The 1,153,433-nt window shown below is 42.9% G+C and overlaps 2 protein-coding genes and 4 pseudogenes across 2 annotated transcripts; 4 read left to right on the forward strand and 2 right to left on the reverse strand.

The window, feature by feature from the left end:
• Positions 1–128,248: 128,248 nt before the first annotated feature.
• On the reverse strand, positions 128,249–747,689 carry LOC124794825 (spondin-2-like). Its single transcript, XM_047258487.1, has 6 exons — positions 747,403–747,689; positions 416,503–416,720; positions 332,134–332,238; positions 264,793–264,972; positions 138,926–139,274; positions 128,249–129,663 (listed from the first exon to the last, which is right to left on the reverse strand). The coding sequence occupies exons 1-6, from the start codon at positions 747,650–747,652 to the stop codon at positions 129,434–129,436; spliced, it is 1,332 nt and encodes a 443-aa protein (XP_047114443.1). The 5' UTR covers positions 747,653–747,689; the 3' UTR covers positions 128,249–129,433.
• Positions 327,212–327,329, forward strand: LOC124797083 (annotated as a pseudogene).
• On the forward strand, positions 686,426–686,544 carry LOC124796509 (annotated as a pseudogene).
• Positions 720,992–721,109, reverse strand: LOC124797101 (annotated as a pseudogene).
• A 20,605-nt stretch (positions 747,690–768,294) lies between the features above and the next one.
• On the forward strand, positions 768,295–768,411 carry LOC124796904 (annotated as a pseudogene).
• Positions 768,412–1,056,669: 288,258 nt separating this feature from the next.
• LOC124795831 lies at positions 1,056,670–1,057,551 on the forward strand. Its single transcript, XM_047259914.1, has one exon. The coding sequence runs from the start codon at positions 1,056,670–1,056,672 to the stop codon at positions 1,057,549–1,057,551; it is 882 nt and encodes a 293-aa protein (XP_047115870.1).
• The last annotated feature ends 95,882 nt before the right edge of the window (positions 1,057,552–1,153,433 follow it).

Consider the following 1,153,433-nt stretch of genomic DNA (forward strand, 5'->3'; position numbering starts at 1 on the left):
ACATAAACAATACATAATCTGACCCCGCACGACTAATTCAGCACTGTGGAAAATGTTCCTTGAAATGTGACTACGTACGAGGTTATGCCATCGTCCTGCTGCAGAATGTAGTCGGGTACCTCTGCCGTCAACTGAGGCAACAATCAGAGAGAAAACATGTCGAGATAGGTCATGCCTGTAACGGTAGATTTGCGAAGAAGAAAGGGCCGAAGACGGTTGCTTATGGCACAGAAACATTTAGTTTCGGAGAATCACGTTCACGTTCCAGAGAGGCATTCGTGTTTTGTGTATGTGTTCTCAAATTATGCTTGTTCGCTTTGTCACTGAAGTTAAATTCGGCTTTGTCAGAGAATACAAACCTGTCTGCGAAACCATCCACCTCCGTCCGCGCTTGAAAATCAACGATTAATCTCTCTGTTTTGATCTACTGACTAATTTAGAGCACCTGAAACATCTGAATTCTGTAAACTGCAGACGCTTTCCCTACACATGCCACACGGCTGATTGCCTCACGTCACTTCTCTGCTGGCACGACGCGTTGGGTGTCTGGGGCTTCTTTCATAGATGCGCGATTCTTTTCGACTACTTCATTTCTAAGTTAGCTGTATAATTTTGCCCTTTAACTTTATATTTTAAATATAGAAACGTAATCTACTCGTCAAGCTGAGGTGTCTGATACTACGCATACCCTACTTCAAGTAAAGTGATACTAATTTGCATCGTACGGAGGGTAACCATTCATACGTGGCCGCCATGACCTCGATACTAACAAGCTTTCCCTGTTTTGCATGTCAATATTCACGTAATATCGCAATCACTTTGAGGTTCGAAAATCTCATAACATCTCCGAAGTGGCGATTACAGATTTCGACCCGAATTAGTTACGTCCTGCGGAACAATTAAAAGAGGACAGAGGTGCACACGTCGCTAAGCCAGAGCGAGTGGACATAGCCAATAGTTTAGCTAGGGAAAAACACAGTTTTTCGCCTCACGAGACCTGAGGGCAGTTTCCGACTGCTGATACAGTCAAGGCCAGAATAGTATTGAGGTTTACAGGTCCGCATAGCGTCGATGCGCTGCCGTCATCATACGCCACTGCCGACCATAGCAGCCGTCGACAAAGCACGGTAGATATCGCATTTAATCAGGCTCTCAGTAAGGGAGTCACTAGCTTGTGTGTGCCCTTCACTTCTATTGGAGATTGGAGTTATGTTACGTATTTTCTTTTCATTCCCGCGTGTCCGTGCTAGCCACGTATCGCATGTGTGTTCATAGGGCTTAAAAGTCGAGAAAGTTATCGGTAAATATACGTTATTGTCCAGCTAAAATAGCATAGACAATAGGGCATATTGAAGTAGTGTGGGTGCAATATTTTGGAGGGTAAATTGTTTTCTGATCATTGTAGTGTAAGTGACGCTAGGGTTTTTTTTCTCATGTAGGAACGCTATTGGAAGGTTGTTAAAATCAATCGTTTATCACGATTAATTTAATTTATTTTGTGAATTAATTGTCAGGATCTTCCTAATTATAGAGGACTGAACCCAATATGTATGGCGATTCTGTAATAAAAAGATTTAGTACAGAAACAGTTGTTTGTTTGTTCTAGAGTAGAGGTCACACCTCCTTCACTGAAATATTTTAGGGCATGTATGACGGCTGCTATCCTGATGTCTAATCGTGACTTCATCCGGGATCTCCTTACCTCGCGGTGTGGGCCGGCAGGTTTAAATAATTTTGTTTTATATTCCAGAATGAGATTTTCACTCTGCAGCGGAGTGTGCGCTGATATGAAACTTCCTGGCAGATTAAATCTGTGTGCCGGGCCGAGACTCGAACTCGGGACCTTTGCCTTTCGCGGGCAAGTTCTCTACCAACTTTTATTATTATTATTATTAATCTCGTTTTGTTTGCTTTTATTCGTTGCATCTGCTCGGGGCGGACTTAGTAAGACATCCGTTTAAGTTCGTTGTTGATCGATTAACTCAGTTCTTTTTATTATAGAGGGCAGCTAACCCTCTGACCGAACACGCTGAGCTACCGTGCCGGCATACTGTGTGCCGGGACTGAACTACCCAAGCACGACTCACGCCCCGTCCTCACAGCTTCACTTCTGCCAGTACCTCGTCTCCTACCTTCCAAACTTTACAGAAGCTCTCCTGCGAAACTTGCAGAACTAGCACACCTGGGAGAAAGGATATTGCGGAGACGCAGGAGAGCTTCTGTAAAGTCTGGAAGGTAGGAGACGAGATACTGGCAGAAGTAAAGCTGTGAAGAGGGGGCATGAGTCGTGCTTGGGTAGCTTAGTTGGCAGAGAACTTGCCCGCGAAAGGCAAAGGTCCCGTGTTCGAGTTTTAATCTGCCAGGAAGTTTGTTTTATATTGGCGCGTGTAAGTGGTATACGCTGTCTTACTAATGCGAGCCTGGCAACTAATTTAGTGGTCAGTCAGAAAGTGAAGGGAAACATACTGACCTTAGTTTCCTGTCTACACGGCCACATTCTGGACCAGCACACTGAAAGAAAAGTTTCTATTCTCCTATATTTTTGCGGGATCAGGACTACGATTTAAATAAAAGTGTATAGTTTCAGTTAAAAATTATATTACTTGAAGTTTCTCACGTACAACACTAGGAAATTCACTATGGTCAATTGAAAACAAGTCTTTCTATTCTAACAGCACATTTAGCAGTTCAGAGGCGACCTCTACGGTACGTTACTACCAGATTGTCTTTCTCCGTGACTAAAAATACTCAACTGAAAGTTTGCAATAAATGTTATAAGTTAATGCTCGCCAAAAAAGTGGAAATAAAGTCACCACTTGCCACGCGGAATTGTAATTCACACCGACGGCACACTAACAGCTAGCTACTCGGGCGAATTCTAAGCGATCCAGGACGGTGTACAGTCCTCACGAGTTCACTATCCGTTTTTACCGTAAAATACGCGCTTTGTCACAGTTCGGCTCCGACGTCATCCGGGGCAGAGCGCGATCCGACGTTTAACAGACGTGGATCTTACAGTAGCTGAATGGGAAGTGAACCTTACTACTGTCTCTCGGGCTGCATTTATATAGGTGCCGGAGCGGAAGCTCGAGGGAACATATGTTGTCTACGGCTATCTGCATACTGCAGCAACCTCAGAACAATCGTTATCTCGGGCACATAATCTTTAATAACATATTTACAAATTACTTCAGAAACTTCTTAATTTTTTACATGTATTCAATTAAGGGGAGTTGGAATGCCCTATCTCGCCAATGTTAAATTTGCTAACTTTGTGTACCTTTTTCTTTGGAACTATTATCTTCAGAACTTTGAAATTCTGGCAGAGGTTTTCAGCATATATTGTGAGCCCACTGAACTAGAACCAATGTTTTCTTTTTGTTGGTATAGTATTTATGAATTTTTTACCATTAAGCCATTTTTTATTGGAAAAAGTATAACATAAACTTCCCTAGTTCAGAGAATAAGCCAGTTCTTGTCATGATTCTAGTTCAGTGGCCTCTTTGAACTGTTTTGCAGCATTTCTGAAAATTTGAATGTTGTTGGTTGAGTGGTTTATGAGATAAAGGTACATGTAACACTAAAAATGTCAAATGCCAGAAAATGCGATTAAAGTAATTTATTATGAAAATTCACAAATACCTTTTATTCTATTATCAAAAGTGTCCAGCAGAGTAATCAGGGTCATCTTCTAGTTCTTCTTCTTCACCTAGAAGCTTTCTTCTCCTTGCTGCCCTTGCTTTTTTTGTATTAAATTCAGCTGCATACTGAGCCTTCCTTACTCGCACGCTGTCCAGGAGCTGAAGACCTCTGATGGTGTTGATACCAGGAGCAATGCCGAGCCTTGCCATGACCTTTAGCCTACCCATATGACCATCATTGAATGAAATAACAGCATCACTGACTCCCCATTTCAATGTTTTTATCCCAACAAATACATTCTTAGGTACACGAGTCCAAATGAGGTTGTTGAACGACTCGTTTTGATTCTGGGTACAACCATGAAGACATTTTCGCAGAAGATCAGGATGCCCCAAGTCTCTATATATTGGTTTAATTACTTCCATAACAGCCAATGGAATATAATTTTTATGGTGATAAGGATCCCCAGTAGCTTGAGATTTTCTATAATTGCACCATGACTGAGGACCATCTGGACAAGCAAAATGTTGAGGATTATCATCAGTTGATGATCGATGTAAATATGTGGCCCATACAGCTTGTCTCATTTCCTGCAAATTATTTGCATTATTTCTTATTGCCATACCATAGTATTGTTGTAATTCATTTATAATTTTATCTGACAGGCGACCTCTAATGGTTTTACCATCTGACAAAATTTTGTCCTTCAGATTCTGTTTCAGTTTCCTTAGACGAGTGCCCATTCGTTTCTGAACATGACCGACACATTCTAGTTTAGTTATTGTCTTATTGACATATGGCATGGATTCTGTAACACTTTTGTATGCCTTGGAGTCCCCATCTCCAAGGAATTTTGTGTAAAATACTCCCCGTTCTTTTTCTGATCTGCTAAACATTTTCACAGCAGCGGCAGCCTCCATGCCTCCACTCGTACCTTCATAATTCTTGCTACATATGTGAGCTGCTTCTATCTTACCAGATGCACAATGGTAACAATGTTTAGTGAGCACTTCATAGTCCAAAACTTTACCGCTGTCCACACTAGTAACAGTAGCAACAGCATTTTTGGATGTGTGACCCCTTTTCTGCCAGGTTCCATCAAAAGCAACAGGGATATCTGGGTTTCCTTCATTTATATATTTTGCTTCACTGGCAGCAGCTTTCATTGATAAATCTGCTACAGACTGAACAGCATCTCCTATCACTTCAGTGTAATTGTCAATTTTAGCAGGTGGAGGTGGAAGATTCATTATGGCACAAAATGTTTGAGCAGCAGTATGTCCTTTACCAATTGCTCTCATTGCATACATTAGCCTGATATTACTCTCAAACAAATTGCTACTGCATGTTTTAGAGCTCCAAAAACAGGTCTCATTTTCACAACTGGCACAAACTATAGCAATTTTGCAGGAAAGTCCTATAGATTTTGTTATGTTCATATCAAAAGAACCTCCACAAAGATTACAACACAAACATTTCTTCATAAACTCAGTAAAAACAGGAAAGTCGACTAAAACATATTGTTCATTAGAAGCTTCATCTGTAATTTCACTTGCACAGTTTGATAACTTCTTTTTTGATGCACTGGTGGGCGTGTCTCCTTCACACATCTCAGCTGTACAAACGTCAGAACTTTCACCAGCATCAACAGGTGCTGAAGCAGAATCACTTGAACAAACGTTATTTGTAAATCTATTACCGCGAAACTTTCGCTTTTTAAATAATGATGCACTCCTAGGCATCGTAGAAACTACGCACTCACCACTGAAAGTCAAAACAAGACAGATAACAAACTCCAAATGAGCGACAAACTAAACTCGAGGCTCAAAACAAACACTCACAGATCAAAAACTGAACAATAAACACAGCTAGTCGTAAAAACAATGGTACCTATGGAAGGATCAAAGATTCTACAACTGAAGAGTGAAATCCACAGCCTTCTATATGTAATGTTTTCGGAAATGCGAAGATTTAAATGTGTACAAATCACAAGATGGGTAACTTTGCTGGGCGCACATGTAATTTTGAAAAATTAAATAAAAATACTTCCAATTGGAATTTCTTAACAAATTTTGCACCATTTTAAGCAGAAAATTTCAAATTAAGTTATAAGGTTAAAAACTGAAAATGTGAATTTTTTCCATTTTCCGGCATTCCAACTCCCCTTAAGTTGTTTGAAAGCACAGAAAAAGTTTCAGCCCTCTTGAATGAAAACTTTACCTTCCAGAATTTTTATAGTGGAACTAACGGTAGATCGTTGCCTCTGAGCCATACCTTTACTAGAACTTGCATTGGCTGCTACTAGTACTACAACCCTCAATTTTGGTAGAGCTCTATCATTTGATATGTTTTATCATCCACTTTAACCAAAATTCTATATCATTAAAATTACAGGTGCTTAATCCACAACAACTCAGTACATTTCAGTTACAAAATTGGTTTTTACTTAATTACTCAAAAACTATAAGAGGTAGCTTAATGTGGTCTCTCAGTTGTTGTTTTTGGGGTGAACTGAAGCATGAAACAAATTTTCATGTTTCTACTTCCAATATTTAGCGCCTCTGATTTTTCCTAAAATCGTGGATCCTGGTGTCAGTTTTAGTTCTATGGTTTTGGAAACCTGCACAGCTTATTTATGAGTTCTAAAGACACCTTCTGACCAAATTCTGGCTTTCTAGCTTTATTATTCAGAACCACTTATTTTTCACTTCGGCATTTTTAGATAAACTGTTAAGTCTAGAACATTATGACACTAAATCATATTTTAACAAAGTTTTAAACGTAAATTTTGATGTTTAATTTCATACTTAATTTTGGTGCAATACCTTCGTGCTACGTGCAGACGCGTTAAGGTGACAAGCAGTGAGCTGGGGTAAGTCCCGGCACATTCGCTTGCCTCTGTATTTCACACATGATACAGAGCTTGCTTTGCTTCAGCAGTGCCTGGGTTCGCAGGCACTTAAGTTCTGTCAGATGTCCTCGTGCGTGCCATGTGGTATGGACGGGTCATAACGACTGTGAGAGGACGTTAGGCATTCTCGACGGACGGCCATCCTGTCTCCTCGAACTGCTTTGCCCATCTAGCAACGTCCTGACCCCGAAAATGTCTTTGAACAACGATTATTGATGATATTTTTACGTATTTTACGAGGGCTGTTCGGAAAGTACGGTCCGATCGATCGCGAAATCTAAACCACATTGAAAATCCCATGAAGTTTTACGTAGGTGTTTCGGATAGTGTCTCTAGTACTCCCGTCGATCGCGTCATGTCGCTCTTTTCAATTCTGAGCGTACGGTGAGCACGATGAGATACTTAGAAAATGCGAGGCAGATTCGGAAAGTAATGTCCGATTAGGCGCCAAATTGAAACCAGTGTGAAAATCCGATGGAACTTTGCACAGATGTGTTAGAGAGTGTCTTTAGTGTGTCTGTCGATCGCTTCACGTCGCTCTTCTCAGTTCAGAGCGCAAAGTGATCACGCAGAAATGCCTAAAACGATAGTTTCTCCCACCAAGTATTTGGATCTGGTGAGCGATTTCGCCTGAAGCTATGCAGCCCACATAACAAAACCGTCTTGCGTTCAAGACAATTTTCAGCCGCATTCTGCAGGGGCAATGAAGACGCTCCTGCAGCGTTTTCGATGGGAAGTGCTCGATCACCCACAATACAGCCCTTAATTGGCTCCCTCCGTTGTTCATCTTTGCTCACATGAACCGCTGGCTACGAAGACAACATTTTGTCACAAAAAACGAAAGCAGACCAGTGTAGAGAATTGGTGGAAAGCGCAGAGGGCTACTTTCTGTGACGAGGGTACTGGAAAGTTTGTACAACGCCACGACAGATGTCTAAGTCGAAGAGGAGACTATTTAGAGAGTTAGCTGGAAGGTGTGGCTAACTATTTCGAATAAAAAATTTGTGATTTTCACTGTGATTTTCATTTCGCGACCGATCGGACCTCACTTTCCTGACATATGTCGTAGTGTCTTCCGCCAGGAATGAGTGTCTGAGACACTCAACGAAACTATCGTACATTTCCGCACAACGTAACTATCGTACATTTCCTGTTTCACTCGACGTTGGCACAACGTTACGACAAATGTCTCAGTCGGAGCAGTAGCTGTAAGATGTAGCTAACGGTTGCAAATAGAACATTTTTTGACATCTCGTGGAAATCGGGTTTTCTGCCGGATATCAGCGTCTTCCAATCACGATATTTCGACGTCATTACTTGACGTCTTCATCAGGTGTGACCTGAGACTGGCTGCTTGCTGGACCTGGTCGCATATTTATGCCTGCCCGGTGCCTGGTGTTCTGTTTGAGTCTTAGAAATTACAGAACATTTTTTATTTTCACTGTAGTTTCCATTTCGCGACCGATCGGACATACTTTCCGAATAGCCCTCGCGTAACACAATGCGACGTTTGTATAGCGGATGCCACCATATTGAATACTAACGGCCGTCCGCTGTGGCCGAGCGGTTCTAGGCGCTCCAGTCTGGAACCGCGTGATCGCTACGGTCGCAGGTTCGAATTCTGCCTCGGGCATGGATGTGTGTGATGTCCTTACACTACGTAGGTTTAAGTAGTTCTAAGTCTAGGGGACTGATGACCTCAGAGTGCTCAGAGCCATTTGAACCATTTTTTGAATACCAATAACCGCGATGAACAATAATGGAGGATTTCCATTCTTTTATTGTCAGCATATTAAACTATGACAGTTAACCTTTCATTCTGTTTTTCTGGAATAGCATTGTTACTGTAGTTGTAAGGTGTCAGGCAAATCCAACAGCTTCCATGAAAATCCTGACATGAGAAGGAAATCCAGCAGTATGTCACATAGCTCCGAATAAATCGTGACATTAAATTAACCAAAGTAATACGATCAACGAGTGAGCAAATGGAATACCACAGACTAACACAAGAATGCCTAAATGCATGTCATACCTTCCCTCCGTGAGACAGACGCAGTTCCGAGGGGAGAAACGAGAACAGAAGCCAAGAGCAGAACCGTGTTAAGCTAGAAAGCCCTACGATAAGGGACGGACACCCACGTCGCCAGCTAACCTCCAGGACCACCCCCCCCCCCAGCCCATGTTAAAAGCTAGAGCCCTCCAGAAGAACAGTATAGATCTTACGATAACACTAAAAGGGCCACACCAGCCGCAAGTTTTACCGTGAGATTTTTTCGCGTCTCTGTTACGTTGCAAACGTTAAAAACATTGCCCCACCACGAAAAGTAACCGCCAGAACCACCCCCCAGCCCATGTTAATAGACAGAGCCCTCCAGAAGAACAGTATAGATCTTACGATAACACTAAAAGGGCCACACCAGCTGCAAGTTTTAGCGCGAGACTTTTTCGCGTCTCTGTTACGTTGCAAACTTTAAAGACATTGCCCCACCACGAAAAGTATAACGTTTCTCATTGGATGGACAGAATTTTTGTAGGTGGAGCTTAAGGTTAACATTGAGACCCTGATTGGTCAGATGAAAACACAGCCAGATAGTTTTTTTTTAAACCAACTTCGGTAAATTGTAGTAAGGAGAAGTTAGAAAAGAGTCGCTTCCGAGACGGCGAGCTGGATGGAGCTGCGTCGCCCGACGCCCCCTGACACTGCCTAACCAACGACAAGGTAATGAACGCACGCGATGCCTCATAACAGCGCATAAAGCTTCACTCAGAACTGCAGAAGTCTCATCTGTTACACCCCCGTTTTGCGTAATACTAGTGTCGATCGTCAATTAAAGCTCATGGTATTCACATTTGCTACGGAAGTTAAAATCTGAAAAGCGATGATTTTTCTGTTATATAATTATTGAGAAGCCACGTCAGCCACGGCAATTTAAGACAAGTTAGATAAGTAATTAACGATAATTGAGGGTCACTGTAGACCATTTTGATAGTTTCCTCTTTTGTGAAACTTAATTTAAACCTAAATTATAGATGTGATATGGCATAGGTCATCCTTCGATCCACTGTAGAACTTGGAAACCCATTCAGGGAATATTCGTTCACATTTTTGTTGAATGCAGTTGGTTTTTATCATCCTGTTTTAAAACATTTCCTTTTATCAATAGTGCAATTTATAAACAATGTTTTGTGAGTAGAATAAAATTTCCAATGGTAAACTTAACTGCTTTTTCGACGTTATTTTACCAGCTAACTAAAAATAGGGAAGCCTTGAACCCCTTCCACTAAATTTAGTTAGTATTAAGATTCTTTTACAGGGAGTGCAGTGGAGCTGACGCTGAAATCATTAAGTATTTGGTTATATCATCGCTAGTCTCACTGAACTCTTCTGAACTCTACATGTCATGTGTGGTCTGGCGTCTCCTTACCAGCAACAGGTCCAAGGTTCAAACTAGTCAATTCCCTAAAAAAACACGCTCAGAGCGTCGTTGCGCGAAAGTGGTAGGGAGACACGACTTAGAACAACAGACACCACGCAGAATGTTAGATAGTCACAGGAATACTTTCTTTTTGTCCCACTAATTTTGGAACACCCTGTACTATGCTAATTTTACGTTTCATTTAGAAATTTTTACGTTCTTCGGAATGATCGTTTGTGAGCGATAGAGATGCGACTTCAGCTTTGTAAATATTCGTTTGCGTGAAAAACGATAAAAAATTATTTTATTCCTTTCAGAATTATCAACATGTTTAATTTTCAATTCACATCGGAAAGTCATTCTGCATTTATCGCATACAGCAGCCGTCCTATAACGCCAGCCTGAGGTACGCCAGACGCTACCATCGAAGCTGATGATAGCTTCCTATTAACCCATTCACTACCATTGAAACTATCTGCCCCACGCAAGGATATCAGAGAACTACTAGGAATTTGCACCAAGTTATTGCTATGTATCAGTGTTCAATGGCGAAGGGAAGCCTGCTAATGGTTGGCAGAATTCTTATAATTACTAACTGCACATGTAGATTGCTCAGTCTTCCAGGTTTCGTTGTTAACCCTCTTCTCCATACTTGTAACATTGACTTTGTTCTCCCATATAGATAGGCAACCCAATGAACATATTTGCAATACGGGCTGCTTTCACGCCTTCCCCGACAATTTGCGTCAGTGAGCTACACGCGCGTATTGTCGTTTCCCGCGTCATAGAGGGTACTCATACTGAGCACCTGTACTTGTAGAGATTCTCTATCCGCTGATGTGTGACTGTTTGCTGTATGATTTATAGTTTTTGCAGATTCGTCTTCTCAAAAACCCGGAGGTACCTATGAATAACACTGCATGTTTCACCCCCTCACCATGTGGGGAAACGAAATGGCAGGGAATACACTGATGGAAGAAAGTCGCAACACGAAGAAGGAGTTGTGCGACATAAATTGAAGTTGGTAGACGTGTTCTACAACTGAAAGATGATGTCTATTCAAATGTCTCATTAGTCGCATAGTACTGGCGCTAGTAGCTCCAGTATGAGGATGCAAATTAGATTTAGTTTAGACGCACGCTGTATCGGTCGTCATAGTTAGTTGCGTTTGAGATTGGACGTGGTGAGTTGATGTCCGGCAAGAACGCCACTAAAGCGACAAAGGCGCCACTATGGATACCTCACCGAGTTCGAGGTCTTATAAGAGGGTCACGAGAAGCTGGATGTTCTTTCTGCGATATTGCAGAAATGCTAACCAGGAATGTATCCACTGTACATGATTTCTGGCAGCGGTGTTCACGAGTCTGTACGGTTTCAAGAAGACTGGGATCCGGATGGCCAAGTGGCACTGCCGAGAGGGAAGACCACCGTGTTCTGCGTATGGCTCTGGAGAATCGTACTGAACCTTGGGCTGAAATTTGAGCAGCAGTTGGCACCACAGTGACACAACGAAATGTTACAAATTGGTTCAAGATCAGTTTCGAGCCAGACGTCCTGTAGCGTGCACTCCACTGACCACAAACCAACGCCATTTTCGACTTCAGTGATGTCAAGCAAAAGCTCATCGGAGTGCAGCTTGGAGGTCTGTTGTGTTTTGTGATGGAAGCTGGTTCTGTCTCGGTGCCAGTGATGGCCGTGTGTTGTTTGGAACGAGGCCAGTTGAGGGCGTGCAACCAACCTGTTTGCGTGCTAGACTCACTGGGCTGACACCTGGAGTTATGCTGTGAGGTACGATTTCGTATGACAGCAGGAGAACTCTCGCGATTATCCCACGCACCATGACTCCAAATTTGTATGTCAATCTTGCGATTCGATCTGTTGTGCTGCTGTTCATGAATAGAATTCCAGGGGGTGTTCTCCAATAGGATAGTACTCGGGCACATGCCCTCGAGTAACCCAACAAGCTCTACAGAATGTCGACATGTTGCCTTAGCCTACTCGATCACCAGATCTGTATGCAATCGAGCAAGTCTGGGATGTCATCTTACGACAACTCCAGCATTATCCACAACCAGCGTTAACTGTCCCTGTATTGACCGATCAAGTGCAACCGGCATGGAGCTCCATCCCACAAACTGATATCCGGCACCTGCGCAACACAGTGCATGCATGTTTGCCTGTTTGAATTCAACATTCTGGTGGTTACACCGGTTATTAAGGTGCCAGCTGTAACACCTACAGCGCCTCTCGGTGTTGAAAAAACAAAAATCGCTCCCAAATTAGCTCCCATGTCCTTAAAATATCAATTCACAAAATGACCCAAGTCCCTCCACAAGTAGTAATTATGAAAAATAAATAAAAAACCAATAGAGGGAAATATCTAGTATAGAAAGCAAAGGAAAAGAAAAGGAGAATTTAATTACAAATTTTGGAAACATGGGAAGAGGGAAAAACAGTAGAAAACATTAGTTATTCCAATACGTAAGAAAATCAATGTTATAGTCATAGAACGTAGGTCTGGGACACCTTATTAAAGTACAAATAGCCATGCGTTGTAATTACGATACTCCAGTCTCTAGTCTGCTCTAGTTCGGAAGTTATTTAGGACGTCCAGCTTTAGAGAACAACAATTGGGACTTTATTAAACGGGGATCAAGAACAGATCGTGACGAGATTGTTTTTGAGGATTGTCAATTCAAGGCTTTAATTTGGACATTTATCAGATTAGATAAACGGGGAGGTGAATAGTAATCCCTTTGGCTTTAATATCAATTCGTGTGAATATTTAAATGCTTTACTTAATTGAGAATTTTAACCGGATTCGGACTTTGAATTGTGATAGTGGGAAACTTTAACTTCACGCGACTAGTGATCATAGTTAATGACAGTTTGCGGATATTAAATAGAAATAACTTATTTACCGAAAGTGACAGGATATTATCTAACATCTCTGATGCCACCGGGAATTCTACTTAGACATCTAATTAAAGAACTTCTTTGAATGAGATCGTATGAGTGAACCTATTTATTAATAATTCTTGTCAATAAACTGACGTTGTTAATTTGAAACATAATACAAGTCTTGAACATTAATTTAACTTAGATTAATAAACGTTAATGTTACGTGATCTATGCCAAGAACAAACTAGCGATTCGTAACTAAAACAATTGAACGAAAGGTTAAAGTATCGTCGTCTGTAAACATTGGTAGTAAAGCTACTAATGATTTTTTCTATCAGAGTTGGGAAGACTATACGTGTAGTGACCCTAGTTTAACACTGGGTTTTAAAAGTAATCAAACTGATACTTAGCCGGGACAATATTAAATAAAAGTAAAACCCGTCAATGACAGTCGATGTGTAAAAAATAAAATCAAACTTTCACCTATTAGACGAAAAAGCGAAAACAGAAAAAGGGCTGCTACACAGCATATCACATTTGCAGTGGATTATCTCGCGCTTACATTAACCGGTGATCTTGCAGTGTTATTCATTTATGCATGTTACCTAGAGAAATTTATTCTCAAAATTTCATATCCTACATTAATTATTTTATGTTGTGGAATTTTTTCCAACAGTGTATTTTTTCGTATTGTTACATCTGACTACGACAGTAATTAAAATAACCATACATTAATCTTAAACTTCTGAAGAGATAGTAGTGAAAAAGTTAAGAACGACTGTTCAGTTTAGGACGAAGTCTTCAATCCAGCCGCCAGCTCGTTCAGATATGAAATATTTAGCTTACTGAATTTATGGGCTACAGCGTGTTGTGGGTGTTCCGCCGCTTATGTTTGACGTCTCTTTTCGCTGTAAAATGTAATATTTTACTCCTTCTCGTAGTTTTGTTGTTGTTGTTGTTAATTTCAATTTGTGTTAATGACGGCGGCAACTAACACGCGAGGCTGGAACCTGCACGTTACGTATGAATGCATAAACCACCTCATTGGGGACGTCCCCCCAGAGCGCTGTAAAGAGCGGTTGGATGTCGCTGTTGGGCGCCTCCTGGGAAGGGCGCTACACGCTCGCGGGAGCAGCTAGTTCTGACTTACGCCGCGGTCAACGCGTTACGTCTGCACTCTGGAGTGTATTCCATTAGGGGACAGCTCTCATCGTTCTGGGGAAATACTGTCGTGCAACGTTCCGCGCGTGCGGCTACCAGGCCCTGTCGTGTGCAGTCGCTCCTCAAGAACAGGGACACAAGTCGCGGAAGGTTGATTATAGTCAGACACGGGACAGAAAATGAATGAAGTCGCACGAGCGAAGTTATCCTAGTTGAGGGAGGCAACATGAACCTCATCTAGGACACCATCTAACTATACACGTACATATACGGGGTGCTTCAGGAGGAATGGTAAATATTTTAGGAGCTCGTAGTGTATCCTAATTCGAATAAAATGTTCCGTACGACATGTGTCCAAGTTCTGTTGCTTTCAGAGATGCAGGTGATAGAATGAAACAGAGGAAAATGATTAAGTTCAAACTAGATTTTCATAAATCCCACTTCAATGCACTTTCGAATTGTCTTGACAACTCCACATTTAGCTTTTGCTTAGAGTTAATTTATGAGGGCACCACTATTCATAATCCGAACGGTTAATTCCTCTCGTTTGTTTACTTTTTTCTTTGTAGACTTCGACTTCTAACCGTCTGCAGAGCAAAACTTTTAAGCGGCTAAGGTCCGGGTAACTTATCGAACAAGAAACGTGGCTATTTCTGCCGATCAATATTTTGGATAAAGGTACCTTTTTAAAAATATATATATCAGAGGGGTGGTACGAGAGAACAGGATTCACAGTTTGACTTAATATAGCATTCGTATTGTTAAGCTATCCTTTGAGTGAAGGTCAGAATATTTCGTCATCTAGAATTAGCTGAATGTGTATCATCTCTGCGACAAATGAACTTACAAGATAGTGTGGATCTGAATCTGTGCAAATTTCGTGTGCTGTATACAGATATTCTTCAAGATTGATGTAGGAGTTGTATTAACTTTTCAAACACACATAAGTCCTGAAGACTATCTGTGTATATACATTATACAAAATACGCTCAGATTCATGTACACTTGACCATATTAATTCATTTCTCGTGAAGATGATTCGGATAAAAGGAAATAACAGAAGGTAACATGATGGCAGATTAATAAATAATAAGAGGCTGAAATGAGTTTTCGGATTGCTGTGAAAGGGAGGAACAGCCACAGAGAAGTATGGCGGCCTACTAAATTGACAAATAGAAACAGTAAATTTTAATTTATGCAAGTTTGCGTAGCCTCGGAACAGTAATTTGGCAATCTGATTGGTGATTCGTCACTATAATGTGTTAGTGCTGTCGTTTCGCAAGAACGAGAATGAACTTTCAAGACAGTGAAAGATTCGTCAGGATTAAGCTTTAATATACTGCATTCTGTTAGTTCAGTGATTATAATCCTTTCTGAGACCATTGCCCCTGAAAGAGACGATATAGAAACCAATATCCCTATAGAATTTGGTATTTAACTACAATTCAGATTGTAAAAATTTTTTCGAACATTTCCATTTTTAAAACTCCATGAAATTCGTAATATTTCATTAACGTTCAAAAGGTAAGTTTCACATGTTTTTGTAGGTGTTATATTAAACCAAGAAACAATGAAAGCCAATGATGTAATTGGTACTGCTTATTTCTAACAACCTTTTTTATATTCGGTACGGTCGCGGCCAATGAACATTGTAAATCGTTATCCAACTTCGCCGGCCGGGGTGGCCGAGCGGTTCTAGGCGCTACAGTCTGGAACCGCGCAACCACTACGGACGCAGGTTCGAATCCTGCCTCGGGCATAGATGTGTGTGATGTCCTTAGGTTAGTTAGGTTTAAGTAGTTCTAAGTTCTAGGGGACTGATGACCTCAGAAGTTAAGTCCCATAGTGCTCAAAGCCATTTGAACCATTTTTTTATCCAACTTCAGTCGATTCCTTGTTGTTATTTTCATTACGCTGCAGTTGCAAATTCACTTTTGGCACCTATAATTTAAAGCGAATGGAATCAGTACTCTTAAGGTTTTTACAATTATGATAGGTGCTCATCAACAATCTTTCTCCAAAATATTGAAATCTGTTTTCGGATCGTTGTCTACACACATAGTCCAATAAATTCTGCTTTGGCTTGAACTTTATCACCGGAAAGTATTTCTTCTTTCGCCCAAAACAATTTTAAAACCTAGGCGTGTTGCTGGCGATTCTCCATTTCATGAAAATAGTTACCAATACAATTTATTCCCGATGATAAGTAATGACTTGTAAGTGCCGATCAAAAAGTTTCCGTTCGAAGCCAATACTATTTAGAATTGTTATACCAATCGAATACAATCGCCATTAGAATTGACGCAGTCATCCCTTCGATGCACCAGGTGAAGGATACACTTTTGGTGAAACACCGTGTCCGACTACGTGAAGAAGTCTGTAACTGCCTGCTGCACTTCCTCGTCCGACAGGAATCGTCCACCCTTCAAGGTGATAATCGTACGGGGAGAGGTCAGGACTATACGGTGGGTGCTCGAACGTCCCCCACTTGAGCTGGCGTAACTTCTGCGTTACGACATTTGCGATAGACGGGACGTACGTCACTATGCAGCAGGAGCAGCAGCATCCCCTTGGCGCACCATTCCACAATGGTGGTTCTCAACAGACGTGCTGCACCATTCTTTATTCTCCGATGGATGTCTACATGTTTATCCTCCGGAAGCCAAGAAAAGAAAAACAGCACGTTGGTCCTGTTTGCACGCATATGACAACAACGTCGCCATTGTTCATGTTGTCACATTCAATGCGCGCCCGTCGGAAAGACACGAATGACACCCTAATTCCTTGCCTACTTGTCGGCGCTTGTATACCCGCATCATAGTCGCGCTATGTTGGGTATACGCTGCAGAAACGCCCTCAAACGGAAATTTTTAAACGCCCATTATATTTCATGTGCGAATGAGCATTTTTCACCGTTGGCGTCGAGGATCAGCATCATTTCTGGAAACATCGAAATACTTTGAACTTCAGGCCTAAGTTCGTAAAGATCCAAACTCCGAAGAAAACTTGCAACTTGTGCATACTGTGCTGTCAAAATATTCACCATATTTCCATTCAAGCTGAGTTTAAGCCTGTTCATTTCTACAGAGAAATTCGCAAGATATGGCACTTTCGAAACAAATACACGCAGCACCAGTAATGGCTAGGCAGTAGCCGAAATCTAGATTTGCTTAATAAAACCTGAAAAATAGGACGACTGATTGCTGTGCTCCATCATTTTGAAAATAACATATACCACCTGTAATGGGACTACTGTTAGGTGAAAGTGTGGGCTTCGATCTACACACATCAAAAACAGTGATGCATCACGCCGGTTCCCAGAAATCCTGAAGGTAGACGTTGACTGTGGATATTGTATCACAGACACAGTCCCTTTGACTGTTCAGAGATGTCACTAAACCCGCCAAAAGATGTAGACAACCATGCATGAGCAGCGCCTATTAGACGGAGGGGATCCGACAGCCGATCAGTTCCAGTCATTCCACCAGGAAGGAGGTACATGACTCGTGTTGTCTGTAATTCAACCATGCCTAGACGGTCAATACCGCGGTTCGATCGCGTCCGCATTTTTACTTTGTGCCAGGGCTCCAACAAGGGAAGTATCCAGGCGTCTCGGAGTGAACCAAAGGGATGTTGTTCGGACATGGAGGAGATATAGAGAGACAAGAACTGTCGATGACATGCCTCGCTCAGACCGCCCAAGGGCTACTACTGCAGTGGATTGTCGCATATGCCTTCAACCAAACAATCGTCGGAGACCTGTTTGGAGGCAACACAGTCAGGCTGAACGCCTTAGACACACTAACTAGTGAGTGTAGCAAGGTGGAAGATCCCAGCTGTTTTGGGGTGGCATTGTGTGGGGCCGACGTACGTCGCTGGTGGTCATGGAAGGCACCGTAATGGGTGAACGATACGTGAATGCCATCCTCCGACCGACAGAGCAATCATATCGGCAGCATACTGCCGAGGCATTCGTCTTCGTGGACGACAGTTCGCTTCCCCATCGTGCACATCTTGTGAATGACTTCCTTCAGGATAACATCTCCAAACATGAACCCCATCTAACATGCCTGGGATAGATCGAAAAGGGCTGTTTATGAACGACGTGACCGACAAACCACTCTGAGGGATCTACGTCGAATCCCCGTTGAGGAGTGGGACAATCTGGACCAACAGTGTCTTGATGAACTTCTGGATAGTATGCCACTAATAATACAGGCGTGCATAAATGCAAGAGGACGTGCTACTGGGTATTACAGGTACCAGTGTGTACAGCAATCTGGAACCCCACCTGTGAAGGTCTCGCTGTGTGGTGGTACAACATGCACTATTAGGTTTTCATGAGAAATAAAAAGGACGGAAATGATGTTTATGTTGATCTCTATTCCAATTTTCTGTACAGGTTCCGGAATCCTCGGAACCGAGGTGATGCAAAACTTTTTCTGGTGTGTGTATGTTATCTGATATTTTTAGCACGTAAGTCTTTCTCCTTTTCCATCATCACCGTTTTCAGAAACAAAGTAGTTTTTGTCGACGCTCAAGAACGCTACGCAACATCTTTCCATGTGATAGCCAACGTACTTCTGTGTGAAACAGGAGCGCATCGAAATAGGTCCTAGCATCTTTGTTGAACTCTTTGCGAGCTCTTATGTTTTACAGTCATCACTGCCTGAGTGAGTACATTCAAACAGAACAAATGGCAGGGTTTTAATGTCAAAGCATAATGCAATGGCTGAAAGTTGCATTTTTAGCTGTTTCTTCCACCAGTGTGGAATCCAGAGCGAACCCTCAACATGAAAGGTTCCCCATCTGTACATACACTTACGAAATTCGAGCAATGCATCTCTTTTTTCTCAACAAAATTCCTCACTGATAAGCGACATCTTCAGTATGTGTAGAAGCACACAGCGTCCTCGATACGAATTCTAATTGTATTATTAGGAAAAGATATCTTATTTATCTTTTCCACGTGGGCTCTCCTAGAACTAGGTTCACCGCATTGAGTAAAGAAGGCTTGACGAGATCCTTTACTACTGTATGATGCTTCTTGGTTTCAACGGTCCGAAGAGCGATTCGGTATGAAGCACCAAGACCAGCTTCTGCTGAGTGGAAAAGCAAGTCTTATGAATCCATGCTTCAACTTTTAAGTGCAGATTCTTTCCGTTCGAAGAATGTAATGCCTTTTCTGGTGAACTGTACATGACTTCTTTCAAAGTGGTCTTTGCGTTTGCTGGATCTCCGCTATAACCACTTTACTGCACAAAACACATTGGGGCTTTTCATTAGTTTTAGCAACTGTCATGGTAAAACCCGGCAGCAGAAAAGCTTATTTGACTTTTTTTCTAGGTGACATGACAGCTGAAGTATGAGTACTTAAGAGCAAGAAGCAGATGTTAATGCATTTTTCCTAGCATTATTCAGGAATAGTTTGCACCTGATGTTTGCTAGATTGACAAGTTTGGGATTATGTCTATTTGCAAATGAATTAATGCAGTTTATATTTTTCATGCACCTTTGCCTCACTTCATTATTATCCACCTTCAGTAGCTTGAAGTACAATGGTAAGTAAAACTTAAAGACGAAAGTGATTTCGCATGACGTCAGTCATGTAATACAGCACTATGATAATTGCGCCTTACAGAGAAAGACCTGCGACAGCATAGTACGGGAGGTAACTGAAAGAACTATGCAATGAAACGAAGAGAAATAACACTTTTGTTCAAAGACCATAGTTATACTGAAGTCACCGAGATTTATGATGGTCCTCTAGCACATTCCAGAAGGTGATCCATGGTTCCTTATAGGGTGCGTGATCGACATGGAAGGTAACGCATGCTATGCAAAGTGCACCCATGCTGGCCACAAAGTTGGTAAGGGTTTATTGCGAAACGGCGTTCAGTTTCTCCAGCAGTGCGGTTGACAACGACTGGATGCTGGTGCATGGGTACGTGCTGCAATATCCCTCCACCAAGCATCTTACACGTGCTCGATAGGGCTTAATTCGGAGTAACGGGCAGGCCAGTCCATTCGCCGAATATTCCTCTCGTTCTAAGAGCTTTTCCACCTGCACTCTTCGATGTGATCGCGTATGGTCACTCATAAAAATGAAGTCAGAACCGCATGCATCGTTGAAAAGGCGCACATGAGAAAGGGGTATAGTGTCACAACACTGACTGGTGAATGTAACGTGTTAAAAGATTTGGAGGTCAGTACGCCCTCAGTACATGGTGTGAGAGTAAACTCGAAAAAGATAAAAGTAAGCAGAAGTAGGAGAAATGAGAATAGCAAGAAACTTTACATCAAAATTGATAGTCACGAAGAAGATTAAGTTAATGACTTTCGCTATCTTGGAAGCAAAATAGCCGACGATGAACGAAGAAAGGAAGACATAAAAATCAGCCTAACATAGGCAAAGAAGGCATACATAAAAATCAGCCTAACATAGGCAAAGAAGGCATACGTTTGGAGCGCAGCATTGTATGGTAGTGAATTGTGGACAGTGGGAGAACCGGAAAAGAAGAGAATCGCAGCGTTTCAGATGTGGTGCTACTGACAATGTTAAAAATTAGACTCATTGATCAGATAAGGAGTGACGAGGTTCTCCACTAAAATTGGCAAAGGAAGGAACACATGTGAATGTCGTGTGACTAGGGCCTCCCGTCGGGTAGACGTTCGCCGGTTGCGAGTCTTTCGATTTGACGCCGCTTCGGCGACTTGCGCGTCGATGGGGATGAAATGATGATGATTAGGACAACAAACACCTAGTCCCTGAGCGGAGAAAATCTCTGACCCAGCAGGGAATCGAACCCGGGCCCTATGGATTGACATTGTGTCGCTCTGACCACTTTTTTTAAAATCTCATTTTGTTCGCTTTTGTTCGTTGCATCTGCTCGGGGCGGATGTCGTAAGACATCCGTTTAAGTTCGTTGTTGATCGATTAACTCAGTTTTTTTATTACAGAGGGCAGCTAACCCTCGGACCGAACACGCTGAGCTACCGTGCCTGCTCCACTCAGCTACCGGGGGTGGACGAAGGAACAAATGGAAAACACAGACAAGAAGAAGGGATAAGATGATACTGTAGGGCGGTGGGTGGAATAACACGAGAGCCTGAAAACTATTTTTGCGGTCAGCCGGAAAGCGATGGAGAACATACTGACCACAATTTCCAGACTGCAAGTCCACATTCTTCTTGTACTGATTGAAAGAAATGTTTCTACTCTCTGTTTACTCAACGGGTTCAGGAACTATGATTATAAACAAAACTTTTCAGTTCTGATTCAATTATATTCAGAAAGAAGTTCACATGCAAAATATAACAATATTCCTGATAATAAGAATAATGATGTCCATACCATAAACAGCACTAGTAGCAGTACAGAGGTGACCTCTGCGGTGAATTCCCATTAAATGGTCTTCTAATAATCACAATTAATTGCTCGCCACAAACGTGGAAAATAATATCACCACTTGCCACGCGGTTTTGTTAACATTACGGGCGGCACGCAAACAGTTACTTCCGCGAAATCTAAGCGATCCAGAACGGTGTATAGTCCTCGCTAGTTCGCCTTTTATTTGTACCGGAAACATGCGTTTAGTTGCAGCCCGGCTGTGACTCATCCGTTGTAGCGCGTAAGCCGGCGTTTGACTGACGCGGACCGATTGATAGCTGTGTGCAAAGTGAAGTGTCACTGTCCCTCAGGCCGTATTTATATTGGACGCAGCGGACGGCCGAAGTGAACACCAGCAGTCATCCGCTCTATGCCCCGGTAACAGCCTCTAAATGGCCGCTTTGTAGGATGCATATTATTTTGTACCTCTGTCATGAATGAATTTAGAATGTTCGTAATTTTTGTATGGCTGGAGTTAAGTTGGCTTTCATCACAGAATTTTTTTAGCTCGACTGCATTTAAAATTTGCCGGATAGAATTTTTAGAACTGAACAGACAGTAGAACATGACCTCTTTTCTACATCTTTAGGAGACCTTGTATTGATTGGTATTTGCATCACCGTTTTGAAACTTGTTACAGTTCTATTATTTAATGGATTTAATGAAGTGCTGTATTCAGTACTTTCTATCATTAACATAAATAATACTTCATCTATTGTAAATAAGAACGTTTTCGTTCCAAATTCAGTTTTCAGTAAATTACTTGAAAACTGTTAAAGATAGCTTAGTGGGATCACATAGTCAATGTTTTTATATCGAACTGCAGCTTCATACTAGTCTTCATATTTCTATGTCTAATGTTTAGCGCCTTCAATTTTTCGTAAAAACGCTGATTTTGACCAAAACATTGCTCCGATCAAGTTGAGACTTGTAAAAGTTGATTTTAGCACGTATTTGCACATCTTAAAATATTTTCGGCTTTCTAGCTTTGTTATTTGGTGCCACCTGTTTTTTTTTATCTAGAACGATGAATTTAGGGAAACGTATTCATCTGATCACTCTCAGACTTAACAATTTAAACATTAATATACTGAAGCGTAGGTTGACAAAGTTTAGAAAAGCTTCTTTATTTTTAATTTCATTCTAGATTATGGCGCAATACTTGTATCCTACGCAAAGGCGCGTTATGATTACGTTGCGCTAGAAGCAGTGAACTGGGGTAAGTCCTGGAACACTCGCTCGCCTCTGTATCTCTCGAATGATACACGGCTTGTTTCGCCACAATACGACGTGTATTAAGACATCATGGAATGATCTTCATGGTACTAGAGAGAACTGTCGAGAGTAAATGCTACAGGGGTAGACAGAGATTGGACTACATCAACCGAATGATTGTGGACATAGAATGCAAGTGCTACTCTGAGATGTAGAGATGAATTTCGAAGCAAAAACTTCAAACAGCCAAGATCGCTATAGTACAGCGTTTATTTCGATAACCGAAGGTGGCTACATATTTTGCTAAACCAGTAATTAAAATAAATGCTGTACTGTACCGATCTTGGCTTTTTGAGGTTTTTACTTGCAATTTCGTATTAATATAAAGAATGTATCACAATTAATGGCGTAAACGCATACAGATGAAAGTACACGATACTAGAAGCAAAAAAGTATCAGTAAACATAGGGTCGAAGATGCATACCTTAACAGCTATGAGCAACTTTTCATCTTCGATACTGTGAAACAAATCTCTTCTACTGCAAGTGTTCTGCTTTTCATATTTTGGGAACTGGTAGTATGGACAAAAACAAGAAAAAATCCAGTAAACATGTTCTCTAAAATGTATTCCTTAAGAGCCATGAGCACTTGTAGCGGTGTGGCCGAGCGGTTCTAGGCGCTTCATTCTGGAACCGCGCTGCTTCTACGGTCGCAGGTTCGAATCCTGTCTCAGGCATGGATGTGTGTGATGTCCTTAGGTTAGTTAGGTTTAAGCAGTACTAAGTCTGGGGGACTGATGACCTCAAATGTTAAGTCCCATAGGGCTTAGGGCCATTTTTTGTTAAGTTTTGCAGAACCGTGTGTATACATACATATGTGCTCTTCATGTCATTTATTTAGTTGCACATGGATGTAATCTCAAAACTGTCAGTATACGATTACTTCGTTAATCGTATGTTGAACACGGATGTCAGCATTGTGGTATGTATTATGTGAGAAAGGAAAAAGGAAAGGAAAGACTTGAACACGCTGGAAGCTCTGTTTTTGCATCCGCGAAAGAGAGAGAGAGAGAGAGAGAGACAATAAAAGCGCACGCTGCAGTAACGTTAAGCTTAGCACACAGTGGGACGCAAAGCTGCCACTCATTGTCGAAGAGCTGTTTTTGTACAGCAACACAGAAGAGCCCGCAACACAATGTCTTGAATCTTGGAGTCTGAATCTTTGATCTGGTGCTTCCAGGGCAATATTTTGCAGGTTTTTGACTCCTACTTGGGATTCTCCACTGTCAGTGCGGATATGAGTCAGTGCTCTCATGCGTTACCCCCAGGTTGGAAGCCACTGATTTAGTTCCTTGTAAAACTTCCTTATTCTCTACGTGTGTCGTTGTTTCATGGAATGTACTGCTTCTTCATTTTCTCGAGTCGTTTATCAAGGTTCTTTCATATTTCATACTTATGAAATTTGATGCTGTGAAAATCCAAAGCAAGGGGACGAATTAAATCCGTCGTACAGATTTCATCATATTAATCTCAAATAGTAATGTGTATGGACACGGATATACTGCATATAAAGCTATGAAAGCTCGAGAGGATGCAGTGTGAATGACCTGTAGTTGAGAATCGTAGTTGCTTGGCTCATTCAATCACACAAGGAGTTCCGTGAATCATAAAGGACAGCCTTCAGAGATGTTGGCAATTGAACTTATACATTAAAAGGCATTCGCTGTTGCTGTAACACGCCACGTCTGTAAGGTACGCAAATTACCAGTTATGTTTGGTTCCTTGCCCCAGTTAGCTTTGTATATGTATAGCAACGAAAATAGCGCACAACAGTGCAAAAGTCTAAGGTATGCAATGTATATGTCTTGTTTCCACTCACTCACGGTATCTACTGTTGACCACCGTATTGCCCTCCTTACCTCGTTGCTCTCAAGGATGCATTCTGCTCAGTGCCATATGGGGTCTCGTTGTCCAGCAGTGTTCGTTGCGCGTTAATAGTGATACACAGTTATGTGGGTATGTTTACTGATGAAGTGTTGGCCGATATGCAGTTCGTGTATGCGTCCACGGAAGATAGTGTAACGCCGCGCGCCATGTCACGGATTGCTCGGCCCCTCCCGCCGGAGGTTCGGCTCCTACCTCGGGCATGGGCATGGGTGTGTATGTGTGTTGTTCTTAGATTAAGTTAGTTTAAGTAGTGTGTATGTCTAGGGATCGATGACCTTAGCAGTTTGGTCCCTTTGGAACTCGCACACATTTGAACATTTTTGAAGACAGTGTAAGAGCAGCACAAGGGCGTTGTGGTGAGCTGTTCCCGTACCGATGGGAACCGCATCACAAACTTTTTGCATCTGACGCTTCTTGCAATACGTTGCTTTCTGCGTTGTACGCTTTGGTTATTGCACATTACTGGCTTCTTTTCTGTTGACAAGACTTTGCATTTAACGCAAGCGATTCTCATAATGATTACCTTATTATACACTACTGGCAATTAAAATTGCTACACCAAGAAGAAATGCAGATGATAAACGGGTATTCATTGGACAAATTATTATACAAGAACTGACATGTGATTACATTTTCTCGCAATTTGGGTGCATAGATCTTGAGAAATCAGTACCCAGAACAACCACATCTAGCCGTAATAACGGCCTTGATACGCCTGGACATTGAGTCATACAGAGCTTGGATAGCGTGTACAGGTGCCGTTGCCCATGCAGCTTCAACACGATACCACAGTTCATCAAGAGTAGTGACTGGCGTATTGTGACGAGCCAGTTGCTCGGCCACCATTGACCAGACGTTTTCAATTAGTGAGAGATCTGGAGAATGTGGTGGCCAGGGCAGCAGTCGAACATTTTCTGTATCCAGAAAGGCCCGTACAGGACCTGCAACATGCGGTCGTGCATTATCCTGCTGAAATGTAGGGTTTCGCAGGGATCGAACGAAGGGTAGAGTCACGGGTCGTAACACATCTGAAATGTAACGTCCACTGTTCAAAGTGCCGTCAATGTGAACAAAAGGTGACGGAGACGTGTAACCAATGGCACCGCATACCATCACGCCGGGTGATACGCCAGTATGGTGATGACGAATACACGCTTCCAATGCGCGTTCATCGCGATGTCGCCAAACACGGATGCGAAAATCATTATGTTGTAAACAGAACCTGGATTCATCCGAAAAAATGACGTTTTGCCATTCGTGCACACAGGTTCGTCGTTGAGTACACCATCGCAGGCGCTCCTGTCTGTGATGCAGCGTCAAGGGTAACTGCAGCCATGGTCTCTGAGCTGATAGTCCATGCTGCTGCAAACGTCATCGAACTGTTCGTGCAGATGGTTGTTGTCTTGCAAACGTCCCCATCTGTTTAGTCAGGCATCGAGACGTGGCTGCACGATCCGTTACAGCCATGAGATAAGATGCCTGTCATCTCGACTGCTAGTGATACGAGGCCGTTGGGATCCAGCACGGCGTTCCGTATTACCCTCCTGAACCCACCGATTCCATATTCTGCTAACAGTCATTGGATCTCGACCAACACGAGCAGCAATGTCGCGATACGATAAACCGCTATCGCGATAGCCTACAATCCGACCTTTGTCAAAGTCGGAAACGTGATGGTAAGCATTTCTCCTCCTTACACGAGGCACTACAACAACGTTTCACCAGGCAACGCTGGTCAACTGCTGTTTGTGTATGAGAAATCGACTGGAAACTTTCCACATTTGAGCACGTTGTAGGTGTCACCATCGGCGCCAGTCTTGTCTGAATGCTCTGAAAAGCTAATCATTTGCATATCCCATCATCCTCTTCCTGTTGGTTAAATTTCGTGTTTGTAGCACGTAATTTTCGTGGTGTAGAAATTTTAGTGGCCAGTAGTGTAGTTAAATCAGATTTAAAATGCATTACTCGGTGAAAGATATTGAAAGTTTGATGATTGTGATAGATGGGTATGAAGGGTGAATACATGATGTTATGGTTAGTACAGTTACCATTTCGTGCAGTTAATGTATTTGCTACCCAGCATAATCGTAAGCGCATTATTAAAGTTAGTTGCAAAATTATTCATGCTAATTCCCCGCTATTATATGTGGCCTCTCAGTGTGCAAGCGGTGTTGCTGGCAGTCTGGCGGTACCATCTGTCAAAGGACGGAATACGCCTTTCCGTGTAGTAATGTTTTTCATAATAATGTGTATTACGATTTGTTCTTTAAATGAGATGTGACCTAATATATCTTAGGAAATCAAACTGGAAGTACTACGTGCCTTTTAAGGTTAATGTTTTATCTTCTCCACTCGTGCGCACTGAGTCGAGTCCTCTCAAACTTCAATAAAAATCATCGCCCTCGTTTCTCCGATGAGCTCTCCTGACTACAAAAATTGACTTTCTGCGTTGGTCTGACAGTACGTAATTTCATTATAAGCGAAGTCACACTGACCTCGCCAAGAAACACCTGACATTATTACGTCACTATACTTTGGAAATCTTTACCTTGTGTTTTCTTTCAAATACGCAAGTTGCTAGCACGACCTGACTTCCGACGAAGAGTTTGACATGTAGAAGGTACTGCTAAGTTCGTTTGCCTTCGATTTATGGTGTTTCATTACACCTCCCTACGTAACATATGTTGTCCAAACTGTTGACACATTATAGTTCACTGAACTCGTGTTTGCAGCAGTGGAATGATTGCACCGCGCGGAGTGGTCATGCGGTTTGAGGCGTTATGTCAGGGACTGCGGGGCCCCTCCCGTCGGAGGTTTGAGTCCTCCCTTGGGCATGGGTGTTTGTGTTGTTCTTAGCATAAGTTAGTTTAAGTAGTGTGTAAGTCTAGGGACCGATGACCTAAGCAGTTTGGTCCCTTAGGAATTCACACACATTTGAACAGGATTGATTGCTCTGTTTAAGACACTTAACTTGGTTTATTTCTACTGATTTAAAGCTCCTCTGATGTAAAGGCACAGTGTCTTAAATGTAAGGTACGTCTGCAACATCTCCGTTGTCGTTTGTCAAAATTCTTATGGTGCCCCAAATGAACACGTTTCAGTTTCTTCATGCGTACTAAAAAGACAAGCGTGACTGCGCTAACAAACCGAATAAATCGTAATTACATTATTAGTATTTAACGAGTCGGTGGAGACAGGGGCCCTTAATGCCAAAATATTCATACGGCACCCCTGAAAGATCTCTGAAAGTTTGTCGGTGGTGTCCTGATTTACCCAGAATATACAGTGTGTTTCAAAACTCGACGGCAAAACTTCAGGAATGGGTTCCTCATATAACAAGAAGAAATAAAGGCTATTCCAACATGAGTCTCGATGTCCATCATTACAGATTTATTGTATCTGCAGTTCCTACAAAGTGTGCTGTAAGTCTGTCACTTCAGTTCGTACACTCACATTATGTGTTAGAGGAAATGTTCAAAGTGACCTCCACCTGCCTAAATACTGGCCTCTGTTCTTCACCTCATTGAATTTCACACGCGATTAAAACTGCATAGTGTGGTCCGTACTGTCTGAAAGGTTTCCACAATAACGCGTAGAGAGTAGGTTCATCCACAACACCAGTCGAATACACGAGAGACTTTACGTGTCTTCATTGGTGAAAGTCCAGGGGTTTACGTCAGCCGACCTGGGTCACCAAGCAATCGGTCCATCTCTGCCTGTCCAGTGTTCAAGATTGAAATGTGCGGGAGCACCAGCGAGCGTGAAATACAGTTGTCGACGGGATGCCTTCTAAGTACTCAGGCAATGCAGTCCGCAAGAAATCTGTGTAGTTATGGACAAAAGAGTCAGAACAAGTAATCGCTAATAATGGCTGCCCAGACGTTAATGGAAAACTTCTGTTGGTTAGACTATAGGATTTTTGTTCGTCCACACATGCTGGTTATGCATTCACACCCTTATGAATGTCGAGTCATCTGTTGAAAAAAGGCAGCTGCTAAGTTGGGCGTCGTAGCACATTGCTACAGGAACCACTGGCAGACCGTTACGCTTGTAGGACAGCCTCAGGAGACTAAGGCCCGTACACGCTGCAGATGGTATGGAAACAGCACGTTTCTCGTAAACGTCTCCAAATCGTCACGTGCAATATGTTCTTCTGGAAGCCTAACCGTCTTGTGCTGATTCCAGTACTTCACTTCACAGTGCTGAGTACGAGTTGGTCTATGCCGACCACTGCTACCTGGTATATTCACAGAGGCAGCGATGAATTCCTTCAGATGTCTTTCGGTCTGGTAATTTGCGTTATGGGTAGCGTTCCTGGTACAAGCGACGTTCCTCCAATGCATTGCCATCCGCCAAACTGTATTCGTAATGCATGCTCACGAGCTATTTGTTGGTGTACCTTTACAGATCACAAACTGCAGGCACAGGTAATTACAAACCACCCCATACACACCTTTACTAACAGCTAAGGATACATTTAACGTTCCTAGTACTTACGTGTCTCTTCGTAACAGACTGCACACAACAATCACTAGCCACAGATAGGCCGACAGCTAAATACTCGTATTTAACTGGCGATCACTCTACTACCTTCGCCCATATCACACAGAATCACAATTTGATTATTTGTGTAACGCTTGTAACTGGCATCGTGCATTTTCCTCCGGCAAATAGCACTTTTCAGTGAGTGCAATGTAACACTAACATACTCCAGTGACTCGGTAACTATGCATTTCCGGACCCGTGTTGCCTTAGCCTTTTCCTTCTTATTCTAGTATGAGTAATCCATGCCTGAAGTTTTACCGCCGAATTTTGAAACACCCTGTATAAAGAGTGTTTATTTTAACTTGAAACGACATCTCGAAAACAACGTATCGTAATGTAACGTTAATACAGTATTACTAAACCATCCATCATGTGTGGGTGGGATCAACTTAATATTTTCAAATTGGAACCTCCCATTTTCATTGCATATTCGGATTCTGTGCCAAGAAATACGTACGGTTTAGCAGACGATTGTTTTGTAATCGTAGTGGATAACGCTCTAATCGACAAAATATGAAGTGTGCCTGTTTTTGCAATTAAGAACCGACACATTTGATTCTACAATTAATTTTCAGTGTAAATGTAAACCTTTGTGTTCTAACGGTTGATATTTATGTTCGAGAATCACTTTAATCTTGCAATTTGATTCTACAATACAATATGGTTAGCCGTTTCAATGGCTGCTTGATTTCGGTGAGTTCCTTCGCCTCTCACCATTCAGGTGCTTGATTTCTGTGAGTCCCCTTACGTCTCACTATTGGGATGCTTGATTTTGGTGAATACCCTTGCCTCTCATTATTGGGGTGCCTGATTTCAGTGGCCCCTTCCCCCCCCCCCCCCCCCCCCCCCTTTGCCACTCACCGTTTGGGTGCTTGATTTCAGTGAGTTCCCTTGCGTCTCACCTTTAGGGTGCTTGATTTTGGTGAGTACCCTTGCCTCTCATCATTGGAGTGCTTGATTTCGGTGACCCCTTTGCCTCTCACTGTTTGGGTGCTTGATTTCAGTGAGTTCCCGTGCATCTCACCATTGGGATGTTTGATTTCAGTGAGTCCCTTGCCTCTCACCATTCAGGTGCTTGATTTCATTGAGCCCCAGTGCCTCTTACCATTGGGGTGCTTGATTTGGGTGAGTCCCTTTGCCTTTCACCATTAGGGTGATTGATTTCGGTGAGCATCCTTGACAGATGCGCCTGTCACTATCACGTCATGGACATTTTACCTTATTACAATGGTCAGCGCGATAGTTACGCCGGTTGGATGGAGACAGACACCGAAATCAGTCACCCCCGAGGGCGGCCACCGGTATCAAACATTGCGATGGTTTGGGGACGCACCACAATTAACACCGTTGGGAACATAAACGATGAATGTAGCTTATTTTCCAGAAATGTCACTGTATGTTATTTGTACTGTTCAATCACATTTGCAACAATCAAGTAACGTGTGAGCAGCAGTATCAACCACTAGAACACAAAGATTTACAAACACATCGTAAATGAAATGCAGAATCAAATGCGTTGATTCTTAATTGTAAAAACAAGCACACTTGATATTTGTCGATTACAGTGCCATCTACCATGAATGGAAAACAATGGTTTGGTAAAACGTACGTATTTTTTGGTGTAGAATCGAATATGCAATAAAAATTGGGCTCACCATTTGAAAATGCAAGGTTGATCCGGCTTACGGAGGACTCGTGATTAGGAAGTGGCCAATTGTACCGCAGACAGATGTCCCCTTTAAAAACATTAACTTTTCACTTAGGACATATTTTCGTATGATGCGTCGTTTTCGAGATATTTAGCTGTCTCGAGTTAAAAGAAACACACTGTACATAGGGTGACAATAATTAAAGTTCCAGTTCCAAAACACTGTAAAACGGAATCCCTGCTCAGAAAGACTTCAAATTTGAACGGAATATTATCGAAGGGGGGGAAACGTTATAGAAGTAAAAAATAAATAAATAAATAAATAAATAAATAAATAAATTTTCAGTAGATGGTGTTGTAATGAACACGGCTGTAAGTTACGGTTGAATCGCTGAGTTACGCACTAAGCCATCCGTAATGGTGCTATGTGTATGACCGCACAAATAGTGGCACTGTTACTTATGTAAGCCATCCTGAGGTCAAAAACCGCATAAGAGGCAACAGTGAGGTCGGTTTTTAACTATCCTGAGACCAAAAAACCGCATAAAGAGCTGTAATGAAATCGGTTTTTACCTATCGTGAGACTTCCGCAAGACACGCTCAATACGCTGTTCGCAGTTTTCTGCCGTGGGTTGAAATCGAGAAACAGCTTGTTCTACAGCATATCGTAGTGCTTCAGGGGTCACACTCCGATTGAGTTGTGCAAAACGTGCCTTCAATTCACCTACGTTTGAAATCTGAGCAGATAGTCTCACAGCCGGAAGACACACGCGTTAAGATCATTCGATCTGGATGGGAAGGCTGTAGGAAAATGACGTAGGCTAATTTAAGTATTTCAAGAATGCCTCTGCAGCAGCTGGTTCACTGGTTGTGCAACGTGCGGAGCAGCACCATATTGCATAAAAACGATCCTATCCGTACTGTTCAAGGACGGGATTGACGTTGATGCGCAAAAGACTCTCATAGCGTTTACCTGTGTCGGTACAGGTTACAGAATGTGCAGGACCCATGTCCTCTAAAAATATGGCCCTACGATAAACGACACCGCCGACCCACAGCACCATCTTTACATGCTGTAGCGGTACCGGTTGATGTGCAATAGGGTTTTCTGTTGCCCATATTCTGCAATTCTGAGTTGATGTGTCCTTGGAGATGGAAATGGACTTCATCTATCCACAGAATGTTCCATGGCCATCCATTGCCCACTTCCATGCGAGCAAACATTTTCTTACTGAATGGCCAGAATGGATGAACATGGGTAATTATGTATGGATAGCAGTGCAGGATATTTCGTAGAATTTTATTCATCGTGCTCTAAGGAATGTCCAGTGTTTGGGCATTCCCTGTGCACTGCTCGTCTGCACACCTCCTCACCCTAGCTGCACTGCTGTGGCCACTTCTTCTGCTGACGTTGGATCTATTGTTTTCTTCCCTCTGCCACATTGCACTTCAAAAGAACCTGTCTTTTTCGAAGTTCGTAATTCTGGTACCGAGTGCCACGGGTTTCGAATCCACGCTAGATGGTATGGACCTCGATTACCACTAAAGGTTTCTGCAGCCGTCACACTGTAAGCTGTGGCTGCACACGTACCTGGCCTGCATATATCGTGAGGGTGCCACGGTGGAGCACGTGGTCCCAGCAGCCAATAGCAATGGACTCTATCCTGTATTTAAGCGCCTGCCTCTCGCTCAGCGAATCCCCCACCTTCTCCTTTTCCTTGAACACATCCACACCCTGTATATTGTCCACCACCTAGATCCCCCTCACCCCCTGGTGTCTCCCTTCCTCTCCACCCCCCGCCCGTTGCCGTTCCTTTACCATTGTGTTCCAGCCTCTCTCCATCTCTACACACTCCGCCTCCTTTCTCAACGCAACTTCTAACATCTACGCCTCCTGGATGATGAGCTACACCCTGCTGTCTACCCTTCCTACCAACTATAACCCCACCTTCCTCTTTCCTCCTCCTCAGGGCTCCCTCTCCTCCCCCTCCCTTCTCCTGAGCAGCTTCCCCCCCCCCCCCCGTACGTCCCATCCCTCGCCTCTCCTCCCCTTCAATGTATCTGCAGTCCCTCCTGCCTTGTCTTCCCTCTTTATCTGCCATCCCACCTGTCTCCTGTCTCTTGGTGCACCCTCTGCCACCCCTACTCTTTTCATCCCACACCCTCTCCTGCTGCACCTTGCTCTCCCCTCCTTTTCCATCCTCTCTGGCCTCTCCCTCAGCAGGTCCCTTCTGACAGTTTTATTCTTCGTCATGTGTGGTTCATCTCTTCACGTCGTTTTAAAGTGTCTTGTTCCGGAGTGCTTTTAATACTGTGGCCAACTTTTAACCTGTGCATGTGACTTCAGCGCCCTTTTTGTGCTCTACAAATCGCCAGCTGTGTTTCTTTTAACTTTATGTCGACTTTTTTAATTGTCCCCCCATGAACGTCTCCATGTCACTGTATTTTTACTTCCATTATCTCTCCTTACTCTGTTTTTATGTCCCCCCTTTTTATCACCTTTATATGTATAATTTTCTTCTTGTATTAGTTGTCATGTCACTCGGTTGAAGAGCGGCGGATTGTGCCGCTGACAGCCCTCCCCTGCCCATATGCAGCAGTGGAATGCAATCACAATAAAGAAGAAAAAAAAAAAAAGATCAGCGAGGCACTCTGATATTCACGTGAGTCTATCGACATCTCGCCTACAGACAGCATGTTTACTTTACTTTGTTTCCGTGTACGAGTGGACGTTGTGAATTCGAAAGGTTGTAGCTTGCGATCCCGTTGCTCCTTGCGTGTTGTTGTTCGTAAGGTCTTGCTCGGTCGTCCATCGTTGTTCGTGTCCTTCCTTTCCCGTTCGCTTGTCTGTTCGCGGGCTGCTCCCATTTGGTACCGCCGTGCTTCGTTCTCAGCAACACCGCAACAGTTAGTCGCGGTTACAACAGTAATCATTTTCTCCAGACCCTTGGTAGCTATTGGTTCACAGTCACTGTTCTTGTGTTAAAGAGCTCTACCAGCAACGTGCGATCTCGCATTGAGACAGTCATGTCGAGCGACTCAGACGCAAACTGATGGATGGCTGTGTGCCTCACATCTCATACTTTGCGTATTTTGCATATTTTTCAGCTTACAGCGCCAGCTAGTGGAAATTTTTTTCTGTGACGTTTCCCTCTTCTTCGATAACAGTCTGTTCAAATTTGGCGTCATTCTGAGCAGTGGATTTTGAGTACATACAAAGAGGAGGACTGAAACACCATCAATAAGTGATACTGCAGCAATGACTCGCTTGCTCCTCCGGCCTGAGGAGAATATTCCCCCCACTCAGTAGTACTAGCCACTCGCAGTTGGACTATTGGCAATTCTTCATTTTTTACTGCTACTGTTGGTTCATATCGCTAAAACAAATATTGCACGAATCTGTGACCGCTCTTTCGAATGGGCGCGTAAAATCCCGCTTTAAAAAATCTTTTCTATGTAACGGACAACAAACCACCGCTTTCCGTCAACACTGTGTGCCGCATAAAAGATGTGATGACCAGTATTTGTTTGGAATCACTCCAGTTACACATTGCAAAAACGAAATTTCAAGTATCAACCGCAATACCAGAGGAAATTCTCTGTAACTCTCATTTTTTCCCCTGTGGTTTCTGTTTCTTTTCCCACTTCATTTCGCTCCTGTTTTTTCATAATTTCGTTCTCCAACTGCACTTCCCAGCGGACAGTTATTTCATTTGTATGACTTTATGTCTAAGACTTCTGATGAATTTACCTGGACTCGTTCTAAGTCTTTCTTTCATTTCAGGACACAGTTTTCACCCATTCCATGTGTGTTAAAATTTTGTGAGTATTCTGTATCTTATTAGTAGGAGTCTGTGGATGTATCCATGATATTTCAATCTTCTTTTTTTGGCTGTCTGCCATTACTTTGGTTTAACTTTTTTAATGGTCATTTATGTTCCATTGGAATTGGTCCTTGGTCCAGGGTATATTTCTGTGCCAGACGTTTCGTCTTCGAAAGCTGTAGACATCGTCAGAGGCTTAAGAAACACAAAAGCAATCGTCGTCTGGGAAACACAGATAAATCGGGAGTAGCAGATCATGCACTGACACCAGCGAAACAAGAAAATTCGAAAGTGCTGTTTATGTATTTACAGCTCTGATGATGTCTGCAACATTAGAAGATGAAACGGTAGGCACAGAAACATGTCTTGGACCAGGGCCTAATGCCCATAAAACAAATGTCACCAAGAATGGAAACACTGGTCATGGAAGTCTGCATTGTATGATTCATTTCTCTATTGTTTTCTGGGATTTTAGTCTGTAGCCATCTCCCATTCAGTTTGGACCGTGAATCGCTTTGATAATTTTTTCGTTCCTCTTCCATGCTATTTTCTAATTCACCTTATATGTGAAGTGTGAGAATTCCGCTGGCATACAAGGCTTCTAGACTGATTACTCAGTTCTGGTATCTGATTTCCTCATTTGTGGAGAAACATTTGTTAATGTCGTGAGTTATCCTGTAGGCCTTCTTGACGTTCTGTAGGCGAATTCTGCGTGCTATTTTCTCTACCTCAGTAGGTTCAAGGATCTCGCGTAGGTACTTGATGTAGTGTAGTCTTTTGATTTGACTATACTCTATCGGTCATTTTTGATAGGGAGTTCTGGACTCATGCATAATTTTTTTTGGGAAGGACATTTGTAAGCTAACTTTCTCAGCACATTAATAAGAATATTGAAATATAAATGCGCTGCCTGCCTTTCCTTTCTACTTTCTAGCACATTCCTTTAGCACATCTAAGACGTGCTCAGCGCAACGCTCGTAAATTCATAAACGATAATCACAAATCAAAATACTCTCATATTTAATATTTAAACATAAGGGCTGGCACCAGCTTTGCAAAGAAACTCCGCCGCAGTGATAAAAAAATTAGGAGTGCAGGAGCTATATTTTTTTTAGAGATTCGACTTACCAGCGTCAGTTATAGGACGACAGCTTGGCTCTGAAATTCAAATGAAGTCTGAATATAATAAGTCATTTATTTACTCAAAATCTCGGCGTACGAGGTATGTGAGAAAAGTTATGAAACTGAATTTTTATGTAGCAAGGTTTTTATTTGTTTCAAACAACAATTTTGTTCACTTTACTGTAGTTGTCTTTGGCATCTATACACCGATGGAGTCGTTGTTATTAGTCTTGGTAGTAGCACTGAAAGGCTTTAGTTGTTAGGGCCTTTAAAATGATGGTCACTTTCTTTTGAATGTTTTCCAGAGTCCCAGAATGACGTCGTTTTAATGCATTTTCCAGTTTCGGTAAAATAAAATGTCACAAGGACTCAGATCAGTTGAATATGGTGGTGGTGTTGGTGGTGAGGGGGGGGGGGGGGGATTCGGCTGTCGAACAACAGGAACGGCTTTTGAGACAAAAAATTCGGTGATGGAAGCGACTTTGCAACATTGGGCGTTGTTGTCAAGATGCGAAATCTACTGGCCACAAACCTTTCGCACGCGCGAATCTTCAGACAAAATTTGATGTACGGTGAAAATGTTCAAGTCTGACCGGTCACCCATCATCTGCATTGATGAACGCCTGTCTGATCTCAAGAGCACGCACGCGTTTTTGGAGTTGCAGGTCTCGCTGAATGAGGTTCATCTTTGGCTTGTTCTCGGCCATTGGTGCAAATGACTCTGAGCACTATGGGACTTTACATCTGAGGTCAACAGTCCCCTAGAACTTAGAACAACTTAAACCTTAACTAACCTAAGGATAGCACACACATCCATGCCCGAGGCAGGTTTCGAACCTGTGACCGTAGCGGTCGCGCGGTTCCAGACTGAAGCGCCTAGAACCGCTTGGCCACACCGGCTGGTGTTCTCGGCCCTCGAAGAATGTTTAGTTCCAGCGAAAAACATGTGCTCTTGATAAAGAATGTTCCCCATAGACCTGTCCCAACTTTTCAAAGGTCACATTCGCGGAAATCTTGATGGCATAACATTGCTCTAAATTCCGCTGTTCCATTTTTCGTAAAACACAACTTCAGTGACGCCGCTCTCAAAAATCACGTGACACCTGTATTGTGCTGAAAATTCCGACTGACCATCTGGAAGGGTGAATACACAGGTCTACACAAGTAGGCCAACACAGCGTAGCCAGATCGCTCGCAGTGTTATCAGTCTCATCACTTTTTCCCGCACACCTAATATATCATCACTTTGCAACTATATCAACTTAAAGTCTGATAATGTTAACTGAGTAATTGCTGCAACTCAACGTGCACAAAGTTGACCAAAACATTGAAATACAAAGCTCTCTAGGAGCATCATGAATGTACAGCCAACACTGTGGGAGGTACGTCATGTGCGTGGAAGACTGCTCGGGGAAGGTTACAAGCTTTCGTAATCTGTGCAATTTGCAAATGCGAAGTTAACAAGTCCAAGAACCACAAAATAATACAATTTAGCCAGGCAAACTCAAGGAGATCTCTCAAATCGTGAGCTGCTCAGAAAGTGGATAGCACTAATGCGAAATGCGGCACTTGCTCAAACTCAGCAAACGTGCGCTAGAATGCACCAGTCAGCAGCACACAAGAATAGCCGCGATGACGGCAGAAACAGGCTGCGTCCGAAAACCACTGGACCACGAGAGATCTAGACGGTTTCCTCCTGACAAACGTCCAAACTTCTCATCCTCTAAATCTACCTCTCGACTTCTTTAAAAACTCTACAGGAAGGGGAGGGCGCCAAGACATTGTCGCAGTGAGATGTGAGAATTTTGGTTTGTTTTCGTGACTATAATCGAACCCTGCAGAAATTTCCCATTCTTGGTATTTAGAATGCACCTTAACATGCAGTAGTTTGGTACCGACTTCTAGCCATGCTCCACTTGTTTTGGGGTCATCGTATCTACAATGAGGTGACAAAAGACATGGAATACCTCCTACTATTGTTTCGGTCCTCCTTTTGACCGGTGCAGTGCAGCAACTCGACGTGGGAAGGACTCAACACGTCTTCGGAAGAAATATTAGCAGCAGAAATACACTCCTGGAAATTGAAATAAGAACACCGTGAATTCATTGTCCCAGGAAGGGGAAACTTTATTGACACATTCCTGGGGTCAGATACATCACATGATCACACTGACAGAACCACAGGCACATAGACACAGGCAACAGAGCATGCACAATGTCGGCACTAGTACAGTGTATATCCACCTTTCGCAGCAATGCAGGCTGCTATTCTCCCATGGAGACGATCGTAGAGATGCTGGATGTAGTCCTGTGGAACGGCTTGCCATGCCATTTCCACCTGGCGCCTCAGTTGGACCAGCGTTCGTGCTGGACGTGCAGACCGCGTGAGACGACGCTTCATCCAGTCCCAAACATGCTCAATGGGGCACAGATCCGGAGATCTTGCTGGCCAGGGTAGTTGACTTACACCATCTAGAGCACGTTGGGTGGCACGGTATACATGCGGACGTGCATTGTCCTGTTGGAACAGCAAGTTCCCTTGCCGGTCTAGGAATGGTAGAACGATGGGTTCGATGACGGTTTGGATGTACCGTGCACTATTCATTGTCCCCTCGACGATCACCAGCGGTGTACGGCCAGTGTAGGAGATCGCTCCCCACACCACGATGCCGGGTGTTGGCCCTGCGTGCCTCGGTCGTATGCAGTCCTGATTGTGGCGCTCACCTGCACGGCGCCAAACACGCATACGACCATCATTGGCACCAAGGCAGAAGCGACTCTCATCGCTGAAGACGACACGTCTCCATTCGTCCCTCCATTCACGCCTGTCGCGACACCACTGGAGGCGGGCTGCACGATGTTGGGGCGTGAGCGGAAGACGGCCTAACGGTGTGCGGGACAGTAGCCCAGCTTCATGGAGACGGTTGCGAATGGTCCTCGCCGATACCCCAGGAGCAACAGTGTCCCTAATTTGCTGGGAAGTGGCGGTGCGGTCCTCTACGGCACTGCGTAGGATCCTACGGTCTTGGCGTGCATCCGTGCGTCGCTGCGGTCCGGTCCCAGGTCGACGGGCACGTGCACCTTCCGCCGACCACTGGCGACAACATCGATGTACTGTGGAGACCTCACGCCCCACGTGTTGAGCAATTCGGCGGTACGTCCACCCGGCCTCCCGCATGCCCACTATACGCCCTCGCTCAAAGTCCGTCAACTGCACATACGGTTCACGTCCACGCTGTCGCGGCATGCTACCAGTGTTAAAGACTGCGATGGAGCTCCGTATGCCACGGAAAACTGGCTGACACTGACGGCGGCGGTGCACAAATGCTGCGCAGCTAGCGCCATTCGACGGCCAACACCGCGGTTCCTGGTGTGTCCGCTGTGCCGTGCGTGTGTCATTGCTTGTACAGCCCTCTCGCAGTGTCCGGAGCAAGTATGGTGGGTCTGACACACCGGTGTCAATGTGTTCTTTTTTCCATTTCCAGGAGTGTATTAGCCATTCTGCTCCCATAGCCACCCACAATTTCAAAAGTGTTGCCGTTAGAGAATAATGTGCACCATCTGACCAGTAGATTATGTCCCATAGATGTTCTATGGGATCCACGTCGGGTGATTTGTGTGGCCAAATCATTCGGTCGAATTATCCAGAATGTTCTTCGAACCGATCGCGAACGGTTGTGGCCTGGTGACATGTTTGGTAACGTGAATTCCATGAATGACGACAGGTAGTCTCCAAGTAGCCGAACATAACCATTTCCAATTAATGATCAGTTCAGTTGGACCAGAGGACCCAGCCCACACTGTTATGGAGTCACCACCAGCTTGCAATGTGCCTTGTTGACAATTTGGGTCTTTCGTTTCGTGGAGTCTGCGCCACACTCGAACTCTACCATTGGCTCTTACCAACTGAAATCGAGACTTTTCTGACCACGCCACCGTTTTCCAGTCTGATGTCCAACCGATTTGGTCACGAGCCGGGAGAGGTACTGCAGGCGCTGTCGTGCTGTTAGCAAAGGCACTCGCTTCGGTCTTCCGCTGCCATTGGCCGTTAATGCCAAATTTCTCCCCACTGTCCTAACGGGTACGTTCGTCGCACGTCTCACTTGATTTCTGCTTTTATTTCACGCAGTATTGCATGTCTGTTAGCACTGACAACTCTACGCAAAACGTCACTGCTCTCGTTCTTTAAGTGGAGGCCGCCGACTACTGCGTTGTCTGGGGTGAGAGGTAACGCCTGAAATTTGGTATTCTTGGCACATCCTTGACACTGTGGATCTCGGAATACTGGATTCCCTAACGATTTCCGAACTGGAATGTTCCATGCCTCTAACTCTAACTACCATTCGGCATTCAGAATCTGTTAATTCCGGTCGTGCAGCCACAATAAGGTAGGAAACCGTTTCGTATTACTCACCTGATTACAAATGACAGCTCCCCCGGTGCACTACACTTTTATGTCCCGTGTATGCGATACTAGTGCCATCATCGCTATCCCACGACTTTTGTCACATCATTGTAAACACAGTAGAGGGCAAGACTCAGTTGACTGGATGTCCAGATTTGGAGGGACAGGCAATGAATTTTCTCACTGTGTCTGAGTAGCGCCGTGGCGTCCCGTGCTTAGATCTGCGTACAGGGAGAGGAATTCATCACTTCCAATTGTACTTTATGGACTTACAGTGACATAGTAGCAGCTGCTGCCTTTAAAGAAAGAAACCGCGTTTGCAGGGCACTAGGAACCTATTTCTATTTTACAGAGCTTCTGTGACTGACCTCCTGTGGTCAAGGAAGGCCACGGGTGAACACCTGGGCCTGCTTTTGACAAGATAATACGAAACCTTCCTTTTGTATTAGCAAGCCGTACTCTCCTCAAAAATAGACAAGAAATGAGCAGAAAATTAATCACATTTCACTCAGCTACATATGATGGCCACATCACAATATCTGTCTTGATTATAGTGCTCTCGTCATTTGCTAATATGGCAAATTTGGTCATATGGTTTTTTATTTTTTTAAGGAGAAGCCATTGATCTCCGTCCTACTCTGTTCACTTGATGATTCTGTCTTCTACTTAATTCATTTCAATTATGTATGTACTGGGAAAGCTAAACACCTAATATACACGATGACTAGGAATTAAAGCCCAAGGAGAAGAAGTAAAAACTTGGAGGTTTGCCGATGACATTGTAATTCTCTCAAAGACAGCAAAGGATTTGGAAGAGCAGTTGAACGGAATGGACAGTGTCTTGAAAAAGGATAGAATTGGGGAGCAAAGAAATTTGTGCACAACCTGGCGAGAAGAAGGGGTCGGTTGATAGGACATGTTCTGACACATCAAGGGACCACCAGTTTATACTGGAGGGAAGTGTGGGGGGCTAAAAATTAAAGAGGGCGACCAGGAGAGTTATACAGTAAGTAGACTCAGAAGGATGTAGGTTGCAGTAGTTACTCGGAGGCGAAGAGGTTTGCACAGGATAGAGTAGCTTGCAGAGCTGCATCAAACCAGTCTTCGGACTGAAGACGACAACACCACCACACGATGACTTTTCGATGTCTGTGGAAATGTCACCTTCAGAAAGGACACACAGCTCTTCCTTCTGTTGTTTGTGCAACAACTACTAGATAATTAAGGTAATTTTTTTATTTATAAGAATGACCTTTGGAGACAGCCTGTAGCCAGAGCGGACAACTGTGTACGAATATCGGCGGAGACAAGCACGCAGCTAGTTGCTAGTCAGAAGTAGAGCAAGTTCGACGCTCCTCAAGTTACGAGGGTGAGTCAAATGAAAACCTTAAATTTGTAATAACAAATCGAAATTTCGCGCCGTTATCCTGTAAGTTGGTAAGCGTGTTACAAACAGCATGCAGAATGACCTGTAGGTGGCAGCATAGTGCAGATGCACACATACCGTCACATTATCAGTATAAAGATGGCCGCCCCACTTGCGACTTGCACCAAGGAAGAACAGCGTTCTGTTATTCGGTTTTTGCGTAGTGAAGGTTTCAAACCTATTGAAATTCATCGACGAATGAAGGTTCAGTACGGTGATGCATGTTTGTCACAGGAGCAAGTCTACGAATGGAGTAGGAAGTTCGCAAATGGTGTGACTTCAGTGGAAGATGGTCCTCGTCCAGGTCAGGCGCAACGAGTTGTGACTCCATAGAACATTGCAGCAGTTGAAGCCATAGTGAAGGAAAAACGCCGAGTTACACTGAATGACATTGCAGCGTGTATACAGATTAGTCATGGGTCAGCACACCACATTGTGCATGATGTGCTCCAGTTTCACAAAGTGTTTGCAACAATCACAGACCTACATTTTGAGTCTCTTCCTCATCCACCATACTCACCAGACCTTACCCCAAGTGATTTCCATATGTTTTGACCACTCAAAGACGCAATGAGAGGAAAGAAGTTCCATTCTGATGAAGAGGTACGCCACGCGGTGCATGAGTGGTTGCGCGGACTTCCAAAAGAATTTTTTTCTAAAGGAGTTTATGCACTTTGTAGCGCTGGAGGACTTGCATTGAGCGTGGGGGAGATTATGTTGAAAAGTGATACAGCTTTGTACCACTTTTGCACAATAAATAATATTTTAAAAAATATTTAAGGTTTTCATTTGACTCACCCTCGTATTTCCTTCTACCATCTACAGTATGCTCAGGACTGAAACTTTTCATGCACTGCTCGACAAACTTGCTTAATTTAGAGGAGATTGTGCCATGAAATCTTTAGATTGTAATCATGTTACATATAATTTAGTTAATTTTATGTTGTTTCTGCTTTTTTTGTATGAGTCAAAGAAAACTAGCAATACGGTTTGATTTTACATGTATATCTTAACTATGTCACGTGGTAATTTGAGAGTTCCTATTTACTTTTAATCTGTTGCATTTCGCGGTTGTCGATAGTGAATATTCAGACACGTTAGGCTTCTGTAATACATACAAGAATAATATCAAATATACTCTGCTTTATACTTTTCTTCCACAGTAGGAATTTCATATATGTCAAGAGCAATATATTAAATGAGCCATGTCAAAATACACGTTCCAAATTACTTCGTAGTGAGCGCTTTATGTGGGTTACGTCACTGATTGTTATTAATCTGTCTGTTCATTCTGCTTGACAGTCTCTCTTGGAAAGGACCGCAGCTGAGCGGAAATTAAATTTTTGGCCCACGTCTTTCTGACAGCACCCCAGGGTGACAGCAATGATTTATTTATGGTATTGTGTGCGGAAGAGATGCACAAAGGCAAAATTCGCTTGTCAGATCTCTTCACTGCAGTCGGACAGTGCGACGTCCACCTTTGGTAATTTTGCATGGCGTCGTACACAGTCCTTTGCGAGTGATCTTGTGTTACACAGGTGAATCCCCACAGATAACGTGCGTTAGAACTGAGTTTTAGATTTAGACCGGATAAACGTACTTTGCGGTAACTTGAAGAAAAGGATTCATGCTGCAGCAATGATAGTGATTATAACGAAGAACTTATTTAGTTGCAAAACCAGCACTTTCGTTTCACATACACCCTCTGTCTTACAGTTAACAACGCATGTAATATTTCGGTATGATTAAACGAGAGGAATTAAGTGAGCTGTAAGTCACTGCATAATTATTTTGAGAAGTGAAATTTGGCTGTTTTATGAACGAGTCCGTGGTTCAGAGACGATCTACATCGAATGTCATGTGTACAGTGGTGCTGTATGATGTGGGGAAACTGCACATACGAAAAAGGGATACATCAGATAACTGGTCAGGAATTCTGCCTCGGCATTCACAAATGTGCTTGAATTTCTCAAACAGCCTTCTGGTCGACAGCAGAGCATGCTCATTTTTTGTTGATGAATTAAGAATTTGCGATTTGAAAGTAGCGAACCACTATCGTGACAATGAAGGCGTGTGAAATCTACAGTCCCGTTTGTTTGTGACCTCATTTGATGTGGAAGAAAGTACGAAGGTCGACGCAGTAATACAACTGTAGGCAGTGGTACTTGCAAGCACATTCTCTTGAAATTATATGAGAAAGTCACATATAAGTTATATCAACATAGCAGACAGCAGAAGCTTTTTTTGGAGATGGAGGGGGGGAGGGGGGGAGGTGTAGGGGTGGTAGGATATTTCTCCCAAATAAGAATCTTATTATTTCACTTAAAGGGGTTCATTTTTGGGGTGAAACCTGAAGAATACTGTGCAGCGTGAATAAAATTGATTTAGATTGTGTAGGACAGCATCATTACACCAACACTTGGCTTATTTTTATATTTGCAATGTGGAACGAAATATCAGTTTTGTCAGTCAATAGATGTCCAACCAATGCATCATTAAATGAGCTAAAGAACAACTATACGGAAGCGCCAAAGAAACTCATATAGACAAGCGTGTTCAAATACAGAGAGATGTAAACAGGCAGAATGCGGCGCTGTGGTCGGCAACGCCTATTTAAGACTAGAGTCTGGCGCATTTGTTAGATAGGTTACTGCTGCTACAATGGCAGGTTATCAATATTTAAGTGAGTTTGAACGCGGTGTGATAGACTACGCACGATAGATGGGACACAGCATCTTCGAGGTGGCGATGAACTGGGGTTTTTCCCGTACGACCATTTCAAGAGTGTATCGTGAATATCAGGAATACGATATGAAATCTCCACTGCGGCCGAAAAAAAGATCCTGCAAGAACGGTACCAACGACGACTGAAGAGAATCAACGTTCAACGAGACAGAAGTGCAACCCTTCCGCAAATTGCTGCAATTTCAATGCTGGGTCATCAGCAAGTGCCAGCGTGCGAACCATTTAGTGAAACATCATCGATATTAGCTTCCGGAGCCGAGTCGTGTACCCTTGATGACTGCACGACGCAACGCTTCACGCCTGCTCTGGACCTGTCGACAACGACATTGGACTATTGATGACTGGAAACATGTTGCTTGGTCGGACGAGTCTCGTTCCAAATTGTATCGAGCGGATGGACGTGTATGGGTATGGAGACAACCTCATGAATCCATGGACCCTGCATGTTAGCATGCAACGTCCACCTCACTTATCGACCTTAATGACAGTGAAAAATTAAACCGCGAGTACCTAATGGAAATTTGGGAAAAGCAATCGTCACCGAAGTTAATCTGTCGGTAAAGAAGGAGGAAGTGTTACATCTAAATGAAAGGAAAAATGCAAATAAAATTGGTGGAAATTAATTTTGAAAAAGGGCAAAGTTAATAAAGAAAGTTAATGTGCGGTCGTTACGTTAACAATTAACTGGCGTTAATTAGATATTTGAGATTTGGGGAAATTTACGGTCGCCAGTCCTATGGACAACTACTATAATAACTGAGAAAGAAAGGTTAATGCACATATAATTAGCACTAAAAGTGTGGCAACTGAAGGTTGACACGTGTTGTGTGAACACTGAATGTTTGTCAGAAGTAATAAATTTCGCTACACTCTGACTTAATTCAGCAAAAGAATTAATAAAACCGGAAAATTGAATGTTAATTTAGTGACTGGAATTAATAGTGAACTTCGTTTCTGAAGTACTACGAAATAAAATAAAATAAGGTTAGTCTTGGGCTACCTCAACAATCATCTCAAAAGCAACTTGAATCTACGCAATTTAGAAATAAGAGATTTAACTTTGAACTAGAATTAAATGATTTTGAACAATTAACAATAGTAAAATTTAGTGTGTACCAAGCTGAGCTGCAGTCATAGGTAACAAAACTCGCACTCTTAATTTGTGCTTGTGTAATCTAAATATAGTTCTGTTTGTTTATTGAAGCCTGCTATGAATACTTTAACTGAACTTTGAAATTAAAGCAGTGAAATGGAATGATATTACTCCAATGCTGGCGTTTGAATTTCAACGACACTCGGGTTCATTTCGGAAAAGGAAGGGACCCTGCTTGGTAATGCAATTGGGACAATGAGCAACAAAGGTTCATGCTAAGTTGCCGTATTTTAGTGATGCAAATGGAACTGTTTGAAAAGCTGAGGTCTGCCATAAGGTTCTAAAGCTTTACGTGCTTTCAGTCTTCCTTGTTGGTTGATTGAAGGTTTGAAGTCGTCGATCAAGGAGGTGGCGACAATCACTTATTGTCGGCCGTCGCTGTTGCAGAAGCTGTATGTTGCGCGCCTTCTTCTCGACACGGTCGCCAGCCAATGTTTCCCGTCCGCGACACCGTGCCAGAAACTATCATAGCAAGTCGTGCGCAATTACATGCTGCCAAACCCCGAAAGCGCGGCAACTCGCGGGAGCTTCACTCAGCACATCTGCTCCACCGCCCTACTCCAGCCAGACTCTGCTCTGCCCGCGCGATGTAGTCGTTCGATAGCATAGATTTCTTTAGGCCAGACCCAGCGTAAAAATACAAATAATATTTACAAAACAAACCAATTATACATCGACATAAATGCATAAATATATATATGCACAAATTGTAAAACAATTACAATTTATAAAGACACAGAAATGTCATGTCTTCAGGTAAAAAAATAAGGAAAAAATTTACAGCACAATAGATGGAAACAACAGGATATGCATTTCCGGCGTTACAAGCAGGGACTGTTCAAATTGGTGGAGGCTCAGTAATGGTGTTGGGCGTGTGCAGCTGGATTGATATGGGACCCCTGATTCACCTAGATACGACTCTGACAGGAGACACGTACGTAAGCATCATTTCTCATCACATGCATCCATTCATGTGCATTGTGCAATTCGACGAACTTAGGCAATTTCAACAGTACAATGCGACACCCCACGCATCCACAATTGCTACAGAGTGACTCAAGGAACACTCTTCTGAGTTTAAACGCTTTCGCTGGCCACCAAACTCCCCAGACATGAGCATTATTGAGCATATCTGGGATGTCTTGCTACGTGCTATTCAGAAGAGGTCTCCATCTCCTCGTACTCTTACGTATTTATGGACAGCCCTGCAGGCCTGATGGTGTCAATTCCTTCTACTTCAGACATTAGTTGAGTCCATGCCACGTCGTGATGCCGCACTTCTGGGTGCTCGCAGGGGGCCGTACGCGATATTAGGCAGGCGTACCAGTTTCTTTGGGTCTTTAGTGTATATTGGACTACAAATATCGAGTTAACATTCCAAACAATAAATGTTTAGTCAGCTAACTACAATGCGATTAGCGAACATACGAATGAAGGAAAAGAAACTGCAGAAGTATAAAATGTAAGAAATTATGTTAGATTATCCATCCTCTAAATTATTACATTGGGGCACTCAGGAATCTTGGAATGAGCTTATATTTTCAAGTAGTTCCCATATTTATATAGAAAAACCTACATTAATATTAAGTTCGTAGCTTACTTTCTCGTTAAAGCATGTATATAGCAAGTAAGGGACGAGAGAAACCATAATGTGTTTAAGATGTCTTTATTGTGTGTGTGTAATGGCGTAGATGTCCCTGCCTCAGTAGGGTGTATGTGCGGATTCAGCGAATAGACTCAAAATCCTCAGAGTGCTGCACTAACGCGATTTCCAGCTCATACCCTATGATAATCCATGGGTAGAGCAGGCGAAGTACCTGTCGTCATAGGAGTCTGCTAGCCCTGAGAAATGAAAGGCTCTCGCCTTGTTGGACTGAGTGTTGCTACTGTACAATTTTCCACAAAAGAATTAAATCAATATACATTTTAAGAAAGTATTCTGAAATATAGTTCGAATGTAACTGGAACGGATACTTTCGCAGCTGTATAGATCTGAAGAAGATGCAGGTAGATCGAAACTGGTCATACAGTACTATATTAGTAAAATAGCTATAGTGAACTTGCTACAAGTTGATTACATATGTGAGGTCACTTGCACAGGTCAGTCCTTACCTATGATGTCACAAACCACGCTCTCTATGAATGATTTCATCACCATGACGTCATGTTCCAAAGTGTACGAACGATCTGAATTTTCCAGCATGTTCAAAAATATCTAAATGACCCAAACTTTTCACCATGTTCAAAGGAATTGAATAGCTATAAAAATATTTTAACAGTACTGGTGTAACATACAGTATATCCATGACTAACATGCCTGTATTGTCTGTCAAAATGCACAACACTGTTGCTGATCAAATTTACAGGTTAGGTAGAATATGTCGATGACCTAAGTTCGATCTCAGTACCATATTTTGTGTAAGGCATAGTGGAGCCCTCTGTATTAAAATATTTCTTCATCCCAATTATCACAGTTGCTTATAAAACACGCACACACACACACACACACACACACACACACACACACACACACACACACACACACACGGTAAGCACGCAGTTGGCAATTCATCTTAGATCTAAATGGTGTTTTGTTCAAAAACGAAAGTGTCCAAGCCCATAACTGTCCTAACCTTGTATAGTTGACAGAAAAAAATAGGTAGCTTCAGTTACTATTCTATAACTCTCATCTGATGGAACAGTGCTATTAGAATAACTCTGCTAAAACAACAAAGTCAACAGACAATTGACAGTTCATCCAAGGCCCACTTGAGGCTTTGCACAAAACTGAATTGCCCAAGCACCATATAAGGGTGGAAGAAGAAACTCTGACGAGATCTTTAATGCACCACTTAAACTACATGTATTCGTAATATGCTAGAAAAACTTTGTAATGGTCTAGATAGGAAATGTAACACGCAACATCGCTAAAGAAAATGATGAGCAAGTTTCCACACAGAGAGAAAAGTTTGGTATCTCTAAAATAAGATCTCGAAACCAAAATAAAATTACTTACCATAATACTTAACGATTTCGAATACAAAATATATGGAGGTTACTTATCACAATATGCAAGTGTGATTACAGATATATAATAATAAACAAACATTCCACTGTTACACAGAAATAAAACTATCTGTGTTATTTATGAAAATGCATAAAGATTTATTCTGTAACATTACAAAACACGTATGGCACTAGTGTGCATCTAATTTACAGCTTAAAGTGTTGTTGTTGGTGAGAATACTTTGATCTTTGTACCAAAGGGAATAATGTTATTCTAATGTCTAAAGTAGCTATGTTATTTGTCAACAACTCATCTTAATTCAGCTGAAACCAATATCAAAGTTAGCCACGCATTATAGTGACCCCATGCTAGGACATAACTTTATGTTACATTACAAAACTGTTTGTCATTTTCTGCCAGCGATGCTAACTTATGCTATTGCACAGTGGAGACTACAACATACTTCGTTCCGCACACATCAAACATTCCAGCAAAATTGTGACAAACTGACCCACACATCACCATGTTGAAGCTAAATTGTAAGAAAGTACCCACCTACAGCTATGTTACAACGACACTATAAGAAATTGCCCCATCGTACAAAAAGTTTGTCATCTTCTACTGAGAATGCTAATTTATGCTACCACATAGTGGGAAATACAATACTAAGCAGACAAGACAGAAATAGCTGAAGCAAACAAATAGGCATTCAGAACTGAAATAGACAGCCTGTGTGTCATAACTTGACAGTGAGTGTCAGATATTGGTTTTTAAAACATCTTGTAACACTATATGCTAACAGTGCATGTTTCAAACTTGACATTGCGTGTCAGCTACTGGATCACAAATAGTTTTCTCAGTTACAGATGAGCAAGAAACAAAACTGTAACAAATGTTACTGCAATGTTACAATGAAACTGTAACAAATTGCTCCATGCATTGTTATTTAACAGCGACATTACAACGAATTGCCCCATACATCATTATGTTACAGCAAAATTGTAACAAATTACGCCATATATCTCTAACTACAGTACAATGGTAGCAAATTGCACCTGTTATAGGAAAATCGTTACAAATTATTCCTTACATTGACATGTTACACTACAATCGTAAAAAATTGATCCATATATTGCCGCTGGGTGTCAGCTTCTGGCCCTTAGATGGTACTCTAGCACCAGAACCTGACAATGTGTGTGTGGTAACCCGACAATGCGCATCAGCTAATTTTATCATCAGAAGCTGACAGTAAATGCGCTATAACTTGAGAGTGATTGTCAACTACTGAATCTTGAATAATATCTCAAGCAACAAAATTTTAATAAGTTGCCTCATACATCATCACAGTTACGCAGAAATGTAACAAATATATAACATTAATAAATATTCAATATGAAATTGCTACATATTGCCTCTGCATCACCATTGTTAAACAAAACTGTAACAAACTGCCCCATATATCATCAACTTAGCAAGTTGAGGCTTATTTTGTAAACTGCGGTTTGGTCCAACATACAAAAGTGAATGGTTAGTTAGTCGTCTCTTGTTGATGCCAGCAAGTCAAGACTTCTTTCAACAAGAATAAGATTTTCCAGATTCATAACGTCACATGCACAGAACACTACTCTATCCATGGCATCGCAAGCCATAGCCCGTTCATTATGATGTCATTATGAAATCACTTTCAGATCATTCAGCTGGACTGCGTGACGTCACAGTCAAAACAGTATTTTACTGGTCATTGAAACAAAACAGCCAATCTCCCATATGGGATTGATTTTCTGACTTCGTTATCTGTTTACGCTGAACTAAGAAGAGTTTCGACAAATAATATTGACGTATGGGACGTGGGAATAAGATTGTTTACTTTGGTACAATGATCAAATTATTCTTGCACTTCAAGCTGTAAGTTCAGCAACAGTGACATGTATGTAGTGTAACATTATAGAGCAAATTTTCATATATTTTGATAGATAAAAACAGATAATCTTTGGTTTCTTTAATGCATGAACAAAGATCAAATTAAGAATGCCGATTAACCTGTAAGTTTATCAGGAGTGCCAATATATGAGCCATACGTAATTTAACCTGTATATTATAACAGAAGTTCTAATATGCCAGCCTTGAATATTTTTTATTCTTATAGAACAATTAAGTCACAATGGGAGACATGTCTACACCAGGGCATGAAGTCCTTGCGAAATTCATTCTGTACAGTGAATAGGAGAGTAACAATAGCTGCAGATGTCAGCATTTGAGAAAGGAAGTGTAGTTAGACACAAACAAGCCGGTTGGAGTAATCGGCGAATCACTCGATATTTGAATAGGAGCGATGCCACTACTCGAGGATGTTGGCAGGAATGGGTGAGTCATGGCAGAACACAGCGTCAAGAAGGAAGCGGTTGAGTTAGAGGGACGACAGATTGTGATGATCGAGCAACCGTGAGAGAAGCACCCAGAGCCCTGAACTCATCATTATAATCGCTTTGACGTGCAACTACTGCTTCAGTGACCATAGGGACAATTAACAGCCGCTCAGAGGAAAGGGGGCTGATATCTGCACGCCAACAAGCCCCTTTCCAGTGGTGTCAAGCACATTCGGCCTAACATCTGGTTGACAGGAGTAGAGCTGCCGTCAGTGAGGTGCCCTGCTTCGAAATGAGCCCTGGTGACCAACGAAGATGCGTCTAGAGACGCCCCAGACAGCGGTGGCATACCAACCTGGCTGTCGCCTACCAAATGGCCCAACATCCAAGAGCCAGGGGTACCATTTCATTTCATAGTGGGACCCCTCTGGTTGTCATCCGCTACAATCTTACAGCACACCGGTATATCGTCGATATTCTGTGTCCTGTTTTGTTGCTCTTCATGGCAGCCTGGGATTACATTTCATCAAGATAACCCCCGCCTGCACAGGCGAGAGTTTCTGCTGCTTGTCTTCATGCTTATCAAATCCTACCTTGGCCAGTAAGGGTGCCGTACCTCTACGCAACTGAGAACGTTTGGGGCATTATGGTCAGTACCCATCAACCAGCTCGGGATTTTGACGATCTAGCGCACCAATTGGACAGAATTTGTCACGATATCCCTGAGGAGGGCATGCAGGAATTCTGTCAGTCAGTGTCTAGCCAAATAACTGCTTGCATAACGGCCAGAGGTGGACCACCGCGTTATCGACTTTGTCAATTTGAAGCTCTTGCTCCTGAATAAACCAGTAAATTCTTCTGAAATTGCAAGAATTTATTGGGCTGTGCATGTAAATCATATCTAACGATTTCCGTCCCATTCGGATGATTTCTTCACGGTGCGTCGTTTTTCGTCTTAGGGTGTATACTTGCATATTATGATAAGTAACTTAGTGCGTTTTGTACACGAAATCGTTACGTATTTTGATAAATAATTTTATTTAGGTGCGGAAATCGTATTTTCAAGATATCAAACTTCTTTCCTTCTGTGTGGAACCTTGCCTACAAATTTCTTTGGCCATGTTGTGTGTTGGCATCTCCTGTCTGGAGCACTACGAAATTGTTCTATCATATTAAATTACATTACATTAATACTTCTTCCACAAATCATAAATACGACGTTTCGTAATGATGTGGAACGTGTAAGTTTAACATAATGTTTCTTTACACGATATAATTAATTTTTTTGCAAATAAATGTAATTTAAGTGATACAATACCCTAAAGAAGTCGTCAAATCGCTTTGTGTCAGTGTAAAATGGTGCTTGGTCAATTAATTTTTGTGCATAGTCTCATTTAGGTCTAGAACGTACTGTCAACTGCCTGCTTACTTTGTTGTTTTGGCAGAGTTTTTTTGTACAGTTGCATAACAATGTAGACGTGGACATGTCGCTATGGCAATTACTTTGAGAGTCAACAGTGATGTTTTTAGGTGTCAAGTGTACGTTACACATTAATTGCATTATTCCAGTAGTTGACAGTTACATAACAATATCTGAGACTGGCTATTTGTTTGTGTCATCTTTCTCTGTAGAGTAATATTTAGAAAACATATTTTTTACAGCTATAGACTGTCTCAAATGCCTTCTACGTGTGTGTGTGTGTGTGTGTGTGTGTGTGTGTGTGTGTGCGTGCGCACGCGCGCACTTACAGATTTTTTTTATAAATAATACTGGTATTTTGGATGCTGAAGTATTTAGTAAAGGGGGCTTCATTGTGCCTTACACCAAGCGTGGCACAGGTATCGAACCAAGCTCATTCACAAGTGCTGTTTTATCCGTTTAGTTCGGGCGAAAAAATGGTTCAAATGGCTCTGAGCACTATGGGACTCAACTGCTAAGGTCATTAGTCCCCTAGAACTTAGAACTAGTTAAACCTAACTAACCTAAGGACATCACAAACATCCATGCCCGAGGCAGGATTCGAACCTGCGACCGTAGCGGTCTTGCGGTTCCAGACTGCAGCGCCTTTAACCGCACGGCCACTTCGAGTTCGGGCGACAGTAGCGTCACGTATATTTTTAAAAATAATATGTACATTTCAATCATGGAAATACTGTATGTAATATCAATATTCTCAACAACTTTACACGTGTTTAATAAATAATCAAATACTTTTCAATGATGCACCAATTGCAGGTATTTTGGATATTTTTGAATATGACACAAAATGCAGATCATTGGGATACTTTTGAACATTGAACATTTTAGATGAAGCTCACGTATTTTGTAAGATAATTCTCATTGTCAGGATACTTTTGAACATGGCAAAAAAAATATAGTGTGTTGGGTACTTTTGTAAATGGCGAAGATGGTAACTCAGAGACTAAATTCTGATTGGCTCTTTCAATGGTCAGCACATACTGCGCTGAGTTGTCTGTTTCATATGGGCATTGGTTTGATGGTGTGATAGAAAAGGGGCGTGGCTTGTGTCGTCAAAGGTATGGGCATAGATAGTGGCGTAGCTTGGTGGGGGTTCGGCGATGGTTTGGGCAGCCCTATCGCGTTATTCTATGGGCTCGGTGGTCACGCTGCAATGTCGCATTATTGCCAGGGACTATGTGACCGATTTGGCTGATGCAGTAGCTCCAAAAGCAGAATGTTAGTTCCTCAGCGGTGATGCTGCCCCGCTGTTCACACAGTTCGCATCGTCCAGGACTGGTTTTGTCAGTACGAGGATGAATTGTACCATATCCCCTGGCCACCACAGTCACCAGATCTCAATATTATTGAGGCTTCGTGATCTACTTTGGAGAGAAGGATGGGTGAACGCTATGCACTTCCATCATCGTTACTGGACTGCCACTATTCCGCAGGAAGAATGGCATAATATTCTCTTGAAAACAATACAGGACCTGTATATTTCCATACCAAAACGACCAGAAGCCGTTTAGAATGCCAACCGTTTTCCTACACCGTATTAGTCATGATAATGTGTTCTGTTTTAGGCCTTTCCATATTTTTGTCAACCCCCAGTACGTCAATTTTTATGCGGGGGATTGTGAATGACTCCCTCTACTACCCTGTCCCTCTAAAAACTTGGCGTGATCTAGGACGTAACAAGATCAGTCAATGCAGTAGTCCCAGACATGTTTCAAGTTGTATGAGACGACTCTATCATCTGGCTAGATGTTTGTGGTGAGATCGGCAGAGGTAACATCGAACATACGTGAAAGGGAAATGAAAACTTCGATCCGAAACGTAATTATTGTAAACAACTCCAGTGTTGCATGAGCCCGCGTGTAAAATGGATACCCTTGTAAAGTCTAGGGGTCGTTTTGAAAATAAAACCGTAATAGTTATACGTATAAGGTAAAATTTATCCAAAATTTCTGTTTTCAGTCATGTAAAAAATACGACCGCTATTTGGAAAGTACAGTCCGATCCAGCGCGAAATGGAAAACACAGTGAAAATCTTATGAAGCTTTCCACAGATGCATTGGGCTCTGCATGTAGTACACCCATCGATCGCATCACGTCGCTTTTTCAGTTCTGAGCGCACAGTGAGAACGTAAAGATGGCTAGAAAGTAGAGTCTCCCTCCAAGTATGAGAGCCTGGTGAAATATTTCACCTGAAGCTGTGCAATCCACGTAACATAACTGTCATGCGTTTCGTTCTACACGACAATTCTAGGCAGCACTCTGCAGGGGCAATGAAGATGCAGCGTTTTCGATGGGAGGTGTGTGATCAACCACAATACAGCCCATAATTGGCTACCCCTGAGGTTCACCTCTGCAAACATGAACCGCTGGCTATGAAGACAACCTTTTGACACAGACAGTGAGCTATAGTCCAGTGTAGAGAATCGGCGGAAGACATAGGCGGCTGCCTTCTGTGACGATGGTATTGGAAAGTTGGTACAACGCTACGATAAATGTTTAAGTCGGAACGACGACTATGTAGATAAGTAGCTGGAAGTTGTAGAAAACCGTTGCAAATAAAGCATTTTTGATTTTTACAGTGGTTTTCATTTCGCAACCGATAGAATCTCTCTTTCTAAATAGCCCTGGTATAATCTTTTGGAATCGGACGAATCCCTTTGAAAAGTCATGTGAAGTTTTCAACAACTTCACAGATGACGTGCTGGCAAGCTCATAAAGCGCTTAATAGCATCACAGAATAGATGGCGCTTTAATTTTAGGCTAAAAATAGAAAAATAATCATAAATTGGTATATTGTTTTTATGGAAGTAGTAGCTGAATATCCGACGTTAATGGGGTATATATTTATTTCAGTCTTTTATTATTCTCTTCTTCCATCTCCCTCTCTCATTCCATCTGATCCTCCCACCACTGTCCATCTGCTGCTACCCTCTGTGTCTCTCATACTCCCATGTAGGTCTATCTTCTCCTCACCCCTGTATCTCCTCCTCAACCCTTTAAGTCCATCTCCTATTTCCCCATCTCTCCGCCCATTCCCTTCTCCCTCTCCAGCTGATCTTCCACCTCTTTCCCTTCTCTGTCTATCTGCTCTTCAACACCCTCTTCCTGTCCATCTTCTCCCATTCCTTTTCTCTGTCCACTCTCTCTCTATCCAACTCCTCCTTCCCAATCTCTCTGCCCATTCCCTTCTCCCTCTCCACCTGATCTTTCCCCCTCTTTCTGTCATTGTCTTCCTCCCCCTCACCCTGTCCATTTCCTCCTCGCACTTCCTTTGTTAATCTTCTCCTCTTTCCCTTCTCTGTCCATCTGCTCTTCATCACCCTCTCCATGTCCATCTTCTCCCCTTCACTTTCACTGTCCACTTGTCCTCCCTCTCTCTCTGCCCAACTCCTCCTCCCACAATCTGTGTCCATCCTCCTTTCCCCTGTCTGTCTGTCCATCTACTCCTCCCCCTTCTCTCTCCACATTATCGTATCCATGATGTGATAGTAGGAGGGTGCAGGTTTTTACTCCCACAATATTTCTGTCCCCATAGTAAATTTATCAAGTGTGGTTGAAATCAGTCTTGGGTTTACGAGTAGGTTTTTATACAAAATTTGCCTTTTCACTTATATTTTGCAAATATTTAACATTTTCCGCTCATACTAGTAAACATGTTTCTGCTGCACCTCTAGCGAATTTTGACCTAGAGTTTAATTTTCACGCAGCTCAACGTTTGAGACTTCATATCTCCTGAGCTATATGCCGCACAATAATATAATTTTGCAGGTACATCCAGTAGTATTGCTATATGTCGCACAATAATATAATTTTGCAGGTACATCCAGTAGTATTGCGGATACTGTGTACAAGTTACGTCGTGAATAGAGTAATTAATAAAGAAATAAAAAATTAAAACGTCATGCATGACGCAGCAGTTTTTAATGAATCTCAGTGCTTATGACGTCATGTCTCCTGAGCTATGTGTCGTAGAATCATTTGTTTTGCAGCTACATTCTGTGGTATATGGGAATGTTGTCTGCAAAATGTGTTACGCACAGAGTTAGTGGTACAGAAGTGATAAATTAAAACTCCCTGCCTGATGCAGCAGTTTTACTGCATGGATAGCGAAAATGTATTAAACGGCAAGCTTTTCTCCTTTCGTCACTTTGTGAGTGGTGTCAACGAGAAGAATTGTCGTATGGATTTGAAATTATATGTAAATTTTGTGCAGGTAACTAAGTGTTCTCAAATACTGGATGAATATAGTCTGGCTATTTGCTCCTCGTGAGGTTCGATACATTTTCATCCGCACTTCTACCCCTTTGAGAAGGAGATGCTTCGAACTCCCACAGTGGTTCTTAAGTGATGTGTGCACCATCTTTGGTTGAAATTGATCCAGTGTTTTAGTAGGAGATGTGGAACAGACATACGTACATACATACATACATACATAAACAGATGGGCAAAAACATTATGACCACCTGTCTAACAGCGTGTTGTTTCATTTTTCAAACACAGTATAACAGAGATTCTGCTTTTCATGGATTCTGCAAGTCCTACATTCCAGGATGTGGCACCAGATGTCTAATCACAGGTCAAACAAATAACGGGATGGTGCTTTACGGGCAAGCAGCTGGCGCTCGTTATGTGTTCCAATGGGTACAGTCCAAACGCATTTGCTTGCCAAGACATCAGTTAGAGTTCACTACACTGGCCCTCAAAACACTGTAGCACTGTTATGAACTTGCGTCACGGACAATCATCCTGCCTGGAAAATGCCATCGCCGTAGGGGGAGACCTCAAGTATGAAGCGAGGCAGATGGTGTGTAATAATATTCATGTAGTTCACTGCTGTCATAGTGCATTCGATTACCGCCACAGATCCCATGGATCTCAGGGTACCTTAGTCTGCTATCACCAACCTGCCTCTAAGGCGCAGTGCATGTTTCGTGCAACCATTCTCTTGGATGACGGCGTATAAGGACCCAACCATCGACTTGGTGTCACAACAAATGCGATCCATGCGACAGGTGACATTTTTCCATTGATCTTCGATGAAAACATAGTGATGCTGTGCCAACTACAGTCATAGTTCACGATGTCGTTGGGTCAACACACGAACACGTAGGGATCGTGTGATGTGGAGCTCCATGTTAAACAATGGCCTTTGAACTGTGTGGTCCGGAACACTTGTGTTTGCACCAGCTTTGAACGCTGTCGTCAGATCTGCTACAGAGCGCTGCCTATTCTGGATTACACAGTGGGAATTCCTCCAACACGTTTGGTGATGAGACGTGGTCGTCCAATACATAGGACCTGCTGGTTATTTCACAATGCTTCAACCAGTTTCCATAGGTGTAGTAGTACGCCAACAGGCGACCAGCTTCGCCGTTTCAGAGTTTCTCGTTTCCAGCGCGGAGTGCCACAACAATGTGCCTTTTGTCAAAACCACTGACACCAGTGGATGTCCGCATTTGTGGCCCATGTCTTCGCTAAAAAGACTGCCCATTCATCTCTATTCCGCTTACATTCTTCCCTTACTGCGTCATGTGTCCGCAACAGTACCAGGAGGCATTCGACCGCACAGTGGGCAGTGATTGTGTTTTGGCTCATCAGTGTATATGCGTAAAGGATGAGCCAGACAGTAGGGGATGTTACTTTACTGTATGAGCTTTCAAACGGTAACTTCATTTTTCCATTACGGCCAAGCCACAGCTGGCAGCGTTGTTTGCCTGTAAATTCTTTCATCACACGGCTTAGCAACAGGAAGTCAGAACCGAGGAAGGGCACCTTGGCCACTCGCCTCCCTCTCGTGCTGACGAGGCAACGCCGCCACAGGCGTCACTTAGCAGGCGACGCTCTGGAAAATTCCATGCCACCCGCACGGTTTTCTCGATCCCGACCAATCAGGGCGGAGGAAGCCGCGTGGTGCGTCGAATATACCCGGCCTCCCATCGCCGGGCCCGCTTTCTTGTCCTCTTGTCTTCTCGCTCTCTTGGATGCGCGCCCTGTAGCAGTGAACATCTCCCGCTTCTCCCAGTGCTGCAGCGCCGGGGACTTAGTTTTCGCAACAGGCATGCCGCTCGGACTGGCCCGATTGGCAGACGCCAACTTAGCTTCGCGAACTATGTTTCGCCGAACTCTACACTCTGGCTCACCCTCACCTCCCTAGGCCCATGTGATCCCCTTCTTAACATGCTTTCGCCAATAAATGGCCTTTGTCTAAATATTATCCCATTCATTCCATAACGCCCACCGCCTTCCCATATGCCCATCCTGTACATATGCATACATACTTCCAGTTTTATAACTTGCATGGATGCTGGGACCCACTTGAGATGACACATCGTGTCGAAATGAGAATGAGTAAGCAAACGAATATCGTGTTTTACAAAACCCAGAGCTGTTTTTTAAGACCAATATCTGATTTTCAAACACAAAAAGAGGGCTAGCAGGAGGTTAAATGACAGCAATTTGTAATGCAAAAATATCTGTACTGTTCGTTTGTGGCAAGTGAGGAAAATCTCCTAAGTATGCTCTTTTTTAGTATCTGTAGCACAATAGTATAAAAACAGTCGTTTTGTTGCAATGTGGCGAACAGTATCTCAGACCAGTACGGTCTTGTATTTTGTGCTTAAACTGTTCCATTCCTCCGGTGTCAGTCAATCCTGCGAAGTGATAAATTTCTTTCCATTCGTTTCCTTAAAGTTCGGAAGGCTTCCCGGATGAACGGCAATGAGTCTTGGTTCACTAACTACGGCCCAGTGTCGGGAGCGCAAATTTCACTCGCGCAGTATTTTGCCGCTGTTGCTCGTTATTGTGACTGGGAGGGTCGTGTATCTGCCTTCCGGCACATTAACCGCCGCCCTCTCGCTCGCTCCGCCCTTCGCTGTAGATATTGTCTCCCGTAACTCAGGCCGAATGGCTTTCCCTGCGGTCTACCGTCATACATCTTCCCCGTCACGGAGCTGACTCAGAATCCCGTCATTGCCGATTGTGTACCTGAATCAGTTCAATTCACTCTCCTCACAAACAGAGCCATATTTGGCTGTGCTTACGGGAAAATAATCTGTTCAACCCACCTGAGCTTTACTGTGATTAGGTACACGATAGTAAAACCTGGTAGTCAAGGGAAGGCAGGATTCGGTTACGATTGTGGACGGGGCCGTAATCAGTTACTATTGGTTGCCTTTTACAGCTACACACAATTTATTTTAAATAAGTAATTCCAGACTGCTTGAAGAGTTTGACAGAGCACTGAGAGACCTAAGTCGAAACAAGGTCCCGGGAGTAGACAACATTCCATTAGAACTACTGACAGCCTTGGGAGAGCCAGGCCTAACAGAACTCTACTATCTGGTGAGCAAGATGTATGAGACAGGCGAAATACCCTCAGACTTCAAGAAGAATATAATAATTCTAATCCCAAAGAAAGCAGGTGTTGACAGATGTGAAAATTATCGAACTATCAGTTTAATAAGCCACGGCTGCAAAATACTAATTCTTTACAGACGAATGGAAAAGCTGGTAGAAGCCGACCTCGGGGAAGATAAGTTTGGATTCCGTAGAAATGTTGGAACACGTGAGGCAATACTGACCCTACGACTTATTTATTTATTTATTTATTGTTCCGTGGGACCACATTTAGGAGAAGTCTCCATGGTCATGGAACGAGTCAATACATGAAATTATAACACGATTGTAGAAACAGATAAAATGAAATATAAGAAACATATTCAGGAGACAAGTCGTTAGTTTAAATAAAGAAAATCAAGAATGTAACACTGGAATTTGCTTAATTTTTTAGCTCTTCCAGGAGCTCCTCGACAGTATAGAAGGAGTGAGCCATGAGGAAACTCTTCAGTTTAGACTTTAAAAGTGTTTGGGCTACTGCTAAGAGTTTTGAGTTCTTGTGGTAGCTTATTGAAAATGGATGCAGCAGAATACTGCACTCCTTTCTGCACAAGAGTCAAGGAAGTGCATTCCACATGCAGATTTGATTTCTGCCTAGTATTAACTGAGTGAAAGCTGCTAACTCTTGGGAATAAGCCAATATTTCTAACAACAAACGACATTAAAGAAAATACATACTGTGAGGGCAATGTCAAAATTCCCATACTATTGAATAGGGGTCGACAAGAGGTTTTCGAACATACACCATACATAGCTCGAACAGCCCGTTTTTGAGCCAAAAATACCCTTTTTGAATCATAAGAATTACCCCAAAAAATGATACCATATGACATAAGGGTATGAAAATATGCGAAGTATACTACTTTTCGTGTTGAAATGTCACTTATTTCAGACACTGTTCTAATGGTAACTAAAGCAGCATTTAGTTTCTGAACAAGATCCTGAACATGGGCTTTCCACAACAGCTTACTATCTATCTGTACGCCTAGGAACTTGAACTGTTCCGTCTCGCTTATAACATGCCCATTCTGTCTGATTAAAATGTCAGTTCTTGTTGAATTGTGGGTTAGAAACTGCAAAAACTGAGTCTTACTGTGATTTAGCATCAAATTATTTTCCATAAGCCACGAACTTATATCATGAACTACATTATTTGATAATGTTTTAATATTACACACAAGATACTTCACTACCAAGGTGGTGTCATCAGCAAACAGAAATATTTTTGAATCACCTGTAATACTAGAAGGCATATCATTTACATAAATAAGAAACAGCAGTGACCCCAGCACCGACCCTTGGGGAACGCCCCATTTAACAGTGCCCCACTGGGACTGAACATCATTACCACTCTCAATATTGCGGAGGATTACCTTCTGCTTTCTGTTCTTAAAGTAGGAGGCGAACCAATTGTAAGCTACTCCCCTTACTCCATAATGTTCCAACTTCTGCAGTAATATTTTGTGGTCAACACAGTCAAAAGCCTTCGTTAAATCAAAGAAAACACCTAACGTTCGCAACCTTTTATTTAATCCGTCCAAAACCTCACAGAGAAAAGAGACTATAGCATTTTCAGTTGTTAAGCCATTTCTAAAACCAAACTGAACATTTGACAGCAAATTATGTGAATTTAAATGCTGTAGTAACCTTGTATATACAACCCTCTCGATAACTTTAGCAAACACCGATGGCATAGAAATAGGTCTATAATTGTTAACATTATCCCTGTCTCCCTTTTTATAAAGTGGCTTCACTACCGAGTACTTTAATCGGTCAGGAAACCGACCACTCCTAAAGGAAAAGTTACAGATATGGCTAAGTACTGAGCTAACATACGTGGAACAATACTTCAGTATTCTGCTAGATACCCCGTCATATCCATGAGAGTTCTTGGTCTTTAGTGATTTAATTATTAACTCAATCTCCCTCTTGTCAGTATCATGGAGGAGCATTTCAGGTAACAGTCTCGGAACACTTTTTTCTAAGAGCGCTATATGATTCCCTGTTGGGACTAGGTTTCTATTTATCTTAGAAAATAGATTAAGTAAAGGCAAACCTACGTTTCTATCATTTGTAGACTTAGTGAGAGCTTTTGACAATATTGACTGGAATACTCTCTTTCAAATTCTAAAGGTGGCAGGGATAAAATACAGATGGCAGTTATAAAGAGTCGAGAGGCACGAAAAGGAAGCAGTGGTTGGGAAGGGAGTGAGACAGGGTTGTAACCTCTCCCTCTGTATATTGAGCAAGCAGTAAAGGAAACAAAAGAAAAATTCAGAGTAGGTATTAAAATCCATAGAGAAGAAATAAAAACTTTGAGGTTCGCCAATGACATTGTAATTCTGTCAGAGACAGCAAAGGACCTGAAAGAGCAGCTGAACGGAATGGACAGTGTCTTGAAGGGGTATGAGATGAACATCAACAAAATCAAAACGAGGATAATGGAATGTAGTCGAATTAATTCGGGTGATGCTGCGGGAATTAGATTAGGAAATGAGATACTTAAAGTAGTAAAGGAGTTTTGCTGTTTGGGGAGCAAAATAACTGACGATGGTTGAAGTAGAGAGGATATAAAATGTAGACTGGCAATGGCAAGGAAAGCGTTTCTGAAGAAGACAAATTTGTTAACATCGAGTATAGATTTAAATGTCATGAAGTCTTTTCTGAAAGTATTTGTCTGGAGTGTAGCCATGTATGGAAGTGAAACATGGGCGATAAATAGTTTAGACAAGAAGAGAATAGAAGCGTTCGAAATGTGGTGCTACAGGAGAATGCTGAAGATTAGATGGGTAGATCACATAACTAATGAGGAGGTATTGAATAGAATTGGGGAGAAGAGAAATTTGTGGCACAATTTGACTAGAAGAAGGGATCGGTTGGTAGGACATGTTCTGAGGTATCAAGAGATCACCAAGATCACCAATTTAGTATTGGAGGACAGCGTGGAGAGTAAAAATCTTAGAGGGAGACCAAGAGATGAATACACTAAGCCGATTCAGAAGGATGTAGGTTGCAGTAGGTACTGGGAGATGAAGAAGCTTGCACAGGATAGAGTAGCATGGAGAGCTCCATCAAACCAGTCTCTGGACTGAAGACCACAACAACAACAACAATTCCAGACTGAACAATAAATTAAAAAATACCACACGTTATTAATGAAGGAATAAAGAAATGTAAATAGTAGAATTTTCAGTGAGTTACAATTTGGAAGATCACCAGTAAATTCAGATACAAAAGATAATGTTTTAAAAGCGAGCCACTGTGATCTGGGCAGAAGGCCTTACACGCCAGAATTGTTTAAAACTCGCTGCAACTTACAAATTACAGATATTGAAATATTAAAGGCAAGTCGTCACAAACACCTCAGAAGGCATCAGACGCCAGGAATGGCAGTATATAAGGTTTTAAGGCTTACTGCTAAAATACAAATACCAAATAGGATTTTATGGCAAATGACCACAATCACGGCTGAAGTCCTTACACGCTAGGAACGGCAATCATATTAAAAATTTGAAACCTGCTGTAAAGCAGCAAATACAATAGCAAAAGTTAATTTTTTAAAAAAACAAGCAACTGATCCAGACGGTGCTCTCGCAATCGACCTCTGAGAAGGTCCGGCAACAAACACTTTCTCAAGCGATGAGATAGTCAGCCAGGAGTTGCATTCACTTCACAAGATGGTAACTCAGACTAGTGGCAGTCTAATGAATGACTAATGATAATCTTGCTGAAGCTACCTGACGACCGATAAACCAAATGCAACGATGGAACAGTACGCCAAAGCCGGAACCGGCGGTCTGCACTACGTCCCCAGAATACAGTGTTTAGAGCGCCCTCAACGAGAAAGGAGCCACTACCAGATTTCCGTCCGATTCCACAAACACCGAAAATCTGAAGAAACAAGTCACAGTACAGAACACCAGACAAACTAACAGTAACTAAAACTCGATTTGCGTGCGAGGCAAAACCAAAATGTAACAAACCAAATCAGCAACCACACGTCATTGCGGAAACAATCGCAAAGCGAGCCAAAACCAAGTACCAAATGAGTGACATCAAATTCATTAGGCACACAAACGCACACTGATCTCACTGTGACAACTCTGACGACGTTTGGCAGAAAGAAACAAACCTCTTCACCGTCTAATCACTGAGCCAAGTACTTTTAACACAGTAGGGCCTTCAAGTACAAAGCGGTACGCAGATCCACCAAACTGCCCGTGACGGCGCGATGATAATCTGTCATAACGTCATATACGTTCTACGGGGACACACGGGTGACTAACTCCGCTCTACTTAAAGCTTGCTGGATCCAGTTTACGACGAGGTCGTGCACCCTCGTGACCACAGCCCTTCCATCCGGTAGTCCATGCGTGCCGCCAGCGGTCTCAGCGTGTTCATGCACTGCAAGGATCTGGCTCCTCCTGAGTCCCCAACCAAACTGGCACACTCACACCACCCGGAAAAACAACGACGTCGCCCCAAAGGTAGGCCAACAGTTACAACAATCGACAACCGCCGCTGCTGCCACTAGCGGAGAGGCAACGCTTGCGAAACCGAGTGGTGACAGTCAACATGAGAAGAAGACAAACAACCGCAACCATTCCAACTAAACGATACCGTCTGGCCTGTAACAGAGGGTGGAAACCTACAAACAGCACCAACACGAGCTGCAGCACGGCTCAAATGGCTCTGAGCACTATGGGGCTTAACATCTGAGGTCATCAGTCCACTAGAACTTAGAACTACTTAAACCTAACAATTCTAAGGACATCACACACATCCATGCCCGAGGCAGGATTCGAACCTGCGGCCATAGCGGTCGCGCGGTTCCAGACTGAAGCGCCTAGAAACGCTCGGCCATCCCGGCCGGCGATCATACTTTAATAATGTAATGTAATGCTACTGACTGGCTGCCTAAGCACCCTCGGATATCTGCTATGTACGAGGTGCGGCTATAAAATAACGCGACTGATGCTGACACAGGTTAAGTATGCATGCACCAAACAAGGACGACCGATAGCTGTGAAGCGTGAAGCCTTCAGAGTCGAATTCAGCTCGTCTGTTGTCTGTAGACAAATCAGTGTGACCGTAGCCTTCGTTTGTGCAAGAGCTGTTAATATGTTTTGTCGGAAAAAAGATAAGTGAAGTTTCACAGTCCGCGGCTCGTGGTCGTGCGGTAGCGTTCTCGCTTCCCGCGCCCGGGTTCCCGGGTTCGATTCCCGGCGGGGTCAGGAATTTTCTCTGCCTCGTGATGACTGGGTGTTGTGTGATGTCCTTAGGTTAGTTAGGTTTAAGTAGTTCTAAGTTCTAGGGGATTGATGACCATAGATGTTAAGTCCCATAGTGCTCAGAGCCATTTTTGAAGTTTCACATGAAACTTGGAAAAAACTGCTACTGAAATCTATCTGTTGTTAAAAGAATTGTATGGCGAAGACTGTTTATCACGTACATGTGTTTCTGAGTGGTTCGATAGTTTCCAAGATGGCCAAGAAAACGCTGAGTGTGACTCACTCCCGTGATGCCGTAAACATCAAAAACGGATGAAAATATTGAAGAAGTAGGTAATCTGATTCAATCTGACGGCCGGCTGAGTGTTAGATCGATTACTGAAATTGTAAGAATTGCCAAAGAATGCATAAGGCAAATTTTACATAACCAGTTCTAACAGTACCACCACTTGCAAAGTAGGCTAGAAGTCAGATTAATAATGTTGCTCACGCCGCATATGTTAGCTTTATTGGGCAACAACAAAGCTACTGACTGTGGATGGTATCGTCAGAATGGAAACAATGCAGTCACTGTAAAAAAGTAATTAATTTTGGCACTTATCTCGAATGGATTCCCACGTAGATTTCGTCGAAGTTGTAATGGCTCATCTTGTTGATTCTAGGGTGATTCCACTTTGACTGCTAGAAGGTCCAGGTCTGTATTTTAGCAATATTTGAAGACCTAACAAATGCGTTTTTCAGGAAATTCTTAATGATCAAACAATCCCAGATCAGAACAATAGTATGGTAGAAATAATTTTGACTTGGTGTTCACGGTCCACATCTTTATTAAACTTCTTGTAAATTCACATATACTTCTTCTTAATTGTCACATCATCAAGAAAACAGTTTTGTATCAATCTTCATATATTTAATTTCCATTTTAACCAAACACAAGACTTGACTGTTCTTTTACAAAGCGAAATAACAACTTAACTTCTGCAAAAAGGAAACAAAGCCTGCTCTGTGCGCATTCGCGCCAAAACGGTTACAAGTAAGTCAAAGATTATGACAGTCTCACAGAAATGAATACATACAAGAACCATATCACTGTAATACACTCCTGGAAATTGAAATAAGAACACCGTGAATTCATTGTCCCAGGAAGGGGAAACTTTATTGACACATTCCTGGGGTCAGATACATCACATGATCACACTGACAGAACCACAGGCACATAGACACAGGCAACAGAGCATGCACAATGTCGGCACTAGTACAGTGTATATCCACCTTTCGCAGCAATGCAGGCTGCTATTCTCCCATGGAGACGATCGTAGAGATGCTGGATGTAGTCCTGTGGAACGGCTTGCCATGCCATTTCCACCTGGCGCCTCAGTTGGACCAGCGTTCGTGCTGGACGTGCAGACCGCGTGAGACGACGCTTCATCCAGTCCCAAACATGCTCAATGGGGCACAGATCCGGAGATCTTGCTGGCCAGGGTAGTTGACTTACACCTTCTAGAGCACGTTGGGTGGCACGGGATACATGCGGACGTGCATTGTCCTGTTGGAACAGCAAGTTCCCTTACCGGTCTAGGAATGGTAGAACGATGGGTTCGATGACGGTTTGGATGTACCGTGCACTATTCAGTGTCCCCTCGACGATCACCAGTGGTGTACAGCCAGTGTAGGAGATAGCTCCCCACACCATGATGCCGGGTGTTGGCCCTGTGTGCCTAGGTCGTATGCAGTCCTGATTGTGGCGCTCACCTGCACGGCGCCAAACACGCATACGACCATCATTGGCACCAAGGCAGAAGCGACTCTCATCGCTGAAGACGACACGTCTCCATTCGTCCCTCCATTCACGCCTGTCGCGACACCACTGGAGGCGGGCTGCACGATGTTGGGGCGTGAGCGGAAGACGGCCTAACGGTGTGCGGGACCGTAGCCCAGCTTCATGGAGACGGTTGCGAATGGTCCTCGCCGATACCCCAGGAGCAACAGTGTCCCTAATTTGCTGGGAAGTGGCGGTGCGGTCCCCTACGGCACTGCGTAGGATCCTACGGTCTTGGCGTGCATCCGTGCGTCGCTGCGGTCCGGTCCCAGGTCGACGGGCACGTGCACCTTCCGCCGACCACTGGCGACAACATCGATGTACTGTGGAGACCTCACGCGCCACGTGTTGAGCAATTCGGCGGTACGTCCACCCGGCCTCCCGCATGCCCACTATACGCCCTCGCTCAAAGTCCGTCAACTGCACATACGGTTCACGTCCACGCTGTCGCGGCATGCTACCAGTGTTAAAGACTGCGATGGAGCTCCGTATGCCACAGCAAACTGGCTGACACTGACGGCGGCGGTGCACAAATGCTGCGCAGCTAGCGCCATTCGACGGCCAACACCGCGGTTCCTGGTGAGTCCGCTGTGCCGTGCGTGTGATCATTGCTTGTACAGCCCTCTCGCAGTGTCCGGAGCAAGTATGGTGGGTCTGACACACCGGTGTCAATGTGTTCTTTTTTCCATTTCCAGGAGTGTATAACGATACATCGGAGTACCTATACATTAATAAAACCAAATGTGAATAGTGTCACAAAAATATGTCTGTTACTTCGAAGAAAAGTCGTACGATATTACTGGTATCGAGAACTGGAGTTGGAGTGTCGTTATGGTCACGAAAATAAAGACATGAGGAAAGTGTTTGCGAAACTGGTGCCGAAAATGTTGAAGATCGAAAGAAAAGAAGTTCGTGGATATGTTTGTGCCGACAGTCTGAATACAATTGAAAACGATCCTAATTTCTTGGAAAGAGTGATAGCATATGACGATTCAGAAACTAGGCGCCCAATCGTGCACTGATAATTCCCAGCTTCACCGAGAGCAAAAAAGCTCGAATGAACAAATCAAGATTCAATACGACGATGATTGTTTTTTTTCGCTATTCGTGGACTTGTGTATCTTTAATGAGTCCCTGAATGTCAAATTATTAATCAGCGTTATTAACTCCAGGTTGTCCGTTACAAAGCAAGAAATTAACGACCCGAATTGTGGAAGAACAAGTAATGGTTTCTGCGTCAAGAAAACCCACGGGCTCTTACGACATTGTCTGTTAAGAGGTTTCAAGCGAAGAACAGCGTCTCAGTGTCAGACCACCCACATTATTCGGCTGACTTAGCACCATGTGGCTTTTATCTTTTCCCTAAGGTAAAATGTGCATTAGAAGGAACAGGATTTCAGTCCGTTGAAGCAGTGAAAGAAAAGCGGCACACATCATTAACAACCCCACAGGGGAAACTTGCAGTACTGTTCCCATCAACGAAAAATTCGCATGGAGCGTTGTAAAGATAGAGGAGGGGAGTATATTTAGGGTAACAGTAACTAAATATTATGTTTTTGAAGTAAAATGTCCTGTTATTTTATAGGCACACCTCGTATGCTACTATCACTACCTGCTGACTCTAACACTAACAATCATACCAAGTGCTGCCCATTCTGTTGTCACCGCTTCAACAAAACAGTTCAGTACAAGACCAGAAATTCTGTTGAACCCTTACGCCGCAAGCCTCACTCCTCCTTTCGTCTATGATGTAATACATATACATGGAGACAACCACACTTAAATGAAAGCCGGTACATACACGAAATCACAATATGAAGACTTCCGTTACAATCAAAGGTAAAAGACAGTCGATGAGAAACAGAGTTATTGCATGTAGAGCATGATAGGTGATGTGCTTTTGTTCATATTAGTTGGTAGTTCCAGGTAATCCGAATAATCGCAGTCCAGTCTCTAATTTCAGATTCTCGCTAATGGCAATTTCGTCAGCTCGTGTGCATGTAAACAGTGTTAAGTGCCAAAACATGGCTGGCAGTAGTAGTGATGCGTGTGGTGTTCGCGCCAGGAAAATGCGTTTCAGTGGCGATTTATACAAATCTGAGGGTGATTTATATAACTGCAACTCATGTAAAGATCCTAAATTTGTTCCTGAACGCAAATGTGTTTCAAAAGTTATTGCTAATCAGGCAAATGAGAATATTTGTTTAAGCAAGTATACACTATTCAGTGGTATCTCTTACAGTTGCTTATGTGAATTTACGTGACAGAGTGATGATGGATATGTTAAGGTTCATCGTTAACGTTGTTTACGCGCTGTAATAAAGTGCTTGTTAAACATAATTTTATGTTCTTCTTAATTATAGATACATTTTTAAGAATTTTATAGTTTATTATTGCGAAACTGTTGATATAAACCTTAGTATCACAAATCGAAACAATTCAGACATTTTAAATGTATATTTTTCAGAGGTAATTTCGTGTTAATTCGCCCAATAAATAAAAAGTGCTACGTCAATGCCAAGGCATCTCAAGTGCACGCAGTTAGGAAGAAAAACAATATAAAGTACTCATTGATGAATTTTTAAGAATAAAATATTGGATAGAATTATCATTTTATATAAAAAAAGACATGTTACTGTAAATATATTTCAAAGCAACGACTTACCTGAGTTAAAAAAATCACATTACGTTGATTTGAGATGCCTTATTTACGAGGTTTAATAAAACGTCACTGCGCAATACCTCGAAACAACGAACTCACGCCTTACCACTATTTACAGCCAAGGTCCTCATAAAACTACTTGAAAAGATAAACTGCTCTCTAGATTCTTCTGAATTGCCGCGTGTGAATATATTTAGCATATGTTTTACTGTTTGAAACTAAGGATGTGCAAACTAAAGCGAATTATTAACATTTACTGAGTAATCTGCTGTACATTATATGGCAATATGAATTACAGCAATATGCGCCGTCTATCGATATATTGCTAGTTCATTAATGTACGCAGCTTTCCTATTGATGTACAGATTATAGGAGTGCGTAGTATCGCCCCGATGTGTACTAATAAAAGTTTCCCGAGCTTCCAGCCGCGTGAAGTGGTTTAAAATCCACGAGCTTTCGGCCGAGTACTCCTCCGCCATTGTCAAGTGGTGACTGTCTTCTCGTTGCTGCTACCGTTCTTGTATACCTCGCTGCCTTCCGTGACGTCACTGGTACCCACTCCGGCACCATATATGGTAATGTTGGCGTTGAGCCGCCGCCGAGCCCACTTCAACCTTCCGATGGCCGGGTCCCACGTTATGCTTAGCTGCAGGCCACCGTCTTTATCGAGCGCATTGTCACAATTTTTTATTTCAACCGCTTCATTTATTATGCTATCCCAAAAACTGTTAGTCCGTGTAAATAGATGTATCGTCGAATGCAATACGATGACCGTTTTCTAATGCATGCTCTGCTACCGCTGATTTCTCTGCGTACCGTAGACGAAAACATCTCTCGTGTTCTACACAGCGCTGGTCAATGGTACGCACAGTCTGTCCGATACAGCACTGTCCTCACCCACATGGAATTTTAAATACTCATCTACATGTACATCATACTCCTCAAGCCACCTAATGTCATACAATGTAGGTCGAGATGCCCGAAGGAGGAGATTTTTGATGACAATCTCGTCCCTCAGGCACCTAGACCACGTACGTTGTATAGCCTTCCAAAGGTTCACAAGAAGAACACTCCTCTACGCCCCATCGTGAGCACCATTGCATCGCCGACTTACAGACTTGGGAAACATCTGGCCAACCTCCTTACCCCGCACTTTGGTCACTGTGTGCACCTCATCAAGAACATAGCCGACTTCATCAGTCGAATGAAATTCCTGCGTCAGCTTTGATGTAGTGTCATTGTTCAAGCGCGTTCCCATTAAAGACTCCATAGATCTGCTCTCGCAGTAATTTGACTACAGTGTTGCGCATTTATTCAAGCATACTCTGACGTCATCGTATTTCTTGTACGATGGAGAATATTCTAACCAGAGGAACGGCGTTGTGATCGGAAGCCCATTAGCTCCAGTTGTAGCCAATCTGTTCATGGAGTACTTTGGAAGTATCGCCCCGGACACGGCTCACGAAAAGCCTAGTTGCTTTTACCATTACGTCGACGACACGTTGTCTGGTCTCATAGACGTGAAAAGCTGACAGAATTCTTGGACCACATCAACAACATGCATGACAACATCAGGTTCACGATGGAGATATAAACAGATGATGCCTTGCCGTTCCTTGATGTCCTCGTCAGCCTAAAAGCGAATGGGTGACCCAGCCACAGCGTTTACCGGAAAATTACCCACACAGACCGATATCTGCACGCTAACAACTATCACCATCAGTCGCAGAAACGTTCTGTTCTGAGGACCTTAGTGCATCGAGTCGAAACCGTCTCAGATTCTGAAAACTTGCCGAAGGAACTGAGCCACTTACGGAAAGTATTCAAGGAAGACGGCTACAACAACCACCACATTTCGCAAGCTATCTTTCCGAAAATACGTAAGCAGAAAGACTCCGAGGAGGATTCGAAGAAGTTTGCGTTCACGCCGTTCTGTGGCTCAATAACAGAAAGATAAGCCGGCTCCTAAAGAGGCATAAGATCGATTCAGTCTTCAGGGCTCGAGCAAAAATTAGACAACTCTTGAGGCCTGTGAAAGACGACTTAGGCCTCGGAACTTCCCACGCACTATTCGCGAGTGGAACAGCGTTGGAGGGATCAGATAGTGGTACCGAAAATACCCTACGCCACGCACCATTAGGTGACTCGCGCAGTATGATGTAGATGTGGGTGTGGACAGTTTTATATCGGACAGACTGTGCGTACCATTGAACAGCTCTGTGTAGAACACGAGAGATGTTTTCTTCTACGATACCCAGAGAAATCAGCGGTAGCAGAGCATGCATCAGAAGACGGTCATCGTATTGCATTCGACGAGACATCTGTTATCACACGGACTAACAGTTTTTGGGACAGCATAATAAAAGAAGCGATCGAAATAAAAATTTGTAACAACACGCTCAATAAAGACGGCGGCCTGCAGCTAAGCACAGAGTGGGACCCGGCCATCGGAAGGTTGAAGCGGGCGCGGCGGCCGCACAACGCAGACATTACCATACATGGTGCCGGAGTGGCTACCAGTGACGTCACGGAAGGCAGTGCGGCTATATAAGCACGCAAGTAGCTACCAGAAGACAGTCACAATGGTCGAGGAGTACTCGGTCAAAAGCTCGTGGATTTTAAACCACTTGACGCGGTTGGAAGCCCGAGAAACTTTTATTATACGTACAGATTATTATGAAGTACAGACTGTGATGGCCCGAAGGCTCGGGACGAGCATTTCGGAAACTGCACGACTTGTCAGGCGTTCGAGGAGTGCTGTGGTGAGCGTCTTCAACATGTGCCGGAACCACGTCCAGACGTCGTGGGGTTGGGCGGCCATCCCTCATTACAGACGTCGGACGTCGTAGGCTGGGCAGACTGGTAAAACAGGACAGGCGGCGAACTGTGTCGGAACTAACATTAGACGTTAATGCTGGGCAAAGTACAAGTGTGTCCGAACAAACAGTGCACCGAACACTCCTAACGATGGGCCTTCGCGGCCAACGTCCCATTTATGTGCCAATGTTAACACCATGACATCGGCTACTAGGACTGAAATGGGCACGGGACCATCGGCACTGGACGTTGGCGCTGTAACAGAGCTTTGCGTGGTCCGATGAATCCCGATACCTTCTTCATCAAGCCAATGAGAGGGCGCTAATCCGCGTCCTCTTCCAGGGGAACAGCTTCTTGGTGCATGTACCGCGGAACGGAGACAAGCTGGTGGCGGCTCCATTATGCTCTAGGGAACATTCTCGTGGGCATCTGTGGGTCGAGTGAAGCTCGTGAAAGGCACCATGATGGCCAAGATGTATCGTACACTGGTGGCAGACCATTTACACCCCTTCATGACGATCATGTTTCTCGATGACAGTGGCATTTTTCAGCAAGATAATGCGCCATGTCACAAGGCCAGGAGTGTGATGGATTGGTTCGAGGAACATAGTGGCAACTTCCAGTTAATGTGCTATCCACCCATCCCCCAGCTCGCCAGATCTGAAGTGATCGAACACATCTAGGATGTGATTGAACGTGGCGTCAGAGCTTATCGCCACCCTCTCCGGAATTTATGGTAATTAGATGACTTGTGTATGCGGATGTGATGCCAAATCCCTCCCCCGACCTACGTACCAAGGCCTCATTGCTTCCATGCCACGACGCGTCGCTGCTGTTATCCGTGCCACAGGGGGACATACAGGCTATTAAGTTCATGATCACAATGTTCTGACTGAACAGTGTATATGTGAACCTGAATAAATAAAAGACTACGTAAGTACAATGTTATCCACTGTAACAATCCTTCAGTTTGGTAGTTTACAGTGAAACATGTATGCTTTCACAGTTAACTAAGTAGCGTGACAACAACTTTTAACTGAGAGAAATTTTAAGTGTGAATGGAGAATTAAAATATATTTAGCCTGAATATTATTCCTTTAGACAACTGTCTTTGATTTTTATAGTCCTTTACATTCGTCTAACTTTAGTTCATGTTCACATGGAAGTCTGCTACTAGATAAGTTTACGGACATGTAACACAATGTTCGATGCCAGAGACGAATCACTTTAATGTTTCCTTGGATCACCTGGGAGGCTGCTGCTTCAACTGACAATCGCTGGCGTTGTCATGTGGCAGACGTTTAGCGATCCACAGGAAAAGACAAGATGGTGGGTGCTATCTTGTCAATCCAAAATTTAATTTAAAGAAGCACCAAAGAATTCCTACCACTGCTCCGATGCGACGTCCCGTCGTAGAATTTTCACTCTCAAGTTTAGTACCACGTTCCGTAAGTCTGTGGGATTGCAATGTGCTGGAGCTAACAAGTAAGATGCATACTCAGTTTTATCCACGCAACAGTGATATAGACACTTAATAACATATTTAACTCGTGGGACGTCTTGATCCTCACACCAAATAAATTAACTACAGCAAATGTAATCACTGTTTATTCTTCTCGTACTCTAAATAACCGATCACGGTCAATTTCTGTAATACAGTCTATAACACTGAAGTAGTTCACAGTTTTTCCTCAATCAAAACAAAACTCATAACTCTTAGTGCACCCTCAGTACACTGCCGCAGCGAATTCGCAATATACTCATGTTTTCGTGATGAAATTGCTTGTTGTTCTCTTTTTCCCGGCCTATTGTTAATCTTGGCCACCCGTTATTTTCTGCGCTGGTTTCTTGATAAATAATCTTTCTTGAGTCCTGTTACTTGCAATCATCCGCTCTTGCCATTCCTCTTCTTAGTTGGCAATATCAAGTAATATTTCTTCTCGAAACTTCGTCTTTTCCTGCAGCAATGCTATTTCTAATGGTTTCTGCGTTGCGCTTGTTCCTACGTATCCAAACTGCTTCTGCCGTTTCACTACTGCAATTTTCTATTCTAAATGCTGTCTTCTGACTTTCAGTACCAATGACACTACCTCCCCTTTCGCAAAATTACAATTTTTTCCGTCGATTAATGACACATCCTCGCCTGTCCGTCTTTGCTTTACCGAGTCTCAGTACGGACTGACTCCTTGCACGTATCACTTTCTTGCCAGCAAAATTTCAACTTTCCTACTGGTTCAAAGCGTTTCTCTACTCATAAATGGTGTAAAATAAAGGTTATCTAAAATACTGAATCATATTTACATAAAATATTAAGTTATATTTACACTTGAGCACAAGATCGAGAGATTAAGGATGTCTAAATATTTACTACCTTTATTACACATGTAGTCAAACAGTGAAATGCATTGCGTTGCCAGGAATTAAATGTTTCACTATTAGGTTACAACCAGCAGGTTCACGGAAATCGTAGATGAGGTATTATTTGACTAAAAGCCAAACACGTGCTTGATAAAAAATTATGTTAAGAGACGCAATATTTTCAAAGTCCTTGTCGTACGTTCTTCCATACCTTGTCGTACGTTCTTCCATCAATCATTAGTCAACGAAGTGCAAAATTGGAGTTTCAATGAAGTAATTAAAACACAGCAGAATGGAACCACACGAAAAGCTGACAAGTTCGACATGTGGACATTCTACATCATTTTAGATGTATTCACTCTGCAATAGTCCGAAATTAAAAGCCGCAGCGATCGCATTACCAAATAATGTAGCCGGAATATGAGCTTTGTTGCCCTTGGGTAGACATCTACATCGTTCTGCATTTTGGTGTCGAATGCTAGCGATGGTTAACAGAGCGAAAGTGTCTGAGGAAATATCAGCCACGTAAAGTGACATGCGTTTTGTTAGTCTGTAAGCGTAGGAATGAACAAGGCATCTCGTGCAGGAGCTGCACTGGTTAAAAAACATAATTGTTCGTTCCACTGTATTGTTTCTTTAGCGACTAGTGTTTCGGTAATCTTTTAAGTTAGTTAAGTTTCATGCATCGATTGTACACAAATGTAGAATTCTTCTTGATGGGGAAAGAATCTATATACATCCGTATATTACAATAATTTATATTTAGATGTAGCCGTTCTAATTGGGATACTTACCTTGTTGTATTCAGGCGCATCGATTAACTAAAGGAATACAAGATTGGAGTTAGCTTCATGTAGTCACAAAAGTCACTAGAACCGATATCAATCAAGCAAGTATGAGTAAACGTGCGAAGTATCCGAAACAGAATGAAAATACACTGCCCCTGGCGAAAAAAGTGAATCATTTATGAGGGGAGGAAGAGACGAAGTGAGACTTGAGAGGATATGTGATATTATTTCAATGATTACAAAATCCAGTCAAATTTACAAAGAACTTGCACTATGAGCCCATTTGTAAGTATGGTGTTGCATCCCATCTGGCTTGGATGCATCCACTGATTCGGATAGGAAGGGTGTCACCAATCTACTGTATTCTCTTCTGGGCCCAAAACTGTTACAAGAGGTCCCTGATATTCTGGATGCTGGCACTGGGGCGGTACTGACGTTCGAGATGGACCCACACATTTTCAACCGGGGACAGATTTGGGAATCTTGTTGGCCACCACGAAAGCACGCGGACAGGTCATAGAGATACGTGCCAAGTGAGTAAAAGCATTGTCCTGTTGAAAAGTGGCTTAACGACAGAGTTGCATAATAGGTAACACTTGAGTACGCAGGATATCCGTGACGTATCATTGTACTATCAGATGTCCTTCAATCACTACCAGCCAGGACCTGAAGTCATACCTGATGGCTCCCCAGCATTCCGTAACGACAGAAGCAACACTGCAGTGACTCTCCAGGAATGGGATTACTCCCTAGGTCGCTGCTATTATCACCAACGATGGTTATCCGGCTTGATGCAGAACTGCAATTCATGGCCGAACGAAGTCAGACGCCATTCATCTGTAGCTCGTGCTTTTCGTTCACAGCACCACTCCAAACGCAGCCGTTTATGCTGTAATGTTAACGACGGTCTACACATGGGACGATAATTCCATAATCCAACTCGTGCTAGTTTTCGACGAATGGTGTAGGGTGACACATAATGTTGAAGGGGATCCGTTACTTATTCTCAGACGGCAGCTGCAGATGTGAACGGCCTGCGATGTGCTTGGTGCACATTAAGGCCATGCTCCTGTGTGATGGTCAGATTTGGTCAACCATAACCTTGACGACGGGAATGTCCGCCCTCAGATTCCGAAGCAGTGCTCTGTCAGACAACCGCAACACCTGAATGCTCCACAGATCTGGGTACTGCACCATTCGACCAGCGACCAAATTCAGACCCATAATGAGGTCCTTTTGAAACTCTGTCTGATGCTGATAACGCTGACACACACGATTACGTGGCACGTCCGTGTCCTGGCCGGTAACCACTCAACTGCCGCTGTTCTCGACCCTTATGATTTGAAGTGCCAAAGAGACTGGTGCACCTGCCAAATACCGTGGCCCCCGCAAGCAGGCAGAAGTGCCGCAACACGACGTCGCATGGACTGTTGTCTGAAGTACCGTTGGAGAGAACTGACACCGTGAATCCTGCAGGGCTGTCCTTAAATTCGTAAGATTACGAGAGGGTGGAGGTCTCTTCTGAACAGCACGTTACAAGGCATCCCAGATATGCTCAATAATGTTCATGTCTGGGCAGTTTGGTGGTCAGCAGAAGTGTTTAGACTTAGAAGAGGGTTCCTGGAGCCACTCTGTAGCTATTCTGCACGTGCGGGCTGTTGCATTATCCTGCTGGAATTGCCCAAGTCTGTCGTAATGTACAATGGACGTGAATGGATGCAGGTGATCAGAAAGGATGCTTACGTACGTGTCACCCATCAGAGTAGTATCGCAGTATCTAGACGTATCAGGGGGCCCACATCACTCCAACTGCACACGCCCCACACCATTACAGAGCCCCCACCAGCTTGAACAGTCCCCTGCTGACATACAGGGTCCATGGATTCATGAGGATGTGTTCATCCTAGTACACGACCATCCGCGCATATAATTTGAAACGAGGCTGGTCCGACCAGGCAACATGTTTCCAGTCGTCAACAGTCCATTGTCGATGTTGACGGGCCCACGCGCGGCGTAAAGTATTGTTTCGTGCAGTCATAAAGGGTACACGAGTGGGCCTTCGACTCCGAAAGCCCATGTCGATGGTATTTCGTTGAATAGTTCGCACGCTGACACTTGTAGCACAGTAAACGATCTGAAGAGTGCGTCATACACTTGTTGTCTTATATAGGCGTTGCCGACCGCAACATCGTGTCTGTTTACGTATCTCTGTATTTGAATACGCATTCCTATACGATTTGTCGATGGCCCAGCATTGAAACCTGCATCAATTTGCGGAAGAGTTGCACTTCTGTCATGCTGAACGATTCTCTTCAGTCGTCGTTGGTGCCGTTCTTGCAGGATCTTTCCTGGCCGAGCAGTATCGGAGGTTTGATGTTTTACCGGATACCTGATATTCGGGGTACACTCATGAAATGGTCGTGCAGGAAAATCCCCACTTCATCGCTGCCTCGGACATGCTGTGTCCCATCGCTACATCTACATCTACATCCATACTCCGCAAGCCACCTGACGGTGTGTGGCGGAGGGTACCTTGAGTACCTCTATCGGCCAACTATTCAACTATCGTGCGCCAACTATAGCACCACGTTCAAACTCACTTAAATCTTGATAACCCGCAATTGTAGCAGCAGTAGCCGATCTAACCACTGCGCCTGACACTTCTTCTCTTATACAGGCGTTGCCGATCGCAGCGTTTTATTCTGTCTGTTTATGTACCTCTGTATTTGAATACGCATGCCTATACCAGTTTCTTTGGCACTTAGTGTATATCCTACCTTATCTGGTAACACCACTAAACATGAACAGCACTCTGGTGTCCGTTTTATTGTTCACTGATCATTATTCACTCTGAGCATCTACAGACCTACAGACGGCGTGTATGTATTCTAAGTGACCACATCTTCGGGGTGCCTTTGTCAGGAAGTGTATATCTTTCAAATAGCTGAGATTAGAAGACTGATTTATTGCCAGACTTCAGTTGTAGTCAAGCATACGTACAAACTACACAAACTAATCCAAACAGTATGTTAGAAACGAACTCTGCCCTGTTTACGTTTTTGTGCAACATACATGGATCTCTGTAACACGCACCATGGTATAATATGATCGCATCATAAACAGGTGCAACGTTACTCGCCCGAAATGACTAGTCTGTAACCAATAGCGGTTATGAATGATTAATAAACTTATTCCAGCAACTGGAATTGAATCTTTATTGTCTTGAATCAGTCATGTAGCTGGCTTAGTGTCTTGTCGGAAGCATATTATCAACTTTTAGACGGAGCTTCTTATCTGACCTATCTGTAGCTCACTGACTTTGTATTTTGTTTTCCCTTGCTACAACATCTTTGGAAGCGTTTTCAACCACCGTTAAGATAATGACTGCTTTTCATGTTTATCTACCCAAACGTCCTACTATGACTTTATAGGCTTTCTAAGAGAGACCGAGCAAGGTGCCACAAGAGTTACACATTGGCTCGTTTTCACGAGTGCGGCGGTTCAGACAGCTGTCCGGCCACCCAGATTTCAGCATTCAGTGGTTTCACCAAATCACAGAAAGGAAGTAGAGGGACGGTGCTCTTGAAACGGGGCCAATTTTCTACCCACTGTTCTCGAGCCGGAAATTCACAGTCTCTAATGTCATCCTCGTCGACAAGACTTGAAACCCTACATTTCCTTCCTTCTGCCTACATCTACTCATACACTCCGCAAGCCACCTTAAAGTGTGTGGTGGAGGGTACTTCCCCTAATACTGTTTCAGCCTTTATTATTCCATTCGCGAATGGCGCATAGAAATAGTGATTGTCCGTAAACCCATGTAGCACCTCTAATTTCTCGAACCGTGATCATTTCGCGATACGTGTTGAGACAGAAGTAATATCTTGTTTGACTCTTCTAGGTACGCGCTCCAATCTGAATAACAATCTGCTCCGGAATGTGCAACGCCTCTTTTGTAGCGTGGCATATTAGTACAGCTGTCGCACCGAGTAAACGATCCCAAGACGAAACGCGCCACTCTTCATAGGGTCTTCTCTATCTCTTCTATTAATCAAACCTGTTGAGGGTCTCATGCTACTGAGGAAAGTTCGAAAATCGTTCGAAGAATTAATTTTTAAGCAGTATGTTTCATTGAAGAATTGCATTTCCTAAAGGCTTTTCCAGAGAATCTCATTCTGGCATCTGCTTTTCCTGTAAACTTTTTTATGTGGTCTTCAACTTTAGGTCGCTCCGAAAGGATATTTACAGATATTTTGCGATGGTTATTGCTTCCACAGATTTGTCACTGATAGTGTAATGGTAGAGTAGTTCATTCCTTTGCCTATTCATGCCAAATACTTCACATTTATTTAGGTTGAGAGTCAACTGCTACACTCTTCTGGGGTTGACATCATCTTACAGACAAACGCATTATCTACGAACAGCCTTACGGAGCATCCGGCGTCAGCTATTAGATCAGCGGTTCTCCCCCTCCTAGGGGGCGTGATAACACTAAATGGGGGGCGGGGGGTGCGAGTTTATCGAAAAGATAGAATAATATGAATTGAAAAACTGATTAGTTTACTGAAAGAAAAGAAAAACAAAATACATTCTGACATAATAAAAAATTAAAATTCATATTTACACTGATATAATGGTCTTATAAATAGGGCTATACCAATGCTGTACAATGCATTTAATAATTAGCTTTTCAGTACAAGTTTTGTAATAATTAGTGACTCCCTTGGACGTGGCTGGCAGAACGAAGGTCTTCGAACGACGATTGAAAATGGTAACAATATAGAAAATGCTCGTGTTTTCAGCGCAGAAAACTCATAAGTCAACCCTGTTTAAAATTCGAAGAGCGCTTAGTTACAAAACTGTCTTTTGACTTCGCCATTTGCCGTGAAGTCTATGAAGACTGCTTCTTCGCCAGCAAAGAGACATTCGGGAATATTTTCTCGCGGTACCTGTGTGACAGAAAGAAAGGTCATTAATTCTGGTTTTGCCAATTTGGGGGTTTATAAGGTTTGTATCTTTGTAGCTTTATCGTCAAAATACTGAGAGGAACGTGATGAAAATTACAACTGAGCAGTGTGTCGGTAATACCGAAAGGTGTTGAGAAACGCTGCATTAGATGGTTAACATATGTTGTAAACAGTAATGGTCCTAACACGCTTCCTTGGGGTACTTTACTTCTGTTGATTTTGTTCCGTTAAGACATAGGCATGAGCTCTATCTGTAAGGAATGCTAGAATCCAGTCACAAATCCGAAAATATTCTGTAAGTTCATGTGTTGTTCTCTAAACAACAGCGCGGAACTGTGTGAAATGGCTTCCTGAAATCGAGGAACACGGCGACAATCTTGGCGCCGATGTCCATCTTTTCGATAAAAGTAAATTATAGGTGCAAATATGTTACTACTTTCATTACTTTCATGACAACAGTAACCTGTTTTTCTGTGGGTATCTAGGCCCTTTGTCCCTAGTGGTATGAAACTTTGATCAACTGAACACAATAGTGCGAGAGCAACTAAAATTACAGCAAAGGAAAGGCCTTAATGAAGACAGTAATCTCTAATAAAAACACTTCCATGTGAGTCACTGCTGACATTAACATGCATCTAGAAAACATAGTGACCACGTGAACAGTGCAAAATCAGACTTTGCGTTCTATTGCCGAACGTTGTGCAGTACATTGGCTAGACGCAGCGATACATCACCAAGGGCTGTTCAGAACATTTGCGAATCATTCATCTCAGCCAAACCAAAGAGTTTACAGTGGCAAAGTACAGCATCAACAAAGGATTCATGTTTGTTTTTAACAGTCAAAGATGCTATGGGACTCCAACAGGTTCTCTGATATTTGGTCATAAGAAATGCAGTCGAAATATCGTCAATCGGGACCACATTTTTCAACGGAGCTCGGAATGGGATGTGGTGTTACCTAAAATAGGTCAGGAAAGTTCTGCTGTGAAAGCAGCGGACAAAGCGAGCGGAATAGACAGCAGTCTTTGGAATCGCAGTCCAGACCCCTCGACGGCCGCCTTACCACCGATCGCGACATCTCTTTCGGAGGCAAGCGACTGGCTCACCAATTGGGCCACCGGCAGAGGAATCGGCCGTCTGGGACTGTAAAGGAACAAACTGGACGTGAACCCGTCTCTTCGCCTGAAGATGACAAGGAGGAAATTCGTCGAAACGTTACAACAACACTGCGCCACGACTCGGCTGATATCCCGAGAATATTTCATGAACTGTAAATCATATTAATGAGGACCACGATGCTCCAGAAATGAGTAAATGAAAAGATCTGAATAAAAGATCTGAAAAAAAAACAGCATCGAACTGAGCGGAAATGGCTGACTATAAAAAAATCGTAAATGAAACGAAAATGTTGCAAATACTCCTTCTGCAACAATAATAGCGTGCTATGGTCCTCAATGCGGCTACATATTATGGATGTTCCTACAATGTACCACCGCAGCTGTCGACTGCAGGATGTATTAATAAAATGTGTCCCGGAAAGCCGTGGTTCCTCGCAGCGGGCGCGTGTGTTTGCGTGTGTTTTTGTGCGCGCGCACCTGCAGCTCTTCCTTCTTTTTGCACCGGAGGCTGCCGCTGGACTCATCAGTCAGGTGAAAAGAAGCGCAGGTAAATATAGCGACGCGGCGCGTCTCTGGGGCGTGGCGGCGCCGGTGCGTCTGACGGCGGCGTCGGCGTCGGCGTCGGCCTCAGCACGTGTGCACGGCGTTATGAAAAATCTGCAGCAGCTCCTGATAAAATTCAGAAGGCAGAGCCTGAAGAGGGCAACGCCACTACTGCTGAAACGCTTCTAGGGAAGTTTTATTTTGCACTAGCTGAGAAACCTGGCGTTGTCCGGGTATTTATTCATTCCAATCATCTATTCTTACAGCTCCTCCTTACCCCTCTATCTATCCACCTCTTTCTCCCTCCTCTGTCTACCGATCCCCTCTCTTTATCCACACCTATTCCATCTTGTCTCTTTTCATCACCTGTGTCCCTGTCCATCGCCTCCACCCCTCCCTGCCCTTGTTCACCACCACCTCTCCGTGTGCAGCTCCTTCACCCCACTCTCTGTTCATCTACTCCCGCCCCTCTCTCTGGCCATCTCCTCTTCCCCCTCTAATTTCATCTTCTTCTCCCCATCTCTCAGTTCATCGCCTCCCTCCCCTTCTCTCTCTACATCTCCTCCTCCCACTCTCCCTTTTCATGTCCTCCCATTTTCTTTCTCTGTCCATATCCTCCTCTCCCCCCTCTATCCATCTCCTCCTCTTCCTTTTCTCTGTCGATTTTTTCTTCTCTCCACTGTCTGTCCGTTTTCCCCTTCCCTATCTGTCCATCTGTTCCTCCTCCTATATTGGGTTATCTCCGCCTTGCCCCTCGCTGATCTCACCATCTCCTCGTCCTCCCTTCTCTCTCCATGTTATCACTATTACCCAGTAGGACGCTGGTAGTCCTTACCCTACAATATTTCTTTTCAGATTGTGAATAATATGTGCACCAAATTATACTGAAATCATTCAATAATATGTGCACCAAATTATATTGAAATCGTTCCAAGTATTTCGAATGAGGTTTTTACCCATGGCTTTGTCCGTATACGCACATGTCAACTATATATCACACATACCTAATTTATTTCACAGGTATTTGTACACATGTATAACGTGTACGTCTAGTGAATTTCTCTCAGCAGTTTCATTTTCACACAGTTTAATGTTCGAGCTATGTGCTGTGCAATGATATAATTTTGCAAGTACACTCAATAGTAATGGGCCTACTGTCTGTAAAATGTCTTATGAGTAGAGTTAGTGTCAAAGATGTAATAAATAAAAACATCAAGCATGATGTGGAAGTTTTTCACGAGTCTCATTGTTTAACGTGATATATCCTGAATTATGTGTCGTAGAATTAGATATCTTTGTAAGTACATTCAGCGGCATATGTGGATACCGTCTGCGAAATATCTTACGAATAAAATTATGTAGTAAGCGACAGACTTTTTCCTTTCATCATTTTTTGGGGCTCGTCAGCGAGAAAAAGTTTCATAAAGGTTTGAAAAATGTGTAAAGTTTGTTGCAAATCTCTCATTCTCAAATTCTGAATAAATTATGGGTACTCTCGTATCGTGGACTACTCTGCTTCTATACCACTACTTCTTTGATAGGTGGGTGGTTCTTACCCTACAGTAATTCTTTCCAGACAGTGAACGATATATATACCAAGTCTGTAGACGGTCATTTACGTCCTCAAAATGTTCTTGCCTCACTGCCTACACTTCACTTGGTATTACGACAGTACGAATATAGAAGAAAAGACAAAGATAACTGATGTCCGTAAGCTATAAGAGCAATGGAAAACAGACTAGTGGTGACTAAAGGCAAACACTGACTGGCGAAAGATAATGTCACTAATTCTTTTCATATGGTAAAATTGATGCTCGAGGTGTCAGCTATAAGCGTTTAAGAGTTTGAAAAATGTCTTTTACTACACGTTTGCAGTGAGTGCTCAGAATAAACATCCCACATCCGTGAAATTAAAAAAATATAGGAACAAAATACGAGGACTATTCGGAAAGTGAGGAACGATCGGTCACGAAACGGAAACCACTGTGAAAATCCAATGAGGCTTTTCACACACGTTTTGGGCAGTGTCTCTAGTATGCCCATAGAACGAAACAAGATGCTCTTTTCAGTTGTGAGCGTACTGTGAGCGAGTAAAAGATGTTTATAACAACAATGTCTCCCGTCAAGTAAGAGGGCCAGCTGAGAGGCTTCGCCTTAATGAATGCAGCCCACTTAACACAACTGCCACGCACTTCATGGCAATTCTCAGCCGCTCTCTGCAGGGGCTGTGAAGACGTTCCTGCAGCCTGCGAAGTGTTCGATCACCCATAACACAGCCCTAATTTGCGCGTCCTGAGTATCATCTTGTTCACACGAAACGCTGAATACGAAGACAACACTTGGGCGCAGGCTACGCGCTATAGATCAGCGTAGAGAATTATCGGAAAGCACAGGCGGCTACCTTCTATGACGATGGTGTTGGAAAATTGGTATAACGCTCCAACAAATGTCTAAGTCGGAGCGGCGACTATGTAGAGAAGTACCTGGAAGATGTAGATAAATATGCAAAGAAGGCAGTTTTTATTTCCGCTGTGGTTTCCATTTCGCGACTGATAGTTCCTTACTTACGGAAAAACCCTCTTATAACGCTTTTCAGACCATTTCTCCTAGGTCCTTTTTCTTTAGGTTAGTTACCTCGACCACATATCTTCATTAAAGCATTTGTTGGTGCACTCACATGATGCTTAGGTAAATTGCTTCAGCAGCTACACCAGTATGTTAATACTTCCTTGACGGAACCCGAGCGAGCCTCGTGCAACGGCAATTAGTCAGTCGGACGGCGCCCGAGTCAGTCGTGTGAAGTTAGCACCCCTTTTTCGAGAAATATACATTTTTTTCACAGTTCTTGTTAGATGTGCCATAGTTCTAGAGTTCTTTCCACAAAATTTCAATAGTTCTGCAAAATGTAAAGAAGAAAACAACAATACTCGAAAAAATTTTCGTATCGAAAATATTCTCTGACAATTTCCGCAAAATGTAAATAAGTACAAGAGTTCTGAGCACAGTTCTGAACAGAGCTCCAAGAGTTCTTTCGAAAATCCAAGTAACATTTTTTTGTGCAGCTAATAGTTTACGAGATAATTGCAATTTAAGAGAAAATCTTTTCACTTACTGTGAAGTTGGCACCCGTTTTTTCAGAAATGTATACTTTTTTCAGATTTCTTGATAGATATGACATAGTTCTAGAGTTCTTTGTACAAAATTTCAAGAGTTCTGCAGAATTTAGCGACGAAAACAATATCCGAAAAAATTTTCATATCGAAAACATTCTTCGTCAATTTTCGCAAATTGTAAATAAGTACAACAGTTCTGAGTACAGTTCTGAACAGAACTCCTAGAGTTCTATCGAAAACCCAAGTAACATTTTTTTGTGCAGCTAACAGCTTACGAGATAATTGCAATTTAAGAAGAAAATCTTTTCACGTACTGTCAAGTTGGCACCCTTTTTTTCAGAAATGTATATTTCTTTCACAGTTCTTGACAGGTATGCCATAGTTCTTGAGTTCTTTGTACAAAATTTCAATAGTTCTGCAGAATTTAGCGAAAAAAACAACAATACTCGAAAAAATGTTTCTATCGAAAACATTTTTTGTCAATTTTCGCAAAAATTAAACTTGTACAACAGTTCTGAGGACAGTTCTGATCAGAACCCCAAGAGCTCTATCGAAAATCCTAATAACATTTTTCTATGGCGATAATAGTTTGTGATAAATTGATTTAATGTGGGACACACTTTCTCTACAGAAAATATAAATATATTCGTACAACAGTTCTGATGACAGTTCTGGACACCACGTGAAGAGTTCTATCGAAATTCCTAGTAGAATTTTTTAGTGCAGGTAATAGTTTAAGAGGTAATTGCAACTTAATTAAGAACCCCATAAGAGCTCCTACTGTGAAGCTGGCACCCTTTTTTTCAGAAATATATATTTTTTTCAGAGTTCTTGATAGATAAGTCATAGTTATAGAGTTCTCTGTACAAAATTTCAGTAGTTATGCAAAATTTAGCGGAGAAAACAACATTGCATAACATAGCTGATTCAGGAACCCTTTCCTTCTGATACAATTCTTACTGTTGCCACAATAAATCACTTGTGCATAGATTCCAACGGTACTGATCATTACAAAAATACAACCACTGACCAGCGGCGCACATTTCTTGCAGCGTTGTACAAAGCATTCGGCTTATCCGCTGTGAAAATACCACGCTTAACGCTATTTTAAAATTTACGGTGGATGGCTCCCGTTTATCTACAATGTCAGCATCTATCGAATTATCTTCATGCAAACGTGATGCCTGGATCACACACGTCCCCTTTTTAGATACGGAGGAAACTAGAGTTCAGTCTTGTGGAAGCCAAAAAAGGAAATGTGGGCATCCCTTCTTTTACTGATAGCAAACTCTAGAGAAATCTCCACGCTTGTTTTTCTTCATCATGCCAACAAAAGAAAAATTCTCCCTTCATAGCTCTATTATCATTCCAGTACTAGTAAACCAGTTGTCCGCTTTCACATTTCGACCTGACTGATATATAGGTTTACACAGTCACAGAACAACATCAAAATGTTTATTGCTCAGTTGGTAAATCCTTCTGGTTGCAACACAGCGTATATTTCCAAATTGTACAGGTAAAATACTTAAGAATCCACACTTAAGAATACATACTCGTTTGTTTTGATTGATACATATTGGCGAAAACTGTACCTTCCACAGAATCCTTCCAGCTTCTTGTCTACTGTAACATTTTCTCCAAGGGTGTAAGATTTGTGGTAGTTGCGTACAAACACAGTAAATATTTCCCGAATAGCTGTTAGCTTGTCTAATTGTCTCCTTTCATCACGAATAGCGCGACTGTAAAATCTAAGGCTCTTCAGAATAAATTTGAAACGTTTTATGCTCATTTGCGAGGTGAAATTTTTCAATGCCATCACCATCAGTTCCACACAGATCTTCCAGGCTTTATCTGTTACTTTTGTTAACAACAATTAAAAACAAGAGACTCATGAAGGCTTTCAATTCAATATCATCTATTGATTTTACCCCTCTCTCACGTTGAAATGAGGCTTTGATGCTCTCAAAATTCTGATTGGAATACAAAACTACAATAGACAAATATCGTTATCAATGAGGTAATTACAGCATCACAAATGCTGCTTTGGCTGCACCTATTGGTACAGGTAAATTTCGAATAATATTATGCTCTTCGAACAATATGCTTTGGATTTCTTCAACACTATCTAGTACCTCCCACTTACAATAATAAAATTTCTGTAAAATAACGCAACCACGCGCAGTGTATTGATCTGAAATTTGACGTTCAGACAGCGGACACTGACTATTAAACAGTTCAAACAGAATTTAAGTGCAGTTTACATTCTGGATTAGCTTCGTACTACTTACTACGGTGATAAACAAATAAATTAATAGCTGAAATGAATTATGAAAGGGCACAATGGATAAAAACGAGCAATCGGCTCATATCTCATCAAGAGAGCATTAGCGTCGATACTGAATCATACAACAACTAAAGGCACACATGAAGTGTATACTTTTAGAATCAGGAAGAACCAGATGAATTTTATTACGTAAAACAGTAATTGTTTTGGGCTCTCATGACATCCAGGACCCACTAACAGCTAAAAATATGCCCAGGACCCTCATGGATGAAAGTTATGTGGCAACATCACCAGCCGCTAGGATACATAAAAACATGTGCTGTGTGTAACGAATAAATTTGAAATTGCTGTCGTTAATATTGTTGCAAACATTTGTTCTAGTTAGAAAGGAAGTGTGGAAGTTTGATGAGTTACACTACAGCGAGAGTTAAAAGTCTTTACAATGTATAGAAATGTAAGCATATTTACTGAATATATCGTACAAACGAACTAAGTAGTATGTTTAAATCCTAATTCAATACATGACTGATAGAGGTGTTATAATGGTGAGGGGATACAGTATTAAAGTTAATAAGAAGTTCGAAATTTGTAAATAAGAACCTCGTTTATATGGTCCTCAGTAATCCGGATTCCCGGTTTATCCGGATTCATATTTTGTGTCCCTTGGTATTTTTCTCTTTTTTTTCTTATAACACGAAGATGTGTAGTCTGTGAGGTACATAGGCTGCTTATCACTAGGCCGGTAATTTAGTCTAGTACTGAGTGATAAGGAACTCGGAGTGTGTGAATGACATTGTTTCTCAAGTATTGTACATTAATATAACGGTGTATTGATGCCCATCAAGTAAGTTGCATAGTAACCACGCCAACAGCACTCCACCACAGCTCATTGTACCTCTGATGCGATTCTCGACAGGTGTGACACCATCTGGTTAGTGGCGCGTGTGAATGTATCTGCTCTCTCAGCCATCTGTTTGTTTTGCACTGACGAGCCTTCTCTCCTTGAATCATCTAAGCGTGCACATCCCACGCTTCCACCTACAGTTACTACAGTCAGTCTTAAGAAGGTGTACTGGCATTTGTATAGTGCTGAACATGTAGACTTTATGTATTTAGTAGAATATACATCCGGGTTTTCGATTTTCGGTTTTCCAAAATAAAAGTGAGAATTTACGATCGTACTCATAGCTGTATTTCCAGCAGTACTTTAACTCCTGCGTTCCCAATTTCGTAGAAGTTGTCCTACGAAAATTGCAGAAGAAGCACTCCTGGACGAAAGCATATTGTGACGATATTCTTTCGTCACAGCCTGGGGTTAGAGACCCGGTCCGGCACACAGTTTTTATCTGCCAGTAAGTTTCACATCGGCGCACACCCACTGCAGAGTGAACACACAATCTATTTCATAATCTACTGGCACCATAAAAATGTTATGAGGGTTTTTAAAAGAACTCTTTTGGTGCTATCCAGGACTGTCAGCAAAAGGGTTGTGCCAATTTATTATAATGTAGACCAAGTGGGTCTCTCGAAAATGCTATTATCTCATTAACTGTTATCCCCACAAAAAATGTTATTACAGTTGTCGGTAGAACTCTTAGGGTCGTATTAAGAAATTCCATCAGATCTTTTGTACGAATTTATTACTTTTACATGACAAGAGTGAGTCCCACAGTAATTATCTCATATAATGTCATCGTCACAAATAATGTTATTATAGTTTTTGGTAGAACTCTGTGGGTGATATTCAGAACTGTCATCAGAACTATTCTACGAATTTTGCTATATTAGATAAAGTGAGTATCAGATTAAAACAATTATTGTATAAACTATTATCGCCACAAAAATGTTCTTATCATTTTCAATGCAACTCTTCCGGTGCTATCCAGAACTGCCAACAGAACTGTTATACAAATTTATTTTTTCCAAACTGACAAATAATTTTTTACCATACCAAAATTTTGCCGAGTTAATGTTTTCTTCCCGAAATTCTGTAGAACTATTCGTGTTTTGAGCAGGGAAATCTAGAACTATTGCATATAAATCAAGAACTGTGAAAAAAATTTATATTTATCGTAAAAGGGGTTCAAACTTCACGGGAAATGCTCATAAGCATTCCTTAATAAAGGCAGTTACTACGTAAACAATTACCTGCACATAATATGTTACTAGTAATTTAGATAGAACTCTTACAATGCTATCCAGAGCTGGCATCAGGGCATACGAACAGACATAATTTTTTTTTAGTAAGAGTGCCCCACAATTAATCAATTACCATACAAACTATTATAACCACAAAAAATGTTATTATGATTATCGATAGAAGTCTTGAGGTGTTAACCAGAACTGTTCATCAAAGCTGTAGAACGAATTTACTTTTTCTGTGGAGAAAGTGGGTCTAAAATCAAAGCAGTTACCGTATAAAGTACCATCGCAACAAAAAGATATTATTAGGATTTTCGATAGAGCTCTAGGTGTTCTGTTCAGAACTGTTGTACGAATTTACTTTTTGCGAAAATTGACAAAGAATGTATTCGATAAGAAAAATGTTTCGAGTATTGTTGTTTTTCTCGCTAAATTCTGCAGGACTATTCCAATTTTGTACAAATAACTCTAGAACTATGACATTTCTATCAAGAACTCTGAAAAAATATATCTTTCTGAAGAAAAGGATTCCAGCTTCACAGTAAGTGAAGAGATTCCCTCCTTAAATTGCAATTATCTCGAAACGTGTTAGCTGCACAAAAAATTGTAATTAGGATATTCGATAGAACTATTGGGGTTCTGTCCAGAACTGTCATCAGAACTAGTGTACGAATATATTTCTATTTTCCGTAAAGGAAGTGTGTCCCACATTAAATCAATTTATCTCAAACCATTATCGCCATAGAAAAATGTTGTTGGGATTTTCGATAGAGCTCTTGGGGTTCTGTTCAGAACTGTCCTCAGAACTGTTTTAGAAGTTTAATTTTTGCAAAAATTTACCAAAAATGTTTTCGATACGAAAATTTTTTCGAATATTGTTTTCGTCGCTAAATTCTGCAGAACTATTGAAATTATGTACAAAGGACTCTAGATCTATGGCATATCTATCAAGAACTCTGAAAATAATATACATTTGTGAAAAAAAGGGTGCCAACTTCACAGTAAGTGAAAATATTTTCTCCTTAAATTGCAATTATCTCGTAAACTATTAGCTGCACAAAAAAATGTTACTTGGGTTTTCGATAGAACTCTTGGAGTTCCGTTCAGAACTGTGCTCAGAACTGTTGTACTTATTTACAATTTGCGAAAATTGACGAAGAATGTTTTCGATACGAAAATTTTTTCGAATATTGTTTTCGTCGCTAAATTCTGCAGAACTATTGAAATTTTGTACAAAGAACTCTAGAACTATGTCATATCTATCAAGAAATCTGAAAAAAGTATACATTTGTGAAAAAAAGGGTGCCAACTTCACAGTAAGTGAAAAGATTTTCTCCTTAAATTGCAATTATCTCGTAAACTATTAGCTGCACAAAAAAATGTTACTTGGGTTTTCGATAGAACTCTTGGAGTTCTGTTCAGAACTGTACTCAGAACTGTTGTACTTATTTACAATTTGCGATAATTGACGAAGAATGTTCTCGATACGAAAATTTTTTCGAATATTGTTTTCATCGCTAAATTCTGCAGAACTATTGAAATTTTGTACAAGGAACTCTAGAACTATGCCATATCTATCAAGAACTCTGAGAAAAATATATATTTCTGAAAAAAAGGGTGCCAACATCACAGTAAGTGAAAAGATTTTCTCATTAAATTGCAATTATCTCGTAAACTATTAGCTGCACAAAAAAATGTTACTTGGATTTTTGAAAGAACTCTTGGAGCTCTGTTCAGAACTGTGCTCAGAACTCTTGTACTTATTTACATTTTGCGGAAATTGCCAAAGAACATTTTCAATACGAAAATTTTTCCGAGTATTACTATTTTCGTCGCTAAATTCTGCAAAACTATTGAAATTTTGTACAAAGAACTCTAGAACTATGACTTACCTATCAAGAGCTCTGAAAAAAATATATATTTCTGAAAGAAAGGATGCCAGCTTCACAGTAGGAGCTCTTATGGAAATCTTAATTAAGTTGCAATTACCTCTTAAACTATTACCTGCACAAAAAAATTTCAGTAGGATTTTCGATAGAACTCTTCACGTGGTGTCCAGAACTGTCATCAGAACTGTTGTACGAATATATTTATATTATCCGTAAAGAAAATGTGTCCCATATTAAATCAATTTATCTCAAACCATTATCGCCATAGAAAAATGTTGTTGGGATTTTCGACAGAGCTCTTGGGGTTCTGTTCAGAACTGTCCTCAGAACTCTTGTACTTATTTACATTTTGCGGAAACTGCCAAAGAACATTTTCGATACAAAAATTTTTTCGAGTATTGTTGTTTTCGTCGCTAAATTCTGCAGAACTATTGAAATTTTGTACAACGAACTCTAGAACTATGCTACATCTATCAAGAACTGTGGAAAAAATATATATTTCTCGAAAAAGGGGTGCTAACTTCACACGACTGCCCGAGTCTTGCCCGTGCAGTGCTTAAAACATCGTAGCTGCCACTGTACGTCCTTTCCTATATCGGTAACCATGTACACAGCACAGGGAAGCGTCTGTGCTTTGTGCTACGGCGTACGATTTCTGATCTATCTGCACTCTAATACCGCTCAGTGTTGCCTCCATATTAATTTTGTCTGTCAGTAAGAGCCAGAAGGGGAAAACGTGCCGAAAGGAAACGTCCTGGTGGTGTCGAAATTGTCATGTAGATCTTTGCATGCCTAAATGTTTTCGAACATGCTACACTCAGGCAAATTACAGTGAGGCGGCACAAATCATGGGATATTTTCTAACATCGTGTAGCACGTTCTCTTCCCTGGGGTTGTTTGCAGCAACTTGACGTGGCATAGACTCAACAAGTCGTTGGAAGTCCCGTGCAGAAATACTGAGCCATGCTGGCTCTATAGTCGTCCATAATTGCAAAAATGTTGCCAGTGCAGGATTTTGTGCGTGACCTCTGGCTTATGTCCCATAAATGTTTTATGGGATCCATGACGGGCGATCTGGGCACCAAAATCATTCGCTCGAATTGTGCCGAATGTTCTTCAAACTAATCACGGAGGGTTGCAGCCCAGTCACATGCCACATTGCTATCCATAAAAATTTCGTCGTTGTTTGGGAGCGTAAACTTCACGCATGGCAAGTAGCGAACATCACCATTTCCAGTCAATGATCGGTTCAGAATGACCAGAGGACCCAGCTAGTTCCGTGTAAACACAGCCCACACCATTCTGGAGCCACCACCAGCTTACACAATGGCTTGTTGACATCTTGCGTCCATGGCTTGATGGGAAGTCTGGACTCTTGTGACCAGGCAACGGTTTTCTAGTCGTCTAGGCTCCAACCGAATGGTCATGAGCCCAGGATAGACGGTGCAGTCGATGTCGTATTGTCACCAAAGGCACTCGCGCCTGTCCTCTGCTGCCACAGTCCATTAACGTCAAATTTCGCCGTACTGTCCTAAAGGATACGTTTGTCGTACGTCCCACGCTGATTTCTGCGCTTATTTCACGCAGTTTTGGTTGTCTATTACCACTGACAACTCTACCCAAACGCCGCTGCTCTCGGTCGTTAAGTGAAGGCCGACGGCCACTGCGTTGTCCGTGCTGAGAGGTAACGTCCGAAATTTGGCATTCTCAGTACACTCTTTACGCTGTGGATAGTGGAATAACGATACCCATAAGAATTTCCCAAATGAAATGTACCGTAGGTCGAGCTCCAATTACCATTCAGCCTTCAAAGTCTGTTAAATCCGTTTGTGCGGCCATATTCACGTCGGAAAAGTTTTCACATGACTCACGTGAGTACAAATGATAACTCTGTCAACGCACTACCCTTTTATACCTTGTGTAGACGATATTACCGCCATCTGTATATGTGCATATCGCTATCCCATGACTTTTGTGTTTAACAACGGCGTGTATTAATGTTTTCGGAATAGAAGCAGCATAGTTCAGTAAAACTGTTCGTATATCTCTTAGTTTTACTATCTCATAATCCTCCTTTTGCGAATAGTTAAAGCAGATTTCGTCGTTTCGTATAGCACAACATACGAATTTATTGCATTTACAGTTAAAATGCTGTGATAGTCGGAAAATGTGTTAAAAGCAGCCGTCCAGTTTCCCTAAGAACAGTGACCGAGGACCGTTAGCTAATACCACCACACGTTCGTGGCTTGCTGCCCCACTTTTCAATGGCTGCAGTAACATTTGCGAGTGCCACCTTCCCAAAGGAGATACGGCTGGTGTCCGGCGTGTTGGAGAAGATGGGTAGCTGTTTGGGAGGGCAGCTCTAAGGCTTAAGTACATCGTTGTAACTGCAGTTAGCACAGCTACTCCGTGTACGACGTCCTAGTGTAGACTGAGGTGACAAAAGTCATTGTATAGCGATATGCACGTATACAGCTGACGGTAGTACCTCGTACACGAGAGGGTAGTAAATTGGCGGAGCTATCATTTGTACTCAGGTAATTCATTTGAAAAGGTTTCGTCATGATTATGGCCGCACGATAGGTATTAAGAGACTTTGAAAGTGGAATGGTAGTTGGAGCCAGAGCCATGGGACATTCCATTTTGGAAACTGTTAGCGAATTCAATATTCTGAGATTCACAGTGTCAAAAGTGTACAGAGAATAACAAATGTCAGGCATTATCTCTCACCACGGACAACGCAGTGGTCGCCGACCGTCACTTAACGACTGAGTGCTGCGGCGTTTGGGTAGAGTTGTCAGGGCTAGCAGAGAATTAACTACGTTTGAAATAACCGCAGAAATCAATGTATGACGTACGACGAACGTATCCATTAGGACAGTGCGTCGAAATCTGGCTTTGTTGGGCTATGGCAGCAGGCGACCGACGCGAGTGCCGTTGCTTACATCATATCCACTCCTGCCCGTCTCCTGGTCGCGTGACCATATCGGTAGGATCCTAGACAAATGAAAAACGGTAACATTGTCAGATGAGTCCCGATTTCAGCTGGTAAAATATGATGGCAAAAGTGTACTGCATATCACACAAAGTCATGGACCCAAGTGGTCAACAACTGCAAGTTGGTGGTGACTCCGTAATGATGTGGGCTGTGTTTACATGGAATGCAACTGAACCGATCATTGACTGGAAATGGTAATGTTCGGCTGCTTGGAGACCATCTTCAGTCATTCATCGACTTGATGTTTCAAAACAACGGGTTATTCCAAAGTCAGGTTCCTCTACTGAGAAGGACTTCGACAAAGTGGCTGAACGATGGAGTGGGACTAAAGGATTTTTCCCCGATGGAAACGGATGTTTCTGGCATGTTGTTCAGATAAGAGCGTTACGGCACAGAAGAGATATGAGGGACACTTTTCGTTGATATGACAGTGGAAAGGACGAAGAATATGGAAATCTCTGCGCTTGTCTGTACGCAGCCGGGATAGCTGTGTATATAATGGTGAAATATGACCAAAAGATCGAACATTACAGATACAACGAATACAGGCATTCATAATCAGTTCCAGGGTCCGTGAGCTTTCTTGAGAAAGACTTTGCTGAATAACATCGCTGTAACCAATATTTTGAATTATAACTATTAGTGCAAGTTTCTTTTTTGGATAAAGAGTGAATAGCTTACTATATTTTTGTAGGCATACCTTTTTTACTTCTAGCACACCGCAGTTACGTTCTTAATCAAATTTACATTTTCATCTATTATTACTCCTAAACTCTTTACTGAAGGAGAGAAGTCGTTATGGTATAGATTTCCGATATTCCGGGCTAATGAGGCTAGAATGACCAACAAGTACTGCTTGGGTTTGCATGGGTTGAGCTTTAACCATACATCCTGCACCCATTTTGATAGTGGACGCACATCGGTACCGAGAGGCTCGATAGCTGTCTTCAGATTTTCTTGTGACACATAATTTATGTACAAAGGAGAATACAGGAGTTAATATCGAACCCTGGGGGACGCCTGGCACTGCCTACCTCCATTGCCACTTATGAGATCCCACATTTGCTATTCAGTTAGGTATATCACAGTTTCTTCCATTCTTCCCTGGGATATCCTTTCCGAACCAGTATCGTAAGGAATTAATTTTTACGGATTCAGATTCCGCCCTACACTCATCTCCGGCTTGTGAGATAATTAATCATGATTTTTATTGAATTCCACATTAATTTCAGTACATGAAAGTACCTTCCCCTACACCTACTATTATGTAATACAATCTGTCAGGGCCACCCAACTGTTCCGTTCCCTTGCTCATACCTCATTATCATACATTTGAATTGCAGTGGGGTGATCTGCATATCGAAAGGGGATGCTCGATACAGATCATGATTTAATACACGTAATTTCAATAACGCCAGTGGCCTCTTGCAATTTGTAGTAAAAATGTTAATGTCATATTCTCTTCTGGATGATCGTGTTATCGTATGGGATATCAAGTGGCACGTTATCGTATTGAGTATCAAGCGAATATTGTGACTGGATTGAAGACTTCTTGATATGGGAGGCACAGTATGTTATCTTGGATGGAGAAATAGATGTAGAAGTAACTTCGAACGTGCCCAAGAGAAGCGTGTTTTTACCCTTGCACCTCATGTTGTACATTAACGACCTCGCAAACTTTATTAATAGTAAGCTCAGACGTTTCGATAATGATGCAGTTACCTATAAAGAAGCATTGCCTGAATAAAGTTGAACAAATATCCAATCGCTGCAAAGACTGGCAACAAGCTTTAAATGTTTAGAAACGTAGAACTGTGCACTTCACAAAACGGAAAAACGTAATACCCTACGACCATGGTCCACCGAGTCACAGTTGGAATTGGTCAACTCGTACAAACACCTGGGTGTAACTATTTGTAGGGGTGTGAAATGGAACGGCAACATTTTCTCAATTGTATGGAAAGAAAGTGACAAACTTGGATTTATTTGTGAAGTACTAGGGAAATGTAATCAGTTCACAAAGTCAGCCGTGCTACCCATCCTAGAATACTGCTGAAAAGTGTGTGACACGAATCAAATAGGACTAACAAGGGATAATGAACTTACGCAGGGAAGTGCAGCACATATTGTTACAGGTTTGTGTGAGTCGTGGGAAAGTACCACAGAAATACTGAAAAAACTGAACTGGTAGACACAAACTCTCCTACTTACAAAGTTTCAAGAAGCAGCTTTAAATGATGAATATAGGAATATACTCCAACTCTCTACGCGTTAGTACTGTTGGATACAAAGTAAGATTAATTAGAATGGACACACAAGTATTTAAGTAGCATACATGAAGGCAGCAGGGGATCAAGTAGGGAAAAAGACGAGGGCTAGTAGAAATCCTTGGATGACAGAGGAAATACTGAATTCAATTGATGAAAGGAGAAAAAAATAAAAATGCAGTAAATGAAGCAGGCAAAACGGAATACAAACGTCTCAAAAATGAGATCGACAGGAAGTGCAAAATGGCTAAGCAGGCAAGGCTAGAGGACAAATTTAAGGATGTAGAGGCTTATCTCACAAGGGGTAAGATAGATACAGCCTACAGGAAAATTAAAGAGACCTTTGGAGAAAAGAGAGCCACTTGTATGAATATCAAAAGCTCAGATGGAAACCTAGTTCTAAGCAAAGAAGGGAAAGTAGAAAGGTGGAAGGAGTATATAGACGGTCTATACAAGGGCGATGTACTTGAGGACAGTATTACGGAAATGGAAGAGGATGTAGATGAAGATGAAATGGGAGATATAATACTGCGTGAAGAGTTTGACAGAGCACTGAAAGACCTGAGTCGAAAGAAGGCCCCGGGAGTAGACAACATTCCATTAGAACTACTGACAGCCTTGGGAGAGCCAGTCCTGACGAAACTCTATCATCTGGTGAGCAAGATGTATGAAACAGGCGAAATACCCTCAGACTTGAAGAAGAATATAATAATTCCAATCCCAAGGAAAGAAGCTGTTGACAAATGTGAAAATTACCGAACTATCAGTTTAATAAGTCACGGCTGCAAAATACTAACGCGGATTCTTTACAGACGAATGGAAAAACTAGTAGAAGAGGACCTCGGGGAACATAAGTTGGATACCGTAGAAATGTTGTAACACGTGAGGGAATACTGACCCTACGACTTTTCTTAGAAGCTAGATTAAGAAAAGGTAAACTTACGTTTCTAGCATTTGTAGACTTGGAGAAAGCTTTTGACAATGTTGACTGGAATACGCTCTTTCAAATTCTGAAGGTGGCAGGGGTAAAATACAGGGAGCGAAAGGCTTTTTACAATTTGTACAGAAACCAGAAGGCAGTTATAACAGACGAGGGACATGAAAGGGAAGCAGTGGTTGGTAAGTGAGTGAGACAGGGTTGTAGCCTTTCCCCGATGTTATTCAATCTGTATATTGAGCAAGCAGTGAAGGAAACAAAAGAAAAATTCGGAGTAGGTATTAAAATCCATGGAGAAGAAATAAAAACTTTGAGGTTTGCCGATGACATTGTAATTCTGTCAGAGACAGCAAAGGACTTGGAAGAGCAGTTGAACGGAATGGACAGTGTCTTGAAGGGAGGATATAAGATGAACATCAACAAAAGCAAAACGACGATAATGGAACGTAGTCGAATTAAGTCGGGTGATGCTGAGGCAATTAGATTAGGAAATGAGACACTTAAAGTAGTAAAGGAGTTTTGCTATTTGGGGAGAAAAATAACTGATGATGGTCGAAGTAGAGAGGATATAAAATGTAGACTGGCAATGGCAAGGAAAGCGTTTCTGAAGAAGAGAAATTTGTTAACATCGAGTATAGATTTAAGTGTCAGGAAGTCATTTCTGAAAGTATTTGTATGGAGTGTAGCAATGTATGGAAGTGAAACATGGACGATACATAGTTTGGACAAGTAGGGAATAGAAGCTTTTGAAATGTGGTGCTACAGAAAAATGCTGAAGATTAGATGGGTAGATCACGTAACTAATGAGGAAGTATTGAATGGGATTGGGGAGAAGAGAAGTTTGTGGCACAACTTGACTGGAAGAAGAGATCGGTTGGTAGGACATGTGTTGAGGAATCGGAGGATCACCAATTTAGTATTGGAGGGCAGTGTGGAGGGTAAAAATCGTAGAGGGAGACCAAGAGATGAATACACTAAGCAAATTCAGAAGGATGTAGGTTGCAGTAGGTACTGGGAGATGAAGAAGCTTGCACAGGATAGAGTAGCATGGAGAGCTGCATCAAACCAGTCTCAGGACTGAAGACCACCACAACAGCAACAACAACATGAATGGAATAGAAACAAGTCCTAATAGCTCATACAATGCTCTTCAGTAGTTTGCAGAGTACAGATTTAGATGTAGATCGTCATATGGTATCACTGAGAGTGATGTTATTAGGGATAAAGTCTCCTAAATCGGATTTTTTTTTTCAATTCTCACAAAATGAGTATTTTTATTTTGCGAAATGTGATTCCCTTTCTGTGTAATTATATCATTTCTGTTACTGTAATAAGTGAGTATAATGACATAATGTTCTGATGACGAAAATGAGTGAGTAAGCAAACAACAGGTATAAACCATGCGGACACGATGAACACACAATGGTCTGTCCCGCTTAATGTCTTCATGTTACGGACTATGTCCCGCCCTCGTAGGTCGCTGTTGTGAGATTTTGACTTTTTAATCTATGGCATCGGCGCACAGTTAGGTGGTAAGGAATCTTACGTCATCACCTTTCCTACCTTTGCCGACGGTATACGGGTGACGATAATTTCTTGTAACGCTGGCATTCAAACAGATTACCTCTGGCTCGAAATCTACTGCTCCACCGCGCCGTTGCTACGGGGGACATGTTTGATGAACCACCTTATCCGTAGTTCTCACAGTTTCCACAATAACACTCAGCTGAGCTATGTAGCTGTATGGCTTCCCCAATATTGTTAATAATAATGTCACAGTCACTCAAGGCGGCAATGCAATTATTTTAATTTACTATGTTTAAAACAAAGATTTGGTGTCACATAAAATACTGTCATCACCTACAATCTCTTAGGACAATTACTATGTTCTGTCTTCAGTCATCTTCCATGCTGTAAGGATGTCATATTATCTGCTCTCTTTAAATTAGAAATAACAATTGTTGTCTTTAAGTTTATATATATTTTATGTGTCATATATGATTCAACTATCATTTACTAATAACATGTAAAGATTCTTTTAAATGTTTCAGCTGTAATTACTTGGCAAGTGACTGTTTTGGTTATGTGTGGATTCGCTAGTGATCCGATCGCCACTACGTGCAGATGGCGCAGAAGTCGAGCCTTGCAGTTTAAATTTACTCTCACGAAGTCCGATTAATGTTTTTACAGCTCAAGATACAACTTTCTGTCGCATTACACTTCATGCTACCACGGTCTGTTCTTACCAAACGTATCTGCTCACGAACAAAGACTCTGAACCGACGACTACGCAAGAAGATAAATAAATCTTAAATTACTGTCAGTAGAATATGTTTTTCACGACTGATAATATTCTAATACTTCATTGCATGTTCTGCTTCTGCTGTGGTTAGTGTGCTGTATCCTGGCTGTGCACAAGTAGTTTTCGTAGAGATTGAGCGCTCTCATTGTTTTTCCATCATGTTTCACCTTTTATTTTGTAGGGATACGTTGCAGAATGATTTTAGTGACAGACTGATAGAGAAAGTAGGCCCTCCCATGCGCAGATTACGCATTAATTGCTCCCTACTTAAAAAGGAAAGATATTCCTTTTGTTCAAAACATGTTTATCTGTACGTTGTTGGTTTTGTAATTAGTAAAATTCCTTTATCCTTCTTTGTTTTTATTAATTAACAATTGCTACTAGAACTAATCTAATTCATCATTTAGTCAAACTAGATAATGATTTACAATATCAACGTGCCTACAAAATTGTTTTACTTTGTCATTTCAAATTGGCCAACATTGGCTTGTGGTGTATGTAATGTTGATTCCACCAGTAGCACAAAACGTAACAGTTAAGTGCCAAATTCATACTGCACTATCAGAATTTTGCTAATAATTCGTATAATAGTACATACACGCACAAAGCAATATTAAGTGCGGAGTACAAAAATCTCAATTTCAATTTTGTGCGTAGTAAATACTTCTAAATTTGAATTTAGTAAATCTGCTGTCCGCTATTATACAGTGTGTGCACTAATCACCTGTCATGATATCTGACTGCAGAAATAAGAGATAACTGAGAGCTACAGTCGGCACTGTGTTAAATTTGATTGGTGGTAGGTGTGTGTTTCGCTGTTTTTGTTTGGGCTTATGCAATTTGTTTAAGATTACGTGGCCATTGTTTTCTCGTGAGATAATGCACTTACGGGTTCATGAAAAGTTTTTTGTTGTATTTTCTGTGGGTGATGAACTGTCTTGGCTGTCAGAGAGTTTCTTGGTCGATGTTTCAGTCTAGCGACGATTTTAGCATCACATGTCGGAATGTGCACTAGAGACAGTCACAAGAAGTTTCCGACTTTTTACATTGCTTTTGTTGTTGTGCGACAAGAGTTTGTGTTTTGTACAGCATTTGTAATTTTTTTAATCCTATACTTTTAATTGCTGTAATACCAGTATGTATTAAAACTAATTGGAAGACTTTGTTAATTGTTTAGTTACAGAATCATATGGTGAGTATGACGATATAAACTTTTAAATCTAATAACATAGCATGTGGAAAATTGAACCATACATCGCTAGTCCCTCGCCATCTTGCTCCTTAAAACGGAAGAAGATCTTTTATATTGAAACTTCTGATATTTGCAAGTGAATTGAGTTTCTTTAATGTCTTAACAATTTTACCTCATTTGATACTGAAAATTTGTGTTAGTCTTCAATACCTTCTATTTAAAAGTATTTTAACTTGTAACTGGTTTTTGGTAATACTTCACCTTAATTTGATTTCCGTTGTAGATTATTGGTATGTCGTGGAGTAATAATGTAACAGATGGACAATTAAATACAGTATTGGAAAGGGTTTCTCGGCTGCAACACTGTTAAATTTCAGCCGAGTGAGGTGACGCAGTGGTTAGCAGACAGTATTCACATTCTGGAGGACGACGGTTCAAACCCACGTGAGGCCATCCAGATTTAGGTTTCCCGTGATCTCCCTAAATCGCCACAGGCAGATGCCGGGATGGTTCTTCGGCACCGTCCGAGTTTGTGCTCTGTCTCTAATGACTTCGATGTCGACGGGACGTGAAATTGCTTCTTCCCTTCCTTTTAAATTTCAGTAGAATATTTGTTCCTAAGTATATGAGCATGTCATACCTTAGAATATTTTCTCACATTTGGAAAGACCTTACTTTCACAAAGTAATTTTTGTAATTTCAGAAAAAGACTGCAGCACACAAAAAATCAATGCTATCATTTAAAAAGGCTACAGGAAGATGCATTAAACTTGTGTAACGGAACTGACTGAAGGTGAAAGTCTGAAAAGTGTTCCGAGGTAAACACTCTCCCCTTCCACTTTCAAGTCGACGTAAACACACTGTATAATAAAAATACCTGTAACTCTCCCATAGTTGGTCCCAAACCCGGTTGAGAAGGAAGGAGGGGGAGAAGTGATACCTCGTTAAAAAATCTTGGTTCACCTGGCCCGGGTGATAGTAGTACCTTGTGAGGTGTCCCTTGTCAGGGTACGACGAAGACCACAATGGTATCAACAGCGGAAGAGATGGACTCTGGTACTGTGAAGCTGGTGGAAGAAGCAACCTCACCCACTGTTGGAAGGAAGTTATATCCAGAAGAGTCTGTATCGTATTGACTAGCCCCCTGGTAGGCTCGTGTTTACTACGTGAGATGCGGCCGTTTCCTATACATCTCACCTTCAAAAGTAAGATCTGAACCCGATTACCACAAACTAATCACCAAAACAGTAATCATAATGGATAAGAAGTCTTTATGTAATCAGAATACCCCAAGACGTCAATCCCCCACCATACCCATTGGTAATGTGTCAAGTGGTCATTCGCATTCTGGGGTACCACAACATAAAGTTGGGTGAATAGGAGTACCCTCAAGATCGCACACGTAAAATTAACTCAAACGAATAAACTATATAGCAACATTTAACGTCCAATCTCTCATTGAACTTGGAAAACTAAAAACAATAACAGATGTCTTAGATAAAAATAACATAATGATTACAGCTGTACAGGACACCCGCTACGTAGACAATGAACTTTTTGATTCAGATGGATACAGAATCTATTAGAGCAAGTCCAGAAGCAAGATACTGGAACGTGCACCCAATTTCGGCAGCGGTTTCGTTATCTTTAATAAAACAATTACCGCAATAGTAAGTTTTGACCCAAACGTCCTCTCTAACATTTAAATCCACGAACAAATTGTACGCAATTCTAAATGCGCATGACCTTCAAATGATAAAAACCAAAAGAAAACTAGACACAACGTAGATGAATATTGGGAGACAAATGATAACTACGTGAGTAAAATACCATCGAAAAACACTAATTTTCTACTGGGGACGTCAATGCACAAATTGGAAAAGAGAAGAAATATAGGATAACTGTTGGTGTACATTCTGCTCTTAAGCGTGTCAATAGAAACGAGGAAAGCCTGGTAGAACTATGTGATAACCACAACATAGTCATCAAGTCGACGTCCTTTGAGAGAAAACCTATGAAGCTATCGACATAGGTGTCACCAAACACATATGTGGGGAAAAACAGCTTGACTATATAGCAATAAGCAGAAAGTCATCTAAGGAAATAATGAATGTCAGAGTTACAAAATCCAGAAATATCTAATCGCCTCAATACATCTCTTTGTTAAGTGTAGGATTAAACCTGAAGTACGCAAGAAACACAAGAGACAAATTAAGATTCCAAAATACGACCATGATAAGCTGCAGCCGGGAAAATTAAAGTCAGAACTTCAAAATCAGGAATTTCAAGCATGGGATTGATTTTTGAAATGGCATCATCGAAGCAGTAATCAGAACGTCAAAAGGCATAAGACGAGAAATTATTGGCGACTGTTTACGAAACAACTAAACAGAGTTATACCGCTATGATTACAACTAAAGAGCCTGAAAACTAACCAGTTTTCCCATTGGTAAGTAAAATAACTGTGACATAATGGCAAAATATTTTAAAGATTTACACAACTGTCATAAACATGAAATCAAATTCACTTTTAGTGAAAATTATTCTTAAAATAACAATTCAACGGCCCCAGATTTATAAGAAAGCATATGCGCCTTACAAAAAAAAATAAATAAAAATAAAAAAGAAAAGAAAAAAAACAGGCAGCCGGTGAGGATGGGATTAAGGTGGAGCTATGGAAGTCTCTAGATAATGACATTATTCCTAAACTTAAAAATCTAGTAGATAAAATCTGGGAGAAAGAAGAAATTCCGGAAAACTTGAAAACTACCATCAAGAAAGGCGTTAAAACAGACTCCAATAATTGTAGGGGATATAACTTCTGAAAATAACATATAAAATCCAATCTAAAGCACTATTCAAACCGGCGGAACATCAACCGGACCCACAACTGGGGAATACCAAAGTGGACTTCCGAAAAATATATAAACCATTGAACAGATCTGGAATCTAAAAACCATCGTTGAAATGAGGGAACTGAGAAACAAAGACACAACTGTTGTTGTTGTTGTTGTTGTGGTCTTCAGTCCTGAGACTGGTTTGATGCAGCTCTCCATGCTACTCTATCCTGTGCAAGCCTCTTCATCTCCCAGTACCTACTGCAACCTACATCCTTCTGAATCTGCTTAGTGTATTCATCTCTTGGTCTCCCTCTACGATTTTCACCCTCCACGCTGCCCTCCAATACTAAATTGGTGATCCCTTGATGCTTCAGAACATGTCCTACCAACCGATCACTTCTTCTAGTCAAGTTGTGCCACAAACTTCTCTTCTCCCCAATCCTATTCAGTATCCCCTCATTAGTTTGCGATCTACCCATCTAACCTTCAGCATTCTTCTGTAGCACCACATTTCAAAAGCTTCTATTCTCTTCTTGCCCAAACTATTTATCGTCCATGTTTCACTTCCATACGTGGCTACACTCCATACAAATACTTTCAGAAATAACTTCCTGACACTTAAATCTATACTCGATGTTAACAAATTTCTCTTCTTCAGAAACGCTTTCCTTGCCATTGCCAGTCTACATTTTATATCCTCTCTACTTTGACCATCATCAGTTATTTTTCTCCCCAAACAGCAAAATTCCTTTACTACTTTAAGTGTCTCATTTCCTAATCTAATTCCCTCAGCATCACCCGACTTAATTCGACTACATTCCATTATCGTCGTTTTGCTTTTGTTGATGTTCATCTTATATCCTCCCTTCAAGACACTGTCCATTCCGTTCAACTGCTCTTCCAAGTCCTTTGCTGTCTCTGACAGAATTACAATGTCATCGGCAAACCTCAAAGTTTTTATTTCTTCTCAATGGATTTTAATACCTACTCCGAATTTTTCTTTTGTTTCCTTCACTGCTTGCTCAATATACAGATTGAATAACATCGGGGAAAGGCTACAACCCTGTCTCACTCCCTTACAAACCACTGCTTCCCTTTCACGTCCCTCGTCTGTTATAACTGCCTTCTGGTTTCTGTACAAATTGTAAATAGCCTTTCGCATCCTGTATTTTACCCCTGCCACCTTCAGAATTGGGAAGAGAGCGTTCCTGTCAACATTGTCAAAAGCTTTCTCTAACTCTACAAATGATAGAAACGTAGGTTTGCCTTTCCTTAATCTAGCTTCTAAGATAAGTCGTAGGGTCAGTACTGCCTCACGTGTTAAAATATTTCTACGGTATCCAAACTGATCTTCCCCGAGGTCGGCTTCTACTAGTTTTTCCATTCGTCTGTAAAGAATCCGCGTTAGTATTTTGCAGCCGTGACTTATTAAACTGATAGTTCGGTAATTTTCACATTTGTCAACACCCGCTTTCTTTGGGAATGGAATTATTATATTCGTCTTGAAGTCTGAGGGTATTTCGCCTGTTTCATACATCTTGCTCACCAGATAGTAGAGTTTCGTCAGGACTGGCTCTCCCAAGGCTATCAGTAGTTCTAATGGAATGTTGTCTACTCCCGGGGCCTTGTTTCGACTCAGGTCTTTCAGTGCTCTGTCAAACTCTTAACGCAGCATCATATCTCCCATTTCATCTTCATCTACATCCTCTCCCATTTCCATGATATTGTCCTCAAGTACATCGCCCTTGTATAGACCGTCTATATACTCCTTCCACCTTTCTGTTTTCCCTTCTTTGCTTATAACTGGGTTTCCATCTGAACTCTTGATATTCATACAGGTGGTTCTCTTTTCTCCAAAGGTCTCTTTAAGTTTCCTGTAGGCTGTATTTATCTTACCCCTTGTGAGATAAGCCTCTACATCCTTAAATTTGTCCTCTAGCCATGCCTGCTTAGCCATTTTGCACTTCGTGTCGATCTTATTTTTGAGACGTTTGTATTTCGTTTTGTCTGCTTCATATACTGCATTGTTATATTTTCTCCTTTCATCAATTAAATTCAATATTTGTTCTGTTACCTAAGGATTTCTACTAGCCCTCGTCTTTTTACCTACTTGATCCTCTGCTGCCTTCACTACTTCATCCCTCAAAGCTACCCATTCTTCTTCTACTGTATTTCTTTCCCCCATTCCTGTCAATTGTTCCCTTATGCTCTCCCTGAAACTCTGTACAACCTCTGGTTTAGTCAGTTTATTCAGGTCCCATCTCCTTAAATTCCTACCTTTTGGCAGTTTCCTTAGTTTTAGTCTACAGTTCATAACCAATAGGTTGTGGTCAGAGTCCATATCTGCCCCTGGAAATGTCCTACAATTTAAAACCTGGTTCCTAAATCTCTGTCTTACCATTATATAATCTATCTGAAACCTGTCAGTATCCCCTGGCTTCTTCCATGTATACAGCCTTCTTTTCTGATTCTTGAACCAAGTGTTAGCTATGATTAAGTTATGCTCTGTGCAAAATTCTACCAGGCGGCTTCCTCTTTCATTTCTTAGCCCCAGTCCATATTCACCTACCATGTTTCCTTCTCTCCCTTTTCCTACTACCGAATTCCAGTCACCCATGACTATTAAATTTCATCATACATTTCTTCAATTTCTTCGTCATCTACAGAGCTAGTTGGCATACAAACTTGTACTACTGTAGTAGGCGTGGGCTTCGTGTATATCTTGGCCACAATAATGCGTTCACTATGCTGTTCGTAGTAGCTTACCCGCACTCGTATTTTTTTTTATTCATTATTAAACCTACTCCTGCATTACCCCTATTTGATTTTGTATTTATAATCCTGTATTTGCCTGACCAAAAGTCTTGTTCCTCCTGCCACCGAACTTCACTAATTCCCACAATATCTAACTTTGACCTATACATTTCACTTTTTAAATTTTCTAACCTGCCTGCCCGATTAAGGGATCTGACAATTCACGCTCCGATCCGTAGAACGCCAGTTTTCTTTCTCCTGATGACGACGTCCTCTTGAGTAGTCCCCGCCTGGAGAGTATTTTACCTCCGGAATATTTTACCCAAGAGGACGCCATCATCATTTAACCATACAGTAAAGCTGCATGCCCTCGGGAAATATTACGGCCGTAGTTTCCTCTTGCTTTCAACCGCTCGCAGTACCAGCACAGCAAGGCCGTTTTGGTTAGTGTTACAAGGCCAGATCAGTCAATCATCCAGACTGTTGCCCCTGCAACTACTGAAAAGGCTGCTGCCCCTCTTCAGGAACCACGCGTTTGTCTGGCCTCTCAACTGATACCCCTCCGTTGTGGTTGCACCTACGGTACGGCTATCTGTATCGCTGAGGCACGCAAGCCTCCCTACCAACGGCAAGATCCATGTTTCACGTTGTTACCTTTGTAGATTTCATGAAAGCATATCACTTCATTGACAGAGCATTCCTTATCACTATTCAAAAAGAATTCGACTTAGATCCAAAAACTACAAACATTATCCAAGACACGTTGACAAACACCACATCTAAAGTCATTTTCTGCGGACAGTTCTCCGAAAGCTTTGAAATAAAAACAGGAGTCAGACAGGGAGAAAGGTTGTCGCCTATAATTTTTAATTGTACCCTGGACAAAGTGATTAAAGAGTGGAGAAAATCCGATAAGAAAGGTATCAAATTAGCAAACTGAAAGGATAGCATCTATGTAGATTACTAGGTATTCGCGGATGACATTGTCCTGATCAGACACACCGGAAAACGCGAAAATCCAAATAGGAAACCTAACTGACCAAGCAAGGGAAGTCTGTTTACAAATTTCTTTCGCAGACAGACTTTATAACAAATGTAGAAAACTGCCGAGAGAAACTACTGATAAATCGAAATAGAATCAAGAGAGTCAATTCATTCAAATATTTAGATGAATGGCTAATCATAAACAATAATGAGAAAGAAAGTCTTGAAATAAGAGCAAAGAAGATGAAAATCGCATACCAGATGACGAGAAACATATACAAGAAGAAGGCATTATCATGGGATACCAAAATTAAACGCTACAATGCGGTAGTGAGAACAGAGGCTCTATACGGCGCCGAAACGCTAAACCTAGTACAAAAAGGTGAGATAAGTAAAGTAATGAAAATAGAAAGGCGACTGATTAGAAGCATACTCGGCCCAAGGACAACAGGAACAGAATACATCAGACCACGACCCAACAAAGAAATCTACGAAGACGTAGAGAACATAATACATACTATGCGCAAAAGAAGAATTGGACATTTGGCGCGAATGGAAAACGACAGGCTAGTAAAACAATTCTTTAATTAAATAATGAAGCTTAAAGGACAATCAGCGTGGTTTATACAGACTTTAAATTAGGTCAAAGAAGCAAACATTGAGATAGTGGACATACACAGCAGAAATTTATAGAGGAACAAAATTCAGAAGGTGATCTTCAGGGAAGAACAAGAGAGAAAAAGATAGCAGCCTGAAAACATCGAGGAGCTCCGGAGACAGAAATCAGAATCCATGAAATTAATGTGGACTGAAAGAAAGATGAATGAAGAAGAAAGAAAGAAAGCAAGATTTGATGTATTGATTTAACGTGCTCTGTAAAATTGCCATTAGAATAAATAAAAATAATCTACGTAGGATATATTAACATTTAAACTCCCATAACAAAGTTATTAGCTGTCTTGGTCATAAAAATTCACAGCAGAACCTGTGTTGCAGCCACGTGTTAACACAGTTCTGTCGCAGATCTACCACGTCCGTAAATATTTTTACTGTAATAAATTACTTGAAAATGATACTTTCCACCGAAACTAGTAGGCAATAAAGAACTATTCACTAAAAGCAGCACGCGGTGGTGGCGTGAATTTCTTCAAATAGGCCCGATTTCACAGACGGAACACTGAACGCACACAAGTATCGCAGCCTCTTAACAAACCATCTTCCACGGATGCTGGAAGGCTTTCCTCTACAAAACTAGGAGGAACCTATGGAACTAACATAATGGCTCTCCATCCCACAGTGCACGAAGCACTACAGCACGGTTCACGAATTGTTCCCATATCGCAGGAATGGACGCAGCCATATCGGAGGACTGGAAGCAGAGGGTCTATACCTTGGCCGGCTTGTTGCTCAGATTTTACGCATGTAGACTTTTTTCTGTGGGGGAAAGCTGAAAGACGCTGTATAGCAAGGACATACTAACTACACAATAATGATATGCAACATCGTATTACTGCAGCCTTCTCGGACATCTCCGCTGAAATGCTACCATGTTTGCAGCAATCGTTCCCTACCTGAATGAAACCTTGTATAGCCGCTGCCGGTGGTCATTTTGAACACAACTTGTGATGGTCATTTGTCTCGTCACTGGTCAGAATCCACGTAACTAGTGTATGTATTTGCGTTGCTCTTCAGTGACTACTACAACAGGTCTTGTACAAGTATCGATGTAGAAACTTTTCAAAATATGATATCTCGTAAACGACTCGCACTAGAATCCTAATTTATCCCGCTTCTAGTTCGTTAATGTCAATAAGCATTGTTCCATTTAAAAAGTATATGTTTGCACAAAAAGTACAGTTTCTAAGTATTGTTACAATCTGTTGATTGCTAATAATACGAGCCTGTTTCTATCAATCCTTTCTGTGAAAACCGCACAGCAATAGCACTTTCAGTTTCCGCAATATTTGCAGTGGAAGTTTTAGGATATTCACTCTTTATTAGAACTGTGGAGCACGTTATACAAAATTGTTTTGCTAAGATTAACTTGGATATGATATCTATACATTTTCCTCTCTTTCTTTTTTCCATCTTGATATGATCATCTTTCAAATTCAACACACTTTCATGTTCACAGAAGCGTCTGACAGTTACCTGTATCTCATCGCTCGTCTTTTGGTATTTGTCATGTTCATTTGTTTGGATTTTTATTTTTGTGCAATTGGTCGCTATTCAGTAACTACCCAAAAAGAAGAGTACAGCTGTCACCTTTTTAGAGTGTATTGATTGCGGTGTATTCGTCAGACGTTCGCTCCGGGCGGAGCGATTGGTTGCTACACGTCTGAAGCGCTATGGCGCTCCGGCCTTTGTTCGACTCCTCTGATTGATCTCTCGGCGAGAGGCTGTTGGCAGGGCTGAGGCTTCTGATAGCTCACAGCTTCGTCAAAGCTCTCTCTCAGGCCTCTCTGTGGGCCGCTGAAAGTTCTTTTCATAAAGCGCCGTCTTATCGAGTGGTCGGCGAAAAGAACTTTTTCACAGAGGCCGATATTGTACCTCCGCCCGCAAAGAGGCGAGACAGCACTTCAGCCTCTTCTCCGTCCCCCATTCTCCTACACAAATGGTGTACACTTTCAGGGTACCGAAAATAGGAAGAATTTAATCATACAACAGACGTCCTTAAAAATAGACTAAAACGTAGTGGGCAAATGTTGTTGTTGTAGCCTTCTGTCAAAAGATTATTTCCATGCTGCTCTGCACTGCAGTGTATTTCGTGCATGTCTTTTGATATACGAATATAATAACTGCACCATATACCCATTTAAAAGTGTTGAATGGGTTCAAGCCGTGGTATCCCTCTATAATTATAACCCCCTCTCCTCCTACCACCGCCACCGCCACACTCTCCTTTACCAGATTAAGTATTCCTTGATGCTTCAGGAAATTTCCAGTCAACCTAGCCTGTTCTCTAGCCACGTTGTAACACGAGGCTCTCCTTTTCCAGTTGGATCTAGCTTCTCTCCATTACGTATCTGATCTAAACATGTAATCTTAAGTATTCTCCTGTAGTACAAAATGTCAAAAGCTTCTATTCTTTTCTTATCTTCACTGTTTACTGCCCACGTTTCACTTTCGCTTAAGACAATACTCCAAACAAATCTTACATCCATGCTTGATGTTGCTCAACTATGTAGCTGTTCTCAATTACGGATAGATGGTGGAGAACAAAACCAGGCACTAAAACTTTTAAAAAGTTTTATTTTAATAACATGACCTGATACCAGCTGTAAAGCCTGTCTTCACATGGCTACACTTGTTTCATAACATTATTATGTCGTTCAGTAGTATGTCGCGAGATGCTACTCAGAAAAGAATATTTGAATACACTACTGGCCATTAAAAGTGCTACACCATGAACATGACGTGCTACAGACGCGAAATTTAACCGACAGGAAGAAGATGCTGTGATATGCAAATGATTAGCTTTTCAGAGCATTCCCACAAGGTTGGCGCCGGCGGCGACGCCTACAACGTGCTGACGTGAGGAAGGTTTCCAACTGATTTCTCATACACAAACAACAGTTGACCGGAGTTGCCTGGTGAAACGTTGTTGTGATGCCTCGTGTAAGGAGGAGAAATGCGTACCATCAAGTTTCCGACTTTGATAATGGTCGGATTGTAGCCTATCGCGATTGCAGTTCATCGTATCGCGACATTGCTGCTCGCGTTGGTCGAGATACAATGACTGTTGGCAGAATATGGAATCGGTGGGTCCAGGAGGGTAATACGGAACACCGTGCGGGATCCCAACGGCCTCGTATCACTAGCAGTCGAGATGACAGGCATCTTATCCGCATGGCTGCAACGGATCGTGCAACCACGTCTCGATCCCTGAGTCAACAGATGGGGACGTTTGAAAGACAACAACGCACGAACAGTTCGACGACGTTTGCAGCAGCATGGACTATCAGCTCGGAGACCATGGCTGCGGTTATCCTTGACGCTGCATCACAGACAGGAGCGCCTGCGATGGTGTACTCAACGACGAACCTGGGTGCACGAATGGCAAAACGTCATTTTTTCGGATGAATCCAGGTTGTGTTTACAGCATCATGATGGTCGCATCCGTGTTTGGCGACATCGCGGTGAACGCACATTTGAAGCGTATATTCGTCATCACCATACTGGCATATCACCCGGCGTGATGGTATGGGGTGCCATTGGTTACACTTCTCGGCCACCTCTTGTTCGCATTGACGGCACTTTGAACAGTGGACGTTACATTTCAGATGTGTTACGACCCGTGGCTCTACCCTTCATTAGATCCCTGCGAAACGCTACGTTTCAGCTGGATAATGCACGATCGCATGTTGCAGGTCCTTTACGGGGTTTTCTGGATACATAAAATGTTCGACTGCTGCCCTGGCCAGCACATTCTCCAGATCTCTCACCAATGGTGGCCGAGAAACTGTCTGGTCACAATACGCCAGTCACTACTCTTGATGAATTGTGGTATCGTGTTGAAGCTGCATGGGCAGCTGTACCTGTACACGCCATCCAAACTCTGTTTGACTCAATGCCCAGGCGTATCAAGGCCGTTATTACGGCCAGAGGTGGTTGTTCTGGGTACTGATTTCTCAGGATGTATCCACCCAAATTGCGCGAAAATGTAATCACATTTCAGTTCTAGTATAATATATTTGTCCAATGAATACCCGGTTATCATCTGCATTTCTTCTTGGTGTAGCAATTTTAATGGCCAGTAGTGTAGTTAGCGCCATTTTATTTGTTAAATGCACGTATCCATACTTCTCTGTATTATTACAATTATTTCGAAAACAGATAAAGTTACCCTCACTGCACAGGTATTATTATGCAGTGAAAGAAGGTGAGTATGATAGTCCTAAACCTGTCACGGTGATAAAATAAAAGTACGGGTGGTTACAATTACAGTGCAGCTACTCATGCCTGCCGAGTGTGGGTTTCAATTATCGTATTGCAGCAAAACCTCGTAGATGTGCTACTGCGTTAATTCGGAACCGATTCAACCTGAAAAAAAAACTCCTTTCACTTTTGACCGTCACAGCAAATCTGGCGCTGTACACCGTTAATATGACATTATAACGTCCACGCTGTCATTTGACAAGCCATAGCGTGAGTGAACAGTGGCCATCGAGAAGAAAGATCTTGCGCTGTTCGTGAAACTGTTGTATGTGTTGTATGTGGCCGAGCGGTTAAAGGCGCTACAGTCTGGAACCGCACGACCGCTACGGTCGCAAGTTCGAATCCTGCTTCGGGCATGGATGTGTGTGATGTCCTTAGGTTAGTTAGGTTTAAGTAGTTCTAAGTTCTAGGGGACTTATGACCACAGCAGTTGAGTCCCATAGTGCCCACAGCCATTTGAACTATTTTTTGTGAACAGTAGCAATTACAGCGCTGCACTGAGGGAGTAATGAAATTCGAAATCATGTATGAGCTTGATGTGGAACCTGGAAGAAGAAGGCTTCCTACCCCTATTGAAATTATTGACGATGTTGCTGTTGCTGTAGCTGACCACGCAGCGTGAACCAGGATAATGTCAGTGCCCGTGCAGTGCCACGAGAATAGTCCTTCCCATGGTCAACAGAGCGGAAAGTGTTGCGGTATGTTTTACATTGGTACCCATACAAGATCAAAACCACGCAGTAACTAATCCTCATGATCCGCCACAACATTCTGAATTTGATCTTCGGTTGCTGCCACGCATCGAAGTTGATAAAGCGTGACCGGGCAATATTCTACGGAGTTACGAGACACGTTTTAGACTGCTGGGCGTAGTGAATACACAGAACTGCCGAATTTGGGTACTGTTAAACAGCGTATTGTGCACGAGAAACCATTGCAGTCACCGCATGTGACTGTTTTGAGAGAATTCACAAGCACCTTTTGTCTGTTCTTCTTTGAAGAGAATACAACCAGGAGGCCTGTCAGGCGTACCGTCACGTCTGGAGGTAATCGAGATCTCTTTGTGCAGCATGTGATTCTTGCTTTGGAAGCGCGAAACTTTGTGGAAACCACGGTTTTCGTGTGAAACCTCAGGTCGCTCGTCCAGTGAAAAATCCTCTAAATACAACTTTCCAACTTATCTCCAGAGCGTTTCCAGATGCATAGCCTGCAAGTTCACCTAATCTGAATCAATGTGACTTTTAGCTTTGGGGACGTCTAAAAGAACTCGCTAATCAGAGACACGATCGGTCTCTAGCTGAACTGAACGTCAGTGAACAGGAACACGTCACCCAGATTCCACTGTAACTGCTGCTAGCAACTGTTTATCACGTTCTTTTACGGATGCAGCATCTCGTTGGTATTTCCGGTGCTCATATTGAACGAATTGTGTACGAAGCGGTTACTAGTAAAATCAACATTATGCATGTATATTGAGAATAACACTTGCACGCGTAATAACTGTACATAAAGTATCACATACGACGTACCTAAAACATAACCTGGGAACGCATATCCGTGTAACCATTATTTGCACTACTTCATCTGCAATCAGCATCATTCATGTGTTACCGAAACACTCTTCTTTTTTACGAACACAATGTACAACGTTTTAATCTCGTGTGTTTTGTATGATGGTAGGAGGGATGTTTTTGGTTTACCGAGGGACTTTCCCTCAATTGTAGGTTATGATAGAACAATAGCAAGTAAATTGTTGACATGTTGCGTTGCGTCAGGACTCCTGCACAACTTAATTGGACGAAGATTTTGTGTGTTTGGGGATGGCTGACTCATTCTACTTATTTCGCGATCAACCAGCCATCTGAACATCATCCACTGTTTTATTAACACTGTTAATGGTATGGAAAGATATAATGGTATGTGAAATTTTCTATTACTATAGCTGTAGTTATATGGTCTTCGGTTTTTGTTTTAACAAGAGTAACTACTCATACACCATTACAACGATCTTGAGAAATGGCGCTAATCACCACGCTGTTTACCTTCAAAGTTTTGAATCCATGTAATCATCCACTAATTAACACATACGTTACGAAACGTGTCCATTGGACACCATGTATGGGCAGTACACCCGTGGACTATTCGATTAGCTCAGTGGTTGATTCCAAACTGAGAATGTTTGATGAATCATTCCAGTTAACTATAAATTTCGCAGCGTTCTGAGTAACCACTCCATCTTTAGTGGTATTTTTTTTTTTTGTGGATCAAATCCACTAGCACAGCACGGTCTCGTAAGTAGGAATGCTGTAGGGCTCCTGGCGCACTTTGATCTTCATTTGACCTTGAAGACCATGATGTACCCGACATGTGATCCTCCACCTACTTACTTGCTTACCGTCATTCTTCGATGTGTAACAACGAAGGTTGCTGCACTACATTGGTTGGTATTATGTTGTTAGTATTGTGACTGAGTTCTTTCCCTCTTTAGATTGTTTTTATGTTATGAGACGAGTGTTAGTTTTCACGCGATTACTAGTTTTATTAATTGGCATGGGTGTTTGTTCAGATTGCTCACCTAAACATCTGTTGCCTTGATAGTACCCAACACAGTATTCCGGTGTATTCCTTGACATCCACGTTCTCAATTAACCATCTGATCACAAAGATACTAACTGACATACTACACATTGTGTGGTATACCCCGACACATGTACTCTGGTGTTTTTTTGTCGTAGGTCTTTTCTCTTCCCTTCTTTAAGGGATGCATGACATGAAGAGGTAAACGCCTTTGGTTGTTCTGATTGTAATTAGTGTGTTTATGACATACTGCGTATGCATCGCAGTACTTTTCTTTTAAGCTTATTCCATAACTTTTGATTTAGTATGTCACATAGTCACACGCCTCCGTAGTGGTAGACTTTTCACTTTTGTGATAACGGGGTTTTATCTTTTCCATATTTCAATATTTACTGCTTAGTGGGAATTCGTTACGGTTTATTACATTAGATTCATAGTTTGATTCAGTAGAAATGTTTTATTAAATAGGTTGCATCTCATGGGTTGTGATCGATAAATTATAATGAGTTTTATTCCCCTTTTATTAATTATTAGTAGTATATGATGATACAGATAATTATGGGGTTGATCTCCAAAAAGTTTTGCTACTATATGACACCATGTAATCAAATGTTTTATGTTCAGTCTGAACTCATCGTATATGACTACATTACATTATTTTACTCCTGTTGTTTAACGGGCATTGCATTAGCATTACACCGTTATTATCTACGCATAACATGAAATATTGACCTACGTTTAGTAGATTCCTTTTTTACGATTATATGACGTATATACTTTGTTCACTAGTTTAAGTTAATATGGTGTGCACTATTCTCTTATTTTATTCCTCAATTTATCTGTAACTATTGTAACTTCCTCGACTGGTTGGTATCTTATTGTTATGTTATTACATATTACCACTGTGTATAAGACTTGCACCATGCCACTTGTTTTGTTATCTATTTTATACTGGTACCATTGTTGTCTGTACACAGGGCCTGAAGATGGCGTAGTAAAACACTGATACTGGTTGCCAAATTAAATAAGATTGAAAATTGACGGCTGAAAGGTATTTAATTTGACGTTCTCTTGTATGTATCACGTCATAAGGATGGCAGATGGCGCGAAATTTAAAAATCCAAGGTGGCGTTGGTGGGAAATGCAAGATGGTAGGAAATAAAAACCTAATTTTTTTTTTTACTTCAAAAAATGTTCCAAGATGGCAGAACTTGGCCAGGTATCCTTTGTAACTCTCCCCTCCTCTCTCCTGTTCCTCTCCCATCCCCTTCCCTCTCTTCCAACCAAAGCTTAGTATTTCACCCTCCTTTAAAAAAAATATCCATTTTAATTTTCATTAAAATGAAACAGAAAGGCATAATATAGCTGTCTTGGCTTTCCAGAAAGTACCTGAATGCTCCGAAGTTTGATTTTTGTGACATGTTGAAAAGTATTTACCCAAAAAAATTACGTAATGGGTGTAGCTAAAAGTACTTTACAAGCAATTAAAGTGGCGCAGCTAATCACACTGTAGCCCCAGGCAGGCGTCTTGGCCATGCTTAAAATTATCCAAACGATCTGAATTGTTGGGACATGTTAGGAAGCATTTATGTAAAGAATTACGTAAAGGAGTCCTTGCGTGTGGGTAGAGTTCGATTTATGTAGGATAGGGGGTGAAAAGGCGCAACGGAGCTCGAGGTAATTGTTTTCCAAATGACGCTATGCAGACGTATGTGACGAATAAGTGAATTAACGAAGGAAAATACCCACCAAAGTTAAATAACAAAATTGCACTTTCAATTAAAAAAAGAACGCAGAAATATAGACAGGCTGAAAGTTCTTTATTTAAATAAGTGAATCTGTACTTAAATTGCTGAATGACTGGGAAGATGCAACTCCTACGTTATTTGATTCTGAAACAGCTGAGTAAAACTGAGCGTACTGAGCCTACTTTCTCTTTAGTTTTTCTTATCATGCCAACATTGACCCACAATATTCTAGCGCAACGCAATATGACTGCTAAAAAAAAAATTACAACCTGACTTCAAATAATTAATACAAAAGAATGGCCCTGAATAAGAAGCAATCCTGACTATAACCTATATATTTCATTAAGCACTTACCTCACAAAAATCTTCCTTACGCGAACTACTGCAATACAGAGAGCGTCAATACTGCCAGCTAAATAAAAGATTCTAACTACTAAAGACACTAACTACTAATAGGCATGTGGTTAGCAAAGGAAAAATTTTGTTGCAAACCAAACACTGTATTTTTTACCTTAATAATGTGACATCCAGTTCAAACACGAACATAAATCGTCATTGACATCCAGTACAAAGATATATAATCATGAATAATTTTCAATCTCCAGGTAGGATACTTCCAGATCGTTAGCCTACGCTAACACTTCAGACCTCTACCCTCCATCAATGCTATCGTCTCACATTTAACACCCACCACTGCTGGCTGTTCACCTCCAGCTGCCCAACAGTACTTCCAGCACTGCTGGCGACTAACTTCCAAAGCGCTTTTCTTACAAAGAGATCCAATGCAAAGCGCTACACAGCGCTGCCAACACAGAAGCAGCCCACTTACAGGGCGAACGTTAGTAGAAATTTATGCGTCTATAAAAAGATCGATGCGTGAACTATACAACTACCACCGTTATAAGTTAGTGAAATATCTTGACGAGAACTCGACAGAATTCCCATGTTAAGCAGAACTGCTAAGCAGGTCGAAAGATCCTGTTCAATTACTCGCCAACTGTTCTGCTATGGCAATAGACGACAGCAAAGGAAAGCTGAGGTTTTAAATTTCACGTTTAAAAAAAATCATTCACTTAGGAGGGTTTAACAGTCGTACAGACTCCTATAGAGTACATAGAAATAAGCATCCCTCTCCTTGGGAAGCAACTGGAAAAGGTGAAATGAAATGCTAGATCTCGACGGAAAACCAGTTCAGGTTTACAGAGCGTAATCTACGGCGTTCTTCTCTTACCCGATTCCATTTGTCGTGAATTTCCAGCCCAGCGAAAATTTAAAGTGAGTGGGAAAAAGATGCAGGTGACGCCTGTGCACACGATAGGCGGAAGAATGGACCCATAGTTACAGACTATCATCCATAACGTCGGTTTGCTCGGGAATTCTTGAGTATATTTTGAGTTTGAACAGAATAAATTTCCTTGAGACAGGAAAGTTTCACCCACAGTTCAGCGCGGATTTAAAAAGTATCGCTTGTGCGAAACTCAGCTTGCCCTTTTCTCGCACATCCTGCGAATCGTGAATGAAGGGCAATAGGCAGTGTCCATATTCTTAGATTTCCGGGAAGCATTTGACACAGCGTCCCACTGCAGACTGTTGACGAAGGTCCAAGCATGCGGAACGGGATCTCAGATATATAAGTGTTTCGAAGAGTCCTGAAGTAAACAAGCTCAATGCGTTGTCCTGGACGACAAGTGTTCATCAGAGATAAAAAGAATCGTCAGTTGTGCTCCAGGGAAGTGTGACAGGAGCGGTCTTCTTCTGCACAGACATAAAGGATCAGATGAAAAGATTGGCCAGCAGTTTGCGACTGTGTGCTGGTGTCGCTGTAATTCCCGGGAAAGTGTCGTCGTTGAATGACTATAAGAAGCTACAGGATTACTTAAACGTGTGCTACTTGAAACAGGCACATCCATGAAATATCTAGGTGTAACGTTGCAAAGAGTGCGTACGGTCGCTAGTAGGGAAGGCAAGTGGTTGACTTCGACTAACTGGGAGAGACCTAAGACAGTATAGCTTGTCTGTGTATAAAACATTTGTGAGACCTATTCTTGAGTAATTCTCGAGAGTTTGGGATCAGCACAAGGTCAGATTACAGGAAGACATAGAAATAATTCAGAGATGTACTGCAAGATTTGTCACCGCCAGTTTAGATCAACGTACTCTGTGAATTGAAATGGGAATCTATGGAGAGAAGACGATGTTCTTTCGTGAAACACAGCTGAGAAGTTCAGAGAACCGGCTTTTGCAGCTGAATGTTGAACAGTTCTACTACCACCATCGTCCATCTCGCGTAAGGACCGTGAAGACAAGGTAGTAGAAATTAGGGATCGCACAGAGACGTACAGAATTGTTTTTCCCTCGCTTAATATGCAGAGAGAACAGGAAAGGAAATGAGTAGTGGTGGGTTGGTTTGTAGATAGACACAATGCGATCGAAAGTATCCAGACATCCCTAAAAATAGACATTTTTCATATTAGATGCATTGTGCTGGCAACTACTGCCAGGTACTCCATATCAGCGACCTCAGTAGTCAGTAGACATCGTGAGAGAGCAGAAAGGGGCACTCCGCCGAACTCACGGGCTTCGAACGTGTCGCATGTATCATACGTCTGTACGCGACATTTACACACTCCTTCACATTACTAGGTCCACTGTTCCCAATCTGATAGTGAAGTGGAAACGTGAAGGGACACGTACAGCACAGAAACATACAGACCGACCTCGTCTGTTGACTGACACAGACCGCCGACAGTTGAAGAGCTTCGTAATGTGTAATAGGCAGACATCTATCCAGACCATTACACAGAAATTCCAAACTGCATCAGGATCCACTGCAAGTACTATGACAGTTAGGTGGGAGGTGAGAAAACTTGGATTTCATTGTCGAGCGGCTGCTCATAAGCTACACAACATGCCGGTTAAATGCGAAACCGCGCCTCGCTTCGTGTAAGGAGCGTAAACATTGGACGATTGAACAGTGGAAAAATGTTGTGTGGAGTGAGGAATCACGGTACACTGTGTGGCGATCCGATGGCAGGGTGTGGGTATGGCGAATGCCTAGTGAACGTCATCTGCCAGCCTTTGTAGTGCTAACAGTGAAATGCAGAGACTGTGGTGTTATGGTGTGGTCGTGTTTTCATGGAGGGGGCTTGAGCCCCTCGTTGTTTCGCTCGTACCTATCATAGCACAGGCCTACATAGATGTTTTAAGCACCTTCTTGCTGCCAACTGACGAAGAGAAAGTCGGGGATAGCGATTGCATCTTTCAACACGTTCGAGCACCTGCTCATAATGCAAGGTCTGTTGCGGAGTGGTTACACGCCAATAACATCCCTGTAATGGACTGACCTGCACAGAGTCCTGAACTGAATCCTATAGAACACCTTTGGTATGCTTTGGAACACCGACTTCGTGCCAGGCCTCTCCGACCGACATCGGTACCTCTTCTCAGTGCAGCACTCCGTGAAGAATGGGTACCATTCCCCAAGAAACCTTCCAGATCCTGGATGAACGTTTGCCTGAGGGGTGGAAGCTGTCATCAAGGCTAATGGTGAGCCAACACCATACTGAATTCCAGCATTACCGATGGAGGGCATCACGAACTTGTAAGATATGTTCAGCCAAGTGTCCGCAACTTTTGATCACATAGTGTAGATGTACATGTATATGAACATGTTAATGATGAAATATTTTACTGTTGTCAAGTTACTCTGACATATACATAACTGCCCTGATGTATCAAACAATACCTGCAACTGATGCAAACACAACTTCCATTTATAAATACACTCCTGGAAATGGAAAAAAGAACACATTGACACCGGTGTGTCAGACCCACCATACTTGCTCCGGACACTGCGAGAGGGCTGTACAAGCAATGATCACACGCACAGCACAGCGGACACACCAGGAACCGCGGTGTTGGCCGTCGAATGGCGCTAGCTGCGCAGCATTTGTGCACCGCCGCCGTCAGTGTCAGCCAGTTTGCCGTGGCATACGGAGCTCCATCGCAGTCTTTAACACTGGTAGCATGCCGCGACAGCGTGGACGTGAACCGTATGTGCAGTTGACGGACTTTGAGCGAGGGTGTATAGTGGGCATGCGGGAGGCCGGGTGGACGTACCGCCGAATTGCTCAACACGTGGGGCGTGAGGTCTCCGCAGTACATCGATGTTGTCGCCAGTGGTCGGCGGAAGGTGCACGTGCCCGTCGACCTGGGACCGGACCGCAGCGACGCACGGATGCACGCCAAGACCGTAGGATCCTACGCAGTGCCGTAGGGGACCGCACCGCCACTTCCCAGCAAATTAGGGACACTGTTGCTCCTGGGGTATCGGCGAGGACCATTCGCAACCGTCTCCATGAAGCTGGGCTACGGTCCCGCACACCGTTAGGCCGTCTTCCGCTCACGCCCCAACATCGTGCAGCCCGCCTCCAGTGGTGTCGCGACAGGCGTGAATGGAGGTACGAATGGAGACGTGTCGTCTTCAGCGATGAGAGTCGCTTCTGCCTTGGTGCCAATGATGGTCGTATGCGTGTTTGGCGCCGTGCAGGTGAGCGCCACAATCAGGACTGCATACGACCGAGGCACACAGGGCCAACACCCGGCATCATGGTGTGGGGAGCGATCTCCTACACTGGCCGTACACCACTGGTGATCGTCGAGGGGACACTGAATAGTGCACGGTACATCCAAACCGTCATCGAACCCATCGTTCTACCATTCCTAGACTGGCAAGGGAACTTGCTGTTCCAACAGGACAATGCACGTCCGCATGTATCCCGTGCCACCCAACGTGCTCTAGAAGGTGTAAGTCAACTACCCTGGCCAGCAAGATCTCCGGATCTGTCCCCCATTGAGCATGTTTGGGACTGGATGAAGCGTCGTCTCACGCGGTCTGCACGTCCAGCACGAACGCTGGTCCAACTGAGGCGCCAGGTGGAAATGGCATGGCAAGCCGTTCCACAGGACTACATCCAGCATCTCTACGATCGTCTCCATGGGAGAATAGCAGCCTGCATTGCTGCGAAAGGTGGATATACACTGTACTAGTGCCGACATTGTGCATGCTCTGTTGCCTGTGTCTATGTGCCTGTGGTTCTGTCAGTGTGATCATGTGATGTATCTGACCCCAGGAATGTGTCAATAAAGTTTCCCCTTCCTGGGACAATGAATTCACGGTGTTCTTATTTCAATTTCCAGGAGTGTATAATTAATAATTTTTTAAAACATTCTAGACTACCTTACACTAATAAAAGCTAAGATGAAATCATTTAAAAAAGACAACAATTAGATTACTCATGCGAATGGCCTATCATGTTACACAAATGCCAATCAAATTACCGAGTGTACAGTACAGCTCCTAAAAATAAGGTACTCTTGAAATGGTGAGTGTAATTAATCCTTCATCAGTTATGAAACACGGCGCATGCAACTTCTAAAAACACATAAGAAAATCTGTTCTGTGTCAGTCCTAGGGTTTCAGACGTGCAATAGGTGAGTTAGAGTCAAGGGCAGAATAACAACAAGAAATACGAGGGTATATCACATATCAGTACAGTGATTTAGTGTTTTGGTGGCATAGTCAGCAGACTGATAAGCAACTACACGTCGGAAGGATTCGGTTTGAACCACACTTTGAGCAGTTAGGCGTGTAATGATCGCTGCATCTGTGGCAGTCGATAAGGTACTTGTGTCCAAAGGGCGGGCACTTCAGGGAGCTCAGCTGGATATGGGTTTCGTGAACCCGGGTTTCCTGAGATGGTGACTGGTGAGCGCCGCCAGTCCTCTGTAACCATAAGCTCTGGGAAAGCTTCAGCGACCAACGTGTGGCGCGGAGGTAGAACATTGTGTGTCACAGAGGACGTGGATCCTGACTTACCACTCGGATTGTGAGGATGGTAGAAATGTCTATAAAAAAGCTTCAGAGTGTGGCACGCGCCGATGAAGTGCACGGCTGTTAGCGGCCAACCTCTGGGAAACCTACCATTCGTCCTTTGTACAAGGCTTACCTAGATAAGCGGGGTTGTGTCTGGGTGGTCCTCCATATCCGTAGCTGCTCGTTGGAACACCATGGTAGATCAGCTACACGACAGGACTTCCACTAAAATGGGCGTACCTATTGGGATGAGGGACAACCACTCTTCCAAAAGACGGGGGTAAGGGATGCCAGTCCTCCTGATGATAAGAATGTATTTAGTAAGGGGTCTCGAGAAGTCGTAAATCAGAATGTTTTTCTAATGACGAAGAGGAAGGAGCGGACGTTTGACAAAGCGTCCCGTTTCAACACCCATAAAGGTTTAGAAAGGTTTGTAGTTACCTTAAAATCTTTTAAAAGATTTAAAATTCATCACTTTTTGGTTAAAATAACAAATCAAAGCAGATGGATTCTTGTTGGGTTCCACAACTTTCTCAACTAAATGAAGGGTGTCGTCACATGCCGTAATATTATGGAGATGGGTATCTCTGAAATGAAACAAGAACAGGCATCACAGACAACAGTATATGTTGTGCGAAGAACGAGTAGAAATAATAGAGAGAGAGAGAAGACCACCACTATCATTGTGATCTTCAGTTCTCTGTCGCTACCTAAGGACATCAACGGAGGGTTCCTCCGACTTATCCGACTTAGGGTTAGACGTAAGAAATGAAATGAAATGATCGTATGTCATTGCGACCAGGAATCCCCACCTACGTAAGTTCAGCCGCCGAGTTGGAAGTCTTTTCAGGTGACACTAAAATGGGGGACGTACGTGTCGGTGGTGATGAAATGAAGCAACACAGCACCAAGTCCTCGAAGGGAGAAACTCCGACTCAGCTGTAAATCAAACCCGGACCCGTTGCATGACAGTCAGATGCGCTAATGGGGTGGACGATTTGGCGTCACATGACTAAAGTTAGCAGCTGAAGCAACTTGTGTGAAATGTGGAAAAGCAGCCCATGAATCTGGCACTGGCTTCTGGTCTCCAGCTATACAGGATGTAACAAAAAGTTATGGCCATACTTTCAGGTAACATTCTTCTCACATAGAGCAATAAAATGTGTTCTATGGACAAGGATCCGGAAATGCTTTATTTCTGTATTGGAGCTCATTTTCTGCTTCTCTTCATAATCACATTAATGACGGGATCATAAAGACAAAGGACGTATCAGATGAGCAAATCGTTATAGGAACGATATTCCCATATTGTCACAATGACATCGTCAATTATGACTGCATGGCGAACGAGATCATCGATATGGGACCGTGGAGCAACGCAAACTTTTGTTCTTACACGAGGTCGATGGCCGTGGCCGTGTATGCTTCATTCAGGCAGACGGCTGCTCGAAACATGCACTGCGCAACGGACGCAAGTCGGCGAGGACAGTTAATATGTTATGGGGTGAATTCACCTGGCCTTCCACGGAGCTTGTAGCAGTAGCTGAGGGCGCCATAAAAGCTGTGGACTACGTGAACACTGTTACTGACCACCTGCATCCCTTCATGCTTGACGTCTTCCCCTACGGTGATGACAACTTCCAGCAGGATAACAGTCGATGTCACTATGCAGGAATCGTTCTGCAGTGTTTTGGGGAGCATTGTAGTGAACTCATGTTGACGACTTAGTCACCAGGTTTGCGTGATCTGAATTCTATGGGACACTCGCAGACTTGGCTCCTACAAACCACGGAGGGAGTCGAATGATGCTGATGCCATAAACCTCCGGAAATGTACCACCAACTTGTTGAAGCCATGCGATACCAAGTCGCTGCTGTATTGCATTCCAGAGGTGGACCAACACTCTACTAACCACTTCGTCATAATTTTTTTAAGAACAGAAACATGGTCTAAGCTAGCTGTAATCCATTTGTTGTCTGGGGTAGTAGCTAATTTCGACTGTCGGTCATTTTCAAGCACCTTGGGATCACTGCTACTGGCAGAGCAGTGATTCCACACAAGAACAAAATTCTAAAATACTTTGCCAGAAACATCGCGGGGTCAAATTATCTGATACCGACGGAATTTCAGAAAGATGGTAAAGTTGAACGAATGCAATCGTATCAGCAAGCAGCAGTGATACCAGGGTTCTTGAAAATGACCGTTGGGACACGAGATAATAGCACAGACTATAAATACATTCCAGCCTCCTTGGACCATGTTTTCATTCTTAACATATATTGAGGCTATGGATCACCACAAGAACATAATGTTTTCTCTCATCAGTGTATCTGTTAACTTATGCATGTGTCGTGAGAATTTAGCATTCGTAATACAAATAGAGAACTATTGGCAATCATTTATGTAGTCTGCTACAACGAGTGATGTACAGTTAACGAATTTCAAGTTGTATTTTATGTTATCACAATTTCTTTTTTTTTTCTTAGTAAATGTACCACTAACGCCCAAAATGTTCCTGTCACAAGGCTGTACTCATTCCCTCTGAATAGTGTAATAAGCATTTGTGCATAACAACTACATAACTTTAGCCATAAAGTCTCAGTTTAATTAATGACGAGGGAGTTCCTTACAAGAGAGGAAACTGTATGGCGGTAAACGAGGATGTAATGTGAATAAAGTGACATCATCATTACTATTTAGTCAATGTTGTGCCAAGACTTGTAAGCAAAACGTTTGTTTTATTAGCAATTCTCCATCCAGCGTAAGTTGAAACAGTCATGAATAATTCTACTACGACTCGACAAACTGAAAGAATGTCACCACAGCACGTGTGAACAAAGACTGAAATGAACTGCAATCTTCATTTTTCTTTACTTCAAAGTATTAAATTGGTTTTGCAGTTACTGTCATGCAGTCAGAACAGGATGACGTAATAGCCAAAACTGGAGCGTCTGTCATTTAAATGATACGTTTGGACTATCTAGTAAATGGAAAAAATCACTAGCTATTTACGCAGCGCTATAATTCGTGTCACTGTCCATTTCTTCCGCTGCATCTAACAGTAAGCTAAAAAAATATTGAAACTTAACTATAAAACCATTTTAAAATCTTTTTTTTGTGGGGATCCACAGCCTCGACGTATTTTGACAATGAAACCATGGCCAGGAAGGCTGTATTCTTTTTATTATCTATGCGATTGGCCAATTTGAACCTTCTCTCATTTTCAAGCATGTATCTTAAGTTTTGCATCGCGTCGGTTCGAGAGTTCTGAAACCAGTACAGAAAATTGGAGTGGAGATCAACATAATCATCATTTCCGCCCTTTTCATTGTTCATGAAAATGAGTCAAAGGGACTGTGTGTGTGATATAGTATCCACAGTCAAACTTTTATCTTCAGGAGTTCCGGGAATTGGGATGATGCGAAACTTTTTTTTTATGTGTGTATATCGCCGGTACAAGTGGACACCAATAAATTTTACTTCTGTGTGTGCGTGTGTGTGTGTGTGTGTGTGTGTGTGTGTGTGCAGTCGTAACCATGTACAACAGTTAAACATGTATTCCTCTCTACGTATGGCAGTGGTATATTATAATGTAAAATGAAGCTGGAAGCATAATACACGTGCTTGAAAATGACCAAAGGTTGAAAATGACCAATCGCATAGATAATAAAAAGAAAACAGCCTACCTGGGCGATGTTTTCATTCTCATAATATGTAGTTGCTTATATTGTATCCAATATTGCAGATGTATGCTCATTCATTGTCACTTAATCGTCTGTAGTTTTTCAGTGAATTTCAGCTTGTGGAATTTATATTCAATAACTCTTGCTCTTGCACCTAGCACGTTTTTAAAACTTTTGTTCCTTTTTATCTCTTCGGCGGGTAGCTTAATGCTCTATAAATCACTGGTTCTACATTTTACGATTGCGTTTATGAATGGTTGATAAGACACACGTATCTATTGTATTTTCCACATCACATTTTGGAGAAAGAAATTTTTTAGAGGTTTTGGTTGCTGACAACAACATCAACTACTCTGACAAGTTTCGTTTATTAACATAAATATATTCTGTGCAGATTCACAAAAAAATTGCATTTCGTATCTTTTAGAATTACTGATGTTGCGTTTTCGTATTATTTTGTAAGTATCCCACATATCTAGAACACTTGTTCCAGATAATTTTTACTGACAAAACTTTACTGAGCAAAAATTGTACAACTTTAATTTGGAAAAGTTGTCAAAAATTCTATGAAAGCAAATCAGGACAGAATGATGCTTTGTATTCAGTAATGTCGTACATCGAAAAATTAAACATGACGTTGTGGATTAATTGCCGTGGTTTTCTTGAGTACTTCATCACCTGCAATAACAACATAAAAGTTAGCCAGGAACTTATCGAACAGTGATTTTCGGCTGGTAGGGAAACTACTTTCAACAGATAAGTAATTTACAAGCTGTTGTATTATTCGTGGTTATCAGATAATTGGAAATCATAATATAGACATGGTTTGTACACAATATTTATTGAAAAATAAGGCAACAATTTCTTACAATGTTACACTGCGAGTTAGTAAAAGAAGTTTTCGAGTTACAATAAAAGTCAGTTTCTTTCATTAAACTGAGACAAGGACGAACATGACGTCTGACAGTTAAAAGGCCACTGTATGAAAGGTGATTATCTTACAATTTTTCTTCCAACTTTTACAATAGTAGCAAGAATATCTGCTTAACAACAGCTACAGTACTGTGTTTCAAACTGTTTACGAACTTACAAATCTAGACAACTGTACAGTTTTCGATACGCATCTGTATCGATGAAATGACTCTTACCTACCAAATATTAAGACGCACTCTTCCTTTACGTTGTGATTGTTGGACACGTGGAGTTCGTGTCGTTTGCAGAGTCCGTCGTGTTAGCGTAGAATCTTACCGAAATATATTAAAAGTATTTATACTTAATCATTAAATCTAAAACCTTTCGCTAATTGAATAACTTACATATCTTCGAGCTACCCGTCAGTTCGTTCGAATCGTGCAATTTCTAGGTAATGAAAAGGAATTTTATTCAAGTGAAAGTCTACTTGAAATTTACGCCCAGAGTGTGACAACTATTTTCCGTATTGATAATTTAAAAGACGTCGAAAATTTTCGCTAGTTTCTAACGAATGTGTTAATGAAACTTAAAGAGACTCTTATTATTGTACACGCATCCGCCAGAGCGGAATGCACAAAAGTGACGCACTCGGTGGACCAAAATTTTCGACGGTCCAGCGTCTCAGTAGTGTCTTATAGTATTTTAAACATTTTAGAAATTGTCATGTAATTTGGACACTCAGCGCAAATATTGCGACGTCTGACTGTCTTTAGAGGGCAGAAATTTCAGTTATCGTTGTTCACGTAGGCTATTCAAAATACAGTGACGTTGAAAGACCGCACAAGGTTTCGGTTAAATATGTGAATATCGTCATTTGAACAGAGTTACTACAAACGACTTACCGACATTCGGGATGTTGCGAATCCGAAGTTAAATCGTCCATTCGCTAATGTCATCCGTGATAAGAGGGGAGACGTTCTCAAAGTTCAGTATTCGTGGTTTCAGTTTACCTCAAAGCATAATAGAGGTAGTGGCGTCAGCAGATGGGTTGCTGCTGTCTGGATAACAATTTGTCTTTTAAGACTTACTGGTATAGAAATTTTTGTCCATGTGATGCATATTAGAGATGCAGACGCGGTAGAGGTAGAGAAGTAATCGGAAGAATAGATAAGTAAAGAAGTAGATGGAATATACTAAGGGAAAGAAAGAACTTATTGGTTGAACACTTGCCAAGCCATTCAGGACTACGTAACTTGTAAAAGTATGCAGCGCTAGAGGCGAAATCCATAGGACTAGGAAAGGTTCGAACATTTAAAAAGGTTATGAAGAACGTTGGAAGTACCGCGTGTGTAGAAATATTAGCGGAGTGTAGGAGGAGATGGAGCAAGAGAAGTATTTAGCTCCGCAACCACGCTGAATCTTGAAGATCGCTGAATGGAACTTACTGAAACCTACATCCGCCACGTACAAATACTAGAAAGGAATGTGTTCGCTGACGAGATGAGGATGCATACTGCATTTATATCGCGGTGGGTAAAACTTGTGCAGTATCCACCAGTTGTCAGTAATCTCCGCATGGTTTCTAGTTTATGGAGTATAGTGTTAAATTAAGGAGAAGCTTTTGTAGTAACCCTGTGATTTTGGACGTACTTAACAAGAGTTCCTGGAAATTTTCGCTGTGCTGCACTTCACCGACTTGTTGAAAAACTCGGTACACTGTTACAGTTCTCGCAAATGATGCCACTAGAATTGTTCTCGAGCTGGTGCTCTCCAGTAGCTCTGGAAACGATCCCTCCAGCTCGCTGTCTCGGATCGACACCACAAACGAAGTAACACGCTACGCTGTCAACACGTACACAGTACGCGTGCCCAGTAGCGCGCGGTACGTCTGGTGAAGAATGAGTCGAAGGCAGGGTTCCTCAAATGAAATGGAGTCACAAAGTGTTACAGAAGGTGCGTGGTGGCGGGGAGGTTGTGGAGCAGACGGCGGCCCCCGGCTAGGGCGCGCCGGCGCCCCAGTGGAAGTAACCGCCGCGCGTCTCGGCGCCGCAGGTGCGCGCGCTGCCGCACCAGCGCGTCTCCACCAGAGGCGGACACGGCCTGCCGCCGCGCCGGCCCACCTCGCGCACCACCTTCCGCCGCCGCTGCATCTCGCCGATGCCACACGACTGGCTGCACGGACCCCACGCCGACCAGTCGCCGACTCGGCAGTCGCGGATGCCCGACCCTGCGAACACCAAAAACTCCTGTACCAACTCGAACACCAACAACTCCTGTACCAACTTAACTCTAAGCAGTTCCAGAACTGAACATGTCTCTCAGCTTCAATCACGTAGACACCCTTCTCTATAGGGCTGGCTTAAGGCCCAAGCGTCACAAGCAAACATAGCTTGTTTCATCAAGTCTTTTGATACCATTTCATTAAAATGAAACGGCTGAATTCTTAAAACCAAAGAACAAAATAGGAGATAAAACACTGACTGTGACTGTCAGTTCTATAAATTTACACTACTGGCCATTAAAATTGCTTCACCACGAAGACGAGGTGATACAGACGCGCAATTTAATTTGTTTCAGTTGCAACATATTATGTAATGGAAAAAAGTGAAACCTATTTATGGAACCAACCGGAACATTATGATGGACAATTCGTTTGCTTCTTCTGAAGTAACCAACAAACTCGCCGACAAAAATTTGACAATGGTTAATAGGTTACACAAAACAAAATAGAAGTCCCAGAAACACTGCTGCAAAACAGGAATAGCTCAATTTCTTCGCCCTCATTCATTTACAGGAAAGAAAAGACTGTTTTAGCTTCAACGACGCGCGGGATAGGTAAGGGAGATGAGATGGTGAAGAAATCGAACATTGTACTTTTCTACAATGTAAGAAAGGGAGATTCGATGTATTTGATCTTCCGTGCACAATAAGACCACGGCAGGAATACCAGGTGCTGGCCTATGTGGCATATGTATGGGCCGTTTTATGCGTTGGGGATAAACAACTATGTCTCGTTTATGGTGAATGGCAATACAAACAGCTGAAGCTACTTTCTCAAGTCATTAGCGTTAGGGCTGGCCGAAGGAGGAATGAAAGAAGCACTCATGAAAAAATTACCTAAAGAGCGTCACGTAACAATGGAACAGATATTGACAAATTTTGAGAACGATATTCCAGGAGCAGCCACAACCAACTGAAAGAAAAAGTGTCCAATGTTTACCTTTCAGTCGAAAAGAAGCTCGTTTGAAAGGTGTGTCTGTTCGAAACCACAGTGCAAATACAATTGGAAAAAATTTTGTTAACATTGCTATGGCGCTCTGGCTTGAAAATGTTTAATATATTCAAAATTTCACCAAAATTCGAAATTATGTTTGCAAGGTCGTCTTGTCATTTTAGTTCTTGTATGTCATCGATGTGCACGTCAGAGAGAGAGGATGTTGTGGTACTGTTAAGAAATGTTTGGTCTTCTAGAATGAAATTTTCACTGGGCAGCGGACTGTGCGCTGTGATATGCAAATGATTAGCTTTTCAAAGCATTCACACAAGTTTGGCGCCGGTGGCGACACCTACAACGTGCTGACGTGAGGAACTGATTTCTCATACCGATTTCTCATAAACAAACAGCAGTTGACCGGCGTTCCCTGGTGAAACATTGTTGTGACGCTTCGTGTAAGGAGGAGAAATGCGTACCATCACGTTTCCGACTTTGATAAAGGTCGGATTGTAGCCTATCGCGACTGCGCTTTATCGTGTAGCGACATTACTGCTCGCGTTGGTCGAGATCCAATGACTGTTAGCAGAATATGGAATCGGTGGGTTCAGGAGGGTAATACGGAACGCCGTGCTGGATCCCAACGGCAACGTATCACTAGCAGTCGAGATAACAGGCATCTTATCCGCATGGCTGTAACGGATCGTGCAGCCACGCCTCGATCCCTGAGTCAACAGATGGGGACGTTTGCAAGACAACAACCATCTGCACGAACAGTTCGACGACGTTTGGAGCAGCATGGACTATCAGCTCGGAGACCATGGCTGCGGTTACCCTTGACGCTGCATCACAGACAGGAGTGCCTGCGACGGTTTACTCAACGACGAACCTGGGTGCACGAATGGCAAAACGTCATTTTTTCGGATGAATCCAGGTTCTGTTTACAGCATCATGATGGTCAAATGGTTCAAATGGCTCTGAGCACTATGGGACTCAACTGCTGTGGTCATAAGTCCCCTAGAACTTAGAACTACTGAAACCTAACTAACCTAAGGAAAGCACACATCACCCAGCCATCACGAGGCAGAGAAAATCCCTGACCCCGCCGGGAATCGAACCCGGGAACCCGGCCGTGGGAAGCGAGAACGCTACCGCACGACCACGAGATGCGGGCATCATGATGGTCGCATCCGTGTTTGGCGACATCGCGGTGAACGCACATTGGAAGCGTGTATTCGTCATCGCCATACTGTCGTATCGCCCGGCGTGATGGTATGGGGTGCCATTGGTTACACGTCTCGGTCACCTCCTGTTCGCAATGATGGCACTTTGAACAGTGGACGTTACATTTCAGATGCGTTACGACCCGTGGCTCTACCCTACATTCGATCCCTGCGAAACCACGACCGCATGTTGCAGGTCCTGTGCGGGCCTTTCTGGATACAGAAACTGTTCGACTGCTGCCCTGGCCACCACATTCTCCAGATCTCTCACCAATTGAAAACGTCTGGTCAATGGTGTCCGAGCAACTGGCTCGTCACAATACGCCAGTCACTACTTTCGATGAAATGTGGTATCGTGTTGAAGCTGCATCGGCAGCTGTACCTATACACGCCATCCAAGCCCTGTTTGACTCAATGCCCAGGCGTATCAAGGCCGTTATTACGGCCAGAGGTGGTTGTTCTGGGTACTGATTTCTCAGGATCTATGCACCCAAATTGCGTGAACATGTAATCACATGTCAGTTCTAGTATAATATATTTTTCCAATGAATACCCGTTTATCATCCGCATTTCTTCTAGGTGTAGCAATTTTAATGGCCAGTAGTGTAACTCTTAGGAAGTCCTTTGTGAAGGGATTTGCCTGGAGTGCAGCCTTGTACAGGTCACGGAGGATACAGTACCCGATGTGCAGTGACCAGTTTTCGTCCAAAGAACTGGTCGAGCGAGCCTATTACGAGAGAGACTAGAGACACGTCCACAAGCAAAAATCCGCCAACGCCTTCTCGACAGCATGTGTGTGGGCTGCCGCTGCTGGTTGGAGGGACTTACTGACTCACACTCCCAATTTGGCGTCTGTCATTCATCCGCAGAGTGAGCTGAGTTCGTAACAGGCTACGACAGTGAACAGCGACCAGATTAGTGACCATAGTGGGACTAGCAGTGAGACTACAGTTTGTAATAGAAAGATTGCCTATATTGTCTGCAAAAGGACAACGATTGAAGAGCTCGTACCAAAACACGTGGACTCTATTCCAATTAAGTAAAAGCATACAGTTCATGTAAATAAAGAACTGTACTAATCCACATGTGCATCTGTGTTGTAGAAAGAGGATACCGGACACCCATAATATAATCCTCTCCCTTGCTTCCTTCCAGTACGAGATTCTACAATTCATTTGTTCAGAAGGGGAGGCTGAAAAGCATTTGCCACTTTTCGACCGGTCGGAGATGACAGAATCGACGCGCACGCCCTAAGGTCTTTTGGAAACGATTTTACAGAAATTACTAGGTAAAAAAATTAATTTTTGCTGTACTTCTAGCCTCAAGTGTCAGATTCATTGTGCTGTGCCCATAATTCCGTTAATGGACAGAATTATTGTGATATTTACGTGGAAGTAAGACGCTACGCGAAATTCGAAAAAGTTTGCAATGGAAAATAGAGGTTGCTATGATTTTCCGTGTGGTACATATTACATAACATGTTCCTGTGCATGAAATTTACTTAACATATTGACTTTTTCATTCCATGTAGGCTTTCATGGCCGGCGTCTTTATCAATAAACTCTTCCGGGCTAAGTTGCCGTGGTCGATCTGTAGAACTTCTTGTCCCTGACGTTTCGTTCTCAACTACGGAGAACATCTTCCGAGGTGAGTCGACTTTTTCTTTAGACATGGTTGGAGGTCTCTATCTATCAGCAATATGGAGAAAATTGATCTCATGCACTCATTTGCTCGCGAGTTTTCAAAAATGGGAAATCACGACTTCGCGCTTCAGCACGAAGAAACAGAATTTTTCTATTAGTCGGTGACGAGCCTTTGAAAAAGCTACAACCCCTTTGGAAACTTCCTCAGTAGATGAGGATGAAAGTTGGTTTGAACGAGATATTCACCAAAACATGAAATAATAACACGGAATATTTTAATAACTGTGACATTTGCGGCTGCAAAAGTTTACTTTTTACGGTTGGACAAGGGCATGACAAAGATAAAGGGACTGGAATCGAAACACAATTAAAGGGTCAATTTTTTTAAACCCCCTAATTGTCCGGCACTGCAACGCAGAAGATTGAAATATGGCTCAAAGATCCCTACAATCTTACTCTGTAAAAGTGCAAAAGCTTGCCGCCCTGTGACGTCTGCTTCTGACTCGGCAAGGTATCGACACAAGCGAAAAAAGAACCGAGCTCAGAAGTTCATGTGAGGTATAGAGTGGGTTAATGACGTCACATTGGCACCAATTTTCACCAAAATACTTCCCAACGCCATTGTCGACGTGTTGCACGATCTGGAGGTCATCGCACTCCTTGTTACCAACATTTCACTCCTCCTTTTGAACCTCGACGATAGAGGTCAGAAGCTCGTCGCTCAGCGTTGATGTCACGCGGTTTTGTCGTGGGTGGCCGAATGAAACATTTCAGATAATAATCGACACGAAAAGGTCTCAGGAGATGGCATAAGGAGCGTCAATGAAACGAGCCCTTCTCTTGGGGGTATTGATTCCCATAGACTTCGCGGTGGAAAACGGAGACCACAGTACGATGAGCCACACGACGACTTTCTTGACAACGTTCAACACTGCAGACAACCTCGGATGATTCAACCCTTTTCTAAGTACATCGTAGCGCTTCAACCCTTTGGAGGGTAGTGCGACTGCAATTTTTTGGTGTAGTTTAGAGAGTGAAACCACTAGGGACCGTTCAAAACTGTTTAACGATATTTGAACGTGATGTGAAGCAACAAATAGAATTTATGGTTTTTCAGCTCTTCGGATTCACGCCCTCCTGGGGGGAGGGGAGGGGGGCTACCACATTGGAACGTCTGGAATAAAACGGGACGGGTAAGAGTCCCTCTAAGATCTTCAGTTTCGCAACACCCTAGGTGCCACACTACACTGCTGATGAGCATTTTAAAACTATATCTGTACAGATTCTTCGACACCCATACACCTGAGTGGCGCTCCACTGCTGCTCTAGCGCCAGTTTGATGGCATGCATGTGGAGCTGTGGAGCTGAATGGGTGTCAAAGTCTCTATACAGGTGCAGTTTTAAAGTGCTCATCAGAAGCGTAGTGTAGCACCGAGAATGTTGCCGAACTGAAAGGGGTGTGGGGCTATTAGAGGATCGCTTTACCATTTTATACGCGGACGTGTCGGTGTTGCAGCCCTCTGGATCACGCCACAGGTGGCCGCGAATCAGGAGGGTGATAGAGCATACACACACTTTTCTGCTTCGAATCACGTTCAAAGTTTGTCGAATGGTTTTGAACGGTCCTTAGTGTTTCGACTCTGAATACAACACCAAAAATAGCAGTCGTGTTACAACGCCACGATGTCCTTAGAGGAGGAGTAATTGTGCAGGGGTGTCAGCAGTGTCGAAAGTTGTCAAGAACGTCCTCCTGCTGCTCATCTCGCTGCGAACTGTCGTTTTAGTTTTCGACCTCGCAGTCTGTGGAAATCAATGCTCCAAGGGACGGGGTGGTGTCACTGACGCCCTTTATGCCATCTCCTGAAGCCTTTTCGTGTCGATTCTGCGGGGCGGTGTGTCCGAAATTTCCTCCGCCACCCGTCAACGATGGTTATCGCGGTTCTGACGTCCATTGCAGAAGCGTCTAGAGGTGAGTTGAAATGGGGGTAAGGGAAGGGTGTGATGAGCTTTACATCGTGTGACACGTCAACGGTGGCGTTGAGCAGTCTTGTGGTGAAATTTGGTGCCAATGCGACATCATTAACCAACTTATACTTCATATCAACTTCTGAGCTGAGACCCTTTCTTTGCCTGTGTCGGCACCTTGGTGTTTGAAGCGTCGCGGAGTTCGAGTGTGACGTCACAGGCCACCACCATTTCGCACCATTACAGAGGAAGGTCGTAGGCAACATTGAGCCAGATTTCACACTTCTACTTCACAATGGGACACAATTACGGGATTTAATGTTTTTATCAGGTGAGAATCAACGGCCGTTGAGTACTTTCGAAAATGTATTGTAACCATCAGCTGGCCGGTCTGTGTGGCCGAGCGGTTCTAGGCACTTCAGTCTGGAACTGCGCGACCGCTACGGTCGCAGGTTCGAATCCTGCCTCGGGTATTGATGTGTGTGATGTCCTTAGGTTAGTTAGGTTTACGTAGTTCTAAGTTCTAGGGGAGTAATGACCTCAGATGTTAAGTCCCACAGTGCTCAGAGCCATTTGACCATTTGAATAAGCTGTTTTATGTACAGGGTGACAATTATTGGACTATACGAAATAAAATCGCCATGACTTTTGAACGGTTTGCGTTAGAACGTTCAAACTGCACGATTGGCCGCGGATCGTGATGGGAATTAGTATGCGCGTTGTTGTTTGGTTTAGCGACGAAGCCCATTTTCATTTGGATGGCTTCGTCAAGAAGCAAAATTGGCAGATTTAGTGGACTGAGAATCCGCATTTCGCGATAGACAAGTGTCTTTACTCTCAACCGGTGACAGTGTGGTGTGCAATGTCCAGTCACGGAATAATCAGTGCGATATTCCATGACGGCACGGTGACTACCGAACGGTCATTAAGGTTTTGGAAGATGATCCTAGTTATCTAAACTGGGCCTGATTTCGACAAGATGTGGTTCATGCAAGACGGAGCTCGACTCCATCGAAGTAGGAGAGTGTTTGATGTCCTGGAGGAGCACACCGGGGATCACATTCTGGCTCTGGGGTACCCAGAGGCCACTGCCATGGGCCTCGATTGGCCGCCATATTCTCCGGATCTGAAAAGATGCGACTTCTTTCTGTGGGACTGTATTAAACACGGTGTTCAGCAACAACTCCAAAACCATTGCTGAGCTGAAAATCCCCATTCAGAAGGTTATCGACAGCATCGATGTTCCGACAGTTCAGCGGGTCATGCAGAATTTCGCTGTTCGTCTGCGCCACATCATTGCCAATGATGGCAGGCATACCGAACACGTCATAACCTAAACCTGAATATCCGTAGTGACGATTACATGGTGAATAAAGTGTGTGCACGCCGCAGTTTATAACTAATTTACGTTTTTCTCATATAGTTCAATAAATGTCACCCTGTACCTAACCTGCATATGATGATATGCAGGGTAGTTCTTATTAACGTTTAAAACCCCCCGAAGCGACTTAGGTGACGCTGAGAAAAGCAATTTAATATAAGACAGAAGGGGCCGCAAATGTCGGGAAATACCCCAAAAGTGAATGACAAATGTTGAACAAGTGACGTCACCAGATGACGTACCTCGCCACATGTGCAGTGGGTGGGCTTGTCAATGCCACCCTGGTCGGTAGGGAGCAGGGCTGTATATCGCTCCGCTAGACTACTCTTTTGTCGAATACCTTTTGTAAATGTGTTCTGTTGTAAACGCAGAAGTTACAAAATTATTGTCCTCGAAGTAATCAGTCGAAAGCTATTTTTAATTTGTGTTTCATTTCTTATGTCTCTTCTGTTTTCCGTTAGAGACTATCTTAGAGTAAAGAAAACGTACGTCACTTACTGAGAGCGACGCAGTTCGAAAGCTTACACTGATTTACTAGCGATGCAGCTCGCTAGGTTTCTGTTGAATTGTACTTTGCAATAAACCAGAGGAGACTGCGAGATGGGTAAATAAATAAAATAGGAAATCTCACCTCAGGGAAAACACATATCTAACACAATGCAAAAAGAAAAAAATGCTCCCTGCCACACGTATTACTCGTACCCTGAGCCCCACGAGTCGCGCACGTGGTCCCGGAGGCACAGCCACGTGAATAATTCACTTAGGTTGGGACGACCGGGTGCGACAGACCGACAGGCTCAACCGCTGCATGTGCGGCGAGGTAGTCATGTGGTGACGTCACATGTTCAACATTTGTCATCCACTTATGGGGTATTTCCCGACATCTGCAGTCCGATGTGTCTTATATTAAACTACTTGTCTCAGCGTCATCTTCGCCGCGTTATAGGTTTTTGAACGTTAGTTAATCACCCTGTTGTTGTTGTTGTCTTCAGTCCTGAGACTGATTTGATGCAGCTCTCCATGCTACTCTATCCTGTGCAAGCTTCTTCATCTCCCAGTAACTACTGCAGCCTACATCCTTCTGAATCTGCTTGGTGTATTCATCTCTTGGTCTCCCTCTACGATTTTTACCCTCCGCGCTGCCCTCCAATACTAAATTGGTGATCCCTCGATGTCTCAGAACATGTCCTACCAACCGGTCCCTTCTTCTTGTCAAGTTGTGCCACAAGCTCCTCTTCTCCCCAATTCTATTCAATACCTCCTCATTAGTTATGTGATCTACCCATCTAATCTTCAGCATTCTTCTGTAGCACCACATTTCGAAAGCTTCTATTCTCTTCTTGTCTAAGCTATTTACGTCCACGTTTCACTTCCATACATGGCTACACTCCATACAAATACTTTCAGAAACGACTTCTTGACATTTGAATCTATACTCGATGTTAAATTTTTTTCTTCAGAAATGCTTTCCTTGCCATTGTCAGTCTACATTTTATATCCTCTCTACTTCGACCATCATCAGTTATTTTGCTCCCCAAATAGCAAAACTCCTTTACTACTTTAAGTGTCTCATTTCCTAATCTAATTCCCTCAGCATCACCCGACGTAATTCGTCTACATTCCATTATCCTCGTTTTGCTTTTGTTGATGTTACCTTATACCCTCCTTTCAAGACACTGTCCATTCCGTTCAACTGCTCTTACAAGTCCTTTGCTGTCTCTGACAGAAGTACAGCGTCATCGGCGAACCTCAAAGTTTCTATTTCTTCTCCATGGATTTTAATACCTACTCCGAACTTTTCTTTTGTTTCCTTTATTGCTTGCTCAATATACAGATTGAATAACATCGGGGATAGGCTACATCCTAATCACCCTATGTTGGTTAAATAAAGCAGCTGGTGGTTAAAAAGCGTTTTCTAAACAATCATGGGGGCTGTGCAAAGATAGTGAGATTTGCACGGGATAGACTGTCATAGAACTCTGCCACAGACCAGTCTTCAGACTAAAGACAGCAACAACAGCGATAGCCGTAGTATTATTTGGGGCAGTAGTGTGTCGGGTACTGACTGAGTTTCCTGCGGGCAGCCTTCTTGTTGTAGCGCATGATGTGCTTGCGCAGCGCCTTCTTGTCCCCGCGCTTGATGACGAGGGGCAGTGGGGCCGGCGGTGCGACGCTGGTGGTGCTGGTCGCCGCAGCCGTGCTGGTGGGCGGCGAGGAGGCCGGCGCCGGGGGCGGCGTGGACGCGGGGGCGGGCGCCGGCGCCTGCTCGCGACGCTCCTGCTCGATCTCGTTCTGCAGGTCGTCGTTGTTGGTGGGCGGCGGGGGCGGCGTGGCAGCGGGCTGCGGCACCACCAGCTCGTAGCGCAGGTCGTCGGCCGCGTGCTCGAACACCGCCCCCAGACGGTACTCCCGCACCTGCGGCAGACACAAAGAGGCGGCGTCAGCGCAGAGCTAAGCGGCAGGCATGCGCGACGAGGAAAGAGTACAGACATCACGAGTGCTGTCGCGTTTGTACTGACACTAGTTTGTTCCAGTGGTGCTGTAGGAGCTCACGTAGAGCAGATACAGACACAAACAACGACAATCTCGCAGCAACACAGTCATCGTAGGCTAAGAAAAGTCTGCTCTTGGGTTATTTCAAGCAAAACCAGTCCGTAGCACGATAGGATAAGTACCGGAGAGCTGTACCACCATTCTTTTCAGCATAAAAATTGTGTGTTTTTCGACTTTTTTTGACTTCCGGTAGTATGTTCGTATAGAGTAGGGGTGGTCAACCTGTCGATCGCGATCGACCGGTTTCATGATGAATAAATCCGCTCCAGTTATACTTTACTAATCCTTTATTTGGATAAAATCGTACACACGACCCGGGTTTCAGTATGTGAATCCCATCGTCATTCGTTTGGTTGCTTGATACCAGTTTCTTTACAATGAGTGTTTTCCACGGTATTTATAAATCTGACAATACAGTCCCCGCCTCTTTCGTCTCTAGCTGCATTTCACCGCCTTTTAATGCTCGCGCCAAGCAACAGTTTTTCCTCACACATGGCGAGGTTACCACTCGTTAATTAGACGCAGCCGGCCGCTGTGGCCGAGCGGTCCTACGCCCTTCAGTCTGGAACAGCGCTGCTGGTACGGTTGCAGGTTCGAATCCTCCCTCAGGCATGGATGTGTGTGATGTCTTTAGGTTAGTTAGGCTTAAATAGTTCTAAATTCTGGGGGACTGATGACCTCAGCAGTTAAGTCCCATAGTGCTCAGAGCCATTTGAACTAGGCGCGTTGTAAGCGGAGTTAGGGTGAGGGGGCGAGAGCTCAGGGTCCTCTACGGGATGAGGTGCCGTGTGTAGTGCTTGAGGGGACAACCCTCCCCTCCAGTAGGCAACACGTGCCTCGTTTTTTTAAGTTTCCATGACGGACATAATAATCAGTCGAGTAGCTTATTTTATCGAAACGAAGGTTGCTGTTCGTGTCGACATGTTAAATAACCGCCTCATATTTCAGACTGAGTAAGGTTTGTTGAGACAAATTAGTCACCAGATTAGAATAAATTGCCAATAATGTGCACAGCCAAGTATCTCACTAAATTTTTTTCAGCAGTTTTGATGTTGTCTATTTAAGTTTTTTTCACAATTGTAATATCTTGATAACTGAGTCGTAGGCCTGCAACTTTTGAGGCAGAGGAAATTATCACTTTAAATGATTAATTTTGGCTCGGGACTGTTGATCCTCTTAAACCTTTATGAATTTTTAAGTGAGTAGATCTCTGAATGGACTAAATTGCATGTAGTATATCTCAAGCCTAGAAGAGTTGGGCATCCCTGGTCTAGAGTGTCATATAAACTCAATTTCAATGAGGCACTGGCACTTAAAATACAAGAGATATGATAAAATGAAAATGTACATGAGTGGCCCAGGCGACAGATGAACCAGTGTATTGAGGGAGACGGACAAATATGAAACTGGCTACAAAAAATGGTTCAAATGGCTCTGAGCACTATGGGACTTAACGTCTGAGGTCATCAGTCCCCTATAACTTAGAACTACGTAACCCTAACTAACCTAAGGACATCACACACATCCATGCCCGAGGTAGGATTCGAACCTGCGACCGTAGCGGTCTCGCGGTTCCAGACTGAAGCGCCTAGAACCGCTCGGCCACACTGCCCGGCGACTCTGTTTGGAATATAGCTTGCGTGTATGGAATCCGTACATAACAATACTATCACGTGATATTGAACGTATACTGAGAAGGACAGCAAGAGCGGTCACACACTTGTTCCATCTATGGGATACAGTCGCGGAGATGCTGAAGACATTGCTGTTTCAGTTTTCACTCCTAATAATGATACAACCTATATTTCTCATCTCCACATGCTTCTATTACCGTACACCTTCAGCCATGTCATTTTCCGCTATTAGAGGAAGTGGTCTAAATTTTGACTACGATCTAAATTTGGGCTAGCTGGATATTTGGACAGTCAGGTGCTGCAGCCTAGCGGAAACAACGTAAATCAGCACTTCAGGCCACGTCAGTTGCTCTTCATAACCGTCACTTCATTGTCGCATGCGACTGTTGTAAACATTAACTCAGTTTCAATGATCTTCAGTTTTTGCACATAACCATTCATTGTATTTAATGCAGTCCTGTGTTTACGAATAGTCTAGAACAGGGCTTCCCAACGTGTAGTCAGCGGACCCTCATGGGTCTGCTGGGTCGTTCGTTCTAAGTGTCCGTGGCTAACTTTGACCAAAATTTGTAAAATAATGAGTAAAATTATTAATTAAAAATATAAACAGCAAATTCATCAATATTATCCTTTTTTCGTTTGATAAGTACGTGTATGGCTGCGGTTCCCTAGTGAGGACCCAGCACGTAGTTTAGTGTCGGTGGATGCTGCCCCTCTGCTCGAATGTTTCTGCAACACTCCGGCTCACGGCTTTCGATGCGCAGAAATCTTTCGCGCAAGATATTCCGAAATGGCACGTTATCAGTCGAACAATTAGAGCTTTTGTTGGCATGTATGCGGTCCGAGATGACATTCGATGTTAAACTTCCTTCGTTAATGTTTCATCATTGGCTTTCGACACGTATGTTACTACCAATGTGGATCGGTCGCTGAAATTGGGATGATTGGAGAAGCGAGCAGTTTCTCAATAGCCTTCACACCAAGGAAACTTTCCGGTTCAAATTAATGTGGAGGGACGACGGCCATATGAAGAACAATCACTTGAAGCGCCACAGCCGGATTTATTGCGCGAAAAGTCTGCAAGTGCTCCATTAGCTGCAATGCCTTGTGGAAGTAGAGTAACTGAAAAGGGTAAGGACAACGAAAGCTATTTAGAAATGGGCTTTATCGATACAGAGGAGAGTAAAGCTTAGTCCGTAATTTATACGCGAGTCGTTCCGAACACTTACATGGTTCCAGTTAAATTGCACCATCACTTTGGGGGCACTCATCTGGACTTCCACACTAAAGAGATTGAGTTTTTCAAGAGGAAGAGCACAATTCAGCTGCTTCTCAACACTGCATGAAAACTCATGCAAAAACAATTAATGAAATCTCATTAAAAGCTTTTTTCTTGGTAAATTATAGAGTAGCAAAGACAACCAAACTCATATCATTACGGAATATCTCATGAAACAGTGTGTCAGCGATACTGTTTCTTCTATGCTAGACGAAACGGTAGTAAGACTTGTCCCCTCAGTGCCACTATCAAACAGTAAAGAGAGGAATAGTTAACATGTCAAATGATGACAAAGAATCTCTCGCTTCTCGCTTACAGCACGATTATGTTTCTCTCACAATAGATGGATCTACTGTCGTTCAGGGATTAGCGATTTTATTTTGTCCGTTATGACTACTTTGGATGTATCGAAGAGAACCTCTTTTTATGCAAACCACTACCTGACAGTACAGCAGGTGCTGAATATCCCCGCGGAGGTTCGAGTCCTCCCTCGGGCATGGGTGTATGTGTTTGTCCTTAGGATAATTTAGGTTACGTAGTGTGTAAGCTTAGGGACCGATGACCTTAGCAGTTATGTCCCATAAGATTTCACACACATTTGAACAATTGCTGAATATCACGTTTCTTGGACGATTTTCTGAAGACCAACGAATTTCATTGTCTAATTGCATCGATGTGTGCACCGATGGAGGAAAAATTATGACTCGTCCAACGGTCGGAGCGATAACTAAAATAATAGAGAACTCGAAGGATTGCAGTAGTAGTCATTCTGCTCTCCACAGAGATGCTGTAGCTACGAAAAATATGCCTGCTTCCTTCAAAAAAGTTTTAGATAAATCCGCCGAAATTATTAAATACATAAAGTCAGGGCCGTTGAAGCCAAGACTTTTCACAATACTTTGTCAGGATGTGGGAAACCTTCATTTTTCCCTGCCTCCCCATGTAGAAGTGAGGTGGCACTCACGTGCAAATACACTGTTTCCATTATATGAATTACGTTTAGACGTCCTAGGTTTACTTATAGACCAGAACAACAAATTGGCAGATCTTATCAGTGACCAAAATTGCCAATGTATACTTGCTTATTTGGCAGATATTTTCTTCAAAATGAAAGACATGAAGATTTCACCACAAGGGAAAAGTTAACAACGGTCCCCGCCAACGACACAGTTCAAGATGAAAATCAATTCTTGGAAGAAGAGTGTCGGGGAGGGAGAGGTCGAGTATTTCCCTCTTCTCTACTATTTTTTGAAAGACAAGACATCGGATGTTGGGAGCAATTTGTTTCATAAAATCCTCGAACATCTCCGAAGCTTGACGTCATCGTTGTAGTATTCTTCCCAACAACTCAAGAAGGGAAGCTGCAGGAATCCGACTGGTTGGTCAACCCATTCGCTGTATCCAAAAAGACGAACATTCTATCGTCGAATGAATGTGAGTTGTTGATAGAAATTGTCATAGACTCAATACGGAAATCTACCTTCGATAGTTACGGTTACTACGCTTTCGACCCGTTTGGAAAACAAAAAATTCTGCTCCCTTGTTGAAAAAGCAAGAATGCTGCTTTTCTTTCAGTATTCCCCTCCTCACAATTAGAAATATGGCCTGCCTAGTGTACTGAACAATGGCACGAAATAATAAGCAAACAGTTGCATAAAACGAATTTAATTTCTTTACCGGTTTCGGGAGCTTAGTGCCCTTCTTCAGAACGTTATACCTATGGCATTATTTGCAGCTGTCAACAATAAGATGCATACAGCAAAATGCCGTGGTCAGCTGGTTCAAAGTGTCTGTACACAAGGCCCCGGAAACCGGTAAAGAAACTAAATTTCTTTTATGCAGCTGGTTGCTTATTATTTCGTTATATACGAGTACAGTTCCTGGGGATGGATAAAATATCGAACAATGGGATTAAATCCAACATCTGAATATAGTGGGAATTCAGACAAATGGTAATGTCATTAATTTCATGTTGTTTCCATTCATCATTAAACCAAAGACTCTTGATTCGTCGTGGGGTTAGTGGAAAAATGGCATTTGCATTAAGAAGTTTTCAATTTCCACGGGCTTCGCCCTGAGTTTCAACAGTTGCTGTGGGCTTGACTGAAAAAGGATGCATCATGGACTTTTATCTGAAAAAGGGATCCGCCAATTAAAAAGGTTGGGAAGCCCTGCTCTAGAAGTATATCGTGGTAGGGGTAATCTTAGCTTTAAGAACAGCTTTAGTTTACACAGCGAATTTTTTTCGTAGTTTTATAATAAACCTCAATTTTCCGTCGCATTGATGGACTAAATTTGGTCTATTACATATGATCTAAGCTTGGGCTATATCCATTTTTTGCACCACTTTGTCATTACGACTATGCTTTTCTGTTTTCGTTCTAGAATGCGGAGAACAAGGCCAAAATATATCTCGCAGGGAAAGAGGAGGCAATGAAACGAAACGGATAGGACCAAGGCGATTCAGGCAGACAGAGATGAAACTATGAGGACAACCCTCTCAAGATTTCCACCCGTTTCGGACAGTCTTGTATGCTGGGAACATTTGACTTGTCAGCGCCTTTAATTCATTAACCTCAGCCAAACCAGTTTACCTCATCGGCTGTTAGTCCTTACCACGTGTCCCTACGGCTGGAAGAAAGAAGCCAGATACTGATTATTCCGAACGAATTTTGTATGAAAATAACTTTTCTGATGACGTGTTTGGTGTGTCATGTGTAACATATGGGCACACAGCGAACGACCAGGGGTTGAAAAAAAATGTTTTGTGACTTTTGTCCAGAGAATATATGAAGGACCACACTGACTTAAAAACAAAAACATGCCATTTTATTTTTCAAATAAAATTGTTTCTGATATTGTATTCTATAAGTAAATCGTTTTCTATTCATTTTTCTGACGGTTTTCAATGATATTTCAATAGTTTTAAGACCACATCTCTAAGCTGCATAAATTTGACATTAAAAAAAATAAGAAAAAATAGTTGGAGCGTGTTGCATTTCACACTAATCGTTTAAAGTACAACTGTTGAAAGTATTGTTTGCTGCGATATTATTTAATTTCAACAGGACGCGAGTTATGGCTTAAATACAAAATGGTTGCCCAAATTTAGACCACTTCCTCTAATGATAATATAACCTGTATTTATTATCGTACTACATGTGGATAGAACCATATAAATGTTTACATTTAACGACTCTGACATAAGATGAATAGGGCTACCAAATATTAACAATATTTCATTAATCCTTAATGAAATTGCTTCTGTTTTTTGATGAGTTCTTGTACGAGGATAATCCCAAAAGTAAGCTCTTCTATTTTTTATAAGTATATAGACCTGTTTATTTCTACAATAGCTTACATCAGTTAATACCTTGAACATTTAGCTATTTTTCGACATAATCACCATTTCTGTCGGCACATTTTTGTAGACGCTGTGGCAGTTTTTGTATGCCCATGTCACACTAGCTCGCCACTATGCTGTTCATAAAGTTATGGACTTCTTCTTTCACCTCGTCGTCTGAACTGAATCGCTGGGATCACAATTAACGCTGACAGGTACTGTGAGACTCTGAATAAACTCAAACAGGCAATTCAGAACCGAAGAAGAGGAATGTTGAGCAAGGGCGAACACATTCTCCATGACAACGCTCTCCCACACATCGCTCGCAAACCGTTGCTCTCCTGCAACAGCTTCAGCGGAACATAATCACCTACCCATCCTATAGTCCTGACTTGGCGCCCAGTGACTATCACCTGTTCCCTAGGTTAAAAGAACATTTGGCCAGAAAGCGATTCAGTTCCGATGGCGTTGTGAAAGAAGAGGTTCATAACTTTCTGAACAGCATGGCGGCGAGCTGGTATGACATGGGCATACAAAAACTGCCACAGCGTCTACAAAAATGCATCGACTGAAATGGTGATTATGTCGAAAAATAGCTAAATGTTCAAGCTGTAAACTGATGTAAACCATTGTAGAAATAAACAGGTCTATGTACTTATAAAAAGTAGGAGACGTCACTCTTGGGATTATCCTCGCATTTAGAATGAGATTTTCACTCTGCAGTGGAGTGTGCCCTGATATGAAACTTCCTGGCAGATTAAAACTGTGTGCCGGACCGAGACTCGAACTCGGGACCTTTGCCTTTCGCGGGAACTGCTCTACCAACTGAGCTACCCAAGCACGACTCACGCCCCGTCCTCACAGCTTTACTTCTGCCAGTACCTCGTCTCCTACCTTCCAAACTTTACAGAAGCTCTCCTGCGAACCTTGCAGAACTAACACTCCTGAAAGAAAGGATATTGCGGAGACATGGCTTAGCCACAGCCTGGGGCATGTTTCCAGAATGAGATTTTCACTCTGCAGCGGAGTGTGCGCTGATATGAAACTTCCTGGCAGATTAAAACTGTGTACCGGACCGAGACTGGAACTCGGGACCCGAGTTCGAGTCTCGGTTCCATCACACAGTTTTAATCTGCCAGGAAGTTTCATATCCTCGTATTTGTTGTCCGAATTTCGAAATAAAGAGTTTAGTTTATAGCCAGGCGTAACCTTACCTCCAAACGCTTAGCTAGATGTCCACGGTCAGTTTTAGGACCAGCTTACCGTGTAGGATACATCAGGAAATGTGACTACAGATCCTGCTGCAGCGTCTGGGAAGAGTGCGTCCTTGTCCCGTTATTCGCCCTCGGCTGAGGTGAGGCGCGTATTTCGGTGGCCTGCGGCTAACGACGCCATTTTCGAGCCACGTTGCGCACCAAGGCGCGCTTTCAGGGACGCTAGCAGGGTAATTCAAGTAAGCCTTTTAGTTCCAAGGAGAGGACATTGTAGTACTTTTCCTCGGAGGAAATGTGCGCCCTGCGCTCCGCCGAGGTATCGCGTAATGGCGGACAGGAATGCCGGCCGCAGGACGTGTGCGGAACAATCTCGTCCGCTGGCGGGCATACGCGTTGAGACTAGCCGCTACCAGTTCCAGCCGCTGCGCAGTTCCGTCCCGGAGGCGGCATCCGCGGGACGGATAAGCGCATTAAACAGCGCAGTCCCGCCGTAGCCAGAGTCGCTACAAAAACCACAAGAGTGTAGTTACAGCGCAAATGCGCGTCCGAAGAGTTGCAGTAAATTGTCTCAGCGGCGTCTCGTTAAGCCCTGCAGGCTTCACTGCGTATTCAGGAGTAAAAGGGTAATACGGACACCGCTGGAATCTTGCCAACGAAATGCAGGTAGAGAGTGCTTAAAGGGGACAATTTACGTAAATATTCGCGCCCCTAGAAATGACTTCTCGAACGACGATGTTTGGCTCCCAGCAAGTATTTAGTTTTCTAAGAACGGGCAGTGCTTGTTCAGCTCTAGTTAAACTGGCCGCATATGGAAAGCATTCTTATCTGGGATAAAATACAGCCAGAGAAAGGTTACTTACAACTTGCGCGGGAACCAGACTACTGCGCTATCAATCAATGCCTTTATACTGAGACCATTCTCATTTATTCTTCAGTCTCAGTTGCACATTTTTAATTACATAACATGTTTCGATGACTTTGGATCATCTTCAGACGTGAGTAGCTGCGTCAGCAACCCATCTTGTCTGTTCAGAACTTCTTATCAGAATGCTACTATTTAGATTTGAAAACGATCCAGACTGATGGGAAAACGTTATGTAACTAAAACTGTGCAACTGAGAATTGTTTCAAATAACAATACAGTTGCTGCTTCTACCGGGACGAATATGTCAGCTGTAATGGATTTTACATTGAATATACTGCACAGTTAACTCCTTTCCTAGCTCATATTTATCGAGATGCTCCTTCGCAGAGGACAGTTGAGCCTGACTGTAAAAGAGCACAGGTCGATCCTGTTTATAAAAAAGGAAACAATAGAATTACCAAATAACAGAATTACCCATATCTCTGACTTTTGACTGTTGTGGGTACCTGGAATATATTCTACCTGAAACGTTATGACGTTCCTGATGGTAGAAAAGCTGCTCTCAAAGAATAAAGACGAAATCGGGGAATATCTTGTTTTATTCATACAGGATATTCCGAAAGGTTGCTTTTTACACTGTTTCACATCGTCAGCTGCTAACGAAGATACGATCACACAGATTATCCTCGTCGATAAGTGACTGGCTTTGGGAATAATTGCTTAACAGAACCCAGCACGTTGTACTGGATGGAAACCGACGGAGGCGGCGCAGTGGTTTGCAAACTGAACTCGCATTCGGGAGGGCGACGGGTCAATCCTGCGTCCGGCCATCCTGATTAAGGTTTCCCGTGATTTCCGTAAATCGCTTCAGGCAAATGCCGGGATGATTCCTTTGAAAGGGCACGACCGACTTCCTTCCCCATCTTCCCTAATTTGATGGGACTCGCTGTTTGGTCCCCTCCCCCCAAATCGACCAACTGGATGGTGGAAGTTCAATAGAAAGAAAAGTGAGCTTGGGTGTCCCAAAAGAAAACGTAATACGACATCTAATGTTGTACAAATTGCATACTGGGTGATTCGGCAACTCCTACCGATTTCGTTTTATGCAACCCCCACTACGTTCGTATCAGGAACGATATCCAGACAGGCGACTGTCACATATTTGATGTAAGTTCCCTCTCAGAGCTTTGGGAGATTGTTAGCAAACGGAATCACACTGTAAAAAATACAAGTGAGGATTGGCCATTAATTACACTGTATTTGTTGACCAAGATGTACCTTACTTCTGCCATACTTATCCAAGTGTCTCTAATCTTTCTTTGTCTAATTAGCGGTGTACTCATACATCTTTGGACGTCTCTGTTGTAAGTTTATTTCGTTTATAGTACTTCAGCTTTCGTAAATGGTTCAGAAACATTGCCTTACAAAGTGTGGTTCATCAACATAAACGACGAAATTAACATGAGATATCAGAATGAGAAGTCTGGAAGTAACAAGTTTCTGGTATACAACCTAACGAAAAAATCAATGTAAGGGTGATACAGCTGCCGCTACCTATGTCGTTTTATCGACCCTACACGACAAAATAATGTTATTGCCAGTTCGCTCTGGAGATGTAAAGCACACTGTTAAAATGTTGTACAATAACTGGTAAAGTAAATGAAGACATCTTAGATCTAGATGTACACATTTTTTCATGGAACTACTTCAGCACATTAACGTGGCGAATCATACATTAATCTTTTCATCACGTTATATACCAGAAAATGGTTACATCCTCTCTTCCCATCTTGACATCTCCCTTTAATTTCGCTGTTTCCAATAGTAAAAACACTTTATAAGGCAACGTTTTTTAATCATTTAATAAAGATTAAGTACTATAAACGGAATAAAGTTACAGAGGCTTCCAAAACCTGTATAACTACACCTCTAATTATAAAAAGAGAGATTGCAGACGCTTGGATAAGTATGGCAGAAGTTAGGTATATCTTGGTACAAAAAATACCGTGTAACTAATGGTCAGTCCTCATTTGTATTTTTTACAGCATGATTCCGTTTGCTAACAGTCGCCCAAAGCTCTGAGAGGGATATTACATCGATTATGATGCTGTCGCCTGTCTGGATACCTTTTGTGATACAAACGAAATGCGGTTTCCATAAAACGAAATCAGTTGGGCAGGTGCGTAATAATACGTTCTTTTGCGATTTTAATAAAAGTCTTATTATATCCAAACGAGCTTCGCTTTATTTTAAACTATCTTCACTGGTTACTGTAACAATATCATTTTTCTTATAACGTTGTTTGCTAGGATCATGAACATTTCTTATATTTTAACTTATTACTGTAAACACAGTATTAAACTATTACCATTACGCATGGTTTTCTTGGCAGTTGCGTCATTATTAACGTTCATTTTCACATAATTTGTACGCTGCACTTTCTTTGCCACAAAATATGTTTTACGTTTTATGTCGTATGGGTCCACTGCCATCTCGGTATTCTGTGTACTTTGTTTTGATATTGCTCGATGGGATCGTCTGTTTTTTTTTTGTTTTGGTGAGAGTGGAAGCGTCTGCTATTGCTCTGGGTGTATTTTTTTATATTTTTTATTGTTTTCGACAGTGAATAGCGGCTCTTATCAAATGCGAAATAAAGCGTTAGGTAAAGAGAAAGAACCGACGGTATCCGATTTGAAAGTGGTTGCAGTCTCTATCACCCGACTTCCCAAACGATATACGTTAAATGTTTCTTTACGTGTAGTTCTTGCCAAGAACTGCTACCAATCGATATTTTATCTGAATCTTTCACACCGCTGATCCTTTCTTTTGTTATCAGTACTGGCTTGTTCCTTAATTTGGAAGAGAGAATGTGTGTGTTTTTCTGGTTTGCATAGTTTCTGGATGGTCGTAAATTGAAAACATATCAGCTATTATAAATCAAATCAAAGAAAAGTATTCAAGGAAACAGCGCTATTATACATCGACTTCGTATGTTTGTATACAGGGTTTTCGGAAATTCCCGTTAGAAACTCCTAGGACGTGTAGAGGGGAGTGTGTTCATAATATTTTGAACAGGAACACATGTCTAGGAACGTACTTTTTCCGTGCTACAAACATCTGAAAACAAGTTTTCTAGGTAAATGTGCGTTGGGGGGGGGGGGGGGGGGGGAAAGAGGGCGGTTACATTGGACAGGCTGATGTTATTCGACGTCAATCCTACCTCTCTGACGTAGTTCGAGCCTCATTCAAGTGTCTGTGAGTGTTCGAGCAACATGGCTGAGTACACGTTGCAGAATACATCCACATGATCCTTCGGAATAGCGAAGCTCACGGTAGTGGAAGAGCTGCTCGTCGCCTTTATCATCATCGTTCTCCACAACGTCCGACTCCATGGTATACCCTTTTCGCCTCAGTTTACTCAACGACTTCGGGAAAGGTTACCTTCACTGTCAGCAGGTGTGACTGTGGTGCTTCAACACACTCGAACTGGAAGAGACCCTACTGCATCAGGTTGAAGAGAACTCACAAACAAGTACATGAGTAATTTCTTTGGCTATTAATGAGTGGAACTGTAGAATAAGTCATGTACTGGGTCATGCCTAATAAATAACTTGTAAAAGTAGTCGCGTTACCAACGTGTATTGAAACGGTTGTAGCACAGAAACGCCACGTTTCCGGACATGGGTTCCAGTTCCAGCTCAGAATATTATCTGTTTGCTCCCCTCTACAAGTCCTAGGAGTTTGTAACGAGAATTTCAGAACACCCTGTATAAATGTGAATATGCTTTGGAATGGCATCAGAGCTCGCCATTCTGTCTCTCTCTCTGTCCCATCTTTAGAACCTAGTTTGATATGGCTCTTATTATGTTGAACATCGCCGGTCCACTACTCTTTCTCCTTATTAAACTTTCATTCGACTCCTTTAGCCAATATAAATTCATATAGTTTCTCGACTAATATTGATACTGCTACTTAATACGTTAGCTATTGTTTAATTATCGTATTTATTATTATTGTTATTTATGTTATTATGCTGAGGTATAACTTTGTAATCAATCAAAACATGTAACAACTTGAAAAGCTGTTAAAGCAAGACATATTATAAGGGAGCGTAGGACTAAAGGGAGCAATAACATAATTTAAAAAAATAAATAAATACGCGTAAATCCGTTGACTTGCGGAATCTACATGTTGTTACCATTTCATCGGATGCAAAATCAATTCATATTGTGAACAAATAATGAAGGTAAACTATTTAATTATTTGTTCAAAGAATGATCTGTTCATACTAACGCGTATTGCTGGAAATAAGTTCTAGTGGTATCCTAAACAGAAATTCAGAGAGAGCTTGTAAGGAGAACAACATTAAGAAAAAGAGAACCGAAATTACTTCATTTCATATTCAAATTGAAACAATTAGAAATCCATACTTATTTATCGTATATGAAGACTAAATTATTAGGATAGCACTTGGTGAACGTCTTGAGCACGCCATCTCGTTTAAATAATGTGGTGAAAAGGGAATGTGTCACATCATGAACACCTTGGCCAGATTTTACCAAATTCAAACTCCAGTATTTTCATGCTTATAGTATATGTTGATAGAAATTTCATTCGTAAGCGAGTTGATCTTCAGCATTTTCAGTACAGCAAAATGAAGAATGGTATAATTTCATGATGGCTATTTGGTATATATAACATTACTGGAACTTAGAATTCGCAACACAGCATGTACAGTGGATGTATTACAATTTTCGGTCGATTCATTGGCGTGAGGGACGCAGGAGCACCATACCAACAGATTTATAAAGATCGTTGCTGCTACATATCAATATGTTATCCATCACAAAGAATGGATCCCACTGTTTCTGAATCAAGCGCTACCAAGAAATACATATACAGTGTTTCCCAATAATGTTGCGACAAACGTCGCGGGGGTGCAGAGAGTGTCCTGAGAAACAAATGAAGGATAGGAATCTGTGCCCAGAAACGTCATCCAACGACGCTACAGAGAGTCGAAGTTATATGCGCCGTCGCCTGTCACTAGGCAGCCCCTTCTGCAGCAGACGTGACTTTGTATGTTGACGGATCATAGGCGGAATGTCTCGCAGTGCTGTTCGTTATTGACTGACTGCCACGATCGTCATTGGAAAAGATGGAGGTAGCTGTTGCGTAAAAGGCCTTCTATCCTATGAATGCGATGCTCCTTAGTGGATGACGGTTTCAGAGACGGATTTCCATCCATGGCTAATATTTTTCTTAGAATCCTCTAAAATATACAAGGTTTTCGGTATTAGGGCGAAATATAAACTGCAGATGGAAATCCCCGTCCGCAACCGTCATCCACCGAGGCAAGAGAGCAAAGAATTCATAGGAAACAAGGTCTTTCTACATGGCAGCTAACTCCATCTTCGCTACTGGCGATTGTGGCAATCAGTCGCGATCACTGAACAACGAACAAGATTGTCAGACGTTCCGCCTACAGTCCGTCAGGGCACAAAGTCACGTTTGCTGCCAAAGGGGTTGCGTATTGGCAGGTGCCGGCGCCTATAACTTCGACTCTCTGTAGCATCGTTGGATGACGTTTCCGGGCACGGGTTCCTATCCCTCTACACCCCCTCGAAGTTTGTCGCAACATTTCTGGGACACCCTGTATATTGAACATGTTCGTCGGAAGTGTTACATTATATGCAATGAAGACGAAATAAAGCATAAAACATCTAGCCACAGAGCCGCAAGAGTACTAATGAAGAGCAAATTTGTAAATTATAATAAATCTCTAAGGACAATGAACGAAGTCCATCTGAATCGCAGAATAACCTCAGGGGCAAGTTTTGTGATTTATTGTTTCAAATATCACCAGCACAAGACGTTGTGCTTATTTCTGAGCCCCGTGACCCCATGAACCCAGCGTCTCCATCCTGGACGATTACCAGCTTCTCTTAGAGCCTGCTGAAGAGACAGATTCAAGATCTTCTTGATTTTATCAATCCACCTGTTCGCTGACCTTCCTCTCGGTCTCTTGCTTTCGATCTTCCCTTCCAGTGCTACTTTATTTTGGTTTTCTCCATCCATTCTCACAATATGGCGAAGAACTGGAGAATTTTTTGACTGACTCGAGAAGAAAGACACGTGGAGACATTCAGCTGCTCAATAATGAATACATTTGTTCTGTTCTTGGTCAGTTCTATGCGCAAACTGCTGCGCCAGCACCAAAGCTCTAATCCATCGACGCACTGTTTGTCTCCGTCCTTAAATGTGCATGTCTCGCAACCATGAAAGAAGATCGAAAACACGAATGTTCCAATAAACCGGACCTCTGTGGTGTTTGTATTGCTCTGTTCTGCCAGATCTTGATAAGCTTCTTCATAGCCACTCCGTTTAGCGTGATCCGTCTCCTTATCTCATCTTCACAGCTTCCCGTGTCACAGACTGTGAACCCAAGATAGATGAAAGAATGCACGATTCCATTTCCTCTAATCGACCAGTAAGTTGAACCTGTACTCCTCGATCAGTTATCATGAGTTTGGAATTGCAGAGATCGAGGTCCAGTTCATATGGTATACTAAGGTCCTTTACTTTTGTTAAAAGCTCAGCAAGTTCGTCTTCGCTGCTGGCTAAAAGAACGGGGTCATCAACAAATCAGAGGGTGTTAGAAGTTCTACCACCAACTGAGATGGCTTTAGTCCAACCATCAAGACCTTTCCTAATGACAAGTTCTACATTGATGTTATACAGTTGGGAGGGGGGGGGGGGGGTGATGTAAGTCAACCCTGTTTGATACCTTTTGATAAACTGAAGAAATCAGACAAGCCATCTCTTGTCTTCAAAGCTGCTAGGTCGTTATTGTACAGACTCCAAGTCAGTGCTGTCAAGTGTGATGTGACACGGAACTCTGCAAGCACCAGCTTACACAGTCAAAGGCTTTCCTGTAATCAGGAGAGCAGATCAAGAAAGGAACAAAAACTCTCGAGGTTTCTCCGTTATTTGTCGAATCTTGAGAATCTGTTAACGAGTTCCTTTGCCTTCCACAAAACATGCTTGTTATGTGTATATATGAGGCTGAATGTATGGCTTCAAACACTGGTTTCGTTCGTAGAGCAAAATTTTGCTTGCTAAGGTTTGGAGAGCAATTGTTCGGTGGTTGGAGTTGTTCCTGATTGACCCTTTCTTATGTAGTGGGATGAAGAGAGACTGAAAGGGTCCTGTAGCCACTTTTCATTATTCCGGTAGCCCATTTTCACTAGCATTTCTCTTTCTTTTCCTTGTTTCTCTTTTCTCATAACTCTCATAGTGGTGTGATTGAATGAATGTCGTGTGTCACGTTGCTAGACAGTGGCGTAGTCTGCTGCAGAAAGTCTGCGATAGTCATACAGATTCAGCAGCAGTTGTACAGAATAGCCAACTCTCGTAGTGGTCAAGTAGGCAAAGAGGTTTGCGCTACTTGTGAGAAATCCACCTGCATTAGGTTGGTGGCGGAAATGGCATCTTTGGGTTTTCCGGGCCACGCGGAGCGTGGAGGCGGCTGGAGATGGAAAAGGGAGGCATTCTGCCGCCCGTACGGGAAGCGTCCACAGCTGTGCTCCAGTCGAAGAAGGATGAGTTAGACTGACCGCGTGGCGCGTTGTTTCTTGGCGAGGGGAGAGCTGTTAGCTTTTCAACTCTGAAAGATTGCTTTGCCTTGTCGCAGCAAGGAATGCAAAACTTTGGCAGATTTTTCTTTTAGTAAATTTCTATAGCAGACTTGGATCCACTAGAAGAGCGCCGCACAAAGGTGTCGATAAGAAGTGAGCACTCGCTTCTGTATGAATGTCTGTTTGCCTTCAGCTGTGCCTGTATAAGCTTTCATTTTTCTAAATATTAATATCTTTGCCTTCTTGCAAATTTTCCTTGCTTTATATATCTTTCGTCCGTGGGGAGCCGACCACGTGGTTGAACATTAGAGTTTGTTGGGCTACCGTCATCACTAACTGCCCGGTCTCATGTTTGTTTTAAAGAAAGTTAACTGTTCATGATTGTGCGATGTGATATTGTTGCAACTTGGCCACGACACCTAGAAATTGCGTCTCCACAAACCACGTGGGCATGCGGGTGTACTGTGAAACGTGTACCATTTCACGAGTCATTGCGATCAGTTATCAGGCAACAGTAGTTGTATGAATGATTCACACCAATGATTTTAGGTGTAGATTATAACGGTGTATGTATCGATGCTTTTCTTTAATGTTTTAGGAATTAATGTTATCAGCAATTGTGTACATGCCTCACATCCATATCTTAGGAATAAATGATTTTATACACAATTTTCTGTTGCATTCCGAGGTTACGTTTTTGCACCTAAGCCTGGTAGCTTTCCTGTTAGCACATCCAACGCGTTTCCTTATGCACAGGTCCAGTGATTAGTTTCCCTTTTATTTTATAACAAATGCTTTAGATTAAGTCTTATTTTCAGGTGTGTTGCTGGGAGCTGATCTTACGCACAGTGTCCATGCATTTTCTATTTTATTTTAAATGGTTGATTCTCGTGGACAGTGCACGGGAAATACTATTAATTACATCGCATCTCCTACGAGCGATATCACGACGGACAAATTTATGAGTTTTTGATCTGTGATCAAATTAATTTATTTTCTGACTCGGCCAAACCTTTGATTAGTTGTACGGTTAGAGTCGGTGGCGACCCTAGTCTTCTCACGTTAGTTTCACAATCAATAAGCATTTCCATTCCCACTCTTAACGTAATAACCCGTAGAAACAGGTTAGTTACAAGACTTCGACCAGTTTCAAATACATCAAAGAGAAAATAGCACTATCGGTTCACAGTGGTGTTTCAGTGCACACTGAGCTGACTGGAGAAGCTGTCGCTCCGGGCGGTGTAACAGCGCGACAGCTACTGTCAATTTCGCAGCGCTGCCGTTCCAGATTTGCCGCTTCAGCTGAGCTTCCATGCGCCCTATTAATGCGCGCTCTTTCTGTATCGTATCGGTCGTCGTGTCACTTGCGGCGCTGTCACACGAGCGCGCGATACGTCCAGCAAAAGCGCGCCGGAATAGCGGCGCCTAGTTCTTGCAGCTGTCGGGCGTTGCAACAGACGGCCGCTTGTTTTCCTGGAGCGATCCCAGCTGCGCCGCACGTGCCTCGGGCCACGCGCCCGCCCAGCCAGCCGCAAGTGCATTGACTGGCTGCTGCCCCATGTGCACTCGCTGTTGCTGCTTGTGTTACGTACACTTCATCTGTGACGGTACCCATCATTACGTAAGTTTGTTCTTCAGTGATTCAGTGATGAGCCCAATGTCACAAAATGTACGGCTTTCAAGTTGCTGAGACGCCACACAGCACGTGACTGACGAATGAAAAGAGGCATAAGTTATCCACAATTCACTGGATGTGACCTAATGGACTGCATGCGCTGCACTTTCCACGCTATTGTAGGACAGTACCAGTCAGAAAGGTGTTTAAGATGGATCTATACATTTAGAGGAAAATGTGTTACTTTGGGCACCACCTCCCGTTTTTAACTTATAGGTTCTTTCCTTTGGGAAAATTTTAGATTTCTTGCCTTCACTGACAACTATAGTAATTTTATTTAATAACAGGAGGCAAAACAAAGAATAATATGAATTATTACTATTTGAAAACGAGTATTCACAAATAGCTTGTAAAATAGCACTAAAAATAATCGAGTGCCAGTATGGGACCTGCACAAAAAAAAGTAACAATTTCTTACCAATATTTTGATGAAGCTGGATAAAATACTACAGAACAGTAAGGTAATCAACAAAAAGCAGCTTTCAAAATGAGATTTTCACTCTGCAGCGCAGTGTGCCCTGATATGAAACTTCCTGGCAGATTAAAACTGTGTACCGGACCGAGACTCGAACTCGGGACCTTTGCCTTTCGCGGGCAAGTGCTCTACCAACTGAGCTACCCAAGCACGACTCACGCATGAGAGCTTCTGTAAAGTTTGGAAGGTAGGAGGAGAGGTACTGGCAGAAGTAAAGCTGTGAGGACGGGGCGTGAGTCGTGCTTTGGTAGCTCAGTTGAATCCCGGCACGGTAGCTTAGCGTGTTCGGTAAGAGGGTTGGCTGCCCTCTGTAATTAAAAAAAGCTGAGTGAATGGATCAATAACGAACTTCAACGGGCGTCAGGTGACGTCCGCCATGAACAATTGAAACGAACAATAACGAATAAAATGACATTACAAAAAAAAGTGGTAGAGCACTTGCCCGCGAAAGACAAAGGTCCCGAGTTCGAGTCTCGGTCCGGCACACAATTTTAATCTGCCAAGAAGTTTCAAAAAGCAGCTTGTTCATTTAAGCATTTTAAATGACCTTCGAATCAAAAATTATTTACAGAAATAGCAAACTTAAACTACTCCTTCAACTCCGGAGCAACGTAAGTGTGTCCACATTCGGCACATGATGCCCAGAAGCCACGCTTCTCCGCAAATGTGTCGAAAGAACTTTTCATCACCAAAGGTGCGGGTTGCGTCGCATAAAGTTTGGTGTAAATCCAGCGTTGATATCAAGATATTTGTTGTTGTCCACAAGGAGATGGTCGCAGAAATGTGATGAAGAATCGGCTCGTTTCGTGGATGGAATTTTCATTATATGAAGGCCTGTGGTTCTTAGCCAGTCTCAAACACCAGAAACGCTGAATGACCCTTTCTTGACAGCACAGGTCAACAGAACCTTGTATGTGGTCCAGCGATGTGTCTGGTGACTGCAGCTTTGCCTCCCCGTGTGGTGGTTATCTTTTTAATATTGAAGTCAGGAGATATGACGAATAGAGGAACTGCATTTGAAAGGCCCACGGAATGTTTTAGTGTTTGAATGAGGGTCCATATTTACACCAGCACCACCTAAGCAAAATGGGCCCTATTACATGTAACCTAAAGGCGTTTCTAAAAGTAAACGCTGTCAAATTTCTTTAAACTAACTGTGAGGATATGAAAAGAAAACGTCTCCACATACCTGCCAAAGGCTTGAACTCAAGAACAAACACAAATTCGCACAATATCCGACGTTGTTTCTACACTATTTGAAAGGAAGTTTCCAAACGCTCACTGGTATCTTCTACCAGAAACTGGTACCGTTTACAGTCCTGGCACCAGTCTGCCACAATTCTCATACCCGTCTAGGGAGGGGTGCCGATATTTACACCTGTGCCCGTTTTTACATGTTATCCTTTATTCTGTTTTATAAGATTGTTCTTAGTTCATCGCTGAGACGTCGTATGACTGCTTTCTTTGTGGTGGTTGCATTCTAAAGCTTGTTTTCGTTTCTGTACAACTCTTCTCTATACTTGTAATTTACCATGTACTTTCTTTGACTGTCAAAATAGAGACAAAAATCAATAATTGAAAAAGAGTCGCAGATATCCGGATGTGATCGTCTCAGAAAATCATAGAAGGATTTTTTGTTAGAATAATAACACGTGCTCCTAATAGCTGACACGGTAATGGTTTCGGGTATCCTGGTCTACGGTATTTCATCAGGTTATACAGTGTGGCTTAATATATCGTTTTCAACGTTTCCCACGTCCAACCCCCTTTCCCCAGTGCACCAGCTCAGGAATACTAGTCCTACTGTGTCGTTTCCCGTCATGACATTTTCACTTCTCAATATTCTATGGAGATGATAACAGTGCATCACTACATACATTACCTAGTCGCATCTAAATGAATCATCGACCACATTGCAGTACCGGTCACATCTTTTTGTTAGAAACTTCATCATTGCCAACTTTATTTATTGTCCAGCCGCAATGACTATTTCTACTTACAATGTCTGCTCTACCCTGACTTATCGTGTACCATATTCCATGCGATTGGAGTGTGGCACTCATACGTAAACCTCTATAATCCTCATGCTACTGTGAGTACATGGTGGAGGGCAGTTTGTAGCAATGTGTACCAATATCGGCTACTTGCTATCTTAACCCATCCGTATGGAGCGAGGGAAAATTGAATGTAAACTTCAGTTCGCTCTCTAATTTAAGTAACTGCCACTACGCGATATGTACTTGTATGGAGGAGACAACAGCACTGTTGGAGACCTGCTCGAAAACCACCCGAACAAATCACGGAAGGCACAATGGTACCGACCGACTGCCGTGTCATCCTCAAACGATAGCGGTCACTGGACGCGGGTATGGAGTATCAAGTGGTCAGCACACCACTCTCCCAAGCGTTGTCAGTTTCCGTGACCGAACCGGCTACTTCTCAATGAAATACCTCCTCATCTGGCCCCGTAAAGTCTGAACGCACCCCGCTTGCATACAGCGCTTAGCAGACCCGGAGTGTCACGAACTCAAGTGCCGACGGCGTTTAAATTCGGTGAGACAGTTGATCTCCTCGAATACCGGTTCACCAAATTTACCCTGGAGGATTTGGTTAAGAATAACATCGCTTTGTCACAAAGATATCCACTTATGTTCCCTGTGTATCTCTGTTATGCTTTCGTATGATATGTGCCCTTCTGTTACAATAGTAGCAGCGTGTCTGTGAATTCCTTAGACGCATGTTGTCATATCTACTTAAAAATGGTCTGAAACGTTGGAGTAGTACTGTGGAATTAGTCTCACTGGCGTCATGCACGCGGTTTCCTTAATAAGACTAACGAAATTTTACCAAACTCTCTCATCATATCCTGATCGGCCATTAGCTTTCCCTACTGATGATGTTTTCTATTTTGCTTTATATAACATGGTACTGTACGATGTAGTTAAATCCAGAACTTTACTACTAATTTTCTAAACAGGTGTTATCGGATTCCTTCCCATGTTAATAAACACAATCTAGGATTTACTCATGTTTAAATGGAGCTCATACTCAACTTGGCAAATGTAAATACTGCGCAATGTGGGATGAAATAGTCGTGGAGATGTGTCAGAAACATAGCGGCACATCAGACTGGAGGAACCAAATAAATCAGTTTTTGTCGAGTACTGTCTGGAATATAATAAAAATAGTAACCATCATAAGACCGGTTATCTGGGTGCGCGTTTTCCGTTCTGAGACAGAGTAATTAAGGAGTCTGTTGAAATATAGACCGTTACTCACAGCCTCTGAGGAACTAGGACAGATGTCCAAATTTTGTACATAAAATTGCAATTTTCAACACGTACGGATACCCGAATGTCCATCTGTCAAATACACTGGAAAAACCACACCATTTATTGTATTTCATTGTAATCATTTTTACACGAAAAAATATGTTTTTCTGTCGTAGTTAGGCACTGAAGGGAGCTACATGACTACTTGTAGCGCTCCTACCCAGCTGAAGGCAAATGACGTTGTGTTCCTTGAAGTAAGTACTGAAGTTAAAATTTCAGCAGTTAACATCTGTGCTGTAGATAAACGTTTCCTTTTAGCGAAACTGTATTATGTTCAAATTCTCATCTGTGTTCCAATTGGGCTATGTACTCTAAAGTGAAAGAGAATAATATACCATTACTCATTAACTGCTATGATGAAAAGGTTTTCAAACAGTTTGGCGTAGACTACAGGGAGCACAAGGGATTTTCCAGAGGGCATACGGAAGGGGCTAATACTCGTATACTACAGTAATATAATTCTGAGGAGACGGAAGTCACGGGGTGGCTTTTTGTATAAGCACAGAAGGAAAATTCTTACAACAGAAAGAATCGTAACAGGTTGTTACATGGCAACTGAATAGGCGCTTCACATTTTCAACTTAATGGAAGTGTGAATGAACACAAGCGTTACTTCAGGTTACGCTGACACATCGGCTCGGCTTCACTGCTCCTTCATTGTTGTTCCCTCCTCCTTTTAGAGAATCCGCATTAGAGCATATTCTGGTGTTTCGGACACACCTGAGTGAATTGCTTCATTTTTATGGACAATATTCTTAATACTTTTCAGGCGAGGCAGGTGCAGAATTGAGGACCTCCAACTTCGTATGCCCATGTCGTCAAATTGCTGCCTTTGAAATTTAGTGATAACCGTGATTTCATCCGCTTTGTCCCGTTCGAAATACTTCCAATGTCTTTAAGTATGTATATAGGATGGAAATGTCGTGTGGCTAGGGCCTCCCGTCGGGTAGACCGTTCGCCTGATGCAGGTCTTTCAATTTGACGCCACTTCGGCGACCTGCGCGTCGATGGGGATGAAATGATGATGATTAGGACAACACAACACCCAGTCCCTGAGCGGAGAAAATCTCCGACCCAGCCGGGAATCGAACCCGGGCCCTTAGGATTGACAGTCTGTCACGCTGACCACTCAGCTACCGGGGCGGACTGTACATAGGATGAATTGAAGTTATGAAACCACACGAAGCCACTGCTGTACAGAGGTGGCCGATGTTATTAGCAAGTTGCGAGGCGCTTTTCCATCATCATATGTTTAAAGTAGCAACTGAAACGCTTTTCAGTGCTATCCATCATTTTATCGCAGTCTGAATTATCATGTATCACCGCACCAACCTCGTGACTGTACTAAATCACAGTACCAACTCCCAGTATAACAAACGCCACATGACAATAATTCTTCTAATAACGTTATGTTATCGTATAAAAAATATCCTTACTCTGTCTGTGTGTTTATGTAAATCAGCATCGCGCTCCTGGTAAGACTTTTCCAACTTTCCAGATATGACTTTTCTGTTATTTGTGAATCAATAACTACGTGCAATATCCTGTTACTCAACGTACAAGTTTTTATTAATTTATTGATCTGATCATAATGTGCCAAAGCGGGTAATTGTAGTTCAGCGAAGTAATCGAAAAAATGTTCGTTACCAGTTTCTCGAAGGCAGCCTGAAGATTCCTCTTCAGTATGCAAGATGGATGTTATCCTGTACACAGTCACAATGTAGGTATAGCGGATCTGAAACTTGGGCTCCTAATTGATTTCTGCTTCTGATTTATCTGGCTGTCATAATAAGTGCAAGTATGAAAGAAGTCATAGCCGCTGAATTACAATAAGAATTTTTATTATGGCCGCAGAATTCACGTCCAACTAAATAAGAGAACCAGCACGGAGTGGCTGCGCGGTTTGAGGCGCCATGTCACGGATTGCGCGTCCCCTCCCGTCGGAGTTTCTAGTCCTCCCTCGGGCATGGGTGTGTGTGTTGTTCTTAGCATAAGTTAATTTAAGTTAGTTTTAATAGTGTCTAAGTCTAGGGACCGATGACCTCAGCAGTTCGGTCTCTTAGGGATTCACATACATTTGATTTGAAATAAGAGAAACCGAACTGAGACAGTAAACATTGGCAAGAGACCATTTGGGTTACGAAACATAAGTTTCTAAATGAGTATTGGAAACAATATTATACAGTAGTGATTACGTAGGCTTTCCCGTCGTAATAACTCTTGAAAGTCTCTTCAGGTTTGCTGCCGGATCCTATTATCAACTTGACTCGATATTTCAGCGATCCAACTGTTCTCCATCTTCAGGAAAATGCTGCTTCTGCTGATGAGTCCCGCTGAGTTCTCAGCGCACCATGGCACAGATTGCGCGGCCCCTCCCGTCGGATGTTCGAGTCCTCCCTCGGGCATAAGTGTGTGTGTTGTTCTTAGCATAAGTTAGTCTATGTCCGTTTAAATAGTGTGCAAGTGTGTGTGAGTTCTCAGCGGGACTCATCAGCAGAAGCAGCATTTTCCTGAAGATGGCGAACAGCTGGATCGCCGAAATATCGATTCAAAAATGGCTCTGAGCACTATGGGACTTAACATCTGAGGTCATCAGTCCCCTAGAACTTAGAACTACTTAAACCTAACTAACCTAAGGACATTAACACATCCATGCCCGAAGCAGGATTCGAACCTGCGACCGCAGCGGTCGAGCGGTTCCAGACTGAAGCGCCTAGAACCGTTCGGCCACATCGGCCGGCAAATATCGACTCAAGATGATATTAGGATCCGGCGGCAAACCCGAAGAGACTTTCAATCTTAAACAGTTTTTTGAGGAAAATGGTGTCCACCCAATTTACAGATCAACAGCACGTCGAAGAAATCCAGAAGCAAGTGCACGAGGGTACTTCTGTCTGTTATTGAGTTAATTAGAGAAGAGGTTTTCTCGAGACATGGCTTACGACTCCGTGTATATTTATGCCCCGCTCCCCGGAGACGCGGATTAATCAAGTAAAATTACAGTGGTTTCGAGGGTGCCAATGCTGCTGTACACAACTGAACGAGCGCCGCGGAACGAAGAGGTTTATTCTATAAGCAATTCCTATAGGTTATAAGGGAAGCGTGAACTCCAGCAGATGAGGATTGCTACTGGAAATCTACTAAACGTACACAACTAGATGGTGAAGGATGTCGCAGGAAGCTGATAGGAAAAGAACATGCAAGGGAGAATGTGCGCTCAGAAAGTTGGTGACCTGATACGAAAATCAACGTTCAGGAAGCTTTTTTTCAATACCTAGTTTTATCTCCTAAAACCCCACTTGAGTACATTTTGTAAGTGGCAGAAAGGGAAATAATACACATTACAACAAATTTTCATTTATTTTAGAGAGAATTTTTTTTCTCAGCAAGAACTCAGCAGAACTTAAAACAGATTACTGCTGCGGTTAGCACCGCAGCTGGCAGTTTCTCCCGCGAGCTCACCAAATGGAAGAATCCTCTTAACTGCGACGAAAACAGGAGATTCGTAGCGTGTAAATGAAGAGAGACGGGAACTTCTCTCTGCTTGTTTGTCAGGGACATACACGTGTAGAAATTCGACATCCTGACGGAAAAAAGTGGCAACACCAAGAAGGACTTGTGCGATATAAACGAAATTTGGTAGGCGTATTTCTACATCTCAAAGCTGATGTCTGTTCATATTTCGCATCAATTGCGTAAGAGTGGCGTTAGTAGCACCACTATGAGGATATAAATCAAGTTTTCTTTAAATACACTCTGTAATGGTCGTGAGCGTTAGCTGCCTTCGAGATTGGACATGGGGAGTTGACGTTACTCAAGAATGCCTTTAAGGCGACAGAGATGCCAATATCAACACCTCACTGAGACTGAAAGAGTTTGTGTAATAGGGCTACGAGAAGATGGAGGTTCCTCCTGCGATACTGCAGAAAGGTTTGGCAGGAATGTAGCCACTGTACATGATAGCTGGCAACGGTGATCACGGGAATATACGCCTGCAAAAAGACCGGGCTCCAGACTGACAAATGGCACTACCGTGAGGGTAGATCATAGTGATCGGTGTATGGCTGTGGCGCTTCGTATTGCATCTGCATCAGCAATTTGAGCAGCAGTTGGCACTACAGTGACACAACTAACTGTTAATCATCGGTTACTTCAAGGTAGCTCCGACCCAGACGCGCTACAGTGTGCATTCCACTGACTCCAAATCACCGTCATTTGCGACTTTAGTGTGGTCAAGCGAGAGCTTACTGGAGACCATAGTGAAGGTCTGTTGTGATTTCTGATGACAGCTGGTTCTGCCTCGGTGACACTGATTGACGTGTGGTGTTAGAAGGAGGTCGGTTGAGGGCCTAGAACCAAACTGTCGCATTATTGGCCGACCAAGTGCATCACACATTGAACTTCATCCCACAGAGTGATAACTCGCACCTGTACAACATAATGCATGTATCATTCTGGCGATAACACCGGTTATTAATATACCACCATTTCACATTTGCACTTACATTTATCTGTGATCTTGCAATGTTAATCACTTAAATATGTTACTTAGAGATATGTATTCCCTAAATTTTATTACTCTACATTAATTATTTTTGGGTATTTCGATTTTTTTCTGTCAGTGTATGTTCTCTCATGATCTTAATCTCAGTTTTCATTATTTTTAGTACCCCACAGAAGGTGTGCGCATAGCAATGTTTTTAACTTTAAACACGCTTTTGGGTCACATTTCCACTTGGGGGTAAAATAGGACCATTTTAGGGGGAAGAAAACAGGACATTCAACCGTTTCTGGAATAAGCAACATTACTTACTGTAAAGTGGGTCTACAAAAGGAACCTTCGTGCTGCTAGGAATGTAGGTTTGTACAGCTTACCCACTGTCTTTCCACTGTGTTTCTCACGAAAAAGACGGAAGAACTTCTGGTAAGTAGTAGTCTACTATTGCATTGTTTGGTATGACGATTAAAATGTAATTAAGAAAAGGAGGAAACCTTGGTCAGGTTGTCTGGTCGAAAGGCATCGGGAGTGTTGCCAGTTTTGGCTTCCCGATCCAAGGGGTGAACAACACCTAACTCTGTGTTATTTCCTCACTAAAAGAGTCCACTTCGTCTACAGGTCACAAGTGGCCCATCGGGACAATCCGACCGCCGTGTCATCCTCAGTGGAGGATGCGGATAGGAGAGGCGTGGGGTCAGCACACCGCTGTCCCGTCGTAATGATGGCATTCTTGACCAAAGCCGCTACTATTCGGTCGAGTAGCTCCTCAATTGGCATCACAAGGCTGAGTGCACCTCGAAAAATGGCAACAGCACATGGCGGCCTGGATGGTCACCCATCCAAGCACCGACCACGCCCGACAGCGCTTAACTTCGATGATCTCACGGGAACCGGCGTATCCACTGCGGCAAGGTACTAAAAGAGACGCTGTGCATAGTCTTGCGATCGTTGACGAGTGTCTTAAAAGCCATAATGTCATCATCACCCATAACGAAAATGCGTTCTATCGTAGTGTTGTGAACAGTTGACATACTGCTTGTGATAACATTAAAACATAGTTAGGGCACCACCATAACGAAAATCGGCCGTGGATAATAACAAAAACGTTAAAACAGAGTCCGGTAAAAAATAGTGTTTTATGTAGAAATGTATTTAATTGTTGGTGACGTTACTAGTGTTCTTTTTAGAATTAGAACATGTGTCAAGTATCAATCATTTCCATTTAGATCTGAATGAAGTGCAATATTAACAGATATTGACTGCCTGACTTGACAATTCGTGGAACTACGGCCGGTTGCCTTGACCTCTTTTTATACTGTCGTTCTGTAAGGTAGATTTACTATGCAAGAAAAACTAATGAAACTTTGAGCTGTCTGCACTAGTGATGTCTAACATTTCTGAAAATCAGTTCAAATGGTTCAAATGGCTCTGAGCACTATGGGACTTAACATCTATGGTCATCAGTCCCCTAGAACTTAGAACTACTTAAACCTAACTAACCTAAGGACAGCACACAACACCCAGTCATCTGAAAAACAGTACTACAGATAGATCAGCCGATAACCTCAACATAGTTTGGCACCTAGTACAACTTTATATTGAAAACAAAATTAACATCCTTAAGTTTATAAATGTTGAAAGGACAAATGTGTAATTAATATTCAATATTCAAATGCTCACGTATTTTAATACGGTATTTTTACTAACCAAACAAACAATGAGTGAACGAATAAGTTCGCTTTGTTGGTTTCTAAAAATCTGTGTTACATTAGAGATAACGTCTGTCAGTGAACATGTTACACTGAGGTGGCAAAAGTCATGGGTTAGCGATATGCACATACGTAGTTGGCGTTGGTATCGCTTACACATCATATAAAGGGGCAGTGAATTTTCGGAGCTGTCATTTGTGCTCAGGTGATCCATGTGAAAAGATTTCCGGCATGGTTATGGCTGTACAACGGACATTAACATACTTTGAACGCGGGATGGTAGTTGGAGCTAGACGCATGGGACATTCACTTTCGGGATTCGTTAAGGGATTCAGGACTCCGAGATCCACAGCGTCAAAAAGTGCCAAGAATACCAAATTTAGGCATTATCTCCCACCATGGTCAACGCAATGCCTGAAGGCTTCCCCTGAACGGCCGAGAGCAGCGGCGTTTGCGTAGCGCTGTCAGTGCTAACAGACAAGCAACACTGCTCGAAATGTAATGTTAATGGACTATGTGGCAGCAGACGACCGACACGGGTGCCTTTTCTAGCAGCACGACATCGACAGCAGTGCTTCTCCTGGCATCGTGAACGTATCAGTTGGACCCTAGGCGACTGGAAAACCGTGTACTGGTCAGATGCGTCCAGATTTCAGTTGGTAAGAGATGACGGTAAGATTCGAGTGTGGCGCAGACTCCACGAAGCCACGGCTCAAGTTGTCAACAAGGCATTTTGTGATTTGGTGGTGGCTCCATAATAATGTGGGCTGTGTTTATATAGAATGGACTGGGTCCTCAGGTCCAGAAGAATCGATCATTGATTGGAAATTGCTATGTTCGGCTATCTGGAGACCATTTTCAGCCATTCATGGGCTTCACGTTCCCAAAACACGATGGAATTTGTATGGATGACAATGCGCCATGTCACCGAGTCACAGTTGTTCGCAGTTGGTTGAAGGAAAATTCGAGACAGCGCGAGCGAATAATTTGGCCACGCAGATCGCCCAACATGAATCGCATCGAACATTTATAGGGTAGATTTAAGAGGTCAGTTCGTGCACGAAATTCTGCACAGGCAACACTTCCGCAATTATGGATGGCTAGAGGCCGCATGGCTAACTATTTCTGAAGAGGACTTTCGACGACTTGTTAAGTTTTTCACTGCGCCGGGCAAAAGGAGGTCCGATACGATATTAGGAGGTATCCAATGACTCTTATCACTCCAAAGTATATCATACGCCAAGTTCATTTAATTCATCGCTTTTTATTTTCATTGTTACCACAGTTGAAGATCTACCTTACCCTTGTAAGTTGTGGTGAACAGAATCACTAGTCGTAAGGCATTTCATGACAACAATGGGTACTTGCCTCAAAATTAAATGACTCCTGCTCTATCCATACCTTTATTTAGCGCAAAGTGTTTACAGAGTCCAAGGAACTGTATTTTGCATCAGTAAGTAAAAATACTGCTATATTCACTGAAAACGGTGTTGCACACATATCTTGATAAGACGGTAAATGTGACTAAATTCCGCAACCGCCATATGGCATACATTCAATTCTTCAAAAGTAAAAACAACTGTATTTTGTAGTTATGCACAGGGACTAATGGCGCCTATGGGCATTGAATATAAAAGTGATCAGTGGAGGTTGTTCGTCGACTCTTCATTATGGCAACGTGTTACAATCGATTCCGGTTGGGCACGCGCCTTGCATGAAAGTAACGTATGATAACATGAAACAGTAGTTATTATGATTGAACTATGACAAGTTTAAATAGCAGATTTCAGGGATCTGAAAGTCGGAGGCATATTACTTAGGCTACAATACGGCTGCACCAAATTCTGTTACTTCTCTTGCCTCTGTGATAGCAGCACCAAAGCACTTCATTATAAAAAAAAGGGATTGGCCTAAGCATCAATCACTTGAGCCAAGATCTCACTATGTTATGCATGAACCACCTGTCGAATCCAAGAACATAATTCTCCCTGCTCTTCGTATACAATTGGGCCCAATGATAAACTTCATTAAGGCTTAATGTTAAAATGGCTCTGAGCACTATGGGACTTAACATCTGTGGTCATCAGTCCCCTAGAACTTAGAACTACTTAAACCTAACTAACCTAAGGACATCACACACATCCATGCCCGAGGCAGGATTCGAACCTGCGACCGTAGCGGTCACGCGGTTCCAGACTGAAGCGCCTATAACCGCACGGCCACACCGGCCGGCCTTCATTAAGGGAAGCCTTCCTCTCTTCCCACTTCATAGCGAGGCAAACGTAAAAGAGAGGATTTTCGTGGGTCCCCAGATACGCAAACTGTACGAAGATGAGCACTTCAACAAGTTAGCTTAGGACGCCTTTGTTCAAGTGTCAACAAACTATCTAGGACATAAGAGGCCAGAAAACTATAATGATCTTGTGGCAAATCTCCTGCACTGCTGTAATAAACAGGGATGCAATATGTCTTTAAAGCTACATTTCCTAGAATCCCACTTGGACTTGTTTCCTGACAACTGTGGTTTTCTAACCGAGGAGCATGGAGAACGGCAGCAGATTTCGGACATGGAGATGATATACCTGGGAAAATTGTGTGCATCAGTGTTAGCCAATTACTGCTTGACTCTTACCGGGGAATCACCAGTAGAAAATTACAAACGCCTGGCAAAGCGGTTGCGCCTTTAATGACCTTCCTCCGAGGGATAACACCAAGGTAAATACATGCATAGGTTATGTAGGCAATAACGTGAATTTATCATAACTTCGAAACGAGAGCTTACATTGCACTTTAATTAACATTTTCGATATCCGTACACCAGAAAACATGTAGATTAACTGTTTTCGTGCCAGTTACAGAAAAAAGTAAAATCTTGTTGGTTAGTGTTATAAGTGACGAATGATTCATAGTATGGACACCAGACTGCATTACTGTTCTTGTTTAGTGTTGTTAGGTCTTCAGTAAACGCTGAAGGACAAGGAAATGCCGCGCACACGTGTGAGACAGTGATATCAGCACCTGAAAAGTTTGAAAGGTGTTTGCTCCACAAATTTCTGAGCATTGGTAGAAAAATAGTCCAGGGCGGTTTATTGTGGGTCTCCCTTTGGCCGGCTGCTCGAATCGTTCAATATCCAGATTTGTGGGGCATTCGGTTGTGACAGTGGTCCGACATTGGAATCCACGGGAACGTGAGAAGAGGCACATTTATCGTCAAGTTTCCAGTCGAGCGCGTCTGACGACCACAAGGGAGCATCGCCGTACTGTGCACCAAGGACATCGATAACCCTTCACATCTCTAGCTCTCTGCCACATTTGTGCCGGCAGCAGTGGCCTAGCGGTTCTAGGCGCTTCAGTCTGGAACCGCGCGACCGCTACGGTCGCAGGTTCCAATCCTGCCCCAGTCATGGATATGTGTGATGTCCTTAGGTTAGCTAGATTTAAGTAGTTCTTAGTTCTAGGGGCTGATGACCTCAGACGTTAAGTCTCATAGTGCTCAGAGCCATTTGAACCATTTGCAACATTTGTCGGAGATCAACGGCAAACGGAGTACGGAATTTCCGTCGCTTGCATAGGTTGCCGTCAGCGTGACAGCACAAACGGCTGTGTCTGGAGCGATGCAATGACCGGGAAACATGGACTGCAGGTGAATGGCGTCGCATTTTGACCAGCCATGAATAGCAGCTATGAAATAACTCGGTGACCATCGTCGGAGCACACAGCGGCGGAATGGGAAAACGTTCCTTCCTGTCAAAGTTTTGGAGAGCCACAGGAACTCTTGTAGTCAGAAAAATCCCAGCATCCATCCCCGACAAAACACGGGGGGAGCAGATTCGATATCGAATATCAACTTACTCTTAGTGGTACTATACAAGATATTGCGGACTAGATACAACAGTTATGAGTCAGTTCCCTTTAGGAGAGGGACAACTTTATGGCACTCTTTCGAAGCTAATCAGTGTTTGCTTCCAGGACAGAGGGGGTGCAACCGTCATACTCATAAGCAGACTATTGAGAAAATTTAGAGAACCTGCATTTTATGCTGACTGCCACATGTTTCCATTGCTGCCAACATACATTGCGCGTAAGGACTACGAAGATAAGGTAGGAGAAATTAGGGCTCATACAGAGGCATACACATAGTCGTTTTTCCCTCATTCTGTTTGCGAGTGGGCCGGCCGGAGTGGCCGAGCGGTTCAAATGGCTCTGAGCACTATGGGACATAACTTCTGAGGTTATCAGTCCAATAGAACTTAGAACTACTTAAACCTAACTAACCTAAGGACGTCACACACACCCATGCCCGAGGCAGGATTCGAACCTGCAACCGTAGCGGTCACGCGGTTCCAAACTGAAGCGCTTAGAACCGCACGGCCACACTGACCGGCCAGCCGAGCGGTTCTAGGTGCTACAGTCTTGAGCCGCACGATCGCTACGGTCGCAGGTTCGAATGCTACCTCGGGCATGGATGTGTGTGATGTCCTTAGGTTAGTTAGGTTTAAGTAGTTCTAAGCTCTAGGGGACTGATGACCTCAGAAGTTCCATAGTGCTCAGAGCCATTGGAACCAATTTGTTTGTGAGTGGAACAGGAAAGGAAATGAGTGGTAGTGGTACAGGGTACCCTCCGACACGCACCGTACGGTGGTTTGCGGACAATCTATGTAGATGTAGATGTAGATTTAGAGTCACACTTCCAGGTTTTTTGATAATTTGGCTCGATTCTGTAATCATTGAAATAACATCACATACTCTCGCAACCTGTGAAGTCTCGTTCCGTTTCCCCCTCCCTTTTTGGGAGCTTCTCTTAATTTTTCAGGCAGCATATTTTTTTCTGCTGAAGTCCAGTGCTTTTGGGAGCTACAACTCCAGTTTCAAGAACGATTTTGCCGTTTTCGGGCGCTAGGTTTTGTTTTGTTTATTATCTTCAATTGGCTACAGAATGGTCCTGTCCTGCATTGGCGGAAAGCTACCGTATTTGAATGCCCACTGCAAATAATTTAACTTCTGTAACATGTTTCGACTTCAACAGAAAAATATGTATTTCCTAATCTGCTTAATACAGTCGTGGCGAACTTACATGAGACTGTGATAAAATGGTAGGTTAATGTTGATTATGGAAATGATCATCATGTAGTCTACTTTCCACTTGGGACTAAGGACCAAGGTGTATTTGTAAACCAATTGAGACATTCCACATTATAGCGAGAGGTGAAAATTATCACCCAAGCGACATTCTATTACTTGGAGGTGACACATAATGCGAAAGTAACTTTCGTCATTAAGTTTCGCACACCAGTGCATGATAACTCTCAAAAATGGTTCAAATGGCTCTGAGCACTATGGCACTTAACTTCTAAGGTCATCAGTCCCCTAGAACTTAGTACTACTTTCACCTAACCACCCTAAGGGCATCACACACATCCATGCCCGAGGCAGGATTCGAACCTGCGACCGTAGCGGTCGCGCGGTCCCAGACTGTAGCGCCTATAGCCGCTCGGCCACCCCGCCCGGCAAGCAACACTCGAGAACTAAGTAACAGTAACTACAAAAAAAAGGGTGTGTTTCAATTGTGCCCCGAATGACAGTTGATCAGTCCATTTGCATTCGAACTAATGTTCTAGTTTGTGCCGGACGGTTATAATTAAACTGCAGACACTCACAGAGGTCCAGTGTAGGCTGTAACTATCGTACAGCAGCGAAAATTCGTTGATATTCTAATGTGTTAAAGCGGAATCAATTGACGGTGGGAAAAAATTAGTTTCAATTTTGTCCACCAGGTGCAAATCTGGCGCTGTGAATGCAAGAAAAACGTACAGAAATGTTTCCATATGTGATGGATTTGGAATGGGGCGTGGGCAGAAGAGGTCAAACAAGTGAGAAAGGCATAATATTGATTTTATTATCAACCGCCACTTTCACAATTTGTTCAATATGAGCACCAGAGACTACGACGAGATGCTGTACAGCGCCAGATTCGCACCTGGTGGGCAAAATTGGACCTAATTTTTTTCCAGTGTAAGTAGGTTCTTCATTAAGGTATTACTATATCTACCAAGTTTCGCAGCCATACAATAATTACAGCCCACACTGGACCACCGTCGGTGGCGGCACTTTCCGGTATCAGATAGAAATGTAATTGTACTGTGCTACCGCCCTCTAAACAGGTTGGGCTGTTCGCGAACGGTGTAAGGTGTTGACGTAGTGGTGTTAATTTTGCGTTCGCATTACGCGTCCGTTCCCCTTCTGGCAACCTAATCGCTCCTCTGCACTGCGCTCTATGAGCAGATGGGCACGCACTTGACGTGACGCGTATAATCTCGGGACACCTGCACAGGGTTGACGTCACCAGACCGGGAAGCACAATGCTCGGCCCGGCACAGCGCGTCACGCGTGTCCGTTCTCCCCCCCCCCCCCCCCCCCTGGCAATCGAGCAGAGTGGAGGCTCTCGTGAATGCGACCCGAGCTTGTCACGGCGGCGCTACAGGGAGCGGACGCGATCGGTAAGCCCGCAGTCAGCTGTGAGCCACGCTTCGACTGACATCTGCGCGCTGTCAGGGCGCGCTGCGACGCGTCGATCGGCCGTTGTTCGCGACGCGAAGAGGGGTGTGAGGGGAGGGGGCGGGGATACATGCGCCCCGGTTCACGGATGGTCGAAGAGGGACCGACACACACAGACAGACAACACATACGCACACACGGCCGGCGGTGCGCACCGCTGCCTGTCGTAACGGAGTGCGCTTTCTGCGTCTCACAGGCAGAGGCCAGCCAGCCAGCGAGTGCACGCGCGAGTTCAACCAACTCTGATGTTAGCTTTGTCCGAGCGGCAGCGAACACCCGCGCGTTCACTTGCCCGCATTTCGGCCGAGGCGAGGCGAGGGCGCAGTAGTGTTTGTGCACGAGCGGCGAACCGCCGCGAAGCATCTGCTCTGGCTCGCTGCTCTGCTTTGCCCGCCGCCGGGATGAGCTTCCGCGTACTGGCTAAGATCTCCTCCTGCCCCAGAGCAGCGACCGCTACCCCAGGCGAAATAACAAATATTTTCACGCGGAACGTTTTGAAAAGCTGCGGGGCGCGGAGCGGTCAGTGGTCTGGAAATTTGGCGGCTTTACAGCGAATGTGTTTTCCTTTCACGAGCTGCTAGAGGGGGCGCGAAGTTTGCCGACGCGGAAGTTATTCGGCCGCTGTGTGAAGTGGGGAGGGGCGCCGGGACGGCGCGAGACGCAATCTGATAACACGTCTGTGTGCGTCCGTCCTCCTGGAAAAAGGATTTTAAGCTGCCGTAAAATAACATCATTATAACAAGCAAGAAAGGTTTTGCGCGGGACCAGTAGGTTCATTCGTGTCGATATAGACACACATGCATTCATGACGTGGAGCTCCTCGGACGCAATATACTACAACCTCTCTGAAAAGTAACTGTTCACGTTTCTACATGTACAGTCATGGACAAAACGAGCGAGACATCTTGCCTTTTCGTTATGCTGATACGGACAGCTTTAAAGTCTGCTACACAGCATAACAGGCAAGGCGACGAAGCGCTACAAACATACTATGCACAGACGTGAAATTGAAAAACTATCCGAACTTTGTCAGACTGTTTTCAGTCATGTGTAATGTTGATTAGTATACCGCAGGAAATGCGACACATTTCCGTTTATTATGTCTACTCGTACTCGAGGTAAACAGGGTTTAAGGTTTGAGTAGACAGGTAGACGGTCAAGAAAGTGAGACTAGTAGGGTTCCATTTTTACCGATTTAGGTGACGAAATCCTAACAAAAAATAGCTACGACCGTTACTGAAGATGAGAACCACATAAATAATTCTCCCTAGTCGTTATTCGAAATGTTCTAGTTGCAGTCGATACATCGGCATATCAATCGTACCTAAGCTTTCGATCCAAATCACGATTACATGAATGAAAATAAAATCCATTTGCCTATACACGTGGTAATTCAGATCCCAGTATTTTAGAGGTGCGAGCATTCCCATGGCTAGCTATCTTAAGAAACACTTCGGCTAATGAACGTTTTCTGGCTGTGGCGAGTCTAATGCAGCATTCGAAACATTGTAGAATAAATTTGGCAGCTATGTAGGCGTTTATTTCCTGGGGTGGTGCAGAATTTTCCTACTAAATTTACTCGCTAATAACAGTATTTCGTTATTTCCATAAACATCCCGAATGATTGTCACATGAGCGGTGACAATAAGGTAGAAAATTCATGTTTTTGAGTCCACAAAGCTCTACACAACAGAAACTGCATATCATTTTGCCATTTTGTTTGCGAAATTGACGGCTTATTCATGTCTGCGGTAATAATAGAGGGCTGTTTGCCTGAGTTGTCTGATAGCGTAGTGAAAGGTGTTTGCTAGTGCAAGGAAGGTCTGGTTTGTTTTCGGTTCTAATCTCGATGAAGGTAGGTAGACTATCAGTAAAGCAATTTTAAGAAATTCTCGCGCCCCAATACGTGTTATTTCTATCTTTATTCTGTACCGGCGGCCTTTGGATGTCCATATGAAACCCTTGTAGAATTTTATACTTGTTACTGCCTACTTTTTCCGCTTATGTCAATAATTGAATTGACTTAAGTGTGGCACTGAATGATTTTTAACTGAATTTCGTTATGAATCTTCACGCATTAGTAAATTTGCACACTTTCACGGTAGGCCAGCAACGGTAATCCATTACGACTGCTCTGAACGTTGACACAGACCGTTTCGCGGCCGAATGCACATAATATTTTGCTAATTCGTAACGATATGGGGTACTTTGACTTACTAAAACAGTTCTGTTATCTCGATAAGCTGAATTTCGTTTTTATTAGTACAGTTCATAGTAATTAGAGTTTCTTATTTCATTTATATCTTATATTTACGTGTTGTTTTTAACACACTAATGAGTATTAATATAGTCTTATATACGATTGAAAACAGTCTGACAAAGTTCGGACAGTTTTTGAATTTCACGCCTGTGCGTAGTATGTTGGTAGCACTTCGTCGCCTTGCCTGTTATGCTGTATGGCAGACTCTAAAGCTGTGCGGATCAGCATAACGAAAAGGCGAGGGGTCTCGCTCGTTTTGCCCACGACTGTACATCTACAGGTGTTTTTTTTTTTTTTTTTTTTTTTTTTTTTTTTTTTTTTTTTTTTTTTTATATATAATCCATGTTACGCACTTCTAGAAGTTGTAGAGGAGACTTAGTAGGTCAGGTTTTACACAGGAACCGATGTTGCGAAACGTCATCCAGCGGCGCTACAGAGAGTCAAAGTTACAGGCGCCTGTAAGTGTATATACTTACAGGGTGATTCCGTGATGATGTTACAAACTTTCTGGGACAATGGAGAAGGATAAATGTATTAATTTTAGGCTTGGTTCCTGTACAGGAAATGAACAAGGGAAGTTATGAGTGAAAATCGTTCTGATACCTCTGACAGCGGAATATACGAACTACTACTGTTGTTGCTAACATTATACGCTAGGCAACTTTCATAGGTGGTAGTATGGACCAAAACAAGGACAAATGGTCAGTAAACATGGGCTCTAATATGCATACTTGAGAAACTATGAGCACTATCTTCACTATTGTGAAACGCACTCCTCCATTGAACAAGTGCTCATAGCTCTTAAGGTACGCATTGAGCCGTGTTGGGCACATGTTATGCGTCGGTTTAAACCTTAGTTCCTATTCTGTGTTTCGTTTCACACAGTTATTGCGATTATGCTGTTGTTCGCTCTCTCCGGTGAGAGGCAGTAGTGGTGTATATCGATATTCGCACCTTATACTATCTTTGGTCTTGTGCTTATAGTTTCCGGCTGTGCTGTGTGCGAGCGGTCGGTCGATTGGAGTGGAGCAGCGAGGAAATCTCCGCAGGGTGTAGTTTGGCCGGGCACGCTGGCGGTTTCTACGCAGTGTCGGAGTGTGTGGGGCTGTTCCCATTGCTACGAGGTCAGTGTCTCACCGACCCTGGACACGAAAGTTGAGTTTGGATTTAATCTATCAGCAAGTCAAGACTGTTCACATTGTGCCGTCTGGTTCTCGTTGTTGGCTGTTGGGACATTCCCGCGAGCAACAACCTGTGTGTTCGAGTTGGCGAAGGTTCAGCCACGGTCTGGTGGAGTCTATGTTTGGTTACTTGCAGTTGAAGTTCACCAGCAGAATTTTCTGCCTTGTGGCCGTTAACATTCCGGTTACCTGCCCTGGCCGTTGACGTAAATTCAGGCAGTGTCCTTTCCTCACCGTGTTGTCGTTGTCCAGTACGGTGTGTAATTTGACAGCTTAATGTATGCTTCGTTGCGGACGTTCATGCCTTTTACCTAAGTGGTCGTTAGTATTTCAAATGCTGGACGACCCCCGAAACTTCTGAGAGCCGTTAGCTGCACTGCCTTTTGTTATGTTCTGTTGTGTGTATTTGTATGGCTCATAACCGATGGTTTTGAATTAAAGTTGAATTGTTTTTAGTGGTGTTTTAAGTCATGGGCCTTCAGCCGCTTTAAAATTAAAATTCCTTGCTTTTCAAGTGTTAGATTGTTTGGGTCTTTAGCCTGATTAAAATATTGTTTATAGATAAAACCTTGGGCCTTCTGTCTACTAAAAATTATTTTAGTTGTGTTTTGAGTCATGGGCCTTCAGCCGTTTTAAAATTAAAAGTTTCTTGCTTGTCAGGTGTTAGATTGTTTGGGCCTTCAGCCGTTTTAAAATTAGAGTTCCTTGCTTGTCAGGTGTTAGACTGTATGAGCCTTCAGCCTGATTAATATATTGTTTAAAGATAAAGCCTTGTGTCTTCTGCCTACCAAAAATTATTTTATTTGTGTTTTAAGTCATGGGCCTTCAGCTGTTTTAAAATTAAATTTCCTTGCTTGTCAAGTATTAGACTCTTTGGGGCCTTCAGACTAATTTAAGATAAGGCTTTGTTGTTTAAATTTATTTTACCTTGAGTTTTAAGTCATGGGGCCTTCAGCCGTTTTTAAATTAAGGATCTTTGTCTTTCGAGCATCAGACTGTTTGGGGTCTTCAGCCTGATTGAAGATAAAGCCTTCTGCCTTGTTTTTTTTAAATTAATTTTACCTTGGGTCTTAAATTATGGGCCTTCAGCCTTCTTTAAATTAAGGTTTTCGCTTTTCAAGTGTTAGATTTTGGGCCTTCAGCCAAATTGTATAACTTACTTAACGTGAGACCTTCTGCCCTGCAAATATTCTCTTTGGCGTCTGAAGTTTGAGTTAATGGCTTTTAGCCTTAAAAAAAATTAAAGTGGTTGTGCCCTTAAGGCAAACGATAGTGTAGCATATTCAGCCGATAAATAAGTTCAAGAATTTGTACTGTAATGTTTGGTCAAATAAATAAAGTTATATGTGATCGAGTGTAACTGACAGCGGCTCATTTTGGCCCCTTTCCACAATTCCAACTACCTGTCCTATCCTGCGGGTTTAGCAAGGCGTTTCACGCATTTTAGAGCGTATGTTTCCGAGACTTTTTTTTCTTGTTTTCATCGGTACTACCTCCTTTGAATGGCTGGCTCTGAGCACCATGGGACTTAACTTCTGAGGTCATCAGTCCCCTAGAACTTAGAACTACTTAAACCTAACTAACCTAAGGACATCACACATATCCATGCCCGGGGCATGATTCGAACCTGCGACCGGAGTGGTCGCGCGATTCCAGACTGTAGCGCCTAGAAACGCTCGGTCACTCCGGCCGGCTCCTCCTTTGAAAGTTGCCTACACTGCAATTGTAGGAACAACAGTACCATTTTTTGTGTAACATGAATTGTGAAACACCCTGCATACTCGGCAAAGCACCTTGCGATGTGTATGTGTGTGTGGGGGTGGGGGAGTATTCCTGGTTCCACATCAAATTCCTCCTCTCCTGCTCCATTGGAAATGACGCATTGGCATGACTAGCGATAACCATTGGAATGAGCTCCAACTTATCTGATTTTCACCTTAATGATCACTTCACGACGCCGAGTATGTGAAAGAATTTGCTCCTCTTCTAGTAGAAGTATACCGTAGGACACCGGATGAACGAAGCGTTCCTAGTGATTGGTAGAATGTGCACGTCATTCTTATTTTTGAGGGGCGTCATCGAACACATGCAGAGAACTGCCACCCTGTATCTCTGACAACTGTCTGTTGTAAAGTTTTGGCTGATGTTTTATGCTCGCGTATAATGGGATTTCTGGAGACCGAAAACCTCAACTGTAGAAATCGGCATGGGTTTCAGAAACCACGACCGTGTGAAACGTAACCCGCTCCGTTTACACACCAGACCCAGAAAGCAGTAGATACAGGCGGCCACAGTGACGCCGTGTTCCTTGATTTACAGATGATGTTCGATGAACGAAACACAAGGGTACGCTGTATCAGACCATCTGTGTGATTACAATTATAGTAATACCTTCAGCTGCTGACGGGAGTTGATGTATGTCAACGGGAACAGTTGAAAATGTGTGCCCCGAGCGGTATTCGAACCCGGGATCTCCTGCTTACATGGCAGACGCTCTATCCATTGGAGCCACCGAGGACACAGAGGATAGCGCGACTGCAGGGACTTTCTCGCGCACACCTCCCCGCGAGACCCATATTCTCACCTTGTATGTCCACACACTACATTTGCAGTGTGCCACCCCAACACACTCATTACTCGTGGAAGACATTCTTACTAAGTCCCGTAAGAGTTCGGGGAATATTTGTGCATCCGCACAGAAGAAGAAGGTCACGGCCGGTATTGCCAGAACTATGTACATATATGGATATGATGTCCGTTCTTTGGGATATGTCCGAAAGAACAGACACCATATCCATATAACTATATCTGTGTGATTGGACTGAAGCGCTTCTAGCAAACAGAACACAGCGTATAATTCTCAACAGAGAGAAACCTTCGAACGCAAACTTCCGGTGTGCCCCCAGGGAGTGTTACAGGACCATTATTTTTCACAACGTACATAAATGACCTAGAGCATAACGCCGAGGGACCTATGAGGCTTATCGCAGACGATGTGCAAAACTGTAGAGAAATGCAGGAAGAGCAGGAAGACCTGCAGAGAATCGAATATTCAAGAAAGGTAGTAGGAGTAATCCACTAACTTACAGGCCCATATCGTTAACGTTGATATGCAGCAGGATTTTAGAACATATATTGTGTTCGAACATTATGAATACCTCGAAGAAAACGATCTATTGACACACAGTCAACATGGGTTTAGAAAACATCGTTCCTGTGAAACACATCTAGCTCTTCATTCACATGAAGTGCTGAGTGCTATTGACAAGGGATTTCAGATAGATTCCGTATTTCTGGATTTCCGAGAGGCTTTTGACACTGTACCACACAAGCGGCTCGTAGTGAAATTGCGTGCTTATGGAATATCGTCTCAGTTATATGACTGGATTTGTGATTTCCTGTGAGAGAGGTCACAGTTCGTAGTAATTGACGGAAAGTCATTGAGTACAACAGAAGTGATTTCTGGCGTTCCCCAAGGTAGTGTTATAGGCCTTTTGCTGTTCCTTATCTATATAAACGATTTTGGAGACAATCTGAGCAGCCGTATTCGGTTGTTTGTAGATGACGCTGTCTTTTATCGACTAATAAAGTCATCAGAAGATAAAAAAAATGCAAAACTATTTAGAAAAGATATCTCAATGGCGCAAAAATTGGCAGTTGACGCTAAATAACGAAAAGTGTGAGGTCATCCACACGAGTGGTGAAAGGAACTCTGTAAACTTCGGTTACACGATAAATCAGTCCAATCTAAAAGCCGCAAATTCAACTAAATACCTAGGAATTACAATTACGAACAACTTAAATTGGAAGGAACACATAGAAAATGTTGTGGTGAAGGCTAACCAAAGACTGCGTTTTATTGGCAGGACACTTAGAAAATGTAACAGACCTACTGAGGAGACTGCCTACACTACTCTTGTCGGTCCTCTTTTAGAATACTGCTGCGCGGTGTGGGATCCTTACTAGGTAGGACTGACGGAGTACATCGAAAAAGTTCAAAGAAGGGCATCACGTTTTGTATTATCGTGAAGTAAGAGAGAGAGTGTCACTGAAATGATACATGATTTGGGCTGGACATCATTAAAAGAAAGGCGTTTTTCGTTGGGACGGAATCTTCTCACGAAGTTCCAATCACCAACTTTCTCCTCCTAATGTGAACATATTTTGTTGACACCGTCCTACACAGGGAGGAACGATCACCATGATAAAATAAGGGAAATCAGAGCTCGCACGGAAGGATATAGGTGTTCATTCTTTCCGCGCGCTATACGAGATTGAAATAATAGAGAATTGTGAAAGTGGTTCGATGAACCTTCTGCCAGGCACTTAAATGTGATTTGCAGAGTATCGATGTAGATATGGATATAGACGCTTGGTGCTGGGAGTGGGAACTGACTCTCAACGTAAACAAATGTAACTTATTGCGGGTACATAGTCAGAAAAACAATTTATTGTTCGATTGCAGAACAATTACTGGAAGCAGCCACATCCATAAAAAGTCAAGGAGTGTGAGTACAGAGGGATTTAAAATGGGAAGACGCACAACACTTATAGCAGGAAAGACAAATATTAGACTTAGATTCCACAGGAAATGTAGTCCATCAGCAAAGGAAATCGCGTACAAAACTCTTGTTCGAACAGTACTTGAATATTGCTCATCAGTGCGGGATACGTCTCGGGCAAGACTGATAAAGGTAACAGCGACAATCCAAAGAAGAGCACCCCATTTCGTTACAGGTTCATTTAGTGAGCTCGAGTGCATAACAAAGATGCTTAGCGAGCTCCAGTGGCAGATTCTGCAAAAGATTGGTTCTGCATCACGGTGTATCCTGTGCCCCCGTATGGCAGACAGTTTGTGAAATGCGGACAAAGGCCGCTGTTCATTTGCGCGGCCGACGCAAATAAGGCCACGAGAAGGGCGCGAAACCAGGAGAGAATGGGAGCGGCCTTGTGGGGCGCCAGATTGTGCTGACCGAGATTCCGCGGCCACGCCTCTCGTTCGCGAGAAATTCCCCGCGGACTTGGGCTGCCACAATGTTGCCCTCTTCAATTCCCACAGCCGTTAAATTTCTGGAGCGCAGCGCAGATGTTGTGGATGCTGTTTCACTTTTCGACCCACAACTCAGATACTGCAGGTTACCGGAGAACTATGTTTTTTCCGTGTCGGTATCAGTGAAAGTAAACAAATTATGGATAAAGTAAAGCGAATCTTTCCGCAAAAGCTACAAGTTTTCAGAGTTTCTTCTCGGGATTTTGCCTAAAGAAACGAAAGAATGCACCTAAAACGGTAATTCTCTTCGAATAAAGTACATCGCTGTGCAAAAATTAAGAATGAAAGTAACATTCACATGATGTGCCACTACCAAGTACCATAACTCGATGAAACTTGGACTATACATAGAATGAACTGCTACAGTATAGTACAAAAGGTAAAGAAGATAACAGAAAGAAATACACAAAGAGACGAACAGAAATGACACTTTTATTCAAAGACAATAATTACTCCGAAGTCAACGTGATTTATGTTGGTTCTCTGAAGATTACAAAAGACGGGACATGGTTCTTACCCATAGCGATACCAAGGCAGTTTTCATAAAGTACATTGCCAAGGGGGGGGTGGGGGTGAGCGGTACCTTATGCCCACCATAAGAAAGGTAAATGCAAATTTCAGTGATTGCTGTTGACTTTTACTGGCAACATAATTATTGAAGAGACATTAACGCGCATGTAAGGTTCTGACCCTGAAAATACTGAGTATGACATTCACTTCGGAAAGTGACATCTACTACGAAGATTACAATTTCTGAGTACATTTTTAATTGAAATATTTAAAACATTAATGGTATCTGGCAGCAGAATTCATTAAAAACAACAAACATTTCTTTCCAAATTTTAAAATACAAAGTAACTCACCAGACTACACAATTTTCAAAAGCTAGGCACAAAGACACCTCCCGCGCTCCGCCTTGGTTATTGCGAGGGTTAGTAGGCAGTGTGACCACCACGGACAGCAATACGAGCTCAGCAGAGTGCTCCCTTGCTGGCCACAAGGTTGTTAAGGAGTTATTGTCGCAGGCGTTGCAATCCTTCACCAGGGCGGTTGACATCTGATGGAGAGGCGTTGTTGGATGTGGAAGTGCTGCAGTACGTCCAACCAATGAACCCCAAACGTGCTCGATAGGACTTAAGTCGTTCCAAGAGCTTCTCCGCCTGCGGTGTTCAAAGCGGTCGCACATTGTCGTTCATAAAAATGGAGTCAGCGTCGAATGCCTCCCAGAAAGGACGCACTTGCGGTAGAAGTACAGTACTATAGGCATATATCTCTGACATCGATCTGTTGTAGAATTTTAGAACATGTTTTTTGCCCTCGTATCATGTCATTTCGGGAAACCCAGAATCTACTCTGTAGGAATCAACATGGATTCCGGAAACAGCGATCGTGTGAGACCCAACTCGCTTTATTTGTTCATGAGACCCAGAAAATATTAGATACAGGCTCCCAGGTAGATGCCATTTTCCTTGACTTCCGGAAGGCGTTCGATACAGTTCCGCACTGTCGCCTGATAATCAAAGTAAGCGCCTACGGAATATCAGACCAGCTGTGTGGCTGGATTGAAGAGTTTTTAGCAAACAGAACACAGCATGTTGTTCTCAATGGAGAGACGTCTACAGACGTTAAAGTAACCTCTGGCGTGCCACAGGGGTGTGTTATGGGACCATTGCTTTTCATAATATATATAAATGATCTTGTAGATAGTGTCGGAATTTCCATGCGGCTTTTCGCGGATGATTCTGTAGCATACAGAGAAGTTGCAGCATTAGAAAACTGCAGCGAAATGCAGGATGATCTGCAGTGGATAGGAACTTAGTGCAGGGAGTGGCAACTGACCCTTAACATAGACAAATGTAATGTATTGCGAATACATAGAAAGAAGGATCCTTTATTGTATGATTATATGATAGCGGAACAAACACTGGTAGCAGTTACTTCTGTAAAATATTTGGGAGTATGCGTACGGAACGATTTGAAGTGGAATGATCGTATAAAATTAATTGTTGGTAAGGCGGGTGCCAGGTTCAGATTCATTGGGAGAGTTCTTAGAAAATGTAGTCCATCAACAAAGGAGGTGGCTTACAAAACACTCGTTCGACGTATACTTGAGTATTGCTCATGAGTGTGGGATCCGTACCAGATCGGGTTGACAGAGGAGATAGAGAAGATCCAAAGAAGAGCGGCGCGTTTCGTCACAGGGTTATATGGTAAGCGTGATAGCGTTACGGAGATGTTTAGGAAACTCAAGTGGCGGACTCTGTAAGAGAGGCCCTCTGCATCGCGGTGTAGCTTGCTGTCCAGGTTTCGAGAGGGTGCATTTCTGGATGAGGTATCGAATGTATTGCTTCCCTCTACTTATACCTCCCGAGGAGATCACGAATGTAAAATTAGAGAGATTCGAGCGCGCACGGAGGCGTTCCGGCAGTCGTTCTTCCCGCGAACCATATGCGACTGGAACAGGAAAGGGAGGTAATGCAGTGGTACGTAAAGTGCCCTACGCCACACACTGTTGGATGCCTTGCGGAGTATAAATGTAGATGTAGGTGTCACAATGACGGTGACCGGTGAGAGTGGGTATTCAAAGATTTGGATATCAGTACGCTTATGCAAATTGTGCCATCCGCACACCGTAACACCTCGACCACCAAAGCTGGACGTATCCTCTTACGGCGAGAGGTGAGAACATTTAATGAACACAGGAACATTGCCGAGCAGTACAGCAGTGATTCTAGGCGGTGTAGGATTCAAAAAGTCCTTACTAGGTTTCCGAAAGCATGTGGCCCCATATGTCTGTGAACACATGGTGCAGATACTGTGGAATACGGGCGAGTCGTTTGTGGGCGCGAGGTTATGGGCATAGGTTGTGTTCCACTAGTTTCAGCTCAGGCGTATTTGGTGGCCAAGACATCAACGGATTCTAGAATTCGGCAGGTATCCTGTTGGGAGATATCATCACCTTCGGAGAAGACGTAATCATGAGGTACGCTGGTGGTCCGCAATACTGATCACGTAATCCACAGAGGATGTGTTAGATGACGATGAAGTAGGCTTTAGGAAAGGTATCGGCAGTCTGATGTTGCAGTTGCTAATGGCAGGAAGACTAAAGAAAAATCGAGACTTGTTCGTAGGATTTGTCGACCTGGAAAAAGCTTTCGACAATGTAAAACAGTGCAAGATGTTCGAAATTCTGAGAAAAATACTAGTGAGCTTTAGCGGGAGACGGGTAGTATACAATATGTACAAGAGTCGAGAGGAAATAATAAGAGTGGATGACCAAGAACGAAGTGTTCGGATTAAAATGGATGTAAGACAGGGACGTAGTTCTTAAAGAACTGTGCAAAATATAGTCGTGAAAAAGTTCTTGTGCAATCATATATCATGTGACGAATGTCCAGTGTACAAACTTTGCATAAAAACGGCCAGAAGAAATATTTGGTGTAAAATGTAATAACGTTTCATTTATGGGGATAATTCTTACTTTGTTTTATTTAAATTATATTTGGTTTCGTAAATACAGAATGTATTTTATAAACCGCTCTCTGTCATTGTGTTGGATAACTTAGAAACTATAGGGAGTATTGAAGTGGAGGAGCTTTCCTGTTTGTGTACCTAATTCATCACCCAGTAGGACCGAAGCATCTACTGCGCTTTGTGTAGTCCTTTGTGATGCAGCTCTGTGTTTCTTGCAGTCTATGAGAAACCGTCTTACTGCACGAATCTATGTGGGATTGCACAAAACAAATTGTTGTTAAGATGAAGTAAAACTTACGTTCTGTTGGTTCTTTTATCGTGACTGTAAAGCGACTGCACTATTAAATGTTTTAGTGAAAAACTGGACCTTTAGTTCGGAAGATATTTGCTTGTGAACTGTCATGCCGTACTTAAAACTCCACGTGGCGTGTTTCATGAACATCTCGAGACGTTATGATGAACACTTATTTCTAAGAAGTCCACTGAACGACTTCTTGTAGTAACTCGTGAATAGACGTGCATCAGTGACCGTACAGAACGTGAAAATTATTTGTGTCAGACGGGTGAACTTCGGGCCGCTTTCGTGTGAAACTTTCTAGTTAAACAATAACCAGCTTACACCAGTAATAGTTGGCAATACTTTCTCGCTTCCCACACCCGGGTTCCCGGGTTCGATTCCCGGCGGGGCCAGGGATTTTCTCTGCCTCGTGATGACTGGGTATTGTGTGATGTCCTTAGGTTAGTTAGGTTTAAGTAGTTCTAAGTTCTAGGGGACTGGTGACCATAGATGTTAAGACCCATAGTGCTCAGAGCCATTTTGAACCAGTTTGGCAAATAAATACGGACTTGATAACCATTTACAACTTTGCTTTGGGACGCAATAAGGCGTAATTAATGAAAAATTGAACCTTGTTTTGCAAGTAAACCTAGCCGAGGAGTGCACGTCGATTTTGATCAGCTTTAAATATATTGCAGTGTAGACTAAAATAAGACACACATTTTTATATAGGTGCTCATACCGCTAATAAGGGGTGAAACACCCCACTGAAAATGTTCTTAGCTGGTGCATCCAGATTTGTAGAAAAGTCATTTTTTCGAAATCTCCTAACCCCATGATTTTGGTTTTCATTTCCACATTTGGCTAATAGCAAAACGTGCAGTATTGTTAGTACCAAATGCAGTCGTATATGATGAAGTGGTATTCCAGAGATGCATTTGTCAGAAATAAGCTAATGTTTTTTATTTCACTCTTTGATCACAATATGAATTCTTTAGACAATGACCGGTTCCAGTCCGTAATGACCATCCTCAGATCTTTTTTACACCCTGTCCTAAAGTGATAAGGCCATAATGGCATCGTCAAAGCATATAAATATAATCAGCATAGCATCGTCATATAGATCTAAAATAAGGTGTATATGTTTTGACGATCCCATTATGGCCTTATCACTTTAGGACAGGGTGTAAAAAAGATTTGAGGATGGTCATTAAGGACTGAAACCGGTCACCGTTTAAAGAATTCATATTGTGATCAAAGACTGAAATAAAAAACATTTGACAGTATTGGATCACTGTTTCTATAGGCGACCATGTTGCAGTTGGAGAAATAAGCTACAAATTCTCTGCATCAAAGTGCGTTCAGTAGTTTTTTTTAACCCAAGCAGTTATGCAAATTTCTCATTATTGTACAGATTTGTAGTAATGTTACAATAATAATGTACAAACAATTTCAAATATAACAAACTATAATATAATGCAATATGAAAATGGTACAACCTGAAAATAAAAAGAAGTACACCAAACGGTAAAAGAAACGACAAACAAAACATAAGATATTTCACATTTCGTAAAATTAAAAGAAAATGTATGTATAGAACAATATACATAGAATATCAATTTAGAATATATTTATCTGGGAAAGTCTTATTAAGGAAGAACCCAACATGACAGTTGGCATTGAAGCGGACATACATCGTGCGCGCAACCTTGTCATATTTAATTACGCTATATTTGAAATTGTTTGTACATTATTGTTACAGCATTGCTGTATATCTGTACAATAATGAGAAAGGTGCAGAATTGCTTGGGTCAAAAAATGCTGAACGCACTGTGATAAGGAGATATTTCTAGCTTATTTCTCTGACAAAGGCGTCTTTGAAACACCACTTCATGAAACACTAGTGAATTTGGTATTAACGATGCCATACGTTTTACTATTAGTCAAATGGCTAAATGAAAAACAGCATAGTGGTGGGTAGGGGGAGGGGAGGAGAACTTGAGAAAAAAATGACTTTTTCAACAACTCTGGATGCCAACTTTGCAGCGTACATTAAAAACCATAGAACTTTTATTTGAAGGTTTTTTTTTACCTGTTACCATTTCGAGGGTATACATTCAAAAATATTAAACTCAGTTTTTTTTTTCAAGAGAATGTTTTGTCCCCTTAACGTCCCTATGGTCATGTATAAAAAATAACAGTCTCTTATTTTGTTCCACACTACAACATATTCAAAGCCGATCAAATCGAAGTGTGTCCTCAAGGCAGGTTTACTTGATAGTATCCCGCTCTAGCGATATTTTTACGAGCTTACAGCTGCCTCCAAGCTCGAGTTACGCTGGCTTCGCGGTCACAGCACTACTACTAACGCAGCCGTTTGTGTTTTGGTTTTGACGTAGCCTACGCATGGGACGATAAATCCCTAGTGCGACTGCCAGTAGTCTGCGGTCCTTGGTGTGGGATGTCCAAATGTTCAAATGTGTGTGAGTTCCTAAGGAAACAAACTGCTGAGGTCGTCACTTTTACGATGATACACAGCAATTGCCTCGCATTTTCATACAACAGGGTCTAAGCCGTCGTTCCTAATGTAATGAGGTGATTGCTACAAGAGTATGAAATGTCTCCTGAGTATAAAACACTTCACACCAATGCCCTTTTCCATGCTTATTCTAGACTTGGTCCTGTCAGATTTCCGATTGTACATAGAAATTGCTTCGTCTTTTCATACAACAGGCTCTACGCCGACGTTTCATTGTACTGATTACGGTAATCACACGAAACCTATCCTGCCCAGCCGGCCGGAATGGCCGAGCGGTTCTAGGCACTACAGTCTGGCACCGCGCGACCGCTACGGTCGCTGATTCGAATCCTGCCTCGAGCATGGATGTGTGTGATGTCGTTAGGTTAGTTAGGTTTAAGTAGTTGTAGGGGACGGATGACCTCAGAAGTTAAGTCCCATAGTGCTCTCCTGCCTATAAATAACTTGACATCAATGTACTTCTGCATGTTTATTCTAAACACGAACAGGTGTCAATATAATTTCACACACGTTCACACCGTCGGTGGGTATCTGAGGAATTAGAACTGGAGTTCACTGTGACAGGTGGAGTGCATTCGAGTTCTTCGTATTTAGTGCTGTGTGTTGTGAAGAAAAAAATGGCTCTGAGCACTATGGGACTCAACTGCTGTGGTCATAAGTCCCCTAGAACTTAGAACTACTTAAACCTAACTAACCTAAGGACAGCACACAACACCCAGCCATCACGAGGCAGAGAAAATCCCTGACCCCGCCGGGAATCGAACCCGGGAACCCGGGCGTGGGAAGCGAGAACGCTACCGCACGACCACGAGATGCGGGCTGTTGTGAAGATGTTAGTCTTGGACGGTAACGGTGAAGGGCGCGGATATGCCGCGTACTAATTTGAAAGAGCATTATCTGCACCTAACAGACTTTTAAGCCTCGCCATTGTGGGTCTCCGGTTAGTGCGCAGGTCCAATACTGCAACCACCACAAAGGAGGATTGCTGTATTGTGCACCAAGCACGTCTCAACCGCTTTACATTTGCACCTGCCAGCCGAGAACAGGTAAAGAACTTCTGTTTCATCCCACAACAGTCACGCGGAGTGGTTCCGCGGTTTGAGGCGCCATGTCACGGATTGCGCGGCTCCTCCCGCAGGGGGTTCGAGTCCTCCCTGGGGCATGGATGTGTGTGTTGTTCTTAGCATATGTTAGTTAAACTAGTGTGTAAGTCTAGGGAGCGATGACCTCAGCAGTTTGGTCTCTTAGAAACTCACACACATTTGAACATCCCACACCAAGGACCGCAGACTAGTGGCAGTCGCACTAGGGATTTATCGTCCCATGCGTAGGCTACGTCAAAACCAAAACACAAACGGCTGCGTTAGGAATAGTGCTGTTACTGCGAAGCTTGGACTGCTGAAAAATGGCGTTGTGCTTGGTAGGTATTTAATAAAATTTTCTTCGACGCGCCTTTTATCGGCTGAACTAGTATCTAACAACGCAGAGTGAAGGGGCAGACAACAAAGAAGCCTATCGAGGTAGGTGGACTGAATGTTAGCGATGAGATGTCATAACCCGCCCCGCGGCACGATGTCAGAAAGGCGCGTGTTTACGTCTGTTGCAGCGGCTACGCCCCAAAAAAAGCCGTCAGCCTTACGCCGGTCGGCCTGTGACAGCGCCAGCGATTAAACGAGCCACGAGTGCCAGCCCAGCGCAACTGGAGAGTCGCCCGACTGCTTCAACAGACAGCCACTTAGAAATGAGAAAGATAAACGACATTTCACAAGACAAATGCAGGGGACCACCTGTGGAGGCTTCTCATTATGGAACTGGAGATGGCTTGTTAATTGAATTGAAATGAATTTGAAATGTCAGTCTTTGCTGAAAGAGTGAGATGCTACAGAGAGCGAAAGTGAAGGCAGGAGCGGCAGCAAGAGCGAGAGATGTGAAAGAGGAAATATAAAGCCTCGGATTCGGATGCCGCCATCTATAGCAGCGAAATGAACTCAGAATACTCCAGGCTGCAAAGTGGAAGTAAGTAAAGGAGGACACAGTCGTTAAAGCTTACAAAATGTGTAAATTTGTCTAAAAATAATGCAGAGGTTTGAATGGTAGCTTGTGGAACAGTTCGAGATATTTGTGCATTTCACATTAATTAAATTCCAATCGCCTTTTGTCACGACTATTACTTGCTCTTAGCTCAGAATGGAATCATATAAACTGTCATCGTTTCAAATGACAACTTGATATAGGGCAAGCCGGCGCAGAACGGAACCACAGGGCAGAGCGGAACTATCGGTTTATTTCGGTTCGCTCCCTGTGCGAACCGCCGTAATGGACAACACTGCTGTTCTCTTGAATGTGGAGCTCAAACTCTAGCACATACAGAACATTCCTGCTATCGTGGTGTTTTCTCAGATGCGTTTCCGATCACTGAAAGCCACATTGTCAAAGATCTTTTATCTCCACGTTCGAGAGTCCTCAGAATGTTTTGACTGGTATTTGAAACTCGTACCACTTAGATACAAGTCCTGTGTCTTAATTACTAAGCGTCGTCGAGACCTCGCAGGAGCAAAAACTATGAGGTCCGAAAAATATGAAAATAAATATTTCCCTCGTGCTTTCCGTGTTTTATGCTTATGACCCCATCTTTTCTTCACTAGCTGCTCTCTGTAGTTATCTGATAATTGAAGTCAGGTTTGTGAAGTAATGCATTCTCTCGTCGTAATCTATAAGGTTTTTGAGACGGTGCCGGCCGCGGTGGTCTAGCGGTTCTAGGCGCGCAGTCCGGAACCGCGCGACTGCTACGGTCGCAGGTTCGAATCCTGCCTCGGGCATGGATGTGTGTGATGTCATTAGGTTTTGAAACAAATACTAACAAAGAGATAGAGGGGCTGGCCAGTACTTACCTCAGCTCAGTACAGCCGATAGATACACATAAAACAGAACTGAAAATTTACATTCCTAGCTTTCGGAACTTTGTTCCTTCATCAGGGAGGAGAGAGGGGAAAAAAGGGAAGAAGGGAAAGTGGATTCAGTTACTCACAACCCAGGTTATGAAGCAACAGGGAAAGGTAAACAGGGAGGGTAGCAAGGATGGAGGCATGGTTGTCAGAGGGAAGCCAAAGATATTCTACTGTAAGTACTGTGCCAGCTTCAAACCAAAGAGGATGCATACAGAAGTAAAGAGGTATATAGTATAAAGATAAACACAACTATGTAGGATGAAAAGATGCATGAATGGCTAAACAGGAAAGGGAAAGAGGAGAAGACTGAAGAGTGAATGGGAGTGAGGTTGTTTAACGTAGGTTCAGTCCAGGGGGATGGCGGGATGAAAAGATGTGTTGGAGTGCAAGTTCCCATCTCCGCAGTTCAGAGGGACTGGTGTTGGGTGGGAGAAGCCAAATGGCACATACGGTGTAGCAGGTTCCTAGATCCCTAGAATTATGCTGGAGGGCATGCTCCGCTACTGGGTATTGGGCATCTCCTAGGCGGACAGTTCGTCTGTGTCCGTTCATGCGCTCAGCCAGTTTGGTTGTTGTCATGCCGATGTAAAAGGCTGTGCAGTGCAGGCATGTCAGTTGATAAATGACATGTGTAGTTTCACACGTAGCCCTGCCTTGAATTGTGTATGTTTTACCAGTAGTGGGGCTGGAGTAGGTGGTTGTGGGCGGATGCATGGGGCAGGTTTTGCAGCGGGGTCGGTTACAGGGGTAGGAACCGCTGGGTAGAGAAGGTAGTCTGGGAATATTGTAGGGTTTAACAAGGATGCTACGGAGGTTAGGGGGGCGACGAAAGGCAACTCTGGGTGGTGTGGGGAGAATTTTGTCAAGGGATGATCTCATTTCAGGGGTTGACTTGAGAAAGTCATATCCCTGGCGGAGTAATTTGTTGATGTTTTCGAGGCCAGGATAGTATTGGGTGACAAGGGGGATGCTTCTGTGTGGTCTGGGGGTAGGAACATTGTTGTTGGACGGGGAGGAATGTATTGCTCGGGAAATCTGTTTGTGGACAAGGTCTGCAGGATAGTTGCGGGAGAGGAAAGCACTGGTCAGGTTATTGGTGTAGTTGTTGAGGGATTCGTCACTGGAGCAGATACGTTTGCCACGAATACCTAGGCTGTAGGGAAGGGAGCGTTTGATGTGGAAAGGATGGCAGCTATCAAAGTGAAGGTACTGTTGTTTGTTTGTGGGTTTGATATGGACAGAGGTGTGGATGTGAGCTTCAACAAGATGAAGGTCAACATCCAGGAAGGTGGCTTGGGTTTTGGAGAAGGACCAGGTGAAATTCAGATTCGAAAAGGAGTTGAGGTTATGGAGGAAATTAAGGAGTGTTTCTTCACCATGAGTCCAGACCACAAAGATGTCATCTATAAACTTATACCAGGCCAGGGGAAGCAGCTGTTGGGTCTTCAGGAAAGCCTCCTCCATGCGGCCCATGAAGAGGTTGGCATAGGAGGGAGCCATCCTGGTTCCCATGGCCGTTCCCCTGATTTGTTTGTAGGTCTGGCCTTCAAAAGTGAAGTAATTATGGGTGAGGATGAAGTTGGTAAGTGTGATAAGGAACGAGGTTTTTGGAAGATCTTCGGGTGGGCGTTGGGAGAGGTAGTCCTCAAGGGCAGAGAGACCATGGGTATGTGGGATGTTTGTGTAAAGGGATGTAGCATCTATGGTGACAAGAAAGGTTTCAGGTGGGAGAGGAGTGGGAATGGATTTGAGGCATTCTAGGAAGTGGTTTGTGTCTTTGATATAGGATAGGAGTCTGCGGGTGATAGGTTGTAGGTGCTGGTCTACCAGAGCTGAGATACGTTCGGTTGGGGATTTGAAGCCTGCTACAATGGGACGGCCAGGATGGTTCTCTTTGTGGATTTTGGGTAATAGGTAGAAGGTAGGGGTACGTGGCGCAGGTGGAGTGAGTAAGTCTATGGAATCCGTTGTGAGGCCTTGTGAGGGACCTTGGATTTTTAGGATTTTTTGCAGCTCAGTGTGGATGGAGGGAATGGGATCCTGGGTAACAGCTTTGTAGGTTGAGGTGTCAGAGAGTTGACGCAGTCCTTCTGCCACATACTCCACACGGTCAAGTACGACAGTTGTGGAGCCTTTATCCGCCGGGAGGCTGCCCAACTGATCTTCCAGTCCATTACCTACCAGCCCAACGGAACGGAAAAAAAGTGTAACTGATGGAAACATCTGGGTGTGCCAGTCGCCATACTCTCAGTAATAGGGTGTTGAGTGAAGGGGGCTGATAGAGTATTAACTGTAATACACTGATGCGCACTACAAAAATATGAAACTGTCACATGACGTGTCACTGCCAAATAATACAGCTTTATGGAACTTAAACCATACATATAAAGAAATGCTGCAGTATACTACAGGAGGTAATTGAAGTAAACATGCAACGAGACGAACAGAAATGACATTTTCATCCAAAGACAATAATTACACTGAAGTCACCCCAGTTAATGATGGTCCCCTGGACATAACAAAGGCGGGACATGGTTCTTAATAGAGTGCGTGATCATAGCAGACATCAATGTATGCTCTGCAATGCTGGCTATAAGGTTGGTAAGCAGTTTGCAGTTTTTATGGGAGGGCGTTCCTTTCCTCCACCAACGCTTGATGGTCGTTGGTGCGGTGGACGTGCTGCGATACGTCTCCTCAACGCATCTCATATGCGCTCAAAGGTGTTTAATGCGGGGAAAGGCAGGCTATTCCATTGGCAGAATGTCTTTTTGTTGCAGGAGTTCCTACACCTGCGCGTTCATGCGGTCACGCATTGTCGTCCATAAAAATGAAGCCAGGATCGAATGCAGCCATGAAGAAACGCGCATAAGGAGGGAGTGCAATGTGATAAGAATGTTGACTGTTTAGTGTACCGTGTTAAAACATTCGGAGGTTAGTAAGACCATGGAAAATGGAAATGAGCGTTTGGCGTCATTGGCCGGGAGGCCCCTTACGGGACAGGTCCGGCCGCCTTGGTGCAGGTGCTATTACATGCGACACCAAATTGGGCGACCTCCGCGCCGGATGGGGATGAAATGATGATGAAAACAACACAGCACCCTGTCCCTGAGCAAAGAAAAACCCTGACCCAGTCGGGAATCGAACCCGGGCCTGTACGACGACAATCCATCACGCAGACCACTCAGGTTTTTTTTTGCTCCATTTTGTTCGTTGTTGATCGTTGCGTTTGTTCGTTGCGGACGTCACGTGACATCCGGTCAAGTTCGTTTGTTGATCGTTTCACTCAGTTTTTTTTATTACAGAGGTCAACCCGCTCTCATTTTTTTTGTTCGTTTTAGTTCGTTGCATCTGCTCGGGGCGGACGTCGCAAGACGCCAGTTTCAGTTCGTCGGGGATCCATTAACTCAGTTTTTTTTATTACAGAGACAGCTAACCCTCTGACCGAACACGCTGAGCTACCGTACCGGCACCACTCCAGCTATCGGGTCGGACAGTAAGCCCATGCAACATTATGACTCCCCATACCTTAATACCTGGGCCACCAAAACGATCATGTTCGACAATGTTCCTGAGTGCATTACGTGCTCCGATCTTTTTCTTGCGTGCATTACGTGTTCCGATTTCTCATAAAAAAAAACGCCCCCACTCCTCGTTGGTCCAGTCCCTAAGCTATTTGCACCATAGCAAACGGTGACGCCGCAACACACAGGCCGTCGGGGAAGAGACCACTTCCACGCAGTCGCCGTATGACTGTGGAGAAGATAGTTGCATGCCTTGCAGTCCTGTTAACTATGGTTGCAATTGCACCCACTGTTTGACGTCGGTCCCTACCTGCAAAATGGTTCAAATGGCTCTGAGCACTATGGGACTTAACATGTGCGGTCATCAGTCCCCTAGAACTTAGAACTACTTAAACCTAACTAACCTAAGGACATCACACACATCCATGCCAGAGGCAGGATTCGAACCTGCGATCGTAGCAGTCGCGCGGTTCCGGACTGAAGGGCCACCGCGGCCGGCTCCCTACCTGCCTGTTGCACAGTGTACCGGTCAGCTGTTGGTATAGGTGACCGTGGTTGCCCACCTCCTCTCCTTCGGACAGCAGTACCATTGGTACAGGACGCTCCCAATGCACGTGAAAGAATGCTGTGAATAATGCCGAAATCCTGCGACACACTCGTCACACTCCGTCCCAGTTTCCCTATAAGCCTCCCCCATGTGAAGGCACCCAAATGTTGTCTCCAAGCCATTTGTATTGGAGAAAACCGCACCAGTGCACCGTAGCTGCTCGCTGATTTACACTCTTTTCCCGTTCCCTGAACTGCCACGTGTTGCGGGGCCGGCGTTATAGTCACTCTGGCCTCACGCATGTGACGTCCAGCTTTTTGTGCACGATTGGCAACGGAGGCCAGAATTCTCAAAAGGGGGAAGGAGTGAAGTGGCTTAAGCGCCAAGAGCACCTTGTCAGTCTGCCAAGTAATATGCAGGTCAGCTACAGCCGCAGTCCTGCAGCTGGAAACAGAAGTAATGCTTACGTAAGCTGTCGTTGAACTGCCACAAACCAGGGAAGGTAGCTCACGTACTGCCACATGGGGTAGCACAAGCAACGTTTCCACGTCGAGTACGTGATGGAAGCCCGCCTGGGGAACAACGCACCTGACCGGAGTGAGTATAAGTACTCCTGGTTCAGCCGGAAAAATCATGCACTTGAAAGGTGCTACCTTATGGCTAGTCTTTAGTGGAATGAATCGCTAGACTGCATAGGCCCTTGCCGAGCTGCGTCGTCTACTAGTCGAAGTTGCTGATCTACAGGCCGACAGCCAGCCCTGGTGATTCCGGGATTTGAAAGGATCCGCCGGAGCTGTGTCAAGGCTTTAGGGTGGATTTTCCAGCTCAAAGCAAGGTTTTGAATGCACGGAAGTCTTTTTCGATATGTACGGGGGCAGGCATTATGCCAGAGTAAAGTCAAACCTTTTGACAGCTTCTCAGCCTTCATCGTTTTGATTTTGGGTTTCAGATCTCACAGCACACTCCTCTGTGTTTTGATTTTGGGTTTCAGATCTCGCAGTAGCTCATGGTTGCTGTCATTGTCCACTATTTCATCTTTAGGAGTGTAGCGAATCAGCAATGGACTTTCCATACCCAAAAACACTGTCATCGTCGACTTTCCTGTGGGAGCTTGGCTTTTGAACTTTCTCACTGCAGCTAGACATGAGTGGCGCCACAATGTGCTCTGCTTCTTACTCTATGATTCTTAGTGGTGGATCCTCGCCTGGTCATTGGTTAGTGTATGACCGAGACAGGCTTCTCCTCCTCCTTCAAAGAGCCTTTTGCAAATACTGAACCGTGGCTAATGTTCAACTCTTGCGTCATATCATCAGTTTTGGCACGACGATCATTAGAAATCATTCCATTAGCTGTCTCGATGTTCCTATCCGTTTTTCAAGTGGATGGCCTATCGGGATATTTTTGGTCGCTGACAGTCCACTTCTAAAGCGATTAACGATTTATTTACATATAAATTTTTCGTTCACTAGGACAGTTGTCACTATAATGGAGCTGCATTATGCGAATAATACCCGCAGTTAAATCGCTTCACACTACAGAAGTCACTTCCCGCATTTCTTCCTTGAAGCATGCCATAGCAAAATGCTCTGAAATCATTACGAGTGGAGCTATTCACTGTACCATCGCAGGTAAAGGCCTCACACACGGACGACAGATTCCAGCAATTCTTCGTCCGTAGGTCGCACGTGTAACTCCAAATCACAGATCACGGCGATCGATCTGTGGTCGCTAGTACATCTTACGCGGTCTGACGAATCGAATACGACGAATCGGGCACGTTTGGAAATACGACTGCCTGAGTGGGACTAATTTTTCTAGTCATTAAACGTGGAGTATGGACTTTAAAATAAGCAGTTACTCTGGCAATACCAGTATGAAAAGTCTAGTTGACGAAATTGCCACTAACATTAAGAAGAAATAAAAATCTAAAAATCTCTTAGAGTTTTTTTTATTGAGCACCATTTTAAAGCTTGTGGTGTAGAAACGTACATTAATGAGAAGCGCCAATATATTGGGCTCCACTGGTTGATATAGAATTATTTATGAAACAACTAGACGAATTATTATTACAGATTTTAACCTCTACAGAGAATGTTAGGTAATATTAAGTGAATATTCTGCAGACAGACGTAAGTCCCTTGCCATTTTGTGTAATTTAAATTTCCCTCACACACAGTTTATAGCACAATTTATCGAAACCAGCTGCACTACTATTGATAACATTTGGAAAGACACAATGCAATTATAAAGATATCGTGGAAATAGCAATTTCTTACACATAGGGTGCTCTGCAGCTTGTCAATATTGGAAATTATGTCCGTAAGCTGCCCAATAGAGTATATACGACAAGTTAAGTTATATGATAAAGTATCAGTAAGAATAATTAATACGGAATACAAGATACCAGACGTAAATGTGCTTTGAATTATATTTTCTCTTTCGTAATGCAGATGCCACTTATGACGAATATGTACGCCTGATACTACTCTGGCAACAGTTAAATAAGTAAAATTATTCTATGTTGGACACCTACACGCACACACACACACACACACACACACACACACACACACACACACAGGGTGTGCCACCTAACTTTGCCACTTCATATATTTCCGAAACGTGAAAAATGCAATTAATGAGGCGCGCGCCCATGTCAGGGGCTGAGACAACAGGCAGGAATGCATTGGAGGTTCCATTAATGTCAGTCTCGGTTTCACTACTCTGAACTCTATACCTTCTAGAATACTTAAACTTTAATTAATGGAAACGGCGTCACAGTTTCTGTCGCAATGATGTAAAGCTACGATGCGGGTTGCCTGCCTGAAGCGTTCTGTAGGCAACCCTCGCACTGCACATTACGGCGGACACTGTTGTGCCGTTGCCATCCTTAAAGTCTACGTCTTTCAGAAGGTATGAAGTTTAGGACAGTGAAAAGAAGTCTGCCATCACTAATTGCACCTCTGGTTTTCATTTCTGTAGAAAAAAAACATACATTTGATGTTTAAAAAAGGTAAATTCTTGTTGAAGGTGATTTCTTACATTTATGAATTGTGCATTCCTGCCCGTTGTACATGATACATTTCCAATTGTGTAAACGCCTGTAGTTAAGCAACAAGAAATAAGTGATTTTAAAACATATTTACGAAATCAGGCTTGTGGGATCTACGCAGGACACTTAGTGTCCATGGAAAATGTAATGTGTTCTGTAACAGCCTATAATTTGCAAGAAAAGCACTCTAAAACAAGTTGTTGTTGTTCTTCTTCTTGTGGTCTTCAGTCCTGAGACTGGTTTGATGCAGCTCTCCATGCTACTCTATCCTGTGCAAGCCTCTTCATCTCCCAGTACCTACTGCAGCCTACATCCTTCTGAATCTGCTTAGTGTATTCATCTCTTGGTCTCCCTCTACGATTTTTACCCTCCACGCTGCCCTCCAGTACTAAATTGGTGATCCCTGGATGCCTCAGTACATGTCCTACCAACCGATCCCTTATTCTAGTCAAGTTGTGCCACAAACTTCTCTTCTCCCCAATTCTATTCAATTCCTCTTCATTAGTTATGATCTACCCATCTAATCTTCAGCATTCTTCTGTAGCACCACATTTCGAAAGCTTCTGTTCTCTTTTTGTCTAAACTATTTATCGTCCATGTTTCATTTTCATGCATGGCTACACTCCATACAAATACTTTCAGAAACGACTTCCTGACACTTAATTCAATACTGGATGTTAACAAATTTCTCTTCTTCAGAAACGCTTTCCTTGCCATTGCTAGTCTACATTTTATATCCTCTCTACTTCGACCATCATCCACACTGGACTCGCATTCGGGAGGACGACGGTTCAATCCCGCGTCCGGCCATCCTGATTTAGGTTTTCCGTGATTTCCCTAAATCGCTTCAGGCAAATGCCGGGATGGTTCCTTAGAAAGGGCACGGCCGATTTCCTTCCCCATCCTTCCGTACTCTGAGCTTGTGCTCCGTCTCTAATGACCTCGTTGTCGACAGGACGTTAAACAGTAATCTCCTCCTCCTCCTCCTCGACCATCATCAGTTATTTTGCTCCCCAAATAGCAAAACTGCTTTACTGCTTTAATTGTCTCATTTCGTAATCTAATTCCCGTAGCATCTCCCGACTTAATTCGACTACATTCCATTATCCTCGTTTTGCTTTTGTTGATGTTCATTTTATACCCTCCTTCGAAGACACTGTCTATTCCGTTATGAATTTGAATTCCGTATTTTCTTTAAAGTGTTTGTTGACGTACGAAGATCAGTGGCGCTGCTGCTAAACATTTTCTGCAGCTAAACTTACCGACACGTTGGCATTCGAAATACTGGTTGAAAGTTCTCGTTAAAACGACCGTGTGTGGCAGGGTGAAAACAAGCACGCAATGTCGCTGGCCATACCAGCAGGAATCCGTCGCTCGTGTGTGGGGCCCTTAGCGCACGAGAACAATAGCGACTATAAGGCATGTCAGTATGGTGCCGGTGGTACCAACCCCAGGAGTAGAAAAAACTTGCATCTGCTTATTGAGTTGCCTCGGTATTTTTTTAAGTTAACAGGAAGTTACACAGGACCACTCCTCCTGCTGCCGAGCCAAGTAAGAGGGCAGTGTGTACAGGTGTGTGATGTCCGCGCCCTCGTGCTGGGTGTCATTACACGGTGTTAGCAGCCGGTGCGCGCGGCTGCAGACGGCAGACAGCGCGCTGAAGGAGGCGGAGGATGGCGGCACTGGCGGCGGGCCAGCACCTCCCGGAATAGAGCGGCCGGCGCTTTCTCAGGTTACCGGCGGGCCGGCAGCGCCAGTGGCAAGCTAGGCTGGTCACGCGCCGGCTACCGCCTTCTGCGAACGCCGTGTCGGGGGACCGACCTGACGGCGAGGGCCGCTTCGCCCTGGCTGCGCCTCGCCCCCGCCACCAATGTCGCGTTCACTCACTGGAGGTACTTCCTCCCACAACATATCGGCTGTTAACTTTATTTACAGACGAATGGAAAAACTGGTAGAAGCCGACCTCGGGGAAGATCAGTTTGGATTCCGTAGACGTGTTGGAACACGTGGGGCAATACTGACCCTACGACTTATCTTAGAAGAAAGATTAAGGAAAGGCAAACCTACGTTTCTAGCATTTGTAGACTTAGAGAAAGCTTTTGACAATGTTGGCTGGAATACTCTCTTTCAAATTCTGAAGGTGGCAGGGGTAAAATACAGGGAGCGAAAGGCTATTTACAATTTCTACAGAAACCAGGTGGTAGTTGTAAGAGTCGAGGGACTTAAAAGGGAAGCAGTGTTTGGGAAGGGGGTGAGACAGGGTTGTAGCCTCTCCCCGATGCTATTCAATCTGTATATTGAGCAAGCAGTAAAGGAAACAAAAGAAAAGTTCGGAGTAGGTATTAAAATCCACGGAGAAGAAATAAAAACTTTGAGGTTCGCCGATGACATTGTAATTCTGTCAGAGACAGCAAAATACTTGGAAGAGCAGTTGAACGGAATGGACAGTGTCTTGAAAGGAGAGTATAAGATGAGCATCAACAAAAGCAAAACGAGGATAATGGAATGTAGTCGAATTAAGTCGGGTGATGCTGAGGGAATTAGATTAGGAAATGAGACACTTAAAGTAGTACAGGAGTTTTGCTATTTGGGGAGCAAAATAACTGATGATGGTCGAAGTAGAGAGGATATAAAATGTAGACTGGCAATGGCAAGGAAAGCGTTTCTGAAGAAGAGAAATTTAACATCGAGTATTGATTTAAGTGTTAGGAAGCCATTTCTGAAAGTATTTGTATGGAGTGTAGCCATGTATGGAAGTGAAACGTGTACGATAAATAGTTTAGACAATAAGAGAATAGATGCTTTCGAAATGTGGTGCTACAGAAGAATGCTGAAGATTGGATGGGTAGATCACATAACTAATGAGGTATTGAATAGAATCGGGGAGGAGTTTGTGACACAACTTGACTAGAAGAAGGGATCGGTTGGTAGGACATCTTCTGAGGCATCAAGGGATCACCAATTTAGTACTGGAGGGCAGCGTGGAGGGTAAAAATCGTAGAGGGAGACCAAGAGATGAATACACTAAGCAGATTCAGAAGGATGTAGGCTGCAGTAGGTACTGGGAGATGAAGAAGCTTGCTGAGGATAGAGTAGCATGGAGAGCTGCATCAACCCAGTCTCAGGACTGAAGATCACACAACAACAACAACAACAACAACAACTACAACTATATTTCTCTTTATGGACCTCTTGGTCAATGTCGCTATATTGTGGCAACACAACAAATCGCCTACATCAGATTATTAGTCTGATCTCGGAACTCCCTCCGGAATATACCCTGAGGTGACAAAAAAATCATAGGAAACTTCCTAATACGATGTCAGACCTCCCTTTGGCCGGAATAGTGCAGCACCTCGACGTGGCATGGGGTCAACAAGTCGCTGGAAGTCCCCTGCAGAAATATTGAACCGTGATGCCTCTTTAGGCATCCATAATTGCGAAAGTGTTGCCGGTGCAGAATCTGTACTAACTTATCCCTCGATTATGTCCCATAAATGTTCGATGGGTTTTATGTCGGACGATCTGGATAGGCAAATCATTCGCCAGAATTGTCCAGAATATTCTTCAGACCAATCACGAACAACTGTGGCTCGATGACATGTCGCACTGTCATCCATAAAAATTCCATCTTTGTTTGGGAACATGAAGTCTACGACTGGTTGCAAATGATCTCCAACGAACCAAACGTAATCGTTTTCAGTCAATGATCGGTTCGGTTGGAATAGATGACCCAGTCTATTCCGTCAGACACAGCCCACACCATTATAAAGCCACCACCAGCTTGCATCTACATCTACATCTACATCCATACTCAGCAAGCCACCTGACGGTGTGTGGCGGAGGGTACCTTGAGAACCTCTATCGGTTCTCCCTTCCATTCCAGTCTCGTATTGTTCATAGAAAGAAGGATTGTCGTAATGCCTCTGTGTGGGCGCTAATCTCTCTGATTTTATCCTCATGGTCTCTTCGCGAGATATACGTAGGAGGGAGCAATATACTGCTTGACTCCTCGGTGAAGGAATGTTCTCGAAACTTCAACAAAAGCCCGTACCGAGCTACTGAGTGTCTCTCTTGCAGAATCTTCCACTGGAGTTTATCTATCGTCTCCGTAACGCTTTCGCGATTACTAAATGATCCTGTAACGAAGCGCGCTGCTCTCCGTTGGATCTTCTCTATCTCTTCTATCAACCCTATCTGGTACGGATCCCAGACTGCTGAGCAGTATTCAAGCAGTGGGCGAACAAGAGTACTGTAACCTACTTCCTTTGTTTTCGGATTGCATTTCCTTAGGATTCTTCCAATGAATCTCAGTGTGGCATCTGTTTTACTGACGATCAACTTTATATGATCATTCCATTTTAAATCAGTCCTAATGCGTACTCCCAGATAATTTATGGAATTAACTGCTTCCAGTTGCTGACCTGCTATATTGTAGCTAAATTATAAGGGATCTTTCTTTCTATGTATTCGCAGCACATTGCACTTGTCTACATTGAGATTCAATTGCCATTCCGTGCACCGTGTGTCAATTCGCTGCAGTTCCTCCTGCATTTCAGTACAATTTTCCATTGTTACAACCTCTCGATATACCACAGCATCATCTGCAAAAAGCCTCAGTGAACTTCCGATGTCATCCACAAGGCCATTTATGTATATTGTGAATAGCAACGGTCCTTCGACACTCCCCTGTGGCACACCTGAAATCACTCTTACTTCGGAAGACTTCTCTCCATTGAGAATGACATGCTGCTTTGTTGACATCTTGAGTTCATAGAGTCGTGGGATCTGCGCTACACTCGAACCCTACCATCAGTATTTACCAACTGAAATCGCTACTCATCTGATCGGGCCACGGTTTTCCGATACGGTCACGAGCCCAGATGACAGCTCCTCCAATCCACTGGCCTCTCATAGCTTGTGATATGATACTACCGCCATTTGTATATATGCATATTCCTATCCCATGACTAGTCACCCCAGTGCGTCTTCCAATCTGCAGTCGAGCGTGTGCTGTTGTCAGATTTTCTGGCAGATAAAAAGTGTGTTCCGAACTGGGACTCAAACTCGGAACCTTGTCTTCTGCGCGCAACTCTCGTACCGGTAGCACTCTCCGCGCATTGCTCACGACACACCCTCTCACATTTACATAAGTAGAGGAAGTTTCACAACAACACACAAACTCTTGCAAAGTGTGACAGTCCCATAAGTGGCTGCTAAGCTACATCTATACACCATCACTTCTTCCAGGACTGCTACAAGAATAAGGAATGCAGGAGTATTTCTGTGGACTTTAAAAAATAGGAGAGAGTTACAGGCTGAAGTGGAGCCACGAGGGCGTAACGTGAGTCATCCCCATATATCTCTGGATAGGGCCAATCAATTTCGCTGGAATTCCACTGGCATACAGATACTTCTGTCAAAATTTTTGGTTGTTGGTGAAACTTCCTGGTTGTCTGCTCGTGCACCATGAATTTTTATTGTTCTTGACTTTTAGTCCATACCTGGGTCGAATATTTTCAGAAATACTCCTGGTATCGCAAAGTTTTGCCGACTGACAGGTCGGACGTCGGTGATCAACATAAATACCGTGAAAACCGATCCTGGTAGAGGTTTACACTTGATCGGAGACGTAACACTTGTCAAAGATAAAGTTTAGCTGTCGTACAGTCGTTTTTCAAAGATAATATTTATATTTCGAGTCTGTAGAGCCACTGACCATACACTACCTGTGCAAAAGAATCTGAACACCCGTTAATGGACATTAATATGGGGAATGTCCACCTTGTGCCTTGATGGCAGCTTGAATTCTGCTGGGAACACTTTTAGTGAAGTGTCCCAATGTCTGTGGAGCAATCCCGACGGTGATCTACTGGGTTCAGATTGGGTTTCTGGACAGGCCATTCCATTTCAGGAATGTTATCGCCCACAAACCATTGTCTCGCAGATGCTGTTTTATGACAGTGCCCACTTTCATGGCAATGTCATGCTGGTCCAAGCAATCATTGTCTCTGAACTGTTCCTCTACAGTACACAGTACACAACGCTGTAAAATTGGTTAATTTTGTTCCGCATTTAGCGTTTGTTTAAGCGCAATAAGTGGGTTGAAGTCTAACCACGCCATAACACCAAATCCTCAGTACTCCACTATTGGCACCATGCGTGATGGTAGGTAACGTTTACTAGGCATTCGCCAAATCAAACAACACCATCGGATTGCCACAGGGTATGTCATGATTCATCACTCCAAGACATCATTTATCGGCATTCATTGCCCAGTGAATTCGCTCTTTACACCACCTGAAGTGTCGCTTAGCATTGCCCACAGAAATGTGGCTTGTGAGGTGTTGCTCTACCATTATATCCCATTCTCTTCAACTCCATACACACAGTCACTGTGCGAGCTGGAATCGTAGAGGCACTAAGGAACTCACGAGTCAATCTTTCCGCGATGTTTTGCAACCATCCTCCAGAATGTTTGACGGTCCCTGACTATCAGTATATGAAGTCAGCTTTGTCCAGGTTTAGTTTTGGTTGTTCCTTTGCTTTTACACTTCAAAATCACATCATCAACAGACGACTTGGAGAGCTTTAGAAGGGTTGAAATGTCCATGCTGGATTTGCTATTCAGGTGACATCCAATGACTACTCCACGTATATGTCACTGAGCTGTCTTGACTAACTCATTCTGCTGTTACTTCTACTCTACTGACAACAAAATTCTCCTGTCTTCTTTTATGCTGGTGTGTCAGCATCTCATTACATGTAGTGGTCAATTCATTGTTACATAGGGGTGTTTTGATCATGTGGTGTATATCACTAACTTGATCATATACTGTATATCACTAACATTCATGGCTTCTTCTTTTGTGTAAAAATAGTCTCCATATACTTCGATGACATCTCTGATAAGCTGTGGATAATTTTCCATCATGTTGCGCCCCTGCCTCGTAGTTCACCCTTCCATCACGGAGACGTATCATCATACCTACATTAAGGCAAAGCCAAGAGCGGTGAACATTTTGGTAGCTGTCCGCAGAGGTCGTCAGTTGTGGGCGCACTATTTTGGCATGTCTCATCACAGGCACCAACTGGCCAAGACGATGATATCACTCCACTTGAGCAGCCGACGATGATGTTGGTTTGTGGTGTGCTCAACATCGGGGTTATCAGCGCCAGAATGAGTTCCAATCTTTCCATTTCCAGTCTCGCCTCTACTCAAATGATGACGAGGACAGCACAAACACCCAGTCCCTGGGCGGAAAAATGCCTGACCCGGCGGGGAATCGAACCCGGGAGCCCGTGATCCAGAGGCAGCAACACTAGCCTAGAATAGAAGCTGCGGCAGCCAGGGAGTCGAACGCATGTTATCGTCAGTGGCCTCAGCCAATGCCCAATGAGTCAGCGCGTAGTTGTTATCCAGTGGAGACATGAGTTAGTCTTCAGCAGGTATGCAGTCCTTCGCAAGGAGCAAATGTGTTTCGTCAAGAGTAAACCAGCCACGCCGTCCTCACTCTGGGACTGGCAGCAGCTGAGGAAAGCAGCTGCCTGTCTGAATCAGCCTCCTACAGCAAACAACCAACGAGGCTAGGAACCGCCACAACTCCTAGTGCTGCGGCGTTGGTAAAGGACGCAGATTCTGGTCTGCTGTTTATTTCTGAAAGTGACAGTTTTGCGTTGGAACTTAGCATGAGCAGGTCCATATGTGACTAATATGAAACGGATGTTACGGTTTGTCTTAGAGAAGAACATTTATTTTTAAGAAAAAAGATTCTTTCTCTTAAGAAGGAAATAACTTTTAGTTGCAACGCAGAAAACTTTATAAAAAAGGAAGGTTCAAAGTTAGCTACATTCGTTACATTAAAAAACACGTCCGAGATCTTTATAGTCCGCAGCTCGTGGTCGTGCGGTAGCGTTCTCGCTTCCCGCGCCCGGGTTCCCGGGTTCGATTCCCGGCGGGATCAGGGATTTTCTCTGCCTCGTGATGACTGCGTGTTGTGTGATGTCCTTAGGTTGGTTAGGTTTAAGTAGTTCTAAGTTCTAGGGGACTGATGACCATAGATGTTAAGTCCCATAGTGCTCAGAGCCATTTTTTAGATTTTTATTTTACAACCAAACAAAGATTTTAGCTGCGACATGTTACAAGACAAGGAAAAGACTTCTTGTATTAGAAGAAGACGAAAGAGCCACATGAATGCTTCCTTTCTTTTTCTTTTTAATAAGTTGAAAAGTATCATTTTCCTCATGCCAACGCATTTAGAGGAGATTTTTTTTCACGCCAGATACAGCCCAAGCCAATGCAGGCAAATGTTGGTGATCGGAAGGGAAGGCTGTTGATGAGGAAAGAGGCCCTAAAAAAAGGATAGCTCAGCCAGTGAGAGCAATGGCCGTGAAAGGTAAGGTTTGGGTTCCAGGCCCAGACGGACAGAGAATTAAAGTCTGCCTGGAAGTTTCATAATTTTGTTTCCTTTTATAGGCAATAACTTTTGTTTTAAAATTTGTGATGTCATAGTTGTTTATTTCAGCTATGTTGGTTGGCACATGTCTTGATTAACCTGTTAATTTCTAAACAGAATACCACTGAAACATACATTTCAAGAATGTTATAAACACAATTTCTCAGTTTTCGGAACAGAAAAAACCGTCTTGGTTGCACAAGATGGATTTATTCCCCCCCCCCCCTCCACACACCCCCTCCCCTTGTGACACGTTTACCCTGTTCTAGACAGTATCAGACAGTTTGGTGGAATTAAAAACTGGTACAAGTATAAATGGCTATTAAACGCAATAATAAATGAATAAATTAAAAAATAACAAGAGGAAGACATACACAAATTGAACTATGGAGCACAGAGCCACGTTTGTGTTTCAGTGCTTGGTGACGGGTATAAATTTCAACTCATAAAACATTGTACCATAACTAAGCTTACCGATAAAAATTCTTGCTGATCGTAAATGTGGCGTCGAACGTAATTAAGAGTGCCATAGAATTGGGAGGTAAAAGCCACATAGCCAGTGTTAATGCTTTATTACATCACCGATAAAAATTCTTCGTACTCGTAACCGAGGCGTCAAACGTAATTAAGAATTCCAAAGATCTGGGAGGTAACAGCCAGACAGCCACTGCCAATGCTTCTTAGCATCACCAAGAAGCAACGCGAGAAACAGTGGTGACACTAGGAAAAAGAAAGCTATCAAAGCGTGCAGGGGGTACCCAACTTAGGCAAATAGGCATATTCACTTAGAGGAAAAAAAACTCACGAGTGCAAAATACACCAGTAGAATACCTAGGCTAACACACCTTGGGCAAATGACTGGGCGATTATAACACTAAATAAACACTTAAAATTCTTTTCTTATCGCTAAGGTTAGTTACGCTGCAATATTTTATGAATTGAAATTTATACCCCTCACTATCCCTTGAAACAGAAATGTGGCCCTGTGCTCCATAGTTCAATCGGTGTGTGTCTTCCTCTTGGTATTTTTAATTTATTCATTTGTTACTGCCTCTAATAACGGCTACACCGGTTCCCGTGAGATCACCGAAGTTAAGCGCTGTCGGGCGTGGTCGGCACTTGGATGGGTGACCATCCAGGCCGCCATGCACTGTTGCCATTTTGCGGGGTGCACTCAGCCTCGTGATGCCAATTGAGGAGCTACTCGACCGGATCGTAGCGGCTTCGGTCAAGAATATAATCATAACGACCAGGAGAGCGGTGTGCTGACCCCACGCCCCTACTATCTGCATCCTTCACTGAGGATGACATGGCGGTCGGATTGTCGCGGTAGGCCACTCGTGGCCTGAAGACTGAGTGCTTTAGTTATTGCATCTAATAGCCATTTATACTTACACCATTTTCTGCTTTTTCCCAGTTTGTCGGATGATGCCTAGAACAAGTGAAACGCTTCACATGTGAAAATTAAATAAGCCTATGTTGTGCAAACAAGACTGTTTTTTCTGTTCCAAAGTTCTATTACGATTCCTGCACCAGTGTCACTGCGGTAGTCATGGAGTGGAGAGATTTCAATTTCTCACTTGATATTGGAAGCATCTTGATGCAATGATATTTAATAAAAACGTGTGGATTGGTGGTGCTAAAATTACGAGTCAGTTAATCAGAACTAGAGAGAACTGAGATAGAAATGTGATGCACAACGGTGGAAACGTTGGAAGAGTACTTCAGTAGCAGAGGGCTTGACGTACGTCAGAAATGGGTCCAGCTCAAGCTGCCGGGAAAAGACCTGCCACTGCCATATGCTCGCTGCTTCCAACAGAGTGTACAGCACGCAATAATTACACCTTAATTCTGAAAGGGTTCCCAAAGCATTTCAGAAAAAAACGGCTGCTTTTAAGGGTAAAGAGAAAAGGAGAGAGAGAAAGAAGGAGAGAGAGAGAGAGAGAGAAAGAAAGAGAGAGAGAGAGATTTAAAAACCTTAATGTCAGAAGGGATTTAATTTATTGTTGAAGACGTGTTCATCGGATATGAGGCACGAATTTAAACTGGGAATGGGTGGGAAAGGAAAACGTCGCTGTTCTTTCAGAGAAATCATCCCGGCATTTGCATTAAGAGATGTAGGGAAATGACGGTAACACTAAACCTCGATGGCCAGAGGGGAATCTGATCATTCGTCCTGCAGCGTTTTATCATGACGCTACTTTGTTCGTCCTCTTTTAATGGAGCGAATTCTGTTGATCGTTATAACAGTTTCGTGGAATGTTGTGAAGAACCGTACTGTAGATCAGTTGATAAGGTTTCTGCTTGTCGTACTAAAATATTGTGGACTAAGTCCAACATGCTGGAAATCAACAAACCTTCTCGGTTGTAAAGATGCGTGTACACCGTACCATTCCAGAAAGTATGTGCGCAAATGAAGACTGCTTCTTAAAAGAAAATAAAGAACATTTCTTAAACATCAGTAGTCGACCACCAGGATGAAAAGGAGACAAAATAGGTAAGGGGACGGGGTATGTACTATATCAGACAGTGTTAATGTAGACAGGCAACCCGCCAACCCGCACTACAAGCTAAGAGCAACTGTACCACAGAGGCAACAATATACCGGTAGTCTGCAAATTTCTGCAATTTTAATGACCAGCAACTTCTGTACCCCGCTTCCATCCCTGCTACACACACCTCCAGACGTTGTAGCAGACTTACCCCCTCAATTCCCCTGCGGTACTGTACGTGTGGAGGCGCGGAGACAATGCCCCAATTGTTCTCCTTATGTAAACAAACTGGTCACTTGGCTGGGACGTTTTAGTAAAGAAACTGGTCACTTGGCAGTGACCTCTGCGTAAACAAACTGGTGCTGATGCTCTTATGTTATGTTTATGTAAGTCTAATTTATGGCTCAATGATTTTAGTGGTTACAATTTATGATAAAAAAATGGCTTCATTCCCATTTATCGTCCCCCTCCACACTCCTCTATGCCAATTAGGTGGTCTGTAAATGGCAGGATGTTATTTTGTCGGTTGAGTTATTTTAATTCCTATAATTTAGCACCCAGAAATTGGTCACTTCTTGTGTTTGGCTAATATAATTTGTTACTTACTATGAGATCATGGCCACCTGAGATTCTTCTCTCCACACCAAGAAACGTGTGTAGAATTATAAACACACTATCGACATCGTCAGCGTTATACTAAAGGAAATTTAACGATTAGAGACGTATTATAATTTTTTGACTATGTATTAGCACCAGTCAACATCATCTGTAAGCTGTATGTAACGTTAACATGTTCAAGCGAACATCTCATTCAGCAGAGCGGTGGACTTAGAAAAAAATCCACTTACTTCAAGTTTAAAACTGTATAGCTCACTGGTACCGCCACTGAAAAAAGTCATTGAAGTTTGTAGTAGGATAGGGACAAGAGAGATAGGTACTTGCATCTTTATTAAACTTTTGGTGTAATTAAGGTAATTCAGTGAATAAGATAACGCTCCGCCATTTGTACATCACACAAATGGCGTAGAGGAGTAGGGGAGGAGGACAGGGAGAGGGGGGAAGCTGTCATTCTTTCGACCATAACTTATAACCATTAAAATAAGTGGGTCGGACTTATTTAAATAAAAGAGCACAAGCCACCAGTTTCCTTACGAGAGGGTCCCAACCGAGTGACTGGTTTGTTTGCATAAGGAGGATAATGGGCCCATTGTGTATGTGCCCCCACAGCACGAATACCGTTTGAATTTCCTGTCACCCTATACTTGGAGTGGGTCTGCTGTGACATCTGAGGGTATGGGGAGCGGTGGTATTGGTCAATAAAATTTAAGATTGTGTTCAGTTTTGCCCTCAGCTTGTAGCGCCGGTTGCCTTTCTACCTCCCCCTCTGCCTAACATAACCAACCCCCCCCCCCCCATTTAAAATATTCCCACGAGTATATGGTACCGGCGTCGGAGAATATTTGGTTCAATTTATCTTTATGGAAACATACTTTGGCTGTGTATATGTTGTGGGACCAGCTGCACCAGTTCACACGCAGTGTGAAACTGGTGTTTCGCTATGTAATGTACGATGTACGAATATCGCCTGTGATCATTCATGCTGTTTATTGAAGGTTTAGTATCGCAGTTTTCTATCTTATTCGGCGTAGGCAGCAGAAGTTGGGCATCACGGCACTTGGTGGCCAATGAGACAAATGGCATTACAAGTGCCCAGTAACGACTGAGTTCACTAAGTTAATGGCTAGCTGGAAACAAAGTTCAAATCGCAACAATGTCGTTGGAAGCGTGCAAAATCAATCCAGAGTGAATACCAAATAGGAAAACTTACGCAATAGTCGAACACTATCAAATGGCACGGTCTGAAGGCTTGAAGAGATAACAAACAAGTAGCTATACGTGACCGATTGCGCGTATTTAAGCGCTTTATACCCTGTGCTTGATTACAAGGGGTATGGGGATAACATCCTCATACACCTCCTATTTACATTCAGTTTTGATTGCAGTAAAAACAAGTGCACCTAAGCACTGCACGCACGCGCGCGATTTTGTGTGTATGTGTGTGTAAGCTGGATGAAACGTTCACTATCGGAATGAATCTCTTATGGATGCCAAGATGCAGTGCAATACAAGTATCCTAAAATATAACTGTCTCTTCGTTTCGTAGATATTTCGTTAAGGTATGCCCAAATTCCCGTTATTTTTGACAGCACCTCAACCCCACCGTCCCGCTGTATATGGTGCAGAAAATTATGTTCTTGTAACACTTCAGTCAAATTCTACAGTGGCTCGAAAGCTATTTAATTATTCAATTAATCGTACCAAATGAAAAACAATTGGTTGCATATCATACCTATATAAACCGCCAATAAGAATTTATTGTACGTATTTATAGTATATAACTAAAAGACAGTGCAATTCTTTCCGCTCCATGACGTATCTGGTACAGCAACTATGGGTAGCATTTCTAAAGAAAAATAGTCTTGATTTAAGGACAAACAATACTTTTATTGATGCGTTTCACGCTTCTGGAGCATCATCAGATGTGATGAATGCAAATTTTGCTATATATTAAAATTTTCTAATGATTTCCCAGAATGGCAAACGGGTCAATAGAATACTGTTTCCATTGCAAACAAGACTGTTTTTCTTTTGAAGTAAAACACAGCTGATATTACCTTCTGACGACAGGACTTTAACGACATAACATACTGATGACATTCTGTTTGCAAGTATCTTTGTGTGTTTACATCACATTATTCGATGGTCACTATTGGGTTCAAATGGCTCTGAGTACTTGAAAGGTGGCTACACTGAGTCACAGCGCCAGAGATTGCGCCAAAGAGTATTATTCAGCCGCCTCCACTGGCAGTGTTTGTTGAGAAGTCGTAGTGGAGAGTGTTGGTTGAGATGTGGTAGTGGAGAGTGCTTGTCGTGAAGTCGTCGTGGAGAGTACTTACTGAGAAGTGGGCAGTAGGAGTTAGCCGTAGATGTAGCCGTGACTAGTTGTGAGCATGTTGTATGCAGTTGTTCTGATGGGCTAGACAGCCGATGCTGTTCGATTGAGGATGTTGTAATGATCAGAGTGTATGTTTCGTCAATATATATGAAGGTAATAAATTTTTTTATTTTTATTTCAAATGTCTTAAACAATAATGCCTCTTGGTCACAGGTTCAGTCAACAAAGCATCTGGCTTGTGTTCATGTATTAGAGTGTAATTCTGGTTTCTATGTGCAATTATAGTATTTCTGTTTTTTTTAATTACTTCAGTGTAAATGGTGCTTAAATTACCTTGTCTTATTTAGGAAGAACCGTGCCAGATGTGTACGTTGAATCTCACTTCCAAACACAGAACAGCTACACTTGTGTTTTGTTGTTTTCTAGGTTTTATAGTTGCTGGGGACTTAATTAATTAATTGTGTTAACGGAAGTTTTCTTTCATTCTTGTTGTTGCTCTATGCAGTCAGATTGCGGAGTAATACTAGTCAGGGCCAACCGGTTACGAGACTTCGTAATCGGACAGACACCTACAAAAATTAAAAATATTTGCATTCTATATTTAATTAAGCCCCCATGCACGTGGCGACCGCTGCTTCGGATCGTCCCTTGGAATTCTTTTGATAGTAAAAATAGCAGACAGTAGTATTGTTGTAGTAATTTGTAGTTTAGTAATTGTAGTCTATATTGCATGTGTAGATTTGGTAACTAAACATTTGTAGTTGTCTTGTCATTCCTTTAATGGTATTTTTGCAGAATTTAATTTTTAATGTCTTGTATACGGGTTTGACAATTTTGTGCAATTATGAAGATTTCAATTGTTCGTTAATCGAGTTTGTCGGGAAGCATTTCGTGTGAATGGTATTGTTGGAGATAAAGTCTCATTGTGCGTAATTTTCGTATAGTGACGAATTTTGTATGTTTTGTAAATGATTACGCGATCGATGAAAAAGGCAAAAATGATGGATAGTCAGAATGACGAAATTGTTGACATGGCGAACTCGCCAACACAGGAGAACAGTATGATGAATAATGAAGTGGAAAACAATTTAATAAGTCGGGAAAATAGTCCGGAACCATTTCAAAATTTTTCTCAATCAGAAACTTCACAGAATACGAGATTAACGATAGAAGATTCTGAAATAGTATCGAACACAGATAGCTTTACAGCTATGACGAAAGAAGTTGGTTTCGCGGGAAATGTTATGGGTGAAAAGAATTTCGAACCAATTAACATGGAGCAGTTGATGGGTGCTATATTAAATTTGGGATCACAGATGGGAACTTTGGTAACACGGTTAGAAACTGATATGGGAACAATGGAAACACGGTTAGACTCACGAATAGGGACATGTTTCAAAAACATGAAAGATGAATTAAAGAAAGAAATTAGAGAAGAAGTACAACCGATTTTGAATGCTCACAATAATAGATTAATTTCAATAGAAATCAGACAAAAGGAACAGGATAGAGAACAGGAAGAAAGAGATTGCGTGATAGTACAAAAATTTTCAGAGTTAAATTTACAACGTGCACACGATAAGGAAGAAATACTTGAAAGAATCGAGGAATCCGTACCAAATGACAGAATAAATAACCTAACACAACAGTATGAGCAGTTAACTACTAAATGTGTCAATACTGAAACCCGAGTCGCGACACTTACGGATGAAGTAAATAAACAGAAAGAAAAAATAGGTGACTTATCGGAAAGAGTTGAGGAGATTGCAAATAAATTTACAAGTCTTAGTTCAAATGAGGACAGAGATTCAGATGATACAGCTCCATTGCCATTTGCAGAAACAGAAGAGTACCAGAACATAAATAAACATGTTGAAAATCAGGGAAAATTTAATGAACGCATTAAAAGGGAATTTGAGGCATTAGGAAAGCAAGTCAAACAAATTGAAAGCGAAATCGTAGGAAAAGACAGCAGAAGAAATTTAGAATCACAGATAGCAGAGGGGTTTGAAGAAAGTAATTTATTTCATTTACGAGAAGCAACTAGAGAGCGCCAGGCGCGCGAACTTGACAATAATCGACATTGGGAAAGGGACAGACGCGGTAGGTCTTTGTCGCCACGAGGAGAAAACTTTGACTATAAACACTTCTTAACTGTTCGGAAATTTAAGATCTTTCGCAATTCTAAGAATGACATACATCCATGTTCATGGTTAGATTAATTTATGTACGCACTTCCACCAAATTGGCCACTAAGTCACAAACTGGAATTTATGTGTGGATATTTAGAAAACGAACCGGCGACGCGGATGCGCGCACTTATTAGAGATTGTAAAAATCTAAATGATTTTTATCATGCATTTCTATCGGCATATTGGTCCGAAAACACGCAAGACAGAGTCAAACACAGTCTTATTATGCAGCGTAATTTTAAACAGTCTGAGTTCCGCACGCCGGCAGAATACTTTGAAGACATGATTCGAAAGAATCAATTCCTTTCCAACCCTTATAGCCCGACTGAATTAATTCGCATTTGTTTAACTAAGCTGCCACAATCCATAAGACAAATTGCTTTAGCCGGAAGATGTAAAGGCGACATTGAGACTTTTAAGACTTTGCTACAAGAACTTGAGTATGACAACGACGACGGGACTTCCTGTAATTTTTTCAGGAACAGTAATTACAATAGATTTTCAGAGAAAAGGGATAGTGATCGGAACGGACGTTATAGTGGTAATTTTGAAAATGACAGACGTAACAGACAGGACAATAGATACCAGCCTTATGACAATAACAGACGGTCTAACAGAAATTACACAGCCAATTATAATAATGGAAATTCCTACCGGAATGATCAATCATACGGAAACAGTAATCGGTATCATCAAGACAGAAATTATTCATACAATAACAGAAATTCTTACCACAGAAATAACCAGGGTAGTAGATATAACAATAATTTCAGAAGTGACAGTCGAAATTACACAAGAAGCAGTCGTGCAGATAGCCAGGAAAACAGAAATTTTAATAATAGACACAACCAAGAATTTACATGTAACAGACAGGAGGGACCTAATTGGCATCCTCCGCGTGACAGAAATTCAGAGAGACAAGTGCAAATTGTAGAAATTGATCCGCGAAATGACGGAAATAATCAAAGACGTGACGCGAACAATCGACAATGACTTGTAGCTTCGGCTTCTGGCAGCAATATAGACGGTTCAGAAAGTAATGACACTACGACTTTACACTACGTACGCCTGGAAGACATGAGAGACATTTTGCTAGACGAAAAGGAAAATAATGTAGACGCATTTTTACATCCTGTTATTGAAGTATGTGTGGGTAAGAATAAGTTCACTGCAGTTTTAGATTCTGGGAGCCCATTGAATGTCATTAGTGAATCAGTTTTTCGTATATGTGTAAGAACTATTGCTTGTACTGTGTTACCTGTCTCTAAAACTACAATTCGAGGCGCTATTTCTGGAAAAAGTGTGGAAGTCAAACAACAGACCAACTTAAATTTCATTTGTCAAGGATACGAATTTTCTGCTAATTTTATTATTGTTCCGTTACTCAGTACACATATTATATTAGGTATGGAGTTTCTTAACGCACATAAGGCAATTTTAAACTTTAAAGAAGAAAGTGTGAATTTGACTGTTGCCGGAATGCCGAAAAGTTTGAAATTTTTCGAGTGTTTAACAAAATCTGAATCAGACATAAAATGTTTAAGGTTTCTTACTTCTGATGTTTTCGCTGAGCATTACGACGACAATGTGTTCATTCATGACAACGACAATAGATACAGAGACGCGATGGATGATATAGTTAATAGCGAAGAATTAATTAATGAAAAGGTTAAGAAAGCTGAAGTGCCAGATGACGTTGCAAGAGAAGAACTGCACCAAATTTTGACTTCACATGCTACAGTATTTAGTCATCACACAGGAACTATACAAGGCTTACAATATTTATTTAAAGTAAAAGAACACACACCATTTCGGGGGAAAACGTACGCTATTCCTTTGGCGTACAGAGACAAGGTTAAGAATGAACTTCAATACATGTTAGATCAAGGCATTATTGAGCCAGCAGTCAGTCCTTATACCAGACCATTACACGTCGTTCTTAAAAAGGATGGGTCAATTCATTTGGTTCTGGACTCCAGGCAGATAAATAATATCATCATTCCTGAAACTGACCGTCCGCAAAATTTCGATGAACTTCTTCAACATTTCCATGGAATTAAAGTTTTATCCACGATTGATATGCGCTCAAGTTTTTGGCAAATAGAACTCCACCCGGGTTTTAGAAAATACACTGCCTTTTTAGCCTTTGGTAACTGTTATCAATTTCGGAAATTACCGTTTGGACTTACTGTATCTTCAGCAGCATTCATTCGTAGTTTAAACGATATTTTACCTGTTTATCTTCGTGACAATATTACTTCATATGTTGGCTATATTCTTATTGCTAAACGTTCTTGGAGTAAGCATAAGAAAATTTTGGATTCATTGTTATGTATTTTTGCACGAGTTGGCATTACAGTGAACTTGGAAAAATCTGAATTTGGTCGTTCTCAGGTGAAATTTCTTGGCCATATTATTTCTACAGAAGGTATTTTTCCTGATCCAGAGAAACTAGATGCTATTCGTAATTATGCTCTTCCTACTACAAAACGTGATGTTTGTAGTTTCCTTGGTGTCTCTAATTTTCTTAGACGCTTTGTTAGAGTGGACAATTTGGCCACACCTCGTTTTTGCGATCTACCTGGAAAGTTCCTTTTAAACGAAAATCGGTTGACAACTCTTTTTGGTTAGTTTGTATTCCTGATGAGTGGGTTAATAAATTGATTTGGTACACACATTTCAGTTATGCACACTTTGGTCCCAGAAAATGCTTTCATAAATTACGAGAGAACTGCTACTTCAGTAATATGGGAAAACGTATTCGATCTGTTCTTGCCAAATGCAAATTATGTCAAATGACTAAGCCACCAACTGTTTCTCACAGAGCACCGTTGTTTCCTATCATTCCAGCGAAATTAAAGGACATGGCTGCAGTCGATTTGTTCGGTCCAGTGGTTCATTCCACTAATGGTTTTGCGTACATTTTAGTAGCAGTGGAATTGACATAAAAATATGTGTGTTTTACACCTTTACGCAAAGCAACAGCTCGTTCAGTATCTAATGCCTTCATCAAACATTTTCTTAAAGAAGTGGGTCATGTTGATAAGGTTATATCAGATAATGGATCAGTTTCACTCTAAAATTTGGCTTCGTACTCTACGGCGTCGTAAGATTAAACCAATTTTCATTTCACTTTTTCACCCTCAATCTAACGCTTCAGAGAGATGGATGAAGGAAATCAATAAATTGTGTCGACTTTATTGGCATCAGAATCACAGAACGTGGGATCGGTATCTGCATATTTTTCAAAACATTCTGAATGAACTCCCTAATGATTCGACTTCTTTACCGCCTATATTGATATTAAAAAATAAAGCACCGACCAATCGCATTTCTGAAATACACTCCTGGAAATTGAAATAAGAACACCGCGAATTCATTGTCCCAGGAAGGGGAAACTTTATTGACACGTTCCTGGGGTCAGATACATCACATGATCACACTGACAGAACCACAGGCACATAGACACAGGCAACAGAGCATGCACAATGTCGGCACTAGTACAGTGTATATCCACCTTTCGCAGCAATGCAGGCTCCTATTCTCCCATGGAGACGATCGTAGAGATGCTGGATGTAGTCCTGTGGAACGGCTTGCCATGCCATTTCCACCTGGCGCCTCAGTTGGACCAGCGATCGTGCTGGACGTGCAGACCGCGTGAGACAACGCTTCATCCAGTCCCAAACATGCTCAATGGGGGACAGATCCGGAGATCTTGCTGGCCAGGGTAGTTGACTTACACCTTCTAGAGCACGTTGGGTGGCACGGGATACATGCGGACTTGCATTGTCCTGTTGGAACAGCAAGTTCCCTTGCCGGTCTAGGAATGGTAGAACGATGGGTTCGATGACGGTTTGGATGTACCGTGCACTATTCGGTGTCCCCTCGACGATCACCAGTGGTGTACGGCCAGTGTAGGAGATCGCTCCCCACACCATGATGCCGGGTGTTGGCCCTGTGTGCCTCGGTCGTATGCAGTCCTGATTGTGGCGCCCACCTGCACGGCGCCAAACACGCATACGACCATCATTGGCACCAAGGCAGAAGCGACTCTCATCGCTGAAGACGACACGTCTCCATTCGTCCCTCCATTCACGCCTGTCGCGACACCACTGGAGGCGGGCTGCACGATGTTGGGGCGTGAGCGGAAGACGGCCTAACGGTGTGCGGGACCGTAGCCCAGCTTCATGGAGACGGTTGCGAATGGTCCTCGCCGATACCCCAGGAGCAACAGTGTCCCTAATTTGCTGGGAAGTGGCGGTGCGGTCCCCTACGGCACTACGTAGGATCCTACGGTCTTGGCGTGCATCCGTGCGTCGCTGTGCTCCGGTCCCAGGTCGACGGGCACGTGCACCTTCCGCCGACCACTGGCGACAACATCGATGTACTGTGGAGACCTCACGCCCCACGTGTTGAGCAATTCGGCGGTACGTCCACCCGGCCTCCCGCATGCCCACTATACGCCCTCGCTCAAAGTCCGTCAACTGCACATACGGTTCACGTCCACGCTGTCGCGGCATGCTACCAGTGTTAAAGACTGCGATGGAGCTCCGTATGCTACGGCAAACTGGCTGACACTGACGGCGGCGGTGCACAAATGCTGCGCAGCTAGCGCCATTCGACGGCCAACACCGCGGTTCCTGGTATGTCCGCTGTGCCGTGCGTGTGATCATTGCTTGTACAGCCCTCTCACAGTGTCCGGAGCAAGTATGGTGGGTCTGACACACCGGTGTCAATGTGTTCTTTTTTCCATTTCCAGGAGTGTAGTTCCTTTTCCGCCTACACGGAAACTGCGGCATTCTGAAGTTGTCAACATGGCTCTATAAAATATTGCGTCTGCGGCTGCTAAAAGAGAGAAATCAGCTAAGCGTCCTGGTCGTTTAAAAACCTTGTCAGTTGGTCAAAAGGTGTTAATTAAGTCTCACCATTTGTCTCACAAAGGAAAAGGCTTGTGTCGCAAATTTTTTTCTGCTTTATAACGGTCCACATAGAGTTCGCAAAATTATTCATGAGAACACTGTCGAAGTAGAAACTCTTAAATCTCGACGCTCTAAGGGAATACATCATATATCGAACGTTAAAATTTTTGTGGAATGACATACTTCTGAGAAACTAACAGTTACATGTAAAAACGCGGAGAGTACAAGGATACCGCGCCGTGTTCTGGCGGCGGCACATACTCAAAGCAACAGTCAAGTCTGCGCGCCGCACAAGGCAGTCGTTGACCGTAAACAATTACTTCCTACGTCACGCGTACCTACAGCTGATCGAGCGCTCAGTGCGAATGCACTGACAGCCGTAAACAAATACACAGTCTAATTTCTCCGAATAAATTCAGTATAAAGCTATAGTGACTTGATAAATTATGTTATTAACGTTCAGTATTTTTCAGTATAAGGTTGTATAAAATATTTAAGAACTTCAGGTAAATTCTGTGTGTGTCCGACGTTAAGAGGACTTGCTATCGAGAAATTTTCAGGAAGAATGTAATTTCGAAGAAGTAACTAATAAACTAAAAAGGTAACTATTAATTGAGTTTATTTTTCAGGTAACATATTTCCACTTAGGTACGTACTTTAGACGTAATTTGCTGCTCGCGATTATGTGATTTATACTTTGTGCTAAATTTTGTGTTCTATGAATTTACTTGTGAAGCGACGTGCTTGCGTACAATAACTGATTTTGACAATGATTGATTAATGAACAGGGTTGCTAATTATGTATATTATGCATCGCTTAGCTGCACTGCTTTTTCACTGATGTCATATTTTTCTATTATGTGCCTGCTGTGCTTATTTATTTAAATTATAATTGTCACCTGATTAGTTGTGCTGATGTGGTTATGTATGTAGGTTACACTTTGTGATTTATCTGCTTGCGCCTTCATGTTTACTTATTAAGAGTACATATGAACATTTATTTGCTTATGCTGATATGATGCTAATGACCTGTTTATTATGTAAGATACATATTTGCTGCTTTGCGTATGGATTGCATATTTATACATTTCTGTTTGTTGTCATAACTACTCTTTAATTTGGTGTATAGAAATGCTGATATACTGCGTACGAACATGGAGTTTAGGTTACACTATGGTATTAATTATAGATTGTTTGTTTGGCAGAGCCTCGTTCTAGGGATTGTGCTTGACATTCTGTTCTATACTGGTATATTTACTCGCTAGTGCATGTTTTGCTTACGCTTAGTGCCTTATATTTTTAAGATAAGAAAATGAACTGCTATAATTCTACGAACGACATTGGCACAAGAAACTTCATTGAAATCACATGGAAGCTGTATAAATTTATGCTAATAGGAAGGAAGCTAACGATATGACATACCAACACTAGGTTTAGACCATTGACAGTTATTACACTGCATTCTTCGTGAGCAATTGAATTAGTAAGTGACACTTGACACAAGAAATACTCCACATGTTTGCTTCTGTTTTGCCATGATTCTTGAAGTGGTGTACACACTGTGAAATATTACGATTTATTCACTCAAAGTCTTATGTGATCTTTCATACTACGTACTCGCACCTACTTACTGAAAGTTATTCAAACTGAAGGCTGTTAGAGGTCATGTACGCATTTCTTTTATTTTATGATGGACAAGGTAACCAAAATGTATTTTATAATTCATAATGAGTGGAAGATTTGGCTCAGGTGGACTACACAGAGGTTGTGTGTGGACATTGTGTCTTCGGATTGCATGGGATGATGAATTGAAGTTTGCACTAGGATTTTGTCTGTACTTGTTCGAGGAGACTGACTAGAGGAAAGAGTTGTTATGGAAGTGAAATGATATTGATAATAAGGTTTATATGTATCGACGTATTGAAGAGGTATTATTGAGGTATTGAGATTGTGTGAAGTTGATGATTATTGGAGTTTTGGTGGACAAGAGGTAAGGTAAATGTATCGACGTAAGAGGTATTATTGAAGTATTAAGATTATGTGATGATAATGATTATTGGAGTTTTGGTGGATAAGAGGTGAAGAAAGTGAGGAGCATATTTTTTTTTGTTGGTTTATATGGAACAAGGAGGATGAAGATAGCAAACTAGAACACTCAAGTGGAAAGAAGATTGTCTACACACACACTTTGTTAAATCAATAAGCAGTATATATATATTTTTTTCTGGAGAGAGGAGGTAATTGCATATCTTGGCACACTGACAGTTGTTCAGCAGCCGTACATTTTGATCTGGCTTGGCAAACATTGGTCTTGACATGATGACTATGATGTTGACTAACTATTATTGACTGTTATACATTGCTGCCACTACTACTTGATACACAAGTTGAACATAAAATTTTGGACAGAATTGTATTTACACAGTTAACACTATTCAATTACACAGTAGTACTTAAATGTGGATAAAAGATGAGTGAGTGTGTTTTGTGTGTTTTCCTTTCCTAATCCCAAATAATTGGTACCGACCTATCTCCTAAATATTATTTTACTTGTTTGTTGTGGCTTGCACTGACACCCATAAATATTATAGGTTTACTGATATTTGTATATTTGTAATATTTAATATGACAATTATCTGATATCATTTGTGTGTTTATTATAATTTGTATGTTTAGTGTAAGAGCATTGATAATAACTTTGTAAAAGCAATTGTGTGTGCATTCAAACTGTTGTTCGTGCCTGCACCTATTCAACATTGCTGGGTGCCACTAGGAGATGTTTAATTTCTGCTGATAAACTCTGATGAACTGTCTAATTAGTGATAGTGAATATTATGGACTGTTACCCGCACTTGTTCAACATTGCTGGGTGCCACTGATGGAACTACTTCTACTGCAATAATGTCACTTGTTGCTGTCTGCACCTGCTCAACATTACTGGGTGCCACTGATGGACTGCTTCCACTGAGATAATGTCACTTGTTGGTGTCTGCACCTGCTCAACAATGCTGGGTGCCACTGATGGACTGCTTCTACTGAAATGATGTCACTTGTTGGTGTCTGCACCTGTTCAACATTACTGGGTGCCACTGATGGAACTGCTTCTACTGACATAATGTCACTTGTTGCTGTCTGCACCTGCTCAACAATGCTGGGTGCCACTGATTGACTGCTTCTACTGAAAAGATGTCACCTGTTGGTGTCTGCACCTGCTCAAAATTACTGGGTGCAATGATGGACTGCTTCTACTGAAATGATGTCACTTGTTGGTGTCTGCACCTGCTCAACATTACTGGGTGCACTGATGGACTGCTTCTACTGAAATGATGTCACTTGTTGGTGTCTGCACCTGCTCAACAATGCTGGGTGCCACTGATGGACTGCTTCTACTGAAATGATGTCACTTGTTGGTGTCTGCACCTGTCAACATCACTGGGTGTCACTGATGGAACTGCTTCTACTGACATAATGTCACTTGTGGGTGTCTGCACCTGTTCAACAATGCTGGGTGCTACTGATGAGACTGCTTCTACTGAAATAATGTCACTTGTTGGTGTCTGCACCTGTTCAACAATGCTGGGTGCCACTGATGGAACTGCTTCTACTGAAATAATGTCACTTGTTGGTGTCTGCACCTGCTCAACGTTACTGGGTGCACTGATGGACTGCTTCTACTGAAATGATGTCACTTGTTGGTGTCTGCACCTGCTCAACATTACTAGGTGCACTGATAGACTGCTTCTACTGAAATGATGTCACTTGTTGGTGTCTGCACCTGCTCAACAATGCTGGGTGCCACTGATGGACTGCTTCTACTGAAATGATGTCACTTGTTGGTGTCTGCACCTGCTCAACATTACTGGGTGCACTGATAGACTGCTTCTACTGAAATGATGTCACTTGTTGGTGTCTGCGCCTGCTCGCCATGGCTGGGTGCCACTGTTGGAGATGTTTAATTAATGCTGATGAAATGTTATGAGACTGCTATTTGTACCTGTTGACAATTGCTAGGTGCTACTGCTGGAACTGTCAACTACTTGTTTATTGAACTATTGACAAGATTTTATGTGAATATTTGTAGAAACTAATTTTTTGTGTATTTTCTGTGTATTAAATGTTATGAGACTCTTACCTACACCTATTCGTCATTGCTGGTGCTATTGATTGAATGATACTTGTGTAAACTATTATGTAAAATAACATGTATGCAAGCATTTGTATTCCTTATTGTATTTTGTATATTAGGTTATTGAAGGGTCAGTGCAAACCCAAAATTTATTTTGTTATGTGATATTTACTTATTAATATTACTTTTTAATTTTTGTCTGTATATTTTGGACGAATTTGGTGGTATTTTCACCACCAATGCTGGCAAAAATACCATCAAATTCTAGCCCGTGGAGGAGGGGCATATGAAAGGTGGCTACACTGAGTCACAGCGCCAGAGATTGCGCCAAAGAGTATTATTCAGCCGCCTCCACTGGCAGTGTTTGTTGAGAAGTCGTAGTGGAGAGTGTTGGTTGAGATGTGGTAGTGGAGAGTGCTTGTCGTGAAGTCGTCGTGGAGAGTACTTATTGAGAAGTGGGCAGTAGGAGTTCCGATGTAGCCGTGACTAGTTGTGAGCATGTTGTATGCAGTTGTTCTGATGGGCTAGACAGCCGATGCTGTTCGATTGAGGATGTTGTAATGATCAGAGTGTATGTTTCGTCAATATATATGAAGGTAATAAATTTTTTTATTTTTATTTCAAATGTCTTAAACAATAGTGCCTCTTGGTCACAGGTTCAGTCAACAAAGCATCTGGCTTGTGTTCACGTATTAGGGTGTAATTCTGGTTTCTATGTGCAATTATAGTATTTCTGATTTTTTTATTACTTCAGTGTAAATGGTGCTTAAATTACCTTGTCTTATTGAGGAAGAACCGTGCTAGATGTGTACGTTGAATGACACTTCCACACACAGAGCAGCTACACTTGTTGTTTCCTAGGTTTTATAGTTGCTGGGGACTTAATTAATTAATTGTGTTAACGGAAGTTTTCTTTCATTCTTGTTGTTGTTCTATGCAGTCAGATTGCGGAGTAATACTAGTCAGGGCAAACCGGTTACGAGACTTCGTAATCGGACAGACAGCTACTAAAATTAAAAATATTTGCATTCTATATTTAATTAAGCCCCCATGCACACTATGGGACTTAACGTCTGTGGTCATCAGTCCCCTCGAACTTAGAACTACTTAAACCTAACTAACCTAAGGACACTACACATCCATGCCCGAGGCAGGATTCGAACCTGCGACCGTAGCGGCCGCGCAATTCGAGACTGTAGCGCCTAGAAACGCTCGGCCACCGCGGCCGGCGATGGTCACTATTCATACATGGAAATTTCCTGTTCGCTAGGCAATCTATAGTGGTATCACTATTAATTTACCAGCCTCATTTACCTCTGCAAATTGAAATTAATGTCATTTGTTTACTATCCGTTCAGTATAACTTAACTGCATACTGACCAACTGTAATCTTCGTTGAGAGTTCCGTTTGCTTGCTCTGCGAGGAGTTCTCTTGTTTCCTCAGTAAGTACTAGAGGCGTTCAATAAGTAACGCAACACTTTTTTTTCTGAAAACGACTTAGTTTCATCCGAGAGTCCAATACACTATGTTATTTCCCACTATTTTGGCCACCGAACTATATTTTTAACTTCATCTCCGTTCAGTATGACATTTCTTGTGCCACCAGGGCCTGAACGCCCGCGTGGTACCACTCTACTTAGACGACGTCAGAGCCAACATCTTGCTGCATCAATGACCTTCTCATCATCCCCCAAGTGCATCCTTCATTCTGCACTGCTGACCCTTCGTTGCTATTTACGATCTGCTATTGGATGGCAAGGAACCCATTGGGCACACACCTTTGATTACCGCAACTAGTGGACGTGTGTGTCAGCACTACTAACAGACACGTCCATTTGAGCAGGTGTTTGTCATCCGTCGAGCCCCTCTAATGAGAGTGTCCACACGTTCCAATATTGCAGAAGTCGCAGCTGTGTGCAGCCGGCCAGCACGCGGGAGATCGGACAGTTCTGAGTGACGTTGTTGCGATGTCAACAGACTCCTGCCCCAACGAGTCGGTGCGCTTTCCTTCACTGTCAGATCACCGCAGATATTCTGGAAGTGCCCATGAATATTTGCGATGCTATGGTTTCCCGCCAAAGGAACTCAATAACAGCGTCTGGTACAAATATACCTCCTTTAGAGACGCCATTTAGAAGGCTACGTGTAGCGCCGCCAAGTATCGGAACTTCATGAAACTATAGAGGCTGGAGTCTGAATATTCTGCAATGTCCCACAACAAATTCCCCTTTTTTCGACCTCAATTTGCCGAGAATAAAGTATGTTGCATTACTTATTAAACCCCACTCTTATAATATCGCTCTAATCATAAAGAGAAATTTTCCTCGTTACGAATACTGTTCGGAAAGCCATCGACGTGTATCAGGAACAGTAGAAGGTAAAGTCTGTGACACAAGTCCGTGATTGGAATATCGTCTGATTGCCGGTAGGGGGCAGTGCAGCCCTCTTGTCTGCCGCAGTACTAGGAGTGTAGGGGTGCAATTATCTAACTACTTGCATCTTTCATTTCACTGTTCCATCCAGAAGCAACGACGTGGGAGTTTTCATTGTCATGAACTGCAAACGGTGCCTGAACCACGCCATTTATGGAGCTTCCACAATGAATTTTTCACTCTGCAACGGGATGCGCACTGATTTCAAAATTCCGAGCAGACGAAAACTATGGGCGGTTTGTGACTGTAAGATTCATTCTGGAAACCGTCCTCTGGACTATGGCTGAGTACACTCCACTGCAGATTGAAAAATTCAATCTGTACACCGGTTAAGCGTCGTAGTTCAGGCATTCCAGACTATCATTCCGTTGCTTCTGGATGAAGCATATATATATATATGTTTCTGTTCAACATCTCTTCCTGGCCCACTGGAGCGGCTTCTACCAGTCGTAGTACACATACCCTTCACCAGCAGACAACTATCAGTGTGGGGTAAGAACAACTTACCTAACATAGTTTAGAAGATATGACATAAACAATAATATGCTTGAAAAACTGCGTCATCATGCATGACGTTTACATTTATTACTTCTTTTCTACTAACTGCATTCTCAACACATTTTGCAGATGTTATTCACATATGACTTTGAATCTACATACAAAACTGTATCAATGTATTACAGATAGATCAGGAGCTATGACGTCGTGACACAAGGGTGCATGAAAAACTGCTGAATCACTTCTGAGTTTAAATTTATTGCTCCATTGTTACTAACTCTTTTTGCAACATACTTCGCAGACAGTACCCACATATACCGCCGAGTGTGCTTACAGGAATACGAGGGTTGTTCGGAAAGTAAGGAACGATCGGTCGCGAAATGGAAAATATAGTGAAAATCTGATCAAGCTTTGCACAGATGAGTTGGGCACTGTGTCTAGTACGCCCGTCGATCACATCATGTCACTCTTTTCAGTTATGAGCTCGCAGTGAGAACGTAAAGATGGCTGGAAAGTAGCGTCTCCTGCCCAGTATGAGGGCCTGGCGAAAGATTTCGCCTGAAGCTATGAAATCCACATAACATAACTGTCATGCGGTTCGTTCTACACGACAATTCTCGGCCGCACTCTGCAGGGGCAATGAAGATGCTCCTGCAGCATTTTCGATGGGAAGTGTTTCATCACCCACAATGCAGCCCGTAATTGGCTACGTCTAAGGTTCATCTCTGCTCAAATGAACCGCTGGCTATGAAGACAATATTTTGACACAGACAAAGAGCTGCAGTCCAGAGTAGAAAATTGTCGAAAAGCACTAGCGGCTGTCTTCTATAACGAGGGAATTGAAAAGTTGGTACAACGCTACGACAGATATATAAGTCTGAGCGCCAACTGTGTAGAGAAGTAACTGGAAGGTGTAGCTAGCCGTTGCAAATAAACAGTTTTGATTTTCACTTTGGTTTCCATTTCGCTACCTATCGTTTCTTATTTTCCGAATAGCCCTTGTACATCATTGTACGACACGTATATCATGACATACGACATCACAAACACCGAGATGCGTGAAAAGTTGCCGCATCATGCATGCTGCTTTACTACATTTATTCTTTGCTGCTAAGAAAATTTCTACAGTCGAGTCAAATTAAGGAAATCCTTAACATCTGACAGCGCTTCTGGTAGCTTTAGCTGCAGTCGAAAACAAAAGCTGTCTATAGCGTTTTCAAGAGCCATTGCCATAAGAGATGTCTACAAAATCGCGTTGTAGACACCCGAAGCAGCTGCTCCCGGCGTGCAGAAAGTGTCTGGATGCTGTACACATTCATTTGTACATTATGCATACTTCTTTGTACGACTGTTTCATGACTTCAAATGTGTTTTCACGAGTACATGGAAATTTTTTATACTCCACTACTAACACAGTTAATGTTTTGCTTTCGTTTCGAACAGAAAATATCCAAAATGAAAATCCAGGCAATGCCGGGTTTGTCATCTAGTAAGTCGATAAACAAAACAATAAACCCACTTAGAACATATGTATCTGAGTGTAGTGGATAATAAAGAACAGGCAGAATAAATGGTATCATGTTTGGAGCATACACTCCGACGTAACTAATACTAAGACAGGTTTCCTGCATACACGCAACAAACATAGAAACGATACTATTCCTATCGCAAATATCGGTACTTCATCCACTTCTCGGGCGCCACTGTAATAGGTAAACAGTAAGTTTTCTTGGCATTCTACTGTAATACCAGCTTTATTTTAGATGCTGTGTCCGACGAGGTGGCGTCAGAATTTCGCTTCAGTACATTGCGGGTCTGGACTGATGCAAGCATCGGCTGGAAGGGGTAGAGGTAACAACGTTCTTTTGGTAGACTACATATCACGCTCCAGTGAAGTGCTGAATCGGGCAATCATAATGATCACTCATACAATTATCTTCGTGTCGCACAGTACCGTAAATTTCGGCGTGTCTCACACAGCCGTGTAAAATTGAAGGCAATAATTCACGAAAAAATACCACATTTAAAATTATCGCACGTCGTCGGCCGCAGTCGTATTTCGTACCGTGACTGGCTTCGCATGGGCTGTGCGGTCTGGGCTTGTCTTTTTTTTTTACACACCACTGACCACGCCCCACTGCACTCCCTCCATGCACAAACAGCGATTTCCGATATTTTAATTAGTCCATAAAATAATTACGCAAGTTGTTATATTTTTGCGGTTATCTGACAGCTTATGAATTGGATACACAACAATTTTCAGTGATTTACAATTGTTAGGCTGCGTAACTAGTAATTAATTTATCGAACAAAAACGTATGGAGTCGGCATCACAGAAAATATCTGCTTCTCTTTATAAAAGAGTATTCATTTTCATATAGAGAAACTGAAATGAAAGAAATATTTAGGTTACTATGCTTGAAATCTCAGAAAAATCTTGGTGTATTTAAATCTGTGTGGTACAATTTTACTAACGAATGCCCAAAGGTGTTCTAGGAGACAAAATTCTTTTGTCTTTCCAGTCACTGATCATACAAATGGTGTCGTAAATGTAACAACTATCCACGATTACTTTTATAATACCGTTTGTATGATCAGAGATTCGAGACGTCCCACTAGAAATGTTTACAAGACAGTTGCATTATTCTTAGGCATTATGTGTAAGGCTATGTAGAAAGTTTTTCAGCTGCAGATTCCCGCTCAACGGTGTACGACCCATTCTAGTCCATACCTACACGCGACTACATTAACAGTAGCTAAGAGGTCGAGATAATAATATCACTTGTCCCATAGCTGTCTGCCAATTAACTTCAAGAGAAGTTACACTTGACGAAACATGAGTGGCAACAATTTTTGCTGTACACGATCACTAGTAAGAACTGAACATTGCTTCAAGTAAATGTTTCCTCACATGGAGAAGAAGGTCCACATACTATATTCAAATGATGGAAACAATTTCAGAGTGCGTGTGCGCATTGGAAACCTGGGACAGAGATATTCTTAAACATCAAACGGCTACGATTTATTTAATCTAAATGATAGTGGAAACTGAATTTGAATATGTGAATCATTTCTCTTGTGTATAATTTCAGTGACTAGCATTTTGCGGCGTCATATAGTGGGGCGAATTAACGTTTTGAAGGGAAATAGTTATTTCTCAAAAACGAACAGATGGGTGGTGACGTAGTGTTCATCCTTGAACGTCATGAAGATATCTCTTTTGGTAACTGTGCATAAGGGCAGTAAGACTAACCGCAAATTTATTTCGCCATAGCGTTTGTCCGCAACAGAAAATCAAAGTTTAAAAATAACAGTGCAACTCAGTAATATTAAAAGGAATATAGTGGAATACACTAACAGGTACGCAGCATCAAAACGGCACGGGAAGACTCACGCTGGTCGGCCGGAGTGGCCGAGCGGTTCAGCCTGGAACTGTGCGACCGCTACTGTCGGAGATTCGAATCCTGCCTCGGGCATGGATGTGTGTGATATCCTTAGGTCAGTTAGGTTTACGTAGTTCTAAGTTCTAGGGGACTGATGACCTCAGATGTTAAATCTCATAGTGCTCAGAGCCATTTGGACCATTTGAAGACTCTCGCTGCCATAAAAGATATTGGCCATTTGGTAAGTAATTTGAATAGTGTAATAAATAATTATCGAAACAAATCATACTACAGCGAGGTGACAAAGGCATGGGATAGCGAAATTCAAATATGCAGATGGCGGTAGTATCGCGTACACAAGGTATAAAAGAGCAGTGCACTGGCGGAGCCGTCATTTGTACTCAGGTGATTCATGTGACAATGTTGTTCGCCGTAATTGTGACGACACGGCAGGAATTAAAAGACTACACGCTGAGCGGGAGTTGGAGCTAGCAGCATAGGACATTTGATTTCGACAAACCTTAGGAGATTCCGAGATTCACAGTGTCAAGAGTATTCCGAGAATATCAAATTTCGGGCATTACCTCTCACCGCGGACAAAGTGGTGGCCGACAGCCTTCACTTAACGGCTGAGAACAATGGCGTTTGCGTAGAGTTGTCAGTGCTAATAGACAAGCAACTCTGTGTGAAATAATCGCAGAAATCAATGTGGATCGTACGACGAACATATCCGTTAGGGCAGTGAGGTGAGTTTCGGCTTGAATGGGCTATGGTAGCAGACGACCGATGCGATTACCTTCGCTAACAGCATGACGTCGCCTGCAGCGCCTCTGCTGAGCTCGTGTCCATGTCGGCTGGACCCTTTTTCTTGATTCACCAGTCTTCTGACTGGTTTGATGCGGCCCGTCAGGAATTCCTCTCTTGTGCCAACGTCTTCGTCTTAGATTAATACTTGCAAGCTACATCCTCAATTACTTGCTGGATGTATTCTGTCTTTATCTACAGATTTTACCCTCTATAGCTTCTTCTAGTACCATGGAAGATATCCCATGATGTCTTAACAGATATTCTATCATCCTGTCCCTTTTCCTTGTCAGTTCTTCCATGTATTCCTCTCCTCTCCGATTCTGTGCAGAGCCTCTTCATTCTTTACCTTATTAGTCCACCTAATTTCCAACATTCTTCTGCAGCATCACATCTCAAAATGGCCGTTTTGACCGTGCTACTTTGCTTTTGATCTCTGCTTTGCTCTGACCGCCATTCGTTATTTTTTCTGCCTAGGTAGCAGAATTCTTTCACTTCATCTACTTCTCGACCATCAATTCTGATGTTAAGTTTCTCGATGTTCTCATTTCTGGTTTCCTCATGACTTTCGTATTTCTTCGATTTAGTCTCAGTCCATAGTCTGTACTCATTAGGCTGTTCATTCCATTCAGCAAATCTTCTACATTTTCACTGAGGATAGCAATATCATCAGTTAATCTTATCATTGACATCCTTTAGTTTTTAATTTTAATTTCAGTCTTGAACCTTTACTTTCATCATTTCTTCTTCGATGTATAGATTGAGAAATAGGAACAAAAGACTACATCCCTGTCTTACAAACTTTTTAATCCGAGCTCTTCGTTACTGGTCTTCCACTCTTATTACTCCCTCACGGCTCTTGTATACGTTGTTTATTACCCGTCTCTCCCTTTACTGCTACTTTCCTCAGAATTTCGAATATCATGCAGCATTTTACACTAATGCTTTTTCTAAGTCGACATAACCTATGAAATTGTCTTGATTTTTCATTAGTCTTGCTCCCATTATCAACTGCAACGTCAGAACTGCCTCTCTGGTAAGGTGAATTCCGACTTCAGTTGGTAAGAGCTGATGCTAGGGTTCAAGTGCGTGCCCATCCCATGAAGCCATGGACTCAAGTTTACAACAAATGGTTCCATAATGGTGTGGGCTGTGATTACATGGAACGGTTTGGGTCCTCTAGTCCAACAGAACCTATCATTGTCTGGAAACGATTATGTTATGCTAGCTGCAGATAATTTTCAGCCATTCATGAACTTCAAGCTCCCAAATAGCGATGGAATTTTATGGATGGCATTGCGCCATGTCACCAGGTCATAACAGTTCGCGACTGGTATTGAAGAACATTTCAGACCAGGGCTTCCTAACCTTTTCAGCTGGCGGACCTCTTCTTCAGTCGAAAATCCATGGCGGACCCCTAGTCAGTCAAGAGCACAGTAACTTTAAATTTCAGAGCGAAACCCATGGGAACTGAAAGCTTATTAATGCAAGTGCCATGTCCCCAATGACCCCCCCCCACCCCCCCTCCCCCCCCACCGAAGTATCAATAGTCTTTGGAGCTTCTTGTGATTGTTCTTCCTTTGGTCGTCCTCCCTCCTCATTCATTTCAACTGGAAACTTCCCTTGTTGTGAAGTTGATGGAGAAACTGCACTCTTCTTCAATGATGCCAACTTCAACCACCGATCCATGTTAGAAATAATAAACTGGTCAAAAATCGGCTTATGAAGTAGGTAGTGCACTGGCAAAGCAAGTTTAACATTTAATGATGCCTGGGGCCGCATACGTGCCAGCGAGCGCTGTGTTTGGTCGACAAAGCTCGGTCCGCGCATGCGAAAAAGGTTTCAGCGCATCTAGCACCGTGAACCGGCGCACAAACGACCCCTGTATTGTTGCGAAACAGTCGATCAGAGAAGCCGCATTCTCCGGCACTAAACTGTGTATGTGTTCTCACTTAGGAACCGCAAAGGCTGTTTGGGAATACGGCTTGAAGTAAAAATACACATGTTTTTCACACGAAAAAAAGTGATGAATTTGATTTTCACATTTTTATTCAATAATTATACTCATTATTTTACACGATTTGGTGAATGGTGGCCACGGACCCCCTAGAAAGAGCCGGCGGACCCCTAAGGGGTCCGCGGACCACACTTTGGGAAGCCCTGTTCCAGACAATTCGAGCGAATAATTTGGCTATGCACAGCATCCGACATGAATCGCATCGAGCACTTACGGGACATGATCACGAGGTCAGTTTGTACACGAAATCCTGCAACGGCAATACTTCCGCAGTTATGGACGGCTATAGAGGAAGCACGACTCAGTATTTCTGTAGGGGACTTCCAAAGACTTGGTGACTCCATACCGCGTCGAGTTGCTCTACTACACTGGGCAAAAGAAGGTCCGACTAGATATTGGGACGTATCCTACGGTTTTTGTCACTCAGTGTATACGAAACAGTGTGTGTGTGTGTGTGTGTGTGTGTGTGTGTGTGTGTGTGTGTGTGAGCGCTTTCCCATAAAATTAAATTTAGTTTGTCGTAAACATAGACCGATGGGGAAAAAAATGACTGTTGTTGTTGTGGTCTTCAGTCCTGAGACTGGTTTGATGCAGCTCTCCATGCTACTCTATCCTGTGCAAGCTTCTTCATCTCCCAGTACCTACTGCAGCCTACATCCTTCTGAATCTGCTTAGTGTATTCATCTCTTGCTCTCCCTCTACGATTTTTACCCTCCACGCTGCCCTCCAATGCTAAATTTGTCATCCCTTGATGCCTTAGAGCATGTCCTACCAACCGATCCCTTCTTCTAGTCAAGTTGTGCCACAAACTCCTCTTCTCCCCAATTCTATTCAATACCTCTTCATTAGTTATGTGATCTACCCATCTAAAGAATGACTATGTACGCGTAAATACACAAAACATAGCCTTGCAAACAGCTAACGGATGTACTGCATTTACACATGTCCTAACATTTTGACACATAATAAATTATTTTATTTTGTTTCCGTGGAAGTATCTCTGCAAGTAGAAAACTTTCTTCATCAGTCGTTGAAAAGAATGTTGCGTTCTACCATGAGCTATACGGTGATTGCCACTAGAGACATATATCGTCAGTGCTGCTAGAGGTCACTAAGCGAGAACTGGATGTTTACGGAGATGTTTGTACAGATTTAGTCACACAATTTACTCACGAGCAATTGAATTACAGTTACGAAAGATGAGACAAAACATTACGACCACCTGCTTGATAGCGTGTTGGTACACCTTTGGAAGAGAATACAGCAGCGATTATGCCTGGTATCGACTCAGCAAATTATCAGTAGGTTTCCGGAGGTGAGTGCCACAAGACGTGTACCGAAATATAAATTAACCCCCTACATTAACCCCCTAGTAGTCTGTGGGCGTGGAGCTGGCATCCGGTTGCGTCCGAGATGTGTTCCATTGAGTTCAGATCAGGCGAATTTAGTGGCCGAGGCATCAACTTGAGTTCACTGTCATGCTCCTCGAACCGCTTTATCACGATGCTGGCCTTGTATCAGAGACAGTCAACACTCTGAAAGGTGCCATCGGAGTCGGGGGAAAACATCAAACACGAAGGGATACCGGTGGTCCACAATATTGTTCACTTTGTTCACAGCTATAATGACGCCTTCGATTACCACCAGTGGTCTCATGGAAGCCTAGATGAATGACCCTCACACCTTAACGCTGCCCGCGCCAGTCTGCGGCAGTGGCACGGTGCACGTTTCGAGCTGCCTCTCTCCTGGATGACGGCGTATGGTGGCATCACCATCGGCCTGGCTTAATAAGGTCATGGGTCATCCGACCAAGCGACACATTTCCGTTCATCCATGGTTCACCCTAGATAATCCCGTTCCTACTGCATCATAGCTGACGATGTCAGTCAACAAGGGAACACGTACAGTTCGTTTGCTGTGAAGAGCACCACGTCCAGCGAAGTGCGTACTGTATTCAGCCACACGTTCCCTCCTATCTTCCTATACAAAACGGGAAAGCCTCTGATGTCCGCGTTCTGTGATGGGGCGTCGACATCCAATGATTTTTCGCCTACTCGTAGTTTCATCGCCGTTCAGTCATTTATCATAGAACCTCATGACAGAAACGCGCGACCAGCTAACCAGGATGGCAGTATCTGAGACGTTTCTTCCCCACTGCCGGGCCTTAACAATGTGCTCCTTGTCAGATTCACTTATGTCAGTGAATTTCCGCATTTGCGACCCGTATCGTCAGTAGAATGATTTACCACTCGTCTTTTCTCCACTTGTATACTTTCCTTACTACGTCACGTTCCAGCAGCGTTACCACGCGATATTCAGCCTCGCTGTGGGCAGTGGTCATAATATCGCAGGATGACTCCGGCTATGCAGATCACCAAGGTTTTTACATCGGTTTTTCTAATAGTAATACCTAGAAGGGAGCGTCGCGATTGACGAGAGGCTTGTGAGGTCGTATTTTCACTCATTGACTCGTAATAGAACTCAAAAAGTTTGAAGTATTTTCCAAAATTTCATCGAATGACAAGTGCTTGGTGATAACGGACCTACTGACTCGGAGGAAGGGAATAAGGCGCTGGTATTCTATGTCACAGTCCTGAACAGCGCCTGTCGTTTGTCCGTCGTAAGAGTAGTCCAACCCACACGAAATCCTATTATAACCCGCCTTGCGCAGCTCTAAGTCTGCTTTCGCAATGTCACCGACAATTGTCGCCAGACGCCATCACCACAGGTCGCCCGATTCGCCAGATAACATCGGCAGACACCTTGGTCGTAGTGTTCCGATCTCGTTGGTCAGCTTTTGGCGAGATGGAGGAGGTCTGGTTAGGATAAAATCTTTTCTGCGAAGGAGATTATAATTTACACTGCGCAAAACAATTAACGGATCGCCTTTTCGAAACGTCTTAGTTGTCTCCCATTGCGACGCTGAACTTCGAAATTTGGCTTAAAGGTGCCTACAACATTCCTCTGTAATGATGATAAAGCGTGGTGCCATCATCGAGCTCGAAGACGCTTCGAACAGCAACATGCTGACACATGCGAAAAAAGACCAGAACTCAGACGTTCGTGTGAGGTGTAAGGTGGGTTGATGCCGTCACATTGACATCAAATTTCACCACAATTCTGCCCCAGGTCACCGTGGAAGTGTCACATGATAGAAAGTTCGTCATAGTCCCTCTCACCCACATTTCACCTATTTGGACGTCTTTGAGATGCAGGTAAGAACTACGACGCCCAGCGTTGAAATCATGCTGTTTGCTTATGAGTGGTCGAGGAAAACATTTCAGACACACCGTAGCTCAGAATCAACACGAAGGGGAGGTATAAACGTTGTCAGTGAAATCACTGATTTCCTTGGGGCATTCATTCCCTCGTATTTTGCGGCCAAGAACGACAGTTCGCGGTGTTATAACCAACGGATGTTCTTGGAAACCTTTGACCTACTGACAATTCCGGACGCTTCACTCCTTATCTGAGGACCCCAGTGAATGTGATCGCACCTCTTTGATCCGCAGTTTTACTATGATGTAAACGGTCTAACTACTAGGGACCGTTCAAAATCATTAGACGAAATTTAAACGCAGTACAAAGCAGAAAAGGCTTCCTAAGCTTTTACAGCCATCCCATTTCGCGTCCAACTGAGGGTTTAGTCACAGAGGGGCGGGACATTGATAGATCCGTCAATAAAACGGCAAAAGGTATCTTTAAGCCCCCGACCTCAGTTCGGCAACATCTGCGGCGACTCCCTTCTGACCTTGTTGAGCACAGAAACAAACTTCGATGAGAGTTCTAGGTGCCTGCAGGTAGAGTACACTACTGCTCTTGCGTCCGCTAATAGGCATGTGGAAGTGAGATGTTGAAGAATTACCTGCCTGCAAGCGCCTAGGACTCTGTCCAGTCTGTCACTGTACAGATACATTTTTAAAATGCTCAACAAAGACGAACGGGTGGCACCGATGGTGTCAAACTGGGTGAGTTAATTTCAGATTTCAACCTTCCGCATAGAAATGGGAGACAGGTACGGCGTCTAGAGAAACTGATCCTTTAACTGTGTTCCACAGTGTTTTTTAACCTCCTTCTGTGTGATGGAGGACACGACGCCTCTGGTTTTCGAGACGAGTACAGCATTGCGACTTTTGCTATTAAAAAGACGCCGAATGCTTGTGAATGGTTACTTAAAAACAGAACGTTGCGAGTACTATACAACCTTTCCTCAGTTATTGGAATGATCAGACAAGTTTTACGAATTTTTGAGAGGAAGAGAGAAACGCTCTATTACAAACGCGAGAGGAATCTTGGTCAACATCGAAAAACAAGATTACGAACACTCTACACAACTTCAGATACATTAGGCAAAATAGACAAGTCAGTTACCCTTCAATGACTCTCATTCTGCATACGTACGAAGGACAAACATAAATTTTAGAATTAGATACTCTGAGCACCTAAAAGTGTAAATAAAAACCATCTCATATAACAAAATCACCAACCTACTGGCATAAAAATGGCAGTAAGCTGTAATAGCTGTTCCAAGACTGCCAATGACCACCCATCATAACCCAAGAAAGTTTCACTACAGGAACTTTTTTTAAGGTACGCTTTGCTTCTCAATGAAACAAATGATTTTTTGAGGATTTAATTTACGCCTGAAACTTCGGTTGAAGGTTTGCCCACTTCTGGTTACGAATAAACCAGAGATTTCAATCCACAGATTTCGATCTGTATCCCGATTATTGATATTTTTCATCCTCAGGAAACCACAAACTCCTTTCTCGGACAAAACTCATCAACTTCTCACGGTCCATCTCTTGTGTACGCGGTCGTCGGCCGATTCGACCAAAGAAACAATAATTTGAATTACACCGATTGTCGTTCCAATTATGTTCGTTCGGGCGACGAGGTCGGCTGCACTGTGATCACGTGTGTAATGGCGTACTCATTTGAAAAGATCGGCCGTCTTCAGCCGATGTCATCAGAGGAAGCGAGTGATATCGTTGCCACTGTGACCGTAGCTAAGTCGCCTTTGACCGATCCTAGAAGCGCCGAGATTTTTGCTGGATGACGCAAGATCACTTCAGGTTTGTGTTACCCTGTGTCAAGCACTTCACAGTGGTTTACACAGTAATTTACGTAAATGTTATGAACGAAATCCTCACGTATGCGTGTAGAGCGGAATAAGTCTACCTCCATCAATTGGCAGAACTGTGTCCTTTGTCTAGCAGGATGCCTATGGGTTCACCGATGTACTAGCGTGAACGCTTCGACGAACTCGTCTCCCGTCATTGACAAATACGAGCGTGTACCCCCACGTAACAGTCTAGGAAACCTTCTCCATAATTAAAGCATCCAGTGGCGGTCTTCTTGCGCCCATTTGATTCTCTGAGTTCTGTGACCTGCAGACAGCAAGACGTACATTTGTAGGGCAGTTGACTCTGTACCCCATGGCGAGGAAGTGGTACCGGATAACTCGGCTGCTCACAGGTGCAGTGTGATTTGTGCGCTGTATCCCACCTACCCGCTATTACGCGTAGGCGTAGGCGCCATCGTCAGGGTCTGCACGACTGTTACATGGTACTTTACTTCGTATGACGGAAGAGGAATCCCGACGTGCGCCAGAGTTGTTGTCAGTCTTTAGTTGCGAAGCGGCAAACGCTGCTGGCTGTACCGAAGCTACGTGACTGAAGACAATAGTCGTCTATAAAACCGCAGCAACAATGAAGCGTTACCGCGGAAACGTATACAGAATCGTATTACGTGACTGGAGTTGGCAGGCTCACGAAGTATCTGCGCCAGGCCTACTTGTACTCCCAGAGCTCTTCAGTCGCTGTAAGGACTGGAGGTATGTGCCTAATTACGCTGTACTTCAGTGAACGTAACGCTTTAAAAACGTGTTTACAGACTGAATGTGGATGAGCATCAAATATTATAATCCTCGTTCGCTTTTGTGCAATGACTACGAATTTTCAGAAACGCGGGCTACTTCCTAATAAAATCCGATTTTAAAACAGCGAATGAAAAAAGTGAATACATCTTAATATACTGATTTGTTTCTCTTAGAGACTACTCTATGCCAGAAACTGCTGAATTATTTAGTTAGATCCTGAAATCCTTTTTTTTACTCTCAATTAACGTCCGCATGGGAACATAAAAGTTTATAAGTATGTGCCTTTCTGAAAAATCTTCGCCAGCTACAATGATTATTAGCGTTTATTTTGTGCCAGTGCAGAACACCTTATTGTTGAGCGTGCGACCAGTTACTTACCGTTTTTCCAATAATATTATTTGCAAATTTCTCTGAAGGTGGTAACACAGTGTTTCTGATATTCGAGAGATGTGTAGCTCAAATTCCGTTCGTATCTATCCTGATAAAGGACAATACACGTAACTCTCAATCGCTTCATAGCAAAACTGGTATGCTTTCTTAAGCAAGACGACTTTTTCGTAGTCCGGCCCAATAAAACACTACATCTCTTAACGTCCTAGATGTAAAAAAAAAAAAGGTTCAAATAGCTCTGAGCACTATGGGACTTAACAGCTGTGGTCATCAGTCCCCTAGAACTTAGAACTACTTAAACCTAATTAACCTAAGGACATCACACACATCCATGCCCGAGGCAGGATTCGAACCTGCGACCGTAGCAGTCGCGCGGTTCCGGACTGCGCGCCTAGAATCGCGAGACCACCGCGGCCGGCCCTAGATGTCGATGGGTTGCTCACCTCTAATCTTTTTAATTTCTTCTTTTGTCTATGTATTATTAATTGCAGTAATTCTGATCATTGTATACACATTGTCTTTGGCCCTCCATTCTGTGAATCGTCTTGCGTTCCGAAAAAGCCAATGTGCATGGAAATCCATTGGATAACCTTATAAAATGAAATCTATAAAGATGGTCACTGCATTGTGCGTTAAGTTCCGTGAGTGAAACAGCCACGGGGTTAGTCGTTTTGGTAATTCCTTGTTTACCTAATCAATTGTGTAAAGGTTTTTCCTGTTTTTTTTTTATTGTCAGCGCTGAATGAAACTCAACAACAGAAAAAGCTTTTGCTTGTACGTTAGAGGCCAATTTCCAGTTGGGCTGCTCTTGTATAAAGGTGAACACACGCGAGAGGAGTTATAAAATCAGACTTTATCTTCATTAACCGTGGAAAATCTCTGTGTTGAATAAATTTCCTCATATCATCAGATTCTTTTGGTACGGCCTTTTCCGTTCCGTGAAACGGTGGGTAATTTCAATCTTCCATTTTACTATTGTAGCTGATTTACTTGCGAAACACGTTAGTTGGTGGCGACGTAGTTTTAGATGTCAACAATGATCAGCAAAATTGCTTCGATGATCATATGGGAAACCGTCGCAAAAAAGCTCTACAGTATGAATGTAATACGTTTTGTTCAAAATCGAGTTATGTAACTTTGTTCACTAGAATGAATACTCGTTCCTCTGAGACAGTACTTGCCTCTATGAGATTAGGTTTCAAGGTGAGCTAGAAACATACATCTGCTAAACGTACTATCTACGCAGGGTTTGCGCATGAATTATTTCATCGCTAAGTTCGAATACGGTGTACGGTAAATAAATGTACTATGTATCGTAAGGAGAACAGCAAGTGTAGTGAAGTAGTAAGAGGAAAAAACCGTAGAGAATGTCGTAGTGGCAGTTACAAATGGTTCAAATGGCTCTGAGCACTATGGGACTTAACAGCTATGGTCATCAGTCCCCTAGAACTTAGAACTACTTAAACCTAACTAACCTAAGGACATCACACAACACCCAGTCATTACGAGGCAGAGAAAATCCCTGACCCCGCCGGGAATCGAACCCGGGAACCCGGGCGCGGGAAGCGAGAACGCTACCGCACGACCACGAGCTGCGGACAGGCAGTTACAAAATTGGGACATGCAGAAGAATGAATTGACATAAGATGGACTAAGAAGAGTCATTGCAAGATTTGTCGTTGGAAGAATTGATTTAGAAGTCGGTCTAGGAAAGAAGGATCAAGAAACAGACTGAGCGTACTTGGAAGTATCAGCGTGATGATCGTTGTTTGTGGAGATACCTGGAAGGAGAATTTATTCAGGAATGACTGACGATTATAGTGAAACGAAGTAATTGTAATAGAGATACGACTGATAATGAATAATACAGCCTGTGAGAGGTCTTGCAGTTTAATTTGATTCTGTCGTATCAGAAAGAGAGAGAGAGGAGGGAAAGAGAGTTTAAAGTCCCGCTGACATTAAGGTTATTCATGAACTGCGTAAGTGAGTGTAACGCCAACAGGACTTCTACCTACATCGTATTAAACAGGTTTAACAAGAAATTAAAGATAATAAATCGTTAGTTTCTATTACACGGTAGGAACACATACAAGGTGTGCATGCAGATGTACAGGACGGAATTTTAGTGGTTAACGTGCATTGCCTCCAAAAGTCAATGACTATGCCCTAAAATTAGTACAGGAAGGCCCCTTTCACGCGTTTAATAGGGATCTTAGTAATTTTCATTCTATATATGGAATGAAACTCGCTTAAAGTTGAAAGATAAATGCAATGGCATTTTGTTCATTTGCGTCAAGTACTACAGCTCAGACGTTGCTAATTATTTTGTTAGTCTAAAACCTCTATTTTTATAATTTGTGCAGCTTTCCAGCATGGCAGGAGCCTATCGAAGAACACCCGTAATTCAAGCTAAGAAATGCAGCAAGTTAGAGATCTGCAACGCACTGAAATACTTCTAGGAATGAAATTCTGCTGTTTTGCTTCCTGATGTCATATGTCTGATCTTGGTTCAATCTTAGGGAAGCTAAAATGTTAATTGCACATGCTCATTCTCCACTTCATAGATACAACTAGCAAAATATCCTAGTGTCCCTACCTTAAAATACGCATAACGGCTTTTATACCCATATAATATGGACCTAATAATTGAGACGCTCATACAGAAATGTTATACACACGTGAAAATTGTTCGAAACGTGTATACACTGACCGGCAACAAAAAAATGGTTCAAATGGCTCTGAGCACTTGGGACTTAAGTTCTAAGGTCATCAGTCCCCCAGAACTTAGAACTACTTAAACCTAACTAACCTAAGGACATCACACACCTCCATACCCTAGGCAGGATTCGAACCTGCGACCGTAGCGGTCGCGCGGTTTCAGACTGTAGTGCCTGGAACCGCTCGGCCACCCCGGCCGGCGACTGGCAACACATTACCTAGTTTACCTATCACTTATCTCGTAAAAATGCGGTGTTAAAATAATAGTATGGATCAAAAGGACACGAAAATGTCCAATAAACGTGGGCTTTAAAATGTATGCTTTAACAGTTATGAACATTAGTTTATCTTCGCTACTGTGAAAAACATCTGTTTAACTGCAAGCTTTAGCTCTCCATATTTTGAGAGATTGTAGTATTAGCCAAACAAGACAAAAATATCCAGTAAACATGGGCTCTAAATTCATACGTTAAGAGCTATGAGCAATTGTTCAGAAGAAAATATTACGGTATGAATTTTGGGGCCCATGTTTACTGGATATTTTTGTCTTGTTTTGTCCATACTTCCACCTTTCAAATTATGATATCATTTTCTGTAACAACCTGTATATGGCCTTGCAGTCACACAAATTAGCCCTACAGTACTAGGTCTTCACTACAATGTGTCTCGATATTTTTCAACATCTAAAGTGCCTCTTACTTGAATGATAATTATAATAGCACATTTGTGATACTTACCTATGAAAGATAACTTTTCCTCCTTTGACAAAGTCTGAATTGCATTCCTAGTGGGAAACATTATTCATCTTTATTGTTACTAACAAATAAAAGTGTCAAATCATGGCAAAACGTATAATGTTAAACTTTTGCTCTAAGTGCAATATGGAAACCGAATTATACAGGGCGATTCAGCTGCCCCTACCTAGGGGTTTCATGCAACCTGCAACGCCTTCAAGTACCACGAGTAAGATTTTCATATTTACTCACTCGTTACATGCAAAGTATTAGTCCCACAGGAAAAATGAACAGAACCCTTTTGTGGCAAATGTAATGTACTCTAATTTTGTAGTGGGTCATTAGAGGCCATAGTTTTAGAATTATTAAAGAAAAACTTATGAAACTGATCTTCAAATGTGTCTTTCTTGAATAACTTGAAAACTGTAGCCGCCAGCGAAAACGAATCCCAGCGCAAAATTTAACTACATTAAATTTCTTACAAAAAATCTTATTCGTTTTTTCCGTAGCATTAATAGTTGGCACGCAACAAGTGAGAGAACATGAAAATGTTGCACGTGGTCTTTGAAGGTGTTTTGCGGGTTACATAAAACGTATTGGTAAGGACAACTGAATTACCCTGTACGTAAGTCGCATGTAATTTTGGTGTTTGCAACATCGCAGTATGTCCAGCTCGCTTCATCCGTATGAGTACCCAGCATTTTCTATCGAATTCTAATGTAACTAAGTGCTAACAGAGATTACTAAAACGCCGTAACGGCACAGTGGTGAGGAAAGGAGTGGGTACAGTGACGGCTCCTCACCTGTTTCCGATGACAGTCTCTTTACGATTCAGCTACGGACAAAATTAATTATGTAACCTAAAGAAATTTTCCATAATTTTCTCAGTGCCATGCAGAAGCTAAGACCTATGCATCCAACACAGAATATGACACAGAGTTTCCCGTTACAGCAGACAGTGAATCATGTATTGTAGCCGGCCGCTGGTGGCCGAGCGGTTCTAGGCGCTTAGGTCTGGAACCGCGCGACCGCTACGGTCGCAGGTTCGAATCCTGCCTCGGGCATGGATGTGTGTGATGTCCTTAGGTTAGTTAGGTTTAAGTAGTTCTAAGTTCTAGGGGACTGATGACCTCAGATGTTAAGTCCCATTTGAACCACGTATTGTACAGAAGCATACAGCTAACTGGGGAAACGGCCAATATGTCGTAGCGGGCGGGGACTCTCAGTAATGGTGACGGTGCGACACAGTGTGCCGATCCCCAAGGGACTGTCGTCTTGCTGCCGAGCTCGAGGGCCACGTGTGTGTTTTATGTAGAGTGACTGGATATGAGAGAAAATGGGCTACAGTTCCTGAAACCGATTGCTCAGTCGTAGCGTTTTCCTTCCTCTCATGTTTATAGGAGGAAGCCGACCTGATCGACGTAGAATACCAGTTGTTTATGCACGAGTTCATATTCAAGCAGCAAGACTGACTTGTTTATTGTATTTGTGGTGTATGATTCTCGGAAGGACGCAATCTAACGTGGCTCATTTCATGTTCTGACACGAGCACAACTGATAATACAAACGGGACCCTGTCATCTATTCTTAACATTGATACATATGAGCTACGAATTTTTAAATTTAACGTTTCTGCGTTCCACTTCAAACTTCTGGCTTGGAAATTTTAGTGTGTTGCTTAGTAATTAATCAATCCATTTATAAACTGACGGGAAGAAACCGCAACACCAAAAATAAATAATTATAGAGTAATGAAATTTCTGGAATACATTTGGATGATAACATATTTCAGTGGTTAACGTTGCAAGATCACAGGTTAATGTTAGTGCGAGATAAGTCATCTCGAATGTGAAATGCTGGTGCCGGAAGTCAGTTTCTGGAATGGACTTCTATAGCTTTTGCACTTCGAATGTCAATGCCGGGATGGTTAATGCTGTTTGTTGATAGCGGTGGAGTGCTCATCGATGATGTCCCAAATGTGCTCGATTGGAGACACATCTGGTGAGCGAACAGCCAAACCCACATGTCGACGCCCTTAGAGCGTGTTGTGCTACATTAATCATGTGTGGGCGAGTTTCATCCTGTTGGAAAACACCCCCTACAATGTTGTTCCTGAGTTGCAGCACAACAAGTCGAATCACCAGACTGGCGTACAAATTTCCAGACAGGGTGCGTGGGCTAACCATGAGAGAGCCTCTGCTGTCATACGAATCCGCGCCCCACACCATAACTCCAGGTGTAGGCCCTGTATGTCTGTCATCCAGACAGGTTGGTTGCTGGCCCTCAGCTGGCCTCCTCTGAAACAACATACGGCCATCATTGGCATCCAAGCGGAACTAGCTTTCATCAGAAAGAAACAACAAAATTTCGCTCCTCCCTCCGATGAGCTCTCGCCTGGCACCGCTGAAGTCGCAAATAGCTGTGGTTTGGGGTCGGTGGAATGCGCGCTACGGGAGGGCGTATGGCTCGGAGCTGTCCTTGAAATAGCCAATTTGAAACAGTTCGTTGTGTCACAGTGGTGCCAACTGCTGCTGAAATTGCTGCTGCAGATGCAGTACTACACGACCTCGTTCAAACTCAGTGAGGTGTTAATAATGGGGTCTTTATCGCCTTAAAAGTATTCTTCAATAACGTCAACTCACCACATCCAGTCTCAAAAGTAGTTAACACAAACGACCCTTACAACATGTATTTACAGTAAACCTGATTCGTATCGTCATAGCAGTCCTACTAGTGCCAGTTTGTTGCGACTGGCGCGAAATTTGAGAAGACATCATCTTCCAGATGCAGAAACACTCCTACCAACTTTCGTTTATGTCGTTTGACTCCTTCTTGGTCTGGTAATTTTTTTTCCGTCTGTGCATTTTAGTAATCAGACAGCTGCAAATAGTTTACCGATTTTTCTAGCTTTCCCTTTAATTTACTGTACGTTTTCTGAGCAGTGTGGTTTAACGAGTACTGAGTTTATGTGTGTGTGTGTGTGTGTGTGTGCGTGTGCGTGTGACTTAGTAGATGTTTTAGGTCACTTTATTTCTTCTAAGTAAATCAGTTTCATAATACTTTTGTATAACTGTTATTTGTCACGCAAGCACCTCATGAACTATGGAGTTTGAGCCGGATGTATCTGTTTTGCACCCAGATGATGCAACAATTGCACCATCGAACCCTGACCGAGAGGAGAAGAGAAGCTGATGTGCGGTATTCCTGATAATAGGTCTTTGTACTCTGTACACTGCACACTGTACTTTGATATATTGTGACCACACTAGCAAATAGTGATGTTGGTCAGCACGTTGGGTGGGACATTACTGCTGGAGATTCTGTTCGGAAGGTGTAGGCAGTGTGTTGGCACCGATTGCTTGCCAATATTTTTCTCTTGTCTCTACAGCACAAACACAGCTCTAATCCTTAATACACGCATCTCACTGATCCACAACGACTGTTTGAGCTATATCTTGGAGTTCCGTAGCCAACAGTGAAATGAAACTGTACGATTAGTCGCCTTTCGAGCGAAGTACCAAAGGACAGACATAGTCAAGTTACGGTATTACTAATATCCAAGATGTGCATATCGATACCAAGTATTCCATAGAACAGAATAAATATGGAGTATCGATATATAATGTATCGAATGTGTGGGGGGTAATTAAACCTTTCATTACTAGTTTAATTAATTAAAATGTATGCAGTATCTACGTAGTACACAGGGAACATGAAAAAAAACAGTAGTAAAAACTTCATTGATGTGTAATTTATAATGAAGATATCAGCTTTCGAGAGAATATACCGGTAATATTAAGAACGTACACACTACTTTCGGCAAGTGGTTCAAGCACTCAAATGCGTGTGAACTAGATTAGATTAAAGAAGACGTTAATATTTTATAGGCAGTGCATCAGAAGAAAATTATTATAGAAGGTATGAGCTTTCACTGTTGAAATACTGTAGTTTGTGTTTGAAATGTTTGTCGTTTACTTGTAGCGGTTGTATCTGAATTTGTATTTGTCTTAGTTCATGCAAGCATGGTATAATTCCATATTTCGTCTTCTATTGTTAAAAGGCCATTTTGCGTCAATGTAACGCTTATAAATGCAGGAAAAAAGCAATCAATACCTTGCGACATTGTTAGTATCCCTACTTTTGTTTGGATATTATGTTCGTATCGATACACTTTTGGGTATTGGTTGCGTAGATACACATCCCCTACTGCGATAAGAAAGAAAATGCTCGTGATTGTTCTGCAGAAATTGTAGGTTAATATACTGAATTGGAAAGATTCATACGTAATACGAGAGCAAATTATCACTAACAATGTACATTGCCTTTCCAAATGAATGCAGTATCTGCGTAGTACACAGTAAACCAAAAAACAGTGGCAAAAACTGCAATACGATGTGTTTTATAATGAAAATTCCAGATTTCAAGAGAATATACCTATAATATTGAGAACGTATCCACTACTTTCGGCAAGTGGTTCAAGCACTCAAATGTGTGTGAACTAAATAAAAAGGACATTTAGAAAACAAACTTTTGTTTCCTCCATTATGTATCGACCAAAAAAATATGAGGATCCGCTTGTAGAAAACTTTACTTAACAGATCATACTAAACGTACAGCAGTGCGTTGTGGATAAGAACACCTAGGTCTATGTGGTACAGTATTGCGTGATTGAGAATTAGTCGACATCCCACCTCCCGAAACAACCTGCTCATAGTGTCGGACTGGTTTGTAATCCCTAATACAAACAATTACATTCAGTATAATTAACCGGTTCTGAGAATTACTACTGGTTAAACGAATTATGTGGGTTGTGAACTCGTGCCACTGCAGAGGAATGTGCCTTGGAAAATAAACGTACGATCACGCTGCAACAAATGATGGCAACTTAAACGAGATAAATGAAACGCGAACTGCAAACCCCTGACGCAAGATGTTAAACTCGCGGTCAGCGCTTGTTTCAGTTACTGCAGAATCGTAGCAGGCTAGAGCATTTGTTGATAGAACTCGGAGCTCCTGATGTAACGAAATGCAACGATCCTGAATTATCGGACTCATGTCTCCGATTGTCTGAGACAGAAATTAAGTCTAGTCATTCAAATTTAAAAAAATCATGTATTCTCCTCTGATGCAAATGCACTCGTTCTGAACTGCGAAATCCGACGGTGCGCCGGTGTAGACCATATAGGGCTACTTATGACTAAGCTCGTTGTACGACTGTCATAGCAGCTCTGTTTTGGAAATGGAAAGAGAAACGCTGGAACTATTTTATTATCAGAGTACAACATAAGCGTGGCAAACTCCATGGAAAAGATAGCCAGAGGCGTAGTTCTAACACGTTTCAGTTACATGACCTGAATTTGTCACGGAAAGAAAATTAGTAATACATTTTTGTAGATGGATCGGAATTCATAATTGCGCTACCTGAGGGGAGTGTGTCTCAGGAAAGAACCGCAGTGTCACGTTGTTTATAATGTCTCGGTGAATCTGTAACTCGTTTCCGACTTTATGAAAAATTAATGAGACACGATGAAATGATAAGTTGAAATGATGATAGTGAGCTAGATGCCTTTGTGGATAGAAGATCTGCGTTCACCTACTCAGTGCAAGTTGTTGTTTGCAAGCAGTCAGTCAGTGTGATTGTTTAGTCTGTGTAAGTCAACAGTCAGTCTCAGATGACGAACTATAAAATAAAAGTTTTGTCGAAAAGTAGTTGGATCTCATTAAACTATAATCAAAACTGGAAGTGCTGTGTTCACCATTTTCATTAGCGTGCTGAATTTATGCCGCAGTGATTTACACCCAGGACGGTGCAAAATCCAGCGAGCAGATTTGGACACAGATAGTCGATATAGTACTGGACAGACAACCAAATGAAAATCCAACAAATTCTTAATATTCTTACCGCCTTCACTGAATTTGTGGTGCGCTTCGTTTTTTTAATAAAGAAACAATACACAAATAAAAATTATAATTTATATAGTTCTGTTGGTAGTGGCATGGTTACAACAAACATTACTCTCAGATTCGAGACAATGGTTATGACAGAACACTGATCCTTGACAAATAAGTGAGTACAGCTATGCTGGTGAACAGAAGCTTCGATGAACAATATTGGACAGCCTGATGATTGACCGCGTGGTGAATCAGGTACTTGGGATAATCCATACAGAGACCCGTTCGATTACTCGTACTACATTCGTAGCGCAGCGTAGAATAATGGTCCCGTTCAACCTAATTAAATAAAAACAGAAAGATAAGACAGATCGCTGTGTCTCCGCCAGGCACCTGCGTGACTACCGAGCACGAGATGGGTACGCCGGAAGACGTCACGTTTCGCTACAATGAGATCGCTGCGACCAACTTGTATAATATTCTGTCGGCGTATAAGCCATGTTGTATTTGGATAGAAACCTGAGCTTTCAAAGATTTACACCATATTCCTCGTCAGATGACTACTGACTTCGATATTCTTCTCTTGTACAGCCGTGATCATCTTCCCATAAGCGAAATGACGAAACCTTGTAAGGTAGTTTAAAATTAGTAGTCGAAAATGTTCGAAATATTTCTCTTCGAATCCGGAATTGAGGAGTGGAAGAGGAGACGGGACCGTTCTCTGAACCACTGCTCTCTTTTAATTTTTGCATTTGTGAACCTTTGGCTTGTACAAACCTTCCCCAAGCTCCGACAATTCCAGCAGCTAGTCATCTCCTGACAAAGAAGATGATGCAAATCTAAGGAAACTCAACTTCACTCGAAAATGACGTGACTGGAAACATTACTTTTACTACCGTGTTGACAAAAGAAGTCTATAATGCGCAAGTTTTCTACGATCTTGCTAAGCCATGGAAACTGGCGGTAGTGGTGAAACGTTCACAGATTACGGAAATTGATAACTTCGTGTAAAGGGAAAGTAGTGCTTTTCGGGGCAGTCTGCACCCTGTAATTAAGGTCTTGAAGATACGACAGGTTGGACTGCCTTCATTGCCGATTTCCCAGAAATGTGCACACGAAGTTTGCCTCCATCCTCCCTAAGGTGAAGTCACTAAATATACAGTAAGCCATTCCGCAGGTATTGAAGAGAGATACACCGATGAAAGCAATTAGTCATGTCCCGTTGGAGGAGATGGTGCATATTTTTGAAAGCTCGGGGCTGTACTCAAATGTGTGGTATGACATTACAGTGCTCTCTGCTGGATGTTAAGGAATTCTGCGAGCAGGAGCATCGCAGCCCCGGTTATCCGGCAAGTTACGACACTGCACCCAAGTTTTGCGCATTTGCAACCTCTACTTCCCAGCGACATTAAATTCTGTGGAATTACTGGAAAAACAAAGTTAAAGTTATGTGACCTGCCAATAGAATTCTGAGCTTATGTAATACTTCCAAATGGATAGCCTCGTACTGAAATCGCAAGTTGTGTGCGAAGCTTAAAGCAATTCGCCGAACTCTGCATTATCTTTGCTTCACGCTTAACGCTCTCCGAAAAATGCCATGTAGTCATTTGCCGGTGATGATGAAGTATATGCCAGTTCATTGCCCGCTGAAGAGAATATTAATTGAAAGTTCCAAATATGGGCTGGTCGAAACGATAACAGAATGCGCTGTTGTATGCAAAATTGGAAATATAATTTTTTACGTTTCACTTTCTGCTGTAAGTATCTGATCACGGAAGGAACAAAACAGCGTTACAAATAAAAGATCAAGTCAACGGTAATATTATCTTCGAAGTTCTTGTCAGGTAAATTTGTAAATTGGATATAAGTTCTATTTCATCTTCTATAAAGTGGGTGCCAACGCCTGTGACTGTAAAACATTTTTTCATTGTTGTAATGAAAACATTTGTTAGAAGCATAATACAGAGTTATTATTTTACAGATTAGCAATAAAGCGTTATGATATTTTCTCAGTCGCTGTTATTGTGAAGTTTCGTCCGAAGACTGCACTGTTTGCATCTCTCCACGCCAGAATTTCGCGTGAATGTCACTTCATGTCTGAATAACTATTGCAACTTACATCCATTTATCTCGATATCAGTATCTCTATAAAGTGTCGTTTCAGCCAAGCTGGGACGTCTATTTATTCTCTCCCCGATTTGATTCAGCACTGGTTTATTAAGTATCCAATCTACTCACGTAATTTAATTTTTCTTCCTACAGGGAACGTTTTCATAACTAAATATGTATACCTTATATTCAGCAGCTTTTTTCTAAACACTGTCATAATTTTTTTCATTGCTTGAGAACATTAACGAAACATCTAAAGAAAATAACTTAGTTACTTTCGAGTATTTAATTTAGAATTTGGTCTTTACATTTTTTAGAAAAACACTATATCGCGAGTGAAGTACCTCAATATATTTTTCTCAGTTTTCAAACGGATGTTCTGCAATAATCATGTGAACGGCTACTGACGCTCTTCTGTATCAGTTACGTGTGAAAGCATTTGCGTGTTCGAAATGCCTGGTGTGTAAATCGCGGCTGTTTCGTCCCTTGTAGAACATGGAACATTCCTGGCAAGCCATTTTCGCTTGTTTTTCGCTAAGGTGAATTTCGTGGGAATTTTGCAGCAGCTCATTTACATTTATGTCTACAGATGTTATAAGAAAAACTTAGAAAGGAAAAAAATAGTGTTTGGCATGAGTTTTGTTGAAGATAAAATAAACGAAAAAAGTCACTGACTAGCAGCAAAAAAATTTTGATCGTAAAAACGATACCATACATAAAATCGTTGGGGGAGCACGTACCAGCACTGAAACTTGAACTACACACTAATATTTGTTAGAACACGAGAAATACTTGCAATTATTAGCAAATGGAAAGACAACGTTGTTGGAGGTAAAATGTAGTTTACGCACACACAAAATGAGGACGACAAAGTGAACGCAGAATAGGAGAAAGTAATATAGAAACGAGTTAAATATTTTATTTGAACAAGGTACAATAGAAGAACGGAAAGAATTTTCTTGTCTGGGAAGTAAAATCACAAAAGGTACGCCAAAGGAAGCTGGGAGAAGGTGCAGAGTGTTTGTGAACTCCCCCAGTTTCATTACTTCCAACAGACTTGCCACGTTGGAAGTTATGGAATACCGCACCCATAGGTGACCGAATGAGTGCGCCGTAGGCTTTGGGACAGGCAAGTCACCACAGTGGCGTCCAGTTGAAAGACTTGCACCGGGCTGTTGAGACACACGAAATTATTATTATTATTATTATTATTATTATTATTGCTTCAATTGGAGTTTGATAGATATTGTGGACTACTCGTCTGTATCTATATGTTATCCATATTCCTCTTCAGATTTTGAGTAATTTCATCCTATACAGGCGAAGGTTTTCTCAAGGTCCGCAAATGCCTTTAAGTATCGTGTATTTTCTATATAACTACTTCCATTACATTCTTGCTTGCAGCCTCAGATTTTCGTAGAACTATCTCTATTTCGACAGGCTTCTTTTTCTCTCTTGCCCATTCTGAGGTTGTTTTACGGTTTCTCCACATTTCATTTTCCACAGACCTGTTTTACGGTTTTATGTCTCAACTTGGCACTGAGATACTTCTTTCATCATCAGTTTTCTTATTTTGAATCAGTCTTGTCCGTTACGCTACCGATTCAACTGTACTTACAGTGGGCACATCGGATTTTAAAGATTTCCTTCTCTGATGTGTTCCGCTCCTCTTCCTGGGAACGACTCTCAACAGCTTAACTTACTCCAGTGCTGAAAGACTCAAAGGAGCTCTTTGGTGTTCAATTTATCCCCGACGTTCCGCTTTTTAGTTTACTCCATTTTCTTAACGTTCTTCTTCTGTAGCAGCATATCGCTCATCATTGGTAATTTAAGTTCTAAGATAATATTTACTAACGTGTGTGGCTTTACAGCCACCTATGTTTAACAATATAAATATTCCGTTGATAGTCTTTCTATCCTCCGACATTTTCCAACTGTCTTCTCTCGTGAATTTTGAGTAAGATACCAGTCGAACACCAGAAACATTTCTTCCCTCTATTAATTTTTTCATTGACCGTCACCTGATTAATCGACATTCTATAATCATTACGCATAATTCGACAAAGGCTAATCCATACTATCCACCTCTGTTGTAATTTTGCATCTTCCTTTCTGTATTACAGTTGCTAATTTTCCACTATACGATTCCGAGAAACATTGCCGCATTTGACCTCGCGATGATTCTATCTCGAGAATTCCGCTCTTGTTGTTTCTAACAGGAAATTGACGTACATTTGAGATCCTTTACTCAGGAGGAGGTTGTCATCAGCAATATTAGGAGAGTGAGTGCCCTGCAGTTACACTTTTCCTGTCTTTATTTCAGTAGTCTCTTTGCCTTCTGCAGACCAAAGCTCAACGTGCCCTTATCTCTGTCCGCTCCTCTGCATTCTTTTGAGAAAGGTTTGGTAGGAATGAGTGTGATTCCTGCTACTGGAAGTTTTCAGTTGCTCCAGCATAAGACCTACATTAGTCGTTATTGAAATTGGCTTTACCTCTGAACGGAATGACCATAAAGTTAAATATGAAAGCAAGCTACAAACGCTTGTTCTTGGCAGCTTTTTTTAGTTCCGTAGTAGTTAAGTCCGAAACATATGATTTATATAGTGCCAAAAAAATTGAAATTACTTGCATTAATTGATTAAATATTTTTACTGTTCTATAAATTAATCTGATAATTCTCAGATTAATAACCTGAAAATTATCTCATTCCCCGTTATTAAGACATGTCGTACAGATCACCCTTGGAAGGCGTAAATAACTAGACTGGATTTTCAAATATTAGCAGTGACTGCAATCAAACACGCGACCTCTGCGTTTGTGATAAAAAGAATCTAACCACTGGACAGTGGCTGCAGTTGACTGATTTAATGCTGCACGGAAAGAAGGGTTATGTTGGAAAATTTCGATTGTTACAAACTCTTTTATCTAAAAGAAGATATTTGAATGGACTGGTGAATTCTCAGAATCTAGTTTCGAATCATTGTAACCTTCGCATAATTTGAATGAAATGACTGATTCATTAACGAATTACCCAGGCCATTGTGCAAACGTGTTTCCAGAAGCACCGAGCCAAATTGTAGGAATAGTGGCAAACAACTGTAGATACGATACATTACGAAAGGAAATATGCTGCCTAGCCGTGTGAGGGAGACAGTTTACACGAAAATTTAAAGAAGGCGGGATGGTAAATTCAGACGTCTAGGATTCAAACCGTGTTTGGCCACAGTATTTTTTTCTGGAATTTATCGCTTCTTCCACCTCTGGAAACGATTTCTTAGTGTGGAAAATACCTTGCTATATATCGGCTCAGAGTCAACATTAAACTGTACGCTCCTTTATAACTGATTTGTAAGTGAAATCGGAGGTTCGGAGGAAGGCAAGTGGATACCATCTCTTTGTGGACAATGTCCAGTAAGGCACCGTGATTTGCAAATCAACCTTCAGGTTTATGACAGCTTTTTTAATTCTCTGTTACAAATTGCTGTGTTGATGTTAGACGAAATTAGAAGGAGAAATCGGGTAATTTCTATTGACGTTTGGTTGTAACATGTTAGTTAATGCCACAGTAACCACTTCTTTTACTTCATCCGCTGGGCTCTAATAATTGCCTGCTTCCGCGTTATTTGTAAGCAGTATTACCCATTAAACACAATATGTCCATAAACAGCACTCGTCTAAAGGCATGAAACATTCACACATGCACACGGCAGAGCATTAGCTCGTTTTGTGTGCGCAGAAGAGAACAAAAGAGAGGGGTTCGTGAAAACGGCTAGTCAGCCTTAAAAACGCCAACAAAAGGACGGACAGGGCGATGGAGCTGCGGGCGCGCCACGGGGTCATCGATATAATGCTCAGCTTACTCTGACATCGGAAAAGCTCACGGACTGCTTTCAAAGGTGCCTTTGTGAGAGGAATTGCGAATTTGTACGAATGGGGTGCCGGTCGAGTTTTTGTGAGAAGATTAGCGAATTTGTACCGGAATCCAAGATCAATGAAAGGATGGAACGCTCTTGTGACAAAACAGGGAAAAGGACGCACCATCTGAAACGATCGAGAATGTCCACTGCCCACACCGTTGCGACGAAAGAGATATTGTGTCTCCAATATTTTTGGTTAATATTCGTAAAAAGGTTATCCGCTTACTTTATTTTCAAATTGCAACATGTTTCTATTGATGACCTCGCGTACTCTATAAAACATCATCCTGTAAGTTTACTATACAACATTAAAAAACAGCGGAGAATAAAACTTCACAGATTCACCATGATGGAACGAGGACAGTCCATAAGAGGACGCTTATATCTGACGAACGAAGCGGCTCACAACACACGGTGGCTAGGAACAACTATATTAAGATCAAGAGAGGAGGACATATTACGAAATATGTTGCAGTCTTAAAATACAGTAAGCAACGTAATCAAGAATTGTGACTAGCAGCGATACGAAAAAAAAAAATATTATATTTTAAGGAGCAGCTACGTTCAAATAACAGTTAATATCACTAAATATTCCCGTTGTTTAATCAATTTTCTTTACATATGGGTGTTTGTTAATGAGTTTATTATGACAATGACCAACGCCTGGAACTATAGTGAAGATTTGCACTCGAATGTCGTAAAATACATGCATCAAAGAGTAATAAGGAAAATCAGAGCTTAGCGTCCCACTGACGACAGTGTGATTATCAACGGATGCGTGGGTAAGGAAAAAGATGTAGGAAGAGGCTGAAATTACACAAATGAGCTGCAAATTACTTAACTTTAATCAGTAGTGACTGCATCAGTATAGATGACTGCATATATGCGACAAGTCTTATCGTTAATAATGTCTGTGAGGTGATTAATATATAACATATACAACAAAGGATCAAAAACACTTCTTTGCGGCACATCTGAAGTTATTTCTACATCTGACGACGATTCTCCATCCCAGTTAGCGTGCTGCATGCTCCCTGCCCAGGAAACTCCAGTCTAGTCACAAATTTCGCTTGGTACCAGGTCGATCGTGTTTTCGATAACAATGCGTACGTGTGGGGCTGGGACAAATACTCTTCTAAAGTCAAGAAATACTGCATCCGCATGACTGCCTTGATGCATGGCTCTCGGGATGTCATTTAACAAAAGTGTGCACTGGTTTTCACATGACCGATGTTTTTGTAATCCATGCTATTTATCTTGCGTGAAGAGTCGTCGGCAGAAGTAAAATAACTTCAGCGGTACCGCAGAGTAGCGTGTATCGGTCCTTGTTGTTCATGCTGTATATTATTGACCTGTGAGACAATATTAACTGAAATTTCACACCTTTCCCAAATAATGCAGTTATGTACACTGGAGTGCAAATCTTAAGGACCCCAGTAGATTTCGCATGATGTGCCTCTGCCGAATAATGGAGCTCAATGAAACGAGGACCATACGTAGAAAGAACTACTGCAGTACAGTACAGAAGATAAATAAACTAAGTATGCAATGAAACGAACAGAAATGGCGGTCTTATTCGAAGACAATACTTACACTGAAGTTACCGCTATCATGATGATCGCCTGGACATTAAAAAAGGGGAGACATGGTTCTTAATGGAACGTGTGATCACCAAAGATGGCAATGCATATTCTGCAAAATTCTCTCATGCAGGCCACACGGTTGGTGAGGACCACTTGTGGTATATGGTTCCGTTCGTCCACCGTTCCTCCACCGGCTGAAAATTGCTAGATGGTCGTTGAAGCTTCTGGACATGCTGCAGTGCGGCTCCTCAACACATCCCACATGTTCTCGATGGGATTTAAGTCGGGGGAACAGACAGCCTAGTCCATTCGCCAAATATCATCTCGTCCCAAAACCTCCTCCACCTGTGCTGTTCGATGTGATGGCGCATTATCATCAACGAAAATGAGCTCCGGGCCGAATGCACTCCTGAAAATACGCCTGGGGCAGCAGTGCAATGTCGTCGTAATACCTGGCCTACCGAAACCAACATGTTCGACAATGCTGGGCGTGCCCTCATATGGCGAGAGATGGGATCGCGAAATGCACACAGGTACACTGTCGAGCATGATTGTTACGGTGGCGCAGGTGATACAATGTGGCGAGGCAAAATGTTTCACTGATATAGTGACCTCCAAATCGACGAATGCAGTACACTAATTTGTCCACGTTATTTTGACACTGTACTCCTTCCCCACGTCCGTCTTCTTAATGGTGCATTTGTTCGTGGTTTCATTTTTTGCGGATGATAATACGCGACCGCAGCGAACAGCATCTATATGTACATCTACATCCATACTCCGCAAGTCACCGGACGGTGTGTGGCAGAGGGTGCCTTGAGTACCTCTATCGGTTCTCCCTTCTATTCCAGTCTCGTATTGTTCGTGGAAAAAAGGATTGTCGGTTTGCTTCTGTGTGGGCTCTAATCTCTCTGATTTTATCCTCATGGTCTCTTCGCGAGATATACGTAGGAGGGACCAATATACTGCTTGACTCTTCGATGGAGGTATGTTCTCGAAACTTCAACAAAAGCCCGTACCGAGCAACTGAGCGTCTCTCCTGCAGAATCTTCCACTGGAGTTTATCTATCATCTCCGTAACGCTTTCGCGATTACTAAATGATCCTGTAACGAAGCGCGCTGTTCTCCGTTGGATCTTCTCTATCTCTTCTATCAACCCTATCTGGTACGGATCCCACACCGCTGAGCAGTATTCAAGCAGTGGGCGAACAAGCGTACTGTAACCTACTTCCTTTGTTTTCGAATTGCATTTCCTCAGGATTCTTCCAATGAATCTCAGTCTGGCATCTGCTTTACCAATGATTAACTTTATGTGATCATTCCATTTTAAATCACTCCTAATGCGTACTCCCAGATAATTTGTGGAATTAACTGCTTCCAGTTGCTGACCTGCTATTTTGTAGCTAAATGATAAGGGATCTATCTTTCTATGTATTCGCAGCACATTACACTTGTCTGCATTGAGATTCAATTGCCATTCCCTGCACCATGCGTCAATTCGCTGCATTTCAGTACAATTTTCCATTGTTACAACCTCTCGATATACCACAGCATCATCCGCAAAAGCCTCAGTGAACTTCCGATGTCATCCACCACGTCATTTATGTATATTGTGAATAGCAACGGTCCTACGACACTCCCCTGCGGCACATCTGTAATCACTCTTACTTCGGAAGACTTCTCTCCATTGAGAATGACATGCTGCGTTCTGTTATCTAGAAACTCTTCAATCCAATCACACAATTGGTCTGATAGTCCATATGCTCTTACTTTGTTCATTAAACGACTGTGGGGAACTGTATCGAACGCCTTGCGGAAGTCAAGAAACACGGCATCTACCTGGGAACCCGTGTCCATGGCCCTCTGAGTCTCGTGAACGAATAGCGCGAGCTGGGTTTCACACGACCCTCTTTTTCGAAAGCCATGCTAATTCCTGCAGAGTAGATTTCTAGTCTCCAGAAAAGTCATTATACTCGAACATAATACGTGTTCCAAAATTCCACAACTGATCGACGTTAGAGATATAGGTCTATAGTTCTGCACATCTTTTCGACGACCCTTCTTGAAAACGGGGATGACCTGTGCCCTTTTCCAATCCTTTGGAACGCTACGCTCTTTTAGAGACCTACGGTAGATCGCTGCAAGAAGGGGGCCAAGTACCTTCGCGTACTCTGTGCAAAATCGAACTGGTATCCCATCAGATCCAGCGGTCTTTCCTCTTTTGAGCGATTTTAATTGTTTCTCTATCCCTCTGTCGTCTATTTCGATATCTAGCATTTTGTCATCTGTGCGACAATCTAGAGAAGGAACTACAGTGCAGTCTTCCTCTGTGAAACATTGGAAAAAGACATTTAGTATTTCGACCTTAAGTCTGTCATCCTCTGTTTCAGTACCATTTTGGTCACAGAGTGTCTGGACTTTTTGTTTTGATCCACCTACCGCTTTGACATAAGACCAAAATATCTTAGGATTTTCTGCCAAGTCAGTACATAGAACTTTACTTTCGAATTCATTGAACGCCTCTCTCATAGCCCTCCTCACACTACATTCCGCTTCGCGTAATTTTTGTTTGTCAAGGCTTTGGCTATGTTTATGTTTGCTCCCGCCGCAGGTTTGAGTCCTCCCTCGGGCGTGGGTGTGTGTGTAGTTCTTAGCATAAGTTAGTTTAAGAAGTGTTTAAGTCTAGGGACCGATGAACCCTGCAGTTTGGGCCCTTAGGAATTCACACACATTTGAACAATTGAACCAACCGTGTGGGCAGCATGAGAGCTCGTTGCACAGCATGCAGTACCGTCAGTGGTGGCCACACACCGTATTAAACACAATGTCCCGCGTTTTTAGTGTCCAGTGGGCTATTATAAATCACGATGCCTTGTAATTATTGTCTTTGAATAAATGTGTCATTTCATTTCGTCTCATTGCGTATTTCTTTCAGTTACCTTCTACTATACTGCAGCAGTTCTTTCCATGTATGGTCCATGTTTCACCGAGCTATATTAGTTGGAAGTGACACATCATGCGGAAGTTACTTTCGTCATTAAGTTTCGCACACCAGTGCATGATAACACTCAAAAATGGTTCAAATGACTCTGAGCACGATGGGACTTAACATCGGAGATTAGTCCCCTAGAGCTCAGGACTACTCAAACCTAACTAACCTAAGGACATCACACACATCCATGCCCGAGGCAGAATTTTAACCTGCGACCGTAACGGTCGCACGGTTCCAGACTGAAGCGCCTAAAAACGCTCCGCCACAACGGCCGGCGATAACACTCATTCCGAAAAAACTGTACACGTATTCGACCTAACGTTGATAAGATTTCAAAGTGGTGCAGTTGTTGGCAACTTGCTTTAAATGTACAGTAACGTAAAATTATTCATTTTACAAAACGAAAAAAAACTTAGTGTCCGATGACTACAGAATCAATGATTGACGACTAGAATCAGTAACTCACACAATTATCTGCAATGAGTGTAAAAAATTAAGACATGAGGGAGTTAGAGACATTGGCGGCGAGTGGGTATTGATGGGAAAGTTGAAAGTTTGTGTTGGACCAGTATTGGAACCCGGTTCTTCTGCTTATTAGGCTGATGCTCTGACACCAAGCTATCTGGACACAGTGGTCATCCCAACTGGCCGGACTGTCCTAGCACGCCTTCCGTAAGATCCAAATACTCAAACTTATCCACACACTACTAATGTTATAGATGCACACACAATTAAGGTGAGGATGGCCAGTGATCTCTTCAATGCGGATGCAGACCACCCTCAAACTCGTATGGGAATCGGCGAAATGCCGCGAGTAGTGGAGATAATGGGGAAGGGACACAACGTTAGTAGTGTTTCGATAAGTTGAGAATTTGGGTTTGACGGGAGGCGTGCTATGGTAGTCTGTGCTGTTGCAATGACCACTGTATCCGGACGTCTCAGTGGTCAGCGCATCTGCCTAGTTTGCAGGAAAACTGGTTCGAATCCCGGTCCCATTGGTTTAAATCAATGTCCACTCGCAGCCCATGTCTGTAATTCCTTTGCGTCTGAATTCATAATGGCTGCTGCATCAAAATGTCTGTTCTTTCGTACATGACCGAAAGAACAGACACTTTACATACGTATAGTGTAACAATTTGCAGGAAATGAAAATAAATAATGACACAGGCTCAGTCTAAGGTAAGGCAGGTGGCGGGCTTCGATTCATTTACTGGATACTGGAAAAATACTGTCGATCTCCAAAGGGGGCTCCTTAGAAATCACTTGTGTGTCCCGTCTTACGATACTGCTCAGCTGTGGTCGAGCGGTTCTAGGCGCTTCAGTCCGGAACCACGCGGCTGCTACGGCCGCAAGTTCAAATCCTGCCTGGGGCATGGATGTGTGTGATGTCCTTAGGTTAGTTAGGTTTAAGTACTTCTAAGTCTAGGGGACTGATGACCTCAGATGTTAAGTCCCATAGTGCTTAGAGCCATTTGAACCATCTGATACTGCTCAAGTGTGCAAATCTCATGCCAAATAGGGCTAACGAAGGAATGTGGCACGAACGATCTAGCGTTTGTTTCACTCGCAGGGAAGTATCATAAAACTGTTGAAAATTCTGAATTTGTAGGCTCTTACAAATAGACGCAATTTATTACTAAATTTCATGAACCAGTATTAAACAAAAATGGTAGAGGTACGTTGGTGAGCCAAAATGTTAGATAATAAGAAGTGTTAGGTCACCCACATGAGTACTAAAAGGAGTCCGTCGAATTTCAGTTACACATTAAATCATACAAATTTAAAGGCTGTCAATTCAACTAAATTCCTAGGGATAACAGTTACGAACAACTTAAATTGTAACGATCACATAAATAATGTTGTGCGAACGCGTTTTATTGGCAGAACACTTAGAAAATGCAACTGGTCTACCAAAGGGGCAGTTTACACTACTCTTATGCGCCTTCTTTTGGAGCACTGCTGTGCGGTGTGGAATCCGCATCAGTTGTGATCATCGAAAAAGCTCAAAGAAGGGCAGCTCGTTTTGTAATGTGCCGAAATAGGGGAGTGACTGTCACGGACATGATACGCGAGATGTAGTGACAACCACTAAAACACAGGCGTTTTACGATGCTAAATTTGAATCACCAGTTTTCTCCTCCGAATTGCAGAATATTTTGCTGATGCCCACCTGCGTAGTGAGAAACGATCGTAGTAATAAAATACTAGAAATCAAAGCTCGCACGAAATGATTCAATTGCTCGTTCTTCCTCAGCGCTATTCGAGAGCGGAACGGTAGAGAAGTAATTAAGTGTCACGCCCTTAATTGTAAATCACAGAGTAGTCATGTAGTCGTGTATATGTTATCATCTACATGCGTATCACTCCCACAGTGATAGCGAAGACGAGATTATACCAATTACTGAACCACTTAGATACCTAAGTAAAGTATAGCTACTGACGGAGGTCCAGTGAGGGGTGTAATTATCGTGTGACAACGAAAATTGGTAGATATGCTAATGTGTTAATGCGGAACCGATTTATCGGAAAAAAATTAGTTCCAAGTTTGACCATCAGATGCAAATCTGCTTCTATGAATGCAAGAAAGACGTATAGAAGTGTTTACGTATGTAATCGATTACGAACGGGACGTGGGCTGAAGGGGTCAAACAAGTGGGAAAGGCATGATGTTGATTTTATCATTAACCTCCGCTTACACGCTTTCTTCAGCATGAGTACCGGAGATGTCGGCGAGACGCTGCATCCGTAAAACGACGTAATCAATAATTGTTCGTAGAGTTCTGGTGGAACTGTACTAAGTGTTCCTGAATACTGGCCTTCATATGAGGTAGAGACCGAACGTGTCCCTGATAAACGCGTTCTTATAGATATCTCAAGAGCCAAAAGTCGCATGGATTATCACGTGATCTTGGAGGCCATGTATCCGGTATACCTCTTAATATAACACTTTTGTGGAAGGTTGCAAAAATGGTTCAAATGGCTCTAAGCACTTAGAACTACTAAAACCTAACTAACCTAGGGACATCACACACATTCATGTCCGAGGCAGGATTCGAACCTGCGACAGTAGCAGGAGCGCGGTTCCAGACTGAAGTGCCTAGAACCGCTCGGCCAGAAGGTTGCATTAAGCAGATCTTTCACTGGGCGAACGATCCGAGGTGTTGCTGCATCTTGCATGGAAACAGTGGTTTCCACACAGTTGAGCTCTTCCAAAGGAGGTATCACATTATGCACAAGGGCGTCTCGATAGCGTCCTGACGCCACCTGACGAGCCCTCTGGCTGTATTTTCTTTGAAGAATAACGGGTCGAGAATAAAGGTGCTTCTGAATCCACACCACACAGTGACATACGGCGATTGCAGTGGGTCTTCGTGCGCAACACACGATTTAGCAGTACCACATATTCCGTAGCTGTGTGTATTCATTGCACCCTATAGCGTAAAAAGTGCCTCGTGACTGTATAGAATATTGCCCGGGCACATGTTATCAGTTTCGATTCGTGTCAGAAACCGACGAACAATTTCAGAATGCCGCTGCGGATCATGAGGTTTCACTTGATTCACTGTCTGGATCTTGTCCGGGTACCAGTGTAAAGTAGATCGCAAAACTTTCCATACTGTTGACCATGGGATGGATAATTTTCGTAAAAGTGCACGAGCACTATTACTACATGGGACACATGCCGCATGGTCAGTTACAGTAATAGCAAGCTCGTCAATAACTTCCACTGGGATGAGGCGTCTTCCTCTTCCGGGTGTCACACTAAGGTCACCCGTGTCATCCTTTTTAAACCACTTAATGACATCGGGCCTCTCCTCAGACTTTCAGTCGTCGATACGCTCTCAATGCAGCACTGTAATTGCTGCCGTTCACATAAAATAGTTTCACTAATAGCGCACGGTCTCTCTGACCGATAGCCATACTGTCCCTTACGTTATGGCTTGTCAAATGACACTGTGGATACCATACCGTCATACAAACACTGTACAGCGCCAGATCTTCCCCTGGTCTCCAAAACTGGAAGTAATTTTTTTCCAGCGTGAATCGGATCCACATTAGCGTATCTACCAAGTTTCGCCCCCATACGATAGTTACAGACCACGCTGGACATCGTGAGTAGCTGCACTTTTAATTATAGCTACCCGGTATTTACGCAGTCATTCTACCCACGATCCGTACGCAGTTGGAACAGGAAGAAACCACAGCATGTGGTACCACGGTACGTATTTTATGCTGCCGGTCGGGGTGGCCAAGTGGTTCTAGGCGCTACAGTCTGGAACCGCGCGACCGCTACGGTCGCAGGTTCGAATCCTGCCTCGGGCATGGATGTGTGTGATGTCCTTAGGTTAGTTAGGTGTAAGTAGTTCTAAGTTCTAGGGGACTGATGACCTCAGAAGTTAAGTGCTCAGAGCCATTTAGTATTTTATGCTTCACAGTTGTTAGCAGAACATGTATGCTGATGTACATTGATAAGCCAAAATATTATGACCATTCCCCACCGCGACGTCGGATGCCGCCTCGTGGCGTTGCGAGCACGTGACGTGATAACAAAAGTATATAAGGAGAGCAGACACGGACGGGGGAAATATGGGCTGCAAATGGGGAAATCCGTTGAGATAAGAGAATTTATTATGCAGAGCCTGTGCACTAGTAACTCGGAAACGGAGAAACTGATCGAATGATCACGTGCTACTGTCGTGAGCATCTACGGAAAGAGGTAGGAGGACAGTGAAACCACTAGTCAGCGGTAAATGGTTGTAAATTCACGACTCTTCGCAGAACGTGGTTTCGGAGACTCGTCTACCGTGTAAAGTATGCTAGATGTTGATCTGTGGCATCTCTGCCGAAAGGTGACAGTGTTGGTGTACACACAAATGTTTCGGAGCACACCGTTCGTCGTACATTGTTGAACATGGAGCTCCGCAGCTGACCACCCCTACGTGTTAATATGTTGACCTAAAGGCATCCTCTAATGCGACTGGAGTGGGCACAGGAGGATCGGAACTCGACCGTCGATAAACGGAAACGTATCGTCTGTTCGGGTGAATCACTTTTTTTCTACATTAAGTCGATGGTCGTCTCGAGAAACGCCGACATCGATGTGAACGAGGGCTCAAAACGTGCAGTGCGCCACGGGCGCAGGCTCGTGGGAGCAGGATTATGCTACGGGAGACATTCTTCTACGCTTGCGTGGGACCTGTGGTAGTAATCGAAGAGACGTTGACAGCGGTGAACCACGTGCATTCCTTCCCTCACGGCGATGTCATCTTTCATCAGTATAATTGTCCGTATCCCGGAGCTAGGACCGTGCTACAGTGGTTTGGGGAGATTATAGTGAAGTCACGTTGATGTATCAACGACTAAATTTGACTGGCGTAAATCCTATGGAAGCCATCTGGGTCGCTGTCGGGCGCCATCGCCGCGTACGCAAATTAGCAGCCCGATATTTACGCGAATTACATGACCTGTGCTTAGACATGTAATTCCACATACCACCAGAAACCTACCAACAAATTTCCGGATCCCTGATACGCGGAACCAGTGATGTATTTGGTTCCAGAGATGGACAAATAGCCCATTAAGTAGGTGGCCATAATGTTTTGGCTCATCAGTGTTGATTTGGTTTTGTTTTGCTTTAGGGCGCAAAAAATAACTGGCGTCATACGCGCCCAAGTCAAAACTATAGAACATGAAGACAGAGATGAGTTAAAAAAACAACTATACGACGGATGACTGACATGGATGAGGTCATTCTGTCGAAGACAACTCGATACGCCAGATGCAGAGGCAGAGGGAGAGGGAGAGTCAGCTGTGTGGCGCACGCACCTTGATGATCTGGAAGGTGGCGATGGGCGGCAGCTCGTCCAGCTGTGGGTAGTAGAAGGAGCCGGCCGGGTGTGCGGGCGCGCGGCTGGTGATGCGGTAGACGGGGCCCGGCGGCTCGGTGCGCCAGTTGGGCGCTGTGAACGTGAAGCCGTTGTCCGTGCCCGCGTCCAGCGGGTCCGCCTGCAACACACCGTCCACAACGTTAAGAAAAAAGAATAGTCTACAGTCTTACAAGGAATAGCAACTGAAGCACAAGAAGGCATCAACACCCACATAAAGTGATGCATTCAGGATAGTCATGACTGGCCGAGGATCGCTGCACGAGGGGTACCCATACTATTTTAAGTTACCAACTCGAAAAAAGAAAGTTACGTATTCTTATTGAGGTTGAAGATCTTCTGTCCGTGATTGCTTACAAATAGATTTATTTCTGGAGAGGATCCTTCTTGAGAAAAACAAAATTTTTTTCTTTTACTTTTTATTCCCCGGATATCTTTCGCTGAGGTTTCAGCATCATCAGTCGATTTTTGTAATCTTCTATAAAACAGCACAAGTCCTTTTTACTACTGGTACACCCATTCATTTGAGTTTCTAAAGACAGTATGTAGATATTTGAAGAACATACAAAATTTTTGTACACACACCTTGTTACCACATGCTGTGGAGTCCCTGGATTTTATGTAATTTAAAGTAGTTGTCTTGTTCCACAGATTTTAACTACTTTTATGTGGAGGATTGTGTGTGTGTGTTTGTGTGTGTGTGTGTGTGTGTGTGTGTGTGTGTGTGTGTGTGCGTGTTTCCAAATTTGTTTCTTACTTTCGTTGGTTTCCCCATTATCTTCACCGTGAAGGAAGTAACTTTTCGTGTTAGTGTTTACAAATGACAGAAACAAGATGACGGACAGCTGAATATTGAATGTTTTCTGGGCGAGAGTTTTGAATCTTTGTAGTGCGTGTATGTGTGTATGTGTGTGTGTGTGTGTGTGTGTGTGTGTGTGTGTGTGTGTGTGAGAGAGAGAGAGAGAGAGAGAGAGAGAGAGAGAGAGAGAGAGAGAGAGAGGGAGAGAGGGAGAGGGAGAAAGAGTGAATGGCTGTGACTCTTATTTATTAATTATTACTTTTTCTTATTTCACTTTATTTATCTTTTTATTTATTGTGTGTGTGTGTGTGTGTGTGTGTGTGTGTGCGTGCGTGCGTGCATGTGGTTTGCAAGGGGTGTTTCGGGTGTTTAAGGGCTGTTGTTGTCTGATAGTTTTTTGAAGACAGCGAACAGAGTTCAATTGCAGAGAACTGTCTACTCGTTTACTTGCTTTCTTTCAGTTACGGAAATTTGTATTTGATAGTTTTCTTCAGAAAAAGTGAAAGTGAAACATATTGCAAACACTCTCTCTCTCTCTCTCTCTCTCTCTCACACGCACACACACACTTCCACATAATATTAGTTAATGGTAGGCATAACCATAACATTTCCAGTCGTAAATCTTCGAAGTAAATAACTGTTCTACATATGGTTGCAGATGACAGAACGTGAAACAAAACAAGTGCATTAAATTACATAAAGTCCAAAAATACACAGCGAATGATAACAAGGTATACTCGTATGTACAGAAATTGTATCTGTTTTTCAAATGTGCAAATACTGTCTTTAAAAACTCAAATTTATGTGTGTAACAGTAATAAAAAGCGTTTTTCCTGTTTTATAGAACATAACAAAAACCTGCTGATGATGCTAAAACTTTAGCGAAACATGTTTGTGGAATAAAAAGAAAAAGAAAAAAAAAGTGTTTTGCTCAAGGCGGACGCTCTTCAGAAACAAATCAAAGTTACGTAATTAACTTGTTGGTTGTTTACAGGTACAATTGGTAACCACTGCATCACAGTTTCGTAGGAAGCCGCTAGCTGGACCGAAACAAAATGGCGCAACCTGCCTCCATTTCATTAGTGGGATGGTCATTTCGTATAAGGTCCTCAAGCGACATGTTACGGTATTGTGTGTAGAGAATTTTAATCTTTACCGAGATTGTAGACTGGTACTTGCAAACAAAAAAATTAATTATTTGTTTTATTTATTTATTTTTTACTGTAGATGATAGATGAAACTTTATGACTATCCTTCTTGTCGAGAAACATATCGACAGGCAGTGCGAGGACCTACCAAATTCGATTCTTACTAACCATCACCAAACACAAGAAGGTTTTCAGTCGCAGTAACTGTGTTCCGTCTTACTCTGTATGACGTCATAACTAAGAACACAGAACTCTTTATATAAAATTCAGAAAATCCAATGTTTCAGTAACACATTTGTGTACACATAAACAAAGGGCATCAACAGCTGTAATTTTTTTTATTAGTTAAGCCCCTGACACTAAAGGAAGCGTCGAAAATGCTTGATTAAATAATAATTTTTTTTACTTAGAATTATGGGTGTTGGTGTCCTTGTTCTACGAGTTATTACCGAACGAGGTAGCGCAGTGGTTAGTTAGCACACTGGACTCGTATTCGGGAGGACGACGGTTCAGATCCACGTCTGGCCGTCCTGATTTAGGTTTTCCGTAATTTCCATAATCGCTCCAGGCAAATGCCGGGATGGTTCTTTTAAATGAGCACGATCGATTACCTTCCCCACTCTTCCGTAATCCGAACTTGATCTCAGTCTGTGATCATTTCGTTGTAAACGGGATGTTAAACGGTAATCCCCACTTCCTCCTCTACGAGTTGTTGATCAGCCACAGTCCCGCATCCACATCTCTGTGATGGACCTACAGAAACATAAACAAAAGTTTTGCATCACCCTCATACGTCGAGCAAGTATTGACTGTTCCGATACCGATGGGGAGGCGACGACTGACGTCTTTTGGAAACACACAGACAGTTACCTTGAGCGTCGGCTACGGGTAGAACGCCACAGTCGAATGGACTGCAGAATTTCAATTGAAAGCATGGCGCCCAGTTACGCATTAGAGAGGACTGAAGTGAGTGAGCATACGTCACGCCACGAACGACAGTAGCGACGCAAATTGGGTCCGCATCATCGTGCTGTGCGCAGAAGCTTTGTCAACCAGGTAAGTTTCTCGTCGTGTGTACCGGAGTCAAAGTCATGTGGTGCGGATATAGATCCGGTTCTAATTGGCTGGTAGTATTAAGGACTGCCTCGCATAGGCCATCCACGTTTGAGAGGTGCACAGAATAATCGATATCTACGAGTCAAAAGACCCTTGGGCTGAGTGCTCCAGATCAGAATTTAGCATTCGAAGAGGCTACAGCAGTTCATGTATGGCATCAAACTATTGGGGAACGATTGCATGATTTATGACGAGCACCACGACGTACGTTACAACAGCATGGACACCGTTACATAAGGCAAGATATCATGTGGAATGGAAGCCCTAGGATCAGCGTCGCTTGTTGCCAATGGACGAAACTCGGACCTGTTCGTACCCTGATAATCGCGGACAACGTTTTTGAAGGTATCCCACTAATATAGAACACCTCCAGCGCTGTCCCAAACGTGCAACAAGGTGGTGGTGGAGTGATGTTCGGGGCTGGCATTTCATGAGGCCAACATGCGCCTCTGGTAGTTGTTAAGGGTAATCTCTCTCCTCTACAGTGCAGGGACGAGATTCTGTAACTAATAGTGGGATAGTGTCAGCAGCTCTTTTGGAGGCAGTTTTCGAGATCAGTGATAACTCACGTGCTCATCGTGCGGTTCTGCTGAACACTTTTCTTCAGCATGTTGCGATCACGGAAATGGAATGGCCCGCCTATTTCGTGTCCATGAAACCAATCGAACACGTGTGACGTCGACTGAAACAAATTGTTTATGAGCGTTGACAACGACCACGTATTTCTGCACTAAGGTAGTGTAGCTTGCACCGATCAGTTGACACTGTTGTGTCCACCTCTTTAACATAGATTGCGAGTGTTCAATCATATCGTCGCGTATCTGTTTATGGGGCTTGGTTGGACGGCTGCACTGATCTGTGCTGTGGACCCCTTCGGAGGAAAAGTGCTACTTTGTTTCCCAGATCTTTGAAAACAAAAGCGGCCTATTTTCTGTGCGGTATAGTTCCACTCGGACGGATGACCTCCATTTACTCCCGCAGTTCCGCGAGAAAATCTTGAGCAGCATGATAGATGCATAAGTTTGCCATGTACCAGCCGCCCCTGCAGATCTTTTAATGCACTCCGTAATCCCAACAGCACTAACTGGAGGGCATTAATCCACAAATTCGTCATCTGTAGGTACTGAACAATGCCGTTTGCGACTGCGTGATATGGTGAAGTCCTTGTCACGTGTATTCCTTACACCCGGGCCATTGTACGAAATATTTCTGACTTCCACTGCCGGCCCTACTCGGAAGCCACTTGCTGGTGATGGCCAAAACGTGAAATCCAATCGTAGATGAACGAGCGCGCCACATTCTCTATAGGTCTTGTTGACAGTGGGAATAGCTTCAGTCACCTGCTGTATCTGGTGATCTGTGTGAGGCAGTGCCATTGGTTAACATGCAGCCGGTGTTGGTGGATGCGTGAGAATCGTGACTCTGGAATGTCAAAACTTCCGAACAGAGCTCGTATGTGTTAATTTGCACTTCTGGCTGGGAGTGCAAGTGTGGGTCCTTCAATGGCAGTCCTGTACATCGGGCCACGAAAAACGCTGCGTTACTAACGCCCTCGTGGCAGGGATTCCCGCATTGCTGAGTCCGTGTAAAGGTCGAAAACCTTCGTCGTAGAAGGACAGGCATATACGAAGGTTGAATGTTCATAACACGTCGGGCTACTACTTTCTAACTATACACGCTGTCGGTCTGTACAACAGCACGGTAAATAACTACTGTCCCATAACACACTAGGCTGACGGGAAAAAATTGGAACACCAAGAAGAAGTTATACGACATAAACGATAGTCGGTAGGCATGTTTTCTACATCTGAAAGACGATGTCTCTTCAGATATCTTGCATAGCATACGAGTCGTGCGAGTAGAACCACTACGATGAGACAGATCAGTTTTGCTTTAAATACATGATAATTACCTTTGAGATTGGGCGTGGTGAGTAGATGGTAATCAAGAATGCCTTTAAGACGACAAAGACGCCATTATTAGAACCTCACTGAGTTTGAACGAGGTCGTGTAATAGAGCTACGAGAAACTGGATGTCCCTTCCGTGATATTCCAGGGAGACTTGTCAGGAACGTAGCCTCTCTACATGATGGCTGGTAGCGATGGTCACGAGAATGTACGGTCGCAAGAAGACCTGACTCGAGATGACCACGTGGCACTGCCGAGAGAGAAGACCGTCGTATTGGGCGTAAGACTCTGGCGCATCGCACTGCATCTGCAGCAGCAATTTGAGCAGCAGTTGGCACCACAGTGAGACAATGATCTGTTGCAAATAGGTTACTTCAGGGACAGCTCTGAGCCAGACTCCATGTAGCGAGTGTACCTCTGACTCCAATCCACCGCCATTTGCGACCTCAGAATGATCAAGCGAGAGCTCATTGGAGACCATGGTGAAGGTCTGCTGTGTTTTCTGATGAAAGGTGGTTCTGCCTCGAGGTCACTGATGATCCTACGTTGATTAGAAGGGGGCGAGTTGAGCGCTGGCAAGCAACCTGCCTGCGTGCTGGACACACAGGACCTGCACGTGAAGTTATGGTCTGGGGTGCGATTTCGTATGACAGCAGGAGCACTTTCGTGGTTATCCCACGCATCCTGACTGCAAATTTGTTCGTCAGTATGGTGATTCGACCTGTAGTGCTCCCTTTCATGAACAGAATTCCAGGGGATGTTTTTCAACAGGTTAACGCTCGCCTACTTACCAATACTGTGATCCAACGTGCTCCACAGAATGTAAACATGTTGCCTTGGCATGCTTGACCACCAGATCTGTCTCCAATAGAGCACATATGGGACATCATCGTACGACAACTCCATTGTCATCCACAAACAGCATTACACGTCCATGTATTGCCTGACCAAGTGCAACAAGTATGGAACTCCATCCCACAAACTGACAGCCGGCACCTGTGCATCATGATGCATGCACGTTTCCATGCTTGAATTCAACATTCTGAGAGATACATCGGTTATTAATGTACCGGCATTTCAGATTTGCACTGGCTTGTCTCACTCTTACATTACCATGTGATCTTGCAATATTAATCACATACAAATATTACCAAGACGAATGTGTCCCGAAAATTTCGTAGTTCTACACTGATTATTTTTTGGTGTTGGATTTTTTCCCCGTCATTGTATTACTGTCCCGCTGGTTATTTTATGTTCCGCGCACCCGACAACAGCACGCTTGCCGATCCCTGCGCCGCGGCAGGTAGCGATATACTGTGTGTGAGGCTGTTACAGACCACATTGTCTGAGAAGTTGAGGATGTAACAACAACATCTGGATGCGATATCAGTCACAACCAGAAGTCGCAAGGAGCATTTAACATTCAACGCCATATGCTATTGATGGCCGAATTTCGTTCTTCTTTCCGTGAACCTATGTTTTGTTATTGAGCCTGGCTATAACTTCAGTGACAAGTCGCAGCTAGAAGTCGCAAGTAGCAACTCAAAGCGACAATTATCATTCGATGCCGTGTGCCATCTGTTAGCCGGATTTCGTACTTTTTCTAAGAACATTATGTTTCACGCTATGGATGTATGACCTACTTATGGTCGAAGAAATGAACCAAGAACCTAATTTGCTCTGAGAAAAATTTTATACTCATTTGAGAGTAGGTGAAGCTAACGAATGAGAATGCCAAATAAAGGTTGTAACAATAGACAGAGCTATAGCGTAACCTAACACTTGCGTTCGTTCCACAGTTAACAACATTTTATCATATAAACTAAAACTGCAGGTTAATTTCAGAAAACGTTTTACGTAATGGAGAAGGCTCCGATGAGTATTTTGATGGATAATGCACACATATATTGTACGTAAACTACAAAAAGTGCAGTCAGGATTATACTATATAGTTTTTACCAAATACTTACCAACAGTATAGTCAAAAGACGGATATTTTTGTCAACACTACAATACACAGCTAAACTTCTGTGTGTGTGTGTTTTTTTTGTGCCCCACAAATCTGGACACTGCACGATCCAACCTGCTGACCAAATGGAGACCCACATTGATGCCGCTTTCAAACTCTGTCAGGTGCTGATAATGCTGTATCATACGAGTGTGTGGTATCTCCTTGTTCTTCACATTGGTCGGTCAGTATCTGACGCTGTTCAGGCCCCTTATATAAGACACTAATGCATTCTGCATCTATCACAGACATCTGAAACTCTAATAACGTACACAGACGTCGATGGTGTGTACGTGTACGATGCTGGAGCAATTTTTAGGGAAGGAGGGGCGTGTTCACTTCCGCCATACGTATTTAAACGAAGGCAAATATCTCGAAACCGGGATGGGAGGGAGTTTGCTAGTTTTCAACAAGACGTTCCAGACAAATATTGAAGTTCTAGTGTGTGTTTGGGTATCTGTTAATGTGCTAGTTGGTTCAAATGGCTCTGAGCACTATGGGACTTAACTTCTGAGGTCATCAGTCCCCTAGAACGTAGAACTACTTAAACCCAACTAACCTAAGGACATCACACAAATCCATGCCCGTGGCAGGATTCGAACCTGCGACCGTAGCGGTCGCGCGGTTCCAGACTGTAGTGCCTATAACCGCTCGGCCACCCCGGCCGGCACCTGTGCTAGTAGGAGACTGAAATCAACGAGATGCTCAGAAGGCACCGTATACCTACTGCATCAAGAGAGCTGGAACAACAGTTCTGAGAGAAGTAGAAAGACAATCTATTTGTAGATCTCTTGTTTGTAGGATTTTATAGATTGTGAATGGGACTCCAGTAATACTACGTAGATCGGGATCTGAAGCAGAGTTTTTCTTCCTGCAGCGGTGGAGCACTGGGTTTTTTTCCTCAAGGAGCGGTTTATGAGACGAAGGGAAGCGAAAATTAGAGCGAACGGAAAGGGAAATGGTAATGGGTCCGCCTGAATTCCGGACCAACGTATTGGCGCTGCGCCAGCTCCCCCGCTGAAGATTAACTCGACGCGCATAATTTAGGTGTCACCTAGCTCTGCCACACATGTGACCATTTGGAAATGTTACGAGCTTACGGAGAACATCCAGTTCACTCGGAAGAGTGTCGTGTTACATTACACAGCGGAGAGCCGTAAAAGAGACCCAGCAATTTTGTCGAGAATCTTTAGAACGTATGGTTCCAGCCTAAAATTTAACCGAGTAAAATTTTGCTGCACGGTATCTCGTCCGGTACGGATTTGTAGCTGCAGTTTTTATCTGTCTTGTAAAAGAATAATGCAGCTCTCCGGGAACTAACGCTCCCACTGTATCCAATCAGGTTTTACTTACTGTGATCGACCGAAGTGAATTCAAAGGATTTTTCAGAGATGTATTGCCAAGAGAATCTGATACAGATACAGAGCCATACCCCCGGCTCTGAAGTGAATGTCGGTCGTTGGATTCTCGACAGACGAGAATTTTTACAGCGGCCTTCTCTTTACTGCTCTACGGATTTCCCCCTTCGATGTGGTATATTTTACTGGAATGAATACGTCTTACTTACGAACTACGACCACATTGCTTGCCTTCTCAGGGAATTAGACTCTTGTTAACGCACTAATGAAAGAAGAGTTGACGTAGAGAAGGTGGCTTTCGTTGTCGTTGTTGTTGTGTGTTCGTCAGAAGACAGGTTTGATGCAGTTCTCCACACTAGTGTATCCCGTGCAAATCTCTTTATCTCCGAATATCTACTGCTATTCAACATGCTTACTGTATTCATGTTTAGGTCTCCCTCTACAATTTTCACACCGTACACCTCCATTCGTTGCCAAACTGACTAATAGTTGATGCCTGTTGAAGTGTACTATCAACCGATTCCTATTTTAGTAAAGTTGCGCCAAAAATTTCTTTTTTCCTCGATTCTATTCGGTACCACCTTATTAGTTACTTAACCTACCTGTCAGATTTCCAGAACTTTTCTGTAGCAGTACATTTCAACAGCTTTTATTCTCTTCTTGACCGAAGTGCGTATCGTTCAAGTTTCACTTACGCATAAGGCTACATTCCAGACAAATACCTTCAAAAAAGAATTCGTAACATTCGTATTTATATTAGATGTTAAAAATACCACTTTTTTAGAAACACTTTTCTAGCTGTTGCCATTCAGCATTTTATACCCTTCTTATTTCGGCTATCATCAGTCATTTTGCTGCCAAAATACCACAATTCATTTATAAAGTAACAAATTAATTTTAGTATTCTGGCAGCAAAATAACTTTAGTGTCTAATTTCCTAGTCTGTTTGCCTCAACAGCTCCTAATTTAATTTGACTATATTCCATTTCCCTTGTTTTAACTTTGTTGATTTCCATCTTATAACCTTTTCCCAAGACTCTGCCCATTCCTTTCAACTGATCTTCCAATTCCATTATTATCTCTGATGGAATTACAGTATCGTAAGCAAACCTCTAATTTTTTATTTGTTCTCCCTGGATTTTATCTCTCTTTCCAAACTTCTCCTTGTTCTGCTTTGTTACTTGCTAAATGTTGAGACTGAATAACATCGAGGATAGGCTACCACCCTGTCTGACTCTCTCTCCTCATAAACCGCTTCCATTTCGCGTCCTACGAGTTTTACAACTGCAGTCTGGTTTTTGCAGAAATTGTAAATAATCTTTTGCTCCCTCTGTTTAACCCTGCCACCGGCAAAATTTCACAGACTGTAGTCCAGTGAACTCTATCAAAAGATTTCTCTACGTTTCCAAACGCGGTAACCTTAGGTTTGCCTTTCTTCAATCTATCTTCGAAGATATGTCGTAGGATGAGTATTGCCTCGCGTGTTCCTACATTTCTCTGGTACCCAAACTGAAGTTCCTCGAGGTCGACTTCTACCAGTTTTTCGATTCTTTTCTAAGTAATTCTTATCACTATTTCGCAATAATGATTTATTAAAATAACCGTTAGGTAGTATGCACACTGTAAGTACCTACTTTCCTTGGAATTGGAATTATTACGTACTGTTTCTTTCTCATTCAGTTTAAACACCACGTTCAATAGTTTTGACATGGCTGGTTCTCCCAGGGATCACAGTAATTTTAAGGGAATGTCGTCTACTGCAGGAGCCTTGCTAGAGTTATGTCTTGCACAGCTCTGTCAAAATCTTTTCACAGTACCATATCTCCCTTCTCATCTTCATTTACTAGCTCGTCTATTGTTTCGCTCAAAAATCCCGGACTCTTCGATGGGTTACTACTCACGTAGTCCGCTCTACCTTTGAAATAGCAGATAAAAATAATTTTAAAAAATCTATAATATTGCTTTCAAGTTCGTGGATACTGATTTTCAGCCTAACTGATCGAGTCACACAGAATTCATGGTTATTAACTGACTTCAGACTTCACGGAACTGCGAAGGGTAAAATACACTAAAAAAAGACACACTACAAAGTAGATACGCAAATTGGCCACAAACTGATATTCATACAGGTATCGACGGATGATACAAAACTGTAAACTCAGGCGGCCGATGGATGAATGTGTGACGCTGCATCGCAGTTGCACCGCGCAGCTCGGAAGGATAGTAAACAGGGGACATATCGATGTTGTTGTTGTTGTTGTGGTCTTCAGTCCTGAGACTGGTTTGATGCAGCTCTCCATGCTACTCTATCCTGTGCAAGCTTCTTCATCTCCCAGTACCTACTGCAACCTACATCCTTCTGAATCTGCTTAGTGTATTCATCTCTTGGTCTCCCTCTACGATTTTTACCCTCACCGGTGCCCTCCAATGCTAAATTTGTGATCCCTTGATGCCTCAAAACATGTCCTACCAACCGATCCCTTCTTCTAGTCAAGTTGTGCCACAAACTTCTCTTCTCCCCAATCCTGTTCAATACCTCCTCATTAGTTATGTGATCTACCCACCTTATCTTCAGCATTCTTCTGTAGCACCACATTTCGAAAGCTTCTATTCTCTTCTTGTCCAAGCTAGTTATCGTCCATGTTTCACTTCCATACATGGCTACACTCCATACAAATACTTTCAGAAACGACTTCCTGACACTTAAATCTGTACTCGATGTTAACAAATTTCTCTTCTTCAGAAACGCTTTCCTTGCCATTGCCAGTCTACATTTTATATCCTCTCTACTTCGACCATCATCAGTTATTTTACTCCCTAAATAGCAAAACTCCTTTACTACTTTAAGTGTCTCATTTCCTAATCTAATTCCCTCAGCATCACCCGACTTAATTAGACTACATTCCATTATCCTCGTTTTGCTTTTGTTGATGTTCATCTTATATCCTCCTTTCAAGACACTGTCCATTCCGTTCAACTGCTCTTGCAAGTCCTTTGCTGTCGCTGACAGAATTACAATGTCATCGGCGAACCTCAAAGCTTTTACTTCTTCTCCATGAATTTTAATATCTACTCCGAATTTTTCTTTTGTTTCCTTTACTGCTTGCTCAATATACAGTTTGAATAGTATTGGGGAGAGGCTACAACCCTGTCTCACTCCCTTCCCAAACACTGCTTCCCTTTCATGTCCCTCGACTCTTATAACTACCAACTGGTTTCTGTACAAATTGTAAATAGCCTTTCGCTCCCTGTATTTTACCCCCGCCACCTTCAGAATTTGAAAGAGAGTATTCCAGTCAACATTGTCAAAAGCTTTCTCTAAGTCTACAAATGCAAGAAATGTAGGTTTGCCTTTCCTTTATCTTTCTTCTAAGATAAGTCGTAAGGTCAGTATTGCCTCACGTGTTCCAACATTTCTACGGAATCGAAACTGATCTTCACCGAGGTCGGCTTCTACGAGTTTTTCCATTCGTCTGTAAATAATTCGTGTTAGTATTTTGCAGCCGTGGCTTATTAAACTGATTGTTCGGTAATTTTCACATCTGTCAACACCTGCTTTCTTTGGGATTGGAATTATTATATTCTTCTAGAAGTCTGAGGGTATTTCGCCTGTCTCATACATCTTGCTCACCAGATGGTAGAGTTTTGTCAGGACTGGCTCTCCCAAGGCTGTCAGTAGTTCTAATGGAATGTTGTCTACTCCCGGGGCCTTGATTTGACTTAGGTCTTTCAGTGCTCTGTCAAACTCTTCACGCGGTATCATACCTCCCATTTCATCTTCATCTACATTCTCTTCCATTTCCATAATATTGTCCTCAAGAACATCGTCCTTGTATAGACCCTCTATATACTCCTTCCACCTTTCTGCTTTCCCTTTTTTGCTTAGAACTGGGTTTCCATCTGAGCTCTTGATATTCATGCAAGTGGTTCTCTTTTCTCCAAAGGTCTCTTTAATTTTCCTGTAAGCAGTATCTACCTTACCCCTCATGAGATAAGCCTCTACATCCTTACATTTGTCATCTAGCCATCCCTGCTTAGCCATTTTGCACTTCCTGTTGATCTCATTTTTGAGACGTTTGTATTCCTTTTTGCCTGCTTCACTTACGGAATTTTCGTATTTTCTCCTTTCATCAATTAAATTCAGTATCTCTTCTGTTACCCCAGAATTTCTACTAGTCCTCGTCTTTTTACCTGCTTTATCCTCTGCTGCCTTCACTACTTCATTCCTCAATGCTACCCATTCTTCTTCTTCTACTGTATTTCTTTCCCCCATTCTTGTCAATTGTTCCCTTATGCTCTCCCTGAAACTCTCTACAACCTCTGGTTCTTTCAGTTTATCCAGGTCCCATCTCCTTAAATTCCTACCTTTTTGCAGTTTCTTCAGTTTCAATCTGCAGTTCATGATTCTTGAACCAAGTGTTAGCTATGATTAAGTTATGCTCTGTGCAAAATTCTACAAGGCGGCTTCCTCTTTCATTCCTTCCCCCCAATCCATATTCACCTGCTATGTTTCCTTCTTTCCCTTTTCCTACTGACGGATTCCAGTCACCCATGACTATTAAATTTTCATCTCCCTTCACTACCTGAATAATTTCTTTTATCTCGTCATACATTTCATCTATTTCTTCATCATCTGCAGAGCTAGTTGGCATATAAACTTGTACTACTGTAGTAGGCATGGGCTTTGTGTCTATCTTGGCCACAATAATGCGTTCACTATGCTGTTTGTAGCAGCTAACCCGCACTCCTATTCTGTTATTCATTATTAAACATACTCCTGCATTACCCCTATTTGATTTTGTATTTATAACCCTGTAATCACCTGACCAAAAGTCTTGTTCCTCCTGCCACTATATCTAACTTTAACCTATCCATTTCCTTTTTTAAATTTTCTAACCTACCTGCCCGATTAAGGGATCTGACATTCCACGCTCCGATCCGTAGAACACCAGTTTTCTTTCTCCTGATAACGACGTCCTCCTGAGTAGTCCCCGCCCGGAGATCCGAATGGGGGACTATTTTACTTCCGGAATATTTTACCTAAGAGGACGCCATCATAATTTAATCATACAGTAAAGCTGCATGTCCTCGGAAAAATTACTGCTGTAGTTTCCCCTTGCTTTCAGCCGTTCGCAGTACCAGCACAGCAAGGCCGTTTTGGTTAATGTTACAAGGCCAGATCAGTCAATCATCCAGACTGTTGCCCCTGCAACTACTGAACTACATATCGATACCAGGGTATTAAGTCTTTGCGAATTTCATTCCATAAATGCTTCGCAGGTAGGCGCGTTAAGAATAAAAGCAAAGTCGGCATGCGAGCACGGACGTGTCGACGCATCACGAACGAGCTATACAAATTGATGACCATGTAGGTATGGACGGAAAACACAAGTTCGTGATCTTCGGCGGTCGATGGATGAATGTGTTGCGTTGCAGCGCAATTTCACCGCGCAGCTGCCAAGGATTGTACACAGAGGACATGCTGATACCAGGGCATAAAGTCTTCGCGAATTTCGTTCCGTGTACTCAGCTGAACGTCAATTACGCATCGTAGACAGTCGCGTGAACAATATGCGCAGATGTCAGCATTTGAGAGAGGACGCAGAGTTGATCCCAAAGAAGCCAACTGGAGTAATCACCCGGCCGCGGTGGTCTAGCGGTTCTAGGCGCTCAGTCCGGAACCGCGCGACTGCTACGGTCGCAGGTTCGAATCCTGCCTCGGGCATGGATGTATGTGGTGTCCTTAGGTTAGTTAGGTTTCACTAGTTCTAAGTTCTAGGGGACTAATGACCTCAGAAGTTGAGTCCCATAGTGCTCAGAGCCATTTTGGAGTAATCAGCGAATCACTCGATAGTTGAGTAGGAGCGATGCTAACTACTCGACTATGTTGGCGGGAACGGGTGACTCATGGCCGAACTCGGCTTCAAGGAAGAAGCGGCCAACCTAGAGAGACGACAGAACGTGCAATCGTCAAAGAGGCACTCAGAGCCCTGGATTCATTGCTATCATTAATCCGACATGCAACTTACGCTTCAATGATCACAAGTTCATTAATAGGCGGCTGACAGAAAGCTGGCTGACCTCACGGTGCCCATTGCTCCGACTACCATTGACTTCTGTGCACCAACAAACCCTTTTGCAATGGTGTCGGGCACATTTGGCCTAAAATCTCATTCACATAAGCACGGTACTAGGGAAGGCGAGTGGTCGACTTCGGTTTATTGGGTGACTTTTAGGAAAGTGTGGTTCTAATTCTAATGGTTCTAATGGCTCTGAGAACTATGGGACCTAACACCTGAGGTCATCAGTCCCCTAGAACTTAGAACTACTTCAACCTAACTAACCTCAGGACGACACACACATCCATGCCCGTGGCAGGAATCGAACCTGCGACCGTAGCGATCGCTCGGTTCCTGACTGAAGCGCCTAGAATCGCTCGTCCACGCCGGCCGGCGAAGTGTGGTTCATCTGTAAAGGAGAAAGCGTATATAAAACTAGTGCGAAGCATTGCTGAACATTATTTGGGACCCCCTACAGTTCGAATTAAAGTAAGACATCGAAGGAATTCGGAGGCGGACTGGTAGATTTGTTACCTGTAGGTTCGGTCAGCACGACAGTATTACGGAGATGCTTCGTGAATTCAGTTGGGAGCTCCTGGAGGGAAGACAACGTTCTTTTCGCGAGGCACTGTTGAGAAAAAATTAGAGAACCAGAGGGTATTCCACATCAGTTGTCGAAAATGTGCGGCTTAAGAGCTGAACGTGTCAACGTGTTCAACGATAAGACAGAAGTACCCAATAAGCATGTGATGCTGATGGTAAAATGTTTCTATTTCCGCCAACGCACCCAACGCACATTTCGCGTAACGACCACCACGGTAAGAAAAATTAGTGCTCATACGGGATCATACAGTCAGTCATTTTTCCCTCACTCTATTTGCGAGTAGAACAGGATTGGAAATCAGTATTAGTGCTTCAGGGTACCCTCCACCACGCACCATACTATGGCTTGCGGGGTGTGTATGTAGATTTCGTTGTACATATATCATTTAAGTTTTTACAGAAGTTGTGTTCCTTCCTAGTATTATGTTTACATTTTACAGACCTTTTTTGACAACAGAGGGATACTGGTAACTACAAACGACATCAAGCTCGTACATTTCGAAACAGTGATCAAAATACTAAGCTTTGGCTCAAAAATGGTTCAAATGGCTCTGAGCACTATGGGACTTAACTTCTGAGGTCATCAGTCCCCTAGAACGTAGAACTACTTGAACCTAACTAAGCTAAGGACATCACACACATCCATGCCCGAGGCAAGATTCGAACCTGCGACCGTAGCGGTCGCGCAGTTCCAGACTGTAGCGCCTAGAACCTCTCGGCCACACCGGCCGGCCATACTAAGCTTTCCGAAGACGTTTAAGTGTAATTTTCTAGTACTGACTCCAGATATAAATGTTGGAAATTGGCTACATACTCTGAAAATATTACGCTTGTAACTTTAATTTCCCCGAGAAATGATTCAACATTCATTATTGAAAGAAAACATGAAGAGTGAACTACATTCTTCGTTTATGAAACACATATAATTATAGCAATGCTTACTGAATCAAAAACTTTAATTACGTCTGGTACATGGGTTTTCTAATCCTATTTGTGATCTGCCTGTAGCTGCAAAAATTGAAACCATCTCTATCTTCTGTTTCTCTGTTTAAAGATATTTAATTTGTAACTTCTGACGTTATACGATCAGAACTGAATTTTGTGTACTGAATCTTGTGAAAATTTAATAAAAATCTACCTCGAACCACACACTGTTACAACGTAATGTTCCTTGGGAATTTCTTTAGAAAGAGGGTCATCAAAATTATCTTTACAAAATGGGACAACGTGGTACACCTAAATTCTCATATCATTTTCCGATTCTCCATAGCTATGTGATGGAATTGGAATTGATGTATCCTATTGAGCATCATCCAAATAAGATAAAATCGTAACATCCCATAGTGTTTTAGCTTTTTGATGATGGTATCACAATTCGCACAATCAAAATTCTTAAGCAACTGACAAAACGTAACCAATGGCAAAAATCCCTCATTTATTGATTCAAATACATGATATGTGGAAATGAATATAACCTGTTGACATGCCAATCCCTTTTGAACTCTTACTCGCAACAAACGCTTCAATGTTGTTGTTGTTGTGGTCTTCAGTCCTGAGACTGGTTTGATGCAGCTCTCCATGCTACAGTAAAGCTGCATGTCCTCGGGAAAAATTACGGCTGTAGTTTCCCCTTGCTTTCAGCCGTTCGCAGTACCAGCACAGCAAGGCCGTTTTGGTTAATGTTACAAGACTAGATCAGTCAATCATCCAGACTGTTGCCCCTGCAACTACTGAAAAGGCTGCTGCCCCTCTTCAGGAACCACATGTTTGTCTGGCCTCTCAACAGATACCCCTCCGTTGTGGTTGCACCTACGGTACGGCCATCTGTATCGCTGAGGCACGCAAGCCTCCCCACCAACGGCAAGGTCCATGGTTCATGGGGGGAACGCTTCAATATACTTGATAAAAATGCCATAAAGTCATGCGTGGCGAACGGTTTAAGTATTTTTCGAAATATTCAGGAAGCGAAAAGGACAGAACAGCTAAAGAAATTAGATGCAAAATAAGAAAATAACGTGGTTTGTTAAATATCTACAACAAGAAGCATTTGAAATTCGTTATAAAAATGAATATCTGTATGCGTCGGTAACGCTAACTTGGAACATGATAGGAGATTTATAAAACAGACAGTAAAGAGACTGAAAAATGAAAAGGAAAAATTGTTCTACGAACAACCATAGGCCACAGTTTGTACCAAGAAAGAACCAAATTCTATACACAAATTCAATGTGACATCAAAAGACGCAGATTGGCTGAATTTTATCAAAATACGAATTGCGAAGAAACAAAGAACTGGAGTAATGAAAATGAATAAGAATTGGAAATAATTTCACAACAATAAAATCAGAATAATAAGTTTTATATACAAGGTTGGCCAAGAGAAGAGAGACGAAGAAGAAGTCGGTAGCCTAGATCTGTGGAAACAGCTCACAATAACGGGAGAAAAGAAATATGACCATAACGAAAGGCGACACAATGTCACTAACTACTGTGAGGAGAAACTATCGTGCTCTTTGGGAAAAGAACTTATAATAACCGTTACAGTCATACAGTTATCAGACATACGTGGCACTCCCCTAACATACAGCAACCACGCTGACTAGGTGATCTGCACTCTGGCTGTTTGGAGACCAGTTTATAAGGTGGAACATTCTCAGGCGATATTTTCATATTGCAAATATGATACGACACTAGCATACGATAGTAAATCTCTTCAAATTAAGTCGTCTCATCCATGTTTAAATACTCTGTACGTATTCGTATGTTCGTGAAATTAGCAAGTATACGACTAGTTTACAAAAGCCTACACTATTTTCATTTTTAACTTCTGTAGACGATAGATCAAACAACGATCGTGAGCATTTGAATAATAGAACTTTCATAATCAGTCTAATCGGGTGGAAAGTTGTTCAAATGCCTGTCTAAGCGCTGAGATTTTCCGTAAGTTAATAAGCAATTGAACGATATCAGGGCCGGTTTCTTTTTAAGTTGTTGTCCAACCAAAGCGCATACTTCTTTTTCATGACCTCGAAGTCAACGGGACGATGCTCTCCGGTTTCCCTCCACTACTTTTTCATAGTACTGTTTCTATCAGCCACATTACGTCAACAGAAAAGCTTGTCGGAGATACGCATTTAGCTCTTCTGTTACGCTGAGCCGAGGAGGTAAGATTTTCTTGAAGACCGCTTTGATGGAGATTAATTTCGAAACAGTGTCCGGCTAACGAACTGCTAACGATGCCGACTTGTTCCAGTGGAAGTTTCGCAAGCGTCCTTCGCCAAATTCAGATTTACGATGTCGTCGCCGACGGCCAGGAATGCGACCCCTGCAAATCGCGTAACAAATTACACCGTGGTGGTTGTTACCAAATATTAATCCTCTCAAGGCTGAAGCCGCTGGCTGGCGAAGCGCTGACTTGCACAATCGAATCGTGCTGCATCTCTTTATACACAACAGCGTTTTTTACGTCTTCTTCAGATACGATGTAAACTGCCAATCCTTGACCACTGCATAGGAATTTGCGTACCGCGGGGTTTGAGAGTCCAGGGCAATTTAAAATATTGCGTCCTCTCTTACGCTATTACAAATTCAAGTTTTAAAACTATTCATTTTTTAAACCTAAAATTACAATTTTAATACCCCATTAATTCTAAGCAGCATTGATGTAACAGCTTATAGGTATCAACGCAAGAATAACCGAATAGGGAGTCAGAAGACATCAAGTATCAGAAATTTCAACATATAAATTGCATTTGCTTAAAATGTTATGGATTTTATTCTTGTTCAGTGACATGGTTAAAATTTACATATATTTTTATTTCAATTGATAAAATAGGAAACTTACTTAACCTCAGTCTCTACTAGTTCTTTGTTAGCTTTAATTTCAAAAAACTTCTTTCAAAGTAGCACTCGACACAGTGAGTTCTTAGTGTCACAACAATGTTAATTAAACTAGCTTGCAGCTTCCACTTCATTGTCCAGCTTAACATGAAAAAATATTCTGAATTGAATATGTCAACCGTGATTGCTCAAGTACGTCGTATTAGACGCCACATTTCTTTATTTAAAGAAGTGCACTCAGAAGAGAACATGTTTGTTTGAACAATCTTTTAATAAATATGTATTGAAATCTCCAGAAACTGCTTCTTGTCGAACAGATAGCTAGATAATGTATCTGTATATCTCATAAATAGCTGAAAATATTCTTAAAGGAAGACACGGACTGTTACAATTACAAGAGAAGTATTCTGCATTAACAACTCTTCTGCTTCGAGGTAGTGATCGACATAAAAACCGCTTGTTTCAGTATTTTTGGCTTTATACGTCCAACAAATGTTGCAATTCAGGTTTTTCTACGGGAAAATGGCGCTAAATAATCTTTGATATTTAAGTTCTGTCTGCCTTTGATTACATTGTGTTCAGAGAGGCACAGAGCATCGATCACTTCAGCATTTATTACATCTTTTAGACACGGAAGAAGCTTATCTATCTCGATTTTCAGGCCCATTACGTTCTGATGATAGAAACTAAGTTTAGTTTTCTGGAAACTGTTACAAATATTGTGGTCCTGTTCTGTTGTAATTTCTTTGAAGACCGTGTCTCTGTAACCTGACTCTAAGCTAAGAAATGTGATCCTCTGACTCGAGTAATGGCAGTGTGCTTGAGCCCCCGCCTCCCCCTATACTTTCTGCAAGAAGCTCTGCTAATGTGTGCTCCACCTTCCTATTCAGTTACAGGCCATGTTTTCCTGTTTTATTCTGCTGTGAGTGAGTGAGTACGTCGTGGAATGTTCTCGACATTTTGACGCATATTAGCAGCATGAAGCAGTATGTATATATTAAACCGGGGACCTAGAAACGACGGAGAGGCCTTGTCCCACCGTAGCCATCAGTGGTTCACAACCCCATAACAGGCCACAGCAGTCCACCTACCCCACCGCTGCCCCACACCGAACCCAGGGTTACTGTGCGGTTCGGCCCCCAGTGGAATAGCACCTCAGCATCGAAAGAAACGGGGGATCCTGTCTGCAACCCAGGAATAGTGCACTAATCAAATGAAACTACATGGTTCCAGAGACCTTTTCAAGTTTCAAATATCTGTGTTGTATATTTGCAAACTTCAGCGAGGAATGGAAATTCGTACCGTTTCATTGGATGCCGCGGTGCTATTCTAGTACAGCTGGAGAACTCTGGAACGCTGTTTCGGTTTATGTAGGATACCAAGTGAGCTGTGACGTGAGTGGGAATTAGGATTGAGGAGGGAGGTGTGCCAGGGTAGTCTGTGCAGTTGTGCAAAGCCACTGTGTGAGGATGACGTAGTTGTTAGCGCATCTGCCTAATTAGCAGGGAACCCAGGTTTGAAGCCTGGCCTTACAAATTTTCATTCGTCGCTTCCGTCTGCATACATACGTCATAGATGTTTGAAACTTCAAAAGATATCTGGAACAATATAATTTCATTTGGCAAATAAGCTTTTTCATAAATCTGAAGAAACAGTATTATTTTTACGTTTACCTTTTTAAATAAATATTCGTTTCACGTATTACTTTGTAAGGTGCAGCGGAAAACACTTTATCTGAAACAGACAGTATATAGTACAATAGTTCGTATTTAGTGACGTCAGTGAAAATAGTAAATAGTAAGATATGTGTTAAAAGACGCTCACTGTTTATTGTCTAAATAGAAGATTCAAATATTAGGAACTGGTTCTTCCGCGGGACGCTCTTTCGCTGTATATCACGGACTTTTCATCGCCGCGAGCTTGCTATTGAACAAAGCAGTGCTTAACATCTTCTGTCTTCCCCTGAATGCCAAGTCATCTGATGACCTAAAAATATTAACTGAATTTAGCCCTGGGTTCTATCACAAACAAAACACGCTACAGAAATCTAACTACCGGACTCTGATCGACCGACCACGGACTGGACTTTACTAAATGCTTTCTAGTAACTTTCTCTTACAGACCACAAGACATTGGTGACCATAGGAGGAGAGAAAGCGTGCTGGGATGCACATTGGGGGAAAGTTTAAAAAATTAAATTGACGCTTAGAGGTCACTTATTAACAAAACGAAGCGTACCCCTCAACACAATTAAATATCGAACATATATAAAATACTAACGCTATGGTTTCTTAAGGGTAAAATGTATAAATCGTCATTATTCAGTAAGAAGTAGGCTGGCTCAGGGACGCTTCACCAACGCTCATGTGCTCACCTGTAAAGACTCAAACGTTCAAAGAATAACGAAGGATAATATTAACGTTTTCCAGTAAAAGTTGAATTGTCAAAACTGGCTTGAGATTTGCAGTGGAAAGAAACACGACACTCAGTTGGGTTCAAGATGCATGAAGTGACCCGTGACAACATGAGGAAGAACTTAGATCTCATCTGAATGTCGTTAAATGGTACCAAAACCATCACCTGTGAAAACCCCATAGTGCTTCTAACAGATGACTTTAAAATTGCAGAAAGTTTGTAATTAGAGAAGTCTGAACTAACTCTCAACCAGAACCACAGTCTAAGTCCGCACAGAAGCGGTACATTATAATCACCCCACACCAGCGAAGCAACTCTTCTGGGACTGACTAACTCTACATAGTATTCGAGATCCCATCTGAATATCGCTAAATGGTAGCAAAACCGTCACCTATGAAAACCCCATAGTGCTCCTAACAGGTGACATTAAAATTTCAGAGTTCCTTATTAGAGAAATCTGAACTAACTCTCAACCAGAATCACAGTCTACGTCCGCAAAGAAGCGATAGATCATAATCACCCCACACCAATGCAGCATCTCTACTGGGACTGACTAACTACACACAGTATTGCCTCGCTTCAGTGCCGAGAGACCAAAAAAGCTTGGAGGAGGTGAGCTTGACCAATCAATAAGGCGAATTTTTCAGCGGTATCAAGCGTCTCCACCAATTAGAAGACTGGTGAAGCAACACCTGTTGCCTATATTCCAAAATATTCCATCGGTTCAACGTCTAAAATTTGAACAAAGGCGTCAGTTGCACGTGGATCTGAAATAAGTAATCGCAAGGCCGTCAGTTGAGAAAGTCGCCGCAGAAACATCCTGCCTCAGTGGCGCCTCAAGCTAATTTTGATAATTGAACTCAACTGCTGTTCTCGGGTCTCCACTGCAAGGCTGAACCAAGAAAGTCCACCTCATTTCACCAAGTTCCGTGCGATTTAAATTACACCCTGTGGGGTCCTGCCGACTCATCCCGTATAGGCTGCCTAAAAGGATGCTGCGGTCTCGGAATGCTATACAACAATTCAAGCAAAATCTCATTTATAGTTTTATTTCATTAAAGCAGATTGACACTACTTAACTTTGTATTTATAACAAGTGTCGCAAGCGATGGGCGTTATAAAAACAGTAATGTTCTTCGCTATAGACAATGTCCAAACAAGCAATCGATATGGATCACCAATAACTGCTCTGCGGGTGCCGGTCTACAACTGTCCGAATACTGATAAAGCCACAAAATTATATGAAAGGTTAATGGACTTCCGCATTTCAGTGTGAATGTAGACTTCGTCGGTATATAAAAAAACTGAACTCCGTCCGAACAGGCCTTGAAAAGTCCAACGGGACCGACCGGCCGCCGTGTCGTCCTCAGCCCACAGGCATCGCTGGATGCTGATATGGAGGGGCATGTGGCCAGCACACGGCTCTCCCGGTCGTATGTCAGTTTACGAGACCGGAGCCGCTACTTCTCAATCAAGTAGCTCCTCAGTTTGCCTCTCAAGGACTGAGTGCATCCCACTTGCCAACAACGTTCGGCAGACCGGATGGTCACCCATCCAGGTGCTAGCCCAGCCCGACAGGACTTGACTTCGGTGACCCGACGGGAACCGGTGTTACCACTGCGGCAAGGCCTTTGGTCTTCCTCGGCATATTCTACTGATAAATACCAAGATACGCAAGCAAGATTTACACAAACACCCCGTATCACTATCTCTAACCAGAAAGACGTCGCTCATTTACATGGGTGTTCATGAACTAACAAGGTACGTTACCTCTCCTACTCTTAGCTGAATGTGTTATGAGTATGTAGGGTGCTTATTATAACTTGAGACAAGTAAATATTTCGAAAACGACGCATCGTACGAAAAAAATATTGTACGTGAGAAGTTAGTATTAGTAAAAGGGACCTATGTCTGTGCTACAACTAGACGTATTCTAACCACCCCTCCTGCGCTGGCCGGGCCAACCTTCCAATTTCAAATGTAAATCCCCCATTTTTATTGCATATTACATTCTATGCCAAAAAATACGTGCGATTTACTCGAACAATTGTTTTCCACTCGTTGTAGATGGCGCTGTAATCGGAAAATATCAAGTTTGCCTGTTTTTGCCATTAAAAACTGACGCATTTGATTCTACATTTAATTTCCGATGTAAATGTAAACCTTTGTGTTCTAACGATTGATATTAATTTCAGAAATTTGTTTTAGTGTTGCATACTTGAATCCATGTACCAGTATGGTTAAACTTTTTTCTGTCCCCATCTAAATGCTTGATTTCGGAGAGACACGTTGCGTCTGACCATTGGGGTCCTTGATTTCGGTGAATATCTATGGTAGGTTGGCCTGTTACTATCGCTTCATGGACATTTTACCTAACTGCAATGGTTGTATGCATTCCGCCTGTAGCCGTGTAGCGGACAGCGCCAGAGCTACAGCGGATGGATATAACACACACGCCGTAATCAGTCACCATGATGGCAGGCTTCGAGGGTGGGCACAGAAAATTAAGCATTCCGATGGTTTGTGGACTCACCACAATCAACCTCGTGAAAACAGGAAAGCACGTTACTATACGAGTAGCTTACGTGCCAGAAATTTCAAAGCCTAGACATATTATTTCTGCTGTTCAATCACACTTGCAACACTCAAGTAACGTCTGACCATCAGTATCTACCGTTAGAGCACAAATAGTTATATTTACCTCGTAAATGAAATGTACAAGCGTTGCCCAGAAAGTAATGCAAGCCATTTTATTTTCTCAGCCGAAAACAATGCTACGAATGCGAAATGATACGTATATATTATTTGAAGTCTCCTGAGCGAGTGCGCCAAGTTTCCAACACTTCTGACAGAGAGCGTGGCTGCAGGTCAGTTTACGAATGGCATCTGTAGGAGATGTACGTTACTAGCAACGTGCTGTCATCGAGTTTCTCACTGCAGAGAAAGAAACTGTGGGGGATATTTACAAACGCTTGTGGAAGATCTATGGAGCATCTGCTGTCGACAGAAGTACAGTTAGTCGCTGGGCACCGAGGTTGAGGTAATCAGAAGGCGGTTCGGCGGGGCTCCACGGTCGGGGAGACCAACCATGGTTGTCCCACCTGACATGTTGCAGCGAGCTGACGTCATTCGCGAGGACAGACGCATTACGGCTCGGCAGTTGGCGCTGCATCTGTCAGTAAGCAAAGGAAGTGTGGATGCAATTATCTGTGAATGACTTCCTTCAGGTTAAGAACATCGCTCGACTAGGGTAGCCAGCATGTTCTCCAGACATGAACCCCGTCTAACATGCATGGGATGGATTGAAAAGGGCTGTTTATGGACGACGTGACCCAGCAACCACTCTGAGGGAACTACGCCGAATCACCGTTGAGGAGTGGGACAATCTGGACCAACAGCGCCTTGATGAACTTGTGGATAGTACGCAACGACGAATACAGGCATGCATCAGTGCAAGAGGACGTGCTACTGTGTACAGCAATCTGGACTACCACCTCTGAAAGTTTCGCTGTATGGTGGTGTGGTGTCACCGCCAGACACCACACTTGCTAGGTGGTAGCTTAAATCGGCCGCAGTCCATTTAGTACATGTCGGACCCGCGTGTCGCCACTGTGTGATCGCAGACCGAGCGCCACAACAAGGCAGGTCTCGAGATACGGACTAGCACTCGCCCCAGTTGTACGACGACTTTGCTAGCGACTACACTGACGAAGCCTTTCTCTCATTTGCCGAGAGACAGTTAGAATAGCCTTCAGCTAAGTCCATGGCTACGACCTAGCAAGGCGCCATTAGCCTTACATAGTTGGATAGTTATCGTATGAAATGTCTCATCAAGAACGTTGTAAACCAAAGGACGATATAAAGTTAAGTATTCGAGGAGCTGCATACTTTTCTTATTAGAATTCACTACTTATCCTGTTCCAGAATTCACGCCCGTCTGCGTTAGATAGCGTGCATTTCGGCCTCCTCTATCTACAAGGTGTTGGCACATTTGCCAACACATCAGGTGGTACAACATGCCATGAGCAATAAAAAGGGCAGAAATTATGTTTATGCTGATCCCTAATCCAATTTTCTGTACAGGTTCCGGAACTCTCAGAGCCAATGTGATGCAAAACTTTTTTGATCTGTGTATATACGCTGAAAAGCCATAGAAAGTGGTACAGCTGCCTAACATAGTGTAGGGGCCCCGCGAGCACGCAGAAGAGCCGCAATACGACGTGGCATGGATCGACTAATGTCTGTAGTAATGCTGGAGGCACTGACACCATGAATCCTGCAGGGCTGTCCATAAATCCGTAAGCTACGAGGGGGTGGAGATCTCTTCTGAACAGTAAGTTGCTAAGCATCCCAGACATGCTCAATAATGTTCATGTCTGGGTAGTTTGATAGCCAGCGGAAGTGTTTAAACCCGGGGGACATTCTGTAGCAAATCTGGACGTGTGGGGTGCCGCATTGTCCTGCTAGAACTGCCTAAGTCCGTCGGAATGCACACTGGACATGAACGGATGAAGGTGAACAGACAGGATGCTTACGTAAGTGTCACCTGTCACAGTCGTACTAGACGTAAGAGAGGTCCCATATCACCCCAACTGCACACGCCCCACACTATTACAAAGCCTCCACCAGCTTTAATAGCCCCTTGCTGACATGCAGGGTCCATGGATTCATAAGGCAGTCTCCACATCCGTACACGTCCATCCGCTCGATACAATTTGAAACGAGTGTCGTCCGACCAGGCAACATGTTTCTAGTCATGAACAATCCAATGTCGGTGTTGTCGGGCCCAGGGGAGGAGTAAAGGTTTACGTCTTGGAGTCATGAAGAGTACATAAGAGGGCCTTCGGCTCCGAATGCCCATATCGATGATGTTTCGTTGAATGGGTCCACGCTGACTCTTGTTGATGGCCCAGCATTGAAATCTGCAGCAATTTGCAGAAGTGTTGCACTTCCGTTTCGTTGAACAATTGTCTTCAGTCGTCATTGGCCCCGTGTTCTAGCAGGTTCTTTTCCCGGCCGCAACGATGTCGGAGAACTGATGTTTTACCGGATTCCTGATATTCACGGTATACTCGTGAAATAGTCGTACGGGGAAATCCCCACTTCATCGCTACCTCGGACATGCTGTGTCCCTTCGTTTGGCCGCCGACTATGACACCACGATCAAAATCACTTAAATCTTGATAACCTGCCATTGTACCAGCAGTAACTGATCTAACAACTCGGCCAGACACTTTTGGTCTTATATAGGTGTTGCGAACCGCAGTGCCGTGTTCTGCCTGTTTACCTATCCCTATATTTGAATACGCATGCCAATACCAGTTTCTTTGGGGCTTCGGTGTATGTTTAAATATCTCTGTATTTGAATACCCATGCTTATACCAGTTTCTTTGGCGGTTCAGTATATAACGACCCTGCATAAGTTAGAAATGTAATTGTATTGTGACATCCGTCCTCTAAACAGGTGGGGCTGTTCGCCGACGGTGGAAGGTGTTGACGTAGCACCGTTAAGTTAGTGTTCGGATTACTCGTTCGTTCCCCTTCCGGCAAACTAAACGCTCCACGACACTGCACTCTATGAACATGTGGGTACGCACCTGACGTGACGCGTATAATCAGGATACCTGCAACGTGTTGACGTCACCAGACGTAAAAATTTTTATAATATATCTTCTGGAAAAGGAGGATGTTTATTTCATTTCTAAATTGCTTCTCTTGAAAGTGATACCTAGATATAGTGTAGCCTGCAAACTTCGGCAAACACAGCGGCATTATTTATGAATGTATTATACCACTTTCTTTATCACGGAGCTGGACGGTGCATCCTTTTCTTCAAGAAAGAAGAGGTAAATATCACTCTCTTCAAATAAGAGTTAATACATCAACCAATTCAGACTGTTACAGTGGTAATCGTAGCGAGAAGCTGTATAGGTGCGAACTTTGATGCGTGAACTGCGGCTGGTGAAAATACCCGCCGGCCACAGATATCGAAATAAGCCACATCATTTGTACCTCCTTACGGCAACAGCACTCAAAAAGCAGTATAAAACGTATGATTCAGCAAACAACGGTGACACGGTTTGCGTTTCTTTACAAGAGCTTTTCTTCCTTGTTGGACGCCAGTATCTGAGTCCTGCCTCCAAGTGTATCTAAAGGATAGTTGGCCAGCTGACGGAAGTCAATCGGTCGCGATCCTTCTACGGCGCGTCTGAAATGAGTCAGCTTAGCCGGATGACCCAACGATTGTCCTCGGTTGGAGCTCTCAACCTTCACGACCGTCTCCCGTCTGTGAGTCACGGTCCCAGTTTGTCAATCTGTAGGATGCTTCTCACCACAGTCTCTGTGGTAGTGCCTCGTTTCCTGACTGTAGTTGTAAAAGGAAGTCTGTCACGAATACTGTTGATTTTTGTCAAGTAACTAAAGGTGCTAAGAAATCCTTAAAGGTGTGTAGCCGTCACCTCTATTGAAACTTCTTCGTTCCTAGAGACCTGAGCCGCATGCCAGACTTTCCTTCCATAAACGTTACGTTCTTTGGCAGGCATTCACGCTTTGAAATATACGTGCTCCTGATGGTCAGCTACCAAAAATTTCACAAGTTGTCCGTAACGTGTGAGGCGTTTTGCTCCGATCATTGCTTTAATTATCCTTCCATTTTCGTCTACATACTCTTTGCCACAGGCACACATGAGTTCACAGACCACTGCATTATAGAGATGGTCAATCGCTTCGATTTTACGCCTAAATACGTCCTTTTTATTATACTGACTGGAAAATGTGACCTTTATAGAATTTTTGCAAAGAATTTACCTCATGCGGCCAGTACCGTAAATTAGTATGAACAGAAATAGTTTATAACGTCAAAAGAAAAAAATTATAATTTGAAAAATAAATATGAAAATCAGAATTATATAGGATCAAAGGTCTTGGGCCTAACTTTAAACCTATAACAAAATTTGGGACCTAGCGCATGCTTTTGACATAAAAAAATAAAAGCTTTGCTTATCTGTTAACCCCACAAAGAGAGATGATTAGAAACAACGGTGTTAATTCTATTCTTCATTCTATATATATCTTTGAGATGAATAGCGACATGCCAAAATATGTTTTGGATCTAGAATAAGAAACAAAGTTTATATGGTTCAAAATAAGTTATATTACATATAAAAACTGTGAAGTATGCGAATGCACAGTTTCGCGGCTATATATACTGATAAAATTCCCTCGAGGTTCGAGCCGCATCAAGTGGTTTAAAATCCTCTAGCTTTCGGCTGAGTGCTCCTCGCTCATTGTCAAGTGGTGACTGTCTTTTGGTTGTTGCTACCAACCTTATAAAGCCGCGCTGCCTTCCATGACACTACTGGTGCTCGCTACGGCGCCATATAAGGCAATGTCTTCATTGCGCTCCCGCCGCATCCGCTTCGTCCTTCCGATGGCCGAGTCCCAAGCCGTGTTTAGCTGCGAGCCACCTTCTTTGTTGAGGGTGATGTCCCAATTTTTTATCTCTATGAGCTTCTTTTAAGATGCTATCCCAGAAACTATTAGTCTGCGTAAAACAGATACCTCGTCGAACGCAGTGCAATCTCCGCTTTCTAGGGCATGCTCTGCTACCTCTAATGTATCAGGATACCGAAGGCGAAAACATCTCTAGTGTTCTACATAGCGCTTTTCGATAATACGGCCTCATAAGTGGTCCAATTTTTGTTGGAGCCCTGAAGTCGGAGTCGATTTTATGCCTCGTTAGGAGCCACGTATCACTGCTATTACTGAGCTACAGAACGGCGAAAACGCAAGCTGCTTCGTGTTTTCCTCGGGATCCTTCTGCTTATGTATTTTCGGAATGACGGCTTGCGAAATTTGGCAATTGTTGTATCCGTTTCCCATGAATACTTTCCGTAAATGGGTCAGGTCTCAAGCGTCTGAGACGACTTCCGCTCGATGCACCAAGGTCCTCAGAACAGAATATTTCTGCGGCGGATTGTGATAGCTGTTATAGGCAGACGTAGGTCCGTGTGGGTGGGTATCCGTTAAACACTGTGGCCGAGGCACTCATTTCCCTAACGGCAGACAAGGGCGTCAAGGAACGGCAAGGCACCGTCTGTTTCTTCCCCCATCGTGACTTGATGTTGTCATTGATGTTGTTGATTAGGCCCAACAGTTCTCCCAGTTTTGCACGTCCATGAGACCAGACAACTAATGTATCGCCGACATAACAGTAAAGGCAACTAGGTTTCGCAGCATCTGTGCCCAGGCCAGTATCCTCAAAGTGCTCTACAAACAGGTGAGCTATAACTGGAGCTAATGGGCTCTCCATCCCGACGCCGCTCGTCTGGTTAAAATATCCTCCATGAATCAGATTCTATGATAACGTGAGAAAATGTTTAATTAACGATATCCCTCGCGAGGACATCCAACAAACCTGTCAACCAGTGACAAGCAAAATAATTGCTCGCATAAGAGCCAGGGTGGACCAACGCGTATTGACATGCTAAATTTGTGAAACTCTTTCTCTTAAATAAATCATCCATTTTTTCTGAAATTGTAGCCATTTGTTTGTCTGAACATGTACATCACATCTACCGATTTCAATCCAGTCAGGATAACTGCTTCGTGTTGCGTCGTCTCTTTTGTTTTAGAGAGTAAAATAATTATCTACGTCAGTAGGAACTGTTAGTAACGTTTATTATGTGTTTCGAAACATTTCGTCTTAATGTTCAGACGGATACAATTGTTCATCAGCTGTATAATGAACAATCGTGACTGCACAAACAGTAGTCTAAATAGGCGAAATCAGAAACAGGTTGTTGTGACATGTATTATGATGCCTACATCAGCTTGGTGTTGACAAGAGCAACAGAGAGGAAAAGTAACAAAGGCAAAGAGTAGTACAAATACGTAAAATAGATTATCTGACATACTGGGAGTCTTAGGCACACCCAGAAGGATGAGATGCAGGGCGACATGAAACAAATTGTAAGACTGTTCAATTTATGAAATAACTTTAAAAAAGAAGACAGCGGTATGCTAGACCATAGTAAGTAAAAAAAGAAAAGAAAAGAAAATGACACTAGATTCAATAGAGCTGAATCAATTAGCGAAAAAACTGTAAAGTTCCAGAAATTAATTAAAATGTATCATTGGAACTGAGAAGAGCTTAAAACTTGATTAATTAATTCAAAAGAAGAGCCACGAGCGTTCAGAGTAGTGAACTGCTCTTTCCTCCTTTTTAAAATAAACACTAGAAAAAGTACAGAGCTATAAAATCCCCCAATTTAAACTATATTAATCAATAGGAACCAAGAGGACAATATAATGTTATGTTAAGCCGGTAATAGACCAAGGAATTTAGTGCAACAAAACGTTTTAGGTTTATAGATAAGCGTTGCATGTAAACAAAAATGGTAAATTCATTTTGCTTTCTAGACTATGCCTAATGATTGTGAGTGTCAAGACATATAAAGAAAGAAAAAATGAGATTCGTAAGTGATATATCTTATAGAAATTTTTAAAGTAACGTTAGAAGAGAAATCCTCACGAAATTGTATACAATCATAACTATTCATACTCTACGATATGAGAGAGAAGGATGAGTTACAATGAAAGAGAAGGAAAGAAGGTTCCAGATGGCAAAAATTAGATTTTTGAAGAGAACAGTATGTTACACGAGGAAAGGCAAGAAAGAAAACGTGGAAACATGGTTAGGATCACGACGTAATAGCATACAACATTTGGAGTAAAACGATTTACTACTTAGGTGGAATAGGCCACAAAGACGCTCACAAAAAAATCGTATCGACCAAAGTTTGGATGACTACTGAGACGAAAAAGTAATTATGAGAGAGAGTAACATGGCTGGAAAGGACGCAACAATTGGTTTAATAACCGATGAAATGAGAGAAGAAGAAGACGAAGAAAACTACATGGGGGAACTGCTTCCATAAATGACTGAAAAAAGTCGTCTTTTTGATGGTTGAAATTTACTTTCCCCATTACCGGTTTCAAATCGCCTAGCGGCTCTTCATCAGATAGCACACAGTTCTTTGTGATTGTTTACAGCATTTTGGAGATCGTTGTGTAGCTGTGGTGGAATGGAAAACATCGAAACAAGTAAGCACTGAATGTTGCGATATATACGGCATTATTTACATCATAAGGTCGACATGATGGCATTACTTCCCGGATTACTCCTAATGCACAGATCGTTTTGGATAACATTGATTATGCCATCTAGTTACGTTAATCATGCGGCACTATCAGTCGATCACAATATTTTTGCACCGAGGAGTGAAGGCGCTGCGCTCGTCGTATCATGAGTTTTTATCTGATACCTCACGAGTACACACTGAGTCACGTGACAGCATATGCACAAATGACCTGGAAACATTGACAGTGTGATGGGTTTTCCTTAGTCACCACTGTACTTGTTTAATGTCACCGCGTGTTTATGTTACGCACCACGGGAGGAAAAATGTAACACTGTCGTGGTTGGGTAGTACTTATGCTTTGCCGCAGGTAACAGCTGAGACGAGCTTCACAGGACGTAAACAAACCACAGAGTGTTAGGTAAGTTATTGTCTAAATATTTGGAGCTGGAGCGGAGATTTTCTTTCGTCAACTTTCGCATTTTTGGAAGTTGTGTGCTGATATTTGAAGACAGTAATTTACATTCTTCTTTAAAAAACTGACTTATGTTCTTTACTAATTCAATAAAAGCAGGGTACAGAGTAACATTTCTTCTGTATTACTTGGTGCTGAAATTACACAACGCTGGTTTCTACTTACTTACTACGTATCCATTATGAACTGGGTATCAGAGGTTAGCGCCGGCGCTAACCTCTGATACCCACGAATTTTACTGTTGGCACTACACACGCTGTCAGTCAGTCGCCATACCCACACCCTGGCATCGGATCACCACATTGTGTACCGTGATTCGTCACGCACACAACGTTTTTCCACTGTTCAATCGTCCAATGTTTACGATCCTTACACCAAGTGAGACGACACACTCTGCTCTCGCGCAAAGAAAAGGTGCCTGCGGGCGAGGAGGATAGCGAAAACCTTTCTAGTTAGGCGGCTGAACCTGGCCTTCGGGGTCTCCCAGCCGTTTACGACAAAAACGACTTAGACATGTAATAAAGAAGAACAGAAGGAATGTCATTTCGAAATATGGTCTTATTTTGGAAATAACATATGCCTATTTTTTAACAACGAGTGAAATGTATTATCATTCAAGATCAATGTGCAACTTTCAAAAGTGTGAAAGTTCAGCCAAGAACAGTCGCTAATCTAGCGCAAGATATTTGAACATTAGCTGATGTCACACTCTGTGGTTTGTTTACATCCTGTACAGCACGTGGAAGCTGTTATCTTTTGCAAGGCATGTGTAGTGCAGTGTAATTAACACCGCTGGAAGACATAACCAATATTCTCCGAAGTGATGTGTGCACAAGTAGTAATGCTGTCAAATCAAAGAAGTGAAAGTAATAGCATTAAGTCGACCTTTTGATGTAACTAACTGAAGACACCTCGCTCCGTTGAGTACATATTTGTTTCGATCTTTTTCTGTCTTTCCATAGCCATACAACAATTCCCCAGAGCTACAGTCACTAAGAGCTGTGGACTGTCTAATGATGAGTCGCTAGGCGATTAAAACCAGTATTGGGAAAACAAAAAGTCGGTCATCACAAAAGGCGACTGGTTGCAGTCATTTCTGAGAGCCTTTGTTCATCATACACGCAGTGGTTCTAAACCATAAGGCATGAAACTTTTGTTTTGAAGACTCCCCAGAAAATATTTTTAGCTGTTACGTGTATGCTGTTCAGCCATATGATATTATATATTGTTCACTATGGCTGACGTATCTAGAGGATTTCAGTCACAGAATCAGGGACTTCACCCTGTGAATTGCAAGATGCGCTGGGGAAGTAGCATTAACTTGCAAAAGCGTGTATATGTAACGATGTTTTGATTTAAATGTCTGTGAAGCTGCTGGATAATCGAAAAGCTAGTTCCCTTCTTTTACATCCCTAAATTGGCCCAGGGCATACTCGACTTTTTTGTGCTTTCAGTAATACCCGCTATTCTGATTCCGCAGAGGCATTTTTCATCCTGGTTCCCAACTTTTACTCTACTATAATTTTGAAAGTAGGCCGCCACAGCTTGGCAAACGATGTAGATTTTTGTTGATTCGTGCGACGAATGATCCGTATAGGCATTTTTTTCATTCTACTGTCGTTCTAATAATGTTGCTTATGTTGGGCAACGGATTACGTTTTCACAAATCAACAGAGCAGACATTGATTATGTGAATTTGTCTCCTTCTTACAAAATTTGGGCCGATTGGCGTAAGTTAGAAACATAGAAGTGGCGCGTGTAAAAAAAAAACACAAAAATATTTTTTGCAAGTAAAACCCGAATGAAACTGGATTTTTAAAAGCAAGTTTTTAATTTTATCGTAAGAATCCATTCACTTTAAACCGTTTCCGAGCATTCATTTCACGTAAGAACTAAGTTTACATGCTACATTTTGACCGACTTCAAGTCACAGAATCTCGACAATGGACACATATTATTGGAGAAAAATTTCTTTATGACTTTATCCATTTATCTACCTTCGTGCCATGTTAGAACCTATTCGTACAAATTTAAGGTACAGATGAGGTATGCTTCATAGACGTCCCGGAAAAATGTGATTTTGTACGTAAAATCAAAACGAAGAAAGACTTTTTCAAATGGTTAGAACTTATACCGAGGTCTGACATACCAACGAGTCAAATCTGAACCTTCAGTCTGCAGTCCAGAGTTATTTAAGTGTGACTGTTTCTGCACGTAAGATCCGAAGGGTGGACATGCAAACGGTGCCATTAGGTGAGAATTAATTTCAGCCCAATTAAAATCGTTTGCGAGAGAAATTCATCGATTTGCACAAATAATATAATGTAATAGAATGTAACACAGCTATAGTAATATAAATGTACGAATGCCTATACAGATAGCGGATGGTCCGGGCTAAACCAAAAACTTTGACTCCATATCCATAGCTCAAATAGCCCCGCAAGCCGTAATTGTGCGCGATGACTCTTCACACGTACACAATGTGACCAAAAGTATACGGACACCTGAAGTTCGTGGCGCCCTCCATCGGTAATGCTGGAATTCAATATGGTGTTTGCCCACCCTTAGCCCTGATGACAGCTTCCACTCTCACAGGCATAAGTTCAATCAGGTACTGGAAAGTTTTTTGGGGAATGAAAGCCCATTCTTCACAGAGTGCTGCACTGAGCAGATGTATCGATGTCGGTCGGTGAGACATGGCACGAAGTCGGCGTTTCAAAACATCCCAAAGGTGTGCTGTAGGATTCAGGTCAGGACTCTGTGCAGTCCATTACAGGGATGTTACCGTCGTGTAAGCACTCCGTCACAGGCCATGCAGTATGAACAGGTGCTCGATCGTGTTGAAAGATGCAATCGCCATCCGCGAATTGCTCTTCATCAGCGGGAAGCAAGAAGGTGCTTAGAACATCAATGTAGGCCTGTGCTATGACAGTGCCACGCAAAACAACAAGGGGTGCAAGCCTCCTATATGAAAAACACGACCACACCATAACACCACCGCCTACGAATTTTACTGTTGGCACTACACACGCTGGCAGATGACGTTCACCGGGCAGTCGCCATACCCACACCCTGCCATCGGATCACCACATTGTGTACCGTGATTCGTCACGCACACAACGTTTTTACACTGTTCAATAGTCCAATGTTTACGATCCTTACACCAAGTGAGACGACGTTTGCAATTTCAAGTGTGATGTGTGGCTTATGAGCAGCTGAGCTGCTTGACCATGAAATCCAAGTTTTCTCACCTACCGCCTAACTGTCATAGTACTTGCAGTGGATCCTGATGCATTTTGGAATTCCTGTGTGATGGCCTGGATAGATGTCTGCCCATTATACATTACGACCCTCTTCAGCTGTCGGCCGTCTCTGTCAGTCAACGATATCGGCCTGTGCGCTTTTGTGCTCCACGTGTCCCTTCACGTTTCCACTTCAGTATCACTTCGGAAACAATTGACCTATGGATGTTTAGAAGTATGGAAATCTCGCGTACAGACGTATGACACAAGTGACACACAATCACATGACCACGTTTGAAACCCGTTAGTTCCTCGGAGCGCCTCATTCTGCTCTCTCAAGAAATCTGATGACTACTGAGGTCGCTGACATGGAGTACCTGGCAGTAGGTGGCAGCACAATGTACCTAATATAAAAAACGTATGTTTTTGGGGGGTGTCCGGATACTTTTGATCGTATAGTGTATTTGTTACGCCGTTCCCACACTGTAAAGATTTTTGTGGACTCTGAACATAGAACAACTTGCTGCAAGGGAATGGTGAGAACTGTGAGGTTGACGATAATCTTCACAGTTCAGTTTAAGGATGTGTGAATGCAGTCCAGTAGCATTCTCAAGAACTATGACACCTGCATGCGCTAGTTTGCAGCAGAGTCGTTGCTACTCCCTCTTGTGATTCACGTCTTCATACCAATTCCACTGAGCTGTTGGGTAGCATTACATGAAGCAGAAATGAATTTGCCCTTGGATAGAGACGACAAGCCAGTATGGAGTATGAATGAAGGCATACCATTGCTCGTTGAAGATACGTGAGTTGCAGTACGGACGTCGCTTTTCGAGTGCCGGTCCACTTGACCGCGGCCGCTCTGACGACACACACGCACGAACACAAACACACACTTCCCGGCGCATTCCTTCACCAGTTGCCCTTTCCAACCGGGGAGCGGTCTGCAGATGCTGCAGCGCCACGTCACGTCAGCCCGCCGCCTTCAATTTGCCGGACGACACTTTTACGGAACGGTTAGCTTCACTTCTGTGGTGGCCCTTGTTGTCTGTGCACGGGTGTCACGTCGGGCGGCGGAGGTCAATCGCGTGGATGACGAGTTGCGAGATACGCAACTATCTTTAGGTCTTGCGCGTACACTAGATAGTTTGTGAATAACAATGAATTTCATCAGTGACGTACACGCGACGTTTCTCCGTACGCAACGAATTTGTTATTCGTAGTGTTAATACGATGCGGCAAATCCCGTCGTTCAGGGCTGAGCGGTAAATGGAGTTGGAGACCCAACGATTCTCTGTGGGATACTTTACACTCTATGATACGAATTTACGGCCGGATTTGTGGAATCCTGAGCTGCTTAGTGAAATTTGTCTCGCATGTTTCGTCTAAAATTGATGCACAATTCACGTGGTGTTCCACCACGTTAAGGGGAGACGGAAGGCAAGTGGGCTTCAAAAATTCGATTTTTAGATTTTAGCATATTTGAAATGCCTGGTGTTTCCTGCGTGAAACAGTATTTGTTTTATGTAAATACGACAATTTTTTCGTGAGATATGATGGCTTTCCTGACGCTCTGTGCAATCTGGGGACAGTGACAGCAAGGCTTATGACCGGGTATGTGCAGAACAACCCTATGGTCCTAATGTCACAATTTCTAAATTTGAATGCATTGGGCATGTCCAGAAGGGAATGGGATCCAGGTTGAGAAGATTATTGAAAGAAAAGTAAAAAATAGTATTGGAAGATGGTAAGAAGATAGGTGGTAAAGGTCGCCTGACAAATGTTGAAATAGATAGATTACACAATTATTATGGCTTGGCCATAAGAAGAAATGAAGGTAATTTAGAAAATATGAAAAAGTATGGGCTATCTTTTTCCATAAGATTTCCACAAATTAAAATGCATTGCATGGTCTTTGCCCGAATGATCCTGACACTTGGTGCAGGTACAGGAGAAGTACCAGATATGACCACAAACATTCTTTACCTGCATCAGTAATGAATGACATTAAACCCGTTATTTAGAGACCTTTGCCGGCCGGAGTGGCCGAGCGGTTCTAGGCCCTACGATCGCAGGTTAGAATCCTGCCTCGGGCATGGGTGTGTGTGATGTCCTTAGATTAGTTAGGTTTAAGTAGTTCAAGGTTCTAGGGGACTGATGACCTCAGAAGATAGTCCCATAGTGCTCAGAACCATTTTAACCATTTTTAGAGACCTTTGTAAAGATACCTTGTTGAAGAAATGTCTTCACGGGAAAACGCAAAATTTAAATGAATGTGTGAATTCTGTCATTTGGAACCGGTTACCGAAAACTGTATTTGTTCAGCTTACAACCCTCAAATTTGGTGTTTATGTTATTTTATGCTTTAGTGGTGGTGTAATTAGAAAACTGGATGTTTTAGAATTATTGGGCATAAAATCTAGTGGAAATACTGCGAAATCCTTGGTGAAAATAGAGAAAGAGCGAATCCGCAAAGCAGGTATTGCTCATTTAAAATGCACAAAAGAAGCCAGACAGAAAAGAAGAGGGACCAAGAGGAGAAAAGAAGATCAGCATGATTCAGATGATGCTCAGTATGGTGCAGGAAAATATTAGTGGTAAGTAATTCTTATCAATAACGATACTAAAATTGCAATATTAAGCTGTAAATGGATTATTCTCAAAACTACATTTTTTTACTTTCAGGTACCATTATTTGATGAAGTAATGGGGTTAGAAACATCAAATTTGGTCAGTTACACTGCAGATGGTAATAAGTTATTACACGTAAATTGCGAACCACCAAACAATCAGAAACTGTTTTACAATAATTACTGTAAAATAAGAGTGAAATTTTACTAGTGAAAGAATAATTTTTTTCTTAAAAACCATAAGAGATATTATGTTCATTTTACTTGTAAATTGAGGTATATATGTTATATATATGCAGTAAATATTTCATTGTTTTATCATTTATAGTTCTTTTCAAAAGTGCACCTGTTCAAAGGGTAAAATAGCATTAGTAGAATAGGGATAAAAATTGCCTTCCGTCTCCCCTTAATACATTGGACACTTTTCCTCTAAGAACAAAGTCATGTTCCAGTCTACCCATCCTGAATAAGATCTACTCGCTTTACAAGCGGCATCAATACAAATAAAACAGTCCAGCTTTCCACGGCTGTCTTCCCCAGCGTGATCAGTAGTAAAAACACTGACTGCCGAGACTTGCAGTGTGTCACGCATATACACTCTAAGACAAAATAATGGCGCACCACGGAGGAGTTATGCAGATTGGCCACAAATTGATATTCATACAGGTATCGAGCGACGATACAAAACTGTAAACTCTGGCTGCCGATGGATAATAGTGTGACGCTGCAGCGCAGTTTCACAGCGCAACTAGGAAGGGTAGTAAACAGGGAAAATGTCGATACGAGGGCATAAAGTCTTTGCGAATTTCATTCCGTGTACTCAGTTTCACAGCAACTATAATAAGCACGTGAACAGTACACGCGTATGTCAGCATTTGAGGAAGGACGTGTAGTTTGGCTCAAAGACGCCGGTTGGAGTAATCTGCGAATCGCTCGACATTTGGATAGGAGAGATGCCATTATTCGACGATGGGGGCAGGAATGGGTTTGAGCATTTGGCGTCATTGGCCGGGAGGCCCCTTGCGGGGCAGGTCCGGCCGCCGACGTGCAGTTGTTATTACATTCGTCGCTACACTTGGCGACCTGAGCGCCGGATGGGGATGAAATGATGATGAAGACAACACAACATCCAGTCCCTGAGCGGAGAAAAGTCCCCGACCCAGCCGGGAATCGAACCCGGACCCGTAGGACGGCAATCAGTCACGCTGACCACTCAGCTATCGGGTCGGACGGGAGGAATGGCTTAATCGTGGTCGAACACAATGGCAATAAGAAAGAGGTCGACCTAGAGAGACGACAGAACGTGAGGGCCGAGCAATCGTCGGAGAAGCACTCAGAACCCCGTATTCATCATTATCACCGATCCGACGTGTAACTGGTACTTCAGTCACCACAACCTCCATTAATAGATGGTTCACAGAAAGGGGTCTGAGCTCACGGCGCCCCTTGCGCCGATTGCCATTGACCTCTGTACACCAACAGCCACGTTTTCAGTGGTGTCGGCCACATTTGACCTGGAATCTCAATGACTGGAGTAGAAATGTCTTCAGTGATGAGCTCCGCTTCGAACTGAGATCCGACGACCAGCGAAGACGTGCCTGGAGATGCTTCGAATAGCGGTGGGAACCAGCCTGACATTCGCCTGCCATACTGCCTGACAACCTGGAGTGGTGGTCTAGGGTGCAATTTCTTTTCATAGCAGGATCCCTTTGGTTGTCATCCACGGCATCCTTACAACGGTACCCCGGGTTTTGTTGCCCTTCATGGCAAGCCATTCTGGGCTTACATTTCAGCAAGATAATGCCCCCCTCCCTCCCTTCCCCCCACCCCCCCGCATGCGGCGAGGATTTCTGCTGCTTGTCTTCGTACTTAACAGATTAAGTAATTTAGCAAGAAAGGTCGTCGCTTCTCTCTCCAGTTGAGAACTTTGGGGCGTTATGGGTTTTTGATGAACTAACGCGCTAATTGGACATGATTTGTCAAGATATCCGTTAGAAAGGCATCCAACAACTCTGTCACTCAGTCCAAGCCGAATAACTGCCTACATAAGAGCCAGATACATAAGAGCCAGAGGTGGACCAAAGCGTTATTGGCTTGTTCAATTTGTGAAGCTCTTTCTTTTGAACAAATCGTCCAATTTTTCTAAAATGTAATCATTTGTTTTCCCGTAGATGTACACAGCATCTACCGATTTACGTCCCATTCGGATAACTGCTTCGTGGTGCGTCACTTCTTTTTTTGTCTCAGAGCGTAATTGTGCAAAGAATCGATCGTTCCTTTTCGTGTCCGCGCCCAAGCATTTGACTAAATATAATTTAGGTTCAAATGGCTCTAAGCACTATGGGACTTAAAATCTAAGGTCATCAGTCCCCTAGACTTAGAACTAGTTAAACCGAACTAACCTAAAGACATCACGCACATCCATGCCCGAGGCAGGATTCAAACCTACGACCGTAGCAGCAGCGCGATTCCGGACTGGAGTGCCTAGAACCACTCGGCCACAGCGGCCAGGATAATTTAGGAATCCGCAGCAAATATTGATCAGACTACGTTGGTTGGGAAGACACACAACACCACAATTCCAGACCAGTATTTCAACCACTGTGACGCGTAGCCAAGAGTTGGGCATAATATTTACCATTGCGGCGATAGAAAACCCGTCGTGATTAGATTCACAGAGCAGTATGTTTACGCCATTTAAAGGGTTCAAAAGTGGTTCAAATGGCTCTGAGCACTATGGGACTTAACCGCTGAGGTCACCCGTCCCCTAGAAATTAGAACTACTTAAACCTAACTAACCTAAGGACATCACACACACCGATGCCCGAGGCAGGATTCGAACCTGCGACGGTAGCGGTCACGCGGTTCCAGACTTTAGCGCCTAGAACCGCTCGGCCACTCCGGCCTGCCATTTAAAGGGAAAGTTTATTTGATATGATCCCTTTGTGCGGCTTACGTTTCGCTATACTACACTACTGATTGCAGTAAATATGAGGACGTCGTCCAAGCAGCGTTTTCGCCACCTCGTAGCTACGTCAGTCGTTTGCTGAGTTCTGATGGCGTTGAATAACGAGAAGGGTTCATCGCCACATCTTTGCACAGATGGGGGATAGGTCAGTGTTTATATTAAAAGCAATCAAAATAAGAACAGGAAATTCATATAACGAGTTTCTTCACAGTTTTTTGTTTCGTCCATTTCGCTGAGGTAAAGTACAAGTTTGTTGCTTCATTCTAGAAATGATTTCTCAAGTGCAGTCACGAGACTACATCAGGGTCTTTACAATTTCATGAAAAAGAAAGGAGACACTAGTGCTGCTAACACTGAAGTTCAGTGTCAGTTTTAAAATGTGGGTTGTCATTAAATTAGCGAAGTGGGGTTGGTTATGAATAACTTCACTGTGAAGGGGACTTCCAGAGTAGCTCACCTTGCTACTTGGAGACAGGAGGCTCTCACCGTCTGCAGCAATATTATAAACTGCCAAACCAGCTACATATCAGCGAATGGCTCTGATGTTAGGTCCAAAAGGAAAGGAGAATGTAACAATAAGCCATATGAAACTAAAAAATTTACTGTGAGGTAAAAGCAAAAGCTAACAAAATTTAGACAGTTTTTCCGAATGAGTTTAAACTTGCGTCTCATGTTGCCATTTCCATTTTTCAAATGCATTTTCTTTTTCATCTCGCGCATAAAATTTTGCGAAGATAGTATTCAGTGCAACAGGTCGATTGCAAATACCTTGATCAACTCGTAGAGTCTTTATATTCTACGGGAAGTCATGATGATGTAGTTTTCCGCTAGAATGCGCCCATCAGAGCGCAGACAGCCCTATTCGACGCTGCCTATAGTTTCAAAAGCTCTCGGTGTTCTGTTCTGCTTCCAGTGGTGTTCTGGTTCCTGGCGTAGCGCGGTGTGTACGGCTTATTTTGATAGTGGCGACGTGTGTTGAAAGTGACGGCGCGGACTGGTAGTTCTGGTCAGACAGTTTAAATTATCTGGATTATCTGTGGGCATTGCCGATTCATTCCTCTTTTTTGGTGAACCGTACATGTCATGCTCATGTCATACACAGTTTGTCGCAGTTCCATTAGGGTTGTGGCTATGAAAAAAAAGTCATGAACTATGTTCACAAAAATCACTGTATTTATTCAAAATAGTCTCCCCTTGAATCAAAACAGAGCTGGAGTCGTTTTGAAACTGTTTTAAAACAGTCACGGTAGTCTTTCTTTCGAGTAACATTTGCACTGAAGCGCCAAAGAATCTGGTATATGCATGTGTCTTCAAATACAGGGGTAGGTAAACAGACAGAATACGGCGCTGCGATCGGCAACACCTATATAAGACAACAAGTGACTGGCGCAGTTGTTTGATCGGTTACTGCTGCTACACTGGATGGTTATCAAGATTTAAGTGATTTTGAACGGGGTGTCATAGTCGGCGGCCGAACGAATGGACACAGCATCTTCGGGGTAACGATGAAGTGGGGATTTTCCCGTTCGACCATTTCAAGAGTGCAGCGTGAATATCAGGAATCCGGTAAATAACAAATCGCCGGCATCGCTGCTGCCGGAAAAAGATTCTGCAAGAATGGGACCAACGACGATTAAAGAGAATCGTTCCACGTGACAGAAGTGCAAATTGCTGCAGATTTCAATGCTGGGCCATCAACAAGTGCCAGCCTGCGAACCATTTAACGAAACATCATCGATGTGGGATTCAGGAGCCCACTCGTGTACCCTTGATGACCGCGCGACACAAAGCTTCATGCCTCGCCTGGGCCCGTCAACACCGACACTGGATTGTTGATGACTGGAGACGTGTTGCCTGGTTGTTCAAGTCTCGTTTCAAATTGTATAGAGCGGATGTACGTGTACGGGTATGGAGAAAACCTCATGAATCCATGGATCCCGCATGTCAGCAGGGGACTGTTCAAGTTGGTGGAGGCTCAGTAATGGTCTTGGGCGTGTACAGTTGGAGTGAAATGGAACCTCCTATACGTGTAGATTTCACTCTGACATATGACACGTACGTCTGATAACCTGCATCCATTCATGTCCTTTGTGCATTCCGACAGACTTGGGCAATCCCAGCGGAACAATGCGACATCCCAGACTTCCAGAATTGCTACAGAGTGGCTCTACGAGCGGGATTAGCTAAGCGGTCTAAGGCGTTGCACTCATGGGCTGTGCGGCTGGTCCCGGCGGAGTCCCCCCTCGGGCATGGGTGTGTGTGTTTGACCTTAGGATAATTTTTTTTTTGAGAGTGGCTCTAGGAACAATCTGCTGAGTGTAAACACTTCCGCTGGCCGCCAAACTCCCCAGACATGAACATTGTTCAGCATATCTGGATGACCATGTACTCTTATAGATTTATGGACAGCCCTGCAGGATTCATGGTGTCAGTTCCCTCCAGCACTACTCCGGACATTAGTCGAGTCAAAGCCACGTCGTGTTGTGGCATTTCTGCGTGCTCTCGGGTGCCCTATACAATATTAGACAGGTGTACCAGTGTCTTTGGCGCTTCAGTGTAAATCACTCTCCCACACTGACTATGAAATGTCTGAATTGTATCCGTCTGGGGTCCAACTACCAAGCACAGAAGCGTGTACCGCAGGTTGCCGCCTCTCTGACCGCTAGCGAGATCGCAGGAAAACAGTACTCCAAAAACATACACACATCGAGTTGTTGTCAACTGCGTCTCCAGCAGCCCCCACGGTAACACGTGGCGCCAGCTTTGCCGCTAGCGGCGCGAGACTCACCGCAATTACCCCTGCCATCGTGGGCACCAGTCCTTCCTTCGGAGATCACGCGTTCACTGAACATCACGGCAGCATTCCTCCGCCGGGTGGTTATAGGGGACAGAACCGCCCGCTCTGCAGCAGCTCGCTTCGGGAGTTCTCCATTCCAAGGGCCGACCGTTATCTTACCGGTCCCTCAATCGGAGGTCCCTTCGCCCCAGCGCTGTCGTCTGCTCCGGGCCAAGTAGACTGTTCACTTCGGGCCTCGCACGTCTTCTCCGCGCTGGGTCCAACGTCAGAGCACTCGCAACCCCTCTGTTCGAACTCGATTTCGCTCCAGGACTACGCTGGCAGCACCTGCGGCACCTCCAACGGAGTTCGTCGCCCAACATCGTCCGCAACAGCCACGCTACTGCCGGTAGCTCTCCCCTGGACCGTCCTTGAGCTCTATCGGTCTCCACCTACACGGCCACACCAACGTCGCACTTCTAAGAAGTCTTCCAGAGCACCGTCAGTGACAATAGGTATATTGGAACCAAGTAGTGCGAATAAATGTTCGAATAACTGTTTCGTTGCATTCGGTTTGCGAATGTAAATAAAATTCATTTATTTCCTGCTACTTGCTCCACATTAATTGATGTGGCTCTCTCTTTTACGATAGAACAGTTTGCTATCGCCTATGGGCTTGGTCAAAGTACTATGTTCACTTCTGGTTTATGAGAGATGTGTTTATGCTCTGCCATCAGAGTGTATATCGTCTGGCTACTTGCTTGTGAATCAATTATATCCAGTGGAAATCACGTACCTTCTTTTATTTAAACCACCTTGGTCAATAATTTGATATTTCTGATATGATTTTGATTCTGTCAGCATTATATGAACAACTCTTGTAAGGTGCATACTTTTCCCCAGCAACTGGTTTTAATGCTGATATTTGGATCACTTTATAAATCTCAAATAGTTTGTCTTACTAGTATATGTCATACAGGTTGTAACAGGTACAAGGGATGATTTATTATATGTGGTACCTTAATACACCAACACAAAAAATAATTAATGCAGAGTAATGAGATTTCGGTTCCCTGTTTGTCTAAGTAACATATGTGAATGATTAGCATTGCAAGAGCACTGGTTATTGTAAGCGCGAGATAAGCCGTTGCAAATGAACTATAACAACCGATGTAACTGTCAGAATTATGAACGAAAGCATGCAAACATGCATGAATTATGTTGTACAGGCGCTGGATGTCAATTAGTAGGACTGACTTCCATGCCTGTTGCACTTAGTAGGTCAGTACAAAGACGGTTAATGCTGTTTGTAGCTGACGCTGCAGTCGTCGTCCGATGATGGAGACTGGAGACAAATCTGGTTATCTAGTTGGCCAAGGCAACATGTCGACACTCCGTACAGCATATTGGGCTACAAAGACGATATATGAATGGGCGTTATACTGTTAGAAAACACCCCCTAGAATGCTGTTCATGAATGGCAGCACAACAGCTCGCATCACCAGACTGATCTACAGACTTACAGTCAGGGTGCGTGGGATAACCACGAAAGAGCTCCTGCTGTAATAAGAATTCGCACTCCAATCACAGTTCCATGTATAGGCCCAGTATTTTTAGCACGCAGACAGTTGGGTTGCACACCCTCAACTGGTGTCCTTCTAACCAACACATGGAAATCATTGGCACCGAAGCAGAACCAGGTTTCATCAGAAAACACAACAGACCTCCGCCCTGTCCTCTAGTGAACTCTCGCCCGACAGCGCTGAAGGCACGAATGGTGGTGATTTGGTGTCAGTGGAATGCACGCTATAGGGCGTCTGAGTCGGAGCTGTCCTTGAAGTAACCAATTCGTAGTGTCACTTTGGTGCTAACTGCTGCTCAAATTGCTGCTGAAAGGGCAGTACAACGCGCCAGAGCTACGTGCCGAACACTACGGTCTTCCGTCTCGGTGACACCACTTGGCTGTGCAGAGCGCGATCTTCTTGGGACCGTACGTTCTCGTGACTACCGCTGCCTGCAATCATGTACAGCGGATACATTTCTGCCAACTTTTTCTGCAGTGTCGCCGAAGGAACTTCCAGTTTCTCGTAGCCATCGTTCAAACTTAGCGAGGTGTTAGTAATAGTTTCTTTGTCGACTTTACAGGCGTGTTTGACTAATATCAACTCACCACGTCGAATCTCAATGGTAACTAACGCCCACTACTGTTACACTGTGTATTTAAAGTAAACCTGATTTGCATCCTCATAGTGACGCTACTAGCGCCACTCTTACGCGAGTGGCGTGAAATCTGAAGAGACAGCATCTTTCAGATGTAAAAACATACGAGTACATACCAGCTTTAGTTTATGTCACACAACTTGTTTTGTTTCGTCATTGTTTATACAGGTATCAATATTCGCCTTCTGTGCAAGAAACTGCAGTAATAGAGGCTCGTTTGTCGGTGTTGCTGCTCCGAGAAATGATGTTCAAGTTTTTTGTAGTAATGAAGTAATTGCTGTACAACCAAGTACGTTCAGAATAACGTTCGCAGTTCATGCAAGTACATCTTGAGAAACCAAAGACAGGGTGTACACCGAGCTGACATAAGACATGTTATAGTGATATGCACATGTGCAGATGACGGTAGTATCGCGTACACGGGGTATAAAAGGGCAGTGCATTGTCGCAGCTGTCATTTGTACTCAGGTGAGTCATGTGAAAAGGTTTCCGACATGGTTATGGCAGCACGAAGGGCATTAACATACTTGGAACGCTGAGTGGTAGTTGGAGCTAGAATTATGGGACTTTCCATATCGGAAATCGTTACAGAATTCAATATTCCGAGATCTACAGCGTCAGCAGTGTGCCGATAATACCACATCTCACCAATTATCTCTCACCAAGGACAACACAGTGGCCGCCGGCCTTCACTTAACGACCTAGAGCAGCGGCGTTTGTGTAGAGTTGTAAGTGATTACTGAAAAGCAACACTGCGTGAAATAACAGCAGAAATCAATGTGGGACGTACGAATATCGTGCCCGTTAGGATATTGCGGCAAAACCTGGCGTTAATGGGCTGTGGCAGCTAACGACTGACACGAGTGCCTTTGGTAACAGCACGACGTCGCCTGTAGCTCCTGCGCTCGTGACCATGTCGGTTGGACCCTAGACCACTGGAGAAATGTGGCCCGGTCAGATGAGTCTCGATTTCAGTTGGTGAGAGTTGATTGTAAGGATCGATTCTAGGGGAGATTCTACAAAGCCATGGACCTAAGTTGTCAAGAAGTTTGTGCTGTGTTTACATGCAATGTACTGGGTCCTCTTGTCCAATTGCAATTATCATTGATTGGAAATGTTTATGTTGGACTACCTGGAGGCCATTTTCAGCCATTGATGGACTTGACGTTCTCAGTCAACGACGGCATGTTTATGGATGACATTGTATCATGTCGCCGGGCAACAATTGTTCTGGATAATGATTTTCCAGCCACATCGTCCAACATGAATGCAATTGAACATTTGTAGGACATAATCGGGAGTTCAATTCGTGTTCAAAATTCTGGAACGGCAACGCTTTCTTAATTATGAGCGGCTACAGAGGCAGCAAGGCTCAATATTTCTGCAGGGGACTTTCAACGACTTGTTGAGTCCATGTCACGTCGACATGCTGCACTAAGCCGGGAAAAAGAAGGTCCGACACGATATTGGAAGGTATCCCTCGCCTTTTCTCACCCCGGTGTATGTTTACCGATACCTTCTGTGTCGTTGTGATAGAACTAAATCTCGTATTGCAACCTGGTCTCGAGTTAGTGTAGATCCTTTTTCGGTGACTGAGGACAGTGTAATGAACAACATTACATCAGTTTTTAATTAATGTGTAAACTAGTAATTATTGCTCTTATGTGTTGTAAGTTTTTAGGTTGGTTAGAACCTCCAAGTACATGTGGCAAGGGCAAGTCATTAATGCTTATTTTCGACCAGGCAGCATGTCAAGTGCTGAAATATCGACGCATGGAGGCCAAACGTTAGTTAATACTGCAGGTACAGTCTACTTAGTGGTGCAGTTCCTCCTTGCATGGAACCACTTGTGATGTGTTCGTGGAAAGACTGTTTGACGCAGAGAAAAAACATGTAAGGTACTGACGCTTGTACATATTATGGTACACATAAAAATTATCTGCACCTCTACCCGCAGCACCCTGTTTTGTTCAACTTTGGTACGACCTCATCATGACGTTTCAGGTTCAGTCATGTCGAATCAATGCTTCTACGCCTACTGTCATTACGTTGCTCAGTTTTTTGTGTGTTCTACTCAAGTAATACCCCATGTTTTTCCTTAATCACGTTGTGTTTACTACATTTAAATGGGTGAGTCTGTTTTCGTTTTAAGGCACAACCTATTATTATCAGGCCGTGATAGGTTTGCAATGAATAAGTAAACCCAATTGTTGGAAACAGATACCTTAAATAGTACACTTTTGGACAAAATCTACAGCCAGGTAACATTCAGTACCAAGTTACTCCAGCCCGTGCAATGTAACACGCTGTGATCCTTCTTGGCAAGCTGTACACAAGGTGCTGTTCACATCTGTTCCAGTTTTCGATGACAGCCAACCTGAGGTCATCCACTGTGTGAGAAGTGTACCTGCGACAATGCATTGCAAGTTACAACTTGTGTCAAGCATCCTCAATTGTGTTCACGTCACGAGATACCTTGGCCCGTCCCATTCCATTGATTCCTTCTTCCTGCAGGAAGGTGTTCACAAGATGGACGCAATATGCTTGTGCGTTATCGTCTTGAAAGATGAAATCTTCGCCGGAATGTTGACTGCAGGGCTGGGTATTAGACTGGATGATCTTCCCGCAAAACTGTATAACCATCAACAGCGACAAGAGACATATGACATCGTTGTGTGATACTGGCCGGACCATGGCTGACTTTATGTGCATTATCCGTTCTAATTTAGTCTGAAATGTGCACTGACTGCGTTTCAAGTCCTCCTACGACGATCATCAGCGGCCTGGAAAATCCTAAACTCATTAGTGGATATAGCGCAATGGCACTGATCTGGCTTCGATTGAATGTGTTCCCTTGCCCACATCCTTCGTTCATCACGCTGCTGGACGGTATATACTGTTGTCGGTAGTAGACTCATGGAGACCAAATTGACCGTTTCGAGACGATTGCATCCTGTCTGGGTCTACATAGCTGACACAATTGCTATAGTCTTCTTGCAGTACCTGTGAACCGTAATTTGCAGGTAGCAGTCATCAGCAGGTGTTGTTGATCGTGGAGGACCACAAAGAGATATATCTTGTCATAGGCCTATTGAATGCACCATATTCAGTGACTTGTCCTCAAACTGGATGCTTGTTATTAATTTGATGTGAGTTGCATCGAAGGGCATATCCATATACTAATATATACAGTTTTTATTTAGCTGATTGTCTTGATGTTGGTTTATTTGTCTTCTTTAGAGGCATGATAACGCGCACGGACTGGGCTGGTGTGTAGAAAATTGACTGATGAAAGAAATGGAAACCAGGTAACTCTCAGATTACCAAATGAAGTACATGAATTTTTAACCGAGTGTATTCTTAAACTCTTCACACATTGTAAAGACACAATATGAAGTAACAATTCGGACTATATGTCTGCTTCCTGCAGTCTCACACAGAGACTTGACCACCATTCACCGCGTCTTCCCGCCAAATCCGAACGCACCTAACAAGAACAGAGATACTATACAAATCAAGGTGTTTACATATTTGTCAGAGATAATCGTTGGTACACATATTTGTCAGTGATAATCGTTGGGACATCTTTAGCAAAATTTTTTGAACTGAATTTACAAAATTTTGTGTTGAATCTGCAACATACTTCTAATGATATGCAATACAAACATTTAAGCATAAAATAATTAATTATTATGAGCATAGTTTTTATGTGAACTTTTTGTTTTGTAAATGAAGATACCGATACTCGTTCCTATCGTAGAATTCCGAATGTTTCATGTGCTTGAAGACATTACAATCTTCAATGATTTGCGTCTCACGATAGCGATGAAATACTTGCAGTGTGTCGTCACGCGGGAAACTCTCCTTGCTAACATCCCTTGTCACGGCAAAATAACAATGTACGAACAATCTGTGCCTATGATTATTCGAGGAATGTTAAGAGACTGAATAGTGTACGCAAGTTTATTGCCATGAAATATTCTGTTCTGCACTCAGTTAGACTGACTACAGTAACCCTTTACAAAACACATTGCAAGACAGTAAACAAATTTTAATTTCCCGCTAAAAATGTAAAATGAAACATTAATATTTCAGCTATGTTTTAAATTATCTCAGGGTAACATTCGTGGGTTTTAATTATAGCTTTGAGACACAGAGTTTTGGCTGGTGGACTTTTACTTTCATCAAATAGAGCATTTAATTTCGAGGTTGTGACTGGTCTGTGGTATTTGTCGGCCATTGTCTGACAGTTATGTTGTGCACCCATAGAAACTCAGCCTTCAGGAGTGTGTATGACAGCGACTTTGTTGAGCTGGATCTGGCATCTGCTGGCAATAATTCCAACTGAGTGGCATAGTGTGCATCCATGACCTAAGTCTTCAACAACCTCTCAACAGGCTTTGATATGTGCCTCACCATATGTAGTTGCAAAATATTCCAGTCTGTCTGTCTCTTTTCAACATTACGAGAAGTCTGCCCGCTATACATATAAATTAAGCAAAAATCTGGAAGTTCATTTGAGTGTAGTGGAAATGCCACAGGGGCATGGCTAAACTGTGTCACCGTGTGGCTGTGGAAGCTAAGCAGTATGGTAACACTCTTGACTGTGTTAAAATTATAGGTTCAAATATTCACTACAAACACAAAAATCACTTCCAGAAGAGCGACAGAAAATTTGAAGAAACCATTGAAATAATACTAAGGTGATGAGTTAAATAAAATTACTTTCGTATTCGTATAACAACTGTTATGGAAAATTATTAACATTTATGTGTAAAACAGTTTATAATAACACTAACAAAAGCTACAAGCATGCTAAAAATTGGTACGATACACCATCTGACAGGGCTTTAAGTTATCTGGAAGATGAGTATATTCATTATAGAACAGAACAGACACATGAACTGTTATCAATAAATTATTTAATAAGTATTAAATGAGTGCTAAAACGAAGAGTTTTTCACAGCTACACGATAGATCAACATGACAGATTGCTACTATTACTCCAATTCATTTATAGTTGATTAATAAGAAAAGTGAGTGTTTTTTCCGTCATCTGTTTGAGCAATGTAGTGAGGAACCGCCAGACTGAATAAAGTTGTGTATTTGACTAGTGCTTGCCATTACCCGTTTGTTGTGATCTGCAAAATATAATTAAATTGTTTATTCTACAATGTTTAACATATATTGAGATAACAAACCTCTGCAAACTGTTAAAATGTATATAATGTGTATCTGAAATACTTAAAATTATTATCACTTATGTACAGTGGAAAGTTAGTCTAACTTCCAGATACTCACTTGAGCCCAGTAATTGGTCACGCGGCGGAAATTATGAAGGGGAAAGTAGGGCAAATTTCATGCTCTTCTGAAGTTCGTAGCTGGTTGGGTCACGTTCTTGGCTTTGGTAAGTTTTTTGTTGAATATAGTCTTGAATTAGCATATTGGGCATTAGGGCTTATTCAGTTTAGTTGATTTGGTCCATCCCACAAAGCCTTTGGCTTACAATAATCATTGCCTGCAAATACCTGCTTGCTCTGTTAGGTCAATTCTTTCATATTTCTTTTGTTTCTCTGTTTATAATGTTGGTCTGTGTAAGGACCCTCTGAAAATATCTTGTGCTTAATCTGAATAAACTGATAGTGAACTTTAATACCGTAATTAGCATTCATTAATAGCCTGATAAGTCATTTATTATTTCCCTTATTTAAATATCTCATGTGGTCGATCGTAGCACATCAGTAGTCGACCACTGCACAGATGCTGCATGGCCAGGCAGCACCATCAGGCACCAACCAGGAAGAAGAAATAAACCACGCTTCCAGAGAGATTCCAGGCGCCATTACCGCGCGCAATGCTCTTCAGATACGGCCGCAAAGAACAAGCGTGGCAGTTGTATTAGTTTCGCAGATCTGTCATGATTTCTGACTAGAGGTTCTACTGCCACCTCTAGAGGACAGAGTAATTGTATCGTCGCTCAGTCGAGACTTGTGACAGTTATTAATGTACAGCGTGTCGAGTACCATCAAAGGACATGTGTTGTCGTAGCTGCAGTAGTCATTCAGAGTTCATTAACTGCAGCTTGTACTTTCATGCGGCTCAATGTATTCAGCTGCCTCTTGTGTATTTTGACAGCAAGTTATTCAATTGAATAATTAATTCCATTCGTATTCCCACAGCCACAGAAGTGAATAGGTAAACATAATTGCAGTTTATACATCAAATAAAGTGTTGTCGTTTGAGTGTTCGTTTAATTGATTGTTTCAGTTGTGCACTTGTGAGTTCAAAAGCAGAACACAACATATCATATTCATTTATGTACTCTTATATATCACTGATAGTTCTTTAGGCTAGTCAGTTGATTAATGTAACTGATGTTTCTTTAAGGGCGCAACGCAACAGAACACACCCAAATCCGTATGTTAGTAAATGAACCATAAGCAGAGTCAAGATTGTCCACTGGACATTTGGTTGTTACGTAGCAGCTAACTGATTTCAACAGACGATCCATTTCACAATAATTATCTATACCTTAAAACCGCAAGTTGCATTCTTGTGTTCCATCAAATTTGGTCTGGACATGTCCTTAAATTTCATTGGCCACCTCACATCTCTCTTCTCGCCTGTTACATTTGTTGTTGTTGCGGCGTACAGTCAGGCGCCGGCACTCCAGTCGGGAACAATAGAGCAGAGAGTGCTGTGACAAGACGTCAGCAATTGCACGCTTTCCGACCCCTCTCCAGGAAGACAACGCGACAGCAACGGCCTCTATGTGAAGAGGACATAAGCGCCACGCTCGACTGGTCGCGGTCCAGTCGAACAGCAGCCTCAAGTCTAGTGACTTGCATAGAAGCGTCAAAGCTCATTTAGTTCGCTTGAACCCTCTTTGCATCAGACTTTGGAATTGTTACACTGGAGAAGATTGATTATTTTGCCTGTCTCCCTATGTTTGCGACACATCTATGTAATTCTCAAAGTTAAGTATATCATTTACTTTCCGTAATAAAGCAAGTTTAATACGATTTGCTTGAACTGATGTCTAGCGATCCGAGAAAGCCGGTTTCCCAGACGCCCCATCTTTCACGACTAGGCACGATTTAGCAGTTGCTATTGCGGAAAGCACTCCTTACCTTCGATAACGGAGTACGCTCTAGACAAGGATGTTCGTTACTTCAAGCGTTTCACTCCTGACTATTGTCTCGTTTACTAAGATCCCTCGAAATATACCCGAGTCTGTGTCCTGTCAAGTCGTAAGTCATACGCGATCCTGACATGTACACTTGCGTCTCCAAATTATCATTGACCTACATGTCAATACAGTCCTTTTCTTATTTTAATTTGTTGGTTTTCGGTACGTGTCCATACAGCCATTTCAATAGCTGAATGTTAATTAGGCCGATACAAACGTAAGGACAACGCAACACTTAGTCCCCGAGCGGAGAAAATCTCCGACCGGCCGGGAATGGAACCCGGGCTCATTCGGTGGCAACCTGCCGCGCTGGCCGTGCAACTATCAAGGCCGGCAAGACAATTCTTGAATGGGTCAGTCAGACCCGGACCTAAAGCAGCTAGTTTTCCAGAAGATGGTTTCTTTGGGTCTCGTGGGCTTTTGTGGGCCGTCGCTACAGACACAAGCATAAGGAAGGCTACTGAGCTAACTTTCTCACCAGGTTCCATTTATTTATGTCAGTCATTTAGACCCTGCAACACAACAGCGTACCTGCTGGTTTGTAATATATAGTAAGACAATGGCACACAGTTTTGTGATAAACAATGATACGCCTCCACCTCATTTTTTTTTCTGATTTCGACACAATTTCTCAGAGAGACATTTCTTACTCCCTTGAGATTCAGGGCTTATGAAGAGATTTTAGCAACCAAGTCGTCATCCAGACATTAGATACGTTAGACCGTATCCAGTATCTTCCAGTTAAATTTGTTCGCGACATAGAAGGAGTTGAATAATAAGAGATATGACTGTGATATATTTTAACAGACATTGCAGTCAGTAAATATCTAGCGATTTCTTCTGTCTAGATCGCAACTACATTTTGAGGGATATAAACTGGTTTACATTGATAAAGAAAATTTTCTTCTCGAAACAATTGATAAGAGCTTATCTTGTGAAAAACTACACTCTCAAATAAAACGTAAGCCAATTGTGTCCCTGTAAGTCTTTACGACGAACGGTGAATACAGAACAGGCGTGTGCACCCAGCGGCCAATGACCGTCCCTTTGTCTGCTCCAGCCGTAATACATTTGACGTCCGATGTGTTTCCACAGTCAGGCACACAGTTTGATAGAGCGCCGTACGCAAGCACGAGGCGGTCAATTAATGGTCGAAGTTACTGCAAATACTGACGCCATGGAAGGTCGCAGCAAATCATATATGACAGCAATGGTGTTCAATGTCACGTCAGTACATCTGATATAGGTGTCTGCGGTTTTCCTAATCAACTGCAAATAAATTCGAACAGATCCCTCCAAAACACATGGGGACTGTTCGTGTACTTTGTCTTTGTGACTTTTATATAGAAACGCCGACTTCTGATGCTCCTACATAATAATCGTATAATTTTTTGAGTGTGTTGGGTTACGAACACACAACTACATTCATGACGCAACGTAATAGAATAACATTTGATACCAACCAAATCAGCTTCTCCTCTACCTGTATCCAGACTAGAGGTGTAAAAAACAGTAGTTTATATTCCAGTACACATTACGGTTTATAACTTTATTCGTCCAACGTTGTACACAGGAGCATAAACATTCATGCATCTTGGTACAGTTCGATGTGGGCACCGTTCGTAGCTCGACAGATATTGAAACGGTGCTCCACTTCTCTCTTCATGTTCATAAGCATGACAGGCGTTATGGTCTTCATTGTGGCGTAAATCAGTTGTCTCAGATCTGCCACATCTCGAACCTTTCTTCTGTGAACAATGTCCTTGACAAATCCGCCGTGTACGGAAATCCAGTGGAGTGAGACTGGGAGACAGATGGTGGCGGCTAGTTCCTTAATGGATTTACGTTGGCTTCCAGCGAAGTCTTCGAGCACGCGTTCCGCAGCCTCTTAATTCACCAGCGCTTTAGAATGTTTTCCAGCATATAAAATCAAACTTCCTCTTTGTCGAGGAATTCTGTCCCATAGACAAATGGATTTTTGCAAGCGAGGACCCACGTTCCATTCTCTTCTTGCACGGCGTCGAACACGAGTCACAGATTTTAACTCTGCTAACCATAGCATACACTGCACCTTTTGTTGTGTCGTACACGTGTTGACTGTCAGGAGAACGTCTGCGTACTGTACAGTAAACATTTATGCGCATGCAGCATACGACTCAGCGCTGTTCATGAAATGGTGAGCATCACATCTTGGAGAGTGTCTGTATCGATTGCGTATTTACCCAACAACATAAAATTTCGAGTTCTTTCATTATAAACATTTGTTTGCCTGTACCTCTACTCTGTGGTGATTTCGTATACATCCACACTTTGAAAATACTTTCCTTGAACCATCTTTTGGTTTTTCTTCCAGTTACATTCGCGTTTGGAGTGCTGGAACGATGACTGCTTAGTTGCTTCTGAGCGCCTTGAAATTAGTCAAATCTTGTCTTCGCAGCTTTCGACAGTGGTACATAGAGGGCTGTAGAATATTCCAAGATTCCACACTAAATTCTGGACACTGAAACTTTATGCGTAAGCGTTCACTGGACAGGTGATGTCGGTCAGACCAGATTCTTCAGCTTTTCCGTAACGCACTCCCATGAGCGAAACAAGTAGAGAACACACACCCTGGTGTAAGTTCAAACTAGTTAGCAGGTATTTTTAAATGGAAATCTAATGAATGTTTGTTTTGTATTGGCAAAATTGCGAGTAAACAAAGTAGTACCTGTAGCATCTAAAAATGTAGCAGTAAAAGGTAGAATTAAAAAGGCAGAACTAAAAAGGATCCAGTTACGGTATTGTGCACGAGCTTCGCACTGCCACTAGATTACTACAGATGTGTTTGCTACGCTGTTAGGGTTCACGGCAAATTATTACTTATACTTAGTTTTTCATCAACTACATCATATGACCCAGTTTTGGACAGATATTCATGATGTAACGCGTTTAACTGCACGGGTGCACATATTTTGGTATGTGGTACCGTAACATGTGTCCATAGTTATTTTTTCTCTGTGCCCAGCAGTCTCCCCACAAACACATCACATTCTGCACTACTGCAGAAACACTTGGTTCTTCCATTTCACAGAATTTTTCTAACACTAGAGACGCTTTGCGAGCAACACGCTGTAGTTAGATGCGAACGTAAAGGAATGCAACTGCCATCCTCATTGGCCGCAACTAGGAGCTGTGGTTGCCGTTACGGCAAACGGTATTCACGGGAGAGGGGACGATAATGGGCGGAGATCGATTTCAGGTAATACAAGAAGCGACCGTTGTACGAACATTTGGAACTCCAACTGCAAACCACAAACGGAATGAATATTTGAAAAATTTAATAACTGAATATATCTTTATAATTTCGCACACCTAACACTGTTTGTGATATTATTTGAAATAAAATTGAAAAATGCTGTCGATTTTGAAAAAAAAGGCACTCGAGCAGGATTCGAACACGGTACCTCCACCGCGGTAACCATGAACCTTTTCCGCTGCGCTACACTGACTTGCCCGAAATACATCTAATGTTACGGGTATACAAAGGGCGCAATGAACTTCAAAATCGATTTTCTCAAAAACCAAGGCCCGTCGCTAAAAAACTGGATAGCCAGGTAGGTAGTCAGGGTAAGTTCCTCTGCAACATATCCGTGATTTACAGTATGGAAGGTCCCCTTGTAGTGGACTACGCCTGTCAGTATAAGCTAATCGTTTTACGCCCCTGCATCAATACTTCAACACATGGCCGCGCGGAATGGCCCTGACACGGATTGGACGGCCCCGCCGGTCGGTGATTCGAGTCCTCCTTCGGATATGGGTGTGTGTGTGTGTGTTGTTCTTAGCATAAGTTAGTTTAAGTAGAGTGTAAGCACTATGGGACTTAACTTCTGAGGTCATCAGTCCCATAGAACTTAGAACTACTTAAACCTAACTAACCTAAGGACATCACACATATCCATGCCCGAGGCAGGATTCGAACCTGCGACCATAGCGGTCGCGCGGTTCCAGACTGTAGTGCCTAGAACCGCTCGGTCGCTCCGGCCGGCAGTGTGTAAGTGCCCATAGTTATTTTTTCTCTGTGTCTAACAGTCTCCCCACAAACACATCACATAATTGACTACCTGGTATTTTCTGCAAGGTCGTAACTGCACCAGTAAGTGGACTACGCCTATCAGTATAGACTATTACAGTATTACATCCATAGATGAATGCTTCAACATCTGGCCGCGCGGAGTGGCCCTGACGCGGATTGCACGGCCCGATCGTTGACCGCAGCAGTTTGGTCCCTAGGAATCCGCACACATTTGAATATTTCAACACCTGACCTGCTACCCCAGGAAAATCTTCATTAGTGACTTGCTTTTGCCATATGTACATGGCGATACTAACCAAAATAAAACGTACTACTTCTAACAGCTATAAAAATTAGTCTGAAAATGAAGTAAATACTAGTGTAATGTTGTTCAGTACACCGTCCTCCGTCACAAATAGAAATACATGCACTTACATGCTTTACACTCTGGATACTGACGCATACATGCTGCACGTAGCTGAAAATCAAAGTAGTTACAGGAAAAAATATTTTTCTGCAGATAAACTGGCGAATCATTACATAAACTTTATGATTCACGGCCTGGCCTAGCGTTATATGTTTTCATTTCGCCGTTGGGCGGCAATTCATGTGAGATAAAATTTTGTGAAATTTGCATAATTTTATGAGCGCCACAGGTTTAGAGAGTGTTTGCATTCGGGTGTGAACAGCGCTTTGTGAGTGGGTTCCGCTACATTAACTTTTGATCGTTATTCACCGCGAAAGTATATGTGGTGCGTCGCAATGTGGCAAATGACGACAGTAAAAATGTTTTATAATATTTCGCTATCCTTAATGAATGCAGCGAAAGAAATATAAATACCCGCTCATAAAATATATCACCACATTAAAAAAACTGATAGCGGTCGTCGAAGTTACTTTATAACCAAGTCATTAAGTATCAAATTTCGTTGCCAACGTTGCTAGAAAATAACACCTCTTTTAATATTGTACATATCTCTGGACACATCTACCATAAGGTCGTTATGAATGATTTTAATTGTCGAAGGATGTGTAAGGACCGTTACGCCCAGGTACATGTGCATATAGGCTACAGGGTGAACAGGGAGTCCGCCGACAAATTGTCAGAGGTTGTAATGGGATACCTAACGACTCACGGTCTCCGGCGACTCGTTGCAGAGTCACTGCACTTCTTTTGGTTTCTTCCCCCCCCCCCCCCCTCCCCCAATTAACTTTGTGTCTGTGTTGCGCTGAAAACAGTACAAACAGTTAAGTGTCGACGGTATACACTGTCTTGTTTCCGACCGCTCACCATAACCGCAGTTGACAACATTAATGCCTTGAGTTAGCACTCAGTACTGCTCGCTTCTGTCTAGGATTTTGTTGTCCTGCTCTGTTAGTTGTGCATCAACAGTGATACACGTCAGTACTATGGATAGGTTTACTGATCGAGAGTTGGCTGATACGCTCCGCTTGTATGGGTTCACTGAATGCAGTCGAAAAGCGACGCAATGACGCCGTAACTGTTCTCGCAGATGGGGCAACGGCAGCGTAGTACTTTAACGTTCCATGCTTGAAGCATTACTGCGTGTTATATATAGCAGTTCTGGTGATTGCATATTACAGGATTTTCCACTGTTGTGTAGATATTTTGACAGAATAAAGAGCGATTGCGGTGCTACAACGCAAATACACTCTAAGAAAAAAGAAAGTAAAGCGGAACCTATCGAGAAGGAATTATCCGAATGGTACAGATGTAAGTAGATGTGATGTATATGACAAACAAATGATTAAAATTTCAAACATAATTGGATGATTTTGTCAAGAGAAAGAGCTTCACAAATTGAGCAAGTCAATAACGCGTTGGTCTACCTCTGACCCTTATGCAAACATTTATTCAGCTTGGCATTAAATTACACAGTTGGTGGAGTTCGTCGTGAGGGATATCGCTCCAATTTCTCTCCAATTGACGCGTTACATCGACAAAATCCCTGGCTGGTTGGGGGCCACTCCAAAAGTTCTCAGTTGGGGAGAGATCTGGCGACCTTCCTCGCCAAGATAAGCACTCAAAACTCTCGCCGTGTGCGGGCGGGCATTATCTTGCTGAAATGTAAGCCCGGGACGGCATGCCATGATGGGCAACAAAACAGGTTGTAAAATACGGTCAACGTACCGCTGTGCTTTCAGGGTGCAGCGGATAACGACAAAAGAGGTTGTCCTAGGGTGTGATTTACTGGTAATGATGAATAAAGTTGAAGCACTTTGCATGGCTAATGCAAGGGGCCGCAGAAGTGGGCCAGTATGGGTCGCCGAGGTGAAGTTACATCAGAGACTAGTTGCTGATATGAAGAGTGCCACCCCACATTCTAGAGACTGTTTCCACGCCCCACCGTCAAACAGAAGTACCAGAGGCGCAGTGGCATTGACGCACAGGAAGGCAGAGCCGTTACGGCTTGGATGGCTTGATTGCTTGATGTCCAAGCAATCGTTGTGTTATGGCTCACATGACAGAAGCCAGTGCTTAGCAAAACAAGACTGGGCCTACGTCATATAAATATTCCTCATTTCTTGTCAAACGCTGCCTTGGCCAGCAAGGTCTCCAGACCACTACCAAATTGAGAACGTTTGGAGCATTATCGGCAGGATCCTCCAACCAGATCGGGATTTTGATGATCTAATGCGCCAGTTGGACAGAATGTGGCGCTATGTCCCTCGGGAGGACATCCAAAAATCTATCAATCAAAGCAAAGCCGAATAACTGCCTCATAAGCGCTAGAGGTGGACCAACGCGTAACTGACTTGCTCAGTTTGTGAAGCTCTTTCTCTTAACTAAATCATCCAGTTTTTCAGAAATTCTAGTCATTTGTTTGTCTGTACATGTACAGCACATTTACCTATTTCCGCCCCATTCGGATAATTCCTCAGTCGTGCGTCGCTTCTATTTTGTCTTAAAGTGTAAATCGCAGTCACAGCATTAGTCTGTGAGACGCCAGAGACCGTGGCCCCCTTATACCAAAACACTGAGAAGGCATCCCTGAAGAACATCTGAAAATTCGTCAATAGAGTTCTGGTTCACCCTTACACTTCGCAAACGACAGCACAGTACCTGGAGTAGGGTTCATCCCACCAATATTAGACATTTTCTCCGTTACTCCAATACTGTACCGAGTGAGGGGAAACATGGCTGTCTAAATATCTCTGTATGCGCCCTAATATTTCACATGTTGTTTTCATGATTAGTACCATAGAGATCGGACTGAAGCACAGACTCCGTCGAATGCCGGTTCTCTAAATTTATACAACAGGCTCCCTCGACGTTCCCTTTGTTCCGAAGATACTCGTTTATATGCCCCAATCATTTCTGTTACATTTCTGTTTGTATCGGCTGTACTGACCTGTTATGGTCCTCACAACGAATACATAACTTTGAAGCTCTGAGTCTGTTGCAGCACTGTCTGAACCGTAATTCACAAAATACAGGGTCCAGTCACATGTGACCACCGCATACGTTAGACATCAACGTGCAATAACCACTCATACACGGCAGGTGGCATGACTAGCAGTGGAGAGTATGGAAAGCGTTTCGGGGTGACAGAAAACAGTGCAGCCGTTCTTATAAAACGGAATCTGAGAGACTTACCTGACGACCAAAGGGCATGATCATTGGCTTTTGGGCCAAGGGTGGAGGCATTTCCTAGTCCGCAGCTCGTGGTGTAGTGGTTAACGTTGCTGCCTCTGGATCACGGGGCCCCGGGTTTGATTCCCGGGAGGATCGGGGATTTTCTCCGCCCGGGGACTGGGTGTTTGTACTGTCCTGATCATTCAGTCATCATTCGGGAAATGGCGAGATTGGACAGCGTAAGGATTGGGAATTTGTACGGGCGCTGATAAGCACGTCGTTGAGCGCCTCACAAACCAAAAGTCACCATCAAGCATTTCCTAAACGGCTAAATCTGTAAAATGTATGTATGCCGCAGTGGTTAAACTATGCTGTGAATGACAATATGGCGCTATCCAAAACCGGCACTGAGGCAACTGTGATGAACCACAGGGCATAGATGGCAAGGTTGAACGACTGCTTTGGCAATGTGTACAGGTGAACAGGTGTGCAGCCGTTGAGCAACTGACCGCCCTGATGAACCACGGAGATACCAGCAGTGTCTTCTCAACCACCAGTCAGAGAACGTTGCTGCGTATGGGCCTCCACAGCATTCGCCTTGTTCACGCACCCTTACTGTCTGCTGTTCATCGGCGACGAAGGGTGAAATTTGCACTCCAGTAACACAACTGTACGTCCACTGAGTGACGACATATGGCTTATTCAGATGGATCACGTTTTATGGCTGTTGGTGTGTACTACCCTGAAAAATCGTCGGAAGTTGCAGGCCATAGAGGAATAGTTATGATCTGGCATTTCCTGGGTGATCTCGTTATTCTGGAAGGCACAGTGGATGAGCACACGTATGCTTCTATCCGTGGGGACCATGTCGTCCACTACATGCAGGTTGTTTTTTCCTCGTCACAATATCATCTACCAGAAGGGCAATGCGTAATGCCACTCAGCTCGTAGTGTACGTCCGTGGTTCAAAGAACACCAGGTTCAGTTTACCGTTCTCCCCTCGCCATTAAACTCTCCAGATTTAAACACAATCGAGAATCTGTGGGACAACCTTGACCAGGCTGTTCACGCCATGGATCCTCAGCTGCAGCTGGCCACGGCACTGGAGTCTGCATGGCCCCACATCCCTATCGGTACCTTTCAGAACCTCACTGATTCTCTTCCTGCACCTCTGCGATGCAAAAGGTTATTCGGGCTTTTGACGGGTGGTCGCATTAATGTGAATGGACCATACAGCAGTTTTGGATATAGTTTGAAGAGTAGTAGCGTTTAGATCTGTTCGTTGCAACCTCATTGAGACCCTTCCGGTATTTGACCATGGAACTCAGTGAGAGGCGTCTTAACAAGACATGCGGTCAGGTATATTAGCACGCAAAGAGTGGAGTCGAAGGCGGCGTCCTGTGGTGGCGTCTGTAGCGCCACCCATAAGAATAGGAATACGTGACTCGCGCTGGTGCCAGCTGGCGGACCATCTATGAGTTGCGTTTTCAGCTGAGATATGAGCGTCCCGGAGCTCGCTGTGTGTGGTCGTCTAGATATTATCGATATGACAGAGTGATAAGTGCAACTTCCTTTCGGAAGTACCTAAATAACATTTCCCTTTATGCAGTTCACTCCTGCTACCATGATAATTTCAAAGAGTGTGATCCAGTCAACAACATCAAAATATTTCTCTGAGTCTATAATCGTTATAAACTGATGATTGCCTTTCTTCAGTCTACCTTGTGAGTAGAGTTGTAAAACTTCAGTAAGGTACCGTAGACTGTCATAAGCAGACGTAGACTATGGCAGTTTTGGTAGTAGGCTTGGTCAGTTAAGGCCAACGCCCTTGCCGCAGTGGTAACACCGGTTCCCCTCAGATCACCGAAGTTAAGCGCTGTTGGGCTAGGCTAGCACTTGGATGAGTGACCATCCGATTTGCCGAGCGCTGTTGGCAAGTGGTGTGCACTCAGCCCTTGTGAAGCAAACTGAAGAGCTACTTGATTGAGAAGTAGCGGCTCCAGTCTCGTGAACTTACATACGGCTAGGAAAGCGTTGTACTGACCACATGCCTCTCCATATTCACATCCAGTGACGCCTTTGGGCTGAGGATGACACAGTGGCCAGTCGATACCGTTGGGCCTCCCAAAGCCTGTTCAGACGAAGTTTAGTTTAGTTTTTTTGGTCAGTTAAGACTGTAATCGCATTACCTGTACGATAGGTGGGTTGCATACCTAACAGGCGTTACCTCATTTCAATTCCTTTATTTGCATATGCAATCAGTCTCTCAGTAATCAGAAGTGGCGAACCGTCTAGAAACTGAGGATATATACAGCGCCACATAACCCAGTAGGTTTTTGTACTATGTAGTTATCCCCCTGTCTGTTACTTCAAAATAAACAGTATGTGTAGCAAAACTGATTGTCAATATTAAATTCAGATTTTATTCCAAAACAGTGGGACGTTGTAGTAAAAGTAAAAAAAAGGCAATAGCGATTTATGATATAGCGCTACAAAAAGCAATTTCCTCAACAAAAAACGAAAACAAAAAGAATATTAAATAACTCATAGCAAAAACATATCAAACGTTTCTTTGGCACTTCAGAGAGCTTATGTAAAACATGTTTCTGTTACTGATAAATATCTTTCGCACATATTGGTAATAACAAGATGCTCTTATCTTGATTATGGTGATCTACATTCTATTAAGTACAAAATAACAAGAACAGTTAAATAGATTTCTTTATTTTTTTGCATGTTATTTGTACTTGCATCGCCGGCCGGAATAGCCGAGCGGTTCTAAGCGCTACAGTCTGGAACCGCGCGACCGCTACGGTCGCAGGTTCGAATCCTGCCTCGGGCATGGATGTTTGTGAAGTCCTTAGGTTAGTTAGGTTTAAGTAGTTCTAAGTTCTAGGGGACTGATGACCTCAGCAGTTAAGTCCCTTAGTACTCAGAGCCATTTGAACCATTTGTGCTTGCATCAAAAGTAATTGGTTTGGTTACAGTTACGTGATAAACTAATTTTTATTATTTATAAAATGTAATTTGTATTTTATAAGGATATAAAACACGCAATGGACTAACACTGAGTGATGTACGATTCTAATATGTGCAAAAGAAACAAAATAACAAAGAAAAGTCGTCGTCTCCCAGTTCCGCTCTTTCACATTCTTTTATGTTTTTTGGCTTACTTGCGCTACCAAACTACCGGTAATACTATCATTTATTACGATATTTTTGTACTGTGCCTAAACTATGGAATCGTAGTTTTGGTACAGTGCAATTCTTCTGCTGAGATAAGTCTGCACGGTGTTGTGCGTTCGTACGTTTTTCCGGAACCCAAACTGGTCTTGTTAAGGATGGGCTTCTACAGATTTTTCTATCCTTCTATAAGATATTCGTGTCAGTATTTTTCAAGAAGAAACTGAAAGGGATCAGCTTCTACAGTCACCGTGCTACGTGGATGGTTGTTTGTCTACGAATGACCGGCTGTGGCGCTATTAATCAAATGGTACGAAAAACATGCGCAGCGCCGGAAGTGAGCGTGTCGGTGTTGGGGGCAGAGGTTCGCACGTGGCCAGTGCAGGGGAGGAGAGGACACGGCGGGCGTAGCGTCCGCCCCGGGGATCGATAATCGCCGCCCCCGCAGTCGAGTCCGGCCCAGCGCAGTCGACGCGGCTGACGGCAGTCGCCGGGCGACACTTTGTCAGCGGCGCAGTTCTGTGGCCGCTGCTGCGGCCGCCGTGTTCCGCTGATGGGCGGCTGTCAGCAGTGCTGGGCCGGTGGCCAGTGTCGCGGTCACCGTTTATCACACTGGGCGGCGCGCTGATTTCTAACAACACCCACCGACCATCGTTTAGGCCGTACACGATACGGACCGCGCATGACGTCATTATACACTAAAGGGGAAAAAAATCCCAGCAGTTAGAAATAATTAATGTAGAGAAATGAAATGTCAGGAATACAATTGTCTAGGCAGAATATTTAAGTGATTAATGTCGCAAGATCACAGGTTAATGAACGCGAGACAAAAGCCATCGCAAATGCGAAATGCTGGTACATTAATAACGGGTGTAACTGCCACAGTGTTGAATGTAGAAACAAGTTATTTACATACAGCTTTTACTTTTTAGCAGTTGACAGAGCTTGAAAAATACAGTTTAGAAATATAACGCCTATTAAAACTTGCGGTGAAATTTTTAGCAAACATGCCATGCTAACATTGCTTTTCAGTCACAGATTCATCAAGTAAAGATCGCGTTAAGGAGTCTTAGTTTCTATGAACAATTCACTTAGCAGCCGTTTTCCGGAAACGCTTCACTACAAACTATGTCAGTGGTTACATCTCTAGAATTCCGTTGCCAAGAACTCTCGAAAGCTTTTGGGAGGTAAACCATTTGAACCAATGAAGACAGTTTTCCTTCCTTACATTGATAGACTAAAAGAGTACGAAGAATACCTACATTCTACGTACTGTACTATTCATTGTCGAAAATCTTGATGCGTTTATGAAATGCTATGGATATTTACGATACTTTATTGCCAATATGTACGCTGTCAGAAAAAAATAGTAACGCATCCAAAGGAGGAGGGGCGGAGGTGGGGAGACAGGAACCGGAATGAAACGTAATCGTTTGGGGGTGTTTATGATGTTATTAGACTGATTACAAAACTGAATGAAATTTACAAAGAACTTGACAGTATGAACCCACTTCCTATAGGATGGATGCATGCACTGATTCACTTGACAAGGGTTTCATATAGCCGTTGTATTCTCTCCTGAAGCAATATCCCCCACAACTGCTGTAATTCGTCCTTAACATCGTGGATACTGGCTCTGGAAAGAAGTCGACGTACGAGCTGGTCCCATACATATTCTATCAGAGACAGATGTGGGATTGCCTCAACAAGTAGACAGTTCTTAGAGACACTTTCCATGTGTTCACGAGCATTGTCCTGTTGAAAAATGGCACCGAAAACAGACGCATCAGACGTAATACATCAGTACACAGGATTTCTATCACATACTGTTATGCCGTCATTGTTCACTTAGCCCTGTACCAGCCTTGACCTGAAATCATATCTGATGGACTCCCACACTATGACGTCAGGAGTAACACCGCTGCGCCTCTCAAAAACACTGAAAGAACGAGACCTCTTGCTCATGTCGACGCTATGCTCGCCGACTATGGTCATTCCCTAGCAGTCCGTGCTCACCGATCACGGCTTCACTCTAAACGCAGACGTTTATATTTACGATAGCCTACACACGGGACAGTAATCCTCTAGTTCGGCTGCTGTTTGTCTCCGACCTATGGAGCGGGATGACACAGAATGTTGCACGGAGTCCAACGCTTGTTCTTGGATGGCAGACGTCTATGTGAAGGGGGTTACAATGTGCCTGGTACACAGCACGACGATGTTCCCTTGTGGTGGTCAGATGTGACCAACTAGAACCTGGACGACATACTTGCCTGCCCACACGTTCCGATGCAGTCCGCCAAAGGGCCACTGTGATGTCCTAGCCCCCACAAATCTGGGTATCACACGTTTCGACTAACCAGCCGAATGGAGACCCCCACATTGAGGCCCCTTTCAAATTTTGTCAGGTACTGAACAGCGTGTCTGGGCTAGAAGTATACAAATACATTTATTTATATTTCAGTGCCTATTAAAGTTTATAAGTCCACTTGTCCAACACTGTGCACATGACCTCAAACATTTTTATGCATGTTGGTACAGTTCAGTAGGGACGACATTTGTTGCTCGACAGATATCGAAAACGTACTCCACTTCTCCCCACATATTCATATGCATGAAAGATGTTACGGCCTCTACTGCGGCGTCTCAAATCTGACAGGTCTTGACCCTTCTTCTGTGAGCAATGTCCTCGATTAACTCCCAAGTACTGAAATTCAGCGTAGTAAGATCGGAGACTGAGATGGTCAGGCAATGGGAACCCCTCCCCCCCCCCCCCCTTCCGATCCAAGGCTCAGGAAACGTCTCAGGGGGAAATAAATATTATAACATCCCCATGATGGTGGATTGGGGCATTATCCTGCTAGAAAACGACGTCGGGAGGCATCTGTGGAACTGCAAAATCCATCAACATGTCCAAATAGGTGTGCTCGGTCACTGGCGTGAATGTACCATGCGACTCAGCGCTATTCATCAAGTAATGAGGTGAGGATCTTCTCTTGGAGTGTCTCTATGGATTGTGCATTTACCCAACAACTAAAATGTCGAGTTCTTTCGTTATAAGAATTTGTCTGTGAACACCTCTAGTCCGGACACACTGTATATTCAAAAAAATGGTTCAAATGGCTCTGAGAACTATGGGACTTAACTTCTAAGATCATCAGTCCCCTAGAACTTAGAACTACTTAACCCTACTAACCTAAGGACATCACACACATCCATTCCCGAGGCAGGATTCGAACCTGCTACCGTAGAGGTCGCGCGGTTCCAGACTGTAGCGCCTAGAACCGCTCGGCCACCGCAGCCGGCACTGTACATTCAGCCTGGTTTGGTAACATTACTAAAGACGAACAACGCTGCTGCATCCTGGTGACAACACTAAGCATGTACACACCGGTGGAAGATGTGTACATATACGAATCTACGTATGACCATGTCTTCTGGATGCATCACTTTATCAGGCGGTGCACTTCGAAAACAGTGAGCGCATTACGAACCACCAACATAAATGTACACTGTAGTTCCGCGGTTTTCACTACGCCATCCGTCGTGTGTCTTACCTCAAGAGTGATGGAGTCCAGCCAGGAACCGGCCACCAGCAGGTCGACGCTGTCTATGCCGATGAACCAGTCAGGAGACGGCGTGATGCGACTTACGGCGGACACCTGCGACAGACATCAGAGGGAATACCTTCAGTCAGTTTTACATTAAGTAGAAGCAAAGATTCTGTGTTAACTGCGGTGAAAACGCACTAAAATACATAATTATGTAACTTCTAGGCTATTAGCAACCTGTGGTGCCGAGAATTTCAAAATCGGTCAGACACGTAAGTGACAAAATTATATATACGACTATAAAAACGACTGGAAGATGAATCCAAAAATATGACTGCGTTATCATGATATTCAGTCTATAGACTGGTTTTGCGCCGCTCTCCAAGTAAGCCTCTTCATGTCTCATTAAGTAGTGCAACCTACAACCATTTGAACCTGCTTGCTATAGGCAATCTTTGGTCTCCCTCTACAATATTTACCTTCTCACACGTCACCCCGTTAACATAACTAAGTTTCGTTGATGTCTCAAGACGTGTCCTACCATATGATCCCTTCATTGTCCGCCCCCGGTAGCTGAATGGTCAGCTTGACGGATTGTCAATCCTCTGAGCCCGGGTTCGATTCCCGGCTGGGTTCGATGAATTTTCTCCGCCCAGGGACTGGGTGTTTTGCTATCCTTATCGTAATCCTACCATCCTCATCAACTGCAGGTCGTCGAAGTGGCGACAAATTGAAAGACCGGCACCCGGTGAACGGCTTGCCCGACGGGGGGGGGGGGGGGGGGGGGGGGGGGGGGACCTTGCCATACGATTAAATAAAAAATCCCTTCATTTAGTCAAGTTGTGTCTCATATTTCCTTTCTCCCAAATTCGATTCAGTATCTCCTCATTATTTAATCGACCTAACCATTTAATTTTCGGCATTCTTTTGTAACACGACATTTCAGAAGCTTCTCTTCTCTTCCCGTATGAACTGCTCTAACTCATCCCTCAACATCGTACCCAACAACTTGGTTCACCCAGTCTCTCTCCAACTTTCCCTAATCTTTTTCTCTACAAATGATAGACCAGCCCACATCCCAGCCTCTATTCCATTTCTGTTTACTAAAATCCTGCATCGCCCCCTTCCCCCGCCTCATCGAATCATTAGAACTCACATAACCACTTTCTTTGCATACAGATCTTAAAAACCTTTAATTTTCTCATTCATATCAACTATTCTTTACCAGTGTAACTCTTTCAGGGAATGTGCAGTCTTCATTTCAAGACCTTCCCATTTCCCCACCGTCTTTTTCTGTTTAATTCAGTATAATTCTGGGAAACATTACTATGCTGATGGACCCATTAGTATTCTGGGTTTGGCCATGAAGACATTTCTTCAATAGTCTTACACCTGGCAAATTTCTGAAACTTTCTTTCAGGACCTCAACTATGGCAAATGGTATAACTGGTTTATGAATAAATTTCTTATAGTTTTGCTGCGATATGTTGAATTTGCACCATGAATCACTTCCTGACGGACATAGGCCGTGAATCAGTTTCTCTTCTGTTGAAGGGAAGTGAAACAAAACTACCCCTACAGTTTGTCTCATATCTTCTACATTACTAACGTTTTGCATGATGGCCATGCCATGATAATTTTAGGTTTTATTTATGATAGATTCTGTTCTTACCATTTAATCCTCTGCCGTTTTCCAATTAATTTCTCTTGTATGCAGTGTTCAGTCGTCGCAACCTCGTACTCATTTGCTTTGTACATGACCTGTGCAATCCAGTTTAGTGATAGTTACATTTTCTCCAAGTGGCTTCTCTTCCTCAACAGTCTTGAAAGCTTTTAAATCCCCATGTCCTAAATAACTGACGAATCTTACCTTTTTCAGTACTTCAGATTCTTGGAAAATGGTCATGTCCACACAGTGTTTTATTTAGATGAATGAAAAACGAAAAGTAGGGTAATAATGTACATTGAAGAGCCAAAGATAATGGCAAATTTACCTAATATCGTGTAGGGCCCCTGCGAGCACGCAGAAGTGCCGCAACGTCTGAAGTAGTGCTGGAGGGAACTGACACCATGAATCTTGCAGGGCTGTCAATAAATCCTTAAGAGCACGAGGGGATGGGGATCTCTTCTGAACAGCACATTGCAAGGTATTCCAGATATGCTCAATAATGTTCATGTCTGTCAAATTTGTTGGCCAGAGGAAGTGTTTAAACACAGAAGAGTGTTCCTGTCTCCACTCTGTAGCAATTCTGGATATGTGGGGTGTCGAATTGTCGTGCTGGGATTGCCCAAGTCCGCCGGAATGCACAACGGACATGAATGGATTCAGGTGATCAGACAGGATGCTTACGTACTTGTTACCTGTCAGAGTAGTATCTAGACGTATCAGGGGTCCCACATCACTCCGACTGCACACGCCCCACATCATTACAAAGGCTCCACCACCTTGAACAGACCCTGCTGACATGCAGGGTCCATGGATTCATGCCGTTGTATCCGTCCTCGTACACGTCCATCCACTCGATACAATTTGAAACGAGACTCGTCCGACCAGGTAAAATGCTTCCAGACAACAACAGTCCAATGTCGATATTGATGGGCCCAGGCGAGGTGTAAAGCTTTGTGTCATGCAGTCATCAAGCGTAAACGAGTGGGCCTTCGGGACCGAAAGCCAATATCGATAATGCTTCGTTGAGTGGTTAGGACACTGACGCTTGTTGATGGCCCAACACTGAAATCCGCAGAAATTTGCGGGAGGTTTGCACTTCTGTCACGCTGAAATATTCTCTTCAGTCGTCGGTGGTCCCATTCTCGCAAGATCTTTTTCACGCCGCTGTGATGTCGGAGATTTGATATTTTACTTCTGTCCTGATATTCACGGTGCACTCCTGAAATGGTCATACGGGAAAATCCCCACTTCATCGCTACCTTGAAGATGCTGTGACTTATCGCTGGTGCGCCGACTATAACACGACATTGAAACTCACTTAAATCTTGATAACGTGCCATTGTAGCAGCAGTAACCGGTCTAACAACTGCACCAGACACTTCTTGTCTTATGTTGTGTGATGTCCTTAGGCTAGTTAGGTTTAAGTAGTTCTAAGGGGACTGATGACCATAGATGTTAAGTCCCATAGTGCTCAGAGCCATTTGAACTTCCTGTCTTATATAGGCGTTGCCGACTGCAGTGCCATATTCTACCTGTCTCATATCTCTGTATCTGAATACGCATTCCTATAATAGTTTCTTTGGTGCTTCAGTGTATGTGTTTTACCGGATGATCAAAAAGTCAGTATAAATTCGAAAACTTAATAAACCACGGAATTATTCCGTGATTTATTCAGTTTTCAAATTTGTACTGACTTTTTGATCACCAAGTATACCACTGGAAAGGGGAAATTACGTATATTAATGTCAATGAAGAAAACAGAAATTGAAAATTTCAAGATTTCATCTAATACGGAGCTCCTTAATCTGTCAACTCTCCACGTCATTCGGATAACGTTCCACTCCAAGGCCTGAGAGTTTTGTGTTTTATTGATCACTCTGTCACTGAGCATGGGGCTCTAGAATGCCTTTTATATTTCAGTGTTGTTATAGACGATTCATCCATATATTGGCATAGCTCTCCATCCCCACTTCTACTGCAAGAAAAAAAGTCACTGGTGAGAGGGTCACTAGAACCATGTCTTGTGTTGATGTCTAGAAATTACTACCACAATACAATGACGAAAATGGATAGTATAACAGCATGAGGTACACATAACATTTTTTACAAACTTTGATTAGATATTTATCACATATCAGATATTAAACGATTAAACTTTCAATGCTTGAGAACTGATATCGAGCATCAGCATCACTGTGACATGTAAATGGTTCAAATGGCTCTGAGCACTGTGGGACTTAACACCTGAGGTCATCCGTCCCCTAGAACTTAGAACTACTTAAACCTAACTAACCTAAGAACATCACACACTTCCATGCCCGAGGCAGGTTTCGGACCTGCGACCGTAGCGGTCACGCGGTTCCAGACTGAAGCGCCTAGAACCGCTCGGCCACACCGGCCGGCACTATGACGTCTGACCACACTATTGTATTCGCTGTGGCATGTAAGCAAACAGCCTTGGAATGTCATCTTGACGGTTTTCATGGCGTACGTAAAACACCTATTGTGTCATTTCATGAAAATTATTCGCTGGCGACTGGTATGGAAGTATACACCTCCCCTTGCATCCAAGTCACGGTCTATGGGTGACAAATCAGGGGACTAGGAAAATCATTCAAGGTTCTGTGCATTCCTCGAGGCGTTAATGTTGTGAACTGCACTGGAGGTCTTGCGCTATCCTGCTGTACCCTGCTCGTGAAGAGTGTGACAACAGGGTTTACCATTTTTGGCATATAATGGCGACGTTCAGCCTTTCTTCAACAACTATCGTATCAGTCCTGTGGTCATATCCAATATCTATGCATCTCACGAATCCAGAAGTTGGAGAGGTATGGCACTCGATCGCTGCTTCCCGTAACATTCTACGATGTATTTTGCGGGCGCATTAGCGTCAATATAACCAACATAAACAGATGTGAGGTCACAAAATGCCACTCATTCTCCCGTTTTCTCGGGATCTAACAATTTAAGTCTCTGAAGATCTGAACCTAGTTTCCAGTAACTTCCTTGACAGTTCAAGGCGACACAGTGCTTGTTATCTCTGTACGTATTTCCGCTGCTGCCATCTGTCTATTCGTTAGAGCCAGTCGAGTAATGCTACGGTCTCCTCGTGGTGCAGTCTTGCCGCAGAGTCTACTTGCCTCACTGATGTCCTGAGTCCACCTCGCCACCACTCTCTCTGCAGTCATTGCAGTACTGCCAACTGTCTGTGCGAACTGTGATAAAAGTCATGGGATAGCGACATGCACATATACAGACAGCGGTAGTACCACGTACACAAGATAGAAAAGGATAGGGAGGTGATTGTGGCCACACGACGGGGCTTCGTAGACTCTGAACTCGGAATGATAGTTGAAGCTAGACGCGTGGTACATTCCATTTCGGAAATCTTTAGGGAGTTCAGTATTCCAAGATACACAGCGTCAAGAGTGTGCCGAGAATGTCAAACTTCAGGCATTACCTCTCACCACGGACAACACAGTGGCCGACGGGCTTTGCTTAACGACGAGAGCACCGGAGTTTGCGTAGGGTTGTCAGTGTTAACAGACAAGCAACATTGCATGAAATAACCGCAGAAATCAATGTGTGACATACGACGAACGTATCCCTTACGACTGTTCGGTGGAATTTGGCGTTAATGGACTATGACAGCAGGTGACGGATGCGAGTGGCTTTGTTAACAGCACGACATGGACTGCAGCGCCTCTCCTTGGCTCGTGACTATACCGTTTGGGCCCTAGAGGACTGGGAAACCGTGGGAAAGTCAGATGAGACCAGGTTTCTATTGGTAAAGGCTATTGTTATGGTTCGAATGTGGTTCAGACCTAATGAAACCACGGACTCAAGTTGTCAAAAAGGCACTGTGTAAACTGGTAGTGCTCCATAGTGGTGTGGTCTGTGTTTACATGTAATGGGCTGTGTCCTCTAGTCCAACTGAACCGATAATTGACTGGAAATGCTTATGTTCGGCTATTTGGGGACCATTCATTACGATTGAAGGACTTCATGTTCCCAAAAAGATGGAATTTTTATGAGTGACAATGCGCAATGTCAGCGGGCCACAATTGTTCACGATTAGTCTGAAGCACGTTATGAACAAATCGAGCGAATGATTTAGCCATACAGATCACCCAACATGAATCCCACCAAAAATTTATGAGACATAATGGAGGGTCAGTTCGCGTAAAATATGCTTTACAGGCAATACTTTCGTTAACTATGGGGGGCTACAGAGGCAGCATGGTTCAGTATTTCTGCAGGGACTGCCAACGACTAATTGAGTCGATGCCACGTCAAGTTTCTGCACTATGTCGGGCAAAACGAGGCCCGAAACGATATTAGGAGGTATGCCATGACTTGCGTCATCTCAGTGTGTGATGCCAATGATTCGACCGTTCTGAATGTACGATCACGAAAAGCTTCACGTGCACGTGCGTGTCCTGTCCGCATGGTGTGTTGCATTCTGCATCTGGAATGTCCAATAAGGTTAGAAACATCCAATAGACATCAACTAATCGCAGCACTCTCTTTTTTGTGCAGAAAGTACTGAAAGTAAATTCGTGCAATGACGAAATTTTAATGAACACATCCGACGGGCATGGTAATACCGGAATATCAGCCCTGTGTCATTCGCCCAGGCGTTCATGGAGTAATATTTCACGTTACTGTCAGTGCGAAATATTCTATTTGCATTTTGGCTGTGAATAGATGCTGGTTGATGTATACGAAATAGTTGGATGGGGTATCTGCATTAGCAAATCTGCAAACGCAAGCACTGAGGCGCCGAGATGGACTACACGCTCCATTCCGCCTCGTTCCAGTTTGGTAATAATTACTGAATAATTCTTTCATGAGCTAACGCAAGCCCGAATTATTCATATTTGAGAAAAGGCGAGATGGTAGAAAAAACGTAATTGAATATTTTATTTGCATGTAATTCATTTCATGAGCTAATGTGAGCTCGAATTATGCACGAGAGCAGAGAGTACGAGTGAAAGTACTAAGAGCTAACAATACCGATTTTATAGCGTATTCTTGCCGGGAAAGGGGTACGTGGGCATTACGAAGCTTCCAGCCGAATTGGCGGAGTAATACAGCCGACAGTTCCTCAGATTTAAATGCAGTTTTCTTGCGACGACGCCTCTTCCTTGAAAGAATAAGACCGTCCGTTTCACCCGTGCAGAGGGAGACACAAAGTAGTGCGAAACTTTTTACATCTGACAAATGCTTATTTGTATCGAAGAAGAGGGTGTGAGGCAACGTGCATGAATTAACTTTATTAAGTTCCATAGATGATTACACAACAAAGATGTCGTCAAAATAGTAGTCTGTCCTCTCTGAATTGAGGCCATAAGTAGGGATGTCATCTGGTCTTCTGGGAGAGCCGACCGCTGTGGCCGAGCGGTTCTAGGCGCTTCAGTTTGGAACCGCACTACCGCTACGGTCGCAGGTTCGAATCCTGCCTCGGGCATGGATATTTGTGGTGTCCTTAGGTTAGTTAGGTTTAAGTAGTTCTAAGTTCTAGAGGACTGATGACCTCAGATGTTAAGTCCCATAGTGCTCAGAGCCATTCTTGTATAATAGTATGGTGCTGCACTGACCAATTTTGATGCAGCAGGAGGTGTAGTTTGAAGGAAGTTTGTGTGCTAAGCAATCTCCTTTTTTTCTCACGAAAAGCAGATTGCTATTTGATCTTATTTACTTATAACAGTGGTCCCTTAGGTATGAAAAGCTACGAAAACTGGGGCTTATAGCTATCCGCAATACTGTCAAGTAACTAACAGAGTAGTATTTTAAACCTTAAAGAACAATAACTTCCTCAAATTATAATACGTCACTAACTGGTGCAGAAGCTGATCATTCAAGAGGCAACAACCAAAATTCGAGCACCAGTTACGACTTAAAGTAAAAATCTGAATCGAAAATCAATCTCTCTCTCTCTCCAAACACATATATAAATATTCATACTGTTAAGATTAAAAGTCATTTTATAGGTGCCTAAAACATTGACCTGATACGGTAGAAAATCGTGGCACATTGCGAGTTCACGCTTGGGCTCGCGCGACGCTTGAAACACAAAGCGTCGACGTATGTGGATAAAAGGCCAAAGCTCTGAAGCTCATGTGAGTTGTAAGGTGGGTTAATGATGTCACATTGACACGAAAATCACAATTCTGCGGAACGCCTCCATGATCTTATCACATGATGCAAAGGTCATTATACACCTTCTTACCACACTTCACCCCCCTCTTGACGCTTAGCACACTGGACTCTCATTCGGAAGGACGACGAATCAAACTAGCGTCCGGCCTCCAGATTTAGGTTTTCCGTGATTTCCCTAAATCGTTCCAGGCAAATGGCGGGATGGTTCCTCTAAAAGCGCACTGCCGATCTCCTTCCCCATCTTTCACACAATCTGACCTTGTGCTCCGCCTCTAATGACCTCGATGTCGACGGGACGTTAAACCCAATCTTCTTTCATTCCTTCCTTCCTCTATTAAAGCCCCTGTGGTGAAGGTCAGGACCGCGACGCCCAGCGTTGAAAATATGGGGTCTTCTTATGGGAGGCCTTGGAAAACATCCCAGATATACGACTGTTCAGAACGGACACAAAAATGCCACAGAGGGTGGCATAAAGGACGTTAATGCAGCTACCACTTCCATTGGGGCCTTGATTTCCACACGTTTTGCGATAAGCAACAGGACCTAGTTCTTTATAACTTTTTACTCTGCTGACAATCCACAGACGGTTCAGCCCTTCTCGAAGGACACTGTGGGCCCGCAACGCCATTAAACGTGATCACAGCCTTTTGGGATGCAGCGTGATGGCAGTTTTTGCTCCGGTATTCAGTGTGGAACCACAAAGAACCGTTCAGAACTGCTCGACAAAACATGAAGTTGAATCCAAGCAGCAATCGGGTCTTTATGCCTATTCAGTCCTCTTGTTTGGCGCCCTGATCACCGGGGAGGGGGAGGGGAGTGCAGTATTGCCACAAGCGAAAATAAAACAAAAAAGGTTCCTGCAAGAGCTCCCAGTTGGGCAACACCCCAGTGCTACCCGCGCACCTTTGTTGCGCACCTCAGAAATGTCCCTGTACAGAGAAAGCCATTCGTGATTCCTAGCCGCCAATGTGACAGCCAACCATTTCGAGAAACTTCAGATCAGTGGCGGTACGTCGCTGAACTACGCGTTCTGGCCGCATGCGAAATCTTACAGCTCACGTGTATGAGGGGCGTTCAAAAAGAAACGATCCGCAGTCTGGAATGCTCAAACAGGTGACAGGAGGGTAGTATCGTGAGGTGTGGTTCCGACCAGAGAGTGGAAGTTCACAGCCCGTCGCTAGAGGGCACTCGTGCGCGTCAAATGACTATACAGAGCTAGCAGCAGCATGCATCATCGTCCAAGTCGCATTGCAAACAGTGAGATGGAGGCGTCGACAGAAGAGGAAAGAAGTATTGTTTGTTTTCTGACAGCGGAAGGAGTAGGATGAGCGGAAATTCATTGACGAATGTCACAAGCGTACGGCAAACACTGCATGTCCCTTGGGAGGGTCAAGCAATGGCACAAGCGCTTCAGGGAAGGACGGGTGTCGTTAGCCGATGATGCACGGTCTGGAGCACCGCACTGCATTACCGATGACATCGTCCAGCTGGTGGATGCACTCATTGCGCAGGACCGCCGAGTGACTGTGAAATCCATAGCCACCGTGGTCGGATTGAGCGTCGGAAGTGTGCGCCCAGTGGGTTCCCCACAGTCTTCAACCACACCAGGAAGCATGTCGAATGGCCCACTGTCTTGCTCATCTGCAGCGCTATGCTCGGGCAGGGAACGCGTTCCTGGCACGAGTGGTGGCTGGAGATGAGTCATGGTGTCATCACTTCGAAACAGAATCAAAACGACAAGGTCTCCAGTGGAAGAATCCAGGGTCACAACCACCAAAAAAAACCATTCACACGATTGCAGGGAAGGCTATTCTGATTCTCTTCTTTGACCAAGATAGCCCTGATTCACTTCGTGCAGCACGGGACAACAGTGAATGCCCAGCGTTACTCGCAAACATTGACCACCCTTCGCCAAGCGATCAAATCAAAATGACCAGGCAATCTCACCCATGGGGTCATTCTGCTCCACGACAGTGCAAAGCCTCATATGGGCATCACAGCCGCGGCACTCCTGCAGAAATTCAAATGGAAGGTTCTCGGCCTCCCTCCATACAGTCCGGACCTCTCTCCCTGTGATTACGCCATTTTTGGTCCCCTGAAAAAGGCTCTGAGGGGCAAACGATTCACCTCGGACGAGTCCGCCTGCCATGGGCCGCCACAGCTGACTGAAACACAGCCAGCAAATAAATACTCAGAAGGGCAAAGTGAAGACAAGAAGACAACGAGAAGAAAACACCAGGAGGCAAAGTAGGGACAGCCTATTAGGATTCTGCCTACCCAGAGGTCGGGGTGCCCCTGATGAAGCCCGGACGTCACGTCATGTCATCGCGGACGACGATGTCCAGCTGTACGTGCGGAACTGGTTAACATCGCAGCCCCCGGAATTTTATGAGACAGCTATTCACCGCCTTGTGCCACAGTGGGACAAGTGTCTCAACAGCCAGGGTCAGTACTTCTAACATACAGGTACTGGTTTCTGTAATTATGCTTCCGGCTCGTTTCTTTTTGAACTTGCCTTATACGAGGGTTATTCAGAAAAAGTAAGGAACGATCGGTCGCGAAATGGAAACCACAGTCAAAAACTGATGAAGTTTTGCACAGATGTGTTGGGCAGTGTCTCTAGTATGCCCGTCGATCGCTTTACGTCGTTCTTTTTGGTCCTGAGCACACAGGGAGCACATAAAGATACCTAGAACAATAGTGTCTCCCGCCAATTACGAGGGCCTGGTCAGAAATTTTGCCTGAAGCTATGCAGCCAACCTTAGACAACTGTCGTACGATTTCTTCTTCAAGACAACTCTCAGCCGCATTCTGCAGGGGCAATGACGATGCTGCTGCATCGTTTTCAATTGGAAATGTTTCATTACACACAATACAGCCCGTAATGTCTCCCTCTGAGTTTCATCTTTGCTCACATGAACCGTTGGCTATGAAGACAATTTGGCACAGACAACGAGCTGTGGGCCAGCTTAGAGAATTGGTGGAAAGGACTGGCGGCTGCCTTCTATAACGAGGGTATAGGAAAGTTGGTACAACGCTACGACAAACGTCTAAGTAGGATCGGCGATTATGGAGATAAGTAGCTGGAAGTTGTAGCCAACTGTTGCAAATAAAACAGTTTTGCTTTTCACTGTGGTTTCAATTTCGCGACCTATCGTTCCTTACTTTCCGAATAGCCTTCGTACTTCTGAATTCTGGCCCATTTTCGCATGTGTCGAGATGTTGCTGTGTGAAGCGACACCGAGTCCGAGGATAACGTCACAGGGCGCTACCGTTACAGATCGACATTGTAGGCACGTTTGAGCTAATTTTCAGACTTGTGCGCCGTAGCGGGAGACAATTACAGGTTTCGGGAAAGTGACCCTTTAATTGTGTTGTACAGTGTAAGTCGGTCTCGAGAAACATTGTTGGTGTCCGCGAAAGCAGCCTGAATGAAGACTGTACGAGGTACGTGCGACGTATGCCGCGCACCTGAGTTTCTGGGAATGACGTCTGGTGGCCCGCGGTTCGCACAGGTATCTCAGGGCCAGGCAGTGCTCGCTCACGCCGCGGCCGTGGGAAAGTGGCCCTCTCACAGCTGCGGCCGCGAGGCGCTCGTAGAATATTACAGCGCGGACAAACAATGCGCCCTGCACTGCCCCGCTCCCAGATTGGCGCTCAGATGAATACTGTAGCGATGCATCTGCCCGAGGCCGTCGCCTGGCACGCGCGCGCATGTCTGCGCGGGCAACACGCCGCGTGCAGATACCGGGCGAGGGGAGAGCTGCCGGAATAATTCATAATTGTCCCGGAAAGCGTTCCCTGGCTACACTCGCGAGCTTGTCGGCAACAAGGAGTGACTGCTGGGGGCAGAGTGCGCTGTAAATCATGCTAGGCCTGAAGAGGAGCCGTGTCAGCCGCTTCGAAAAAAAAGTAGAGAAGTTTAGAGTTCAACTCCTTGTCGACACCGACGTCATTAGAGACATGGCACTGGCTCGTTCAGAGAAGCACAGACGGAGGAATCGTTCGTCAGATTCTTTTTAAAATTATCCTGGCATTCGCCTTAAACTATTTACACGAGTAATCGGAAACCTAATCCTGGATGGCCACACAGGTAATTGAGACCTACTCCGTCGATGTCAAAGCCGAGTGTCTTACTCATTGTACAGTTTTATTCTGCCTACTTGTTTCGAAAAAAAAAGGTTCAAATGGCTCTGAACACTGTGGGACTTAACATCTGAGGTCATCAGTCCCCTAGAGCTTAGAACTACTTAAACCTAACTAACCTAAGGACATCACACATATCCATGCCCGAGGCAGGATTCGAACCTGCGACTGTAGCAGTCGCGCGGTTCCAGACTGACGCGCCTAGAACCGCTCGGCCACACCGGCCGGCTACTTGTTTCGAATTAAGCATTTTTAGCAATTTTGCTAATTCCTGGTATCCAACCTCTGCCTGAGAGAGGAGACGCCAATACGAGCTACGATCAATAAGTAATGCAAAAGATTTTTTTTTCTGAAAACAGGTTGGTTTTATTCAGGATTCCAATACACCATATTATTCCCCACTCCTTTCGCTGCAAAACCTTTTTCAATATAATCTCCGTTCAATGCGACGACCTTATGCCACCTTACTGGCAGGGCTCTTATGCCCGCATGGTACCATTCTAACTGACGTTGGAGCCAACCTCTTGCTGTGTCATCTGTGGAGTGGGTACTTCAATGGACAAAACAGACAGATCTCGGGAGGTGTGGGATCCGGGCTATAAGGTGAAAAAGGAAGAACAGTCAAAGGAAATGTTGTGAGCTTCTCTCAGGTGCCCAGACTTGTGTGAGGCCTTGTCATGGAGAAGGAAACTTGGCGACGAACACGCTGAAGTTGTTTCTTCAATTTCCTGATGGTGGCACAAGGCACTTCAGAGTTGATCGTTGCACCAAAGAGAATAACCCCTACAGAGTCGCAGAAGAACTTCACCATGACTTTAACTGCAAAAGGTACTGCTTTGAACCTTTTTTCAGAAGAGAAATAGTGTGGCACCGCACCATTATTCTCAGTTTCGTTTCCGGTTCGTAGTAATGAACCCACGTTTCATCGCCTGTGCCAATGTTCGACAAAAATTTGTTACGATCAGCCTCGTAAAGCGCAGGCAATTCCGTACAGATGGTCCTTCGTTGCTCTTAATGGTCTTCTGTTAAACAGCGAGGAACCCAGTGGGTACAGATCTTTGAGTACCCCAACTGGTGAACGAATGGGCCGTCACTACCAATAGAGACGTCCAGTTGTGCAGGGAGATGTTTGATTGTGATCCGTCAATCACCTATGATGAGAGTGTTCACACGTTCCAACATTGGATGAATCACAGCTGTGTGAGGCTGGTTTTCACGCGGGAGACCGGACATGTTTGCACGATCTTGTTACTATGGTGACAGACACCTCGCCCAACGACTCATTGGGCTTTTGTTCACTGCCAGGTCTCGTAGACATTCTCCAAAAGGAACTCAATGAAAATTCTCTGCTTGGAACGCAGCCCCGTCACAGCCGCCATTTTGAAGGCTACAAGTAGTGCCACTAGGCATCTGGACGTCACGAAACCACAGGGGCTGAAGCGGGAATATTCCACGATGTTTCACAACAAATTCCGAGTCTGCACTTATTCTGCCTCAGTTCTAGACGCTGTTGTCACCAATACTGATAATTATCGTTTATTACTTCTAAATGAAATGATTAGAAATAAAAACCTTTTTTGACGTTTAGTGGAGCCTAGACGCTGAACGCAACCAAACACATAATTTTATTGATGTGTCTTCTCGTGTTCATCAGATAGGGCTGTCCGCTGTTGTAGAGCGGGTCTAGGCGCTTCAGTCTGAAACCGCGCGACCGCTACGGTCGCAGGTTCGAATCCTGCCTCGGGCATGGATGTGTGTGATGTCCTTAGGTTAGTTAGGTTTAAGTAGTTCTAAGTTCTATGGGACTGATGACCTCAGATGTTAAGTCCCATAGTGCTCAGAGCCATTTGAATCATCGGGTAGGAAACTGAGTTACTTACTTCCTCCTCATGACAGGTTTTCATCTTGTTCCACCATCAGGTTTCAGACCACCTTTTCGCGGGACGGCCAATGCCTGTTCTTTCAGTAGGATTATTCTCGAGGGGGAGATTCAACATCTGGTAGTATGTGTTCTTTTCAATTCTCTTTACTCTGAGATACTTGTCATTCAAGGAAAATAAGAAGTGCGTTCAGAAAGAGAATGAGCTTTTGAAATATCGCGTCAATTGGTAGAGGGACCACGCTGCGGCTACGCAGAAAACGTAGTGGCGCGCTTAGGAGCAAACTGCCGTTACTGTCTTCCCGCTGTGACCGTTAGCCGCCGAAATGGCCACGTGGACCTGCTGTTGTTCGGATAAGTGACAAAATGCTAATAGAAGAGCTTGGAAAACAATGTGTGTGTGTGTGTGTGTGTGTGTGTGTGTGTGTGTGTGTGTGCGCGCGCGCGCGTCTGTGTGTGTGTGAAATTTGATTACAGATTTGACAAAACGTTTACAGACACATTTTGATTGTTTTGTCGAGCGTACAGGGAGGACTGTATGTGTCACAGGCAGTGCCATCAGTGGCTGAAGCCTTTTGAACACGGCAGAATGTCGGCGGTAAGGACATCAGGCCAGGACGACATTCCGCATAAACAGACGATGACCACTTAGAGAAAGTTCGTTCTGCGAATCCTGCAAATCGTCGTTTACATGTTCGAGAAGATGCTGATAAAGTGGACATCAGCGTAGGGGCGCGCCATCAAATTTTCAGTGGCATCATTACAATGCACTGGTTCACACTTCGCGCCTTATCCGCTGCTCTCTGGCAAGACATCAGACTCGCTTTGTGTTCCATCCGCCCTATTCTCCGGATTTAGCCGCTGGTGATTTTTTCCTGCGTCCCAACCCTAAAACTCGTTTCCATACAGTTTATGAGGTTCGGAACAATGGAACAAAAGACCTGCCCAACATCCCAGAAAGGGCATTCCCAGAGGCTTTTCTAAAATGGAAGAAACTTTGAGAACAGTGTATAGCCAGTGGGGAGGAGTAGGTTGAGGAGGACAGTGCTTATAATGTAGTACAATGTGCAATAAAGATGTTACAGGCAAAGTTCGGTCTTGTTTGAGTACCTTCTTATTGCTGTCTAATTTCTTCATTCCTTTTGTCATGCCTTAGGGAGTGACCTTTTATTGCTCTCAGAAATCTCATTTAAGAAGCTCGTATTTAATTTTTGTAATTTATTTTATTCATCCACGTATCGCTTCCATACAGCAGACGCGGTACAGCCATAGCTACACTGAACTTAATCTGAATCTCCACTCGTACTTTACCCTGAGTGTTCAACGATCTCTATCGCGCCTGTATTGAAATCTATGAAATTTCTTTTTCACTTCGTTGTCGTCGTCATTAAGAGCTTGTTCACATAATCTCTGTCTTAAATCGGCCACGGTGATAGACAACAGTTAAAAAAATACTTTTATCTGGAGGGTAGTAGCAGATTTACAGTGTCTTTGTGCTTTTGTCGGCTTATAGTGTCTGTAGTGACTGATGTTGAAATATAACTGCATGCTGTGACAGTCGTCTCTTACAAGATGAAATACAGCGTGTATATTGCGTGCAGTCAATGAACAATATAGCATTAGCTGTCTATATTATGAAGTATCTTCTTTCTAACGACGTCCGAGGTGGGCAGAATTAAACTGGCGCGGAAAATGTTTCATGCATCGTAAGATAGGCAACCCATCATACATCACCTTCTTGGGCTGCGGATGGTGTCAGTTGGGTTGCCTGTCTTAAGATTTCCCAGGCCTGTTTAGTTTTGCCCAGCATGTTTAAATGAAACAGTGTCGTGCAAAGGGGATAAACCGAACGAAATTGTACCTTTAACAGAATGGCATTTTAACAAAATGGCTTTCATACACTTCTGGCTATCCCGATTTAGATTTTCCGCGATTTCCATAAATTATGTCAGGCAAATGCCTGGATGGTTCTTACTTCAAAATCATAGCCAACAATGCGTCCCGTCCTTGTTAAACTAGACATGTACCGTAACCCAGGTATACTTTGACCGATTTTCAGACTAAAATGTGATTGTCATGACTGTTTTTTAACTTCTGTGATATTTATGTCAGTGAACACAGTAGGTTGTATGAAAGGATTACGTACTAATTAGTACAATACATTTTCTAAAATACAGAGGAAGTAATGGTAAAAAATGTAGGATGGTCAAAGTTAGAATCGATTGGGGATACGTTGGTTGGCCTACACATCCACAACACGTCAGCTACTATTGGATTTGTGGCCAATATTTCAAAAACGCGGTGAAATTTTGAAATAAATACGTTGATCTAATGTTTTTAAAGTGCTTAATTAAACTTCGTGAAAGAAAAACTACTGCGGAACATAAATCAGAGCGATCCATCATCAAAATTATAAATATAATGAACGTTACTAAGATGTAGTACAACTCACATAGCTCCAAATTTAACTGAGCCTAGTACTTGTACTTTTTATTTCATTCATCTTAGTCCTAAATCCTCGTTTCAAAACACCCATTTGAATTAAGGACATTTGTTCGTCATTTAACGAGTCAATATCTGGCACTTGTGGTCAAACAAACTTCAGACCTCGATTCCAGAGACGCTTGACATATGTCGTATATGAATCACCTCAACAGCTTGCAGTTTGAGCAATATACAACGGACTTTAGTTTCTCTTACTTGTAGGAACATTAACAGTTACAAATGAGCCTCCGTCTATATACCGATGGTTAATATATGTTTTTCTTAGTTCCACATTGTCATTGGCATCAACACTATGTAATAAATTGTGTGTCTGTAATCGTAGGGTAACAATGACTAGTTGTCAAAGTAACCTCGAAACGGTGAAATCGTGCACAGAACCTCAGAAATCGTCATACAGTGGCATATACGATGGTGAGTCAAATGAAAACCTTAAATTTGTAATAACAAATCGAAATTTCGCGCCAGTATCCTGTAAGTTGGTAAGCGTGCCACAAACAGCGTGCAGAAATACCTGTAGGTGGCAGCACAGTGCAGATGCAAACATACCGTCGCAATATTAGTATAAAAATGGCCACCCCACTTACGACTTGCACCAGGGAAGAACAGCGTTCTGTTATTCGGTTTTTGCGTAGTGAAGGTGTGAAACCTTTTGAAATTCATCGACGAATGAAGGTTCAGTACGGTGATGCATGTTTGTCACAGCAGCATGTCTAGAATGGAGTAGGAAGTTCGCAAATGGTGTGACTTCAGTGGAAGATGCTCCTCGTCCAGGTCAGGCCCAACGAGTTGTGACTCCACAGAACATTGCAGCAGTTGAAGCCATAGTGAAGTAAAACCACCGAGTGACACTGAATCACACTGCAGCATGTTTACAGATTAGTCATGGGTCAGCACACCACATTGTGCATGATGTGCTCCAGTTCCACAAAGTGTCTGCAAGGTGGGTGCCACGGGAGCTGACTCCTGGAATGAGAGAACGACGTGTTGATGGTTGTGAAGAACTTCTTAGGCGCTTTGAACGAGAAGGTTGTGGCTTCCTTGCAAGAATCGTTACTGGGGACGAAACCTGGGCTCACTTCCACCAACCGGAAACGAAGAGAGCGAGCAAGGAATGGCGCCATTCCTCATCACCAAAACCAAATAAGTTTCGAACAGAACCATCAGCAGGTAAGGTTATGCTGACTCTCTTTTGGGACGAAAAAGGCGTCATTTTGGAGCATTACATGCCTAGAGGGACCACTGTCACCATGCATCATACACAGATCTCCTAAAAAATCATCTGCGGCCTGCAATCAATCCAAAGCGACGTGGATTACTGTCAGCAGGTGCCCTTTTGGAACTTGACAACGCAAGGCACCACACTGCCCGTACAACAGTTGCAACAATCACAGACCTGCATTTTGAGTGTCTTCCTCATCCACCATACTCACCAGATTTTTCCCCAAGTGATTTCCATATGTTTGGACCACTCAAAGACGCTATGGGAGGAAAGAAGTTCAGTTCTGATGAAGAGGTACGCCGCGCGGTGCATGAGTGGTTGCGCGGACTACCAAAAGAATTTTTTGTAAAGGAATTTATGCAATTTGTAAACGCTGGAGGACATGCATTGAGCTTTGTACCACTTCTGAACAATAAATAATATTTTAAAAAAACATTTAAGGTTTTCATTTGACTCGTATATACGTGTGAACAAAAACCTAATCAGTGGTATTTTTTGCGTATTAATCGAGTAAAATAAATGATATACTTGAAAACACCGATCGCTTTGCAGTTAAATGATATCGGTGGATTTTTTACAACCTTATTTTAACACGATTTTGTGTACACAATTTTCATTCGTCGCCAACTGTTGCGCAAGAAAATTGGCACTACATGGCACTTTTTAGCGCAGATTGATGTAACAAACAGTATATAATGAACTCCCAACTGAAAGCCAGCAGAGAGGTGTAAATCTTTTGCTGTATGACTGGTAAAAGTAATCACGGTGATCAAAGCATATCCGGTCCACGGTATGTGAAATGTCTGTATATATTTTAAACTACAATTCCACATTTCCAGCATTCTTGTGAAAGTATTCCGCCCATAAATTTAACTTCTACTACTGGTACTACTGTTACCTCTGGTAGTAGTTGTAGTAGTAGTAGTAGACAGGCCGTCGCCACAACTTCGTGTGTGCCCATGAATTTCACTTGAGATATGGTATGACTAGTGGGCACTTCTTGCTCGTGTTGGAGGCCTACTCCACGCCTTGAACAACAAGAGCCTATTTTGCGCTGCTGGGCGTTAACCCTGAAAACACCCGCCTCCTGCGCATGCGCAATTCCCTTGTTTCTCCTACAGCGGGCATCTCACACCGTAAACAGGAGGGGGAGCCAACGGCGCATTATCACGCTTGTTTATTCGATGACAGAAGCGAACGTAAACGTCATTATAACGCCGTGTTTTGCGCTATTCTGAGCTGAGACGCGAGAGGCGGGGGCCAAACAGCATCTACACCTGTCGCCACTTAGGTTCTCCTCCATGGCGTGTATTGCTCTGAGTCGCTTTACAACAGGCGTTTGAATACTGAGGGTGAAAAAAGGTGAGCAGGCGGCAGTGAAAACAAACCAAACCGTGTTTCATTATTTTCTTTACAACAGAGAGACTGGACCACATCCAGCTGCAGAAAGAGAACAACCTAACTAGTCGACTGTGGAGTCTACTCTTCTGTAAATAACACGGAGGTACGTGCCACAGTGAAGCAGAACCAGAAAGTCATGTTTCTGGGCCTCTTCTTCCAATCTATCGCAAATTAAACGTTTGTGTTAGGTACAGCTACATGCGGCATGCAAAAGTTACAGTCTCTTTCTTTCTTCAAGGGCAACTTTCTCCAATGACGCGAGGAATTTTGTCTCAAAAAATTAGACATAAGAAATATCTATAAGGGGTATTCAAATTAAAACGAAACAGATGGAGAAAAGTAAGTAAACTATTTATTATTTCAAAGGCAGCGCAAGACGATCGCTGCATCCATGGAAAAATCTTTGCGGTTGCCTACGGAACCATGACTGTATCCAGGCATGCAACTCTTCGTTCGAAGCAAATTGACAGCCACGAGCGATGTTCTTCAGCGTTCCACAAAAATTGAGACCGAATAGGGAGGGAGGGATGGGGACTGCAAGGAGAAAGTGTAAGGGCTTCCCAGCAATACGTATGCAGCTTGTGGGAAGTAATCTTGGCAACATATCAGCGGGGGTTCTCTTGGCACGTTGTTTCGACTACGCTACAGAAGTTTCGTTGGAAAGTCCTTATACATCTTCCATACAGTCACGATACCTCCTATGCGGTTTAGATGTTTGTGGAATACTGAAGAGAAACATTTGTGACCGTCCACTTGCATCTGACTCAGAGGTGCACTCCTGCGGTACAATCATGGTTCTGTGGACAACCGCAAACGTTTTCCCATGAAGGCAGGGACCATGTTACCTCACAATGGGATCATTGTATTAACAATTATAACGATAAATTTTGAAGTAACAAACAGTTTACTTAAGTCCCGAGTTCGAGTCTCGGTCCGGCACACAGTTTTAATCCGCCAGGAAGTTTCATATCAGCGCACACTCCGCTGCAGAGTGAAAATCTCATTCTAGTTTACTTACTTTTATTCATGTGTTTCGTTTTGGTTTGATTGTCCCTTAAATTAATTGGTTCAGTATATTGCATGGGCCTTAAGTCTGTTACCCTCAGTTCGTGCCTAGATATTTGCTGCCATGCTGGAATCTGAATCCTGCCGTCATGCTTGTTCGAAGATGTACATCGGCCCACACGTTGTTGATGTGGTAACTTATTTTCTTACTCTGTGAGACGCCCGCGTCATCCGTAAATAAAATTCAAACAGTGTGCTATGGATTTTCTGCAGTCCGTCTTAGAATTCATTGTCAGACCTCTAATCTGCAATGCTGGGCTTGTGGCTTGAGAGCTTGTACACGCGGTATATGATATGGAAGAAGCAACTGCTTGTGCTTAATTTTCCATTCACATGTGCGGTTTATGCTTTCAGCAACTTCAGTTCTTCGCATACTTATTTCAGGACGTTCTACTCATCGCACGCTCTCTTCTCCTTTCGGGGCGTGCTAAATGTGCGATCTCTTGTGCTTGTTGCGAATTTCCCCGTTTCTGTAAACTTCTCGACAAACCTGCTGCCCCTTTTTTCAGATGTAATTCGGCGGAATTCGTTCGACGTACATGAGACCCGCCTGTCGATTAACATTGACTAAATCACAGCAAAATATTACTATTATTATTATCTTAATGTTCTGGCACTTGACTTCTCGTTGTTCGCCTCCGTGGTTTGGAGTACAGTGTTGTTTCGTCTGAATTACATTCACTTTACACACTGTTTTAAATTATCTTTGTTCATGACCAAAGCGATCTTGTGACACACAATACATTATGAGATGACAGGATGGAGACGTTATATAAGAGGGAGTCCGAACAGTCATGTCCCGTATTCAAGCGGAACATGGCTCTTGCTTCTCTTCTTGGTCCATAGGCTACTACTAACTCGCACACGAGGTTTTTCCAGATCTTTCCCTGATATGAAATTTTATTATATCGCTTTAATTCTTCTTGCAATATGTTGTTAACAGTGTGTCTCCTTGGAAAATACGACAATTTATTTTCCCAATCATTTCAACCTTGGTGCGCTATTTGTGTAGAAAATCTGCTTTTTCGTTACCATATAAGTCACAATGAGATGTCATTCACTGAATTGCAATTGTCTTGTTCTTCCGTTGTAGTGATTTAATTATTTCTTAAATTTCAAGGTTTTTTTGATCTTTCTTTTGATAACTGCGCCGCTCTGGAATGACAAAATATGGCTGCTTTGTCGAATGTATGTAGAATGTTGTTTAGATGATTTGATGCAGCTGAAATTGCTTCACCTTCACTTTCAAAATTTGTCGATGTGGTCCTAAAGTCTGATGGAAAGAGAATTGCTGCATATTCCTACGCCAAAGTTCCCTTACTTTTTCCATTAATGAGCCCTTTGTCTAAATATCGGTCACGGATCCACACCAACTTTTCATTCATTGCTACGTTCAACATTTTTCATGCCGCAGTAGATGCTCCACAAACATGTCCATTGTTTTGCTAAGTTTGCCATGAACATTTTTCCTTGCTGTTCTGTCTAGTATCATCCCAGTGCCTATTTTGCCTGCTCACTTCCTTTTTAAAGTCCTTCTGTAATACTACATATCAAGCGCTCCCCCTCTTTCTATTCAGGTTTCACCACAATCCAATTCCAACGTCTGCATCTTCCCCACAGGCATACGATTTTAGTTTCAGTAATTTCTTCCTTAAAGTTATCATAGTAGTTGTTATCAGTAACCTTATTTCGTTGGAAAGATGTTTCTTCGTCTGATGTATTTCTCACACCTCCCTCATTTTGACTGTATTGTTTAATCTTGATTTCAGATAAAAGTATTCCTTAAGTCCGTGTCGTGGTCAGGGGTAAAACGGCGGTCTTAATCTGGTTAACTAAATAATTTTTTAAGTTAAATCTTTCAGTGCATAGACCAAAATTTCTCTACACAATTGAAGTTCGATAGCTAGTTTCGGTTGATACCAGCAACCATCTTCAGTTCGTTCAAAACATGAAAAAGCGATGAATAAACATCGGAAAGCGTCGTTAGCTTTAGTCATGCATAACATGCTTTGTACCAAAACAATAACAGTACGTAGTTGAAAACGTCACCGGGAGCAAGCCAGGTTGTAGGCGGTAAAGTCGCAGAGATTGACGATTATATAGGAAATTGTCCAGTTGCATAAGTAAATGGAAATGTCGTGCGACTAGGGCCTCCCGTCGCGTGGACCATTCGCCGTGTGCAAGTCTTTCGATCTGAAACCACTTCGGCGACTTGTGCGTCGATGGGGATGAAATGATGATGATTAGGACAACACAACACCCAGTCGCTGAGCGGAGAAAATCTCCGACCCAGCCGGGAATCGAATCCAGGCCCTTAGGATTGACATTCTGTCGCGCTGACCGCTCAGCTACCGGGGCGGACACTTGCATAAGTACAAGTTGGATCAAAAGCTCATTATTTGCAACAGTAGAACAGATATTATCGTGAGAACAGTATATGCAACTATCGCAGCACTTCGTTATGACGTGTCTTGTTAGACTGGTGGACGAGCAGCGTTCTCATACATCTTTCAGTTTGTACATATTTCATAAAGATGACCAAGTTATGCGCCACGCAAGATCGTTATTGTGTAAGCCAGGCTACGAAATAGCTGATTCTTTTTGGAACCGTTGCATATAGTGATCTCGTGATAATACCTGTTATGCTGCTGCAAGTAATGAGCATTTGATCCAGCTTCTACTTTTGCAACTGTAAAATTTCCTGTATGACCGCCAACCTTCTAAATTACCGCCTACAACCTGGCTTGCTCGCGATGACGTTTTCAACTACGTACTGTTATTGTTTTGGTACTTACGAAAGTATGTTGTTGCATGACTACAGCTAACGACGCTTTTCTATGCTTATTCACCGCCTTTTCATGTTGTGAACGATCTTAAGATGGTTGCAGATAGCAACGGAAACTAGTTGTCGAACTTCAATTGCGACAGGAAAATTCCGGTCTATGTATTAAAAGTTCTTACGTAAAAAAGTTATTTAATTCTTTAAGTCATATACATTATTTCTAGCCTGTTCCTCCGTTTACGTAGTCGTTATTATTTTCTCTACTGATCCTCGTCCTTCCTGCTTAGGATTTTGTTTAACCTCATTCCAAATACCGTGCAAGTTAGATACTAAGCCTATTCAGGCTGCAGAGCACTGTTGTCTGCACATCTTAATACTGGTATCTGCTAAATCTTGCTTTTATTCTTGTGCACAAATTTTCATTATTTCTTTGATTACCTCTCTGGAGTTCAAATTAAAGAGCAGTTATGATAAGCTATCCCACATAAATTGTTATTCGTGACTTTTATTGATGTGCAAAGTACAGCGTAAGATGACCTTATTATTTGACACATCAGATGACACGTACACTGTTATTAATACACGTTTTAAATTTTCAGTATGTAAATAATTAATATCTGAATTTTCTCCTTTAATTACAAAAGTACTATGATAAAAAGGAATGGTCCAGATAAATACTGTGCTCTTCAGATCATCCCCTGAGGAACGCTTGTTTTGCTACTGCGAAACCTTGCGCTGCGTTCACGTGATTAGAGCGTGACACGCAAGTGGAGACACCGTGCTAAAGAGGACGCCAGTGAGCCAGGCCGAGGTAGGCGGCGAGGCAAGAGAGACAGGCCGAAGAGACAAACGTGAACGGGGTGCGATTGCAGTCAGGATTGTGTGCAGAACTGACCAAAATTAACGACTGTGCAAATCGCCCAGCGCGCACAGAAAGTGCGACTATCACGACTAAATAATAGGCAAATTACTGTGTTCACTCGATGTTCGATCAAAGACGGAGCACCAGGTACTAGCTGTCTACATTAAAAACTGGTGCTGGGTATCTTTGTGATTATTAATAACTCGTAATTAAAAAACGAATAAAATTGTGAACTTCTTATTCGATATCACGGATATCACGTCCAAAGTTTACAGTGCCGTGACGGGAGATATGCACTCAAGCTGGGTTCTTTGTCATGATGCAACTGAAACAGAGCACATTGTTGGCATGCTCCGAAAGTCATCACTTTCGTCGTAGAGGAAAGATCAAGATACACTTTCAAGATGAGGACAATGGATTTCAGTATTGAAGAACAGACATCAGTACATGTCATAAATTCTTTACTAATAATAAGGATTCAGATTGCAGCAAAATAAAAACTTTGGGCAGCATAGGTTTAAATATCAATTACATGACTGGAATAGTTAATACTACAGACTTAATAATCAGTTGTAATGCACTTGATTTTTTCTTGAATTTCGTCGCCAGAAAAAAAGCAAAAAAATTATTTCAGTACTATCTCCAACTTGCAAGCGCACTCTACGTGCAAAATCCGTAGAGACTTCTCATCATAGCGACAGGACTTTTTTTGTGGAACCCATGCAGCCGGAGTCGCTAACGCACGGCTGTGCGATGTACTCGGCTCATAGATAAGCTGGTTCGAATTCTGGTAGTGGGTGAAATTTCCGCTTCCAATATTTAGCCGTAAATAGGAGGAGCGTAGATGGCGTTAGGTTCTTGATCACCATTCTGTGGCCAAATGTCATGGATTAAATTCCAAACGTCTCAGCAATGTCTCATGAAGTAAGGGCATGTAACACAATTGACGGTGACCAGTCCGTGGGATGGAGACCTTAAACTCTGCGGCCCCTTGGTACTGTTCGAGAGGAGGAGGCTACTCGCTGGCACCGGGTTTTACCCTCTCCGTTCTCTCATCAATACAATACATATTTAACACGACCATATACACGCATCTATTACACTCAGCTACGCTCTACAAACCCACATATCACGCAACTCTCACATACCCGCAGCGACAGGGGCCGTTGTGCAGGGAGGCGAAACATCTTTTCCGACAGGCTGTCGAATCCATTTCGTGGTATACACTACCAACAATGTCATACAACATTTACATTTATTTACTTTCAAGTAATCATCCACTAACGGCTACTAGATAAAACTATTTTCAGACAGCATTTATAGCGAAGTTTGGTAGAACCAAGAAAGGGATGCAAGACGATTAGGGGTGAACATTTCGTTGATGATGAGGTCATCAGAGATAGAGCGCAAGCTCGGATTGAACCCATTGTCTTTTTCTCGGAGGCGGAACATCCTTTCCGACAGGCTGTTGAACCCATCTCGTCGTATACACCAGCCAACAATGCCACATGACATTTACATTTTTTTCTTTCAAGTAGTCGTGCACTGACGGCTACTAGATAAAACTCGTTTCAGACAGCATTTGTAGCGAATTTTGGTAGAACAAGAAAGGAATGCATGAAGATTAGGCGTGAACGTTTCGTCAGTGATGAGGTCATCAGAGATGGAGCTCAAGCTCGGATTGGAAAAAGCTGAGGAAGGAAATCAACGGATCCAACCCGTAACTTGCCTTATTCGAATTCGGGAAAGTATGGAAAACGTAATTGTGGATGACCAGATGTGGATTCGAACACAGATCCTCCCAGTGCCTTAACCACTGTAGAGCACGGAACCGGGTCATGAAGCCTGAGTATAGATAGTTCAACTGATGTGATTAAAGTAAATAGCCCCATTCCGTAGAGAATGCAGTATCCTGGAACACCTAAAATCTTAGAAACCGTTTTCATTATGAAATCTGAATACTGCCTGTCACAACTGCTTCACATCTTGCTCCACTACATAAAAAATCGCATGGAGCAGTAAATTTTCATGAGCTGTGGATGAGTGTGAGGGCAAGTTTCTCCCAGGAAAATGATGGGTAAACCTGTAAGCGTTGCTCTAGTACCACAGAATTGCTGCCAATTAATCGCCTGCACAGTGTCGGTTTGGCAACTCTAACGACAAGCCAGTGTAGCGGGCTGCCTACTAGCAGGTGCTGCTAATTGCAGAATCCATTTAATACGGACTGCAAATACGTACTGCGGACAGCAGTAGCCTTGCAACATTGCTCGATATGGATTTAGTACATTCATTCTGTAATAGAAAGGCCTTACCATCACCATGCTAAATCCTTCACTTAAGTGGCAGTCTTGGATAGAGAGATCATGTATTCCGACTCTCACGGACTGGACAGTTCCAGCGTATATGTGCACCAAACCGCCATTCACCCAAACCTCTGTTGATTTAATACCATAAACGGCGTTAAAACTGACTGGTGTAAAGGCCAAACATTGGAAATCCGGCGCATATCTTTGTTTCTGGCCTTGTTAATGTCTTACATGTCTCAAAATAACATCGTGTGTGATGGTGTATTTCAACAGGGCATTAATCACTGCAGTGATCGCTTCAAATGAAACTGTACATTAGTCATAAATGTGCATTTGTCTGTATCAGAGCACCCTCCTTTTCTACAACATGTTCCCTACGTTAAATCCATTTCTTAGACTGAGTGGAAAGTCTGAACACGTTCGCTGCTTACAACGTACTGTTACTTTGACCTCAAGCTCGATTAAAATATAAGATCCTGCTGTCACACTAGCCTACTAACACTCGTTCAGAAATGCGTAAGATTTCACGTGTTCATTATGGAAACATATTTCAGAAACGTACTCTGCAGAACTCCACTTCTTAGCAAACGTTACCTGTGAACATTTAAATTTACTTTTAACTTTCTCTTTTCGATCTGATTTCAGTTTATCCATGTAAATAAGAATTTTATTAGATTTTAATAGCCTCAGTTGCGTTCCTTAAAGCATACATGGAATCTATAGTTTGTTTATGTTCCTTTTCAGGACCGTTTTATACCACGCATATTCTTCGTAAAGCAGCGCTGTCTCTAGGCTCCCTCCAACCATTGCTTCAATAATGCTTATAGAACTTTTGTAAAGTCAGATTCCACGTACAGTTGTCATCACGAAACCAGTCACACAGCTGAGACAATACTCCACACGCACGCAATTTCGTTAGAAGTCGCTTGAGAGAAACAGCTTCAGAATTCTCCTGGAGATCTAGAAATACGCGGTAAATGTGACATCTGCTGTCGAAAGCACTCATTACTTCCTGTGAATAATGGTCCCGTTGTGTTTCACAAGAACTACATTTCCTGGATATCCACAGCCTTTACTTTGATGTATTCGTTCTTTTTCAAATTTCACGACAGCGATGTGATTATTACACTCCTGGAAATGGAAAAAAGAACACATTGACACCGGTGTGTCAGACCCACCATACTTGCTCCGGACACTGCGAGAGGGCTGTACAAGCAATGATCACACGCACGGCACAGCGGACACACCAGGAACCGCGGTGTTGGCCGTCGAATGGCGCTAGCTGCGCAGCATTTGTGCACCGCCGCCGTCAGTGTAAGCCAGTTTGCCGTGGCATACGGAGCTCCATCGCAGTCTTTAACACCGGTAGCATGCCGCGACAGCGTGGACGTGAACCGTATGTGCAGTTGACGGACATTGAGCGAGGGCGTATAGTGGGCATGCGGGAGGCCAGGTGGACGTACCGCCGAATTGCTCAACACGTGGGGCGTGAGGTCTCCACAGTACATCGATGTTGTCGCCAGTGGGCGGCGGAAGGTGCACGTGCCCGTCGACCTGGGACCGGACCGCAGCGACGCATGGATGCACGCCAATACCGTAGGATCCTACGCAGTGCCGTAGGGGACCGCACCGCCACTTCCCAGCAAATTAGGGACACTGTTGCTCCTGGGGTATCGGCAAGGACCATTCGCAAGCGTCTCCATGATGCTGGGCTACGGTCCCGCACACCATTAGGCCGTCTTCCGCTCACGCCCCAACATCGTGCAGCCCGCCTCCAGTGGTGTCGCGACAGGCGTGAATGGAGGGACGAATGGAGACGTGTCGTCTTCAGCGATGAGAGTCGCTTCCGCCTTGGTGCCAATGATGGTCGTATGCGTGTTTGGCGCCGTGCAGGTGAGCGCCACAATCAGGACTGCATACGACCGAGGCACACAGGGCCAACACCCGGCATCATGGTGTGGGGAGCGATCTCCTACACTGGCCGTACACCACTGGTGATCGTCGAGGGGACACTGAATAGTGCACGGTACATCCAAACCGTCATCGAACCCATCGTTCTACCATTCCTAGACCGGCAAGGGAACTTGCCGTTCCAATAGGACAATGCACGTCCGCATGTATCCCGTGCCACCCAACTTGCTCTAGAAGGTGTAAGTCAACTACCCTGGCCAGCAAGATCTCCGGATCTGTCCCCCATTGCGCATGTTTGGGACTGGATGAAGCGGCGTCTCACGCGGTCTGCACGTCCAGCACGAACGCTGGTCCAACTGAGGCGCCAGGTGGAAATGGCATGGCAAGCCGTTCCACAGGACTACATCCAGCATCTCTACGATTGTCTCCATGGGAGAATAGCAGCCTGCATTGCTGCGAAAGGTGGATATACACTGTACTAGTGCCGACATTGTGCATGCTCTGTTGCCTGTGTCTATGTGCCTGTGATTCTGTCAGTGTGATCATGTGATGTATCTGACACCAGGAATGTGTCAATAAAGTTTCCCTTTCCTGGGACAATGAATTCACGGTGTTCTTATTTCAATTTCCAGGAGTGTATTTGAAACTGACTAACTTAAATCATTTGCAACACAGATGGCGAATCAGTACACGTACGCAGAAATAACGATCGATGATTAGGATTCAACGCCCTGTCGACCAGCTACTCATCATAAATGGATGAGGCAAAGGATGGTAAGAAAATCGAACGTACTGTTCTGAAAGCAACCATGCTGTCCTTAAACGAGGTATGTAAATCACGGAAAACCTAAATCCTGGTGACGGTCGAGGATTTGAACGCCAGAACGACTGCCTGTGCGTCCAATGTCTTAACCGCTCCACTCTCTCAACTATAATTTACAGATATAGTTTACAAATATCATTGCTTAAAACAAGTCTTTATTTCTGAGTGTGGCAGCAAATTGAAGCTGCATGCGTGAAGACCGCGAATGTGATATCAACTCCTCCGCGTTAATGATTCTTGCCGTACGAAAGACAGATTTCCAAATCTGTTTGCTTTGATCACAGTGAAATTTAGTCCACGGTAGCGCATACCAGTGTTTCATGAGTTATGCGTTCTGTTTAGGTAATTTCCGGATAGAGAGTAGTGGTTGTAGGCAGTCTCAGTTAAGCCTTTCGGATATAAATACAGATTGATCTTTGTAGAAGTTTCAGGGAAAATAATCCAAAATATCGTGAATATTGATGGTAAAATATTAGAACACGTTAAATATTTTAACTATCTAGGCTAGAGATACAAAAGAAATACTAGAAAAATTCGTGTAACTATCAACAGGTGCCTGGGAAACAGGACAAAGAATGGGACACTACTGAAATTTTATAAGAGATGGGTGTTCTTATTTTATTGCGGAAATGGGTTACGGATCACAGGTAAACGAAAAGAGAGTAAAGAATTGAAAATCTATGTATTAGTGAATAAAATCCATGAAAACAACGTAATATAAAGAACGCATTAACAGGATGAGTAGTCAAAGGTTATCTCTCAAAATCATAAGATACAATCCCAAAAGGAGAAGAAATCAAGGAAGACGTAGGAGAACATTAGTATCGCAAGCGGTAAATGCTTAATGCTTGAAGTATGGAGGAAGAACAAGTAATTTAAATAATTATTCACGGCTGTAATCATTTCCGCGTCACAGTAACGAGCACATAACGTAGCAGAGATGATCCAATCATTCATAATGGACCAGATTTTGTTAAATTCAGTGAACCAGTGCCTCCATGAGCAGCTACATTTCGGAGTGACAATTTAGCACGTAGAGTAATTGAAAGCATTCCCTGTAGGCTGACCAGATTACGAGGCTCGCCGGTCTAAATTAGTCTTGTTACCGACTCGCTATACCGCCAAACTGTTTGATTATGAGCTGACCCAGTTCGGTTGGTAATGATATCGGTGTCGACGAGAGCTAATCCTTAAGCCTCTTCCTCTGAGCTGATGGAGTCACCTGTCAGTGCGCTGGAGCCGTGGGTGACAAGAGTATCTTGCGTCAGTGGTCGTTGGTAACAACTGACTGTCGTACTGCCGACCGCGACCGTTTGTTGAAATTCTAAACAGGCTTAATAGAGAACGCTGGAAGTCACAATTCGTTGTTATCTTGTTTAAAGCATTGAAACTTTGGAAGAGGTGGAAAAATAGAATCCGCATTTCATATGGAGCCCCTCCAAGAATTTTCAAGCTCCTTCTCCAAAGTGTGTAGTTCTTGAGCAAATACATATATTCAGCCATTGCTAAAAATGGAAAAACTAACTCCTGAATAAACTGACGGATATCATAATCTCAACAACTTTAATCTCTCCAATTTCAATTCAGTGACGTTGAATTAGATAATCTGTAATAATAATCAGTAGTATGTATCGACCTTTTTTTTTCAATAACTACACACATATTATTCTAGGTTTTAGAATAAGCGTGTGTTTGTAATTAGTGATAGAAAATTGTTTATATTCCTTATCGTCACGCAGTTCATGTACACAGAAGAGCCAAAGAAACTGGTACACCTGCCTCATATCGTGTATGGCCCCCGAGAGCACGCAGAAGTACCGCAACTCGAATTGGCATGGATTCGACTAATGTCTGAAGTAGTACTGGAGGGAACTGGCACCATGAATGCTGCAGGGCTGTGTATAAATACCTAAGAGTGTGAGATGGTGGAGATCTCTTCTCAACAGCACATTGCTAGGTATTCCAGATATGCTCAATAATGTTCATGTCTGGGGAGTTTGGTGGCCAGCGGAAGTGCTTCAACTCAGAAGAGTGTTCCTGGAGCCACTCAGTAACAATTCTGCTCTGTGGGGTGTCACATTGTCCTGCTGGTATTGTCCTAGTTCGTCTGAATGCAAAATGGACATAAATGGATGCAGGTGGTCAGTAGGGGGCTTACGTACGTGTCTCTTGTCATAGTCGTATCTAGACGTATCAGGGGGCCCTTATCACTCAACTGCACTAGCCCCACACCATTACAGAGGCTCCACCAGCTAGAACAGTCCCCTACTGACATTCAGGGTCCATGCATTCATGCGGTTGTCTCCATATTCGTACACGTCCATCCACTCAATACAATTTCAAATGAGACCTGTCCGACCAGGCAACATGTTTCCAGTCATCAACAGTCCAATGTCGGTGTTGACGTGCTCAGGCGACAATGGTACACGAGTCGGCCTTCGGCTGCGAAAGTCCATATCGATATTTCGTTGAATGATTCACACGCTGAAATCTGTTGATGGCCCAGCATTGAAATCCGTAGCAATTTGCAGAAGGGTTGCACTTCTGTCACGTTGAACGATTCACTTCAGTCGTCGTTGTCCCGTTCTTGCAGGATGTGTTTCCGGCCGCAGCGATGTCGGAGATTTGATGTTTTACCAGATTCCTGATACACACGCTACACTAGTGAAATGGTCCTTCGGTAAAATCCCCACATCATCGCTACCTGGGAGAAGTGTGTCCCATCGCTCGTGCGCCGACTAAAACACCACGTCCAAAATCACTTAAATCCTGATAACCTGCCATTGTAGCTGCAGTAACCAATCTAAGAACTGCGCCAGTCACTTGTTGTCTTATATAGGCGTTGCCGACTGCAGTGCCGTATCCTGCCTATTTACATATCTTTGTATTTGAATACTCATGCCTGTACCAGTTTCTTTGGCGCTTCAGTGTACTAACACCAATGCTCCTTCTCCGAAGTATGCAGAAGACAATACAAAGTGACAGATATCACCAGCATCGAAACAGTGGACGAGAAAAATCGTGGGCGACTGTGGTGGAGGAAGGACAATATGGCAGCTATATCTGATGAAAATATTGAGTGGTGAATTTCATGTTCGTGTTATCAGCAGACCAGCAAACGAACAAATCACACTTTCAAACAAGTTATATTTTTCTTTCTGGGCAGCCACTCAACATTACATGCTGAGGTTAAAAACTGCTATATTAAGATTTACGAATGTTTATGTTGAAACTTTTTGTGTTAATAATTTTGCCTGGTAGTGAGGTTATACTGGGAAAGAGTTGCTGTATGATGATTAATAGTTAAAACAGCACTCTTAGTTGTGCTGTAATTAGTTTCTATACCTTGCACAACTAATCTTTGCAAAGTTTTCGCAGAGATATGCTGTAATCAGTAGCGGTATGTTGGTAACACGGTGTTTATGTCTCTTTGAGACACTGTAGTGGCCGGTCGCGGTGGCCGAGCGGTTCTAGGCGCTACAGTCCGGAACCGCGCGACTGCTACGGTCGCAGGTTCGAATCCTGCCTCGGGCATGGATGTTTGTGGTGTCCTTAGGTTAGTTAGGTTTAAGTAGTTCTGAGTTCTAGGGGACTGATGACCTCAGATGTTAAGTCCCATAGTTCTCGGAGCCGTTTGACACCGGATCGCTGGTGAGTTCCGGTCGCTTCCAGCTAATCAGAACAGCAGGTGGTATTGGCCCACGCTGGCAGTTGACTTTGTATACACACTGTGTTCCGCTGTCGTTAGAATTCGGAAGTGACGGTCATAGTTGGAGCTCTGGTGACACCATTTCAGTTATCTGTCGCGATCGTTAACAGGCGACATTGACAGTAATTTCACTCGTGTGGTATTTGCATTTGCACAGTTATTTTGCGATAATTTCGCATGCCGTATTTATGGTGTCTTGCAGATATGTTTAGCTAGTCAGACGTGAGATATTACAGAGCTCCAGGAATAGCTGGTTTTCCGTATGTTGAAAATTGATTGCAGAATCAGGTCTTAGTTGTTGAATCCAAAGTGTTATGAATTAAATTTTGTCATTATCTTGTGCACTTGAGCTTATGCAACGCATTGCTGGATGTCGTGTAGAGAAACTTAAATTTTTGTGGTTGCCAGAATTTCGACTCGTGTTTCACGTTTATTGTGACTTCTACCCGCAAAACGCTCAATGTTTTATTAATCTGAAGTCAGTATAAAATATCAGTTCAAATTTACTGTTACTCATTTTCGCATTATTAAGTCATTCATTGAATTACAGTAGGTAATTCTGATCCATGCTTTCTGTGACGCGCCGGCCGGAGTGGCCGATCGGTTCTAGGCTCTACAGTCTAGAACCGCGCGACCGCTACGGTCGCAGGTTCGAATCCTGCCTCGGGCATGGATGTGTGTAATGTCCTTAGGTTAGTTAGGTTTAAGTAGTTCCAAGTTGTAGGGGACTGATGACCTAAGAAGTTAAGTCCCTTAGTGCTAAGAGCCATTTGAACCATTTTCTGTGACGCCATCTTGCGCAAACATTTTGTGAGGGGTTTCTTTTGTCCAGCCAATGACTGCCAGTGGTACGTACAGTGAAATAGTTCAGCTCATACACTGCAGTTTCCCATAAAAGTAGTAAATATCCCGTTCTGTTGCGCATACAGCTTTCGGGCTATGAAAGACAGGTTTTGTTCGCGGATACCTGCATTGCTGTGTTCTTGTTCCACATTTACTACAGTGTGTATTTTTTCACGTCTCCACGAAATAACTTGCACATGCAATTTATTAATACCAGAAATAGGCCTTCGTAGTAGCCTACATTCAGCGTTTGTCTTTCGAGCACCATCATTATTCAACTGCTTTGGCTAAACGTTATCAGTAATTATTTCCAGATTGTACTATTATGGCTACAGTCGAAGGGAACTATCTCGTCGCACGGTGTTTGGCTGTAAGCTGACCGCTTGTAAACTCTGTCGTTCTAATAAAATTTCACGAGTGATTTTTGTACAATTTGACGTTCATACCTGCATATTTCTAGACGCACCGTTTATCGTGAGTGTGTTTGACTGTGATTATTTCCTTTTCTTGTTTTCGAAGTCATATTGACTGCACATGGTATCTTTACTATACGCGAGTCCGCTTCCAATCAACTGCCAAGTGTGGCTTTGTCAGACAACGCTGTTGGTCGTTTTGTAAGGGCTTTGATGACCATGGTGTTGAGAGGGCCAAAAAACAAAACTCGGCGAATACTCGATGTGGCTAAAGACATTAATGATCATTTGGTTGGAAAACTGAAAAGTAATGTTGATATCCCTCTTCATTTATATGAACTTAGAGACAACAACAATGATGCGTAAATAATTGTTAAGTGTTGTTCATACATGACAACAAATTTTGTGAAGATCTTCTTTTCTGCAGCAAAATAACTCTTGTAACAAAAGAAACTGACTATTTGAAAAACTACACTCTATAATGAAATAAAACATTAAATGAGAAAATTTTGCAGGCGTTTGAGAAGATGGTCGTAGTATTGTTGCCGGTTACCCCAGGTTTCAATCTCTGATCGGTAGAAATGCTCCTTATGTTTCTTGGACACAACGTTTCTTACACTGAGAAGGACTGGGATGAAAATACATGAACCTTGTCCTTCATGAGGTTCTTCAAAGACTAATGTAACTGATACGCTTCATTACAAGTCGGCCTCTAAAATCGAAATGTTTTCAACAAATATGTGTTGATGTAGGAGCTGAGCACATTTTCTTATTTTGTTCAGTAAGTCTCCCTGGCTTTCACTGGGGAATGCCTTTAAAAAAGTATATATATACTCAGGAATGAACTTTACTCTTACCTTGCCGAGAGAAACATTTGTGACCCGAGAAGTTCGTGGAGTGAGTTTGTTTTGTAGCTGTCGTAAGTTTGTGACGTCTTTGGAAAACTCTGTTAATTGTTTACCTTTGAAGTAATGAGAGCAACATTGTGCAGCTGTCAGACAAAATCTGTTGTGGAAGATAAAGTTGGATGCTCTTCACACGGTTTTGGAATACAAGGACTTTCTGTTGAATGAAGAAATATAGCCCGAATTTGTGGCTCATTTAATAGGGCACAGTGATTTTCTTTTGATATACTTAGCAGAAGAAGTTAACTATCACAAATGGGTCAAAAATCCTGTCACTACAACGACTGTCAGCAGAATATGGAATCGGTGGGTTCAGGAGAGTAATACGGAATGCCGTGCTGGATCCCAAAGGCCTCGTATCGCTAGCAGTCAAAATGACAGGCATCTTATCCGCATGGCTGTAACGGATCATGCAGCCACATCTCGATCCCTGAGTCAACAGATGGGGACGTTTGCAAGACAACAACCATCTGCACGAACAGTTCGACGACGTTTGCAGCAGCGTGGACTATCAGCTCGGGGACCACGGCTGCGGTTACCCTTGACGCTGCATCACAGACAGGAGCGCCTGTGATGGTGTACTCGACGACGAACCGGGGTGCACGAATGAAGAAACGTCAATTTTTCGGATGCATCCAGGTTCTGTTTACAGCATCATGATGGTCGCAACCGTGTTTGGCGACATCGCGGTGAACGCACATTGGAAGCGTGTATTCGTCATCACCATACTGGCGTATTACCCGGCGTGATGGTATGGGGTACCATTGGTTACACGTCTTGGTCACCTCTTGTTCGCATTGACGGCACTTTGAACAGTGGACGTTACATTTCAGATGTGTTACGACCCGTGGCTCTACCCTTTATTCGATCCCTGCGAAACCCTACGTTTCAGCAGGATATTGAACGACCGCATGTTACAGGTCGTGTACGGGTCTTTCTGGATACAGAAAAAGTTCGACTGCTGCCCTGGCCAGCACATTCTCCAGATCTCTCACCAATTGAAAACGTCTGGTCAATGGTGGCCGTGCAACTGGGTCGTCACAATACGCCAGTCACTACTCTTGATGAACTGTGGTATCGTGTTGAAGCTGCATGGGCAGCTGTAGCTGTACACGCCATCCAAGCTTTGTTTGACTCAATGCCCAGGCGTATCAAGGCCGTTATTACGGCCAGAGGTGGTTGTTCTGGGTACTGATTTCTCAGGATCTATGCACCCACATTGCGTGATAATGTAATCACATGTCAGTTCTAGTATAATATATTTGTCCAATGAAATCCGTTTATGATCTGCATTTGTTCTTGGTGTAGCAATTTTAATGGAAGACTGCGGTGCCATGCTCTTTAGTAAAGAGATGGCAACGAGAAGGCTCAAAATGTTCTGGTCGAGTGACGACAGTCAACTGAGGCGGCCGCCCTTTGGGCCCAAGGGATGAAATCAACCGGCACTCACGAGGAGAATGCCTTTAGCACGTGGGCCAAGTTATTTTGTACGGGCTGTACTGGGTGAACTGTCAATACGAGGTTGGCAGCTGCTTTGAGCCCGCCGGCAGAGAAGCGCGGTCTGGCTGCAGCGCATCGCACGGACACTGCGGAGTCCATTGCGGGCAGCGGGCAGTGTGAGGGCAGGGCGGACAGATGCCTATCTTGTCCTCTGGTGGGCGACCCGGCAGCAGCTGTCGGCGGCGGCGCACGGCGCATGCGCCGGCTGCCGACAGACCGAGTACGCATTCCGCGCGCGCCGCGGGCTTGACCGTGGCACTCGGCAGCCATGCGGTCACGTGCAGACGCTTCACCGCTCAGTGCCGACTCTGTCGCAACAGGAATTCAGTGCAGAAATGTAGCGAAGGGTCCGTATTGTGCAGCTCGGACTTTCAGACCGCCCAATCTTTGATGGGAAGGGGCTGACGTGAGTTAGCCTGTGGTCACACTGGTGCCGACATTGGAAGATTCGACCGACATCGTACGTATACGACCGAAAACCGCCAATCTTTCCAAATCTGTACACCAGTACGTGAGCGGTCTCAGTGGAACCAATCTCAACGGCCGAAAGTATAGATTTCGAACTACAGTTGGTAGGACTCAAATCGATTTGTTTCCTTCGATCAAATCGGCTGACGTTCCAACACTCAAATTACTGATTGTGAGGAAATTTTAAGTTTCATATAAGAAAGAAGTTTGTGTCATACTGAGTGCTGTGACTTGGCAAGACAGCCATGCCACTACGAGGTGAAGCCGAAAGGCACGCGTTTAAGCTCACGCAGGATGGCGTGAGGTCTGGAACAGGACAAGTAATGAAGACTAGCAAATAAAGTACGTAGCTTCTGGAATACTTAACTTTAATCCATAATTGGTGAACATCTGTCTGACGGTACATGCATCACAAGATAAATAGCAAATGATAATGGCGCCTTGCTAGGTCGTAGCAAATGACGTAGCTGAAGGCTATGCTAACTATCGTCTCGGCAAATGAGAGCGTAATTTGTCAGTGAACCATCGCTAGCAAAGTCGTCTGTACAACTGGGCGAGTGCTAGGACGTCTCTCTAGACCTGCCGTGTGGCGGCGCTCGGTCTGCAATCACTGATAGTGGCGACACGCGGGACCGACGTATACTACCGGACCGCGGCCGATTTAAAGGCTACCACCTAGCAAGTGTGGTGTCTGGCGGTGACACCACACTGAGCATGGGAAACATAATAACGAGGATACGTCTCGGAATCTGTGGTCTGAAATCGCTATTCCATTGGAATCCGCAAATTTGGAACAAACCAAAAAATTAGTCATTTGTTGAGAGGTTCCTTATATTACATTATGCATGTCCTGTGCCTATGTAGCCGTGTCACCCTCATGTCTATATTTAATGCAGCTCCTCATCCGCAATACAGGCTAAGGCGCTGCAGTCATGGACTGTGCGGTTGGTCCTGGCGGAGGTTCGAGTCCTCCCTCGGGCATGGGCGTGTGAGTTTGTCCTTAGGATAATTTAGGTTACGTAATGTGTAAGCTTAGAGACTGATGGGCTTAGTAGTGAAGTCCCATAAGATTTCACACACATTTGAACATTTTTTCGCAGTACAGGCAAAATCAGTACAGGAAGTTTTACGCCCAGATTATAACCTTAAAATGTGATTGTTCAATTGAAACATGTGGTGTACGACCATTTTGATGCTTATTGTTAGTTCTTGTTGTGGCTCTTTTTTGGGTTGTGGTACTTGGGCACTAGTTGTCTACGTATCATTATTACTGCTTACCGTCGTTTTTATACCAGTAAGGTAGTGATTCTGTTATATGAGGTGGCTTGCAAATGGTGTATATGTCTTTCCACTTTTCAGTGCTTTTGGTGTTCACAGTATCTTATTTTAAAATTTTTCTTTCCTTTTCACAGGTACCTTGACTGACAGCTGCCTACATTGACCCTGATGTCTATGGGACGTTGAAACGTAATCTTACATTCTGAATGGCATTTGCTGAAGGTTAATTAACATAGGTCTGTATTGTTGAATTTGTTTGAAGTGATGCAGAGTTTTTGTAAGCTTGCTTTTCATTGTCACAAGACTCATCTCGCGAGCATAACAGAACGTTTCCTCTTCGGTTCAGTTATTCATAAAACTTGTCTAGTTATTCCAGTAGGTGACGAAAGAGTGTACATTACTTCTCCCCGTTCTTTTCGGGACAAATATTGGTTACAATAGATTGTAACCCCCTCCATAATCAGAAAAGATGGGACGCACTGTGACCGAGCTGTCGGCCGATGTTAGCGGACGACCTCTGTCTGCCAACGGTCGTCACTCGCCAGATAACATCGACCAAAGCTCGGTCTCAGCGCGTCCGATCTTTTCCGGCAGTTTTGGCGAGCTCTTTTTCAGCAGTTTTGGCGGGCTCAAGGATGTTACGTTAGAATCTATTGCATTTTTGAAGTAGTTTACATTTTATCTTCCCAGGGTGGGACGAATACCACGATGCCTCTATGCTTGGAGGCTGTTGCTACGGATGAGAAACGGAATGCAAGTGAATGAGCTATATTTGTCTCTAAAAGAACGTGGGGAGTTCTGACACTCTTTTCAGTTGTTGGAGTAACCATAGATGCCTAGGAACATAGTGTATGAGATGAACAGGGAGACGTTCTGTTATACGCATGTGTTGATGATTCGGGATGTCACTGAAAAGCAAGATTACAAGCATTCTGCACGACTTAAAATAAATTCAGCAAAACAAACATAAGTGAAACTTCCTGGCAGATTAAAACTGTGTGCCGGAACGAGACTCGAACTTGGGACCTTTGCCTTTCGCGGGCAAGTTCTCTACCAACTTTTTTTTTTTTTTTTTAATCTCATTTTGTTCGCTTTCGTTCGTCGCATCTGCTTGGGGCGGACGTCGTAAGACATCCTTTTAAGTTCGTTGTTGATCGATTAACTCAGAGGGCTGCTTATCCTCTGTCCGAACACGCTGAGCTATCGTGCCGGAACCAACTGAGATACCCAAGCACGACTCACGCCCCATCCCCACAGCTTTACTTCTGCCAGTACCTCGTCTCCTACCCTCCAAACTTTACAGAAGTTCTCCTGCGAACCTTGCAGAACTAGCACTCCTGAAAGAAAGGATATTGCGGAGACATGGCTTAGCCACAGCCTGGGGGACGTTTCCAGAATGAGATTTTCACTCTGCAGCGGAGTGTGCGCTCTTTCTAGAAACATAAGTGAGTTGTCCTTCAATGTCCGTCATTCAACGTAAATTTGATAGACAAACATAAATTTTGGAACGAGACACTTTGAACGCCAAAAGCGCTGAAAAGTGGAAAAACATGCACCATATTTTCGAACGACCTCCTATAACAGAATCACCACCATGGGGCCATAAAACCGCAAGTAAGCAGCAATAATAATTCGTAGGTAACTAATGCCCACTTACCAAAAAGAAGATCCACTATTGTAACTTCAATCATAGGATACGCCACCCATTTCACTTCAACAAATTATTTTTTAAGGTTATAATTTACGCCTGAAACTTCCGATAAATAATTTACCTACTTGTGATTGCAAATAAAGCTACGATTTTAATCCATACTTTACGAGCTATATTCCGACTATGATATTTTTCATACCCACGATTCCACAAACTCCAGTACCACTTTGTTTATTTTTATTTCAATTGATCATCATAAATATCAGGATTTTTTAAACATAAGCCATACTAAAATGTTTCATAACTTGTAAAACGGGTACTGAAACAGTAAACCAGGACGAAAATACTGAATCCTAGAATATTGGTCGTTCGTATGGAATCAGTACCAAATAGGACTCGTAGAGGAAATAGAGAAGATTGGAAGAAGAGCAGCACGTTTCGTTACAGTATCGTTTAGTAAACATGAAAGCGTCACAGACATGATCAGTCAACGCCAGTGGCACACGCTTCATGTTACGGCCAGGGTTACTGTTAAAGTTCCGAGAATTACATTTGTAGAAGAATCAACAAATGTATTGTTTCCTCCTACGCATATCTTACGAAAAGACCATGAAGATAAAATCAGAGATATTCGGACCCACACGGAGGCTTACTGCCTACTGCTCTTCCCACGGAGCATTCGCGACTGGAACAGGAAATGGGGGAAATAACAGTGGTACACAAAGTACTTCCGCCGCAAACCATAAGATGCCTTGCGGAGTACAGTTATAGAAAGCAGTAGAGAATTCCGTAACTTTCCTTCCGTAGTCTGGCGTTTCTTCCAGTGAATGGTTTCGTGAACGACGTTTGAGAGTTAATACTCTTAAGAAATAAGGGGGGAGACACTTATAATTGTAGGTGAACAGTACTATTGAGAGATCAGTTGTATACAGTCATTTCATCTTGATTTTTGGGGTGGGCTATGTGGGAATGACAATCAGATGAGGAGCAATAAAAGCAGTGAAGGTATTCAACCACAATAATTGAAAGCAATTGAAATTTCCCCATGTTTTAACAATTGATAACTCTTTGTACATAAACAACTGTGACATTTACCTGTCATGACAGAGAGGTCAAATGTTAACATACTTACAAAGAACGTAAAAATCTACAATCATTTCTCCAAAATAGAGCATTACTTCCGCTGTGGAAGTGAATTTGACACAACTGCAGATTAAAACTGTTTTTTGTAGCGAGACTAAGCAAGCATGTGTCTAAATGTTTAACTGTCAGAGCATGCCCAACAATGCAAGTAACGACATCAATCCGTCAGTACTTTGCTCTGTAGTTTCTAAAACTGCAGAACCCAGAAGTTGGCTGTAGGTGAAAATTGCGACCCCGAGAGGAAGGATTTTTTTTTGGGTCATCAGTCGGGAGACAGGATTGATGCAACCCTCTACAACTTCCTCTCCTGTGCCAAGACCTTATTTTCAGAGTAGTACATGCACTCAACGTACTCGATTATCTGTTGGGTATATTCCAGTCTCCATCTCCCTTTACAGTTTTTGTCCTCTAATGTTCCCTCTAGCAATCATGGGTATTATTCTATGATGTCTCCATACATGTCCTACATCTGTACCTTATTGTAGTCAGTGTTTTTCACGTATTTCTTTCGTCACTGATTCTGTGGAGAAATTTCTTATTTCTTGTCTTAGCAATACGCTTAATTTTCGTCACACTTCTGTAGCAGCTCATCTCTAATGCTTAGATTCTACTCCTTTCTGGTTTTTCCACAATGTGAAAAGATAGTGAGAAGAATGTCTTGATTCTAGAATCATAAACGTTAGATCACGTTGGTTCAGCTGACACATTAAAATTATCGGATTATGGCTATAACTTGGGTCCAGAGGTGTGTTCTGCTGGCTTAGCTAACAGGGCGTTACTTTTCAATGGTACGAGTCAGTTTCACTCACCCGGATAGCTGTGCACGTCGAAGCGCCTCTTTCGGGACGTGGAAGTGCGCCGTTTTCAAATCGAATCGGCCCGCCGGATTAACGACGAAGGTGGGTGTGCTGGCCAGCCTGATGTGGTATTCAGGCGGTTTTCCACACCCTGCTACATGAATGCCAGACTGGTGCCCAAGTCGCACCTCAGTAACACGATTCGCAAACATTTGCAAAACTTCCGCTCTTTCATATGAATAACAGTAGGCGCATGCGGTTGCAGTACACACTGTACATCCTAAATTTGGTCACGATGGGGAAATGAGCAGGAAGCGGAGCGTCCGGTGATGTTAGGAGAAAACCTTCGAAAGAAAAGGCTGTTTCCAGTCACCAGTGCGCAATAGGAGGCTGCCGCAATTAAACTGAGAGTCATTGCGTCCCCCAAAGGAAGGAACTAGTGGACACGTCCGATCACGGACAGAGCTGGAAGGCAAGAGAGCGTTCGTAATGCCGACGCATTCTCAGCAACCTGTCCGGCGCGCCCCACGTGACCGTTCCCCAGTGCTCCGATTGGTGGGCAGAGGGTGCTTCAGTGGCCGTCCCTTCGTCGGTGGTACTCAACATAGCGTCTCAAATCAGCGGTACTACCGTGGGATGATGTTCATGTGGACTGAGCGTGGGCGTTATGTAAAACATCCAGTTTACGCTGGCCCAGTCTCAGCCACTGGCTTACCAAAGAGGCAATAACATATGTGATATGAAAGAAAATTAAAATGGAATATTCTAAAAAAAAAATAGAAATATGGTGAGAGGAAGGGCATCGGGCCACCCATTACACTAACCGGGCCAAATATGTTAATAACTATGACGACACTGCGCCAACGTGACGTGAAGACACAAAGAAAAGAAGAATAAAAGACGGAGTCAATTTAGGATCCATGTTAGACAAATTCTCTCAGTTAGTGTGCCGTTCTAAATTTCACTTCATAAGCGACCTCCATTAAAGTTTGCATTTACCTTACGTTGACGGAAAGAGACAGGCTCTATCTTAGTCACCATCCCTGTCTACCTGCAGCCTCTTCTCATCACATTACCACCTAATTTTTTCCTTCTTTCCTCCTCTCTTTCTTTGCTTTTCGTTTGTTCTCTCTCTCTCTCTTCCTCTGTCACTTTCACAAACACCCACCCACCCACTGGCACCCCCCCCCCCCCCTACACACACACACACATATACACGCTCACATGCACGCACGTGTAAACGCACAGGCATACTCTGACACTTACAAACGCAACCCAGGGTACAAAAGCATGGTGTCTATTACTTTTTCTCTGCACCAAGGACAATGAGACGAGAACGTTGAGAGAAGACTGCGTTTAAAAGGCGGTCGTAATGTAATTGCGGATATTCATACTATGTGAAAATGTCATCTGCAGCGCTCATACGTAGCAATTAACATCCGACAGTGAAAGGGGGAGACGACACTCGGAGAACAGAATCTCGGCGGCAGGGGTCCCCTTGCTTCGCGAGGCGGCCAAGCTTGGTGCCGTATAATTATCGCAGCGTCCCCCAACGTACGTATTAAACCAGGGTTTTAAGAGCTGTGCGAATGAACAAATTGCACACAGTAGTCTGCCGTGAAATTTATTACGACTGAGAACAAAGGAGAAGTCATAGAATTTTCCTCAGCCGAATCGCACCGTAGTATTAAGAGTGGTGTTAACTACTGCGACAGGAAATTTAACTACCACCAGGAGAATTAAGGAACAAGTCTCGCTTATCCCAAACTGCTCGTTACAGGTCAATATAATAAAGTTTCTCTCCGAACAACAGCCCTAATGAAATGTAATTACACGAAGGACATCATTATTCCTCTCGTACCACTAATTAAGATCCCATTACCCTATGGTAATGCTCTTTCGTCGCTTTCATTCTTAAACCGTAATGTTCAACCATTCGCTAGGTTTTTTTTAAACTCGTTACGAAAATTTTGATAAAAATGTTGTCGAGGTCAGGTGATGAAATACAAGGTTTGGTTCCATTTAAAAACCTGGCGATACCACACGTATTCGGAAATCAGGGGATTATGTTAACAGAATTTTCACATGGAAACTTGTGTCATGTAACAGATTTCGTGCAACGAATGAGAGGGTAGTCGTAGACCGTTAAATATCTCAAGAGTTTTGTGTTACACTGTTTTTCTCTTTTTGACAGGTTCTTACCGCAGAGGCAGGAAACTGTGGAAGAGATGTTTATGTAATATTAGCTATTACAATTGTGAAACGATGACACGTTAATAAATTAAATGTGTAATGTACGAGGATGAGTCAAATGAAAACCTTAAAAATTTTTTGAAATATTATATACTGTGCAAAGTGGTACAAAGCTGTATCACTTTTCAAAATAATCTCCCCCACGCTTAATGCAGTTCCTCCAGCGCTTACAAAGTGCATAAATTCCTTTAGAAAAAATTCTTTTGATAGTCCACGCAACCACTCATGCACCACGTGGCGTACCTCTTCATCAGAACGGAACTTCTTTCCTCCCATTGCGTCTTTGAGTGGTCCAAACATATGGAAATCACTTGGGGGCAAGGTCTGGTGAGTATGGTGGATGAGGAAGACAGATGATTTTTAGGAGATCTGTGCATGATGCACTGGTGACAGTGGTCCCTCTAGGCATGTAATGCTCCAAAATGACGCCTTTTTTGTCCCAAAAGAGAGTCAGCATAACCTTACCTGCTGATACTTCTGTTCGAAACTTATTTGGTTTTGGTGATGAGGAATGGTGCCATTTCTTGCTCGCTCTCTTCGTTTCCGGTTGGTGAAAGTGAACCCAGGTTTCGACGCCAGTAACGATTCTTCCAAGGAAGCCATCGTCTTCTCGTTCAAAGCGCCGAAGAAGTTCTTCACAAGCATCAACACCTCGTTCTCTCATTTCTGGAGTCAGCTGCCGTGGCACCCATCTTGCAAACACTTTGTGAAACTGGAGCACACCATGCACAGTGTGGTGTGCTGACCCATGACTAATCTGTAAACATGCTGCAATGTCATTCAGTGTCACTCGGCGGTTTACCTTCACTATGGCTTCAACTGCTGCAGTGTTCTGTGGAGTCACAACTCGTTGTGCCTGACCTGGACGAGGAGCATCTTCCACTGAAGTCGCACCATTTGCGAACTTCCTACTCCATTCGTAGACTTGCTGCTGTGACAAACATGCATCTCCGTACTGAACCTTCATTGGTTGATGAATTTCAATAGGTTTCACACCTTCACTAAGCAAAAACCGAATAACAGAACGCTGTTCTTCCCTGGTGCAAGTCGCAAGTGGAGCGGCCATATTTATACTGATACTGCGAAGGTAGGTGTGCATCTGCAGTATGCTGCCACCTACAGGCCATTCTGCACGCTGTTTGTAGCGCTCTTACCAACTTACAGGATAACAGCGCGAAATTTCGATTTGTTACTACAAATTTAAGGTTTTCATTTGACTCACCCTCGTATATGAATGGATTGTGTCCTAAAGCAGCCGGGTTGTTAGAAAGTGGGTAAGTGCAAACTCATGCATATGAACTTAGTTAACTAGGTTTACAATGTTGTAACACTTATGTTAAAACAAGTGTCATATATCTGTAATATGGTGCAATATGTCAAAAGACCTACAGTCTGGGCAGAATGACATGGAGATCCCAGTGTGGCACAACGTCCTCGCTTGGAATTGGCCAAACAAGGCTACGCTATATGTAGTGGCAGAAAATCTTCTTTTCTGTGACTGGCTAAAACGCTCGAGCAGACCCTCACTTGTGCCGGCAGGAACTGGAAGGTCATGGCTGGTAGCTTCGGCGTGGTAGCGGAGGTCACAGTGGACAGTAATATTGGTGGTGGCTATCGCCAAGTACGTTAACTATTGCATTGGAAAAGGGTCTTGGAGTGGAGGCCGGAGTACACGGTCGGACCGGTTGTGGCTCTCGTCAGTTGTTGAGAATTATTGTGGGCAATTTTATTTACTACTGATTGTGAATAAGTAAGCTACTGTACGTATAATAACATCAGCTGCCCTCACTTGTCTACATGTTTGGGTAAGCATAGCTCGTGATGTACTCCGCGCTCTTCCCTCTCCAAAGCTGTCTGAACTTTAGATCTGTCGTGATACACAGCGTCGCTACCGAGTCGTGCTTACAGATGGGTAGGAGCAGGAGTGCGTATTTAAAGATAGGCGTCGTGCTGTTAAATTATCTATACAATGTGTACATTATGCAACAAATAGTGTGTAAGCATGGGTGAAACACACTGAAGATTGCATAAGCATGATATTCATAACTTAGAATCGTATCGCTCGGCACGTATCAATCATTTTCGCAAATATGTAAAAAGGTTCAAAATTCAAAGCGTAAACAGCTTTTTCAAAGACTAAATAATTTTTCCTAATTCTAGTAATATTTTTTAAAAGGTTTCAAATGGCTCTGAGCACTATGGGTCTTAACATCTGAGGTCATCAGTCCCCTAGTACTTAGAACTACTTAAACCTAACTACATTAAGGACATCACACACATCCATGCCCGAGGCAGAATTCGAACCTGCGATCGTAGCGGTCGCGCGGTTCCGGACTGTAGCGCCAAAACCGCTAGGCCACACCGGCCGTCAATATTTGTTTCTTCAAATCAATAAATATCTTGTACTGTACGCTTTCTAAAGTATTATGAGATTTTGAAGTGAAAGTACTGCACGGCACTAATTACCACGCATAATGATTTCACCATCTTTTTCCGTATACGTGCCCTCACCAATTGTTAACAATAAATCAGTTTCGTATCCACGCAGCTCAATGTTTATGACGTCACATCTGCTGAACTAGGTGTAGTGATGTTGATGATGTTTGGTATGCGGGGCGCTCAACTGCGCGGTCATCAGCGCCCGTACAAAGTGCAAATTTCCACGCAGTCCAGTTTTTTTCACAGTCCAATCTAGCTGCTGTCACGAATGATGATGATGATGATTAAATGATGAGGACGACACAAACACCTAGTCCCCTGGCAGAGAAAATCCCCAACGCGGCCGGGAATCGAACCCGGGACCCCGTGATCCTCAGGCAGCAGCACTAGCCCCTAGACTACGAGCTGCGGACTCCTTTGTGTAGTACCATGATATAATTTTACAAGTAGATTCAGCGGCAAATGTGGATAGTTTCCGCAAAATGTATTAAGAATATAGCTAGTAGCAGAGAAGAAATAAATTTAAATGTCACGCATGACGCAAAAATTTTTCACGCGTCTCACTATTTATGACGTGTTGTATCCTGAACTACTTGTTGTACAACGATATAATTTTGCAGTTACATCCGCTGATATATTTTAACACTGTCTGCAGAATGTGTCGCGAATACAATTAATAAAGAAGCAGTCAATTTAAACATCATCCCTGGTGCGACAGCTTTAACGCATGAACAGCGAAAATGTAGTAAACAATAAATTTTTTTCCTGTCATCTTTTTGTGTGAGCTGTATCAGCGAAAATGTTTCGTAAAGGCTTGAGGTTTTGTGCAAAGTTTGTTGAGGTCACTGTGTACTCTCATTCTCAAATTCTGGTTAAATAAAATCTGGGTATTCGCGCGTCGTGGCCTACACTTCTGTTTCACCTCCACCTCCACCCTTTGAGTGGTAGGTTGTTCTTACTCCACAACGATTCTTTTCAGAGAATAAGTGTACCAAGTCAGGTTGAAGACGGTGTAGTGGTTTAGGAGGAGAACACACGGACACACATACATACGTTTTTATTATATGAACGGATATTTATTTCGTGTTCCGATTTTTATGAAATAAAGCCTAAACGGTACCCAACATGTGCTCAAGTTATCTGCGAAAACCCCGTGAAAATTCGTGTAGTAGTTTTGGAGAAGCATGTTCAAACAGATGAACAGACACGGCAGTTCCACTGTTTTATTATTAGTATAAAATAGATTAAGAGTCGGGGAGCGGGAACCACGGTAGAAAGTGGGATCGACGGTGAATGTTGGGAATTTTCATTTTCATGAAAAGTGTTGTTTATCAAGAGTCTTGGAGCCGGGGGGAGGTGGGGGGGGGGGCAAAGTAGACGATCGAATCGGTGGTGGCTCTTGCCGATTGTTTGCTAAAACGTGTTAATAATTGTATTGAAAAGGCTTCATCGTTGACAGGTGATCAGCGCGTTCGTGCATGCCACCTAAAAGTAATTACAGATGTAATTTGAGAGTGATTTCAATATTTTAAGAACAAACAATTTATTGTGCAACGGATCGAGTGCAGTGATGACTGTGCTGTGATTAAAACCACATGAATTAATTAAAAGCATCCTCGGACAAAGATAAACTTTGTGCTCTTTACTGCAAATTAGTTAATGATTTCCTCCAGTTTTCACAATTAGTGCCACATGTATACGAAGCAACGGCTTGGCGTTTCCTCTGCACATGGGGAATCTCCGAAGAAGAAAGTTTAGTGGATTACAGAGAACAGTTGTGAGATATTACGGATTTGCATATTTCTATCCTCACGTGTCTAGTTAATCTTTTACAACCGGAAATGGGATACCTTCATGTTAACCTAACGACAGTGTGGTAATGAGTTTCTGATGAATCCAACGGATTATGAATTTTTCATATGGAACTTCCTTGTCAGATTAAAACTGTCAGACTGCGACCCGAATTGGAACGTTATCTCTCTGTGGAAGCCGGCCGGAGTGGCTGTGCGGTTCTAGGCGCTACAGTCTGGAGCCGAGCGACCGCTCCGGTCGCAGGTTCGAGTCCTGCCTCGGGCATGGGTGTGTGTGATGTCCTTAGGTTAGTTAGGTTTAATTAGTTCTAAGTTCTAGGCGACTGATGACCTCAGAAGTTAAGTCGCATAGTGCTCAGAGACATTTTTCTCTGTGGAAGCTTTCTTACGTTCTGTGATATCCCGGTATGAGTCGCAACCAAAGTAAACAAGGATTAGGTTTCGAGTCCCATCCCAACACAAAGTTTAAAAGAGGCACAATGATTTATAAAAGATTATAATCTACTACATGGCACTATATTTATTTTGCTTAAATATTAATTTTCTCGTAAAACTCCAGGAAGACTGTGACGGCAGCAAACGGTGATTAACGTAAGATCAGTGATTATTTTGAAGAGGTGCAGTGCCTACAGACGGGAAAGGGCAACAGTGCGCATCTCAAGTGAAGCATCGTGCTACTGAAGTAGCTATACATTGTACAACGTGTACATTATGCAACAACTAGTGTGGAAGTATGGGCTAAACACATGTATAAACATGCTGTTGCGTACTGTACTTCTCTGATGAGAACGTTTCATCAACGGCAGGCAAAATGCTAAGAAGGAAATCTGCTACATCATCCATCACCACAAGCGAGGGCATTCCTCGGAAACAGTTCGGACACTGTTCTTGTGAATGTGTACTAGCGCTGTTCATTCCAAGACTGACACGAAAGTCACAGGCCAATACGACCACTATTGATTTGCGGGCTGTGGCTGTGAACTTATTTCAGAAGTGATGAACCTCACATCCAGTCAGTTGTCCTCAGTTCTTTCACGACTGATATTAATGAACACTTTCTGGTACGTATCCAACAACGTATCATTTTGCTACGAACCAAAATCTCAAAGATGACATCGTGGCTTTCGTACATAAACTTTTCACAAACACGGACATTTCTAATTTATCTCGCCGCAATTTTTTTTCTCTTTTGCCAGGAACTCAACACCGCCATTAGCACTGCATTACGTGTTACAGATATGTCTGAAATTGCTGAGGCACTTCTGAACATTAGCATTAGTGCTGTATTTGCAATGTTCAGGATGAAATCTATACCGATAAACCTCGAAGGGTTGAAGAACCGGTCACCAGGAAAGAAATGAAGTTAGGAACCAATGTATGGAAAGGTCGTCCAATGACGCTACAGGAAATTCTACACTCTTAAGTAAAAAAATCTATGCACCACAAAGAAATTACCAGAATGGTACGGGTCAGTAGATGTGACGTACATTTACAGATGATTACAATATCAGAAAATCTGGATGATTTATTCAAGAGAAACCCCTTCACAAATTGAGCAAGTCAATAATGCGTTGGTTCGCATTTGGTGCTTACGCAAGCAGTTATCCGGCTCGGTATTGATTGATACAGTTGCTAGATGTCATTCTGACATATATAGTGCCAAATTATATTCAACTGGCACTTTAGATCGACAGAATCCCGAGCTGGTTGGAGGGCATTGCCCTTACTGTTCCAAACGTTCTGAATTGTGGAGAGGACGAGCTGGTTGGAGGGCATTGCCCTTACTGCTCCAAACGTTCTGAATTGTGGAGAGATCCGGCAACGTTTCTGGCCGAGGTAGAGTTTGGCAAGCACGTGCGGGTGGGCAATATTTTGCTGAAATTTAATCCCAGGGTGGGTTGTCATGAAGAGCAACATAACCGAGAGTAGAATATCGTCGACGTACCGAAATGCGGTAAAGGTGTTGAGGATAACAATCATGCGACCCAACAAATAGGAATGATGTTCGGGGTGTCATTTCTCTTCATAGCAAGACCCCTTTGGTTTTGATCCGCAACAGCCGTACAGCACACCATTATGTTGACGATATTGTACGCCCTGTTTTGTTTTCCTTCATGGCAATCATCCTGGGTTTACATTTCAGCAAGATAATGCCGGCGCGCACAATGAGATATTTTCTACTGTTTGTTTCCGTGCTTGCCAAACCCTTTCGTGCCCAGCAAGGTGGCCGGATCTCCCCACAGTTGAGAACATTTAGAGCATTATGAGCAGAGCCCTCCAACCACCTCGGGATTTTGACGCTATAACGTGAAAGTTGGGCAGAATTTGACGCGACATCCGTCAGGGGGCATCCAAAAAACTCTGTCAATCGACGCCAAGCCGAATAAGTGCTTGCATAATGGTCAGAGGGGGGCCGACGCGTTACCGTCTTACTCAATTTGCGAAGCTTTTTCCCATAAATAAATCATTCGAATTTTCTGACATTGTAATCATTTGTCCCATTCCGATAATTCCTTCGTGGTGCGTCGCTTTTTGCCTTGGAGTGTATGCTGCAGGTGCAAGCGCGTTGAGTGGGGCTACCCCTTCGACAGCTTACGCGAGTTTGTACGCTGCAGATGGTGTTCTGACAGGGGTACACGCCCGTCAACGTACCAACTCACATTTGCAACAGAAGAGAAGACGTCGCGAAAATGCATCTCAGTGCACTTAATTGATTTCATTGAATACCGCCCCATGGGTCTGCAGGCACTTGACGAGATAAGCAGCCAATTTATGCGCACCAGAGGCGAATGAGTGATCCTTCTGGCGACGAGACTGGCCGCAAATGGCGAAATCCGCTGACGTAACCGACTTTGACAAAGGCAGAGTGTTATGTATGGCTCGGCCCCTCCGAATGAGCGTCTTTCAATTGGTAAACGTGGTCGGCTGTTTGCGTGATTTTGTCGTTCGCGCTTATGAAAAGAGGCTGAAGGACTTGCAACCACGATTGGGCGACAAGGTGTTGGACGTCTACGCCACATTACGGAACATGTAAATCAGAAGCTCGCCCGCCCTGTAAAGCACGATAGGCAGCCAGGGCGATCTGCGGCAGGTCTGACGACAGAGCAAAATTCTCGTGCAGCCACGAGTGTTTCGGAGCACACAGTTTTTGAATATGTGGCTCCGCACTATACGACCCCTAAGTTTTCCAGTATTGACCCAACGACATCGTCAATAACGATTGAAATCTGCACGGGATAATTGAGACTGGAGAGTGTATCAATGGAAACGTGTCACCTGGCCTGATGAATCACATTTCTTGTTATACCAGGTCGATGGTCGTCTGTGAATAAGCTGCCATCCAGGCGAACAGTTGTTCGAAACATGCACCGCGCCACTGATGCAGGCGGGCTGGGGTAGTGTTGTGACATGGGGGACATTTACCTGGGCTTCCTTGGGACGTGTGGTAGTAACGCAAGGAACCATGGTTGCTGTGGACGACGTGAACATTATGGCCGACCACCTGGGTCACTTCATGCTTAATCTACTCTTAATGGCACTTTTCAGAAGGATAATTGTCCGTGTCACGAAGTCATCGTGCTACACTGGTTTGAGGAACGTAATAATGAACTCACCTTGATGTCTTCACTATGGAATTCGCTTGATTTGAATCTGATGGAATATGTGGTGGACGCTATCAGTCTCCAGGCCCTCGTCGGCAAACCACCTGCTCGTAACTGTGTGACGTGCTTAGACATCTTGTGGCTCATACCTACGGAAATCTCCCAACGACTTGTCCAATCATTGCAATGCAGAATCGTTGCCGTATTGAGTTCCGAAGGAGGACCAACACCTTGTTAATCGCTGTGTACGCCATTTGGCAGGGTAAGCCACTGTCGTCCATTGACTCCATATGACACATACCTCATGGGAGACAGTCTGATAACAGTGTTTAGAAGTCTTAGGTAGGAAATCGCTAGCAATGAAAGTTTGAGGCAGTTCTGGAGGCGAACACAGATAGCCTAATGGTTAAGCCGACTGCCCGTGAAAAGTATGAAATCCATTTTAGATTCCCAGACTGGAACAAAATTTTCAGTTTTCAACATTTGTTCGTATCGTTCTTTGTTTTGAGCTTTTTGTTGACGATGGAAATTAATATGAATTCTGTCCCGTTTTGTGGGGAGACTGTTCCTTCATTTTGACCAGGTTAAGAATCTTTTGAGCAGCTGGTGCCCTATAGCTCGCAAACGTCTCAAGAAAATTATATTTAACAACCATCAAGAGCTGTTGCTGAAATAAACCTGTTGTTCATCACCAGTTTCGATCAGACGAGACATCATGAGGCAACGTTATTTACATCGGGTTTTGTAGTATCGTCCTTACTGTGGCGCCCAATAGTAAAATAAAGACCCAGAATGCAGGATAGTTTTTTTTTATTTTACTTCTTGTCACCGTAGCAAGACAGGCTGATGTGAGTAACATCGTGCTACCTCATGATGACTGGTTGATTGAAACTGGTAAGAAACAAATAATTATTTAATCAGCAGCTCTTGGCGGTTCTTATGTATACCTTCCTTCAGAGTTCATGAATGGGCAGCTAAATTGCACGTGGTCGCACTTCTTTTGAATACGATCGGAATGTGGGACGTACAAAAGTGCAACCAAAAAATGAAAACAATGGGAAGACGCGCAGTACACTAATGGGCGACAGACAATTTAAGACGTGAGCAACGGATAGCACCAAACCCATACTACAAGAAAGACTACAGATCATTTTATGCCAAGAATCAGCTATGAAAAACGTTACAGACAGACCACGCTAAAATTTTTCCTATTCAAAGCACTGCGATGATTCAACTTCCCAAAGCAATACTAGACTAAAATCAAACGTATCCGAAGCGGTCACACAAGATGCAAGGCCATGAGTTGTTCATAAAACCCTGTGGACAGTCCGATTTGTGACTGTGAGCACCTGAGCAGACCCTGGACCATATAATAAAAGTATGTCATATAAGAAAATACGGTGGGTGAGATGGAGACTTTATGGAAGCCATACATCGTGCTATGAAGTAGATACGAGGTCTGAACATCGATGTTTAGTCACCAACTAGTCTCGAATGCTACATATCTTAATGAATGTGTATGTTAAGTGACATTTATTACATCCTTTATGTTCTCTTATGCGTGTTGCACGTTTGTATTCTTGTTTGATTCTGAATTTATATTTGAATACGTGCAGCTGACATGTTCTATACAATAAATAAATAACTAAAATGAGGAACTTTTGAGCGACACGCATACTGCATTTGTTGAAACTGACATATGTACACTGATGAGCCAGAACATTGTGACCACCTACGTAACAGCTTGTTTGTCCGTCTTTGGAACGAAATGCATAACTGATCAGCGTATGAGGGATTCCACAGCTTGTTGGCAGGTTTGTGGAGGTATGTGGCATTAAATGTCTACGCAAAGGTCATGTAATTCCCATAAATAACGGGCTACTGATTTACGTACGTAGTGATGGCGCCCGATAGCGAGCCACATGGGTTCCGTAAGATTTACATAATGGGAATTTGGTCTCTGAAAGATCAACTTGAGTTTATTATAATGCTCCTCAAGCCACTGCAGAACAGTTCTGGCTCAGAGACTCGGGCAATTATACTACTGAAAGATGACATAGCCGTCGTGGAAGACATCAAGCATATAGTGGTGCACATGCTTCTCAGCTGTCAATGTATCCTAGATTACTATCACAGGTCCCATGCAAACGCAGGAGAAGCATAGCATTATACGGCTTCCACCAGCCTGCGTCTCTGGTGCGCAGCATTTTTCGAACCACTGTACACAGCGGTGACGAAGCTTATGGAGACGACCATGGATCTAGTTACACTAAAACGTGGTTGACCCGAGGAGCCGACACTTTTTCATTGATTGACGGTCGAATGCCTATGGTCCTGTGCCCACTACAATAGTAATTAACGATGTCGATGGGTGAACAGGTGAAGACGTCGGTGTGTTCTGCTGTGGAGCTCCATGTTCAACAATGTTCGATGAACGATGTCCTCTGAAACACTTGTGAGTGCACCAGCATTGTGCTCTTTCGGCAGAGATGCCACAGATCACCGTGTATCCTACTTTACAGAGCAGAGAAGCTTCCCAACCCTACGTTCTCTGAAGAATCGTGGACGTCCAGTCATTTAGCGCCTAGAAATTGTTTCACTGCTTTTCTACCCCATTCTGTAGACGCTCGAGTCAGTAGCACGTGAGCACTCAACAAGCATCGCCACGCTCGAGACACTCGGTCACAGCTCTGCGCAGTAATAATCCACCCTTTTTCACGGTCGTTTATCTCAATGGATTTCCCAGTTTGCAACCCCTATCTTGCTAGGGTGATCCCCCGTTCGTGACTGTTCCGCTTACATACTTTTGTTATCGCGTCACATTACCACAACGCCACCATGGGCATCCAATATCGTGGTGCTCAGTGATCATGATGTTTTGGCTGATCAGTGGAAATATGAAAATGCATCTCTGAATCGTTTTGAAAATAAGCCACATTATTTTGTGTGCGAGTTTCTTACAATCGATGGGACGTGAGTTCATCGCTCACGCTATTAACGAACCGCTGAATATAGCAGTGGAGAGAAGTTCGTTGTTGTGCACCGAAAAGGCCATATCGAGTTCTTCTGTCGGAGAGAATGCTTAATGTTTTCAGGGATTCGAATCAGATTATTCTTATTATTTTCCTTGCATGGATGTAATAACTGTGTGAAAACGTTCTTAAAGCGAAGACTCGATTCTACAGGGTGAAAGTCTTTCGTCAGGATATCGAAAGTTTCTTTAGAGGTGATATACCTGATGAATATAAAGTAGAAAATATTGAAACATCCAGCGTAGCCAGCAAATTTGTTATTACAAACAATCCTGCCGGCTCTATTATTCTCTGAGTTTTACGAACTTCCACATCAAAATTACGTTGTGCCAGGAAAAATTGGCCGGGTGCCAGTAGGATTTGCACACTGAGGATTCTGTAGAAATTTTATTACAGGTACAGAAAGTTCATCTATTCCGGGAATCGAGAATCTCGTCCAGTTTTGCCTGTTATCATCATTAATACTGGCAAGATAACGTTCCCACGGATTCCAAGATTTTCGAGTATGTTTTAATTTCAGTAATATAAATGTTACATAAAGTCATGTAGGACGCAAGCCACAATTACTATAATAATCAGTAGTTCTCCAATCAGGCTGATTGGGTCTAAATGGTAAAAGTCGAACATCAGACAAGAAATGACTTTATTTCTCACATGACGCGCTTCAGAATTTATCCATCATCAGGTATCCAGGAGCGTTTATTGCACGTAGATACAACGTTTAAATTAGTAGAAATGCCATTTCTATGTGCACTAATCGTTCCTGGATATCTGATGGATAAACTGCGAAACGCTTCAGATGAGCAATAAAGTCATTCCATGCTTGATGTTTGATTTTTACCATTGCGACCCAGTCAGCCTGAATGCAGAACTACTGATTGTTTTAATTTAGAGTTTGACATGGAATAACAAATGACGAAAATTTTTGTTCTTGTGATATAATAACAGATTTACGGTTTTCGGATTTTTTTCCTTTTGTTATACTGTGAAACTTACTTCTTGCCACATCTCATGATTGTAGGCCAACGGGATGTATAATATAGGTTTTGATGACTGAGTTTGCGGGTATCAAAATATGTGACATAATTGGCCATTTCTTTTGACTACATGGACTTATAAGCTTAAATTTTTACACCGTCAAGGAACCATAGGCTTATAAACGTCAGATAAATTTCAACTTGATCCGTCGACTCGTTCCCGAGAAAAGAGTAAACGGTTCGACTCCATTGGAAAACTTTGCAGGCCGCGCGGGGCTGTTTTGCATAGCCCCCTCTCTCATAATCACACTCCGAGAATGAAATCTGTCTGGAAAAAAGTTGATCAAAGTACATTAAACTACCTGGAAAGAAGAGCACGTTAATATTTAAACACACAATCTGTATCCGATGGACCGAGAACTTTTCACCTTTCCCTCTTATTAGCAAAAAGTTCTTAACGCTGTGTTTTTTGGTTTGGGTATTATCTTCTCGGAACTAACAGAATTAATCCGTAAGGGGCCACATTTGAGAAGACTGCTGGAGAAATAAGACGGAAACTTCTGAACTACGCGGTTGATTTATCACCAAAGCGACTTCCGTGACCTCGATGTAGTAAAAACCTTTAGTGAGGCGAAAAATTATCCCGTCTTCATAAAAGTCGTTTTAGACGTACAGTCCTTTTTAGACTATTGTCTGCATGAATTGTTATGCAGTTTCATTTACAATTCACATTTGGGAAAACAACGATAAAATTAAATAAAATGGTCTTGATAGGAAATTATTCACTATATCGCCGAGATGATTATGTTCTAATTAGCAAAATACGCTAGCTTTGTTCGTAATAATGTAGTAAAACTTGACGGCGATTAACCAATGAAAGTTGTTCACGGACGAAATTTATTTTTAGCTAATAAGGAAGAGTTGTACATGTGTTCATACTGTGGATGGACAAACTTACTCTTTGGCATACAAACTGATCTCACAGAATGCGCCTATCATTCCACATAACGATGAACCGCTTCTCTCGCTCACGTGTCAAAGTGAAAACAGGGCAGCGGTTCTTGTTGCTTCGTACATGGCTGTAACAACAGTGCCTGTGATATTTGCAATGGCGTGATGGAAAATTAATCCCTGTCATGCTTGGGTGCTTAGCATTATTTATTTTATGTTCATGTCAACAATTCTAGAATCTTATCGGTGAGCCTTAGATAGAGCTCGAATAACCTCGTACTGTTTCTACTAAAGTAATCAGTGCTCCGTCCAGTTTACTGTCATATTTCACCTCTTCCCAGTTTGTGCTACTATTTTCATTGGTATATTAGCTGAGCACCCGGCGTTGCATCGGTATGTATTTATTCCAAACTTCTATTAGTCTATGTCCTTCTCCACCCCCTGTGACCACCTGCTCGTCCCATTCTCTCGGTCCACCTGCTCCAGTCCCCCTCCCCCCACTCTCTGACAATCTCCTCCTCCCTGTCTCTCTCTCTCTCTCTCTCTCTCTCTCCATCAGCTCCTACCCCTCTCTCTGTTCATCTGCCCGACCGCCTCTCCATATCTGTCTGCTCCATCCCCCTCTCTGTCCATCTCCTCCACGCATTTCTCTCTGTCCATCTCACACCCCCTGCCCCTCTCTGTACGTCTTCTTCTTTCCCTCTCCGTACGTCTGCTCTTCTCCCTTCTCTCTTTACATCTACTCCTCCATCCTCTGTCCATCAGGTCCTCCACTGTGTCTCTTTCCACTCCTCTCCCCCTCTAAACCCACCTCCTCCTACCCTCTTTTTCTGTCCACATAATCCCTCTCCCCCAAACCATTTTCTCCTCCCCTCTCTTTCTTCACCTCCCCCCCTCTCTGTCCATATCCTCCTCTATCCCTATCTGTCGATTTCCGTTTCCATCTCCTTCTCTCTCCATCACCACATATCATCCTCACCCCAATCGGAAGCTGGTGGTTCTCACCCCAACAGTATTTCTTTGCAGATGGTAAGTAATATGTGCACCAAGTTTGGTTGAAATCGGCCTGTGAATTTAGGAGGGGCTTTTTATCCGCTCGTGTCCGCACACGTGACGATAGTTCACTTGTATTTACGATATTTTACACATATTTGTACATATATTTCACTTGTACACCTAGCGAATTACGGCCTGAATTAAGTTTTCAAGCAGCTCTGTGTTACGGCATCATATCTACTAACTTAAGCGTCGTAAAATTATATAGTTTTGAAGGTACGTTCAGTTGTATACGAAAATACTGTAATCAAATTGTGCTGCGAATAGAGTTAAAAGTAAAGAAGTAATAAACTAAAACGTCACGTCCGATGTGGTAGTTTACTGCATGAACGGCGAAAGTGTTATGTTGTCTAGGTGTTACAATACTATTTTCTCGTAAGTGGTTGAAGTGGATGATAAATAATTCCCGACATAGTTGACGCCTTTTGGGATATCTTGCCGCATACACCGTGCAACAACAAACTACATCCTGCACTCTCCATGCACCATTAGCACGTCGGCTTTTTCTGCGTTGATAAATCCCATCGTCCACTAGCGGTCTACTGCTTGGACTGTCACACACTGAGTGACTAGTAAGTCTCAATGCACTCAAGGAACACACAAGCACACTGTCAGCAAGCACACTAACGTCGTACCTATCAACTAAACATGTATAATGGCACAAACGATTGCCGGTGTGGATACTTTGAGTAATACGATATCTCGTAAACGACTAGCACTAGACTCTTGCAACAAACACTACTGATATTCTAACTTACATACGTTTAGACTGTTAGTGTCAATAGGCATAGTTACATTTAAAAAAATGTGTTTGCACAAAAATACACTTTGTAAGTATTATTGCAATCTGTGTATTGTCTAATAATACCATCCCCGCATATTCTAATAATACGAGTCCCTGACCAGCAATCCATTCTGTGAAAACCGCACGTCAATAGTAATTTACTTTCCGCGATATTTGCGGTGAAGGTTTAGGTGATTCACCCTGTATTATGGCAATTTGCTCTTCGTTTTCGCGCCCATCACCCATCCCTTTAAGAGATGGATGTTTCTTACAATCATAGTGGCACTTCCCAATCAGTATGTCATATGTGCACTGAGTTTGGTTTTAGTGGAATCAGTTTAGGAGGAGATATGGAACACTCATACATATGTACATTTTTATGGTATGACTGGATACCTAATGCTCTTTATTTGTATGTTATCTGCCCACTTCATTTTTAACATCCTTCACTTTTAACATCTACATTTTCGTGCATGGCATCAAACAATGAAGTCTCTGTCCCATACACAGGTGGAACATGGGGAGAATGACTGCTTCTACGTTTCTGCTTGGGCTATCATTGGTCTAATTTAATCTTAACAACACGTAAGAGATTAAATAATATTATAGTTGCCATCATGTTTCTAGGCATTTCAACACTTTAGACGGTTAAATTTCCTTCTAAGCTTTTGGCATTCAGTTTCAGAACGTTGTTCTTCGATTCCAAGTCAATAGTCGATAGGAGAACAGCTCTTCCCTAGATGAAAACTTAGTGCAGTGGCACTTATATCTTCTTCTCCCGCCCTTAATTCGATCATTTTGTATAATCTGCCCATCTTGATATTATATCACTGTGTCACGTCCAAATCTGATGTTAACTGGGCCGCTGTCTTCGTTTCTATTGGTATTAATTCCTTTTGCGTCTGTTTTGCCTGTATTTGAACCGCATTCTATGGCAAGTAGATCAGCTATTTCCCAAGTCCGCTGTACTTGCGGCCAGAGCTTCACAGTTAATGTGTTACAGTTCGTATCGCCTGGTCATTAGAGTGGCGTACACAAACGTAGGGTGGCGCCAAGGCAGCAAGAGAAGCAGAGAGCAAACTGGCGAAATTGCAGTGGATTCCTGCCTGTGCTTTAGATGCTCTCTTCAGTAAATGATGTACAAACAAATTATACCTTCAGCGTTCCGTGTATAACGCTAGCAGTGTTTCCTTATTGCTATACATACACTACTGGCCATTAAAATTGCTACACCTAGAAGAAATGCAGATGATAAACGGGTATTCATTGGACAAATATATTATACTACAACTGACATGTGATTACATTTTTACGCGATTTGGGTGCATAAATCCTGAGAAATCAGTACCCAGAACAACCACCTCTGGCGGAACTAACGGCCTTGATACGCCTGAGCATTGAGTCAAACAGAGCGTACAGCAGCCCATGCAGCTCCAACACGATACCACAGTTCATCAAGAGTAGTGACTGGCGTAATGTGACGAGCTAGTTGCTCGGCCACCATTGACCAGATGTTTTCAATTGGTGAGAGATCTAGGGAATATGCTGGCCAGGGCAGCAGTCGAACATTTTCTATATCCAGAAACTCCCCCACAGGACCTGCAACATGCGGTCGTGCATTATCCTGCTGAAATGGAGGGTTTCGCAGGGATCGAATGAAGGGTAGAGCCACGGGTCGTAACACATCTGAAATGTAGCGTCCACTATTCAAAGTGCCGTCAATGCGAATAAGAGGTGACCGAGATGTGTAATCAATGGCACCCCATACCATCACGCCGGGTGATACGCCAATATGGTGATGACGAATACACGCTTCCAATGTGCGTTCACCGCGATGTCGCCGAACACGGATGTGACCATCATGATTCTGTAAACAGAACCTGGATTCATCCGAATACAGGCAAAAGGTCTTTTGCCATTCGTGCACCCAGGTTCGTCATTGAGTACACCATCGCAGGCACTCCTTTCTGTGATGCAGCGTCAAGGGTAACGGCAGTCATGGTCTCTGAGCTGATAGTCCATGTTGCTGCAAACGTCGTCGAACTGTTCGTGCGCAGATGGTTGTTGTCTTGCAAACGTCCCCATCTGTTGACTCAGGGATCGAGACGTGGCTGCACGATCCGTTACAGCCATGCGGATAAGATGCCTGTCATCTCGACCGCTAGTGATACGAGGCCTTTGGGATCCAGCACGGCGTTCCGTATTACCCTCCTGAACCCACCGATTCCATATTCTGCTAACAGTCATTGGATCTCGACCAATGCGAGCAGCAATGTCGCGATACAATAAACCACAATCGCGATAGGCTACAATCCGACCTTTATCAAAGTCGGAATCGTGATGGTACACATTTCTCCTCCTTACATGAGGCATCACAACGACGTTTCACCAGGCAACGCCGGTCAACTGCTGTATGTGTATGAGAAATCGGTAGGAAACTTTCCTCATGTCATCACGTTGTAGGTGTCGCCACCGGCGCCAACCTTGTGTGAATGCTCTGAAAAGCTAATCATTTGCATATCACAGCATCTTCTTCGTGTCGGTTAAATTTCGCGTCTGTAGCACGTCATCTACGTGGTGTAGAAATTTTAATGGCCAGTAGTGTAATACATAGAGTGAAGAATGTTTCCATTCCAAGGACGTACAGTCCTGAATCGGTATGCCAGTCAGGCACAATCTCTGTGAGCATTGAGGCAAGAATCCCACCGTCGCACGAGGTTGGAGATACCTATTTGGTAAAACACCATGCCCTGCTGCACGAGGAAGTCCGTAATTGCTACTTGCACATCCTCGTCAGATAGAAATCGTCGACCCTACAAGGCGTTTTTAAAGGGAACGAATGCATGATAATCGCATGGGGAGCGATCAGGACCAGAGGGTGGGTACTCGGGTGTCTCCCACTTGAGTTGACGTAACTTATATGACACGGGGACACGCGTCGTCATGGAGTAGCAGCACCCAATTCCACAATGGTGATTTTCGAAAGACATGCTGTCCGGTATTCGTTCTTCAAATTTGTCCTTCGGCTGCCAAGAAAAGAACAACAGCACGTTGATCCTATTTGGGCGCATTTGGTAATAATGTCGCCATAATCCACATTTAAGCATTCACCGCACGCACGTGGGAAAGATACGAATGCCACAGTAATACCTTGCCTACAGGTCGGTGCTTATATTTCAGCATCGGATTCGCGCTACTTTGCATATACGCTGCAGCAATTCCCTCAAACGGAAACTTTCTCATCGTCCTTCATTTACCTTAAGATAGACAGTTCAACTCAAGTCTTTTGCACCTGCGGAAGATGAAGTAAGCTGGGTTGCCTGTCTTAAGGAGCATTAAATATTTTCTAGGCCAGTTTCATTTTACCCACCATGAAAATCAGAACACCTGTCCGCAGATGCATTCTTTGGCTGCAGTGGAGCGTTGAAGATTAGACACGATGGAATCAATCTGGCTTCAGATTGACTTTCTATCCAGATTAGGTAGGCAACCCTTCAGCCATCACGGTGAAGTGGATAGGCTGCTGCGCCTGTGAGACTCTTTGTATGCAAGGTGTCCAATTGATACAAGTGTTGTCCAGAAAGTGAGTTCCGATCGGTCGAGAAATGGAAACCACAATGAAAACCAGAAAGGCTTTATTTGCAACAGTTAGGTACACATTCCACCTACCTCTCTACATAGTCGCCGCTCCAACTTCGAGTGGTGTTGTAGTGTTGTATCAACTTTCCAATATCCTGGTCATAGAAATCAGCCGCCTGTGCTTTCGGCCAGTTATCAGCACTGATCTGCAGCTAGTTGTTTATGGAAAAAAATTGTCTTCATAGCCAGCGGTTCTTGTGAGCAGAGATGAGACTCAGGGGGAGCCAATTACCGACTTTATTGTCGGTGATCAAACACTTCTCATCGGAAACACTGCAGGAGCATCTTCATTGCCCCTGCAGTGTGCGGCCGAGAATTGGCATGAAGAAGGAACTGCTCGGTAGTTGTGTCATGTGGGCTGCATGGCACAGGTGAAACCTCTAACCAGGCCCTCATACTGGGCCGAAGACGTTATTTCCTACGCATCTTTACATGCTCACTGTTAACTCAAACTGAAAAGAGCGACGCGACAGTATCGCCGGGCATACTAGAGACACTGCCCAACACATCTTTGCAGATCTTTACCGGATTTTCCTAGTGGTTTCCATTTCGGACGACCTTCGTTATTTTTCAAGATGGAACTTACGTCAGGAAATGGGGCTATCGGTAGACGAGATCTCTGCAACCACTTTGCACCGATGGCTACTAGGTTGCATTAATGATTAGGATATCAAACGCATCCCGAAGACTCATTGATGACAACGTTCTCGAAATTTATTGACTAATGGCTCTGAGCACTATGGGACTTAACTTCTAAGGTCATCAGTCCCCTAGAACGTAGAACTACTTAAACCTAAGTTATCTAAGGACATCTCACACATCCATGCCCGAGGCAGGATTCGAACCTGCGATCGCAACGGTAGCGCGGTTCCAGACTGTAGCGCCTAGAACCGCTCGGCCACCCGGCCGGTTCGAAATTTATTACTTTTCAGTGAGCAAACTGTGCATTTCCGGACAGGGTTCCTCTTGAAAGATGACAAGTAGGCTGTTCCGCACAACATACTAAGCGTTCTCGTTGTTTTACGATACAATCTGTATTAATATTAGTGTGGATCTTTCGTGACTCAACGCAACCTTGAGTAAACATGAAACGCCAAGGTCTTCTCTTAGCTTACAAGAGTCATATATCACTACAATGTGTGGCCGCAAAAATGGTGCGTTCAAATTCGCTGCAATGTGCCGGGATTGTCCATCAAGGGTGGAGATTGTTTTATGTGGCCGAGCCCTATCTGCATCTGACCTTGGTCTCTTAAATGCTTCCCTCTGGCTCTCGAGATTGGTTCCTCCTTCTCACGCCGACAGCGCTGCCGTGTCAACTCAGGCAATATTGAACAATATCATGAAACTTCAATTTTAAAGATGGCGTTTGCACGCGGACCAACATATTTTTTTCTGCCTGCAGGAGTGCAGAAGTGACGAAAGAAGCAACTATGAACTCTATGACACCTACATCTATAACCAGAGCTCTAGAACACAGAAAGTAATATATACAAACACGTAGATCCGATAACGTACAGTTTTACTGCTACCATCATAGTAGAAGATCTGCAGCAATGAGCCATAATTTTATTCTACATTGGTTCGTAAGACTTCTAAACTTTCTGAAGCTTAATCATTTGTTTCCGTGTTCAGGAGTATCGACTCATCAACTGTCTTTTTTTAATTGCGGTATTTTTGTCATTTATACGAGGGCTTTTTCTTCAGCCTCCGATCGGTCATGAAAGAGAAACCAGAGTGAAAATCAAAACTATTTTCAACATTTAATTGCACCTTTAAGCTACTTATCTACAAAATCGCCGTTCTGTTTTGGACATTTATCGTAGCGTGTTATAAACTTTCCCATACCCTCGTCGTGTAAGGCAGCACGACTATGATTTCCAACAACTTATTACACTGGTCTGTAGCTTGTCCACTAGGAGCCGAACTGCGCAATAACCCTGGGTTCGGTGTGGAGCGGCAGTGGGGTGAGTGGAGTGCTGTTGCCTGTTTGTGGGGTTGTGAACCACTGAGGGCTGCGGCGGGGACAAAGGCTCCCCGTCGTTTCTAGGTCCCCAATTCAGTACATACATACATGCATTCGTATATGTGCGAGAGCTTCTAGGTAATTGACGTATAAACCAATGACACAATTTTGGACGTATTATAGGTACTTGCAAATGATCCACAGTTGAAAATGAAAGATTGCACGGATTTAAAAAAAAAATAAAAAAAAAATACAGCCAACTTCCTAAGGAAATATGTAACCATCATCAGTTCACCAGTTAAATTTGCGGAAGCTGTTCGCTTACGTAGAAAATAATGCATCCATATACGAAACCCATTTTCTGTTTTTCTTAGTAACTTTTTTTTCCTTGTGGAATACAAATTCAGGAGAACCGCCCTCACTTCCACTAGCTCGCTTTCGCCTACTGCACGGCCATAGTAAGGCCCATATAACTGCTTGTGGCTCAGAAATGTATTACTGCAAACATTACTGGGTAATAGTGACCAGCAACGCTGCGGTAGCAATCATGTGGCCGGCAATATTCCCGTATAATACCGCTGTGATATATTGTGGGCAGTATGCAATTTCTACTGCTCGCGTAGACGCACGTTTAGCTAGTACTAGTCGACTAATAAGTTTACTTAAATACACGACCAGAATTCTTTACAACGATTCTGCTCCGAAACACTGCTATGTTAAGAGAAGAAGGAAGGAAGGAAGATTACAGTTCAGCGTTCCATCGACAGGTCATTTATTAGAGACGGACAGAGTTGCCTACCTACGGTTCGATAGTTTTGGTACTGTGCATAAATCAAGTAGTGAATGGTAGGATTACCCGTGGTAATGTTAGCATTGGTACGAAGGAAGTATGAATGATTGTGTAAGAGAGCAACTGGTAGCTGACGTCTTGTTTTTGTTATTTTGTTTGTTTGAGTTGCACATACTAAAACCGCACGCCGTTAAGCGGTAGTCCATTGTATATCGTATATCCTTATGAAATATAAGTTGCATTTTATCAATAACAAAAATTAGCCAGCAACATAACTTCTGCGCTTTTATGTAACCAAAGAAATTACTTTTGATGCAGGTATAGTTCACATGCACGAAAGCAAAAAAATCTATGTAATTATTGTTATTATTTTGTACGCGATAGAACATTCTTCATAACGATCAGAGGCAAGAGTTACCTGTTATTATTGATTAGTGCGAAAGTTATTAAGCAGTAACAGAGATATGTGTTACATAAACTCGAGTACTGAGGCGATATTTGATACGTTTTGTTATGTGTGTTCTTTTAATTTTATGTTTTTTTCTTTTTTTTGAGGAAATCGCTTTTTACAGCGCAACATGACAAATCTGCATTTTTAAAAAGAATTTTTACTGCAACATCCTTCTGTTTCACGTTGAAAATCAACAAGTTCCGAATAAAGTCTGAATTGAACATTGACAATCTTAATGCCTGACAGGTATGCAACACACTTAACATCCAGGTAACGCTGTTATGATCTCAAATGACCAAAGCTACCAGGTACACTACCGTAGTTTACACTTACGATGATCTACTGTAGCCTAGTTTTACAACCCTAGAGACGGAGTAAACACTCGAATTACAAAAGTTTGGGGCCGTGCAGTTTTCAAAGAAAGTATACCAGCATTTGCCTGGAGCGATTTATGCAAATCGCAGTAAATCTATACCTGGATGGTCGGAAGAGGACTTGAACGGGCGTCCTCCCGCATGCGACTCCAGAGTGCTAAACACTGAGTCATCTTGTTTGGTTTGAAGAGAAGAAATGTCTAGAAACGCAGCACAATAAGAAAGTCGTTCTGTGCTCATGGCACTGTTCTCGTTTTCGGAAGGTGTGGGGTTCAAATCCCTATCATGTATCCTGATTCGTGCTTTTCGCAGTTTACCTAAATTACTGCATTTCGTATCAAGATTATTCCTTAAAGAAGGCGCTGCCATTACCTTACTCTGTTTTTGTTCACTTAGGCCTTGGGTTCCGTCTCTACTGAGCATCACGCCGCTAAACCTCTCTCCTCTTGGGAACTACGTGCCACATTAAAACTGTGTGCCAGATCGCGACCCAAACCCAGAAATATTCTTACCTACTGAGGAAAGACTCACGACATGCCCCCCACTACTTTATTTTCGCCAGTACGTCTCTCAGTCTTTCTAGTCAGCCAGGAAGTATCAGAACAGCGCACACTCCACCTAAACTAGTGCTGTACTAAAGAATTCTGAACTAAAAAAATGGAAAAAACAACTGTTGTAGAATTAGAACAGACCGTGTGTTGCAGGTTCTTCACTAGCATCAAGAAGCGATCGCTCCACACGACTAACGAACTACACCCATAAAAAGTACGTGGGTTCCATGAAATGAAAATTGACACGACGTACCTTTGATAATTGTCAAACTGTATTTTGAAACTGTTGATACATAAAAGCGCTAAAGCTGACAACATAATATGAGTTAATAACTTTACAGCTGATACAAGATTTCCACAATTGCGGTTCAACAATGTCACTATAAGATTTAGTCCCTCTCCTAATTCACATACTTTCCTCGAAGTTCAATCGTCTTGGCCCCAAAATTAATTTTCTTCCTTTCTCTCTCCAGGGAAACACTCATTTCACACTGTTTCCTGCAAATGTGACGTAATTTTGATGTCACGATCAATATCGCCGAATGCAGGAATTGCTATCGACTTTCGTTAGCGTTCGATACGTGCCTCTCACAAGACTTCATCCACACATATTACAGATTTATTAAAATACGCCGTTCTCGCAATGATTTATTATAATTATTGTTATAATTAAATTTCACATAATGATTTACCAACGATTAATGTCTTCATATAAGAATGCTCTCTCAGAAGTGGTTTGTTATAATTTGAAGTAAGATGTTTAAAGGTAATGGAGCACTGAAAACTTATCACAAACACATCATCATTATCATTAAATGTCAGGTAATAACGCATCAACAATATAAGCCTTCAAAAGCTAATATGATAACTAAGACATGAGGCAATTGCCACTTGACTAAGGGCTAGCGTAATAGATAAAATTCGTGGTTTCTAGAGTTGCAAGTTGTAGGTTCACATTTAGACACATGAATCTTTTTTTCTTGTTAGTATTGTTAATACATTCTGGGACTTTGTTATGAATGTAATAAAGTATGTCCTGCAATATTCGATGTTATTTACAGTCCCGTGTGGTGAGCGAAAGAAAGAAATAAACATCTAGCGATTTCCGAGTGTGTTGTTATGCAGGAGCCTAAGAGGACAGCTTCAGTTGCAGCGACTGAAACGAGCACCAATAAAATTCATATTCTTCCTTGTCACTAAGTCGACAACATATACGGTCGTTGATATTGCACATGACGTCAAAATGACGTCACGTTCGCGCGAAGTGGTGTGAAATGGCCTTACTCTTCTACATCCTCACGCACGCAGTAAACATCAGGTCCACAGTCTCGTGGTGTCACTGTCGTAATTCCCACTCTCGCCGTAAATCGCCGCGCGCTGTTTTCGAACTTACGTCAGTGACATGAGTTCATTTCTCTCAGGGGGAAAAGACTCATCTACCACACATAAAAAAGTAGTCGCAGTACCTCGTTACACAGCCGGCCGGAGTGGCCGTGCGGTTCTAGGCGCTACAGTCTGGAACCGCGTGACCGCTACGGTCGCGGGTTCGAATCCTGCCTCGGGCATGGATGTGTGTGATGTCCTTAGGTTAGTTAGGTTTAAGTAGTTCTAAGTTCTAGGGGACTGATGACCACAGCAGTTAAGTCCCATAGTGCTCAAAGCCATTTGAACCATTTGAACGTTACACAATATACGCTGGAGAGAGAAATATTACTTCTGGAAACTCACTCTCATTCTTCATTTCCTTAGAGTTTAGCAGAAAATAAAATTCTGAAGACGGTCGGGCGCAGCACGACCAAATGATTCTCGGATCCATTACTAACCTTGAAAGCAGTAGTAATTTAAAATATTACAATCGCTGTTGTGTTCTTCATTCCACGTCCCTAATGTTTTGTCAGGCGTGTCATAGGTATCCTACTGCGAAATTGACCAATATTGTATTACGAGAGCTTCTCTGGAACCAGTCTACATTATAATAATCAACTGGGAAAAACTATAACGGGTCTGTCCTATTTACATAGCCGGAAACGAGCCAGTTGTTTACTGCTGCTCATATAGTGCAACAAGTGATTTGAGTAGGCAAGAGCTGCAGTGATTGTTTTTACAGCCGCTGGCTTCGGAAATAGGCTGTGGTCATCAATTTCCCTTCTGCCTGCTGTCGTCTAAATTGAAAGTTGCTGCTGGAAGTGGTGATGGTATTGAATTATGGCAAAAACACGTGAAGATCGTTTATTACAACTGATAGCATATAAAAGAGTTTCAGGTATCTTTTGCAGCGCATGTTGCGGTGGGATTAAAGTGCCATTTATATTTAAATGTGATATTTTCATTCGATTTTGTATCGGAGGTGTACGACACCGTTGACTGTTGTACCATGGTCAACATTTGCTGATGGGGCTGTGAGAGAATAATAGTAGTCGTCTTCTTGCTGCCAATCTCGAATAACGCTGTTTGACAGTGAGTGTCACGCAGTTATCTCATTTTGTACGCTGCTGTGTATATTATTAGTATAGCAGGCATTTTCTTCTTCCCCACCCCATTTATTTCCCAAATTCGTCAACAGAACTGGTTTAGAATGCTAATGAAATCTTCAGATGATATAAGAACGTAGGCTTCTGCGGCCGGTGTCAGAGTGATTAAAATTCTTCTGGGTATTATGCCGCGTCATTGCTAAAATCTAACAACAATAATAAACTAAAACCGATGTTTCGGCCGAATTGCGACGGCCTTCCTCAGGGCACGACTCAATCGAAAAGTTATTCGATTCGTGCCCTGAGGAAGGCCGTTGCAGTTCGGCCGAAACGTCGGTTTTAGTTTATTATTGTTGTTAGTTTTTAGCAATGACGCGGCATAATACCCAGAAGAATTTTAATCACCAAATCTTCAGATGTTATGCAGGTTCAGTTCTGTCAGTGTGTGTCAGATGTTCCAATATCTCCATAATCGTTTTAGAAAGCAAATTTTTGTACCCAGTTTATGGCTAGAGATAGTGAATATAGATTAAATACGTCTGTTTACGCTCTGAAACTTCCGATAGGGGCCACATACTTTCTTCTGACTTAAAGATTTTTATGCAGATTTATACAACGGTTTAAGTCTGTTTCTGTGCATATTGGCGATACACAGGAAGTTTACCTTGGTGAAATTCAGTTTTGATTCCATCACTAGTGCTCGTGCTGTGGTGAGTAATGCTCGTAACCTTATTTTCTTAATACAAGCATGTGGACCAGAAGAAATTATTACTTTTTGTTCTCGGGTAGCGTGTTCAACCAATATGGAGTCTCTGACAAACATATTAGGTTGGTGCATAAGTCCTTAGCGTTTTACCATAAGTTTAATAAACACAACATATATGCTTACCAGAGACATTAGCCATCAATAATACATTCTCCTTCACTATTTACGACTGCCTGCGGACGCTGGGATAACTTTTCGATTCCTCGACAGTGGAAATCACGTGGTTTTAAGGCAAAGCACTCGTCCAGTCATTTTCGGAGTACAGTTGAAACCGGAAAGGAAGTTCCTTCAAGGTTGTTTGATAGAGAGCGGAAAAAATGAAAATCCTAGGAGCAAGATTAGGTGAATAAAGTGGGTGCGGAACGGCTTCCCAACCCAACTCCTCTATAGTGTTTTTTGTCAGTCCAGCAGAATGTGTCCGGGCGTTATCGTGGAGTAGCACCACTTCACTTAATCTCCCTGGTCGTTGTTCCTGGACTGTGTCTGCAAGATATCTCAGTTGTTGACAACGAATGTCATCAGCGATGGTTACACCTCGGGGTTGGATGCGCGCAGGTATTTTGTACGGGGAGTTACATTTAGACGCTCTTCATGAAACCCCCAACGTCTTCCTGAACGTGGACAATCACTAATGTCAAAACGATTCTCGTCAAAACGAGAAAACCATTTTCTTGCCGTGCTCTTTCAATGGAATTATCCCCACACACGGCGCAAAAGTTTCCGGCTTCCTCTGGCTGCTGTCACCCCCTCTATCGAGCTCAAAGAGAAAAAATATATCGGAACTATTCAGATCTCTCAGATTGGCGCTCCGTTTCTAGCTTCCACAGATCTATTCACTATCTCCAAATGACAAAATGAAAATATGTAAACTCAACCAGCAAGAGTGAGCTACAAATAAAAAATAAAGATCGATAAATAAACCCATAGAAATAGGAATTCCAATATGCAAAACAAAAAACGCTATGATCTTATGCACCACCCTAATATATTTGCGCTTCGCTGGAGCTAAACTTAACATTATGTTCTACTATGGCCACTAGTCGACAAATTTGGCGTAATGGAGAGGGCTTCATTTTATTCTATACAATTTTTCAGTAAAAGAGGGTCGTATTGTTTATTACTTGATAATAACTTGGTCTTATGTAAGATTTCAGAACCTGATTGCATATTTTTTTCCATATTTTCGTCCAAGTGCATCCGATGCATTTAGTTACCATCGGATTCCTAAGGCGGCTTTTTGTCAGCTCGCTGTATATATTTTTGATTATCAAGCCCTGTGTGTTTGCAAGTAACTTAAGTGTATGTAATGCCGTAAAACATGTGTATAATCATTATGTATCATGTCTATGTGTAATGGCGGTAGTGTACATTGCTTCCAAGTTTTTAACTAAGCTCTTCGGCATTGCATTTTCGGTGCCAAATAAGACGTTACGTGTCTCTCCAAGGTATATTGCAATGCAGAGAGCTGTGACATCTTTCTGACGTACAGAAGTGGGTCTCTAAAATATTTTTCCTCCAACTGAGCCATCATCATGTTGAGTTTCACACCTGTAATCGGTCGGTAATGCTCTTCCTCTACTTCAGACTTACGGATTTATTGTTGGAGTGGCACTTTTGGAAGCAAGAATGTGGTACGGAACGACTTAGAGTCTAAGTCAGCGAATTCCTGAAATATGTGGCCATGATTCTGTAGCTGCTATATAGATTATTGGTTCCGATACCGTGTGTGCAACTTCTAAACTAATGTCATCACATGCATTTCCTCTAATCTACAATATATACGAAGCACCTATACGACCACGACAAAAATGAAGAATATAACGACAATTTCTCAGACGTTTCCATTCGGCCTCTACCACCATTTCAATAGAATGCTTCCTAATTTTCATAAAACTTGTAAGGATGGTGAATTCTCAAATGAAAAATTATTTTCGGATCCAATCAATTTTTAATTCACTCTAATTAAGCTTTCACCTCATCATTTTGAAATTTTCTGTAGATGAATGAGTAAGAGGTAGGTAGGAAATAGTGAAGGTAACTTTATAAACTGTAGAACTAACGAAATGCACATGGTAATAAAAAGCGCATTATTTTAGTTTTTGAGTAGGTGGTATCAAAGTCAATAAAGAATGTACGTAAGTCAGCAGCTTATTTATTAAAAGAGCTTTTATTTATACTGGAAACGGAAATTTTACTGGCTTCAGAGGTTAAAGAAATGTAGATAAAAATCAGGATACGACCTTTAGTTAATTAGTTTTAGAACTGCTGAATGTGAAAACCAGAGACTCCCGCTGATGGCCCCTGCAATGACTGCAAGCTAGATCTCCAGAATATTTGCAAATTACGTTTCAAGGAAGCTGGGAGTGTTGTTGTTCCCTCGCAAAGCAGAACTTTCTGGAAAGCGCCTAGTTAGAACCATCTCACGGTAGTGCATAGAGACTCGCTTCCCATTTTGAAACCAGAGCAGTGCATCTGCCCTCGCCTGCAATGGTGTCCCGTTACAAAACTTTCTTGTCTAGACTTGTTCACAGCGTGGGAAGTTACATCTTCAGCTACGAGTTCTCCGCACAGGAAACGTTTGCAAGTTTTCGTTCAGACTGCCTTCGGTTCTCTCTCCTGCGACTCTATTCTCCGCAACGGTCAGGTTAGCAGAAACTTCGACACTTCTGCCTCTTTGCTCACAATCCACACTACTAGTCGTAAACGAAGTTCTGCTTTGGCAGACAAAGGTGTAGCTCTGTCTTCTGTTTCACCAAAACATCTAACACGATATGGCCAACTCGTTTGTCACAACACCTCACGTTATGATGCAGGTTGGGTTTTCCTTTCTTTTTTCAGAGGCGAGGTATGAAGCTATAGCTCTGATCATCCTGCTCCTTGCATTGCCAATCGGACACCTAAAGAACAACATTATCGAAAAACCGTTCTCATATTTTCTTCTTCTTAATGAGAGCTTCAAAAACATTCGATTGCTCCAGCATGATGTGTTGCTGCTGTTATGGACATCAATCTGAAGACTGGTTTGACGTAATGTTACACGCTAGTTTATCCTATGCAAGCCTTCTCATCTCCGTGTAACTACTGAACCTACATCCATTTTAATTCATAGTCAAATATTGATCCCGCAATCGTTACCACGGCCCCCCCTTCCAACAACTCCCATCCACCACAAAATTGACGATTCTTTGATGCCTCAAGAGGAGTCATATCAACTGAATCATTAATTTAGTCATCTTCTGTCATAAATATCTTTCCTCCACATTTCGATTTACTTTCGTATAAGGTTACACTTCAGACGGTTACTTTCACAAAAAGGCTCCCTAACACTTAAATTTATGCTGTATGTTAAAAATACCTCTTTTTCGGAATCTTTTTCCTTCCTACTGCCAGGTTCACTTTATGTTCTCTCTACATCCGTCATCGTTATTTATTTTGCTTTTCAAATAGCAAAAGTCATCTGCTACCTTTATACGAGGTTTATTGGGAAAGTAAGGAACGATCGATCGCAAAATGGAAAACACAGTGAAAATCCGATGAAGGTTTGCACAGGTGTGTTGGGCAGTGTCTCTAGTATGCCAGTCTATCGCGTTACGTCGTTCTTTTTAGTTCTGAGCACACAGGGAGCACATAAAGTACGTAGAACAATAGTGTCTCCCTCCAAGTACGAGGGCCTGGTGAGAAATTTCGCCTGAGACTATGCACCCAACATTACATAGCTGTCGTGAGTTGTCTTCTTCAAGACAATTCTCAGCCGCATTCTGTAGGGGAAATGAAGATGCTCCTGCATCGTTTTCAATTGGAAATGTTGGATTGCCCACAATGCAGCCCCAAATTGTATCCCTCTGAGTTTCATCTCTGCTCACATGAACGGCTGGCTATGAAGACAACATTTTGGCACGGACAACGAGCTGTAGGCCAGCGTAGAGAAGCGGCGGAAAGCACTGGCGGCTGCCTTCTACAACGGAGGTATTGGAAAGTTGGAACAACGCTACGACAAACGTCTAAGTCGGATCGGCGACTGTGGAAATAGGTAGCTGGAAGTTGTAGCTAAAGGTTGCAAATAAAACAGTTTTGATTTTCACTATAATTTCCATTTCGCGACCTATCGTTGCTTACTTTCCAAATAGCCCTCTTATCTCGCTTCCTAATCTGCTTCCCTCGGCATCATCTGCTTTCATTCTATTATGTTCCACTATTTTAACTTTTTTCTGTTGACATTCGCCTTATAATCTCTTTCCAACACTTCTGTTTTGTTAGAATAATCTTCCAATTCCTTTGCCGTCTCTAACAGAAATACAGTATCATAAGAAAATTATTCCTCCTGTCTCCTATTTCCTCTCCCTTTATTGCTCGTCCCTTAATGTCAATTCCCCCCTAAATTTTAATTCCCTATTCGAATTTCTCCTTGGTTTACTTTACTGCTTGCTAAATGTAGGCAGGCAATAAACATTATAAGCCTCGAGTCTTTCCTTGTGCCTTCAAAAAAAGTTATGTCTTGTCTTATGCATTCGTTTCTGTTTAATATGCTACTGAACAGAGGAAACTATAGACTCATGTTCCAGTACCACAGGAGATTGTAAAAAGTTAGTAATAAAAGATATGATCTGAAACTGTAACCTATGGAAGTAAATTATACGTATCAACTGTATGAATTATCGGCAAATGTCTTTGTCTCCACAGCTCATGGCGCTGGCACACAATTGAGAAATTCTTCTTGAATCGAAGGTAATCGATAGTACCTAGCTGACTGCTAGGACGGCTATCACCGTCTAGAGCTAAATTAGAACCATTGCTCTACCCCTCCGCTCCTCATTGTGGAGAGACGTCGTTTTGACAAGTGGCTTGAACTCGACCGCTGCTTTGACGGTAGTCGAATGGAGAAATCAGTATACGGACACCACGAATCATCTTATCTTTCCTGTCTCATTGCTATTAACAACACGAAGACGACACTGCAGTCTAAATACAAAGAACACAATCACCGACAAGAAACAGTTAAAAACACGCACACAAAAAGGAGAGATGGCCGACTCTGTGCGAGAAAAAAAAAAAAAAAGAACTCATCGTGCTCATTGAGAGCAAATGGCGTGTCGCTACTAGACTCGGTATTTTTTTTATTCATATGTAACAATTTCAATGGTAAGATCTAATGTAGGCCATGAAACACAGGGCCGGTCACAAATCTAAATACTCTATGCTATCAGTATCGAGAAATACAAGGAGCGCCTGAAAACTTCGATGAATGGTCTAAGAAAATAAAGGAAACAAGAGCTAGAAACGAAATACCTTTACTGGCCTTCAAGGTAATCGTCATGAGCAACACACTTCTGACATCGGTTATACGCTGTTGAGAACTTCCAGCAAACGCTTCTTGTGAAACTGCTCGAAGCTCCGTGGTGAGGTACTGTTGGATACCCGCATCACAAAAATGGAAGTGAAACCTGGTGCCACCAATACGATCGGGAGATCAAGCGACAGTGAATGGCTTGTTGCTAACCATCTTTCCCGCCTCCGAAAAAAGTAGTCCGACAAAATCCAATAGTAAGACGATGCTGATCATCTTTTTCGACAGAAATGGCTGGGTTCATCATACTTTCTGTCCGAGGGAGCCGGGGAAAACTGTGAACACCGCGCTACTGACTGTCGGCTCGTCTGCGCATCCTATTGGTACCACCAGGTCCTATCTACTGTAATTATGCAGATGTCCAACAACGCGTGACCACGATGCTTAGGGCGAAATGTTTGCTGACATTTTCCAACAGCTTTACAACCGGGGTCAAAAGTGTGTTGTAGCAAATGGTGATCCGTTTGTAACTCTTGTTTCCTTTATTTTATGAGACCATTCACCGGACTTTCTCATGCCCCTTGTGAATGTTTCCTTCCACTGCTATGGTGTGGAGGAAACAAATTTACAAATGAAGGAGAAAAAGCTACCCACATTCTACGAAAACGTAGATCACACGAAACTAGAAATTCAACATTTAAATTAGGGAATACCTAAAATCTGCTGATAACTTGGGGTAGAAACGATGTGAAGACTAATTATTTGATCACATGTCAGCAGTCGTGAATAAGGCTATATTAATTTGCAAGATAAGAAGTACAGGAAGTGCTGAGTTCAGGCTACCACAGCCCGCCATGAGATCATACGGGAGGGCCATATAAGCCAGCAATGGGCGCACCGAGTCTCAGCGGAGAGCGACAAAGAATAGTTGTGTGCCATGGATAGAGGGGTGTGCTTGTGAGGCTGCCTGTGGCTTTCTGAACCACACCATTAGGGTTATGTCTAACGAAAGGAAATGAAGGAAACATAAGTAATGGCCAGAATACGTTATTATAGTAAAAAAAAAAAAAAAAACCTCCATACAAAAGATGCGGACGGTAAGATACCTCGCGGACAATACTGACATGATGTTCCATAAAATTTCGGGCGTGCAGCCGCATAAATTTGATGTCTTCTTCTGATATTTCAGCTGCTTACCGTCCAGCCATGTTCGGAGTGAGCCGGGGAATGACGCTCCAGCGCTTGCTCCGTCCTTTTAAAACAGCGGACCACACCATTGTGTATGCGGCCACAGATACACAAGGGACCAGAAACGTTGATCGGCGGCGGCACACGGTGGAATCGATGTATCATTGCGAGCTGCACCGTTGCGAAGTCTAGCAGTGATACATCGTTGTCACCCTGTAGATCGACCATGCAGCCATAGATCTAATTTCATGCGTGTGTTTTACCTCTCCCTTGCCGGTCAACGTCTCTGGCGCCTTGCGCATCTGTGGCCGCATGGTCGGCCGATTAGAAGGACGGACCAAGTGCTGGAGCGTCGCTCCCCCGGCCCACTCTGAAGATGGCTGGACGGTATACAGCCGAAATATCAGAAGAAGTGAAATTTATGCGGCTGCACATCCGAAATTTTATGAGACAGTCACTGCGCCGCAAAAATAAGATGATGCACAATACCATCAAGAGTTTACTCTTTATTTACAAACATCTGGGAAAGACTGAAAATGCTTCTTTCCAATCTTAGTCGTGGAATGGTTAGTCTTTTGACAGGACACCGTCCTTATACCAGTCATTTTGAAGAAATCACAACCAGACAGAGAGGCGAGTGCAAGCGCAGAGACAAAGGCACTCCAGGACATGTTGCCACCGGCCGTTGTGACCGAGAGGTTCTAGGCGCTTCAGTCCCGAACCGCGTTGCTGCTGCGGCCGCAGGTTCGAATCCTGCCTCGGGCATGGATGTGTATGATGTCCTTAGGTTACTTAGGTTTAAGTAGATCTAAGTCTAGGGGACTGGTGACCTCAGATTTTAAGTCCCACAGTGCTAAGAGCCATTTGATCCATTTTTGGCATGTTGACTTCCACTGTGCTACACAGGGTGTTCCATTTGATTTAAGTCTATACTGGATCCTGAAAAGTGGTGTCATACTGACGACATAACAACAAAATATTAAACAGCCTGCTAATAGAATATAAGGAAACGTGCCATCACGGACTCACAGACGCCGCGGATGCAAATTAGGTAGTAGGATCCAACAGTGAGTGCAAATGAAGGTAGTGAAAGCGAATAGTTCAGTTACGACATTTACGCATGTGGACTCAATATCTCCATCGTTAGTACTAACAATGGCCTTGTGAGGGTAGCACAGTCCCTATATCTTCAGAGACTGAACCACACCGACAGGACTACATAGAAGTGGAAACAGTAACAGGATGTAGGCAACTACGAGGACTATTCGGAAAGTGAGGAACGGTCGGCTGCGAAATGGAAACCACTGTGAAAATCCGACGAGGCTTTTCACAGACGTATCGGGCAGTGTCTCTAGATTGCCAGTCGATCGCATCAAGACGCTCTTTCCAGTTGTGAGCGCACTGTGAGTAAAGGTGCCTAGAACAACAATGTCTCCCGCCAGGTAGGAGGGCCCGCTGAGAGGCTTCGCCTTAATGTGTGCCGCCCACCTAACACAACTGCCACGCGCTTTCTTCATGGCAATTCTCAGCCTCACTCTGCAGGGGCACTGAAGACGCTCCTGCGGCCTTTTCGATGGGAAGTGTTCGATCACCCACAGCACAGCCGTATTTGGATCGTCCTGAGTATCATCTCTGTTCACATGATACCCTGGATACGAAGGCAACACTTGGGCGCAGGCTACGCGCTATAGACCAGTGTAGAGAATTATCGAAAAGCACAGGCGGCTGCCTTTTAAGACGATGGTGCTGAAAATTTGGTATAACGCTCCAACAAATATCTAAGCCGGAGCGGCGACTATGTAGAGAAGTACCTGGAAGGTGTAGCTAAATGTGCAAAGAAAACAGTTTTGATTTTCACTGTGGTTTTCATTTCGCGACCGATCGTTCCTTACTTTCCGAACAACCCTCATAGTTGTGGGGGTGTAGTCTCGGTGACTAATCTAGGGCCTCAACAACCGAGGACTTAGCCCCCGTCTTTGTCAATTTACACAGGGTGAACCAGAACTCTACAGACAATTGTTGGGGGATTCTGTACACGGGACCCATTCTTTCCAGCGGCTCGTTACAGTACATTGCATTCTGTTTGGTTTCTTGGACCAATTAGCATTATATTTTTATAGCACTGCAAACAGAACAAATATAGACGGTATACGTTGTGTATCTTGTTTGGAAACCAGTTTGATCCATTCGTTTACAGTATTTGCTGCCGACAACAATAACGCGACGTTTACTCTTCGCCCTCATACTTGAATCCAATACTACTCCGTCCTGTCTTGAGCTTGTTTTTTCGTCACAATTACTTTGCCATTCTGCAGTTTGGAAGGTTTGCTGATAGAAGGTTGGCCGACACGCATCTCGTGAGATGGATCACTGCATGCTACGGAAAGGCGACACGACGACGCTGCGCTGAGCTTGTACCGCAGCGTCAAGAGCGACATACCAGTACTTTTGTTTCTGAACGTCGCTGCATTACTCTACCCTTTTACACAGTACGTTTTGATGATTACCTACTACAGGCTTCTTCACTCTTGTGAACGTATTTTCACAGTAACACGTGTGACAGCGGTAACAAAACCGAATAACCCTTAATTATAATATTACACTAAAATGAGCCGCTGGAGACCGTGGCTTCTTCATACCAAAATACTCAGAAGGTATCCCGGAACGAACTCTTAAAGTTTGTCAGTCCACCCTGTATATACCTTCTCTTACTATAAATTCGTTCGGTCTCTTCAGCTTGCCGCATAATTAAAAAAAAAAAAATCGTGTAGGGCCGCCGCGAGCACGCAATACGACTTGGCATGGACTCGACTAATGTCTGAAGTAGTGCTGGAGGGAACTGACACCATGAATCCTGCAGGGCTGTCCATAAATCCGTAAGAGTACGAGTGGTGGAGATCTCTCCTGAACAGCACGTTGTAAGAAATCCCAGATATGCTGAATAATGTTCAGGTCTGGGGAGTTTGGTGGCCAGCGGAAGTGTTTAAACTCAGAAGAGTGTTCCTGGAGCCACTCTGTAGCATTTGTGGACATGTGGGGAGTCGCATTGTCCTGCTGGGATTGCCCAAGTCCGTCGGAATGCACAATGGTCATGAATGAATGCAGATGATCAGACAGAATGTTTACGTACGTGTCTCCTATCAGAGTCGTACCTAGATGTATCAGGAGTCCCAAATCACTCAAACTGCACACAGTCCACACTATTACAGTCTCTCCACAAGCTTGAACAGTCCCCTGCTGACATGCAGGGTCCATGGATTCATGAGGTTGTCTTCATACCTGTGCACGTCCATCTTCTCGATATATTTTGAGAGGAGGCTCTTACGACCAGGCAACATGTGTCCAGTCATCAATAGTCCAATGTCGGTGTTGATGAGTCCAGGTAAGGTGCAAAGCTATCTGTCGTGTAGTCGCCAAGGGTACACGAGTGGGCCTTTGGCTGCGAAAGCCAATATCGATGATGTTTCGTAGAATGGTTTGCACGCTGACACTTGTTGACGGCCCAGCATTGAAATCTTCAGCAACCTGCGGAAGGGTTGCACTTCTGTCGCGTTGAACGATTCTCTTCAATCGTCGTTGGTCCCGTTCTTGCACGATCTTTCTCCGTCCGTAGCGACGGCCGAGATCTGATGTTTTACCATTTTCCTGATATTCACGATACACTCGCGAAATGATCCTACGGCAAAATCCCCACTTCACCGCAACCTCGGAGATGCTATTTCCAATCTGTCGTATGTCTACTATAACACCACGTTCAAACTCACTTAAATCTTAATAACCTGCCAATGTAGCATCAGTAACCGATCTAACAACTGCACCAGACACTTGCTGTCTTATATAGGCGCTGCCGACGGCAGCGCCGTCTTCTGCCTGTTCACATATCTCTATATTTGAATACGCTTTCCTATAGCACTTTCTTTGGCGATTCAGTGTAGAATGGATTTCAGAAAAAAAGAAAGTAACTAGAAAGAAACAATGTAAAATAATTGTGGATGATAGAAAGAATATAGTATTAAATTTAGAACGCTTTCAAAATAGAGAAAAATGAGAAATCAGGAAAATACAGCCGATGAAAGGAAAACAGGACATAGGAACAAGATGAGAGAGAAATGGAAGAACAGGAAACCATAAACAAAAGGGGAGTTGTTGCGCGATCCTCGATCAGTTGTAACATACCTGACTGAATCGTGATGCCATAGCTTTATTCCCACATATAATATCTCACTTGAGTGAACATGAAGTGACTGATGTATGAAGTCGTAAGGCGGAGGGAGGCAGAAATGACAGATGTTGCCACATAGTTACAGCAGTCGTGAAAAACTGCGACAGCTGAATCGACTTGTGTTCTGACTGGCTGCCGTAATAACATAATATAAAGGGATAGGCGTCCGGTCTGCGCGCCAAATCTGAGTTTTACACTTATTAATTATTACCAAATTAATGTTCACTTTGTGTTTATAATAACATGATGGAATATTATGACACTGCGCTATGATTAAATAGTCAAAAAATAATTTTATTGCGAACTTTTAGAACACATTTGAACAATAAGGAAAGCCGAATCATTCCGTGTATCATCGGCTTCGGGCCAAGTTGGTTTACGCCAAACGGTCGTGTGTTAAGTCGGTGCAGTTAAGTTGGATGAATTGCAGTGACCATTTGAGACTCATAACTGATGGGTTTAGGAAGGTGTAATTTGGCTTTAGAAATATTAACAATATTTAATAAAATAGAAAGCTCGTGGGGTGCTAACCACCTGACGCGGCTGAAAGCCCGAAAAGATTTTATTAATTCATAACGCCACGATCCATACATATTCATGCATTAACAGTATTTATTTCTCAGTTTAAAAGCGAAAAAAACTGTGTTTTATTAATCAGTTTGATTAACCTTTTCGTGTGAGTTCTATAAGCATGCGTAACGCTACGCAATATTACTGTTCGGTTTGCTATTTTATCTGAAGAAATGTGTATAATAAACATAAGCTGGCGTCCCAATAAACTACAGGCCCCATTACTTCAGTTTCTTCTTAGTTCTGTTAAAGCCTTTCAGCAAAATCAGCAGAATCAAGATCTATGGGCTACCTCCGTGCTGAGGTGATGGCATCACTTAAAAAAAGCCACGTGTATGGACATATTAGAAATTGTGTGTTTTGCTTTGACATGGCAAGCTACAACTAGGCACCTTGCACTTATTGCTAGTCCAATACAAACGGAGGCAGTTATGTGTCTTCTGTGGTAACACGGAAAAGAGAATTGCACTGATGACTAACTATATTCGTGTTCAGCTGCGATTGTAGGATCTCCGTGCCATACGAAGATATCAGGAAATAAAAAATAATAATTCTATATGCTTCTTCAACTTCTGGCGAACTCATCACGAAATAATTCACAGGTGGACAGGCGGACACGACTATCCAATGGGCACAATATTTCGGCAGGTGACCACGTTGCCATCATCGGAGACTCCTACGACCCATTCCGTCTATACATCCACCAAAAAACAGAAGAGGAAACTGAAGAGGACGCGGCAACTGCGTTTATTATATAGTGTTTCGTGGCGCCCACGACCTGAAACACAAGCACTGCTTGGTAGTGTCTAAGACTACCACAGGTTACAACAGCTCCCCTGATGCAGTGGCATGACATGCATAGGTCAGATTGCGCTTGCTATCGAAAATTGTTGCCGTAAACGCCAGCAGCACTCCAGATCGTCGCAGTCTAAAAAGTCGGCAAACACAGAACACTGCCTCTCGGAACTTCACTGAATGGATTTCGTTTATACTGAGGTTCGGTCACAGAGGTCTAACATGTGAGACTGTGTCATTAAAAAAAGCAATCGAGATTCGAGTAGCGGAACAGATCTTTCGCGATAGTGGTTACATCCTTAATATGGCCTGGGAACCGACAATTAGTCTCAAGAGGAAGGAGATATCACTCAACGAACAGACTTCGGGGACAGGCGGCGTAACAGCTTACACGCCGCCAACATGCGTCTCTGGGTGCAAACACCGGACTGAGCGACGAATCGGCTGGACAGGACGAGGAGATACACTATGTGATGAAAAGTATCCGGACACCCCCAAAAACATACGTTTTTCCTAGTAGGTGCATTGTGCTGCCACCCGCTACTCGTACTCCATATCAGCGACCTCAGTTGTCATCAAACATCGTGAGAGAGCAGAATGCGGCGCTCCGCGAAACTCATCGACTTCGAACGTGGTCAGGTGATTGTGTGTCACTTGTGTCATAGGTCTGTATGCGAGTTTTCCACACTGCTAAAAATTCCTATGTCCACTCTTTCCCATGTGATAGTGAAGTGGAAACGTGAAGGGACACGTACAGCACAAAAGCGTACAGGCCGACCCCGTCTGCTGACTGACAGAGACCGCTGACATTTGAAGAGGGTCGTAATGTGTACTTGGCAGACATCTATCCAGACCATCGCACAGGAATTCCAAACTACATGAGGATCTACTGCAACTATTATGACAGTTAGGCGGGAGGTGAGAAAACTTGGATATCATGGTCAAGCGGCTGCTCAAAAGCCACACATCACGCCGGTAGATGCCAAACGACGCCTCGCTTGGTGTAAGGAGCGTAAACATTTGACGACTGAACCGCGGAAAAACATTGTGTGGAGTGACCAATCAAGGTACACAATGTGGCGGTCCGAAGGCAGGGTGTGGGTATGGCGAATGCCCGGTGAACATCATCCGCCAGCGTATGTAGTGCCAACAGCAAAATTCGGAGGCGGTGGTGTTATGGTGTGGTCGTGTTTTTCACGGAGGGGGCTTGCACCCCTTGTTTTGTGTGGCACTATCACAGCACAGACCTTCATTGATGTTTAAAGCACCTACTTGCTTCCCACTGTTGAAGAGAAATTCGGGGACTGCGATTGCATCTTTCAACACGATCGAGCACCTGTTCATAATGCACGGCGTGTGGAGGAGTGGTTACACGACAAATACATCCCTGTAATGTACTGGCCTGCACAGAGTCCTGATCTGAATCCTCTAGAGTACCTTTGGGATGTTTTAAACGCCAACTTCGTGCCAAGCCTCATCGATCAACATCGATACCTCTCCTCAATGTAGCACCCCATGAAGAATGGGGTGCCATTCCCCAAGAAAGCTTCCAGCACCTGACTGAACGTATGGCTGCGAGAGTGGAAGCTGTCAAGGATAAGGATTGCCCAACACCACACTGAATTCAAGCATTACCGATGGAGGGCACTACGAACTTGTAAGTCATTTTCAGCCAGGTGTCAACACACTTTTCATCACACAGTGTATAAGCCCCGTGCGGTTTTTGGGCAATCTTTTCATCAGCGCAACTGATGACAGTCACGCGATCACTTATCGAAATATTGTACCCCTTGGACACTGATATCTAGCCGTTCACCAGTGGACTGTTTCATCAGTAATTCTATGGCTGATAATGCGTCAGCGACAAGCAGACTCTGTGCGGCTGGTCCCGGTGGAGGTTCGAGTCCTCCCTCGGGCATGGGTGTGTGTTTGTCCTTAGGATCATTTACGTTAAGTAGAGTGTAAGCTTATGGACTGATGACCTTAGCAGTTAAGTCTCATAAGATTTCACACACATTTGAACATTTGACAAGCAATCAAAACATCCACGGGTGTACTGCCGGTCTACAGTGTCCAACGGGCACAATATTTCGGCAATCATACATGTCGCCATCATCAGGTGAACTGACGGACTGAGCTCCTGTGAACGTGCCGGCACGGAGATCCGTACGCTATGGCTGCTCGGAGGGAACTGGGTTCGGTCGCGGCGGCGGCCGATTTAAATACCCTCCGCCCGCGGCGCGCTCCCTCCGCTGTCAATTTGGCAAGTCGTATATTGGTCAGACGATGCGTACCGTCGAGGATCTATGTCGTGAACACCAGAGGCACACTCGACTGATGTATCCGAGCAAGTCGGCGGTCGCTGAACATTGTTTGTCGGAAAATCACGCTATGGAGTATGAACGCACGAGGATTCTGGTACAGACGTCGAGATACTGAGAAAGCGTTGTTAGAGAGGCCAACGAAATTCGCGCCAATGACGACCTCATAAACCGTGACTGTGGCTATAATCTTAGCAAGGCCTGGGAACCAGCGATTGGGTTAATCAAGAGTAAATCGAGCAAACGTATAGTGGTGACGACCACGGCGGACAGAGCCATCACACCGACGTCATCTCAGACGCCGTCGCAATCTGTTCCACCGCGCGACCGTGGCGCGGGGCGCGGACAGCGGATGGAGCGCGCCGCGGGCGGAGGGTATTTAAATCGGCCGCCGCCGCGACCGAACCCAGTTCCCTCTGAACAGCCATAGCGTACGGATCTCCGTGCCGGCACGTTCACAGGAGCTCAGTCCGTCAGTTCACCTGATGATGGCGACATGTATGATCGTCGAAATATTGTGCCCGTTGGACACTGTAGACCGGCAGTACACCCGTGGATATTTTGATTATCAAAAACGCCAGGATAAACTCAAGAATCACATTTGACAAGCAGATTGTGATAAATCAACTGAGAGGAGCCGCTGCTGACCTTGGAGTGGTTGGTGTCGACGAAGAAGTGCGTCTCGGTGCGGCCGACGCCGGCGCGCACGGGTGGTGCGGTGAACTGGTCGAGGACGCCGGCCGCCGGCTGCCCCAGCGCCGCGTCCAGCAAGTCTGCGCGGCCCGTCTCCGCCAGCACGCGCAGCCCCGGCGACGCCACGGCGCCCACGCGGAACAGCGGCGCCGCCTGCCCGCTGTGCGACCGACCTGCGGAAACACGGGAAAACGCGGCGCTGTATACACTTACCGTCGTACCCTCTCCACAAATCAAGGACAAGGCTAGTCTAGCAAAAGACTACCTGGACCACTTCTCCGTGCATATGCAGGGAGGTCAGAAACAGTCTGAAAAGCTTGCAAAAGTGCTGCGGGGTAGGTTGTGCCATATCGGCGACACCGAGCGAGGCAAAAACGAGCTCGCCCAGCTGTGCTCTGGCGGTGGAGATTTGAGCGGTAAACCACATTAAGAGGTGGATGGATGGAGAGGTTGGTATGGGCGCACGACATCAAGGTCTTCAGCGCCCGCTCAGTAACAGTGTCAAACGGGTGTCAGGAAAATTCTCAGAACAGGAAGATAAAACAGAATGTAAAACATAGGTAACAAGTTTGAAAAAATATGTGCCTATCCACACCTAAGCATGGGATGAAGCTTGTCGTCAGCAGGAAGAACATGGACAACACAGGAAGCAAATTGGGAGAAGAAGCTAAAACAATATAGCAGATGGAAGTGGCTGGCTGACGACAAGGAAAAAAGGGAGGAGCCAGCAACTCTGCAATACACTAAAACCTCTAGCCTAAAAGTTTACGCCAGAGTCCAGACACATCACAAAACTTTAAAACCCCACATTACGAGACTGTCTGACACTGATTTTTTGGGACTTTTTTTGGTGGGAAGAATTAATTAGAATTTAATCAAATTTTGACTTCATTTCATTCCTATTTCCAACAGTTTTTGTTAATTTTTTTGAATAATTATAGCCAAAAATAACTAAGTTACTCTGTGATGTCCGCTGAAGGTTGTGAGTATAGTTCTCCAATTGCGTGCAGTGTAGCCATTCTGATTTACATCTGAAATCAAAAAGGTTTTGATTTTGCATTAATAACTAATTTTCTAAAAATATGAACCCCAATGCAGGTGAAAATAATTAAAATTAAAAAAATTACAGGCGTTGGAACAATTTACTTCGATTTTCACGATTTTTTTCTCTAAGTATGCAAAGAAAAATACCCTTAAAATCATGATATCACCTCACAAGTTGGTTCATACAATTCGTAATTTTATAAAGAATCGTACTATAATTTTCATAATGATAGGTTGTATACTTTTTGAGTTAGACTGCACGCAAGTGTGAAAAAGGTCATTTCGAGATAAACGCCTTTGAAAAATAAATTCTCGGAAACTAGAAATTCAAGGAATCAACAATAATATAAAACGCTTACATATTAATCTGACATTCCAGCACCACATAGTAATCCTCCTTCTTCTTCACAGGCTTCGTTTTACACTTGCAGCAGTGCTTTCCGAGCTTTCCGACCTTCCATCGATTCCAATGAACAATATCGATTCTGCCGGCTCAAGCGCTGGTTATCCATTTGTTCGGCATAAATGAAGCCTTGCGTGCCTACTGCAATTCCTACCTTGTTCATGACCATCAAAAGGAATGAATTTCCTTCACTGAGTAAGCCCGCTGCTAAATACAATGCCATTTCAACGACTTTTGGTTCAGAGTGTAAATGTTTAGGAGCTCATCGACAAATAGTGGAATTAGAATGTTGATTCGCATTTTGTGCGTGGCCACCTAAAAATCTCTCGAGTAATTCATCCCTTGATAAATCTTCATATATTGGAAGAATTTCCTTCTGTACGTCTGGGTGCAATGAAGTAGGGTGCGGTTCATGTTCCATTCCAAGGGCTGTTCAATTCTCCCGCTCGCATCAGCTGTCTTCTCCCTCTGGGCAATACCCGTGTCGAGGATTTTCATCCGTGGAATTCATATGATAATATGTCGCGATAACTGCTTTTTTCATCGATGTGACTCGGTTGTTTGTTCATAAAATCTAAACGAATGCGAATTTAGCTTTGAAATTTTGACAGGGTATTCTTGGATAGTTAAGCTAACGATTTATGAAATTAAAAAAATTGGATTTTTTGAACCTCCTAATGTGGTTTCCCCCTTTAACGTGCCGTCGTCCACGTAGCTGTGAGAAGCGTGCAGCCAGCCGGGTGCAGACAGCGAAGAAGCCATCCATACCGCAATAACAACTGTAAAACGATGTCCTACATAAGGTGGAATTCCCCTTGGAACTTTTCTTAAAAACATACAAATAATGTGCTAAAATTGGAAGACAAGGCGGCTGAAATCGGCTATTTCTGTGTAAACATCGCTATGTTGTGCTTCCATAACAGGATCTGTTGTCATATGCAGAAATAAGATTTGCATATACACTAAGATGGCACGTATTTCATCTTGGTCCTACAGTACTTTGGATGACATAGATACGTGGTCAGGTCTGATTGTCTTAAATGTAAGCCTATCTTCTATTGTATCAGAGAAGGTTTAGGACAACTATTTGAAATCATTGTGTATACTCGTATTTAAGTGAACAGCTTTTGTGGAAAGGTGTAAACAGTGGAAAAGTTTGATACAACAGCGGAACCTGGCTGGAGACCCCGACTTGTCTGGCGACCCCGACTTGTCCGTATTTATGCTGCAACAGCCAACTTTGTCGACCTTGCCTTTCAATTGTAGCACATCTCTCCGATATTTTTGCGAAAAATTTAGCAAACGTTGTATCGCTGCACTCACCTTTCAAAGCGCTTTCCATTGTCCTTAATTACCACATCGTTCCATTTAAAGAACCACACTTTCTTCTGGATCTCAGTTAATAAAAGAGTTGAGAACATTATCCACAGTTACGTGCCCCACTGCCTGCTATAATTTAGCGGAAATCTCCTTTTTACAGAGTGATTCCGTGCTGATGTTAGAAACTTTCAGGCATGATCGGGAAGGATGAACGTATCACTTTGAGGTCAGAGGTCCCGATCCATAAACGACCGAATCGAAAGTTATAAGCGAAAATCGTTGCGGTACCTATGGCGGTACAATACATATACAGGTACTCTTGTTGCTGAGATTGTAGGGTAGGCAACTTTCAGAGGTGATGATATGGAGCAAAACAAGAAAACGTTATCTAGAAAACGTGGACTCTAAAATGCATCCTTTAAGAGCTATGGGCACTTGTCCAGTAGAAGAGATGTTTCATAGCAGTGAAGGTGATAAGCTCTCATAGCTGTTAAGATATGCAGTTTAGAAACCACCTTTACTCGACATTTTTTACTTGTTTTGGTCCATACTATCACTTCTGAAAGTTACTTACCCTACAGTCTTAGCAACAACATTACCGGCACATGTATTCCAGCATTACAAGTAACAGAACGATTTCCGCTGGTAACTATAGAAATGGTCATTTCCGGACCAGGTTACTTTCCTCAAATTGATGTGTTTTACCTTTATCCATTACCCCTTACGATCATCCTGCGTATCTCGAACTGTTCACGAAATAAATTTTTAGGTTATTTATTCGGGGGCTCTAAGTTTCGGTCAAGCGACCATCTTCAAGTCAAGGTTGAACACTACACCAAATTAATTGAAGTTTTATAATTCGCCTCTGACCACATAATATGCTGAACACAGTAATAGACTGCTAATTTTTTGCACTTGGTGACCGATGGAAAATATAAAATATATCGACGTGCATCTGGGTTGGAGTGGGTGGAATATTACGTGACGCCGTGTCATGTATTCTACTCTTATGAGACATTCAATACATTCCATAGACAATATCTAGAGCACAGACTTTTCTTTGATCTACAACAAGGCGTGCAAAATCCTCATCTGCAGTCCTGTCCAGCCTCCAGAAAAAAGAGAGAGTTATTAAATAAAATGTAATTAAAATTTCTACCACAGGTTTGGATTGCGCCGTAGAATTACGAATCTGATTATATAGGGCACAGGTTGCTCAGATTATTAATTAAAAACTCAGTGAAATTAAATAATTGGTAAATGACATTAAACCAGTTTTCCCGGCAATTAGAGCCTATCGTCTTGTGAGGGTAGAGTAATTTTCTGGAACCTGTTTTAATTACTCCTAATAATTTGCAGTATGGCTAAATTGTACGAAGGCTGCGGAACCGTGACTTTAAATTTCGAGCCACGGATAATACGAGGCGAAGGAATACCAGACTATATCGCCTTTCGTGGAATTGCTGCCAAGTCCGTAGCTCCGATTTCCGAATTGAGTAGTGAGGCTATAGCTGGTCGAAACAAATCATAGTGGCCACCTTTATTAGATTGGCCATGAGTTCTTCTTTCTGCCGGCGTAGACATACTGTGTACGGCGTTCGCAGTGGCGAAACTGACGAGAGACACTCTGCCACCCCGATGGGTCGCATTTCTTATTCGCAACCACCTTGCGATGAGCACTAGTGCGGGTGATATCGCCATTTTCGCGTCTGTATACATACTTCAAGTACCTGGTAGTCACCAAGGACCGCTTATCACGTGTAAGTATCACGTTTGATATGTGACACGGCTCGGGATTATTTCGGTTGTGATTGCTCAGCGATGCTTCCGGTGGCACCCCGATCGTTAGTCATACTGTATTTTTTATCTCCCGTTATGCCAAGTTTCTTCGTCCCTGAAGCTTTGACGTGGCTCTGCATTTGTGCCACAAGAGTTTGTTAGTGTCTAGTGTCCAGATGTTGGGGGTCTTTGCACCGCAGCACGTTTACGGGCGTCCTTATTTGAGATAACTATGTTTTTATGGCTTTTATTGTTATTAGTGACTTTTATTATTTTGGATTTTACTGATGTGTTCAATACTGCTGTGAATAATGTTCCTTAAAAATCTTGCATTGTGCTTTTTATTGTAATAGCTATTCTTAAAGTGATCGCCGGCCGCGGTGGTCTCACGGTTCTAGGCGCGCAGTCCGGAACCGTGCGACTGCTACGGTCACAGGTTCGAATCCTGCCTCGGGCATGGATGTGTGTGATGTTCTTAGGTTAGTTAGGTTTAAGTAGTTCTAAGTTCTAGGGGACTGATGACCACAGCAGTTGAGTCCCATAGTGCTCACAGCCATTTGAACCATTTTTAAAGTGATCAATAGTGCTCTGAACTAGCTGCTTCTACTCTAATTGCTGGTATGCCATGAGTCCTTTATTGGTTTCTTTCCATTCGCATTAGTTGTTCCACAACTTTGTAATCTACAAATTAGTGATAATCTGGAACTATGCTTTCTAAATCTTGTGTGACATTACAGGTATTGTGTCAGTTCCCTTTGGTTTGACCCTATTGGTGGTTTGCAGTGTATTCAAGTGCAGACGCCGTAATCAGCGGTACACGAGAGAAGTTAGATTCCATGTAGCGGACGATAGTTAGTGGTTTCTTAGACCTGCTGTTGTCGGCTGCGTTAATTCAAATTTTGACCGTCAGATGATGTGAGCAGTTAACTCGCTTACAATGCGGCTATACGGCTGCTCCCGCTAGCATTTCAGGTTTGGGGTGTTCTTCGTATGTGACTGATGGGTGTCTATGCAGCACTGTGTACGAGAGACCGCCTATCTGTCTTCATGCGGATCCATGTGCGGCGCGCCTGTAGACCCGGGCCGTTGTTCTCTGCGAGAGGCCTTATGCAAAACTTAGGATTGAAGAGGGTATCCGTTGCATGCCATGTACCAACGATGCACTATGTTAACATATTTTAGCCCGTTTAAATCTCAGTTTTGCATCATTCGTGGACTCACATTTTAATTTGCAACTGAAGATAAGCCACTTGGCCTGAAATCGGATTGTGGCTTCCTTTTCAGAAACAAACAATATTTACAAGTGTAGCAGATTTTATTATTGTTTCTGATTCCAGTTAGTTACAATTTCAAAGTATTTAATTAAATCTCACAGTCATTGCTTTTGCAATTTCGAGATTACCCAGTCACGCCATAGTATGCAGCATCTACAAATGCCTTGAAATATTTCCCGTAGACTGTTCAGCCCGGTTCAATGTACTTAAAGAACGCCATCACAGAATCACCGGAAGCTGGTGTAACGTGTATTTATTCACGAACAACCAGTTTCGTCAAGCAAACATTTTCGAATCATGGATTAACACTATATCAAGATATAACGTCATTCTGATGAAGGCTGTCCACAATAGCAGCCGAAACATCGGTAGTTTTATCGCATTTGACGCAATCACACGCCCAGAAGTACTGTTTTGAAATGGGCTCCGGCCGCGAAAGCACTGTCACAAATCAAAGAAACTATGGTAACCTCGTGTGTGTTTACTGTACTGACAATGTTCGCTGCGTGCGCGTACGCCGTAAGCCAGCGCTTATTTTGTGACGACTGCTTATCAGAAAGTCAGAGAACTCCCTTATTATACATCCGGTTGACGACGTATCAAACACGATGTCAGCAAGACCGAACAGTCGCCAGTGCAGCAAGATCTTCCGTTGAGATTATCTAGGAAATTTTCTCTAGTCACGTCATTTGCCAACGGCTACTTGCTTGACCTTTAAGCATGTGTTTATTTCCTTAGAGGATATTTCAAGGAGAATGTACTCGTCTGGCAACTTATGGAACTTATTCGCCAGAAACTTGGAGCTATGTTACAGGTAAGGTGTAAAACTTTACACCAACAGTAACGTAATCAGTGGTTAACGCTAATTTAAATAAAAATCGTGGAGCATGTACAGGCACTGGGCCTGACGTTCATAGGACCCTGTTTTTCACAGGGTATTTTGCATAATGTACAAAGCTATCATATTTTTTATGAAACAATCTAGATCATTAATTTTTGTTGTACTAGCTGGTTACAGCCGAATTTGGCCATCTTCAGATACAAAAGACGGAGAGATTGGTAGATCGACCTCGTCAGAAGTTGACTTTTGATGACAATTTCTGCTTGTTACTGGAGATCTATATCTGCTGATTCACCACAATCAATCACTGAAATAGTAATTTAGACTCTGGTGATAAAATTGTCTATGACGAAGTTGTGGAAGACGGAACACAGTCTTGGATTGAGTACGATGGGGAAGTAAGTCTGCCGCGACATTTGGAAGAAACCACAACGGCATTCGTTTCAAGATTGAGGGTTTGAACTACCAGCTTCCCAAATACGAGACGAGTGTCTTACCACTGCGACACCTAGCTCTGTCAGACTTTTAGAACAAGACAACAAAGCATGTCTGTAAAGCTGTAGTAATTCGCATTATTTTTGACGTGATCTTCAGTCCGAAGACTGGTTTTATGCAGCTTGCCTTGGTATTTTAGACTATGTGAGCATCTTTATGTCCCATAACTACTGCAAGCTACATAGATTTGAACCCGCTTGCAGTCTCAAGTCTTGCTCCCACTCTACAATTTTTACTACATCACCCCCCCCCCCCCCCCACTACACACACACACACACACACACACACACACACGCTCTTCTCTCCATTACCAAATTGACCATTTCTTGATGCCTCTGAATATGACCGTTTTTCCTTCCTCTCTGCCATAAATTTCTTTTCTCCTCAATTCGATTCAATAACTCCTCATTAGTTACCTGATCTATCCATTAAAACTTCAACGAGCTCCTGCACCCTCACATTTCAAAACCATCTGTTCAGTTCTTTCCTGAACTTCTATTGTCCACGTATCACATCCACACAAGGCTACACTCCAGACAAATACCTTTTCAACACCTACTTTTGTATTCAATGTTTACAAATTTCTCTGTTTTGGAAATGCTAGTGCCAGTTTATGTTCTTTCTAGTTTGACCTTCATTAGTTTCTACCCAAACAAGAAAACCCATCTACAACCTTTAATGCCTCTTCTCCTACTTTAATTCCCCTAACATCCCCTAATTTAATACGTCTTCGTTCCATTACCATTTTTTTACTTTCGTTAATATTGACCTTATAACTTCGTTTCAAAGCACTACGCATTCCCTTGAACTGCTCTTCCAAACTTTTTGCTGTCTCTCACAGTATGACAATGTCATCAGGAAATTTCAAAGTTTTTGTTCCTTCTTCTTGAATTTTAATTTCTTTTCTAAATTTCTCCTTGTTTATCTTCACAGCTTGCTCAGTGTACAGACTGAATAACATCAGGGATCGACCAAATCGTTTGTCGCTCTCTTTTCAATCACTGATTCTCTTTCGTTACGTTCTACTATTAAAACTGCTCTCTGGTTTCTGTACAAGTTGTGTGTAACCTACAGTTCCCTGTATTTTATCCCAGGATTTCAAAGAGTGTAGTTCAATCAACGTCGTCATAAACTTTTTCTAAGTCTGCGGATGCTATGTATAAACAGAGGTTTACTTTTCTTTAACTTCTCTTCTAAAATAATTGTTACGTTTTTCCGGAAGTCAGCTTTTCCACTCTGCTGCAAATAATTTCTGTCAGTATTTTGATCCACGACCTAGCATACCGACATTTGACTGTACTGTTGTATATTTAATTACGACCCAGGTTTTGGCCTTGCATGCCATTTTCAAGTGAATGAGTTTATATCATTAACGTAGTATATTGCAGGATATCAAGCTTCAAATTGGTCATTAAGTTAAAAAAAATATTGGCTCCCCACGAAATGCCTGCTGTAAAATAACCATCTTATAGAAAAATCAGTGAATGATAGTAGGAGCACGTCATATTTAGTAGTCCGGCCGCTGTGACCGAGCGGTTCTTGGCGCTTCAGTCTGGAACCACGCGGCTGCTACGGTCGCAGGTTCGAATCCTGCCTCGGGCATAGATGTGTGTGATGTCCTTATGTTTAAGTAGTTCTGAGTCTAGGGGACTGATGACCTAAGATATTAAGTGCCTTAATGCTCAGAGCCATTTGAACCATTTGAACCATACTTAGTGAAACCTGGTTTTACTAAATATGACATGCTTCCACCAGCAAAACCTGGGTTTATGAAATATGACGTGCCCTCACCAGTAAAACCTGGTTTTATTAAATATAACGTGCTCCCACTATCATGTTGCTAAGCAACATCAAAAACTGTTCACGACTTAACACACTGAAATTTCGTCAATATTCAGACACCTTGGCAACTGGCGTCTTTGGAAATGGAGTTATTACATCCTTCTTGATGCCCGAGGATATACTGTCTGTCTCATTTATCTTCCGCAGCAGGTAGTGAAATTTGGCAAGCTCTCTCAAGTACCACAATAATTCTGAGGAAATGTCATCTACTCCTGGGTCCTTGTCTCTTCTTTAGAGCTCTCTCAAATTCTTCTCGCACTGTCACATTTCGCCTCTGATCTTCATTTGCTATCTTTTCCCTTTTCCTAACTTTGTGTTTTTATGATCAATTCACATAAAGACCTCAGAAATATTTTTCTCTATCGCTCCCAGTTTCTACCTCAGCGACTGCCACTGAACGCACACAGTAGCAACAGCAGGCGATGATACACGTTTACTGTTGGTAGTTGTCTGTTACATTGCAAGTTTTAATATATCTATCTTTACGGTCCAGTTATTTCGTGTACTAGTTACCGCAGTCTTACTGCCAAGATGCAGTTCTGTGCGTAATGTCGATTCATAACGGCTTAATTAACTCCTAGTCAATCTCTCAAGTCATAGTATGAAGGCTTTCACCACCAGATGACATATCTTCTGGAAAACCTTCCGGGATGTAAGGTCGTGGTCCATGAAACTCTTCAGCTCCTAACGTTTCGTCCAGAGCCGCGCTGGACATCTTCAGAGGGGTGCTTCTCCTCCGGTGAGTCTTGCCGACTGACGGGTCGGACGTCTGAGAGCGACTTATATATCGTAGAAAGTGGGCGTGGCCAGAGTTACACGTAATATGCAGAGATAATCTTTGTCAAAGATAAAACTTAACTATCGATCATAATCTCGTCACCGATAAAACTGTCTAGCAATTCTGTAGTGCTACTGTCCAAATATCACTAAGTTTCATGGTCTCTTCTTTCCGATTAAAATTATCCCTACGTTTATATATTTCAATTGCTTCTCTACAAAGCCGTGGGTAATAGTTCGTGTTCGTAGATAAAATTTTTGTTTCGGGAAACTTCACTTGATGATTTCCTGACTGAAAAGCGTGTTCTGCTACAGCCGATTTATCTGTTTTCCCTAATCGGCAAAGACTTCTGTGTTCTTTCAACCGTGTATTTACGCTTCTTTTCGTTGTTCCAATAAAAACTTTACCACATGTACACGGAATTTTATATACGCCACTGGCTGATAGAGGAGCGCGTTTATCTTTTACAGACCAGAGAACATGACAAATTTTCTGCGTTGGTCTAAAAACAGATTTACCAGAAGATATCTCTCAAGTATTCAGGAAATATTCTTTGAGTTCTGGCTGAGCCGGCCAGTAAATTCACAGACTGACACGCTGAGGATGCTCGGTCGTGGGTTTGAAGAAAACACACTGTTATGTTCTGCTGAGCGTTGCAGAAGTTACCAGTCTGATGAAGCGGGTCGCTGTTTGCATCTTTGCAGTGTACTAAGTCGTACTTTAATGGTGTGCGTTGTGAGCACACTTCTAGTATAAATTTGCGATTCGTTTCTGGAAATTGCATAGTTCATGCGTAATGATGTCCTCGGTTCCAATTGCGCAACTGGATGTATGCCAATTGACTGCAACTTTCTTCGCCTGGAGTCATGTCTACCACGTAGAGATCCGGTCTTCGTGCTTTTGTGGGAAGTGTATGTTCCGATACTTGACTCAAAATCTTTTTGCAATTCACCCAACTGGTTGCCTTCCTTTCCTGCCACAGCAGGGCATACCACTCTGATGAAAAGAACTTAGTAAAATTTTGATAGTTTTCATACTTGAAATTGAAATAATGTAAAACTAATTTTAATCCTCAGACCGGACTTTGCGCACACAAAAATTTTAATGTGCTTCATTATTATAACATGGGGTTTCCAAACACCCTTCTGATGATACAGGAGGCACTTCACAGGATATTTCTCCTTGCTAAGTCACACTAAAAACTACGTTTTCGCAAGTAGGGTAACTTTGAATCTCTGTATCTCGGAAACGGATGTAGATATCAAGATAATTTTCAAGGTTGTTCGAAATCGGGATTTTAGAAATATATCGTAGGCATTTCAGCCATTTGGTGCGGGTAGTTGTCCACAAATCTGATTTTCAATTTTAGTACGAAATAATAAAAAACATTTCTTTGGGATTTAATAAGGAACTGCCAATGAACTATTGGTGCTTCCATAAGCTCCTTAAGGCCCAGTGTGACTACATCAAATGCAAAAAGGACCAACCGATTTGCTCCATTTCACTAAGCTGGAGGAAGTGTGTAATATTCATACTTTGACCCTGTACTGTAGGGTAGTGACACTAAGACGATCTTTCTGTTGGATATACAAATGGGTCCTAGAGCAAGGGCTATCCAAAACACTTGACCCTACCATTCAAACACCAACAGAAGACGAGGTATAAGCCCCGGAAGAATCCCGTTTTTATGCACTGCGTTTTGGAACGTATCGTGTAGCGCATGCTGCCGCGTGCGTATTGATGATGCAGCTGGCGGAATTGCAGTTCTTCCTTCTATATAAAACTTGATTGTATGATATCTCGTATTTCTGAGCATTTATACAGACTGGGTTCACTTGCCGACAGCACTTCACGAGGCTTTAAGCTACTTCGTTACACAGTTTCACTCAAAGTTACGTTAAATCAGTAAGTGGACCGAAACAGCATATCCAGACACTCTGGGATGATAATGGCATTGAAACAGAGTATGACACGCGTAAAGCTGAAATACTAAACACCTTTTTCCGAAGCTGTTTCACAGAGGAACACCGCACTGCAGTTCCTTCTCTAAATCCTCGCACGAACGAAAAAATGGCTGACATCGAAATAACCGTCCAAGGAGCAGAAAAGCAACTGAAAACACTCAACAGAGGAAAGTCCACGGGACCTGACGGGGTACCAATTCGACTCTACACAGAGTACGCGAAAGAACTTGCCCCCCTTCTAACAGCCGTGTACCGCAAGTCTCTAGAGGAACGGAACGTTCCAAATGATTGGAAAAGAACACAGGTAGTCCCAGTTTTCAAGAAGGGTCGTCGAGTAGATGCGCAAAACTATAGGCCTATATCTTTGACATCGATCTGTTGCAGAATTTTAGAACATGTTTTTTGCTCGCGTATCGTGTCATTTCTGGAAACCCAGAATCTACTCTGTAGGAATCAACATGAATTCCGGAAACAGCGATCGTGTGAGACCCAACTCGCTTTATTTGTTCATGAGACCCTGAAAATATTAGATACAGGCTCCGAGGTAGATGCAATTTTCCTTGACTTCCGCAAGGCGTTCGATACAGTTCCGCACTGTCGCCTGATAAACAAAGTAAGAGCCTACGGAATATCAGACCAGCTGTGTGGCTGGATTGAAGAGTTTTTAGCAAACAGAACACAGCATGTTGTTCTCAATCGAGAGACGTCTACAGTCGTTAAGGTAACCTCTGGCGTACCACAGGGGAGTGTTAAGGGACCATTGTTTTTCACAATATATACAAATGACCTAGTAGATTGTGTCGGAAGTTTCATGTGGCTTTTCGCGGATGATGCTGTAGTATACAGAGAAGTTACAACATTAGAAAAATGCAGCGAAATGCAGGAAGATCTGCAGCGGATAGACACTTGGTACAGGGAGTGGCAACTGACCCTTAACATAGACAAATGTAATGTATTGCGAATATATAGAAAGAAGGATCCTTTATTGTATGATTATATGATAGCGGAACAAACACTGGTAGCAGTTACTTCTGTAAAATATCTTGGAGTATGCATGCGGAACGATTTGAAGTGGAATTATCATATAAAATTAATTGTTGGTAAGGCGGGTACCAGGTTGAGATTCATTGGGAGAGTCCTTAGAAAATGTAGTCCATCAACAAAGGAGGTGGCTTACAAAACACTCGTTCGGCCTATACTTGAGTATTGCTCATCATTGTGGGATACGTACCAGGTCGGGTTGACAGAGGAGATAGAGAAGATCCAAAGAAGAGCGGCGCGTTTCGTCACAGGGTTATCTGGTAACCGTGATAGCGTTACGGAGATGTTTAGCAAACTCAAGTCGCAGACTCTTCAAGAGAGGCGCTCTGCATCGCGGTGTAGCTTGCTGTCCAGGTTTCGAGAGGGTGCGTTTCTGGATGAGGTATCGAATATATTGCTTTCCCCTAGATATACCTCCCGAGGAGATCACGAATGTAAAATTAGAGAGATTCGAGCGCGCACGGAGGCTTTCCGGCAGTCGTTCTTCCCGCGAACCATACGCGACTGGAACAGGAAAGGGAGGTAATGACAGTGGCACGGAAAGTGTCCTCCGCCACACACCGTTGGGTGGCTTGCGGAGTACAAACGTAGATGTAGATGTGGATGAAAGTGAGATTTATTCTGCTATGTTCGTTATAAATCGTTGCGGAAAGTAAGTGTCCACTGTCTCTGTAATATTAAACAAAATTAGCAATCAGGTCGCATTACTAGATTCTTTCATAGGGCTAACCATTGTGTGAGAGTTATTTCTTTTAACCCTAGATTACTAAATCCCCGTAAAAATTACGATTGTAATTGGTACCAATTCGCAATTTCGGCTAATGTGGTATAGTCAGTATAGAGCGTCAAAAGAGGTCATTTTGTTTGTCGCATGACAGTAGAGACCTTATAACTGTAATTAACTAGTGCATAGACTATAAATTATTACGTTGAATAAAATATGGAGTAGTAAAATTTACGATGGTCTAGTAACACCGTAAGATTTTTTTTCCCTTCTGTGTTGTAGGGTTAACTGAGGGCAAATCCAGACAGATAATAATCCGTGTTTAAAACCTGACGGAAACCTGACGCTGTGTACATAACCACTCGCTGAGTCCCGCGAGAGGCGAAGCCAGTTCGCCAGACTAAACGTCGCAGCCGGTGGAGGCAGCGGACTGCTGAAAAATGCATTGAGGGGCAGAGGACTTAAGCGAGCCTGCAGCCGCTAAGCTGACACCGGAACGAGGACACGCCAGCAACACGCCGACAAGCCCACGTGCGCTGTGACGTCAGCCGCCACTGGCCTATGCACGCGTCCGCATCGACCACCTGCTAGCTATAAATAGTGCCACGCTTCCGAGACCGCCCATCACTTGACGAGGCCGTGTATCCCAGATAGCTCCGTCAAATCATCCTGATTGCCGCTTCCACAAGCTGCGTCCCGAGCTGTCGGCTTCAAATGCGTTCAGAACCGTAGAAGGAAGCGTGTGTTCTATACAACTGCCAGACATCTACAAATCTCTTATGCAATTTTTCCCCTTTATTGGCATTTAATCTCCATCGCCCCATATTGGTGGGTGGTGGGCAGTCAGGGATATAAGTAGCTGCTCTTCAGCGACATGAGATTAAAAAGTTAAAACATAGTATAAAACTGGTCATTGTGGGTGACAAAATGAATGTGTGACACGATAAAAAGACGGTCAGTTGCATATGCTAAAATATGAAAGGTTGATTTGGTGATTAATTATAATATTGGCACAGATGAAATGACAAACCAACGTTTCAGAGAATACAAAAGATAGTGGACAGTTGCGTAAGTTAAACGATAAAAGCTGATGTGTTGATGATTATGATAGAGACATAGACGTATGAAGTGATGTGGGCGTAAACTGCCAAGGAGACGGCTACCATGGGAGCGTAGCAGTCGGGGTAGTGCTGTCGATTTCGTTGCCAAACTCCGTCCATTCTAATGCTGTTTCTCAGTTTTGATGAGTTCGTTAACGACGCCACGTTAAACCCTGAATCTTCCTTTCCTCCTTCCATCCTTGCCAGCATTATGAATCTAGATGTGTTGAAGTTTGACGTTATTACAAATGAGAGAACAGAGAGACTGCTGCCAGTAGCGTAATACTTGTTAAAGCCACAAATTTCTCGCATAGCTGTCAAGATATTGTAGAGATAATAACTAAAATCTAGGATATTTTTTATCTGTAACCATCGCTATGCATCTAGCATTGTGCAAACGTTTGTGGTACTATCACGTTCTTTCTACCTGATTAAAACTAGAGGAAACGCCCTTGTCTGTAAAAACTAAGTGGAAAAAAGACTATCTTGATACTTGCAACAACTTTGACTAGTCGAGGAACCGGTTGAATATTGTTACGCCATTGTCAAGCGCAGATAAAACAGCCATAAGACTGAGTTACTGACCTTACTATGTTTATGAATGGAAACTTGATTTCAAGTGCAAATTTTATGCAAAAACATTTTCGTTTTGGAAACTAACCATTTTCTGGGGTTTTGTACATGCGGTCTTTTCATACGTGTATGAGATAAAATACTGGTGTTACAAGCGAAGAAATATTATGTGTATTTTTAGCTTAAGACTAAGCACAATTTCCCTGCAGTATCGTTACGGTTTCTAATATGTACAACTGTGCCATCAATCTATCGTTTTCAGCAGTATGGAAAACATCTCGTAGTACATAATTTAGTTATAACGTGCTTAGTTTAAGCCGAAGTCGCTTTACAAGGTCTCCTACTTATCTCATGGTTAGCCGTCACAACTGCGACAGCTCTGCCTAATTGGCCGCCGCAAAACTTTTTCCACGGTGTCTATAAATGATTCTACGATTATTACTCTGTTCTAAAAGCTTTAATGTAACTAAACTGTGGATTGATGCTATTATTATTACGCGCGGTCGGTTTTTGTTATAGTTTAACTTCTTTAGAAAATTTGAAATGTTGTCCAAATATCAGAGGCTGCACGATTATTTGTCGCTGCTCCTTGGTTCTTGTCAATGTGTGACAGATACAGAAAGAATAAAAGTGTAACAACGCGGGGTAGCCGCGTGGTCTCTGGCGCATTGCCACGGTTCGCGCGGCTCCCCCCTGTAGGAGGTTCGAGTCCTCCCTTGGGCATGGATGTGTGTGTTGTCCTTAGCGTAAGTTAGTTTAAGTCAGATTAAGTAGTGTGTAAGCCATAGGAACTTACCACGAATTATCATGAAATAAAGGGTTTACGTCTTCTTTTAGTGTATACGTTACCGATCTGCCTGGGGGACTGATGACCTTCGCTGTTTAGTCCCCCTTAAACATCCCAACAACAACAACAACAACAACCGATCTGCCAGTGTTGCAGCTGTTGCTGTAATCAATATGTTTAGCTACTGAACCTGCAGAATTTTAAAACCGTTATTTACTCAGTAGGTTGCATGAAGCTACAGCTATCATAAATGTACGTGCTGCATACGACAGCTAGATGCAGAAAATGAACACTGAAAAATAATGAATGAAAATTCAACACCTTTGTCGGCAGGTATTTCTTCCTGAAATTTAACGTACAGGATAGTATTGAAAGCGGGCCAATGGCTTTTACGATTCACTGTATTCTAGCGCTCTAATGCAAAAGTACATTCCAAGTAGAGGCTCCGTAAGTCGTGGACCAGTGGTTTATCTGAGTAGATTTCATCAGAGGTGCCAGTTTGCTCTAGGTTTGCCTGACGCTTCATCTTCCAAAATGTTGCTTCCGAGCCAACAGACACTTTTAGTTCATCTGACGCTCGGTTACTTTCTACCTCTTGCTTCATATTCGGCCGTCACGACTGGACAGCGTCTACCGTGATTTGTGTGTGTGTGTGTGTGTGTGTGTGTGGATTCCTAAGGAACCAAACTGCTGAGGTCATCGGTAGACATACACACTTCTTAAACTAACTTAACCTAACTTACGTTACGAGCAACACACACGCTCATGCCCGAGGGAAAACTCTAACCTCTGGCGGGAGGGGCCGCGCAATGCGTGACATAGTGCCTGAAACCGCGCGGGCACTCCGCGCAGCTTACTGTGACTTTTCTTCGTCCCTCAACTGTGATTGGGCCTGACAGCGGCAGTTTCCTTTCTACAGCCATCGCAATAAACATATGTCTAATTTAAAGTTTCTGTCACAGTTCTCGGCAGTACATATTTAATTTGACTGTTATATACGATTTAACATCTAAATTTGGATGTTACTTGCTGGTAGAACTTCGTTCTTCATATTATTATTCGCGAATTGAATGAGGATGCCAGGCCGAAGTTTGCAAGACAGTAGGAGGGGAACTAGCAAGCAGCAGTGGAAGGCGTGCTAACGATGACGAACGATAGTGTTGACAATACGACAGTGGCGAGAAAACGGAAAATATGGAGCCGAAGTAAGTGAATTTATAATTAAAGAAATTGTGCGTGTACAGAAAGAAGCCAGAGCGCAGTGAAGGTCATTCCGGAAGACGAAAGTGTAATTTTAATGTGACGTTGCTTTTCTGCTGATAACTCCCTGATAACAGTCGAAAGACGGGAAACACCAGAAAGTGGAAACCGACGGATCGAGTCTTTCTAAAGATAATGATACATCGGCAGTGGCCTGAAAGCTCGAGCTATGAACAACAGCCGGCACCAAGTTATATCTAAGTTACCATTCCTTACGGCCTTATCTCAGGTTGTGTTTAAGGAGACAATGACAAACAGTGGAACATCTTCGCCTACATTACTTCCCCTACAAAACTGAATCCCGATATCCCATCTTTGGAAACCCCGGCCTTTTGCTGCACCCGCATCAACAAATCCCACTTACCCTCTATCTCAAAATTTCGTACATTCTTTCTCAGGTGCCGACCGCGGTGGCCGAGCGGTTCTAGGCGCTTCAGTCGGGAACCGCGTGACTGCTACGGTCGCAGGTTCGAATCCCTCCTCGGGCATGGATGTGTGTGATGCCCTTACATTAGTTAGGTTTAAGTAGTTGTGAGTGCTATGGGACTGATGACCTCAGATGTTATGTACCATAGTGCTCAGATATACGACCTGTTTTAAACATCAGGTAACAGGTCTATAATTTGGCAATAAATAAATAAATAAGCTCTGACTCAAAAAATAGTGCTCAGAGCCATTTGAACCATCTTTCTCGGGGTAAGTTTAATCATCTTTCCTATCAGGACATGAAATCAAACTTAAAATATACCCGTCCTATCAATCGTAATCTACAAATCCCCTCACTTCCCTTGCTCCAAATGATCTTCCTCTTTTGTAGCTAGAAACCTACACACGTTCCATCCTACAACGCCTCCCCCCGCCCTCTCAGCATACGTACCATAAAACATTTTACAACCTTTCCCCACCGAAATTCGTAATCCACTGTTGCCAAGCCCGTCAGCACAATCGTCCCCCGTAGGCTGTAGGCATGCGAATACCGTCAAAATCATGAAAGAAATTTAATCAACGAAGTTTTATCACATAGATGTTTGAATATTTCTATAAATTCTATAAGTTCTTTCCCCGCCCAGCCCGCTGCCGGTCTGTTCTCAGTATCGAGAATATAAATAACGATAAGTAAAATAACATGAAAAGATAGTGAAACAGATTAACTGCGAGATCCAAGTAGATCACTGTCAGGCCACAACACAGGGACAGGAATGGTATCGACGAGTGACTGGGAACGGGTCCAAAAAACGGATCGCTGGCGGTGGAGACCAGAACTGCATGGCACTGACAGTAATCACACGCAAGTTACAAACCACACCAAGACCGCAGCAGCAAGTAGCACATTTTCGATTGGCCACCCTGCTAATATGTAGGTGTGCTCACGCTATCTACGGCTACAAATCGGACCGATATAGTATGCTACTCAGTTTAGTTTGGAACGTTGGCCAGTGCAGCTGCTTACTGAGAAAGTGGAAGGGTTCTGATGCATGAAATGTGTTGCGGCTGTCCAACACCGAATGCACTGTTGAGGAGACAGCCATTTCCGCACAGACGTACGTTATTGAGGTGAATAAAGTAATGGCATGAGGCGAGTCCTGTAACAACTGTAAAGCATAAGAGACTTGAAATGACAGAAAGCTGGAAATTATCCGACGATTTCGAAAAGCTCTGTATTGAAGCCTACAGAGGTCTTTCCGTTGCCATTTCAGAACAGTGACATTCCTCTGCAAAGGCGTGAGAGGTATTTGTAAACACGATTTAAAGTTTCATCCCGATAAGCTGCAACTGGCTGAACAGTTAGCCGGGCGCAGTTTCAGCACAAAATTTCTGGACAAAATAGACCAGGTTGACCCTTTTCTGACAAGGCAAACTTTCATCTGAATGGGTGTGTCAATATACAAAACTTCCGATATTACTCGGAAACAGACAATGCTCTTGGTAGCCCAAAGGTCCTTCTATGGCGTGCGAGTAGACAACCTACTGAAATCTTTGGACGAAATTTTAGAACGTGTATATTATTCTTGTCTGTATGTTGGATGCAAATTTTGCAATGGATTTTAAATTTTCCGGTGAGCTAAGGACTTAATTTTTTTTAGATATAGCTCATAAGCGGATGACTGTGTGATATTACCTCTCTTTTTTGTCTCGTGTGGCGGTGGTATTTTGTGTAGCACTGCATTTCCCCTTTTCCTGTTCCACCCGCGGATGGTTAGAGAAAAGAACGACTGCTGGTAAGCCCTCACGTTAGCTAGAATCTCTCTAATTTTTACTTTCATGGTTGTTTTGCGAGATATGCGTGGGAGGAAGCAATGTATTGCTTGAGTCAGGTGAAGAGAAACTGGAATAAACCTGAGACTTACCGCGTGTCTCTGTTCCAGTCGGCTCCAAAAGTTTGAAATCGATTGAAAAGTTTCACAGACATAAGAATAAAACCAAGTAAATAATTATTTAAATGAAAATAAGTATTTAATGTACGCCTTTCTTTAACCGGACAAAAGAGTATAAAGTAATTTCTCACAGGCTCGTAAGGATTTCCGAAGCCACACAGATTATCCTGAAAATTTGTAATTGACTTTTTGAAGCTATGAAAATACGTGTAAGATTTAAAACGAAAAACGAGGGGTGCATATATTACATAATTCATGCTTGAGTAGTTCGCCTCAGCACTATTACACTACTTGCTAACTGATGCATGAATAATTCACTTCATTACTATTATCTATTGCACGCGACCCACGGTTTTTGTTTTAAATGGTAGAAGGATTGCCATAGCTGCTAAAAATTCATAATCACAAATTTTTGGGGCTCTCTGTATATGTTTAGGAATGTGTAAGGTGCTAGGGCAAATTGTTTTACACTATTTAGTCCGATTTGAAAAAGCACTAGATTAAAAATTCCTATTTATTTAAATAATTACTTTTAAGGCAAAGACGGCCAGCCGATCGATATGCCACCACGATTAGCAATTTTTTCATTTCACAGCTGCAGGGGCACTGCCGTCTAAACGCGTTATATTTGCATGACGGGGCTACGCGGCACATGGCTTGTACATTAGTGACTACGCTGAGGCGCCATTTTCCTCGTCGATTACTCTCACGATTCGGTGATTCCCATGACCGGCGAGATCACCTGAACTTTCAGCCCCTGATCTTTTTCTGTGGGGACACTTCAAGAACAAACTTCTTCCACGGCAATTCCGCAGTAATGATGAGACGAAGCCCGCAATTCGTGAAGAGATAGACACCATTCCTTATTAAATGATTGAGAACGTAGTGAGAAGCTTCCGCGAACATCTTCAGGAAATTTGTCGCCAATGATGGATACCAATTGTCATATACTTTTTAATAAATGAACGTCTTTGGTTTTTGAAGATTTATTGGTGTAAATATATGCTAAATTTCATAACAGTGAAATGAAAATGTAGTGGTTCCTGTGGGCCTCCCTGTAGCAGCCGTATCAACTTGACTTTCGTTGCAGGGAACATAAAATTTCAAAACTGCAGACGCGAGACAACGTTTAATCAAGCTTATCTCACTCAGTCTCACCTTTCGAGCGTCCCTGCTGTATCTCTTGTACCTTGTTCACTATTCACTCCATAGTCGCGGGAGCGTAGACGAACAAATGAAACCGCTAGCACGATATAATTGTTCTCCATCTCACACGTCTGCCCACGTGTGCGACGTGTTGGCAGTGGCGATGTGTGAAAGAGATGTAGAGCGTGAAGGCTTGGAGGCCGCCTGTGGGCTAGTGACGTTGCACAGAAGTGGGTAGGGTAGTGGAGGGGAGTGGCGGCTTTGTAGGGACACCGGTTACGAGTGCGCCTCGTACGTACGGTAGGTGCGGCCATCATCGCGGGCAGAGTTAGGGGCGCGCTAACTGCCACTGTTGCCCGGGGAGCCCAATAAAGGCTGCGACCGCCGCACTCAGGGGGCGTGAATTATTCAGGGGGCTAATATGAGGCGCCTGATGCAACATGTATGCCCCTGCAGACTCGTTACTCACGCCGTGACGGCGGCAGGGCGCGGCGGCGGGGGCGGGCGCGGAGGCGGCCAAGATCCCTCCCCTGGTCACGCTCCCTACCTCCGCCCCCGCTAGGTGTGTGACTGCGTTACGAGATGTCGTCGCCACTCCTACGGCCGCATACATCTCCGCGGGGCGCGCGAATCTCTGTTAACCGCCTGGCAGGGCGTGCTTTGTGTCGCTCAGTGGCCTCGCGGCCTGTCGCAGCTGGGGTGCGGGAAAGAGGTGTGTTCAGCTACGCACTCACTCCCGAGTACACTGCTAGCTATTAAAACTGCAACATCATCAAGGTGGCTTGCAACAAACATTAAATTGGAATGAAGTGTACCACATAGGTGAGTATGCAAAAGATTAGCACTTCCGCGAACAGCAGTACGTGGACGTGGCAAAAATTATAGCGCGCCATCAAGTAAAAACGGCCAGGAATGTTGATGGACGGGATCATTCTGTTGCAAGACAGTGCTCCCCCAACATGCTGTCAACGTTGTTTCGACTACACTACAGAAGCTCTGCTGGAAAGCCCATACACATCCTCCATACAGTCCCGATTCTCCCCATGCGATTTCCGTATTTTTGTAGTCCTAAAGAAACACGTGGCTGTCTATTTCCTAGAGACGAAGACATGCGTGCCCGGATTTAAGCATGGTTCCGTAGACTACGGCAGACATGTTTCCAGCAAGTTAATGAGCGTCCTGCCTTACGGAGGGTAAATACATTAACAACTATGGCGGTTATATTTGGAATACCCTCTAAGGCAGGGCTTCCTAACCTTTTTAGCTGGTGGACCGCTTCTTCAGTCGAAAATCCATGGCGGACCCCTAATCAGTTCAAATGGCTCTGAGCACAATGGGACTTAACATCTGAGGTTATCAGTACCCTAGAAATTAGAGCTACTTAATCCTAACATCACACACATCCATGCCCGAGGCAGGATTCGAACCTGCGACCGTAGCGGTCGCGCGGTCCCAGTCTGAAGCACCTAGAACCGCTCGACCCGTAGTCAGTCAAGAGCACAGTAACTTTAAATTTCAGAGCGAAACCCATGGGAACTGAAAGCTTCTTCATGCAGGTTCCATGTTCCCAATGACCCCCCCTCCCCCCCCGCCCCTCCCGACGTATCAATAATCTTTGGTTTAGAGATGAATGAAAACAACTTGAAGGTCAAAAATCGACTTATGAAATAGGAAGTGCTCTGACAAAGCAAGTTTAACATTTAATTATGCCTGGAACCGCATACGTGCCAGCGAGCACTGTGATTCGTCGACAAAGCTCGCTCCGCGCATGCGTAAAAGGTTTCATCGCATCTACCGTCGGGAGCCGGCGCACGAACGATCCCCGTATTGTTGCGAAACAGTCGATCAGAGAAGCCGCATTCTCCGACACTAAACTGTGTATGCGTTCTCACTTAGAAACCGCAAAGGCTGCTTGGGAATAAGACCTGAAGTAAAAGTACACGTTTTTCACACGAAAAAAATAGTGATGAATTTGATTTTCACATTTTTATTCAATAATTTTATTCATTATTTTACACGATTTGGTGAATGGTGGCCGCGGACCCCCTAGAAAGAGCCGGCGGACCCCTAAGGGGTCCGCGGACCACAAGTTGGGAAGCCCTGCTTTAAGGCAAAGACCACGACTCACCACGAAGGAATTATCCGAACGGGACGCCAACAAGTAGATGTGATTTACATATACAGGCAGACAAATGATTACAATTTCAGAAAGACTGGATGATTTATTCAACAGAAAGGGCTTCATAACTAAGGAAGTCGATAACGCGTTGATCCCGCCTCTGTCCTACATGCAAGCGGTTATTCGACTTGGCTCTGATTGACAGAGCTTTTGGATTTCTTCTGAGGTATACCGTGCCAAATTCTGTCCAATTGGAGCCTCAGATCGTCAAAATCCCCACCTCGTTGGAGGTCCGAGCCCATAATGTTCTAAAGATTCTCATTTGGATATGAATAGAGTTCCTGCGACTTTGCTGGCCAAGGTTGGGTTTGACAAGCACGACGGCAATCAACAGAAATTCTTGCCATGCGCAGATGGGCATTATCTCTCTGAAATGTAAGCCTAAGATGGCTTGCCATGAAGGGAAACAAAACGATGTTTAGAATATCGTCGACGTACGGCTGTGCTTCAAGCGTACCGCGGATGGCAATCAAAGGGGCTCTGCTATGAAATAAGGTGGCACCACAGACAATCACTTCTGGTTCTCGGCCCGTATGGCGGGCGACAGCTGTCCCGGGCGTCTCCAGACATGGCTTCCGCCTGCAACCGCATAAATGCGCAAATAATTCCCTCAGTCGTCGAGTGCACCAACCTTCACATTGAACGCATGGAGCTCTTCTATAAAAACAAAAATAGACGCTGGGAAACAGATGTAATAGAAGTACGAGCTTTCATTGGATTACTTAAAATTGCTGCTTCTTACAGAGCAGCTAAAATGAATCAACAAAATCTGCTTTCTTCATGGGCATTAGTAGAAATATTTCACATTATTATGCCATTGGACGGATTTTTGTTCCTTATGACATATTTGAGATTTGGCAATAGTCATGGCAGGCACAACGTAAGTAATTGCATAAAATTATTGCAATACCGGAAGTATTCACCTTGTTCAACGAAAATTGCAGAAATTCATCCAGCCTCGGAAGCTATTGATGGACAGTTGGTGCCTTCAGAAGCAAATGTTACTTTTGTATATCCCAAGGAAGCGTGCTAAATACGGAATCAAGATACAAATATTATGTGATGCGAGGACTTGGTATACATCACAAATAGAAGCGTGTGCCGGAAAGCAGCCTGAAGGGCCTTTCCAAAGCCCAAATTTCTAATTCAGGCAAAGACGTTGTTTTGAGACTTACTGAGGGGATTCAAGATACTAGCCGAAACATCACAACACTAGTATTTTTCTTGCTGAAGAATTACTGAAGAAACTATTGATACTTGTTGGCACGATAAGAAAAAATAAGCCTTATCTTCCTAAAGAACTGCCTGTCATAAGAGGGAGGGAAACTAAAATTTTGTCACTTGCCTTTCATACGCATAAAAAAATGTTGAAACGTTATACTTCTGTGAACAATGCATATAAATCCCAAGATTACTGATACTACAACAGGTGACGAGAGAAAACCTGAGATCGTTACCTTCTAGAACGTTACAAAAGGTGGAGTTGACTTTGTTGACAAGCTGTATGCAACATACTCCGTAGCAAGAAGAACAAACTATGAGCATTAGTGGTGTTCTTTCGGATATTTGATGTTGATTGCATTAATGCTCAAGTTATACCGAGATGCAACATCCTAGATTTTGCTGTGGAAAGAAGGCAATTTATAAGGCAGCTGGGGTAGGAGGTTGTACGTTCTAATATTTTAAAGAGAGCCTCAAACGCAGCCGTTCAAAGATCCATCCGGATGAAGGCAGTCAAGATCTCAAACACTGAAGAGGTTATTCCAGCAGTTCAAAGCGATATACGTAAATCAGTAAGTCGCACAGTTTGCCTAAGAAATGCTGATAAAAGATCATGTCCTTCTGTTGCAACTGAAAACAGTTAATGTGTTTAAATCATATGAGAAACACCTGCAGTAAATGTATCGATTCAGAAACGTCTTGTAGTAATGATGAAAAGGATCAGTGCTAAAATGTGTTTTCTCACCTGACTTACGACAATAATGATTGTTTTAATTGATATAAATATGTCTGTTCCTTTGTCTGTTAACATCTCTCTATAATTTTGAAATAGTTAAAGCTTTCTTATTTTATTAATTTGAGAAATAGTACCCTAACATTTGCAATCATTTTACATATGTTATTGGTTTATCAATTGTAGATAAATAATTGGAGTAACTTAGTGATTCAAGTTGTATTCAGCTGAATTAATAAAAGATTAAACACAAAGCCTAATGTATGATAAACAATTTTTTGAAATTCTTAACCTAAGTATGATGTTTATATAGGGTGCTGTGAACATCATTCCTCAATATTTATGTTATGAATGCTCCCCTCCCCCCCCCCCCTCCCCCCACCGTTAAAGGCAAGCCATCTTATATTTCAGCACGATAATGCCCATCCGCACACGGCTGGAATTTCTTCTACTTGTCCTCGTGATTTCCACACCCTACCCTGGCCATCGAGATCGCTGGATATCTTCCCAGCTGGGAACGTCTGGATCATTATGGACCGGTTCCCCCAGCCAGTTCGGTATTTTGACGATCTAACGCCCCAGCTGGTCAGAATTTGGCACTATATCACTGTGGAGGAAATGCTAAAACTCTATCAATTAATGTCAAACTGAATGACTGCTTGCATAACCGCCAGAGGTGGACCGACGCGTGATTGCCTTGCCCAGTGCGTGAAGCTCTTTCTTTTGAATATATCATCCAACTATTCTGAAATTGTAATCATTTATTTGTGTGTGTATGTCTTAAAGTGTAACAAACAATTTACTTCCTCCTTTCCATCTGTTTCGTTTCCATTTTACTGCACCTTATATCATCGGCACATCAGAATTAGGTTCATGTAGTAAGACATAAACAAGCTTTTGAGGCGAGCAATGAAAGTCCCGTACGAAATAATTAATTTTGACTTACATTTGATTCATGACTTTAAGGGGATACGGAATCACCTATCCCCGCAATGTTAATATATGCCTACTATAGGGAACATTTTCTCACAAACTACTGGAGACAGAGAGGTAAAAATTTTACTGTATGTGCATTCATATGTTACAACAATACTGAAACAACAGTTTATTGTCAAAGTATTTTCTCACAGAGATATTGTACATTTATTTTTAAGTAAATTTTTTCCATCGCTTTTTACTAGACTATCACCCCTAAGTCTTTTGTAAATCAAGTAATTAAAAAATCGTTGTTTCAGTATGTAATAGGGACCTATGTCACTACGTCATAAAAATTTCAGACTTCTAGGTTGACCAGTACCTGAGATAATGTTCCTAGATGAAGTAAAAAGTAAACTTACGGGAAACGGAGAAAGAAGATTAAAACATTCCTGATCCGTAGCTAATACCCCCTTCACAGTCTTCATAATCATCTTCAAGTCTTCTTTTGGCACCCCTCTGCACCTGTCTTGCTTTTTTCACTAATGTCTTGATTATATTATCAGCATGCCTTAGTCTGTGCTGATCTAAAAAGAACATAGCACGTACCGTACGGGAACCAACACACATACCCAACTTTTGAAGGACCTGGCATTTAGTTATATTTCCAAGATTGAAGGTTGCCACAGCATCATACACACCAAAATGTAGTGTATTAATTCCGACAAACACTGTTTTTGGGAGACGATGCCATATCACACTATTCAAGCACTCGTTGGGGTTCTGCGTTTTTCCGTGAAGACATTTCATCAGAAGACTTCTGTCAGCCAGATCTCTGAAAATGGGCTTTATTTCTGCCATGATGGCTGATGGTAGACTGTGGTGGTGAATGTATTTCTCTCCTGTTGTTAGTCCCCTATTGTATTTACACCAGCTGTTTTCACCTTTGGGGCACAAACCATGTTGTGGATGCTCATCCGTGGATGCGGTGTGGAAATATAAAGCCCATGTAGCTCTCCTCAGTTCTTCAAGATTGCCTGTATTTTGCCTGATTGCAAGGCCATAGCAGTTCTGAATGTGGTCTATTATGGAATCAGTCAATCTTCCTCTGCCATCCAAGGTTTTCCCATCATCTAGTTTTTTCCCTTTCATAACTGATTTTAACCTTCTCAGCCTGGCACCCATTCTCTTCTGCACATGTCCTATACATTCAAGTTTGCTTATATTTACACTGTTCCCATATGGTTTGCTTTCCAAAACTTCTTTGAATGCTTTAGAGTCACCATCTCCCAGATATTTGACATAGCGAACATTATACCACTGTGAAGAGCGATGAAAAATTTTCTTCACCCCAGCAACCTCCATGCCACCACTACTACCATAATAATTAGCAATACAGTCATCACTGTGTTCATTTTTCAGCCTGCCTGTGCACCTACAGTATTTAGACATTATTGCAACATCAATAACCTTGCCAGTATCAACACTAGTTGCTGTTACAACACCATTGTTGGAGGTGTGGCCCCTTTTCTGCCACGTGCCATCAAACGCCACTGTGAGGTCACGACTGCCGTCATTTTCTTCCACTGCTTCTTCCACAGCAACCTGCATTGACTTCTGTGCTACATCTTCAACTGCAGATCCTAGTACATAATTGTAAGCATCAAACTTTGAAGGTGCACTTGGAAGATTTAGAACACCACATAGCATATCACCAGCTGCTTTGCCCTTACCAATTGCTCGCAATCCATAAACTAACCTAATATTTACACTATAAAGTTCAGTTTTCTTGTATCCATTATTTACAGTTACTGAAACCGAACTTGGAAACTTACAGCTGTATTTACAAACACTGCATATTAAATTAAACTGGGCAGCCAGGCCAACATGGGATTCTACTTTCAGAGAAACGTTTCCATGACATTTTTTGCAGCACGAACTGTTTTCAAGAGCTTCACACAATATATTCGTATCAATGAGTTCAAAAACTTCATTCCCTCTATCAAGTAAATTATATTTCTCTTCCAAATCTCTTAGTTTTTTATGAGAAGCACTGTTTTCATTTGGTGTAAGTTCGTTCGGCAAATCAGTAATAAGTGGATTCACATTTTCCAACAGTGATGATGATGAACTGCTTTGCTTTGCTAATGAATCATTATTTCTTTTCTTTTGCCAGTTCACACGCTTTTTAAATACTTTTGCTTTAGCTCCAGGCATTTTCACTGCGAAAAATGAAGCACTAAATACGAAATAACTCAACAACAACTACTTTCTTATATCACACTGTTTACAAAACAGTCCCGCCACAAAGTCAAAGAGTAACTTGAGGAAACCAGAGAGAAACATTTTCGGGCAACTAGTGTATAAATAGTCGCTGGAAACCGGGATATTTGAATTCATGTCACTTTAAAGGTACTGCCAAAAAGTTCATGGTCAGCCACAAGAGACGTGTATAACTAAAGCGCAATACCCGATCTCACAAATATATAAAAATAAAATAGTTATAATTGTAGTAGAGCTATGTATGATACGTCATTTTAAAGAGGAAACATGGCAGAATATAATACGCCAATAAAAAAAAATTCGATTTTTTAACCCAAAATCCGATTCCGTATCCCCTTAAGTGTGTTGTAAGGGCAGACTAGAGAAAATGGCTCTGAGCTCTATGGGACTTAACATCTATGGTCATCAGCCCCCTAGAACTTAGAACTACTTAAACCTAACTAACCTAAGGACATCACACAACATCCAGTCAGCACGAGGCAGAGAAAATCCCTGACCCCCCCCCCCCTCCGGGAATCGAATCCGGGAACCCGGGCGCGGGAAGCGAGAACGCTACCGCACGACCACGAGCTGCGGACGCAGACTAGAGACAGAACATGGACTCTCAGACTACTGAAGTCCACCTCTCAGATAGAAAGGCTTATTCTCGAAACCATCCCATGAGCCGTGGCTGAATTGTAGCTCTCCAAATCCTCTCTTCCTGGGCGCCCGTGGAGAAAGTTAAGAAGAAGAGATTCTGTGAAGAATATGAAAGCTTATAGGAGAGGTACTTTCAGACTGAAGTTTTGATTTGAACTGTGTTCTTATTGAAATGCGGCTGTATATGCCAACATTCAGTTTTAGTGTTTGATACTGCTTAAATACCCCGTATAGGCTGCAAACACAGTTTTTCCGTCGGTTGTACTCCCACTGTAAGACAACATACATTATGCAACTATATTTATTCACCCTCTCCATATCCTCTCCGTTTTCCTGGATAAACTCTGCAAAGCAAATATCGATGGATGAATGTATGTAAATCTGACAGCCAGGAAAAGAAAGACTTTCTTATGTGGTCTGGACGGTGCAGTACCTATATCGATAGCTTTTACCAGAGAGATCTAGCACAGTTGCTCCTTTGCAAATCATAACGCTTCCCGATTTTTCTCACTTTTGGAACTGTGCCCTCCCTCCACCATCATAAAAAACCGGACTTCCGAGGCAACCGCCTCCGTCGTCTTTCTTGAAGCGACGCTTTGGATCCTGCCACCATCCTGGTAATATTTATGTTCCTTGGAACATCTCTAGGTATTTGGACTAGTTAGTGCGGATAGGTTCTTGTCAGTTATGAAGAAATTTAATTTTTATGAATAATACTTAAACTGCTACTCTGTCTCTGTTCATACTGGTGGTGACCATGTGGTATCAGCATTGGTGGCCCCTTGATTGTCTACTGTGATTTGCTTAAGAACAATGTACCCTCTAAAACTGCAAGAATAACAGTACTGATTTAAATCGTTTCCGTTACCCTAACCGGATAAGTTTCTGTATGATGAACCACGTGTCGATCACTTGTTTATTCAAGTTACTGGTTTTAGCAATCGCTTGTATTCCTGTCATGTAAATACATGAATCAGCTTTTGGAATTGGGGATTTGGTTTTCCATTTGTGCAGCTTCACAGTCACATGAGAATTGAGGAATAATACTGTAAGCGCATGCTGTCCCGTTGTGTAGGACACTTGATTCTACATCGATCGAATCCCAGTTTGAATAATATTTCTCGAACAGAATGACGGTTATGGAATTTATCATATACACCGGGAAGGTTTTGTTTTTAGAACTTCCAGCATGCTGGAACAGCTGTGAGTCAGTAACTTTTGTTAATCATTGCAACGAGAAAGCGATCCCAAGTTGCAAATTTCAATTTTTTTTTTGTTCACTCGATGACTAGTTTCGAATCACGGTAGCAGTCAAAAATGGTATTACCGAAAATTCCGAAACATGCAAACGATCAGTTACAGCGCATGCTATTATCTGTGGATAACTGTATCTGTTATCTGTATGCAATGTAACTGTTCGTTTGCACATTTTTGAAATGTTTTTGAATTTTCGAAAATACCATTTCTGACTGTTTTACGATGATTCGAAAGTGGGTCCCTGCCCGAAACTAGTCCTAGAGTGAATAAAAAAAAATGAAATTTGCAACTTTCAGCTGGTTTTTTGTTGTACTGGCTTTGATTTTGACTTTGGGACTTCTGTGGCTCATCCGTGTAGTTTCAGTATTGGTCGCAAGCTCTATTTCTTTCTTTTTATAGGTAAGGGGTTGTCATTTCACGCCGGCCGCTGGTGGCCGAGCGGTTCTAGGCGCTTCAGTCTGGAACCGCGAGACCGCTACGGTCGCAGGTTCGAATCCTGCCTCAGGCATGGATGTGTGTGATGTCCTTAGGTTAGTTAGGATTAAGTAGTTCTAAGTTCTAGGGGACTGATGACCTGAGATGTTAAGTCCCATAGTGCTTACAGCCATTTGAACCATTTGTCATTTCATTTCTGGTTCAACGTTAGTTCATATGTTTGATCCGGAATGCGAACTACAATATTGAATCGCCAGCAGCAATGATAATAACTGATTTACAAATATGTTTCCTGTAATTGTTCCCCTCAAAAGATAATGGGAAAGCTCAGTATAATCAGTATGATAAATAATGGCATTTCTCCAGTATGTGACGCACTCGCGGCCTCCATGTAGTCTGACGGCATCACAGGGACCGTAGAGTTGCGCTATTTAAAATCAGGCATGTTCAAAAATCGTCCCGATCGGCCGGCACTGCATTTACGATAGACGTGGATGACATGTAAGGTACTTGTGTTCTCCCTTTATCGAAGTAGGGCAATTACTAAAGTCCATGGTATATGCCAGCTTGTTTGCTTACTAGGCATAAAATACATGTACGGATTTCTAAGTTCATTCATAGGATCAAAAAGAAACAGCAGATAACTTGCACATGGCAATAGGCAATATGGCTTTTCTTGAAATTCGAGCTTGGAATGTGAGTGATCAAAAAGAATTCTTTTCATGAAAGCCAAAGGTTCGCATTCGAATCCATGTCCAGAATAGACTTTTAATCAGCCAAGAAGTTTCGTTATGACCTACTTGTTCCTAAAGAGCAGAAATTTTATTAGGTCACTAGAGATTTCCTCGTAGAGTTTCTGTTTCGCTCGCTATTAAGTAGCACATGAGCTTATATTTCACTATTTTTTTACTAAAATAGTTTATGTTACTTGCGTCTGAAGCGTTCATGAAACTTCAGAGGAATCTTACGGTGCGTTTCTCCTCAATCTCTGGATGGTATTACTGGAACAGCTCACGGACTGTGCAGTAGCAAACGGTGACTGGCCGACTTCATATTCCGATTTCGATCGCAGCCGCCACTTCCCGCCAGCATAAACATTCGGCTGTTTTTATAGCGAATGTTTCTTGCTGCTTGCAGAAACAACATTTCCTGAGAAATTTTGCGCAGTTGGCGTGCCGAAAATACTGGGGCGAGAAAACAGGCCGAGTTTATCGCCGCCGCTTTTCAGCAAATAGCCAGCAGCGTTAAAAGTTTCCAACTGAGCCGCGACCTTCTTAAGCAGCGAGACTTTGCGCTCCGAATACAGCGTCGCCTCCTGGGTAAACAACTCTCATAATGTATGCAAATGATACCATAATTTGTGGAGAAGTTTTACTGCTCAAAAGATATTTACGTACCCGGTTTGTCAAGAAACGAGGCCCTCTAGGTACGATAATGAATTACGTACAAACTTAGTTATCAGAGTCGAATATTCCACTGACTTTTTAATCGCTAGACAAGAAAATAACAAAAAGTTCTGATAAATTAAGAAAATTTTAACGTACACTATAAAAAAGAACTACATAAAACCACACAGTGCCGAAAGCTCGTATAAGCCTCTTGAACTGCTAAGGCACAGTGAGATATCATTTCGTTTAATAAATGTTTCTACAGTTTTTTTATTTCATTGCTACAATTGTTCTCTTAACCATAGAGTAAATAAGAACTCTCAAGGTGGCATTATTTATTTTTATGTCGGCATAGTTGCCTCCCACGTCTTCATTTCTTCAAGAGTAAGGCAGAAGTTTGTGTTTTACAAAAAAATGGTTCAAATGGCTCTGAGCACTATGGGACTCAACTGCTGAGGTCATTAGTCCCCTAGAACTTAGAACTAGTTAAACCTAACTAACCTAAGGACATCACAAACATCCATGCCCGAGGCAGGATTCGAACCTGCGACCGTAGCGGTCTTGCGGTTCCAGACTGCAGCGCCTTTAACCGCACGGCCACTTCGGCCGGCTTGTGTTTTACATTGAAACTTTAGTGTTAAGTATCAACTGCCATCAACTTGCACATTCGATTGCAGCTCCAGACTTCTTTATGACTTCTAAACTGCTGTTTTTGCGCAGTAGTTCAATAAAATCGTTAATTTCCTCCGATCTTTTCTTGGTGCCTTTACGTTTGGCCACTGCACTTTTAACGTTTGCGCAGTAAAGTCCAAACAAACAAATTACATCCGTGAACAATAAAAACGTAATATAACGCTGAAGCTTCTTTGTTCATGTGTCCCTTTCACCTTGTTCCAACTTTTTACCAATCTTTTAACGTCCGGCCACTGATGTTTATTACTTAAGCATATTAAACTGAACCCAAATTACGTTGGAGCTCTGCTGGTATAACTAAAGACATGAGATCCGTGTTTTATTTTGTAGTAGGCTTTTTAAATCATTAAAGATCGAAGCATAGCTGTATAATATCATTACAATGAATACAGGTGAGTGCCTGTTGTACTTAACGCTCGGATAACGCATAGCGGGCCACAATGTACCGGGTGGTTTTAATGAAATTGCAGCTATTCACAGAGGTGCAGCGTGGGCTGTGATTATCGTATGGCAGCGAAACTTGGAAAATATTCTAATACGTTAATGCGGAACCGATTTGCGATGGAAAAAAAAAGTTATTGCGGTTTTGGCCACAGGTGCAAATCCGGTGTTGTGAATGCAAGAAAGACGTATAGAAACGCTTCCATGTGTAATGGAGTAGGAACGGGACATTCGCAGATCAGGTCAAACAACTGAAAAGGCGTAGTGTTGACTTTATCGTTGCCGGCCGTAGTGGCCGAGCGGTTCTAGGCGCTACAGTCTGGAACCGGGCGACCGCTACGGTCGCAGGTTCGAATCCTGCCCCGGGCATGGATGTGTGTGATGTCATTAGGTTCGTTAGGTTTAAGTAGTTCTAAGTTCTAGGGGACTGACGACCTCAGAAGTTAAGTTCCATAGTGCTCACAGCAATTTGAACCATTTTTTTTGACTTTATCATTATTCACCGCTTGCGCAATTTGTTCAATATGACCACCGAAGACGACGACCGAGCAAGGTGTAGCAGTGGTTAGCACACTAGGCTCGCATTCGGGAGGACGACGGTTCAAACCCACGTCCGATAGTCCCGATTAAGTTTTTCCGTGATCTCCCTATGTCGCTTTACGCAAATGCCGGGATAGTTCCTTTGTAAAGGCACGGCCGATTCCCTTCACCCTCCTTCCCCAACCCGAGCTTGTGCTCCGTCTCTAGTGTTCTCGTTGTCGACGGGACGTTAACACTAATACCCTCCTCCTGAAGACGTCCACAAGATGCTGTATAGCATCAGATTTACACCTGGTAGTCAAGATTGGAATGAATTTTCTCCAGCGTAAATCGGTTCCTCGTTAACGCATTAGCATATCTGCTAAGTTTCGCTGCCATGAAATGATTACAGCCCACACTGGACCTCCATGAGCAGCTGCACTTTAATTATAACCAACCGGTATTTCATTCCTTTGCTAAGTCAACGCAGCTGGTGATGCGATTGTCTACCTCAGATTTTAGATCGTAAAACTTTCTGTAGACGACGATGTATTGTTCTGTTTTAGTGACTCCGTGGGTGAACTCACAACGAGAACGTACAATTAATTAGATGTGCAATTGTGGAGGTAGCTCGGTATTTGTCATCGCGCTTCGCAAACTGTGTGTGATACATAGCTTTATTCAGCATATAAACATACAAACCCATGGAGTAAATTAATAAACAGGGAAAGAAATCTCCTCCGGAAAGCGTCCACAGGATGGGTTTTCGCAACAGTCTGTTTATCTCTCCTTCGAGGTAAAGTAATTACGAAAGATGCTGCATCTGGAATCAGGACACGATACAGCTGTCTCCAACATATGTCGGAATCTTTGTTTAGGTCTGAAGGAAACGGGGAGGACAGAGTTTTCATGCGACTGTAGTTTGGTATCTTCTGTGTTTATTTTACAAGAACCTCAAAGGCACAGATAAAGTCCCAGTCCGAAAATTATTACTTTCAGACATCAATTCGCTATATCGCTTAGAGTCAGCTGTAAGTTAGCGGGAAGGTCGAGCAGTATCTTAGTTTCTGTAAGAAAGAAACACAAATTATTTATAAACGTTTAACGATGGGTATTTAAATCAATATAAGTAAGTCATTTTGAGAAATATTACATAACTCTTTAATAATATTGAAATTACGTAACCTAACCAGTAATATCCAGAGGGAATTCCCCGCTACAAGAAGAAAAGCGTTCTGTAACTTCCTTCTGTAATACCATTTTGGAATCGAAATGTATAATTAAGTAAATAGTACTAATTTTAATGTAAATGTTGTACGTCAACGACAAACGCGTCAAAATACGGTCGAAAATGACTGTTTTTAGAGAAAGTAAGAGATATTTGGTAGTAACTAATTTTTTAAAAAATAAAACAAATTCACTTTTATCACTGGCAGGGAGGAAGGAACACGAAACAGTCTCGGAAAGGGTAAAGTGAAAATCGAGTTGTTATCTTCTAGCTTCTCTTTTGACTTTTCATGTTGGATAAGAACAGCAGTATTTGTTAATTCAATTTCCTTAATGTCCATAACTTTAGTTATATATCTTCATTTATAGTCTACAGAGAGTAAGCAAAATGTTCCTCTTTACAAGACCACAGGAAGAACGTGCACACGTTTATTCATTCGCAAAAGAATGAGATAGAAAATAAATGTTGCGGTAAGAGGTGGGAACAGTAAATGAATTGTTCAAGTAATCCAACTAAACTTTTTACCGCTGCTGTATTGTTTCCTTCGCAAGATCGTCGAATTCTGAACGTGAAACAATGAATTTCATTTCCTAGGCATTTCACAGCGTGCTGCGTATGCTGTCAGTGAACCGCATCGTTTTTCGATAATATATGCTAATTTGATTTCGGCACTAATTTTATATTCGGCGACTGTCAGGAACGCATCGTGGTTCCTGCCAATATTGCCTTTTAATCATAAAACGTCGATCTTGAAATGTGACTGACGGAGGAATTTTGTGGAAAAAATCTGAATCATTTACAAAGCCGTAGTGAAATTTTCCGCTCAATGCTCGGGCAATAAACATTGGCCCGATGTACATAGTTTCTTTCGCAGTGACGTTCGATATTATGCAGAAGCGCAATTTGCCACGTTTGTCACATTCGAGCTGTTACGACATTCGGCAAACCTTCCAGATACAAGTAACTGATATTCTGAGCCTGACGCAGACGCTGGCATGACTTGGTTAGCCAACGTACTCTTTGAGCTGTCCCCTTCTAAAACAGTAGTACTGCAAAAAGTCAGCTTGTAAATGTGTACATCATTTCTTTCCCAATTTTTGTGACATAAAAGGAAAAAGAAAGAGAAATTAGATTTTGATGTCCTCTCGATTTCATACAGTGGTTTCACTAACTAACAGTTTAATTTGTCCGATAACTGATCACGCATACGGCTTCTAATCAGATTCGGTGCCTATAGAATACCGTCTCAGTTACACGACTGGATGCTTGATTTCCTATCAGAAAGGTCACAGTTAGTAATGCTTAAGAGAGAGTCATAAAATAAAAGAGAAGTGAGATATGGCTTTCCCCATGGAACTGTTATATGCCCTTTGTTGTTCCTAATCTATGTAAGTGACTTGAGAGACAATCCGAAAAACCAGCTTAGATTGTTTGCAGATGATGCTGTCATTTACAGTGTAGTAAAGTCATCAGAAGAACGAAACAAACCGAAAAATGATTTAGACAAGATATCCGTATGGTACGAAAGTGTCAATTTACTCCAAATAACGAAACGTGTAAGGCCATCCACGTGAGAACTTAGAGGAATTCGTTGCATTTTGGTTGCACAATAAGTCCCACAAATCTAAACGCTGTCAGTTCAGCCAAAAACCTAGAGACTACAACTACGAACAACGTAAATTGGAGCGCTCACAGATGATTGTGTAGTTAAGGCGAAGCGAAGACTGCATTTTATTGGCAGAACAATTAGAAGATGCAACAAATCCATTAAAGAAAGTACCTGCGTTACTCTTGTCCGTCGTCTGCTAATAGGAAGAAGGAAGCAAGATTAGGTTCAACGTCCCGTCGGCACTGAGTTCGTCAGAGACGGAGCACAAGCTCAGATTGTGTCAAAGTTGTGGAAGGAAATCGGCCGTGAACTTTCAAAGGAAACATCCCGTCATTTTCCTGGAGCCATTTAGGAAAATCACAGAAAACCTAAATCTAGATGGCCGGACGCAGGTATGTCCTCTGATAGAGTACTGTTGTGCGGAATGGGATCCTTCACAGGTAGCATTGACGGAGGTCAGCGAAAACAAAGCAGCAGCTCGTTTTGTGTTGTCGCGAAATAGGGGAGAGAGTGTCTCGGGTATGACACGTGAGTTGGGTGGCAGTCGTTAAAAAAAAACGGCGTTTTCGCTGCCTCGAGACATTTTCACGACTTTTCAATCATCACTTTTCTCCTCAGAATGCGAAAATATTTTGTTGACGCGCACTTACATGAAGAGAAATCATCATCGTAATCAAATAAGAGAAAAAAGAGATCGCCCGGAAAGATATGAATGTTCGTTATTCCCACGCACTATTAGAGAGACGAACGGTAGATAAATTGTGTGAAAGTGGTTCGATGAACCCTCTGACAGATGCTTAAGTGTGAACTGCAGAGTAGTCGTATGTATAAACTCATCAGGGAGAAGATTACGATCAGCTGCGTAATAGCCGGTGTATTCACCTTTGGTACGGATAACAGAGGCGACGCATCGTGACATGGAAGCAATGAGGCACTCGTCGTCTCCGGAGGGAGCTGGCACCACATCTGCACACTCAAGTCACCTACCTCCCGGAAATTCCGAAGAGGGAGCAATGACCTCTGACGCCACGTTCAAGTACATACCACATGTGTTCGATCGGGTTCAGAAGTGGCGAGTAGAGGGGGGCGGGGGCAGCACATCAATTGGAACTCACCACTCGGTTCCTCGAACCACTCCATCACACTCTTGGCCTTGTGACGGCGCGCATTATCTTATTGAAAAATGCCGCTGCTGTCGCGAAACATGATCGTCATGAAGGATTGTACGTGGCTTCAATCAGTGTACGGTATTCCTTGGTCGCCATGGTGTCCTGAACGAGGTCCACTGGACCCATGGATGCCCACCTGCATGTTCCCTAGAGCGTAATGGAGCCGGCACAAGTTTGTCTCCGTCCCGCTGTAAAGGTGTCAAGGAACTGTTCCCCTGGAAGATGACGGACTGTCGCCCTCCCATCAGCATGATGAAGAAGGTATCGGGACTCATCAGACCATGCAACGCTCTGCCACTGCACCAGCGTCCAGTGCCGATGATCACGTGCTCATTTCAATCGTGGTAGGCCGGAGTGGTTCTAGGCGCTTCAGTCTGGAACCGCTCGACCGCTACGGTCGGAGGTTCAAATCCTGCCTTAGGCATGGATGTGTGTGATGTCTTTAGGTTTAAGTAGTTCTAATGACCTGAGATGTTAAGTCCCATAGTGCTCAGAGCCATTTGAATCAATCGTAGTTGCCCATGTCGTGGTGTCAGCATTGGCACATATACGGGTCGTCGGCTGCGGAGGCCCATAGTCACCAATGTTCGGTACACCGTGTGTTCACACACACTTCTACTCTGCCCGGCAATAAAGTCTGAAGTTAGTTCCGCCATGTCTTCTGTCTTACCATTCTCCCAGCCTACGACGTCCGACATCTGTGCATCTGTAATGAGGGGGTGACCGACCTCACAACGTCTAGACGTGATTTCACCCTGGTATCGTCACGCGTCGAAGACATTCGCCACAGCACTCCTCGAATACCCGACAAGCGGTGCAGTCTCCGAAATGCTCGTGCCGAGCCTCTGGGTCATCGGTCAGACTGATAGATCTCAATCCTTCCCCATTCTACACACGGATAGCACGCTCAATGATACTACACGCACTGTGCGTGTGTCTGACTAGCAGTCATTGCTCACCAGGCGGCGCTGTTATCGCCTGGGTTTATAACGATAGTAGCTCGGTTGTCACAATGTTCTGGCTGATCTGTGTACGTACTGTCACGATGACGACGAGCTGCATCGTTTATTGTTACAAAAACAGACGATAAATTTGCATCATACCTGAAATGCTCGTATATCATGCCTTATGAGCGGCGGCAATAAACGTTATCCTTATATTATATGGCACACTCAAATGAAAGCGAGACACATAAAAAAACTAATTAAACTGTTTATTATTTCAAAAGTAATCGCCATAACTGTGAATACCTTTGTCTTACTGTGAGACAAAACAGCTGTGCTTTCATGGAAAAATGTTTGTAGTTGCCTACGAGACCATGATTTCACCCAGGCATGCAACTCTTCCTGCAAAGTGCGTCCACATGTTGCTGAGATTCTTTCGACTACGCTGCAAAAGTTACACTCGGAAGCCCCTACACATCCTCCAAACTGTGCCGATCACTCGCCACGCGACTACCACATTTTTGGAGCCCCGAAGAAACACATTCGTGGCCGTCGATTTACTTCGGACGAAGAGGTGCAGGCCTGTGTACAATGATGATTCCGAACCCAACCGCAAACTTTTTCCCCGAAGCCACTGACCGTCTTGTCTCAGAGTGGGATAAATGTGTTAACAGTTACGGCGATTACTTTTGAAATAATAAACAGTTTACTTATTTTTAGGGTTCCGTATGCAGACAGCCATCGGCCTTGGCGTAGTGGTAACACCGGTTCCCGTCAGCTCACCGAAGTTCAGCGCTGTTGGTCAAGCAGGCTGCGCTCAGCCCTTGTGAGGCAAACTGAGGAGCTACTTCATTGAGAAGTAGCGGCTCCGGTTCGGAAACTGACATACGGCCGGGAGAGCGGTGTGCTGACCACATGCCCCTCCATATCCGCATCCAGTGACGCCTTTGGGCTGAGGATGACACTGCTGCCGGTCGGTACCGTATCCAGACCAGTGAAAACGAGCGGGTTTCCCCATCGGACGTTCTAGTCCTCCTTTTCTTTTTTTAAATTTTGTTCGTTGTTGATCGTTGTGTTTGGTCTTTGCGGACGTCACATGATATTCGGTCAAGTTCGTTTTGTTTATCGTTCCACTCAGTTTTTTTATTACAGAGGCCAACCGGCTCTCTGACCGAACACGCTGGGCTGCCGTGCCGGCACCCTCGAGCATGGGTGTATTGTCCACAGCGGAAGTTACTTTATGTTAGATTAAGTAGTGTGTAAACTTAGGGACCGCTGACCTAAGCAGTTTGGCCCCATAAGATCTTACCACAAATTTGTAATTTTATTTACTCGTAAAAACGGAATCCTTAAAAGATCACTTAGTTGTCTGTCTGCCTGCCTGTCTGTGTGCGCGACATCTCAAGACCCTTTTCAGCAGGAACAGGTAGACATGTCAACCTGAAATTTATGCCACATATTAAAGTCTACGAACCCTTAGCGACGTAAAAAAGTGAAGCTGCTAAGTCAATGCAGTCAAAAGATACAGCCATTTATGTCACACATTTTGATGCTCGCAAACTCACTCATTAAAAGCTTGTGGGTACTTACCCTTGATGTGGAATCATGAAATCTGCCAAGAAACAAGGTTTCACAGTACGAGTAAAGAGAAAAAAATCCGAAACCTGTTAATTTGTAAAATTTTAAACATTTTTATTGGCAGAGATCCAGCAACAGTACATTTTTTTTTTGCTACAGGATGAGTATATAGCCATATCGGTTGCACAAAATAATTGCCAAATTGACCATGGTTTCGACTACACTAAAAATTGTTCAAATGTGTGTAAAATCTTATGGGACTTAACTGCTAAGGTCATCAGCCCCTAAGCTTACATACTACTTAACTTAAATTATCCTAAGGACAAACACAAACACCCATGCCCGAGGGAGGACTCGAACCTCTGCCGGGATCAGCCGCACAGTCCATGACGTCAGCGCCCAAGACCGCTCGGCTAATCCCGCGCGGCTTGGCTACGCTAGGGCAATGTTCATCAGAATAAAAAATTTACGTGGATTGGATTCTCTCTTCAAATAAAGAGCACGTTTGCTCAGACATTTTTACTTAAGGTGTGATTACCTGTAAGCCATGTGAATTTTTTATTCTGATGAAGATTGCCCTAGTGCAGTTGAAACCACGGTTAATTTGACAATTATTCTGTGCAACCGATGTGGCTACATATAAATCCTGTTAATTTGTAATTATATCACAAGAAAAATTATTTCTTTGGTCATTTGTTATCGGACTTGGAACTTGAAATTAAAAGTTTGTCGGAAGATTTGCAGTCCCCGGGGCCGACATCTTATGAGTATGAATGTCGGCAACAGGTAAACATCATCGGTATTCTCGATTCCAGTAATTGATGGAATGTCCATATACATAATTAAGCTTGCTGGAAACTTTCAGTGCGCGAGTCATACTTGCACCTGGATAAATTTTTTCCATCTATGTTGTTGTTGTTATTTGATTGATACTTATACAAATGATCCGTGGAACATAAAACTAAGTAACTAATTAACTGTAAACTGCCAAAGCAACTCGCTTTAAGTTCGCGTGTGGATTGCCCCGTGCTCAATGAAACAGCCTATATGTTTTGTAGACGGCTCACGTCCAGTCCTTGGTAAGGCATGTGAAAGGCGAACGGTCCAGTCTGGACGTCAAAGCGCTGAAGCCCGCACGGTGTCCAGATGCAAAGCTACTGCTGCTGCCGCTGCAACAGGACCCAGCTGCCACGCCCAGTTTAGCCGGAGCCCCGAATAGCCGGCAGGCGCCGCTGTATTCCACGCTGCGCAGCGGAGGCTCATCGCTCTGCCTGAGAGTCTCGTAAATTTGACACCAGCCGCGCGACGCAACGCAGCGGAACGCAACGCAACGCCACGCGGACGTACCGGTCAGCGGCTGGCTGGGCAGCGCCGCCGCACGCGCTGACTGATGGCCTCATCCATCAGACGCGAGCCCCTGCCGTTTAACTCGGATTGCTCTGGCTCGGCTCTCAGGAGTTAATCGCAAAACGCTGTGCGCGTATCCTCTCCCGTTACACCGTAACGGTGCAGTGGGGAGCCGGCACCGCTGCGTAGACGAACATTTTCAGAACAGTGAAGCAGTTTGTTTTCTTTTACTCGTGGTCTGAATGTCTTATAGCCGTCTCAGTATTTCAGGAATTTTCTATAATTTTACAGTGTAGCCCTACTTGCACTTAGAAGTTTCATAACAACTTATTATTTTTAAAAAGAAGTGCTGTTTTTATGTTGCTGCGTAAATTCGTAACGTTTTTCTTTTGCATATTGGTATTCCGGATGTTGTGGGCTTATTTCGATTGCTATTTTTATTTGTAGTTCACTGTTGTTATTTCAGTTTACGCATGCTGATTAGCCAAAAACTTATGACCACTGCCCACCGCGACATTGGATGCCCCCTGCGACGTTGTGGGCGCGCGATGCGGTAACAAAAGTCTGTAAGCGGAACAGACACGGACGGGGGATCGCCCTATCGAAGATATGGGTTGAAAATGGGGAAATCCATTCAGATAAGAGACTCTGACAAAGGACAGATTATTATTAAGCAGAGCCTACAGACCAGTACCTCGAAAACGGCGAAACTGGTCGATTGTTCACGTGCTACTGTCGTGAGCATCTACCGAAAGATATAGGACAGTAAAACTACCATCCCTACGCGTTCACATGTCGACCTAACGACATCGTCAATTACGATTGCAAAAGGCACCATACTATCGACATTCGACTTTGAGCAATCGGAACTTTTCGGCTCTTTGGGTGAACCACATTTTTGCTACACTAAGTCGATGATCGTCTCCACAAGCGGCGCCAAGGTGAACGGCGGCTTGAAACGTGCAGCGCGACGTATGCAGGCTGGTGGGAGCAGTATTATGCTGTGGCAAATATTCTCCTGCACTTGCGTGGGACATATGGTAGTAATAGAAGGAAGACACGCTGACACATGCGAACCACCTGCGTACCTTCATGCAAGATGTCTTCCCCGTCGGCTACGTCACCTTGCAGCAATATAATTGCCCGTTTCGCGGAGCCTGAACCCAGCTACAGTGGTTTGAACAGTATAATACCCAACGCACGTTGATGTCTCGACGACCAAATTCGCCGGGTGGCCGAGCGGTTCTAGGCGCTTCAGTCCGGAACCGCGCGAGTGCTACTGTCACAGGTTTGAACCCTGCCTCGGTCATGGATGTGTGTGATGTTCTTAGGTCAGTTAGGTTTAAGTAGTTCTAACTACGGGACTGATTACCTCCAATGTTAAGTCCCATAGCGCTCATAGTCATTTGAACCACTTTAACCGAATTCGCCGGATGAAAATCCTATGGAACCCATCTGGATCGCTATCGGGCGTCATCACCGTGTACTCGAATTACGTGACTTGTGCCAAGACATCTAATGCCACAGACCTACCAACAAAATGCCGGATCCCTGATGCGCAGGATTAGTGAAGTATTTCGTTCCAAAGTCGTAAACAAACTATGAGGCAGGTGGTCATAATGTTTTGCCTCATGAGTGTATTGTCATTTTGTCACTTGCAAATACTGAGTGGACCTATGGACGCTAGAAAATGGTGTTCCAAATGGAGAACTAGGAACATTTACGACATATTCTTGTGTTTGAGTTCTGTAGAGGGGTGACAACAGTGAAGACAGCCAGAAACATTTGCGCCGTGTATGGGAATAATGCTATAGACACGGGAAGAAAATGATTTTCTCATTTTCAAATGGTTCAAATGGCTCTAAGCACTATGGGACCTAACTTCTGAGGTCATCAGTTCCCTAGACTTAGAACTACTTAAACCTAACTACCCTAAGGACATCACACACATCCATGCCCGAGGCAGGATTCGAACCTGCGACCATAGCAGCAGCGCGGTTCTGGACTGAAGCGCCTAGAACCCTCGGACACAACGGCAGGCTTCTCGTTTTCAGGAGGATCGTTTTGACATAAGTGACTCTCCACGTTCAGGAAGACTTTCGGACTTTGATGAAGAGCGTTTAAACGCTTGGGGATGGTTCAAAAATCGGGTGTATCGTTACCGCATGCTCTAAACCAAAATATAAAAATCAGCGTGTGGCCATATCTGCACCTCTGCTTGCTCGTCATCAATTGGCTCGTGAACAACACCGACCATTCCTATTCCGTATTGTTACTGGTGACGGTAAATGGTGTCTTTATGCTAACATAAGGAAAAGAAAAGAATGGTTGAGCCCAAACAAAGCAGTAGCTCCTCGTACAAAGACCAACGTAATTCCACAAAAGATATTGTTATACATTTGGTGGAACAGTGAAGGTGTGATGTACTACGAATTTCTTCCCCGAGGTGTAACAATCACTGTTGACGTTTATTATCAACAACTGAGACGTCTTACAGAAGCAATCCAAGAACAACGACCAGGAAAACTGAATGATGTGATACTACTCCACGATGACGCCCGACCACATTCTGTTAGATTGACAAAAACGCTATACGGAAGTTTGCTTGGGAAGTCATTCCACACACACAGCTTATTTACCATATCTTGCACCCTCGCATTTTCACCTTCTCTGCTCTCTGTACAACAACCTTCAAGGAACTTCGTTTCCGGATGGAAACGCGCTCCGAACATGGCTCGACCACTTCTTCACCTCAAAACCGCGTGATTTCTACAGTCGGGGAAGCGGAAAGTTAAAAATGGTTCAAATGGCTCTGAGCACTATGGGACTCAACTGCTGTGGTTATCAGTCCGCTAGAACTTAGAACCACTTAAACCTAACTAACCTAAGGACGTCACACACATCCATGCCCGAGGCAGGATTCGAACCTGCGACCTTAGCAGTCGCACGGCTCCGGACTGCGCGCCTAGAACCGAGAGACCACCGTTGCCGGCAAGCGGAAAGTTACCCCATTGTTGTCAGACAGTTGTAAATAGTGAAGGAGTACATATTGTTGATGACTGAAGTTTCTGTTATGTGTATTTGTTGTGTTTATTAAAGTTATGGAGAAACGCTACGAACTTATGCACGAGCTCAGTGTATTAGTTGGTAATGATTGGCGAGATTCGAATAGCTATTGAACGAAATCAATTTTGCTGATTTGCATGCAGTTTGCATCAGAAAAAAATGTGACTGATGTCTCCTGCTGTTATTCCGTCATATGCAAAGTAATTATCATCTCGAACATGTATCCGATGAGCCGGCCGGGGTGACCGAGCGGTTCTAGGCGGTACAGTCCGGAACCGCGCAGCCGCTACGGTCGCAGGTTCGAAGCCTGCCTCGGGCATGGATGTGTGTGATCTAAGTTCTAGGGGACTGGTGACCTCAGAAGTTAAGTCCCATAGTGCTTAGAGCCATTTTTGATGTATCCGATGATGATGGCTAGGCTTCGATGGAATGTTTCGCTGTGCAATTTTGTCATATGATGACATATGGAGACCGTGGCTGTTGTTTGAAGACAAATGTTGATGGTGTTAGGACAGCAACCAGCCACAAATTTACTTCAGTTCCTTTATTCAAAGGGTACCGTTACCGGTTTCGAATCGTTGTGATTCATCCTCAGACGGTTTACATGCTTTCTTTATGACATGTGGTGTGTTTTTTACATATTAATTGTCCTAAAATATAAATAATACATAATTATAAACATGCCACACACAGATGGTTGCGTTACAGATTTTCGTTGCATGTGACTTACGTGAAACGTCGGTTTCGAGTGTTTGTTTTCATCAAATTCGTCCAACAGATGTAAATGCATTCCCACTGTATACTTATTGTTGCACACGTAAATTGCAACGTATCATAGCATCTGAGATACACATATGTTTGTAAGCTCTTTGTATGTATGAAAACATGTGGTGCGTGGTAGAAATCGGCTCAGTGTCAACTCTTAAGTGTTCAGTGAGAACAATTTACGTGTGCCATAATACGTATGCAGTGGGAATGCATTTTACATCTGTTGGACGAATTTTATGAAAACGAACACTCGAAACCGACGTTTCACGTAAGTCACATGCAACGAAAATCTGTAACGCAACCATCTGTGTGTGGCTTGTTTATAATTATGTATTTATATTTTAGGACAATTAATATGTAAAAAACACACCACATGTCATAAAGAAAGCATGTAAACAGTCTGAGGATGAATCACAACGATTCGAAACCGGTAACGGTACCCTTTGAATAATAGAACTGAAGTAAATTTGTGGCTGGTTGCTGTCCTAACACCATCAACATGTTTCGCTGTATTTGTCCTAATATTTCTTTTTACTGCATATCGATAACTGATATTCGTCTTCCTGCTGGTGCCTTGTTCTTATCCATAATGTAGTCTTCAGGTCTGATGGAGGTAATATGTTTTCAAATGTGTCATTTTGAGAGGCAGTCTTCACTGAGTAGTCGACTATTTCATTATATTTCATGTTTGCGTGTCCCTTCATTCACATAAACGTTAGCTTGTTACTGACATTTCATAGTACCCATTACCATTAGTTTTCTTGAGAAGTGCTTGTCTCTGCATATTTTCCAGCAAGACTACTGGGAGAGTTGGTCAGGTGCGGCTGTAAGCTTTAGAGTCGAGGTATTTTTCTCCCATGAGGAACTTTAAGCTGCTGAGCTGGAGCGATAAGACATGTCTTCGGTTAAGTAGCATTTCCGGTAAGAGCGTCCGCCAGGAGGCTGGCGGCGATATCTTGGGAGCGGCCTTGACACTGGCGCGTCGCGCTGGCTCCGCCTAGAGTGTGCCTGTTCCTGTTTGACCCTGCCCTCAGACTCGACATTGGTATTCCGAGCCACTGCGCAGTCCAGGGACCCCCTAATTCCGGATCCTATTAGCAGTCCGCCTCCGGGCCGCGGCTAAACTCCTCTTGCAGTGCGCACGTGAGGTGCCTCGCGTGAAGAGCTGTTACAACCATCCTGCCCGTCAAACTGATGAGGCAACTAAACGCCAACGGGTCACTAAATTTGCTCCTGTCTCGTTTGACTGCGGTACATTTATAGACGTAACAAATGATAATCTATTACCATGCGCTTCTCTGTTCCAGGAATCAACGTTTTACGAAGTAAAATACACTGACAGAAAAAAATTGCAACGCCAAAAAATAATTGACGTAAAGTAATGAAATTCCGGGAATACATTTATCTAGGTAACATACTTGAATGATTAAAACTGTAAGATCACAAGTTAAAATCAGCACGAGACTATGCCCCCTGTGTGCTCGATTGGAGATCTAGTGGATGAGCAGGCCGAGGGAACATGTCAGTGCTCGGTAGGGCATGTTGGGCTACAACAGCAGCATGCGGACGAGCGTTATCCTGTTGGAAATCATCTCCTGAAATGCTGTTCATAAATGGCAGTACAACAAGTCGAATCACAAGACTGACGTACAAATTTGTTTTCGGGGCACGTGGGATAACTACGAGAGTGCTCCTGCTGCCATATGAAATCGCACCATAGACGATAACTCCAGGTGTAGGTGCAGTGTGTCTATCAAACAGACAGGTTGGTTGCAGGCCCTCAACTGGCCTCCTAACCGACACGCAGCCATCACTAGTACTGAGGCAGAACCAGCTTTCATCAGAAGACATAACAGACTTCCACCCCACCCTCCAATGACCTCTAGCTTGACACCACTGAAGTCGCGAGTGGTGGTCAGTGGAATGTACGATACAGGGCGTCTGGCTCGGAGCTGTCCTTGAAGTAACCAATTTGTAACAGTTCGTTGTGTCACTATGATGGCAACTGCTGCTCAGATTGCTGCTGCATATGCAGTACCATGCGGCAGAGCTATACGCCGAATGCGATGGTCTTCTCTCTCGGTAGTGTCACGTGGACATCGGGAACCCATTCTTCTCGCGACAGTATTTCCGCATGACCACCGCTGTCATTTACAGTGGCTTCATTCCTGTCAAGTCTTGCTGCAACATCGCGCAAGAAACATCCGGCTTCTCGTTCCCCAACACAATAGCTCGTTCAAACGCAATGAGTTGTTGATAATTGCGTCTTTGTCGTCTTATAGGCATTCTTCACTAAAATCAACTCGCCACGTCCAGTCTCACCGGTAACCAACACTCACGACCTGGTTTGTATCCTAATAGTGGCGCTTCTAGCGCCGCTCTTATGCGACTGGGGCGAAATTTGAATAGACATCATCTTACAGATGTAGAAACATGCCTACTAGCTTTCGTTTATAACGCACAACTGCTTCTTCGTGTTACAATTTCTTTTTCCTTCAGTGTATAACAGCTGCAAATGTCTAGCAGCAGCGTTACCGCTACTAGCTTTAGGTGGCGGACTGAATGTGTGCCTGTACTACAATCGAGCCTCGTTGTTTTTTTTTTTTCTGAGCTTCTATCAAATGTTAGTAACATTACAACGAATCACTTTTCTTCATTGAGAAACAAAAACGATAATGATAATGATAATCTTTCCTGAACATTCTTGGCGATCTATAATGGATGTGTAATAAGGAATTGTGATTTATTATTTATTTTTATTTATTTATTATTTTACATGTTCAGGACTTACATAATACAAAGTAATAAAAATAATAACAAAATTCTGCCAGTCAATGCTGTTAGAGGACGTTAAGCTCCAAAATTCCACTGTCTTCTTGGCCTTCTCACTTGCTGCATATAGATCTTCTGTGGCGCAAGGATCGGACAGGTTTCTGGAAACGAGATACTGTGGGTCCTGCAGGTCACCACAATCGTAGGATTCATCTTCCGTCACGCAGCCCCTTTCCCCTAACGTTTTGTCTCCAGTTTCGAGAGTCATCCTCCGAGATGAAGCGGCTAACTCCAGTCATAAGATTTAATGTAAAGGCGACATGTACGCATCACGGCTTGGGAACTGAGCTCAACATCTTTCTCACGTTGGTCACCTATAGTCACGTTTGCCTGTGCAGGCGCGGTGCAGTGCCGAATTGTAGTTACGTTGCGGTTTTATAGACGTGTATTATTTTCAGTCTCCAGTGCCGACATATTCCAGTGTGTCCAAAGCGAATCCCTGGGAGGTGCCGGAACGTCTAATTGAAACCTGGAGATGCCACGGCGGATGCGACAATTCATCCTCGTGCTTACAAAATCAGTCCTGGACGATGCGACCTGTTTGAACATGGTTCATGTCGTCTTGGAACAGTATCACCACTGGGGAAAACGCATTGTACCATGGGATGGACCTGATCCGCCAAAATGGTTACATAATCTTTCGCAGCAATCCGATCTTGCAGAGTAGTCATGGTGCCCATGTAATACGCAAGATTGCTGCCCAAACCATAACCCACCCCCCATCCCCCCGCCATGTGTCACTCTTGTGACGTAAACTCGGCCAAAACTTGGAAACAGCAAGCACACCCAACTACAAAGATCTGTTCTGAAACGACGCACTCTTGCATCGCATTAAGCACATTGCATAGATGCCGTTCGTGGCCAAATACTAAAGGGTGACCTGCAGGCTCGGCTAGCATCTGTGTTTACTTTTAAGCATGCATTTCTCACATTGAATCCATAATTTTGTTCAGCCCCTGTAGATGTATTAATTAAGCTTCTCTTTTTTCATTTGATCACGATTGTGAAGTACTTTTGAAGATAACAGTATTACTAATGTCATTCTGACTAATGACGTCGTAGCAAACGGAATAAAACTGATTTTCAGCACTGGAACTTAAATTAATGTAACGAATCCGAGCCTCCGTTCCCGCATCAACAGTGAAGAAAATTCGGATTGTTTACAGTTGAGTAATGGATCTGACTCGCGAGTTGGAATGTTCGCTCATTCACTTTCATTCTCACCGTTTCCAGATCGTAAATCTTACAGGGACATTTTAGAAAGTTACGCACCTGCCATCATTGTGTTAACGCTGGAGAGAGAATAAAATAATGGATGTTACCGCTTTCATCAGCTTCTATTAATTTCGGCTCCATGGACAGCGCTTAATGTAACGGAAATAAAATCACTTTGTCGCCGCGCTTGGGAGAGAGCAGCACTCTTCGACTTCCTTACTCTTGACTAATGGAACTGACGTGACAGCCAGAATTTCTGCAGTTTCTGTCCCGTTGCCACAACTGCCTGAACGCCGTATCCATTCGTCTGCTGGCACTGTTTTAATACGAATTCTGCTTCTCGGCGCGAATTATTTGCAATTTTTTCATCGGTTATGAAAAATTTAATAGGTGGTCCCTATAAAATAAGCTACCGTTTGTAAAAACCGCGAGAACAGAGAATCCAACCGTTTGATATGTGTGGAAGAATGCTGAAAATTAAGTTAACTGATAAGATAAAAAACGAAATGTCTGACTGCAGAATCCACAAGGGAAGAAATAAGTGGGTAGAAGAAGGGACAGGATGATAGGATGTGTGTAAGACAAGGGAACAGCTTTCACATTACTATAAGTGGCCGTAAAGTACAAAAATTGAAGGGGCAACAGAGGTAGGAATATATAGAAAAAAAATAAGAGAACACGCTGGGTGTAAGTGTTGCTCTGAGATGGAGAAGTTGGGACAAGGCAAAAAATCGTGGAGGGGCATATCATACCAGTCAGAAAAATTACGAAGAAAAAAGTGTTTGTGAAAATAGCAACTAAATGAAGGAGACATTTGTTAAATAAGAAACTAACGAGACATTGAAAACCAGATATGATATCGAATGGATCAGACCTAGAGAGTGGTATCCTGTGCAGATCTGAGTACTGCCTTCTGAACAGGCAAGTGAAGAGTACCAAGTAGTTGAAGCCCCTTTTTTTAGACGAACACAATCGACAACTTGTGGCAAGGAAGTCTACTGCAGTGCATCTAGCATTTTATTCCTGTACTGAGTCTCACGTATCGCGAATTTTCATTTTCGTTTACATGTCAGCGACGAAACTGCGTGTGTTTTGACAGCTATCTGCTGTGCAGTTTGTCACCTGAAAGGTGGAAGTGAAGTTAAGAGAGATAATCCTTGTTACGACAAAATCTAAATATAGTAGCAGAATACAGTTACATGCGATGATAATAGAGTTTATTAATGACTGAACCGAAATTCGTATTGGATGTTCTTGACAAAGGTCCACACTCTCAACTGAAAAAATAGGAAAGGTCTGATCCATACATTTCAGTATCTCTAATGTACCTGCTCGAGAGAATATATACAGAGTGTAATAAGCATAAGTGCCGAGATTTCTGATGTTGACTGAGCACAGCGAACTCAACAACATTTGCAGACTAATAATTGTGACTATTACAAGTCGAATGTTTTTAGGTTTGTTAGTACTTCCAACAACATGTGGTAAGACAAAGACGTTCATGCTTATTTCCCCTGGGCAACAGGTCTGGTGTTGACGTGTCGACACGTGGATGCAAGACGGTCAGTCTATGGTAACAGATGTAGTGCACTTAGTGGTGCAGTTACGGCCATGCAGAACACATCACGTAGTAAATTAAGTGATGTGTTTGTGGGAAGACAACAAACACTGATGTACACATTAAAGCACCACATAAAAACAATTGAATTTGTACCTGTTACACCCTGTATATTTACAAATACAAGAAATAATATTTACAAGGCAGTACATAGCACCTTTTTATTTTATCGCTTGTATCTTGTTTTCATTCTGAGTGCAAAATAACATCGAAAATGAGTTTCCGCCTTAAATAAATATTGTTTGTTAACTGTTGAAACAATTTTCATTAAAAGCCCTTATCTATTTACGTATTTATTTGTGCATATTGTAGGCTTTTCTTTGTCCATGTATTGAAATACTTTTATGCTCTCAGATATTTCATGTCTCTTGCGGGAGGGCAATAGTACGAAAAATACCAAGTCCTCACACAGTATTTGCGAGATGTCACGTAAACAATGTTTAAAGTTTCACAAAAGAACAAGAAATCCATTACTGTAACGGAAAATAGCCACACTCCCATGGTTCTTCGCACGTGCAGTCGGCAGGACACTCAAGATTTTGCAAGTCCAGACTGGTCACAGTCAGTTGACCATTGATGTCACGATTCACTCGTGATGTGACTGGCGGCTGATTTACACGCAATTACGTTACGAGCACCCACAACGAGTAGCTGATTTTGACAATAAAGTCTCTCGTGTAAAACTACGTAAAGGTAAAGGGGACAATAAAAATGTATTACTATAATAGTTACATATTTTACCGGAAGGTTACATTTGAACTGTCAGTAGCCTTTCAGTAACCTTGTACGAATCACAGCGCAACTAATATCCCAGATGTTCAGTGTAACGCCCCTCAGTTGTGAGAAAATGGTCGGACGAAGCTGAAAGTTGAACAGCACTGAAGAGGACAAGAATTATTAACCATAACTTTCTATAAAAATAATTATTTTTTCATTGACATGTAATGTGAGGCGAGCTTTATACATCTGCCGTTTCAAATATTCTTATATTCAAACGTCGCATGTTGTCGGATCCTGGGTGACAATATGTGCGAAAAAGAGCGACTGAGGGCACTATTATCCGCAGTCGTAACAGTTACTGGATCGAATATACGATGAGGGTCCTTTTCAGTAAGCAACTGATAGAATGGGGTGCTTATTACTCTTAAGGAAGAGAATAATCCTAAGGTTTTCCTGTTTACTGCTGACAGGAATTGTTTAAATAAATTTGCGTAAATACGTCCCAAGAAAAAAGAAACTTGTAACTCGTGGAAGAAATGTAATATTGTCGCAATAATGTATTCAGCTGAATATTCTGTGGCCCAGATCTTGCAATGCATCAGCAACACCCATTAAGTGAAAAACACGACAGACCTACTCGCGAGATGGTTAACAGCCAGGACACTCTATGTCACTCTTACAGTACATCTACTTTTGTAAACTCATGACGATTCATATAGATTCAGTTCCTGGACGAGTTCAGAATTTTAACGATACCTCACGAGGATGATTTCAAGAAATCCGCGCACAATCCAGTATGAACACAAGATAATCTCTAATTTCTCACACGTATTGTATTGACCACGTGCAGAAGCTGCTGCTTGTGTCTTGGCCTAGTGTAACACCTCGAGTAGCATATCGACAGATGGTTTGCGTCTCTCACACCTTGCACATGCTGCCGAACAGCACGTGTCTTCAAACTTCCCATCAGAGCCTTCAGTGAAAAACAAGCACACGTTCTCTTTGCATTTTTGATTGGTGACCTATGACGACTTGAGCACGACGTTGTATATGTACCTCCGGATTTCTTGTAATATAGTTTCGACAATCATCTTCATCTCGTGATATACCATGGCTTATTTTAATAGGACCCAGGTTTAATGAATGCTTTCATCCGAGCAGAGTGCGAAGAGTGACAACTGGCAAATTTGTTTCCATGAAAGGAAAAAGAATCACGATTAGATATTGAGATAAAGATAAAAAAAACCGAGAAGCGCATGTTTGAAAGCGGACGTCTTAGCCGCTGAATTACGATAGGAATATCCACTATGGCTTGTGAATTTGTGAAAGAAAAGAAGTTTAGGGCTTAACATCCCGCTGACGACCAAGTCATTAGAGACAGAGAACTCGTTCGGATTGGCGTAGGCTGGGAAACAAATCGGCAGTGTACTCTTCATAGGAATCATTCTGGCATTTGCCTTAAGTGATATAGAGAAACCACGGAAAACCAAAAGCTGGATGGCCGGTCGGGGAACTGAACCCTGCCCTCCAGAATAAGAGTCCAAACTTTTACCACTGCGCCACCTCGATCTGTTTATTTGCATGAAGATGGGCAGCAACTCCGGGGCATCCATAGCATTACATGTTAATAAAAAAGTAATAACATCGTTAATACTAGAGTTGCAAAACTGCTGTAGGCTACCCTAGACTGTCAAAAGTAGAGGTAGGCTACGGTAGCTTTCTTACTAACCTTGGTCAGTTAAGATAGTACCCTCATTACCTGTAGGTTAGATGGGCTGCATATGTATCGGGCTTTACGTGATATCGATCGCTTTGCTTACATATGTGATCAGTGTCTTACTAGATTCCGCTAGAAACCGCAAGCAGTGAACCAATTAGAATGGGAATGAAAGCATATAAATCGCTGCGTAATCTATGGAACGTTTTTGGTCCACAGTGTTATTCTCCTATCTGTTACTTAAATATAAACAGTATTTTTAGCAAAACTGAAGTTATTCACTATTTAATTCAGATTTTATTCGAAAATTGTTGATTTGTAACTTTTATAGCAAAAATAAAAATGCAATACAGATTTATTATACAGTTGTTGAAAACGTAATTTCCTCAAGAAATATAAAATTTTCAAAAACCGCAGAACGAAAATGTATCAAATATTGCTTCAATATTTTTTTTATTCATAAACAACTTTCATATTTATCAGTAATAACAGAATATTCTTGCCTTTGATCATTATGAAGAACGTTGCATTGAGTACAAAATAACAACAATAAATGCATAGTTTTTATGTTTGTGCATGTAATCTATACTTACATCAAAAGTAATTGCTTAAGTTACATAGAAGTGCAGAAGTTACAGGATCAACTAAGATTGTTACGAATGAAATTCTGTTTGTATTCTGTAAGGATATAAAATACAAAATGGTGTAACATTGAATTATGTGCAGTTTTAATTATGTGTAAAACAAACATCCAAAGAAACAAAATAAAAATGAGAAGTCGTCGGCTCCCACTTCCTCTCTAGCACACTCACTTATGTTCGTTTCCCTGTCAGTGCTGCCAATAATATCATTAATTCTATCATATACTACCTCATTTCTGTACGGTACCAAAACTACAGAACCGCAGTTTTGGTAGAGCACAATCTTAATTAATACGCTGTTCTTTCCATAAAATGTCATGACGTTCAGAATGTAACCGTGAATACCACACTGTGCTACGTGCAACAGCTTGGCTGCAGTAAGTTCTATTCTCGTTCATGTCGTTTCTACAACTTGAATCCACCGCTTCTCTTTTAAGTAACATCGATGTTTCCTTCAAGAGTCAGAGTGACCTCGTTCAGGTACTTGCATTAACAGAAATTGCCTGGTGGCGTCTAGGATCGAAACAAGGTCGCCGGCCGTTTTGGCCGAGTGGTTCTAGGCGCTTCAGTCCGGAACCGCGCTGCTGCTACGATCGCAGGTTCGAATCTTACCTCGGGCATGGATGTGTGTGATGTCCTTAGGTTAGTTAGGTTTAAGTAGTTCTCAGTCTAGGGGACTGATGACCTCAGATGTTAAGTCCCATAGGGCTTAGAGCCTCAGGTACACTGCTCGAACCACAGAGCCGCAAACTGTTGCTTTTTCACGTCTCGAAAATTTACTTTTTCCATTACTTGTAGAACGTCCGGATTAGTCGAGGGTCACTAGTAAAAAGAAGACTATGCAACTCGTTTGTTGCCGCTTGCCACTTGCCTTTTGTGTTCAGCTTTCACGTCGTGAATGTAATCAGTTTTGACAATTAACGCAGCTAAAACTTTCTGTGAGTAACGAGTCAACAATGAAACAACAAAAATTTGTTACATGTGAGGAGATGCAGTAACAGCACTAGATTTTGAGTTGTTTCAGTTAAATGTCCCATAATGCTGAACAGAAAATATGGAAATCATATTGACACACAGATATACACATTACTGTATGGTGACTGTTTACAAGGTTTACAAGATTGCGATACCAAACGTATGGATGAAAGGCATTTTTACAGCATCGCAGTGGGAGTTTCTTAGTTCATGAAAAATGATCCCGAATGAGATACAGCAAGCGAGGCTTATGGCGTAAGCGCAAGGCGCGAAATGCTTAGTGACTGGTTGAGAAATCTTTTCTATATTACAAAGGTAATTTTGCGAGGGAAAGACATTACAATTTAAAAGAGTACAGTAAGCTCAACATGTAGGTTTACAATAATAAAGCAAACAATATATACGATAATCCAAAGACAATGGAAATATACAGTATTTACACACTGCCTCGGCTACTACTTTAATGGGATGGTATGTACCTTGCAAATGTTGCTGCGGCCAAGTATGTGCCATTAATTTTGGCTGGCTAACGACAGAGTCTGTTAAGAGATAAGTCATCGTGAAAGCTAACGGAACGCTTGAAGCTGCAGATCCATCTGGCGTTTCACAAATACCTTGAACGGCATTACCTGCACTCTAACTACACGAACAAAAAACAATTTGAAAAAAGGAAGCACAGATTATTAAGCGATTCCTCTAGCGTACGTAGAAAACGAAGCCAACGACAAATCGGAATGAACGGTTAAGATTATTAATTAAACACTTCTCTAGTACTAACAAAGAATTTTGTGTGTGCTCGTGCGTGTGTTTGTTTGTGTGTGTGTGTGTGTGTGTGTGTGTGTGTGTGTGTGTTGCTGGTATGGATCGAAACCGCACAGCCTGCCGAGTCTTATTGTTGTGCCTATAACGCAGTACTTTTACAATGTTTTCAGACCTTTTGGGGCTGCATTTGTTTAATTTAATGAAAATGAAGAGAAATGCCGTTCTACGCAACAGGTTGCGACTGTTACTTAATTTCATGAAAGAGTTAGGCGTTACTAAGTTATGGCGCGCGAGGTGAGCAACACCCCACAAAATAACTTCTCTGACAGTTTCACGTGATTATATGAAGATTCTGTGCATTGTGATCAAGTGGGGGGTGGGGGGTGAGGTATGTGGGGGTGGGAGACTATGTAGAACATCTAAAAGATTGAAACCCCCATCTTAACTTTTCTTTACTATTCCAATTTCGAAAGTTTTTGAATTGACAGGATACTTATCAGTTGATGTGAAACTGGTGGGAAATACTAGGAAAATTTCCTGATGCAATAACTATAGAAAGGCTGACACGTATGTGTATGCGAGTGAGAGGACGCGTGTGTGCTCGTGTGTGTGTTGTGTGTGTGTGTGCTGGTATGGATCGAAACCGCACAGCCTACCGTGTCTTACTGTTGTGCCAATAATGCAGTACTTTTACAATGTTTACAGGCCTTTTGGGGCTGCATTTGTTTAATTTAATGAAAATGAAGAGAAATGCCGTTCTACGCAACAGGTTGCGACTGTTACTTAATTTCGTGAAAGGGTGTCTTTTGCACATACATTAATAGAACCGAGGCTACAGGACTCTTTCGTGGAATGGACCACACTACTGGCGTGTATCAACAGAATGTAACTAAAAACAAAACAAAAACAATATAACCAGTGACAAAACGTTAATTTTTTTTACACATGTTTAGGAATCTTTGCTCCATCACGTGGCCGATCTTGTGTTTAGCTCAGGTGCATTGCTTCTGAAGAAAATAACAATGACAACAAGATCGAATTACGTGCAGTGCTGTGCATTTTCGTTGTGGACGTTCCTCCAGAGCACTGCATTTTAGCTTTTCATATTCATAATCATTTATTTTTAATTATACTTTCAGCAGTCACGAAAACAGTCCATCAGGTAAGTGTATGTTCTAATAGAGGTGTGGAAAGAGTGTAAGACAGTATTCTTTTTTTGTTTTGTCTTCGATGACCGTTGTTTGTATAGTTACTCTGTTCCGAGAGTGACCAGTCTCCAGTCGTGTGTTCAAAGTTCCACTGCGATAGAACAACGAAAAACGGGAAAACAGCTGAGTACGCTGTAGCCGTAAAAGTCGCGTATGTATGCGCGGCGATGTGTCCGGTGCAAGAACCAAGAGCTATCGGTATCAGCACACGTTGCGACTCCCGATGTGCAACACAAGCTTCCAGACAGCGTTCGCAAGCGAGCATTAGCCGTGTGAGATATGGCACAGTCTGGTAGTGCAAGAACTGCTTTACGGTGGCGCCAGCCACTCGTAAAATAGAGCGTGTGCGTTACACCATTACACAACGGCAAAACATAGAATGTAATAAGGTTATCTCCCACTATGCATTTCGTCGCTGTTTGTATATGTGTGTGCGTGTGTGAGTGCGCGCACGTGTGCGCGTGCACTTTCCCATAGAGCCACTAGCCCGTCTTCTTCCTCTACCATGCGTTTGCTCGGTCAGCAGCTTGCCACGTATGAAATATTGGACTACGAGCGACGGACGACGTCAGATGTATCGGCAAGTGACGGGAACAAACCGCTCCATGCTATACAGCAACAAACTGAGTGATAGCGTGCCCCGCGATGCTATAGACACCGCAAGGCCGTTGACAAGCTACTCTTCCTCTTTCCTTGTGGCGGAAAATTTAACAGCAACGCGGCAGATGCTTCCAACAACAGCAACTGCAAACTTTTATTCAGCTCATTGGCTTTCAGGACGTACCCACACAGCTATCTCAATAGCTGAATGTCAGTTATTACGATACGAACCCAAAGGCCACACAACACCAAGCCTCCGAGCGGAGGAAGTCTACGAGCCGACAGCGAATCGAACCTAGGCCCCTCTCGTTAGTAACCTCTGCGCTGACCGCGCAGCTACCGAGGCGAACGAACTGCAGATATTAGTATGATCTACTAAACGGGAAAACTACGCAGAGAATCTGTGAGCAATTTCGGACCTCAGCACTTGTAAAGTAGTCTCGTGGAAATCCACCAGCAAGATTTTCGATAAAGAAGTAGGTGTAGGCCAACTCGTAGAATTACTGCTGCTCGCAGAGCTGTGAGCGGTGCTGAAGTGACAATGACTACACACTGTGTTCTGTTTACTGTCGCATTCAAAAATTCGGAAAAGACAAGAAACTGGATAAACCATAGTAAAATCTGCAGCGAAACATCGCAGTACACTACACGGTGGGTAGGAGAGAGTGTTTCTGGTAACATTATCATTTACTGTTGTAACCGCTCTTTAGTCAGTGGTTAGACAGAAACGAGTATTAGATTAAATTCTGTAATACGAAATGAACTAAGAGCCAAAAAACGGTAACAGTGTTTCGAAGTAATAGTTAGTTAAAATTTTACAAAGAGTAGATATTCGAAATAGAGTAACGCAAAGTAGTACGAAGAGAATCCAAGGAAGACATAACAGAGCTGCGTTTTGTTTTGAATGCAATATATAAACCAATGCGCACAACTGTTAGGTATCTTGAGTTTTTGTTTTCAGCGGTGGCGTGTGTGTCCACAGTTCTTCCGTGGTAGTCGAAATTTTGGTATTAGAAGCCTAATTAAACTGCATTCTTAGAACTGGATTAGACATTGGAGTGGTGGAGAATAGATTATTTTGGGATAAATTCAGAGACGGACTCAATTAGAGGTGATAGGGTGTACGAACATTGATATTCAAGTGAATGGTTCAAAAAATGGCTCTGAGCACTATGGGACTTAACTTCTGAGGTCATCAGTCCCCTAGAACTTAGAACTACCGAAACTTAACTAACCTAAGGACATCACACACATCCATGCCCGAGGCAGGATTCGAACCTGCGACCGGAGCGGTCGCGCGGTTCCAGACTGTACCGCCTAGAACCGCTCGGCCCAAGTGAATGGTGATTGTACGTGTTAAACGAAACGCTACGATAGTATACTTACGGTTGCCAAGAGATTTAATGACAATACGGAAACTGTTATGGTGAATTAGGACTTTGTTCGCTATATGCGAATTATTAAAGAGTATTGGGACCGAAAGTAAAAAAAAAGTGGTTCAAATGTCTCTGAGTACTATGGGACTTAACTTCTGAGGTCATCAGTCCCCTAGAACTTAGAACTACTGAAACCTAACTAACCTATGGACATCACACACATCCATGCCCGAGGCAGGATTTGAACCTGCGACCGTAGCGGTCGCGCGGTTCCAGACTGTACCGCCTGGAACTGCTCGGCCACCCCGGCCGGCGACCGAAAGTAGTTTGGACCTTATCACAGTAGTATCTTTGCCGCTCGTTGTCAAGGTGATTCCGCTAATAAACGAGAAGTGAAAAATAGTGCCCGTTAATAGGTTAAACTTGTAGTGAACAGACATTGAAAGGATTCGAAACCATAATTAATATCATGTCGTGAGAATTGAGAAGCTTAGACATTGTAAGGCCCAGAGACATATTTATAATTTATCGGACAATGGCAAAGGACAGTTTCATGGGAAAGAATATCTTCCGTGATAGGTACACGAAGGAATGTAGTACTGACTGACTGATATAATACCGAAACAATACACTCTAGGATCAACTCTCCTTTCATTGATCCCCCAGTGCCAACTCTCATTAATTTAAGAACTTAATTGTGTCAATAAAACAGAAATATACGAGACATTCCCAGTATTTACTAAATTCCATAATCAGCTAGTACATAGAAAATAACATCTGTGAACATTCAAGGATTATTGAAAGAAGCTGATAAACCTTTTTACAAACATTTGTAATACGATTCAACGAATGAATACAGACTGCTAAAGTAACTAAATCAAATTACTCAGGGAAACAAACTAGTAAAAATAGACTGGAACTCAATTGATTTCTTACTCCAGAGTGATAAAAAAAAACTGTCTTTCGATCTGTCGTGGTTAAAGGTGTGTGAAACCTCTCTGGAAAAACGCGATCAATTTTCAACTGTTAGTTCACAACGTGATTCAGAGATGTTTTATGCCCGACTCATACGGCAGGGAATGGTTCTCTAACTAGCCGGGACAATACATACTCAAACTTTTGAGATCAGCTCCGCTGACGTGGTGGTGGTGGTGGGGTGGGGGGGGGGGGGGGCGGCGAAGCGATATCTGTGTAGCGACGACGGTGACGTTGGTGGGTGTGCGGACATAGTGTTCGATTTGCGAATACTTCGTGGCAAGAACTACATTCTGTAAGCTCCCTTATGGCCTCTACTTTCTCTGATTCATGGTGGTGGTCATCTCGAAAATACACGAGGTTTGATTTTTCTTCAAGGTCAGATCGGTAGGTTTTCATCAATTACAGAAGGTTCAGGAAGCTAGCCGTGGCTTGTAAAACAAGTCCAAACTTTGCTTGGAAATTATATGAATTTTTTTTCTGGCATAAGATAAGAATATTTTTATTCGATTGTTGTAAAAGCACCCTTTTATAGATTTGTGCTTCGGATTTTAAGAAGTCCTTGCGGTCTATTAACTTTGTCCTAGGTATCTGTGAAACAAAGTCTGGGAATTAGGCGAGCACAGACGGGAGCGACGTATGCCTGTCAACGTAGGCGGGTATTCATAGTTGCCTCGTTTACTGACCCCGTTTGCGTTCTCGTTGGGGCTTTGTGCGTGCAGCAGAAGTTTCAAACAAACAGAAAGAGGGTAAACAAACAATTAGTGGACCACGAATAGTAATTAACTGGGTTCAGTCAACAATAGCGCCGACAGGGATGCTACACGTTCCCTTTTGATCTACAGGTACGAGACGAAACGTATGTATGTTGATTATTTCCATATTTATTGAATTTTATTTTTAAAGTGTTTATCCCTGCACGCCACACCAAATACTTTAGTTAAGAAAAAACTAAATTTACATAAATACACTGACCGAAGATGCCCACTAACACCGTTCAAGAATGATTTTCTCAGAAAATGGTAACCTGTTTATTCGTTAACTTCACTGTCATATTTAGATTTGAGATCTAAGACTGAAAGATTCACGTAGCGCGAACAGCATAGTGGAAATCAGTGATGTATGTTGAGGTGCTTTATTTGAATATAACGCGGTTGTTGCTCTGTCCCGTCCTTATCTAACCTGAGCTTTTTATTTTATGTTTTTTCATTATAATAAATTATTGGTACAGATACCATGCAAATAGCAACATATTACCTAAGATGGGACATTTTATGATAAAAATAATGTAATGGCTTAGAGAGTAGATTATAACTGATGATGTATCATGGTGACAAGCAGTAAATGTAATTCTTTTAGACTGCTTAAGTCCGCAGCTCGTGGTCGTACGGTAGCGTTCTCGCTTCCCGCGCCCGGGTTCCCGGGTTCGATTCCCGGCGGGGTCAGGGATTTTCTCTGCCTCGTGATGACTGGGTGTTGTGTGCTGTCCTTAGGTTAGTTAGGTTTAAGTAGTTCTAAGTTCTAGGGGACTGATGACCATAGATGTTAAGTCCCATAGTGCTCAGAGCCATTTGAACCAGACTACTAAGGAAGAGACGGTAGAGAATAGTACGAATGCACTAATTTGTTCTGAAATAAAATTGCTGCATAATCATCTGGTTATACTAATGAACTCAATAAGATTAGTTTTAAGCAATACTTAGCTATGACCGAATTGCAGGACCAGCTGAATGGAATAGTCCAGTGAACACACACTGTAGATAGAAGTTAAACCGCAGAAAGATGGAAATAACGAGGAGTTTTAGAAATGAGATCAGCGATAATCTTACTGAAATTGGGGATCATGAAGTAGACCAACTAAATGAATTCTGTTGCGCTGCAAGCGCAAAATAACACACGAGGAGCTAAGCAAGCAGTACGTAAAGAACGGACTAGCACAGGCTAAGAGGAAACCCCATCTACATGGATATTCTGCAAATCATATTTAAGTGCCTGGCAGAGCGTTCATCGAACCACCTATTCTCTATTATTCCAATCTCGTACAGCGTGCGGAAAGAATGAACACCTATATCTTTCCGTACGAGCAATGATTTGCCTTATTTTATCGTCGTGATCGTTCCTCCCTATGTAGGTCGGTGTCAACAAAATATTTTCGCATTCAGAGGAGAAAGTTGATGATTGAAATTTCGTGAGAAGATTCTGTCGCAACGAAAAACGCCTTTCTTTTAATGATTTCCAGCCCAAATCCTGTATCATTTATGTGACAAATAATTGAACTAATACAAAACATCTTCCTTAATTTGAAGAAGTAATTTCTGAGACTGTTCGTTTGTGTCACAGCACTTTATGAAAGTGAACCATGAGCTGCGGAAAATCGGAAAAGAAGAGAATCGAAACGTTTTAGGTGTGGTGTTCAGGATGACGATGAAAATCAGGTGGGCTGATAAGAAATGAGGTTCTTTGCAGACTAGACTAGGAGAGGCACATGTGGAAAACATTGGTGACATGAAGGGGCAGAAAGGTAGGATTTGTCATAAGACATCAAAGAGTAAGTTCCTTGGTACCTGACGGACATATAGATGGTGAAAAATGTAGGGAAAAACAGAATTTGAGTATATTCAACAAATAATTGACGAAGTTGGCTGCAAGTGGTATTCGGAGATGAAGTGGTTTGCATAGGACAGGAATTCGTGGCGGTTCGCATCAAACAAGTCCCATCACTAATGAAAAAGAAGTATTGGAGCAAGCTGTAATTTGTAATAACACCCAAACTGCAACGAAATTTAAATAAATGATGCACAGAAAACTGGATCAAAATGCTAAAATATGAAACAGTAGTGTTTGTTTCGAAGATGTACCTGAAGGAATATGAACTACGAGCAATGAGGTAATGAAACATGGGACTGAAGAATGGCATTGATTCTCATGCCAACAGGCCAGTATGCTATGACAATAATGCAACTACAGAGAAAGAGCCGGAAAGATTGCCCTGAAAACATGTTGGCGACTAAAGCAGTCTAGTGTTCTTAGGGGAGAACTCATGTAGTGGATCAGTCACGTTTGGGAAGACTATCATCATTCAGTCGTTGGGAACCATTCATTTTCCCACCCTGAATGTCTTCTTAAGTGTAATTATATCGTGTGGGTCACCCCGACGAATATTTATCTAGTGTGGCCTAGATTTGTCATTAATGACAGTGAGAGACAAGAGACACTGAACCTTGTGAGAACACAGAGCCTACTTCTCCTGGTTTGTATAATGGGGCCACTGGCGTAACACCAGTAACTGACAGTCACGTTCAACATTGTCATGATCTTCATTTCAAGAGAGAACAGAGAAGCATTTGAATCTTAATGCAAGGTACTTTTGCTTAGTCTGGCGATAAGAAATTTCACTCTACGAGTTCTTCTTCAACTGTCTAAATGCATATACTATCAGCATTCGAATCAGCTGTTCTGCGTCGAGAACCTCCGCACTAGCACTTGTTGGTGACGTCGGTTCATGAAATCTGAAGAAAGGGGTATGGAACTAACAGCGGCCTCCTGGAAGGAAACATCCCAGCAGTTGCCTTAAGTGACGTTGTAAACTACGGAAATCTAAATCAGAATGGACAGATAACGACCTGAAACAGGTCTACCAGTATATAAGTCTTACGAAAGAAGGCATGACAGCGTAGGTAACACCAGAATCAGGGTGGATCTCAAATTGCAACATTTTGAAGGTGACGGAGGAACAGGCACCAGCAAGTAGCGTAATTCAACGGCAGGTGGATCGTGACCTTCCAACGGAGTGGTTTAGCATTCTGCGACATTACTGCTCGTGTTGGTCAAGATACTACGACTGCCGTGCGACTATGGACAGATCGGTTCAGAAGGGCCATACTCAAGCCACTGCGGGATGTCAATGGCCCCACGCGACTAGCGCCCGAGACGACAGATGTACTGTTCTCTCGGCCGTGCAGGATCGTACAGCTACGTCATGTATCTTGAGTTTGGAAGCTGGCTTATATGCGTTAGGACTGGTAGCCACATGTACAGTGCAACGATGTCTGCTGGAGCACCACAAATTGTCAGGACGGCAACCATTGTCTCGGCTTCCCTTTAAGTGGCAGCAGAGAAATGCGCACTGACAGTGGTCCGCTCGATGACAACAGTGACCACAGGAGCAGCCCCATGACATCTTTCCTGATGAGTCCCAGTTCCGCCTACAGCATCACAATAGTTGTATCCGTAAGCGGGGGCTTCGAGCGGAATGAATTGCCAATTTGCATCTCTAGTCGTCAGATGGTCCGACACGTTATGAGATGGTATGTGAGTGCCAGTGGTATCGCCTCTAGTCTGCATGATAGGATGTGTCCTACCTTCAAAGTCTTCGTCAGGTTATAAAAAAAAAAGAATGGTTAAAAATGGCTCTAGGCTCTATGGGACTAAACATCTGAGGTCATCAGTCCCCTAGACTTCAAACTACTTAAACCTAACTAACCTAAGGACATCACACACATCCATGACCGAGGCAGGAATCGAACCTGCGACCGTAGCAGCAGTGCGGTTCCGACTGAAGCGCCTATAACCACTCGTCCACAGCGGCCGGACGTGACGTTATCGTTCAACAAGGTAACTCAAGACCACTTCGTACTTGCATCGCCCTGGCCTGCCTTTATCGGTTCGAGGCGCTTCAGTCCGGAACGGCGCTGCTGCTGCGATCGCAGGTTCGAATCCTGCCCCGGTCATGGATGTGTGTGTGATGTCCTTAAGTTATTTAGGTTTAAGTAGTTCTAAGTCTGACTGATGATCTCAGATGTTGAGTCCCATAGTGCTTAGAGGCATCTGAACCATTAAGAACCTGCTTTTACAGTATGGGTGCTCGACTGTTGCTCTGGCCATTACATTCCCCGTATCTCTCAACCACTGACAGCATTTGACCGCTGTTTGCCGAGAGACTGAAGGCCACCATTCGCCATCCAATGCGATTGATGAACTCTGGCATAGAGAGTTGCAGCAGTGGAATGACGTATTTGTATCTGCAAACGAAGCTCAATTCGACTCGATGCCCAGCCGGATTAGCCAGAATGTACTTGATGTGTGTTGTTAATCTCACATCCTAAATGACCTACAAATTTAATCAAGTATTCTTCTTACTTTACTGGTTCGCACGATAGGTAAAATTTTGAATGGTGTATTTACACTGGTATGCAAAACTTAAGACCAAAGTACTTTTCGCAGAATGTGTCACTGCCAAGTGGCATAGTTCGATGAACTTTGGGCCTTATGTAGAAATAACTGCTACAGTATTGTGCATAACACAATGAGGCGAACAGAAATGACACTTTTATTCAAGAACAACAATTACATGGAGGTCAGCACAATTTGTGGTATTTCCCTGGGCATTAGAAAAGGCGAGATATGGTTGTTAATAGAGTGTGTGATCGCCAAGAATGGCATTGCATGCTATGAAACATGTTCCCATGCTGGACTAATCTTGGTACGGCGTTGTTATGGTAGGCCGTTCAATTCCTTCACCAGCGCAGTTGCTGGATGGACATTCGTACGCGTAGAGACGGGCTCCGGTACGTCTCCCCATCTAATCCGACACGTAATAGTTGGAATTTAAGTTGGGGGAATGGACAGGCCGCTCTATTCACCAATGATCCTCTTGTTCCAAGATGTCTTCCACCTGCGATGTTCGGTGCGGTAGCAGAAATGAAACTAGGGCTGAATGCGCCTCTTAAAGGATGCACAAGGTGAAGGACTACAGCGTCACAGTAATCTTGAGGGGTAAGTGTACCGTTTTTAGAGAATTCGAGGTCAGTACCCACATGCAACATTTTGTCTCGGTATATAAGACAAAAAGTGTCTGGCGCAGTTTTAGCTCAGTTACTGCTGCTACAATGGAAGGTTATCAAGATTTAAGTGAGTTTGAACGTGGTGGTAGAGTCGGCGCACGAGCGATAGGACACAGCATCTCCGAGGTAGCGATGAAGTGGGGGTTTTCCCGTACGAGCATTTCACAAGTGCACTACGGATATGAGGGATCCTGTCCGCCCCCGGTAGCTGAGTGGTCTGCGCGACAGACTGTTAATAATAAGGGCCCGGGTTCGATTCCCGGCTGGGTTGGAGATGTTTCTCCGCTCAGGGACTGGGTGTTGTGTTGTCCTAATCATCATCATTTCATCCACATCGACGGGAAAGTCGCCGAAGTGGCGTCAAATCGAACGACTTGCACCAGGCGAGCGGTCTACCCGACGGGAGGCCCTCGTCACACGCCACTATTATTATTATTATTATTATTATTATTATCAGGGATCCTGTAAAACATCAAATCTCTGACATTGCTGTGGCCCGAAAAAGATCCAGCAAGAACGTGTAAGACGTCGTGGTCTTCCTTCATTGCTTACATATTCCGTCCTCACAATCATATTCCGCACATCAAGACACTTCATTCGAACCCAAACTCGATAAGATAAAGTCAGTGTTGTATTAATTCATTTAAACGATATGCAAATAACTAATAAATCGCAAGTGCGCACCGTGGTTGAAATACTCGAGGCTGGCGTACACACATACATTCCAGACGCGATGGTCACAGGAGCTTTTAGTTCGAGAGAGGCAACTGCACGTCAGGAGGCCAGTCCCAGCCCATCTATGTCGGCCAGTGGCCGCCCGTGAAGCGGACAGCGTTCGCCCGAGGGAAAGGAGGAATGACCCCATGTTCGGCTTAAAAGCAAATTCCGCTACATTGTGTGGGAGCGGCCAGCCTACGCATTCTTTACACATAGCACGCAGTTTCAGAGATTTTCACAGGGAGACAGCAAACGCCAAACGCCGATACTACAGATTTCCGGATTGGTCGCCTTAAACGAAACGTCATTCTCCCGATTTAGAAGAGCAATGCTGATTGGCAGACGATATTTCTGACGCCTTGAGCTGAAGGAGTAATGGAAGAGACCGAAAGATATACCCCTTCACGTCTGGCGTGGAGAGGCGCTGTTCCGTTGTCGCTCTTGGAGCGAGGAACAAGTCTCTCCTCAGTACTTCACTCGGAGAGCACGTCGAGAGCGAATCGAAGGGCGACTCTCTATATTGAGTCCTTGAGATTAAGCATTGTTGGCCGATACACTTATTGTGTGGTGTGAATGGACAGAGTTATAGTTAAACGCCTGCGAGCGAATTTTTGAGTGGCATCGTGGTGGACTGGTTATCTGACCGGTGTACCACACCAATAGTTTGACTAGGGGCGAATAAGAATCCTTTACTTCATTAAGGCGTAGTGAGAGTTTGATTGGCGAAGGTCAATCCAGATAGAACGAGAGTTATCTTATTTGTCAGCAGTGATTGGCGCAGACAACAGTCATCGCAGCTTATGGTATTGTGCGCTATAGCTATTGCGAGCCCCATATTTCCTCCACAACAGTGCATTTCACTGCATTTCACATGCGACAGCCTCGACCGTACCTAGCAACATTCTAAAGGATAATTATTCAAGTTGAGTGGGAGCGCTTCTCAGCCATTCTGCCAAGTCAACAACAATCTTAAACTTTGTATAGAAATTTCATTAGCGAATCCTATCCTTGAGAGGTAACTTCACATTCCGAAAAGAACCAGGATATAACTTGTTCAATTCATAATAAAAAGTGCCATTGTGATTTCTCAGAATTTTTGCAAAATAAATAATAACTTTCGTTAGTTTCATGTTTTTCTTACACTAACTAGCACTACTCCAGTACCCAAGTGTCCCACTAGTTACGTAAGAAATTTTGTGAATTTTTGTGTCATTTCCTTACAGCGGACGACTCCAGAAGATATTTACTGCTTAAAGCTTTTCAGGCATTTCTCTTTAGAACGTTAGAAGCGTCTGTCTGACTTCTGTAGTAGTGTGGGGGTGGAAATTGCATCTTGCAGGAGCCACAGGGTAAAGGGTACATCTCAGATTAATCCGTTGCGCAGAATAACAGAATCTCAGATCAACCCCACACTCACAAACGGAACCAAAGATGACTGAAGAGAATCGTTCAATGTGACAATTGCTACGGATTTCAGTACTGGGCCATCAACAAATGTCAGCATTTGAACCATTCAGCAAAGCATCATCGATATGGGCTTTCAGAACGGAAAGCCAACACGTGTGCCCTTGATGACTGCATGACACAAAGTCTTATGCCTCGCCTGGACCCGTCAACACCGACATTAGACTGTTAATGACTGGAAACATGTCTCCTGGTCATACGAGTATCGTTTCAAATGTGTTCGGGTATGGAGACAACCTCATGAATCCATGGACCCTGCATGCCAGGAGGGAACTGTTGGAACTGGTGGAGGCTCTGTAATTGGGGGGGGGGGCGTGTACAATTTGAGTGGTATGGGACCCCTGATACGTCTATATATGACTCCGACAGGTGACACGTACGTAAGCATCCTGTCTGATCACCTGCATCCATTCTTGTCCATTGTGCATTCCGACGGAATTGGGCAATTCCAGCAGGACAATGCGACACTTCAAACGTCCAGAAGTGCTACACAGTGGCTCCAGGAACATTCTTCTGAGTTTAAACACTTCCGCTGGCCATCAAACACCCCAAACATGAACATTGTTGAACATAATAGAGATCCCTTGCAACGTGCTGTTCAGAAGAGATCTCCACCCTCTCGTACTCTTACGGATTTATGAACATCCCTGCAGGATTCATGGTGTCAGTTCCCTCCAGCACTACTTCAAACATTTGTCGAGTCCATGCCGCGTCGTGTTGCGGCACTTCTGCGTACTCACGGGGCTCCTACACGATATTAGGCAGGTGTATCAGTTTCTTTGGCTCTTCAGTGTAGATGTTTCAAGCTTGAGAGTCTCTCTGGAACCATGTAGTTTTATTTGTTTAAAGACCTATGCCTAGGTATCAGGCAAGATCCTCGGTTTCGTTGGCTGCTGGGATGCTTTTCCAATACAATTAGAGAGCCGATGCAATGCTGTTCAAGTTAAGGGGGGGAGATACCAAGTTGACTGGATCGTGACTGGGGATTTGGACTGAGGAGGGGGCGTAGTAGAGTAGTCCTTGCCACTGTGAACAGCCACTGTGCTAGGGTGGCGTAGTGGTTAGTGCACCTCCTTATTGAGCAGGAGACCTCAGTTCGAATCCCGATCTTAGCACCAATTCTGATTCGTAGCTTCAATCTGGAGATATACGTTAAAGTTACTTTCGTCCGCAAGTGTTGTGAATTTTTCCAACGTTTAGTGTTTTGAAAACTTGATTTCCAAAATTTCACTGCCAGCATCTAAAGTCCATGTTCCCGGAGGCTATATTCGGGCACAGCCATAGTATAAGCACGGGTCCGCTCGGCCAAGGCCACTTCCGCGGAGACCTATGAAGAGGAGCAGCCACGGCGCAGACAGCGGGCAGTGACGCACGGCGCCGCTTGGAGAAGAAACAACCGCGGCGTCGGTGTTACGTGGAGGGCGGCGCCTGTTTGTTGCTGGACGCCGGCGCTGTTTACCTGCCCGCCCGCTGACTCACGCCTGGGCCCTCTCCGGCGGTAAACACCCCGCAGCAGCGCCTTCCCCACCTCTGGAACCGCCGATAACTCGCCCCCGAATACGTAAGCGCGAGGCCAATGGCGCTGAAAGCGAGTGTCGTTCTGCGCGCGAATCCCGAGGCCAGGGTCAGCCCGTCTCGACGCCGCTGCCGGGGAAACACTGGCGTTGAGCCAGACGCACTCGACGCTCATCACGAGCAGATTCCCGCCAAGGCGCCGGGAAAGGCAGGAAAACAAACCACCGGGCGCGCCCCGAGTGCAGAGGCGGGCGCCTACTTGTAGGTGAGTCACTGTTGCCAATGTAGAGCGTTTTCGGAACTGCAAGGCATCACCCCTCACCAATGTGGCCACTGTTGCGAGGGGAGAATATCAAACACTAGCAGGCTATATATATCTGCAAAGGGAGGTTTGCTACGATGTAAAGTCATTGGTACGACATTGGTGAAAAAATCGCAGTAATCTACATCTACATCTACATTTATACTCCGCAAGCCACCCAACGGTGTGTGGCGGAGGGCATTTTACGTGCCACTGTCATTACCTCCCTTTCCTGTTCCAGTCGCGTATGGTTCGCGGGAAGAACGACTGTCTGAAAGCCTCCGTGCGCGCTCTAATCTCTCTAATTTTACATTCGTGATCTCCTCGGGAGGTATAAGTAGGGGGAAGCAATATATTCGATACCTCATCCAGAAACGCACCCTCTCGAAACCTGGCGAGCAAGCTACACCGCGATGCAGAGTGCCTCTCTTGCAGAGTCTGCCACTTGAGTTTATTAAACATCTCCGTAACGCTATCACAGTTACCAAATAACCCTGTGACGAAACGAGCCGCTCCTCTTTGGATCTTCTCTATCTCCTCCGTCAGACCTATCTGGTACGGATCCCACACTGATGAGCAATACTCAAGTATAGGTCGAACGAGTGTTTTGTAAGCCACCTCCTTTGTTGATGGACTACATTTTCTAAGGACTCTCCCAATGAATCTCAACCTGGTACCCGCCTTACCAACAATTAATTTTATATGATCATTCCACTTCAGATCGTTCCGCACGCATACTCCCAGATATTTTACAGAAGTAACTGCTACCAGTGTTTGTTCCGCTATCATATAATCACAAAATAAAGGATCCTTCTTTCTATGTATTCGCAATACATTACATTTGTCTATGTTAAGGGTCAGTTGCCACTCCCTGCACCAAGTGCCCATCCGCTGCAGATCTTCCTGCATTTCGCTACAATTTTCTAATGCTGCAACTTCTCTGTATACTACAGCATCATCCGCGAAAAGCCGCATGGAACTTCCGACACTATCTACTAGGTCATTTATATATATTGTGAAAAGCAATGGTCCCATAACACTCCCCTGTGGCACGCCAGAGGTTACTTTAACGTCTGTAGACGTCTCTCCATTGATAACAACATGCTGTGTTCTGTTTGCTAAAAACTCTTCAATCCAGCCACACAGCTGGTCTGATATTCCGTAGGCTCTTACTTTGTTTATCAGGCGACAGTGCGGAACTGTATCGAACGCCTTCCGGAAGTCAAGAAAAATAGCATCTACCCGGGAGCCTGTATCTAATATTTTCTGGGTCTCATGAACAAATAAAGCGAGTTGGGTCTCACACGATCGCTGTTTCCGGAATCCATGTTGATTCCTACATAGTAGATTCTGGGTTTCCAAAAACGACATGATACTCGAGCAAAAAACATGTTCTAAAATTCTACAACAGATCGACGTCAGAGATATAATAGGTCTATAGTTTTGCGCATCTGCTCTGCATGGACTTTCGAAAGAGAAGCCGTGGAAGAAATTACCATGTGCTGTATTTGAAAGTTATGTAATGAAGAGTTGCCGGCGTACATTCTCAACAGTACGTTACATGCTTCTCTACTGGGTTTAACTCTCCGCCTTTTCTCACAAAGTAATGATTAGTTAGCCCTTTATATAGGATTGTTCAAAGTACCTCCAGTGTTTCGGAAGACGACTGCGTGCAAATTACAAGACCTAGACAAACAGACCCATAGCAAAGGATATATCATCTCTATAAGTTCTTAACTCACAATACTGGTGCTCAACACGGGAAGCGTTCGTAACGCGGCAGGTGTTAATACGTGCGTGCAGTGCACTGAAGTCGCTGACGTGATTGACGCGGAAAGGCGCGACACAGCCCGATATGAAAATTCGGCCGTTAGATCTCTTGTCTGCTGTTGTTCGAACTGCACTGAGGTGGAAAATGTCGTGGCATAACTCCTAATACCGTGTAAGACTTCCTTTCACCCGGCGTCGTGCACCAACTCGACGTGCCATGGACTCAACAAGTTTTTGGAAGTCCCCTGTAGAATTATTGATCCGTGTTGCCTTTATAGCCATCCATAATTGCGAAAGTGTTTCTGGTGCAGGATTTTGTGCACGAACTGGCCTTTCGATTATGTCTCATAAATGTTGGATTGGGATTTGTGTCGGGTGATCTGGGTGACCAAATCATTCTCTCAAATTGAGCAGAATTTTTTCGAATCAACTGCGAACAATTGTCCGGTGACGTGACACATTGTCATGGGAACATGAAGTCCATGAATTACTGCAGATGCTCTCAGAACATTTCCAATGATAGGTTCAGTTTGACCAGAGGATCCAGTCCATGCCATGTGAACACAGCCCCCACCGTTATGGAGCTACCACCAGCTTGTACAGTGTCCTGTTGAGAACTTGGGTCAATGACTTCGTGGGATCTGAGCCACATTCGAACCAAACCATCAGGTCTTACCAACTGAAATAGTGACTCATCTGACAAGTCCACGGTTTTCCGGTCGTCTATGGTCCAACCAATATGGACACGATCCCAGAAGAGGCGCTGCAGGCGACGTCGTGCTGTTAGCAAAGGCATTCGCGTTGGTCGTCTGTTCTCATATCCCATTTACGTCAAATTTCACCGCAACATCCTATCGTAAACGTTGATTTCTGTGGTTTTTCATACAGAGTTGCTTATCTTATAGCACTGACAACTCTACGCAATCGCCACTGCTCTGAGTCGTTAAGTGAAGACCGTCGGCCACTGCGTTGTTCGTGGTGAGATGTACTGCCCGGAATTTGGTATTCTCGGCACACTCTTTTACACTGTGGATCTCGAAATACTGAATTGGTTCAAAATGGTTATGAGCACTATGGGACTTAACTGCTGTGGTCATCAGTCCCCTAGAACTTAGAACTGCTTAAACCTAACTAACCTAAGGACATCACACACATCCATGCCCGAGGCAGGATTCGAAACTGCGACCGTAGCGGTCACGCGGTTCCAGACTGGAGCGCCTAGAACCGCACGGCCACTCCGGCTGGCAATACTGAATTACCTAGCAATTTTCGAAGTGGAATATCCCATGCTTCAAGCCCCGACTACTATCCCGCATTCAAAGTCTGTTTATGCCTGTCGTGCAGAATTAGATTTTTGTACGGGAATGTGATGCAGGCTAGCTGTTCAAAAGGGTTTATTATCAATGATAACCTGCAGACACATATAAGGTGCGTTGTTACAGCACTGTGTGACACAGTGATCGCTGGATCTGTGTTGAACTTCCGCGGAGAAGTCACGGCTGAAGGTTACGAGCAGCCTGTGCGCCCCACGGCAAGTGTTTGTCGGTGGTCAGGAAGCGGGATTCCCGGGAGGAGAGTTTGGCGGCGGACCAGTGGTGGCGGCCACGACGGCAACCCTACACCGCGCGCTGCCCTGGTGCTCAGGTGAGTCAGATGGCCGCTGGCGGCTGCTGCGGTTGACTCAGCTCCACGCCGGCCTCCCGGGGTATTCTGGTCGCCAGACGGGGACGCCTGCCTCCGCTCAGCTGCGCCTCGTCGCGCTGCGGCCGTTGCTCAGTGCCCAGTACAGTCGCGGCCGACTACGGCCCCTGCCCAGACAAGAATGCTGATGTTTATCCCCTCGTGAACTGTCTTATCAGCTGTTGTTGTTGTGGTCTTCAGTCCAGGGATTGGTCTCATGCAGCTTTCCACGCTACCCTTTCCTGTGCAAGCCTCTTCATCTCCCAATACCTACTGCAACCTACATCCTTCTGAATCTGCTTAGCGTATTCATCTCTTGGACTCCCTCTACGATTTTTACCCTCCACGCTGCCCTCCAATACTAAACTGGTGATCCCTTGATGCCTCATAACATGTCCTACCAACTGATCCCTTCTTCTTGTCAAGTTGTGCCACTAGCACTACATTTCGAAAGCTTCTATTGTCTTCTTGTCCAAACTATTTGTCCTCCACGTTTCACTTCCATAAATCGCTACGCTCCATACAAATACTTTCAGAAACGACTCCATGACACTTAAATCTATACTCGATGTTAACAAATTTCTCTTCTTCAGGAACGCTTTCCTTGCCATTGCCAGTCTACGTTTTATATCTTCTCTACTTCGACCATCATCAGTTATTTTGCTCCCCAAATAGCAAAACTCCTTTACTACTTTAAGTGTCTCATTTTCTAATCTAATTCCCTCAGCATCACCCGACTTAATTCGACTACATTCCATTATCCTAGTTATCCATTTGTTGATGTTCATCTTATATGCTCCCTTCAAGACACTGTCCATTCCTTTCAACTGCTCTTCCTAGTCCTTTGCTGTCTCTGACAGAATTACAATGTCATCGGCGAACCTCAACCTTTTTATTTCTTCTCCATGGATTTTAATACCTACTCCGAATTTTTCTTTTGTTTCCTTTACTGCTTGCTCAATATACAGATTGAGTAACATCAGAGGTAGGTTACAACCCTGTCTCACTCCCTTCTCAATCATAGCTTCCCTTTCATCCCCATAGACTCTTGTAACTGCCATCTGGTTTCTGTACAAATTGTAAATAGCCTTTCGCTCCCTGTATTTTACCCCTGCCACCTTTAGAATTTGAAAGAGAGTGTTCCAGTCAACATTGTCAAAAGCTTTCTCTAAGTCTACAAATGCTAGAAACGTACGTTTGCCTTTCCTTAATCTTCCTTCTAAGATAAGTCGTAATGTCAGTATTACCTCACGTGTTCCAATATTTCTACGGAATCCAAACTGATCTTCCCCGAGGTTGGCTTCTACTAGCTTTTCGATTCGTCTGTAAAGAATTCGTGTTAGTATTTTGCAGTTGTGACTTGTTAAACTGATAGTCCGGTAATTTTCACATCTATGAACTCCTGTTTCCTTTGGGACTGGAATTATTATATTCGTCTTGAAGTCTGTCTTCTCTGCTAGAATGATCATTTTTCTTTCCCTGTCATATGTCTGCTATGTTTTCTAACCAAAGTACATCGAAGACGATCCGATTATGTAACAATGAGCGAAGTGGAATAACACGTTTCTTGCTTATTACACAACAGCACATTTTACTTTCACTTTGAACGGACTGCCTAACTTGGTTATTTCTTGTTTTTATTTTCTACCAACCGCTTTATTTTGTTTCCTACAGCTGATTCTAATCATGGTCTTCAGTTCGAAGACTGGTTTAGTACAGCTCTTCATGCCACTCTATTTGGTTTAAGGCTCTTCATCTCCGAATAACTACTGCAAACCACTTCCATTATTACTCGCCTATTGTGTTTATATCTTGGTCTCCTCCATCAATTTTTACTCCCTCCACCCCCTTACAGTCCCCTCGCTTACCTAATTGATGGTTTATTTATTACTCAGGATATTTACTAGGAACGGATACCTCCCTTTAGTATAATTGTGCCATAAATTTTTTTCCAAATTCGATTCACTACCGCCTCATACGAGGTAATGCGACACATTTTTGGTTTGTCGCCCAGTTTCGATTGAAAAAAAAATGCGGAATTTATTATGGGACATAGTGGAACATTCCCAATTCAGCCCATAAAGATACACGAAATTCCGATTGGTGGCAGCGCTGTACCTACACTACAAAATGGCGACTGTAACGCAGGTGCGTTCCAAGCAGAGAGCAGTCACTCTTCTGGCGGAAAATCAGAACACTGCAGACATTCATAGATGCTTGCAGAATGTCTACGAGACCTGGCCATGAACGATAACTCGGTGAGGTTTGAACGGGGCGTCTGTCATCATCGCAAGAGAGTCGCGCGAACCTGTCCTGTCACCCGCGTGGCGGCCGGCCGGCCGGCCACGCACAGCTGTGACTCCTGCTGTGTTGGAACGTACGGACACTCTCACTCGAGGTGACCGACGCATCACAATCAAACACCTCGCTGCACAACTGGACATCTCTGTTGACAGTGCTGACATACCCGAGAGGAGCTCACACAACTCGTTGGACTGTTCTTCCTCATCCACTCTAAGCCCGGTCTTGCATCTTCCGACTCCTGTCTGTTTGGCCCTATGAAGGATACACTTCACGGGAAGTAGTGCGTGGATGATAGGGATGTTATTGATTCAGCAAGACGTTTGCTCCAACATCGACCAGAAGAATGGTACGCTGTGGGCGCACACACCTTCCCAGAAAGGTGGCGCGGGGCTGTCGCATTGAACGCAGATAATGTTGAAAAATAGGGTTTCGTAGTCAAACGGAAACGTTGATTTCTGTGGTTTTTCACACAGAGTTGCTTATCTGTTAGCACTGACAACTCTACGCAATTGCCGGTGCTCTGAACCGTTAAAAGAAGGCCGTCAGCCACTGCGTTATTCGTTGTGAGAGCTAATGACTGGAATTTTATTATTCTTGGCGCATTCTTTAACACTGTAGATCTCGAATTACTGAATAGTGTGGAATAATGTGATGTATTGGAATTCTGAATAAAAGAAACCTGCTTTCAAGGAAAAAATGTCGCAGTATTTATTGAATGCCCCTCGTAACAGTGAATGGGGTGAATAAACCTGTACCGTTATTATTTCAAGGAGTATATTCTAGTCAACATTGTGAAGAGCTTTCTCTAAATTAATAAATGCTATAAACATAGATTTATTTTTCCTTAAGCTGCCTCCTACGATAATTCGTTAGAACCAGTATTCTCTTGTGTTTCTACATCTCTCCAGATCCCAAAGTGAGCTTCCCCGGTTTCACCTTTTACCATTCTTTCCATTCTTCCGTAAATAATTCGTGTGAGTGTATTGCATCCAAGATGTATTAAAGTCATAGGTCAGATATAGGGGCATTTGTCAGCACCTGTTTCCTTTAGAATTTGATTTATTACATTCTTATTGAAGTCTGAGGGTATTTCTCATATATCTTGTAAAGTAGATGTTTGTTTTGCCACGCTGACCGCCCAAAGATATCAATAACTTTGGGAGAAAGTCACTCAGTACTCTGTCACATTCTTCTGACAGTGTCATATCTCCCAGCTCAGCTCCATGTACTTCCTCTTCCCTTACTATGGTACTACCTTTATTTCACTAGCGTAGACCTACTAGGTAATTCTTCCATCTTTTAACTTTCATTTCTTTGCTTAGTACTGGCTTGATACTCAGCTCTTGATATTCATACAGCTCCTTGTCTTTTCAACGAAAATCTCGTTAACTTTCCTAAAGGTGGTACCTATCTTTGCCCTAGTTATGGATGCTTCTACCGGCTTGATTTGTCCTTTAGCCAATCATGCTTAGCGATTTTGCACCTTCTGTCAACCTCATTTTTTAGACTTCTGTGTTCACCTTCTTTATTCGCTACATTTTTACACGCCTCAAAAAAAAAGTTTCCATCCTCAAGATAGATGTTGACTATGGATATTGTATCACTGACACATACCCTTTGACTGTTCAGAGATGTCACTAAACCCACCCAAAGATGTAAACAACCATGCATGAGTAGCGCCTATTAGACGGAGGGGGCCCGACAGCCGATCAGTTCCAGTCATTCCACCAGGAAGGAGGTACATGGCTCGTGTTGTCTGTACTTCAGCCATGCCTAGATGGTCAATACCACGGTTCGATCGCGTCCGCATTAGCCGGCCGGAGTGGACGTGCAGTTCTGGGCGCTACAGTCTAGAGCCGAGAGACCGCTACGGTCGCAGGTTCGAATCCTGCCTCGGGCATGGATGTGTGTGATGTCCTTAGGTTAGTTAGGTTTAATTAGTTCTAAGTTCTAGGCGACTGATGACCTCAGAAGTTAAGTCGCATAGTGCTCAGAGTCATTTGAACCATTCGCGTCCGCATTGTTACTTTGTACCAGGAAGGGCTCTCAACAACGGAAGTGTCCAGGCGTCTCGGAGTGAACCAAAGCGATGTTGTACGCACATGGAGGAGATACAGAGAGACAGGAACTGACGATGACATGCCTCGCCCAGTCCGCCCAAGGGCTACTACAGCTGTGGATGACCGCTACCTGCGGATTATGACTCGCAGGAACTCTGACAGCAACGTCACCATGTTGAATAGTGCTTTTCGTATAGTACCAGGACGTAGTGTTACGACTCAAACTGTGCTTAATAGGCTGAATGATGTGCGACTTCACTCCCGACGTCTATGGCGAGGTCCAGCTTTGCAACAACGACACCATGCAGCGCGGTAGAGCTGGGCCCAACAACATGCCGAATGGACCGCTCAGGATTGGCATCACGTTCTCTTCAGCGATGAATGTCGCATATGCCTTCAATCAGACAAGGGTCAGAGACGTGTTTGGAGGCAAGCCGGTCAGGCTGAACGCCTTAGACACACTGTCCAGCGAGTGCAGCAAGGTGCAGGTTCCCTGCTGTTTTGGGGTGGCATTATGTGGGGTCGACGAACGCCACTGGTGGTCATGGAAGACGCCGTAACGGCTGTACGATACGTGAATGCCATCCTCCGACAGATAGTGAAACCATATCGGCAGCATATTGGCGAGGCATACGTCTTCATGGAAGACAATTCGCGACCCCATCGTGCACATCTTGTGAATGACTTCCTTCAGGATAACGACATCGCTCGACTAGAGTGGCCAGCCTGTTCTTCAGACATGAACCCTATCGCACATGCCTAGGGTAAATCTCCATTCCAATTTTCTGTACAGGTTGCGGAACTCTCGGAACCGAGGTGATGCAAAACTATTTTTGATGTGTGTATATTCTCTGTTTTCGAAAGTTAAAACAAGTGTCTCCTGAGTAACCAGGGATTTCTACAAGACTTTGTCTTTTTATTTGTATAATACTCTGCTGCCCGCCCTATTACACCTTTCAAAGCTAACAGTGCGTCTTCTGTTATACTGACTTCACCTGTTTCAGTCCGAAGTTGGCTAATGCTCTCTTTGAAACTCTGAACAAATTCTGTTTCCTTCAGTTTATTCAGATCCCATCTCTTTTATTTCTTAGCTTTCTGGAATTTCTTCTTTTTTTATAATATCCTTACATTAATAGGTCTGCTCCAACATGAACCCAAACATGTTAGAATATACGCTCTTGTTAAAGAAAGGCAGCAACACCAAAAACTGTAGCGGGCTTGTAGTTCATCCTGACTGTAAAGTAATATAATGTACTGCGTATTAACTCACTGGAAACAATAACTACTGATCATTCCTACAATTACCTGCCTCCAGTGATCTACGTTACAGTGATCATATAAAACTAAAAGTAGGAAAATTAGATATCAGGATGAGTCTCATTCGAAGAACCTTAAGGAAATTCAGTGCATTTACGGAAGAAATGGCATACAAAACACTTGTTTGATCGATTCTGGTGGATCATCATTGTGGCACCGTCATCAGGTTGAAAGACATAGCGAAGATGGAACGAAGAACGACACATTTCGTTGCGGGATCGTCCAGTGCGTTTAGTGCGAAAGAGTCACGGACATAATGAACAAATTTAACTGGCAGACGCAACAGGAGACGAGTTGTGCATGATGTATAGTTTACTGTAGAAATTCCTGGACAATGCGTTACTAAAAAGAGTCGTCTAATACAGAGGAAATTGCTTCCCGTGAAACGACCACGACGAGAAAATTACAGAAGTATTACAGAGGTTTACCAACAGCCATTCTCCCTACGCACCATCTTGGCTCTCCATTTCCATATAAAGTAGAGTGACTGGGTTACTTGGATTACTGACTTCAAGCTCGTCGTTCCTCACATTTCTTGTTCTGTTTGGTTCTTTTGAAATCTTCCCTGATAATAAGAGATGTAAAGCTACGTAACGTGGGCACAGACAGTCATTTCTGTCTCGTTCAATCCGCAAGTGAAACAGGTCAGAGAAATCAATATACTGATTCGAAGTACCTTCCACCATGCACTGTACCGTGACTTGCAGAATAAATATGCAGATGTAGAGATTGCCTTTCAGTGGCAACTGGTGAGCTATCTCGTTTTCTGTGACGATTACGTGCTAATTTGACTTTATTGAATCGCTGTTTAGATTTTTAAGAAGTCTCCAGTTTGAGTTTTGTATTTTGTAGAATTAAAGATCTTTATACTATTGTTCCCTCTTTAGGAGCTTATAAGTTCTGGTAACGTCGTTACGGGCGCTGCGCCCGGTAAGCCCAGTAGCTGTTGGAGGGGCGCACAGGGGGGTAGGGGAGGAGAAGCGGGGAAGGTGGAGAGGAGTCGTTTGGCTGCCTGTGAGCCAACAGGATTTGTTTTCGGGGTTGACTTCCCCAGGGAAATTGGCTTCACTGCGCCTGCAGGAGTTCTCCCTGTCCTCTGACATAGGACACAGTGTGCGAAGCAATTAGGAAAACACTGAAAAATATAGCCAAGGAGGACACACAAATGTAGCTTTAGAGAACCTTGGCATTACCATGGGGCCTTCTGTGGAAGCGAAATGCCTAAAAACAGAAGTAAAGTTCAAGCAGCTGAAACGCGACTTTTTACAGGCACAAATTGAAGTATCCTGGACTTTGAACACTTCCACAAGAAACACACAAGCATGTAGTTCATCCTCTATATTTAAGAACACAATGAGTTCAACACAAATGATCTTCGTAGACCGCCACAAACAAGTAACAATCGTTGTATCTAGTTCCTAACAGAAAGTAAGTTCACACCTAAACGGAAGTACTTGGAATACAAGTCTTGATTTAGGAAATAACATAATGAAAGATTCTATAGTCAGAGTTCGCTCTCTACTAGTTTGACTACTAAATGTTTAAGTCTTCACTCTTCTTGGGCGGAGCACAGTGGAACAGACTAACACACAAACTACGAACAGTAGAAGTTCACAGTTTCTATAGTCTTGCCAAATGAGCCTGACTTAATACCAACAGGTCCGCGAGCATGTTGCCAAGGTCTCTTGGCGGCGAGAGAGGCGTGCGGGGCGCGGTTCTAGATACCAGCAGGGCGGAGATGCGTTTCCTTCTGATTGGCTGCAAGTGACATTGACGGATGCAGCAAGGGGTCGTGGCTGGAGCGACCTCTCTTGCTGATTTACACTCCCTCTGCGCTTTGGTGCGGTGCACGCGGAAGCCCTCTGGAGGTCCACTGCAAATGGCGGAGCAGAACGTCGTGTAGTCGCAGGCGCTGAGCAGGCAACCACCCCGACGGCGGTGTGTTGTAGTGTGACGTCGACGCCTGACGGCTTTTGCGACACGTCACAAACTTTCTGAGAAGCCGTGTTAACGCGGACGAGAAGGGGGTGGACGGTAGGAAGTTAGGCGAGAAGTAGGCTTTCAGGAGATGTTGCTATGTTGGTAAAATTAATCTCACGTGACTACAATGTATGTACTTCTTCACTTGCACAAGAAGACTAGACTTCTTTACGTTATTGTTGCAACGGGATGAGTCCTGCGGTTTTGATGACAACGGCTTTACCGTTGACAGTGGCGTAAAAGGGGTATAGTATCGACCTCGTTCCATAGAGCGCCACCCCCCCTCCCGTCCCCACACACACGTAAGCACGTTCGCACACACACACACACACACACACACACACACACACACACACACAAACACACACACACACACACACACACACACACACACACACACACGCTCGCGCACGCACACGCACTCACACACAAACGCAGAAAGAAGACTTTGATTTTCAATGGCTGGCACCCAAAAGAGTAATAAAGATAGCGTCGAACAAGAACAGATAGGATCGAGTATGCAGCATGGAAAGATATCACGAAAGGTGAGGCTGGGCCATCTCATGTAGATAAGATGTTTCCGTATTGCTGCGGCTCTGTACCGACTTCCAGCGGAAGCGAGCAAGACATCATGAGCAACTGCTTTTTCGACAACGAAATACTGGCGGTAATAGAGTTTCACTGTTCAAATTAGTCCATTGAACGACTCTATCACCACACAGCTCTGGCTACCAGTTCGATAGGGTGATCTAAAGTAACCACCACCATCATACTACCGCCCCCCCCCCCCCCACACCTTCCTCTCCTCGGCGTTATCTTGGACAAGCCAAGGAGAAGCACCGTCCCTCAGTTGACAAGAAACGGCCACATACTACAGAGTAAAGCGGACGCTTTCTGTGTGCTCTACCCTTGGCGCTAGGCTGTCTAAACACCTGATATTCTTCAGCCTAACGGCCGAAATCAGCGTCCCTTTTTTCCGTACCAAGACTTTGGAAAAAGCTTTCCCTCACTTACAACAAATATTGACTTTAACAATGTCCTATCAATGTCACACATGATGGGACAGAAGTAGAAGTAGGAAACAGTTCAGTGAGGTGACTAGCTTTTCTGGCAATTTGCAATTTTTATTTTCAATTGGCCAAGGAATATTTGGTACTCGAAGAATGTGGAATTGCTATTAAACTCTTTCACTATCAATTTTTTCAAGAGTGAAAGACTCTAATTAATCTCATAGTCAGAACTAACTATACAAAAAAAAGTCCTCAGTGTTCCTAACACAGGGAAGAGTTATTCGTAAGTACCTCCGGGGCGACTACAAGATAGACAGAAAACAGACACACGTCAGCGTACATAGCGTCTGTCCAAGTTTGTAACTCACAATACAGGTGCTCAGGCACCGTTCGTGACGAGGGAAACCTCAATATATAGGAGCAGTTCATTGACACGAAAGGCGGAACAGCGGCCCACTTTTCAAACGTGTTAATTCTGTTACCTATCTGCAGGCGCAAACTCTTTCGATCCGATAATTCGGAGCAGAATGTTAACAATGAAACTTGAAGACAGCGCAACTTGCAGGTGCAATATGGAAATATAAGAATTCTGCAAACAGGCAGCAGGTTTCCTTTTACCAGTGGAACATTGATACGTTGCAATAGTATACAGCAAATTCCACTGGTTCTCTGGTAACTTATTGTGGGACACATACATCGGAATGATAGAAAAATGGTTAATTCTTTTTCGCGAAAGTCTCTCTCATATGCGAGCCTTTCATTTCTCCAAGAGACAATATCCTATTATTTTTTATAATATGTTATATTCCTTTAAAAAGGGGAAGGAATCTACAGTTTCTAACATCTGTTCTGGAAATTAAGCTCTACAAATCCTACCTGACAACATTCATGATTGACTGACACTGATGCACATACACTCACTCAGTCACACACACACACACACACACACACACACACACACACACACACACACACACACACACACTCTATCTCTCTCTCTCTCTCCTCCTCCCTCTCTCTCTCTCTCTGTCTCTCTCTCTCTTTCTCTCTCTCTGAAACACAACACACCTATATACATATGTACACATACCTAACATTTAAATTTCTGAGTGGGATAGTAGCGAATATTGTTCTAGATATAATTTAAAAGCACTGCAATATCTGTTTTCGAACAAGACTTTCAGAGAGATATCCCTTGGTTATCAGGCAAGTGCTGTAACTGGCAACACATCAGTTTTAGCTCAAATTGGGACTCTCTTAACCCCACCATCATCTGGCTATGTAGCCGCGACGCTATTGTGGGCTGGATCTTAAAAAGTCCACTCTACTTGTTGTAGCATAGAATGGAAAGACGAATGCACACCTTGAAAGGAGAAAGTAGGAAAAAACAGAGTGATTTAAAGAAGAGATACTGAAAAATCTGGGTAACCTGAGTGATTCCCCGGGATATTAATCGTGGTCTTCTGGGATCTGTTGGATAATCGAACGTTTCGTCCTCATTACGTGGAAGCTGCCATCACGCCCCCCCCCCCCCCCTGCATCCTCCTGTCCTAGGAAGACGGTGACGAAATACTGCGTTATCCAACGGATAGAACTACGGCTCAATAATCCGGAGAACTTTAATAGATTTGACTTTTTGACAATTTGTTTTTCCCAAAAAGGAGTGAACGGTTGCTAAATAATATGTAATGCTTTCCTTATTGGTACACAAAGAATTTAAAAAAAAGTCTTGTAGATATGACCTCCTGGCAAATCTCAGGCTCTTTCGATCGCGATCATCGTTCGCCACATTCTAGCAAGCTGCCTACGAGGCGATAGTTACGGAACGCACCTTGCCAAAATCTACGGCGACTTGCGTACCTGCGGCGCTCACTATGCAGGGTACTGCTGGCCAGAGGCCGTCTGTGGGAGAGCTGGCACGTAATTGGTTGTGTCTCCCACCGGGGCCGAGATAGCGAGCGTCCGCCTGGTGCAGCTCGGCCCTCGGCGTGGCCCGCCGCCCACCTGGGCCGCGCGCGGCGCCGCGCTGTGTTTCCGGGCGGCCGTCTCCGCGGCAACATCGATCGGCGGCTGCCGCTGCCTGCCGCCAGCCATCCTCTGCTCCGCTCTGCGCCTGCCGTGGCCGCCACCCTTCCTACACCGGAGCCGCCGGGACGGCCGACACACAGGGAGCCCGAGCTTTCAGTGCACTCTCCACCAATTCAGCGGCGGGTGTCTTAAACAGGTATACCGCGAAACTTAACCCTTTCACTACCACTGGGAGCAGAGCTTTCTGGTGGTTTTAAACGTTAACATCCATCCCTTAGCCAATTTTCAGTTCTTCACATACTACAGTTGTACGTGAACATTTTAGGTTAAGACTTTGCCGTGACTGTTACTGACATCAAATGAGACACGTTTAGTGTTACCAGACACTGTTTATTTATCCCCACGACGCGTTTCAAAGGTTTAAAGGGGGGTAGGACGTCAAACGGGCTGACTTGGAACAGAAGAGGCACCACAGGACATTTTAATTTCCACTGTCTGTACTTTTACAAATAAATTCATAAGCCTTTGTCAGCATGACCAGAAAGGACTGAGAACTCACACTCATAGCAGTGGAAGTTCAAAAACATAACAACATAAATTTTTTTTACATGTGAAATTTCATCATTTTTTTCACTTACTGTTTGCTGCATTTGTTGCTGTACGTACACTTCTTCGCAAGTAAGAGAGATTCTTCGATGAATTTTGCACTGCTTACTAAACAGAAACTCCTTAATACAAAACTCTAGAATTTTTCAAATCTATAAAAAAACTATTTTAAAAATTGAGATAATTGACTATAAAATTTGAGTTTTTTTAACGTGAAGTTTAAAATGTAACAGCTCATTCATTTTTTCATAAAGTAAATAAATTCTAGAGTTTCATACACCTGTAAGTATGGTTTGTATGCTGTGCAAAATTCATCGAAGAATCTCTCTTACTTATGAAGAAAAGCGTACCTCTAGCAACAAATACAGCCAACAGTAAGTAAAAATGGATGAAGTTTCACATTAAAAAAATGTATTTTGTTGTGTTTTTGAACTCCCACTGCTATGGTGTGATGCTTGGATCTTTCCTGGTCATGCAGACGAAGTTATATGAATTTATTTGAAAAAGTATAGACAGTGGTAATTAAAATGTCCTGTGATGCCTCTCCGCTCCAAGTCGGCCCGCTTGACGTCCTACCCCCCCTTAAACCTCCATCATTAGGTGGTTTTACATTTGTTAGTATGACGTGTGTGTGTGTTGTGCTACGATTTTTGGAGGAATTTATGGCACTGTCTGGTGGAGGATCAAAACACTATTTGAGAACATGTTTTTGGACGTCTTTTAACAAAAACCTAAACGTACATCTAATGGTAAAAATAAAATAAGTAAAATAGAGTACCTCTATTGGTCACAGGTTCCTTTCACTGTCATAACACATCACATGTATACTGTCATATTTTGTAAACAAATACGGCGTGCAAGGATCATATAGCAGAAGACAAACATTATCACAAAGCAGAAAGAATAAAGGCCTATATCGTAACATTATTACTGAATAGGTTTTAAAGGATTTTGGTGACCTTTGTCTTGAGGTGTTGAATACATGCATTGGAATAAATATTTCAGGTGGTATATAAAATCCGATTTTGTCAAGTTAATATAGCTTAAACTTCATATTCGTTTATATACTCAGGTGACATGTTGCAGACTTTAATTACAATAATTATGTTGGCTTCAATGGTAAAATCATATATAAATAACAAGTTTGGTTGGAATTCACGGATATGAATGAAAGGCTGGGGGCTGAGGGAGAGGAAGAGAAAGAGAAAGTGAGAGGAAGAGAGAGGATGGAAGGAGTGATTGGATGAGCGCAAACTTTCCAAAGCGGGGTGTTCTTAAGATTATATCTGTTACATGTAATAACTGCCTAAAGGTTGGGGTAATACGTTGGTTAATGCTCTAAAATATGCAGATGGATGTACAATTCGTGCCATCAGTTGATGTACATATAGTTTACAGCTGACAGAAGTTACAAGCTGCTGGTGTGATGCTATATTTGTAAATGAGGTCAATCCCTTGTACATTTGGGGAATGTCATGGCAACATAACTAAATATTTATGGTAAATAATAAGGTGTGCGTGTGTGCGCCATAAGTTCCTCCAAAAAAGAAAATCGTAATACAACACACACGCACACACACACACACACGTCATACCAACAAATGTAAATCCACCTGATGATGGGGATTTAAACCTTTGAAATACGTCGCTGAGATGAATAGTGACTGGTAACAGTAAACTTGTTGTTTCATTTAATTGATATTACACTTGTAACGACTATATTAAAAGTTCCCAGAGTGAGATTTTCACTCTGCAACGGGGTGTGCGCTGATATGAAACTTCCTGGCAGATTAAAACTGTGTGCCCGACCGAGACTCGAACTCGGGACCTTTGCCTTTCGCGGGCAAGTGCTCTACCATCTGAGCTACCGAAGCACGACTCATGCCCGGTACTGACAGCTTTACTTCTGCCAATACCTCGTCTCCTACCTTCCAAACTTTACAGAAGCTCTCCTGCGAACCTTGCAGAACTAGCACTCCTGAAAGAAAGGATATAGCGGAGACATGGCATAGCCACAGCCTGGGGGATGTTTCCAGAATGAGATTTTCACTCTGCAGCGGAGTGTGCGCTGATATGAAACTTCCTGGCAGATTAAAACTGTGTGCCCGACCGAGACTCGAACTGCCAGGAAGTTTCATATCAGCTATGCCATGTCTTCGCTATATCCTTTCTTTCAGGAGTGCTAGTTCTGCAAGGTTCGCAGGAGAGCTTCTGTAAAGTTTGGAAGGTAGGAGACGAGATACTGGCAGAAGTAAAGCTGTCAGTACCGGGCGTGAGTCGTGCTTCGGTAGGTCAGATGGTAGAGCACTTGCCCGCGAAAGGCAAAGGTCCCGAGTTCGAGTCCCGGTCGGGCACACAGTTTTAATCTGCCAGGAAGTTTCATATTAAAAGTTGTTCATTTCCTGACAGAATGCACACTAAGCACCCGTACGTCCGTTGGCCTAGGGTGTGGAAGAACATTCACAACAGAGCGCTTACGTCAAATGTCAGAACAGAATGGTACAAAGTTGTCAATGAAACGATTCCAATACGCACAAAGTTGTACTCTATCCATCTTGCAACTTCAGCTAATTGTGACAGTTTTAATAAAGAGAATACGCTTATACACCGGTTTACTTGTAACCACGCACGTGAAATCTGGTAACGGATTTAACAAAAACTGGCATCACTACTGCAGACGGCACTGCAATACCTCAAGATAAAAATGGTGATAGCAAACCAAAAGCGATCCTCCCCCCCCCCGCCCCCCCCCCCCAACCACAAAAAAAGAAAGAAAAAAAGACGCAAATGGTAATCTGGCTATCGGGACAATTCGTACACCCCGTGATAACGTCAGAAATACGGGGTTAACGGAGTTGAAGTTCAACCTGAAAATATTAGACCATCAACTGCATAACAAATGATATCATAAAAATAATTTTGTTAGCTGCGCAAAGGCATGGTATCCCTCCATCTAAGGCAGTAAAACCAGTGCATAGATTGCTGAATACTTTCCTTTTACTTTGTATTTAGGGTTAATATTTTTAATCATTATTTTGCTTATATTTTAAACGCACCTTACGATACCGATGTTGGCTGCAGGTAGTCCAAAGAAAATGTGCTACAGCGAAGGAGAATAAATTTACTTGATTTATTTCTCTGATTTTCCTGACAGACAAAGCAGAAATTCAGCTTCTATAGATGACAAGCTACTGGAATTAGGAAAAATACCATGTTGCTTTGCATTTATAAAGGAAAGTACATTTCATTTTTGGAAGGTAGAGAGACATGAAGAATTTCGGAGAAGGAAGAACTACTTTACATTTTAAGGATGGAAGAATATACAATTAAAAGGGACCTTACAGAATTATCACTTTTCTTTTTCAGTTCCACGAAATGGTTCCTTACTATTATTTAATTCACAATTAAGTAGAAAAATTGAGATATTTACGTTAGTTAATTTCTTCCATTTCCGAGGTGAACTATTATGTTCTACCAAACAATATGAAAGGCACAGAAGCCAGGTAGCTAAAGGTGAGCGAACGAGAGGACTATTAGGGGGGGGGGGGCGGAGGGAAAGGAGATTTTGACGGGAGAGCGGCGTGCAGACCATATGCTCCACAATACCACATAGAGTGACACCATAGGCAGAGAATGACACGGCTGTCGGTCGGGTTCGATTGGGTTAAAAAGAATGGTTCAAATGGCTCTGAGCACTATGGGACTTAACATCGAAGGTCATCAGTCCCCTGGAACTTAAACCTTACTAACCTAATGACATCACACACATCCATGCCCGAGGCAGGATTCGAACCTGCGACCGTAGCGGTCGCGCGGTTCTAGACTGTAGCGCCTGGAACCGCTCGGCCACAACGGCCGACCGGTCCGATTGGAACAGAACACAAAACTTTGTCTTTACCTTTTACATATTCCTTTGTAAGCGTGATTCTGAGCAGAGTTCAGTATATTGAGCGAACTATCGTACCGGGTAATGTTAATATTGCGCAATAAACTGCAGTTCCTGCCAAATTTCTATTCTCTCCGAACGAATTTCCACAAAGAACCGAGGAAAGTAAATGACACACCAGTGAGCGTTCTGGAGCTTGAGTGTACAACAGCTGAGCATACTGACATTTCTGCGTGTTGTTTATTTTACTTGTAGCAGTTTTCAAAATTGGCAAATAAGATCAGGCCAGCTGTGGGCACACATGTTTCTTTCCTTGCAGTTGTTGTCACAGTACTGACATTTAAATCAGCTGTCTGTAAATAATTGTTTTATTTCGTTTGCAACATCTGTTAAAGTAGAGAAATGCGTAGAAAACTGCACTTTAACACGATAAATTACACAGTTTCCTTGTTTAATTTGTAATTAACTTTAGTTGTGGTTTACGAATCTATGCTGCAGTTAATTAGACCATGGTTCATTGAAATGTTCACTGGAAGCTTTTCAGACTTATTTTGCCCGTTCTGCATAATTACTGCTTGTGTTTTGCAGGGCAAGCAGCTCAATCGCGGTATATACGAGTTCTACATCGTCGAGCGCCGGCATGTTCGCTGCGAAGGCACAGCTGTAACTAATACGTCCCGGACATAAACGTAGCGTTTTGGTTTAAAATTGATTATAAAACAGTATAGATAACAAGCCACGTTTATTACAAGGTGAACGGTTTAGATAATCACATGATCAAACCATTCTGATGAACAATGGCTGTACACGGAACAGGAACCGCCGGATGGCGGTTGTCAGTTGTTGACTATCGTCGATTAGCGGTTCCTGCTTCGTGTATAGCCACTGTCCATCAGTATGATTTTGAAGGTCTGAACATGATCACGTGAAGATCGAAACCGGTCACCTTTTAACAAACGTGGCCTGCGATCTACAATGTTTCATAATCAATTAAAATATTCTAATTTTATCGTTGAATTTCTCTAGCAATGTTCCATTGTTCTCAGCCTCGCACTTAGCGCAATATACTGGTACAATATTACTACGCAATAAATAATGAGCGTGTGAGAAGCCTCTGTACGCTATGTGGTCCTGTTACTTCCCTAGTTAACATACAGGTAATTCCTAGTTGCTTGATTTAACAACTTTTAGAAAACATGACTGAATAAAAGCTCGAATATGATGCGACTGATGGGAAATTGGTTCAGTGTGAAAGATGCCGGAGCTCTGTGGTTCCAACCACTAAGCGATGCGGACCCCACCAAACTGCGGAAAGATTGCATACCACGGAGTCCTCTTACTGCTTACGACGGAAGCAAAGTAGAAGATCGCTTTATAACAGCGATACATTCTTTCATCAAAGAGCTTAGTGTGCCAATGATTCAGTTGTTGCAAGCTTGGAGAGGAAGAAATTTAGCTAGCCAAATTCGTTGATGATAGAGGAAAGTAAGCAATGATGAATGAAGGGAAGACAGGCTCTTTCAAGATCGACGAGAAATAGCATAGTATGGTATTGGGCAATTTGCTGTTAAATGCGTGTGAAATAGAAGACGCTAGAAGCTTGTCAGAACAAAGAGTATACCATTTTACACGCATTATTTACTATGAGTGATGTATAAATGCTTCAGTTATTGAGAGCACAGGTTTCCTAGGTGTACAGTCGCAGAATAAAATAACTGTCCCTAAATGGATAAAACCGATTTTTCAGTTACAGGCCTTTGTATGCGTTTACTACTGGAGAAAAAATATTATCAATTGCACTGGTACATCACTAAATGTAGTTTTTGTTCGTTGTGATCGAGGTACCATCTGATGAAGATCGCAATACCGTAACTATCACAGAGAAAAAAAGACGGTTATAATGGATAAGAATTCCGTCGTTTATGGACAAAATAACAAGTGTCTAGCATGAACAAATACAGCTATAAGAAATTTTTTACAAGATGGTGTTGCATTCATTCAGAAATAAACAAAAGCAAATGCGAAAAGGAGATGGCAGTCACAATAGAATGTGGAAGTCAGTGACATTTAATCAATAAGAAGAAGTCAATTTCATTTTCAGAAATAAAATGATCAAGATTTTTGAGAAGCTTAGGGAATTCCTCACTTTTTTCCTTGGACTGATATTAGACATGATACCCAGATGGAAAAAAAATCAGACATGCGAAAATAGCTTCATCCAAATTTTAAAAAAGAAATAATCTTTGGCCTGTACACTGCACTTGCCTGTGTAGATGGGAGAACTTCTAGATTTGAAGTAAAATCTTTGAAGCACCCACCCTGTTCACCAGATTTGCACTGTCTTTCTTTCACATACAACTTATGACTGGAAATCTAATGATTTTCATTTCTTCCAGTAGACAGTACGTTTTCATTGTTTATTATCGATGTTTACCATCACTGTTTTAGTATCCAACTTTTAGCATTTTAAGAACGGTAAAGTGTTTACTCTGACACATTAGTTTTACTCAGTACAGAGCGAAAAAATAAAGCGATAACAAAGAAACCAATAATGGGTAAGTTACATTATTTCTGTAAGCAACTTACGTTCTGATCGATACGGACTGCCAACTGTAGCTATCTAGCTGACGACATACTAATTAAGAGGGATATTTGGAAAGTTGGGTCCGTTTCATATGGTTCGAATGGCTCTGAGCACTATGGGACTTAACTTCTGAGGTCATTAGTCCCCTAGAACTTAGAACTACTTAAACCTAACTAACGTAAGGACATCACACACATCCACGCCCGAGGCAGGATTCGAATCTGCGACTGTAGCCGTCACGCGGTTCCAGACTGTAGCGCCTAGAACCACTCGGCCACTCCCGCCGGCGGGGTCCAATTCGGCGCGAAATGGAAAACACACTCAAAGTTTGATGAAGATTTGCACAGATGCATTGGGTACTGTGTCTAGTATCCCGTCGATTGCATCACGTCACTCTTTCCAGTGCTGAGCTCACAGTGAGAACGTAAAGATGGCTAGATAGTAGTGTCTACCGCCAAGTATGAGGGCCTGGTGAAAGATTTCGCCTGTAGCTATGCAACCCACATAACTATCATGCATTTAGTTCTATGTGACAATTCTTGCCCGCACTCTGCAGGGGCAATGAAGATGCTCCTGCAGCGTTTTCGATGGGAAGTGTTTGATCACTCACGTTACAGCCCATAATTGGCTCCCACTGAGGTTCATCTCTGCTCTCGTGAACCGGTAGCTACGAAGACAACCTTTTGGCACAGACAATGAGCTGTAGATCAGTGTAGAGAATTGGCGGAAGGCACAGGCGGTTACCTTCTATGACGATGGTATTGTGAAGTTGGTACAACGCTACGACAGATGTCTAAGTCGGAGCGACGATTGTGTAAATAAGTCGCTGGAATATGTAGCAAACTGTTGCGAATAAAACCTTTGTTATTTTCACTGTGGACCTTACTTTCTGAATAGCCCTTGGTTGAAGAATTCAAAATTCAACCAGTTGCTATAGCGGAAGTGGACATGGAGAGGGGTCCAAAAAAATGTATCCACTGTTTAAAAGTCCATAACTGGCAAACTAATTGACGGAATTGTCTCATCTTTGGTAGTGTAATAGTCTGTAGTTCTGGCAATCACCACACAAGCGTTGTATTACGTTGTTTGTTTTGTCAGATGACAGTCGCCAGACAGGTAGTGTTTTGTTCTTAGTTGCACCTAGTTACTGGAGTAAACATGGCTGGCGCAAGGCTTACATTCGATGAAAGGAAGTCAGTTTTGAAGTGGTATTTCAAGTACGAAAACATTAATGAGGTTCAACGGCAATGGCGAAATGAGTATCAAACAGAGCCACCAACGTTTAACGATTCGTCGCATTCGAGACAAATTTGAAGCTGAAGGCTGTGTTAAAGATGTACACAAACAACGATCTGGACGACCTGTAACAGTAACAAGTCCAGCTAACTCCCGTCGTGTGTTACAACAATTCACTCGCTCACCACAGAAGTCTGAGACAGTGTGCCCGTGAAACTGGAGCAAATCGCTCAAGTGTTCGGCGAATTTCGAAGACAGCAAAGTGGAAGTGCTACATCCCACGGTTGTTACACGCAATGAACGAGGACGACCCAGATCGTAGAATGGAGTACTGCCAGTGGTTTACTAACATGGTGCGCAACGATGAAGAATTTGCAGAGATGATACTGTGGTCTGATGAGGCACAATTCAAACTGAATGGTACAGTAAATCGCCACAACTGCTACTACTGGGCCGCCGAAAATCCGAAAGTCCATGTAGATAAAGCCGTGAAGTTGCCAGGAGTAAATGTGTGGTGTGGGTTGTCTTATCGGGGCTTGATTGGGCCATTCTTCTTTGACGGCACAGTTACCGGTGAGGTGTACCTTCAGAAGATTCATACATCCATTTTACCTGCCATCCGAGACTTGTATGGAGACGGAAGAGTTTACCTTCAACAAGATGGTGCCCCAGCCCACTACCAAAATCGTGTTAGGGCGTAGCTCGACGAAATTCTACCAGGAAGATGGACAGGCCATAGAGGTGCTGTGGAGTATCCACCACGTTCCTCAGACCTAACTCCTCTGGACTTTTACCTGTGGGGAACACTAAAGGACGTAGTTTATCGACAGAAGCCACGCACATTGGATGAACTTCGAGAATCCATTGTACATTCATGTGCAAATATCCAACTGAACACGTTGCAGTCGGTAGTTCGTGCTGCATTTCGGCGGCATCGTTTGTGTGTGGATGTTAATGGTGACCATTTCGAACACCTACTGTGATATCTTTAAGTTGGACTTTAAGCTACACTTTCACCAAAAATGAGACAACTCCGTCAATTAGTTTGCAAGTTATGGACTTTTAAACAGTGGACACATTCTTTTGGACCCCTTTGTATAAACGGGAGCTTATACTAGATATTTTGTTCAAGGTAATAATTTTGTTATGAAAATAGACTTCTGTTTACTGTATAACGTCGTTACTTGCTCTGAAGTTGATGTGAAAAATGAACACAAGGTTTCTGCTAGAGGTACCATAAGATAATATCAGAGCATGTCACTTTCTCAGGATACTATGAAAAAATAACCGAATAAAGCGTTCACTTGTCATGGTAGTGCCTAACCATAACTATATTCCTGTCAGAAACTGGCTGTTTGTACAGAATTTCGTATGTCTGAATAGGTTTGGCCCGTGAGCTGTAAGTCACCGGCATAAGCTCACGGAGCAGGACTTAGGAACAAATGCAGGCCACAGTTTGACAGAGTGCGGGTCCTAGTATATCCAGGGAAACGCGGAGGCCCTGTGCGACCCTTTCCGGCGGAGAACAAAACTTGGGAGCTGTAAGAAAGTCCAAGTGCGGAACTTTCTTTAACGGCTCCGCTCGCTGCGAAAGATTCACGGCGGAGAGGCGGGAGGTGCTACAGAGAGAGAGCGAGAGCGCCGCTTTCCGTTTGATTTAGGGCCCCGTTACGACTGTATTTGTCACCGCTGCCGTGTGTCAGCCGAGCATGTGCTCGCCGCTGCCGACCAGTGCCGGAACGCGCCCCTGCGTTTCTTCTCTATTGGCGGAATCTCAGAAAACAGCGCTGCTTTCCGCATCTATCTTCCGCAAAAGTGTCAATAGGCGGGAAAAAATTCTGACTTTCTACTCACGAACGATAGTCGCGTCTTGGTATGGCGACTTATATATGGAGGCACACTTTACAGAGATTCTTAGAAAATGAATCGATATTTTACCCGATTTTAATTTTCCATTAGTAAGAATTAATACGACAACTGTATGGGTTAATAAATTTCTTCATTCAGTTGTTCCAAATCTAAACCAGTTTTATAAGCAAACTGCCAGCGCAACTTCTGCTATTTGGAACAAAAAGCAGATGGCATTACAACTTCTCCTGACATAATTCGCTGTCGATTTAATACATGCATTATTTGTGAGTGCAGTCTTTCTAAGCGGGACTTAACTGCTAAGGTCATCAATCCCTAAGCTTACACACTACTTAACCTAAATTATCCTAAGGACAAACACACACACCCATGCCCGAAGGAAGACTCGAACCTCCGCCAGGACTAGCCACACAGTCTATGCGTGACTGCAGCGCCCCAAACCGCTCGGCTAATCCCGCGCGGCCGGCCGCCCAACCCCACAACGTCTAGACGCGGTTTCACCTTGGTTTCACCACTTGTTGAAGACACTCACCACAGTACTCCTAGAATACACAAGTAGTGCAGTTTCTGAAATGCTCTCACCGAGCCTCCCGGCCATCACAATCCGCCCTCGGTCAAACTCAGATAGATCGCGCTCCTACTACACACGGACAGCGCGCTCACTGATACTACACGCACAGTGCCTGTATCTGACTAGCAGTCACTCCTCGCTAGCTGATTCTCTTATCCCCTTGACCGGTTTATGACGATAGTAGCTCGGTGGTGATAATGTTCTGAGTGATCAGTGTATGTGTATGTGGCAAATAGCATAACTCGCGTGTTAAAGTGAGGCCATTACAAGTGTTACACGTTGTGGGAAGTAACAGATGTATTGTGCTCGGGCAGTCACAGGATATTTAGTGAAGGTGCGACAGTTGAGGGGGTGGAAGAACGGCTGAAAGATTAAATCTTGGCTTTTGTATTGATTCTGACATTGAGGTCACTAAATACTGGACACTAGTTTAGCTGGAGAACAGCTGATTTACATAACATAAACAGGGGCATCTGGAGAGGAGTATGAAAGTATTTCTCCCAAATACAACTCCAACGCTTTTTCCTTTTAGCATTGTGGAACGTCGGCTAGATGGGTGTTAATTACAATCGCGAAACAATAGCTCTAGGTAATTTAATAATTCCCACTAGTGCTAGCGAATTATTTAACCTTACTGCACTGAGACAAGAAATTTTTCATCACTGTTTACTGATATTTGTTAATTGTACGTTTAATTACTTGGTAGTAGGTTTGTAATATTACTCTGAAGCTTTTAATAGTCAGCCGGCCGAAGTGGCCGTGCGGTTAAAGGCGCTGCAGTCTGGAACCGCAAGACCGCTACGGACGCAGGTTCGAATCCTGCCTCGGGCATGGATGTTTGTGATGTCCTTAGGTTAGTTAGGTTTAACTAGTTCTAAGTTCTAGGGGACTAATGACCTCAGCAGTTGAGTCCCATAGTCCTCAGAGCCATTTGAACCATTTTAATAGTCAAGAAGTGTGAACAGTTGCAGTACTGTAGCGTTGTAGTTCCATCTTCTTTCAGTGGTTCGTTAGCTCAGTGGTAAGTGTCAGACTAAATCTAAAGGTCTATAGTTGGTCCTAGCCAACAGTAGTTCTTATTTGTGATCTATCACTTCTTTCACCACCGACAGCGATTTACAAATGTGAACGATACCGAGACTCACCAGGGTTCCGACACAAGATTGAATTGTAGCTCCCATTATGATTTTCTGGATAAGTCAGTTTGACGGTCGGAGGAACGAAAGGCCATACTACCTCCAAAAGTGCCGTAAGTAAAAGTAATGTGGTGTTCAGACCAAACTTCAGAATGAGTACAGCTTCACTATTTATAAATTTCCTTTAGTTCACGTCTATGTTCACAAATTTTTATGTCATCAGGCTACAGGTTTCGATCTACAATGACCATATTCAGGTCTGTTTCATAAAAACATGTCCTAATATACTGGAGCCATAGTGGGGAGGGGGGCAGGGTTTAATGTCATACTATTGCAATGTTTAATCTGCCACGGATTTCTGCGTAATTCACTGCACAAACACATTTTACATCGATTTAAACAGTATACACTTAATACAATATGGCAGCCCTGCAGCATCGCCACAAGTAACTATACAACAATGTTTGATCGCATCATTCCAAATTCCTTATAAGTTACAGATGTAACTGAAGCAAAGATAGACAATGATACGATGATTTGGTATGAGACTGTCGAGTTAGAACGGCACTGACAGAAGAAAATCTGTATGTATCTTCTGCCTGTTGCTATCTGAAAATCGTAAGAGACCATGCAATTATGCACCCTAATCGACCGTGAAAATTATGTCACGATATGAAAAATAAAAATCAGATACATTTAGTGTAAATGAATTTAAAGTTTGTATGAGAAGATCAGATTAAACGACATGAGCAATATATTTGCCACAGATTATTTTTTCCAATGGATGACGTTCAAAGGGTCACGAAAACTGGTACCACATTCCATAAATACAGCAATAAAGGGATGGCGTTACTGTTGAACATATTCGCACGTATTTCGAGGTATCCGTGCATCATACCTGACAGTAGACCTGCGGTTTATCGGCGCAAAGCGGTGCTGCGGTTCCTGCGGTGGCCGAGCTAGTAAAGAGACGGAAACGTTTCGCCAAAAGTTTCACAAACGACCGGCGCGGCATCATGTCTGATGTTATTCACACGCGACATGCTGCGGCTGGTAGTTTTGTAACCAGAATATAATGCCACATAAATTCTCCTCTCCCATCGACGATGAGGTAAAAATAGCTCTATTAATTCATATCATCGAATTAGATCCAGAGCTGATATTGTGACGCACTTGACTGCGAAATTCCTGACATGTTCCTGCACGAACTGCAAGATAATTACCATTGAGTCGTTAATGACATACTTATAAGATTCACGATTACTCCTTTGCAAATTTTATTAGATACTTCCAGCGAGGGAACACGGGATGCAATTTTGCTCTTAAAGTACGCACGCATGGCCATAAATATTGCAAATACTTAAATGTTTCGACATTATTATGGACCTTCTGCGGTGTTTATTAAATTGCAGCGCGGGGTACAGCGGATACTTTCATAGATCTTTCTCTTTACTATTAAATCACCTTACCGTGTAGTATGATAACCAACGTTTAATTTTCTGTTTGTTATTGACTCTGTGGAAACGGGATAATTTCTCCGTTTCGTCTTTTACTTCATATCTTGGGACACTTCAGGTGAAGTAACGGCTAATCCACTGGACGCGGGCTTTGTGAAAAACTGGTAAGAACTTCGATCCGGCTATTCCCGTTTAAATTGTTCACTCGTCTCGTAAATTACATCACGTAAAATCAGAAAGGGATACTTTAACAAACGACTAATTTATTTTTTCCTATCCAACTGAACTTGGGTTTTTGTTTCTTCCAAAATCATATGAACTTCAGCTAAATACGAAACCCTACCAAAATGTAAAGAATTCTTTTGCAGCTCTGTGCGTTATGCGGAGCCTCGCGGAGAGGCCGCGCGGTTAGAGGTGCCATGTCACGGATTGCGCGGCCTCTCCCGCCGGCGGTTCGAGTCCTCCCTCGGGCATGGGTGTGGGTGTTGCTGTTAGCATTAGTTAGTTTAAGTTCGTTTAAGTAGCGCGTAAGTCTAGGGACCGATGACCTCAGCAGTCTGGCCCCTTAGGAATTCACACATATATGAACATTTTCGTTATGCGGAAGGTTTTGCGTACAGTGTTTTCGTAGTGGAAAAAAGAAGAGCGTTATCCAAAAATACAGAAAGTCTGGTCACAGTTTATAAAGACAGGCAGTTCATACTCTTACTATCATACGTCAAGTGTATGCAATGTTTAAAAAAATGTTTTGCCTTTGAAGAGGTTGTAAAATGCGTGTAGTATCGTTTATGAACATTCAAAATAGGGCACCGAAGAGGCAATATCGGATAGAAATGAAATTTATTAGGCATTACGATACATACGAGAGATTCACTAGATCTCAGAATGAAGAAAAATAAGCAGATGGATTGAGAACAAATACAGTGCAAGATCAGTGACGCGCTGGACCACGTTTTTCTGCAATTTGTGCCGTAACACGGTCAGGTATCAAAAAGACGTTCTCCTGAGGCAGAGTGGCCCACAAATCCTGAACAGCCACCTCTAAATCATGTGCGGAGTGACCAGGCGGCTTCTGGCTTTTCAGATGGTCCCGCACATGCTCTATTGCTGACAAGTGTGGAGAGTAGGCCGGATATGGAAGAGTGGGAACATGACGTAAGAAGTCTTGAGTAACTCGAGCTGTATGCCGACGAGCAGTACCTTGCTGGAAAAGTGCCCATGGTAGCCCGTTTAGGGAAGGTCCCAAATGGGGGTTGAAGAATAGGATGTCATCTACCGTCCCATTTAAGCTTCACGTGCCACAAGCTATGAACCCCAGACCATTACAGCGGCTGTGCCGGCGGTGTAGCGAGCTACAGCTTGTGTGGAACCTCACCGTTCACGAGGCCGCCTCCACACTCATCCGTGGTTATCATGCGTCCCCAAATCGAATCGGAATTTACTACTAAACACCAAGTTTTGCCAATTTGGGGATGTCCACGTCGATCAGGCTGGGCACCACAGTAGATGGAGTCGTCGATGTCTCAGTGTTAACGATAGTACACGATAAGGCCGCCTGAATTGCAAATTCGCATCCCGTACACTGTAGTATCTCTGATCGCTTGCCGCATGATGCCTCCAGACCTCTTCCCTGGTCGCTCCAGAGCCGGTACGGCGCACTTGAGTGTCACCTCGTGTCGATTGCTCCCGTCCGCCTGCTTAGCTTGGTGGTAACGTGCATGCCTCCCATAAAAGCGGGCCCGGGTTCGATTCCCGGCATTTCATCCTCATCACCGGCGCGCAAATCGCCCAATGTGGCGTCGAATGAAATAAGACTTGCACTTGGCGACCGAACTTCGCCGAATAGGGGTCTCCCGGCCAAGGATGCCTTACGCTCATTTCATTTTATTTCCACTGCTCCCAATATCACCTGATGGAACACTACGAACGATCGACCTGGCGAACCACTATCGGTGTCGACCAGCCTGCAGTTTTCATGCAGATGATTAGTCCCATCTGAAACTGTCTAAATTGTGAGAAATGTCGTTTAATACGCGTACCTAACATTTCACGCCTACTAACGTCCTCCTCGAATCAGGATGTGATCGTCACGTGTATGATTTGTCCTCTTTGCGCCGCTGAAAAAGTGTCCCCTGCCCAATTGCAGTGCCACTGTAGGGTCTATGTGCATGCGTATTGGCACCAGACGTGGCTCTTTTACATATCTCACTGCACATATTTGCAAAGTTTCGTATTACTGCCTTTATTCCCTCTGGGTGCGCTATTTTCACTGTTCCCTGCCCGTAGATTGAGTCCGAATTTAAGTAACTTTGCCAATAAGCCTGTAGTCGGAATAACAAGAAACATCACACACCGAAATGGAAAGTGTACGATGTTTGTCTCCTGTCATAGAGATGAAACCGAATGAGGCAGACCTTAATGGGTACATTGTGTATAACAGCCTCTCTGTCGATAGGACAATAAACTGCATTGGAAGCAAACAATGGACTGCCACTGACACAAAGGCGAAATATGTTATCCATTGATTGCTTACAAAGATGTTTTAGCAATACAGCCGCCACAGGAAATGACACTGCAGCGGGAAAAATAAAGACAATACGTTTGAGAAGAAGAATGACGAAATGCTTAGGATATCGCAGTACATTTGTTAGGGTAAAGAAATCAGTGACGCATTTACACACTTTCTTCATTTACCACACACAAGATTGCGGAATCGTTCTGAAGATGATTACCCTGAAAATTCTCAGCCAGCCGTCAGTAAGTACATTCCACTTCGTTTCCCTAAATCATTTGGGATTGTCGTTTTCGATTTGGTTACGACTGATTCGCTCCAGCGGTCTCCTCTAGCTGTGCTTGTCTTTCATGACCTTGATGTCAACGGGATGTTAAACTCTAACCTCTCTTCGAGTGAAGGTGCGGCCTTGAGCGACACATTTGCAGAACGGCGCTGTCAGACCACGAAGGTGTTACGAGGACTACTGATTAAGCGGATTGTCTACCCACAGACGCAGGCGTCACGTACAAAAGAACTTCACGACTCCAGTAAGAAGCGCCATCGACCTTTGTCACCCGCCAGCTTCCTTTATTACCCGCAGGGGAATGGCGGTTTCTGTTAGATTGTTCGCAGTACGCGTTAAATCACACAGAATTATGGGTCACCTTTCGTATCATATTACTACTGTTACTAAACATATTTTTTACCCTCTGGATTTTTATTGTGAACCTCTGCATGGCTGACAAAGCAAAGGACCTGTCTGGAAAACAGCTTAGCGCACTATCCATCTCTCCTTGGTGGATTGCTTACAACTGGCAAGACACGATTATCTTACTGCCGTTCTTGACTTCTACTAAAGTGTCCTCGATTAATCCCTTCTACAGCATATTTCGTGAACTCAGCGCATCTGCCTGAGAGTGGTCAGGGTTAATGTACCGTCGAAATCAACGTCTTTATACAAGGCCACCTACTCGACAAAGATTAGGAAGATGGCCATTACTTCCCATAAACAGGCAAATAAACGAACCATTGTCGGGAACATTCCGAAACCATCTGCTATTCTACCTAGGAGGGCCTAGACAAAAGAAACAAGAATATTCGCACTGAAGTAATCATTTGCCTGGCATATTAGTGCGCGACTGATGTTTCGACAGTGATTTATCGCAAGTTTGATCAAAATCGAGCAACTTGAGGCGTAGCAAGATGGGATGGCTACATTTATGCAATTGTAACCTTTAGATAATTAATTTTTTAAGTAATCCATAGGTATGTAAAGTGTTCAGATTCTCATTCAAGCAGGAATTCATTAAATTTTATTATTAACGGCGTCATTTACAGATTTCTAATGATATCAGTACAGTTAGTTTACATGGAAAAAATTAATTTAAAAGAAAATTCGTAAGTGTGGAACTATTAAAAACACGTGGAGGTGAAATTTTCATACAGAAAATATCTGCTTGTTTCTAAATTGAAAGAGTTAATTAAAAAAAAACAGGTTTCACTTCTCGACAAATGTCTCGCATTGCCCAAAGACTTCCTATTTAAAAAAGTTATTCATATTAAAAAAGTTCCTGCTCCAGAATGTTCCAATCTTAATTTGTGATTATTTTCAAAATTCAGTAATATAGGTATATAACTTCGATTTTTTTGATTCCTGAAACACCTACTTTCAGAAAGAGGACTTGTTATCGAATGAAATAAGATCCTTACTGTTACCAGTCACCGCTTATTTATCCCCACAACGCGTTTCGAAGGGTTAAACCTGCTTCGCCATATGGATTTATGTGGATTAGTATGGCACGCATGTGTTGTGTTACAACTTTGAGATAACCTGTGCTGCTATCTTACAGACAAAAGCAAAATGCTATTTCAGAACGGGGCTCACATTTTTGTGAAAGTTTTGGACTCGAGATTGAAAGAAAATATAAACGTGAAAGTAAAATTAGTAAAATAAAAATACTTCCAATGGTCACAGGCTCGTTTCTCTTTCGTGTGCATCATATACATAGCATCACGGTTTGTAAACTCTAGTGAAATAAAGATGGCGTCTAGAAACTAATAATGAGAAAAAACATAACAGAAGCAAAAACGCTATTTAAAAGTACAAACACCATTTCGGAATAATTTCTAACGAGATTTTTCGTTGCGTAGATAAATAGATATATAAACGTAAATACCTCCAGTGGTCACAAATCGTGTAGGTGAATAGATATGCAAGGGTAAATATCTCCAGTGCTTAAAAATTCTTTTCATTGAAGTTTATAGAGTTGATAATTTCAACATATGTATGTAGTCAAGGTGGCAGAAAGATTAAGTGTAACTACAATGTTGCCATTAGTGACCAAAACTTGTGTATAAACAACATGGCATGTTACTACTATGTCACGTTGTGTGTGTGTGTGTGTGTGTGTGTATAGACAGAGAGCGGAAAGAGTGGCAGAGGAAGAGAAAAACTACCTTTATACCAGGTTTGTGGTTTTTTACGATTAAGGCTGTTACGTGTTGTAAATAAGTAAGGATTCAAGTAAGGCAGTGAGAACGGTTTAAAATAAAACACTAAAAAAAAAGACTCACCACTGAGGAATTATCCATATGGGACAGAAATCGGTAGATATGATGTACATACAAACAAATGATAAGAATTTCAGAAAAAACTAATCATTTATTCAAGAGAAAGAGCTTCACAAATTGAGCAAATCAATAACGCTTTGGTCACCTGTGGCCCTTATGCAAGCAGATATTCGACTTGGTATTAATTGACAGAGTTGTTGGAGGTCCTTCTGAGGGACCACGTGTCAAGTTTCGTCTAATTGGCGCGTTTGATCTTCAAAATCCCGAGCTGGTTGGAAGACCTTGCCCATAGTACTCCAAACGTTCTCAATTGGAGAGAGATCCAGCGACCTTGCTTGCCTAAGTAGGGACTGGCAAGGACGAAGACAAGCGGTACAAACTTCGCCGTGTGCAGGTAGGCATTAACTTGCTGAAATTTAAGCCCAGGCTCGCTTGCCATTGAGGGTAAGGAAACGAGGCGTAGAATATCGCCAACGTACCTATGTGGTGCAAGTGTGTCACGGATGACAACTAAAGCGGTCCTGTTATGAAAAGGAATGGCACCTCAGACTATGATACGTGGTTGCCGGGCCGCATGGCGGGTGGCAGTCAGGTTGATATCCCACCGCTGCCCGCAGCGTTTCCAGACACGTCTTCGAACTGGAATCGCATGTATTGGGTAGGATTGTGTTTAATAATGAATTCTGCTTCGAGGTGAGCCTCGGGGAACAGCGAAGGTGTGTCTGGGGACGCAGCGGACAGCAGTGCTATTATTTGAGGTCTGCTGAGGTTTATTCTGGCTACAAAGAATTAATTGTTTTACCAGAATGATTTATGTCTTACATATTGATATTCTCCAATTGAAATAAATTGTTATTAAGGGGGTTAGGACGTCAAACGGGCCGACTTGGAGCAGGAGAGGCACCACAGGACATTTTATTTTCTACTGTCTATACTTTTACAAATAAATTCATAAAACTTTGTCAGCATGACCAGGAAGGATTCGGGATTCACACTCATAGCAGTGGAAGTGCAAAAACATAACAAAATAAATTTTTGTTAGATATGCAATTTCATTATTTTTTTCACTTACTGTTGGCTGCATTTGTTGCTATAGGTACATTATTCTTCACAAGTAAGAGAGATTCTTTGATGAATTTTGCACAGCACACAAACCATACTTACAGGTGTATGAAACTATAGAATTTTCCAAATCTATTAAAAACTGCGGTAAAAATTGAGATAATTAACAACAAAATTTGTTTTTTTTCTAAACATAAAGTTTAAAACGTATCAACTCATTCAGTTTTTCATAAATTAAACAGATTCTAGAGTTTCAGACACCTGTAAGTACATCTACATCTACATCCATACTCCGCAAGCCACTTGACGGTGTGTGGCGGAGGGTACCTTGAGTACCTCTATCGGTTCTCCCATCTATTCCAGTCTCGTATTGTTCGTGGAAAGAAGGATTGTCGGTATGCTTCTATGTGGGCTCTAATCTCTCTGATTTTATCCTCATGATCTCTTCGCGAGATATACGTAGGAGGGAGCAATATACTGTTTGACTCTTCCGTGAAGGTATGTTCTCGAAACTTCAACAAAAACCCGTACCGAGCTACTGAGCGTCTCTCCTGCAGAGTCTTCCACTGCAGTTTATCTATCATCTTCGTAACGCTTTCGCTATTACTAAATGATCCTGTATCGAAGCGCGCTGCTCTCCTTTGGATCTTCTCTATCTCTTCTATCAACCCTATCTGGTACGGATCCCACACTGCTGAGCAGTATTCAAGCAGTGGGCGAACAAGAGTGCTGTAACCTACTTCCTTTGTTTTCGGATTGCATTTCCTTAGGATTCTTCCAATGAATCTCAGTCTGGCATCTGCTTTACCAACGATCAACTTTATATGATCATTCCATTTTAAATCACTCCTAATGCCTACTCCCAGATAATTTATGGAATTAACTGCTTCCAGTTGCTGACCTGCTATTTTGTAGCTAAATGATAAGGGATCTATCTTTCTATGTATTCGCAGCACATTACACTTGTCTACATTGAGATTCAATTGCCATTCCCTGCACCATGCGTCAATTCGCTGCAGATTCTCCTGCATTACAATTTTCCATTGTTACAACCTCTCGATATACCACAGCAAAATTCATAGAACAGTCTCTCTTACTTATGAAGAAAAGTGTACCTATAGCAAAAAATGCAGCCAATAGTAAGTGAAAAAATGATGAAATTTCACATGTAAAAAAAATTATTTTGTTTTGTTTTTGAACTTCCGCTGCTACGAATGTGAATCCTGAATCCTTCCTGGTCATGCTGACAATGTTTTATGAATTTACTTGTAAAAGTATAGACAGTGGAAATTAAAATGTCCTGTGGTGCCTCTACTGCTCCAAGTCGGCCCGTTTGACGTCCTACCCCCCTTAAAGTTAAGCCCACGTCTACACAATCCCCTGCCCGAACCCCACTCCACCTAAATTCCAAGCACTACTGTAAATCATTTAAAGCGAATGCATGGTCCTATACAGAAGGTCATGGATGATGTCTTGCCACAATCTGCTTCAGTAAGTTCTTGGTCTCCGTTTTCAATAACCCGTCGTTGATGCAACATGGAAAGGTAATGTTTTCGCCGGGAGAATACCCGTTGTGCTTTCTCACACTTTGCGTGTCTCTTCCCCTACTAGTGGGAAATTGGAAGAAACCGTGAATATTACTATAAGATATCAAAATTTTATTTCATTACAGATATGGGTTTGCGTTACCTGCAGTCGGTTTTCTTATCATTACTGGAAGACATCAAATTGAGTGCATCCAAAGTGAACGAATGGAGAACCTGCGTGGAAGTGGTATTCTGTAGAGGATTTCTTAAACATGAGACCAGCAGTAACCAGCTAGAAGGTGAGGCGTCATTCTGCAGGAAGGATGAATAACTAACTTTCCAATTACGTGTTTGCCCATTTCTGCGGAAATTTCCGGCCAATTTTTTTCAACATTATCATATTGTATCTATGTTTACACTGATTAATGTTTGAGGTGATTTATTGAAAAACAGTACATACACACGAATATTACATTTCCTAAAACTGGCAAGAAATAATCATTATCTTTTGTTTTTAAACTATTTGTATCGTTGAGAAGCACATTTAGTTCACTAGAGTGGTGGATAAATTTTCCTGCGGTTACTTTTTCTACTTTCAGTAACAGAATTAGATTATGTCATGGACAAAGCAGGTAATTTTAATTCCTTATACATGGGGTTGAAACATGGACACTTGCTAAGACGATTGAGAAAAATATTAGACCCTCGGAAACAGGGTGTAAGAAAAATCTTTGGACGTGTGTCAGAAAATGGAATTTTTAGAAGAATGAAAAACACCTAAGTCGAGAAGTCTTTTAATGTATCAGATGTAATAAAGAGCGAAAGACCTGAATAGTTGTGACATACACTGACAAGAGAATAAAGAATGTTCAAGGCAGTGCTAGAAGGGAATCCGCAAGGTACGAGAGCCCTTGGTAGACCAAAACTGAGCTGGGCTGGTGGAATCAAGGAAGACCTGGGAGCCCACGAGAACATCGAAAGCTACAGAGACCAACAAGGAACGTTAAGGTGTGAGGCAATGACCCGGCTCTGTTCCTGTGGCCAACTAGGTAAGTAAGTCTTAGGTCACTCAAGCCTACGGCTATTTTTAAATTGTGACAGGGTATTAATGAGAAACTTTGCAGGATAATAAATACACTGTGAGACTATTATTTGTCTGTAAACTTGACTAAACGATACTTTACGTGACGGTTCAGTCGCCGGCCGAGGTGGCAAAGCGGTTCAAGGCGCTACAGTCTGGAACCAAACGACCGCTACGGTCGCTGGTTCGAATCCTGCCTCGGGCATGGGTGTGTGTGATGTCCTTAGGTTGGTTAGGTTTAAGTATTTCTAAGATATAGGGGACTGATGACCTCAGAAGTTAAGTCCCTTAGTGCTCAGAGCCATCTGAACGGTTCAGTCTGTCCAGGTTTCCCTAAATCGTCCCCCTGAAAAACACACGATCAATTACTTTCTAACGGCTACTCTAATTCGTCGTCATGGGACTTTGACAGCTAATCTTGCTTGTTTCCTTCCAATGAATACTTCGTTTCTAAGTGTACGGACAGGGTGTACATAATTAATGTTCTGGCTCTGAGTACTATGGGACTTAACTGCTGTGGTCATCAGTCCCCTAGAACTTAGAACTACTTAAACCTAACTAACCTAAGGACATCACACACATCCATGCCCGGGGCAGGATTCGAACCTGCGACCGTAACGGTCGCGCGGTTCCAGACTGTAGCGCCTAGAACCGCTCGGCCACTCCGGCCGGCAATTAATGTTCTATTTCCAAAACGCCGTAGAAAGAGAATCACAACTCTGAATGATGTCAAGTTTGAATAGGATATTATTCACGAAAGAGGAATCGTCAACGAAAACAAAAACAAAGAATAAATGGAATGGAAGACGCAAATTCTAGCAATGAATGGCACTGTAAGCGTCTTAACGGAGATGGGGTCGCCTACAAAATGACACATGAATCGCAATACGACGGCTATAGTTTGAGATGCACATTTCACCATCCGCACTGTTCAATGTTTATGACTGCAAAGATTGGCAGTCAACAGTCGTAGCGGAGTTGGTTAGGCCAATCCACCACACAAAGTTAGTACCTCATCAGATGGGAAAAATCTCTTTTCAACTGTCCTGAGGCCGAAAACAGCATAAAAAACACAATGACGTCGGTTTTTAATTATCCTGGGAGTAAAAAATCCATAAAAAGCGTAATGATATCTGTTTGTAATTGTCCTGGGGACAAAAACTGCATAAAAAGCAATATGACGTCGGTTTCTAATTTTCGTGAGACTGGCGCAAAACTTTTCAATGTGCTGTCCATCGTTTTCTGCCAGACCTTGAAAGTGAGAAACTACATGTTTAACAACAGATCTGAGTATTTAGAGGCTCACGTTCAGATTGCGTTGAGCAATGCATGCATTGGATTCAGACACTTTCGTAACTGGAACATCGAACACGACATCTTTCAGGTAACACCACAATCAGAGGTGACATGGATTAAAATCAGGTGATCTGCACGCCCATGTTGTAGGGAAAAGGTGGCTAATAACTTCAGCGTTTCCGAAATGCTTTGCAACAGCCACTTTACCGGCTGTACAATGCGCGGAGAAGCGCCAACTTCGGTAAAAATGATCCTATCGAAACACACGTGATGTTGAAGGATTGAAATGAAGTTGGTGTGCAAAAGACTCTCACAGCATTTCCTGGTGCAAGTAACAGGACCTTCACGACTCATCTCCTCGAAGAAATACGATCCTAAAACGATACCGTCAACCCACATCACACAGTCACCTTTGCAGAATGCATATCGGATTGATATGAGTGCGGGAATACCGTTGCCATATTCTGCATTTCAGCGTATTGATATGTCCTTGGAAGTGAGTTTTGTCTGTCCACAGAATGCTGCATGGTCATTCATCGTCCACTTTCATGGGAGGAGTACGAAATTCCTGAGCGATCGCTTGTCTTGCTGGCAAGTCGGCAAGGAGCCAATCCTGAAAAAGGGTGATTTGGTGTGGATACCAATGTAGGATGTGTCGCAGGACTACATGCACTACGCTCGCAAGCATGTCCAGCGTTCGGGCAATTCCCCATGCACTGCACGCTTACACACCAACGCTCGACCTCCACTGCAGTGCTCTGGCCACCTCATCGACAGGCGTCGGATCATCTGATTTCCTCCCTCTGCGAAGTTGCACTTCAAAAGAACGTGTCTTTTCCAATTTTGTAATCATCTTCTCCAGACCCTTAGCAGACATCGGACCAGCGTCTTTTTCAATACCCTTGAGTGTCTGGAGTGTTCCAAACATTCAAGGGTACACAGTCACCTTGCTTTTAAAAGAGCTTTGCCAGCAGCGCGCGATCATTCATGGAAACAGACTTGTGGAGCATCTCGAGCGCAAATTGAGGAACAGCTGTGTGCCGTGAGTCTGATGTTGTGCATATTCTGACGCTTACAGCGCTATCTATGGATGAAATTTTCTTTTATTTCATGACGTTTCCCCCTGTGACAATAATGAACTCTTCAAATTTGACGTCATTCTCTTTCTATAGCGTTTTGGAACGGGAACTTGAATTTACATGCAAAGGATGTTAAAAAAAGTACTCAGTATTTTGAGAGGTGGTGTGTGAACCGAGACAAGACAAAATATTCTTTGAACATGGGATCTAAAAGACATACCTGAAGAGCTATTAGCACTTTTTGTCGATCTTCGCTACTGTAACGCACATCTCTTCTACTGTAAGCTCGTTGCTATTACGAACGTCCTTACATTCTACCAGACTGGTTCAAGGTATCATAAGTACCTATTAAACTTCTTGCCTGCCCTGATACAGGAGGTATCATCCCAACAACGGCTGGAGATGTGGGCTCGTGCATGATGACGCAGAATCCCTGTTTCTTCTAGATGTCCACAAACACCTCATACAGACAATTGATGGCCAATGGACTGATCTGGGAGGTGCAGTATGTTGCCCATCTTGTTCTTCCTTTCTCAATACGTTGGATTTTTGGTTGTGGGAACACCTGCAACCTTTGGTCTCCATTAATGATGTACAGGTACTACAAGAACGCATAATACGTGCCTGCCAGAGCATCCGTGACTAGCGTGGAGTTTTTCAGAGTGTGCATGGTTCCCTAAGAAATCGGACGGAAGTCTGACTCACTATGAATGGGTACCTTTTGCTGTGTACGGCGGCATTTCCGCGGTGGTAACGCCGGTTCCCGTCAGATCACCGAAGTTAAGCGCTGTTGGGATGGGCTAGCACCCGGATGCGTGGCAATCCTGTCTTTCGACCGCTGTTGGCAAGCGAGGTACTCTCAGCCCTTGTGAGGAAAACTGAGGAGCTACTTGGCTAAGAAGTAACGGCTCCAGTCTCGTAAACTGACTTACGCCGGGAAAGCAGTGTGCTGACTACATGCTCCTTCATACCCGCATCCAATGACGCCTGTGGTGTGAGGATGACACGGCGGTCGGTTGATACCGTTGGCCCTTCATGGCCTGTTCGGACGGTATTTTTTGGTGTATGGGCCGTTCAACCTGTCAACCAGCAACCAATCACACATCTCTGGTATGCGAGTGACCTATGCTGGCCGGGGTCACGCCAGACGAAGACAAGTTAACGATCGTGCCCGCTCACGAAGCAGACATGCAGCAACGTGAGCGCCACCAGAAGTCACTGACCAGGCGGACCTGCTTGCTTCCGTGGATCACGTGTCCACAAATAGTTCGTGCTATATCCTGACACTACGAGGGTACTTAGGCCGGTGCAGAGCCACTCGAGGCAGACTTTACCTCGTGTCTTCTCGGCCAGGCGCCGACTGCGCTCACAGTCCATCATTCAGAGCTCTCGAAGGAAGTCTTTGGAACGTTCGACTCTGTGTTACTCATGTCACTGCCTATCATGGACGCTGCCGGTAACTACCTCAGATATCGCAGGGACATGGCCTCCACACCTGATACTGCAAAGAACATTGGTATCGCCCGTCGATCTTACCTTTTGCTGCACTGTTCTAGTTTCAAAGTGAATCTAATACTTTTGATTTTGTCTTTCGTTAGAGCCATCTGCCCTATTACGAACTTATGCCGTGCAGGGAAGTCGCCGGCCACTGTGGCCGAGCGGTTCTAGGCGCTTCAGTCCGTAACCACGCGGCTGCTACGGTCAGAGGTTCGAATCCTGCCTCGGACATGGATTTGTATGATGCCCTTAGGTTAGTTAGGTTTCATCAGTTCTACGTCTAGGTGACTGATAACCTCAGATGTTAAGTCCCATAGTGCTTAGACCATTTGAGCCATTTTTTGAACAGGGTAGCCACGGTTCGCGAGCCTGTCCCCGCCGGAGGCTCGAGTCGTCCCTCGGGCATGGGTGTGTGTGTTGTCCTTAGCGTAAGTTAGTTTAAGTTAGATTAAGCGACGTGCAGGCCTAGGGATCGATGACCTCAGCAGTTTGGTCCCATAGGAGCTTAACCACCACCACGAACTTACGTACGGTTCACGCAAATGTGACGGAGACAGGGTAAACACGACGGACAGTTGACGCCGCTCGGTCTATCACCAGCGTAGGGCGTGTTGCCATCGAGTCAGGCTGAGCGCTCCATTAGTGAATACTCTGGGAGCAAACACTCATAGTTGAAGACGCCACCAACACGAAGCAAATTAACGTGCAATGTTCCTCGTAGACAAACATGTGAAGTGGTTGCAAATAACTACCAGTTTATGAAGAAAGAAGCGGTGCTAAAATCCACATTGAAACGAGTGACCGAAGCAACTGGTATATCATTTACTTCTGCTCAAGCATCAAGAGAGAAGTGGAAAGAGTCTCGGGTGGTGAATCCTTGACATTTTTAACACCTCCCAAGGAGGTGTCCAGATCGTCCTGGAAGGCCAATTTAGACAATTTCATTGAGCAAGTCGTTCGCCGTGTGGCGAATAATTTCTACATTACAGATAAAAGAAGACCCACTTCGAAGGAAATTCATAAAAAGTTAGAGAGCTTAAATTTTGAAGGAAGTATAAACGCACTTTGTAAAATTCTGCACACTCTAGGATTTATGTGGAAGAAGACGGAGATTAATCGAAAAGTGCAAAATGAATTACTTACTCCAAAAAGTATCCCAGGGTACAGAGATGAGTGTCGTCCAATTGTCTACAGCAAGTGTGGGAAGTGGTGCAGATTCGAATAGCAATAGTCATAGTGATGGGAGCAATACTGATTTCGCAAGTCAATATGACAGTGACTCAAATGACACTGCCAGTGGATATGAAACAGATGCGGGTATTGGAAATGAAGACATTAGGACGGGGTGTTTTGTAAATGTGTTCTGTGCGTCTAAACTGTGACAGAGGAAGATCCGTAGTAATATGTCAAACGATGAACTGTATCATTTGTAACGTGCAATTGTGTCTGCAACTTCTGTATTGACCTATGAATGTTATCTTAACAGTGAAGCTACTGTTTATGACCAAATTGTACTTTTCACAAGGCTATTCTTGCACGATAAACCCGCTTACATTTCCTTATGTATGCTGGTACCACCTCTAATCCCGTTGCTCGTACGCTACACTGCAATTCTTCTTCCTCTCCCTTGCATTTATCCTCGTGCGCAAACGAGTATCCTCCTCTGTCAGTATGAATCGTAAATTCATTATTTCCCCTAACTATTGCAAACAGTCCTTGTAATTGAATTTCTCCAAGGAGGATCTCTAGTGCATGTACTTTATAACAAATCTGTTCTATATCGCTAACGTCGGCTGTGTTCTCACCGCTCAATAACCGGCACAGGATATAACTTTTTATAACACCCCGTATACTCCGCAAACAATGTTATTTCATTTAGCGAAGAGTGCTTTCGGTACCACTACAATTTCCCATCTTCCCTATTCCATTCACAGATGGAGCGTGGAAAGGACGACTGTCAGTAAACCTAACGTGAGTTGTAATTTTTATTTTCGTCGTCGTGATCTTTCAATGAAACATGCGTCAGAGGAGTAAAATGTCGCCAGACTCCTCCTGGAATATACGCCCTGGGAACTTCACTAGTAAAACTGTAACTGACGCACGACGCTTCACTTTTAGCGACTGCCCCTGGAGCACGTTGGGCATTTGCGTAGCGCCCTCGCAATTGCTAAACGGTCCCGCAACGAAACTTTGCAATCTTCGGCGGATCTGCTGTATCTCTTGTATTATTACAGCGTGATAAGAGTACCAATCTGGCGAGAAATACTCAATAATCGGTCGAAGAATTGTTTTTATTTCACAACAAAGTAAAAATGCCCACGTTATAGTTTCTAGGCCATAAATGGGGCTCAGAATGTCGCTGTATGTGACATTCATAAACGGAAGTATGGAAAGTGAACTGCTCTCAATGAATTTGAGAGCATTGATTTTAATTCTGTTTAAATTCCAGTGCTTGATCGCGAAATTAAGTCTGCGTTCAAATGCTAACAGTAAGGAGAATTTAAGTTTGTAAAAATTTACAAAATTTCACAAAGATCTTCTGTCTTCATTGAGAAATCATGTATTGTATTACAACCAATTATAAGTTTCGGTTGCTAAACAGCCGTCTTCGGAATATTCACAGTAAAGACGTTTTTTCTAAATACACTATACGCTAGAACACCATCGTGTGATATTGTATCTCTGAACGTAGCTGCTCGTTATACTCAAGGAAGCTACAGAGTGCAGCTCTGAATCACGCTTATTAAGTGTACCTAAGCACTCTGTAACTTCGTTGGTGTAGCCAGCTGTTGTCTCATTAATTATCAGATTTACCAGATACACTATGTGATCAAAGGTATCCGGAGACCACCAAGAACATACGTTTTCCATATTATCTGCATTATGCTGCCAGCTACTGCCAGGTACTCCATATCAGCTAACTCAGTAGTCATTAGACATCGCGAGAGAGCAGAATGGGGCGCTCCGCGGAGCTCACGGATTTCGAATATGGTCAGGTGATTGGGTGTTACATGTGTCATACGTCTGTATGCGAGATTTCCTCACTCCTGAGCATCCCTACGTCCACTGCATCCGATGTGATAGTGAAGTGGAAATGTGTAGGTACACGTACAGCACAAAAGCGTACAGCCTGATCTCGTCTGTTGACTGACAGATACCGCCGACAGTTGAAGAGCGTTGTAATGTGTAATAGGCAGACATCTATCCAGACCATCACATAGGAATTCCAGACTGCATCAGGATCCACTGCAAGTACTACGACAGTTAGGTGGGAGGTGGGAAAACTTGTATTTCATGGTCAAGCAGCTGCTCATAAGCCACACATCACGCCGGTAAATGCCAAACGACGCCTCGCTTGGTCTAAGGAACGTAAACATTGGACGATTGAACAGTGGAAAAACGTTGTGTGGAGTGACGAATCACGGCACACAATGTGGCTATCCGATGGCAGGGTGTAGATATGGCGAATGCCCAGTGAACGATATCTGCCAGCCTATGTAGTGCCAACAATAGAATTTGGAGGCAGTGGTGTTATGGTGTGGTCGTATTTTTCATGGAGGGGGCTTGCACCCCTTGTTGTTTTGCGTGGCACTATCACAGCACGTGCCTACATTGATGTTTTAAGCTTATTCTTGCTTCCCACTGTTGAAGAGCAATCCGGGGATAGCGAATGCATCTTTCAAAACGATCGAGCACCTTTTTATAATGCACGGTCTGTGGCGGAGTGGTTACACGACAATAACATCCCTGTAATGGACTGGCCTGCACAGAGTCCTGACCTGAATCCAACGGAACACCTTTGGGATGTTTTGGAACGGTGACTTATTGCCAGGCCTCACCGACCGACATCTATACCTCTCCTCAGTGCAGCATTCCGTGATCAAGGGGCTGCCACTCTCCGAGAAACCTTCCAGCATCTGACCTAACGTATGCCTGCGAGAGTGGAAGCTGTGATCAAGGCCAACACCATACTGTTGCAAACAAGAGAAAAGATTTTGTAAAAAAATTTTAAAAAATTGTGAAAAGACCATAGGACTACGTTTCTCCACCACTTCATAAAGCCAGGCCTTACTAGAGTTAAAATTAACACTCCCTAGATTCTGTTTCTCTCCACTGCGAAGATGTAATTCGTAAACGATTGTGAGTATATCATACCGTTGTCACTGAAGGGGGCATTGAAAAGTAAAGTTGACACAGTTTGTCAATACCGAATACAATCATTTTATATAAAAAGTTTCACAACAGTTTATTCCTTTTCTGAGTGAGGCTCTCCAGTCGGTAGCGTGCTTTACTGCGCCTCTTTCGCTGCTCTTCGGGTGCAAGACGATCTCTCAGGCTATGCAGTGTGTCCAGTTTAAGGTATGACGTCACGCACGGGAGCGAGAGGGCGGTTTGTGGAGCAGCGGATAACATTAGCCGGCGCTCGCTCATTTGGCGCTCTGCCCTGTCCTGCCGTGAGGGGCAGCCGGATGGAACACAACTTGTAGCGCCGGGAAGCTCCAGTCACTCACGCGAGGTGTTGCCTTGCAGCTGACGCCTCAACTAAGCTTTAGATTTCCTTTACTCGTAGGCTTTCACGGTCGGTGTCAGTTCGAATAAAATCCTTTTGGGTATTAGGGCGTTAAAATACGCCATAAAACTAAACAACCTACGATTCGAGTGTGTTTGAAGATGTCTTCTTCATGTGTTTAGCACCGAAGATGACAGCGGCAACGACGGTCGAAACGTCGGTTTTTCATGTTTTCATGTTTTATAATGAGATGGGCTAACATCCACAAGGATTTTGAAGAAACATTAGTGTAAGTCTTTGGTGCACCGTTCGTCCTGTGTTCGAACTGATAAGCGGTGATTTTCAGCCATTGAAGTAGGTATGGTGGTTGTTCAAAAATGGTTCAAATGACTCTAAGCACTATGGGACTTAACATCTGAGGTCATCAGTCCCCTAGGCTTAGAACTACTTAAACCTAAGGACATCACACACATCCATGCCCGAGGCAAGATTCGAACCTACGACCGTAGCAGCAGCGCGGTTCCGACTGAAGCGCCTAGAACCGCTCGGCCGCAGCGGCCGGCATGGTGGTTGTTAGTGAGCAACAAAAGTATCTTACTAGGGTTCTCAAATTTTTGAACAGCCACAACAAGAATCGACCAGATGAACCCGTGGCTCTTATTCATAATTTTTACAGACGTTACCTGTCAGTGACAAATTAAAATAGATGCTTGCAAGCTTCCCAGACAAAAGACGAGGGGCGACCAATAAGTAATGCAATATATTTTTTTCTGAAAGCATGTTGGTTTTATTCAGGATTCGAGTACACCATATTATTCCCCATTGTTTTGGATGCAAAACCCTGTTTCCCAACGTAATCTATGTTCAATGCGACGGTCTTACGCGACCTTGCTGAGAGGGCCTTTATGCCCTCACGGTACCACTACTGGCCGACGTTGGAGACAACGTCTTTCTGCGTCAATCACCGTGCCATCCACGTGCAGCTTTCTGCGGTGTGCATGCTTTATTGGGCAAGACAAATGCAAGTCGGAAGGTGTGAGATTCGGACTGTAGGACAGATGAGGAAGAACAGTCCAATGAAGTTTTGTAAGCTCCTCTCGAGTGCGGAGACTCGTGTGAGGCTTTGCGTTGTTATGGAGAACGAGAAGCTCATTTGCATTTTTGTGGCGACGAACACGCTGAAGCAATTTCTTTCGTTTTCTGATGATACATTTCGTAATTGACCTTTGCACCATGACGGAAGATAACAGACAGAATAACCCCTTGATGTTCCCAGAAGGGCTTCATCATGACCTTACCGGCTAAGAGTGCGGTTTTGGGCATTTCTTCGGAGTAAAAGTGCTGTGGCCCTACTCCATGTATTGCCGTTTCTTTTCCGTTTAGAAATGATGAACCCATCTTTGATCGATTATCCCCACTCCATGTATTGCCGTTTCTTTTCCGGTTAGAAATGATGAACCCATGTTTGATCGATTATCACTATCAGCCTCGTAATGCGCAAGCAGTTCCGCACAAATGGTCCTTTGTTGCTGTTTACGGTCTTCTGTTAGCCGGTGAGGAACCCAGCAGACACACACCTTTGAGTATCCCAACTGGTGGCGGAGTGTGCCAGCTCTACCAACGGGAAGCGAGGTGTTTTGATTGTAATTCCTCGATCACCTCGAATGAGAGTGTCCGCACGTTCCAACACTGCAGGAGTCACAGCTGTGCGCGGGCGGCTGGCACGCTTGAGGTCGGACAGGTTTGAGCAACCTTGTTGCGATGATGACAGGCGTCTCGCCCAACGACTCAGCGTGGTTTTGTTCACTCCCAGGTCTCCGTAGACATACTGCGAGAGTTTTTGAATATATGCGATGCTCTGGTTTTCCGCTGAAAGAAGCTCAGTGACAGCTCTCTGCTTGGAATACTCCTCCGTTAGAGACACCATTTTGAAAGGCTTCCTATAGCGCCACCACCTATCGGAATGTCAGAGTCGGAAATATTCCGCAACGTTCCACAACAAATTTGGCATTTTATCAAAGTAAACTCTGCGATGAAAAGCTGTGCTGCATTACTTACTGATTGTCCCTCCTTTTTGTCAACCATTTGAAAGACTACACTGGTGGCTTTGTGGAGCTGCACTTGGAGTAGAGCCATTGCCATGTGGTCATGTGACCCACCACCTCTGACTCTGTCCTAGCTGTAAATCAGAGTGTAAACGCCTGTCTATTACACAGAATCAACGGAGTAACATTGGTCAACATGGAGACTTGACAGAGTGGCAGAAAGAAAGAAGTCATTGTGTTTGGACGTGCTTGAAGTTGCCTTGTTTGTGTGGTGTATCGATATAGGCTGTCTAACAGTGTGTACAAGGAATGGTGAACCACTAGCAGCCATATAACACTGCCTGAAAAGAACTAAACCGACAGCGACCAGGGAATGGTTGTCGCGCTTTGGATTATTTGTATACAACTGGAGATAACACTGTATTAAAGTGGATGAGAAAACCAGCAGAGGGCACCGAAGTTGCACAAAAAGTGTCTATGAATACACGGCCACATCCAGTATTGTAGAAACGGAATGGGGATCAGAAAATGTTGTTAAACAATGAATAATGTATGGAGGTAGCTACATACGAGGGTTATTCCAAAAGTAAGGTCCGATCGGTCGCGAAATGGAAACGACTATGAAAATCCGATAAAGCTTTGCACAGATGTGTTGGGTAGTGTCTCTAGTATAACCCCAGTTAGCATCACGTCGCTCTTCTCATTTCTGAGCTCGCAGTGAGTGCGTAAAGATGTCTAGAAAATAGTGTCTGCCGCCAAGTACGAGGGCCTGGTGAGAAATTTCGCCTGAAGCTATGCAGCCAACATTACATAACTGTCGTGCTGTTTCGTCTTCACGACAATTCTCAGCCGCATTCTGCAGGGGCAATGAAGATGCTCCTGCATCGTTTTCAAATGGAAATGTTAGATTACCCACAATACAGTCCGCAATTGTCTCCCCCAGAGTTTCATCTCTGGTCACATGAACCGCTGTCTTTGAAGACAACATTTTGACACAGACAACGAGGTGTAGGCCAGCGTGGAGAATTGGCGGAAAGCACTGGCGGCTGCCTTCTATGATGAGGCTATTGAAAAGTTGGTACAACGCTATGACAAAAGTCTAAGTCAGAACGGCGACTACGTAGAGAAGTAGCTGAAAGGTGTAGCTAATTGTTACAAGTAAAACATTTCTGATGTTCACTGTGGTTTCAATTTGGCAATCAATCGGACCTTACTTTTGGAATAACCCTCGTATAATATGAGGAACACAATTAGCTGCATACAATTCTCGTAGAAATATATTACTGCCGCGCTGATGTTAATCGCGCTGCAAATGGAATTCCACGCAATTACTGCTGATAAATAAAACTGAAACAGCCTCATAAAGCAAAAACCGCTTAACGAAGCTTCTATTTGATTTAAAATAAAGCTGCCTAACGACGTATGAATACGGACCAGTACTGCATGTAACGTTACAGCCAATAGTTCCGAACGTAGGAAAGGAGGAAAAAGTTTTTCTGTTAAATAACTTAAATGGGACCCTTAACGAATAGTAGTCTATCGCAGTAAATGTTCCTGACTTCAGCATTCATCTCCACTCCAAATTTGTTTGAAGTTCACAAGGCTCAAAAAATTCTGTATCACTTCTTACAAATTAACTAGAAAATACGATATGTGTTACGAAAAACCATACATTTGGAAAAAAACAGATCCTTTTATCGCTCGATATGCGACTAATGCTTTGGACCAGAACTAGATCTGACCCCTTCTCATAGAGTTAAATAGTTTTTAAGTTGTTGTTGTTGTGGTCTTTAGTCCATAGGTTGGTCTGATGCAGCTCACCACGCTACTCTATCCTGTGCAAGCTTCTTCATCCCGAGTAACTACAGCAACGTACATCCTTCTGAATCTGTTTAGTGTGTTCATCTCTTGGTCTTCCTCTATGGTTTTTACCCTCCGCGCTAAAATTGGTGAGCCCTTGATGCCTCGGAGCGTGTCCTACCAACGGATCCCTTCTTCTAGTCAAGTAGCGCCACAAATTCCTCTTCTCCCCAATTCTGCTCAGTTCCTCCTCATTAGTTACACGATCTACCCATCTAATCTTCAGAATTCTTCTGTAGCACTGCATTTCGAAAGCTTCTATTCTCTTCTTGTCTGAACGATTTATCTTCCATGTTTCACTTCCATACAGCGCTACACTCCATACAAATAATTTCAAAAAATACTTTCTGACACTTAAATCTATACTCGATGTTAACAAATTTCTCTTCTTCAGAAACGCTTTGCTTGCAATTTCCAGTCTACATTTTATATCCTTTCTACTTCGACCATCATCAGTTATCTTACTCCCCAAATAGCAAAACTCATATACTACCTTAATTGTCTCATTTCCTAATCTAATTCCCTCAGCATCATCAGATTTAATTCGACAACATTCCATTATAATCGTTTTGTTTTTGTTGATGTTCATTTTATATCCCCCTATTTAGACACTGTCCATTTCGTTCAACTGCTCCTCCAGGTCCTTTGCTGTCTCTGACAGAATTACAATGTCGTCGGCAAACCTGAAAGTTTTTATTTCTTCTCCATAGATTTTAATTCCTACTCGGAATTTTTCATTTGTTTCCTTTACTGCTTGCTCTATATACAGATTAAATAACTTCGGAGATAGTCTACAACCCCGTTTCACTCCCTTCCCAACCACTCCTTATCTTTCATGCCCCTCGGCGCTTGTAACTGCCATCTGGTTTCTGTACAAATTGTAAATAGCCTTTCCCTCCCTGTATTTGACCTCTGCAACCTTCTGAATTTGAAAGAGAGTATCCCAGTCAACATTGTCAAAAAATTTCTCTAAGTCTACAAATGCTAGAAACGTAGCTTTTTCTTTCCTTAATCCATCTTCTAAGACAAGTCGTAGGGTCAGTATTGCCTCACGTGTTCCAACATTTCTACAGAATTCATACTGATCTTCCCCAAGATTGGCTTCTACCAGTTTTTCCATTCGTCTGCAAAGAATTCTTATTACTATTTTTCAGCTGCGACTTATTAAACTGTCAACATGTGCTTTCTTTGGGATTCTAATTATTATATTCTTCTGTCTCATAGATCTTGCTCATCAGATGGTAGAGTTTTGTCAAGGTTGGCTCTTCAAAGGCTATCCGTAGCTCTAATGGAGTTTGTAAGTTAGCTCCACAAAATGATTATGAACTTTCCTGACGAACTATCAGGAGCTGTTCAGAGCTGTTTCATTCTTAGCTTGATATAAGACGTACAGGATTCTTATTTCCATGTAACCTATTCACCTTTTTGTGATGTGTGTCTTTCAAGATTTTTGCGACGTGTCAGTGCAATTAAATCTTCACTGGTTTCTTGCCTCATATGATCGCAGTGTGAGCACGAAAGTTTCGGACAGACTACCACTCTTTCCGTCTTACAGCACAACTCGAATCGTTGGAGACTATCAGGTCCTTAAATTGAATAATTTCGCAAATGCCTGTAAAAAAAGACTGGAAGTTGGTCGGTGCCTTCTTTTTTCCTTTCTGTATGGCGATTACGAGGTATGCATCATTAGGAAACACTAAAACAACTAAAATACCGACGTTTCGACAGACCTTTGATCTCCAGAGCGACTAACTAATTTTGGTGATGGTTTTCTCTTGTAGGCAACCAAAGGGTAGCCGCTCTCTGTCTTCAGGAGTTTTCCAGTTCACGTTTTTCAGCATCTCCCTGACACTCGTCATGAATCGAACAAGCCTGCGACCATTTTTGGTGTCCTTATTTGTATACTTTCATTACTCTTGTACTATTTATTAGGGTCCCATATACTTGAGCAATATTCTAGCATGGGTCGCACGAGTTTTTTTAACTAATATAGATTGTAGACTGATTGTATTTTCCACCAATGGACCAAAGTCTGACACTAGCTTCATCTACATTTTTGTACAGTTTCGTGAAGCTCAAAATTTTAATTTAGTGAATGGGCAAGTAGCCTGCCAGCGAAACCCGTTAGCATGCTCCTATCATTCTTCCTTGGGGGTGAGTGCGTGGCCGTTTCATGCAGCCGTCGTATGAGTTGTACGTAAATCTGAGACTATAAAACTTCTCTGACAGCATCAGTCTCGTTGATGGTAGACGAGGCAGTGAGCGCCTTTGCATACTGGTTTACTAGCTTTAAAACGTACGCGGCTGTTATGCAGGCAGTGTCAAACAAAGACCGGAAGGGCGTTATGGAGGGAGCGACGACGTAAATGGGTTGCCACCGCTTGGTCTGCGAGCTCACTGCAGAAGTACCAGTCGTCACTGGGCAACACTGCGACAAGATTCGAATGTGAAGGTCTGCACAACACGCAACCGAAAGTCCTATGGATTTTGGCAGCATAACGAAATACAGTTGCAAATGCTATTAAACGAAAAACGACATTTTACATTCAGGCTGAAGACAACGTACAGCAAAGAATACGAAGTCTGATAAATTTTCAGCATTTCCAGCGCTCTACTATCGTAAAATCGCAGTTAAGGACATTTCAGTCTTTACGCCTGTGCGCCGAAAACGGTATGATAAGTTTATTTCCTGCCATAAGCCGTCCATATTTTTGATTAGCTGGCTAAAATTACTACCGGAGCAGAAATTTCAAGACAGTTTGTCAAAATATGGATCTTACTTTTGGAAGAACGCAGACGTAGCCCACTTTAAAAAAGCGGTACTGTGTACTTAAAAAACAGATCTTCCTGTAAAGTCAGTGTCCCAGTTAAAAACCAATGGACAGCATCCAATATGTTCTGATGAAGTAGATCAAATTTCTACTGGTAAAGGATGTGGTTAAAGAAAATAAAAGTCGTGGTGAATGTGTCTCGGGCACAGCTCCAGTTTATTGAATGAGGAAACAAAGATACTGGCAAAAATAATATCATAAGCATGTTATGCCGTTACGGTTTTACCATCAGTTTGTAACAGTTAATGTCTTGTGGTTACGTAGTATGCCTACACACACTCACTTCTTAGCTATGAGATTCTTTTCTGGGGACTGAAACACGAACAGAGGCACGTTTTTAAACTTCAGAAGGAAACCATAAGAATGCTAGCTACAATTAGTAGACAGGCATATTGAGAGGAGCTATTTAAGAAAATTGGGCAACCTTACTACACCAAGTGAGTACATCTACCAATCTCGAGTGCATGTCAGGGAAAACGTTGCCAGATATTTCACTAACAGTTCTTTACACAATCATGGGACAAGAGCCAGTCTGGACTTAACGTTTACCAAGAAAAAAAAAACTCAAAACAACATTTACTATCAGCAAAGAAAACCATATAATAAATTGCCAAAGGAAATGAAAGGTTTACTAAAGTACTCTTGGAAGCTGAAGGATTCCTTATAATAACGGATAATATGCAGTGAAAGATCACTAACAACAACACCCTCAAATTTCAATGCACGATCACGATTTATTGCTTTTACATGTGTCAAGATGTAAAATGCATGATAATAATGTCTTGTCAGTCTCCTGGGTTCAACATCTCACTCATCTTGAAGGGATGCTGAATGAGTTTTTCAGGTGATCTGAAGAGCATAGATCAATGTGTGCAAGCATGGAATCTGTTTTCTGAACAGACGAGAGTCGCTGCAAGAGTCACAGCAGCATATTCATAATCGAGGAGTGTCCGATGGATGTCCTTAGTGTATTTCAGCGATAAAGAATGGAACCGCGTTTTATGTTACGAGCTACCTGAAACAATTTGTGTGTAACTCAACGGACATTGTACAATAGGGACCAAACGAATGGGACAGTGCAACTGTTAAGACACTGAACTCATACTCGGGAAGATGGAGTTGCTCTATCTGGTTACCCTGATTTGAATTTTCCATGGTTTTACTAAATCACTAAGGCAAATGCCAGGATGGTTCCTTAATGAAGACCCCTGCTGACCATCTGACCTCACCTCATGGACCACTTGTCCTACGCTAATAAAGCATGTTATATATTCTGTGTGTTGCTTATTTTGAGCTATGGATGTGTATTGTACTACCCTCACAATTTCTATATCATTGTGAAATTATCCTTGGATGAGTAAAGAAGACAATAATAATAAATATACACTTGACATGATATGTTAGCGTAAGGGGTTACCATATCCTCAACGTCGGTACAACAAGTCTTGATTTGTTACGCTTTCTGCTGACTTTGGTACATATCTAACAAACAAAACTTTAGGAGAAATTACAAGTGTTTGTCAGACGGATCCCTAATACGGTCCATTCACTTTCGCGCAAAACTCTGAAGTTAAATGTCCTGGATCGAGTTACAGACATAAGAAGTAGCTTGGAGAAGATTATTGAGGAAACTGCTGAGTTCTCAGATTTTCCGTCCCCATCGAAAGAGCATATCATAGGATACTATGGCGAATTTGTAACCTTTGCATAGTGAAATATGACGAAAACAAACTAAATGTTACACCAGTTTCTTCCATTTCCTTAACCCTCCCAATGCCGTCGGGTAATTTCTTCCACCAAACCACTAGAATTCCCGGTAGCAGATATAGTCTATAAAATATGTAATGACGAGGTTCAAATTATCTGAATATAAACCATGGCGTAAAAATATTGAATTTAAAATGTGGTGATACTATTACTTTAATTTGAAACTAATCCGAAAACTAGCTGGTGAAGTGGGTGGATATTCTTCCCTAATCTCCATTTACCATTAGTAGCGAAGTTTCCACTGAAACACTGTCCAATGCGACAAAGACAGGCGATAGTTGCTAATAATAAACGGGATGTTCACGTTTAGGAGCTCACATATTTTGAACAGTTATATACTTCTTTGTTCGTCTTTAGGGGCGTCGTAGAAAATAGAAAAACCTTGAGCTTTAGAAGATGTACATGGAAAAATTATGCTGTGTGGTTCGCGGCCTGATGAAAGCATTTGTTCCAACAGTATATATATATATATCTATATATATATATATATATATATATACTCCTGGAAATTGAAATAAGAACACCGTGAATTCATTGTCCCAGGAAGGGGAAGCTTTATTGACACATTCCTGGGGTCAGATACATCACATGATCACACTGACAGAACCACAGGCACGTAGACACAGGCAACAGAGCATGCACAATGTCGGCACTAGTACAGTGTATATCCACCTTTCGCAGCAATGCAGGCTGCTATTCTCCCATGGAGACGATCGTAGAGATGCTGGATGTAGTCCTGTGGAACGGCTTGCCATGCCATTTCCACCTGGCGCCTCAGTTGGACCAGCGTTCGTGCTGGACGTGCAGACCGCGTGAGACGACGCTTCATCCAGTCCCAAACGTGCTCAATGGGGGACAGATCCGGAGATCTTGCTGGCCAGGGTAGTTGACTTACACCTTCTAGAGCACGTTGGGTGGCACGGGATACATGCGGACGTGCATTGTCCTGTTGGAACAGCAAGGTCCCTTGCCGGTCTAGGAATGGTAGAACGATGGGTTCGATGACGGTTTGGATGTACCGTGCACTATTCAGTGTCCCCTCGACGATCACCAGTGGTGTACGGCCAGTGTAGGAGATCGCTCCCCACACCATGATGCCAGGTGTTGGCCCTGTGTGCCTCGGTCGTATGCAGTCCTGATTGTGGCGCTCACCTGCACGGCGCCAAACACGCATACGACCATCATTGGCACCAAGGCAGAAGCGACTCTCATCGCTGAAGACGACACGTCTCCATTCGTCCCTCCATTCACGCCTGTCGCGACACCGCTGGAAGCGGGCTGCACGATGTTGGGGCGTGAGCGGAAGACGGCCTAACGGTGTGCGGGACCGTAGCCCAGCTTCATGGAGACGGTTGCGAATGGTCCTCTCCGATATCCCAGGAGCAACAGTGTCCCTAATTTGCTGGGAAGTGGCGGTGCGGTCCCCTACGGCACTGCGTAGGATCCTACGGTCTTGGCGTGCATCCGTGCGTCGCTGCGGTCCGGTCCCAGGTCGACGGGCACGTGCACCTTCCGCCGACCACTGGCGACAACATCGATGTACTGTGGAGACCTCACGCCCCACGTGTTGAGCAATTCGGCGGTACGTCCACCCGGCCTCCCGCATGCCCACTATACGCCCTCGCTCGAAGTCCGTCAACTGCACATACGGTTCACGTCCACGCTGTCGCGGCATGCTACCAGTGTTAAAGACTGCGATGGAGCTCCGTATGCCACGGCAAACTGGCTGACACTGACGGCGGCGGTGCACAAATGCTGCGCAGCTAGCGCCATTCGACGGCCAACACCGCGGTTCCTGGTGTGTCCGCTGTGCCGTGCGTGTGATCATTGATCGTACAGCCCTCTCGCAGTGTCCGGAGCAAGTATGGTGGGTCTGACACACCGGTGGCAATGTGTTCTTTTTTCCATTTCCAGGAGTGTATATATCGAACCCGGGAACCCGGGCGTGGGAAGCGAGAACGCTGCCGCACGACCACGAGCTGTGGACCCGAGAGAACAGATACTATATATATATATATATATATAGAGAGAGAGAGAGAGAGGAGAGAGACAGAGAGAGAGAACAGATATATATATATATATATATATATATATATATATATATATAGAGAGAGAGAGAGAGAGAGAGCTGTGGACCCGAGAGAACAGATACTATATATATATATATATATATATATATATATATATATATAAGGCTCACCGGCCATTTGACCATCTTCTTCTGTGTGGACGCACAAACAGTGCCCGAACTCTTACGGGAATCGGCAGTAAAGCCGCGAGTAATGAGTATAATGGGCAGGGGCACGGAAAAATTATGCTGTGTGGTTCGCGGCCTGGTGAAAGCATTTGTTCCAACCGCTGCCGCACGACCACGAGCTGTGGACCCGAGAGAACAGATAATATATATATATATATATATATATATATATATATATATATAGAGAGAGAGAGAGAGAGAGAGAGAGAGAGAGGAGAGAGACAGAGAGAGAGAACAGATATATATATATATATATATATATATATATATATATATAGAGAGAGAGAGAGAGAGAGAGAGAGAGAGAGAGACAGAGAGAGAGAGAGCTGTGGACCCGAGAGAACAGATACTATATATATATAAGGCTCACCGGCCATTTGACCATCTTCTTCTGTGTGGACGCACAAACAGTGCCCGAACTCTTACGGGAATCGGCAGTAAAGCCGCGAGTAATGAGTATAATGGGCAGGGGCACGGAAAAATTATGCTGTGTGGTTCGCGGCCTGATGAAAGCATTTGTTCCAACAGTATATATATATATATATATATATATATATATATATATATATATATATATGAAGATGGTATCTATTCTTTCAGCTATGTCCGAGAGAACAAAAAAAAAGGTTCAAATGGCTCTGAGCACTATGGGACTTAACATCTATGGTCATCAGTCCCCTAGAACTTAGAACTACTTAAACCTAACTAACCTAAGGACATCACACAACACCCAGTCATCACGAGGCAGAGAAAGTCCGTGACCCCAACGGGAATAGAACTCGGGAACCCGGGCGTGGGAAGCGAGAACGCTGCTGCGCGACCACGAGCTGTGGACCCGAGAGAACAGATACTATATATATATATATATATATATATATATATATATATATATATAGAGAGAGAGAGAGAGAGAGAGAGAGAGAGAGAACATATATATATATATAGGCTCACCGGCCATTTGACCATCTTCTTCTGTGTGGACGGACAAACAGTGCCCGAACTCTTACGGGAATCGGCAGTAAAGCTGCGAGTAATGAGTATAATGGGCAGGGGCACTATGAATATAGTGCGGGAAAATAAGTTGCGAATGTGGGTCTCACGGGAGGCGTGCCAGAGATAAGTCCCCGCAGTCGCACTATCCTCTGCGTCCTCGGTGGCTCAGAAGGGTAGGGCGTCTGCCGTAGAAGCAGGAGATCCCGGGTTCGAGTCCCGCTCGGGGCACACATTTTCATCTGTCCACGTTGACTTATATCAACACCTATATGCAGCTAGGCGTATTCATTTCGTTGTAATTCCAACAGTTTCTCTTTCGATCACTTCAGCCTACAGATAATTTTAAAGTAACTACACGTAACTGACTGACCGATTCATACAGTAAACAGGCGTTTACACATAGGCGTTAAGTTTATTAAAATACAGAAGTGAAAGAAAATTCCAATAGTCTGCTGTAGCTATATCTATTTAAGTCGATTAGAGACTCACGCAACCAGTTTCGCGACTTTTAAGTTACATCTTCTGGTGTATATAATGCTATGTCATGTGATATCGGGAGTTGACGGGGCCAGGAAAGTTCTTAACTTTCTTCAACAGTTAAAAACCGTCATCAATGATGAATGTTCAGTCTGTGTTCCTGTGGGTCTACGTCAAGCAACGAACGATGCCTCTCATTTACGACGGACATCGTCTGTTGCTTGACACGAGTCCACAGGAACTGAACAAGGCCGAGAACTTAGCCTGTCCACAGCGACTGTTACTCTGTGGCATTCTGTAATAGCTCCCGATACCACGTGACATAACACTAGATACACCAGAAGATGCAAGTTAAAAGTTGCGATACCAGTTATGAGAGTCTCTAATCGACTTAAATAAATACAGCTACAACAGACTATTGAACTTTTAACTTAGTTTCATATTTTAATAATTTTAACATCCGTACGTAAACACCTGCTATACCGTAAGGTACACATGCTGCGCTATGGGACGATCGATATGGTGACAATGAATATACTTTATACCCCGCGATCGCAGTGCAGACACATTTATTGCTTCAAGATGGCTGGTTTGAGCAGTCATGCTGCCATCATTTGATCTTCTGGAACTTGCTATAAAATTGCCATGTTACGTTACACGAAGTCAAAGCGGAAAAAATCACACCCTACGTACACATATTTTGATAAAAATCCAGTAGATAAAATACACACAGTGTGTGAAATGCATACAAATGTTAAAATTCACGCACTTAAAATCCTCGTAACGTCCATGTATGATGGCGGCGAATCTGATTCTCCAAGCCTGCCGCTGCAACACTTCGCCGCAAAGGGGTCCTTTGCTGCAGGCTTGGAGAATCAGATTCGCTGCCATCATACATGGATGTTACGAGGATTTTAAGTGCGTGAATTTTAACATTTGTATGCATTTCACAAACTGTGTGTATTTTATCTACTGGATTTTTATCAAAACATGTGTACGTAGGGTGTGGTTTTTCCGCTTTGACTTCGTGTAACGACACATGGTAGTTTTACAGCAAGTTCGTGAACATCAAATTACATTAGCATAAGACTGTCGAAACCGGTGATCTTGGAGCAATAAAAGTTTCTGCACTGCGATCGCGGCGTATGATGTCTGTTGGTTGTCAATCTGTTATACTGTGTGAACTGGTCAATTAATTATGTACTCTTCATCCTAAACTGCCGCGACCATAGAGTGACGGGTTACTAAGTAAGGAAATCGTGCTTAGAAATGGGAGGCACGGCATTCGGAAGGCACTATGTCCTTGAGAACTGCGGAAAAAATTATCTAAGTGGCCTTCATTCATCCGCTTTAAACAGATAATAGCGCAATGAAGAGAGGACACATTTTTAAACATTTATTTGCGATATTGTATGGGACGTACATCTACACCACTACTGAGCAATTCCAGTTTAAATATTTGGCAGAGGATTCATAGAAACACTTTCCGACTATTTCTCGACCGTCCCACTCTCAAATAGCATGTGAGGAAAATGAGCACAAATTTTACCGTGCGAGCTCTGATTTATCTCATTTTATTGCGATAGTCGTTTTTTCTGTCAATGTTGCTGGGAGTCAACAACATATTGTCGCATTCAGAGGAGAAAGGTGGTGATTCAAATTTTCTTGGAAAGATCGAGCCGTAATAAAACACATGTATCTTAATGATTGGCACCTCAATTCGCGTATCACATTCGTGACACTCTCTCGCCTACCTTGCGATTATACAAAACGAACTGCCCCTCACTGAAATTTTTCGATGTCCACCGTCAATCCTATCCGGTAAAAATTCTCACATCGTGCGATAGTATTCTACAATAGGTAGGACAAGCATAGTGTAGGCAGTCTCTTTAGTAGATTTGCTGCTTCTTCTAAGTTTCTGCCCATAAAACGCAGTTGTGAATTGCATTTCCTATATCATCTTCTATGTGATGGCCCCAACTTAAGCTGTCCGTAATCGTTATCCATAGGAATTTAGTTGAATCAGCTATGTTTAAATTTGTGTTCGTGCTGCCGAAATTCACAGGTTCTTTTCAGTTGTCATGTGGAGGACATCACACTTATTATTGTTTAGGGTCGACAGGCCCTTTTTGCAAGATATAGATCTCTTGTCTGAATCATTTTGCAATTCGTTTGAACCTTAGGGTGGTTTTTCTACACGGTAAACTACGAAATCATCTACAAAGAATCTAGGAGGCGTGCTCAGATACTGTCCAAATTCCTTTATATAGATTAAGAGCAGCAGAAGGGCTGTAACACTTCCTTTGGTAAACACAGATATAAACTCATGTTCCACTAGACGACTCCCCATCAGTTCGAATCACGAACCTGTTCGCACAACTGAGACGATAGTCTATAAGTACGCAATCTAATTACTAGCTGTTTGTGGGGGATGGTGTCAAAAGCTTTCTGTAAATGTGGAAATATGGAATCGACTGGAGATTCGCTGTCCATACCACTTATTAATTCGTTTGAATAAATGGTCAGGTTTGTAATGTAGTGATTACCGCATATCATGCCAACTATTAGACAACAGAGAAAGAAACGGTACAGTTTCAGAATACAGTCTGTGTTGTTACAAAAACTGCAGCGTAACATATCACCGATGTGTTTTAAGACTTATGTTGTAAATAGTTTGTATAAAATTAAATTAGAACTGCAACTAATTTCTAACTACTTATCCCACCTCTTATCTCTAATACCTTCTGATATCGGCGGAATCAGATGCGTAAGTCCAGTGCAATTACAGCTGAATTACCAGCACTCCATTAAATCGCATCGGTTGTCATTGGTTTCCCTGACGTGCATCTGTTACACCATTAACCTGGTCCCTGGTCCATGATCCGCGTTGAAGGTTGCCTATCTATGGCTTCAAGGAGAAACAAAAATTTGATTCTCAATATTTCAAATAATTACTTATCAAATTTAAAAATTTAAAATCGTGTCATAATCTACTCATTAAGAGGTATACTCTTATATCAAAATTCAACACAGTAAGGTAAGTATTACAGTTAGGAACATCGCAATGCGCAGCTCACAGCACGTAAACTACCCAGACTATATTCATCCAGTATTTTGAAATGAGAGCGCTTAGCTACTCCCAATACTCTTTACACGCAATTTAAGACTTTTACAAAAAAATTTTTCGCTGACATCCTGCACAAAAGGATGAAAGATAAAAAGTTCGTCGTTTACTACATTTCCGCTGTTCATGCAATAAAACTTATGCATCAGGCATGACGTCTTAACTTGCTACTTCTTTGCTACTAACTCTATTCACAGCATATTTTGCAGACAATATCCACACACACCACTGAATGAACCTGCAAATTTATATCATTTTACCAAATATGTTCAGGGGATATTACTTTAACTCTGAAATACATGAAAAACTAGCTTTTGCTTGAAACGGGGCTCAAATTACCCAGACTACAACATCAAGTGTTTGATAATGATAGCAGTTGTCGAGTTCCGAAAAACTTTAAACATTATTTCAGAGATTTTCTAAAGGTTTTATCCCTTACGTGCGTAACATCAAATATTTAACTCATTAACTCATGTGTAAAGTAATCAGACATTTGAAGCTATTTTATACATGGGAGTTTGATTCTTTAAAGAATCGGCCCTGGGTTTTTTGCTCTAAGAAAACTATAATGTCAGTTATACCACAGCATCAAACTAATAATAAGGAGCCTGCTTAAAGTGTTCAGTAAATTCTTTTTGTATTATTAATAATACATATTCACTAGATAATTATGGCAGACGCTTAGATAATGCCTAATTATTTATTAACGTACTCACTGACTTTTTCTGATTTTATCCTCAGTTGTTCCAATGCCATAAAGAGACTCTTACCTGCAAAAGAAAAAAAAACACACTTCGTAAATAAACACATTATAAGAATTGCATGTGAATATAAAAGACTATGCTAGGTCTTCTACACTCAAAGTATTACATACGAATCGCCAAATGATAAATAATTCTTTCCGATGCAGTAAGAAAGACGAGACTACTACACATAGATTTCGAGGCTAAGCTGCTTCGAAAACCCGTTAATGTAGTATTGTGAACAAATCACGTTTACAATAATGGCATGATCGGTGTCACTATATAATAACTCCAGAACTAACAGAGTATATTTCAACATGATCCAAATTTCCAACACAGTCACTGATCAGCGAAGATATTAATTGCTACTCATTAATAACCATCTCAAGAGGAAGTTTTTTTGAAGTAGGACAATAAAAGTGGCTGAATTCTGGTATGAATGTTTCTCGAGCAGTTAAAAGTAGTTAGGCGCTAGGAACAGGATACGTTAGAACAAGTGACTTCCATGTTACGTAGATCAGTGCTTTTCATTTCCCCAGGCTTTGAGTAAGCCAAGGTTCCGCAGCATCCTTTCTTCCAGGAGTACTAGTACTGAAGAACCAAAGAAACTGTTACATCTGCCTAATATCGTGTAGGACCCCGCGGGCACGCAGAAGAATTGCAGCACGGCATGGCATGGACTCGACTAATGTCTGAAGTATTGCTGGAGAAAGCTGACACCATGAATCTTGCAGGTCTGTCCATAAATCCGTAAGAGTGCGATGGGGTGGAGACCTCTTCTGAACAGCACGTTGCAACGCATCCCAGAGATGCACAATAATGTTCATATCTGGGGAATTTGGTGACCAGCGGAAGTGTTTAAACTCAGAAGAGTGTTCCTGGAGCCAGTCTGTAGCAATTCTGGACGTGAGGAGTGTCGTATTTTCCTGCTAGAATTGCCCAAGTCCGTCGGAATGCACAATGGCCATGAATGGATGCAGGTGATCAGGCAGGATGCTTACGTACGTGTCACATGGCAGAGTCCTATCTAGACGCATCAGGTGTCCCACATCATTCCAACTGCACACGACCCGCACCATTGCAGAGCCTCCATCGCCTTGAACAGTCCCCTGCTGATATGCAGGATCCTAGACTTCATGACGTTGTCTCCGTACCCGTACACGTCCATCCGCTCGACACAATTTGATACGAGACTCGTCCGACCAGGCTACCTGTACCGAGTCATCAACAGCCCAATGTAGGTGCTGACGGGCCCAGGCTAGTCGTAAAGCATTGTGTCGTGCAGTCATCAAGGATACACTAGCGGGCCCATATCGATGATGTTTCGTTGAATGGTTCGCACGCTGACATCTGTTGATGGCCCAGCATTGAAACCTGCAGCAATTTGCGGAAGCGTTGCACTTCTGTCTGGTTGATCGATTCTCTTCAGTCGTCGATGATTACGTGCTTGCAGGATCTTTTTCCGGCCGCAGCGATATCGGAGATTTGATGTTTTAACGGATTCCTGATGTTCACGGTATACTCGTGAAATGGTCGCACGGGAAATTCCCCACTTCATCGTTTCTCGGGGATGCTGTGCCCCATTGCTCGTGGGTCGACTATAACACCACGTTCAAACTCACTTTAATCTTGAGAACCTGCCGTTGTAGCAGCAGTAACCAATCAAACAACTGCGTCAGACTCTTGTTGCCTTATATAGGCGTTTCCGACAGCAGCACCGTATCTGATTGTTTACATATCTCTGTATTTAGATACGCATGCCTATGCCAGTTTCCGTGGTGTTGCAGTGTCGATGGCGTGGTACATCCCTTGTGAGTCTAACGTACGGTATCAGCGCAAGAGACGTACAACAGGGTGCCCATACAGTGCAGCTGATCGTAAGACAACGCCTCACAGCTCCAGACGCGGCTCCTAACCGGGTCACAATGAGTGACAGCCACAAAGTGCAGCTCCGCATGCTACGTTTACTCCGTCCGAGGAGAGAGGCGATCTAAATCCGTTGTGACGCACCGTAATGCGGCCAGCTCTCTGGGGAACGGCCGCACTCGGCCCTCGTCACTGCGGCGATGCGCGAGCGCTGCCGGGGACGTGCCGGGCTGCCAGCCGGTGGGAGTCGTAATCGACGAAGCTGAACACGATGCGGGAGCCAATTTCCCTGTTGCAAGGCCGTCATTCCCGTTTTGCGATTTGGCCTTGCTCGCTAAGAAAGAAGAGCATTCTAGAGCATCCTCTTGACGTAATCATACGCTCATAAGCAACCAAAATATCTCAGCTAGCCTTCTTGTCTGACAGTGTCTTGCATTTGGCATGTATCATCTGCGTGAGGCGTTCAATAAGTAATAAGCACATTTACATCTACACGCGGGTTGGTTTTATTCAGCATTCCCGATAACAATATCATTTCCCACTCTTTTGGTTACAAAGCCCTAATTGTCAACGTAATGTCCTTTCAAATCAAAAATGGTTGAAATGGCTCCAAGCACTATAGGACTTAACACCTGAGGTCATCAGTAAAATAAAAAAAATAAAAATAAAAAAAAAGTTTCAAATAGTTCTGAGTACTATGGGACTTAACATATGAGGTCATCAGTCCCCTACAACTTAGAACTACTTAAACCTAACTAACTTAAGGACATCACACATATCCATGCCCGAGGCAGGATTCGAACCTGCGACCGTAGCAGCAGCGCGGTTCCGGACTGAGGCGCCTAGAACCGCTTGGCCACAACGGCAGGCGGTCATCAGCCCCCTAGACTTAGAACTACTTAAACCTAACTAACCTAAGGACATCATACACATTCATGCCCGAGGCAGGATTCAAACCTGCGGCCGCAGCAGCAGCGCGGTTCCGGAGACTGAAGCGTCTAGAACCGCTCGGCCATATCGGCCGGCTAGTGTCCTATTAATGCGGAGGCTTTATGTCACTTTACTGGGAGAGCCTTTGTGGTACCACTTTACTGGTCGACGTCAGAGCCAATGTCTTGCTGCCTCAGTAACGTCCCCATCATCCAAGTATTGCTTCCCGCGGAATGCATCCTTCATTGGGCCATACAAGAGGATGTAGGAAAACTACTGGCCATTAAAATTGCTACACCACGAAGATGACGTGCTACAGACGCGAAATATAACCGACAGGAAGAAGATGCTGTGATATGCAAATGATTAGCTTTTCAGAGCATTGACACAAGGTTGGTGCCGGTGGCGACACTTACAACGTGCTGACATGAGGAAAGTTTCCAACAAATTTCTCATACACAAACAGCAGTTGACCGGCGTTGCTTGCTGAAACGTTGTTGTGATGCCTCGTGTAAGGAGGAGAAATGCGTACCATCATGTTTCCGACTTTGATAAACGTCGGATTGCAGCCTATCGCGATTGTGGTTTATCGTATCGCGACATTGCTGCTCGCGTTGATCGAGATCCAATGACTGTTAGCAGAATATGGAATCGATGGGTTCAGGAGGGTAATACGGAACGCCGTGCTGGATCCCAACGGCCTCGTATCACTAGCAGTCGAGATGACAGGCATCTTATCCGCATGGCCTTAGCGGATCGTGCAGCCGCGCCTCGATTCCTGAGTCAACATATGGGGAAGTTTGCAAGACTACAACCATCAGCTCGGAAACCATGGCTGCAGTTACCCTTGACGCTGCATCACAGACAGGAGCGCCTGCGATGGTGTACTCAACGACGAACCTGGGTGCACGAATGGGAAAATTTCATTTTTTGTGAAGAATAAAGGTTCTGTTTAAAGCATCATGATGGTCGCATCCGTGTTTGGCGACATCACGGTGAACGCACATTGGAAGCGTGTATTGGTCATCGCCATACTGGCGTATCACCCGGCGTGATGGAATGGGTGCCATTGGTTACACGTCTCGGTCACCTCTTGTCCGCATTGACGGCACTTTGAACAGTGGACGGTACATTTCAGATGTGTCACCTTACTGGGAGAGCCTTTGTGGTACCACTTTACTGGTCGACGTCAGAGTCAACGTCCTGCTGCCTGTTACGTCCCCATCATCCATGTACTGCTTCCCGCGGAATGCATCCTTTATTGGGCCATACAGGAGGATGTAGGAAGGTGGGAGATCCGAGGTGGGTGAGGAAGAACAGTCTAACAGAGTTTTGTGAGCTCCTCTCGGTTGCACGGACTTGTTTGGGACTTTGCGTTGACTTGGATAAGAAGTTCTTTTGCCGTTTTGTGGCGACGTACACGCTGAAGACGTTTCTTCAGTATCCTGAGGGTAGCACACTACAGCTCAGAGTTGATCATTACACCATGAAGTAGGATATCAAATCGAATGACGACGTCAGAGTTCCAGAAGACCGTCCCCGTGACTTTACCGGGTGAGGGGGCGACTTTCAACTTCTTCTTCGGAGGAGGAGGAGAGGTGGTGTGGCGCCACTCCATAGACAGCCGCTTTGTTTCCCTGTCACGATGTTCGACAGCAAATTGTCACTATCAACCTCGTAACACGCAAGCAATTCGACACAGATGATCCTTCGTTGCTCTTTATGTTCTTCTGTTACGGGGCGAAGAACCCAGTAGGCACACATCTTAGGACCCCAGCTGGTGGTTCAAATGGCTCTGAGCACTATGGGACTTAACATGTGAGGTCATCAGTCCCCTAGAACTTAGAGCCATTTAAACCTAACTAACCTAAGGACATCACACACATCCATGCCCGAGGCAGGATTCGAACCTGCGACCGTAGCGGTCGCGCGGTCCCAGACTGAAGCGCCTAGAAACGCTCGGCCACATCGGCCGGCCCCAGCTGGTGGACGAGTGTTGTTAGCACTACCAGCTGTGTAACGAGGTGCTTGTGATCATGGTCTAACACGAATCAGAGTGTCCACACGTTCCAATATTGTAGAAATCATAGCTGCGTGCGGCCCGTCGGCATGCAGGAGATCTGCAAGGTTTGAGCGATCTTGTTGCAAAGACGACAGACGCTTCGCCGAGTCACCGTGCTTTTGTTCACTGTCTGGTCTCCGTAGGCATTCTGCAAGCGCATGTCAATATCTGCGATGCTCTGGTCTTCCGCCAAAAGAAACTCTATGACAACTCTCTGCTTGAAACGCACCTCTGTTACAGACGCCACTTTAAAGGCTATGTATATCGTTGCCACCTATCGGAATTTCATGAAACTACAGAGGCTGAAGCGGGAATGTTCGTCGATGCCCCACAACAAATTCCGCATTTGTTCAACCGAAACTGGTAGAAAAATGTGTACCTCGTAGATTATGATGTCGAAACTGCAATGCCCACAACACGAATGCTTTAAGATATTGACGTTGTGCTAGTCTTTCTGAGACAAACTTAACACGTGTCAGACTACGAATCATACGATAGCCGGAGTTCGATCCGGAGTCTTTCCGGGGATTTGACCAGATCTTATCCTGTACTGTACCTCTGGTTATAATCTGTTAATGTCAAACATAGGTACGGTGTTGTATCGTGCTACAAAAACAGTGTTAAACTGTAGGTTGTTACATAATGGTTGGATTAGTCACTCCGAAGATTGAAGAAAGACAACATACGGTCTCCAGTAGGACCGAAGGCAGTAAAGCACTGTGGTACTCAAACCTCTTCAGGTCCTCTTTAGTTAGCGCCACAATGAAACATTTTTTTGCTCATATCTTCGGTATTTCCTTGTAACATGTCGCACCCCAGCAAGAAAAGTGACGCAATTAAAAATACGCGTTTTTTTAGTTTATGTCACTGAAAAATACATGCAAAGTGCCACAAAGTGCACGGAAAATGTTGAATCTCTATCTCGTAATTTGTCCAGTTCAGGGCAGTAGTTTCAGTTTTGTTGTAGGCTACGTCATGATTTACCACGGCGAGAACAATGTCGCTTCAGATTTGCTACTGGCAGGTATAAATGGGTCATTCAAGAAGAACACCACATTCTGAATTGTGACACTTATCATGTACAAGAGAAGTTGAATGTACTTTGTAATATCATTAATTATTATAGTGTCTGTGTTTATAAAGTGCCTGTATCTTACGTTACAATGCCCTTCACACGTGGACGTATGTCTGAAGGAGTAGACACTGTTTTGACTATTAAAATTTTTGTAAATATTACGAAACTTCGTGCGTTGCAGCGCACAAGACAAACTGGAAATTTCTGCTGTAAAGTAAGTTCACATTGACTCTCATTTATCGGCGAAATATATTCGCACGGTATATAAGCACGTTTATAATTCTGTGTTTTCGAAAATAGTGTTCTGTAAATTATACCTAATTGATGTTTCCTAACAAATTAAATTAATTTTCACAAATTAATGTTTTGCATTTTGTATTTTTCTAATAAAACTGTATCAGCTTACTTTTCATTTTTTATTCTAAATTAAATGCTAACTTCGTCCAAGGGAGCTTCTAATACCGTATTATTTTACACTAAATAAATATGTATGTCTTATGTGGGATGAAAAAGTGGCAAAAGTATTACATGAAAGATCATAAAAAAACAAAAATATGTTTTTAGAAAAGTTAGAAAAGTGACACAGTCCAAACAACTAATTAATAATTACCTGATCACACACCACATTCGACGTGAACAGAACATGTCCGTATTACTGTTGTATAGAGTACATTGGAATTTACTGCCACACATACCTAAAATTTAAAGGAAACTTTTACTATTTCATTATAAGTTTTATAGACTTCTTTAAGTCGACTTTTCCCAAATATAGCATTTCTGAGCTGTGTCACTGTTCTTGCAGGGGTGGTGCGATATGTTACGCGTTATTACAAAAACCTGTTATATCTCTGATTACTTAGGGAAAGAATTTCACAGAAATTCATATTAAACTGAAGTTGGAGAGGCTGCAGAAAAAATTTTGTCCATCGTACAGAGATCCCTTGTCAAAATTTCGAGTTTCCGTACCCAATTAGAGTCTACACCTTCTTTCCAAAATATAAGATCGAGAATGTCAAATTGGACACATTAGGTTCTTGTACAGGGAGTTCGACTACCATTCTTCACAACAAACATCACAATTACTTTCATCAAAACAAGCAACCAACATTCCTTGAGCTACCTCGACAAATTTATGGCTACAGTTGGGCTACGCCTTGTGTAAATGGCTCAGTACAGTAGAAATTCGGAAGCAAGATGACACTGAACAAATATGGAAGGGACCATAAATCCTCATAAATTTACCATCAGAAATATCCGTAGATTTATATTTCTCCGCAGTAATATTTCAAGTTAGACGGCGAATAATTTCATTCTGACGTTTGCCATATTTGAAAGGAGGCTGACTTAGGTGTTTCTGTATGCTATCTATACATTCAACTGGAATGCACTCTGTCCCACATGCCTGCGAAGTGTAAACATAGATGTTATTTTCTTTTGTGTTACAGAGCAGGTATTGTTAGATTCTTCCGAAGATGTGTCACACGTTTTCTGTGTTCCAGTTGCCATCTGATATCCAGTCCTACAGAAACGGTAACGTTGCGGGTCGATCGAAAGGGTGCAGAACGCCTTGACAACAGGTGACGGATGACGTGCCGTGTTTCAGAGCATTTCTTGCGGCTCAGAGCTGTGGGTGGGGGTTTCTGTTCGTACCCGCCACGCGTTGGCACGGCTCTTCCGGGCCACGACCGACGGCGCGTTTGAGGGCTCTACGGCACACGCAAGTCCACCTCCTCTCAAATACACTGAACTTGTGAATGAAATTACTCGCCGTCAGGACTTTAAAGATGACTCCACCGAAGTATAAATCTACAGAAATTTCTGATAGTAGTCAATTTATGAGCATTTATCTTCTCGTCCATATTTCGGAAGTGTCATCTTGGTCACGAATTTGTAATTTTCTTAGCCAGTTATGTAAGGCGTAGCCCAACCGCAGCCATAAATTTCCGGAGTTAGCTCAAGGAAATTTTACTGCTTGTTTTGGTAAATGGTATTCAGTACCTGTTTGAACTGCTGCCTTATAATTTTTGCGTTTTACTATGAAAACATAGATACTGGATGCATCTTGCCTGAATTCTGGGTATTTCATTTATCTGTTTATTTATTTATTTACTTATGTGATCCCATGGGACTATGCGAACCAAAGCCACTCGTTCATGGAATGCGTCAGTACATGATTTACAGAATGCTGATCACAAAATTTATAGACAAAGAATTAAAGAATAAATAAGACACGAAAAATAGAGAGTAGGGGAGAGCGTTGCACTTTCACTTTACAGACCTTTGCCTCGAGCCAGCCATGTAATGGAGGTGTAATATATTTGCTTATTACATTCTGAAATGATAGCACTCAGTTTATTGTTGAAGTCTTTTCCTGAAATTATTCTGGGATGGTAAGGTTTTACCAAATGTGAAAAACGGTTCCAAAGAGATATGACGTCATAAACATTGAGATACGTGAAAAAATGCCGAATCATGCATAAAGTTGTAATATATTTATTCTTTACTACTAATGCAGTCCTACAGTCGAGTCAACTTAAGGAGATTCTTGACACCTGGCAGCGCTTTTGACAGCTTTCAACCGCGAAACGCAAACGGCTGAAGACGAGAACGATAGCTGTCTATAAAGCTATGAGGAGACGTTGCCATGGAGATGTTTACACAATTGATTTGTAGACACGTGAAGCAGCTGCTCTCAGCGTACAGAAAGTGTCCGGGACCATGTTTCTTAACTTAGATACTGACAAAGTATCATGTCTCACAACTTATCACTGTTACGGCTGAATTCAGCGGTTTGTACTCAGTTTATCGAATCATGCGTCACCAGGCGCTCTCGCGCTCTAGTGTATAATTAATCGTATTAAAGTGCTATAGTTACATCTTCAAGAACTACATAATGAGTAGATAACAAAAGAACATTGAAAGCTTTTATTTATGTCACTTCATGGTCACGTAACTAGGAACAGATATTCTATTCAAACTCAAGAGTGTCGCAGTCGTGAAAGCCTCGTAAATAATGTGTGTAATAGTCTATGTTTAACATAGTTACTACTCAGCAGTAAACAAAAAGTGAAATCAAACTAAGAAAACCAGTTAAAAGTGAAAAAACTGACACCAGATTCCATTTTCAAGACAGATCAAATTGGTTAGACATTAAAGAAACTTAGTTGATTTGCAAATATGACGTTTTCCGTGGTGGAACACCGTCACCCAATTCGAGGTACAAGATAGTGCACGACCACTGGCTACGTACATTATTTTAAAAATATACTGAATTCTACTAATCGTAAAACTCTGTAAGTGAAGAATTAACTTATCCTCCAAATTGATTTAATATTTTGTACAGCAGTTAAATGTGTAGAATATTTACAAACGCCACACAAAGCGCAACTTCATATCACACAGCAACAATAATAGTAGAAAATGCCAGAAACTGATTATGGCAGTATCTACTCCGCATCTCTTCATGTGATTCTAAAATCAGTCATTGGACTGAGTCATTGTTGAGGGAACATTTCGAGTTCAACGCCCTGCCCTATACGAATAAATACGAGGAACGTTCAGCAATCAATGAGACACATTTTTTTTCTGGAAAGAGGTTGATTTCATTCAGGATACCCATACTGCATATTATTCCGCACTCTTGTGGTTAAAAGACCCTACTTTTCAACCTAATCTCCGTTAAATGCGATGGCCTCACGCCATCTTAATGGGAGGACCTGTATGCCCACATAGTATCACCCCACTGGTCGACGCCGGAGACAACGTCTTGCTGCATCAATGTCTCCATTATCCACGCACTGCTTCTTAAGGAGTACACCCTTCATTTGGGTACAAAAAATGGCTCTGAGCACTATGGGACTTAACTGCTGTGGTCATCAGTCCCCTAGAACTTAGAACTACTTAAACCTAACTAACCTAAGGACATCACACACATCCATGCCCGAGGCAGGATTCGAACCTGCGACCGTAGCGGTCACGCGGTTCCAGACTGAAGCGCCTTTAACCGCACGGCCACACCGGCCGGCCCTTCATTTGGGCAAACAGATGGAAATCGGAAGGTGAGAGATCCAGGCGGTAAGGTGGATTCCACCGAGCACACGTCTTCGAGTACCCCAACTGGTGGGCGAGTGTGTCAGCACTACCAACAAAGACGTGCAGTGCTGCGGTGAGATGTTTGACTGTGACACGTCCACCACCTCGAACGAGAGTGTCAGCGCATTCCAACATTGCGGGAGATAGGACAGGTTTCACGCGACCTTGTTGCGATGATGACAGACGCCTTGCCCAACGACTCACCGTGGTTTTTCACTGTCAGATATCCGTAAACATTCTGCAAGTGCTTCTGAACGCCTGCGATGCTCTGGTTTCCCGCCAAAAGAAATTCGATGACAGCTTTCTGCTTGGAACTCATCTCCGTTACAGACGCCAATTTGAATGCGAAGTATAACGCCAGCATCTATCGGAACTTCATGAAGCTATAGGGGCTGAAGCGAGAATATTCCACGACGTCTAACAAAAAATATTTTTAAACGAAACTAACTGATCAAAAAATGTGTTGCATTACTTATTGAACGCACCTCGTAACACATGACAGAGAAAAACGATGGTGAGAAATTCCTGTACAGAACAGGAGTGCGCCACAAGGAAACCTTCCAGATTGGGTTTAAATACTTGGGGTTTATCATTCTATTTCTTCTGTTCTGCTGGAAGTCCCCTGGAAATGATACGTGTTGAATACTGCAGACCTTTCTATACAATGATTCAGGAAGTATGATCCAAGTATACCTTGTATTTCCGTCTAGTGTTTGCTGAATCAGTGTACCAGTTTCTTCTGTATGAGTCAGTACTGTCAACAACAAATACCATGAAGGAATATTTCTACAGAACGACAAAGTTAGAAATTCGAGAGACCCGAACGAAGGTCTGCATGAAGCTCGCGAACTGACACAGCGGACTAGTCTGACCGGGTGTATCTGGTTTAAGAACAGACTTGGTGAGTACACAGAGGTGCCCAAAATGGTGACACCATAGGAGTTGATAGTGACAGTAAGAAAAGCAAACAAGCCTTCGCATTTTTCAGAGGCAGTGGAATTCATTCTTCCAGTGAAGACAGCAGCATACAGTATCTGCCGATATCTTGAACGTAATATTTTCAAGAAAGCCTTCCAATTAATCTCAGTCCTAAGAATTTAAAATGGTCGACTTCAGAGACAGTTTGATCACTTTCGGACAGTAAAATTTCCATTTTACGAAAAGTTTCGTGTCATTCTCAGACTGAGGGCATTTCATACTTTACTAGCTCAAAAGTACGTTATTGCCTGGTATTCATTTTGCCAGTTTTCTATTACTAACGAAAACAAACAAAAAATTAAATGTGTTTGTATTCAAGTATAAAAAAAAATTCATTGCAATGTGTTCTTGTAAGCAGCTTTACAACTGTGAAACAGTAGTAGAAGCGAAGTATGCGTAATGTACAAATGTGTAAATACAGTATCTAAATTAAGAAACATGGTCCCGGACACTTTCTGTACGCTCAGAGCAGCTGCTTCACGTGTCTACAAATCAATTGTGTAAACATCTCCATGGCAACGTCTCCTCATAGCTTTATAGACAGCTATCGTTCTCGTCTTCAGCCGTTTGCGTTTCGCGGTTGAAAGCTGTCAAAAGCGCTGCCAGGTGTCAAGAATCTCCTTAAGTTGACTCGACTGTAGGACTGCATTAGTTGTAAACAATAAATGTATTACAACTTCATGCACGATTCGACATTTTTTCACGTATCTCAGTGTTTATGACGTCATATCTCTTGAACTTTGTGCCATACAATGATGTATTTGTGTAGGTACATCCAGCGGCATTTGTGGATATTGTCAGCGAAATACGTTGCGAATAGAGTTAGTAACAAATAAGTAATAAATTTAAACTTCATAGACAATACAGCAGTTTCCACGCATCGGAATGTTAATGACGTCATATCTCCTTATGTGTGGTACCATGACATACTTTTGTGGGTGCATTTAGTGCTATGTGTGGACACTGACTGCAAAATTTATTGTGAATACAGTTGACAGAGCAGAAGTAATAAATTTAAACGTATGATAATGGCAGTTTTTCACACAGCCTAGTGTTTATGACGTCAGATTTCCTGAACTATGATAGGTAGACGGTTACTACTTCCACAGCAATTCTTGCCTGACAGTAAGGGATATGTGTATCAAGATAGCTTGAAATCGGTCGAGTGGTTTAGGAGGAGATGTGGAGTATGCACACTCATACACAGTAGAAGTACATATATCAATTTTATAATATGTATGGACGGATACCAAGGGTCGCTAGTTGCTGGAATCGTGGCACTGGTGAAAATAATTGGGATTACATAGGTGATACGCTGTCGATACATAAATAAAAGCTTTCAATGTTGTTTTGTTATCTACACATTATGTAGTTCTTGAAGATGTAACTATAGCACTTTAATACGATTAATTATACACTAGAGCGCGAGAACGCCTGGTGACGCATGATTCGACAAACTGAGTACAAACTGCCGAATTCAGCCGTAACAGTGATAAGTTGTGAGCCATGATACTTTGTCAGATCATCTCCTTTCACACGAGTCAGGTGTCTAAATAGATTTTGGAGGTTTTCAAAAAAGTCTTACAAGCTGCGAAATAGTTACGAATGGAATATGACCCGAAAATGTAGATAAATTTCTTTTATTTCGCGTCTGTGGTCACAAACTTGTAGGTCCTCAGGCTACTGGTCTCAGTCACCAATGACTATCTTCAGATCGGCAGCAAAATATGGGAAAATACACAAATACAACTAGTGGAGTGTCTGCAGCTTTAAAAAACAGGTCATAATGAAAAGTATTACTGACACACATGTGAAAATTGTGCGCTTTAAATACGAGGCGGCATATCTTAATATACTGGAGCCGTAGTGGCCTCGTCAAATGCTAAACACAAAATCAGCGACAGCATCGTCACACATATAGAAATAACAGTATATACAAGAGTCAGCTTGTCAGCAGCGCTACTGTTCAAAGCGAACTGCCGTGCACGAGCCACAAAATGATGTCACTACTGTAGGCTTTCATATGATCTTCAGTGATAGTTGTACGATGTAAAATTAAAAAGAGGGATACAATCAGTAACGTCTGTATTGGGCTTATAAGGTCTAAAAGTCTTTACAATAATAAAATGCAATAAATTAAAAGACGACAAAAGAAAAAGTTGAGTGACAGTAATTCTGATACGTTCTAGTGGCGATATTTTAGGTAGTAACAAAGATAATAAACACCTTTCGAAGTACACAGAATAATATAAAAAATATAAAAAGTTAGCGAAAGAAGCCCAATGAATGAATATATTATAATTTGTATATGTGTGACGATGCTGGCTCTGATTTTGTGTTTAGCATTTGACGATGCCACTATTGCTCCACTATATCAGGACAAGTTTTTTATAAAATAAGTATGCCTCGTCATATTTAAATCGCTGCATTTTAACATTTATATCAGTAATACTTTTCATCATGGTCTATTGTTTTGTTTTAAGCTGTAGACCATCCACTAGTTATATTTGTGTTTTCTTCCATATTTTGCTGCAGATCTGAAGATTGTCATTGCTGACTGAAACGAGTAGTCTGAGGACCTACAAGTTTGTGACCTTAAACGTGAAATTAAGGAAATTTATTTTTAAATAATGTCAGAAAGTCCTGTAGGAGGTAATTTTGGTCAACATTAGAAGAAAAATTCCTATAATAGAACATTAGAAAATCAGTACCGCTGAGATATGGGTTGCTAAAGATCCGCAGTTCAGCACCTGTATTTTATTGACAGCCGGCCGGAGTAGCCGTGCAGTTCTAGGCGCTACAGTCTGGAACCGAGGGACCGCTACGGTCGTAGGTTCGAATCCTGCCTCGGGCATGGATGTGTGTGATGTCCTTAAGTTAGTTAGGTTTAATTAGTTCTAAGTTCTAGGCGACTGATGACCTCAGAAGTTAAGTCGCATAGTGCTTAGAGCCATTTGGGACATTTTTATTGACAGATGAGGTGGGATTCACAGGAGATAGCATAGTGAATTAGCAAAATACGCACGTGCGGGCAGCTGCAAATTCACGAGCATTCGTGGAGGTGACGCATCAGAATCAATTCAGTATGAATATATGTGCAGAAATTGTCGTGACAGACTCATAGGGCCATACACTTCACCAGACAGCTTAACAGGTGCTGTGTTATATCGATTTCTACCCGATGAATTACCGGCGCTATTGTAGAACGTTACTCATGCTGTAGTTTGCGCACGAAGAGGTGCCATTCCATTTTCCACTGTTCGTGGAACAGTACGTCACAGCAGTATTTCATGGACCACGAATGGGTCGAGGGTATTGGTTAGCATGGCCTCCCATGCTCACAGGAACGTGAGAGTCCATTATCACCGATATCCTTTCACATTGAATTTTAATCCTACTCTTGAATCCTTCCTTTTATTTCTGTTATTGCTTCTTCGATGTATAGATCGAAGACTAGGGGCGAAAGACTATATTCCTTTTTGCGCCCTTTTTAATCCGAGCACTTCGTTCTTGGTTTTCAACTGTTATTGTCCCTCCCTGGCTCTTGTATATATTGTGTATTTATAGCTCACCCCGATTTTTCTCAGAATTTCGAACACCTTGCACCATTTTACTTTGTCGAACACTTTTTCTAGGTCGGCAAATCCTAGGAACGTGTCTTGATTTTTCTCCCATCATACCTTCTCCCTAACTCCGGCTCTCACTTGATTCAGCCGCCAGGTGCTTGATCATGCTACCCATACATAACTGTACGATGTAAGATTAAAGAGGGATACAATCAGTAAAGTCTGTATTGGGCTTATAAGGTGTAGAGGTCGTTACAAGAATAAAATGCAATAAATTAAAAGACGACAAAAGTAATATTATTAAAAAGGAAAAAGTCAAGTGACAGTAGTTCTGATACGCTCTGGTGGCGATATTTTAGATAATAACAAATATAATATACACCTTTCGGAGTACACAGAATAATATAAAAGATACAAGAAATAGCTAAAGACGCTAAATGAATGAATATATTATAATTTGTGTATGTGTGACGATGCTGGTACTGACTTTGTGTTTAGCATTTGACGATGCCACTATGGCTCCAGTATATTAGGACAAGCTTTTTATAAAATAGGTGTGCCTCGTCATATTTAAATCGCTGAATTTTGACATTTATATCAGTAATAGTTTCCATCATGGTCTAGTCTATGGTTTTAAGCTGTAACAATCCACTAGTTGTACTTGTGTTTTCTTCCATATTTTGCTGCAAATCTGAAGATTGTCATTGCTGACTGAAACGAGTAGTCTGAGGAACCACAAGTTTGTGACCTTAGACCTGAAATAAAAGAAATTTATTTAAAAAAATGTCACACAGTCCTATAGGAGGTAATGTTGGACAACATTAGAAGAAAAATTCCTATAATAGAGCTACAGAAAATCAATACCGCTGAGATATGGGCTCGTAAAGATCCGCAGTTCAGCACCTGAAATTTATTGACAGGTGAGGTAGGGTTCACAAGAGGTAGCATAGTGAATTAGCACAATACGCACGCGCGGGCAGCTGCAAGCGCGCTTCCGCAGACTTGGGCGCCATGACGCAGTACGCTACCTGGACCAAATGAGGCAGCTACAGTGGGACGAGCAGCTCTTGCGACAGCGCAGTACCTCAGGAGCGCTTTGATGATGTCGGCGAGTTACATCGACGAAATATAGGGTTATTCGTAAGTATCGGCAGGGTTTCAGAAGACGACTGTGCGAAGAAAAAAAAATACACAGAAAACAGGCACATAGTGGATAGAGCATCTCTACAGTTTCTTAACTCGCGTCACAGGTGCTTCATATGGGCAACTTCGTGACGCGTAAACGCCAATATGCACGTGAAATTTGCTGAAGTCGCTAGTGCAGCAGCACGGGAAGGCCCAGCGACAGCATCTCGCTATGTAAATCCGTTAACTGGCTTGCCCGGTTGTCGGCACGAACGAATTCGATACGACTGTATACAGCGGATTTTGACAAATGATGTGACAGGTAGAATATTATTGTAGCAATATAGATAACAGATTCAGACGAAATGAAATATACATGTTACAGGAAAGGATGCCCAAACAGTTGGCAGCCATGCAGGCGCTTATTCTAGCATGCAAACGGTCGTAAAGGTGCCGGAAACTTGGAGAGATTGTCCCAAGCACCTCAAAGCTTTCTATTCCAGTTCGGCAATGGCTACTGCAGGCTACGGAGAACGAGTAAGTTCCCGCTTCACCATTCCCCACGAAGAGAGATCTGGTGATTTTTCTGACCAGGGAGCTGTTGCACGTCTTTGGAGAGCACGATGCGTTGCAGCAGGCGTTTGTAGACACTCACTGTCCTGTTTAAATAGTACATCAGCTTCCTGTCGAAGAAATGGCAGTAGCAGGGCGACAAACACCTGTGGTATGTAGCGGGCATTGATTACTTTAACCTGAAGAAACACCAACCTACAGAAACGTGTCATCACTGAAGACGACAGTGCACCATTCAACTCTCTCTTTCACTCTTTCATGATACCAAAGTAGCTGTGATTGGCTGCGTCGTGGTGTCAGTGGTGACGTGGCCAGGGGAACACGTGATCTTAGTCCTGCTGCAAGCAGGCGGTTCCCAATAGTCCTCGGCGACCCATCGGGTGTAACATGTTGTCCAGATTTCTTTCCTAGATGATGTTCGGTCGGCCACTGCTGTTCTCACAATGCGTCGGTCTTGAAGTGCGTCTGTACTACGCGGACGTCCAGAACATGGTCTAAAGGTGTGGAAAATGTTCCACAGACCACAGGTGGAAGCCGGAACACTGCGCTCAACATGTGCAGTCCCCGTCAAAACGTCCATTCAACTTCCCACAGGTCCATAAAGCGACTCTGTTCAAATGGCTGAAGTTGTTCTACAGGAGTAAGTATTATACATCTACATCTACATTTACATCTACGTGATTACTCTGCTATTCACAATAGAGAGACTGGCAGAGAGTGCAATGAACCACCTTCAAGCTGTCTCTCTACCGTTCCACTCTCGAACGCCACGCGGGAAAAACGAGCACATAAATTTTTCTGTGCGAGCCCTGATTTCTCGTATTTTATCGTGATAATAATTTTTCCCTTTGTAGTTGGGTGCCAACAGAATGTTTTCGCAATCGGAGGAGAAAACTGGTGATTGAAATTTCATGAGAAGATCACGTCGCAACGAAAAACGCCTTTGTTTTAATGATTGCCACTCCAATTCACGTATCATGCCTGTGACACTATCTCCCCTAATTCGCAATAATACAAAACGAGCTGTCTTTCTTTGCACTTTTTCGATGTCATCCGTCAGTCCCAGCTGATGCGGATCCCACTCCGCACAGCAGAATAGGGCGGACATGTGTGGTGTAAGCACTATTTAGTAGACCTGTTGCACCTTATAAGTGTTCTGCCAATGAATCGCAGTCTTTGGTTTGCTCTACACACAATATTATCTATGTTATCGTTCCAATTTAGGTTATTTGTAATTGTAATCCCTAAGTATTTAGCTGAATCCACAGCCTTCAGATTTGTGTGACTTATCGCGTAATCGAAATTTATCTGATTTCTTTTAGTACTGATGTGAATAACTTCACACTATTCCTTATTCAGGGTTAATTGCCACTTTTCGCGCCGTACAGATATCTAAATCATTTTTCAAGTCGTTTTGATCATCTGATAACTTTACAAGACAGTAAATGACAGCATCATCTGCAAACAACCTAAGACGGCTACTCAGATTGTCTCCTATGCCGGTAATATAGATCAGGAACAATAGAGGGCCTATAACACTTCCTTGGGGAACGCCGGATTTTACTTCTGTTTTACTCGGTGACTTTCCGTCTATTACTACGAACTGTGACCTTTCTGACAGGAAATCACGAATCCAGTCGCACAACTGAGGCGATAATCCGTAGGCACGCAGTTTGGTTAGAAGTCGCTTGTGAGGAACGGTGTCGAAAGCCTTCTGGAAACATTCGTCAGCGGGGGATAATTGTTCCCTAAAATGAACGTTGCAAACATAATTCACTTCTAAACTTAGTCTCTGCCTGTAGAATCAAACCAGGCCTCCAGAGCGTCGTCTAATCGTCGATGACCCCCAAGCCGTCACTATGAATATTTTATACCCTGGTGTCATTGAACACAGTTCTTGAAAATGTTGCGTTTTTATTCATCAGTGTATATCTTCTGATCATGCTGACGCGCCTGCTTCTAGCCACGGCGCGTATTACGAATCGGAGAGCTGGCCTATCCGTTTATGTGTGTCACTTTTCTTCTAGTTTTTATGGAGCCGTATTCTCAAGCCTTGGAAATACGTATGAACTGCCCCTTAAAGGTGCCAGTCAAACGCAATCACCCGTATGAAAACGTAGGAGACTCAAATCATCTTTATGAAGGTAATTAATAAGTGCTTGTACTACAATCTAAGTGAGTCGTAAAATGTCCGCAGCTCGTGGTCGTGCGGTAGCGTTCTCTCTTCCCACGCCCGGGTTCCCGGGTTCGATTCCCGGCGGGGTCAGGGATTTTCTCTGCCTCGTGATCACTGGGTGTTGTGTGATGTCTTTAGGTTAGTTAGGTTTAAGTAGTTCTAAGTTCTAGGGGACTGATGGCCATAGATGTTAAGTCCCATAGTGCTCAGAGCCATTTGAACCATTTTTTTGAATCGTAAAAACTAAAAATCACGCACTGGTTTACGATATGTTCACCACACACGTGATGGTGTATCTAAATCCACGTCCTACAACAGAACGCGCTCTACTTTCTCCAAGAACAGTCGATAAAGATAAAAGAACGGCCAAAAGCATGGTAGAGTTCTCGTCGAAAATACCAGCACATACGTTACAGCGAATGCCTATTAAGGATGGTGTTCAGTCTTTACATCAGGGCTTAAGTCACTCCAAACGTGACCTTACCGACGGTTCATATCATCAACCTACCATCACGACAGAAGCCTCATGTTTCCACAGGATGTAGCGAGGAAAGCGGTTAATCAGTGTATCGATGTAGATACCAGCAAGCGAAATTGGTTCAAAATGGTTCAAATGACTCGGAGCACTATGGGACTTAACGTCTGAGGTCATCAGTCCCCTAGAACTTAGAACTACTTAGACATAAGTAACCTAAGGACATCATATACATCCATGTCCGACGCAGGATCGAACCTGCGACCTTAGCGGTCGCGCAGTTCCAGACTGAAGCGCCTAGAACCGCTCGGCTACAGCGGCCGGCAGGCGAAATTGACCCGTGGCCGGAAATAAGCCTGTTGTAGAGTATAACAGTTTCTTATTTACAGAAACATAGCCATTTTTCTTGCATAAATTAGATGTTAAAAAGAAAAAAGGCTCAACACACTTTTGTGGCTCGCTTGCATTGTGCAAGCTAGTCCACGTGTACTCTTTGATGGCGTACTGGCCGTGCGATCAAACACTTCCCCGTCAAAATTTGCGTTCAGACGTTGTGTTGCACACCGTTATCGTGCTCATCCACTGTATATATTCCACTCTTGTGAAACTGCCTGTTGTCTCTCATGAGCAGCCGGTAGCCAAGATAGTGGCTGTCAGGAGATGACGTATTACGTATTGCTACACCTCCGGTGGAGTCATACACGAGATGCATACCTTTCATTTTGGCGAAGTGCATCTTACGTGTTTTGAATCGGCAGTGTGATACTAATTAGCTAACGGTAGTTACGCGCAAGCGGCCACAAAACTATCTCTTCACGTAGTACTCTGTGTCTGTCTCAATGTTGGAGGATAGCACTTCATAACGGTTAACGGCAACCGGCGTTTAGTTACAGAAACCACTACTGACAGAAATACCCTTGGGCTTCATGTGGGCTGTCAGTTGAACTGGTTGTGGTGTCTATCGACATGGGTGACATAATTTGCAGCACGACATCCTAAAGTATATTCTAGCCCTGTGCACGTGATGGCTTCACCTGCATCGTTTGTATTAGCAGCCCCTGACCATCCAGTACAAATGTATGTTTTCGGATGTATTTACACTTATATATAGGGGATTCGTTTTTAAGCTTTTGTGAGTGATTAAAGCCGGCCGGATTGGCCGAGCGGTTCTAGGCGCTACATTCTGGAACCGCGCGACCGCTACGGCCGCAGGTTCGAATACTGCATCGGGCATGGGTGTGTGTGATGTCCTTAGGTTAGTTAGGTTTAAGTAGTTCTAAGTTCTAAAGGACTGGTGACCTCAGACGTTAAGTCCCATAGTACTCACAGCCATTTGAACCATTTTTTTTGAGTGATTAAATCTGAGCTGCCGGCTGGGATCTGAATATGAAGGCTTGATTTCTGGGGGTTCTGGAGGAAGCACTCTTCGGATCGTTACATCTGGCCTCATGGGCCTTCTGATAGCTTCTGCACTGAGCTGTTTGGAATCACTATAATGACATTGGATTTAGGACACTCAACGGAATAATCATCAACTCCCTTACTGGATATCACACATCTTGTAGTGTGAACGATGCCAGTCTACACAAGTGAAATTGCTCCGATGGTTCCTCTGGAACAGATTTTTTTCAGAATGTCTTGCTACGTCGTCACAGATTTGTGTTTCGTATCTATTAGAATACACCATTCCTTTGGAAACAACATCTTCATGACTTGAAAAAGGCCTAACTATCCGCTGAGAGGTCATTGACTTTCTCTCACAACACTTTTGACAGAAGTTCAAATTTTAAAATGGGTGTTACACTGTTGTTATTTTCAACAATGATGGTGGACAGATCTCCTGTCACGTAGAAGGTTGTCCTTACGCCAGCGTACAAAAGACACATAGTTAAAAAAAAATACAGCACCGAAAGCGGTATTCCAAAAAGTTCACGTATTGGTAGATCGTCCTATAGTACGCTCTGTTATCGAATTTAGCCCATCTCAGAATTATCACCTAGACTTTCAAAAAGTACAGCTTAATATAGTTTACTGAGTCTGCGTACATTTTTTTGTGCACAATTCCTCTTTTGCGGGCTCAAAATAAAGCAACTTTCAAGTCGCAGCCCCATTTTGCAAATCAATTCGAATTATCGGCAGACTCACAATAAACAGAAAGGAAGAGCGAGAGAGAGAACATGGCCTATGTGCTATTTGCGGTGCTAGTCAAGATCCATAGCCCATCCCTCATTGCATTCGGGCGCAGGTTTCTAAAGATAACCGCAGCCGCTTCTGTAATACGCCGGCGGTGGTCGTAAACATTCGCCTCAAAATACTGAGAAACGGGTCGCCACTCTGCTCTGATTGAAAGCCAAACAAATATTCCCTAAAATAAACCGTATCGGCTGGAAACGGCTGGTATCTCCTACCGTTTGTCCTTGGAGATCAAAGGACGAGCACAGCGGCGGTCAAGATCACGGTGAAATGGGAAGATTTGTTTCATGTGAAAGTTTGATTCCACGTATCATTGAGAATAACTCACACCGAATTTTACACAGAGGGTAGTGGGGGCTGGGAAGAACGTGCAACAAGAAGAAAACAATTCCTGTCGGGTGGAGACACTTGTCTTCTGTACGGATACTGAAGTTGTTTTTCATCCGCGTCACTTACATACAATGTTGCGGGGGAATGCTACAAAGCAACGCGTGGATACTACAGGCTTAAGAGGACAATGTTTCTTAATGTCACCAGTAGACAACATCAGTATATATTTCCTTACTTTGTAAGAAGTCAAGCGGGCACGCAAACGTTGTTTCGAGAGGCCATTACACAGACACCCATACTTCTTAGTCACGTCTCATTTTAAAATGAATGCTATTCCTTAACGTCCCGCTATAATCTCAAAAAATCGTTACTTGAGTACTATCAGAGATAGAGAATCGTGGTTTGCTATAAAACTTATAGCAGCTCACAAGGTTTTTTTTCGGATTTTTCTTTTTCCTCTGTCCATTGTTGGAGGTTTGACTTGGAGGGCATGCAAATGGCGACAGACCAGGAGAAGACACGGTGTGTCATCTGTTATGCAGAATCCAAATCTCCGACTGCGGAACTGTCGATGCCAGTATGGGAGGCACCACTCACAAGAGCAAACATAATGAGGTGGTTCAAAAATTCTGAAGACACGAACAATGTGAAAGATCTTCCTCGAAGGTTCCTCCCTAAGTCTGTTCTTTGTACACACTTATTGTACATATACAGACATTGATTGGTTAGAGGTTCAGAAAAATGTATTATTTATTCAAGGGGAAGAACTTCACAAGCTGAACAAGTCAGTAATGCGTTGGTCCGCCTCTGACCCTTATACAAGCATTTACTGGGCTTCACATTGATTGACGGAGTTACTGGATGTCCTCCTGAGGAATATCGTGCCAAATTCTGTCCAACTAGTGAGTTAGATCGTCAAAATAACGAGCTGTTTGGATGACCCTGACCCTAATGCTCCAAACATGCTCAATTGGGGAGAAATCCGGCGACTTTGCTGGGCAAGGTAGGGTTTATCAAGAACGAAGACAAGCAGTAGAAACTCTCACCGTGTGGGGAAGGGCATTGTCTTGCTGAAATATTTGACCGGAATGGCTTCGTATGAATGGCAACAAAACGGGGTGTAGCGTATCGACGACCTACAAAAACGGTTGAAATGGCTCCGAGCACTATGGGACTCAACTGCTGAGGTCATCAGTCCCCTAGAACCACTTAAACCCAACTAACCTAAGGACATCACACACATCCATGCCCGAGGCAGGACTCGAACCTGCGACCGTAGCGACCGCGCGGCTCCGGACTGAAGCGCCTAGAACAGCTCGGCCAAACCGGCCGGCCGACGACCTACCTCTGTGCTGTAAGGGCGCCGCGGATGACAGCCAAAGGGGTCCTGCTACGAAAAGATATGGCACCCAAGGCTATTACTCCTGGTTGTCGGGCCGTATTGGCGGGCGACAGTCAGATTGGGAAGCCAGCGTTTCCTGGGACCTCTCCAGAAACGTCTTCGCTGGAAACAATAAGTTTACAGTAACCATTCACTGTCCCACATATTACCTCCACCCTCCCCTTCCCACTTACCTTGAAATTAGTTCGTTATTTTCCTGTTTTCATTCGAAATTAACAATTCACTTGCCCGACTCAAAAAAACTCAGCGGATCACCCATTCACCAACGGTTTGGACCCTATTACAGCCTCAGAGTTCACGTATACATCTGTTTATACTATTAAGAGATTAGTATTGTATCTATGTGCGGACACACTGTAAGACAACACGAAGGAATTATGCGAATGCAACGGAAATCTGTAGATTTGATGTACATGAACAGACAAACAAATGATTACAATTTGAGAAAAATTGAATGATTTATTCAAGGAAAGATTATCACAGATTGAGCATGTCATAATCGTTGGTCCACCTCTGGCCCTTACGAAAACGATTATTCCGCTTGGCATTGATTGATGGAGTTGTTGGATGTCCTTCTGAGGGATATCGTGCCAGATTATGTCCAATTTGCACATCTGCTGCTGGTTGGAAGACTTTGCCCATAACTCTCAGTCTGGCAGAGATCCGACAACCTTGCTGGCCGAGGTTGCGTGTGGGAAGCACGTGTGCGGGCGGGCATTATTTTGCTGAAATATAAACCGGAGATGGTTTGCCATGAAGAGCACCAAAACGGGGCGTAGAATATCGTCGAGGTACCGCTGTGGAGTAAGGGTCTCGCGGATGACAACCAAAGGATCCTGTTGTGAAAGGGAATGGCACCCCAGACTGTCAGACCAAATGGCTGGCGACAACCAGGGTGGTATCCCATCGCTGTCTGAGGCTCTCGAGACACGTCTTCGCTGGTCACCGGGGCTTAGTTCAAAGCTGACTCATCACTAAACACAATTATACTCCAGTCAATGAGATTCTAGGCTGAAGACGCGTCTCGAGACGCCCCCAACAGTGGTGGGATACCAATCTGACTGTCGCCCGCCGTAAGGCCCGACATCCAGGGGGGTGCCATTTATTTTCATAAAAGGATCACACTGGTTGTCATCTGACGATACTCTACGCCACGTTTTGCTCCCTTCAAGGCGAGCCATCCTAAGATTACATTTCAACAAAATAATGCCCGCTCCCACACGCCAAGAATTTCTACTAATTGTCTTCGTGCTTGCCAGATTCTACCTTGGCCAGCAGGATCGGCGGATATCTCTCCAGTTGAGAACGTCAGTGCATTATGGGCAGAACCCTGCAACCATCTAGGGATTCTGACGATATAAAGTTCCAACTGGACAAAATTTGGCACGATATGCGTCAGGAGGACATCCAGAAACTCTGTCAACGAATTCCAAGCCGAATAACTGCTCGCATGAGGGCCAGTGGCGAACAAACCCGTCACTGGATTGCTCAATTTGTGGAGCTCTTTCCCTTGAATAAAACATCCAATTTTTCTGCAATTGAATCGTTTGTTCGTCTGTAAATGTACATTTTGTGTTTGTGTGTGTGTATGTGCGTGTTAGAGTACATTTCACCGCCGAGAAGAGTGACAACACAATTTATGTTAGCATATAAAATTTTATCATCTTTGTCCACATATGTTTCAGCCGTTTGTTTGGAGGAGGAACCAACAGTGTTCGTGTGTCATGAGCCGTCCAGACATTTGATATCTGGTCCAAAGTATCCAGATGCATACTGGTGGACATTGATACGTGGTGCATGCACTCTTCATCTTTATGACCTCTTGAATCCTGGTTGGAACACTCTTAATGTGGTATCTGAATGTCTGCGTTCTTTCTCAAGAGGGGTAGCTAGAGTAGGTAGCGGAATTGGACGTTGGGGCTTGACGTAGAGTGTTCCATTGAGTTCATGAATGTTATTGTCCGCAAACCATTCCCTAATACATACTGCTTTAAGACAGAGCGCATTGTCATGCTGACACACAATGTTTTAAAACGTGTCCACGTCCTTCCGGATTTAGTGTTTGCTTAACGCAATAAGGGGAGCACGTAAAGAAACTTCCACACCGTAACCACCACCATCCATATACTCCGCTGTTGGCGCTACATGTAACGGCTTGTAACGTTCTCGAGTCATTCGCCAAAATCAAACCATTTCATCGGATTGTCACAGCGTATAGAGTGATTCATCACTCCATACCATTATTTTCCGGTCAACGAGAGCCCAGGGTCGTCATTCTGTACACCACCTCAAGCGTTGCTTAGCAATGATTACAGAAATGTGTGGCTTATGAGGAACTGGCCGATCGTTGCACTCTACTCTTTTAATTTCCTCGCACAGTAACTATCCTAACTGTGCTTCTGATGGCACTTTGGAACTCACGATTCATCCCTTACGCTGATTCGATGCGATTTTGTTACTACCCTTCGCACTGCTCGTCAGTCCCCTTTAGTCAGTACATGATCTCTGCGTGGTCTTTGTTTAACTGTAGTTATTCATTCGTGTTTCCACTTCGCCATCGCATCATCAACGGTAGACTTGGTCGGCTTTGGAAGGGTCGAAATGTCCCTGATGGATTTTTTACTTAGTAACAGACACTGACTAGTCCACGTTCGAAGTCACTGAGATCTTCTGGCCGACTCATTCTGCTGTTATGGCTTCTCTACCTACAGCATAATACTCCACACCTACTATTATAATGACGGGTCCCCCTGTCGTGTTATCTGGTGGTCAATTACCCAGTATACAGGCGTGACTGGTTACTTCTGACCAGATAGTGTACACGTAAGTTGGTTTAGGGAGAGCGAAGAAAACCTAATAACGTCGTTGATCTCATGATCTCACAGTTTGTCTGAATATTGATGTGTGCATAAGAGACTAGTGGGAAACAGCGTTGCCAGGTTGTGGCAACAAGTAAAACAGGATCTCTGGTTTGAGCAATGCGTTTGTTTGCCCTGTGTTTAGCGCCATGGACAATAGGAGTCGTGTTGCAGATTCGTCGGCGAGCTGTGAATGATCGTAAGGGTCAAATCAAATGGCTCTGAGCACTATAGGACTTAACTTCTGAGGTCATCAGTCCCCTAGAACTTAGAACTACTTGAACCTAACTAACCTAAGGACATAACATACATCCATGCCCGAGGTTGGATTCGAACCTGCGACCGAAGCGGTCGCGCGGTCCCAGACTGAAGCGCCTAGAACCGCTCGGCCACACCGGCCGGCTCGTAAGGGTCAGTCGCGAGACTGGCTTTTAATTGATTCTCTTCGTATGATAAGAAAGAAGTTGGTCGATCGAAACTGTCCAGGGTATCATTTAATTATATGTAAATTGATGGGGGATTACTGCCATCAGCCAGCCGTTGTGGCCGACCGGTTCTAGGCGCTACAGTCTGGAACCGCGCTGCTGCTACAGTCGCAGGTTCGAATCCTGCCTCGGGCATGGATGTGTATGATGCCCTTAGGTTAGTTAGATTTAAGTAGTTCTAAGTCTAGGAGATTGATGACCTCAGATGTTTAGTCCCATAGTGCCCAGAGCCATTTGAACCTCAGATGTTAAGTCCCACAGTGCTCAGAGCCATTTGAACCATTTTCACTGCCATCAGCTGCCGAGGGACATTAAGCGGAATCAGCTGCGGCGAGCGAATATGTGTACCAGACCGTGATAGTCCGTGGAGTTGCTATAACGCTGTGTCCCAGATGACACAGTGGTTACCGCACCTGCCTAGTAAGCAGGAGATCTTGAGTTCGTATCCCGGTACGGTACACTCCTTCACTCGTCACTGCTGATTCATCTTAATGTACCGCTGCAGCTGATAGCAGTGATCCCCCTCCAATTTACATACAGTGTTTCACAGCTGCGGCAGCTGTGTGGTGTCTGTTCTTTCAAAGGAGGAGCCACAATGGATTCAGATAATTAAATTTAACTGGCTGTAAATAGGTCAGTTAAAGTTTGCTGCACATAATACTTTGTGAAACTTGATATGAAGGAGAGCCTTGTCAGTGATAAAGAAAATGGTTATTGACAGCCGGAACACTCGTGTAAGGCAGTTAAATTTAATTTTTCCCGATTTTTAATTTTTCCGCATTCCGCTTTCGGACAAGAGAGGAAGAAGGGATCGGTGAGATGAGAATATAGCGCCTCGAATGTTATAGCTCTATCGACGTTCGTTGGACTGTCGTTCTATCACATGTCACCCCTACCCGCGTCGCTGAGATTTATAGTTTAGAAATTAGGTCTCAACAATGCTAACAAATTTTCGTGTTTTCTGTTTGTCGTTTCTGCCGCTTCAAATATGAAGAGTCGAACAAGGAGTCAGGCACGGAGCACCCACGTCAATAAAACTGTTCTCAGCTGTGCAAGATATTCCAGACTCTTAAATTTGGGAAACTAAGTAGACATACGATACGTGTTAATGGACTGCGTCTTGCTTCCACTGACGATACTGAACTGTTTATCTCCAGCGCAGATAAACCTCACCAACACTGGCAGGAAGCATGTGGAATGTAACTCACTCTTGAATATCTGCAGCGCTATGCCAAGAAAGGGAATGACTTTTGGTGTGAGTCATCGCCCGAGACGAGAGATGGTGTCATTACCTGGAACTCCTCAATGCAAGCCTGAACGGTTGCCGCCACCCGGAAAATTCACGGCCGTCGGCACAAGAGAGAGAGAGAAAGGTTATGCTCACCTTATTCTTTGACGAAAAGGGTCACCTTCTCATCGACTTGCAGCCTTACTTACTCATCAATACCCACAAACCTTGACCACTCTTCACGAAGCGATAAAATCGATATGACCGGGCAAGTGGGATCATTCCATTCAACGACAGTGGAAAGCTCCATACAGCAGACGCAGTGAAGGAGCTGTTACAGACATTCAAATGGGAGGTCTTCAGTCACACTCCGTAGCGTCCGGACCTGCCTCCCAAAGACTGTGCCACTGCTTTGAGAGGCAAACGATTCAGGGTTTTCTTTTTATTTTGTTTTATTCTTTTCTGGCCTCTCATAGCAGTGTGGAAACGGCAGCAAGCTCGGAGCTGAGTGTGATTTGGTGCCACGCCACAATACAATTAACACGTCACCCAGGAAAATACACTGATTTCATTTAACAAGTTATGCAAATATGTATTGTGAATTTCTGACAAACTCCAATTGATAACAGTCCAATAAAATCAGTAATAAAAATTTAGAATTCCATATTAGTTCAGTATTAGATTATGATTTCAAATCGTGACATTGCGTAGAGATGCATCCCGCTCGGGTAGTTCTGTCTCAAAGCAAATTAAGTAAAGCAAAGATTGAGTTCAAGTACTGCTAGAACAGAGAGAAAACATTTCGCTTAACAAATGTTTCAGAATAATACGTTAGGCAACAATAAAATTAACATCTGTTAACATCGGTGATCACACCAGGTCACAAAAGGCAAAGAGCAAATATAAAACCAATGTGAAATATAATGTTTATATAAATGAGAAGAGCGTTACTTGAACCCTTAGAAATAGGTAGCAGTTGTCCCATTAAAAAGCCTGAGATTCGCAACAAATAGCTGAACGTGGAATCAGGCAGAACGCGAATCTCAAGCAATAAAGAATGTACGTAGATGTATTTTAAGTTGCTCAAGCTCTTGCTAGTTTTATAAAAGAATGAACAAATAAAGCTTAAATAACAACGCCCAAATGGCTTGCATTAAAATAGCAGGTAGTAAAATTGAACTTACTTTAGTTCTGGAAACAAAATAAATTACGCATATCCAGCACATATAATCCACACACACACACACACACACACAGATATATATATATATATATATATATATATATATATATATATATATATATATATATATATATAAGTGTGTGTGTGTTCCTTTCTTCCAAACCGCAGGAGTGATTTCCAGACTTGGTACACATAGCCTTTACTGTCAGTCAACATCTGCTGTGGGGAAAGGGGGAGAGGAGAGGGTAAGAACCAACTATCTAACATAGTTCAGGAGAAATGACGTCATAAATACCGAGATGCATGAAAAACTGCTGAATTATGCATGATGTTTAAATTTATTACTTATTTTTCCACTAACTGTATTCTCAATACATTTTGCACACAGTACCCACATATGCCGCTGAATTTATTTACGAAATTATATCGCTGTATAACACACAGTTCAGGTGACATGATGTCATAAGACCTGAGCTGCATGGAAAACTGCTGCATTATGCATGACATTTAAGTTCATTACGCCTTTGCTACTGAATCTATTCGCTACAAAATTCCTAGACAGTATACAGTTATGCCTCTGAAAGTACCTACACAAATACATCATTGTATGACACATAGTTCAAGAGATATGACGTTATAAGCACTGAGATGTGTGAAAAATTGCCGCATCATGCATGAATTCTTAATACGTGTATGCGTTACTACTAAGGCACTCGAACAATCGATTAGAACTATAGAAACCACTGACGCCTGGCAGCAGTTTTGACAGGTTTCAGGTGCGAAGCGAAAGCAGTTTCAAGCGAAAACAGTAGCCGATTATAGAGCCGTGAAGAGGCGTTGCCACGGAGAAGTTTACAAAATCGTGTTGTGGGCATGCGAAGCAGCTGCGCCCAGCGTACAGGAACTGTCCGGGATCGTATTACTTAATATGAGTACTGTACTTACGTATCTGTACACTATGCGTATTTCTTTGTACGATTGTTTCTTTTTTTAATTTCACAGATGTTTTCACGAATACATGGAAATGAAGATTTTTTGATACTTCAACACACAGTGCATATTTTATTTTCATTTGCAACGGAAAATTGGGGAAATGAATACCCGAGAATGTCGTCAGCTGTTATTAATTATAAACTATTAACAGGAATGAAACACAATAGACAGGAACTAGACAACTCACCACAAATAAATGCAGCATATGGATTTTTAGCAGTTTAAGTTAGCCAAGCTGGAACTGATAAACTTTTAAAAAAACATAGAATGTAACACACCTCTCACGGCACAGCCGATAGCTCCGGATTACCATTCGTAAAGTCTACACACTAAAGTGCTGACCAACTAAGTCCAACAAGCGCCTATGACTACGGCTCACTGATCCCACTTTGCCCCTGAATTCTGTAGATGCAAATAGCAGACAAAATTCGAAGGCTGTCTTCCATAAAATGCGAGTGACGTCCTTCTCGGGCATGTATGTTGTTAGAATAGAAACTCGCACACCTGCTCGAAGTCACATGCAACTTCGGCAAATACTCATAGCATCAACTTGCCACATGAGTGACAGCACTTCTTCTTACGATATTGCAGAGTCTGCGTTATTCCAAATTACGTTGCAATATTCATTCGGACATGCATGCATGTCCAAAGGATCAGGCGCTGCGGTGACTACAGCTGTTATGAAATACATGAAATTAATTCGCAGTTGCGAATATGGAAAACCATCAGCTCTATAATGGAATGACGACAACGAAAATTTGTGCCACCCGGTCTCGAACCCGGATTTCCCCTTTACCGCAAGCGGTACCCTACCGCAGCACGAATCATGGCCACAGCCAAACTTCCATGTCTTCAACCATTTGTCTACAACCGGCACTAGTACATTCATTATGTACATTTCCGTACAGGGGAGACATTTTAATTGAAAGTCGCTTGCCTAGTGTGGGAAGTTAAATACGATATTGCAGGGCCTCTGTTGTTCAGAAGTAAGATGTAATGTTCCTTCGGACATTTAGTTGCCGACACCAGGCAAACTGCTTTCAGTTAACGTGTCTCCCCTGTATGGGAATATGCATAATGAATGTAGGAATGCAGGTTGCAGACGGATGGTTGACGACATGTGGAAGTTTGGATCTGGTCTTGATTGGTGTTCGGGTAGTCTAATCGCGCCGGCACGTTAGCTCAGTGTGTTCGGTCAGGGGGTTAGCTGCCCTCTGTAATAAATAAAGTGAGTTAATGGATCAATGATGAAGTTGAACAAGCGTCATGGGACGTCCACTCCGAACAAACAGAACGAACAAAAGCGAACAAAATGAGATAAAAAAAAATCGTAAGGCGATCGCTCGCGATAAGCGGAAAATACGGTTTCGAGTCTCGGTCCAGCAAAAATTTTCGTTGTCGTCATTCCATTACACAGCTGATGGTTGTCCATATTCACAACGGCGAATACATTTCATGTACTTCATAACTGCTGTGGAAGTAACATTCTATCGTTCCACTGAACAACACAGGAACTGCAACAGTACAGTCATAGTGAATGTAAAATGGCTTATGGTGATGACTGTACATTAAATAACGGAAAACAGAGAGCACAGGGCAATATCGTCTATCACCGAGGGGATTTGCGAGGAAAAGGAGGTTCAGTTGAAGTCCAGAGCTGCAACAACACTTCCTGGTACTCTCGCAGCTTACGGGAGGTTCGTAAATAATCAACCTTTAAAAAAGTTGCAGCTGTTTCCTATCAGACCAGCAGTTACCACAAACAGCTTCCGCGTAGGTGAACAACCAGCTATGGCTACAGAAATAGTAGAATGAAATATGGGGTGATTACAGGGCCGAGGCGCTCTGCTGATGCTGATGTGTTGTGAGTGTAGCTACAGTCTGCAACAGATATTCCTGGAAAGTTGCTTAGACGGTTTTCCGTGAAACAGCCGTTGCAGGAGGAGCCGTACGTTACACAATCTGTGATGAAGGCACAATGGATCTCGCTACGGCAAACAGAGCACGGCTCTTTGGCGCCGTGTAAACAAGCCCAAGTGACGCTATTAGGGCACCGGGACAACTCAGAGAAACAGGCAGCTGACATCCGTTGGCGGGCTGATTGCTTGCAGCCGTCTCCAGGAGAAACATACAGCTCCTCTTAAATATGGGTGTCTCTCTTAGAGTCCCTGTCACCATGGAATTGTAGGTACAAAAGAATGCAGATGATAGTCTCTTCGAATGTTTTCCTCTTCTTTTTTGTCTTTAACTCTGTATATCTTCGGAGAGGCATCTTAATGGTCCCACTTGGCTACAAGTACAATCACGTTAACGGCAATATTTCTAAACTGAGCAGTGAAATGGAATGCGGTGCTTAAAAACAACGTAAGAATGCCTAAATGTTTTCTTTCTTCAGTGTTGATAGAGGTCGTCTGTGATTTATTTTAGTACGGTTTGTGGAGGTGGTAGACTGTCAGATGCGTGGCTGTACTGTGTAGTTGATTGCGAGAAATGCGTATGGTGTTTGGATTGAAGAGGATGCAATGGGAGGAAATGGTCGTAAAAGATAGAATATAATGTCCGGGCCTTTCCCACTACATCCCATAAGGTGTGGCCAACGGTCTTATGAGTTCATTACATTACGTACAGACCAAATAGTGAATTTCTACAGTTCCTGCAAGTAGAATACACCGTTGTATAATACATTCTCGGACTACTTGCAGCAGGCCGGCCGTGGTGGCCGTGCGGTTCTAGGCGCTGCAGTCTGGAACCGCGGGACTGCTACGGTCGCAGGTTCGAATCCTGCCTGGGGCATGGTTGTGTGTGATGTCCTTAGGTTAGTTAGGTTTAAGTAGTTCTAAGTTCAAGGGGACTGAAGACCTAAGATGTTAAGTCCCATAGTGTTCAGAGCCATTTGAACCATTTGAACTTCTCGCAGCGTTAATTCAGGATACAACCCCGTGTTTGCATGCAGACAAACATCCAGTTCGCCGTCGAGACAGAGAAAGACGGAAGGTGGCCGTTTTTAGATCTTCCGGTACAAAGTAAGTCGGATGGACGTCTCGGCCACTCACTGTACCCCCAACGCATCCTCATGTATATCTTGGCGCCCAGAGTTTTCAACATCCAGTCCAGAAGAGAGCAGCTTCAAATACACTGATACACAGAACAGAAACAATTTCTGACGAATACCATTTCCATTTCGAAATTAATCATCTGAAGTATGTATTCCGAAAGATCACGTGATATCATGTCAGCGTTCTACAAGAAAAGGAAACGTGCAAATGTTGAACATTCACATGATTAACCACCGACTGCGTTCCTTCTATTTTGCGGTGCTACATCCAGCAAAATAGGAGCGTCCTGGCGGGACGAGGTATCAGATGTATTATCCGACCTCCTAAGAAGATGAAGCATATAGTATGCCCTGTTAAGGACAGTCTCGGCCTCAGGGTTCCTGTGATTTACAACATCCCGTGTGAGTGGGGAAACAATTACATTGATCAGTCCATCCGCACTGTTTCCGACCGTTGTGCAGAACATCAACGGCGTATTAAAAATCGAGAACTGGATAAATCTGCAGTTTCAAAGGCACAGTCTCACAAACAAACATAAAGTACTACTGAAGAACCAAAAGTTTTGTCCCATGCTTCCACCTACTGGGACTCTGTAATCAAGGAGGCTGTAGAAATAACAATGTTTGAGAATACCTTCAACAGTGACGGCGGATTTAATCTTAACTATGAATGGAAGCGACCTCTCGTTGCAGAGAAGATCCAGAGATATTTGTCGCAATGTATACGCTACGGCGGGAGCGGTGAAGCAACTAGCTCAGACGTTTACACCACCTGCGACAGCATGACGTAACCACGGACAGATCGGAAGACAGAAGCTGTCTTTGGACTATATAAGGCCACCACAGCAATAGTCTTGACAGTCAGTAGCTCTTGACGAAGAAGATTGTGGAAATCGACGAAAGCTCGTACAACAGTGCCGTCGCGAAAGACTTCGTTCTCATAGAATATACTTTGATCACACATCCTTGCACCACAGATAGCTGTCAACACTCCGTAAATTACATTTAACTAAGTGTATAGCTAAAAACAAAATCGATCATCTGGTTCGTACCACGGCGACGAGCGGGGTAGCCGAGCGGTCTAGGGCGCCTTGTCATGGCCCGCGTGGTTTCCCCCGTCGGAGGATCGAGTCCTCCTCGGGCATGGGTGTGTGTGTTGTTCTTAGCGTAAGTTAGTTTAAGTTAGATTAAGTAGTGTGTAAGCTTAGGGACCGATGACCTTAGCAGTTTGGTCTCTTAAGACATTACCACAAATTTCCAAATACTTCGTACCTTTGCTTGTAGTCATCCATCACATCGTCTCCTCCCTAACCTCCGATCCTTGTACACTGGGGCATCTGCACCAGCAAATCACAAAATTACATCCTTAATTTCCCCCCTCCACCTCAACCCCTTATCCCTGCTTAAGACTTTAACATGTTAGACGCCTATTCTAGAAGAATAAGCTTCATATCTCCATCAGGAAGTTCTGATCTAGAAGTTTTTTTAATTCCTTAAGTCTCTAGAAGCTAACTGCGATATATTTCCATCAACATGACTGCAGACCATTTCCTTGCGGAAGTAATGTTTCATCTATGTTTTCTTCGACATCGTTAGGAAGCTAAGCCCTAAAAACATGGTTCAAATGGCTCTGAGCACTATGCGACTTAACATCTGAGGTCATCAGTCCCCTAGACTTAGAACTACTTAAACATAACTAACCTAAGGACATCACACACATCCATGGCCAAGGCAGGATTCGAACCTGCGACCGTAGGGGCAGGGCAGTTCCGGACCGAAGCGCCTAGAACCGCTTGGCCACAGCGGCCGGCTAGCTGAGCCCTCATCTTGCTTTTTCCTTCCCTTTCTCCGCAGGAAAATGGGAATTTTACGCTCTTATCGTTTGTGCAGAAGTTCATGAAATAGGAATGGATGACAATTACATTCTGAAAATCATTTTAAACAGAAAGTTTATACAGAAATTAATATTAGTATGAATTTTCGTAATCGAATGAATCATAGTTTTGTAATAAGAAGTAGTTGCCATAAACAGGAGGAATCGAGAGGCACAATTTAGTTTTGAGGAATGTGCAGGTGCGGTCATCTAATGGCCGATTTGTATAACTTTTATGTTGAGGACGCAATGAAAGAAATATTTCATAATAATAATGAAAGCGTAAGAGGAAAAAAAATCAGTGCTATGTGTTGTAGAAGACGCATCTCACCATGAAAGGGCATATCGCAAGAATAGTGCAATGAAGTGGTCAGTATACTCAGCACAGAATTTGCATCGAGGATAAATAAAACAAAACTGAAATTAATCAGAAGCACGAGAGAGGAAAACAGCGACTTGTTGAACGTGAAAAGTAATAGGATGCAGACACAGTATGTAGCCCGCTAGCTAGGAAGCAAAGTGGCTACAGCAAGTAAGTTATCTGAAGGAGAGCAGTCCAAAGTTTTCTTCAGAAAGGAAATCTTTTGGTATCATATACTGAGATGAAATTGAGGAAAATGTTATTGAGAAAGTGTAAGTAGTGTACAGTAACTTACGGAAGTGATTGGTGAAACTTGAGGAAACTAGAAAAGAAGAACAAGAAGAAGAAGAAGAAGAAGAAGAAACTGAAACTTTTGTAATGTTATAGTTCAGAAGGATTCTAAAAATACAGATGTAAGTAATTAATAGAAGAGGAAAGAACAATACGGTAGAGCATTACCGGTAGAAAGGGCAGATGAAGGAGGAAGTGCGGAGGCCCTGTTAAGAATAGGGAGGAAGAAGAACTTGAAAAACCTTAACTGGGTGAAGGGGAAGACTAGTAAGGACATATGATACGCCCTTCGGAAACAATAAGCTTGGCACTATCAGTTGCATGAAAGGGAAGAAATTAAAGGCACAAATGAAATCTACAGCACATAAAAACTGATCACTTAAGAGGTAGCGCAGACAGTGATGAAATAGTGGAAAGCGTGATAATGTAAGTAAAAAGTAAGTACAGTGTTTACTGTCTGCGACGTCGCTAGTAGGGCTAACAATGATACAAAAAAAAATGCAGATGTGTGGTCTTTCTGTGGGACACTGACTATTTTTGTTTGTGTTTTGGTCTGGTCAAGAGTAATGAAAGACACAGTTAGTCAAAATGAAATGCACGAATCTAGAGTACCGAAGGAACAACGACTCCATCGTCCTTGAATGCGACAGCCCATTTTCGAGCTTCAGTGACTGATTTCTTTTCTGTTATAGTGTTTCTTATGTCATAGTATAATAGAAAAGCTGAATTATTTATACGCGCCGCTCTCCTTTCGAGAAACCTGATTCGCAAGAAGGGGACAGTTAGTAATGGTAATAAGGAGTATATACCGGCCGGTCCGCGGTAAGACTTCGTGACCTGCGGCTTTGCCGGCCGCCGGTGATTACGCGCCGTATCTCTGACATCTCCTGTGGGACGGCGCCTCGCTCGGACGTGACCTCGCCGCTAAGAAGACCGCCAACGTCGCGACCTCCCTAATACGTACGTCGGTGCGCCCGCTTAACCTTGTGCCCGGTGACCCGCGTAATGGATGACGGCGGTCCGTCGCTGTCAGAGGACAAGCCGCGAAGCCAGGCCTGTCCTCTAACGAGACGCCAGGGGACTGCCAGGGTCGGGCACCCGGCCGTACACCGTGTTTGCCTTGCCCCGACCACTCACCACACTTGTGCGATTCATAGGATCGTGGGATATTCGATCCTCACTAATTGGCAATGTAGAGCACAAAATCTGTATCTACATATACAGGGTGTTACAAAAAAGGTACGGCCAAACTTTCAGGAACCATTCCTCACACACAAAGGAAGAAAATATGTTATGTGGACATGTGTCCGGAAACGCTTACTTTCCATGTTAGAGCTTATTTTATTACTTCTCTTCAAATCACATTAATCATGGAATGGAAACACACAGCAACAGAACGTACCAGCGTGACTTCAAACACTTTGTTACAGGAAATGTTCAAAATGTCCTCCGTTAGCGAGGATACATGCATCCACCTTCCGTCGCATGGAATCCCTGATGCGCTGATGCAGCCCTGGAGAATGGCGTATTGTATCACAGCCGTCCACAATACGAGCACGAAGAGTCTCTACATTTGGTACCGGGGTTGCGTAGACAAGAGCTTTCAAATGCCCCCATAAATGAAAAAAGAGGGTTGAGGTCAGGAGAGCGTGGAGGCCATGGAATTGGTCCGCCTCTACCAACCCATCGGTCACCGAATCTGTTGTTGAGAAGCGTACGAACACTTCGACTGAAATGTGCAGGAGCTCCATCGTGCATGAACCACATGTTGTGTCGTACTTGTAAAGGCACATATTCTAGCAACACAGGTAGAGTACCCCGTATGAAATCATGATAACGTGCTCCATTGAGCGTAGGTGGAAGAACATGGGGCCCAATCAAGACATCACCAACAATGCCTGCCCAAACGCTCACAGAAAATCTGTGTTGATGACGTGATTGCACAATTGCGTGCGGATTCTCGTCAGCCCACACATATTGATTGTGAAAATTTACAATTTGATCACGTTGGAATGAAGCCTCATCCGTAAAGAGAACATTTGTACTGAAATGAGGATTGACACATTGTTGGATGAACCATTCGCAGAAGTGTACCCGTGGAGGCCAATCAGCTGCTGATAGTGCCTGCACACGCTGTACATGGTACGGAAACAACTGGTTCTCCCGCAGCACTCTCCATACAGTGACGTGGTCAACGTTACCTTGTACAGCAGCAACTTCTCTGACGCTGACAGAGTTATCGTCAACTGCACAAAGAATTGCCTCGTCCATTGCAGGTGTCCTCGTCGTTCTAGGTCTTCCCCAGCCGCGAGTCATAGGCTGGAATGTTCCGTGCTCCCTAAGACGCCCATCAATTGCTTCGAACGTCTTCCTGTCGGGACACCTAGGGTCTGGAAATCTGTCTCGATACAAATGTACCGCGTCACGGCTATTGCCCCGTGCTAATCCATACATCAAATGGGCATCTGCCAACTCCGCATTTGTGAACATTGCACTGACTGCAAAACCACGTTCGTGATGAACACTAACCTGTTCATGCTACGTACTGATGTGCTTGATGCTAGTACTGTAGAGCAATGAGTCGCATGTCAACACAAGCACCGAAGTCAACATTACCTTTCTTCAATTTGGCCAACTGGCGGTGAATCGAGGAAGTACAGTACATACTGATGAAACTAAAATGAGCTCTAACATGGAAATTAAGCTTTTCCGGACACATGCCCACATAACATCTTTTCTTTATTTGTGTGTGAGGAATGTTTCCTGAAAGTTTGGCCGTACCTTTTTGTAACACCCTGTATACTCGACCATATGGTGCGGCCTGCAGGATAACCTGTACAACTACTATTCTCTACCTGTTCCACACGTAGACAGAGCAAGGCAAAACAGCTGCCTGTATGCCTCCGTATAAGCCGTAATCACTCTGATCTTATCTTCATGGCCCTTACGCTAAATGTGCGTTGGAAACAGTAGAATCTATCTATAGTCAACCTCAATTGCCAGTTCCCTTAATTTCCTCAACAGTTTTCTCGAAAAGAACGTCGCCTTTCCGCCAGTGATTCCCATATCAGTTACCGAAGCTTCCCCGGAACACATGTGTGTTGTTCGAACCTACCGGTAACAAAACTAGCGTTCTGCCTCTGAATTGTTCCGATGTCTTCCTTTAATCCGACCTTGTGCGGATCCCAAACACGAATAGTACTTAATAACAAGTCGCACTAGTTTTCTATATGCCGTCTCCTTCACAGATGAACCACACGTTCCTAAATTATCCCAATAATCGGAAGGCGACCATTCGCCTTCCCTGCTACATTCCTTACACACACATTCCATTTTACATTGTATTGCATCCTCACACCTAAATATTTAATCTGCGTGAACGTGTCCGCCAGCACGCTACTAATGCTGCACTCAAACACTGTAAGATTATTTTTTCTACTCGCCCACATTAACTTACATTTTCCTACGTTTAGAGCTAGCCACCATTCATCACCCAAACTACTATGTCTAAATCATCTTGAATCCTCCTAGTGCCACTCGACGACGACACCTTCACATACGCCACATCATTGTCAGCAATTAGCCGCAGAGTGTTGCTTACCCTGTCCGCCAGATCATTTATGTTAAAAAAATGGCTCTGAGCACTATGGGACCTCAGAAGTTAAGTCCCTTAGTGCTCAGAGCCATTTGAACGGTTCAGTCTGTCCAGGTTTCTCTAAATCGTCCCCCTGAAAAACACACGATCAATTACTTTCGAACGGCTACTCTAATTCGTCGTCATGGGACTTTGACAGCTAATCTTGCTTGTTTCCTTCCAATGAATACTTCGTTTCTAAGTGTATGGACAGGGTGTACATAATTAATGTTCTGGCTCTGAGCACTATGGGACTTAACTGCTGAGGTCATCAGTCCCCTAGAACTTAGAACTACTTAAACCTAACTAACCCAAGGACATAACACAACACCCAGCCATCACGAGGCAGAGAAAATCCCTGACCCCGCCGGGAATCGAACCCGGGAACCCTGGCGCGGGAAGCGAGAACGCTACCGCACGACCACGAGCTGCGGGCAAACATTTATGTATATTGAAAATAACAGTGGTCTTATCACACTTCCCTGGGACACTCAAGATGATACCCTTGTCTCCGATGAACATGAGGACAACATATTGGGTTCTGAAGAGATTGAAAAATCAGCCAACCAGTCGCAAACAAATGTTTATTAGCCCTTGACCTAGGTTTCGATATTTGTAAAAATATCTTCCTAAGAAGGAGTGGGCCTTGTTACATGACATGATGGTACATTCGATCGGATGAATCAGAGCGGCTCTTGTCGTATATAAATCTGACAAAACGAGAATTATCCCAAGCCATACATATATCGTCCTTCGAATGAATGTTCACTAGTAAATGCACACAGGAAGAGTCTCTTGCCAACATAAAATTGTAATAGGCGTCACAGGTCTTAGTCTCTGGAATGGTGTACACGTAACTTACGCAAATATTTTATCCTGTGGCGTCTATTACTATTTTGACAAGAACCTCATCCTGTGGGCATTTACTAGTGAGCAATCATTCTGAAATTATACGTTATCTGGCTGCTATCTAAAGCCATGGCTTAGGATAGTTCTTGTTTTGTCAATTTTATACGTATATGACAAGAGCCGCTCGACTTTATCTAATCTAATGTACCATCATGTGATGGAAGAAGGCCCATTTCTTCTGAAGAAAATATCGAAATATAGGTCAAGGGCTAATAAACCTTTGTTTGCAACTGGTTGGCTGATTTTTCAACCTCTTCATATTTACACAGTTGCGGTTTCGCAGCTATGTTTAACATCAAGAAATACTGAGTTCTGTTACTTAAGAAGATTTCGACCCACTTACATACCTGGGATTAAGTTCCGTATGCTTGTACCTTCGTGAACAGCCGCCAGTGTGGCACCGTGTCAAATGCCTTACGAAAATCTAAGAATAAGCAATCCACCTACTGCCCTTCATCCATGGTTCGCGGGCTTTCGTGTGAGAAAAAGACAAGCTGAGTTTTGCATGAGCGATGCTTTCTAAAACCGTGCTGATTAGTCAACAGAAGCTTTTCCCACTCAATGAAATTTATTATAATCGAGGTGAGAATATGTTCGAGGATTCTGCAGCAAACAGATGTGGAGACATCGGTCTGTGCTTTTACGGGTCCGTTCTTATGTACCTTTCTTATATGCATGTGCCACCTTCGTTCTTTCCAGTCGCTTGGTACGTTATGCTATGCGAGAGTTTCGCGAGAAATGCAAGCTAAGAAAAGGGCCAATGCTGCAGAATAACTCTGTAAAACAGGATTAGGATTCCATCCGGACATGGCGACTTATTTTTTTCCATTCCTTTAGTTGTGTAACTCGCGTATCATAATTAATCATGAAAATTAATACCAGTGAAAGTTGAAAACCGCTTGCTGTTGACGAATTTCATGTCATGTAATCGTACGCAAGCTGCTGCTGAGTCAATATTTCCGCCAGCTAGTATAGCCATATCTTTGATTGGGAAGTTAGAAGGATGTTAAGCGAACCATGGATGAAGGGCAAGAGGTGGATTCCATATTCCCAGATTTCCGTAAAGCATTTGAGACGGTGCCACACTGTGACTGTTCACGAAGGTACAAGCATTCGGAATTGAATCCCAGGTATGTGACTGGCTCAAAGACTTCGTAAGTAACAGAACCCATTATACTGTCCTCGACGGCGAGTATTCATCAGAGACTCTTATTGTTAGTCTAACAGTGTAACTAGCCAATCATACTGCATAATTATGAAACATGACTTCGCTAGGGCAGCGTGGACTGTGACTAGGGTTGCCACTTTGAGTTTTTTATTTATTTTAATTTTTTTTTTAGAAATTAAAGTTCACTGGTTGTTAAAACTGGGAAAGATGTACAACGTGTCAAAATATAATGTCATTTACTTTGCACATTTTTTCGTTCAAAAAAATAGTTATTTACTGTCTTTAGCAATATTTGACAAATAATTACATAGCATCTTTGCAGTTTGTACTTATGTTAAGATGAATAAATAATTCATTTTTTCTCAGAATCAGAGACTTTGTTTTTTTCGTTTTGTACGTGCACAGGCATTAATCAGTGTAAGAAAGTTGCCTTTATCCATGATTAACTAATAAATAAAACTATAAAGCTGATAAATCGAACCTTATTGCGCTCAAACCGCTTCACAAAGCACATACTGAAACACGCAACACCAAGGTTTTGCCACGCTACAATACTACTGTTAGTTCGCTGAGGTTGGCAGTAGTCGCCCAGTAAGGACGTGAAATGTTGGAACTAGCGTCGTTGTAACGAGCAGTACTTTCGAGACTGTCGCATAACTTTTAGTGAAGTAAACAGTCCACAGAATGTTTACTTACTTTATATTGTATAGCAGACACATATGCGGCACTTATCAGTTGCAAGGAATAGGAAATCAACAGGTTCTCACTCATTCTCTATTGAAACTTTGACATTGATGATATTTTCATTTGAGGTTAGGCTGCGTTCAAAAATGAGTACTCAGTTCATGGTTCAGTTGTTCAGCTGATTCATTATTTTCAAAATTACGGTCAACTTTTGTGGCCTTTAATGATTTACGTAAAATGATTCCCAGAAAAAAATGAACTATGTGTAATAAAATATTTTCGCATACTTCATTGTTGTCATGAAGTATGGTGCACAATTGCCCGAAATAACGTACGATATTTTATTATAATCTACAGGTATTAACCCTAACAAAGACAGTCTCGTGTTCCTCCGGCAGCTGTGAACAGTTCTCCTCGATTGCTGCCGTGAATGCACTGGTTTGTAACGAATAGACGCTTTGACTTGTGCCGCTAAGGTGGACACATTGAAGCTACATCGTGTAAGAGTTTGGTAAGAAGGTTGCTGGCTCGCGCTGCGTTTGCGTATTTGTAAGTTGTGTGAATTTTCGGGATTACTTACGTGAAGCAACCCGCCCGGTTATCCATGCGGTCCAACGCACTGCTTTCCGGATTGGGAAGGAGCGCCTGGCCCCCGGCACGATCTGCCCGGCGGAATTGTGTCGAGGTCCGGCGAGCCGGCCAGTCTGTGGATGGTTTTTAGGCGGTTTTCCACCTGCCTCGGCGAATGCGGGCTGGTTCCCCTTATTCCACCTCAGCTGCACTATGTCGGCGATTGCTGCGCAAACAAGTTCTCCACGTACACGTACACCACCAATACTCTACCACGCAAACATAGGGGTTACACTCGTCTGGTGTAAGACGTTCCCTGGGGGTGGGGGGTCCACCGGGAGCCGAACCGCACAATAACCCTAGGCTCAGTGTGGGGCGGCGGAGGGGTGAAGTGGACTGCGGTAGTCGTCGTCGGGTTGTGGACCACTGCGGTTGCAACGCGGACGAAGCCTCTCCGTCGTTTCTGGCCCCCGGTTAACATACAACATTTTATAGTTGTATTTCATGTGAGCAAAGCTAGTTCGTTGTTCGAATTCACGTCATGGTTAGAACGCGTGGGGATCGAGATCTAATTTCTCTTCTGTCATCCGGACATACAAGACACCTACCTCATTATCCTCCCACATACTAAATAATTTTACCGCGTTTGCGTTAATATGGCCTTTTCATGTGAGAAAAGCTAGTTCGTGGTCGAATTCACGTCGTGGTTAGAACGCGTGGGGATCGAGATCTAATTTCTATTCTGTCATCCGGACATACAAGACATCTACCTCATTATCCTCCCACATATTATAATTTTACACGCGTTTGTGTTAATATGGCGTTTTCTCCCCTCTTTTGTACATGTTTGTGTGACAAAGAGACGTGGTCCATTTGAAGAACATTTGTATGTTTCATTCATGAGCTTATGGTAATTTAGCTTCAGTCATCATGTTAACTGGGTTTCGTAACTCGTTATTTTTCAGTCCTTCAATCTTCATATTAACCTGAACATATCATCACTTAAACCTTATTCGTCAAAAGAACAACGTTCGAGTGCAATGTATTTAGTAATTAGGGCACACTAAGTACCTTAATTAGAAACAGCATTTCTTAATTTTAAATGCACTTTCCAATTATATAACATAAGTGTAAGTTACGGTGGATCTTTAAATGACGTGTTCTACTGGAACATAAACTTCGAGACTTTACCTTTAAATGATTAATTAATAACTTCTTCGGTATTACAGAATACAGTGTGGACGTTCATTTGCATTGCACGTATCATTTCCCAACGTTAATAGGTTACATTAGATTTGCTGAAAATTTCTGTTCGTATTATTTTGACTCAACTCATTTTAAATATCACTTTGTTACCCCGTTGCACTACGAGAAATTTGGTTCATTACAGCATATCCATTCATCACAATCACATCGCGTTGTTATTTATTTATGGGTCAAATTTAGTACACAGGGGGAATGATTTCAGGGCATTAAAACTGGAGTCATAAAATGCTAAGTACTCACAGGTTAACGTTAAAAGATGGTGACCGCTTTTGAAGTATAGTACAATAGAAGCTAACACGCTCCAGTAAACACGGATCCGCAAATGAGCCGCTTGCGTGATAACTGCGAACAGGCGGGTACCAGCGTCCACTGATCTCTGTGAAGTACTGTCCTAGTTAGTACACATAAAACTGAAATGTAATTTTTTTTCCATTAAGTTCCCATCTAAATGGGCTCCAATATCACCCATGGGACATGGTTAGGGAATGTGGTACATGCATGATGGGGCACCGGCACATTTTGCTTCCTGATATAAGACAACACCTAGCGTGCCAGTATGGTCCAAATGGACAGGTGGGGCAGGACTTTCCTCTTTTCCTCGGAGAACACCTGACCTCTGCATTTTTTCTGGAATTATTTCAAAAGTCAAGTGTGCAGCCTTCCCATCGATATGCACTGAATTCTGCAGTCTTGTCAAGATTTACGAAATAATCTGGGGCTGTCTGACATAATTTTGTAAGTCACTGTAGAGACTAGTGCAGTACTGCTTCCAAACGGGAGGGCGACAGGTAGAGCGCGTTCCTTAACTGGTACGAGTATGCAATGAATTGTAACATAATTTATTGTTAACCGTCACAAATACTCTGAAAACGACCTTATTAGGAGTAGAGGTGCGCACCTCTGGTACAGCTTTCTTTTTCTCACTTTTCTCTTCCATTTGCGAATGGTGCGTATGAAAAATTGTACATACAGAAATCTGAGCATGGGATCACGTTTCCCTGATTTTCTGGCTGTGGTTATTTCGAGAGACAGTAGTGAAAGGAACTAATATGTTGTCCTTCTCTTCTCGGAACGTAGGATCTCGGAATTTCATAGCAACGCTATCCTTCACACACAACGCCTCTCCTGTGGCGACTCCCACTAGAGTTTGTCGAGCGTCTCTGTAACACTCTCGCGTCGACTAAGCGGTCCCGCGACGAAACGTGCCGCTCTTCGTTGGATCTTCTCTCTTCTGTTAAGCGTACTTGGTAAGGTTCCCAGAGTCATGAACAATATTCAAACATCGGTCGATCAAGTGTTTTGTAAGCCACTTCTTTACTGGATGAATTCGTACAAAGAGTCTCAGGCTGGCACTTACTTTTCCTACACTTTGTTTTATGTCGACATTGTACTAAGGCCGCCGTGGGCAGTTACGCCCAAGTATTTTCCAATTTTTACTGCTTTGAGTGATTTTTCACTGTCAGCGTAACAGAACAGTAATGGATCTCATTGCATATTTACGCGCAATCGTTACATCCATTTACATTATGGGACAGTTTCCAGTCCCAGCAGCGATCATCTATCCCACGAAGGTCTTCTTGCATTTCGCTACAGTTTTCTGCCGTTATCACCTTCCTCCGCTGCCTCCTCTTGTATCTTATGAAGTGTCTCACAAATGTTTATATTCAAAATTTTACAGACAGTGTAGGAGCCTAAAATACAGGGTGATTCAAAAAGAATACCACAACTTTAAAAATGTGTATTTAATGAAAGAAACATAATATAACCTTGTGTTATACATCATTACAAAGAGTATTTAAAAAGGTTTTTTTTTTCACTCAAAAACAAGTTCAGAGATGTTCAATATGGCCCCCTCCAGACACACGAGCAATATCAACCCGATACTCCAACTCGTTCCACACTCTCTGTAGCATATCAGGCGTAACAGTTTGGATAGCTACTGTTATTTCTCGTTTCAGATCATCAATGGTGGCTGGGAGAGGTGGCCGAAACACCATATCCTTAACATACCCCCATAAGAAAAAATCGCAGGGGGTAAGATCAGGGCTTCTTGGAGGCCAGTGATGAAGTGCTCTGTCACGGGCTGCCTGGCGGCCGATCCATCGCCTCGGGTAGTTGACGTTCAGGTAGTTACGGACAGATAAGTGTCAATGTGGTGGCGCTCCATCCTGCTGAAATATGAATTGTTGTGCTTCTTGTTCGAGCTGAGGGAACAGCCAATTCTCTAACATCTCCAGATACTGTAGTCCAGTTACAGTAGCACCTTCGAAGAAAAGGGGACCAAAAACTTTATTGGCTGAAATGGCGAACAAATGTACAACTAAATGAAACTTTATAGCTCCCTTAATTCGCCGACGGATAGTGCTTAGCTCTGCCTTTTGTCGTTGCAGAGTTTTAAATTCCTAAAGTTGTGGTATTCGTTTTGAATCACACTGTATATTTGAGATGATGAATCAATAACCGTTCCACACCAAACTACTGCTTCATGTTGGTGGTGTTGCCCTGAAAAAAAAAGAGTGAAATAATCTATGATGTAGTCACTGTTTACAGTTCTTTACTGGGGGTCAATGGGAGAGCTTTATTTGTTAATGGAATATGCATACTTGAAGTTAATATATGGTGGAACAGGTTGTAGCAATTTGGTAGCCGAACTGACGTAATGATGAAAGAAATAACATCTCTGTCTACGAACTCGTAGGAGGCACTACTTTCATTTTCGATCTGTTCGAAAGTGATGTACCTCACCTCAATTAATCTTCTGAAACTTCAACAACTGAAGAAAAAAATTAAGCGAAATGTATCCATGAAGTTCCCTTGACGAAAAAGCATAAAAACGCACAATTAAGATACAGTCGGATACGTGTGAGTTTTGTAGGCAGCGTTTAAGTCGCAGGTTTATGGAAAAGAGTATAGAATGTAGCGTAAGAACGTCCTAAGAATTCGACCATCTCTGCTGTTGTGGTCTGTCATATAGCTCTCCACGCTGTCTGTCTTGTGCAATCCTCTTCATGTCTGCATAGCTGTTCTAACCTATGGCCATTTGAAACTGCTTACTGCAGTCAAGCTTTGATCTCTCCATATAGTTTTAACTCCTATGTTTACCTCCAGTACAATATTGGCTATTACTTGATGCCTCAGCACGCGTCCTATCAACGGATCCCTTCTTTTAGTCAAGTCGAACCATAAAGTTGTTTTCTCCCCAATTGTATTCAGTACCTCATCTTTAGTTATCCTAGTCAAATGTTCAAATGTGTGTGAAATCTTATGGAAATTAACTGCTAAGGTCATCAGTCCCTAAGCTTACACACTACATAACCTAAATTATCGTGAGGACAAACACACACACCCATGCCCGACTAGAACCCCCGCCGGGACCAGCCGCTCAGTTCATGACTTTAGCGCCATAGACCGCTCGGCTAATCCTAGTCATTCATTCAATCTTCAGCATTCTTCTGAAACATCACATCTGAGACTTTTCTACTCTCTTTTTAAGAACATTTTATCGTTCACGTTCCATTTCCGTACTTGGATACAATCCAAACGAATACCTTCAGAATGTACCCTTTAGTATCTAAAGTTGTATTTGATGTTAACAGATTTGTCGTTTTCAGAAACGCATTTTTTCTTGTTGGTAGTTTATACTATCTTTTCTTTCTACATTAACTATCCTTTCTACTTTGGCCTTATTCTTTTATTTTGCTGCCCAAATAGCAATACTCTTAGGATCTCGTCTTGCCATCTAGTTCTCTCAGCGTCGTCTGACTTAATTCCACGACATTTCATTATCCATGTTTCAGAGTCTCTTTCCACCTATGAAAGAATTACAAAGTCATCGGCAAACTCCCTGACGACCAAGCGATAGTAGCTGGGAATGAAGAAGAAGGTAATTACTTGCTTCGCCAATTAAAAGAAGAATACGAGAACTGGGGACTTACCTGAAGCAGAACTTCTGAATATGGGTGAAAGTATGCTTGACGACGCGCAATTGGGAGCGACACTGTCATCAAACGGTAGAAGTATGAATGGTATAAACAATAAAACTGGCCAGAGCACCAGCGAGCCATAAAACAATCAGGACTAATCCTGTTACAAATAACACTCAGAGATATCATGAACATCGAAAACACATGTCTAGACGGCGTAGAAAGGAGGCGCCTACTCTGGTATGGTCATTTACGACGTATGCCAGAGACAAGATGGCCAAAACTAATACGACACAGGACTCTAAACCAAGGGAGAAAGCGTGGCAGACCTTCGCGATGCTGAAAGGTTGACGTCACAGAAGCATCAAATGGTTCAAATGGCTCTAAGCACTATGGGACTTAACATCTGAGGTCATCAGTCCCCTAGACTTGGAACTACTTAAACCTAAATAACCTAAGGACATCACACACATCCATGCCCGAGGCAGGATTCGAACTTACGGCCGTAGCAGCAGCGCGGTTGCGGACTGAAGCGCCTAGAACCGCTCGGTCACATAGGCCGGCTATAGAGGCATCGGTGGCGAGAGGCCCTAATGACGGAGAGTGGAAAGAACGTAAACGCTTACAACAGCAAGAAAACAGGCTATTGTAGAACATTGTCTTTGCACCGGTCATCCTACGGAATATAACACGGAGATTCCGGGCTGCACTAACAGCTATTGGGACGGTGCTATTAATGAAGCAGTTGAAATGGAATTAGCAAGTAACAATGTAGATAGAGATAGGCGATTTAGCTTAAATTCTGCGTGGTATTCTTTTCCAGGATTGCTCTACAAACTGAGCTTTAAAATTCCATTGCACTGCACTTACATGCTGCAGTTTTGCCTTGAAAACGACAGGGTAGTCATTTATATAAATATCGGCGGTTATCGATGACGTCACTCGGCTGTACTTCCATAAGTTCTTTGAACTTGCCGAGAGAAACTCAGGTCTCTACTTTGTCCGTCTTTATCGAAGAGAAAATCTGCAAACAGTTGCTAGAGATTCCATCGATAGCGGAGCTAAGTTACCACTCTCCTTCCGGACGTATGAAGGGAGAAAACCTGTTAAGCTGTCAACGGCGCGTTTACGTAAGTTGTGGAAACACGAAGTAAAGTGGTTCACGGACTTCAAGAGGGCTGTAAAGAAAAGTTAGTAGAAGGAAAGACTCCAAGTGGTTTACTCTGCAGTATTCCGCCTGGGGCCAATTTCTCGCTAGAACTTTGTAGAAAGGTTTCATTTGCTCATTATTTCTCAGGAGTAGTACCAGTGGTCGTTAGTCATAATGTATTATCTGACTTAAGAAATAAATGGGACTGTTTCAGTGTTGATTGTATTCGTGTAATCAAGTAAAAAGTTACCTGGATTAGACCACTTAGATTGGATATATACTGTTCTGGAATGAACTTTTATGGCAAGTTAAAGCTGTATGCTGGACAAGGCTAGAACCTACATCAGTACCTTCCTCTATATGGCTCACCATTCTTTGTCACCCACTCTCACTTCATCGACTGGCACAGAACTTCAAACTGCCGGAACTTTGGCGACTGGCTCATTGAGGTGAATTGCTTAACTATAAATTGTTCCTAGAAAAGCTGAGGACAAATCGTAAGTAACAACCAACTTTATATAAAGGTATAGTACAAAATTCTTCAAAGGAGAGATTATATAATGGCATTCAGTTCATACACTTCAGTCACGACAAAGTGGACCTCCATATGATTTGAGCAGTCAGAAGCTGTATGAACTTCACACCCAGATTTTATCTGTTATATGAGACCAATGAATATCAGTTGTGAAACGTGTGGCGACATCTGCGAGGAATGGTGTAGTACCGCGTTCAGACTTAAGTACTCATTACCGACTGTGCCACCTAGACACAACGGACGAGCCGCACTGCGAAAGGCAAAGTCGCAGTCCGGTACACAATTTTAATCGGTTAAGAAATTTCACAAAAGCACAGACACCGACGCAGAGTGAAATACTAATTTTTTAAACAAGTCCTTGTATCCAATTAATTCCTCTGCAATACTTCTTCTTCTCCGAAGTAGAAACATTTATGTGAAGTTGTGAAAGTAGTAGAGAGGTAATGGCATAACTGAGGTTCTACGGGAAGGCTGTGTGTGGTGCGTGGATACCACCTTCTGTAAGAACGTTGCTCTTGTAAGGCAATGGTCTGGGTTTGAATCCGTGTGCGCCACAAAATCTTAATATGTGCAGAGTGAAACATTCTTTCCCACAGAATTGCACTTTACTAAATGGCATTATCGTGCCGATTGTACAGAATTTGGCTCAGAATCCCTCAGGAGGAATCCTGTTGTTGGTACATGTAGATCACACCTATCGATTTCTGTCCCATTTCGATAATTGCTTCGTGGCACGTCGTGTTTTGTTCTGTTTTCTTGTCTCAGGGTGTGTGTGATTTACTTATTCAAACCATGATTATTAGTTGTTCCTTAACAAACTGTAGGATCCATCGTAGTATATATACGCTAGGCCATAAAGTCCTTGCGCCAAATAAGTAATACAATATTTCAATAGTTTCCAGTTTATATCAAGTTACCTGCCAAAGTGACTCTGTCTTATATATTTTTCACTCCTTGTTTTACAATTTCAAAAAAGTTCATGATTTTATTCCGAAAGAACGGAATTTACTATAAAATAAATTTTGATTTCATGACAACAGGACATTTCAGGCGAATAGCAAAATAAAGTTTGTAAAACAAGGGAATTCCCCATGACCAACATACCCCAGCGGAAAGCAGACCATAAGCAGAGCAGACAGGAGGAACTTAGAAAGTACCGAGATGAGATTCTTAAGGTCTGTGGTAGGCTACATACTCCTGGGTGAAAAACTAAGTAATGAAATAAGACCGGAACTGGGAAGTTCAAATATAAATGATAGAATGAAAGACAGCAATTGAAAAATGAAAGAGCATGTTGAACAAACAAACAATAATAGTACTGACCATAAATTTTATATCAATCAATGCTCACACAATTTTCATTTATTGTATATGTCAGTTTCGATATTTATATCATAGTCAAAGATACTATAAAATGGGAAACAATATACTACAACAGCCGTGTCGAAATTATTTTACAGGAAATTTATGTTATATCACGCTTACAAACAACATTGATGTCATTGTATCTGTTTCAACTGACACATACACTCATATGTTTCGCTGTACAGGGTACTCCAATGTCTTTTTATCAAAAGTCGAGGAATAACGGATCAAGTCTCGTGGATCAACGTTTGTTAGAGACAAACTGTTCACTGGCACTTCCTAGCGACGGTAGGTATCCATTTGTATTGGTGATGTCCCTGTGAGACGATAGAGGATAAGGGCTCAGTGGCGTATGTATGCCTTGTGTGTTGCCTATAATTAACTCATCTCCTCCAGAAATCAAGGTGGTAGGTCCTGCAAATTTAAAGTTCCTGGTTCGGTTCTAAAAGTTCTGCCTCTGCTTGAAGAAACTCATTCACAAAGTTTTCTTATTGAAAATCACTATCAATTTACTGATATACGTAGTATCCGGTACACTTTATCAGCAGACCTTGCTAACGTGGCCGTTAAGAAATTAAAGACACCTCAAGGTCACACCCGCTGCCTACAGTCCACAGGCGCTAAGCGCAATAGTTCGCCCATCTCAGTATTTTCGTACGACATACACATTTAACCCTTTCACGTTTAAAATTTACTTTATTTTTATTTCAAAAATAAAAGGTCAAAAACTGTCTTCCTTTGCGATAAATAATACACTTTCATCACAAAAAATAAAAATAAATTGAGCTGACCCATCTTAAAAATCGCTGAGATGGGACACATGTGTCCCACGAACGTAACTAGATCCATGTATTCATGTGAACCTTTGATTTTCAGAGTTAAATTGTTAACTTTGGAATGATTTCATCAGCATGGCAATTATGGAAAAAAGTATAACAAATTGGTAAAAACACTCATTCTTCAGACAATGAAGAAGCTTTCAACGTAACATTTGAAGATGGCGTTGACGTACCACACACCAACGTTTTCTACATTCTACAAAGTTGTCTGGGCCATAGACGTCCCATTACATACAAATTATGTGCAAACTAGCAGATGTGTGGAAATGTTTCAAAACAATGTCTGTAATGTATAAGAAAACAAAATTAGGTGCTTCAAACGTTCGCCAGCCGCGGTGGCCGAGCGGTTCTAGGTGCTTCAGTCCGGAACCGCGTGACTGCTACTGTCGCAGGTTCGAATCCTGCCTCGGGCATGGATGTGTGTGATGTCCTTAGGCTAGTTAGGTTTAAGCAGTTCTAAGTTCTAGGGGACTGATTACTTCAGATGTTAAGTTCCATAGTGCCCAGAGCCATTTGTACCATTTTCAGACGTTCTTGGAATAGCGATGGTGATGATTTAATCTGATTTTCATGAATAGACACATTGTGCCACCAGTAAACAGCCGTCGCCCCATTTAATCGCTCACACCTTTCTATATATCTACCCCAGTTCAGTGGACACTCGTCATCCTGAGACTGGCGAAGACTATGAGATCCTAGCGTCACCGGGAAGCGGCATCGAACAATTACTCTATGGCGAATATTGTTCTCCATGACTTTATGTTTATCTGTCACCCCTAGAAGTCTGAAGCAGAGACTCTGAAACACTGTATGAGCGCTTTTAGTGACTAGATCCACGCAGTCTTCTAGTAGGATTCTCGGGGATACGCTCATAGCCATCGGCCACGGAAAATTATTTATGTAGTTTATTTAGTTTTTTATGTAATGTCTGTTTTTGTATACTGTTTCTTGTTTTATAGTGTTAGTGATAATGAATGAAGAGTCGAAACCAGCAAAGGCAGAAAACAAAGTTTGTATGAGTACTGACAGGACGACAGAATGTAGGAAGACTGATCACCAGACGGGGTGATAATTTCCGTTGACGGAAGGACAGGACCACGTGGTCAAAACTTCAGAGACGGTGCTCATGATGGTTAATTTTCTTTGAAACTCATTTTATTTGTTGCGACTTTCTAATTGCCAGCGTATGAGCACTAATGAGCACGCTGACGTGTGCCGCAACTGAGCCAATGAAAAAACCGAAAGTAAGAACCTAGGTGCCATTTTTGTTCTGTAGAAGAAAAAGACGTCCTATTGAAAGAACTGACAGCGCTCAACCCCATTTATAAACCTTTCGCGCCGCGCTAACGCTGCTTTAATTGCGTTCTGCTATCCCCGAGCCGTTCGCGCTCTAGTGTGCGTTACTCTACGCATTACGTCGACTTTGCAGCGGGCCGTCGCTTCCTTCAGAGCATCAAAGCAGCTTTTGTAGTTAATGCGACTCGCAAAAGCAAAAGAAAACCTGAGACGCCCGGGCGGAAGAAGCAGTGACCTTGGACGTCGTTGAGAGAAAGAGAGAGAGAGAGAGAGAGAGAGAGAGAAAGAGAGAGAGAGATAAGGAGAGGCCTCCATTATTACTTAACGGAGGGCAGAGACGCTAAGAGTGGGAAGCGAGACGGCGGCGCTTTACAGAGCCGTGGCTGCCAAAAAAGAGCCAGAAGCGAGATGAAGGCGCCCGCAGGCATTCGACTGATACGGTGCGCCTCTGGTGGCGGCGGTTCTTGCCGTCATGCGTGTCAGCACTTGCGCCCTTCGGTTGTGCCTGACGGATCCATCGGAACACATTGCTCTTCCACTGGGAGTAGTCATGAAAAGGCGGTGTATACTCTTACGTGACATGACGCAACGCAGGCTGTCTGGTGATTCAGACTGCGTTCCACAGGCTGCTGCTCCAGTTACAGAGTAACTACAGTGCCATACAGGTCGCTTGCGGAAAGGTTTACCATACATCAAACTGCAACATTAAGAAGGCTACATGCAACACACTTCTAATTGGCATGAATCCTCTACATCCTCGTAAATGCAAATACAGGAGAGCGTCGATTATCCGAAATAATTGGGGGACATGGGTGTTCGGAAAACTGCTTTGTTCGGATAATCGAACTGTAGATGTTTATTTGCCAAAAAGAAGTACTGTACAGTAAATTTATTCATAAAAACAGGCATCTCTTTTAGTATTACAAAGTAACATACAAAGGCAACTCAAAAAAAATGGTTCAAATGGCTCTGAGCACTATGGGACTCAACTGCTGAGGTCATTAGTCCCCTAGAACTTTGAACTAGTTAAACCTAACTAACCTAAGGACATCACAAACATCCATGCCCGAGGCAGGACTCGAACCTGCGACCGTAGCAGTCTCGCGGTTCCAGACTGCAGCGCCTTTAACCGCACGGCCACTTCGGCCGGCCAAAGGCAACTCCAGTAGGAATATATAGTAATAAACTCGTACTTTTCCCTCATAGAAAGGACAACACGTTTACGTTAAAGCATTTTGTATCGTCAAGTTCACTTCTTCACGCAACGGCACACAAGTGGTCGTAACAGAGAACAAAAGGTGACTGATTGCACCGTGAGAAGCTCTTGTTGGGGGCGCGCAATCCTTCAAACTGCGCGGAGCGACACGCCTCAACTCTAAGCTGGCGCAGCTGTTGCTGTGAACAGCTTTGATACTGCCGCTACTTCTACTGCCAGTGCCAAGCCGACAGAAGTGTGCTGATTGTTGAAACACAGCGACTGGCGGCTTGGCCGGTCAGCAGCGCCTTGTGAAGGCCCCATTTGAAGTAATGTTCCGCCTGCGGTGGCACAGTGCGGCGACTACTGTGGGAAACTTGGTTTGGGAGTGAGGGGGATGATGGACGGTAGGGTGGGAGAGTAACAGGTGCGAGCGAGTACACAGTTCGCTTCAGCGGTCGTTCGGCTGACCGACGTTCGGATAATCGACGCTCTACTGCAGGGCTTCCCAACCTTTTCAGCTTGCGAACCCCTTCTTCAGTCGAAAATCCATGGCGGATCCCTAATCAGTCAAGAGCACAGTAACTTTAACTTTCAGAGAGAAACCCATGGGAACTGAAAGCTTCTTAATGCAAGGGCCATGTTCCAAATGAACCCCCCCCCCCCCCCCCAAAGTATGAATAGTATTTGGTTTAGAGATGAATGAAAACAACTGGAAATTAACGATCCAATTTGAATTCCCACTGTATCCAGACACTTGCTAGTGGATTTACTCCCTTTTTCAAAACACTATAGCCTGATTAAAATTACTTTGTAATTGACATTTCACACGTTGGAGCTGCTTTCCTCCAAGAGCAATCAACGTCAGTTCAAACTGTTCGCTGATTGGTCGACAAAGCTCGCTCCGCGCATGCGTTAAAGGTTTCAGCGCATATAGCGCCGTGAGCCGGCGCACAAACGACCCCCGTATTGCCGCGAAACAGTCGATCAGAGAAGCCGCATTCTCCGGCACTAAACTGTGTATGCCTTCTCGCTTGAGAACCGCAAAGGCTTCTTGGGAATACGACCTGAAGTAAAAGTAAACATGTTTTTCACACGAAAAAAAAGTGATGAATTTGATTTTCACATCTCTATTCAATAATTTTACTCATTATTCTACACGATTTGGTGAAAGGTGGCAGCGGACCCCCTAGAAAGAGCCGGCGGACCCCTAAGGGGTCCGCAAACCACGCGTTGGGAAGCCCTGCTCTACTGTAATACGCATTTCACCCCAACGGTACAAAGCAGTTTCGAATAACGTCATCTGTTCTTCATAAACCTTCCATTAATGGTGACCGCCTGTCAAAAGCGCGAGTAAGCTCCTTTTGCAGTGCGGACCACTGTGGGAGGTGCAGGAAGAGTAATGTTCTGGAAGGTACCAACAGCGATGTGGAACCATGTCGACCCCAGAGCCGCGGCCAGCGGATCCTTCTAACGAGGGATCCTTCTAACTAGGGTATTTGCTTTCAGAGGTTTCACGCCGTAGACGCCAGTGGCCCTCAGCCCGTTGGAGCATAAAACGTGATTTATCTGAACAGGCCACCTCTCATCACTCACTGAACGTCCAGCTGCGGTACTGGTGTACAAATTGCAGCCTTCGTCATCGAGGAACAGTAGTCGGCATGGGTGAATGAACCAGGCGCCTTCTCCGGAGACCCATACACAACAACGTTCGATGAACGGCTATTGAGGAGACACTGTTGGTAGCCCCTTGGTTCATATGGGCAGTGAGCCACTCAACAGTTGCACTTCCAATCGATTGTACACATTTCCGCAGACCGCCGTTCACTCCTGTCATTTTTGTGCACCACTGTTGCCTCAGTGTCGGTTTTGGATAGCGCAATTTTGCCTACACGACATATCTTAATCACGGCGGCATTAGAACGGTTTACAAATTTAGCCGTTTCGGAAGTGTTTCCACCCTTGGCCCAAAAGTCAATGACCACACCCTTTTGGACGTCAGATAAGTCGCTCCGTTTCCGCATTATGACAACCACTGCACTACTTTCTGCGTCCCCCCGATATTCTTTATACACCTACCGCGCTAGTTTTGCCTGCTGCTGTCTGTGATTAGTTTTGCACGTTGACGTCGAACATAGTCTGTAGTCACATCGATGTGACTGGATCGTGTATAAAGAAAGATTAAGCAACGCCTTTGTCACTCAGCCCTTCATAATGTATCGACTGCAGAGGATGATACCGCGGTCGGTCGTATCCGACTGACCGTCCTTACTTTACCTTAACTTTTATCACATATAAATCGGACTTGAACATTGGTTATTTCTGAGAAAATCGTGTTATGCCCTGAGCAAGAAGGAGCAGCGTCTATTACCATCCATCGGCAATCGACAGCGATATGATCGTATTCTAAAGCGAGCGCGGTTCGTCGTTCCTCGATATTATTGCTCGCGTTGATCGAGATCCGTCCGCAGCTCGTGGTTGTGCGGTAGCGTTCTCGCTTCCCACGCCCGTGTTCCCGGGTTCGATTCCCGGCGGGGTCAGGGATTTTCTCTGCCTCGTGATGGCTGGGCGTTGTGTGATGTCCTTAGGTTAGTTAGGTTTAAGTAGTTCTAAGTTCTAGGGGACTGATGACCATAGATGTTAAGTCCCATAGTGCTCAGAGCCATTTGAACCATTTTTTTTTTATCGAGATCCAATGATTCGTCCAGGTGGGCTGCACTAAATACCATCCAGGATCTAAACGGTACCGTGTGACTAGCGCCCGAGAGGACAGATATGAGTATATTGGCCACTCATCCATTCAGGACGGCACAGCCACACCACATACCTTGAGTCAGGAAATGGAGTTGTTTGTCGTGAGACAAGTATAAAAACAAAAAATGGCTCTGAGCACTATGGGACTTAACATCTATGGTCATCAGTCCCCTAGAACTTAGAACTACTTAAACCTAACTAACCTAAGGACATCACATAACACCCAGTCATCACGAGGCAGAGAAAATCCCCGACCCCGCCGGGAATCGAACCCGGGAACCCGGGCGCGGGAAGCGAGAACGCTACCGCACGACCAAGAGCTGCGGACAGGCTAGTATCCTCGCGGGCAGTGTGTCGACGTCTGGAGCAGTGCAGACTTCAAGCAAGGCGGCCACTGTTGCGGCATTCTTTGATGCGACAGCAGAGAGAGGCGAACTGACAGTCTTGCACCAAACTGCAGCAACGTGTGGAGGAGAGACACCCTGTCTTCTTTCCACATGAGTCCTCATTCTGTATACAGTATCGCTATGGAGGTATATGTGTGTGGAAGCTCCGAGGAAAACGGTCGTTGCCAGACTGCATTCGTCATCATTACAAACGCCGAGCGCCTGTCGCCATGCCATGTGATTCCATTGGGTACAAAATACTATCACCTCTGATTTACTTAGCCAGTAGTTTGGACGCATCTGCACACTTCTGATGTCTTAAGGCCGATGTTACGTTTCAACAATGTTGCATGTGCTGTCCTGGCCTACGACGATACCGAGGATATCGGACTGACGCTCGGTGGCCAGCATATTCTCCAGATATCTCACCCACTGAAAAGATCTGGCTATGGGTTGCCGAGAGACTGGTGTATCATCAACCGCCACCTTCTAATATTGACGAACTCTTGCAGAGAGCTGAAGCAGCATGAGCTGATTTGTAATCCAACCTCAGTTTGATCTCAAGCCTGGCTAGGTGGAGACACAGTTTCTGTCAGCCAGCCCAATCCACTAAGGATGGAAACTTGAAAAATGAGGAGGGTGTTGATCTTACACAGTAGGCATCGTTTAGGAAGGGATATTTCGAGATTTCACCCATAAGGAAATGACATAGAGGACTATAAGCTTTTTGAAAACGTGTCACTATTACGGCAATTTTGAAGCTAAACAATTGGTATTCGGTTTCTTGATCAGAAAAAAATTGTGGTTCAACATTTTTAGAAATTCAGCTCCTAAGGGCGTGAAATAGTGAGTGAAATTTCTTTTGAAATTAAATCATTATCAAAGAACTACTAAAGCTTTTGTAACGGTACATCTAAGAAAATACGTATTTGATATATATATCTATATAATTGGGGATTGATATATATATATATATATATATATATATATATATATATATATATATATATATAGATAATTGGGGAGGGTGTTGATCTTACGCAGTAGGCATTGTTGAGGCAAGGATACTTCCAAATTTCCCTTGTGAAAGTTTTTGTGAAAATATTTCGTTAGGGTAATTTTTTTAAGCTAAAACTAAGATAATTTGTATTTGGCTTCTCGGTTGGAAATAAAAAAAACAACAGTTTACATTGTTGTTGGAAAGTCATCGTTTAAGCTGAATATTTTTAAAGCTAAATCTACGAAAATTGGTATTTTACTCTTCGATATGTATGTATTAGGGGATGAAAGCTACAATGGAAATAACACCACAGGGGTTCAAAAACTTGGATTAAGAAACACCTCCGACTCTGGCTGCCAGCACCGATTTTGAGTTAAAAGTACATTCAGAAAAGACTATGCTTCTGTGGGATTAACGAGTGAAAAGTTAGAAAGATTTTGCAGTTTGTGAACTAAACCAATGAAAATTATTTAACAGTCAACATGACAAATCAACTTTATCAGAACTGCTAAGAAAACGAAACGGGTCTTTAATACATTAGTTTTTCAGTAGGCCTAACATATGCTTATAAAATTATTTTTGTTGTAATTAGTACTCAAATTAATCAATAATAGCGACAAAATAGGTACCATGTTAAAATGCGATTCCATGCAGGGGAATATCCATTTGTTATGAGGGAATTCAGTACCGGGTGTAAGACTGGCCCTAATCATTATTAAATTTTAATACACTGTCTGCAGCTTAGTTTGTGTAGAATCGGTACACTGCTTGCACAGTGTATAGATTTACAAGTGAGCGATGGGCGTAACAACATACAAATTCGATTTAAAATAAAGAAGGAAAGAAAGAAACTGTGCAGATCATACACTATACTCGACCGAAGCAGGTGGACGCTAAACAAGTGTAGAATAAATTTAATCGTTCATTCTTCCTACTACAGTGTACACGCGCAGTAAGTAAAGTTTCAATATTTGCTGTCCTCCTTCGTTTTTCAGTTTTAATGACGAGCAGTGCAGAAGATGGTCCTGTGAAAGTACGAGAAACGAATGCTTTTTAGAAGGTAGGCCTTACTGCTAGTGTCAAAAATAGTTAGATTTCTGTGGAGTAGGGTTTCTTGCGGTTAAAGTTCATTGCTAATTTCTGATTTGTTGTGCTCCTCTTTGGATTTAGTTCACTGATTGTGATGCTGCTGTCAGCTTCTAGAACATTTACCTTTCCTTGCATATGGTTTTTGAGGTTGCGTTGGCATCAGGACAAGATTAGTGATTTCGTGGAATGTGAACAACTACAGTGAGAAGCAGATTCGTATTATTTCACACGGGTATTGACGAACATGTTACGGTATTCTATTTCCTTTAGACAATTGTCTGTAGACAACTGCGTCAATTATTTGGTGCATGCCGATATACGCCGAACGATATCCTCAACTCCGCATTCCATACAAAGAAAAACGTTCAAACGGTTTTTGCCGCAACTTTCAGGTACGGGATAGGAGAAGTAAACGCGGTAGACGTCGCACTGTTTGCAGGCCGATAACGAAAGGAAGGAAGGAAGGTTACAGTTTAACATCAGGTGACGTCGACGTCATTGCAGACGGAGCACAAACTCAGCTGAGAGAAAAAAAAGTAACGTAAATCGGGTCGGTCCTTTTCTAAGAAACCATATCGGCATTTGCCTTAAACTGATCAGGTAACCGCGGAAAAATGAAATCTGGACGGCCGAACAGGTCGTTTTAACCAACGTCCTGAATACAAGTCTAGTGCGTGACAACTGCGCCTCCTCGCTTGGTTTACTAACACAGATGTGCTTTCGTAACTATGAAGATTTTAACTCTTTCACTTTTAAAATTTATTTGACGTATATTTGAAAAATAAAAGACCGAAAACTGTCTTCCTTTGCGATAAAAAACATACATTCACCACGTTTGACCTGACCAATCTTAAAAGTCGCTGAGATGGGACACAAATGTACCACGAACATAACTATATCCACGTTTTCATGTGAACATAAGATTTTCAGCGTTACATTGTTAATTTTAGAATTATTTCGACAGGATGACAGTTATGGATAACATATAACAAATCGATACCAAAACACATTTATACTTCTGACACTGAAAAACATGAAATATGGCACACAAGCTGTCAACATAACTTATGAAGAAGTGTTTGACATACCATACACCAATGTTTCCTACATTCTACCAGGTGTTCTTTGGCATATACGTCCCATTACATAAGAACAATGTACAGACCAGCAGAATTACTGAGGTATGTGAAAATATTTCAAAACAATGTGTATGATGTATACGAAAACACAATTAGTTACTTCAGACATTGTTTGAATGGAGAAGACTGTAATTTATCTGATTTTCGTGAAACAGGCGCACTGTGTCACCTATTTTAAACACACGTCACCCCATTTGATCGCTCACAGCTTTCTATATATCCACCCCATGGTCCATAGTATTTTTCTCCAAGCTACGAAAGTGTCTCGTTACATGTTAGCACTGAGATACATATGTCCCAACACTCAAAAATGCGTATTACTTTAATGGGACTTGTGTATCCCATCAACTACGAAAAGTTAATGTTCGCTTTAGATTAGGTTCGGGCGAAGGAGCAGTGAATATTAGCAAGGCGATATTACCAAGTAACCAGAAAATAACGCAAAGAGTGATCGATGCATACTGATCTACTTAATGTCTATGGTTCTGTGAATTCTGAATGCCCACAGTTCATTAGTTTACATGGGAATATGAATTGCTGTCATTCGTTAGTTTTCAGATTAGTGGCATAAGGGTACGGTTACTTACATTTGTGCCGTTACATGATATCGAATATTTATGCGTGATAATGACGTCCGCCGAAACCGCAGTAGTAGAAAAATAAAGTCTACTAACGTAAGCGGGAAATAACCTAACCACTTTATAACGCTGCGGACCCTTACTGCATGAAGGTAGAGACATTCGCCTGTTTAAATGCGATAAATTCAACAGAATTACATCACAGTACGACGGGTAACGTTTTTACTGCACGGTTTATACTGAAAAGGTCTCAATTAAGTGTATATTATTCAAATGAGACACCGCTATTCACAGTCGGCCCGTTTCAGCAAGGGCAGTAAAACCTGTCTGCCCAGATGACTGCCTTGTGCTTCTATGATTTGTCGCGTGGCTGTGCCTTTAACGCTTAACGAGCTCAGTTTGTAGCTAAGCCACCTTGGAGTATAAATGTAAAATGACTAATAGCGTAGGCGCATAGGATGGTAGTTCATCAAGGGTAATAGCAACTCCAAGTATATATTATAAAGGTAATCTGCAGTTAACCATGATCTCTCAGGTGACTGTGACTTTAATGCTCAGCGAACTGCTCCTGTAGCGGAAACATTTACCTACAAAATAGTGAAACATTTTATAAATACGAATACAGTGCAGCTGTTTTCAGTGATAACAAAAGATGGTTCAAATGGCTCTGAGCACTATGGGACTCAACTGCTGTGGTCATCAGTCCCCGCCGGCCGCGGTGGTCTAGCGGTTCTGGCGCTGCAGTCCGGAACCGCGGGACTGCTACGGTCGCAGGTTCGAATCCTGGCTCGGGCATGGATGTGTGTGATGTCCTTAGGTTAGTTAGGTTTAAGTAGTTCTAAGTTCTAGGGGACTTATGACCTAAGATGTTGAGTCCCATAGTGCTCAGAGCCATTTGAACCATCAGTCACCTAGAACTTAGAACTACTTAAACCTAACTAACCTAAGGACATCACACACATCCATGGCCGAGGCAGAATTCGAACCTGCGACCGTAGCAGTCGCACGGTTCCGGACTGCGCGCCTAGAACCGCGAGACCACCGCGGCCGACCAGTGATAACATTTTTGTCTCAATTTTCTCTCCTGTACGGAATCTAATTCAACGAGTAATGATGAGAAACCGTTTGACGTTCCCCAATAAGATGTAACATCTGCCTTATGCAATTTTTGTGAGCTTGGAAGTTCATCGTAAAAGTATCGAGCTAGCATAGAGCATTTGTCACATTATACCAATGAATATAGGACTGTAAATCAGATAAGCCTTAAAGTTTACAGTCGCTTACTGTTATGACATGAGGGGATATTACCTTCACTTAATTTATAGAGCGGGTCACAACGATAAGTGTCCAGTATAAACAAAGCCAAGGAAACAAATAATCAGTAAGCATTACTGCTGTAAGGCTGAGTGTTGATTAAACCAAGCGAAATTGTACTTTACTTAGGTGATTCAGTGTTGTAATCTACCTGTGTGTGGCAAATGTGTGTTATTACTCTGTATGAACCTGGAAGGATTCCCAAAAGAAATAAAAAAAAATCCCTACATGCTGTAAAATGTCGAGATTGTACACAGATACAACAGAACGTAACGAGACTGTCGGGGAAAATAACTTTTTGATAAATGTTTGGCTTCGAGAGATTTCCGTAAACCAAAGACTTTTTTAAAAATAAATCCTACTTGTAATTTCCGATAGTATACTGTTTACAGCAAGCACGAACAGAAGCAGCTACGGACGCTGCAGCCTGTAACTAAATGAGTAAACATCTGTTGTTTGTGTCTCTAACGGTGGCAAGAGCAAACGGGAAATACAGTCCATGTATGCACTGGCTGTAAACATCAGAAATATTCATGTTCAAACCGTTTCCTGGCAGTTTACTTTTTACCGTAAACAAACCGATCCAAAAAGTGGGAAATGAAATGGCGATGTTAGGATGTTCCTCGACGAGGTAATTATTTACACTGGAACACAGTACTATATGATGTATCTATATGTTTTGGTTATGAGAATAGCTGTATTTAGTTTAACGTTCCTCACACAACGTTTCACATACATAACGCACCATTACTGAGTAATTAGAAACGTGTATTATTGCGTCCTCCATCACATGGAAACGAAAATAAACATCCTCTTCTTTTCCTGGCATTTAAAGGTCAGAGTTCGGCTTGTGCTCCGATACTGACACAGAAGCAAACCAAAGAATCATGAATGATGGTTGGGTTGTTTGGGGGAGGAGACAGATAGCGAGGTCATCGCTCTCATCGGATTAGGGAAGGACGCGGATGGAAGTCGGCCGTGCCCTTTCAAAGGAACCATACCATCATTTGCCTGGAGCGATTTAGGGAAATCACGGAAAACCTAAATCAGGGTGGCCAGACGCGGGATTGAACTGTCGTCCTCCCGACTGCAAATCCAGCGTGCTAGCCACTGCGCCAATGCGCTCGGTAATTATGAATGACTCTCTGAATAGTTTCACTTTTGAAAGTCGAAGGCATAAGCAGTCTCTCATGTGAAGTCCATTGAATGATGTGGCCGAAAGGCATTATGAACTTTGGGAGTCTTTTCCATAACCGGATAAAGGGGCCATGTAACGTTAACACTTTCATACACTTGAATAGACCACCTTCCCGCGAACTAGAGTCAGGAGGATGATATCAGACAGTTTTTTATAATTATCTTTGCTCACTGCCGTTTCTTCTCGACACAGATCTCGATTAAACTCTTGCTGTTGTCGGTTTCGTCTAGGAATTTCAAGAAAAGCAGATGTATAGAAGATACATAAGAAATTTCAGTTTCAGGCTGGGTGCTTGGTTTGCAATGATTATAGGGGAAAACACACTTTTTTGGCACTTGTATAACGAATTATATAATTCTGCGAGCTGGGTTCGGGTTATTAGCCTGTTGTCTACTATTAAATTTATTTTGGCGTTAAGTGATTGAGAATTTCTTATTTTGCACACTTAATATTAGCAATTAATTTATTTGGTGCTAGTAAAGTTTTTGGTGTTTATCTTTGTACCATTACAGACATAAGTCTTTGGTGTTTATCTTTGTACCATTACAGACATCATCATCTATGTAAGTTTTGCTAGATGAGTTAAAGAAATCCGCAAAATTATTAGTAAAACGATATTAACAACATGTTTTTTCGAAGAGACTGTTATGAGTCGGCAAACGTTATGTTTCAAGGAGCCAAATGTTATGTGCCCGTTGTTAATGTGAAACGGGTTCAAATGGTTCAAATGTCTCTAAGCACTATATGACTTAACTTCTAGAGGTCATCAGTCCCCTAGAACTTAGAACTACTTAAACCTAAGTAACCTAAGGACATCACACACATCCATGCCCGAGGCAGGATTCGAGCCTGCGACCGTAGCGGTCGCGCGGCTCCAGACTGTAGCGCCTAGAACCGCTCGGTCACTCCGGTCGGCTTAAAATGGGTGGAAGGTGGCCAAAGGGATCTGTTTCTATAGGTAAGCAAGCGATTACTTGACAAAAGTGCACTGTAAGTGCAGGGAGACATTTATTGAACTATATGAAATGAAAACGTCATAACTTCTGAACGGTTTGCGTTAGGACGTTCAAACTGCGCGGTTGGCCGCGGGCATGATGGGAATTAGTATACGCGTGCACGCGTGGTTTAGCGACGAAGCCCACCTTCATTTGGATGTATCCGATATTGCAGTGTCTGTGTTTATACAAAGGAACTTTGCATCGTAATCAGAATAACAGAAGCACTGCAATACGAATTTATCTGCCAATACCGGTCAAGCGACTTTCGAGTTTGACGTCTGACCTCTACCGGAATATGCATAATGGATCTACGAGAAAGGTCGTAAACACATAGTTGACGACATATGGAAGTTTGGGTCTGGCTGTGAGTCGTGCACGGATAGCCAAATGGTTAGGCGACCGGCCGCGATAAGCGTGAAACACGGGTTCGTGTCCCGATCCGGCACAAATTTTCACTGTCGTCATTCCCTTCTACAGCTGATGGTTGTCCTTATTCGCAACTGCGAATTCATTTCATGTATTTCATTTGTATGCGTACGTCAATAAGCAAAATTGGCGCATTTGGGGGACTGAGAATCCGCATTTCACTATCCAGAAATCTCTTCACCGCCAACGGGTGACTGTGTGGTGTGCAGTGTCCAGTCACGGAATAATCGGTGCTATATTCCTTGATGGCACGATGGCTACCGAACGGTACGTGGAAATTTTGGAAGACAATTTCACCCCATTATCCAAAGTGGCCCTGATTTCGACAAGATGTGGTTCATGGAAGACGGAGTTCGACCCATCGAAGCAGGAGAGTGTCTGACGTCCTGGAGGAACACTTTGGGGATCGCATGCTGGCTCTGGGGTACCCAAAGGCCACAGGTATGGGCCTCGATTGGTCACCATATTCTCCGGATCTGAACACTTGCAACTCCTTTTTGTGATGCTATATTAAAGACACGGTGTACAGCAATAGCCCCAAAACCATTGCTGCATTGAAAGCAACCATTCAGAAGGTCATCGACAGCATCGATGTTCCGACACTTCAGCACGTCATGCAGAATTTCGCTTTTAGTCTCCGCCACATCATCGCCAATGATTGCAGGCGTATCAAACATGTCATAACCCAAATCCGAATATCTTTAGTGAATAAAGTGTGTGCACGCCGTAGTTTTTAACTAATTTACATTTCTTTTCATATAATTCAATGATTGTCACCCTGTAAATATATCGTACTCAACTGTTGCTGAATAACTGCTACACACTGACATAAAGTGGCCTGCCCCTAGAGGGCGTCAAGATTTTTTCCGGCAGAGTATAACTAAACCACTGACCACCTCTTTGATAGTCATTTCACTTGCCACGTAAGTGTAACCGAAATATGTCCTTCCATTGAAGAGCTTGTTCAATTTCGGCAAAAATAAGTATGCCAAGAAATTTAGGATCTTGTTCTAAAGTCTACTATATCAAATGAGAAATCCTAGAATATAGTCGACAGAAAACGAGTCCCGATTCTTCAGAAAAACAACAGAGAAGATCAATCGTTTCTCTGTTTCACACGCTTCCATGAATAAATTTCAGCAGTGAATGTCACAAAATCATACTACGGGTCTCGACTAACAAATGGAAATCTTGATGAATTCTACGAAGCAATGAGCAATGAAGTACAGCGATGAAAGTCACAATGAGATTGAGATTTAAATTTCGTATACAGAATATTTATGCCATGTTAATTTCTGAATGTATTATTAGCTAATTAGTTATTTTAAAGAAGTTACGTAAACAAGAATTTCTATGTGTTGGTTGGTTGGTTAATTCCGGGGAGGGGACCAAACAGCGAAGTCATCGGTCCCATCGGATTAGGGAAGGATGGGGAAGGAACTCTTCCGTTCCTCTTCACAGGAACCATCCCAGCATTTATCTGAAGCGATTTAGGGAAATCACGGAAAACCTAAATCAGGATGCCGGGCGCGGGTTTGAACCGTCGTTCTCCCGAATGTGAGTCCAGTGTGTATGTGCTCAAATCATAGTTCTGGAATTAATTTTTTACATTATATGCATTAATAAGTGTGTCCATCCAGAAATTTAAGTTAAAAAACCATATGATGCCCACTACAGTCGATTTTCGACATTGTGCTCTTACGTCCCGTAATTATTAAATTTATTTGAAAATCTGACTATGCAACTCGAGGAAAGTATGTACTTCCGTGACCATGTGCATTTAGTTTTATTGACTTAAAATGTCGCCACTAACGACGCTGGAAAGCATATACGGATGGTATGGTGACATAAATGATAAATTTATGCTCCATAAGGTTGTGAATCCGTGGGTTAAAAATATAGCGAGCATGCGTCACGGTACGTGGAAGTATACGGTTGTATCACTTTATTATGGACCCTCCCACGTCTGACGTCAGCAAACCGTGGATCATGAAGCTCTGGTCACGTGTCGTGAATTGCCCTGACGGGCACATGTGAGCAGTAGACCGTCTGTATGCATATCGCTCATCGCTCTCGCGAGTTAAACGGGCGATTTATCCGGGCAGCAAAAAGCGATGATTATCGGCTTTAGGACTGACGGTATTTGTGAAGCATCGCTATTGGCGAACAACGCGCATGCCGTTGGCCGAATGTGTATCACACAACGCCGTCCTGAACAACTGGGATGCGCTACTGAACACCGCACACCATGGAAATGAGGGGGCTAATGTCAGTTTCTAAGGTGATTGTGGGGCAGCCGATCATATTGCAACGGAGTAAATCTACGATACGGTTTTGGAACATAGTGGGCAAACGTTGTCGATTACGAGCTCTCAGACTTCACCTATGGTAATATAGTCGCTATTTTTACGATAACACGAGAAAGAGATACTGCGAAAGTTGTCTTCAATAAGGCTTTCATCGAACACATTAACACCAGGCACCAGTAGGAGACCCATCCTAGAAGAGTACAAGATGGGAGCAGTAGCACTATTATCTAACCAAATAAACAAATTTTCGCTTGTGAGGAACTTGGTAACAATTTGGTTATGGCGTTGTGCTTGCTTATTGTTTTCTGTAGGACGGATCTAATAACCCACAATTTGGTCCCGAGTTCGAGCCTCGGTCCGGCACACAGTTTTAATCTGCCAGGAAGTTTCATGATTATATGTTTCGTTATGATTTTCTGTAAGGTGCGTGGGATCTCCCAGCAAGAAATTGTGATTGTCATAAACCTGGGATGGTCTGACAGTAGGTCAGAAGATAACGACCAAGAATTCAACGAACTTGAGACCAGTCACCTGACTCTCTGGACTTCAGTATCTGTGCGTGTACTCATACATGTTTACTGAACCATTTAAGTGTCCTCTGACGCACGTCTTCAGGTTCAAGTGGGTATAGTGCAAGCATGAGATGCAGACTCTCCGAGACGTGAGGGAAGAAAGCTTTATCTTGCAAGATATACACGTTTAGCTTGATAAACATCTTTGAATTTGTCCAATAATGAGCCTTAATACTCCCTGCCGATGATCTGTCATTGTGAAGGTAGTCTGTGAGCATCGCACCAGGTTAAAACAAGAAACAATATTCACGACTTTTTCTACAGAAGAAAGCATTTTTGTTTTCATTAGTAAACTTATCAGCTTTTGTCACCAGCTGTTTCGACTGCACTTTTATCTCTGGCGTATTGTGAATACATATGGAATCTGCTCTTACAAATAATCGGAGGAACTCACTGGATCTCCATTGAAATACCTTCAAACACTTTTTTAGCCATGCTGACTCGAAAACGTTTTTGCTCAGTTGTTAATATGTTCGGTACTCATTTAGTTTTGAATTTGGCCTTACGCATAACTTCATGTTAAACATGGTGCACACGGTTTGCCATTATCTTCGAAATACCAGCAGGCAGCAGTCATAATACGGAAGCGTAAATTTTTACGATAATTTCTTTTGTCGTAGTGGTTGTCGGAGATCCGGTTCATGCTTAAATTCAGCTGATCGCCTCTGGTCAGTCGAAAACGAAAAATGTTAGAGCTAAGTCGTATTTTTTGTGTGTTTCGATTTCTGCAATTCGTAACGAAATTTCGTCCACTATGTTTATTGTTTACACCATCGCGACAAGAAAACAACCATTGATACGTCTCCGAAAGTTTTCAGCACGGCATCTAAAAACGATTGTTTAAATGACGTCTTCTTCTGCACACGGCCGTATAAGTTTTTTTATTGCGCAACTATAAATTTCGGCTTACGCCATTGTCAAGCACAAATATTCGATATCGTGTTACGGCACAGATATAAGTCGTAATATGACCTCGGGTATTTAGGCTTGACAATGGCTTAAGGCCAAAGAAAACTGCAGTAGCAGAATAAAAGTTTTTCCGTCATAATCAGAAACTGACGGCATCTGAACGATTCATACGGGCTATGGACTCAGGTTAAGCAATGTCAATACACCAAAAGCTTCCGAAAGATGGCAGCAGTTAGGTGACATTCGCACAATCTATATGTTAGGCTGATGATTTTTAAAATGTCACACATATTTTCAGACATCTATATTTGGTTGTGCGTAGAACTACTGTGTGCACTTCTATTCAGGAAAATCCTTGGTAGGTATCCCGGAAGGCGTCGGCGCGACTGCCTTGACCCCGAGGCGAGGTGAGGTGCAAACGCTGAGCTCAGACACGCTGCAGACACACTTTTACTTCGAAGCGTCCGTGAGCCGGTCTCGCGAAATGAACGGCACATGAATGTTAATGACGAAGGGGCAGGTGTGTGAGAAGTACAGCTTTAGTCTGCTGAGTCTATCAATGGCTTTCCTGTCTGAACTGATGAGAAGTAAATTTAGTAGTCAAGAAATCGAAGTCCAAAACGGCGAATAAAACTCTAATAAAAAGTCATTCACTGACAGAAAAGAGAAGCTCCCAGAAGTCGTTCACGTACATGGCATCGGTGAACGAGTAAATGAATAGAGCTATTCTCTGTGATAGATAGAACTTCCACCAGAGTGCGTTGGTGTTTGCGTTTAGTGTTGTTACCAGGACTGGTAGGACATTATGACCTCCTATCTAATAGTCGGTATATCCGCCTTTGGTACGGATAACATTGGCGGCGCGTCGTGACATGGAAACAGTGAAGGATTGGTAAGTCTCTGGAGCGAGTTTGCACCACATCTGCACATACAAGTCACCTAACTGCCGTAAAATTCGGGGAGGGAGGCGATGAGCTCTGATATCATGTTCAATCACAACCCAGATGTGTTCGATCGGGTTCAGATCTGGAGGCTTGGGGACCAGAACATTGACTCGCCACTGTATTCCTCGAACCACTCCATCACTCTCCTCGCCTTGTGAAATGACGCATTATCTTACTGAAAAATGCCAATGACGTCAGGAAACATGGTCGTCAGGAAGGGGTGTACGTGGCCTGAAACCAATGTACGATACTCCATGAGAGTCATGGTAGTTTAACACGAGCTCCACTGTATCCATGGATGTCCACCTGAATATTGCCTAGATGTGCAGAACAATAGACCTATATCTCTAACGTCGATCAGTTGTGGAATTTTGGAACACGTATTATGTTCGCTTATAATGACTATTCTGGAGACTATAAATCTACTCTGTAGGAATCAGCATGAGTTTCGAAAAAGACGATCGTGTGAAACCCAGCTCGCGCTATTCGTCCACGAGACTCAGAGGGCCATAGACACGGGTTCCCAGGTAGATGCCGTGTTACTTGACTTCCGCAGGCATTCGATACAGTTCCCCACAGTCGTTTAATGAACAAAGCAAGAGCATATGGAATATCAGACCAATTGTGTGATTGGATTGTAGATTTCCTAGATAACAGAACGCAGCATGTCATTCTCAATGGAGAGAAGTCTTCCGAAGTAAGAGTGATTTCAGGGGAGTGTCGTAGGACCGTTGCTACTCACAATATACATAATGACCTTGTGGATAACATCGGAAGTTCACTGAGGCTTGTTGCGGATGATGCTGTAGTATATCGAGAGGTTGTAACAGTGGAAAATCGTTCTGAAATGCAGGAAGATCTGCAACGAATTGACGCATGGTGTAATGTGCTGCGAATATATAGAAAGAAATATCCTTCTTCATTTACCTACAATCTAGCAGGTCAGCAACTGGAAGCAGTTAATTCCATAAATTATCTGGGAGTAGGCATTAGGAGTGATTTAAAATGGAATGATCATATAAAGTTGATCGTCGGTAAAACAGATGCCAGACTTTCGTTGGAAGAATCCTAAGGAAATGCAATCCCAAAACAAAGGAAGTAGATTACAGTACACTTGTTCGCCCACTGCTTGAATACTGCTCACCAGTGTGGGATCCGTACCAGATAGGGTTGACAGAAAAGATAGAGAAGATCCAACGGAGAGCACCGCGCTTCGTTAAAGGATCATTTTGTAATCGCGAAAGCGTCTCGCAGATGATAGATAAATTCCAGTGGAAGACTCTGCGGGAGAGACGCTCAGTAACTCGGTGTGGGCTTTTGTTGAAGTTACGAGAGCTTACCTTCACCGAGGAGTCAAGCAGTATATTGCTCCCTCCTACATATATCTCGCGAAGAGACCATGAGGATAAAATCACTGAGATTAGAGCCCACACACAGGCATACCGACAATCTTTCTTTCCACTAACAATACGAGACTGGAACAGAAGGGAGAGCCGATGGAGGTTCTCAAAGTACCCTCCGCCACACACCGTCAGGTGGCTTGCGGAGTATGGATGTAGATGTAGATGTAGAGCATAATGGAGCCGCCGCCAGTTTGCCTCCATCCCGTATTACAGGTGTCGGCGAGCTATTCCCTGGAAGAAGAGGGATTCGCCCACTCCCATCGGCATGTTGAAGAACGTATCGGGATTCATCAGGCCATGTAAAGCTCTGCCACTGTGTCAACGTCCACTTCCAATAGTGACGTGCCCATTTCTGTGGTAGTTTCCGATGTCGTGATGTTAACACTGGCACATGCATAGGTCATCGGTTGCAGAGGCCCATCGTTAGGAGTGTTCAGTGCACAGTGTGTTCAGACACACTTTGCCCGTCTGTCAAGTCTGATGTTCCTTTCTGCCACAGTTCGCCGCCTGTCCTGTTTTACCAGTCTGCTCAATCTACGGTTCCGACATCTGTAATGAGGGGTGGCCGTACAAGCCCACGACGTCTGGATGTGGTTTCACCTTGATTTCCCTACGTGTTGAAGACACTCACCATAGCACTCTTGGAACATCCGAGAAGTCGTGCAGTTTCAGAAATGCTCGTGACGAGCCTCCGGGCCGTCACAATCTGCCCTTGATCAAGGTCAGATAGATCGCGCGCCTTCTCCATTCTACACACGGACAGCACGCTCACTGGTAATACACTCATGCTCATAAATTAAGGATCTTGCCGATACAAGGTGAAACAACGCTCTGGTGGGCGGTTTGTGGGTTTAAATCACCTCGGGGTATGACCATGCAGTGCACGGTGGCGCTGGCAGCGGTCCACATACGCAGACGTGTGTTGGCGCATGTCAGAGTACGGCTCAGCGAGTAAGTGTGCAGACGTTTTCAGACGTGCTAATGGTGACCGTATATTGATAATGACTCAAAGAACACATATTGATAACGTTATGAGGAGTAGAATACTAGGGCGACTGGAGGCTGGTCAAACACAGCAGGTAGTAGTACGGGCCCTCCGTGTGCCACAAAGTGTTGAGTAGAATACTAGGGCGACTGGAGGCTGGTCAAACACAGCAGGTACTAGTACGGGCCCTCCGTGTGCCACAAAGTGTGATCTCAAGAGTATGGCAACGATCCCAGCAGACAGGAAACGTGTCCAGGCGCTACAGTATGGGACGTCTACAATGCACAACACCGCAAGAAGATCGATATCTCATCATCAGTGCCCACGGATGGCCACGGAGTACTGCAGGTAGCCTTGCTTGAGACCTTACCGCAGCCACTGGAACAGTTGTCTCTAGACACACAGTCTACAGACGACTGAGCAGACATGGTTTATTCACCCGGAGACCTGCAAGATGCATTGCATTGACCCCTGATCTCAGGAGAGCCCGTAAAGCCTGGAGTCAAAAATACAGTACATGGCCACTGGAACAGTGGTCCCAGGTTATGTTCACGGACGAGTCCAGGTATAGTCTGAACAGTGATTCTCGCTGGATTTTCATCTGGCGTGAACCAGGAACCAGATACCAACAATGTCCTTGAAAGGGGGCTGTATGGAGGTCGTGGTTTGATGGTGTGGGGTGGGATTATGACTGGTGGACGTACACCCCTGCATGTCTTTGACAGAGGAACTGTATCAGGTCAGGTGTATCGGGACGTCATTTTGCACCAGTATATCCGCCTTTTCAAGGGTGCAGTGGGTCCCACCTTCCTCCTGATGGATGATAACGCACGGCCCCACCGATCTGCCATCGTGGTGGAATACCTCGAAACAGAAGATATCAGGCAAATGGAGTGGCCTGTCTGTTCTCCAGATCTAAACCCCATCCAGCACGTCTGGGATGCTCTAGGTCGACTTATCGCTGCACGTCTTTAAACACCTAGGACACTTCAGGAGCTCCGACAGGCAATGGTGCAAGAATGGGAACCTATACCCCAGCAGCTGCTCGACCAGGTGATACACAGTATGCCAACCCGTTGTGTGGCCTGTGTACGTGTGCATGGTGACCATATCCCATACTGATGTCAGGGCATATGAGCAGGAAAAAGTGGCGTTTTGTAGCACATGTTTTTCGGGATGGTTTTCTCAACTTGTCGCCATTACCGTGGACTTACAGATCTGTATAGTGTGTGTTCCCTATGTGCCTATGCTACTAGCGCCAGTTTTGTGCAGTGGCACGTTGTACGGCACCAGATTCTGCAATTCTCCTTAATTTATGAGCATGGGTGTACATGCACCGTGCGTGTGTCTGACTAACCAGTCATTCCTCGCAAGATGACGCTGCTATCGCCCGGCCGGGCTTATATCGATAGCAGGTCTGTGGTCATAATGTTCTGGCTGATTAGCGAATACGGGCGTGAACGGCATCGCATGTTGTGTGATCGCTGTCAAGGACACGAAGATGCCGCATGCTCATGTGAGACAGTGTTGTCACCATCTGACAGAGTTTGAAAGAGGACTTATTTCGGGCTTCCACTTGGCTGGGTGGTCGAATCATAAAATGCAGGAGGGCGTGGGAACGTGGTGGCAGGTATACTCGCTATAAGGGCCGACGACATCTGTACACCACTAGGGAGATCGTCATATTGTGCTCCAGGCACATCGTAACCACTTCATGTCTCCGCGTGTCATCCTAGAACAAACAATGGACTGCCGAGTAGTAGCAGCCGACGAAATTACTGTACCTTGCGTGGGCTGCCTTTAACATCAGAACACAATGTCTGTGTTTCGAATGGTGCCGTGAGCGGGAAACATGGACTGCCGATGAATAGCGTTTCATCGTGATCAGCAATATTAATACCACTGGAAGCAGTAATGTCGCAATAGTTTGTACAAAATTTTATTTAGGATAGTACTTTAATTAAACTGATGTTTGGGGGCTAAGAAGTGTTAATTAGGTAAGGCAATCTGGGATGGTTGCGGTTGCCATATACTATTGATGGAACTGTTACGAGGGCTGTATAATAAGTAATGCTATTAATATACATAGACACACATCTGGTGCTTCAGATTTGATGTTTGTCTTGCGTACCGGTGAAATTTCGAACCGTACTGGCACTGACAGATGGCAGAGCCGTAGTACATCGTCAAAATGGCGCCTACATACGACTCATGTTACAAGCAGCGTGCTGTTATTGAATTCTTGTGTACAGAGAAAGAAACCATGGTGAACATCCATAAACGTTTGGGTGTAGTGTATAGCGATCGCCGGCCGGGGTGGCCGAACGGTTGTAGGCGCTACAATCTCGAACCGCGCGACCGCCTCGGGCATGGATGTTTGTGATGTCCTTAGGTTAGTTAGGTTTAAGTAGTTCTAAGTTCTAGGGGACTGATGTCTTTAGTAGTTAAGTCCCTTAGTGCTCAGAGCCATTCGTATATTGATCCTGCAGTTGGTAGGAGTATAGTTGGGCGATGGGTAAATAAAGTTACAGCGTCAGGAAATGCAGAAACAGAGCTCCATGATCAGCTACGATCGGGACATCCTGTCACAGCCACTGCTCCAGACATGCTGAATTGTGCGGATGCCATTATTCGTGCCGACTGGCGCATCATAACTCGACAATTGGCTCTACGGTTGTCGGTCAGCACTGGAAGTACGTCTGTAATGGTCGAAACCGTCGGATATTAAAAGAGGTGCTCACAATGAGATCCACGAATGCTCACAGATGACTACAACATTCAAAGAAACGCCATTTGATTCTGTATTGTTGGAGCGTTTTGAGACGTATGGAGAAGCCTTTTTGTCACGGATCGTGGCACTCATGGCTAGGTCTACCGGACAAGAGCTTTTACCATCAGGGAATACATGCTCTCCACAACGATGCCACGCGGTCATAGTACGTGATGGAGACTACATAGAAAAATAGGGCATGGACAAGTCATGTTGATGTATACTGTCACCAAATACTAACTCTCAACAACAAAAATGCGGGGCATTGATTATTGAACGACTCTCGTATATGGGATTCGAAAATTACGCCTTCCCAAATTTTTTGAATTTCCTGTATAACTTTTATGCCTTTGGTCTCATTGGCGGAAACTGCAATATATGGTGCCATTTATTCATCATAAGTGAGTGCGCATCATGCTTCAACTGATATTTCTGGAGTCTGTAAATACTTATAAAATTACATTTATAAATTTTACTGATCATAGCAATTTAGAATTGTCAAAAATTGTTTATTAACATACAGTTGGCCTCATGTACTCTACCGCTACTCAGCAAACTCTTCCTATGTATTATTTTCGACCACTCAGAAGATCTGTTACACATTGTTTCGAAAAGAAATACCTTGTTGGAAAACACTGTTAAGTGATTTCCATGAATTGTTTACTGATCAAATTGTTTAATATGATGTAACGATGAAAATGTAGTTGTGAACAAACAAATGCACCGTATACCATGTACCCAGCGCCGCCTAGCGGTTTAGTCAACTTGGCTTCCAAACTGTCCCTTGGTGGTAGTTTGCATTTGTCTACTGACTGAGAATGTTGACGAGATACAATATATCTAAAGAACAATTTTATGTGATTGACATAACATTGGTAACCTAGAAAGTCATACTGTATTCATTACACTATCTCTCTAATTAATAGTGAAATGTAACGTATATTCATATCGTTGAATACCAGTTTTGTGTTGTATCGTATAGCGTTTGGAGATGACGCAATGTCGAAACGCATAAGGCAGTTTTGAAAATAATGAAAAGTGTGGTCAAGATAACAGAAAGTTATTAAAGTGTAACTAAATGGCCGCTGCGTCTCATAGCATTTTCGTGCAAATTGCAGCGAATAAAAATTCATTGACTCTTTCTGTGCTTTCCTTAACGTTACTCTCGTCTTTCTACGAGCCCTGAAAATTTGGAAAATTTGTCTTAGGTATCACTGCTGTCGGATGCCGTTTCTGTCGCTGCATTCGTCAGTTATTTAAGGGTCGTAAGTCCTGTGCGCCACCTGTTTGTGTATTGTATAATCTTTGATCTGTGTATGATGGTGTTTTAATTGTTTGTGTGTATCGCATTTCATGAGGTGGAAATTGGGAACCAGTCTAGCATTTGCCTAAACGAGCGTGCGAAGCCGTCTGAGAAAATTGTTTTTGGAAATTTGTGGTAAGGTCTTATGGGACCAAACTGCTGAGGTCATCGTTCTCTAAGCTTACGCACTACTTAATCTAACTGAAACTAACTTACGCTATGGACAACACACACACACACACACACACACATGCCCGAAGGAGGACTCGAACCACAGACGGGGGGGGGGGGGGGGAGGGGGGGAATTGCGCGGACCCTGGCAAGACGCTCAAGATCACGCGGCTACCCCGCGCGACGAAGCCATCTGAGATCCACACTTAGGCTGGCCAGTACACCAGTCACAATTGTTAATCTGCCGTGCCGATTCGATGTTGGTCAGGCTTACCCTCCTATTTCGCAACCTAGCGCTCTGCTCGTTACACTAGGCCAGCGGATGCTATGCATTAGCAAAACTTAGAAACCTAGAGGGCGTGGACAAAAACATGGAACAACCAAAAACACATCACACATCCATGTCTAATATCGTACAGGAAAACCATTGATATTCAAATAAGCTTCCAGTCTTCTCAGAATGGATAAATGCAGGTCCTATATGGTTTTCAGGGAAATCATTCTTCACGCAAAATAGCGGCAAATTCAGGTAACACAAATGGTTCAAATGGCTCTGCTGACTATGGGACTTAACATATGTGGTCATCAATCCCATAGAACTTAGAACTACTTAAACCTAACAAATCTAAGGACATCACACACATCCATTCCCCGAGGCAGGATTCGAATCTGCGACCGCTGCGGTCACGCGGTTCCAGACTGAAGCGCCTAGAACCGCACGGCCACACCGGGCGGCAAATTCAGGTAACGATGATGGAGGTGAACATTTCACGAATAAAAGAATAATAAAATATAACAAATGTAATATGTACAGTCCCAGAGAGAGAATTTAAGTTTCGCGACAGTTGCTTCAAATCTGTAAAACGGAAGTGGCTTTTGGCAGATTTACACTTAAGCTCCTCATTGAACGTTATAATGTGTGACTGAGGATACTTCGTCACTCACTATCATTTCCCTCCCATTTCCGATCCATTTGCAAATTGTTCGTGGGAACGATGCCTGTTGTTAGGATTCCGTATCACCCTAACACCGTCACCACTTTACAACCGCCGGCCGGGGTGACCAAACGGTTGTAGGCGCTACAGTCTGGAACGGGCGGAGGTTCGAATCGTGCCTCGGTTGCCTTAGGTTGGTTAGTTTTAAGTAGTTCTAAGTTCTAGGGGCCTGATGACCCCAGATGTTTAGTCCCATAGTGCTCAGAGCCATTTGAACCATTTGAACTTAACAACCACGACGCCGTTGCACTAACGTCCTGCTCTACATTGGACCTCCGGCTGTATATTTGACTTCTTGTCCTTGGACAGTTCACTGTTTCTATTTTACTTTTTTTCGCAGTTCACTACGCCTTATTCCTGTTTTCATGCTTGACCTGTGTTCAGTTTATGACGTGTTATCCACTGGGCCGTCCTGCCACTAAATCCCAGGGGGCTGCAGTGGGGAGTTTCCCTTGTCACTGAGACTACTTTTCCCCTCACGGCCACGCCACGCTGAACGAGAAGAGGGGTATACGGCGAATTAGCAGTATTTAAATGGAAATGTAGTCGTACAGCATACGTCTCGGTTCCATATTTCCCAACAACATCTATCACAAACGAAACAAATTCTCAGAATTGCTTGGTTATTTTTGGCACGCTGAAGGCACAATACAATTTTTATCTGATACATACTGTCGGTATACTGGCGGACGGAGACAGTTTCACAGATTTTCTTCGATTCCCGGCGGGGTCAGGGATTTTCTCTGCCTCGTGATGACTGGGTGTTATGTGATGTCCGTAGGTTAGTTAGGTTTAAGTAGTTCTAAGTTCTAGGGGACTGATGACCATATATGTTAAGTCCCATAGTGGTCAGAGCCATTTGAACCATTTGAACAGATTTTCGCACTCAGATACCAGCGTAATTGTGACTCATTCAGTTTCGTAATCGAAAAAAGCCTTTCACATATTCTGATCGATGTTTACAAACTCATCATGGACGTTTTTTGAGTCGCGGCTCTTCCTTCCGGAGGTTAGAATCCTCCCTCGGGCATGGATGTGTGTGTTGTTCTTAGCATAAGTTACTTTAAGATAGTTTAAGTAGTGTGTAAGTCTAGGGACCGATGACCTCAGCAGTTTGGTCCCATAGGAATTCACAATTTTCTTCCTGAGGAAAACAATCTAGTCCTGGGTAGTTTTAAAGTAAAAAAAAAAAAAAAAAAAAGTTCAAATGGCTCTGAGCACTAAGGGACATAACATCTGAGGTCATCAGTCGCCTAGAACTTAGAACTAATTAAACCTAACTAACCTAAGGACATCACACACATCCATGCCCAAGGCAGGATTCGAACATGCGACCGTAGCGGTCACTCGGTTCCAGTTTGTAGCGCCCAGAACCGCACGGCCACTCCGGCCGGCTTACAGTAAAGGATTACATTGCAGATCAATCAGTTACAACTGCACATTCTCGGGGATGATTTCAACTGAAACGGCAAACGGTATCGAAAACTGTTCAAAGATACATGTGAGACTGGCAGTGTCCTCAAAAACTTTTATGAAGCTATTCTTGTAATTCTTTTAAGGCAACAACGAATCCTTCAAACATCCTGTTTTCTTCAAAGCCTGTGGGCTCAGGGAGCTGGCCTGTGGTTTTTTGTCAGAATTTGTTCCTTCTTCAGTGTGATTTTCTTTTTAAAATGCATCCGCATCAAATTAGAAAAATGTTGCGTTTCAATGCGAGATCTGCAGTACATTCCGGATGTTCTAATTTTCGTACCTGCCTTCTTTTGCCCCAAACATTCAACAATAGTAGGCTTTAAATCGAAAACTCGTTCCAGGTATGCTCCTTGACCTAACCAACGCACTTCTCAGTAATATATGAAGTGCCCACACTCTTCATTCAGTTCCACCGAAAACTGTTGCAATAGACTGTGGAATAAGGCGTGCGACATCAAAAATTCATTTCAGTTTCCTCGCGTTGTCCACACCTGCAAATACAGCACAAAGTGCTTTTCGCTACTAAGAACGTTGAATCGTGTCTGTTGATCGTTGTAATTTTTTTGCTCTTTTAATGTTAAATAAGTCTTTTAATTCTTTCTAGATGGTGTTTTAATGTCATTTCATGGCAAATATGCACTACGCGTTGATTACACAACTGTATTATACACATTAAGAGCTCTCATCCCTCTCTTCTGACATCCACATTCGTCTTTCACATTTGATGAACATAAATGGCCGGACTGTCTCTTTCTGTGCAAACAGCCACTGGCCCTGCGAACATCCGTCATGGCAAGAACAAATAGCGAAGTGCAAACAGCGCCACGATTCTATAGAATTGAAGAGAATGGTGCCGGGCGAAAAATATCACGGGGCAATGCTGAATGAAATGTTACGCTGTAGCGAATACTGTAGGGAAGGAACAAACAAAGTAGAGACAGATCGAGACGTGGGCCACACACGGCTCGCACACCATGTGCATGTGCCGTTTGTCTCGCCATGGCTGGTCCTGCAGTATACAGTTTGTTGCATCCACCATGACACAGAGATTACATCTACTGCTCTTATGAGATGGCACACTGGCTCCCATAAATAAATGATACGTTAAAAAGATGTAAGTGATGGAACTGTCGAAATGTAGAACATTTGACGAATAAAATATAATACAGTTCCAGAGAGAGAATTTAAGTTTCATGGCACTTGATCCAAAAGCTCTAAGCACACAGCGGCCGGCTTCTGACTGCAGAGAAAGAAAGCGTGGGAAATATTCACAAACGCTTGTGCAATGTCTATGGAGCATCTAGCTGTCTACAGAAGTACTGTTAGTCTCTGGGCACGGTGGCTGAGGTCATCAGAAGGCGGTTCGGCGGAGCTCCACGATTTACAGCGGCCGTGGAGGAACATCCACGGCTGTCACTCCTGACACACCTGGCCTAGCCCCCTCGGTCTTCCATTTGTTTGGGCCCCTAACGGATGCCATTCGTGGAAGAGATTTTGAGGACTATGAGAACGTGATTCACACAGTGAAGTACTGCTCCACCACCAGGTACTGGCGCCGACAGGGCGTAGACGCCATTGTTTCGCGCTGGAGAAAGGCCATAGAACGGGACGGAGATTACGTGGAAAAATATACGGTGAAGATAAAACACCATTCTTTCGTGTGTGTAATTCTCATTATGTTCAATAAAGAATAGTTGTAGAAACAAAATGCGGTGCATTATTTTATGGCCAGCCCTCTTATATTCTACTATGCGTTTCTAGCTGTGTTTCCATATTTTTGTCCATCCCATACATGGATTTCATCGTTAGTACCATTCCATATTAAACTAGCACATTGCAACACTGTTTTACTGAAGTGCCATTTCTCTAGTACAGCTCGTTATCTTAGCACATTATTTGCATTTTTATGCGCCTGAGGTAAACAGCCATGGACAGGAATCTAAAGTTCGATTACCTTTGTCTATTTAGCTATAATCCTTATCTTCAGCTCATGTATTTAGTAACCACGCTTTTTAGCAAAAGGGACTATTGCTGGTGCAAGTTTGTTTAAATTCAAACACTTGTGCATGCTTTCGTTGATTCGCTTGTCTTAAAGTTGTAGCCACACAACGGTTGAAAGCCGTCTGTCATAAGTGTCTTTTATGCAGCGTATCATTGCTGGAGGTGTTACAAAAGTCTTTAAAATTATGTATTAATGAGCTAGTTGCAAATCACTGGTACAGACTTTATATCCTTGTTGTTGTCTTCAAGCAGAACTTTGAGTGCAGTCAGTCAGGTTACTTGGCGCAAAGCTTCAAGTTCGGCTGGGCAGAGTGCCTGCCGTACACTCTGTTCTACTCTTCGTCTTGTCCTAGTCTCCGTCGGACACTGTCGATGTCAGGCTGTTCGCCGCGCGAGGTAGCCGCGTGGTCTAGGGCACCGTGCACGGTTCACGAGGCTCCCGCCCCCCCCCCCCCCCCCCGGCGGACGTTCGAGTCCTCCCTGGGGCGTGGGTGCGTGTGTTGTCCTCCTTAGCGTAAGTTGGTTGAAGTTAGATTAAGTAGTGTGTAAGCCTAGGGACCGATCCGATGACCTCAGCAGTTTGGTCCCATAGGAACTTACCACAAATTTCCAATTTTCAGGCTGTTCGCTGACGACTTGAAAGTACAGAATTGTATCCTGTTATTTACTTGAGGTGGATATCATTGATACGATCTTTGCTCACTTGCACTGCATTGGCGTAAATCCATATTACATCTTTTCAGTGTTACTGGAGACGCGAGACGGTTGACATGGACTAAACGTGAGTGTGCCTCTCCATAGTTAATTCATCACCTTATTTTTTTAGATTTCAGCTCTAGCTAAAAATAACGTCTTGGTCATATTTATCTGTTGAACAACGGATAGCAGTACGACGTAAAAATGGCAGTTTGCAAGGGAATACGTAAGCACATGCTCAGGTAGAAATATCGCGTTTATTGAGGACACAACTGAACAAACTAATAAACTAAACAACTAATAAACAGGTGATGGTTGCTGTTCTACATAGCGCTCTTGGCTGAGTTACAGAATTACATTTACAACTGCGTCTCGGTGGGCCAAGTTTAATATTTATTTAACTATCATAAATGTGCGGATGCGGCAACTAATTTCATCTAAATATCAAAGATTTTTCTTCCATGTATATCCAGATAACGAATTCCCACATTCTATGTTAATAGATAACTCATTTTTATGGACACCTTCATCACGGGCACCGACAGATACTCTTCAGTAGACACAGCCCAGAAACATGGAAATCGTGTAAGAATAGCGTTCCTGATGGTACCAGTATTGCCTAAACTCTCTCGACGATGCACAGTGTCTACTACACTGTAACGTAAGGTAGGGGTGCAGGTATTTTCGGTTGGCCTGTAAAGAGCAAAGTTTCCAGCTTAGCCGCAGTAAACTCGTTAGCTGTGGAGGAAGGAAGCGAGCCCGTGACAGCGACGGCTCTCCGGGTGGGAAGAGCTCTCGCTATCATTAGACGGCCGGAAATAGGCGCGCGCGCGCTACGGCCGCGCCGGCGACGCCCCTCGCCGCGACGTCCAGCGTCACCAGGGAACACGGCGCGCCGGCGCCTCCCACGCCGCCCGCCTCCACCTCCCACGCAATCACTCATTCTCCTGCTCTCCTCCGCCTTCACGGAATGTATCGTACTAAAGTGTATTCTCTGTTTTTGTGTTTCTACAACACTGTAACGAAGGGTTTGGCTGGAGTGACGTAAGCGTGGTCTTAAATACCTCTTTATTAATAATCAAAAATTTTAACTGGAAGGGCGTACAAATAACAATCTTTCCGCTTGATAGAAAAAAATAACTTAAAGCTGATAATAGCAGAAATAATCGTTATTACGTAAATTGAAAGGGGGGGGGGGAGGAGAAAGGAAAGAGAAGGAATTATTGATGTCAGGCACATCGGTGCTTTATGCGTAATCAACGGCGATGAGTGAAAATATGTGCCACATCAGGATCCGAGCCCGACATCTCCTGCTTGCTAGGCAGTTGCGTCAACCACTGCGCCACCCGGACACATTGTTTATCGCAAATGCGAGAACTATCTCGGCACGCCTTTCGGCCAACCCACAACCCCACCTGGCAACACATAACCCCAGTCCCCATTCATGTCCCCATGATCGCTACTTTGAGATTCCCGCAGGAAATCTAACGCAATTGTGCATCCTCAATGAAGATGGTGGATTCATCGTCCAACGAAGTGAATCACGCCCGAAAGAACAAACACAGTGCATTCGTATAATCACTATTATGCCTGGATATACAGGGTGGTCCATTGATCGTGACAGGGCCAAATATCTCACGAAATAAGTGTCAAACGAAAAAAGAACGAAACTTGTCAACTTGTCTAGCTTGATCTGATTCACATAACACTGGAGAGGAGTGTGAACATATTTCTCCCAAATACGAGCTCCATCGCTTTTTCCTTTCAGTATTGTGGAACGTTGGCTAGATGGGTGTTAATTACATTCGCGAAACAATAGTTCTAAAACTAAACTTAACTCCTACCGAACAGAGGACGTGAAGGACCAACGGTACTGATCGGCTGCCGCCTCATCCTCAGTCCACAGGCGCCACCGGATGCGGATATGGAGGGGCGTGTGGTCAGCACACCGCTCTCCCGGCCGTATGTCAGTTTCCGAGACTGGAGCCGCTACTTCTCAATCAAGTAGCTCCTCAGTTTGCCTCGCAGTTGATATCCGTTTAACCCATGGCATCGCCATCTAACGGGCCAAACATAGCGCCATCTGTTTTCCCCCTTCAAGCTAGACAAGTTTCGTTCTTTGTAGTTTTTTTCGTTTTCTGTTGCAAGAACAGCAAAAGAACGCATTTAACATTCTGCATGTACCGAGCGCTGGTTAGGGTCCCTCGAGAAACACCAAAGGTGAACGAGAGCTGTAACCTACCGCACGGCCGACCATAAGGCCTGGGGTGAACATGTCGTGGACGAATGCACTCTACGAGACAGCGCTCACCAGGTCTATGTCGTACGCGCGAAATATTATCACCCGAGTGCAGGCAGAATCTGCTTTCAGTCAAGCTGTGAAGTTTGGAAGGTAGGAGACGACATATTGGCAGAAGTAAAGCCATGAGGACGGGGCGTGAGTCGTGCTTGGGTAGCTCAGATGGTAGAGCACTTGCTCGCGAAAGGCAAAGTTCCCGAGTTCGAGTCTCGGTCCGACACACAGTTTTAATCTGCCAGGAAGTTTCAGACTCTGCTTTCATCACTGAAGACCTTCCAAGTCATCCTCTGCCGACACCAGTGGGCCTGTGCAGTTCGATGCTGCGAGGTGAGTGGAAGATGGGATAAAGGTGCGCGTGCCCGTAGTCCCAGTGACAATAATTGATTCACAGCAGTTCGTATTGACACGTCTTGGCTCACAAGCCCCCTTATCTGTGCTGTGGTTGCTGCGCGATCTGGCACTGCTGTCCTTAGAATACGACAGTACTGTCCTACGCTGACATTCAGCACCTCATCTACACGTGTGAGAGTCTTCACGTGACTGTTGATAACAGCATCGTTGCACAGCTGACACAGCTCTGAAAGCACCATCGCGGCACTCGCAAGGCCACAATTTGACCCCTTTAAAACTCACTTCGCTGCAGGAAGAACGATCGTGTCTCCGTGGCACAGTTGCCTGCTTGCTCACATGTTTGCATCACGCTGAGGCTTCTGCCTGTGAGCGCTCCCTGTTAAAGGATAGATCTAGATGCCACTCTGGTAGCTATGCCCCACTCGCTGTTGGCGGACGACGCTGAAACTATTTTCAGTACATCTACTATCCCCCAGGTGGGATATGCCGTCATCGGATCAAAATCGACGTCGCCTTTCCAGGTGTGCTAGGTTTTTCTTCCCCAGCAGGGTAAATTTAGTACGATTCTTGCTCAGAGTGGGCACAGTAATATAATAATAAAATATAATAAATATAATGAAAATATTTTTAGATAATAATCTAACTCAGTCCAGGTGAATTTACATGTGGGCACCAACAACAGAGAACTAATATCAGCCGCTAACAAATTTTCAAGTGGGCCTACAGAAACACATTGAGCACTGAAACAAGCGGCTCCTCTTGAACATCTACTCTATACTATCACTGACCTTCACTGTGTACTAGGTTAATGATAACAGACAACCAGACAATGCAACTACAGAAAGTTAACACAGACAAAGAAATGAAACAGGATGAAGAATGACTTATGTCAGTGGCGAAATCACAATCTCTCCATGAACAACAGAAAAAAACGATAAAACATAAAACTCTCTCAGATAGTTCCTAAAGGCACGTGCCATGATTGACGAGGATTGTCCTATTGCTGGCCGCTGTGGCGGTTCTAGGCGCTTCAGTCTGTCTCCTTACCCGTACGTGTCTATCCGCTCGATACGATTTGAGACTCGTCCGACCAGGCAATATGGATGTGTGTGATGTCCTTAGGTTAGTTAGGATTATGTAGTTCTAAGTTCTATGGGACTGATGACCTCAGATGTTAAGTCCCATAGCGCTCAGAGCCATTTGAACCATTTTTGAAGTTGGTTCGTTGGTTGGGGAGAGAGGACCAAACAGCCAGGTCATCGGTCCTATCGGATTAGGGAAGGATGGGGAAGGACGTTGGCCGTGCCCTTTCAAAGAAACCATCGCAGCATTTGCCTGAAGCGATTTAGGGAGATCACGGAAAACCTAAATCAGGATGGCCGGACGCGGGTTTGAACCGCCGTCCTCCCGAATGTGTGTCCAGTGCACTAACCACTGTGCCACCTCGCTCGGTTTCGACTGCAGTGTTCCTAGTAAATAGCATAGCATTCCTGACGAAAGGACGCTTCAGACGTAAAATTTCCGCCGTTTCCCAAGGAACTGTTATAGAACTATTACTGTTCCCAATTAGCACAAATTATCTACAGGGCTTTACTGCTATCTCTAGGAGACTGTCCGCAGACGACGAAGGACGTTTTACGTTTATAGACCAGTCGCGATGCTAGGAAATCGTGCGAAACGTAATATCAACTGCAGAACATCGACGCTTGGTGCAGGGAGGGCATAAATAAAGTTAAAGTCTTGTGAACGAACCGGTTAAAAGAACCGTTATTGTCTGATAATGCGACTGCCGACTTATCACTGAAGTCAGTCGCATTAATGAAATATTTGGAACTAGATGTAGGGAACTATGTAAAGTGCAATAGTCACATAAAAATAATCGTGGGATAGGCAGATGTCAGAATGGGATAGATTGGAAAAATCCTCAATAAGTGGAGTCCTCGCTCAGAGGAGGTAGCTTACCAAACCTTCGATTGAAAGATAGTGAGCACTGCCCATCACTCTGGGATCCTTACCGTATACACTGAAGCGCCAAAGAAACTGGTATAGGCGTGCGTTTTCAAATGCAGAGATACATAAACAGCAGAATACGACGCTGCAGTCGGCAACACCTATATAAGACAATGGGTATTTGGTGTAGTTGTTAGATCGGTATCTGCTGCTACAATGACAAGTTATCAAGATTTAAGGAGTTTGAACGTGGTGTTATATCAGCGCACGAGCGATGGCACACAGCATCTCCGAGGTAGCGATGAAATGGGAATTTTCCCGTACGACCATTTAACGAGTGAATCATATTGCCTGGTCGGACGAGTCTCGTTTCAAATTGTATCGAACGGATGGACATGTACGGGTAAGGAGACAACGTCATCAATGTCAGCAGCGGAGGCTCTGTAATGGTGTGGGGCGTGTGCAGTTGGAGTGATATGGGACTCCTGAGACGTCTAGATACGACTCTGGCAAGTAACACGTATATAAACATCCTGTCTGATAACCTGCATACATTCATGTCCATTCTGCATTCCGACGGACTTGGGCAATTCCAGCAGGACAATGCGACACTCCAAACGTCGAGAGGTGCTACACGGTGGCTCGAGGAACACTCTTCTGAGCTGAAGGACTTCCGCTGGCCATCGAACTCCCCACACATGAACATTATTGAACATATGGGGTACCTTGCAGCGTGGTGTTTTAGAAGAGATCTCCGCCCCCTCGTACTCTCACGGATTTATGGACAGCCCTGCAAGATTCATCGTGTCAATTCCCTCCAGCACTACTTCAGGCATTAGTCGAGTCCATGCCCCGTCGTGTTGAGGCCCTTCTGCGTGCTCGAGGAGGCACTACACGATTTTAGGCAGGTGTGTCAGTTTCTGTGGCTCTTCAGTGTAATACTGACAGAAGAAATGTAAGATTCAAAGAAGAGCAGCGCTTTTCGTCACAGGTTCGTTTAGTAAGAATAAAAGCATCACGCGGACGCTCACCCATCTCTAGTGCAAGACAATACAAGACAGGCGTTGTGAGTCATTGACTGACAAAATTCCGGGAGTATATGTTCCTAGAAGAGTCAACCAATATATTTCTTCCTCCTACACATGTGTTGCGAAACTACCACTAACAGTACAAATGAGAGAGTTTCGAGCTTACACGGGAGCTTACCAGCGGTCGTCCTCCTACGCACCATTCGCGACTGAACAGAAAACGGCAGCAGTAGTACACATAGCACTTTCCCCAAACACCTTAGGGAGAGCTACGGTGCATAAATGAAGAGCTATCTGACATATAAGACGGAAGATATTTCGAGAGCACGTTTCATATTCATTTTCTCCTAATACTTTAAACCATTATTGACGTCGGTGTTCGGGGAAATGGTGAGAAGAAACTGTACTCTCGGTGTGTAAGCCGTGAAAGTTGTGACTGCGTCGAAGGCCAGCGATGAAAATATCTGCGCTTTGCCCCTCCCCCCTGCGTCAGCAAATGTGCGCAGGCTGTCTACGGGCACATCGTCGGCTCCCTCATTAGGGTTCGCATGATAAATTGGTTTCGAGGGAGGAAGCCATCATGCCTCCAATTAAGAATTTATTGCAGCAGCCGCCTACAGTAATACAGGCACGGCGCGATAAATCTGCACCTGCATGAGTTTAAAGGAAATTGCGTTCCGATAATGGGGACCGAACGCACTGGCAAAGCGCCAGGGTTCTAAGAGCGCCTGTTATCGCTGCTACGGCGACCTCGCCTCCTCTAGCGCTACATTCGATTCTCGTATTTCCGCGGTGGCATTGAAATAACGAGTGCGACCAAATACGGTGTTTCTAAAGTAATTTACTGTAGCAGTATTCACGACGCGAAACAGCGCGCTGCGGCCACGTCATTATGGCGAGATTATTGCTCCCATGCAGTTTGCGAGCGCCGACTGTCGTAATGATTGCCACGTCAGCTGAACTTGCGGCAGCAACACTGAGCCTACCACAGGTTCTCCAGGGCTTCGCCGTATTTGGAAATGTAACAAAATGGCTGTGGGTTAATAGTCAGAAAGCACTGGATTCAGTTTCAAGTTGTACAGCTGGATATTATGTCCTCGATTCACCTGTTGTATAAAACTAGGACAACATTTCAAGTTTGTAAGAATTCCCTTTATTGTATTCGTCACCAAGAACTTACTAAAGGTAACATGTTACGCCGTGTTACGTTCGATTTCAAATTTCTGCTTCTCAACCTACATTTCTGTCCTGTGCTGGAATAATCTCAAGAATCTACTGGTGCTTCCGGTTAGTTAATGTTCGGCTAACCGAGGTTGTTAGAAGATACTGGAAGATGCTGAAGATAATCCAAGCAGAAGCATCGATTGTCAAGAAACAGTCTGAAGAGCAACATGGCGTGGACTAACATGTAAGAATTTTTACCTTCATTGGCAATGGCAGCGAAAGCTTACAGAATTGTAACCAACTGTCTCAGATATGCTGGGATTTCACCAATGTGATTGATATGGTGGTGCTCCCTGGAAGCACCCCATGAAGAAGGACGTGGAAATGCAAACGTCCCACCCCCATGCAACGTCATCCCCTTTCATTCTCGCTTTTTTACCCTTCGGTTTCACACAGTACATCGCGACTTCCTCTACTGTGTTTTGCACCAACGTCGTCACCTCGTGAGGTACCTGAAAATAGGTCAAGTTGAAAAAACGAACTTCTTTGTTTCGTAATATCTGATACGGTTCGAGACTTGCAATTTTAGATACGTTTTTTATAAATAAAACACTCGACACGTTAGACCATTAATGTAAAAGTCCAGAGTAAGAACGTACATAAAAATGGCTTAAGTCTAGTACTCTAGATCGGTCGATAGAAAAATAAAAAATAAATCAAAATGAAAAGACCGCAATTTTGTAACGTTTTAATTAAAAATTCATAAAACCTACAAATAAACTGTAACTAATTTGTAATTTGGAGATTGTAAAAAGTTGCAGAAGATTATTTTTTTGGAATGTTCTGGTTCGTAATCGGAGGTCGTATAATACCGCACAAAGTTAATTCTTTATCTCAGTTGTTAAGAAACATTAACGCCCATAAGAGGCATCAACTTGTCTCAAGAAGTTTCCTCTGGACACTTTCCATGTGAACTGCTCTTTATAAGTCCAGCTGCGATGTTAACATGTTCTTGGATGAAAATATCGGAATAAACTGTGACGTGGACAATAAAAATGTTTCAGTCTGTTACTAGACAAATCATATCCTACACAAATGATGCTATTGAAAGGTAAGTAATTCCATCAATTACATATAACACATTTAACATTTACTGAATTTTCCGTCGGTGCTTGGCATAACATGATAATAATATTAAAGAGGAAAACAATTCCTAATGTTCTGCGAAATTGTACTTTTTTTTTTTTCACGAACCGACTTTCGGCTTCTCAGGCAATCGTCAGGTGACAATACAATTTTGCAGAACATTAGGAGGAGTTTTCCTCTTTAATATTATAACACATTTATTGCGAATATGCAACAGTTGTAATAATTACTACGATTGCATGGGTAAACACATAAATGTAAATAGCTGATATCACAGATACATTATAATTAATTAATTAATTAATTATAGCCTGTTATCTGAAAAGTTAAGATAAGCCATGAAAGTCACATTTCCTTGGATGGTAATAAATTATGTATCAACTACATATGTCTGATACTTAATTTTTGAAATACTACAACGACTTCTACTACTAAAAACAACAATGAAAGTCTAAACCAATTAACCAACTACTAATAATATTACAAGCACTACAGAATTTATTCTCTGTGTATTTATGTTAATGCATTTAACCTGTTGATAGTTGTTCCCTCTCTGGATCCGCCCTCACAATATCCCATGTCAACAGTCATTGTCTGCTGGATTTCTTGGGCGTCGGGCAGCACGCCAGCAGCGTTTCCGCTATAGCAAGTAATTCCACCCATCTCGGTTACGTCCTAAATTCTACACTTTAATGATCACTTGCATCAAACCGATGTAGATTCTTGGGACACTATTTCATTCGGTGGTCGCCGACCTAGGTTATCCTCTCTCCATCTGCTGAGTACGTTGTCTGGTCTGGATGGCAGCATGCTGAGTTACAGTCGAATGCCTCGTGAAGTCTTACTTGGCCTTCCTGGATTACCGGGACTGCAGTGTCGTTCAAAATGCGCCAGATCGACTGGCTCCTTAGTGCTGATTTGGTTTCCAACATCCTTAATACCTGACATCCATTACCCGCCGCATCTTAATAGATCGTGCAGTCCCACAATCTGTATTCTGATGTGCCCACACTGCCACATCCGCCATTCACTTGTCTCTTGGTTTTGTACAAATACATTGGTTGGTTGATTTGGGGGAGGGAACTAAACAGCGGTGTCATCGGTCCCATTGGATTAGGGAAGTATAGGGAAGGAAGCTGGCCGTGCCCTTTCAAAGGAACCATCCAGGCACTGGCCTGAAGCCATTTAGGGAAATCACGGAAGACCTAAATCGGGATGGCTGGACACCGGTTTGAACCAATGTCCTCCCGAAAGCGAGTCCAGTGTGCTAACCACTTCGCCAACTCGATCGGCGGCGTAAATGCCATGGCCAATCGGATAATGTATCAATCCACTAGCCGGGTTAAGAAATCTCATTTTTATCTCTCAATGACACTAGGGAGAAATTCATATGTTCTCCTGCTTGTGTCCGAAGTGTCCCATCCATTTTGCCACGGCTGTAATATGCGATCTTTTATTACCCTTTTAGTATTGGCCTCAGTTCCAACGTTCCTTCGTCCCTCCATTTGATGGCCTTTGTTTAGCCAGTGAAACGTGCCTCTTTTCCTAATTTCCATGTCCAGTGGGCATATTCCTAGGGTTACTAACAAAACATTATTCGGGGTAGTGCAGTAGCCGCCCGTTAATTTTAGTAGCACTCCTCGTTGAACTCTTCTCACTAAAGAGACTGGTTTCTCCAGCTGCAATCTATGAGCCCAAACGCTCGCACCATATCCTACTTCTGACGCTAATACTGGTTTGTTTACAAGGGAAGCCGAAATATTATAATATGATAGTTGTATAATCTCCTCACCCAGTGAGGTGGCACAGTGGTTAGCACTCTGGAGTCGCATTCGGGAGGATACGATTGAAATCCACATACGGCCATCCAAATTAACAATCCGAACATGTGCTCCGTCTCTAATGACTTAGTTATTGACGGGACGGAAAACTATAATATTTCTTCCTTCTTTCAAAACAGCAATTACACCACATGTTTTACTGGATATATTCCAGCCTCAGACGTTCTCTACAGTCCTTGCCATCCACGAATTCATTTCCCGCCGATTCTGCAGACCACCGCTTCATTTCTTTATGTCCGGTGTAATACTCCATCTGAAACGCTTCGTAACTTTCAAAACCTAAATGAGCTATGTGATATGCACCCAGAAATGCAGAGAAGCAAGCGCTTGATGCAGATAGACTACAAAGTAATTTGAGGCGTAGTTTACACCGTGTTGACAGTAGTGTCGCTAACAGTGACGCATCACGAATATCAGATTTCATCGGATATTCCCATAGTCTCTGGGACAGTTGTTCTCCTAATGGAGACAGTTGATGAAGGTCTCAAAAGTTTGGAGTTTCATTCCAATTTGACGCGACAAAATAACAGATAAATTATTGTCGTTACGGAAAATGTCTCGTTTAAAGTGTACATTGAGGCATATCTTCCAGACATCCTTTTGAGGTATTATGATACTTTGAAATTATTGTTAGCCTCAGTTAAACTATAAAGTCAGCCTCTCAACAGTTATTGACACACTATACATAAAATATAACAACTGTTGCGTACTATACATTTCCTAATGTATAGGAATACAGAGATATTATGAAATATGTTGTTACGGTTCTAATGAAATTAAATTCTGTGGAATTCATTTACTTTCGTCACAAGGTTTGACATTTGAATACTGTCTAATCATACATTAATTTACACTGAAGAGCCAAAGAAACTGCTACACCAGCCTAATATCGTTTTGGGCCCCCGCGAGCACGCAGAAGTGCCGCAACATGGCGTGGCGTGGACTCTGCCAATATCTGAAGTACTGCTGGAGGGAACTCATACCATGAATCCTGCAGCGCTGTCCAGAAATCCGTAAGAGTATGCGGGGTGGAGATCTCTTCTGAACATCACGTTGCAGGGCATCCGAGGTATGCTCAATAATGTTCATGTCTGTTAGTGTTTGAACTCAGAAGAGTGTTCCTGGAGCTCCTCTGTAGCAATTCTGAACATTTGGGGTGTCGTATTGTCCTGCTGGAATTGCCCAAGTTCGCCGGAATGCACAATGGACATGAATGGATGCAAGTGATCAGACAGGATGCTTACGTACGTGTCGCCTGTCAGAGTCGTATCTGGACGTAGCAGGGGTCCCATATCACTTCAACCGCACACGCCCCACACCATTACAGAGCCTCCACCAGCTTGAACAGTCCCCTGCTGAAAAGCAGAGTTCATGGATTCATGAGGTTGTCTCAATACCCGTTCACGCCCACCCGCTCGATACAAATTGAAACGAGACTCTTCCGACCAGGCAACGTGTATCCAGGCATCAACAGTCGAATGTCGGGGTTAACGGGCCCAGGCGAGGCGTAAGGCTTTGTGTCGTGCAGTCATCAAGGGTACACGAGCGGCCATTCGCCTCCGAAAGCCCCTATCGATGATGTTTCGCTAAATGGTTCGCATGCTGAAAGTTGTTGATGGCCCAGCATTGAAATCTGCAGCAATGTGCGGAAGGGTTGCACTTCTGTCACGTTGAACGATTCTCGTGATTCGTTGTTGTCTGTTGTTGCAGTATCTGCGATGTCGCAGATTTGATGTTTTATCGGATTCCTGATATTCGGGGTACACTCCTGAAATGGTCGTACGGGAAAATCCCCACTTCACCGCTACTTCGGTGATGCTGTGTCCCATCGCTCGTGAGCCGACTGTAACACCACGTTCAGACGCACACAAATCTTCATTATCTGGTATAGGAGAAGCAGTATCTGATCTAACAAGTGCGCCAAACACTTGTTGTCTTTTATTGGCGTTGCCGACCGCTGCGATGTGTTCTGCCTGGTTACACATCTCTGTATTTGAATATGCATGCCTATACCAGTTTTTTACGCTTCAGTGTAAAAAAAATATTTGCCTGAGACAAATAACAGCCAAATTTTTTAAAATAGTGTTATGCTGCCATACAATAAAACAAATAATGAAGTGAGGAATGTTGCTTCTTGTTTCCGAAGTTCCTCGTACAAGTCTTTTTACTTTTTCTTGTACTTTTTAAATTCCACAATTATGTGACTGTGGATCGGGTATTTGGAAAACTCTCTTGGCGCAAAATGGATCGGCCTTAAGTTTTAATCCACGTCCTACATGCATTCTAATGATGAATGCAATAGGCCATTTACTGAGATTCAATAGAGCGATATCGTTTTCTTGTGATAACAGGTTGAACACGGGTATAGAAATTTCATCTCTTGGTGTGTGTGTGTGTGTTTCTTGATCAAAGGGGTGAAGTCAGTGTAAGGGAGCCCAGTGATTTGGAAAAAGCCTTTCGTAATACTTTGCATCGCTAAGGCATATACCGGTTCATTGTTATGTGCCTCAATTTGAGTTTTCGAGTTTTCCATATAAACGTTTTCATGTTTAATTTCACTCCGAATATCTGCTACATATTTATTTGATTGACTCCAGTGGTTGAGATATTCCAATCTTTGTAACGTACTTCTACGCACCGTCGGCAATAAAGGATTCGCAGATTTTGATATTCCATGTTTTTCTACACGTCTACGATTGTTAGATTCTGAGCGCAATTTTGTAAGTGGTGAGAGAAGAATGGGACACTGTATTTCGCAAGTTGGTCCAGCTGTCGGGCTTAAGTGTCAAGGTTCTAGGTCATCATATTTCAGAAGTGATAGAGCAATGTTCCACAACCTTTGCTTATGATCGCTTGATGCATCCGTTTTGCCTCAAAATGTCAGGGGATTTCAGCCATTAATTTCTGTTACCAAGAATTTGAAAAAATTATCCCAAATATTTTGTAATAATGTCATAAAGGTGTGAGATTCAAAAAGAAAGTATCCAGACAACAGGACGCTGTGGCTAGCTAACGTGGGAGCCTTGTGTCTGGGCGCATGTCTATATCTCATGGCTGATCCGTCTGTTTTGTTAGGGGTCAACAAAGATATACATGTAGACGATATGATCAAAATGGTTCAGATGGCTCTGAACACTATGGGACTTAACTGCTGTGGTCATCAGTCCCCTAGAACTTAGAACTACTTAAACCTAACTAACCTAAGGACACCACACACATCCACGCCCGAGGCAGGATTCGAACCTGCGACCGTAGCGGTCACGCGGTTCCAGACTGAAGCGCCTTTAACTGCACGGCCACACCGGCCGGCTAGACGATATGATACTTATCACTTGCAAACAGGGGCCAGTAGCCATTCACCAACAATACAGCTCGCGAGAAAATAATAATAATAAAAGAAACTTGAGATATAAGCGTAAAAGTGGAAGACAGAACTTAACGACATCAAACGCCAGCCGCGATAAAAATTCGAAATTACATTGGTATCATTTGTACGCAGTGGACATATTTATTCATGTATTTAACCTGATCAGGCCCTGTCTTGCATCATACCAGGGCTTCAGATTGTAGCACTCTTTTGCACCGTAGTTACGAAAGAAATAACAATAATTTTAGTATGACAAGTGATAATAAAATAGTATTAATAGAAGTAATAATTTTTTGATTGTATGTAGAGACAGTATGAATAAAGAGACCTGGATAAAAACTAATAAAGCTAATACTAGCACTACTACTGTGCTACTGTGCTACTGTGCTACTGCTGTCGCCGCTAATAGTAGTAGTAGTAGTAGTAGTGGTAGTAATAATAATAATAATAATAACAGTGATAGTGGTATACACAAAACATATTTATAGTTGCAGGAGAATGATATTCTCTGATACAGCGAGTTTTGAGAGAAAGAAATCTAGGTAAACTGCACCAGCTAAGAGCATTGGGAAACGAGGAAAATCTATACGGAAAGAACGATTTAATGGGGTAACAGTTCTGTACAGGGACAAAGGCAGACATTATTATCGCTTCAGTAGACATGTCATTAACCTTCATTTGAAGCTGGAGATGTTATTCAGTTCTCTGATATAATGAGGGAGGTCTTTCCAGAATTGGGTTCCTGCTACTGAAGAGGACTTCCAGTGAACGGGTGAGTGACAGAGTGGGGCTGAAAGGATTTTGCCCTGATGTGAATAAGTGCTTCTGCTACGACGCTCTGACAAGAGTGTAAATGTAGAGGAGAGATATCACGGACTGTGTACGTTGATAACTCGGTAGAAGAGACAGAGTGTATGGAATTCTTGTGCTTGTCTGTAGTGACCACCGAGCAGTTGTAGGCGCTACAGCCCGGAACCGCGCGACCGCTACGGTCGCAGGTTCGAATCCTGCCTCGGTCATGGATGTGTGTGATGTCCTTAGGTTAGTTAGGTTTAATAGTTCAAAATTATAGGGGACTGATGAACTCAGAAGTTAAGTCCCATAGTGCTCAGAGCCATTTGAACCATTTTTTGTACCGGCCAGGATAGCGGTCCATAAGATGGTCAAATATGATCAAAGATTCTAACGTCGCAGATGCACCGAACGCAGGCGTTGATCACTAGTTCGAGGCTCCGTGACGTTTCTCGGGAAAGACCTTCCAGGGTAACATCCCTGTAATTATCAACTGGAAGTTCAAACATTTGAACAATTTTCTTTTTCAGGTCAAGAGGTAAACAGTTTTTATATTTTTGTAGGGCATAGAATGATGCTGATGCCTGCTTGCATATCGCAGCAATGTGCTCAGCCTAATTTAGTTTTTCATCTTCTACATCTAGACTCTTTGCTGAGGGGGAGAAATAGATATTGATCCCATTTTCATCAGAAATTAACTTGAGACATTATGAGGATGTCACAAGGACAGTCCACAAAAGAAATGAGGATCCTACAATCATTTCAAAAATATAATTCCACTTTTAAGGCATGAAAGCAGTAGACGGTGAACTCAAAGTACCTTCGATATGGTTCCACATCGTTATCTGATAAGTATGATACTCCCATATGGAATATCCGAATAGATATGTGACTGCATCGAAGACTTCCTAGAAAACAAAATTGAATGTATCATTCTTAATGCGAGTCCTTCAGAAGTGAAGCATAACTCAAGGTAGTGTGGCAGAACCACTGATGTTCCAGAGAAACAAAATGGTCTCATTTGTAGCTCAATGACGCTCTCTGCAGACTACGCAATTGTGTACATGGAGGTGACATGCTTAGAAACCGGTTACGAAGTGGAGAGTAATTAGTAGATTGTCAGTGCCTAGTTAAAAATTGATAGCTGGTTCTAAACAAAAAGAATTTATTTTAGAAAAAATCCGTCTGGATAGCTTACTTAATTTTCATTAATAACGACATTTCGACTGCTGGCATCGTCAGGTCCAAACTTCTTTTTCTTGACCTTATCCAGTATCGTCTCGGTTTCGGTGTGTTATTCTTGATTTGGTTATGTTAATCGTAGAGTCTGGCCGAATGCCCTTCCTGTTGCCAATCCATACGGCGAATAATTTTTACTTTAATTTATACATGTCGTATAGATATTATTTGAGTGCTGTAATTGTATTGTAAGATTTTTATGAAATAATATACATTGCAAAGCCACTTGTTACTAATATTTTATTAGCACTACACCTTTCGACAACATGTTGCTACCATCACGTGCATTCACAGCTAATTTTACGCTATAATTAATATGAAGTGAGGTTCGTTTCCTCTGCTGTGTGTGTCGGTGAGGTCATATGCTGAAAAAGACACCTGCTCAGAAAGATTAATGTGTTATAGCTAGTGTCTTATGTGCTAAGGATGATTAGTCATTTTGTTAGTGCACTTATTTACATTTTTGTTGGTAATTTCCTTCTCTGGCACACAGAATACAGCAGCAAGTACATCACAACTTAACATTTTTTCAATCATTTGTGTACGTCAATCCAAAGAGTCTTAGGAGCGAAGATAAACTTGTTTTTATTCCCAAAACCGTAGCATATAGTGAAGGCAAAACAGTTATATCCAGATGAATATATTAGGTGAGCGGTTGGTAAATACCTGCTTTCCAATCAAATAGTCATTCGATATTGGAGGACTTTTTAGAGAAGTTAATTACTTTCAAGTTTATCTTTTAGCATCATGGTTAGGTTAGGTTAGTGTTGTTTAACGTCCCGTCGACAACGAGGTCATTAGAGACGGAGCACAAGCTCGGGTTAGGGAAGGATGGGGAAGGATATCGGCCGTGCCCTTTCAAAGGAACCATCCCGGCATTTGTCTGAAACGATTTAGGGAAATCACGGAAAACCTAAATCAGGATGGCTGGAGACGGGATTGAACCGTCGTCCTCCCGAATGCGAGTCCAGTGTGCTAACCACTGCGCCACCTCGCTCGGTTTTAGCATCATGTCCCCATATACTATATTATGAATAAATCTTTTCAAATCTTCATATAAATCCCGCTCGCGATAAGCCTTATTGACGAAACTGTGAATTCTAAATGTACATCGGAATAATAACAATGGTATAAAGTCAGTAGACGATATTTTTATTAAGTTTTCCAAGACCATTTTTATTACGATAATACACAACGTGCCGATATTAGATAAATGCTGAGTTATAAACGGTTTGTGTGCACAGTTGGCCGTCCGCGGTGGTCTAGCGGTTCTAGGCGCTTCAGTCTGGAACCGCGCGATCGCTACGGTCGCAGGTTCGAATCCTGCCTCGGGCATGGATGTGTGTGATGTCCTTAGGTTAGTTAGGTTTAAGTAGTTCTAAGTTCTAGGGGACTGATGACCACAGATGTTAAGTCCCATAGTGCTCAGAGCCATTTGAACCATTTGTGCACAGTTTTGATGACGTCATAGACCATCACACATGCGTGGAATTGCTACTTGCAGTATTTCCGAAAGTACCTGAAGATGGAATTTACTATTAAGTTTTCCATGACAGTTTCCATTATGATAACGCCCAAATTAGACGAACGGTTTGCCGCACTATTTTGGTGACGGGTGGAACTGCTACGTTCAGTATTTCCGATAGAGCCTGTTTCCAGCAAAGACAGTTCATCTCCGATATGCAAAGAAATATTGACCGGTAAGGCTACTTGCGGGGAATGATTATCTGTTCTCTCATGATCTGAAGTATACAGTTAATATCAATACGTTCAATAGTTACGAGTGTACCTGTTACCTACAAAGACAGTGGAATTCCGAACTGCGAAGAAACCGATACGCCTATCTGCACTGACTGATTATCCGTTCTGTCTGTACTTTTTCTTTTCTTCCCGTTTGTCACTAAGTCCCTAGTAACCGTGCTTTTTTTCCTTCCCGTTTGTGCCCAGTACCTAGTAACGCTGCCGTAGACCGGACGTTAGATTCCCCTTTGCCATCCTTTCCAACTACGGCCGTCTTCGGGACGCTGCTGTAGTTGGCGGTTTCCGCGAACGGCGATAAGGCCGGCGGCGAGCGGGAAACGGCCAGTGACCCCGCTGCGTGGCTGCTGCTGACCCCTGACCGCGGCGGGCGCCGCAGCCAGCGCGTCTGCTGTGCCTCTGGCCGACGCACCACGCACACACGCAACACGCCGGGTCGAGCCCCCCTCTCCCGCAATCCCCCCCCCCCCCCCAAACGACCACGTCCATCACCAGCCAAACCTCTCACAACACACACAGACTAGCCACCGCAAGCAGTGTCGGAAGCACTTTGTACCACGAGTCACCGCGAGTCCCGACTCTCCTTGTCACTGGGAATTTCTTTTACCACTCCACTCTTCTGTTAGACGTTGCTGCTTGGAAGCTACATACGAACTATTGCCATTACGTGCTCTTCTCTTCGGCCAAGTTGTTACTCCGAGCTCACTGTTCTGCATTCTTTCCTCGGTAATTATTTTTCGTTCGCGTAGTGTAACGTAAGCTGTAGTCCGTCTCCAAAAGTGAACAGCAGGCACGGTAGCCAAGTGTGTTCGGTCAGGGGGCTGGCCCCCCTACGTACTACAAAAGTCTCAAGAATCACTGGTGACATAACAACGTTGAAAAAAAAAAAACCGTTGAGGGCATCTGACAGCAACGCGAAAGACACAGGTTCGATTGCCAGTACTACCAGGATTTTTCCTTAATGGAGTTTTTGCTTTTACACTATGGAATTTGTCCTGGTGTGTCTCCTCTAGATGATACAGAATATAGACTGGCAAAATACAGAAAGGTTTTTCTGAACAAAGGACGTAAATTTAAATGTTAGGAAGTCTTTTCTGAATATAATGACAAGGAAGTGTCTATACGCTCGTTATAGTGATACTCGGTCGGACTTTCTTGGCTGACGAAATATGGTCAGTCCTGCATTGCTGTTAACTACGAGACTAATAATGCGCAAATAATGGGTGAGACCACGACGGATAGGTCGTGTTTGTACTTCTTTGTCGAGCACTGTTCCTTTTACCTGTGACGTCAACGTACCAGTGCTCGTGCATCCGCATGATGGTTACGAGTTAATTTTGGGCAAAGTTGTAAACTGTAGTAGCGCGGAAAGGCGCTGTACTACATCATTGATTCGGGAGTCATTGTGAAGAGCTTGCGAAGCACTACTGGGAAGAAAAGTGAGACAATAAAAATGAAAAGTGATACAGCAAATAGCCTCATATAAAAAAGAAAAAACTATATTAAACCAACTTCCACATAGAAAATGAAAAACAAACTCACTGCTTCCATTCCTTTCTAAGACAAAATCTCCTTCAAAACAGCAAACATGTTCAGAACACACAACTTTAACATTGCCTTCGCAATAACAAACAGCAACACGTACACAGATACAATACTGACACAGATATAGTAAACACAATCAGGCGTTTATAAAATACGTAGAATGTAGTACCTGCAAGGCCCTCCATGTAGGCCAAAACGCAACAGACTCCCAAATAGGATACAGCGAAGATACAAATGCCTACCACACTAACAACTATAGTAAACCAGCAATAGCCACCCATATAAAAAAAAACACAGGCCACCTATTCCACGATATTGCGATTAATCTTCATACATTACATAAAATGGACAAGTCTCGATCCGGCACAAATTTTCGTTGTCAGAATTCCATTCAACAGCTGATACTTCACAATGGGTGTAGCCCCGCAGTGACTGTTCCTTTGGATATTCATGCATGTCCAAAGGAACTTTGCATCGTAACAAAGGTACTGCAATATCGTATTCATGTATGTTTGAAGCCTGCTTTGGTTTTCCCTGACTGAGAATGAAATTTCGGTTTGACCTTCCTACTGGGTCCACATAACAACTGCCGTATTTCATGCTTACAGCACCACAACTGACTTTCATTGTGGTTACGTTTTGGATCAGTTAATGAATCTCAAATTTTCGTTTCAGTTCGACTGTCCCAAGCGAGCCAGGAAACGAAATTGTATAATTTGGAAATTGATTAATGGCGTTTATATCACATAATCAAACACCTTGAAATAAAATAAGCTCTGACGTCGGCAGCAAATGACCACTGAAACAAGTAAAAACTTGTGCCGGACCGGACTCAAACCCGGATATCCCGATTTACGCGAGCGGTTACCTTAACTGCTTCGGTTGTCCGAGCACACTTTCCGTCCTACTCAACAACTAGTCGCACGCTACTCAAGTAGCACCCTCTGTCCAACATACTCATTGCTCGTGGTATGACACTGAATTCCTGCAAGAGTTCAGGAGACGGAGTCTATCAGCACTGAAATGATCTTAATGGCGTCAAGCCATATATACTCATTAATAAAACATGTGAATCGGTTATACAATAACAGTATATTAACACCAGGAAGTTTATTAGAGTAACTAACGAAACAAAGACGTCGTTAGAAAACTGATTTGCAGCATTAATTCGGAGTACATTTCGAAATAAACGAGACAAAGGCAGTTACTGCCATGCAGAATATGGTACAGTGTGTCATTTTAATGCACAGGTCGAGGTACCGAGACACAAGAAATTGTTTTCGTTAGTACAAAATAGACCAATCTACAAAAAAACTAATCTCTGGACTAAACTGCACTATTTTGAGTTGTATCCACGTGTGCGTCTCAGTCGTCTTCAGAGTTTAGAGCTGCTCCAGTACTTGCGCTTTCTGGTATAGTCTGTATCGGAGGCTCATAGCTCTTCGTCTGTTTTCCTTCCTTCGTTCTCGAGTTTGCAACATAGATATAAGACCATGAATAAAGCCGTCAAAGTGCTCTTCATAGATAGATCCTGTACTCTTCCTGCAAAAAAAGTAAAGCAGAAGCTGGACGGATTAATAATGACCATGACGGATGGCGGAAGTTCGTTGGGAAGGTTCAAATGGTTCAAATGGCTCTGAGCACTATGGGAGTAAACATCTGACGTCATCAGTCCCCTAGAACTTAGAACTACTTAAACCTAACTAACCTAAGGACATCACACACATCCATGTCCGAGGCAGGATTGGAACCTGCGACCGTAGCGGTCACGCGGTTCCAGACTGTAGTGACTAGAACCGCTCGGCCACACGGCCGGCCTCTTTGGAAAGGCTAAGGTTCATCCTGGACTGAGGCGTCTTGTCACGGTTCGCGCGGTTTAGTTAAGTCCCATTAGATTTCACACACATTTGAACATTTTTTGAACTGTTTTGCTATTACGGGAAATTTTTTTATAGTTTCTTCTACGTATGTGGGGTAGCACAGCATTTAGTACCAAAATTATATAGGTAGAGCACGAGGTTAAACTGAAAATTTTTAGATACGGAACCAACTACCCGAAATGAATATATATAGCGGAACGAGCTCTAACATTATCTACACTTACAAAGAACGTGCTTGAAACTACGTTTCATAACAAATAACGACCTGCATGTTCGACAATGGTGGTGCTGTACTGAAAAAGGAAGGAGTTTACTATTGTTTACAGTTCATGAAAAGTTGTTACAGAATCTTAATGTATGGTGCAGCAGCAAGTAGTATGTGTAAAGCCGACTGAATTCACGGTGAAAAGTTTCTCATCAGCGGCATCCTAATTACGGGAAATTTACCGCTATACTTAGAGCCTTACGAAAAAATGTAATCCTAGATGATTCATTTAGACACACACAACGACAGACGCGTGATACTTTATTCTGGAAGGGCAGATGAGGCGAAAGGCAAGATGATGGCATAAAAATTGATACGAAGAGCAGACTAACAGCAGCAGTAAAACGCAGCCTTCGAAAAAAAAGGAAATAACACAGGAGGTACTGGTTTAATAGCGTCACGTTGCGACTTATTTTAAAATAAATTATAACAACGTCGGCATTATATCTTCCAGTAAGGAGATTCACAGAGACGGAAGTGGGACAGAGGACAAGGAATGAAAATTACCGCAACGAGACAGACGCTTCCACACCACAAAAAAGGATGAGAAATGCTTTTTAAAGAAAAGCCTCCCCGTCTTTGTCATAAAAGAACAATGGGAGAAAAAGTCGGACGCTTCCGGCCGTAAGCCGGCTGTGTGGCCGGGACAAAAAGCCGCGCCCAGAATAGACCCACAGCTATTGGCGTCTGCTGTCGGCGTCGCCATTGGCGTCGAAGATGGAGTTCGGTGCGGGGTGCGGGCGGACGCGTCTGTGTTATGAAGAGCGCCGCGCGGACACTGAGGCAGCGGGATCGGCCGGGGATTAGACCTGCTCAGCAACCACGCTCTGCTGGTCACCAATTAGCGCGTGCCGGGTGCCACTGGCGACGTCTGCGGCATTACAGTCTCCGCTTACGTTAATCTCCGCAACCTGCACGTCGGACGTCCGCAATGCGTAGTGAGTTACGAATGTGAGAGACTAAGGGTAGTCCGAGCTGGACAAGCCTGGATTTCGTGCCGGCCACGCCCTGACGATGGAACCAGTGTTTGACAGTCATTCCCATGATCCATATGTAACATCTCTTTATATTCCACTAATTATCCCTGCACAATTCTACGAGTAAATTACGTTTCCTACTTGACCATCTATATACTCGCAGAATCGATGCGCGAAGTACTACAGTACTATTACACTACTGGGCCATTAAAATTACTACACCACGAAAATGACGTGCTACAGACGCGAAATTTAACCGACAGGAAGAAGATGCTGTGATGTGCAAATGATTAGCTCTTCAGAGCATTCACGCAAGGTTGGCGCCGGTGGCGACACCTACAACGTGCTGAGATGAGGTAAGTTTCCAACCGATTTCTCATACACAAACAGCAGTGGACCGGCGTTGCCTAGTGAAATGTTGTTGTGTTGCCTCGTGTAAGGAGAAGAAATGCGTACCATCACGTTTTCGACTTTGGTAAAGGTCGGATTGTAGTCTATCGTGATTGCGGTTTATCGTATTGCGAAATTGCTGCTCGCGTTGGTCGAGATCCAATGACTGTTAACAGAATATGGAGACCGGTGGGTTCAGGAGGGTAATACGGAACGCCATGCTGGATCCCAACGCCCTCGTATCACTAGCAGTCGAGATGACAGGCATCTTATCCGCATGGCTGTAATGGATCGTGCAGCGACGTCTCGATCCCTGAGTCAACAGATGGGGACGTTTGCAAGATAACAGCCATCTAGACGAACAGTTCAACGACGTTTGCAGCAGCATGGACTATCAGCTGGGAGACCATGGCTGCGGTTACCCTTGACGCTGCATCACAGACACGAGCGCCTGCGATAGTGTACTCAACGACGAACCTGGGTACACGAATGGCAAAACGTCACTTTTCGGATGAATCCAGGTTCTGTTTACAGCATCATGATGGTCGCATCCGTGTTTGGCGACATCGCGGTGAACGCACATTGGAAGCATGTATTTGTCATCGCCATATTGGCCTATCACCTGGTGTGTTGGTATGGAGTGCCATTGGTTACATGTCTCGGTCACCTCTTGTTCGCATTGTTGGCACTTTGAACAGTGGACGTTACATTTCAGATGTGTTACGATCCGTGGCTCAACCCATCATTCGATCCCTGCGAAACCCTACGTTTCACGGCCGCATGTTGCAGGTCCTATACGCGCTTCTATGAATACAGTAAATGTTCGAACGCTGTCCTGGTCAGCACATTCTCCAGATCTCTCACCAATTGAAAACGTCTGGTCAATGGTGTCTGAGCAACTGGCTCGTCACAATACGCCAGTCACTACTCTTGATGAACTGTGGTATCGTGTTGAAGCTGCATGGGCAGCTGTACCTGTACACGCCATCCAAGCTCTGTTTGACTCAATACCGAGACGTATCAAGGCTGTTATTACGGCCAGAGGTGGTTGTTCTGGGTACTGATTTCTCAGGATCTATGCACCCAAATTGCGTGAAAATGTAATCACATGTCAGTTCTAGTATAATATATTTGTCCAATGAATACCCGTTTATCATCTGCATTCCTTCATGGTGCAGTAATTTTAATGACCAGTAGTGTACTATTCCATGAGCGCAAAATTACTCTTTGTAATATTCTCTCTGGTGTGTTGAGGGGACTTCTAGGATCTTCTTCGTGCCGAATAGCCCCATTGAATAATTGTAATTTTGCTATGGAGATTACTGGAAGAAAGAGATTGAAAATATATTGTATGCTACTCAAGAAAATATATACTGAGCATTTACATCAAAGGTGTGTAAGGAATTTCATTATATATGTAGTCTCTAATTGGAAATTTGCACGGAGGTGTCGTTTCGTTGGTAATCAGAAGGGAACTTCCGATGAATTAGAAAATAACCTGCAATTATTAGATGCAAGAGCTCCATTATTTCATCGGATAATTAAACTCTATCAAAGCAAACTTTTCGCTTGATCTGAGGTTTCCCGACTGACTACGCAACGCAAGAAAACCAAGACATTTTATTTACACAGGATTGCAGATCGCTTCGAATCATCGAGACTGCGGACAAGGAGAGTCATCGTCCGATTCTGATTAAACAAGTAAAGCTTAATTATAACTTTCTTGGGCGACTGTGATGACTGTGATATGGCTACTTATGAATGAGATCATTAATGAAATACTAATAACTAACTTTCCTCCTCACCAGCAACCAGTATAAACACAATATTAATTAAAATTATACATATTCCACCGTAATTTATCACTATGACGCGGAACGAGCTGCGAATATAGTACACTTTAGAACTGAAAAATGTTACGAAATGCTGACCTTCTACAGGATTCTCTTAAACGACTTTTTTTTTTCTTTTGACGAACAATTATTTGCACTTTGATGCACTGATGAGCCATAACGTTACGAACATTTGTCTGAATGATGTGTCCGTCATTTGTGAGTACAAACTTCTTTATTTTTTATTATTATCATTATTTCGGCCTTAAGCCATTATCAAATACAACAATGTTAAGTATAATTACACTTTAAGTAAGGTTATCGTAAAGATCTATTGAACTGAGTGCCCCAACATGTCGGTAAGCACAAAATCACAATAACGTAGGATAGACAAGTAGGAAATATATTTTCCAGCCACATAACAAGTGAGCCACAGACTGAATATCGATATAGTCGTTACAAGTGCAGTGAACACAGTCTGAAAATACATTGTGGGCCAGTCAACCAGAAAGGCTTCAGGTCATGTGCACTCCAGATGTAACCACTGTATTGATGTCGATTCTGTGGTTTAGTTGCTCTATGGCTAGAAAGTATATTTGCTACCCGTCTGTCATACATTTTCGATTTTGCACTCGTCCACAAGCTGGGACTCCCAGTTCAACAGATCCTGACAATGACTACACTTAACAAAGTCTAATTATAACCAAAATTACTGTATTTAATTATGACTTCAGGCTTAATATAAAATGAAGATTGTACAGTCAAATCGTGGAATTAAGACTCAAACATTATTACATGACTATGACCCAAAAAAATGAGAAAATTATTATGCTTATCGACTTAATAGTGAAATGGCGCACGTTTCCGAAGTAATGCAGCAGAGACTCTGCGTATCATGTTTCCGACAAGTCCTTGGTGTGTTTCAGGAGGCATGTGGCACCAGATGCCTACGCACTACTCACGCAGTTCGTGTAAATTACGGTCCAGTGGTTACGGGTGCAGAGCTGGCGTCTCATGGCATCCCAGATCTATTCCAGCGTGTTATATCAGTTGAATTTGTTGGTCGAAACATCATCAGAAGTTCACTACCATGCTCCTCAAATCAGTACAGAACGATTCTGGCCTTGTGAGAGGGACAGGTATCCTGCTGGGAGATGCAAGGAAGATATCAAGAACGAAGGCATGGAGTGGCCCCCGTTAAGGTTCACATAGGTCACCGCTGTCACGGTGCCTTCGATTGGTAGCACAGGCCCCACAGAAACTCAGGTAAATGACCGCTATAGTATAAGTCTGCCCCCGCCCCCCACTGCCTCCGCCTTCCCAGTCTTTGTCTTGGCCCGGTGCACCGTTTGAACAGCCGTTTGCCTGAATGACGACATACGGACTTGACCACCGACCTTGTGTAACAAGAAACGCTACTCATTCGACCAGGTAACACATCTCGTTGATCCGTGCGTCGAATCTAGATGTTCCCGTGCCTCACTGCAATAATAATTGGCGGCTTGGGTTAACACTGGAAAACCTAGGTATCGTCTGCGCTGGAGCCCGATTTCTAACAGCGTTAACAGTGAAACACTTGTCCTGTACCTGCATTTCTTTCTGTCATCAGATCTGCCACACATGACCGCCTATTCTGCTTTACAGAGTGGGACGGCCTCCGACATCCACGTTCTGTGATGCGATGTAGAGGTCCATCACCGTGTCTCTTACTCGTGGTGTTACCGTACTTCAACCACTTCCAGTAGATGCTCAGGACAGTAGCACGCGAACAGGTGACCAGCTTCGCCATTTCCGAGATGTCCTTTCCCAGGCGCAGGGGCCATAGCAATCTTCACTTTGTAAAAGTCGCTTACGCCAGTGCACATCCTCATCATCTGTGGGCCGCAGCGTCTCTAGAACCATTTCCATATCCTCTTGTTATATATCCTTTTATATTTTAAACATAACTGCACAACAGCAACGGTTTCACGCAATAAAAATATAAACAGCCGACCAGTTGCAATGGTTAAAGAAATTATTTACCTAGGTTTCGACAATTATAAATTTGTCTTCTTCAGAAGGTAGCCTAAGGACAATGAACATCATAGCTTACATTAGGAAAGTATGAAACTTATAAGCCAAGAATAAATTTTATCACAAATTAGAGAACTCTTGCATTACAGAATTATGATAACGACGACTGGTACTTACAATTTTACATTAGTAAGGACTAATGTACCATCGCCGTTTTTACAATTGTCGGCATAGATCCATGTGTCAAAAATAAAATATCGCCCTAGAATTAGGGTTTGTCACGTAAATGTAAAATAGCTCATGAATCTTGCAGCGCTCACAACCGAATGAGTGTAATCGGCGAGCGTAGTTACTCTGAAAACAGGGCAGGTGGCGCTCGTGCCGAGAAACATGTGCCAATTGGCGTACAAAGGCAACGTGTAAATTATCAGTATTAATAACGTCCTTAGGTAGAGTAACAATAAAAAAAGGAAGGAAATTAACACTCCCATTATAACAGTATGGGAGCATTGGTACAAATAATGTAGTTACACACCATAAAAGGCAGGTGGCGCTTACGCCGAGAAACTTACGCCCAGTGGCATATACAGCCAAAATACTCGTATAAAAAATTACATTACTATATTAGTGAAGTCCACAAACGGTATACATGTCAGAACTTTAAAATTGACAATAATGGCTCTTGTTAAGAAAGAATTACGAACACTGGTACACGATCCTGTTAACACACATTCACAGGGAAAACCAAAATTTTAGAGCCAGGCAAAATCACATAAGGGCCGATGTAGTAGCAAACATACATCGTGACAAAACCACCATTACATAAGGGGTAGTGAGCTTAAAGCACTGAAGGTGCATCATAGCTTCCGGAGGAAATAAACCACTAAGGTTACCAGCATCAATGTTATACCGTAAACAGTATATATTTTCCTTACTGTGTAATTTGTCCTCAGTGCCATCAGACAGCATTCAGTTTCGTGATCGGCAGTGATCATAATTTTTTGCCTCATCAATGTATGTTCTCTCTCTCTGTCTCTCTCAGATGTTTTAGTATCCGATAGCGCTGTCGATACAGACCCGCCACACAAGAACGAGGGAACGTAAGAACAAGGCGACGGCTTCATAGGCCACTCTTTGTCGCTTGGCCGTGGCCTATCGCCCCGTACCGGGGCGGGAGAGGGGGAGGTTACTACGGCAGCAGCTTCAGCACTCTCACAGCACTACGCCTACGCTGTTTACGGTCGCGATCTGCCGGGCGTACTCAACGATAATCAACGATCCTACCATACATGATTTTCTCTCAAGGACAGTACTTAATTTATTGGTGCTTGTACTGCAGAAAATTCTGCGCTACGAACTGGTTTCCGAAGTGTGTACACTAGTGTTACGCTGCCGAGTGAACTCGGTATTCCATCCTGTCATTTACTGTGTCTTGTATTTGAGCAATAAAGTGTGGCTGCCAGGCGACAAAAATGAAATTAATTTTGTTTCCAATTAGATATTTTGCATCTCTAGGCGAAAGGTCAGAGATTTTTATAGGTAAATATATCACTCCGTGCTATCAGACCAAGTTTGAATGATAGATACTATGTCATTTCTCCTTCCAGTATTGTGAGAGGGTCATTTCATAACTCATAGAAACTATGGAATATCTTGCCAATTGAGCCGGTATGCCAGTGTGTATCTCCATATCAACATAAATTAGGGTTCCAGTACAAGGGGTCGCGGTAGGTAAGGGTTGAAAAGTAAATTTGTCATAAGATCTTATGGGACCAAATTGCTTAGGTCATCGGTTCCTAAGCTTACACACTACTTAATCTAACGTAAACTAATTTACGCTAAGGACAACACACACACCTATGCCCGAGGGAGGACTCGAACCTCCGACGGGGGGAGCGCACCGTGATAAGACGTCTCAGCCCGCGCGGCTGAAATGAAACGCTTGCAATGGAACTCTGTGTAAATTTATCATGCACGAATACAAATGGAGCAAAAATGAGTAAAAATCAACTACTGTTCATACACGCAGCATTGCCAATGATGAGGAAGGCGCGGATTACCAATGGAATTGTCGTCAATGTGTGCCGTGAAGACCTTGGCCCCATTTGCATAGCGCCTCCCAAGCAATGGTTTCCTCACTTGTGCAATAAGGTCGAAGTCGCGTGGACTGAGATCTGGTGAGTGTATTTACTGCGAATATAGCGGTGCCAAGCTTTCGCACGATATATCGTAATTACCATGACTTACGGAATGATCCTCATTTTTATGAATGCTGTTGTTGTTTTTGGATAGTAACTGATTGTTCACAACAAACGCTGAATGGGAGTAAACGTATTATGAGGCTGTTGTCAGTAAGTACAACTAAAGGGAAAAAGTTCTAAGTGGACATCACATATTGTCGTTATTACACGATTCTGCACAGCAAATACTTTCTTCCTTAATGAAGTATTCCCAGAATACTATGTCATGCAAGATCAGTGAATAACAATATGAAAAAGTAAGTGAATATTTTACTTTGCATCTCCTAAATCTGCTATTACATGTAATACAAAACTTGCTGAGCTTAACTTTTAATATAATCTGCAATAGTTTCTTATCAGTATGAATACCCAAAAATTTAGAATATTCTTTTTCATTTCCTGATTTGTTTACAATCGTAAGGCCAGGCCTTGTGCTGTACAGAGGGCCGCGAGGCTTCCTCTGGAGGAGCGTGAGCGACGACAACTGGCTCACGACTTTTGTCAGCCACAGATAGTGCCCACAACCGATTCGTCAGACGAACCAGGGAGGTCCTTCGATCGGCACCCCAGAAAGTCTTTCGCTGCCTGCCATATTTTGAAATAACCTCTCACTCGACCGCAGGTGAGGGGTTATTCTCAATGCGAACAGTAATCAGGGCGATCACAGTAGCGGACCGATCGGGAGACATGGAGGATGTGCTGGAAGGACGTTGCATCCCAACGTCCAGCCCCTCCATAGCGATGCCCATTGGCAACAGCGTCAGGCTGTATGACGAGGCCAGTACCGCCTGGAGCTGTGAGTGAAGCGTCACAAACTCAGATCGCATCTGTATGGAGTGATCACAGTCCCTATACATACTAAAGACGGCTGAAGTACAGACTAGACAAAACGTTCAACTGAGGCTACTAGATACACAAATACACAAGGTTTAAGATTTTAGACTAAGATGTACACAGTAAGCATAAAAGCAAGCCGCTTCTTGTAATTCGAAACTCGTTACAACTCACATATGACATGATGTGCTCTTTTGTGCTGATAACGATACAGAAACTGCTGCCCAACAACCGAATTGCGCAAAAACTAAATGCTGTGCTCTTATGCGCTACTGACGACATGGAAGATGCTGCCCAACCTCATTCTCCATACGAGATTCATAACGCAGTAGTGAACCATTATATCTCAACGAAATGTGCCCATATTATTTGAAATGAAACAAACACACATTTTACTTCATTGTGTTTCATACATTCTTTTCATTTGTTTCCACATTCCTAAGACTTGACAGATTTTCAATCTATTCCTCGGAACAAGTCATCGTTAGGCAGCAAGTGCTAACATCTCTTTATGCACCAGACTCTCATTATCATATACACCCTTACACTTTGTCAATGGATGTTTCGCCGAAAAAGTAAGAAATGTCACAAGACTGAGGCTATTTCGATCAACACAACTGGCTAATTAAATCGGTCAATAATTTTACCTGACTCTGTCTACCTGGACTTTGAGGGGTCTTTCTCGATCACTGTGTGGCTCATTAGTTTCCATCTTCGGCCCCTATGACACCTATGTAGTCAATAAGAATACAGAAAAGACGAACGGATATCTAAGGTTTAACATGTAGTTGTTGACGAAGGAAGGAAGATTAAGAATTAACGACTCGTCGATGAAGAGATCATTAGAGAGGAGCGTAAATTGGCAATGTGGAGGAGTACGGAAGAAAATCGGACGTATTCTACTCAAAGCAACTGTTCCTGTTTTTGTGGAAACATAAAGCTGGATGGCCGAAAAGGGAATTAAAAAACTGTCCACTCAAAAGCGAGTCTAGTGCGTTAGCATTGCTTCATCTTGCTTGGTCGTTCGGGACGAAACAACTCTACCGAGATCTGTGGCAATGAGCCATTGATTTATGGAGTTGCTCTTAGCCACTAAACCTACTATTTGTATTCCAAGATGCTACTCCAGGCGGGTGTAAAATGCATGTGCGCAACGGAAAATATTGAGCGCTAAAGCCGGCCGGAGTGGCCGAGCGGTTCTAGGCGCTGCAGTCTGGAACCGCGAGACCGCTACGGTCGCAGGTTCCAATCCTTCCTCGGGCATGGATGTGTGTGATGTCCTTAGGTTAGTTAGGTTTAAGTAGTTCTACGTTCTAGGGGACTGATGACCTCAGAAGTCGAGTCCCATAGTGCTCAGAACCATTTGAACCATTTCTGAACGCTAAAATGATGATTTGGTCCTTTCTGACTACCCCCTGAAGCAGATCTTAGGATCTCTTAATGCTCTTTAACATATTACTTCAACATAAATGAATGATTAAGGTATCTAATACTACTAAATGATAAACGTTGTTTCCCATTATACATCTATTGTAGATTAAGAAACAACCCTTTATATTACAATTGTCTATATTTCCTGATTAAAAGTTGCTTGATGAATTGCCCAACTCTGTTCCTTTTTATGGCCACGCGATCTAACATAAATAACGCGAAATGACTGACATCATCTACGTACCAAACACTAGAAGACACTACTTTCAAAGATTATCTGCGTTGGTGTGGAACCTCAGTGGAAATAAACTAGTGTGATCACAACTGTTTAGCTTTATAGCCCTAAAAATCAGAAGAAATTAGCAATATCACCGTATGTAATGCGTCCGGTTCGTCGGAGTGATGGTTCTCGTACACGTCTGCGACGATGGAAGAAAAATGTTCAAATGTGTGTGAAATCTTACGGGACTTAACTGCTACGATCATCAGTCCCTAAGCTGACACACTACTTAACCTAAATTAACCTAAGGACAAACACACACACCTATGCCCGAGGGAGGACTCGAACCTCCGCCGGGACCAGCCGCACAGTCCACGGCTGCAGCGCCTGAGACCGCTCGGCGAATTCTGCGCGGCCGACGATGGAAGAACTCCAGCCACAAAATGAAACTCTTTCAAACACTAGGACGGCAAAAGGCGGTCCTCTGACTAATATACTCTAGTACTGTCTTCTCCTCTCTGTGTTCTACAGACGAGAAACGCAAACTCCCAGCCACAAAGACGGAGTACAAGTAACGTGTAAACGAAGTATAGGCAGAAGAAGTGCTCTCAATCACTGAACGCTGCGTACTCAACGACGACTTCCGACCCGGAGGTGAAGTCCAGAATAGTATAAGTTCGCAACAGTACAGTGCCTAACCGTTCTAATTATAAAATCTCCTTAGAGCAAAGACAGCAAGTCCGCCTGTACCAACAAAGCTGATACAGAGCGACCGTCACACACGGGTGCTCAAAAACGGAAGACCTCTTCCTCTCGACCGCTGGCTTCCCAGCAAGACTCGGCTCCCCTCCCTCGCAACTCCAGAAGCCGAATCATCTTCACGAAACCACGGAGTATTCTCTCTCTCTCTACAGATCTTCCGAACGCAGACCAACCGTATTTAAGCCTTTTGTCGTCCATCGCGGAAAGTTTGCGAGGAAATAGCTATACACATATAGTGGTATGGTTCTTAGTAAAATCCTTGGAAATAACCCAGCCTGCATGATTTCCGAGGTGACGCTTTCTCGTTCCCCTCAGGTGCGTCCAATATTTGCAGAGGTCCCGATCATCCTTCTGGCCTTCCTACAATACCGGCCAACCGCGCTGTATTGTGTTTCCCCGCCCAGGTGTCCAGACTGTCCGTCTTGGCACTTCCTCTGTCAGGCAGGACAAACACCTGTGCGGTCTTTTTCCACCCAGGGCTTGAATTCTGCGAGCCGTTTCATCTCCACTGGCGTTCCAACCTCTACTAGTATAGGCAATCATTCATTACGCCGTTTTGATAATAAAGACACTCCGTCACCTTTCATGCAAAAGCGTTAACAATTATTTACAAGGCGTATGTGACAATATCAGTCTTCTTTAAATATTCATATATACGATGTACAACCTATCAAATGATACCTAATTGTGGTTGTAGATCACGGCAAAGTATGTCGATGAGTGCTTGTAAGGTGAAAAATTATAGCCACTGTAAGTAGGATGTTTAGGTTTTTATGTTGGTAACTCCACGTAGCGCTCAATATGAAAATCACTGACTGTGCTGTGTGAAGACTGTGGTTGGTTTGCATTGTTGGAGTATATGCTATTGTAGTGTTGGGCAGTTGGCTGTTAACAGCGCGCAGCGTTGCGCAGTTGGAGGTGAGCCGCCAGCAGTGGTGGATGTGGAGAGAGAGATGGCGGAATTTTGAGAGTGGACGATCTGGACGTGTGTCCATCAGAAAGACTAAATTTGTAATATTGGATATCATGGACTGATATATATATTATCAAAATCTTTCATTTGCTAACTATGCCTATCAGTAGTTAGTGCCATCAGTAGTTTTAATCTTTTATTTAGCTGGCAGTAGTGGCGCTCGCTGTATTGCAGTAGTTCGAGTAACGAAGATTTTTGTGAGGTAAGTGATTTGTGAAACGAATAGGTTAATGTTAGTCAGGGCCATTCTCTTGTAGGGATTATTGAAAGTCAGATTGCTTTGCGCTAAAAATATTGGCTGTCAGTTTAGTGTTGATCAGAACAGGTAAAGAGAGAAATGTCTGAGTTCATTCAGTTCTGCTCAGCTGTTTGAAAATCAAATAATGTAAGAGGTTTATCAGCACAATAATTCATTAATTTTTCTAAGGGGACGTTTCACCACCTTACAGTATATAAACAGCAGCAAGCAAGTATATGGTGTCAAGATAATGCCAGTCAACTATATAGCGCAATGTTTGCTACAGTCGATGATATTAACATGTAAAAATGCCCCTGAGACTGAATCTCAGTTTAGGCAAACATGTATTTAGGTAATTTTCGTGACTGAGACGATATAACAGGATTTAGATAAACCGGACATCTTTGACTTAAATTACAACTATCTTAGTCGACTGGTTAAACATATATTGTCAGGTGATTTACTGCTGAAAGTGTTGTATTATTTTGCCGCGCGGGATTAGCCGAGCGGTCTGAGGCGCTGCAGTCATGGACTGTGAGGCTGGTCCCGGCGGAGGTTCGAGTCCTCCCTCGGGCATGGGTGTGTGTGTGTTTGTTCTTGGGATAATTTAGGTTAAATAGTGCGCAAGCTTAGGGACTGATTGCACACATTTGAACTTTTGTTGTTGTTGTATTATTTTGCTGTGAACAACAGCTGCAAAGTTCCATCGACGAACCGAATAAATATGTCTTTCGTGCAACACGAACAACCCCTTTTCGCCGTTGTGCAGAAGCCGTCGCTGGTACACGTCACTGGTAATATTAGCAAAAATATGAGCTGTTTGCTGCGAAGCATCCCATAAAATGCCGTACTGTAACGTTTTATATGCCACTTGAGCAACTAAACGCGCTAGAACATAACGGAGTTATTGCTTCACAATAAAACGTTGGAAGCATTAAACGCGCATGAATTCATGAACGTTGCATGCAAACGATTGCCTTGGTGACGTGTTTGTAGAACTTTTACATCCTCTGCATAGTCTAACTTAATTAGATTAATAGGTTCTTCTTTGCATTTATGGAGACATACGGAACTTAATACAAACTAGGACTCAGCTGTATTCTTCGATTGAGTCTCTCAACTGTCTGTGCCTCTCTTTCTTTGGAAAAAAGCGACTAAATTTCGATGATTTCAGCGGCGGAGAGGAACAGTGAGAGCACGAGAAGGAAGTTTAGAGATGATTTAGCGACAAAATATGACTGATCAAAAGAAGTGACAAGTTAACACTTCAAGTTTTGCAGCCCTGTCTTCTTCAGTTGCCTGTAATATTACGGTTTATTGATAATTTTTACTTTTTGTACCGTCTGACTACAACTGAATGGCACGAAAATTGTGTTTCATTCAGTTGTAGTCAGACGGTCCAAACAGTAAAAATTATCAATATACCGCAACTGACAAGTTATTGACAGAGGTCTCGCCAAATCTTGGATTGGCTAAAGTGGCACGGCAAGTAGTGCTACAGACGAAAAATTGTAGGAACATATGAAGATTAGAGTACGAGGGAAGATGATTATACGGGGTGGCCGAGTGGTTCTAGGCGCTACAGTCTGGAACCGCGCGACCGCTACGGTCGCAGATTCGAATCGTGCCTCGGGCATGGATGTGTATGATGTCCTTAGGTTAGTTAGGTTTAAGTAGTTCTAAGTTATAGGGGACTGATGACCTTAGAAGTTAAGTCCCATAGTGCTCAGAGCCATTTGAACCTTTTTTTTTTTTTTTGAAGCTGATTGTAGTATTAACACGTACGTAAAGAATTAATGATTACCTCAACACTGAAACATGCAAGACGGATTAAACTAGTCGAAAGAGTTATGACTACAAGGAAGAGGAAGACGAACGAAGACTTGTGTTTAACATTCTCAAACTGTGACATAATTGCAGATGGAAACAAGTTGCGGTTGGATGAAGATGGGGATGGTAAAAGGCCGAAGCATCTTCAAAGGACCCGTAGAGTTTTTGCCTTAAGTTATTAAGGAAAACTGAAATATGGGTGGCCTGAATAAGAGACTGGCCGTCACCTCCCACAGGTGAGTCCAATGGCTTGGTGGCTCTACCACTTCATTATCTTCTTCGGTACCTGAAGAAAACGGAGGTTTAGTGCTTCACACAGACACACACACACACACACACACACACACACACACACACACACACACACACAGAGAGAGAGAGAGAGAGAGGAGGAGGGGACGAGAGGCAGAGTGACTCAGTGACTGAGTGAGTGAGTGAGAGACAGAAAGAGTGAAAAAGAAAGAGAGAGAGAGATGGATAGATAGGACAGAGAGTGGGAACCAGGAGATCACTGTGGGAAACGCAGATTGAAGAAGGAAAAATAGAAATAGGTAGTTTAGAGACAGGGTACTACTGATGCAGTACATACGTCTGTTTCTGATACTAAGATGTACCATATGGTCAACAGAGATGCAGACAATGTTCCATTACGATTAAAAAGTATAATTTGTCCCAAGACAATGAGGCTACACATTTGTAGCTGGTAGAGAGTAGGACCTTTTGAAGTATCGTTTCCTGTCTTCGTACGCCTTTGCTACTTAGTATATGGTCGACAGGACTGTGATGGAGTAATGCATGTTAGTTTTAGGAAATCTGAGCAGAGCCGGCTATCGCGGCTTTCATATGTTAATGACAAGATACTGTAAAGAGTTACAATCATCGCTCTGTATACGTAAAAAGAAACGAAAATGTTTCCTTTGACCTTGAAGAGCGTTTTTAGTGGTTTAAAGTGGGAATAAGCTATTTTCATTCAGATACAATGTCGTAGGAGTCTGATGATGGGATAGTATCTACCGCTCCGTAGGCGTCTAAACCATTAGAGAATGATAGGCTTATGCACGGAATAGCAATTCCCCTCAGCATATAACTTTCATTTTCAACTTTATGCCCAACAAAAGAAGTGAGTCATCCAGAAGACATGTTCGGGTTTTAACGTAAATTTGTACACATGCACGCCATAGGCGGACATTTAAATGGTTGGAGACGCCTTCCTCTGTGACTGGTAAAACGGCCACCAGTGAGTGTTCGCGTGGTGCAAGTTTAGTGTTGTTTCCAGGCCTAGAAGACAGGGCACGAACACGGAGTTGACGCTTACTTGTGTGAGACAACGATATCAGCACCTGCAAGAGTTCAAAAGAGGATTCATTATGAGTGTCCAGTTGGCCGGATGGCCGAATCGGGCAGTGTTCACGTTTGTGGGACATTCAGTTCTAGCAGTTGCCTGATGTTGTACTGTATGAGAACGTGAAGCATAGTCGCCGTCATGGTTCCAGTCAACCACGTGTGACCACCGCATGGGAGGATCGTCGTTTTGCGTGACAAGAATATCGTAGCCCTTTCACATCAGCGCCTGCCATCTGAAGACAATTAAATTGACTACCTGCAACATTATGCGTCGTCCTGCAGCACTGGTTGGAGACGAGCAGCAGATAGACTAAGGTTGGAGTGTTGCCGCGACCTGGGGCACGGTCTGCTGATGAATGGCGTCGCATTGTGTACAGTAGGAGTGTTGATATTTTTAAAAATATAGGGAATCCGATATATAGATATGTAAGACTATATGATTATCAGGTGTTCACCTTGTATCGGCGGCAAAAATAGCGACGTACCTGTCTGTAAGAATATCGGCTGTATTGATTTATTATTAGATATTCTGTAAATCAAAAAGTTTAGCAGCCCGCCTATCCCCCTTACAACAAGAATTTACAGGAAAATGGTGCACATTCACTCTTAGTGATGATCACTTTGTTAACAATGGTAGCTGAATGTAAGTGACACAATAAAAGTTGTCTGATAGGTCCATCATTCGGTTTCGTCTCATATCGAATGTTTGCGGAACACTTCATGTCGACTTCCCTGTTTTTTTTTCATTTTTTTTTCATTTCTGAAACCCCAGCGATCTAGTAGTTGTATCGTCAAAATTGCGTGGTGAAGCTAAAGTTGCAGTTTCTGATGGTAGCGCCGAGTGCCGATTAGGTCAGCATTTCCCATCACATTTCTCCGCCCACAGCAACGACAAATCTTGTGATTTAGATTTTTGTTTCATCATTTTCAGCAGCTGTTTTTGAAGAATGTCGATGTGAAGAAATAGCACGCTAATTGCGTTAAAATCGTTTTTTAAATCAACTGATGTGCTTTTTTGTCAGATAGGAAATCTTGTTATTCCATTCACACCGCCACCCCGCCCCCCCCCCCCCCCTCCAAGTGCAACCGGAGTTTTCCTTCCGTGGCACATATACTTGCTTCACACAGTCAATGATTGGACATAATGAATGTTCAGGAAGTAGTAAGACTGCTTCACACTTTGAAAGTAAAATTATGTACTACCACAGTTTCAAAAGAAACAACTTCAAATATTTTCCGAAAATTATGACAAAATATAATATAAAATCCCAATACCGTCAATCGATATTGCCTTTTTGATTTCGATATATCGGGGGTAGAAGTATCGCCGATATATACGAGGGCTGCCCAGAAAGTAAGTTCCGATCGGTCGCGAAATGGACAACACATTGAAAACCCGATGAAGCTATGCACAGATGTGTTGGGTAGTGTCTCTAGTATGACCATCGATCGCATCAAGACGCTCCTTTCAGTTGTGAGCGCACTGTGAGCGAGTAAAGGTGCCTAGAACAACGATGCCTCCCGCCAAGTAGGCTTCCCCTTAATGAATGCAGCTCACCTAACACAACGCCACGCACTTCCTTCTTCATGGCAATTCTCAGCCGCACTCTGCAGGGGCAGTGAAGACGCTCCTGCAGCCTTTTCGATGTGAAGTGTTCGACAACACAGCCCTAATTGGCTTGTCCTGGGTATCATCTCTGTTCACATGAAACGCTGCATACGAAGACAACACTCGGGCGCAGGCTACGCGCTATAGACCAGCACAGGCGGCTGCCTTCTATGACGATGGTGTTGGAAATTTGGTATAACGCTCCGAAAAATGTCTAAGTCGCAGCGGCGACTATGTAGAGAAGTATCTGGAAAGTGTAGCTAACTCCTGCAAATAAAATGTTTCTTATTTTCACTGTGGTTCCTATTTAGCCACTGATCGGAACTTACATTCTGGACAACCCTCGTATATATGAAATATTGTGGAAGAAACATCAATATATAGACATTTTATCAGCAGGTCAAGAGTGCGGCGAGTATGGCGCCGACCTGTATAAAGTACGTAGGACATCTTGTGCCCTCATGTGTCAACCCTCATGCCACACCATCGGGGTGTCATTCCTCAGCAAGACAATGCTGGTCCACACATCGTACATTCTCTGTGGACTATCTGAACTGTTGAGGTTCTCCTATGGCGAGCGAGATCCCTAGGTCTGTCCCACATAGTAAATGTGTGCGACAGGCCCATCCAAGTGCCAGTATCCTGAATATCAAATACCAGTTGCACAGATGTGGACCACATTGCCTCAGCAGGGCTTTATGACACCCTTCCCAATCGAATCTCTGCATATATCCAGGCCACACCTGGAGCAACGTCATACCGATAAATGGACTCATATCGCTAAGCTCTTTGTGAATTTGAGTCGATATTGTACTCACTAAAATAGCATCACATACCCTGTCAAATCGTGGTGTTTGATTTCATTTTATCCTTCGCTTTTGGATGCTTCACCTTTTCCTGTGAGACAGTATTGAACATACAGAAAGTAATAATGCACGCTAGAAACTTCCTCAGAACTCATCACACTATACAGTAACACACGTGGCACAATAAACTAAACATAGAAGGAAGATAGATGCAATAAAGCTACGCTAAGACTTAAGGCAGTGACTGGGTCCCTACATTATCACCACACTCAGCTACCTAGTAAAAGGACTCATTGCCAGGAATACAGCAGCAGTCTGAAACATAACTTCGCTAGCACGCATATGTTGCGCTGCGGTTGCACTTTTTTAGCAAACTGGAGGGAAGCGCTCTTAAGCTTACTGGCGGCTTGCAGTTGTACACCATGGATGTCACATGCTGGTAGCCTTGGGAGTGCACACACAGAGTGTAAGCATACGAAGGAGAGAAGCCTTCCTCTGCACCGCCAGGGAAAACGCAGTGATAGTAGAGGTAGTAGCTGAAGATAGGCTGCACGACTTGGTCGAGATAAGCAGGCGGGGAGATTGCGGGACGTGGAGCACAAGAACTGCAATTAAGCTGCGCATACGGAGATAAGACGCCCGTTACCTGCTAAACGTATGGGACATTTTACTACAGGTCAGTGGCCGCAAGTAACGTGCAAACACAAAATGCAGAGATAACTGAGGAGGACAGCTTTCGAGTGTGTGTATGTGTGTGTGTGTGTGTGTGTGTGTGTGCGCGCGCGCGCGCGCGCGCTTGTGTGTGTGTGAAGCAACGGGCATCTTTGATCGTTCAGTATTTCAATGCAGTTATTTATAGGATCCACATGATCTAGGTCGAGCGGTACTGAAATACACGTCCGAACTTCCAGGTTTCGATTTACTGTGGTTTTCCTACATTGCTTGGGGTGAGTTTAAGTCCTATATTCCTCCCTGACCTTGTCCTATCCCACATTTTGCTACTAGTCTAATGAACTCGCTGTCGATGGGATGTTTAGTGCATTGGGGAAGACTGCAGTGCCTTAATGGTGGTTTATTTACATGGTGACGTAATTGCACTATATCGCTGGGCTCTAACAATGCCTCTTGAACAGCATAAATTTTTCTTGGTTTTTTATATCCTTCACTTTCAGTACTAGGAAAGTTGTTGGCTGCTTTTCATCTCCCTTTCCCCTTGTGACATAAACTTTTGTCTGCTGCAATAAGTAGCATTTCTCGATCAATCTTAGGTAGTTTTTCAGTACATCGCCTATGCCTGGTCCTTTTCATAACTCCTATTAAGGTTTACATGACTCATTAATTCCTAAGAAATTAGTTTCATTCGTCTCAAAAGGATTCTCTTTGCTGTTTTGAAAATGACACACTCTTACGTCAGCGAGTGGGGAGATCATTATAATTATATGCGTACTTTGTTTTAATTTTCTAATTAATTTTTTTTGTAACGCCGGAAATGCGCGGGCAGAGTGGAGTCTGGCGGGAGTAGGGCGGTGGAGCAGGTGAGTTGAGTGACGCTCCCGCGAGTTGCCGCGCTTTCGGGGTTTGGCAGCATGTTATTGCGCTCGACTTGCTATGATGGTTTCTGATACGGTGTCGCGGACGGGAAGCATTAGCTGGCGCACATCAAGAGCCCGTTTCGCCTGGTGACCGTGTCGAGAAGAAGGCGCGCCAACATCCAGCATCTGCAACAGCTACGGCTGACATAAGTGATTGTCGTCACCTCCTCGATCGACGACTTCAAACATTCAATCAGCCAACAAGGAAGACTGAAAGCACGTAAAGTTTTAGAACTGTATGGCAGATCTCAGCCTTGCAAACTATTCCATTAGCATCACTAAAATACAGCAACTTAGCATGAACCTTTGTTGCTCATTGTCCTAATTGCATTACCAAGCAGGGTGCCTTCCTTTTCCGAAATGAACTCGAGTGTCGTTGAAATTCAAACGCCAGCATTAAAGTAATATCATTCGATTTCACTGCTTTAATTTCAAAGTTCAGTTAAGGTATTCATAGGTGGCTACAATATTTAGATTACACAAGCACAAATTAAGAGTACGAGTTTTGTTACCATATTCTAGCTTACCTGTGACTGCAGCTCAGCTTGGTACGTACTAGATTTTACTATTGTTAATTGTTCAGAATCAATTAATTCAAGTTCAAAGTTAAATCTCTTATTTCTAAATTGGGTAGATTCAAGTAGCTTTTGAAATGATTGTTGAGGTAGCCCAAGACTAACATTATTTTATTGAATTTCGTAGTGCTTCAGAAACAAAGTTCACTATTAATTTCAGTCACTAAATTAACTTTCAATTTCCGGTTTTATTAATTATTTTGCTAAATTAAGTCAGAGTGTACGGAAATTTATTACTTCTGACAAACATTCAGTTTTCACGTAACACATGTCAACATTCAGTTGCCACGGTTTTAGTGCTAATTATATGTGTAATAACCTTTCTTTTTCAGTTATTATAGTAGTTGTCCATAGGACTGGCGACCGTAATATTTCCCAAATCTCACATATGTAATTAACGCCAGTTAATTGTTAACGTAACGACCGCACATTTATCTTCTTCATTAACTTTACCCCTTTTCAAAATTAATTTTCACCAGTTTCATTTGCATTTTTCCTTTCATTTAGATGGAACCCTTTCCTCCCTCTTTACCGACAGATTAACTTCGGTGACGATTGCTTTTCCCAAATTTCCATTAGGTACACGCAGTTTAATTTTTACTGTCATTAAGGTCGATAAGTGAGTGGGAGGTTACAATTTTCTTTGTATCATTCACTCCAGCATGACAATCATTCACAACTACGGCGACTTCTCGGAATGGTATCTCCGTAATAAATTTTTTCACGGGGCAAACTGTAGCCCTGCCGTCCTCAATCGTGTGTAATCTGCTAGTTTCTCTTCAGTCACATATTCCTAAATTTCTTTTCAGTGACGATGTGAGGTGTGTGTAATCTATACAACTTCTCTATTTCATTATTTCCATTAATATTTTCTTACACAGACACACGCACATGCACAGGTACACTCACACACACACACACACACACACACACACACACACGATGGTAGGCCAAGCCATTATGTTATCCTGTTTAATAGCTTGTTTGTCCATCTTTGAAACGAACCACATCACTGATACTGTGAACTAGGAATCCGACAGTTTAGTCGTAGGTTTGTGGAGGTATGTGGTATTACATATCTAAGCACAGGTTATGTAAATCGCATAAATGACGGACCGCGGTGGTGGCACCCGATAGCGACCCAAATGGGTTCCATAGGATTTACAGCAGGCGAATTTGGTCGTCGAGACATCAACCTGAGTGCACTATAATGTTCCTCAAACCATTGTGGCACGTTTCTGGCTCCGAGACACGGACAATTATACTGCTGAAAGATGACATCGCCGTCGGGGAAGCCACGAAGTATTGAAGGGATGCTGGCGGTTCGCAGCTGTCAGAGTGTCTCCAATTTACTACCACAGCTCCACTGCAAGCACAGGAGAATTTCTCCAGTAGCGGAATATTTACTGCTCCCATCAGCCTGCGCCGTGGCGCGCCGCACGTTTCGAGCCGCGGTTCACCTCGATGACGGCGTTTGTGGAGACGACCATCGACTTATTGTAGCAAAAATGTGATTAACCGGAAGAGCTAACACGTTTCCATTGATTGAGGATCGAATCCCGACGGACCCGTGCCCACTGCAATAGTAACTGACGATGTCGTGGGGTCAACATGTGAACCAGTAGGGGTGGTCTGCTGATGAGCTCCATGTTCAAGAATGTACGATGAACTGTGTGTTCCGAAACACTTATGCTTGCACCAGCATTGTGCTCGTTCCAAAAAAGATTCCACAGATCACCAAATATCTTACTTTACAGAGCACAAAACACACACACACACACACACACACACACACACACACACACACTCACACGGAGGTCAGGAAATGTGTGAAATGCTTGTAGGGATGTTACAGGGCAGGTTGTACTGAGACATAAATGTTAAGAAAGAAATTCGATACGTTGCTCCGTTTCCGAGTTATTTAGCATAGAATTTAGCCAGTCGGGGCGTCGCGCGCTCACATTCAAGCGGCCTGCCAGGGGCGCGGTTTCCCAACGAGTGCTTTGTCCCGTTAGCTGAAACTTGAATATACGCGCGCGACGATCTGATTGGCTAACTTCAATGCTAAATAACTCGGAAACGGCGCAACGTATCGAATTTCTTTCTTAACATTTATGTCTCAGTACTACCTGCCCTGTAACATCCCTACAATCATTTCACACAATTTCTGACCACCCTATATATATATATATATATATATATATAGCATACCGATGGAGCTTATTGAGGGTGGCGGCTTGCCTCTAAAAACTAGACTCTTCTCACTTATTATATTAATGTGGGAAACCCGCAAGGTACCAGCTGACTTGAAGAACTCCACAATTGTCACCATCTTCAAAAAGGGCGACAGAAGCGTCTGTGGTAACTACCGGGGAATATCTCTACTCTCTGTCACTGGAAAAATTTTTTGCAAGAATCCTTTTAAATCGCCTCCAGACACTTTCAGAGACTATACTACCTGAGTCTCAATACGGGTTTCGACCTTCAAGAGGGACAATTGACATGATCTTCTGTGCACGACAACTACAGGAGAAGTGCAGAGAACAGCAAAAGCCTTTACTACTTGTTTTCTACGATCTAGAAAAGGCCTTTGATACAGTTCCCAGAGAACCCATGTGGATGGTCTTAAAACGCTTCGGCTGCCCTGAACATTTTGTTGACCTGATTGAAGCTCTCCACGTTGATATGACTGGACAGGTCCTCTGCCAGAATGAAATGACTGGTGAATTCCCAATAACAAGTGGGCTTAAACAAGGATGCGTTCTTGCACCTACATTGTTTGCATTGTATCTGGCAGCTATGCTTTACGAGACAACCGTAAACAATGCAGGAATAGAACTAAAGTACAGGTTTGATGGAGGATTATTCAACCAGTTCAGACTCCATTCAAAAAGGTTCACCAGTACCACTCGTGTGACAGAGCTGCAGTATGCTGATGGCAATGCCTCTCCAGCTCATTCACCTGCAGAGTTGCAGCTGTCAGTTGATTCCTTCAGCAGGGCCTACGAACGATTTGGTCTCTCCATCAATATTCCAAAGACAAAGGTGATGGCGCAGCCAACTCCTGGCTCCTCCGTTCCTGACTTCAGCATATTCACCTATGATACACTTTTGGAACAAGTGGACCATTTCCTCTACCTGGGAAGCATACTGTCATCCAACTGCTCATCTAGAAAAGATGTGGAGAATAGATTACGTGCTGCACATGTAGCATTTGGTCGTCTTACAAAGCGTGTCTTCCTGAATAAAGACCTAACACTATACACCAAACTGATGGTGTACAAAGCTGTAGTCATTTCCACCCTGCTATATGGTTGCGAAACCTGGACGTTATATCGCTGCGATCTGAAGAAACTAGAACGCTTCAACCAACAGAAGCTAAGATATATCATGAACCTGAAATGGGATGACTTCATATCCAACACGGCTGTTCTAGAGAAAGCAAAAATGCATAGCATGGAAGCTCTTATCATTGGGCATCAACTCAGATGGGTCGGACATGTCCAGCGGATGAAAAATGACAGACTTCCACGCCAAATGCTGTACAGCGAAGTGAGCACAGGTAAAAGGCCACGAGGTGCCCCTCTCAAACGTTATAAGGATCAGTACAAGAAAAATCTGAAAAACTTGAACATCGATCCGAGTAACTGGTCCACAATAGCAGAAGACCGAAGTCGCTGGCGCTCAGTTACCTCAAATGCTCTTCAAAACTTTGAGCTGGAACGTCGAAGAATGGAGAATGACAAACGCCAGAGACGTAAACTCCTCCAGGCTCAGCCACGTCCTCCACCTTCCATCAGCTGTAATGTCTGTGGCCGCCTGTTCCACGCTAGGATTGGATTGCTAAGCCATCAACGACACTTCCACGCCTGAACCGTGACAAAGGAAATCTCAGGAGAGAAATGAAAACTCGGATACGAGTATCAGCCGACGACGACGATATATATATATATATATATATATATATATATATATATATAAAAAATCCTATCACATACTTCGTGAGAAGAATCAGTAACACCTATTTCTCTACATATGCAAAATTGGAAATCCTAGTCCCAGAGGTATTACCTGTAACTCTCTAATGTTAGTAACGCCACTTTTTCGTTGCTAGTGCTTTATACCTGCTTCTGTATGTTTTAGGGTGTAGGTTTCCATTGAAACTCCTTATTAAATATGAAAAATAGGAACATTTTCTGGTCTCTCACTATTCACATACACAACGCTCTCGCAAGCACTCGCGGTGGCAGTACAGTGTTTGTTTGTTGACAATATTTCATTGTTACATGTTATCTCTTTGTCCTACTTTAATCAGAGATATGTTTTTTTCACTGGAAATGTAAACATGGCTCTTCATCGATCTCCGTAAACATATATTTAGGGCTAGCGTGTTCTGCTGAACCCACGTTGCTGAGGCATAACTTGCCGACTGCAGTCTCGCGAAGAGAACGTACATTATTAATCAAATAATCTTGCCTATAAGTAACGAGTAGAAAACGAAGTGCAAGTATCCCACTCTGCTTTGTTCAGAAAGTCAGGGAATAAATCAGTCTTAGTTTTTCAAAGTGAAAGGAACTGTAACGAATGAATGACAGCTATCAGGAAGAAGTTGTTCTCACGTAATACGCAAATACTTGATTTGGACTGCTCAGTACTACAGTTATTTATGAGAATTTAACACATAGTGCAATATGAAAATGACCGTAGGAATTTTGTGACACATATTACGCCTAATAATGTGCACGCAAATCTGTTCAAAATGGCTCTGAGCACTATGCGACTTAACTTCTGAGGTTATCAGTCGCCTAGAGCTTAGAACTAATTAAACCTAACTAACCTAAGGACATCACACACATCCATGCCCGAGGCAGGATTCGAACCTGCGACCGTAGCGGCAGCTCGGTTCCAGACTGTAGCGCCCAGAACCGCACGGCCACTTCGGCCGGCTCGCAAATCCGTGCGAAGATGTTGTTGAAGAGATATTTTCTCTTGTTATACTTGTCCACAGTGCATTGAAGTGGTTGAGATATACGACTGTATTACCAAACTGATAAACTAGCCCTCTTCCAGCTCCAGTTACATTTACTTTACAACAATTTATTGATACGAAGAATTTCGGCAGCATGCTGCCATCATCTTGGAGAATTTTCGCTGTGGTTACCAGTGAGGCTATGTTCCGAAATTCTTTTCGATGAGTATGTATACAAGACCTCTACTAATAAATTATTACAATGTAAATAATTTTAGGTTATTGGGCTGGTTAATTAGTACTAGAGCTCACATCCTTTGGTTGTATTCGCTCTTAACAATGACCACGTGTCCACAAACGACAGTTATATTCATTATAGCGACTCTTAATGACTGAGGTAATGTCGAAAACAGTTAAAGTCAAGTTTGATGGCACTTTGAAATTTACTGCCAAACTAGAGACCCAGACAGGCTTCGCATATGTAGCAATAATTAGCTACGGCCGGACGATTTGCCTGGCGTGGTGGTAATAAATTATATACACAATCTTCCCCGTGAATCAGTCTGTATATTCCTGAAAACCGTATCAGAATCCTTGCAGTACCTCCTGAGACTATCCTTCACATACAGACAGAAAAACGCAGTGAGGGATTTTAATTTTTAATTATTATCAGTATCAGTCGTTATGTTTTTGGCTCTCACACGCACATTGTTGACGTCATGTTTCTACTTTTCATACACGTAGGAGCCTTACCAGTGACAATTCTTCCAGTTGTCTATAATAATCAACTCAAGATAACATTCTGCGTAAATTACTCGTTATATCGTATAATTTGTTTCCTGTTAAGTATTTCTGTTATATCTACTTCCACGTCATCAACGCGACAACACACTTCGTCTCCATGCTCCGTATCCAAATGAGACAAACAGTACACTGTTCACTGAAACAATGAGTGTCGCCAAGTCTCCAAAATGAAAGAAGCTAAATGTGTCCACGAAAATAGCCAGTAAAAAAGCTGACATGCAACAATGCGTAATATTCTGCACATTTATTTTTGCAGTACTTATACTGACTGATTTATACTGTGTAAGGTAGGTAATTGGAGGAGGAACTTATATACGAAAATCCGGTAACGTACGTAGTATTAGATAACACCAAATTTTACACACGAGCAAGCCGAAATGTAATCAACACTGACACTTTTTAAGCAAGTTCTTGAAAAATAATTTATTAGATTTGCTCATATCAGGTATGTAGTTCATTTTAAAATAATTTCATGATTTCGCGTATGTCTTATATTTGAAACAAAGTAACGACGCTTCATTTTGAAGGCTTTAATAGCCGGAGAGACAAGCACAAAAGAACAAAAATTTAGAGGTGTGTCTTGTGCATACCTCTAGAGAAATGATTTCTGGATTCACTTCTACTTCGAATGCAGATATAACAATTTGAGATTTTATTTCTGTAATATGCAAATAAAATGGAAGACCACTTTTTAAAACCTCGATATTTTGATGCAATAGCCGGCCAGGGTGGCCGAGCGGTTCTAAGCGCTTCAGTCTGGAATCGCGTGACCGCTACGGTCGCAGGTTCGAATCCTGCCTCGGGCATGAATGTGTGTGATGCCCTTAGGTTGGTTAGGTTTAAGTAGTTCTACGTTCTAGGGGACTGATGACCTCAGATGTTAAGTCCCATAGTGCTCAGAGCCATTTGAATCATTTTTGACGCAATAACGAATTTCAATAAATAGCTTTATGTGGATTTCTTTCACAATATCTGCGTTGTAATATTACATTACTTCTTACACTTAGCAAACTACTACACAGAGTACAAGTTTGCTATTCTTCTCCTCACTGGTACATTGTTTATTGCAGTAGTGAAGCGGATGACTTCTGATTCATCCTGCGTAAATCAGAGGCTGCTTTGGTTAGAACAACTTTTTTGATCATTGTGAAGCTGTGATAGTATACTGGGCTACAACAGCAGTTTCAGTAAGGCTGACAGTTGTTTATTTATCGTAGTTATGTTTCTGGTCTTTTGTATGTGTATGCTGACGAGCCTATAACACACATAATTACGACTGAAGTTTGTTTTATTGTGCCTTTTAATTCAATCTAATAATGCGGAAACGACTTTTGATATATTAGTTCAAACCAAACAATTTTCCTTTAGTCAACATGGATTTTAATGCTTTCCTGCTGTGAAGGGAAAAAAGCTAGAAATTACGCCAAATGATTGTGGGGAAAACAATACTTCCGGACCCCAACTAAATCACTCATTTGCCAGCTAAACTGTATTAAAAAGAACCCAGAGTTACCTCTAAAAGACAGCTGATTTGGGAACACTGGAAATAATGCCCATCGTCGGTAGCAGCCGTACTGCAGTTCAAAGAGAAGCAAATGGAGGAGAAATGGTACACTGCTCAGGTTAAGTTGATTGGTGCGCTTATATGCAACATTTTGGATCATAACCTCACTGGTACACCGAGAAAAAATCATTCCTCACTTAAGGGAAATTTTTAATTTAGAATTGTTGTATGAACAACACAAAGGCACCTGTGACGGCAGCAAGCTGCCGCATTCCATCGCGCCAATAAATATCGGAAAATAATCGTGGCTGACGCCGGAAAAGCGTCATTTTATAAATATTTATTAGTCTGTGGCTCATCTTTTATCTAAGAGTAATTTGTCCTCGGATCACAAAATCGTATCGACTAGCATATTTCCTATCAATTCTTTAGAGGAAAAACTGTAGACATTTCAACATATCACTTAATAACGATACAAACCAAAAGTTCATTTTCATGATATTTTTGTAGTGCTTTATCCATCTTTCTCCGACACAGTTTAGTGGCCGAAAGGTATGAGTGGCATTACAAACACAGCACTCACTACCTCTCTACAACAAGTGTTTCGGAGGGAATCAATCATTAGTTATTTCAAAAATCACTAGTGAGTAGACTGAAGCGTTCCTCGCAAGCAGAACGCATCATTTCTTTCTTCACGGAAGAAATTCTTCAGACCAAAAACTAGGATTCCAAAGGGACGATAGTGTACCCAGGACCTGAGCTCCTATTAGTATCGCAGTGATTGACGAAATAGTGTTGAGATTTCAGAACAAATAGGTCTAGCTATCCAGAATGAATTGTCACTCTACAACAGACTTTCGGGTCCCCTGTCTGGAACACAGTTTTAATCCTGCTTCAGGTACGATTGATAGTATAAAATGTACATTACATGTTCTAGATTTCTTGAAGCTCTCAAACTAATACTGATTTCATAGGTCTGTCTCTTTGGCTTTGGCAGGGGAGGATACGAGTTCGCTTTGAGATTTTTTTTTTATATAGGTAGGAGCGGCACCCCACCCTCCCCTCCCACCCCCATCCCCGCTGGGTACGCGCTTGTAAGGCAGTGTTGTAGGACCGTTAGTGTTCAGAACATCCACAAATGACTCAGTGGATAACATCTGATGTTGCAGAGACTCCTTGCTGATGCTGCTATACACAGAGACGTTGCGACGCTAGAAAATTGTTGACAACACAAAGGAATTAAAGACTTTAGCTGCAAGTGGACATTGATTTATATCAATGTGGCAAATTGAAACTTTGTGCCGGACTGGGATTCGAACCCGTGTCTCCTGCTTATTTTTTTCCATTTTTTTCGCTTTAGTTCGTTGCATCTGCTCGGGGCGGACGTCGTAAGACATCCATTTAAGTTCGTTGTTGATCTGTTAACTCAGTTTTTTTATTACAGAGGGCACATTACCCTCTGACCGAACACGCTGAGCTACCGTGCCGGCGTTACTAGGCAGATGTGCTGACCACTACGACATCCGCACACATTAGTTACCGCCACAGCACGTACTACCCTAGCAGACCTACTGTCAGACGCAGCTTATACTATACATTAGTGATGTAGTGCCCCTACTCATTAGCCTCATTACTCATGGCATCTCGCCGATTTCCGCAAGATTTGGTGCGTGGCGTGCTTCTGCACTGAAAGGATCTTTGGCTGTCATTGCCTTAATTATATCACCAGTTAACACGCATATAAAACGCAGTAAAATCTCCGCAGCATTTATGCTTCGTGCAGGGACTGGCAGTTGACCCTCAACAAAAATATATGTACTGAGCATAAACAGACAGTAACTGTATGAATCCACGATTGATGAACAGTGACAAGAAGTAGTCGATTCAATACCAATTTCGAAGTATGCGTATAGGGCGATTTAAAGTGAAGTGGCCACATAAAATTAATTGAAGGATGGGAAGCTGCCAGACTGAGTTTCACTGGAAGAATTCTCAAGAAGTGTAGTCCATCCTCGAAGAATGTAGCTCACAAATCCCTCGTTCCGCTGAAACTTGAATATTGCCTCTTAATTGACGAATTAGAGAAGCTCGAAAGAAGAGCAATGCGTTTCGACACGGTTTTAATTTGGTAAGTGCGAAACCGTCACAGGGATGTTCATCAAACACAGGTGGTAGACTCTAAAAGAGGGGCGCTGTGTATCACGGAGTCGTTTACTGTTGAAATTCCGAGAGTGTACATTCCTAGAAAAGTAGAGTAACGTACTGCGTGTTCCTATACAGTTCCCACGAAAAGCCATGAAGGTAAAATTACAGAGATTCAGGGTTACACGAAGGGTTATCTATAATCGTTCTGTCCGCTCTCCATTCGGTACTGGAACAAGAATAAGGGGGAAACGACAGCCGTATCCGAAGTACTCTCCACTACACTCCTTATGATGGCTTGAGGAGTGTGGATGTAGTTGTAGATGTAGACTCTTTCTAAAACCACGCCCACATTCACTTAGTGCGAAACATAGCTGACAGTGGATACTGATCTCTCAGAGACTGCGCCTATACGTTGAATGCGGCGTGGAACGGGCCGCAGGCGGAGGGGAAAGGACAACAGTGTTGCTGACAATAGCCTTGCCGCCGTGGCTATTGCCGCCATTCGAGTGGAGCCGCAGCTGGACATCGCTGATTGGGTCCTATTCAAGCATTTACTGCAAGCCATATCGATTGGATGTTGCAGAAACTTCACGCTGTTATAACGGACGCTGTGGGATGTCCACGGGGAACGTTCTGGTTGTAAAAGGCGTAATATTTTATGGTACTGAAAGAAAAACAGTTTTCACCTTGTGACGGTGAAAACTGTGCCTATGACTCTAGAGATACTGAGTTCTAACTTTTATTACACGCTACTTTCGTATGAATTTTCTTATGTTACTTCCGTCGCGTCGGAATCGGCAATAACGTGAAAGATAAATCACGAGACTGTAACAAGGCTTCAACGCGACCCCTTCAGATTACGACTCCACTACAATAAGTCCTCCTTTTACTTACCTCATGAAATGTGGATCAGTAACGTTGCTTTTCACAGTCCGAGAAAAAACCGCAGCTGACGATAAAACAATGTCAATCATTGAGCAATTTTTGACTAATACAAAAAAATGGTTCAAATGGCTCTGAGCACTATGGGACTCAACTGCTGTGGTCATAAGTCCCCTAGAACTTAGAACTACTTAAACCTAACTAACCTAAGGACATCACACACATCCATGCCCGAGGCAGGATTCGAACCTGCGACCGTAGTGGTCGTACGGTTCCAGACTGTAGCGCCTTTAACCGCTCGGCCACTCCGGCCGGCTGACTAATACAATTTCCAAAGCTTAAGTGAAATAACAACAGCTTTCTAAATTAAAACAGGCGTGAATCAGGAGGATGGAATATCTCCTTAATTATTTCTCTGTGTTTTGGGGAAATTAGTACTAGAAAAGAGACAAAGATTACAGGAAGAGGAAATTATTAATGTGAAACTTTGAAGAAGGAAAGAGAAACTTGGAACTGACAGATGTAGCTTCGAGTAAACGTTCTCCAATAGGTAGTAGAATTTCGTTTCAAAAAACGGTGTACAAGGTATACCAAAATATACGGAGACAAAATATGGAAAAATAAAGAAAGTTTCTGCACATAAATACTTGGGAGGATAAACCCAGCCAATCAAATCCTGTGAACAAAGCAACTAACATAAATAGAAGCAGAAAAACGGAAATGCCATTCCACTTAAAAAATAACATGTACAACAAGAAATTATTGTGTATTAACACAAAACTGAGGCATTACAATGTGGTAACTAAAACCGGGTTTCTCTAAGCCTCAGAATGATTCGCCATAAACACAGTCAAACAGTTGAATAATTTGTGGAAGAAGAAAAGAGAATAATTCCAAAAATTGGAAGCCAGAGAATGAAAATGGGATTCGGAAATTGATAAGTGGCAAGTATGTATATGAAAAACTAAGACTATAATAGATACAAAGAGAACGCGGAGTATCACTTTTATGTGAAAAGAATGGACGAGAGCTGCTGACGAAAAGATATTCAATTTCTTTGACCAAAATAAAAAAAAGCAAATGTCATGGTTTGCAGAAGTTAAGAAAGATGTGCAGGAGTTGGAAGTAACAGACAAAGACACAGAAAACAGACATACATGGAGGGAAAAGGAAGAAAATACAAAAGAAGAGATGAGGGATATGAACAGAAGAAAGAAGACCGATTATTGAGTGTTGCTCATCACTTTTGGGTCCTTACCATGTGTGACTAATAGTAGAGATAGAAAAATTCAACGAAGGGCAGTTCGTTTCGTGGCAGGGCCGTTTACTCGACGCGAGAACGTTAGAGAAATGCTCAACAAACGCCACTAGCAGACGTTGCAAGAGGGGCGTTGTGCATCACGGACTGGTTTACAATTGAAATCCAGAGAGACAACGTTCTGGAAAAGTCGGAAACATTACTAATGGTACCAGAATTACCCACCGCCATACAACGTCAGGTGGCTTGTGGGCTGTTGATATAAAGGTCATAAATCAGTTGTTCCAAGTGATCCTGCGTTTGCCAAATTGAAATAAAAATAATAACTAAAGCTCGCTTGATCTACTCTCAGTGACGAAAAATTCTTCTTAGTGCATCTGAGAAGTTTATAAAGAGAATTAAACTTTGTTCAGGCATGTTATAACCTCAGCCTTAGTGACCTGTTTATTTATGGAGGATTCTGAGGAAAAGGCGTAGGGATCTGGTAGGTTAGGCCCACGGTACTTTCGAGATACGTTGACCAAACGTTTGTAGTTTGGCCCAGCGGCAGAGATAAATTACAATAATTTTTAAACAATCTGAATTCCATCCGTGGACAAATCCAGTTTACAGTGCAAATTGAAAATGAGGGATGCTTTCGTTCGGCGCAAAGATGATAGCACCTTGGGACATGCAATACGTTGGAAACTGAAGCACGTTGATTTATATTTACGTGCAAATATCTGCCACCATCCTTCTCAGACGATGAGTGTTTTCAGAATTTTGATTCAGAGAGCAGCCATCATTATTGACGAGGGCAGTCTGCAGGACAAACTTCTACATTTAAAGAGAGTTTATGAAGCTAATGGGTAGTCTCTACGGCAGATCGTAAGGCGCTACGAGTGGAACCGAAGACGACCGTAAGCCTTGTAGAAGAAGACACAGAAAGATTTAAATCCATGGCTTCCCTGCCATATGCGAGAAGGCTGTCGTCAAGAACAAGATGGATTCTCAGCAAGCACAATGAAAAGGTGATTTTTCGTCCTCCACCGAAGGCAGTAGCACTCTCGAATTCCGTTAAAGGTGATTTGATGCTCCTGAATGCTGGGTCTCACAACATGTCCCGCAAAATCGCTTTTCGTATATCGGACAGACGACAGAAACACACGGGTCTTATAGCCCAATAAATCGGCTATATCAAGGACTGTGTTGATTGTGGTCTCTCTATGTTGTACTAAAACGTCGAAACTTTAGCGTCTACTACATTTTTTTTTTGGGACAGGATGGTGAAAAGTCCGTTTAAATTCGCTTGGCGACGAACTTAATTAGTAGAGATAGCGACTTCAGCTTGGATATCTCGGAATCCGACGCTTTGTGTTAATAAACTTGTAGAGACGAAGCCACAGTTCAGCTAAGAATGACATCCGAGCGTGGATCGACTATGCAGCCACATATCATAATTTTCTTTGGGCCTTTGCCACACTTCAACGCGGGGTCGGCCTTGTTACTATAGATTTAGCGATGTTAGGATAAGAGGTTGGCCAGATGCTCTTACTGTCGCCAGCCTGTACCCCCCAGGACAGAATTAGAGTACCCCAGCTGTCTGAATCTACTGTAAACTATGAAATAGTGCGAACGTTTTCAAATGTCTGCGAGACTTGGGGACCAGCCCAGTACTCACCTAGGGGAATGTGGAAAACTGCCTAAAAACCACATCCAGGCTGGCCAGCACACAGGCCCTCGTTGTTAATCCGAACCGTCGCCTGCGCTCCTACCGAAGTCCAGGAAGCAGCGCCGCAGCGCTCTCGGTTAACCTGGCAGTTTACGCGGCTACAGACCTAATTCATATATCTTGAAGCTTTTGACCGTCGATCAACATCTCTGGATCTTGTGTTTCTGTGGCCGCATGCGCAGTGGCGCGATCCGTGAGTTTAAAAAGACAGAACAAGTGCTGGGGTGTCGGTCTTTCGGCTCACTCTGAAGACGGCTGAAGGATATACAGCTGAAATATCAGAAGAAGAATCGGAACCTATGCATCTGCACACTCCAGATTTAATAGATAAGTTCTTCTGAGATTACATCAGTCTTTTACTTATTGATAATAGTGATGCCCACAACCAGCTCCTGTCAAAAACCTTTGTTACTGAACCTTACTTATCACCGTCGGACTCAGAAAGTGATGACAGTATCTGTGTAAATATATACATCTCATGCGATGCATACTGGGTTCAGTTCTACTACATATAACGCGAAGAGGGCAAAATCAAAGTCAGAAAGTGATACACAAAGATTAAACACTGTTCAGAAGACCTAGCGTGTCAATTACAAAATACTGAAGCGCATCTAATTCGGGAGTAATTGCGAACACCTGGAAAAAACATTTGTATTGGACCCGAGAACCACAATTGACTTGTGATACTAGGAAATGGCAGCAATAGTAAACGTTTTTTAGAGCAGCTGATGGTGAATATGTGATTTGTGATATGTATTTGCAAGCTATTGGTCATCTTCTACCGAAGAGTAGTCGTATTTATTTTTTAAACTTTTTAAAACTGGCTTCATCACTAGTTTTGGAACGCGTCTTTCCGTTTTCCGATTTGTACCGCGCAAACTTCTTGGGGCATGGCACATGCATAGAAATCCTCTCACACTCGCAAAATGGGATTCTCTTATCGTCGTTTTCCTAACTGTCAGCCATCCTCAAGAAATTCGCCTGACTCCACATAAAATCCAGGAAGAAAATGTAGGAGATAACGAGACACCGAAGCCCTGACGGGGAGGAACTGTAGAGCTGAATGCACACGGTGTGCTAGTAGGCAAAGGCCGCACGTCGAACTGCTTGTACAGCTTATCAGTTGTGAAGGAAATCAATGAACGATTTATTTAAAGTCGTCAGCCTTTCCACTGGTTTGCCGCAGTCGTCCGTCTCTTTCGATTCTGCGCTAATATTTTCACGTCTTCCTGTACGTACAAGGAATACAGTGTTAGTGGCTACTGTTATCGCTGAACTTTGTCGCTATGAAGACACTAATAAGCAAAGGCTAGCACACAAGAAAAAATAATTTGTAGAAAAAGGAATACACTTACGATAACCTTACCTCCAGCGTGCAAATTATAAATACACTGAAGCACCAAAGAAACTGATATACTGACGCATATTCAAATACAGAGATACTGTAAATAGGGAAATACGGCGCTGCGATCGGCAACGGCTGTATAAGGCAACAAGTGTCTGGCGCAGTTGTTACATCGGTTACTGCTGCTACAGTGGCAGATTTATCAAGATTTAAGTGAGTTTGAACGTGGTGTTATAGTCGGCGCACAATCGATGGCACATAGCATTTCCGAGATAGCGATGAAGTGGGGATTCTCCCGTACAACCATTTTAAGAGTGTACTGTGAATATCAGGAATCCGGCAAAGCATCAAATCTCCGACATCTCTGCGGCGGGAGAAAGATCCTACAAGAACGGGATCAACGACGACTGAAGAGAATCATTCAACGTGACAGAAGTGCAATCCTTCCGCAAATGGCTGCAGGTTTCAATTCTGGGCCATTAACAAGTGTCAGCGTGCGAACCATTCAACGAAACATCATCGACATAGGCTTTCAGAGCCAATGGCTCACTCGTGTACCCTTGATGACTGCACGACACAAAACTTTACGCCTTGATGGGCCCGTTAACACTGACACTGGACTGTTGATGGCTGGAAAGATATTGCCTAGTCGGACGAGTCTCGTTTCAGATTGTACCGAGGGAATGGGCGTGTAAGCATATGGAGACAACATCATGAATACATGGACCCTGCATGTTAGCAGCGGACTGTTCAAGCTGGAGGAGGCTCTGTAATGGTGTGGGGCGTGTGCAGTTGGAGTGATATGGGACCCCCTGATACTTCTAGATACGATTATGACAGGTGACCCGTACGCAACCATCCTGTCTGATGACCTGCATCCATTCATGTTCATTGGGCATTCCGACGGGCTTAGAAAATTAGAGCAGGACAATGCGTCATCCACACGTCCAGAATTGCTACACAATATTAGGCAGGTGTACCAGTTGCTTTGGCTCTTCAGTGTACGTGCAGAACGGAACTGAAACGTAGACAGGAATACTAGAATAGATGCAAGCGAAGACTCCTGACAGAAAGATTAGCCATGACACGAAGCAGGTAAGTCTACTTAATCTGACAAGAGAGAGAGAGAGAGAGAGAGAGAGAGAGAGAGAGAGAGCAGTTGAGCTCAAAAACTGGAAGAACTGAATCAGGATTTAAATATGGAGTCAAATTAAACGACTGATTTCATTACCGAATCGAGGCATACATAAAGAAAGTGGTATAGTGTACAAGAAATGAGTAGCAGTCCTGCCCAGTTATTAACACAGTACGGTAGCACGCCGCTTCTGAGCCCAAAGTAAATCGGCACAGACCGTTGATAAAGCGTAGTATCGTGCGACATATCGTTTTCGGCAGCAGTTGAAATGTTGCTGATGTGTCAGGCGAATCCAAAGCGCTACAGCAGTCTCAGCCATTTATCCAGTTTTAAAAGGGTTCCAGACTGATCAGAGGTACTCAAGAAACGGCAGACAAAGTTTTGTAAGCCACTTCTTTAGTGGGCGAATTACATTTTCTTAGGATTTCCCCAATTAATCTCAGTCTGGCATCCGATTTTCCCACAGTTTGCTTAATGAAGTCATTCAACTCGAGGCGGCTTCGAGCGGATTCTCCTAGATATTTATGATTGATTTTGTTTCCACTGATTTGTCGCCGATAGCATAATCGAACAATAATGGATCTCTTCGCCTATTTACGAGCAATACGTTACATTCATTTACGTTCATGGTCAAAATCCAAGGCCTGCAGCAGTCATCGATCCTCCGCACGTCTTCCTGTATTTTGCCATAGTTTTCTGGCTTTCCAGTCTTCCTATATACAACGATTCTTTAGTTAGTTTCACGTCCATCAGTCATTCGTAAGATCAATCGTATCGATGTGGTGCGAGTCATTTTACAACCAATTTACACGTTCATATGTAAATATTCTAGATATTTACAAGATTTCTTCTTTTTAATACAGATGTGAGTTAGTGATTCCTTAACAATCACCATTTACACACTACAAAAGTAGAAATTTTCTATAGCATAGAGAGAGAGAGAGAGAGAGAGAGAGGGAGAATAGTAAAGCAAAACTTTTTAAATTTAACTTTTCTGTCCGTCAGACATATTATGTAATTGGGTACATGATCAATAATTTTAGTGGCAGCATTGTGCACCCCTTTATGTGCTAAAGTGATGAATGCCATCCTTTCTTCCGGTGTGGCAATTATGTACATCAGTTTTCCTTTTGAATTGCACTGGATTATTTCCACAAACCACATGAAGGAATAAATATACTGTGAAGCAGTCGTTGAAATGCTTGACTCCTGAGAGAAATGTTTACAAGATGGTCATTGGAGAGCACGACATATTATTCTTACAGTACGTTTTTCAGCAATGAAGACTTTCCTTCTTAAAGGTAAGTTCCCACAGGACATTATTGAATGAAATACGTAAATTATGTCAACTTAATGACACATATTTTGTGCAGGCGGTGCTTTTAGGGATGTTATAACTTGCTGTGTACAATACACAGCTGTATTAGTTTATTTTTATTTAAGATAATCGAACTCGATCCTGAACCACACGTATGATTAAATATTTTAATTCATTTGTTATCTTTTGCCGGTGTGGGGATACAAAGACAATTTCTTTATTTTATTTTTACAGACTAAGGTAGTAAATTTTAGGGAGAAAAACATAGACATCCAGTCTTCTTAAATGTTCTGTCGCAGTTGTTAGCCAGTAATTCTATTTCATTGGTCTCAGTGCTTTGTACGTACATTTCCTCTATTTTAAACTCATCAGTGTGTGTAGACAATTACACAGTTGTGCCTGTATACTTTGCTATATTTTAATCCTATATTTGCATTACGTTTTTTTCCGTACATTATGACAATGTTCGATATGTGAAAACAAAGCGGTGTACACTTGTAAGTTATATTAGCGTTAAAGCTAATGAACTGTAACGTCCAAATATTGGTTCTTCTCCACTGAGGATTTTTATTCGACCTAACTGAACAAATAAACACATTTCCTCTTTATAATTTTTTTTATAATTTTTACTACATTGGACTGGTATGAGTTGCTTTATTATTGTATGAGTTTACGCATGTTTGTTTTAAATGTTTTATTCATGCTGCTACAACAATCTAATACGATAATTAATGCTAAAATGTGAATGAATAAATAATGTAAAGCCTGGTGCATGCAGTCACTAGTCGAATTACGACACATCATGACATCTTCGATATGTTGACAGACTAGTTAAGTCGATAGTCGTATATCTTTGGAAGGCTCCGGCCTCCATCATAACGACCTAGGGCTCTTAAGTTCGAAGTGGGACAATAGGGTGTACACAAACGTTTCCGATATTGTTACGAGATAACCGTCAGACATAACAAAATGGCATATTCTATAAGTTTTATTTGCCGTTGCAATTGGACAACACATAGCCGAATAGCCTTTTGTAAGTCCTAACCTGTAATAAAGCCAACGGCCTTGCCGCAGTGGTAACATCGGTTCCCATCAGAGCACCGAAGTTAAGCGCTGTCGGGCTTGGCAAGCTCTTGGATGGGTAACCGTCCGGGTCTGCTGAGCGCTGTGGGCAAACGGGGTGCACTCAGACCTTGTGAGGACAATGGAGGAGCTCAAGTCGCGAGAGCGGTGTGCTGACCAGATGCTCTCCACATCCGCATCCAGTGACTATATCGGCTAAGTACGACACGAGGTCGGTCGGTACCGTTGGGCCTTCTGATGCCTGTTCGGCCGGAATTTAGTTACAGTTTGGTATAATGTAATAACATGTGATTCTCTAAATGGAATGGTTATACACGTGATGAGTAACTAACTGTTTATTTGTTAGAGTTGTGTGCACTTGGTACTTGGTTTTCTCTTTTGCTGTAGCACCAGAACTTTCTTTGATTCAGGACGGAAATCGATTGTCAGCAATAAAAATAATACAGTACAATTGTGTACTGCTCAATGCAATTTTTAACCGTCTGATTTGTGCTCAAATGGTTCAAATGGCTCTGAGCACCATGGGACTTAACATCTGAGGTCTTGAGTCTCATAGACTTAGAACTACTTAAACCTAACTAACCTAAGGACATCACTCATATCCACGTCCGAGGCAGGATTCGAACCTGCGACCGTAGCAGTCGGGCGGTTCCGGACTGAAGCGTCTAGAACTGCTCGGCCACGGTAGCCGGCTCTGATTTGTGTCTTCCCGAGATTTACAATGATTCTAAGTGTTGATGTGGCTGAACTAACCTGTTTTAGGAGTTCCAAAATATTTTTGTGTAGCGCCTCGTGATGTTTTCGACGTTATCTGATGGATCATTTATAGCACTGTAAACAGAAGCGGCCCTGCAGCATTCTCTTGGGGAACTCGGAATTGCCTTTAAGCTGTCGATCGCGGCACGTCAAGAAAAATGAATTGATTTTGCCTCTTACACTCAGTAACTCCCGAGTCCAGTCAAAAATGTAGTCGTATGGTAAGTTCGTTTTTTGACCACTGAACGACAGTGCAGGATTTTACTGAATACCTAGCGGAAGTCATTGAAACATCATCAACCATGTCGTCTTTGTTTACGGCGCTCTATACTTAGTTTAGGAATAGAGTGCTTTGGGTTTCTCAGGGTGTGCTTTTACAGAACCCATGTTGGTATTTATACAGCTGATCTTCGTTGTCTACGAATTGGAACACTTATGTAGCACGTGTTTCAGCCAGCCGTGGTGTGGTGTCCATTGCTGTGAACACGTGGCGGCCGGCGCCCGCACCTGTTTCAGAGTGGGGCGTGCCAGCCTGGCTGTGTCCCAGTTGCTAGTTGCCAGTTCCCAGCCGCCAGTCCCCTCTGCGCGCCTCTGAGTCAGAGCCCAGCCCAGACTTCTCCACTGCTGCTGTCCCCTGGCACCTGCTAGACGGTCGCTTTCTGGTCCATGTGTACAACTTCTGGTATTTTCTCCGCACAGAAATGCGGACCGTACACGCTATTCTCCTTAGTTCTCCTCACAAGAATTTCTGTCCGGAGCGTCTTTCATGGCTTTCCGTGGTTAACCATTCAACACGACCGCAGATACAGCTCGGATTTAAGCAGCGTCGTGTAACTTCTTCAACTGAAGCGCCAGAGAAACTGGTATAAGCTTGTGTATTCAAACACAGAGATATGTAAACAGGCAGAATACGGCGCTGAGGTCGGCAGCGCCTATATAAGACAAGTGTCTTACATAGTCAGATAGGGGCAGTTGTCACACATGTTACTACTGCTACAATGGCAGATTATCAACGTTAAAGTGAGTTTGAACGTGGTGTCATAGTCGGAGCAAGAGCGATAGAACGCAGCATTTCCGAGGTAGCGATGAACTGGGAATTTTCCCGGGCGACCATTTAATTAGTGGACCGAGAATATCAGGAATCCGGTAAAACATCAAATCACCAACATCGCTGCGGCCGGAAAAAGATCCTAAAAGAATGGGGCCAACGACGACTGAAGAGAAATGTTCAACGTGACAGAAGTGCAACCCTTCCGCAAATTTCCGCAGATTTTAATGTGGGCCATCAACAAGTGCCAGTGTCCGAACCAATCAACGAAACATCGTCGATATGGGCTTTCGGAGCAGAAGGCCCACTCGTATACCCTTCATGACAGCACGACACAAAGCTTTACACCTCGCCTGGGCCTATCAATACCGACACTGTACTGTGACGAGTCTCTTTTCAAATTGTATACAGCGGATGGACGTGAACGCGTATGGAGACAACCTCATGAATCCATGGACCCTGCATGTCGGCAGGGGAATGCTCAAGCTGGTGGAGGCTCTGTAATGGTATGATGTATGTGCAGTTGGAGTGATATGGGAACCCTGAGACGTCTAGATACAACTCTGACAGATGACAGGTACATAAGCATCCTGTCTGCTCACCTGCACCCATTCATGTCCATTGTGCATGCCGACGAAATTGGGCAATTCCAGCAGGACAATGCAACACCCTTCACGTCCAGAATTGCTACGGAGTGGACCCAGGAAGACTATTCTGAGTTTAAAAAATTCCGCTGGTCGCCACACTCCCCAGACATGAACATTATTGAGCATACAGGGGATGCCTTTCAACGTGCTGTTCCCAAGTGATCTCCACCCCATCGTACTCTTACGGATTAATCGACAGCCCTGAAGGCATCCCGGCCTTGGTACAGTTTTCATTCGTTTCTTCAGTCTGCATATATACGTCATAAAACTGGTTCACTTCGTCTACTTTGCAGTCCCCAGTACTAGTATTGCTGATCTCATTTCTGCTACTCCTCACTGCCTTCGTCTTCGGTTTCAATCCAAATAATGTCCTTATTACGCTGATCGTTCGATTTAGCAGGTCCTGCAATTGTCCCTCACTTTCAGTGAGGATAAAAATTTGATAAGTGACTTTTATCGTTGGTATACTCCGGAACCATTCTTTTACTTCCTTCATTGCTTATTCAATACAAAGATTGAACGTTAGCGGAGCATGACTGTATCCCTGTGTTACACACTTTCTAATCAGATCACTTCCTTCTTGTCTGTCGGTTTTCTTGTTCCTTTTTATGCTTGCACACACTTTGTATGCCCGTCTTTGCCCTTAGCTTACATACATTTTGCTTAGCATTTCTATCATCTTGCAACGCTTTACACTGACGAATGCCCTGTCTAGGTTGTTAGATCATATTAATGTGTCTTGAATTCATTTAGGTCTTATTATCATTATTAAGCAAAATCTCAGAACTGCCTCTATAGTGCCTTTACGTTTCCTAAAGTCAATACTATCGTCCACTAGCGTATCCGTATTTTCTCTTCCATTCTTCTGTAATTTATTGATTGGTAATTTGGAGACCTATAGTTCCCACTGTTAATAAATGGCTGCTTGGACCGTCGTGCCTACACCGAAGGTTTTTACGAACTACACCCACTTACCAATTCTCTCGATCGTTTAATTCAATTTCCATTGTAACGTGTTGAGTGTTATCTTGTAGAAGTGCAATTTGCACTATATGATCGATTGTCCTGTTAGTGAACATGAATGTGGGTTGTGTACTAGGATTGTTGATATTTTTAAAAATATCGGTAGTCCGATATATCGATACTTAAAAAGTATCTATTTATCGACGAACGAAACAGCGGCATACCGGCCTATAAAAATTTCGGCTGCACATTGTAAACATAATGCCAGTGTTAAAGCTACATATCCAAGTAGTGATTTATTATTAGGTATTCTGTACATCAACAAGCTGGCGGCTTGCCTATCCCCCCATAGAGCAAGAACTGAAAGGGAAACGGTGCACGCTCACGCATGTGAATAACCATTTTGCTAACAATGGTAATTGCATGTATGTGGCACAACAAAAGGTGCTGGTTTGTTCGGTTTCCTCACATACTGGAACTGTGCGGTACGCTCGACGTCGACGCCTGTTATCTCATTTCTGCCAACGCCAGCGAGCTAGCAGTCGTAGTGTCAAAGCCGGCCGCGGTGGTCTAGCGGTTCTAGGCGCGCAGTCCGGAACCGCGCGACTGCTACGGTCGCAGGTTCGAATCCTGCCTCGGGCATGGATGTGTGTGATGTCCTTAGGTTAGTTAGTTTTAAGTAGTTCTAAGTTCTAGGGGACTGATGATCACAGATGTTAAATCCCATAGTGCTCAGAACCATTTAAACCATCGTAGTTTCAAAACTGCGCGGTGAAGTTGAATGTTACAGTTTGTGTTGGTAGCGCCGAGCACAGATTACATCATCTTTCCTATCACACGTCTTCGCCCACCGAAGAGAACAATGTTGTCATTTAGATTTTTCTTCATGATTCTGAGCAATTTGTTCTGAAGAGCGCTGATGTGAAGATGTAGCACCTAGTTTCGTTAATTTTTTTTTATTTTTTTACCTAACGGTTGTGCTGCTTCTTCACTACTGGAATCTGATTATTCCAATAACATCGCCAACCCCCCCCCCCCCCCCCCCCCCAGGGCAATCGTACATCTTCCTTGTGTCACCTACACTTGCTTCACATAAAGGGAACGACTGCATGTGATGAAAGCTCAAAACGTTGCAAGATTCCTTCACACAGTGATGGTAAAATTACGTTCTACAACAATTTCAAAAGAACGACTTCAAAGAAAAAAATATAATATAAAATACAAATATCTGCCCTTAATACTATCATCTAGGCATCGACATATAGATATATTGTGGAAATAAATATCGTCGATGTATATCGATAATTTTCTTGTGAAGAATACTGATATACTGATGTTTTATGAGCAGCTCTAGTGTGTACACCTTGGGCTTTATGGCGACTTGAACTCCGATGTGGACACCTTTCATGAAGCATCCGAAAGTGCTTGGAAGAAAGGCAGACCAACTCCCTCAAGAGGAGAAACCAGAAAAGGTAATGATGTGGGATGCTAGTGGGAAGCAAACGAGAATCACACGTTCTAGCTCATTCCAGACTTGTTCCATTAGGTTCAAGTAGGGAGCGCGGGTAGGCCACTTCGTTTCAGGAATGTTATTTCCATGCTGCTACAAACAGTCATCGTCTCCGAATTGTTCCTCAGATGTAAGGAGTGTACAATGCTGTAAAACTGTTCATATCCTTCCGCATTTAGCGTATTCATAAGTACAGTAGGTGGAATACACCCTAACCGCGACGACCGCAGCACCACCTTATCCGTACTTTACTGCTAGCACTGCACACGATGGCAGGCAACGTTCTCCACGCACTCGCCAAACTCAACTTTTCCATCTGACTGCGAAATGGTATAGCATGTTTCATCACCAAAATCATCAGTTTTCACTCATGCACTGTCCATAGGCGTCGACCTAAGAACATCAGGCATCGCTTTGGTGTGTGGCTTATGAGGAGCTGCTCGACCATTTTACTCCACTCTTTTTAACTCCCTACGCATAGTCACTATGCTGACTGAACTGCTGGTACCTCGTTGGAACTCAAGAGTGATCTTTCGCTGATTTCATTGAACTCTCCACAATGCCCGATGGTCCCTGTCGAGCAGTACATGAGGTCTTCCTGGTTTTGGTTTAGCTGTGGTAGTTAGTTCGCATTTTCACTTCGCAATCTTTTCATCAACAGCCAAGACGGCCACCTTAGAAACGTTGACATGTATCTACTGGATTTGTTACTGAGGTGACATTCAACGACTTTTCCACTTTAGAAGTCACTGAACTACCCTGACCGATCCATTATGCCGTCACTTCTTCTCTACTGACTACACAATACTCCCTGCTTCCTTTTATACTGGCGGATCCGCCTAGAGTGACACCTAATGATCAATTCCGCTTTACGTTGGGGCGTCCGATAATTTTGATCAGACACCGTACATTGTTGGAAATTCGAAACAGGTCTTGAGTATTCAATAACCATGGTGATATAAAAGATTTATACTTTGTATATAGTAATAAATTAAGTTAACAGGAACCGTCGGAAACATTAATGTAGAAATAAAACAGAAACTGAAACTAAGAATCAATTTAAAAAAAAAAAGTAAACCAAAGGAATTAACTCAAGTTTCAAGTGAATAAATTGCAGCTCATATTACTATAGATACGTTACTGGCAGCCTCGGAGTAACTCGAGGTTTGCCGACCAACTGCGAGTCTAACTACTTTTAAACCTATTGGCGCTACACTATTTTACATTGCTCGCACCAGTATGCGTGTGCCTCGGCAATCCTCGAGTGTACACGTATCCGTCTAGTTGGTCATAGCATTTTTTCTTTCTTTCCTTAGTTTAATGTTTCTTATTTATTTATTTACATTGTTTAGACCCATAGAGGATAACATAAAGCAAACTATGACCTGTGGTTGTTATTTCTCTTGTTCTTCCAGAATTGTTTCACCACCTCGCTATGCTTAAAGTGGTTCAAATGGCTCTGAGCACTATGGGACTCAACTACTGAGGTCGTCCCCTAGAACTTAGAACTAGTTAAACCTAACTAACCTAAGGACATCACAAACATCCATGCCCGAGGCAGGATTCGAACCTGCGATCGTAGCGGTCTTGCGGTTCCAGACTGCAGCGCCTTTAACCGCACGGCCACTTCGGCCGGCCTCGCTATGCTTAGCTCGACGTTCATCTTACAACTTTCTTCTAGGTACCTTGGGTTTGTCTTCTGATGAAATTTCCCAGCTGTAGCCTTATTTCTGAAGACGTTTTGATCTTCGATGTCTGTTGGTTAGATTTTGGCATTTTTTTAGATCAATGTGGACCTATTTTATCCAGACTGTTGTTGTTTCCAGTTTCTGTAAGTACGTTAAAAATTTCTTTGTTAGTTGGTTGTGATCAGGTCTCATAATGCGTCCATAGAATTTCAGTCATCGTTTGGGCAAATCGGTTTCGGTGTTACAACATTTATCTGTGACTGTGTGTGATAGTAGACGGTATCCTTCGCCTGTGAGTTTATATATACACACACCACACACACACACACACACACACACACACACACACACACATATATATATATATATATATATATATATATATATATATATATATATATATATATATATACTGCTGGCCACCGTAAATGCAACACCAAGAAAGACAAGAGGTAGCACAACAAAATTTATTTTGTAGATAACATGTTGACCAAGTATCAAATGATTACGTTTACAGACGTCTGTGACATGTGGTTTCTGCCAGAATCAGTAGCCAGAGTAGCCGCCATTGTTGGAGATCACCGCTTCCACACGTCTCGGCATTGATTCAAAGAGACGTTGGATGTGTTCCTGGGGTACAACAGCCCAAGCAGCTTCCACACGTTGCCAAAGATCATCTGGTGTGGCAGCTGGGGATGTAATCTGGGTCACTCGTTGAGCAACCATGGACCACACGTTTTCTATCGGCGAAAGATCCGGAGAGCGAGCCGGCCAGAGAAGCAATTCAATCTGGTTATTGACGAAGAACCTTTGGACAATGCGTGCCACGTGTGGTCGCACATTATCCTGTTGAAATATGGCTGTGGCCAAGCCCTGAAGGCAAGGAAGGACAACTGGCTCCAGCACTTCAGATATGTAGCGCCGGCTATTTAAAGTACCGGCAATGCGTACTAGAGGCATGCGAGAGTAATATCCAATACCGCCCCATACCATAATACCCGGTGCAAGACCAGTGTGGCGGTGCATAATGCAGCTGTCCAGCATCCTTTCTCCACGGTGTCTCCACACTCGAATCCGACCATCGTGGTGCTGCAGACAGAAGAGTGCCTCGTCAGGAAAGACAACGTCATTCCATTCTGCCGTCCACATCCGTCTGTCATCACACCATTGGCGACGGAGACGTCTGTGGTTCTGCGTCAATGGTAGACGAAGCAATGGACGTCTTGCGGACAGACCACTCTGCTGTAAACGGCGTCGAATGGTACGCGCAGACACTGGATGATGCGTTACAGACGCAATGTGCTGTGCTATAGTTGGTGATGCCACTGAGCGATCCGTCACTGCCATGCGCACAATTTGCCAATCAGCACGTGCAGTGGTGCACCGAGGTGAATGCGATCGACCACGTCGGTCCGTCGTACCCTCCTGCATCCAACGGTCACATATCCGCATTACAGTTGTTTGGTTTCGTCCAACACGACTAGCGATTTCTCTGCATGATAATCCACAATCTCGGTAAGCCACTATCCTTCCTCTGTCGAACTCGGATACTTGATCAAAAGATGTTCGCTGTTGTCTACGAGGCATAGCTGATCGTCTTGTGAAACAACCACAAGGTAAACACACGTGCCGAACGTACACTCGTCGAAATCGCCAAGCCTTAAATGGCGCTATGAGGTGGCGCCACAGGCGCGCGTGATGTGCATCTGCGCTGAAATTCTAATCAGTTGCATATCTCATCGCTGCAAACTCATGGTGTAAATTTCGCTTGATTCGGATGCTTCCTTCAGGGTGTTGCATTTACGGTGGCCAGCAGTATATATATATATATATATATATATATATATATATATACATATATATATATATATATATATATAAAATTGTCGATAATGGTTCTTGTGATATGTGGACGTTATTTTAATATTCACAGCGCCCAGTTGATCCTATAGACTGAAATTTAAGCACTTGCCTTTTAGATATTCTATGTGCAATCATGTTAACTGTCGTCCACAAGCTTTGGTTACTGATGATTGTCTGCAGATCGCAGACAAATTGTCTGCAGTATCTCTCTATCTGAAAAAGGGGCCATCGGAGAACCACATAATTATCGTAATCTTCGTCTCCACATTCACAGATTAATGTGTTACTATATCCCACTCGATGCAAATGTTTGGGATATGGACCATGACTTGTTAATGGGTGCATCAGACCTTGAGTAGGGGCAATGTGGTGCAGTTTAAGCCTGTTCTTAAGGCTTGTGAACATATAGTAAACACGCTTTGCAGTGCTCCTAGTGTCCCAATCTGACTGCCATTCATCTGACTTCCAGGTTCGTAAATGTGTCAGTAATATGATTTCCTGTGATCCTGTACACACAATCTTATAGTTCAATCCCAAGCAATACAGCGCTGCCCTGTAACGTACCACGATATTCGTCGGACATTCCCTGAGAATCACCAATAATCCCTCGACATGGCCGGTATTACACTATCAAATTTCTTTGACAAATATGTTTGTCAAAAATCTTTGTCAAAGGTGTAATAGGGAACTTTGTCAAATGTCGTCCAATATTTGATCAAATCTAGGGCCTCGCTGTAGATATGATCAAAGAAGTCGCTTGTCTTCTGTTCACTGCAGTGTGACATGTTACCACGTGGAGCGTTGGCATCGCTGCAGTGTTCTGTCGTCTGTAGTGTTTTTATAAACATTGGCGACAACGGCAAAATTAATAGAGATGTATGAAGCTGATGAGGCGCTTGACAACGTGAGGCACGCTGAATACAAAAATAGATTAAGAAGATTGGAGACCTAACCTGACCTGACCTGACCTGACCTAACCTAACCTAACCTAACCCAACCCTCTCCTGTAGCAAGGAATCGGAGTGTTACAGTGAGCCTGTCTTTTGCAGATGTAGCAGTTCTTAAGAGAATATTGTGCTTTGTGATACGAGGACACACTTCACTGGGCACATACAGAAATGTATGCTCATCCATTCTTAAGTAATTGATGTACGACTTGATGTCCTCCACTATAAGCTCACGTAACAAGTCTTGCTGAATGTTTTTATCGTGTGGCCGTAAAACCTACGGCTTCACCCAGGTATGTTTCCTTTTTTTTCTTCCGCTTCTCATCCGCATGTGAACAGAGTGCAGTTGTATATGCAACTGCTACGGTTAATAACAAGTTGTTGTTGTCAGCCATCTTGAACTTTGACGAAAAATATGATGACAGTGTAATACCACAGTCTAACATAACAGTCGCGACACTCACTGCTGTAAAAGTTGTTGCCGTTTGACAGCTGGAGCGACACTAGCTCTCCAAGCGGCAGGTAAGGTGAACGTCAGACGTGTCGTAAGCATAATGTTTGTTTGCATCCATTTCCTACGTAATTTCCGAATTATTCGAGTTATTTTCTTGCCTCCAAGAGTTTGTGAAGGATCAGAAGGCATATACAGGTATGTTTCTATTAATGATTCTAAAAGAAGCGAAAGTATGGTTAAAAACCATGAATAGAGTGGCAAGCTACAACACATTCGTGAAGAAACACTTGTGACATTGGACAGAACTGCTGCTTACCACGTTGATATCAAAAGAATATAAACACATAGATTCACATGTAAGAAGCACAGACATGTTCCTCTACATGCAAAAGCGATCGACAGCTCGTTTATCGTTTTGTAGGCCTACTGTGTGTGACATTGTCGCCTGTTGCCACACGTACGATCTTCATCTTTATATTATTCTAAGTGGGAATGACCGTGCTGTGCTGGTACTGCGAACGGCTGAAAGCAAGGGGAAACTACAGCCGTAATTTTTCCCGAGGGCATGCAGCTTTACTGTATGGTTAAATGATGATGGCGTCCTCTTGGGTAAAATATTCCGGAGGTAAAATAGTCCCCCATTCGGATCTCCGGGCGGGGACTACTCAAGAGGATGTCGTTATCAGGAGAAAGAAAACTGGCGTTCTACGGATCGGAGCGTGGAATGTCAGATCCCTTAATAGGGCAGGTAGGTTAGAAAATTTAAAAAGGGAAATGGATAGGCATAAGTTAGATATAGTGGGAATTAGTGAAGTTCGGTGGCAGGAGGAACAAGACTTCTGGTCAGGTGACTACAGGGTTATAAACACAAAATCAAATAGGGGTAATGCAGGAGTAGGTTTAATAATGAATAGGAAAATAGGAATGCGGGTAAGCTACTACAAACAGCATAGTGAACGCATTATTGTGGCCAAGATAGATACGAAGCCCACACCTACTACAGTAGTACAAGTTTATATGCCAACTAGCTCTGCAGATGACGAAGAAATTGAAGAAATGTATGATGAAATAAAAGAAATTATTCGGATTGTGAAGGGAGACGAAAATTTAATAGTCATGGGTGACTGGAATTCGCGTGTAGGAAAAAGGAGAGAAGGAAACATAGTAGGTGAATATGGATTGGTGCTAAGAAATGAAAGAGGAAGCCGCCTGGTAGAATTTTGCACAGAGCACAACATAATCATAACTAACACTTGGTTTAAGAATCATGAAAGAAGGTTGTATACATGGAAGAACCCTGGAGATACTAAAAGGTATCAGATAGATTATATAATGGTAAGACAGAGATTTAGGAACCAGGTTTTAAATTGTAAGACATTTCCAGGGGCAGATGTGCACCCTGACCACAATCTATTGGTTATGACCTGTAGATTAAAACTGAAGAAACTGCAAAAAGGTGGGAATTTAAGGAGATGGGACCTGGATAAACTGAAAGAACCAGAGGTTGTACAGAGTTTCAGGGAGAGCATAAGGGAACAATTGACAGGAATGGGGGAAAGAAATACAGTAGAAGAAGAATGGGTAGCTTTGAGGGACGAAGTAGCAAAGGCAGCAGAGGATCAAGTAGGTAAAAAGACGAGGGCTAGTAGAAATCCTTGGGTAACAGAAGAAATATTGAATTTAATTGATGAAAGGAGAAAATACAAAAACGCAGTAAATGAAGCAGGCAAAAAGGAATACAAACGTCTCAAAAATGAGATCGACAGGAAGTGCAAAATGGCTAAGCAGGGATGGCTAGCGGACAAATGTAAGGATGTAGAGGCCTATCTCACTAGGGGTAAGATAGATACTGCCTACAGGAAAATTAAAGAAACCTTTGGAGATAAGAGAACGACTTGTATGAATATCAAGAGCTCAGATGGAAACCCAGTTCTAAGCAAAGAAGGGAAAGCAGAAAGGTGGAAGGAGTATATAGAGAGTCTATACAAGGGCGATGTACTTGAGGACAATATTATGGAAATGGAAGAGGATGTAGATGAAGATGAAATGGGAGATATGATACTGCGTGAAGAGTTTGACAGAGCACTGAAAGACCTGAGTCGAAACAAGGCCCCCGGAGTAGACAACATTCCATTGGAACTACTGACGGCCTTGGGAGAGCCAGTCCTGACAAAACTCTACCATCTGGTGAGCAAGATGTATGAAACAGGCGAAATACCCTCAGACTTCAAGAAGAATATAATAATTCCAATCCCAAAGAAAGCAGGTGTTGACAGATGTGAAAATTACCGAACTATCAGTTTAATAAGTCACAGCTGCAAAATACTAACACGAATTCTTTACAGACGAATGGAAAAACTTGTAGAAGCCAACCTCGGGGAAGATCAGTTTGGATTCCGTAGAAACACTGGAACACGTGAGGCAATACTGACCTTACGACTTATCTTAGAAGAAAGATTAAGGAAAGGCAAACCTACGTTTCTAGCATTTGTAGACTTAGAGAAAGCTTTTGACAATGTTGACTGGAATAGTCTCTTTCAAATTCTAAAGGTGGCAGGGGTAAAATACAGGGAGGGAAAGGCTATTTACAATTTGTACAGAAACCAGATGGCAGTGATAAGAGTCGAGGGACATGAAAGGGAAGCAGTGGTTGGGAAGGGAGTAAGACAGGGTTGTAGCCTCTCCCCGATGTTGTTCAATCTGTATATTGAGCAAGCAGTAAAGGAAACAAAAGAAAAATTCGGAGTAGGTATTGAAATTCATGGAGAAGAAATAAAAACTTTGAGGTTCGCCGATGACATTGTAATTCTGTCAGAGACAGCAAAGGACTTGGAAGAGCAGTTGAATGGAATGGACAGTGTCTTGAAAGGAGGATATAAGATGAACATCAACAAAAGCAAAACAAGGATAATGGAATGTAGTCTAATTAAGTCGGGTGATGCTGAGGGAATTAGATTAGGAAATGAGGCACTTAAAGTAGTAAAGGAGTTTTGCTATTTGCGGAGCAAAATAACTGATGATGGTCGAAGTAGAGAGGATATAAAATGTAGGCTGGCAATGGCAAGGAAAGCGTTTCTGAAGAAGAGAAATTTGTTAACATCCAGTATTGATTTAAATGTCAGGAAGTCATTTCTGAAAGTATTCGTATGGAGTGTAGCCATGTATGGAAGTGAAACATGGACGATAAATAGTTTGGACAAGAAGAGAATAGAAGCTTTCGAAATGTGGTGCTACAGAAGAATGCTGAAGATTAGATGAGTAGATCACATAACTAATGAGGAAGTATTGAATAGGATTGGGGAGAAGAGAAGTTTGTGGCACAACTTGACCAGAAGACGGGATCGGTTGGTAGGACATGTTCTGAGGCATCAAAGGATCACCAATTTAGTATTGGAGGGCAGCGTGGAGGGTAAAAATCGTAGAGGGAGACCAAGAGATGAATACACTAAGCAGATTCAGAAGGATGTAGGTCGCAGTAGGTACTGGGAGATGAAAAAGCTTGCACAGGATAGAGTAGCATGGAGAGCTGCATCAAACCAGTCTCAGGACTGAAGACCACAACAACAACAAACAAACAAGTGGGACAAGCAACTGCCAAATAGTGGCAGAAATATGCTGAAAATATTATAATGAGCTGATTACATTACATTTCACGAAAAACCAAATATTTGAATAATTTTCAAACAATCTGTCTGTAGGCACTTTCCTTGTCCCGTAATAGTTTCGCTCGATCTGCACAATCTCACACTTCACACGCTTTTGTAAGACACGGACAGCTGCACTTAATCTAACCACTTTATCGTCAAAGCACGTCTGTGGTGACGATTCGCATGAATCTGGCACTGATACATGGAGAGCTGAACTCGCTGCTTCTGTGTCATACGACTGTTTTACAGCTTTAGATTGACTGTCGAATCTTTGTGGCGGTTTCTTCTTCATCGTCAGTTGAGGTGGCTTATTTGGGATGTCAAACAGTGTGGGTACTGTATTCCGCACGAGTTTGTTATTGTCTGCGTTCATGAACTGATTTTCTTCGAAATGTAGCGGACAAAACCTAATATTATTATACAGGTAAACTGGGTCTTTCTTCATAAGGTCTTCTCGTCTGCTATTAACTAGCCATTTTCTGCTCCTAAAACGAAACATTCATCATTTATACACATATAGTTTGCAAGTGAATCCTGACGATACAGTTTAGTAACATGACGGTATATACCTCTCAGGATCCTTAGGAAACCTAAAAAGAGACAGCTGTGGTGTCTTCTTCCTGTTGTTGCTGCAATTTATTGCGCTACAAACGCTCCCGATGGTAAAAACCATTGTATAAATCAAAATAAACAATCACTATTCGCTTTCACGATCGCGCCGAACTCACAGTTCAACCTACCGGCCGCTTGGGGCGCTGCTGGCGCTGTAGGCAACAAAATCGAGGCGAAGTGTCGCGACTGTTATGTTAGACTGTGGTAATACCCCTTCTAGCACTACATCAAAGATCTTTGTCAAATATATTTGACGGAATATTTGACCATATCTTTGATCAAATTTTTGGCAACGACATTTGATAATGCAATACCGGCCTATGTGTAGTGCGAAAGGCACCGGTGAGCCTAAGACGTACGCTCCGCTGAATTCGCCGGATACCGCCCTGTACCCGCCGCCGCGACCCACGGTAGCCGGCGGCTGGCTTTCTCCGGCGCCGGGGCTCGACCCGGCGCCCTCGCCTCGTGCCGCCCCGCCGGCACTCCCACGGTTTCTTCTGGAAAGCCGCCGCCGCATAACAGCACGCGCGCCGCGCCGCGCCGACCCTGCACGCCATTATTTATTATGAGCCCCCCTCCCCCGAGAACAGCTCGTGGATGGCGTGCAGGCCGGCAGGCGAGCAGACTGGGCCGTTACTCGTCCCAGTGAGCAGCGAGAGAGGTCCCAGCTGATAGCTATCGGCCGCGCATTGTGCCGCGGCTGCGGCATGACGCGGCGAATCAGCCGCCACAATTGGCAGCTGGCGTGGCCTGTTTCTCCTGTGGTTCAGACAACGCGGAGGTCGAGCTGGAACGAACGCGTGAAACCTACGGTAGTGAAAGGCCTTTTGTTGTCGCTGTTGTTGTAGTGCTCACTCGGAAGACGGGTCTGAGGCGGCTCTCCAATCTCCTGAGCAAGCCCCTACATCAAAGTACTGCAATCTACATCCACTTGAACCTGTTAATTTGGTTAACTCTTCAGTATTCTTCTATAGTATTTACGCTCCTTACTTTACTGTTCAAATGGTGCAAATGGCTCTGAGCCCTATAGGACTTCACACCTCTGGTCATCAGTCTCCTAGTACTTAACAACTACTTAAACCTAACAAACCTAAGAACATCACACACATCCATGCCCGAGGCAGGATTCGAACCTGCGACCGTAGCGGTCACGCGGTTCCAGACTGATGCGCCTAGAACCGCACGGCCACACCGGCCGCCTACTTCCCTGTGGGTCTGAGGAAGGCCACGAGCAAAGTGGTGGAAACGTGGCAGAATTTTATACAGTATTTAAACCGACAAACTCTGGGAAGTTGTAGGGGACATCAAAACAAATATTTTCCCCTAATGCCATTTCTTCCTATGAGGATTATTTAAACCGGTAGAGGCCGTATTACGCTCTTCAGTTGTTAGAGGCCGTATTACGATCTTAAGTTTTAGGCACCTGCTGTCCGCCAGTGCAGTAGTGCATTGTCTCTGTTTACTAATCTAGCGATACACCTGGAGTGAGTACACTGTGAAACGTCCCCTTCGAAACATTATTGAATTACTGTGCTGATAAATCTCTCACATTATTTGATTTTCAAACAGCTGAGCGGAACTGAATGTACTCAGACATTTCGCTCTTTACCTATTCTGTTCAACACTAAACTGACACACTATATATTTAGCGCAACGCAATCTGACTTTCAAAAATCCCAACAAAAGAATGTCCCTGACTAACAATAACCTATACCTTTCACAAATCACTTACCTCACAAAAATCTTCGTTACTCGAACTACTGCAATACAGCGAGCGCCATTACTGCCAGCTAAATAAAAGATTCAAACTACTGAAGGCACTGATTACTGATAGGCATAGTTAGCAAATGAAAGATTTTGATAGAGAACAAACAATGTATTTACCTTAATAGTGTTCAAAAGTCATAATATATATAGCAGTTCATGACATCCATTCTTACAAAATGTACTGCTTCTAATGGACACACGTCCAGATCATCCACTCTCATAAAAGCCGCCATCTCACTTCCCCACATCCACCACTGCTGGCGGCTCACCTCCAACTGCGTAACGCGACGCGCTGTTAATAGCCAACAGCCCAACACTACAATAGCGAATATTACAACAATGCCACCCAGCCACAGACTGCACACAACACAGCCAGTGATTTTCATACAGAGCGCTACGTGGCGTTACCAGTATAAAAACCTAAACAGCCTACTTACAACTGATATGGTTGGTGCGTACTACGTAGCGCACCACAACGGACGAGCTGCACAGCGGGTTTATCAACAACAATATCCTAATCGCCGTATCCCGCATCATACGACATTTGCTGCTGCGTACCAACATCTGCGTAAGACCGGGTCATTTAGCAGATTACCTGGACAGGGACGCCGTCGCACCATAAGAACGCTGCAAGTTGAGGAAGCTGTCCTGCAGCATGTGGAGCGGGATCCTTCAATCAGTACTCGTGAAATTGCACGTAACATGGGGACGAATCATACGAATGTAAGAACCGTCCTTCGAGAGCAATTGTTATGTCCATTTCACTTACAGCATGTCCACAACCTGGAACCAGTTGATTATCCACCCAGAACACAGTTTTCGCAGTGGTACCTGGAACTGTGTGAAATGCATCCTACATTTCGATCCTCTGTGTTGTTTACCGATGAAGCAACGTTCGGGGGTGATGGAGTCTTCAACATGCACAATTCGCATGTTTGGAGTGAAGATAACCCATATGCCACAGTTACTAGCGCTCATCAAGTGCGGTTCTTCGTTAATGTGTGGATCGGTGTTGGGGACTGTTTAATTGGGCCGTATCTGCTACCTAATTGTTGTCTCTTGGTCGTAAAAAAATGGAAAAGTGTTTGTTGGTTTCATTAATTTGCTGCCAGAGAAACCTTCCTCTACCGGTTTAAATACTCCTCATAGGAAAAAATGGCTTTAGGGAAAAATATTTGTTTTGATGTCCCCTACAACCTCCCAGAGTTTGTCAGTTTAAATACTTTTCACCCTGTATATTGACAATGCGGTCACAAGAAAATTTTATTGACGCTGTCAACGGTTGCGGATGTTTACGCTCACATACAGAATCCCTCATGCCTCAGGAAGTATCTTATCAACAGATCTCTCTGTCAACGAAATTTCTTTTTCACCTAATTTGATTCAGCATCTCCTCATCTGTTATTCGATTTACCCAACTAATTTTCTACATTCTTTTGTGGCGTCACATTTCTCTTCTTGTCTAAACTACTTACCGTTCGGGTTTCACTTCCGCTTAAGGCTACACTCCAGACAAATACTTTCAGAAGAGCATTCATCATTTTTCATCTTTCTGCATGTGTTAGGCCTTTGCTTGGTACTCCCTGTTGGTTGACATTATTGATCTTTTCATTTCTTCCTTGGCCTTCCTAAAGATCTTCTGCCCAATCACTCATAATTCATAATTAATTTTGGTATTCCGACGTCTTTTATTCTTGCAACATGGTCCTTTCAGTTGTTTCTATACTCCTTAATCTTCTCATTTGAGCTTTTCATTTGCAGATCTTCTCTGATGTCAGCATTCCTCTTCCTGTCGAATAGTATGTACCCAGAATGAAATTTTCACTCTACAGCGGAGTGTGCGCTGATATGAAACTTCCTGGCAGATTAAAACTGTGTGCCGAACCGAGGCTCGAACTCTAGACTTTGCCTTCCGCGGGCAAGTGAAGTTTGGAAGGTAGGAGACAAGGTACTGGCGGAATTAAAGCTGTGAGGACGGGGCGTGAGTCGTGCTTGGGTAGCTCAGTTGGTAGAGCACTTGCCCGCGAAAGGCAAAGGTCCCGAGTTCGAGTCTCGGTCCGGCACACAGTTTTAATCTGCCAGGACGTTTCAGTATGTACCCAACTACTCCTATTAGAAATCGGATCTCAGATGATTTTATTCTCTGTTCATTTCTTTCTATCACAGTACACAGGTCTCTTCCACACATGACGGTTCGTCCGACGTCTTTTTGTAGAAATTAAATTTACTTCGGAATAGACTTCCTAACGATTCAGTTTATACACTGAGGTTACAAAAGTCGTGGGGTAGCGATAAGCACATATACAGATTGCGGTAGATTCGTGTACACAAGATTTAGAATGGCAGTGCATTGCGTTCAAAATGGCTCTGAGCACTATGGGACAACTTCTGAGGTCATCAGTCCCCTAGACCTTAGAACTACTTAAACGTAACTAACCTAAGGACATCACACACATCCATGCCCGAGGCAGGATTCGAACCTGCGAGCATAGCGGTCGCGCGGTTCCAGACTGTAGCGCCTAGAACCGCTCGGCCACACCGGCCGGCAGTGCATTGGGGGAGCTGTCATTTGTACTCATGTGAGTCATCTGAAAAAGTTTCCGACGTGATTTTGGCCACACGACTGGAATTAATAGACACTGAAAGCAGAATGGTAATTGGAACCAGACGCATGGGATGTTCCATTCCGGAAGTCGTTAGGGAATCCAATACTCCGAAATCCACAGTGTCAAGAGCTTGCCGAGAATACTAAATTTTAGGCACTTTCTCTCACAACGGACGACACAGCGGCTGACGGCCTTTACTTAACGACCACGAGCAGCGGCGTTCGCGTAGAGTTGTCAGTGCTAACAGACAAGCAACATTGCATGAAATAACTGCAGAAATCAACGTGGTATGTAGAAGACTGCATCCGTTCAATGCGGCGAAATCTGACGTTAACGGGCTATGGCAGCAGACTACCGACGCGACATCGTCTGCAGCGCCTCTACTGGGATCGTGACCACATCGGTTGGACCCTAGACGACTGGAAAACCGTGGCCTGGTCACATGAGGTCTAGTATCATATGCTAAGAGCTGATGGTAGGGTTCGAGTGTGTCGCAGACCCCAAGAAGCAACGGACCCAGGTTGTCGATAAGGGATTGTGGCAACTGGTGGTGGATTCATAATACACTCCTGGAAATTGAAATAAGAACACCGTGAATTCATTGTCCCAGGAAGGGGAAACTTTATTGACACATTTCTGGGGTCAGATACATCACATGATCACACTGACAGAACCACAGGCACATAGACACAGGCAACAGAGCATGCACAACGTCGGCACTAGTACAGCGTATATCCACCTTTCGCAGCAATGCAGGCTGTTATTCTCCCATGGAGACGATCGTAGAGATGCTGGATGTAGTCCTGTGGAACGGCTTGCCATGCCATTTCCACCTGGTGCCTCAGTTGGACCAGCGTTCGTGCTGGACGTGCAGACCGCGTGAGACGACGCTTCATCCAGTCCCAAACATGCTCAATGAGGGACAGATCCGGAGATCTTGCTGGCCAGGGTAGTTGACTTACACCTTCTAGAGCACGTTGGGTGGCACGGGATACATGCGGACGTGCATTGTCCTGTTGGAACAGCAAGTTCCCTTGCCGGTCTAGGAATGGTAGAACGATGGGTTCGATGACGGTTTGGATGTACCGTGCACTATTCAGTGTCCCCTCGACGATCACCAGTGGTGTACGGCCAGTGTAGGAGATCGCTCCCCACACCATGATGCCGGGTGTTGGCCCTGTGTGCCTCGGTAGTATGCAGTCCTGATTGTGGCGCTCACCTGCACGGCACCAAACACGCATACGACCATCATTGGCACCAAGGCAGAAGCGACTCTCATCGCTGAAGACGACACGTCTCCATTCATCCCTCCATTCACGCCTGTCGCGACACCACTGGAGGCGGGCTGCACGATGTTGGGGCGTGAGCTGAAGACGGCCTAACGGTGTGCGGGACCGTAGCCCAGCTTCATGGAGACGGTTGCGAATGGTCCTCGCCGATACCCCAGGAGCAACAGTGTCCCTAATTTGCTGGGAAGTGGCGGTGCGGTCCCCTACGGCACTGCGTAGGATCCTACGGTCTTGGCGTGCATCCGTGCGTCGCTGCGGTCCGGTCCCAGGTCGACGGGCACGTGCACCTTCCGCCGACCACTGGCGACAACATCGATGTACTGTGGAGACCTCACGCCCCACGTGTTGAGCAATTCGGCGGTACGTCCACCCGGCCTCCCGCATGCCCACTATACGCCCTCGCTCAAAGTCCGTCAACTGCACATACGGTTCACGTCCACGCTGTCGCGGCATGCTACCAATGTTAAAGACTGCGATGGAGCTCCGTATGCCACGGCAAACTGGCTGACACTGACGGCGGCGGTGCACAAATGCTGCGCAGCTAGCGCCATTCGACAGCCAACACCGCGGTTCCTGGTGTGTCCGCTGTGCCGTTCGTGTGATCATTACTTGTACAGCCCTCTCGCAGTGTCCGGAGCAAGTATGGTGGGTCTGACACACCGGTGTCAATGTGTTCTTTTTTCCATTTCCAGGAGTGTAGTGTGGGCTTTCTTTACGTGGAGTGGCACCGATCATTCACTGGAAACTGTTATGTTCGGCTACTTGAAGACCATTTGCAGCCATTTATGTCCCCAAACAATGATGGAATTTTTATGGATGACAATGCGCCATGTCACCGACCGTGCACAAACGTTAGCGACTGGTTTGAAGAACATTCTGGACATTTCGAGCGGAAGGTTTTGTACCCCAGATTGCCCGACAAATGCATCGAACATTCATGAGACTTAATCGACAGGTCAGTTCGTGTACGAAATCGTTCTCTGCTAACACTTTCGCGTTAATGAACGTCTGTAGAGGCAGCGTGGCTCAGTATTTTTGCAGTGGACTTCCAACACTTGTTGACTTCATGCGACGTCGAGGTGCTGCAATGCGCCGGGCAAAAGAATGTCCGACACGATATTAGAAGGTATTCCATGACTTTCGTCTTCTCGGTGTGTACTGACAATGCGGTCACACACGTTTAAAATTTTATTGATGCTGTCAACGGCCACGGAAGCCTACTCCTGCATAAAGATTTCCTCATGCCTCAGGTATTATCCTATCAACTTATCCCTCTATCAACCAAGTTTTTCCACAAATGTCTTTTTACCTAATTTGATCAGCATCTCCTCATCGGTTAGTCGATCTACATGTCTAATTTCTACATTATTCTGTACCATCACATTTCTGTTCTCTTCTCGTCTGGATTTCTTATTCTCCATCCCTCATTTCCATACAAGGCTACACTCTGGACATATCCTTTCAGAAAAGCCTCCACCCTTTTTATTCTTTCTGCATGTATTAGAGATCAGCAGTCCCCCTTCCTCCCTCCCGCCGGTTGACATAGTTCAGTATTTCAATGTTTCCTCGGTCTTCCTAAACATTTTCTGCCCACTGGATAATACTTCGTCATTAATTTTTGCATTCCGTCGTCTTTTACTCTTTTGACATGCCCCTTCCAGTTTATTCTGTATTCTTTAATCTGCTCACTTAAACTTTTCGCTTCCAGTTCTTCTCTGATGTTATCTTTGCTCCCCCTGTCGGATAATGGGTACCCAACAGCTCCTCTTAGGAACCGGAGCTCCGATATTTCTGTTCTTTGTTCATTTCCTTTTGTTGCAGTACACGTGTCATGGTTCATGCCGGCTTCTTTTTCTAGAAACGGAGTAGAGTTTCCTTAGGAATGGACTTCCTAACAGTTCAGTTTATAGTAGACGTTAAAAATTTATCTTTTTTCCTACTGTCAGTCTACTTTCTTAACCACTCGTCTTTGGCCATCGTCAGTTATTTTCCTGCCGTAATAGCAGAATTCATTTACTATTTTTATCGTCTCATTTCGTAATCAAATTCCGGTAGCATCACGTGATTTGTTCATATTCATCTTACACTTTCTTTTCAAGACACTAGTTCGACTGCTCTTCCAAGTTCTATGCCATGAGGACAGGGTTACACTGACGTAAGCCAACCGCAAAGTACTTATTTCTTCTCAGTTAACTTTAATTCCCTTTACAAATTTGTTCTTTGTTTCCTTTAACATTTGCTGGATCTACACACTGAATTACATTAGGGAGAGGCTGAAACCCTGTCTCTCTACTATTTTTATTTCGTGCGATTCGTGTCTTATATACTGTAGCATGCTTCCTGCGTAAGATGCAGATAACTTTTCGTTCCCTGCTAGGCTCCGCAAAGATACTGTCGCCTTTCATCTAAAGATTCTCCTGTAAGTTCCCTCGAACAATGCGTTACACTAGCAGTGCGTATTGGAATTCTTTCGCCGTTTTGTCATGCCTCCTTGACAAAGGTAAAAAACAGTAGAATAATACTCTAGAACTTGTCGCATCAGTGTCTCTTACGTGGTTTCCTTTACCCATACACTGCACTTTCCGAGGACTCTTCCAAAAATTCTAAATCTTGCTTTCGCTTTCCTAACCCATTTCATGTCACTTCTTAAATTTATCCCTGAACAATTATTGGTTTGATGTTCTCCCGAAGATAGCCCTTAATCTTATAATGGGATGCTACTAATTCTTTCTCTTTTTTATAGCTGCCATTCATCAGAAAGTGGAAATTTAGTTTTTCTGCATTCTTGCAAATGGTATTTCTATGTGTTAATGAAGACATTGTTGAGGTAAATTACACGTATGCGCAAATTGCAGTAAAAATCTCCAAACTCATGTTTTTCAAGACGTGGTTGGATATTTGTCTGTACGAGCAAATGAGAATGATGTATTTCGGAGTTACGAAACTGCTCTAACCAACAAGACTGCACTCTCCGTCAATCAGAAGCAATAGCAAAGCGCGCTGCAGAACTGTATGCAAAGGAAATGCCTACTCACTGCTCATAACGGACGGTCTTGCTTATGACCTGAATGCAGAAGACTCAGACTGGAGTAAGATAACGTAACTGAAGAGATCGTTCGGCGAATGAGATTTATATCCCTTGTCTGTGAAAGTAGAACTTTCATTTAATGCGCCTGTTAGCGGTAATACCGATTTGGCAACAGGCCCATGGTCAAGATTATTGGCTGCAATAAATTATGTGCCAACAGCGCGCCGTTGGAACGCTACCGACGCTGCCGGCAACGGATCGTTGCCAAACAGTTGGCCGGCAATCAGCGAGATGTACGGCGCGGGTCAGTCCGGGCGTGGAACGTTGTTGGTCTTTTAAATGCTCCAATGGGAACGGTCGTCTGTATACTACTACAAGCGACTGTGATAAAACTCTATGGAGCTAAAAAACGTATATTTACTGAATTTTTTATTCAACATTCGTACACCGCAAGCCACAATGCGGTGCATGGCAGAGGGTATCTTGTAGCATCATTAGTCATTATCTTTCTTGTTCTACTCCCAAATGTAGCGAGGGGAAAACGACTGTTGCTATGCTTCCGTATGAGCTCCGATTTCTCTTATACAAATTTGAGAAAGCTGTCACATAGTTAGATTGACAGCTAGCTCATGCATCCGAGTTGCCGACCGGAACAATACGCAGAAAAATGGAAAAGAAAATTAAGGCATTTTGCATTTTAGATGATTATCTATTTGAATCGGTCTCAAAAACTTGCAATTCTCAGAGAAAAACACGGTGGAGACCATATGATGTCGAGTAGAGACTCCTGAGGAAAGCTAGCCCAAATTAGTTAGTAACAAGGACTCCAAAATAAATGCGCCATGAAAATTTAATACCCTTCGGGCAATGGTGGGGCCTGAGGATGGCGGTAATGTGCCGCCGAAACTAGTCGTGTGAGACAATGAAGACATTCTCAAGATACAGCTGTGGTGGTACATTTTCTCATAAATAGCTATAGGCTCTAAAGAAGACGAGTGGTATATAATATGTTCAGAGATCAAGAAGGAACAATAAGAATGAAGGACCATTAGAGAAGTAGTCGGATTAAAAAGAGATTACGGTAGGGATGCAGTTTCTACGATACTATTCAACAAGCGTATTCAAACTGCAAGAAAGAAAATAAAATTAAAGTTCAAAAGTGTTATTGCTATAATCTGTGAAAGTGGGAATTAGAGAACCTGTTGAACGGGATGAACAGTCTACCGACAACAGAATATGGATTTGAAGTAAACATATGAAATACGGAAGAATTGAGAAGTAGCATAAGTGAGATCAGCGTCAATCTTAACATAACGATTCGGCACAAAGTAATAGAAGAAAGGAGAATTCTGCTGCCTTGGAAGCAGAATAACGCGTGACAGGTGAAGTAATGAGGACATCAAAAAAGTAGACTAGCAGAGTCAACGTGAGCATTTCTCGCCAAAATAAGCATACGAGTATTAAGTATAGGCTTTACACCGAGAAAGAAATTTCCGTGAGTGTACGTCTGGAGCCAAGCATATTATGGAAGTGGAACATGGAATGCGGGAAAATCAAGAACGAAGAGGATTGATGGATCTGAGATGTGTTACTCGAAGTATTCTGATAAGAAATGACACAGTCCTCCAGAGAATCAGAGGAAAGCAGTGTGTGGAATACATTGGCTGTAAGAAACAGAAGGATGGTAGAAAATTTGTTAAACGATCAAGAAATTACTTCCATGGTACACGGTCTAGTCACGTTAATGTGACCATCGCCTACGTTCAGCGTCAATGTGCAACAACCACTCTCAGATCGCAGTTGGCAGCACTAGCATTGGAGGGTATACAAAGCGTGTCGGAGGGGAGCGGAAAACTATGCAGGTTTTATCGTAATGCGGAAACGGAGCGATTTATCCGACGATCGAAAGGAAATGATCATTGGCTTTCAGATCAAGGCTGGAAGTACTTCCAAAACGGCTAAGACTATAAATTTTTCATGTGCCGCGTTGGTTGAAGTATACGGTTCATGGCAAAATGATGCTATCCAAAACCGGCACCAAGGCAACTGCGGTGCACCACGGTCCATAGATGACTGACGTGAGCAGAGGCTGTGGAGTGTGTGGCCTAACAGAAGTGCGGATGTTAAGCAACAGACTGCCCAGATGAACTAAGGGGCTACAAACAGTGTCTCCTCAACGATGGTTCAGCGGCTGTTGCTACGTACGACCCTCCGCAGCAGGCGCCTGGATCTTGAAACCATGCTGACTACTGTTCATCGGCTACTTAGGCTGGAATTTGCACACCATTACCGCAGCTGGACGTCCAATGAGTGGTGACAGGTGGCCTTTTCAGACGAATCACTTTTCATGCTCCGTCGGGCAGATGGCTGTAACCGTGTGCGACGTGAAACTTTTGAAAGTAAACATCTTCCAACAATCGTCGGAAGGGTCCAGCCCGGAGGGCATTACCTGGGTGATCTCGTCAGTCTGGAAGGCACAATCTATCCATACAAGTATGCATCTATCATTGAGGACCATGTCCACCCCTACCCACAGCTCGTTTTTCCACAGTACCATGGCTTCAACCAGCAGGACATCGCAAAGTGTCACAGAGCTCGCAGTGGACGTCCGTGGTGCGAAGAGCACAAGGATGAGTTTACCGTACCCTCCTGGTTACCAAAGTTCCCAGGTTTAAGCCCAGTCGAGAATATGTGGGGCTACTTCGATCGGGCTGTTAGCCCCATGGCTCCTGAGCCATTGCTCCGACAAACCTAGGGCAGCTGGCTACGGCACTGGGGTCGATATCCCTGTCGGTAACTTCCAAAACCTCAATGACTCTTCTTGCATGTCTCCCAGTGATTGGTTATTCAGGCTTTTGTTAGGTGCTCACATCAATGTGATGGACATTGTAATTGAGGGGACCACAGCGTGCAAAAATTATAGATAAAAAGCTGTATTCGATGAACAGTTGAGCGCGTTAGGTGTAAGTGTTCATAAGAGAGGGAGAAACTAGTACAGACAGGATAATACCATTCGGAAAGAGAGAGAAAGGGGAGGGAGAGCCAAGGACATGGATATGAAACTAAGTTTGATCCGTTGAGATCAGTGGGCGGAATATCTGCTTGAGAGTACGTTGGCATCAGGGAGAAAGTTCAGTCTCTGGAAAATCAGTCTTCCATGTTGTGTCACTTGGTGTTGCATATTACCTGTTGTGAAGTGAGCTACGTGTACGTGTAATCAGTGGATGGAAGAAAATCGTACTTTGTTACTTATGGGATCTGGACCACTTGAGCGAGGTACGGAACGATCGCAGCTTTATGGAGAAGACACTAGCAAACAATAGAGTTACGTCCATAGTATTACTCGAGAGGCCGACCGCTGTGGCCGAGCAGTTCTAGGCGCTTCAGTCCGAAACCGCGCTGCTGCTACGATCGCAGGTTCGAATCCTGCCTCTGGCATGGTTATGTGTGATATCCATAGGTTAGTTAGGTTTAAGTAGTTCTAAGTCTAGGGGACTGATGATCTCAGATGTTGTCCCATAGTGCTTAGAACCATTCGAACCATTTGTTACTCGACAACTCTGCTCTGCAGTGTGTGAACGTGTCTGTGTCGATAAATTGATGTGGTCTTCCGGAACTGGTTGGTGATACGGCTCTGGTCCGGTAGCCTATTCGACAGGGAGCAATGGGCAAGTGGATCGTGGCTACGGCGTGCTTGATGGTAAAAATGTCGTGTTTCGGACATTAATGCTTCAATTTAACCCTACTCTACTAGCCGATGCTACGATGGCCGCAATTTATTTAGTTATTTATTATCATCCCAATGATCACATTTGTGGTATAGGATTTTTCAAGATACATTTCAACAACTATATAATATCTTTACAAAATATTTTTTCTATGCTGAATTCATATGAATATATCTTATGGTTTAATAGAATATACAACTAATAAGTGTTTTTATAACGTAATTTCTTATGTGCTTGACAGACCTATTCCTTGATGTTGTGATTTTATTTGTCACATTTATGATATCGTATATTCTTATACAGTTGACCAGAGCTATTCACTTACACTGTAGTGACATTTGTCATGTGTGTGGATCTTAATCTTCTTATGTGTTTGACAGACATATTCATTGATATAATTTCATTTGTCGCATTAATTTAAACATATATTCTTATACAGCTGCTCAGAGATATTCACTTGTGCTGTAATAACATTTGTCAAGCATGTGGTTCTTTGTATTCTAATACAGTTGAACATAGAAATTAACTTACACTGTAATAAAATTTGTCAAGCACGTGATTTTTTATAACGGTTTTAAATTTATCCTCATTTTCCAGCTGTTTGTTATGTTTTGGTAGTGCATTAAAAAGTTTGATGCCTTGATTACATACCTGTTTCTGGATTCGGGTCCTTGTTACAGGTTGTGAGTGGAGACCTTTATATTGCTGTGTATCGTAATTATGATAGTCTGTGTTGGTTTTCATTTTGTCCTGATTTCTTTTGATCACCAACAGACATTTCAGAATGTTTAGTGATGGAATTGCTAAAATTTTCAATGCTTTAAAAAGGGGCCTACTATGTGCTTGAGGTGGGCTCTGGGTCATTATCCGAATAGCGTGTTTTTGTAATTTGAAAATCCGGTAGCTTATGTTGTGGCTCGACATACCGGACAAACGCCAAGTGTGGTCGTTTGTTGTGACAACAGCTACAGTTTAGTGGACTACTGAGGGCTATAAGAACAGCATCCGTGTTATGAGGGGAATCATGGACAGTGACATATTTTGCTTTGGAGGCAGGGTGAACTTTATTTCTTTTTTTCCAAAGAAGAATTTTGCTCTGACTGTATACGGTTATGTCTATGCGCCATATTCGGTTGACGCTGAATTTCCAAATACTGCTGTTTAATACTTTCCGAAGCACAGCACTACACTGTCCTTCGCCGACCCTAATTACCATGGAAACTCTTCGCTGGACTGGCTCTGCCTTATTAGAGCTTGCTGTAATTTGGAGACTTTAAAGAGCTCAGGAATTTCTGCGCAGAGAAAGCAGTGGCTGGCAGTGGGACGGGACGGGCGCCGTCTACCGCAGTGCTGTACAGTGGACGCCATTTGCGTTCATCTGCAGCCGCTCGCCGGTGAAACCACAAAGAGAATCAGCTGGGGAATTAATGGCTGCGCCCGGGAGCGGAATGTTCGTGCCGTTCGTGTTTATCTTCCCGCACGATAGAGATAATTAGAAATGCGGCCCGTTCCAAACGGGCAGATCCCGCTGCCGGATCCGTTAATGAAGCCTTACGGCATTCGGCTGGTGTATCGGATAATGGCGAGAATGTGTCTCAAAATAACCGTATCGCGACCTGATTCCCATCGTCCGGAATGTAGTTCAGGCTGCATTCGCACGATCGTTACTGCACGGAGCTTCGTTACGGATATGTCAATTCCTGCGGTTATCTGTTGTTCTAGAGATCCTGCCATACAGGAACTATGTCGTCATGCTTCTTTTGGCGTTATCTCACAGTACAGAGCTATTATAAATATAGTTTTCAGAGTTCCATATTTTACAAAGCACTACAAGAACAAATATGGCTGATGCATATGCAAAACCGTAAACTCACCGAGTTTGCACTGTGCTCACCAGTTGGCGTTGCGAGTGCTTTGACAAAATGGCGACAGAGCAAGAAGAGAGTTTTGTGTGTTGGAATATTCTGCTGCAACAGTGCAACACGCATTCAGCGGGTACTATGGAAAAGCACTGCAAGCAGAGCATTGTGTGTTGGTATCGACATTTAGAGGCTCTGGTTGTCTCTGTAAACAGAAAAGTACCATTCGATCAAGTGTACCGTGGAAACGACCTTGGAATACACATAACACAATCTGGAAGATTTTGACATGGCTGTTGCATTTCAAACAGGACCTTCTGCAGCTTGTGCAACTACTAAAACAGGAATATTACGGCTGGTGCTTTCAGTTTTGCATCACAACGCAGGAAGCGTTTTAGAATGAACATTTTTATTTACGATAAGGATTAATTATTAAAATTTATGCTATGGCCGGGACTCGAACCTGGGTTTTTTATTTAAATAACGAAAAACTTGAAAGGTATGTGCTGACATTCGATCAGGATAGAGCCAGTGAAAAATGTCGATAGTTCCCAACCGCAAGGTTGGACGAGTAGTACATCTTCGAGTAGTAAGATCTTTGACAGCTAACAGAGCTAGGTGCACGCGGTAAAAGTTTGAGTAGTGGTGAGGAGATGCGCAGAGGCAGCAGCCGTGTTTCGAGTCGGAGCTAGATGCCTGCAGGAGGCAGCCGGGTCGTGACAGTATCAAAGTAAGAATTGGCGCTACGCACATAATAAGCTATATATTGAGCGAAACTCGGCACATACTTGGAGAAACTAGAAAGAATAATTAATAAAATAGGTTTTCTTTGGTTAAATAATGTCTAAAGCTAGATAGAAATCCCATTGTTGATGCAATAAGCGTTTTGTGAAACTATCTCGTAAATCCATGCTATAGAAGTTTTTTTTTAGTTTTTCACATGTGCCTTAAAAGTTTGAACAATAAATATTTTTTAGATAAAATTAGAGTTTCATCTCACACCTTATGTCGTTCTCCGCATCCTGTGCTTGCATTGAACCAAAAGGTACATTAAAGTAAAGTTCCCATGAGTAAACTAATAATTTCATTTATCAGAGTAAAATAATCTATATGCCATTGCACGGTTGGCAAATTATTCAGATCAGGACAGAATTTATATTACTACGGCTGTGTTGAATATATGTTTTATTATTAGCTAAACGGGAAGGCGTACACGAGCTAAGTCCACAGACGCAGTCAGATGCAGGTTGGTGACTTTAATTTATTTTTACCATTCAACTTTCATGCAGTCAGATGTGTATTTTGAGTATTAATTTTCCAACAATATTTTCATGCAGTCAGATAAAGTTCAGTTCAGTTAAATACGCAGTCAGATGCAAGTTTTACTAAAGACTAAAGCAGTCACATGCAGTTCAGTCTAGTTTAAATAGAGAATTTTTATTAACAACACTTTCAAACTGCACCATTTACTTGTAAGCGTGTAAGTAACTGTTGCTGTTTTTCATTATTTACAACATGAATGACACAGTTGCAGGCTCTCCTAAAACATCGAACACGATGAACGAAATTAAGACGAACGTTTTTTTCTCCAGGCTTCTGTGAGAAGAGTGTGACGGGTACACCTTCCGTTGCCATGTTGCATTTGGTTGTTCCCGCAACTGACTGCTGATTATGAGAAATTCCTACAAATGTTTCAAATGGCTCTGAGCACTATGGGACTTAACATCTGAGTTCATCAGTCCCCTAGAGCTTAGAACTACGTAAACCTAACTAACCTAAGGTCATCTCACACATCCTTGCCCGAGGCAGGATTCGAATCTGCGACCGTAACGGTCGCGCGGTTCCAGACTGAAGCGCCTAGAACCGCTCAGCCACACCGGCCGTCGAGAAATTCGTCTTGCTTCAAGTTGCGACACCGCCTCTCGCTACCTAGACGAGGAACATTCGCATTGCTGGGTTGGGCGCCGTGGTTAAGATGTCGTCGGATTGTTCCCTTGGCCCACCAGGTCACCTGACTGAACGCCTTGTGACTTCTTTCTTTGGGGGTACATTAAGGACCAAGTATACGTACGCCCAGTGCCAACAACACTGGAACAGCTCAAGGAACGCGTCAGAGCTGCAGTGATGAGCCGGCCGGTGTGGCCTAGCGGTTCTAGGTGCCACAGTCTGGAATCGCGCGACCGCTACGGTCGCAGGTTCGAATCCTGCCTCGGGCATGGATGTGTGTGATGTCCTTGGGTTAGTTAGGTTTAAGTAGTTCTAAGTTCTAGGGGACTGATGACCTCAGAAGTTAAATCCCATAGCACTCAGAGCTATTTGAGCCATTTTGGAGTGATGACCACTGACGGGATGTTGCTACATAAAGTATTAAACTAACTTGATTATTGCTTGGACATGTGACGTGTGAGCAGAAGTGCACCCACAGGACATTTGTAGAGTGCAAAATGCAAACATTATGAGTTTACCGTTTTATTTATGCATCAATTGTTTTCAAAAATATAGAAATTTCGAAATGACAGAATCATCTATATTAGCCCTGTATTAACCGAGCATGTAGAAGCTCTCTCTCTGTTCAAATGGTTCAAATGGCTCTGAGCACTATGGGACTTAACGTCTGTGGTCATCAGTCCCCTAGAACTTAGAACTACTTAAACGTAACTAACCTAAGGACATCACACACATCCATGCCCGAGGCAGGATTCGAACCTGCGACCGTAGCGGTCTCGCGGTTCCAGACTGAAGCGCCTTTAACCGCACGGCCACACCGGCCGGCCTCTCTGTTCAGGCAGGATAGTCTTTCAAGTATCCTCTGCCAGTGACTACAAGTGGGAACCTGGCTCAACAATTCCTATCGGGACGACGATACCACCGCACATCTACATCTACGAGATTACTCTGCTATTCACAATAAAGTGCCTGGCAGAGGGTTCAATGAACCACCTTTAAGCTGTCTCTCTACCGTTCCACTCTCGAACGGCGCGCGGGAAAAACGAGCTCTTGAATCTTTCTGCGCGAGCCCTGATTTCTCGTATTTTATCGTGATAATCATTTCTCGCTATGTAGGTCGGTGCCAACAGAATGTATTCGCAATAGAAGAAGAAAACTGGAGATTGAAATTTCATGAGAAGATCCCGTCGCAACGAAAATCGCCTTTGTTTTATGATTGCCACTCCAATTCACATATCATGTCTGTACCACTATCTCCCCTGTTTCGCTATAGCACAAAACGAGCTGCTCTTCTGTGAACTTTTTCGATGTCATCCGTCAGTCCCACACCGCACGGCAATACTCCAGAACAGGGCCGACAAGCGTGGTGTAAGCAGTCTCTATAGTAGACCCGTGGCACCTTCTAAGTGTTCTGCCAATTAATCACAGTCTTCGATTTGCTCTACCCACGACATTATCTATGTAATTGTTCCAATTTAGGTTATTTGTAATTGTAATCCCTAAGTATTTTGTTGAATTTACAGCCTTCAGATTTGTGTTTCTTATCACGTAACCGAAATTTACCGGATTTCTTTTCGTACTCATGTGAATAGCTTCACACTTTTCAGGGTCAATTGCCACTTTCCCCACCATACAGATATCTTATTTAAATCATTTTGTAATTCATTTTGGTCGTCTCATGACTTTACAAGACGGTAAATGACAGAATCATCTGCAGACAATCTAAGACGGCTACTCAGATTGTCTCCTGTGTCATTAATATAGATCAGGAACAATATAGGGCCTATAACACTTTCTTGGGGGACGTTGGATATTACTTCTGTTTTACTCGATGATTTACCGTCTATTACTACTAACTGTGGCCTTTCTGACAGGAAATCACGAATCCAGTCGCACAACTGAGCGATATTCCATAGGCATGCAGTTCGATTAGAAGACGGTTGTAAGGAACGGTGTCCAAAGCCGTCTGGAAATCTAAAAATATGGAACCAATTTGACATCCCCTCTCGATAAGACTCATTACTTCGTGAGTATAAAGAGCTAGTTGCGTTTCACAAGAACGATATTTTCTGAATCCGTGCTGACTATTTGTCAATAAATCGTTTTCTTCGAGGTAATTCATAATGTTCGAACACGGTATATGTTCGAACACAGTACTGCAAATCGACGTTAGTGATATGGGTCTGCAATTCAGCAGATTACTCCTATTTTCCTTTTTGGGTATTGGAGTGACCTGAGCAATTTTCTAGTCTTTAGGTACGGATCTTTCTGTGACCGAGCGGTATATAATTGCTAAATATGGAGCTATTGTATCAGCATACTCTGAAAGGAACCTGACTGATATGCAATCTGGACCGGGGGCCTTGCCTTTATTAAGCCATTTAAGCTGCTTTCTCACACCGAGGATATCTACTTCTATGTTTCTCATCTTGGTAGCTGATTGGAATTCATGAATATTTGCTTTGTCTTCTTTGGTGAAGGAGTTTCGGAAAACAGTGTTTAATAACTCTGCTTTAGTGGCACTGTCATCAGTGACTTCACAATTGTTGGCGCGCAGTGAAGGTACTGATTGCCTTTTGCCACTAGTGTGCTTTATGTATGAGCAGAATCTCTTTGGGTTTTCTGCCAGATTCCGAGACAGAGATTCGTTGTGGAAATTATTAAAAGCATCTCGTATTGAAGTACGCGCTATCTTTCGAACTTCTGCAAAACTTTGCCAATCTTGGGGATTTTGTGTCCTTTTATATTTGGTATGCTTTTTCCGTTGCTTCTGCAACAGTGATCTTACCAGTTTTATGTACCATGTGGGGATCAGCACCATCAATTATTAATTTATGTGGTATGTATCTCTCAATTGCCGTCCATACTATCTTTTTGAAATCATTCCACTTCTTTTCTACGCTTACATGTTCAAATCGGAAGGAGTGAAGACTGTCTCTTAAAAAGGCTTAAGAGCATTTTTTAAATAGATATACTCGTACTTTGCGGCTCTTTTTGATGGTTGTAGGTGTTACGGTATTCAGCCTAGCAGCAACTGTCTCGTGATCGCTAGTCCCTGTATTCGTCACGATACTGGCTCTGAGCACAATGCGATTTAACTGCTGAGGTCATCAGTCGCCTGGGACTTAGAACTAATTAAACCTAACTAACCTAAGGACATCACACACATCTATGCCCGAGGCAGGATTCGAACCTGCGACCGTAGCGGTCTCGCGGTTCCAAACTGTAGAGCTTAGAACCGCACGGCCACTGCGGCCGGCCGTCACGATACTCCTTATTTGTCCAGGATTATTTGTTGCTAAGAGGTCAAGTATGCTTTCGAAACCATTTACCCTTCTAGTGGCCTCATGAATTAACTGTTCAAAACAATTTTTTGAGAAAGCAATTTCGGATGACGTTTTATGCCTGCCGCCGGCTTTAAACCTTTTTTTCCAGCATATCGAGGGCAGATTGAAGCCACCACTAACTATAATTATATGAGTGTGGTACCTATTTGAAATGAGACTCAAGTTTTCTTTGAAGTGTTTAGCAGCAACATCTTCTTAGTCGGGTGCTCGGTAAAACGACCCAATTAATAGTTTAGTTGATTGTCAGATATAACCTCTACCCATACTATTTCGCAAGACCTATGTACTTCAATTTCACTACATGATAAACTACTTCTGACAGCAATAAATGGGCTACTCCACCATCAACTGTATTTAATCCATCCTTTCTGAACACTGTTAGGTCGTTTGAAAAAAATTCAGCTGAACGTATTTCCGGCTTTAGCCAGCTTTCTGTACCTATATCTATTTGAGCTTCAGTGCTCTCTGTTAGGGCTTGGAGCTCTGGTTCTGTCCCAACACAGCTACGAGAATTTACAACTGCAATACCGATCTTTTCTACAACTACCTTACTGTGTTTTACCTGCCCCCTTTTAGACGGACACCTTTTCTGTGGTTTCCTGAAACAGTACCTTATTTTGCTACTAAAAAAACTAAAACTCCGCCCGAACAGGCCATGAAGGCTCAACGGTACCGACCGGACGCCGTGTAATCCTCAGCCCACCGGCGACATTTGGTGCGTGTGGTCAGCACACCGCTCTCCTGGCCGTATGTCAGTTTACGAGGCCGGATCCGCAACTTCTCTGTGAAGTAGCTTCTCAGTTTGCCTGACAAGGGCTGACTGCACCGCGATTGCCAACAGTGCTAGGCAGACCGGATGGTCACCCATCCAAGTGCTAGCCCAGCCCGACAACGCTTAACTTCGGTGATCTTATGGGAACCGGTGTTACGACTGCGGAAAGGCAGTTGGCATATTATGCTGCTGGTGGGATGGAATTAAGCCCATTGTTTCAGATCTTTCACATTTGCTTTTTTTACAGCTACATATAAAATGATAGCACAGTAAAAGAGCTTCACAAATACTGAACCGTGGAGGTCGCATTTAGATTCGAATCTTTCTTATTTTTCTTAGCGTTGATCTGGCCTAATTACGGGCTCCGCTGTACTCAAGACCTGACAAATTTATTTTTATTTAACTTTGCAGCAACTGTCCTTCCTGTCGCCTGTAGCCGTCAGTTACAGGAGGGAAGTTGTTTGCGCTATCTGTTTGTGAATTGTGTACGCTTTGTTCTGTGTGTATCGTATTTTAACTATTTATAAGGGGAAAACTGGGGAACAGCCCAGAATTTGCTTAAATGAGCGTGGGAAACGACCTAAAAACCACATTCAAGGAGGCCGGTATACCACCGACTGCCGTTACTCTGCGACGTGGATTCGATCCACAGCTTGCCATCGCTGCTGTGCATTACCCTACACGGTCATATGTACTGTACATTCGAGTCCATATAACGAAAGACAATGGAGATTTTAGAGGGCTTCAGGAAACTCGTGTCTGCAGGCATCGTCCGCTGAGGCAACAGATCCTCCTATCCATAGGAGAGAAGGCCTTTTTATGCAGCAGACCCCTCCATCCTCTCCAATGGCAACCGTGGCAACCAGTCCCTATCACTGAATAACAAACAACTGTGTGAGACGTTCCGTCTGTGGACAATTAGCACACAAAGTCATCTTTGTTGCCGAAAGGGTGGCCTTGTGACAGGCGCCAATGCCTGTAACTTCGATACTGTGTGGATGACGTTTCCGGACACAGGCTGCTACCCTCGATCTGTCGCTAAAAACACCTGCTAAAACCACTCGAAGTTCTGTATAGGTACACACAATTGCCTCAATACAACACCGAGCGAGGTTGCTTATTGCTTAGCACACTGGATTCGCATTCGAGAGAACGACGGTTCAAACCTGCGTTCGGCCATTCTGATTTAGGTTTATCATGATCTTTCTAAATCGCTTCAGGCAAATGCCGGAATGGTTCCTTTGAAAGGGTGCTGCCGATTTCTTCCCCGTCCTTCCCTAATCCTCCGTCTCTAATGACCTCGATGTCGACGGGACGTTAAACACAAATCTCCTCAATATAACACATGCAGATTTACGGTGAAAAATCAAAGTATTCGTATCGCTACAATCATTATAATCATAATCATTAAAAAAACGCCCGAGACAGAACCGGTCAGTGCTGGATGAAAACTTCATAGCGACGAGTCAAGTGGCCATTATGGTCGTCAGCAGCAAGTACAGAGAATGGATCAACTTTGTTTCCAAAGAAGGCACAGCACATACAGTCGACATTTGCATTGTTATGCAAATACCATTACGGTGTGGGGATACAATGATAAATGCGAGTAAGTAATCGAACGAAATGCAATTCTCTGTAAAGAGTCACCGGAGACTACAGGTCCCTTTTCCCAAAATACTTGGAAAATATCGCTGAAACAGTTCCGAAACGTTATCGGCGAAGTTTGGTCTCATCCGGTATGCGGGGAAATCTCACCTGCGCTCTGTTAGCGTGGCAAGTAGTTTACGAGACTTGGCAGCTAATGAAGGACGCCACGTCTGGGGAGCAGCACTAATTTCCAGGCACTGGAGCCCGGAGAGGTGGCGGCGGCGGCGGCGGCGGCGGCGGCGGCGCTCGCCTTTAAGGATCGATGGGGGTTCCGGTGTCGTCCGCACAGCCTGCCCACCCACCGCAAAAGGTGCCGTAGCACGCCCCCACTCCACCCTATACCTGCAACTCGCCGCCGAGAACTCGACAACTGCGCAACACGGTGGTTTATCGTAGCGCTCTCCCCGGAGAATCCGTGTGTCCCCCGCTACTCTGCTGCCTATTCCCGCACGTGGAAGAGGCCGTTACTTCCTCGCAATAATTCTCTCGGTCAAGATTTACGTGCTGAGTGCTAACCTTGATTGCCTCATAATGTCTGCAACAGTTTTGTCGCTGTTTATTCTTTTTCTGTGGTGTTAACGGCGTTTTCATTGAGGCTGAAACGCTAATCGGATTGAGAAAGAGCGAAATGTTGACTCAGCCGTGCCGTTCTGTTACCATCGGTCATTGCATTTGCTAGAATCATTTACGAAAACTATAACAGTTCCTTTTTGATCATCAAGTTTGTCGAACGGCAGATAAGATTATGGAGAATTATCTCTCGGCAGCATTTTGGAATAATCATCTGACCTAGGGAAAGACAAATTTCTATGAAAGAAGCTTGCAAGATTTGGTAGTTAATTTTTTATCGTTTAGCCATATTATACTACGGGCCATTAAAATTGCTAAGCCAAGAATAAATGCAGATGATAAACGGGTATTCATTGAACAAATATATTATACTAGAACTGACATGTGATTACATTTTCACGCAATTTGGATGCATAGATCCTGAGAAATCAGTACCCAGAACAACCATCTCTGGCCGTAATAACAGCCTTGATACGCCTGGGTATTGAGTCAAACAGAGCTTTGATGGCGAGTACAGGTACAGCTCCCCATGCAGCTTCAACACGATACCACAGTTTATCAAGAGTAGTGACTGGCGTATTGTGACGATCCGGTTGCTCGGCCACCACTGAACAGACGTTTTCAATTGGCGAGAGATCTGGAGAATGTGCTGGCCAGGGCAGCAGTCCAACATTTTCTCTATCCAGAAAGACTCGTACAGGTCCTGCAACATGCGGTCGTGCATTATCCTGCTGAAATGTATGGTTTCGCAGGGATCAAATGAAGGGTAGAGCCACGGGTCATAACACATCTGAAATGTAACGTTCACTGTTCAAAGTGCCGTCAATGCAAACAAGAGGGTGACCGAGACGTGTAACCAATGGCACCCCATACCATCACGGCGTGTGATACGCCAGTATGGTGAAGACGAATACACGCTTCCAATGTGCGTTCACCGCGATGTCGCCAAACACGGATGCGACCATCATGATAATGCAAACAGGACCTGGATTCATCCGTAAAAATGAAGTTTTGCCATTCCACCGTCGAGTACACCATCGCAGGCGCTCCTGTCTGTGATGCGGCGTCAAGGGTAACCGCAGCCATGGTCTCCGAGCTGATAGTCTGCGCTACTGCAAACGTCGTCGAACTGTTCGTGCAGATGGTTGTTGTCTTGCAAACGTCCCCATCTGCTGACTCAGGGAGCGAGACGTGGCTGCAAGATCCGTTACAGCCATGCGGATAAGATGCCTGTCATCTCAACTGCTAGTGATGCGAGGCCGTTGTGATCCAGCACGGCGTTCCGTATTACCCTCCTGAACCCACCGATTCCATATTCTGCTAACAGTCATTGGATCTCGACCAACGCGAGCAGCAATGTCGCGATACGATAAACCACAATCGCGATAGGCTACAATTCGACCTTTATCAAAGTCGGAAACGTGATGTTACGCATTTCTCCTCCTTACACGAGGCATCACAACAACGTTTCAGCAGGCAACGCCGGTCAACTGCTGTTTGTGTATGAGAAATTGGTTGGAAACTTTCTTCATGTCAGCACGTTGTAGGTGTCACCACCGGCGCCTTCCTTGTGTGAATTCTCTGAAAAGCTAATCATTTTCATATCACAGCATCTTCTTCCTGTCGGTTAAATTTCGCGTCTCTAGCACGTCATCTTTGTGGTGTAGCAATTTTAATGGCCAGTAGTGTACTATATGGCTATCTCGATTCAAGTGCACGATACCGGATCTACCAGCTTCCAGGGGCGAAAATTATTGCCCGAAATTAAAAATGTAAAATCTGTAGTAATCTTCTCATATGAAGTATAAACTGGACAAAAGTCATGGTATACCTCCTAATATCGTGTAGGATGTCCTTTTGCCTGGCGTAGTGCAGCAGCTCGACGTGACATGGACTCAGGTCACTGGAAGACCCCTGGAGAAACATTGAACCATGCTGCTTCTATAGCCGTCCATAGTTGCGAAAGTGTTGCCGGCGCAATATTTTGTGCACGAACTGACCTCTTGATTATGTACCATAAATGTTCGGGATTTAAGTCGGGCCATCTGGGTGGCCAAATCATTTTCTCAAACTGTTCAGAATGTCTTCAAATTAGTTACGAACATCTGCGAGGGGATGACATAGCGCACCGACACCTATAAAAATTGTTTGCTATCATGATGTCCTTGAATGAATGCAAATGGTCTTCAAGTTGTACAGTTGGACCAGATGAACCAATCCATTCCATACAAACACAGCGCACACCGTTATGGAGCCACCAACAACTGGTACGGTGCTTCGTTAACATCTTGGGGCAATGGCTTCGTGGGGTCTGCACCACACTTAAACCCTACCATCAGCTCTTACCAACTGAAATTGTGACTCATCTGACCAGGCCAAGGTTTTCGAGTCGGCTAGTGTCCAACTGACGTGGTCAAGTCCCCAGGAGAGGCGATGCAGGCGATGTTGCGCTGTTAGCAAAGACAATCGCGTCAGTCGTTTGCTGCCAAAGCCCTTTAACGTCAAATTTCACCGCGCTGTCCAAGCGGACACGTCCAGCGTGTGCCCCGCACTGACTTGGTTCAAATGGGTCTGAGCACTATGGGACTTAACTTCTGAGGTCATCAGTCCCCTAGAACTTAGAACTACTTAAACCTAACTAACCTAAGGACATCACACACATCCATGCCCGAGGCAGGATTCGAACCTGCGACTGTAGCGGTTCAGGCGTTTCAGTTAACATCATTCCTACTACTAACTCTGTTCGAAACACAAGCATAAAGGTTTGAAATTATTTGTAAAGTTAACGATCCACAGCAGCAACTGCATTTATTTCGATTTGTTGTCCTCGTACTCCTGTAAATTGTGTACAAGATCTGCAGCAGATTAGGCGTGCAGGTATCATTTCACAATCATCATGACATTTGGTCAGTACGCAAATGTAACTCGAATGCGACTTGAGATGGTATTTCAGTTCCTATCGGATAAATTCGGGTTGGCTGTCCACTTCCTTCATAGACAGGCAATACTCAAAGCCATCCGGACATAATACGATAACCCATCCATTCTTCCATTAAGCAGACGGTATATTTCCGCTGAACTGTACCGCAGAAATGTATATCTTATTCACAATGAGAGAAAGACCAACAGTTGAATAATTTGCACTTCAAAGTGTCGGAAGAAATGGAGAGAGAGAGAGAGAGAGAGAGAGAGAGAGAGAGAGAGAGAGAGAAATTACGCTAACTGTCTTGCTTCTAGAATGAAATTTTCTCTCTGCAGCGCCGTCTGCGCTGATATGAAAATTCCTGGCAAATTAAAACTGTGCGCCGGACCGAGACTCGAACTCGGGACCTTTGCCTTCTCTTGCCTTCTGCTTCACTTAAGTTACACAACAGACAGCAGCGGATGATGGCAGTATAGCGGTGTTCATTCGCCCTCGGTCTGTGTAGCAGCGTCTGCACTCAGTAGGGGGGGAGGGGGGGGGGGAAGCAGGTATTCAAAGAATGTTAGTGCATTAGTATTTATACGAGCAATTATTCCTTTATTCCGTCTATCAGAGGTCGTTTTTTGTGGTCTCGTCTGATGTGATTTATTACTCTCCTCTGTCACATAACATTACCTTTCTAATACACTTTTTTTCACAATTCTCTTAGCATATGTCCGTGTGAGACAAAATTGGAAAATAATTTAAAATATTGCAAAAGAAACAGATGGGAAAACGAAGCTTTTCTACATTTCAGTAGTTATTGCAACAGTGTATGAAAATTCTGTTACGGTGATATTTCGTATCAAAAACATGAAACTAATGTTTGTCACACGAGTACTATAACTTCAAGATCTACCACACTTCCAAAATAAGATAAATGATTATTGTGTGTTTAAGACTTAAGACTGCACTCAAAAACAATAAAATATTCGATAAAAAGTTTAAATGATCTATATTTTATCTGTCTCTTTAGCGGAACTTTGTGCTTATACAGCGTTTTATAATTTTATATTACATTTTCCGCGGCTGGTCCCGGCGGAGGTTCAAGTCCTCCCTCGGGCATGGGTGTGTGTGTTTGTCCTTAGGATAGTTTAGGTTAAGTAGTGTGTAAGCTTAGGGACTGATGACCTTAGCAGTTAAGTCCCATAAGAATTCACATACATCTGAACACTTTTGTATTGTCCGACATGTAACGTGTACTGCTTCATGTTTACTACAACTAGAAAATTCTTATCTTAAAGAAAACAGGCAAACAGATCACTGAAGAGGCGATAAAATTTAAACTGCGAAGGCTCCCTAGCTCAAATATCTTTGAAGCTGAGTTGCTTTAAAACAATTAGTTTCTTTTTGTACTGCAAACGAAAATCTCCCAGAGCTACATAAGCAGCTGCAACATAGTACGCCGCATTAATTTTAGAACAGTAAACTTATTTCAAATGAAGTGTGTATCAATGCTGAAAATGTACTTAGATCAATGTAGATTAGGTGTATTAAACAGATTAAAACCTGCCAATGTGTCTTTAATACATCTAGTAAATGGATTTAGTATCGGATTAGACACAAAGAAAATTGCCATTTGCAGAGAAACGTCTCTTGTCATCACTCTCTTTTATTTGGAATGAAAGTTGTTACAGAGCGAAGAGAATATAAATATGAATGAACATTTTTCTTTGTTCAGAAATACTACACTAATGACTGTTTTATCACATTTTTGTAAGAGCGTATGCAAGTAATGGAAAACTTCTGTGTTTAGAAATAAAAAAATTCAGCTATACTTAGCAGCAGACATCTAACAAAGAAATAAAGACCGAGGAGGTGATTTGTTTCGTGTTATTTGTAGTTAATAAGGATAGACGTAGCGAGGAAATTAGCCGGAGAGCTAAGACAGCGATAACACAGTGACAAAAATATGGCAGATGTCTATTATTAGCGGAGCCACCAAAATACGCTAGTTAATGCTGCCGCGTTCTCCATATTTCTGTAGTCGTGAAAAAAATAGGCTCTGTTTACACCGATCTCAGCACGCCAAAGAATCTGAAATGAGCCGGACGCTGTGGCCGAGCGGCTCTAGGCGCTTCAGTCCGCAACCGCGCTGCTGCTGCGGTCGCATGTTCGAATCCCGCCTCGGGCATGGATGTGTGTGATGTCCTTAGATTAGTTAGGTTTAAGTAGTTCTAAGTTCTAGGGTACTGATGACCTCATAGTGCTTAGAGCCATTTGAACCATTCGAATCTGAAATGCATTATGAAAGATACCGTGCTGATAACCTATCGAGCCTGCATGAAAATACAGTGGGAGGTCAAATTCGCGAGCGAACATCCCAGCGATCTGGTTTCATTGGACTCCATGACAGCTATTAGGAAATAGCAGTGTAACCGAAGCAATGCAACAGTTTGGCTCCATCCCCGCTTGGGCTGGTTCAAATTGCTAACTGGAGGCTCTGACTGTCTATCTCGCTCTTGACATGCGGGATATGAGATAGTCTCCCACATGCCTTCATTGTAGACGGCAACGAGTGAGCGTCGTATGACTTGTTGCTGTGATGAGGACTGGAGAAAGGGAGTGTGGAACTCACTAGAAACTCGGTATTTTCGAGAAGTATCAGAGAATCTAAATGTTATGATGTTCGCAGATCTCAAAGTTTGAAGTTAAACTACGTGCAGTAAAGCGCAGTCTAGAGATTTCCTTGTCTATCAGAATCTTCAGATTCTAGAATTGGAACCGGTTATCTCCAAGTCTGCGATCATTTTTATCTGTCGGTCCTGTCACAGATCCACATTAATAACTACACATAATACTGTTAAAGTCACCGTACAGTGCGCGACGAAGAGAACTCTATACCACAATTAGCAATATTCTATTATACTCTCTTCACATACTGGCCGGGTGAAAAATGATTGAATGAGTCTGTATGCACCATAATCTCATTCGTCTTACTCTTATGGTTGCTTCGCGAGATATACAATATCTGATCAAAAGTGTCCGGACAGTAGCACAGAGTGTGAGTGCTACTGGCAACATGTGTCGTTTGGAATTGCTTCTCGATATTAGTCAGGGATTTTCTCTGCCTAGAGATCATTGGGTGTTGTGTGCTGTCCTTAGGTTAGTTAGGTTTAAGTAGTTCTAAGTTCTAGGGGACTGATGACCATAGATGTTAAGTCTCATAGTGCTCAGAGCCATTTGAACCATCTTAAGTCATTATGTATCCACACTTCTGAAAGGGTTTAGCGTGTTCGGCCTGGAGTCTCGTTGATTGGAGTAGAAATGTCTTCAGTGATGAGTACCACTTCGAATTCAACCCTGAAGACCAGCGAAGTCGTGTATGGAGACATCCCGTGAAGAAGAAGTAAATACCCCGGAATTCGAATGGAGAACAGCTGCCAACATGAATAACGTAGAAGTAAATATCGTCGGAGTAGTGAAGCAACTTAAATCACTTAATAAAAGCAAGTCTTCTGGTCCAGACTGTATACCAATTATGTTCCTTTCGGAGTATGCTGATGCATTAGCTCCATACTTAACAATCATATACAACCGTTGGCTCGACGAAAGATCCGTATCCAAGGATTGGAAAGTTGCACAGATCACACCAGTATTCAAGAAAGGTAGTAGGAGTAATCCGCTAAATTACAAGCCCATATCGTTAACGTCTATCTGCAGCAGGATTTTGGAACATATATTGTGTTCGAACGTTATGAATTACCTCGAAGACAACGGTCTATTGACACACAGTGACCATGGGGTTTAGAAAGCATCGTTCCTGTGAAACACAACTAGCTCGTTATTCACATAAAGTGTTGAGTGCTATTGACAAGGGATTTCAGATCGATTCCGAATTTCTGGAAGACTTTTGACACACTACCACACAAGCGGCTCGTAGTGAAATTGCGTGCTTATGGAATATCGTCTCAGTTATGTGACTGGATTTGTGATTTCCTGTTATAGAGGTCACAGTTAGTAGTAATTGACGGAAAGTCATCGAGTAAAACAGAAGTGATTTCTGGCGTTCCCAAGGTAGTGTTAAAGGCCCTTTGCTGTTCATTATCTATATAAACGATTTGGGAGACAATCTGAGCAGCCGTCTTAGGTTGTTTGCAGATGACGCTGCCGTTTATCGGCTAATAAAGTCATCAGCAGATCAAATCAAATTGCAAAACGATTTAGAAAAGATATCCGAATGTTGCGAAAACTGGCTGTTGACCCTAAATAACGGAAAGTGTGAAGTCATCCACATCAGTGCTAAAAGAAAGTAAAAACGCTCACCGCGTGTGGATGGGCATTTATCTTGCTGAAATTGTTAGCTCAGGACGGATATCTATGAAGGCCAACAAAACGGGGAGCAGAATATCATCGACGTTGTGCTGTGCAGTAAGGGTGCCGCGCACAACAACCAAAGCGGTTCTGCTATGAAATAAAACGGCTCCCCACACCATCACAGCTCGTTGTCAGACCGCACGGTGGGCGACAGTCAGCATTGTATCTCACCGATCTACATCTGCATGGATACTCTGCAAATCACATTTAAGTGCCTGGCAGAGGGTTTATCGAACCACCTTCACAATTCTCTATTATTCCAAGCTCGTCTAGCGCGTGGAAAGAACGAACAGCTATATCTTTCCGTACGAGCTCTGATTTCCCTTATTTTATCGTGGTGATCGTTCCTCCCTATGCGTCAACAAGATATTTTCGCATTCGGAGGAAAAAGTTTGTGATTGGAATTTCGTGAGAAAATTCCGTCGCAACGAAAAACGACTTTCTTTTAATGATGTCAAGCCCAAATCCTGTATCATTTCTGTGACACTCTCTCCTTATTTCGCGATAATACAAAACGTGCTGCCTTTGTTTGAACTTTTTCGATGTACTGCGTCAGTCCTATCTGGTAAGGATCCCACACCGTGCAGCAGTGTTCTAAAAGGGGACGGACAAGCGTAGTGTAGGCAGTCTCCATAGTAGGTCTGTTACGTTTTCTTAGTGTCCTGCCAATAAAACGCAGTCTTTGGTTAGCCTTCCCCACAATATTTTTTATGCGTTCCGCCGGCCGAAGCGGCCGAGCGGTTCTAGGCGCTACAGTCTGGAACCGCGCGACCGCTACGGTCGCAGTTTCGAATCCTGCCTCGGGCATGGATGTATGTGATGTCCTTAGGTTAGTTAGGTTTAAGTAGTTCTAAGTTCTAGGGGACTGATGACCACTGCAGTTAAGTCCCATAGTGCTCAGAGCCATTTGAACCATTTTTTTCCCATGCGTTCCGTGCAATTTAAGTTGTTCGTAATTGTAATACCTAGGTATTTAGTTGAATTTACTGCTTTTAGATTAGACTGATTTATCGTGTAAGCGAAGTTTAATGAGTTTCTTTCAGCACTCATGTGGATGACCTCACACTTTTCGTTACTTAGGGTCATCAGCCACTTTCCGGGACATTCAGATATCTTTTCTAAATCGTTTTCCAATTTGTTTTGATCTTCTGATCTTGAAGAGTTTTCACATAAAGAGTTGGGAAGCATCACTTTTTAGCACGCCCTCGTAGTACAATAAGGTGAAAAACGTCATGGGAACCTCCTAACATCATGTCAGACCTGTTTGTGCCTGCGGAGTGCCGCTACTCGACGTGTCATGGACCAAACAAGTCGTTGGAAGTCCCCTGCAGAAATACTGAGCCATGTTGCCTCTATAGCTGTCCATAATTGCGAAAATGTTGCCGGTGCAGAATGTTGTGCACCAACTGATCCCTCGATTATGTCCGATAAAAGTTCAGTGATATCCATGCTAGGCGATCTGGAGGACCAAATCATTCACTCGAATTGTCCAGAATGTTCTTGAAACCAATAGCGAAAAGTTGTACCCAGTGACATGAATCATTGTTTGGGAACATAAAGACCATGAAAGGCGGCAAATGGTCTCCAAGTTGCCGAACATACTCATTTCTAGTCAGTGATTGTAGTTGGACGATAGTACCCGTTCAATTCCATGTAAGCCGGCCGCTGTGTCCGAGCGGTTCTAGGCGCTTCAGTCCGGAACCATGCGGCTGCTACGGTCGCAGGTTCGAATCTTGCCTCGAACATTGATGTGTGTGATATCCTTAGTTTAATTAGGTTTACGTAGTTCTGAGTCTAGGGGACTGATGCCTTCAGATGTTAAGTTCTATAATTCATTTCGTCCGCTTCGATCAAGTCCCATAGTGCTTAGAGTCATGTGAACCATGTGAATTCCATCTAAACACAGACTATATCATTGTGGAGCCACCATCAGCTGGCACAGTGACTTGTTGACTACTTGGGTGCATGGCTGTGTGGGGTCTGCACACACTTGAACCCTACCATCAGCTCTTACCAACTGAAACCGGGACACACCGGACCAGACCATGGTTTTCCAATCGTTTAGGGTCCCACCGATATGATCGCGAGCCCAGGAGAGCCGCTGTTGGCGATGTCGCACTATGAGTAAAGGCACGCGGGTCGATCGTCTTTTACCATAGCCCATTAACTCCAAATTTTGCCGCACTTTCCTAATGGATACGTTCGTCGTATGCCCCACATTCATTTCTGTGGTTATTTCATACAGTGTTGGTTGTCTGTCAGCACTGACTACTGTACCTAAACGCCGCAGTTGTCAGCCGTTAAGTGAAGGCCGTCGGGCAGTGCGTTGTCCGTGGTAAGAGGCATCGCTTGAAATTTGGTATTCATGGCATACTGTTGACACTGTGTATCTCGAAATATTGAATTCCCTAACGATTTTCAAAAATTCAAATGGATCTAAGGACTACGGGACTTAACATCTGAGGTCAAGAGTCCCCTAGACTTAGAACTACTTAAACCTAACTAACCTAAGGACATCACACACTTCCATGCCCGAGGCAGGTCTAACGATTTCCGAAATGGAATGTCCCATGCGTCTAGCTACAACTACCATTTTGCGTTCAAAATATGGTAATTCCCGTCGTACGGCCATAATCGCCCCAGAAACCTTATTACATGAATCACCTTAGTACAAATGACAGCTCTGCCAATTGACTGCTCTTTTCTACCTTGCGTAGGCGATTCTACTTCCCTCGTTATATGTGCATATCGCTATTGTATGACTTTTGTAACCTCATTGTGTGCTAAAGACCAGAATCAAAAAAGTAAAACAATGTAGACGATAGGCAACGTAATTATAATAATGTCGAATAATGACAGATGCTTTCAACTGTTCAGTGGATTACAATACGAATAACAGTACAGCAGAAGAGTAAAATAAGAAATAATTCGTTCCTGAGTCGTAGTAAAGTTATCTTTGAAAAGCGCGCCGCAGCGCGTAGCGTGAAGCAGTCGCCCTCCGTTTTCTGGCGGTGGCGCCATTGTCGCAATTGAAGGCTTCGGTGTCTCCCCCTTGCGGGAAAGGGGAAAAGTGGGCTGTTCACGTGGGTTTAAGAAGTGGCTGTATGGGCTCTCATGGAGAGTTAGCAGTCGGGGCATCGAGAAGCGACTTCTCTGCCGTTGCTAGAGGGACAGCGCGCAGACCTCGGCATGAGCGTAAGCAACGCGAGCAGCGGCTCCATGGCATGGGGCGTTAACTGCTCGTCGCGAAAGGAATCTTCCTGAGCGTGGGTCCTCGAGGGGCCTAATTTGCAGTTCGGCCGTATGCTGTCGACCGGCGAGGACGTTCTGAAAATCGGCGCGCCTTCCTGCGTCCGTTGAAGCGGCCGGCAGCGGGTGGCTCGGCAGAGCATTTGGAGGAGTCCTGGGAGTCGTAACGCACCAGAAGTTGAGTATTGATTGTTAACAGATTTTATGAAGTTTAATTGAATTCACTTTACTTATTCTTGTTAATTATACCAGCCGTATATTTTGGGGGTTTCCCGCCATTCATTCTCGTCTGCCCACCCGCGGGAAGGTGGTAATATTAGAGGGGTGGTCCGTTTGCCCCCTTTTGAGGACGAAAGGGGGGAGAGTCAGAGTAAATCTGTGGTTCGAATTGCTTCTTTCCCCTCCGAGCTTACCTACGGGTTTATTCGACTGTTAGCCTCTGCCATGTCTGTGAAAGTCGAAGGCACCAATGGCTGTACTGTTTTAAATGCAAGGCACTAAGACCTGATCCATTCTCTCGCCTGCCATAACTAGTATTACTAGACTCACGTGTAAAAGGTACTCTAATAAATAAGAAAAATTCCTTTTGCCTCGTGGTAAGAACTAGTCAATTGCATAACGAATCCCTGCCCATCTGGAAGCTGTAACATACGTAAATTTGTGTTTATGTATATTTGGCTATAATCAAGCAAGGTTGTTAATGAACGCCATAGTGGATTTTTTTATATTGTGTGTTTTTCCAATTCAATACCTTTTAAGGCATTTACTCAACGTGCTTATGTGTTTTATACAGATAGTTGGTTATTGGTGTATTTTCTTGCCATGGAAAAGTTTGCCATTTCATTACGGGCAGAAATTGATGCCTTGAAAGGAGAATGTTGTAAAGGTTCGCAAGTCCTACCTTGCGAGCGTGTGTGTTTGCCGTAAGTTAACTGACAGAAATTTATAAAATTTGTTTTTTTATATATTTTGGAAATGTTAATGTTAATGTTATCAACTGTGACTGTCCCCCCCCCCCCCCCTCCAGTGAGCATGATTCATGCGTTTTGATTTTTCCTATTTTGAGAACTTTTGTGAACAGGATTGTCTTTACATGTTGCAGACAAGTTAGATTCTGCGCCATTTAATGAGCCTGAGTGAGGCTGTTGTGGGCGGCCGTACCTACGGCTGTTGTAACCAAATGGGAAATTTGTCTGCCCAAAAGTGAAGCCATATATTCAAATGGTATTCATTTATTAATGGAGTGAAATTCACCTGTAATTTAGCTGAGCTTGAAACATTATACAGCGTCGCGATGTATACGTTAAATTGCTTGCCTGTACTTGCCTTTTACTGGCGTGAAATTTTTGATAATAATTTAATAATTTAAAAGTCCTTTCCTACCGTAAATTGTGACTTATTCGTTAAATGATTGTTGGTTTTTTTTAAATGTCGTAAAGTCTTGCAACAAATTTGAATAAAGAGTATTACTGAAAATTGTGTGTAATTTCACCAGTTATTCCTTGGCGCCTACTTCCACTTTACATTTTGTGTATTGATTGTGATTAATGACCTTTGGTGAACTAGTAGTAATTTTACGGTTCAGTTCCTAGTGTACGTATTTAATTTTTGTGTGTTTCTGGCGACTTCCTCCACGTACCGAGTCTTAGAAGCTCGTTTTACGTGAAACTGCAGCTGGGAATAGGTGGCGCGGAGTCGAGAAAACACTCCCTGCTCTGCTCTGCACAGTATCGCCAGAGATCGTGGGCCCCGAAGCCAGCGGCTTGAAGGCGATTAGTGGCACAGCAGCCTCCCTCGTGCGCCCCCTCGCTGAAGCTTTAGCGAATCACGCTAATGGGTATCGCCCCTATCCGTTAAGGCAGAGGGATAAGCTGCTCTTCGGTCTTAGTGGACTCTAGGAAGTACACACACTAATCGAAGGTACTTTGACTCGCTTCCCTCCACTTGATGTTGTACCGACAGAAGGACTAGTCTGAACTTCTACCGTAATCGAGCGCTGTAAACACTGCATCATACGGAGCTACGGGATTTAGAAATTTATCCGTTGTGGAGGTTCCCCTTCGCGTATTCGCTGCAATTGTAATGCTTTTTATTTTTTATTTACTTATTTACTTGTTTATTGACTGGTTCTAACAAACGTTTGTTGAAATATTTACTGGATATGTTTCAGTAATGAAATTGTACTGCTGGTAGTGCAGATTCTCTTCATCGATTGTCTGATAATCAAAGCAGGAATCTATAGCTCTGTGCATGAATTTGTTGCTGGTGGTACGCGTTGTAAAATACAGAACTTCGTCTGTATTTATTTATTTTCACTGGTTAGCGAAATAAATTAAGGTTAATATTTACTAATACTCATATCTGCCATGATATTGGATTGAGAACACATGGAGCCGTTATAGGTCGAAATGACAGAACTGAGAAACTCATTCACATAAACAGTGCCATTAGAAGAACCCTCCCAAGAAAGTAAGATAAGAAATTTCCGTTAAATTTTATAAAGTTATGTCGTTACCAGCATCAATGTATTGGAGTGACCCTTGTGTAATGGGAAAAAAAAGAAACATAGCAGGATACACAAAGATTACAAAAGAAACGTCCGCGCCCTTGGCTGAGTGGATATGTTCGCGCTCCTGTTGCGACGACAGCCGGAGCCTATTACGTCGGACGAACACCTACGGCCGGCCGCTGTGACGAGCGGTTCTAGGCTCTTCAGTCCGGAAGCGCGCTGCTGCTACAGTCGCAGGTTCGAATCCTGCCTCGGGCATGGATGTGTGTGATGTCAAATGTTTCAAATGACTCTGAGCACTATTGGACTTAACATCTAAGGTCATCAGTCCCTAGAAGTTAGAACTACTTAAACCTAACTAACCTAAGGACATCACACACATCCATGCCCGAGGCAGGATTCGAACCTGCGACCGTAGCGGTCGCGTGGTTCCAGGCTGTAGCGCCTACAACCACTCGGCCACTCCGGCCGGCTCGGTCGAAGAAAAATAAGAAAAGTAAAGAGAATAAGTTTAACAATCCGGTAAATTTTCAGTATAAAGCATATTCTAGCTAATTTTCACTAAACTGATATAGGCTGTACCGGTTTCGTCTGCCTAGTCATAATCAACAACTCATAAATATTGTCCGGTTGATGGCTGCATCGAAACCTGTTGGGAGTCAAAATTTCACTGAGGCTCCTACTAGAGAACTAAGGAAGAGAACCGTGAAGACGAGAAATGTCAGCGGAAATGAAAAAGGAAGCCTCGGAATGAGGACTCCACCTTCTACATTTCCATGACAGCTTTGTATGTTTGCCTTTACGTGAAACTAAATTAGAGTGAATATGATATTATTTCAGACGCTGTTATTACGATAACTTTTCGCTAAAGCATTAAATTCGTAGTTCATGAAGCAGTCAGTATCATGAAGTAATTCACTATTATTACAAACTATTATTGATACACTGCTTTAATCAATTTTATTTTTGTTTTTTAAGAACGATGCGTGTTTCGATGGTCATGCTATGCCAAATAGCCAACACGTGTACGTCACGAACAAATTTAACGATGTAGGAGTGGTGTAATACACGTGATGTAGAAGGCATGACCATCGAAATGCGTAGCGATATTAAAAATTAAAATAAAAGTGACTGAAGCAGTGAACCAATCATTTTTGTATCTAATCATTCCAAGCCTATAACAAGCACCCCAGTACACATGATATATTTGTCTCTGTTATTGTCCATATACTATACAAACTTTCGAAATATGTTCATCAAATATAAATGTGAGGAAACAAACGACGATCTTTCACGGAAACACTAACAAAATTAATAAAACAACACGAGTGCTACATAGAATGGAGTACTAACTCTGAACATTAAATGTAGAGGAGGGAAGACTTTGCGACAACGGTTAACTATGAAATATCACGTTTTTTGGAAACAGAATTCAATGTAATAATAAGAATATCAAAACTTTTATGTTATTAGTACTGCTGTTATAATTGTACACATGAATGACATTTAAGTTTAATCACAACAGCAATAACAGCAAAAATATAACTTGAATTTCTTATGCTCAGCTTTCGTTCTACAGGGCATAAAAGCGAGTTGTCTCAGTTATTCTTAGCGCAGAATGATTCCTCAGATCTTTGCTCATCTTATCACTGATACTCTCGCATGTGTGACTGCACATGTACGTCACATATAACGATTTCCATCCCATTCGGATAATTCGTTTGTGGTGCGTCATATTTTTTTTCTTTTTTGTTTAGCGAGTATTTGCTTCTTACTGGAAAACTATCGGCACTGATAATGTGCATTGCTGATCCTCTGCTTAGGTACAGAGCGGATGTAGTTCTTCGCTTGATGTGGTTCTACTACACAATTATAATGAACGCTGGGAAAAGCTTTGCTGTTGAATTTTACAAGCATTACTGGAGTAATTGATTTGAAACTCTCTTTATGTATCAGTGGCTCAGAAGTATTAGCTAAATAGTGTTGGCGAAAAGAATGCCATATATTGTTGACCGTTGCGTATAGAACAAGAAGGGAGCAGAACGCTTATATTATGGAAACCGGTGAATGAATAGATTCTACAGGCTGTCAAGATATTCAGACAACGAATTTAACAATACTAGGTCGAAAGACACCCAACACGCGCTCCCTATCGCTAGATTCACACGATGTTGATGGCACAGACCAATTTCATGCTTCATTTCCATACATCCGCGGAGTATCCCCAGGTTTCCGGGACGTCGCCTTGTAAAGGAAGTGAATGCTTACGGAATGAAACACGAGGTACGAAGTTCGATTAAAGACTAATCGTCAAACAGATGTTAGAAAATTGTTTCCATTTGAGAGAACTGGTCAGACAGGGCAGTAGCTGTGTGTAATAAACTCAATGGACAAACGACACGCGGAAGTGTTTAGCCATTTGAAGATATACATTGACTGCAGATGTGGGATCTGAGGAGTCTTGTTACAGGCATGTGTGTAGCGAAAAGGGCCAGCAGTTCGCGAGTTTCCAAGCTTGAACATTGCACGATAATCGGTAAGACGCATGGGCTACGATATGTCGGAGATTACACAAGATTTCGTATTTCCAATGTTCACACCATCTAGGGTGGGTTTTCAGCATCGCAAAGACAATGCATCCACACTCGCAGCACGAAGCATTTGACAAAGTGACGTTACATCGTTTCCGCAGAAGTATGTGGAGCATTAGCCGGCAACTTTCAGTGAGATCGTCACCGATTTCAGTGCGTGCCATCCGGAAATCACTACTCCCAGCCGACAATCAACAACCTGCCCGGAGCCTTTTCCTAACTATTGACCATCAGCGACTGGTCGTGTCCGTGACATTGCCGGAACAACAACTGTTCGCCTCCGTGACATTACTTAAGTGACATTACATAAGTCACACGTGTCTTCAGTGTGATGCTAAAGAACAGTCATTTCGAGGCAGATATCTAAAGCCATGAAGCAGAGGTAGGAAGATAATCTCGAAGATCTCCTGGCTAAAATGAATTTTTCACAAGTAATGGATTCACATGGATCTATCCAGCACCCTCCAGCTACCATTCACAAGAGCTCCGAAACAACTGAAGAAATCCTAAATTCCTATCTCAACATTTTATGTCAGTATATCCGTAAATGGAGGTCACAACCTAATTCAGATAAAAAAGAAGTTTTATTTTTTTATCAGTCCAATGGACTGGCACACAGGGCGTTGATGTCTGTTTTGAGGGTGATAAACTTCTTCATGTCACAGGTCCAAAATACATTGTGATCACATTATACAGGACACTTTCTTTTAAGGAGCACTTGACAGGAACATCTGCTAAACTCAAAAGCAGAAATAACATTCTCCATAAACTCTGTGGGATTAGATGGAAATCGTTAGCAGACACACTTCGAGTATCAGCGCTCGGATTGGTAAACTCAAAAGCAGAATACTGCGCCTCTGTGTGGCTTAATGGTCCGTGTGTGAGAAAGACAAATGTACAATTTAACGTAGACGTGCGTGCTGTTAGCAGACCCCATAAACTTACCTATCTTCAGTAACATATCATCTCCTGATATCAGACGGTGTATTGTTGATAATCTCGACCTTCCAATATCGAATGAAGCATTCCTGTGAAGCGGAAAAGATGATCAATACATCCCACTCTTATCAGAGCCAGGACTCTTACTGAAAATGAACTCAATGCCACCGATGAATGGAAACGGTGTTGACAACAAAAGTGTCCTCCCCCGCAGCTAACTGCCTCACTTACAGAGAGTGTCGGTACATTTTCCATCGCCCGTTTGGATGTGGTTCTGGGTAGATCAAATTGCCCGAGGGTGATTAAATCCTAGTTATGTCTCGTGGGACCACCCTCGGGCAATTTGATCTTCCCAGAACCACATCCAAACGAGCCATCGAAAATGTACCGACACTCTCTATAAGTGGGGCAAAAGTTCATCACCATCCTCTGACAGTGGTGCAGAGCGACAGAGAGTTACTAATGTTGTATCAACATGTCCTGCGCATGCCTACATGGACCCTTCCGAAGATTTCCTTGGTAGCGACGAGTGGTGTGATAAAATATATAATAGATGTTGGTACTGACCTATAGTTGTCCTTATTTTCTGTCACCTTATGCTGGATAGCTGTGTTGAAATGTTGATATGTAGCAGTTTAGTAATCTTTTTGTAGGTATAATTGTTCTTGTAATTCGAAAATTCTTAATGACAGTGCGACTTAGCTTTTTATCATGGTAAAATGCAAGCAAACCTAAAGGTGATCAACGTTTCGTGAAAAGATGACTGACTGCGAACAAAAATTTTGCAACATGTGACTAAATCAGTGCAAAGGCACGACATTGTTTGCTTATCCGCCAACGATCAATCAGCTGAATCTGCCAAATGTGTAGGAATGTCCCTCTGCAGCCACTTGAAGTGGAGTAGCGACGATATTTGTGTATTATCCGACAGTGTGGTACTCTTAAAGAGTTGAAATGACGATACAAGAAGGGCTCCGCGAATTGACACGTCCTTGTTTACAATAGTAAGCGCGAGAGCGCAGCCGGAATGTTCAGTGACCTCAAGTGCCAAAAACTAACAGTAATACATTCGACAGCGAACGATCTGAAACGGACCAAGAGACATTTTCATTCCTCCGACATACATCACACAGTATACCTCTGACTTTTACGGAAACGTATTGATGATAAAGCGTTCTTGGGATTTAGCGGGCAGGGCTAATTGTAAACTCATGCTTTTCGTAGATGTGATGGTTATCTATGAGGAAGTGTTACCCTACGAAAGCTGTAGTAATATCCATCTCATACTGACAAAATATCAACCTGATACAAATACTGGAAATTAGTTCTTAAAATGGAGAAATATGAATCTCTGTACACTGAAAAATATAAGAATTTAATATCTCTGAGCGTACGGTTAACGATAGATATACAGGGTCCCTCTCCTAAGAGTCGTCAAGCCCATTTTCTGTGATGTTTCACACCGTATTTGCAATTTCGTTTTCGGATTGCGTAGCTGGAGTCAGCCGAAACAAATACTGCTTATCACGTCTTTCAAGCGACGCCCAATGTCGACGGAAAGCGTCGATTTGTTAAATGTTACAAAGAAAATTGTTTTTGAACTGGAGTTTTACGTGATCATTTGATAGAGCGGTCCCAAATTAGTCTAGTGCGATATCCGTTTTATCGATATGTATTAACAAGGATGGTATAACATCAAGAATAACGAGTATTCCAGAAGCGACAATTTTTCTCTGGTCCGCGCTGACTGCTACCACCAAGTATTTTTCGTGTTTTACTATCCCTATTAATACATGTCGATAAACAAATATCGCACTAGACTAATGTGGGACAGGTTTGTGGAATGGTCACGTAACACTCCGCTCTACAAATCATTTTGTATGTTAACGGGAAACAAATCGAAACTTTCCGCCGACACTAGTCGTCGCATTGAAGGCGCTATTACCAGTATTTGTTTCGGCTGACTCCAGCTACACAACGCAAAAACAAAATTGCAATTATCTGCTGAAATACCTTAGAAAATGCGCCTTACGACTAATAGGAGGGACACTCAGTAGAAAGTGCGTTACTCACCATGTCTGCAACAGATATAGAATATAAAATGAAAATGAATGTCGATTGCACGTTATTAAGACGTGTGAGTTTATTAAATGTTAGTTTAAACAGTAATTTGTCGTTGTTTGATCTAATGTAGCAAAATTCGAAATCTGGGAGAGAAAAGAGCGTATATAAAGAACAGCAGCCTAAATTGTCACAGATGTACTTGATTGGCGGGAGGGCGTTAAAGGTATACTGCAACATTGTTATCCAACTGAAGAAAGCCATGTAATAACAGACGAAAGCCGAGGCAGAATATGTTCAGGCTGAAAGCTACCAATGTTCTTAAGTCTCCTGATCCGTAGTGACCTTTAAAATACAAACGATTAACAACAGCTTGCACAGATGAATAGACACTCATCCTGATTTAGAAAGGAACTTCAATATGTGGTTCACTAAAAAACTCCGTTTGTTTAGGGATATTTTCCAAATATTTTGATATGAGGCCCCACTAGTCTCCGATGACTCATTACATTTGATTTGCTACATCTTTTATCTTTTTATCTGTACTGCACTGAAAACATCTGGACAACAATGCAACTGGCGACGATGTATGTGTGTGTGAATTCCTAAGGGACCAAACTGCTGAGGTCATCGGTCCCTATACTTACACACTACTTAAAATAACTTATGCTAAGAACAACACACACACCCATGACCGATGGAGAACTCGAACCTCGGGCGGGAGCAGCCGCACAATCAGTGACACGTCGCCTCTAACTGCGCGGCCACTCCGTGCGGCAAGCGACGGTATGCGCTGTGGATTGTGTTAGGAAACAAACTTGTTCTATTTTCCCAAGATACTTGCTGTTCACTGTTATAACGCCGGCTTTGATCTTCTCCCTCAAGCCTTCATTCAGTGCTAGTCGCCTCAGTTTCGGATATGCTTTTCCGGAATTGTTGGTGGTGGGAATTGCTGGAAGATATTAGACGCTATTATAGCGAAACGCTATTGAGAAAGTTTAATAGAACAGGTATTCGCGACTGACTGCAGAATTATTGTATCGTCACAAGCATACGTACATCCACGTAAGGGTCGCGAAGAAAAGATTAGAGATGTCAGGGTTCATATGGAAGGATTTAGCCAGTGTAACGGGGCAGGGAGTGACTGACAGTGGCGCAAAGCGCCCTGCGGCCGACACTGTATCGTGCCTTGCAGAGTACCTACGAGCCAAAACATTACGACCACCTGCTTAACAAATTGTCTGTGCGTCTTTGGAACGAAGAACATCACTGTTTATGAGTATCAGGAGTACGACTGTTTGTTGGTTGGTTTGTGGAGGTACGTGGCACTGTATGTCTACACACAGGTCATGTAATTCGCGTAAATAACGGGCCTATGATTTGCATTCTCGGCGATCGTACCTGATCGATACCCAGATGGTTTCCACAGGGCTTAGCAGGCAAATTTGGTCGTCGGAACATCAACGTGTGTTCACTATAATGATCCTTAGACCACTGTGGCACGGTTGCGGCTCGGAGACACGGAAACTTATGCTGCTGAAAGATGACATCGCCGTTGGGGAAGATATCGGGTATGAAGGGATGAAGTTTGTTCGCAGCTGTCGGCGTGTCTTTGATTACCACCACAGGTCCCAAAGTGAGGGTGAATGTCTCCATAGCATAATACTGTTCCCACCAGCCTGCGTCCGTGACGCGCTACATGTTTTGAGGCGCCGTTCATCTCTATGACGGCGTTTGTGGAGACAACCTTCAACGTACTTTAGCAAAAATGTGATTCAGCCGAAGGGCCCACACGTTTCCATTGATCGACAGTCGAATCCCGATGGTCCCGTGCCCACTGCAATCGTAACTCACAATGTCACTAGGTCAGAGTGTCAACACGTATGGGTGGTCTGCTGTGGAGCTCCATGTTCAACAACGTACGACGAACGATGTGCTCCGAAACACTTGTGCGTGCACCAGCATTGTGCTCTTTCGCCAGAGATGCCACAGATCACAATCTGTCAGTCCTACTTTACAGAGCAGACAAGCATCTGAACCCAACCTTCTGAGAAGAGTCTTGGACGTCCAACCATTTAGCGCCTCGTAGATATTTGACTGTAGTTCCACCTCTTTCCGTAGATGCTCACGACAGTAGCACGTGAACATTCGACCAGCTTCTCCTTTTCGAGATACTCGTTCTTAGGCTCTGCGCAATGATTATCCTCAACGAATTTTGCATTTGCAGCCAATATCTTCGCTAGTGTGATTCCCCCTCTGTATCTGCTCTGCTTACATGCAATTGTTTCCACGTTACTTGCGCGCAACGCCACCAGGCGGCGTACAGCGTCGCAGCGGGTAGTGGTCATAATGTTTTGGCTTATCAGTGTATGTAGATGTAGATTAAAAGTTACATCCAGCAGGATGAGTACGTTCACTGACGAGTTGCTGGTGCTAAGCTTCAGTGATGTTGTGGCCGTCACTGCGGGAACACATCATCATGGTGTTGAGCCGCTTTTCCGCTGCGTTGACTGTACCCATACATGACGTCCATACAACTCAATTCCTCATGAGTAAACCTATCCATACTGCTATGTATCACTGTTGACTGGAAAACATAAACGAGTCGTACTGAAAAAAAGTTTGACTGCGCAGAATCAAGTGAGCATTACTGATGTCAACAGCGAGTGCTGTGAATGAAAGAAACACATTTGTTTCTGAAAAAGACACGCAGCACATACCGTCGACATTAGTACTGTTGTGCATTTATTTTCAGAGCAATGAAGATATCGGGACAATCGGGGAAAAGAAGCCAAACGAAATGCAATTATTCAGTAACAGCCAATGAGGGCCGCATACCCTTTATACTAAAATATTCTGAAAATATCTCGCATCAGTCTCCGAAACTTCGTCAATAGTCTTCGGGTTCACCCTGTTCACATGTTTACAAGTTGCAGCATACTCACGAAAAAATTTTCCACCGATCCGGAAAAATACTTGCGTTATTGCAATTCCAGTCTTGGATCACAATTTAGTTAACTTTGGTCGGTATCGACTACCTTCAGATCTAGAAAATGTAATTTCATAGAGCTAGCCAAATTACTCCCTACTAGACGAATGTAAGGCAGAAATGAATTGTACAGCATATGCTTATTTAAGTCAAAATGTGTTGCCTTACACATATCGCCGGCCGGTGTGGCCGAGCGGTTTTAGGCGCTTCAGTCTGGAACCGCGCGACCGCTACGGTCGCAGGTTCGAATCCTGCCTCGGGCATGGATGTGTGTGATGTCCTTAGGTTAGTTATGTTTAACTAGTTCTAAGTTCTAAGGTGTGGTTCGGTTTCGTCAAGCAAATAAAATTATGGTATGGAAAGAGCACCATTGAAACGTGCACACTGCACATGAAAACAGTTATACTACTGTGCAGAGACAAGAAACGCTCCTCCGTCGAAGTAGAGATTATGTAAACCTCTAATATACGAGTGTTGGAACTTTAATAGTAGCAACTATTTATTTACAGCTCGTACAAAATAGATACGTGTTTCAAAGTTTTGCTGACCTTCAAAGTAGTCACCAGAATTGTGTATAGCCCGTTGCAGCTATGTGGAAGTCGTAGGATACCCTTAGCAGTGCCAGTTGTGTTGACAGTTCGAGCGGCGCGGTCTATTGCCCGACGAATTTGTAGCAGTTCTGAAGAGAATGCCGTGAAGTGTTTCCTTTAGAAATCGAGCTGAACTCGCGATGGCTTAAGTCAGGGGAGTGCAGTAGGTGTCATAGCACTTAGCAGGCCCATCAGTCAAACAAATCAGTAACAGTTTGCACTGTACGTGCTTGAGCATTGTCCTGCAAAATGATGCTCAGGTCCTGCAGAAAGCGTCATCACTTCTGTCTCTATGCTGTTCATTTTTGGAACACAACCTACGACACGCATCTATTCTGTACGAGCTGTAAACAAATAGCAGCCACTATTAAAGTTCCAACCCTCGTAGTTGTTTGTTTTAATATAGCCTCCTTTCCTACTACATTTATTATATGACATGTACCTACAGTGATTTCCGTTTTATCTTCTAAATTTCCTTTTATTATATTTGAACTAAGGTTTTGTATGTGTGAGTGTAAGGAATGTACTTCTTTGAAATGATGTAAATTGACGTGGGGCGGCAACATCTAGCAGACTTGGATAGTGCCATGTTTCTTGCCGCTGCACGGTTGTATGACTGAGTCTCTCTTCATGTGCCGTATGTAGGCTTGAATGGTGCTCTTTAAATCCCATAATTTTATTTCTTTGACGAAGACGAAATGGCTAATAATTTTGACTTCACCATCACAGGTAATGGTGTAATATATGTAATGCAACATGTATTGACTCAGGCATGGATATGTTGTACATTTGTTTTATACTCGTTTTCTGCCTTACATTCGGATAGGAGTGTATTGTAAATTAAGATACCTCTATGTCCTTATATTTTCCAGGTCTGAAGATGTTCATTTTCGTCCAAAATTAATAGCCTGATTAAAAATAAACATCCTGATTCAAGTCAGGAATTGTAATAAAGCACCTAAACAGGGTGTTCGCAAATTTGCTTTACGTACTTCTAGAACTTGTAGAGGGGAGTGAGTACGTAGCATTTTGAACAGGAATCCATGTCAGAAAACGTACCGTGTCCTTTCTACGAGGTTTCAACTCAGATGTGCCATACCTCCTTCCATTCAGTCTAACTGATCTTGCATACTTGATCTTACTACAAAACGCACTGGATTCATTCTTGGAAACTGTGCCACTGAAAGTCCGTAAGCAAATGTGGTTTCAGCATGATGGTGCAGCATCTCACTTCTCACGTGCCGTTCTGAGACATCACAACAGGCTATATGGTGGCCAAGACGAGGTGGGCCAACCGCGTGGCCACCGCGATCGGCGGATTTAACTCATATGGACTATTTCTTTTGGGATAGCGTGCAATGTTTAATTTATGAGGCTTCTGCAGGGACAGAAGAAGGTCTGATGGCTCGAATTCTGGCCACTGCGCTTGAAATTGAAGAGACACCAGGATGGATGGAGAATGTGTAGAATATGCTTCGTATGTGCAGTGTCTGACGTTAGTGGTCACCACATCGAGCCGCTGTTGTAATGCATCAGTTCTGTTCTGTACGTTAATTATGCTGTGTTCTTTTTGTTTTGGAATACTGTAAACACGTAGTGCTTAAATGTTAATACAAACAAATGCGCCTAAGTAATAAATGGATGTTTCTTTATGTGTCCTCCCGAAATGTTACCTAATAATTGTACTGTGTTACGCCTAATTCAGTTCCTCAAGCTGAAGTGGATGAGTTAAACATCTGAGTTGAAACCGTCGTAGAACGGAAACTGTACGTTCCCGAACATGGGTTCCTATTCAAAATATTATGTAGTCCTGTAAGTCAGTAAGGGGAATTTCCGAACACCCTGTATACTTTTAGGTATTCCTCTGGAATGGAGTAGGAAGGTGACAACGTGCTGGTGGTGCACTACATACCCTCTGCCACACGCCTCATGGTGGCATTTGAGGTGCAACCGTAGATTTTTGTACGTAATAGACGGCGAGAATGTAGTTGCAGTCAGAAAGATGCAAGAAAACAGAAAAAAACAGGGCAGTTAGTGGTGGACTCACCTATGAGTGCAGAGAACTGTGCGGGCGGCCTCCAGTCCGGGAAGTGCTTGGGGAAGCGCGCCCTGTCCCAGAAGGTGTGCAGCACGAGTCGGTAGACCAGCAGGTGCTGGCTGGCCGGCGTGCCGCCTCCGCCGCCCCCACCTGCGGGCACCGCCCCCGGCAGCGAGGCGGCCAGGCCCAGCAGCAGCAGTAGCATCAGCGACATGAGCGACCGGGCGCCGCACGCGCGCGCCGCAGCGGTAGTGGACATGCCTGACTCCCTCTCGGCTCCCGCCTACGCACCACACCGCCAGCCTCGCAGACTACCGGGACGCGGCCGCCGCCGCTTCAATTATAGACGACGGCCGCCGGTTCTCGGCTGTTTCCGCCGCCACTCGGGCGCGTGCGCCGACTCGGCCGCTGCTCCTCCCGCGCGCCGTAATTGCTCCAGACGAGCGCGCGCGCCTTGCAGTACTGTACTGTGCGCAGCCAATGTGGCGTGCACCCCTCTCGTGCGCTCACGTGACCTAGAAACATAACGTACGGCGGCAGTGATCGAGTTACTGCACCAGATGCGAAGTGAAATCGTCGATGCTGATATACGCTTTCCTTCGTATGAGAACACTAATTATCCTGGCGTCGAACTTCACGAGCTCGTTAGCGTTTTCTAGCAATGTGATTCTCGCTTGGTGACACTAATACCCTCCTTCATTTATTCTAATTCTGGTTTCGTCTTTGAATTCGATTATTTCTAGAGCCGCGAAACAATCGTGGGCTATCGCATAAGTAAGAGTAGATTACAGTAGTCTTCCTGGTAGCTTCGCTCAGTCACGGTTATGCCCGTGTTTCCTGTAAGTTAGGTGTGTTGCATAACTATCGGGCGTTACCTCCGCATAGCGATCGCTTTCTTTAAATCAGTGCCTTACTAAATTTCTCTAAAAATCCGAAGTGGTGTATCGTTTAGAAACTGAGTGAGGATACATAAAGAGCCTGATAATCTGCAGGCATATTTGCTCTACATAGTTATCCTCCTGTCTGTTACTTAAAACGTAAACTGTATTTATAGCAAAATTGAAACTGTCAATGTTTAATTCAAGTTTTATCCGACAGTTGTTGATGTGTAACGTTAAACAGAGAAATGTTGTAATAAGAATAAAAAAAGAATACAGATTTATCATAGCTACATCTACATCTACCTAGATACTCCGCAAGCCACAGCATGGTGAGTGGCGGAGGGTAGCCTGTACCACCACTAGCCTTTTTCTTTCTTGTTCCACTCGCAAATAGAACGAGGGAAAGACAACTGCTGTATGACTTCGTATGAGCCCTAACTTCTCGTATCTTACCTTCGTGGTCCTTATGCGTAATTTTGTGCTGGCAGCAGTAGAATCGTTTGGCAGTCAGCTTATAATGCCGCTTCTCAAAATTTTCTCAATAGTTTTTCTTGAAAAGTACGCCACCTTCCCTCCAGGGATTCCCGTTTGTGTTCCCGAAGCATGTCTGTAACATTTACGTGTTGTTCGAATCGACTGGTAACAAATTTAGCTACTCACCTCTCAATTGCTTCGATGACTTCCTTCAATCCGACCTGATACGTGTTCCAAACACTAGAGAAGAGGAAATAACAGCGGCCTATACGCGGTCCCCTTTACAGATGAACCACTCTTTCCTAAAAATTTTCCAATAATCCGAAGTGGACCATTCGCCTTCCCTACCACAGTTCTCACACAATATCGCTTTGCAACGTAACACTCAGATATTTAAACGACTTGACTGTATCAAGCAGGATGCTAGTAATACTGTATCCGAACTTTACAGGATTGTTTTTCCTACTCATCCGCATTAACTTACATTTTTCCACATTTAGAGCTATCTGCCATTCATCATAATAACTCGAAATTTTGTTTAAGTTGTAATGTATCGTTACTACAGTCAGTCAACTTTGACACTTAACTGCACACCGCAGCGTCATCAGCAAACAATCGCAGATTGCTGCCCATCCTGCCCACCAAACCATTCATGCATACAGTGAACAACAACGCTCCTATCACATTTCACTGGGGTACTTCTGTTGATAACCTTGCCTCTAATGACCAATTGAAGTCGAGAACAACATACTGGATTCTATTACTTAGGTAGTCTTCGAGCCACTCACATATCTGCCAACTTTTTCCATACACTCGTACCCACGTTAGCAGCTTGTAATGTGTAATGGGCCACCGGATTGAATGCTTTCCTGAAATCTAGAAATGGAAATCAGCCTCTTTCTCTTCGTCTACTGTTCACAGTATATCATGCGAGAGAAGGGCAAGCTGAGTTTCGCACGAGTGATGCTTTCTAAAACCATACTGATTCGTGATCATCAGTTTCTCAGTCTCACGATAGTTTATTATATTCGAACTGAGGACATATTCAAGGATTTTACAGCAAACCGAAGTTAGAGATGTTGATCTGTAACTCTGCGGGGGTTCGTCCTTTTACTTTTAGCAAATGTTCTTTAGCCGTCAGGGGGACATCAATCAGCGTGATTGCTTTCGTTGTAGCTTTGTTTTTTACAAAGATATAAACAGCGGTACGACTTTTTTAAACGACACCCTGTATTTTTTATTCGGTTATTCATTTCCTCTCATCTAGATCTATTCAAAAATGTATCACAGTGTACCATTCACTGAAATACAAAGTTATTAATTACATAACACAACATTGACTTTGACTCTCCTGTACCATTGCCCAGGTGTTGAACATTCAAAGGTGCTCAAAGTGGTGACCCTGGACACCGATACACTGGTGCATTTGTTCCATGAAAGAATTATTTACTGCTTCCAGTGTTGCCTGCTGAAGAGGATTACAAGCAAGCACGATACGTTCCTGCATGTCGTCTGGAGTTGATGGAATATCGCTTTAGACAACGTCTTTAATGCATCCCCAAAGAAAAAAAATCCTAAGGATTTAAATCAGGAGATCTAACAGGCCAAGTAACTGTTCCTTCTCGACCAATCCATATGGCAAGATACCTTCGGATCACAACACGACGTGCACGCAAGGCATTATTTGCTGGACATCCATCGTGTTAATACCACATAAGGATTCTGGTTCTTAGCGGCACTTCACCAAGAAGAGGAGGAAGAATTCGTCTGAGGAAGTTGGCATACGCTGTGCCGTTTAGACTACCATTGATGAAATAAGGGCCAATAATTGTAGTACCAAGCATTGCACAACAGACGTTAACTCTCCATTGACACTAATGTTCCACCTGTGTGTTGTCGCTGGACCAATAATGCATGTTCCTTGTATTTACCTGTCCTTTGTTTGAGAAGGAACATTCATCGATAAATAGAACATTGGAGAAGAAGTTCGGGTTGGCGAAGATTTGCTGCTGTGCCCACTGACAGAACTGTACACGATTCTGGAAATCATTCCCATGCAATTCTTGATGTGGGTGTACATGGTAAGGATGGAACCGGTGACGTGTAAAAATATGATGTACACTGGTTTTAGGAATACCAATCTCGTGTTTAAGCTGTCGTGTGATCACATGTGGATTCATAGCAACGGAAGCGAGAACAGTAACTTTGGCAGCTTCGTCTATGCGAGTGTTACGACGATTGCGTTGTCGTGGGTTGAAACTTCCCGTTCCCTGAAGCGTCGCAACAAGACGAGAAAACATCAGTCGGGAAGGTGGGTTCTTGTCAGGATATTGCTCTCTGTACAGTTCCGCTGCCTGCGTAGCATTTCGCCTACCTTCAACAACAACAACAAGAACAACAACAATAAAAGAAATGTTATGTCGATGCAGTTTGCAGGAAGGATAGCCTTTACTGTATGCCTACTCTACACAACAGTATTTGAAAGGACTAAACTACTGAACTAAATGTACCCATACATAAGAAAACAGTACTGCAATTACTGTTCTGCTAATTTACATTCCCCATAGGTGAGTAGCATTTCTACCTTCTCTTCGTTGGTGTACATTCTACTCACACAACTCTTCAACTGACGATGGTTGACGGAATGGCGGGTGTGCATTCTGCTTATGTTTACATTTGTACTCTGTCAACGTCAGCACGTGGATGTCTTCTATTACCCCGAGTACCTACACTAAGCGCTGGGAGCGTCAACGTCAATGTTGTGTTATGTAATTAATAACGTTGTGTGTCAGTAAATGGTACACTGTGATAAATTTTCGAATAGGTCTTTAGGAGAGGAAATGAATTATCCAATAAAAATACAAGGTGCCATTTAAAAAAGTCATACCACTGTTCATATGTTTTTGAAAAACAGAGCTACTCCGAAGGCAATCATGCTGATTGATGTTACCCTGATGGCTAAAGAACATTTGCCTGAAACATTTTGTAATCTGGACAAACTGTTATTTAGGGTGGTCAAGCTAAATGGGACACACACACACACACACACACACACACACACACACACACAAAAATATATATATATATATATATATATATATATATATATATATATATATATATATATATATATAATTATTGGTGTTTTGCCCTTAAAGAGCGCAGTTAGACTAAACTACATGGCCAGTTCCTTTTGCTGCCTTCCTTGCTGCCCAAACTTCCCTCATTCACTCGCTGTGTTTCTGCTTCCGGTCCTCTATCCATGCTTCTGGTCGGCTTCGTTTCTACGGCTTGATCTTGGTTGCCTTTTTGGCTGCCCATATTTCTTTCATCTTCCGGCTGTGATCTTGTTTGCATTCTACGGTCCGTTTTACGCCTGTTCCTTTCTTAAAGTGTATCTCTTGTAGTTTAGTTTTCTTAATGATGTTTCTGAATTGTATTCTGTCGTTTAGTGTGTCTGGCGTGATGTTGAATTGGTTCAGGTCGTTTTTTATGTCTGCCACCCATTTGTTGTTTCAAAGATCTGTTTAGTCAGTCTGTGTGGTGGCATTCTGTATAGATGTCCATAGAATTGTAGTCTGTGTTTTCTAATCTTTGCTGTGATTGTCTCCGTAAATATAATTTTAGTACTTCGTCGACTTATATAAAATATATTTTTGTCACGCACAAACAACATTCGCTTTTGTCAACCGTAATAGGAACCACTTGCTTTAGATCATAATGAAGAACGTTCTACCGAGTACAAAATAACAACAATAATTATATATATTTTTTATGTTTGAGCATGGAAATTGCTTTGGTTACATAAAAGCGAGGAAGTTACGCGATCAAATAATTTATGTTACTTATGAAAGAAAATTATATTCTGTAAGGATCTAAAATGCACAGTGGAGTACACTGAATGACGTGCGGTTCTAATTATGAACAAAACAAACAAAAATACAAATAGAAGTCGTCGGCTCCCAGTTCCTCTCTTACACATTCATTTATGTTTCTTTCACTACCACTGCTACCAGTATTACCGGTAATGCACCATATGCTGCGTCATTTATGTAGTTTATCAAAACTATAGAACGGGAGTTTTGACATAGCTCATTTCTGTTACCGTACGATATGCAGTGTGATTCAGCTAAATTGTTTATCTCAGGTACTGCTTGAACCATTTAATATATTGTAATTCTGTTTTCAACCAAATGAATTGTGAAAAACTCCTTAGTAAATAGCCTCTTTGTATAGCTATATTAATTACAGAGAAACTAGTACCAACTTCGCTTCTTGAAATAAAATTATAGTAAGTGATTTCAGACTTGCAACCAGTCATTGTTAACTACTCTTCACAATATTTCTGTTACCTTGCTCTGCCACTTCTTACTGTCGTGTACTAATGGTTTCGGCATTGTTTTTTAAGTCCACAACCTCTGTCCTTAGTTCTTTTCTCGTTTCCTAGCTCATGTCTACTGAACCCTTAAATTTTTTATATAACCGTTCTGCTTGTTCCTTGATTTTCTCCAATGAGTTCCCTTAGGGTTGAAGCTTAAGACTGAATAATTTAGCCCGATGTTTTTAACACTGGGTCTCAAATCTCTTGTCGATCTCCTCAAACTGTTCCTTATTTTCCTTACTTAATTTTTTAAAGTGTTCCTCATTTTTCTCGTCGGTAAATACAAAAAAACACCTGAACGGCATCGAGATCCAATGCAGGAGGCGAATGCGGAGCCAATTCATAAACCGCTGGTCTGCACAACCTGCACATCGCTCCCTCGCACACGTGACTGCTTTTCCTGATATCTGCGGATTAGATTTACCATAGATGTCGTTCGACTTGGAACCGGGCCTGAGCTGCCTTCAACATCCTGTCGTCTTAACATTTTGATTTCTTCACTCCCTCAGTTTTGTGAAAGCTCTTTCTGTCTTTGACTAACGTTAGCCTGCATGTTAATCTCTGATTGATTCTCCATATCACTATTCTCAGTATCCACCTTCTCCACATCACATGCGTTCTGTTCCCCTACGCTAATCGTAATTAAAATCTTTTCCCTGGTCGTTGTCAATGTGGGCATTGCCTAATAAAGCGTCAACTCACAATCTACAACACACTCCTGTCACTCGAACAACTAAGTAAAATCCTCACATAAAACGATATCACAAATTCTCTAATCTCTCACACAATACACTGATCTCCCCCCTAAAGTAAGACAGCGCCGGGAAACAGCAACAACATGGGCAATACAAACCAAGCAGTCTAGAAGAACGATGAAAAGGAAACACATTCATTAATTATTCACACGAGCAATTTATTTTTGATTTTCCTCTGTCTTAACTTTTCTAGCTGCAGGTCAGAGATCAAAGGCATTCAGAAACATAGGCAGACATCACCAGATATACTAGTGGGCGTTTGTTACTGTATTCTTCCATACGATCATGTAATTTAATTAAAACTGTGCACAAGAGAAAGAAGTGGCCCATATGAAATAAGATCATTAAAAAAATGGTTCAAATGGCTCTGAGCACTATGGGACTTAACAACTGAGTTCATCAATCCCCTAGAACTTAAAACTAAAGGGTTATTACAAATGACTGAAGCGATTTCACAGCTTGTGGGGCGGCGGATGTATAAGTTTGTAACAATAATAAAAATTTGATTGCTGTATAAACGCTTGCGTGTTGAATCAGTTTCTAGCTTTTAGAATGTTGTTATTGCTGTCTTTTGCCGTTCTCAACACTGGCTCTCTATTTACTCCATGACCCCCAGAAAGTGATTTAATAAAACTTGGAGCCAGTAAATAGATATCCTAGTGCCCACTTTACCTGAGAATGTTCTTATAGCTGCAGCTTATAGCTCTGAGGAATTAGGAGATTGTCCGGGATTTCTAATCAAAAACGGTTTTCCAAAATAGTTGAGTATATTCTGAAATTCACTAATAAAAACCACAAGTATCCCTACAATCTAACTAACAGAACAGTTCAGAGTCTAATGCGCTGATGCAACTATAAATGTCCGAATCAAATGTTAAAAAGAATGCTCGCCATAATTTGATGAAAATACGTCATCAAACGCCACGCTAAATATTTGGTAGAATGTCTGTCCCGCGACGGCACGTGAAAATACGACAATACGCAAACTGAAGCTAGTTAATGAAAATCATTCCAGAATTAACACTTCACATGAAATGTTTTCATAGTTCCGCATATCTCTAGTAACTTAATACGGCACCCGAGGCTGTTTGTAGCAGATACACTGATGCGACGCGACTACCGACACAGATGGCGTGTCATTCAGCGTCTGGAGAGAACTGGGGCCTTGCTTCCTCGCGCAGTGTTCTTATATATAAAGCCGCGGTGCGGACGGCTGAGGGAACGTCTGATCAAATCCGCTCTCCCGACTAGCCGCTGGGCTAGTAACGCACCACTTCAAGTTACATAATAATTTATAGCTTCTTTGGCTGATGGCCGAAGAAGCTCTTAATTTAAACGTGCATTCAGCACGCAGGTAAGTATTGATAATAAAATTTTGACGTGGCTAAGTTAAATACTTTGAGCGAGAGAATTAATTAAATTACACTGCACACAGCAGATGAGCTCTGAACTGTCCCTTTTGAGATCCGCTATCGCTATAATTTTATAGGTATTAAAAAGAAACTTTACACATTTTCATAATCATAGCGGACCTCCAACCTATTTAAATCTAAACATCCTAGCCTTATTTACTAGCCTACTTAATCTATCTTGCTTCCTTCAGTTTTGAGACGAAAACCAGAAAATCATGAATTTCCACTAAAATCTTAATATGTGAAATCCAAAGTACTGTTTTTATTAAATCATTATGAAAAATGAATCTAAATATAAATTTTGAAGTCTCTAGCTCTTTTCTGTTGCGCCAATGATTTTTTCACAAAAACGTCCAAATCTCGGAAATGGCTGAAGTTATCGAACTGATATTTAACACACATTAATTTAGTATTATTTCTGACATGCTAGAAAAGTTTTAGTTCATTTGCTTGATTTTTAAGGTATTGCGCAACATTTATGATGTCAGAGCTAGTTACAGCAGACTGGCTGGCACACAATGGAAACTGATGTGAATTTACTACAGCGTGAGTAGGCTGCTTCCCTACATCACCCTCTACTTAAATTTTTTTGTTTATGAATGTTAATGAATGAAAAAAAAATTTAATTACAAAAAGGGAAGCAAGAGTACAGTTTAACTCCCTATGAAAATCAAAATTGAAATATAAACATGTAGAAACATTAAAGAAAACTGATTACCCACATTAATTATTTAAATTGTAGGCATGTTCACTGCCTTTTAAACAATGTCATTACTCAAAATTTTAAGCAAAGTCAATGAAATATTTTGGCATACATATTGCCTTAGACAAACAAACACATACAAATTGAAAAATTATGAAAATCTTAGATCCATTAAATACATTCTTACATACACAAATTCAAATAAAATAACATGATACATAAACAGATGATTATCTCTTAGCAGTCTTTTCTAAACCTGAAAGAAAAAGTTCACAAATAATTCTTACACACGTGGTTGTAGCCGCTTTGGCTGGCGTCCTACACTTTCATTCACCAGGGTAGAGAAGGGGAAGTTGCTATGGTGTGCGTCCTTCACGTTCTCTCTAAATTACATGGGGGAAAGGGGAGGGGTCACTGTGAGTTGTGTCCAAGTCACTCCACGCTTTCACGCAGCTACCAGGCTGCCATTATCTGGTTTGTCCTGTAGAACAAACAAAAAGAGTGCCTCAGACTCTGTTCACTTATTATCTAAGGGTGGGTCACAATGAAATGGGGATATATACATTTTATCCTTTGTTATTTTGCTGGAACAAAGTTAACAGAATTTTTTTTCAATTCTACTCTCGTGGTTACTTAATTGTCATAAAATCGGTAAACAAATGGTTCAAAACGCCGTTAGTCACGTACTGGAGAAAATTTATGCTCATAAGGCATACAACCATAAATCATATTTAATCTGAATTTATTATTTCTGAACCAATGCTCGGTACATTCCTGATACATTTGCATTTTAAGCACTTAACTGACTCATCTTTGATTACCTTATTCTTAGAGATAGTATGAGTATGATTAGTGGTTGTTTTCTCATCTTCTTTGTACATGTGAGTAACTTTTGGTAATAGTACAGTTGTGAGTGTTCAAAATACACTACGTTTAGTTGACTACTAAATCCACTTATTGGTCCTCTGCTGTTGTCAGTTCCACATCTGCAATTACGTACTTACTTACTTTGAAGTGTATTCTTGCTGAGCTAAAATAGTGTTTCACGTCTGTCAGTATGTTATTTATTCATTTTGCTAGTGTATGTACTTATTTAACACTCACTCTATTAATATTTAAAGCATAGGAAAGCACATTTATTTCATATTCATAGTGTATTGCAGCTGATTAGTTTGCTCACGTGGCAATCCATTTCCTCTCAATCGGACGCTGAAACCACAGGTAGTCTCTCTCAGACCTACCACTAAACTGCATCAAATAATTATGGACGAGCGTAATGCTAAATTCCTTAAACCTATAGGACACCATGAGCTGCTCTGTCTCATCTAACATAAGGGTACCTATGGTCGCATTCACGCCTCCAACTCATAACCTCAATACATGTAGGTGTATCCTGTCACACACTACACTAAAATAATGGCCAGCTCCAACCTTATAAATACTTCAGGGACGTGTCCTTCACGTCTCAACCGCAAACACTGCTCAATTCTATTACACTGCCATTCCTTGCTACACAAGGTGAGTTTATTCTTACAACTTGTCTGCATATTTTTTTATAACACTAAGCAATCTCTTTTACTATTTCTTAGTTAGCTCTAATGCATTCACTAGGTTTCACTACCACTTCAGATCCTGCTTGTACATGAATTCATATATCTTTTTAAATTACTGTTGGTGGACCATTTCCAATAAAACAACACTTCATACTTACTATATTACCAGGGTACTATACATAATTGTTACTCAAATACATTGTATCTTAATTACTTCATACTTCCCTATTGTTTGTCACTATTAGGTTTGTCACATTAGGTATTTTTCTTTTGTCACTAATCGGTAGATAGAATGGTTACATAACTCATGGCTTGATAGTCATGACAGAAAATTTTCATGTCTGGAAAGAAGAGGTCGAAATTTTTGTGGACAGGAAAGAGGAAGAATGAGTGAGACCTGAAAGGGAAAGAAGATCTCACACAGCTGGGACTGCACAGCTGCCACACTGTGTAGAGGTTAAAGAACAACCTCCTCCCTACAGCATTCATTCATAACCTTTGACCACGCCACGTCGTTCTGAAAATACCTTATGATGCCTTTTTAGAACCTGTCTCAGTTCTTCCTTTTGATTGTCTGAAATCTTATCGATTTCCTGCAATTTAACTTCTATCTTATCTAAAATAATTGCTTCTTCTTCTTCTCCTGTGTTCAGCTTACTGTTACAAAGATTAACACCTTCGTCCCAATACCTCCTATTTTTCAGAACTCGTATAGGCAGCTCCCAAGTTCCATCATCAGTTACTACATGTTTATCACTAAAAGGGACTGTAATTACTCCGGTTATTGGCAAGACCATTTTTAACTGGCTTCTTTCAAAGTCAACAACACTCTGATATTTTGACAAGAAATCTATGCCAATTAAAACCTCAATACTGAGATTGTTTACAATTAAACATGGATGATCAATTAAATTACCATTAATGTTAAAGGGTAGTAAAGCTTCTTGCTTTACCGTTTTTGAAACCTTGCCAGTAGCACCAATTATTCTTAGTCCTGATACCCTCATTACTGTAAGCTTGTCTTTACCAGGTAATGCATCAAAGAAGGACTGAGATATTGCACTCACCTCACTTCCACTGTCTAAGAGACAACGTACATTGATACCCAACATATTCACTATTATTATAGGGTGGCTTATTCTAGGTTGTACAGGTGGTTCCTCAAATTCATCTAGTAGTTCCTTTTGAATTTGTCTCCAACTAAAGTGATCGACTTCTGTCTTCATTACATTTAGGTTACAGTGTGTAGGGGTTTCCTGAATTACACTTTCAGCTGCCTTTTCCAGTCGGTCTATTAATTTTAAATCGAAACACCGCACGACTTCATTAAATTTAGTTTGCTGAACATGACCCAAATTACTATAGTCTGAGCGATTCTGCGCCTCCAGACCGGGCATAACATTAGTTACAGCTAAACCACTTTCACCATTATCGTCGGTTTCCTTCTCAAGTGATAACTGGTCACAGCTACTGGGTTCATCGACCCCAAACAGCCTACCCTCTACATTCCCACTTATCTCCTGTCCTAAATCTATTAGTACATTATCAACCTCCTGCACAGGCACTTTAGATAAGAGTACATCATTCTCATCGTAAATATAAGCATGAATTTCTTCTGCTTCTTCACCTGTCAATTCAGTATTTTGTAGCTCATCCCTACTGTTACACTGCTGCGCCTTCTCTTTCTCTTCCCACTTAGAAAGCGTCTCTAACACGGTATCTATCAAATACTGTGAGTGATCTAATATTTCTGTTGTATCCTTAGGTGCTACCGACTCTTCATCCACATATTCAGTCTGAGTATTCTGATCTGTCTTACCAATTCCCGTAACTACTGGCTTAGGAAAAGTAACCGCCTGGTGAGCGCCAGTGTCCTCATAGACGGGAACTAGTTTTCCTGCCTCGGCATACTACTGTTTCCTTTAGTTTCATTATAGTTAGCTGGCATAGCCTTACCTTCCGTACTGTTGTTTACATGCATATTTCTGTTTGGAACAAAATTATTATCCCTTGGACGCCATTGTTGGTTCGGATAATTATTTCCCCAATTCCTACCTCTCTTAGGATGGCGAACACCTACTGTTCTGATGTTTACATTGCCATTTTGCTCGTTCTTAAAATTACTATTATTGTTATTGGCATTTCTGTTATTACGTGCTTGCTCCTCATTGGCAGCAACACGTTCTACACGTTCCAAATACTCAATGAAACGATCAAGATTGTCTCTAGGGGCAGATATAATTCTAGTTTGCCAATACCATGGCAGTTTGGCTTCAAGACCTGGTATAATCATTTCTGGTTTTAGCTTTTCCGCCAAATGTGACAAACGTGAAATCCATGACCTAGCAAACTCTTTAATAGATTCCTTGCCTGCATTGAAGCGTTTTCCACTCCAAAATTCTCTCAACACTTCATTTTGCTTATTGCTAGACCAATATTCATTAATAAAAGCTGTTTTAAATTCCGCTAATGTTTTACACTTTAACATAACATCAGCTGACCAACGCATGGCGTCACCTGCTAAATGGCTTCTAATAAATGAGATTTTCTCTCGCTCAGACCAAGTTGGTGGAATCACATCTTCAAAATCGTTCCAGAAATCTAGCGGATGGATATTTTCATCTGGATCGAACCGCAAGAACTGCCGACACCCGATAAAAGCGGCGTTTGCAGCTACCACTTGTTGTATGTTACCATTACCAGAAGTTACTGAAGCTACTTTACTCTCAATGTTAGCAATGTTAGTACTTATATTTTCTACTTTCATTTCAACATTATCTACTCTTTGTACAATATGAGTAGTGTCAGTTTTGATTGCTTTTACTTCTGCTTGACATATGTTTATTTTTATATTAACATCTTTAAATCTATCTGAGCACGGTTCAGACTCCGCCTCGATCTTTTCTGTTAACTTGTGCTCCAGCTTCGCATCTTCCATTTGGAAGTCTTTGCGAACCTCAGCAACTTCGGATTTAACTGTTTTATACACATCAGAAAACTGTTGAGCAACCTTTTTCTTAATATCCTCATGATTGCAATCAATTTTGTAATTCAAACTGTCTAGATCCTCTTTCAACTTATTGCAACCAGCCTTGAAGGTATCGTCCATTACCTCCAATCGTTTATTAAAATTTGTTTGGCTGGCCAAAATTTCAGACTTTAATTCAGCGTTCATCCTAGCATTACTGGCTGACATTTCAGCATTATTGGATTCTAATTTATTGTTCATTGCCTCAAACCGCATATTAAAATTTGTTTGGCTGGCCACAATCCTGTTATTTACCTCAATTATATCAAATTTTAAATCAGCTGTCATTCTAGCATTACTGGCAGCTATTGCTTGTAATATAACATTTAGATCAACAGCCCCAGCATCTTTGGGTTGCTCACTAGCTGGCTTTTTATCACACTCAGGTGACGAAAAACTAGCTCCAATACCAGAATCATCAAAACTAAATGAAACTTCTGATTGATCAGTCATATCTAACTGCTCCTTCTTAAACTCTACCATCTCTGATGACTGTTTTATTTTTAATTCATCAGAGAAACTATCATCCAATAAATTTACCATTTCTACTTTCCGCTTTACTACAGGAGTCTCTATTACTGAATCATTGCCCCTTCCCACACTACTGTCAGGAGACAATACTTCATATTTCACCTTAACATTACTACTTTCAAACATATTTACACTTGAACCGTTGTCTGTATTTACAGTTCCCTCAACAGACATAGGTTCTGATTTAAGTTTAACCTCAGTTTCTTTTGGCGGTTCCATCGCCGACAGTCTTTTAGTACAGGTTAGTAAAATTTTTCACAGCTTTTCACTTAACTTAGTTCCTTCTGCACGAAGTATGGCGTTGCCGGCGCGGCGTACCAGGATTCCTGATGCGACGTGGCACGTTGAACTGCATACGGCTCTCCGACGGCTGTTGTGTGTTTGCGTGGCCCGCAATTGCAGGCTCTGCGCCGGCTGCTCCAGGGGACGACTGCGGTGCGGCGACACTTGCTTCTCGCGATGCCGGCAGCACCGCTAGACTCAGTGCCAGCTCCGTCAATCCAGATGCGTTGTTGATCCAATTGCGTCGTCCATATGCTCACGTAACACATTCACTGTTCTATACTCAGTTGCGTGTCGCATTTCACTCGCGAATCCGAAAAGTTAAAAATCACTTTCACTTAGTTGAGTTTCCCGGCCGATGCACCATATGTGGGGCGGCGGATGAGTAAGTTTGTAAAAAGTAATTTACTGTATAAATGATTGCATGTTGAATCAGTTTCTAGCTTTTAGAATGTTGTTATTGCTGTCTTTTGCCGTTCTCAACACTGGCTCTCTATTTACTCCGTGACCCCCAGAAAGTGATTTAATAAAACTTGGAGCCAGTAAATAGATATCCTAGTGCCCACTTTACCTGAGAATGTTCTTATAGCTGCAGCTTATAGCTCTGAGGAATTAGGAGATTGTCCGGGATTTCTAATCAAAAACGGTTTTCCAAAATAGTTGAGTATATTCTGAAATTCACTAATAAAAACCACAAGTATCCCTACAATCTAACTAACAGAACAGTTCAGAGTCTAATGCGCTGATGCAACTATAAATGTCCGAATCAAATGTTAAAAAGAATGCTCGCCATAATTTGATGAAAATACTTCATCAAACGCCACGCTAAATATTTGGTAGAATGTCTGTCCCGCGACGGCACGTGAAAATACGACAATACGCAAACTGAAGCTAGTTAATGAAAATCATTCCAGAATTAACACTTCACATGAAATGTTTTCATAGTTCCGCATATCTCTAGTAACTTAATACGGCACCCGAGGCTGTTTGTAGCAGATACACTGATGCGACGCGACTACCGACACAGATGGCGTGTCTTTCAGCGTCTGGAGAGAACTGGGGCCTTGCTTCCTCGCGCAGTGTTCTTATATATAAAGCCGCGGTGCGGACGGCTGAGGGAACGTCTGATCAAATCCGCTCTCCCGACTAGCCGCTGGGCTAGTAACGCACCACTTCAAGTTACATAATAATTTATAGCTTCTTTGGCTGATGGCCGAAGAAGCTCTTAATTTAAACGTGCATTCAGCACGCAGGTAAGTATTGATAATAAAATTTTGACGTGGCTAAGTTAAATACTTTGAGCGAGAGAATTAATTAAATTACACTGCACGCAGCAGATGAGCTCTGAACTGTCCCTTTTGAGATCCGCTATCGCTATAATTTTATAGGTATTAAAAAGAAACTTTACACATTTTCATAATCATAGCGGACCTCCAACCTATTTAAATCTAAACATCCTAGCCTTATTTACTAGCCTACTTAATCTATCTTGCTTCCTTCAGTTTTGAGACGAAAACCAGAAAATCATGAATTTCCACTAAAATCTTAATATGTGAAATCCAAAGTACTGTTTTTATTAAATCATTATGAAAAATGAATCTAAATATAAATTTTGAAGTCTCTAGCTCTTTTCTGTTGCGCCAATGATTGTTTCACAAAAACGTCCAAATCTCGGAAATGGCTGAAGTTATCGAACTGATATTTAACACACATTAATTTAGTATTATTTCTGACATGCTAGAAAAGTTTTAGTTCATTTGCTTGATTTTTAAGGTATTGCGCAACATTTATGACGTCAGAGCTAGTTACAGCAGACTGGCTGGCACACAATGGAAACTGATGTGAATTTACTACAGCGTGAGTAGGCTGCTTCCCTACAAGCTCTACAATAACTTTATTATTTGAGATATTTTCACAATGCTTTGCACACACATACAAAAACTCAAAACGCTTTTTTAGGCATTCACAAATGCTCGATATGTGCCCCTTTAGTGATTCGGCAGACATCAAGCCGATAATCAAGTTCCTCCCACACTCGGCGCAGCATGTCCCCATCAATGAGTTCGAAAGCATCGTTGATGCCGTCTCGCAGTTCTGGCACGTTTCTTGCTAGAGGAGGTTTAAACACTGAATCTTTCACATAACCCCACAGAAAGAAACCGCATGGGGTTAAGTCGGGAGAGCGTGGAGGCCATAACATGAATTGCTGATCATGATCTCCACCACGACCGATCCATCGGTTTTCCAATCTCCTGTTCAAGAAATGCCGAACATCATGATGGAAGTGCGGTGGAGCACCATCCTGTTGAAAGATGAAGTCGGCGCTGTCGGTCTCCAGTTGTGGCATGAGACAATTTTCCAGCATGTCCAGATACACGTGTCCTGTAACGTTTTTTTCGCAGAAGAAAAAGGGGCCGTAAACTTTAAACCGTGAGATTGCACAAAAACCATGTTAACTTTTGGTGAATTGGAATTTGCTGCACGAATGCGTGAGGATTCTCTACCGCCCAGATTCGCACATTGTGTCTGTTCACTTCACCATTAAGAAAAATGTTGCATCATCACTCAAAACAAGTTTCGCACTGAACGCATCCTCTTCCACGAGCTGTTGCAACCGCGCCGAAAATTCAAAGCGTTTGACTTTGTCATCGGGTGTCAGGGCTTGTAGCAATTGTAAACGGTAAGGCTTCTGCTTTAGCCTTTTCCGTAAGATTTTCCAAACCGTCGGCTGTGGTACGTTTAGCTCCCTGCTTGCTTTATTCGTCGACTTCCGCGGGCTACGCGTGAAACTTGTCCGCACGTGTTCAACCGTTTCTTCGCTCACTGCAGGCTGACCCGTTGATTTCCAGAGGCATCCAGAAGCATCCAGAAGCTTTAAACTGCACATACCATCGCCGAATGGAGTTGCAGTTGGTGGATCTTTGTTGAACTTCGTCCTGAAGTGTCGTTGCACTGTTATGACTGACTGATGTGAGTGTATTTCAAGCACATCTCTTTCTCGTCTCCTGTCGCCATTTTCTCTCACTGCGCTCTCGAGCGCTCTGGCGGCAGAAACCTGAAGTGCGGCTTCAGCCGAACAAAACTTTGAGTTTTTCTACGTATCTGTAGTGTGTCGTGACCATACGTCAATGAATGGAGCTACAGTGAATTTATGAAATCGGTTCAATCATTTGTAATAGCCCTGTGTTTAAACCTAACTAACCCAAGGACACCACACACATCCATGCCCGCGGCAGGATTCGAACGTGCAACCGTAGCGGTCGCGCGGTTCCAGACTGAAGCGCCTAGAACTTCTCGGCCACACCGGCCGGCAATAAGATCATAGATCAAGCACAAGACAATATGTAATAACAAAAAAGGAGAACATATGACTAAGGAATGAAACATGTTCCCAGATCGAAAAGAAACAGGTTTACAAATCGAAATGAAACAGGGTTCCAAATCAGTCCTATTTATTGCAATCGTTCTTCTGTTTAAATATATGGTTATAAATTTTATCTCAAGATCTAACTGAATTTTTGAAATGCCGAGAACACGGAATGAATAATCACTTAACTCGCTAGAGTCTAATCACTTGGCAAAACTAGAAGGTAATGGGAACATGTGAGGCAGTCATCTAAAAATTACCTTAACTCGTGGTGCCTGCTCGATAACTGCGTGATTACGCCGAAAGAATGGTTAACTGTAACATGCACAGTATGTCAAAGGACTGTTACGTATCAAGTGTTTTAAGCACAATCACACTTCTCGACGGGGATGACTACTCGTCGACTGTAAATACAAATAGGTATTAGAGGGATTACGATAAACTGAGTGCTCCAAGGAGTCGTTACACTTCCTTTTAATTAAAACACCAGAGAAAGCAGACAACGATCATTTTTGTAGCGAACCGTGTGGCATTATGAATAAAGTTGAGGTAACGTAAAAACCGTTAAATTTATCGTCTCCATGAGGCCCCACTGTAGAAGTATCGTCCACATATCTCCAAAATACTTTTGATTTAAGATCCGCTCATTCAATCTGTCCATGACGACGCCGTCAGGATGCTCAAAATATTTTAGGTAAAACATAAAACGATTGAGGAAAGACCGTGCCGAAACTAAGCAGTGGTGCCCACTTAGCAATACTGTAACCTACATCCATTTTAGCCTATTTTCTGTGTTGGTCTTCCTCTGCGATTATCACTCCCACACTTCCATCCGGTACCAAACTGAAGATACCTCGTCCACTAGTCACATGGCATCTCTGTACGACTCAAACCTACTCCTGAAGCATTCGATTGTACGACAAGTAATGAAGAACGCAATCAGACCTAATGTGCAACTCCTTTCCAAACCACTAATTTTTGTATGAGTGAAAAAGATATTCGCATTGTATTTAAATAAAACATTTTGTAGCAGCTGGTCCCTATTTGTTCCATTCAGACTGTAGGAGTGCCCCCCCTTTCCGCTCTATTGGCGTAACATGCCTAAAACCATCACACCCGAATAGACTTAAACAAGTACTGACAGGTCTTCGGGAGTCCCTGGAGCCATGCCATCCACTTGACAAGCCATATCTAGTCCGCCCCAACATGCAGAAAACGGGACTCACAAGAGAAATTTACCTATCACCAATTAACTGCAGGCCATCTTCAGTACTGTTAACAAAAATTCTTATCCATCAATGCAGCATTGTTAGCATGGGTATAAACTCCACCTGTCTCCTTTGGATCTCCATGCGCTCATAGAACTGTTACGTTAGCTATGAGTCTGGTTGTCCCTGGTTTATTTAGCCGTTCAGCTGTTTCCCAAAGGATGCTAGCTGGTGTTCCTACGATGTCGGAGTCAATGTTAAATCACACTGAGATGATTTTTCCTAGTTTGCTTGAATTGAACGTTGACTGAACACTGCAGAAATGAAAAGTATAGGTTTTGCTTATAACTCTGCGTTTCTTTCGAAAGTTCGGAAGACTGTTGATTAGAAGTAACCGAATAGTTACGTCAGGTAACCCGAAAATTACGAAAGTCTGCAGGTACTAGATTAATTACCATCGAAGATCTGCAGATAGTTTAACGAATATATTAAAAAGTGAAAAATACGAAACAAAAAAGCATACTAGCGCAATATGAGAAGGAGATATAAAATGAAATACGAAAAAGGGACTACTGTAACAGAAGACAGTTTAAACACGATGGTAGTTCGTCAGTGCTTTTTCCTTTAATTAACAAAATAGTATCGGTTGATATTTCCTGTAGTCAATAAAGCATTTGACTGCGTGAATCACAATATTCTCCTAGATAAACTGGGGTTTTATGGTTATACTGGTTTAGTCAACCAACATTTAATACCAGACCGAACCAAAAGACTGCAAAAAATTGTATTTGATAAGTCTCCCATGTAAGCATAGAAGATTCTCCTGATTGGTGAAAAAATACTTATGAGGTTCCACAAGGCCAACCTTGGGTGCACTATTGTATCTTATGTATGTAAACGACCTTCCGTCTAGTAAACGAGGAAAATTAGTTTTTTAGGGGGAGGACAGTAGTATCGTAATCAATCCAAACATACATACAGTAACAGAAGAAGTGGTAAATTATGTTCTTAAAAGTATTATTGAGTGGCTATCACTCTCAGTCTCAAAAAGACAAAACATATTCAGTTTTGCGCATGTAAATGTAGTGCACCAATAGTAAGTGTAACACATGGTGAGGAAATAATAACTAGTGAGCAAACTTCAATTTTTTTTATGTGTGCAAACTAATGAGCTATAAAAACTTAATTTAGCAAAATTTGCACTTCAAATCATTGCAAATCTTGGGGAGAGACAAATAAGTAAATTTTCATGTTTGCGTATTTTCAGTTAATAATATACGGATTAATGGTCTGAGATAACTCATCTTAACAAAATAATCTTCATTGGTCAAAAACGTGCTGTAAGAATAGTATATGGTGCTCACCAAAGATCATCTTTAAGGAGATACGCATTTTGACTACTGCTTCATGGTGTATCTATTCCTTCACGAAGTTGGCTGCGAAAAATGAACTGTAACGGAAAGGAGCAATGATGTACTTACTTACAGCACTAGAAGAAAAATGACATTCATAACTCCACGCTACGGTTGTCTTTAGCACAAAGATGTGTGCACAATGGAGCTACCAAATTTTTCATCACTTAGTAGTATAAAGTATCTGACAGAAAGCGACGTTACATTTGAAAACAAACCGAAAAAGTTTCTCCTTGACAGCTTTTCTATTTTGTGGAAGAATGTCTATTTTTATAATGTGTTGCGACATTATTGCACGTATCATTAAGTGATATTTTTTCATTTTTCTGACGCTGTGTTGATGTTATGTTGTTGAGAGTACTGGACGCATAAGCTCTTGCGGAAAGTTTGGCATTTTTCTCAGTGGGAAGATGCACTCACATTGTGGTCTCAGCATCCTCTTTGGTAGAGGGAGGAAGTCAGTGAATTTCATTAGGAGAGGCGAGCCTCAGCAGTGTGTTGGGTAGCGTTCGTGGAAGTAGGGGCTGTAGCCTGCTTCATTCTTTTGTGGGCAGAGCCAGTGCCTGTCCTCATTTAGGACAAAGGACGCACTGCAGGCCACTGCTGTCCCCAGATAATAACTGAGCAAAATATTTTCGTCTTTTCTGTATGAAAGCGGAAAGACGAGACCCTGTGACGTCATTCAGTCACTGAGAGAAAGTTAGTTGCTTTCGCTTCAAAAAAATTTTGTTTATCCAATTGAATGTGTCACCCTGCCACTGTGCTTGACGCCAAGAAGCCGACCAAACCTGGATACATTCCTAAAGGCTGTTAGCGGCGTATCAATTTCAAGTCGATTGAAGTGCATTTTGTACTCCAGGAGTAGGAAGTTTCTGCTGCTTTCCCTTGATTTAGCACGAAGTAAACGGCGGTGTGGCAACGGCCTTGCCGCAGTGGATACACCGGTTCCCGTGAGATCACCGAAGTTAAGCGCTGTTGGGCGTGGCCGGCACTGGGATGGGTGACCATCCAGCTGCCATGCGCTGTTGCCGTTTTTTGGGGTGCACTCAGCCTCGTGATGCCAAGTGAGGAGCTACTCGACCGAATAGTAGCGGCTTCGGTCAAGAATATCATCATAACGACCGGGAGAGCGGTTTGCTGACCCCACGCCCCTCCGCATCCTCCTTGGAGGATGACACGGCGGTCGGATGGTCCCGCTAGGCCACTCGTGTCCTGAAGACGGAGTGCTTAAATGGCAGTGTCATCCATCACATTGGCAACAGCATTGAGGCATCCCGCAGTGTAAAGTTTTTTCAAAGGTAGGGAGTTAAGGGCGGAAAACGGAGCTTCATGGCATTCTTTCCCAGGCCGCTGTGCTACTGTGTTTCCTGCCGGGCGTCTGGTGCTGATGACTGCCCGTCTTGCTGTTTTTTGGGGAAAGGTAACTGTCACACTCTGCCGTAGGGCGGTCCATATTCTGAGCAGCTAGCTGCTGAACTGTTCAGGCATACGACATGTGCCTTGTTTCACTATAATTTGCGATTTTGTCTGATTCACTCTGAATTTGTGAGATGGGCAGGTATGGACATGTTGTTGCTGCGTTTCCTCCATACAGACTTCCATATAAATTGTCACTTCTCCACAGCGTTAGCGTCATACTGTGTCATTTCAATGGAGATGTGAAAGCACTTTGCTCTCAGTTAGTTTCTTGTGAATTGTGTCCAATGTTTAGAACAAATAAAAATATGTTTTATTGACACCTGATTTAAATTTCAAAAACCTTTAATAGTTCACAACTTTTTCACGGTTAGGCGACCTACTGATAATAAATATAACGCACTGTACTCCTAATTTTGTTGTTCTCACTGTCATGGTGTTACCGCAGTGTGCAGAGGCCAAACTCAACGATCTGTTGTTGTTCAGAGAGGGTAACGAGCACTACACTCGCTCATCGTACGTTATTATAGATTTGTTTATTGCCCGGGGAGAGTTGTGTGAATTTCCCTTATGATTATAGGTTAGCGGTTTGTAGTTAGATTATAAGTTGGCTGATGACATTGCAGTATTCACTCGTAATAAGTAACATTATCATTTAACTCTTCAGGCTTTCCCGGCGATCTAATGACAATTATGGTATAGCAATGTCATACCATAATACAGGTCCAGGAGACGCTGCCAACACAACGAGTAGCCACACAACTTCCAGTGTAAACTGTCACCAGGTTGCCATATTTATATATGAATGCGTAACGTAAAGTGTAATGTAAAGTGAGTCGTTGAACACCATTAAGTTTGATAGTACAAACAGTCTATGGAACGTGAAGCTAACTCATTCCCTTCAGTCAGAAAGATCTGTAACCTGCGTAGTCACATCAAGGTTTAGATACTGTTACAGCTCATGGTACCTCATTTACATTCCTGATGCATTCGGGTAGAACGCAAATGCTTGGCCGTTGACCTTTGCCAGCAAAGTACTAGAAATAGTGTCTTTTAGAGACTGATAACTGGAGTCAATCCAAAATAGCCCACCTGATAGCTCCATGTTGGCACCTCTGCTTTTCAATCTACTTGTGACAGACACATTAGAGACTGAAGTGTAGACATCAGACTACACCGATTATCTGACCATAATTTTCCAGATCCCCATCCTTCAAACATTCTAAGAAAGAGTACAGCCGGTGGTGAACCAACTATGCCAACGCTTCTGCATACGGAACACTACTCCGATATTGTCTGAAGGTCGGTAAACATATTTAGAATTTCAGCCGCTGTACCAAATAGGTACATTTAACTTCAACACAAACAAAAAAGACCTTGGATTACGTTGTGCAGATATTATTCACCTCAAAAACATTTTCCTTAAGCAGCTGAAAAAGTGAAGTCACGAGTTACTACGGTGAAAGTGCTGACTGAAAAAACCTGGATTATTTACACTGTGGTGATGTGCGACTATTGTTTCGTGTAGTCAGTTGCGAAGGACTACGTTGCTCTTCGGCAACGTAACAGTCTATTCAAGTAGGGACGACGTGTAGTTACTTGCTCCTCGAGTGAGCGCGATTATTAATTTATTACCAAATCATTATAAAGGTTAGGCATTTGGTGCCTATGGTCCACCTTGCTAACGACTACAGAGAGATAGAAAAAGAGAGGTACAATGTAATTTCAGTAAACATTTTCTGCTATTACATATACTGCAGCAAAATACTGTGTGTGTATAAGATATCTTTATAACTTTAGAGCTTAATAACTTTAAAACTGTAACACATACATTGGTTTTCAAAATATGAAAGAGTAACCCATAGAGGTTTTTTTTCCATTCATAAACGTTAACATTTATACCCCTCGTTTCACGAACAACCTCCAGGAATTTCACAGCGGCATGCTCAAATGCACGGCGAATGCCTGTATTCATGTCTTGTAGGTCTGTATCGCTGGTTCGCTACACTTAATCATTTGTAAAACGTCGCTGAAATAAGCCAAGTGGTGTGGAGTCAGATTGGAAACTAATTGCGTGTTTGCTATTGTTGGGCCCTTAAGTGGTATACAAATTAGGATGCAGAATCACCATATTATACACATCACAACCAAGTGGATCTATATTGACTCTGCAAGCGCAATCTTATAGTGGCCCTGATATAAATCTTACGTGGAGTGGCAAAAGTTTCATATAATTTACTCGTTAAATTAACTGATCAGAGTTCTCCTCCAAAAATGGTGGTGGCTAAGGATTCTGTTTAACAGTCAAATGCTATCCTAAATATTTACATTTACTTTTAATTTCTTTAAATGGAACACAAAATTGATCAGGAATCTGTACAAGGAACAATCATGTGTATTAACGTAAACCAAACATGTAAATGGTCCTCACTTGACAGAGGTGTTGGCAAGAACCTAGCACAGACGACACTGCATGTAATGTAGTGTGCTTCTCTACTATGAGAAGGGGGAACAAAGAGATCAGGTTCAGTGTAAAAGCCGGCCGATGTGGCAGAGCGGTTCTAGGCACTACAGTCTGGAACCGCGCGACCGCTACGGCGCAGGTTAGAATCCTGCCTCGGGCGTGGATGTGTGTGATGTCCTTAGGTTGGTTAGGTTTAAGTAGTTTTAAGTTCTAGGGGACTGATGACCCCAGCAGTTAAGTCCCATAGTGCTCAGAGCCATTTGAACCATTTTTTTTTCAGTGTAAAATATCGATACACAAGTGGGTAAGCCGGCCGAAGTGGCCGCGCGGTTCTGTCGCTGCAGTCTGGAACCGCGAGACCGCTACGGTCGCAGGTTCGAATCCTGCCTCGGGCATGGATGTGTGTGATGTCCTTAGGTTAGTTAGGTTTAACTAGTTCTAAATTCTAGGGGACTAATGACCTCAGCAGTTGAGTCCCATAGTGCTCAGAGCCATTTGAGCCAACAAGTGGGTAATCGGACTGAGTACCATGATATCCCCTAAGGAGACAAAATGGTTAAATATGGATGCCACGACCGCAATTCGAATTCTGGGTGGCTGAAACAGTCAACTAAAACTCTACAGGCTGGCGCTGCGTATATTACCAACAGTACGGCGCAAGGGGGCGTGCTGATGACGGCTGTTACTCGTGGTCGGCTCGGCTGCATGGAAATGGGCTCTGCCTTGGAGACCGATCGAAACGCTAGCAGTGGCTGGATAGGTGAAACTGCGAATGATATTACTCTGCAGCAAGGGAGGCAAAGTACGCGGACAATTTCTGCGGCGGCTAGGAACCAACTCTCAGAATTGTCTTCTGTCACGTGCCCAGAGAGCAACCGCTCCGCTGTATCAGAACTCGGCCAGTCGTCACCGTTACCCAAATCTTTCGCCAGTTATGGCCTTACAACAAATTCGTCTTCAGTCCCATAACCCTACTCCGTCAATAGAGACATTCCTTCCTGACAATTTTCGACGGTGACTGCAAATGTGTACCGACACAGCAGTCAAGCGGCCTCTCACACACTCGAGCAAGACTTTGCGTGGGAAGCTTTCCGGCGACGGGCGCCAATGGAATATGATAACTGGGTTGCTACGTGTGCCGGCCAGTGTGGCCGTGCGGTTAAAGGCGCTTCAGTCCGGAAATGCGTGACCGCTAAGGTCGCAGGTTCGAATCCTGCCTCGGGCATGGATGTGTGTGATGTCCTTAGGTTAGTTAGGTTTAATTAGTTCTAAGTTCTAGGCGACTGATGATCTCAGAAGTCGCATAGTGCTCAGAGCCGTTTGAACCATTTTTTTGCTACGTGTAGCGCTGCCCTTCCGACTATCTAGTGGAGCTCGTCGACCATTTCCCCGAAACGTTATAAACAACAGCACAGCTGTGGCACCGATGGGGCGCTTTCCGGCACAAAACATGAGTCATTGTAAAAATAGCGAGCGTACTTCGCTCTATCTTCTGAGACTCGACATCAAAAGAAAAAGCCACCAGTCAGGGGCAGATTGGAACTCAACCCGCAATCCGCAGTGGCCAGATGCTCCCCCTGCCTTCTGACCGTTCTCTGCTATTGTGAGCGGTTGGCCCTCTCACAGCCCAAAAGCTGCCGCTCGTCTCCAACGTGAGATGAAAAGAATGAAGATCTACATGCATCCTGATCACATTTATGTACATACTGGTACATAGTATATGATTAACTATTTTGCATGACAGTATAATACGGTAACGAAATGACATTAACTACATATTTGAAAATTCAGATTTTAGAAATGCAAGATAGGCTGGTTTGACGGTCCTTAGTTAGCGTATGAAGAGCCCAGAGGGCGTGGCGTCTTGCAGGGTGGCCTTGGCGGTCACCAAATCGTACTATCTTGTCCAGTACACCTATACAGAAACTTTTCATCCAGAAACTGAGGGATAGTTGTGGACCGGTGAAGTGACAACCCGGTCACACTGGAATACGACGTCGAGTTACAGATTCTGCAGTTGTGGCACAGAAAACTCTTGTAACGTTCCAAGGTGTTCATTAGAATGGACAGTAAACTCGCTGGAAAAGAACTGACCAGTCATGCAATTGTGTGGAAGTCCGCACCAGACATTCATCTTACGATTGTCTTTTCACATTTCACGTGTAACCTGAGACCACTATAATCCGATATGTGAATGTTATGACGCTTCAGTTTAACAAATTACGTGAAAAATCGAATCATCAACGAAAGAAATCTGTTCAGGGAGGTCATTGTTTAAGTTAATGTTGCTTAACAAATCCGCTGCAAACTGTTCGCCCCGAGATTTATCCGACGGCTTTAGTGCCTCATGAAGCTAATCCTTGTGGGTATAAACATGTAATCCATTCTGCAAATCTTTGTGCGCTGTTGAACGTGTCTCTGGCCGCCGTACGCACGAATTTTGTGGAACTTCATGCAAACGCCTGCAGTACCTTTACCACGTTGGCAACCCGACCCCTGTTTTTGGAGAACACTACTTATCGCTACCATAAATGACGTATTCCAAGCTCAAATAGTACGCCGGGGTTATAGTCCCCTTCACACTGCTTCAGAAATGTCTACTTGGCTGCTGGAATTCGGCTCTATGAACCAGGTTACACACTGAGCTTTTTCGTGAGGCGTCCGCACTTTGACTTGTTTAGTCACATGATGCATCTCAAATTTTATTTCGTTCTGTAGCACTAAATTTAATAAAGTCAGCATATCACTGACCTAGTTCAAGAGGTACCTGTAAGTTGTACACACATCAAAAAAAGGTTTGCATCACCCCGGTTCCCAAAACTCCTGAAGAGAGACGTTGACTGTGGATATTGTATCACAGACACAGACCATTTGACTGTTCAGAGATGTCACTAAATCCACCCAAAGATGTAAACAACCAGGTATGAGGAGCGCCTGTTAGACGGAGGGGGTGCGACAATCGATCAGCTCCAGTCATTCCACCAGGAAGGCACGGCTCATGTTGTCTGTACTTAAACCATCCCTAGCCGGTCAATACCGCGGTTCCTTGGCGCCCGCACTTTTACTTTGTGCCAGGAAGGGCTCTCAACAAGGGAGGTGTCCAGGCGCCTCGGAGTGAACCAAACCGATGTTGTTCGGACGTGGAGGAGATACAGAGAGACAGGAACTGTCGATGACATGCCTCGCTCAGGCAGCCCAAGGGCTATTACTGCAGTGGATGACCGCTACCTACGGACTATGGCTCGAAGGAACCCTGACAGCAACGCCACGATGATGTAAAATGCCTTTCGTGCAGCCACAGAACGTCGTGTTACGACCCAAACTGTGCGAAATAGACTGTATGACACGCAACTTCACTCCCGACGGCCATCGCGAGGTCCATGTCTGCAACCACTACACCATGCAGCGCTGTACAGATGGGCCCAACAACATGCCGAATAGACCGCTCAGGATTGGCATCACATTCTCTTCACCGATGAGTGTCGCATATGCCATCAACCAGACAATTATCCGAGACGTGTTTGGAGGCAACCCGGTCAGGCTGAACACCTTAGACATACTATCCAGAGAGTTCAACAAGGTGAAGGTTCCCTGACGTTTTGGGGTGGCATTATGTGGGGCCGACGTACGCCGCTGGTGGTCATGGAAGGCGCCGTAACGGCTGTACGATCGTGAATGCCATCCTCCGACCGATAGAGCAACAATATCGGCAGCATATTGGCGAAGTATTCGTCTTCATGGACGTCCGTTCGCCCCCCACCCCCTCCCCCCCCAATCGTGCACATCTTGCGAATGACTTCCTTCCTGATAATGACATCGGCCGGCTAAAGTGGCCAGCATGATCTCCAGACTTGAACACTATCGAACATGCCTGGGATAGATTGAAAAGGGCTGTTTATGGACGACGTGACCCACCAATCACTCTGAGGAATCTACGACGAATAGCCGTTGAGGAGTGGGACAATCTGGACCAACAGTGCCTTGATGAACTTGTGAATAGTATTCCACGACGAATGTAGTCATGCATCAACGCAAGAGGACGTGCTACTGCGTATTAGAGGTACCGGTGTGTACAGCAATCTGGAACGCCACCTCTGAAGGTCTCGCTGTACGGTGGTACAACATGCAATATGTGGTTTTCATGAGCAATAAAAAGGGCGGAAATGATGTTTATGTTGATCTCTGTGCCAATTTTCTGTACAGGTTCCGAAACTCTGGGAACCGAGGTGATGCAAAATACTTTTTGATATGTGTATATATAAGTAAAATTGAAACTGTGCTTAATTTCTAATTACTAGTTACACTGTCTGAATATATGGTTTCGCTGTGACTTGACTGAATAAAACTTTTACAGCCTTCCAGTCACCTTAACCACTTCACATTGCTGGAAGCTCAGGAGATTTTGCTTATACGACCTGATATCAACAGACTCAGATGTGTATGACTACTGAATTGCTGTAGCCTGTCACGGTTTGCCTCACATACAAAATATTCCTATACTTCTTTGAGTAGTTATAATATGTAGTATCTAATAATCTAATAATCATAATAAGATTTAGCTCAGAATGTGATCAGTCCTGTTTTTGCATCCTATTTACACTAAGGTCACAAAAATCACGTGGTAGTTCCTAATATCGTGTCAGACGTCCTGTTGCCCGGCCTAGTGCAGTATCTCGACGTGACATGGACTGAACGAGTCGTTAGAAGTCCCCTGCAGAAATATTGAGCCATGCTGCCTCTATAGCCGTACATAACTGCGAAAGAGTTGCCGATGGAGGAGTTGTGCACGAAGTGACCTTCCGAGTATGTCCCATATCGAGAAATGTGGGTGGCCAAATCATTTCCCCTAATTGTCCGGAATGTTCTTCAAACCCAGTTCTAAAACTATGCTCCAATGACATGGCTCATTGTCATCCGTAAAAATTCCGTCGTTTCTTGCGACCGTGATGACAATGAACGGCTGCTAATGGTCTCTAAGTAGCCGAACAGAACCATTTACAGTCTATAATCGATGCAGTTTGACCAGAGGACCCATTCTATTCCATGTACACACAACTTACACCATTACGGAGCTACAAATAAGCTGCACAGTGCCTTCTTCACAGCTGGGATCCAAGGCTTCGTGAGGTCGTGCCACACTCGAATCCTACTATCAGCTCTTACCAACTGATATCGGGACTTATCTGACCAGGCCACAGTTCCCCAGTCATCTAGGGTCTAACCAATATGCCCATGAGGCCATGAGAAGCGTTGTAGGTGATGCCGTGCTGTTGGGAAAGGCATTCGCTTCTGTCATCTGCCGCCATAACCCATTAACGCGAAATTTCGCCGCACTGTCCTAACTGATAAGTTTGTCGTGCGTCCCACATTGATTTCTGCAGTTATTTTACCCAGTGTTGCTTGTCTGTTAGCACTGACAACTCAACACAAACGCCGCTGCTCTAGATTGTTAACTGAAGACCATAAGCCACGGGGTTGTCCGTGGTGAGCGGTAATGCCTGAAATGTGGTATTCTTGGTACTCGGATTACTGAAGCCCCTAATGATTTCTGAAATGTAATGCCCCATGCGTAGGCATTCAACTACAATTTCACGCTGAAAGTCCGTTAGTTTCCTTGTGCGGCCATAGTCTTGTTGGAAACATTTGCACATGAATCACCTGAGTGCAGATAGATCCGTCAGTACAATGCTCTTTTACACCTTGTGTACGCGATACCACCCCCATCTGTATATGTGAACATCACTATCCCGTGATTTCTGTCACCTTAGCGTATGTCACACCTCTGTATCCTCTTTGCAAGGAAAATAGGGACCTGAACAAAAGTATTCAGCATTCTGATTCGTGTTTCTTTAAAAGGTACAGAGCTAGGGGTAAGAGACAGGTCGAAAAAATAGGATGGTATATGTACACGCTGAACAAAGGACGAGTAGCTGTCACAGACGAATGCGTACTTTATGAAGATGGTGTCTGTTCATTTCGGACATGTCCGAAACAACAGATACCATCTTCATATAGTTAAGGCTAACCGACCATTGGTCTTCTTCTGTGCGGATGAACACGCATTGTTCGAACTCCTACGGGACTCGGTAAGATTGCCTGCCGCGAGTAATGAGCGTAATGGGCAGGGGCACTTCGAATGTAGTGTGTGGACATTAAGTCGGGAATGTGGGTCTCACAGGGAGCGTGCAAGGGATAAATCCCTGCAGTCGCACTATCCTCTGTGGCCTCGGTAGCTCAGATGGATAGAGCGTCTGCCATGTAAGTCGGATATCCCGGGTTCGAGTACCGGTCGGGGAACGCATTTTCAACTATCCCCGTTGATGTATATCAACGCCTGTGAGCAGCTTAGGGTCTTGATTTAATTATCATTTCATAGTATGCGTACTTATCCAGAATGTCAGTTGCTCTATACTTGATTGGTGATCTGTAGCTGTTAATCCGAAACCATAAATGTTACATTTGTGTGCTGCCGGTACAGCTTAATGCACACTTCGTTAGCTTACGATTTCGCTCCTCGTTGTCTAGCGGCTAGCGTTACCACCGCTGGATCACAGGTCCAGGGTCCGATGCCCGGCCGGGTCGGGGATTTTTCTCTGCCCAGGGACTTCGTGTTAGTGTCGTCCTCATGATTTCATCATCATCATCATCATCATCATTCGTGAAAGGTGGTAGATTGGACTGTGAAAAAATTGGGACTTTGTATGGGCGCTGATGAGCGAGTAGTTGAGCGCCTCACAATCCAAAATGTGGTGTCACCGCCAGACACCACACTTGCTAGGTGGTAGCCTTTAAATCGGCCGCGGTCCGTTAGTATACGTCGGACCCGCGTGTCGCCACTATCAGTGATTGCAGACCGAGCGCCGCCACACGGCAGGTCTAGAGAGACTTCCTAGCACTCGCCCCAGTTGTACAACCGACTTTGCTAGCGATGGTTCACTGACAAAACACGCTCTCATTTGCCGAGACGATAGTTAGCATAGCTTTCAGCTACGTCATTTGCTACGACCTAGCAAAGTGCCATTACCAGTTACTATTGAGATTATGAATAATGTACCGTCAAGAGCGACGTTCACCATTTACCGATTAAAGTTAAGTATTCCACCAGCTACGTCCGTTTTTCTAAAGTCTAATTTCCTTGTCCTGTTCCAGACATCACGCCAGCCTGCGTGAGCTAAAACGCGTGCCTTTCGGCTTCCTCTAATAATACGGTGTTGACTCTCCAGCCAACCCACAACACTAAACATCATCGTTAGCTTACGGTACAGTGGGTTCCGTTAGCGACCATTCGTGTGGAACAGCGGTCAGACAACGAGTGATTTCTGGGTGCTTTCCCACACTCGTTGAGCAAATGGCGGCATGGGTTTCCAACTTCGATTCAGAAAATTCGAAATATATACAGTTAAAAAAGGATAAATCACAGAACAAGGTTTACACGATTCGCGAACAGGTGACACGTACAATTTTCCTCACTTTGAGGGCCTACTTTTAGGTGGGATATAGCGTCCATTAGTGAGTCCGTTTGAAACACGGTATCTGGTTGGAGTGACGACTCATGTGCTTTAATTCATGTGAAATACGTAACTCAGGTCGAAGCGGCACTGTGACTAGGCTTCACGAATAAGTGGCTAATTAACATGTAGAAGGCAACTAAGTTTTTTATTTCTTTTCATTGTGTCACGCTTCCTCGTCCTCTCTGCACTTTTCCAGTATGTATAAGGGTATGCTCTGTTGGGCTTAGAAAGGTGACTGCTATTTAAAAGGATTGTCGGTAGATGCGGTAAGCTTCTTAAAAGAGAAACTAGGGAAGCCGACACAGGGATTGCTTCAGGCACTTCGGAAAGGTCGGTTCTGAGGAGTGTAGAGGGTGGAGGTTGGCCGTCAGCCAATAGGAACGTGGCGATTTGAACAACGGCCGGGGTTGTCGGTCGGTTGCGTGGAGGAGAGACGGGTAGCCGGGACGTGCTGAGGAGAGGATGCAGTGCGGAGACGCTCCGTCTGGAAGGTGGTAGGAGGTGAAATGCTGTATATCATAGTAGATACAGTTCACGAACCAACTACCCCTCTTTGGATCGTCTCACGAGCGTATTGAAAATTATGTTCTCAAGCATCTCTGTGGGTAGCTTCCCTGCTCTGTGCGGTCGCACTTGTTCATTAATTTATACAGTAGCGGCATTTCTCGCAGTGCTTCGCGGTGTGCTTCATCGTGGCGACGCATGGGAGGGTTGTGCCCTGGTGTGTGATTATTAATTCCCTTCAGCCTCCCTGTAGTGTGACCATTGATCTGCTGATAATACGAGACCAGTTAACTATTTCAGTCATTGTCAACACCGATAATAGTGTGGACCAGTGATTCCAGATTATACTCAATTATAACATCTAAATTTGTAATAAAATTTCAGTCACGTAAAAAGAAGAGTTGGAATTTTCAGATAATTACCTCTAGTCTCCCAGAGCTCAAATCCATAATTGTAAGAGCAAGAACTCCCTTATTGCCTTAACAAATAATTCCAAAACAACTAGCATCCCTCGTTTTGATAACGCCGTAGGAATATGGGCGTAGGCCTGAAAAAATGCTAGCGGTTTATCGCCCCCTGGCTGGGTTGTTTTTGTGTGTGTGTCTTGTTATGCGTTGCGTGCACCAGTGTTTCATCAGTAAATAAAAATCACGTCGAACTCACACGAAATATTATCACTCACATTCAACCACAGCATCCAGTAGGGGAGATAGGAATTCTGTGTCATACTAGCGTATGAGCACCAAACAACCAAGCAGGCAAGCAGCAAAAGCTAGCAACGCAAACAGGAAAGACGGTTACCGCGCAAAGTAACGGTGACAGACTCATACGAAATGTTTGAACGGCCTTATAGTGATTTCAGGTTTTTGTTGCATATACGTATTTCTGTTATTAAGACATACAACTCTTTTGCACTATTTACGTTGAAATATTATTAAAAATTTCATTTCCACGAAGGAGTCTTGGCTGTAGTTATGGAATGATCCTTAGCGTAGCCTGAGATCTAGGTGTGATAAGAAAACGAGAGTACGATGCGTGATGTCAACGAATGTGAGTGTGAAATCTTGACTCTCGTGACAGACTGATCTGTAACGCAGACGGAAGTTATTTTAGCGTGTGGACTGGTAGTTTCATTTTTCATTGCTTTTTATTTACTTGGGTCCAGAGTACTGGAGTATTTTAGAAACTACATTTTTCCCCTGCTACTGTTAATCAATTCCTACTTCACTATGAGATATTCAATGCACATTCATTCCAGTGAAGAGGACGTAGTCATCGTGTCAACCATATTAAGACCTTTCCTGACATGAAGCAATAAAGACATGTATTCTAGACAAAGTCATTAATAACCTTTCAACATTAAACTACGAAAATACTGTACGTATCAGCAGCAGAAACGGGTGTCTGCCGCAAACACAGGAAGCGAAGGACGGCCCACTCGCCCAACACGAGTAGTTGGCTTCAGTCTGTCATCAGTATCAAAATCCATTTCTTACGAATTAACTCGTATCATTACAACATCGCAATAAATATTCAATCAGGCAGCAGCAACCGGTCGAGAAAGAAGTAGCAACAGGAAAGTAACTGATTTTGTGATTTTTACGAGTTCCTAACCAGCAGCGAGTTGTATAATTTCGTCTGTTTGCTTTGCTAGTATAGTTTCTCGAGTTTCTGGGTGTTAACATAATATGTAATACACATAGTTCTGGCGTTTTCGTTTGCGTCGGAAAGTAAACCGATCTTGTGACGTGTTACAAGTTCCTAATCAGAGGCGAATTATTTAGTGTCACCTGAGTGCATCGCTAATTCGATTTTGAATCTCTGCGTGTTAATCTATTAGACACAGTTCTAGGGTTTTCGTCACTGTCTACAGTAGAGTTCCGCAGCACGTGTCGATAGTCCGTTTGTCTGAGTTGTTTTCCACGGTCTTTAGTAATAGATAGGAGCTGTGATTGTTGTGTGAGGATGCGAGCTAGTTGGTGATACTTCGCTCGCAGCTTCAGGCTGTGATGGCTTCGGTTACAAAGCTTGAAGCTGCGGTGAACGACCATCACTGTTGTGGGCCGGCCGTGGGGATCCAACGGACGTCCAGCACGTCCAAGTCCTCCGATCGGTCCTAACCGGTGGCCAGCCCTGTTACTCGTCGCCCAGAGGTTGACCCTTCAGCCCTTCAGTCTAACAAATAGGTTCCAGATGCTGTCTGTGGCTGACACTGTCGCTCAGTCACATGCCGACGCCTGTCCTGTTTCAGAGGAAACCTCTGAGCCTCCAAGATCCGGACAATCACAGAGAGTGGGATTATTGGTAGTTGGGAGCTCCAATGTTAGGCGCGTTATGGGGCCCATTAGAGACAAGCCAGCCAAGAAGGAGAAAAAAGCCAATGTTCAGTCCGTGTGCATACGGAATGGAGTCATTCCAGATGTGGAATGGATCCTTCGGGAGGCCATGAAGAGCACAGAGTGCAGCTAACTGTAGGTGGTGGCTCACGTCGGTGCCAATGTTGTGTGTCGCTTTGGATCGGAGTAAGATTCTCTCTGGTTTCGACTGGCTAACAGAAGTGGTAAAGGCTGCCAGTGTTGCTTGCGAGATGAAAGCGGAGTTCACCATTTGCAACACAGTCGACAGTACTGATTGCGAACCTCTGATACAGAGCCGAGCAGAGGGTCTGAAACAGAGGTTCAGACGGATCTGCGACCGTGTAGGTTGCAGATTCCGCGACTTGCGTCATCGAGTGGCTGGGTTTCGGGTTCCGCTGAATAGGTCAGGAGTCTACTATACGCAAGAGGTGGCTACACTGGTAGCAGGGGCTGCGTAGCGTGGACTGGAAGGTTTTTTAGGTTAGAGGGTTTGGGGGAAATACAAAAAGGGCTTCAGTCTCAAAGGGTGCAGGCCGAACACAGGAAGAACGTAGATACAGGGACCATCGGTGAAACAGCTGTAAATTGTGCTAGCTGTGCCGAGAAAGTACCAGAGCTCGAAGCGCTAATAGAAAGCACTGATACTCAAATTGTTATAAGCACTGAAAGTTGCCAATTGCTTGAGATAAGTTCAGTCGAAATTTTTGCGAAGAATCTAACGGTGTTCCGAAAAGATAGGCTAAACACAGTTGGCGGTGGCGTGTTTGTTGCTATTAGAAGTAGTTTATGTTTTCGCGAAATTGAAGTAGATAGTTCCTATAAGTTAGTGTGGGCAAAGGTCATTCTTGGCAACCGGAGTAAAACGATAATTGGATCCTTTTATAGACCTCCCAGTTCAGATGATACAATTGCTGAAAGGTTCAAAGGAAACTTGAGTTTAATTTAAGCACGTACCTGACTCATAAAATTTAAGTTGGTGGTGACTTTAATTTACTCTCCATATCTTGGCGAAAATACATGTTTCATCCAGGAGGCACGCATAAAACACCACCCGAAATTGTGCTAAATACTCTACCTGAAAATTATTTCGAGCAGTTAGTTCATGAGCCCATGCGAGTAGTAAACGAATGTGAAAACACACTTGACCTCCTAGCAACAAATAATTCTGAGTTGGTAACAAGCATCAAAACGGCTACAGGAATTAGTGAACAGAAGGTGGTCGCCAGACTGAATATTATAGTCCCCCAATTCTCCAAAAATAGACGAAAAATATAACCATTAAGAAAAGTAGATGAAAATCAACCTGACGCCCTCCTGAGAGACAATCTACACTCCATCCAAATTAACAATATAAGTGTAGACCAGATGTGGCTTTTATTTAAAGACATAGTATCAGCAACAATTGGGAAATGTGTACCAAATGAATTAACAAACTACGGAGCTGATCCACCTTGGTACACAAAGCGTGTCAAACACTGTTACAGGGGCAAGAAAAAAACATGCTAAATTTAAACGGACGCAAAATCTCCTAGACTGGTGATGTTTTACAGAAGCTCGAAATTTAGCGCGGACTTCAATGCGAGATGCTTATAATAATTTCCACAACGAAACTTTGTCCCGAAACCTGGCAGAAAATCCAAAGAGATTCTGGTCGTATGCGAAGTATGCTAGCAACAAGACACAATAAATGCCTTCTCTGAGCGATGGCAATGGAAATACTGTCGACGACAGTGCTGCCAAAGCAGAGTTACTAAATATTGTATAGCCTTCCGAAATCCCTTCACCAAAGAACACGAAGTAAATACTCCAGAATTCGAATCAAGAACAGCTGCCAACATGAGTAACGTAGAAGTAGGTATCCTCGGAGTAGTGAAGCAACTTAAATCACTTAGCAAAAGCAAGTCTTCCGGTCCAGGCTGTATACCAGTTAGGTTCCTTTCAGAGTACCCTATGCTGATAAAATAGCTCCGTATTTAACAATCATATAAAACAGTTCGCTCGACGAAAGATCCGTACCCAAAGATTGGAAAGTTGTACAGGTCACACCAATATTTAAGAAAGGTAGTTGGAGTAATCCACAAAATTACAGGCCCATATCATTAACGTCGGTATGCAGCAGAATTTTGGAACATATATTCTGTTCGAACATTATGAATTACCGCGAAGAGAACGGTCTATTGACACACAGTCAATAGGATATAGAAAACATCGTTCTTGTGAAACACAAATAGGTCTTTACTCACATGAAGTGTTGAGTGCATTCGACAAGGTGTTCCAGATTGGTTCAGCATTTTTAGATTTCCAAAAGGATTTTGAGACTGTACCACACAATCGGCTTGTAGTGAAATTGCGTGCTTATGGAATATCGTCTCAGTTATGTGACTGGATTTGTGATTTCGTGTTAGAGAAGTCACAGTTCGTAGTAATTTACGGAAGGTCATCTGGCGTTCTCGAAGGTAATGTTATAGGCTTTTTGCTGTTCCTTATCTAGATAAACGATTTAGGAAACAATCTTAGCAACCGTCTTAGGCTGTTTGCAGATTATGCTGTGGATTATCGACTAATAAAGTCATCAGAAGATCAAAACAAATTGCAAAACGATTTAGAAAACATATCCATATGGTGCAAGAATTGGCAGTTGACCATAAATAACGAGAAGTGTGAGGTCATCCACATGATTTCTAAAAGGAATCCGTTAAACTTCGGTTACACGATAAGCCAGTCAAATCGAAGTGCCGTAAATTCAACTAAATACCTAGGAATTGCAATTACGAACAATTTAAATTGGAAAGAACACATAGAAAATGTTGTGGGGAAGGATAACCAAAGACTGCGTTTTATTGACAGGACACTCAGAAAATGTAACAGATGTACTAAGAAGACTATCTACACTACGCTTGTCCACCCTCTTTTAGAACACTGCTGCGCGGTGTGGGATCCTTACCAGATAGGACTGACGGAGTACATCGAGAAAGTTCAAGAAGAGCACGTTTTGTATTATCGCGAAATACTGGAGTGTGTATCACTGAAATGATACAGGATTTGGGGTGGATGTCATTAAAACGAATGCGTTTTTCGTTGCGGTGGAATCTTCTCACAAAATTCCAATCACCTGCTTTCTCCTCCGAATGCGAAAATATTTTGCTGACGCCGACCTACGCAGAGAGAAACGATCGTCATAATAAAATAATGGAAATCAGCATTCGCACAAAAAGGTATAGGTGTTCGTTTTCCCTGCACGCTGTGCGAGGCTGGAATAACAGAGTTATTGCGAAGGTGATTCGACGAACCCTCTGCCAGGCACTTAAATGTAATTTACAGAATATCCATGTAGACGTAGATGTAGATGTAGATGTACAAGGTTCCGTATTTCGGCCATCTAACACTATATAACACTTGAATTTTTCATTTAATTCTATAATACTGTCGTTCTATAAATGATCGCATGGTCAAGAGAAACCTTCCAGTGTCAGCAATTTGCAAGTAAATATCCACATGCTCATGTTTTCAGTTTCTCAGATTCGATTCGATTAGATTCAGTTTTCGTTCCATAGACCCATAAATTGAGATGATTCTCGTTGGTGTGGAACATGCCAGAAAGTATAACATTTGAATGTAATACTTACTACCCTGATCATTTGCCAGCAGATTGTCCAAATAGGCGAATACAATGCGGTAAACTGGAGCAGCTAATAATTACAGAATTAACACGCAAATTGTATCTTAACTCCTGTGTTACGTTAGCGTCAATTGTAAAACACATAATAAGCTGTAGGAACCCGTTACAAGGAAAACACATCACGACGTAAGTCCGCCAGTTTGAAAACGAAAGTCATCTATTGAAACTTACCATTCTTACGGAAGTAACAAAAACAGAAATTATCCGGTAATAGAAAACTTTTTCCTTCATAAAGATTAGCATTATACTAGTAAAATGTCAAACAGTACCTGCAAAAAGCGTCTAATTACGTAATAATGAACATTCGTAGATACATTCTCAGCACATTCAACCATATAGAGATACTATAAATCAAGGACGTAGTGAAAATGACGTGATGTTAGATAGTTCTGAATTGTATAAGAGGCTGTATATTATCAGTATTTTCGCTACTCACTGTACCTTCACTCTTATTCATCTTTCAGTAATAAGACAAGTTAATACTAGAAATTAAAATCCCGCATTTTGATTATGCTTGATCGAAAAGTCATCTGGCGGGATCACACGAATTAAGTGCCTCCTTGTCTAGCTCTTTCATAAAACTTAAAACAGAATTTGAAGTAGGCAGTATGAAACTATCACAAGCAATAAATTAAAGGAAACTGTATGCCAGATTTAATGAAAAAGTTGATAAGAAAGTTAATGTACTAATTGGGGAAAGTTTTGCGTTACACTGTACGAACGGTAGATTGTACTACTCTGTGTACAGAGCCAAATTTAACTAAATTCTGTATTAGCTAAGAGAATAAACCAATATTGTTAACATTATCCTAAAATTAGTTACTTATGTTTCTGAAGTGTTCGTATTAAACTGGCTGAAGATTTGGGAATGTATTGATGATGTTTGGGTTGTGAGGCGCTCAACGTCCCGGTCATCAGTACCCGTACAAAGTCCCAATTTTTTCACAGTCCAATTTTTTTTACACAGTCCAGTCTACCCACAGTCACAAATGATGATGAAATGATGAGGACAACACAAACAGCCAGCCCCGTGCAGAGAAATTCCCCAACCCGGCCGGAAATAGAATCCGGGACCCAGTAATCCAGAGGCAGCAACGGTGGCCACTAGACCACGAGCTGCGGACTGGTAAATGTTTTGGATACCTATAAATTCAAGTGCGTTATTAACCACCTAAGTGTTTTATAATAGTTAATCATTTTACTTGTACTAGCAGTTTGATAAAAGGTGGCTACAATTATAAACAATTTGGCAATTCGAAGGTTCTGGATATAGAGCTGTACAACAATGGGATGAAAAAGTATAAACTTCCTCTATTTTTATACTTTTTTCATTGTTTCATAATTATATTACATTAAATCCCAACGACAGAGACCTTTCTCTCAGTAATTTTTCTAGAGGCCTTCCAATAATTAGAGGGATTCTCTTCACACTTACATTTTTACTATACAGGGTGTTACAAAAAGGTACGGCCAAACTTTCAGGAAACATTCCTCACACACAAATAAAGAAAAGATGTTATGTGGACATGTGTCCGGAAACGCTTAATTTCCATGTTAGAGCTCATTTTAGTTTCGTCAGTATGTTCTTCCACCTACGCTCAATGGAGCACGTTATCATGATTTCATACGGGATACTCTACCTGTGCTGCTGGAACATGTGCCTTTACAAGTACGATACAACATGTGGTTCATGCACGATGGAGCTCCTGCACATTTCAGTCTAAGTGCTCGTACGCTTCTCAACAACAGATTCGGTGACCGATGGATTGGTAGAGGCGGACCAATTCCATGGCCTCCACGCTCTCCTGACCTCAACCCCCTTGACTTTCATTTATTGGGGCTTTGAAAGCTCTTGTCTACGCAACCCCGGTACCAAATGTAGAGACTCTTCGTGCTCATATTGTGGACGGCTGTGATACAATACGCCATTCTCCAGGGCTGCATCAGCGCATCAGTGATTCCATGCGACGGAGGATGGATGCACGTATCCCCGCTAACAGAGGACATTTTGAACATTTCCTGTAACAAAGTGTTTGAAGTCACGCTGGTACGTTCTTTTGCTGTGTGTTTCCATTCCATGATTAATGTGGTTTGAAGAGAAGTAATAAAATGAGCTCTAACATGGAAAGTAAGCGTTTCCGGACACATGTCCACATAACATATTTTCTTTCTTTGTGTGTGAGGAATGTTTCCTGAAAGTTTGGCCGTACCTTTTTGTAACACCCTGTATAATTACCTATCCAGGTGTAATACAACCAACAATAGAAAAGTTAAGAGTAGTTGTAAGCTTTCTGACTCTTCCACCCTACACCCGCCGCAAAGTGCGCTATATTTAAATCAGGCATATAATTTCTGGAGAAAAACCTAAGAACTACTCGCCTTTAAGAATTATCTATTATAAAAGCACTGCCAGTGTTTATTAGCATCATATCCTTTCATGTATAGATGGCACAGAATTTTTAAAAGTGCACCATACGCATTGAAAATACTTATTTCCATCTAATAAACATTTTATCATGTGCATATTTCATATTTTGTATATCATTTTCAGAACAAAAATGGACGTTAAAATCTGTGCATAGTGTTTCCTAGTTATTATATGAAACGACACCTCGCTAATGGAGTAATTCTGATTGTTATTTACTACTTTGCCTCTCCCTTCAATGTGTAGCTCGTGGAAGATGTGAATAAAATTCCTCTATTAATGAAATCTTTCATTCTCTGCGACAGACGCACTTGGAAATTTTTGTCACCAGCTCTATTCTTTGTAACAGTTCTGCATCTGTAAGTACTACATGTGTTTTATCCTGCCTTGAAAACCTATACTGACAATATCGTAGTTTTCCGACGAAAGGGTGTGCCATTCCTTGTCATAATTGGGCCCTTTTATTTTTAGTTAATTCTATTTTTAATTATTACTAAGACTCTTACAATACGGGAGTGACTCGAGCAGCAACTTATACAGCTATAGGATCGCAGCGAGAGTCTGTTCCCACGGCTAGAGGTAACCTTACCACAACACGTCTCGCGATATACGCTGCGTACAGCAGGTTTGTGTGCGTATGGTGTGTGCGGACCAACTCGCTGCCTGAGGAGATACCCTGCAAGCTGACATATGGCTCGGGGATGACCCGTAGAATGGGTGCCGAACAGTAGCAACTTTAAATACCAATATTAATCACGTGGAATCATCACAGAATGCCAGGGGTAGTCTGTGAATCATTGGTCGTAACTGTCGCATTACTAATATGTAGTTAACTTCGAGTTTCGATGCATGAATGACGCAGACAAAGTTACCCGAAATAATGCGAAGGATTACGAGTCATTACGAGACAGTACGATATTGTATAGTAGATTTTACAGAGCGGCGTGTCAGTCTTCAGCCTATTAGACACCATTCAGCTGAAATCTCCGTGTAGATCACGATCTTAATGTTTTGCATTTTCGAGTTAATATGGTTAGTCATTATTAAAATTGTATTTCTGTAAAGTTCTCGCTGAGTGTCCGTAGCTCGTGGTCTACTGGTAGGTGGCCGCTATTATTTCTGTTCCTGGTGTTCTGGATTTTTTGGATTTTTACAAGGCTTCGTGTTGCAGGTACGAGAAGCCGTTGGATTCAAAATTTATGCGCTTAGGGACATGTCTAGTTTGTTTAGGATATGGGCGCTTCGGTGGCTGTCAAAGGTCATCTGATACACCCGATTACCGCCATTAAGGGTTTTCGTTAGGGATATCTGCTCTCTGTGTCGTTGTTTGTTCTATCTCTTGAGCCCATTCATCGAAGGATCGTCGCTCAGTTACAAGGGTGGACACTCTTGGCGATGTTATGGTGTTGCTCGGTATCACACTGCGGTTCCAGTGCTCAAGGCAACACTGGATGCCTTTTGCCTTGTATCTTGTGCCCACATCAACGACGGCAAATGTCGGTTGGTGAAATTATGGGTTTCGTTAATGCTGTCATTTCGTGGGCAACGGTGGTCGTAATGATAAATCTTTGGGAGTCATAGTTGATCGTTCACTCCAAATGACTGCACTTTAGTTGGATGTCAGTTACAGGGAAGATACAAGGTGCAATCCTGGAAGATAAACGGCGTTCCATCAATCTGCATCAGAAAGTTCGGATTCTGGATGCCTACGATTTGTGCGACGCGTATCACATCGCTTAGATCTTTATCCTTCCCGCGATGATGGCTAAGAAACTATAACAGCTGTCTAGTCGCTTTTTACCGAAGCATCACATTTTTCGATTAAGATAGGCGGTGGTTGAGCGTATTCATTGCCGTGAGGGTTTCCGATATTCAAAGGCAAGCGTCTGTGTTATATGCCCAGCGCAACGTGGTGCCTATCTTTCACACAATCCACACATTCACGTTTCAGTTATTTTGCTGTCTGCGGCTGGGCAGTCTTGAGCCACTTGTCGACGTTGGCCGACTGAATTTCCAGTTAAGACATGTCTGTGAATTTGAGTTATTCGGGGTTTGCCATACTATACAGGCAGCATCTATCACTTTTTTGTTAATGCACGTTGGAGGGATTGACTGTACGGCACCCGTTGAACGGGCATCGCAACAAACTTCTTGGAAAACGGTGTCCTTTCGCCTTAGCTTTCCTGTTCGACCAATGATAGTGGCGTCCTCGTGGTATGAAGTGATACACAACTTCATATCCACCAATGAGCAGATATTTCATAATGGACTCAATGCGACGGGTCATTGCAGTCCCTGTCGCGCCATAGACACGCTACAACATAAATTTTCCTGTCATATTCACGAAACGAACTGGTACTGACTTAAAAAGCAATTAGCATTTTAACTCGAGTCACTGAGATTGGATTTTCGGCTGATATGCTGTTGCGTCCAGATTCCTACTTTCCGAGAGCAAAGTCAAATATACACTATGTGATCAAAAGTATCCGGATCCCACAAAAACATGCGCTTTTCTTATTAGGTGCATTGTTCTGCCACCTACTGCCAGGTACTCCATATCAGCGACCTCAGTAGTCATCGTGAGAGAGCAGAATGGGGCGCTCCTCCGAACTCACGTTCTTCAAACGTGGTCAGGTGGTTGGGTGTCATACGTCTGTAGGTGAGATTTCCACACTCCTAAACATCCCTAGTTCCACTGTTTCCGATGTGATAGTGAAGTGGAAACATGAAGGGACACCTAGAGCACAAAAGCGTAAAGGCCGACCTTGTCTGTTGACTGACAGAGACCGCTGACAGTTAAAGAGGATCGTAATGTGTAATAGGCAGGCATCTATACAGACCATCACACAGGACTTCCAAACTCCATCAGGATCCACTGCAAGAACTATGACAGTCAGGTGGAAAGTGAGAAAACTTGGATTTCATGGTCGAGCGGCTGCTCGTAAGCCACTCATAACGCCAGTAAATGCCAAACGACGCCTCGCTTGGTGTAAGGACCGTAAACATTGGACGGTTGAACAGTGGAAAAATATTGTGTGGAGTGACGAATCACGGTACACAATGTGACGATCCGATGGCAGGGTGTGGGTATGGCGAATGCGTGGTGGAAGTCATATGCCAGCGTGTGTAGTGCCAACAGTAAAATTCGGAGGTGGTGGTGTTACGCTGCGGTCATGTTTTTCATGGAGGGGGTTGTACCCCTTGTTGTTTTGTGTGGCACTATCACAACACAGGCCTACATTGATGTCTTAAGCACCTTCTTGCTTCCCACTGTTGAAGAGCAATTTGGGTATGGCGACTGCATCTTTCAACACGATCGAGCACCCGTTCATCATGCACGGCCTATGACGGAGTGCTTACACGACAATAACATCCCTGTAATGGACTGGCCTGCACAGAGTCCTGACCTGAATCCTGTAGAACACCTATGGGATGTTTGCCGACTTAGTGTCAGGCCTCACCGACCGACATCGATACCTCTCCTCAGGGCAGCACTCCGTGAAGAATGGGCTGCCGTTCCTCAAGAAACCTTCCAGCACCTGATTGAACGTATGCCTGCGAGAGTGGAAGCTGTCATTAAGGCTAAGGATGGGCCAACGCCATATTGAATTGCAGCATTACCGATGGAGGGCACCACGAACTTAGAAGTAATTTTCAGCCAGGTGTCCCGATACTTTTGATCACATAGTGTAATTACAGAGCTGTTGGACTACCATGTACAGTACATTGTAGATGGAGGAGGCGATACGACCCTCTTGCCTTCCACTAATAAATGCACACTGGAAGTGTTCGCGCCTGACACGGTGTCGTGACTTATTCGCCTTGTATTTCGTCGTCAAGATATCGGTAGAGTTAGCCAGTCCTTGTGGTATTCTTGACATTGTCTCTTTCCAGTTGACAGTTTATTTCAGTTTTGTGGCAATAATGCTCATTTTTATTAAAGGAAGAAAAGGATAGTTGTAGGCAGCTACTGGAAAGATAGATTCTTTGGGGTGTGGGGGTGAGAGAGGGGGCGGTGCCATGTAGGATTTTGTTTTATTCTTCATTCGTTTTTGAGTGGCAAGTGCGATTTCGAATTGGCAAAAACAGAAAAGCGTGATAGAAGAGAAAAAAATGGTAGAGTGTTTGGCTACGATTTGGGACAAAAAAGCGGTATAGCGTCTGGCTAGAAATTGAAATGTTGTAGAATGGAATCCCAGTTGGGTCACTTTTTTCCACTTTGCCTTTTAAAAAGAAACAAAGGGCGGTCGAAACACTGTGCTGCCAAACTGTTGGTTCGAGCTCAACTCTTGGTACTGTTTTCTTTTTTTATTATTTTTTTCATTCGATATATTTTTAGGTGTATGTGATAATGGGAATGTCTTTATTTCCTTTCTTTGAAGTAAAACATATGGAGATATGATTGGTAATTAAATGAGCATGTGTACACTGTACTAACAGTTATTTTCAACGTGATACATGACGTGCTAGATAGGACTTTCGTAGATGATTCTGCTCAACCGTCCTGCACCCTAAAAGTCATACCACGGACCACGCCTTCTTTTCAAGATATACTTTTGTATGCTTGGTACGCATCCAAATTAGTACATGATATATCTGCTTTTTAGCAATGTGAATCAGCCGTATTTTCCACAAACAGTATTCTCGAAAACATGTCAGTACGGCTAGGGGATTGCGTGCTTATGTTGTCCTAATCATATCATCTCATCATCACGGACACGCAAGTTGCCTACGAGGCGTCAAGTAGAACAGCAACCCGCATTCCTATCAGTTTACAGTACAAATGCAGTCTGACTACGTCAGATATTGTCAGAAAAACAGCAACGCAGAAGGTAGGGGTCTGTCTAAATGCGTATTCACGAGATTAACACAAATACAGACTGACCTCACCTTGGGGATGGCGGTTATCTCTGAAACAAACGATTTTAGCTATATATTTTTTGTCCCCAGTTTTAGCCTGACTGTTAAAACTACTCAAAATAACCAGTTTCAGAAATAATCGTTTTTTGGCTTTTTATTTCTATAATTTCCAGTAATGAACGCAGACGTCGAACAAGGACTCAAAAATTCTAATGAAGGTGAAAGAGTAGCTATACGACATCGAGGTCATTGATCACGTGCCAAGAACCTGTTTCTAATTGTCAGTGTTTGGGCAGAAGCGTGGGAGGGTTGTAGGAAGAGCAACAATAGTAATTAGAGGCTCTAAGAAACTTTCGTAAAATTTATCAGCGCTTGTTGACAAAATGCTTTGCAATAGTTAGTCTGGCTCTCATCTAAGAGGTATGTGAAGAAATTTCTTGCGTCGGTGCAGGACGTTAGGACGCTCGCAGCTTAGTAATTGAGACCTAAGTGGTGCACACTCTCATGTTCCACTTGTCAAAAGGATTCTCTCACATCCAGCTGTTCTCGTAAACAAGCGTATATTGTCGCCTCTGTTCAGTCCGCTAGATTGCTGAGCAATCACATCCAAAAAAATGACTAATACAGAACTTTTTGCTACGTAAAAGTCAAGCGCCGGCACGGCAGTCGAGAGAGAAGAGAGAGGGTTGCGAAGAAGACATCAGCGAATTACACGCAGCAGCCTCTATCCAAAGAGAACATTAGCACGGCCCAGTTCTACAGAAGCTGCACAACTAGCGACCTGAGCAGAAGAGTCAACTGTATTACTTCACTTGTATTGGGAATTGTATATACTGAAGAGATTTCTTATTTGCATGTCACCCTTTGCTTGCGACACTTATGCGTTATTGTCAAAGTTAAGTATTGTCATTGTTGGTTTGGTAACAAAGCTCATTAATACGATTTGTTTGAACGTTGTCTAGCGATCCGAGAAGGCAGGCTTCCTAGACCCCACATATTTGACGTCAAGGCAGGATTCAACACTTTTTATGCTGTTTATCCCATCTAACAGAGCGTACAATATAGGAGAGAAACAGAAAAACGTAGGCAGTATTAACTAAACTAAAGTAGTACGGTTAGGTGAGTGTGGAGTGTAGCTGAGGCATCCTCTGAATATCGTGACTCAGAAATGACCTCATTTGTTGCAACTATAAAGCTCCCGGGGCGCCGGAGTTAAGAAGCAGTCTTGCGCTGTCTGAAGGCAGGATCTGTGTTAATGTACGGTCTGATTTGATCAACGTAGCAGTAGCGCAGGGCGGAATAGTTTGTACAATGTCCGACCCAAACATTTATTTTTCCTTTGAAGACTGTTCGTAAAACGAGACTTTTCGTACGTTAAAGCCACAATTGGACTTAGAATTTCAACCAGTGATGTAAGAAAGAACATTTTTCGTACATTAGTGTTTTCTTTCAGGAAATTAAACATTCTTGACTTTATAGTGAACCGTTGGGATCAGCATAGCAAGCGAAATGTTCTTGTCAATGAACAGGTCTAGCTGTAGGAATAGCTCTTCATCGAAGATTTCATTTTTAAGCAAAGCAAATAAATGTAGTAAGGCAAACTTCGCTTTTTCGATGCAATAGACATAATTTTAGGACGGTTTTCCTCAGATAACAGTTGCAAAATATAGATTTTAAATAAAAAAATTGAACTGTTAAGGTTTAGCTGTAGAAACCTCTCAGATGTCAGAAAGTGGTGTAACGTATCTATAGACAGATTGTAGTTGATAAACAGTAGATACCTCGAATTTCATATTGTTGACTGCATGGATAGACAGATATATAGCTGATACGCGTTCCTTGTCAGACAGACAGCGTGGAAATCCCCAAGGATGAAGTAGCAGCAGTAGTTATATTCTACATTTAGAAGGGTATCGGACATGTCATGATGTTATAATTTAAGAAAAGCAAAAGTGACATAAGACAGATATACAGGCATTTACATACTTACAGACGTAGTTCGATAAGGAAGGGAAAGGTAGCTCACAGTGGCCTTTTAGTAGCAACCATCCCGACATTTGCCTCAAGTAATTGAGGAAAACCGAGAGAAACCTAAATTGGGATAGCCGAATTGAAACAACCTTCATACTCTCTAGTAAAAGGCGGGTCTCTTTAAAATAGTTCTGCTTCATTCGGTTTATGTTTAGTATGCAATATCAGCAAAAAGGTTATTCACTAATATAAAAGGCTAGTGCCGCACTGTTAAGTCACCTTCACAGCACACTCAGCACACAGCATACAGACATTATTTCATAATCTGACTCTACACACGCACTATCAGCTGACATCAGAACCATAGTGACGATGTATGGTTTCTGTTTTGTGTACAACGACTCCTCATTTGATAGCCTGAGAAACGTAATCAGGAACAATGTAAGTTTAGAAAGGGGATTGGGTGTAAGTAATCTATGTGCAATAGCTTTGAGAGTAAGGTGTCCAGAAACGGAAAAAAATTCTAACTAATTTTTAAACCGAGTTCGTTTCAGTAATTTCTTTAAACTCCTTGGACATGTAATTGTACCGTCTCATTCTTGGTAGAGAAAGCTGATTTGAGTTTTATGTTTATTCTTTCACGGTAAGTAGGAGTTCAGTCTAGATCTTGTTCCATATCATGGCCTGAGTTATGTCTGCAGTAATTATCAATGTTATCTTTTATGTGCATAACTTATTGACAAATGTACTCACATGGTGTAGTTAAAATCCCCAGTGCTTTGAACAGATCCTTACAAGGAACTAAGGAGTTCAAGTACCAGTTTTCATTATTGTTTTTATGGCCCTTTTCTGTAGTTTGAAAACAATGTTCATATTTTGTGCATCCCCCCTCCCCACAAACATGCATTCTGAAGCTAACAATTGAGTGTGCATATGAATAGTACACCGCTAAAAGACACTGACCGTTATACATTGAGCAATCGGATCTAAGGACATAAGATGCTTAAGACATTATGTAACAAGTATCTTTGAGTGTTCACAGCATCCAGCTGAGAATAAATATTCATTCCTAGAAACATTGTGTTTGTTATACAACTCATAGGGCCACCATCTATAATTTAAACACTTCAAACTGGAATTCTGGCATTTGTTTTCCTTATGTTCAGTGTCGCCTTACTAGATGTTGACGAGTTGTAAATTTTCTAGAAGCTTTCATTTGTTTTCTCTGCAATGAGCTTTCCTATTTTCTCAGTAACTATAAAATACTGTCATCGGGAAATATAATTTTTTACACTTGACTAACACTATTGAAAAAGTATTGCTACATATCATGCGCAATATTGCTTCTAACATGCTGTCCACTTGTATTAACGTAATTTTGGTTCTGATAAGGGTTTTATCAATATTTAGCCTTATTTGAGATTTGTATTTTCTCTGCTAGATGCAATGGGAACCAGTTATTAGCTATGCCTTTTTTCTAAATTTTTTAATAAATTGTGTAATGGGAACCAGTGACTAGTTATGCATCTTATTTATAATGATTCTTGCGGTCAAACCATCAAAAGCCTTAGAATATGTCTGCCATACACGCAAACTTATCAAGAGCATCGGGACCCACTTCTGTGAATTCAGCTGTGGTTGGTTCTGTAATTCTGCTACTTTGGAGCCAAGCTCTGATTCACTAAGAAGATTGTAACTTGTTTGTTCAAGTATTACATTAATCTGCGTTTCATAATTGATTCCATTTATTTTGAGAATGATGGAAACAGAAAAATGGGACAATAATTTTCTACTTCTTTTGCATTAAGTTTCTGTAACAGAGGCAGAACTCTTGCCTGTTTTAAATGCGCCAGAAGTTTCATTGATTTGACTGACACACATCTGTCGACGTAGCTTGTGTGTTCAAATGTGTGTAAATTCCTAAGGGACTAAACTGCTGAGGCCGTCGGTCCCTAGACCTACACTCAAACTAACTTACGCTAAGAACAACACACACACCCAAGCCCGAGGGAGGACTCGGAGCCGGCCGGAGTGGCCGAGCGGTTAAAGGCGCTACAGTCTGGAACCGCACGACCGCTACGGTCGCAGGTTCGAATCCTGCCTCGGGCATCGATGTGTGTGATGTCCTTAGGTTAGTTAGGTTTAAGTAGTTCTAAGTTCTAGGGGACTTATGACCACAGCAGTTGAGTCACATAGTGATCAGAGCCATTTGAACCATTTTGAGGACTCGGACCTCCGGCGGGAGGGGCCCCGCAAACCGTGCATGACGCCTTAAACCGCGCGGTCACTCCGCGCGGCTAGCTTCTACACCTTGAACGCATTGCTTCAACATACGCATTGATACCTCATCTAAATCCACTGAATTTATTTTTTAGTTTTTATACATATTACTGATTTCATGTCAACAGCTCATGGTCTTGTAGTTAGCGTTACTGTGCTTTGATCACGCGGTCCCGGGTTCGGTTCACGGCATGGTCGGGGTTTCCTCCTCCCGGGACTGGATGTGTGTGTTGCCGTCATCATCGATGCGCAAGTCACCGAAGTGACATCAAATAAAAAGACTTGCAACAGGTGGCCGAACTCCACAGCCAAAAATGCCATACGCACATTTCATTTCGTTTCAGTACTGACCTCATGCGCAGTTTTATTGGCAGGACACTTAGAAAATGTAACAGATGTACTAAAGAGACTGACTGCACTACACTTGTCCGTCCTCTTTTAGAATCCTGCTGCTCGAAGTAGGATCCTTCCCGCATAGGATTGTCAGAGTACGTCGAGAAAGTCCAAAAAAGGGTAGCACGTTGTGTATTATCGCGAAATAGGAGAGAGGAGTGTCACTGAAATAATACACGATTTGGGGTGGACATCATTAACACAAAGTCGTTTTTCGTTGCGACGGAACCTTCTCACGAAATTTCAGTCACCAACTTCTCGTCCGAATGCGAAAATATTTTGTTGACACTTTCCTACATAGGGAGAAACGATCACCATAATAAAATAAATGAAATCAGAGCTCGCACGGAAAGATACAGGTATTCGTTTTCTCGGCGCGCTGTACGAGATTGGAATAATAGACACGGTGATACGGTGAACCCTCTACCAGGCACTTAAATATGATTTGCAGAGTATCCATGTAGATGCAGATGTTAGTAAAAACATCGCTACACTTAGTGCATAACTGTTTACATTGGCTACATTTGTTTTTGGGAATTTTCGAATATAGAGTTGTAATCTCAAGAATGTAACTCTGTTAGCCTCTTCTCTCCGATTGTCATCATATGCTCAGTCGAAACCCACATCAAGTTTTGAAATGGATAGCATTAATTGTAGCACCCTTATAGGCCATGAAGAAAGATATTTAGTCGAAAGTGACTAGTTTCGACGGTATATTTCGGGTCAGCGGAGACATTCGTTGAGATGCTCCTGGTGGATGGGAGAATCAGAATCTTCTAGACGAGGGGTGCTCAACTTGTCGATCGCGATCGACTGGTCCATCGCTGGGGCTTTGAGTCGATCATTCAAAACCTTTGTCCCAAATTTTTTTACATGAGCTTTTTTATTGCATTCGTGCATAAGTTCGTACTATTTTCCCGTAAGTTTAATAAACGCAATAAATATACACAACTGAGACTTTAGTCATAAATAATGTATTATTATTCACTATTTACGTCTAACAAGGCTAGGGTAAATTTTCGATTCCACGACTGTGCAAATTACGTAGTTTTGAGGCGAAGAAGTCGTCGAGCCACGTTCGGAGCTTATTTTAATAAGGAAAGGAAGATCCTTGAAGGTTGTTCGATAGGCAGCGGAAAAGGTGAAACTCTGACCGCGCAAGATGGGGTAAATTTAGTAGATGCAGAGAGGCTTCCCGTCCCAACTCATATATAGTATTTTACATCAACCTAGCCTAACATGGGCAAGCGTTATCGTGGAGTAGCATCACTTCACTCAGTCTGCCTGGTCGTTTTTCTTGGATTGGGTCTGCAAGACGTCTCAGTTGTCCACAATAAATGTTAGCAGTGGTGGTTACAACCCCGGGTAAGTAATTCGTAGTATAGAGCACAGTCGCTGTTTAACCAGATGCTTAACATTATTTTTTGTGGATGCGCACAGGTCGTTTTACGATGAGTTGGTGCTTTGTTTGGGATAAATCATTACTTTATTTTTCCTTATTTTCGTGTAAAGACACTATTTCTCGCCACCAGTAACGATACAGAATAGTTTTGTTTAGGTGCTAACTGATGACGAGCAAGCATAGATGCTTATATGGCCATCCGCTGATATTTGTGATTTTGGTTTAGATTTTTGAACCTTCACCACTGCATGCAGATGTCGCGCGATGGTTGAACGATCGCAGTTCATCACACCTGCCAGTTCTCGAGTACAATGGCGTGTATCATTGTGAATCAATGCGTTTAAACGATATTCGTCAGACCCCGAAGTCATCCTGAACGTGCAGAGTCATTAATGTCATAAGATCCTCCTTAAAACGAGAAATCAATTTTCTTGCCGCGCTCTGTCCAATAGTGTTATCTCCTTACATGGTGCAAATGTTTCTGGCTCCCTCCACTGCTGTCACTCCTCTACTGAACTCAAACTGAACAATGTGTTGTAAATGTTCCGATTTCCCCACTTGGCGCTCCATTTTCTAGCGTCCATAGCTCCACTAATTATTTCCAAATGACAAAATGACAACATGTGAACTCAAATAGTAACAGCGAACTACAAATAAAAAAGGACAGTCGATAAACAAACACATAGCAACTGGAATATCAACATGCAAAACAAAAGCGCTACGAACTTACGCGGCACCCTAATACAATATAAGTTGGATGACAATGAGTGTTTCGCACGGTACTTGTTGGCGGTAAATGTGACAACACTGTCTTAATCTCTTTCGTCTCCATCTGCATTTCACCGCTTTTACCGCTCGTGCCGAGCAACCGCCTTTCCTCCTACTTGTGTCTGTGAAAAGTGAGTGCAGCTAAATACAGGTAAACATGTCAGTATGAAGACCTGTTGTAGCACTCCGAAGTTGAATGACTGAGTGGAAGTAAGATTCCAAAGAGATTTACAGAACTTCTGCCAGCGATAAAATCTTTACTGCCTGAAAGAGAGGAAGATTACTCACAACTGTGTGAGTTGAGCTGGTTGTTAGATCTAGCATTTGTAGTAATTGACATGACAGTTAAACCAAATAAGTTAAACAAAGAATTTCGAGAGAAAGACGAAACCATGATGACTTTTTTGTTTTCTATAAAATATTTCATGCAGAAACTCGACCTTTTCACAGTTAGAGAAATTAATTACGATAAACTTTCCTCAAACTTTGTCAGAACTGTCGGAATTTTTTTCACATGTAATTTACATAAATAAAATGGTTAATTTTGGTTGCAGTGTTGCTTTTGCTTAATCTTTTACGAATTTTTAAGTCAGCAGATATCGAAATGGACTTAATTGTGTGTAGAAGAACACAACCCTAAAAATTTTGAGCACCCCCACTCTACAAATACAGAAAGGATTTTTTAAAAACACACCGTGTTTGAAGTTGTCCACGTCATCCACCATAGGCCACTAATGTTTACAACATTAGCGAATTAAGGAACCAAGAAGATATTTCGATCAAATATAAGAAAAAGGACAACAAACATTTCTAAGATAGAAAATTACGTAATTCTTTTGTTTGTGGTGGATTTGGTTATTTTACTCTTTTGTAGATGCATTTTATCCAGCCTTCTGCCATTTCCAATACCATTAAGGAATTCCATATCTACACATGTATTCCCTTATCTTAGTAGATGACATCATCATTTGCTCTTAACGTCCAGGAACATTTATTTTTCCTGAGATATACCCATTTCAGTAGAGCAATTTATATTTTCCAATATAAAGTCATTCAGAAAATCTATTGATAAGGAGATTCCATCAGAAAAAAAGCTCAGTCACCAAAGCACTGCTTGCGAAAGGACTGTTTCCTGCACACATTTTCACTCTATCGGGAAGTTTCGTTACTTTCACTTTAATTTTGTCACTATACGAATTAAAATTGCACTTAATAATGCCTTCAGATTGAAACGTGCTCGAGATTTTTGAAATGACTGTATCAACTTTCACAACTTGCTATCAAGTTTCGCAGGATATTTTTCCAGATGGATCTATTCTTTTATAACAATCATGATTTAGGTAATGGTATATTTTGGCTTATTCGGCAGACAGACCTATCCCATTAACAGTGCTGCTTATCTCAAAATAGGAGCCACAGAGGATATCAGTAGTCAGGTGTCTCTAATCGTGCACTATGGATTCAGGCACTATGGACTTAATGTTCAACCCCACTCGCACATGAACTTCTGACAGCGTATTACTTAGATAATGAAACATTATAGAACTTGTGGCCTTCATATTTTACTTTGTGTTATGTGTCTTTTTGACGTGTGTATTTTTTTAAAAATTTGTTCATATGGAGAAAAAGTAATTTTTTCTACGTATTCAGTTAGCCCAGAAATCCTACAGATTTTTGCCGAAACCAGCAACGGAACACAAACAGTTGGAATTTTTCACGTTTTTGGTTGTGAGGTGAGTGTACACTTGTCAAATATTATTTTACGCACGAACGCAACGTAACTTTTGAGTGTGGGAATATGCAGTCTGCTATTTTATGCAGTACAACGAATCACCTGATATTTACTTTCCGCGCACCTCTTATATTTACGCGATTTTAAGTGGAGCTCAGGCTGTTCAGTTTTTGCAGCAGGGATTTATCGGACTTCCGCTGCAAATAAAGCAGTTACGTTATGTTTTTGCTCTGCCTGCGTTACGTATTCCCATTTTAACATTCATTTTGTCGGACTTCCGCAGCAAATAGGAGAATCAAGTTACATTGTTGCTGTGCCAGCATTACTCATTTCCATTCCCACATACATTTTGTTCGTGTTCGGTTCATTTTTTTTATCGCCTCAAAATTTTTCGTTTATAATACAAAACTGTGATGCACTCTTAAATGAAACATATCGGAGTAATATCTCACTGTGGTACTGCCCGCCAAAATCCGCAAATCATGGAAGTAAAAAGATTATAGCCACATATACTGATGCGCAAAACTTAAGGATCAAAGTAACTTCTGCACAATGTGCCATTGCAAAGCAACATAACTCGATGAAACTTGGACCATACGTAGAAGGAACTGCTGCGCTGTAACACAGGAGATACCTGAAAGCAATAATCACTGAGATGAACAGAAATGACACTTTTATTCAAAGACAATAATTACACTGAGGTCATTAAGATTCATGATGCTTCCTTGGACATTACAAAAGGTGGGATATGGTTCTTAAGAGGGTGTGTGATCACCACGGACGGCAATGGATGCTCTGCAACATCCTCCTATGTTGGTCACAAGTTTGGTCAGGAGTTCTTGTGGTAGGGCGTTCCATCCCTCCACCAGCGTGGTTGACAACTGATGGATGGTCGTTGGGGCATGTGGAAATGCTACACTACGCATCCCACACACACATGATGAGATTTAAGTCAACAGAACTAGCAGACCGGTCCATGCGCTGAGCATTCTCAAGTTCTAAGAGCTTCTCCACAAGTACAATTCGAAACGGTCGCACATTGTCATCCACAAATGTTACGTCAGAGTCAAATGCACTCCTAGAAAGATGCACATGGGAAAATAGTAAAGTTTCAGTGATTTGGAGGTCAGTATGCCCATGCGACATTTTGATTCCCCACACGATAACATCTGGATTACCAAAACTATCATGTTACGCAATGTTCTTGGGCGCATTACGTATCTTCAAATGGAGAGATGCGAGAATACGTGATGCACCCAGGAATATTGTCGAATATGGTCATTCTGTTGGTGCAGGAGTTATCATGTGGGGAGGAATAATGTTCCATTGGTGTGCTGACGTCCAAATCTTTGAACACGTCACACTCACCAATCAACGTTAGTGTGACACTGTAGTCCTTCCCCATGTACGTCGTTCCAGGAGCGAATTTTGGAATGTAGAAGAAACCATCATGAATCATCGGGACGTCAGTATAAATATTGTCATCGAATAAAAGTGTGATTTCTGTCTTTCTCATTGTGTATTTTTTCTGCTTTCTTCTGTATTATACTGCAGCAGTTCTTTCTATGTATTGACCAAGTTTCATCGAGCTATGTTACTTGGCAGTGACATCATGCGAAAGATACTTTCGTCCTTAAGTTTACTCACCAGTGTATTTTCCCCAGCAACTGGAACAAAGGCTGCACCGCACTGTAATTGGTCTGCTGGTGTCCTGAAATACTTTTGAAACGTTTCTCTTGTTTCCAGTAACCCAAAAATATTTAACGAAGTCTTGCAATAGAATACACACAGTTTACTCTTTGAGTCACGTATCATCGTGCTATGATGATAAGTATGTGGAAGAGTAATACTGAATACATGCCATAAACATATATGTTTAGAGGAACTATAAAACATAATTTATATACTCTGCTACAAACAAATCATTTTGGGTCTTGTTTACGAAATTATTGAGCAATCAGGTACCTCTGTCCTATCTGGCTGGACAACTCTGCTCATGGGGCACAGAAGTTACGCCTGACTACAAATTCCTATAATCCACATCGCCCACCATGTAGCCTATGGATAAAAAGTTTCGAACGGTCTGTACATGGTTATCTAAACATTGTACCACTGACTGTAACAGTGTCTGACTGTGGTAACTATCACATCACAGCAACATTTCATTAGGAAACGACCACATAACCTGAATAATAGCTTCCTTTGCATAAGCTACAAATTTAACTTTTTCCCGTGCCGTTTTATTCCTGAAAATTGCAACAGAAAATATATTGTTCCATTTCGTGTTTTCTCAATCTTTGCTGTGTACATCATTCAAGAAACCGGCAAACACTTGCAACACTACGAGTATTTCCAAATTTACGGTGTTAACTATAGCAGGCGTGTGAGTGAGACGGCTATATGTCGAAGGCTGCACGTCCGGTAAACTTAGGGAGACGTGACTGCAACACGGCATAATTGCATCTAAGAGAGGAGTATTGCAGCGTACTTTTATAAGGAGGATTTTAATACTAGTGTTTATTTTCAACTTTTTTTTTTTTTTTTTTTTTTTTTTTTTTTTTTTTTTTTTTTTTTGCGCAGAAGCATTAACATTGCACCTTAATTTGGAATTTACATTAGAGAGAGCTAATACAGTGAGCAGCACCAGGAAAATCTTCAGATATGGGCATTTAACACTAAGTCGTGATGTTTATAAATTTATTCACAGTTCGATTTTAGAAAGTGTATTACGTATGGAACTATGGTTCATGATACAAACACAAGGTATCATACATATTTAACTCTGTTAAACCCAAACGTTGGCGGGACTTCCTCAATTTCATAACATAAAAAAAAAAAAAAAAAAAAAAAACGTTCGCACACATACGTTCAACCTAACGTTGAAATAACTTCAGTGACTGCTCTGTGCAGTCGATCATATTGTCGATTCGTACAATAATGCGACTGGCTGCCATATTTGTGGGCTACCAGTACATAGAAAAGCGGAAACTCGTTGTAGGCACCACTGTCATCTTACAGGGAGGTTCTGTGGCGCCACCCGTAACACATTCAACATGAAGTATCAATTACCGCGGCACAGGCACGTTTTCTTTCATAATTTAATCGGGTATGGCGCTCGCTTTCTTGTTGAGCACTTGGTTAATTTCGGTATGGAGAAGGACGATGTCAGCGTCCTGCCTGAAAATGTTGAGAAATATATCACATTCTCCAAACGAATGATGCCAAGAATTACACTCCGCTTTCTTGACTCGCTATGTTTTATGCAGGCATCACTCGAGATATTTGTTGAAACTCTGCATCAGAAGGATATGCGTATCTCTCGAGCTGCCCTTCCCAACGAGGAATACTTTCAGCCGGTGACTAGGAAGAGAGCTTTTCCATATGAATATCTGCATAGTATGGCAAAACTCAACGAAGACAGACTTCCACATAACTGCGTTCTGCAGCAACCTTACAGACGATGCCATGTCCGATGCAGAGCATGAGCATGTTGTGAATGTCTGGAGGGAATTCAATGTCTCCGCTTCAGACGATTACGCACAGCTTCACATGGAGACAGACATGCGTTTGCTCGCAGATGTTTTCAACAAATTCCGCAGTCTATACATGAACACATATTTTCACATATTCTCTGGATCCTGCCTTTTATTACACAGCATCTGGGGTGTCTTGGGATGCTATCCTCAAGAAATTAAGCACACCATCGAACTATTGAGCGATGCTGACTTGTAACCAACCCACCGTCATACCTTAGCAAAAGATCTTGCCGAAAATCCAAGGAAATTCTGGTCTTACGTGAATTCGGTAAGCGGGTCGAAGGCTTTGATCCAGTCACTCACTGATCAGTCTGGCCTGTCAACGGAAGACAGCAAAACGAAAGCTGAAATTTTAAATTTAGCATTTGAGGATTCTTTCACTGATTCAAGAGCTGCAGGTAGGAAATTGAATATTTGTCCAGGACGGTAAGTTCCATATTTAGAGGATGAGCATTCTATATTCTGCAGAGTTGCATGTGAGTATATAATGATTCAGTTGCACTGTTGTCTTCTCCCGGAATTCGAAGTACTGGGAAGCTATATCTTGATGTCAGTGTTGGCGAACACATACAGTAGCTTATACGTTGCTACATCGTTGGATGCTAACCAGAATTGGAGGCGGCTTAGGAACTGATGACCAAGAGCTCGAAGATTTCTTGCAAGGATCTTTATGTGATACGTGTTCCGAGGAAACTGTAGAAATATATGATTTGGATATTCTTACTCTCCGCTTAGGTTGAGGCGATAGAGGTGTTTTTTTGAACTTTCAATGATTATGTTTCAGCCGTATTATAGCTATCGTGAAATTCCCTGATTTTCATGCCCTACTATACCACGGTACTCTTGGAATCGTTGGATAAACTAGTGCATAAAGACTGACTTTGATTTTAGATGTCTATGACTATTCCTCTTGCTAGTTCGAGGACAATCACTTTCTGAGCATGGGTGTCATATCTGTGAGAGCGAGTTTGTAATATTTAATATCTGCAGGAAAAGATGTTTGCTTCACTAGGGCATCTACATTCTCATTTCCAGGTATCCCAGAGTGGACTGTCATCCACATCATCACAATGCTGCGACAGTTTCTCTGCATCCGAAACACAACGTCGACAATTGCTGAAACTATTGGGTTGGTACAACTATTACGATGGTTTCTAATCAATTGTAGGGCTGACATACTATCAGAGATGATGACTATTGTGTCAGCTGCAGACATCAATGCGAACTGTTGGGCTTCCAAAATGGCAATCGTCTCTTCTGTCATAGTAGTGGACTGTGAATCCAGCTTGTATCAGCTTCGTTATTTGCTTCGGTGTACCCAATAAGTACTACCAGCGCCTTCACTAGACTGGACCCCATCTGTATGCACCACGCACGTATCGTGGTAGTGAGACAAGAATTCCATACATACAAAAGTATGAGCACAGTGTGCATTTTCAGATGACAGGACTAAAGAGTACTTATTTCGGATTACATACATATATCGTCTGCATATTGTAATATTTCGATGCCACTAGAAAAGAGGTGACGAAGGTTCGCAGTATAGAGATTGAATAATAAGGGAGCCAAGACTGATCCCTGTGGGAGTCTTCTGCTAATTTCTTTGAGTCCCAATGTAGTTGCATGTTGCAAAATGATTGTCTTCCTGTTGCTCAGAAAGCTTACAGCATTATGTACGAGTAATTTTGGGATTTCGAATTTCTTCAATTTTTCACCTGAGACTGACAGTAGTTGATGCAACTATCATATAATTATTCCGATAGAAATTTAGCCATAAAAGAATTTCCGCTGTCCCTTTTCCTTTTCGAAATCTAAGTTCTTTTTCCGTTAATAGTTTCTTGTTTTAAGACCACCATTCTAAGCGCCGCGTAATAATCGTTTCCATCGCCTTCGCCTCACACGATAGTATGGAGATAGACCAATATGACTCGGGTTTATCACACCTTTTCACCGATTTGTGGATGGTAAAGGGTCGATTTTGATCTTTTGTATCCATACGCTATAGCAAATTTTGAGCAGCGACAGTTACCCTTTGTGTGGTATGTGTCGTAGCATTGAGTGGCTTATATGAACTGGATCAGGTGCAGTACCCTTCCCTTGGGAAAACGCAATCTGAAGTTCTTCCAGCCGAACAGGGTTACGTAATGACACCGTTGTCCTCTTCATATTCTGTCTCAACTTCTTTGTCCAGCACGTTAGCTATCATCCGCAAGAACGATTCTAAAAGATCGTCGGATTGTGGAGATTGTGTACAAATCCATTGTCAGAATGGCTTTAATGTCCCGTATTATATTCCAAATATTGGTTTACAGACCCGCTTTGCAGACTGCAGTGCAGAAATTGTGTCACTATTTTCTTCTTTTGTGCCTGAATATTTTCTTGGCTGCAGCTTGTGCTTTCTTAAAGGCAAAGAAGTTTGTGACGAGAAATTTTTATATTTTCTTAAGTCTCCCTTCGTGCCTTTTGAGGTATTGAGACTTCTGCTACTTCGTTGATAAGCGATACCAAGCCCTCGTGGAGTCTTTCTATCGACGATCGATTCAAGTTTGGGTTCAAGTAGTGTTTTCTATAGATTCCAATTGGCTTTGATTGTGTTCTATTTCCGGCTGATCGCGTATTTTACAATCTCCCTAGGATGTGCGTTTATTATAATTTGAATTGGCAAGTCATCCAAATTTAAAGTATCCGGTATTACTTCCGATGTTGTTCTGGTAGACTGTGCAGGGGATGCTATGTTCAAATCCACTGCCATCGAGACTTTATTTGCCCGTACTATTCGTGTAGGTGTCCATGATTTAGTACTATAAGATTTTCCGAATCTAGTATGTCCACTAGCATTTTCCCCATTGCATTGGCATTTCTGCAACCCCACAGTGCACGGTGGCCGTTAAAGTCACCCAGTAGCAGAAGGGTTTTACCGAAGGAGGAAACGATTGTTATTAACTGTTCTGTGGAAAACCTGTCGTTAGGTGCTTTGTATATTGAGATCAAAGTCTGATGGTGGTCCTAGATCCGCAGACGCATAACCACTGTTTGCAATGGGTCACGCTGAGTGCCAGTATTGACAACGGAAAAGTGGACATCTTGTTTGCCAACAACGCTCCATCACCGTAGCCATCATCTCTATCTTATGCAATGACACAGAAGCCCGGGTGGGCGAACGGTTCATTCGGTCTTAACCATATTTCGGTGATGAGACAAATGTCTACTTGACTTTCGTGCAGAAACCGTCGAAGGCTTTTGTTTGTCTTGAGCGTTCTTGCGTTCCATTGGATGAGCTTATATGCCATTTTGTGGTTCAAAGAGTGGCGACAGCGTATTTTGGATTGACATCTCGATCGAATACATTTGTAATACTGGAGTGGGCCCATTAATATCCTGCTGGTACAATATATCGTTCACCACTGCATAATTATGATTGTAATGTTGTTGATGAGGTAGTTCCCAACATCAGTATGTTGGTTGAGTCTGTGGAATTGTGGTGGATAGGTACTGGAATCCACTGGAGCAGAGTAAGGCAGAGCTCTGGTTGACAAAACTGCTCCCGTGCGATCACGTTTTGGTGGTGTCATCTACGTTCTACAGAATTTACACGTTGTTAGTGGGGCAGGTGGACATGCTGTATTGGAGGAGGGGCCGGTGGTATTGGCGATGAATCCGATGGAATCCCGTTCCTGAAATCGGCAGCATTGTCTTCATGACATGGGTTGGTTGCCGCGGATCGTAGGTGCCGGTGCTGATACTTGCACTGAGCAGCTGTTCAGTCGGGAGGGGACGGGAATCCTGTACCCTGTCTTGTATTGTTCGGAGGAAAAGTAACTGTATTCGAATAAGGCTTGTTTGCAAACATTTTCTTACTTTCCTTGTTCTTAAGATACATGGGGTAGGTTCGAAATAGAGCATACAACAAATGGTACAAAGAAGGCAGGTTAGTTGATTTGCCCTTTCATAGGCATCACTTCTGTGTGGCCCTGCACACTACTCACATTTTGTGTTACTTCTTCACCGTTTGCTGCCATGTCCATATCGCAAGCAGTTATAGAATTGTAAGACGTACAGCATATACACGTCCACTGGAAAGCGTACTCCGTGAATACAAAGTAACTGTGGAAACCGCTGTGATCTAAATGTCACAAACTGGAGACAGCTTAGTTACCTTTTGCCCGTTCTGAATTAGTATTTTATTAAATCTCCTGATGGCAGTAACTTGGCAGCAGTACGTCATTTCCGTTAGTAATTCGTCCTCCGTAAGGGAGGTTTCAACATTAATGATAATGCCTTGTTTAGTAGTGAAGAACGATGGAATGTTGGCCTCCAAATTTGCTTTGTCTAACGAAGTGTGTTGAGCTAAGGCAATGGCAGTTAATCCTGACACAGCCTCAATTTTCACGCAATTTTCCCTGTTACCGTAATACTCGTTATGTGCTGGAGTAGTGATTATGTTTCTGTCTCTGTTTTCAACAAATAAAACGAAAGTCCCTTTACAGGTAATTGCATATAAATGAGCAGTTTAACTTACATGTTGGTTGGTGAAGGTACCTTTTTGGGTGGCTTCGATACGTAGCTCTTTCTCCATTTTGTCTCGATGGTCGTCGTCTCCTTCCTCGTCCGTGCTGTCCCGCTGGCTTTTCTTGGAGTGCTGCAGGTCTCTTGAGCTATAGTTGCATCGGCAGGTGGAACAAGTTGGAGTACGTGTGCGCTGTAGGATGCGATGATTGCATCGCTAATCACTTCACTGATGGATACATAAACTGCTTCAGTGTCCATTGCACCACCGAGCGGCTGGTTTTGTGAAGTTTGTAGAGCCGGGGGGTTGCATTCGCCACCGTCCATGGTTGTGATCCCAGCGTAACAGAAGTTTCAATAATTCGGCAGAGGTCATGGAATTAGAACAAAAACCGGTTGAACTATCACGGTACATACTCCACCAGCAGTAGCCGTGTTGGTAGTGATTACGCCGTACTTCGCCGATGTTGTTGTCCGTTCCGCTTTCCGGAGCGAACTGTGCAATGCGTTTTAACTTACCCAATTTGTGGAGTTCTTTCTCTTGAATAAATCAGTCAGTTTTTCGGAAATAGTAATCTTTTGTTGTCTGTGCATGCTGTGCACGTACCTACACCACACATATCGATTTCCGTTCTGTTCGGATAATTCCTTCATGGTGCGTCGTTCTTTCTTCATATTATTTTGTTTATTTTATGTATCTCCAGTTATGTCTAGATGTGCGCATTGCCGTTTTTTCAAGTCTCCTGTTGGGAGTTCATATATTTGAACAACTATTACAGAAATACCAGCTTCAGAGTACAGTATCACATTCTATGCTATAGGTCTGCTGGCCTGAGAAGCAGTCAATATTTACAGAAACAAGAATTGTTAGAGTTGAAGCCGACGAGTTGAGGCGAGAGGGGGAACGTTAACTTAATTGGTGAAGAATTGTGGAAAGGTTCGGCTGTGCCTTTTCGGAACAGCCAGCCTCTAATTTACGTGGAAGCACCTTGTACAATGAAGAAGCAGTTCAAATTAGTCCGGTAAGCGTTGAACCTGGAACACGCTGCTCCTGGAAGTACGTCCCATTTTTCAAGTGTTACACCGCCTCTCGCAGTTTATACAAAGGAATTAGAAAATAACAGCTGAAACAGCACGACGTGCTTCACTTATTGGAGTTTTAGAGACAGTGCAATACTTGAAAGAAGGACCTCATTCCTACGACGGAGAGGGTAAAGGGGACGGGAACTTGTTTGACTAATGCAAACATGAATCTCGGCAATCGAGCAGATCAGATTGAAAGCTTACTTTCTCCCCCTGTGTGCTGCATTTCATTGTACACTAACCTACCGTAACACAAGGCTGCCGGTATCGTGCTTTATTCAGATACACTGTGAACTTTTCCAGGACTACAATAGATCAGTCTCGCAACTGGACTGTGATCCATGAACCGGGTTAGTCGTTTACTAATACACGAGGGCCGATCAGCAAAGATTAAAGCCGACCTTTTTATTCACTGATTTTCATTACTCCATTTCAAGGTATATGTGATCTTTTTCAAGGTTCTCCAATCCTACTTGAATGTACTTTGTATAGCATTTCCAATAGTTGTCGAACACATGATGCAGAACTTTCCCAACAGATGGAAAAAACTTTCCCCTTTTTGGATGTTGGAGAACCTGGCGATTTCCACACGGTGTTGGTGTTTCTCTTCAGGAACATAATGATACAGCTATGACTCATCACCAGTGATAATCGATTCTAGAAACGCACCCCTTCATCAGCAAAGAGACGCAGCACCAGGTCCTCGAGAATCACTTCACTTTTCTTGAGCACTGCTTCAGCGTTCGTAAATCGAATGCCCCGAAGCTTTGCCTTTAGCGATGGGAATTACAAAAAAAGACAGGTTGCAAGATCGAGCTATATTGCAAATGCGATACACAGGTAATTTTGAATTGAACCAAAAAAAAAAAAAAACTGCATAAATTGACTAGTAACGTGAAGCCTCGAATTGTCATGATAAAGTCCTCACCCAGTCCGAGAAAGTCCTGATTGTTTCCATGCAATGTGCTTCCTCAGTTAAGCCAACACTGACGTGTAGTACGCTGCTGTAACAGTTGTGTGAGGGGAACTGCATGCTGATAAATCATTACATTACAGTCAAAAAATCTGATTACCGTCACTTTCCCAACAGATGGAAAAAACTTTTCCCTTTTTGGATGTTGGAGAACCTGGCGATTTCCACACGGTGTTGGTGTTTTTCTTCAGGATCATAATGATACAGCTATGACTCATCACCGGTGATAATCGATTCTAGAAACGCACCCCTTCATCAGCAAAGAGACGCAGCGCCACACGACTTGTCTCCATTAGCACAGCCTTTTTGTTCGGGAGTTAACAAACGTGACACCCAACGGGCACAAAGACTGGTCATATGGAGATGATTAAGCATAATCGTAAATACACTGCCATATAAAATTCTCAACACTTCAATGAGGCTACTTAATGTTATCCGCCGATCCTCACTGTCATTAACAGCAGCTGTGTTGACGCTGGCTTCAGTCACAGCAGAAACCGAAATACCAGGCCCACCTTGCTTTAACATAGACACGTCGACCTTCTCTGAAGCCCTTGAACCATCTAAACACTGTTGCACGAGCTAGTGCATCTTTTGCTGCAGCTTTCCGTGCGTTTCAGTGGCTGTATAGTTTAAACAAACAGAATTTTATTGCGCCGCACTGCTCTTCTCGCGTCACCTCCATTGTTTGGTTACGCGACATGCGAAGGGCGTCTACAATACAGAGCATCACTACCAACCTACCGCTACGAGAGTGCTCCCGCGTGTGGATATTACATAAATACCCACTCTTTTCAAATATTCATGGTACAGATAGGAAACTAACATGGAAGCTACAGGAAAAAATCCGTTTCCGTCTTTGTTAATGAGCCCTCGAAGGTCTTTCTCTTTACCGACACTTGTATGTAACGAACCAGGAGTGCCTTGTAGTGCCAACTTGACATGGTTTCCAAGTACATGGTAGTTCCATAACACAGGATTCATTTCTAAAGAGAGAAACTTCAATTCCGAAAACAATAATAAAAAACCACTCTCCTTGTTACTAGATCAAAACTGTTAACTAACGATATGAAATCCGAATATGAGTCCTCGTTAGCTATAGCAATCATACAAAGTTCTGTCTATGCCATTTCTGTATTTACTTATACCAAACATCTATATGCTTTCAGCCTATGCCGTTAATGCTGTCATCAAAATTACACCGAGCTGGCAAAAGTCGTGAGATGGCGATACGCATCTATACAAATGGCGGTAGTGTCGTGTACATACCGAATAAATAGGCACTGCATCGGTGGAACCGTCATTTCTATTTCGGTCATTCATGCGAAAAGGTTTCGGCGTGTTTATGGCCGCACGACGGGAATTGGTTCAAATGGCTCTGTACACTATAGGACTTAACTTCAGAGGTCATCAGTCCCCTAGAGCTTAGAACTACTTAAACCTAACTAACCTAATGACATCACACACATCCATGCCCGAGACAGGATTCGAACCTGCGACCGTAGCGGTCGCGAGGTTGCAGACTGTAGCACCTAGAACCGCTCGGCCACTCCGGCCGGCCGATGGGAATCAACAGACTTGGTAGCTGGAACTAGATGCATGGGACATTCCACTTCGGCAATCGTTAGGCAATTCAATATTCCTAGATTGACAGTGTCAGGAGTGTGCCGAGAATACCAAATTTCAGCCTTTACTTCTCACCGCGGGCAGAGCAATGGCTAAGGGCCTTCAATTCACGACAGAGAACAGCGGCGTCTTTGTAGAGTTCTCAGTGCTAAAAGACAAGCAACACAACGTGAAAAAACCGCGGAATTCAATATGGTCCTTGCGACTAAAGTATCGGTTAGGACAGAAATTTGACGTTAATGGGCCATAGCAGAAGGCGATCGACGTTATTGCCTTTGGTAAGAGCACGACATTACCTCCAACACCCCACCTGGGCTCGTGACCTAACCAGTCGGACATAGACAACTGAAAAACAGTGGCCTGGTTAGATGAGCCTCGATTTTGGTTGATAACAGCTGGTGGTATTGTTCGAGTGTTGCGCAGACTCAACGAGCCCATGAACACAGGTTGTCAACAACGCACTGTGAAAGATGGTGGCAGCTCCATAATGGTCTGGGCGGTATTTACATGATATGGACTGGGTCCTATGGTCTTAATGAAAGTCTTAAAGAAACTGGTACACCTGCCTAATGTCGTCTAGGGCCTCTGCAAGCATGCAGAAATCGCACTATACGACGTGGCATGGAATGGACTTATGTCTGAAGTAGTGCTGGAGTTGACTGACCTATGAATCCGTAAGAGTACGAGGGGGTGGAGATATCTTCTGACCAGCAGGCTACACGGCATCTTAACTCTCAATATTGTTCATGTCTGGGGAGTTTGGTGGCCAGCCAAAGTGTTTAACCTCAGAAGAGTGTTCCTGGAGTCACTCTTTAGCAATTCTGGACGTTTGGGGTGTCACATTGTCCTGCTGGAATTGGTCAAGTCCGTCGGAATGCACAATGGACATGAATGGATGCAGGTGATCAGACAGGATGCTTACGTACGTATTACCTGTCAGAGTCGTATCTAGACGTATCAGGGATTCCATATCATTCCAACTGCACCCACCCCACACCATTACAGAGCCTCCACTAGGTTGAACAGTCCGCTGCTGACATGCAGGCTTCATGGATTCATGAGCTAGTCTCCATAGCCATACACGTCAGTCCGCTCGATACAATTTGAAACGAGACTCGTCCGACCAGGCAACATGTTTCCAGTCATCAACAGTTCACTGTTAGTTTTGAGAGGCTAGGCGAGGCGTAAAGCTTGGGTGTCATGCAGTCATCAAGGATACACGAGTAGGCCTTCGGCTCCGAAAGCCCATGTCGATGATGTTTCATTGAATGGTACGCACGCTGACACTTGTTAATGGCCAAGCACTGAATTCTGCAGCAGTTTGCGGAAAGCTTGCACTTCCGTCACTTTGAGCGATTCTCTTCAGTCGTCGTTGGTCCCGTTCTTTCAGGATCTTTTTCCTGCCACAACGATGTCGGAGATTATATGTTTTACCAGATTCCTGATATTCACGGTTCCCTCATGCAATGGTCTTACGGAAAATCCCCACTTCATCGCTACCTCGGAGATGATGTGTCCCATCGCTCTGCGCCGAGTATAACACCACGTTCAAACTCATTTAAATCTTGATAACTTGCCATTGCAGCTGCAGTAACCGCTCTAACAACTGCGTCAGACACATTTTGTCTTATACATGCGTTGTCGATCGCAGCGCCGTATTCTGCCTGTTTACATATCTCTGTATTTGAATACCCACCAGTTTCATTGTCAGTTCAGTCTAGTTTTGTTCGGCTGCCTGGAGGCCATTTACAGTCATTCATGGGCTTCATGTTACCAGACAACGATGGAGTTTTTATGGGTGACAATGGGTCATGTCACCTGGCCATAGTTGTTCGCGATTGGTTTGAAGAACATTTGGGTCTATACGAGCGAGTGATTCGGCCACCCAGATCACCCGGCAAGAATCCCATAGAACAATTATGGGACATAAGCGAGATGTCGGTTCGTTCACAAAATCCTGCATCTACAACACTTTCGGAGTTATGTACGGCTATAGAGGCAGCATGGCTCAATGTTTCTTCAGGGGACTTGTTTAGTTCATGCATGTTCGAACTGCTGCACTACGGCGTGCGAAAGGAGGTTCACTTGTACGGAATGGAAAGTGTCTTGAAAGGAGGATACAAGATGAACATCAACAAGAGTAAAACGAGGTTAATGGAGTGGTGTCGGATTAAATGAGGTGATGTTGAGGGAATTAGATCAGGAAATGAGACACTTATAGTAGTAGATGAGTTTTGCTATTTGGGGAGCAAAATAACTGATGATGGTCGAAATAGAGAGGATATAAAATGTAGACTTGCAATAGCAAGGAAAGCCTTTCTGAAGAAGAGAAATTTGATAACATCGAGTATAGATTTAAGTGTCAGGAAGTCGTTTCTGAAAGTATTTGTATGGAGTGTAGCCATGTATGGAAATGAAACATGGACGATAAATACTGCAGACAAGACCAGAATAGAAGATTTAGAAATGTGGTACTACAGAAGAATGCTGAAGATGAGATGGGTAGATCACGTAACTAATGAGGAGGTACTGAACAGAATTGGAGAGAAGAGGAATTTGTGGCACAACTCGACTAGAAGAATGGATCAGTTGATAGGGCATGTGCTGAGGCATCAAGGGACCACCAATTTTGTGCTGGAGGGACGCGTGGGGGGTAAAAATCGTAGAGGGAGACCAAGAGATGAGTACGTTAAGCAGATTCAGAAGGATGTACGTTGCAGTGGTTAAGACGCTTTCACAGGATAGAGTAGCATGGAGAGCTGCATCAAACCAGTCTCTGGACTGAAGGCTACAAAACAACAACAGCTACCTGTCAGCCAGAAGATAAAATCCTGTAACGGGTACTGAAGAACTCTTTGGGAATTTAGAAGAGTTGGATGAAGGTTCTGATGGACTGAATTTTCGACTCGTACCGTAATGAGCGTTCACCTGGATTCTGGTAACTGTGCTGGAGGAAATTCATGTCGGAGTTTCACTTAATCTCTCACGAAGTTTCACGAAGTGCAGCGTTACAACGTTTTAAGTGCTAATGGACTCAATTACACTGGGATTTATCAGGACGTCGAGAGATCGCTCGTGTGTTCAGGGATCTAAGGTCGCTTGCAGACGATAATGAACGTAACAGCAAAACTGTTTAAATGAGCATTTCCTCGTAGGACTTTCTCCTTCCCATGGCTCCGGAAATAAATGCTGCGCGATGTGGAAGCCAGTGATAGTTGGAGTACTTATTTCCCGTCCGAACATACAAACGGACATTGTCGATAAAAGTCAAAGTTAACAAAGTAATTAAGTTTCTGGTATAGCTTCATTTCAGTAAACTATGAAAATAATACCGCTTGTGTTATTTAAAACACAAAATTCAGTGGCGCTCAATCCGTGATTGGGTTCTGACCAACTGTAGTTAAGACTACAGTCTTTTGTTCAGCGCGGTCCTTGGAGTGTGAAGGCGGCGTCCTCTTTGCCCTGACTGCCGTTTACCGCCGGGAAAGACACCCAGTAGTCAGTTTGATAATAGGCTGAGTGGACCTCGGTCCGTTCTGGAGGGAGTGAAAAGAGGAAAAATCTCCACTTCCACCGGAGTTTGAAACTGAGACTTCAGTGCCCGGTGTCTAGCGCTCTACGCGCTGGATCATCACGGCCACTGTGTTACTTAGTGTGTTTTATAGGACTAACCAGTTTCGATCTTTGATGCAGGACGTCCTTAGATTCATTCACCTAACAGAAAGAGAAAAAGGGAGCATGATAGTACAAAACTGACCACAATGTGACGTAGAAATACTAACAGTGAAGATATCCAAATAAAAATAATGCATCATGAAGAAATCCATAACTAATTATTACGAAAATCAGCTTTTAGGCAGGTCGAAGACCCATTTCAAATAAAACTGAGAAAAGTTACCCTTGGCCGATACAGGAGCGAGGTGTTCCTGGAGATTGGAAAAAGCATACGACATTCCCATTTTCAAGAAGGATGACGAACAACGGCACAAAACCAGTAGGTCTACACCTCTGACGTCTGTCTGTTTTCGAGTTTTGAAGTATGTTTTATGACATTTCTGGAGACAAGAAGTCCCCTCTGTAAGGATCTACATTGGCTTAGAAAATGATCTGAGGAACCCAAATAGCTCTATTCGTCCACGATATCAGGGGAAGATCAGTTTGGATTCCGTAGAAATGTTGGAACACGTGAGGCAATACTGACCCTACGACTTATCTTAGAAAATAGATTAAGGAAAGGAAAACCTACATTTCTAGCAATTGGAGACTTAGAGAAAGCTTTTGACAACGTTGACTGGAATGCTCTCTTTCAAATTCTGAAGGTGGTAGGGGTTAAATACAGGGAGCGAAAGGCTATTTACAATTTGTACGAAAACCGGATGGCAGTTATAAGAGTCGAGGGGCATGAAAGGGAAACAGTGGTTGGGAAGGGAGTGAGACAGGTTTGTAGCCTATCCCCGACGTTATTCAATCTGTATATTGAGAAAGCAGTAAAGGAAACAAAAGAAAAATATGGAGTAAGAATTAAAATCCATGGAGAAGAAATAAAAACTTTGAGGTACACCGATGGCATTGTAATTCTGTCAGAGACAGCAAAGGACCCGGAAGAGCTCGGAAGAACTCGGGTGATGCTGAGGGAATTAGATTATGAAATGAGACACTTAAAGTAGTAAATGACTTTTGCTATTTGGGGAGCAAAATAACTAACGATGGTCGAAGTAGAGAGGATATAAATTGTAGACTGGCAATGGAAAGGAAAGCGTTTCTGAAGAACAGGAATTTGTTAACATCGAATATGGATTTAAGTGTCAGGAAGTCGTTTCTGAAAGTATTGTATGGAGTGTAGCCATGTACGGAAGTGAAACATGGACGATAAATAGTTTTGACAAGAAGAGAATAGAAGCTTTCGAAATGTGGTGCTACAGAAGAATGCTGAAGACTAGATGAGTAGATCACATAACTAATGAGGAGGTATTGAATAGAATTGGGGAGAAGAGGAGCTTGTGGCACAACTTGACTAGAAGAAGGGATCGGTTGGTAGGACATGTTCTAAGGCATCAAGGGATCATTAATTTAGTTCAAATGGTTCAAATGGCTCTGAGCACTATGGGATTTAACTTCTGAGGTCATCAGTCCCCTAGAACTTAGAACTACTTAAACCTAACCTAAGGACATCACACAAATCCATGCCCGAGGCAGGATTCGAACCTGTGACCGTAGTGGTCGCGCAGTTCCAGACTGTAGCGCCTAGAACCGCTCGGCCACTCCGGTCGGCACTAATTTAGTACTTGAGGGCAGCGTGGAGGGTAAAAATTGTAGAGGGATACCAAGAGATGAATACACGAAACACATTCAGAAGGATGTAGGTTGCAGTAGCTACTGGGAGATGAAGAAGCTTGCACAGGATAGAGTAGCATGGAGAGCTGCATCAAACCAGTCTCTGGACTGTAGACCACAACAACAACATCCGGAAAACAATGAATATCGACGCTCAAGTTAGATAGACGGTTTTCTAACGAACTGAATGCAGTATGTCATTTTGAACGGAAAGAAATCTTCAGACTTAAAATGAGATGGCACAGATGACCGTCAGCCACCACCTGGGGAAGTTCGGCTGCCGAGTTGCATGTCCTTTCAGTCGACACCACACTGGGCGACTTGCGTGTCGATGGTGATTTAGTGATGTGGGATCAGCACAACACTCAGTCTCCGAGCGGAGAAAATCTCCGACCAGGCCGGGAATCGAACGCGGTATGGCATTCAGACACGCTGACCACTCAGCTAAGGACGCGGATAAGACTTAAAAGTAACTTTGGGTGCACAGCACGAAAGTGTTGTAAGACCCTATACAGGGTGGTCAGAAATTTTGTCAAAATGTTGTAAAGGTGTTACAGGGTAGGTTGTGCTGAGAAATAACTGTAAAGGAAAAATATCGATGCGCTGTGCCGTTTCCGAGTTACTTAGAATTGAATTTAGCCGATCAGTCCGTTATGCGTGCAGATTCAATCGGTCTGTCAGATACATTAAGTGTCAGTTTTTCTTGTAGCGTAGATGATAGAGCAAGAGACGCTCAGCTTTTGACTCGGGATCGATCCTTACTACCGTCCCAAGCCCACTTTTGGTTTCGCTTTCTCGTGCGGTTTGTGAAACCAAACCAAGAAGATGTTTGGCGACACCGTTTCTGGTTGTCCACTTGAATTTGCGCGAGCAACAGCCGATTGGCTAACACCCTTACAAGTTTTTCAGACTGTTTCTGACCGCCCTGTATAAACGACCTAATGGATAACTTTGGAAGTGACTTGAGGCTTTTGGTTGTTGCTACTCTCGAATACGGAGAAGTCGGAATTCTTGAAAATTGTATCGAAAACCAGGAAGATCTGCAGAGGATCAACGCTTGGAGCACGGAATGACAGTTGACGCTTAACATAAACAAGTGCAACTATTGCTCATAAATAGGTAGGATTCATTACTGTGTGCTTAAACGATTGCAGAGCAATCACTAGAAATAGTTACATCCATGAAATACCTAGGAATATACGTACGGATAATTTTAAAATGTAACGACCACATAAAAATTTTTACAGGTAAGGCAGATGTCAGATTCATTGGAAGAACCATCAGAAAGCACAGTCCATCCAGAAAGGATGGTAGCTTACAAAACTCTCATTCGACCAATACTTAAATATTACTCGCTAGTCTGAGATCTATAACGAATAGTACTGATGGAAGAAACAGAGGAGATCCAAAGAAGAGCTGTGCGTTTCTTTATAAGTTGATTTAGTAAGATGAAAGCGTCATAGTAATGCTCAGCGATCTCCGGTGGCAGAAACTCCAGGACAGGCATTCTGCATCAAGGTGTTGTCTACTTTTAAAATACCGAGAGTGCGCATTCCTGGACTAGTCAACCAAATATTGCTTCCTTCTTTGTGTATCTTGCTAAAAGACCGTGGAGATTCGGGCTCACACAAAGGTTTCATCAGCAACTGTTCTCCTCGCGAATCATTCGTGACTGGACCAGGAAGGGATAAGCGACAGTGATATTCAAAGCACCCTCCGCCAGACGCCTTAAGGTGGCTTGTGGAGCACCTCAGCGCTCTTACACAGTGAAAGTCATCATCTCAATAAGTTAGAATTTTAAAGTAAAAGCCCAAGCAAAATAAATATTTGAGGTATATACACCTTAAATATGCTAAGCTATTTTATATTCTGGTCATCCCGCAGCTGAAATTTTGTTATGATTTAACTGCAAAATATGTTAGCGAACCTAAAAACGTTTGTTAGTAAATCGGAAATGTTACATAATAAAAATCAAAAGAAACGACATTTAAAAACGCACCCAACTGCAGCAGGATTCCATGGTGCTGTAAAGCTTCACAAAATAGTTAAACCATTACTCTTGACTCTGAATGTTGGAGGGGGTGCAGGTTATGAAGTAGAAAAGCTCCTCGTTGAGTATTTGAATAAGCGCTTCAGACATCCTACTAATTTCAGTATAAAAATACGAAACAGTTTATAAACAATTTGCAGAGTACATTCATACCAACAACGACACATGGTGATGTCAATAACATAAATGCTAATACACCTAATGTTCAAGTGCAAAGTATTATCACAAAGAATCTGAATACCTTTCTGGAGAGACCTCTAAGGAAGTGGAAGAAATGCTGGCTTTATTTAAAAAAAATTATATTTCAATTATTGTAAATAGAAGGATGACTTTTACTCCCAACAAAAAGACTTGTACATGGAGTCGCCACTTCCTATTGTTTAGCAAATATTTTTATGGCGAACTTTGAGCAAGAATTTATGACAAGATTCCCTCAACATGCTAGAAGATTAATTTTGTGGAATAGCTATGTTGACGATGTTTTCATGTTGTATGATGGTAATAATACTGAAAGCGACCCGTTTCTCCGGGAGCAAAACAGCCTGAATCAAATAACATAGTTTACTGGGCAGTGAGCTGAGAATGGCACTTTCCCGTTTTTGGACCTCCAAGTGACCAAAAAATGGAAATGTAGGCTTCGATATTTACCGAAAACCAACCGACAAAGCTTGGTATAGACAGGCAGTCGTGTCACCCAATGAAATAAATCGGCGGCATTAAGAACCATGTTAAGCCGCATGTATGAAGTGCCCGTTATTAATGAAGCTCAAGTGGCTGAATATGAAGTTATACAGCATGTAGCATACGTCCGCAGCTCGTGGTCTCGCGGTCATGTTTTCACTTCCCGAGCACGGGGTCTTGGGTTCGGTTCCCAGCGTGGTCAGGGATTTTCACCTGCCTCGAGATGCCTGGGTGTTTGCTTCGTCCTCATCACAGGTGAGACAGGCAGTCGGCCCAACCATTGTCGATCCGATGACAACCCAACCGACAGCCAGTCAATGGACGCACCAACAAGCTAACCTCCGCTTCACCTGACCAGCACACAATAGGGAATTGAGGTGGAAAAACGTAGAAGGTATTGACGCCCACAACCAATTATACGTTGAGCTGTCAAACTACCCACTGTGCTGGACAGCGACAACACGATTAGGAAAATACACTTCCTGAATTTACGTCAATGGCCAGGGCAGGTAACAAGGCAGAAGTTTCCGCTGGTGCACTTCAATTAGAATAACTAAGCACAGTTAAACTCCACCGGAGGGTGGCTAAAATTTGCCAACTTGAATACACACGATGTTTCTCGCGGGAATATCCCAATAGCCGACAACGAACTCCAAACGACACAATGTGAACAGTCGTCACTTGCTGATACATTAAGCCAAAACTCAACTTTCATGTCCAGGATCGGTGGACCACGAACCTCGTAGCAATGGGAACAGCACCACACACTCCGACCGGGGATAGAGGCCGTCAGTGGGCCCGACCAAACTACGAGCCGTGGAGATTTCCTCGCTGCTCCACGCCAACCGTCCAACTGCCCGCTCACAGCCCAGCTGGAAGCTATAAGCGCCAGGCCAAGATAGTCCAAGGTGCGGGTATCGATACACACCACTGCTGCCACCCGCGGAGAGAGAGGATAACAGCATAACCGTGATAACTGTGGGAGACTAAGCACAGAATAGCAAACAAGGTTTAATCCAACGCATAGCATAAGCCAGCCACGGCTCACTCCAATCGTCTCACCATGAGATAGTTAAGTGGGTCAACGTTGTAGGAACTGTATCACACAAAAATGGTATTTCGCACAACTAGATATAGCAACTGATTTTTTCATACATTAACCACAACATTACCTACAGCCTTATAAGAAATAAACTGCAAAGAAGGAAAACGGCGCATGCCTGAAGACCGGAAGATTTGAACTGGACACGTTACCCCACTACAAATAGTTGACGAAGGTCCGACCAAATGGTTTAGATTTTTAGACATGTGAGTAGCTCGACGACTTGTTAAGTAGTAGAACCCAGTACGTGGTCCTTTACGGAGACAATGGTATTGTCAACAGAGCCCTAAGGAAGTGTGATAGGATCGCCTTTACTCTTTGTACACATAAATAACCTGATGGGCAGGATGAGCAGCAACTTAAGGCTGTCTTCTGCGATGTGCGGGAAGGTGTTATCGTTGAGTGACTGTTGGAAAATACCACATGACTTAGACAAAATTTATAGTTAGTGTCATGAATGACATTTTGCTCTAAATGTAGAAAAATGTAAGGTAATCCGGATGTGTAGGAGAGAAAGTCCTCGTCTAAATACAGCGTTAGTACACTGCTGCTTTCCGTAGTGACTTTGGTTAAATATCTATGCTTAACGCTGAAAAGTGATATGAAATGGAATGAGCTCTTCAGGCTGATATTAAGGAAGGCGAATACTCGACTTTGTTTTATTGGAAGAATTTTGGAATAGCTTATCTGGTACATAAAGGAGACGATGTATAGAACGCTAGTGCAACGCGTTCTAAGGTACTGATCAAATGTTTCGGGATGCCCACCGGAACGGAAAAAAAAGTGTGTGAAATCTTATGGGACTTAACTGCTAAGGTCATCAGTCCTTGAGCTAACACACTACTTAACCTAAATTATCCTAAGGACAAACACACACATGCATGCCCGAGAGAGGACTCGAACCTCCACCGGGACCAGCCGCACAGTCCATGACTGCAGCGCCCAGACCTCTCGTCTAATACCGCGCGGCCCCCCAGGACGGATTAAAGGAAGACATCGAAGCAATTCAAAGATCGGTCGCTAGATTTCTTTCAGGTAGATTACATCAACACGCAAGTATTACGGAGATACTCTTTCCACTGTTGCGCAAATTTAGATAATCGCAATTTGAGGCCGACTGCAGAACGATACTGCTGTCACCAACGCACATTTCGCGCAAGAATCATGAAGATAAATGCGAGAAATTAGGGCTCGCATGGCGGCTTTTAGACTGTTGTCTTTCCTTCAACCTGTTAGCGAGTGGAAGAGCAGAGGAAATGAACAGTTGTGGTTCAAAAATGGTTCAAATGGCTCTGAGCACTATGCGACTTAACTTCTGAGGTCATCAGTCGCCTAGAACTTACAAGGGGAGGACGCCAATTGTGAAATTCAGATTCGATTCATACTGCGCATAATAAAAGCTCATGGCCAGAGGTGTAATGTGCCAAAGCACCAAGATGCACTTCTCAGCCGTTGTCGAGAAAATCGACAGTTAAAGAAATCGTTGCGGTGAAATACTCTCTACGATTAATAATTCTCTTCAGCGTCGTGGCGCAGCGGTAAGCGCTCGGGTTCGTAATCCAAAGGTCGCCGGATCGAATCTCGCGCTATGCAACTTTTTTTTTAGTATTTGTTTTTTATAATTTATATATATATATATATATATATATATATATAATTCCCGGCAATCAGTTGCAAAACAATTATGCATATAATAAGTTGTTGAAAGTCGTTTGTCGTCGAAAAACTGGCGACTTCGAACATCATTATGTTTTCCGCAAACAAAGTTGGATTTCACAAATGTTATTAATTGTCTTCATAATGTTAACCACGTATAGTTAACGGAAGACGTAGAAACGACATTCCGAAACGAATACGTATAGCGTAAGTCAAACGTTCGAATTAGAATAGAGACCCCACGAACACAAATTTGCTGTGGCAGGTATGAAATATAAACTCCGTTACTCGCTCGTTGCACTTGAATGACAGATGTTGAATTGGCCGAAACGAGCCGCCGCATAACAGCGTAGTTGCCTGCTAACTTCGAAAGAAGGTAGATGCGGTCCCTAGCGCAACTTATAACAGTGTCGAAAATCAGTGCGGAGGGGAGAGCTTTGGTACACCTTGTTAAAAAAAAAACGGAAAAATGGAGGCGGTACAATTGGAGAGCGATCCGCCTTCACCAACATTCATAAGCAATTCATTAATACTTTATATATATATATATATATATATATATATATATATATATATATATATATATAATTTGAACTACAAAAAACTAATAATAAAAAAAAGTGCATGGCGCGAGATTCGATCCGGCGACCTTCAGATTACGAACCCGAGCGCTTACCGCTGCGCCACGACGGTGTAGAAAATTATTAATCGTCGAGAGAATTTCACCGCAACGGTTTCTTTTAACTGTCGATTTACTCGACAACGGCTGAGAAGTGCATCTTGGTGCTTTGCCACATTACACCTCTGGCCATGAGCTTTTATTATGCACAGTATGAATCGAATCTGAATTTCACAATTGGCGGCCTCCCCTTGTTAGAACTACTTAAACCTAACTAACGTAAGGACATCACACACATCCATGCCCGAGGCAGGATTCGAATCTGCGACCTTAGCGGTCGCTCGGCTCCAGACTGTAGCGCCTAGAACCGCACGGCCACTCCGGCCGGCAATAGTTGTGGTTTGCGGTGTAGCAGAAGATGTAGATATCTGGAGATAAGTAGAGCATTGATTTACGATGAGTAGATTTCCTTAATGAACTATCTTCTGTGATCTTTTTAAATCAACTCGTAGTGGTTTTACGTGGCTCAAGGAGACAGTGAAAGATATATGCAGTATGTTTTAGTGGAAGTTCCCCTCTATGTTTGTTTCTATCTGAAACTTAGCTCAGCTTCACAGAACCTAATGTGAAATGAATTGTAACTGATCTGAGTGCAGCTTGACTTTGCATTAAATGCACAACGTAAGTAAAACAACTATCTGTCTAATTTCCACTTACCTCGCGGCTTGACAACACTGTCGCAGATTTCTCGAAATTACAGTGGCAAACAGCAAGCGGGCAATGGCTAAGCTAGATTTCTCTTTCTAAATACATTTTCAAACTGTCACATGTGGTAATGCGTAATGACAAACAGTGGGGTGGGGAGACTGACTTATCCTATGAAATGATATTCCAAGACAACGATTTTAGAATCAAATACGGTCTGCCGTGGAGGAACGTAAAGCGTTAAGATGGCACCATCACAATCGAACAAGAGAATCACCATAACTGTAGACCGCTCCATTCGCACCATCAACAGAACAGGCTCTGCTAACGGTATACTACGCCTTCCACATCGCTGGCAACGGGTTATAGACAATGCTGGTGACTACTCTGAAGGACAGTAACAGGTGCAAACATGTAACTCTTTTGCATCGGTTGTGAATAAATATTTGCTACTATTTAAGTTCCAACCCGAGGGTTGGAACTTTAATAGTGGCAACTATTTATTTATATCTCGTACAAAATAGATAATTGTTTCAAAGTTTTAGCGACCTTCAAAGTAGTCACCAGCATTGTCTATAATACGTTGCCAGCGATGTGGAAGTCGTAGGATACTCTTAGCAGTGCCAGTTATGTTGACAGTTCGAGCGGTGCGGTCTATTAACCGACGAATTTGTGGCAGTTCTGAAGCGAATACCGTGAGGTGTTTCCTTCAGTTTAGAAATCGAGTTGAACTCACGAGAGCTTAAGTCAGGGGAGTGCAATAGGTGGTATAGCACTCAGCAGTCCCATCAGTAAGAGCTTGTACTGTGCATGCTTGAGCATTGTCCTGCAAAATGTAGGTCAGGTTGCGGCGCGGCACGTTACTTTTTACCGCCCTGCCAGTGTCCAGCAATGTTCATTTCTCTAGCTAACAGCTGTAGTAGAAAATACTAGACCACTACTGTCTATTGCAAGGTCCTGACGAAACTGTCATCACTTCTGTGTCTAAGCTGTTAATTTTTGGAACACAACCTACGACCAGTTTAGACACAGAAGTGATGGTAGTTTCTGCAGGACGCGACCAACATTTTTCAGGGCAATGCTCAAGCACGTACAGTGCAAGCTGTTACTGATTTGTTTGACTGATGGGACTGCTAAGTGCTATACCACCTACTGCACTCCACTGACTTAAGCCCTCGTGAGTTCAACTCGATTTCTAAACTGAAGGAAACACTTCACGGTATTCGCTTCAGAACTGCTAAAAATTCGTCGGTTAAATAGACCGCGCCGCTCGAACTGTCAACACAACTGGCACTGCTGAGAGTATCTTACGACTTTCACAGCAGTAAATAAATAGTTGCCACTATTAAAGTTCCAACCTTCGTATTAAAAAGGCAGAGAAAAACTTTGCGTGGTCCGAACGATGCTATGCTTTACCAAGTGAACGATGACTTAAAAAGGGTAGAATGTTAACAGAGAATTTCAATAAAAATCAAGCCGCTTATCCAATTAATATGTTACTCCATGATTCTGGGGAGTGGGGTGGCCTTTCTCTCAGCTCTGAGCAAGTTCACTAACTAATCGTCCTACAAATTAAGTGCGCAGTGTTGTAGTCTTACCTCAGATTTCTTCCCTTCAAAAAACAATAAAAAAATTATTTAAAATATATATTGCTTTCACCTTTCAATGAATACATGATATTCATCCTTGTTGTTCTTTCTTCATCCAACAGATACAATTACAAGTCTACACAGCACTACTAAACACGTCCATCACCTGCCACACTTTAATTGAGAATGTATGACACTGCGCAGATGCGAAGACTGTCACGACAAGGCCAAATATTTTTTAACTGTATCGCAACTTGCTCTCTCTCTCTGACGTGCACATCGATGACCTACAAAAATCAAAATGACACGACCACCTTACATTATGAATAAAAATCCGTCGACTGTCTTCTGCATTTCGGTTCTTTTGGTCTTTATTTCCCACTTATTTCTCAGAAGAAAACCTCCGTCATTAAGTTATCCAAGATTTACCTTACGTGGTGATGCAGTCCCACTTGCATATCACGTAGGATGTTTTTTTCACATTTCAGTGTGACGATATATGTTCAGTTACAACAAAACAGCTTTGAGGAAATTTACCATGGACCGCCAGTGAAGAAGATTCTCACAATATGTCGGTGCAACTGGTTCAACAGGCCATGATGAAACCCCTCAAGTGAATTTCGGAACAAATTACACATTGGAGCTGGACAAACTGGGAAAAGATTAGTGAACCGTGAATTCACTTTCAAAACCTTATCATAAGAATTTATTTACTAGCGATTCATCAAGAACATTAACACATTTAATCACACTATGTGAGCGTGGAAGTAGTTGCCAATTGGTAACATGAAACAAACAAAATTTTTTTAAATAAATGGAAATTTTATTCCTAAAAGCCGTTTTTTTTAAAAACAGATTTAAAATTATAGTCAGAAATCACCCTGAAAATATCAAGTTACAATTTATTCAGAGGCAGAAATAGCTTTTTTTTTTTTTTTTTTTTTTTTTTTTTTTTTTTTTTTTCTCATAGTATGAGCTTTCGGGCTGAGAACTTTGCCGCTCCCTTTTAACACGGCCGTAGTCACGGCCGCACGGCCGCTCACAACAACCTCTGAGAGACTACACTGGTGCAAATCTGCAACTCACCAGATTACTTTAAACTAAAAATTTTAACAACTCACACAAACACATAAACTATGCACCCCGTAAGAGGGATTGAGATGGTACAAAACACTCACATTAAGAATTATTTGCCACCGAAAGTGCAACTTGTTTTTAAAAGAACTCTTATGGTGGAAGGGTGGCAACTTTATATACTAAAATGACCATTTAAAATAAAATCCAGGAAATGCAGTTTTACATAAAATGTACCAACATGCTCTACATTACACATATACCACCTCGCAAGATGATAGGCAAGACGAAAGACTCTCATGTTATGGCCTTTAAAGTTTGATCCAAACGACAGCCATACTAGCACTCCGACGACAAACAGACACTCACTGCTGCACAAATGCGGACAAGAAACAGACCATCAACTGGTGACGCGAGACTGACCCAGCCTCACTCGGACTGACCAACTAACCAGACTCGCCTTGACTGACAGACTCCCCTACTGCCGAGTACATAGCGCCTCTTAAATGCACATGAACAGGCAACCCTTTCCCCTTTCCCACAAGAGGGAGACACAAAAGCTGCGATTGCCACAGCGGCGCCACCGCCAGAAACAGAAGGCGACTGCTTCACAGAACGCGCTGCGGCGCGCTCTTCAAAACAGCAATTTTTACCACGGCTCAATTTGGGACAAGATGCGTGGAGGAAGATCTAAACACCGGTCAGGTCCTGCAGCTGTAACTTCTATAGTAAATACTCATGGGTGAGTTATCACTACTGTTACCTGAACAAGTACATAGTTTCACTGAAACTACAAGATCTTCACTCTATGAGAACTTTCCCCCTCACTTGTTTAACGCTAACGAGAAATTCAGATTCCAGTGAACGTAGTGAAGAAATTGAATAGAGGAAATATTTGTTTTATTTTCCAGCGTTTTCAAAAGCGTTGAAATTATAAGTTTCCAACTATGATTTATTTTTTCAAAAATCAAACTTATGTTAAAATAAATCAGAGTAAATAATTACCCAAGTTCAATAGCTGGTATTTTTTGCATATAACGAATACGTACAGCGGTTCTAGGCGCTGCAGTCTGGAACCGCGAGACCGCAACGGTTGCAGGTTCGAATCCTGCCTCGGGCATGGATGTGTGTGATGTCCTTAGGTTAGTTAGGTTTAACTAGTTCTAAGTTCTAGGGGACTAATGATCTCAGAAGTTGAATCCCATAGTGCTCAGAGCCATTTGAACCATTTTTGAATACGTACAGCACATTTTTAAAAAAAGGGGAGTTATAATACATTTTTGGGTACGAAAAGTTTCACGTAAAATCTTGTTTTTCCCAAATGTAATCACATGTGGGATTAACCACTCTGGTGCTAGGTTCTCCAAATGCAAATGATCTGCAGATCTATTATGAAGATTGTATTTCTCGCTGCTGAGCTGTAGAATATTGTTACAGAGAGGTTATTATCTACCGCTGCTATTGCTATCACAGTCCGTTCACTGTTATGAAGCGTTTCCGTTCGTTATACTACTGGGGGAACTGAAGAGCGCATTGACATGGTTTGCTACACAACAAGGGCGCTTCTCTTTGTTATTCACAGAGGCGGAACAGTGTATTGAGCTGGGGGTCATTCCGCAACTGACGAAAGCCTTTGTCTATACAGGCTCCCCTGTTTCCTGCGGGAAAGAAGAGGTCCACAGCTGTACGCAGCAACGCTGATGAAGTGCGGGTAGTTACTGGCCGGTTCCTGGGTTTAATGAACACAGGGGTGGTACAGAGCAGCACTGTTCAATTTACTGGATGCGAGGTGCATGAGATAACATCTTCTGGCCGCTGTTGCTCTGCCACCCACTGCTGCGTCCCTGTCGCCGTTTCTCGTTTCTATCCACTGTATGGGGTGCCGGCCGAAGAGGGTGAGTATTTATTTATTACCATCGTATCAGAAACATAAACATTATATAAACACTTACGTCCTTATTAATTTTGTACCAAACTTCGCCACTTCCAATCCATTTTCTCCTCCTTGATGAAATTCATCATAGGTTCAGGAGGCTGGACACAGTCATCATCGAAATATAAGATGAAAATTTTGGTTTTCTCTACAGCCGCCCTGAATATCGTCTTGATCAGTGCAGCCCCATCTTGCTAAACTAGCCTTTAAACTACCACCTCCAGATCTCAGTCTGTTCAGGGACTTCCAGGTCGCCCATTTCTCATCATAGCCAGGAAGTAGAGTTTCTGAAATTCTATTCCAGCCAGGATGTAGGAGGTAGTAATCTTCTGTAGTTGCAGACTAGTTTTTTCAGCAGTGGCTGCAAGTGCCGTCGATGCTCACAGGAAACACCTCATTGATTTCAGAGGATCGGTTCTCTCCTGGTCTACTGTCTTTCTTGCCTGACTCGTAGCTGTTTGTTCGAACAGGAGGTGGTGTTATTCCTGCGAGGTGGTAAAGTTATTCCACTCGAATGGATTTCAAGCAACGCGTTATGACTATGCATTTGTCATGGAAAGCTATGAACACCTGCTTGGTATGTTTTCAGTTATACCAGGCAGGACATGCACACTCCGCCGCAGAACAGCGTAGTGCCATTGTAGAAGTTCGTAAATTTTCATGTTGACTACCCCGCTGCGATCCTGGTGGAAACTTTTGACTTGCAGTTTAGGCAATGCTTAATGAAAGTATGAGAACTTTCAAGTACCAATGCTAGATGTCTTGGGGCCTCACAGTGTTCCAGTGCAATATCTTACCATACCATCTTGAATATGAGACTAGCTTCCATGTTTCCCAAATGAAAACACACACACCTGTCTCTTAGTGAGATTTGAATTAGTTGGTGAGTAGAGAAGGAATTAGTGAGACTCACTGTAAAAATCCCTCCTCAAAAGACACAGAGCACATTTTAAGAATAGGGATTTGGTTTAAATGTGACCACTTTCGCAGGAAGCACATTTGTCTCTGTGGCATGAAAGGAGGCCTAAAAGTAGTCAAAGACGTGTCTCTCGTCTTGTTTGATTGCGCTCTGTACGTGGGAGATAGAATCCTGCTTAACCGAATATGACTTGTTCATTTTAACCTACCGTGAGAAAAGTTCTGATTACATTCAAATACAGCTGCAGTACAAGCTTAACCAAAATCAGCCGTGAACGAAATGAGATATTATTGGCAATAGAAACAAAGGTGTGTGTGGGGCAGGGGATGGTTGAGGAGGGGAAAGGAGTGAGGATGTAGCAGGAAGACCTAATCACTTGCGTGCTATGTGATCGGTCATAACAAAACGAGATTTCTCTACAACCGCTTTATAAACTTACACAGATATAGCATTAAATTTCATTGTTTATGCAGGCAAATAGCATTCTCCAGTGTCACACACATCCCCTGCGCATAAGCCACCGCGTCATCACTAGGCAGCCTAAAATTATGCCGGAAAAAATTGAGTCCCCTAGAGCCTATAGTGAACGAAGGTGGTTAGGTGATAGCAACTATGACTGAAAGTTATATAAGTAATGTTAAGAAAGTTGGGAAAGTACTTTTTCTTACCAAGCGTGAGAGGACACACATTCAAGAGCATCCAATATCAAATGCTTAGGACGAAGTTGTGGAGCGCAAATGGAAAGTATTCAAAAGCTACGTTACTTATGCGTTAGACACGTATGTTCAGAGCAAGGTCTTAAAGGATGGGAAAGACCCACTGTAGTTTAATAGCCGTGTTAGAAAACTACTACGTAAAGAAAGGGAGCTTCATCAGTGATTCAAGAAACGTCAAGACCTAGGTAACAAACTCTGAACGAAGCGAAAATGAGTATAATGAGAGCAATGAGAGAAGTGTTCAATGAGTCTGAAAGTAACATTGTATCGACCGACCTGACTGAAAACCCTAAGAGGTTTTGGGCTTACGTAAAATCAGTAAGCGGCTCGATATGCTATATTCACTCACTCAATGACTATACTGGCACTGAAACGGAAAGTGGCAGAGAGAAAGCCGAAATACTGAATTCGGTCTTCCAAAATTGTTTCACCGCGAAATATCGTAACACGGTTCCTCCTTTCAGTCACCTTATGAACGTCGAAACTGCGGATATTGAGACCCATAATAGCAAAGGAACTACAATCGCTTACTAGTGGAACGACATCAGGACCAGGTGAGATACCTATAATTCTAGAAACATTATGTGAAAGAACTTGCTCTCGTTCTAGTAGTAGTTTATCGTGGATCACTAGAGCAATGGAAGGTCTTTCCCGTTTTCAAGATGGGTAGTAGGACATGTTATATCCTAGCCAGTAATGCCACCCGAGCCCGCTGCCAAAAGGTTGGCAGCATCAAAGTCCGGACGCCGTCCGCATAAGCAGCGCCAGCGAGACAGGAAATCGCCGCAAGTCTGCGCACGCCACCGCTGGCTTCTGGCTTCTTAAGCGCTGGAGTCGCGAGCGCTAGGACAGTTCTGTATTCGCCGCTCAGTTGTATACTCGCCACCGAATTGTGTACTTGCTAGTCAGTTGTGTGTTCATCGCAGCAGAGTTGTTGTTGTCGTCAGCCGACGCTGACCTAGCCGCTCCGACTCGAACTACACAGATTTCTGTAGACACGGAGTTCACTACTGTGTCTCTGTATCTTCGTTAATAAAGATAAGTACCGACTTTTATTTAGTCAGAGTGTTTGGGTTTTCATCTTTCTGTTCACTGTTCCAGCGGACCGGTCGGCCCGCTATTAAAAGTGTGGCGGTGACTTCGTAAGCCGTTTCTACAGCGAATTGCTTGTCGCTACGAACACCGCCACAAAACTGGCGACGAGGACTTCCGAACTCGTGTGCAGGGCTGGTTCAACTTGTTTCTGGTTATACTAATTATAGCGATAAAATTTTGGGGGCTGGTTTAATTTGTGTTCACTATGTCTGCCGACTTACAACAGTTGATCTTGTTACAGAGTCAGCAAATACAAAGTCTGGTGGAAGCAATCGCCAAACAAGCGGCTAGTCCTCCAACACAAAAGGAACAAGCACGGGCAGCACCACCTTTCCGTGCTTTTGATGCATCACGAGAAGAATGGCGAGAATATTTCGCGCAGTTGCAGGCGCACATGACAGTCTACAAAATCACAGGTACTGAGCGGCAGCTTTATTTAATTTCCACTGCAGGCGTGGAAATCTATCGACTACTTTGTAAGTTGTTCTCGGAATCCCAGCCAGAAGCTTTAGACTACGACGTTGTTGTTAACAAGCTTGCTGAGTATTTCGAGTCGCGAGTTCATGTGGCAGCAGCCAGATTAAAGTTCTTCAGATTAAAGGAACTGCCACATCAATCTAATAAACAGTGGTTAACAGATTTACGGGGCCTCACCCGTCAGTGCCGATTTAATTGTGTGTGTGGAGCTTCCTACAGTGATGTCATGCTACGAGACGCTATTACTCAAAACATTGCAGATTCTCGTATTCGTGCTGCTATCTTAAAGTTGCCTGACCCGTCATTAGAGACTGTGATGAACGTCATTGAAGCCCAAGATACTTTTGACTATGCTGAGTGTGAGTTAGATCAGCCATGTATTTCTCAAATTGCCTGTGCTAAGCAAGTTATGTCACGCCCGCGGCCCCACCGGCAGAGTCAGACTGTAAACACTAGCCGGCCGCGTCCTGTTAAACACATTCGTCAGCCGCGTGTGCAAAATGATAGAGTTAAGTCTTGCCCTAAGTGTGTTCTTGCTCATCCTCGTGAACGTTGCCCGTTAAGAAACGCGGTTTGTCACTTTTGTCAAAGGAAAGGACACATCCAGCCTGTTTGTTAGCGTAAACGCGAGAACAATTCTAGTGCTGCCCAGCCCATGGATATTCATGTTCTTCAAAGCCAGCCCGCCCAGAAGGTCGCGTTTAAAGACTCTTCCACGGTTCGTGTGGGTAATAAACTTGTTCGCAATAAGCCACCCACCCAGCCCTCTGCTATGCGACCCAAGGGTAATTCAAACGCTGTAAAAAGTAATGTACAGACTGCAAGTGAAGCGGGAGTTGTTGTTCCACCCGCCCAACCCACGAGTTGTCGTAAGCAGCGAACACGCGCTAAACGCGCTGATTTTGTGTCTTCCGCCTCCACTGCACCGATCCAGAGACAGTGTAATAAACTATTTGTGAAGCTACGCATCCAGGATAAGACCTTCAATTTTCAATTAGACACTGGTGCGTCTGTGACTCTCATAAATAGTGCTACGTATGCGGCTATCGGCCGCCCTAAACTTTCAGCGGCAAAACATTCTTTGGCAACTTGTAGTGGAGAACAAATTCCTGTGTTAGGTGTATGTAGCGTGCCAGCCACATTCCGTGGCAATACAAAAACAGTTTCATTCACAGTGCTCCGCGCTACAGACAGTGTAAACATTTTCGGATTAGACTGTTTTGACTTGTTTGGCCTGTCTATCCAAGACAATGTGTTGCAAATTAATTCTGTTGTTGTTCCTCAAGACAGCATAACCGATTTGTGTAAACGATACAGTGACATATTTAAAGACGAACTAGGTTGTGCTGCGAACTTTGCCGCTCATATTACGTTAAAAGATAATGCTGAGCCTCGATTTTGTCGTGCTCGTCCAGTGCCTCACGCCCTCCGGGCACCTGTAGAAGATGAACTTCGTCGTTGGCAAAACAACGGTGTTATTTACCCGTTTCAGCGAGCCAGTGGGCTTCTCCCTTAGTTATTATAAAGAAACCGTCTGGCAAGTTACGTTTGTGTGCTGATTTTAAGTCGACAGTTAATCCTCAGACTGTCATTGATTCTTTTCCTTTGCCTAGACCGGACGAGCTGATGGATAAGTTAGGGGAAGCTCGTTTCTTTTCCAAAATTGATCTCCGTGAAGCATACTTGCAATTGCCCCTCGACGAGCAATCACAACAGTATTTTGTCATAAACACGTCGTTGGGGTTGTTCCGTTTTCTGCGTTTGCCTTGTGGTTGTGCGTCAGCTCCAGCTGTTTTTCAGCGTTTTTTGTCACAACTTCTGACTAATGTGCCATCGTGTTGCAACTATTTAGACGATATTGTTGTGTCCGGTCGGACGCCTGCTGAACATTTCCGTAATTTGGAGTGTTTGTTTAAAGTGTTGTCTCAGGCAGGCCTACGTTGCAACATCGATAAATGTTCATTTTTCCTTACGGAGCTGGAGTATCTGGGACATGTTATTAATGCTCAAGGCATTCATCCCTCCCAGTCACATTTAGCAGCTATTCGTGATTTGCCCGCCCCTCGCAATCTGCATGAATTGCAAGCAGTTCTTGGCAAATTGACATACTATATTAGGTTTATACCTAATGCATCACAGATTGCTGCACCGTTGCATCGTCTCCGCCGTAAGAATGTTCCGTTTGTGTGGTCGGCTGATTGCCAATCAGCCTTTCGGCAGCTTAAAGAGGCTTTATTGAATGATCGTTGTCTGGTCCATTACGACCTTAACAAGCCTCTGGTGTTAGCTTGTGATGCCTCTTCTTTCGGCCTCGGTGCTGTGTTGTCTCACCGAGTCGGTCACACCGAACGTCCTATTGCGTTCGCATCTAAATTGCTAAACAAAGCTCAGTGTAATTATAGCCAATTGGACAAGGAAGCGTTGGCTATTGTGTTCGGTGTCACAAAATTCCATCCCTACCTCTATGGTAGACCATTCTATTTAGTAACAGATCACAAGCCCCTGACGTCACTGTTTCATCCGTTTAAACCAGTTCCTCAGCGGACAGCTCAGAGACTACAACGTTGGGCTCTTTTGTTATCACAATACCAGTATGAGATACTGTATCGCCCTACAGCTCAGCATGCAAACGCTGACGCGCTTTCTAGATTGCCGATTCCTGCGGATGATGTCTTCGATTCCTCTGACGACTCTTGCCATCAGATTGACGCCGATGAGCATCAATCCCTCCGGGATTTTCCGATTGATTATCGTCAGGTGGCACGTGAGACAGCTACGGATCCTCATCTGAGTTTACTATTACGTTTTGTTCAACGTGGTTGGCCGTCCAAGGCAAAGGACATATCGGATCCTGTGGTTCGTCGCTATTATCCGCAACGTCATCTGTTGTCTGTTTCGCACGGAGTTTTGCTGTTACGCACCGAGAATGACCAGCTTCGTGTAGTGGTTCCCCAAGTGCTCCAATCCAAGGTCCTCGACTTGTTGCGTCAAGGTCATTGGGGAGTGGTCCGCACCAAGCAGCTTGCCCGCCGTCATTGTACATGGATCGGCATTGATAAGCAGATTACGCAGATGTCTACAGATTGTTCGACGTGTGCCGAACACCTAGCTGCTCCGCCTCAACGCTATTTTGAGTGGGCACGCCCTGCCGGTCCCTGGCAGCGAGTACATATTGATTTCGCTGGTCCATATTGGAATTCTCGTTGGCTCATCGTGATAGATGCATTTAGTAATTTTCCGTTTGTTGTGCCCATGCAGTCTACAATGTCTGCACAAAATATACAGGCGTAGACTTCAATTTTTTGTATTGAGGGTCTTCCAGAAGTTTTAGTGTCTGACAATGGTCCACAATTTACCTCTGCTGAATTTGAAAGTTTTTGTTCTGCCAATGGCATTCGCCATGTTCTTACTCCGCCGTTCCACCCTCAATCGAATGGTGCAGCGGAACGTTTTGTACGCACATTCAAGGATCATATGGACCGCCTTCGTGCTACGCACTCTCGTCAACAGGCCCTCATCACGTTCCTGTCGTCGTACCGGACCACGCCACGCGACGGCCCTTCGCCTGCGGAGCTTCTCCACGGCCGTCGTCACCGCACCCTACTACGGTTGTTGCACCCCCCGGATCGACCCGCCGCTTCTGAGCATCGCACGCGTTTTCAGCGCAACGATGCCGTTTTTTTCAGAGTTTATCACGGTCGCCGTCGTTGGGAACGTGGTACCGTGATAAGTGTGCAGGGTTCCCTGTTTTTATACTGTTCAAGGTGCTACTGGGGTGCACAGGAGGCATCAGAACCAGTTGCGCCGCGCTGGCCGCCCGGATTCTGCCGCTCGTTCTTTGTCCACAGATTTGGTCCACGGCGGGTTCCAGCCGCGCCTTCCGACTTCGCTGCCGCCCCCAGGGCAGCAGCAGCAGCCGTCGCCGCTACCACGCCGACAGCCCGTCCCGTTGATGCCTCCCGCGCAGCTTCATTCGGGAGCGCCCCTGGTGGTCGCTCCGGCGCCTGCGGTCCCTCTTCAGTCGCCACCGCCTTCGGAGCTGATGGACGTCGACCCCTCAGCCGGGCCGCCTTACCAAGCGGTGGCTGTGCAGCATGTCCTGCAGCCGCTTTCCTTGGGCTCCCCCAAGGAGTCTGACACCGCAGCGCCTTGTCCGGCGCCCACTCAGCAGCCGTCGACGCAGCGTCAGGAGACGCTGCCTCTCTTCGTGGGTCCCGACGCCCCGTCGCGTCCGGTACCAGAAGCTGCGCCCGTGGTCACAGGCATGCACCCTGACCTCGGTTTTCAGTCGGTGTTTCCCGAGGCCCCGTGCAGCCAATGCTGGGGTGCGGACCGGGGACTGCCACCGACAACAGTCTCCGCCCCGGTCTCTTCTGCTACGCCTGCGGCCAGACCCCTCCCCCGCCGTCGACGCTCGCCACGTCATTATTCAACGACGGTGCGGCGATTTGGGGGGGAGGAGTGTTATATCCTAGCCAGTAATGCCACCCGAGCCCGCTGCCAAAAGGTTGGCAGCATCAAAGTCCGGACGCCGTCCGCATAAGCAGCGCCAGCGAGACAGGAAATCGCCGCAAGTCTGCGCGCGCCACCACTGGCTTCTGGCTTCTTAAGCGCTGGAGTCGCGAGCGCTAGGACAGTTCTGTATTCGCCGCTCAGTTGTATACCCGCCACCGAATTGTGTACTTGCTAGTCAGTTGTGTGTTCATCGCAGCAGAGTTGTTGTTTGTCGTCAGCCGACGCTGACCTAGCCGCTCCGACTCGAACTAGACAGATTTCTGTAGACACGGAGTTCACTACTGTGTCTCTGTATCTTCGTTAATAAAGATAAGTACCGACTTTTATTTAGTCAGAGTGTTTGGGTTTTCATCTTTCTGTTCACTGTTCCAGCGGACCGGTCGGCCCGCTATTAAAAGTGTGGCGGTGATTTCGTAAGCCATTTCTACAGCGAATTGCTTGTCGCTACGAACACCGCCACAAAAGGACACTTGCACATAATTATAGATACATATCGTTGATGTTAGTCTGTTATAGAAAATGGAACATGTTTTATGCTCAATAATTATGACGTTTTTGGAGAACGAATATCTCCTCTATAAAAATCAACATGTGTTCCGTAAACAGAGATCTTGCGAAATTCAGGTCACTCTGTTCTTCCAGGAGATGCATAGCGCTGTAAACAATAGCGCTCAGGTTGATGCCGCGTTCCTCAACTTCAAGAAGGCATTTGACACCGTCCCGCAATGCCGTCAAAAATCATGGAGGAACTACCCACAGTGGCTTTCGGTGGAACAACCACGTAAGACGATTTATAGGTAAAGCAGGTACCAGACTGTAATGTAACCCATCCACGAAGGGAGTGGCTTACAAGACGCTGGTAGACCGATTATTGAGTATTGTTCATCAATCTGGGGTCCTTAACAGGTACGACAGAAGAGCCAACAAAGAACGGCATCATTCGTCACGTCTCGTTTAGCCGGCGAAAAATTTACGGAGATGCTTATCAAACACCAATGGCAGACGTTACATGAGTCTTTGGACGTTAAACTGGTAGTAGATTTCAAAATAATACTTTTCCTCGTTTATACGCGTGGTGCAGCCTGAGGCCCACTGTAACGGTCCGTGTGCGGCTCCCCCCGTCGGAGGTTCGAGTCCTCCCTTGGGCATGAATGTGTGTGTTGTCCTTAGCGCAAGTTAGATTAAGTTAGATTAAGTAGTGTGTAAGCCTAGCGACCGAAGATCTCAGCAGTCTGGTCCCATAGGAACTTACCACAAATTTCCAAAATTTATGTTCAGTGAAATTTTGAAATGTCACTACACAGAATATTAGATGCCCACTTAAAGTGTGCACTTAGGAGCGCTGTAGAACGTGTACAACTGCTATTTGGCGCTCCTGTGGCCATCGTAAACTGACAAAATTTACAGCTGTGAAGTGGTGTGTATGTGCCAGTCGGCTGTATGCAGTCATTAACAGTAAAATGGCTCTCTGGACAGATGCGAACAGAATGGCACAAAGATTCTATCGATACGAAATAGGTGAGAGACAACCAGTTGTGATAAAGTGATCCTTTGATATTATTAACTCGCAACATAAGAAAGACGGAGTCTCTGCAATCTCCAATCATCTCACCATGAGATAGATGTTTCAATGTTGTAGGAACTGTAACACACAAAAATAGTATTTCGGACAACTGGATATAGCAACTGATTCTTTCATACATTAACCACAACATTACCTGCGTCCTTATGAGAAATTAGCTGCAAAGAAGGAAAACGGCGCGTGCCTGAAGACCGGACGATTAGAACTTGACACGTTACCCCAATACAGACCGTTGTAGGTCCGACCATATGATTTGGATTCTTAGATATGTGAGTGGCTCGACGACTTTTTAAAGTAGTAGAACCCAGGACGTGGTCCTCGACGGAGAGTGCTCATCCGAAACAAGGGTATCGTCAACGGGGACCCAGGGAAGTTTGATAGGATCGCCTTTATTTTTTGAACACATGAATAACCTGATGAGCAGGCAACTTAAGGCTGTCTTCTGATAACGCTGTGGTGTGCGGGAAGGTGTTGTCGTTGAATGATTAGAGGAAAATACCAGATGACTTAGACAAAATTTATAGTTGGCTTGATGAATGGCATTTTGCTCCAAATGTAGAAAAAGTATGGTAATCCGGATGTGTAGCAGAAACAGTCCTCGTTTAAATACAGCGTTAGTAGAGTGATGCTTGACGTAGAGACTTCGGTTAAACAGAATAGCACAAAGATTCTATCATGCTAGGACATTCCCATAGCCACCACATGAATCAAGTTACACAATTTGTTGGTGTATCAACGCGCCTTAAAAGAATGCTGTACCAATCGCGACCGTGTAAAATGGCGTAACAACAGTGGTTCTGAAAAGTTCGGAGACGAGTGCCTCGCCTTGTCAACGACAGTCGGTTTCAAAGCCGACAAGAATTGTTGGTGACAGTGCTGGACGTCCTACAAGTTTCCGAGAAGACACTGCGTACGGATATGTATGCAATAGACATTTGCTGTTAGTTGCCAATAAGGTGTTCAATCCACAGTGTGTGGTGGTTTTAGTTAAGGCCGGAAGTGGTTCTGTGATGTTCCTGGGGTGCTATAAGCACCATGACCTAGGCTCACTCACTCATATTACAGCGAACATGAACCAAGATGTTTATTTCAACAAAATGTAGCCTTTTCTCTTCCACCTTCATGGTGAGTATGCTGTTGACACTACCGCCTTGCTCACAGACCTGTACGCATACGCACAGGGTTTGACGAACACTCAAGCAGCCTGTTACACCTCAACTGTTTGGCTAAATAACTCCTCCTTGAAACAAGTATGTGTTTCGCCTCGACTAGTTTCATCGATACCTTAACATCATGCTTTCTTGTTTTATCCAAAAAAGCATGCATGTAGATACACTTGTCTTGTGTATCTTTCTGGCCTAGCTGGACACGTAACATGTCTCACAGTAGGCTTTTGGATTGCAGGCGACAATCGAGTGGCTACCGCGAGAATTCAATTTGAATTCACCATGATGTGAGGCCGAGTTACTTTTCTTCTGTCAGTGTTCTTCTCGTGCACGTGTTCGTTGGTTCCTGTTTCACTTCATGCTTCAAATCTGAAGGTGATATCGCTCTATGCTATGGATTAAGAAACGTATTACAAATACAGTCCACTGCCTTACGGAAGGACGACCTTATTTTTCCGGTATCGCTGTCAGGCACAGGAAATCTTTTTACTTTTACACTCCTGGAAATGGAAAAAAGAACACATTGACACCGGTGTGTCAGACCCACCATACTTGCTCCGGACACTGCGAGAGGGCTGTACAAGCAATGATCACACGCACGGCACAGCGGACACACCAGGAACCGCGGTGTTGGCCGTCGAATGGCGCTAGCTGCGCAGCATTTGTGCACCGCCACCGTCAGTGTCAGCCAGTTTGCCGTGGCATACGGAGCTCCATCGCAGTCTTTAACACTGGTAGCATGCCGCGACAGCGTGGACATGAACCGTATGTGCAGTTGACGGACTTTGAGCGAGGGCGTATAGTGGGCATGCGGGAGGCCGGGTGGACGTACCGCCGAATTGCTCAACACGTGGGGCGTGAGGTCTCCACAGTACATCGATGTGGTCGCCAGTGGTCGGCGGAAGGTGCACGTGCCCGTCGACCTGGGACCGCACCGCAGCGACGCACGGATGCACGCCAAGACCGTAGGATCCTACGCAGTGCCGTAGGGGACCGCACCGCCACTTCCCAGCAAATTAGGGACACTGTTGCTCCTGGGGTATCGGCGAGGACCATTCGCAACCGTCTCCATGAAGCTGGGCTACGGTCCCGCACACCGTTAGGCCGTCTTCCGCTCACGCCCCAACATCGTGCAGCCCGCCTCCAGTGGTGTCGCGACAGGCGTGAATGGAGGGACGAATGGAGACGTGTCGTCTTCAGCGATGAGAGTCGCTTCTGTCTTGGTGCCAATGATGGTCGTATGCGTGTTTGGCGCCGTGCAGGTGAGCGCCACAATCAGGACTGCATACGACCGAGGCACACAGGGCCAACACCCGGCATCATGGTGTGGGTAGCGATCTCCTACACTGGCCGTACACCACTGGTGATCGTCGAGGGGACACTGAATAGTGCACGGTACATCCAAACCGTCATCGAACCCATCGTTCTACCATTCCTAGACCGGCAAGGGACCTTGCTGTTCCAACAGGACAATGCACGTCCGCATGTATCCCGTGCCACCCAACGTGCTCTAGAAGGTGTAAGTCAACTACCCTGGCCAGCAAGATCTCCGGATCTGTCCCCCATTGAGCATGTTTGGGACTGGATGAAGCGTCGTCTCACGCGGTCTGCACGTCCAGCACGAACGCTGGTCCAACTGAGGCGCCAGGTGGAAATGGCATGGCAAGCCGTTCCACAGGACGACATCCAGCATCTCTACGATCGTCTCCATGGGAGAATAGCAGCCTGCATTGCTGCGAAAGGTGGATATACACTGTACTAGTGCCGACATTGTGCATGCTCTGTTACCTGTGTCTATGTGCCTGTGGTTCTGTCAGTGTGATCATGTGATGTATCTGACCCCAGGAATGTGTCAATAAAGTTTCCCCTTCCTGGGACAATGAATTCACGGTGTTCTTATTTCAATTTCCAGGAGTGTATTTGACATTCTGATTGAAAGCGGAACTTAGTTCTTTATCGACGGCTTTGAGTGAACAGGAAATTTATGCTTTCTATTGTCATCCAAAATCCGCCACTCACTCAGTAATAAGTCAGTTCGATTCTTTGTCATCAATATTTTATGTATCATGTAGAGTTATCGATTTCTTTTGTACTTGGTTTGACTTTCGATACTAATTAATGGGTTTCCATGTCCAGGGATTGGAAAAAAATAAGGAAACACCATGCGAAAAACATGCTTGAATATAAATGTAGATTTAAGCGAAGCATTTAGGTGGCGCTGTGTTGTTATTGACAGGTCCATTCCTGGTCAACATAGCTGTTTAGTCCCCCTTAAACATCCCAACAACCACCACCACCTGGTCAACATCAACAGCAGCGTCACCTGCATGCTTCGCTTTGGTCTACATTTATGCTCAATGTAGATCAAAGGGAAGTCTGCATGTGACGATGCTGTAGTTGGCCAGGAACGGCATCTGTGCATTGGCCTCAATACGTTGCAAGTGGGAACTGTAGTCATAACGGTGCTCTGTACAGTTGTGAGTGCATTATGTTGGAGCTAAGTGATATCGAACGTGAGCAAATTGTTTGTAAACATATGGTGGGTGCCATCGTGACCAACGTAGTCCAGACGTTTGGTGGTTGAAGAGGCACCGTATCGAAGATTTATACGTTATACAACAAAGAGCCGGCGCGGAGTGGTCGCGCAGTTAGAGGCGGCATGTCACGGATTGCGCGGCACCTCCCTCCGGAGGTTCGAGTCCTTCCTCGGGCATGGGTGTATGTGTTGTTCTTAGTATAAGTTATTTTAAGCAGTGTGTAAGTATAGGGACCGATGATCTCAGCAGTCTGGTCCCTTAGGAATTCACACACACACACACACACACACACACACACACACACACACACACACAACAAAGAGGTAAAACGTCATCCGCCAAGTCAGTTGAACCAAAGTATGTCTTAAGCGATCGTGAGAGACGATCGTTGAAGAGGACAGGTGTAAAAGTCTTTGGAGAACTGAGTGTCGCATTTGCAAATCCTGTCAATACCGAAACTATACGGAGGTTCAAATGGTTCAAATGGCTCTGAGCACTATGGGACTCAACTGCTGAGGTCATTAGTCCCCTAGAACTTAGAACTAGTTAAACCTAACTAACCTAAGGACATCACAAACATCCATGCCCGAGCCAGGATTCGAACCTGCGACCGTAGCGGTCTTGCGGTTCCAGACTGCAGCGCCTTTAACCGCACGGCCACTTCGGCCGGCTCTATACGGAGGAAGCTCCATTAGGTAGGAATTGCGTGACGTGCTGGAATTCCAATGCCCACATCAGTGATGAAAATGCTCGTAACAGTAAAAAGTGATGCCGAAGCCATAAAACCTGTTCTATAGAACAACGGAAGAAAGTAAATTGGTCGGATAAGTCTTGTTTCAGGCTGTTTCCTACTTCTGGTCGTGTTTACGTCTGGCTTATGCTGTTCCAAACTACGATGTAGACTTTTGCTATCAAGAGGGACACGTGGCGGGAGTTAGGCGATGATTTGGGCAGGTATATCGCGGTGTGCCACGGGCCCCATGGTTACTCTGCAAGGTCACATTTCTGAAAAAGATTATAAATTGTGCCCATTTTGTGTGATCGGGTTCATCCCTTGGTGCAACGTTTGTTCCCCAAAGATGATGCTTTGTTCCAAGACGATACGACTCCTGTTCATACGTCTGGCACCGTCCAGAACAGGTTTCGTGAATTGTCACATCTCGACTAGCCACCACAGTAACCAGATCCCAATATTATTGAGCCTTTGTGGTCGACTTTGGAGTAAAAGATCCATGATTGCTGTCCTCCTCCAACATCGCTCTCTAAACTTGCCACTATTTTGCAGAAATAATGGTATAAGATTCCATTGAAATCTATACATGACCTGTTTCTACCTAGACGACTGGAAGCTATTTCGAGCGCCACCGGGTTTTCTATACGGTACCATATTAGGCGTGTAGTGTGCTGTGTTTCTGACATTTCCATAGGTTTGTCCACTCCCTATATGTCGACAGGCTACACTATGATATCATGCTTTGTTTAACGGCACCTCCATTCACTATTATTTTGCAAATTTCGAATCTCAACGAGCATTATTACATATTGAAAGGTGGACATATATTGGTGGCTTGGAAAATTCATGTTACGAGAGCGAATCGATCGCGTGTGACATCTGTGGAAGAGCCGACTTACGGCAATGACAACAGTATATCTGAGTTTATGTATCTTCGACTCAGTTGAAGAGCGGACATGGAGTAAACTGGCAGAACTTTTAGGGTAGTGCACATTGGAAAAGAATTTTGCTAAAGAAACTTGATAGGAAAGATTAGTCTGATGGAAGGACTTACAGATCCAGCATTTACGGAAGAGAGAGAATGGATTTGCATAATGGATACGTTTTTAAGGTAACAATTTTTTGCTGGCGGGTGCTGATAATGTTAGCGGTTCCTGCAACAGAACAGTCCACCTCCCCACCTCAGTTTATGTCATTTTAGTTTAATTCATTTTAGTTTGTGTGATCGTAAAAGCATTGCCTTGTTCGAATTTTGTAAAGAAAGAAAAGTTTTTGTTTTTTTTTGCGAGTTTTATGTTCTTTTGAAATAAGAGGTTAAAATACAGTATCGCTGTTATAATGAACAGATTAGTACTTTTATTTCAAGTAAGAATTTTTTTAGTATGAGAAAATCATCCCAGTCTTTTTCCCAATAGTTCAGTTTTACTTTAGCATATTTTAGCTGGCTCGATTTCTCAATGTTGTGCTGTTGCTGCTGAAAACGCCGTAATTTTTCAGGTGAAATTCTTTTCGTATTTTGTTGGTTCTTTCGTTTCTCATCTTACGTTTCCATTGTGCAGATTGCAGTCATTGTTCTTGTAATTTCGTTAGTAGTAATTTCTGGTAATTTCAGTGTTTCAATTTTTTTGGGCAGTGCAGTTTGTTTTTAGTGGTGGCTTTTGAAGTAACAGTTTCGTTTTAGTTTCCTGCACAGTGAACTCCAGTTAGTTTTTTCTTCGTGGAAATGTGTCCACTGAGGCACTCTATTCGCATTAGTAATTACAGTTCAACCTCTTTATAACACGCCACAACAGATTCAGTCTTGAGTAAAAAGCCGAAAAACATTTTAATGCTCATCTAGTCAGACCAAATAACTTTAAATATTACGTGGTTTTTAAGGATTTTTAAGTAAGTACTCGTACCGAGGACAAATGATAATTACGCCAATGCAACAAGCACGGGTTACAGCTGAGTCCTCATAAAATTCTCAGGGGGAGCTCATGTTACGTTCGGACATTTATGTTTCTCTATCTAAGTTAGGTTCGGAATTTTTTCGGATAAAAAAACTGCAAAAACATGTTTACTGCACGGTCGATCATTCGCATGACCATCTCCAATACACTACGAGTATGTAATCCTTGCACACTCAAGTTCCACTTCTCTCTTTTGCAGTACTAACTAGGCATTTCCCTCTGAGTCTCATGAGTCTATTTTCCATTGCGTTTCATCACATGTCGTCGACACACAAATTTAAGTCAGATGCATCTTCACTAGTAGTCACTTACAAGCAGATCAAAAGTGTGGTTCGACTTGTTAAATAAATAAATCGGTCAGTTAACTTTCAGTTTTAAATCCATAAAAAAGTCTGGAGCTACCAGAAACATCCCAGCGATCAACAGCCGGTAGCTCTATAGGACAATATAACCAATGAGTGGCTTCAGCTGGATGTGACAAACCTGAAGAAATTGTGTACACTCTTGTTCACTGAACTGTAGCCATTATCATGACTAGAGGTGGTGTGGCGTACTATTAGAGTTACGTCTGGGCGACTAATATTTTGTCTGGGGAGCTTATTTGGGTGTAGCTCTCTCTGAAGTTACATTAATTCGTCTTCAGAACAGAAAATTCAACTGGATGTTTAGACTACGCCTATTACCCACATGTACAATACAGAATATGTAGTATAAATGTGAAACTACACGAAGTGATCCTTTTTCGTCAGTCTTCGCTCGTGAAACAGTCCGTCTTTGATTCTTACTGTAGGCTATGAAGTGATTATTTTTAACGTATAGATTGCTGTCATGAATGTTTTCCGGTGTACCTTCCGTTAGCATTATTTGGGTGATTATAAAATTGAGATTCATGGAAAGAGTACAACGTAGAACAACAGGGTGACCATGAGCAGTGTCACATACTTCCACTTCTTTGCAGGAGCATTCGTTCATCTGAGGATGCGCGCCATCAGCTGTGAGTGCTAAATGAGCCTGTGTTAAGCTGTACTTGTTTTATAGTTACACGTTTTTTTTCAAAAATAGCATTAATTATCCATGTCCCTGCTCTAAACCTCCTGTTTTCTCACGTAGCACACAGCCCATATAATATGAGATTACTGTCTTCAAGAGAATTTGTTTCAAACGGAACGGAAGAAGTCAGCTCCAGAAAACCATAGCAGTTTACCCGGGAGTCTTGTTATAAAAGCAGAGGATGCGGTAGCGGCGAAGCGGACCTGTTTGACTTTAGTGTCATATCGACTGTAGATAACATTTTATGCGGGTGCAGGGGCAAAGACGGCAATATCATTCATGTACTGCAGTTTGCTAGCAGCATGTGTCGATAAAATTGCGGACGTGCGTGTTACCAAACAGTTCGATGAGCAAAGAATAAAAGCAAGACATTGACGATCCTTATAAAGGGCATTTCCCCAGGGAAAGGACGTATGCTATGAGTTATAAGGAAAGAGCGAAGAAAGGAAGATTAGTTTACCGTCCCCGTCGACAACGAAGTCATTAGAGACGGAGGAAAAGGAGTGATTCCCGGAGGAAATCGACTATGTCCTTAAGAAAACCATTCCGGAACTCTCATTGAACGATTCTCGGAAAGTGCAAAAATCCACATCTGCGTGGGCGGAAGGGCACTACCACATTCGTTGCTTTTGAAGTCGACTCCAGAGACTATTCTGAAGAGAAAAAATTGCAAAATCATATCGTTTGCTTTCAGTGGTTTCAGATGAAACTCAGACTTTGCATCTTGGCCATTTGGAGGTACAGAGTTATCCATAAGTAGCTCAGAAGACGACTGGGTGAAAACTGCAAGGCATACCGAAAACTGACACATTTTAGTGATTAGGGTATCTCTGTACTTTTAGATTCCTATTCGGAGCCGTGCACCGATCTCAGTATCCGCCCGAACCCGCCTGCAGCCGACCGCTCGGTTCTGTGACCCGTGCCGCGATAGTCAAGCTCAACTGTACTGGCAACAGAGTGAGCGAGCCGCGATGCGCCGTCGAAGCCCGTGGCTAGCCGGGTACCCGGTAGATCCTGGATTTCAACAGGGCCCGGTGCAAAAGGGAAACGCACAGAGCAGGGAAGGCGGGAATTTGTGACTACACACGAGCGGATCTGCTTGCTGAACCATCTGCAGTCCTTTGAGGATCTGCTAGAAACAGGGCGTTTTGATCATTTGTAGAGAAAAATAACTCCTAATGTAAAGTAATGGGAGTAACACAATAATGCGTCATGCAATAACGAACATAGTATTGATTTATACAATTCTTCCTTTCCTTTTTCCGCTACCTTCTAAAGCCTCGACCTTTCTGAGCTCTTTTATGAAAACTGACCTCAAATTGTGCTGTTTGAGGCTTTTATGGCGCTGCATCTGCTTGATAGGTTCCCGGGAATTACGCCGGATAATATTGTAAAAACAGCACAATATTTCAGCGAGACAACTGCCCGCCATCTTCAGGTGCTACTGTCGCGTCGCTGAGAAGCTCGCCAATTTATATGCTGGCTTTCTAGAACAGCGCAGGCTCCAGCGGGGCATAACGTCATCGAAGACCAATCGTAGACGGCGTCGAATACCAGAGCCCTCTGCTGGAGAAACGGGTCGCGGTCTGAGGAAGCGCGCCTTGGCGCGGGAAAATGCGGCAGGGAGCGACGGACCCCGTTCGCGCGCGCGAGGTGTTGGCGCGTGATTTTAGCATCTGCGCTATAAGGCTTCCCATCTGCGTTGACTCGGTGCAGTTGCTAATCTGTGGCTGACGATTCTTTAGTGCCGCCAAGGCTGGCTCCCAGGCTTTGCTCAGGTGAAACCCCGTGTCTCTGTTTATTAGGTCACTGCTTATAAGTATTTCGACCGCCTCTTTGATGATGGTGTCCCAGTATGTGGAAGCATATAGAGAGGATCTTGGTTTCTTCGTAATTCATGACGTGTCCCGTGTCAAGGCAGTGTTCAACAACCGGAGATTTCTCTGGCTGACCCAACCTCGTGTGACGTTTATGTTCGTCGCATCTGTCTTTAACCATACGACACGTCTGGCCAATATAAGACTTCCCACAGCGGCACGGGATTCCTGGTCTCCTCAGGCCGAGGTTGTCTTTAACAGAGCCCAGCATTGATTGCACTCGTGCTTGAGGCCGGAAAACACATTTAATCCGGTAATTCTTGAAAATTCTGCTCATCTTAAAAGACACGCCACCGACATACGGTAGGATAACCAATCCCGTGGTGCTCTCTCCTTTTTCAGACTCTGCTTCTCGGAGTACCCGTTCTGGGCAAACACAGATCGGAGATGGCTAAGCTCTGCCGATAAGCTGTCCTGATCTGAGATGGCTCTAGCCCTATGCACTAGCGTCCGTAGTACACCGCTGCGCTGTAAGGGTTGATGACAGCTCGTAGCTTGTAAATACAAGTCTGTGTGCGTAGGCTTCCGGAACACACTTTGACCTAAGGAGCAGTCTCGTTTTTTACGAACCAAAACATCCAGAAACGGGAGCTCACCATCTTTCTCTACCTCCATGGTGAAACAGATGCTTGGATGGAGGGATGTTCCAGAAAAGAGGGAAGCGTTGCTGTCCCATGCGGCCATACCACAAACGTATCATCTACGTATCTCCAGAAACATTTGGGTTTCAAAACCGCCATCTGAAGTGCTCTGTCCTCGAAATCTTCCATAAAAAGATTAGCTACTATGGGAGACAGAGGGCTACCCATTGCAACACCGTCAGTCTGCTCAAAATACTGGTCATTGAATAAAAAGTAAGTCGAAGTAAACACGTGTTTGAAAAGGTGGAAGATGTCCTCTTCCAGCTTAGCTCCTATGAGTTGTAATGAGTCCATCAGAGGCACTTGTGTGAACAAAGAAACCACATCGAAACTCACTAGTAAATCGGTAGATTCAAGGCGCAGGTTCTTCAGTCGCCGTATAAAATCTGAGTTTCGAATATGGTGTTCACATTTCCCCACCATGGGACTCAGAAGAGAAGCCAGATGTTTAGCTAGGTGGTATGTTGGGGCACCTATATTACTGACGATAGGGCGAAGCGGGACATTCTCCTTATGTATCTTTGGCTGGCCATAAAGTCGTGGCGGAACTGGTGCTCGTTCTCTTAAATTCTTCTTCAGATGGTCAGGAAGTTGGCTGGATTTGAGGAGAGCGGATGTCTTCCGTTGTACGGCATCCGTCTGATCTTTCTGGAGGCGACGATACGCTCTATCCTGTAGTAAGTCCATCATATTGCCAAAATAAGATGTAGCAGGAAGAACAGTGGCGTTACCCTTGTCAGCTGGTAAAATTACTATACCATTGTCTTCTTTTAAGGAACGGAGCGCTCTTCTTCTTCAAAAGGGACGTTCTGTTTGGGTGCAACCATCCTGGTTATTAATCTGCAAGCCTCTCGCCTTATTTCTTCAGTAGCATCATTCGGAAGTTTTAAAACATCTTGTACAATGGCACTGATGAACGCCTTGATGGGCAAGGTCTTGGGAGTAGGCGCAAAATTAAGTCCCTTTTCCAACACTGACATTGCAGCGTCACTCAGTGGTTTATCTGTGAGATTAAACACAGTCCGTCTGCTAAATTTCTCTTCTTGCAATTACCGGTGTGTAAGGCGTTGGAACTTAGAAATTTGACGCGCTGTGATTTGCTGCCGCGTCCATTCCGAAAGCGCCCAAGTAGAGCTGTCCACCAACTCCCAGGAATCCGCTGACAGACACGACGAGATCTCCAGATGAAGTGAGAGCAGGCTTCTGGAGACTTGGTCTAATACTCGTCTAGTATAACGGATTATTTCTCTCACCAGTTCCCTGCTTGCCTTAGAAAGCCAACATGTAAATTGGCGAGCTTCTCAGCGACGCGACAGTAGCACCTGAAGGTGGCGGCCAGTTGTCTCCCTGAAATATTGTGCGGTTTTTGCAATATTATCCGGCGTAATTCCCGGGAACCTATCAAGCTGACCTCAAGTTTTTTAGTTGAGCGGGATTTAGTTCACAATTGAAAATCGTCTTGAAATATTTCAACAGTGTCTTCGTACACCCTACTTCTTATATTCTTCTTCGTGTAGTGTTCCTGGGTGACTTTCCATGCGCAAGGTCTTTTGCTGTACAATTTTACAAGTTTTTCGATATGGTCAGTGTCCACTCGATCGCCGTATTGGAAGCAACTCGGACTTCCTATCACATGAAAGCTATGAGAAAACCGATGGACTTTCTGAAGGTGGCCTGGCCCAAAAACACACACGTATACGTCCAGCTAATGAAGCCGAATCGGCTGTTGCGAGTATTGCAGCCGACGGCATGAAGGTATTGTCTCCACTAATGCCCAGCCGATGATGGCAGGTGTTCCACAATCCGTCGGAAATATCAGTAGCCCGACCCTAACGTCTGCTCGTGTGTGGCAAGTCAATGCAGCGCAAGACACTGTAACTGGCCCCTTTTTGTTATCGGATGATATTTTTGTTATTATTATTATTAATAATATTATTATTGTTATGTCAGAAATTCAATAGAACAGTGAAGATCCTTCAAGGATTAGAAAACATCTAGAGGAGAAAAGAAAAGTTTCGCTGAAACGGGAGGAGATAACCGACAGTTGTCTGAAGAAATCAGGAGATAGCTGGCCGGAGTGGCCGAGCGGTTCTAGGCGCTACAGTCTGGAACTGCGCGACCGCTACGGTCGCAGGTTTGACTCATGCCTCGGGCATGGATGTGTGTGATGTCCTTAGGTTAGTTAGGTTTATGTAGTTCTAAGTTCTAGGGGACTGATGACCTCAGAAGTTAAGTCCCATAGTGCTCAGAGCCATTTGAGCCAAATCAGGAGATAGGATGGTATGGCAAAGTTTTACACGCACTGTAGATACGCAAAATAAGTCCATGTTTCGCAGACTGTAGTGGCTGTGGTAAGTTATTAGCTTTTCGTTATGGCAGTACCAGTACCCTATTGCGACACTTTAATACCTGCAAAGCTTCTCTTAATAGATCAATAGTAATGGCAACCCTCAGGCGTCTACAAAATTCACTGTCCTGGAGAAGTGTGTAACAATGTGTACAAGAGATCTGCGCCAGTTCAGGAAACCAACAACATAGGGCTTTCTAAATCTTGCACAAACACTGCCCAAAGTGGAGTAAAGTACCACACTTCTAGTGGAAGAGACGTACTTCCACATTCATCAAGAAATACTTGATATGAAAACGAAATATCAGACGAATACCGTGCAGCTATGGTCCCCCAAGTATTGCAGGATATGAGGGATGGCGCATGTGCATGTGCAACTGACACGTGGGCAGGCGTGTGCACGAAAATGCCTCTTACTACGCATTCTGTCCAGCCAGCGTTGCAGTGCAAAAATCAGGTCCAGTTTGTTGCAGAGTTCCCATCTGATATGGAGAAGAAATGACACAAATGTACAAAATGAAACTAACATCATCAAGTTATTGATACTTACAAGCCATCTCTTCAGTTTTATGTTCGTTACCGATTAGGTGGAAAATATGAAAAAGGCATTAGAGAACTATTGACGAGTTTCGTACAACAAGCAATCCCTCAGAACTGTTCTAAGCTACACAGTTAAGGATCAATGGTTGCAGGAATATTGTCCTAATGTTCACCCATCGTTCATATGCCGTAACTTATTTAAAAAGGAGTTGCCATGCGAAAGACTCGCTGTTGTAGTTTACCGTGAAGCAGCACTTTGAGGCTCGCTGGAATACGTTGTGTATCATGGTAATATCCGTGTTTATGCAGCATGAACAAATTTCTGAAATTTTACATGAATTCGAGAAAATACCCTTGTTTGGAAACAGGGATTTCCAGGTGGGTGACAGAATAATTAAATTTCTCAAAGTATTTCAAGATGCTACCATGGTTATTCAAGTTGTCCGTGGTTCGACTCTGCAGATGTAGGAACACTGATGTAAAAAAGCAGTTACAAATAAATAAAATTTATATTTTGGTTAGATATTTTAAACATCCAGAACTGGATAAGAGATCTATTTAAAAAAGACAGCGTGCCTCAATATTGTCAAACATTTGCGGGAAATAGCATTGCTGAAAGGAAACGCACTGAACCTTTCAAGCAAAAAACTGGTAATAAAGTCAGTGCAATTGCTTGCGTTATATCTAGTACCACAAGCGTGCCATCTAAAGCATACTCTCTATATGTGAGAGAAAGGAAGCTTATGCCGCAGCACGTTGCAGATGTGTGGACGGGGGAGAAGGAAACTGTCTATAAATTGTCCATTTATCTGTTGATGGGCAAACCAGATGAGGAACAGTCGTCCCTGGAGTGTAATAAATATTCTAAGGGGTAAAAAACAAACAATTTGTTTGTATTGCGGCTACGAAACTAAATTATTTTTTAAAAGATCATTACTATTATCACTACATCATAAGGCGAGGTGGTGTATGGGTAAAGTAAGACTCGCTAAGGAGAGGAGTGGTGCAGAGGAAACAAATTCTGTAACAAGTCTCCATCCTGAATGTGCACAGTTGGCTTTCTTTTCCGAAGGGGAGTTATAGGCAGCACTGATAAGTGCTTCATCATTCTATAAGAAATGGTTGTTAGAAATAAGCAGAACCATTAGTTCATTATATGATAAAACACCTACAGACACTATCTTTCGTCATTCTAAAAATAAGTGTTCAAACAGAATTTTTTTTCATTCTAAAATGTAATTAGGCACTGATGTCCATGACATTAGTGGCGTGGGGTTCTAGGTAATAGCTGATTTCACTCAGGGGTAATGCCTCAGAAACATAGGGAAACACTGCTCTAGCGAGAGTGTCTTTAGTGGAGCTGCACTGTCATTACGGATAAACGTAATGGAATACATACGGAAAATGTGATTGACCTGCTTATGGTGCACTGTAATACCATTGCAAGTTTGAGATACATTTTCATTATATACTATTTCATTATCATAAATCTTTAACGTCTTAATTGCTTGTTCCAGGTATAAATTGATCCAGAACGTGTTTACAGCGTTACGAGCTGAAGCAAGAAAGATTGCAATAAACTTAACACGTCTTTCTTGTATGCAGTTTGTATTTCTTTATTATTTTACTTTTATTTGTAACAAATATATTTGCACCCAACACGTAATTTAGTTACTGTATCGCGCGAATGTGGCGTCATGTGGATAATTTTGCACGTACCAAAGAGCAGTGGTTCCTAAACCTTATAAAGTATACTTACTGTAACATAGACGTAACTGAATTTAAAAAAATCATTTAATAGCCCTAATGTTTGCATAGTCCTTTGCACTTCAGCTTTACCACATTAAAAGGGCTGTTGAAGGCTTTTGCACAATAGGTAGGTCTAGTAAGCAGTACTAAAGTATTTTACACTTTTCTGTTAACATGTTAGTTTTCATTATGAAATTAAATGGATTAATTCTTCCCTGGAATTCGGCAACGAGAATCCATAGAGTTTTCATGTCGCATAAGTTTGAAACCGGGAACAGAAGTTACAGTCTCAGATTACTTTCGCTGAGAAGTTTGTATCTGTATTTATCTTTATATAAGTGTAAGAAGGAAATATCTTTCCGCACAGATATGTGGTCAAGACAGGTAATAAATTCGTCACCGCTTTATTTGACAGCCCAGGAAACTCCGCCTGTAAGATTAAGCAGAAACTTATCGGTGGCAAAGATTTACTTTCTTTGACTTAGTCACTGGAAGTTTCGAGCGCTGCTCGTTTTAATTTACACTTCTTCCAAAATTATTGTCTCTTCCAAGCGACTGCGAATCCAGTTGTCATTACTAGACACAGCGGGGAAGTAGTCTTCAAAAGCTTTCTCAAATCGCTTGAAATGTTCCTTCATCATGTTCCTGACATTTTCTTTCGAATGGTTCAAATGGCTCTAAGCACTATGGGACTTAACATCTGAGGTCATCAGTCCCATAGACTTAGAACTACTTAAACCTAACTAACCTAAAGAAATTGCACACGTCCATGTCCGAGGCAGGATTCGAACGTGCTACCGTAGCAGCAGCGCGGTTCCGGACTGAAGCGCCTAGAACCGCTTGGGCACAACGGCCGGCCTTTCGTTCGAAGTAAGATGAATTTATACTATGAAACTTTGAAGGGTATCGAGGCACTCAATTTGATTTGAATTTAAACTGATTCCCAAACTGAACGAACGTTTCGATACACTCTTGCTCATTACACAAATTTGTGTTCTGTCTCTGCAGTAATAAATTGAAACCGTTAATTTTCAACAAAATGTCTGCCAAATAAGCCAGTTTGAATCCAGAATTTTCCTAGGAAAGTGTGTACCTGCTGAGAAAGATAAAGTTTGTACACTGGGAGAGCCGTTCTGCCGTGACATAACCATGCAATTTCCGTGTGTGTCACCAAAAACTTTTAAATTCTTGCCATTTCCTCACGGTGTATTACAAAAATTCGATAATAGTAGGAGCCCTTTAATATAATTATCTACTTTCTCTGGATCGTAAGGGACTGAGTTTTCTACAAGCATGTAACAATAACTTGATTTAAAAATTACAAGATTTAAGTAAGCATCTTGTTCCTGTATTTCAATGTACGAGCAACGCTGGAGGTGAAGTACTGTGTCGGTAAAACTGTGCGAAGGAAAAAGTTCTCTGCAAATGGCACACAGTGATTTCGTTCGGCGCCCGCTACAGTGTGATGCTTAATGGGCGCGCGACTTGGCGAGCAGCCGAGTCCCACGGGCGCCCGGCCGGACTCGGGTTCTGGCGGGGCACCGTTCACCCCAGCGGACCCCGGTGCGGCTACACTGGCTGACCGGACAGCGGGAGTCAAGGTTCGCCTGGCAATCATGGCTACGGCCCCGGGAGGGCCGCACAAGCTCGATGTACGGCGTGATTATAATTAAACTTTCAGACCGCTGTAGAAATAACGCCACTGGTCAGAATGACGTCAAATTGCAACGGAATATTATCGGAGAAGGGGGATAACGTATGGCAACGACTACTGGCCATTAAAATTGCTACACCACGAAGATGTGCTACAGACGCAAAATTTAACCGACAGGAAGAAGATGCTAATAATTAGCTTTTCAGAGCATTCACACGAGGTTGGCGCCGGTGACGACACCTACAACGTGCTGTGCTGACATGAAGAAAGTTTCCAACTGATTTCTCATACACAGACAGCAGTTGACCGGCGTTGCCTGGTGAAACGTTATTGTGATGCCTCGTGTAAGGAGGAGAAATGCGTACCATCACGTTTCCGTCTTTGAGAAAGGTCGCATTGTAGCCTATCGCGATTGCGGTTTATCGTAACCCAACATTGCTGCCCGCGTTAGTCGAGATCCAATGACTGTTAGCAGAATATGGAATCGGTGGGTTCAGGAGGGTAATACGGAACGCCGTGATGGATCCCAACGGCCTCGTATCACTAGCAGTCGAGATGACAGCCATCTTATCCGCATGGCTGTAACGGATCGTGCAGCCACGTCTCGATCCCTGAGCCAGCAGATGGGGACGTTTGAAAGACAACAACCATCTGCACGAACAGTTCGACGACGTTTGCAGCAGCATGGACTATCAGCTTGGACACCATGGCTGCGATTACCCTTGACGCTGCATCACAGACAGGAGCGCGTGCGATGGTGTACTCAACGACGAACTTGGATGCACGAATAGCAAAACGTTATTTTTTCAGATGAATCCAGGTTCTGTTTACAGCATCATGATGGTCGCATCCGTGTTTGGCGACATCACGGTGAACGCACATTGGAAGCCCGTATTCGTCATCGCCATACTGGAATATCACCAGGAGTGATGGTACGCGCTGCCATTGGTTAGACGCCTCGGTCACCTCTTGTTCTCATGGACGCTACGTTTCAGATGTGTTACGACCCGTGACTCTACCCTTCATTCGATCCCTGCGAAACCCTACATTTCAGCAGGATAATGCACGACCGCATGTTGCAGGTCCTGTACGGGCCTTTCTGGATACAGAAAATGTTCGACTGCTGCCCTGGCCAGCACATTCCCCAGATCTCTGACCAATTGAAAACGTCTGGTCAATGGTGGCCGAATAACTTGCTCGTCACAATACGCCAGTCACTACTCTTGATGAACTGTGGTATCGTGGTGAAGCTGTACATGTACACGCCATCCAAGCTCTGTTTGTCTCAATGCCCAGGCGTATCAAGGCTGTTATTACGGCCAGAGGTGGTTATTCTGGGTACTGATTTCTCAGGATCTATGCACCCAAATTGAGTGAAAATGTAATCACATATCAGTTGTAGTATAATATATTTGTCCAATGAATACCCGTTTATGATCTGCATTTCCAATTGGTGTAGCAATTTTAATGGCCAGTATTGTAAATAGTTGGAAAATGTAGCAATAGATGGCGCTCTAAGGATCATAATTTAATAGTGGTCGATTACAAATGACAAATGAATCATACAATAGTGCCTAAGATGTACGTTTGACGTTATACGAACTCTACTGCTCAGTGTGCATCGGTATGCAGGTGTGATACTGTTACATGCGTAAGCCCATCCACCACTGCAATGTCATATCACACCGGATGGGAAAAATTGGTTTTTAATTGTCCGAAGGCCAAAAACTGCATAAAAAGCATTATTCAAAATCAAACCGGATTATTAATTTCAGTGTGACTGGCGTAAAACATGTTCAATATGCTGTCCACCGTTTTCTGCAACAAGTTGAAATCGAGAAACAGCATGTTCCGCAACTGATCGAAGCGTTTCCGGGATCACATTCAGAATGTGTTGCGCAGTGTGTGCCTTCAGTGCACCTAAGTTTCCAAGATGAACACTGAACAGATCTCAGATAGCCCCGTAGCAAGAAGTACACATAGTAAGATCAGGTGATCCGGACGGCCAGGCTGTAGGGAAATGGCGGCTGATAGTTCTAGCAATCCACACATCCACGCTGTTGGAGAGCTGGAATGACGTGGTTGCGCAAAAGACACTCACAGCGCTTACCAGTGACGGTACAGGCAACAGGACCGGAAACACATGTATCTTCGAAAAATTATGCCCCTACGATAAATGATGCTGTAAACCCGTACCACACAGCGACCTTGGTTGATTTGTGCGTGGATTTTCCGTTGCCCATTTTCAAAAATTCTTTGTATTGACGTATCCTGTCAGATGGAAGCGGGCTTCGTCTGTTCACAAAATATTCCACGGCCTATCACTGTCCACTTCCATGCGAGCAAGAAATTATAAAGCAAAGATACCGGCCTTTTGTGACCGAGCGGTTCTAGGCGCTCAGGTTCGAATCCTGCCTCGGGCATGGGTGTGTGTGATGTCCTTAGGTTAGTTAGGTTTAAGTAGATCTAGGGGACTGATGACCTCAGATGTTAAGTCCCATAGTGCTTAGAGCCATTACATATAAAGCAAAGGTCTCTCTTGCTGGCAGGTCAACAGGAAGCAACTCGTGCATATTGGTAATTTTGAATGGATAGTAAAGAAGGATGTTACGTAGGATTTTACGCACCATGCTAATGAGTATGTCCAATGTTCGGGCAATTCTCCGTGCGCTACATGTTTGCACACCACCACTCGTCTCCTCCAGCATTGCTGTGGCCATTGCTTTTACTGTCGTCGAATCAGTTCGTTTCCTCCCTCTACCAGGTTGCACGCGAAAAGAATCCGTCTTCTTCATTTTCCGAATAATTTTTTCCAGACCCACGGAAGTTATCGAACCAACGCCGTTTTTCAAACCCTTCAGTGCCCGAACTTGTACAGAGCGACGTTTGCACATTCTTGTAATACAGCTTTACAAGCAGAGGGGGATCCTGCGTTGAGACAGTCATGGCGAACATCGCAGACGCGAAAGGAGGAAAAGCTGTGTGATCGGCGTGTTTCTACCAACTTGATTGGGTCGTGCACATGACAGGTGTTTTCATTTACGTATTCTGACACATACAGCACCATCTATTGATCAATTTTCACACTATTTTTTTTCTTCTGGCATACGTTTCCCCCCTTCTCAGATAATATTCCATTGCAAATTGGCCTCATTCTGACCAGTGGTGTTATTTCTACATCGTTTAGAAGGTTTAACTTTTATTATAATCACCCTGTGCTCTCCTGTTCGTAATGATATGTCTATGTTCTGTACGTCTTGTAGTTTTCGTCCAGGGTTCTTCTGACACCGACGTGCCTATGAATGGACCTATATCACACACTATTGAAAGAACTCGCTCACAATTTGCGGAAAGGCATGGCACCATAGATTCAACGTTATTGGTCGTCTTTCTTAAGTAAATTAATACTTTTCCTTGTGCTCTGCAACGGCTAGGTTACGTACACGTAGCATTACAGTAAACTGTACTTCTGCAACTACTGCAATGAACATTTGAAGACTCTTGTTCAGAAATCCCTCCTCTTTAGGGTTTGCTGAGAGTGTAGGTGTGTAGTTATATCTCAGTGTCCGCATTGTATACGAACAAAATGTGGAGCACATTATTCGAGAAACTGGACGCAACCTCAGAAGGTTTCTTTTTCCTTTATTGTAATGCAGCCGTCTTTTTCCGGCGGATTGTCGGCAGCCAGTTCGTGGTCCTTCATGCGTGTTACACAAATAATTACGAGGAATCACTTTTACATTCTTTGAGTTGAACTGTAGTATTCATGCAGAGTGAAGTATGGCGCACGTGACTCGGAGACTAGAAGAAAACAGTTAGGAGAGTCAAATATCCAAGTTGAGGACGTAGCTTATTAGAGTTCTCTAGATCTTTCAGATGCGGGAATGGTGGAACATTTATGTTCAGCTCATCGGCAGTTTCAGTATATTAAGTGTATACTGGAACACGTGTCGGAGAAGTTCACAGATGAGTTTGCGGGCGAAGTAGAAGTAATCAAGTCGGCATCGGTAGATGATTTTTTTTTATAAAACTCGCCGAGATAATATCACTGATTTGTATTACTGTAACTCGGCAACGGTATGTACAGGGTGGTATAATTAAGGTGCAACAATTCACTGAGGTCCAGTGCAGGCAGCAATCATCGATGGCAGCGAAACTTGCTAAATATGCTGATGCGTTACTGAGGAACCGAATTACGGTGGAAAACAATTTAGTTCAATTTGTGGCCAAATCTGGTGCTGTACGCTGCTTATATGGCGGTCTGACATACATGCGAAAGTGAATACTAAGGCTATCGAGAAGATAGATCGTGCTGGGAGACTGTTAACACTTTTACGAATAGGAGAAATGAATGATGTTATGTAGTTATGACCGACTTGTTATATATCCCAATCTTAAATAGGAAAAGAACTAAATCTAACTGCACTGTAAAAACGAACTTTATTTTCGTGTTTATGAAGCATAAAAGAGGTGTAGTGCGTTGATGTGCAATGCTGCTGTGGAGGGATGAGAGATCCGTTATTCGGGTTGTCATGACGGCGTCCATCTCTCGGTTCTGGGTGTTGTGGGTTTGATGGGCTGGCGAGCGCTACTGGAGTCTGTCACAGGAATAAGGTGGATGCAGCAAGGCCGACGATCTGCAGGTAAACTATGTTCCAGTAAGCCTTGAACAGCTACAGATACTTGCTTTTGTTTGGTGTCGCAGACTGGCGTCGATCTCAGCATCCACGTTCCGTGACATGGTCAGGGGTCGTTCTAGGTATGAACACCAGGCAAGAGATGATGTGGTGGCCTGCGCTGGTGGTCGTCCAGTGGCTCAGACGCCGGGGATCCTAGTTCAGCCTTCAGCCCATAAGTCTGGCCCCCCTTTGGCAGGCGGTCCTCTCAGTACGACGGCAGAGCGACGGCGACTCGCATCGGAGGCCGGCACAACGGCGGTTGACGACTTGTGAGACGTAACCTTCTCCCAGCGTATTCAATGTTCAAATTAACCTATGGTCGGGTGTGGTCGTCGACAACCTCCGATATTTCGACAGGTGAACACACTGCCATTTTCAAGGCAAAAACGTGGTAAGTAAGCGTTGCGCAGTGGCATTTGAAATCTCGGTTTTCAAAGAACCTGCCGGAAGATAACACTCAGATGCACTGTTAACACTAACGCCATCACAAACTAAAGATGACCTTGTGTGTGAACGGCAGCAATTGCAGTGGAGCGTTGAGAAAGCATCGCCGACTGAAAACTCTGAGGTGAGGCCCGATGTCGTTAAATTGTTTAATGCAGATGATAACGAAATACGAAAACACATGGGGTTGGTGTGGCACCTGGAAGATCTAATGACCAGGTTATTGTTGCTGTAAGTGACCACGCAGTATGTGTCCCTGGTCGTGTTAGTGCTTGTGCAGCGTCACGAGAATTATCTCCCCATGGTCAACAGTACGAGAAGTGTTGAGGTCTATTTTACACTGGTACCTGTACAAGATAAAGGCGGCGCAGCAAGTGATTCTGGCAATGATCCAAGTTGTTGACATGTGGCAGGGCATTATTGTTCCCAGTGACGAGCCAGTAAATACACAGAACTCCCGTATTTGGGATACCGTTAAACTACGTGTTGCGCACGAAGAGCCATTGCACTCACCGTAAGTGACGGTGTGGTGTGGGTTCACCGGCACTTTTATTCACGGTCCGTTCTTTTTTGAAGAGGGCCTGCCAGGTATACCATGACACCTGCATGTAATCGAGACCTCTTTGTACAGCAATTGATTCCTGCTTTGAAAGAGCCCAAGTGTGTGGAAACCACTGTTATCATGCCAGGTGGAGAAACATCTCGTCTCGCTCGCTCAGTGAAAAACCTACTTAATGCAACCTCCAGAAGTTATCCGGATGCATGGCCTGCAGGATCACCTGACCTGAGTCCATGTGACTTTTGTCTCTGGGCATGTGTAAAATATCTCGTTTACCAGAGATACGTTCGGTCTTGATCTGATCAAGAAGGCAGTATACAGGAAAGCACTGGTCAGATTACACCGGATGGAGCGTCGCGTCGGCATCTCCGTTGCTCATAATGAACAAACTGTGTAAGCTGCGGCTAGTAATAAAATCAATGTTATGCCTTTCGCACTTGTATGACCTTTTCTGCCCACGTCCCATTCCTAATCCATTACATATCGAAATATTTCTATATGTCTTTCTTGTATTTATTGCGCCAGATTTGCACCTGGTGGCTAAAATTGCGACTAATTTTTTCAATCGTAAATGGTTTTCACATTAATGTATAGCATATCCATTAAGTTTTACTGCCATACGTCAATTACAACCCACACTGGACCTCTGTGAGTAGCTGCACTTTAATTGTAGCCATTCCGTACAACGCTGTGGGATAAGGTACTGTACGCACACACACAGGAGACGTGATACGGCCAGTGCTATAGTTTACTATCCTCTCAAAATTAGTATGTGTTGCCTCTTTACAGGATTACTTGACTGTGATCGTGTGTCTTGTAGGTTAAAGCAATCGGGCAGTAGAATTTTATTAACAAGAGAGGAGGAACAGAAAACTGGACTCGAAGTTGGGTTCCTCAACCAATGATAACGATTAGTGACCTGATAAATAATAATGGTCGCCAAGACAAATCAGAGAAATAACTATAGAATTATTAGCAATGACGTTAAAATTTCAGGAATGAAATCTAAGTTTTTAACTTTATTTACATTCCAAATTAAAAATAAAAATGTAATCAGACGATAACATACTAGCAGCAGCAGTCGATTCCTACCTCCGTAATGTTTCCTGCCGTTACGCATGAATGATGCAACAGTTGCGAATTCTAAGATTATCTATGGATAGGCCAGTGAGGTTACGGAATTGTTCGTACATTTAGCACAGAAAAGAAACATTTACGGACTTCCAGCATGCTGGGATGTTGAAGGGTCAGCAACTTGTGGTACTGTTTCAATATGACAAACAGCCAAAATTACAAAGTAGCTCTGTTTACAATTTGATGATAACTGGTTTCCGGTTTTTTATTCATAACCCATTCTCAAATCATCCTGTGAAACAATAGGCTAAAATCACAATTTGTTAAATAAAGTGCGAAACAGCCAATGCGTGTCACAAAGTACAATATCTAACGTATTGTCCAATCAGAATAAATATTACTCCGAATAGCAAAAAATCACAACCGTTACCCGGAGGAGTACAATGCAAGTGATCACGAAATAGGATATATATAGAAACTGACAGCCTAACCACAGTCAGTCAATCGGACGTTTAGGAAAGTCTTTATTGCATAACTTAATCATCATCAATATAGTAAAATAATGAATCTAGGAGTGTTCTTTTTCAAATTTTATTTATGCATTCTTTTATGAAACTAGCGTGACTAATCGCAATTTAAACTCATGCTAGGTACATTGTTAACTGTTTCTGTTTTTTAAATTTTATTTTTACATTCTTTTACCCAACTAGAATGAATCATTTAGTTTTTATTTAAAATATTCAAGTAATATTTCACTGGTTTAGGTAAACCAGATTTTTCATGTTTTTTTTATAACAGACTACCGGTTGTCCTGAATTGCTACATTCATGTCTTGATTAAATGTTTAGTGATGTTCCTTCTTTGGCACAAGTGTTAACTAAAATCTTTCGTTTTGTCTTCTCTAGCAATGAGTTAATTTCACATTGTCTTTTCTTGAAATAACTGAAATTTTAGTTTGTATGTTCTATTAACGCATGCATTTCGCACTGTACTTTGGCATTGTTAAACTTCAAGTGCTTGAAAGAGAAAAAAGTTTTAAATAAAGTCTTTTGTGGGTGACGTGCTATATTTTTGTGCCTTATATCTTATCACTCCCCGCTCCTCCTCGATTCCTGAAATATGCACATAAAAATAAATTTTGCATCACCCCGGTTCCAAGAACTCTTGAAGATAGACGTTGACTATAGATATTGTATCACAGACACAGTCCCTTTGACTGTTCAGAGGTGTCACTAAACCCGCCAAAAGATGTAAACAACTATGCATGAGCAGTGCGTATTAGACGAAGGGGGTCCGACAGCTGATCAGTTCCAGTCATTCCACCAGGAAGGAGGTACACGGCTGGTGTTGTTGTAGTTCAACCATGCCTAGACGGTCAATACCACCGTTAGATCGCGTCCGCATTGTTACTTTGTGTCAGGAAGGGCTCTCAACAACGGAAGTGTCCAGGCGTCTCGGAGTGAATCACAGCGATGTTGTTCGGACATGGAGGAGATACAGAGAGACAGGAACTGTCGATGACATGCCTCGCTCCGGCCGGATTACCTACGGATTATGGCTCGGAGGAACTCTGACAGCAACGCCACCATGTTGAATAACGCTTTTCGTGCAGCCATGGGACATCGTTTTACGACTCAAACTGAGCACAATAGGCTGCATGAAGCGCAATTTCACTCCCGACGTCCATGGCGAGGTCCATTTTTGCAACAATGACACCACGCAGCGCGGTACAGATGGGCCCAACAACATGCCGAATGGACCGCTCAGGATTTGCATCACGTTCTCTTCACCGATGAGTGTCAAATATGCCTTCAACCAGACAATCGTCAGAGACGTGTTTGGAGGCAACCCGGTCAGGCTGAACGCCTTAGACACACTGTCCAGCGAGTGCAGAAAGATGGAGGTTCCCTGACGTTTTGGGGTGACGTTATGTGGGGCCGACGTACGCCGCTGGTGGTCATGGAAGGCGCCGTAACGGCTGTACGATACGTGAATGCCATCCTCCGACCGATAGTGCAACAATATCGGCGAGACATTCGTCTTCATGGACGACCATTCGCGTCCGCATCGTGCACATCTTGTGAATGACTTCCTTCAGGATAATGACATCGCTCGACTAGAGTGCCCAGCATGTTCTACAGACATGAACCCAATTGAATATGCCTGGGATGGATTGAAAAGGGCTGTTTATGGACGATGTGACCCACCAACCACTCTGAGAGATCTATTCCGAATCGCCATTGAGGAGTGGGACAATTTGGGCCAACAGTGCCTTGACGAACTTGTGGGTAGTATGCCACGACGAATAGAGGCATGCATCAATGCAAGAGGACGTGCTACTGGGTAATAGAGGTACCGGTGTGTACAGCAGTCTGGATCTCCACCTCGGAAGGTTCCGCTGTATGGTGGTACAACATGCAATGTGTGGTTCTCATGAGCAATAAAAAGGGCGGAAATGATGATTATGTTGCTCTCTATTCCAATTATCTGTGCAATTTCCAGACCTCTAGGAACCGAGGTGATGCAAAACTTTTTTGATGTGTATGTTTAAATGATATGTAAATATTTACATAGGTGGAAGAAAAGTTTGAGTGGTCTTCCATCACAAACGGTTCAAATGGCTGTGAGCACTATGGGACTTAACATCTATGGTCATCAGTCCCCTAGAACTTAGAACGACTTAAACCTAACTAACCTAAGGACGTCACACAAGTGGTGTTCCATCATAGATACAAATTACTGAATGGTGTTACATTACTGGACTGAACCTAATACACCCCAGAAGAGCTTGAAGTTTCCGAGTGACGGGCCGATGTTCGTTGAGAAGACTACAGGATACATTGAAGGGCAAGGAAGACGATGTTGTCGACATATTGGAACTTCAGTAGAGCAAAGAGAGGCTAGTGTACGACTGCTGTCTGGAAGAAATTTAGGAACTGTGGTAGATCAGTTCATGACAGGAGTAGACGGTGTTATTGACAGTGTCATGCATGGACGCGGTAATGTGAGAAAGAAGAGGAGGACTAGGTCTTAACTTCCGAGAGGTGTTGCTGTGAGCAAGAAGTTAATCGATACGCAACGACAGCAACTGTAATTTTTAAATGAACACGCCGCCATTTGACTGTATTGTTCTTTATTTAATTACAAGCCAGGTTTCAGCCTTTTATGCCATTTTCAAGTTACTGAGTTTATGCCGTTAACACATATTCTTAATGACATAGACACAGTCACTTGAAAATGCCATAAAAGGTCGAAACCTGGGTCGTAATTAAATAAAAATTAACACATTCAAATGACGGAGTGTTCGTTTAAAATTATTGTATGACTGTTGCTCAGTAACATCAAAAACTGTTTACAGCCATTGTAGTTTGTATGTTCCACAAACATTTTAGACCTTTTCACATACAGAAGGGAGAGATGCATGCCTATTTCTTGAACGATAACAACTTGACCATGAAGTACAAGAGTTAGGGTATTTTTCCTATTTCTGCAGCTAAGCAGGCATGAGCACCGCAGTTCTGCTAGCAGAGGCGTCAATCGCGTCGGATGCAGTGCCGTGTCATCCATCGGCCAATGGCGTCATGCGGATGCGCTGTGGAACTGTGGGAGATCAGCACATCACTCTCCTCAATTAGCCCCCCCCCCTCCACCCCCCCCCCGCAATCCTCCCATCAAGGAAAAATCCCTAGTATTGCACGGAATTTAACCCGGGTCCTCCAGATAGCAGTCAGTCAACTACGGAGGTGAACATTTCTGCAGTTACTTAACACAAAAAGGATTCATTGAGCGAGAACACAATGAACTCGTTTTTAATCACAAGTGTGTAATTTAAATTAATGATAGAACGTAGCGCTGAAGCAAGGGTACCTCAAAACTAAATAAAATCATGTTTTGTAGCGAGCACACCCACCCACCCACCCACAAACACACACACCACACACACACACACACACACACACACACACACAGTTTATGAAGAACACAACAGAGGCATTCCCTTTGAACAGGTAGTTACCCGCACTGAGTAATCTGGTAAGCCCCTAACACGAACTGAGAGAGAGTCGAGTATGCAGAAAGGCTAGCAGTCACTGAATTGGCTCACTTCACGAGGAAAAGCTGTTTGTAGGCTGACTCGGCTCTCGCCCATCTTCCAGTGGCAGTATCAATGACAGAGACAGACTGAGCAACTGAGCAAATACCTTACTGCCTACTTTTTGGTTTCACCGTCCAAATTTGTCTATTGTGTGGATCGCCCACCACCTGACTCTAGCTATAAAGATAAGTGCGGTATCCTTAACGCAAGGCAAGCTGAAGCACTTTCCACATTAGGCAGGATGCAGCCATACATTGTAATAAGCAGCGGGTGAGCTCTGGGTGCTGCAACCCTAGTGCCAGACAGCTGACAAAACACAGTATACCTAGACCTAAATGCCCAAATTGGTGCCCTGTCTATCGCACTAAGGCTTTGAAAGAAGTTGTCACGTACTTCTATTATTAACTTAAATAATTCTCATTCAATGTCACACATAACCGAAAGAATGTGATCAAAAGTAACGGGACTTACTGGACATTAATATGGAGTATGTCACCTTTCGCCCTCATAACGGCTAGACCTTCGCTGGGGACCACTTCAGTGAGAGTTTTGAGTGTCTATGGAGGAACGACAGCCCATTCTTCCTCAAACTGTGAAACCAGGGGAGGTAGTGATATAGAAGTCTGGGATTTGCAGCGAAATCGACGTTCTAGCCGGCCGGAGTGGCCGTGCGGTTCTAGGCGCTACAGTCTGGAACCGGGCGACCGCTACGGTCGCAGGTTCGAATCCTGCCTCGGGCGTGGATGTGTGTGATGTCCTTAGGTTAGTTAGGTTTAATTAGTTCTAAGTTCTAGGCGGCTCATGACCTCAGACGTTAAGTCGCATAGTGCTCAGAGCCATTTGAACCATTTTTTTTTTAATCGACGTTCTAACTCATCGCAAAGGGGTTCCAATAGGTTCAGGTCGGTATTCTGGGCAGGCCAGTTGATTTCGGGAATGTTAGGGTCCACAGATCGTTGTCTCAAAGATGATATTTTATGACAGGGTAGAAGTCGGATACGGAAAGACTAAGAAATGAAGAAATATACTCTACGTTCTCTAAGGCTACAGATACTGCAGTAAGGAGTAGTCCAGTGGGCAGTACAGTTGAAGAGGAATAGACATTTCTAAAAAGGGCAATCACAGAAGTTGGAAAGAAAAAACTAGGCACAAAGAAGGTAGCTGCTAAGAAACCATTGGTAACAGAGGAAATGCTTCAGTTGATCGATGAAAAATGGGAGTATAAAAATGTTGAGGGAAATTCAGGAATACAGAAATACAAGTCACTGAGGAATGAAATTAATATGAAGTGAGGGCAAGCTAATAAGAAATGGCTTCATGAGAAATGTGAAGAAATCGAGAAAGAAATGATGGTCGGAAGGGCGATTCAGCATACAGGAAAGTCAAAACAACCTTCGGTGAAATTTAAAGCATGGATGGTACCATTAAGAGTCCAACGGAAATTCCACTCCTAAACACAGAGGAGAGGCTGGGTAGGTGGAAACGCGTTTATGAGGGGGAAGACTTGTCTGATGTCATAGAAGGTCATAGAAGAGACAGGAGCAGATTTAGAAGACATAGGAGATCCAGTATTAAAATTAGAATTTAAAAGAACTTTAGGAGAATTAATATCAAATGAGGCAGAAGAGATAGATAGTATTCCATCAAAATTTCTAGAATTACTGGCACGTTGGTGTGTAAAATGTATGAGTCTGGCGATACACCATCTGACTTTCGGAAATATATCATTCACACAATTCCGAAGACTGCAAGAGCTGACAAGTGTGAGAATTATCGCACAATCAGCTTACCAACTCATGTATCCAAGTTTCTGACGAAAATAATATACAGAGAAAAGGGAAAGGAAATTGTGGATGTGTTAGACGACGATCATTTTGGCTTTAGGAAAGGTAAAGAGACCAGACAGCCAATTCTGACGTTGCAGGTGATAATAGAAGCAAGACTATCGTAAACTGCGTAACAGCTAGTCGATTCACTAAACTATGCTCTACGTTTATACTATCTGATCAAAAGTATTCGGAAATTTGGAAGGAGAGACAGCATTGGTCGTATATTTTTGTTTATTATTGCAAAATCGATTTTCGGTCACTTAGTGACCATCTTCAGTGCTGTAATTATAACTTAAATTAGTAAGCACTGGTGTCAATAAGCTTACGGCGATCACATAGACTCTATGTGATCGCCGTAAGCTTATTGACACCAGTGCTTACTAATTTAAGTTATAATTACAGCACTGAAGATGGTCACTAAGTGACCGAAAATCGATTTTGCGATAATAAACAAAAATATACGACCAATGCTGTCTCTCCTTCCAAGTATAACCATTATCTGGTCGTAGTGCACAGGACACTATGGAGTCGCCAATCGATAATATTCGGAAATTCCTATGTAATGCGGAATTGGCCACTAGACGTCTTAAGACGCAGAATCGACAGTATAAAAGAAGGAGAGGAGGATTTCTCGACCTGGAAGAAGAAATTGACAATGTCAAATGGTGCAAGATGTTCGATATTCAGAGGAAAATAGGGGTAAGATATAGAGAGAGACGGGTGATATACAACATGTACAAGAGGCGAGAGGGAACAATAAGACTGAATGACCATGAACGAAATCCTCCGATGAAAAAGGGTGTAAGACAGGGATGTAGTCTTTCACCCCTACTGTTCAATCTATGCATCGAAGAAGCAATGATGAAAATAAAGGAAAGATTCAGGAGTGGAATTAAAATTCGAGGTGAAAGGGAATCATTGATACGATCCGCTGATGACTTTGCGATCATTAGTGGAAGTGAAGAAGAATTAAATTATCTGCTGAATAGCATGAGTAGTCTAATGAGTGCAGAATATGCACTGAGAGTAAATCGAAGAAAGACGAAGTAACGAGAAGTAGCAGAATGAGAACAGCGAGAAACTTAAAATCAGGATTGCTGGTCACAAAGTAGATGCAGTTAAGGAATTATACTTCCTAGGCAGCAAAATAACCAATAACGGTACTACCTAGGCAGCAAAATAGCAATAACGGACGGAATAGAGGACATAAAAAGCAGATTAACACCGTGAAAAAGGGCATTCCTGGCCGAGAAGTCTACTGGTACCAAACACAGGGCTTAATTTGAGGAAGAAATTTCTGAAAATGTACGTATGGAGCAGGGCATTGTATGGTAGTGAAACATGGATTGTGGGGAAAGCAGAACAGAAGAAAATCGAAACGTTTTGGATCTGTTGCTACAGACAAATGTTGAAAAATAGGTGGATTGATAAGGTAAGAAATGGGGAGGTTCTGCGCAGAATCAGAGGAAAGGAATAAGTAGAAAATACTGACAAGAGGGAGGGACAGGTTGATGGGACATTTGTTAGACAGCGGGGAATAACTTCCATGGTACTAGAGGGAGCTGTAGAGGTTAAAAACTATAGAAGAAGACAGAGCCTGGAATATATCCAGTAAATAATTGAGGAAGTAGGTTGCAAGTTCTACTCTGAGCTGAAGAGGTTGGCTCAGGAGAGGAAATCGGGCGTGCTGCATCAAATCAGTCAGAAATAACTAAGGAAAAAAAATGCTGATACAATCATCGTCTCTGAGTCGCTCCTATGCAGTACACAGTACACAATGCTGTAAAATGTATTCTAATCCTTCCACATTTAGCTTTTTCTTAAGAGCAGTAAGTGAAACACACACTAATCATGGAAACTTTTCTCACAAAGTAACACTACCTAATCCATACTTCGCTGTTAACCTTACAAACGATAACTGGTTACGTTCTCCAGGCATTTGCCAAACCCATACACTTCAGTCTGAATTGCACAGGATATTTCGTGATTCATAGCACCAAATTGCTTGTTTACTGTCATCTCCTACCCATTGACGTCGCTCTTTACACAAACTCAAAAGTCGTTGACTACAGAAATTTATTGGATGTCAAATAGAACACCTTTCAGCCGTCTAATTTCCAAACTGTTATTTTATTGGGCTAACAGGTTCTGCAATGTTATTACTCCATATTCAGGCCGCCTGACCGACGTGTAGGAAGATTCCAACCTCGGTTCAGGTCAAAATAGGGGCCAGCATTCAAAGACTGGTATCTGTAGATTTTTGATACAGCCATCACAACAAACATCATCTGCAGATGATGTTCGTAGTGATCGCTGTATCACAAATCTACAGAACAGACGGCAAATGATGTTTTTAGTGATGGCTGTATCAAACATCTACAAATACCAGTTTTTCAATGCCCGCCACTATGTTGACCGGAACCATGGCTGGAATCTTCCTACACGTCGGTCATGGGGCCTGAAGATGGCGCAATATATCGCCGAAACTGGTAGCCTGATAAAATAACAGTTTGGAAATTAGACGGCGGAAAGGTGTTTAATTTGACTTTCTGTACTGAAGAGCGGAGGTCTTGCAACCAACAGATGGGCTTACAGAGGTACGAATTTATTGTTTTTGAGTAGCTCCTCAACCACTGCACCCCATTCTTTTAACTCACCTCCATCGGGCATGGGTGTGTGTGATGTCCTTAGTGTAAGTTAGTTTAAGTTATATTAAGTAGTGTGTAAGCCTAGGGACCGATGACCTTAGCTGTTAGTTCCAATAGAAATTTACCACAAATTTCTAATTTTAACTCACTGCGCGCAGTTACTGTTCTAGCTGCACTACTGGCTGCATTTTGGAAGTCACGAGTGATTCATTCCGATGATTTGAAGCGTATGTTTACAGCCACACTCCACGTTGCTTAATGGTTATTGTCCTTCAGTACACGAAATCTTCCGGTCTTGGTGGAGCTGTGGCTGTTCCTTCGCGTACATTTCGCAATCATATTTCTCACAGTCGACTTGGGTAGCTTCAGAAGGGTTTAAATTTTTCTGACGAATCTGGTACTCAGCTGATATCCAATGACCAGTTCACGTTCGAAGGCACTGAGCTCTCCTGACCCACCAGTTACACCGATATTGCTTCTCTACTGACAACAAAACATTCCTCTCCGTCTTTTACAGTGTCGAGTGTGCGTCTCAAGACGTCTAGTGGTAAATTCCGCACGACATAGGGATGTCCGGATACTTTCGATCAGATAGTGTAAACGTAGACTATAATTTAGTGAACCGACCAGCTGTGATGGGAAATTACGATATCTGTGTAAATTACCCGTTTATAGTTTCGCAATGGAATAATAAGCCATGTTATGAAATTTCTTGACTTGAAGACATTCGTCAGGCACCACACACGCAGTCATTCCTCCAAGTGACAGTTTATTTGTAATTTGAATATTTTAGTTCTTAATTTTGGAGTAGAGTGTAACAGCTGCACCTCATCACACGTTTAGGAAACAAACTGCTGCAAAGGATGGCATCAAAGAATGATTCACTAACGAGAAGTTAATTATTAACAGTCGCTTTTAATCTGAAGTGGATACCATAGTGCGATACCCAGCATAAAGCTTTTTCGAGGTTAAAGTAGGGTAAGAACGACTTTAGTGGCCAGTGCAGTTAACGCGGCCGCATCGTTTTATTCTCTTGCAGACTGCTGCTGCCCAGTGCCGAACACTGAAAACTCTTCACAGCGATTTCTTTCGTTTTCTTATCGAGTTTCGTGGCAGTAGCTGCACGCGCTTCTCTGAAGTAAAATATTTTATATTTTTTCTGCAGTATCTGATGTAAGGCATCAAATTCATTTGCAAGCAGGAAAAAATATGTTGTCAAAAGGAATTATTAAAATGCGGTTAAAACTTTTTAGTCTCCGAAACTGTGTGTTTTATGGATTGCCTAAATTATGTAACTTCCTATGCAAACAACAATTAGCGTAATGGCGTACATTCGAGGATAGTGGCCAGTCGCGTGACGGGGCAATGTGGCCATTACCTATGCACATTACACATATTATGTAATGTATTTAGCTCGTTTCAAGGCTTAATTGATAACAAGACATGAATATCCCACGAAGTAAGTGTGATACGGCATTAGCGAATAAACAAATTGCTGAAAAGTTATGTTCTCTTATTACAGTTGTATGCCAACATGCCGTCATACTATTTAAGAAAATCACTACAATAATCAGTGGACTCCCAAGCTATGCTATAGGCATTGGATGCTGTAAAAAAATAAAAGATGCCGTTAAAAAAATCACGTGTCATGCTCCTGAAGACTAGAACTCTCAGATGTGTTTTCAACCAAGAGAAGGAGAAATAACTACTTAACTTTAATTTTCACAGGGAACAACGGTATGATGAGAAACCGGTAGCTGATAGCATATCAACTTGCTGAGCAGCATAATGCCATACAAGTATTGGATGACACAGTTCAGGAAGAGACATCCAAACAGAAGCCGTAGAAAACCAGATTCAGCTTCGTCTGAATCTATTCCTTCTCCAGTCTCTGATTACATACCCTTGTCTTCCGGGCGAAATCACCGATTTGCGGGCTTTGCGCTGAGTTGGTTCTACTACAAAAGGAAGATCTTAAACGAAATTTTCCCCTAGACATTCAAGTCTTATCTTTATCTACGATAGGGAAGAGTGAATAATAGTATAACTGCTTTTTAGTTACAGAATATATGCGGTTTATACACATATACAAATTTTCCTTAGGGTGATCGCTTTACTCGACTTTCCCTTATGACCAGGTGAAGATTAGACGGGAAAACAAGCAAGAATGAATGGAAAGAGTCCGCATTCTTTACCAAAGAAAAATATCAGAACTTCAGATTAACGCTGGAAAATCATGATTATCCAGCCGTTTTACTGAAAAAGACTACTTGTCGTCGGGAGTTTGTTTCGAAGACATATTAATAGTGCACCGTGCATAGAATCAGGTTGCTTTAAATAAAATGTGCGCAAATACGAAAAGGGGTATTTGTTTGCTGTAGAATAACACACGTCTGCGAACTGCACATTGCACACTGAGACTGTTGCGACATTTTCACTTATCCATTGTACAATCCTCCGGTGACGCCTACGATTTCAGGATGACACGGCGGTCGGTCGGTATCGTTGGGCCTGCAAGGCCTGTTCGGACGATGTTTATTTTAGTCTCCAGCAAAGTGAATTTGCTAATTGCGAAAGTGAAGAAATTAATGACCGAAATTACTTTTACCATGACCATGAAATTCAAGAGGAGATTGTGAAACGACTACAGAGAAGGTGGAGGACTAATACATTATTGGAACAATCTCTTATTCAGCCTCACAGTACTTAATACAAGCGGTGGTAATTATGTGGAAAAATAACTGGAAATATCATTTAATAAACTATATTAGGTAATTTGAAAATAATTTCCTGTGCTGTGTATCTTCATTTTCTGGATAATCAACTTACTACGAAAGAGTGTTTGGAGGATGCATTAGTTCAGCGTAGGGATACATAATTTATACACGGTTGCCAGGAGGTATAAATTTCCTATTCGCACAGCTTTTAGGTGTGACAAGTCTAAATGGAGGATGAAAATGAAACGTGTGTTATATACAAAACCTGATTAAAAAAAACTGGAAGTGTCTTATAGAGTGATGATGTTATAAATGACCAGAAAACGTAAATAAATGTGAAATGTGTGTGTGTGTGTCTAGTGCCAGATAGATGGCCTGGTGCAAGTCTTTTTAGGTGACCTGAGTGTCGATGAGGATGAAATGACGAGGAAGACAACGCAGCAACCAGTTCCCGAGCGGAGAAAATCTCCGACCCGCTCAGAAATCGAACTCGGTCCCATTGCATTGCATTCTGCCACGCTGATCACTCAAGTATGGAGGCGGACGGTAACTAAATGAACAGGCGCTATAAACCACAGTTGTGGAACTAATCTAACACTAAGAGGAATAACGGACATGTCAATGGGGAAATTTTCAGTGGCGTTGAAAAATAATTAGTGTGTGCGCTATAAGGGACAGCTGGGAGGACTTTAAGGACTCACAGAGACTATACTAGATATATATAGAACAGATAAACGAATGTAACAATTGCAGAAGGTATGAAGAGACAAAAAAAGATTACAGCAGGTTAAGAAGAAACAGGATTCATTCTGAGACGTCAAGAAATCATCAATTTAGTTTAAAACTTTGAACATAGCTGCTAAGGTTCAGTGACCGTGTCAGAATGATATTAGAACAAATAAGCCCTCGGTCACAAATACTAAGTCAAAATTGACCAGGTTTCGACGCTACTATGAGCGTCGTCTTCAGAATGAAAGTAACTGTTCTAAAACATAATAGGTATATAAGACATTAATAAACTAAAGTGTGTACTGACTGGAAAGAGATGCAGTACTTACAAGTCACATTCTAAAAAAAATCTAAGCTCATAGTAGCGTCGAAACTTGGTCAGTTTTGACTTAATAGTTGTGACCGAGGGCATATTTGTTCTAATACATCAATTTAGTATTGTAGAGGGTAAAAATTGTAGAAGGAGACCAAGATATGGATACAGCAGACAGACTGAAATGGATGAACGTTGTAGCAGCTATGTTCAGATGAATAGGTTTGCACGTGATACAGTAACGTTGCTAGCTGCATGGAAACAGTCTTCGGACTGCAGGCCACCTCCACCAAAATTACAAATAGTAATAATAATAATAATAATAATAATAAGTAATAATAATAATAAACCCCGTGGAGGCCCGGGAAAAGAGTAGGCCTCCGGTATGTTCTGCCAGTCGTAAAAGGCGACGAAAAGAACAAACCACTAACAGGGCTAACCCCCCTTTTAGTGTGATTAGTTGGTTCAGGACAGTGCTAATGAAGCCTCGGAAAAGCGCTGTCATGGTCGGGGACGACGCTTGAACCCTATGCACGTCCACAATGGTAACGACACTGCTAGCCACACGGAAAATGATTTAAATCCAAATAGAGGTGTTTTGCAGGATATCCTTCCTGCAACCACTCTAGAAGGAAAACAAAGACAGAGGATGAGATGGTCAGATGAAGTTAACCGACACCTCATGTTCTGTTATTACCAAGCAACAAACTTAGAAACCAACACAACTGGATACAGATCACAAGTATACACAACATTTATTACCAGATACCCAGAATTAAAATTTTTAATAGAACAACGACTAGCTAATAAGATCCGTGTAATAATCAAAAATAACAGGATACCCCAGTCGAAGAAAATGCAGTAATGGACTCAAACAGCCCAAAGCAAACAAACAAAGAACAACATGCACCAATTAAACAATCAGAGGAAAAGGAAACCTCAAGATAGCCACCAGAACAAGCACAAATAGAACACAAAGTGACACACATGTTAGATATAGAGGAAAAATTTCAGCTGTCATATATAGAATACAAAAACACAAATACAGATATGGTGGTCTATTGCATAGACCGCCAAATAACCCACAAGTCGAAACAACAATAACAACTATCAACACAATCATACACAACAAAATAAATGAAAATACAACTACGGAACAGTTACAACTACTGGTTTATATAGGAGCACTTACTAAACTAAATATACACACTAGGCAGAGATCAGAACCAACCAACACACAGAAGACACCCACAATAGCAGCATGGCAACACAGGCTACAGATCAGAATAGAAAAACTGAGAAAAGACATTGGACATCTAACACAATTTATAAGAAATGAAATATCAGACAAAAAACGAAAAAGGTTAGGTAAAATCTCACAACAAGAAGCGATAGATCAATTAGATGAAAAGAAGCAGAAATTACAAGCATTGGCCAAACGACTTAGAAGATACAAAAAAAGTAAAAATAGAAGGAAACAAAACCAAACATTCAACACAAACCAAAAGAAATTTTACCAGACAATAGATAACACACACATTAAAATAGACAATCCACCAAGCATAAAAGACATGGAACACTTCTGGAGCAACATATGGTCAAACCCAGTACAACATAACAGACATGCACGGTGGATACAAGCAGGAACAGACACATCTAAGATGATACCACAAACGCCTGAAGTGATAATTTTGCAACATGAAGTCACCCGACCAATTAATTCTATGCACAATTGGAAAGCCCCTGGAAAAGATAAAATAGCAAATTTCTGGCTAAAGAAGATCACCTCCACACTTTCACATCTAACTAAATTATTTAACAGTTACATTGCAGACCCATACACAGTCCCTGATACACTTACACAAGGAATAACTTACCTGAAACCGAAAGATCAAGCAGACACAGCAAACCCAGCAAAATATCGCCCCATAACATGCCTACCAACAATACACAAAATATTAACTTCAGTCATTACACAGAAATTAATGACACATACAACACAGAACAAAATTATAAATGAAGCACAAAAAGGCTGCTGCAAAGGAGCACGAGGATGTAAAGAGCAACTGATAATAAATGCAGAGGTGACAATCAAGCTAAAACTATACAAGGGTCGCTACACTATGCATACATTGATTACCAAAAAGCTTTTGATAGTGTACCCCACTCATGGTTACTACAGATATTGGAAATATACAAAGTAGATCCTAAATTGATACAGTTCCTAAACATAGTAATGAAAAATTGGAAAACCACACTTAATATCCAAACAAATTCAAATAATATCACATCACAGCCAATACAGATTAAGCGTGGAATATACCAAGGAGACTCATTAAGTCCTTTCTGGTTCTGCCTTGCTCTGAACCCACTATCCAACATGCTAAATAATACAAATTATGGATACAATATTACTGGAACATACCAACACAAAATCACACATTTGCTATACGTGGATGATCTAAAACTACTGGCAGCAACAAATCAACAACTCAACCAATTACTAAAGATAACAGAAGTATTCAGCAATGATATAAATATGGCTTTTGGAACAGACAAATGTAAGAAAAATAGCATAGTCAAGGGAAAACACACTAAACAAGAAGATTACTTATTGGATAACCACAACGACTGCATAGAAGCGATGGAAAAAACAGATGCCTATAAATATCTAGGATACAGGCAAAGAATAGGAATAGATAATATAGATATTAAAGAAGAATTAAAAGAAAAATATAGACAAAGACTAACAAAAATGCTAAAAACAGAACTGACAGCAAGAAACAAGTCAAAAGCTATAAATACTTATGCTGTACCAATATTGACCTATTCATTTGGAGTAGTGAAATTGAGTAACACAGAACTAGAAGCACTCAATACACTTACACGATCACAATGCCACAAATATAGAATACATCACATACATTCAGCAACAGAAAGATTCACATTAAGCAAAAAGGAAGGAGGAAGGGGATTTATCGACATAAAAAACCTACATTACGGACAGGTAGACAATTTAAGAAAATTCTTTATAAAACGAGCAGAAACTAGCAAAATACACAAAGCAATCACTCATATAAATACATCAGCTACACCATTGCAATTTCATAACCACTTCTACAACCCTTTAGACCATATAACATCAACACATACAAAGAAAGTAAATTGGAAAAAGGAAACACTACATGGCAAGCAACCGTATCATCTAACACAGCCACACATCGATCAAGATGCTTCCAACACACTGCTAAGAAAAGGCAATACATACAGTGAGATGGAAAGATTCATGATTGCAATCAGGATCAAACAATAAACACCAGATATTACAGCAAGCATATTATTAAAGATCCCAAAACCACAACAGATAAATTCAGACTTTGCAAACAACAAATAGAAACAGTAGATCACATCACAAGCGGATGTACAATACTAGAAAATACAGAATACACCAGAAGACATGGCAACGTAGCAAAAATAATACATCAACAACTTGCCACACAACATAAACTAATAAAACAACACGTTCCCACATACAAGTATGCACCACAAAATGTACTGGAGAATGATGAATACAAATTATACTGGAACAGAACCATTATAACAGATAAAACAACACCACATAACAAACCTGACATCATACTCACCAATAAAAAGAAGAAATTAACACAACTAATCGAAATATCCATACCCAATACATTAAATATACAGAAGAAAACAGGAGAAAAAATTGAAAAATGTACATCCAGCTGGCTGAGAAAGTGAAGGACATGTGGCATCAGGATAAAATTGACATTACACCAATTATACTATTAACTGCAGGAGTGATACCACATAATATCCACCAGTACATCAACGCAATACAGCTACATCCAAACGTATATATACAACTACAGAAATCTGTAATTATTGATACATGTTCAATTACCCGAAAGTTCCTAAATGCAATGTAACATATACCGTACAGTTAAGAGGAAGTCACGCTTGATCGAGGTCCGCGTCACTTTCCATTTTTAACCAGACATAACGTCTGAGAAAGAAAAGAAATAATAATAATAATAATAATAATGATGATGATTGACACTAATATCTACAATAAAAATAATAATTATTATAAAAGTAAAGAACATTTAAAATGATATAGATTAGCATAGCACATTGGTAGCCCTATTTAGTATTAACGGAGGCGGAACGGATAAAGGAAGAGAAGAAGATCGAAATGACAGTGAAAATGACAGTGTTAGGAAAGAGCAGGTTACAGTTAGAAAGCTCTGCCGACAAGCGGTAGGGACAAGCTGGTGGGAAGGGTGACTGACGATAATGAACCGCACAGAATGTAGGAGAGATGGCTATTTGATAGAAGATCGACCATCAGCTGTCTTTTGAAGTTTTGACGGACTTTAATTTCTATAATATTTTGAGGAAGACATTTCCAAGTCGGCTTCCTATACAGAAAATGATTTAGAGAACATATAAATGCTGTGTCATGATACAGAGAGAATTTTGCTTTGTTGAGAACGAGTATTTCTGCTGTGCTGTTCAGATATAAGAGTAAGACAAACAGAGAGAATGAAAGGATTGAAAATATTGAGCAAACATAGGATATGATAGTATCTACGCAGTTGCCGTAACTGTTCCTAGTCTGGCATGAAATGGTCAGAAAAGGGGTATGAGATGACAGTCAAGTATGGGCAGTATTAATGTCTCTACGAGCTTATTATTTAGCTCGAGAGGAAATATTTTTTACGGAACTTATGAGACTCTAGCAGTTTAAAAGAGTCTCGACTACAAAGTAGCTCAATAATGTTACACGCTGTAAATTTCAGCTGGTTCTCTAAGAATCTTTAGAAGATGGCAGCAGGATACGAGAAATGAGACAATTCTGTCACCACGAACGAAGGAAGAGGGAATGGAGATTGGGTTTAACGTCCCGTCAATATAGGGGTCATTTTAGACAGAGCACAAGCGCGGATTGTGTCGAGGATGGGGAAGGAAATTGGCCGTGTGTTTCCTAAGGAACCATCCCGGAATTTGCCTGGAGCGATTGAGGAAAATCACGGCAACCTAAATCTAGATGGCTGGACGCAGGTTTGAACTGTTGTCCACCTGAATACGAGTCCAGTGTGGTAACTAGTGCTCCATCTTGCTCGATCTAACATCACGAGATCCGACGATAGGCAACAGTCTGTCTTCTGACTATTACACCATACTTTCAGTTTACTGATACGAGCAATGGATGAAGTGATTATTTATTTCTCGCACCGACCTATAGAAATTGCTAATTACATGCTGCCTAATTACACATTCCTGACTTAGCGATGTAGATTTAACATTAACAACATTAATAAACATATTACTTTTCATCTTACTCATGCAACTACATTTGAAATTACGCTTTTTTGTTTTTCTACAGGCTACGAGATTTTAAACAAAAATTCGTCTAAAGAATAGATGGAGTTGTACAGAAGAGATGATTTAAGGTGAGATGTGAACCTGCTTCACTATTTGTCAGAGACTGCATGTTATTGAGCAAAATGATCATTTTCGTTAACTCATGTAGAGCTGATTTCTGGGTCACTGGCGACTTTAACGACAAATAAAACAGATCATTCATTCTTGCTATGTGTGGACGCCACTACCATGCTCAAATTGTGATGGATTTATTAATGAAGAATTTCATTACGAAATATAATTACTCGTGTTGTTAAAGTGCAGTTAAAAAGCTTAACTCCTTCAAGAAGTACGTGCAACCTAGTTTAGGGTGAACACCACGCATTATTTGGCTGCCATTATGGTATCAAAATCAAATTATGGTGATTTATTTACACCTACATGTACATCTACATGTAAATACATAGACTGGAAAGGACTGCGAAATGCGTAGCAGAGACTACATAACATGGTACCAAATGTTAGGGATTCTTCTCATTTCAATCACGTATAGGGTACGTGAAGGATGACCGCATAAATGACTCTTTGGGTGTCGAATTTTGCCTTCACAGTCCCTACGGGCGCGATCCTTGTGGGGCTGAAGCGTATCCTACAATTCTTCGCTTAGTGGTTCTCGAAACGGTAGTGGGGCAAAACCGAATGGGTTTTCCCGTTAGGTGCTGCTATTTGACAGTAACATTATGAACTAGTGAAGAGGCCGTGACTATGAGCAGTTCGGGCTTGGTTTCGGTACCATACTGGCTGGTCTTTAGATTGCAGGAATTTTTAAAGTTTTAAACAGTTTCTTTTCTGAGTTGTATGAAGTTTTTATGGTTTTGATAATTATTAGGTCAGTCTGAATTACCATCGATGAGTAAATATGGTTATTCATGGGTTCGGTTGTATTTTTATAGTAAACGTAGCCTAGTAACTGTTGATCGATAACCTGAAATAGCCACATTTGTTTTTTTGTGTACTGCAGGGCAAAACCGTCAGTGTACTCAGTTCAGTGTTTCATTATACTTTAGAAACTAATTAAAACTCCACATTATTAGTATTAAGTGTTTCATTCAATTTACTCTAAACGGTGAGAGAGTTTAACATAAAATAAAGAGGCTTTGACCTTTTTTTTTAGCTTTTACTGAACATGTAATTAGTTTTACTTGTTGCACAAAAAGGTTGAAACTGCAGAAAACAGATATTTTTAGTTGGGCCTAAGGTAAGCTTCTATTTCAAGTAAAACGTTCTGTGAAAATTAATGAAACCTCTTCTTTAATTTTTTAATATTCACAGCAAACAACGTGATGTGTAATTTATTTATATTACTATAACTAATGCACCTGAAATTTAATTTCAGATGTAGTGAGGAAATACGTGTGAAAGACAACTTGGCAGAGCTGGTCACAAGAAGGAATGAAGGAGGCAGTAAATGCTGTTCTTGAAGGACGATATGGGATACACTGCAGCATCGAAATCTTTCAGCATACTCAGAACAACCTTGACTGACAGGGTGAAAAAAGCGCTAAAACATGAGCTGACGTTCGAAATGCCTTCTGAAAAGCAGTTGGTTCGCTGTGATATTGTGTTTTCTGAAGCGCAAGAAAAGAAAATAGTTGAGTATGTATTATTTACGGATGAAAGACTCTTTGGCTTGACAGTTTCATATCTACGCTGGTTGGCATTTGATTTAACAGAGAAAGATATTATAAATCACTGCTTCAACAGATTCGGAAAAATGGCAGGTAAAGACTGGTATTACTGATTCGTTAAGCAATACCTTGAATTAAAACTGAGGTCACCAGAGCACGCGTCCTTAGCTCGAGCTAAAGGATTTAATATAGCTGCAGCCAGGAAATTTTTTCATCTTTTGGAGTCAATTTATTCAACGTAAAAAATTAAACCATACGATCTGTACCGTGTGGATGAGACAGGGATTCTCATAGTCCCAAACAAACCTTCAGTGGTTTTAACCCTCTGGGGAAAAAAAAAACAAGTTGAGTGCTTATCATTTGCAGAACGTAGTGTACCCGTTGCTGTAGAAAAGTGTATGAGCGCATCTGGGAACTTTACGCCGCCAGTGTTAGTATTATCCAGGAAGGAGTAAAATCCGTTATTAATGGATGATGCTCCTTCAGGATCCTTCGCCTGTTACCATGAACCAGGGTATGTCAATAATGACGCTTTTAGAATTTGCTTTAAGAAATTCACAGAATTTTCTAACTTGTCACAGGAGAGACCAGTTTTGCTCATTAATCACATGACAACATTTTGGTCTTATAGACCTAGCTCGGAAACACAATTTCAGTTTACAGAATTTTCCACCGTATACAAAACACCGCCTTCAGCCCCTAGATGTTTCTTTTAAGGCCCCTTTGAGTGCATACTATGAGTAAGAAGCTAGGCAGTGGTTAGCTGCGCGTCCTGGGAGTTGCATCACCATCTAAAATATCGGTAAGCTTGTGAGTATGGCTTTTACAAGAACCGCTCTTATGCAAAATACCACAGAGTACTTTGAGAAGACTGGAATACACCCATTCAATAGAAACGTATTCCATGATCACTTGTATGCTCCATCTGAAACTACTGCTAGAACAGAAGAATCAGATTCTACAAACTGTCAGCTATAAATTTCTAGATAAGCAGCGAACACTGCACCGTGTCAGAACGTAGCTTCTGGTGCACCAGATGTTGTACAGTCGCAGGGCTCTGCAGTCCTCCTGAGACTGGCTTATAGGAGACCTGATGACAGTCGTCCTTAGCCCTTTGCGTCATTAGAACCCGATGCTACGTGTTCCGAGCTTTTAACTTCTCAAGCACAAAATTAAGAAGGAAGCCAACCTTCCCTTTTACATTACATTACATTTATCGTTTTGCATGGATCCCTTGGAGAGGAGTCTTTGGGATGTGGAAAGAGTCCAAGTTGCAAGTTGAGCACATACGTTATCGGGGCCAAGACCAATAGGCCTGCAAAGAATATCATTGAAAACAAGTGTATTTCTAATATCACCTAAATTACTAACGCCACCTTCACAGGAAAAAAAATGTAGAGTTCACAACAAAAATGGAAGACAGCCATCCTCACATCCTCCGCCTACATATCAGAACTAGAGGAAGAGGGGAAGATAAAAATAAGGGCAAAGGAAAATGAAAGAAGAAAGGATGAAAGCTAAGAGCAATGGAGCACTGGACAAAGATACTAAAAATAAAAGGTGTTCAAAGAAAAAGATTTTTCTCAATCTAAGCTCCAAACAAAATACGAAAAAAGCAATGAAAAAGAAAGAAATTAAAATGAATTTTGATGAAGATGATGAAGCTTGCATATTGTGCAATGAATCATATTCTAGCTCAAAGGTCTGGGAGAGGTGGAATCAATACTGGAACTGTAAGGGAAGGGCCCACGAGGCTTCTACAAATTGTGAAGGAGAGGATAATTTCGTTTGTGACTTTTGTTCTTAAGACATAAATCTAACATTATGTAAATTTCTTATTTCATACTGATTAATGTCTCTTTAGTTTTTTAACAATTCATGTGTATAGCATATTTTTTTGTAAATTTTGGAATAAACGTTTTTACTTTTAAATCTTTTGGGCGTCGATCTTACCCGACCTACGGGGCAACATCGTCGTTTGGTCAACACGAGAAAAAATTCACAAAATTAAACTAATTTTCATTAATGTGTTACCCACGAATATCACACATCTTTAAGATGAACATAATATTAATATCCTCATGTTACAAAATATTTTTAGTAGCAGTCCGATTTTCATAAAATATAAAGTTAACAGTTCGGTTGTACCGACTCTCTGCTACGTGAGACAATTTCACCAATCTTCAAGAGGCTGCCAATTCAGGTTTTTCAACATTTCCATGACGCTCTTCGTGAGTCGAACAAACCCATCATCATTCCTGCTGCCCTTCTTTATTTGTACACGTTCCTTTGTTATTCCTTTATCGTACGGGTCTCACCCATATCATGTTCCAGTATGGGATGCACAAGTAAATTCTATGCAGTCTTCTTTGAAAGTACAAGCACTCATTCTAAGCTGAAATACACTCCTGGAAATGGAAAAAAGAACACATTGACACCGGTGTGTCAGACCCACCATACTTGCTCCGGACACTGCGAGAGGGCTGTACAAGCAATGATCACACGCACGGCACAGCGGACACACCAGGAACCGCGGTGTTGGCCGTCGAATGGCGCTAGCTGCGCAGCATTTGTGCACCGCCGCCGTCAGTGTCAGCCAGTTTGCCGTGGCATACGGAGCTCCATCGCAGTCTTTAACACTGGTAGCATGCCGCGACAGCGTGGACATGAACCGTATGTGCAGTTGACGGACTTTGAGCGAGGGCGTATAGTGGGCATGCGGGAGGCCGGGTGGACGTACCGCCGAATTGCTCAACACGTGGGGCGTGAGGTCTCCACAGTACATCGATGTGGTCGCCAGTGGTCGGCGGAAGGTGCACGTGCCCGTCGACCTGGGACCGGACCGCAGCGACGCACGGATGCACGCCAAGACCGTAGGATCCTACGCAGTGCCGTAGGGGACCGCACCGCCACTTCCCAGCAAATTAGGGACACTGTTGCTCCTGGGGTATCGGCGAGGACCATTCGCAACCGTCTCCATGAAGCTGGGCTACGGTCCCGCACACCGTTAGGCCGTCTTCCGCTCACGCCCCAACATCGTGCAGCCCGCCTCCAGCGGTGTCGCGACAGGCGTGAATGGAGGGACGAATGGAGACGTGTCGTCTTCAGCGATGAGAGTCGCTTCTGCCTTGGTGCCAATGATGGTCGTATGCGTGTTTGGCGCCGTGCAGGTGAGCGCCACAATCAGGACTGCATACGACCGAGGCACACAGGGCCAACACCCGGCATCATGGTGTGGGGAGCCATCTCCTACACTGGCCGTATACCACTGGTGATCGTCGAGGGGACACTGAATAGTGCACGGTACATCCAAACCGTCATCGAACCCATCGTTCTGCCATTCCTAGACCGGCAAGGGAACTTGCTGTTCCAACAGGACAATGCACGTCCGCATGTATCCCGTGCCACCCAACGTGCTCTAGAAGGTGTAAGTCAACTACCCTGACCAGCAAGATCTCCGGATCTGTCCCCCATTGAGCATGTTTGGGACTGGATGAAGCGTCGTCTCACGCGGTCTGCACGTCCAGCACGAACGCTGGTCCAACTGAGGCGCCAGGTGGAAATGGCATTGCAAGCCGTTCCACAGGACTACATCCAGCATCTCTACGATCGTCTCCATGGGAGAATAGCAGCCTGCATTGCTGCGAAAGGTGGATATACACTGTACTAGTGCCGACATTGTGCATGCTCTGTTGCCTGTGTCTATGTGCCTGTGGTTCTGTCAGTGTGATCATGTGATGTATCTGACCTCAGGAATGTGTCAATAAAGTTTCCCCTTCCTGGGACAATGAATTCACGGTGTTCTTATTTCAATTTCCAGGAGTGTAGTATCGTAATCAGAAACAAGCGTGATGAAAATTCCTAACTTAAACACAGCCCACAGGGTAATTTTTCTGTGGTGTGAGTTTGTGTGACGAAAAAGAGTATCGCAGGGATGTAGCCGGTTAGTTAAATATTAAAGCCATTGAGACTATTACTTACAGTCAGTTGTCTGGTAATCTCTGAACTCCTTCCATATCCGAATCCGAGAAATATATTTCAGCACTGGAACTGTCATCTGATACATTGGTGAGGATGCGATATAAAAGAATCCAAGCGCCATGTTTTCTCCTGTATTTTTTTTTTTTTCATGATGTGCTGCTCTGCATCCCTCCAGCGTTAGATATTGACATGTGACAAAGCTTCGTGCTTTAGTTTCAGTTCGTCTGGCAGCTTGAATGCCTTGGTACTTCTCATGACAAATCATTTATCTTGGCTGGAGATAAGTTCTATTGTGTTCCGATTGTAGTAGCACTGTAGCAGATGTAGAAGTGCATCTGTACTGTATGTTCAATGTCGTAAAAATTTCTTTTCCACGGTGTTCATGACTCTGGCTAGTGTGAGAGCACTTCTGTGGTTATAAATGAATGGAATCAGACCAAATGAAGACTATTTGATTTTTCATTTTTGTTCAAAAATTTAATTTGTATGTTTTCATCACTTAAATAATCTTTATTAAAATATTCCATAAAATGTAGGAAGGAAATAATCTATATTTGCAATGGAAACTGGAATTTAGCATACGATATGTTATTAGAAACAAGAAGACGAGTATTTTTCATGAAAATGATAGATATTTGCTAATTAGTGTATATTTTATGCATTTTATAATTAAATGGTGTAGATATTCGAGCTGAACGGAAGAAAAAAGTCAAGAAAAGCCCAAAACAAGATTTGAACCAGAGATCCATGGAATATACTATTACAATTCGTCAATGCTACCAGCTTAGCCATGTATCTGTTTAAACAAACAGTTTAACTTTAGTAACTAAAGTCCCTCAGAAAACTTCAAAGCTGATTTTGCCTGCGAACTTGTGAGAAACGTTTGAAAACCAATCTGTTTCTTAACACTTTTTAACGGTGTTCCACACGAATGTTTCACTACGGAGCAGAAAGCACCGTCAGCCATATTCACAGCACGTACCAACAGTGCAACGATCAGAGCACAAATACCGGTTGCAGAGACTTTCAAAATAAAAACTACATCGCTAAAGTACGATTAAGTGATAGTGGCTGTTAATACATTAGAAGATCTTAAAGTTTCTTTTATAGTAACGTGGTAATAAGATATCTAATACAAAATTTACGCCGGCCGTGGTGGCCGAGCGGTTCTAGGCGCTACTGTCTGGAACCGCGCGGCCGCTACGTTCGCAGATTCGAATCCTGCCTAGGGAATGGGTGTGTGTGGCGTCCTTAGGTTAGTTAGGTTTAAGTGGTTCTAAGTTCTAGGGGACTGATGACCTCAGCAGTTAAGTCCCATAGTGCTCAGAGCCATTTGAACCATTTGAACAAAATTAAGATCTACTTGCAAGAACGTAACAACACCAGAGTACGTGTGCTACGGTAGCTGACAAATCACTGCGTATGTCTTTGTTTACATCAAGTTTATTCTTGCGATGAACGAAGTATAACAGGAGCCAGTGTGGGACGCCACTGTGTACTGCAGACAGAACGTCCAGTACCACAGAGAGAAGAATGTCGAGTACCACAGAGGAAAGAACATTGACCGTCAGAAGGCAGAATGAAATGGTCAAACAGGAAGTACTTTTAGCTACACTTGGGTAGCCGCTGGGCGGCGGATGGCTGCGAAGAAGAACGTGTAGCTTGACAGATGCAATTGTGGCACGTCTGGCGTTGTTCTTGTAATGCAGTCTGCGCTGTGAGCTTACTGGATTTATGAGAACTTGCGTTAGACTTGAGCTCTGTGTATGTGTGTGTGTGTGTGTGTGTGTGTGTGTGTGTGTGTGTGTTTGTATGTCCGTGTGAGTGTACCTGTTTTGCATGCAGCTCCCTCCAGGTTCCTGCGGAGGTTGCAAGTCTGCCTGTGCCACGGGCGGTGTATTTACAGAAAGTAGAAGGCGGAACCATATAGTGCAATGGTCGCCAAGCTGCGGCCCGAATCAAGTATTCGTACGGCCCGCGGTTCTCACCCGAATTTTATAATACTATGCATCCAGTAACTAACAACAGAATCCAAAGACGTCAACTAACATTAAGAATTTCTTAACAGTATGGTTTTCCTGCTCAGTAACAAACAAAAATACAGAGACAGTAATATTTTAAGATGTGGTGGGTCGGTCGTGAGCTAGGTAGAGTTGGCCGCTCATCTGAAAAGCAGAGGGGTAACTACCGTGGCCATTGATGTGAGAAGTGGAATGTTTGCTAATTTATCTTGCAGCGTTGGCATCCCATTGACGTCTCTGTCTCGTACCGATAAACTGATATGGCACAAATTTCTAACGGAAGTAACGTGGATTCGTGCATGCGCATGACTGAGAAAATCATTTTTGGATATTGTACATATGAAATTAAATTAAGGCTGTTGTAATACAATGGAATGAATTACAAGGAAAATTATATTCATAGCATTTGTTACACATTTTTGGAAGCTGTCTCATTTTGCATAATGCACTTAAATAGAAGCACAATTACTGTTATTAACGCTGACTACTAGTCCCTTCAATTGATGGGAAGCGAAAATTTCGGTAGACTGACGATCCCTAAATGTGACGTGGTACAGTTTCTTCTAGTTTTAGATACGAACCCAAGTGTATTGACGAGCTCCATCTGTCTGTTATGTGTTGCAGACTGGAGGGTGGCACGCGATGGTTCAGTACGTGAAGAAACGAAGGACATGGCTTCACGTTGTCATACGGAGGGCGAAATTTTGCGTGAATTGGAGCAAGATTTTATTGACAACGAGAGTGTGGACGACCATTTCGACGATTCAGGTGACTCGCAAGAAGAACTACGTCAAGTTATAAGCGAGTATTTCTCGTTTTGATTTATTAAAACTTCGTTAAAGCGTTGCGTTCTTTTCTGACGTTCCCGCATTTTTTGAACCCTGAAAGATTGCAAGAAAAAACACTACACGCTAGTGCAGTGAGTGCAAAATAACCGTCTGCAATAAGCCTTATTTTATTGTGTGTCACCACAAAAGCATTATACCATGTCAAAGAATTGTGTAATAATTTATATATGTAATCCAGAAGAACTAGTTCCAATAGTTTCAAGTTTCTGTAAAAGGTTAGTATTACAGTTAAATGTTGGCTAGTGTTCTTAGTAAATGGATATTGAACAGCTATAAAAATGACCAGCATTCTAGGAATATGTAAGGTTTAAGTGGCCGGCAGTCAAAATGTTAATCAATTAATCATGTGTTCAAAGAGACAATACAACAACACTTCTTCCGGTAATTAGTTTTTCTCAACTTTGGGGTCCCTGAGGACAGCAGAAACCTAAAACAGGGAACCGTCAACATGAAATGTTCCGCATAGTGACACTTCTTGACTATCAGTACTAAGTGACAGGTAGCCGATTTACCGTGCTCTTGTTGTAGTAGGTCTGTCTGGGACACACAATAATTTATGTAGATTACCTGTTAATAATAAGAGCAGAACATATGCGACAGTGGTGCCGGCCAACCGCCACGGTATTGCCTCTCGAATAAATAAGTTTGACGCCTGCTGTTACATTGGATATATGAAATCGCTGTGCCTGAGTTTGACTATACTAATTTACACGGCTTTTAAATGTTTATCGGGCTCATTTTGAGCAGAAGCCTTAAATTTGGATTGTGAATTTACTTGGCTGTTACTAGTACATTAAAATGGCTTTGTCTTGTCTTTGCATACGTATCTGAGTAATAAGCAGTTCGACATATGTCAGGTGAAGTGGTAATTCTGATTAATTTGCAGTGTGTAATTCAACAGGACCGGGGGTTCTGTTAATTGAATTTCCTGCCTGTTCTATTGGATATTACTGGGCACTCTGCTTTCATTTGCATTCACTGCATTTATTCGTTTTCTGTTTTCAATATTTTAGCTATTACCGAGTGTTGCACATTTTGTGCATTGGAATTCTGTTTGTCTTTCACATTTTTTTGTTTAACTTCATTACCTGATGAGAGTTTTTTTAACTATTACTGCTTTGATTCTTTCGGGTTACGCAATCAATACGAATGTATGTAGGTGACGTATTGAAAGTGAAAAACATTTTTCATAGAATTTTATTTGTTAAAACTTTATGCGGTTAGTAATTAAACGGTCAAATGCAGCTATGTCCACTCACAGCTCAACGCAGTCGTAGCAGACCCGCTAACTCCATTGCTTTAGATTGACTGCACATTCCCAATGTCCTTTCAACAAACCCAAGTCTGTCCACTTGCCTTACTTACGAGAGAGCCTATTTATCATAAATGAAATATACGGAAGCAGTGCAATCTGTAACCAGAGACAGTCATTAAAATTTGAAAACAGTGATCGACGACCATACATATAAATACGTAGATTCCAACGGCCAGTGCCAATCTGATTAAAATCCTTCTGGATCTACTGACAAGATATCTTGCAAAATACGTGAGATACTGAAACAGTAACATATGCTGACATATCGCCTGTATTGCAGGAAACCTTCTCTGGACAAAGTGTAATTAGCTGGGGGTTCGGTGTTTGAACATGCGCTCTTCTAAAGTTGTTACTAGACCACCGAAATCGAGTTTATTATATTTTATCGGACCTAAAACAATGTTGGCTGGTGTTAGCAGAACGGCTCGGAATACTTGCCAGACTACTTGTGCGTTACGAAGCTTGCTGGCAATTGGTAGTCCACCCAGAATCAGCGTTAAGCTCCTGGGAGCCGAGGTTTCGTGTTGTTACTTCTTAATAAACGACTCCAGTTGTGCATGCAATGTTTGGAGATTGGCGGCCGTGTCCTGTGTGGCCGTTGCACTGGGATCATCGTACTAGGATTGCTGCTTTGGACTTTCGCTTGCCTTTTTGTATTTTGCGTGTGCGCATCCTTGGTTGTCTTGGAAGTGCCCTCAATCACTAAAGTGCTCCGCTTGTGTTGGTCAGTGTCCCCACTGCAACCGAACACACTACCTGATGAAAAGTGTCCGGATACCCCAAATACTACGGAACTGACCACCAGGTATCATGATAGGTGGACCCGTCAGTATTTTGTTTTCAGTAGAGTAGCAAGTAACAACAGTAAGAGTCACTTAAGGGAGCTTAGTTACTACGGAAATGGAATAGTCATTGGATGCCCCTTAGTCAACAGATCCATTAGCGACACTGAACCCCTTCTAAAGCTCCCAACTCTACTGCTGATAATGTTATTATTAGGTGGCAAAGTGAAGGAAAAATGACAGCTAAATCAAGACCAGGCAGACATCTACCTGGGGGCAGGAACTGTCGAACGTTGCTAAGGGTAAAAAATCGTATGAAATCCGTGAAAGGTACAGCGAATTCCTAAGTGCTTATAGCAATCCAGCTAGCACAATGAGTGTGCCTAGGGAGTTAAAAAGAATGGGATACTATGGTCAAGCAGTTCCTCATACGTCAGACAGTTTTGTGACCAGTGATAAGTGATGCTTGAGGTGTTGTAAAGATCGCCAGTAATGGATAGTGGACGACTGGAAACGAGTAATTTGGAGTGATGAATCAGGCTATATTCTGTGCTAATTTGATGGAAGGATTTAGGTTTGGCGAATGCTAGCAGAATGTTACCTGTCGTCATTTTTAGTACCAACACTGAATGCCAGAGAAGGTGGTGTTACGGTATGGGGGTGTTTTTCGAGGTTAGTGTTTGGTCCCCCAAACGCGCTTAAGAAAACACAAAATGTGGAAGGTATGAACACATTTTACAGCACTTCATGCTGCGTACAATAGAGGAACAGTATGGAGACGAAGGTTGATTGTATGAGCAAGACAATGCGTCCTGTCATGAAGGAGAAATCTGTGAAGCAATGGTTGACGGACAACAATATCCCTGTAATCGTTTGGTCCGAACAGAATCCCGACCAGAACGTAATGTAATACTTTTGGAATGCTGCAGACCCCAGCATCCAACATCACTAACACATCTGGTTTCAACTCTTGTCGGGAGTGGCCGAGCGGTTCTAGGCGCTACAGTCTGCAACCGCGCTACCGCTACGGTCGCAGGTTCGAATCCTGCCTCGGGCATGGATGTGTGTGATGTCCTCGGGTTAGTTAGGTTTAAGTAGTTCTAAGTTCTAGGGGACTGATGACCTCAGAAGTCAAGTCCCATAGTGATCAGGGCCATTTTTTCAACTCTTGTGGAAGAATGGGTTGTCAATCAGACTCCTAACTGAAAGTGGTTGCAGCAGAATTCAACCAGTCATAAATATGCAGGAGTGTCACATTCCGTATCAGTGTCCACTAGTAGATTTCCGTACAGTTTTTATCGGATAATCTTGAGGTGCGCAACGAAGATCAACAGGTCATGACACATTTCTGGGTTCCGCAGATTCTCCACTAGAGAACATCACCCATGAGGAGCCGCATGTGGTGTGTGTCAAGGTCTCTTACCATGGCAGGAGTCTGAGGGGTGAGTCAGTCTGAAGTAGTTTGCTTGAAGAGGACATTCTGCCTGTAGCAGCCGAAGCAAGTGGTTTTCTATCTGGGGAACAGACATGAAAGCTTGAGTTTGTGGTGGAGTCAAGCTGAGCGCACCGACACCTGGAATACATCAGATCAACAGCACCCCATAGGCGGAAGAGTGGGCAGGAGTTTGTGTGGGCTGCAGCTCACGAAGGAACATTTGAGTACGTGGAGGACTGCTACAAGACTTAAGCCAGTCTGCTACCATCGACAAGGCCCCTCTCAAAAGACTACGTGGGATTAGTGCGTTTTTGAACAGATTTAAAATATAGGCGAGTTAATTGGATGCTTAGAATTGGTATGAGGCGAACTGGTTTCTATGGCTCAACGCTAGTAGGCCCATGGCTCAGGGAGTGATGTGGCCGGCTCATCTAAAGCGCTGCTGCTGGCCCAGCTGCAGCTACCGTTGTTGGCGAGCCAATGTGTGGGTATAAGGGCTTGATAGGAACTGGTAAAGCCTAGTACGGCGAAATAAGGCGGCAGTCGCAAGCTTAGAAAAAGAGACGAAACACCGGCAAATGACAGACTTTTAGTGAGTCTGAAAGATGGCTTCTTACAGTGCTTTGTAATTCGGCAGACAAAGACAAATAATAAAGCAAATCTGAATATATATGTGATCTCAGAAGAATGAGGCATATCCAATGACACAACAAAATTTTAAATATTCGTAAATCTACAGAAGTTGATGTTTTGCAGTGACCAAACATTTCCAGAATGAATCTCTGAATTAACAGCTTTTAAGGACTACATGCGATTTTAACAAACAGTAATTCAGATGACAGCATTGCACTGAAAGATGCGTACCTGTATGTCTTTTATTTCTTCATTTATTATGTGTTTAAATCTTTTTATTTTTCCAATGTTTTAAGAACATTACATTCTCCAAAATAACACAGCAATCGAATGCAGCATGAATACCTCACCTTTGTAATGTTTGTGTATTTATTTAATGAATAAGTCACTATTTTACCAGATTATTGTTTAACTATTGATTGCAATTGCTAGTAAGTAATCAGCGTAATTTAAAACGTGGTCAATCACATGTATTAGCTGATGCCACTAATGAAAAGAGAACCAGAAAATGCTTCCTTCAAGCTGGCCTAAATAATTATTTAAACAATATTTATTGACAGTCCGTCGCCATTTACTTTGAGCACACCTCCACAAAAATGCTGGCTTATTTGTAAAGAAAAAACTGTTAGTTGTATATATTGGAAAAGATATTAGGGTGATCGAACGTTTATAACATTTCTTTATTTAAATGCTTTTGTAATATATTAGTTTAACACGGAAAGTGGTCAAGTCATGTCAGTAGAACATAAGAATGATGTATTTTGGGAGGGGTGGTCTTCAGGCGATGGAAAAGCAGGCAGTGGCGGAACACGTCTGAAGTCAAGGGAGATAGACTTTTTTCGAGAGAAGAGCTCAAGGGAATTAGTCTAGACACTTTCACGTTTGTTCCTGAAGATAGCAAACCTCCCAGTGATCTAGTGCGTGTTTGATTCTAGTGGATTATAGAACCTGGGCGGTGAACGATCACTATGATATTTTAACTTTTGGTCACTTGACGTCGAGTTATTGAAGAAGGCATACATGCCTGAGGTGACGTGAGTTATTCGATCAAGAAGGTGATTGATTGTGCGTGGTGAATAGCCGCTACAACACTCCAACTTTTCCCGGTTGCATTACGGAATTGAGAATACACTGAGTATGGGCCTGTACTCGTTATCTTGTGTCTGTTTACTAGTAAATCGTTATGTTAAACTATTTTGAGCTGGTGAATATTTCGTGTATTGTGATACCATAATTGTGATAGAAGCAGAATCCACAAGCTAAACAGCCATCCAAGATGCATGAAAACTATCAGTCATGAAACATTCTAAATGCGTATTCTACGGGGTTTGATTAGGTAATTTTTGTATATTTTAATTGGATATTATAGGACCGCATTCTGTTTGGTTGAAATTTACTTCTAAGAGCAGAAATTATTCATCATAATTCTCTGTCCTCTACATCAATTACAGACATCAGAATAGAATCATTTTAATTAAATTATTCTTTTATGTTTTATTCAATATTCCTGCGTATTTTATTAATTCGCAGCCTGCAGCCGATGCACAGATTATTTGACTGCGGGGTCACAGACACAGATTATTATTTGCAGCGAGTTAGTTGCTGGGCACGAGCAGAACTCGGCCGTATGACTATATCAAGCTATTCCTTTTAAACAGAGCCGTGCATAATAAAGTTACATCAAGTGTGAGCAGTGTTACGCAAAGTTCTAATTAGTTTTCTAGTATGGTCTGCTCGTTAAAGAGCTGCTACTCGGCTGAAAACCGCAAGTAACGTCGTACTCTGCTTCATTGTGTTAAGTGGAATGAAATGATAACACCTTGTCATGTCGTTATGGTGGGCATGTTGTGTGAATAACACGTCTTAACATCCAGAATTGTGAACTATTGTGTCATCCATGTTTAAGCAGTGGCCCTGAGTGCTGTTTGGTTGCACCGTGGAAATTTGAAATGTTCTAAGACTCAGTATCATGATCAACATGTACAGCTCAGTCTCTTGTGTTGAACATTGACTCATGTGTTTTATTCTTGTTCTCTCATTTAATAGTGAGTTTCTGGGGGTTACTAAAATTGTCCTGTTTTGTGGGCTAACTCTCATGTGGACTCTCTCATGTAGTTCTACCTCCAGGACGAGACTGGTTTGGGCAGCACTGATAATTTGTTGTGTTAATTATGTTTTGTTGTCGGTGAGTAAATTGTGTTGCATTAAGAAGTTGTTGTATATTTTGAACTGTCTCAAAAATTACCGAATAGTTATGGTTCACTCATTGAACTGTTGGAGAGGGGCTTTGCCGTGTAAACTGGAGCACCCTTCACTGAGAGTGTTTTATTTTTATTCTGTCACTAGGCATTTAAAGGAGCTACCATTTGATCTGTGTGAGCTCATTTACGCTTCTAAATTGTTTGGTTGATTAACAATGTGAGTTGTCCATTGTATTACCATTCGTTATAAGTGTTTTAAGATATCTTTGTATATGTGTTCAAGAAGTGTCAGCTGTTTGAATTACTCGACCAGTATGTACTGCGGCACGTTCACACTAGTGGGCGATGCTGGGGTTTGAGTCGTGTTTCCCAGTGCGTCACTGGGGAGCGAGCTAATTGTGCTCTGCTGAAGCACCTGGTCTTCGTCATAACGCTGTTAATATTGTTAACTTGCTTGTCAATTTACCGCAGCACTGGGAGATCTAATAAACGGTATTGATGTCGCGAATGCAGTTCAAATTCCCATTGCCCGGTCCTTCCACACACCAAGACACGACTAACTGGCTATATACCAAATGTATAGCGCTAATCTTCTGTTACGCGGTGCTAACAAGCTTTCCGGTTTCCCAGTATAGGCGGCACAGTGCCCACTCTATATCGCATACACACCTTCGGCTTTGAAGGCTTTTACTGCATCACTGTGGGCCCTACCAAATCATGGATCGTGTAGCCACTCCGTAAAATTGGTTTCATGCTTCTCTGGCGAAGCACCTTGCCTATACAACTACTGATGCACTTAATAAATGAGGCCCTGGTGATGTAGAGACACTGTTGGAAGTGAAATATACACAGTAGCACCCACTGGCCAACTAATATGAGAGGTATTCAATAAGTAATGAAACATGTTTTTTTCTGAAATCAGACTGATTTTATTGAGGATTCCAATGCACCTTATTTCCCCCCTCCCTTACAGCTACAAAACCCTATTTTTCAACATAATCTCCGTTGTACGGACTACCGAAGATCCACAATGATAATGTTCCCTTGAGACCTATTGTCTGTTCAATTGATTCTCCTACCTACAAGCTTTCCAAATACCTAACGAAGTTGATGACTCCTATAGTCGGCCGGTGTGAACATCGTATCAAAAACTCCCAGATGTTCATTGAGCAAATCAGATTAGCGTTAGTCCAAATGACATATCAGTCAGCCTGGATGTGGTATCGCTGTTCACAAAAGTTCCTGTGGAGGACACTTTGAAAATGCTGGCGGATCTTTTTCGTCCTGCAACTATAAAGTTGTTCCGGCATGTGATGGCGACCACATACTTCTTGTACTGGCTAGCTTTTTTATGGAGAACTTTGAGGAACGTGCATTAAATTCTGCTCCCCTCCGTCCTATTTGTGGTGAGACTCAAGTTTTCTTTGAACTGTTCAGCAACTGTTTCGTCTGAGAACGGGGGTGGATAAAAGGACCCAGTTATTAATTTATTCCGGTTGTCGAATATAACCTCTGCCCATACTAAGTCACAGGAACTACCTGCTTCAATGTCGCTTGTGAGCTTGAACACACATTACATTATTTTTCCTTAAGTTGTGCTTCTTGTTTGTTCTAGTGCAGATCAATACAATTATTGTTTTTCGCTCCAAAACCTAGGATGCTTTCTCTGTGACCCTGTAAATACCAGAGCTAAACAATATAGAACAACAACGTATGTTAAAAGCATAGCATTCTGTATTACTCCATTTCCTAGTTTCTAACATTTTAAAACTGTACTTCCAGTTTAGATGACATGTCCATCATAGATGTTCTTATCTCTGTTTAGTGAACGTATTTTCAGTCATGTTTTGAACATTGTCCCGCTACACTTTATCAACTAATGTTTGGCCGCAAGGGATATCGGATTTTAGACAGTAAATTAATATGGAGTATGTCGTTATTCTTTTCAGACATTCACATACCCATTTTTTCTCTCCTTATTATCTTTTTGGCATGGAGTTGTAGTAATTAAAGTAGGCACAAATGCAGTGATCAAAAAGTAATGATTAGCGTACATTCGCATTATCTTTACATTGTTCCTTTCTTGTTGCTCCCATGGCGATGGACTGTTTCTACCGCAATCAGGCGTGAAAGGAAGCTACCGTACAGACAAAGGGATCTATATTTGTACTTGGCAGAACTAATTACATACTGACATAATCGTCGGTATTTCTTTCGTTTCCCCAAAGTTATAAATATTTCGATTTCGGAAAAAAAGCTCTGTATTTCGCCAAGATGTCGAAGAAGAAGGTCCCTTACGTACTGGTTGCATCGAGTAAGATGTGGAGACGGCGGTTTGAAAGCGGACAGAAGAAGTACGAGGAAGGGCGTCCCTTACCTGAGGGATCGCTACTCACGCTACCTGACGAAGGGGCGAGTGTGGCAAATGTCCGGCGTGGCAAATGTCCGGCATTCAAACTGACCTACGGCCGGGAAAGCGGTGTGCTGACCACATGCCCCTCTATATCTGCATCCAGTGACGCCTGTAGGCTGAGGTTGGGCTTTCCAAGGCCTCTTCGGACGGAGTTTAGTATAGTTTTACACTCCTGGAAATTGAAATAAGAACACCGTGAATTCATTGTCCCAGGAAGGGGAAACTTTATTGACACATTTCTGGGGTCAGATACATCACATGATCACACTGACAGAACCACAGGCACATAGACACAGGCAACAGAGCATGCACAATGTCGGCACTAGTACAGTGTATATCCACCTTTCGCAGCAATGCAGGCTGCTATTCTCCCATGGAGACGATCGTAGAGATGCTGGATGTAGTCCTGTGGAACGGCTTGCCATGCCATTTACACCTGGCGCCTCAGTTGGACCAGCGTTCGTGCTGGACGTGCAGACCGCGTGAGACGGCGCTTCATCCAGTCCCAAACATGCTCAATGGGGGACAGATCCGGAGATCTTGCTGGCCAGGGTAGTTGACTTACACCTTCTAGAGCACGTTGGGTGGCACGGGATACATGCGGACGTGCATTGTCCTGATGGAACAGCAAGTTCCCTTGTCGGTCTAGGAATGGTAGAACGATGGGTTCGATGACGGTTTGGATGTACCGTGCACTATTCAGTGTCCCCTCGACGATCACCAGTGGTGTACGGCCAGTGTAGGAGATCGCTCCCCACACCATGATGCCGGGTGTTGGCCCTGTGTGCCTCGGTCGTATGCAGTCCTGATTGTGGCGCTCACCTGCACGGCGCCAAACACGCATACGACCATCATTGGCACCAAGGCAGAAGTGACTCTCATCGCTGTAGACGACACGTCTCCATTCGTCCCTCCATTCACGCCTGTCGCGACACCACTGGAGGCGGGCTGCACGATGTTGGGGCGTGAGCGGAAGACGGCCTAACGGTGTGCGGGACCGTAGCCCAGCTTCAAGGAGACGGTTGTGAATGGTCCTCGCCGATACCCCAGGAGCAACAGTGTCCCTAATTTGCTGGGAAGTGGCGGTGCGGTCCCCTACGGCACTGCGTACGATCCTACGGTCTTGGCATGCATCCGTGCGTCGCTGCGGTCCGGTCCCAGGTCGACGGGCACGTGCACCTTCCGCCGACCACTGGCGACAACATCGATGTACTGTGGAGACCTCACGCCCCACGTGTTGAGCAATTCGGCGGTGCGTCCACCCGGCCTCCCGCATGCCCACTATACGCCCTCCCTCAAAGTCCGTCAACTGCACATACGGTTCACGTCCACGCTGTCGCGGCATGCTACCAGTGTTAAAGACTGCGATGGAGCTCCGAATGCCACGGCAAACTGGCTGACACTGACGGCGGCGGTGCACAAATGCTGCGCAGCTAGCGCCATTCGACGGCCAACACCGCGGTTCCTGGTGTGTCCGCTGTGCCGTGCGTGTGATCATTGCTTGTACAGCCCTCTCGCAGTGTCCGGAGCAAGTATGGTGGGTCTGACACACCGGTGTCAGTGTGTTCTTTTTTCCATTTCCAGGAGTGTAGTTTTCTCCTATTTTGGAAGTTATGCTTCCTTCAAGAGGTAAGTAAATACTAGTGGTTAGTATTTCATAGGATGACTCGGTAGTACGCCCAGAAGGATTGTAACGAGAAGCCGCTATAGGAGGGGTGCAGCGGCGCGCAGCCCTGCACGGCGGGAGTGGAGTGGTCGCCGCAGGTGTCCCGAGTGGAGCCGCGGGGCGCCGGCTTTTAGCAGCCTGCGTGTGCTCCTCCTGCCACTATTGTCGCCGCCGCTGGCAGGACATCGATCCGGCGCGGTGTCCCGGGGATTAAGGCGGGCGTCGCCACTCGCCAGTCGCCACAGCGCGCCGCCGCCGCCGCCGCCGCCGCCGCCGCCGACTTGTCGCCGCGGGAAGAAAGGCAGGGCCGGCGCCCCCTGCCGCCTGCATTACGCTCTCTGCCCCCGCGGCACTCTTCCCGCTGAAAGCCGCCCTCTGAAGGAAGGCGTGGCTTTCAACTCCTCCCCGAGGCAGATGCGCAGCTGCGCTCCACATTCCGCATCTCCCCAGTTATTGTTGCGCCGTGTGGGAAGGCGCCACTTTGAAACCGGGTAACTCGGTAACAGGCGCGGCTCGCCGTGTAAATTCCACCGCCGTCACCGAACGAAACTTACTGATGTCTTCTTCTTTCTGCCCTCATCTAGTACGCTCTTTTGGTTGAGATTATTGACTCCTCCTCCTTTTCCTCGGCCTTCATAAGGATCTTCTTTACCTGGGTAATAATTCATCATTAATTTATTTGGTGTTCTGGCATCTTGTAACACGGGGTCGAGTGAATAAAAAACACATCGTCCCGAGTAGATTCTCAGAGCAAAAGAAAATTCTCTGATACAGTTGTCAAATTTCGTACGAATAAAAAGTTCGAAGCAATGTGCTCTGGCAAGGGAGTTCCTTCCCACTACGTAACATCCTTATTTAGCAGGTTCTCGTTCTGTGTCGTCTGCCGTGTCCGGCACACGATGCACGCGTGATGATACATTTCATTCAACTCACTCAAACAGGCAAACTATCCAGAGTACAAATATAGAACTGGCATCAGTATATTCTGGAAGAGTTGCACTACATTTCTATTCTCTTTTACACTCCTGGAAATTGAAATAAGAACACCGTGAATTCATTGTCCCAGGAAGGGGAAATTTTATTGACACATTCCTGGGGTCAGATACATCACATGATCACACTGACAGAACCACAGGCACATAGACACAGGCAACAGAGCATGCACAATGTCGGCACTAGTACAGTGTATATCCACCTTTCGCAGCAATGCAGGCTGCTATTCTCCCATGGAGACGATCGTAGAGATGCTGGATGTGGTCCTGTGGAACGGCTTGCCATGCCATTTCCACCTGGCGCCTCAGTTGGACCAGCGTTCGTGCTGGACGTGCAGACCGCGTGAGACGACGCTTCATCCAGTCCCAAACATGCTCAATGGGGGACAGATCCGGAGATCTTGCTGGCCAGGGTAGTTGACTTACACCTTCTAGAGCACGTTGGGTGGCACGGGATACATGCGGACGTGCATTGTCCTGTTGGAACAGCAAGTTCCCTTGCCGGTCTAGGAATGGTAGAACGATGGGTTCGATGACGGTTTGGATGTACCGTGCACTATTCAGCGTCCCCTCGACGATCACCAGTGGTGTACGGCCAGTGTAGGAGATCGCTCCCCACACCATGATGCCGGGTGTTGGCCCTGTGTGCCTCGGTCGTATGCAGTCCTGATTGTGGCGCTCACCTGCACGGCGCCAAACACGCATACGACCATCATTGGCACCAAGGCAGAAGCGACTCTCATCGCTGAAGACGACACGTCTCCATTCGTCCCTCCATTCACGCCTGTCGCGACACCACTGGAGGCGGGCTGCACGATGTTGGGGCGTGAGCGGAAGACGGCCTAACGGTGTGTGGGACCGTAGCCCAGCTTCATGGAGACGGTTGCGAATGGTCCTCGCCGATACCCCAGGAGCAACAGTGTCCCTAATTTGCTGGGAAGTGGCGGTGCGGTCCCCTACGGCAATGCGTAGGATCCTACGGTCTTGGCGTGCATCCGTGCGTCACTGCGGTCCGGTCCCAGGTCGACGGGTACGTGCACCTTCCGCCGACCACTGGCGACAACATCGATGTACTGTGGAGACCTCACGCCCCACGTGTTGAGCAATTCGGCGGTGCGTCCACCCGGCCTCCCGCATGCCCACTATACGCCTTCGCTCAAAGTCCGTCAACTGCACATACGGTTCACGTCCACGCTGTCGCGGCATGCTACCAGTGTTAAAGACTGCGATGGAGCTCCGTATGCCACGGCAAACTGGCTGACACTGACGGCAGCGGTGCACAAATGCTGCGCAGCTAGTGCCATTCGACGGCCAACACCGCGGTTCCTGGTGTGTCCGCTGTGCTGTGCGTGTGATCATTGCTTGTACAGCCCTCTCGCAGTGTCCGGAGCAAGTATGGTGGGTCTGACACACCGGTGTCAATGTGTTCTTTTTTCCATTTCCAGGAGTGTATGTGCAGCAACAATGTATTAAGACGATTACGGACAGTTACGAATACGTGTTGTTTTATAATGTTACCGAATTTTCGACATTCAGAAATTTTTTTGTTTTTGGAGTTAGGTGAACACATTATGCGACTGAAATCTTAAGATTACATGAAACAAACATGGAAAGTCCAGGACGGAATGTAACAATATTGTGGTTTCAGTTGCCTGAAACTGCAATGGTGTGTGTTAGATGCACGCGCGCGCTTATGTGTGTGTGTGTGTGTGTGTGTGTGTGTGTGTGTGTGTGTGTGTGCGCATGTCTGTCTATCGTTGACGAGAGCCTTAACGGCCGCAAGCTATAATTGTTTTTGTTGTGCCTATCTTCGACTCAGCATCTCCACTATATGGTGAGTAGAAACTTTCCTTCTCAATATTATTAAGATTACATCACATTTTCACCTTCTACAAACCGGAACTGTTTCAGAGTTTTCTACCGCGAGATAGTTTTGGTTAAACACGGTGCATAATGGTCTGCTCGCGTGTCGACTACGCTTTCATGATTTTCTGGAAAGAAGCTCGCCACTCGCCTGGCAAATAATGTTTTTTTTTTTTGTTAAACTTGTACAAAATTTACAATTTCTCTCTTGAGTTTTTCTTCGGGCAGCCGTAGCGTACGGATCTCCGTGCCGGCACGTTCACAGGAGCTCAGTCCGTCAGTTCACCTGATGACGGCGACATGTTTGATCGCCGAAATATTGTGCCCATTGGACACTGTAGACCGGCAGTACAGCCGTAGATATTTTGATTAATACCAAGGTACTTCAAATATCAGGGAACATCTTATCACAGATAAGACGGTTCTTCGGGCTTGTAAGTTCACATTTATTACAATAAATGACATACATGAAATGTTACCACTCTCATTATTACGTCAGATAGGTAATTCACGTAGTAAGTTCGTCGTATTCATGATTTCCTGTTCAAAATAACATACCGTAATTATTATTTAACACAAACTAATATTAAAAATTTAAGTTATTCACGAGCAGCTAGTTGCGAATATGTATGAACTTCAAATGACACGACGAACCGTCTCGTTCTTCATATGGATTCAAACCCAGGTCATGCAGACTAAGCAAAAACTTTCGTGGCTGACGGAAACTAACAGTCATTCCTGACTAGGCATACAGAGATATACCTCGATTTTAGACAGTATCAGTTAGCAAATATCAACTTTAAATTACATAACGTAAACATTGTTAACGGACGCGAATTCCTACGCAGCGTCTATTGTCTCTGTTAACGAACTACGAGAGATGTTAAATATTGCTTCTTCACAAGTAACTTACTTGAAATGCCGTGAGGTAAAGCTTTGTGTTGGATAGGGATTCGAACCCAGAACCTAATTGGATTGTCATCGAAGCACAATCAACTGTGACATATCGGATTTTCTCGGCAGTAGCTAGATGTTTTAACTTAAATGACGACACGAAACATTAAATTTTTCATTCCCAGGACTCCAACCTGGCACCTTCGCTGTTATATTCTAGAGAAAACGAACGTTAAAAATGGGTTTGTTACACCAGCAGCGACATGTGAGCATGTTTGAACTAGAAATAATATGACGAAGAGTTCAGTGCTGACTGGGAATCGAGCCCCACACATATCGTTGTTGACTGCTCCCGATATTTCTCCACCAGCAGCTCGGAATAACATTCTTGAATTTACAATGATTTCGCAAAGAGTTCTGTGTCTCACTGGGACTCAAAAACGTCAGATACCGTTAGTGTTGACAGCGAATGAAAATACATTAAAAATCAAAATTATTACCCACCAGAAAATAGGTGTTCTCATGCTAGAGCTTGATAATACATAATGAAAGCTTTAGTGCCAGGCCAGGATTCGAACCAACCCTTTCACGCGCAATATGTGGAGATGTTGAGGAATCTGCAGTTTTGAACAAACAACAAATTGCAGTCGAGCTGTATTGTCACGAAGGGATCAAATTCCGCGTTAAGGGCGGTCTGAGTTGCATTCCCAGATCAGAACCAATTTTATCGACATACAGAATCTCAAATAAAAGATGGAATAAGTGTCCTGTGGCCCTACATAGTGTTTGTTTCGTTACTATAAATAAATAACTAGTATAAGAAAGGTTACTGTTGATAGAGTTTCTACGTGTCGCGACTCCTGACTTTATTGTGTTTCGACTTAACGTCTACTTGGTAGAGAAGGAAAATAATGTTTAACATGAATGTCAGACCACAATGCAATTATACATTCTTCACTTGGCGTAGCCAGAAGAGAACAGAATCTATCTCTCCTTATCAAAAATCATCAGCAGAAGTTGGAATCGAACGCAGACCTGAAGTATATGAACCTAGCATCATTCCAAGACACTCTTTTTCTATCATAACAATGTAGCGCCACACTGGATGAGAATTCTGACACACAGACTCCCCGTAGTGGTTTGCAGCATGTTCAGTACATTCATTTACTTGGTTGATCGAATCACCATGAACTAGCTGCCTCGGCTACCCAGTGCATACATTCGACTCTATTTTGTAATCACCGAAATAAAATCAGGTAACTGACACCTACACAGAACTGCCAACAGTGTAGGATGCAGAAATTTAAACAGGAAGTGTTCCTTTCGACTTGAGCTACTCTATTGCGCTACCTGTTTGTTAAAAACGTCGTGCAGTGCAAAAGAAAAGCTGTAACTGTCTGTCTCTCAGAAGTCATATCCGGTCATATGCGTTATCTCACAGCACTGTGCAATGCGCAAGTTCTGGAGGAATTGTTGTTGAGTTCTGGAGATGTTGTAGCTATGTGTCTGCTAGTAAGCGTAATCGTAAGCGTCGTGCACTGTTGATCAGACGTCGCGAGTTTGGGTACATTCACTGCTACATTTTTAAAAACGCCATACTGCTGTCTGCTGAAGTTATCGATCTAATGGAACTTTGAACATAATTCCCTTCACTTCTCAACCCAAAATAGTCGCATGTGGAAAAAGGACTAACTTCTGCGACATTTTGTTCTTTTCAGATTTAATAGATGGCCAGGCTGCAGATACATCTCGAAACTTTTGTATTATGTATGGGAAGAGCGCATCGTGCCAAAATACGCCAGAAAAGTATTTTCTACGTTAGCTGTCGTCTGTTAGTGGCATATTATTCTTCTTCTTCAAACCTTGTTTGTCAGCTTTAACTCAGAACAAGTTTTCTACATGCATGTAATCAATAAACTGCATGTGCATTGTCAGACTGTTATAGGTAACATCAGAGAATTCGCATATATCGTTGATGATTAATTTCTCTCTCATGCTAAGTATTGTTTTAACAACACTAAAGGAAATCGTTCGAAAATTGTGCACTGTATTAAAAGAAATGAAATAAAACTACCCACGATAACCTTACGACGAAAGTCTGTTTCAATAAAACTGAGTATCTGTACACAAGCGTGCCTCTATCGGCACGAATTAGTTAAATACTTATGACTTAGATTTCGATTGGGTCTGTGTTTGATTGGTATGCTGTGTCATACTCATGTGGTGTGCAAATGTGGCATTTCGTACATAAAGTTATGTATTCCTAGAAACCCAAAATTTTTTGTCAGCAGCGGAATGAGGCGTTACCTGTTGTGCAACATTGTAAGTTTTTCACCATTGCACTATGAGCGGAAAGTATTTACTTGCGATTTCCTTATCGATGTTTGATCTGACTGCTTGTAGCTCTTTCACAGAAGGGATAAAAACGTTACAGTCAGCAAGACGGGAACCGCAAACCATAACAGACGCTTTCTCTCTCTTTTTTTACCGCTTTTTTAAGAAAGTCCCTTAACAAAAAAAATCAACCTAAGTGCCACCTCCACTTTTCATGCTATAACAAAAAAAATCTGATCCACTTCAGGCGTTGGCTCCTGACTAAACCTTCTCCAGAGAGCTACCTATATACCAGGATAAATATGGGAAATCAAGGTTAGGGTTATCCTTACAAACAAAACAAAATCTACCTTTTTCTTTTTATTGTTTTTATTTTTGTTTATATATATATATATATATATATATATATATATATATATTTAGTTTTGATGTGTAATTGATCAGAGGCCTGCTGCGCCCCACTGGAAACATATTGAGTCACGTCTTCTCGAAATTGATGTGTTCCGTTCAATTGATCAGAAATGTTCATTGGTTCAAACAGGAAACCTTCTTCTCTCTTGGCTTAACACATTCCAGCTGCGAGGCGGGTCGTGGAAAGCACTCCCAAGGAAGTTCGAGAAAAATTGTCTGTATTTTGGGTGACGGACAACGACATAATGACGGTCATTGAGGTATGTCCAAAAATCGAGTACAGAGTCTACAGTTTGTCCAAATAGGTAGTGAATGTCATGTCCGTGAATCCAATTCACAGCATTGGTCTTTGTCCGAAGAAAATAGTCACGTTCCGAAAATAATAATGAAAGGGTAGTAATCCGATCCGGAATGTCCCGCGTTAGGAAAGCCAAATGCCAAACCTCCGCCGCCTGTCCGCAAACAAACCGATGTTCATCATTGGCACTCCACACGTGGAACATGGAGGTGATTGGGCGAGGTGGATACGATGAAGACAAAATTGGTTGATTTGCTTACCATCGACAGTTAAGTACCAGACAGATTAAACATTCGTGTCAAGGTAACAGGCGAACACCGCGCGCCATACATGACGCCAGTCAACCTGGGGAAACTTTTGTTCAATCGGGTTAGGTGGACGACCTAATTGGAGGACATTGTATACTGTCTTTGTCTTGAGTAAAAGCTGTCTTGGTAAGGTGAGGCGTAGATAACCGAGTTCAAGAAAGAAGTATCGTATATAGTGGAACTGGGCCGGAACATCCGAGATCATGACTGGGGCTGACAGTGAGACCGACGAATATGCCGACAGAAGGAGACCAGTGAGGCTCGTTGTGCAACGTGTCCATACCGTCATCTGGGAGCTGACAAATAAGGCGCGAGCTCTATCCGGCAAGTGAAACAGACCTATCCCACCTCGTTCACGGGGAAGAGTAAGGGTTGCATAGTTAACTTTGAACAGTAGCCCAGAGCTGACGAAAGATGCCATCGCTGCCAACATGCGACGTGCCACAGTAAGCGGAAAAGGTAGAACTTGTGCTACATGGGGAACTCAGGATGCGATATATATATTTACATATCGAGCTCGTTGGAGAATATCTAGGGATCGAAGGCGATGGTCCATAAGACCTGCTCTGATCATTAAAAGGAGGCGTCGGCAGTTAATGGTGGCTGAACGCCGGAGATCAGATGAAAAATCTATTCCCAAACAGCGAATGGTATCAACGGTGGTAAGAGGTGTAACGCACTCCACGGGAAGTCCCGTGCCAATGAACATAACTTGTGACTTACGTACGTTTAAAGAGCTACCCATGCCTCACCATAAGTCGCTACCCACGTCAAAACAGCTCGAACCTCGTCGGCATTACGTAAACAGATGACTACATCGTCAGCATAGGCCGTGCAACAGAATCGGTAGCGATATATGAACAACCCTACCAAACGTTGTCTTAGTCCACATAGCAAGGATTCCAAGGAAAAGTCGAACAAAATCGCTGATAGAGGGCAGCCTTGACGTACGGATCGACCTATTTTTATCGGAGGAGTGAGTCTGCCATTGTACATAATCCTGGATGAGGCACCCCGCAGAAGGCGCATCACTACCGTGATAACGGCCACTGGGAAACCCATATGGTGGAGAGCGGCCGTAAGGAACGAATGGTCAACCCTATCAAAAGCTTGACTAAAGTCCAAAGACGCATGTGCCCCAGACAGGCGTTGTGCCTGGGTAACGGCGATCATATCCCTGTAGCGGCATAAAGCCGTGCGGATATTATTATTCCCTCCCAAAGATGCTTGGTCTGGCGAAACAACATATCGGGCAACGTTTTCATATCACTGTTAAGGAGGGTGAGGGGCCGATAATCAGTGATATTGTTGCCACCATACGGTTTATGTACAGGAATAATAATTCCTCACATGAAAGCGTTCGGCACAGGTACTTCCGGAGACATCAGGTCCTGATAGATGGAGGTGAAGGTGGACTCTAACAAATCACGGAATGTGCGATAAAATTCGAGGGGAAGACCGTCGGGTCCTGGGGAGCGATTCATGGTTCCTGCCCGGATCGCATCGCGGACTTCATCATCAGTCACCTCTGACATCAAGTCAATCGCCGCATCTTCTGGGATACCACCGAAGTTGAGCTGTGAGACTTCCTCGATCAACTCTGGGGAATGTGGAAATGCGGCGTAGAGCTGCTGGTAGTGGGCGTGAAGCACATTCCCTATTGCAGATTGGGTTACGTAGCGACGCCCTTCTTGGTCTGTTAGGATGTGAATCAATTTTCGGCGTCGATGTTGGCGTTCTTGGATGATATGGTACATCGACGGATGTTCATGAGGCATACGATCAGCAGTACGAGATCGTACTATCGCTCCTTCCAAATGCTTCCGCATGAGATTGGAGATTCGTGCCTTAGCATGGTTCATCCTAGTATGGCGCTCAGGGGAGGATGGCATCGTGGAGCATTCTCTTAGGATCCTGTAGTAAAAGTCCATAGTGCTCTTCCTCCAGGCTACAACATCTTTGCCATACCGGATCAAAGTTTTTCGAAGAGCAGGTTTTGCACACTGGATCCACCAGGATATGGTGGACGGATACGTGGGACGGCATCTATTACATGTGATCCAAGTGTCTTCTATTAGAAGTCGACAGTCAGGTGAATTAAGAAATGCCGTGTTCAGTTTCCATAAACCACATCCGTGCCATTCTGCCTCTCTTGTGAGAACAACATCACAGAAGTAAGCCTCATGAAATGAGAAAGCAACAGGCCAGATTTCAGCCTGTTGAGTGTGTTGAATTAGGGATCGCGAGATGTAGATGCGATCCAGTCGGCTAGAGGAGTGCACACTGTAGTACGTAAAGCCCATAAGATCACCGTGAACATGTCACCACGTGTCGACAAATTGTAGCCGCGTGACGACTGTTTCCAGAGCTGCGCATGGTGAGTGACGCGGTAATTGATCCTGAGGTCACTGGGGGCAGTTGAAGTCTCCACCCATCGTTTGGTCCCATAAAGAGGGGTGTAACTTCATCGCGAAGAAGGCATTGCGTTCACGACGGTAGCTGGAGCCCGACGGCGCATAAATGTTGACGATGCGTACACCAAAGAGAGTAAGGGCCATACCTCTGCCGTTGGGGAGGTATAGGACATCTTCGGCAGGAAGACCTTCTCGTAAGATGATGGCAAAACCACTACCGGTGTTCGAAGCGGGAGAAAGACATGCACTTCCTGAAAAAGCGCAATATCTATGTCCACATCATAAATCATATCACGGAGCAGCGCTAGTTTGTTGGGCGCACGAATGGTCGCGAGGTTAATCGTTGCGACACGATAATGCTGGTGTCGGAGTCCCACAGGCACAGGTGGGGCTCCTTCTTCAGGGGTGAGAGGTCGTCGATCTTGCCGGTCCGCTGAAGAGGTTGCTATTGTGGAGAGTTTGCGGGGGCGCCGATGGGGACGCCCCATCATCAGCACCGTCCACCCCAGTCCCTTCGATCTCCACGTCGTCTGCCCAGGAGACTGATACTGCGGTAGGGCATCGAATGTGCACATCATCCACGTGGAGAGGAGACGTAGTTTTTGGCTCAGCGGATAGGCTCTCTTCAACGTCGACCTGTGGGGGCAACGGCGCCAGTAAGGAGGGGTGTTCGTTGCCAGTGGTCGCCTGTGGCGGATCGTTGGCATCAGACTTTTAGTCATCAGAGAGCGGTTTGTCGTCCATCTTCGGGTCTGCATCCCTGGTATCCATCCGTAGAATGGATTCATCAGGGGGTGTACGGCTACGTTTCTTTCTCTTTCTTGTCGACCCTTGTTTTCGAACATGTCGTTCAGAGTCTGATTGTGGGTGGCTTTCGTCTGACTCCGGACCAATCTGAAGGAAAGCAGAAGTAGGTACCACTCCCGAATCAACGTCCATCTCAGTAGCATTTTCAGTCACAGTGCTGCGAAGATTCGGCAGGTCAGGATCTGGCGTCTGTGGCCCCTCAGAAGGAATCTCAGTAGCGGTTGCATCTACCTGATCAGACGACGTCAACGGAGCCGGAAGACCCTGTGTAGAGGTGCTACCTTCCTTGGCAACCTTGGCATATGTGACAGGGATCTAAGTGATCACCGCTGGGGACGCTTCCTCGCCGACCGGCGTCTGGATCAGGTGGTGTCGCATGCAGGCGGATCTGACGTGGCCTTCTTGTCCACAACCCACACATGTTCTGGGTTGGCCGTCGTACATGACAATGGCTCGCACCCCGCCAATTGTCAGGTATGAAGGTATGTATTATTTCAGTTCAATTTTGACCTGACGCACACCATTAAGGACGTGGTAGGTCGTGAAGGTTTGCCATTTTTCCTCTACGTAACCGATGACGTTACCGTATGGTTGTAACGCAGAGACATCTTCGTCCTTCGGCACTTCAAAAGGGAGTTCAAACACCCTAATCGTGCGTTGACCGTACTCTGCGAGTTCAAGTGTTACAGCTCCGACGTAACCATCAGAGTGTTTGAACTTAAGTCCATTGGCATGGCGGCGAATAACATCTTCACACACCTCGATGTTTGTCATTTTAATATAAACGACACTACTCGTGATCGAAAGCTGGATTCCGATAACGTGGTTAGGATCTAAACGAACTTCTTCACGTAGGAACGTTTCAACTTCATGAGCACGTGGTCACGCATCTTCAGCTGGGAGGGAAACTTTAAGGGTCGCACGGCGGTAAGCGCTCGACATGTTGTTCACGGTGGACGGACACAAGCCTTAAAACTACGACGCGGAAGTAAACAACACCTGCAGCGGAGCACTGGCCGGCGCGCGGGGCCGTCCGCACGCTGCCACGGCTGAGAGCCGACTGTTTCTCAGGTTAGCACGTTTCCACAGAGCCAGGGAAGATGCATGCGTCTAGGTCTTCTCTTACGAGACCAGTAGTGGCTAGAACTCGTAATCTAATCAATCATATTGCTGACTAGCTGTCAAGAGTCATGAATTACCGAAATTTTCGCCAATATCAGTAACCAAATCTAAACTTGAAAATAAAAGACGACAGTGTTTGTAATAAACCAGGACTCCTATCAAGACCCTGTCATCCCTGTTAACTAACCACGAAAGATGTCTGATATACCTCCATTCAGAAGCAACAAAGTGTGTATGCATTTGAAGATGAAGTGCATGATGTGAAGTTCTGTGACGGAGATACGAACCCAACATGTAATCGGATTGTTAACTAAGTAAAATCAAATGTTACGCATCGATTTTTCTTACCAGCTGCTAGGTGTTTGAACCTAAAATAAGGATACAAATTTTTGTGCCTGAGCGACAATCGAACCGCACTCCTATCGTTCTTCTTTATCGTCCACGAATATTGCTTAAGTATCAATTGCTTACTCACCAACAGTAGGATGTGTGCGTGTTTGACCAGAAATTGTTGGCAACACATGAACAGACATTAAAAATACACTTTAATTTTCACTAGCAGGTTGGTGTGCACGCGATAGGGCTTGAAATGAAATTATGAATATTTTTGTGCTGGATCATAGTGCAGCACCAAATTTTTCAATGTCTCTAGTTCAATCAAGTACAAGTAAAATAGGAGTCCTTTTCCTTTAAATGGCTATCGGTTCATCAAATAAAATAAAATTTTGTAATGTAAGTAAGTTTACTGGCGACAGTATTTCTGTTTATAGTGACCTCCGGCTGTGTCATTCCCCAAAGCAAACCGGCTCTGTCCAGTTGGGAATGAAGGAACTTGATGTTTAATGTGGATTCTGGATTATACCGTCTTTCTCTTGAGTTTACCAGAGGTAAAGTAAATCTGTTTGTGCATCTTGAAAGTAAATGCTTGTTACCACGCATTGCACTTGTGATAGTTCGTTCCACCAGACCACATTTCCAAGCCCCATGAGTGTGCTGAAAAGGATGATGTGCTTAGCTTACAAAATTAGTCACGGTAGAAAAAATGCGAGTCTATTAAATGGTTAAGTACAAGGAAGCTTCTGACGCGGATATTATGCTATTCTCACGTGAGCACTATGACTCTTCTAGGCATCATAGCCTCGATGTGAAGCCATTTTGAAAATTTCACTAATTCAGGAAATATCTTAGTTCGAGAAAATCCACTGTGAAGTGTGAAATTACAGGATAATTCAATTATTACCGTACTTATTACTATCATTTTTTTCATATTGCTTCTGGAACACATGTGCTTGAAGATCATTTAATGCCTTTTGGTCATTATGGAAGTAGTTGCCCAAGAACATGTTCTTTCCCTGTCTTCGGAATCCTTTTCATGTTAATATCAAACATCAGAAATTACTCGCAGATTATATTAAAACTAATGTAATTGATGAAGACGTTACTTGATAACAAAAACGCGCTGCCTTTCTTCATTTACTTGCGCCTAGAAATGGCTGTCGAATACTGCCAAACCAAAAGCCAAGGGATCTTACTGCCTTCGGAAATACGTCGCAGTCAGTTCTTCCATATGATTTGGTCGACGTGACCTGTTTCAAGTTGAGTATGACAGAGAATGTTTTAGAGAATCAATTGTATTCCTTTGCAATAAACAGAAAGATTTTCATTCTAAGCTATCCAAGTGCAAAATTTTCGGAATATTAGTTCAAATTTAATATTCGCTTCTATAATGTAGGAAAGTATTTCACAGTTGCCAAACCCGCATCTGACTCATTGTCCTTACACTTAGTCGCTGACCATAAATTCTAGCTCAGAGTGACACCAGTTTAAGTAACCTAATGTAGCGAAGACTGTTTCCCAGTGGTCTTTCTCATCGGAAAATATGCAGTTCACTCATTGGGCTCCATTAGTATACTGTAACAGTAATTTCTGTGTGTATGCAATGCATACGGATTGTAGAATTCAGTGGTGCTCTCTCTTCCACTTCTGTTTACAATGTGACTGACCTAAACGGGCCCTTAATCATTACAGGCCCTGGGCGGTGCAACATCACACTGTCAACAGTAATGTGCTTATACTGACCACCTCACTGTACGTTTTACCTGATTTTGTAATCATTTAAATAAAACAACTTGACCTTCCAGTGGGAGACATGGTGTCTCCATTTTCCTCGTGTGAAATATGTCAGTAAGCATTTTGCCTTCCAACCAGCGAAATGTGGTAGAGTACGGCCGGTAAACGATTCACAAACCACGATGTAGTACCGTTAAGACGAATTCTTTAAACAGTGGCGTAACTGAAGGAATTTAGTTTCTTCTTAAATCGTCTTATGCAGCAACGTTCACAGATATCTCAAATAGGAAATGCTCTTTATCCTGGTACGAAGGTTGTAAAACAAACTTCCCACAGTTTGTGTCAGGTTGATCTTTTCGTCTGATAGCACTGCGTAAGTATATTGTCTAAGAGGTATCACAAGTAGTGTTCCTGTAGCTGTGGGAATCATTGGTGCCCGCATCTCGTGGTCGTGCGGTAGCGTTCTCGCTTCCCACGCCAGGGTTCCTGGGTTCGATTCCCGGCGGGGTCTGGGATTTTCTCTGCCTCGTGAAGGTTGGGTGTTGTGTGCTGTCCTTAGGTTAGTTAGGTTTAAGTAGTTCTAAGTTCTAGGGAACTGACGACCATAGATGTTAAGTCCCATAGTGCTCAGAGCCATTTGAACCATTTTTGAATCATTGGTTGAAAACCAGTGGGTACAGCACTGATAAATATTCAAAATGATTATCAGCCTGAGTTCATCCACAAACTGAGGCGTATTTATAATATTGAAGCTAGACTGTGTATCGTTCTCTTCCTTGAGTGGGCTTCGGAAGGCGTTTGGGTCCGAATTCTGATCCAGTACAAAAATATTCATAATTTCATTTCAAGCCCTATCACGTGCGCACCAGTCTGGTAGTGAAAATTAACGTGCATTTTTAATGTCTGTTCATGTGTTGCCAACAATCGCAATAGGTGTCGTTATTTCTGGTCAAACACGCACACATCCTACTCTTGGTGAGTAAGCAATTGATACTTAAGCTATATTCGTGGACGATAAAGAAGAACGATAAGAGTGCGGTTCGATTGTCGCTCAGGCACAAAAATTTGTATCCTTATTTTAGATTCAAACATCTAGCAGCTGGTAAGAAAAACCGATACGTAACATTTGATTTTACTTAATTAACAATCCGATTGCGTGCTGGGGTCGTATCTCCGTCACAGAATTTCACATCATGCACTTCATCTTTAAATGCATACACACTTTGTTCCTTCTGAATGGAGGTATATCACACATCTTTCGTGGTTAGTTAACAGGGACGAAAGGGTCGTAAAGAGTCCTGGTTTATTACAAAACTGTCTTTTTTTTTCAAATTTAGATTTGGTTACTGATATTGGCGAAAATTTCTGTAATTCGTGCCTCTTCATGACTAGTCAGCAATATGATATGATTAGAACAGATTTATTAATACTTGTTCCATAGATCATGAATACGACATTTCGTAATGATGTAGAACGTGTCATTTTAATGAAAGATTTCTTTACATACAATGATTCAGTTTCTTTGCAACAATTTTTTACACTCTCTCTCTCATTAGTTTTTTTTTTAATTTTATCCCTCTCCCTCTCTCTCTCTCTCTCTCTCTCTCTCTCTCTTCTCTCTCTCTCTCTCTCTCTCTCTCTCTCTCTCTCTATCACACACACACACACGCACACACACACACACACACACACACACACACACACACGCGCACACAGTCTTTTTTTTATTTTTATTTGTTTGTTGTGCTCGACTATCGGCGAGGCACGGAAACGTTCGTCAATGATTTCCTTAGTTTTGAGTACACTTACGAAAAATACATAAAAACAACTATGAGAGTTACTGATTTATGAAGCTTAGTTTGCAGTCAGATCTGAGTATTATTAGTAACTACGCTCCATTCCCTAAACCCTGTTACAGAAATGTGAATCAGACGGATTACGTATTCCAGGCCGTAGCAGCCGCGTCTTTGAGGCGTCAGCTATGGTCACTTCCCAGCCCGCTGTAGGATCACATCGGTTCGTCTTCTTCTTGCTAGTGCTGTAACTGAGATTTGGCAACAAGGTAAGGTATATTTGGCAACTCTGTGATCGACGAGTTACTTCCTGGTAGTGCACGGAATTAAGCCTCAAAGTTCACTTGACTTTTCCTGTCATTTCCATTGAATAATCTGAGTTATCATCGCTTCAGGTGTAACAAAAGATTGTAGATTTACGGTTTGCAGCCCAGAAAAGTCGTTGCATGTGTAAATCGCAACTAAACTCGTCCTTTTAATAGCGGTTTACGAGTTCTAGACTCTATTGGCCTCGTAAGAGATATGCGCAGCACATGCCTCTTTGCTAGCTCTGTGGTGACGTGCTGACCTCTGAAAAAGCGTCTGTTATGGTTCGCGTTTCCAGTCTCGCTGAATTTAACGTTTTTATCCCTTCTGTGAAAGAGCTACAAGCAGTCAGATCAAACATCGGTAAGGAAATCGCAAGAAAATACTTTCAGCTCATAGTGCAATGGTGAAAAACTTACAATGCTGCACAACAGGTAACGCCTCGTTCTGCTGCTGACAAGCAAATTTTGAGTCTCTAAGAATACATAACTTTATTTGTGAAATGCCATATTTGCATACCTAGTTAGTATGACACAGCATACCAATTAAACAGAGACCCAATCGAAATCTAAGTGAGTAGTATTTTACTAATTCGTGCCGATAGAGGCACGCTTGTGTAAAGATACTCAGTTTTATCAAAACAGACTTTCGTCGTAAGGTTATCGTGGGTAGTTTTATTTCATTTCTTTTAATACAGTGCACAATTTTCGTAAGGTTTCTTTTAGTGTTGTTAAAACAATACTTAACATGAGAGAGAAATTAATCACCAACGATATATGCGAATTCTCTGATGTGATCTATAACAGTCTGACATTACACATGCAGTTTATTGATTACATGCATGTAGAAAACTTGTTCTGAGTTAAAGCTGACAAACAAGGTTTGAAGAAGAATAATATGCCACTACCAGACGACAGCTAACGTAGAAAATACTTTTCTATTTCGGCACGATGCGCTCTCCACATACATAATACAAAAGTTTCGAGATGCATCTGCTAACTGGCCATCTATTAAACCTGAAAAGAACAAAATGTCGCAGAAGTTAGCCCTTTTTCCACATGTGGTGATTTTGTGTTGAGACGTGAAGGTAATTATATTCAAAGTTCCATTAAATTGGTAACTTCAGCAGACAGCAGAATTGCGTTCTAAAAAATGCAGCAGCGAATGAAATGGAACTCGCGACATCTTATCTATGGTGCGTGACACTTACCGTGACACTACTAGCTGTCATCTACCTACAGCACCTCCAGAAGTCAACAATAGTTCCTCCAGAACTTCTGCATTCCACAGTACTGTGAGATAATGCATATGCCCAGACCTAGACTTCTGAGAGACAGACAGTTACAGCTTTTCTTTTGCAGTGCACGACGTTTTCAACAAACAGATAGCGCAATAGAGTAGCTCAGATGGAAAGGAACACTCAAATTTCTGCATCCTACACTGACGGAAGTTCTGTGAAGGTGGCAGTTCGCGCGGGATTAGCCGCGCGCTCTAAGGCGCTGCAGTCATGGACTGTGCGGCTGGTCCCGGCGGAGGTTCGAGTCCTCCCTCGGGCATGGGTGTTTGTGTTTGTCCTTAGGATAATTTGGATTAAGTAGTGTGTAAGCTTAGGGACTGATGACCTTAGCAGTTAAGTCCCATAAGATTTCACACACATTTTTTGAGGTGGCAGTTACATGAATTTATTTCGGTGATTACAAAATAGAGTCGAATGTATGCAATGGGTAGCCAATGCAGCTAGTTCATGGCGATACGGTCAACCAAGTAAATGAATGTACTGAACATGCTGCAAACCACTACAGGGAGCCTGTGTGTCAGAATTCTCATCGAGTGTGCCGCAATGGTGCTATGAAAGAAATTGAGTCATATAGAAGATGATTTGGTGGTCTGTTGGATTGATGATAGGTTCCTGTGATGATGGTCTGGGTTCGATTCCAACTTCTGCCCATGACTTTTAATAGGGATGGTTCAAATGGCTCTGAGTACTATGGGACTCAACTGCTGAGGTCATTAGTCCCCTAGAACTTAGAACTAGTTAAACCTAACTAACCTAAGGACATCACAAACATCCATGCCCGAGGCAGGATACGAACCTGCGACCGTAGCGGTCTTGCGGTTCCAGACTGCAGCGCCTTTAACCGCACGGCCACTTCGGTCGGCTTTTAATAGGGAGAGACAGATTCTATTCTCTTCTGCCTACGCCAAGAAGGTATAATGGCATTGTGGTCTTAAATTCACATTAAACATGATATTCCTTCTGTAGCAAGTAGTCGTTAGGTTGCACCACAATAAAGTCAGGAGTGGCGAAATGTGGGAACTCTGTCACCAGTAACCTTTCTTATACTAGTTATTTATTTATAGTGACGAAACAAACGCTGTGTAAGGTCACAGGTCCCTTATTCCATCTTTTATTTGAGCTTCTGTATGTCCATAAAATTGGTTCTGAACATGGACTGCAACTCAGACCGCCCTTAACGCGGAATTTGATAGCTTCGTGACAATACAGCTCGACTACAATTTGTTGTTTGTTCAGAACTGCAGATTTCTCAACATCTCCACATATTGCGCGTGAATGGGTTCGAATGCTGGCCCGGCACTAAAGTTTTCATTATGTATTACCAAGCTCTAGCATCAGAACAACTATCTGCTGATATATAATAATTTTGATTTTTAATGTATTTTCATTCGTTGTCAACACTAACGATATCTGACGTTTTTGACTCCCAGTGAGACACAGAAGTATTTGAGAGATAACTCTAAGTTCAAGGATGTTATTCTGAGCTGCTGGTGGAGAAAAATCGGGAGCTGACGTGTCTTTGTGTGTAGTCAACAACGGCATGTGTGGGGTTCGATTCCCAGTCAGCATTGAACTCTTCGTCATATTCTTTCTAGTTCAAACATGCTCACATGTCGCTGCTGATGTAACAAACCCATATTTAACGTTCGTTTCCTTTAATAAATAACAGCGATTGGTTCCGGGTTGGAGTCCTGGGTAGGAAAAAATTAATGTTTCGTTTCGTCATTTCAGCCGAGAAAATCCTATATGTCACAGTTGATTGTACTTCGATAACAATCCGATTAGGTTCTGGGTTCGAGTCCCTGACTAACACAAAGCTTTGCATCACGGCATTTCAAGTAAGTTACTTGTGAAGAAGCAATATTTAACAACTCTCGTAGTTCGTTAACAGGGTAGGAATTCGCGTCCGTTAAAAACGTTTACGTTATGTAATTTAAAGTTGATATTTGCTAACTGATACTGCCTAAAATCGAGGTATATCACTCTCTGTATGCCTAGTCAGGAATGACTCTTAGTTTCCGTCAGTCACGTAATCTTAGTCTGCATGACCTGGGTTTGAATCCAAATGCAGAACGAGACGGTTCGTCGTGTCATTTGAAGTTCATACATATTCTCAAGTAGCTGCTCGTGAATAACTTAAATTTTTAATATCATTTTGTATCAAATAACCAAGTACGGTATGTTACTTTGAAGAGGAAATCATGAATACGACGAACTTACTACGTGCATTACCTATCTGACGTAATAATGAGAGTGGTAACATTTGAGGTATGTCATTTATTGCAATAAATGTGAGCTTACAAGCCTTAAGGACAGTCTTATCTGTGATAAGATGTTCCCTGATATTTGTAGTATCGTGGTATAATTTACATCTTGAGTTATTGCGATACAGAGCCGAGTTTTCTAGTGGTGACTTGTTGGAGCCATTTTCAACAGTCAAACGACTGTACCAAGGAGCGATTAGAGGACCTGCTAGACAGCTGCGTTATGTGGGTTGCATGCGAATCAGGCGAAATGCAATTCAGGTCGTTCGGATACTTTTGAGCACGACTGTACATATGTTTGCTATTTAATTTACATTTTTGTCACTGTGCCTATAGGTTATAAACAGTTCTGGTGGTTGGTATTTCCTATTAACTAGGAATGTTTTAAACTGTACTTACATGTTGCGTGGACAATTTCTTACATATTACGCTCTAGTATGTGTTGAGGCTGAAACTGATATGGCTTTGCAGAGCCTGCGTAGAGCTTCCTTTCTCACTTTAGTGCTCAGGAAACTACAGATTGTTCGATTAACGTAATTAAATCCTCCTACTTCCTATTCTACACTCATTTCTGTCATGAATGAGGTAGTATTTCGTAAGAAGCTGAACATGTTAATCACTTCTAATTATTGATCATTTATTATTATTTTCCTGGGAATTGCCCTCTAGCCAGTAGAAGCCATAATTTTTGTTTCTTTGAAGATGCAGGATGACAATTATTGAACTATATGAAATAAAATCGTCACCACTTCCTAATGGAGACATTTGATGAGGCTAGTAAGAAGAAGAAGAAGAAGAAGAAGAAGCGAATCAAAGTTGTGTAAAGGAAAATAACAGTTACCAGCAAAATACTTGCCAACTCAGTGAACCCACGACATGCTCACTCCGTGATGTAGGAACAAGATTAGAAAGAACATCGGCTCGCATGGCCAACCCGTGTACACGGAAATCAGATCCATAGATTATCTTGTCAGAGCGTGTCCAATCATTGTCGCGTCCACAAATGATACACACAGATTTTACGAATAAATCTCATGTGTCACAAACAGCTGACGTCATTTCATAGCCACAAAATGAGAATCTTTTTCGTAATGTTTACCACAGACAGTGTCTGTGCCTTTAGACATTCATGCATCTGAGAAGGACATCGTATTGTGACGGTACAGACAGTGTATAAACAAAACCATTGTAACCATTAATGATTTATTCGAATATAGCTTATAGAGAATGAATAAACTTGTTGAAATTTATATCTCGATGATGAAAGGAGATGAAATGCGTTCCTTTCAAGTTTAGCTGTTTGGGAAGCCTGCCACTCTGTTAACATACTGTATACAACGCGCACTCAGAGATAAGTGTAACTTCCATTTAAAGATTAACTGACATGTTGTTTCTAGAAGAGTACACAGTTCATTGATTCCAGTTGCTGGAATTAAGGTATGTGTTGGTCACCATGAAAAAATATCGCAAGCATCCAGTCGGCATATAGGGCGTTTCCGTAAGGGCGGGCAAAAATGTAACAGACATAGAGAATGCTCCACTGAACAATTTCATGTGGGGAAGTGGGCTCTGAGAAGATAGTTTAAGGGGATATGGAAGCCGACTTGTCTACCGCTTTGCCTAGCATCACTCTTTCCCGCTTATTTACAGCTAACATCCGTACAAGTTTACATGTACTGTGCTGTTTATTTACATGTACAATCTTTACTTCCTGTAAGGAAACAAGGAAGACGATCCTGATTCCTGGGAAGTCATAATCCAGGTTCTGTTTTCTTTACTTGCCCATAATGTGGCTCTGTTGTATCGTATTTACATTGCCCGATGACAGAACGTGCTACGAATCAACGACAGACCTAATAATTACTAAGTGCTATTCAGAGACGCACTGTACGATGGAGAATCACCGGTACATTTTCGCAGAACTCACTGACATGCACGTATGAGGAAGTACGTTACAATGCTCTCGCTGTTGAAAGGTTGAACAGGGAACCATTTCCTAACAGGCCTCATCCGTCACGATGAGTATTAATTTCACTCAATCGACGAATGCAGGAGACTGGTTCATTGGACAGAAAAAAAAGAGGAATTTGACAACATGAGGACCACTCGCACACCCGATTTTGAAGAGGAGGTGTTGGCACGTGTTGTAGCGGACCCCACTACAAGTACTCATCGTATTGAACGTGAAATGGGTGCTGCGCATTCTTACGTATGACGAGTACTCCACGAATAACAATTACACCTGTAACACCCACAATGAGTCCACGCAATGCTCAGACAGTCACAATTTGTCACTGGTCGCTATGGATTGATCCACCAGATTTCCTCCAAATCATGCTGTTTACTGGCGAGGCCTCATTTGATGGTGATGGTATTTTGAGCATCAGGAATAGCCACGTGTGGTACGAGGAAAATCCTCACGCTGTAGTTGAGTCACACCATCAAGTACGTTTCGCTGTGGATATCTGGGCCGGTATTGTAGGCGAAAATCTCACTGGGCAGTGTCTTCTAGCTGGCCGTCTGAGTGACACCTGTACTTGAGGTTCGTGCAAAGAGTTCTACCTGTATTGATGAAGAACGTACCCTTCCTTGACTGTCAGTTGGAGGATGTGGATACAACATGACGGTGCACCGCCTCATTTAAGTGTGGATGTCCGCAACCGCCTCAGTGCTGCATTTCCTGGTCGCTGAATTGGAAAGGAAGGTCCTATTGCATGGCCTGCGAGGTCACCTGACCTGAATCCCCTTGATTATTTCCTACGAGGATATCTAAAGTCACATGAGACCCCAGTGGATACGGAGATGGAATTAGTTGGCAGAATTGTAGCTGCCTGTGATGTGATTCGATACACACCACGGATATTTGTCAGGGTGCGACAGTATCTTGTTACCCGATGTCATGCTTGCATTAACGTTGATGGCCGCCAGTTTCAGCACGTTTTGTAACATACACCGTTCATTGTGTCAGTGATAGTACACACATCAAAAAAAGTTTTGCATCAACCCGGTTCACAGAACGTTGAGATATTGTACCACAGACACAGCCCCTTTGACTGTGCAGAGGTGTCACTGAACTCGTCAAAATATGCAAACAACCATGCATGAGCACCGCCTATTAGACGGAGGGAGGCCGACAGCCGATCTGTTCCAGTCATTCCACCAGGAATCACGCACACGGCTCGTGTTGTCTGTAGTTCAACCATGCCTAGACAATCAATACCGCGGTTCGATCACGTCCGCATTGTTACTTTGTGCCAGGAAGGGCTCTCAACAAGAGAGGTGTCCAGGCGTCTCGGAGTGAACCAAAGCGATATTGTTCGGACATAGAGGAGATACAGAGAGACTGGAACTGTAGATGACGTACCTCGCTCAGGTCACCCAAGGGCTACTACTGCAGTGGATGACAGCTACCTACCTAAGGATTATGGCTCGGAGGAACCCTGACAGCAACGCCACCATGTTGAATAATGCTTTTCGTGCAGCCACAGGACGTCATATTATAACTCAAACTGCTCGCAATAGCCTGCATGTTGCCCAACTTCACTCCCTACGTCCATGACGAGGTCCATCTTTGCAACCACGACACCCTGCAGCACGGTAAAGGTGCGCCCAACAACATGCCGAATGGACCGCTCAGGATTGGCACCACGTTCTCATCACCGATGAGTGTCAAATATGCCTTCAACCAGACAATCGTCAGAGACGTGTTTGAGGCAACCCGGTCAGGTTGAACGCCTTAGACACACTGTCCAGCGAGTGCAGAAAGATGGAGGTTCCCTGACGATTTGGGGTGACGTTATGTGGGGCCGACGGACGCCGCTGGTGGTCACGGAAGGCGCCGTAACGGCTGTACGATACGTGAATGCCATCCTCCGACCGATAGTGCAAACATATTGACAGCATATTGGTGAAGCATTCTTCATGGACGATAATTAACACCACCATCGCGCACATCTTGTGAATGACTTCCTTCAGGATAATGACATCGATCGACTAGAGTGGCCAACATGATCTCCAGATATGAACCCTATCGAACATGCCTGGGATAGATTGAAAAGGGCTGTTTATGGACGATGTGACACATCATCCACTCTGAGGGATCTAAGCCGAATCGCCGTTGAAGTGTGGGACAATCTGGACCAACAGTGCCTTGATGAACTTGTGGGTAGTATGCCACGACAAGTACAGGCATGCATCAATGCAAGAGGACGTACTACTGAGTGTTAGACGTACCGGTGTGTACACAAATCTGGACTACCACCTCTGAAGTTCTCGCTGTATGGTGGTACAACATGCAATGTGTGGTTTTCATGAGCAATAAAAGGGGCGGAAATGATGTTTATGTTGATATCTATTCCATTTTTTGTACAGGTTCCGGAACTCTGAGTACTCAGGTACTGCAAAACTTTTTTGGATGTGTGTATTTGCAGTTAACTATGACTAATGTAAATAAAAAGATACACAGTAATGTGATTTTATTCCTGTTGTCTTCTTAAGACCGCTTCTCCGACCCCTCAAATTGTTCAGTGGAGCCTCCTGTATCTCCTATTAAATTTTTGCACGCTCTTACGGAAATACCCTCTATAAGACGAGAACGAGGAATCTTTCCCTGGGGTACTTCCCGGTCCATGTAACTGTGTGTGACATCCTTCGAACATTCCACATGTTTGACGTAACTATTCCTGTTGACAACAGCTGGCATTCACAGCAAACGGGAAGTATGATGACTGTAACACCTCCTGAGACCATGCTGATTGTTGGCAGAGTACAGCATGTCAACACTTGAATCTGAATCACAGAATCTCCGTCCTAAAATGACCACAGGAGCACTGGCAATAGCTCGAGCAATAGCAACTCATCTTTAGGTGAGTTCAATTTTAATATAGCTGCTCTCGATAATTATGCCACTAAATAAGACGTACTCTACGATAGGGGCCCTACCAACGAGAGAAGACAGTAGGCCATTCCCCGTCGTATATGAATTCCGACTCTTACGCTATGTGTTTCTCCCAAAAGTCGGCGTGCTCATTGTCTCCGTCGTTTCCAGTCGTATTTCCAATTTGGTTGTTGCACCGTACAGATAGAAACAGTTCAGACAAATAACGATAATCACGTGTTTCGCGCGACGCTGAGTGTAAATGGAAAATTTCAATTTGTGCCTCGTTAAAAAAGTCCTGATATCTAACGTACGAAATTAGAAGAAAGGTGATAAATCAATCTAGTAATACATTCAGAATGGCGATATGTGTTAAAAGGACCACCAAACTACGAAGAAGGCCAATAGTTGAGCAGGAACTGTTGCTGCTTGATGGTAGCCACGAACGGCTTAAGGTCCAAGCAACACAAGCCGCCGCTTGGGGAGCCAATTTTCCTCAGAATTTCATCCGTTTTGCACACTATTACATTGTTGAACGATTTTCCTAGGTCACCAAAGCCTATCAGCGTTTCTTGAGTTATTTTCAGTCTGGCTTCCACTATCTAGAGCAACGTCAGAACTGCCTCTCTGGTGCCTTCTCGTTTCCTAAAGCCAAACTGATAGCCATGTAACAGATTTTCAATTTTCCTTCTGTCTATATCCTTGTCAGCAGCTTGAATCAATGATCTATTAACCTGATTGTGCAATAGTTCTTTCACTTACCTGTCATTGCTATCTTCAGAATTGTATGGATGATATTTCATATTTTTGTAAAAGTCTGATGGTACGTCTCTATACTTTTGTAAAAGTCTGATGGTTCGTCGTAAGTCTCATAGATTTTACAGACAAACCTGAATAGTCGTTTGGTCTCAATTTACCCCAAATGATTATGGAAATTCCGGTGTACTAATATACACTCCTGGAAATTGAAATAAGAACACCGTGAATTCATTGTCCCAGGAAGGGGAAACTTTATTGACACATTCCTGGGGTCAGATACATCACATGATCACACTGACAGAACCACAGGCACATAGACACAGGCAACAGAGCATGCACAATGTCGGCACTAGTACAGTGTATATCCACCTTTCGCAGCAATGCAGGCTGCTATTCTCCCATGGAGACGATCGTATAGATGCTGGATGTAGTCCTGTGGAACGGCTTGCCATGCCATTTACACCTGGCGCCTCAGTTGGACCAGCGTTCGTGCTGGACGTGCAGACCGCGTGAGACGACGCTTCATCCAGTCCCAAACATGCTCAATGGGGGACAGATCCGGAGATCTTGCTGGCCAGGGTAGTTGACTTACACCTTCTAGAGCACGTTGGGTGGCACGGGATACATGCGGACGTGCATTGTCCTGTTGGAACAGCAAGTTCCCTTGCCGGTCTAGGAATGGTAGAACGATGGGTTCGATGACGGTTTGGATGTACCGTGCACTATTCAGTGTCCCCTCGACGATCACCAGTGGTGTACGGCCAGTGTAGGAGATCGCTCCCCACACCATGATGCCGGGTGTTGGCCCTGTGTGCCTCGGTCGTATGCAGTCCTGATTGTGGCGCTCACCTGCACGGCGCCAAACACGCATACGACCATCATTGGCACCAAGGCAGAAGCGACTCTCATCGCTGAGGACGACACGTCTCCATTCGTCCCTCCATTCACGCCTGTCGCGACACCACTGGAGGCGGGCTGCACGATGTTGGGGCGTGAGCGGAAGACGGCCTAACGGTGTGCGGGACCGTAGCCCAGCTTCATGGAGACGGTTGCGAATGGTCCTCGCCGATACCCCAGGAGCAACAGTGTCCCTAATTTGCTGGGAAGTGGCGGTGCGGTCCCCTACGGCACTGCGTAGGATCCTACGGTCTTGGCGTGCATCCGTGCGTCGCTGCGGTCCGGTCCCAGGTCGACGGGCACGTGCACCTTCCGCCGACCACTGGCGACGACATCCATGTACTGTGGAGACCTCACGCCCCACGTGTTGAGCAATTCGGCGGTACGTCCACCCGGCCTCCCGCATGCCCACTACACGCCCTCGCTCAAAGTCCGTCAACTGCACATACGGTTCACGTCCACGCTGTCGCGGCATGCTACTAGTGTTAAAGACTGCGATGGAGCTCCGTATGCCACGGCAAACTGGCTGACACTGACGGCGGCGGTGCACAAATGCTGCGCAGCTAGCGCCATTCGACGGCCAACACCGCGGTTCCTGGTGTGTCCGCTGTGCCGTGCGTGTGATCATTGCTTGTACAGCCCTCTCGCAGTGTCCGGAGCAAGTATGGTGGGTCTGACACACCGGTGTCAATGTGTTCTTTTTTCCATTTCCAGGAGTGTAGATGGTGAATCACCTAAAACTTGCACCGAAAATATTGCGTGTATGTAAAGTGGTATTGATATGCAGTTTTCATAGAATGGATTGGTAGTCTGGGGCTCGTAGTGTTAACCAATAATATACTGTAATAATACTTAGAGAGCGTATTTTTGCGCAAACATACACTCTTTTAAATGGAGTAATGCCAATTGCAATTAACAAACTAAAAGTAGGGTAAATGAGAATGTCAGTCATGTTTTTTGCATGATTGTAGTGCAAGTCTTTTACGAGCTATCGTGTTTTGAAAAGTTTCAACACCGACACTTGTTTGTGCCACTCAGCCCACGTAATTACTAGTTAGGATAAAAATAAATGTAAATATCGTGTGACTAGAGCCTCCCGTCGGGTAGACCGTTCACCGGGTGCAAGTCTTTCGAATTCATTTCGGCGACTTGCACGTCGATGGCGATAAAATGATGATAATTGGGACAACACAACACCCAGTCCCTGAGCGGAGAAAATCTCCGACCCAGCCGGGAATCGAAGGGGGGGCCTTAGGATTGATATTCTGTCGCACTGAGCACTCAGCTACCGGGTGCGGACACTAGTTACGATGTTTTGTTTGCTGACAGTGTGCTTGTGGGTGCCTTGAATGCATTGCGACTTGACAGCCTGTGTGTGGCAGCTCACGCTGTAGGTCGTGAATGAACGATAGGGTTTACCAATGTAGAAAAACCCAACGTGCTCATGGTGTACGGAGAGTGTAAGAAAAATGCAGTTTTTTCCTTGTACGGTGTAAGCGGTAACATATCCCAACAGACGCCAACGCTGTCTACAAGTACCTAACAGCTATACCCGATGATACGCAAAGATGTATTACTGCAATGTGCAACCTGTTCAACACTCATTCCATAGCGGACTGAAAGCGTGTATTGCTGCTGATGGTGGTCATTTTGAACACAGCCTGTGATGGTCAGCTGTTTTGTTACTGGTCAGAACCCACATAACTTGTGTTGTTCTTTAGTGTGCGCTACCACAGGTATTGCACAAGTGTCGATGTTGGAAATTTTCAAAATACGGGACCACGTAAACGACTAGCAATAGAATCCTGTAACAAACATAACTGACATTCTAATTTACCCTACTTTTAGCTTGTTAATGTCAGTTGGCATTGTTCCATTTAAAAAGGTATGTTTGCACAAAACATACACTTTCTAATTATTATAATAATTCATTGATTTTCTAACAATACGATCCCCCTACTACCAATCCATTCTATGAAAACCGCACATCAATAACTCTATTTCAGCAATATTTGTGGTGCATGTTTTAGGTGATTCAACCGGTATATCCGTCTGATTTATTTGATCTCATGTCTTCCAGAGCTCTTTTAAATTCTGATTCTAATACAGGGTCTCCTATGTCTTTCATATCGATTGCTATTTCTTCTGTTATCACATCAAACAATCCCTCCTCCATCTACAGGCTCTCATTGTACTCTTTCCACCCATCCGCTCTCTCCTTTGATTTCAACAGAGCACCTTCAATGTTACCACCCTTGCTTTTATCACCCTTGCTTTTAGTTCCAACGGCGGCTGTTTTCACTTTTGTATATGCTGAGTCAGTCCTCCAGACCACCATTTCTTTTTCGAGTTCTTTGCATCTTTCCTGGAGCCATTACAGATTGGCTGCCCTCCACTTCCTATTTACTTCATTTCGAAGGGTCTTATATTGCTGAAATCCTGTCTTTCCCTGAACATTTTTGTACTTCCTTCTTTCGTTGAACTGAAATATTTCATCTGCTACCCAAGGTTGATTCGCAGTTTTTTTTTGTATCTATGTTTGTGTGTCCAACTGCCCATTTTAGAAATGTCCACTCTTCTTCAACTGAAGTGCCAACACTAGTATCCGTTATCGAAGTATCCAGAGCCTCAGCTAACTTCATACACGTCTCATCATATCTCAGTACTTCAGTATCCCACTTCCTTCCATACTGACTGTTCCGGACGATTTTGTTAAACTTCAGTCTACTCTCCATCATTACTAAATTGTGACCTGATTCTGTATTTGCACTTGGATACGCCTTAAAATCCAATATCTGATTTCGGAGTCTTTTTCTGGCTATGACGTAATCTGGCTAGAATCTACCCGTGCCTCTGGGTCACTTCCAAGTATACTTCCTACTCTTGTTATTCTTGAACATAGTATTTGCTGTCATCATCCGAAATTTATTACAGAACTCAATTTATCATCATCTGAAATTTATTGCAAAACTCGATTAGTCCTTTTTTCTCTCATTCCTAACTCGAAGTCCGTATTTTCCATTAACCTTTTCTTGCACTGCTTCTCCTACATCTGCGTTCCAAACCTAATGATTATTCGATTTTCATCTCCCTTTGCGTGCTGTATTTCCCCTTCAACATCCTCATATACTTCCTCTGTCTCTTCATCTTTTGCTTGTAACATTTTATACCTCGACTATCGTTGTCGAAGTGGTGAGAACAAACCTGTTACTGAGCTATTCACAGTAGCTTACTCTCCTTGCTACTTCCCTATTCGCAACGAATCCACTTCCCATTATACCATTTTCTGCTGCCGTTGGTACTGTCCTATATTCGTCTGACTAGACGCCCTCATCTACTTTTCATTTCACTGAACATTTTACTTCACTGAGCCTCACTATATTTAGACTGAGCCTTTTCACTTCCATTTTAAGATTTCTATCGTTTCCTAGTACTTTCAGACTTATTACATGTTCTGCCTCGTAGAATGTTATCGTTGGTTGTTCCATTTTTTTCTCATGGCCACCTCCTCATCGGCAATTCCATTCCGGAAATACGAATGCGCGACTAATCCGCATTCCCTTACTAATGGAGAAATGATGATGACACGTTTTCAGTTTCAGGCTACATGTCGTGCAGATACGTATTATGTGTCCCTCATGCAGTGGTTTCTATTGCTTTCTGCATCCTCCTACCGTTGATCATTACTGAATCTTCCGTATTTTAACGATATTTTCCCACTAAAAGGCAAGAGTGTTCCTCGAACCTCTGCCCGCTCCTCCGCTCTTTTCGGCAATGCCGTTGGCAGAAGGATGGTGGTTTCTTATGCTGGAAGGCTTCGATCGTAGTTTACGTTTATGGAATGGTATCAAAAGGATTGCCGGGCTTAACGTCTCCATCCGATAGGCGGAACTTCATAAATACTTTCACACACCATGAGGCAATTCAGAGATATCAAAGCCTGGTGATCAATTAGTTTGCGTTACCATCTCTCCTCCATTTGCCAGCTAAACGTAGTGTAAATTATTCCACTGATTTTATTTTAATCAGCTATCTCCGAGTCGAGTGCCACAACGTGGCTTGCGTTGCCTACTTCGGCTGCAGATTCTGCTCCTTACGCGTTATTAGGAGGATAGCAATGTGTCTCATGTGCATGAATGACGAAGATACAGCGACATTCTTCCCCCACGCTAAACGGCGTATCCAACTGGCAGCTGAAGTTGGCTTGATACGGTAGCCTTGTGTGCCTACCACAGCCAATCACGTAACGTTATTTGTTTGCTTTGCTGTGACAACATCTCAGAGAAGTTGTAGTGGTTTTAGTGAACGGTTGAAAGCTGGCAGCAGTGGTACCACATGTTAAGGATCTTCTTGCGGCAGGGTACCATCAAAAAGGGCAAAACGGCACATTCGTCGTTGTGTGTGGTGCTGTTGTGTGAGTTGGAAGAAATTTTGCTGTTCACCGAGTGCACAGTACAACCTTTTGCTGTCGATGGTAAGCATTCACATAAGGAACACGTGGTCTGCAACGAGGGCAAATACTACGCTCACTGAACGACTTCGAGAAGTTACGGCAAGACAACTACCCTGCCAATGGGATGCAGCATATGGGTGAAAATGCACGTGCTGCCTTCAAATGTTTGCTTCTGTTGTGGAATCGTTACAGCACGGAAACGATGTAACAAATATGTTTGGGAAGGCCGTACGCAGAATCGCGGCTGGGGGGGGGTCTTTCTGCTCGCTTCCTTTTTTAACTGGTAATAGAGGGAAAAAGTTTATGGCTTAGCACGAAATAACGACCATTTGCGCAGCCATTCGAACATCTGTCTTACTGTAGCTATGTTACAGTCCATTAAGCAAGGTTTGAATGACGAACCGGAGCTGGCGCCCAGGCAACTTGTGTTAATCGATAATTCATTTCTTTGCAAAAGATGTTAATTTGGATGAAATCAATGCTCAGCTAATGACACCATTTGTATGTGCACCGTTCGGATTCTGCATTCAAATACATGCAAAAAACGCGTTATTATATTATAAAGTAGCTGATTAGCTCCAGTTCTGTCATGATGTCTGCACTTGTTTGCCTTCTTCATACCTTTTTGTACAGGCACTACGAACACTACAAACCACGTGACTGCGGCATTTTGATGTATGCATCTTATCGTAGACACACGATATGCTTAACATTCTCAAGAAGGACATCAAGTGCCCGAAACCGGTTAATAAATTGAATATCTTTTTTATGCAAGTGGTTGCTGATTTTTCCGGTTTATACATTGTAATCAGGTTCTATGGCTGTGTGTAAAACAAAAATAAGTGTATTATCAACAAACTGTTACATCAGTAATAGGAAATTAGGTGCATCGTGTCAAATGCTACGTTCAAAGTGATATAGGTTAAATCTAGCCGTAGTCAATAGAAGTGTTCCAGAGGTGGTAGTTAGGAACTATCCATTCCAAAAGTAACTAGAGCAGATGATTGTGAAAAATGGATACCGCCATAAGCATAAGGCGCTTTGGTGGTCTTAGAAATCAAACCAGACGATAGTTAAATGTGTGTGCTGTTTGCGAGAAATATTGCGATCAAGACGTGCGAAACTGCACTTACTTCAGCTTCTACTTGTTTGCTGGGGAATCGTTGAAACATCATCACCCAGAGTTCCATAAGGAATAATGTCCTTCCAGAACTTGTCGCTAACAGCTCCGACCCAGTATTTTGGTACTTTCTTGCCCATGACCTTTCCCTTCCAGTGGAGATACAATTATGTAATCTAATTAAAAATAGTTTATGGTTGAATAACAAAAAAGAATTAAGAAGACTTTATCGTCAATTAGTGGACATTTTCCAGTAGACGCTCAGTAAGTTCGTGAATAGAAATTTATATAACAGTACTTTTAGGTACTCGTTCCTTAAACCGCGGAGGGTTTCCGAAAGGCATTTGCCCCTACAGTATTGTCGACTAATATGCAAGGCATGACTGTACAGAGTATCTTTATAGACATATGACTAACTCGATGAATTTTTAACTTATATTACCGAATACATAATCATTTGTACTTCCACCAGGAACAATGGAGAAAAATTACTTGAGAATTTCTGTCACTCCTAATGACGAGCCGTCGAATTATCAAATAGCCAGTGGACAAAAAATCCAAAATAAATCTCTTGGCTGCATTTTAGAATCCACTACGCTATGCTGGACTGCGAACATTCAACAGAAACGAAAGAACATTGGTTGTTTCGCAAGTAAGCTTCATACAAGCACTAATATTCTGAATGTACAGAAGCGATTCATCAGCGCATCATCGCAATAAGACATTTCGCCGACGATGTTGTTGTCTACAGGAGTACATCAACGTTCGATGATAGTAAGAAATCATAAATACGAGGTGTGGCTAGAAAAAAACCGGACTAGTACTGGTGAAACAATAAAACGAATGCAATAAGGCTGAAAGTCGCGTGGCCTGTCACGTGACTCTCGCTCCGCCTACTGCTCAAGTTTCATCTGCCTCCTGCACTCAGTCTGCCCGTGGCGTCTGTTTTAAGTAGTTGACGTTTTGTCTGTGCGTCGGAAAATGTTGAGTGTACAGAGAGAACGGCGTGTTAACATCAAATTTTGTTTCAAACTAGGAAAATCTGCAAGTGAAACGTTTGTAATGTTACAACAAGTGTACGGCGATGATTGTTTATCGCGAACACAAGTGTTTGAGTGGTTTAAACGATTTAAAGATGGCCGCGAAGACATCAGTGATGACACTCGCACTGGCAGACCATTGTCAGCAAAAACTGATGCAAACATTGAAAAAAATCGGTAAACTTGTTCGACAAGATCGCCGTTTAACAATCAGAGCAGTGTCTGAGTTAACAGGAGTTGACAAGGAAAGTGTTAGGCAGATTCTTCATGAAAGTTTCAACATGAACAAAGTGTGTTCAAAAATGGTTCCAAAGTGTCTCACAGTTGAACAGAAGGAACGCCGAAGAATGTTTTGTTCTGACGTCTTAGAAAACATTGAAAGTGATCCCACCTTCTTACAAAATGTTATTACTTGCGATGAATCGTGGTTTTTTACTTACGAACCCGAAACTAAACGCCAATCGATGCATTGGAAAACTCCTGGTTCTCCACGACAAAAAAAGCACGAATGTCAAAATCGAAATTCAAGGCAATGATGATTGTTTTTTTTTTGACATCAAAGGGATTGTGCACATTGATTAGGTACCAGAGGGACAAACAGTGAATCAGCATTACTACATTAGCGTCCCGGCTACCCTACGTGAGCGAGTACGGAGAAAACGGAACGATTTGTGGAGAAAAAAGTCATGGATCCTTCACCAAGACAATGCCCCAGCTCACAGTGCGTTGTCAGTGAAGACGTTTTTGGCAAAACACAACATTCCCATCTTAGATCATCCACCCTACTCACCTGATTTGGCCCCCTGTGACTTTTTTCTTTTCCCTAAAGTCAAGTCAGCTTTGAAAGGAACTAGATTTGAGACTGTTGAAGCAGTAAAAGAAAAAGCGACGGAAGTAATGTATGGACTTACCGAAAATGATCTGCAGCATTGCTATGAACAGTGGAAAATTCGTATGGAGCGGTGTAGAGACCGAGGAGGAAAGTACATTGAATGAGATAACATGAAATTGTAAATAAATGTCTTTTCCAGCATCAGTCCGGTTTTTTTCTAGCCGCACCTCGTAGACTAGGACGTAATTTCCCCTTGGTTTAATGAACGGCAGCTCTCGCTGAATGTGAGTAAATGCTACATAATAACTATAACAAATAAGATACAAAAGAACTAAAGACATTAACTACCAGTTGGTAGTGATTTATATCAATGGGGTAAGTTGAAAATTTGTGCCAGACTAGGACTCGAACCCCAGTCTCCTCCTTATCTCTCTCTCTTTTTTTTAATGAACCGCTGCAGGAGCAGGACGACTGGTAGGGCAGGGGTCGACATCCGAAGCCTGGCCATCCCGCCGCCACGCCCAAGCAACGCGTTCGAGTTCGAGGCTCGAAGGATCAGGAAGAGGATGTACTGGGTTTGTCGATGTTGTTTCATTTATTTATTTCTTTAATTTTTATAACATTTTTAATTTTTTTAATTTTTTCATTTTGTATTGTATTTATAGATTTATTTTTGTTTCATTACAAAGAAAGATCCTACAACTGCCGTAGCCGAGCGTCCGAGTCGTCGTCTCGTCTGTTGGGAGGGGTTCCCCCCTATTCCGTCCATAGAGGATCAATATGCTCCAGGATTCTTCTTCATTTTCAGCGTCTCATACCCGGAACGCCCCAGTGAGCAGGAGGATCCGCAACTAATGAACCTAAATAATTTGCGAAACGAGTTCTGTACTTCGGGTGGCGGCTGAAAGCTGCATGTGTCGTAATCAATAGGGACCAAAAGTCGAGTGTGCCTTTGGGAGCATCGCAAAATATGTAGTAAACGGACATGCCTTTTAGCCAGTTAACGGCGTTCGTTCTGGTTGATGGGAAGTATACGCCGCCGGGGCGCAATACATCATCAGGGGAGATATACTCCGGCAATCGCCGCAAGAGTAACGCCAGCATGCGCTGCGTCAGTAGCCAGCACTCGCTGGTAAAATCTTATTACTGGACAGAGACGCTACTCACTACGCTAAACCAACAACCTTTAGAAACTCTGACAAGAGGAGAAAGGTCGAGCTTGTTGTCCGTCTACTCTGAAGGGATCATTGGCCATCATCCTCTTAAACTTGAATATCACATGATTATTCATTTATTTCTTGTTTCCTTCTTTTTCTGTTCCCATAACCTCTTCATTCTTTGGCTGTGTTCCTGTTTCCTTTATTTCTTCCACATTTTATCTGTTACCTTCCTTCACTTCACTTCAGATTTCCTGTTAATAATTTTGTTTCTGAACTTGTCTCTTGCATTTATGATTTCAATGCTTATCCCTGCTTATTGTAGGTATATATTTGATTAAACCATTTACAGCGTTAAAAATCCTCTTTGTGAGTCTCTTGTGGTATGTATGTGTTACCGGCCAAACCCGATTTTAGGATGAACTAGTTTCGCCTAGGTGAAACTCGTTCATCTTGTTACCGATAGGATAAAACAGTTTAGCCTAGGTCGAATCGGTTTATCCTAGTTAGAATTTACATGCTTAAGATAAACTGGTACGTCCTAGTCTGAGCTAATTTCACCTAGTTTGTATCTTCCATAAACTTTTCAAAGTAAATTTAATAAATGAATAGAAATAAAATAGTCAATATGATTCGTTAAAGCTATTTATTAACTAATCAGTAATTTCACATCGATCACTAGATCAACTTTCATATATCCATCCACAGAAATCACGTTATCTACATTTTGCTTATTTGCTTATTTACTTATTTTTCCAAGGTTTACTCTGGTAGCACTTAGAATTGTAGAGTACTTTGTTTTTCTTACGATTGTATTTGTTTTGTTCTACCGTTTTGCATGCAACTGCATTTCTCGAAGCCTTGCCCTGATCCAACAGAATGTTTTGTGGCTGCAGTCTTTAAAGATATTTCAATATCCTGGTTAATATCTCCCACATCTAAATCTTCTGAATGCAGACGTCGAAATCAGTTCTAAAAAAAAAAAAAAGAAAAGAATGTAAAACAAATATTTTTAATCTTTTATAACAAGAAAATGTGGAAAATTTTAATAAAATTATACCTCCAATAATGTTTCCGTTTGGTGCCAATTTTGTAGAGGCCGTCATCAGTCTTTTGAAGTATTACTCCATTTGTGTTTCGAATGTCACCTCTGACTTTATCTACATCTGGAACAGATATGGTTACGTTGTCTACAATGTCACTTGGTGGATGGGATTTGTCAGAGGAAGCTTTCATTCTTTTAGCTTGTTTTTTAAATTATCTGTCGCAATTTTTCTAACATTTTGAATGTCGTTTACGTCAGTTGTCACAGTGTTATCATCATCACTGTCTTCGAACAGTTCAGTATAGCTCTCACCTTCGACTGTTTTCTTTAAGTCATCTTCATCCTGATATCATTTATGATTTCTTGAGGCAACGAGGAAGTGGAAAGGCCTACTCTAGATTCGATTCCGCATAATACTTTCTAAGGTGATTGTTTTATGCCAGAGTGGTAAGCATGATTTTTCATGAATTGGACATACCTTAATCCTTCCCACCACTTAGCGTATTTTCAATATCTTGGTTCGCACGTTCAACAGAACACTGACATTGATTGAGCCTTGGTTTCACATCCACAATTTTCAGTTCTGACCAAAGCTTTGCGAGTTTACTTATAACATTATCGACAAATTCTCTGCCATTATCAGATTGAAGAATGCACGTCACCCCTACAGTTAGGAATATGTCATTCAAATGATAAGCCGCTTCTTCAGCCCTCTTTGATGTTAACGCACGAAGGAGAACAAATTTTGTGAGATGGTCTTGATAAACTAGAATGAATTTTAAATTCCCGTCTGGATGTGTTTGGAAATCAATCAGATCGACTTGGCATCTGCTCTTCATTTCCGAATGGAGAATTGGCTTTGAACTACCCCTCTTTTCTTTTATGTCTTCTTTTGTTGACAAAAATCGCACATTGACAAACAGAGGCATATCATTTCCTTTCCGATTTTGGCATATTTTTTTGATGGCTCGGCTAGCATCCTATCGTGACCACCATGAGCCACAGCTAATGAGCTTCGTCAATCGCACCATAAGTTCATCAGTTGGAACAAAGTATTTTATATTTCCTTAACACCGTGCAATGAGTTTTTTCACATCGTCAGTTTTCAAAACAGCAAATCGTTTCAGTCCTCTTTTTTGTAATGATGTTCTTTTTCCAACATTTCCGCGTCTTCTACGTGTTTAACCAAATCCGCTTATTCGTCTACTGATAAAAGATTATAATGAGACGACTTTTTTTTTCACTCCGCAAAATTTCCTCCAGAAACTTTTCTCTCCACAGCTTTTGACTGTCTTGTCACTACACGAAGACTCATACATAATGACACGCCTCACAGTAATTGTGCTAGGATTATGATAAAATCTTTTAAACGCAACCAACAACATAACACGCGCACTCGTCGATACAAAATACCGTTCAAAACAAAGAACAGTGCGGTTGAGAGGCGCGAGGGGCGAGCCAGAGATGATTCGGGGATTCCCCCTTGGTACAGGTAGCGACATGCGTTCCGACTAGACAAAATTAGTTCAGACTAGGACGTACCAGCTTATCCTAAATCATGTAAATTCTATCTAGGATAAACTGATTCGACCTAGGCTAAACTGTTTTATCCTATCGGTAACAGGGTGAACGAGTTTGACCTAGGCGAAACTGGTTCATCAAGAAATCGAGTTTGGCCGGTAACATATGCATGTGTCCATAGAATGTTAGTCGGCGTTTTATGACCATGACTATGAGCCTGTCTGTGTGTTCATATAATTCTTTGGTTGGTCTCTTCATCCATATACCATTTCTGTGTACTGCTCCAAATTTTTTTTTGTGATTTTAAGTTCTATATATATTTTTTCTTTGTTTCTGTGATGTCAGATGCTCTGATTGTGTTCGTTTCTGATGCGTAAAGTGCTTCTCGTAGTACGAATCTACTGTAATGCCTGAGTTTATCCTGTCTTGAAATATTTCTTTTATTCTAGTGCGTCCATGTTAGTTCGTGAGCTTTCTGAAGTTTTTCTGTCCTCTTCATGTTGGATGCCTTGTTTGATCCACCTAATTGTATATATTCCTCAAGATATTTAAACTTTTCCGCTCTGGTAACCTTCCCGTATTTTGTGTACATGTTTGTCATTGTTCTTCCTTTCGATGTATTCCGTCTTCTCATAACATATCTGTAGATCTGTTCTCGCAGAGACTTCACGTATGTATTTCACGGCTTCCTCTCTATTGTCGCTGAGTATTGCAAAGTCATCTGCAAATACCAGGCACTTTATGATCGTCTTGTTTGCACACGTTATTCGTAACTGAATCCCATTTACCTTTTCTACCCATTGTTTCGTAATTTTGCCCAAAACAATTTTGAGACCATCTACTTGTCTGATCCATTTCTCGAAAGTTTCTTCCATTATATATATGTAGCAATAGGTTGCAAGGTAGTCTGACCACTGTGTCCAGAAGACGCAGTAGTAAGCACATCTGCCTGGTAAGCAGGATACTCGGGCTCGAATCCAGATCCAGCAGAAATTTTCAACTTACCCCCTGCAGGATCAGAATGGCATCTGTTCATTCAGACTCTTCGGAAAGTTTAGACACCCAGTGTGTATAATTAAGGCGAGGACGGCCAATGATCACTTCAGTGCATAAGTACATTAAGCTTGAACTCTTACAGGAATTGGCGGAAACGCGCGAGTAAGGTCTGTAATGAACAAGGGCACTATATTAGTAGTTTGTGGTATAGATTGTGAATCTGGGTCTGACAGGAGACTGGAGACTTCGTTTTAGTGTTGATTACGGTAACACATACTCGTCACTTGTCACGTGTGTACGAATTGTCAACATTTTATTTTATTTATTTTAGTATCTTGTATTGACGCATTCCATGAACACGGAGATTTGCTCTTCAATTGGTCCTAAGGAACTAGTCTTCTAAAACAGAAACACAGGGTGTCCCAGGAAGAATATTGGATATTCGGTGATATGACACGAACAATCATTTTAAGCTAAAAGTCCATTTTGTTTTCACAATCCAATCTAGTCACTCTCACAAATGGTGATGATGTTGAAATGATGAGGACAACACAAACACACAGTCCCCGTTCAGAGGGAATCCCCAACCCGGCCGGGAGTTGAACCCGGGACCCCGTGATCCAGAGGCCGCAACGCTAGCCCCAAGACCACAATCTGCGGACACCCTTCTTTCTGCTGCGTACGTAGTCTCGAATAGAACTTTCGTAGAAGTTGGTAACTGCTGACCGTGTTTTGTCATGAAAGAAACTCGTATTTCGATACATTGAGGTGAACTGTTTGTCAGATAAATAGACGGGCACAGCAATTTATTTCACGTTATTTGTATTAACCCCGAAATCCAATATTATTAACAAAACTATTACAATAGCAAGACAGGTAAAATGTCCACGTCTCTCTTCATCAAGATACACCACGGACTTCCCCCTTTCCGTCGATCGAAAAAATGGGACAGTCAGATTTCTCTCATTAAACAGCTTCTCCACTGCAGTGCATCGCTTCCTTTTTTATCTTACGTATATCTCTCTGGAAACATCTAACAAGTGTCATCACATCTACTCCCTGCTGTCGGCTGTGGATCCATATACATAGCACATAATAAAATATTTTCTTTTGTTTTTTATACATTTTACTTTCTATCCCCAAAGAGTCAAGGTGCAGTCGTCTGATTTCATGGCCAAAGGGGTCAAAAACATTTATTCTGGCTGCTCAACTAGTGGCATATTTGTCTATTACTCTTTAATATACTGTTTGACTAATGTATATCAGTTATCTGGAGACTTCGTTTTTACTAAAGTCTTTATATGTCATATATGTTGAAACGGTACAGTAGTTTCCGCTCTATAAGCAGCAGGTTTCGCTGCTCGCTCGCACCGGGAAATAGAAACAGAGGCGGCTCCGCAGCCAATTTTATTACACGACGCGGTCGGCCGCGGGTGCAACAGAACCCATGTGGACAGGTGGAAAGAAATGTGGCAGGCTTCATAATACGTATTTGTATGTGTCGTGTATTATGCATTTCTTGTACGTGAATGTGAATCTGGACATGAACTTTCCTAATCCTCCTCACACCTTTCCGTAAAGCATGACCAGATCTTTGTTGGGAAGTAGTTCTGTAGTATAGAAGTGCCAACCTTACTCCCGGCTAGGGGATCAGAGAGACAGCACAGGCAGGTAAAAGTCAAAGACTTTCCAGTGTCACAAGATTTGGGGTGGAGAGGTTGATCACGGCCAAGTGGTTCGACCACCCCCTCCACCGGGGCCCAGGAAGACCTCCGGGTGCCCGTCATATTCTAGGGAGTGTTACAGAAGACGGGTAAGTGAGCAGACGTGCCCTCAGTGCGTCTGTCTCAAGGTTCACGCATGGAAGAGAGGTATTTGAATATTTGTACTAATTCTTTTATTTCCAGCTTCGGATTGTGTAAGGAAATGAATGATCTCGTTAATTTCGGAAATTTGACCCCCTGTGTTAATTTATCTGGTCCCCAGTTTGCCTGTTATCCTCCTCACGTAGTGGATGTCCTACGTAAAATATTGGGAGGCTATGGTGGTATACATTTGGCCAACGCAATTCCGTCTTACCCGTAGAAATGTGCGTGCAGATATGTATATAATGTACCCGAGCTATAAGTTGTAACATTGTAATATCTGTAAACTGAAACAATTGCTGCAATCGCTGTAAAGTCGAGTGATAATATTTAAAATAAATACGTAATCAATTGTCATCAACCTTTAACATACCTTAAAAATCACAAAGAAGTCAAGTTGAAGGAATTCATCTAAAATAAAAGATATAGAATGCAGGGACCCACACATCAGCGTGTGAGCCCTCCAGCCCCTTGCCTAGTATCGTACAGAAAGGGCATGCTCTCTAGGTAGCGCTCTCAAGCTCCCCTCCCCAGTTATCCGTTGAACAATTTTGATTCAGGGCTTGACGACATCAACTTTCATCTGGCGTCCCTAGGCAAGGAGGCCAGACGATAAACTTTCAATGTGTCACCAAAAATTTTCTTACGTTATATTAAAATTACAAATAACTCATTACTTTACAGCATTACGAAGCTTGTTTCTCATCATGTAGTCCTTTTCCACATTCATTTAAATATTTATCTTTTTTATTTACATTTATGACAGTCGTGTGTCTCTCCTTTAGCTTGCAACAAAAATTTGAGTCTTCTCTGCCCTTTCTTTTGCTACTGTCGTTCGGTCGTCGGGGTGAACTACTCCATTGTTTGAACTTCCTCGCGGCTATTGTTTTCCGCACCACGCAGTGCATTATTCACGCGTTTGATGGAGTGTGAACACAGTTCGAGTGTCCACTCAGGGTAACTATTTACACCTGCCTACGGATTCCGTAAGCTACGATGGTCTCCACTGCATCATAATGCCGAAGGACCCTGCTTGGCCAGCTACGTCTGGACGAAATCGTCGTCGACGTTTTGGTGTTTACCTTTCCTATAGCACACTTGTCCTACTGCTCATTCAGCTCGGCACTGCAGATTCGTTGAACATTCGACATTGCAGATGATGAATCACTTGGCGATTGCAAACTTAAATCGTCACATAGTACTATTTTTTAATCACTAGGTGGCAACTCGACACACTTGAGGTCCACTGAAAAACTTAAGTACCACTCTTTCACACATATTTGCAATTCCTAATACGTCTGATGTCACGTAATATTGATTTGTACAGGTTTAAAAAATATATATGAGTAGATTTACTAAGATATGTAACAAATGAAAGTCCTACAAGAACAGTCACAAGAAAATCATTTCAAAATTTTTACTCTAGGTTCCTTGCAATTAATATTTTGCTGGAACCTTTATTTTTAGCTGTAAGAAAATTTTGACCTTTTTTTTTTCTTTCAGTGACTGAAGAATTTACTTCTCGGAATGTTTACATCTCCCATAACAACCTGAAAACCGATATTATAATCAACACAATCAAGAGCAAATTCACCATTACATGAGGACAGGAAAAGCATATGAACTACATCAAGCATCTTCTTGTAAAAGTATTTATTTTCACGAACACTTTACGCTACATGGTTAGGAGGACAGGTGAAATACTGGATGTAAATCCATGTTATAGTCACAGCATAATGTTTCTTATATTCCTATTTACGTCTCAAAATCATTTGTTTAATATTTACATTTTCCACTCAGCTAATCAATGTTGAAACCGTCTTTTTATGCTACAGACCGGTATATGTTTTGCATTTTATGTTCAGTTTCACAAGCAGCTCTCTGTTTGTATATAATGTTCGAGTGTGTCTACAACGCTATTCTTCTATTACTCTTTGTACAACGTGAACATAAGTATTAATTTACTCGCAAATGTATCTTGCATAACGATGTTGTATTTCATTGATTGCTTAACACACAGGCTAAGTTAATGTGAGACTCACTACACTCGTTATTACTCTTCAGCTGGCAGAGCCACACTGGTATTTAGCTGTTTCAACGTGCTGAATATAAATGTACCTACTTATTCTCCTTTCCATACACAATCACAAATATACTGTATATAACTTATAAACTAATATAAGGAGAGGATCCTTTTATTTGGTACCTTCCACATCCAGTTCAATCCTTCAGGCAAGAGGGACGTGCTACTTTGCATCATTCCCTACAAAATACTTATTACTACATAACTTCTTAATCATGCATAACTGCCCGTAGCTCAGCCAGATTTTCGTATTCACTTTAATGCACAGATGGTTTATAGTAGAATACTGTAAAGTATTGTATGATCTTCAGAGCTTAATCGGTTGTAGTTTCATATAAATAGTGTAGCTCTTTCTTATTGCAGGTAGCTGCAGATAGTGTAATATAAATCACACTTAATTTTAGTGCCGTCACTGTATTCATTAGCCTGTTCCTCTTCACAGGTCACTTGTACAGTCTTGTTTTATTTATTACTTTAGTAGAATCGTAACCTTTCTGTATATCGTCCTTTCCTCACACTTGGCCATAGCTCTTTCCGTTTAAATAATTTCTTTTGTTTATGGCTTCATACTCTGATATATCTTTCTTGAGTACATCAACGTCTACGTATGGTCGTATGGGTGAAGTTGGTTTTGAAGATTGTCACACAATGTCGTGACAAAATGGACATGTCATTAGATGAAATACTTCATACTAGCAAAGTTCGTGTAGAAAACACGAAGTGTGCAGTTATAATAGTCGTTAGACATGTTTACTCTTATGGTTAATAGACTTATTAGTGACAAAATTTATCAAGTGCACTCTTTGTTCCTATGATTGATTGTATATGTAACGTGGAAAAATTGCTACTTCACTTGTTCGAACTTCCCGTAATTTGGTCTTAACTATACGTCAGCGATTAGTTAATGTAGTTTATAGCGTTTTCTTTGCACAATTATGTCTTATTTTGTCACTTTCATTAGTTAATGGTTGTACGACGCGCCTGTGTCTCTTAGATTCAGTCACTGTGTGTTAAGAGGCTCAGTAGTGTGTTGGATACAGCGCGCATGCGCAAATATGGCCATTGCAGAGTACGTCAAAAGTGGGAAGAGAAGAGGGGGGAAATTGTTTACCACCCTCAATTGAGTTAACTCCTACCAGGCTACCAGGCTATATTGTAATAGTCCATATTCACTGTTTCCCAAAATGTACTTAATGTACGGTTTGTATGTTGTCATTTCGCTGGGAATAGAATTATCAAGTTTTCACAATGATTTCAAAGAATCTTCGTATGTACCTGGTCTAACATTCATTAAGAAATTCTTCAATTTGTTTCAAAACCAATATATATTTGGCGTGTAGTTAAACGAAAATTTATATTGTGTCACGTCCTAGAGACGTTTTCATTTTTTGCTATCAGATAGACTCTCCAAATTTCTATAAGGAATATAGTTTGTTATATTTTCCGTATGAGCTGTTGCCGCTGAAGGGGTTGATGTGCATTGACCTCGTATGTTTAGCGCATAAATGTTTTGGTACCTACATGTGGACATAATCCGCGTATTTTCTTTGGTTTTCGGTTTCTCAACAAACAAATCGGTTGTGGTATTCTGCGTATGATAAATGGTCTTGTGTACAACAACTGCCATTTTTTGTTAAACTTTTTGTGTTTGGTAGATTGAAGATGTGTGCGTAATAACACGTCCTGTCCAAAGTGAAAAGTTGTTGTGTGACCTATTATTTCATCATGCTTTTTTTCCCTAGCTTGTGCCTTTTCTTCCTGTGTTATTAAGGCATGTTTAACCTTTCCTGCTAATGGTATCTCTTTCGCAGAGAATTAGGTAAGGTTTTAATTCAGTCATCAATTTTATACTTCATGCACATTAATTTGATTGAAGTACAACTTGTAGATGAATATGCAAATTAGTTACTATATGCTGAAAAAGCCTCACCTATTCAGTTCACTTAACATCCTGTGTGCTGCATACGTTCTGATATACCTGTTAAATTCACGAAATACTGTTGGACTGTCCTTAGAATGATATTTGGATACATAAATATGTTTTATGTTGCGTGACTTGACAAGTTATTTTCACTTTGCTCTTGTGAAGTTAGTTGCATTATCAGTGAGAATATCTTTCGGTTTACCCACTCTACAACATATTACCTTACGATTCGCTTGATTGTAGGCCCTGTCATTAGAATTTTAATGGCATAAATCTTCAGATATTTAGAAAACACGTCGAAAACAAGACTATTACATATACCACTCCTCCCTTTGCCGTCCGAAAAGATCCTGTAGCATCAACTGATATAAGGTCAAGGAATATTACTGGTATAATAGGATGTAATTCATTGAATCATGATCTCTTTAAGTGTTCGATCTTTTGACAGACTACACATGTCTTGATGACTTGCTGTACTCTGTGTCTAATGTTAGGGAGATAATAGTAAGACTATATTTTCTGAGCACACTTGGCTACATCTTAGTGACCCCAAGAGTTACTTGTATGTCTGATAAAACTATCTACATATGCTTTTGGCAAACAAACACACCAGACTGAAACATTTGACGATAAAACAAAACTCCTTCGTGTAACTTATAACGTGTTCTCAAGTCTGCTTTATCAGAACTTGTTAGCTGTTGCTTTACATTGTTCCCTGAAATATCTTCCTCTCGAAGCTGACTCATATTTTTACACACATTCACATAACAGGGCCTGTATGTACCATCGCCTGTATTTCATCGTTTAGTCCTTCTATATCACTTTTCTTATCTATATGTAGGTCATCTCGCGTATCGGTTTCTTTATTATACCTTGAGAAATGATTATTTATTAGCGTCAGGCCCCAACTCTCGTTTCCAGTCGGAGGTGGGGGATCTAGACTGGCTGATCGCCGTTTACCCTATGAGGAGGCGGGGTGCTGCCACTTCTGTCAGTCACTTCTGTAATGTTTACAGCGTGATCGGTATTTTGCCATGTTGTGTTCTGCATATAATTGGGGGCGGCGTTCGCTGATTTTGGTTTATGACGTTCCAATTGGGCTATTTTTATAACTGCTGTTTATACATGATGTTCATACCCGTTCCTGTACCCCTGTTGTCTATTATCACTGGAATCGCGCAAATTATTCCAACCATTACTGTTATTTCTTGGTGATGAGCAACTGTACCCTGAATTGTAATTTCTATTATTTCTCTCTTGGAAACCGTTATTTTGACGATTTGTGAATCCACCATTACCATTATGTCAGTGTGGCAGCTTGTATGGATGTAACTGCATAGCGTGTTGCCGTATTGATTTATGCTATTAATGCCGTTGTTGTTGTTATCACTGATGCTACGATTATTAAATCCCTCATTTTTCGGTGGATCCGAATGGTTTCTGTTACACTTATCTGTGTTTTGACTGCATATATCCTCAATATGCATGTGTCCATTCCGATCATTCAATATCGAGCTCGGAAAATTTCCTACGTCTGTTGCATTGTTTCTATCCACATTATTTTGAAAAGGGGCATGTCTTATTGATGACTGTGAATTAACTCTATCGAATGTCAGCCATGTGACATCATTTGCGACAGCGTTCTGTCCATTCATTGCAGGTGAGTTCAGTTGTGTATTATTTTCGACTGCGACATTGCTAGCCTCTTGCGATCCATTGTCATTTTCATTATCTAATACATTAGATTCTGATTCAGTGGTTTCATGATCACTGCCATTAGTATTAATTTTCATGCCAACACATGATTCCGTTTTCACTAACAATAAGAGGTGCACACTGAAATGGAATTGTTGAACTATGGTAGATACTCAATAGTTATGGAAAATTTCGCTCGTGATATAAGTTCAAGACAAGGTGGCTTCTCAGTATGTCACTGTTATTTACGTAAAATCGTTTATTATTGCAATGAAAAATCAATTTTACCATAAATATTATTTCTTGCGAAACGGGTTTAATCAGGTTAAGGATCAGGATATTGTGGCGAACTTGCTACTGTATGCTATGATCAATGGAATATTCTTGATCCTTTCTTTGGCTGGCATAATTCCGTCCATGTTTCGTGAAGGTGAACTATTTGTCTTTGGAGAAAATTTTCTTCGGTTTCCATAATTTTGTTCTGTCTTTACTGGTAACATTCTCCTTTCCTCATTGTATCCTCATTGGCAAAAATATGTAACAAAGACAGAACAGACTTAGTATTTCTACAATCACTGTAACAATCACTTTTTACTTGCAATCTGGAGATTGCGGGATCTGGTCGTGTCACGACCACCAGTGAATTCTATTCCACTTTTTACAGACGGCTGGATAATGAACTAGAATTTTTGAACTGGAAATGTTGTCTCACTTTTAATTTTGAAATCATAAAGAAAAGTTAATAAAACGCTTTTACGGCAAGCTACCAAACAGACACCATTAAACATACCTAAACTAAACTTTATAGGAAATTTAATGGTAAATGTTCTTAGTTTTATTTTCTTCTCAGTGGGAAACTTTACTTCTTCTTTCTGTTGCAATGGTCGTCTCGAATACAGCTGTCGTAGAAGTTGCTACCTGTTGACAATATCTCAAAATGAAAGGAACTTATATTTCATTGGGGTGAGACAATTGCTTGTGAGATAAATAGACAGGCACTGTAATTTACTTCACGTTATTTATATTAACCCCAAAATCCAGTATAATTAACAGAACCATTACAATAGGAAGAGTGATAAAATGTTCACGTTCTGTCTTCATTGAGACACACCACAGATTTCTTTCTGCCGACCTAAAAAAAAGTGGCTATCACATCTATCCCTTCTAACAGCGTCTCTGTTGCAGCGTATCGCTTCCTTATCTTAGGTATACCTCTCAGGAAACATATATAAAGTGCAATGATACGTGGCCTCTAAATTGCACACCTTAAGAGCATCTATGAAACTGTGAAAGGATTCGCTTCTAGTGCAAGCTCTTTGCTATTGGCTCCGTGTTTTGCGAGGAGGTACTACGGAAAGAAATTTGTCTAGTAAAAATAGACTCTGAAAGGAATACATTAAGAGCTGTGAGCGCTTGTCGAGTAGAAGAGATGTCTTTCACAGTAGCGAAGATGAACAAGTGCTCAAACGTCTTAAGGTATGTACTTTAAAGCCTATGCTTATGAGGCTCTTTTCTTGGTTTAGTCCCTATGACCACCTCTCAAAATATGGAAAACACGTTGTAAAAGAGACCTGTTTCACAATATCAAAGTTGAATAAATGTTCGTAGCTCTTAAGGTACATTCTTTGGAGCCCATGTTTACTAGGCTTTTTCGCTTCGAATGATGGTTCCTGTCGTATCCCCGCATACGTATTTGCCATTCTTCCCGTTACTGCTGTATAGAAAATCGGTTTTCCAAGTAGACAGTGTGAACATCTTTTTCTTAACTATAGGTGGCCCATTGATTCAAACATTTGAGTTACATATATCATTCTATTGTTTACGAGTTTTCTGTTATAATCTGAGCAACTGCAATACACTAGAAACTTGAATAAAAGTGTTTGTACTGTCATGTAGTAACAAGAGATACATCTGATATTCTACAGGTTAGTTAAACAAAAATACAACACAAAATAATGTTTTTTAATCTTCCTTAATAGAATAGATGTTCCTAAGGCACTTCGAGATAAATTTTTCTACTTATGTCTATTAAAATGATATCCTCTATCAACATTAAGTTTCGCTGCCTTCATAGGCTGGCGTTAACTTGCCTTCATAGGCTGACGTTAACTCCATTTCCTAAGTGACTGACTGGATACATAATAACACTCTATAAATGTTACAAGTATTTCCACATCTCATAAGACGTAAATTGTTCGAAGGGACACAAGTTTTTCAACATAGTTTCCCAATATTTCTCGGTCATCAAAACTGTATCAGCGTTTTGGGAATGGCCTAATTACTCCAATCGCAAGGAAAAACACTAATATTCCTTATTGCCCTGTCTTTCACCTTCTTCTTTTCTTTTTCAGTTGTTGTCGTTGTTGTTGTGGTCTTCAGCCCTGAGACTAGTTTGATGCAGCTCTCCATGCTACTCTATCCTGTGCAAGCTTCTTCATCTCCCAGTACCTATTGTAACCTACATCCTTCTGAATCTGCTTAGTGTATTCATCTCTTGGATTCCCTCTACGATTTTTACCCTCCACGCTGCCTTCAAATACTGAATTGGTGATCCCTTGATGTCTCAGAGCACGTCCTACCAACCGATCCCTTCTTCTAGTTACGTTGTGCCACAAACTCCTCTTCTCCCCCAATCTTTTCAATACCTCCTCATTAGTTATGTGATCTACCCATCTAGTCTTCAGCATTCTTCTGTGGCACCACATTTCGAAAGCTTCTATTCTTTTCTTGTCCAAACTATTTATCGTCCATGTTTCACTTCCATACATGGTTACACTCCATACAAATAATTTCAGAAACTACTTCCTGACACTTAAATCTATACTCGATGTTAACAAGTTTCTCTTCTTCAGAAACGCTTTCCTTGCCATTGCCAGTCTACATTTTATATCTTCTCTACTTCGACCATCATTAGTTTTTTGCTCCCCAAATAGCAAAACTCCTTTACTACTTTAAGTGTCTCATTTCCTAATCTAATTCCCTCAGCATCACCTGACTTAATTCGCCTACATTCCATTATCCTCGTTTTGCTTTTGTTGATATTCATCTCATATCCTCCTTTCAAGACACTGTCCATTCCGTTCAACTGCTCTTCTAAGTCCTTTGCTGTCTCTGACAGAATTACAACGTTATCGGCGAATCTCAAAATTTATTTCTTCTCCATGGACTTTAATACCGACTCCGAATTTTTCTTTTGTTTCATTTACTGCTTGCTCAATATACAAATTGAATAACATCGGGGAGAGGCTACAACCCTGTCTCACTCCCTTCCCAACCACTGCTTCCCTTTCATGCCCCTCGACTCTTATAACTGCCATCCGGTTTCTGTACAAATTGTAAACAGCCTTTCGCCCCCTGTATTTTATCCCTGCCACCTTCAGAATTTTAGAGTACTCCAGTCAACATTGTCAAAAGCTTTCTCTAAGTCTACAAATGCTAGAAACGTAGGTTTGCCTTTCCTTAATCTATTTTCTAAGATAAGCCGTAGGGTTAGTATTGCCTCACGTGTTCCAACATTTCTACGGAATCCAAACTGATATCCCCGAGGTCGGCTTATACCAGTTTTTCCATTCGTCTGTAAAGAATTCGTGTTAGTATTTTGCAGCCGTGACTTATTAAACTGGAAGTTCGGTAATTTTCACATCTGTCAACACCTGCTTTCTTTGGGATTGGAATTATTATATTCTTCTTGAAGTCTAAGGGTATTTCGCTTGTCTCATACATCTTGCTCAGCAGATGGTAGAGTTTTGTCAGGCCTGGCTTTCTCAAGGGTATCAGTAGTTCTAATGGAATGTTGTCTACTCCCGGGGCCTTGTCAAACTCTTCACGCAGTATCATATCTCCCATTTCATCTTCATCTACATTCTCTTCCATTTCCATTACACTGTTCTCAAGAATATCACCCTTGTATATACCCTCTATATACTCCTTCCACCTTTCTGCTTTCCCTTCTTTGCTTCGAGCAGGGTTTCCTTCTGAGCTCTTGATGTTCATACAAGCGGTTCTCTTTTCTCCAAAGGTCTCTTTAATTTTCCTGTAGGCAGTATCTATCTTACCCCTAGTGAGATAAGCCTCTACATTGTTACATTTGTCTTATAGCCATCCCTGTTTAGCCATTTTGCACTTCCTGTCAGTCTCATTTTTGAGACGTTTGTCTTCCTTTTTGCCTGCTTCATTTACTGCATTTTTGTATTTTCTCCTTTCATCAGTTAAATTCAATATTTCTTCAGTTACCCAAGAATTTCTACTAGCCCCCGTCTTTTTACCTACTTGATTCTCTGCTGCTTCACTACTTCATCTCTCAAAGCTACCCATTCTTCTCCTACTGTATTTCTTTCCCCCATTGCTGTCAATTGTTCCCTTATGCTCTCCCTGAAACTCTGTAAACCTCTTGTTTAATCAGTTTATCCAGGTCCCATCTCCGTAAATTCCCACCTTTTTGAAGTTTCTTTAGTTTTAATCTACAGTTCAATAGATTGTGGTCAGAGTCCACATCTGCCACTGGAAATGTCTTACTATTTAAAACATGGTTCCTAAATCTCTGTCTTACCATTATGTAATATATCTGATACCTTCTAGTATCCCCAGGCTTCTTCCAGGTATACAGTCCTCTTTCATGATTCTTGAACCAAGTGTTAGCTGTGATTAAGTTATGCTGTGTGCAGAACTCTACCAGGCGGCTTCCTCTTTCTTTTTTTACCTCCAATCCATATTCACCTACTACGTTTCCTTCTCTACCTTTTCCTAATGTCGAATTCTAGGTCACCCATGACGATTAAACTTTCGTCTCCCTTCAGCATCTGAATAATTTCTTTTGTGTCATCATACATTTTATCAATTTCTTCGTCATCTGCAGAGCTAGTTGGCATATAAACTTGTAGTATTGTAGTAGGCGTGGGCTTCGTGTCTATCTTGGCCACAATAATGCGTTCACTATGCTGTTTGTAGTAGCTTACCCGCACTCCTGTTTTTTTTATTCATTATTAAACCTACTCCTGCATTACCCTTATTTGATTTTGTATTTATAACACTGTATTCGCCTGACCAAAAGTCTTGTTCCTCCTGCCACCGAACTTCACTAATTCCCACTATATCTAACTTTAACCTATCCATTTCCCTTTTTAAATTTTCTACCCTACCTTGCCGATTAAGGGATCTGACATTCCGCACTCCGATCCGTAGAACACGTTTTCTTTCTCCTGATAACGACGTCCTCTTGAGTAGTTCCCACCCGGAGATCCGAATGGGGGACTATTTCAGTGAACTCCTCTGTTTCTCGAATCCGTATGATTATAGCGGATGTATTATTACGCTGCCAAAGAATGAAAGATCAATAAACAAAAAATTTTGGCTCATCGTAACACAACACCGGCAGTTAATTACTTACGTAGCATTTAAGTAAGGAAAATAATACTTCTGCGACTGTAATTTAGTAGTATGTCGCACTGAAAGTACACTGTCGACTGCTTACTAAGGTCCTAACACTGTCTGCTTCTGTTTGTGCTGCTGGTGGGGGACAGGTGGCATTTTATTACCACTGTCATAAGGCAGTACAGAGTGGCCCAGCTCCGGAATTTATGTACACAGCGATCAAAGAGTATGTAAATGTATAACCTGTCCTGATGTGAAGTTTTTCTGTAGCTTGTTTGCAAATGCCCCTGACACAGTCACATAAGTTTCGTTTTATCGGTAATAATTCACCTCTCTAGCAACTGCTCTCTGCATGACAGGGCAGCGTTTACTACCACATAAACGTGAGCAGCTCCGACGCTGAATACTGCTGCTACGCCAGGCGTGCGGTGTGGTGGTGAACTGCAGCAGGTGTGCTGGCTACGAAATACTAAACATTTACGATTACTCTTCGTATCAAACAGCTTCAGAAATCCTATTAACTTTTCACCTGTGTGTTAAAAGGTCTAGATCAATGTAGTGCTAGCCACGGAGGATCTACTCTGCGACACATATGTTGGCACTGCGGCTGTGTCGCGTACCCAGTGAGACGGTAGTATTAGATAAAAAATGAGAAGCGAAAGAAGAGGTAAAGTGTTTTGACTGACTAAATTGAAATAGTTTGATGTTATTCGTGATTTCCGTAGATTTTGGCCGCAATAGGCTCACCAGTGTTTCATTTCTTGTTGGGCACATAGGTCGTCGTAATGAACAGGTTTATTGCTCAATCTGGTATTTAGCTGAGTTTTAAATGTGATACTTTGTATGCCATGTGGCGGCCTTAGCGAATATGGTAAGACATTAGAGATTGGTTTGCAGTGTAGCGCTGCGTTTAAGGGGGGATACAATAAATGGTTGGCTCTGAGCACTACGGGGCTTGAATTCTGAGGTCATCAGTCGCCTAGAACTTAGAACTACTTAAACTTACCTAACCTATGGACATCACACATATCCATGCCCGAGGCAGGATTCGAACCTGCGACCGTAGTGGTCGCTCGGTTCCAGACTGACACCCAAAAGATTTAAAAGTAAAAAAATTTATTGCAAAATTTACAAAAAATATCATATACACATGCAGTTTTTAAAAAACTAAGGAGACATTAATCAGTATGAAATAAGAAATAAACGTTACATAATGTTAGATTTATATATTAAGAACAAAACTCACAAACGAGATTATCTTCTCCCTCACAATTTGTACAAGCCTCGTGGGTCCTTCCCTTACAGTTCCGATGATGAATCCACCTCCCCCTGACCTTTGAGCTAGAATATAGTCCATTTCAGAATGTGCAAGCTTCATCTTCTTCATAAAAAAATGGCTCTGAGCACTATGGGACTTAACTGCAGTGGTCATCAGTCCCTTAGAACTTAGAACTGCTTAAACCAAACTAACCAAAGGACATCATACACATGCATGCCTGAGGCAGGATTCGAACCTGCGACCGTAGTGGTCGCTCGGTTCCAGACTGTAGCGCCTAGAACTGCACGGCCACCTCGGCCGGCTACAATAAATGAAATTGGAATTTTCAAAAATCTTATTTTCATTATCTACAGAGTTTAATCTATGTTGTGCGTGAAGTTTAACGTGAAATCTGGATTAGAAAAGACTTTAATATATTAAAATGTTTAACTATGCACTGGCAGCCACTTCCACCTTTTCAGACATTTCGGAAACCGTTTTCTTCAGCGGTAGTTTTCTGAGTGTAAAGGCTATTTTCTTTCGATATGACTGGCTAACATCTATATTGGGGTTTATTGAAGAAGAAGAAAGGTGAAGTGTTTCAGGATGGAAAACCACTAGGAAGAAAAGGCAGGCGTACTCTGAAAGAAACTGATTCTCTCCAGTTACTTTATGAGAGAGCTATCAGGAAAAACACCAACAATTTAGAGGCAATGAGGCTTGCTGTGTGGGCAGTTTTTTCCACAAACTATCACTGACAAAACACCATTGCTTAATCTGTTTCCGAAAGAAGATTGGTGTAAGTACAACAGAAGAAATGGTTCAAATGGCTCTGAGCACTATGGGACTTAACATCTATGGTCATCAGTCCCCTAGAACTTAGAACTACTTAAACCTAACTAACCTAAGGTCATCACACAACACCCAGTCATCACGAGGCAGAGAAAATCCCTGACCCCGCCGGGAATCGAACCCGGGAACCCGGGCGTGGGAAGCGAGAACGCTACCGCACGACCACGAGCTGCGGACACAACAGAAGAAATGAGACGGAATCACATAAACACTCATTACCCGAACCCGTTATGAATGCAGTTAATGCCACTTTCAGGTTTCTTACAAACACTGGTTTAATGAGGAACTGCCTTCATGGGAAGACACAGAATGCAAATGAAAGTCTTAATAATTTAATTTGGATTAGATGCTCAAGAAGGAGATTCTGTGGACTTGAAGTACTAAAAATAAGTGTTTATGATGCAGTTTTATGTTTTAATGACACCAATAATGGCAGAACTGAAGTGCTGAACAGAGTTGGTACAGATCCAGGTGTGTGTGCAACAAAAGCATGTTACACCATCGATGAGAGCAAGGGCAAGATATCCGACAGATCACTGTGTTACCTACAAATACAGGACAGGCAGATTCGAAGGGAGGAGCGTAGAAAACTGGAATATGAGGAGTATAAATATAGAGGATTTTAAAACTGATGCAAGCTTATAACGTGTAGAAGGATGAGAAGAAAATCTTTGAACCCCATTTCCTCAGTTTTACATTTTTTGCATTATTAGAAGCCCTTTTTCAAAAAATATGTGCGCTAATGCTATGAAATTTTCAGGAGTTCTTCATAACGTGTCTCCGCGTCATTGTAAGTAAGTAATAAGAGATCTTGCCATTACATTCTGATTTTTAAAGGGTTTAATGTAGAAAAAAAACTTAATTTTGAATGTACAAAATTAAAAACTCTGTTAATAATAAAATTTGTACTGCAAATTAATGATTGCAATTCAGTGGTCTTATAACCTTCTCAGAACACTACTACAACACATTCAAATTAATTGCATGATTGGAAGTTACGGTTTTTTATAAAAAGAAGACAATGAAAAATTCTAAATTCAAATTTATTGCAAAATACTAAGTCTGCGTCTTTTATTATATTTTTCCGTAAAAATACAGTTCTTTATCTTTACACCTGCAAAGTCTTAGATCTGTACATTAATAACCATGATTGCAATGATTTTTTAAATTATAGTTACATTTTCGTTAGCATCCCGCCAAAGTTAGATTAAAATATTATGTTCTGTTATTATATACCCGCTGAAGCAAGCAGTTTCCCAAATGTCGGAGAAGGTGGGGGTGGCTGCCAATGCTGAGTTAAACAGTTTAATATCTTAAGCGCGCTCAGATTGCATGTCTCTGCAGCCTCTGTTTTGCTGAGTTAAGTGGTGGACAGTGTTTATAAATACTTTCTAGGGCACAACAGAGTCCTACCGACGAGATGGTACTACTGGAACAGCTTCACCCATTTAAACGGCTCCACCTAGTGGGCCTGCAGGACGCTGAATCGACGGATTGCTGTATGTTGTGGGCACAACTTGTTGCTGATGTATCGTTGCTTTCAGCAGTGGTCCGTAGAACTTCCCACGCCTGGAGACCACGTGGTGGAGGTCTGCATAGTACAGGCGCACATCAGGATCGATACACTGTGTGAGTAGAGATGGCTGACCATTCGGGAAAGAAATCCGGGCACATGTTTGGCCTGCTGTGTCATCAGGGACCATTGGGAACCGATTGCTTCTAACAGGATTAAGGTCACGTGTGTCTGTGGCCAGGTTACGAGTGACACCACGAAACTGCCAGGTATGGCTACTCTGGTGTGTGAAAGAATAGACAGAAGAGTGTTCAGATCTGTGTGAAATCTTATGGGACTTAACTGCTAAGGTCATCAGTCCCTAAGCTTATACACTACTTAACCTAAATTATTCTAGGGACAAACACACACACCCATGCCCGAGGGAGGACTCCAACCTCCGCCGGGACCAGCCGCACAGTCCATGTCTGCAGCGCCCTAGACCGCTCGGCTAATCCCGCGCGGCACAGAAGAGTGGAATCGCACCCTGTTTTCAGCGATAAGAGTAGGTTCTCTCTTTATGCGAGTCGTGGACGTCAACGTGCATGGTGTAGACTTAGTGAATCGCCAATTCTAAAAAGCATTCACCCACGACACGTAGATCTCATCCCAGGCTTCACGGTACTGGCGGCCATCAGTAACAACTCGCGGTAACATTTGGCGTTCTGCACGCTAAAGTAACAAGCGCCAGCTACATCACAGAAGCTGTTATCCATGTGCTACTGTCATTTCTTCGATAGGAACGTGATGTGTTTTTTGAGCAGGACAATGCACGTCCGCATAGGGCTGCTGTGACTCACCATTCTCTTTGTGGTCTACAACAACTGTCTGGCTAACAAGATCACCAGATCTCTCGCCAATTGACCTATAGGACGACCCGACGGGAGGCCCTAGCCACACGACATTTCCATTTTTTTATGAGAAAACGGAAACTTACTCGTTCTCCTGGGCCTGTAATAATCGTCGACAAACTGCAAGAAAAGGTTCAAGATGCTCGGGACAGTCTGTTACAAGATGCCATTTGGTGCTTTTATGATAGTTTGCATGCGATAATACACTCCCGTTTTGCCGCCTGTGGTGGATGCACTGAGTATTGATGCCCGTGTTTGGGCACCCTTTATTGGTCTGAATTTGTTATCACGCATAGAGCTGAACTACCTGTCACCTCACTTGTCAATAAAACGCCCTTGTTCTTGAGGGTGTTTGACTTTTTCCCGCAGGGTACTGAAAATGTCATTCCACAATACCTTAAGCTATGGAAAGCAGCAACAAAATCTTTCTCTGAAATTACTCTGAAATTAATAAAAATGTAAAAGTTCTCAATAACGAAAGCTTATATTGTGTTGATAGAACATCAAAAAGAGCTATGAGCAGTTGTTCTGCATCGGAAGCACAGACTGACGTGAATAATATTCCCCACCGAGCTCGCCGCGTTAGTGCTGCTCTCATGATGGCGGGTGGATGGGAAGCGCTGTCGTCAGTGTTCGCGTCACTGCTGGCATCACTTAAGACACCTGGCGGCCAGCGCAGGAAGAGAGTCGGGCAGTCACTTGCTCCACTTCGAACGCCGTGTTCGCGGTCGGATAACCTGCTTCGCATTGTCAGCGGTCAGCGCAAGGCACGAAGGGCTGTGGCGACGGTCGAAGTTTGCCGCTCGGGCAGCACTTGGAGTTTGGACAGTGAAGTTGGACTCTGGCGATGGACAGCACAACAGCCAGAATAGACGGATGGTTGTAGACAGTCGGTACACACCGAGAAGCGAGCAAATTTTGGACAGAACCAAGAGGAACATCCTTGACGTGTTGATAAGCTGTCGTATGGTCAGCTGGACATCACGGTCATCGCGTAGTGTGGCTGCTGTGTGGACCCACCAGCACGGTAGTTGACGTCCTTTCCTGGCCGAGCTGGCAGTCATCCCAGTGGAGTCAGAGAAAGGGGGTCCTACGTCCTTCTGCAACTGACATTTTAAGCCTGGTGGTTTAGTGCTTCATAATGCTCACTATATTGAGTACGGAGCGTGCATTGGGTGTTTACACTAGCAAATCATGTTCCGCATGGAAGCGGGAAGTTGTAGTGTGACAAGTTGTGGTTGTTAATTGATGGCATGCGGGCGCTTGTCGGTGTGTGCTCAGTGAGCAAGTCGAAATCAAATTCTTAAATGACACTCTGTGAACGTAATTAATTCAATTAGACAAAAAGTGAGTTTGTTTGAACTATGCTTTATGTGTAACTCATTTCTTGACACAACTTTTGCTAAAAATTTATGACACGACTGATATATATCGCTATGCGATATTGATTCATTCTCCCCACTATTCCGTGATTTTCTTTGTTGAGTTTACTGGACATGTTTGCCTGAGAGAGAAGATTTTCGGTTCTCTCGCTGGGAAGAGGTGCTCCCGGTGTTTCAGAAGGTGGTCAGTGGGTCTCATTAGGAGGACCGATCAATCTCAGAGTTTTGAGGACTTTCGCAGAAGTGGAAACCGTGGTCCGTTGGTGCTTTTGTTTGTTAGAACCAGCACCTCTCGTTGATGAGGGCACAGGCCACTGTGCCACCATTGCCAGAATAACTGAGTGTGTCATTTTCGTCTTTTCTGCACGTACATGAGAGGAAAGGATTCTGTGATGCCATCAAAAGAACCTGAAAAACTTGGTTGTTTTTGCTCCAAATTGTTGATGTATCCAATCGAATGAGTTGCACCCACCATTGTACTTGCCAAAAAGAGGTTGACCAATTGATGGAGACACTGCTCCAGGCCCGTAGCATTCTCTTGCTTGTTAATGTGTGTTTTGTACGATAATAGTGGGAAGTTTCTGCTCCGTTGCCCTGTTTTCCTGTGAAATGAGTGATAATCTCATTGTCAAATTGGCAACAATATTCACTCATTCCCCCAAAAGAGATCTATTCATCTCCCGCCGCCATTTGGTGCTGACTGGCGTATCTTCTATTTGGGGAAATGTAAATGTCGCATTTGTGATAGCATGATATTCCGAGCATCTCGCAAAATTCTGCCACGTAACCTATGTTGCCTATTTGATGAAAATTTTTGGTCTCTTTCTGCCTCCTTAACTTGGAATTTGAGAGGTTCCCAGTTGAGTAAATACTGCTGCATTCCATGTAATGTGGTTCCTCCCATACGGTTAGCGTAATTTTGTGTCATTTATACTGAGATTTTAGAGAACTATGCTCTCTGCCTTTTTTATGTGTCCATCTTAAAAATCTCTTATATTCAAACCTGACTTATATTTCAAGATCTCTTGATTATTTTAAAACTTTTCCATTATTAGGCTACCAACAAAGGACAAATGCAAACCTACTGCGTGCCTAAGTTGTTGTTCTCACTGTGATGGTATAGTAATTGTGTACAGCGGCCGAACACAACCACCACCTGTTCGAAGTTAAAGAGAGACCACAAAAAGCAGCAAAGTTATCTTCTTTTTTTTTTGTTCTAAGTGAATGACTAATTCTTGTGTTATTGGATAAGCATTATCGGTAGCTTGTTGTGGAAACTATGTGGTGATGGCAGTGGTACTATACCAATTATAGTCATCGCTATGCAACTGACCCTAGCTGAGCCTAAGGGTTGTTTTGGCTTCTAATGTTTAATTTCACGAATTGTGTTAATTATAATTAAAGTTTATGGCAGGGAGCCATAAACATTAACGTTGTTGCCCCGTTACGTATCCTAGGGCAAAGGCTGAATTTTAATTGCGTTTATTGTGTGAAGGTATTTTGTTGTATTGATTGTTTTGAGCTCTGCTTAAGCATTTCGTATTACTATTCTGTTTTCCAGAAATAAACTAACTGTTAAATTGCGTCCCGCAGCTACACAACCATAGACCGAATCCCACTCCACCTAAACCCTGTGCAACAACAGGGAATTTTTCCAGACAGATTAATATATGTCATTGACAATCCTGTCCATACAAAAATTAACAGGAAAGATCTAGGTTATTATCGTGCAATTTTATACTGTGTACTTTTTCCCAAATGTTCTAGTACATAGTGTACTCAAGTGTAGTTTCACATGTAAATATGAACAATTTACTTAAGATGTCAAAATTTAAATTCCAGAAGGACTACATGACTGAAAAAGGCAGTTATGCAGTTACTCATCAAATAAATTACAACACTGAATAATAAAACACAGAGAGTGTTTTGGGATAGATGAAAGGAATTCATGTGGATCATAATACTCTCTTAGACAAGCTTCAGTTTTATGGATCTGATTGTTTTACAGTCAACAAATTTGAGTTGTACTTAACAATAAGAATTCATAACGTTGTGCTCAGTAAGTCAAACAATGATGCTTGTAAGGAAAGAAAATTTTAGTGACTATAGACAAATTGTGGAATCCCATAATTCCATGCATATTAGAATGAAGTTCCAGTTAGTACACATCACGCGAATTATTTTTGAACTGGAAGAAACATATTGGCGAGGTACTCAACAACTAAGAGCAGCAACTATTACTCTTCGTATAATCACTAGTTTTTGAAACATACATATCAATATTTGATTATATTGTGCATATTTCGATTTATTAATGTCTGAAGGAATAATTTTTTTGTGGTTACTCAGCACTTTGTAAGAACGTATTAACTGCACAAAAACAATTTGTGAGAGTAATATGTGGTATTAACCCACAAACATCTTGCATACACTTCCTCACAGAATTACGCTTTCAACCATTCCTTCACAATATTTGTATTCCCTAGTAAAATTCGTCATACATATCCACCAAAATTTGACATGACAATTTCACAACTACTATCGTAGACGAATAAATGACCTACGTCACCCATTACTAAAGCTGTCAGTGGTTCAGAATGGAGTTTAATATGTATCCAAAAAAATCTTTGTTCATTTTCCCAGTATCATTTAATGTTTTACAGTTGCCAAAGTAAATTTTAAATCTACCTTAAAATGATTTCTTATGGGCAACTGCTAATCCATACTCGTTTGTTAAAAACTGTTAGTATGCTTAGATAAAAAAATCTATATTTAAATGTATCAATATATGACATCTTAATAAAGATGTAGCACCTAAAAATTTTTGCCAATTTTGTATATTGCAGATACTCAGGACGCAGTGGTGTGACGTCAGAGCGAGTGTGCTGTACTGGACTGCAGTGCAAGCCACTGAAGTGTGTGGACGGGCGAGTTGCGTGTAGAGTGGAAAGCTAGGTCTATATGAGAACAAGTAATTACTTGTGAGACACAAGCGCATGTGACAATTGTGGGCAGAAGCACGCGGCTACAGAAACGTCAAGATCCTTTCCCATAATTGGTCACTGTTAATCATAATGTGTCTGCATTATGTGGAGTAGTAGAAACGCTGTCGACTACATTGAAGACATCATCTTCATTTAAATATGATTTATATTTTGTATTGGAATAAGACCAGTGTCCTACTTGTATCATTACTTGCAATAAGTGTATCTGGTGAAATAGGTCGTGCCTGAAACCAAATAAAATAAAGGAAAAATACACCTCCTTAAGATCTATGACGAACCCTAAGATCATTTCATTTTCGTTCTCGTTTGAAACATTGTAAGGCATTGCCCAGTGACTCTAAGTGAACTTTTTCTCAGTAATAAGTCTTATGGGTCAAAATTTTGGATCCCCAATCTGTTTTTATTATTGCATGTCAATGTCACGTAGAATATGGTCCAAATCCTTTTCTGTTATTGAATATCCGAGTATAGTTGTACAAAGATAAATGGACATTGCAAAGAAAGAATGATGTCACTTTGTTTTTGATTGAAAGAATAACTAAGAATAATTATTAATGGTGGCTTGATAAAGTAACCATACTGTTCTATAATAACAATCAGAGGCACAATTCATTCTTCAAATATAAATGTGAAATAAAGCAAGTTTAACTAACGTCAATTAAAGTAATACCTGTCAATTAAAATTTAAGTAGAAGAATATATTAATTTCGCACATTTCATTTTATACTGTTCGTAGAATTGCTATTTTATGTTGGCCTTGTTCGTATTTCAGCGTCGCAAGAGCGCTACGGTCGCAGGTTCGAATCCTGACTCGGGCATGGATGTGTGTGATGTCCTTAGGTTAGCTAGGTTTAAGTAGTTCTAAGTTCTATGGGACTGATGACCTCAGAAGTTAAGTCCCATAATGCTCAGAGCCTTTTGAACCATTTTGAACAAATGACAGAAAAGGCTTTCACTCGCCAGTCCTTTCCAGTGACGAATGTTCATTACAAATTCCAAATTATTTCTTTTGATTTTACTGACAATTTAGAAAAATTGCTATCAAATTTCTTTATTATTTCGTACCGTGTTGTGTTGCTGGAACGTGTGTCTGTGTGCTCGCGTGTTTGTGTGTGTGTGTGTATGTGTGTGTGTGTGTGTGTGTGTGTGTGTGTGAACCTTCTGCTGCTACACGCTTAGTTAGTCATATAGATTTTCACTGCTGTTCTAATTATCGTTTAAGTAGTGAACATGTATGGGTGCAAATGAATGGGCTACCAGTTAATTACTTCTAAAAGAGTTGAGTTCAGATGAGGAATACTCAAATTTCTCAATATTATACCTCTTTTCGTTTCGTGCTTTACCGTGGACAGTAGCGCTCTCTTACATACATTTATCCAATTCTAAGTAAGCAGGGGATATAGAAAGTGGAATAAGGATCACGTGTTTTCTCTTAGAAAACAATTGCTTTACAAAAATTTCTTGTTACTATTAAGCTCACACGAACATGGTCAGTAACTTCGCATGAACCACTTGTTGAGGGGAAGGTTAAAATTAGATTCTTGAAAGACATTAAAGATGCTATAGGCTGAGAGCACCGTTAGTACTAGGAAGATCTACTAAGGTCGGTGAGCAGAGCGACGAGCGCATAGCTCTCGCCTGTCGCTTGCTGCTACAGTGTTGGCACGTCGGCTGCCAGCTACCGCTCGATTATAGGTGATACTCAGAGACAGTGAATCATCTCAAAAACGATGTTAATGTGTAAATCGGTGCTATGTTGGAAGTGGCCAGCACGAGGTATGTCGAAAATGCGAGATTCCCTATCGACAGCTAATTTTAAGTGACTAATGAGTGTGTTGAGGCAGACAACGTGTTTTGTAGTGGTCAGTTTAAACTCATCTCTTAAGCTAATCACAGTCTCGTGACACGCAATTTACCCGAGAAAACGGCGGTGAACAGTCTGCGGCAGAACCAAAATCACGATCGCTCTGTTCAAGGCGATTAATAGTAACATCTGTGAGCGAAACCAAGACGAACAAAATTCAGTTTCAATGCTAAAAGCAAACTGTAACTTGTTGCTATCATTGGTTACCTGAAACTATCCTGACACTGGCTACACTAACTGTCACCTCACTGACTGATGAGTAGTCCTCGTTGGAACTTAATTGTAGATTATAGGCGACACAGGCAGATTTCAATGAAGAAATAATGAGAGGAAGAAAAATAAAAACGAAAAAGTCAATACGATGGTAAAAATGACGTGACAAAGTATTAGAAATAAAACTTAGTTTTAAACCAGTTGGTTGAATTAAAATAATGATCAAACTCATTTGTTTACAGTTAGAAATTAGAAAAATTGCATTCTGTTTGGTGAAATTCAAATCTGTGACTTTTCATGCATCGGGTTTATATGCTAACCATTGCAGTACGCCACAACACAGGGTTACACAGTAACATTTATGACTGATATGACCCAGTCGCAATGATGAATTGCAGCCTTAAATAATTCTCCTTCAGGCAATATCATACAAAACTTACCTAATGTAAACTGGTATCTGATTATGATAACTGTATATGTGACGCTGAATCGCACCTTGTGCGCAGGTAACCAAAAGTGTTTGGTTAATACTGTGTATCAAACGTGTCTATCTCATTAGCATAGTTGTATGTGTGCTTTTGTTTTGATATGGCTATCATGTGTGATGAAACTCGAAATAAAAGTGCCAGATCCATGATTCTGGATCCAGACACAGAAAGGATGAATGCCAGACAACGAACTGGAATGAACTGACCAACTGTTGTGGCTGTTTGGCAATGGCGAATTGTTCGGCCGTGCCATTGAGCTCTCTGATTGGAGGAAACTAGCTACAAATCGTGAAGTGTCAATTATCAAGTAATTTTAATCGGAATACAGTTCCTATGTGGTCATGGAATAAGACAGTACATCATCATACTTTATTTAATCAGATACTCATACAATTACCGGAAGTGGCATCTGGACTGTGTGCGCTGACGACAGGTGACAGAGCCAGCATGAGATGGGGTGTTGGAGGCACTCCGACACTGACCAGGCAGGCGCCCTTGTGGCAAAGTGGCAGCATCAGTGGCCCTGTGGGCATGTGGATGCGTCAGTGTTTTTCCGACAGCGAGGCGTGTATATTTTGGGCGCTAGCATTGCTGGCAATGGGTAGAGACAAGGCGCGCCTTGGTGTGGATCGTGTAACCAAGGTACCTTGGAGGTGCCCATTATCTGGATGATCACATTGTGGAAGAGACCACAGCTGGCTGGGGCCCATTCAGGCACCAGCAGCATCAGGTGTAGAAGCAGCCTATAGACCAACAGCTAACAGCGGCAGTGGCCAGTCGTAGACGAGTCTGTGTGACCCATATCAGGCCGACCGCTCACTTGAAGTAGTTCTCGATGCAGGCGGCTGTCGAAGACCGACACTGATAGGCCTGGGCGGCGAGTATTTACGACAGACTGTCCAGCTTGTTATGATCAAGTCATGCCCCCAGTTATGAAAGTGCCGAGGCGGCACAGAGCCAGAGGCGCTGTGTGAGGTAACCCCGCACACCTTTGCGAGGGCCTGCTGTCTTCCAATATGCAGTCTCAGTATTGTTCCGGTCTTCGAAGCGGAATTTCACAAGCAGTATGCTGGCCTACATGGTCAAGAGTTGTGGTTGTGAAGTCTGCTAGGAAGGATGTTAGTGTAACAAAGAGCAGTATACACCGAGATGACAAGAGTCATGGGATAGTTATATACGCACACACAGATGGCGACAGTATCACGTACACAAGGTATAAAAGGGCAGTGTATTGACGGAGATGTCATCTGTACTCACATGATTCATGTGAAAAGGTCTCCGACATGATTATGGTCCAAACAGGAATTAAAAGACTTTGAACTCAGAATGGTAGTTGGAGCTAGGCGCATGGGACATTCCATTTTGGAAATTGTTAGAGAATTCAATATTCTGAGATCCACAATGTCAAGAGTGCGCCGAGAATACCAAATTTCAGGCATTACCTCTCATAACGGCCCACGAATAGGCTGATGGCCTTCTGCTAACGACCGAGAGCAACAGCGTTTGCGTAGAGTCGAAAATGCTAAAATACAAGTAACACTGCGTGAAATAACCTCAGAAGTCAATGTGGAACGAACGAAGAATGTGTTCGTTAGGACAGTGGGGCGAAATATGGCGTTAACGGTCAATGACAGCAGACGACCGACGAAAGTGCATTAGCTAACAGCTTGACATCACCTGCATCGCCTTTCCTGGGCTCTGAAACTGTAGCCTGGTCAGACGAGTCCCGATTTCGGTTGGTAAGAGATGATTGTTGGGTTCGAGTGTGACGCAGACCCTCGAAGCCATGGACCCTAGTGTCAAGAAAGCACTGTGCAAACTATCAGTGGCTCCATAATGGTTTTCGCTGTGTTTACATGGAATGGACTGGGTCCTCTGATCAAATGGTTCAAATGGCTCTGAGCACTATGTGACTTAACATCTCAGGTCATCAGTCCCCTAGAACTTAGAACTACTTAAACCTAACTAACTTAAGGACATCACACACATCCATGCCCGAGCAGGATTCGAACCTGCGAACGTAGCGGTCGCGCGGTTCCAGACTGAAGCACTTAGAACCGCTCGGCCACAACGGCCAGCGGTCCTCTGATCCAGCTGTACGGATCATTGAGAGGAAATGATTATGTTCGGCTACTTGGAGATCATTTGCAACCATCATTGACTTGATCATCTGAAATGAAGAAGGAATTTTTGTAGATAACAAAGTTCCATGTCACTGGACCACGACTGTTCCCGACTTGTTTGAAGAACATCCTGTGCAAGTCGAGCGAACGATTTGGCAATCCAGATCGCTAATTATGAATCCATTCAAACATTTATGGGGAATCCTGCACCGGCAACTATTTCGCAATTATGTGCGGCTGTAGAGCCGAATGGCTCAGTATATCTGTGGGACTTTCAAAGACTTGTTGAATTCATGCCACGTCGAGTTGCTGCCCTAGGCCGTTCAAAAGGAGGCCCGACATGATATTAACAGATATCCCTTGACTTTTGTCACCACAGTACATCTGTTCTTGCTCTGCTATTTAGTAATCTTTAAATGGCTGCATATTGTCGCCTTAATTATTCAATCTGTGTGGAGTGAACATTATGGACAATCCAAGGTTACATGAAGAACGAAAGGTGTTAAAATAGCTGGGATAAACATAAATTATCTCAGATATAGTGGTGATACCATGGAAAGAAGTGCAGAAGAGTGAAAGATGCTCTAACTGAAGTTGAAAGAAGAAAGAGCAAACGCCGATCTAATGCTGATAGTCAAGAAAAATCATGGCAACTACACCTATCACTTCATGGTATACAGGAAGAGAAACAATCCAAGCCATTTCTGTATTCAGCGCTCTCAGCTACCAGATTTCTGCCGATGGTGACGGCAGCCTCAAATCAAGAGACGCTGTTTACTTGTCAGAAAGGCAATGTCCAACAACAAAATCCCTATAGTAAGGGGTATGGCCTTTCCTGTCGTGACGAACGGACGTGAGACTTGGACCGTAAGAATGGCCGAACGGCGTAGAATCTTTGAATTGTACTGTTAGAGTTCCATGGATTGTAATGAGAACGGATAGTTCAGTTTTACAGCAGATGAAACTGACATTCTTTGGATATGTTATGAGAAGATATGATTCGCAAGAAAAAACATTAATGATGGGGAAGTTCGAAAGGAGGAGAGGGCGGTAAGGGGCAAGATGGATTGATGGCAACTTACAGAGCCTGCAGCAGAAAGTGCAGTACAGAAAAACTGGCGTCTTTTTGTTCATGGGGTTACAGAGAATCGTAAATGACTAAATGAATACAGAGAGAAAGAGAGAGAGATGTCTAATGCGTAGTCACACTCACCAGCTTAAAAAACACACTTCACTGACAAGCTACATCATTCCACATTGTATCGATAAAAACTGTTCAAGTGATCTAACGAAAATGATAATGACTAGTAAGTGTGCAGTCATTGAGAAAGACGTTTAACAATCAGTACGAAAGTGTATTTTAAGGACACAGCTGCAAGCAACTGCGGGGTTCCCATAGTTGTCTTTTCATCCGATGTGTTATTACCAACTTTAGAATTGTATTGAAAAAGTTTCTTTAAGTTTAGAGTCAGTCACATGTCCCTAGTTTGATTGCCAGTTCTCTTGTCAATGCATCCTACTACATGCCTGGGTCTGTTACTAGGTACCACTAGGTTGATTATGATTGACTCTGTATCTGGCTAAGCGTGTCCACCCCGATAGCTGAGTGGTAAGCGTGACGGATTGCCGTCCTAGGGGCCCGGGTTCGAGTCCCGGCTGGGTCGGGGATTTTCTCCGCTCAGGGACTGGGTGTTGTGCTGTCTTCATCATCATTTCAACCCCATCCGGCGCGCAGGTCGGTCAATGTGGCGTCGAATGTAATAAGACCTGCAACAAGGCGGCCGGACGTGTCCCGCAAGGGGCCTCCCGGCTAATGACGCCAAAAGCTCATTTCCATATGGCTAAGCGTGCGTCAAAAATGGAATCAGTCACTTGTTAACATCCACATCATACTCCGCAAGCCACCTATTGGTGTGTGGTGGAAGGTCTTTCAGTACCAGTATCTGATCCCTCTAACCTTGTGCTACTAACGAGTAGAGCGTGGGCAGTATGATTGTCGGCAAGCCTCTGTATTGGCTTTAATTTCTCAAATTTTCTCCTTGTGGTCAGTTCGTGAGATGTATATGGGGGGAAGTAATATGTTGTCCGACTCCTCCTAAGAAGTACTGTCCCTAAATTTCAATAGTAAATCTCTCCGTGATGCACAACGCCTCTCTTGTAACATCTGACAGTGGAGCTTGTTAAGCATCTCCGTAACGCTCTCTCGCCAGCTAAACGATCCTGTGACGAAACCCGCTGATCTTCGTTGGAATTTATCTATCTCCTCTATCAGTCCTACCGGATAGGGATCCCAGATAGGCGAACAATACTCAAGAATCTGGCGAACAAGCGCCTATAAGACACTTCTTTCGTGGATGAGTTGCATTCCCTTAAGATTCTTCCGATGAATCTGAGTCTGGTGTCTACTTTTCCCATTATTTGTTTTATATGGTCATTCCACTTAAGGTCGCTCTGGATAGTTAGGCATGGATATTTTACAGCAGATGCTGTCTCCAGCTGTTTGTCATCAATAGTGTAGCTGCACAGTAGTGGATTTCTTTTCCTATGTATGCGCAATATGTTACATTTCAGAGTCAACTGCCAGAGTCTGTGCCATTCATCAATTCTCTGCAGGTCGTTCTGCAAATTCTTACTATCTTCTGGCGTTGCTACTTTGGTATAGACAACTGCATCATTTGCTAATAGCCTTAAAGAGTATCCGACGCTTTCTACTGGACCATTTACGTGTACTGTAAACAGCAACGGTCCTATCACACTTCCCTGTGGTACTCCGCATTTTACCTTTATATCTGTCGACTTAGTTCCGTTGAGAGAGAGGCGTTGAGTTGTATTTCTAAGAAAGTCTAGAGTCCAATCCCAGGTCTGCTCCAAAACTCCGTACGCTCGTATCTCTGTCATTAAATGGCAATGCGTGACGGTGTCAAATGCCTTACTGAAACCGTGGGTCATGGCATCAACCTAAGCGCCGTTGTCCACTGCGTTGTGGATCTCATGGAGGAACAGAGCGAACTGAGTTTGTGAAATCCGTGTAGATGTTGATAGAGGAGATGTTCATTTTCCAAATACGTCATAATTCTTGAGCATAAAGCATGTTCCACAATTCGACAACAGATTGACGTCAACGATATAGGTCTATATACATAGGTCTATAATTGTGTGGATCTCTCTTACTGCCTTTCTTAAAAACGGGAATGGCCTGCGCTCTTTTCCAGTCGTTAGGTAGCTTTCGTTGCTCAAGCGATCTACGATAAATTACTGCAAGAAGGGTGCAAGTTCTTTCGCATAATCTGTATAGAATCCTATAGGTATCTCATCTGGTCCTGAAGCCTTTCCACTACTAAGCGACTGTAGCTGCTATTCAATTCTGCGATCAGTTATCTCAATATCTGCCATTTCGATGTTTGTACGACGATTGAAAGGAGGGACAGCGTTACGATCATCCATAACACTGGAAGACCGAATTCAGTATTTCGGCCTTATCTTCCGTTTCGGGGCAGGTGTGGTCGCTGAGAGAATGAAAAGATGACTTTGACCCACTTAATGATTTTACGTACCACCAAAATCTCTTAGGGTTTTTATTCAGGTCGGTTGACAACGAGTTACTTTCAAAAGCACTGAACGCTTCTCTCATTCCTCTTCTTACGCTCAATTTCACTTCGTTCAGCTTTTGTTTGTCAGCTAGGTTTTTACTTGTCTTGAATGTGAGATGAAGTACACTTTGTTTACGTAGGGCTATGCTAACACAGCTATTAAACCACGGTGGATCTTTCCCATCCCCTAAAACCTTACTCTGAACATACTTGCCTAGGGAATATTGAAAGCTGTCATTGAAGCTGCTAGCAAAATCCTAGCCATTGAAGAAATTAGTGAAGCAACTTTTATTAATAAAATTCTCTTATTTAACTCTGGCCTAATTTCACATTACTGTTTGTTCGACCCATCAGTCTATCCACAGTCAACCAGTGGAATGGATGGTAGAAACATTCCACGAGCTACGCTGTTGGTCTTGAGGACTTACGGTGATAAACAAGTAAGCGAGCTCAGTCACAGGTTCCGGAAGGGCATCAGCCGGGAACACACTCCATCCATTACATACCATAGCTGCCGGCGCATGATGCTTCGTTACTTCCTCTGCATTCTGGGTTTTCTGATTCGCGCGCCGGTCAGCCACTGGTGGTCGCCTCTTGCAGTCATCATCTCTACGAAGCCATGAAACAACAATTTTTCTTTACAACATTAACTTAATTCACCGTCGGTTCTTGGCAGAACAAGATAATACTTCCAAATGTTCTGAAAAATTTTGCATTAAAAAGTGTTTTCTACTTAATATTAACAATTAAACCCTCCACAGCTTCGGCCAATGTGTTATAAAACTGATCTTGTTGGCCGTATACCAGTTTTCGGGAAGGAGAGAAATCTTGTGTTTCAACATACTACAGTTTCAGTATGGACGCTAACATTGGGTGGATGAGACTTCGTGTCTTACGTAATGCAGACACCTTCGATGTGTTGTAGCGGACCATGACGGGTTCAAGGAGGATATCTACATTGTCTAGTCCCATGACTGGTGCTGGACGTAAATAATGAGTCGTTGACAGAACTCAGACATTTCCTTCTGTCAAACTTATATACAGTGATTAGAATGCTTCTAATCCTTCTTGTGTGCAGACTGCCTGCAATTCTCTTAGATTGTGCTTGAGATCTATAGAACGTTTTATTTACAGCGTTCCGAAATCCCTTGTTTTCCAATCTTAGTGTTATAGCATACACGTCCCTATTTTATAGTGGCTAATAACATTAATATATTTTATAAAATGTAATATCGTGAGAGAGACAAGTGTTTTGTCAGAGAAACAGTTTGGTTTTGTTAGTGCAGAGGCGGTGTAACAATATCTTCACAAGCCACAGAAAGTATACTGAAAACAATGATATCTTTTAATTATAAGAACAATTATTAATATCACTGATTTTTTGTAGCATTCTTCGTGTTCGAGTAGCCATGATGCTAGCAAGATGCACTCTAATCTGCCGCCTATAATAAGGTCTAGTATTATTACTGTTATATAAACTACCTATTGTAGATTATTGGAGAAAAATAGAGAATAATGTTGTTCAAGTTTAGTAAGAATATTACCAATCTTGATTCTCTGCATTCCACCTTTGCTTCGCTGCGGACGAGCTGTAACGCTGCCATTATTGGTAATATATTTATATGATTTTGTTGGCAAGAGTTATAGTTTTATTTCAGATTGAAAATGCTGAGGTCAATTATTTAATACTGATTAAGGTTTTTTTAAAATCGAATTCAGTCAGTTATGTTCATGTAATCGGAACAGATCGATTCTGTGATACACCTATGTTCTTTTATCCGCCGCCATTTCATGAAAGCTTTTCGCTGCGAGTTTAAATTGCCGAAAAATTCAGACATATATATTTGCTATTGTAAAAAGAATCCACGTAAAGGTAACTTGTTTGTATAACAAAATCTATGCTATGAGAAACTATTTTAACTGCTACCATTCTTTGCTGGTGAGGTGGGGAGAAAAGAGATTGTTACATAATTGATACATTACAGAACAAATTAATGTGAAAACTGAGGAAGAAATTACAGAATTATAAGGGCTAGAGTGCGCAATTATAATAATAATATTGTTTATGAATAATTTTGTTTCAACGTATTTGAAAGAAACAATAATAAACTGATTCGAGGAAAAAGTGCTAGTAAGATCACATCCTTGCGATAAGTTGATGAGGTTGTTAGTAGAAGATCAGAAGATAGGAAAAAAAAATGTTAAATGTTAAAGAGCACCTTTGAAAAACAACGTTGGGGGAAATGAGAGTATGAGGACAAATGTTAAAACAGGATGACAATTTTATGTATTTGCAATATAGAACAGAAACTGATAAGACATACGATGAAGATTAATAAACGAGAGTAACGTTATCAAATAAGTTTTGTACGCTTTGGTAACTACATAAGAAAGTTAATGTTAGTGAAGGGTTTCCTAAGGTTTGTAGAGTGCGCTGAATCATGAACTATACCGATCAGTAAGGCCACTATTTTGAAGTTTTCCAAATGCTTATCTAAAGAAAGATGTTGACTGGAAACACACAATATCAAAAGGGATTATATCAGGCGGATTAATGTGGACAGGCGATTACTGAGAAGAATGAAACACAGATGAATAGTTTTATTGAAGTAATGGATGTGAACAGAATCCTCAATAACGGACCCATTAGGAGGAACGGTAACTGGAAGAAATGATTTTGCGGAGTAACGGCTTAGGTACAGCCTGGGGGCTGTTAACAGTGTAATTATTTCTCTTTGCAGGCGAATGTGTGCTGTTTTGAAACTTCCAGTGAGTTAAAAATCGATTTACATTGCAACTCAAACCTGAAAACGCGGTCTATGAGTTTGTCGCGACTCGCCCTCACGTGAGGTATTTTATTCGTATACTTCAGTAAACTCCCACGTTACTTGTTATAGCAAATGTTTTTTCTTTGGCTGTTTTACCATTATACTTACGTATAGCGAAAGAACAATCTTCTTTCCTACTTGTTTGCCTTTTGGCATTAGAATGTCGCTTCTTATAAAAGGTAATTAGAATTTTTGTGAACAAAATACGAAAAAAACAAAAAAAGATGATGGAACAGGGTGTGGTACGTAAATGCTCCTTGACGGTGCTTAAATGGATACCTGGATTCTCAGAGGCCCACTCTCACAACGTTATAGCGAAGAAATTGTCCAATAAAATAATAAAATGATTCAGTGGGCAACGATTTTACTCTTGTGTCATTCCTTCCTGGCCCTAAGGTGCTTGGACAACTTGAGGAGAATCTGTTGCTAAATTATGAAACAGACAGAACCATCGATTGTCATGTCAGTTAGTTCACTACACCGAAGACAAAATCAATAGCATTTCATTGTTAGATAAATAGTAAATCGATATTTATCGTCTTTGTAGAGAAAACCTGTTTGTGTGTCCAAAGTATCAAATTGTCATTCGTTGTAAAAAATTTTCTATGAATTTAATTGCCTCATGGACACGTTACCGTTATTTAAGAAAATGTCAAGATTACCGCCTCGAGGCACCGATAAAATTCTTTAGTTAACAATGAGTTTCGGTCGACTGACCATCATCAGGTCATTGTGTATCAAAATGAAATAAAACGTAAGTAGCACTACGAAATTAAACAGTCACAAATCGGTTAACTGATATAAATATTAACGGTGGTACATACGTAATAAAATGTCACATTCTCACTTACAAGCGTTAGCAGCATCGCGTAAGGCGAATGTAAAATGCTCAACGCCAGAAAATAAAACCATGTCTCTGAAAATAAAAGTATGACACACACACACAGTGATATAACCAGTTACGAAGAAATCATACCATAGAAACATAAATGCTTCATTACCTGTTGCTCCATCGTAATATACATGAAATCCTCAATATATGAACAATGCCAGGCAGTGCTCTAAGTGATGTTACATCAGCAGCCGGCGTTAACGCTAAACGTACGTATACCACGCACAGCCGACTGCACGGCTGATCACTGTTTGCTGGTAGAACCAAAGATGGTCACGTAGGTCTTCATATATTGATAGTGGATAGTATCTTAAGATTAGAAGCTGTGTGTCGTATGCTACAATAAGTAGAAGTGGCAATCTTAACAAAGTTTTTGTGTTACATCCTACATGCATAAAAATAGCGACTCATTTATATACATAGACGCTATTGTGAAACAAGCTACAGCCGCATTCCACATGTGCTCTGCTTCCGACGTACAGCAACTTTTAGGGGAGAGACAGTACAGACACATAAAATGCGTGCCTAACCGAACTATCTGAATATATTACAGTAAAACAGGTGTAACACATTCAATTCCATAAACAAATATTGCGATCAACATCCCGCGTAGCAAACTAAAGCGGCAGTTTCGTCTAACGTATGAAAAATTAAAATTATAGTCCGCAATAGAGACTTAGGCTGAGTTAAAAGCGGCCACCCGTTGTGGCCGAGCGGTTCTAGGCGCTTCAGTCTTCAGAACCGCGAGACCGCCCCGGCGGCAGGTTCGAATCCTGCCTACGGCATGGATGTGTGTGATGTCCTTAGGTTAGTTAGGTTTAAGCAGTTCTAAGTTCTAGGGGACTGATGACCTGAGATGTTAAGTCCCATAGTGCTGAGAGCCATTTGAACCATAAAAAAAATTAAAACCACATTGTATAAAATGTAGAGCTACTGTTAAGTGTATTAAATTACTATGTTGTAACGTATGTAACTTGAACACTTACGTAGATTTGGTACCAGAATGAACCTTATCAATAGAACGTCAGATAAAATGTGCGTCTAAGCCTCGACAAGTTCAACAGGTTTAAGAGAGGTATCACGACGATACAGATACTGCAGATACTTTTACTGACAATTCAGATGAATAAAAACAGTACTGCTGGTTCTGTCACAGGTGTTTTAAAATGAATAAAATAATTCTACAGTTATTTTACACACGTTTTAAAATAAATAAAAACAAAGATATATTACGCTTAAAGTAGATCACTGGATATATCGTGACACTTTTCAAGTACTTAGCAGCTGTGGGGCACCACCTGAAAACACTCTTACGTTACTGCTGTAAACTGTAACAACCATAAAATATCCGGATGCAACTGTCAGCAGAAACCCATCAAAAAAGAAATGAACACATAAAACCAGATACAGATTAAGGTTCGTTGGAAAATATTCTTCCACGAAAAAAGTGGCTAAAAACTCATTTGACCGGTTCTTGAGTACTGGTTGTCGATAAAAACTCTCGCCAGTCAGGATCAGTAGAAGAGGTACGAAGTATCCAAAGAAGAGTAATCGTTTCGTCATAGGTTGATTTAGTACCCTCGAAAGTCTTACGGAGATGCTAATATAACTCTCAGTGGCAGAAGCTATGAGAGATACTTTGAATTCTGTTAATAATCTGAGAGCAGACATTCCAGGAAGAGTCAAACAAGAAATTACTTCTTCCTACATACATTATGCGTCATGACTACGACGGTGGGGGGGGGAGAGAGGGGAGGGAATGCTGCAAGTTCTTCTCCATTCGCGTATTGATCATAGAAGGGGAGATCTGAAACTTGTACCGGAATCATCTCCACCATATATCATTAAGAGTAAAACGTAAATAAAAAGGGAATCTTCTAACTGGACTTTAATTTCAAATGACCAAACATATTTCCTTTTTCCATCAGTTAAATGAAGCCTGAATTTTGTAAATGATACAAGGGTCGATGAAAAGGTTTCCGTTCGAGGACGTTGCTGCAGCGTATACGAAACGTAGCGCTACTGCGATGTGGGTGTATAAGCACCGACTTGTAGGCAAGGTATTAATGTGATATTCGTGCTTTTCCGACGTGCCTACGGTAAATGAGGAAGCATGAACGATGTTACATTATTACCAAATGCGTCCAAATAGGAACGATGTGATGGTAGTCGTTTTTTGGCTGCTGATGGGCAAACACCGGCAGACATCCATGGGAATGTGTATGGGGCAGCATGTCTGACGAAGACAATCGTTCCGGAATGGTGCGCCATGCTTCGAGCTGGTCACGATTCGACACAAGACGCCTGTCAATCTGGGAGGCCAACCTCAGCTGGAAGTCTCAAGTGGGAACGACTCAGGCACCAATCCTGATCTCTTCCCATACGAATACCTCTCCGGTCCCTTAAAAAACGCTTCAAAAGGTCGGAAATTCCTGTAGGACGAGGATGTGCAGCAGACAGTTAAAGAGTTCTTCACACAGCAGGACATGGTGTTTATCTTCAGCCTGGTGCGTTGGCGGGATGATTACCTCAGTGATCACGGCAATTTTTCCTGATTGGCGTACCTATTCCGGACTGGACAGTCTTCGAACGGAAAGTTTTTGATCGTCTGTCATTAACAGTGTGATTGCAACGTTCGGTTGTTACACGACGAGAGCCCAAGAAGTCAAAAAATTATTTGCGCTTAAACAAATAATAATTCCAAAACAATAAGAAAGTGATTACTGCATTATACACTACTTTCCATTAAAATTGTTACACCAAGAAGAAATGCAGATGGTAAACAGGTATTCATTGGACAAATATATTATACTACAACTGATATGTGATTACATTTTCACGCAGTTTGGGTGGATAGATCCTGAGAAATCAGTAGCAAGAACAGCCACCTCTGGCCGTAATAACGGCCTTGATACGCCTGGGCATTGAGTCAAACAGAGCATGGATGGTGTATACAGGTACAGCTGCACATGCAGCTTCAACACGATACCACAATTCATCAAGAGTAGTGACTGGCGTATTGTGACGAGCCAGGTGCTCGGCCATTGACCAGACGTTTTCAATTGGTGAGAAATCTGGAGAATGTGGTGGCCAGGGCAGCAGTCGAACATTTTCTGTATCCAGAAAGGCTCTTACAGGACCTGCAACATGCGGTCGTGCATTATCCTGCTGAAAAGTATGAAAAGCAGGATTTCGCAGGGATCGAATGAAGGGTAGAGTCACGGGTCGAAATAAACCTGGAAAGTAACGTCCACTGTACAGAGTGCCGTCAATGCGAACGAGAGGTGACCGAGAGGTATAACCAGTGTTACCCCATACCATCACGCCAGATGATACGCCAGTATGGCGATGACGAATACACGCTTCCAATGTGCCTTCACCGCGATGTCGCCAAACATGGATGCGACCATCATGATGCTGTAAACAGCACCTGGATTCATCCGAAAAAATGACGTTTTGCCATTCGTGCACCCAAGTTCGTCGTTGAGTACACCATCGCAGGCGCTCCTGTCTGTGATGCAGCGTCAAGGGTAACGGCAGCCATGGTCTCCGAGCTGATAGTCCATGATGCTGCCAACGTCATCGAACTGTTCATGTAGATGGTTGTTGTCTTGTAAACGTCCCCGTCTGTTGACTCAGGGATCGAGACGTGGTTGCACGATCCGTTACAGGCATGCGGGTAAGATGCCTGTCATCTCGACTGCTAGTCATACGAGCCCGGTGGGATCCAGCACGGCGTTCCATATTACCATCCTGAAACCCACCGATTCGATATTCTGCTAACAGTCATTGGATCTCGACCAACGCGAGCAGCAATATCGCGTTACGATAAACCGCAGTCGCGATAGGCTACAATTCGACCTTTATCAAAGTCGGAAACGTGATGGTACGCGTTTCTCCTCCTTACACGAGGCGTCACAACAACGTTTCACCAGGCAACGCCGGTCAACTGCTGTTTGTGTATGAGAAATCGGTTGGAAACTTTCCTCATGTCAGCACGTTGTAGGTGTCGACACCGGAGCCAAGCTTGTGTGAATGCTCTGAAAAGCTAATCATTTGCATGTCAAAGCATCTTCTTCCTGTCGGTTAAATTTCGCGTCTGTAGCGCGTCTTCTTCGTGGTGTAGCATTCTTAATGGCCAGTAGTGTAATTTGTCTTGCAACGTTGACATGTCATTGGCGTATGTGTCTCGTAACGATAAACTGATATGGCATAAATTTCAAACGAAATAACGTGTATTCGTGCATGCGCATGACTGAGACAGTTTGCATCTGTACCTCGGGAACGGTGGACGCACCGGCTTGCGGTGTTTTATGCTTTATAGTATAAGTTAAAAATGCACGTGTGCTGCTTGATTTTAAGTTCTGATGAGGCCTAATGGCACAAAAAAAATTATCGTAGGTTATAACTCAGGACGTCTGTAATCCTAATATGTCTGTCTGTATAAGGAGGATTGTTTTATCTGGTTTCCTTGTTTTTAGCACTTGAAAATATAATGTTGTCCCGAAACACGGTGTGACAATAATTACGCAACTTTCAAATGGGCCAAAAATCCTCAATATTGCTTGAATAACATTTGTAAGACGGCTTCACGTCAGTTATCGCATATGAGTTGTTGGTAACCTCTTGTTAGCAGCGTCCAATAGCTGTAAAAACGAGACGATTTATTGTTGTGGACATTTATTTCTCAGTGCTTTATTACTGATGCACATGTAGCGTAAAAGCACGTGCAGTGCATATATCGTACATCGAATTCCTGGAAAACGTTGCCTTCCATTATATGTAGTGCAGTGAAGTATGGATCTGGTGGTGTTACAGTATGGGGGTGTTTCTCGTGGTTAGGATGTGGTCCCCTTATTGAACTAAAGAAAACGCTAAATGCCGAAAGGTATCAAAAAAATTACGACATTGTGTAGTGTGTACAGTAGAGGAACAGCCTGTATATTATGAATGTTTCAGCATGACAATGCACCTTGTCATGAGACATCTGTGAGGCAATGATTTGTAGACAATGACATCCCTGAAATGGTATCGCCATTGCATTGTCCCGACCCAAACCCGATGGAAAACATCTGTTAGAACGTGTACTTCGCTCCAACCCCAGCGTCCTACATCACGACTTTCTTTAGTTTGTACTCTTGAGGAATAATGAGCTACCATTCCTCCACAGACCTTCAGACAGCTCGTTGAAAGTGTTCGCAGCAGAGTTAAACTCATCATAAACGCGAATAGCGGATACAGCCCATGTTAATGCGCATTAATAGGGTCCAGACACTTCTTATCAGATAGTGAGTGTATGTACCCAGTGTGTGAAAAAGCAATGAGACTGGCAACACTGCGAGAGTTGCGTTAACGCTGTGTTGATCCACTTGTGTAGACCGGTGTGTTTATCCCTTTCAGGTGGTCAGTGCTGGTTTCAGCTCCATACAGCCCTCGCAGTGAACCTGTGCTTTCGTTTTTTGTTACGAGAATGGAACAGCGGAACCTAGAGCAACGTTACACGATTAAATTTTGTGTTAAAGTTGGGTACTGCCGTAGTGTGACGTTCGAAAAGTTTAAACAGGTCTAGGAAAAACATTCAGTATCAAGAGCGCAAATTTTCGCTGACACAAACCATGTTCGAAAGGCCCAGAACACGGTGAAGGTGGAGGACCTCGCACAGGCAGACCAAAACAATGCTGATTTCCTTTTTTGGCAGTTTTGATGTTGTACACAAAAGCTTTTTTCCTCAAGGACAAACTGTGAATCAAGTGTTTTACAAAAACGTTCTTGAAAGGCTTAAGAAAAGGGTGATTCATGTAAGACGAGATACTGCGGACAAGTGGATGCTGTATCATGACGACGTCCCAAGTCAGACAGCCACTTCTGCCACGAAATTTTTGACCTGAAAAGACATTACTGTTGTTCTGTAGCCATCCATATTCACCTGACTGAATCCTAGTGACTTTTTTCTTTTCCCAAAATTGAAAAATGTCTTAAAAGGACGTCATTTTGGGACAATGGAGAATATTCAAAGAATGTGACTGACATGTTATAGGCCCTGCCAATTGAAGCCTTTCACCCCCGCTATCAAGTCTGGTAAGAACATTGCTGTATAGCTGCCAAAGGGAACTACTTCGAAAGATATTAAAAATCTGGTGGATAAAAATCAGTCTTATTACTTTTCTCACACACCTTGTATTGGTGATAGAGCGCCATTACAGACCAGTGAGTCCGCTCTATGATATGTGGGTCCTATGGAGGAGTGGTAGAGGCATAGTGAGTATACTGGCCAGATTGTTGAAGTCGTTAACCAGAGTAGGATACACCGCACTCGTTAAGTTTTCTCACAAAAAAAAAAAAAAAATGGTCAGTGAGGAGACCAGGAAGGCCACTGTACTGGAATCTAGAAGAACGATTCACCATCTTGGAATGATGGTGTGTGAAAACTATAGTCGCTCCAAATTAAGCGCAATGAGACCCCGTGAAGCATGAACGAAATGGCGTGGCAGATTTGCTGTTTCATTCTCCTGGCTCATGTGGACAGGGGTGGGCTGGCAGTAGCATAATTCACCGTTCTTCAGCCTAGATACTACATAAAATACCACAGGAGAACGGTACATACATAAAATATGGGGATAAAATATGAAGTTTACACGTGAGAAGGGGAAACAACTGGAGTTAAACATACAAAAAATGGGTAGTTTGACGGTACACGTTTACATAAGATCCACTTATAATTAAAATGACCCTCGACGAAGACGTAGCTCATAAACAATGGCGGCACGAATAGCACAGGTAAAAACGGCGTTCACAGTATGGCACGACGAGACCGAACACTCACTGCACTTACGTAACATACACAGCGAGCACCAAAACACGACAGAGAGTGACTGGCTTAAAATTGGAAGCGTTAAGGCGTAAAGTCAAGCGCCAGCACGTCAGTCGTGAACGAGAGAGAAGATATGGCGGTGAGGTCAGCCAATAGCACGCTGGCCGACCCCTCTCCAGGACGACAACGCGACAGAAGCGTCCTGTAAATGAAGAGGACATAAACGCCACGCCCGACTGGTCGCGGCACAGTTCTATAGCAACATCGACACTAGTTACTTTGCTGGTACAATCTATGTAAACCGGACATGGGAATTGTTTATACTGAAGAACATTGCTTATTTTGCGTGTAGCCCTTTGCTATTTTGACGACTAAGCTGGATTTTACAGGAAGGACCTACCAAGGTCAGAGAGGAGGGAGAGAGGAAAGAGAGAAGAGGAGTGAGAGCACATTTTCTTGTGATACAGGCTGCATAGTATTTACAAGAAGGAGAAAGAAAATTACGGTGCATTGTATCAAACCAGGGAGAGGACTGATGACCAATTTCCGAACTAATTTAAAAAAAGTATGCTTCTGTTTCCGACAGTTATTCAGATTCCCTGCTAATGCGCAGAGTCGATTTCGAATCTAACTACTAAGGCTGACATTTAGACACAGTTTATCGCTACTCCACAAGTGCCACAAGCGAAAGAACGATGGGCGCGCTCTTATAAGTAGGAGTGCGCGTTCATGTGCTGCTACTTGCCTGCTATCGCTTCAGATCGCATCATTTGCTATAGAATGCTGGACTATAATTTGTTTTACGGGGTGCTCTTTTTTTGTATTCGCTCTAAACTGATCTTGTACACTTACGACGACCTTATTGTGTTTCTAGCCAGCTATTTATTACTTGAACCTAAGAGTACATCTGACCTCTACCGGTCAACCGTGGACGTTTCTGCAAGAAATACAGGAACTATCGTCAGAATGGCCCGTCATGACTTTCCCGGAAGACATCACCCCATTCCCGCCTACTACGGTCTATTCATTCCTCTTGTGTGATGCTCCCATGTAGAAAAGATTCCTGCCTTACTGAAGTCAAACTCAAAGTTTCTAGGGTCTAAAAGAAACCTTTCTGGGGCTGTTACGTCTACTGTCGGAAACAACACAACTAGAGAGCGCCGTATGAAACCGAGAGATCAGACAGTTATGTAATAAATTCAAGGAAAATAGACGCAAAGGAACAGAAGCAAATCTGTTGAATTTCTTGAATGAAACAAGGAATGAAAAATAGCACAAGCAAAGCAGAGAACTTGACGTCGCATATTCCAGTAGAAAAACACGGTTACTGATTCGGAAGCTCGGAGAAGACCTTTCCTGCAACACACAGAAGTCAACTGTCTCATGATACGTAACAGACAGTCACTTAGTGAGAGAGTGTAAGATTTACAGCAAATTGGCTGTCAGTCCAATCACCAAGGCACAGTTTTCCGATCGGAGTTGTTGTAAGGTTCCAGCAGATAAAGTAACTGTTCGACAAGTAAATTAAGAACTTACTAAGGCTAAGTAAGCTCTACTATCTATCCCAGAATTCTGTTCTCATTTTACGATGGCTGAACTGGTGTCAGCTCTCAGCCATACGAAATGTAGAAAAGCCGCAGGTGCAGATGGATTGTATTCCGACTTTTTTGGTGCACAATGGCCACACAACGTGGAAGTGGCTAGCTTGCCGTTTTAAAGAAATTGTTCGCACATGAACATTTCTAACGAAATTTGAGTCAACCTTCTGTTCTTGTTCCGGTATTTCTACACAGCAAACTGTCCGAACTTGATCTGCCGGAAATTTCTATATTTAGATAACCTTGTAATTTCATATCAGAGTGAAAATCTTCCTGAATGTGAAAAGCCCCAAACGAACAGCCTCACTGAATTTTATGAACATATTACGACATGGCTACTTAACTTTAATGTCTCTGAAACAGGAGTATGTCTTTTCCGCCTCTCTCTAATCGTCTGGCATCGGCAAAGAGCAGCTCACGCTTTTACCCCCTTGGCATAGCCAAATAAGCAAAAATACTTTGGTGTTAGATTATACAAGACACTCAAATACACACCTTTCCAACACAGGTAAGAACGTAAGAACATTAGTGAATATGAAAGCTGGTCGCTAGTACACAGAGAATAAATGCATCGGTTCTCCAAGAAGTTTCCCTTTCGCAAAGTTCACGTGAAGAAAGTTGACTTTTATTTGAATGCAGTTATGAGAACCATCAGTGACACACTCAGATCTACGACTAGACGCTAGCTAACAATGCTATCTAACATCTGTTCAGCTTACCTTCGCTGAACGGCGGCTCTCTAGAACCTTTGGCAGCAAGTTTCTTAGTCGAGACCTCTTCACAAAGATTTACTTTCGCTGCCTACGAAAGGATTCAAATCCAGGTGACCAGCACATGAACGAGGGGTCCACATACTGTCCACCGGATTCATCCGGGACGCTGAGTGGAAACTGAATGGAAAACCACGAAAACTCGGAACTACGAACTTATTGACAACTGAACTGTAAAAATTCAAGATTTTCATCGTCCTAGGGAGGTGCAAGTGCAAGTGCAGATCAATAGATTCCGGATTGGAGATAAGATGTGCAAATACAACACGTTTAAGGGGGCTTTTACATTGGCAATACACGTGACTGTGGTGATATTCAGACAATGAGTCACATTGTAAACAAGTGCCCTAATAGACAATTTGGGTGAAGCACTCAACGAGACGCTCCGCTAGATTGAGTCTTGCGACATTCTTGTCTCGCCTGGGCCGTTGTATAATTATATGGTGTAAGTGGTTGCACATATGCATATTTGGTTAGATATGTTGTTCTAATTGATTCCCAGACTATAATAGTAGACAGTGAACTTTGTTGTTACCGACCACTCGAAACGTCCATTTGTAACAGCGGTCGCCGATTCACTGTGCTTTGAGTGATACTAAACTTTAACTGACAATTTAGTTGTCGGAGCTACATTTGGGAGACGAACTTTGATAATACTACACAACACCCTATAAATTTTGTGATGCCTGCTTCCTTGTGAATTAATTCCATGCAATGGTGTAGACACTGTAAGATTCAGTTTCACAACGGCAGTTTGGGGGAAAGGAAATGATACTGCTAATGAAGAAGAGAGCTCCTGGAAACCTGTCTTCAGCTGCTTGAGGCAGATGGCTAGGCAGGCCTCTCTAAACTTTATGTCATACTGTTGTACACTCAAAGCGCCCGTTCCTGGGTTACGCCAGCAGCATGACAGAACAACTACGCCAAAGACACGACTCGATGAGTCGATAAGACGTAACAGGGGAAAAAAGAACTTTTTCCACGCTAAAAGCATTTTTTGGTTTATCAGCCTTGTGAGTAGTTTGATAATATCCGCCACGCGTTGTTGTCCTACTCCTACCTCTTCATCTAATAGTAACTCTTACACACAACGACCTTAATCATTTATTGGATGCACAGTCTCTGTCTGCCGCTACAGTTCTACCTTCAACAGACATCCTAAGTAACGTGGAAGTTATTTGTTGGTGTCTCAACACATGTACTATCATCTTGTCCCTTGCTCTGTATTCAGAAGATCATAGCGCGTACTATATGAATTATGAGTCAAATTTTCGCGGGGCTTCGGTTGCTGGCGCTGATATCTTGCAAGGGGCTTTTTTCTCTTTAAAAGGGGAGATCAAGTTGGTGATGTTTCCTTGTTTGTGCCAACAAGGGTATACCACGGGTAGGAAGGGACAAGGACTGGAGAACAGCTCAGTTCGGTTAGAGCCTTGGAGAGGAACACATGAGGACCACTCTAAGGATCACAATGCCTAACCAGTCGCTGCTACTGCGAGATGGTAACATCGCCAATGCCTGCTGCTGCCGCCCTGCTGACACTACGCTGCCGAGATTTCCCGCGCCTACCCGATGAGTTGATGATGCGGGGCGGGTGACTGAAAAGGGCGTCCATATCTCTCTGGTGCCTGCTCGTCGGTCCTGGATGTCTCTAATCCTCTTCTATTCCTATGCCTCATCCCGATGTAGATCAGAGCTTGAAATCTCTTACAACATACTGCTATATTGCAACATGGCATAGCACTCTGGAAGCACATTGCTCTCTTAGCAGTAAGTAAATATTTGCTTTACGCTGTCATTCAGTTATAAAGTTTTTCTCAAGTTTTTTATGCTTTTCTGCAAAGTTCCACTACGTGTACCTTCCAAAGTTAAAGTCTCATTACCTGAGACGCCATATTTCTATGTCACAACCTAATCATTTATAGTTGAGAATTGTATGCAACTTGAAAGTCACTTGCCTGAACTTGAATCACGAACTTGAGAGAAGCTTGTAAGCTAGAATTTAATCTGATATGAACTGGACGTTTCTCTAATGTTGCAATGAATTTATTTCTTTATAACAACTAACTTCTAGGTTTAATACGCATTTACTGACAGAATTATTTCTCGTAACTGAGACCTTTCAAGTCTGACCTGCATACGCAACGAATATTCTGTTCACTAGTCCCACATTTTTAGGTCTCATACAGTGACGAACTTAACTTATTCGCTGCAAGAAAATACATTTATATTGCTGTTTGCGACATGCGTTGCACTAAGTGTTCTAGACGTGTGTAATTATGAGTTTGTGGAACCATGGAAGAAACCGCTACACAGTCTTGTGTTAATCACTACACTGTAAGCAGAATAATGATAATCAATAAATGTTCAAATTGCAGTTTTATCCGTGTTGTAACGGAGCGGGTAGTGGTTTCTTCTTTCCCCGATGCGGTATAATTTTTCGATACCGTGCCTCGTTAAATACCAAACACTTCTGTTACATTTGTTGCGGAAACACCCACCATACGAACACCAAAAATTTGCCCAGGGTCACTTAGCTGCGACATAGTTCACTCAAAACTACACTAAACATTGTTCTGACCACTATGACACTTGCAACGTACAGATGACATTGCACAGATGCCTTTTGCTGCTAAATACAACATTACAACCTGCAGCCTTGGCCAACATCTGTACTTCTCGCAGTGTTTCCGTTTTTTTTTTTTTTTTTTTTTTTTTGACCATACCCTGCAAATTAAAATGCGCGTACAGTACTCGATAAGTAGTACAAAGAATAGGGATAGTTACGAAAGATGCTGTATCCATAGAATGTTTCTTTATTCCGAAAACCCCCACGTGCTTTTCAGTACGTGCCCGTTAATATCGCAAGAAAATTCAACGTTTCCATCCACCTGTTATACGAGAAGCAGGCTGCGAGCCTTTCGTGACGTACGTAATGAATAATGAAGGTTTTCGTCAGTAGCTTCACAGATTGGAGTGCGGCACTTCTATAGCACTCCGAGGAGCTCTTCTCTGTAGCACTGCCACCAAAAGAGTAAGTGCCTGTTCACACAAAGCACTTACCTGCGCTTCCCCGCAACGTTCCCTGACCAGCTTCATAGAAGGGAACCCGAAGTCTAATGCATGCATGGCTTGGACCCATAGACTTACCTCCTTCGGCTACACCGATAGTAGATCTCTTGTGTTTTGGCACATATCATCCGTTGAAGTTTGAGGAGCAAAGTGACAATATGTGCAGCCACCTTTCACACTGCAGCAGGTTTTATAAGGCTTGCAGTAGTTGGCCGTGTGCCTAGCTTGAAAGTAGTTGGTTAGAAAACGTCTTCCAGATCATTAATTTTTACGCGAGTTATAAGTCGCTGGCGAGAAGCAAAGACACTAGGCACGCGTTTCGGTTGCTAGGAATGCCAAAATCTTGGGCCGCATACCTTGTGCACATCTATACGCAACATTTTGGAGACTACAGCCGACTGACCAACTCTGTGTCAGGATGTTGAAATTTGGGCTATCCTGCACTTGCATAGTTCAAATTCTACGACTTTGTATAACGGGTTATTTCGAGTGCCATTTCTACGCTGCAACCTACAATAATTTGTGGTGAGAACGTTGAGTTCTCGCGCTCTTTGACGTATTGTTCTACTTATTTTCAGGTTGAAATATGGGCTTTCTTCGTGAGCGACGCTAAATCCGCTATTCAAGGAGCGAGACTTTGTTTTATGTTCAAGAATCAATATCGATCTTTCATCAAGCCATCCGCAAATTTGGATAATGTCTCACGTTACACTCCCACTTATTTAGGATTACTACGGCGATTCAGAATTATGTGGCGCTTCTTCTATCCACATGGTCCCAGCGAGGAGTTCTGCAGTTTGAGTGCTGAGCTGTCGTGTTATTGTTCTTGAATAGTAATCAGCCATCATCTAATTATTTTTTGAATGGTTTCGTGATGCCCTCGGCTGCCATCCTCCTTATCTCGTGTGCGGTTGTACAGTTTCGGCATCAGGCAATTTATGCTTATTAAAATGAAAGTGCTACGCAGTGGATACATTAGTGTCACTTGGGTTTCAACACAGGAACAAGTCATAACTTTAGATATGCTGGGCGCATTATAACTTACTTTATGGACGATCCTTTAGTAGTATATTATGCGGCGTACGTCCTTGCTCATATACCACTAAAGAATCATCCATAAAGTAAGTTATAACGCGCCTAGTATATCTAGAGATACGACTTGCTCCTATGTTAAAATCACAACCGACGCTAATGTATCCTATGTATAACGCTTCCGCCTTAGTACTTGAAAATGGCTTAAGGCCGAAATTGTTCAATCGTACATGAAATAATGAGAGTGGCAGCTGAAATCATTACGAAGTCATTCAAAAATTTAGCGCAGCTGCAGACCCCAACCGCAAAGAAAGTTTAATTATTTCTCATCCCGAGACCGTTTATAATTAATCATGTTGTCTTATTCAGCTGATATTTGTCATTTACTTTTTGTTGAAGATTATAATCAACGTGAGCACGCTTAGATGAATACCTTCTGCCTTCAGTAAAATCGTTTTTAGCAAAGTTATTTCTTTCCATGCATATTACAGTAACAATAAGGTAAATCTGAGCTGCAGAGATCTTTGAAACACGTGCTGGTCCTGAATACGGTGAAAATGACCAACGTAATAAATGCTTCATGCGAATACGCGTTGTTCCATACAACGTAGAGTCTCTATCTCCACTGCGCGCGTCCAACCCATCCAGGGAGGAAGCTATACAGTTTCATAAAGTGTTAATAAGTTTTGCACACATTACAGGCAATTTTGAATTGCTTAAATATATGTTACCGATCCTCTGTATTATGAATATCTTCTCTACCTCCGAACGTCTCATAAATAAAGTCAGATTGCGTTAATATTCATTGATGGCTCAGAGCTTTGTAGACTAGGGGAAAACTTTCAGAGCATTGATACTAACGTCATCCCAGTTCAGATTAAATTTAAAAAGGAATACGAGGCTTACTATTTCAATAAATTAACTGAACTAGCTCCATATAAAGCAACGATCCTAAAAGTTTATGTCTCAGTGTGCATTTCATTGAAATAGATTTGGAGACGTAACTGTCTGGTGCCGAAAGTGTCTACAGGGACGTAATAACATAATCAGTGCAAATCGGTGTTGGTAAGTGGCAACCGTCCCAAAATTATTGGAAAATCGTGGTCCACACTCCAGCCAAAAACCATAGAATTGGAAGCGATATCGCCAATTTGTGAATGTCATGCATGTGTATGACGCCGTCTCATCTAAATCGTGTCACTTCAATGAATAAAATATGCAGTACGGAAACATGCTGACACATTTTTGTGCAACGTATCTGCCTCAATAAGAACGCTTTATAGAATGCACGCTTACAGGGATATTTTGCCTTGATTTGATTCTAGGAACGACACACGAAATTCGTTATGATAGTTTAGAGACATTCTCTACGTTTCTGTTTGACCAATAATAATTCATGATGGAGACATTAGGGAAGCTCGTATTAGTAGATAGACTGTAACTCCAACTTTAGGATTGATCTTTTGTATACTCCGTCTTTGCAGTGTGCACCCTTGATGAAAATACACTGAAATCAGTTCTACCCACCTCCTAGTACCTCATCACTAAAAAGATGCCACTGGTATAACCTCGTCTAGGGAAACGTCTGCCTCAATGAATCATGCTATCAATAAAAAACAGTGGCGCTATGGCATTAACAGGGACGGAAACGCGATCCGGCAAATACGTTCTAATCATATTTTACACGTGAAGTATCACCCACACATAACAAATTGGTATATACTACAAATAAATGATCGCTAGGCTAACAGTTACGCTATCACATAACTGAAGTTTTGTTATTAACTACGCTGTTACACATACAAATTACTTTTTCAAAGCAGCCACCTAGAAAATAGAGGTGAACATGTAAGTGACATGTATTTTGCTCTATTAACGCTCTCTAAATGGTCCATCACAGCCGTAAATTTAGTTTCGTAATATAGCAGGTATTTAAAGTCATTCACGCAATAATGAAAGGTGGTAACATAGGGTGTCTATAACTAAAGTTCCATATTCAAAACTCAGTAGAAAAAGAGTCACTGCTCAGATTGACCTCAGATTTTAACGACATATTACTGATGCAGGGGAAAACGTCATGGAGCGCGCGCGTGCACACACACACACACACACACACACACACACACACACACACACACAAACACACACACACACACACACACACAAATTGACCATTAGCGTTAGAATATGTACATCAACAGACGCGCGACACACGGCTGTTATTCGGTTTGCTGCGGGTAAAGCTCTTTTACAACAAATGACTGTGCACCAGTAGCGCTGCAAAAGCTTCGGACAGTAACGGGTGTGGAGAAGGCGTTGGTCTGATGTCTGCTAAGGGTCTGGAAAAAATGATTACAAAATTCTAAAAGACATATTTTTTGAAGTGCAATATGGCAGAGGGAAGGATCTGACGTCTGTCAAAGATGTGGCCGCGGCCCTGCAAGAGGGGTTGAGGGGCGGTGTGCAAACATTCAGTGCACGGGAAACTACCCGAACATTGGACATAGCTATAGTCACTGTGCATACCATAAAATCCTACGAAACAGCCTGCATTGGTATCCATAAAAAATAACCCATGTTCAGTAGTTGCTTGCAGACAGAGGTTCTCTCTGGAAGTGGATAATGAATGGCCATGGAATATTCTGTGGACAGGCGAAGCCCATTTCCATCTCCAGCGACATGTCAATACGCAGAACTGCAGAATGTTGGCAACGGAAAATCTTAACGCACATCAACCGGTACCACTTCACTCTGCAAGTGTGACTTTGTGGTGCAGGTTGACTGCACCGTTTATCGTAGGGCCGCATTTGTTTTGTGCCATTACGAATAAACAAATCAGTCTTTTGTTTCTGACACTAGTTTTCGTTGAAAGTAGTGTGATTATCAGCTATTTTTGTAGTAAGATCATTTCTATTGCTTTTTATACGTAAATAAAATGACTAAACCGCAAAACTAACTTTGAGAAACACAAATTTGCGAATAACAGATATGTGAGACCTGCATTTCCTTCTGAAGTACTTGAAAACACGTGTGCTAGCTCTAAAGGAAACCACGAAAATGTTTCTGAAGTGACCACGCCCCCTACTGCATCAAAAAGGAAAGTAACTTTAGAAACGGGTGACATTCTGTTCCTATGGCAGTAATGGAGGCAATCAAACCTATTTACAGAGATCTGGCAAATCCTGAGCTACTAAAGAAGTCTTTACATGGGAAGACCCAGAATGTGAATGAGTGCTTCAATATTGTAGTGTGGTGCCGTGTGCCTAAAAATGTATTTGTTGGCCTTATGACTCTAAAGATAGGAGTGTCTGATGCTATAATAACTTTTAATGTGGGAACTATCAAAGACCTAAGGTTCTGGGGAAGTTAGGGTAAGATTTGGACAGATCACAGCTAAAGAACTGTGGGAAATGGATGAGCTTCGTCTACGTGAAGCAGAGTTAGCTGCTCAGCAAATCACAAAAGATGCAAGAAAGAATATGAGGAGGCAAACACTAGGCTGTTGTGACACTGAAGAAGACACAGACTATGGGCCAGGGCAATTCTAGTGCATAAAAGACGCAGAAATGTAAGTCTGTATAAGAATTTGTAATAAGAAAAGTTTTAAACCTCAATATCTCTGAACTACATTTTTTGCAATAAATGACCTGTTTTCTAAAAAAGTACTGATGGTAGAGGCATGAAATTTTCGCAGCGTGGCAAGTGTAAGATTCGACACATATGGAACTAGAATAATTAAAATATCCTTAGTTGTTTTGATTTTATGCTCATTTATTTACAAAACTCTGTCAAAAAATTGAGTGTTTGAAAAAAAAAATAGCATGCCCCACTATACAATTTTAGTGATAATTCTAGTTCAGTGTATCTAGAAAGGTGTATTCAACAACTATGGAAAATTGTAAGTTGCTGCCTTAAAGAGTTTCCAAGATAATGGGTTCCACAATTCAATAATTTAACACTGGCAGCATAGGACATACAATGTCCCCTTAAGCTCATTGGAACCGCATCGGATAATGTGTCAGTGTACGGAAGCGAGTGCTGCATAGTTAGGGCAAGGAACTTTACTCTCCTCCTAAATAAATTTTGATTTTGTTTCAGATATAGGTTTGTGAGTAGTCCTTCAAGCGTATGACGAGTTGGGGGTAATGGGAAAGCAGCTGGGATGTTGACAACATTTAATTTTTTGCCCTTTCTCAATAGCTAAATACCGTATTAATTACTTGTATCTTCTTCCTGGTTCCACGTATTTAACATTCCGAAAGTCATGCACCACTGAAATTCTTCTTGCAATCCAGTTACTACAAATAACATACAATAAATATGACTCAGCCTTGATCTGACATCGCTCTCACAGGTCCTTGCAGTCTTGTACGCTGAGAGAAAATTATGCACGGATTGTTGACATACTTCCATTCACCAATGTGTTTTACATAGCGCTTTATAGTTACTGAAATACATTTCGTCGCGGTCGGAAAACGAAGGAAATAGTCTTATAAAAAGAAGGAAAATTAGGCATGGATACTAACGTAGTCTAGGCGGCACCAAATAAATTTTGAGATGTTGGAATGGAAACAAAGCATAATGCAGTGAGCAAGAAGTCAATGCAATAAAATCCAATCGTTTGTAAAAATTCGGTTTACAAATACCCAAAGTAAAAAAAAAGTAATCTTTCGGCAAAAAATACTATAGCCGATGTATCAATAGCTCACGTTACTGTTGAGGGCCAAGAACCTTGTTCCATATATAAGATTCCAGTCTCCAAGTCGCATAGTACTGACACTTTTATGCTTAGAAAGGAGAGGAGAAAAGGTGTGGGAGCCGGGCTAATGAACAAAGCGAATGTCACACCGCGTAAACTACACACTGAAAGCAATATGTGACACTACATGCTATGTAACTGTTCAGTATCTACAGAAACGTCTAATCTGAAAATCATGGTACCATTAATAAGATAAGTACTGATGCCGCTATCAGAGTATTCCTTCATGTAGGCAAACTGGATCACATTCCCATTCTTGTATCATAAAAAAAGTGGTAGCGAAATCAAATACATTTGACCTATATCTACATCGCAAATCAAAGAATATCCATTCTGTCAAGTCAAGTTTGAATAAAGCCTTACATGTCGGTTCCACCACATTACGAAATGTCTGTCACCAGCAAAGATAAATAATTCGTCTTGTCCATAAACAGAGTACAGAAGTTGAAGATGAAACCATCTGCATAATAAATAGGTTATTAGAGAGCAGTTACTGTTCTTTTGAATGGATCACAATAACATAACGTAAGGTGGCATAAGGCTGTCCCATCGAACGGAGATTGTATTTGAAAAAAGTATTTGTAGCAAAAATGGTGGAGGATAATATATTGCACTGAAATACTGAACAAAACCAACCTTCTTTCAGGAAAAAGTATTACATTACATAGTGAACGCCCCTCGTAATTTGAGCACACTGTAATAACTAATACTAACAGCAATCATGAAAATCGCGATTGCTCACTTCTCGCCATTAAAATTGTAACTCCATGGAGGCAACAAATGTCAACTAGGGATAAAATGTATAAAATGCTTCAATACGCAAATTATTAACATTTTAATGCAACCCGAACAAAGCAGGTATGAGTAACGCCGACCTGGATCAACAATGCTCACACTAAGAAGATAGACGTGCAACTCAGTCAAGCAATGAGAATAATAACGGAATGTATTCGGAGTACAAAAACACTATGGCTTCCTGTTCTCAGCAGCACCCCATATCCGGTACTAAGAAGGCCAAGTGCTCTCTTGATAGTCTGGGGCAATACTCACAAGAATCCTCAGCTACCCATTAATCAAGATACCGCCCAAGTACAACACTAACGTTTGAAGTCAAGAAAACTGATGTGGCCCACAGCAAACAACTTAGTCGTGCCTTCTTTCACTGTCAACCATTCGTGCAAAATACAGTTGGAGCAGTCACCTGTAGTCAACAAACATCTAGTCGAGAACCCTTCTTTGTGCTGAAAGGACTTGATCTCGCCAGACGTCAATGGAGGACCAAGAACTGTATTGGAACCGGAGAAGGCAGATGTGATCTATTTAATGCTCAAGGAGGGACTGGTTGGCTCAGAAAATTACAACTGCGGTGCCTCCTTACAGTTAAGCTGCACAGCGTTGCTGGCTGGCCTCTTCGAGCATACGAAGAAACGATAGTGGACGAACACCACGTATCGGATGACACAATCGCATTGATCAGAAAATTATATTTGGAGATGTAAGATTGTACAAGATTGTAATTGTTCTCATTTGTCGACATGTTTTGTATATACGTATTTGTTTTCATCATGCTATATATAAATAAATACGACAAAACTGGAAACCATGTCTTCTCAGATGAGTCCTGGTTCTGCACACACCATCACTTTGGACGTAACCATGTGTGATGATATACGGTGTCATTGCTATCTCAACATGATTACCTCTGGTTCGCTTAGCTGGTAAAACAGCTGTTAGATTTCTGACGTAGTAAGGACAATGTGGGTGTTTAACTGTTGCCCTGGAAGGCGGTTTTCCAGATTTTTCTCCCACTGAAAACAAATGGTCACGAGTTGACAAACGACTCCCACCCCACAGCTTGCTAAATAACAATTCTGGTGAATTCTGACGCAGAGCTGAAACATCATGGAATAACAAGCCAGACTGACTCTGCGCCATATTAGAGCCTGAGGTGGTAACGCAGAGTTATAAATTCCACACCTTGCATTCTCCCGGATTACGTACAAATCTGGTGCTGTTTTTCTTATTATACAATATACGCATAATAAATACAATTTTGTTATTTATTAGCGTTCCTGGTGTCACAGCTTTAACGGCCAGCAGTGTAAACAATGATATTTGTACACAGTTCATCAAATCATTCACTATGTGAAATAAATTTGCAGCTATGAGATTTAACAAAAAATGAGAACAGTCGAGGACTTCGTGACACGATTCAGTTAACGAATATCGTGGAAGGGAACCACAAAGTCTGTGGCAGCTGCTGATGGCTGATGAAGCTCTCTTAGTGCTCTCTGTGAAGCAGAGGCAGTACATTAATCTCCAAGTAAAATAGATGTCAGAATTCAACTAGCTGTACCCAGAATGGACTACAATGCCTGCTTTTCTTACTGTGTAGCTACAACTATAAAAGAAACACACATTTACATGCACAAAATATATAAAATACAATGAGTCTTGTGTATTAAATTTTTACAAATTATTCAGGTGTTGTTGGATGTAAAATAAAGGTAGGGGGGATTTCAGCGAAACTCAGTGCGTAATCGAATCCATTGTCATTCTCTCTCGATACGTGCCAGTGAGTTCCCACTGCTTTTATATCGCTGAGTGCGGTGTACCAGGTAACATGTACGCCAGAAAGTAAAGCCGCCACAGTCCTGAATGTAGGTGAAACAAGGCAGTTCTGTACCAGATACGTTCACTTCATTGGTGTCGAGAATTTTCCTTTCATGGACCTGAGAGTTATTTACCTAGGTAGTTGAAGAGATGTCCAAAGATTAACGTGAAATCTGGATCATGGTCGAATTTGTCTCTTTACAAAAGGAAAGACTACATCATTTTTGATATCGTTATAACTGTTCGTTTATTTCACTATTCTCTCTTCCATTTGACTTATTTCAGTTAATATCTTACACATACCTTACACGTTATCAGCAATTTATCCTACTCTTTTTCATATGTTCCTTTTTGTCACTAGGTACGATATATAAATACTGATACGCAGATGTTTCAGTTGGTCTCTCCTTTCCCTCGTATAAGCTGTGAGAAAGAAATCACTCCTTAATTATTTTACTTTATTTTACTCGGACTATGAGACTACCTTCTAGACGGACTCTCTACTTGTTTCACCGTCACTTTAAGCTGCTGCTCAAGTAATGCAGTTTATAAATGCGAAGTAGCGTGCTCTGTGAACCCTTATGTTACTCTCGCTGCAGTCAACGAGAGAATAGTGTTCTCGACATAACGTAGACGTCACTTAATCATTTCCTGCACTGGGAACGTACTAGAATGGAAATCAGCGTTACATTACAACTTCCAGTATCTAGTAACACAAACGCTGAATTACGGCAGGGGAAGTAGAGGTAGATCTCTCATAGCCGCTTTATTAAATTCGGATTCTCTCATAAAAAGCTAGGCACATAGCTCAAATAATAAATGAATATTGCTCCTTTATTAACTGTATAACGAACAATGACCCAGCAATTATGAAACTTTAGACTCCAACATCTGTGGCAGTTGTAACCGCCCTTTTTGTTTGTGAATAATTCATTCGCTATTGTCTACAGAAGAAGAGGAAGGAAGGAGAGGAGGTCATAATTTTCTCATCTTGTCGACGTAAAGGTAATTAGAGACTAAGGGTTAACTACGATGGAGGAAAATGGAAGCGGGAATTGAGGACGGCGTAATCAAAGGAATCGCCCAAGAGAAGCACCCGCTTATTCATCTTATACACTGGAGTGTATTGCAGCACATAAAAATATGTCAAAAGCAGGGAAAAACGAAGAAAGACTGGGGTTTAACACTGAGTCTAATTAGTAAAGATTATTTGACTCAACGTTCAGATAAATTGTTTAATGCCTATACCGGATTCGGCTTACTCGTCGTTATTAATAGCTCATAAACGCTTCTTAGTCGTGGTGGGGTCAAGAAATGCTAGGAATAAACATTTCCATGAGGCTCCTCTTAGAGGATTCATGCTCCTCGTAGCGTACTTTGACGCATCCATCGCTTAGGAAAGGTTTATCGACTATTGATAATGATTAATCAGTTGAATTTGGTATAGCCATTAAAACGTTTTCGTGATCACTAATTGAAATACACTTTATATTCAGGTATAATGTTCTTTCTGTTGCTCTCACCCGATAACATTGGATATATGATACAGTTGATTAATTCAAATGAAATGAATGGCAGTTGAATGGGATTGGTGTGTCTTGAGAAAGAAGTTGTGAGATTACCATCATCAAAAATTAAACTATCGTAACGCTATTGCAGCGTAATTAAATCAGGTGGTTGTGTGGAAATTAGATCAGCGAATGAGATACTAAAAGTAATAAGTGGGTTTTATTATTTGGGCAGCAAAAGAACTGACTATCAGCCAAGTAGAGAGAAATGAAGAGCATACAGGCAGCAGTCGGTAAGGTATTTCTGAAAATGAGCATCGAATATGAGCTTAAGAATTAGAAACTTTTTTTCCGGAGTGTAGCTTTGCGTGAAATTGAAACTAGTAGCATTTGAAGTTCAGACAAGAAGGGGATAAAAGGATTTGATATAAGGTGCTACAGAAGAAGGCCGAGGGTTAGATGGGTAGACTGAATAATGAGTGAGGTGGTCATGAATTGATTGAGCGAGAAAAGAAATTCGTGAGAAAATTCTTCTACAAGAAGAGATCAGTTAATATGACATCCTGACACGTGAAGAAATAGTTAATATGGTAATGAAGAGAGGCGTGCTGGGTGAAAATTATAGCGAATACGAACGCTTGACTAAAGTAAACAAGCTGATGAATAGGCTTGCTCAGCATAGCGTGCAGAGCTGCATCTAGCCAGTCTGTATACCACAACTTACTTGAGTACAGAGGAGGTCACACTCCCACAACGATTTGTAAATTCACGTCATTCCATGTGTGAAATGAGTGTCTCAGTCACTGGTAGTCTTCGCTGACATATCCTAACCCACAAAAAGGGGACTGCTCTGTTGTAGGCCACAAACCATGAACCTGACTGCACATTAGTCCCGAGAAACGGATTCAGTAATCGATGCGGAACATCTCTCGAATTTGGGGGTCTGGGGGTCTTGGGTCCGATAAGCAACATTCTTTATCTCCACTGACTCACCAAGTATCCTTCCAACTATTCAATACATGTATGGATCAGAGAAGCGTCTTCGTTGTCTACGAAAAGTGCTGTAAGGGTGTCACTATTTTCTCGAACACAAATACACATGAAAACTCAGAGGCAAAGTACTAGTATGGGGTGCAGTTAAGGAATCTTGTAGAAGAAACACTGTGACAACATGCAAAAGCGTAATCCTGTGACCCTTGGAAGGTTCCTTCTCCTCTGTCCTCGGAACTGCCATTGCTTCGCCCCGAGTCGTGATCACAGCCGCGGCCCGAGTCCATTCACTACTGCCGACGAGCGGCGCGAGAGGAAAATTATGCAACGTACTGTCTGCTCCACAGATCTACTAGAAAACGTACTGCTTGCTCCACAGACCTGACCGAACTAATTCTCCACACTTCAACACTGCTAAAACCGCTCGAAAATAAGAGTAGACAGCCTCGCTCTAACCTCCGAGACAGGGCTAAAACTGTCACTACTCTTATACCACCAAATCTTTCTCTGGAGAAATGCAACTTCTTTCAGAAGGATTTCACATCCGATCTCTGAACTGGAAGAAAAATTCCGCAAGCAGTCTCTAGACGGTTTTCCGAATCTCCCTCCAATAATCTCTTCCATAATTCCGACAGGATTACTGTCTTAAGGAAAAATCGGGAAGAGCATACACAAAAGCAACACAATACAAATTTCGTCTGAAAGAGGCGGAATTCATTGTTTTGAAATAGACTTCGGAAATGTTTAAATGGACTACGTAAAGGCGAGACACAGATTACTGTACCCGTTTTTAAGGAGGAGGAGATTAGTGTCTAACGTCCCGTCGACAACTGGGTGATTAGCGACGGAGCACAAGCTCGAAGGATCCAGAAGGAAATCGGCCGTGCCCTTTCGAAGGAACCATCCCGGCATTTGCCTCAAACGATCTCGGTTTTAAATTGCATAACATGTTCACGAGCAGATGTGGACCCTCAACTAAAAGGCTACTCTTCTCCCGTGCAGGCTTTGAAGGCCCAGCGGTACCGACAGATCGCCGTGTCATCCTCAGGCCATAGGCATCGCCGGATACGGATATGGAGGGGCATGTGGTCAGTACACCGCTCTCCCGGCCGTTGTCAGTTTTCGTGACCGGAGCCGCTACTTCCCAGTCAAATATCTCTTCAATTGGCGTCACAAGGGCTGAGTGCAGCCCGCTTGAAAGCAGCACTCATCAAGCGTGGACGGTCACCTATCCAAGTGCTGGCTAAGCCGACAGCGCTCAACTTCAGTAATCTCGCGGGAAGCGGTATTACCAGTGTGGCAAGGTCTTATGCTACTTGTGGACTCGCCAATAATTTATTGGTTAAGAACTGTGGAGTTAAATTGAAGAAATTGTAAAAACGTAGAAAATTTAGGAGATGAGCCTTAACCTAAAAGACCCAAAGGTTGTTAAGAGTGCTAGTGATCTATCGACTGAAAGTGGGGAAAGAACGCAATTGAAGACGAATGGGTATCTTCGAGAGGTGAAATAGTGAACGCAGCAGAGGATGAGGATCAAATAGAATAAAACACGTAGTAGAAAGCCACTGATAAAGCAGGAGCTATTGAATTTAATTGATGACAGGATAAAAATATAAAAATGTATCAAATGATGCAGGCAAAAGGACATACGAATGTTTAGAAAACGAGATTGCAACAACGTACAAAGTGGCAAATCAGGAGTGGCTAGACGAGAAATGCAACTGAAAGCATTCTTGACAAGGATGAAAACAGATACCGCCTACAGGAAAATTAAAGAGTCTTTCGCCAAAGGGAATCAGCTGTATTAATATCAAAAGTTCAGATTGTAAGTAAGGAAGAGAAAGCAGATAGGTCTTATATATATATTCCGCAACGGCTGTAAAGGGAACTGAATTGGAACACAGTAGTACAGAAAGAGAAGAATATGAATTGGGAAATATTGTACCACAATAAGAACGCAGCAGACTATGGCATGTCCTGTCCGCCTCAGTATCTGAGTACTCATCGCAGCTCTACACTATGCAGATGCCCCGGGTTCGATTCCCAGGACTGCAAGGGATTTTTTCTTGATAGGAGGACTGTTACAGGGTGCACTCTCCTTCGCGAAGCTGAGGATCTAATCGTCAAATTAGCAGCGTTTCCCACGTCCAAAAACCCGACAACGACCGAGAGAGCAGTGTGTTGACCACATGCCCGTCCATACCGCACGTGATGACGCCATTGGCAGAGAATGACATGGCGTTTAGTCGGACCTCGTTGGACCATCTAGGGCCAGAACCCGGAACTCAACCTTTAAGTTAACTGAAAGGGCTAAGTTTTAACAAAGTTCCTATGCAGACGACAGCCCTTCAGAATTATTGAGGTACTTGGTGGAGACAACCATAAAAAAATCATTCTACCTTTTATGAAAGATATATCAGAAACGCGAAATACCTAAGACTTCAAGAAGATTGTAGTAATTCCTATTCCAGTTAAGGCAGCGGATGACAATGGTGAATTTACTTAACCATCAGTATAAAAAGTCATCGTCGCAAAACTCTGATTCGAATTAATCATGGGAAAATGAAGTCGTAGAAGCCGCCTTCGCCGAAGATCAATTTGGGATCAGAAGACATTTAGGAACATGTGAGACGATACTGACCGATCGACTTAGAGCAGGGCAAGTGAAGGCCTGCCAGACTTCACGTTTGCAGCACGTGCAACCTGTGTGCGGGCCAAGGCCATCCCTGCAAAGTGACAGGGAGGGCCTGTTCCCCTCGGCAATAGTGACGATCGAAGAGGGAGAAATTAAGCTGAAGATGTGAATTGAAGTTTGTATTAGGGAGCGCATTGGAGTGGGGTAGACCATGCAGCTATGTTGGGCCGAGTGCTGTGGTAGTGTAATGGCTAGCTTCCCTGTCCTATAAGTAAGAAGTGGGTTCACGTCCTGTCCATGATACAAATTTCAATGTCATTACATCAGGTCTATAGACACTTACGCCTGAGATACAGACAGGATTTCCCCATTATGTCCAACCATAGGGTGCTGTTCCAATACCAGAGAGCCTCGGTGGTAGGGACAATCTAAGAAGGACAAAATATCCTGAAGGTGTGAATTGTAGTTTGTGTTATGTATGGCACTGGAGGAGGGTAGTCTGTGCAACTAAGGTAGCTATAAAGGTGTGGCGGGATAATGGCTAACATACCTCCCTAGTAAGCAAGACGACCTGTGTTCAAGTGCTGGTTATGTTACAAATTTTAATTCATTTCTTCGCCTTCCATCATTATCGTAAATTTCACTGAATTTCGCAGTCAAGTTGCCACGTGGTAGTTATCTTTTCAGTTTCATAATCGAAATCAGATCTTTCACACAAACATGTGTATGGAAATGTTGTAGCAATTTTGCAGACTCTTTATGGAGACTTGGAAACTCTTCCTGAGGAAAGCAATATAAAGTTCTGGATAGTTTCAGTGTAAACAGGTTTGTCATTAAAACTGGAACTACCTTTCAGGCCAGTCAGTTACATCTGCACATACGCAGGGGCGCTGTCAACTGAAACGTCTAACAGTTTCGGAAACAGCTCGGAAACAGATGTAAGATTGACAATGTCCTAAAAATCTGTATAAAACTATTCTTGCAATTCTTTCAAGGCCACAATGAATTCTTCAGAGCTCGCGTTTACATTAAAGTCAGCGAGCTTACGGAACTGAACTGTCTTTGTCGGAATGCGTTCTTTCTACAACGCAATTTTCTTTTTAAATGCACCTGGATCAAATCAGAAAGAAGTTACTTTCCAATGTCTTAATGTGAGCAGTGTGCAGTTAAGAACATCTAAAATACGAAGTCTGTAATCCATGAAGTCTCCGTACTCTTAGTTCAGTTCAATTGAAAACTGTTGCAACTGGCAGTGGCATAATGTTTGCGACTTCAGAAATTTTACTCTACGAACCATAAGTTTCGTCACATGCTCCAGGTCAGGAAATTTAGCACAAAGTGCTTTTTGATGTACAGAATAATGAATCCCGTCTGTCGTCCGTTGTGATTCTTTGCTCTTTCGTTGTCAACTAGAGCTTTAAATTCTTTTAGCGTGATGCTGTAATGTCGTTTCTTAGTAAATATTCATTAACGGGCCGCTAATGCGAATTGAGAATTCGCATGCTTCTCTTCGGTCATTCCCATTCATTTTATAGAATTGCGACTGGACTAGGCAACATCCTTCATACGAATAAACAGCGAAGGTTAAACAGTGCTGACAGCACGATGCTGCCGAAATGAGAGAGTTGCAGAGCGGAAAATGCCGCACCGCAGTGCTAAATGAAATATGGCGATGTTCTATGTATTTCCAAGAAGGACCGAGCAAAGTCAAGTGATAGGGAGCGCCTTGGCTCGCACACAGCCTACACTCGTGAAGTTCGGCGCGCCTTCGCAGGCCCTGCTGTAAGTCGTGCGGTCAGTATCGTCTCGCATGTTCCTAAATATCTTCTGATCCCAAACTGATCTTTGGCGAAGGCGGCTTCTATAACTTCTTTTTCCCACAATTAATTCGAGTAAGTGTTTTGTAACGATGACTTTTTATACTGATGGTTAAGTAAATTCACACATCTCATCCGCTGCCTTAATTGGAATGGGGATTACTAGTCTTCTTGAAGTCTGAGGGTATTTCGCCTGTCTGATATATACGTTTCATACTACGTGAAATGGTTTTGTTATGGCTGTCTCTACCAATGATCTCAATAATTGTGAAGTGCTGTCGTCTACATAACAACTTCGTTAAAACATAGTCCTTTAATTTAACTTAAAGGATGAGTTCCTCATTGTCGTCCTAGATGGACCAACCAGGCCAGACCGATCGCCGTGTCATCCTCTGGCAATGGGCGTCATCAGGTGCCGTATGGAGAGGCCTGTGGTCAGCACACTGCTTTGTCGGTCGTTGTCGGGTTTTTGGACGTGGGGAACGCTGCTAATTTGTCCAGTAGTTAGCCTGACGAGGGAGAGTGCACCCTGTAACGGTCCTCCTATCATTTGGCATTCGACTAGTGTAGCCCATGCAGGCGTATTAGCTACATTCTGTGAAGGTATAATGGCTAGCATACCTTCCTGGTAAGCAAGAGGACCTGTTTTCAATTTCTGGTTGTTGCACAAACTTTAATTCATTTCTTTAGTTTCCATCATTGTCGTCGATAAAGATAAGACTTAAATGTCTCGAAGAAAATCGAATTAACTCAGTGTGATTGTCGGTATCTGTCCACATGCCAATGATTTGGGCCACATAAAAATTATTAATAATTAAATGATAACAGAAAATTAGTTTTGTTTGCGACCTGTGTTGTTGAGAAATGTGGAACATAAAACCATGTAGTATTCCGTGAGATTAGGCTACCATTTAAACGCGGTGCGTTTGCAGTTTTCCTCTCTTCCTCCTCCTTGTGCAGAGACAGTGTGGCGTGGCGGTGCGGGAAACGTGAAGCGAGTCTCAGCTCCTTGGCACTCATGCCCGGGCATGGCACGTGAGCCTAAATCTTGCCCGTCCCTGACTTAAAAGGTAGGGAGACGAAAGGCAACCCAGTATTTATGGTATTTGTAGATTTAGAGAAACCTTTTGACACAGTAAAACTGAATATTTTATTTGAAATTGTGAAGATATTAGGGATAAAACACAGAGAGCGAAACGTTATTTTCAGATTGTACAGAAAGGAAACTGCAGTTATAAGACTGGAAGGATATGCAAGGGAAGCAATAGTTGAGAAGTGAGAAAGACAGGTTTATAGGTTATCGCCAGTATTATTTAATCTCTACATTGACAATGCAGTAAAGGTAAACAATGAAAGGTTTTGAATAAAAGAATTAAAACTTTGAGATTTTCCGACTTTTTCAGAGACTGCAGGACATCTGCAGGATCAGTGGAACAAAATCGATAATATCTTGACAATAAAAGATGAACATCAACAAAAGAAAAACAAGGGTAATGGAACGTATTCGAATGGAACTAACTGATGGTTATATAAATGGATTAGGAAATGAGAGACAAAACGCAATCGATTAGTTTTGATAATAGGGCAGTTAAGTATCAGACAATGGCCGAAGTGGACAAGATGTAAAATGCAGTGTGCTGGCCGTAGAAGAAGCTGCAGTTCAGTTGCATGCTCCTCATACCACTATTGCCCTGTCATGGCTGCGTGAATCGGTACATTATCGTCTTGAAATATGGCATAATTGCGGGGGAGCAACATTTGAATTATGGGCTGCACCTGGTCACCTAAAATGTTCACATAACCTTTGTCAGTAACATGGCCTTTGAGAGTAATTGTGGGACCAGCAGAATACCACGATATGGCTGCCCATACCATCACACTCCCCCGCATGAACCATGGACCTTGCCGTTGGTGGGGAGGCTTGCGTGCCTCAGCGATACAGATAGCCGTACCGTAGGTGCAACCGCAACGGAGGGGTATCTGTTGAGAGGCCAGACAAACGTGTGGTTCCTGAAGAGGGGCAGCAGCCTTTTCAGTAGTTGCAAGGGCAACAGTCTGAATGATTGACTGATCTGGCCTTGTAACAATAACCAAAACGGCCTTGCTGTGCTGGTACTGCGAACGGCTGAAAGCAAGGGGAAACTACAGCCGTAATTTTTCCCGAGGGCATGCAGCTTTACTGTATGATTACATGATGATGGCGTCCTCTTGGGTAAAATATTCCGGAGGTAAAATAGTCCCCCATTCGGATCTCCGGGCGGGGACTACTCAAGAGGATGTGGTTATCAGGAGAAAGAAAACTGGCGTTCTACGGATCGGAGCGTGGAATGTCAGATCCCTTAATCGGGCAGGTAGGTTAGAAAATTTAAAAAGGGAAATGGATAGGTTGAAGTTAGATATAGTGGGAATTAGTGAAGTTCGGTGGCAGGAGGAACAAGACTTCTGGTCAGGTGACTACAGGGTTATAAACACAAAATCAAATAGGGGTAATGCAGGAGTAGGTTTAATAATGAATAGGAAAATAGGAATGCGGGTAAGCTACTACAAACAGCATAGTGAACGCATTATTGTGGCCAAGATAGATACGAAGCCCACACCTACTACAGTAGTACAAGTTTATATACCAACTAGCTCTGCAGATGACGAAGAAATTGAAGAAATGTATGATGAAATAAAAGAAATTATTCAGGTTGTGAAGGGAGACGAAAATTTAATAGTCATGGGTGACTGGAATTCGAGTGTAGGAAAAGGGAGAGAAGGAAACATAGTAGTTGAATATGGATTGGGGGACAGAAATGAAAGAGGAAACCGCCTGGTAGAATTTTGCACAGAGCACAACATAATCATAGGTAACACTTGGTTTAAGAATCATGAAAGAAGGTTGTATACATGGAAGAACCCTGGAGATACTAAAAGGTATCAGATAGATTATATAATGGTAAGACAGAGATTTAGGAACCAGGTTTTAAATTGTAAGACATTTCCAGGGGCAGATGTGGACTCTGACCACAATCTATTGGTTATGACCTGTAGATTAAAACTGAAGAAACTGCAAAAAGGTGGGAATTTATGGAGATGGGACCTGGATAAACTAAAAGAACCAGAGGTTGTACAGAGATTCAGGGAGAGCATAAGGGAGCAATTGACAGGAATGGGGGAAATAAATACAGTAGAAGAAGAATGGGTAGCTTTGAGGGATGAAGTAGTGAAGGCAGCAGAGGATCAAGTAGGTAAAAAGACGAGGGCTAGTAGAAAGCCTTGGGTGACAGAAGAAATATTGAATTTAATTGATGAAAGGAGAAAATATAAAAATGCAGTAAGTGAAACAGGCAAAAAGGAATACAAACGTCTCAAAAATGAGATCGACAGGAAGTGCAAAATGGCTAAGCAGGGATGGCTAGAGGACAAATGTAAGGATGTAGTGACCTATCTCACTGGGGGTAAGATAGATACCGCCTACAGGAAAATTAAAGAGACCTTTGGAGATAAGAGAACCACTTGTATGAATATCAAGAGCTCAGATGGAAACTCAGTTCTAAGCAAAGAAGGGAAAGCAGAAAGGTGGAAGGAGTATATAGAGGGTCTATACAAGGGCGATGTACTTGAGGACAATAGTATGGAAATGGAAGAGGATGTAGATGAAGATGAAATGGGAGATATGATACTGCGTGAAGAGTTTGACAGAGCACTGAAAGACCTGAGTCGAAACAAGGCCCCCGGAGTAGACAATATTCCATTGGAACTACTGACGGCCTTGGGAGAGCCAGTCCTGACAAAACTCTACCATCTGGTGAGCAAGATGTATGAAACAGGCGAAATACCCTCAGACTTCAAGAAGAATATAATAATTCCAATCCCAAAGAAAGCAGGTGTTGACAGATGTGAAAATTACCGAACTATCAGCTTAATAAGTCACAGCTGCAAAATACTAACACGAATTCTTTACAGACGAATGGAAAAACTAGTAGAAGCCAACCTCGGGGAAGATCAGTTTGGATTCCGTAGAAACACTGGAACACGTGAGGCAATACTGACCTTACGACTTATCTTAGAAGAAAGATTAAGGAAAGGCAAACCTACGTTTCTAGCATTTGTAGACTTAGAGAAAGCTTTTGACAATGTTGACTGGAATACTCTCTTTCAAATTCTAAAGGTGGCAGGGGTAAAATACAGGGAGCGAAAGGCTATTTACAATTTGTACAGAAACCAGATGGCAGTTATAAGAGTCGAGGGACATGAAAGGGAAGCAGTGGTTGGGAAGGGAGTAAGACAGGGTTGTAGCCTCTCCCCGATGTTGTTCAATCTGTATATTGAGCAAGCAGTAAAGGAAACAAAAGAAAAATTCGGAGTAGGTATTAAAATTCATGGAGAAGAAATAAAAACTTTGAGGTTCGCCGATGACATTGTAATTCTGTCAGAGACAGCAAAGGACTTGGAAGAGCAGTTGAATGGAATGGACAGTGTCTTGAAAGGAGGATATAAGATGAACATCAACAAAAGCAAAACAAGGATAATGGAATGTAGTCTAATTAAGTCGGGTGATGCTGAGGGAATTAGATTAGGAAATGAGGCACTTAAAGTAGTAAAGGAGTTTTGCTATTTGGGGAGCAAAATAACTGATGATGGTCGAAGTAGAGAGGATATGAAATGTAGACTGGGAATGGCAAGGAAAGCGTTTCTGAAGAAGAGAAATTTGTTAGCATCCAGTATTGATTTAAGTGTCAGGAAGTCATTTCTGAAAGTATTTGTATGGAGTGTAGCCATGTATGGAAGTGAAACATGGACGATAAATAGTTTGGACAAGAAGAGAATAGAAGCTTTCGAAATGTGGTGATACAGAAGAATGCTGAAGATTAGATGGGTAGATCACATAACTAATTAGGAAGTATTGAATAGGATTGGGGAGAAGAGAAGTTTGTGGCACAACTTGACCAGAAGAAGGGATCGGTTGGTAGGACATGTTCTGAGGCATCAAGGGATCACCAATTTAGTATTGGAGGGCAGCGTGGAGGGTAAAAATCGTAGAGGGTGACCAAGAGATGAATACACTAAGCAGATTCAGAAGGATGTAGGTTGCAGTAGGTACTGGGAGATGAAAAAGCTTGCACAGGATAGAGTAGCATGGAGAGCTGCATCAAACCAGTCTCAGGATTGAAGACCACAACAACAACAACCATCACACTTCCACCTCCACGCTTAACCGTTAGAATCAATCAATCGGTATTGTAGGTTTCTTTTGTCGTTCTACAGATGTAAACCCGATATTGGAAATAACGAAAACGTTTCCAATCATCAGCCGTCCAGGATTTATGCTCCTGACACCATGCTTTACGCTTCTTTGCATTGGTTGTCGTCACTAATGGTTTCCGTAGAGCAGCTCATCCATGAATATTCGCTTTATGGAGTTTTCGGTGGACAGTGTCGATAGATACGTGGTCTCAATGATGGCTATTAAGCTCTGCAGTCACTTTAGCTACCGTAGTTTTGTGCTGTTTTGACACAATTCAAATGGTTCAAATGGCTCTGAGCACTATGGGACTAAACTGCTGTGGTGATCAGTCCCCTAGAACTTAGAACTACTTAAACCTAACTAACCTAAGGACATCACACACATCCATGCCCGAGGCAGGATTCGAACCTGCGACCGTAGCGGTCGCGCGGTTCCAGACTGTAGCGCCTAGAACCGCTCGGCCACTCCGGCCGGCTTTGACACAATTCTTGTTAGCGTACGATGATCTCTGTTATTTAGTTTTTATTTGCGCCCAGTATTGCGTTTACACGATGATGTCTTTCCTTGTTTTGCGTAGGCTATCATGACTGCTGAAACAATTGCTTTTCAAACATTCAGTAAGTTGGCTGTCATGGCTACTGATGCTCCAGCTAAGGGGGGCCCCACAATCTACTCTCTTTGGAACTCCGTTAGGTCTTTTATTGAAAGTCGACTTCGGTCTCTGAGTGCAAATACGAAGTGTGCACTACTCGTAAACAAGGTGCACTGAGGCCTAGTTGGTACTGAACATGCTTAGTCCAGCGTGACACGGGTCTTACATGCGTTGTTGACCGTCGAACACAACCATTCCATTACCACCACTGTTTACATTATTGCTCCTGTAGGTCGAAATAATCAAGAGTCTTGCGCAGAGTGCTTGCGTAGAGTGTTACATCAGGTCAATCTTTAGATGAAGATCTCAGCAAGAACAATTAACAGACATCGCCAAGATCGTCTAGCCCGTTGAACAACACATCCAGCTAGCTAATGGCTCTACACTCCGCTATGCGGCTTCTTACTGCAGTACGCTTCATGTACTGCAAAACTCAACTTGAAAACCGGCAAGTGACTAATCCTGTTTCTACCCCCACGTACAGAAACGCACTTTCAAAGTTTGTAGACACTTTCCACTGGGGATCAACAGTTTTGTTGATCACTGACCATCACTGAATATCACCATTTCCTAGACACACTCCGCGCCTCTACCTCTGCACCAGAAGACACAAAACTGCCTCCTGCAGCCCACGAGAGCTGCCGGCCAACTTTCAAATTTAACATTAGCTCCTTCAGGCTGACAGTCTCAGAAATAGAACTGAGGCATATCCGTTGGCTGTTTGATGCTAACGTTAATTTCACTTGCTGTAAGGTGCGACTTCCTGTAAAGGAAAACACTTTCCATGCTACAAAAACCACTAGCTCTCTTGAGCTAGTCCGGTAGGCAATTTTGGACGACTATGAAAGATAAGGCGCCAGAGAGGCAGTTCTGACGTTGCGGTTGATAATGGAAACAAGACTAAAGCAAAATCAAGATACTGGCTGTGGAAAAACCGGAACAGAGGAGAATCCACGCATTTGAGATGTGTTGCTACAGGAGGATGTTGAAAATTAGGTGCACTCATGTGGTAAGTATTGAGAAGGTCCCCCGCAATATCGGCGAGGAAAGGAATATGTGGAAAACACTAAAAAGAAGAAGAGACAGTACGACAGGGCATGTGTCAAGACATTAGGTAATAGCTTCCAAGGTACTAGAGAGAGCGGCAGAAGGTAAAATCTGTAGATGTGGACAGAGAGTGGAATACAGCCAGCAAATAATGGAAGAAGTAGGTTGCAAGTGCTACTCTGAAATAAAGAGGCTGGCATAGGACAGGAATCGTGGCGGAAAAGAAGAGCGAGAAAGAGAGAGGGAGCGAAATGACCATCCTGTCATCTTCAGCCTGAAGACTTATGTCTGCATGGTGTAAGCTTTTTCTCTGTATTACGTAAATATCTTCTTGGTTTCAGAAATTTCGTCTGTCTTGTAAGAGAACACTAGCAGGAAAAAAATATCAGGACCTTGTGTAACTTTTCAAAGCGCTGCGGAAACAAAGCAAACAACAGAATAAGGATTATGGAGACACGTAAGTACAGAATCGACTTCTATAATAGGAGTGAGCTCTGCCAGAATAGGATAATTTGCGATGTTAGCAGACGCCCCCAGAGTCCCTAGTTTCTGCACATGTGCAGTGTACAGCATACTCGGAAATTTAGAACTTCTCACTCTATGAGATCTGTAGATTATTGGCGCCATAGAGACGCTCACGTTGTAGTTGGTTACTGATTGACATGGAGGCACAAAATGTGCACGCACTTTTAGTAATTGATTTTAATCAGAAAGTCGCTCTTGTATAACGGGCTTTAGGCTTGCCCAGGAAATGTATTTCACTCTGTGGTCAGTCTGTGGAGGCAATGGGTTATTTGCAAATGAGAGGAAGAGCGGGTTCAAATGGTTCAAATGGCTCTGAGCACTATGGGACTCAACATCTTAGGTCATAAGTCCCCTAGAACTTAGAACTACTTAAACCTAACTAACCTAAGGACATCACACACACCCATGCCCGAGGCAGGATTCGAACCTGCGACCGTAGCAGTCCCGCGGTTCCGGACTGCAGCGCCAGAACCGCACGGCCACCGCGGCCGGCGAAGAGCGGGTTCAAAATGGCTTACAAGCCGCTGACAGTTTGACCGTTAACAAAGTTTTATTAACATTCAGCAATGTGTCCTGGGTGCTTTATTTTATTTTGCCAACCAGTATATTTGGAACTGTGGCTACTTTTAGTCTATGTAGTAGACAAGACTTTGAAAGATATAGTTTGAAATAGGGCACGTTGTGGGATTAAATCTGGTCTTCTGGTGAGAATCGTGGAATATCCAGCTTTTTGTGGAATTCGAGTGTGACAGTAGTCCAATATGGAATTGTATGGGAGTGAGAAAGTTCTGGCCTACCATGTCTGACCACTACAAGAGAGCGCCGTATTGAGCATCAAGCACATCGTACCTCTTTACATGTGCTCCTGTAAAACGAGAACAGGTGATAGACCCCCCCCCCCCCCTCCCGACTTTTGTAACTCGTTCAACACATAAAGTTATCTGGGACAGAGTAATTAAAGAAGTAATTTTAATTAACAATTTTGTAGAAGGGCAGTGGTAGATTTGGTTGTGATCTAGAACGCAGAACATATTGCTATAAATATCTTTCTGGGTATAAAATCATAATTTATGAATAAAGTCTTATCTGTGTAAGATTAAAAAGTGAGGCTGGTGCCTACCGTTTGTTTAGCTACCGAAAACAACCGCCTCGTATGTTTCCTTGTTTCCTTTCTCTCTGCAGAGCGTTTGAGTGTTACAAGCACCAAAGATGATGACGATGATGATGATGATGATGATGGAGGGGGGTGTTATTTAAGAGCTTTGGTGTGTTCCAGCCCTGCTGATAATGCCGATGAACTTCGGGATCGAGTTGTGGATAGTTGTCAATGCATTCAGAACACACTTGGGAGTTTTGAAAGTGTTTAGGATTCACGTTGTAGCCTTCCTCAATACGAATGTTGGCCACATGGAACAATTGTTGTAATGTGCATATCTGTAGCTTGGATCATCGTAAGGTGATCAGTCGTAATAAGCTGTATCCTGGAATCTGTGTTTATTAGGATTATTCACTTGCGTGATTGTACTCTAATAGTCGCTTTCGTTTGTACCTGTAATAGTCATACACCCTGCATATTTACATCAGTCCAAGTCGTCAGCCTGCGACTGTCGATTCTTTAAGTAAAATTTGGTGGACTCACTTAGTCACAATACCTGACACCCTGCCGAGTTTAAAAGCAGTCTAACGATTTCTTCCACGATGACAGTTGTCATTGTGGGTTGATTTATTCCATTTACGACAAAGGAATGTCATCAGCACCAGAGATACAGGTACACTGCACTTGTCGAGTAAATCATCAACTGTGAACACATCAACAAATATCTTTTCGTATAATCTGAGATCCAAAAATTTTTGTTTGGGTTCCCTGATCAAGGTATTCTTGCGGTTTCCGCTGGCTGTGAGGCAAATGCGAGAACAAGAAATCACCTACCAAATAGTACCAGTTTGGATTATCTCTTTAACCAGTTTAAATCTGTCATGTATCTGAACAAAGAACATCTCGAAACGGTCACTTATTCACGGTGCGACTAGCTTAACGACTGAGTGTTACTTGAAAGATGTTCACAATGATTTTATTAGTGAGCTTCACATTTACTTCGGTCATTGTTATCGTAAAATGACTTTAACTGCACCATGCTGTCTATTTATTTATAATTCACTAATTATTACACATAGCCTTAACATTGGTTGTAGATAAGTATTAAGACCTCACCCTTATACACGTCTAGAGCGAATTTCACTGACAAGATTGACAGCTGGTTCACCGCGGAACAACTAGGTATCTTTGGCGTCGATGATTGTTGTGTTATTGCTGGGAGACGGTAATTCATCTCGACACTGTTCTGACGTTGAAAACGTGCTTCACTGAAACTGGATTTGTTGCAGAATGTAAGTAGCAACAAGTGTGCAGTGTTCAATATTATCTTCCAGTTACGATATCGGCAATTACTACGTGACGTGCAAATGCAGATAGCCAATGAGAATGATGTTCTTTATTTCTTTCGCTTCGTAGACGAGGTTAGCTTATATTTTATTTTCGTTGTGACGGCACAGATGTCGATGATCATTGGCAATATCGTGTATTATTTATTTGGTAGCGTAAATAAAGTTATCTGATGGTTCTTTTTATCCCGTAGGAATTGAGAATAAAGTTATGTGGAATTAGCGATGTGTTATTATGTTTCATAGGAGTGAAATATTTTTAGATGGCTGAATATTCCGTGTTTATTCTGGTGACGTGATAATCTACACTAGTTAATGATAGCCACTGAGTGTAATTTTCTTCAGTTAAACGTCGTAGTTTAATAGTTTTGTTTCGTTTCTTTCGAGATGGATGGTTTCAAGATTAAATACGCAAACTTTTTTATGAATTTTAAATTTGGTTAGCTATTTACGAATTTGTCGATGTGTTCTTTATTTGTGGGTATACTTTAGGAGTTTCCGTGACTGGTTGTAACTCATGTGGAGTGGAATTAACATGCAGAGTGAAGTCACAGAGCGATGGTTTTAATCGAGGAGTGCTTAGAACGAAAAGAGCACGTAAAAATGCTATGCGGGAATGGTCCTCGTTCCAAGAAAGGACCGTACAGACGGGCTCCAGTGGTCTTGCAGGAAGGAAGGACCCCACGTATATTCGTGGTACGACGACGCAGTTGGTTTTGTGGGAGCAGACACTCTGTCGGTGACATTTTGAATTTAACACTTCTGTGGGTAACGAATGTTCTAATACTTTCACATCATTAGAATTACACTTGGCGGGACATGTCGTCGTAGACTGAAGAAGCTTCTTATCTTGGATTGTAGTGGTCTCCAGACTGACGTAGGAAAAGTAGGTGAGACGGATAACTCTGAGTTTGGGGAGCACAGATTCCATACGGGTTAGCGTGTAGTTGGCAGGTGGATGTTGAGCGGAACAGAGAGAGAGGTAATAAAATGTAGCCTCTGACTTCTGAGAAAAATACGTTCTCCCAGGAAATACTGTTGTTTCAGGTTGTTTTTCTTCATACAACTGGCTCAACCAAGAAGGTTCTGCTCATTTATTTGTGAACCATAGTCTTCATTTCAAAGCCCCACAAATAGGTACTCATACATACAACGTTGAGGGAACCTGGTCTGCCGTGAAAGCGTCATTTCGGAATCCTGATCAACGCAAGGACACTTTCGGTGCGCGTTTATTTGAATACATATGGAGAAGGAGATGGAACCACGAGACAGACCTTTTCTTTTATCTTTCTTGGAGCTGTGAAAATTTTATAATCTCGTATGTGGATTTCTACACTCTTTACACGCTACTTTCATTTCACTTAGTAGTACACACGTTTTTCGTTTCATTTCAGTAAATAACAAAGTATTACCAATATTTATTAAATTTCTGTTCTGTCTCCCTTTCCCTTTTCTCTCACTTTTTATCTCATTTACATAAGTATTATGTTATTAGATTTTCGAGGATTTGCTTATGCAGGAACCTAACAGCACAGCTGAAACTGCTGAAATTTGTTTACGAAGCGAAAAGAATGAAGAGGTATAATTTCATTGGCTATGTGTAAGTAACTCATGACTGGCTGACTTCACTTCCAATGATTCATCACACCATTGCTGTCACCAACATACACACGCCACACAGAATCTGCTGACACTGTAAGTGTATTCAGTGAGGAGTAGTTTGTATCGGTGCCCAGACAGTGTCACAGCAGCATCTGTATTTCGATTAGAATTACTTCGTGATCGAATTTTCAGCCAATCGTGTAGTAAGGGCCAGTCACCAGGCAATCGTAGCTCTTTCCCAAGAGGCATGTGCTCGATGGTTTACCTGTTACAATTAGTTGCACGCAGAATATTGTCGCATATCGCTGCCTTTAATCCAGCAGAATTGTTCGCTCTCCATCCCTCCTGGCTCAATGGTAATCTGTGTAACAAAGGTATTTTATACGGTTAGAAACACATCATCCATAAATATATTTTTACAACTTGCTAGCAATTAAATGTGACACAGTGACAGGCTTTAAGCTATTTGGGTGTATTGTCCATAGTTTTTAACCATTGTTACCCAACGACTCCTTAGGAAGGATAGGTGAAAACAGGAAAATCTAATGTCTACATCATATAAAAGCAGCAGGGAGCAGAGTTAGCTAAATTAATGCCAGGGGTACTTGGTGGATAGCTGTTGGCCAAAACATACTTAAAAAGGAATAATCGAGATTTAAAAAGCCTAGATTCTTCGTTGAATTTGCAGTCTGTATTCAGTACTTCCCTGTCGAATAGTATCGCACACACACGTGTGAAATACGGGCAAAGTATGTGCCCTGGATACAGATTTCAGGTTAGTTAGTTTTGAGTATGTGTATCCACAGGAATGAAAACACACACCTTCGACGAATTTTGCATGTATTTCACTACTAATTGGAGCAACATCTTCCTTATTGCTTCATAGAGTATGTAATGATTGTAGTTATTATGTATATATGCGAGTTTCGAGATCTAAAACAGCGAGTTACTGTGTGTTTACTGTTCTGTAAGACGTGTAAATCAGTGACCTCATATCTATGTCACATGTTGTATAGGAACTGGTCTTGAATACTGATGCGTCGTCACTTGAAGAGTTGCAGTTGGTTTCTTCTTCTAGCAGATAATGAGTAGAAATAGGTAATAATTGTTCTATAGTTTTAATTCTGCATTGCTATAACATAATGTTCAAAATAAAATGAAAGTCTAATTAACAAAATAATAGATACTGTACCGTATTAATACTGTGCTAAGAACTAATTTCCGACATTCGCTTTTATTCGCATATTTCATTTCCACATTTAATGTTACAAGGATGTCGTACTGGATTTATTTCTATCACAGATAGTAAAGTTTTCATATTTATCGTTTATTTATTTACTGTTGTTTAAATTTATATTTTAACGTTTATGTAATTTTTTGTGAGTTTGGCAATTCGTTTTTCTTCTAAAAATATCAGCAACTATGCTATAGTGAGAAACATGAGACTGATACATCTACGTATATTGGTCAGTACTCAGCATTTAACAAGTTAGATGCCATGCCCGTTCAGTGGTCGTTCACTGAATGGCTGACTCTTTTACACTTTGTGACCTCTTCTTGCGGTTTGTTTGCTTACGGTCTGTTCTGGCATGCGCTGGTTCTATACTTATGGAGAAGAAAACAAGTAATCAGTGGGGAACGTCTGGCAGTAGTTGCGAAACGCCAACACTATAATGAAAATCAAAGTGGATAACTACCTAGATACTGACATTATTTGTCAAGAAGGTCTCTGGTCTCCCTTTTCTGCTCAATTTGAAAGTTTCTTGGTGCTCTCACATCTTCTGCCATCCACGAACTCCTGTCTTGGTCGTCCTCTCTGTCGTCTTCCTCTTCCCTCTTCTCCTCCGTCCCTCGGTCAGAGTTATGACACTCCTCCGGGTCCAGGGCTAAGGGTAGGCCCGAGGTATTCCTGCCTGTCGTAAGAGGTAACTAAAAGAAGTTTCACACGTTTCGGCCTTTATGTGATGGTCCCCTGTAGGGTTTGACTTCCATTCTTCAAAATTTTCCCGAAAAGCGAGCCGATTGGGGATGACACGTGATGAAGCGTAGTACATCATCTCTTGCTGGTGATCAAACACCAGCAGTCTCATCCTCCACCCAGTCACGGGCGTTACTGGCTTGTGACAAGCTGGGGGATGTTTCTGTAACCATCACGCCCCATAAGTGTTTAAATATGGTCCAGGGTATCATATTTCACAGGGACCTTCTATTGCAGCCCGATGACGAGCTGCGCGCCAATTTAGAATGGCGAGGTGTACATTTCGTTTGGCGTGTCCACTGGCGTCCGAGGAATAATCAGGTTGCCACCGGTGCCTTCATCTTGGCCTTTGAGGGTGATAAATTACCCGAGAAGGTCAAGGTGATGGTCTACCACAGTGATGTGAATCCCTATATCCCTACCCCAATGCGGTGTTTTAAATGTTGGAAGTTCAGTCATATGTCTTCCCGCTGTACTTCCAGTGTCATATGTCGAGATTGCAGGCACCCATCACATCCCAATACTCCATGTGTCCCGCCTCCCATCTGTGTCAGCTGTGGAGAGCATCATTTGCCTTGCTCGCCAGACTGCAGGATTCCCCAGAAAGAAAGGAAAATCATGGAATACAAGACCCAGGACCAACTGACCTACACTGAGGCTAAGAGGAAATTTGAACGCCTACATCCTGTATGCATGACATCGTCTTACACCGCTATTACAACTGTTCTATGGCCATCAGCTCTGCCAACCCCAGTCATCTCTCAGAGCCAGAAGACTACCCCTGCCCATTTATGGTGGGGGACACTTCCCTACCTGTTGCTCCTGCACCACCTACTTCAGTAGCAACATCCCCCCCGCCCCAACCATTGGGTATGTCCATCCCCACTCCTCAGCCAGAGAAACATACATCTTCTTTGGCTGCTATCGCTAGGAAGGGGTCCCTTGGGTCGTCCCCTTCCCAGGTTTCTGCTAGTGGGAAAGATGACACTCGCCAATGGCTGAAGAGCCCAAAAGCAGCTGGTCGCAGGGCTTCACGCTCATCCTCAGTCCCGGAGAGTGAGCCAGTGAAGTCCTCTAAGCTAGGGAAACCCAAGGAGTAGTGAGAGAAATCCAAAAAGAAGACCCCTAAGACCAAGGAAATTTCAGTGGCATCCACACCACCGCTACCTACAAGCTCTGTGCCTCAGTATGAGGTGGAGATTCTGGCGTCCACTGAGGACACAGATCTCGCCAGACCCTCAGACACAATGGATGTAGACTACTCAGGCAATAAGTCGGTGGCAGCAGGTGACTCTGAGGCGTAAACTGCCTCATTGAATGTTCCATGCCTTCCCAGTCTCACGATGACGTCATCTTCCAGTGGAATTGCGGCGGTTTTTTCCACCACCTGGCTGAGCAACTGCAACTGTTAAGCTTTACACCTGCTCTCTGTATTGCCCTTCAGAAAACCTGGTTCCTGGTAATGCGGACCCCTGACCTCTGTGGCTATAAGAGATATTACAGGAACTGTAGCGACTATAATCGAGTGTCAGGTGGAGTTTGTGCTAATGTGATAAACTCTGTCTGTAGTGACACTGTGCCCCTTCAAATCCCTCTTGAATAAGGATGTGAGAATAAGGACGATCCAGGAAATAACTGTCTTCAATGTATATGTTCCTCCAGATGGTGCAGTGTCCCTAAATGTATTAGCTGCACTGATTGATCAACTCCCTAAACCTTTCCTACTTTTGGGAGATTTTAACGCCCATAACCCCTTGTGGGGTGGCACTGTGGTTACTGGCCCAGGCAGAGATGTCGAAACTTTACTGTCTCAGTTCAACCTCTACCTTTTAAATACTGGGGTTGCCACACATTTCATTGTGGCTCATGGTAGTCCCTCGGCCATTGATTTATCAATTTGCTGCCCAGACTTCTCTCAGCTATTCACTGGGAAGCACATGACGACCTGTGTGGTAGTGACCACTTCCCCAACTACCTGTCATTGCTGCAGCGTCAGGCCCATGGACGCCTGCCCAGACGGACTTTAAAGAAGGCAGACTGGGAAACTTTCACCTCTCCTATCACCGTTGAACCTCCCCCACATCGCTGTGATTGTTGAGCAGGTGACTACAACAATTGTTTCTGCAGCAGAAAACGCGATCCCTCGCTCTTTAGGGGGCCTCCTTAAGGCAGCCCCTTGGTGGTCACTGGAAATAGCTGAAGCAATTAAGGAGGGTCAGCAAGCTCTACAGCGGCATAAGTGGCACCCTTCCCACCAGCACCTCATAGCCTTTAAACAGCTCCGTGCCCGTGTTCCTTAACTTATCAAACGACGGAGGCAGGAGTGTCGGGAGAGATACATCTTGACCATTGGGTGCCATACGTCACCTTCCCAAGTCTGGGCAAAAATCAAACGTCTTTTCGGGCTTCCAGACCCCAACAGGTATTCCTGGTGTTACCATAAATAGTGTGTTGTCTGCCGATGCAAACGCGATTGCCGAGCACTTTGCTGAGCACTTTGCTCGAACCTCTGTGTTGGAGAATTACCCCCCAGCCTATCGCACTCTCAAACGGTGGCTGGAAGGGAAAGTCCTCTCATTCGCTACACGTCACAGTAAATCCTATAATGCCCCATTTACAGAGTGGGAGCTCCTCAGTGCCTTTGCACATTGCCCCGACAAAGCTCCTGGGCCTGATCGGATCCACAGCCAGATGATTAAACAGCTCTCATCTGACCACAAGCGACATATCCTCGTCGTCTCCAACCGGATCTGGTGTGCTGGCGTCTTTCCCTCGCAATGGCGGGAGAGCACCATCATTCCAGTGCTCAAACCCGGTAAAAACCCGCTTGATGTGGATAGCTATCGGCCCATCAGCCTAACCAACGTTCTTTGTAAGCTGCTGGAACGTATGGTGTGTCGGCGGTTGGCTTGGGTCCTGGTGTCACGTGGCCTACTGCCTCCATGTCAGGGCGGCTTCCGCCAGCGTCACTGATAATCTTGTGTCCCTCGAGTCTGCCAACCGAACAGCCTTTTCCAGACGTCAACACGTAGTTGCCATCTTTCTCGACTTACGTAAAACATGCGACACGACCTGACGACATCATGTCCTTGCCACATTATATGAGTGGTTTCTCGGGGATCCGCTCACGATTTTTATCCAAAACCTCCTGTCGCTCCGTACTTTCCGGTCCAAGTATGTGCCTCCCAAAGTTCCATCCATATCCAGCGGAATGGATTCCCACAGGACTTTGTATTGAGTGTATCTCTATTTTTAGTGGCATTAACGGTATAGTGGCAGCTGTCGGGCCCTCCGTCTCACCTTCTCTGTATGCAGACGGCTTCTGCATTTCGTACTGCTGCTCCAGTCCTGGTGTTGCTAAGCGTCGCCTACAGGGAGCCATCTGCAAGGCGCAGTCATGGGCTCTAGCCCATGGCTTCCAGTTTTCCACCATGAAGACCTGTGTCATGCATTTGTGTCGGCGTCGTACCGTTCATCCGGAAACAGCACTTTACCTTAATGACGATGTTATCTCGCAACCTTGAGAAAACCTGTAAGTGAAATATATTGAATTATTCGTAGCCGCAGCGTAGATCGTGGAATCTGAAAGAAACCGGCAGCACGTCTCTACGATGAGCTGAAAGAAAATTACTAATTATTTTCCAGTATGGCCCCTAACAATGGTCAATGTTCCGTTAAGGCCACGTCTACTCAGGACAGGCAAGGTTTAGGTTTACAAATAATTATTTACCATAGAAAAGTTTGACACCATTAACAAGTATATTTTTGGTTTCGCTTACAACTTACATAGACTGTTGCAGCAAGATGAAGCTCAGACAATCGTTCTTTCCTCTTCGAGTCACAGAACAGAAGAAGTAAACCAGAATAGAAAGTTCAGAGACAGAATCTCGAATGTCCTTGGAATATTCATCAAGGCATACATTGCAACATAATGCATTTGTTTAGTCTTTGGCATAGATCGTCAGTTATTCGTACAATAATTATCAATACATGGCATTTACAAACTTCAAATTCATGACCACTCCAGGAGATACAGTACAATGTTCTAAACATAGATCTTCTGGAACCGTTTCATAGTATTAACGAGACACTGTGAGACATCGGTAGTGTTGTTGTCTCGATAAGTGATTGTTTTGCCTGCCCTATTCTATCTTTGATATCCTTTGTACTTCCTCAGTCTGCTGTGATAAAACTTATTAGGTACTTGATAGTAGTCGCTTCTGACAGGTGCATGTCTGTGTTCAGTTTTCCATCTCTTGTGGACTTGATTAATTTTCACTTTTACCTCGCACTTTTACATACAGATTTGATTCATATGATGAAGCACCTACTGTAGCTCTTCTTCATCTGTGCCCTATAAGGTAATATCATCAACAAAACGAATCGTTTTGAAGAACTCTCCAAGATAAATGATACTTTGCCACTGTGAAAGTAGAGCACTCCTTGGTTAAATGCCATCAATCGACATTCACTGCTTCCAAAAGTATTCGAGACAATGACTTCATCTTTACACTAAAGGCATGAATAGATTAATTCGTCTGGATTGCACTCTCGCCTTCGAAACAGAATCCTTGAAATATTGTAACTTACACGATACGCCACACAAACTACCAACCCTTATTACTCTAGACAACCAAGCTGAACACCGACGCATTGAGTTCAGAGCTGGAGAATTTGGGCATTGGTACTGTTGTGCCTTCCACCAATTAAATTTTCCTGAGTAGTGTTTTTTCTGATAAATTTTTATTCGTATTACAGAGAACCCTCTCTGCTGTCAAGCCAGAAACTCATGCAAGCTTCAATCGCAAACTCTGGAACGCTTCCTGAAGTCACCTATACACAAATTAATAAAATTACCATTACGCTTGTGATTGTTAGCGAGGAAAGATACTTAACCTGTACGTGTTATCGAAGAATTCATATTAGTAGTAATTATGTTCCTCTTGAAGTATTGTATTGTATCACGAGTGATACATGGGAAAGGTATCCCTGGTTTCATATCTGGGTGCGAAAATTAGATTATGAAAAAGTCAGGTTCACAATGGTTAAGAAACGATACGCCTCAGTATCCTCCTGATAGTTCTCACACGTGAAGGATACTTATGACGCACTATCTATTCCGTAATTACTTGCAGAAAGTCTATTCTCCGTGGGAATACTAAGAGAATTAAGTCATTCACAAACTAGGGCAGTTTTGGGGTAAGCATTTGTGGAGGGTAAGGGGCTTTCATTACCCAAACGTACACTTTACATTAAAGGCTAGGAGTCAGAGCCACCAGCAGCAATCTCCAACAACCATAATAGTGCGGACATACCATTATGGAGGCTACCTCTGATATTCTTCTGAGGAAATAATCAGATCTCTGGAGTGAATTTCCATTTTTTACTGGAGTGTGCGCAGATTTGAAACTTCCTGGCAGATTAAAAATCTATGATGGACAGATTGCCGAATTTGGGACATTTACCTATTGCGGTTGAAGCTGTACAAACTGAGTTATCCAAGCTCGATTCACATCCCACGCCAAGTCATTTTCTCGCTATATCTTTTTTCCCATAAGTCCTAGTCTCGCTATGTGTGTGGAAGAACTTCTGTGAGTTTTGGAAGGTAGTAGAAGAGATAATGGTGGAAGAAAAGCTGTGAGAGTGAGTCGCTAGTAGCTCGTCTGTAGAGCACTGACCCGCGGAAAGTAATGGTCCCAGGGTCAGGTTTTGATTCGACACTCAGCTTTAATCTACCAGGAAGTTTCTAATCGGATCTGGTTTTTGGACTTTCCGCACAAACTATCCAACTATTCGAATCGCGAATTTTGGAAGTTATGTTATATAATTACATCATTTACTCCATTAGTGTGGTACAGTCATGATAACAGCTCATCTAAACCTTTTGTATATACATTTAATGACGAGAACATTTTTTGGACCAACATGTAAGATAAATTGAAAGAAATTGGGATATTTTTCATGGGTGGCAGGCAGATGTTTTCACTCCCCCTACCGCAAGAACTTCTTACCAACCTTGTGGCCTCCACGTTACAGAGCAAGCATTGCCGTCCACAGTGCTTATGCACACTGTTAAGACCGTATCCCTCTTCTTGTAATGTTCAGTGGACAATTATAAATCGCAGTGACTTTGAATAAAATTGCCATTCCTTTTCGTCCCATTGCATATTTCTTTCCATTACCTTCTTTGCTATTCTGTAGCAGTGAAACCTACTTAAACCCCATCGAACAAGTGTGGAATGCGATAGCTTTAATAGGTTGCAGTTTCAGAGTACAGTAAGAAATCTACACAGCACCTTTTAGTGTTTCTTTAATCTCCTTAGATGTATTTTCAAATTCAGAAGCGCCATTTGATATCTTATATCTATTTTATACACATTACGATATTTCTATGGACTGTGCTTGTTGTGAGCTGATACAAGGAGAGTTGGTTACTGTCCGTTAACAGCTGGTAGCTGTGTTGGCTAACGTCGACAAGTTTCTGGCTAATGCTCTAACTGAAGATGAAGTCGGGGCGCCAGTGACGAGATCTGCGACACCTTTGGTGGAATCTCCTGGTGACCCGGGCGTCGCTGCGGCTTCCGATACGCAACATCTGACCGGTCCGTCCTCACTCCAGAGTGGGTGGCAGACAATGATGGGTTGGCGTGTCACTGGGCGGAAGGCGAAAGACGGAGCAGACCGTGGGGCTAGCTACCTACGCCTTAGCAACAGGTTCGAGGTGCTACCCAGCGTTGGTGATAACTCTGAGCCGGCACGGGATGCCTCTCCTGTTGGGCCAGCGCAGAGGGTGGGTATGCTAGTCACTGGGAGCTCAAATCTTAGGCAGGTGATGGAGACCCTCAGGGAGATAGCAGGCAGGGCAGGAAAGAGTTCCAGTGTGCATTCTGTATGTTTGCCGTGAGGTATCATCCGTGATTTTGAGGAGGCCCTGTCGGCGACTATCGACTGCATATAGTGGCACATATCGGCACGAATGACGCCTGCCGCTTGGGTTCTGAGGTAATCCTTGGCTCCTTTCGGAGGCTGCCTGATTTGGTGAAGGCAACTAGCAACGCACGTGGGGTGGAGGCTAAGCCATTTCTAGCATCGTACTCAGGGTTGATGGCGATCCTCTGGTTTGGAGCAGAGTGGAAGGTCTAAACAAGAGGCTCAGACGGCTCTGCGACGGCATCGAATGCTAATTAATTTCTCGACCTCCGCTCTCCGGAGCAGAATTGTAGGGTTCCCCTTAATAGGTCAGGTGTGTACTACACGGAGGAAGCAGCTACTAGGGCAGCCGAGTACGTGTGGCATACACATGGTGCTTTTTCAGGTTAGAGGACCCCTCCCTTGGGAGCAGACACGATTTGCCTTTTAAATCAGCCACAGCCACCTCAGGGAATCTTGTTCCTCGTAGATCAGAGATAGAAAACATTACTATGGTTTTAGTAAATTGCAGGAGCATCCAGTGAAAGGTCCCAGAATTTGTATCACTTACTGAAGGTTATAATTCACAGTAATATTGGATACAGAAAGCTGGTTGAAACCAGACGTAAGTGACAAAGAAATCTGAAGTTCGAATTGGAATGTTTATTGTAAGGATAGGTTAGTCGCCAATGATGTCACCGTGTTTATTGCGGTAAAAAATTTGATAAAATCTGGCGAGGTTATCACGGATTCCGAATGTGAATTAATCTGGGTGAACTTAAGTATCAAAGAACGGTGAAAAATGGTGATGGGATGCTTTTGTAGACCGCCTGGGTCAGGATCTGAAGTTGTAGTGCGCTTCAGACAGAACTTGCACAGTATCATTAGTAAGATTCCTGATCATGCCGATGTAATAGGGGGTGGCTTTAACTTCCCAGGAGTAGATTGGCAGTGTTATGCCATCAAAACTGGTGCCAGAGACAGGGAATTAAGTGGCATTGTTCTGGATGTTTTGTCCGAAAATTACCTTGAGCAGATAGAGACCCAAATCGTGAGGGTAACATCTTAGACCTCCTTGCAACAGACAGACCTGAACTTATCGAATCAGCTTACGTAGAGGAAGAAATCAGTGATCATAAGGCTGTGACAGCAGCTATGACGATGGGTCCTACAAGAAATGTTAAGAAAGGTAGCTCAGCAAGGGTGACAGGATACAAATTTCAGAATATCTCAGCAGTCAGCATCAAATTTTCGGTGATGAGGACGAAGATGTGGAGAACAAATGGAAAAAAGAAATACAAAGACATCGTTTAGTATGCCCAAGAAAAGTATGTTCAGAGTAAGTTTTAAGGGATGGGAACGATCCACCATGGTTTAATAGCCGTGATAGAAAAGCGCTACGTAGACAAAGAGCACTTCATCTCAGATTTGAGAGACGTAAAAACCTGGCTGACAAATAAAAGCTGACTGAAGCGAAAATGAGCCTAAGGAGTGTAATGAGAGAAGCGTTCAATAATTTTGAAAGTAGGACATTGTCAACCGACCTGAGTAAAAATGCTAAGAGATTTTGGTCACAGGTAAAATCAGCAAGTGGGTCAAATTCATCTATTCATTCTCTGAGCGACCACACCGGCACCGAAACGGAAGATAGCAGAGAGAAGGCCGCAATACTGAATTCGGCCTTCCGAAGTTGTTTCACCGCTGAAGATCGTAACACTGTCACTCCGCGCAGTTTAAGGCACCATGTCATGGATTGCGCGGCTCCTTCCGCTGGAGGTTCGACTGCTTCCTCGGGCATGGGTATGTCTGTTGTTCTTAGCATAAGTTAGTTTAAGTAGTGTGTAAGTCTAGGGACCGGTGACCTCAGCAGTTTTGTCCTTTAGGAATTCAGGCACATTTGAACATTTTCGAACATGGCAGATATTGAGATAACCGATCGCAGAACTGAAAAGCAGCTACAGTCGCTTAGTAGCGGAAAGGCTTCAGGACCAGATGAGATACCTATAAGAGTCTGTAAATATTATGCGAATTAACTTGCTCCCCTGCTAGCAGTAATTAATCGTACATCGATTGAGCAACGAAAGGTACCTAACGACTGGAAAAAAGAATAGGTCTTCCCGTTTTTAAGAAAGGCCGTAAGACAGATCCACACAACTATAGACCCATATCGTTGACGTCAATCTGTTGTAGATTTATGGAAAATATTTTACGCTCAAGAATTTTGACGTTTTTGGAAAATGAACATCTCCTCTATAAAAATCAACATGGATTCCGCAAACAGAGATCCCACGAAACTCAGTTCGCTCTGTTCCTCCGTGAGATCCACAACGCAGTGGACAACGACACTCAGGTTGATGCCGTGTTCCTTGATTTCAGTAACGCATTTGACACCGTCCTGAATTGCCCTTTAATGAAAAAAATACAAGCTTACGAAGTATATGAGTTGACCCTTGATTGGATTCAAGACTTTCTTGCAGATAGAACTCAACACGTCGCTCTTAACGAATGTACCACAGGGAAGAGTGATACGACTGTTGTTGCTTTTTACAATATATAGGAACTATTTAGGAGAAAGCGTCGGATGCTCTTTAAGGCTACTCGCAAATGACGCAGTAGTCTATACCATAGAAGCAACGCCAGAAGATAGTAAGAATTTGCAGAACGACCTGCACAGAATTGATGAATGGTGTAGACTCTGGAACTTGACTCTGAACGTATATAAATGTAACATATTGCACATACATTGGAAAAGAAATCCACTACTGTATAGCTACACTATTGATGACAAACAGCTGGAGACAGCGTCTGCCGTAAAATATCTAGGCGTAACTATCCCGGGCGACCTTAAGTGGAATGACCATTGTTGTTGTTGTGGTCATCAGTCCTGAGACTGGTTTGATGCAGTTCTCCATGCTACTCTATCATGTGCAAGCTGCTTCATCTCCCAGTACTTACTGCAGCCTACATCCTTCTGAATCTGCTTAGTGTACTCATCTCTTGGTCTTCCTCTACGATTTTTACCCTCCACGCTGCCCTCCAATACTGAATTGGTGATCCCTTGATACCTCGGAACATGTCCTACCAACCGATCCCTTCTTCTAGTCAAGTTGTGCCACAAACTCCTCTTCTCCCCAATTCTGTTCAATACCTCCTCATTAGTTATGTGATCTACCCATCTAATCTTCAGCATTCTTCTGTAGCACCACATTTCGGAAGCTTCTATTTTCTTCTTGTCCAAACTATTTATAGTCCATGTTTCACTTCCATACATGGCTACACTCCATACAAATACTTTCAGAAACGACTTCCTAACACTTAAATCTATATTCGATGTTAACAACTTTCTCTTCTTCAGAAACTGTTTCCTTACCATTGCCCGTCTACATTTTATATCCTCTCTACTTCGACCATCATCAGTTATTTTGCTCCCCAAATAGCAAAACTCCTTTACTACTTTAAATGTGTCATTTCCTAATCTAATGCCCTCAGCGTCACCCGACTTAATTCGACTAAATTCCATTGTCCACGTTTTGCTTTTGTTGATGTTCATCTTATACCCTCCTTTCAAGACACTGTCCATTCCGTTCAACTGCTGTTCCAAGTCCTCTGCTGTCTCTGACAGAATTACGTCATCGGCGAACCTCGAAGTTTTTATTTCTTCTTCATGGATTTTAATACCTACCCCCAATTTTTCTTTTGTTTCCTTTACTGCTTGCTCAATATACAGACTGAATAACATCGGGGAGAAGCTACAACCCTGTCTCACTCCTCTCCCAACCACTGCTTCCCTTTCATGCCCATCGACTCTTATAACTACCATCTCATTTCTGTACAAAATGTAAATAGCCTTTCGCTCCTTGTGTTTTACTAGTGCCACCTTCAGGATTTGAAAGAGAATGTTCCAGTCAACATTGTCAAAATCTTTCTCTAAGTCTACAAATGCTAGGAATGTAGGTTTGCCTTTCCTTAATCTTTCTTCTAACAAGGGAACTTCCCCATCGAACCCCCCTCAGATTTAGTTATAAATTGACGCAGTGGATAGGCCTTGAAAAACTGAACACAGATCAATCGAGAAAACAGGTAGAAGTTGTGTGAAACTATGAAAAAATGAAGAAAATATACAAACTGAATAGTCCATGTGCAACATATGCAACATCACGGATAATGTGGTTTGAGCAGCGCCGTGGTGCCGTGGTTAGAGTGAGCAAATACAGAACGAGAGGTCCTTGGTTTGAGTCCTCCCTCAAGTGAAAATTTTACTTTCTTTATTTTCGCAAAGTTATGATCTGTCCGTTCGTTCATTGACGTCTCTGTTCACTGTAACAAGTTTAGTGTCTGTTTTTTGCGACCGCACCGCAAAACCGTGCGATTAGTAGACGAAAGGACGTGCCTCTCCAATGGGAACCGAAAACATTTGATCGCAAGGTCATAGGCCAACCGATTCCTCCACAGGAAAACACGTCTGATATATTCTATACGACACTGGTGACGGCATGTGCGTCACATGACAGGAATATGTTGTCGACCCACCTAACTTGCATACTTGGCGAACGGGTAAAAAGATTCTTCTACCTCGCCCGATTTAGGTTTTCTTGTGGATGTGATAATCACTCCCAAAAAAATGATGAAAACATAAGAGTTTGTCACATAAACTGCAACAAATGAATTCAACAGTTTCACAGTCGCACAGTTTTCCCTGCGCTCTGTCAAAACATAGGTTTTTTTCCGTTTTCAGATGTTTCCGTGTGTAGACCGTCAAATCCTGCATATGTCCAAGCAAATCTAAACATATCCAGGAATTTTTGAGAGCGAAGTTGATTATGTGTGAGTGCCTGAACTTTAATAATTGTCTGAAAATAAGAAATTAAACTTTTCACTCGACGGAAGATTTGAATCAAGGACCTCTCGTTCCGCAGCTGCTTACGCTAACCACGGGACCACGGCGCTCGTCAGCTGACACCCTCCTAGATGTTGCTTACCTTGCGCGTGGACTACTCAGTATATGCTTATTTTTTTCATAGTTCCACGCAACTTCTTCCTGTTTTCTCGATTGATCTGTGTTCAGTTTTTCAAGGCCAATCCCTGTGCCAACTTATAACTAAATCTGACGGGGGTGCGATGGGGAGGTTCCCTTGTAAGATAAGTCGTAAGGTCAGTATTGCCTCACGTGTTCCTTTATTTCTACGGAATCCAAACTGATCTTCCCCGAGGTCGGCTTCTACCAGTCTTTCCATTTGTCTGAAAAAATTCGCGTTAGTATTTTGCAGCTGTGATTTATTAAACTGATATTTCGGTAATTTTCACATCTGTCAACACTTGCTTTGTTTGGGATTGGAATTATTATATTATTCTTGAAGTCTGAGGGTATTTCGTCTGTCTCATACATCTTGCTCACCAGATGGTAGAGTTTTGTCAGGACGGGCTCTCCCAAGGCTGTCAGTAGTTGTAATGAAATGTTGTCTACTCCCGGGGCCTTGTTTCGACTCAGGAATGACCATATGAAACAAACAGTGGGAAAAGCAGACACCGGACCCAGGGTCATCGGAAGAATCTTAAGGAGATGTAACTTATCCACGAAAGAAATGTCATGTGAGACACTTGTTCGCCCGTTTCTTGAGTGTTGCTCATCTATCTGGTATCCCTATCAGACAGGACAGATAGAGGAGATAGTGAAGATCCAACGAAGATCGGCGCGTTTCGCCATGGGATCGTTTAGCTGGCGAGAGAGAGTTACGGAGATGCTAAACAAACTCCACTGGCAGACGTTACAAGAGAGGCTTTGTGCATCATGGGGAGATTTACTATTGAAATTTTGGACAGGAGAATAACATACTACTTCCGCCCATATACATCATGCGCATTGACCACGAGGAGAAAATTGGCGAAATTAGAACCAATAAGGAGCTTTACCGACAATCATTCTTCCCACGCACTACTTGCGAATGGAACAGGGTTGGAGTGATGAGATAGTGATACCAAAAGTATCCTCTGCCACACACTATTAGGTGGCTTGCGGAGTATAATGTACAAGTAGATACTGCTACGTACTGCAGCACGTACACATGCACCATGTAACCTATTATCTTACTGCGGTCTTTTGTTTCTCCCACGTTGGCCACACGGTTGGTAAGGATTTCTTGTGTTTGGGCGTTCCATTACTCCTCCAGCGCGATTAACAACTGTTGCGTGTGGACATGCTGTATTACGTTTTCCCAACGCATCAGACAAGCGCTAGATGGCATTTTAGTCGATGGAACGGGCAGGCCAGTCCACTCACCGAAAATCCTCTGGATCAAGGAGCACCTCCACCTGTGCTGCTTGGTGCTTTCGCGCATTGTCAACCATTACATTAAGGCATCCATCGAAAGATGCACTTGGGAAAGTAGTACAATGCTATAGTAACATTGATCTGTGAGCTTACGGTGTTCGAAGATTTGGAGGTCAGTACGCCCATCAACATTATACCTCCGCACACCATGAGACCTCGACCAGAGGTTCGGAATCCTGGACATATCCTCATATGCCCAATGTTGGGAATCGTCATGCACCCAGAAACATTGGCGAATATGATGTTTAGGTGGTCCAGGTGTTATGGTCTGGGGAGGAATAATGTTGCTTGAGCCTACTGACCTCCAAATGTTTGAAGATGGTACACTCACCGGTCAACGTTATTACGACACTGTAATCCTTCCAAGTGTTCATCATTTTGGGGGTACATTCGGCCCAGACAGATTTTTATCGTTGACGATGCGGAACCTTATCGAACTGCGCAGTTGGAGGAGCTCTTGGAACGAGATGATGTTCTGTAAATGGGCTATCCTGCCCTTTCCGCCGACGTAAATCCCATCAGAAATTTGTTTGAAGCGTTTGGCAGAGGTATTTCAGCACGTCCACGTGCACCAACGACCATCCAGGAGCTGTCAACGGCGCTGTTGGAGGAATAGAACGATCTACCAGATAAAGAATGAGATCTCTCATATTGAGAAAGTGGAAAAAACGATATACATTTACCTGTTATTAAAAAAAACGACTCTGAGCACTATGGGACTTAACTTCTGAGGTCATCAGTCCCCTAGAACTTAGAACCACTTAGACCTAACTAACCTAAGGACATCACACACATCCATGCCCGAGGCAGGATTCGAACGTGCGACCGTAGCAGTCGCGCGGTTCCAGACTGTAGTGCCCCGAACAGCTCGGCCACCCGGCCGGCTACCTGTTATTCACTGCTAGCTTTGACAGTTGAAACTTTCATTTTCCAATCTTCAAAAAATTTGAGGGATAAACTCATAAGGGACTCAGTGAAAATCCCCACTTCTCATTGAGCCCTGCTGACTAGCGAAAACACTTTGGACACACTCTGGACACCTTGGGATACCAACCTGACTGTCGCCTTCCATTGGGCCCGACATCCAAGAGTGATGGCCCGGCGTGCCATTTCATTTCATAGCACGATCCCTTTGGTTCTCATTCACCGTACCCTCACAGCACAGCGGTAGGTCGACGATACTCCACGCCCTGTTTTGTTGCCTTTCACAGTTGTCCCTCTTGGGCTTCCACTTGAGCCAGATAATGGCCGCCCTCACACAACTCGAGTTTCTACTGCTTGTCTTCATGCTTTACAATCCCTGCCTTGGCCAACAAGGTCACCGATCTCTTTTCCAATTGAGAACGTTTGGAGCATTATAGGTTCAGACCTCCAATCATCTCGTGATTTAGACGACTTAACGCACCAATTCCACAGAATTTGGTACAATATCCCTCAGGAGGACGTCGAACAACTCCATCCACCAATGGCAAGCCGAGTAACTGCTTGTACAAGGTCCAGGGGTGGACCAACGCGCTGTTGACTAGCTCAAACTCATTCAGTTTCTCAGAAATTTTAATTACTTTTCTGTCTCTACAGGTAGATTACATCTACCGATTTCCGTCCTATTCGGATAATTCCTTAGGTTGTGCGTCGATTTTTGTGTCTTAACACTGTATTAATTAATGCAATCTTTGCTATAAAAATATTTTTCTGCCACAAGAACACCTTACCACCCTTGTGGCCGACATGGGAGCACGTTTCAGAGCGTGCATGCCGGTCATGATGATTACACATGCTATTAAGAACCATATCCCGCCTTTTTAAAGTCCAGGGAAGCATCATAAACTGCGGTGGTTCAGATTGCTCTAAGCACTATGGGACTTAACATCTGAGGTCATCAGTCTCCTAGACTTAGACCGACTTAAATCTGACGAACCTAATGGCATCACACGCATCCATGCTCGAGGCAGGATTCGAACCTGCGACCGTAGCAAGCGCGCGGTTCCAGATTGAAGCGCCTAGATCCACTCGGCCACAGCGGCCGGCTAAATTGCGGTGACTTCAGTCTATTTATTGTTTTTGAGAAAAGTTCATTTACATTCGTTGCACTGCCTATTTCTTTCACTTACTATGTGTAATATAGTGTAGCAGATCTTTCTATGTAAGGTCCAAGTTTCATGAAGGTAACTTGGCAGTGACACATCATGCGAAAGCTACTTTCGTCCATAATTTTTTCACACCAGTGTATGACAAGTAAAAACTTCAACCACGACCGAACAACAGAATTAAGTCATTAGCAATGCTATTCCCTCAGTTTGATTGTGAGACGTTTACCGTTCGTTCTAGGCAACACAATGTGCTTCCTAGAACTTGTCAGTTAACTGTGGGTCAGCCTGCACTTGCTTCTTTTTTAAACACCTTGTGAATGGCTCCCGCCCAGCCCCAGCAGCGTAGAGTGACGTCTTTACAGCGCTCCCGGATGCAGGCGCTACCCCTTGCCCCTCGGATCGACCGTAAAGTTGGGGCGGCACCGGACCGGCAATAACCTTAGAGCGAGAAGGTCCTCATCCACAATTTAGAAGGCGTCGCGTGGCGCTTTACCGGCCGGCCGGGAGCGCTGTTGGCTGTTGAGAGCCCCAGCCGCCACGCCACGCGAGATTAATCACGACTGCGCGCCGTAAATTCCAGCCGGGCTGCCGAAAAAAGAACTACGGCGCTCCTTTCACCACGTGCTCTGAAAGTAACACCTCAGAGTGGCGCTATTTGTCGCAGGCAGTCGTGACCTCACCCACACACGTAAACTAATTACGACTGCACAGAAAGAATTACTTTTTTCTGTCTTACGCGTATTGTCATTTAAGAAAGTGGAAAACGACTGCGTTTTGCTGTTATTGGCGAAGCATCACGAGGCGTTGAACCTGTACAGAACTGCATACATAACGTGCTTATTCCTCTATATTCTTACAGAGTTAAAAACGGTTTTGCTAATGATTAAGGCGTACACGTTAATACAGCATTTATTGCTCTCTTTTACGTATTTTGAACTTAGTACACTTAACTGACAATTGCAGACAGACAGTCATCACTACGTGAAATAACCGCAGAAATAAAATAACCGCAGAAAAGGTTCGAATGAGTCATCGTCACAAAGCCATGGACCTAAGCAGTCAACAAGGCTCCGTGTAAACTACTGGTGGGTCCATAACGCTGTAGGCTGTGTTTACGTCTAATGCATTGGTTTATTTGGTCCAACTAAACCGATCATATACTAGAAGTGATTGTTTTCAGCTACTTCGAGAGCATCTACGGCCATTCATGGACTTCATATTCCCACTATGTCTCCGGGCCGGCCGCTGTGGCGGGGCGGTTCTAGGCGTTTCAGTCCGGAACCACGAAGCAGCTACGGTCGCAGGTTTGAGTCCTGCCTCAGGCATGGATGTGTGTGATGTCCTTAAATTAGTTATGTTTAAGTAGTACTATGTCTAGGGGGACTGAGGACCTCAGATGTTAAGTCCCTTAGTGCTTAGAGGCATTTGAACCATTTTTGAACGTAAACGATAGGTTAGTTCGTGCACAAAATAGTGCACCGGCACACATTGCTCAATACTTCTACAGGGGACGTCCAACGACTTGTTGATTCCATATGATGTCGAGTTTTGGCACTGCACCAGGCAAAATGAGGTCCGAACGATATTAGGAGGTATCCGATGACTCTTGTCATCTCTGTACATTCATTCACTAAAATTTTTTCCTTCTATGCTGTATTTATTATACTGGTACAAGTAAATTTTCTGCCTTTTAGGCCATTTGCAAGTGTTTTTCTGTATAAAAGTGAGAGCACTGCGTTTCCTTCAAGCATAGAAACGTGATGATATGAATATAACTTATTAGAAAGATAGTTATCTGCAGTAGGAAAATGTGGCATACGTATTGAAATGACAGCATCCTTAAAATTACGTGTTCTCTTTGTTTTGATTCAGACAAATCCCGTCTTGTTGCTTTGGCAGCTTGACATTTTAATAACTAGCGGAATTAGAGAGATGTTATGTTGATCAAAGAAAAAACCTAGCCACGGGCTAATAACTTAAAAAGAAAATATGACTATGTTCAAGTGTGTATTTGAGGAAAGATAAAAAGCTTTAAAAAGTAAAAATTACGTGACAAATAATAATTAATTCTTTAGTGTAAGAATGTATGGTGAGGTAAAACTAAACCATAAATTAAAATTTCTAGAGCGTATCGGAAAGTTTCTACTGGTTTCCTCGATGTGACAAAGTGTACATTGAGCAAACTGGTAGATGCCTTTTAAGGAACACATAAAATCTGACGGTAACAATATATGAAGAACAATACAAGAAGATAATATCTTAGAAGAAATTCAAATTTTCAGTCATTAAAAAAGTCACCCAGGTACACTTACTAATGAAGAAACAGATTTGCAGGAGTTTTTCGGTAACTTAAGTCACATTCTGATAATGACCTACTAGATATACCGATACAGTAAATTAAATTTGAAACATAGTCTGTATTTCAGTATTTTTTAAATCTTATTTTTATTACTTTGTAAATTTGACACCTTCATAAAGTGTCGAGCTGTCAAACCGATAAGACGGCGTATTTATTAAAAAGGCCAATAAGACAGGACACGTACGAAACAAAACGAGAGAAGACGCTCATTTAAATACTCTGCCACTTTAATGCACGTGGAACATTTTTCTACTGCAGGTAATTGTCTTTCACTCTCACCGCTGTTTTCCTTTCGTCCTGTACCATTAGTTAAAAAATAACAATGAAATTGTTCAGTTTTAAATCTTCTATTTCATAATTCTCCGTTCTCAAAACATTCATGTCTTGTATCCATTTCGCGCTGCAGTCCGGAACCGCGGGACTGCTACGGTCGCAGGTTCGAATCCTGCCTCGGGCATGGGTGTGTGTGATGTCCTTAGGTTAGTTAGGTTTAAGTAGTTCTAAGTTCTAGGGGACTTATGACCTAAGATGTTGAGTCCCATAGTGCTCAGAGCCATTTGAACCATTTTTTTGTATAAATTTCTCTCTCCCATATCATAAATGGAATTGTGATCCACTTTTCTTTTGTGTCTGCTTTCCTTATTTTTCTCCCTTCTTTCCTCCCGTATCCCTCTCACCGAAACACACACACATACACACACACACACACACACACACACACACACACACACACACACACAGAGACACGGTAGGATATATATATATATATATATATATATATATGTGTGTGTGTGTGTGTGTGCGTGTGTGCGTGAGTGTGTGTGTGTATATAAGATAGGTCAAAGTGTCCACATGGACGTTATTTTGTACTCGTCTCGCAGGTCAAGGGAAGACTGCTGACCCATATCTAAACTACTTTGATAATAGTCAAGTGTTAGGATCTGATCTGGGACTGCCTATAAATTTTCCCCTCTCTTGTAGTGAGACTGCCCACCTCATCCCATCGGCACTGCATTCACACTAGCCGTCATGAACACGCACCGCAGAAATAAGAATATATCTATGACATGTATTAGAAGCATATTAGTCGTTTAGGGACATATGAACACTGGAAAACTAACAAACGCAAGATATGACGAGCGATAGTATCAAGAGAAATGTTGATATTCCGGACGTTACGAGTACCTATCACAAATACATTATTCTACCTTTATAATAGGCTCCAAGCTTTTTGCTTGGTTTCGGACTTTATGGTTTGAAATCAAATGATTTAGTTTATCTACCGTTAAGGATTCCTACTAGATTTCTTGTAAGGGGAGTTACCTGAAACAGAGAACGGTATTCACATGACACAACATTAGATTACGTCCAGGAAGAACATTTACGTGACATACTCACGTTCAGGGTAAAGGCGGGAGGTCGTCTGCAACTAAAATTTGTTGCCTAGTCTCATTCTGCTTCAGAAGGAACTGAATTGTTGCATTTTGTTTAAAGAAGAGGAGAAATTCAGGTGCAGGAGACTAGGCCTCCAGCTAGGTTCAAATGAGCAGCTCAAACAAGACTCATTTCAGACAATGCCCACATTACCACTGAGCCAACGAGCTACTGCTATGATCTCTGCTCTATCATTGCCTTAATGAAGGCTAAGACATAGATTCGCGACGTAATAAAAGATGAGATTAGTTGTGTTATCTGTATGGCACGCACTTTTTGGACTTCAAATCATAAATTTGGTAACTCAGTGTCACGCCTTGCATGAAAATTACTCAGATTACATAATGTAAATCACATGAAAATATGAGGTGAACTTAGCAAAATAATTTTGTCCCACTTCAGGAAGTAAGTGACGATCTCTGATTTTTCAAACATATTTTGCAATGTTGCCAATTATACTAGCCATAAGAAGAAAACCGTTCCACAGGCAATGTATTTCCTGAGTGGGTGTGCCGATAAGTTTTTGGCATAGTAACATAATTGCCCCTTGTAGTAAGCAGCTTGCGTCTAAAAGACGTGGCCGTCACTTTCATCTATGGTCAAAATACTAAAAACAGAAGCCAAACACATTTGCTCTCATTTTTGTAACTAGGTTTAGGGGCTAGAGCATAGCTACTAATAACACTTAGATGCACAAACTCTAAGCTGAACATCACAGGTCAATAGCTTCTATAATTATTACTAATTTTCTTTCTTAAGGATACTGCAAACTGAAAAGCTCACTCACCAGAAGCGATGCATTATTTTGGAGGATCTGTGAAGGTTATGGTGCAAGCATTATGAGTATGTAGCAAATCTTCTGTTCCTTACATACTGAAAAACATTTTCTTAAGAGAACTGTCTTTGGCACTACTCCTAATACCGAGGAACACAAATGAGAAGACAACAACATAGCAATTATTGCAAAACGCGAATACCCGAACGCAGGGATTGTAAAAGGGAGCACAATACGCTGCCAGTAAAGTCTTTAATATGTTATTTTTAAGCAAATCGATTATCAATTTGAAAGACGTTTATGAGAGAGAGAAACCGAAAAACAATGAAAAGTTCACCAAGTTGAACTTAGGGCACATATTCAATATAATGCCTAACAGCCAAAGCAGTTTGGTTTCAATTTATTGCCGGCCGGGTTAGCCGTGCGTTTCTAGGCGCTTCTTTCTAGGCGCTTCAGTCTGGAACCGCGTGACCGCTACGGTCGCAGGTTCGAATCCTGCCTCGGGCATGGATGTGTGTAGTGTCCTTAGGTTAGTTAGGTTTAAGTAGTTCTAAGTTCTAGGGGACTGATGACCACAGATGTCAAGTCCCATAGTGCTCAGAGCCATTTGGACAATTTTTTCAATTTATTCCTTGTTGGTTTTAGATAAACAACGCCTTTAGGCCATCACAATATTTGTAGGAGATTCATCTATGAGTAATTACAAGAACAGTCTGCATAAATCATTCAATACTATTTATGACCACAGATTCATGGTTTTCTGGTAGCGTGTACTACGCATTCTGTAGTTGGGCAACATGCCCTAAAGTGAACTGCTGTCATAATGCGAAATTATTGTAGATTTGTAGCAATACTAGCTCCCCGTATCAGCTGTTTTCATCGGGTATTCTCCTTCTGCTGCCACCATTTAAAAAATTGTGAAGATTTGGCATCGGAAAATTCTTACGAACGAATAATCGAGTAGTATAAATGATATTGATTATTTATTTCAAGCGAAACTGCAACAAATACCTGTCAGTATGCAGCATGGTTAGATATTGAGGTAATTTGTCATTGCAAATGAACAGCGTCTATTTAGTCTCCCCACACTGCAGCACAAACCGCCCATTTGCACCATGGCCCATCTTTGCGTCATGTAGTGAGGCCTCATGCCATATGGCATCGTGAACTTGAGCTGTTACAGTAAGTCTCAAGGAGGACGACAGTTACCCGTACTAGAGGTAATTTCTTCATCTACGGGCAAATTAACATAAGGGAACTTAAGGAAGCAATGCGTTTTGTTTACCGTTTTTAGGGTTCTTAATGACTTCGCAGATTTTTCCACCGCTCTCATTTGTTATATCGCTAGTCTTAACGCCTGTTTCTCGTTCTGGTTTTATTGCATTTGTGCGATCCCAATTTTTTTTTCATTTGGACAAGAGTTAGTGAGCAGTTATATCCTGAGAAAACTAAGTGTGTACAAGGGCTAGGCAGAAGCTGTTTGACTGATTTTGAACGAGGTGAACATTTCAGGGGTTGGTATTCTGCAGTGTCGTTTATCTAGCAATGATAAGGCTTTTGCAGTTGTTACGGGACAGTTTTTCTCAAAACTGCTGAGTAGCCTAACGAATAACCAACTATTCAAATTAGATTACCAAATCAATCCAATTTTCTAGTGACGCATGAAAGTGTGGATGTAATTCGAACAAACACCAAAGATTGCGAATCTGGTAAGTACTTCTCAATATATTTTATGTATGGTGAAAGGTATGTGTAGCTTTTTCTGTAAGCTGGGTCCGCTAGCTGACTACTGGAGAGTGATTACTCCGGGGGTAAAGCTGCAAGCGTATAGTAGAATTGTTCCTCGCTGAAATGCAGACTCACAAGCCAGATGCATAGTGAATGGACAGGCCCTATAAGAGACAGTGACCCACTTTCTGATAAGAACCTCGTAGAATTCTGGAGGCATCATTCGGCAGACTGTAAACTTCCATTGTGAGAAGCAGCGTGAGTGATACTTACTTCATTTTATTTGTATACTATCATGTCCAATCAATAGTGGCTGCTACAAGTTTTCTTCTCCATTGTCTTCTATCCACGTCTCCCATCCGCGATCCGTCTACGTCTGTCGTTGACTGTTGCATATCTTCATGGAGTCCACTCCCGCACCCCTTCCTTGCTCTTCCTGGGGTCTCCTACCAGTGAGAATGAAATTAAGGAGCTTCCGTAGCCACCTGTCTTCTTCCATCCGAGTCCGCAGCTCGTGGTCTAGTGGCTAGAGTTGCTGTCTCTGGTTCACGGGGTCTCGGGTTCGATTCACGGTCGGGTTGCGGATTTTCTCTGCCCGGGGACTGAGTGTCTGTGTTGCCCTCATCTGTTCTTCATCATTTTCATCATCATTACTCATGAACGTGGCTAAATTGGACTGTGTAAAGATTGGGACTTTGTACGGGCGCTGATGATCTCGCAGTTGAACACTCCACAAACCAAACATCATCATCGTCATCCAATATCATTCGAGCCACATACCCAGCGCACTGCAGTGGCTTCCATCTGATCATTCCTGCTATCTTGGCATCATCACTTGTCTTTGCCTCCAACACTGGAACAAAAATCTCCCGTAGTAATTTCCTCTCAAATAGAAGACGTTCATGAAGGGTCTGCTTTCGGACACACCAGGTCTCACATCTCTATAGTACCATGGGTAGGATCAAAATTTTACAGAACAAAATCTTGAACCGGCTCTAGAGGCACCTGGACTAAAGCAGCTGTGTTAGGTTGTAGAAGGATCGGTTTTCCACCTGGATCCTCGCGTTGATCCCCATTTTGTATGACGAGTTCTTTGTAATACGTTCTCCCGCGTATTTAAATTCGCGGACTCTCTTGTAGGGCAGGTCTCCCGCCCACAGTGACTGTATTTGCTCAGTATCTTGATGTTGTTGACGAGTCACAACGAGGTAATCCGTCAAGGCTTCGTATATCAGTATTCCGCGATATGTGACGCGATGAAATACGTCTCTACAACACATCCCAAAAGAGTACAATGGAATTTAAGTAGAGGCAAAAGGGCAGGCCAGTGAGTTCGCTGAAAATCCACCCATTCCAAGGGGTCTTCCACGTGCACTGTTCGGTGCGGTCGCGAATTGTCATCCATAAAAATGAAGCCAGAGCCCTGTGCACTCCTAAAGAGACGCACGCTGGGAAGAAGTACAGTGCCACGAAAACGTTTACGGTGGCTGACCATGTTCAAAGGTTTGGAGATCGGTATGTCCATGCAACATTATGCCTGTCCACAGCATAAAACCTGTACCAACAAAACCACCATGGTCGGCAATGTTACTAGGTGCAATATGTATTCCCAGCTCTGGCCATATGAAGATACGTTCGGCACTGTCGAACATAATCGTTTTGATGGTTCAGGTGTTATTTTGTAGGTAGGCACAACGAAATTTTGGAAATTTGTGGGTAAGTCCTACGGGACCAAACTGCTGAGCTCATCGGCCTCTGATCTTAGACACTACTTAATCTAACTTAACTTAACTTACGCTAAAGACAACACACACACACACACCCATGCCCCAGGGAGGACGCGAACCTCCGACAGGGGCAACCGCGCGAACCGTGACAAGGCGCCCGATAGGCGGCACGGATACACCGCGCTGCAAGCATAACGTTTCATTGGCGTGCTCACCTACAAATCCTTGAACACCGTGTACTCACCAGTTAAAGTTAGTGTGGCACACTATTCCCTCCCCATGCGCATCTTTTCAATGGTACTTTAGACCGTGACTTCACATTCTTGGATGTAAATGCACAACTGCATCGAACTACACAAGTGGAGGTGCTCTTGGAACGAAATGATACTCGGTGAATGAACTGATCTGCCTGCCCCCCCCCCCCCCCCCCCCCGACTTAAATACCGTAGAGTATGTGTGAGACGCGTTGGGGAAACACACTGCAACACGACTGCATGCACTAATGACCATCCAGCAGCTGCCAATCGCGCTGTTCTAGAAATGGAACGCTCTACCTCAAGAAACCTTTACCAACCTTGGGGCCACCATACGATCATGTTGCAGAGCATAAACTGCCGTCTGTGGTCATCACACGTCCTATTAAGAACCATGTTGCGCCTTTTGTTATAGCTAGGGGGCGATCATAACTTGCGTTATTCATTGCAGTTATTGTCTATGAATAAAAGTGTCATTTTTGTTCTCTCATTGTGTATTTCTTTCCATTACCTTCCGTTCTATATTGTAATATGTTCTATGTGGACCAAGTTTCATAGGGCTATATTATTTGACAGTGACAGATCATGCGAAAGCTACTTTCTTCCTTACTTTTTACACACCGGTGTATGGAAATGGAGCACAGGCTAACGGCAATTACTTCAGTGACGATACTCGCCGCAACTGAGGAAACCCACGGACATAGGCGAGTTTGACAAAGGGTATGCTGAAATAACTGGGCGCCTGAAAACGAAAGTCTTGCAAACAGCGAAACTGCACAGCTGTCTGCGTGCTACCGTCGTGATTGAAGCACACTGAAACTAGGAATAGGCGACAAGGTATTGGACGTCCATTCCTTCACGCAGCTCATGGAAGTCGAAGACTTATTCGCTCTGTAAAGCAGAATATGGGTCAATGTGTGACAGATCTGAAATTTGTGAGGACAAAGTACAAAGCCGGTAGAAGCAGAAGCGATTCAGAGAATAGCGTTCAGCACACATTGTAAGACATGGAGCTTGGCAGCAGACGAAACCTCCCATGTCTCCGTGTTGACCCAACAGCTTTACCACTTACAACTGCAGTGGCCACGAGGTAATCGAGACTGGACTGTGGGTTAATGGAAACGTGTTACCTGGTCAGATGGATCACGTTTCCTGTTACACCAGGTCGAGTATCATATTCCAATACTCCGTCACCTAGGTGAACGGTTACACGAAACATGTATCGCGCCACGGACCCACGCCGGTAGGGGAAGAATTATGGTATGGGGGACATTCATCTGACTTCTATTCGCCTTTGGTAGTAATGGAAGGTACCATCAAAGCTGTGGGCTAGTGGACATTATTGCGGACCATCTGCATCCATTCATGTCGAATGTCTTCCATGGCAACGATGGCATCTTCCACAAGGATAAGTGCCCGTGCCACAATGTCAGAATAATGTTATAGTGGTTTTAGAAGCATAATAATGAACTCACGTTGATATCTTGGCCCCAGAACTCTGCTGTTCCCATCCCGAAGGAACATGTATGGGATGCAACCGAGCCCAAGCTCCACGCCCACAAACCACCAGCCCATATAACTCACAGAAAGCGCATGACCTGTAAGCACACAAGTGGTTCCACATACCTCCGGCCAACAACGGTGCTCGTGTGGAACCGATGCCACACAGAGTCGTGGCTGCATTGCATTCCAAATATGGAGCAACACGCTATTGAGCACGTGGTCGTTATGTTATGGTTCATCAGTGTATGCAGACGGGCGAGCTGAAAAGTAATGCCTCCGAATTATGTATGTGATAACTCTTAAAGCATTTTATATAAAACAATTTTCGTTAACATTATACATTTTTATTTTTCATGTCTACTCATCTGCAGCCCTCTGCCACTAGAAGGCTACGAATTATAGCGTGTAACATAGCGGTGTGTAGCTTAATTACGTCGGTGAGTGAGAAACAGCTTGCTGTAATCGAGTTTTGAATTCCAAAAGGTCGTTCACGCGTGAAGCACCCTCTCCTTCAGCATGTAAATGCCAGGTTACACACGGGCTCTGCGACATCTGTAACAACCCGATGCCTTGTGCTCACTGCCTTCGGTCATCCTCGATACACTCGGGACTTGGCCCCACCCGATTTTCCTGTGTTTACAGGCCTTAAAGAACACCCCGATGTCCTCACTTTCATAGCGATGAAGCTGTGCAAGCAGTATCAGGCTGCGCCTCCGTCAACAAAGTCAAACATTCTACAGTGAAGATATCAACAATCTGGTCTCTCGTTGGGAGAAACATGTTTGTCGCTAACGTGATTATGTTAAGATAAGCGCATAAATATGTATACATGAAGAATAAAGATGTAGAATATTAATAATGTCGGTTTATTCCAAACTCTGTTAGAGCTTTCAAATAAAAATTCGAGGGTTATACTTTTCAAGACACCCTCGTATTTGTATTTCATTGTATACAGGATGAGGGATTGCAGATCTAGGATTTGGCCATGAAGACAGAATTTCTCGGCCTCTTGCTGTCTCCCTCTCACCCTCCCTCCTCCTCCTCTCTCTCTCTCTCTCTCTCTCTCTCTCTCTCTCTCTTACACAGTGTATTATATAGTTACAATGTTTGCAAGGTATAATTTCTGATCCTTCGAGTGAATACTTTCTGGGACTCGAGTAAAACCATTGAGAACAAAGACTCGAACACGTGCTAGCTATGTGCACAGTACTTACCAACTCGGTGAATTTCGTGACTTGCTCACCACACAGTGTTGCCGGAATGAGGAAACAGACCAGAACGTCCTACCAGCGGCGTGTAGAATAAGCACACACGTAATGGCTCGACCACAGACGACCTTCCCTAAAGCATGGCTCTGTCGATACAAAGGTCTTAGTGTGCTTGCGTTCGGAATGCCCTAGTCCAGAGCCAGGCAAGGAAACTACGAAACTATAATTTTTGAGTGTGATGAAGGGTCGTGAAGATTTTTTAGAAGGGGATGAAACATTCATTTAAACTGAAACACTACATGTGCAGAGTTGTGAATTGCGTCTTTAATCATGACTGCTATTCATTGTTACTGCAGTTTTGTCCAGCGACAATCCAGAGGCAGAAATGGAGTCAAGACGCAGAAGCTCAATAATTAGACGCTAGTCGTCCGTAAGTAAACTGCTGAAAAGGCGGCCATTTTTACTCTCTGCCTGTACCGATACTAGCACCCAGTGAACATCTGAAACATAGGGAGAGTGGGTGTAACAATTTGCTTACTTCGTTTACAGGAGCTGTCACATTTCTCAATGTTCAAAAATGTTCAAATGTGTGTGAAATCTTATGGGACTTAACTGCTAAGGTCATCAGTCCCTAAGCTTACACACTACTTAACCTAAATTATCCTAAGGACAAACACACACACACCCATGCCCGAGGGAGGACTCGAACCTCCGCCGGGATCAGCCGCACAGTCCATGACTGCAGCGCCTAGACCGCTCGGCTAATCCTGCGCGGCATTTCTCAATGCAGGTGTTTGTAACGGAAGGCATTTTGTCCTCTTATCTTCACAGTAGTAACTCTGACAGTAAATACTGAGGTACCCTTATTAACTTTCTAATACAAACTTACCTAGTTGCAGGACAAAATGAAACAGATAAATTCCAAACAACAAAGACATTTTCCTTTAATTTGCGAAAAGATTCTACTGAATTGTTGCAATGCTCTGTGTATTGCCTTTAACAAATAATTACACACGCTTTAAAATTTCCGACTGCAGCAGCTTACTTTTATATTTGACGTTTTTATAATTATATTTCACTTGCATGAAAAATAAAAAGTCACACGTTCTCGCAGAATAAAAGTTTCACGCGTTTTATACTTAATGTTTCATTATACCCTAGATAGTTCCAACGTCATAAACGCTAAATTTACATACTCTTCATGAAATGGAACTGCGGAAATTACGGCTCATGGTAACTTTCTAGGTACAGCGTTGCTTTTTGTTTTCTGTACAGTTTATGTTCGTCCATTCCAGTAGCTAGAAATACAGTCCCTAAAACTGAATACGATATGCAAACAACATAAATATTAATGCTGCTATTAAAAGAGACACAAGAAAAAAACCGTAATAACCTTGACGTGAATGTAGTTGCTTGTGGCATTAAATATGTCAGTATGTACATTGTTCGCAGAGCCTTTTTGTAGATTTAAAAAATCCGTTATAGGCTACAGCTGCACAAGTCTTTTTACTTATTTGTTCACGATACAAACACCGAGGTGAAATTCTTATTTCTGCCTTTAAAACATCATGAAGAATGTACGGTGCTATTGTACTTAAGTTATTTAGTTTATTAGTTTAGAAACTGACTGAGAATCATTTCAACAGGATCCTCGCTATACGTAGAGCAAAAAAGGGAGTATGACAGATTAATATTGTTGAGATCGATGTCATTAGCGACCGATTGCTTCCAAATAGTTATACACACTCTGTTACCACCTTGTCTTAGACATGAGTACACCTGTAGCAGTGTGAAGTCATTATTAACTCGTCTGCAGTTAAAACATAAAATTTTCCAATGAATTCGAAATATAAGGACACTGTGTTTAGTTCTCACATATTCGAAGAAAGAGTTTGGAATAGAGGATGATGGTGTACTCTGATCGTCCTTATATTCAATTTTATCTCCAGTAGCACAGTGTAGATGTTATGTATCGTCGCTAGTGCAGAGGAAACGATCCACAATATGGAAGGAGATTACGGTACCAGGAAGAAAGCTTACAACAAAAAACGCATCTAAGAAATTTAAAATAAAGCACTAGAATATAGTGGTGAAACCAGAATGTCTATACGCCAATGAATGTCTGATATTAAATTACAATTTGGAGGAACTAGAAACACTGGAGAGAAGAATTATAAGAAAATTGCCGTGTCCGCTGAAACAGGTGGTCTCCTGGAAATTAAGAAGCAGTGCTAAAATATGAAACATAAAATTTCTTGTTGTTTCAGTTATATTTTTATTTAAGTTGTCATGGTACCTTCGATTACTATCACAGGTCTCACGACAGCGCATGTGAATGTCCCCATCGTTTACTACTGTTCCCACCGGCATGCTACCGTACATATTTCGAGCATTCGTTCACCTGCATGAGAGGGCATCTGGACACGACCATCGAGCTGGTATAATTAGAAACGTGATTCACCCGAGCGCACTGCACGCTCCCTTTGATTCACGGTCTAAGCTCTATGAACGTGGACCCACTGCACCCGTAACTCACTATTTCGTTGGGTCAACATGAGAACACATAGGGGCATATGCTGAGGAACATTACGTTCAACACTAGGCGCCGTACGTCGTGCTTTGAAACTCTTGTGGTTGCACCAGTATTGTACTCTGTCTTCAGATTTGTCATGGAGTGCCGCCTACCCTTGTTTACAGAATGGGTGAGCCTCTGAGCTCCACGTTCCATGGTGAGACTTCTACGACCAGCGTCTTGCTGTCTACTAGTGATTTCACAATCCTTCATCACTTTCCATAGATGCTCACGACCAGCGTCGCCGTTTGCTAGACGCTCGTTGCGAGGCACGGGGCCACAAATAACTCCCCTTCATCAATGAACACTCACGTTCAGAAAAAAAAACAGAATGACCAGAGAGAGGTTGTTCACATTCACAGGACATGTACGTTAGTAAGTTCGGCAGAAATGATTAGCATTTCAGTAACCTCGGTTCACCTTGTGTCCTGTTGCCTAGTAGGCACAGGGTCCGTCACGGCCCCTGATAACTTATTGCACGCGTGATGGTATAGACACGTATAAGGCGCGAATGACGTCCTGAGGTAGAGCCGTCCACACTGCATTCATCTGCTTTCAAAGTTCGTCTGTGGTGGTTGGCATCGGGTCACAGCACTGAACTCGTCATTTCACCATATCCCACACATTTTAGATTGACGACAAGTCTGGTGATGTGGCGGGTTAGAGCAAAAGGCTAATCCTGTGATACCAAGAAGGTGCGTGTTCATGCAGCAACATGTGGTGCACCGTCTTGCTGAAAAATGGAGTCCTGGGTGCTGTACAGAAAGGGGATGGCTACGGCTCGCACGATGTCATTCACATAGGTCACTCTGGATGCATACCAACTGTCATTTGTGGTTGTACCGAATAGCACCCCACACCATAGGGTCTTGAGTTGGCGCTGTATGTGCTACGCGAAACCTGTCACTGTGATGCCGCTTCCCCTGTCTGCGGCGAACCAAAATGCAACTACACTCCTGGAAATGGAAAAAAGAACACATTGACACCGGTGTGTCAGACCCACCATACTTGCTCCGGACACTGCGAGACGGCTGTACAAGCAATGATCACACGCACGGCACAGCGGACACACCAGGAACCGCGGTGTTGGCCGTCGAATGGCGCTAGCTGCGCAGCATTTGTGCACCGCCGCCGTCAGTGTCAGCCAGTTTGCCGTGGCATACGGAGCTCCATCGCAGTCTTTAACACTGGTAGCATGCCGCGACAGCGTGGACGTGAACCGTATGTGCAGTTGACGGACTTTGAGCGAGGGCGTATAGTGGGCATGCGGGAGGCCGGGTGGACGTACCGCCGAATTGCTCAACACGTGGGGCGTGAGGTCTCCACAGTACATCGATGTTGTCGCCAGTGGTCGGCGGAAGGTGCACGTGCCCGTCGACCTGGGACCGGACCGCAGCGACGCACGGATGCACGCAAAGACCGTAGGATCCTACGCAGTGCCGCAGGGGACCGCACCGCCACTTCCCAGCAAATTAGGGACACTGTTGCTCCTGTGGTATCGGCGAGGACCATTCGCAACCGTCTCCATGAAGCTGGGCTACGGTCCCGCACACCGTTAGGCCGTCTTCCGCTCACACCCCAACATCGTGCAGCCCGCCTCCAGTGGTGTCCTGACAGGCGTGAATGGAGGGACGAATGGAGACGTGTCGTCTTCAGCGATGAGAGTCGCTTCTGCCTTGGTGCCAATGATGGTCGTATGCGTGTTTGGCGCCGTGCAGGTGAGCGCCACAATCAGGACTGCATACGACCGAGGCACACAGGGCCAACACCCGGCGTCATGGTGTGGGGAGCGATCTCCTACACTGGCCGTACACCACTGGTGATCGTCGAGGGGACACTGAATAGTGCACGGTACATCCAAACCGTCATCGAACCCATCGTTCTACCATTCCTAGACCGGCAAGGGAACTTGCTGTTCCGACAGGACAATGCACGTCCGCATGTATCCCGTGCCACCCAACGTGCTCTAGAAGGTGTAAGTCAACTACCCTGGCCAGCAAGATCTCCGGATCTGTCCCCCATTGAGCATGTTTGGGACTGGATGAAGCGTCGTCTCACGCGGTCTGCACGTCCAGCACGAACGCTGGTCCAACTGAGGCGCCAGGTGGAAATGGCATGGCAAGCCGTTCCACAGGACTACATCCAGCATCTCTACGATCGTCTCCATGGGAGAATAGCAGCCTGCATTGCTGCGAAAGGTGGATATACACTATACTAGTGCCGACATTGTGCATGCTCTGTTGCCTGTGTCTATGTGCCTGTGGTTCTGTCAGTGTGATCATGTGATGTATCTGACCCCAGGAATGTGTCAATAAAGTTTCCCCTTCCTGGGACAATGAATTCACGGTGTTCCTATTTCAATTTCCAGGAGTGTATCATTTACAAACAAACAGAACCTGGATCCAACCGTAAACACCATCTAATGCTATTTCTGTCCCCAGTGACTTCGTTCCACACACCATTGCCGTCTATCAGTTTCTGCATATTCGTCAAATGTAGCGGGACAAGTGGGCGACGTGCACGCAATCCATGCCGTAATAAATGGCGTCGATCTGTTACCCCTGATAATGCACAATGTGTTCCACTGCTCCACTGCTGCGCCAGAGCCGAGGAGGACTAAAATCTGTTCCGGAATGCCAATCGGATGAGGTGTCGATCTTCTCGGGGGGTGGTTTGGGTGATGCGATCCGACCCATCTCGTCGTGTTCCACGGCCTTCCGTGAACCATTCAACACGCTAGTTGCACTATCGAAACACTTCATCCCACACCAGCAGCAGTTTCTCGAATGGATGCATCACAATCTCTCATGCCAATAATGTGCCCTCTTTAAAACTCACTGGTTTGACGGTACGGCTCACGTATATGTCTGTGAGGTATTCTACACGTCTACTCAAGTCACACTGATCCATTACCTTCTGTTTATAGCGACAACGCCGCCAGGGACTAGCCTAGCGGTCTCAAACGCTGCAGTCATGGACTGTGCGGCTGGTCCCGGCGGAGGTTCGAGTCCTTCCTCGGGCATGGGTATGTGTATTTGTCCTTAGGATAATTTAGGTTAAGTAGTGTGTAAGCTTAGGGACTGATGACCTTAGCAGTTAAGTCCCGTAAGATTTCACATACATTTGAACATTTTTATAGCGACAACGGGGGCTGCAGGCACAGTTTACCGACAGGTGCTGTTGCGCCGGGATGTCGATGTTGTTCCTGAACCCGTGGGCCTACATGGTTCAATTGCTAATCGTTTCTGCATAACATAGAAATGTACATGTCCTGTGAATTTGATCGTACTATCTCTAGCCGATCAAGATGTTCTGCTCTTTCTGAACATGAGTTTAACTTATTTCAGTGGAATTACCTTTTTACGGTCCGTATCGTCGCTGGAATGATTTCCCATTCGTCTCTGCTGCGCTTATATATTTCCCTGGTGATGGGCATTGGCAATTCGTTTCATCATTAGTGGCTATTAGTGTTATACAATTAAACGCTTTCTCATAATCTTTAAACCCATTGCAAAGTGGCAATTGATAATCGTTGTACTCTTCTACAGATCCTTTCATAATCTGTAGATGGTCCTTTGCGTTATTACCATTTCGCATCCTGGTTGTTCTTTCCGGGCTTGAAGTCTAAAGCTGTGTCTAGACTGTTTGTATGGATTTTTGTATAAGTCTTGTTCGTCACAGACAACAGACTAACGAGCCTGAAGTCTTTCTCAGTTAGTTACGCTCTCCAAAAATGTTTTGAAACGTTCTTTAGTCAAAAGGATGTGGAATGATTCAGTTTACAGTTTAACATTAGTGAACAAACAATTTTTTAGTCCTTCTTATGCAGCTACACTCCAAATGAAGTCTTCTTATTCAGGCTGCCAATTATTAAATATAAATTTGTTCATGGATTAGAAGGAGTTGTCTTGGATAAACTGTTTTAGGTTAGTTTTAAGACTTGCTTTGATAATTGTCAGATATTTTGTGTTATTGGACAAATGATCAAAACTTTTTGTTGCTGTATATTGGACTCCTGTTTGAGCCACAGACAGATTTAATAATACGTAATATGGGCCAGTTATTCCCCAAGTGTTGTGGGTATGGATGTCACTGTTCTTGTCGAATGGCAATGGATTGTTTATTACGAATTTCATTAGCGAATTTATGTACCGCGAGGCTGCAGTTACAATGTCGACCTCCTCAAAGAGATACCTAAATGATAATCAACGGCGTACACCATATGTTACTCTCACTGCTCATTTTTGTGCAATGAAACCTTCTTTTTAAGTGATGAGTTAACCATAAATTATTATTTTTAAATAAACACACCGCCACTTGACTGTATTGTTGTTTATTTAATTACAACCTAGGTTCTGACTTTTTACACCATTTTCTAGTGACTGAATTAACATATATTGAAGGACATAGAGCTCAATACTGGCCACAAATTAAGAAACGTGTTGGTTCCCTTTAAATGTCAGATGTTAAATCGCCATCTTGTAAAAAGATCAGTGATTGTAGTGGGAACATGTCATATTTGGTAAAAACAAATTTACTTTGGCATATAAAAGATGAACATATGTTCTTCAGTCATAATGATAGTGATGATATGTTAATGACATGGATTCAATCAATTGAAAAGGGCATAAAAGGCCGAAACCTAAGTCGTAATAAATAAACAATAGTACAATGCTATTTAGCAATTATATGAAGAACAAAAGTAGTTGAATTTAAATGTTTGAAAAGGTCAGTAATACGATTCTTCCTATACAAGTTTACATCAGTATGTAGATACAAACATTTGGAGCATTGTAATCTATTTACTGACTGCTGTTCATGTGCTACATCCATTGTTAGAATGACTCTATTTGTGATACGGAACGGAATATGGTGTGTTTTTCCAAAATTTGGGGCGAGTCTATTTTCAGAGAACCACTTAATAATTCTCTGAAAAACATCAGCAACAATCGCTTCTGTGGCTATCTCTCCTGTATCGTCTGCAATGGAGTCGATTCTGCTCACTGAATGTTAAGTGGAAGGTCATTCAAATACACAGGGTGGTCAGAAACATTATGAAAACCTTCAAACCTTGCAAGTTTGTGGCAGGGTAGGTTACGCTGAGAAAAAAATTCTCGAGATAAAAATTCGACACGTTGCGTCGTTTCCGAGCTGATTAGCATTAAAATTGGTCAATCAGGTAGTTCCGCGCGCAAATTAAAGCGGCCCGCCGGACACAGTTACCGTCAGTTGTTCTCACAATGTAGATGATAGTGAACGAGACTGCTTAACCTCTTGCATAAGTTCAATCCTTACAACCATCCGATGCCCATTTTTCGTACCGCTCCCTTGGTCGCTTTTAGGAAACCGAAGGAAGGACGCGTACGGCGACACGGTCTCCTGCGGACAGCTTGAATTAGCGCGTGCAACGGTTTGATTGGCCATTTCGATGCTAATTAACTCGGAAATGGCGAAACGATCGATTTTTTTCGTAAGAGTTATTTCGCATCACAGCCTACCCTGAAACACCCTTACAAGCTTTCAAGATCGTTTCTGATCACTCTGTATAAGGAATAAGAGTAGAACTAAAATGGTTGCTACCGTCTCCCATGGTCAGTTTCTATTAGATTAAGGGAATTAGTGTCGTTCCAACTATCGGATGTCGCACTCGTACGTAAACATACTATCACAGGCACAACAAAAAGACTGGTATACTTTAGAGCTTTCGATCGCAAGGCCTTCTTCTAAAGTAGAAAACACGCACAGATGCATACAAACACAACTCACACACACGTGGCCACTGTGTCGGGTCGCTGTTGCCGGACGGCGTATACCAATCGCTGTACATAGTCCGGCCTCAGTGGTCAAAGACAATGGGCATGAGTGTGTGAGTTGTGCTCCTGTAAATGTCTGCGTATTTTCTACTTTAGAAGAAGACCTTGTGGCCGATAGCTCTAATGTATAGCAGACTTTTGGTCGCTCCTGTCTGCAACTCAGCTTCTCCTCTACACTGAGGTGAGGTAATACCCTGTCGGACGTCCTTTTGCTCGGCGTAGTACAGCAGCTCGACGTGGTATGGGCTCAGTAAGTAGTCTGAAGTCACCTGCAGAAATATTGAGCCATGCGGCCTCTATAGTCGTTCATAATTGCGGAGGTGTTTTTCGTGCAGAATTTTGTACACGGACTGACTTCCGATTACGTCCCATAAATCTATGGATCTTACGTCGGGCGTTCTGGGTGACCACGCCATTCGCTCGAATTGTCCAGAATGTTCTTCAACCAAATCGCGAACAACTGTGGTCCTGTGACATGGCGCATTGTCATCTATAAAAATACAATAGCTGTTTGGGATCATGCAGGCCATGAATGACTGCAAATGGTTTCCAAATTGCCGAACATCGGCATTCTGTCAATGATCGGTTCAGTTAGACCAGAGAACCCAGTCTATTCCATGTAAGCACAGCCCACACCATTATGGAGCCACTACGAGCTTGCACAGTGGCTTATTAACAACTTGACTCCATGGATTCGTGGGGTCTGCGCCACATTCGAACCATCCCATAGCTCTTACTAACTGAAATCGGGACTGTCGGTCACTGCGTTGCCCGAGATGAGAGGTAATGCGTGAAATTTGGTATTCTCGGCCCGTTCTTGACACTGTGGATCTCGGAATATTAAATTCACTAAAGACTTCCAAAAAGGAATGTCCCATGCTTCTAGCTTCATCTACCATTCCGCATTCATAGCCTGTTAATTCCCTTTTTCAAGTGAATCAGCAGACTACAAATGACAGCTCCTCAAATTCACTACCCTTTAAACCTTTCTTTCACTGAACTGCCGCCATCTGTCCATGTGCATATCGCTAGCCCGTGCCCTCTATCACCTTCGTGTATATGGGGAGTAGCAATCTATTGTCGTTATGAACAAGTTTATAATTTTTTGCTTTAAACACTCTTCATTTGCTTTTATCGTTTTTACTCTAATCTCATTACTCCCAAAGGTTTTTCTTCTTTAGATGCGCCGAACTATTGTTTCCACTTCTTGTAGTACTTACGGAATAAATTAAATTTCTCGATTGTTCGCAGCCTTAGCTGAACTATGAAGCAATCTCCAAACACCTTCCGCAAAAATTAATCACAAGAATTACGCAGTATCCGGGCAACACCAAAATCATACGTGTTGCATAATACGTGCATTTTGCTGCCACCTACTGCCAGGTACTCCATATCAGTGACGTCCCCAGTCGTTAGACATCGTGAGAGAACAGAATGAGGCGCTCCGCGGAACTAACGGACTTCGAACGTGGTCAGGTGATTGGGTGTCACTTGTATCATACGTCTGTAAGCGAGATTTCCATACTCCTAAACATCCCTACGTCCACTGTTTGCAATGTGATAGTGAAGTGGAAACATGAGGGGACACGTACGGCACAAAATCGTACAGGCCGACATCATCTGTTGGCTGACAGAGACAGCCGACCATTGAAGAGGGTCGTAATGTGCAACAAGCAGACATATGTCCAGACCATCACACAGGAATTCCAAACTGAGCGGCTACTCGTAAACCACACATCACGCCGGTAAATGCCAGACGACGCCTCGCTTATTATCAACATTGGACGATTGAACAGTGTAAAAATGTTGCGTGGAGTGACGAAACACGGTACACAATGTGACGATCCGACAGCAGGGTGTGGGTATGGCGATTCCACGGTGAACGTCATCTCTCAGCGTGTGTAGTGCCAACAGTAAAACTTGGGGGCGGTGGTGTTATGGTGTGGTCGTGTTTCTCATGGAGGGGCTTGCACCCCTTATTGTTTTGCGTGTCAGTATCACAGCACAGGCCTACATTGATGTTGTAAGCACCTTCTTGCTTCCCACTGTTGAAGAGCAATTCGGGGATGGCGATTGAATCTTTAAACACGATCGAGCACCTGTTAATAATGCACGATATGTGGTGGAGTGTAACACAATAACATTCCCGTAGTGAACTGGCCTGCACAGAGTGCTGACCTGAATCCTATGCAACACCTTTGTGATGTTTTGGAACGCCAACTTCGTGACAGGCCTCACCGACCGACATCGAGACCTCTCTTCAGCGCAGCACTTTGTGAGGTGTGGGCTGCCATTCCGCAAGAAATCTTGCAGCACCTGATTGAACGATGCCTGCGAAAGTTGAAGCTGTTATCAAGGGCAAGAGTGGGCCAGCGCCGTACTGAATTCCTGCATTACGGATGGAGGACACCACGAACTTGTAAGTCATTTTCAGCCAGGTGTGCGGATACTTTTGATCACATAGTGTAGATTCTAAAAACAAAGAACACACAGAAGTGTTCCGTAGCGAACTGGTTTCGCATTGTAATATTCTTTCCAGTATAGCCATTCCGAAAATTACGATATGCATCATGAAACACAGAAAGTTTTTCTGTGAAATTAACCCACATCTCAAGTATATTGTTGTACGTCTCTTTTACGCAGACCGTCTGTTAAAATATACTGCTGTTTTATAGTCCTTCCGCTAGTTAGCAGAATCAGTAAAGATTAAGAAAGAGTCGTAAAACTGTTATTACTTCCAGAGGAAAAACGCATTAAATAAATAACTAGTTTTGCTTTAGTGCTTAATCCGTCTAGATACAAAATCTACTTATAAGGAAAGCAATCTAGAATTTTACGACTCCGGAACTTCAGTGACACTGGAGTGTGTTCATTAACTCAGTTTACGATAAAAAGATTAGGAAACTGTCAGCGGTCTCTTTGAAGGAACCGTTCTACAGTTTCTTTGAAGTGATTTAATGAGAAAACGTAGGTGTGGTCTTTGGAATAGCCTGAACCCACTTACCCCGTTTCTTCTTAATATGATCCTGCATCTCAGTCACCATGAGATCGTACTTAGTATAAGAGGCAGTCACATGAAAACTAAACAGCTGGAAAAGCGTAAATAAACTATTATTTCAAAAGTAATCGGCATAGATGTTAATACATTTATCCCAGTGTGAGATAAGACGGTCAGTGCCTTCGTGGAAAAATGTTTGCGGTTGCCTATGGAACAATGATTGTGACCAGGCGTGCACCTCTTCATCCGAAACAAATCGACGATCAAGAACGTCTTTCTTTAGGTCTCGAAAAACATGGGAACCGCATGGGGAGAGATTGGGACTGTATGGAGGATGTGGGAGGGCTTGGCAGCAAAACTTCTGCAGTGTGGTCGAAACGATCTAGGCAACCTTGGCAAAATGTGGGTCATGTAATCGTACATGATTTTTCAGTTATATTGCTTTGATTCTAAACAACCGTCGGGGCTTCTGATTCGGCAGTGTTATGTTTAATTTTACTTGAGATTTACTTTAAATACTCTCATCTGCAAGTCAATCTCGAACCATGATTGCCAGTAGCAATCATTCAAAACATTAGAATTTGGGGAACATTATGATCTAATTTTTACGTCATTGTACACTTAACGAAAGTGAATCAAATGCCAATATTTTCTGCCAAACACTCAGCGTCTCCTTGTCACCCTTCATTTATCTACCATTCACCTCATCCTGCTTTCTTCTTTCTGCAAGTATTCCACCCTTTCTACTCGTTACTCTATTGCTCTAATATCTTCCTCCATATTTTTATGAATAATGCGGGCTGGATGGCTCAATTTACACAGCGCAAAATAATGAAAAGGTCGCTGTTTTGGAACCCGTCATTGCCCCCCGCATTGGTACGCAGAAGTTTGAAATTAGGCTCAAAGGTGTCTACAACCTCCCTCTGTAACAGAGCAACCGCGTGACGCTCTGTGACGTCAGCCTCGGGATCGGCGACGCCCGAACAACAATGTATCGACACACGCGAAGAAAATAGTCTCTCTTTAATTCTATTGCATAGTGTATTTTCGTATATAACTATGTTTTGGCTTATACCATAATCAGATCTGCAGTGAAGATCAGAGTTACATAAGAATTAGTGGTGTTGCATATACATAACCAAAGTTCGCGCACTGAAACTTAAAGCTTGCAAGACGAAGTTCAGTATCAGTTATTATTAAACCTGTGCCTAAAAGAGGCGTCAAAAAATGGTTCAAATGGCTCTGAGCACTATGGGACTTAATTTCTGAGGTCATCAGTCCCCTAGAACTTAGAACTACTTAAACCTAACTAACCTAAGGACATCACACACATCCATGCCCGAGGTAGGATTCTAACCTGCGACCAGACTGTAGCACCTAGAACCGCTCGGCCTCACCTGCCTGCTAAAAGAGGCGTCAACTGCCGTATTACGTTAGTCAGAAAACTTACAGAAATGTATGTTCTAGATCAAAGATGACGCTCTTTGGAATATCCTTGGCTTGATTTTTGAGGCCATAAATACGTGAAATGAGAGAGAGCTTTTGACACCAGAAACTTCATTAAATTCTAATAGCACAATATGATAAGTGAGTGGGTGCAGTCCTAAAGTATTGACTGCACACCGACCAGCGCAGCGCCGAAAAACGGCATAAAGAAGGCGTTGACCTGCGCGCAAGTGGAAGCAGTGGCAACGCCACATCTCCAGGAAGACAGAGTTCAGCACCTCCTGTCAACGCTGATTTAACCAGCCGCCCATCGCTGGCCGGCCCCAGTTCGGTCGCAGACTTCGAGATCATCTGTATTGAGTTACGGGAAGATGATACTTAGCCTGCGTTCTGCGAGTAGTAGTAGCGGATAACAGCAATTGCCGTAGGAGGTACAGGATGCACAGAAAACCACCTCATAACGAGAAGTTAAGTTATGCTTCTTTCCTTTTAAGAAATAAAGTGCTCTATTAAGTTGAAAGTGTTTTGTACACATCATTTTCGACTCCTGCCAGCGGCCATCGCAACTCCTCTCCTTTGCGTCACCTCGTTTGCGTCGGTGCTTACCTCCAAAGTATAACAGAGTACTTTTTCAGAGTCATTAAATGTGCATTTCAGATCGTATCAAGATCATGCATGGTTTATCGAAACATAACAGCTAGTAATTATATCTGCTTGAAATCTACTTAAACTTAAGTTTTAAATGTATTATACCTTCGAGCAGTTTATTGCCGTTCTTAATAACGCTTCATGCACGTCAATATAAATCTGTCTTCCTGTATACAATCTAAATTATCCTCCTCTTCAGAACTGAATATAAACTGTGTGTTGTTCTATAATTGCAACATTTTCTACATTTTAGATTCTACAGGGTGTCCCAGAAATATTGGTACAGTATTCGACTGGTTGTAAAAGGTGACATGAGGAACAAATTGAAGATACGGCCCGCGTCCGGAAACGTTATCCAACTACGCTACAGAGTGCCGAAGTTACAGGTGCTGGCGCCAACCACTAGCCCACACCTTCGGCAGCAAACATGACTTTGTACGTTGACGGACGAGGAGGAACGTCTCGCAACGCTGTTTTTCATTCAGTGATCGCAACTGATTGCCACGATCGACAGTGAAAAAGATAGAACTAACAGCTGCGTAGAAATGCATTGTCTCCTATGAATGCGACACACTGTTGCCTCGCTGGACAACCATTTTGGACATTCGTTTCCGTTTGCAGTTATTTTTCTCCTGGTACTCTCTAAGGCCTCCAGTATTTTTCGGTATACAGGAGAAAAATAAACTGAAGATTAAAACTTATGTGCGCGAGAGTCATCCACCGACGCAAGAAACTGTCGCATTCATAGGGAAGCAAGGCCTTTTTACACAGCAGCTACCTCCATCTTCTCCACTGGCGATTGTGGCAATCAGTTGCTACCACTGAATAACAAACAGTTGTGGGAGACATTATGTCTACAGTCAGTAAGCGTACAAAGTCACTTTTACTGCCTAACGGGTAGCTTAGTTGTAGGAGGCGGTGCCTACAACTTCGACGCTCTGAAGCGTCGTTAGATGTTTCTGGACAAGGGTTCGTATCCTCGATTTGTTCCTTGGGACACCCTCTACAACCCCTATAAGTGTTTCGCAACATTTCTGGTACACTTCGCATATTCAAGAAATGACCTTTGAAATACGTAATATTATAGTAAATTTCTGGGTAAAATATCAAAAATGTCTCATTAGACGAAAAGGGTAAATAAATCGTAGCACTAAGAAAGAGCAAGTCCGATATGAAGAGCTTTTTTTTTTCTTTATTGTCACTTTGATCACCTTATACAAAGGCGGGCTGTCAGCAGCATTTTACGCCGCTCTTCAGCCTTGAGTGGTACAATATGTGTGACATATTGGTGGCACAGATAAAACAATAAAAACGGCGGGCAAAAACTGTAGATACGAAAAACAAAAAACATGGAGCCGTTCACGCTGGACGAGAAAAATCACTAACACTAGTTGACACGGCGCACATAACATGGATGACGGCGATGGCACACGTGAACAGTGGTGGCGTGACGGCGAAAGAACACTAAACACAAAACGAAGGCACACACACGAGACACTGATGGCGATGATCTCCGGCGCGCGAATGTTCACTGAGCATGTGCGAGTCCGGGGACCTGCCAAGAGAGGAGGATGGGGTGGTGGGGGTGGGAGAGGAAGAGGGGAGAGCAGAGATGCCATGGGCAGGGGAGAGAGGGGGAAGGGAGGAAGGGGGAGGGGAAGCCCGGGTGAAGAGGGATGGAGGAAGGGGACGGGGGGAAAAGGAAAGAGAAGGAAGGGAGGGTGCCTGAAGGAAAGGAGACAGGAAGGGGAGGGGGTGGAGGACCAAAGTTGATGGAGGGGTAGATGGAGGGGAGGAGGACATCATCAGGGAGGGGGAGCTGGCGGAAGCCACCTTGGGAGAGGGTAAGGAGGGTGGAGAGATGGAGACCGGGTGGGACGTGGGAATACAGGCGCATCAGCGGGCGGAGGTGGGAGAGGATGGGCGAGACAAGCAGGTGAGGAGGATCGAGTTCGTGGGAGGTGTACAGGATGCGTATCCTTTCAAGGAAAAGGAGGAGGTGGGGGAACGGAATGAGATCGTACAGGATCCGCGTGGGGGAGGGGAGATGGATGCGATAGGTGAGGCAGAGAGCATGGCGTTCAAGGATTTGAGGGGATTTATAAAAGGTAGGGGGGGGGGCGGAGATCCAGGCCAGATGGGCGTAACAAAGGATAGGGCGGATGAGGGATTTATAGGTGTGGAGGATGGTGGAGGGGTCCAGACCCCACGTACAGCCGGAAAGGAGCTTGAAGAGATGGAGTCAGGAGTGTGTCTTAGCTTGGATTGTCCAGAGATGGGGGGTCCAGGAGAGGCGACGGTCGGGGGTGACACCAAGGTACTTGAGGGTGGGGGTGAGGGCGATAGGACGGTCATAGATGGTGAGATAGAAATCAAGGAGGCGGATGGAAGGGGTGGTTTTGCCTACAATGATCGCCTAGGTTTTGGAAGGATTGACCTTGAACCACCACTGGTTGCACCAAGCGATGAACCGGGTGAAGATGGGATTGGAAAATGTGTTGGGAGCGCCGCATGGTGGGGGCAAGGTCAGGGAAGGCAGTGTCATCGGCAAACTGGAGAAGGTGGACGAGAGGTGACGGCGTCGGCATGTCCGCCGTATACAAAAGGTACAGAAGGGGGGAGAGGACGGAGCCTTGGGGTACACCGCGGGGGAAAAAAGGTGTAGGAATCCGTGTTATGGATGGTGACGTAGGAAGGACAGTGGGAGAGAAAGGAGCCGATCCGACTGATGTAGTTAATGGGAAGGGCGAAGGTTTGGAACTTGAAGAGGAGACCGGAATGCCATACGCAGTCATAAGCACGTTCGAGGTCCAGGGAGAGGAAGATCGCGGAGCGACAGGAATTAAGCTGTTCGGAAAGGAGATGAGTGAGGTGATGGGGAAGGTCGTCAGAAGAGAAGGACGGCCGAAAGCCACACTGGGTAATGGGAAGGAGGCGGTGCTGGCGGAGATGCTGGTGGATGCGTCGGGTGAGGATAGATTCCAGGACCTTGCTGAAGACCGAGGTAAGGCTGATGGGACAGTAGGAGGAGATAGCGGACGGCGGTTTGCCAGGTTTAAGGAACATCAGGTTACGGGAGGTTTTCCACAGGTCGGGGTAGTAACCAGTGGACAGGACTACATTGTAGAGCCTGGTCAGGGTGGAGAGGAAAGAGACAGGAGCTTCACTAAGGTGACGGTAGGTGACACGATCGTGACCAGGAGCAGTGTTGTGTTTTGTGCGGAGTGTAGCAATGAGATCCTGTGTAGCGATAGGGGCATTGAGTTCCGTGTGTGCAATGTTGTCCAAGTACTGGAAACCAGGTGCGAGGGGAGGGACAGAGGTGTCAGTTTGATCGCGGACATCCGGGAAGAGGAAGTAATCGAACTGGGGATCATCAGGAATGGAAAACGACTATGGATGTTGAGGTCGGCGGCGATCACATAGGAGGAGAAGATATGGTCAATGTGGGAGAGGATGTCGAGGGGAATAGAGGCGTTAGGGCGGACATAGATGGTGGCGCAGGTGACGGTAAGGTCGGGGGAGAAGAGACTAAGGATCAGGTGTTCGGTGGGGTCAGGAAGGAGAGCTTGGAGCCGAACGGGGATCTGCCGGTGGTGACCAATGGCAACTCCATCACGCGCAATCGGGAGGGGATTATCGGAGCGGTGAAGGAGGTAGGGCGAAGTGTAGACGGTGTGGTGGGGTTGGAGGAAGGTTTCATTGAGGAGGGAGGCATCCACGCAGTGGGTGGCAAGGTTGTGCAGGAAGAGGTTCTTGTTGGCGAGAAGGGAGCGGATGTTGTTGAAAAGGATACAGTGCTGTCGCACCATGACAGGGATTTAGACGAGGGTGTCAAGACGGGACGAGGTGAAATGGGCCTGGTTGTTGGAGTAGGTGGTGTACATTTTTAGGTGGAAAACGGAACGGGCGGCGAGGGATATCTGTTGGAGGGTGTGGGGGGCGCTGAAAAGGAAGAACATTCTGAATGGCGATGGTGAGGAATCTGATGATGTCCTCAGCAGTAGGGGGTGGGCGAAGGGAATTGCCAGGAGGGGTGGGGGCGTCAGAGGGCGAACAGGAGTAAGTAGGATGAGGGAGGTTACAGGTATTACAGGAGGGGGGGGAGGACTGGAGATTGGGGCACTGCCATAAAAAGTGGGCTTGCCTACAGTGCAGGTAGGTGGGGGCCTCACGGCACTCAGATGTCGGGTGTGCATTATACCGCAAGCACCTTTGGCAGCGGAGGGATTGAGGAGGGGAACGGGAAGGGTCAACTTGGTAGCGTTGGTGAAAGAGAAGGGCACCCTCCTTCAGGAGACGGTCGATGGACGGGGTGTGTTTGGAAAAGACCCGCATGACGCAGGTGGGGCCGGTGGAGTTATGGGTGTGGCGAACCACATGCACCTCCAGATGGGGATGTGCCTTGAGCTCCACGAACACCTCCTCCTCCGTGATCACAGCAGTGAGGGTTGGCGGGCGATGCAGGGGTTGGGGTTGGCGGGAGGGAGGCGGGGAAGGAGCAGGGGTGAGGGAGGCATTAGGGCCAAAGTGGATGACAGGGATGCGGGAAAGTAGATCTGTGTGGAGGGTATGGCTTGGGGAGGAGATGAGCACCAAATCACGGCGAGGAGTGAGGAGGGAGATGGGGGCACCAGGAAAAGTCTGGCGAAGGAAGAGGGTGAGGTTCCGGGCCTCAAGAAGGAAGGGATCAGGACAGGAGAGGATGTAGCGGTAGGAGGAGGGGGAGGAGGAGGAGGAGGAGGAGGAGGGGGCAGCGACAGATGGCGAGACTTCCATGGCATCTTGGACAGGTGAAGGGGGACGAGGTGGAGCCTTTTTGGATGCAGAAGAGGTAGGGGTGGAGCTAGGGCGTTTGACGGCGGCGGAGGAGGTGTGGGGGACGGGAGCAACAAGAAGATGGCGTGGACGGGCAGGTCCCAGTGCTGGAGTCGGCGCCGGAGATGGTGAGGGCGATGGCGATGGTGATGATGAAGACGATGAAGAGAGCAAAGGGGAAAGTTGAGCGTGGGCCGTGGCCCTCCAGGCCACCGCCCGAGCGGAGGCCATGGAAACGGAAGGAGCAGAGGGGGGGAGTGGAGGGAAGGGATCAGAGGAGGTGAGGCAGGGAGGAGCCGGGGATGGAGCAACAAAAAGTGAGGGAGATGGGAGAGTGAGTAGTGGAGGGATGGATAGAGGGGGGGGATTGGCCACACCATGTGATGGTGGTGGCGGCGGCAGAGGGAGATGTGTATACTATAGCAGTGGTGGTGGCTGTAGTGGTGGTGGTGGGGGTTGACATGGTGACAAGGGGAAAAGCACAGGACAGGACAAAGAAGCAAACGAGGGATGGACAAGGTGACGAGAAACACAGAGTAAAAGAAATGGAGAAACGATGAAGGAGACTGGGGCTGAAGCCCCACTCTGCTGCTGCTGGTGGGGGAGGCGACCTGGCTGGCCGGCCGGGGGGGACGCTGCTGCTGCTGCTGCTGCTGCTACTGATGCTGGCTGGGACCGCTGCTGGCTGGGACCGCTGCTGGCTGGGACTGCTGCTGGCTGGGAACGCTGCTGGCTGGGACTGCTGCTGGCTGGGACCGCTGCTGGCTGGGACTGCTGCTGGCTGGGACTGCTGCTGGCTGGGACCACTGCTGGCTGGGACTGCTGCTGGCTGGGACTGCTGCTGGCTGGGACTGCTGCTGGCTGGGACTGCTGCTGGCTGGGACTGCTGCTGGGTGGGACCGCTGCTGGCTGGGACTGCTGCTGGCTGCTGGATGCTGCTGGCTGCTGGACGCTGCTGGCTGCTGCATGCTGCCGGCTGCTGGACGCTGGCTGGGACCACTGCTGGCTGTTGGCAGGAACCGCTGCTGGCCGCTGGCTGGGACCGCTGCTGGCTGGGACCGCTGCTGGCTGGGACTGCTGCTGGCTGCTGGACGCTGCTGGCTGCTGGACACTGCTGGCTGCTGGACGCTGCCAGCTGCTGGATGCTGGCTAGAACCGCTGCTGGCTGTTGGCAGGAACCGCTGCTGGGCGCTGGCTGGGACCGCTGCTGGCTGGGACCGCTGCTGGCTGGGACCGCTGCTGGCTGGGACCGCTGCTGGCTGGGACTGCTGCTGGCTGGGACTGCTGCTGGCTGGGACTGCTGCTGGCTGGGACCGCTGCTGGCTGGGACCGCTGCTGGCTGGGACCGCTGCTGGCTGGGACAGCTGCTGGCTGGGACTGCTGCTGGCTGCTGGACGCTGCTGGCTGCTGGACGCTGGCTGGGACCGCTGCTGGCTGTTGGCAGGAGCCGCTGCTGGCCGCTGGCTGGGACCGCTGCTGGCTGGGACCGCTGCTGGCTGCTGGCTGGACCGCTGCAGTGTGGCTGGAACCTGCAATACACCTAACGCTTCGATTAGAACCGAAAGGCCAATCGAAGGGCGGTATCCTTCCGGATTACCGCCGGAGATGATATGAAGAGCTTTGTGACATTTTATTTGTAAAATTAGAAAACAACAATTGGTTACGAGATTAAAATATTTATTTCCTTGAACAGTAATTTCATATCAGCTATTGTAAGCTTAAAATTTATATTTGCTGTTGCATTTGTTGTGTCACACAACATGTAACGAAATCAGACTCGTTACCAATGTTTCTCAGTCACAGACATAGACATCATCTGTGGTAGGAAATAGAAGTTCTGTGACTTCTTGATGTCTCCATGGTATACCTCGGTGAGTTAAGTACTACCACACGACTTATTGAAATATCCCCTTACGATCGCAACGGAGAAACTCGTTGAAAGCGTGATACAGAGTATAAGTGTTAGGCGCCTAGAACTCCTTGAAGCATCTGTGCAAGAACATCACCACAAAAAATTCCTTGTCATATTATTACAATATTTGACTATATGCATTCTCAGTAGCCACAATGAAACCAATAATGTACGCAGGGTATATTGTATTTAATACACAGAGAGCTAAAATTGATCCCAGGCGCAGGAATTTTCTTATGGTGTCACATTACGCGCGAGAAATCAAAGAATGTGGACACAAATTCACTAACGTCCTTTCCGTACCTGCTAACCTCTGACCCATAACAGAGGCTGTGAAGTTAGGTTCGTTTCCCATAAAAAAATGGCTCTGAGCACTATGGGGCTCAACTTCTGAGGTCATTAGTCCCCTATAACTTAGAACTAGTTAAACCTAACTAACCTAAGGACATCACACACATCCATACCCAAGGCAGGATTCGAACCTGCGACCGTAGCGGTCTCGCGGTCCCAGACTGCAGTGCCTAGAACCGCACGGCCACTTCGGCCGGCTCGTTTCCCATAAAGAAGAAGACAATTCGATGGGGAAATTGCATCATCGCCGTTACTGAAAGGTAACACTTACAAACGCTTAAATTAAGAAAATAAACTTTATAATCAAAAGGACGAGTAACATTAATTATGTCGGAGAAAACGCATGATGAAAGAACTTGAAAAAAGCTGGAGAGCAATGCTGAACGGGAGACGACAGAGATGTAATAGCGCAACAAATATAAACAAGAGAAACAGCCAGTCATAGCTTCAGAAGATGACTTTGTCATTTTTTACCTTGTTTTCTAGACAGTTTGAAATCTCGTTGTCTCCTTGTTTGTGCTATAAGGTTGCATGTCCCATATGTAACTACTGTGTAGCCGACATTTACTATTAATTCCACGTGCCAATTTGATTGCAAAAACTGTAGCAAATAGTGATATATTTGCAACCAAACAAAGTTTTCAGAAATTGCCCAAATAGTAACACCCCATCTAGTATAATTTGTGACCATAGTATAGGGGAAGTTGCATTTTAGCTATTAATTTGTAATTCATTTATTTATTCCAGTGTTTACCAGAAATTAAACAGCGGGATGAGCTAGTTATCAGGTAGCTTCAGTTGACTTCCTAGTCTATTTCGTACCAAAGATTTACTTTCGTCTACCATCTGGTTCGAGTTACATCTTCCATTTCAGTTCATCTGCGAGAGTAACATTAAATTTATTAACGTTTTTACCAATTTTCCTTCTCAGGCAGGAATATCTTACACAAAATGTAAATTCACCTCAGATTCTTTGCTGATTCTCACTTTGACTCGCACTATCCAGAGATTTCTACATTCCTGTAGATATAATTTGTATTCATCCACCAACATTACCTCTGAAATTAGGGAAGATAATGGATGTTAAAACAGATATAAAATATCTGGCTCAAATCGGAGATAGGTGAACTGTTAAACCGTCTCCCTTTGAATCACACGTCAGACCATTTGTTTTTTGAAACACATCGTAACAAAGCGTCAATCAAATAATTTATATGAAACAATTACAAAGGACACATAATATCGAAAAGAATGGGGTTTTCATTCACACGCGAAAGGGATCAAAAAGCTATTATGCACAAAAGTTATTACTTCACAAGAGCAATTTAACTGTTCATTTTGTCCTTTGAGTGTAGGTCGATATAACAGCGCAGTTTATACCAACAACAGCGAAAGAATATGTACTTGTAAAATAAATACGTGATGTCTCTCTGTCCATAGCTGCACACGATTCATGCCTTCATACAGTCACTGCGCAGTGTAAGTTTTAGATGCGTAATATAGGCCTAGATTAGACGTCTTTTAGTGTCTGCTTTTAGCGATATTGTTCCTTTTGGAGAATATTCGTTCGGCATATTAATTTTTGTCTTAGCAAAATGCAGACACGAATAACTGTTTTGTTTGGTTTGCTTTTCTCTACACGTCTCTTATTCTTAATATTTGAATGCATATGTATTATAATGCAAACGTTCCTTCAACTGAACAGTGAAATTGGTTTCCTCACGTAAACGGTATCTGCTGTAAAGAATCTCCAAACCCATCTGAATTTGTGTAACTGCATTCCAACTAACTTTGACTAAAAGTCTTTACAAAACAACACTGAAGAAGTTATCAAATGGAACTCTGTATTGTGCAATGCAGTGAACAGTGTTACAATGCGTGGCACTAACAACCTTTTGTGACCTACCTAGTGGCAACACAAACTCAGTACTTTTCGAAATTCGTGAATGTTAAAACGCAACACAGGAACAAACAAGCTAAAAAAACTCGCCAAGCACAGTGCATGGAAAAACAGCTTAGCTAAGCACATCTCACTTTTAAGCGTTGAGTAACTGTGTTCCAATAAGTTCAGAGCAGTGTCACACGATTACAAAGTAAAACTTCAGTAAGGGGCCGTAGAAGAAACTGAACTCGCTGAATGATATAGAACAGACTAACATTTAAAAATTACATTATGATGCTTACTTCGATTTAATATAACAATTTTTCAAAATTCATTTCTTATAAAAATGTAATTCGGTAATGAAATAGTAAAGGTGCGGTGAGGCTGTAACTCTGAGAGCAAGTCATGTGAGCAGATAATTTTGTTTAATATCGTCTCGACAATCAAACTAATCGACCGGAATCAATAAAGAAAAATCACACAGAAAATTTACCCTTCTAAAACTCATAAGAACTTACGTTCTAGCAAGCAATGCAATGACATACCTGAATATCTCCACACTTCTCTAATCAATCTTTAGAGAACCATATTTCCAAAAATTAACGTTCTCTGTGTTTACATGTCTGTGTTCTGCTAGTTGTTCCCAGATCACTCTGCAGCATGACCAACACCAGACTCTCCCAACTAATATTCTCGAATGCTACTCAGGCAACGAAACGACAATACCACTAACAACCAAACATCACATTGGTTTCGCTCAAAACCTCTGAGGCGTAACGTATCGACTATTGAAGACTTCTGTCTGAAAAATATTCATCGTGCAAGTATATGAAATATGGACTCTTCGAATGGAAACAGAACTTATATCACATTCATCGAATACCAAAAACTAGCTAGAAGCTTTACACCTGTAGCACCATATGACAACAACATCAATGAATGAGAACTGGCATTATTCAATCCATACAAACACCTGTGCGTAACAACTTATGGGGATATGAAATTGAATGAATAAATAGGCTCAGGTGAAGGTGGAGCAGGTGGCAGCCTTGACTTCACTGGTAGGATGATGGGAAAATGTAATTAGTCTTCGCACGATACTACTTACGGTACACTAGTGTGACCTATCCTAGAATATTGTTCAAGTGGGTGCGGCCTATAACGAGTAGGTTTAACAGCGGATATTGAACATACACACATCAAAAAAAGTTTTGCATCACCCTGGTTCCCAAAACTCCTGGAGGCAGACGTTGACTGTGGATATTGTATCATACACAGTCCCTTTGACTGTTCAGAGATGTCACTAAACCCGTCCAAAGATGTAAACAGCCATGCATGAGCAGCGCCTATTACACGGAGGTGGTCCGACTACCTATCAGTTACAGTCATTCCATCAAGAAGGAGGTACATGGCTCGTGTTGTCTGTAGCTCAAACATGCCCTAGACGGTCAATACTGCGGTTCGATCGCATCTGCATTGTTACTTTGCGCCAAGAAGGGCTCCCAACAAGGGAAGTGTCCTGGTGTCTCGGAGTGAATCAAAGCGGTAGATGACATGCCTCGCTCATGCCACCCAAAGGTTACTACTTCCGTGGATGATCGCTACCTACAGATAATGGCTCGGAGGATCCCTGACACCAAAGCCACCATGATGAATAATGCTTTTCGTGCAGCCATAGGACGTCATGTTACAGCTCTAACTGTGCACAATAGGCTGCATGATGCGCAACTTCACTCCCGACGTCCAAGGCGAGGTCCATCCTTGCAACAATGACACCATGCAGGGCGGTACAGATGGGCCCAACAACATGCCGAATGGGCCGCTCAGGATTGGCACCACGTTCTCTTCACCGATGACGGTCGCACATGCCCTCAACTAGAGAATCGTCGGAGACGTGTTTGGAGACAACCTGATCAGGCTGAACGCCTTAGACACACTGTCCAGCGAGTGTAGGAAGGTGGAAGTTCCCTGCTGTTATGAGGTGGCATTATGTGGAGCCCAGATACGCCGCTGGTGGTCGTGGAAGGTGCCGTAATTGCTGTAGTATGCGTGAATGCCATCCTCCGCTCGATAGTGCAACCGTATCGGCAGCATATTGGGGAGACATTCGTCTTCATGGACGACAACTCGCGGCCCCATCGTGCACTTCTTGTGAATGACTTCCTCCAAGATAACATCGCTCGACTAGAGTAGCCAGCATGTTCTCCAGTCATGAACCCTGTAGAACTTGCCTTGGATAGACTGAAAAGGGCATTTTATAGACTACGTGACCCACCAACCACTCTGAGGGATCTACGCGGAATCGCCGTTGAGGAGTGGGACAATCTGGACCAACAGTGCCTTGATGAACTTGTGGATAGTATGCCACGTCGAATACAGGCATGCATCAATGCAAGAGGACGTGCTACTGGGTATTAGAGATACTGGTGTTACAGCAATCTGGACTACCACCTCTGAAGGTCTCGGTGTATGGTGGTACAGCACGCAATGTGTGGTTTTCATGAGCAGTAAAATCGGCGGAAATGATGTTTATGTTAATCTCTGTTCCAATTATCTGCAAGGTTTCGGAACTCTCAGAACTGAGGTGATGCAAAACTTTTTTTGATGTGTGTATGTGAAAGAGGGCAGCACAAATGCTGACTCGCGTTTTCCACCCACGAGAACGGGTTACGGAAATGCTGAAAAAACCTGAACTGGCAGGAGCCTGAAGCAAGACGTCAATCAAGATTGACTAAGTAATGTGCATATGCAGTTTTTTACACAGACATTCTGCCCGTCGTTCATACCCGTATGGAAGGGGAAAGAAACCTATGACACGTTACAGTGGGAAGTTCTCTCTGCCACGCACTTCGCACTCATTAGCAGAGCACGGATTGTCACTTAGATTTATTCGATTTTTATCGTGATAATGTTCAACTTTTGGCGATGTTACATAGAGAGTTGAAGAAGAAGGAACAGGTTCAATAATTAAATAAATGAAACTGTTAGTTTTCAGTTGGGCCCAACTTAACGTATAATATCGGACGAATACCGCGTAAAGGTGATAAGAACAAACGCAGCTACAAAAAGTTTTTGTGCCACTCGTCGCTAAGCTGCGTCGCTATTCGCAGAAGTAAGGATGTTGTTAGTGCTACATGAAATTTATTGTCAGACGTTGCAAATGAAATGTTTAGATCACCGTGTGTTTTGTTACTTTTACGTTATTTCAAACGTTTATAAGTATTGTGTGGTAGCAGTGAACATCCACAGGCATGGATATCTCTTTCTCGCTGCTTTTACTTCTAATATGAAATTGTACATCGACAATCCAAGGTTGGAATGTGGGAGCTTAGCTAGCTCTCGTTTGCATATCCGGTAATAAGGGCAACGGCCACCACGTTTCTGAGATGTTAAGGATGGTGGCTGTGCTTTGTCTTTGAAGCCTTCGTGGTGTTACGTTTCAACAGTCTTGTTATCAGTGCTGTCCTCATCTACATCTATGCAGATGGTCATGGGTAGTCGAGAGACTCTGTGCCACCAGTCGCTCGCTTTACGTCTGACAACTCTGACATGTAGTTGAAGGAGCATGGTGCATCTGTCATACGAGTTCCGTTTGACTCGATGTTCAACTTCATTAGAACCGTTGTCACTTTGGGCAGTTCTGTGTACCACATTTCGCTAGCTGTATCGCTAAAAATCAACTGCTAAGTTCAACATGTCTTCTTCCTACTACAGTGTGGCCCGGAGAACAGAGTTCCAGCGTACAATGAATCACAGCAGAGGAAAGGAAATACAGCACCAACCTGACGATAGCAGAAGTTGAAAGTGACCACGATTCATCTCTTGGAACTTTTAGGCCCTGGTCAGCAAATTGCTGAATGCAGATCAAAACTGGACTGCAGGAATTGTTGCAGTAGCATCCGAAATGTTCTGCAGCAGTTCTTAAAGGCTATGCAGGTTGTTGTGATTCACCTTGGACTTGAGGGCTGCCCACACAAAGTAATCTCACACTGACAGATCAGGTGACCTGGATGGCCACACAGGGCCTCGACGAGACTGACCTCTGGTAACAACTCTGTCAGGCATGAATATTGTGAAAAGTGCTCCAAGTTTCGGCTGGTCGTGTGGGCAGTTGCTCCATCCTTTTGGAAGTAACGCCAGGTCTTTTCCTTCTCTGTTAAGGTTGCCACAAGTGGTCTCAAAATTTTGGCAATGTAACGTCCCGATGTCATTGTCTGATGAAAGAAGAATTGACCAATAATGCGGCATCCAGACACTGCACACCAAACCCCAGCCTTCTGATTTTGCAATGGTTTTTCGTGGAAGAAATGCGGATTCTCTGTTGCCCAGAACATTTGATTCTGTGGGATGACATAACCACTCAATTGAAACTAGACTTAATCAGACATAGAGAAGAAATCCATATCCAAGCCGTCCACTGCTATCTCAGTGAACAGTCGCTCACAAAATTGGAGGCGCTCAGAAGCATTTGTTGGTTTTCGTGCATGAACAACAGACACTCGTTGTGAATGCATGTGCATGTTCAGGTGGAGTATTTCTCTGCATGATCGACGTGATATGCCGGCCTCTTGTGACAGGCGTCAGGTTAATTTGGTAGGACTCTGAAGCATTTCCAGGTGAAAAGAAGCCACATTTTCTGGTGTGTGGGAAACAGATACCGTCTGATGACATTTTCGCACTAAGCATTGCATGGCACTTTGACACCATTAAACTTCTCAGCAAACAACTGACCGTTTCCACGACTTTGGCGTCACGTAACTTTCCACAACGAACGCCAGATGCTCCCCTGTGAGTACCATCGTCTCCTTTGCACTGCTCCACTCACTCTGTTACAGCCTGCACTACGCTCTGAACTGGTGAGGATCATGTGGCGGACGTACACGGGGTGTGGTTATATGCAACCATTCACATCCAGTCGTATCCACTCGCCCGTGCCCCTTCTCTTTGCCCCACACTGTATGTCGTATACGTAGGAGAAGTAAAATTTTGTTATTTGCCACCCTCACTGGTGTTGCAGTTTTAATGGAAACTGTGTAATTAGATAATCTATAGAAACACTATCGCTTTGTAAGTGTTTGCGGTTTATGTACGTATTATATGCAACCAGACGGTTTTTGAAGTTGATACCATTTGTTGTTGTACCATTAACTAGTGTTCGAGCCGATGCAGGAACAACACCAGATGTAGGTGTTACAGGACCATTAAACAAGGAGTGGACAAATTACGGAAACGTCCAACAATACCACACATAACCAAGTTTAATATGGTGTAAGAAAACCGTTGGCTTACGAAACAACTTCCAGTCGTCCCGGAATGCACAAATACAGGTCTCGTAAGGTTTTCCAGGGAATCTTATACCATTCTTACTGCAAAATAGTGGCAAGTTCAGTTGACAGTGTGAAGGTGGATAGCCTTCGCGCAGTCTTCTCACTGGAGTTGACCGTAAGGCTCAACAATATTGAGATCTAGTGACTATGGTGGCCAGCGAAGATGAGACAACTGATCTTCCTGCTCACAAGGTCTGTCCTGCACCATGCGAGCTACGTGAAAAGAAGACCAGTCGTTTGGGAACACAACATTACTACCGGGGAACAAACATTGTAGCATAGGATGGGTCTGACCAGCCAAAGTGATCACAAAATCTTCGGCAGTAATGCGACCTCGCAGAGTAGCCATGGGACCCACAGAATACCACGATATGACTGTCCAAATCATCATCGAACTCCAGCCATGCTTCACTCTTGTGACGTAAACTCGAACAGAAGTTGGAAGCAGTTTTTAACAAGACTCACCCAGCCAAATGACTGCTCCTATTGCTCCATGGTCCAGATTTTATGGATTCGGCACCGCGTTTCTCTATTACCGGCATATGCATCTCCGATGAATAGTTCTGGAATTCTAATCCGCCCTGTAATTCCCTGCTTATGGAGATCCCTTCGCGTTTTTTGGTGCAGAACCGATTCACGTGTACGACATTAAGTTCTGCATCGACTTTTGCAGTTGTCGTCCTTTTATTTGTTGTAACAGTCCTCTTCACTAAGCGTCCACCACAATCACTCAACAACCCTTTAGTCCGCGTTATGAGTTAACGGATGATGTTTTTTTGCTTTATCTGCAGCCGGCCGGAGTGGCCGAGCGATTCTGGGCGCTACAGTCTGGAGCCGCGCGACCGCTACGGTCGCAGGTTCGAATCCTACCTCGGGCATGGATGTGTGTGATGTCCTTAGGTTAGTTAGGTTTAACTAGTTCTAAGTTCTAGGGGACTGATGACCTAAGCAGTTAAGACCCATAGTGCTCAGAGCCATTTTGCTTTATCTGCATGCGCTATAAATATTGAGTAGGATGCCTCTTGAAACAGCACTTCGGCTTCCTTTGTTAGGGAAGCACCCGCCATACGACCGCATGAAACCTGTCCACGTTCCAAATCACTTAGCTCCAGCGTAAAGCAAAGATGCACTCACAGCTAGACAGAGTACTGTTCTGACCACGACAGCTTTAGAAGTCCTTTAACAACTGCAAATGCTATATTCCCTTTTTCCTGTGAGGTACTGGATGGGTTAAACAAAAGGTTTTGAAGGCTAAACATATTTTTTGACTTAACTAAGGCGTTTGATTGTGTTGACCACAAAATATTGCTCCAGAAGTAGGACCATCACAGAATACGGAAAGTAGCTCACAATTGGTTCGCCCCTTACTGTAGCAACAGATAGCAAAAGGTCATTACTCACAGTGTTGAGAATGGCTGTGATGTGGGGTCTGAATGGGGTACTGTCAAGTGGGGGGTGCCCCAGGGATCAGTTATGGGGCCACAACTGTTCCTTATTTATATAAATGATATGCCCTCTAGTAACTAACTCTAGAATATTTCTGTTTGTTGATGACACTAGCTTGATAGTAAAGGATGTTGTGTGCAGCATTGGCTCTGTTTCAAATAGTGCATTTCATGAGATAAGTTTATGGCTTGTAGAAAATAAACTAACGCTAAATCACAGTAAGACTCAGTTTTTACGGATCCTAACACACAATTCAACCAAACGTGACGTTTTAATTTCACAGAATGGGCATAAGATTAGTAAAACTGAATAGTTCCAATTTCTAGGTAGATAGTGAACTGTCGTAGAAAGCCCACATTCAGATTCTTGTTCGAAGACTTAATGCTATCATTTTTACTATTCGAACAGTATCTGAAGTAACTGATTGTTCGACGCGAATATTAGTTTACTTTGTTTATTTTCATTCGCTTATATAGTATGGTATTATATTGTGGGGTAACTTTTCCCCTTCTAAAAGGATATTTTTGGCTCAGAAACTAGCGGTTCGGGCAATAAGTTGTGCAGGTTCACAAACCTCTTGTCGACCCCTGTTCACGAGTCTGGGTATTTTGACATTGGCCTCTCAATATATATATATTCCTTACTGTCATTTCTTGTAAACAATACTAGCTTATTCCCAAGAATAAGCAGCTTTCACTCAATTAATACTCGGCAGAAATCAAACCAGTATTTGGACAGCACTTCCTTATCTCTTGTGCAGAAAGCAGTATACTGCTGCATCCATTTTCAATAAGCTACCACAAGAATTGAAAAAAATCTTAGCAGTAATCCAGGCGCTTTCAAATCGGTCACTGCTTCTATTCTGTCGAGGAGTTCCTTAAAAAATTATCGGATTCTTGCTGTATTGTTAATTGCATTTACTTAATCTTATGGATTGACTTTTTTCGGTCATTAACATGTTATTTTTATATGTTATTACTTTTATGTTGTAATTTTATATACTGATACGTTCCATGACCGTGGAGATTGCTCCTCAATTTGGTCCTACGGTACTTCACGCGTAAATAAATAATAGATAAAACTGACTCTACAACGTATTTAGGTCATAACAACCTGCATTTACCTTCAAATATGCATTTCTAGCGCTATTTCCATATTTCTATCCATTCGCCGAATATTGGACCAAGTGCATCTAGACGCTATAGACGCTAGGGCCGTGACGCTGGCGGAAATCACAATAGTTAACGTAATTTTTTCTAAACGAAAAGATCGTTATGTTCTAGGACACGTGCTTTACACTGTCTTACGATATCCACGACAAATTTATTCCGATGAAGTATATTTGTCAGCTCACACACACACACACACACACACACACACACACACACACACACACATACATGCGTTGTTTAGATGCATATGGTTTTTGACAGGAGTTATACACTAAACGTATGAACATGCTAGATACCACACTTCACCACCGATGATAGATATCGAACTTTGCCGCAGTTATCGTGCTGTACGTTATTCCGTGTTACGGACTTAATCTTCCGTTATGATGGTATTTTCAAGACATCAGAAGCAACGTGTCCTGATATCGATACTTCGCTGTCTGTTGATCCTACGAGACCCAAAGAATTCACGTTTAGTATCCTCCGTAATTATTTATGAGACATGAAGACGCGTAACATAATTAGAGTAGCTTGATGTCCGACTTATACTTGCACGAGTGCCAGAAAATCGCCGTCAGGCGCCTTTGTATCGATTTTTGTGTCTTCTTTTCTTGCCTCTTCAACAGTTTTCTCTTTCAAAGAGGACGTCTGCACCTTTGTTATACGGGAAGCATGACATGGCTGTTTCTTTTCTGCCTGTGGGGATGTGACCTTTAGATGTTACCCGTAACAGCTTTTCTTGTCTTCTTACAGGAGCCCATCGATTTTTCTGCTACCTCAGTTTGATAATTACGTTTGATAATATAGGTGTTCGCTTCAGCTACAGTCACGGGAGTCCACACAAAAATTTTCTATGTTCAGAAGATATTTTTAATTTCCCCGATGACACATATGTTAGAGCCATTTGTGACCGACGAATTTTTCAGGAAATGCACAGCATTCTACCATCCGAGCAACATATTTTCCAGATCGGACTGACACCATTCCTATTCTGGTGTGCTTCTTTTCCACACTGCTAATGGCCTGGTCATTACAAGACATTGCGATATGTCCAAACTGCACAGTTCTAACTGCTAACTCTATAAGTAGCGCATGAATCGAAAACATTAGATAGCATTAGCTAGAATAACGGTTTTACGTGTTCTGGTAAAACAGGTGAAGATCGGTCTTTTTAGTTCACTATTAATCCTCTTAATGAACTTCCTCACACCTCTGAAGCATTCATCTTGCCATGTCTCATCCAGTTCTTGGGAGCTGTCAAATAGAGCCGTGGGAAAATAATTTTGTGGCACAACGTGACGAAAATAAGGGATCGGTTGACGGTAGATGTCCTGAGGCATCAGGAAATTGTCATTTAGTAATGGACGGGAAGGTGACGGGTAAAAATCGTAGAGGTAAACCAAGGCCTGAATATAGGAAGAAGGTTCAAACTGACATACACTGCAGCAGTTATGCAGAGATGATGGAGGGCTGCACAGGATACGCCAGAGTAGAAAATTGCGTAAAGAAGTCTTCGAAGTAAAGACCACACCAACAATAAAAACATATGCAGTTTTTGATATTTACCACCCCAGCTAATGATTATTAAATACTCAGATAAATGGAACTTTTTAGCGTTTATAAGGCGCATTTAGTAGAGCAACATTGTAATATATCACTTTACATCTCGTTTGCTTACACTTATATTGAGGACATACCCAATTCTTACGCTACTTTCAAAGGTACATAAATCCCCACACAATTATTAAGGGAATAATTAACAAGCACCCATAAATGTATTCAGTACAATGAACGTGTTTCTTATTACAATGTTTCAATATGAACTAACGAAGGTCTATAAACTCTATTTCTCTCTCAAAATAAGGCTATTACAATTCCAAAGCTTTGAAATGCACTGAATATTATGGTTCTTTCACGAAAATTTTGTCTCTGTTTAAATGTAAGGTATTTCCCATTGAATTTTAGTTTGTTTAACCTGACTGAAGGATACAAGTTCTAGGACACATGCCAGTACACTTAAAATTAGACACCCCACCAGAGAATTCTGTTCTGTCTGCATACTAATGCAATTTTTACAATTTGAAATCCATACTGCTTTTAGAAAGAAATACCTAATGCTGCCCTGATTACCTCTTATCGTAAAGGTAGATCATGCAGCCAAAAGAAGCACAGATGTACTCTAATGGAGTATGGTTGCTCTTTAATACTTAGAATTACATGCGAAAGGGCTAAAACAAAGGAAAAACCAAAACAAAAAATACACATTACCATGCCCAGTACGGAGTTGGAAAACCGTTGGCATTCAAAACGTCTTCAGTCGTTTCGGAAAGGGTAAATACAGGTCCTGCACGGTTTTCAAGGGAATGTTGTACCATTCTTCTAGCAAATTCGTGGCACGTTCAGGTTAACTATGACGGAGTTGGGTGGATCACACACCCTTCTCTCCAAAGTATATCACTAAGACTCAATAATATTGAGAGCTGGTGACTATGACGGTCAGGAGAGATCCGACAGTTCATATTCTTGTTCACAAAACCAGTCCTGGACAACACGAGCTGTGCGGACATGGGACCTGTCGTGTTGGAATACAGCATCACTATTGAGGAACAATCATTGTACCATGGGACGTATCTCGTCAGCCAAAATGCTCACTTAATCCTTGGCAGTAATGTGACACCGCCGAGTGCCCATGGGGCACCTCTGCCATATTTCACTCTCGTATCGTAAACTCTGACATAAGTTGGAAGCAGAGTGCAACAGGACTCTTCCTGCCAGATGTCTTGCTTTCTTTGTTCTAAAGTCCTGGTTCGTTACAACCTTCTCCAGTTACGGGCATTTGATCACTGGTGGGTGGTCTTCGATTTACAGTTCCAGCTGCAGTTCCCTGCTTATGCAGCTATTTTCATGTTGTTTTGATGCCGACAGGATTCACGAGTACAAAATCCAGTTTTACAGGGACTTTTGAAGCTGCCGTCTTATTTCTCGTCACAACCCTCTTCGTCTGTCACAGTCATTCAACACACACTTTCCGTCCGAGATGTGATTTAGCGGGTGATGATTCTCCGCTTTCCCTGTAGCCGCTACAAATCGTCGATACCCTTCATCCTGAAATACGAAGCACACGTCACGAGAGTACCAAAAATTTTCAACGTTTGAATTCGCTTACGTCCGACGTAATGCACTCACAACTACGCAGAACACTTTGACGACCACTGACGCTTGAACGTATTGAGGACATTTGCACAGACGCCGGTCGTGATCAGATACAAAGGCGAACCTGAAGGCTTTCCAAGCAATTACATTTATGTTCAAGCATGCATTTCTTGCTGTGCTTCCATAATTTTCACGAATGTTGTATATACAACGTAATACAATAGACTACGGTCTGGCAGAAGGGGTTATTGTAGCTATACTGATCCAGTTATGCTTGTAATAGCTAGAATCATGCTCATTATTAAACTTTTTGGCTGTGGAGCAGTCAACGCTCATTTTAGCTGATACAGTCTTAAAAAATACCGGAAAGATCTCATCTGAATTAGGTAAAAACGAAACAGTACGAAAATGGCATTAGGTCTATATTATACACACATACTCAGAGTTACAGTGCGATTGTTATTATTATGAAGTTCTATCACACAAATAAATCCGGTTATCACCATGTCACAAGGCTTATCAAACTAATGAAATTTTCTTACAATCGTGTGAAGCTGGATGGAACATACAGCTTCTGTTCGTTAGTAGGTACACATATTACGCAACATAGCAGAGACCAGGGCTCTTCTTCTGACGTAAGTTTATACACTGAAGCGCCAAAGAAACTGGTATAGCCAAGCGTATTCAAAAACAGGCAGAAAACGGTGCTGCTGTCAGCAACGCCTACATACGAAAACAAGTGCCTGGCGCAGTTGTTAGGTCGGTTACTGCTGCTACAATAGCAAGTAATCAAGATTTAAGTGAGTTCGAACGTGGTATTACAGTCGGCGCACGAGCGATGGTACAAAGCATCTCCAAGGTAGTGATGAAGTGGGGTTTTCCCGTACTACCATTTCACGAGCGTACCATGAATATCAGGAATCCGGCAAAACATCAAATCTCCGACATCGTTGCAGCCGGAAAAAGATCCTGCAAGAACGGGACCAACGACGACTGAAGAGAATCGTTTAGCGTGACAGAAGAGCAACGCGTCAGCAAATTGCTGCAGAATTCAATACTGGACCATCAACAAATGTCAGCGTGCGAACCATTCAACGAAACATCATCGATATGGGCTTTCGGAGCCGAAGGCCCTCTAGCGTACCGTTGATGACTACACGACACAAAGCTTTACGCCTCGCCTGGGCCCGTCAACACCGGCATTACACTGTTGATGACTCGAAACTTTTGCTGGTGGGCGAGTCTCGTTTCAAATTGTATCGAACGGATGGACGTGTACAGGTATGGAGACAGCCTCATGAATCCATGGACCCGGTATGTGAGCAGAGGACTGTTCATGCTGGTGGAGGCTCTGTAATGGTGGGGGGCGTGTGCAGTTGGAGTGATATGGGACCCGTGATACCTCTAGATACGATTCTAACAGGTGACACTCTTCTGAGTTTTAACTCTTCCCCTGGTCACCAAACTCCGGAGACATGAACATTATTGAGCATATCTGGGATGTCTTGCACCGTGCTGTTCAGAAGAGATCTCCACCCCCTCGTACTCTTACGGGTTTATGGTCAGCCCTGCAGGACTCGTGGTGTCAGTTCCCTCCAGCACTACTTCAGGCATTAGTCGAGTCGAGGCCACGTCGTGTTGCGGCATTTCTGCTTGTTCGCGGGGGCCCTACAAAATATTAGGCAGGTGTACCAGTCTCTTTGACTGATATGATATCATTATACTGATATCATATCAGTTATTCTCTAATAGTTATGATATCAGCATAATAGAGAAACTAAACCAAACATTTGTATATGGACAAAGGATGAATAGACCACGTGCCTACAAGACCTTGCACAACAAACCAAAAGAACTCAACACACAGACAATGACCACAAGCAAGACAAAAGAAAGCACGAAACACAAAACAAAACGGCACATACAGGGTGTTTCAAAAATGACCGGTATATTTGAAACGGCAATAAAAACTAAACGAGCAGCATTAGAAATACACCGTTTGTTGCAATATGCTTGGGACAACAGTACATTTTCAGGCGGACAAACTTTCGAAATTACAGTAGTTACAATTTTCAACAACAGATGGCGCTGCAAGTGATGTGAAAGATATAGAAGACAACGCAGTCTGTGGGTGCGCCATTCTGTACATCGTCTTTCTGCTGCAAGCGTGTGCTGTTCACAACGTGCAAGTGTGCTGCAGACAACATGGTTTATTCCTTAGAACAGAGGATTTTTCTGGTGTTGGAATTCCACCGCCTAGAACACAGTGTTGTTGCAACAAGACGAAGTTTTCAACGGAGGTTTAATGTAACCAAAGGACCGAAAAGCGATACAATAAAGGATCTGTTTGAAAAATTTCAACGGACTGGCAACGTGACGGATGAACGTGCTGGAAAGGTAGGGCGACCGCGTACGGCAACCACAGAGGGCAACCCGCAGCTAGTGCAGCAGGTGATCCAACAGCGGCCTCGGGTTTCCGTTCGCCGTGTTGCAGCTGCGGTCCAAATGACGCCAACGTCCACGTATCGTCTCATGCGCCAGAGTTTACACCTCTATCCATACAAAATTCAAACGCGGCAACCCCTCAGCGCCGCTACCATTGCTGCACGAGAGACATTCGCTAACGATATAGTGCACAGGATTGATGACGGCGATATGCATGTGGGCAGCATTTGGTTTACTGACGAAGCTTATTTTTACCTGGACGGCTTCGTCAATAAACAGAACTGGCGCATATGGGGAACCGAAAAGCCCCATGTTGCAGTCCCATCGTCCCTGCATCCTCAAAAAGTACTGGTCTGGGCTGCCACTTCTTCCAAAGGAATCATTGGCCCATTTTTCAGATCCGAAACGATTACTGCATCACGCTATCTGGACATTCTTCGTGAATTTGTGGCGGTACAAACTGCCTTAGACGACACTGCGAACACCTCGTGGTTTATGCAAGATGGTGCCCGGCCACATCGCACGGCCGACGTCTTTAATTTCCTGAATGAATATTTCGATGATCGTGTGATTGCTTTGGGCTATCCGAAACATACAGGAGGCGGCGTGGATTGGCCACCCTATTCGCCAGACATGAACCCCTGTGACTTCTTTCTGTGGGGACACTTGAAAGACCAGGTGTACCACCAGAATCCAGAAACAATTGAACAGCTGAAGCAGTACATCTCATCTGCATGTGAAGCCATTTCGCCAGACACGTTGTCAAAGGTTTCGGGTAATTTCATTCAGAGACTACGCCATATTATTGCTACGCATGGTGGATATGTGGAAAATATCGTACTATAGAGTTTCCCAGACCGCAGCGCCATCTGTTGTTGAAAATTGTAACTACTGTAATTTCGAAAGTTTGTCTGCCTGAAAATGTACTGTTGTCCCAAGCATATTGCAACAAACGGTGTATTTCTATTGCTGCTCGTTTAGTTTTTATAGCCGTTTCAAATATACCGGTCGTTTTTGAAACACCCTGTACTTACGTTCAATAAAAAATAATTAACAGAACAGGCAACATTTTATCGGATCAAGAACTTTAAGTAGGATACAGAACGGACAACTCAACACAGTAAATACTCAGGACACAGGAAACAACCACGTATCAGTTCAACAGATGGCGTAGTCACGAACATAGATGCAAGTTTTTTTCAGTTGGTATGCGTTGTGCCAACATGCAGCAACTTTAAAATAATGTAATCAGGACACCTCACAGTTCTAAAAATTGATCTTCTCCTAGTACATTTGCTGACTACTTAACGATCCATAACCATCACCCAAATACAGTAGAAACAGATTTTAAAGTACTATATATTTGGCCCGGTCACTATCAATGGTCCACCACCCTGTATACTATCCAGTTCTTAATTTCTCCTCACTCTCCTTTAAGTTTGGTCTGGTCAGTTTGCTGCTCCCTTCGTTATAGTAAAACGAGCTGCAGTGAGACTTCCTACGTAAACATATACCTGACTAGTTACATTGGACTGACAGCGCAACCTGTTGTCAAGTGCGTCAGTGCTAACAGGTCCCGTGAAGTTGGCCAGTCTAGATGAAACCCAAGTTGGCCTGCTTTAACCACTGTGCTTCAGTACACATGTACTCTTGTGTTCGGTGAGCTGCTTTAATGGTAGTGGCGGAGAAAGAGTCAGGTAATCTGGGTGGAGAATTTGTATACCTCTGTTAGGAAGGCGCGAAGGGGTTGCCATTTGTTCGCTCAGAGTCAATCTGTAACAGGCAGCGAACGAGTGCAAAAAAAAGGGTCTATCAGTGAGTAGAAGCGTGTGCGAGACGGACGAGTGGCATGGCAAAGGTAAAGTAGTAGCTATTGGAAGTAATTCTGCTTGAATAAAGTGTCAAATGGCCTCCGATGGACGAAACCTTACTTCGGTAGATTTATGAAATTCTCGCTCCATATTTTAGATACACACTGATGAACCAAAACATAACATCTCCCCACCGCCGATGATAAGGCGGCAGCTGAGTAAATCCACTGACATAACCGACTTTAACAAAGGGCACTTTATTCATCATTTGTACTGAAACCCTTTTAGTAGTGGCGTTTGCACACTAAATTACTGGATGCGAACAGATGTTTCTCAAATAAACCTAAACATGTTCCACCATCTTCATGTCGTTGTCAGTTCCGTAAAATGTGAACATCTTTTGATTAATAACGCTTGTAACGAAATTAGGCCAAACATATTTTTGTCCGAATTGTCATTGCCTTAATTATTTTCTATATTGTAACGTTATGTACAGCCCTCTCTACGTTACTGTGCAATGGTAGGAAGAAAATTAATATGAAGGTGGAACTAATATGTTCAAAAAGAGAAAACAGGAAACTATATGCTAAATAACATTTGCTAAAAACTGAATTGTACAAAATACTTTCAGAACTGGCCATTAAAATTGAAATGTCAGCCAGCCTTGAGGAATAGCAAAGGGAGTAAAGTCACAAAAATGAGAGTTTATACGGATAACACAGGAGAAACAAAGCTAAAAACACAACAGGACCACAAACAGCCCAATAATAGCTGTCGAAAACGATTATTAGAGTCCAACAGGTATCTTCCACGACAGAATCATCAACAGATCTAACATAAATCTCAATGAACAGGTAAAACGTCTACGTAATAAGTGATCAAACCACAACATTAATATACACATATATCACAAAACAATGGCAAACCATTTAAAAGAATCTGAACACATTACAAAGGAACTTTATAAGTAAAACCAATAAACAAAACACAATAACACTCTATAATTTGCAATAGCGGAACACCTAAAGTACAGACATCCAAGCAGCTATAACAAAGACCAAACCAACCCAATACCATCCTAGCAAAAACAGACATAGGTAATATAACAGTGCTCATGATTGAAAATGAGTACACAGACAAAACAGCAGATTTTCTGAAGGACGACAATATCACCAATATCAGTGACGTAAGTACAAGGTACCAGAAAAACATTCAACCAACAGTGAAAAAATTGAGATATATTCGTAAAAAAGTAAATAAATAAAATTTCACAGAAAAATCGAAACACATACAGTCTACATTCCTTACCAAATGTACTCAAACGAAATATTCTCGTAAGACCATTCGTTAACTTCAGAAATTCACCTTCCTATAACCTAGCCCATCACACGTACATTAGCAACGAAAATGTACACTTCTGAAAACAATGGGGACCTCATAAACTAAAAGGGATTATATGACAGGGTCAAAGTCATAGACATTTCAGTCACATCAATGTACAAATGCACTCCGAAATACAAAACAATCAACATCGTCGCACAAGACCACCAACAACGAAAACACCCACCAAAGATACGCATTGATAAAATAGGAGCCACACTCACATCTATAACAGCATAAAATTGTTTTGTGTGCAACAAAGAATTTTATTCCCAACACAAAGGATTGCCAATGTGATCACTAATTAGTGGCCTGTTAAGCAACATAATCGTGAACAACCTAGAGAAGAAGATCTTCAGACACATAATAAAAGCCAAATGAATATCATCTTGCAGGATGGAGATGTACTTCCAACATGATGGATCTCTGGCACATAGCTCGAGTGCGGTTGAAGCGCTATGGAATAGTATATTTCATGACAGGTGGATTGGTCGTCGAAGCACCATACCATGGCCCGCATGTTCACCGGATCTGATGTCCCCAGATTTCTTTCTGTGGGGAAAGTTGAAGGATATTTGGTATCGTGATCCACCGACAATGCCTGACAACATGCGTCAGCGCATTGTCAGTGCATGTGTGAACATTACGGAAGGCGAACTACTCACTGTTGAGAGAAATGTCGTTACAAGTATTGCCAAATGCACTGAGGTTGACAGACATCATTTTGAGCATTTATTGCATTAATGCGGTATTTACAGTTAATCACGCTGTAACAGCATGCATTCTCAGAAATGATAGGTTCACAGAGGTACATGTATCACATTGGAACAACCGAAATAAAATGTTCAAACGTACCTACGTTCTGTATTTTAATTTAAAAAAGCTACCTGTTACCAACCGTTCGTCTAAAATTGTGAGCCATATGTTTGTGACTATTACAGCGCCATCTACCATAAAGCGAAAAATGTGGTGCAACTAAAATATTCATATTTCTTTACGTACTACACGAATATGTAATAAAAATGCGGGTTCCTATTTAAAAAAACGCAATTGATATCCGTTTGGCCTATGGCATCGCCATCTATCGGGCCGACCATAGCGCCACCTGGTTTTCCCCTTCAAACAAGAGAAGTTTCGTTGTTTGTAGTTTTTCCGTTTGACGCTTATTTCGTGAGGTATGTGGCCCAGTCACGATCAATAGACCACCCTGTATACCAGTCACTGTGCAGTGCGCAAGATCCGCAGTGACAAATTCGTCGTGAGTTTACGAGGATGCTTCAAGTAAATCGGTAGGTTTCTCGCAATGCAAATTGTGTAACAAGTTACTAAACACTCATCCTGTGAGCTCGAGTATCTTACAATGTGTTTGTAAATTTGGCCAGCAATTTCCTCACTCCACAAATGTTTTGAAAGAGGTCAAAGTCTTAGAGGCTGATGGGTGTATGGAAATGTGTGCTAAGTACTTGAGGCCATTTAGCACTGTATAGGTTTTATAAATTTAGGGCAGACACAGACTAGAATAAGAAAAAATACGGCTCACTGCATTAAAAACGACGGCCGCGGTGGTCTAGCGGTTCTAGGCGCTCAGTCCGGAACCGTGCGACCGCTACGGTCGCAGGTTCGAATCCTGCTTCGGGCATGGATGTGTGTGATGTCCTTAGGTTAGTTAGGTTTAAGTAGTTCTAAGTTCTAGGGTACTGATGACCACAGATGTTAAGTCCCAGAGTGCTCAGAGCCATTTGAACCATTTTTTTTTGCATTAAAAACCACACTTTGATGGTACGCAACGCAGTACGAATGAAGCTTAGTATGAAAGGAAAAGGTCTTTTTAGATTCACATAATACGGAAAACGAACTTTGTTTTTGTTGAAATGCATTTGGGAAATTTGGAGTGAACTATGTTGACCAATTAGAATCAATCCAGCGAACCACAACACATCCTGGAAAAAGTAACTGAAACTGGTATAACTAGGGTCAAGTTTGGCTGGAACACATTACGTTTACAGAAACTAGACTGCCAAAACCTTACTTTGGTTGGTGTTGCAGTATCATAGACATCTTCAGATTCTTAGGTTCAAAGGATCTCGACTTTCAGAGATGGCTATCATTGCTACAGAAAACATATTAGAGATGAAATGATGATGGATAGATATGAGAATTGCCGGTGATAGTCGAAAGTGGGTGAAATTGCAGAGAAAACGTTTCATATCGAAATAAATAAGTGAGCCCGAAATACTCATAAAAGAAGAAGGTACATATAAAATCCACCATTTTCTGAACTACAGTGACCCAAAAATATATATTTTATTGAGCCTCGTCTTGTAACAAAATGGTTCAAATGGCTCTGAGCAATATGGGACTTAACATCTTAGGTCATAAGTCCCCTAGAACTTAGAACTACTTAAACCTAAATAACCTAAGGACATTACACACATACATGCCCGAGGCAGGATTCGAACCTGCGACCGTAGCAGTCGCGCGGTTCCGGACTGAAGCGCCTAGAACCGGTCGGCCACCACGCCCGGCGTCTTGTGACACTCGGGTATTTCATCAACTTATGAACCCTACTCAAAACACTACAGTGAAAGTATACAGAATAAACAGCTACATAGCGTAGGACAGTGAGAAAACGTGAAGGTAAGCAAGACTCATTTAGCCTTCTTGAGTTGGACACAGCTTGCCTTGGATGAGAGTAAAGCAGCCTGTTCGTTCTGCTGATAACGTACGGCAGCTTGCCTGCCTGGATAACCGGCAAGCAGGGGCAAGTTAAAAGCGGAATGTGTACACCACCGCTTCAAAAAATGGTTCAAATGGCTCTGAGCACTATGGGACTTAACTTCTGAGGTCATCAGTCCCCTAAAACGTAGAACTACTTAAACCTAACTAACTTAAGGACGTCACACACATCCATGCCCGAAGCAGGATTCGAACCTGTGACCGCAGCGGTCGTGTGGTTCCAGACTGTAGCGCCTAAAACCACTCGGCCACTCCGGCCGGCACGCCTCCGCTTTCTAACAAGTAGTTCCCTAAGACCATGTTCTAATTTCACAAAGTAGTATAGCATTCAGGATGACGTCACAGAGTTACGTCTTTTTCACGTACTTAATTATTCCTTACAAACCTCAACAGTTACAAAGTGAAAAGTCAAAGAAAATACTTTAACAACTGCACAGATTCATAAATACATTCATTCAAAACGTTGCACAAGAACAGAGGTCTAAATAACCCTCATGAATTGTTAGAGACACGTGTAATCTGTATTAGTGTAACAGTGCTCTTACATTACAACGTTTAGGGTGTTGTGCAGATCATATATCATAGGATATCCGTAAGCGACTTGTCTTTAACTGAATTAAAATGTAACGATTTACACCGAAGGAGTTTCGCTTCTCAGTGGCTTCACTTCTTACAGCGTTCCTGGCATGCCTTGTCGTGCTTTACGTTCATAAAGTGGTGTCAATGCCTTCAGAGTTAAAGTTCTTTTTACGACGGGGAAATTAGTGTTGTTTATGTTGAAAGAATCAGAAATCTGACATTTAAGACTGTATCTCAGTAAAAAATCGGTGCTTATTTCTATTCTTTTTACTCCATCGGTAATATTTCACTCGTAACTCTATTTATTATAGTACAAATACCGGATAATTAACACTTACAGCGTCTCCTATCATCGACGGGTCGCCTGTCACTTCGGCTGTTATGCGTGTGCATTATATATTAGAAATGTTACGGAGGTGTTATGATATTTCTGTAGTTTTTTTTTGTAGAAATAAAACAGGATTTCGAAAGCAATGATCGCGTGAAACTCAACTCTCTCTGTTCTTCCACGACAGACAGAAGGCAGCGAGACACTGGTGCCCATGTTGATGCCGTGTTTCTTGATTTCCTGAAGGCGTTCGACACAGTTCTGAACTGTAGCCTAGTGCGCAAAATACGGACCTACGGAATATTAGGCCAGTTCTGTGTTGGGACTGGATAGTTGAGAATAAACAAAACTCTCAGGTGTGATTCTTAACGGATGTCAATCTTAAGACTAAAAAGTAACTTCAGTGCACGCCAAGGGAGTGTTGTAGGGCCGTTACTTTTCACAGTATATATAAATGAACTTGTGACGAACGTTGACGCTGTTTTATACAGAAAAGACACAACGCCGGAAAATTGTAACGAAATGCGTGAAGACCTGATGAAGTTCGATACTTGATGCAGGAGTGGAAGTTTACGCACAACATAAACAAATGCAACGTATTGGGTATAAATAGCCAAAAAGTCACACGACTATACAATGGCAAAACATTCATTGGAAACAATCACATACATTAAATATCTGGGAACATGCCAACGGACCGAGTTAAAGTGAAACGACAACATAAAACTAGTCGCAGATGCCAGTCTGAGGGTTATTGGAAGAATCATCGGCAAGAATCCAAGAGGGAAGTAGCTTACAGAAACCTCGTTGGACCAATAACTAAACATTGCTCGTCATTCTGGAACTAGTATTAGGTTTGTTGGAGAAATAGAGAAGGTCCAAAGAAGAGCAGTGTGTTTCGTCACAGGCTCATTTAGTAAGCGCGAAAACGTCACGTAACTCTACTGGTAGACGTTACAAAAAAAGATAACGTAATCATGTTGTGACTTACCGTCAAAATTGAGAGAGTGTACGTTCCTACATCTTCATCTACATGGTTACTCTACAATTCACACTTACGTGTCTGGCAGAGGTTTCATCGAACCATTTTCATACTACTTCTCTACCATTCCACTCTCGAACGGCGCTTGGGAAAAAGGAACACCTAAATCTTTCCGTTCGAGCTCTGATTTCTCTTATTTTATTATGATGATCATTTCTTCCTACGTAGGTGGGTGTCAACAAAATATTTTTGAATTCGGAAGAGGAAGTTGGTGATTGAAATTTCGTAAATAGATCTCGCCCCAAAGAAAACCGCCTTTGTTTCAGTGACTGCCACCCCAACTCATGTATCATATCAGTGACACTCTCACCCCTATTGCGCGATACCACGAAACGAGCTGCCCTTCTTTGCACTTTTTCGATGTCCTCCGTCAATCCCACCTGGTAAGGATCCCATATCGCGCAGCAGTATTCCAGAAGAGGACGGACAAGTGTAATGTAGGGTGTCTATTTAGTGAGTTTGTCGCATCTTCTAAGTGTTCTGCCGACAAAGCGCAGTCTTTGTTTCGCCTTCCCCACAATATTATCTATGTGGTCTTTCCGATTTAAGTTGCTCGTAATTGTAATTCCTAGGTATTTTGTCGAATTGACATCCCGTAGATTTGTGCGATTTATCGTATACCCAAAATTTATCGGATTTCTTTTAGTACCCATGTGGATGTCCTCGCACTTTCCTTTGTTTAGTACCGATTGCCACTTTTCGCACCATACAGAAATTCTCTCTAGATCATTTTGTAATTGGGATTGATCGTCTGATGATTTTACTAGACGGTAAATTACAGCGTCATCTGCAAACAATCTAAGTGGACTGCTCAGATTATCACCTAGGTCATTTATGTAAATCAGGAACAGCAGAGGGCCTATGACAGTACATTGCTGAACGCCAGATACCACTTCTGTTCTACTCGATGATTTTCCGTCTATCACTACGTACTGTGACCTCTCTGAGAGGACATCATGAATCCAGTCACACAACTGAGAGGATACTCCATATTCATGCAATTTGATTAATAGTCACTTGTGAGGAACGGTATCAAAAGGCTTCTGGAAATCTAGGAATATGGAATAGATCTGAGATCCCATGTCGATAGCACTCATTACTTCATGGGAATAAAGAGCTAGCTGTGTTGCACAAGAACGATGTTTTTCTGAATCCGTGTTGGTTATGTATCAATAAGTCATTTTCTTCAAGGCGATTCATAATGTTCGACTACAGTAAATGCTCCAAATTGCTACTACAAATTGATGTCAGTGATATGGATCTGTAATTCAATGGGTTACTCCTATTTCCTTTCTTGAATATTGGTGTGACCTGTGCTACTTTCCAGTTTTTAGGAACAGACCTTTCGTCAAGTGAGCGGTTGTATATGATTGCTAAGAAACGTGCTATTGTGTCTGCATACTCTTAGAGGGACCTGATTGGTATACCATCTGGATCGGTAGATTTGCCTTTCTTATGTGATTTGAGTTGTTTCGCAACACCTAAGATATCTACTTTTATGTCACTCTTGCTAACAGTTCTTCTGGTTTAGAATTCTGGACTATTTAATTCGTCTTCTTCCTAGGAGAGTCAACTAATATATTTCTTCTTCTCGTGTATATTTTGTGAAAACAGTATGAAGATAAAATTAGAGAGCTGTAATCTCTCTAATTTTATCTTCATACTACTATCACAAAATATAGACGAGAAGGAACTAACACGTATGCTTACCGACAATTGCTCTTCCCGCGGCCATTCGCGACTGGAACAGGAAAAGAGGGGAGTAACAAAAATATACAAAAAACCCTCCGCCACACATCGTAAAGTGGCTTACGGAGTGTGGGTGTGGATGTAGATATAGAAGGATTCTGTTAATATCAGCTGCTGCTCAGACTGTATTGTATTTGGTGGACTGCTACCAGCCTGTGACGCAAACATCTAGCGATACCGTTCGTTTCAAGCACCCAGCATTCATTGGGTAAGTGTTAGTTTATTGCTGTCAGTATAACGCAGACAACACTGGATAAGGTTCATTCCAAATACGAACGCACTGGATCCACCGATCGTCAATTCTTATTTGAAAGCAATTTGAAAGCATTTCTCGATACCACTTTGAAAAAAGCACTCATCGATGATGCTGTTCCGGTTACAGTCTGTTTTTCGAAATGAAACGCAAACAGAAACGAAACGCACATTTTCTAATAGCTATACTCTCGGTTTCATCGGAAATAAGCCGCAGAACTGACACAAATTCCTTTCAGAGCTTTTCCGCTTCGTTATGGACAAACTTTAGTTGCACACCGCGCTGTAAAAGAACATGTCTGCACTCTTTAAGAGACCGTCTTCTGTGGACCTTGCAGTACTAACTGAAAACTGTAGTATTTGTAAGAGTAGCACGGTGTTATATAGTTTTCATAAGAAAAAATTTTTTGGCATGTTAATGCAGAAGAGTTACAAATTCATCTGAGTAAAAAAATCAGCGCTTTCTACACTTCAGTTTCACATTTAAGCTACCTTCTGACTGTTTCTTTATATAAGACCATATGTGCCGATCAGATTAGATTCGAAATTCTAGATTATAATATTTTACTGTCCTGTGTATCGTGATGTATTACGCATTTTCCAATATCTGCGAATGCCCCGCAATACGTTTACTGACTGTAAAATTTAAAGAGTAAAATCTACTGTAAGAACCCTCATACAATTGGAGGATTGAATACAAACATTTTCAATGCGGCTGCGGAAATCACACCAACATGTTGAGTTATGCTGATTTGCGTATCGAAGTTTATGTTGAACGTTTTGAGCACCTCATGTGAACTACTGACATATTGTATATTCAGTACGTTGTTTTCCGTAATAATAATTTACTACTCTGTGTTCCGCATTTACAATAAACGAGTGATTTGCCTGCACGTTACTTATAAGACATAGGGCCTCTTTTATTTTGTCCACCCTGTACAGGCGCTGTGAAGAAACTTCCAAAGGGTCAGCGACTACTGCATAACAACTGTAAAACAAAGCGTAAGGCTATAGATTGAAAGATGCTTAATGAAGCATAGTAGTCTGTCAAGATTTCATTGCGTAAAGGCTTCAAGGACTACCGTAGTATAATCTTTCATAAAGATCTCTCACAGAACCCAACGGAATGCCAGTCATATGTAAAGGCAGTCACTGACAGTAAAGCTAGTGTCGAGACAGTTATGGACGATGTGGGAACTTGATCAGAAATGTATAATTCTGTTTTCAAATGTTTCTTTACTAAGGAAGATACAGAAGTACTGTTCCAGTTTGTTTCTCGCATCACTGCAAAGATGTGGCGTTGAGGAAAAGCTAAAATATCTAAAACGGACCAAGGCTCCAAGCAAGGCTAGATGGGGAGCGTGACAGGTTCTATACATAATTTTCAACTGAATTAGCTCCTGTTAAAAAAAAAAAAAAAAGTTCGTAGATTCCTTGATGAACAAAAATCGCCCAGTGATTCGAATAAAGTACAGGACATACCCGCCTATAAGAAGGGTAGCAGGGGAGATTCACAAAACCACCATCCTGTCTCACTTACGTCCATCTTTCGTAGTATACTAGAATATAATAAAAGCAGCCCCAACGCAATGACGTATCTAGAAGATTATGTGCTCCTCTATGTCAACTTACGTGGATTCTGAAATCATCAATTATGCGCAATCCAACATGCACTTTGCTCATATGGTATCTTGAAAGCTATAATTCAAGATAATCTGGTGGCTACAGTATTTATTGACTTGAGAAAATTATTTCACTCGGTTTTATATCATCGATTATTAAAAAGCATACGACTAGGTGGAGTGTCAAACAAAATTTGTCACTGGCTTGAGGATTTCTTGACAGGAAGGACGCGGCATGTTATCTTGGATGGAGAGACATCTACAGAGTAGCTTCAGGCGTGCCTCGGGGATATATGTCAGGACCATTGTTTTTCATTATGTGTATTAATGACTCGGAAATTTTTTGGAAATTTGTGGTAAGTTCCTATGGGACCAAACTGCTAAGTTCATCGGTCCCTAGGCTTACACACTGCTTAATCTAACTTAAACTAATTTACGCTAAGGACGACACACACACCCATGCCAGGAGGACTCGAACCTCCGACGTGGGTAACCGAGCGAAACGTGGCAAGGCGCCTAGACCGAACGTCCACCCCGCGCGGCGATGACTTGGCAAACAATATTAATAGTCACCTCAGATTATATCAGTTCTCTACAATGAAGTAATATTAAAAAACGCTGCACAAATAACCACTCATATCTTGGCCAGAATTAAAAATGGTACTAATATGGGTCACTGGTGTTAATTGTACAGAAATGGAAGTACTGCACTTCGCAAAACACAGGAAAGTATTATACCATGACTACAACATTAATGAGGCACTGCTGGAATCAGTCATCTTATACAAATAACTGGATATAAAAATTCGTAGGACTATGAAACGTAATGATAACGTAGGCTGAGTCATAGATAAGGCATGTGGTCGACTTTGCTTCATTGACGTGACACTGGGAAAACGCATACAGTCTGAAAAGGAGACTGCTTACAAACTACTTGTGCACCCCATTGTTAACGTGTGTAGAATCCATATCAAAGAGGATTAAGAGGGTTTATTTAACTCACGGGGATGGGTCGTGAATATGAAATCCTGAATTCTCAGACGACTGTCGATTTTTGTGGGTTAGGTTGATATTACACTATCATATTTATTGGACAAAGTTTATTTGTCTAATGTATTGGATGTCGTGTAGTAGCGAACTTCTGTCAAATTTCGCCTTTCATCCAATGTATTTGATCAAATCTATCCCCTCGTCTTGTATTTGATCAAAGAAATCATTCGTCTTCTGTTTCCTGCAGTGAGAAATGTAGCCGCTACGCACTGTCTGACATCTAATGTGTAACATGACTTCGAAATTAACATGGTCCGTCGCATCTACAACGAAATTGATAGAATTTTTCGAGGCAGGTGAAATTCTGTATAGCTTGCGACATCTCGAATACAAAAATAGAATAAGAAGAAACGAGAGCCATAAAAAAATTGCGGATGCCATTAGCCGTGAAGTACGGCCAGGATGAACCCCCGAGGATATAAAAAACTACAACTCTTGCAGAAACAAAGATATTGCCTTATGGCTATAGCATTTACTGAATAGTTACTTTGCCTTCAGATATTCTTGCTTCGGTGCCTTATAAATAGCTTCACACGTTTCTGGTATTATTTTCGTCAATGTGCACTGCGGTATTCGTGTGCTATACTGTTTAATAGAGTAGCTTTCTCCTGTTTCAAGAAGTCGCAGTGTTATGGTAAGTCTACATGTTGCGGCTATAGTATTTCTGACATGAGTGTTCTGCTTCGTAGTATGGGGAGCCACTTTCCTGACCACGTACTGAAAGGTATTGTCGTTCATTTGCAAGTAATTTTCATACGACTTTACGTCCTATACTTGCAGCTGCCCTAACAAATTCTGTAGAATACTTTTATTGTCTCTCTTGGAAACCCACTACTTCACCCAAGTACCTTCTTTTTCCCTTTTTTCTGCTCCTCTTCCGAATGCAAACACACTGCAATTGTAGTACACGCAACAGATCAAAGTAAAAAGATCTTGTCCACCATTCTGAATCTTTGACGAAATTTTGGATGACAGTGCAATACCACATTTTTGTGCCACGTCAAACATCTTTGTCCAATATTTGCTCAAATTTCTTTGTCCAATAAATCTGATAGTGTAATAGCCCCCTTATTCCGCAACAGCCTACTTAACTAAGTTCTGAGACGCAGTATTAAGTGAAGTATGTTTCATCCCCATACGTATCGGTAGCACAAGATTATCGTAATTAAAGTTAGCACAGAGGTGTTAGGGCAGTCATTCTTTAGACACTCCATACGTGACTATTACGGGAAGAAATTCTGAACTTGTTGTATCATGTTAAGTACCCTCTGTCTTGGACTTCGCACAGATTTGCAGAAAATTTATGTAGATGTAGACAGACGCAGGTGTATAGTATTTATCCATAATCTTCGCCTCCTCAACTGCCGTTCAGTTTTCTCGACTCTCCCTCCTCTATTGTTTTCGAAATTTTCCTTTTTTCGTACGTGTTCAACCGAACTGATTTTTATTAAAAAGTTTCAGGTGTTATTTCTAACGTTTTACTGTCATCGTTGAAATTCTTGTGTCTATTTTCAGTCCTTCGCCTTTTTCGTTTCTGCAATAGCGTGGTATTGGCTGTTACTGAAGAAATTCTGCTTCGAATACTTTCACCTTACTCTCATGCAATCGTTTCCATGTTTCCCGGACCTCTTTAGCTTTCCTTTTTCTCATTTTCAGCTGCTTGTTGTTTACTTTCCTTCTACTACCAAATACTTTCATCTTTCTTGTATTGTTTCATCATTCTGCTCATGTGCTAACCTTTATCTAGTTTCACTTCAAAGCTGTTAATATCATTCTCAAATTAAATGTTACTATGCTGTCCCATTCTAGTTTTTGTTATGTTTAGGGTTTCTTTCAATGTCCGTTTAAGAACATGCTTTATGCCCTTTTTGATTCTTTGACTCGTATTTGCTTCTGCTGATTTCCCACATTATTCTGATTTGGTTATCGTAAAACTACTCGTCTGTTTTCATACACTGCCCTATTAACCTCCGAATTCAGGATACTTGCTGCATGTTTAGTAGTCCACCAATGTGTTGATGATATTCGGCTTTCCTTCATCCATTCAAATTAGTTCCTGGTTTTCTTTATACTATCAGAGAAGACAAAAATTTTCACCTGCTGGCTCTTGCGTTTTCGTTTTCCTTCTGTTTCTCTAAATCACAGTCAGCCGTTCTAAGCTACGAGACATGCTCTCGCTCACTGATCACGTGAGACACAATTACTGTAAACGACAAATTCTAATTATTTATTCACGATATTTTATGGTAATTTTTCGAGAAAAATAGCTTTGTTTGTTAATATACGGACGCTTATAAATCTGAAGCTCGTTAGGATGTTATATTTAGACGTTTTCATTGTAATTTTTAATATTTTACATATGTGTTTTGGTTTTCGATTTTCTAATCATGTGAAAAATAATTTTTTTGTGACATATTTCTATCAAATCGTTATCATTTTATTGTAATTTTTTCTACGTTCTTTAAGAATACAAAAACTAAAAAAAAATATAAAAATAAAAGAGCATAACCAGTCAGTTACTTTAACTCCATGGATAACGTGTCTCATATTTTTCGGTTTCTTCATCATGGCTTTTGGGTTGTTTCCACCTGATCCATATTAAACGGTCTAACATTTTTCTATCCACAGTAAAAATGGTTCAAATGGCTCTGAGCACTATGGGACTTAACTTCTGAGGTCATCAGTCCCCTAGAACTTAGAACTACTTAAACCTAACTAACCCAAGGACATCACACACACCCATGCCCGAGGCAGGATTTGAACCAGCGACCGTAGTGGTCGCGCGGTTCCAGACTGTAGCGCCTACAACCGCTCTGCCACCCCGGCCGGCCTATCCACAGTAAAACATAGAAGGTTTAGTATCCCCGATGCAGTACATATACAATTCGATATCTTTTCAAAAAGAGCTGTAGTCGACGCCTCGGTCCTTTCCTTTCTTTAATATCTGATAATTCTGATAATTATACAGCTGCACTGTTATTTCAACCAATAAATAAGGTTTAGTTATTGAAATCTGTATGTGGTATATGTGACTTGATGACAACAGATATAAACTGTCATTATTGGTGTGAGTATGGTTTTGCGTAACGGTAAAGCGATTGTTATTACGTCACTTTGTACAAACTACATATTGACGACGAAAAAAAGTGCTGCATGAAGAGGATAGCAATAAATACGCAGTGTACTGGTGGGAAATGTTCTGGTGGTGTCTGACCATTGGTTGAAAGCGTTTCTGTTTGTGCTTTAACGGTCGTGGACGACCAAGCGCCGGTGCATGCAAGTGCTTAAACAGGGTTAATTATGTAACGGGATGCTGAAGACAAAGCCGGCTTCATTAAAGAAGAAGCAGGAAAGAGAGAGAGCTGCCATCGGGGAAATTATAAAAACAATTTTTATCTTGTAATTTAAGAAAAAGCTTACGTTAGAATTTAACACGTATGTGCAGTGGTTTTGTAGTTGTTAGACTGAATGATTTGATTAACTGAATTATTTGCCCCGACGTTTGAAACATGTGCGTACCCTTTTTTCTCATTAATCTGATGTTTGCGTCTTTCTTTGAAAACGGTACAGTGTTTCTTTTCCTTTACTTTGCTAATTGAATTGGTTGCTCTGGAGGAACACTTAGTTTTTGAAGAAAATATTGTAAAATTATGTCTTGCTTGTAATATTAAGTGCTACACGGGAACGAGTGACAATGTTCAGTAGCTTGTACAAAACAATTTACGTCGGTGTGTGGTACGCAGCGGCAAGGAACCAAGGTTCCCACATCACCCTTCGAATTTTTTTTTTTATTACCCCATTACATCTAAATTCCTATGAAATCTAAAAAGTTTTTGTAGGAGAATATACTTAAGCCTCTTATATAGAATCATTAATGTCGACGCGAACTTCCAGGGCGTGAGCGGGAAAAGGCTTATTGAAGAGGGTCGCTTAATTCGCTGGCGGTTGAATTCTTCGGTCAGTGTGTAAAGGGATTGCAAAGAATACATCCTTTTTAAATGCTGACCAGTTTTCCTTATTCTCCAGTGGAGTGGCAATATAAACGTCATGAGGGAGTCGAGCACTTACGTAATGAACATTTTAATTTTAACTGTTGCTGTTAGGTTATAAATGGGAGGCGATAAGATTGCATTTTTGTTTTCATTGTAACCATGAGTGTTTTATCGAGTTTGGCTTTCCAATGCATACAGCACAGCATGCAAAGGTAATTAGTCTACTACTCGAAACGGATAGTGTTTCTAAAAGAGATTATAAACTGGACATCAACAAAGTGGAAATAAGGGTAACAGAACGTAGTCGAACTAAATAGGTGATGCTTAGAACATTAGATTAGGAGATATAGCACTAAAAGTAGTATATGAAATTTTCTATTTGAGCAGCAAAACAACTTATGTTGGTCGACGTGCTGCATATATAAAATTCTGACTGTGTATAGCGAGAAAAGCGTTTCTGAAGAAGAATAACTTTAATAAATTTAATATCAGTTTAAATGTAATGAAGTCTTTCCTGGAAGTATTTATCTGCACTAAAGTAAAACGTGGACATATGGCAGTTCAGACAGAAAGAGAAGAACAGCTTTTGAAATGTGGTGTTGTAGAAGAGCGTCGAAGGTTAGAAGGGTAATCGAATAAAGAGACGAGGAGGTGCTGAATCAAACTGGAGAAAAAAAAAAACAAATTTGCAGCAGAACTTGACTACGGGAGGTTGATAGGGTACGTCCCGATGTTTCAAGCAATTGTCAGTAAGGTAATGAAAGGAAGTGTGGGGAGTAAGAACTGTAAAGAGAGACCACAGCTTCAATACAATAGACAGGTCCAAATGGATGTAGGTTGTGCAAGTTACATAGAGGTGAAGAGGCTTGCCCAAGATAGACTAGCATGGAGAGCTGCATCAAACCAGTCGTCAGACTGCCGAACGCAACGTCAACAACAATAACTCGTTTTCTTAAGTAGTATTTCATAATTTGTCTGCACAATTCATAACAGTGTGGTCGAAGTTTTCAATTACTTAATATGACGGTTAGAATGTTATTCGTTCGTACTGTTTTTAAAAAAGGAAAATTATTCCCTTTATAGCCAGTTACGTTTTGGTATGTTGTTGACATTTTATTTTTCAGTTGAATTCTGTGCTTTTATACATAAACTAATTTGTCTAGCTATTTTTTTGGCTGCGACGACAGTGTTCTTAAGTTTCTACTTCTTTCTTAACCCTGGCATTCGTTTTACACCTCAAGGGATACATCCCTGGTGGACAACCCGTGTGGAGTTTGTAAGGACGCCATTATAGACACCTTTACTAATAACTGATAACAGCCACCTACTTCCGCTAATTACTATATCGTTGGCCGTCAAATAGGTTCCATATGGGGCTGTTTCGTGCTAAGGATCAGTAAGAGGCCTGTCAGAATGTGCGCACTTGGGAGATGTTGGAGAGGAACCAGTGGGTTACAACTGGCCAAATCGAATGGTCAGGTTTCGGAATAACTTATTATAGTTTCAAAAATATTAGCTGGACTGAAATTACAAGAAATATCACGAATAGATGATATGTTTATGTACAAATGGAAGGTTTTTTGTGAATTTATAAGAGAAACATGGGAAGTTACAAGCAATTAAAGAGCGTAGTGTAGTAGGGCATGAGTGGCAGCTATAGATATCGCATGGCAGTCTGAATACCGTAAAGGTGGCTGTCACCGTAACCGTATACCGCTAGAAATCTTATAATTTATCCATGGAGCTACAGAGACAGTAAAATCTTTCTGAATGGATCGGGTTATAATAATTTAACTTTCAAACCTCTGTAGAAATAACACCACTGGTCAGAATGACGTCAAATTACAACGGAATATTATAGGAGAAGGGGGAAAACGCATAACAGAAGAAAAATAAATAGTTTCAAAAGGTAGCAATAGATGGCGCTGTAAGCATCATTATATAATAGTGGTCGACTACAATGACAAATGAATCATACAACAATGTCTAAGGTGTACTTCTGAAATTAAACATAGTTTATTACTCAGTGTGCATGTATGTACAGATATGATACTGTTAGTTACATAAGCCCATCCACCACGGCAACGTCATATCTTATCGGATGGGAAAAATCTGTTGTCAATTGCCCTGAGGGCAAAAACCGCATAAAAAGCGTCAATCATATCGGTTGTTAACTGTCCAGAGGCCAAAAACCGCATAAAAGCATGAATCAAAATAAAATCGGATTATTAATTTCTGTGTGATTGGCGCAAAACATGTTCAATATGTTGTCCACCGTTTTCTGCAACAAGTTGAAATCGAGAAACAGCATGTGCCACAATTGATCGAAGTGTTTCCAGGGTCACGTTCAGAACGTGTTGCGCATTGCGTGCCTTCCATGCAGCTGCATTTGCAATCGGAACACTGAACACAACATCTTTCAGATAGCTCCACAGCCAGAAGTTACAAGGACTAAGATTAGGTGATCGGGACGGCCAGGCTGTAGGAAAATAGCGGCTGATAATTCTAGCATTTTCGGAATGGCGTTTCAACAGCTGCTTAACTGGATTTGGAATGTGCGGAGGTGCGTCATCTGGCATAAAAATGATCCTATCCACATATACACGCTGTTAGAGAGCTGGAATGACGCGGTTGTGCAAAAGAGATTCATACCGGTTACCAGTGACGGTTCAGGTAACAGGGCCGAAAGCACCTGGCTCTTCGAAAAACTATGGCATTATGATGAATGATGCCGTAAACCCGCACCACTCAGTCACCTTTTCAGTATGAAGTGGTACTGCTTGATTTGGATATGGATTTTCCGTTACCCATATTGGACAGTTCTGTGTATTAACATATTCCTGTCATATGGAAGTGGGCTTCGTTTGCCCACAATATCTTCCACAGCAAATCGTTGGCCACTTCCATGCGAGCAAGAAATTCTAAAGCGAAAGTCTCTCTTGCTGGCAGGTCAAGAGGAAGCAACTCGTGCACATCGATAATTTTGATAGGATAGCAAAGAAGAATGTTTCGTAAGATTTTACGCATCGTGCTTACGGGTATTTCCAATGTTCGAGCAACTGTCCGTGCACTACACGTTTGCACACCACCATTCGTCTCCTCCTGTACTGCTGTGGCCACTGCTTACACCGACGTCGAATCAATTCGTTTCCTCCCTTTACCAGGTTGCACACCAAAAGAACCCATCTTTTCGAAGTTCCGAATCATTTTCTCCAGACCCACGGGAGTCATCGGACCAACGCCTTTTCAAACCCTTCAGTGTCTGGACCTTCTGCACAGTGAAGTGTGCACAGTCATCATTCTTGTAATACAACTTTACAAGCAGAGCGCGATCCTGCATTGAGACAGTCATGGTGAATGTCGCAGACGCAAAAGGAGGAAAAGCCGTGTACCTGGCGTGCTTATACCAACTTCAATGGGTCGTGCGCATGACAGGTATTTTGATTTACATATTATAACACATACAGCACCATCTATTGATCAATTTTCACACTATTTTTTTCGTCTGGCATACGTTTCCCCCCTTCTCCGCTAATATTCCGTTGTAATTTGACATCATTCTGACCAGTGGTGTTATTTCTACAGCGTTTTGAAAGTTTAACTTCAATTATAATCGCCCTGTACATTAAAATTTGAAGCTTTTGATTGTGGCTAGGCAGCATTAGAGATGTGAGACTGACTAGGAACCAAAATCATACTTGTTTCAAGAATAAATAAACTGTGTTAAAATTGAGTGGTTTTCATCACTGTAGTGTGGGCAATAACCATAGATCCTGAAATAGGAAGCAGAGGGCAGATTGGTTTATGCACACAGTTAAATTCTGTTGCTTCTCCCGCGTTATGGAGATAGAAATTGAGCCAGTATGAGTCCAATGCTGGGGGTCGCATACTTTCTAAATGAAGGGGCCACTGTTGCGTCAGGACCATTACGCTGGCCTCTCCCCTTCCTGCTATAGTTCCACGTGTATGATGAGTCTGAGAGCTGTTGCGCTCCGGTCACTTCCTACTCCTAGACTCGTTTCCTTCATAAACCACGCAAATGTGTGTCATCAGTGGAGGCGAACCACACAATAAATATGAGTTCGGTGTGGAGCCGCGGTGGGGTGGGTGGACTGCTGTGGCTTGTTGTGAGCTTGTGAACCAGTGAGGGCTACGGCAGGACGAAGACTCTCCGTCGTTTCTAGGTCCCCTGTTTAATACACACACATAAAGTACTCACAATTGATTCACAGACAATTAGATTCAAACAGCAATTATTATTTGTCTTCATTAACGCAACATAAATGAAATATCTGACTAGCCTTTTTATCAAAATGGTTTGCGTGCATTCTGGATTTACTCAACAATTACAAATTATCAGCCAACTCATCTATACTAACGTGCTGGCAAAAACAGAAGTCATAATTATTTAACACCTTTACCTTGATTACCTAAATACTTCTGCTTCCAAGTTCAACAATACTTACATTCCTAAATTAACCTAACACTTGGTGGCTTCACACAGCAGACCACAAAAACTGCCTATTCCATCGACTTTCTCCCACAGGCAGCCACCTACATCTCTCTTACTCCAACGCTAAGTCTCAGACCATAAGCAGTACTCTACGGTCGCACACAGTCAGCGATCCGCATTATCGAGCCTATCAGAGACATTCATAGTTTATAGTATACTAGTTTCATTTTAATTTATTAATATTCTTATCTTATTCTGGTGCCACATACAAGTGTGCAGAAGTAGACTCCTTCCAAACGCAGCAGTTAATATTTTGTCGGAGCAGATCAAATTTGCAATATAGCGGCAGCTTTGAGAGACTTCACTAGACTTCCTTGGGCCTGTGATTGTCTTATCACTTTGCTCAAATATACATTGAAGTTGGAGATTTTAGTATCACAGTCAGAACTAACTCTTGAAGGAGAGATAATAAAATCGTGCAGATCACTAGGGGCATACTTTCGCACATTGATCTTTCAAAGAGATTCACAAAAACGCTCAAACAAGAGGTCAGTGTCGCACGAAACATTTTGTCTGGCATGCTAGTTTCAATATGTGGTACTCTGATCGAGGTTAAGTAGCTGGTCCCGCAAAATGAGTTGAATCGACTTCATAATACAGATGAGCAGACCCTAATCTAGCTTATCTTACTCCTTAAGTTTTTCAAAGAAGCTGGTAATATTCCAGAAGTATTCAACATTCCATTTCGTACTTCGCTGGCGCTTTAAACTTCTGAATGATCACTTGAGTTCTAAAGAATGAGATAGTGGCACCCAAGGAGTGAAATGGAAATGAGCGTTTGGCGTCATTGGCCGGGAGGCCCCTTACGGGACAGGTCTTATTACATTCGACGCCACATTGGGCGACATGCGCGCCGGATTGGGATGAAATGATGATGAAGACAACACAACACCCAGTCCCTGAGCGGAGAATCGAACCCGAGCCCTTTAGGACGGCAGTCCGTCACGCTGACCATTCAGCTATCAGGGCGGATACCGTAAGAGTGATAAGAATATAGGAGGAATGATAAGAATAAACTCCACATCTAGCACAAACCGCAAATCTTTTTTTCTCCCCTATGTTGTGATTTTTTGATGCTGAGCAGTGAAGACGGAGACAATGTTTTTAAAGCGGATAGTGCTCTGTGTTTAACAATTTCATGTGAGTGAACAACTGTATCAGCTTAATATTCAACGGTCACGATTATGAGTGATCGTTGCATAAACCTGCTTCCGCTATCGGTTTATGCAGCCAGCAATATTTTATCTAGCTTTCAAGAAACACGAACGGAATTATCACATTCTCTCGCTCGTTACACGAGTCCATTAGTCGTACAGAAAAAAAGCAGGACCTTTTTTGTGGGAAATTTGATGAAGTTAAATTTCGTACCGGAGTATGATTTCGTTAGAGGCCGTAGTTTTCGAGTTATTCAGGAAAAAGTGAGTTTCAAACGCACTCCCACACTCAGGCCCCACTGGCCAGCATTCTTAGACTGTTGTTCATGGCACACTCTTCTAAAGCTGCACAAAGATTTTTGACGGCACAATTTACAAGTACGGAAAAAGGAGATGTGCGACGAAAGATGGTAGGCGTGTTTTTACATCTGAAAGATGATGTCAATTCAAATTTCTTGCCCATCGGATAACGTGGCGCTAATAGCGCTACCATGAGATTGCAAATCAGGTTTGCTTCTGTAGCAGTCGTGAGTGTTGGTTACCTTCTAAACTGGACGTGGTGAGTTGACGTTAGTCAAGAATGCCTTTACGGCGACAAAGAGGCCGTTATCAACACCTCACTAAGTTCGAACGAGTTCGTATAATAGGGCTACGATAAGCTGGATGTTCCTTCTGGGATAATGTAGAAAGACTTGGCAGGAATGTAGCCACTATATATGACTGCTGACAGTGATTGTCACGACGGCCACGTGGCTCTGTCGAAAGAGAAGACCATAGTATTCAGCAGGTCGCTGTCCTGTATAGTACTGCATCTGCAGTAGCAATTTGAGCAGCAGTTGGCTCCCCAGTGACACAACGAAATATTACAATCGGTTACTTCAATGACAGCTCCGACCAGATGCACTGTAGCATGCTTTCCACTGACGCCAAACAACCGCCATTTGCGACTTCAATTGTGTCAAGCGAGAGCTCATTGCTTGGCATGGTGGAGGTTTGTTGTGTTTTCTGATGAAAGCTGGTTCTGCCTCGGTGCCAGTGATGGACGTGTGTTGGATAGAAGAAGGCCAGTTGCGGCTGTGTAACCAACCTGTCTGCTTGTGAGACACATCGAACCTGCACCCTGACTGCAAATTTGTACCTCAGTCTGGTGATTCGACTTGTTGTGCTGCTATATGTGAACACCACTGCTGAGTGTGTTTTCCAACAGGATAACGCTCGCCCATATACCGCTGATGGAACCCAACATGTTCTAAGGATTTCGACATGTTGCCTTGGCTTAGTCGATCACCGGATCTATTTCCGACTGAGAACGTAGCGGACTTCATCGGACATCAACTTTAGCGATATCCACAAACAGCATCAACCGTACCTGTATTGAGCGTCCAAGTGCAACATGCATGAGACTCCATCCCTCAAGCTAACATCCGGCACCTGGACAACACAATCCATGACTGTTTGCATGCTTTCAGTCAACATTCTGTCGATTACAACGGTTATTAACGAACCAGCAATTCACATTTGCAATGCCTTATCTCGCACCTACATTAACCCTGATCTTACAATGTTAATCGCTTAAATATATTATCTGGACAAATGTATTCCAGAAATTACATTACTTTACATTAATTATTTTTTGATGCCGCGGTTTTTTTCGGTCAGTGGAGTTACCGCAGTCGAATTGTTTTGGTCTTCATAACTGACGTTATTACTCCACCGGCTTAGTCAAACACTTACAAATTTTAAAATTTATGTTTGCGTGAATTTTGGCTATCAATTTTGTGAATTTTAACAGGATAAAACAAATAATTGCATCGCTGCATTCGTCACTACGAAAATACAGTACTTGTAATGGTAAAGTTTGGATAGAACTGTCAAATAATTAGTTTCATCGTAACGTTGACAAAAGTTGTTTTTCTTCATTACACTACCGGAAAAGTTTAAATTAATAATGTTAACGAAAAAACTGACTGCAGTTATGACTTAACAGCCCAATCCACAGAGGCCAAGGAAGATCGAATATCGGGAATGATTCTTGTAGCCGGGGAAATTTTTGAACGGTAGTGGGAGGGAGTGCCACGAGTAACTTGTGACGGGTGAGTCTGGAGACGAAGCTACATTTGAAGTGCACATTTGTACGTTTATTTCGAATAACTCGAAAACCGCATCCCTGAACAAAATTTAACCGCATTAAATTTCCTACAAAAAATGTACAGTTCGTTTTTTCTGTAGGACTAATAATTCGCGCGTAGAGAGAGAGAATACATAAATATTCCGAGTGTTTTTTGAAAGCCATATTTCACAGTGCAGGTCGCTGATTTCAGGGCAACTGAATCCGCTCGTATACATCTACATATGTAAGTGTAAATAAAATAATATGTATTACTATCTGATCAGTATTACTAAATAGCTAGTAATCCGTCCCGGATTCGCACGGGTGACACAAAGTATCCACAGCCGGGCGACTATTCTCGCTCAGTGGAAGTAAATTAGAAACGCAAATCTACCTCGTAAATCAGTCTGTCTACTTGCGAAAACAGTTTCAAAATAGTTGCAAAAGCTCATGAGATCATCCCTGACATACAGACAGAAAAACGAGGGACTTCAGTTTATAACACGCATAGATAATCGTCATGCCTAGCCGTTGTGTGCGTAGTGGCAATGCCGCGAGTTCCCGGTTATGCTCTCGTTCTCGTGTGACTCGCTCTCCTTTCTATGCTTGACTATGATGGTAGAGCCCACTTGCACCCGACAAGACTCAAGCGACGTCTTTACTGTTTCAAGCGGTCAGTGCGGGTACTGACCAGTCGAATCTCCGAACAAAAGGAGGCGGCGAGTTCGGAGATGAACGTTATAGAACCTGCCGGCGAGTTCAGAGCGACTTTACAGAGCTTATTTCTGATCCTATTACAACTTATGTAAAAGCCGGCCATTTCACTCGACCGATCGCAGGTAAAATCGAGTGGACTCTCATTAAGAAAAAAATATATAAAATAAAATATACGTCAATTCTGGGTGTAGTGGATATAAGTGCAGATATTTTTATGTGTGATGCCGTACTATGTACACACATCATTGTGTTGGTTGGTTTTTCTTTGCCTCCCACCAACACGTCACAAGCATTACTATCTGATGTTTGTGCATGGTCGTAACCCCACCACTGAGAGGACTACAACTGCCAGAGTAGACTAACTGTTTTGCATCCATGTGTCCACACTTAGGCACTTGACCTGCTGCCTAAGGAAAATAAGGATAATGGTTTGCTCTTGTCGGCCTGGCGCTGTGGCCGAGCGGTTCTAGGCGCTTCGGTCTGGAACCGCGCGACCGCTGCGTCGCAGGTTCGAATCCTGCCTCGGGCATGGATGCGTGTGGTGTCCTTAGGTTAGTTAGATTTAAGTAGTTCTAAGTTCTAGGGGACTGATGACCTCAGATGTTAAGTCCCATAGTGCTCAGAGCCGTTTTTGAACTTGCTCTTGTCACACATACTTGGAGATACTAATCAACGAATTTTAAATCTGTAATTATTAGTTGGCAAATGACGTACATACTGATGTAGTGTTGTTCATTACACCTCCCTCAGTCAAAAGAAATGTTTGCACGTTTACCCGATACAACCTGCATATAGTTGAGACTTGTTTTATCTAGTCTAGGTGCCTTGTCTAATGTTTTCGTTAATTTTATTTCTCGTCTGTCTACATTGTGGTCTGACATTTGTCCTATTCAAATGGTTCAAATGGCTCTAAGCACTACGGGACTTAATATCTGATGTCATGTGTCCCCTAAGGACATCATATACATCCATGTCCAGGCAGGATTCGAACCTGCGACCGGTGCAGGCGCGTGTTTCCGGACTGAAGCGCCTACAACCGCTCTACCACCGCGGCCGGCTGTGTCCTGTCCCCTGTCTTGTTCCATACTGATTATTTGTTCACTCTTTTGGGCGCAATGTTACGTTGCAGGTTAATTTGGCTGATTTCAGCTACACTGTGTAATCAAAAGTATCCGGATACCCTAAAAAATACGTTTTTCGTATTAGGTGCATTGTGCTGCCACCTGCTGCCAGGTACTCCGTATCAGCGACCTTAGTAGTCATTAGACATCATGAGAGAGCAGAATCAGGCGCTTCGCGGAAATCACGGACTTCGAACGTGGTCAGGTGATGAGTGTCACTTGTTTCATACGTCTGTACGCGAGATTTCCACGCTCCTAAACATCCCTAGATCCACTGTTTTCGATGTGATACTGAAGTGGAAACGTGAAGAGACACGTACAGCACAAAAGCGTACAGACTGACCTCGTCTTTTGACTGACAGAGAGCCGGCCGGTGTGGCCGTGCGGTTCTAGGCGCTTCAGTCTGGAACCGCGTGACCACCACATTTTGAACTGACAGAGACCGCCGACAGTTGAAGATGGTCGTAATGTGTAACAGACTATTACACAGGAATTCAGAATAGAATCAGGATCCACTGCAAGTACTATGACACTTAGGCGGGATGTGAGAAAACTTGGATTTCATGTCTGAGACACTCTTCACGCCTGTCAGTACCAAACGACGCCTCGCTTGGTGTGAGTAGCGTAAACATTGGACGATTAAACAGCCGAAAAACCTTGTGTAGAGTGACGAATCATGGTATACAATGTGACGATCCGATAGCAGGGTGTGAGTATGGCGAATGCCCGATGAACGTCATCTGCGAGCGTGTGTACTGCCACTAGTAAAATTCAGAGGTGTTGTTGTTATGGTGTGGTCGTGTTTTTCATGGAGGAGACTTGCTCCATTTGTTGTTTTGCGTGGCACTATCTCAGTACAGGCCTACATTGGTGTTTTAAGCAACTTCTTGCTTCCCACTGTTTAAGAGCAATTCAGGGATGGCGATTGCGTGTTTCAACACGATCGAGTACCTGTTCATAATGCACGGCCTGTGGCGGAGTGGCTACACGACAATAACATCCCTGTAATGGTTTGGCCTGCACTGAGTCCTGACCTGAATCCTATGGAACACCTCGGGGATGTTTTGGAATTCCGACTTCGTGCCAGGTGTTACCGACCGACATCGATACCTCTCTTCAGTGCAGCACTCCGTGAAGAATGGGCTGCCATTCCCCAAGAAACCTTCCAGCAACTGACTGAACGTATGTCTCCGAGAGTTGAAGTTGTCATCAAGGCTATGTGTGGGCCAACACCATATTGAATTCCAGCATTACCGATGGAGGGCGCCAAGAACTTGTAAGTCATTTTCAGCCAGGTGTCCGGATACTTTTGATGACATACTGTACATTAGAAGTCAGACACATAGAGTATTATTAAGTACTTACTGTCAAATTTTTCACTGTACCTCACTAGATCCTAATATTGATCTGATACCTTGATTATATATATTTATCCTAACATGAACACTGCAATGCACTTACTCAACTATTTCTTTCCTTCAGTATTCTCATTGGTTTGATACAGCGTTCACAACTTTCTCTTGCTTGCAAACTCCAAACGACCTGAAGTAATTGTTCGGTTCTTTACAACCAGAATGAAAAATGATCGCACTGTAGCGCAGAAAAGACGAATATGTCCTGGGTAGTGTAAGGGATGTAAAAGAAGGGAGGTAGCTTTTCGATTTATCTGGTAGCTTCAAAGACACTTAAATCAAAACATCTCTACACATTCGTGCTTTTCTACTTGTTTGCATTAGTATTAATGTTGTTGCATAATACAAGGTGATTCAAAAAGAATACCACAACTTTAAAAATGTGTATTTAATGAAAGAAACATAATATAACCTTCTGTTATACATCATTACAAAGAGTATTTAAAAAGGTTTTTTTCACTCAAAAACAAGTTCAGAGATGTTCGTATGGCCCCCTCCAGACACACGAGCAATATCAACCCGATACTCCAACTCGTTCCACACTTTCTGTAGCATATCAGGCGTAACAGTTTGGATAGCTGCTGTTATTTCTCGTTTCAAATCATCAATGGTGGCTGGGAGAGGTGGTCGAAACACCATATCCTTAACATACCCCCATAAGATAAAATCGCAGGGGGTAAGATCAGGGCTTCTTGGAGGCCAGTGATGAAGTGCTCTGTCACGGGCTGCCTGGCGGCCGATCCATCGCCTCGGGTAATTGACGTTCAGGTAGTTACGGACAGATAAGTGCCAATGTGGTGGCGCTCCATCCTGCTGAAATATGAATTGTTATGCTTCTTGTTCGAGCTGAGGGAACAGCCAATTCTCTAACATCTCCAGATACTGTAGTCCAGTTACAGTAGCACCTTCGAAGAAAAAGGGACCAAAAACTTTATTGGCTGAAATGGCGAACAAATGTACAACTAAATGAAACTTTATAGCTCCCTTAATTCGCCGACAGATAGTGCTTAGCTCTGCCTTTTGTCGTTGCAGAGTTTTAAATTCCTAAAGTTGTGGTATTCTTTTTGAATCACCCTGTATAATGCATCGAATCAGGTAAAGTAACATGATACATGATATGTGCCCAGGAACAAATCCATCACCAAAAATTTTATCTCTCCAGAACATCTGTTTTAGCTATTCTGTGTGTATTCTTCAGCCATATGATATTGTATACTGCTCACTATGGCTGGAAAATCTTCCGGATTCTTGGCACAGCTTGCAGCCAAGAGAGGGCACTGCGCTGGGGAAGTTGGGTTAACTCGTAAAAAAGCGCGAATATGTCGAGATATTTTGATTTAAATTCTTTGAAGCTGCCAAATTAGCTGAAAAGCTAGTTCCCTTCTTTTACATCCCTAAATGTGCCCAGGACATATTCAGCTTTTTGTGCGATGATACAAGTATTTCTCATTCTGGTTACCAAATTTTGCTCTACCATAATTTTGACGTGAGCCCACCATAGCTTTGGCAACCGATGTACTTTTTTGTTGATTAGGACGAAGATTGATCCGGTATAGGTTTCTTATTGTCTTTCAAACCAAGTGCTTATATCGTGACAACGGATAAAGCTTTCACAAAACAACTGGATGACCATTAATATATGTATATATCCACCGTCTTACAAAATTTGAACCGATTCTCACTAGATTGAAACTTAGAATCGGCGCCTGAAAATGCACAGAGAATGAGTTTTTTTGCACGAAAAAACCGAATGAAGCCTAGATTTTTGAAAGCGAATTTGTTTGACTGAGAAGTAGCGACACTGGTCACGAAAACTGACAACAGCCGGGAGAGCGTTGTGCGCCTAGGTATCCGCATCCTGTGACGCTTAAGGGCCGAGGATGACACGGCAGCCGGTCGGTAGCTTTGTGCTTTCAAAGACTGTTCGGGCGGTGCTTGTTTCTCTTTTAAATTACTTTAAACCGTTTCTGCGAATTTGATTCAAGTGAGAGTGAACTTCATGTGCTGCATTTAGCTCTACTTTCAATAGTCGTATCTCAAGAAAGGATAAAGGTTATTGAAAAAAAAAATCGTTTTGACTTTATCCGTTTATCTGATTTCGTACAAAATGTTAACCGATTCGTACAAGTTTAAAGTACAGAAGTGGCGCTCTTCAAAAACCTCCTTAAAAAACGCGTTCTTTGCAAGTGTTTGCACGTAAAATCCCAGCGGTGCAAATACAAATGACGCCATTTACTGAACATTAATTTCATTTCAACTGAAATCTTTTGCAAAACGAACTGATCCGTTCGCGCAATTTGTCTGGACGCCAGATCCGGGTCATCGGTCAAACCTTGCTTAATATACTGTAACATAGGTATATAAGACCGATGTTCGACTTCCTATGCAAATGTCCGCTGATACGAGCAAAACGAATTACTTTTCACCTCATAGTCCTAGCTGAAACAGTAATCGAGAACAAAGACCCGTCCCTCCCTCCTCCCCCCACCCCCCACCTTCCTCACACACACACCAAACAGCGACTCTAAGCACGGCCTTCTCAAACATATTTGAACATATTTGTTATAGGAATTCTGCGCTGTAGAGATCATTCCTTCCCCACATCTTCTATCCTCGGTGGCTCCCTCTGGTACCATGTAAGTTATTACTTGATGTTTTAACACATGGCCTGTCATCCTATACGATCCCCCAATTAACACTGAACATATTCTCCTTCTCGCCAATTCTGGAGTACCTCCTCATTTTTTATTATAACAACCCACTTAATTTCAGCGTTCCTTTACATTACATTTCAGACGCTTCTACTCTCTTTTGTACATGTTTTCCACAGGCCATTATTAACACTACTGTATTCCAGAAGTACATTTTCCGAAATTTCTGCGTCTGAACGAGACATATGTTTCATAAGAGCTGACTCTTTTTAGCGATGGCGTGTTATATCCAACAATTATTCAGTTGATGTAAATGTATAGCGTCTATTACACTCCAGTAATTGATTAATTAATTAAACCTTATTGTAGAGAATATAGTGAAGCATGCAGTGGCTCCTATTTTTACAGAAGACTAATTCTGCCACTGAAATATAAGAGGTGTTAATGGTTGCATTTCCAGTAGAAACTGTCAGAATGTGTATGAGAGTTAATCATTCAGTGAAGAGAAATTGAATTCGCGTGAGCTTGTTTCTTTCACTGCACGGAGCTTAAGGATTCTCAGCATTATGTCGTAATCTGGAGGCGTCGTACGAGCAGTTACACGTACTCTATTTTACACAGGCTCTGCGTCATGAGGTGCAAACAGTGTGAGTATCTGGTGAACGGGCGGTGGGGAGGTGTGATGCAATGTGATTCACATCAGCCGACAACGTGACCTGCCGTGACAAACTCTCTTATCTCGTACTATGGAGGCCGTCGTCTCCAAAAGCCTTAGCTGGGCTCAGCCGGATCTGCAATACCAGAAACAGACGACACTCGCTATCTCCGAGTCGGAGAAGCAACCGGAAGTCGAAACAATTGAGTCAATGCTACAACAAATTCAAGTCTTGAGACGTACTTACAATGAATGTGACGTCTACAGTGTCGGCACTACTTTCGATTAATTTCGCCTTCATTTAGGAATGCCACGTTGAGAAGTTTTCTGGATCGAAGATGCTGAAACGTTAACAAAAAGGATGTGACTGAGGTCACTAACTCTGACGTGGAAACAGTGACCAACTTATCGGTTTACAGCGAGGAAATCAAATACACAATGTGACCTGGAAGAATAAGGTAAACTTACGGCAAATTTAAACGCTCAGTATCATTATTAGACGTTCTCTGACGGCTCAATATAGGAATGTTCTCGTGAAAAGGAAAGGTCCTGATTCAAATATCAGTCAAAAGCAAGAGGACTCTTCATCTGAAAAGAAACTTCAAGAAAATGTAATGTAAGATTAACATCTAACCGATGGCAACAATATTAAATACAAATTACTTTCTCACTTTGAGAAGGATATCGGAAGTAATCTGACTGTGGTATTATAGAAGAAGGTGATTACTAATTGAAATACTCAACAAGCCACTACGCTATGCATACTAGAGGCTACTTCTTGCCTACTGTTTACTACTAACTTCCGTGTTCATGTCGAGAATCAGGCTATGGTTAAACGACTATTCATATGTTTCCACGAATACAATAATATCTCTTATCTTAGTGTTTTGGTTCTTTTCAGAGACGTGGGATGGAAGTAGTAGATCCGCTTTCCAAACTATCTCGAGTTCTGGTTTATTAAATTTACCGCAAAGCTACTCACGATAGTACTACCGGCTCGTTTTAATTAAAGTGCAGCTACTCACAGATGCCCAGTGTGGGCGGTAATAAATTTATCACAGTGAAACGTGGCACATATTCTGATACGTTAATGCACGAATTATTTCAGATCTTAAAAAAAAAGTTCCAATTTTTAGCACCACGTGCAAAATTCGCGCTGTACGGTGCTCATATTGAACAAATTGTGTAAGAGTCAGTTAATAATATCAACATAACACCTTTCTCACTTGTTTAAACTTTTCTGCCCGCGTGTCGTTCCTAATCCATGACATATGGAATCATTTCTACACGTCTTTCTTGGATTCACACCGGGAGATTTGCACCTGGTGGCCGATACTGGAACTAATTTTTTCGAATGTAAATCGATTCCGCATCAACGCGTTACAATATCTATCAAGTTTCGTGGCCATACGATCATTACAACCCACGATGGACCTCTGTAAGTAGCTACACTTTAATTATAATCACCAAGTATGTTCAAGAATGAAGTAGGAGAAAAATATGAATTGCCTGGAGAGTATAACAATATTTAATTTGCTTCAGTACTAAGCAGGAACACGTATTCATTGCATAAGCAGCTATCTGTGCACAGAAATTTGAATCCGTGAATTTCTGAATATTGCGTTTCGATTTTTTTTTTTACTTAGATTTCGACTTATCACGGAAACTTCATAATTTCTGTAGTTTGCCCTAAGTGCACCTCCAGCACTGCTGCTTCGTCTATAACAACATCGTCTCAGAGCCAGAAGGTTGCATTATCAAATCAAGCTTAATTTGACAATACGCTCGTAGCTGGCAACAGTTCTTGGCTCTGAGACCGGCTCCCAGCCCCGGAGAAGTCTACTCTTGTGACAAACGCCCTTGGCACCATCCACCGAGTAACTACTGCCTAATTCCTCGGTGACACGATTCCCGACGTTGCGTTCTACGCTGGGTGACAAATGGCCAATAAAAAGTGCCTTGAACTGGAGGTGGTGTAATTTGCTGAATTGCAAGTGCTCTACAGTAGATGAACATTTTAATCCAGTATCACTGCACCTAAAAGAATGTAACGCAAATTTCGCAGAACGGCAATTTCCTTGAAAAAAAAAAAACGGAAAAAAGGAAATAGGGATTGAATGATCAGAGAAAGTAAGCATGACTTGTCTAAGTGGCACGAATCATTGAATGCGTTTGGCCTTATCTGTGAGGATTGATATGAGCTTTTTATGTTTTATCAACGTCTAAGTAAATAGATACTGAGCACAAGTTCACTTAGAGGGGGAAAGAGGAAGCATCTGCCTTAATCTTTTTAACGAACCATACCAGAAATTTGTATACATGTCTTATAGCGACCACGTTTGCGACATCATTTTGATTTCATACCCTGCATCATAACAACTTTTTTATGTTAAACTTCCTGGCAGATTAAAACTGTGTGTCGGACCAAGACTCGAACTCGGGACCCGAGTTCGAGTCTCGGTCCGGCACATAGTTTTAATCTGCCAGGAAGTTTCATATCAGCGCACACTCCGCTGCAGAGTGAAAATCTCATTCTGGAAACTTTTTTACATTATTTCAGTCGATCAAAGAATTTCACCTTCATTGTGAGACAAACTACGTATTCCCTCGTTCGATTAGTTTAAGAGCGTGAGGGATTATTCCATAAAGTGTTTTCTTTCTAATTTTTCTCTGTAAACTTTGTTTATGTCAGTACTAGGAGAAATTACCCCTTACAATATGTACTGTGTAGCTAACAGTTGCCTATTATGCACCAAACCATGTTTGGGGAAATGGCTTAAAGTCGTTTGTTTCTTCGCACATTTATTTCTTTCATTCAACACTTCTAAAGTACTCAATAAAAAGGTTACTTTGTAAGCCCAGTCAGTTATGTTGCAGTTCACCACGCAAGGTGCTCACCAGTCCTTTGACTGGTTTGATATGACTCCTCTCCCATTCCAATCTTGTTTTATTTCAGAATACTATCTGCACCCAAGTCGTCTCTTTATTTTGTCGAACATTTACCAGTCTTTGTCTTGGGGTACAGTTTTTGCCTCTAACGCTCCCTCTAGCATCTTGAAAGTTATTCCCTGATGACTTAACAAATTTCCTATCATCCTGTCCCTTTTTCTTGTAAATGTCCTCCATATGTTGTCGATCTAGCACAGAAATCTCCTCGTTTATTGTATAATTAGTTTACCTACTTTTCAACTTCGTTCTTCAGTACCACATATGAAACACTTCAGTTATCTTCATTTCCGGTATACCCACGGTCAACGATTCGTTTCCTTAACAAAGGCACATTCTTAGGTATTGGTTTCTCAAATTAAGGCCGATACTTGATAATTGCATATTTAATTTACCTAGGACTGCTATATGCGCCTGCGATAGTCTTCTTTTTTACATCCTCCATGTTGCGTCCGTCATGCGTTAAAGTTGCGGATGTCCATGTATAGAACCATGTCCAACAACAGGGTCATTGCATTGACTTTGTGCTTCTGTAAAATGTTGAAGAGTACATCAGTCAGTATAGGTCAATTCGTAAATATGGATAGGACCGGAAATCCTTTGTCTCATTAAACCTCGCAATACCAAGGGAGGGGGGCAGGGATCCTTTATGCCCACCTTTTGAAAATATTGAAATCTACTCAGATACTTTATTTTTTAAAATTTTGTAAAAATATTTATTGCCTTTAATGAAGTCTTATTCCAGATTCTATGATTGTTTTACATTATTTGTTTAAGTTTAATCGGAAAAATTAAGTTTAAGGGAGGTGGCCGTAAAGACCGCCCCCTCCCGGTTTGGTAGTTGGTGCGACTTCCCAGAACGTTCGTCTTACCCCACAAATAATAGCATTACGTGACCTTAGAACACATGGACATTATAATTCTCTGGGTTGACAGCAACAAAGGTCTCAACAATAACTAATTTCCCTTTTGTTCTTTATTGTGTCCTCTTCAGTGGCACATAACCCATTGTTAGATACAGCTGTGATTGAAATTGTATCGATAGTCAATTATTAACAGAGAAATATCACAGATTTTGGAAGAATCTACAGATTCTCAAATTGTATTTGATGAAACTGACGATGTATTGAGTGAACTTGAAGAGGAATTTGTTGGGCGCTAGGATGTGGACAGTAATAGAGTACATACAGACACTGAAGACGAACTGTGGGCACCTGAAACTGATGACGAAACTTGCGATGTTAGTGACAGGTATATTACAAGCACTGGAAAAATTTATAGCTTCAAACCTCCTAACTTCAGAAGCCGAGTAGCACAAAACGCAGTGACAGAAAGTGAAGGCATAAGATACGAAGGTAAAGTAGGAACAATAAGAGAATCATTCGAAACGTTTTTGTCTCCAGAAATTGTCAACATCATAATAAAGCATACCAATGAAGAGGCATTGAGGCAGGAAATACCCAAGTGAGACAGAACTGAATTCAAAGCATGTATAGGGCTACTTATTATGATCGTTAAGGAAAATGACAGTAAGTCATCTGTTACAGATTTAGGGTCCTGCAGTTCAGGAAGGTTTGTTTATACTGCTACCATAATCCGCACCAGGTTCCAGCAGATTACTAAAATAGTAAGATTTGATGACAGAGAGTCATGAAGCGATTGTAGGAAACGTGATAAGTTTACTGCAATACGAAAAGTTTTTGATAAAATGAATGAATTACTGCCAAAATATTATTCTGTTGGGACTCACACTGTTATTGATGAAGTGTCCGTGGCAGGTCTCCCTTCTAGGTCTTCATGAAGGTAAAACCTGGTGAATACAGTGTACTTATACACATAGTCACAGACGCTAAAACCAAATAAGTTATCAGCATGGAGCCTTATGCTAGGATAAGAAATGATGGTACACAACGATCAATTTCTGCTGCATCAGTGGTAAAATGCATGGTGTTTCCTATACATAATTCAGGGCGAAATGTCACCACAGACCGATATTACACTTACATTGATTGGCGGAAGATCTATGGAGGAATCACAAGCTAACTCTCGCGGGAACACTACACACTAATACGAAACATATACCTCAAGAACTGAAAGATATCTCAAGACAAGAATTATATTCTAGTAAATTTGCTTTCAGTGATGCTAATACTGGAAATATTCCATTCGCAATTGTTTCTTATATCCCCCGTGAACCACCCAAAAGAAATCTGCTGCTTCTATCATCTCAACATTATGACGCTGTAATTGGTTCACCTACTGAGACTAAGAAGAAAACAGTTATAAATTTAAATTATAATGAGACTAAAGGTGGCGTTGACACGATAGATCAAATGGTGAGGAAATATTCAACTAAGAGAGCTACAAGAGGATGGCCGCTATCTGATTTCTATACTCTTGTGGACATAGCAGCGGTAAATAGTTATACACTATATTTGTTGAACTTCCCGGACTGGAATAAGAGAGAATGTAATAAGTGACGGCTTTTTCTTCAAGAACTTGGACTAAAGCTCACGAAACCATACACAAGAAAGGGTACAAATATTGCAAGACTGCTAAAGACTGTCGTTTCAAGTATGCAGGGCATTCTCGGACGGAAAATCAAGCAAAACTTCGTTGGAAAGGAAGCTCATGGAGGTAAAGGTACATGTCATTTGTGTGTTAGTGAAAGCCGTTCAAAAGCAGAAGTGTACAACAAAGTGAACAAAACAGCAATAGCCTGCAACAATTGTAAGAGATACACATGTGCTAAAAACAGCAAAAAAAAAAAAAAAAACTCTTGTATGCTCCAATTGTGAAGTAGATTCCGAAGAAAATGGTGAGTAATTCTTCTCACAAAAGTATATTGTGTACCTAAGCTATTTGTACATTACCTCAAGTTTTTGTAATATTTTTTAATTATAGTAAAATGAACTTCAGTAGTACTATAACGGCTTTTACCAGTAATTTTTCTCAAGATAATTAGACTTAGTAATCTTAAATAACGAAGTATATGAAAGATATAAAATGCATTTTTGAAAACAGTTTTAAAAGAAATATCCAGATTCTGGATCCTGATTATGCATCAACAGTTCTTTCAAAAGTATGTTAGTAATGTAATTTAAGAACAATTAATGAATTTTATTAATTTTTTAGGTTTCTTTATGGTGGGCACAAAATACCCCCTCCTCCTCTCGGTAATACGCGTTACTGAAAATGACATGGTATTGTGGGGGTTAAACTGGAGTGACAAACGTTTGGGAATCATTCAGGCGTTCTCAGACTAAATATGAAAGCAAATCTGAAGAAACTGGTTTATGACCGTCGCCTTCTACCGTTTCTAATCTGTGCCGCCTAATCGTGAACATGAAATATATGCACAAAACAAAAGCTCATAACAGCACAAAATGTTCCAGAGAAGGTGGATGATAGGAATAGAAAAGTGAACAGAATGGAGACGAGTGACGTACTATCTGTTAATAAGGTCAGTGATATCTCACAACATGCAGCTCCACCAGAATCCCTGTGGACTGTCAAGGATGACCGATATACGGTCCTGGAGCTACAATGGAGTTCAACGAACAGAAAATCTAAGTAAAAAAGAGTAAAGGATTTTTAATGGAATGCGGTGAATTTTAATTAGCTGATACTGATGAATCAGACGAGGAAATGGGGCACTAAACGTAATGCATGAGTTTTATTATTTCAGTATCAAAATAAGTAACGATTTCCGAAGTAGAGAGGATGTAAAATACAGACTGACAGCAAGAAGAGAAGCATTTCAGAAAAAAAAGAATGTAAAATCAAATACAAATTTAAATGTTAGGAAGTATTTTCTGTAGGTACTTGTCTGGAGGCATGACACAACGACCCTTCCCAGACTCACCATACGCTGGGACGTGTACGTGAGTTCAAGTGTAAGTCTTCTACCACAGAACAGACCATAATTAATAATCCATGCACTTAATTACAGATTATGGACTCTCTCCTAATGACCAATCCTCAGATAATTCGTTTTAGAGTTTATATTTAGCTTCCTTAAATTTCATTTATAAATTGATCATTTAATTGAACTTCCGTGAGGAATGAGACCATAATAAACAGATTCCTGAAGTGCTCAACTCCAGAAACGGATTTCGGTTGCAGTCATTCAGAGAGAAGTTGATAACTTACTCAAAATATTGGCAACCGCTAAAAAAATACTTTAAAGTTTCAAACAGCGTATTCTTCGTCTTCATGGGATGCAGCGAGGGCCGTTTTTCCATTGTTGGAACTAAGGCAAAATGTAAAACCTGCCAGCAAAAGACATGGTCAGTTCACCATGTCAGAACAGGCAGATCCTCCCCATAGTTCGCTACGGCCCTAGTGTTTTGAGATGGGAAGCTCAGTGGAGAGTTATGACTGACGATATAAAACTGTAGATCACCGCTGTCCCTGCCCGTTCTGTTTGCTTCCATCCTGACGGACGCCCGGCCGGTTAGCCGTGTGGTCTAACGCAATGCTTTCGGACGGGATGGCGTGACGGTCCCGGGCACGAATCCGCCCGGCGGATTAGTGTCGAGGTCCGGTGTGCCGGCCAGTCTTTGGATGATTTTTAGGTGGTTTCCATCTGCCTCAGCGAATGTGGGCTGGTTACCATCATTCCGCTTCAGTTACAGTATGTCGGCGATTACTGTGCGAACACTTTCTCTACGTACGCGTACACCATAATTACTCTACCAGGGAAACATTGGGGTTACACTCGTCTGGTGTGAGACGTTCCCGGGAGGTCCACTGGAGGCCGACCCGCACAATAACCCTGGGTTCGGTGTGGGGCGGTGGTGGTGTGAGTGGACTGCTGTGGCCTATTTTGGGGTTGTGAACCATTGAGGGCTACGACGGGGACGAGGTCTCTCCGTCGTTTCTAGGTCCCCAGTTCCATACAATACAATACATACAATCTGACGGACGACCGCCTACAGAAGTCGCTGACGGGAACGCGATTAACTCTTGGCACATACCGGCTTGCAGCTAGTAACAGTTTGCTTGTTCATAACTTTGAGGAGAAAATCGTAATGTCGCTCGTGCACAAACATCACAGTTATTCTAAGTGCGCCCCTAAGTCACGGCTTGGGTAAACGGCTGCAGCACCTTTCATGCGGTAAGATATCAACGCAGCAACCCCTAACTTTGACTGCTACCTTGTAGGTTACACGTATTAACTGTAGCATGAAAGGATCTATTCATGCAATCTCCCCTAAGCACAGTACTACCGTTTGTGTGGTGTAGACATATTTTAATTTTTTTATGTAATTGTGGTTACGGTCTCTATTAACGCTAGAAAGGCGGAAGTGGTCAAAATTACTCCTGTCATACTTTTTTCTTTCATTCATTGTTATTTCCAGTTTATTTACTTCTTCAATGAACTCATATGACTTCTCCTTTTTTCTCCTCTTAGCTATGATGTATTAGGATTTACAAAATATTTATATTATCTTCGACATTTCATTCGAAATGGGAGAAGGGGTCTGTTTGATCCCACTCTAATTTCTCTTCTGAATTTATGTAAATTATCCATCAATGAAGCGGCAACAGTCAGCAGTCATCCAGAGCAGTTGCTGCTCATTGTTGCAACTTGGCACGAGTAGAATCCAATCTACCACAGTTTATATCGTGTCATTAAGGCAATAGTCTTCGTCTCTGAAACACATATTCGAACAGGTATCGTCAGCGTGCACGTTCTAATGATAAAATGTTACATCTCTTAGAGAATTCCGAAGTTGAATCCGAAATTATTGTATTGTATTGTACTGTATGTTAACCGGGGGCCTGGAAACGACGGGGAGGCTCTGTCCCCGCTGCAGCCGCAGTGGTCCACAATGCCACGACGACTACCGCAGTCCACTTCACCCCTCCGCTGACCCACACCGAACCACTCTTTCAGGGTTATCATGCCGTTCGGCCCGCAGTGGATTTTTGTTGTTGAAATAAATAATTAGTTAATAATTATCGTGTTAAATAATTACTGTAATTACTAGAAAAAAGTACATCCAGTAGATTCCAATGAATTAACAAACAATAAAACATATTACTTGTTTAAGTCAAATATGAAAATGTCTTATGTGGGTCAAAATTACCCCTTCCGCTGCTTTAGGAATGTCAGAAACTCCGTCGTTCTAGTATTCACGTACCTTGTACTCCTCTGTCTACATCTACATCTACATCTACATCTACATCTACATCTACATTTATACTCCGCAAGCCACCCAACGGTGTGTGGCGGAGGGCACTTTACGTGCCACTGTCATTACCTCCCTTTCCTGTTCCAGTCGCGTATGGTTCGCGGGAAGAACGACTGTCTGAGAGCCTCCGTGCGCGCTCTAATCTCTCTAATTTTACATTCGTGATCTCCTCGGGAGGTATAAGTACGGGGAAGCAATATATTCGATACCTCATCCAGAAACGCACCCTCTCGAAACCTGGCGAGCAAGCTACACCGCGATGCAGAGCGCCTCTCTTGCAGAGTCTGCCACTTGAGTTATTTAAACATCTCCGTAACGCTATCACGGTTACCAAATAACCCTGTGACGAAACGCGCCGCTGTTGGCAAAACGTCAGCAAAGGTTCCACCCAACTTATGACTGACTTTCTAATGTACACCATGTTATCAAAAGTATCCAGACACCTGGCTGAAAATGACTTACAAGTTCGTGGTGCCCTCCATCGGTAATGCTCGAATTCAATATGGTGTTGGCCCACCCTTATCCTTGATGACAGCTTCAACTCTCGCAGGCATACGTTCTGTATGGTGATGGAACGGTTCTTGGGGAATGGCAGCCCATTCTTCACGGAGTGCTGCACTGGGGAGAGATATCGATGTCGGTTGGTGAGGCGTGACACGAAGTCGGCGTTCCAAAACATCCCAAAGGTATCCTGTAGGATTCAGGTCAGGACTGTGTGCAGGCCAGTTCATTAGAGGGATGCTATTGTTGTGTAACCACTCCGCCACAGACCGTGAATTGTCAACAGGTGCTCAATCGTGTTGAAAGATGCAACCGCCATACCCGAATTTCTGTTTAACATAGGGAAGCAAGAAGGTGCTAAAAACATCGATGTAGGCCTGTGCTGCGTTAGTGCTTCGCAGAACAACAAGGAGTGCAAGCCCCCTCCATGAATAACACGACCACACCATAACTCCACCGCATCCGAATTTTACTGTTGGCACTATACACGCTGACAGATGATGTTCACTGGGAATTCGCCATACCCACACCCTGCAATCGGATGGCCACATTGTGTACTGTGATTCGCTACTCCACAAAACGTTTTTCTACCGTTTAATCGTCCAATGTTTATGCTCCTTAGACGAAATGCGGCCTCATTTGGCATTCATCGGCGTGATGTGCGGCTTATGTGCAGCCGCTCGACCATGAAATCCAAGTTTTCTCACCTACCACCTATGTGTCATAGTACTTGCAGTGGATCCTGATGCAGCTTGGAATTCCTGTGTGATTGTCTGGATAGATGTCTGCCTATTACACATTACGACCCTTTTCAACTGTCGCCGATCTCTGTCAGTCAACAGACGAGGTTTGCCTGTACGCTTTTGTGCTGTACGTGTCCTTTCACGTTTCCACTTAACTATCACATCGGAAAGGGGATGTTTAGGAGTGTGAAAATCTCGCGTACAGACGTATGAAACAAGTGACACCCAATCACCTGACCACGTTCGAAGTCCGTGAGTTCTGGAGCGGCCCGCGTTCTCTCACAATGTCTAACGAGTACCGAGGTCGCTGATATGGAGTATCTGGCAGTAGCCGGAAGCATAATGCACCTAATACGAAGAACATATGTTTTTGGGGATGTTCGGATACTTTTGATCAAACAGTGTATCTCGGCTTAATCTTTAACCTCGGTTTCTTTAGAATCGAATTGCAGTCCTCATCCACCTACCTCAGTCTCATAATTAATCAGCGATCTCCTGTAAGCAGGTACCAAGCCGATGCTTTCCACGGTTCTGACTGAGCAAGATGTGAACTTAAATTACGTCGGCACATTAATTTAGACTCCACTGTAGACGGGGGCTCCTTATAAACTGCCTTCTGGAGGAGAGGGTGATCACTAAAAGCCGAAAAATGATACAGAGTTCAACCTCCGCTGGAAGTGAAATGTGTATGATGAGCAGTACAGACAAGAGGAGCATGGAAGCGTTTTAGACGTCGTGCTGCAGGTGAATACTGAAGATTAGACGAGCAGGAGGGGGTACTGAATGAAAATAGGGAAACAGAAATTCATGTCACAACCTGATTCAACGCTCAGTTGACAGGAGGGATCCTGAAGCATCAACAAGCTGTCATTTGTCAGTAATGGAGGAAACGTGGGGCAGGAGGGTGGAGTAGGGGGCAGAAATTGTAGCTGGAGACAAAAATCGGGACTATAGTAAAGCCGTCGGCACACGGACCGTGCATGCGGACGCCAATGTTGACCTTGCCGAGTTTAATGTGTTGCTGAATGCTCAGGTACGATGAGGCTTCTGCATACGGTAGCGTGTCTCAATGTGATATATGCGATCGCAGCGCGTTCCAGCGGCAGTTGCCGGCTGTATCTGGCTTGCAAATCACATAGTTTGTTTACGAAATGCCCGGTGTAAAATTCCTACGTCAGCTCTATTGAAACACACATTAACTCTCTTATCCACACGCTAGTCACGTTATTCTGTCTTTAGTATACGTAAATAAAACTGCAATACCCGTAAAAAGAAAGTTCAATATTAAAAGATCATCAGCTTGCAAAAATTGTATTGCAAATAGTGCGATGCAAATTTACAACAATCTGTTACATAAGATAAAATTTATTTCATCATTCTCAGTTTTTAGTAAAACCCTAAGGTAGTTATTATTTGATAGCAGTGTCTATTAAGTAGCAGAACCAGTAGAACCTGTGAAATACAAGAATAAACAAGAAAGTGCAAAATCTATTACTGCAAGTACTGCAAGCTCTCTTGGAGATAAAGCCAATAGAATATACACAGTCAAGAGATAGAGCGCGCACTTTGTAGCACCCGAGCTCTAAGGCTCTATTAATTTATTCTGCCTTTTTGTTTTATTTAACATTCTGTAGTTAAACTGTTGTAAATATTATTCGACTGTATCGATACCATAAGAGGGTTTGTTTTTTTCCTTTGTAATCACTTTGATGTCATGGTTTGATCCTATGTAAGGTAGTCTCTCTATCAGTTAAGGTCTTTTCCTCATTTGGAGGGAGACAAAACTTACTGTATATAATTGTAAATTTCGTGTGAATAATTTTTTGTAGAAATGTCAAAATGAGTAATTGATCTGTTTTGTTCAAAATGTTTGCTTGTTACTCTGTATATACTGATCCTCACTTAGGGTTCTTAGTTCTTTATACATATAAAAGGTGTTGTGGTTTCCTCGGGAACGAAATCATGCAGCGCGCGCAAAATGTGGTTGGCATGAAGGAAGAGGTAGACAACGAGTCAGTCGAGGACGAGCTAACAAACTGCCAATAGCTTATGTAAAAGTCGTGTATTGTGCTGGTGCCGAGAGAGGCTTTTTGTGCCGTTTTCCAATGCGCCAAAGTCTCGGATGGATCGATTAATAATCTAGCTCTGTTTTGGAAATGGTATCTATCATCGCCACCAACAAATGACTGAGGTTTATCATTATCAGCTGCTGATCCACCTGCCAAGATGTACTAGCCACCACATAGCGCAATCACTGTAACGGAACGGAGGAGTTGTAGATATGTAAAGTGAAGGTTCAGCTCATTGGATGTTTTACTGTGTTCAAATATAAGGTAACTCATACCTGAATTTATGTACCTACTTTGATTTTTTCCTTACCTCCATTTTGACTATGCTTACCGAGCGTCCTTGTTGTAAAAAGAATTAAAGCTTCAAAGTCAAACAGTTAGTTAAGTAATGTTGCTTGATATTTGGTAGGAGGGGAGTATTCATATTTACTGTGGATTTGGTAAAATTGTGAGAGGTAGTAAATGTAGCTTTGTGAAAGACTCCCAGTGATTGAAATAGTTCAATTTAAAGTGTTGTGGACTTTCAAAGTTACCTATTTAATCATTGACTAAACTAAAAAGACTGTGGTAATAAAGATAGGTAATAACCCATCTTGAGGTTAGTTCCAAAAGTAAATATTACTTAAGTCTGGCTTGAAATGTTCTTTTTAGCAAACAATTATTGTACAGTCTACTGAAATAGTGCAAGAGGTGAGTCAGTGTTTCCAAAAATGTGTCAGTTTGATTTCTCACTGTGGTAATGTTTAAAGGCCCCCGCTGTTGAAAGTTAATCAGTACACTCAAAGTTGCTATATAAAAGAAAATGCTAACCGGTATTGAGATTTATGCTGAAATTTATGCTTCTTATGTGTGTTAAGAGATATAATAACAGTTTATAAGCACACACTTACTGTTTTATCTTCACTGAAGTTAAAGTTAGTATGAATAACGTTTTCCATGAATATATATATATATATATATATATATATATATATATATATAAAAGTTAATTTTATTTAAATTTGTACTGTGCAGAAAATATCTCATGAAGTAAGACCAGGCCCAGGCCAAATTTCCAGTTTAACAGTGACTTGCATTTGGAGTGTTGATCAAGTATTTCAGTTTTGACAAAGTGTTTAATGGTGATGATTTTAACAGTGTCCTTTGTGTTTGTGAGTACTTGAATTTATTTCTGCTATTACTTTTACTCGCTATAAATTTTTTTGTTTAGAAATAGTATCTTTTTCTATACTCATGCTCATAAATTAAAGACAATTGCAGAATGTGGTGCCACACAACGTGGCACTACACAAAACTGGCGCTAATAGCATAGGCACATAGGGAACACACACGCCACAGATCTCTAAGTCCACAGTATTGGTGATAGGTTGAGAAAACCGCCCCGAAACACATCAGCTACAAAACACCTCTGTTTCCTGTGCATGTACTCCGACATCAATCTAGGGTATGATCACCATGCACACGTACACAGGCCACACAACGGGTTGGCATACTCTGGATCAGGTGGTCGAGCAGCTGCTGGGGTAGAGCCTCCCATTCTTCCACTAGTGCCACGGCAGATTGCACCAGTGCCTGAAGTGTCCTTTGGGTTTGGAGACGTGCACCGACACGTCGACCGAGAGCGTCCCAGAAGTGCTCGATGGGGTTTAGGTCTGGAGAACAGACAGGCCTCTCCATTCGCCCAATATCTTCTGTTTCAAGGTACTCCTTCACGATGGCAGCTCGGTGGTCCCGTGTGTTGTCACTCATCAGGAAGAAGGTGTGAACCACTGCACACCTAAAAAGGCGGAAATACTCGTGCAAAAGGACGTCCGGATACACCTGACCTGTTACAGTTCCTCTGTCAAAGACATGCATAGGTGTATGTGCACCAATCATAATCCCACCCCACACCATCAAACCACGACCTCCATACAGGTCCCTTTCAAGGACATTAAGGGATTGGTATCTGGTTCCTGGTTCACGCCAGATGTAAACCCGGCGAGAATAACTGTTCAGACTATACCTGGACTCGTCCATGAACATAACCTGGGATCACTGTTCCAATGACCATGTACTGTGTTCTTGACACCAGGCTTTACGGGCTCTCTTGTCAGTGAAATGCACCTTGCAGATCTCTGGGCGAATAAACAATGTCTGTTCAGTCGTCCGTATACTGTGTGTCTGGAGACAACTGTTCCAGTGGCTACGGTAAGGTCCCGAGCAAAGCTACCTGCAGTACTCAGCGGCCGTCTGCGGGCACTGATGGTGAGATATCGGTCTTCTTGTGGTATTTAACATTGTGGACGTCCCGTACTGTAGCACCTGGACACGTTTCCTGATTGCTGGAATCGTTGCCACAATCTTGAGATCACACTTTGTGACACAGGGAGTGATCGAGCCATAACCTTCTGTGTTTGACCAGCACCCTAGTATTCTACCCCTCATAACGTCATCAATATATGTTATTTGAGCCATTTTCAACACACAGTCACCATTAGCACGTCTGAAAACGTCTGCACACTAACTCGTTGCACCGTACTCTGACATGCACCAACACACCTCTGCGTATGTGGACCGCTGCCAGCGCCACCGTGCGACGACCGCAGGTCAAATACACCGCATGGTCATAGCCCGAGGTGATTTAAACCCGCAAATGGCCCACCAGAGCGTTGTTTCACCATGTATCAGCGTTATCCTTAATTTATGAGCATGAGTGTAGTTGTGTATTTACGTAATTCTAAATTTCATGTCTGATAGGCAACCTCCTTTAGGCATTTCACGGTCAAAACAGCAAACATTCTTTCAGAGGGTAACATTGTACTGCTTCTATATACCACAACTGCTTAACAAAATAGTTTCAGAACGTAAATAAAGAGCTGAACGAGTGTTATAACTTATATTTACGTAACATCGAATATTGTGGAATATACTTACATTAAATTAATAGGAAAGTTTCAGAACCTCCTAGAAAACGCAAAGGTGAGTAAAAAAATTGGAAATCGTAATAAGCGAACCTGCTAAGTATCATGCATCAGTTTGTAGCTCTGCATTTCCTTTCATTATGCTTCACTGAACTTGCATAACATATTTCTTTCTTTTGTATGTTATCATCTGAAGGCTTTTATTGCAGATAGCCGGCCAGGGTGGCCGAGCGGTTCGAGGCGCTTCAGTCTGGAACCGCGAGACCGCTACGGTCGCAGGTTCGAACCCTGCCTCGGGCATGAATGTGTATGATGTCCTTAGGTTAGTTAGGTTTAAGTAGCTCTAAGTTCTAGGGGACTGATGACCCCAGTCCCAATATGTTCAGAGTCTTTTATTGCAGATATGTTATTAAATGACATTTAATTATAAGAAATTCTACCAGGAAAAACGTGCTTTTGGTGAGTCTTCCTTGTGCTTTTGCCCTGAAACGGCATACTTTCACAGCAAGCAGGATAGAATACGAAAAGTATATAACTGCCTCTGTGACATCGCCAGTCATTATATCACAACAAATCGTGCAAATAAACGACGGGTTTTTAAGAGGTTATTTTTCTGGTGCTTTGATATAGCGTATATTCATAGGACGTATGTTTTAACTTAAACTAATAGGTACTCCAGACTCTGCACTGGAAAGAGATGGACGTAGATGGGGTTCTTTCATCTAGTTGGTTTACGTTTAATCTTACGTTCAAAATATCTAGCATGCTTGATATAACTGTACACGTTCGGAAAGGGTCCCCAACGTGCTTTTTCCACGCCATGACGTCAGAAACTCCGCATGCTCAACGTTGATGTTCGAAGGCACAATTCGTGCGCCGACGGCTTAAGTAGGTTCAAGTGTGTGTAGGTTGCAGCAGTTACGGAGAGATCAAGGGGACTGCACAGAATAGACTAGCATGGAGAGCCCTAACAAACCAGTCCTTGGACTGAAGACAACGGCAACAACATGTGGACGTTACGACCGATGGAACGACAACATTCAGTGCGTGGTTTAGGTGTCACTTGAAGATGGCTCTGAGCACTATGGGACTTAACATCTATGGTCATCAGTCCCCTAAAACTTAGAACTACTTAAACCTAACTAACCTAAGGACATCACACAACACCCAGTCATCACGAGTCAGAGAAAATCCCTGACCCCGCCGGGAATCGAACCCGGGAACCCGGGCGTGGGAAGCGAGAACGCTACCGCACGACCACGAGCTGCGGACACTTGACGAAGAGTCTTTACGTTAGAAATGGGTGATGACAATGGTACGCCACACATCTCTTATCTTTTGACTCCTTGATCTGTTGTAATCTCTCGTACCTCTCTTCGTTTATTTCATTTAACTGTTTATTAAAGCCGGCCGCGGTGGCCGTGCGGTTCTAGGCGCTCCAGTCCGGAGCCGCGCTGCTGCTACGGTCGCAGGTTCGAATCTTGCCTCGGGCATGGGTGTGTGTGATGTCCTTAGGTTAGTTAGGTTTAAGTAGTTCTAAGTTCAAGGGGACTGATGACCACAGCAGTTGAATCCCATAGTGCTCAGAGCCATTTGAACCATTTGTTTATTAAAATTTTTTAATTCCAGGGGTGAATGTCTTTGGTTTTAGTCGCATACAAGAAATTTTCTCTTAATGATTAACAACAGTGTCGTCTAGTTTATGGGACAAGGAATATAACAAATATTTAAGTCGGTCCTGTATACCTTGTATTCTGGAACCATAAAGAATCTTCTCGGTTAACAACGTACAAAAGACACGAAATGTATGGTTAAGTTATCTTATTTTCCGATGGTTCATTTTTCCATGATATTCTAAGTCATATGTAACGGCCGATATCAGTTAATGGCAAAACTAGTTACAGAAGAGCGTGAGTCTGCTCGTAATGATGATCTCTGGTATGATCTCCGTATTCGATAAGAGAGAAACGAACGAACACACAGTCAGTAAAATAAACTCCAACGTATCGATATGAATCTTGCTACGACGAAGGCACGAAATGCAGTTGTCTGTTGAATTGCAATTTTAGTTTTTTAATTTAACTGCCTGTCTATCGGACTCTCCTTTTCAGGAGGAAGACTAGCTTTCACATACACATGATACTGTTGCTGCCCAGTTCTGCGGTATAAATAGTATGGCACACTCCAATAGAAAACAAAACAATACAGGAAAATGTACATACGTTTAAAGTAGAAGATATATGGCTTGGTGATCTCGTTTTTTGTCAACGGCCTTGCCGCAGTGGTAATATCAGTTCCTGTCAGATACTGAAGTTAAGAGCTGTCTGGCTTGGCTAGCACTTGGATAGGTCACCGTCCGGGTCTGCCAAGTGCTGTTGGCAAGCGGGGTGCACTCAGCCCTTGTGAGGCCATTTGAGGAGCTACTTGATTGAGAAGTAGCGGCACTGTTCACGAAAACTGACTACGGCTGGGAGAGTGGTGTGCTGACCGCATGCCCCTCCATATCCTCATGCGTTGATGCCCAAGGGCCGGTAGTCACCGTTGAGCCTTCAACGCCTATTCGGACAGTGTTTATTTTTTTTCTCGTTTTTTTTTTGTTTCAGACTGAAGGCTACTGAAAATAGAATCTGCTGTATCTATGTCTACATCTCCATACAGTAATCCACGATATGGTGTGTGGAGGAGGGTACTTCTGCAACCACAATCTCTTCGCCCTTCCCCAAGCCATTCGCAAATGGCGCATAGGAAGAGTTTGTTGACGGCGAAAGTGTCCGTATGAAGTCTAATTTTGTGTTCGTTTCGCGAAACATAAATAGGAGGAAGTAATATGTTGTCCAAATCTTTACTTTCTCAGAATTTAAACTTTAAACCGGCTCGTGATGCACATCACCTCTCTTGCAGCGTCTGCCACTGGAGTAAGTTGAGCATTCCTGTCACGCCATAGCACTTGATAAACGATCCCGTGACGAAACGCACCGTTCTTCGTTGGGTCCTCTTTACCTCTTCTCTCGATCCTATTTGTTAAAGACGCCAGACTGCTGAACATCAAGAGAATCGGTGGGACGAGTGTTTAAGTGACTTCTTTCGTGGGTTAAGATTCTCTCAATGAATCTCACACTGTATTCTGTTATACATATTAATTATTTTGAGGCTGTTGGATTGAGGCCCTATTATTTAAATGTAAATGGTTTTCGTGTCGCGTGTTCCCTCTGTGAATGATACAGTTTCTTTTAAATAAATATATGTTACACGAGATTCATGGAGTGCTGTGTGTTCTGGGACAGCCGTGCAACGTTCACGAAATGATATCGCTTATTGCAGTGACACCTCTTTCCTGGCTAAGAGTACTTCACGAAAGCACACATTTGGCACGGTTTGTGATGTCTTTGCGATGGCAAATTCCAACCCCTTCATGACCGCCAGTCAGTGTTATGGTTCCTGATCTCAGTGAATAGATTGGAGAATGATCTTCATTGAGGAAGACCACAAGTTTCTGATTTCTAGTTATGTACCCTATCGACGGAAACAAAGCACAAATACACTACTGCGCTAGACATAACGACGAAAGTACCGTTGGCATGATGTGTCACTGCCAAGTCACACAGCTCGATGAAGTTTTAACTATACATAGAAGGAACTGGTACAGTGTAGTTCAGAAGGTTGGTTGGTAGGTTCATTTGGGGGAGGGGACCATCTACATCTACATCTACATTTATACTCCGCAAGCCACCCAACGGTGAGTGGCGGAGGGCACTTTACGTGCCTCTGTCATTACCTCCCTTTCCTGTTCCAGTCGCGTATGGTTCGCGGGAAGAACGACTACAGGAAAGCATCCATGCGCGCTCGAATCTCTCTAATTTTACATTCGTGATCTCCTCGGGAGATATAAGTAGGGGGAAACAATATATTCGATACCTCATCCGGAAATGGACCCTATCGAAACCTGGACAGCAATCTACACCGCGATGCAGAGCGCCTCTACCAAATAACCCTGTGACGAAACGCATCGCTCTTCTTTGGATCTTCTCTACGTCCTCCGTCAACCCGACCTGGTGCGGATTCCACACTGATGAGCAATACTCAAGTATAGGTCTAACGAGTGTTTTGTAAGCCACTTCCTTTGTTGATGGACTACATTTTCTGAGGACTCTCCCATGAATCTCAACCTGGTACCCGCCTTACCAACAATTAATTTTATATGATCATTCCACTTCAAATCGTTCCGCACGCATGCTCCCAGATATTTTCCAGAAGTAGCTGCTACCAGTGTTTGTTCCACTATCATATAATCATGCAATAAAGCATCCTTCTTTCTATGTATTCGCAATACATTACATTTGTCTACGTTAAGGGTCAGTTGCCACTCCCTACACCAAGTACCTATCTGCTGCAGATCTTCCTGCATTTCGCTGCAGTTTTCTAATGCTGCAACTTCTTTGTATACTGCAGCATCATCCGCGAAAAACCGCATGGAACTTCCGACAAAAAAATGGCTCTGAGCACTATGAGACTTAACATCTATGGTCATCAGTCCCCTAGAACTTAGAACTGCTTAAACCTAAGTAACCTAAGGACATCACACACATCCATGTCCGAGGCAGGTTTCGAACCTGCGATCGTAATGGTCGCGCGGTTCCGGACTGAAGCGCCTGGAACCGCTCGGCCACAACGGCCGGCTGAGGAGTAACGGAAAGCCCTTACACAAGATCTGTTACCAGCCTTGTGGCCAGCATGGGAGCACGTTGCTGAACATGCTTTGCTGTCAGTGGTGATCTCGCGCCCTATTAACAGCCAAATATCCGCCCCCGAACCCCGGCTTGGTCGGAGATTTTCTCCGCTCAGGGACTGGGTGTTGAGTTGTCCTGATCATCATCATTTCATCCCCATCGACGCGCAAGTTGCCGAAGTGGCGTCTACCCGACGGGAGGCCCTAGCCGCACGACATTTCATTTCATTTCAACAGCCAAATCCCACCTTTTGTGATGACTAGGAAACCATCATAAACTGCGCCACCATAAGTGTAATTATTATCTTGAATGAAAGCGTACTTTCTGTTCGTCTCATCGCGCATTTCATTCAGTTACTTCTGTACTATACTGTAAGTTTTCTTTCTATGTTTGGTGCAAGTTTTATCGAGATATGTTGTATTGTATTGTGTGTTAACCGGGGGCCTAGAAACGACAGAGAGGCTCCGTCCCCGTCGTAGCCGCAGTGGTCCACAACCCCACGACGACTACCGCAGTCCACTTTACCCCTCCGCCGCCCCACACCGAACCGCTCTTTCAGGGTTATTGTGCGGTACGGCCCCCGGTGGACCATCCCAGGGAATGTCTCACACCAAACGAGTGTAACCCCTATGTTTGCGTGGTAGAGTAATGGTGGTGTACGCTTGCGTGGAGAACCTGTTTGCGCAGCAATCGCTGACATAGTTTAGCTGAGGCGGAGTTAGGGGAACCAGACCGCATTCGCCGAGGCATGTGGATAACCGCCGGAAAACCATCCACAGACTGGCCGGCTTACCGGATTTCGAAACAAGTTCAAATGGTTCAAATGGCTATGAGCACTAGCGGTCGCGCGGTTCCAGACTGCAGTGCCTAGAACCGCTCGACCACTCCGGCCGGCAATGTGTGTGATATCTTATGGGACTTAACTGTTAAGGTCATCAGCCCTAAGCTTACAAACTACTTACTCTAAATTATCCTGACGACAAACACAAACACCCATGCTCGAGGGAGGACTCGAACCTCCGCCGGGACCAGCCGCACAGCCCATGACTTCGAAACAAGTCCACCGGATGGATTCGTGCCGTGGACCAGACGCTCCTTATCAACCCGGAAAGCCGTGCGTTAGATCGCACGGCTAACTGGGCGGGCATCGAGATACGTTACTTGGCAAAGACACATCATGAAAAAGTTACTTTCGTCCGTAAGGTTTGCACACGAGCTTTCTGCAGACCTTCCCGCGAGTGCCCTCGGAGGAGTCGTGACGGTAGCACTCCTCAATACTGCCCTTCTCTCTAAGGAGTAACGTGCCAGTGCAGCCAGCCGCAGAAGCATTCGTCTTCACGGGGTCGCGGCTCTGCCAGACGCCGCCTGCCCCACAGCCAGCCATCGTTCCGGCTCGCTGCAGCGCAGCTTTATGTCTGCCAGCTGCGGCCAGACAGAGACCGCGCGCCTTCGCTGCCAACTTATGGAGGACGAAAGTGACTGCATGAGGGCTTGTACTGAAACATCGTCATTGTTGGAAGCAGTTTTTATGCATAGAAATTTCGCAGAAGCGGTTCACATTACGAATTTTAGCGTACAGAAGTTTCGGTAATGCAGAAGAGTTATTAGACATTGGTGCCCAATCGGCGCCAGACAGTCACAGTAATTTCCTGGCATACAAACGGTGCCTGCCATACAAAGTCGATATGACAAGGCAGTGCAACGATCCTTTTAAGGACCATCTGTACAGAAAATTTATTCCCAGTGACAGAATGTGCCTACTGAACACTGAAGGCATGAGTAGAGCAAAATGTCAAAATCCACAGAAGATACTAAATGAGAATGAAATTGATTTGGTAACCATCCACGAAATTCGCGTAGAAATTGAAGAGCAGCTCGCTTTAAAGAGGTAAAATGCCTGGTTTTTATTTTCTTGGTGCCACATGTGACATGGTTTATGGTGCAGCAACGTACATTAGAAAAGATATAGTAAAGACCCACACTATCTCTACCCAGCACCACGAATAATATCCACGAAGTTAGTGTCATAATTCGTGCAGAAACTGTTATGAATATCTATAAACTACCAGGAACTATGTGGCCAGAGTATGTAGTAAACCCTCACGATCACCCTACGGCATACTTGGGAGACTTCAACTGCCATCATGGACAATGGAAATACAAACGTAACGATGTAAATGGGAAAAATCATGGTTGAAAGATCTGAAGAAATAACCTCCATCTTGCTTTTGATGCTAAAGAGCGGCACACATTTCGTTCCGGCGCCTGGAGAGCGGATCACAATCCTGATTTATCTTTTGTGTCCTCTGACAACAATGGCCTGCCGTTACCAGTGTCAGGGAAAGTCCTGGATGACACCCTGCTCAACCAACATCGTCCATCGGTTCTCGAATTATGTACCAGCATACCTGCCACAATATCATTTCCCAGACCCCGAGGGAACTTTAAAAGAGCCGACTGGTCTGCTTTTTCTGAAAATCTGGACAAATATGTAAGATGGATCCCAACAATAAGCACAAACTATAAGAGATGTATTGGAACTACATTATCCACAGCAAATAAGTGTACCCCAAGGCGCCTCTGAAAGGAATATGTATCTGAATGGACGAAAAGTGCGAAACTTGGTACAAAAAGCTTCTGCACAGTGGCGACGCAGCTGGCCATATCCAGTGGACTAAAATAATTGAGGCCTTAGACTTCTGCACCTGAAGCAGAAAAGACTGGTCTCTGCTGAGAAAACTCTGAGGTGCCAATCCACCAGACCGCACTAAGGAAGCAAGTTGCATATAACATTGTGACTACCTCTAGAGCTCCTAACATTCAGTCACATATAATTAAGGTGAAAAAGGAATTGATGGCTCTCGAAATGGCCTGCAACCCTGAGTCAGACTACTCCACACAATTCAGCAGTGAGGAAATAACAACAGTTCTCAAAGAAATCGAAACGGGGAAGACACCTGGTTATGACGGCATCCATTCAGAATTCCTCATCCACAGTGCGAACCATGTAAAAATTTGGCTAGCAGCGTTCTGTACTGATATCCTCCAAATTGGTAACATACCCAATGATTTGAAAAGAGCACAAAAACCATAGCTATCCTAAAGCCAGGTAAACCAAATGAGTAACAGATAACCTACTGACCCGTTGCTCTACTTGACACTGTATACAAATTTCTGAAAATAACGTCTTATAACAGAATCAGACATAAAATATTCCAGAATCTTTCTCCAGAACAGGCAGGATTTCGCGCAAACCGCAACCGCACCGGCCAGATTCTCTCTCTGATAACTTTTATTGAAGCAGTATTCCAATACATTCACAAGACTTCAACTGTGTTCACGGATCTAATAACAGCGCGTGATACCGTGTGGGAGGAGGGTTATTCAAACTTTTAAGAGTCATACCATGTCTTAAAATAGGAAACCTCATCAATGATATGTTAAGTGATAGTAGCTTCCAGGTTCTAATAGGTAATAAGACGAGCCCTCTAAGGAAACTTAATAACGGCATTCCGGGATCAGTGCTTGTCACTCTTCTGTTTTCACTTTATATAGCAGAGATGTCTAAGACTTCAAAGACACTTGGATTTGCAGCCGACTGTGCTTTTTCTGCGACTCACAAAGACGTAGGCATTACTGAGTCTGTCTTCACTGAAGACCTACAAATTATTGGCGAATACATCTGTAACTCGAGGTTACAGCCAAGTGCTGCCAAGACAGAAATCACAGGCTTCCACCTCAACAACAAACTCGCAAACAAAGTAGTAAAAATGTATTGAACGGAAACAGATATACCGTGACAAAAATCCACGTTATCTGAGAGTCACTCTTGACGGGACGCTCAGCTTCAAAGAGCACTTGCTGAAAACTGCCGCTAAGATGAAGTCAAGAAACAGCACCTTGCTGAAACTCAGTGGGAGAACATGGGGATCATCAGCTCCAACACTAAGGACATCTGCTCTTGGTGTACCCTGTGGTAGAATACTGCACTGGAATTTGGATCAACAGTCCGTACACTACACTCGTCGATACGCTGCTCAACCAGTTTATTCGCATAGGAACAGTCAACCTGCCAGGGTAGCCGAGAACGCTAGCGCGCTGCTCCTGGACTCGGGTAGGCGTGCCGGCCCCGGATCGAATCCGCCTGGTGGATGAACGACGAGGGCTGAGGTGCTGGCCAGCCTGTATGTGGTTTTTAGGCGGTTTTCCACATCCCGCTAGGTGAATACCCGGCTGGTCCCCATGTTCCGCCTTAGTTACACGGCTCGCAGACATCTGAAAACTTTCGCACTATTCCATGGATTACACTCAACGCAGACAGTTGGGGTACATTAATTCCGTCCCGGGGGGTACGGGGTGGCGGCAGGAACAGCATCCGGCCACCCCTTAAACGTTAACATGCCAAATCCGATTAACGATGTCTGACCCTGCGTAATTGCGGTTCAAGGCTCAAGCGATAGATAGTACAGGAACAATCAGAAATAGCCCAGCATTCTGACTGCCTGTCCTCAACCATATTGCACCCCCGTTTTTGCACCGTGAAACTTCTCTCAAGCGGGAGTTTATCAAAATAGCTGGTAATATTTACTTCTCTATACGTGAGGATATTCCTGTACTCAGTAAAAACAGATTTCGTTCTCATCATCCGTCTTACAAGGCGCACTAACAACAAGCCGACGGACAGAAATCTGGCAGAACAACACTACTCCATAACAGCTGAAGACGCCCTGCATCTCGACTACGTGTCTAGGACTCTAGGGTTTGAGGAGTATCGCAAGATCTGCTCTGGACTCAATAGAATAAAGATAAACAGCTTGAGATGTATTGACTCAATGTACAAATGTGGATTAATAACATGACCAAGCTGTGACAGTGGTGTAGAACGACAAATTGTTCAGTACTTCATACATGCGTGTCCAAATCGATCGTTTGCTACGGATCTGGAGGAGTTCCTATAAGGAACTAAGATATCAATCAATCGGTGTTAGACCAACATGGCTGAATACACGTTTGCATAACATACCGACACGATCCTTCCGTACGGCGAAGCTTACGGTAATGGAAGAGCTGCTCGTCGCCATTATCAAGATTGCTATGCACAACGTCCTACTCCATCGCATGTACTTTTCGCTGCAATTATACAACGGTTTCGAGACAGGGGTATTCGGCGTGTGCGGGCGTGACTTTGGTGCTCCACGGAGAAGCCGCACACCAGAATTGGAAGACGCCTTACAACATCATGTTGGAGAGAACCGCTCAACGAGTATACGAGTAATTGCGCGTGAAGTCGATGTCGCTCCCAGCGTTGTGGATGACCAACAACTAAATCCATACCACCTTCAACACTCCATCCACCGCTAACGCGCACACACATGTGAATAAGGCTCGAACTAGGTCACAGAGGTAAGACAGACGTCAAACGATATCAGTCAGTCCGCCGTAAGCACGCCCCATTATGACTATCCTGTTGCAAACCTACCTAGCAAACAAGTTTTCAAACGGCTGTAGCACGGAAACGGTACGTTTCTGGACAGCTATTAAAAATAATATTTACTTACTCCACTCTACACGTCCTAGAAATCTGTAACGGGAATTTACAAACACCCTGTATAACGACTTTACAGGTAATAAAACGGTCCTAACTACTGCCTTTTCCTGGTTGTCATGGCTGCATCTGAATTAATTCAGGTTGTTATACAACTGTTAATTATGTTCAAAAATCGTCGATGTTAGTCATTAAGCGTCCCGTTGTAAATTATTAAGACTGTCGAATCCAGTATTCTGCCCACGCTGTCTATAACGCACCGATAGTAAACAATCACTACATTGTCACCAGAACGTAGCACTTTAATGCACAAAGCGTCGTCAAGAAAACCTTTCTGATCGACATTAATGCCGAATACCACCTTCATTTTTGACCGATTCAACTTAACACATGATACTTCAAACCTAAATTAAAATGCCTATGAAATCGTCTTTTGGCTAGCTTTCCTCAAGCGACTGACTGGGATCAGCAAGGAGACACACTCACGCATTCACATACTCTTATACAAATATCGACAATAAATTTGAAGTTATAGGTTTGTTACTAAAGCCGACTACTTGGTTAAGTGTATCAGTTTGTTGGAGCAAGTATGCAGGGAGCAAGTGGATAGATATACTCTGCTGACACGTATTAACTATTCGGTTATCTGTGAAATGTTCAGCTCGAACATAGTAACAAAATTCCGACTATTGCAAATGTCTGTTAAGTTCGATTGTGTGACAATTAGAAAAAGTTAAGTTGTAACGGTGTTGAGTGACACTAAATATCCTGAATGATAAACACCTCTGAACAAAATCTAGGATCAAAGTTGCTGGGAGTAATATTGGAACAACGATATTTCCACATTCAACTTGTTGTTCTCATAAAATGTTAATATACTCCTAGATACCAAGTAATGAATGAAGTAAGTATGTATAAATTCTGTTTTTCATTCTATTTCTTTCTCCAGTAAACTCTTTTTTTTGCACTAATCAAATATTTTACCATGAAGCTGCTTACTGTATTATTTCTTAATTCTGTCTAATGTGTGTGAGGCTGGTTGTGATATAAATTCTTACCACAGTTGCCCAAGGACGATCTGTGAATGTTTTAGGAATTTGGTGTTGAACCTGCGGCCTGCAAGTTATGACGATACCATCTCATGCATGCAGAGTGCAGAAGGGTGTAGCAGTATAGACATTGATGCAATGATCTCAATATCGGTTCCACTACACTCCCTGCACAGCAAACGTTATAGTTGCGTTATACAGGTTTACTTTATCTGAGCCGGCCGCGGTGGTCTAGCGGTTCTAGGCGCGCAGTCCGGAACCGCGCAACTGCTACGGTCGCAGGTTCGAATCCTGCCTCGGGCATGGATGTGTGTGATGTCCTTAGGTTAGTTAGGTTTAAGTAGTTCTAAGTTCTAGGGGACTGATGACCTCAGATGTTAAGTCCCATAGTGCTCAGAGCCATTTGAACCTTTATCTGACTTCATAATATCATACTTACAGTATGTACAGGATGGTAAAATATTGATATTGGGTTTTTCCAGCTGTGAAGCAAAATTCCTGATTATTCTAAGGTTCGTTAATAGTAAGATGGTTGATGACCATGTCTGATGTTCTATAAAATTCAAGTATATTAAATACAACTGGGGCCAGAGATACAAATTAAGCTAAAATGCACTTTAAAATAACCAATGAAAGGATGGGGGTTGGTAAAGAGCAATCAGAAATAAGTACACAAGAAAAACAATTCAATAATTTCAGAGTATAAAGCACTCTACACTAGCTGATGAATTCTGTTCGTTAAATCGGATATCTCGCGTTTCTGCCCCAGTTTAGTCCGACAATAGTGAATATATTTACCTACAGGTCATGGCTGAATGTACAAAAAGAGTAAGAGAGACGGAGACGACCGCAGTGCTGAGTGTCAATTGAATATCACTTGCTGGCGTAGCACGAGCGCGCGTGTTTACCTTTAGTTGGCGGCGGCAGTGGCGGCTGTCGGCGCGAGCTGTGAATCTAAGAATCTACTCTAAATCTCTCTCGACTGTTGAACACCAGTCTGATACATTTCCTAAGTCTTCGGTGAAGCCGAGACTCCTAGTTGTTCCCTAGCTAAGTTAATTGTCACGGTACACAGATTATTAATGTACCAGGATTCCAGAATTGTAATGGCTTATCTAGCGCTTGCATTAACCTGTGACCTTACAATATTAATCACTTAAATACATCACCTAGACGAACATATTCCAAAAATGTCATTGTCCACAATAATTAATTTTTGGTGTTGCGATTGTTTCCTTTAGTACATATTCTTCTTTGGAACAACAACGGACTTTGATCGACCTTGGCAATTTCATTGCTGACAGAAGCAGTAATATGACAAAATTCTTTCGACCAGCTGCAAACATTCTTCTCATGAAGATTGTTTAATTGACAGCCAAAAGTTCAATGATGCGGTTCGTGGCATCGTTGCTGAGTTGGGCCCTTATGAAAACATCATCCGACGAAAACCATCTAGTAAATATGTTGTTTTCTGTACAATATTCAAATGCTCGCCATAAACAAACTAGTCTGGAAACTTCGAGCTTTGTGTTGTTCTTACAGCAAGTGTCGAATTTTAAAACAACGGTACTGTCGTATCTTAGTAGCGTTATCTAGCGGTCGCATATAAAAACATGACAGTGGCTCGCCGTAGCGCACTGCAGTTCGTTGAGAAATTCCGTGAAACTCTCATGCTCACCCAAAGAAACAGTGATGGACGAACGGTGCAGTTACTTTTTGATTCTTTTCTGACTCCAGTAAAATCAAGAAATACAGAAAAAGAAAATACTCTGCAATATTCTTATCTGAATAGACTAGCAGATTCAAGCGATTAGGGCGTCGTTATGACTTTACCGGCTGATGGTGCGGCTTTGAATGTTTCTTTCGGGGGAGACGTGGTCTGTCGTCACTTCGTGGATTGCAGTTTTATTTCCAGTTGGAAATTATGAAACCACGTAACATGGCCTGTGAAGTTGTTCGACAAAAAAGTAATAACAATCAGGCTCTCAACGCGCAACCAGTACCGCACAGATAGTCCTTCGTTGTTCTTTATGGTCTTATGTTCGGTGGCGAGGAACCCAGTCGGCGCACATCTTTCAGGACTCCAAACGACGGGCGAGTATGTCAGCACTACCAACAGAAACGTACGATCACTTCGAATGAGAGTGTCCTCACGTTCCAACATTTCAGGCTGTCGGAAGGCAGGCGGGTGAACGGACAGATTTGTGCGACCTCATTGTGATGATGACAAGAACCTCTCCCAACGACTCACTATGTTTTTGTTCACTGCCGGGTCTCCATCGACATTCTGCAAGCGCCTTTGAATGTCTGCGATGCTCTGGTTTTCTGCCAACATAAACTGAATGGCAGCTCTTTACATGGAACGCACCGCCGTTACAGACGTCGTTTTGAAGGCTATGTATAGCGCCGCCATCTATCGGAACCTCATGAAACTATGTGGGCTCAGTGTATGATGTAATATAATTAAAGTGATGATATTAAATGGAAAAGTTGGAATTTGAGATTTCATTTACTGTTTTATCAATCACAACTGGCGTAAGAATCATGGATTGACCATTGTCATAAGATATTGCATTATGAAATGTGAATAGACTTTACTTGCAGTTTCGCGTGGCTTGAAGCAGTCACAGCTAGCGTACTATTGATTAAGAAATTGCATTATCGCTTTTCTAATTACTTCATGATCGTAGATGCGATCGTAACCAGTTGTGAAGTTATTGTTATGACGAAACAATTTCCTAAGGGACCAGAAAGTTCTTAAGGGCGCAAAAACAACTGTAACATCACAAAAAGGGGAATTCAATATTGAAGTTGATGCAAGGAGACGATAAAACAGTTTTTTTAATGTAACACGCGCATTGGACTGCTGATCTTGCTGTCTGTAATCTTAGCAAAATGCATAATTAAAATGAAAATAATACTGAGGAGATGATTGGAATGAGCACATTCAATATTTCCAGAACAAATATTTATTATAACTGAGAGATATATATATCGTACCTTATGCTTAGTACAATAATTACGGTAGATTTTTATGTCCGTTTCATGTCCATTGAGCGCTCTTTTATATAGCCATTGTCCTCTTGAGTCGCCCGTGCGTCGTCACGATAAGTTATAACAGTTCTTCTTTTTACACTTCACTCAAACTTATACGGAACACGTTTTTATACATTTAGTAAAAATTAGATCAGACAGCCACAAATCTGCGTCCGTCTTACTTAAGAAAAGCAGTACAAGTGTTTAGCGCTCAGGGCTTTAATTGTTCTCCAGCGAACAAAATAGTGAAGGATCGCATATCGATCCGTATACTTCTGGTTATATTGCCGCCCAAAGACGACGATTTACATTATTTAGGAAATTCCACCGTCGCTATGCGACGCTTTATTATACATTAATCATTCTTTATAAACAAGTATTTGCCTTCTGGCTGAAAATGTTAACTATTTGCTGTTTTAATGAAGCCAAAAATTAGCGAATATCACAAGTGGGAATATTTCATCATGTTTCAGAAGAAATTCCGCGTTTTTTCAACCTATATTGGCCGAGAAAGAAAAAGTGGTGCATTACTTATCGAAAGTCCCTCGTATAATACTCAGGCAGAGCTTCTAAACAAATTGCAGGCTTACAGTCTTCCTTTATGATTCAATTAGCTTCTTTCTACGCATATCCTAGAAGATTATACAGGAAAAATTAGAGACATTCGGACTCACACGGAAGCTTACAAAGTATCGTTCTTAATGCACGCCACTCGGGGCTGGAACAGGAAAAGTGTGTGTGACAGTGGTACCCTCCGCCACACGTCATAAGGGAACATGCCAGATACAGATGTAGATGCAAAAGCGGACACGGGTGGTGACTGGTCGGAACGCCAGAACTTCCTCTGAGACTGCAGGCTCGGCCTCGTCTTGTCGTACAACGATTGCCGCCGCCGCTTAGGCGCGTCGCATCGCGCCACCACTGGCGACGACGCCGGCCCGCTGGCGCCTGGCCTGACTCTTGTTGTCTGGGTAAACAACCTGTGCAACTCCGTGATAGCACCGCGTCTTCCGCCGCGCGGCTGCACTGCACTTGCATGCTGCTGCGGTACTCACCTGCGGTACACGGCGACGATTTATTAGGTAGGGTCGGCGACGTTACAAGGCTACTCGGCGACAGTGCAGTTGTTTAGGTGCGTCGACATTGGGCAATCGTAATTAAAAAGGTAACAACACTAGGAAAAAATTCTGCTTGTTTTAATGACAGATGTGGATCTTCCTTGTGTAACGGAACAGCTTCTTTAAATAACGTGAAGTTATACGCAACTTTATCGAGAAGGTTTGTCCGGACATGGCTTTAATTTGATATTAGCGTAACGAAAGTGTCAAAATCTTGCTAACCAGCCAAACAGAAATTTCATGCGCTGTTACCACGGCCTTTGTGTCGAAAACTTAGTATGCTGCAGGACAGCGACATATTCCAGAATGAGATTTTCACTCTGCAGCGGAGTGTGCGCTGATATGAAACTTCCTGGCAGATTAAAACTGTGTGCCGGACCGAGACTCGAATTCGAGACCTTTGCCTTTCGCGGGCAAGTGCTCTACCAACTGTGAGGAGAGGGTGTGAGTCGTGCTTGGGTACGTCAGTTGGTGCCGGCACGGTAGCTCAGCGTGTTCGGTCAGAGGGAGGCGTGCTCTCTGTAATAAAACAAAATGAGTCAAAGAATCAACGATCAACTTGAATGGATGTCTTGTGACGTCCGTCCCGAACGTATAGAAAGAACAAAATAGAACAAAATGAGATCAACAAAGAATTAAAAAAAAAAAGTTGGTAGAGCACTTGCCCGCGAAAGGCAAAGGTCTCGAGTTGGAGTCTCGGTGCGGCGCACAGTTTTAATCTGCCAGGAAGTTTCAGCTACATATTATTGATTCTATTTCCCTTTGTGAAACTAGAAGTTTTTCACAGTTAATTGTTAGTAGGACTGGGCGTGACCGGTGTTGTCATTGCAACGCTCACGCAACAATGTAAATAAAGAAGCAACCAAGGTCCGAACAGACTTTGAAGACCTAACTGTACAGACCGGCCGCCGTGTCAACCTCAGCCCTTCGATGTCACCGAATGCGCATACAGAGAGTCATGTGGGCAGCACATCGCTCTCCCGGCCGTTGTCAGTTTTCGTGACCCGTGCCACTACTTTTCAGGCAAGTAGCTCCTCAATTGGCCTCAAAAAGGCTGAGAGGAACCCACATGCCAATAGCACTCGACAGACACGGACGGTGACCCATCCAAGTGACAGCGAAGCCCAACAACGCTTAACTTCGGTGATTTGACTGGAGCCGGTGCTAGCACAGGGGCAAAGCCGTTGGCAATAGGGTAAAGAAGCTATAAGAAATTATTCTTTCCAAGCCATACACAGAAAGCATGTAAACATAAACAAATATAAATTTACTGAAGCACTAATGAGCAACGTTTAAGTTTGTGGCCGTTGCTTCCAACAGAAATAAAAACTTACGCAGGATGGAGTTATTTGAATGGAATGCGGACACCACTTCGTTGCGTCTGCCCTCTTTGAGATGAACTCGGAAACAGCTGACTCCGGCACGTCTCCTAGAACTGAAAAGCTTCGCATGGCTTTTTATCGCACATAGCACATAGTCGCGCTACTATAGGGTGACAGTTGCTGAACAGTATGAAAAAAATATTACAAACTAGGGCATGCACACACCTTATTCAACATGTACACGTCACTACAGATATTCGGATTTAGGTTATGACATCGTCGATATCCCTGACATCCTTGGCGATGATGTGGCACAGACGAATAGCGAAATTCTGCATGACCCGCTGAAATGTCGGAAAATCGATGCTGTCGATTACCTTCTGAATGCCGGTTTTTAGCTCAGCAATAGTTTTGGGATTACTGCTGTACACCTTGTCCTTAATATAGTCCCACAAAAAGGAGTCGCATGTGTTCAGATCAGCAGAATACGGCGGCCAATAGAGGCTCATGCCAGTTGCCTCTGGGTACACCAGAGCCAGAATGCGGTCCCCAAAGCGCTCCACCAGGACATTAAACACTCTCCTGCTTTCATGGAGTCGAGCTCCGTTTTCATTAACCGAATCTTGTGGAAATCAGGGTCAGTTTGGTTAATGGGGATACAATCATCTTCCAAAACCTTCACATGCCGTTCTGTAGTCACCGCGCCATCAAGGAATATCGCACCCATTATTCCGTAGCTGACTTTGCACACCACACAGTCAGCCGCTGACAGAGAAGAGACTGCAGGATCGCGAAATGCGGCTTCTCAATCCCCCAATCACGCCAGTTTTGCTTATTGACGAACCCGTCAAAATGAAAGTGGGCTTCGTCGTTAAGCCAAGCCACATACCGCGTACTAATTCCCATCAAGACTCGCGGCCACCCCTCCAGTTTGAACGTCCTATCGCTAACCGTTCAGAAGTTATCCTACAATAGGCACATGCTGTCCGTCACCAACTAGTCCTGAGACTGGTTGATGCAGTTCTTCATCTACTCTATCCTGTGCTAGCTTCTTCATCTCCCGGTATCTACTGCAACCTACGTCCTTCTGAATCTGTTTAGTGTATTCATCTCTTGGTCTCCCTCTACGATTTTTACCCTCCACGCTGCCCTCCAATACCAAATTGGTGATCCCGTGATGCCTCAGAATATGCCCCACCAACCGATCCCTTCTCATAGTCAAGTTGTGCCACAAATTTTTCTCTCCAATTCTATTCAATACCTCCGTGTTAGTTATGTGATCTACCCATCCAATCTTCAGCATTCTTCTTTCTAAACTATTGATCGTCCACGTTTCACTTCCATACATGCCTACACTCCATACAAATACTTTCAGGAACGGATTCCTGACACTTAAATCTATACTCGATGTTAACAATTTTCTCTTCTTCAAAAACGCTTTCCTTGCCATTGCCAGTCTACATTTTATATCCTCTCTACTTCGACCATCATCAATTATTTTGCCCCCAAATAGCAAAACTCATTTACTACTCTCAGCCTCTCATTTCGTAATATAATTCCCGCAGCATCACCCAATTTAATTCGACTACATTCCATTATCCTCGTTTTGCTTTTGTTGATGTTCATCTTATATCCTCCTTTCAAGACACACTCCATTCCGTTCAGCTCCTCTTCCAGGTCCTTTGCAGTCTCTGACAGAATTACAATGTCATTGGCGAACCTCAAAGTTTTTATTTCTTCTCCGTCGATTTTAATTCATACTCCGAATTTTTCTTTAGTTTCCTTTGCTGCTTGCTCAATATACAGATTGAATAACGTCGGGGATAGGCTACAACCTTGTCTCGCTCCCTTCCCAACCACTGCTTCCCTTTCACGTCCCTCGACTCTTATAACTGCCATCTGGTTTCTGTACAAATTGTAAATTGCCTTTCGCTCCCTGTATTTTACCCCTGCCACCTTCAGAATTTGAAAGATAGTATTCCAGTCAACATTGTCAAAAGCTTTCTCTAAGTCTACAAATGCTAGAAACGTAGTTTTGCCTTTTCTTAATCTATTTTCTAAGATAAGTCGTAGAATCAGTATTGCCTCACGTGTTCCAACATTTCTACAGAATCCAAACTGATTTTCCCCGAGGTCGGCTACTATCAGTTTTTCCATTCGTCTGTAAAGAATTCGTGTTAGTATTTTGCAGCCGTGGCTTATTAAACTGACAGTTCGGTAATTTCCACATCTGTCAACACCTGCTTTCTTTGGGATTGGAATTATTATATTCTTCTTGAAATCTGAGGGTATTTCGCCTGTCTCATACATCTTGCTCACTAGATGGTAGAGTTTTATTAGGCCTGGCTCTCCCAAGGCTGTCAGTAGTTCTAATGGAATGTTGTCTACTCCCGGGGCCTTGTTTCGACTTAGGTCTTTCAGTGCTCTGTCAAACTCTTCACGCTGTATCAAATCTCCTATTTTATCTTCATCTACATTCTCTTCCATTTCTATAATATTGTCCATAAGAACATCGCCCTTGTATAGAACCTCTATATACTCCTTGTACCTTTCTGCTTTCCCTTCTTTGCTTAGAACTGGTTTTCCATCCGAGCTCTTGATATTCATGCAAGTGGTTCTCTTTTCTCCAAAGGTCTCTTTAATTTTCCTGTAGGCAGTATCTATCTTACCCCTAGTGACATGCGCCTCTACATCTTTACATTTGTCCTCTAGCCATCCCTGCTTAGCCATTTTGCACTTCTTGTGTATTGTATCTTTAGCAAATGTATAGTTTACTAGATTTCAGCTGTCCATAGAATAATTTCTTGACAGGCTGTCAATGAAGGAAAGAAATACCGAATGGAAGTTGGAGCTAATGGATACTGTCTCTGCACAGAGAGGTAATCCATCAAGCAATTCGAAGATCGTGAAATTTCTTACCTTCGTACCCCAATCATCAATGATACTGTAACCTACCCACAGAAAAGTTCCGTAACCTCCCAACAGTAAAATATATAACCATAACATTGACATTTAGCGTAACGTACCAACAGAAAATTGCGTAACCTATCAATAATAAAATGTGACTAATCTCTCAATAATAAAAATGTGACTCACTTATAACCTTTCAATAATTGACTGTCAGTTTAACCCGGTCAGCAGTGCTGCGTCATGGCCCTGAAAGATCTTCCTGAATAAATTGAAAATTCTTACCTCAGTCTAGTCGCCGGATAACACATATATATCTGCTCTTACAACAAATTTTTCTGGCACAGCCGTGTGCAATGCTGGTCGATAGATTTCTCATTTATGAAAGAAAACGACTGATTTTTCTTTTGCAATAATCGGGATGATGATGGATTGGACAAATTAGTAAATTCTTTAAATTGAAATGAATGGTTGTTAAAAGTTACTTTTTATGAGAAAGATTATTATTAGGATTTTTTTAAACATTTACATGGGACTTGAGATAACAATACTACATATGCGCGAAGCTGCTTTTTACCTTATAGAATAATGCTCAGGCTCCGGCATCGCTGCACCACGACCGGCCCAGCCAACACGATACACCAGACCAGACTGCTCGCTAGCAACAACTTACTGCTACAGCTACACAGTTCCTACTGCAGTCAACACTGCTCTCTGGTCTGAGATTCTCTTATACCTTACATATCGCAGGCAGCGCGTGAGCAATACATCGAAATTACATCTGCTCGGACCTCTTACAATACGTACCAGACATTAGAATTAAATTCACAGTAAAAGAAAAAACTGTTAATGTTACAACCGCAAATATATGCATACAATAATCTTGTTAATTGGATTTTAATTTTATGTTGCATTCAAGTCGGTGTTATGGTTGTCTTGTACCATGTCATGAAATCAAATGGCTATGTGAAAGCCATCGACACTGTGATCGGCACTTGACGCTTTCAATTCCTAAATTAACAGTTACCAAACGTTTTACCAAAGTATGCCCGCAGTTCTGCATGTAGTCTCGAATTCAGGGATGCTATGGTAGAAGAACTTCTGGACAGACTACAAAACATGTGGGAGTTGTTAATGGTTTAGTGTACACCCACGACGTATACTTCCGAGAAAATAGATTCCCTAGAAAATAAATGTTTCAAATTCGCTAAAATTTTGAATTGAAGATGCACGTGAGACTTATTACTGACCTATTAGTTAGAACAAGTCAAGTGATGCTGCGAAAGCATATGGCCAGCAAGTAATTTTGTATATATCAGGGTGAACACTGGACATTCAAGTACCTCATACAATACGTATTAAAAGTAATAACATCCCGAATAAAATTATTTATGTGGGACAAAAAAGACTTCGTTCCGCACTTTAAGTCTATCTATAGCTTATTGTAAACTGCATTCCTTCGAGCCCCTACAAATAACGTAGGTTCCCAAATCTACAATTTCAGTGAATATATTTCCAGTCGTTTGTTACCAGGATTGTAGATCCACGACTTCCCATGTTGGCGGAGGTGTTAGTTTACTTTATAACTAAGGAGCAGAAACTTCGAATAATCTTTTTTATTCGTTCTATAAAGAAACAATTATACTACATCGATATACTGAATTATCTCACTGTCTCAGCGAATCCTAGACAAAAACAAAGTAGCGCCATTTTGTAAAAATAAACGTATATGTGGCTGGGTAACCGTCGATACCATGTCAAAGATTTTCAAGACAGCTGCTCAAATACCAAGTGCCTCCTTTCAGGTGAGTTTGCTGCTTTTATTCTAATGGATGGTGACGTCGTTCCCGTGATGTCAGACAAGCCTTTCGTGAAATGTACGTGTGTTATGATTCAGTTTAAGTGTGATGTAATTTTGTGCTAGTCTGATGGCCAAACGACGTTGGGAGTCACAAAATTTCCATTTCCAATCTCGTATAATTTATGTTTATAATATAGTGCTTGAAACAATCTTGAAGATCGTGGAAGGTTTAAATACATAAAAAGAGCAAAAATCACTACAAAAATGACAAAATAGAGATAAAGCGGAATGTTATCGTAATATGAAACGACGACGTGACATGCGGGAATTATGGAAGTGAATATATCTTTTGTCTAGGTGAAGTATTACAAAAGTTATGAGTGGTTTAATTAATTGATAGTAATTGAAACATCGTCGTTCAATTGTAACTAGTTATTATAATCGAGCTGTTTCGATCTCTTGCTTCGATTCAAATATATTATTTGTTTCAGATGGCTTTTCCAAAAAAAAGTGTCAAAGTTAAGAGGAGCAGTGTTTTCATATGAGTAATTAGTTGATGGAAATATCAAAAAGCTATTTTGTTACCGTGAACAACAAGTTCTTCTGACCACAAAGACATGTTAGTAAACTGGAGCTAATTTTAGTTGGGGATAAGACAAATCATAAACGAAAATGTGAAGCACACGAAGAATGTAGAAAAAATAATAAATGGTAAGTAAAGAAAGTGACGTATAATTACAAGAAGTTTTGTGTAGTGGCCGAAAGTGTCTTTTATATTTCATTAGAACCAACTTTCATTACTTGTAATTTAAGTTGTGACGAAAAAAAAGCATTCATCAGAAATAATGGACGTGTTGCAATCGAACTCAGATTGATGAAAAGTATCGATTTGAATAGAATTATATCGCATTTGAATCTAATAGACTATACCACTAAACAAATAAACTGCAATGTAGAGTGGGGAGCCGGTGTCAGAACGTGTAAATGATAGCTGGTGATGAACGTACAGGAAGTATACTAACATGCAGTTGTGGAGCTTTTATCGCTGCCTACACAGCTGTCCTAACCATACTGGTGGGCGTATGTCCCTTGGACTTACAAACAGTGAAAACAGCTAAACTTTCAAATGAGTGCAAACTTCGATGCACAGTGATAATCAGTCTTGAAATAATCCGCAACGCTGCAGCTGTCTGTCATTTCTCCTCAGTATCCGTACTTCCAACATTGCTAATTCCGAAAGGTAAGCAGGATAATTTCTGTGAAGTTTGAAAGGAAAGAGATGATTTACTAGTGGAAGAGAAATTTTGGGGGCGCCTCGTGTGTAATGGTTGCATAGCTCCACCAGTGACCCTGATGTCTTAGATTTCCATGTCTATCTGTTAAACCAGCACTGGGGCACTACACACCAATTTGGAAAGCGATATCAGACAACACTCCAAAATTTTCTTTGCGTTGTCTTTCAGATGCCATAGGAAAAGAGTGACGTGGTCAACTGTAAAAAATTATGAAAAAGAAAAAATTTGTGTTTCAAAATGATTTTTTACTATCCAGGAGGAGTTGTTTCAGAAGACATATTTATTTTGGTATTTTTTCTCTAGCAGCGGGGCTCGAATGCTTCCTTCAGTGTTTGAACCCATCGCTAAATGAAATATAATAAAAAATTTACAAAAAAAACACAAATTAAAAAACAATTAAAATCTAAACAAAACACAATGCCACAAGTTCCATGAGACATCGTTTCATATTTCCTTCGCACATATATATATATATATATATATATATATATATATATATATATATATATATATATATATATATATATATAAAAAACCAGAATGAAATCCAGAATGAGGTATTCACTCTGCAGCGGAGTGTGTGCTGATATGAAACTTCCTGGCAGATTAAAACTGTGTGCCTGACCGAGACTCGAGCTCGGGACCTTTGCCTTTCGCGGGCAAGTGCTCTACCAACTGAGCTACCCAAGCACGACTCACGCCCCGTCCTCACAGCTTTACTTCTGCCAGTACCTCGTCTCCTACCTTCCAAACTTTACAGAAGCTCTCCTGCGAACCTTGCAGAACTAGCACTCCTGAAAGAAAGGATATTGCGGAGACATGGCTTAGCCACAGCCTGGGGGATGTTTCCAGAATGAGATATTCACTCTGCAGCGGATTGTGCGCTGATATGAAACTTCCTGGCAGATTAAAACTGTGTGCCGGAGCACTTGCCCGCGAAAGGCAATGGTCCCGAGTTCGATTCTCGGTCAGGCACACAGTTTTAATCTGCCAGGGAGTTTCATATCAGCGCACACTCCACTGCAGAGTGAATATCTCATTCTGGAAACATCCCCCAGGCTGTGGCTAAGCCATGTCTCCGCAATTTCCTTTCTCTCAGGAGTGCTAGTTCTGCAAGGTTCGCAGGAGAGCTTCTGTAAAGTTTGAAAGATAGGAGACGAGGTACTGGCAGAAACAAAGCTGTGAGGACGGGGCGTGAGTCGTGCTTGGGTAACTCAGTTGGTAGAGCACCTGCCCGCGAAAGGCAAAATTCCCGAGTTCGAGTCTCGGTCTGGCACACAGTTTTAATCTGCCAGGAAGTTTCAGAAAGAAAATGGTTACAACGTGAAAAAATTGGATAAGGTGATACGGTATCGGAAAAAAGTAATTAGGACATTGCAAAAAAAGAAAGTTGATAAGGCGAAAAAAACAGAAGAAGAGAAAAATTAAAAAGGGGTATGATTCCTGCTTCAGGTGAAGGAGTTCCCGGGTTCAAATCCCGGACAGACACAAAAAAACGTAAAAAGTGTTTAAGCCGTAGAAAAGTGGTTAAGGTTAAAAAAAAAGGATGGCTCAGTTGGTAGAGCTATTGGTCACCAAAGACAAAGGTTCTAGTTTCGAAACTCGGCCCGGTACACAGTTTTAATTTGTCAGTACGTTCCAAATCAGTGCATGCTAAGCTGGAGACCGAAATTCAATCTGGAAAGATGACTGTCGTCTATTGGACGAAGGAAAACCAGCGTGTAAAAAAATACATGAAATACTTGGAGATCTAGCAACAAATTCGTTAGAAGTCAAGAAAATGAATCTTTACAGAATGGCAGTACAGGAGGAATTCCGCAAAGGACGGAGAGTTTTCCATTTCTTCATTGCGTAATTAAAGGCGTCGTCTAACACATGTTGAGCCCAGAAGAGAACTGATCAACTACTTTTAAGGATTGTGAGCCGTATCCTACATATCCGTATGGAGCTGGTAGAGAGCAAAACGCATTGTTAAATATGGCTTAATGGGCGCAAAAGATGTGTCATGGAGATATTCTACAGCTGAAGCCATAGTGAGGACCGCTTGTCATGTCTTACGCGGCAAAAAGGTTCACAACGTAATTTCAGAAAAGAGGATTTCCATATTCTAAATTTTCCAGCCGAAATAAAAGGCGTAACTACAGTCAACAGACACCATAACAAATATGAGAAAAGTCTGTAGAAGAGTACAGGGGACGAGAAAGAAGTCCTATAGATATACTGTCGCTTGGCAGAGTAACGAATCAGTGAAAGTAGGTGGGTGCAAAAGCCCCGAGAAAAATAGTAGCTCTCTAGTTAAAGATAAGTGATCCATTCTGATCTGCCGCCAAGCTGTCTTGCTGCAGTAAGAGACTGCTGGATCAGACAGCATAACTGATCTGGTACAGATTGTACAGGTATATCAGAGAAACTAGGTACAACTGAGCAGTAAAGCTTGTCTGACATTCCCAGACAATAGTGAAGAAAAAACGAGTATAGTGATACGATACAATACACTATTGAAGTCAGTTCTGATGGCCAGTGGCAAAGAAACATTACCAAACGTAATCATAGTTGCAATATAGCTTTATTATAAATGTTAATAGTATAAATTTTAGTAGTGGTTGTTGCTGCAATACAGTCAAATGGTAGTAGTAATAGGACCTAGTAATATTTGTAGCTGTAGTTTTTGTCGTTATAATTGTAGCCATAATTGTTGTCATAGTATTTACACAGTCTTACTAATATTCGTAGTTGCAGTCTTTGTTGTTGTAATTCTTCCCATAGTTGTTATTTACACAGTCTTAACCTAGCTGTCGTGACACTCCTTCACTCTTGTTACCCACAGTGATTGCAGCGCGCCAAGCGGCCAGGAAGTTACGCTATTGAGTTGAGCGAGATGTTGTGAAAACGAAAGCGAATGTCTGTAGCGCAATAAATTGCAGCAAAAAAAAAAAGAAGAAGACACCACATTTGCCTTTTTTTAGGTTCCCTAACAACCCTAGGAAGTGCGAACACTTACATTGCACAATAGTTTATTTACGATTTTCTTGCCACCTACAGATATTTACTGGACAATGTCGTGTTCTTCAGGAACAAAAAAATTGATAGTAAACAGCATAATACCTGACCCTTTTCAGAAACGCGTCTTTTTTCTACTAAAAACCGTGAAGTTTTCTTCGCCACACTTTCAGTCAATTCTGTGAGTGTGGAGCGTAAGTAACTTGAATGGAATTCAATACCTACATTATTTAATGTAGTAGACAAGCTACCACAACTGTAACTGAAGAAAAAACCAGAAAGACGTGATAATAAGAGAACAAAAGCAATAAAACTGTTTACCAACACAGAAGAAACCAGTTCTACAGTTGATTCTTCGTCTGAGCCACAAACACATTCGCTTTTGAAACAAAAGCAATTACATTTACAAAAATATTTATTTGTTAGAAAGTGGAGTGTAAGTGTAAGACGGCGAAAATTAGGTTGCCTAAAAAGTTGTGACATGTCAAGGAAACGCCGCCATAATAACAGACAACAAAATAAATATATTCTTCTCGTGCATGGAATATGTATTTACATTCTATTGTTTTCAGTGGAGTAGGGTGCAATTATACACACATTCGAAAGGATTCTTCATCATTAAGTTGTAGCTTATATCACTAATCAAGGTGATTTGGTTGCTTTTACGTGTATTTCTTGATCAATCATGTCTTGAAAATTTAATAATACTTGGAACGCAAAGATTTAATACCTATTTCGCTAATTTATTAGAAATATGATTAAAAACAAATTTTTATTTTACGGCTGCTTTCTCGCCGCTTGGGGTGCTAGTGTCGCACCAGCTGTCAGATGGTAACAATTTTCACTGCAGTGAGTGTCTGAACTGTATGTGATAGACTGTGGTATTTATAGAAGTAGGGGCAAAGATAATAATAAAGTAGTTGAAACAGATTATTATAACTAAAACCTATGGTTATGGTAAGAAGATTAGAATGAGAATGGGAAAACTGCATGTCCAGTAGCCACTGAAATGTTAGGAAGGTTGGGATTTAACGTCCCGTTGGCGTCGAGGTCATTAGAATCGGTGCGTAAGTTCGGAATGCTTCAAGGGTAGGGAAGGAAATCGCCCTCACTTTCAGGGACACCATGCCTGCATTTGCCAGGACCGATTTAGGGAAATCACTGAAAACCTGCATCAGGGTGGCCAGATGCTGATTTGAGCAGTAAATTGTAGAGTGTTAGTATTAGTAACAAATATAAATAAGGAAAATGGAATATGATACATATTGTTTACTTAATTTCGTGGGGAAAATCACACTAAACATTATTGCCACAAAGTTTTAGATAAAAGTATATTTGAGCTGCAAAGATCAATTCTGCTTCCAGAAATTGGACGAGAATAAATAATTAATTAAAAGCAATGATACTTTTTATGACATATATCGGCAGGTGCTTTCAACGTAATCCTTCTTCTAGTCCTGCAATGGTACACAAAACAAGGAACACGTAACACTACAGCTTGAGCAACTGAACTTTTTAATTCGCCATGAAGATAGTCCGGTGGCACGCTGTGCTTTGGAAGACAGTGGACAGAACTATTCCTTTATTCACTGCAAGCGAAAAATAATCATGAGCTATTTTTAAGACTACTTTTCAAGCAGTACCAAAAATGCACCGCTATCTTTTCAGGCGCATAGTAAGTATGTTTGTTTGAGCTATACAATATGCATGTTGCATAGTTATCCACAGGACAGAAACACACACACACACACACACACACACACACACACACACACACACACACACACACACACACACCCGCGTGCGCGCGCGCGCACGCGCACGTGAACGCTCACCTCTGTTTCATGCCGTCTTTGAGGAAAGTAACGTAATGGAGAACTGCATCTAACATAATCACGCCAAAAACCGTGCTAGATTCCTGCTCTGCACTGGGCGCTTCGTTTTAATTAGTGGAATAACATTGATTTTTCACTTGCTGAACATACTGTCCTTAAATGTTTTTGAAAGGTGATTAATTATTTTGAAGCCAAGTAACATTTTTCATATGCCATCTGTTACTTTGTCAACATAAAGTCTTAAGTGTAGTAGGCGAGGTACATTTGGAGTAAAATGTAACTACATGATTACAACAGGCTCAGGATATGATACAATTACTTTTCCAAATATTGGAAATAAAATATTTCGATTTGTCTGGCCCAGAAAAGATATTAGAAAGCTATTACGATTCTCAAAGTAAAGAGGACGACCAAGCTGCAAAAAGCTTCAGAACAGTCTTTGTATTTAGCTACTTATTCCCAAGAGATAGATAGATACCGAGAGAGAGAGAGAGAGAGAGAGAGAGATAGAGAATAAAGCATCATAAAAGGATGCGTCCTAAATGCTGAATGACAGAAACTCTTCTTTAGTCATGACATATATAGCCTAGACGCTCAACTAAAACCTCTCTTCCCAGAAACGGCGCGCTTGTCCGTTGCTCTGCAAATACAGAAAATGGGTTACTGTTAAACAGACATGAATTGAAGCCTTGGTCAATGCAGACCGTGTTGGGTAGCTACGCCTTCTTATTTAACCTCGAGAATGGTGAAGCACCTCTGCAAGATTTTATATCACAGGCGACAAATTCCTCGGCCGACAGTGATAGCTCCTTCGTGATTTACTAGGTCAGTGCGCTATGCTGGTCAATCACACTCAAGTCGGTCGAAGGTCCCTCTGTAGGCCGTGCTTGCAGCTAAGCCGCGGAGGCCGTTATAGTGACAGACGGTTATTGCCCATCTTCCTCAGTTCTGAGCAGATCGTTCAGTCAATTAACCAAAACACAAACTATCCTTAGTTTCTTATTTTAGCCAACATTCCGCTGTCACGTTAACCGCTGTCACCCATTTCTGTCTACACCAGGTCTTCCTTTTGGTACACTAACGAAATTTAGTCTCATCAAGAATTTGCGAATATTGTCCAGTTTCAGTCAAGTATCATTATTTTGCCTTGAGAAAGACGTAGATACTTTTGGCTGTTTACTGATTCAGTAATGGAAGAAAATTTCTCACTTCCAATTTCTCGAAATGTTCTGTTTTCCTCATCTCAAGGCCATATCCGTTTTCTAATCACCGGTAGGTATTCATTTGGTAATCTTTTTTGAGATTTGTGTCTTTGGTAAGGGTCCAACATAATCGCCTCACACTAACACAGTCTTTCCCTAATTTATACTGTAAAATAATTGTATATTTAAACAAATGGCAAATTTTGATAAACAATATACCTTCCTTCCTGTTCTCCCACATATCTACCATTGATCATGATTAACCGTTACATAATTCCACTACTAGATTTGCGCCTGTTAATACACTGATGAGCAAAAGCGTTTGACCACAACCTACAGCGAGAATAATGCCACTTCCAGGAAAGTACATAAGCGAAGCAGAAACGAATAGGCAATCAGTATACGTAAATGAGGAAATCCCCTAACAGAGGCGACTGTGGGAAAGGGCAAATTGTTATGCCACGGTACCTGAGAATCAGCATTTCGGAAACGGTGAAGCTAGTCGGCTGTTCTCATGCTACTGTCGTGAGCATGAATGGAAAGCGGTTGATGGACGATGAAAGCACTATTAAGCGACAAAGTGTTGGACGGAGGTCGGAGGCTTTCCCGCTCTGTGCAGCAGCATAAGCGTCAGTATGTGGCAGATCTAACGACGTAGTAAATACTGGTGCGGCACTTATTGTTTCGGAAAAGACCACTCGGCGCACATTGTCGAAGATACGGCTCCGCAGCAGACAAGTCCCAGTTGTTTCCATGTTGACGCAACGACATCGCCAACTGCTATTGCAATGGACCGTGGCTCAAAGGAAACGTATCACCTAGTCGGATAACTGAGGTTTTCTTTTCATCACGTTGATGGTCATGGCCAGATACGTTGTACTCCAGACCAATGGCTAGTCAAAACTTGCACTGCACCACCGACGCAGGCACGTGAGGGCAGAATTATGTTAGCTGGAACATTCGCCTGGGCTTTCTTGGGACCTGTGTTAGTAACTAAACGAACCACATCAGCTGTGTAGAACGAGAATATTACTGCAGACCGCCTGCGTCTCTTCATACTTAATTTCTTTCCCACCGGTGATGACATCTTCCACACAAGTTGAGTGTAGTGCTACAGTTGTTTGTGGAATTTCATATTTAACTCGCGTTGATGTCTTGGCCACCAAGTTCTCCCAATCTTAACCCAATGGAATACACCTGTGATGCTATCACACGCAAATTCACCCCCACAATTTACGGGGAATTGCGTGGTCTGTGTCTGAATATCTGCTGTCACATACTTTCGGGGAGCTACCAGGGGCCACACAGTATATTGTTGCGGCACTTAATGTTTCGGAGAAAACCACTCGGCGCACATTATCGAAGATTATCCATGCCACACAGTACCCTGTATTTACGATCGTGGACCATTACGATATTAAGCAAAGGATCATAAGGTTTTGGCCCAACAGTATACATTTGAGTACGTTCGAGTTTACACGGAATGGAATTTGTTTCTTTTGGCTGGTAGAAGAACTGGTTCGCAGGTTAGGTGTGCCGTCACCATGTGTACATCACCTCCCAGAGTGCTTTAACCAGACTCCTACTAGACGAACCCCTCGCATCAGCGTCTGGGGTGTCATGTAGTGTTTCGTTTGCTCCACGCTGCTTGGATCTACATGTGTAGCGCTACATTTAGGAACCTGTAGACCCTGAAGCGTGTGACCTACTCACGCACTTACCGTGTTCTTGTAAGCCTTGGTTCTCTCTAACAATAGTGTTCCTCAGTCGATTGCTGTATAAAATTCAGTACCTGTGCAAAGATTACCGAAATAGAAACTTACACCAAAATGGTTAGAAAAAAGAGAATTACTCTTTATTGGTCATACCACGCGCATTTAGTTAATTTCATCACGGACTATAAGACATTGGAAATGCAGGCTTGCCTAGAGTGTATCCTCTTACATGCTCTATTCTGAGCTATTTGCGGGTATTATCAAGAATTTTCGGAAAATACCAGGTCTGTTCAAAAAAATTCCGGAATCTTCTCCACAAAATTTTTCTACGCTTATCTTTTACTTATTATATATACTCTTCTTCGAAATACTCTCTTTTACAATTCATACACCGCAACCAACGCCATTTCCCCTTCCGGAGGCAGTCTGCATCTGCATGTAGGTCTACATAGATTCTCCGAAAACCACCGTACTGTGCGTGGCGGAGGGTACCTTGTAGCGCTAATTGTCATTTCCCCTCCTGTTCCACTCGCAAATCGAGCGAGGGAGAAACGACTGTCTGTACGCCTCCGTATGAGTCTTAATTTCTCGTATATTATCTTCGTGGTTCTTAGGCGCATTATATGTTGGGGGCTGTAGAATCTTTCGGCAATCGGCTTCAGATACCGGCTCTCTAAATTTTCTCAATAGTTTTTCCCATCTGAGTTGCCGAAACATCTCCGTAACACTTGCTTGTTGGTCAAACCTACCGGTAACAAATCTAGCAGCTCCTCTGAATTGCTTCGATGTCTTGACGTTTGACCTAACCTGACGAGCTATTTTTGGTCTTCGAGAACCTTTCCCGACTCATTGTGAAGAGTGAACCTTGGTCTCAATATCATAACCACATACCCACGACTCATCACGAGTTATGATTCTCTTAAGGTACATCTCGTTCTCATTTGCGCGATCTGAGATTGCAAGGAGAAGGTCCTGGTCTTGACTCACGAGTTCTGAGACGAACTTGGCGGCAACACGATGCATGCCCAGATTCAGTGTCAGAATTTTAATACGGTCCAACAGAAATGTTACATTGTTCTGCAGTGTCTCAGGCCGCACGGGATTAGCCGAGCGGTCTGAGGCGCTGCAGTCGTGGACTGTGCAGCTGGTCCCGGCGGAGGTTCGAGTCCTCCCTCGGGCATGGGTGTGTGTGTTTGTCCTTAGGATAATTTAGTTTAAGTAGTGTGTAAGCTTAGGGACTGATGACCTTAGCAGTTAAGTCCCATAAGATTTGACACACATTTGAACACTTTTTTGCAGTCTCTCAGACAGTCAGTCTTCGTTTGGCACGCACAGTTCCGTTGATGTTCCGGCATGAGATCCGTCAGTAGACGTCGGCAGTCGTTTTGAAATACGTTGGAGGAACTTTTCTCCGGCCATTTTTAAACTGTGTGAACCATTCGTAACATCGAGTGTGGCTTAAGCACTCATCTCCGTAGGCTTCCTGCATCATTTGGTGTGTCTATGTAAAGGTTTTCTTGAGTTTTGAGCAAAATTTAATGTAGACGCGTTGCTCCTCTGCGCCATCTCGAAATACACAAACTGTGTGACACAATGTTCTGTTCAATACGGCACTGAACAATAACGAACAAACATGCAACAATGAAACTTCCAGCAGTTGCATATTAAACACGGGCGTGTGCAGGGATGTTAACCGCATTTCGCTCCAACACACTATTCGCGCGTAACTACGAATGTTCCGGAATTTTTTGAACAGGTATCGCATAACAGTTACTGAAAAACAAAGCTGAAACAAAAAGATGTTCTACCCCACTAGTAAAGAAGCTTGTACTCCACAAGTTCTCGAGGTTAGCTGTGCTCGCCGCATCTAGAGGGGGAAGGGCCGGGACGGTGGTTAGCGAAGACGTGGCGTGGCTGACTCCTCTCAGCCGACGCTCATTTTGCTTACCGCGCCGTCTGTTGTGGTTTTTATATGGTGTTACATGGAGTTAAGGTAGGACGCCTAAGTATTCGGCAGACCAGAAACATATACGTCCAGTCCTGTGTACACAGTTGTTGTTAGAACGAAGGAGGAGAATCAAATGGTTCAAATGGCTCTAAGCACTATGGGACTTAACTTTTGAGGTCATCAGTCCCCTAGAACTTAGAACTACTTAAACCTAACTAAGATTTTAAACATGGCTGCAACAGCAACTGTTGAAATTCTTCACGATAAAGGATGACAGCCAAAAACAGTTGCAGGATAAAAATTTATTAAAATTCTTGACCAAGGTTTCGGTACATATAAATATACCTTCATCAGAAGTAAAAAATCTACAATTACATCATGCAATGGAGATTAATAAAACAATTGTGCCAAAGGCGTCGTCAATAATTAAGACATCTTCTCCATTTGTACAACATGACTATGGGCACAGGGTCAAAGCGAAGAGTTTAGCACCATTACATTGACGACGCCTTTGACACAATTGTTTTATTAATCTCCATTGCATGATGTAATTGTACACTTTCTACTTCTGATGAAGGTATATTTATATGTACCGAAACCTTGGTCAAGAATTTTAATAAATTTTTATCCTGCAACTGTTTTTGGCTGTCATCCTTTATCGTGAGTAAACCTAATTAACCTAAGGACATCACACAAATCCATGCCCGAGGCAGGATTCGAACCTGCGACCGTAGCGGTTGCGCGGTTCCAGACTGCAGCGCTTAGAGCCGCACGGCCACACCGGCCGGCGGAGGAGAATCTCCACAGAATATACGTGAGGAAGATGTAGAAGAAAGAGCAACAAAAAATGGGCTCAAAGGGCTCTGAGCACTATGGGACTTAACATATATTGTCACCAGTCCCTAGAACTTAGAACTGCTTAAACCTAACTATCCTAAGGACATCACACAACACCCAGTCATCACGAGGCAGAGAAAATCCCTGACCCCGCCGGGAATCGAA

Source organism: Schistocerca piceifrons, chromosome 4 (genome assembly GCF_021461385.2).
Source record: "Schistocerca piceifrons isolate TAMUIC-IGC-003096 chromosome 4, iqSchPice1.1, whole genome shotgun sequence".
NCBI lineage: Eukaryota > Metazoa > Arthropoda > Insecta > Orthoptera > Acrididae > Schistocerca > Schistocerca piceifrons.

Excerpts from the sequence above, each read along its gene's own strand:
- LOC124794825 (XM_047258487.1), bottom strand. The coding sequence starts at position 747,652 with ATGTCCACTACCGCTGCGGCGCGCGCGTGCGGCGCCCGGTCGCTCATG. Across the intron at positions 416,721-747,402 it reads ACAGTTCTCTGCACTCATAG|GTCGGTCGCACAGCGGGCAG; the intron begins GTGAGTCCACCA and ends GTGTTTCCGCAG. Across the intron at positions 139,275-264,792 it reads CCACCTTCCAGATCATCAAG|GTGCGGGAGTACCGTCTGGG; the intron begins GTGCGTGCGCCA and ends TGTCTGCCGCAG.
- LOC124795831 (XM_047259914.1), top strand. The coding sequence starts at position 1,056,670 with ATGCTGGCTGGGACCGCTGCTGGCTGGGACCGCTGCTGGCTGGGACTG.